The sequence below is a fragment of the Epinephelus fuscoguttatus genome, linkage group LG9 (genome assembly GCF_011397635.1).
Source record: "Epinephelus fuscoguttatus linkage group LG9, E.fuscoguttatus.final_Chr_v1".
NCBI classification, from domain to species: domain Eukaryota; kingdom Metazoa; phylum Chordata; class Actinopteri; order Perciformes; family Serranidae; genus Epinephelus; species Epinephelus fuscoguttatus.
Window position 1 is genome coordinate 15,855,891 of NC_064760.1, and position 1,153,433 is coordinate 17,009,323.

Here is a 1,153,433-nt window from a genome sequence, read left to right on the forward strand (position 1 = left end):
CATTGCCTCCTTGGATTTGGAGCTGATGGGGTCCATTTAAGGACTAAAATAGAAAAGCAACTGTGTGTGATGCTTTTATGTTGTGACTGAATTTCTTATGCACTTAAAAAATGCATTTCCTGCTTTTTTTTTTTTTTTAAGTAATCAATCGAATCTTGAGCTTAAAGAGGAACAAATCATTTGTTTTCCTGGCAGAATAACAATTTATTTAAATTTAGACAAAAGGAAATACATATTTGTGCTTTGTGCAGTTTAATGAACAGCGTTTATACACTTTATACACTGTTTTTATATATATATATATATATATATAATCTTAATTGAATTATCACCACTTACTGAATAATAATAAATATCAAAGACCCATTCCTCCCCTGCACCCATTGGTACCCATTAGATACTCTAAAGGTGTAAAAAAAACCCTTTTTTTTAATCTTTTGGATTTTCAAAAACATTCATTCAAAGATGCGCAGTGTCAAAATTCAAGTCAGTTTGTCTCATCCAGCCAGGATCAACATCGCCTTCTCTGAGCTCTCATCATCTCAAGCAAAGGTCACGAACCCTCCAATAACCAGCAGTGTTTTGTCTCTGTTGTAATCCGCACGAATCAAACCAAGACAGACACGAGAGGGCATTCACAAACAACACCAGCCTGAATCCACACAGCTTAACCTCGTCTTTCAGCTTAATCGCTCTTCGGTCTGAGATCCTGAAGACGCACCTGAGCACAAAGTTTTTATAGCAATGGTTTTTAAGAAGCAGAGACGCCTCTTGACACATTTCCTCGTTGTAATGTAGATCTGACAGGCAGTTTTGGTTCTGAGAGAAAAAAACCTAAAACGTAGCAACTGGAGTCGGCAGAGGGCGTTTTTTACAAATTTGCATGGATGTCCTCGTGTCGCAGCACTTTGTAGGTGATCCAGTAGAAGATGTTGAATATGAGGAAGCTCAAGGGAAAGACGGCTCGGGATATGGTGTCAATGCGCTTGGCCCGGTCCACAAAGCGCTTGTGAAGCACCTCTCCGTCGAACATGGTGACCGGAGGAGGGGGAGGCGGCGGGGTGAACACAGTGGCCCCTTCCACAGTGGTACCATCCTTGTTCTGCAGGCAGTGACCCAGTCCGTAACCCCGGAAGTAAAATCCGCGGCTCTCCCTCACCAGTTCCTCCTCCTGTGGAGTCAAGCATAGGGAAAACAGATTGGCCTCTCGCTGTCAACAAGAATTAGCTCACAGCGTTTTACATTTCCTCTCAGTGGCTGATTCTCAAATGCGTTTGGGATGCAGCAGCACAAAAGGGCAGCAGAGTGCAACAGAGTGAAAACATCCGCAGAAAAATAAATAGAATTTTTGACTTCAGGGATGAAACTTTTCAAATGCAGTAGATTTGTCAGTGATTGTGCGTAAAACAGGTACTAGCCCCAGTTTGTGCCTCTCATGTGTTACCATACAGTCCATTCAAGTCACAGCGGTAAGCATTTGTTTCTCTGATAAAGAAGAAGAGAGGCGAAGTCTCTTCCCTGCTGTTGGACCATCACGGGACCTTATTTTGGGACGTTAGTCAATGGGAAGAGACAAATACAGTTTTGATCCTGTTTGAATTGTGCTGTTTTTACATGTTTATCAGTTTAAAAGATAATTTGCAGGTCAAGAACTTCGCAGTGAAAATACCTAATGAGAACGACCACACACGTTGGATAGGTGACATCATAACCGTCCTCTTTCTGAGCAATTACTATGTGTTTTGTAACGGGATATACTCGCGTGATCACTGGATACAACACATCAGCGTTACATTTGTGTGTGGAACATAAGTGAGCTAACTAGCTAGCTGGGGTAGGTGATATTGTTCGAGACGAGACGTACAACAAACTGCAATGTTCTTGACTTGAAAAATTATCTCTGAAATTGACAAACATGTAATTCATGGCACAGTTCAGACAGGATCTCTTGTTTGTCTCTTGTTGTTGTCTACTATATTTTTTTTTCTCGAAATAAAGACACCAGAAGGGAGAGACTTTACCTCTGGTGGTGTCTGAAAAATTCATATCATCATCCAGCAACACAAAGGTGTTTTCAAAATCATTATACTCCTCTAACCATCTGGATGAAAAAATATATTTCATCTGCTGCACAACAAAAACACATTTTAAATCCGTTTCTCAAGTTGTGACTGTATTTTTAATGAAATGACATTTTCCTTGCTGTTTTGGTCAGGCTGTTCTCTTTCACTGCTCAAACCTATACCTACAATAAGTAATGCATTATCATTTGTATAAAACACACATGATCGTGAGCCAGGAGACTGTGATCACGTGACCTATGCGCTGCAGTCTGTCTTGCATCATATGACTTGAGCAAAGAAAGAAGTCAGACATATTATTAAGAGTGACAAAGTCCACATAGGGAGGACGTTAGGATTGAGGGATGGATCAAACAAACATAGGGCTTTGACCCTGGAGACCAGGGTTTGTGTCCTGTGTGAAACCAAAAGTCAATTCTAAGTAATTTTAAAAACCTGTATGTAACTCTGGAGAAAGGTAGCTGATTGTTGAGTCTGATTCCAGATGCTTTGGGTTGTTGGTTTGGTCGGACTCCCAACCCAAAGTGTTGGTAAGTGACAACCTGAGAATGAGACCCACCAATTAACTATGTTTCTCCAGAGTTACATACAGCACTTTAAGTTATGTACTAATGTTAGGTCAAGTTACGTCATCATGTTAAGTACCATAATTCTTTTCCTAAACCTAACCTAACAGGTAGGGACATTATTCTTATTTTTCCATACACTTATTTGTATGAAAATATTAATTAAACAAAGTAAAATCATGACAATACGTAATTTATAACTAAGGCTAAAGGAGTACATCATTAGCTGTATCTGTTCAGCCAACTAGATACTGTAATATATATATATATATATATATATATGTAATACTGTAATATATATATATATATATATATGTATATGTATATATATATCATGATGACACCTCAAATGGATGTTTCCACCATTTATCATCTGATAAACTGCCTTGTTAATGACCTACTAACATTTATTTAAAACAGAAATGGGTGGGACCTAACTGGAGGTGAAATTAATATGGGTTGATTAGCAATTGCCACATTTATTATTTATTAGAGAACAGAACAATCTCAGGGTTGTGCCTCAGAACATTTTTGGTCTAAAAACACAGCTACTCAAATGAGGATTTTCCTTCATCAAAGGTATGGATATTGACACATTTTAGGACTTATTTATGCTCTTACGTATGAAAATACATGCGTTTCAAACATTGCAAACGTCATTGTCCTCACGCTGCCATGTGTCCTTTATGTTGCCATGGAGACAGCCAATAGATGGCACTAGAGGGCAGAGTCAAAAGTTTCACATGAAAATGAACAAGGTGATGTTGGAGATCGTAATATTGCACCTTCAAACGGAGGCAGTGTTGAAGATGGTGGTGGTCTGCGCAGCCATTATATACATCCCGACATGTGGATGGAGAAGTCTTTACACTATTATTACTATATATTATTATCATATTACAGATTTGTTCTGTTCCACCATTATTTAAAGCTCTTTGTCATCTCCTTTGGTCGTATTTCGCTTGAACTACACTAAATTGCCTCCACAATCTCCGTTTGGTCCCTATCCATAAGCTTTCAGGAAACGTCCACAAATATGTGATGAAATGAATACGTGTTGTATTAATTAACCAAAGACAAAATGTGATTGTTGCCCTGTTTGTTTGGATTAGGAATTAGCATCGCAACTTGGGAAACGGGTTAAAAATCTTTCATTGTTGTGCAGCACGATGTTAGAGTTTTTGAGAATTTTGAGAATACCTTCAGAGTACCATGGGGTGTAACGACCTTCTGGGATTTTCAAACATGCAATGGTAATACATGAGAAGCACTAGCCTAAGATAAACTGTCTTCAATTAAGCTTTTTGAAGTTTCTCTGGCACAAAGAGGAGAATCGGAGGGCATCGTCATTAGGAGGAAGAGAGAAAATTATAATTCAGAGAGTTAATCAAAAAATTAACCTCCATCTCTCCTTTCCAGCTCTCTCAAAGTAGCAGAATGATAGACCTTTCAAAATGCCTATTAATAAAAAGTCATGATCTCCACCTCACCAAAAAAACTTGCACTTGGCATTCTGCTTTGATGAATGGTGGCGCTTTTTTTTTCCCCTTACAGTGAATGAGACACTGTTCCCGCCCTCTGAAGAGAATATTAATAGACATGCAGCTTAACTCTGACAGCCCTCTGACACTTTGAGAGATTCACTTTAGCAGGGGAAAGTGAAGATGTGGGATCTAAATTGGATGATTAGTAGTCGGTGTGAAGTGCCCTGAAAGCTCTGATCCCTGCGTCCCCTCCCCTCTCTCTGTTTCTCTCTCACTGACCCTGGCAGGTCTCTGGTACTCTGCCGAACTTCCCATCTCGGTGCCGGACAGACTTGGCAGTGAGACACTCTCAGCTCCTGTCAAAGGTCCAATGCTACTTAGTATTTCACACCTGTCTCCACCTGTCTGTACCTGCACAGTATATTCATTTAATCCTCTAAAACCTCCCCAAACCTCTGCCAGCTGCCCTTTAGCTCGCACTTTCACTGTTTACCTAAAGACTTCATTTACAGTAAACTTCCTCTTCCTTACAATAGCCTGGTTGTGAGTAATTTGATGCTTACTAACTATCTGTTGTCCCGATGACAAATTGCACCATACAACCGGGGGGTAGGAAGTTGTAGCTCTTCTAGCATGGCTTAATTATCCCTCCTACTCCTTCCTAAATGATACAGTACATCATGTGCTAAACTCTAATGGTGCGTTTCTCTAAAGATAATAGGTGCTTATCGTCTGTACTCTCAGCTGCAGCTACACACTTTGTGATTTGTTGGCATAAGATCAGTTGAGACTGATTATTCTCCACAGAGCACAGTGTGATGAGGTTACTATGGAAGGGGCTGTTTGCAAGGAGTGATCTGTGACAGTTTGGATATAAATAATGCTAACAATAAAGTGATTCCAAAACTATGCTTATTCGCTTTCTTGCTAAGAGTTTGAACGTTAAATTGTCATGTCTGTTAAGTAAATATATAATAGCTTAGCTTCTGGCTAAAGATGGGGAACAGCTAGCCTGGCTCTGTCCAAAGGTAACACATTTCATTTTTACACTTGAAAGCTGTTAACTGGTGCTTTTAGAGGTGCTGGTAGGCACATGTTGTTACCTTGTGACAGGAGTGTGGCCATCTTTTCAAACCCCGAACCCGGGGCCCTTTAGCATACCACACATTTGTGTATGTGCACATGCATGTCAAGCACACAACGTGGGAGTTGTCATTAGGATGCAAGAATTTTATTTCAGGGCTTGACACATCTACCAACTGCAGCTTTTAACACCATTGACAGACAGGGCCTCAGCAGATGAAACTGTAATACTAACACATAAGACCAGGGATCGGTTGCACAAAACACCTTAAGTTTTCTCCTTGAGAATGACACTTAAGGCTTAATTTCTCCTTAGCTGAGGGACTTACACAGTTGCACAGAACACCAAGATTTCATGTGTTAAGGAAAATGTTAACTCATTTACTGTATTGAAAGAGATTTTACAGTGGTAAAAGTTGCCATGGAGATTGTTTGTTTGCTTAGATTTACACTTGTACACTTGTGATGCCTGTTATTGTCTCAAAAAGTTGGCTTATAGTTAGAGAGTGATAAGAAGACAAGAAAACCATATTGGTCAGAGGAGGAAAAGATTACACTTTTGAAGGAACTACAAAGTAAATTTGATCCCGAAATACCAGAAAACAAAGAAAGATTGTGGGAAGAAACTGCAAAGAAAATAAATTCACTCAAATCTATAAAATCAAATCAAAAGCGCATCCATTGGATTCTCCTGGTCACAGAACACTCTTCTCAGGGTATGTTCGTTTTTTTATTTATCACCATGAACTTGGTCATGTTGCAGTTAAGAGAGTCAAAGGCACCTTAAGTTTTTTTTTTTTGCAACCTTGCTTTGGTTGCTAAGATCTTTTTTTTTTTTTTTAAAGATATTTTTTGGGGCATTTTTGCCTTTCAATTGATAGGAAAGATAGCATGAAGGGGGGAGAGAGAGAGAGAGAGAGAGAGAGGGAATGACATGCAGCAAAGGGCCACAGGCTGGAGTCGAACCCGGCCCGCTGCAGCAACAGCCTTGTACATGGGGTGCCTGCTCTATCCACTAAGCCACCAACGCCCCGTTGCTAAGATCTTTTGTGCAACAGTCTAGGGATTCCTTAAGTATAAGACTAAGATAAGGAAAAAAAACATAAATACTTAAGTAAACATTTTAAGGGAAACCTTAAGGAGAAGACTTACGGGTGGTTTGTGCAGCCCATTTTAAGTCCTTAGCTAGGACTTTGAGGAAAATCTTAACTTAGGGTGTTTTGTGTCACTGGCCCAAGCTGCTTGTAGTCGCCATGTATGTTTGGCCGTCATAATATTATCTTTTACATCAGCATTTTCACTGTGAATGACCACTATGACCAGTACCCTCTTACAGTGCGTGCAGTAGGCAATACTCTCATTGCTGGTACATCTGGTCATTGTACCTCACAGCGCAAGGCTAGCTGTTTCCTCCAGTTTACAGTCTTTATGCTAAGCTAAGCTAATTGGCTACTCGCTGCTGACTGAAGCTTTATATACTGGTGCCAATCTTGTCCTTTAAGTCCTGTCAAGAAACGTGAGCCAACCTGTTTCCCAAAATGTTGAACTCATGTTTTTAGACAACTGACATTCATCATTCATGTGCAATATCAATACAAACTAAACTGAGCTACATCAATAATTCCTATGTGCATTCATGTGAATTCTACCGTTCAGTCAGTCTACTTATATTTTGCTTTTTCAATTTGTACTGATTTATTTTATCTTGCTTTTTTGTTTTTGCTGATGCTTCTTGTTTTTGCACTCTCCCCTTTGCTGCTGTAATGCTGTGGGACTAATAAAGGATTATCTTTTGTCTTATCTTAATTAGATGATTAAGAAAATAAAGACAAAACTATTGTTCTGCCTTTAATACATGCCCCCATTCCTGGAAAGAAAAATGAGATTAAAAGTTCTACAAGGAGAGAACAAGAGGAGGAAGTGCATGTTGAATTTATATTAGCCTGAAAAACAAGTTACACATTGGGAAAGAATAAAAGGCAAGAATTCCAAGGTAGTAACGTTGGTATGAAGGGGCAGAAGGTCGGACGGGTCTTTAATGACAGTACGAGATCAGCACAGAGTGGATTTGGTTGTGGGAGAGATGCCAGGATATATTCAGGTTTGAAGTGACAGTTGCACGACACAATCTATTTGGAAGACTGTACTGGACAAATATTGGGATTGAAGGTCAGGGTTGAAATAGGGTTCAGTTTTTTACCCTGGCACAGGCGCTGCAGGGCTGATTCAGGTTCCTGTAGGCTGAGTTGTTACCAGGGAGGTAATTCGCTTTCCGCAACGACTCAACACTCCCAGGCGGACTGGCAAACACCTCCATTGGAAAAGGAAGGTAGACAAATTGAAGTAAGAGTTATGGCTCCTTCTTTCATCTTTAGTTGTAAAACAAAAGTTTCGTCGTCTCTTGTAAGAGAGAAATTCGTTAGTGTTGAATTTATAATTTGTTTTAGACACGGCCCTTTGCATTTTGCCTGGAACATAAACTCCCCCTGCTTTATTTAAATGGAAAACCTACCTGTGCTGTGCCAAAAATAAAGTGATTAAAGATGCAAACTTCAAATTCGAACAACAAACTCAAGCAGACACTCTCAGCTTTTAATTAAAGAGGCACTCTGAGTGTGATAATACAGGACATTATCTGCGGCTGTTCGTTTAGGGAACTGGCTTTGAAGACGAATAAAGAATCCTCAAGGAGCCGGTTGAAGTTATTTTTGTAAGGACTATAAATGGGAGCTCTGTTTTTTATTTTTGTCATTCTGAAGGCTGTGTGGATATACTTGCTATAGCTGTTTGGCTTAGAGAACACCAGAGATGTCAAACACAAAGCTGGCAGAGTGCATTGATTAAAGCTAGTCAGTCTGGGATTTGTACACTCCATCAGATTCCCAACCTCTCTCTAGTACACATCGAGTCGTGCATCAATACCTCTCAGATGGATAGTTTGCGACCTCACGCTCCTCAGTGGGAGTAATTGTGCAACTGATGTGGACAGGGGAAGTCTTTTCCTCTACAAAGCATCATTTTCTCTCTCCTGTATCGATGCAGGAGGGCAGGCTGTCCGGGAAATCTGCTGGACTCTTCTGCCTTTTACAGGGAACTTTGCCATGAGTCTGAGAGGCTGCCCAGCCTGTGAGCTGTTTTAATGGGATTTTCAAGTTATTTTGTCTCGAGACAAACCTTTCTGTGTCACACAAAGTCTCTCACCTCTCTGTGAACGCTTTTATTTGTCAGCTTACAAGGTTTTTTTGCCTTGATAATCATCATTCAACACATGGAACCAATTTAGTCGATGTATGTTCGGATGATAAATGAAGCCAAGATAACCAGAGAATTTTTTTTAAAGTGATATGAAAATGTTACAAGATCCAACCTAGTGAGCTTGCTGTTACTCACTAGGATGGACTTCTTTTCAAGGCCTGGTTTTCAAGGACTTTAATGCCTGATAATGTAAGAATGAGTCCTAACACCCAGAAATGAGTTAGTATTTGTTCACTTCTGGTTCTATCATCATGAGGACATTGGATATTTTTAATGAGTTTTTGGTTCGGTGCCTGAAATAAGGTCTGTGGTTTACACAAGCTCGAGGGATTTTCATATTTTGTTGTATGCCAAAACATAAATCAGAAAACACCAAACCCAATTGCCAAAAAATGTTGGCGTTGTACATTTCTGCAAACCACGGATATGTAACATTTGTGCATTATTGTGATTATGTACTTGCCCTGCTGGAAAAACAGTGAAGAGTTGCTGAAAAACATCCACATTAAGTGACTAAAAAGCTGCTGGAAACACAGTAATGACAAACTAAAAGACAACCAGTTTTGTTGTTTGTTGGTCTCGAACATTGGTCTGCAGGTCAGCAGGCATCTTGCCTAGGTGGCGCGTCATCAACCGTCCCCTCCACCTCTAGATGACAAAGTCAGCTCCTATACTACCTCCCTTTGACACGATATGTATGAAACGTGCAAATGTAATGTTTTGGTTTGCAGAAACGCACAGAGCAAACATTTTCTTCTGGCAACTGGATGGAATGGAAAAATCCCATTGGCTTTTTGTCAATGGAACCAGGGCGACGCTAGCTTTCGAGTTAGCCCATAAAAAAAAACAAAAAACAAAACATTATCCCAGTACCAGTCTTTTAGAGTATGGTACAGAAGAACACTTTAAAGATAAATAAGTAAGCAAAGAGACCTATCTAAAGAAACTAGTTGTTGATCAGTGCTCATCAACTGGATTGCTTCAAGTTGAGCAGTCATTTTTGTATGCATGTACTTCTGGGGACATTTTGGTCCCCAGATTTTGCTGCGGAGTGAGCGCTCTTGACTTTGACGATACTCTTTGGTACAGTCAGCCACAGAGGGGAAGAAACTTTGCACCGAAAGGCTCCAAAATAACATTATCTTCTCTCTTACAGCAACTTAATATGACAGTCTCTGGCTTTTGTTTGACATCTGGTGTTGGAAAAAAATGTTGTTGCACATTTCAGAGCCATCGTTGGTGCAGTTAGCTTGTTTACTATAATGTGAATGCTGCTGTCACACTGAACACCCATTGGAGCATGTTCAAACTTTTACAGTGAAAAACCCTGAATTGTCAAATATGCATTTTGAGCAGCCAAATCTGATTCGACTGACATAATTCTGAGTCAGGTACAGTAAATTGAATGTTAAACAAAAGCAGGAAAAAAAATGCAGTTGAAGCATCTCATACTGAACCACAACGTGTCATGTGAATGCAGGGTTAGGGTATCCCGGTGTCACGGGGTCTGTAGGATAGGCTGTTGCTCTGTGTCAAATGTAGTGACGGAGAGAAAGGATCACAAAGGCTCTTCACAGGTCAGTGCTCGCCATGGAAACAAGCTGAACTGAAATGAGCTGATCTGCCTCATGTAATATGACAGCCAGCTGTAGCGTGTTGATGTTGTCAGTTCCTGAATATACAGCGCCCCACAATAACAAGAGGCATAAGTCAGTGTTATAGAGGCTGACAAGAACTGGAGTGTGTGTGTGTGTGTTTCTTGTGTTTACTTACAAAATCTGCCACAATGTGTGTTTAGGCATGTGTGTAAGCAAGCTTTAGCCTGTGCGTGTGTGTGTGTGTGATTTACACTTACTATTCTTTGCTGCCGCTGCTTTTTCCTCAGCCTGATGAACTCCTTGTGTTGCCTTGAGACAAAGTTGACTGCTGCGTACTCCAGCAGGGCAGCAAACACAAACAGAAGGCACACCGCCATCCAAATGTCAATGGCCTTCACATAGGACACCTGGGAAACAAACAAGGTCACAAAGTCGTCAGCAGTCAGTCAATGAGGCTAACCGATAATCCACGGGTTGTTCACAATCTACCCGTTTCTCAGCGCCGGCATGTCATGACATACATCTTGGGGATGGTCTAGAGTTGTAGTGAGTCAGAGGGATGTGGGCAGTGACACATAGCCAGGAGACAGGTCATAGCTCAAGACTTGAGGGAAGCCCCCGCTCGGTAGTTCACGAGAGAAGATATGTCACAGCAAATCAGCAACGCCCACTGAGCACGCATTGTGTGGAAACTTCACTCAATTGAGCAGCAGTTTGCTGACTGTTACAGATACAGGCGTAAATGTTGGGGGCAGCAAAACAGCAAAGTGACGCATCAGTAGGGTACAAACTCTGGAGACATCTCAGTCATGATTTAATCAACTTCCTCTGCATTACAATCTCATACTCCAGCTGTAATACATTGTTTTTTGCTGTGTTAACATGCCACTGAACACCTATTGACTAGGTTCTCTAATACTCCTAATAATATTTTTGTTTGATTCCTTCCTTCCAGGGTCGTCCCTTAAAGGGACAGTTCGCCCCAAATCAGAAATACATGTTTTTTCCTTTTGCCTGCTGCACTGTTTATCTGTCTGGATTGTATGAGTGTGAGTTGCAGAGTAATGTAGATATTGGCTGTAAGATGTCTGCGCTCTTTTAAATATTATGGGACCAGATGGCACTTGGCTTGTGGTGCTCAAAGCGCCAGAAATACATTTGAAAAACTCAACAGCAATGTCTCTTTACAGAAATCATGACCTGGTAAGTCCAAAGAGTTTGTTGTAAGCAGTTTCATGTAGGAACTATTTTCTTTGTACCAAACCTTGCACCTTCACGCACGTCGTTATCACACAAGCCGGACTTCCCTGACTTCCTGGGACCGTTGGGCCCTGGCACTTTCGTGCTCAGGCCCTAAAGCCCAGTTCAGACCAAGGATTGGCGCCGAGACGAGTTGAAACAGACAACTTGCGATGCGCTGTTGTGCAACGTTCTAAAAACCTGCTGGTTCACACCAATGCAACTAGATGAGGCGGTGTATTATCTCTATGCAACAGCTCTCTGTACTGCTGTTCTCATTTACATCTTTTCAGACTTATTTTGTGGGTGAATGTAATTTGTAGCTTCTTAAAATATGACGAGGACAGCGATAGTGAGATACTGATTACAGCTGAGTTTGTAGTAGTGATGAAACAGTGAAAAACACTAGCAAAGCAAGCATCAGATGGACTTTATTCATAATAAATACGCCACATTAATATGAATAACCAGTGCCAATTAATCAGTCAATGAGTGTCTGTGTGGGTGGGGTATAAGCACATACAGCAAGCAGCAGCAGCGACCCACAGACCCACAGGAAACAAAGGGCTCGGTGGGACAGAGCACCTGCCACAGCAATTTTGATTTTGATTTGACCAGCGGACTTCACTAAAACCCGATTGGCTGTACAAACAGGTGACGTGCTTTACATTCTAAAAGCAGCCACCAGCGATTTGACCAGTTGAGTTGCAGGTGACATCATCAGCCAGCTTGAGTCGAGCTCAGACTGGCCACTTAAGACCGCTGCAACTTTTCTCTGCAACCCTCTAAAATGGTTTAGTCTCGTTGCGAATCATTGGTCTGAACTGAGCTTAATGAAACAAAGAAAGACGGAACAACTTGCACATTACAGCTAAAACCTGCGTCTCTTTGTTTTAAGGGGTCGCAAGCCATAGAGTTCAGGAACCATTGGTTAAATCTAGGTGGGGAAATTCACATTACCACCACTTTGGTGTCCTTGAGTAAAGCACCTAACCCCCAACTGCTCCACCTGAGCTGCTCAGTGGCTGGCAGATAAATGTACAGTTGTACTGGTCAACTTACAGGTGCGGGTGTGCGTAGCTGTAAGGATGTGAACAGGGTGTTCCTGATGTAGAATTCCTGGCTGTTAACGTTTTTATCCCCCTTTAAATAAAGTTAAAGAAGAAAAACTTCCTCAGGTCAAAGTGCACACAAAGCAGTCAAACTCTACAACCATCAGTGAGAGTTAACTGGTGATGTAGCACCGGGCTGAAGTTGGTATGGTTACAATCTAATATACCTTGTGCACTGAGTTAGAGCATTGGTTAAACTGTTGGCTGGTCATCCAACGTCAAAGTATTCTAAAACACATTTTTAGCCAATCAGCAAAAAAAATGTTTACCATCATGTTGGTGTAACACAATCTGTCTCTCCTCTGCTCTCTGACCTTCTCCCCAGAGATCTGTGCGCCCTGCCCTGCATGTCTTTCACATGCCAGTGTCCTCACCCCACCTGGCCCTTGTTTGTCTGCTCCCTCGTTAGTCTCTGGCCTTGTCCTAAATCAGGAACTGCCTCATGCATAGTCAGCATTTCATAACTTAATATGCTCTAGTAGGTCATCCTTTTCCTACAGCTCGCTCCAAATGCATCTTTCATTTAACTTTAGTAGACACAACCCGTATACATTTTGCAGTCCTCTGTAATCCACTGCGCATCTGTCACTTGTTTCATGGAGCATGTGGATCAGCCTTGTCAGCCTGTCAGGAAATATCAGGTACAAAAGGTAATGTTATTTGTAAATCATGAATCACTTTTGGGGGGATATGTCAGAACAAAATGTCAGAAGAGTTTCAGGCCATAATGTGTTCATTAGATTTTTTTAATTCTTCATTTAGTCACTGACCTTTTTGTTGAGCTGATAGCATTATGTCAAGTCTACTTCCTCTCACACATATTCGTTAATTGGAGGAAGACGAGCATACGATTACAGTTTCGTTTAACCCTTTAAAACCTGAGCAAATTGTCTTCATTTCTTTCATGGGAAGAAGGCAATGAGCAACAAAAGAAATGACCCCAAAGATTTGCAAGAAATTAGTAAAAAGAGAAAATCCAAAACATTAAAATTAGTAAAATAAATAAATAAATAAAAAGGAAAGAAAATAAAGTTACAAATACATAAATAAACAAGGGAATGGTGGATTAATAATTATTAATTATTAATTCTGTACCATGATTTTAAATAAGTAATAATAATAATAATCAATATAGTTTTTCCCTATTTTTTTTCTTTTTTCACTAATTTTTAAAAATAATTTTCTGAAAAAGATTTTTTTTTTTTTTTTTGGGCAATGTGTGGGACCTTTCTTACCAAGTTGCTCATTACCTTTTTCCCCATGTTTTTGTAAGAAATCGCATCAATATGAGTTCAAAAGTTTAAATACTTGCAAAAGGCATCTGAAAGCAGCACAAATGAAGTGATGTCGCTATAGGTTTCAAAGGGTTAATAGTTTCTGTAACCAGTATTTCAAGCTCTATAGCAGATAACTTGCTTTTTCTTTGTGCTTCATTGATTTTCAGAAATACTGTTTCTTCCATAGCCAACATCCATTTCAAAACTATGACCCCACTAAATAGAATCATCTTAAAGTTCTTGTTTGCTCAGTAAATACACCTCCTGCAACAATGAATCTGCCTTCCACTATGCACAAACCATCATACATCTTGGTCAAAAGTCTGCAGACCCACCTTGGGCAGTGAGGCCCTTGAACCAGAGCTCTGCGTGGTCATCGTCAGCACAGTGGTGATGCCCAGACCCACTCTGGCTGGTGCAGCGTCCATGTTTATCCAGAAAGACACCCACGAGAGGATGACGATGAGGAGGGAAGGGATGTACATCTGGATCAAGTAGTAGCCCATTTGACGTTCCAGGTGGAACTTCACCTCGATGCAGGTGAATTTACCTGCAGACACATGACATACATTGAACTGTCGTGCGTAAGGACAATAACCAGACAAATCTGTGAGCTCATGTCTTATTTGCTCTTGCAGATGTGTCTGGTCCCCCTCCTGTAAAAACAGATTTTCTAATACTGGGCGTGTATCAGACAATGACTGACAACATGCAGAGTCTTTGCGCTCACGCCAGGGACAAGACAACGAGGAGGCATTTTGGAAAATGACCAAGAAAGCTGCAGCCAATGTGGAACTTTCTGTTGAAGTACCTTTTTCAAAGTCTGATGGCAAAAATGGCAACACTTGTTCAGATATATTGATGCTACACCATCACAGCTGAGCACTCTGTCACGTTTCCTCACTCTGATTGGTTGTAGGTCTGTCTAATCACGTACAGAGGCATTTTGATCTATGGCTGTTGATAATGGCCCTTGGAAATTGAAAATGAACTGAGAGGTTCCAGACGAATTCACATTTGCAAATTGGTCTGGTGATGCCAGACTGTAAGGACAACATTGTTTTTTTAATTACTGCTGGGATGGCATAACAGGAGACAATAAAGATGTTGTCCACTGTCTGTCCTCTGTCTAACTGCACTACCTCATTGGACTATCTTTGTAATGATCTAATTTATTATATTTATAGTATTACTCTGCTTTTTATATACATATGTCTCTTTTAGCTTAATGGCATGTCCCATCTGGCGTATATTCTGCTGTGGAGAACAATATTTGACTTCCATATATACCAATACAGGACGTCATAGGTTAAATCCCAACAACAACCAACAGTAAGCAGTGCTCAAGTTGCCGAGTCTCCATTGCACACCTATCTTCCTTCAACATGCCTCCGGAGAGGAAATAAACCGAAGCACTCAATTATAGTTTGGATTTTCAGCGTGGGGTCCCTGGTTTCTCAACATCACAAATGGAATTCATTATGTACCTGTGTTGTAATACTTAGTGCAGTAGCCCAAATCCTTCTCCTCTTTAAGCACAAACTGTGGGAGGGTGAGATCATCAGCCACCTGAACGGGGTTGTCAGACAGCCACTCAAAGATCAAGTCGTTCATGGTGTAACCAACTGTGAAAAGAGAGCAGAGGAGATAAAGAGAGGATATTTAAATGAGAAAGACGCAGTTAGAAGTGTGTTATCTTTTCACTCTATAAATTCTCCTGTTGTTCTTTTACGTATCTCTCGTATAATTTAAGACAAATTCTGGCATATACATCTCATTATTTCACCGTGGTGTGCATTTTTCTAAATTACATCAACTTGCCAAAGAGGGGGATATCATGCTCTATAGTTTATTATTTTGTCTAGACAGCCTCTAATATACAATATCTCAGACAAATCTTCATAAAACTGCTGTTAGTGCTCAGATGCTAATACAATTTTGGGGAGATGCATTTTACTTGCAATTTCACTCCATCATTTTCAGCATTAAACTGACTTTCAGTACAAGTGCTACAAGTAGGCATGAAAACAAGGCTGTATACTGGTTACTGACTATAAAGTAGAAAAGCATCAGTCACAGGATACAACGCTGACGTTTCTTGTTGCTATGTGTATCTCAAAAACAATGCGTTTTAGTGCATGTTTCAAAATACTGCATAAAATCAAGCACAACACTACATTCGCTGATTAATATTCTTATTTTTATGACTCTCACTGTGGTCCTCATCCACTTCTTCCTCCTCCTTAACCCAATTTCTTCCCTACACCACACTCTTACTGGGATCTTGTTACCATAGAATAACATCTGTGCCTGAGAAACATCAGAAACACTGCCTAATGAGACCCAGAGAGAGAGAGAGAGAGAGAGAGAGAGAGAGAGAGAGAGAGAGAGAGAGAGAGAGAGAATGGAACTTGGAAGATTGTGGTGATATAATGCCGTTTTTGCCCATCTGTCCAGCTACCAGCTACCCTCTGCCATCATGTTTGTCACAGTAAAGGTCACCCAGCACAGCTCCAGTCATGTTGCTGTTGCTTGAAGGTTACAGAATAAAGCGGGACATGAGGAGCATATCTGCCTGTGACAGTGGTAGATGCTGTATGTGCTGACACACACTGAGCTGGTTAGTGTATGCAGTAACAGTAATGCACAAAGTGTAACATAATGGTATATGTATTAATTTCTGTGAGTAAATATGCAGTTTTTAAACCACCCTGGAAAAATCAATAATCATATTTGCTTCCACACACAGCTGCTCTATTTGAACGTCGCACTCTTTCTCACAGCTACCTGATGAAAGTGTATTAAAAATGCATGCCACATGCAACAACAATGCAGCACCTCTTGCACATCTGAATAATACCGATGTCCACAGGGACGCTTTGGGGCCTGAGTAACAAAGACATCAATTATTCAAAATGTTATACCCCACTCTGCCCACACACCGGGAAAAACAACACAACAAAGACAAACTCATCTTGTTCATGAGGAGAATTCAACTGTCATTCACACATCCTGCTGTAACAGGCAAGAGGAATACCAATGCTTTACTTAGACACCGAAATGGTCTTCTCTTCAACCAGCTACAGCTAAGAGGCAACAAAACATAACTGACATAGTGTTTGAGGTGCAACATGAGGCAGAATGTGAGGAATATCTCAGCAAGGTAGAGTAATGAGTGTCGTCACATGCTGTCTTTTTTTTTCATATTGAAGGCAGGCTCCATTATTTTTAGAGGTTTTTTTTTTCGTGGGGTAATTTTGGTTAGAAGTACATATGTTCTAGCAGTGGTGCCCTCAGAAATGTTTGATATGGGTCAGATAGGGCCATGGACAATCTTGTGGTGGCACAACAAAACCAAAAGCCATATTTGAATTTCAGAAAATGTATTATGATGTTGTATGTAGGCTAATTGAAAACTATATCAATATGGGGGGTTAAAGAGTTGCATACTGATGCACTTTGGTTTCTTATTTTAACATTAATGTTAATAAATATCTGATGTGCACAGACTGACACACCAAGCTGATGGTTAGCTGTCGGTCAAAGATGGGCTGTTGGTGAGCATCTGCCGCCCGCAACGGTGCTGTGTGTCCCGCACCATTGGCCCTCATCGGCACCGATGAGGCTTTTTTTCTATCAATTCAACATGTTGAATTGATGTTGGCAAAAGATGAGCTTGTCGGTGAATGAAATCACTCTGATTGGCAATTCAGCTCAGTGCACGAGAAGAGAAACAAGAGTTGGCTGAGACACAGAAGTGTGAAGCAACACAGCCACTACTTCTCTGAAGTGAGTTTGGAGTCTCTGGATCTTAATACCAGTACAGTTAACATTTTGACTTGCACAACAATCCTGCTTTGTGTTAAGTAATTTGTATCACACACACAGGTTGTGCTTTTCCTTAAAGAGACGAATATACAGCTCTAAAAAGTGCATTGATTGTAAAGAACAAAACTTTTACTGGGAACAAGCCCTCTCAAGTTTAGGGGAAACTCTTAGGTACTCATAGAACCCATTTGCATTCATATATCTTGAGGTGAGAGTTCAAAAGACCCCTTTGAAAATGGTCATGCCAGTTGTCTCCTCACTAAAATGTAGTCTAAGTTTGGGGTAGTTGCCAATCAAGCTACACCGATATGATTGGTACCAATGGGTGCCACTGGTTGTCTACTTTCACAAGATACCAATACCTTTGTGCTACCCTTAAAAATGAGCACGCCACAGCATCTTAAAGACATAAATGTGGGCCTCCAATTATTTTCACTGGGGGCACAATTGTATTGTACTAACCCCCTCTTGGGGGCACCGCTGTTTCCTGAGGCCTTTATCAGCAACTCCCATGTGCTGTGAGGTAAAATTACTGTTCTTGTTGATGGAGCCTGGTGGTTTTGAAGAAAGCACAGATGACGACTTCAGTTCCCTTTTGGAAGGGGCTGTCTGACAGCAAGCAAAGGGGTAAAATAATCTTAATATAGCATACACTTAATCTGATGTTGTCTTTTTTTTAGATTCCCCTTTTTTTATGGAGGCTAAAATATTTTTTGCTGCTGCTCCAGTCTATAGCTGCCAGATTTCTTTAACAGAAACAGTAATTTTACTTTGCAGAAAACAAGGAGTTGCCGGTCAACCACTGCCATTGATTGGTTAGCGTTATTGAACGACTTTGGGAACCGAACTAATGCGGTGGCGAGGTGGTTAATCAGGTTTAATATCACTACTGTATGTTCCACCTTAAGCTAACACTTTTCTCGCTCTGTGCTTACACAGTCGGCAAACAGTGCTTGTGTGTGTGTGTGGGAGGGGGTGATCAGCGCTGTAACCTGTGTCACCACTTTTTGACAATGGTTAAGTTAGTTTCCACTTGAAAACCATTGAAAATGACGGAAATGGACGTCCCCTTTAAAACGCTGTTCACCCAGTAAAAGTCACTACCCTAACGCAGCCGCGGCTGTGCTCCAGATTTTCAGTCTTGCTTTTCACATTTGGTGCAAGTTACAAAGTGGATTTAGAGTTACTGGACGCTAATGGCTCAAGGCAAAGTGAATTGGTATAAGCTGCATATATGGGGCTTTGATGTGTCAGAATAAGGCAGAATTGTATTGTTGGTTCTATTTATATATCCATATAAGCCCGTGGCATGAAAGGCCAGAAAAGAAGATTGGCCTTGGCTCTCTCTCAAACCCCAAAGATAACTCTCCTCTGTCTTTTTTTTCTCCACCATACGGCCTCTCTCTCACTTTCTCATGTCTCCACAGCTCCAGTAGTGGCAGTAAAAGCTATAATATCCTCTTAACATCGAGCTCTAGCCAAGGTGATCACACCCTTGGGTGGTGTACTAGCACTTGTCAACACAAGGCCAAGTATCCTCACCAGGCCTTTAATCAGGAATGATTACGTCTCCTCTAATGGCGGTGTGATGTGATACACTTAGCCAAACACACACACACACACACACACACGCAATGCTGATTTAAACACACATCTGTTTGCCTGAGTCCTCTCTCTCTTACACTCCTAAAGGGTAAAATGTCTTTATTTTTGTTTTTATGCTGGCTGACGTAAATCCTGCACAAAATTTATTGGATTTTTTTTATCTGTTTGTCCCTGTGTTAATTTGCAGAGATAAATCATGCTGCCTGCTGCACAAAGAGGGAGTAACTAGCTCTATACAAACCAATACCTCTTGTTCTTGTTGAATCAGATAAGGACACAGAGATACCAGCTTTCAGCTTGACTTATTTATTTGTGAGAGATGCTTCTGAAAAGGTGCCGTGACTTTGTGGTGCGAGTGCTCCTTCCTTTCCCTCACTTAAATTCTTTTGTCCCGTTGACAGGAAATTAGGTCACCTCTAGGCACAGGGGGTGGGTCACATATAATAAAAGGGACACAAAATTAAAGTTTTATTATTTATATCCTGGAAATTGGTTTCATGAGGGTGGATGGTATCTCTGCTAAAGGCAAGGGAGGACTGGAAGTGGAGAATATTATTATTCACCTACGTTTTATCAGTCTAATAACATTTTTAAAAGGTTTCAAATGCCTTTTTGTACATCTCTTGAAAATTCAAGCTTTCGTAAATGTGACCGAGTAAAAAAATGTAAGAACTGGCCGGTTGTTAAGCCCCATCACCCCTACTGCTTGTACACCTGTCAAGCTTTCCATGTAGATTACAGTGAAAATGGAGGCAGAATTTACTTCTCATAATTCTTTGTAATTTTGAAATATTAAATGTTTCACCTTTGATGCTCGAAGAGAAAACCTATTAATGTGATGAATAACAAATGTGTTTGGCAAAAGATACCAACCAAGTCCGGAGCCCCACTAGTCCAAAGAACTGTCCAATTGGACTGAAAGTTTAGTCCAACAGCGTGATATCCCAAAACCAAATGTGCATTGCTGTGAAGGGCCATTTCTCCGAGGGCACTCTCCCAGACAGAAGCACGTGGCTAATAATTATGCAGAATGAACTCATTGGACCTTCATGGAGGCTCTTCTCTGCCTCTGATTGGATTACCTTGATATTCCTTCTCTAATTCTTACCAATAACACTCCTCATGCCTAAACCTAACCAACCCAACCTATAAAGGCAATACGCACTGGCCAATCAGTGGCAGAGTACTCTCTCCTATCAGAGAGTCTGGGGATGCTTTTTAATTGTGTTTTTAATAGGAGTGAAATGTTTTGCTCGCTGCTTTGGTGTTGCTAAATGCCTCGCATTTTCCGTTCTATGCACCTTTTGTCTTTGCAGGAGCTCCTTGAACGCCTCAAGCTGAAAAAACTTCAACTCTGAGTAGAACAAAAAAATGTCATTGGCTTTTTTCCCATTGAATTGAGAGGCAGGCTTTCTGTGGTGGCGATGAAAATAAGTGGTGGCATACATGGTTTGTGTGAAACTTACGTCAGCTCACTTTCATGGTCGCCCAAGGGAAGTTACAAGACATAGCTGAATAAATTGTAGCCTCAACTCCTTCCTAACGTTTTAACAACCGTAATTAGGCCAGACAACTGACATCAGATTGTCAAATGACTCATCCAAAAATGAGCCTTGAACTGACCATCATGCAGGGGAAGCTCCTGGACCAGCTGGTGTGACTTTTCCTCTTTCTGAGGGTCACATGTAATCTCAGTTTCCCTGTGTCAAATCCCCAAGTGTCTGCTGCCTGTCCATTTTTTTTTTTTCAGATTTCTTAACAGAAAAATAGCCAACCATTTAAAAGAAACTGCTGCAAAAAGTGCTATGTCTAACCAGTGCAGGCTTCAACAAAAAAAAAAAAAGGCGCACCTTGCTCATTTAGCAACCTGCAAAATGAACACTGTCTGATCGGGGCCTAGGGTGGGTGCCATAGTAAAAAGGTGCGATAACGTCATTCTTCACAATAACTAGCCATGTACTACCGTTTGAGAGAGTGTGATGTATATTTTCGGAGGAATGGCCCTTGGGAACAATGCACATTTTTTGGACTATTGAAGCTTCGGTAAAGTGGATGAGTTTGTCATAAACGGGAATTATTTTAAATGTAGCCTGTCACCTCACAAAATGGTCAAGTCATAAAATAATATAGTATGAAGCACTGGCATTGGAAATAATGCTAGGCTTCTGTAGGTAACAAGCTAGTTAGCCCGCCATGCTAATGTTTGCAGTGTCCAATCCATTCTTTACACTTTTGCTCAGGTTTTTTTTAGTGCATTTAGAAAACAAAAAACATTCTCCAGTTGTTAATATATCCCCAATAATTACACAAATGTATAACAGCCTATAGCCAGATTAAGCACTTACAAGCCAGGCAAAAGGTAGAAATCAGGAAGAGGAGGGAGATCAAAGAGGTAGGCTAAATGAGACAAGAGGAAGAGGAAGAAAAGAAGAAGACTCACAGCTTTCAAGCTGCATTGTACAGGTCTGAATGTCCATTGGGAAATTCTTCAAGTCCATAGGGCAGGACAGGGTAAGAGTCAGCCTGAGACAGAGAAACAGATTGGAAGAGAGAAGAGGAGCAATAGGGGATGTCAGAAGGCACAAAAGGGCTCAAGGAAAAGACACCACAAGGAGAAATGATGGGTTAACAGATTACAAGAACAGTGAAGTAAATCGGTGCCATGCTGCTTTGTTTAGCAAAGTATGCACCACAAGTCAGGAGTGTTCAATGCAATAAAACCAGAGGAATTGAAAAAACAAACTGATTTTCTTTTTTAAAAAGAGTAGATTGGGAAACATTGAGTTACTCTACTATTTGATTACTCATCGCACTACAGTAATGGCAAAGTAATTGGTGTGGGCATCCCTACTTTTATTTGTTGTGGTGTTGATGCATTAAGCCTTCAAAAAATCCTCAGAGAAGAGAGAGCGAGGGAGAGAGCTATTTGGGAGTCTGTCTGGAGGAAAACTGTGTAATTACCTGCTGTAATGCATCGCCCAGAGGCGAGACAAGAGCCGCCAGCAGTATACACACAGGCACCCATTTGCTACTGTGTTGTGATGACACAATATCTTTCTCAGCATTAGAACAACTACAGATACCCCAGTGATTGATTCTGCTAACACTGGATTAATTGTGTCGTGTATTTAGTGCACACAAAGATGTTTGATCCGTAACTTATGAACATAGTAAGTAAATCTAGAGGATTCAGTGGTATGAGGAGATGATTATTTGTATATGCGACAGAGACTACGTTTATGTATGCCTCCCTCCTCCTAAAGCAAACAGAAATATAATGAAATCCTTTTAAAATGCATAAAGCTTGAAAAAATGTTACAAATTTAACTTAATTTTTTAAGAGACGGCGTCCGTAAAAGGGTGAAATTAGTGCTTTCATTAGCAAAACGACCAATTTGAGACAAAAACAAGTTACTTTCACTTGCACAAAATATTCCTGTTTTTGCCCTTATTCCAAAGATGCCAATAATCCTACTAAGCTTCTTACACGGCTAATCAAAATAAATATTCCACTGTTATTCCTGTTTACATGCAGCCGTGCCTACTGCAATAAACATGCCCTAACATGTCGTTATTGCGTCAAAATATGGAAAAGTGGAACAGCTGTAACTTCTTGTTCCATCTTGCTCAGTTTTCTACCAGTGGCGGACTTGTCCAATGGTGCGAACACAGCCTCCATCTTTGATTAACCACCTTCTTGAAAAGGTCGGTAATCCAATATTTGTGCATATCCAAAAACCTGTTAATATCCAAGTCTTTCATAATGTTTAAAGGTAGATGTGTTTCTCCTGCTAACCAGAAATGTGGGCTTTTCTTTTGGGTCTGCATCTCTAAAACGCAGAGTTGACAGTAAACAGACAAGAGGCCGTGTGTCGCAAACTGCAATAAAAACCCCAATTCAGACACAGATTCAAAACGCACTGTATACGTGTCCAATGAATGATCCTTAAACCCAAATAACACCGGCATATCCCATGTCTTAAAGGGGAACACCACCTGAATTAAGAACTCCAATATGTCATTTCCGTGGCCAAGAAGAGTGTAATCACTGTTTGTGAACATGAGCTACTCTCTCTCAAAGCCAAAGACCAGACAAGGAAGTCTCAAACTTGTGATGTCATCAGGTATAAAGCCTGGATTTGCTCCCTAGATAATGAATGGGAGCTTGATTTTGTGGACCCACAAAATGTTTGTATTCAATGAGCTTTATTCTGTCGTACTGTACATAGTCCTGAAACAGAAAATGTACCCATGTATTCAGAACATTCCCCTGGGTGCTCTCAGTGTCATCTATAACATCTTTCCCAGTTCATTGTCTATGGAGCAGATCTAGGCTTTATGCTTGATTGAGTTTTAGCAATCTAGCTTTTGGATTTAGGAGAACTGTTATTATTTTATAGTTTTGGACTGCCTCAGACCAAAGAAATAACAGGTATGAATTTTGAAAATGGACAACGTTTCCCCTTTAATTTGGAAAAGGCTTCATTTTAGGCTAGTGACAAACTGTCAAAAAGGGCTTTAGTTTTTGAGATACCCCTACCGGAGGTAGAACAAAACCTAACAATGTTTTTCCTCATCTCTAAGGTCTCCCATATATGAAATGGATTCTTAGGTTTAAATATTTTACTGCAAACATTGTTAAATTGATACATATTGTTATACACCCTATACCTAAAAAAGAACCAAAATATAGCCTGGCCGTATAGGAGTTAAGACATATAAACTCATGTAGATTAAGAACACAAGCTCTGACAGCTTTGAAACTTCACATAATTGTGGTCAGGAAGTTGCTTCACCTACTAGAAAAACCTGGATGTGAATATCTTGATGGGTGTAACATATAGAGACCCATGAACACTTGCCTAAAATAAGCAGAAATGCAAAAAAAGAATATCTATGCAGAATGTTCTCATTTACTTTGTAGTTGCTTGGCCAGGGATTGTCATAGAAACACATATCATGGCTTGTTGGAAAGGTGGGGCTGTGCTGAATCCAGCGGTACCAAATATGTGAATATAACATGCATAGTCAGTGTGTTATATCACTAAATGTATGAAGTGTCCCAAATGAAGGAAAGTGAAACATTGACATAATCAAGTCTCCAAAGCCCATTATCAATGGTGAGAAGAATGTTGACCAATTCAGTGTTACTGCAAACTAAGTAAGTCACTTGAGGTTAGTGCTGCCTATATGTATGATGCATTTCATAAATGGTAGGTTCATATGACACCTTTTCCTATATAGTTCCTATGGAAACAAAGATTGAAATTGAAGGGAGACAAGAAGGCGACAAGGAGACAGGATTGTAGTTTGGCTTTGATGATGCTTTTAATAAAACTATAAATAAAACACTCTGAGGAGGAATGACCCCTCTCCTCACACTAAACTCCCCATATGGAAAAGAAATAGAAAAAACTTATAAGAAGTTCCATCACCTTCAGTTTATGTTTTATGTATTGTGCATCATATAAGGCTTATATGATTTACTCTTGAAAGTGGCCACTTTTGCATTTTTTTCATACAAGGTTTTTTAGGTTTGGGGTGTATAACAATATGTATCAATTTAACAATGTTTGCAGTAAAATATTTAAACCTAAGAATCCATTTCATATATGGGAGACCTTAGAGATGAGGAAAAACATTGTTAGGTTTTGTTCTACCCCCGGTAGGGGTATCTCAAATTTTTGGGGGCATTGTCACTAGCCTATTTGGAAAGAGGCCTAATTGAGAATATCCAAGCAGAATATGCTGTTTGCATGACCTGCTCCAAATTCAGAACATTGTCATATTCGGAATAACAGTGGAATATCAGTGTTCAAGTAAATGTAGTCGATGTGTTGCATTTGCTTTCAGCCCTGAAATGTGATGACTTGGTTGCTGATGAAGGGCTGGTGCCGAAATGTCAGATGTGGTGATACGATTAAAACCAAAAGAAGCAGTTTTCTTTTGTATTTACGAATCAGTTGCTGATCTAAAATTTTGCACACTTTTAGTCCACATCTCGATTTAGTTACATTTCCAAGATGAATCAGTTTAAAGTTGTAAAGTGGGAAATCATGTGACACACAAGCAGGGATTTAAAGATGTCTCTTCCTATATTATTCTTTAATAAGACACCTGCAAAATTCCAATCCAGTGTAGAGTGTCATGAAACAAACAGGCTTCGAAGTTGCACACTTGCCACTTGACATTTCCATGCATTTTTTTCCAAGTCTGCACCCATTTACTATTTCTGGTGACTTGCGGTGCGCCTAAGTGGGTGTAAAGGTGCAGTCGGGTGTGTGTGTGATTGGCAATTCAATTCGAATTGCTACAATTGTGGTCAAGAGGTCATGTATGAGTGGGATTTGTTTGCCACCTGCCTGCCTGCACTAGTGTTCTTCACTTTATTTATCAGAAATGTGCCTAAACAGAACACTCCATAATCAGTCAAACTTCCTGAAGTCATTCTCCATCTGGCTGTAACGGTATTCAACGGCTCTGATCTTTAAGTTTTAGGAATATCATCTAGACTCACCTGATGCTGTACAGAACGCTGCCATCTTGAAAAATCCGTAGCAGCTTGTTATCAGTGGTGACCTCGTGGAAGTTAGCTCCTTTCTCGTTTGCAAAGAATAAATCAGGTTTCCAGATAGAGTCCAACATGGACGGATCCAGATCGAGGGAGTCGTCTGGGTATTCGCTGTATGCCAGGCGAGGGTCGTTCCATTTTTGCCGTAGAAATACATTGAGCCTGTAGTCCTGTGGAAGAAGGCAGGGCAGTTAATGGAAAATATATCATTGGTGAAGGTTGCAGTACAGAATGGAGAGTTTAGAAGTGGATCGCTCTGCAGTAGTGATGTGAGAAGTTTCTGGGAATGTTCTGTTACCACTCTAACTGATAATAAATTTAAGATGAACAAAGCTGTTGTATGAAAGATGAAACCATGATGAAACTTTCACCTTTCTTGGTTTGAACATCACTTTAAAGTCTAAATTTACAAAATATATTTTTTCTTTTGATCCACATGACAAAGACGTAAACTATGATATACACGTGTCCATTGTGCTTCACCTCCTTGTTGACAAGTACATTTTAATTGCGCAGCATCATGAGGGGTGCACTGGTCACAATGAACATTTGTTGTAGGAGGATTTGAAACAGCCAAATGGTTTCACTGTAAGTAGGAAAAAGTCGAAAAAGTAGTACAAAAAGTAGAAAGGAAGGCATTTTGTCAGACTGTGACTGTAGACAGACTGTACCTTTTAAAGTACTTCTGTAAATAAAAACTCTGTCTAATAGGGTCAGGCAATATGATGGTGTATACTGTGTGATGGTAGAAATGTGTCCATAGATAGAGATTTGGCAAGACTGTTTCTACCGCAAGAACTATTTGGGACATGCTATGTAGCAAATCAGGGCTGGATTCTTGTGTAATTTTTTTGATCTCACAAATCCAGTTGCCTCACAAGATAACATAATTTTGAAAGACAAGGAGAAGGAGAGTGAAGTTGTTAATACAGAAACCTGTGACACTTGAAATTATCATTCTAAGGAGCCTTATAGCTTCCATTGTGAGAAAGTTTTTGTTGTACCATTATGAGTCATTTCTTTTTAACTCAAGTGCTGTCTCACGTGAAGCAGTTTTTATATATATATATATATATATATATATATATGAAGTTCAAAACAAAAGAAGAACATAATCAAATCTGGTAAAGTACAGTATGGTTATTTTAAACCATTTCCTAATTGAATTTACAGAACATTTACAGTATCATGATAAGGGCTGGGTATTGGTACTTGTTACCTTTTTTAAGCTATCTATTGAAATAACCAAGTACCAAGCGATATCTAAACTTCTCCAGTCAAACAAAGCCTTCATTATATCCTTTGTGCACTGGGGGTCTGATCCCAGACTGTCCTGACACCAAACATTCTGTTGTAGCTATCTCCAGAAACACTCTCCTCGACGGACAGTCAGTACAACGTCTACCTGGTTAGCACAAGCTAAGACAACAACAGCAGCTAACACCCAACACAAAGCCATTCAATGCTCCCAACAAGCTTACACCAACACCAAAACGGCTTAACCCTGTTGTTAAATGCATTAATAACCATTAGGTAACGTTAGCCATGTGATGCTAACAGTTAGCCCTGTCATTGCAGCTGTACAGACTCTCACAACTGTCACTTGCGGAGAGCTCACACTCCCGCAGCAACAGCCACAACTCATACAGTCTGTGGTGTGGTGAAGTTGAGTATGGTGTATTGGAAGAGTTGGCAGTTCAACATAATGAAATGCCACCAAAACGTTCCAAAGTATGACTGTACTACAAACCTCTCCATTCATATTATGGGCATCGAATGAAGCACTTGTACTGGTATTGGTATCACATTAAGGGAACTGGCATTGGTACTGGTATCATAATTTATTAAACAATACCTGGCCCTACTGGGCTTATATACCATTACTGTTATTTAAAATTACATACACCATAACATAGGGCTGCCCTCTAATAGTCGACCAAACGTTAGTCAACCAGAAAGGTCATTAATCACCAAGATTTCATTGGTCACTTAGTCGCAGAAAAAATCAGCAAAAAAAGAAAAAGGTGATACCCTATTAGGAGCTGTGCCTTATCAAAATAAATTAAAACTTATATGACTGGACCATGTGGGGGTTTAATTTGAAAGGACAGAGACAGGAAGTGGCCGCACTCAGTCACATTAATTTCCAGGGCTGGTACCTGCGGTTATTCCACAGGCTAGTTAATAACATGTCGGGCAGGAAATCCAAAGTGTGGGATCATTTTGAGAAGGTGAAGGACGAACCCAAGGTGATATGTAAACTCATCTTCATTGGTCGACTACAAACATGACGTATCATCTGAAACATGGAAGTAGCTACATGCCCATTAGCCGCCAGCGTCATTACCAGGCGGCTCACTCAGTGTGTGACGTGCACTTGTAGATAAAATCTAGGCCTATATTAATGAAGGTTCATTAGTACGGTTTTGTATTTCTCTGTCATGTAGCACAGTGTTAACAATGTTACTGATACTATTCTTTCTCACACCTTCAACTCAAACCATTGTGTTGCCCCGCCCAAATTATATCATTCAATAATTAAATTAATATCGTAAACATGCAAACGGCTAGTCGACTAATGGTCCTAAATGACGACTATTGGTGGACTAGGAAAATTCTTAGTCAGGGGCAGCCCTACTGTAATAAAAAATTTTGGCTACTGTAGTGTTTACCATTTATATATCTCCCAGTCATAATGACTGGTGCAAGCACTGGAGTTATTACAGATGATCCATCTTTGTTATGTAACTTCAGTGGTTCAGGATAATGAAGGCATCACTCTTGTTGAAATGCCCCTGCCTCGCCATATTCATCAGATTTTCCAAAAAGTGACTGATTGAATGAGACGGTGTACTGTTTGTTCAACCGTCGCAGCCATGTGCTGCTGGTGAGCAGAGGGTTGGCAATGCAAGCCATGCCAAGGACAAGAACCGAACACAATCACTCCTGCCTGCAGCCAGCATACATGAGTAATTAAATTAGAATTCTAATCTGAGCAATTAATTCAGAATTCATCTTTGGGCACTGCACATTGTTCTTTTCTTGCCTGTTCACTTCATTTATCAGAATAAAAAGCATGCTCCACCAGCACATACAATGACATCATTACTGTTGTCGTTCTGTGGGTTGACCTGACTGGAGGTCTGACCCTCTGGGGCTCCCTTGCACACACCTTTAAACAGTTCACTGCTGTATTGTGCTGACCCAGCAGCTATAACACTGTAAATGCAGACTTGAGGACAGCTATTTCTCCCTGAACCCCTTGTCCTCTCTCCCATACCTCTTTTCATCCATTTTCTCAATTTTTCATTTTAATTGCAGAGTGGACAGTTCATTATCAGCATGTCAGTGACCCATTGGTCTCTGAAGGTTGCACTGTTATGCTCCACGAAACACAGAAATGAGGGAACGGCTTCAGCACTGAGTGGATTAGCAAAGAAGTTGGTGGGAAAGAGGATGGAGTGTTTCAAGATTTCTATATATAAGTAATGGGAGTGATGAAGCTAAATATAAACCATATCATTACAGGATTTTAAACACATTTGCCTTTTGAAAATATGTGAAACATCCAACGTCTTCTTACCATTGTAGTTTCCGTGATGGACCCGAAGCTGTTGATGAAAATATTACAGGTGACATTCACAGGTGGGCCTGAGGAAAGAAAGAAAAAACTCAATTTACACATCTTTCGCCTTAGATGGGATTCATGACATGACAAAAAAATACCCATTGTATTGTATGTCTCCTGTTGTGTGTTAAAATATACAGCAGCTTCTTCATTAATTTTCATCCCCATAGTTATTTGGACTGAAAGTGTTGCTACAAAGCAAGTCGTGCCAGCTCCAGTTCTGCTGCTGAAGAGCCTGCTTTTTAAAGGCACTAGGAAAAAAGTATTTTTTTAGGCCTGTCACTTCAAGTGTAATTACAGCCCCCCCCCCACCAAAAAAAAAAATCTCATTTACTGAAACCAACCTCAGAAACGTTTGAAGACAAACTTCTTGGGAAATGATAGATAACATTGGGATTGTAAAACTAAGAGCAAGGAAGGTCACAGAGATGCGTCTGCCCACGTTTTAGTGTCTAAGAAACAAAACATCGTAAGTGTGCAACCCTGACTTTTAAAATTACCTTTATATGTAAGTACTTACTGTAAGATACAACACCTTGGCTGTGTTTTATCAACATAATGAGGAAGACAAATATGCTGATTTTCACTTACAACACATTTAATTGTTTTCCCTACAAACCTCTGGAAGTGTCTCTTGGAATATAACATCCTGTCATTAGCACCTTCAGCGCAGCTAATGCTTTTTATAGCTCTCTTTAGATACTCAAAGCAGTTGGTAAAGGTGAGGGAAAGTTGTGTTCTTGGTTTGAGAATTAAAAAGCCAACAGTGACTTTAAGTACAACATAAGATATATTAGCATTTAACCAAAACTCATCTCAACCAAAATGCTTTTGTTGCCTAAACACGCAGATGATCAAACTGTGAGGTGTGTCTCCTCAGGGGGGCACAAGAGGAGATGTGAGGAAAAGATGCTGCGTCAAGTAAAAGGGACAGGTGCATGCTGGTATTCTACAAACAACAGGAAGGTAGTTGTTGTTGTTGTTGTGGTTTGGCTCATTGATTTTGCCTGCTTATCACCATGGTCAGCAGTCGGAGCAGCAGCAGCTGTGGCACACAGCTCATGGAGGCAATTAAGCTGCTTTAAAACCTTGAATGTCTGATTGCTTGATGTCAGTTTGCATGAAAACACCTACTTGGACTCATAACTGTCAGATCTAAACATGCAGACATGATACACGTAATTATAGATTCAGCACACTCAAGAGGATGTCATTATCCATCTAACATAAACGTAGTATAGTAGTATATAGTTAGTCAAGAATAATTTGGTAACACTTTACTTGGCGGTATCTACATAAGAGTGACATGACACTGTCATAACTATGACATGACACGGTCATGAACTTGTCATAAACATAATGTACATGTCATAAATGTTTATGACTGCTGTCATTAAGTGTCATTCATTTTTTGTAATGACAAGTTGACATTGTTTGGGTTGTCTTGATTATGACAACTTGACATTAATTAAAGTGACATTACCAGAAGTTGTCTTTGTCATGACAAGTTGACATTAAATTTGTTTGGGATGTCCTTATAATGACAACTTGACATTAACGCAAAGACATCTTCTGGCAATGGCAATGTCACTTTGATTAATGTCAAGTTGTCATAATCAAGACAACCCAAACAATGTCAACTTGTCATTACAAAAACCGAATGACACTTATGACTGCTGTCATAAACGTTTACGACATGTACATAATGTTCATGACAGGTTCATGACCGCTGCTGGAAAAACATGGCTGAGGTTAGGTGAAAATAACAGATGTTGGCCAGTTTTTTTCTCTGGGGACAAAATTAAAAAAAAAAAAAAAGGGGTAATGAATTGCAGTATATCGCAATATAATTTATCGCAATACTCAGCATATCGCAACATGTTTATAATCATAATAATATTGTGTCGTGACTTGGGTATCATGATAACATCGTACCATGGATCCTCTACTGATCCCACCCCTAATGAATATTAGATGAATATTATTGCAATTTTAACTTCATTTTTAAAACAACCATACAGGCTAGGTAGGGCTTCCGCAGGAGGATGACCAGTTTGGAACCAAAACAGTGTGTTGCACTGGCTTTTATCCCCGAAATGTGCAAAGACTTAGTTGCTCTGCTAAACTTTTGCACATCTTTAGTCCACACCTTGATTTGGTTACATTACCGAGATGAATCAATTTTAAAATTGTAAAATGGGAACTTATGTGGCACGTAAGCAAACACTTAAAAGACATTGTCTCTTCCTATGTCATGTTTTATCTATATGTATATTTATCTGTGACTTACAAGTACGAACCAGTCTAAATATATATGGATAACGGTCATTTATATTATATACTAAGACAGGTTTTGTAAGATAGATAGATGTCTGTTTCATTTCATTCTGACTTATGGAGAAGGGGTGGGATTTAATAAGTTTATACTTCTACCCACTCCTTTTTGGATGTGTAAATCAATGTAAGGATACACTGACAATTGCTTTTCATTATTTCTGTCTGTCTTCTTGTTTAAATATCATTGTAGAGTGTCATGAAACTAACCAACACAGTCTCCAGAATAAATTTGGCACTGTACGTTCCTGCAAACCACCGATGTGTTACATTTGTACATTTCAGACATAGCAGATATGTTGAAACTTTATGTTTCAGTTTTCAATGTTATGTTGAGACAAAGCTGTGGTAGGTTTAGTTACTTAGTACTAGTACTTTAGTTCACTTGGCTGGGGTTAGACAAACATGTTTTGACCCAAAATACCCGGCTTGGTTGCTACAAACATGACTGGAAATGTCTGAAACGCTCATTAAAATATACTTACTTTTGTTGGTCTTGAATGGTAAATCTGCACTTGTGTAGCGTCTTTCTAGTCGTCCGACCACTCAAAGCGCTTTTTACACGACGGATCACATTCATCCATTCACACACACAGTCATACACTGGTGGCTGAAGCTACCATACAGAGTGTCACCTGCTACTTGGTTTTTAACACACTCACACAACAGCCACTGGGAGCAATTTGGATACTTCAACAGAGGAGCCAGGGATTGAACCGCTGATCTTCTGATTAGTGGATGATCCGCTCTACCTCTGAGCCACAGCAACCCCGAACTGTGGTTGGGTGCTTTCTGCTTCTTGGCAACTGTTGTGGTGATGACTAGGTGTCCTGCCATCCACCATCCCCTGTTCCTCATGATGAGAAACTTGACTCATATACATGTAATCTGAACTACAACACACTACAATGCCAACATTTTATTCTGGTGACTGGGCTGCTGTTTAACGGCTTAGACCTAACTAAACACAGGACTACCCTCCCTTTACGTGCATGTGGTATAAAAAAGAAGCACCTCCTGTGGGAAAAAAAACATTACCAGTAAACAGGCTGCAATTATGTTTTCCTCAAAACGTAATAGTGGAGAGATGGTTTCACTGTTTGTGCTGCATGGTGAAATATTACATTATAATAGTCTCTAGATTAAGTCTACAACAAAATAGTTGGCCTTCCCCATGAAGGGTTAATTAGATGTTGGGTTGAACTACAGTGCTGTGTGAACAGGGTGAAAAGGCGGACAAGCTGATGCAATATTTATGTACTGAAAGCTGTAAAATCTCAGAATCACATCATAGTTTCTGACAGAGCAGCATACAGCACATACACATGAGAACGGTCAGCTGTTTAGCTTTCACAGCACAGATCCTCTCCTCTTTGTGTGTGTGTATGTGTGTTTTTCGAGTGCTTGTGCTTTCTACTGGATTTTCTTGAGGGCTACTGTGATGGTCTGCCTTGCCTTGGCACATACCGTACCTTTGAAGTTGGGTCTGATGCGGGCATCATATCCTGATGTTTTCCCCATGAGCTTGTCCAGGAAGTCAGAAGGCGACAGCTGTGGTCCTGCCCTGCTGGGGGGCTTTATCTCCTCCTTACAGGAGCTCAGTCTGACATCATCCAGGGAGGGAGACAGAGAGGAGGAACAAATATGAAGAGAAAGAAAGGAGAGAAGATTTGAGAAAACAGCAGAGGAGGGAGTGTGTGTATGTACGAGACGTATCAGTGGGGGGTGGGGGGTGGTAAAAAAATAATGAGAATCCAACAGAATGAGAAGCCAACAGCTATCACCAAGTCAGTCATCAGCAAAAAATACCCAGCGGTGGATGGGGAAATGAGTGTGAAAAATGACGATGGATGGCTTGCCTCAGCTGGCAACTAAAAGCTTATCTATTTCACATCATGTCTGAGACTTATTGTAGTTGTTAGGCCCTAACTACAGAGAAGAAAAACAGAAGCCGAGGTAAACTTGTCCCTCTCCTGTGCTTCCCACAGCTCGTGGCTTAGCAGGGGTAAGGCTTGACAGATTGATGGCTCAATTGTAATGCTATGAATGTCACACCGGGGAGAGGAAGGAGTTGATACAAGCTCCAGTGAGGCTCAGGCAGCCACTGACAGGAATAACCAACAGGCTGGAGTGAAAGTGAAGATGGGGGGGGGGGGGGACAGAGGAAATCTCAAAACCAAAGAAAGACAGAGGGAATAAGGAAACAAGGAAAACGCTCTTTAAGGTTCATAATGGATTTGATTCCTTGCTGGCCCCTGCTGCAACACAGCTGATCGCACCCCATGCTTTGGATACGATTGTTAACAGTTCACGATCTGTCATGATCTAAAACTCTGGAGTACAGATGGCTGGTTCAATCCCCTCCAAAGCACTGCTTTGCTGATGCCCTGTGTTCTCGGGAGTGTGTGCAGCCAGTCACTGATCCACCAATCTTACGGACTCTTAGCTGTATTTAAAGCCACATAAACTGCATCATCAGGGGCTGCAGGATCGAGGACTTTTTGGGAAGTCGAGAGGAAAGTTGAGCTGATCCTGAGAGATCTTCCACTGTTAATTGTGAAGGCAACAATTAGGAATTGTTGGCTCAAGTATTAGTATTAGTATTTTTCCACTGAATATCTAGCAACAGTACATTAAAGATGGTATACTTTCAAAAGACAATTTCAGCCATTAGATCGCTCACAAACACACCTACATTTGAGGTGTCCTTGCTCACCCATCATCGTGTGCAAGTGCTTCATAGTCTCAGATGGAAACCAGCATGCTGTCAATTCCTCAGTGGTCTAAATCGACAGTGAGTGAGTGCAGCCGTCTGCGTAAATCAATCAAGGCATAACTAAAAGTAAAGTGAGGGGTTTTTTTGGCGTACATATACAGTGGGACAGTCAATAGAGTACAATCCTCTGCTAAACAAGTACATCTTGTCAGCATGACAAGATGCTTGTTGCATCCAATTTGTCAAAGTAGCTTTATCTTGTTTTTTAGCTCTCCGCTGCAAAAAACATACAATACATACATGACTTATGTTGATTACAAAAGGGATTCATATGAATGTTTTCTGATCTGCCAACACAACTGTTGAAGTCTGGTTTGGTTTAGACATAAAAACTACTTGGTTAATATTAGTAACAGATCATGGTTGTGGTTAAAAGGACAATTTTTCATTGTTGTTACAAAACAAGATGCAGTCTCTTCTGTCTTTGCTTCCAAACACCCACTGGGACTTCCTCCCTGTGACACTACACGCGCCTTTGCTACTAAACTAGACATAAAGTCATAATTCACACGACCACAAGAGCTCCCTGTCAGCAGGGTGGGAGCCACGGTTTAGAAATAAGCGAGGTCCAGATTTCTACTTTTAATGGAGCTTATTTACTGCATTTCTGAGCAAGCAATATTTTTCTGAAAATCTAGCATGAGTAATACAATGAACAAACAAACAAAAACTCATCCAGCGTCCGCTATTTCTAAACTTCTTTTTGATGTTTCAAAAGAAACATCTATATACATGCCTGATTTGTTTTCGAGATGACAAGTATTTCGAAATGCAGGTATTTGAAGGTACAAAAATGGGGCTTCTACTCGATCAGCCAAAACATTTGAAGCACTTCACTTATCCAAACACCATGACAAACACTGCAAGGGAAAGACTGCAATGCATCAACCTGGCCTCTAAATTCCCCAGATCCCAATCTGATGGAGCATCTGTGGGGCGTGCCAGTGCCCCACCTTACAACCGACAGGTCTCAAAGGATACACCACCAATGCCCCAGTGCCAGACTCCAAAGCACCCCCCTAGAGGTGTCCATGCCTTGACATGTCAGAGCCAAGTCCGACCCAAAAAGGCCCCACTGTGGATTGGGGTACCTCTGGGGTACTGGCACGTCCCACGAATGCTCAATCAGATTGGGATCTGGGGAATTTGGAGGCCAGGTTGACCTGTTGAGCTCTCTGTCATGTTCTTCTGGCCACTCCTGACCAGTTTTTGCAGTGAGGCATGGCACATTGCTCTGCTTGGGGGGTCACTGCCATCAAGATGCATTGATACCATTGGGTGGGGGATGCACTAGGTCCACAGTGGTGTTTGGATGGGTGCTGCGTGTCAAGTGGTATACATTTGAATGCCAGGAGCCAAAAGTTTCCCAGCAGAACATTGCATTGTAACAAGATGATCAATGTTATTCACTTCACCTGCCAATGGTTTTACTGTTTTGGCTGATCGGTGTATACATTTCCAACTCCTGCATATCTCTGTTTTCTATGTATGTATTTTACCCTTTGTTAGCACCTTATTATGAAAACCAGGTGTAATCTCACACACACCCTTTAAGATAACAGAATGCTTAAAATTAGAACACATGATAGCTGCCAAATAAAATGAATAAACCTGTAGAGCCTACTTGGTATTTTGTATCTGATTGTTCTCCAACATTCTTTATCATTCTTAAATGGCAGCACAACAAATGTTGAAGATGACTAATTTTCACTCCTACAACCTAAAAAATAGGCAAAAAATGTCTTTACTATTTTTAAGTTACATAAGATTTGGCATAAACACCAATATTAATCTTGAGACTTATTTTTTTATATTATGCTGGAGAAGAGTTTTGTTTGTTGGGCTGATGGGCTGCTAACACATGTTCTAGATAAATCACCACTGTTATCAGTTTTACTCCTTTTACTGTTACTCATGTGTAAGTTATGATTCACTTTGCCGATTTGAATAATTTCTTTCAGTTCTACATAAGATGCTTCACTGACAATGTGGTTTGTTCACTTTTCTTTAAATATAAAGGCCCAGACACATCAAACAAACCTCAGAGAACTAGCAGTGACAAAGGCCCACTGCTGCGTCGCCTCACGTTGCTGTGTCTCCGCCAAAAAGTTGCATATGAACACATTGCAAAGACAACAGCCAACGGTCAACCAGCATGTACGTGCCAGCATTAGAGATAATAATTATCCACATCAGCAGATGGACAGTCTGAGATCGTCATTCAAAAAGGGAAGCTGGAAGAACGTCTTGACGCCAGCAAGCCAGTTAGCGGATCAACAACACAGTCCAACTGTGAAAGAACAGGACATATTTACCGTGCACCAGTGAACAGTGACACAAACCATCAAGAAGCATTTCTGCTGAAGAGCTCCCTGTCGATTTTAGCTCTTTGTTTACTTTCCTCATTTCCATTTTTTGCTTCTCGTGCGCTTAGCTGAACTGCAAATTAGAGTGATTTCATTCACTGATGAGTTCTGCCAACGCCGCTTCAACACGATGAATCGGCCAAAAAAAAACAATGGGTGCCAATGAAGGGCAACAGTGCCAGAGACATTGCACCAACTAGGGTGACAGATGCTAACCAACAGCCAACTGTTGTCTTGGTGTGTCAGAGCCTTAAGAGACTGCCTCACTGTTCATATGCACATCAGCATGTACTGCAATAAGTGAACATATCACCATTAATGTCACTGCAACATTTAGTGGTGGCTCTGCAAGTTTCAAGCTATTGTATTTCGTTTAGTACAAAGCTAGGCCTATACACCTACTGTTATAAGGTTAATACCTCAGCAACCAACTCTTTGCTACAGAGTTAACACATCATGATTGTTTCTGTGGCTTTCTTGGTCTTTAAATGAGCTTCTCATGAAGAAGTAACAAACTGTGTATCACGGCTGAGCTAACAACCGTGCACGCAGTCACCAGTGAAGCTCTGCCGCTACTGATTCATTCATTGATTTGTTGATCTTTCACTGGTGGTACTTGGTTCCTTCCTGGTAGGGACAATGTAAATAGTGTGACAGCAATTATTCTTGTGTGAATCCACTCTTTGTTATTTCTGTGCTAATTAATCTTTGCAGTACCTCTAACCCTTCAGTATCTCATCTTTTACACATTGTAATCAACATTAAATATATTGTGTTTAATCTGATCGAGTTTTCAAACTTACAACCTTTAACTGGAAGCATCGTTTGCTGCATGGCTGACATCTACCATATTAGCATGTTAACATACACACAGCTATCATGGTAACTTTCCAAATTACATTTCTAATCATCCAGTAGTTTTCCCTAGAGTCGCATTACTCGTAGTCTCCTGTTATGGCTAAAAATAACACAAGCACCCGGCACCTTTTGTTGATTTTCCCAGTGGAGCTGTGCACATATCTCCAGTCTTTCTTACAGTACAAAGCTCAACTCTCACTGGTCCCCCGACTCCACTCCACTGCTTCTGGCTAAAGTCCACTCTGTAGTGTTGCTGATTTTACAGTATACTGGTGCCCCTTTCATCTCTCCCTCACACACCCGGTCATGAACACACTCACAAACACACACACACAGGTACACAGGGAGACGGACTGATGGGCTGACTCTTAATGCTCGCAGAAAGCCATGATAACGAACTGTCTGTCTCGGGTTGTGCTTGTTTTACGGATCCAAACAAAACAATAAAACATCCCGTTTGGTCTCGAGTGTGATTTTTCTCAGACATGTGGTCACAAGCTTTCAGAGACAAATGATTGTGACAGTGAACTCTGTAGTTTTCAAGAACAGTAGAGGAATGAGTCCTGAACACAGCTGCATGTTCAAGCAGAGATTTGTGAATGCATTTTGAAGCAGGCGGCAGATGACTACTGAGGGAGGTTTGCCATTACATGACATTTCTGGTGTGAAAATCATAAAGTGAGGTCACCACAGTCAAAGAACTCGGTAAATGCAGGTCATAAGACAGCTCTCCTTTCTTTAAAGTACATTCATGAGTCAGTTGTTAAAGTCAAAACTATTAACCAACACAAACACTTCCCCAGCTAATTTCAATTATATGCAGCCTGGATCTGTGGAGCTCAGTGTGAGAGCCAGTTGTTGATGCTAATAAACACTGATGAAACAACAGTATGAGATTCCTCAGCTGTAAAAATGTCCTGTTATGAAGGCTCCTGATACTGATTGAACACAGTGGTCTGCATACAGTATGCATTTACATACGATTCGATGTTGTCTTAAAATGTATTAAAGGAACAGTGGTGTATAGGATTTAATGGCATCTAGCAGCGAGGACTGCAGATTGCAACAAGGTGAAACATCTCCCATGTGCCAAGCGTGAACTCCTGCTTAGGATTCCTTCTGTTTTCTTTGTTAAGAACAAATGGACCACATTAAAAATGGTGAAAAAAAGCAGTTTCAGCTTAAAAATCAGCCTCTTTCTCCAACGCTGTTTGGCTTTTTGGAGACTGGCCGCTAGCCCAGTGCCTACTAATGTGTGCTCAGCTTTTATCGCTGATACCTTGAGATCCAGATGTTCAGGAAGATTTTTAGAGGAGTCAAATTATCTGCAGAGGTCTCTTCCTCTCCCAAATGAATGGTTCTGGTGATTTAAGCTGATGAAAACACTGAATAAAATAGTTTCACATTAAAAATTGGCTCACTGTAAAGGGGTTACTGAGTGCTGAGGCAGACATGAAATTGCGAATGACGCCATCTAGAGCCAGTGTTTGGTTTGTCTCTTCTGGGCTACTGTAGAAACATGGCGGTGCAACATGGATTCTGTGGATAAGGACCGCTTTCCAGTGTAGATATAAACTGCTCATTCTAAGGTGACAAAACACAGCGCTAAATACAAGTGTACACAGCCACCAAGATGCAGTGTGATCCAATCTCTCAAGCCACTTGTAAAGGAGGTTTGGGATGCATTGGACCACATATCTTTTGTAGTATAAATGCCAACACAATTTGGAGTGTCCCTGATAAGGACTACGTCACCACTGCAGGACTTGGTGGTGCTTTTGACAGTGCACTAATGCTCTATAACTGATCCATTTCATATTGAGTTGCATGAGGTGTTGACTGACCATCCACTGTTGTTCCCTATGGAAGTAGACGTGTTGAATTCTGCTGACAGCGATATATCTTCAGCTGTACTGACACAACTGTTGACGTGAGTTGCAAGCATGCTACAGAGCAGCTAGCAAAAGTGTGGATGTAATAACTGCATTAGGCAAGTAATGTAATCTGAACACAAGTGGTGTGAACAGCTATGTGTCTTGGCTGTCCACTTGTGTTCAAACCACTGAAACGCATGTTAATAGTAGGTCTCAACAGGCTCTCATACACTGATGAAACAGCCATCTGGAGCAGTTTGGGGTTCAGTAGCCAAAGGATACTTCGACATGTGGACTGGAGGAGCTGGGGATCAAACTGCCAGTCTTCCCATCCTTTACCCACCTTATCTTGCATATCTTTTTTGCGTGGTTCTGGGTAGAATAGTGATGGGAAAAGCTTTATTTTAATTAATTATTTGGAAGCCCAAAGACACAAATTCATCAAATACAGGAGCAACTGGCTTTAATTCTTACACATCTTCAGGTATGCATATCAAAGGTTTTGTGGGTTAAAAATTCAACATTTCTTATGAACTTTAGGAACAACAGCAAAAAGCTGTTTTTTTTTGTTTTTTTTTTGTGCACAGGGACTATTTTTCTCACATAATGATATTCACACATAATCATAGTTTTAGTGAACTCTTTGTGCTCAGGTCTACAGCTGAACTTCTCACCCTGAGCTGTGGGGGGAGCTTTGGATTTCTGCTTTCCCTCGGGCTACATCATTTCTCTATGAGCCCTCATGCATTTCTAATTGGACTCTTCACTATTGTGTATGGTGTCATCAGTGCTTCAACACTGGCTATCTTGTATCAGGGAGAGGGTGAGAGGAGAAACAGCCAAAATGAATTTTGATCTTTTAAGTTTTTTGGCACAAACCCATCTCTTTGAAAAAATTGCATCTGGAGTAATGACTCTTGAGGTAGCACTTAAAAAGCAAACAAAAAACTGGACACCCTCCAAAAAAAAATATGTCCTCATGAATTATAGTGCATCACTTTTGTAGGTATAAGTACGAGCAGTGAATAGAAATAGTAAACATACTGTAAATCTTATGCAATGGTCTTTAGATGTTAGGTCCTTTTGAGGTTAATGTACTGTACAACAGTCAATCTTAAAATTAAATCTGCAGTTTCTAGTCACTATAAAACTACAAGTGTGACTGCAAGTGTCTCCTCAGAACCCTTCAAAGCTAAATTATGTGGTTCTTTGTCTGAGTGATTCAATTATTAAGATGCTCTTTGCTGACATTTAATGAGCCTGACCTTTTGCTTCCCCCTACGTCCCTTTCATTTGAGCATCCGTGCCAGACTGCTGTCGAGAATACGTAACAACCCTTTCTTCCCTTCCACTCCACAGCAAGTTTGGGCTGTCACTTTCTTGTTAGTAAGTGACTTTATTTTGCTTTGACAGCAGAGCTGAATCAAAGCTGAAACGCGGTTGTATATACACACTTCTGAATACTAGAAAAACAGAGGTGGTGATACAAATGTAGAATTCAAACAGCTGCTCAGACATGATTTAGTCTTTGAAATTTCAGTATGCCAGTCAGTACTACTGTACGTCTTTTCCCTCTCTGAGGAGAAGCCCAAATAGATATTGAAAACATGGATTTATTCTTGGCATCCTTTGCAGACCTGCACAGTAATCACACAGACTTAAAGATTCAGTACTTCTATTCTGGGTGGAGTTTGCATGGTGGTTGTTCATCATCCTGTGCTCACAGAAACTGAAACTAGTGCAGCTATGAGAGGAAAGCACTGTTATGACAAACCTGTCAAGACTGTGCTGTCAGCAGATCAACCACGGGAAGCCACTGAATGAGCAACTCATCTGAGGAGCTACTCTGCATTTCATTACCGTTCCACTCCACCTGGCTTCAAGCAACATATTTCAGTCAGCCATTAATTTTAATCAAAGTATGTGTACACATGACCAACGGTTCAGGTAAACAGCATGTACTTATTTTCTGCAAACATGGATACATGAATCCATGTTGGCCATGGTTGCCTTTTTTCAATCTTTCAAAGAAAAATGCTCCTTCAGCAACAGTCAGCTGTGTCCATATTCATAGTGAAAAATACTGTTTATAAGAGGTGTTTGGAGGTGCAACTACAGAGGCAGTTATTTTGATGATAAATTTATCTGCCAATCATTACTTTGATTAATTGGATAAAAATATTTCCAGCATTTTATTAAAAAACTTCTTTATTTGTCATCTTCTTGTGCAATGTCTCAAACAACTAGTGAATAAAAAAGCAAACATAGGCAACATCAGGAGTAAATACAAACAAAGCCATACCCTGAGAATAAAAGTGAAATGTAACATATATTTCTTCAGATATCGATCAAGTTGCTGTTGTGAAAAAATAAAGGATTTACTTTAGACTCACTCTGACGAATGGCACCAAATATTCCAAAAACTCCACAACATTACACTCCAGTGTCTCTCCAACCTAATTTCAGCTAATTAGCATTAGCTTAATTGGCCATCCCCAGCAGTTTGTGTGTTTTGTCAAACGAACGCATGATTACAGGTTAGTCTAAAAGCATACATAACAGACGCATATCTGCTGACTGTTTTCTCTTCATTTTGTTATGGATCATTGTAGCCAGGTACGAGCTTTATCAAGCATTCGCCTTAAAATAGCTATCAGGAGATGTCTGTCAAAATGGACAAAAATCTGCTGGGGTTAGCATTTAGCTAACACTAATTCGCTCACATTAGGTCGGACAGACTTGAGTATGACATAATGTTACAGAGTTTTTGGAATATTGAGTGAATACTTTATATCTTCTCAACAGACACTTGCTCCTGAGGCAAATAAGAAGTCATTTCTTGTAATTCATAACGTGAGCTTCACAAGGTGCAGGATTGAATGCACCCACCTTAGGAAACTTTGCCACAGTGCTTACGTCATAACATATGGTGTGTCTCAAATCACATACATCCGTTAGTACACTTCTATGTAGTATACTATGTGCACTATGTACTATTGGCGTAGTGTGCAAATTTCGATGGGGTAGTGTTGTCTCCAACCAAACACGGTCGTTGTGCATTCACTGGAAATGACATCTGCAAATTAGCTAGTTAGCAAACTAGCATTAGCAGTTGCGTTATCGTTCGTGGTACCAAATCATTACAGACTGCTAAATTAACCCAGTAAACATACTGCTGGCTTATACCTGACAAGAGTATAGTGTTGCTACGTGCAAAAAGCATGTGAATTTGTACAATCCAGCAACGTTCACGGTCGCACAGTCCTCGGCCACTATTTCCAGTTTGAAAAGTGGTCCCTCCCCTTCTGCTACGTAGCCAAGATGGCGACCATTGAGGGCGAGGAGTGTCCATAGTTCCACACTCAACTTTTTGAGTGCATTGCATTTTTCCATACTTCTCAGTGTGAATGCACTTATGCACTCAAAATATGAAGTGTAAGTACATTAGTACGTGATTTGAGACACAGCAATAGACATAACCAATTGATGAATAAATTTGTTGCCAACTATTTTTCTAATCAATTTAAACCTTCAGTGTGCAAAATTCTGTGGAATTTAGTGGCATATAGCAGCGGGATTGCATATTAGAACCAGCTGAAACTTCTCCTGGTTAGGATTCCTTCAGTGTTCATTGTTCAGTTAGTTATCCACTAAGGTCTCTTCCTCTCCAAAACAAATACACCAGGGGTCTCATTTATAAAACAGTGTGTAGGATCCATACTAAAAGTGTACCTATGGACAACAGCAAAAAATGGTGTGTGCCAAAAAATATTTGACATTTCCACAACCAGGCTTCCACCTCACCATCCGCATCGCCAATTTCCTGTCTCCAAATGTTTGTAGGCATGGGTCAAAGTTTCTCCCATCAAGTCTGAATTTATAGATCGCAACTTTTCCATGGGAATAGGTGTACATCTTATTCAGGCCTCATTTTGTGCATACGCAATGTTCATAAATGAGACCCCGGGTGATTAAAACCAGCAGTTTCACCTTACAAATCATTGTTACTCCAACACCACTAGATGGCAAGTCTGGGACAGGTGGTTCGCCCACCACAGGCCTGTGTCTGAACTATTCCCATTTTTTTTTAGGTGATTTCTGCCAATATATCTGCTAAATCCCACACACTGGACCTTTAATCAGTTCATAATTGTTCAAGCCCTACATGTGTTGACCCAAAATGTAAATGTAAAGAGTCTTAATCATGGTAGATCCGGACACAGTATTCATGTATTCAGCCCAGCCCTAGTGCCAGACAAGAACTCAATGATACATGCACGACTTGATACATGATTTAAACAGTGAGGTGTCTGTAGGATTGTCCAACATGGGCATAATTCCTGCTCATATTGGGTTCCAGTTATGACTTCAAATTGGGCAAATAATCCTGTTAAACAATTCAAACCTCATCACTCACGAGCCTCTATTAAAATACAAAAAGTATAAAACCCTGTAAATCATATCTGTAGTTGAATTTCAGTGACCAGACAGCTTGGGCAAAGAATAAGAGGCAGCCTAACTGCTACCCGTTTCCAGTGTTCTGCATCATTTAGTTAGGAGGAATATATAACCATATACAGTAAGAGAACAGAAGCAGCAGCTGTCATATTGTATACAGTGCATAAGGTTAAATGTATGTGGACATAAATGGACTGAGGAGAGGGGGGGCTGGGAGGCGAGGTCAGCAAGAGACCGACATTTCTTTACATTTGCAAAATTCCCTGCTTCCATTTTGCCCCTACACCATAAAGCCTCAGTATATGGGACAGATACAGACAGACATAAATGCTGAATGCTTGCCTTTTCAATTTAGGTTACAGCATATTCAGTCCATAAAACTGCTTGATTGGTTTTCACTTAGAAACAACAAGAAGCATTTTTGTCTCTAAGTTATCATCTTACGCTGTTTAACCTCATTGAGCGTCAGATTCGAAAGCAACCGATGAAAACGATCTCTAATTAGATGAAATGGGATTCTGCCCATGGAGTGCAAACATATTCTTTTTAATTGCTTTTTCATTAAGAAGCTGGTGATCAGAAAAGCACATCATATCGCAGTATGGCTGTTCCCTGGTTTCCTACAAGGAAGCACCGGGGGATATCGGGCCCATTAGACATCCATGCATGAACATACTAACTTTTTAGTGCCATTAGCATAATGGGAAACGGAACAAAACCGCTCTCGCCGCCTGTTGAAACGCATTCCTCTAATGTTCTACTTGTCCAATTGCCCTTGACATCCGCTTGAGCCTTAGGTATTGCTCTCGCAGAAGGGCTCTCACTTTGAGGTTGAATGCAGGGCTTTCGGACGATCAACACAACTTTGTATCTGGCCGCCATATCATCCAAATTGACTCGCTCCAGTGACAGGCCTTTTATCATATCCAAGTGTAGCATGCTTCATCGTAACACATTGACGTCTTCACTGTCCTTGTCTTCACACTACTGTATGTGATGGCTACTACTGTCCACCTTTTGATCAATAGGAGAATGGGATTTGGAGCACACTGTAATTTACCCTTCGCACATCTGTCTTCAGTGACATGACCACTGTGACTCCTGGGGTGTATTCCAGAGAACAGGTTTAGTGAAAATTCTGAGTTAGTTAACCGTGAGATGAAACCCTGAGGTTTCACTTCCAGAAAAAGAGGTGACTTAAACTCTGGGTTACCATGGTAACTGACTCTGTGAACCTAACCTGCCTGCTGGCAGGTTTTCTTCAACAAACTGAGTTTCTCCCTGTCTCAGAGTCAGACATGCTGTTTTATTTCCTCATTAATTCAGTCTGTATTGAAGCACCTAACACAATGCATTAATTAACGGATGTTTATTGTTTGTTGGAATCAAAATACTGGTTGTACATTAGTTTGTTACTAAGAATGATCTAAGGTTACTGCTTTCATATGCTTTCTTTCAACAGCACTTTTTGCACTCACATTCAAATACTACACAGCATCAAGTCACCCTCAGAGTCACAGAAGGACATGCAGAGGTTTTATTCTAAACTGTGCACACAAGATAGCTGGCAGTCTGTTAGAGTACATAATATGTAATCTCAGTTTAAAGGAATACTTCACCTGCAAAATTACAATTTGTCTACCAATTACTCACCAAGAGTTTCCATGAAATGAGAGAGTAAAGACATGGGTCGAGAGTAAAGAAAATGTGTGCTTATGAGCAGAGAATCCAGAAAAGGTGAACATTATTTTTTAATTGAAGTAAAGGGGAATCGTGTTTAACAACAGCAAAACTATATCAAAATATTAGTCTGCAAAATCTGACACAGCTCATGCAGTTTAATTCAAGTCCTATTTATCCAGTCATGGCCCTAGTATTTCAGACATCTTTGCTAAAACATTACAATTTAAAACACGTCTCTACGAACGTGTTAGGGAAGTACTAAGGATATGACTGGATAAATAAGACTTGGATTATACTGCACGAGTTGTGTAAGTGTTTTAAACAGATGTTTTGCTGTTGTTAAACGTGGACCTGTGTGATTCATCAATGAATTCATGAAAAATATTTGCATTTTTCGAGTTCTCTGTTCACTGTGGAGGCATGTGAGAAAAACAAAGTTCTTCATAAGTTCTAGGTAACAAACAGTGAGTAGTTGGTATACAAATGGTCATGTTACAGGGGAAGTATAGTTTTAACTTGTAGAAATCAGTATGACGTTTAATGCTGTGTTCACACTACGGGATGCAGCAACAGGCTACAAGTCGTTTTCAGTTGGTGACATGAAGTTACAAACTCATCCAACTAACACATCTTGCTGCGGCAGGCATGACCTGCTACAAATCAAAGCAGATTTGGCCTCGACTTTTTTCAGCAATCTGAAGCGTCAACCAGTCATATCATATGTTTTTGTTTCTAGCTGTGGTACTGTTATTTTCAGTACACAAAAGGATATGATGGGGCAGCGAAATGTGATTTTAAAATAGGGCTCAAACACATGGATATATCTGTCCCCAAATGCAAACTTTAGATGGCTTCAGTCAAGGTACAGACACACACAAGCCCGTGATGATGAGTGCGTGAGGCTGCGTATAGTCTGAACATATGTGAAGTAACACCACTGAATGCTGCTGATCCAAAGATCCAGATAAATGTCTAAAAGTGGTAAGCACTGTCGCCTCACAGCTAGAAGGTTTAAGGTTTGAATCCGCTGACCAGCTGGGGTCCCTCTGTGCAGAGTCTGCATGTCCTCCCTGTGTCAGTGTGGGTTTTCTCCAGGTTCTCCACAGTCAAAAGATAAGGAGGTTAATCTGTGACTCTCTCTAAATTGCCCGTAGGTGTAAATGTAAGCGTGAATGGTTGTCTTTCTCTATGTGTCAGCCCTGTGATAGTCCCGAGTGTACCCCGCTTCTCGCCCAGTGTCAGTTTGGATTTTCTCCAGCACCCCCGCGACCCTTAAGAGGATAAGCGGTTACAGATAATGAATGTGTTTTAACCTCAACACCTTTCTTAAGTGCAAATCACCAACCACATTATTACTGGATCAGATTCTGACCTCACAGTCACGTCTCAGTGTCTGTGATCCATATATTTTTAAATTTTCAACCGTTTTTCCATCTTGTGTTTTAGCTACAGCGTGATACACGGTCAGATTCCACCACTTTATCATCCAATAAGGAAATGTAAGTCTGGTCCACACTGAATAAAACAATGCCGCTCTGCGGGCCCCATTTACAGCAATAATATCTCTACGTCCACTGGTTAAAATGGAGGTTCTGCCTTTTTTTTTAAATTACTTGTGACACTGGTGAAAATGTAGTATTGGAGCTCCACTATTGAAGATGGCTTTTTTGATTTCCCACGCACAAGCTTAACTCAGAGTGAACATACTCCGAGTTGATTGAAGAGACTCTGATCAGCTGTTGTGGAACTGAAAACTCAGTGTTTTCCATCTTGGGGTTCATAAACTCAGAGTTTGTCACACCTGCTCTCTGGAATATACCCCTGCACAGTGACAATCTTACTATATAATGATGAAAACTCTGTTTGTGTGTGTCTGTTCCACGTTTTTTTCTCCTCACTGACTTGGTCAATCCATGTGAAATTTGGCACAGTGGTAGAGGGTCATGGGAGGATGTGAATGAAGCAATATTACATCAATTGGCCAAAGGGGGCGCTATAGCAACCGACTGAAATGACAAACTTTGAATGGGCATATCTCATGCCCCGTATGTCGTAGAGACATGAAACTTTGCACAGAGATGCCTCTCCTCATGAGGAACAAATTTGCCTCAAGAACCCATAACTTCCGGTTACATAGATTTTCCGCCATTTTGAATTTTTTGAAAAACACTTAAAATCGATCTCTTCCTAGGAAGTTTGAGCGATCTGCACGAAACTCGGTGAACATAATCTAGGGACCAATATCTAAAGTTCCCTCTTGGCAAAAGTTGGAAAACTTACTAAAACTGAGCTTCTATAAGGCAATGAATATTGCGGAGGGCGTGGCTCATCACATAAAGGTGTATAACATCTCAAGGGTTTCACCGATCACCACGCAACTTTGTAGGCATATGACCACACATAATCTGAGGGGAATCCTCCATTATTGACCCCATCAAACAAAATGGGGGCGCTAGAGAGCTAATTTCTTATCTAGGCCTAACCGCCATGTCAATTTTTACTAAACTTGGTGGATATGTAGAACAGGACGCCTCAAGGTGAGAAATTTAACTCTAATTGGCAACTGGGTGGCGCTATAACAACAGAAAAATGCTTAAAAATGGCTAAAATGCATCCGATCGCTGTGGCTCCCCCTGTGGCCGAATGTTTGTAATTTTTGGTATGACTAAGTCATGGTATGGTATGTTGTACATAATCATGGAAACTGTCAGTGTGTCATTCAGTCAGTCAGTCATTCTGTCTGTCCCACGTTTTTCTACTCACTGATGAGGTCAGTCTCTGTGAAACTGCACATAGGCATTGAGGATTGGCATACAGTAGGTAGAAGGTGACAAAGCTACCAATGGGTATGGACTAGTAGGTATGGAAACACAGATGTAGACACAGCTTCCTACAGTAGAAACCTTTAAATTAGCCAATGTGCCACATCTGGATGTCCACTGAAAAACCTGAGATTTTGTGAGGATGGAGAAACAGACTTAAACAACTCAGAGGGGCCACAATGGCTGCAGTCAGAATGTAAAACTTGTAGACAAAATGACAAACACACACCTCCTGTAAGTCAACAGTAAGCCAGAGTTTAATAGGACCGAAGTGAAATGATTAAGCATTCAGTCCAGAGGTCTCCTTTCAAAGGGAGATTAGTAGAAACTGTTCCATGGGTTTATGGTGTCATGGAAGAAGCCTACGGGGCATACATGCATATTCAATCTACAGCCGATAAAATATAAGATGAATGGATTTGAAATTACTCTTGAATTTTTCAGATGGTTCATGTTTTGCATATGACCACCATTTGTCGAGCATTATCTGGAGGAGGTCGATGAGGAAAAGACCATTAAAGAAGACAACGGGTATCATTCTGTTTGGCAGCTTTTGTTTAAGGAATAAAGCCGCTGATACTTCACTTTTGTATATAAATCAAAAGACCAAAACCAACAATGTGTTAGCTGGGGTTTCAGTACTTTCTGACTAACATAAATATTTAAAAAATGTTCCACAAATCTATACATAAAGCTGGGAACAGGCAGTTTTTAGCCAGTGTTGCTCAATAATACATTTGGGACTGTTTCCTTGCGCAGATTCAGTATTCTTGCAAGTATATACGGCACCACTGCAATGCATGTGGAATTGATTCAACATAAATTACAGTACCCATGTTTATTATAATAAAGGAGCATGTCAGTCAGTGCACCAGTGCTCATTAGTGCGTTTTTAATAGTTTCTGGGCAACAATATATGTCTATAATGCAGAGGAATACTCTTTCAGGCTTTGGCTACTGATGCATTACTGACTCAGGGGATCAATTCGTCCTGTATACGTGCAGGGAAGTGAGAAGAATAGGTGTATGCGCAGAAAATAGAAACTTATAACTATTTTTATACACCTCAGTACATGTGTGAATCAAAGGGTTCGGCTCAGAGAACAGAAGAACAAAGATAGGCTCTTTAAATGGTGGCAGAGGACTCATTCCCATTAGATATTGTGGTGTTTACTGGGCTTGCTTTCAATACTATCCCTATCTTTGAACTATTTCTATCCTCCTCTGTGTTATCTTTGATCTTTTCTTTTGTAATAAGTATAATCAGTTCAGCCGTGAGCCAATGCTAATGGTGGTATCTACTTCTTGTTAATGTATATTTAGCTGTCTCAATACAAACCCGAGGGTTTTAATGATTTAGAGTAATCCATGCTAACGCAGAGTAAATCGCAACTCTGTGCCACTGCTCATGCGTTCTAATTTGTAATGCAATCTTTAATCTTGTGGGAATGAGGCTTGACATCTCTGGAGTACCCAGCAGAAATGATGTTTGGAGGCTTGTGCCACAGTAATGACAAGGCTACAATGAGCTGCGGCTTGATGGCAGATTTATGCTCATGATGGCCCGTTTCTACAACACTGAACTCCAACTAGCACCCCGGGCTTTTCCCATGCAGCCCGACTAATCTTCGGTGCTCTAATACATTCTCGTCTAGTGACTTAAAATTCATATTTGTGTGAAATATAATATCCCTCTCTTTGTGATTGAATTCTTTTATCTGCTGAGTCTCTGAACACTGTGTGATCAAAACTGAAGAAAATGATTCTACGCTTTCTCCAAATCCTAATTGCTACATCTGCTGTCAAAGTGTCACGACAGAATGAATTGTTCAGCCCACACGCATTATCCAGCAAATATTCTTCTTTGTGCTCATCGCAGAGAATATTCTTACATTTAAAACTTCAATAGCTAATGCACCCATGCACAAATGTCAGACCCCTGAGAGCTGTATGCTTACTTTAGATACCAGGATGGAAGCAGTGCAATCTCAGCCTTCAACCTACATTTTGATCTGATATCGTCACCGCCATTGATGGTGGTTGTGTGCTGTTGGGCCTTTTTAGTTTCATTGCACCTCAATCTTTGGGATTCTCCACATCCATACAGACACTAGAGATGGAATAGATGCTATTCATTGTGAATTTAAAGGCTTTGTATGTGACATTGTGAGGATTAATAAACCACTCTTCACTATGTAAAGAGATAGAGGATTAATGGCGTCCTGAGCAGAGAATGAAGTCACACAACCTCTGTGTGTGTTGTAATCCGAGCCTCTCTGTGGTTTGTTGTGGTAAGCCGGTCCAGCTGCTTGTTAGTGCATGTGTTTATCTCGCTGGCTAGCTCATTGGTGCTGCTGGTGTAATTGTGGAGACGAAGCACCCACTCTCTAGTTCCCTGCGGTTAACAGCATTAGCTCCGTCAGCAATGTTGCCATTGTTAGTGCTGTTTATGGAGTTAGCACTGTTAGCATTAGCTGACAGCTCAGCCACCTCCATGTTAAGAACCTTGTGCAGACAACTTATGCTCTGAATTTTGCACAGAGCTCCTTTAACTCAAAAACTTCAGTATAGGGAAGTTGAGAAACATTTAGTTTCATGTAAATGTCCTCTGACATGTTGGACAACAACATGGCAACCATCCAATTGGATGTGCAGCGAAATGCATCTTTTTACTTGCCACACCTGCAGCGCATGTAGCCTACAGTGTAGGATTGTGTGCATCAGAGGCAAATCAAGATGGTGAGCTTTTTTTCTTTTTGGGATTGTGTGAGTTTGTTTCTTAAGTTTTTGGAACCTGTACTGTCCTGTAAAACTTAAAGTTGTGTGTAGTATGGGTAGGCTAACATGCAGACTAGTAGGCTACGTGGGGGGTAAGGTTACTAAGCAACCAGCAGCTGGTATTGACAAAATAAATGCCAACTGGGTGATCAAGACACTAAAGTGGACACCCTGTTTGATACTAGGTAGCTGATATAAAGTATGGCTTACTCACTTATTATATATAATTTTAAATTAACAGGAAATGTTGCTTTGAAATGAAGGTATTTCACTCACTTGTTGTTGCCGTTACTATTAAGTCATTTCCTGTATACTGGTCATTTACTTTAAAAAAAAAAAAAAAAAAGGCACTGTATGACCGGTGTGTGCCGCACAATGGCCCCATACATCTTGCTAAGTGGGTAGAGTGGGCAACCTATGTACAAAGGCAATAGGCTCATTTGAGGTGAGCCAGGCCTGCACAGATTCAATAACCGGAGATCGCCACACAATGCATGCCCGTTTGTTTTGTGTCCGACTTCATCCTGACATGCTCTGACATCATAAAAAAGTGGACCGCAATAATCTCATGTGAGCGAGGTGGCCGCAGGTTTTAGAGCCAGGTACTGCAGTCGCTCTCCAACAACTGCAAGACCCAAGGCATGATGGGAAACGCCTGGCTTTCCCCTGATCTAACAGCTGATTGGTTTAGACAAACTTTTCATTTTTGTTGAATATCAGAGATTTAGATGTTATATGTCTGATTTGGAGGTTTATTCTGACAAGAGAATACATGTTGTGTGACTGATGGTGAAGTTTAGTCATCAGAGACTAAATCCATTCATCATAAACTATATGTAGTCTACTGTATATTAACATTGGACTGTTTTAATTATTGAACTATTTAGCATCACAAAGGTTTGCATAGATGCACATCTGCATAGATGTGAAGCTGTGACTATATCTGACTCATCATTAATGAAAGCTCGTCTTGTAATTTCTTCCTCATTACATTTACTTAATAGTCAAACAAAATTTATTTAGCCAATGTAGTTGAGGTGACAGGTCTATGCTGCAGCAGCAAACTGATATGATGTTGATGTATGTGAAAATTACTGTAAAATGGAGATTGAACCATGATCAGAATATTCAAATTGCATGTAAACCATTTTAACAGGCTATTGTGTCATAATTAAAACAGTTGGAGACTGCTAACAAACTGACATGAGTCTAATAACGTTCTAATAAATTGGCATCAGATCTAACAGGATGTGTGATTCAGTAACTTCCTGTATGGACTGAAGGCTGCTGGAAACTGTCGGGAAACTGGCGAACTTCACTTTTTGTCACCGCCAACTTCCAGGCGAGATGCAGTTCATCTCGATCAAGCCTAATGTCCTTTCTGCAGTGGTGGCACTGTTCTAACACCTGCTGTAGCCAGCTCAGTTGATTCTGTATAAGTCACGTCTCCAATGTGGCCACAGCGTTACAGAGGAGCCCCTCTTTTAGTCCTTTTGTTGCTGTTAAATGTGCATTACACATGGTATCAGATGTATATTCTTATCTTAAACTTACAGTCCTTAGTGACATTTGAATCAACAGTGACTCAACTATGTACATTTAAATGACAGCCCCCTTTCTAACTGTCCATTAGCATCAAACACTGAAGAAGAAATATGTATTAACTGCATAAGTGTTTAACATTTACCTCCTGTTAGCTCTCCCCAAAGCTAAATCAAACAAACAAATGGTTTCCAGCAGTGGCAGCTTAAATGGCAATCTCTGTGATAAACCTGAGGAACTGACCTTTCCCCTTAAGGGAGATGAATCTAGCATAGAGCGTCCTCAGACCCACCCATCTTCCAGATGTCTCTCCAAGCCTCTCTGTATTCAGGCCACCTTTTTTTTCCCCAACGTCGAAGATCTGATATCAGCACGGATTGCCTCCTGTCAGTCTCTGTGAAACAGAGCTAACGGGATTTCTGATAGAGAGAAGGGACTATAGAGACTGCAAAAGATTGCTTTGATGTGTCTGCTTAGGGGCTTGAGACGGACTGCGGCTTTATCCTCATACAGTAGTCGGCTCCTCACCACATAAGCTTTAGGTTTGTTTTGTCATGTTGCTGGGTGTGCCACAATGAGTGTCCGTTTTGTTCTCTTGAATCAAACAGAAAACACGGCACATCTAGATTCATGCAAATAGAATCAAGCCTATATATACATCTGTCTTCTTATCATCTGCACATTCAACACCTCGACTGCTTCCTTCGAGCAATCATAGCTGATGCATGCCAAGTTATGCTGTCGTTATGAGCCCGGCAGTGAGATAAATGTCTGTGTTCACACATGCGGGGGGTATAAACACCATGATCAAAGCACAATATTTGTCTCTCTCATCTTCTCCATGTACTGTAGTCAAGGTAATGAAATGCAGCGATTAGAGCAGTAAGATTGGATTTTCCAACCAAACTGGGCGGTTAATTGCATGACATAATGAAGCACTACGCCCAGCATGTGTGCATGTGCATTTTCAATATATAGGAGGAGGGATTGATCAGCTGCGTGTGCCTCCACATGTTGGGGCTCCGCGTCCCTCCGCCCATCCCATCCCTCCTCGGTTTTAAAGGCCGCTGGGAAATCTCTCCAGCTGGAGTCCTAAGTAGTCAACAGTCGGTGTACAGTGAACATGTAATTAGGAGGCTGCTTGGCTGTGATGATTAATGCCTTCCATTTGCTAAATGCACCTATATGAATATGGATAGAGGTGTCAGCTCGCATCAGTCGCGGTATAAATCACATCCTCTGATGGCATATGTTTGTTTTCCTGTTTTCCACTGGTCATTTCCAGCTTTCATAATCTTTTTCTTCTATTAGCCGATTGCTAACCGCTTTATGCAATAGTGTTTTCCCCCTATACATGGTATGAGCCCTCAGTTAGTCTCCAACACTTTGGACTTTCCTTTGGCTACTCCTAAGAGTTATTAACTGCTAACGCTTGCTGCTTATGGAGGAAATAGGGCTTGATGGCTTTCTCATTTTGCCCCAGGGAGCATGGCACCATAGCAGTTGCTGCATTAAAAGAGAGATGAGAGAATGCCAGGGGCCAGCAGGTGAGTCAGTGTGTGCTTGGTGCAAGTTATGGTCCACCTGTGCCCTAAACCCAAGAATAAAAGCTACTGGGGTTTTGCTGTCAGTCTGTATAGTGAAGCAGCACAGGAGAGGTAAAGCAGAATGTCATAGAGAAAATGGTTCCCACAAAAACACACACACACAAAGACAGCCACTGCACTCTACATGACCCATATTTTGGACATGACAGTGAGGACGAAGGAAGTTGTAGGCATAGCCGCTGGCCTGTTTCGCTTGATCAAGCTGCTGGCTAGAACCAACAGCGTCATGACAAAGCCACCATGGAGCTGGGTCTACCAGGGATTTTCTGAATCATACCCACAAGGGAGGCAGCTGAACAATGCTTCTTGAAATGCTAGTTTCTCATTTCACTCATGCTGCTAACACAGAATTTCATTATGTCTAAAGGGAGAAGCTGGTTTTTACCCATTTTACCCACACTTTGGGTTTTGTGTAATTATTCTGGTACACTTCTGACCACTAACAGATGTGCAACAGAAAAGGGCTCATTAATGCTCCACATTGGATACGTATACAGAGGCAGATGGAGCCTCCTGTCCATATTCTGCCTTCATTTGATCTGTATTTGTGCACTTTCCCTGAAAGCTTATGAAACAGAGAAGAACCACAGAGGATTGTAAAGGCAATTTAGTGTAGTTCAAGTGACGTACCACAGCAGGAGATGTTGAAGACAAAGGTGGAACAGAACAAATCAGTAATGTAGTGGAATGAATTCTTCATCCACATGTTGCAAGGCGTTTAATGACCTCACAGATCACCGTCTTCTACAATGCTGCCACTGTTAAAGCAGTCGTTCCCAGCTGGTGGGTCCTGGTCCAAAAGCAAGTCCTGGGTCCATTCTGAGTGGACCGCAAGTGACTCGCAAATGTGTCAAGTCTGTAAAAACCCACTTTATTTTGAAGTACAGTGAATTTCTGGCACAGGGAGCTTTTACTTTGAAGTGCTGTTCCCTGCTGTTAAAGCCTAGTTCACATTACACGACTTTCACTGCGATTTTGACGTCGCAGAGGATCTTGAGAGCCACCTTGGGTCGGAGGTGAATCGGCAGATAGTCTGCCACGACGAGTCCTCATGTGTGAACAAGCCTACGAGCAAGTCGCTCCCTCGTCTGCGACTGGGACTGGATATCTGGCATGCTAGAAAACTGGAGAAGACACGACTGACAAATAGTATCAGCCAATGAGAGGCAGAATACGTCCCACGTCAGCACGCAGGAGCCACGGATTTGGGCTTGTTTTTTTGTGAAGTCGCTTACAAATGTTGGTAGTTGCGGGTTGCGTTTTTTTGGGCTTGTTTCTAAAGTGGAGTTTCTTATTTGGGCTTTCTCTCTAAACCTTGCCTTTCTCTATATATATATATCCGTCGCTTCTTTTGGGCTTGTTTCCATAGCCCTGGTTGCTTGTTTCTCTCCCAAGATCTGGCAACACTGACAAACCGGCAAGCAACAACAACAATGGCGGCATCCACAGGATCATGGGGAGCGCGTTGTGTTTGGACCCAGGCCCTGGAGGCAGTTCTGATTCAACACTGGGAAGAATATCCATGCCTTTACGATGTGTCGTCTCCAAGTTAAAAAATGTAGTTTGATGATGTCACCGTCTTATCTGGGGCTCTGTTGGCAGAGGCTCGGTGGAGAAATCTTGTGGTGTGCACACACAGGTCGTAACGCAGTTGGCAAGACTCCCGCTGACAGAAACACACATCGCCAGGTATGAACACTCAAAAGATTACGATAGTCTCTGCGACGCAAAGTCAGGGTGAAAATCATGAAATGTGAACTAGACTTAAATGAGCGACTGACAGACAGCTACATGACAGAGACAGCCATCTAGCTCAACGACATGGCCAAACACAAGTATGACGCTGAATTCACTGAACTGTGGGTACCTTGAACAAATGACTAAGGTGATATCTGGACCCTGTGGCTGGACCAGTTGGGAACCACTGCGTTAAAGGTTACAATATTAATGACCTCCCCTACGGTCACCCTTGTTTGTTGTCTGAAACGTTCGACTCTGCCCTCTGGTGCCATCTGTTGGCTGTACGTATGCCATCATTAAGGACGCATAGATGTATGAGGCCAGTGACGTTTGAAACGGACGCACCTATTTTTGTACGTAAAGGGAGTATAAGGAGCCTTAAGTATGGGCTGTAGTGCGAAGATTGAGAAAAGTAAGATTATTATTGCTACAAAGCATAACTGAATCCCCAAATAAATTAAAAACAAATAATAAATAAATAAATAAATAGACTTTTGTAAGTTTTGCAAGTATAACAAATTATAAATAGTTACTGAGCATAAGATAAATTAATTTTAGATGTTGTCAAACACATCACTGAGAAAAAAATAACAATTAACAAGAAGGTATTTATTATGCACTGTTTTCTGTTTCCCACCGTGAGAACCCCATGCTGGTTTTTGTAATTATCCTGCCTCAGAAAACTAAAGCATTAATTGGTGGCTGTCAGCTCAAATAGCATCAAATGTTTTATGTAAATCTTTCCAGCCAGGTACTTTGATGCTAACAGGTGGAGATTTTTTATAATATCAGCGCAGCTTTGTTCCTTCCACTGCTACTGTAGTGTAGAGGGTTTGAGGACAAGATATTCACCAAGATATTCTGAAAGGTTCCAGCCTTTCTATCAGGGCAAGACAGTTTTGTAGGAGAGTGATATATTATGGGCTGTTTGTATCCTCACAGTTGCAACACTAGCATATCATGGGGCGGCTGGCTCCTCCAGTCCACATGTCGAAGCATCCTTTGGCAAGACACTGAACCCTAAATTGCTCTTGATGGCTGTTCCATTGGTGTGTGAGTAAATGTGATTGTTTTAAACTAAGTAGCAGGTGGCAACTTGTACAGTGACCTTGGCCACCAGTTTTTTACTGTGCTTGCTTTGGTCTGAATCAGGGACCAATGCTGTTACAAAGTTGTATAACTGCCTAGAGTTGGTTCGTGTTCTTATGGCAGCATTTATAAGCAGACCAGATAAAATGCCTTGCACGAGAAAGCTGCTCTTGATTGGTCAGAATTTCCATACAGGAAAAATCCAGGAAGTAAACAAAACGTTGAAGAGGAGTACACTTGCAAGATAAATGTGACACTTTCTAATGTCACAATGGAGGGACAACTACGCAGGTTGATTTTAGCGCTGCTCATCGTGGACTATATTGCTGTCATTGTTCATTTTAGTCAAACCATACAGTTTGAAAACGAGGCGTGGCTGTTTTGATGCATTGGATGTGCTGAATGTGCATATTAAGGCAGTACAGGAGGAGGTGCATATTAATAATCCTCCAGGACTGTAACATGCTCATGTTTAACCCAAACAATGTGTCACGTGACTGCAGTTGGTTCAGATCCAGGTCGGAACACGTTCTCAACACAAACGAACCGCACCAGAGTTCAACTGTAACCAGATCGAGACCACCTCTTCAGGAAGGTCTCAGTCTGGTTGTTTTGGTCCGCACACAAGTGCAGTTGCTGTTTTCACACCTGCTCAAATGAACCATACTTAGGGAGGAAACGAACTTGAGTTTGATTGAACTGAACTGAACTGAAATGAACTGAACAGGGCAGGTGTGAAAGCATCCTAGGCAACATATAATTGCAGGTCCATTTCCCAGACATGTAGTTAGCAAGTTGGTCAACTAAAAAAAAAAAAGAAAAGGTTATATGAGCTCACTTTAACAAACAGAAGTTTTTTGTCTTCGGAGGGGAAATAAATTCTTAATGCTGAAAACACACTAAAGAGCAGCTTAGTGAGGCTCACCATAGCAATTACATTCCTCTGCGGCTGGGAGGTGTGTTCATGTGTTTTAGGAAAGAAATTCTTTGTAACACAGGTCAACAGGACAGACAGCTATTAGTTTGGCTGCACTTTGACGCAGCTTCGAGCAGCCACAACAGTTTTCCACTAACACCGTACATATGGCAGCTCGCACAAGCTGCACTTTGCCACTGCTTGGTGTGTTTTTAGTGTAATGAATGGAAACTTTCTCCCGACATTTACACTGTGGTAGTTAAAAAAATGGGTGTAAGGAAGTTATGTTATGAGAGCAAGGCCAAATAGATGCTGACACTCAGAGTAAATCAGAGAGAGTGAATCCACAGCTGAATCCATTGTGTAATGGTGACGCACAACATGGTAAAAGTTGAGTTTCAGAGTTGATTCTAGACCTTGAAAATGTTCTGACCTCAAGGTTCACTGAGTAGCTATTTTTAGATTCTTTAATTATGTATAAATCTGATGCACATTTACAGATTCTTGTACACATCGACAAATCTGTGTGCATGTTACAGATTTGTGTACATATTCAGAACGCACATACAGCCTGAGATACAGTTTCACACCTCTCTAGACACGTTTGCAAATGATATTGCTACAATAATACCCCCAGAGTCCATTGTGTTAGAGAGAAGCTTTCATGTTTCACAGGAGTTGGAATAGTTTTTTGTTGGTGTAATATGCCCTACACTGTAGGGACACGTTACAAAGATTAAAAACATATCTAAGGCGTTTCAGGAATTGCTGGTGGCATTAATGACAGCAGCATAACCCAGTGTCATCAACAGAGTCCTTGACACATTTATCGAGCCTACCACGCATTTATTGAAAAGCAAACATCTCTCATCCCAAGAGACTCGCAGGATTTGACACACTATTTCCGGAAAACAATGCAGGCGTCTTGTGGGGACACGCAGACAAATGGAGGGAGTCTCAGTGGTCAAGAACCAAAGTGAGAGAAAGAATACATGCAGGACTCACACACACTGTCTGTTCAACACGATAAAGAACTGTGTCTCCAGTCCTGTTATGGATGGTTAGGGGGCTGTGAGCCTAGTGTGTGACCTCAGATAACCACAAACAAAGTATGGCCATGCATGACTAATACAGTGTGCGTCACCAGCCACAAAAAACATGGTAAAAATCACGTCTCTTGAACATCAAGGCACGCATCCAAGTTGTGTCCTCCAAAGAGCCATAATGATAAAATGTCAGAACACGTTCTTCTCGATCACGATGTCTACAGTATTTATGCAGCGTCAGTGTGACTTCAAGGTGTGATGTCATTAAGACAACAGCACTGAAATATTGGGATTACCTTGAAATGACCATTTCAAGGGCTTAAACTGAATTTTGCTGCCAACTTCACACACAGCAATTAGGCTCTGTTTCTTTCATATATTTCATATGTGGCACTAACAAGGTGTCCGACCACTGTGGAGTTGCTTAGTAACGACAGTAAAGTGGAACATGTCAAAGGTTTATGGATAAAGACTAGTTTTTTATAAAGGGTATGGCAGGCTGTAAACAGTTAAGTCCCCGGTACAGACATTTTTACGAGTATAGAAGTACATTAATACTAATATATTTCCAACCTCATTGAGAAATTCTGCATCTGGCCTTTGCCTTGCCCACCACTACTACATGCAGTAGGTTTTGCTCTCGCTTTCCACTTTCTGCTTTCTTTAGTGCTGGCACAACACTGCTTGTACTTTAGGTTGTCCAATAAAAGTGCAGAAATATCGGAGCAATTCAGCCATACTTGTTTGAGCTTCAGTCAGACCCAGACTCAGATGAGGAGCCTGTTATGCGCCAAAGTCATCAAGTAGCAGACGTAACTTTGAAATAAAAAAAATCTGACTTTGATAACTTTGTTTCCTGCATTCTGGTGGCTTTAAAAGAATGAAAACAACAAAAGCATCAGCATTTTTATATTTAATACACTTCGTTTGGGTTAGGTTTTGGCTCAACCAGGATGAGGGAGGCAGGGCTGTAGGCTTAGCCTGCGCTCGGGACCCACAGCCTGCTGTCCCTTGCTCACACCCCCTGGTTCCTGGATGCTAAGGGAGGTTGAACGGTAGGCTCACAGCCTCTGGAAGACAGCTGGGTACTCCACTGTAGCGGAGGAGAGCAAGCCCCCAACAACCCTCAAGGCACCCCTGAAACCCCGGCTAGAACGTTGTGTTGGACTTATGGATGTGTAACGCCGTCAGCATGGAGACAAAGTGTCCACTGGTAGCAGTGCCCAGTTACGCCCGGGAGGGTTGGAGCAGAAGGGAGAAAGAGGAGAGCCCAAATGGGTAGTGAACAGTAGCCTTTTGGAGTTGTAAGAGCTTATACACACTGTACAGTATTAAAAAAGTTGTAACGATGAAAAGGAAAAAAAGGTGTGAAGATCTGTCATAAATCGAGAGAAATACAGGAGAACTGTGAACCCGAGAGGAATTTGGGTGTGAATAACATGAGTCTCCCAGGAAAAACGGGAGGATTAGGAAGTATCTGCAGAAGCAAACTCTGCTTTCTGTCCTGACAAGTCTGCTCTATGCTTGAGGCTTCAGGTTTCTTTGCCGGTGTTGTGTGAGAGTCTGTTCCCCTGTCTGTGCGTTTCCTGTATTAGACAGCAACTTCCTTTAGTATTTGTGACTAATTTAGCTTGCCTGGCAAACGTTTAAAAATCAGGTTTTCAGGAAGTGCAAAGACATCGTCCCCTTCAGTAGAGGAAAATGAAAACACCTCTCTGGTGACAAACTCTGCACAGATACAAGTCAGTATAGTCAAAGTCAGATATTTCAGGGGACATAAATAGAAGAAAAACACATTTTTAAGCGGAGGGAGACTTTCAGCACACTCTATCATGTTCAGTAATGCTAAAGAGTGATGCAGGAATGAGTCTTAAAACCTGGAAATTAGTTAGCATGTTAGTACTCCTGGTTCCCGCATCTCAAAGTCAGTGGGTTTTTTTTAATGAGTTTTTGGATAGATGCCTGAAATAAGGTTTGTGGTTACCACAAGCTTATAAGAGACATTCACCTTTTAATCTGTGACATAAACTATGTCACTAAATACCAACCAAGTGTCTTAAAAGAGGGGGTGGCTAAATTAGACTACAGAACGTCATCACAGCTTCACAGCCTTGTAGCAGGGATGTTAAGTCATGCAACCACAACGTAGTTTGTTTAGAGCCTTCAAAAATCATCGAAGTGGTGTTCACTGGTGGAGATTATCTTGCTGGGCAAAATGTTTAAGTATTAAACTGTTGTTTGTTACAGTTTTTTTCCCAGAATAATCAAAAATCCAATGGAAAAATCCCATTGGCTTTTTGTCAAGGGAACCAGGTTGATGCTAACTTCTGCACCGGCCTACAAAAAACGTCATCCCTGCAGCACTCTATTCTGTATGGCAATCCAAATCAGTTGAAGTTGTCCTCTTTTGACTTCACCACATGTAGGTACAGAGGTCCTTAAAAAGAGGTGCCAAAAACATTAATCTTTTCATTTCCCCTTACAAAATCAAGTGCATGCATGAGAGCCTACTTCTAAATAATTTAATGTAGAACAGTGACACCTATGAATACATTGACACATGAACTCCTTATAAGACACGGAATATTTAATGAACTCATCATACAAGCCTTTGCTATTACTCCCTAGAGATCTGTGATAAACTATCACCATTGCACATTAAATGTTACTGTTAATTAATAAAATAGCAGTTAATATGATGATCATCAGCCTGGCCCCGCCAACATCGATTCATTAACTAACAACTAACGTGAATCTGTCCTTTCAGGGGAAGACAAATGCCTGGCAGGCCACTGATTGAATCAAGAAAAGGGGGAAGAGTTAATTAAAGGCCCGGGATAGGATCTAATAGACTTATATACGTTGTGATAAATATGGCTCAGACCACCCTCAGAGTCTGAGACTACTAATATGTTTAGTATCCCATTGTGCAAAATAAGAGGTGTATGCTTTTGTCTCGGATGTTCGCTCATGTGTCAAACCATTTATAACGGGCTGCTAAATAACATGCACTTGCAATAGAAAGTGTAGCAGCAGGAAGTTGAAATCTAATTTTTACAATGGCATTATATTTATAGTCTCAAATAACTTCCATTCACAGCAATATGTGCTGTAAATGAATCCGCTCACTTGCTTTACTAAATTGGTTTAACAGTACTGTGTTTAATGAGATGCATATTAAATGGTCTTCGTCCAAAATGAGGTTCACTTTAATCTTTCACAGCTCTAGGAATCTGCAGTGATTTCTTTCTGCTTCACTGACAGACAGTGAAATGATAAGACACCTAAATAAGGTTTATTCTAAAGCAGTACTATTGGTTGTAACCTGCAGACGGCAATTATTATGAGAAAACATCCTCGGTAGAGTTAGTCAAAGCTGCATCTTTTTTAAAACCAATCTCTCTATGAAGCTGTGCACCAGTGCAGCCCAAAATATCTTTGTGCTTTCAAAGCTCAAACTGTTCTCCTCTTAAGATCAACCTGGTTCAGCTACTGTCAGTTTCTTTTTTTAATACTCAAGCTCACTATGATATCATTAATACAGCACTTCACCTGTCAAGGACAACTAGTCATCTCACTAATGTGGAGAGAAAAGTCTGCCACAGATCCAGAGGTCAGAGCAGGAGGGATTTGTGGAAATACACAGTCTGCGGTGTTTTACCCTTGAAGCAGTTTTGCTCTGTCACCTGCAGACTACTTATGGCAAACAGCCCACTCATATCACAAAGCGTCAGATAATGGACACCTACAGGATGTACCACCATCAATACAGAGCAATTTCTATGGAAACCGATTATTGGAGACCCTGTTCGATCTCTTGCTGTTACAGCGCAGACAGCTAAATGTCAATAAGGGAAAACATACCTACTGTGGCTCATACACAAAGCAGCTCATGGACACCAGTGCATCATTCTGACTGGGGCTTGTGCATGTAATTTTGTTCTTCCCGTCATGTGTGAGTGTTGTGTGCCCTAACATCAGGTACTAATTCATTGAGTGTGCAGAGGAATTACACAGACTCCTGCATTGTATCCCAACATGGACCACTCTCATTTCATGCTCCTGGAGAGGAGAGAACCCCCCACCCTTACTGCCATTGTGTTATCTTACGAACACAGCTGTAAAATCCCCCTCAACGACCCTCTCGGCCCCTCTTTACTGCCCGACAAATTTCTGCTCCACTGGTCATGTGTGACCTTGGCTGGAGTAAAATGGAGGAAGAGGGACGATTTGTTTGTTGCTTTGGCTTTTATTTTCACTGCAGCTGGGCCACGGTTTTCTTGTATGAGTGACCTGGGTGTTTCTATGTGCCATGTCTGAGAGGATCAAAGAGTGTACACAAGCCACACCGAGGCTTTTTTAATCAGTGAGATGTTACGTTACAGTCATAGGAATGCTCCTCAGTGAGTATTATAAGTGCACCATTGCAAACAGTAGCATGAGCAAGCATCTTTTCTTCCCTGGACAAGGTAGGTTTGATAAACTTGGGCTGCTAGCACATGTAGAACTTTTACATTCTGGTGGTACTACAAAATAGTCACACTTAAGAAGTATTTCACTGCTGGAAAGACAACCTTTTAATATAACTAGGACATGTATGCAGAAGAGCGACAAAAATACTTGGTGCTACAGAACCAGAAAAAAAACAGAGAAAAAGGAGGTGTTTGTGCAAGAGGGAGAACACCTTCAACTACCAGAATGCAGTGCGCTGTACCAGACAAATGAAGTCTCCTGCTGGTGGGTGATGTCATGCGAACATGTCCTTTTGATCCTGAAAACACTTGAGGTGGGAAACAGGCAGCTCGGTCTCATGATCTTGGTTTATATTTGATCAGTGTTGCCTAGTTTTACCATTTGATCTCAGTTTTTTCAGCCTCCATTTTCTCTGTGCAGGAAACAGTATGGCACCCACTTCCTGTTCACAAACTCTTGCTACTACAGCTAAACACGGCCCTCAGATGTATTTCTAAAAACACTGCAGGCGAGAAATAGGTGATACATAATCCTGATAAATATGTGATACTGCCTAGTTTTACAGTGCATCACATGATGGAACCCAGAAATTGCAGTACCACTGTTTGGCCACAACAAAAACTGGCTTTAAAGCTGGTGCACTTCCTGGGAGCCTGTGTAGTTCAAGCAACAGCCCGAGAACCAGCCGGTGGAGTTTTGTTGGAGGATGATGACGAATATTTAAGCACTGTTTCGATGGAGGGAATATTACCACTTTTCATTTACACATACTTCCCACATTGTTTTGATAAAAGCTGGTTGAAAATCGGCAAAGCACACTTTTAAAATGCACTGTATGAATTGAAAGATTAAACTCTTTGTCCTTGTGGCGATTGTGGTCATTTTAAAAAACAAAACAAAAACATGCAGATACAGTTTTGCCTGATATTCAGACAGAATTGTCAACTCGGTACACGCTGTTTCCATTTTCAGTCTGACATTGCGTCCACTCTGATTGTGGTGAGGAAGAGGATTCAATTTTCCCTAACCAGTCACTAGAGACCAGTGTATCTGCCTGAATCTAACGTAATTTTAAGTGCACACTGATGCATTATCAGAAGTGCTATACAGTAGGCAACTGGACTTGCTTGACTTTTTTAAAGACGTTTCGCCTCTCATCCAAGAGGCTTCTTGAGCTCTAACGGACTGGTGCGGAGTCACAGGCTTTAAACTCTGTGTGGGTGTGAACCCTTAAAGAGTCGTTAAGGTCACATGTGAGTCGTTGACCCATCCAGCGATCTTGTATGTTATTAGGGTTAGATGAGTCCTGGTGGGAATGGGTGTTAAATCATCTGGGGAGGGATCCCCAGACTGCACTGTGAGTGGGGGATAAGTGGTGTCATAGGCCGCCTCCCCTGTTAAACAGTGGATTGAATCGATGGATCCATGGATTGATAGATTGAATGATGGATCGAATCTGGACCCAGCCAACGCACAATTACTGTCAGAGTGTACCGGTGAAACTCTGAGGTTATGATTTTTCTCTACCCTTAAAGTACCTTCAAAGCAGTCCAAAAATTTTTAAAAAATCCTAAAAAAAATAAAATGTATGAATAGGGAGGGATTTAAAGGTATATTGTGCAGGATTATCCTTCACTTCATTGAATAGACTCGTACAGAAATAATCCCTTAACATCAGGACGCTCCTAAACACAGCTTGCAAGTGAGGTCGGGATTTTATAAAACAGTAACGACCAGACCACAAGCAGCACACCTCCAAGAGGAAGCTACAAAAATCATGGACACAAAACAAACAAAATGCAAACATAGAGGCAAAACGACAAGCCGATTAAGTTCATTCCAAAACGAGAGTGAATCCTGGTTGGCTTTCACTTTCGCTGGCGATACTGGTTACAAACAGCAACCGATAATTCCTGCATAGTATACCTGTAATGAGTTAAAACTAGGTTATAATGTTAAAGTTTGATCTTAATTACAATGAGAAGTCCATACGCATTATTAGCTTATCACATATCTCACTTCTGTATTTTTTACTTGTACTGTACTTGTCCAATCCTTTGACAAAATTGCGACGTCTCAGCCTAAATCCTATCATATAATGTACATACCTAATATTTTTTTAATCATATATTGTACTGTAGCACTCAATTTATAGGACAAATTTAGATTTCCTACATAATAGCCAAAATGACCAAATGTAAATCTAGTGGGTTTGGCTGAGGAGTACATTTTACTTGGGTTTATGATTAATATAAGTGCAGTATGTTCTGCTACTGTTAGCTTTAGCCTGCAGTATTTGGCTGATAAATTACAGGCTTCTGTAATTACTGATTTATTGCACTGCGGCCATTCTTAATGGTTCAGTTAATGGTTCAGTTTTGATTCAATTACAAAGCAGAGCTTCAGTTTGACTCCACTGTTTCTTTCACCCAACCATATATTATGAGGTCTGGCTTTGTAGGAGACATGTTCCCTTCTCCCCCAAAGTGAGGTTTAATCAGCACGGACTGTATGGTCAGACGTAATGACATGATGGAGGGTTTCATAATGGGTCCCCACTCCATGTTCCTAATTGCAGAGAACTTAATGGTCTACAGCAGTGAACCTCAGAGCCAAAGTGCTGCTCCAGTCAATAAGTGGCCATTTTAATCTGAACAGGAGTGGAGAGGTCCACTTAATTGCCCTACCACTGTGTCACATATTTTGTTACCTAGACACTGACAAACACAGTATGCTGCGTTGGTTTGATCTGTGCTCAGAGTGAAAGATGTTGAAACGAATGCGCACATGTGTTTTTTAAACACAACTGTAGTTTTATAACCTCAGTGAAGCCGCCTGAGGCCTGCACTGTACCCACATCAGCTATGTGGCCTTTCTTCCCCTTGTAGCCAGAGCAATTCAATTAATTTTTGACTTACCTGCTGTGACTAGTACAGTAAGTGCTGAAAGGTCTTTTTGCAAACTGGCAGTCTGACTGTAGAGTTTGTTCATTGTCAGTAGTGATAACAGACAAGCTTGCAGTGCTAACATAAAAGCTGTGGTACGGGACTTTCCTCAGAGGTAAACAAATATACAGTATGTGTCCATGTAGCCAAAAGCTTGTCAAGTCCAAAGCCTACACAAGACTGGCTCAACGATATTTGTTGTGTTTAATTAATTAACTCGAAGGGCATTCAGAGAGCACAGACCTTGCAGTAATCTGGGTATCTGCTCCGACAAAATTTAATGGGTTCTTCCCTGACACATGCTACGCCCTTCCAACAGGTTTCATGTCAATAATCATGCTAACAAACAAACCAAACCGAAATCATAACCTCCATGATGCCTCCAACAAAGCCATGTGAGGAGCAAGACTTTGAAGTAAAACATTTGGATGTTCACAGTTCTGTCCAAGTGAAATATTCACTCCTAAGAAAAACACCTGCCTCTTAATGCACCATACACGAGAAGACTTTGAAAAGACTTTAAAATGACTTAAGTCTAAAATTTTGGATTTTATGGCCTCAACTCCCTTCCAGCCACTGCACTATTTCAGTGGGTGAAGAACAAAACAAGATCAAAAATTGAGATTTCTCACTGAACTAAGTGCTGGTCTGTGGACCAGATACGCGCCAAATTAAACACCAACTCTTGGACAATCCACAGCTTCACAAGTTTCTCCTCCTTTTCTAAAGTCCAAGAGAACCAAGGCTTGTCCACGTTCTTCAGCCTTCCAGGAGTCTCCTCCATGTTTACTGTCTATCTGGTTTGCTGCTCCCTGTGTACTGGAGAGAATGCAGCCATTGGTTGCTGACAAGACTAAAGACTAAAAAAATTGGATAATATATTTGTTTTTATCAGAACGCCAAGGCGAGAGAAACACTGACTGACTTAAGAGAGCTCAGTCTGAGTTTGATGACCACCTCATATCAAATGATCGAAATCACGGGAGTGCACCACAACCCAAGCAAAACTGTCATGACCTGATTCCAACATTTGAAAATTTGTCTGTGTGCTGTTCAGTGTAGGACAACTAGTGTACAGTAGGGTTTATGAGAGCTTTCTCACTGAAAACAGTTGCCTGCACATGAAAACATTGCTGGTCAGACTGAACCGAAACAATAAAGTTATGGGCCGTAAAACCAAAACAATGAGCTGAAAGATGCTAAAATGCTCCATAGAGCTGAGGGGACCTGCAGAAATGGGTAATAATTCTCTGTGATTTGTCACTTTGAGTGCCCCCTTTTACATTATACATAGTAACTGAATCTATTATTGACCTAAAACTGTTAGAGTAGCTTTTATTTGATCATTTTTTGCTGTAGCAGAGACCTACATCATCGCCTTTCTGATTTGGAGGTCAATATTGGACTAAATCTACTCGCATTGCAGTTCGCAGGGTTGTAGCCATGAGGTGATACATTTAAGTCAATACTGTCTTTTACCTCTGGCACAACTTTCCCCCTGCATGTGTGTGAAGCCAGTGATCTGCAGGAAGCACAAAAACACATTTTAGTTTGAACCGCTTGAAAGGGTTTGGTGGTTCCCTGCATGACCAATGGACAATGTTGCATTTTAATGCTCCTGCAGCTCAGCATTAGCTGGCTACATATCTGTGAGGATTAAAAGTTTACCCTGATCTGACGCCCATCAGTCACACTTCATGATGCATTTATTATTCAGTGGCTTGGGGTATTGATTTCCGCTGGCAGCACAGGCATGTCACAAACACATGGTTTAGTGTGGGCCAGGCAGGGAGAGACACCCATTTCTCCTTCAGGATGAAAAATAACATTTTTGTAAGATGTCTTTGAGTATAGCTTTCTAAACTCATGGTGAGACTCTTAATGAGAGAAAATATGATTGCCATTTTTCAGGCGATGGATACAGCCTGAGGACAAAACTGCTGTTTTTATTCTCCAGCATCAGGATCTCAGTGAAAATAACTATGTTTTAAGATGTGGCAGAGGAGGTTGTCTTGCACATTTTGTATAACAGAAACAAGAAAGGTCATATGTGGTTTGATTGAAATGGGCAGAAAAACCATCAGTCACATCTCTCAGCCTGAGGTGTCAGCCTAACACTGAAGGCGCTGGCTGACTGCTGAGACCATCAGTAGGCTGTCACCTCCACCATATATCCAAACACAAATCTAATGCTCACTGAAGCAATGAGCAGATCTGTGTCAGACACCGCTTTCCTGTCAGGGATTTTAGATTCAACTGTGTGGCCAAGTATGTTTGCCCACCAACTCCCTTTTTCATTAAAAGTTTCTCACTACAAACATTTATAATCAGCAGGGAGGTTAGTTAAGTTTGGCTTAAAGCAAGTGTTTCAGTGTGAAAAATTAAACCAGTCGTAGAAAAAAAAATCCAGACATTCCTCTGAGAACGAGCAAAATGAATCATGACTTGTTTGAAGCTTCTTTTTTTTTGTTTTGATAAGCTACAATTAAATTTTCAGCATATCCTCAGTGGAATTCAAAGCTTACCAGCGCAAAAATATAAACTCTTTGTTTATCTTTTGATGAATTTCCTTTGTGTCCCTCGTCTTCACATTTCATTGATAAGTACGCCACTACTGTTCACGGCGGCGCTGGATGTGGAGAGCTAACCGTCTGTTCGACTCTTGTCTCCAGCTTGGCTCTCATTTTTTAGTCATTAACCCATGTAAACATCCCATCTGTCCTCCTTTCACGCTTCCTTTTCGTCAGCACTCCTCGCTGCTCGGGTCTGTGTATCAGCCAAGTGCGCGGGGATTTCCTGTGTTTTTTGGAAGGGATAAGAGAGCCCTAAAAGTGTTTGTGACAGTCTAACTCAAGGTGAAATCTCAGTGACATTTGGTTTGCAGTTTTTTCAGGGTGCTGTGTACAAAAAAAAAAAATTAAACCCTGCATTTGAATTCAAAACATATGACACATACTGCTTTGAATGCAACAATCTCAAATCTAAAAGTCGTCTCTCTTTGTCAGATTCTCAGGTGGAAATGGCATTTTCTCATCCAAGTTTTCGCATGCACATATTTTTCTAAGGGACAAGCCACATTTTCAACTCCTTTTGGTTGAGAAACATTTAGAGTGAAGGCACACAATCTTTACTTTCCTCTTCCCTCTACTGTTTACTAGCCTCCAGATATTACTTTGCTGTTGCAGATACTTCCATACCAGCTGGGACTACCATCAGAATTTAATTAAAAGCTATCACAGAAAGATTGTGTCCTCGCCGGCCAACAACTGAGCTTTTGAAGTTTGGACTAGCTAAATTGTGTTTACTTTGTTCCAGAGTGTTTCCTGTGAGGAACGCTGTTTTTCTGCTGTTTAACAGGTGCTCCTTGGAGAGGGCCTTGAAAGCAAACAAAACAAGTCATTTCAACGAGACATTTTAAGCACATATTGGCTTAAGCAAAGTGTTTTTTATTTACTGCCTTGACTGATCCTTTTCCCTCAGGAAACCCTTATTCACTTTAAATTTGATTTTACTGTGCACCATCTTGACTCACTTCCAATGAGTTCAACAGCAGCTTAAGTCCTTGATCAATAACTTTAAGGCCCAGTCACACCAGGAAGTGGCACAACAAACTTCTTTCTCCAGACATAAAGATGACATAGAGAGTACTTCAAGGTCTAGTTGGTAAACTGGCTAGTGAACTAACTGCTAAGATGCTAGCCAGCTAGGAACATGTCAGTGTTAGGGTGTTTTCACACCTGCCCTGTTTGGTTCGGGTCAATCGAACTCAAGTTTGTTTGCCCCCTAAGTGCGGTTCGTTTGGGCAGGTGTGAACACAGCAATCGCATTGGGTGCGCACCAAAACAACCGGACCGAGACCTTCTTGAAGAGGTGGTCTTGGTCCGGTTACAAATGAACGCTGGTGCGGTTTGTTTGTGGTGAGAACGTGTTCCGACCTGGATCTGAACCAACTGCAGTCACATGACATGTGCACCTCCTCCTGTACTGCCTTAATATGCACATTCAGCACATCCAATGCATCAAAACATTGTTTTCTAGTTGGAGCCGCGCCTCGTTTTCAAACTGTATGGTTTGACTAAAATGAACAACGATGAGCAGCGCTAAAATCAACCTGCATAGTTGTCCCTCCATTGTGACATTAGAAAGTGTCACATTTATCTTGCAAGTGTACTCGTCACTCTTCACTCTTCAACTTTTTGTTTACTTCCTGGATTTTTCCTGCATGGAAGTTTTGACCAATCAATGCACCCATTTGATCTGGTCCGCTTGTAAATGCTGCAGTGAGAACACAAACCAAGTCTAGGCAATTACGCAACTTTCTGATTCGGACCAAAGCAAGCAAACTCTAGCTCTGAAAGCACCCTTAGTCTGTCTCAATAGCTCTTACTTTTTATTTTCACTGTACTGGGCAATACTCTGGCATGTTCAGAATTTACTTCCATACAGAGTTAATAAACTTGTCAGAATCTTGTAAGAACTTGCCAACTGTCAGTTAGTCCTGTCACTAACAGGATAATTTACAGAAATACATACATCCAAAGTAAGTCTGTAGTCAACCAAAGAAAATCTTGGTCGACTGAACTTCCACCTACAGTACTCTTCAACCAAGTGATTGGTCGATGGGGGAAAACAGTTCCGTGTCATATCAATCCAGTGCAACAAAAACATCTCAGTTGGCAAAACCCTGCACCTCCAAAGAAAGCTACATGTAATACTGATTGTAGTGATTACTGCAATTAATTGGCATAAATTAAAACTTTGCCATTTAAATGCTGCTGTGAGTGAGCCTTAAAGGGACGGTTTCCCCCAAAATTAAAAATACGTCTTTTCCCCCTAACCTGTAGGGCTGAGTGTTGGAGATATCAGCTGTAGAGATGTCTGCCTTCTCTTCAGTATAGTTAAAGTAAATGGCTCAAAGTGCCAAAAAGTAAAAAGAAAAACAAAACATGTAAAATATTTAAAAACTTACAAAAAGTCCCTTAAAAAATGAAGCCTTGAAGCCTGCATCTAGTCATGGATGAGTCTTGTGCAGCACCAGATATAAACATTAATGGCGTCCTCCCCGGCTAAACTGTAACGTTAGCTAGCTCAGTGGTGCTGAGTGAACTAGCTGTAGATGCACACTTTTGTCTGCACAGTGATACAATTGGTGGGTGTAGATCCGTAGAAAGAAAATAGTTCCTATACATGAAATTGTTCACAACGAAGTCTGTGGATTATCTTGGGTAACCAAGTCATGATCTCTGAATAGAGACACTGCAGTTGAGTTTTTCAAAAATGTTTTCATTTTTTTAGGCTTTTTATGCACCACGAGCTGAGTGCAATCTAGTTCCATTATACTGAAGAGAGGGCAGACATCTCTACGGCTGATATCTCCAACTCTCTGCAAATAATCTAGACTGATAAATACCACTACAGGTAAGGAAAATATGTGTTCTTGATTGTGGGGTAAACTTTCACTTAAAGAAAAACGACTCTACCCTTAAACAACTGGTTATTACATGAGCTTAAAGTAATTTTAGTACCTCATAAGTAACAAGTACAGCCATTGTCTGCACTTCATATTGTCAGCATTTGAGGGAAAATGTTCTGAATCACTAAACCTGTAGCCACTTGCCCTTAAAATGAGAAGTTGGCGTTCAGGAGGAAAAGTTAACTGTGTTAAAGGAGAGTTATCCTCAGGGATGTCATTTGGTACAAAGTGTTATCATCCATTCCTCTTCACACTGACCAGTCCCAAACCTTCCTCCTCTCCCTGTACTTTAAACTGTCTGACTTGCAGTTTTTAAACTGTGCAGAAGTACTGTATATTATGAGATGATGCTGATATAATGCCCGACAACAGCTGAAATCTGGTATGAAAGGGACCCTTGGTGAGGCTCATCATTCTAATTTTTACTAACTTTCACAGAACAGACATTAAAAGTTGTTCTGCTTCCTGCTGTAAGAGCACACTGTTCACACAAACAGAGATTTGAAACTGAAAATAATGAGCTCTCAGCCTTAAAAACACAGATTTTGGGACATTGCTGCAAACTAGAGATGGTTTGTTCTTTGGTTCTGAAATCTGACATTTATAAAATGATCATTTATATGCATTTTTCTGCTATTAAACACACTTGCAGTAACACTAGAAGTATCTCAGTGACATATACATCAACTTAATTGGGCATCGTGGGGAAAACAAAATGGACACTGAAACGCAAATCCCAAGTAGTTTTTTAACAGTGTTCAAACTTTTAGGTGGATTTTTTCCCAGTGACAGCACATTAAAACAAACCCACATATTTAAAACCAAATATGAGAAAAGGAGCGTGACTCAGCAGTAAAGTCTTTTCTCTAAAGTAGAAAATAACTTTCCTTGTTATATTCCAACCCGGAAAAAAGCATTTTTTTCAACTAATGTTCATCTCCAAATATGTCACTCACATAAGTTGTTTATTTCTATAATTCTGCCACTGACCCATTTTCTGACGACTTGATGACTTTAAGTAAAGCCATTATCTACTTGAATTAATTAGCTACAGTCAAGAGGGAAAGACGGTATGCCTTCCCCCTTAATTGATCTCTCTCTCTCTTTCGCATACACACACAAACACATGCACACACACTATTAAGAGGTCACCCAATAACTGGGCTTCTGAGGACCGAGCACCATCGAATGATAAGACGACTTCTTTGATATTTCCAGTTCTGACTCATGATCTCTCACTGACTGGAGGCAAGGACAGCAGGGATCCTTGGTGCGATTCACTGCCCTTCACTTCAATGCAATTCACTACGCTTCACTCTCAATTTGCCAATGAACACACAAACACACACATCAGATGACCAGAGGCCGTGGATACATTTGCACAATTTGTGTGTCCGCTGTTGTGATCTTCACATGCTGGTGAAGTCAGCATGTGTGATCGTTCTGAGAAATCTCACAATAGAGTGAGCAAAGTCTCTCGGTGTATATAGTTCTTGGAGTAGCAGTGTGCCAGAAACAAAATCGAAACTTGCACAAATCCAAACTGCTGTTTAAGACCCCACTGTGAACAAATGCAAGTAGCACGACTTGAGTTCTGCTTGTTAATGACACTCCACGCCAGATGGAGGAGCTTGCAAATCAGAGTTAACTATACGATATGTCGAGTTTCTTTATAGTCCCCAACTGAGTGCTCACAGCTTCCACTGGAGCCGGGCTATGCACCTACGCACCTTAAATCAAAAACTAGTATGTAGTGAGCGAAAGCTGGCAGTGGATGTTCTGTCAGATTCCTCGTCTTGTTTCCTCATTATCTGATCAAGATAAATAAAAAGTGTTAGACTTCTATGTCGTCAAACTTCTTATATGGCTCATTCTGTTTAGGCAAAGCAAATCCACAAACCCCTGTGCTGCAAAAGTGCTTGTGTTCTGTCTGTAAGCCTTTTTCATGGCCAACTTTTTGACATGTCAGAGTAGAAAAACACAGGTGTTACCGTGGTTATTATGTGTAATAGTGAGTGCCACCACTATAACCATGTTGTTGCCCTCTACTGACACAGAGTGCAATGTCACCAAAAGATGAAGATACTCATTGGCTCAAACAGTGTAATAAACATTTAACATTTCAGGACTTCAATTCTTTTGCTAAATAAAGTAATCAGTTCCAAAATCAGAAATGAATTTAAATCCAGTCCGAACTTACAGTACCATACACTACCTCAAGCTAATTCACCAGAAAACAGAAGGACTTAGGGCTGTCAAAATAACACCTTCATTTTGATAAATTACTCACAGAAAAAAATAATGCATTAAAAAATTAAAGCTGATTAATCGTGTTCCCTGGAGCCCTTTGACCTGGTGTGTCATTTAAGGCCAGAGTGGCTTTGTCACATGATGGCGACAGATGAGACGACGACGCTTGGTCCCATGAATGAAACGTTCAGATGAAACTGTTGATAGGAGCACTGTTCTCTGCAGTTTCTGCAGTAAGGAATTTTTGTACCATCAGAGTACATCAAACCTGAAATATCACCTCAACACAAAGCATTTAGCAACGAACCCGGAGGCCTGAGCTAGCAGCCTCTGATGCTAGCGCTAGCAGCCAGCCTCGTCAAGATACACTTGACCAGGCGTTAAGATGCAAACTGAGTCTACCTGTGACCGACTAACTGAGTCCCTTGCAAAATGGATTGCAATGAGCTGCAGACCAGTTGCGGTGGTAGAAGACAGGAGGGACAATTGTGTCCAAAATCCAGCAGCTTTACTACCACCCATCTGCTAAAAATCAATTTAATTGAAATTTTTAAAATACTTTCACAGCAAAAATTGATGTCTGCCATTAATTTAGATAAATTAATCAAAGAGCATGTAATTAATTAGATACATTTTTTGATCACTTGACAGCCCTGCTAGAAATACAATGTATACTAAGGAATAAATCAGAATACTTCTAACCTAACTTATGAATCTTTACTTTCCTAAACCTAACCTAGGTAACTTTACGTGAGGTACATAATAGGCCCGTTTCCACCACAGGAACTTCGGGGTAAATTTACGGGGCACCACCCCCGAAGGACAGAGTTCCAGAACTTTTACAGGGGCTAAACAAGTCCCTGCCTCGGAGTAGGTACTTAGAACAGCCCCGAGAAACTCCTGGCTGGAGCTTGGGGGTTACATGGTGCTGATTGGATATACTCAAGGCGGAAGGTGACGTCAACAGAAAGCAATAAAAGAGCCAGTATTTTTAAAAGTCAGCAGACGAGGGTTAGCTCGTTCATAGCTTCCACCGCCATGTAAACAAACTCAAGAACCAGTCTGTGAAAAACATATTTTTTCTTAGTTACAATATGATTGAGCTAGCAAAGCAGTTTTGTGTTGATATGTGTGGTATTTATTCAGTTTTGGGAAATCACGATGTCTAGAAAGCATCAGTAGTGGCTGCAGCTGACAGGGACAGCTAACAGCAGCAGCAAAGCTAACATCAGGACGTCATCTGTTAAAAGCCTCCCGTTGTCGGAAACGACATGAAACTACTCCAATTAGCTCAATCATGTTGTAACTAAGACATCCGCTAGAAAAAATATTTTTTTCACGGGCAACTTTGTGAGTTCAGTGAGTTATTACAGACACCGCTATTGGCTAACAGCTAACAGCGTCCCTACGCCACTATGCCGCTACGTTGCCCCGGTCAAAATGGTCGCGCAACGATTACATCACATCCAGAGCCCGGTAACTTTACAGGAACCTTCCTCCTACTCCGCTCTCTCAGTGGAGACACGGCGGTTGAGAGGGCCGAGCGAGGAGACGTTCCTGTAGTAGTTCCTGCCCCCCAAATAGTACCAGGAACTTCTTCAGTGGAAACGGGCCTAATGTGGCAATGCCATTCTTTGGGTGCTAATTCATTATATGATATACAAACCATTGTATGAGGACACCAAAAACATACACTGTTGAACAAAAAAAAGCTGAAAAATGAACAAAAAATAAACTTTAAGCTATTTTGACTAACAAGCCTTTGCACACTGCAACGATGAAGGTCAATGCAACATAACACTTTGGTCATAAAACAACTACTTTGGAGATTCTCTAATTAAGATGTATTTTGTCTTGTATTTCTCCCCTGAAAGCTGCCTTAATAAGATGGTGATAAAACCAACACGCAGCTAAACTTCATGGCAGAACAGGTTCAGGAAACCAGATTCTGGATTTTCTTCTCAAGTTTACATCCAGGTCAGACAGGCCTGAAGTGTTGCAACAATACAAGACACAACACAGTCTCTCTTCCTCACACACACACACACAGATCTCCCCACCCTGTGCCACCACTCTCTCAGACTATGATATGAACTTTATTTATTACACCCTTCACTCCTCTTTCTCATTTTCTTTTGTCGACTTCATCCAGTTCGAAACCCATCGTACAGCACTAATCCAGCTTGTGCACTATTTTACATGACAATCTTTTTTTCAAATCTCTTACACTTCCTGTCTCTCACACCCACCCCCACCTTTTTTCATCTCATCTCCTTCCCTATCTGAACCATTTCTCTCCATCTCCCGGCCCCGTCCTCCACTTCACTAATCTCCCCGCCGCCTCCAGCTAAATGAATCACCCGCTCAATTTCTTGTTCACATTTCTCTCCATCCCAGTTTGCTCCATTCCCATTTTCACTCTACATCTCTCCCCCTCTACCTCTCCACACCTTTATCAGATTCTGCCTGCCTTTTACACCTGCCCTCCTCTTCCTCCTCGCTCCTTTCCTTTCCTCTCTCTCGCTCCCTCCCTCCCTACCAGGCGAGCAGAGAGGCTGGTAGAAGAGCATATAATTTCTGAGAGGAGGTGCTGTCAGTTGACTGCTCTCCAGGCTAAGAGCTGCTCTCCTCGCCCCTGGGTTCACGGAGTCACGGCTCTGTTCCGCTCCAGGATTATGCAGATCTTAATTCCCTTTCGCTCACACCTGAGGTTGGCAGGGCATGAAATAAGGAAAGTGTTCGCTGCAAATAAAAGTTTTTGCCACCAAGAAGGATAGAGAGGACGGAGGACGGAAGGAAGGATAGAAGGAGGAGAGAAAAAGGGAGCTTGGTTGCTGGTAGATGATCTGAGTGAGCGAATAAGGAAAGGGAGACATGAGGTGTGTGATTGGATAAACTGAGAGAATACAGAAGGGGAAAGAGGGGAGAGAGGGAGGTGTTTTTGTTTCCTGTGTCCCCAGACACTGAACACACACTGACTGGAGCTTGTCCCCTTTTTCTTACAATAATTTAATCCACTCTGCACATGTGCTAAACACTTTTCGTGCTGTGTCTGAAAACATCAGAGATGCACATTCTCTGTGTGCATGCATGACAATGACTGTGATGCTTCCCAGCGAGCTCGTTGTCCACATGTTGCTGGTAAATTGTTAATCACCCCATGAATATTATATCACACACTTAACGTTACCCTTTCACCTCCCCCAACGCCACCAATCGATCATGCAATACGAGCGGGAATTCCACAGGTAGTTTGCGATCAGGACAGGTTTTCTCCGGACACTGAGACAACAAGGTTTCATATCTGATGCTGTATTTTCATAGTAAATCGTTTGCATGAGCGCTTGTGACTAAATTTGCATGCGCTGCCTGTTTACAAACTGCAACCATGATATGAAATTGTGAGTTGGTGACGAGAGATCCTAGTTTGCGCTGTGCGTAAAATGCTGGATTATCTGTATGAAATCATGCGTCCGCTCGCATCTACCGCTCTGTATGAGGCTTTTTTTTCTTGTGCAATTACATGGATAGTTAGTTGGAGGGAGCTTAAACTCGTTTATTTGCCTTCGAAATAAATTTTAAAAAACAGCGGATAATTATCTAGAAAGCTACATAGTGAAAAGTCAACGAAATGAGATGTGGTGCGACTCTGATGGTGGAAAAGTTAACGTCAAGCAGTTCAGAGAGGAAACACTCGCCCAAACACACAGAGGATGAAAATGTTAGTGCGCCTCACCTGATAAAGCCTCCTTGGAAAAAGCAGAAAGACAAGACATACAGAATCCGAATGACCTGTGGGAGCATCCTCTGCTTTCAAATCTCCCCTCAGTCCCGTTGAATAACTTGCAGAAAATTAATTTCGGAAATCAGCAAATCCACTGAGCAGCTGGTGAGACTGGGCTGAAGGAGGAGGAAGGCATCGTCTCTCTCTCAGTGATCCAAGCTTGTCTTTGGGGAAACTTCTCCCCCTCCCACCAAGTCCAGGGGGCTGCACACATCCACACAGCAGGCTCTGCGCTTCAGGGCGGCTGGACAGCGCTGGTCAGTCAGTCTGTGTGTTGGTGCTTGTGTTGAAGGGGAGTGTCGGATTGCGTGCCAGTATGTGTGGATATTTTGGTGACAGAGTGGCTTCGCCTGCTTTTTTTTCTCTCCTCCTTGTGTGTTTTCCTTCCTCACTCCAAAAAAAATTAAAAAAGGGGGAGATGATTTAAAGGAGCGGTGGCTTTTGTTTTGACGGCTGCCTCATGTGTAATTAAGCTTAATTGGGATGGAGGCAAAGATGGCTGTGATGATGAGTTGAATTGCAGTGTTGAATGCGTTCTGGTGATGACCAATCTGGAGTGAGACACATTCAAATAAACATTTCAGTCAGGAGGAGACGCTGGAGGAGGAGGTCTTCAGGAAGATAAAATGCGTTTATGTGTGTGTAGGAGTGCAGACCAGAGAGGAGTTTTTGTAATGAACTGATAATGGTGCCGGGAAGTTTTATAGTGTTCTTTTCTTTTGTGGATTGAGTCAGTATCTCCAAATGAATCTAACTCACAGAGAACTATCACCTGACTATGCAATTCCCCTTAAATCTACAGTGTTTTAGCATCTTTTAGCTTGTTTTGGTTTTTCACCCACAAACGCCACTCATCAACCCTCCTAGGCTGCATTTTTTTTTTTAGCAAAAAAGCTCTGATAAACCCACAGTGCACTACCTGCCCAGCCCATAATGGCTGACAGAAATAGTTACCAACTAAGTGGTGGACATGGTGGAGCGTTATCCAGTCTGAGACAAAATGAGAGCTCAAAGCAGAGTGATGATTGGGTTTACATTCATCAAGTGGACAGAACAGCCCAGATGTTGGTATTGGACATTTTTGTAAACCATGGATATGTTACGTTGCTACATTTCATATGACTGACTTTGTCATTGTGAGGTGGAGCGGAGGGTGAATGGTCAAAACTGCAGACCACAGTTGGAGACCAACAAACAAGTAAGCTGGTTGTTCTATAGCAAGACACTGGCAGCAGGTGGTATGGTGGCGCAGTGGTTATAATTGTCGCCTCACAGCAAGAGGGTTCCAGGGAGCCCCACTGTGTGGAGTTTGCATGTTCTCCCGTGTCAGTGTGGGTATTCTCCGGGTACCCTGCCTACCTGTACTCCAGCTTCCTCCCACAGTCCAAAGACATGCAGATTAACTGGTGACTCTAAATTGCCTGTAGGTGTGAAAGTGAGCGTGAATGGTTGTCTGTCTCTATGTGTCAGCCCTGTGATAGTCTGGTGACCTGCCCAGGTGGTACCCTGCCTCTCACTCAGTCTCAGCTATTATGGACTCCTGCCCCCTGCGACCCCTAACAGGATAAGCAGTTATGGAAAATGAATAAATGAACACTGGCAGCATTTCCAGCTGTGGTTGTGACACTAAAAGCAGGTGTTTCAGCAAGACATAAACAGCATCTCCAGCCAGGATTGTGCTGCCAATACCAGCCGGACATTTCAAGACATGATTTTTCCACCAAAAGTGGGTATTTGAAGTCATAATCACAGCATCAACTTTTAAGAAAATGATCAAACAATAATTTTTGCCCCCTGCCCAACACCCCTGAAGATCCAGGCGCTACATAACATACAACTGTTACATGTCTGTGGTTTGCAGAAACTCACAATGCCAACATTTATTCTTTAAATGACTTTAGATAAATGGTAATGTTCCATGTCTGCTACACGTATAAATAGGTAGGTGGTTATAACACACTTGGTTTAGAGCAGTGGTTCCCAACTGGTCCAGCCACAAGGTCCAGATTTCTCCTTAGTAATTAGTTCAAGGTCCACACAGTGTAATACAACGTCATACTTGCGTTTGGCCAATTAGTCAGGCTAGATAGCTGTCTCTATCAGGTAGCTGCCCGTTAGTCACTCACTCTACAGCAGGAAACTGCACTTCAAAATAAAAGCTCTGCATTGGACTTCACTGTACTTAAAGGAAATGACCACTTTAGAATGAAAATGAATGAAAATACAGACAGTACTTACTCACCCTCATGCTGACAAGAAGTCCAGTGTAGTTTTTTAACCCACAAAACTCATTAGGGGTATCACAGGATAACAGCTAGCCAGATTCTTCCATACACTTGAAGTGCATGGAACCCACATTTTGAAAATGTAATAAAACTCCGCTAATGCATTTCAAAAACGTCAGAACGGCTCATCCATTGTAATCCGTCGTTCTTGTTCTCAAGTCTCGCGAGTTGCCATGTAAACACAGCACGCCTGCAGGCTAACTGACCATGGTGAGAAATTATGCTATAAAAGTGGAGTAAATTTCTTTTCAAGTCAATTTTGCATACCATGGCTTCAGGGCACTTGGATTACGATGGATGAGCCATTCTGATGTTTTTGAACTGCATTAGGGGAGTTTTATTACATTTTCAAAATGATTTTGGACATGGGTATGTATCTAGTATCTAGAATATTGTTTATATTTTGATACTGCCACTAGTAGTCACCGACATTTTCAAATACTATAGGATTTTAAAATTGGTCCCATGTCTTTCCACTGATACTATTGCACTCAATGATGGCTTATTTTGTATCAGAGAAAAAGCTGTTGGTACATAGTTGCTCTAATTTTACCAGTAAACACAAATAGTTATTAGTTCTATATGAATAAAAACGCAAATTAAGCTTCTATACTTGTCACTAATGATCCCATTACTTTAACAGTAATTATGTAAGAATTGCATTGGCCCTCTTATTGGGATGTCTCAAATGTAGTTTTCCCATCATCACTCTACTTGTGGTATTGTGTTGTTTCTTCCCCCTCAGGGAATAAATCTCTGGATACTTACTAGGTGTCTTTCTCACATGCAGTCTCTCAGGTTATAGATCAGTGTATCCACACTTTCAGGATCCATTAAAGTCTCTGTATATTAGAGATCACAGGGCAGTTGCACAATGTGACACATCACTCAAAGGGTCAGACATCAAATTGCTTCTGTTGCAGTCATTTGTCTTCCCGAATAGATTCCACCCAGCCGATCTGGTGTTTCCTACGCTGGCAGAGGTGTTACGCTTTTCTGTGCTCTCTTTATGTGGGAAAACACAGCAGATTAACCTTTACCTTACACAATTACTCAATCTCCTTGTTCCTCCCTCACTGAAGCGTGGGTATGAAAGATGCATTGGATTTCTCTTTTCTTATGAAGGACTGAAAAATCATGAGCCTCTTTGGTTTTTCACTCTGATAATTAATTTACACACTTTTTTATTAATACTGTATCAATCAAATGCTGCTTTGTGTTTGGCTCTGTTGTATAAATTGGCAGACAGATATTGTCCACTGAAGTAGAAGTCAATACTGACTGTACAAGGCCAAGAAATAGTCAAGCACAATGTGTGGTTTGGTTTACAAAAACCACTCAGTTATGGTTATGAAAAGACCATGTCTTGGCTTAAAAAAACTCGGTTTTAGGGCACAATCATGGCAGGAAAGCAGCAATGTCTTGGTAAAAGACAACTGCTTTCATGGCAATATCTTCACTAGAAAAACGGTGACGGGTTGTTACATAACACAGATGCAGGGACTTTAAAAGCCACTGGAAAGACAGCAGTGGGTTGCTACAACACCCTTACGGTTGGTGTCTAAAAAGCAAATGGAAAAACACCATTGGTCCCTACAAACTCCTATGTTTGGTGCCTTAAAAGCTGCTGGACACCAACACATTCCCACTCTGACCTCATCACATATTGACATTTTGGTCACGGACTTTCCCTGACCACATACAACGTGCAAGGTACCCTTGGTGCATTGGTTGTTGACGTTCTGGGACACTGTCAAGTTCTCTTCATTCAAGATACACTTCCATTTTCGCAAACTGACTTTTGTTTTCCTTCATCAACAAACAAACATGGTTGGGTTTAGGCAACAAAAGCAAGTGGCTGGGTTTAGGAAAAAAGAACAGTGTTTGGCTTTAGAATGTTACAGGACGTGAACATCGCTCTCTCGGGTAAAAGTCAATGTTTCTTGGACCCATCCACCTCCCCTCCCGCCTGCTCCAGTCGGACTTTCTCCACCTTAACTTTCGTCTTGTCTTGCCGTGTTCTCCCTGATGCCGCCGGGTGCCGTTAAACTATAACGGCAACTGGAGGTGTATCATGTCGATGTTTAAGGACACCTTTTTTTGCTGATTTGTGACACCGCAAGTCACCGCCCAAGCGACAGATTTCAATGACTTCAAAGTAAGGCCGCGATCTAGAAACACATTAATGATTTGCTAAATTACAACCAGTTCCACTATCCCTTTCACGACCTGATGACAAAGTCAGCTCATATATTACGTCACTTTAGGATTGTTTATATGATACGTATAAATCATGCAAATGTAACATATTCGGCGTTGGCAGAGACGTACAATGCAAACATTTTCTTCTGACGGCTGGGCTGGCTGGAGTGAGTTTACAGCAGCAGGATGGTGTATGTGGGGTTGAGTCACAATAAGCTGGTTATAAAGTAACCTGTCAGTCAGTACAACCATGTGGCTCATTGATGCATTTTTTATTGTATCTTGCTCTAATACAACAATTCAACTACTTACTTGAAGTCTAACTTACTTACAAGTTTTTTCCAATGCTCTAACATGAAGATAAACATCTCCACAACAAGAAAATAAGCTGCTGATAAGTGATATTTGAAGCGAATGCTGAAAATGTCAACCCTTTTATCTTGCCTGTCACTCTGTAACCTCTCACCCTGTCCTGATCTCACCTCTGTAGATTAATGGGTGGCTTGCCAAGGAAAGGTCACATACCAGCTGTGCTGATAATTCCGGCCCTTTCCCCCTTTCACCAGTAAAACCTAATGCAAGGTGTTATTTGACTAACCTACCTCAATATAACCATGAGCCATGCTCCTGTTTTATTCATGGTCACATACCAAACTTGACCTTTTGCACGAAGCAACCTGCAGAGACAGTGTTTGAGATTGGCCCTAATATTACCCCACATTGCATCATAGGCTTGTTTCATTTGGTCAGGGGTCTGTGAGGGGGAAAAAAAAGGAGACCGTGATTTTGACTACAAACGTACCCACAGAGGGGACATTTGAGGTATTTCTCCAACTATCAGCTGTCCATTTTGTTGTCATGGTGTCCAGCATTCTTGCAGTTGCTGTGGAAGTGGTTTCTAGCAGCTTAAATTGTACCTCAGAGGGTTTTCAACTCCTTAGTCCCCGAGAATAGGTTGCTTAGCCTTGCAAAAAATCCCAATCTTGAGCCCCCCACCCGCTTAGGGATTGACCTGTGGCTGGAGTGGCCTGTTTGTGGCCTAACCTCTTCCTTATCCTCTGCTGCAGAGTAAATAACATCCTGCATGGCTGCCGGTCTGGGTGAATACAAAGAGCTTTGTGCAGCGGTCCATGCTGTTCATGGCCTAAAGACGTGATTATCCTCAAAATGTTTAGAGAAACTTGCATAGAGACAAGGTCAAGGTGCCATCGTCTGTGGTTGTGTCTCAGCTGTCTGGATTTGATAGGACTTTGGATTGTATTTGTCTATATTGTTAGTGTTGTCATTGCTGTCAAGGTGGCAGATGTGCTTCTTATTCATATTCACAAGAAATGGTCAGTAAAGATATTATAGAATATTTGATTTCTTAAGTTGAAAGATAAAACTATTTTGAATTCATAAGATCACAGAGCGAAGTCAATGAATCAATCACACAAATCATTCAGTCATTTATTCTAACGATATAATGAGGTGTTTCTCAGACAAAACAGTTCTGGGGAGCTCCCCCAAGAACTATACCTTCAAGAGCTTTGTTTTGTATGTGTGTGCTCAAGAGACTTAACCTATGCCTATTTCGCCTTGATGAGACACAATTGCAGACTCAAGACTCAATTATGCTTTCTGTTCATATTACTCAGCATGGAATATGTAGCAAAATGGATTAAAACCCAAGGAATAAAACTTTTGAAATCTTTTTAAATTCATGATTAAAGACGAATGGTAGATTCCGTAAGATATCGATGTCTTTAATTCAGCCAGTTATAAAACTAACTCTTTTAATCTTCTGCTTTGAGCTGGGATTTCCTTTTGCTTCTCTTCTTTTTTATTTTCTCTCTTTTTGCATTAATTTTATTTTATGTCCTATAAGTTTTTATTTGTACTGCTGCCAGATCTTCTTTGAAAAAGAGATTGGTAATCTCAGTGGGACTCTCACAATTAATAAAAAGGCTGAATAAATAAATAAGATAAATGAATATCAGTTTCTATTTCCACTGCTGGATACATGCTGGGTAAAGCCTGGACTTCACTGTCGGCCCATTTGTAAAAAAAAAAAAAAAAAAAAAAAAAAGACCCTTAAAACAATGAACTAAGAGCTATGATCTTTTCTATTCCTTGCAATGCCACCGCAATAAAGCCCTAATCAGACAGAGTGCTGTTCCAGCTTGCTGCATCTTTTTTATAAAGTGTTACAAGTAAACCACCACTTTGGTTTTAGCTTAACTGCTATTTTGCCATGAAGTAAACTCACAGATGTAGCCTACCATAAAATCTGCATAAAAAATGGACAGGTGGAGGGCACTTGCTCTGGCCCTGATTGAGGGTGCTGCTCCCAAATAGTACGTTGGTAACAAGAAACGGAGATCCGTGTGGGTACATGAGACCCTCGTAAAGACAAGAAACCACAGGGAGCCACCAGCTGGTCCACGAGCTTCGCCTGATTGATGGTCAGCTCAAGACTTATTTCAGGATGGGTCAGGAACAGTAGACATCTGCTGTCAATCATCTGGCTTGATTACGGTTAGTAAAACGTTAAAGTAGTTGAGACCACAGTTTGTTCAGATATGCCTTGCACTCAGGATGACAATAAAAATGGGCTAACGTTAGCTTAACACCGGCCTCTTAATCACCTGATTGGACAATGGAAAAAAACACCAGTGACGTCAGGTGCTTTTCCTTTCTGAGCTGGAGTTGTTTTCAACTCCAGGCGTTCAGGTCACTCATGCAAAACTAATACAAGAGGCTCAGAATAGCAAAAGCAGCGAAGATGACGCTTTACTGTCAGTAAAATCAATTAAAATTTCTTCTGTCTGACAGGGGCCTATAAAGCCGGGTTCTTAGATCTGAGTTGTTAAAATTATGAGAAAGTTCCTCTGATACAAAAACACCTCTAGTCCACAGAGATGGAAGGACACTGCCGTTGTTTTAATGATTTTTTCATCACACTAAATTAATATTTGTTTGTTTTTTAGTAACTTTTAACTGAGCTTGTTTCATAAATCTGAGACATAACCTTTAAGCCAAGCATTTTATTAATTTAGCTTTTCACTTATTTAGTTTTCAAGTGTCTTTGCATCATGTGAAATGTGCTTTAAATTGAGTTTATTGTTGTTATTATATTATTGTTACTATTATTATACTGATTAAAAAAAACCTAAGTTACAGTATATAGCCCTTTTTAAAATTTCAGTTACAAAGTGCATTGGAAATGGATATTTAATGTATTCCAATAAAAAACACTGTGCAATCAAAGTTAAGATTGCAGAAAAAATGTAATGTAATTTAATTTAATCTAATTTAATTTAAAGCAGCTGTGCGGAACTTTTTACCATTAATAAAACTGCCCCTAGTTCGTATCACCCCCCCCGAAGATCCGCATATTTATGTGAACCCAACAGCGACAAAAAAGCCTTTCTCTATATGGCTATTTAGTGTAGCCTCACTCGGGTCTGACACACAGCGGAAGTCAGCAAACCAGAATACGGCACCCGAGGCGGAAGTGATTCTGCTCGCCCGCAGCGGCCGCAGCGATTAAACCACAGAAGAAGGAGCCGTGTTTACAGTGTTCTTCGAGTAAGCAGTACGCAACGGGCATTGCTGAACACATAACACCTAACAATTTTACCAGAGATGTATCTACGAGGACTTGGTTGTACTTTTGATGTCATGGCGGATAACGAAGGAGCATCATGTAAAATAATCTGTGACTGTGACCATGAACACAAATATACAGGCAGTTGTCCTCAGTTTATAAGAAAATCAGAGCTACAGCAGAACATTTATGAACAGGTCTTACTTTACTACTAATTTGTGTGTAACGTTAGCATGTTAGCATGTTTCCACTAATTACTTGGACTGACCTAACGTTAGTAGCGTTAGCTTTGCAAGCGAAGGCTGCAGGTAACAGCTTTGCTGTGTTAGGATTATGTTATGTCTTCATTGTGTATCTTCACATAAAAGAATACTCCAACGATTTGGGAGGTATGCCCTTTCTCTATCATTTTCATACTGAGACAACATGATCGATATCTTTTTGTGTCTGTACATTCAGTGGCTGGGTCTCAGCGGTTAGCATTGCGCTTATAGGGGGTCAGTACGTCCTGCGCTGTGATCCTCGGAGGGATACACCGGTGAGCAGGCACAGACGTAGCTTGTAAACAAAACTCAGCTGTTTATTTAGCCTGGCGATATCTCCAGATTTTAGTAGCTGCAATGGACGACTTTGAACGCGATTTTGAAGAGTTTCTTGTAGCGGACACAGACTCAGAGCCATACCTGTTTGAGCCGGAGTACACAGATGAGGAACTCCATGTGTTGCATGCTGAGCAGACGAGAAGAAAGGCTGAATCCTCCGCTCTTTCGGTGCTACCATCATTGGGGAGATATATCATCAGGAGGAAAACTGCCACAGAGAGTGCATCACAAGGAGTGAAAACTTTGCAGCAATCACTAATCCTGGCGTGATTTAAACTTTTTTTCATGTTCCTAAGATGAACTGGAAAAAACGCCCCAGGCCTGCAGGAGCTGATGGACAGCTTTCAGTCGTGTGAGTAATATCGTCCATGTCGTCTCTTTGTTTGCTTTTACCGAGTGACCTAGCGTACCTGTCCCAGAGCAGCTGTTGCTCACCGGTGTATCCCTCCACGCAAAATGTACTGACCCCCTACAAGTGCCATGCTAACCGCTGTCTCAATATGAAAATGATAGAGAAAGGGCATAACTCCCAAATCGTCAGAGTATTCTTTTCACATAATAATGCGGACTCAGCAGATGACTTGTTAACTGTTTATTCCTCCTTACACCGAACGTACACAGCTGCTTCTCATTGTTTCCAGTAGCACAACAACGTTTACTACATTACCCAGAATAACTTGAGGCTCACACTACTACGGTAGCTTTAGTAGCTCAAAATACACAACAGATTACATTAGATCAGAACAGAAACACGACAGGAGAATTTACTGAGTAATTTTGCTGTTTCCACTAATTACTTGGACTGACCTGACGTTAGTTAATCCTCTCACTCTCCAAAACAAATGCATGCGGTAATTGCCGGCTGCAGTCGGAATTTTACGACACCAGGCTGTGGGTGTCATACTGCTCCGACCAAAGGGGCGCTATAATCAACGAAAACAAAAAGTTCCGCACAGCTGCTTTAAATGTATTTTATTTTGTCTTGTTTGAATTTATTTAATTTTGTTTTATTTTATTTTTTATTTAATTTTATTTTATTTTTTAATGTATTTATTTATTGAAGCTCTCCTTTTATTCCAGGCATTGATTGAGACTTTACTTTCGATTTAATACAGTCTCTGTGTTCTCATTTTCAGTGCTCACATCTTAACATGAGTACTCTAGTTTTGTGTGGATTTATGAATATATGTCAAACAAGGTCAGATAACTGTTGTGAATGACGAGCTAACAAGATGTAGATGAAAGAAGCTTTTCTAAAAGTTCTGAGGATAAACCTATTCAAGAACTACTCACCATTTGATGAAGAACGTGCTTGGTCATATCTAACCACCTCATACATAAATATGGGACTCAACCCATTTCAGCCTAATCCTCGTGGCCTTTGCTGCTTGCTTAATCATGTTTTCAGCTCCAAAAACTTGACTTCAGGCAAACTTTATTTAAGAAAAAAAAAAAGTGTGTCGTAAATATTTGATTTTAAATCACTTGATTAGATGTATGAAGCACACAGGGATGAAACCATAAATGTGTGGAGATAACACTTCCCAGGTCTTCACAGATGTATACAGTAAAAAAAATAATCCAGACAGACATGACAATCACTCTCCGTGCATAAAGCATCCATTCAATTTGTACAGGCAGCCAAAGTAGACAGCCAATCCAAAGGAAAGCTGATAGGGTTTGACAGACGGACATGGTCCCCACCAAGGAAATGACAAGGCAATACAGAGTCAGTCAGAGTCAGTCAGCCAAATTATTGGAAGATTACAATGTCAAAGTAAGTTTAACACAATATGGGCTCTACATGTTATTCATGTAAGTGGTAGTGAAAGACTCTTTTATGATTCATGAGCACGTAGTTCACTGCAGCACCGCAGCCCTCCATTCAGAGGCAATCTCCCTCAAAGAACTTATAAGAGGAGAAAAACTGTATTAAAGGAACTTTCACCTGTATTATTGGAGGTTCAAGGTTTGGTTTTGCTGTGGGTGATTCAATTGTTACGATTAGTTTGTGAACAAGACACAAGTGAGCATGAAAAACAGCAGTAGACACAGACAAATATAAAACTTTTCTATAATCCTTTTGTATATACAATCTCTGTGAGTGCAGCCACATCTTCTTGTTGATTTAATCTAAAGTTTGATCTTTAACACTTTCTGCTACAGTGCAGACATTCAGCATTTGTGTGAATCCTCTTGTAGAAGAAAATGCAACATAACACAGATGTGGTGACTGTGTTTCACATTTTGTGGTGAATGTTGTAAGATCACATGTAAAAAGGAATAGTTTGACATTTTGGTAAATACGCTTAAATACATATGATTTGTTTCCTTGCTGAGACTTAGATGAGACAATCTGTAATCATAATCAGTCAATCAATCAATTTTAGTTATAAAGCCCAAATCACAATTCAGCCTCAGAGGGCTTTACAGCATACGACATCCCTCTGTCCTTTGGACCCTCATAGCGGATAAGGAAAAACTCTCCCCCCCAAAAAAAACCCTTTAACAGGGTAAAAAAAAATGGTAGAAATATAATAATTACCTCTATTGTGGTACAATATGTTATAACATATGATAGTATACATATGTGACAATAATCATATTTGTATAATAACAGTAGAAGTATGACTAATGATAACAGCAGCAGCAGCAGGAGGCATCAGGCAGGACCACGGCAGCAGCACAACCACGTCACATAATTAACTTGTGAGACAGTGGAGCACAAAGGCTCCGGAGAAGAAGACGAGTTAGTGACATGCAGTAGAGCCGAATTAGCAAGATGCAGTAACAGGACATGAGTGTTAGCAAAGGAGAGAGAGAGAAGGAGAGAAGGTGCTCGGTGTATTATAGGAGGTCCCCCAGCAGACTAGGCCTATGTCAGCCTAACTAGGGGCTGGTCCAAAACAAGTCTGAGCCAGCCCTAACTATAAGCTTTATCAAAGAGGAAAGTCTTAAGTCTAGTCTTAAATGTGGAGACGGTGTCTGCCTCCCGGACTGAAACAGGAAGTTGATTCCACAGAAGAGGAGCCTGATAGCTGAAGGCTCTGGCTCCTGATCTACTTCTGACTTTAGGGACCACGAGTAACCCTGCATTCTCAGAGCGCAGTGTTCTGGTGGGATAATAGGGCAGTATGAGCTCTTTAAGATATGATGGAGCTTGACCATTTATAGTCTGAGTGGGCGGAAGTTCGCTGTATAGATCAGCCTTTCATTGGGCGGAACGAGCCACCAGCTGAAGTCCCACCCTACCACCTCCGGTTGTGTAGCAGTTTTCAACCGTTTTCAACACGTCCTTTACTAACTTTTGCGGTGTTTGATCTTGCAGGGATGTAGCCATTTTTCTGCCATGGTTCGCGTCCTGTAGGCGATATTTTTGTGGGCATGTTACACCAAAACCTGTTTCCCCCCGGCAATATTTTTGCAAGTGCACCATTGCTGTGGCACCGCCCAGAATGATTGTGATTGGTTGAAAGAAATACAAGCAGCCGGGGCATTTTTTTCTCCAATCTTAAAGTGAGAGTCGGCCCAGCCAGACCTTTCTTTTTTTGAGAAAGGTCTGGTGAGCGAGACTAGACCATTTAGAGCTTTGTAAGTTAGGAGTAGGATTTTAACAATATGATATATCCAATATGATAGCTGTGGTTAGCTTAGCATTTTTACCTTTGGATACAGCCAGGCTGGCTGTTTCTCTCTGCTCCAATCTTTGTACAAAGCTAATTGGTGACTTTAAGTCTCCCATAGGTGGGAATGTGAGCATCAATGGTTGTCTGTCTCTACATGTTAGAGATAGTCTGGTGACTTGTCCAGGGTGTACCCCCCCTCTCGCCCAGTGTCAGCTGGGATAGGCTCCAGCTGTCAATCAGCTGTCATCTGTTTGCATCTCAGTCGATGTGGCGTATCCACTAGGCAGAGGATTGTGGGGCAGAATAGCCAGAAAAGCATGTTGGCTTGCATACTGCAAGAGCTAACCAGATGAGGTATCACATTCTGGTCTGGCACACTAAATAGTCTGGTAGTATGGATATTGGAATGCACAGATAGATATAGGTTGGTAGAGGCCTGCCACACTAAGTTGAGAAATGAAATTTTCTGTCAGAAAGGGATTTGTAGGATATAAACCCTGGTCTCCTTGGTGAAAGTTCTGTGTTTGTTTGACCCATCCACCACCCACTACCTGCTGCCTTTTCATCTTTACTAGTTAACAGTTAGCTATAGACCAAGAAAAAATTAATTATTTCACTGTGCTGCTCAGAGGCTACTGCCAGCAGCTTCCGGCAACTTTTAAGGTGGAATGTTTCCTGGTATGTCACTTTATTGACATTGTGAATCAGTCAGCACACCTTAAATCTCAATATGACAACTTTGACCATTCACGTTGTTTTTATTATCCCTTTTGCATGACGTACGCTTTAGTGATGATTGGATCAAGTGCTTAAGAACTGCTTTATGCAAACTGCAAATATTATATTGAAATATTGTATGTACTCACGAAAAAAGTGGCAGAGGGACATTCTGGTGTTCTCTGGCAATATTAGACCGCTGGTTACAGCCAGTGAATGTGCTGATAACAGCCTTCAGGTGTAGCAGGCCCTACTGACCCATATCTATGAGGCTTTAACCGCACATAGCAGCTGTTAAATGCGCTGATGGTATCCAGATTGAACACACGTCTTATCAGTTGTGGTGACATTAATTTTAGAGATCCAGGAAGTCCCCACTGAACCAAATTATCACAGATTTTGACGTGACAAGACAACCAATGTTATTGTTATTACTCATATTGTGTGCTGTGATTCACTGCTGGTCTCGGGCTGCCCTCTGGTTTAACTTTGGCCTAACCTACTTACCAAAGTTTTACTGTCTTATCCTTCACACGGGAATGCCATGTGCACTCTGTTGTAAAACTATGTTTGGCAGCATCAACGTGTCTGTGTGTTACTACCATAAAACTGGGGAGTGAAGAATAGCTAAATATATGAAAATAAGCCTTCATGCACTAGAAAAATATCTAATTATCGCAGTGTAATTCACCTCACTGGCTCAGACTCAAGCTTCCATTGAGGCAGACAGCCTTTATCACTTGATTGACGTATAATTAGAAACTCACAAGGCGCTGCATCCTCTAGACTCTACCAAAGATGCATTAACCCAGATAGAATAAAAATACAATATATTGGCTTCTGTGGTTTCCTTGCTCCTTCTATCTGACCTGATATATAGTTTATGACCCCTGTCAGGAGAGCATGGCATCTCCTGATATTGTCAAACAACTGCACAGGGTTGCACAGAGGGTAGTCAAAGCTTGACTGAGGGCATGTAATGTTTAACTGTAGAATAAATAGCTCCACAGACTAAAATGGAAAGAAAAGGTCAAACTTAAAAGACAGACATGGACATGGAGATACAAGTTAGGCAGCCTGCTGAGGGAAGGTCAGTAGTGAATGTCTCGGAGGCCTGATCAAAGATAGATTGTATCCCCTTTGAGTGTTTCGCATGCCTGTGTTGTCCGTCTTGCATGCTATAGAAGGTGGTGATGATGTTTGCTGTATGTGTCTTTAACATAGCCTGCTGTTTGGTGGAACAGTTTCCTCCAACAACATAGCAAATACTTTATAGCTACATTCCTCCAAGTGGACAGGCGCTGGTGCTTTGGTCTTGCATACAATACTTAAGTGAACACTTTGCTCAATTCCAGATAAGAGCTTCGAACATAAGCAGCAACTCGGTTCCGTCTCTCAAACAAGAAAAGGCCACCTGTGCACCTTTTTACGCTCTCACAGCCTTATTTCCAGCTGCAGGAGGAGACTGTCTCTGACTCTGATGACGCACCTCTTTTCCCAGCCACATGTGGGGCACGAATAAATGATAAACTGGACACTGTGTGACTGCTCACATCTGCATTTGTATTCTTTTCAACTCGTAGCACCAAACTACATCCCTCTTTTTCGTCCTGAAGACAGGCAGTGTGGCCGTGTTACCAATTTGTGCATCCTTCCTCCTTTAGCCATACCTCCCAAGTACTGTCTTACAAGTCTAGTGTGTAGGAATTAAGGAAACATATTGGCAGAAATGGCATATAATATACTAGGTATGTTTTCATTAGTGTATAATCGCTTGAAAATAAGAATTGTTGTGTTTTTGTTACCCGAGATAAGCTGTTTATACCTACATGGGGGGTGGTACTGCCATGTTGCACTGCTTTGTTTCTACAGTAGCCCACAGTGGACAAACCAAATACTGGCTCTACATAGGACCACTCATGGTTTCACATCAGCCACCATAATTAGCAGCCCCCCTGCGTCGAGCAGCGACATAAAAATGCTTTTTTTTTTTTTACATAAAACTACTTTATTTAGTGTTTTTACAGGTTTAAATCATCGGGTTGATTTGTTATGGAGAGGAAGAGGCCTCTGCTGATATTTTGGCTTCTGGTAAAAACCTCCTGAATGTCTGGATTTTAAATTACCAGAGAAAAAAAGGTGAGCACACTGTAGCATGAAACTGCTTCATTCAGTGTTTTTATCAGTTAAAAATCACCAAGTCCACTTGCTTTGGAGAGGACGAGACCTTTGCGGATAATTTGACTCCCGGTAAAAAAAAAATCCCTGAACAATGAACATCGAAGAAATTAAAAGCTGGAGTTCGTGCTTAGCACATGGGGATAGTTTCACAGATGCCACTAAATCCTTTGAAATCAACACACTTCAGTGTTAAACAAGATGGCCCACACATAAACACATGTGCAATTTAAAATCACAATCTATAATCCCAATGGAAAGACAAACTGTGTGTGTTGTCCAGAGGGCATGGACAGACAATGTCCTTATTGTTTACAGTTTTTCTCAATTGTTTACACACAAATACTGGTACTTGAGACACAATGACCACGACATGTAACTCATGCACCAACCCCCTGAACCAATTCTGCTAAACTACAAGCACAATTCCTGCTTTATACTCAAATTGCAGTTCTAAAACACACTTTTTTTTCAAAACACTACACACAATTCTCTGCATCTGGCACAATTTTCATGAAGGAAATCTCTTGTTTTCACAAGGAACACACTGTCATTCAAAATTCTAAAGTTAATTGCCCTACTATGCACACTGACTCATCACATGGGCAAACACCTGTCACACAGTTTTACAATTAGCAATCAGAGCTTTAGCATAAAAGGCCAACAGGCGAGCTTTTCTGTTTTGGAGCAATGGATGCCAACATTGGAAACAGAGCCAGAGCCAGAGCCAGAGGAGTGAGAGTAAGAGGAGGAAGACGGGGAGGACGAGGACAAGGAAGGCCAAGGACCGTAATCTCTGATGAGATCCGAGCCACTTTGGTTGACCATGTGGCAGCATAGTTTTGTTTTGTTTTTTTACTGTAACTGTATACAGTAAATTCATCTGTTGTTTTGTATGTAGACCACTGTATGTGCAACTTTGTGTTGGTTGGAATGTACACTGTGTACATTGTTTTTGTGGGAAAAATAAAATATATTTGTTACCGTGTATTTGTGTGTTCTGAGTATAAAAACAATATTCTAAAATGTTTTACATCACACTTATGTATGTACTGTCTGTAGTAAGTGTAACACTGAGCAAAAAAAAGTCATTATGATGAATGAAGAAGTGCTTTCCATTCATCATAGTGTTTTACATTGAGCACATCAGTGTTCAACCGGTTCTTATAAATGTCTATTCATATGATGGTTTGTGTGTGTCATTTGAAAACAAAATACCATTTTGAGAAGAAATAACATTGTTTTGAATGTAAAGTTCCATTTTGCAGGAGAATTGAGGGGTTTTGCCCATTGTGTGTGTGTTTTTTGATTTGTGTGTAGAGTTCTGAGAGTATGAGGCATGCTTTCAGAAAATGTGTGTAAACAATCGAGAAAAACTGTAAAAGGTATCAACTCATACAGAAATAATCCCTCTCAGTCATCACTTACGACCCACCAGATGTGTGTGGTGGCATATTTTTCTGCAGAGACTCTGCCCTCTGCCTGTATTTTCTTATTTTCTTCCTATTTGTGTGTTCAAGACATTTAAGAGCATGTACCCCCAGAACACTCAGGTGAGGTCGGGACTTTATAGAAAGGTAGCGACCCTGGGGCCAAACCATAAGCAGCAGCCATCCAAGAGACACCACACAGCAAATATAGGGACAGTCCTGCATTGTATACCTTCAACATTTAAGTAAAACAAGCGAAACGATTCTCATATTTTTTAATACCGTGCAAACATTTATATGATTTAAAAATTGATTTTGCCTTTTAAAGTAAGCACAGATGCAGGTACATGTAAAGAACATTCAAGAGTGTTTGCAGAAGCCAAGAATAAACAGCATGTTTGTGTCTACTAGATATCCACTCTTGTGTTTATTCCCCACAACTCACGCACCATCCTGCATAGATCAATTGTAGTGATTTGTACACTGAGCAGATTGGAAGTGGTACGCTTTGAGTCACGTTCCAACTACGATGCAGTGGGTTTTAATTGCCGCTTCTTTTACAACGCACAAGCCAGTTTATCAAAGTGTTGAAATACAATTGGAGCTGCGTTGACTTGAATGCACAGCTGTGTAGCAGCAACCTGCAGCAGCAATAAATAAGGTGCTCCATATCGTCTTTGTTCTGCTTTTACTTTACTGAGGCAAAATGTACTTAATTGGCTGTGGAAACATATCTTGTGTGAAATTTTTAGATCTTTTTTTATTTTATATGAGACAGCTCATAAAAGAAGTTTTTTTTGAAGATTGCAGTTTTCTTTTAACAGCGTCTGTGTGACTCATTTCTGTTGGAGTGGATTTTGAAGGAGTATTCAACGGCTGTCCTATTTTTCCACGTTACGCCTGTGACACTCGCAGGGCTCGAAAGCAGTGAGAGGCAACAATACTGTGCCCTGTGGCTTCTTTTATGTTGCTGTTGTGAGTATGGGATGGAAATGAATAAAATGCAAAGCAATGTGGTAATGCATTAATTTTTAATTAGCTAACAGAAGCAGCGAAGAGTTAAGAAATCTGCCTCTTGGTTGTAGTTTTCCTTCACACCAGTCTTTTGGGAACTAATGCATAATTTTCCGTGTATATTCTTTAGAGTTGTATTGAACTTGTGTCCTTTTTAAATTAATCATGGATTTATGATCAATCATGGATGCTCTGAAGTTCACATAGTCTCTTAAGTGTGATTCGTAACTGCAGAGAACAGAGACCATACAGTACATATCCATTTTTAACCTCTACCTTTCTTAGTAAGTCACCTGTGCTGCACACTCTAAATATTAATAGTACTTTTTGGAACGCAAATCATTCATGAAGTGCCTTGGTAGCAACTGATTAACCTGCATACTAAATAACCACAACATCCAAGGTTTGATCCTCGACCAGATACATCTGTTGCGTGTGCATCATATCGCCCCTGTCTGTCTCCCTGTCATGTAAAAAAATGTACATCAGATCTGATATAACCACATTCTCACAATTCCAAATTAAGTTGTAAATAAATCACTATTTCTGCTTTTCAACACAAGCCTTGCTTGGTCAGTGACACTCCAATAATGTCAGCACAATTTACGAATAAATGAAAACATTTTTTAGTCTCAACCAGTTTGATTTCATGGTCACAACAATACTTCAGCCCAGACAGCAACAGATTACCCCTGGTGGGATTAATAAAGTTGTCTGAATCTGAATCCCAGGAACACTTTTCAACAAGTCCTGCAAATTATAAATGAGAAAATATGTTTGTCCTCTCTAAGTGCCCTCAAGAGCAACACACACAGTAAAAGTGGACTCTGATCTGACACCACTACAGTTAAGGTTTGGTTCAGTTTAGGTAAAAAAAAAAAAAAAATGACTTGCTTAAGGTAAGGGGAACGTTGCGGTCATGATTACAAGAAACCTGCAGTAGTTTCCATCTAAATGTAACACAGATTATAAGGGACCTTCCAGAAAATCGGCAATAGACATTGCGATTTGATTTGTTTTTCCATCCACTGCTTTTATGTGAATGTTGGTGGTCGGTTCATCAAGATAAACAGTCGGTGTCACTAATTCTCCTGTCAGGTGCCACTGTAGATGAGGGCACAGCGAGATGATGTAATAATAAGAGCACCAGTCAAACATCAAACAAAGTATTAAAGCTGCAAGCAGCGTTGGGAGGGACCTCGGCCCCCCGCCGTCGTCCCCCAGCTCAAGTTGCAGACGTAAACCATGTGACCTAATGAAACTTTGACATGTGCGATGATCAAACAACACACACACACAAACACACACAGGCCTGTGTCTGTCAGAGTGAAGCCATTGTTATGCTAATTAATGACCACGTACTTAGGTGACAGCACAGGCACTTCAGGCTCAGTTTGACTAATGAGTAATGTTAACAGAATCAGCAGGAGTCATTTCACACTACAGCAGCAACACAACCTCACACGTCACACGATCCAGGCACCGCTGTGATAGAAGTTAACCTGCTGCATATTTCTTTGTGACTCAGGACTGTCTTAAGTTACTGAATTTATGCAGATCAGTCATTTCTTTGAACATCACTTTTTGTCTTAACGTTCAAATATTACACTGCATGAATTATCCTCAGCTCAAATCAAACCTCTGTCGTTTTTATATTTACTTGTTTTAATGACACTGTGCACAAGGATCAGACTGTCAATCTGTCAGAGCAGCTCTGAAATGTTTATTGCACATAATGTAGCTTACAACAACATTAATAAAAGTAATAATATTATAATTATAATTCTGGCAATTATAGTACAATATGTTGAATTAATATGTGATTGTATACATATGTGACACTTATCATATTTGTATAATAACAGTAGAAGTATGACACAGACAGACAGACAGACATAGACGGCCGAATTAGCGACATGCAGAGAGGGAGAGAAGGGAGAAAGAGGACAGAGGGGGGAGAGAGAGGGCGGGGGGGGGCAGGGAGTGGAGTGTGTGTCTGTGTCTCTGTCTGTCTGTGTGTGCCATACTCCTACTGTTATTATACACAATGGATTTTGGTATGTGTGGCAACTGGGAGAAAAGAATAAAAGGGAGCTGAGGGGCAGAGTGGAGGAGACACACCAAGACAAAACCGAGACACATGCCCGCAGCAGCACAGCAGTAGTGGAGGACTGGTTTCTTCCTGTTTTGTTCCCAACATGGGTTAGGTTGTTGGGTTTTGTTATTTAAGTTTGGGTTGGATACTATCGGTAGTTCAATTTTTGGAATTTGTTTGGTTTAGATTAGTTTCAGTTTAGGTAGTTTAGGGGATGAGCTAGGTGTGACGGCCCACTGCGTGGTTGACCCAGTGACTTCCCCATCTTTGGTTTCTTTTGGCTGGCATCTCCAACCCTTTCTGTTTCATCCCTTAAGTTGTAATTATTATGTCATTCTTTTGATTTCTGTTTGTCCTTTCATATGTCCCGGTCTCTAGTTGAGAATTTGTCTGTTTAGAGAGGCTGTAACAGATGTATACTAATGAAGACGACACTGGACAATGGAAATAGAGACTTTTGAAAAACCTATATTATGTATTGTTATTTTGCTTTCACCTTTTATTAATACACCAACTTCCATCTGTGTTTTGTTTTATGGCTTTTTTCCATTGGATAGGTAGAGGGAGAGAGCTTGGGGATGACCTGCAGCAAGGGGAACCCAACCTGTGTTCAGTACATAGTACCATGCTCTACCAGGTGACCTACTGGGGCCAACTCGCTCTTCTAGAAATTACGCTTGTGTGCTACTAATCTGCTCTTAACAATGTTCTCATGGCAAGTAATCGCTGCCTGGATTAAATTCAGGGTCAACGTTTCTCTTAGGTAACAAAACACTACAGTTATGTGCTGCATAGGCTTTGGATGGAGGTGGTTGGGTGGGATGACAGGTGTACAAAGTGCAGGACCTTGACAGCAGAACCTTGAGTTCGCATTCAGACTCCTGTCTTAGGAGTTTTTTGGTTAAGGTCAGGAAAAGATTGAGATTTGGTGACATTTGAATAAGAATCATTATAATAAAGACTGCTGTTTTCGGTTGAGGCATCAAAAATGCTTTGGTTAAGGTAAGGGAAAGATCAGGATTTTGGTCAAATATTAATAAATAAGGTAATAAAAATAATAACGCTGTAGTCATTACGACTGGAAACTGCATTGCTAGATTGCCTGTTTTGCTGGAAAACAATTGAAATATGTTGTGAACACAAATATTCAGTGTTAACATTTTTCTGACTTGCCAGGTACGTTAATTAGCAATGTTTCTTTGTGTAAATACAAAACAAAATTTGCTCAGCATTACTTTTCCTTCAAAATGTATTTGCTGTTTTAAATTAGCTGTATATAAATGTAATTCTAGAGAACAGGGATGACTGAGGCGCCCCTCACTCAGGTTTTTTTATGCCCAAATTGAAAATGCGCATAGAAAGAGGTGGATGGAAACTCATCTACCGACTGTCGATAGGAAACAGGAAATGAACAGCGGTCTCCCTTGTTAAGGTCCAACATTTTGTTGACCCGTTTAACCTGTCCAACCTCCTCCCTCTGCAAACTCTGTGGTGCTATCACACTATTCCTCCTTTCCCACTGATAGACTAGAGCCATAATTCTTGCAGCCGCGAGACGGCTTTGTCACATATGTTGTTTTTGAGCATGTGATTTGGGTTCGGTCTCAAAACTTCCTTTGATGCACAGGGTTTTTATGTGGTTATATATCAACAGAATAATCCAGCACAGTCTGATTGAGCAGCTGTCTTGACTGGGAAGTGGGCTGTGATGTTTGAACATGAATAACGGTCCTACTTGGCCACATAAACCTGCACAGATACAGTAAGCACCATCTGACGTTTGAGTAAATGCACCTGAAATTGGTTTAGTTCCATACAGTGAGGGTCTCAGGCTGATGTACAAAGATGTATGAGTGCCACTCAGGGGAGATGTCTTTCTTTCACAGTGACCAGAGCACAACAACAGACCAACAGGGGCATTTGAATGAACATGTCTGTTTAAATGTAAATTATTAATTGGAATTCACAATGGATAGCCCCCCCCCCCCCCCAAAATTCATATTCTTCCACGGCTTAAAGTGCGTTTGAGTGCATGAATTCTGAAAACGTTTTCATAATTGATCAGTGACTCGAAGCTGCAATACAAATTAGGTGCAAAATTAGTCAGGGTGAAAATAGAGCTGATTAACATACTGTTGATTGACCCCTTTGTGGTCGGGAGCCTTGAATCTTAACAGGTTCATTTGTCTGCTCTCAATTGTTATTGATGCGATGGGATCTGGAGATGTTTCTCCGAGTTAATGGGTCTAAGAGGGATTTGAGTTATGTTACATAAAATAAACAAGGCAGGAGCTGCTCTCAGCTGCCAGAGGTGTCCGAGCGAACCTGCAGAGTTCAACAAGAAATAACTCTGACACAGGGTATGATGAAACCAGGAGCAACTGCATCTTATCTTTTTTTAAACAGAAAAGGTTGACATTGTAGTCTTCCACTTAAGCAGGTAACAGACCTGAGAGGTTACCTTTCCCAGAAATCATTTACTTTGCACATTATATACCAGCTGCTCAAGGGTAAAGCAGAAAAAGAGGGAGGGTAACCAACAATTGTGCTTGCAACAAGAGAACAAGAAACCCAAGTGCAGGAAACTGAGAGGATGATTCATGGTGCAGTATCAGGAATGTGCTTACGTGAGGTGGCACGGGATGTACCAGGCCAAAACTGAAGGTTGTGGATATATTGAAAAGGTGTTTTAGAGCATTCAGATGATTCACTGTGTTTTATTTGGTCACCTGTGGGGTCACTTCCAAGAGACAATTCAAAAGTTTTCTTTTTTACTCTCCCCACCAAACTTTCAGATTCTGGTTATCAAACAACCGACGACTCCAGCTGCAGTTGTTTATAGTATATATATTACATTTCTTAGAGTAATCATCACTAACTTTACCAGTTGTTTATTTATCATATATTGTTTTTCTTGGGAAGTCTGGCTTTAAAGATGATAAGCTAAAAAAAAAAAAAACACAACTTGGTGTATTCTATACAGTGTCGTAGGTTAAGATAAGGATCTCTCAAAAGTAATAACAAATACTTCATTTTGATATAGTACCCCACTGCTTTGCAGGACGTGCAACAACCAGGGCTTTACAATGGCCACATTCACAATATGATTCTAATTAGCAGTTAGTTATTTTTTTTTATCCTGAGGCATTCGTTACGTCTCAGAAATATGTGTAGATTTATGTAAAGCTTTATGATTAAGCTCAGGAATATCCCAAGGAACGTGACAAGAGTTCAAGGTGTCGACCTGGTCTCAACCTCTTTCCCAGATCATAGTCCAATTGAGCATCTATGAGATATGCTGGTACCCCACTGTGCAACCCACAGGACTCAAAGGATCCGCCACTGATGCCTGGGTGCCAGGCACCACAGGACACCCCAGAGGTCCTGTGTCCATGCCTTGATGGGTCAGAGGCTGCTCCATGGATCGGACTTGGCTCTGACCTGTCAAGGCATGGACACAGGACCTTTGGGCTACCAGCAGGTCCCACGGATGCCGCTGGTCTGCAGCTGCCTCAATCAGTTAGTTTGTTTGTGTTATTGTGACCCCTTTAAATGACAAAGTCACACAGTAACACTAACTAACTAACTCCAGGCAGTGATAGACCAGCAGCTGCTGTGTTCAGCAAAGTTAAAACACCATTTTTCTAAATGAAGTCCAGCTTTGAAGAGAGAAATATAAAGGCTTCAGTACCCCACTGAAAAATTTCTGTCTGACAGCAAGGTAAAGTTGTGAAAATATTTTAAATATAGCTTACACTTAAACTGCTAAAGATTTTATTAGGTGGGGCATTTTTTCAGGTGGCTAAAATACATTTTGCTGCTGCCCCTGTCCACTGCAGTACATTGCTTAGCTTTTCTTGCCTCTTGCCTGCTTCTTGAAACTGGTGGCGTCGACTGTAGGTAATTCGACTATGGAGTAGACAGCCCTTTGACAACCCTTTGGCCCTCCAAATTATTATTATTTTTTTATTTTTTTCAATTTTTTTTTTTTTTAAAGATATTTTTAGGGCATTTTTCTGCCTTTAATTGATAGGACAGACAAGTGTGAAGGGGGAGAGAGAGAGGGAGTGACATGCAGCAAAGGGCCACAGGCTAGAGTCAAACCCGAGCTGCTGCGGCAACAGCCTTGTACATGGGGCGCCTGCTCTACCACTAAGCCACCGACGCCCTGGCCCTCCAAATTCTTCTTTAGTTTGTGTGGAGTTCAGAGTGTTTAAAGACACTTTTAAAGGGCCAACTTAAAGCAACACAATGGAGTGTTTGAGCCCTCAAAATATATATCCAAGATCCTTGTGATACAAGGAGGTACATCGTGTACGGAGGTACGTGTGGTACATCAACTCACAATAGGTTGGATGACACCTCCGTCATTGCTTGAGAGCCTCTTCTTCCCTTGCACTGGCACTATGTAGTCTCGGGGTTGGAGTAGGTACCCAGACACTAAAAGGACTACAAAATTTGGCTGCTCTACGGCATACATCATATCCCCCTCCTCTCTTCAGAGTAGCATAGCCGAACCGAGGTGAAGCACGTACAATTGAGACACAACCGATGGCAATATTATTTAATGTAATCAACAGAAAAATAGAAAGCTTACCAGTACCTGAGTAGCACTCCCGCTTTTTTTGAAACTAGGAAGTAAGACAGGAGTCTTTAGGATATATAGTAGCTAACCCCTTTTACGCCTGATTAAATTATGTTTTGCAGAAATCTGACAGAGTTGATAAAAATCTGGAACGCATATCTAAAGGGCCAACATTTTCACAAAGAACATATTTTAAAGCAAAGACGATTATAGCAGTACATTTGTGCACCAGTGTTATCAGTATGCACTGATTTTGAAGGCTTTTAACACATTATTTAATTGTTTAAAGTTGTGAATCTCGCTGTAACACAATCTTCTGCTGGGAAAACTTGGGTCTTGGCATTCATGTGGTTGTCATTTGACACACACCGCCCATCCAAACTCAACTGCAGTATACTCTCATGGCAACATCTCTCCCCAGTGGCAGTGCCTCCCTATCAGGGCAAAGCAAGTACCTCATACAACCCATTTTAAAAAATCCAAACTATCCCTTTACGTTCCCCTCTCCATCTTTGGAAGACAATTATGACAAGCCAATGATCATCCACTTGTGTTTAAAACATGTCTTAAATATTCTACAGTTTTGGAGGGGTCTGACCTTCATCTGTTTCAGCTGCGTAATAGTGTTCTCACACTGGCATCAAAATAACCCCACAGCTGGGTAACAGCAGGAGATTCAATAACACTGTAAACAACACAAGTTTGAGGTCTTTTATAGTCATGACCTCTGGTATTTTAACAAAAAGAAAGAAAACCTGGAGAAGAGCTCACTCTCCAGCAGTCCAGCCGGGCCCTCGTTTGCTGCACACTCAAAAATAAAGATTCAGGAGGAGTGTGTGTTTGTACCAGGAAGTATACTTTTACAGATGTACCATAGTGAGAACATAATGGGTCTCCTGGGAACAGGTTCTTACCTTGTTATGCACCATATAGATATTAAGTAGTTTCTGGTACTAGATATTCAAATTTGTACTGTTTCAGCCTGAGCTAAGGTAGTATTCCTCCAGCACACAGCAGGTGTCGAGGTAGGCAGCTATTACAGATAACATTTTTAACACTATATCATGTTTTTGTAATGTATTGCAAAAAGTTTGAGAGGATTTTTGTCAGGTTCGTGTTGTATCGGCAATCGCTGGTGTCTGTTCTCTTTCCAGCCCAGTTTTAACATTCAACATTTCCTCACTCAACAAAATCAATAGATAAAGTCAGTTAAGATGAATCATAGAGATCTGTTCAGTTCCCAGCTATGGAGCTTTTGGTTTGGCTGGGCACACCATCAAACATATTTTTTGAGGAGGGATCATAGTGACTGGTCAGGGTTTTGCAGTGGAGGAAGTACAGGTCTGTAGAGGATGACGAAGTTGCCGACCTGGTGAAACTGGTAAAGAAACGTGAAACAGATCAATAAATGGTAGAATGCTCAATATTTCCAACTGTGACCTGTTTGTTTAAAAATACATTGTGGTCCAAAAGGTGACTTTAAAAAAAATAGTGTAGTTTTACCACACCAGCAACAAGGTGCAGTACTGGTGTACTTTTTTTCTTAGAGTGTGTGTGTGATTCTTTGCTCTCCTCATCAGTTTCAACCCTCTCCCTGGTTATGAATATTTAAGAGAGCTTCAGACCAACAGCCGGGGGCAACATGAGAGAGAGAGTGAGAGAGAATCATAAAGTTACAGTTTGGAACAATGGGAGAGGAATTAAAAGTGAGAAGTGAGAAAGTGAGCAACCCAATCACCAGAATAAATGTTGGCACTGTACATTTCTGCAAACCATGTTACATTTGTGTGTTGTTGTGTAGTGGATGATGTGTGGTTATGGTTAGGAGAAGATCATGTTTTGGCTTAAGGTATTCACTTTAATGGAACAATCCCAGCTGGAAATGCAGCAATATCTCAATAAAAACCAAGCTTTTCATGACACTATCCCCAGTGGAAATCGCCCACCTTGGTGGCTAAAAAGTTACTGGGAATACAGCGGTGACTTGCTGAAAAACAACCTGTTTTGTTGTTTGTTGGTCTCAAACAGTGGTCTGCAGCTTGGCAGACGTCTCGTCTAGGTGTCGTACTGACATGTTCTCATTGGAAGTCGTCACATATCGCTGCTATGTCAGTGGCCTTTCATGTCTACCTATTATGTGCAAGGTATCCTCCTGTGTCTGATGTAGATGTTCCAGGATGCTGCAGCCAAACTGGAATGCCAACTAAAGCACATGATTAGGTTTATGGGCCGTACACATGCCGCGTTTTTTGCACCTTCAAATTCATGTTTTCAATGTAGACGTGCGGCAGGCACACTCAAATGCCAGAGTGATGCCATCCCGGTGCGCACACATTCCCAAGAGCCCATTTTTCAGGGTACGACAGCTGCACTTTGAGATTAACAGAGTTCAACTTTGGAATGCAGCAGTGCAACCAAATCCAGCCGACAGATATGTTTCCCTTCTGCTGTAAATATCAGTCTGTGGTAAATATGGAAAAGTTGATTTTTAGAGCAGGGCTACCCAGAGCTTTACATCTGTCCCATGGACGATAGGCCTGCACCCTTATAAACAACAGCTCTGCGCTCAGGATTTCAGGTTATGGGCTATGGTACCATGCTTGTTGAGGTTGCTTAGCAACCTCAGACACAACCTGCTGCCACACTCTTGAAAGCTGGCTCAAAAAAGGCACAAAAGTAAAAAACAAACTTGTGTTTTCCAGGCACAAAGACATGGCATGTGTATGGCCCCTTAGGCAACAAAAGCAAGTGGTAAGGTTTAGACAATCTTATGGGAAGCCAACACTGGCCTCCCAGATTAAAGTCCAAGGTTTGTTGAACCCATCCACCACCCCTCCCACCCAGTACCACATATGACATTGTTTCAACCTGACACCGTCCAGCGTATCATACCACCAATCACCGTTACTAATGCAGCCTTGTGTTAGTGTGGAATCACTGACAAAGCAACGATATTCGACCACTTCAGAGTGAGAACAGGCTGGTCCTGCCATCCGCTGTGTTCTCCTCCTGCCGATGACAAAACCAGCTCATATACTACGTCACAATTAGCAACATTAGTATGATACATATGAAATGTACAAATGTACCATATGCATGGTTTAGAAAAATGTACACTGCCAACATTTTCTTCTGGCGATGAGGCTAAAGTGAGAGATTTCGTAAGATGTGAGCCAGTGCTATATTTGCCATCCAACAGTCAGCAGTAGCAGACAAATATAAAATGGTCACAAAAGAAAGAAAACTGGTGCAATGGATCAGCCAACTACACTGTAGTGTCCCTCTGTACAGCTGACTAACTGATTCCACCAATGCTTTTGCTTTGGGGTTTTTTTAACAAAGGGATTAAATATTATTCTTGAAAATCTTAAACATTACGGAGGCAATTTTAATAACAGGGAATTAATAAAGAGCAAGGCTGATAATAGAAGTCTAACTGGTTGAAGATGCATCTTATCGTGCTGTTGCAGTCAGGACCTGTTTCTATAAAAAAGGAATGGCATGATTGCATGTTTGAGTTTCAAGTTTTACTTGAATAACAAAAAATCAAAACTACCCAGTAACCTACTGTAGTTGTATCCCTTTAGTGTAACAACTCATGAGAAAAAGAAAGCTTTTGTTCTGCAAGAGCTATTAAAGCACTGAGCCATGGTTTATCTTCCTGTAATCATTTAACTAAAGTATTTCTTGAAAGACTTGATGTTGGAGAGATGACTACAAACAAGGAGAAAGAGAGAGAAAGGACATGCACCAGCCCCTGACTAGACTCAAATAAGGGACAATACAATAAATCGTAAGCTCCATAAACCCCTAAGCTACGAGTGGGACAAAGGGGGAGGGGTGCATCTTGAGTCAGTCAGTTGACTGTGACATCAACTCGACTTGGTTGAGCGCAGGCACCAGCACACATTGGCCCTGCTTGCAAGCAGAACCTAAACGACTTCAAATGGCTGATAAATTTCAATCAGTGAAAACATGGTACAGCACAGTGTGGCACAGTTTGTAACGTGTATATCGCCAACAGAGGAATGTAAGAAATAATGGAATAAAAGCCCCCATGAGCAGCCACTAGTGGATCTTATATCCAAGAAAGAGGTTTGAACTAATACACCAAGCAACCATCTGACAGACGTTGCCATCCTTGGAGCCCTGTGCACTCAGCTCAGTGACGGGGACAAACCACAAACAGCGTTCTGTTGAAATAAAATCTGAATAATTTGTCGTGAAAACAGAAAAACATCACATCAGTGTTTCTGCTCCTCTCAGTAGAGCAGATTGCCATCGACAAACTGCTGGAACAACTGGAAATCACTTTCCGCTACACTATGATTTGATAAATTCCATCACCTCCCTCTTTGCTCCGCAGCAGTATCGACTGCAGCGGCTCTAGAATAATATAAGCAGCCGCTTCTATTTCTTCTTCTCACATGAGGCTCAAGAGCTGGAGGGGTACGGGTGGTAATTGGTTTGACTGGAGGTTTAGTCAGCTGAAGGGAGGGGTTTTCCAGCGGTGCCATAACCGCATCTCTCTCTCACAACTCTGTCTTCATACATCACTGAGTCAAATTTGAATAATTCATCAGCATGTTGTGGGTTTATTTTGTCAAAGCATCCCCAGACGTGATGGAAGGCAGGGTCTGGGTGTGGGAGGAAATGAAAGCAGCAAACTCTCAGGGAATGATCAACACAGTTATTAGTTCTTGTCAGAAACTTGTCTAACATCCATCATGGGTAATTAGGTTTATGACATGCAAAGGCACAACATCTTATTTTGAAAATTAATGGGGAGGCAACTTCTGGAAATGAGAACTGGTTGGCAGGACCTCAAAGTGATCTCAGCTTCACATTTCAGATTCTCTTTTTGAACTACTTTGGTTGTTGTCTCTAGGATGTATAATTCACCCTGTTGTGTAATATGCATTACAGTGAACTAAAAACTTTTTCAGTGGTATCCACCGACAAAATAAGACGCTTACTCTTATGAATGAATCCCTCTAATCACCAAGTTTGTACATGAACATTTAGGTCACGCGTCTTTGGTTAAGATGTCTTTGGTGCCCTGCAGCTAGTGTCTCTATTGTAGGATACGCCACCCACTCAGGAGGGACCACAAAAAAACTGGAGAATTTTTCCTTCACTCTTCTTTTCTCTGTTGTGTTTACGGTCCATTAAAATTCAGACGTGCACTCATGTACTTTTGCCTTGTGACATAAATGTCTTTATTAATGAAAATCACACTCGGCTGCTTCCCTGTATGTCTATATTTTGTTTGCGTCTTCACTGTAATTATCATTTTCCTCCTTTGAAATCTCTGAACAGTGGTTTTCACGCCTCAAAAAGAATCTTTTGTGTGTTTTTTTTATATCACGTAAATGACAGCCACCCTCTGGGACTTGTCTAACTGTAGCCTTTTTCAGTTTTGCAAAACACTCCCCACTTTCCAAGTTCCAAGAAGTTGTGTCTTTAAATCAGTGTCTCTGCTTGTGACGAGGATGGTGAGCCGAGGCTGATTTGGTGTAAAAATACCCCACTATTTTTAATTTGCTTTCTTACTTGTGTGAACTTTTATGTCAGCTTCAATTTTATGGCTCACAAAAACTCCTCTGCACCTTTGTTTCAGGCCCTACCTAGATGTGACTCTCAGGCAGGGTTTTTGCCGGTTTTTCCTCAGCTGTCTTGGAGGCCTTCTCTAAGCAGTGTCCTGCTGAGACACCTGCGGGATCTTCTTTTCAGAGAAGCTGACATTCAGACACGTCTCTCAGGCTCATGGCTAGCTCTCCGGGGAAGCTGAAGGAACAAAAGCTCAACGTGGCATGGATCCTGACAAAACCAGCCGCTGTAGATTGGCTCTGGCCTCCCTGATGAGATACACTGATAAGGCCGTAGAGCTAACTGACAGTATCCTCCTTCCTACAAGGGAAGTGTGGAACTCCTTTTTCACTTCTCTCTCTTAAAAGTTTCAAAATTGTAGATAATTGTATATCTGCAGTGAGATAGGGAGCAGGCTAAATGGAAAATACCTCTACTGCTTTGACACACAGTACTGATGCAAAGTGATGATGCTGCAGGTGCAGGTTTTCCCAGATTTTGAGGCTTTAGTAGGTTTTGGGTGAGCTAGACGAGATAAGCGGGGAAGGTCCTGACTGGGTTAAACAGATACTAACCCGTTAAATCTCATTTCATTCCCCATAAGTAGCTTTAAGGTTGGAAAACCTAAATCTCTGACAGTGTCATACATAAGCTATATTGTGTGTTGGCTTGTTTCAGGTCTTTATTGAAGCTGCAATATATCATATTTACTCCCAAGTAATTTGAAATATCCAGATGTTTTGCACACCTTTTCATAAAAATCAAGCCTGACATATTTGCTATCTTTGCTACTAGAGTTTAAAAACACTTCAACCGTTGGCTCAGAATTGTGAGTGAGTGACACCAAAGTTGGGTTCTTTTTTCCAGTTGAAAACACCAGGTTTCACAGGAAATGCCCGGCTGGGAGCACTGGAGGCGCAGCATGTTTTCAGCTGAGACACTTTGGATTGTCTGGTTGCTTTGATACGTAATGTACGCTAAAGTAAAAATGTTGGCACAAGGTAGATGATGGACCCGCCAATCTATGTGGGTTCATGAGAGGAAATGTATATTAATCTCTATATACAGTATATTATCATATTCATCCTCCGTTGTTGTTGTTGTTCAGCACTTGTACATGCAATTGTTGAATTGTTGTATTTGTCCCGCCCCTCCTCTCATGTAAATAGATGGCGGGGTAAAGTTGCAGTGATGAGCGCAGCGTTTCAAACAAAGCTGAACATTTTTCAACTCTTGGCAACCAGAAAAAAGTGGCAAACATGCAGCACTCAACACAGCATAGATGCTCAATGCCTTGTCACACTGCTGGTGTTTGTAGTGTAGCACTTACATTGCAAAGAATCAAAAAAATGCCCCACGGCAGGAAAAAAATGTTTTGGTGGACATGGACCCTAAGGATTAACACAATTTATGCCACAACATTTTGTGGGTTTCCAACAAATTCTCCAAAATAAATGGCTAAATATATTTTGTAATTGTCCTCCAGTATGTCATGTTTAGTATTTTCTGATCTGTCCCCTCCTGTAGTGCCTCAAAAGCCATGACAAAGTATTGTAGCAAAAATTAAAACATGTTTGGATATATGTTCAAGGTTTGGTTAAGTTAGGCACAAAACAGACTGTGTCAATGGTCAAGGCAAAATCGTAGTCTGAGTTAAAATAACTACCTTGATAAAGTTAGGGGGGCTTTTTTCACCTTAATTTTTTTTGAGGATGAGCAACTTATTTCACTTCAGTCAGAATAAATTACACATGAAAATTCCAGTTTTAATAACTAGCTGTTTATTTTTCATCGGTTTCAGCTTATTTCCAACAGTTCTTTAAAACTATGAAGAACGCTTAACGCCAACATCTTTGTGTGTCAGATCCAACAGTGCTTGTACAAAAAACAAATTAATGTCAGACAGCAGCAGACCACTGGGTATTATTTCTTCGTGAGAGGTCGGGACATTTCCAGCCGTGTTTGTAGCAAACAAACCAGGTAGTTTAAGCCAAAGAATACTGTTCTCCTAACCTTAATGAAGCGGGTTTTGTGCCTGAGCTTAACTAACCTTAACCACAACGCTGTCACAACATAAATTTGAAAATTTAAACATAAAGAAACATAAAGTTCTGCTACATATGAAATGCACAAATGTAACATCTGTGGTTTGCAGACATGTACAATGCCAAAGTTTCACCCTGTCCTCCCTCTGTGGATTTTGTAGCTTTAAACAGTGTCAGTGTCTTTAAATTTAAACATGTTGCTTTTGGGCATTTGCTAAAACGATTGAAAATGTAACATGCTTTCTTTTGTTGGCACAGAAACAGTGTAATCTTCAGAGGGGAGTTTCTGACAGCACAGTTCAGTGCAGTGTATTCAGAATAAAGCCTTGTGATTGACAGGCTCCCTAATGCTCTCTGACCCTGCAGCCAATGCGTATTTCAAAAATAAAAGAGGAGGAATGTTTTTTACATGACATATGATCTGGGTCTGGATGTCTGCCATGCTGTCTTTGATGGAGGAAGAGTCAAGAACATTTAGATGGTAATGCAGGCAAATACTTTCCGATCAATGCTCAGACGGAGATACTTAAACTCTGCGTGGCATTGTTTTGGATGCCCACTGATTCTCTCTGCTGCCCCCGTAATGAATACAAACTGCAGCGTAAAATTGAATAAAAAAGAAACAACACAAACGAAAATTCAATAAGAAGAAATAAATGGGGCTTTTCTACAAGACCAGGGAAGTGTATCTAATCCCTTAATTAGACAGAATGTCCACATAGTGTTTTTCCTTTTTTCTTTTCTTGTGATGGCCATATAGATGTGGGGAGGAGGAAGAGAGGAACAGAGTGAATGGGAATAATTAAAATAAAAGAGAATAAGGTAGGACTCAGGGAGGGTGCTCTAAATGTGAACCGAGGTGCTTAAGAGAAACCACAAAAGTGAACACAGATACATTCTTTTGAAAACCTCTGTTGTTTTCCCCACACTGATTAATAAAGGCAGGGATTTAGTGTTTTGTTGATATCATCTGGTTTGTTTGGACGGTGTTATTGCTGCCAAAAAGAAAAGCCCGGCTTTTTCTTTGCTTTCCATCTCCGTCTCTTTGAGAGCGAGAGATCTTTTCTTTTTTTTTTTTTTTGCATCACCCCGAGCCAGATCTTACTTCACAAATTAAACCCTCTGCAACAAACTTTCACTGCAGCACAGAATATTTCATCTTAAAACACACTTTTCTCAAGACTTTGACTGGAGATGTGGGAGGGTCACATAATGGGTTTTCATGTTTGCTTGGTGCTATTACATTACAATGAACCCAGCGGACACTAATGGAATGAAATGACACAAGGGGACGCGGTATTGCTCATCCTGTCTTAAGAGTGAAGAATTGCTCCAATAAATATGGTTAATGGAAATGCAAGTCGGAGCATATGTGGCAGTTATACATGAAAAAAATTAAACAAAAGATCTGTGAAAGGAGTTGGGAAAGTGCGGGAGATGCACTGAGGTCAATTCTGACTCAAAAGATGTTGAAGAAGGAAGACAATGAAGGAGGGAAGGAAACATATTGGAACAATAACTACACAAACACCAGTGATGTCTCCCTTAGCGCTTGTTTCACCCCTGATTCTCTATGCTCGTCTCCATGGCAACCGTTGGCTTTTGAAGCGCACCTTAACACAGACACAAGCACCCAAAACACACACATGCTGTACACGGACACAAACCAGTGTTGTATTCTGCAGTGACAGGTGATTTGTGCTGTGGGGAAAAGGGAAAAGGGGAAAGGGGGTGGTATTTCTGCAGCAGGTGAAAAATATCTTGAAAGGCATTTTTTAATTAATGGCATTCTAGTCTCGCCACCAGACAATCAGAGATCTCCGCCTTCTGATACTCTGGGGACACTCCTTTCTAAAGTGTGTTTAACACACCGGCGAAAACGGCCGGCAACAAAGCAACGCCTCTTGCATTTTTGAAAAGGACATGCCTACTCGGAAATGTGCGCTCCCCCTTTTCTCGTCCGCAAGGAAACAAACACACAGAGAGCTTGAAAATGGATGCCGAGAGATTAAACTCCGTTTTATCAAACGTGTGCTCATCCATGAAGAAAATATTTTTTCCAGCGGATGTCTTAGTTACTACATGATTGAGCTAACTGGAGTAGTTTCATGTCGTATCTGACAACGGGAGATTTTTAACAGATGACGTCCTGATGTTAGCTTTGCTGCTGCTGTTAGCTGTCCCTGTCAGCTGCAGCCACTGATGCTTTCTAGACATCGTGATTTCCCAAAACTGAATAAATACCACACATAGCAACACAAAACTGCTTTGCTAGCTCAATCATGTTGTAACTAAGATATCCGCTGGAAAAAAAAAAATTTTCACGGACCGTTTAATGAGTTATTATCTATTACAGACCCCGCTAATGGCTAACAGGGCTAACAGCTAACGGTTAGCCCAGCTAAACGTGCACAGAAATAGTAATGTTTGTTCAATCACTGTGTTTATTGACTTTACAAACATCGGATTAGTCTAAACGGTGATACAGTGATGTGAAAAATGTGATATATATATATATATATATATATATATAGCTAAAAGCTCTGCTAGTTTTCTACCCGGACAAGGTGATTCCCTCTATAGTCCGGCCGGACGGATGAGTCATGGCCTTGTAAAAGATTATGTTTGTTTCTTTTAGTTGGCGAGAATGTGTCACCGCAAACGCGACAAACATCCACTAACTTTGACGGCGTTTTCTGCGAGCACAGCTGAGCCATTTTGTACCGCTACACGTGTTTCTCGTGGGACTATGTTTACAAGCACAAGAGTTCAGCGAGCCACCGAAGGACCGCCCTGCAGATTCACTATTGGTTCTGCAACGTAGGGAGTTTTTTAAACTCTGAAATTGTATCCGCCCATCTAAACACAAAATCAGGGAGAAAGTCATCAGTCTTTAGTTAAGCAAAGCGTCTAAAGACTGACTTGTGATCTAATGGCATTCAGGTGACCAGTGATGATTAATTGTGTGAATGCTGATTTAAACAAAATAAAAGCCCTCAGATGATAACTAGAGTTTACTGGGAGGCCCTGGATTTTCCAAAAGAAATTGTAATAAAACGGTATGTTTTATTTTATTTTACTTAAATAAATTGTAAAATAATTGCGTGAATGCTGATTAAAAAAAAAAATAAAAAATAAAAAATAAAAAATTAAATCCCTGAGATGGTAATTAGAGTTTACTGGGAGGCACCGTACAAGGCTGGATTTTCAAAATAAAAGTCCCCAGATAGGAACAGGAGTCCACTTGAGACTGTGGACAAGGCTCAATTTTAAAAAAGCCCTACCTGGATGGCAACGGGAGTTTACTGGAAGGCACTGGATAAGAATGAATTTTCAAAATAAAAGCCCCAGATGGTAACAAGTTTTCCAAGTGGGCCCTAGACAATAAACAAACAAACAAAATGGCCCAGACAATGCAGCTTTTCGAAATAAAAGCTGCTACATGGTAATATTATAAAGTTAAAGCTTTTTCAATATTTGCAATCATCAGTCTGCTCCTCTTTGAAGTTCTGCTACTCTCCATACTTTTCTCTACAGACTGTTGCCTCCCTACAGTAACTATACTTCTATATATTTTTCGATTACTACTACTTTTACATTCTCACTCGTCACATATCAACGTTTAGTCAAGGACTTTCCACATCAACATTTGATGTGCTAGGTACCCTGGGTGTGTTAGTTAATGACACTTGGACAATGTGCCAAGTTCAACAAAACAGGGTTTTGCTTTATGATATCACGGCACACAAACACCGCTCTCCCGGGTGAAAGTACGTGTTTGTTGGACCCGTTGAACACGGTTAAACTATACAACCAGCTGCATAGCATGCTGACATTAAAGGACAGCTTTTTTCGTCAGTGTCTGACACTGCAATTCACAGGCCAAGCGTGATTTCGATGGCTGCAGAGAGAGACTAGGTTGTTGCAAAAGAAACTATTCAAATGCCAGAAAGTTATGCTTTTTAAGAACATTTTTGCTTGTATTCAATTTTTTATTTGGTATATTGTGCTGTTTCAGGTATAAAACAAAAGACAAAACAAAAAAAAATTCTTTTTTCAGCCTTTTAGTTAATTTCAACTTCCACCTTTGACAGTTTCACAGTTTAATGTTCAGCTTTGTATAATCAATGTATAGCGCTTAGTGTCTGAAGGTAATGCAGCTTAGCTTCCAACTCTGCCAGTTTTACAAATCAGTGTCCAGATATTTCAGCAGTCTAGTGCAATTCATTAGCACTTTGATTCCTTTATTTTCAGCAGTGATTTCAGATTCAGATTCAGATTCAGAATACTTTATTAATCCCCGGGGGGAAATTGTTTAAATAATTTAAATTTCCAATTTCCGCTGACAGCATTCACACGCATTTTGTGTGGGAAATGCATTTTCTAGGTATGTTTCTAATTCTGTTGTGTTGAATTATGAACAGAGGGCTTTAACACTCTGACTTTCGTCCTGTAACTGCTGATCACTTAAACTGCAGTCGAAACAAAAGAACATGTCTTATCTGACAAAGAAATATCACATTATAAGTAACCATCTCGCCATTCAATCACCTGCGTCACATTTCTAATTTTACACAAGCTTGTTTTAGCTTGCACAAGGCTGCATTGTTGACTTGGATCGTATGCGTCGTAAAATCTCAAATGGCATCTTGACTATGGATTTATATGCGAGGGAACGCGAGCAGCATGTAGGACACCAGCTCAGAATATCATCAACAGCCTCGTGGGAGGAGTGAAAAGAGCAGGAGCGAGATGTAATCGTGTAATAATTCTGTTTCATTCATACTCTAGGAGTCAGGGTGGGAATACCCTGTGCAGGGGTGCCCAATAAAGCTCTCGCCCTCGACAGTCATAAAAACGTGACCTGCGGAGACCTGGTGGTTGATAGTAAATAACGTTATGTGATATGTTCACCCCAGAGCTGATGGAGATCCTGGAGGACGTGGGTTCAGTTTGGCTTCCTGGTTTTCATCTCTAACATCTTCTTTCACAATAAAAGGCAATTCCTGGTTTGGCTTAAAAGCTGCAATAATTAGCAGCCAGTAAAAACTCGGTAGCCTAAGTGACATTTATGTTTTGTCTGAAGGGTGCATTTTTAGAGAAGGAAAATTAGGACAAAGAGGAAGTTGTAAAGAATTAAGTAGAAAACAGCTTTCCTCTGTTCTCTCCTGTTTTATAATCCCTTTGGGATACAGGCTCAGGTATTATAATAATCATCCTGCTGACAGCTTCATTGCATTATCATTTTGCCATGAATGCCTTTATTATAAATCGGTGCTTCTGCCATTAATAATTTAAAGAGGCTCAACCCAAGACGCAACCAAGTGGTGAAGATCAGCTTCAAAGCAAAGCATTCAGGTGTTGTTGTTTATTCAGCCTTGACTACAGTATATTTTAGGTCAGATTTATCTACAATAGCACCTTTTTTCCTGTTTTAGCATCAGTTTTAAACCATAAACCTTTGCTGCTTTCTTTTATTCACTCTAAAATACCTCAATGGCTGCTATACAACAATTTCAATGCTCTGTAAAGCCCAATACAAGGTTTAAAGTGTCACATTTTAGTGGGACATTGAAGCTACACGCCTCTTTTGGTCCATGAGATGGATGTGATGCACTGCATACATACAACATTTCTCATAAATCATGGACAGGTCCACATAAAATAAAATGTATTCTGTATGTGTTGGAAAGAGGGGAAAACAGGTTTATAGGAGGCTTTGTACAGGGTGTCGAAGGAGAAGCTCAAGGTTGTTTGTGTGTGTGTGTGTGTGTGTGTGTTTATGTGTTGATGTGGAGGTGGAGGCTTCTTTTCAGATACAGTGTGTGTGCCTGTCTTTACTGTATATGTTTGTGAATTTGAGATTCATCAGTATTCCCGATGTTTTCAGGCTCACTCTCACTGCTTCTATTGATGCCTATAGTATTGTGTTTCCTTGGAGGAATCATGAAAAACAGCCATGAGAGCCACACGCAGAGAGATTTTACTTTCAGTGTATGCTTACAGATGGCCTGCAGAGAAAACAAGGATTGCCACAATGCTGCTGAACGTTGTAGGTTACCAATAAGCAACAAAGACAAAATGAGAGATGACACCAGTGACAGCACAGCACAATCCCACACCACAAAAGCAAGCATTACATTTCCTGTTTTGTTTTGGGTTTTTTTTATCACAGCCCACCGGCATGTCTGCAAACCAAGACTCAACACCAAACACTACTGAAAGTGACACTGGTGACAAAACAGATTAAAAATGAAACCAGTCAGATGTGTGCGGCGTCCAAATTAACATGGACCTACAGCAAATGTGCCAAGGCTGGTGCACACAATTAAAACACAATGCTGTGACAAAATAAAGTTTTCCATTTCCTGCTGCCCATTAGCTCAGTACTTACTTGCATAGCTGAGCGAGCAGCGAGCTATTCGCTTTATGTCACCTTAATTATCACCTGGAACAACACACAGACTTGCAAACTCCAGGCAAAGTCTGCACCGCTGCCATCTACGCCTGTGCCAAATGAACAGTGATACAGACCCTGCAGAACACTGATGTCGCACACAGAACCACCATAAACAGAGAAGTAAATTTATCTAACTGGTTATAGTCGCAACTTCAAATTAAACCGATCAGTCTAAACCAGTAAGAAAATAAAGCTGTTTGTAGTAGATTAAAAATTACATTTTGCATAATGAAAATGCTAAAACTCTGAACTCCATCTGAACTCTGAAGATTATTCCACAACTAAATACGCTGCTTTACCCTTTGGGCTGGAAATTATGTTTCACTTTCTTGAGAAGAAGACTTTCTACAGCATCCTTGATACTTCTTTTCACTCCTCGTTTTGACAGTGACTCAAATGACATCTGCAGCACCCTCCACTGCATATCTCAAAATAATATACGTTACATTTTGTAGCTTATACTCATATTTAAGCATTTTGTTAACCTTGTTGTGACCATTTAATGCATGTATAGGTCCTGTTTGTGCATGTGTGTGTACTTCAGGCCTGTGTGTGTATGACAACAGAATGGAAAAAGAAAACTGAATTTCCTCTCTGGGATTAATAAAGTATATCTTCTTCAACTTCTAACCTACCTTATCTTTGAACAAAAAGCTGCCAAACACAGTTATTGCCACTTTCAGTGAATGAACTACCCTGACGCAGTTTGTGTCACCCCACCCTGAACCCCAACACGTTCAACACATTCTCACTCCGGACTCATCGAATTTCTGGACATGCAGGGATGGCATTTTAGTTTACGCTCATAACATGCACTGTCCTTTGGATAAAAAAAAATTGTTTTCACTGGAAATGTGCTTGTTAGATGTATACATTCTCTAAACCTGTAGGTTTAATTCATCTTTAGGTTCACTTCCTTTGATATGAGCAACAAAAGTACTAGTTAGGTTCAGAAAAACACTTCATGATAGTTCTAAAATAATTACGTCTACAGAGTTTGACACATCCAGACTTTATCGACGGTTGCTTGGAGCATCAAAAACGTCTCCATCTGGTGCTTCTCACTCTGAAGCTTAGGGTGCCTCGGTCCTTGGTTTTAGCATTTGAAAAACTTCTTTTTTTGGAAATGAGAAAAAATATGAAAGCTGAATTTTTTTCCAAAAACTCATACTAGCAGAAAGAAGAATAAAAAAGTCCCCCTCTCCCACAAATCATTTTTCTGTGCTCCCTAAAGAAGAAATTTACAGGTTGAAACTGATGTTTGAAAAAATAAATTAAAAATAAATTAAGGGCTTTATTTATTACAGTAAATAAGTAACATGAAAACCAATAAAAGCCATCTTAAAAGCTACAAACATGACTTTTTAAGCATGTGTGATCAGGAACTGTACAGTAAAATAAAATATATAATAAATAGGCTACACATTTATCACTCATGAACAAACACTGCGGTGACACAAGGATGTTTCTGTTTCATCTGTGGTGCAGTTTTATTTGCTCATAATCATGTTGCTCAGGGAGTAGATTACTCCAGTGTTGACTGTAAGACTGTACTGTACACTGTCAGTCTGGATCAGTGCTCAGCTGAATGCCAAATTTGGAGGTGGGCTGTTAACTTTGCATGACTTTGCATAATTTTGCAGATCCTGATCCTGAGCACCTTGAAGGAGCTGTGTGCGACATTCAGAGCACCAGCACGGCAGCAAAGAGCCATCTGGTATGTAAAGGCATAGTGGAGAAATGGTGTCCTGAGGAGGGTATGAAGTTGTGTGTTGTGATCTGAGCTTCTCTGTCCAATGCTGTGGTAGATGGTTCGGCCGTGCATGCATGTGAGTCCCTTTGAGAGTATCCCGCTACAGCTAATCGCCACCGATGGCACCAATGAGGAAAGAGCATACGCGGCTGATGAGAGAAAAGGCGCCGCACCCAGCATCTTTTTTCAGAGGGATCAGAAAGATGCGAGTGACATCACTGGTGCTACTTTAGCTAGGCTACTGTCTCACCGCCACAACAAAGAAGATAGAGCCAAAAAGTGGGAGCAAAGTGGGCAGCGGACACTGGATGTTGCTGATTAGTGTTGTGTTTTCATCACCGTTAGCACTGTAATCTTGCCGTTAGCTACCTAGCTAACGTTAAAGTCAAGATATTGTTGTCATAGTAACAAAACCCATGCGCAGCACATCATTAATAAAAGCGCTGCAAGTGCTTTTTTATGAATCACTGGGATGAAGAGCTCTCCAGCGCCTTGCCACTTCCTTTTTTGCCGAAGAAATACACTATGTGGACAAAAACCCTAACAAATCATCTGCTCCTCTCTTTGTTGAAAACCATGCATGATTTTGACCTTGTCATTTCCTTCTTGCACATAGACGTTTAGAGCACGTCTGACTCATTCTCCGGCATTAAACGAGTTAATTGCCTCCCTGGGCAGTGTGCAGCTGTGAATAAATATCCACTAATTGAGTCATTTTCTTAATTCCAACTCATTTGGAATCACATCGGTTCTCACTGGCTCCGGCTGACGTCCAGCAGCGTTGATGACAAAATTATATTTGACCGGAGGAGTCACACCCACAGAGTAAGAATGACACAGGCCTCCAGTTAAACTGGCTCATAATCTGATACACCTACGCCCTCTCCACGATACATACATTATCGAGATTGTAGTGCCTTAATTCTCCCGTACATCCACAAAGTGAATAGGAATTTGCCTTATCGCCAAGTGGACTGTAACCTTGAACGGTTGATAAGTAATTTTATTTTACCCTGGTGGAAATACCTCAGATTGCCCCTCTACCTTAATGCACTAACAGTGATCTTGTTTTAATTGCACCACAGTCACTAGAGGGGTGCAGAAACTGGAGCTTTAAAAATATAATGAGGGATGTTATATAATTTTATTACCCGATGTCTAGACTAGCATCAACAGAAAAACAGAGAAAGGCAGCTTCTTACATTTTCACATGAAACAGTAAAGGTTGTGCATCTTCAAAAGAACACAGGAACTTAAGATCACCCTAAACTATAAGGAATGCATAATTGTTCGACCTCAGCTCTCCCTCAGGCGTCAGGTGCTCGTGCCTGAGGTGACAGCGCTCATGTTTTTGCTCATTTGAAGATTTATTTTTTGATGTACACCTGCAATCTGCTGTTTCCAAATACAAAAATATTTCCATCTTCTTTTGTTTTTACCAGAAATCCTCTAAATGGCTGCTCTTTCAGGGAAGCGTTTAGCATAATTCCACTATATGTAAGTGCGGCCTGGAGGGCCTGCAATTCAGTGTTGGAATGGCAGGCGAAGAGAGGTTGGCTTGGGGCAGACAGTGATGGATGGGGAGTGTCTGGAGCCATCGGCTTAGTGTTAAGCATACGCTGCATCTCTCTCTCTCGTCCCGCTGCCCTTTAAGGAGCATCAGCAGGCACTCCATAACTCAGTGGCATATTGGAGGGGAGGAAGGTGGGACACACAGCGCTGGTCAGCCCTGATAAAGGTCTGTGTCCTTGAGAGGTGAATAAAGAGTAAACAGCATGAGATGATCCTCACCTTTGTCATGTGGACATGGGAGCGTTTGTGCATGCTGGTGTGCATCTGTGCCAGTGTTTGTGTTGTGTGACGGAAAGACAAAGTGTCAGCTGGGGCTAATCAGGCTGCCAGTCAAGGAAGTTCGGGTAGATCTGATCAAGGTGGGCTGAACATTTTAGTCACTGATCGACACAATGTGACACAATTGGCCGGTAACTTTTAATAGATTTCTTTCAGGAGATTTTGTGTATATGTGAACAATCTAAATTTGGCACCTTTTTATTTTTAAAGGAACAGTGTGAAGGATTTGGTGGCATCTAGTGGTGAGGACTGTAGATTGCAAGCAGCTGAAACTTCTCCATGTGCCAAGCATGAACTCCCAGTTAAGATTCCTTCAGTATTCAGTGTTCAGGAGGTTTTAACCAGGAGACGAATTATCCACAGGGGTCTCTTCCTCTCTTAAACAAAAGAACCAGGTGATTAAAACCGTAAAAACACTGAATAAAGCAGTTTCAACTTTCAACTGTGCAACTGCAGCACATATGACTATTTAGTAAGAATATCAGTGTTGGTATGCTTTATCGAACTATACTGAAGTTATGTTTATTTTTACTTTATTTATGTGATAGAATACAGGCACAAGATATTTACACCAGGTATGGTGCCATAAGGCAATTTAGTGTGCATGGCAGTGGGATTGTGGACAACGTCTTGCATAAGTACGACGTGAAGTTTGTGTTGACTTGGATCCTAATAAGTTTTTGACCGTGTTACACAGTGTTTAAGTATAATAACGGGTAATACGATGAGAATAAATACAAATAGGACATTGGGTCAGTAGAAGACCGCACAGTATGCAATTTTGGAAAGACTTGACATGTCGTTTTGTTTTTCCCTTTTGGATTCTCAATAAACCTCGTTAAACTTTTTCCCTGCCTCATGTGAGTACTGTGGATCTTAAGAAAAGGAACAGAGACAAATCAAAATCGAGACACCTCTCAAACTAAATGGCCAAGGAACTGTGGTATGTCGAAACAGCATGTTTTTGGATCCCGAGGTCCAGGAGTTTTTACAGGAGTTTTTTATCGGGAGCTGAATTATCCACAGAGGTCTAAAACAAACAGACAAGGTGATTAAAACTGGTAAAACCACCTAATATAGTAGTTTCACATTGCAAATCAGTGTTTCTCCAATGCTGTTTTGGCTCGTCAAAGAGAGGCTGCTAACCCAGCACCTGCTAATGTTTGCTCTGATACTTATATTCAGATACTCAGGAGGGTTTTACTAGGAGCTGAATTATCTGCAGAGGCTTGTTCCTCTACAAAACAAACAGGACCGCTGATTTAAACCAGTAAAAACACTAAACAAACAGTTTCACTTGAAAGATTTGTGTTTTTCTGATGCTGTTCGGCTCATCAGGGAGGGGCTGCTATCTACACAGGCTGAAGGCCCTTTCTAGAGCCAGTGCTTGGTTTGTCCATTCTTGGCTACATGAAACATGGCAGCCTCTGTGGATGAGGACCTGCTCCCTATGTAGATATCAGTGACGATTGCTCTAAGACTGCAAGGGAAGCTCAGCTTTCCCTAAAATGTCAAAAAATAAGTGGTCAAATATGTACTGTTGTGTTTATATTTCATTGACTAAATATGTGCTAGAACACGTTCAACTTTTGTTCAGAATCAGCTACTCATCACAGGTCACTGATGCGACTTTCTTCTCATTCATTCCCGTAGCGTCACAGTGCATTAAACAGTGGAAGCTCAGCGTCCAGACTTCAGTGGAGAAGCATAGAGTGGGTTGTTCCACTGCAGCGAAACTAGACAGTCATTGGATAAATGCTCGGTTTTGTCCCGCCCATTGGACGCTCACCGTCTCTGGGGGTCTATGGGGCAGTGGGCTGGCCTCGGCTGGCCTGGACGCTGGGCTTCTGCATGATGATTGGATGATCTGTCTGAGGCTGAAATCTAGCATCTTTTTCTGGTGTTATTGGAGACTGTACTTGTGTTTGGAGACTCTGACTTCTGTCGCTCTGCAGTTACTGTCCCCAACGAGCAGCGGGTGCTGCTGTGAGCTCCTCCACCATCCCAAAGCACTCACAGGCGGTCACACTAGCCTCACGCAGCAGCCCCAGCTAGCGAGCAAGCTAGCAAGCTGCACATAATGGCAGACAATTTGAATATTGTCAACCAGATTTTGGCGAAGCCATTTGATAGTCTTCCTTACGAGGAGAAACTTAGAGTTAAACAGCAGGGCAGATCAACCCCTCAGATTGTTTTGGTGCAAAGGGTGGGGAAAAGTAACAGGTCTTTTCACCCATCTGAAAATCTTTGAGGTGTGTTTTGCTGAGGTTCTATGGCATGAGTGTGGTTGATAAACAGCTTCAATTAAATGCTCCTTTTATAAGTTACTGCCTCACTACAATATGACAACTTTTATGATGTAAACTTAAAGTGAGCTTCCCCTGTTTGAAAGACCAGCAGCCGCCACTGGTAGATATAATTGATTCATTATAGAAGTTACTTAGTTGTAGACATAATTGACTACTTATTATATTCAATTTATGCCAATATATCCCCCTAAATCCTACACACTGAACCTTTTAAAGTCAGAAGACTGAAATAACACATTTTTTAAGTTTCGCACATCACAGAGGCATGAACTAACTTCTCAGTAAAGAAAACTGAGAATTGTCTGAATGGCCAGCGAGGACCAGCTGAACCTGGGGGTAATCGTCCAAGAAATGTTTCATCAACTTGTTCGCTCCCTTCCTCAGCAGATTTGCATCTCCTCCTGTTCGCCTCATCTTTCCAACTCTCTCTCTCACTCCATCATTTGATGAATGACCCTGAACATCTGTCAGTGTAGCGACATTTAATGGCTTCTGCAATCACTGTGACATGTCTGCAGTAAACAGAGGACCCCTTTGTGCCCCTCTGAGATGAAAAGAAACACAAACAGTATCGGCGCATCGCTCCATCACTGAAAGGCCTGCATGTACAATCAAGTGGGTGAGATATTATTTAGATTTAAACAAATGCGTTTCACCCTGTGATGTGAGCGTGTTGAAACATCTCAGGAAGACGTATTTTCTTTAAAACAGGGATTACTGATGAAATCTTTGTGGAAAAAGTGTAAGGCCTTTTCATTTCTAAAGCACAGATCATAAGTTAATTAGAAGTTCATACATGAGCCACGGAGACAACAACAACAGACTGCAAGACAAACAGAGAAAGGAGTACAGAACATAAAATATAACAGTATGAAATGGATTGTTTAGACCCAAAATGACCTCACCTGAAGTTAAAAGCAATAACACAACATTGGCTTTTAGATTTGATTTAAAAGTAATACGTTATAAGTAATAAGTTTCTGCCGTAATTTCAGTTTACAGTGCTGCTTCAGGTCCAGTTCCACAGTAATAATGTTGTTACACTGGGGATTTTACCATCCCCCCTCAAAAACTGACTCAGGGACATAAGGAAGAAAAAAAACATGAATTTTTGCACTCATACTGATGATGATGAAAGCCAAGGGCTGCAAAATGTTTGTCTCTTTGGCTGCTGCTCTGCATTAAATAAGCATAAATTTGGGAGGGCACACATTCGTCTTTGATTCTGTTTTCATCCTAAACTTGAGACAACGGCGATGCTGCTGCTCGAACTGATGTGAAATGCCAGAAGTGGTTTCAAGCAGTAATTGAGCTGTGATTTCTGAGTGTTCACCTCCTTAGCAGTCACCTGGTAGATATATATATCCCTAATACTGAGGATGTTTGTCACATAAAAAGGGGAAAAATGCCAAAATTAAACACAATAAAAATAAAAAAATTGTATGCTTTGTTTGAATGTGTGCATATTTTGCTTTGGCAAGAAAAAAAAACACAACTGAAGTGTCATGTTTTCATGCCAGGGAGGGAAAAAAATCGATGCACACCTGACAGAATATGATGAAATCATGACAGCACATATAGATCTTTTCACTGCCTCAAGGCTTTCTTCAAAGCTAATAAAATTCTTTTTCATTTCAGCGCTGGTTTATTACCACGCGCTGTATTTCTCTTCAGAGGCGTCTTAGTGAGCTCTGACGCTGAATAATAGCACAAAACATTATGGAGCACCAGTCGTGATGTTAATAACAGTTGCTTTTGTGTGCTTGTATTTAAGAATGTTACAACGAAATATACTGTACTTTGTGTCTACATGACCTGTCAATCGTCATGTATTTAACTTACATCTCACTGGCTTTTATTGAGAGTCCAATGGCACAACACCTGCAAACAGATCTTATGATACAGCTTTTACACATTTTAGCTGCTAAAGAAATACTAGCTCTTATAAAAGTTTGGATGAACATGATAATGTTGAGGCACGCGCAGAATGTTTGGATGTGATATCGATAGTAATTAAAAGAGAACAATGTGTAGTCGTCTTCAACATGAGGATTTTCACTCAAAACAACATTGGTGGTATCATGAAGTTTTACATGGGCCAGAATCGGCTGCACCTATTTTGCATCGCTCCTCTCTAGTCCTGAGGGTTAATTTTCTACTGTTTCTACTATATGAGGATTATCACTGTTCCAAAACACGTATGGCCAGTATCACCTCTGCCAAGGAGGTTTCAGTTTTCAGCTCGGGTTGTTTGTTGGTTTGATTGTCTGTTTGGTAAATGTAATGTCGAGCAAGTAAGCAAATTAATTTTTCTGTTAACATAATAAGGAAATGTTGCGAAATTAACACATGTGGCCAGTTGCAGCAAAATGTTCACCAACAACTTACCTTAAAACTTAGATTGAAAGCCAAGTCCCAATTAAAAGCCCAGTCCTTTTTACTAGCCCGGTGTGTCCGCACATTTTGACAAATAAATGCCTGTTTCAATTAGATGCCTGGTCTGGTTGCCAAGCAGATTATTTTCTTTAATAGAAGTTCTTCAGATGTATAAAACTGGGTTGTTGGCAACTTTAAATTATGTGTCCCTTCCTCGATTACCCTGTAAGTTATTCGTATTTGTTTAGTCTGTAAGGGTCCTCAGATCAACAGAATCAAAAGGGTTTTTCCTAAAAATTATTCCAAGTTGTGAGTATTGCTTTTACAGGATTAAGCGGTGTTGTGTTGCTATGCTCGGTGCCGTAATTCTTATTCATATTTGATATTTTATTTGAAGCCTAATTTTAAAATAAGTAATATACTGGTTTAAAGAAACAGTTTGTATATTTGTATTTCCCATCCTTTGTGAAAGGAATTAAAGGCCTGTCCCAAATATAGGTCTGTTAATTTTGGTAATTTCCGCAAATAGTACCCTGGGCTTTTAATTGAAGTTTTACAGTATTTCAGTTATCAACCAAATGTTCCCTGACAACCTATTTCAGATGTTTTCCACCAAAATAGGCAATCTTTCAAAACAATATCCACTCGACAAAGGCAGTATTTTATCACCCCTTTTATCATCATTTAACCAAAATCACTATCTTCCCCTAACTGTAGCCAAGGTGTTTTTGTTGCTTCAACCTAAGACAAGAGTCTGGATGTGAACCTAAAGTTACATGGTCTCACCTGTGAACAGCACCTTTTGCATATTCAGTGAAAAGAAGGATCACCCCTCCCACTGCCAACTCTTTACCCCAAAACAACAGGACACAGATATCGTTTATCGTTTATTTAGATATCGTCCAAATCAATGGAGCAGATGAAAGAGTTAATGCTGCACACATTCCTAAGAGTTTCATTTGCTTGTTTTTTAAAAGTATAATCATGATATACAAAAAACATAGATATTATTGAAGCTGAACTTGTGCTGAATACAACAAAGTCATGTGACTCTGATAATACTGCTTACATTTGTTCAAATTTTACATCAGAAGCTGCCAAAACTATCACAGTACCCTGCGTCCCCAGAGGGTTAAAGAATAGTTGTCTCCGAACATAATCAAGGCAGAGATTACGTTGCCATGACAACGTAATTAAGAAAGCAGTTTAGTAAAATATAAACATAATTTCTAGGAGACAGGGTTGCAGCAGTATTACTGGAAAACTACCAGCCCAATTTTCATAAAACTTGGTGGAAGGGTGTAACATAGGCCAAGGAAGAACTCATTACATTACATTACATATCTTTCACCTCTGACACTGGGAGATAGGGCATTTGGCTTTGGCAAAGGTCTGTACTCTCCCAGTGCCCTTCTAGTTAGACATATCTATGGATTAATAAGTCAATATTTGCATTCACTGACCTGCCTTAGTCACAGAGTTTTGTCATAGTAGTTGACTGCGAAGTCTGCTGAGTTTCAGTTCTTTTTTGGGACATACAATGTCTGAGTCTGAGTTAATGTTAAGGTTTGAGTTTTTGTTAAAAAATGCAGTCAGGTTAGGGGTACATCACCTGCTGAAATGGAGCAGAAAAGCAAATGACACCTCGCTGAGAATGCACTTTTTTTTTTTTTTTTTTTTGCCTGACTGACTATCAGAATTGAAATCACCAAATAAAGTGCATTTGGCCACAAGCATTGTTATGGAACAGCTTCAGCTTATGATGTCCTGGAGTTGAGATGCATGGTTTACAGATATAGATACCTGTGTCAGCTGGTCAATGAGCCACAGTTCCACCGGTGTGCATCTGCTCAGTGTGATGAATTGAGCAGTGACATCTGCCTGGGAATGTTGCCGTGCCACTTTGTCCCACAGCGAGCGGCTCATTGCTCAGTGGAGATGTGGAGTCTGGATGGGCAGCAGGAATGGCACCATCTGAGGCTAACAGGCCTCAGGGGCAGAGGGGGAATGTGGGACTCTGTTTAGAGTACATCTGGGCAGCCGGCTGTCCCCTATCTGGTAAGAGCCAGGCTCAGCTGAAAGTCCAGCTGTCACTTCTACTGCAACGAATGCTGGTCTCTCTTTCTCAAGTACCAACTTCTGAGCAAACTGAGTTGTTTGAACTATTCTCATTATGTCACTGCTGGCTAGAATGATATATGTGCATATATATATAAATACATATGAGAAATTTCTGACTGGGGCCCCTTTTGGCAGGGTGATGTACTTTGTCCACTTTTTCCAAAATAAAACTTTTTAAAAAATCTTACACCACTTTACAGGAATACTTCACCCACAAAATGAATCAATGAAATAAATTTCTCATCTCGTGTAACCTTGAATTCTTGAAGAATTGCCTCAGTTGTCAATAAAGAATCCAAAAACAGCAAATATTTTTGATGAAATAAAGTAAAGGGAGGCTGCATTTAAAAGTGCTGTATGTAACTCTAAAGAAATATATTTGATCTCATTCTAAGGTCGTCCAATAACACGCACGGTTTGGTCCAAGTACAAGCTCAAGGTCGTCAGTATTTGACAACCTGGGAATGAGACTCAACAATCACTCCAGAGTCACATACAGTGCTTTTAACAACAGCAAAACCATATCAAAACATCCATTTACAAACCCTCACACAACTCAAGCAGTGTAATCCAGGTCTCATTTATCCAGCTGGATGCTCAGTACTGTCCAAACACATGCATTTCATTAAAACCTTACTATTTAAAATGATCTTGTACGAACACTCACAGGTACGGACAAGTAGCTGCATGGGCAGATGCATGCGCTTGAACTTGCTCAATAGAATGCACAAGCATGCACTTTCCCAGGCTACAATCCATTAATGTGAAAGTTTAATAAATGGTGAGGTTTTGCAAAACCGCATATTTTTGGGAAGTACTGAGCATACACCTGGATAAAGGAGACTGGATAATTTTGTTTGTAAATGGATGATTTAATGCAGTTTTGCTCTTGTTAAACGTGGTCCCCTGTTAGTTTCATTCGTCAATAATTTGGGATTTTTCATTCTCCGTAGCTGCATGTGAGAAAAACAGAGATTTCTTCACAAATTTAGGGTAACATCTGGTGAGTACCGTAAAACTTTTTAATTAGTAGCTTGGGCTATTATTTGCTTAAATCACTGAACTCTACCAGCTTATAATTAGGACAGGCATCTACATGGGACAAGCCTTTAATTCCTTCTACACAAACCATTGCACAGCAGAGATGGGATGTACAATCAAATTGTTTTTTTGAACCAGTATGAATATTACTTGTTTAAAAATTAGGCTTGACTGACTTACGTTGGCTCAAGAGGGCAGTCAACGATCTAGTTTTATACATCCAAAGAACTTCTATAAAAATGAACTGCTTGGCAACCAGACCAGGCCTTTAATTGAGACAGGCTTTTACATTTTAAAATGTATAGCACTGCAGGCTAGTAAAAGGGACTGGCTGTCATCATTTTGTGGGTGAGGTATTCTTGTAGGGTGTGTTTCGTTTAGATTACAGGGAGATATCATAGTTTATGTTGGAATGATTACTTTGGATGATCGTTGTCATGGTTAAACCATCAACCAACTGGTTAAGGGAAGGGAATGGCCATGGTAATAATAACTACAGCCACAACAGGGCTTTGTCTCTTGAACTTAAACATAGGTTGTTTTGCTGAAAACACTGATGCTTTTTTTCTTGGGAGGGCAGTCTTTCGTGTTTGCAGACAAACATAATAGCAGAGCTATACCCAGTGATAAAACCTTTTTTGTGAAACAATTGTTTTCTTGCATGATTGCTCCATATTTGAAATAATAGTCTCATCTACGACCCAAATAAAATGAAATTGCTTATATCCTATTTCTTGTCACAAACACAATTTCACCTCACCAGTAATTTTCTGTTTCTTTATGTATTAGGATATGGTCTCACCTCTGCTTCCAGTGTTCTGCGACAAATAAAATGGTTAGAATAAACAGGTCGACACTTAAATGTAATTGTGTCTGAATGTTTAAAAGTGGCAGCATTACAGATGCTGCTGCTGCTTCCTCTAAAGAGCTGCACACAGTCTACTACATGTGTTTCAGAATAAAACATATCTTGAGGCCATGCAGGTTCTATTACATTACAGGGCAATGACTTTATTTTGACTGAATAAACTGCGATATGGGAGGAAAAATGTAATGTATTTTAACCGTACTTTAATTTATTTACTCTCTTTCCTGTCTTATGAAATAAAAGTGCACAGCCGATTCAACCGTCATAATTTCAAAGATGTTAAAAGAAACTTTAAATAAATTACAAAGCTTTCTTTTAATTTGCTGAGTGAGAAAGTCATTATTCATCCTCACTCCATGGGACTTACAGGCAATTAAAACAGGCCTTTCTTACATTATTCCCTCCGTTTTTTATAATCTCAAAGAACTGCGATGTAACATAAATCCCCCACATATATTTCATCTTCATCCTATGCATCGCTTTATGTTACATAATCCCCCTTTTTAGTATTTACACTAGATAATAGAAGTGCTTTTGCCACCAAAGACAGGCTTACAGTGGATTTCAGCCAAGGTCCTGTTACGAAGAGCAAACTGACTTTCACATTGAAAGTTTGCCATTAACTTTCTCTTTCAAAGCCGTCACGCACCCGCAGCACCTCGGGTCCAGAATTCCAATTAATGAATCCATACTTTCTGCTGTCTCCCTCATTAGAGGGAAGGTGTGCATCCCGTGTAAAGAGACGGGAACTTTTGACCCCTCTGATGTGTACATGTGACAGAATAATGCTACCTTAGCTCCAGGGATGGACATATGTAAATGCTGACAGTAAACACCTTTTGCTCTCACCATTCCCCCCTCCCCCACGTTGTGTTCGCCCTTATCTTTGAAATGAAGAAGGAGCAGATCGCCTTGTTAAACTGGATCTGTTGCGGGGTCGTAACACTGTTCGTTTCAAAGTAGAAGAGTTCAACGTTTCAATAAAAACAGATAGCTTTTGCACAATGTGGCTGTGACTCAGAGCGTGGTTGTCCACTAATTGGAAGATCGGCACTTCACTCCCTACCTAGCTCTTCCAGTCCACATGTGGAAGTATTCTTGGGCAAGATACTGAACCCCAAATTGCTCCCCATGGCTGTTCCAAAAGAGTGCCTGTGAATGGTTACTGTGTAGCAGGGCTCCATGTCATTGGTCCGACAGCCCATTGGTCCGACGTCCCGTTCCAATATGTGATTATACTAGGCTATAATGTATTTGTGTACCACAGAGGATCAGCAACGCAACAAAAGTAGGCTACTGATCAAGATACAAGTGTCATAGAGAGGAGAGAATGAAACACCATAACCTCCTGTTATTAACTCTGGGGTCCCAGTTGTGTGGGGAGCTCTCCGCAGTGCTGAACGGCTCCCGGCAGCTCCGCGACCGGCTCTGGGTCAGCTGGGAAAGGTTTGAGGCGAAGCAGGCTCACGGCTTATGTGTTTGCCACATTCTTTTTCATTTTAACCCACACCATGATCTTTCCCTGACCCTAACCAAGTGGTTTTTGTGCCTAAACCTAACCAGACCTTAACCACAGGGCATCAAGATGATTTCGGAACAACGGGACTTCAGAACAATGGGTTTAATATGGTCGGAACAATGGGATGTCGGAATAATGGGCTGTCGGACCAATAGGCAGACCCCGTGTAGCAGGTGGTACCATGTATGGTAGCTTCAGCCACCAGTGTATGAATGGGTGAATGTGACATGTATTGTTCGAGGACTTTGAGTGATCAGAAGACTAGACAGGCGCCATACAAGTGAAGTCCATTTACCATTTACTTTTGTGTAAAATGCAACCCAGTTGCCAGAAAACAATGTTGGCATTACATTTCTGAAAGCCATACATTGTGTACATTATACTGGAGGGAATATGTTGAAACCTAACCTTTTAACGTGTGGTTATGTTGAGGCATACAAACCACTTGGTTATGGTTAGGAAAAGATTATGTTTAGGCACCCAAATCTGGTAGCACAAAAGCTGCTGAAAACGTGGGGACCGGTCACTAAAAACAACTGTTATTGTTTGTTGGTCTCAAACAGTGATCTGCAGCTTGGCAGATGTCTCGCCTTTGTGTCCCATCGCCCTTTACTGTCCCACCCACTTCCTGATGACAAAGTCACTTTAGAAATGTTGATAGGATAAAAATGAAATGTACAAATGTAACGTCTCCAGGGTTTGCAAAAATGTACAATGTCAACATTTTCTTCTTGTGAATTGGCTGTAAATTTTGTATTAATTTAATCCGTTTTTACCCAAGTAAGTCCCCTTAAAATCAATGATCTCTTTGCCCTATTGAATTTGTCTTGGACTTTGGAGTTTAATAGGTCGCTGAGATGGATAAATGATTTTGCCATTGATTTGTCAGGGCAAAGCAAAACAATATACGCTTTACGCAGACATAGGTCACAAAGTGCTACTCAAGGGCAATATACAACAAAAAGTAACTACGTGAGCCAGGTAGTGAAAAGTACACAACTAGCAAAAGTATTTGCACACACACAAGAAAAAACAATTCACACAGAGATATTGGATAAAGGAGATACCCCACCGTAGGCTTATCCAATGTTAAGAAAATGGTTACTCTTCCTGTCTCCTAAGTGGGCGTGGTTAGCTCTCCCTCCAGTCAGAGCCTGGAAAATGAGCCCAATATTTACTTTAGTGAGTACAGGGCAAAAGAATTGACCATAAATTGTGATCACGTTCATTTTCCTCATTGATGACAATACATTCAGAGCTGCTGCAAGTCTCCTACGGGGGCGTGGCGCTGACATCACTGAATCAGGAAGTGAGCTGAGTGGGCTATCTCACTTTATCCAATATCTCTGATTCACGCTACACAACAACAATTCACAAAATTTGAAAAAGTACAGCTCTGGTACATACAAGTTACCCAAATGCCTGTCTAGATAGGTGCGTCTTTAGCTGGCTTTAAAAAAAAAAAACACAGAGTCAGCAGATCGTAAGGGAGCGGGCAGAACATTCCAAAATGTAGGTGAAGTAGTTCAGTCACATAAGAGGCAGCTCTGTCAGTGAGAATGACATTTTTGAATGAGAATACCCTCTCTTTCAATTAACAATTGGCCATCATAAACATAATACCAGGCTGGGTGAATAAATGAAACAAAATGGTCATTCAGGACAGTTAGAGTGCACAGATGACGGCTAAATATAACAGGATTCACGATAAATGTCTTTTAGATTGACGGACAGTAAAGGCAGACAGTACAGTTGGACCCTGAAAATCCCTGCAGCTGTTGCAGCAAACTGCATAGAACTGAAGATCCATTATTCTGTCTAGAGTCCATGTTTCCCACATGTCTAGGTACTGAGTAAGATGTCATCATGATCAAGAGACATAACGGACCAAAATGTGAGAATAACACCCAGGTTGCCAAAATGCCAGAGTTTCCCTTTAATAGTAAAAAGATGAAAAGTATAAAGTTGACATCAGATTTTGTGAAGCCCATGAGCAGTTTGAAGTGATATTTCCTTTCATCTCTAGTCATCTATCACAGGTTATTGAATATTCACACACTGTGTTGTGAATAAAGGGTCAGTGGTCAAATACAGAGAGCAGCTTCAATCGATCATTATTAAAGCAAATAGCTGATTGAGTGGGCAGACACTGGGACACCATCAGTGTGTCCAACCAGGTTGAACTCCAAGGTTGTCGAAAACCAGCGCTTGGGCGATGACTTCTGGCGTAAGAAACAGACAAAAAGAGCCATCCTTTTATGTTGGCATGATACGCGGCTGGATGCCGTTATTGTTTGATGGTGCCCGGCAGCATCAACGGGGAAATGCGGCAGGACATTAACAAAAGTTAAGGGGCCGAAAAGTCAGAGTGAGGTGGATATGCCATCAACTACTGACTTCGCTTCTGGTTTGGAAGCCCGGTCTCACTCCAAAGTCATCGAAATCTGGCGCTTGGGCAGTGACTTGGGGCGTCAGAAACCAACGAAAAAAGGCATCCTTTAACATGTAATGGCATCCGGCAGCATCAGGGGGAAACGCGGCGGGACATGGACGGAAGTTCAGGCAGCAAAAGTCCGAGTGGGGCAGGCAGAAGGGGTGGTGGATGGGTCCAACAAACACTGACTTTCACCCGGGAGAGTGGTGTTCACGTCTCGTAAAGTCCTAAAGTCAAACCCGGTTCTGTTTTCCGAATCCTAACCACGTGTCTTTGTTGCCTAAACCCAACCATGTGTGTGTTGTTCAAGAAAAAAAAATCCAATTCATAGTGTTGTACCCATGTGCATTTAACAGGCAAAAGTTGACATAGTGTCCTAGAACGTCAACAACCAACGCACCCAGGGTACCTTGCATGTCATATGTGGACGTGAAAAGACCATGACCTAACGTCGATAAGCGACAAGGTCGGAGTGAGAATGTGTTGCACTGTCCAAATGTTGCATTAAACTGATCTCATCATTTATTCATTATCAGCCCCTCTTGTCATTTAACAACACAAATATAACACTGTTTGGAGAACAGTTTCAAGTTTCCCTTTTTTGCATACAAGTGATGTTAAAACAGGAGCACGCTTTTCGTATTAAACACAGCATGATCAAATGCACAGGAACCCCGGTGAGTATGGAAATGATTTGATTAATTAGAAAGACTGTTCTGGGCTCAGTTTCTTCTTCATGGTCACAGAGTAGGTGACAGGGAGATGGGGGTTGCGCTTGGGGAAGAGAGGAAATCAATATCTCAACATTTCAGGTCTCCCTGGGCTTTTTTTAGTAACTCGATGCACAGGTGTTAATCACTGAGTCAATTGTTTCATTAATCAAGTGAGGAGTCCCTGAAGGTGGAGACAGGTATTACGACTCTCCCTCTCTCCCTCTCTCCCTCTCTCTCTGTCCTGTCCTCCTCCTGACAAGTAGATAACTATCCCTAAAAGAGAGAGGAGATAGAGGTGACTGTGCTACAGCGGAGCCAAATCTCACTGGGAGGCTGTCAGGCTGAGTTCCAACACCGAAAAGTCTCCTGTCCTGATCATCTTGTTTCCTCAGCTGGCTGTTTGGGGCTGACAGGACCGGTTGTGTTTTGACAGTTTCTGTCACTTCCTCAGTCTGCTGAAATCTTATGTAATGGAGCAGATGAGCAGACAAAGGTTGCACATGACGCTGCATTAGATTCTTTTTTTATGTGTGTGGGGCTCAGGATATATTCGAAATCTCAAAAGTCTAAGCGAGCATGAACTATCTGCGGTATTGATCGGCCATGGTAAACTGATAAACACAAATGCTTTCCTCATTGAGCAGATCCAGAAACGTATTCATCAGGTTCATTAACCTCTAATTAGTTAGCTAAACTGAAGCTGCTTATTCATCGAGTCATTTAATTATAATTTAAAAACAAATCATGTGTAGATTATTTAACGTATAGATACTATTTCTCTCTCTTTTTTTGAAGAATAGCTGTCGACATCATGATTTAAGTTATCACATCTACTGTAATTAATAAAGGCTGTCTACTAAAGCACATGTCTTAAAGGGACAGTACACCCCAAAATCAAAGATACATATTTTTTCTCTTACCTGTAGTGCTATTTATCAGTCTAGATTGCTTTGGTGTGAGTGGTAGAGTGTTGGAGATATCAGCCGTAGAGATGTCTGGCTTCCCTCCAACATAATGGAACAAGATGGCACTCGGCTTGTGGTGCTCAGAGCGCCAAAAAATACATTTTAGAAACTCAACAGCAATGTCTCTTTCCAGAATTCATGACCTGGTTACTAAACACAACCCACGGACCTTGTGAGCAGTTTCATGCAGGAAATCAGGCTCTAGCGAAAGTTCAGTCAGGAAGACAATACTTTTCGGGCTGTAAGTTTGTTTCTCACCCTGCCATTCACTCCTTGCACACATGCTCACTCACTATCTCTAAGTGTCATTGTCTGGGTAGGTCAACTGAGTCATCAGCTGATTCACAATCAACCAATAGCACAGCGACACACCTCCACTGTCAGCCATCTTATTGCTCCTCATTTCAAATTCTGCCGTGTTCTTTCTTGGTGCTGTCATGTGTGCCTTCCACCTCCCCATCACCACCTAGTCTTTGTGGATTCATCAGCCTCATCCGCCTCAGCAGCCTCAGAGTCATCAGCCACCACCAGTGGGTGACTCCATTGGGGGGATTTATCCTGCCGCCACTCAGATGCCCCTCAATCACAAAATATTTCCCTGTGGTGTCCAAGCAGCACAGATTTATGTTAACTCTTAATCAGCACAAATCATCTGTTAATCCGTTAATCATATTTCGTATTAAATATTATCTTTACTTCATTCTTCTGTCTGTCCAAACTACACCCACCAACCATATCACAGCACAAAAGGAAGCGTGCATCTACTGCTAGCTCACCTAGCAACGCCAAGCTAGCTAGTGTTACAGCTCAGCTGAGGAGGACGCTGTTAATTTTAACATCTCGTGGTGTCATGTACACGAGCCTCTTGTCCATGAGTAGATGATATACAGTTGGCAGGTGCAGTTTGGTAGAAAGAAAATACATGAAACTGCTTACAACAAGGTCTTTTTTTGGTGCTTTGAGCTTCACGAGCGCCATCTAGTTCCGTTATGTCCAAGAGAGGGCTCTTTTACTTCACAAGTTTAACCACTGGACACAAAAATATATGAACATACATTGTCAGTGTATGTGGACTGGGTGCTTCACGTTTCCATATCACACTTGTGTAAGTGACATATTGGACTATTGTCGGCTTCCAAATTAGTAGTGATGTCACAAAAACATCTCATACACACGTACTGAACTCAGATTTAAGTTGAGCACAGAGAAACTTTAGCTGGTCAACGGATGAACGTGTTAACAGCCTTCTGATGTCAAATTCTACACAGTGAATGTTAAATACAAGCAAAACACATTTTTGAGTGGAGGGGGACTTTAAATTTTAAAACTGGTTTATATGATTCAGTCTTTAATGGTATTTTTAGCAGAAAAGTCAGATTAGCAGAGCAAGACTGGAACAACATAACTGAATCCATATGGTACCTTTTAAAGCAGGTTTTTAAAAAGTCTCTGGAGAACGATCTGAATTTGTGAGCAGTCACCAACCACTACCTGTGAACAATACTGCCAAGTGCACTTATACTGTACTGATGGCTGTTGGCTACTACACTGTTACACTGAAAGTGCATTTCCTTTTATTCCATCACCCCGTGTGTCATAGCATACAGTATGCAAAAATGCATTGCGTCTCATTGACGACTTATTTATACATAAAGCCAGGCTGCAACAGCAGATGTAGATGGATCCCATTTTACACTTCAAAGCTCATTGTTTCTCGTGAAGCCTTGGTAAAAGAGTATAATGAGAAAAGGTTCATGCTTTCATAATAGATGCTGGCGTGTACAGTAGCAACACCAGATTGCCAGAAGAAGCACATGAGAGTTCTTTAAATAGAATGCACACAGTGGTGAAATGTGTTTGTTAAAAGACAGTTTTAGTAATAAAGCTGGTATTCATCTGTGATTCTGTTTGTTAAGGGCTCTATATTGTGCTTGGCAGAACACTTCTGCACATTATCAGGCGCTCGCAGTCTATGAGGATATATACATCTTTCATCCCTCTATCACTGAATCTCCTAAACATCAGGACATAAGGAGGGTGTGGAATGAGTAGCTCAGTTGCCAGAATAAAATGTTGACATTTTAGGTTTTTGCAAACCACAGATATGTCACATTTGTATATTCCATACATATGACATAGTTCATGTATATGAGCTATATTTCTCATTTAGAGAAGGAAGGGATGGTGGATAGAGTGACACCTAAGAGAAACACGTGCCAAGCAGAAGACAGCAGCACACCTGTCGGGACATTGCTAGCATTGTTTGTGGTGATGAAAGTGGTATTTTTAACAGGAGTTTGGGACATTTCCAGTCTTGTTTGTAGCAACAAAAGCAAGTATTTTTAAACAAGAGCTCAGGACATTTATAGACTTGTCTGTAGTGACAAAAGTGGGTATTTTTTAATGGATGTTTGGGACTTTTCTAGCCTTGTTTGTAGCAGCAAAAGCAGTTTTTTAATGACAAATCAGGACATTTTCAGCTGTGTTTGTAGCGACAAAACCAGGTATTTTTTAACAAGAGTTTGGGACATTTCCAGCTGTGTTAGTAATGACAAAAGCAGTTTTTTTGGTGACAAATCAGGACATTTCCAGCTGTGTTTGTAGCAACAAAAGTGGGTATTTTTAACAGATGTTTGGGACATTTCAAGCCTTGTTTGTAGTGACAAAAGTGGGTATTTTTTAACAAGAGATTGGGACATTTCCAGCTGTGTTAGTAATGACAAAAGCAGGTATTTTTTTAAAGATATTTTTTGGGCATTTTTTGCCTTTAATTGATAGGATGGTGAAGTGTGAAAGGGGGAGAGAGAGAGGGAGAGACATGCAGCAAAGGGCCACAGGCTGGAGTCGAACCCGGGCCGCTGCAGCAACAGCCTTGTACATGGGATGCCTGCTCTACCACTAAGCCAACAACGCCCCAAAAGCAGGTATTTTTTGATGGATGTTTGGGACATTTCCAGCCTTGTTTGTAGCAACAAAAGCAGGTATTTTTTAACAAGAATTTGGGACATTTCCAGCTGTGTTTGCAATGACAAAAGCAGGTATTTTTTAATGGATGTTTGGGACATTTCCAGCAGTGTTTGTAGTGACAAAAGCAGATATTTTTAATGGATTTTTGGAACATTTTCAGCAGTGTTTGTAGTGACAAAAGAGGATATTTTTAATAAGAGTTTGGGACATTTCCAGCCGTGTTTGTAACAACAAAAGCAGTTTTTTTTGTTTTGTTTTTGTTTTTGTTTTTTTATTTAAAAGGGACAATGCACATTAATGAACAACAGTAAAAAACAGTGTAAATGTGCCGAAGTTAGCACAACGCTAGTTCACATTCGGAGTCCCTTGGCAGGTAACAAACATACACAATTAAGTAGGAAATAACAACAATAAAAAACACATTCAAACATAGCAGCTAATGAGTCTATGAAGTGCAAAATGCCAATTTACAGTATTAGTTTATAAAGTGCATGGTTGCCTATTTAGACTGCATAAAGTGAAGTAGTATACTATATAAATAAATGTGTTTGCCCATTTTGGTCAGTCCATTCCTGCCGCCTGGAATAGGCCAAGCCACAGGGGTTCTGCTAATCAGTACCGTATAAGAAAACCAAACATACAGTACAATCAAATTTGACAAGACAGAAAACGTTCAGGACACAAAATACAAAAGGGATGAGTGTATGATAATTGAGAAGAAAATGTGGTGCAGGTCTGCACTCATACAGACACGCACCACATAACTGTACGGATTAGTGATGATTACAATGTTGATTGGTTTTAAGCCAGGTTTTGAGATGAGTTTTGAACGTACCAAGTGTGGGGTATTCTCTTATTGTGAAAGGTATGTCATTCCATATGTTAGTGCCTCTAACTGATAAAACAGTTTGGCCAAAAGTTGTACGTCTGAAAGGCACCTCACAATCTCCTCTGATTGTGGCCCTGGTTGTAGTGCCATTAACAGGTTTTGGTTTAATAAATTCTTGTAGTGGTGGTGGTGCAAGTCCATGGAGTACTTTATAAATAGTGCAAGCATATTTGAAAATTTTGAAGTTTTCAAAGCTTAGGAAATTATGTTTCTCCAGAATATGACAGTGATGATATGAGATTGTTTTTTTATCAAATATTTTTAAGGCTCTTTTGTATAGTGATTCTATTTGATCAAGTGTAGTTATACCTGTAAGGGACCAGTTGGTGAAACAATATTCCATATGGGAAAAAATCATTGTATGCAAAAACATTCTTGCTGCGGTTGTTGTTAGCGATGGTCTAATATATCTAAAGTTCGATAGATTGAACTTGATTGTTTTTGATATTTTTTTAACATGGTTTTTAAAAGTTAGAGAAGGGTCCAAGACGACACCAAGATACGTATGTGAATTCTTGCACCATTGCCAGTTCTTCCTCCCCCAGAAATACGTTAGAACGAGTCCCATTAGCAGTTTACTATTTAATAAAAGACATGATTTGCGTAGCCAAGCTTGAATTTGTGACATCACTGACGTAAGAATTTTGCCAGCTTCCTGGGCATTTTTAGCGGGTGTGTAGACTACTGCATCATCTGCATACATTTGCATATGAATGTCTTTGCATGCAATGGGGAGGTCGTTTATGTACAATGAAAACAATATTGGTCCCAAAATTGAACCCTGTGGGACACCCATAGTACACTCCAAGTATGGCGATTTGACACCGCTGACCACAACACATTGTCGGGAGGTGGACTTTTCCAAGGTGAGCTGTTGTTATAAAACAATGTCGTACCATACACGTACTCAGATAAAGAATTAAGGTAATGGTTAGGCAATGAGTTTGAAGTGAAGATAGAGGTTTACCAATGGCCTGGAGTTGTTTTTGGAACAAACACGGATGTGTTTTGGATGGATGGATGTCTGGGATATTTCTAGCCTTGTTTGTAGCAACAAAACTGTTGTTGGTTTTTTTTTGTTTGTTTGGGTTTTTTTTTACAAATGTTTGGGACATTTCAAGCCTTGTTTGTAGTGACAAAAGCAAGTATATTTTAATAACAGTTTTGGACATTTCCAGCTTTGTTTGTAGTGACAATAGCGGGTTTTTCCAAGCCAAAATATATTTTCTTAACCCTAACTAAATGGTTTTTGTGCCTAAACCTTAGCACACATTAACCACAGCATTAATACAAGATAAGACTGAAAACTGAACATAAAGAAGCCAAGGCTTTCAACATATCTGCTGCATATGGAACATTCAAATGAAATGTCTTTTGCAGAAATGTACAGCACCATCATTTGTTGTGGCGATTGGGTTGGAATGAGGGGCTGTGTTGCAACCATTTGGATGCACTTTGTGTCAGCACTTGTCTGTGCTATGCACTTCATGTCTGTTAATACACTATGTATGTTTATGAGGCAGCCTTTATGTCTGAGACATATTTCCCTTGGGACAAGTACAGTGATCTTAAATCATGAATCATGAATCCTGAATACTGTATATGAGGAATAGTGTCTATATTATTCTTGCCTTTAGAATTAACACTCCTACTGTACAGTTCCCATTTCTCATGATTTTCATATGTATTACCATGTTGGAGTTTGATGTACATATCTGTACATATATCTTCTTATTTTTCTTATTTTCTCTCTATATTTTGTGTTTTATAGTGTAGCATATTTTGCATACTTATTATTTTTTTATCCTGTATTTTTCTTATAATTTCTCTGTATGAATTTATAAGAGCAACTGCGACGTGACCCAATTTCCCTTGTGTGTGAGTGATCACTAAAGTATGTCGGATTCTGAGCACTTGAAGGAGTTATCTCCTCTGCAGACCCTCCTCACGTCCTTGAAGTCTCCTTGAAAGACTGAATTCCTGCATGCTCAAAAATCCCCGACCCACCTCTCTGACTCCTCATGTAAAATTTATACATACAGGATGACTAAGTTGTGAGATGCTTGTATGTATAGCCTACTGTAATCCAAAAGAACAATCAGAATAAGGAAACGAGCAATGCGATACAGTATCTTATCCCCTCTGGCACATACTGTACCGATAGAAACCCTGTGAAAGGATGATTTTGATCAGCCATAAGAAAGGGCTCTACGCAGACTCAGATGGATGAGAAAAAAATCCTGCAGCGAAGACGTATAGTTATTAACATCCTCACTGGGAACCAGATAAAAAATGCGAAAACCACAGTGCATATGTGAGACAAGTAAAGGTGAGATGCGAGAGTTCTCCTCACTGAGATGATCATGCGAACAGATGAGCCCAGCTTGGACCCATCTCTGAGGCTCAGCAGCAAAACAGAGCTGACAAACACAGCGACTGGGAGATGAGGGGAGCGATTATAAGTACGGCAGAGAGAAAGGCCTTGGTGTGGTGAAATCTCTTAATGTTCTTGGATGGAGGGGCCGAGTCACGCTTGGGAACTGCACATGTGTGTGTGCGACTGGAAAGCCTAGCAGAGTGTCACCTCTGCCTTATCGGCCTGCCACTCATTCTTAGATCATGTGTGTGTTGTGTGTGCATGCATATGCGTTTAAGTATTTATATGCATGTGTATGTGCATCTGTGTGTGTGAGCATACTTATTCATGTATGACTCCACTCTCAAACGCCCACTTCGTCTTTTCCACATTAAAGGTGTTTAAAAAAGATGAGCTGTGAGCTGCTTTTGAATTTAACAGGGCGGGATAGCTCTTGTTAGCACTGTAGTTGTTTACTTTCCAATCTAATTTAGGAGAAGAGACCTTGTGCTGGTAAGATCACTGCACTGTAGGCTTGACAGGCTGAATTCCTTAGAGTCCAGTGCTTAGAAGACGAGGGCGAGGCTGACAGGAAAAGAGGCTGACAGGACTCTTTAGGTGTGAACAGAACAAAGGTGGGCCAGGTTTCGTTTTCATTCCTGATGATGACTTTGTGCTGATTACGAGTTTCGCTCCGATGACTTCTGAGCCTCAAATCCTGCCGAGATTGTCACGTCGGATTCCAGCAAGGAAGTTTGTTCTGGGGGAAAAATGAGTAAAGGACAAAAGAGGGAAAATATACATAAGCTGGCATTATACCTGTCACATGTGGAAAAAAGAGAATTTATGTACCAGGGCGTTCCCCTCATCCTTAAAGCTGGATCACATTTTCTTTTCATTTGCCATGGTTCGTAGGTCATTTAATAACCCTAAATTACAATTCTAATTTGAATCAAAGTGACAGTGAATGGAGTGTGTCCAAAAACAGATTACCTGTGCAGCATATCAATGAGGACGGCCTGTTTGAAGGAAAAAGGAAAGTGGCACAAGCCCTTATTTCCCACAGTTAATTGAACAGTTTTGTTTACTGTGTAAAACACATCCATTTACATGCAGTGATTGATGGCATACAGCACAAACTGGCCCAGAAACCACAGGCGTAGATTGTGGTTAACGTAATCCCCCCCCCCCAAATAAAATTATAAAAGGAGCAGAAGACTTTTAAGTCCACAAAATTAAAGACATAGTAGTCACATCACGTGTCATGTCAGCATCTAATTTGACATGACATTACGTTAGGAGCAAAAGTTATTATTTCAAGACAAACCATGATTTTCTTTTTCTGAACCTGACCACAGACTTTTGTTGCCTAAATTTAAGGATGTAAACCTAAAAACAAAATGCTATGTTGTAAGTTTATTTTTAAAAAGACTATATGCGGGGCGTTGGTAGTGTAGTGGATAGTGCTGGCGTCACATGTACAGAGGCATTGCCTCGCTGCAGCGACCGTGGGATCAAATCCTGCTGGCGGCCCTTTGCTGCATGTCAGTCCCCACTCTCTCTCTGTCTCCCCATTTCACCTTCTGTCCTGTCGTTAAAGGCAAAAAAGCCAACAAAAGTAATCTTAAAAGAAAAAGACTGTATGCATGTAACCAGCAGAAACTGTACATTTCCAGTAGAAACAGGAGTGGATTTTGAAAACACACAGTGCACGTAAAGAGCAAAACAGACACAGGAGAGTACCTAGTGTGTCATATTTGTCATGTAGGCCCACTGACAAAGTGACAGTATTTGATGAGTTGGGATGAGAATGCGTTGATAATTTAGTTCCCAGTAAAAACCTCCTGAACAATGAACACCGATGGAATTCTAACTGGGAGTTTCAGCTGGTTGCAATCTGCAGTCCTCTTTGGTGCATTGCACTAAATTCCCCTGAATCTTACACACTGCTTCTTGAAGTGTTTGGTGCTCAGTATTTTCTGGCAGAGGACCCCAAATCCCCAGTTTGATATGTGTCCCCATGAATGTTAAAATGAAACCTACACCTTTGCCAGAAACATCCAGATATTCAACTTTGATTACTGGCAAAAAATGAGACGAAAGCAGAATGAAGTTCAGCTGCAGCAGATATGATTCTGTTTCAGTGATTTTTATCAGATGGTAAATTTTTGTGCCCACAGTTGTGAACATCACTTTTTAGTCCTCTCCAATCTCTTTGTGGCTCCCACCCCTCCTCTCTAGTGTGAGATGGATTAATAAAAAGAAATGTAGTGCTGTTGCTGCGCTCTGCCATCTTTCTGCAGAATTGGCAGAATGTAAAAGCTCCCCTTTCATTAAGTGTGCAAATGGTTTCTTTGACAGCCAGTGTCAAAAACATGCACGAGGTCTATTAATAAGCGACCGGAGAAGCACGCTGAAGGGGGGGTAACCTCAGCGAAGCTTTAACCTTAATGGTCATCTCTTTCATGAATTTTTCAATTCCTCATTAAGGTTTTAGCTATTAAAAGTGCATTTGTTTCATATGAACACTGTCAAACAAATGATAAGTATGTGATGGTAATGAAACTGCTGCATATCCATAGACCACATTTGCATAAAAAGCTAGAGGCAGATGAGTAATTTGATAAATTCAGCCTCGGGCAAAACTAGAAACCATTTGTTGTTGCCTGAAGCCATAGAATTGGGTAAAAAAAATAACTTTATACCCAGTGCGAATCACTAGTGTTAGGAAACCAGTGGGAAGACTGAATGAAATGCTCAGTTTTTATCACGTCCTGTAAAGGAGCAAAGGATTAAAGCATAAGCACAACACAGCAAATGGCGTCAATATGTAGTGCTCAACACTGTGCTTGGCAACGCTTCTCACCACATGGAGAGAAAAAAAAACTCATCTCCCAAGGATACAAATTAAGTGACCTTATTTTTTCCCCCTCACTTTTTTCGCCCCAGCCTAAATGTTGTCTCTCCTGCACACCCGGTATTGTGATGTAAATGAGATGCATATTTGGCTCGTCCTGCTCTGCTCAAGTGGAAAGGTAAATATTTGCATTATGCTTGCAGGCTGGAGTGCGCGCCACGTTGCATTATTCCATTAACCCGCGTCTTCGTGCACAACATCCGCACTAATCGGCCTATAGCTCTACCAAAGCTCGGACTACTTACAAGTCATACTGTATGTGCGTGCTGGTCATGTTAGTCCAATATGACTCATAAGGAGTACACTTTATTGCTATGGTGCTGAATTTATATTCCCCCAGGTGTTTACTTTCTGTATATATTTGACCAATAGTTTGATTTTCCGCACACGTATTAGTCCATTGAAAATGCTTTAGGTCAATCAGATGTAATGAATGAGCTCAATGTTCTGCCTTTGTCCCTGTTTGAGCTCCTATTGATTTGATTTCATCGAACAGCGAGGTGTAGTTTCCCTCCATTTCTTCCGCCCCACACTGTCATCGACATCGCATTGTTTTGTGTTCAAGAAGAATAATTAACCCCTTCCGCGATCCATGTTTCTGCAAAATGTTTTCAGGTCACAAACACTTTGCTTATTGACCCAGCCTTTTAATAGCATCTTCAGCTGTGTGACAGGAGGAGCGCTGAGCTGTAGAGGACATCCTATGTGTTAAATCAGGCGTGTGTCTCCAATAAGAGCAGATATCCTGATGCAGAGATGAACACGTCAGGAGCAGGATATAGATCTAACGATGGTCTGTTTGACCTGAAAAGGCCATTCAATACAATATACGAGACAAGCTGTGTTAGGTCATATTGTATACAGTGCATCTCAGTTTGTGAATTAGCCTCGGGGCATTTTTTGATAAATGATTGCCAGACCTCAGCCACCTGCTAATTCATATCAGTAGGGTCAAGTTTGTGCATCACTTTCACTGACATTTAAGAAACAACTCAACATTAAAGCTTATCATTAGGCTGGGAGGCACTGCTTAAAGCCACACTCAGTTAACTGTGAATTGCTGTTTTCATGCTTGAGGACAGTTCATAGATTGTTTGCACGTGTCAGCATGCAAGAGCAATAATATCTGAGATTAGAGGTGTGACAGTAACATGTAAAAAACAGCATGTTGAGAAACTGATGTACAGTCAGCCCTCAATGTTACTCTGTGATTATTATACATCTGCCTGTCTTTGTCTTGCATATCAAAATATTAAGACATTACAACATTTTAAATTCTGCAAGAAAAGAATCTTAAAGGTCTCAGTGTGTTGGATTTAGTGGCATCTGGCAACAAGGTTGCAAAATTGAAACCTCTCAAGTGAACCAAGTGTGTAGGAGCACTGTGGCCGACGCGAAAATTGGAAAATGTGAAACACGAATGGTCCTTTCTAGAGCCAGTGTTTTATTTGTCCATTCTGAGCTACTGTAGAAACAACATGGCCGACTTTGTAGAAGAGGATCGTACGTAAATTACATGTAATGTTAAAACAGCTGTAATGTTACGTTACATTGCGGTGCGTTATGTTACAACAGCACTGATTTTTTTGGCTTCACAGGACATGAACAGTAGACTCTTGGGTGAAAGTCTGGTTTTGTTTGACCCATGCACTCCTCAACCCTCCCTCCCACCCTACGCAGATTTTCTACGTCAGTGGTTCCCGACTGGTCCAGCCATGAGGTTCAGATTTCTCCTTAGTCAGTAGTTAAAGGTCCACAAAGTGTAATACTTTCAGCGTCATACTTGGGTTTGGCCATGTCGTCGTGGAACTGTACAGCAGGAAACAGCACTTCAAAATAAAAAGTCTGTGTCAGAAATTCACTATACTTAAAAATAAAGTGTATTTTCTTTTTATAAATTTGACATGTGTGGTCCATTCAGAATGGGCCAGTTGGGAACCACTGTTCTATGTCACTTGCTCTCAGCTGTGTTGCCAGCTTTCTTGCTAGATTTAGCAACTTTTCTGGGTGCCGTAGCATTGTTCCGACCTCTCATTAGTCCGACGTCCCGTTGTTCCGATATGTGATTATACTAGGCTATACTGTATTTGTGTACCATTGAGGATCAGCAACGCAACAAAAGTAGGCTACTGGTCGAGATACAAGTGTCATAGAGAGGAGAGAATGAAACACCATAACCTCCTGTTATTAACTCTGGGGTCTGGGTTGTGTCGGGAGCTCTCCGCGGTGCTGAACGGCTCCCGGCGGGCGTATTTCTGCCTTGATGGTGCACCGTGACCGGCTCTGGGTCAGCTGGGAAAGGCTTGAGGCGAAACAGGATCACAACTTATGTGTTTGCCTCTTTTTCATTTTAACCCACACCATTATCTTTTCCTAACCCTAACCAAGTGGTTTTTGTGCCTAAACCTAACCAGACCTTAACCACAGGGCATCATGATGATTTTGGAACAATGGGTTTAATATGGTCGGAACAATGGGCTGTCGGACCAATGGGCAGACCCCCTTTTCTGACCTGGGACTTAATTCCTAAAAAGCTAAGTGACAAATTTACCAACTTATTCAGACCGTCACAAAAAAAGGAGAGACATACATTATCTTGTAATTTATTCCATATTCAGTGCAGAGCTGTTCAGAGTGATCACAGTCTACAACTTCTCCACCATCAGTGTGAATTTCTCCTACTCTCTGATCTCCCCTCCGTGCAGTAGGTGTGGGACAGGCAGGAGGAGAGGAGATGCTGCTCGCCATGGGGGTTCAGTTGCAGTCAGTTTCTGTGATTACACTGACGTTCTCCCTCTCTGGATTGGAAGTGTGAGAAAGTGGTGCACTGTTGAGTAAGCGCCATAGCTCATTCAACAAAGTTTTAATGATTCCTTCAGTGTGCAATGACATCACCAATATGCAAATGCATGTATGACCTCATCTGGGGACATTTAGCGATTTTTGGAGCTACTGCTAGCTGCTTTCATTGGAAAAGAGTTGGCAACACTGGCTCCGGATGGGTTTGCAGCAGAGTTAGTGGGCACGCCAAGGGGCATGACAAAGCATCTGTATCTGACGACCTTGGAATAAGGACGGGCTGTTCTTTTGTAATATTGTGGCCTTGTTTTGTACACCAAACAAAAAGCAATCTTCAATTTAACCATTAAAGGAATTAAATTTATATCTATGCAGTGAATTTTAAGGCCAGGTCTTCTCTGTTGCTGTTCCTAAACCAGCCTCATTTGTTCCAGTTTTTGAACATCACGATTTAATTTTAATTTTCCCCAAATTGTGAATATGAACACAGTTAAAATTACACGTTAGTGCATGATAGCTTCATTACAACTGCACTGTCCCCCCCATCTCTGACAGGCAATGTTCAGAAAAGTCAAGTTTTGTTCCCTTTGTAGCTGCCACAATCTGACAGCCATTTTAGAAGGTCAGAGATTCCCATGACAGCTTGTCTGTCTTGTAATATTCACGAGATCTGAGAGGCAATAATCTGCAGACTGCGCTGAAGGACTCAATGGCGACTGGATAGATGCAGCATCATGGCTACTACTGCACGTCAAGGACAAACGTTTGATGTTTCAAACATCATCCTCTCCCAGTGAAGTGACTGACTCCCTGTTTGGAATACAGAGATAATAAAAAAAAAAAATAGTGTGACAACAGAAAAAAAATGAAGTTCGTTGGCACATGATCAAGCCAAACCAGCAAGATAAATCATAACTTCATTTCACACTCTGTTACCTGAAACACTTAGGTACCCAATCCTAATAAATAAATATTCCACAGAATGGCACCACTTTGGTGAATAAAATTTCACAGTGTCTGGAACCAGGAGGCATCACACGGGGAGAAACTGCAGGGAAAATTGAATTGGTCTTGGCAAAACATGGCTGCTGAAGTGGCTGGTTTGCCTTTACTTACCGTAGCAGCGTGAGACTGCTCTCTGGCACCGCCGTCTTCTGAATGCAAGCCAAGGCCTCCTGCCTGCTACCGAGGTACAACAAGGTTGCAGCTGCGCAGCACTTTAAAGAGAATATTTAAATGCCTGCTGATAAATTGGGCCCTGTGGTGTGCTGTGTCTGTTTGTTCACTTCATGTGTTTTGGTGTCCTTGTCAAATGATCTTGCAGTCTGCACAGTCAGCGAGTTTGTCATGTGTAGTCTGATCTCTCTGCATTTAAACTCCTACTTGTCTCCTCGTTCACGTTCAACTTTTCCTGTCGAATTATTAAATTTATACATATATTCTATCTCTAAATTGGATTGACCTAAAGGAACAATCAACCCACGGAGAGGGCAGCAGATAATGGTCATATCGATAGCGTAATTATTAGCCCAGCTTGATAGGCCAATTAATGTCTTTACGTAGGGATTGTGGAGTTGAAGCTTTGTAATTTATCCCCACTGCATACGGCGCTGAACACAGATTACAGTATCACCTGAAACCAGAGACGAGCAAGACAAGCCAAGCTGCAGGAAAGCTCTGACTTTTCATACTGTGCACAAATGAGGTGGTGGTGGCATCTAGGATGAATAACATGGTAATCCACCTAAAATCCCTTAGGATCAATTGCTGTTGAAGAAGGCAGCACCCACCTTTGCTTTTCCAACTCGGTGAGCCCAGGGTACTTTGTAGAGGAGATATTATTCAAATCGGCTTGGGGAAAGTACACCATATCCCTGCCAGTATTGCATGTTTGTGTGTTGTTGGCACAGGTAAAGGCAGTGACTAATGTGCTAGACAGGATCAGATTTGAGATACTTTACTCTTGCAAGCAGAGGCGGAGCAAAATGTTGTCAACATTTGGGGCTTAGCCCAAACCAAGGGGGCTCCAGGAGCATGATCCCTCAGTGAGATTTTTTTCCCCATTTATGGCTGCTGTATGCACTAGTTCTCAGAGTGAGTCACACATATGCATGTCCCAAGTTACTGTGATGGGAATCAAGCAAGTCAAGTCCAAATGTGAGCTTTTTAGCTTTGTTTGACCAGCCAGTAAGCTAATAAGTTGGTTAAAAAGACCAGACACACACCTTTATTTGTGGCTTTTGTGGTGATGGATGAAGTTGGATGTTGTGGTGGTTGTCTCACTGATTTTTGAGCTGCACTCCTTGCATACCTCCGTTTTCTTCTCACTACCGACATCGACAACATAATCCTTGAACCCAAATTGTATTATTTTTGGACTAGCCCCATCTATCCAAGTCTGCCATCGCATGTTTGCCTCTGCTGATCTGCCACGTCCTAGCAGGTTGCCAGGTTTACAAATCACCTATTCTTGTTTCAAAATGGACATAAAAAAATGATCAAAAAAACTTAGTAGAGGTCACGTTAAATCTTTTTTTAATTGCATATCAAGCAATTCTAATTTCTCAAATTTGTGACTTGAGTCTGACTCAAGTATGGTCATATAATCCGGTCCCTCACCTCTGCTATTTTTCAAGCTATTAAAGCTAATACATCCCTAAAAAACTCATACATCATTTGGGAAAAACATGATAGTTGCTGAGGGGAAAACATCACCCTGTAGAGTCAGTATCCTATTTTGTACATTTGTTCCTCAACTGTCTTCCATATTCTCAAACATAACACAACAAATGTTAAGGGTGACTAATTTTTACTCCTGCCACCTCAAAAGGCGCAAGAATTGTCTGATGTTGCTATTTTTAAGTTATATATCGTAGGTATTGTAGAGCTTTGATTCTCTGCCTGAGCCCAGTTGGGATCAACCTAGCTGGGTTCAGGCGTGAGAGTAAAACGCAGGAAAGTGAGAGGGAGAGCGTCAGAAAAATGGAGCAGTATGGATGAGAACCGGGAGAGAAAGTGGGGGGGTGCTGCAAGGTGACTTCGTTGTGTTTGCTCCTGCCTTCTCGGCAGTAGGAGATATGTGCGTAACATGCAGTATGCATGCATGGTCATCAGCTGTGTGCTGCATCGCCATGGACCACCCTGTGCACTCTAAGACAGACAGAGGATCTAATAAACTTGGGTACAACAGCAAGTTTGATGTACGCAGACTGTACGATGACGGCACCTACTGAATGGCAGGCTACAATGTACAATGCAATACCTTCCCATTCTAAGTGCGCAAGGACGCTGCACGGGTTATTTCTTCTCCAAAAGTACTTCATCCAAAATTTTTGACACTGTCAGATTTTTATCAGGTTGTCTTTGATTGCAAGACCATGACAACGGCCATCCTTGAACCTTTCTCCCTCTGTGACGTAGGACAACTGTTTTAGATCATCTCTCATCTAAGACAGCCCAAAATCTCATAGTGTATACTGAGCTTTAGCTCATAATAAATGTTTTTGTGGGGAAAAAAGTATATATAAACTGCTGCTGGGGTTTGGACTGTGGTCGGGCTTTGACAGAAACTGTGCAGGTTCATGTGGTGTTGGCCAGGACTTTTTGGGCCTGATCAAAGCTCTAAGATGAGGTAGGAATTTGGTGTAAACAACATTACTAATGTTGAAACCTATTTTTGTTGTCCTAAACTGTAGTTGACAGAATGAATGTTGAGCTGACAAATCCAAATTAACATCCATAGCATAATAATCTGGGCTGCTCTAGTTGCAAATCAGGGACCCCCACAAAGCCAGGTAAATGTGGTCTTCAATGGTCTGACCTGAATATTGTGCCAACAAAGGGACGTTTACTCAATTATATTAGATGTCTTCAGGGAATAGCATAGATTCAGCGCTTCTGAGAAAACATTAAGGGCTGGAGCCCCAGAGGCTACCTGCCACTCCACCCCTGCATGCAATTTGTGGAAGATTTTTGTCACCTTTTTCTATCTTTTTACTGTAATCACCATCTTATACCCATAATGGGCTTTTTAAAAGAGCATACAAGTATTATATTTGGTATACAGTAAGAACCTCCACCATCACCATTAACATAATTCCCAAACTGTGCTTCAATACAACTCACAGCTGTCAATGACACTAAATAATTAATGCCGAACATATTACTGGGACTGTAGCCTGGCCTCATTACATCCCTTTGTAGGCTCCTTTCAGTTATGCGGTGGACTAATTCGTGAGGGAGCAGTTAAAGCATTTCTTCATCCCCTCCAGCGCAGTATCCCATAGCAAAGGCTTCTCTCTCTGCTGTAATCAAAGGAAAATGTGCAGCATGAGCACATTCACTTAGGGCTCGCTAATCTTCAGCTCAGACTGTTTTCTGAGCAGAGAGAGGCCAGAGGGAGGAGGCGCATGTGACGCTGCTGTTTCTTGAATAGGGAGGTGAAGTACATGGCGAAATGGCAGAAATGATGAACTGAATATTCTTGGTGGATGTCTGAACTTTCTGCAGGCTGTTTTCCCCTCCCCCAATTCCACGATAACCCCATTAAATATAAAAAGAAGGACCGGCTGTAGCGTGGAGCTGCATGGGAATGCCCTTTGAGTCTTTATTGAAATGATGCCATATGCAAGAAGTAAAATTTAAAGCGATTGTGAGGTTACTGAAGAGTTCCTTCAGCTGTGAGGGTGGAGCACTCCCATTTGTTTTTATGTTCTCAGGGGAAAAACCCATGAAAAAAAACAGCCTATGGGATTCCCTTCAGCCCAAAACAGGGAGATAAATGCATAAAATTCAGCACCCTGAGGCAGAAAATTCAAATCATACAAACAATTTATTGATAAACTAACTGAAAGTTTGAGCTTATGCTTGTGTTCCTACTAAGTTTGTGAAGGAAGAGACTCAACCAGAGGACCGTGTGAATAAAGTTCTATCTCAACACTGACAGATATCACGGGTTATCACAAAACCAGAGGATTAAAACGGAAACCGTGTCTTCTGTCCAATCAGCACAATCTGAGGAACTTGATGAGAAGTCCCCACAGCCCACAGATTTGGGCTGTGTGATACACTGCTGATCATCACAGCATGATAGCCATCAACTAGAGGCAGCGCTTTTCTCTCTTACTGTCAGAGTGTGAGACTGAGTTGTGACCAAATGTTGCAATCGAGAAAGACTAGATTGGGTCAGTGAAGTATTCTGGAGAACTGAATCAATGGTTTTGGACAGTAAATCCTCAAACAAACAGCAAAACCAAGTGATGGTTTTGTAGATTTGGAGCTAAATGTTGTGCCTGGGGCACATTGTGTATTAATGATACTCGTTACCTGGAGAGGTTGGAAAAAGATACACATTCCTTCTCTGTTCCAAAATCAAAATCAAACCCTGAAAAGTGTAGGGTTAGCTAGCTAGCTACTGAAGATATAGCCTACTGAATGTATACACATGCTGCTTTTGCTTTTTAATGATTATAACAGTGAAACAAAGACCAACCCTGCTGTACAGGAACCAGTGAAGGGAAGCAGGGACACTTTGCTGATATTCAACCAGCTGTGTGTCATCACAGTGTGCAGATGAACATTGTGTCGCAGCCCCCTGACAGTCCAGCTGCCAGTCTGGGTGCTAGGAGCGGCACGGGGGTGAAGCTAAACACTGTTCATCTGCGCACACTGTGTTACCTTAATTTAGTTGCTGTGTCAGTCTGACATCCTGAATATATCCTTCAAATGCATATTGTAGAAATTTGAGAGTATTTCTCCAGGGAGTGCAGTTAGCGACAGTGGGAGCGCCATGCCAGTCTAGCTCCAAAACCCAAGGTTTGTCGGACTTAGCAACAGTAACTAAGGGGGGTGGGCCTTAGCAAAGGGTGAATTGACCCTTTGCTAAGCCTCTCCCTTAAACAATCACTGTCCAATCCTACGTTAGCAACTGTGTGTAGCAACCGAGAGGTCTGTCAAGCTTTCAGCAGAAGCTAATATGCCGAAGCGGTGTGCATACGGTACCTGCAAGTCTGACACCTGATACTCAAAAAGTGTTGAAGGTGGTGTTGAATTTTTCCCCTTCCCCAAGCCCAAGGCCCAAGGAGAGAGATGCCAGATATGGCCAAAACAGTGTAAGACCACACAAACGGCTGAATCCAGCAAAGATCGATAAAAACACTTACGTTTGTTCCAAGTTCAGATGCTAACTAACATTAGCAAACGCTAGCTTTGTGTGCTAGTTTAGATAAAATTAGAAAACACAGACATTGTGATTTATATTCCGCCAGCAGATGATATTGTGAATGTAGCCCTCATGTGCATATTGAAGACCTTTCTGTCGGCTTCTCTCTGATATCTCAGAACAGTTTTTCAGAAATTTGATGTTATTTCCTTTGGAATATATCTTACTGATATCACTGAAAACTCCATATTTCTTATGCTAGGAGCGAAAGCTTGACAGACGTAGCAACAGTAACTAAGGGGGCCGGGGTTTAGCGAGGGGTCAGTTAGATGCCTGGTTCTTCTTCTTCAGATGTATAAAAGCAGGTTGTTGGCTACCTCAAATTATGTGTCCATCCTCGATTACCCTGTGAGTTATTTATATTCCTTTAGTCCATAAGGGTCCTCAGATCAAAAGAATCAAGGGTTTTTCATTTTAAAAAAATCCAGGTTGTGAGTATTGTTTTAACAGGTTAAAGTGGTGTTGTGTTTGTATGCTGGGTGCCGTAACTCACTCACTCTCTCTGATGTGCTGTCTGTTGGAACCAGATCAAATGAATGATTCATAATTAATATATTAGCTGAACCCTATTTTTTAAGCAAGTAAAATTCACACTGGTTTAAATAAATGATTTGATTGTATTTCCTGATCTTTGCTGTGCAACCATTTTGTGTGAAAGGAATTAAAGGCCTGTCCCAAATATGGGCCTGTTGATGTCATTGATTTAAGTAAATAATAGCCGGGCTATGAATTGAAGTTTTACGGTATGTTAGTTAGAGTCTTACCTTGGAGCAAATAAAGATATTTTTGTTGATCTTCAATGGATTCAGCTGTGAGTGAGGTCTTCCACACAGTTTAATTGATATCCAGCATCTCTCCTCTTGTGATTCTGGCTATGGAGATGCATTTCCTTAGTTCTGAAAGCTTGACAGGCCTCCAGAGCCTACAGTAGTTACTGTTGCTAACACAGGACTGGACTGTGGACCTTTAAGGGTGGGGCTTAGCGAAGGCTCCACTGGGAACTTAATTTCAGTCTCCAGCCTCCTTGTCTTTACTTTGCAGTCTAACAATGACTTTATGGCTTCTTTGTTTTGTTTTGTTTTGTTTTGTAGTCTGGAAACATATTTGTCTCACTTTGTGTTGAGAGCACGCACAACTCTGCTCCTTTTATAAAGACAAAGCCATGTAATAAACAGTGCGTAATAAAGAAAAAGAGTGGTACAAAATTAAATAGATAAATAAATGGTGCAATTCCAGGTAATGTAATTATAGTCGTCTCCATATGATCTCTCTTTTCTTAATTTTTCCCTTTATCTTTTTTAAAAAAATAATAGGGTTGATTTTGTGTGTCACCACCAATGTCTTTTTTCCCCAGGCCTAATGAGAGATCATTAATGTCCTAAGCTAATTCGGTGAAGTCAAACTGATGAAGTAATGGCTAATTTAAAGAACAGTAACCCTGCTTAGCTCCCAGCCTGAGACCTAATGTATGTCATCTTTTATCACCCTCCCACCCTCCTTGTCCTGTCACCGTAAACTATTCGTAAAAGGCTGACAAATCTTTAATCCAACAAACATAAACAAATCAGAGGAGAACAGCTTTCTGTTTTACTCCTGTAAACATCTTATGGTGTGCACTCTGTAAAAACTGAATGCTTTATTTTGTCCCTCTCTGTAAGCGTACAGCGAGGCTTGCACTTTCTTTGGAAAGCTGATAAATATAAAATATCGCCCCACGACCTGAAAGCGCCGGGGTTGCTTTGCATGGCTGCACTTTGTATCTCCGCTCAAGACTGAAAGGATGTGTAGCATCGAGTAAGACCAAGAGCAACCCTGCTTATCTACATGGGAGAAAAAAGCAGAAAGCAGATTCAAGGTTTATGTTCTGGCCGGCCGTAATGCTGTTTGAGGAGTGAAAATGTTGCAGCTCGGGTGCTGATGCTGTACAGTTGTGCCAAATGCTGTCAGACAAAGTCTCTACATAGATTTGCCAACATGTGCCAAGACCCAGAGCTTTGCCAGGACATACTGTCACCCAGAACTAATCTAGCACAGACAGGCATGGACAGGGCACAGTTTTCACTAATTTACTCACATCCAGTTCGAGCCTTACTGCTGCTTTCTGCAGCTGACTCACTGTGAGTATAACTAGCATTTCAATGCAAAAAAACACCCAGTCAGAGCTGTTTTCTCACAGTTATTATGTACATATCTAATATTATTAAGAGGCCTCAAAATGGAGGATGTCATTTTATGTAAAATGCTGTTTAATTTCCATATTCCAGCTCAGGACTAGAATGTTGTATATTCCCAAAACATATCAGCATCCAAATTAAATGAAACAAAATGATATGCGGTTCAAACGCAGCTAGTGTTTCTCTCTACAAATCTCCTCTCTTCATGGTGTAACAAAGCACCCCTACTGTAAACATCAGGGTTTAACACAAACCTGAATCCCCCTCCAAGAGCCTCAGTCTGTCATGTGCTGTCTAAAACCAATGGGTACCATGTCTATAACCCCGGCCAAAAGGCTCAGCTGGGCTTTGTGCTGGGAAATGGACTGCTGGACCCTGCCAAAAAGCCCTCAAAGTCATTTCTCCCAACTGTAGTCTTGGGGATTCTTGTTAATCCACCATACCCATCATCTATAAATAAGTGGCACACTTGTGGAGAGGGCAGTTTAGAAAGAGTGGTTTGAGGCTGGACACTTACAAAGCCTATTCTTCATTTCCACTCCGCTGAGCAAAGCAAATTGGAGGCGGCCAGCAGGAGCAGGTAGGGAGACGGGAAGTCTGTATGTCAGGTGTTGTTAAAAAGACTTTCCTCTCAATTTTCAAATCCATCACTCTTTATGGCAAATAAAAATGGTTGTAAGTCACAGTACTAAAATAAATCAACTGCAATGTGAGTATGCATTTTGGGATAGTGTTTCTCAGGGAGAGTTTACACCATCTGCCTGTTCTTTACTCTTCATAACTTTAATTTATTTGGCTGCTGCGTTTACTCCAATTATAAATACTGCAGAACTTCATTCAGAGGAGCTGTTTTTTGTTTTAACTTTAAGATGCCAGGGGCTGTTTGACTCCCCAGTCAAAGCCTGCACTAAAAAGTAAATACACCACAGCTATGATAGGGAATGAGTTGTTTGTTTCACGTCACTGCGTTGCCAGATATTTGTTTTATAAATTGCCAAGGGGTAAGGCGATTATACAACCTAATTCTCATTGTGGCATTAATTGCCAAGTAGTTAATTAAAATGCACAGTGATTGGAGAGTGCGCTGTCCCGCAGGACGTAATAAAGCTGATATTATAAACACTTGATTGTGAGACTGATACCATAATATGCACCATCTCATCTATCAGTATTAATGAGGTCTTGAAATTATGCTTCCTGTCACCTTTTGTCACTCGTAGTCATTTCTGAAAACCATATCTGCCGCTCTCATTTCCTGTCACTAATAACTCATTAAAGGACTAACCTCCTTAAAGCAAGAAGGACGGACCATGTTTAGCAATGTAAAACTAGTTATTAGGCTTTTATTGCTGAGGGCAATAGGGTTAAATGGGCAGGATTAGCAGACTGATTAAAAATATTACACTGCTAAATTGAACTAGGGGATGTAGCTGAGGCGTTGGACTGTTTGTTTTTGTTAAATTTCTCTGTTGTTTATTTGTCATTATCGCATTAAATATTCTGAACAGATCTGGCATGAACTCTGTCTCTTTTTGTACTTCAGAGGAAATGTCATTGCCTTAAAGTTGTGTTAAATAATGCATTAATTTCTGACAAAGCAGAATGATGCATCTGCGGCTGTGACAAAGTTGTAGGAAGTTTTTTGACAACATATTTAGGGCCTCAAAGTCCACAGATGTTTCTGTCAGGGGAGGATTAAGGAGGACATCATAAATAGAAAACTAAACTTCTCTTTGATTTTCATGTTTTCTTGCATCATACAAACTACTCCATACCCATTGAGTGCACAGTTGCCCACGTACAGTTTCACATGGTGTGTGTTTGGGATACAGGTCATAGGAAATTGCAGATTAAATAGTCAACTGAACCCATTAAGAAGAGCAATGTATTCAGAGTTTTTGTGAATCTGATAGTACGATTGCTTTATTGAAAGTACAGTAGTACCATTGCCAATAGTGGGATAGTTAGTGGACTGAAACTGTACATTAGTAGTTGAGGTAGCACGTTGAAAGGCAGATAGATAAAGTGTTTATATGTTGTTTTGACTTAAAAGTGGGGCGCACTGGTAGAATGACTGACTGACTGACAGAATGACACACTGACAGTTTCCATGATTATGTACTGCATACCATACCATGACTTAGTCATACCAAAAAATTTTAGCCATTTTTAAGCATTTTTCTGTTGTTATAGCGCCACCCAGTTGCCAATTAGAGTTAAATTTCTCCAGTCACCTTGAGGCGTCCTGTTCTAATCTGAGGGGTCCCCTCAGATTATGTGTGGTCATATGCCTACAAAGTTGCGTGGTGATTGGTGAAACCTTTGAGATGTTATACACCTTTATGTGATGAGCCACGCCCTCCGCAATATTCATTGCCTTATAGAAGCTCAGTTTTAGTAAATTTTCCAACTTTTGCCAAGAGGGAACTTTAGATATTGGTCCCTAGATTATGTTCACCGAGTTTCATGCAGATCGGTCAAACTTCCTAGGAAGAGATCGATTTTAAGTGTTTTTTAAAAATTCAAAATGGCGGAAAATCTATATAACCAGAAGTTAGGGGTTCTTGAGGCAAATTTGTTCCTCATGAGGAGAGGCATCTCTGTGCAAAGTTTCATGTCTCTATGACATACGGGGCATGAGATATGCCCATTCAAAGTTTGCAATTTCAATCGGTTGCTATAGCGCCCCCCTTTGGCCAATTTATGTAATATTGCTTCATTCGCATCCTCCCATGACCCTCTACCACTGTGCCAAATTTCACATGGATTGACCAAGACAGTGAGGAGAAAAACGTGGAACAGACATACAGACACACACATACATCCACCGACAGTTTTCGTCATTATATAGTGGGATTATCACTTGAAAAGAGTCTTTATTTTGATCACCTCCTCTGTCAGAAGAAGACATTTACACTGTAAATTGCTGCAGACAACGCACAATTATGTGCATAAAAAATCATTATAATACAAGAAATTAAGTGTTTGATGAACTTTCTGGCACAGGACCCCCAAACCGTCTGTTTCACATGTGCATGTGTCCCAATGTTGAAACAAAACCTACGCTGCTGCAACACAGTTTTTATCCTAAATGCTCATAAAAGTCTTTCTCCCTCTCCAAAAATTAAATCCAGCACTAATTTCTTCATACTGCTGGATATTTTTTAATTAAATGCCACATGTTTTGGATTCACTATAATGGCTTAAATAAGTTTTTTTATGGCTGTAAAGCGGCGCTGACCAGCTGGTGTGCTCTCTGGCCCTTTGAGCATCGCAGCACTATTCAGTCCGCTGACAACTGTTTCATGTCTGTCACATTAGCGAGACTCTGCAGATAATATCCAATAGCTGTAAAACAGATGTGCTCTGAATGTTAACGCATCACATATGGGTGAGTTTATTATCCCAGTATGCAGAAAGGAGGATGGGGTCAGTTCAGCAAATTATGTTGCCACTATAAATCCTAATGGAGAAAAGAATATTCAGTAACTATCTGTGCAGGTCGTGAGATCGTCGGTTTTATAACTGATTGCTGGACAGATATTTCTGCTGTACATTCACTGCCCAGCACGAATCAGCAGAGAACTGAGGCTGGTGAACATATTGGAGCATTTGGCAGCTAAAGAGACAGATATTGTCCGTAGACCCAAATCAGAGCTAAAAGGAGAGGAACACTGACTATATTCACATGCACACTAATATTCCACGATTATTCCAAATATGACAATATTGATGCAGATCATTTAATCAAAATATTCCATCTTTTTCTGACTGTAGCTTTTTCTGGTTAACATGTGAGATGTGTCGGTTTTAGAAGCATATTAGAGATGTGCAGCAAATTTGGAACACGCATCTCAACTGGAGGTTTTACACAAGCCCGGTCTCACTCCAAAGTCATCGAAATCCGGTGCTTGGGCAGTGACCCGTGGCGTCAGAAACCAACGAAAACAGCTGTCGTTTAACATCGACATGATATGCGGCCAGTTGCCATTATAGATTAAAGGTACCTGGCGGCATCAAGGGTAAACGCAGCGGGACAAGGATGAAAGTTAAGGTGGCGAAGGTCCAACTGGGGCAGGTGAGAGGGGTAGGGGATGGGTCAAAAGGAACACAGATTTTCACCCAAGAGAGCGGTGTTTGTGTCCCGTAAGATTCTAAAGTCAAACCCTGTTCTTCTTTTCCTAAACCCAACCCCACGCATTATTTGCTGAAGGAAAAAAAAACGTCAGTCTATGGTGCTGTACTGACGTAGTGCGTTTATTTTGAAAGAGACTGTATGTAAACGGTAAATTTCCTGTGAAAACAGAAGTGCATTCTGAACGAAGACAATGCATGTAACAGGCAGAACTTGACACGGTGTCCCAGAACGTCAACAACCAACACACCCAGGGTACCTAGCATGTCATATGTGGATGTTGAAAGTCTATGACCAAACGTATGTGATGAGGTCTGAATGAGTATGTGTTGTTTACACAGTTTGGTACACACTGTCCCTTGCCTGTTACGGTCAGCTGTGTGTTGTACACAACCACCTAGCCAACAGTCTGCAAGGCTGGGGTAGAGATGCATGGCTAGAAGAGAAGCCCACATATCTGGTCGGAGGAGAAACACACCTACTTTTAAACATTATGAAAGACTTGGATGTTAACAGGCTTTTGGATGCAAATATCACAACGCCGACCTTTCCAAAAGATGCTTGAAGGAATGAAAGAGGGGGGCTGTGTTCACGTGGTCCAACAAGTCTGCCACCAGGAGGAAACTTTGAAAAAAACTAGTTTGGTGCAAAGAACAAAAGGTACAAGCGGCTCCAGCCATTCCACTTTAAACTGGAATATGAGTGGAATATTGATTTTGGAATAAGGGTAAAAACTGATTTTTTTGTGCACAAAAACGTAGTCACTATGTCAGTGTTTTGTGTTTACAGCTGATGTTACTGCTCTCAACAGATAAAATTACATCTAATTGATATTGAAAAAGAAAATGGTTGCTTGAGAACACTTTGGTAAATACTGTATTCTGGACATGGAAGTCAAAGAAATCTCCCTTCACTCCTTCACAATAAAAAAATGAAATATATTTGTTGCACCAAAACATTTTTAAATCATTGCACCATCATTATTGCTGCCAATCTCTCCATCACCAGAGAGCAGACTGGCTTCAAACCACTTTCTTGACGTCAGACTTTGCAATCTCCCAATTAAAGTTGTGCCCATAGTAGCATGAAGCATAGTGATAGGAGATCCTGTCAGGGTGAGATTTCTAGATAAATGTGGTGTGTCTGTGCTGTGGCCCATGGTACTGGAGTCCGTCCATCGAGGGGAACATTTTATTATGGGTACAAACATTTTAAAGATGAACAGAAAGAAATGATAATTCTCTGTCCAAAAAAGTCTCATTCAAACCCACAATCTATGATCCAGAGTTTAATAATGATTACTGTCTCACTCGACACTGTGACATAAATACCATGATCTAAAAGCACATCTTCATACATCCTCCAGATTTTATGAGGGTACACCTCTTCAGTCCTTTCACATAACTGGGATGCAGCTGGAGCACCGCCACACTCTCATCGTTCTGAATAAAAGTGCCTGTGGTCTCTGTTTTTTTTTTCTCTTACTGGGGAATGCCACGGGTGTCAAAGCAATCAGGACAGCTTAGAGGCATAAAGTCCAATGCTACCCTCCTGCTGTCAGCCTGCTAGCCCACCACTCCAGAGCCCTGATCCAAGCTGACACATGGGACTGCACAGTATGTCCTCCAATACCTTTAGGGTGCGTTTTCCCTTCATAGGCCTAATTATCTCTCTTTCTCTGGAAAATAACTCAAAGACGGTATTTCTGATTTTCTTGCCACTGGCTCTGGATGGTTTTCACAGCATCCAGCATTTTTTATATGACCTTGTGAAGTCATGAACTGAGAAACCAGCTGCTAGGTTTATGATGCCGCAGCCTAGTTTAATCCTGAGATAACCAATTTATAAACTATCAGGAAGAGTTTGACCTTTTGGAAAATAAGCTTATTTGGTTTCTTACTGAGAGTTAGATTATCTCTCTCTACACACAGCTGCAGCAAACAGCTGTTTAGCTTAGCTTAGCATGAAGAGTTGACACAGGGAAATGCTCGCTCGGCTCAGTCCAACTCTTACCAGCTCACTAATTAACAAGTATATCTAAGTCGTACAAAAACCATAAAAGCAATTAAACATTATTAAACAAAGATATGATTTAGTACACATGTTGCGTCTTTAAACGCCTGGAAAACATGAGGTCGGGCACTGGGCGCTACTTTTGTGCCTTTCTCTGCCAGCTTTTAAGAGCATGGCGGCAGGTTGGTTGCATCTGAGGTTGCTAAGCAAGCTAATTTTCTTTCAGGTGGTGTTTCTAAGGGTGTAAACCTATCGTCTGTGAGACAGATGTAAAGCTCTGGGTAGCCCTGCACTAAAATGACCTTTCCATATTTATTACAGACTGATATTTACGGAGGAAAGGAAAGATATCTGTCAGCTGTGATTGGTTGTTCCTCGTCACATGACATGTGATGCGCGTTGCTGCATTCCAAAAGTTGAACTGAATCACCCTGAAAAATAGGGGCTTGGGAACGCATGCTTGCCGTGACGGCATTGCTGTGGCATTTGAGCACACCTACCACGTGTCTACACTGAAAACAATTAATCTGAAGGCGCAAAAACTGCGGCATGTGTATGGTGGTTCCATAAGCCATTAGTCTGAAAAATGTGCAGTCTCTTGCCTCAGAGACAATTTTTCTCTGGACTGCATGTGCCGAAATTTTTAATATTTCATTCTAAGTGGTGTTGCATTTCCAGTTGTCTCTTGGCCAGGGCCACTCACATCCCTTGGGCGTCAATCATATGTCCTCTCAATGTCCACTTCATCACTAGCCAACATTACAGAAAATACTTCATACTGTTGGCTATTTCCCCCACAATGGAAGTGGAGTTAAAATGATCCCTTGAAACAGAGAACATGAAATCTCTTGGGAATTTTTATGAATATGGGGTAGGGCATTGACAGAAAAGTCGACGTGTCGAAGTCAGTGGCACAAGATACTTTATCCTTGAAGTGAACGTACTCGGGCGTACTATAAGTGGAGCAGACTCCGCGCGGAATGTCCGCAGGCTTTCATAGTCGAGCGCACTTCGACGTTGTAGTTTCCTGTAAAAATGTGTTCGGGCCGACACACATCACATGTGTGGAGATACTTCACTTTCCTCCGCTGTGTCAATGTGATGACGTCATCAAATGACTTGTCGACTCGACTTCAACTTTATTGACAGATAAGTCGACCTGAAAAAGTCGTTAATGCCCTAATATGGGGTTACCATGGACACGACAGATATTTTATGGATCTAAAAAAGCAGCCTGAAAACCTCTGTCCTGGCAATTTTCTGGTTTTTCTCAGCCTGTCTGCACTATTAATAAGCTCCAGCTACCACAAATGTCTGCCCAGCTCTTCAGCTGACCCATGATCTGACCTTGACCTTTGCACTTTGACCTGATGTTACGATGTCACATCAGATGGGAGGAATTGAAACATCTTTATTTTATAATCAGTATTTTTTTTTTTGTTTACTTTTGATCAGAAAAAACAGGATCAAATGGGATACATCATATGACCGTATAAATCCGTAAAAATAGGGTACAAGGACTAAAGAGGTTACGCAGTTGTGTAAACAGACAGAAGACATCATATGTTGTTTAAAATGTAAAACTAATGTGAAGATAGCCAATTAGTTATGCCCAATTACTTATGCTGGTTAGCAAATTAGTTATTAATTAGAGTTTTGGTAGGTAAATCCTGTTACCTCTCAGAGCCAGGCTAGTTGTTTGCCTCTGTTTTCAGTCTTCATGCTAAGCTAACCCGCTGCTGTCCATAGCTTCAAATTGAGCTTACAGTCATGAGAGTGGTCCAGAATAATAAGCACATTTCCCAAAGTGCTGAACTGTTGCTTGAAATGCTGGTTTGTCTCAAGGGTAGACGTAGAAGTAGAATCAATGTTACTAGGTTATTTAAGTAATAATTACCCAAGATTTATTCACGACAATAAAATGGTTTGCTACCACAAGAAAATACAGGATGTCTCCTGCAGCAGGGATATTTGTATGTAGAACCCTTCAGCGTGTTCACCGACCTCCCCTCCAGCTCTCTAGAGTCAAATTGACGTCAAGGCTCAGTGTGTGCTCATGGTTTAAGCATGTCAGCAGTGACTACATGATCACTTGTGCATGCTGCTTTAATGGCACGCCCCATGTTGCACTAATAGCTCGTGTTCTTTGCCCTCCCCCATCCTTATCCTCAGGGACTTAACAAATGGACCATCCGCCGTATTGGAAAGGGATTTCCCTCTCCGACCCCATTGCGTCTAATTCTCCTGATCCATTTTTTTTTTAAGAGTTTTACTACCTTTTGCGTTCTGCATCATTGGTTGATCCATGGTGGTCAGCCTTACAGCAAATGCTTTCATGCTCCGAACCCCACAAACAGTATGATATTTCAAAATGCGTTAAGCAAGGTTTAGAATTACACTTCCACGTTGTCGCCTCAGCAGCTCTCATTTGAATACACAATGTCTGAATGAACGTTGTTGTCAATTTCTCATCTTGCTCAACGTGACAAATAGTGTTTTCTCCTGGTTTCCATCTAATTTTCTGTCTAGAAGATCAATAGAGTCTCACACTTGGAGTGAAATAGCCCGTGAACTGCTGTAGACACACATCTCTGGTTTTACAGCAGTGGAAAATGGATTACACATACATACATGCTGGAAATATTTATGTACAATAATAAATGGCAGTAGCAGACAGCAGTCAGAGGTCTGTAATGGTCCCTCTATTGTATATCTGAAATGACTCATTCACTTTATTTATGGCTTACTGATGACACTGTAAATAAGTTTGCACATTACACAGTCCTGTGAATTACCACAGATGAGATTGCATAAAATGTAATTTTGCCCCATTATTGTCTGCAATGCATTTTCCTCGCACTGATGGGTGTTGCGTGCTATACATACATTCATATGTAAACAGCTAAATGCATACTTAAGTTATGTTTTGTTTTGCGACGGCACGGTGAGATTAGCAGAGATAGACTGGGCCATAATGATGACCATTTGTGTGTGCCTTATTTCAAAATGAAGAATGACTGTGTTCTGTTTTTTCCTTCCTCTCATTATGATACTCCACTCCATTCAATCGACGGCAGCCCATTCTATTTCCAAGTGTCATGTTTAATGAACACACAGTTCATTCATTTACAGCCAGAGAAGGGAGGGGAGAGGGGAGGGGACTGGGCAGTGTAAGACTGACAGAGAGGAAATCAAAAGAAATGAGAGAGAATAAATGATGGCAGAGGGAATCAAAGGAAGAGAAATGGAGCAAGAGAAGAGGGAGGGAAATAAAACTGTTTGAGGTTGCAGTGGACTGTAGGGCTGTTAGATTTTGTGTCTCTTCTTTAGGTTCCTAAGGCTGGAGCCACTGCATTCAAACATACAAATTAAAGAATCAGGGCTTTTCCCACTATTCTTCGCACGGACACCCCAGGGAGGGACTTGTCTTATTGTGTTTCGAAGAGTTTTGACAAATGTATTTTCCTCTTGTCTAAACCCCCTCAACACCCCACTGTTTCGAAAGCCAGCTGTGTTAGGATGACAACAACGACATGGACATGAGAACATGAGAACATGAGAAATGCATTTGCTGTCATGTACTGCCCATACAGTGACGCGCCTGCATGCAGTCAGACATGCCCATTAAAGATAAAAACGCAAACATACACAAAGACATGGACCTGAAAGCAAACTATATGACACACTGTGTGTGTAAGCTGCTGCAAATGAGACACTTTAATTGTGAAATTATTCCCTGATTGTTGTGTTGAGTCTTCAAAAGAACTCACGCCTGGAGGGGTTGTTGTTTTTTGGCCCTTTGATTCGTCCACACTAGCCACAATTTTCTGAGGACAACAGCAATACTTTCAAGGTAAGGATGTGTATCCCTGAGCTGAAAAGAGCCAAGTCAACAATCCCCTTGGAATGCATTAGAGACTCATCAACGTTACCCTGCCTTAAAAACATCAGCTCAGCTCTTTCTTTTGCCCATCCCTTGTGGTAAACACATTCTCATTAAATAACTTCCGTAACAGAGGTGCAACTGAAGAACAGGTGATGGAGAATTTTCACTTGCCTCAAGGGATTTGGAGAGCTACAAATAGATGTGGGCAGCTATCGATCTGACACAAGTTGGAGGAGAATGGTTAAATTGATTCCATAAAATTTTGGTGTCTAAATATGGTGGAACACTAAAGATACTGTCTCTTAGAAATTACGTTTGTATGCTACTAAACTCATTCCTTAATAATGTTGTTGCAACGTAATTGCCACCCAGATTATGTTTAGGCAACATTTCTGTCAGGTAACAAAACACTACATGTACCATGTAGCCTTCACAGTGAGGTGATTGGGGTTAATAGCGGCAGAGCAAAGTGCAGGACCTTGACACCAGATCCCCCGGTTCACATCCAGACATGTCTCAAGGCTCCGACACATGCACCATACCAAAATCAAAGAACTAGTAGCAAAGAAGGCTGACTATTGTCTCGGCTAAAAAGTTCTGCACCTGTGTGCAGGGAAATAACTCAGCAGGCAGTGATAGTCTGTATTCGTCATTCAAAAGGGGAAACTGGAAATCCGACAGGACAGATTTAAGACGGTAGTTAACCAGTTAGCATATTAACAACACAGCCGATACTGAAATAAGCAATGTTTACTGTGCACAAGCAAACAATAACACAAACACTTATAAATCATTTCTACAAGGGAACTTGATGACTAAAAAAAACAATCCTACCTAATTCAGTTGACAAGTGTTCACTGCTAGCTTGTCATCGTGCCTTTGCAAGCTTCAAAACTGCATTTATTGTCTGAATTTGACAAGTTTCATATTCTGAAAGCCAAGACACTGTTTATTTTAAATCAAACACAACCCACGAATGGCCCAAAATCGAGATGTTCAGAGTCCATGTTTATCTAGAAATGAGCCATTGCAACATCCAGCTGATTTTGACAGAACATGCCAAATATAACAAGTTTGTTTCAGTCTTGTCTCATGCCCTCTTGACTTCAGTCGTTTGTTTTTCCTTCTCACTTTTTTTTCTCTTCTTGCACACAATGCTGAACTGCCCATCAGAGTGATTTCATTCATCAAGAGGCCCCACAGTCTTCGACAGCGATCCAACATGCTAAATCGGTGGAAAAAAGGCAGACAAAGGCTGATTAGTGCCAACTGTGCAGGACACACCACAAAAACTAGGGTGACAGATGCTACCCACCGGCCCAACACTGACAGACGGCTGACCGTCGGATTGGTGCATCAGGGACGGTAGGTTTAGCAACAAATGCATTTTGGTTGAGGTTAGGGTAGGGATTGGTGACCTTTACTATCAATAGAGCCAAAATGACCAAAATTTACAAAGAAACATCTACTTAGGGCTACAAAACATATGTGAGCCTTATAATGAAGGTAACACAGACTATTGTGTTTTAAACAGGCTATCAACATTACAAATATGTCTAAATGAGCATTCATTAATGTTTTACCACGAGATGGCTACGCATTATAAAAACTTTATTTTCCTGGCAGACTTTTACTTTTTTGGATTTGGAATCCATAGAAGGCCTAGCTATGGAAATTTGAAACTAGCTGCTGCTTTTAAGAGTGCAGCAAAATTTAGAGAAAGTCGGCAAGTCATCGACGTAGCTGATGAAATGTTTAACACATTTTTATTTCTTTTTGGTGTACAGGCTACACGTTTTTTCTATTGGAGAATGTAAGAATTTCTTTAGGCCTACAACAATAATAATAATGAAAATTTTAAAATGCTAAAAGAAGAAGAATGTAAATGTAATGTAATGTCTGGGAGACAGGGCTGGAAGGTAAGGAGAAAAAGTTGACCACTGAATTCAAAAACTGAAACCATTATGCAGGACTGTAACCTTCCGGGTACCAAAGGACTTGAACACCAGGCATTGGTAATCTTGAAACAGCACTGTACCATTTCACATCTACTTTTCAGTCCCATGAAATTGCCCATCACCTCCCAGCCTGCGGGTGTGAGAGGGCAAAAAAAAAGTGAGATTATTCAAACTCACCGAAGGTCATTGGTTTTGTGACTGAGGTCATTCACTGAATAGACCCTGTGGTGTTTTATTTCCCCTCTATCTCTCTCTTTCCTCTTTCTTGTCTCCTCTATCTTTTTACTCTTATCTTCTCTTTCTTATCCCTCTCTCCGCCTTCATCCAATTCCCCATCTCCCCCCTGCTTTTCCTCACACATTATTTACCTTTTAGCTTCGGATATTTTCCTATTTCTCAGGCCAAACTGCAGTATCGCAAAGTTCTGTGCACGCTTCGTCAGGGAATCCAGCAGGACATAGCCAGAGAGGTTTTTAGAGATAAGATAGCAGTGTGGGGGGAAAAAATCAAAAGATGACCACACATGCACACACATATGAGCACACACACATACAAACACACAGTTGGCATCTGTCTCTATTACACAACAAGAAATCCTTGGAGCAGAAGACAGGGAGCTGGAGAAAACAAGTCACCTGCGCTTCTCAAATCCACTGGAGTCATTCCATTTGTGCAGAGCATCTCTTCTTCATTTATCCCCTTGTCTCCACAAATTTTACCAACAGGCTCCACAGAGTTGTTTTTTTTCTCCGTACACAGCAAGAAACACGAGTATGTGACTTTCCTTCAAATTTTGTATTTTGACATGACATTTCTTCAATCAAGGATTTCTGCCTGAGAATCCCAGGGGCCTTGTATTTCAGCTTACTTATTTGACTCACATGTTTCTGTGTTTCCTTCTCAGCCTGTTCCTGGCAACTGCAAATGCTGACATCCTGTGATAGGAGCTTAACTAAATATAGGATTCACCTTGGAGTTTAAATATTAAGGTTATTTAGTTAAAGGTATATTGTGGAGTCTTTGCCCACTAGTGGCACCATAGAGCATTGTTTGTATCACATCTAACACATTGCCCCTGTCCAATGTGAACCAGGTATTTGGAAAAAAATCACATACTGTCACCTTTTAAGATGATTAGTGAACACTTATTTTAATGCTCTTTTACACATCCAGCAGTTTATACAGCAGTGTCATTTTCATTCATCTGGAGCACAGTCCTGCACTGGGTTCATGGGCGTAGCACCAAATTCTGGCATAATCAGTCTCTGTGGGCCCCTACATCGTTCCTCTCTACATTTCTCTCTCACACACCTTTTAGAAGTCAGCATGCTCTCCTTTCCCTTTACTTTCTTTATGTCTTTCTTTTCTTGGAAAAAGACATGACTGTACATTAATGCTCCAGCAGCATGAGGAGTCACTCACTGGCTGTAGCTGCATTTGGAGATGAATCCTAGAGTAGGGGCGGACTAATCCATTTTGCACCTTTAAGGGTTGAGAGGGTGCTCAGAAAGCTATCACTGTTTCTTAAATACAAAGTTCACTTTTTTTCAACTGATTTATTCAGCCAATTTAATTTATTTATGACATTAATTTCTTGGGAAAAAAGCGAACAAAACCAAGTTTTTAACCCCTCCTCCAGCTGGGGCCCTGGGTAATCAGTCCCACTTTTCCTCCCTCTACGATGCCTCTAATTGGGTTGGGTGCCCCCTGGGTGACCAGCATAAAACTTGATTTGCAGGTGGTATGTTGTCTTTCCTTTTATTTCTTCTATTATTTATTACCAGATTTGGTTCTGGGCAAAACAAGGAACATGCAGGTTGGACTGCAGGTGTGTCAGCTCTGCCTTCTGCGTCACTTGGAATATGAAACCTGGCAGGCATTAACTGTGGGAGATGTGCTGCCAAATATTTTGAGAATAAGGAAACAAATCATTTAAATTGCATTTCCTGATTCACCTTTGTTTTAAAATATATTATCTTAGCTCCACATGCATGAAACGTCTCAAAATGATCACTTTAAACATGCTGCCTGACCAATGTTTTGAGCAACACAGTTGTTGTAGGAATTGCAGTTATGGGTCTTGTTTTGACGCATCTGTTTGGGTTGCAGAACTAATCGGGCATAGGTACAGATAGCAGGGCGGGCGCCATATTGCACCTAGCAGTGGCGGAGGTGGGTCTTAAAATTCAGACCAGGACTCATGCAGGACTCATGTTTTGAGTTGTGTTTCTGGCCACCTGTCAAATGTCCAAAAGTCCAAAATTCAGTTTCTTTTAGCTCTGTTTTTGGTCTCTACCAACCCCTGAGGGAAATATCCTTCTCTTTAGCTTCTAAATGCCTTATATGTTCATCAGCTAGCCACTAACTGTGTCCGTGTGCGGTTTGGTGCTGAGCAGGTTTTCCACAGTGGGTTTTAAGAGCATATTTCTGCCAGCTGCAGCCAAAAACAATATTATGACAGCGGTGAGAGTGAACCAAAACACGATAGTTGCAGGCCAGAGGGCTAAACAATGAGCTGAAACTCGACAGAAAGTACAGTCGACACAGCTAAAAACAAGGTTGTTGTTCATGGCTCATAGCAGAATTGATATTCTGGAGATGCATCTTGTATCTTTTACAGGACAGTAACAACATTCACGCGTGCTGTGATAAACATTTTTGTTGTTTGCAGAGGGTGATAAGGTGCCAGACAGGACACAAAATTGTCAGTAAAAGAGAAGACGAAGACTGCAAGCTGATGTGAACAATGCATGTCTCAAAACATTGAACTTAAGACTCTTCTAATGTTTTATGGGGTAGGATAGTATTTAACATGCTTGTAGAGTTTTAAGCTACACATGTGTTTTGCTGAGCAGTGTTGAAAAGTTTACTGGTTTTACCTCTATGCTATGAGGGTGGATTGTGCAAAAGCTTACTGTGTCTTGGAAGCTGGTGGGCGTCATTGTAAGATGCCTGGTGTGAAGCTTTGGATGGCCGAGTGGGGAAATTAAATTGTGCAGAGTAAGCTGCCTTCCAGCAATTTATCAGGAATGCTATGGAAAGGATTAGCCAGCATAGCTGCAACGGTGGTGTAACTAGCTGCTGACTTGTTTCACACTGTAATGAATACGGTGTCTGGTCTCTTGTTGTTCCAAGTCTGAATTTCTAGGTCATTTATCACACAGTTTAGATGGTTCTTTAGAAGAGGAAATGTTTTTGATTTTATCTCTGTGGTGTTTTCTCCCCAAAGCCTCGATTATGCAACTGTTTATGAAAATGGGGCAATGGGAACTAGAAGAAAAAGCAAACTTGTGTAGCTCACTAGTTGTGAACTCTTGAGTTGTGAAGGGAAATCTGGGCAATCTGGGCCTTCCCTTTTTCCAAGACCGGGTGTCCTTGAGCAAGTCACCTATAGCTGCTGTAATGGAGTCACTGAGTGGTCATCAGCTATCAGCTAATAGAATAACTAGTTTAACCAAAACCAGCATAAATTCACTGGGTTCAATGTGCTTCCTACAGAAGTACTGTAAGAAAATGCTCATTGCAAAAAGTTTTCATGGAAGGTTTGAATGACATTTTTAAAACATACTGGACTTTTTTTTTCTTTCTTTCTTTTCAGAAAATGGTCTCGGTCACGTCTATTGTTTTTTCAACCCACTTTAGATGAAACCATGCCCACTTCAGCTTGACAAAAGCCCACTGCCAGATATCAAGGTCTGATGATTTGCTGCCAGCCTACTGCTGCAAGTAGTACTCCTGCTGTGGCATGCCAGGTGCCTGTGAAATGGCACAGCTTAAGGTCATCAGTGGCTTTGACCACTGATGACCTTACACCATAACCATTACAAAAAAAAAAAAAAAAGAACACTTAGGGGGCACCAGCTAGCTCACCTAGAGGAGCAGGTGCCCCATGTACAAAGGCTATGTCCTTGCCGCAGCGACCACAGGTTTGTTTCAGACTCTGGCCCTTTGCTGCATGTCATCGCCCCTCTCTCTCTCCAAAGGCAAACATCTTTAAGAACTCTACCTCCTCTCATTCTCCTCCATAGAGGCAGGAAGTTGGGTTTCACCACCCCTCTACCACCCTAATGTATCTACGTGTCTGTTTTTACTCATTCACTGACTGATTTTTCTACTGCAAAAAAGCAAAGCAAACATTTGTGGATTTTCAACCAGCTCCCTCATTGCAGTGTGTGCATGGCTTCCCCCTATGCTGCAAGCACTGGGATCTTGCTGCTAATCCACCAGCAGAGATCCGCTGCACTTGCCAGCAAATAAGTGGAGTGCTTGGGATGTCTGGTTTCCTCGTCTGCACACACTGCCCACAGTGCGATGCCACAGAGCTGGTTGAAAATCAGCATGGTTTCCCTTTAACTGTAGCTGTCACGTTTCGCAGACACGGACTTTCAGTGGTGGGACTGCCCCCCAACTCCCTGCCGGTTCAGCTAACTTTTTAGGGGAGTGAATCGGAGGAGCTGAAACAGAGGGATGGTGGGGTACATTCAGGAATGCACCAGCTTGCTAGCAGCAGCCTCTCTCAATGGCGTTGGCTAGCAGGAGACTGGCAGCAAGTCATTGGACTTTGACGCCTGGCAGCCCACTTTCGTCATGCAGAGGTGGGAATGGTTTAATCTGTAGTGGGCTGGAAAAACAAAAGACTTGAGTCTGGAACATATCCATTGCATTATTCAGATGCAGTATATTTTGCACAGATTTATGGCAGCCCTTTGCATTATTCATTCAGTCATTCATCTTCTAACCGCTTCATCCTCTTGAGGGTCGCGGGGGGACTGGAGCCTATCCCAGCTGGCATCGGGCGAGAGGCAGGGTACACCCTGGACAGGTCGCCAGACTATTGCAGGGCTGACACATAGAGACAGACAACCATTCACGCTCACATTCACACCTACGTGTGAAGTGTGAGTGTGAGTTACCAATTAACCTAGTCCCCAATCTGCATGTCTTTGGACTGTGGGAGGAAGCCGGAGTGTCTGGAGAGAACCCACGCTGACACGGGGAGAACATGCAAACTCGAACTGGCAACCCTCTTGCTGTGAGGCGACAGTGCTAACCACCACACCACCATGCCGCCCTCCCTTTGCATTAATATATACAATATATAGCATATATGAAATATGAAGCATTTTGAGCACTCAGAAAAAGTTTTAGCATCCTTTGATAGATTACTTGAGATTTGTTGTCCATGCAAAATTAATGAATCCCTCACAAAGCAGTGAGGTGTTAAACGCTTCCCTCATTAACTCAACCTTTTCTGCCTGTGTTTAACTCCGGCCTGACTGAGATTACTAATCACTGAATCAACAGCTCAGCTGAGATTTTTTTTTTACAAGGTTATCCACAATAAAGATGCTACAACTCTGTGGAAATGTGCCATGAAGATAAGGGAAAGAGACATGTCAAAGAGTGCCTCTCCATCCAGAAGCAAGGCACATGGGACGTTTTTCAGCGAATAAGTAGGGCAGCCCTAATTCTAATTTGACAGCTTCCTCTAACGCTTTTGCTCAGACCCTCAGAAAGACAGAGAGTAGAGGCCTGTGACACAAGAGAGAGACAAGCACAGAGAAGAAGACTTTATGAGCATGCATGCATACATGTACATGCATACGCCAACACATGCATGCATGCAAACAGCCCAGAGCAGTCCATCATCCAACGTCTAGGTCATAATTCACAGCATTTCCTCTCACTCATCGCACAGCGTGGGCAAAGTCAGTGACAAGACCAACAGTGTGTCAGTCTCACAGCTCCAGAGGGCTCCTATGTGAGTTTGTGTACGTTTCTAGTTGTGTGTGTGTGTCGTAGTGGGATTGTATAAATCTACAATCATGCTTGAGTACTCCACTGAATCTTTTTTGTGGTTGTGTGTCCCAGTGAGTGAATGGTGGAGAACGCTTTCTGTGCATGAGTGCCTCATTCAGCTTCTCCACAGGTGTTTTGTAGGCCATCACCATTTCATTTCTCTGCAGGCTGATTGAGGAAGCAGAAGGGCAATAAAAAGGCTTTTCATCTGCTGTTTGTAGCCATGATTTCACAGGCGGAGGGACCCCACTTTCAGCCCTGAATACATTAAAAGCACTGATGGGAGCCACGCAGCTGAGTGTGTGACACTCAACACTGTCATCCGACATCCGAGACCCTTTGTAACAGTTTAGGAGGGAAAACACGGGCAGATTTTCCCCGCCAACGATGCAGCGTCTCCTCATTAGGCACACTTATCACAACAGGTTAAAACAGTGTCAAGTGCTATGCATATATCCATATTCATATTAAAGAGCTGCTTATTCCGTTTCCAAAAACAGTACAAGTTCCCGTCTGTGCCAAAAAGCTGTTGGACAACTTCTCTTGCAACAAGCATTTTATATTATGATAGTCGAGTACAGCCGTCTGTATCTGCCTGACTACAACATGAATAAGTCATGTGCAACATGAAGCTTTCAGGGTCAATGAGAAATTTGTGCTATAAAGCTCAATAGCCATAGATCTCGGTTCACGTTTAGTGTCTTTATTCTCTTGATTCTTTTTTCTTTTCTTTGTTTGTTTCCCAGTCTGTGATTTGCTTTAATGGTGGTAAAGGTATCACTGATAAAAGAGAGGGGTCCTGTGTATTTTTCCTTCAACAACAATCTAATTATCGACTGTAGCTGCTGTATAATTCTCACCAGCTATTGTTCTGTTGTGTGTGTGTGTGTGTGTGTGTGTGTGTGTCTTGTCTCCAGAGATTTCTTGCCGATCTTATAAGGGAGGGAGCTACACTCCTACAGTGTGCCTGTGTTTCAGTGAGTGTACCAATACAATAAACAGCGCTTTAAACTCATCAGCCTCCTCTGCTATCACCTTAAGCTCCTCTCCCCAAGACATAATTAAAGAACACCGTTTCTATCACCATTGTCTTTGTGTAAGATTGTGCTTGTTTTTGGACCAGTAAAGATTAGCACATGGTTTTGCAGACTTGTTCTGCCCCTATGTGGTCAGCAAGAGAAATACAGTTTTACTGTAAACATGTTAAATCAGTGTAAAGTCAGAGTCTTAACTTTAGGTTTCTTTCCATTATGGTCATAATTGTATTATAAGGATAATTTTTGTTTTGGAAAATCTCCCTCTATTGAAAAAAATCACTAGTATATCAAGTTAAACATTTAATTTTCTACTTCAGGCAGCCTCAATTTTTTTTTCAAGTGAGGTATTTGTGTTTGGACATAATGCTCATTTGGTATATCTAAGCATTTTATATCTTTCACCCCAACTGGCACTCTGTTTATTCGAATCAGATGAATCAACATTTATTTTGCAATATTTCAATGTTGTTTCATAAACTTTAAATGTAGTTTTTAAATTGTTTCAATTTTGAAACAGATCCGTCTGAAATTTCAGTGTTGACTTATGAGAGTTTTGTTAACCTTTTTACAACAATCAGAATTAAATGTTGTTTAAATGTTGTTTAAATGTACAAGAACTGTTTGCTACGGAAGTGTTATGCATTCACTTGAAAAAACACTTCTTGCTCTGAATTTCTGAATTAAAGAGATTATAATTTCAGAATTCTGAAAAAAAATCTGCTCTTTTTCTAAATTAATGAGCTATGAATGTTTTGATTTTCTTTTGTAATGAGAATATATGGGATTATTATCCTGTAAATTCTGAAAAACTTTTTTTTCTCAAGTGAATGCATGATGCTTCCTTAGTTTAAAGATTCAAATACATTATAATATATGACATCACATTATAAACAATTTAATGATTATATCTTTAAGATAAGAATAAAATAATATCTTGCATACATGATGACTAAATGGCCTTTTGCAATATTTGCAATGAGGATCTATCATTCTAACTTTTTTAATAAATCATTGTTGTGTTCCTCTTACAGCCTTTGTGGAAAATTTACCATTTTAGTCAGCGTTTCCAGTTTTCAATAAGCCCTTAAACTATTTTTCTCCTCCTACACTTCCTCCACAGGCTACCTGTAGCTGATCGTATTACCTTTGGTACCTTTGCTGCTGTACTATGGGAGCTTCACACCTACACTGTCAGGTAAATCTACCTCGTAGTAGCTTACAGAATTTAGCAACCTTCAACCCTGCAGACTCACGGCCAACGCTCTGCTCAGTCTTGCTTCTCCTCCCCAGAGTGAAAATGACCTTCCATCCTCAGCTTAGTGGAGATTCACAGCGAATCTGCTGAAAGTTATTTCTATTGGAAACTGTCTTTTTCTTTTACTTTATTTTTCCTATTTTTTAAACACAGCTCCTCAATGCAGAGCTTGAACACTGTATGACGGCATTACATTCAGTATCTGCTTTTCAAAATACTACATTGCACCTACATGATACTTAACACTGAGTTAGACTCTCAAACCCAAGACTGCATGTGTATTTGATATACTGTGACTTGTGATGTGATGGTATATACATATACATATATATATATATATATATATATATATATATATAATTTTTTTTTTTTTTCAAGATATTTTTTGGGGCATTTTTGCATTTAATTGATAGGACAGCCACAGGCTAGAGTCGAACCTGAGCAGCTGCAGCAACAGCCTTGTACATGGGGCGCCTGCTCTATCCACAAAGCCACCGACGCCCCAGTGATGGTATTTTTAAGAGTTTGCTCAGATTCACCAAAGTCACACAATAACCCAAACAAACTACAGATTGAGGTGATAGATCAGCAGCTCCTGTGTTCAGTGAGGTAAAAGTACTGTTTTTGTTTCACTTTCCGTTCAGTTCCCCGTCGGAAAGAGCTGGGAAGTACTGAGCATATGACTGGATAAATGAGGCTTGGGTTATACTGCAAGAGTTGAATGAGAGTTTGTGAACCGATGTTTCGAAAGAATTTTGCTGTTGTTAAAAGCGAACATCTATGACTTCAGTTCATCGAGAATTTTCTTCATTTTTGGATTCTCCGTTGACAAGAGACTAAAGGTAAGGTAAGATAAGATAAAACTTTAATGTCCCCGAGGGGCAATTCGCGATACAGACAGTAGTCATGAGTACAACAAAACACACAGAATCCAGTATCACACACTGTCAGGGGTAAATCATTGACAATTTGTTGTCACTGCTGGTTAAGATAAGCGATAGCAGACGGGACAAAGGACGATCTGTAAGTGCTACATTGAGGGAGGCACAACCTTCACCCTGATGGAAGCACGTGAAACTCAACATGGAGGGGATGTAGAGAGTGTAGAGAGACAATAGACCAAGCTTTAGAGGTGACCCTCTCTTCATGCAGATGCTGTGGGTTATGAAATGTGACACCAGTGATCTTACAGCTTTCCAACTTGTTCTTGTTTTTAAGACTCAGATTACCAAACCAATAGACAGTGTTAAAGAAAGAACAGACTCAATAAAAGCAGGCATTTGTTTGCCTTCTTACAGATGCTGTCAGTGTTCACATCAAATTTTGTCATCTGCCCAAAGTTACAAACATTAACTTTTATTCCCAAAGTCAACCCAACACTGGATGAGTAATTGATATAAAATGGTCATTTGAGGATCCCAGTATTCCTTTAAGTTTGCATTGTGTTTGCTTTGCTTTAAAATCAAGTGTTTGACTTTCCAATGATGAAGCAGGCAGCAGAGGGGCTGATGTGTTTTGATTGTTGTTCTCTGCTTTGAGTCACACAGTTGAGTGGGTCATGGGTCAGTTCAGTGGGTTAATTAGTCATATTTGTCACGCTGTCAACCCCCCAAGGACTGTGTACCAACTGCTACTGTTTATGTTCTGATGATTTTTCAACCCATTAATCACACAGCTCGAAATTTTGGAAGAACAGGAGTGGTAAAATGTTACATTAACCTTCTCCTTGCTTTCTGGTAAATGCTTTGTTGTCATAACAAAAGAAGGTTTACAGACCAAGGGCAAAGTAAATATGAGTTTTGAGACATTCAAAGATTTGTGTCATGCTCAGACTGTACCATATAAACACTCTGTTCTTTGCACTGTGTGTCAGCATATTGAGAGCGACTGAAAAGTTGAGTCAGATTCCCTGGGTGTTTAAGCGCACTTGGCCATCTAAAGTTAATCTGAGTTTGAAACAAGCTCTGCAGTTCTTTCTTCACTGGAAATAGTATTGAAGCATGTGGACTCAGTGGTTTTACTTACGTAACAATCAGACTGCACTAATGTATGCGAAATCTAATATCTTTTAGTTTATGGCCAGCTAGTCATGAGTCACTGTCCATCCATCCATCCATCCATATCTGATAATCCCATACTTTTCCCAGCATTAGGTAAGAATAACTGAATGTAAACTTGTAATACAGTGACACAGTTATCTGTTCATTTAAAGGGCCACACCAGTGATTCAGCACTGCACATTCATAAAGATAGGGAAGTCACAAGAGACCGATTAAAACAGGAATATTCTAGATTTAAGCAGCAGAGGCTGAGATGTCCTGACTTCTAGTCCCTAGTGTGGTTCAAGCCAAGGCAGTAATTATAATATACACTGCCCCCTCTAATATATTGATATATATTTTTAACTTCCTGTTTCCTGTACGCTTGCATCACCATTTTTGTTTGTCCGCCAGAAAAAGCTTTAACCTATTTTAACTTTTAACCTATATTAAGGCATACATTTTTGGCGCAGTTTTAGACCTTTGTCAGTTTTAATTGCATTTTTGACCTTCTGAACTAGGTAGCATGTCATTCTCGTACAGTGCACCTTATACTTGGAATAATCTACAAAAGATCTTAAACTTGGACACTCTGCCACCCTTATGGCAGTTTAAGTGGCTTATTTCGGATCTTGTTTAAATTGAGTCTAAATGTTTTTAACTATACCTTAGCATGTTTATCACCCTGTGTTTCTACTTTTAGAGCACAATTATTGCTAGTGTTGTTTGCTGTTTTGTATGATCTCATTTTTGTTTTAATTGATATGCATGATTATTCTTTGTTTGCCTCTTAATTGTTTTAATGTCTTTGTTCATGCTCGACATCATTGAAAATGAGGGTCTCCTTCAATTATGAATGAATGAATGAATGAATGAATAAAATATATAAATAAAAATAGTGCGATTCTACAGGCAACGACGTACCACTGTCCAAAATAATCATCATAATCATAAATAAACAAACTTCCATTATCATTCCTATTTATTCTAATATTACAGTGTACTGCAGTTCTGTGTGTAGTTTGTCCAAATGGTGTTGCCATACCTCAGCCAAACACTGCTCACAGGTGTACCTTTGCTTCTAAAAAAAGTAATATAATTAATATGATATAGTCATAAATGAGTAGTAAATGAGTTTTCAATTTTTTTTACTTCATGGCTACGGCCTTGGTTCAAGCTCTAAATATTCCCATAATGCAGCTTTCATTAGACTCCTGTCTGGTAACTGCTCATGTCTTTCAAATGGCACACCTCAGTTTGGAAATCTGACTATAAATCAGTCGATGGTACAATGACACCATCAGAGTGATTTTCTCAGACTTTGCAAAGTTCCTTCAGAGTCAAATAAGACTTTTTCAGGCTGAGCAGCACTCCTCATGATGAGTAATCTGACCTGTCATGTGTATAATCAGCTTCTCATTTCTAGTTGGTGACCGTCTAGAAGGCGCGGACCTTTCCATCAGCTCCACTAAATTTGAGGTAAATTCATGCAAATGTATGCTTTTATGTCTATTTTACGAATATTGGTTGTGCTTTTTGTGATTGCTGTTGGAGAGGGATGGCATATGGCTCTAGGTCACTCATCAGGATGGGGATATCAACTCACCCGTCTCCTACTGACAACTCTGTGACCTGGCTGGTTGAGGCTTTCAAATGTGAACATCAGAGTTGATATTGAAAAGGTGGAAGAGATGGGCACCAGCTATGATCCTCGCCAGCTATGATCGGTGTTTCATACTGATGCTCACGGTGTTTGTAACACTGCTAACAGCTACTGTAGTATTAAAAAGTATGAAAATCCATATAGGTTGGGTGGGAGGGGAGGTGGTCAAACAAACTCCGGACTTTAACCCAGGAGCCCACTGTTTGTTTCCTGTGTGAAACCAAAACTCAATAATTATTTTAAGAATGACATAGTGTGCTAGTGTGTAGCATGCTATACAGTAGTGGCATATGTCAAATATGTCACGTGATGTTGCATGTTATTAGTAACAACTGTACTTATCTTAAGCCAAACCATGTTTTGTTCTAAACCTAACATGTGCTTTTGTTGCCTAAATTTAAGGAAATAAACGTTAAATAAAAGATGTTTTACAAGTGTTTTAATTTTACGTTGTAAAAGGCATGTAACTTGCAGAAACTGTACATTCCTTGTGAAAATTCTTGTGAAAGAAGTGTTGTTTTGTAACAAGAACTTTTTGACATGCCATTTCTTAAACTGACACAGGAAGCTAGAAGCTAGAACTGGATGACCTTTGTGTTTGCGTTAGTTTTCAGTGGGATATCAGGAACGTCCTTTGTAATGTCCTTTTCTTCATCTAGACTTGACTATATCCTGGAATATCACACAGTGTGTGTTTTTATGCATACTGATCTGACAGACAGAAGAACTCTGGCAAGAAAAAAGGAAGAAGGCGTGTGCTTCATGGTGAACAAGACTTGGTAGGAATGTCAAAATCCAGTTCCTGTTTGCCTGGCGCCACAAGGAGAATACATACTCTGGATCACTGCTAAAGCTGCTCAGGGGCAGCTACAGAGCGGAATTGCTGCCGACGTTTCAGAGGAGCAGTCACGTGGTCATCTAGCTGAGGTCAAAATATGTAAACAAAGTATGAAGCATGCCTCCAGTGATGTGAGAGGTCAGGTTGGCTGGGTCAGGCCACTCAAAGGGCACCCTTTAGTCTGCACTAAACAAAGCAGTCTGGGGCACTTTCCAGGCACGGATGTATTATTAAAAACACAACTGTCGACGTCACAGAGACATCGATGAATTCAGAGAGTCTGTGGTGGATTTCATTTGTAATTTGTAAGCGACTGTAATAGAAACTGCAGTTATATCCTTGTACAACCAGAAACCATGGATCACCAGAACCATCTGTACAGCCAGTCGTGAAACATGGACAATAATAAAGCAGCAGTCTACATTGTAAGAAGTAAAGGAAGCAGAAAAGGACTACAGTGCAATGCAGGAGTTCAAGGAGCTGACAGGATTGTATCTCTCTGGCGCTGTACCTTGATTTCATCTTACCAATAAATGGACTGACTGACTGAGTGCCCCTTGAAGGTTGCCTTAACTCCCATCCATCCCACGTGGCCTTTCTTTGCAGTTTGATTTGAAAACATTTAACATGTATGTTGTATAGTACTCGAATCCTCATACTGCACAATGGCAATGGATTGTAGAGAAGGAGAGATGAGACATAGCACAGATTCACCACAGGATGGCATTGTGATTCAAGAAATAAGCATCGCCTCTCTTCTTCCTGAGTGCTTATTCCCTGACCTTCAATGACTCACTCCCCTAAAGAATGTTGTTTTAAGGGTCCATTTGTGCCTAGCCAGTTAAATAAAGCTGTTAGTTTGAAAGAAAATCATCTGGCAAGAACAAGTGAATGCCAAACATCAGGTGTACTTCTTTAAGCCTAACAGCAATTTGACAAACTTCACTCTTAACAACTCCACGCAGCTCAAAACAAATGCGTCCTTATGTCGCAATCATTCCAAAGGATCAAAAGTTAACAGCTCTACACATAACTCAGCCAGAGTTTTCAAGGGTACACAGCATTTAATGGCACGAAACCAAAGTTTCTTCATTCTAGTGACAAAGCGGCTGATGTGACTTCCTGTGTTGCTGCCAATTTTTACATACTTTACCAAGGATTTTCTGCCTGTGAGCCGATACATAACTGGTGGATTACATTTCTAACAGATAACTCTCACATACGCTGCTCTGTATAATACAATGCACAATGCACCTGGTGTCCTCTTTGTGTTTTTAACATGTGACAGAGGCAACTGTGGTCGAGGATATCAACCACTGGACTGTGTATAGCCTCTGCTATACATGTTGAAACACATTTATCTGAGAGTCCTCCAGTTACATATCAGCCCACACGCACACAATGTTCAGGAAAGAATGTAAAATATTGGCAGCAACACAGGAAGTCACATCAGCAGCTTTGTTGCCAGAATGAGGAATCTTTAGTTTTGTACCATTAAATGCTGCGTACCCTTGAAAACTCTGTGGTCGTGTTGTGTAGAGAAGCAGTGTAGAGAAAAACAACCACTGATCACCAACCTTTATACTGTTAATGGTGTGTAAAGAGTTTTCCTTGGACAGCATGAAATAAAAAAGCACACTATTCGTTCCTTTTTAATTCAGTGTCAAGGTATTTTGTTACCCAGTGCCACCAGTTTACACCTGTTGGTCACTTTTGGGTCTTTCGGGCATCCATCCTGCAGACTTGTAATCAAACCCTGCGTTACCGGCTCACCCTTTTTTCCTCTTTAAGGGTTTTGGCCTTGTGGGTAACCTGTGAGGGTGTGACGTGTGCTTTGTATGTGGTGGAGAGGCAGCTCTCTCAGGTGCGTCAAGACGGCATAGGGCAACAAGGGATGATAGCCAGTAGAATTAGGTGTCTAGATAAGCTCAGGGCTACTGGTGAACATTGGAATAAAGCTATTGTTGGTGAACAGCATCCAAATGCCTTGCTTAATTCCTCCAGTGGAGTGGTCCGGACCACTAGAAGCTAGTTACCAGTAGGTTTTATATAAATAGGTTTTTTATGGCTGCCAAAAGTGCATGTAAGACATTCAATGTGTTTTTAGCCTCTGTAGCGGATCTGTTTTAAAGGGAAAATCAAATATTTTAAATATTTGAAATAATTTGCATTCTTTCCTAGATACAGATGAGAAGACAAGTAACACTCTCAGCTCTGTACTTTGAATATGAAACTACAGCTCGCAGTTGGTTCGCTGCCAGGACTCCAGGAAGTCTGTAACCCCCCTGAAACCACAACTTGTCAGTTGTAAACTTTTTGTCTGGAGTAAACAAAACAGATACAGCTGGTGAGTAGTGGTAAATGGACTGTATAGTGCTTTTCTAGTCTTTCAAACACTCAAAGCGCCTTTACACTACATGTCACATTCACACGTTCACACACTGGTAACCGAGGCTGCCGTATATGGTGCCACCTGCTACTCTGTAACCATTCACACGCACTGACACACAGCAAGGGGGATAGTTTGGCATGCAGAGGGGAGGAGTCGGGGATCGAACCGCCAATCGTCCAACTATCGGACAACCTTTTACTTTCTACCCTCTGAGCCACAGCTGCCTAAATTCACATGAATAGAAAAATACACAACAATATTTAACCAAACTACAAGCGCTACAAATCACATCAGACATTACAAAAAGTGGAGGCAGTGCGAGAAATGAATCACTCCTGTTAGATTCCTGTTCGACCCAGGCTCACTGAGGCTCCTAAGAGGCCATACTAATTTAATAGGCTGACAGTCTGGGGGACAAAAGAGTTCCTCAACCTGTTCAATCCAGCCCAAGGGACTCTAAATTTTCTGTCTGAAGACAAAAGCTGACATTTTTCAAATTAAGTGTGAGAGGGATCAGACATGATATTACCTACCACAGACAACGTTCTTTTAGTATACGCGGCTTGAAAACTTGATTCAAGTGTTTGGAGGTGCTGGTAGACAGATTTTGTGACCTCTGAACAGAGACAGAGCTGACTGTTTCCCTACTAGTTAAGCTAACCGGCTGCTGGCTGTTGCTTTATATTCATCGAACACACATGAGAGTGGTAGCGATCTTCTTGTTGAACTCCCAGTAAGAAAGCGAATGTTTTCCAAAATGTTTATCTCGTCCTTCAGGGTACAACATTTGCGCCACACAGCTCTTCATCAGGCAGAACTGAGCGTGGTAACTCATATATTTCAGGGACACATGCAAAGATGTGTGCTATTAGAACATTTAATTAATTGCCGGGGTTATTGTGTTCCAGAAAATTTAATCTTTTTCAGTAAATGGGTTGGTGGGTGAAATCATCAGGAGTGAACTGAAGAGCTGACAGGTGGGTTATAATGGATTCTGTCCCCAAAGTGGATGTGTGTCTCTTCTACAACGTCCTCATTCACTCCCTCTTTATAATCGTGCGCATATGTGTGTGTGTGCGCGTATGCGCGTTTCCACCCATTTCTCCAGAGTTCTTAAGCGAATTGAACGAGGCAGAATAAATCATAGTGTGATCAAGATGTCATCTTCATGATAATGAAAACATGATGCCTCATAATAAGTTTCCTGATCAAAGGGAGCTGTTGGGGCTTAATAACTCAGTGCCAAGTGGTCGAAAAGTATGGGGTGTGGGGACGGATTCAGCCGACAACGGAGCCAGTAATAATCTATCATCTTCACGGAATTTACATTGTACATCCGGAAAAGCTTGTGTTTTGTATCTCAGGGTGCTGATTAGTGATTGTTTAAGCACAAAGCATTCAGATTGGAGCTTGTGTGCGACTTAAGGTTGTGTTTTTTGATGCATAGTTTATATGTCATATTCCTTCATACCTTATTAGGTGTATTCATGCCTTGAGATGCTGAATAATAAGCTGCAGCAGCATGTGATTACGTGTGTTTGAGTCATTTGGGGGAGAAAAAAAAAAAAGCACAACGTTGTTGTTCTGTCCAGAATAATCTACCTTTGAGATGTCTCTTCAGGTGCAACAACAGAAGGCAACTTCAGAGTAGATGCAGTTTATTTTGTGTGCAATTGTAAACTTCTAAAAGGTCAAAAACAGCAAGCCCTGTTCTATAGACTCATCTCTAAAGTTAGCAAGAAAGGCAACAGCAGAACAATGGTACGTTTTGCAACAATTCCGTGACAACAGGACAGGAGAGGACCAGACAAGAAGAAGAAACAACAACATGCAGCCAGCAAGCAGATAAGTTCAGACCCTATTTCTGACATTCCAGGAAAGTTTCACAGTGCGTTGTTACTTCTGTAAATCTGTGTTTATAGCTTCGCCCCCTTTATCAATTATTCAACAAAGAGGTAGTGTGCAGATTTCAAATGCTGCCTTGTATTTATAAGATTCCTCCGAGTTAAAATAAAAAATAAAAATGAGGGTGTGCCTGCTAGGTAACATCAATGTTGAGCTATACAGTTTTTTTTCCCACCCTGCAATTTATGCTGTCTGTTTCATTTGATGCGAGATGACATTCATCATTTCAGGACGGTGCCTCCATCACTTTGATTCTGGATTTTAATGATTCATGAGATGGCAAGACAAACCTGGGAGGGGAAAAAATGGGTTCAGTATTTTGGAAAGTCAGAGCTGTGCTTTTTCTTTAGCCTTCGTGGAGAATAACAATAGCTGGAATATGACACAGTGTATTTTAGTAACAATGAAATCCACAGTGTGGTGACAGAAGATAAATCAGAGGAGATTTAAACAACTAATTACACATTGATAGGGTGAAGTAAGGTAATGTGGGACATCAGGTAAGCTTTAGATATTTCAGTCAGGAGCAACTTGTTCTGAGAGAAAAGAATATTTATTTACATATGCATAAAAGTATGAGAAATAGGTCTTGGCGATTAGACCCCATCATGATGTCATATATTCCAGACTAAAGACATAGTAGATTAGGGAATCCCTCCTATGGAGTCTAGATGCCGGTGGTGGTAGTGATGAGATGAGATGAAGAGGGAGCTGAGGATTTGGATGTGAAGAGGAGGGGCTTTTGATGAGCTCGTCCTGGGCTCTGGTCAAGGTGACTTGAGGTGAATGGGCTGAAGGAGGGCATGACAAATCCACCTAAAAGAACAGCTGACAGGAGCAGAGAGGAGAACAGATTTAAAGTTTGGCAGCAGCAACATGAATGTTTAAGGAAGATCATGGCAAAGTTTGACTGGCCAACCAGGAGAGGGAACGCCCATTGTCAGGTGATTGGTGGAAATGGGATAGAGAGAGAATTGTGAATGGATACAGCATAAAGAAACTCTTCCTGATTGAACTTACGCTGATCTTTATATACAGCCAATCACCAAACATGTTGTTGCAGTGTGCGGGTGTGCTAGTATGTGTAGCATCCTACTAGTGAGGTATGTCACATGATGTTACATGACTTTAGGAACAACTGTACTGTTGTAATTACAGACATGTATCATAACTGTGTCACTGTGAGATTGTGTGCACTAGAGAGATACAGGTGCTGAGAGAGGTATGGCAGAGGGATATACAGAAAGAGAAGAGAAAGTATAGAGGTCGCGCTGTATGCTTATGGTAATAAACAGTGTTGGAAAATAAAGCGCTGAAAAGAGTACGCTAGTCTCCTTACTTCACCCCTCAACACCACATGTACTTATTATCAGCCAAACCATGTTTTTTCCTCAGTTGAATCACATGCTTTTGTTGCCAAAACTTAAGGACATAAACGTAAAATGAATTGTTTTTCCTACATTGTAAGTTTATTTTGAAAATACTGTACACATTTAACAAGCAGAAACAGTACATTTCCTGTGAAAACAGAAACATATTTTGAAAAGACACAATGCATGTAACAGGCTTATGTTGACACACCGTCCCTGACCAACCAAAATTGATGCAGGAGGGTGCCTAGTGTGTCATATTTCAACATGTAGGTCCACTGATGAAGTCACGGCATGCACCGAGTATAATAAGAGAGTCATTTAGTAAGAGTAATAAGAGTACTGCTGCTAAAACAACAAGGGTATAGGAACAATAATGGCTGTAGGATGTTGCATTTTGTTAACTGATTGATAATAAAAATATTTTCACAGTACAATTCACTTTTCATGAGAAAGGGTCTTTAGTGAGTAGTATATGCATTCAGTTAAAATGGAACATTTCTCGAAAGTAAGTAGTTAGGCTTCCAGGTGCAATAAACTCATGACTTATGCTATTGTGCACCATCCTGTAATATTACAGACATTTTTAGTATTTTTGTCACTGAAAAATATTCAAGATGATGCATTGGGTCCATGTCAGCCACAGTAATCCAGAGTCCAGAATCACTGTTAAAAACAAGCATGTCCATTGTAGACAATATAGCACCGAGGAAACAGGCAGCAATAGAACAGGGAGAGCATGGCAGAAAAGTTGAACAACCTTTTCATAAATGAGGTAATGAATTAATCACTGAACTGATAAATGGATTTAACCATTTAAAAAACAAACAAGCATGATTGTCCCATTTTACCCGAATAGTCATTGGAGTGAAGTCTGGGTTCTTTGTGTTTCAATGTCCAAAGTTTCTAAAGTGTCAGCATACATTTCTAGAAATATAGATACAGCGATACATAGCAAATTCTAAAAGTCACATTTAAGGTAGTCTGCAGAACTTTAGATGTCGTCTGTTTTTTTTTTTTGTTTTTTTTTTGGTGTCTCAAATTACCTGATATCAACCTATTGAAAGTGATATTAAGAGCTATACCTAAATGTGCATGTCTTCTGAAACCGTGAAATTCTTGCAGAGGAGCAGAGGCCTAAAGCAAATATACTGTTTTATGTTCTTAACTACATCACTGAGAGAGAGAATAAGGCAGAGTAAATGTTCAGTGTCCCAGTGGTAAAAAGTTAAAATGGGACTAGTTTGGTCCTTTGAATTTAATCATGCTCCTCAACCAGATGTGCGTGTCACAGAAATTGGATAATAAACCACAGGTTCTTTTTTTTCCCATCTTAATTTTTTTGCTCTGCCGCCCTGGGCGACCTAATATACTGTATGTTTTGGCAGTGTAATGAGCTTTCAATTGGCCCATTTGTTATCACCATTGCCTTACCTGATCTAAAAAGCTCCCAGGACATGTTGGGTTGTAGTGATGTCCCTCAATTTAAGCCTTAATGAAAGCTTTGTCCCACCGCTGTGAAGCTGTGCCTTGACAACACTTCACATCCCCCGTTTCCAAGAAAAGTGCCAAACAAGATGTGCCGATCTGCTTCGCTCCAAAACGAGCTCCCCTTCTGTGATGAAAAATGCAGCCTGTCTCTTTGCTTATTGCTGTGGCATTTAGGTGGCTCAGTGTGGTGATTTGAGGAGCCTGTAGTGTCAAAGCTATTTCTCCTGCTTGTGGCTTAACGCTCTGACTCAACAAACCTGACCATTGTCATTTCCCCACACTGGGTTCATGGTGGCCGTGAAGACAAGCCAAGAAGTGTGGGTAATAACCTTCAAGGAAAGGGGCTGTGATTGCACATCCATTTCACACTGAGGACCTCTCCCTTGCTTCCCCAAAGCAGTAAAATGCTATATGGGGTGAAGAGTGAGAATGGCAGTCAGATGGACACAGTGTTTTGTTAGTGGTGGGAGATAAAAAAGGAGGGGACAGTGACTGGGGGAGGCCTGTTTGGGGGCTGCTGGAGCTAGTGTGGATCTTTAAAAAGCAAGGTCCTCCACTGCTGGGCCTAATACTTCACTTTTTCAGGAATGCTTTTTAGCTCAGGTATGATAGCTGTGACAGGGGACACACAGAGTCTCATCCTAATGGGCTGCTGGGGGCACCACGTGCCCTTTAAACAGTACCACTCTGCCTGCTGGGACCCCTGACTAGAAGCATAATTCACCAATCCTACTCCCCTAGCCTAAACCTGCACCAAATAGATGATAACAAATGTTGAGTACCATCTTTGACCTGGCTATGGGGCAATGTGGATGAGTGGATCTTATTTATAAAATAGGAAGTTTCAAACTTTTTAAGAAGAAGCTGCAAAGTTGAGTTGGAATTTATTTCATAACCCTTAAGGACTAAAAAATACTGAAAATAAATTCTAATCCTGTGCCCTTGTGCTGGTGGTTCAGTTATCTCTCGGTACATGCCAGATATGTCAAAAAAATCCCTCTCTTTTCTTTTTCTGTCAACATTTTTGACAACTCATTTTGAACTCCAGGGCGTATACATAAATCAGTCCAATCAAATGTTATTTGGAGCGACTAGCTGACCCTGCCTATTGTATGAAAGCGTGCACTTCATATCTTGCAAAGCAGTATCATAGTCGTGGATGGATTACTGAATGGGCCTACTGGGCACAAGTCCAGGGGCTCAAAGTGTCAGGGGCCCCCATGGCCTTCACTTGTAAAATGTCACTCAATTTAATATATACTGACCTGGGAGGTTATTAGAATGACCACAAAGAGAGACAAAATGACCAACAAAAGGAAACTAAATTACTTCAAGGAGACACAAAATGACTACAAAGCTAAGAAAATTACCAAAATTAGACACCAAATTACCTTAAAGAGACACAAAAAAGAGACACAAACTCATTTCAGTAAGACACAAAATGACGTCAGAGAGACATAAAATGACCTCCAAAAGACAAAAAACACCCACAAAGAAAAAAGAAAACCAAAAAAGACAAAATCACTTCAATAAGACACAAAGTGACCTCAAAGAGACAAAAAAGACTACGAGGAGACACAAAGCAACAAAAAAGACAGAAAATCACTTCAGTAAGACACAAAATGACCTCAAAGAGACACAAACTCATTTCAATAAGACACAAAGTGACCTCAAAGAGACAAAAAAAGACTACCAGGAGACACAAAACAACAAAAAAGACACCAAAGAGACAGAAAATCACTTCAGTAAGACACAACGTCACCCCAAAGAGACACAAAATCACTTCAGTAAGACACAACGTGACCCCAAAGAGACCACAAAATGATCTCAAAGAGACATAAAATGACTTCAAAGAGACAAAAAAGACTACGAGGAGACACAAAACATCAAAAAAGACACCAAAGAGACACAAAATCACTTCAGTAAGACACAAAATTATCTCAAAGAGACAAAACATGAACTCAAAAAGACCAAAAATGCTATTGTCTCATAATCTGCCCATGATCATAATGGGAGGTGTTTGTTACATTTCTAATAAATATATTCATTTCTCCCTCATGTAGTGTATATGATATTCCAAGGGAATATTTCCTCCTGCATTTATTAATTGCTGGTATCAAGAATTATTGACTTTCACACAGTAGATGTTATAACAAGTTACATTTAATATTTGTTCACTTTTCTTCGCCGCTTTTGTGTGATTGCACGGCAGCTCTAAAAATGTGCTTTCCAAAGCTCCCCACACAGAGCTGTTGACCTTGCAGAGCGATGTAATTTGATGGTAAATGGTTGTCATTTGGTCTGCCATGCCTCATGAAGCCATCTATGTTGTTATTTCTTGCCTCCGAGCTCCCACTGATCACCATATTACAGTGGTGCATGACTAATTGGATGGCCGCAGCCAGAAGCAAAATTAATCCAACTGGATTGCCCATGTTGCAGAGTTGCAGCCGGTCGTATTTTTAAAGAGGTTTATATACCTGTTTCCCTCCCGTTAAGTGGCATTTAGCTTTTATATTAATAAATACTGTGTGCAGCGCAGTTATAAAATGATTTTGTCCAAATGGCACAAGGCATTGTTTTGAGCTGATGAGATGTGCAGTTTTATATCCAACCTCTAGATGTCTCTGTTGATTAACCACTGGACTGCTGCCATCCAGTAGGGTGTTGGTATGGATCACACAACTCCTATAACAGCAGATGGTGCTGATCATCATGACTCGAATCATATTTATTTTTTCTTTGTTGCTCCTTGTAAAATACCACCCTCCAGATAAATAAACATTACAATTGACGGTACATGTTGGCTCGATGCAATTATTCCTAATTAAACAAAATAAGATATGGGTACTTGGCTGACAGTCTGAACCTGCAATTAAGTTGAAACAATTCAGGTGTGTGGTCTCATGTCTCGTCCTTGAGGGAGACTAATATAAACCGCAAACAGACAGGAGAGTCCATTTTCCTCCGTCGCAGTTCTTCAAATACCTCCTCATGTAACAACATGGATTGTTTTGTCTTCATCTTGTACCAAGACAATTAGTCAGTAACTCAAGAAAGCACTTCATCTTGATGAGGTATCCCATGGAAATGAGAAAATCGTGCTCGGTGTTGTCCACACCCTGCTGGAGATTGTTATCCATGATCCGTCCCACAGTGTTCACTTTCCCCTGCCTGATTAAAGAATCTCGCGAATGAGAGACAGTGATCACTGATAATTGCACATACTGTATCTCAGCCCTTGGCGGGTGTAAATTACCCCCCTCTTTTTCTCAGTCTCTTTCTCTGTGCCTCTCTTGCTCTCCCTTGATCTCCCAAGTTTAGATGAAAATGCAACCAAACACCAGAGCATAATGAGATGTTCTATTAGGAGCCTTGTTCACTGATTATCTCTTCTAACAGTTCAGTATATGAAACAGGGAATCAACCTTTGGGTTATCACCATTAATTATACATGCTGACCAGGAAGAGACAAAATGACCTCAAAGAGACAAAATGACCTCAAAGAGACACAGAACAACTACAAGGAGACACAAAATGACTACAAAGACACATGGAACAACCAAAAAGATATCAAATTGCCTCAGAGATACAAAATTACCTCAGTATGACACAAAATTACCTCATAATGACTAACAGGAGACAGAAAACAACAAAAAACACACCAAAAAGACACAGTTACCTAAATAAGTCACGAAATTGCCTCAAAGAAACACAAAATCACTTCAATAACACAAAAATGACATTGAGGAGACATAAGAGGACCTCAAGGAGACAAAAAATGACTACAAAGAGAAAGAGAATGACCAAAAATAGATACCAACTGACCTTCAAGGGACACAAAACAACTACGAGGAGACAAAAGACGCCTACAAGGAGACACAAATTTACCCTAATAAGACATAAAATGACCTCAAAGAGACCAAAAATACTAAAAGGAGACAGAAAATAACAAAAAAGACACCAAAGAGACACATAATTACTTCAGCAAGACGCAAAATGACCTAAAATAGGCATAAAAGGGTCTCAAAGAGACAAAAACACCTACAAGGAAACACAAAACAACCACAGGGAGACACAAATTTACCTCAGTAAGACACAAAATGATGTTAAAGAGACATAAAATGACTTCAAAGACACAAAAAATGCCTACAAGGAAACACAAAACAACCGCAAGGAAACACAAATTTACATAAGACATAAAATGACCTCAAAGGGACAAATGACTAATAGGAGACAGAAAACAACAAGAAAGACATCAAAGAGACACACAATTACTTTAGCAAGGCACAAAATAGCCTCAAAGAGACACAAAATCAGTTTAATAACGCACAAAATGGCCTCAAAGAGCCACAAAATCAGTTTAATAAGGCACAAAATGGCCTCAAAGAGCCACAAAATCAGTTTAATAAGATACAAAATGGCCTCAAAGAGCCACAAAATCAGTTTGGTAAGGCACAAAATGTCCTCAAAGAGACATAAAAGGACCTCAAACACCTACAAGGAGACACACAACTACCTCAGTAAGGCACAAATGCCCCAAAGAGACACAAAATCAATTCAATAAGGCACAAAATGATCATATAAATATGACCATTAATAAGTGATATACACAGTTTGTTCATAGAGTCATAGTTATTTCCTGGTCAGTTTTAGACCAGTGAGAAAGTCAGGGTCAGAGTAACAAGGCTTTGTTTGCCCAGAAGGATCCTGTGGGACCACAGCATGCTAGCAGAGCCAATCAGCACTGTATAATTGAAATGGAGCAGCGGTAAATGACTGCAGATAGGAGCTGAGCTCCACTCCCACTGTAAGATCAGATAGCCAAGGCAATGATGTCTGCTAAAAACCAACTGTTGTACTACACATGTGTAGTCCCACTGGACCTCGCAGACAGGCTAGCACAGAGCTGTACAGTATGTGCGCAGGAAGTTCAGTGAATGTAGGGAGGAAACTGGCAGTGATGATATGAACAGGGTGTGCTGGAGAGTTGATGCGGACATAATGGAGGTTTGGACCGTGTAGATCGGGTTAGGTCTGGTTATGGCTTGTTTTGGTCAATGATGCACTGAGTGAATGATGGTTTTATTTGAGTCAGTCTGTGTGAGTAAGAGGTCAGTTGGTGCCTTTAATATTGTAAAGCCGGGAAAGGTTTTGGTGTTGAACTTTCCTCAGCATAAGTTAACTATCATGGGATACTGACAGGAAACATCTTTCTAAATTATTCAGCGGTGGACAGTAAGGAGGTACATTTACTCAAGTATTGTACTTAATTACAGTTTTTGAGTATCTGTACTTTACTACTTTTTTTGGGGAAATGTGTATTAGTTTGACTCCACTACATTTCTATAAAGGTTCTCGTTACTTTTGCTTTGCAGTCAGTGGTTCAGTTAAAGTACTTTGAATACTTAAGTGTTTTTTAAAAGGGAAGTACTCCAGTGCTTTAACTCAAGTAATAATTTCACTCAGCAACTTTCACTTGAATTAGAGTGATATTTGACCAGGAGTATATTTACTTTGACCCAAGTAATAGAGTTGAAATTATGACTATAACTATTTAACCAGTATATTTCATAACAATGCTACACATACTCAGAACAAACTCCTTGATGATCTTAGGCGCCGTCCAAATTCAAGCATTTTCACATCTAAATTTAAAACATGGTTACTTCTGCCTATAATTTAACTTTTATTTTGCAACTATCTATTGATCACCTCATTTTAATTAAACGTTTAACATTTGTTACTTATTCTATTCTTGTGTACTCTATTGATGTGTACATGGAAGTTACACTTTCACACACACATATGTTACTAGTATCAGACACTGAAGCATAACTCACTTTCTCACTTTTATTTTTTTATGTTAATGTATATTTTCATTTCTGTTTTATTTTATTTTTTTCATTTTATCAGTTTATATTTATGTACTACTATTTCTTATTCTTACTACTTATAATTATATATTATTCAAATTAGAGTGACTGCAATGAATCACAATTTCTGCCTGGAGATCAATAAAGTATTTCTGATTCTGATCTGATTTTTGTAAAGCACTGTGTATGAACTGTGCTGTATAAATGAAGTGCCCTGCATTCCATACCTTCAGGCAAGGCAACTCTGATTCTTTATGGAATTTATTGTTCATATTTATTTATGTATTTTCATACTTCTTAATATTTCTATTTTCAATTTTTATGTAAAGCACTTTGATTTGCCTGTGTATGAAATGTGCCATATAAATTAACTTGCCTCACAGTATGTGCACACACAGGCAGACTGTGGAACATTTTCATTAAATCCCTCACAGAAAAAAAAAATTACATACCGCACATATTCCAAAATATTCTTAAATTCAAATATCATCATTATTTTTAACAAACCAAAGTGGACAAATAAAGAACAACAAAGTAAATAAAATGGAAAAGACAAAATAAAAATGATAGGATCACTTTAGTAAAATAATAATACTGGCACTGGTACTTTGCACTGTATTCTTCAGGACACTACAGTGCAGTGTGAATTTCTTATGGAAAAGAAATACCTTTTTAATAAATAAAGAAGGTGAATATACTCTGATATACGAGTGAATTCACATTTCAAGTGGGTTAAATTCAGAGGGGTACATGTTCGTGGATGTTAGGTGTAAATACAGAGATTATTACTGTAGGCTGGGGGATCTCCAACAGGGAGTTGAGCTGTGTGTTTGCAGCCTCCATTGTGTTTTTCCTCTGTAAATCTATGACCGACTAATGGGGCTGCCCACTAGGGAAATCTGCCTGTGTTTCCTGTCCCAGAGCTGCCCTCTTCCTCTCTCACTGAAAACCCACGGCCTGCTGCTTCTCCACACCAGACAAGCAGAGGTGGGGTTCGCTGCAACTCTGTTTGGAGATCCAAAAATAGACCGCGGTATCGTACCTAATCTGTCAAATTTGGCACAACATGGGCAGAAGGTGGCATTCTGCAATTACTTAACCCAAACGCAGACACACACTTTTTTTTTCTTTTTTTTTTAAGTCCCTGCTGGCATGAAAACAAATTAACTTCTTCCAGGGGAGCTGTTTTTGGATTTTGTATTAAAAGTTGTATCAAACTTAATTGAAAGTTATTTTGTGGGAAGAGGTCATGGGACCTTTTTCCAAACAGTGTTGGTGGGAGTTTGTGTATGGGTTGTGTGTGTCTCTGTGTGTGTGCTCTTTGAGCATGTACTGATACTTTTGTGGGTAATCCACCACATTAAAGGTCTAGTGTGTATTAATTTGGGGGCATCTAATGGCTGAAATGAAACACAATATCTGAAACTATGGGCAGCACGGTGGTGGAATGAATTTATAACTATGTTTCCATAAGTTTATAATCCCCTGGAAATAAGAATACTTGTGTTCTTGTTCCCTTAAATTGAGCTGTTTATATCTACATATGGAGTGGGTCTTCTTCCACAGAGTCCGCCATGCTGTTTCTACAGTAGCCAAGAATGGACAAACCAAACACTGGCTCTAGATAGGGCCATTTCCGTTCTTGCATCGGCCACCATCCAATTCCAATCCACCTTATTTATATAGCACATTTTACAAATCACAGGGATTACCTGTACAAAACAAAATGAGTGCACAAAAATGGGTAAAAACATAAACACAGAAACAAAGAAACACAAACGTCTAGTCAACAGCCGCAAAAGACCACAAAACTCTCAGCTTGAATTAAAGGCCAAGGTGTAAAGGTGGGTTTTTAGACGAGATTTAAAAGATTCGAGGGTGGGGGCCAATCTGGCATGGGATGGTAGTGCTTTCCACAATTTAGGTGCTGCAACTGAAAAAGCACGGTCACCTCTGGTTTTCAACTGTGTCATAGGGACCTCAAGTGGCGGCTGGTTCTGCAATCTCACCAGTACATTACACTAAGTCCTACACAGTGCTATTCAAAAGATCTAGAACTGCGACATTTATAGCTGGAAATAAATCTTGTCATAACTCAACCTATGAATATAACCTTAAACCTTTATTTTACTTCCCTTAAAGCTTAAAATGTAGGAGATCCTGAGATGCAGACAAGACCCTAAGATCCCCTCCAGCCTTTCGTGAAATGCCTAAACCATGAGCGAACGAGCTGAATTATTTGGCCCTGGCTGAAGCTCTCACTGCCTCTTCCAAAAAATGTGTCTCTCAGATCCAGTGCTGGCTGCCCCGAGCCTCAAGTGTTGGATTACAAATGACACCCTCCTCACACTGAAGGGGGGAGGTAATTTGCTCCAACATCTTTTAGGTACTCTTCAGTTAAGACACTTCTGAAGTTGATCTCAACCACGACATTGACACCATCTCTCCGGTGGTTTCAAGGTAGATGTTTGTCCAGGCTGCTCAGGCAGGCTCAGCAGGCCTTGGAGAGCTGTGTTCAGGTGGATCACGCTGGGAGGCAGTTTGCTGATCTACAATATCAGCCTAGGTTGGTCCCCAAAAAAGACCCCATGCTGTGTGATCCCAGCCACTCCCACTCACCTGCTTACCCAGGTGGGACATTGAGAGGACACTCTCTGGATAGACATGTGTGAGTTTTATTTGTGGGTTAGGTCAGGATTTACCCTCTGGCCAAAATGATCTTTCCAAACCAAAATATTTCCTTTTCGTGTTAACAACCAAGTTGACAGCATTCAATTCTGCTGGTGAGAGGAACCGACACAGCCACTCTGCCCTGTCAGGGCACTCAAGACATTTGTGGAGTTGACAGCTACCATCTGAGTGACTGACAGCCTCTTAATTTGCCTGGGGGATGGGGGTCACGAGAGGGGCACATCTTTGTAAATTTGATTTCATACTTCCTGGTACCAGGAGCGTCCTGTCCTTGGGTACTTGAAATGACACTGCATTAGATGATCTGTGCTATTGGCATCACTGTGCACCTTTAGCTGTGTATACACAGTTCATATTGCTGCTCCACATGAAGTCCTGGCTACTTTCACCTCATTGCTTAGTGAGCACTAGTCATGATTTTGTTGGTCATATAGTGCTAAAGCACCACCTTTTAAACAAGTAGTCATGGATGGATAACTGTACAAGCCCACTGGACACGGGCCTAGGGGCCGCAAGTTTGAGGGCCCCCCTGGCCTTTACTTGCAAAATGTCACTCAAATATACATGTACCAACTGGGACTTGATTTAACATTACCAAAAGAGACACAAAAAGACCACAAAGAGATCTAAGTGAACTGCCAAGAGATGCAAATTCACTACAAAAAGGACCAAAACAACCACGATGAGACACAAAATGATTACAAAGAAAAACGAAACAACCACAAATGGACACAAAATTATAACAGAGAGACAAAAAAACAATCCAAAAAGACACAAAATGACTTCAAAGAGACAGAGAATGACTACAAAGAGACACAAATGACGAAATAAGACACAAAATGATTTCAAAGAGACACAGAATGACTTCAAAGAGGCAGAGAATGACTACAAAGTGACACAAAATGACCAAAAAAGACACAAAATGATTTCAAAGAGACACAGAATGACAACAAAGAGGCACAACATACTTAAAAAAGACACAAAATGACTTCAAAAAGACAAAAAATTACCTCAAAGACACAGAAATGACCACAAAGAAACACAAAAACAACCAAAAAAGACACAGAATGGCTTCAAAAATATACAAAATGACTTTAAAGAGACACACAATGACTTCAAAAATATACAAAATGAATTCAAAGAGACACAAAATGACTAACAAGAGACATTCAGACCACAAAAGGATGCATAACGACTACAAAGAAAATCAAGACCACCACAAAGTCTGTGTGTCTTGATCCTGTTTAGGAGAGGGGATGGGGCTTTCTGCATATCTGTGCCCAGGGGCCCATTGTCTTACAATCTGCCCATGTATGTACTGACTGTGGGTCCTACATCACCCCAGGTCAGAGATTCTGGATCGGTTGTCACAGTGACCTGATCTGGGACAATAAAACAACAGCCATTTGCAAAGCAATCCCTCTAATTACATTTGTAACATACGTTAATTATTTAATTAGTTGGATTTAATTCAGTTTTTGGTTAAGTGAACATAATGCTGCACACATTTCTACTTACAACACATAATAAAATTGTTATCATAAATTGTTTTTAAAATAACAACTTTGATTATGTTTCAAATCCTTTATTACCTTAATAAATATTAAGAATCTAAGAGAGATCCAAAAGTGATAAAAAAAGACCGAAAAAATCCTCGAAACAACTCTTCAAACAGGTGTTGTTTTCTGTGCTGTTGCCACTCAGTTGTTGAGTAATTAAATGCAGTTTAATCAAACAACTGATATCTTCCTCCATGCCATCTGTCCATCCTATCCTGTCCATTTGGTGCAACTGATTTCTCCCCAGCCTGCAGTACAGTACATGCTCTCCACTAAAGCATCAAAAGCAATACAGAGTCAGTTTCAACACTAACTCGGGGAAGGAAGTGCAACTGAATATGTATTTCATATCCCAGGAAATCAACCTTACCCTCAGACTCTGGAAACAGTACGGCTATATATATCATTTATGACAGGAAGAGGAATATGTTTAGTTTCAATCACTGGTAGACTCAGGTCATGCCGGTCCTGGATGCGAGAATGCACCAGATGAAACTCCCAGAGGGGAAGCACTGTGGAATTGCAATGTGGGCTCAGGTTCAACAGCACTTCCTGAATTCCTTGGATCTGTTTTGGAGTTAAACATCATGCTGCTCCATGCCCTGTGTGTGTGTACCATTGTGTAACTGCTTTGACGGTGTATTTGTCGCAGCTCCTGGTTTCAGATGAGAGCACTAATATTCTTATTCTAGTTATTGTATGCCGTCTAATCTTTTACGGGCATCTTGACATCACCACAGAGAGGCTCAAAGCACACAATACTAATAAAAAGAGATGTAGCCCCTGCACCTAGACTTTTGCTCCTATTTTGGAGTATGTTTCTAAGTGCCATCTCACATTATGTGTGATATCTTTTGTGTTTGTCTTGGACTGTGGATTTACATGCAATTGAATATGCATACCAAAATCTATTTTATACTGTATTACTTTGACCACTGTGAAATATGATATACGCCTGAATAAATGCCTTGACTGAAATTTCTTTTTGAAATCTATCAACAGAAAAGGTTCGGGTCTCTAATTCAGAGTGTTTAAAATTTAGTGCCAATGTCGCTCAGTTTACCACAAATGACCAGTTCTGGTTTTACATTCTCGCAGTTTTATATATTCAAACTTAAGTTCTGACCGTACAACCGTGGTCTTCTAGTTTTGGCCGGGGGAGTGTTTGAAGGCGAACTGCCTTGGTCAGGGGCACACAGCCACAGGCTTTCTGAATGAGGGAAAAGATGTGTGGAGCAGCGGTGTGCATACCAAGTGCAGACATGCAAATGATAGAGAATAGTAAGAAAAGCATTGATCCTAATCGCCTCAAGTTGATACTAATGTGCACTCTGTAGGCTTTGAGTGCTTCTGTGGGGGTAGGAAATATCCGACAGTCCTAACTGTATGGTTTGCACATGTAAAGAGACTTTCTGCATGAGCCAGCCTGTGCATGAAAAATGTAATTTCTCATGTATTTTGGAGCGAGTCACTTCTCATGAGGTCTGATTTGCCCACTTGAATCCCAAGTATTTTTTGAATTGGGTGGCACTTCTAATATATATTTGCTGTCATCTCAGGGATTCCAGGTTTCTCTGCAACAATTACATCCTGCCTGAATTAGCATTTTAATTACAAGGTGATTTTGGCAATAATGCTGAGCATTGAATGATTTCTAATTAAGGAGACTTCAGAAAATTATTCCCTGAAATTAATGACTGGAGCTATTTTCAGGAGCATAACTTCTTTCTAACAATGAATTTAAATTGGGGGCTTGGTCAGTCCTGTGCAGAATGTCAACCTAAATCACACACTTAAAAGAAGTACAAGCCCCCTACAGGGACAATAAAAATCAACATGGATACCGCACAGAAAGTGGTGAACAGTTAGCAAATCTGCCTGTTGTTATCTTGATTAAGGTCACAGTCACCTGTAGGGACTGCCAAGTTAGAAATGAGTAATTACCAGTCTTTTTAAGTCCTTACAAAGAAGCACTAAGTAGAACTATTGCGAGGTACTGCGCCTTTGTGTTGCTCCCCTGTAAGCAATTACAGTGTTATACCTGTCTGCACCCTTTTAAAGGAAACGGCAGAGTATGTCCTGTACTGTATTCATTTGCTGCCCGGCCTGAACAATGGGTCTTTCTCGCGGTGAGGGCGATTACGGATGGAGAGTCAAGTTGTTTACTGCATGGTTTGTGCACATTAATTGCCAACCACTTAAGCCTGTTTAAAGTGAACATCCTGACCCCAAAGGGAAAAATCTGGAGCATTGACTTGTGCTCCTGTTTATTCATCTTCTAAAAATGGTGTTGCGTGTTCAGTTGTGTGTCATTCACTTTTTATACTTGACAATAGGGTGTATTGTGCAGCTCAATTCAACACTGAATCAAGTCAGAGTCACTTACAGCAGATTAAGAAGCAACCTCAACAATCACTTTTCATTCTAGACATAATATGTGCTGAATCAAGGTATCTTTGTCCAATACTGGGTCAGATGGCTTTCAAATACACCCAAGTAGGGCTGCCCCCAACTGAGAATTTTAGTCGACTAGTCGCCCGCATGTTTATGATATTAATGTAATTATTAAATGATATATTTTGTGCGGGGCAACACAATGGTTTGAGTTGAAGTTGTGAGAAAGAATAGTATCAGTAACATTGTTAACACTGTGCTACATTACAGAGAAATACAAACCGTACTAATGAACCTTCATTAATATAAGCTTATATTTTATCTACAAGTGCACGTCACACACTGAGCGAGCCGCCTGTTAATGACGCTGTCGGCAAAGCAGTAATGATTATGCTAAGTAGCTAATGGGCATGTAGCTACTTCCATGTTTCAGATGATGCGTCATGTTTGTAGTCGACCAATGAAGATGAGTTTACATATCACCTTGGGTTCGTCCTTCACCTTCTCAAAATGATCCCACACTTTGGATTTCCTGCCCGACATGTTATTAACTAGCCTGTGGAATAACCACAAGTACCAGCCCTGGAAATTAACCTGACTCCTGTGTGACTGCTGAGCGTGGCCACTTCCTGTGTCTGTCCTTTCAAATTAAATTCCCACATGGTCCAGTCAGATAGGTTTTGATTTATTTTGACAAGCCGCAGGTCCTGATAGAGTTTCCCATTTATTTGTTTTCTGTGACTAAGTGACCAATAAAATCTTGCAGACTAATGACATTTCTGGTCGACTGACAATTGGTCAACCATTAGGGGGCAGCCCTACACCCAAGAAACAAAAACACTTTTATTTGCAGATAACACCATTCTTATAGTTTCACACACTGACTTCAAAACACTAATAGAGTGTGTAAATGAAGAATGCTGTTTTCAAATGGTTTCAGAAGAATGTTACTCTTAATATTTAAGAGAAAGTAACTTAGTGATCTCCTGCAACAAAAACAAATCCCACTCCAAGGGTGAAGCTACAATATTTATAAATGGAATGCAAATTCTCCAAATACCACATACAAAATTCCTATGAAATATTGAAAATGAAAGATGAAATTGAAAAATCCATATTGAACATGTATGCAAGAGGTCCATGAAGGTGCTTGGTACCGTAAAACTTCAATTAGAAGCCTGGGCTATTATTTGCTTAAATCATTGAACTCAGTAGGCTTATATTAGGGACAGGCGTCTATAGGGGACAGGCCTTTAAATGCTTTTACACACACTATTGCTCAGCAAAGATGGGAAATACAATCAAATAAATTGTTTATTTGAGCCAGTATAAATATTACTTGTATAAAAATTAGGCTTTGGATATCGTATAAATTATCACAGCACCCAAGGTTAACAGCACCCGGCATACCGACACATACCCCACTTTATCCTGTTAAAACAATATTCATAACTTGGATTAATTCACGAAAAACACTTTGGTTCTTTTTATTGTAGGAACCTTACGAACTAAATATAACTTAATGGGTAACCGAGGAATGGACGCATATTCTGACTTTATGACAGCCTCAGAAGAGGGGAGTCACCACTTGTTCGTCATGCCGGTAGATTTGAATGACTTACGGTCTTCCCTGAAATAAAATCAACCAAACTAACTATGTGTAGCATTTCCATATTGACAAAAGTTATATTTGTGTACCAGACCAGGCTTCTAACTGACACAGGCCTTTATTTGCCATGATATGTAGCTAGTAAAAGGCACTGGGCGTTTAATTGGGACTACGCTTTTCATTGTTCTCATTCAAGTTTTATGATATATTGAGAAAAGTTTGTACTTTGATCCTTACTTCTTATAACTCTGTATTATAGTCTCTTTATTCCCTGTATCAGCTATTGCAGTTTTGTTTGGGCTGCTAAAATCCTTCATATCTTACCAAACTATACTTAAGGACATGTGCATTTGTTTTCTGCCACAACAAAAACATGAAAGTAGCAGAGGACTTTTAGGAAAGGCACAAATTGCTGCAACCACCAGACCCCCAAACCCCCCTGCTTCATATGTGTCTCCTCCTATGTCGAAATGACCTCTATGCCCTTGGCTTTTTGCACTGTATCTGCATGCTTTTGTTAACTGTTGACTATTAGAAGCTTTACCAAATATTTACCCTGTAAGCAAGGAGCTTTGGATTGTCTTTTTCTTGTTCCTTTTTGCTCTGTTAGGCTTCAGAGGGTCATGTGAGATTGCCTGAGGGGAATTCCCGGGATGACAAAGGTATACTTTGAAAAAGTACTGAAACAGGCCGTAGGTGTCCCTGCTGATAATAGCTGCGCTGGTGGTGTTTGTCATAAGTAAAACAAACAAATCAACACCTCGCACATCCACGGGCCTCGGGACATACATAAAATGCTTGATATGGGGATGTCTGCCATATGTTAAACATCTGGGAAATGTATATTCCTGTAGTAAGTCATAAAACAGCCTTCAGTAAATGTAGGTGTGTAAAACAAAGCTGGTGGCAAAGACTTGATGAATTCTTGTTTTGCAGGTAGACTTTGCTGAGGGACGTGCTGAAGGGCTCAGTTTGCATTTTGTTCAGTAAAACTGTCTTGTGTAGATCAGTGTCTCAACCAACTACTCATCAGTTTTCAGTGGAAGTGCAAAATATTCGTTCGTAGTTTGAGCGGGCCCACAGTTACCAGCATAACAGTCCGTTTGTTGTGTTTACGAGTAACAGGATGTTGAGTCATAACATGTAGCAAGCGGTGAGGTGTGCGTGTGTGCACAAACTGTGAGTGGCACGGCACAGTGTATCAGTTTGACAAAGCAGCCATTATGTGAAATCAACATCTTGCATTCAGAATCAGCCTTTTGTTGCCTCCTTACATCACCAACCTCCCATGAACCTTTCCTACCTCTCCTCACTGAGACTGTCACTTTCGACAAAGTAAATAGCATTCATTTCTCAGTAACTGAAATGTATGCTTCTATCGAAAAAAGTCACCAAACAATATATTATCATTTCATGGTATTCAGGGATGAAAAAAGCACGAGTGCTGTGTGAACAATCTTCAGAAAACATCTGTTTAAGCTTGCATAATTGATCAAAGAAAGCAACGTTACCTTAGAAAATCTATTTCACTTCTGCAGTCTATCATCAGGTCCTACAATATGTTCCTTGTGAATGCCGGAGTAATAATGTTACTTTTCTGACTTGAAGTTAGTCATTTCTTAAATTTCCATAATAGTGTTTCTTACCAATAAAAAAGCAAGAAATTCTTATCACCCATCTGTTCCATAATCCTAGATCTATATCTCCCTGATTTGTTATTGTCTTGATGCACTCTCAGCTGGTGCATGTGCAAACTTAGAACCCTAAGTAGAGTAAAGGTAGAGGTCAAGCAAAGGTCTTCATGCTTGGTGTCATATTTAGGCTGATGTTAACACAATACAGTTCACTGACTCTGCTGCCACTTCATCTGATGTGCTGCAAACCATATAAAGACGTACACTCAGAGTCTCTACTCTATTTGCATAACATTGATGGGTGACACGCTCCTCTCAGGCACATCTTTGTGTTTGTCACTGTGTTGTCACACGAGCAGTGTTTTCAAGTGCCCTTTCAACAGCACACTCATGTAGCTGGCTTCCATGGTAACAGGTAAACCAACCTTCAGGGGAAGAATTGGTATACAAATATCTTTCTGCAGTTTTTAATGAGAAGACACTTTAGTGTGGTTGGTTAGTGGAGGCTCCATGGAAATGTCCTTGTATACTTTCTTTGTAATTTGTTTTTTAGGTTATCTGAAAGTTACTAAAAACAGACAAGAAAACAAGAACTAGAGAAATATCAGATATGTTGGCCGCTGCTTCTTTCACTTACTTCCACAAAAGTCATACTTAATTTCCATATTCATGTGAGAAAGAAATGACACAGAAGTAGAAACTATGTGATTAAAAACCCATTAATTTTTTAATAAGTGATCCAATATTACTTAAAGGGACACTTCACCCCAAAATCAAGGATATATACGATATTTTCCCTCTTAAGTGGGATTTATACTTGTGCGGTAGCCTACGCACATGGTCTTCGCCATTGAGAGCATTTATACTTGTGCAGTGGTGTGTCTGTGTCACCCTGCAGTTACACCTCCAAAACACTAGTTGGCGGTGGGGTTCTGTGAAGTGCTGTAAGGTTTAGTTGATTCAAAACACACATTAAACACACATTAAACATGGCTTAATGGAGACAATTTCAAACACAAGTACACAAATCAGCTTCATTATAACTTGTGGCATTCATAGACAAAGCACTTGTCTTTTTATGGACATATTTTCCCCACAGATACAACATGCTAATGTTATTAGCATAAGCCTATGGCATTTTACGTTTCATAAGTTAGCTTAGCAACTGGCGGACATTTCCTTTATTCATATGAAGCCAGGGACAACAGCAACATTTAACAAAGGTAACGGTACAAAATTGGGCTCCATTACAACTCACAAGGTTCACCGACAAGACAACTGTCTTATACTAAACACGTCTTCCAAGCAGATACAACATGCTAACGTCATTAGCACAAGCCTATGGTATTTTATATTGCATAAATTGGCTTAGCAGGTAGCAGACATTTCCTTTACTCATATGAAGCCAGGGACAACAGCAACATTTAACAAAGGTAACGGTACAAAATTGGGCTCCATTACAACTCACAAGGTTCACTGACAAAACAGCTGTCTTATACTAAACATGTTTTCCAAAGAAAATATAATATGCTAACGTCATTACCACAAGTCTATGGCATTTTACATAGTATAAATTAGCCAAGCAACTAGCAGAGATTTCCTCAGCTCATATGAAGCCAGGATAAATCACACACGAGACTTAAAATGCTATTTTCTGGAGGCTTTATTGTCTTCATAATTTATTGTTTCTTATCTGTGAAATTTAAGTCAATAAAAGCTTAGTTTCCACTGAGGGAAATGGTTTCAGCTTACACAAATAGACAGGAGGTCTGCATCAACGCGACGTGTAGTTACATTTTTGGGGAGGTGCACGTCAGACTACAGCATAGGTTACAGTGTAGGCTCTACGTCAAACTAGAAGTATAAATCCTGCTTTATCTGTGGTGCTTTTTATCACTCTAGCTTGTTTTGGTGTTAGTTGTCCAGTGTAAGAGTTATCGACCGTAGAGATGCAAAAATGTTGTAACTATTTTCTTTCTACTGAACTACACCCACCAACGGCCTCACTGCTGTCATGTCGTGCTCATGACAGCGTGAGGTGTAAACAGCAAAACGTTGTTGGCAGAACTGTAACCTTAGCTTGCCAAGTGGTGCTATGTGAGCTATCAGTAGGTGCATGCTTCTTTCGGCAAAGTGATATGATTGGTGGGAGTAGTTTGGTAGAAAGAATATAGTTCCTACCAGATCTGGGCAATATGGAGAAAATCAAATATCACAATATTTTTGACAAAATATTTCAATGGCGACAATGTTGTAGGGTTGACTATTGGTGCTGAAGATGGAAAAACAGAGTCCGCTAGACAAGTAGCGACATTAACAACTTAACTACATTCCTCAGTAGTGTGGTGGTGACATCACTACTTTCTGAGCCAAAAAGCTTTTCAGTAGCAAAGTTGAATAATTGGCTGGGTAGGGCAGTAGCATCCACATAAGTTACAAGCTCTTTTTCCCAGGCAAAGCTCTAAAGTGCAGTGGAATATTACGATATCCAAAATCTAAGACAATATCTAGTCTTATATCACAATATTGATAATATCAATATATTTCCCAGCTCTTGTTCCTACATGAGACTGCTCACAACAATGTCTGTGGATTATCTTGAGTAACCAGATCATGATTTCTAGAAAGAGACATCGCTTTTTAAATGTATTTTTTGGCATCTCGAGCACCACAAGCTGAGTACCATCTAGTTCCATTATATTCAAGAGAATGCAGACATCTCTACAGCCAATAAATCCAACACTCAGCAACTCACACCAAAACAATCAAGACTGATAAATAGCACTACTGATGAAAAGAAAAATATGTATTTTTGATTTGGGTATGAACTGTGCCTTTAAGTTCCTTGACCTATAAACATATACTGAGCAAACAAAATATAGATAAGCCAAATGAGCAAAGTATGTTCCTAATAGTGTTATTCTACATAAGCAATCTGTCTAACTCAGGCTCAGCAGTGGTAAAGAAACTAAGTAGAGTTTGCCCTCAGTTGGTAGCGAGTTCTGCCCGACTAGAGAAGAGTGTGGTGCTGCCTTGTAGTACAGTGGGGGGGCAATGAATAATTTACAAGTCATTTCTCTTTCATCTCTCAGGTTTAAACACAGTGCTCTTTGACGTTGCTGCCTACGACAGCCTCATAACTTTCTAAGTCTTGCCATACAGTAATAGGAGAGGAATGGCTTTGCATGATAAGTGAAAGGCATGCTGGGGGGTTCAGTAGGGACCTTTTGGCTCAAGTGCTAAACAGGATGTGAATAGTAAATATGGAGAACTGTTGGCAGAGTGAAAGAATTAAAGAATTGCTGGAGACAAACAAGCCCAGTTATACAGATTTTTCCAACAGTGCCAGAGTGCACATTTTATCACAACAGGGTGTGTTATGGATCCAACCATCTTCAATCAACAGCTTTTAAATGAATATGGTGATCGTTTCGGATTTGAAGTGTCTCAGCAAAGTCTAACTAATTCAGTGGTGAGATTCTACTGATGCCAGTGGAAAAGCATTCAAAGACGTACTTTGAAAAGGAATAAGTATTCAGACCTTATTTTCATCATGGAGTTATCTAGTTTTTTGGGGCCATGGTCAGTCATGTCAGAATGGCCAAATGACTCTTGGGAAAAAGATGTCCCACATCCAGAGCAGCTGCATGTATTTAATTATGGAGCTTGCGAGTGGATGTTGACTCCAGTGTATGGCAGCTACCCAAAAAAGAAGACACAGAATCACCAGGGTCATTACTAGAACATCAGTGGCATTTGGATTAACGTTGGATTAACAATAGCAATAAACAGTGCAAGATGTTATTTATGAGCTGCAGAATCAGTAGCTCTTTCACTATTGTATGTAATTCTGTGTCTTCTTTGCTTTTGTGTTAACCTGTTTAACAAAAATGGAAATAATATTCTACAGATAAACACTTTTATTGTGATACTCTTAAATAGTTTAAAAACCTTTGATATTTATAATTTATTCTGGAATGTAGTTGTGTGCAGTAGTCTCATAATCTCATTCCTAAACTGCAGCAATGCCTCGCTGCAGTTTTTTGCAGATCCAATGGGCCCAACCCAACAGTGAATGACATCAGTCCAACACAGACAGATGGAAAGCTGAATGACCTAATTAAATGTTTGGAGCTGCTTTCAAGCAGCTGGACGCAAACATAATATCATACAAAGGAAGCTGAACAACAGAGAGTGAAATGCGTAGCATGTTTTTAGAGGAGCATTTACTGGAAATGAATATTTATTGAACTTCAGGCAGAACCACTACGACATCTATTAAAAGTCCAATTTACTCTCATATTTCATGCTCAGTCTGTGTAGGTTATCACTATGACAGTCTTCAGGATGAATATTTTCCCTTATCTCAAAGCATAATTGCTGAACTTACAGAATTTGCTGGAAGTACTTACACCTAGTAACATCTGTTTCATCATAAACAATTAAGTCTGCATAGATAAGTTGCCAAAAAAGCATTTCAGTAACTTAATATTATGCACTCTTATTGTAGCTGGAGCTCCATACAATATTCAGATCTAAGGGTGCTTTCACACTTGCCTTGTTTGGTTCGGTTCAATTGAAGTTTGTTTGCCCCCTAAGTGCAGTTCGTTTGGGCAGGTGTGAACACAGCAATTGTACTCTGTGCGCAGTTGGACCGAGTCTTTCCTGAAGAAGTGGTCTCAGTTTGATTACAAACTAACTCTGGTGCGGTTTGTTGGAAGAACGTATTCCGACCTCAATCCAAACCAACTGCAGGAACATTACCTATTGGTTGTCTTAAACGAGCATGAGCATGTTACAGTTCTGGAGGATTATTAGTGTGCACCTCCTCCTGTACTGCCTTAATATGCACATTCAACACATCCAATGCATCAAAACATTGTTTTCTAGTTGGAGCCGCGCCTCGTTTTCAAACTGTATGGTTTGACTAAAATGAACAATGACACCAATATAGTCCACGATGAGCAGCGCTAAAATCAACCTGCGTAGTTGTCCCTCCATTGTGACATTAGAAAGTGTCACATTTATCTTGCAAGTGTACTCTTCTTCAACGTTTTGTTTACTTCCTGGATTTTTCCCACATGGAAATTCTGACCAATCACGAGCAGCTTTCTCATGCAAGGCATTTTATCTGGTCCGCTTGTAAATGCTGCTGTGAGAACACAAACAAACTCTTGGCAATTATGCAACTTTGTAACAAAATTAGTTCCTGATTCAGACCAGAGTAAGTGAGCGATGTGCAGCAAGTTGTCTGCACATGGCTCTCAACATGGAGGTGGCTGAGTCGGTAACAAGCAGCTAACAGCGCAAACAGTGCTAACAAAAGCAACAGAGGTAATGGTGTTAACTGAGAGGGAACTGGAGGGTGGATTCTATGCTCCTGCGGGTCCATGTCATTGGTCCGACAGCCCATTGGTCCGACATGCCACTAGTCCGATGGTCCACGGTGCTGAATGGCTCCCAGCGGGCGTATTTCTGCCTCAATGGTGCGCCGTGACCGGCTCTAGGTCAGCTGGGAAAGGCTTGAGGCGAAGCAGGCTCATGGCTTATGTGTTTGTCACTTTCTTTTTCATTTTAACCCACACCATGATCTTTTCCTGACCCTAACCAAGTGGTTTTTGTGCCTAAACCTAACCAGACCTTAACCACAGGGCATCATGATGATTTCGGAACAACGGGACTTCGGAACAATGGGTTTAATATGGTCAGAACAATGGGATGTCGGACCAATGGGCTGTTGGACTAATGGGCAGTTCCTGTTCCTGCAACAATGCCGTCCCGATATCAGTGGTAAGCTAACTGCTATAGCGGAGGTGATTAGCCAGCCAGTGGGACAGCTACATATACAGACTTACATGTACTAACATGGACCCATGGCCAGACCGTATACCACACCAATGAACAGAGAAGCAGCTACTGATGCTAACACTGCAAGCAATGCTAACAACAGCAACAGAGCTAACAGAGCTAATCATGTCGACCAGAAGGGAACTGGAGGGTGGATGCTACACTTCCGCGGCAATGCTGTCCCGATATCAGTAATAGGCTAACTGCTGTATGAGTGCAGTGTGTAGCAGCAGCGATTAGTTAGCCAGTGGAATATACACAGGAGTACTACCATGCACACGTGATCGGACAGTATACCACAACAAGGGGCTGCTGTGGCTCAGAAGGTAAATCTGATCTTCCAATAATTGTAAGATCAGCGGTTCGATCCCTGGCTCCTCCACATGTCGAAGTATCCTTGAGTAAGATACTGAAACCCCAAATTGCTGTGTTGGGAGTGTGTCAAAATCTGAGTAGCGGGTGATGTGACACCTTGTATGGTAGCCTCACCTAAGCAGTTTCTGTGTACTGTCGGTAGTGTAGAGAGGTGCAATACAAGTGCAGTGCGGGATCAACACATGACAGAAAAACTCAGATTACAACACACACACAGAGGTAGCCTAACTTTATTCTCTGCTCAGGACACCACCAGTCTTTATTTCTATAGTTGTTTTATAGCTTTATAGTTGTTAGCTAATGCTCTGAATTTTGAATAGGGCTCCTTTATATTTACTTCAAATTTTTTCCCCATGTGGTTGTGGGTATATATGCACACATACGCATTAGAAATGTGTATATTATACTAGTCTGTGACTAATAAGGGAAGAAAATGTATAATTATCACTGACTGCTATAGCAAACAGGATACAAATGTTTTTGTTTTTGTTACATCATATTGACATCTGCTTTGTGTTCAGTCAAACTGCCTGATGCAATTTTATTGACAAAGAAAACACCATCTTCATATGAACATTTATCCTAATTGAACCTGTGGAATGGTTTATTATAACATGAACAATTAAAATGACAGCTGACAGTCATTTCCCATTTTGTATAATGTCCTCGGGTGCATGTGTGAGGGAGTTGTTTGGTTCTCTGTGTTTGTGGATGTTTATTTACATGAGTTGTAGTAGATGCCTTGCAAATGAACTTTTTGCATGTGTGGCACATGTGCTCTTGTGATGTAGCGTGCTGCCATTCTTCTTTACTTGCTTGTATTTGTTTTTTCAGGTGGAGCTGTTCCTCCCTCACCAAACTGGCCTGGGCTGTTGTTTGTGGACATTGCTGTCACGGTGCTTCCCTTGGCTGGGCTGATTTTCCTCAACACCACAAAGGCCCTGGGCTGCCATGTCGAAGATAGTACAGAGTACAACTACAAGCCAACAGACTGTCATTTGTTTACATGTATGTGGCAACAGGGCCCTCTTAGTCATCTGTTTTTAGCCATGCGAGGGGCTCTATGGATTACAGTGTCAGTTTGATCCAGGCTAAAATATCTCAACAACTATTACATGGATTGGAAGAAATTGAAAATTTGAACAGAAATGTGTGGTCCCTAGAAAATAAATCCAACTGATTCTTGGCAATCCATCTGACCTCGCTTCCAGTGCCACCATAAGGTTGACATTTTTGGTTTTAGTTATGATATAACAATATCTCAACAGCTATTGGTTGGATTGTTATGTATTCTGGTACATATGTGCCCATGCAATAACTCCTAATGACTTTGGTGATCTTTTCATTTTGTGCCACCAGCAGGTAAAGATTTACTCACTCATACAGTTATATTCTGCTCATAGTGAGGCATTAGAAGTGTAAACAAAGTTGTTTCATGCACTGTTAAATTTTGAGATTTTGGACTATTTAGCTTCCATGTCTTTCGTTCAGAAAAAGAAAACAGCTAGTTCAAATCAGTTCAAATTTCTGTTATGAAAATAGATGCAAAAGATGCATTTTTTATTACATAATGGCTCATTTGGACATTTAAAAATAAAGTTTTAGAAAACCTGTAATACAAATGTAAATAATCATCTGCAACAGTTTCACTGTGATATCTATCAATATTTTTTTCACCCTATTCACCTGTAGTGTCTTATTTTCTGTCTAAAAATGTAGAGAATTTTACAATAGCTATATATCTTTAAAGTTCATTCTCAAAATTAGTTTTTTTTCTCACTCTGACTTAGAAATCTTCACTTTAGAACCACTTACATACACAAACCTACCACTTTGACCCCTCTCTATATTCTAAAAGTTTTTACGAGGGTTTTTTGTCCATACATCATTCTTATCCTGATTTACATACACATTTTATTCCTAAAATCATGGTGAAAATAGATTTTTTTTTTTAATGGCTATTGACAGTATATATGTTTTCTTTTTTCCTTCTTAATGGATTGATAAAAAGAGATGTCCAAAACCCCTCCGTAAAAACCTTTGACTCTGATATATACTCTAAATGGAACAAGAATTTTGAACCTTGTTTTCCCTAATTATCCGATTCCTGTTATGGAAATATATGCAAATTAGCACATATTTAAGTAGATGCCACGTTTGCAGATCCAGATGCACTTTTCAACAAAAAATAAAAATTGCCTTAAAGGTTCAGTGTGTTGGATTTAGGGGGATATGTTGGTATATAATATTGTTTTCATCAGTGTATAACCACGTAGAATCGTCATGTTTTCATTATTAGAGAATGAGCTGTTTATATCTCTATATTGAGTGGGTCCTTTTTCCATGGAATCCGCCATGTTGTTTCTACAGTAGCTCAGAATGGACATACCAAACAGTGGCTCTAGATAGGGCCATTTGCATTTTTGCATTGGCCACAATAGTTTTCCTATGCTTGGTACACAGGAAAAGTTTCAGTTGGCTGCAATCTGAAAAGTCACCACTAGATGCCACTAATTCCTACACTAGACCTTTAATGTAATCATTAATTGGGGAAGTTTCATAGAGATATCTATTAGGTAAAGTTTTGACCCTTTTCACCTGTATTGTCTCCACTTATACAGTGAAATATATGTGCATTGATGACCCACTTTTCCTTTAGTGCCACAATTAATTAGGTGAATATTTGTGGTTTAAAGGCATCTAATAATTTTGTTTGTCTATAAACCAGTTGGGTTTTCTTTACCACAAGCATGTACAGCACCGCAGAGGCTGTAGACTCTTAGTCTTGTGTTATCATTAGCTGACTCCTGCTGATCTTTTTTAGTATTTTCCCCCATTATACAGACTTCCTCTTCCACTATGTCTTCAGGCTGCATATTCTTCGCTCATCAGGGAAATGATCCAAAAATGAAATCAAGTGCCTTATTTACAGTAAGCTGCTCGCACATGATCACATGCCACAGAATGACATATGACCAAGAGAAAGAAGCCTTGTTTATAGACAAAAACTCCCAGCACTGATGAGTGTTTGGTCACGTTGTGGTTGGATCAACATTGTTTGTTCCCATAACTAACATATGTCATATTTTTCTTCTAGTGTTTGGTTTTACTTGATTGGAGAAGTGAGATTTGTGAGAGAGAGAAGGAAATGTTGCAACTGTGAACGTGTGACTAACTGGATGTGAGATCTTGATATGCTGTTAGTTTGAAATAGTTGGTTTGTGTTGGGAAGGAAAGAAGGAGAATATTCTTTGCTTTAATCTTGTGTCATAACACCTTTTGATGATCAGATGAAGGAAACCTCACACATCACAATATAGATTTGAACAATGGTCAACATTGATCTGAACAGAACAGAAAGATTAAAGGCTTAGGTTCAGACAATTGGACACATATTCTGTAAGCAGCTTACAAATTATTCTAATTATAAGCATTAAAAGCATATAAAAGCATTTGTGAACCATCAGACAAAGTGATTAATCATCATTCAGCCAGAGATACTGACGCCCAAACAATGTCCCAAAACAATAATGTAAAGGTACTGTGGTCCCAGTGAAGGCTTCTCTGCTGAAAAATAACATAATCATAGCTCAACATCAAAAATAAAATGGTAAACCAAGGGCATAGTATTGACCATAACACTGAAAGTATTCTGTGTTTATGAGCACCACAATTCAAGTTCATAACTCATGCATGGGGACTGAGAAAAGATTTTACCATAAGGCAACACGATGGTACAGTGGTTAGCATTGTCACCTCACAACAAGAGGAAGCTGGGGGTGGGGGTTTCAAAACTCAGGATAGGGGTTCTCCCCCTGTGGCAGCGTGGGTTTTCTCTGGCTTCCTCCCACAGTCCAAAGACATGCATGTTAGGGTTACTGGTGACTCTAAATAGCCCATAGCTGTGAATGTGAGCGTGAATGGTGTCGTGATAGTCTGGTGACCTGTCCAGGGTGTACCCCGCCTCTCGCCCAATGTCAGCTGGGGTAGGCTCCAACCCTCTGCGACCCCTAACAGGATAAACGGTTCTGGAGAATGAATGAATGAATTTTCCTGTCTCCATGCAAAATGCACCATATTCCTGGTACATATCAGAACTTTCACTTCAGAAAAACAAAGGTTATAAATCTGTGAATCTCTGAATACACATTAACAAATTACACATGTGCCATTAATAAACTTGTTTTATTTGCATCAGATAACTTCTAGTTTCAGTGAAGAGGAGCCCTGGCTCTAAATATGATCCAAACCTGAAAATAAATGACCTTAAAGAATGAGTCACACTCATTTATCACACAACCAGCTTGAGAAAGCTGCGCCTGCACACTGTGGTCATGAACTTCTTTTGTGCTCCAGTAACTTTATCCACAATATGGAATCCCTTCACTTCTTTACTTAGTGTAAAAGTGATATCTTGAAATTGCTTCTTTTGATCAACCAACATTTTATAGTCAAAAGATATTCAGTTAACCATCATATAAAGCAGAGAAAAGCAGCAAAGTTTTAAGAAGCTGGAATCACCAAATATTTGACATATAATAAATGGCAATATGAAATTTGAAAAGATTAACACCACTCACTTGGAGCACCAAAAAATACATTTGAAAAAAACCCAGCAGCAATGTCTCTTTCCAGAAATCATGACCTGGTGACTCAAGATAATCCACAGACCTTGTTGTGAGCAGTTTCATATTGGAACTAGGGTTAGGCAATATATTGATGTTATATCATGGTATTAGAATATATAGTCTTAAATTTCGGATATTCTAATATTGTACTGTAAGTGTGGTCTTTACAGGAAAGGAATGTATTTTCTTTAACCCACCAGATTGTTCAAGCTGCTCTTCTATTTGTCTTTCGCCACTTAGTCATTATATCCACATTGCTGATGACTATTTACTAAAAATCTCATTGTGTAAATATTTTGTGAAAGCACCAGTAGTCAAGTAGTTTACGAAACATGCGCATCTAGACAATGAACTCTCGGTGCTGGACAAGAGATCATGCAAAAGACAGAAAAACAGAGTCCTCTCATTTTATTCCATATATACTTACATTGCGAAGGAGACGTCTGAAACAATGGATACATTTTTTGAGCATCATAATTCCCACGAAATGTCTTGTTTCACTATTGGTATTTGATCCATTTGGCCCAAGATTGTGAAAGTCTAGCAGAGCCGCACAATTAAATTATTTTATTCCCATTTCAGTTAGCGGACAGTTAAACAGTAAGTCAGCTGCTTGGCTAGTGAAAGTCTCCAGTTTGCTTGGACTATGGGCCCAACAATGTAGTAGAGCCAGGTAATTCTATACCAGGGAAGCTGAACTTTATTAGCCTCACACCAGGCCCCAAGGAATGCCACTCAGCTTTGCAGCCATTTTTTCCCAGTGGCTACTCACGGTATTGCAGTGGAAAAAATCCCTTGCGACCTAAGAAGCATTTTTCTGATAGACAAACAATTATAAAAGAGATGTCTGTAAAACTGTTGACAGGACATCTCAAACTGCAAACAAGGTAGTCTCGCTCACCAGGTCTGGCTGGGCCGACTCTCACTTTAAGATTGGAGAAAAAAATGCCCCGGCTGCTTGTACTTCTTTCAACCAATCACAATCGTTCTGGGCGGTGCCACAGCAATGGTGCGCTTGCAAAAATATTGCTGGGGGGAAACAGGTTTTGGTGTAACACGCCCACAAAAATATCACCTACAGGACGCGAACCATGGCAGAAAAATGGCTACATCCCCGCAAGATCAAACACCGCAAAAGTTAGTAAAGGACGTGTTGAAAACAGTTGAAAACTGCTACACAACCAGAGGTGGTAGGGTGGGACTACAGTGGGTGGCTCGTTCCGCCCAATGAGAGGCTGATCTCTGCAGCGAACTTCCGCCCACTCAGACTACAAACAAGGTCAATAATGACTCCTCCTGTTATGAATTTTTAATCCATGGAGGTCTTATATGTGTAAAACATTCTTCAAACAAACACTCTTGTGCATATTCAGTGGACCAGTGGGTTTGGTTTATGTGCCAGGCAAACAACTCCACTGGAATGAATAGACGCCATCTTGGCACCCAGTAGGTATTATTATAAATCTATGCTTCATACTCCACTGAGCAACTCTCACAGAAATGAAAGTGGCCGTCCCCAGCGCTGTATCCACTTCTATTATACATCCATGATGTTGATATGAAGGGCTCACTCGAAGCATATGGTAACACAACAAATCTTAATTTCAGGTGATTATATACTGATGTAAATATAATAATACATTTTATATCTACTACTATCTACTACTACAACAACTACTACAACTACTAATAATAATGATCAGGTAGCCAAAATGATTAAGCCCATAATCGGTCTGAAGTCGGCATGCTGGATGAAATTAGCCGGGTCACTCCCGGTTGCCTGACTCAGCTGAGACTTGGTGCCAATGACGCCCCAGAGTTGGGCCAAATCAGCTGGCCCAATTGTGGCTGCTGACACTGCAATCACTGGGCCATCATAAAAAATTACCTGGCCCAGCACTGGCCCAAACTCAGCATGCTGGATAAAATTAGCCGGGCCGCGTCTGGTTGCCTGATTTGTCTGAAACTCGGCATGAATGACACCCCAGAATCGTAATAATAATAACAATAACAATAACAATAATAATTAAATATTAAAATGTTATTTATAGCGTGCTTTTCATTGTACTCAAAGACAATTTACATTAGTTAGAAACGATCATAAAATAGAAAATACTAAAATACACACAACTTTAAAAGCCATTTTGAAAAGATTAGTTTTGATTGTTTACAGTGACTAAGATTAAGATATTTTTAAGATATTTTCTTGTCTAAATACTGTTTCTAAGGTCAAGACTGAACATTTGGCAGATCAAACTTTTTACAAACTATTCCCTTTAAATTTCCGTCGTGCACATGCAGAAATATAAAGCATCTTTTTGTTCTGTATGCAAACACACACCCCGTAGGCCAATATGATGGACTCAATTATGTAACTGGGCAACTATAATAACACCAGCTGTTATTATCACACACAGAGACACTAAGAGGGTGTGTTTCTATCTGACCATCCCACACACACACAGGCGCCAACACACACTCAGAGTGTGTGTCTGTTGCCGCGGATTCCCGCCCTGCTCCCTATCCGCGGTCATCCTTTCATAATTCACTCACAGATCTATTCTTACAACTGACTGAGTCCCATCCTCGCGCTGTGAGATCAGACTGACCTCCCCGTCACAACAGTCTCCTCCCCGTCGACGCCACGCCGACCTCGTGACTGACACCAGATCCGACCAATAGCAGCCGGAATCCCCACTCCTTACGCAGCTCACTGGCCAATCAGAACGCGGGTGGGCGGGATCACCGTGGGCCTGGCATTCAGGTTTGGTTGCAAAGGTAAGCTCTGGATGGGATTTTGTGAGTTTTCTTTGACATGTTATTTATTGTTCACGGTGTAAATATTAGCATCATGTTGAATGTGTTTGGGCGTTATTGTGTCTGTTGAATTAAATACTGTTCCGCAGTTACGGTCGTCCATTTATGCTAGCCTGGCTAAGTGTCCAGCACTGCAAAGTATTCCCAAGCAGAGAGAACAACGGTGATTTTCCTCCACTACAACAATTGTTCATTAATTCTGATTAATGGCTGTGCTGTCAGCTATAAAACCGCCGTGTCACTGCTCAGTGAAAGCTGTCAGAGCATCCTAGCTGCATTGAAACCTATTTCAGTCGCTTACTATTATGTTATTGCTAAGTTACACAGCTGTAAGTTTGCCTCCTCTAACAATTCAGCCCTGTTTCCAAACACAGGGGTGTAACTGTAAGTTAAAACATCCTGGCTTTTAATTTAATCGAGCTCCCTTTATATATCTCCTACATGTCTGTTTGCATCTGTTTAACCGCTCACTGGCTTCACTGTGTCTGCATTATTAACAAGGCTGCCCAGGGAAACACGTGTAAAGGCAAACATCTGTGTCCAAGCCATTTGCACAGACTAATTATTTATTGTTTACACACTGTTTTGGTAATTTCAGAAAGCCCTTACCGGCGGTGTGAGCTGCCTAACTGCCTAGCTGAGGACACACCAGGACGGATACCATATCCTACCACACCTCTTCTTCCCCAGGCAGCCTCCTCGACTCTTGGATACTTGTTCGGGAACTATTTGTTAGCGGTCAACTTTTTGTTTTATTCATTACCTTTTTAAACGGAATGGATTTTGAAAAGACCTAACCTGGATGCTTCGCTGTACGAGTGTTGATAAGAGTCTGCTGCTGGAGTTTGCCAACTTTTGAGAAGTCTTTCCAGAGGGGGAACTAACTTTAAAAGCCAACATGGATCAAGCAAGCGGTGGGGAAGACCCGAATAAGTCCTCCAAGAAGAAATCCAACGAGGACGAGGGTAAAAACAAAAAGCTGGTATGTATTCACGCTGGCTCATAGCATGGAAGTAGTGTGCAGTGCACTGTCACATCCTGTATTCCCACATGCAAGGGTTAATCACACTCTCAACTGTACCCAGACTGATAAAGTTGCACCACTCAGTCATGGCATAAACTTCCCCTGCTGTCCATTTTTATTTCATGTAAAAATTACCTTGTTGTGCACTCATAATGTAGCCTTTCTAATAGTTTATAGATATCAGTCAGTATAGTGGTGAAATCAAGCCAAGTGGACACATGACTCCTGTACAGCTGATAAACAGCACGTTGTCAATACAGCACACCCCTGTTTTAGTGCAGGATGAGGCTCAAATAGGTATCGATGTGTTGTTATTACTATTTAATGTAGCCCAATACAGAGCGGCTAATAGCTGTTGGAGTTGAGCAAAAGAGATAGTGTTACACTGAGTGCTTTACTTTTCAAAGCACTCAGTGTATCATGTGATTATCCCAGTCAATACAGCTCCTAAAAGTTTACTGAAGAGCATACTTGTTGTGACAGTTGGGCTTCTGTGTATATTTTGATGCAAACACAAAGTTCAGTTGCAGGGCGACTCGTTGCATAGCATGATATCGGTGTGGCGTGTGGTGGTTTTGTAAACTGTGTGAGTGTGAGTGATTGATTATAGTTATCCTTAGTCAGCCTGAATGGTTTTATCAGCACAATAAATGGCAGTAACAGGAGGGCATTGTCTATTAGATAACAACTGAAAACTATGTCAACATTCATGTCATTTATAGCCCTTTGGCTTGGGTTAGTGGAATAGTTAATGCAGAGTGAGGTGTGTGCTTAGAGAGAAAGTGGGCAACCCTGAGTCTGCATCATTGGAGCTGTGGTGTCAAGAAGATATTCCTGCCTGCTGCTCATTGTATGGGAATAAGATCACAAGCTCTTGGGGTGTGGTGGTACTGATGGAAGTAGTGGTGGAGGCGTTAACTTGGATTCTGTATGATGTCTGGATCAATCACTTCTTAGCTACAACTCCTGCTGTGCAAAAAAACCCCCACAACTTTTGCAGTAATTGTGTAAACAGTGTCTCTTACTTCCAAGAGCATCCTACAATTAAGTGCGGTGTTTGGTAAACCGTGGCCGCTGTCTTGTATACTCTGTCTGTAAATCTGAACTATATGACTGAGTGTGTTAAGTGCATGTCACTGCTTACACTCTGTCGTCAGCTGTAGAAACCAGTGGTTGAAAGTAATTTTCCGTGACCAAAGACAAAAAAAGTTTGGCTGCTGCCGATCATCGTTTTTGCTTTTCCACGTTTGTCAGCGTGGAAAGCTTGGCTGCTGTAAAACTTTTGGGTTAACGTCACCTCTCTACAGCCAATTATTGTTCCGTAGTAATGTTGCTTTTATAGTGTGCCTGGCACTGTACTGTGATTCTTTGCTTATTGGTGGGATTGTCACTAACCGAGGAAGTGTGAAAGTAACAATTTAGGCTGATTAGTGCTTCTGTTTTTACAGAAAATGGCCGGTGAGCCAAGTTGGACTGATTGTAGTCATAAAGCCTGACCACTAATTACTTTATTTACACCTCAGTTGTTTATGTAGGTGGTGTTGCTCTGGTATCAAGCTGTCCCAAAACTTTGACATAAGGAGGAAAACAGTTCCTCTGCTGTGTTTGAGAACCAGGCTGCAGTCGAATAGTCTTTTTGCTCAGGAAGGTTCCGAACTGTGTGAAATAACCCAGAAATATCTAAGTGGCTAAGTGGTATGAAGGAAAGGTGCTTCAGTGCTTCCTTTATAATCTCCCCTAGCATAGGATACACAGGACCATCCTTTGCCAGAGAACCTCTATAACTTAAAATACCACACTACATGCTGTGCCAGTGGTATGAAATGGTATACATTTCCTGTCTCTTAAGTGGGCATGGTCGTCTCTCCTCTGTACCCCCCCAACTCATTTAGAAATGTAGTTCATACTTTGTGTGAATCAGTGAAATCAGATTTGTAACAACGCAACATACAGTACAGATTTAATATTCGTTCGCTTGTTTATATCTGCTTGCTTAATGTCTGATGTCACTACAGTCTTGTGAGACTATAGCTATGTTTCCATCCAAAAGTGATTCGAATCACTTGGAAATGCGCATTAAAAGAAATACGAATCCTGTGTGTTTCCATTAATGTATGGACTTTGGTGAAAACTACGAACTTGCGCGAGTTTTCCGCAGAATCAGAAACAAAACAAGTCTCGCATTCTTCTTCTTCTACGTTTTCTGGCAACCAGCTTGTAAATGCATTACCGCCTTCCCGACCCGGAGTGTGGATATCACCATGGAGAGAGGTGTGCTACGTCAGACTTAATTCGAACATCACTGTTTCCATCCCCCGTTTTGCTAAAACAGAGACATGCCTCCAACAAATTTAATTTTCTTCTGATTTGTCTGTCTGAAAAAAAATCAGTGTTAGAATGTCTAGGAAAATGTGAAAAATGGTTCCAGTATTTACTTCAGTGACTATGGGGTGAAGGAAAAGGTCATCGTCTGTACTCATGTTCAGTTTTCCCATTGAAATGAATGGACTCAGGGCTGCCGCTGGTGGGGCAGTAGCAAAACCCACATGACACAGATACAGGAAATGAATCTAAAGTGAGCTGTCTCGGTTAATCAACCATCTCTGTTTCATATGTATTTAATACTTTCTATTTACTATTTTCTTTGATGAAGCCTTCCGGTGAAAACAGGCTGTTTCGCATGATTGTAGGCTACTTCTATAACTGGAATCAGAATTAGCGTATTAAACATAACATGAAGAAGGGTTGTTTTATGACACGTGATGATTTTAATTCAACATGTTTGAAAGGTAAGAATGATGATATGTACAGTAGTGGGTGTAACACGTTTCACCTTTCATACATAAATTTAACATTTATTTTCACAAAGTCACATTAATTGGAATTCATGTCGATAAATACGAGTGCACAGGAGGGTGAGCGTGAGCAACCATTCTCAGGAGTGCAATTTTCAAGATTCTCATTACAAAGTGCGTCAAGAAGGCAGCAAAATAAAACAGACAAGTCACAAAATCTTCAGGTTTTTAAAAGAAAACAGGAAAAAACTACAAAAACCTATTTGGTGCATAAAAAACAATGCAGTGAGGATGTGCTTTTAGTAGTCCTTTTTCTGAACATTGCAGTTTCACCACAGCAGACCCTTGTCAATACATGTGCTGTTGCATAATTACGGAGCCAAGGGTCAGTGCAGTCGAATTCTCTTAACACTGTGTTAGTCTTTTCCTAAGTCCTTATGATGAGTCCATCTTTCCTTGACCTCATGACGTTTTCCATCGAGGTCAAGGAAAAGTGGTTGGGAAAGGAGTTTATTTGGACTTTTCGACCGCAGCCTCAGTCTCAAATTCACAATCATTGACAAAATTAGAGGTAAGGTAAAGTGTGGAAATCCCAAAGTGGACTGAAATGACATGCACTCCTAGGGATAAAGGGTGTAGTCTTGAGAAATCCTTAACAACAGCCTGCAACTCTTGAATATCCTGCCTCCCAACTTAAAAAAAAATGTTTGCAAGGGAGTCCGGATGACATAAGCACTCAGTAAATCACTTGTGAAAAGTCTCAGTGAGATCACTGCTATTTGTTTCTCTAAGTGGTCAAACCGCTAGGCCCTTTCCCTGTTGCTCAATACACCAGGCAGAGCAGTCAGAGGCAAAGGAAGCCTGATCTGCGGCTGCTGCGAAGACCTCAATGCTGAGTTTGGGGGAGGAAGTAATCACTCATCCCTGGGTGGAGCCATGATCTGTGCTCTTTTGTTTTTCTCCCACGTTTTAGCTACCCCGATGTATACTGTAGCTGTAGTTTTGTTTGCAAACATATCAATAATATATGCCATTTCATACTGACAAAAGTTTGGTTCTGTCTCATGGTTTGGACACTTAAAGAGCTACTTGTACTTCAGTATAGTTTTCACCATATATGGGCCTTTAAGACTGCATTCCTGGCATGCAGTGTAGTGTGTGTGGGTGCGATCGAGACTCAAGGATGGGTTAATATCTATCATGCGCTAGATTAAAGTAAAGGTTGTCACTGCCTTTTTCTCCACTCAGAACGGCTGGAAAGTACAGCGCCATTTGCATGGCTAATAAGCAAAGTGGCAGACACTGGCACAGTTTGGTCTCAGCAAAGTCAAATCAGTCTTTGGAGGAGAAACACTGAGAGCTGTATGTTTGTTTAATAAGTCACTGGGCATGATTACATCACAGCAGTACCATTTGGGCTTCGGGCCCAGAACGTAGATACTAAATACAGCCAAGGACATTAGAATAACACCACAGTGTTCAAAGATAGAGATCATCCAATACTTCTCTGTTGTTTGTCGCTATACTTTGTGATAATGTCCTTTTCCTTGATGTTGTAAACGCATGACATCCAATAAAACAGGCAGATGGAATGAGGTCTTTCGAAAGGAATTTAAGGGAGCCGGTTTGACAGAAAGACAGAAATATTGGTCTTCTGCATACCAGAGTAAAAAGTGACCTCACAGAGAACAACATGAGGGCAAAGTCATCCCAACACATCTATAAAGTAACTATGTGACTTCACATCACAGGCTGTGAAGGTACAAACTTATTTTGCAATCTGAAGATAGAAAACCGCCTTTCTTGCCTCTTATTGCTGATGAGATGATAGCTTTAATAAAGGTTCAGCTTTTATATCTGTTCATTATGTGATCCATGATTTTAAAATTACTGTTGTCTAAAGCCTAACAAAGTTTTGTGAATTTATGGTTTAGTATTTTATGTCATGAAGTCTTGTGACATGCAGTGAGGTAATTTTAGAGAATCTGTTCTAGTAAAGCAGCAGCATTACAAAAAAGAACTATTCACTCAGCAGAGATTTGTGATACATGAGCTATTTTCAAGACAGTGTTCTGTGGGAGTGATTTCCATGCAGAGGAAGCTCACATTATATTTACCAAAGGCTTTAGCTGCACTTCAGCAACTTTGTTAGATGATGACGGCTATTCAAGAATCAGTAACACTCTGTTTAAAGTAATAAATGTTTGATGATCAGACTTGTAATTCCTAACTACAAAGCAGAAGCACCAATCTCTATCATCTGCAGTGTGTTTGGTAGGTAATTTTTCCCTGTAATGTAATCAGCCAGTCAAGAGGCTGATTCGTGTGTACTCGCTTATTACAGGCTGCGCTCGTCAGCTTTTGCTTTCTATTATCTGTAAGAAAAGGAATAAGGGCGATCAGTATCTCAAAGGTCATTTGTTGGTGTAGGAGTGGGAGTGAGAGTGAAACCGATCAGTGGTTCACAGCACAACTGAGATGACTGTATACTCTCTTCAGTCCAAAGCTTTTTTCACTAGTATTCTACACATTTACAGCAAAAGGTGGAATAGTTTGCCAGCAGCTCAGTGAATTAGGTATGAATGAACAAGCTTATCAAAGTGAACAACTTGTTTGGAAAGTTAGATGTCAAAGACCTTAGAGTCAGTGACCTAGTGTTATCAGAAAATAAATGTTTGCAATACATATTGGCTCTAAAGTGAAATGTTCTCACTTCACTTTACAAGTGACTGTGTTGTTATTGGCAGTTATAGGCGGAGGTAAAATACAATCAGGTACACTGAATGAATAAGCACAGTGTGTTATTGTGACACCTCAGGGGAATATGATAAGCAGCCACTACTTTAAGTCATTATGAATAAAAATAAACATACAGTTCATATGGGAATATTGTTTTTTGCAGATATTGGGGATTTGTGGAAAAGAAATAACTGAATAAATTAACGTTGTGTGTGGACATATGACATTTTGGTGGCTTTACAATGTATTGATGTTACTAGTAGTGTCTGACATTGTGTTTTGATGAAGAGGCCCTAGATCAGGATATCATTGTAGGCAGAGTTAAAAGAGTTAAATAACAAAATCCTCCGTCAGTTGTCATATGTGTTACTTCAACCCCTCTCCAATGGAGTACAGCAGCAAAAAAGGACTGGTTACATTCAATACATTAAAACACAGACACCTTACCTGATTTAAAAGGTGAACAACCGTCAGTTGTCATATGTGTGACTTGAGGCCCTGCACAAATTAATGTGCTGTATGCTAAATGTAAACCCACAGTTTAACTTATACGTGGAGTTTATGTAGTTCAACAGAAAGGCTATAACATGGAAATTTCTATGACTATGACTTACGGGGCACAGAAACTACAGAAAAACTACATGTTTAAAACCTTTCTATTTATTAATTTTCCTGTGATTCAATTAACAAAACATTGGGGGGGGGGGGGCAAATTGCTGTTGTATAATTGACTTCTTTACATTGAGTCAAAGTCAGACTGTGTAGCAGCTTTATCTGCTCTGGCTTGTTTGAAGTCGAATTTATAATTATGAAATTGTGGCAGCGCATTCAAGAGTAATGGGGTCAGGCACAGAGGTCACATTTATGCGGGTCCCTGCCTATATAGGCATTCTGCTAAACCAGTTGGACAGTACAGATGTTATAAGCACAGTCTCAAAGAAATAAGAGTAATAGCAGTAGGATTAACACAAATTTCAGTTCAATACAAAGCAGAGCTGGTAGGCTACTGTGAGAAGTAGGGAATACATGCTTAGAATAGTGACGGTCAGATTGAACACACATTGTAGGTAATCTGAGTGGTCAGTGGGTCCGCACCATTACGACGCCGGCGTACGCCTGTAGTACGCCGTGTAGGCGGAGTCTGCATTCCGTTTGACGGTCCATGGTTACAGTACCCGGCAGATACGTTGGTTGGTTCCACGCCGAATTTCAACTGCGAGAGCGGCATTTACGCCCCCCCCCCCGAACAGAAATGGAGCGGACCCACTCAACAGTATAACGGCAAATGCGTGACGCAACCAGAACGATGCCAACCGCCACGTAATCTGTAACGTTAGCTAACTGTTGTTGAGACTTTCGTTTTTGTGCTAAGTTACTGTTAGCCCGTCCAAAACTTATACAGCGCCCTCCACCGTGCTGCTCGCTAACGTTACCCACAAGCTACAGGTAAGCTAACGCACAAGTCAAGTGCTGCTAATTAAGTTAACGGTAGCCGCCCCCCAACTACAGGTTGTAGTTACCGTTTCTGAAGTTAACGTTAATGGTAAAACCATATTAAAATACTTCGGCTTCGAGGGAAATGACCCCAACAAACCTAAAAGTTAGCAGTCAGAAGATGTTACAGAGCATTAACACCAACAAAGAGTGCCATAAAACGTGGTCTAACCACCTGAAATGACCCGACATCTTTATGGCTATGAAGAAACTTGAGAGGTTAGTAATGTTAACGTTAGCTGCTAACTGCTAACATTCCCATTTCAACAACGGTAAAAAGTTGAAACAGTGTTTAACAGCTAAAGTTGACAGATGTGTGGGTGTGTGTTGTACTGTAGGGCTAATGGCCAATTTAAATTAATTATTGATTTTATTTTTAATTTAAGCTAACTGTTAATTGACATTGCCAGAACTTCGAAAATGAGCTTCTAGCTAACACTGGCTCATTAAAAGCAGCAATGTGCATTGTATCCGTAAACATAAAATTAGAAAAAGATTGGTGTATCCAAAAACTGACCACATCTGTTGTTTATGAACGCTAAATTTAGAAAATAATGACTCGCATCTGTGCTATGGAATATTGATTCTGCATCCTGGTAATTTACAGTAACTATTGATCTTGATCTAGTTACACTGAGCTAATATGGTCTTACATGCTTTTATGTCATTAGTGAAATTTAGTGCCATCTGATATTATGTTGCTAAGGGCCTTTAAAAACTGCCCAAAAATTAGGCAGAAGGAGAAGCTGGCATAGTCTCAACATTGGCACATGCCCATCATTTTCTGTCAGGTTTTATGTCAGAGTGTTTGCAATTTGCAATTAACCCTTATTAATTTAATTGGGACTTAATGATTGTAATCATGCTCGTCATTTAGTTTGTCATTTAGTAATTAGGGCTTCAGTAATGAATGGGCAGTTCAGCAGTGGCGTCTGTAATGAGAGACCCTGGACGTGGAAGAGCTTAGTGGAAAGTGTATACTACTTTTATTTTGTAGGCTACCGAGAAATTGTTTAGACATACAGTAGCTGTAACGTGCTTGAGTTATATAGAGTCACTTTCTGTTTGCCAGTTTAATCATATCATAGACTTTAAAAATATTGTGAGGCCCATATAACATTTTGTTGCCTAGAATTGCACTACTATGCAATTTTTCTTTGAATGATTTCTGAAATACTTGAACAGCAGCTGAGAATGTGCGCATTGGCTTTATAACCAATAACATAACAAATTAATTTGTTGATTAGAATTAGTTTTAAAGTTTTAAATTGACTGCAGTTTTATCATTTTTGTCCACATGACACAGCTTTGCCACACATTAGGCCAGAGCCGTAATTTGAAAGTCGTGCACTTTTGTGTCAGAATCAAGTGTTCTGCAAGGCAACGGTGTTGTTAACCTTCATCCTTTTGACATTTTTGACAGTATCACATTGTGAATCATATTTAATGGCTCACTGTGCCACTGCTGTTGGAAGCTGTGGCATTTGAAGCCTTTGTCACTTTGATACATGAGCTTTAGGGAAGCCTCAGGGATCATTTTAGGTCATGTTAGCATGTGGTTAGCACAGGTTGTCAGCCTGCCACACTTTTGAGGCTGTTCAGCATTGCTTATGCGGTCAACCTCAAAAACAAAATTTTTGTCATGTAGTCTCACATTTTCTTCCGTTGCTTTGTATTTTCTTGCCACTCTTGCATTATGTATTATCAAGCGAATGTAACCATGGCTGTGTTTGGGAGACGTGTGAGAAACGGCAGGAAACAGACCACATGTGAGCGTTTTTAATGGCATTCAGGAAGTTGGAGAGAGGAAGTGGTGAAGAATGCTGTAGTCACACAGTGAAAGAAACCGACAGACTCACTGCTCTAATTCCGCCCTTTAATGTACATCAGTAGATTAGATCTCAGACTTAACAATGGGAAATTGATTTGGCAGCTTTGGTTCCGTATTAAAAAGCATGTGGAGCATCAAGTTTTCTCTATGAATTAAATTGAGTTTGGTCAGAGGTGCATGCATATAGTAGTTTATGATTTATGAGTGGTAAGCTGTGTTTTGACGGAGAAACTGCAGAGTCTGATGTAGGCTAGGATGAAGGTGTTTCCCAGTTCTTTTGCTTGTAGGATATTGAAGGATTGAGACGGGGGAGCTTTCCCTCTTACTAAATTTGTTGAGAAGCAGTGTTTGTCAATGTCACTGTCATGCTATAATTTACTATTCATCAGTGTAAGTTGGCAGTATTCACACTTTTTCAAAACAGTGACAGTTGTAAAATATTGAGACAGCATGTGACATTTGCTGTGATATACATTGCAGTATACTGTGTCACACAAGCATGTGCTTAGATTGAAGTCATCCTGACAGTATACAGCGAGAAGGCAAGCTCATAGTTTATTTGATCTGGATAGTTTAATCGTTAAATTATAAGAATTGATTTGTTGAATAAACCTGTGTCATGTAATGTGGGACACTGTGAAAAGAGGTCACTGCAGAAGCACGACTAACTGGCTGCCAGAGTAGACTTGATGCACTGCCTGGTACATCTAATGAAAAAGGCTTGACATAGAGATATCATGAGTCATCTTTTTTTGTAAAATAAAAATTCTGAATTACTCACAATTTTGTTGTGGTAATATGGAATATCACAGGGTTTTTTCAGGTACTAAAATTTGGCATTTATCTGGATAGTCCTCTAATTAAATATCATTAGCAAATAGCTTGCAAATGACAATGAGGTCATGTGTTTTTGCACATTTCAGCATTTGGGGAAAAATTCTGGTTAAAAAGATGCGACCAATGCACAATAAAGCTTGATTTTAAATTGTGTCTAAAATAATTGTGACATCATACAAATGTCTTCTAATAAAATAGTATGTATTCAGTCATTTCCAACCTTTCTTACTGACGTTAAATTTTGTAATAGCTGCATATCATGTGAATCCTCTAGGGTACAGTACTAGAAATTTGCTGTCAACAGAGAGAGCAATAACCTGAGGGCAGCGCTGTGCTCGTCTGCAGTCACATGGTCAGGCCATCCAGTGCCATCCATTCAAATCTTAGCTCTGCTGGCTTTTGTGTGCTTCTCCTTTTCAATAGTTGCTGTTTTAGGAAACTGTAAACAGTACCAGCACTCTCCTGAAATAATAAGGCTACCACAGACCCATGCCCTTTTAAAGGCACTTCAGCTCACATGGAAATCTAGTGCATTCTTTGTTTGTTTTTAATTAAGTACATGTTCTGAAATGTTTCTGGAACTTACTTGAATGAAAAAAGTGGAAGTCAAGAGTGTGCTTAAGAACTGAGTCAACAGTGCAACTGTCAAGAGTTAATTTATTTGTTTAGCAGAATAACTTGACATTCTGTGCTTGATTAAATTGTTCCTAATCGAGTTTGCCATGAGGACAAATGTGCCATTATGGTGCATGTGTGTGATAGAATTTTCTGTGCCGGGATAAGAAGCTGTGTGTCTCCTGTTGTTCGTATGTTAGCTTGCCACATGTTGATGCTTGTGGCACTGCCTGCAGTTATAACACTGTGTACTGTGTGCTGTTTTAGTTCTCAGAGTCCGTCACTTACTCTACTCTTTAAGTAGTTTCCAATTTTTGTTGAGTAGCTTCCAGACACTGGTGTTGGGATGAGGATGTCTTTATTTTAGCAGTAGATAATAGTGGCACAATTTATATATGACTCCCTGTTTTCTTTAAATGACTGAACAGAAAAAACCCCAAAATTGAATCTGACACTACTAGAACACTTTTATGTGCCCTCAAAAGTCTGACAGAGATCTGATTTGTGGCAATGAAACCTTTCTGGTGCTTGAGGAAAGATTGTTTGCACATTGATGCATTTTCTGCAGAAGAGTTGGCTAATAAATGGTTGTTTTTAATAATTTAATAACAATGTGTGTCCCTACCGTGCAGTTTTGTTGTCAACTGTACCTGGAAGCGGGTTCACTGAAATGTTTGGACTTGCTGATTAAAACTCAGAACCATTTCAACTCAAACGAAAATGACTGATGTTGAAAGACCTGTTGAAGATTTAACTCTGCAAAGATATTCACACGGCTCAGTTTAGCACCTCCTTGGAACAGGCCCTGGAGCTGGAGAGATGAGCACATCTACCTAGGTTTGAATAAAGATGAGATTCAAGGCTGTAGTGCAAATGAAACAGATGTTTACTGTCATTTAACGTTCTGGAAGAATTATTTGCATAGTGTTAGCGAAAACACTGGAAGAGAATATTTGCACTTCTATCTGGCTGCTGAAGTCAGTTTTGATAGTGAATACATTCCAAATTGATAAATGCTCTCCAAATATAGTTTGGATATATGTCACATGAAATGTCAGGTGTAAATAGGGTCCTGGTGTGTCTTCAGGCCTCTCTTTCCCCCCTTCTCTGCTCTGCCTGAAAAGGGCGCACTCACAGTGCAAACATAAAGATTAATTTGATAGATTTTATCAAGAAGGATAAATGTTACTTTCATGATTTCATAAATCTTTCCAAGCAGCGTAGTCTGTGCTGTGCACTACCTCTCTGAGTTTCCAAAGACAGCCATTGAGAAGACTTTGTAACAAGATTAATTTGGACAAATTGATTTATTTAGACTATGTCTAATTCAGTTACCCGGTTGATATTTGGTGCTGTCTGATGCCACTCCCCCAAAATTGAGCATGATATTGGCAATGTTGTACATCCTATCTGATTACACAAAGACAAATTGTCTAATTTCGATGTTTATGGCTTTGACTAGCAACCATTAGTCTCTAATGTAACTACAAAAAAATAGTGCCATGGCTTAAAGGGCTGCCAGCTACAAGTTTGTTTTGCATAGTTTGGTGGAGCTCAGTTGTTCTTCAGTGTAAAAACAGCGTTTTGATTTCCTTCTTCACATAATATATTAAGTTTAGGTAATGGATTATAATTATGTCTGTGTTGTCAAATCTGTAATCTAATATGCATTTGCTGGGCTCTGGACAGGGTGCCACTCCTTTTCTAGTAAGAGCTGTGCTGCACCCTGTTGAAATGTTATAAAGCAGCAGTCCTGATTTAGAGGCTGTTATTATGCCATTCACAACAAGACATAGTGTTTTTTTCTAATCATCCTATATGTGATTAGGTACAGACATGTATCAGTTATCACTCCATTGCTATGCATCACATCCACCTGCAGTCTTTTTTTCCCCCTTGAATGTATTCAAGCTGTGCTGTGAGTTTTGTGAATGACAGTTCTACCTTTGCATAATGATAAGTTTTCTTTCTTTTTTTTTTTTTTTTTTTTTAAATTTATCATCACTTCAGACTTCAGTTTTGTGCTGACTGGTAGATGTCTGGCTCGAAAAGAGCTTCAGGAGTGTGTAGCGATCAGTGCATGTGTCTCTGGATCTTTTTTTTATGCTTTATACTGTTACTGTGCTGTAGGGTGCTGTCATGTTTACAAGCTGTGGCAAATTGGCAAACCCAAGTTTTCCATGCAACTGTTGGAACAAAAACAGTAGTCTCCTGTGTAGTGTGCACTATCTGCAGTGTGTGACTCTGACACTTTTTAGTTTCGTTGTCACAGTAGGCAAATTTAGTCTAATTGCACATAAACAATATGAGCTGCTGAAGTAAGTAATGCATTAGAAATGAACAAATGTCATCACTGCAATACGGTATTGTCAGAATTACAATCCAAATAACCCACACCACTGTATAATGCTGATGTAGGGGTTTCTTAATGTTTTTTTCCGTCGTTCCTGTCTCAGGCTACAAAGTTCCCATGTATCAGTTTTATGTTGACATTGCACATTATGCATCAACACTATTAAATGTCTCTTGAGGACATAACAATCAGTAAAAGCAGTCCTTGCTAATAAACAACCTGTATGTTAAGTATCAACATTGTTACACTGTAAAGTTGCATGCCTATCCATACCTGACTTCATACTTGACTATATAACAAGTTGAAGTTGTAGTTTCCTTTTGACTGCTGTTGTTGAGTGGGGAAGGAAATGTGCTGAATTGTTATTAGGTTGTGTACCACACTAATAAGTGTTACTTTCTGAACAAGCAACAAATGGCTTGGGAGTTTATTACACAAATGAACACCTTATATGGTGCTAATAATAAAATTTGCACAATTTCCCGTAGCTCTTCTCGCTGCCTTTGGAAGTAGGTTGTTTTTTTTCTGTTACAGGAAACGTGATTTTTTTTTTTTGCCACACTGGAAAACAGGTGTGAGTGCTGCGAAAGCTTACCAGCCTGTAGCTGAACCGAGCAGTTGATTAAGCAGGAGCAGAAGATAGTTTCATGAAGTTGCCAAGAACTGTCAATGGCACATTGCATTACAGTCCTCACCACCAGCTCCAAGTAATCCTTTGTTATTATTAGAACTAATTAAAGTAAAACCTAATTTCCTTCTAAACTCTTTAAAAGCGGCATCGTGGCTACTGATTTTATAGTGATAGTTCCAGTGAGTGGGTTAAAATGACATCATACAGATGGTCTAGTTAAATTGGTTGGGAATAACAGGCGTTGTTGCTATTTAAAAGCTGTGCAATGGTAGCCAATTTGAAACAAAGTTTGTCCCTTGTCCATCGTCGCTGTGACACGTGGTGGAACTTAGTAATGAAACTAAAAGGGTGATATGTAAATGAGTTAATGTAATATTCACATTAATTGTAGTTCGTAATATTAATTTAGGAAGTTATTTATGAAATGTGCATACTGGTATGGTTTTGTGTCCCCAAATTGACTCTCAAGTTGTGCGATATTGCTCTGTGTTTTCATTTTTAAAGATCTGCATGGAGTCATAATCATATTTGATTAAGGAGGGACCCAGAGCTAATTTGATTAGGTTATTTAGAGGAATATGTGTTTGGTAATAAACATTTATTATGATGAAAAAGTTTACTTTAATAAGCGGGAGAAGCCCAGAGGACATGCAAGCTTAATTGTTAGATGTTAAATTGCGTTGTTGCGATGTTGCCAAGATAATGGGCAAGGAAAGGCCCTCAAGTCAAGGCAATTAACCAAACAGTGGTTTGATTGTTGTTAAATTGATTAGAAAATGTTTAAGTACTCCATTTGAAAATTAGCTATTGTTTCACGCAGTTTTAGACTGCAAGAGAATGCTGGGCTTAATGATACATACGCTCTGAGTTAGAAGTGGGAAAAGTTGCTGCCCAGGTCAAAATTTTTAGCTTTAAAGATGCTGTGAGAAGTTGTGCAGCTAAGTTTAAGGCTACAGATGATGGTGAAACAAACACCTTAACATCCCTGGCAGGCCTGGTTATGCATAATGCTGGGTGAATAAAACATATGTGTGTATCTTGACTTGAAATAACAGCTTTGCACAGAGAGACTGAAGCTTTGTTTTCTGTGGCTCATAGCTTTATCTCCCAACTGTTGATCAGTTGTTGCAGACAAAACTAGTGATAGATATGGCAGTTTGAGTGCCTGCTCAGTGTTGCCCACAGCGACAGCTGATGAAGATGCACAGAGAGAGGTGCAGGTTAGAGCCAATCTGTTTGCTCGCCCCGGCACCAGTAGTTTCCTGATTAGAATAGTGGAGAAATCTGCGGCTGGAGGCAGGCTTTATGGCCATCACCACCCCACATCTCCCTACTCATTAGTGCTTCACAGCCTAGCGCCACAGCATATGGCAGTGCTGCTACTGCTTCCCATTTGAGGTGTGTTTCAAATGGCTGTCCCTTGCCGTGCCACAAGCCTTTGGCAGTAGCCTGTCTTATTGTGTCTGAGATGAAGATAAACATCTGTAGTAAAGAGAAGCTGTGGTTTTAATTTTGTTATATGAGCTATTTGTAACATTCTGTGAGGAAGTGAAGATTTGATTTGTAAGTAAACAGAGATAATTGAAAAGTTGTGAATTTCTTTGACTGGAGTTTTCAATACCATTTAGTGAACAAGAATGATTCAGTTGGGCCACTGTCACCACAAGAGATGCTCTTTAGAACATACAGAGATAACATAACCGTTTGGCGGTTAACTGTGCCAGGCTGTATTACATATTGCTTGCGAAAGTGTGTTATTTCTGAGACGCACAAAACTATAACCAAGCTGCACTAACCTACATGTTTTCAATGGGTGTTGTGAACAGATGTGCTCATTATGTCTGTGGCTCTGGGATTATAGGTGCTTTATGATACGTCTCCTTTTATGCATTTGTTTGGTATGCGTCTTAAAGTGTGTGCGCTAGGGATGTTCACTCTTGAACACACACTTACATTCGCTTACAAACGCTTACATTCATAAACCTTATTATTTGGGATCATCAAGTATTGTCACATCCTGTACAGAGTCCCGGATATGCTCATATCCTCACTGAAAAACAAATTATGACAACGGGCCAGTGCTAGCTGTGGTTCCAAGATATTAAGTGCCATAATTTATGTATTTTCTGGTGTTTACAGCTCTAATTGTAAATTGTAAACTTAATTTGGATTCTGAGAGGATAATGAGACAGTATCCAGAGGACACTGTTGATGTGAGCGCACCTCCGATGGGATACATACTGTGCACTTTGCGGTGTTGTCATTTTCTGTTGGATCCTGTTTTTCACACTGTGCCCTCCCTCCAACAGAACATACACATAAAAACATTGGCCGATGATATGGTAAGGTGCTTGGTTTAATTTTGGTGTGACTAGATTTGTTTGACATCATCTCATATTTTGTCATGGCTGCATGGGACTCATAGCTGAAATATGTGGATGGATCAAACATGCCAAAAGCAAATTCATTAGATTCATATTGTAACCAAACAGATCATGAAGACAGGTCACATGTAATGTTAATATATGATGTGACAGTTTGTGTTACTATACAAAGGCTGAGCTTAAACCTGTCTCACTTATTGTTGCACTGTGTAAATAAATGATTTTTCATGGTGCTATTATTTAGCACCATGGACATCCTACATTTTTCATAATGAACAAAATTCAGCCCATGGCATCTAGACTTTTATAAGCAGCTCATAGATCATTAATGTGCAATTATCAGTAGCACTTCCGATTAGATGTTTTTGCCTGGGGGCTTTTTAATACCCTTAGTTAACAAATAGCCTAAATTCTACATTGAGAAGCTCATGCTGTGTTTGTATTAGCGCACAGTATGTTTGATCCGTCCAGTAATATTTCAACCAACTGATACTAGTGTCATCATGTATGTCATCATGTCATGTTTGTCTTTCCATTTCATTTATGTGTTCGTTCAATCAGCATGCCCTCTCCATTCAGTTTTACTAAACATGACTAACATTAACTGGTTGCATGTACTTTTTTTGCTTCCCCACTAAACTTTACTACACTGCATTCATCAGAATAATCTCAAATGATGAATTTCACGAGGAAATTCGACTGAGCCTCACTGACGTTATTAAAATGAGCTGAAGTTGTTGTTGTATGCTAAAACTGCTCTAATACCATGAGGACAAACAAGGTAATCCTATGGGTGTGATGGTAAGTAAAGTCCTGATAAGATTCATACAGTATACTGTGTCAAATACATGTATGGTACTAGAATGTTGGACATTTTATCTTTAGTTGTTTAAAATCTATTAGAAATTGAAAAAACATTTTTCAAAACTGTCTAAAAATGCTCTTGTTTTGCTTTTTTTTTTTTTGGTTTTTAGCCTCACTCAAGGTTTCAGATAATGTCAGTGTTTGTCTGATTGTCAGTCTAACACAGGCTATATATATATATATATATATGTAAAGATGGATGGCATGACTGCTTCCCAAAAGTGAAGCCAAAACATCTTGTCAGTTGTTATGACATGGGCCAAACTAAAAACATCAAAGTACACGCCAACTAAATTTTTCCAAAAGATGTTTTCTGTTGTTTTAGGTATATTTAATTACACTGATTTATATTCAAGTGTTAATTTTTCTGATAGATTTGGTTTTCAGTTATTTGTTGCTATAAAGCTCGAGTATGACGTCATGATTGGCAGCTGTGTGTGCCAGTTGGTGTGCTCGCAATCAATGGCGCTTGGGTCAGATAGGTGTATGGGCAGGAACTCAATACTGCGGCTCCACTTCCTGACTGTAACTGCGCAGACGCTGTCTCCAAATGACGTCACCAGTGCAAGATGACAACGCCTATATCCATGATATTTTGGCTTCATTTTTGTATAATGGGAAGAAGTGGAAGTGCATCGTCCATCTTTAAATACAGTCATTAGTCTGACACTATTGGTCAGTGAAGCTGACATGGCATTTGATGAGCAAATTCTCTTCTCTTCGAATTGGAGTGGAATGCTGTCCACAAAATATCCCAACTCTCAATAGTGACTGCTCCTGTATCGCCACCCTCTGGCCAAATAATGACACCTGACATGTTCACCAAAGAATTTAATGATTTTACCTCGTGCGCCACCTACAGGCCAAACTTTTAACATTTTTACCCAATTAGTGACAAAGGTGTATTTTTGGTCATTCTAATAATTTTGTTTTCTGGTTTGCAATAGGAATTACAGCCTCAATGGTCCCACCTTTGAGACTACCGACTTTATGTCAATGCCTCTTGTCTTTCTAAATAGCTACAGCTAGTCTTAATAACATGCTTGCACCGTCATGTAGTGGTTAGTCATTGCTCTGTGTTCACCCTGTGCTGTACAGCACTTCACAGTGTAGTATTGTGTTAAGAACAAGACTTGGGTGTGATCAGGTGTAGCCAGTTGAACATGTTGGGAGTGGTTAGACAGCAACAGACTTGAACCTTTTAGCCAACAGAGGTCAGTGTAGCAATGCTTCTTGTCCATACAAGACTGAGTGTGGGAGTGCTCTTCTAGCTGATCTGAAGCAAAATCAGCATCTCTTTTGCATTTTATTCCCTGTTCTTTCATTTTTGTCAGCAAACATACACTCTGAGCTGTCCTCACCATCAGAGGATCCTGTTCACTGTAACAGTGTCCTCTGAAAGCAGGACACAGAGCAACTCTTTGATGTGTGGGAATATGAAAATCTGGTTACAGGCAGTTAACACCAATGTTTTTCAGTGAAAATTGAAGTTAACCCAAAAAAACAGCGAGGCTTACACTTGGCCTAGTCGTTAGCAGTGCCATATTTTAATGTTTCAAACATTCTGTTTTCTTTCAGCGCGATCGTATCACCAGCTTCAGGAAAACAGGGATGAAGAAGGAGAAGCCCCTTATACAGCATCCAACAGACCCCCTCTCTACCCAGACTGAGCTACCAGTTCCTCAGCCCCTCTTTGACGACCGCTCCATGAACCTCTCAGAAAAGGAGATCATTGACCTCTTCGAGAAGATGATGGTGAGCTTTGTATTTCTCTTGCAGTGTTACCCCTCCGGAAGGTCATCCGTAGCCCTCCACAACAGTTTTATTACAGCTGCCACAGAATAATAAATAATGAGTATTCTATTATGAAATCTTAAATTGATTCATAAATCTGTGCAGAGGGGCGCACAAGTAGAGAAACAGAACTGCTGATGTGCATGTTGGTATAGAGAAGTTTGACAAGACAGACAGTTAAGTTTGAAAAGCATTTTCATGTTAATATATTAGCCACAAATCTACTTGATTTTTGTTTTGTGAAAAAAGCTACAAAGGATGATAATGACATCAGTGCTTTTTACAGCTTTCCTAGTTTTATGCAGCATCTTAAAATTGTTTTTTATTTACTCTATAATTTGTCCTGATAAATTCTCCAATCAAGATATCATGGTTTAGAGTTCTTTTAACAAAATGAATAAATGTAATTTTACCAAAATGTATCACAGCATTAGAAGTGAAACCAGGATATGATGTTCACCTTTGCATATTCTACATATATAATCCAAGACCCGACATGTACACGCGCAAACAAAGCTCCAGTACTTGTGATTTTAGACACACACACACACACACAGCTGTGATCAAAAACAAGGCTGAACTTCATCTGTAGATTTATAGAGATGGTGTTAAAAAGTTTAACTATGACATAGGTTAGAAGGTCATCCGTACTAAGTAGGGCTGCAACTAACGATTATTTTCATTGTTGACTAGTCTGTCAATTATTTCTTCGATTAGTCGACTAATCATTTTATCGAAAAATGTGTTAAAATGTTGAAAAATGTCGGTCTGTCTCTCCCAAACCCCAAAATTATGTCATCTAATGTCCTGTATTGTACTCAGGCCAAAGGGTTTTAGTTCACTGTCATGGGAGAGTGCGTAAAGCTGCCAATATTTGAACGTAAGAAGCTGCAATAAGAGTATTTTGGGATATTTTTATGGTACTTTTCTACGAAAAATGACTCAAACCGATTAGTCAACTACTAAAATAGTCACTGATTATTTTAATAGTCGGTTAGTCATCGATTAGTTGATTAATTGTTACAGCCCTAGTGCTAAGTATCCCAATGTACGATTGAAAACCACTAATGTAACTGCAGTGGTTTTTGAAATGGTGTAAATATTATGTAGGTTAAAGCCTCCACAAATCAATACTTGGGCGTTGGCACTTACAACTAATTGCCAAGTCGTAGCAACATATCCAGAAAGCAGTGTCCACAGCTCCCATGGTGACATGAAACAGTGCCCTCTCATGGGGTTACACAGGACCTCTTTTTTGATGACAGACCCTGACTTGAGGCACAAACTGTGTGAAATAAATTCACGAATATGTGATTCAAAGTTTCATTTTTGGGGGCTGTACAACGCTACAGCAATTTCACCTAAATATAGTATCCAGTGTATATTTAATGCATCTGAAATAGGCTTGAAATATGCACAGTTTATGTACACTATTTATAGTGAAGTTACATGCATTTTGCACTCAGATGTTAAACTTTTGTGAAGCCCGGTTCCATCTACGTATTCCCTAGGCCACTGTGAGAAGAACATGAAACTTTGAAATTCACTTCGCACTCATCTGTGGGGTCAAAGCTCTGTCACACTTGTGATTTTCTCCATTGAAATGCATTTTTGGCCTTATGTACTGCAGGATTGAAATCTAACAAAAAGCTTTCAGCCCATCTCTTTGAAGTGGGGAGCTGAATTACTCTGGCTTCATTGCATAGGTTGTGTGTACTATTGTAGATAATGTCTCTGAGTGTGTGTGTGTGTGCTAGGTACGGTGCCTGCCTTTCCTTTTTTCTCATACAATGGTCTTTATTGCCAGGGCCAGAGAAATGCGACCAGTGCTCCTGGTTTTCATCAGGCTACTGCTCAGTGTTTTCTTGCCTGGGTGCTCATCCCTGTCACTCAGTTCACCTCTCAATTACTATGTTTGTGCTCACAGCGGCGTGACATTAAACCCAGGCTTCAATTTGCTCAGTGACAGACGACACAGAAAGCATGTTTGCTGGTCTGACATTTGACAGGCCTTGACACTTCGAGTTGGGAAGTATAATTACAGTAATGAAATCAAAAAGAAAAGGGTTATTTACTTATGTACTTTTGAAGCCACCACTATTTGCTCTCATAGACTGTAAACTTTTCTGCTTTGATGCAGCAAACACAGAAATGACAGTGGTGGGTAGTTTCTTTTGATGCTAGTAGCTTCTCTTCAGTGTCTTTCTCTGTCATCTCTCTATCTTGTTTTATGTTATACACACACACACACAGTTTAGTTGCACTGGTTGTCTTTACACCCATTCTGTGATTGATTGTTTTTATGGTGCTACATGCCACAGCCTCAGATGTCTAGCCTGCTTCAAATGAAGGGATGACCCCTGCCATATTAGCGAGACCACCTACTGTGCATTAATGACTAGGGGAAAGTGAAAATATTTTTCTCTGGAAAGTGGTTGAGACATTGCGCTTTGTATCTCAAAGCCTAAAAAGCACACAGCCTATTACTGAAAGGTCATCAAAGGGATCAGGGAAGATATAGGAAGAAACACTTGGGTGGGAGTTTTGAGGAAAACCAAATGAACTCTTTCTAGAATTTTTTGAAGCCAACCATTGAGAGGGGAGTATATTCATAAAACTACAGTGATGAAAATGCATGGGGGCAAAACACATTTACTTTCAGCAGTGGCTTTAGAAGGGTATAGTGTATGTCTTTACTCTGTGTGTCCTGCCATTGGATTTCCCAAGATGTGCACAGATGGAATTCAGAGCCCCTCATCAAAATTCACAGCAGTAAATCCGCTGATGAAATGTCCGGTATTTGCATCTCACTAAGGAGGCAGCTGTGTTGCAGTAGCAGACTCCAATCCAAGAGGTTCAACCTAGGAACACAAAATAAATGTGAACTAATTGAATCGGCACGCAGTAAGCTGTAAAACCTTTACATTAAACTTTGGTGTAACGCAAACCCCTTCCATCATCAGTTTATTGTCCAGGCCATTAAAGTAAATAGACATGCACTGATTGTAAAAGTTTGGACTCCTGTTTTATATTGCTGTCAAAACATCAACAAATTCTTCTTCAAACAAGTGTATTCATTTCTCACCAAAACCTAAATTACAAGATGACATTTGAACACATCATGAGAACGTTATAATTTACCTTCGCTCAATACTTCTCTGTTCTTCCCAAAAACGTTTTATGTTGCCCTTGGATGCAGTTAGTCTCAAGTCCTGCTTTTTAGCCTATACAAAACTGAGGTGACACAACAGAAGAACATCAACCACTGCCATCTAGGGCTGTCAAAATTGCTCAAAAATGACGTTCGAATATTCCTTCTAAAAATAACTCATAGGTTCGAACCATTCAAATATTTGTTTTTTCGCATTATGTCCACAAGAGGGCAAACTAATACAAGGAAACATACTTGTATATGTATTAATACAAGGAAACATAACTACTTGTAGGTATTTTTATTTCAGCATAAACGTCTTTGAAAACATTTACATACCTACACATTAAAAGGCATAAAACAATTATCTATAACATTACGTTATAAACGACCGCGGACCTCTCGCTCGCCCCCCTCTCTGACCCGTGGCCACACTGCCCACGGAAGCGCTGCGAATAGCCTCGAAGCACCGGACTGTGACCGGCTTGCACCCTGCAGCGATCGTTTTGGCGTCTGGTCTATTTTCTGCGCAAGCCGCGAGCGAATGTGTCAAGCCGGGTGACGGAGACAACAGCTGGGAGCAGAACCGCTTGTCGACCAGCGTGGAGAAATGCGCGTCTGATGCCAACGCCCACTCGCAAAGAGGACAGCTGCGGTGGTGTGTTTTTTTTTTTTTCCTCCACAATCAAATATCAATTTTCACATTCGAAGGTCCATTTTTTTTTTTCAAATTCGAATTTAAATGCGAATTTAGAATATTCGTTGACAGCCCTACTGCCATCTGTGAATGTCTGTGTGAATCTTATTTGCCGATCATGGCAGTCAACAAGGCGAATATGAGCTGATTAATTGGTGCATCCCTGTAAGGAAAGCAGAAGTTGGATTTAGTGATCTAGTGAGGTCAGATTTGTGAACTTGTCGTCTCCATCCAGACAAAAATCTCCCTGTTGGCGTGAAGTGGTATCAAAAGTTGCCACAACTTGGCACTTTGAGATACTATTACTCAAATTATGCCTTTATTTGTCTGTCAGCACAAAAGCCCTCAAGACCATCACACTGTTACTCACGATTCATTGAATTGTTTTGATTCCAGTGCCAATTTGTCTCTGTTGTCTTTCTATAGAAAGTGTCTTCTCATTGTCAGGAGTAGTGTATGGTACTGAGGTGCTCACAGAGAAAGAGGACCGGTGAAAGAAGGATGTCACATTGCAGTGCTGCTGTGGCCAGTTTGAGGTTTTATGTGCCTCTCTATGCACCATTGTCAGGATGAACACTCCTAGTAATAAGCTCCTATGTGATCCCTCAGCAGTTGCACTCTGCACCAGGACATTAAAACCAGCCCACAAGAGAGTTACTGTGTGTGCCCTTGCACACCCATGGATCAGACTTGAGGGTAGTGGAGGAAATAATCCATTTGTCACAGTTGAAGCAAAACATTTTTATATGTCTTCTACTTTTCTTAGATCCACTTTTCCCCATAGCGTGGACTCTTCATATCCATTTCAGGCTCAGACATATTTGATGCTAGCCATTAATTGCTCTTTTCTATTATTTGGAGCCTGTGGCGCTCTGGATTAGGCGGTGTTTGCAGCCACATTGCACCACAGGATTTTGGAATTTTTGCCCATCTCCTAATATTTATGTACAGGGTAGTCACTAAGTAAGACATGGACATACTGTATATTATATTGTTTTGTCTCTGAAACCCATGCATATCAAATTTTAAACTCAACAATGACTATGAAGTTAAGGTGCTTACTTATACATTAGATTAGCCATGTAAGAATGGTATCACTTTTATACATTGTCCCCGAAATTTGGGCTTAAATGAAGTCAACATATTTAATATTTGGTTGCAGATCCTTAGCACTTAGTGACTCCCTACAGTCTGTGGTCCGAGGACTTCAGCATATGCTTGGTCCTTTCCTGGTAATGTGCCGCCAGGCCTGTCATGCAGCCATCTTTACTTATTGCTTGTTTTGCAGGCTGGTCCTTAGTGAGTGAAACACCTGCTCAGTTGGATTGAGGTGGCTGACTTAGCCAGTCAAGAACACGGTTGCTTTGGCTGTATTCAGGATGATTGTGTTGCTGCATTGTTCCAAAACTCAGGGGGGACATATATTTAAAAGGGGGTACAATTCCAATTACAAGTCTGCACATCCAATAGGGATGTGAACATTGTCAGACACCCTTACAGCTAGAAGTCAGCTCATTAACCTCAGCCATTGTTTCATTTCAAATCCAGTGTGCTGGAGTACAGAGTCAAAAGAATTGAAAACAGTGTATTACTGTCCTGCTTCTTATGCGCTAGGGATGCACAGATTTATCGGCTGATAGTTGCCTGCTTGACTGCCATTGGCCTAACAGCAAATGATAATATAATAATGCATTGCATCAATTTTGTGCTGACTAAAAAGCAGGTGTCTTCTGGGGACAATAGAAAACGTGATTAGCATGAACAGAAATCTTCCCCAGGCTGCTTTGAAACAGTAATTTCTGCTTTAAAAAGATTTTTTTCAAGTGAAAGGTTGTATTAAAGGTTGTTTCATAATTTTTTATGACTTAAGTTGTGCTCATTCAAAGATAGTTCAATAAAGGGCTGAATGACATCAAAACAGATTTCGTTTCCCTGGCATGAACAAGGTAGTCAATAACAAAAACTAAATTAATAAAAAAACAAACAAAAAAAACCAACAGTCAGCTTTTTGCCAAATTATTATTTTAAACATTGGTCCAAGGCCAGAATTTAACAATTGGCACATTCTTTTCAGGGTTGTAATTAATGATTATTTTCATTTTTGACCAATCTGCTGATTATTTTGACTATTAATTGATTAATCATTACCAAAAAATTGTGAAAAATGCTCATTCCAATTTCCCAGAATCCACAGTGACGACTACAGCTTGCTTCTTTTGTCCAAACAACAGTCCAAAACCTAAATACTCTTCTTTTAATATTAAAAATGAAAACAAAAAGCAGCAAATTCTCACATTTAAGAAACTGGAACCAGCAAATGTTTGACTGAAACAATTAATGGAATATACATATCCTATATTATACATACACAGGATGACAGTCTGCTGGGATGGACAATTTTCCTTAAACTTGTGTCCATGATAGTTGATTTGCCAAGTGTTGAAGAAAGGGATTATTTTTTGCATAAAGCAAGAAAAGTGGAAACAGATTAGCGTTAGAAGAGCTTGCCAGACCGACATGAGACAACAAGATCTATAACGTTTTTCTTGGTAACGCCACTGTCATTGATACAAGCTCAAATCCTATCATTTCAGTTATACCAGCAGCATAGTCGAAGATATCCTGGGACTCATTTTATGTAGCCTGTGAGGGTATAATTAATAAAAGAGCATTAATCATTTTGGAGACTAAACGTGGAGGGCTCATTCCTCCAGTCTGCCCCCTGACAAGCATCCCGCAGGCCCACTACTCCTACCCCTCCTACAACATACTCACCCCGCCACATTATGCCTCGTTTATTGAATGCCAATTAAGCAGATAAATTAGCAGGGTTCAAAGATTAATTAAAAAACCTGCTGGTTTCCTTCGGTGAAAAAACCTGCCAATTGTAAAACTTTCAGCCACATTTTTTCCCTCCCTGCTCCACAAAAAGGATGTTAATGGTTTTTTCGCTCCAAGGGTATTTACTAGAGGAAATGTAGTTGGAGGAATTTAGGTCACGGTGCCCCTGGATGGGATTCCTGTCCATGCCTCACTGACAAATGGAGCAAAACAGTTTGAATCAGATTACTTGGGCTAAGATATTCAACCCATTGTATTACAGTGGTTTTATTTAGAAATGACACACTTAATATATCAGATGAATTTCACATTCACCATTAAGACCGCATGCAACATATGCGTGTATGTGTCGGATGGTGGGGAATCACAGATCAAGCGAACGAAAGGACACATGAGTTTCTGCACTCCCCAGCAGAGGGCAGCATGGCTCCACAACTTAAGGCTCACTTTCCTAAAACCCTGAGGAGAATGTTTTTTCTCTCTGTTCATTCTAGCCATCTCTTTGTGAGAGAGTGCTTCTGATAAACATCCCCCTCCATTCTAATCATCATGTCATTCCCTAGCTTTTAGTGCTCTGTCCGGCCTTCGTTCCATCCCCTGATGTCTCTCACATGAAAGACCTCTTTTGTGATGCAGAATTAAAGTAGCACGAAGATAATACTCCCAATAACACACAGATCCTGCCTATCCAGCCTATCTGATGTGATTGCATGGCCTCAATAGAAGCAGTGTTGTTTGGCTTTGCTCTCTTGTTTGGAATTGGGGTGCACAGTTTATATTGCCGTGGCCTTGCTTCTTTCGTTTTTAGGACTAATTATTACTGACAATATTTCCTGTTGATGTACCTTGTGACTTTGACAAAGAAACGTGGCTGGAAAGTAATTTTATTCAGCAGCAAGAAAGCAGGATCTAATGTAAAAGGGTTACAGTGGAAATAAAAGTGTAATTGTTGGTAAGTCGGATACATTTCTTCTTTTTTAAAGATATTTTTTAGGGCATTTTGCCTTTATTGGACAGGACAGGTAAGTGTGAAGGTGGGGAGAGAGAGAGTGGGGATGACATGCAGCAAAGGGCCACAGGCTGGATTCGAAGCCGGGCCGCTGCGTCAACAGCCTTGTACATGGGGCACCTGCTCTACCACTAAGCCACCAACACCCCAGATACATTTCTTCTTGGTAGTGAAACTGTTGTATTGTAAATAATATGATTCAAAGTTTTGTTGTTATTTGGGTATGTTCTTAATAAGTTTCAGTGTACACCTTCCATAGATTTGGGACTGATCATTTGCTTTCCTATTTTCTAAGACTCCCCCCGCAAATTTACCTTCATTCTCCGTAATTGTGTTGTATTCAGTTTGAGTAGTACCCAGTGTCTGCCATTACTTAAAGTTTGTTCTCACTGTCTTTGTGTATTTAGGAGGACATGAACCTGAATGAGGAACGCAAAGCCCCTCTGCGTGGGAAGGACTTGAGCACCAAACGTGAGATGGTGGTCCAGTACATCTCAGCCACTGCCAAATCTGTAAGTGGGAGAGTTAAACCAAGAGCTCCTTTTTTTTTCTACTGGAGACTGTGTACTGTATAATTGTAGTGGATGAGCTGAAGTATCGTGACACTCCACACGACTCTTCAGAATGAGTTTAACCTGATCCTCTGCTTTATCGCTTGCTTTGTCATCCGTTCTTGCGCACCCTCACTTATGTTGTCGCTTTCTCTCCACTCTTTATGCTTGAGTCACACATCTTTGATTGCAATTTCGATTATTTTCATTATTTCTCCCCATTGTGCCGCAATCTGCCGTTTAGGCTGTCAGATTTAAATTGTCACTCACTCACTAAATGCTAGGTGGATGGTCAGTGCTTGTCCAGTCATGTGCTTGCATGCAAATTGTTGGTTGTCCAGTGGTGTTCTTGCATGTAAGTTGTCTTTTTTTGCCCAGTGGTTGCGGTGCCTTGCCTCATCATTAGCTTATTGAGTATGAAAAATATGAAGTTCAGTCAGCCTCTCTCAGCAGCAGTATTACAGTAAAAAGTACAACCACCAAATACAAGAGTGAGGAAAAGCAAGCATTTTGGGCTATGTTCAGCATGAGCCTATGAGAAATTTCAGTGTTGTATATGCTACATTATTACCAGCTACACCACACACACCTATTTAAACGATCTATAGCGCATGGTCTAAAATGCATGGCGCAAGTGCATTTAGGGCATGTGCAACTCCACCTTGCTAGTTGAACAGCATATAATCTGGGTGCAGAGGAGTTGTATAGTCCCTTAATTAATCATAGGTGTGTTTTGGATGTTACTAAAATTCAATTTATCATTGTCATCTCCTATTTCCTCTAAAAGCCAGGTGTGCCTGCACCTGTTGCGTTGCTGTTTACATGGCAGATTCAGTAAATTTGAAAAGCAAGTGGTTTTCTGTTCAGATCAATGCAGTAAGAGCAGTAATGTCATTACAGCAAACATTGTGGGACATTTAAGCAGCAAAACAGCAGAGGAAAAACAAAACTTTTAGCTTCTGAAATAAAGTACGGGTATTGTCTCTCTTAACGGGGAGTCGGACAGTTGCTCTGCAGCTCTGCTCTTGTTGGTCAGTGGTGCAATCGCTCTCTGCGGTCTCAAAAAGAAAAAGAGCTGCAAACTGCTCCTGAGCGCACCTCATGGGCGCACAGGTTGGCGCAAGTGCATTTGCTTCTTTTACAATGTGGCCGCTGGCCGTGAAAATGACAAGTGTCAGTCTGAAACTAGCGATGACGGTTGCGCTGCGCAAAGAAAGTTTTGTTCTGACTGCTTCATAAAATAACATTTAACAGTTGTTTAGACTGTTCATTTGAAAAAATGGTGTAGAATAAAGTTGCCTATTCTTGGATAGTAATCTAAAAATTGATCATCTCGCTAATCCAAAAAGTGTATAATCCATAAGTGTATGATGAAATCTCCTATCCTCTTTTGAAGTTATGGCCAACCTTGTGAGGTGAAATTCACATCAGCACAGAATAAAAAAAAGTGATTTCTGCCCCCATTGCTTCCAGAACCTGGTAGCTCTCTCTTGACATCATCATTTATTACCTTCCTCATTGTTATGGTAATTAACTGGCATTATTGATAATGATGATTATCCGAGATGATTGAATTCCTCACAGGGCCCATTATGCTTTGTGAGCACTGATATTTTATTCAAATGAATAACGTAATCTGTGTAGTCAAAGGACAGAGGACAAAATGTGATGTCTGTCAGTACCCGCTATCACATTTAATAGGACTGAAGGAAGGAGGATGGTTGAGTGTCAGGGATGATGTATCTGTACATACACAGATTCATGCAAGTGAATACAGTTACACTAGAACCTCTTTAACTACGTGGACTGTCAGATACTGATATTGCATGAGTCACCAAGAGGACTTAGCTTGTATTTATAGGGGTAGTTTGATTATTTTGAAGTGGTGTTGTATAAGGTGCTTACTGATACAGAAGCTAAGCAAGGTAGTACTGTGAATGGGGCAAAACATATATCAGTTTAAGTGTATGCTATATTTAGAGTATTTTTAATGCTTCACCTTTCCAATGGGGAAGCTGTCAACGTCTTCAGCTCCCTATCTGTGCTCTTGTCAAAGCCTCCTGTCTCCATAGACAAAAACAGTGATTTCAGCTCACCAAGCACTGGAGCTGCTGGTCTGTTATTGCCTCGATGAGTGTGGGACTTTGGTGAGTCCGAATTAACCCTTTTAAATGCCAAAATTGCACACAAACTTAAGTAAACTAACTGATCAGTGCAGTGATAGTCTGGCAGCTCCCCTGTTCAGCCATTTAAATGATTTTCTCAATGGAGTTTAGCTTTGAAAAGATTGAAAACTGTTTTTTGGCAAGGTTAGGTGGTGGTTAAGTATAGTGTAGGGGTGGACGATACATCGAATATACTCGATGTATCGCAGCTTGTTCCTCGTGCAAGATATAAAACATCGAGTAGACCTGCTCACATTGTTTTGTTAAGAAAGACTCCCAAATAAGATATGTCTCCAACACACTACTATATAGTCACTTTTTTTTTTTTTTTTTAAAGCTATTTTTTAGGGCATTTTGCCTTTATTGGACAGGACAGGTAAATGTGAAGGGGGGAGAGAGAGGTCCACAGACTGGACTCGAACCCAGGCCGCTGTGGCAACAGCCCTGCACATGGGGCGCCCACTCTACCACCAAGCCACCGACGCCCCAATATATAGTCACATTTTGCTACCATGGAGCACCAGTGCGACTTGCCAGTATTAATAATACATGGACTGGAGAGCTGTTAGTAGGTTTCCAGCTTACAGTGAATAAATTCTCACGTTTAAAGCTGCAGTGTCAACAGTTAAACCTCGTGCTAACTGCTAACATCTGACTGTTGATCGGAAGCTTCAAATCCACGGCAAAACCATCAACACATCCAGCCCGAGATGAGCTGGGTGCTCCGAAACAAAAGCACCAGTGGTTCCACTTCGATTTATTTACTTACAACAATACTTTATTCAACTTTATTATAACAGTACTTTATTTAACTTTATTATAACCATATTTTATTTTACTTTATTACAACAGTACGTTATTTAGCTTCATTATGACAGAAGCTTCTTTACTTAACTTTATCGTAACTGTAGTTCATTCGTATTTTGCCCAGATTTAATACAATGTACAAATTAAACTGATATTGATTTTTTGGCATGCCAACTGACATCTACTGTATGTAGTACACTGAGTATGGATAATTACCTCATACAAACCCACTTCAAAAGAACTGAACTATCCCTTTAATAGTTGAGGCCACTTTTGTGCCTAATTTGGTAATTATGTGACACTGCTACCTAATCTCCTTCACTGTGAGACACTACACGCAACTGTTTGTGCTACTATGAGACACAAGAACAGGCCATTTATTTTATTGTCTAAAAGTACATCTGGTGATTGCTACAGCACATTGCGTAACAAGCAAACTGCAATAATTGTTGTCTCAAAAGATGTTTTATTTAAATTCAAAATCAAACATTAAACAAACAACCTTTCATAAAGTAGAAACTAATCGAGGATCTCAATGAACCATCTTAGTTTAGGGAACTTTGCTTTTACGTCATTGATAAAATGTCTGTAGTGACACCATACCTAACTGATTCTATTTTGAAAACTGAAACTAAATTGATATGCTGTAGTATTTTTTAAGCTCCTGATTGATGGAAGGAGAGATTTTTTTTCTTTTTGTAAATTTATAGAAATCTCAGTGACAGTAAAGCTGGAGCGCCCCAGCTTGCAGCTTGTAAGAAGGTTCTATAAACTGCCTTATAGTGATCCTGTGCTCTGTAGCTTCATGAATAGTCTCATTTGGATTTCTATAACTTCGTAACGTGAGCAGAATTCTCATACCTACAGAAACTGATGTATAACCCAGATTCATCACATAGTACAGTTTGTCAGCATATACACTTGAAAGTGAAGATACGGAAGTCTTTGTAAGGCAGGTTTCATGATTACTTTGTCCTTTGAAGTAAATGCTTTGTTTTTTAAAGAGAGTCCAGTCTATGACCCACACTACATATATGTTTATATGAGCCTTTATGTATTTAAGAATCTCACCACTGAAATTTCCCTCTCAAGGTTAGGCATTATCTGGGGCTAATGGTGCTTGTGGTTGCTGATGAGCATGCAGTGTGGACTAAATGAGAATATGTTGCATTGGAAATGTAAATGGTGACGAATGTAGGAGTGGTGCATTTTGGACATGTTGGGGTATCTTGTTTTGCTGTGGTGCCTTCACTGTTAATGTGACTCAATCTTTCTTGACCATGCATTGTAAGATTGCAATTTTGTGGCTTTGGAATGGTTACGTGTACATTCATCTCAGTTTCCTGTTTTTTTCCCCTAGATGGCATTGTAAGGTCCTAATAGAACATTTGACAAGACAGTGGTGTTTGATAATACTTCTACAGGATCATCCTGTAAACTTCTATTTCATTGCAGCTTCAGAAATATAAGTGTTACATTTGTGAACGTCACCAGCTCCCTCATGCTTACCTAATACTGAAATTTGTGTATGTAGATTTGGACAGGCTTCCTTTTTTTCGTAACGTAGTATGCATGCATAAGAGGCTTTGGAGCTGGACGTTAAAATTGGCAAATTTTAATATCTGCCAATATTTTGTGGCCTTTTTCTCAATCCAGGGTTCCTACGCAAGTATGGAAAAATATGGAAATAAATTTGATCAATTTCCAGGTATTAAAAAGTATGGAAAATGAAAAATAAAGTATGGAAAAATATTTATGTTTCCAGACTCTTACCACTGTTCTAAAATACTGCTCCAAAAATAATTTAATCAATCCGGATCGTGTTTTATGCCAGGCCAGGCACATTTTGTCTGAGAGCAAACGTCTCAGAAAACATACCGCCCCTTATACCTGATTGACAAGTGGTATGACCAGTCCGCTACATGCTGCACTATGTAGAGGAGAGGAGAGAGCTGTGTCTTACCTCTTCATAAACTAAAGTCATATTATTTTGCGCGAGGGACACTTCACATAATAACATAACAATATTGGCCTACTATTTATGGTGTTATGTTATAGTGTCATTTCTGTCTCTACATGGTCACGCGTTAACAATTCTCCTCTGTTCTCTGTATCGCACACGGCGGAGTTCCGCCACACACACAGGTGAGCACGCTAGAGCGGCTCGGGGGGCATTTTCCTGACCAAACCTGACCCTGAGCCCAGTGCAGTTTGTCAGCTGACAAAGTTATTGTTATGGACAGTGTGTAAATAACCAACAGACGGCTGTTACGCACAGACAAACAGCTGCTCGCACAGCAGCGTAGCACGGCACTCTTGGTGCTGAGCTTGTGTTGCGTTAAGGCGTTGTCACGTAAATAACAACTTCCAGCATTTAAATAGGTCATAACACAAAACAGCAGGATGTCATGTGACTTTTTACTTTTATTATATTCAATAAAATTTTATTTTCCTAAATTTTGAGACACCTCATATGCAAGCTAGACAGACATTTCACCTGCTCATTACTGTGCACACATGTACTGTATGTACTTAGTCCCAAAGAGCCCTTCTGGTGCCAGTAGATACATAGAAACATCCCAGCAGGCTGTGCTTTGCAAGCATACAAAAAGTTTCATGCATGTGAAAATTATTTTTCATGCGTGTGCTTCACCTCCGCTGCTACAACTCCATCCTAGGGGAAACACTGCTGTGTGCGTTTTGTGCAACAGGTGGGTGTGGTAGTCTACTGGTAGAGTAGAGAGAGAGCTAAGTAGCGTTAAAGTAGAGTAGAGTAGAGCAGGGCAGAGAGATGGAAGCAAAATATATTAAACCCGGTGTTAACACAGCAGAACTGGAGAGAGGGGTGAAAAATATATAGAGGTGGGCATGGCCCAGGTTTAAGGCTCAGGAAAATTTTTCACTTTAAGCCCTGACACTGTCATTTTTGTGTAGGAATTAAGCTACAATACATGACGTATGTTGTTTTAATTAATAAATACAGTGTGAATAAAGATTACATAACATAAAAATAACTGCCGTCTTTGTTATTTGATAGGGGCTTAAATTAAACAATTTTTATAGGGCAAGTAAAAACTGACTTCGGGCAAGTAGATCTCTGGCCAACTTGCAAATGGAAAAAACCCTTAGCGTTGAACCCTGCATCGCCAACATGGGGCAGAAGGCGATTCTGAGCCACATGAAAGGAAAAAACACAGACGTCTCGTTAGTGCATTGCTTGTACCGAGAGTCCCAACCTTTTTGCCTCAGCCCAAACATTGAACTTACCTGAGTTTTTATTTGCATGCCATTATGGTACTTGGCTACAATCGCCTATTAAGAATAATTAAATATGATGTGAAATATGTTACACTGATATATTTACTCAGATGTCGCATATTCTCTAAAAAAAAAAAAAAAAAAAAAACCAACGCAGAGAAGTCTGGAAATTAGGGAATGAAAAAGTATGGAATTTTGAAATTCCAAATGTGTAGGAACCCTGTCAATCAAGCAGGGGCTTTGGTGCCCCGACAAAAGCACCCTATTTTTTCCTGCAAAAAAAAAAGAGAACAACATTTAGTCTCTTGAATAGTTTCTTGTATGTATATTCATCATTCGTGCATGTGAAAGTACCACAGAAGGCTATTTCTATAAAGCTGATGATTAGCAATATGAGAAAAGGCTTATTGTTACTTTGTTTATTCTTGTCGAATATTTCTTTCAAAGGAAAGTCAAAGCTTTTTTCTCCTCACTGTCTTTTTTTTAGTTAAAATTGTACATTGACCCTGTTCATTTGAATATGAACTGTGTTTCAATGGAATCCAGCTCTGCTTTTGTAGGAGTGTGTCTGTGGACGTCCTTGACCATCAGCTTTGCATGAACAGTTGTCTTTCTCCCTCCCAACTCATTTCTTGTGCTTTATTTTTTTTTTTTGCTATAAATGTGTACCAACATCATTAAAACTGCCACAATCCCTTTTACACTAATTGCTTATTTCTCTAAAATTGACTTTGCCCACTTTAAATGAATGTTTTCTTGTTTAATGTCGAACGTTCTGTGTCTCAGATGAAGGAGGCACAGATGATGGCAGGGTCTTGCAAGGGGGATTGTCCAGTGTTACTATTATAGTTTTAGTCAAATACTGATGTGACCACCAATGTGCCACCTCCTTCTTTTAAGGGGGGCTGACAATATGACCATATGACATTATTCAGGCCCTTTCTTTTCATTTTGATGAATGTTCATGCAATCAGTTATTTTTTAATTTCCATCCATGAAAAAGGGTGATAACGGCCTTTAGTTTATTTAAACTGTAGGATCATAGATGCTTAATATCAGATCTCACTAGGTAGTAATACCTCAGTACTATTCAAATTGATTGTAAGTTGGGTTCTGAACTTGTGGTGTTACATTGTAGTGAAAATACAAACTTTTTGTTTATGAAACTGCATGTCCCCCTCAAGCTCCTCCCTGACAATTTTCTGTGCACACTCAAGATAGTGTCTGTTATTTTTGGTCAAGCTGCTCTTAAACAAGTTTCAAAAATGTGTAGCCAATGTTGTAGGCATCAACATCCGCGGAGTTACCTCAGTATGACTCATTTCAAGGTGTGGGCTGCAGTATTCAGGTAAAAATATTTCCCAGTGTTTGACAGTGACATTGCGTATTCACTGGAGAGCAAAGGAAATGTGGATACACAGTACGATTAGAAAGTAATATGTGCGTGATCAGGTGCTGGCACGTGTGAAACGGACTTTATGACTGTCATAAACTCTTGGTGGAAGGATGGAGAGGGGAAATCAAGCATCAAATGGCCACAGACTTGGAGAGTTTGAGAGTGACAATAAAAGAAATGGAAAGGGAGATTAGAAGAGATGGAAGGAGGGGGAGTGAATGGGAGGGGGTGAAAACAGGAGAGAAAGAAAGAGGTTGAAAACAAGGAGCTCGGTGTGTCCTGTAACTTCCTGCAATTAAAATACATTTCCTCAGAAACATGTAGCAGAGAAAGAAGAGCTCAGCCACAGTATAGAATACGTTTACTCAGCTGAGAGACACCCCCCTACTGTGAAACAAGCCCCACAGTTGCAGTAATAAAAAACACTCCTGCTACCTGCCACTATTGACAGATAACAAGGTTAAACTCTAAGAATGGTGCTGACTGCATGGGCTCAAGGTAGCTCTGCCACACAAAGTTGACACCTGAAGCCCAACATTAATGGCAGCTGATTGATATCAGCTCAGGGAGGGGAGACTGTGTAGCCTCTTTGTCCACAGCAGCCACCGTTACATTTAGGGGATGAATCTGTGAATTTGTACCAGTCAGTCAGTCACAGGGACAATCATATGTTACCTGGTTAATCATTTAATAAATCCCCCGTGTTAAAATCAACATGTTAACTCATCAACTCCACAGTTGTTGTTGCCGTGTATTGTATGCCACATTGCTTGACAAATTCCTGTTTTCATTTATCCATGTTTTCACATCCATCTCATTCATAATTTGAAAATTGCAGCTACCAAACAGACATTATCTTCAGTGTATGTCCATATTTATAAAGATTCTCTTGTTGGCTTTAAAAAAATGTGTTGTATAGTGTGTTTGTGATGTCACACAAGTTGCGCTAATGCCTCAACGTGTAATGGAGAGAAATCTCTGGCCTACTAATGATTGTGCTGTTTGTGTCTTTTTGCACATTAACCTTCTCCGCTGATCGCTGCATGCAGATAACTGGGAGCAAAGTTGCGGTAAGTAGCCCATTATTTATTTGGCTTCTGAATCTTGTTCCTTCTGTGTATCTGTCTTTATTCACCCCCTAAACACACACACACACACACACACACACACACACACACACACACACGTTTATCTTGTTTTGGAAAGATGTCGAGGAGCATGTTCCAAACTATGCAAGTGAGGTCATTTTTATGGCTTGGATTTTTATTTTCTGCCCGATATTGCTAATGGGCTGTAATTTGGAAAGGCTATAAATTGCCAACACAATTCCTGCATGTAAATGGTGGCACTTTGAAATGAGGGATTTCGAAATTATACAGCCTGAAAATGAAGTGGGAGGCCTTTTGTTGGTTTTTGCTGGTCCTCCTTTGAAATAGATTGCTGTGTAACACCTATTAGCATTTGAATATTGTGATACCAATAAAGAGCAATAGCTTTTACACAAATACTCATAATCTGCCATCAAATCTGTTTATCAGAGCATGTTGCACTTAAATAGTTTTAACTGTGTTCACTCTGTCTGCGAGACACAACTCACACTGAGAGTATATACTATATCACTTAATAAGGCTTTGAACACACAGTTAAGTGCATGTTCACACACAAACTGTACACACACACACACACACACACACACTGAACCTTGTGAACCGTGGAGAAGAAATCAAGTACATCTTTTCTGCCTTGAATGAAATATTGGACTATATTAGCTTTGGAGAAGTCTTCATAGCTATGTATTTGAATTTGCTGTCAACAACTCTGTCTCTGAAAGAAATTAAGGCAAAAGACTCTTGTTCTTGTTGTGGATGTCGTCTCATTTTACCCACTCCTACTGTACAAAAAGGCATTCATAATCTTAACAAATTCAATTTAAGCTATCAATGTATTAGTTATACTTTTTAATTTCTCCTTGCGGTAATATTCCAATTACCTTTTACTCTCTCAAGATCCCATAAAGTGGGACCCTGTTGCCTTTTCTAAAGAATGGGTTCTGGCTTTTTTTAAGGTGCTAGAGAAAGAGATAGAGAAACACTCTGGTATTGGTTTAGCAAGTGTTGAATTGTCACTTTAAATGGTGTTTCACTGCCTTTTGAGAGCTTCATAAGGATTAAGAGGACTGTAAAGCTTAACGTGAATGCAGGCAAGGCAAAGCAGCGCACTGTGACCTGGCCTCTGCTCTGCCCATGCTCTCAGACAGACCTCACTCTTTGAGGCATTTTACAGAGACATTTTGTATCGATTGCGTTCTCTCCTTCTTTGTCAAACTGTTCTTTTGTGCCTGATTATTTCTGTAAGAAGAGTGGGTTTTGGGCCTGGCAGGTATGGACGTGGATGGAGTAGCTCTCGATCAGGAGCAATGGCCACATTGTGCTCAGTAAATGGAATATGACAGAATTACCCCACCTCCTATCATGACTGCTCATCCGAGATGTGGAGGAGGCCTAATTTTAGAAGTTCTGCGAACCATGTCAAATGATGCCAGATACCCTGGTTATCAAGAAGTTTCTTCAAACTTGAGAGCATGCTGAAGCATTTGACCTGACCTTCACAGCCTCTGTGTCAATCCTACAACAGTAGCCTACAGATATGGCTAACATACTGAAAGCAATGAGCTGTCATTCTTAAAAGCCACCCTGAAAGTGGAAAAAAAGGGAAAGCGTTTAGCCTGGTTAGCCGATTTTGGGCTACAGTTAGCTCCCTGCTTTGCTGGCAGATTCCCATTTTCACGCTGTCAGCGTGTGTCGGTGGGATAGAGTGCTCTCAGATGTGCTGGAAGGAGACTGTTGGTTTGGATTGTCTATAGGGAAAACATAACTGTAACTCCTCTGTCTCAGGCATGAAATCTCTCTGGCACTTTCCCCTCTCCCAGTAGAGAATGAGGTGGGAATAGAGGACCGTGTGAATTGGCTCTAATCCAGTCTGACCAGCGTGTAAGTGTGCAACACTGCTAAGTCTCATATGCTCTCTTCACCTCCTTAAGCAAGATTGAGGGAAATATGAGCAGCACACATACCTGGGTAACAGCATGCCTGCAGGTAGACTCGAACAGTCCAGATGGACCAGACACCTCTTCTTCTGCAGTGTGCGGCAGGAGCTTATTGACCACTATGACGGCTTTATAGCGTCAGTCTCTGTAAAGATTGGCCTGATTTACGTCACAAGTCAAGGACCACGTTGTAACAATTCATCAATGACTCCTGCAGTGTTACTGTGAAAGTAGACTTCCGTCTCTCTGCACTGCCATTGACAGGCTCTGCAGCTCAGATGGAATGCTGCTGAGACCATGAGACTGAGAGCGAGGAAAAGGGTGTGTTCTCCGTGTGTTGAAAAGCAGCAATCTCCAGACCACAGGGAGGTGATCAATATCTGTATGACTGGACAGATGACTGCTTATTTCCATGGTAACATGCTGGTCAGCTCTGAGATGTCAGGCGGTGATGGTTAGTGCAGTTGTGTAAACATGTATATCTCTGCGATAGTTGTCAGTATGTGGATTGACTGAAGAGCCAAACACACCTCAGACCTGAGAGAAAAGATCAAGGCTGTATTGGCTGATCTCTCTACTCAAGCTGATCGTCTTATAGATAAAGTGTTGTACTTTTCTGCAGCATTATTAAGTTGGCTTGTTCTTAACATCAGCCTTTTTTCCTGGGTGTATGGCTGTGCGAATGTATCTCCCAATTTAAAACTGGCTTATGACAATACAGAGTTCAGATGTGAAATGTGGCGGTTATCATGAGAAAATCATCATTTATGAAATGACATCTTAAACTAGGATTTGTTTGTCATTGAATGGCATGTTTGTCATTTCAAATTAAAAGATGTTTTTGTGTGTTTTACAAGCAAAGCATTGGACAGTCCTTGAACCTTGTTTTTCTCATTATGGAGTTGAGATGAAGAATTTCATTTACCTGCAATGAATGTGAGGAATTTGTATCCTCTTACTTTGTTTTTTTTTTGTTTGCTCTAGTATATATATATATATATATATATATATATATACAGTGCCCTCCAAAAGTATTGGAACAGTGAGTCCAATTCGTTTACTTTTGTTGTAGACTGAAAACATTTGGGTTTGATATCAAAAGATGAATATGAGACAAGAGATCAACATTTCAGCTTTTATTTCCAGGTATTTACATCTGGATCTGATACACAACTTAGAAGATAGCATTATTTGTAATGGAACACAAAATTTTTAGGTGAGCAAAAGTATTGGAACATATAAACTTAAAATAGATTTAAGTGAATGAGACTTAATATTTAGTTACAAATCCTTTGCTTTCAATAACTGCATCAAGCCTGTGACCCACTGACATCACCAAACATCACATTCTTCTTTTGTGATGCTTTTCCAGGCTTTCACCGCAGCCTCTTTCAGTCGCTGTTTGTTTTGGGGGGTTACTCCCTTCAGTCTCCTCTTCAGCAGGTAAAATGCATGCTCTATTGGGTTTAAGTCTGGAGACTGACTTGGCCAGTCTAAAACCTTCCACTTCTTGCCCCTGATGAACTCCTTTGTTGTTTTGGCAGTGTGTTTTATCTTGCTGCATGATGAAGGATCTCCCAATCAGTTTGGTTGCATCTTTCTTTAAGTTAGCACACAAAATGTTTCTGTAGACTTCTGAGTTCATTTTGCTGCTGCCATCATGTGTTACATCATCAATGAAGATGAAAGAGCCCGTCCCAGAAGAAGCCATGCAAACCCAAGCCATGACATTACCTCCACCGTGTTTCACAGATGAGCTTGTATGTTTGGGATCATGAGCAGATCTTTTCTTTCTCCAAACTTTCGCCTTTCCGTCACTTTGGAAAAAGTTAATCTTTGTCTCATCAGTCCATAAAACTTTTTCCCAGAATTTTTGAGGCTCATCTCTTTACCTTTTGGCAAATTCCAGCCTGGCCTTCATATTCTTTTTGCTAATGAGTGGTTTGCATCTTCTGGTGTAGCCTCTGTACTTTTGTTCATGAAGTCTTCTGCGAACAGTAGATTGTGACACCTTCACTCCTGCCCTCTGGAGGTTGTTGCTGATGTCACTAACAGTTGTTTTAGGATCTTTCTTTACAGCTCTCACAATGTTTCTGTCATCAACTGCTGATGTTTTCCTTGGTCTACCTGTTCGACGCCTGTTGCTTAGTACACCAGTGGTTTCTTTCTTCTTCAGGACATTCCAAATGGTTGTACTGGCTATGGCCAATGTTTGTGCAATGGCTCTGATTGATTGTCCATCTTCTCTCAGATTCACAATTGCTTCTTTTTCACCCACAGACAGCTCTCTGGTTTTCATGTTGGTTCCACCTCTAAATGCAGTCTGCACAGGCAAAATCTATCGTACCCAATCTGAAACTGAGCTCAGACATTCAGTGCTATTTATTGTTTGAATAATTAGTGTAATTGGGAGACACCTGGGCAACAAAACACACCTGTCAGTGACATGTTCCAATACTTTTGCTCTCATGAAAAATGGGTGGGTTCAAACAAAAGGTGCTATCTTCTAAGTTGTGTATCAGATCCAGATGTAAATACCTGGAAATAAAAGCTGAAATGTTGATCTCTTGTCCCATATTCATCTTTTGATGTCAAACCCAAATATTTTAAGTCTACAACAAAAATAAAGGAATTGGCCTCACTGTTCCAATACTTTTGGAGGACACTGTATATATATTCACAAGCAGTTCTGCAGGCACCACTTATTTTTTAATTATTAATTCAGGCCTTGAAATTCCGTGTACATATGCACAGTAGAGCATGTAAAATTTGAGCCGTGCATGTGATTCTCAGCTCTACATACCTTGGTGCACAAAACAGCTGACAACTTACATTGACCGCAAGATTGATTAGGATGCTGCAATTGACAGTTTTCATACGCTTTCAGCCATAGGCTTTGCACACAACATGTACATGTTCTCCTGTAATGAAAAACACATTTATAACTGATAATGTTGTGGAGCAAAAAGAGGACACCAACAGTGCACAGACAGACCAGACTAAGCAGCACAGCGCAACAGCTGCACCATAAACACTGTGGTCAAGCCATCCGCAGCCGCCACATTGCAATAAAGATACCCAGTGGTGTCTTCTCACTCAGTTTGACCTGTTGTTGGCAGTGGGAGGATGAATAGCTCACCTTCCAGCCCTTCATTTGACTGCTGGGCGCTGATTTAGGGATGACTTAGGATGATCAATGCATGACATAACACAAAGCTGATGTTGTTTCAGTACCTTCTTTCTGACTCGCCAATATTAGAGAAAATTATGATTAATACATTTTACTGAGTTGGTTTCGTGTAGTGCATGTAAATATATAAATACACACACACACACACACACACACACACACACACACATCTATCGAAAACTAAGAAAAACTCTTACATTTGAGAAACTACTTTTATAATTATAATATATCACTGGAATATTGGCAATAACATGAATGACATTGGTATGCGTTTCTCTGGCTACCTGTGCTCTCGTTCTCTATTTGTAACTGCTGATGATTTACAGAATGCAGGATTACCAGTTAACGAGTAGTTATAGGTAAGGCCAGAGGATTGCAAAGCATCCAGATGGGAAACGAGGGAGACAGAAAGAGAGAGTTGCATGGATATGAGGACACGCAGACATCTGGCTCCTCTTTAACTCCAATCAAGTGCTCGTTCACTATGCCAGGAGTGCTTACGAAGGACCTAAAAAAAAAAAGTGAGAGAGAGAAAAAGAAATATGGTGAGTCTGAAAGGAAATCAAGGCGCCCTCTCTCCTTCATTCCCCTCTTTACCTTTTAAAACCACATGCCTCAAAAGACTGTTTTGTTTCAAGCAAGCTATTAAACTGGGTGCTGAGGGTTGAGCAGATTTGATGTGGCACATGTCCTTGGTGCTTTAAAAGAACGGCAATGAAAAATTAATCAATAGCGTGTGCCTCCTATGCCCTGAGCCAGTGTTCACCATAGATTCTATCTTAAATTAAGATCAAGGAAACATGCTCCCGAGGGGACTGTTTGAATAAGATGTTTCTTTGATTGGCTGAAAGCATATTTTAGAGTTCTACCAGTTCATCTGATGGACATAAAAAGTTGTCTGGGAGTGAGATGAGGAAAGATTTATTTATTTGATTTATTTGAATAGCATATCCACAAATCTGTAGACAGGTGTTTTTTAATAGATGTCAAATATTTGCTGCTTCATCTGTTCAGCCCCTTTTTTTTTCTTCAGTGATAGTCATAGGGAAATTCTATTTCCAGGTTCCTTCCTTTAGAGGGAGGTTTGAGTGTGGTCATGTGTAGAAGCATTTCTATGCTCTTGCTGCTAGAATATGTAATACCAAAAGTATGAGCACCTGCACATCAAAACATTGCTCTGAAGTACCACTAGTGGTCCAGAACTCTAGAGATTTAGACACACAAGCTTTTGGTTGGACTAATACAAGTGTATGAGATGATGTAGATTCAATTTTAATTTTAAGCTTTTGGAGCTTTTGGAGGTTTGCCGATTTTTGCGTCAATCGATATAGTTCTTGCCAGAGTCTGCATTTCCCAAATCTCTGCAACAGAGGTGCAAAGTAAAGTGTTTTGTGTGTACTTGTTTTTTATGCTGTCTGTAAAAAAAGATGTGGCAATCAGATCATACGTATTCAAATTTTAAAGTAACATAAACCAACTATCGAATTTCCACAAAGGTCAAACATCAGGACATAATGGTTAAAGGCAAGACATGTATTGGTTAAAGGCGAAATTATCTATTACCGCTTTTACTGATAACGGTTACTAGATTACAGTGATTGATCAAAAATCTTGTGACAGAATCATTCCCATACAAATGCAGTTTAATTCAGGGGTCTTTAATGGTATTCGGGCCCAGACGGAGCAGGGACCCCCCCTTTACCAGCGTTTTATGAGTTGGACAATGTGTCAGAGTCTCTTGCTCAAAAAGTTACCAAAGGATCCATTGTGAATTACAAGAGTGTCCGTCAACTTGAAATGATAATACACCCAGTTGACTGATATGTTTCAATAGTATATAACTGTTAGCCAACTGCTTCACCTTGCTGTTGTAGATAGGTGTCACACAGTGATTAGCGTTAGTTTGCTTGCATGATTGCACACTAATTCATGGGCAACAGTTAGCCTGTCATTAATGTTGTGTACTGCAGTAACTCTGAGGACCCTCTAGGGGTGGTGGACCCCTGTTGAAGATCCAGGTTTTAAAAAACGTGCTTACAGTTATCAAGTTGTCTGCTTCCAGTGTTCATTTTGGGTCATTTCATACAGAGAGAGCAGAGAAGAAAAAAATAAAACTCAGGTAATTCTATTTTTAGTTATTTATTTTCCCTTACTTTACTCCCATGATACTTTGCCTCGCGGTAAGTCTGTAAATCTGCTTCTAGCGGGCAACTCGAGGCTGGTGCTGCGTGCACATTGAAATCATGACTTGGAGAAGAAAGCAATTTTCTCTCAATGAAAAACGTTGCCTCCTCGAAGCTTTTGGCTGCTAGATGTAGCTGCAAGTGATGGAGACAGAAAACCAATGCGCACAGGGAAAGCATGCACATTTGAGACGGTCAGTAAATTTCAGTAAATAGCAAAACAGTTAGTTTCATTGCTTAACATTTATGTAATTAATATACAATGTCAATTAGACGATAATCTAAGAAATAAAAAAAAACCATAATGGGTTATAATTACCTGCTTGTAGTGATCAGTTGACCAGCAAGCCCACTTTATGCTACCTCTGATCTTGTCCCGTGCAGCGTGTCAAAGCCATATGCTTATGATAGCCAGTTGTGTTTGTTGACACCCACAGCCAAGCCAGAGGCACTGCTGTGGTGGATAGGAAGTATACCCTCAAGTCACCTTTGCGACATCTGTAATTTAGTTACCTTGATGTAAAATCACTTTTTCTTAAGGCGTTTTTTTAAACCCCTTGTACGTTGTCAGATCATATTGTGAGGACCATCAGACAAATCACACCTGCCAAGAGCTGAGCCAGGATGATGACAAACAAAAATTTACAGTGTTTGTTTTCCCTCCAAACTGATTTTGATCCATCAACATTTTAAAATAGGATTATTACACCTCCCTCCAAATATTCTGTGAGGTCTTATTGGATTTTGGAAAGCAACAGCATTTGAATAAGGGTGCCTCATAATTGCAATAAGATGCATTGTGCTGGAGAGCCTGTTTCTGTGTTGTACACACTACTGAGGAAATTTCATTTTAAAGGATAGATATACTAGTACACTTAATTACTTTGTTAGTAGTGTAATGTCTTGGATTACATTTGTCACGAAATGTTGAACTTTACAGCCTACATACAATTTATCAATTAATGTTGCTAGCTTGTGCTGAATGGCTTGTCTTTGGGCGTTCATGGTTGGATTGACCTTTGCAGGCTGTGGAAGAAGCAAAGGTTTAGCTGTGACAGAGGGTGGGCTGTGTGGGAAGGATTAAGTCAACACTAGCTCCCACTGGGGATGAGAAAAAGAGGTTACTTTTCCATCAGCATTGGGTCTTCTTTTTCTCTTTCTTTTCACTTTTTATCTTTTCACTCTTTTCCTTCTCTGCTACCTTTTATCCTCCCCTCCTTCTCCCCTCACATATCTCACATCTCACATGTGCACTTTGGGTCTAGAAAAGTGCTTTACGAATAAAATGTATTATTATTATCTCATCTCTATACAACATATGTCTTTTCAAAGGCAGAAACAATCATTCCTCTTCAATCAGAAGGGGAGAGCTGGATCTCGTTATTTTGAAGGGAACATGAAAGGCTGAAGTGGTCACAGTATGTTGATATTGGATTGAACACTGGCTATGGCAGTGCTTTATAGTCCCTCTGTATTTGTGTTGGTGTGCGCACGTGCTTGTATGTCCATGCGTGCAGTAAGTAGTACTTTTTTCTTCATGCAGTTCCAATAGACTTGGATATTACAGCTTGGATTTAGATATTGCGCAGCAGAGATGGAGTGTGATAGAGGACTTTAGAGAGAGGGAGGGAGGAAAAAATAGGATTCTTAGTTCTGTTGATTGGATATCTGTGAATTTTATGTACTGTATGCACATCCCCACACCAGTGATGGAGCTTGTGAATACTGGCTATGCTCTCAGTTGTACATCTCTCCCCCACAGCTCTGTCACACACTCAACGGCACTGTCGGCATGCTCAGCTCGGCAGGAGGCTCCTGCAGGGCCGCATTAGGCTCCATAAACTTTATAGCATATTTTTACAACCCGCCTCTCTGTATGCATCCACCATCACATCCCATCGCATCTGCTTTAACTGTTCACACAGCTGTGAAATTCTGTGTATCCCCATGTTTTATGGTTGCCTGCTCCTCCCGTCACTCCCGATTTCTTTATTTGCTCCTTTAGCTTTTTGATATCCTTCTCTACATCTGTGTATATTTAGTAAGTTATTTGCTTTGGTTGATGGAGTTGTCTGCTTTTTCTAGATGTTATCGTGGCGAATGCTTGCAGTGGGTGATGTGATAATGCACTTCTGTTCATAACCTTGCCAGGCTCTCTCCTCTTGTGCATTTCTAATCGTTTCAGATGCAGACTTCACACTGACAATATGTGGACTTGCATTCCAATGTCCACAACAGCATATGCATAGACCCTGCTGATTTGTAATATCGCTGCTTCACAACTGACACAATGCAAAGTCTGAGGACAAGAAGGACGCGGAACAGCTGCTGACAGGGACCTACGGTCAACATGAGTGAAAACCAAAGTTGTTGTAGCTGTCGGGTTAGGAGAGAGTCACATTGATGGCCTGTTTATAATCCCCCCTGCTCTTGCAGTAAGCCCACCAGGCCCTATGGGAGCACCTTACTGCACAGCCAACTAGTCCACTCAGCACAACACTGACTAACAAGGTATAGTCTCTGCCTATCAGCTACAGTGTTTTCATAGTGCTGTCATACTTGGACGCACAAGAGTAAAGCCACATAATCGCCTCATCAACAGCCAGGTTCCCTCCGATTCCCCAGACAGCTCTCTGTTGTAATGATTGGTGACATGATCAAGGCCAGATCACTCGCTGTGTTATTGTCTGGCTTGCACTTTCTTTTCTAAGGGTGCTCAGGAGAGATGGGCCACAGTTTTAAAATGTCAGCCTTCAAGCTGTATCACTTTTTAGCTGTTTACCAGTAGCACACTGCTGGCTGGTTGGCCCCTCCTCCCTAGTGAATGAATGAAAGTGACTGAATGCGTGAGTATAAATAAACGAGCCATGCGCTAGATGTAAAGGCTCAGGCTGTTATGACTCATGTTAAGCTTGGTTGGTAAAGCTTAAGTTAGCTGCACCAGAGAATGAGGGTCAGTCCTGACTGAGTTGGCACTTTCTCTTCTTCATGCATGCTGGCTAGGATTGTCTTAAACTGCCAAACTGGTTGCAGCTTTTTGCAAATTAGATGGTCTCTCCTTTGTTTGCCCTGCCAAACTTTGTAGCTGTGTATTAAGGGCAAAGGATAGTATTGAGTAGGTCTTTAGGGATGTTTCACAACAGCGCTGATGGCATTGGATCTTAGTTTTGTTTGGCTTGCTGAGAGTGTATCATCCACAATGCCATAGACACAGTAGCTGGTCATGCATGGTCATGGTCTGCCTCTACTCAGACATATGCTGGAACAGCTGCAGTTCTCCAGCCAGTATTGTAGTACTCAAGGCTATCACTTGGTGGCAGTGGGTGCCCATTGAATTGGCCAGTTGGTGCAGTGCATAGGGGTAGGAAAGCCACATTGTTGCTAAGGAATTGACCTAATGGGTTTCTCTCAGCCCACGTAAAACACCGCTATGTGTGCCACTAATGCCATTTGTTAGACATCTGATCTTTAAAGGGGAAAATAAGTGTGAAATGGCTAAACAGCATTCAAATTGGTCCGTCTCCTCTGATCAATACTTTCACCCTATTACTGTTGACACAGAGGGGAAAAATAAGGATAAACAACAGTTTTATCATTAGTATCTTTTAGGGGTGGCATCATTTCAATTCCAGAATCAAAATGAGCTTTTAATTTCGATCATAAAAATCAAAAGCAGGATCTGCAATTCTTCCGGTGTTGTTCTTCTCTCTCCACTCGGCTTGCTGCGGTAGCCAGTGTTACCGGTGTTACACGGTGTGTGAGCACACACCGGACACATTACTTGACCACCGATCCCACCGTCATTTTACTTTTTTAAAATAGAAATAAAACCCATTTAGTTCGTTTCACGTATCAGCACCACCATCGTCAAATATCAAAACTCTAATTTCTAAAATACTAGGCATGTTATCAATACGTAGTTGGATGACGGACGCTACATTTATAAACTGAAGGTGTCCATGCAGCAGCAGCAGAGTTGCAACATAGAGCTAACTGCGGTCACGCCATCTTCACTTCTCTTTGAATTGTAGATGGCAGTGTGATTGCAGTGAGTTGTCGGGAACATATGAGCAAGGCAACCATTATGGACCCACGCCACCAGGGTGACTGATTCAAATGTTGAGGAAACCAAGAGGATAATAGAGGAAGCATAAGGAAGACTTAGCATAAAGAATTAAACAAGCACTTGACAGAAATATAATGTCATTGACGATGATCTAAAATGTCCGGTGTAATCGGTAAAACCTATGTTATCAGGAGTATTAAATCGGTGGAGAAATCTCTCACCATGGCAACCCTAATCACTTCTGTTAACTTGTGTGTGCACAAAGAAAAAAAGAAACACTTCACAGACGACACTGTCTAGCTTACCAGTAGCGTGTAGCTACACTTTTCCTGACACAGTGCCCAACGCTAGCGTCGAAGATGACAGAGAAGCAACAGATCTGAAAATTCCTCCTGTTTTTCCTGATATCACCAGTGTGGCAACATTTTGATTTCTCTGTGAGTAAACCGCGAAGGCATCATTGACAGATCGCTACTGTCTGTAGGCTATACTAGTGAAGTGAAAGTGAAGGAAGGATTTCAGGCTTTTTGCACATGGCATCAAGCCCAAGCTGATGCTATAAAGCACACTTCTGCCATCTAGTGGCTTTGTTTTTAGCTGTGTTATTGTTATTACATTTTGAATCAATTATTCAATTTTGAGTAGTTAGTTAAATCACATGCAATACCCATAGACTGTATAAAAATATGGACGTAGTCACTGTGACGTCACCCATTGGTTTCTGAGGAGCGGGTTTGAAGCTCAAAGTAGGCGGCTCTGGCCGTCGCCATCTTGGCAGTGCCTGACTCCGCCCAACTCCCGGCCAATCAAAAATGGGCAAAGAGGCGGGCCAAATGAAGCCTGGTTGCTTAAACACGCCCACCTCACTCAAAGCCGCTAAGTGAGCTATGGCTTACAAGTTACGCTACTTTGGCTAGCCCCGTGGTGTTGGCTGTTCCCGCTCATGCTCCCGCTTGGTGCCAGCTCACTCACGGGAGCGGTTGTACCAGCTTGTAAACAAGTTTATTTCTGCTGTAAAGTGGAGCATTTTAACATCAGGGTCTATGGGGATTGACTCGCTTTTGGAGCCTGCCTCAAGTGGCCATTCAACAAACTGCAGTTTTTGGCACTTCCGCATTGGCTTCACTTGTCATCCCTGGAGGTTGCCGCTTGGTAATACCATGTATCAAGTGAAGAAAATTCCTAAAATGTTAATGACAGTAGTCAGGGCATTGAAACAACAATCTGTTGATCTGTATAAATCAAGACTTGATAGTCTAACAATGACATAGCCGTTGAGGCTGGAAAAAATGTTTACTCAAACACTGAATAGAATCAAGGCTTTAAAACCGAAAGTCAAACCAAAATGTGAATTTGGATAATCGTGACACCCCTGTTAATGATACTGTGAACAGATGTCGTAGTGAGACTGCCCCTGACATGATGGAAGACAACCAACCTTAATTACCACTTTTTTCCTTTTCAACGCCTCACTTGCTTGATCAGGGCCTTTAAAGAAGCACGTCTTACCTTACCTGCTATTGACAAGACCTGTTGTATTGACCACTCTTTTATGCAGTCATACCTGAATTATTTATCAGACTGGCCCCACACTGATGAACAGATGAAGTCCCACACCAACAACACATCAGTTATGCTTACAGAACCACACCATTGATATCACTGTCTGTCCCTCTAGTTCCCTCTGTATAACCCTCTCATGTATTATGCTGGCAGACTGACACCAAATCACTGTCTCACTCTTTTTGTGTATTCTGTTGCAGTTGTTTCCCTCAGAGATATGAACATCAAATCTCTATCTCATCTCTGACCCCACCTCTCCATGGGAGCCATATTTGCTTATTGACACCCTGAGCTCTTGACACGTCATGGGTTCTCGGCCACATGTGTTTTGCTGAAACATGGTCTCGGTTGGGTATGGCTTTTATTTATGGCCCAGGTTGTTTTCCAGCATAGACACTGATGACAGAAAGTGGCACATCTTTGCTCCCCCACACATGCTGTGCTCACTATGTCGACTCCTTCCACCTTGTCATTCGGCTCAGGTGCCCTCACTAACATACCACATAAATTTTTAATGCAGAGCCATATGGTGGTCTTGTTTTTCTTCAGGTACTGTGCCAAATAATATGAGTAAAATAAAGCAAAAAATATTATCACATATGTTACAAAGGCTGTTGGCTCTATCTATTGGTGGTCAAAATGTATCAAGTACTTCTTTAGAATGGGGCCAATTACTAGATATTGGCCTGAGGTTGATTTGATGGCAGATGTATAGTGTTCCAAATGGTGATGTCCTTGGTGTCGGCTATAGACCCAGCGTGAGAGGTGATATCCAATCATGTTGAGATGGCTGACCTGTCTCTTTATGTCCTGAGTGGTCTTGAGAGATGATCTTTTTAATGCCGATCGGGTGAATGTCTTCTTCACACCTGAGATGCTGGCCTTGAATCAAACATAGTCTGCCACCAGATGTGATAAAAAACACAGGACCTTACAATGCAGACCCCTGATGTGTATAATTACACAGTCATTTAATAAGACAAGCAGCAAATTCAGTGTCATGTGTGAGGTGTTTTTCTTCTTTCCTGTCAAGATTTCCCATGTTAGCTTTCAGTTGGCTGTCTCTGCTGCCGACGGGTGTTGTTTGCTAGATTGTTTGTGTGTCACCTCACATGTCTCTGTGTGAGGAGGAGGAATTTGCTACCACAAAAGAATGAAATTGAGAGGGAAAAAAGTTCCTTCCAAGCCCTGCAAGTAGAACAAAAGAACAGAAAAAAAAATCTTGATGTTATTATGCCGGCAACATCTTCTGAGCTTCTGATATAAATGAACTAAGGGTTCTAAAATTGTCATTTGAATTATGCCTTTCATCTCCCCATGGTTTTTAGTGAAGCAGTTCAGCCTAAGTCTCTAGTGAATGTTTTTTCTTCCCCTGTTTGCATTTCTGAACAAGCGCCATAACTGTAATGAATTCTATTATTTTAAAACCAATTACTGTTAGTTGGGAGCTTTTCAGCGCCGTTGTCGTACTCTCTGAGGAATAGCGCTGTTGCAGTGTCGACTGCACTCAAACCTGATGGTATTTCTTCCTATTTCCCTTACCACCCATGCTAATGCAGTTTTCTGGTGTTACTATACTGTACCTCCTCCATACTCCGCATGAGTGTTATTATGAACCAGAATTTAAGCAGTCAGAACAATGAAGAATTCTTTTTTTTTTTTTTTGGTATGAATTTAGTTGAATAACATTTTGTGTAGTGTCCTTGAATGAGAAGAAGTTCTAAGTGAAGCACCAGAAATATAAGGCACGCTGTTCTTCCTTGGCCTTGAGTTTTTAAGGACAAACTGTAGGGGTAAAAGTAATGATGGAATGACTGATATTCATGCTGTCTTTGTTGTTTTTTTTTAATTGTATTTTTGTTTTTGTTTTTTTTTAAATTTGAATTTAACTTTGTAATATTTTAAATAAAAGGAAAAATCTTTTGGATTTTTTTTTAAGATTTATTTATTTATTTATTTATTTTTTATTGGGAGTTGGGAGTAGGGTTGCAATGGTATGAAATTTTAACAGTATGATATCCGTCTCAGAAAACATCAGTTTCACGGTATATTTTATTACATTATTATTATTATTATTATAACAGTGACCCTTAAAAGAATGAAAACAAAAGGGTTTTTATGGTTGAAAAGCATCAGTATAATTGAAAGAATTTTTTAATGTAAGTATGCGTAAAAAGTCATAATTTTAAAAATAAATTAATCTAAGGTGAGATTCTCCATCTGGTTGCATTCCTTTAAAAAAGTGCACATAAGAAAGTACAGTTGGTATGATCAATTTTTCATGGTATACTGTGAAACCAGTGTACTGCAGCAACCCTACTTATGTTCACCCCTTGATGATTGCCAATTATTGGACACTCTTCCAAAAAGCATGATGATAGAACAATAGAAGGTGAGATCTCAAGCTACCTTTTTATCTTATATCTCACAAATCTGTTTTCCATCAAAAGCATTAAGAATAAATGATGAGACCAGAGAATAAAACTCACCGGACTACAAAATGTAATGCCAATACTTGCTATCATGTTAAAATTGTTCTGTAGAATATGATATGAGACATCTCAGAATTTGATTTTCTGCTTGACTTTTAACTCTGTGTAGATTAATTTTGATGCCATCCTAAAAACAAAACAAGAAAGGCGAACAAATTCAAAACAAGTTCCAACTCTGACACAGAACAAAGACATTGTGTTGTGTATGGGCACAGACCCACACATGGGATACAAGGCCTGTGCTGATTGGAACTTCTGAGGGGTTTTTTATTCTCTCCCTTTTTCCTTATTATGTGTAATTAATGCTTCGTGGTCTAACAATGGAGTGTCGTTTAAAATCACGTTAGACCACGCAGTGTTCTTTGTTCATAGTAATTATATTTATTCGTGATCACCAAAGACTTGTACAGACACTTTTACAGACACAATTACAAAGTTTCTCTTTGACGCTGCTCTCCATTATTTTCCTTTCTAAGCATAGGACTAATTGGATCCTGCTTCCATGCTTAGCCAGTGTCTGAAGGTGGACCTTTTTATTCATTTTTTTTTTTTTTTTGTCTTCAAATTTTTGTCCTCTAATAGAGCCACTTACAGTCACTTGAATCACCGGTGTGCAACTTCAAGTTGTGGTGAACTCTGCAAAACTGCACAATTATTTTATACTCAATCGCATCAACCTTAATAAGCATATACTACGTTCCCACATGCGCGTACACACACACACACACACACACACACACGCTGAAAGAGAGAAGGAAAGAGAAAAAGAGAGATTAGACACGTTCACTCATTAAAAACCAGCCACTCATTCTGCCCTAAAGATTGATTTATAGCTTATTTAATAAGCTGAAAGGTTACCTCAAAACAGATTTTCTCCATAATTGACCAATTTAGTGCTGCTCGATAAGCATTCATGTCAAGCTGAGATGTTGTGGTATTTCTGTCTCTCTCCCAACCCCCTTCTCTCTCATGCGTTACCACTGATATTACAGTGCCATGATTAGTTATCAGAGGAGTTATGAAATATTCAACATGTTGTATTTTGGATGTTAACAGGGTGGGGTCCAAAACCTGGGCACAATGGCTGCAGCATTAGTTAGCATCACTGAATGTTCTCCTAATTAGTTCACTTTGCCCAGCAGCTGTCTGCTATTAGGGTCCTTTGTTCCAGATGTTATCTCATTAGAATGGCATTGATCATCCTAATGACTCTGGGAGAGATTATTGGTCCACATTAGTGTGACCCGCTTGCTGCCTCTTTCCCTGAGGTCAAACCACAAGCTTCACCCATCCATATGTTCAGTTGATGGTTTGTGCATGGCAGCCATTTCCGCAAGTCATGGTGACTTGTATGTAGGAAGCCGGCAAATTGGAAGTAGGAATGGCTTGGTGTAGTGTTGCATGCTAGCTGTAAACAGGGTAATTTATGGACATTAAGCCCAGTCTTAGTGTTTGTCAGTGGGCTAATGCTTCGTGTATCTCTCTGAGTTGGCCTGAGTGTCATTGCATAAATGGCTTTTCTTTAAAAAGAGTGGATTGGGCTACATGTGTATGTTTGCTTCACTTTAAGTTCCAGTTTGCGAGATTGAAGGCTGAGTTTGCCTACCAGTTACCTTGCCTGTGAAAGCAAGGTTTTCCAAAGCAAGGATATTTGGTTTTGTGTGCTTTTATATTCAAAGCGTCAAATAGAAATACAATTCAGTATTCAGAGTCACCGGTGATATTGAGTGGTCTCATTCATATTATTCTACACCCAAGGCTTTCATTTTGTTTGTGTGTGTGTGTGTGTGTGTGTGTGTGTGTGCGTGCTCTTGAGTTGTGTTTGTGTACATGCGTGCATCTGTGCATGCATGAGTGGGTTTACTGGTTTGTCTTTTTGTGTGAATGCAGTGCTGTGATAGGAAGAGAGGGGGGCATTTGAGCCCTGATCTCACACTTTGGTCTTGGTCTGAGTAGCTTTGTGGACAGACAAGGCTTTGCCAGGGCATCACTGACAGCTACGAAGCAAGCAGTTCCCTCCCCTGCCACAACAAGCACGGAGCACAGAAGTACACAGAAATCTGTGCGTCTCATCCCTTTGTGTCCCCCTTTCTGCTCGGCTCGAAAGCTGGCCATCTCAGAATTCTGTGAAGCCACTGAGGCATTTCACATTTGCGCTGAGAAAGGGAGTAAAGATGGTGTAAAGAGGAAGACAGTTGGAGGGAGATGGATGGAAAGAAAGGTGGAAAGTTGAGAAGAGGATGGGGATCCAGACTAGAAGGGAGAGAAAGAAAGGAGTATTCTGGCAAAGTGATGGGAAAAGAGTTCAAGACAGGGAGAAACGAAATGTCTTATTACACCAGCCTGCCCCTCCCTCTCACTAGTCAGCAGTGTAGCTAATCCTGTCTTGACCAATTCCCTCAGACTACAGTGTAAACCTGCCGTCTGCACCACAGTGTGCCTCTGTGGTCAGCTAGTTTTTGACATGACTCTTAGATCTCTTTTTCCTGCTGCATGAATACCTTTTGTATTAACTTGGTGCCTCTGTTTTATACTTTGGACTCAAATGTGTAGTAAAACAATAGTGCTTAATTGCATCCATCTCAGTGGTTCAGTCTTCAGGTTTTCAGGCTCCACGGCCTAATGAAAACGGAGAGGCATCAGTTTAATTATAATGTACTCGCCTCGCCTTATCGAGGAGAGATTGTTTTTATTTGGAGCCCTAATGAATTTCTCATCAGTTTGTTATTAACATTGTGCTATCTGGAGCTCAAGTGGGGAAGCAGCCAATTACATGGCTTTGTTCTCCCTGATGGACAAGTATTTGTGCCTCTGTTGAGGGAGAAATAATTTGTGAAAATGCTATGGGAAAAAACATAGCTACATCTTCCCGCCATCTACTGCCAGACAATTTTCTGCTTCAGGTAAAGTGGAATGTGTATTTTCCATCTCTTGTAAGAGCTTTATTCTTACGCCAGCTAGGTGTGATTTTCTTGTAAGAACTGGCTCATCAGTTGTACAGACTTTTTTAGGAAGACGATGGTTGGCAGCTGCAATAATGGCTTAATCTATTGAAAGAGCATCAAAGCAACGCTGCTGATGTTATGGATGGACTCTGCCTAGTCAGCTGTATGTAACATGGCATTTGCAAATTTAACCGTTCTGCTGCCCATTTCAGATTGAGCTATTAAAACACTGTGTGCATTGATTCAGTTTAGCCTCTGGTAGGTGTGAACAGAACGGGGCGGAGTGCTGGGTGTTCATACAGTGGATTGAGGACATGTGGTGATAATTTGACATTCTTACCCATGACCCTGGCTGTACATGGCGTGGCTTCCTTAACCTAAAACCCATTTGGAACTAATCTAATGGGATATGAAGGGAACATAATGATGTGTGGGGCCTTGTTATTTGCCTTTGTTCACAAAACACTTCCCTAGTTTATTGCATTTTACGGTTGAGGGCCTTGATCACTAGTATTATGGCTTTGTAAATGGGAGTCAATAAATTACCCTCTGATTAAAGACGATGCCCTCACTTTAGGTGTGAGAGCCATTCGCTATGCATGGTTAGCATGAGTCTTTGTGTGTGTACTAGTTTAATCACTTAAATTCCTCTTTCATTTTAGCTCACCTCACCTCCATAACTCTCTGACTTGTCCCTGACAGTTGAACGTGGCACTTTGTTTTTAATGCAGAGGTCTGGAAAGCTTTTGGGTGGGGAGGGGCATTGAAATGAGTCTGTTATCTCTCCAAACACGATTATACTTACAGGCCAAGGAAGTCCCAAATATGTGTCCTTTTGAGTCAGACGTCATTTTATAAGACTGAAAGCTCGCTGTTGCCCTCCCTCCTTTTTTTCTTCCATTTACTCTATGCAAATGAAAAGAGTGTGGTTTCAACACGAAACACTTGAACCTCCACAAAGTAATCTAGAAAGAGATAAAAACACAAGTTTTACAAAAATTCTTAGGACAAAGATCTCTCAACTCATAAGCGGACATGAATATTTCCACTTGAATTAGAGAAAAAAAGCACAAAACTACAGTGGTTTATTGTGCAAGCACTTAACAAAGTTTTCTTCTGCATAGTTATTTAAACTATCCCTTTTAATCACTGGTGGTCTCTTTATCTTATTCATAAATGCAGCTCTTCACTGAAAACATGAAGTGGAGTTTTGGGTTATGGAAAAACAAGGATGTGGTAAATAACAAGACAGATGGTCCAGGTCTGTTGACAGAAGCTTTATGCATGGCAACAAGGGAGGAGAATTGTACTGAATTTCTGCTGACCCCTTTGCTCTGGGAAAAACTGCTATCCCCACCACCACCACCACCCCTCTTCCAGCTCCGCAACCCACCAGTTTGTTTCATGCATCTGCAAGCCTCAGTCACACTGATTGATACACTGTGGAATAGCCTCAAGCTTCATTTTCACTTGAAAAATCATACAAGTTCCCAAAAGCCCAGAAGACTCACAGGCCATTATGGGACTGAAGAACCACAAGCTGCGCAAAATTATAATCTTACGGCCACCCTGCCCCGTTTGCTTTGTTCCATTAATGAATGAGAAAATAAAATATCAAAGCAAAAATAAATTACATTTTATGTGGCAGGCATTATTTATTGATTATATCTGGGTCTAGTTGGGGATATGTTATAACTCAGTAATGGCTGCATAAACAGTCTGCTGTTGCATATTGAAATGCACAAGAATACATACGGCTTCAATAGGAACATTGAGCTGCATCTGAGGATAGGAATTTAAAGGGGTGTGATATTGTTGGTTATTCAGTTACCAAATATAATTAACAATCTGAGGGTTTTTCTCACCACTGCAGTTTTACAGTTAGATAGTTTTGACAAATCACAGATTGAGTGTTTTCTCAGTTTGTTTTCTCAGTGGCTGCAACACCACAATGTGCTTGTGTGCAGCACAGATGCCTAACCTTAGTGGAGACTCCTCTACCAGGTTTAGGTCGTACCCCCTCAGTCTGGATTATTCCCACTGCTGGAGGAGGATGAGTGGAGGGAGTCAGGAGGATAATGAGGGCATGGGGTGGACCCAGGGGCAGCCAGCAGGGCCCAGCTAGGTGGATCTGCCTGTGGTGCTAAGCCTCTTAACTCACTCCATCCTCACTGGCATCCTCTAAACTGGTACAACACCACACATTGCCTTCATGACAATTTGTGTAAAGCAGCATAGGTCCTACAACAGACATACCTGTAATTCCAGTGGCCACATGATAATCAACTTCAGAGTCTGAGTGGATTAAAGCTGGAGGGAGCTGTGTGATGATCAAGCGTGTTTCATTAAGTTTCATTATGGGGCATTTGCATGTTACCCAAAACACTTGTGGTAGTCCTGAGTCAACAGAATAATGAGAATGAGCTCATTTGAATTTCATATAAGCCAAAGATACCTTTAAAATTTAAGCATATCATAGCCTCAGTAGCAGACTTTTTCAGCACCATGGAGAGCGATAAAAACTCTGAGCACTGAGAGCATCTTTTGCCGGGGCCTTCTTTTCCCACACTCCTCTGTCCCCTGCCAAATTCTACCTTGTTTTTCTCCAATAGGTATGGCTTAGTTTTGTTGTATGGGCCTCACCGTACACTTCATCAATCAATCCCCTGCCTTGTGGTTTTTGACTTCATGTCTACCTGCCTTGATTTTGTGCTTGTTAATGACAGCAATTGACAAACAACAGTGCCTCAGCACAATGAATAATGATTACTAAATGGATAACTGCTCATTCAACAAACACATTTGTGGCTTGGGGGAATATTTGGCCTGTGTTATGGTTTAAATCTGAATGCCGTGATTCAAAATGAATAAAAGATGTAATTAAGGCCAAATAACGAATGTATGCCAAGAGAAACTGTGCATTGATACAGCCTATATATGCATATAATGACGTGTGAACATGTGAGGTGACTAAAGCAGAAGCAGCCTTACAAAGCGTGAGCCTGTAACATCAATACTAATGTGTTAAAAGTCATTAAATGACACCTGACTTAATCATTGTTTTACATTATGCGATTAGGACCAAAGGCTGATTGCTGCTTGGCTTTTGGCCACAATTTGACTGGTACTAAATTAGGTTGGAAGACTTCTTTATTAATGCATCTGCAGCTAAAAAATAGCACCTCTGACTGATATCAAACAGGTGTCAGATACCTCAGATGGCTGAGCATGCAGTCTCAGACTTCTAATTAATAAGTGGCTTAAGTTGCGCGAGTGCCATTATTTAACTTTCAAGTTTGGTGAGCCACCGGGGAATTCATTAAGCAGGAGGCAAAGGTGCAAGCGGTAGAGTTGTCTCCACATTGCAGTTCACCAGCCTGTGATGGCGTGACAGATGTCATAGGACAGATTGATGCTCCGTATAAATGCTTTTATAAGTAACGACACAGGCACTGGGATGTTTGTTGTCATCCGTTGCTGTGCCTCCACTCTAAGCTCAGAAAAAGTGCATCCCAATGTTGTTTATTTGCTGTCAACAGCTTCCACCTAGCACTAGAGTTTTGTTAACAGATATAGATTGAGTCTTGCTCGTCAAATTATATGCCAGGCTATGCTCTCCCCTACAGACACCCACACCTCCCTGCCCCCCTTATCTCGTTCTTTCTTGCTGCCTCAGTCTCTTGCTCCCACTCTGCTAAAAGGAACGGTGCTTGGCTGGGGAGGATTTTTGGGCTATGTATGTTTAATGGTATATGGTAGAGAGGAAGAAAGAAAATTGTGGGTGAAAAAAACCAAGAATGATCTTGAGAAAAGGAAGAGAGGAATTAGTTCTGAAAGTGTATCAATATACGTATATTTGGGTGTGTTTGTTTGTGTTGCTGTGAGCGCAGTGGTGCTCCAGGTACACAGTAGATGCCTGTCATTCTTCCGCTCTAGTCCCGCCTCTATAAATAGAAGTCTCTGTGTGCTGCAATTCCTGAGGGGTTTAGTGCTTTTCCCTTTTTTTTTTCTCTTCATCCTCCTTTCCTGCTTCGCTCCTCCACTCCCTCCTGTGACTGTGTCAGAATGTCTTTACATTTATCAAACAGCCATATTAGGATGCAGCATCATTACTTTAGAGTAATTCACTTTAATGTAGATCATTCACATGAACGGTACACAGAAATGGTTATTGCTCTATGGCATCTTATTTGTCACCCTTCACTTCTCCACTGAATTGTAGTGCATATTGTTTTTAGTGTTGTTTTTTTCATCTTTGGTTTTAAAGCATATAAATTTACAATGATGACAAAAACTAGATTGATTCTTCCGTTTTTTTTTAGAAGAAGAATCAGATGTACTGTTGCCAAACAGTGAATGATAATTTTTAATAGTAATTTTCCAGATTTATGGTGATGCTGTAGGCCCTGTCAACGTTTATACAGATGTTTTTGTAAACCTATATTTTCAACCATGTTTTGGCCACTTGTCCCCCCAAAAACAGAGTTTAAGATCATTAAAACAGAGGTTTTCAAAATGCCTTTTAAGGTACAGATTGCTCAAAAGTCCAGTTACTGTGTATCCTCCTCAATTCATCAATATCAGCTGTTGCTTTGTGTGATGAACATATGACAGAAGCAATAACTATGGCAGGCTACAGGTTTGTTAATGTTTTGTCAGCACTGCTTGTAGGGCTGGGTGGTATGACAAAATTTTCATACCATGTTTTTGGAAAAAAAAAAAAGAAAAATCATATCGGTTTCACGGTATTTGACCATATTTTGCTCGGGTTCGCCCCGCTTGACATGCTGCTGTGTTGTGCTACGGCCTATTTAAGTGTTGGAATTTGTTAATTACGTGACACCGCCTGAACGCAACACAAGCTCCGCTCCATTAGTGCCATGCTCGGTTATAATTGTCTTGGACTTGGGATGGGTCGGCTTCAGTCAGGAAAATGTGGTCCGAGCCGTGCTCTAGTGTGCTCACCTGTGTGTGTGTGTGTGTGTGTGTGTGTGTGTGTGTGTGTGTGTGTGTGTGTGTGTGTGTGTCTGTGTCTGTCTGTGTGTGTGTGTGTGTGTGTGTGTGTGTGTGTGTGTGCGCGCGCTTATAGGGGAAACACTGCTCTTTTTGGTATGAGTTCTTCTGGGTCATCGTGTACAGTTGCTTCGCTTTCAGGACTCTCTCCGGCAGCCATTCTCGCCTCTAAACTTTTCTCTGTACTCTCACTCTCGCCGGCTCTAGCGTGCCTGTGGTGTGCAGCGGTGAAATGGGTCTCCGCTGAAACACTTTACCGCCGCGCACGTTCCAGATGTTGTTTGGGCCATTTACCGGTATTGCGGTATATGAAAAATTCATATCGTAACAGAAACAAATACCGGTTTTTGGTACGAACCCGTACACCGCCCAGTCCTAACAGCTTGGTCCAATAACTACTCTTAAACTTCTACTACTGCCCCACTGCACAGACAACAAATGGAACTGTCTGCTGCGCCCAGTGTTATTTGGTCTGCCAAGGATGAAGTTTTTGGATCTGGCTCCCTTCAACCAACAGATAGTGGGACAATTTGAGACAAATTTGAGATAATTTTGAGACAATTTGAGCCTGATTGTTGTTGATGAGGAGTGGAAGAAAAAATTTCGCATGTTCAGAGCATCACTTATATCTTTAAATGAGTTCCTCAGTCCTTTTATTGAAGTGGATTAAATGGTGAAAAGAGCTCCAGTCGTACTTTTGAAAAGGGTAACATTAGCTTGTGCAGTTTACTGTCTTCACATTAAGAGCAGACTGTGGAACATGGCTAACCCCGGCTAGTGTTTGGGGTCGTTTGTCATTGTTGTGTATTTGGAGGCTTTCTGTAAAATAAAGGTCGTGTAGACAGATTTTTTTTCTTAGGGAAAATATCTGCCTTTAAATATATATTTATATGTGTAGACAGGGCCTTAAATTTAGTTTCTGTGATCAAAAGTGAAGAGGTATTCCATCTATAATCATGTGAAACCAATACATGCCAAGTCCCACAATTTGTAAAGCTCATACCAAGAAAATTTTTGCATAGCTAACTGAATGGATTATATATCTGTAATCCAACTCATTATTGTCACACAAGATGAACCCAGCATGAACATTTCAAGAGGCCAGAAAGTGTTGGTTCCTCTGGTCTTTAGATTTTGTGTGTTTGTTTCTAGGTTGTACAGGCATGAGTGAGAGGCAGAAAATGGCCCCTTTTAGTGTCACTCGCAGCCAGACAGCATCAGGTAGGAAGCTTCACCATCACGTCACTGCAGAGTGTGACAGTTTGAGGGTAGGTGATGGTTGTTACACTTTGAATTATGTAGAAACGAACCAAATCAGATGGAGTATCCAAGGTGTTCGCCACATGAGGTGTCTGTCACTCTCGACTTGCTAAGACAGCTTGACATTCCACATGGTGTGCAGTTGTGCAGATAACATTTAGAGTGTGACCCTGGTGTCTTAACAGTATCACATGTTTTGTTAGTGTAATCATATGTTTCAGTTGAATTGCTGATGATTCATATTTTACGTTTGATGCAGCAATTGCTTCAGTTTTAGAGAGTCTAACGAGTCAGGTAGAATTTGTCCATTTCTGCTATATTGCTGTACTGAAGTCTGACAGAAAAACTGACCACTATAACTGATGTTTGGGTCAATGTAACGTTTGTTGTACAAAATAGGAGATTAAGGAATGGAAATATATACAGATGACCTCTGAATTGCTGACAATGATGACCACAGCATTAGAGGAAATTACATCTGTTGTTTTTACAACTGTTGTTATTTAATTCAGTTATCAACAATCCAATATCATAGTGCAAAGTGAAACCATGGATACATATGGTCATCCTTGAGACATGTTTTTTTTTTTTAAATTCCCATGGTACATATGTGTCTTGATTTCTATCCAAGAATGCCTCCTTTGTAAACAAACAGTGTTAGCAGCCAGCGCCAGGCAAACAATGGCAAGCCGCCAAGAAAAGACAATGAGGGTATTTACTGATATCGTATTGTATTAATAGCAGGCCCATGACTTGAATCAAATTGAAATCATATTGTGGCAGACATTGTGATATCAGCAAATATGGTATTGTTGTCCAAAGTATCAATGTAGTATTGTATCATGATAAAACTTGTCATGTGCACTGTTATTGGTTTTTGGGTAAGGGTGAGGAGTGGGAATTTTATCTGCAATTTCACTAATGACAATATCACGATGACGACTCGTGGTAGAAGCAAACCATACCTAAGCGAATTAAAAGATCCATTCATATACTTACTTAATTTCAGAATCTTTTGATCTGTATAAAGCAATAATATTGTGAAAAAGAGACTTGTCTATTTTGCGTAAAAAAAACCAAAACTGCCAGACTGATTTCTTTTTGTGTTCTAGTTTTTTTTCTGATCTTTTTGTCTTTAATATTTTGCTGTTATTTCCTCACATGGAGTTTTTCGTCTTTTTTTTTTTTTTTTTTTAAGTGATTGCAGTTCTGAAATATGTTTACTGGTTTGCGCAAGAAATGTCTTTAACAGCCCAGCATCAGGTCTTAATTAGCGACGGTGCATTCAGATTAACTAAACTATGGCTATGCTTATTTACAACACTCGTATTAAATACCCTGCTAAATTGAAAACATGCGGTGACGCAGAATTTTGTGGCCGTGATGGTAATTTGCGGTGGGCTCCGTAAATCAACCCCCAAATCTAAATAATGACATTTGCCAAGTGCTTGCCTTCCAAATAATTACCATCAAGTGGGACGTGACGGCAGGAGGCTCCAAGGGCTGATGGGAGCTCATCAGGGAGGCCAGCCATTTACTCCAATCGACACAAAGACAGTCTGCTCTCCCTCTGGTCCTCCTACCCACACCCTGAGATGCTTACTGTGGGGTATTGCTAATTAACTCAATGAAGATGAGGTTTCTGCCACAGTTGTCTTAAACAGTGCTCAGGTGGGCCTGCACTCTTATCTGGCTTAATGCCAGTTTAATGCCCCCCCCTTTTTGTCTTTTTTAGCATCTCTGGAATGCGGTTTGACGTGTTATGCATTTGCTTTGCTTGCTGCATATTTTTTATTACGTACTTGTTGGCTGAAATTTAAATAGCTATTTACAAATACTGTATACCATTAGAAAACTCTGATTCACTCACAGACTCCGAGGGTTTAGTAATACTCTCTGTAGTTAGCCGCAGCTGCTGTAATACCACTCATAACTTTGTCTCAGGCATTTCTATGATAATATATTACTTTCTTTATTGCGACTTATTATTCACTCCAGGGGAAGTTGTAGTGAGATTTTTTTTTTCAGTTGAGCTAATTGCCGTTGTAAGGACTTAAAGTAGCTGTGACTTGACCATGAAGGAGAGAGGCAGAGGAGGTAATTACTGAGAGGAGTGCTTTTTTTTCAATGAGGAGAAGACAATGGAGACACCATCAATAAGGACAAACTTTCCCCAACCCTCTTGCCACACACTGTGTAATGAAGACCTTTGCTATTGGCTTAGATGGATGAGGGCAGCTTTGTGAGAGCGAGTGAGCAGGAGGCAGGTAGATGTTTGTTTAGGGCCAGCTCATGGTGGATATATTGGAATGGGTGTGGGCCTGTCGGATAGAAAGGCACATTAAGACCAGGGTGATTAAGGAACAGAGTTGATGGAAAACGAAGTACTATTGACAAGGCTTTGTCTTCCCCTGGTCTCCCTTGTGCCCACATTTATGCCCCTGTCTAGTCTCCTCCAGGCTAAGCTACCCGACTGGATTCACAAAACTTAAGAGGGATTGATTGTTCTGCAGCAATTTTCTATGCAAGCCCAGGCCAGCAGATCGATTTTGCAGGTTTCAGGAGTGGTGGTCCTATGTTTATATTACTGTTAATCATTACTCTCCTGGCATTTTATCTCAGGCACTGATGAGAGGGACCGCAGTGTGCAATTAATACCCTGGGTGCAAACTAGCAAATGGCTGAGATCTTTATATGTTTTGAATACTGCTGTTCCATATCTGCCTGCACACACACTCCACATCACCAGTCCCATATTGCTTCACACATACACTTGGTTGTGCACCTCCTTCTCAAACACACATGCTCAAACACACCTCCATCTTCCTCCTTATGCATTTTTTCCTGTTTAGCATACACAAGCGTAACAACTGTTACACATTCATGCATATACTCATCATGTACTTTATCAAACGCACACACCCAGACACACACAAATGCACATACACGCACAAACCTTAAAATTCACCCAGAGAGGCTCCTGTGTGGAATACAGAGCCAATGCTCCTGACTTGAAAGCCTCTCCACTGCCTCAGATGTGACATCAGCTCGTTCTGTCTCTTGCTCTCCCCCTCCTCCCTTCCTCTTTCCTATCCTCTTTCATCAGCTGAGCCCATCTTTTGACACTTCAGAAGGTGTTCCTCACATGCCTGTCACCTCTCCCCTCCTCCACCAACGCTTTCTTCCCAGCTCTCTATCGAGAGCATGCGTCTCTGTCTGAAACTTATGTACTTTGTAGAGTTAACGCTTTGGCGTTTGCATCACCTTGAAGTTGGTAAGTGGTACTGAGCGCAGAGACCGATCTTTAGTGTTTAAAGAGAGAAGAGCTCTGAAACATTCTGTGTTAGTGTGGCATGGCGAGCTGGCAGACATCACACTAAAAGGAGGAGGGAGGGAAGTAACTGTTTCACCTTTGTACCTGCACATCCTTACAACTTTGAAGAACAGACTGTGAAGAAGGTGGAAGGTTAGGGACTTCTATTTCTCCTTTGTGTAAAAAAGAAAAAAAAAAAAAAAAAAAACTTTCTACTGTGCTCTGCAAGTCTTTCTGCCTCAGTGTATTCCTCTTACAGCCACTTTCATCCATTTATGTATGAAGCAACCACCAAATGCATTTTCCCAAATGTTGAATGATCATTTGAAGTGGTCCTTTTACAGATTGTGAGCAACTGATGACAAGAGTAAAGAAATCTCATCAGGAGATCTGTGCCAAACGTGTTGTGTTAGCTATACTTAAATACATTGATTAATAATGTATATTTCTGTGCGTGAACCATAATGTAATCCCCGCTGAGACAGAGTGTACCACTATGTAAACACATTGCCGTGTGGGCTGAGCTGTGTCGACTCCCACATGCCTGCTGAGGAACAGCGAGACTCAGGCTCAGAGGGAGCATGTTACCTTCGTATGGCTGGAGGTGGTCTTTGGCTCTGAAAAATGTATTCAGCTTGTTGATATATCGCTGCTCTTCATGCTCTTTGGTGCATCGGATGTGTCTGCATTTATGTGGGTTTTTCTAAGCTGATATACATTAGTATGTCTGATATAGGCCTATATACGTGTAGGTCTGTGGTCATACGAAGTGAGAATGCTTTGGTATGCCCTCTGATGTTTGTGTGTGAATATGAATGTGAAGCTGTATATGTTTTGCGGGTATAAGTAGGGCTTAAAGAAACTGGAGTAGGTTCTGAGAACTATGCTGTATCCTCTGGTGCAAGATTGTGGTGAAAGGTTGTAGGTTTCTGCTGTTTTCCAAAGCATTTATTGGTTGGTACACATCAGTTGGACCGCGTTTGTTGCATTTCCATACGTACACTTTAACATATATGGATGTGTGTTTTGGCAGACCTGTATGAACATGTTAAAGGTTTACTCTCCAGGGTTTTCCTAATAAACAATGTATGGACTCAAACATAAGTCATCCCTCCCAATCATCATTTATGATCCACTAGAAGTGTTTTGCGGTGTATTTATCTGCACAGATTTTGCCCTCTGCCTGTATCTTCTTATTTACTTCTTATTTTGCTGTGGTTGGAACGTTTGTGGGCACAGTGTAGAGGTGAGGTCTGGACTTTATTGAAAGGTAGCAACCAGGGGCCAGACCATAAGCAGAATGCATCCAAGACCAAGCTACTAAAGTCACGGACACTGCACCGAAAAAATGCAAATATAGCAAACAAGAATGAAACTGTGGTTGGCTTTCTTTTTCACATTTGCTTGCAATATTGTTTACAAACAGTAACAGAGAGTTCCTGCATAGTATACCTTTAAGAAGCCTCGAAGAATCCACGATTATAAGCTCATTGTAATAACAGATCATGGCATGAACAGGTTAAGCTAGCAAAAGCCCCTCAGAACCGTTTTCCTCTGGGTTTTAGTGTCTAGCCCTCACCTAAAGAGACATCAGTGGCTCTCATGGCCTCTCAGTGCTGTTTCCTTCCTAGTCAGTCTCGATGTAGGAGAAGCAGGGTTCCATTTCCATGGTATTATCCTCTCCCCATGTAAAACCATGGCTCCTATCGAGGCCTAATCCCCAGCATGGGGAGAGAAGGGCAGGCATTTTAGATTTATTAGTTTTTTCGCACAAAGCTAAAGAAAGCCCTAGGAATGCAGTTCATGCCATGCTGAGATCAGTATGTGCGCAATGCACACAGACAAAATAGGATTTCAGCTGGTCGAGGAAGAGAGCAAGGATAGAGAGGGGGGAAAAAGTAATGCTGGGACTTGAAAAACATTCCATTCTGGAAAGCTTTACTTCATTATCAAGTGAATGTATTATTCCCTGGAGTAATACTAACATTAAATGAGGCTTTTTTAATATGCTGGTCAGACGTGGTGCTGCTAGCCATTTGAGCTTTGCAGGAAATAGACACAGAGGAGTAAGCAAAGCGGCTCAAAATTTGGCTTGGGATTTTCTGCCCCTCTGAATTTAGTTATTCCGCAGAAGCGGAGGGAGTGGTGTTTGGTGTTTTTCTGTTTTATGATTATTGTCTGTTGCTTTTTGTTTTGTTCTGTGAACAATGGCCCAATGCCATCTTTCTCTGGGTTCAATAAACACTTCCTTGAATGACATTATTCTCAGGCATCAAGCCAGACCAGGGCTGGGGAATCACGCTTTTATTAGAAAACATGAATCTTGTCACTAGGATGCCTAAGGAATATTGATGGTAGTTGCCGTTCGGATGGCATTTGCAGATAAAGTGGAGCTTAATATTCAAAATTATCATAGTGGTATCTATGACATTCTTCAAGTAGCGCCCAGCCCTTATCGATCGGGTGCTGGTTTCAGAAAACGAAAGAATTAATTAAAGCTACAGATCGATTTTTAAGATAACACATTTTGTGCTGCCTCTCTGATGCCACATCTACTTGGATATGATGGATGTTAAGAGGATGGTTGTAAGAATATTCAGTCCTCATGGATGGGTAAGTTAGGACAAAAGTTTTGTTCTCTGAAGTTGGCTAGAGCGATTTTTGTTTTCTTTTCTCAGCTTGTCACTTGGCTGAACTCTATTGTATCATGGAAATGAATTCAGTGGGTCCTTTCACAAATTAGATTCACAGTACTTTGAATAATGGTTCTTCCTAAAATGAAGTCATATTGCATGCCATCATTTTGTATATCAGACAGGAGAGAGAGTGCTTTGTCTCTCATTGTCATTTCCTTGATTCTCACCCCTGCAGTTGAACTTGTTATTAAACTATACTCTTCTTGAAACATTTCTTTTTCCTTCTTAATCTGTCATTGATGGGTTTTGGTTTTGTCCTTTCATGTGCTGCAACTGACAAACCAAGCTTTTGAACACCCTTAATCTCCCTTTGATGAATTAGTTTGTCTTCTCCCTGTGCCGTAATAGACACATCAAGTTCTTGAACAAAAAACAGTTTTCCCTGCTCAACAATTGAGTCAGTTAAATAGACATCATTTCCCCCTGACAAGTTAATGCTTTGTTTTCCTGTTTATGGGGCGTCATGTGGGCACAATGAGTAAATTATTGTCACTGCTGTCAGAGGTATTAAATTTCCAAAAGTTCTCCGTTAGTAACATTTGCCTAATTTTGTGAGTAGCTTGGCCTGTCTGTAGGGTCTGATATTGCCAGCTCTTGTTTATGGCACTGCTTTCCCGAATTAGAGCAAATTAAGATCCTCATTATTTTATTTGCCGGATGCAGGGTTTTTAATGGTCTTTCAACAAATTAAATAACCTCGGGGCATGGGCAGGATTAATTAGATAATAAGAATCACATCTCTTTTCATCTTTTCTAAAATAGATTATGTCTTGATGGTTCCAGGGATGAAATGGGCCTTTGTTTTAACTGCGGATCAGAGTGGGAATCAGTGCGGCAGAAAATCTACTAATTATTTACAGAGAACCAGGAGAGTTGGGTTTTTTTGTGTGTGAAACCAATGGGTAGTGGCCACCTGGTCATATCCCTAAATTAGCTACTGAGAGTCAAATAGATGTAGCTTTGTTTCATTCAGTGGCGTTATTTCAAATAAATAGTCTAATACATTAGTGGGCTTTGTTTTATTTTATGGAATATTGTACACAAGTATCATAGAAGCTGAAAAAAATAACGAATTGTGACTGAAATTTCTGCCTTGACTGACTCAAAAGGAAAAATAAACCTTATTTAGAAAACAATAACAAGTGTGACATTTGACAACAACTCTCCTACAGTTTTTCAGTATCTTTTGTGATTGCCTCTAACAGCACTGTGGCTCGACTTCTTTGGGGCATAGAACCAATGAACCTCTCAGTGTGTAGCGTTGGGATGTTTTCCAAATCCTGCTGAAGGCCCTGATAAGGTTATAGGCATTGGCAGTTAGAGGGTTGGATCTCCTGGTATCCAGTAACTTCTGTTTGTCTCATGAAGCAGGATCACGAAATAAACTTGATAAAAGCATGTAGTAAAACCAAGATGGCTTCTCAGTAGGGATGTTTCCAATGACAGAACTTCCTGACATTCATATAGAAGTTTAAACTTAGACTAGTCGACAAGTCTAAAAGTAAGAAAGCACTCAGAAAACAGACAAAATTGAGCACAGTTTAATCTATAAAGAGCCGTTTGAAATCAATCACATTTTGTAATAACCAAATCATATTTTAAATCCTTCAAAACATGGCAGCAACTCAATAAAAAAGAAGCTAACATTAGTTACATACGATATCTTTTAGGGAAAAAAGCTTGTGTTTTTATTTGGTTAACGAAATCGCATAAATAACAATAATATAATAAGTTAATCCGACACATATTTCTGGTGCCAACTTGCACGATTGGCAATTTTCAGTCAACTTCTTGACTAATCGTGCACATCCTTACTCCTGGGTCTGTGTTACTAGATTAGAGGAGGTTCCTCAATTTGCTTTACTTAAAGGGGCAAAAAGCGATATTGTTTCACCGCTAGGTTAGCTGTTGTGCACTGCCTGTAGACCAAAACAAAGTGTGTCATGAGCCACACCTCCCTCTACCTCTGCTCTCCACCCCCCACCCCACTCGCCTTGTCTGTGCAGCCGAGCGCCGCAGCATCTCCACGGACTATTACATCCAGACGGTCCCGATGTTTCTTCAGCAGGTTCCACTTCACTCAGCTGCCCGATATACCTGCTGCTTCTTCCCACATTAACCTGAATAACAAACCAGGGCTTGGTGCTCCGGTTGGATCCAAATGGGGTGCCGGGGCTATCGTTAGCTGGGAAGCTAGCGGAGGCTAACTGGCTGTGCTGGCAGCTGAGTTAAGTGGAGCCTGAGGAGGAAGCACCGGTTAGCCCCGGTTTCACTACAGACAGATTCACTCACCACAGGGGCGAGGAAATAAAACCTAAACAGCCAACTAAGTTTGGCTTAGTTTAGCAGTTAGCGATGTCTTTCACTCACTCTCAGTCTCTGCTGTTTTTAGCTATTTCCCTGCTTTCCTGTTAGCGTTAGCACTAGTCGGCTGCCATGCTAACGTTCCTACTCTTCTCTGGCTCACAGACTCACGGCTCAGGCTCACGGAGAAGAGTAGGGACGTTAGCGTTAGCACTAGAGTTACTATGGCTACTTGAGTAACTTATAGCTATGGAGCGCTTCTACTAGCTCTTCTAGTCACTGAGCCTTGCCGCCATCTCAGCAAATATATTACATTTATTACAGGTACCATCATCATTGAAGTAGGCAGGGACATACATGAATGCACAGCTGGACCGGCTTGTAAACAAGGGGCTGGAGATCAACACAGAGAGAGGGTGTGTCAGGTCATGCTATACTCCAGATGAAATTACACCTCTAGTTCTTCACATAGCAATTTTTTAATTCCTTCAATCTAGAAATGATGAATTTCGGTTATTGCTCCTTTAAACATGTTTATCCTCCAAGTTATTTATACCCTGCTTTGATTATGTCATGTTATGGGTACTGTATTTTTAGGCTGATACCAATACTCATTTTTAAGATTTTGCAAGACGTGATAGTGATACATTTTAAGACTGAAACATTTGTAGACTAGTGTATCTCACATTATGCACATTATAGAACTGACCCTAGGCTTCAAGCAGATTAATCATGATTACAGGAGCTTGTTTCTTGTTACATATAAAATGTACAGTATATAATCTGTATTTAACTAGGAAGTCACATTGAGATTAAAACCTCTTATACAAGTATGGCCTAGCCAAATAGCAGCATCCAACACATCCAACAGGACAACATCATCAAATCACCACAGCAATATTAGTACAGCAAATATAGTGCATTAACAAGGCAGCAATGTTTTACCATGTATTTGTTCATTAATTGAAGTGACTACAGTGACTACTTCAATTATTCTAAGTTTAAAATAATTTATAAACGTCTTAACTTTGAGCTTTGCATGCAGACTGATCCAAGACAAAGGACCGTGGTAGAGCTGAAGGCATTCGTTCAACCTAGGATAATGGCTGCTTTGTGCAATTGAACAATTAAAACTGTAGGAAATTTGCTTGGGATGATCTTAAAGACTTAAATGTAGCACTGTTGTAACCTACACAAAGTTAGGGATGACCACCTTGTCGCATCCGTGATGTAGGGAGCAAGGTGGACAGTCAGAAAAAAACAAACAGGACTATACCCTGCAGTAAACCCTGTGTAAATTTTAATTTCTTCATAAGATAATTAATTTTGTGCTGAAAATTTGGCAACCTGTCCAACCAAATTCCCAAATATTTGTAATAATCCACAGACTGAGTAGAGACACCATCAAGAGTATTGATAGAGAGGGTTGGAGCCTTTGTGTGTCCAGGGAAGAAAATCATAGTTTTACTTTAGGTTGAGTTTAAAAGCAATTTCAGATCTGACAGGGCATGCTGCAGGGTGTTAAGAACGGTCTGCAGTGGGGGCACAAGAGTACATGACTGTGTCTTCTGCATACAGATAGTACTTGGAGAATTTTTAACTAAAGAAAATTTTGAGCCTATTTAAAATCTGAGTTTTGCTTTTGGCTTATTACAGGGAGATGCTTTTTTTCCGTACTATTATCAGATATGACAGATTATGATAATATGTACACACAGTACCTCTGTTTGCATGCCTCTGGTCAGGAATTGGATTTCTCTCCTCACTGCTACAATATATATATCACTAATGCAGGCACATTTGAAGTTTTAGCTCATTAGTGATGTAAGTAATAGTCATGCTGCAACTTTAAAATGATTTTCTTGGAGAATAGTTATTTCTGAATCTGGCCTATTTACACCTATATCAACTGCAGCTTTAATCAGACTTTACATTTAATTATCTTAGATACAACAACACTCACGTACAGTAATCTGTCTTTTCACCACACTGCGGTGACGCTACATTGATCCAGCTGGGTAGTTGTCACGCACATGTGCACTTCTGTTGGCCACATCATCATAGAAAGCCTCACTACAAAGGCTTTTTCAATTTGATTGAAAGGTTCAGCAAACAGAGAAAGAGTGTGGGGAGAAGGAGGGGTCATTCGAGGGTGGAGTGGTGTGCAGGATAAGCAGAGGAATTGAAGTGCAGCAATACAATTAACAACAAACAGCACCAATCCTATTAGACAAGTGTCAGGTAAGTAGTTGGGGGTGAGATGGGGAAATATGAAAAATGCCTGACCTGTATTTCTGAGATCGTTTCACAGAGACCTAAGCAGACTTAAAAAGCCACATATCACTCACAGCAGTCGTTGGAGATAAACCCATTACCCATAAGTTATTAAGGCTTGGTAGAAAATTACAGCGCTCTCTCTTTAGTGCTGAACTGTACTGAGCTGCTCCACGAGAGGTACTGAACACTCCATTGAGGAAAGCTGATTAACAGATACAGTGCTGTTGTGTCTGGTTCAATTACACAATTACGCTGGTTGCTGCTGCTGAAATGTATCTCTGTGGGTCCCTTTATTCCTGTCATTTTCTTTTTCTGTTCAACAATTCTCTTTCTGTGTATTTTCCCCTGCCCTCTCACACAAACTTAATCTGTTTCATCTCAATTTTCTCCTCTCATATCTCTTTCTTTTTTGCTTCCTTTATCTGTCTCATCCCACTCCTGGTCTTGTGTCACTCCCCTCATTTCCTGCCCATTGCTTTAGTCTTACTTGCTTCAAGCAAAGCGTTGTATACCACCGAAGGCCTTGTTCATCAACATTTATCTGATTTATCTGATTGTGGGATTCGCGGCGGGGGCGTCACTGGTGGCTTGCTCAGGCAGTCTGTCACTACATCATGCACAGAAACGGTTTCTCTTGAAAGGATGGGAGCTTTGTGTTGCCCTACATGTTGTTCGTCAAGTGTGGTGGCTCATGAAATACTTTAGACGTGTCTGACACATTTCTGGTGTGGGCTGTAAGCAGGGATGGGTGCTGTGGCCTATAAATAATATCGTAACATATTCAGGCTTTATTGCGATATTTTGAAATCTCTTAACTACTGTAGACTATAACAATTAGCTACCAAATGTTTCTACTGTTACATTTAAGTTAAATGAAGAAGTTTCTGTTGTAGTAAATGTACCACTACAATAGCGTTAAAGTAGTTAAAAGTAGTTTAAAGTAGTATAAAGCTAAATTAAAAATGTATTAAATAAAGTACTGTTATAATGAAGTTAAATTAACTTCTTTTGCAACAATTTTAAATGAAATACTGTTTTAGTGAAGTTAAGCTATTGATATCATGAAATGATTTAAAGCGGAACCACTGGTGCTTTTATTCTGAAGCACCCAGGTCGTCTCAGGCCGCAAGTGTTAATGTTTTTGCTTTGACCTTGAAGCTTCCGGAGCAGTTAGATGTTAGCACACAGTTAAACTGTTACCTCACCATTTTATGTGAAGGTTTATTCTCTGGAGATGAGAATAAGAGAAAAGAAACGCCAAAGTGAGTTTCATGCCAGTAGCTTAACAAAATGACATGACCATTTTAGGGCTGTAGTCTCTTGGTCGATTATTTGGTCGCTATGCTCTCGTCCGATCAAATTCTCATTGTTTGAATAATCACTGTGTTACTTTCATAAGGAGAAAAGTGCTACATCAATAGCTTTCCAGGATTAATCCATTATTTCCTGTGGCGGGAGGGACAGGCTAATTTACCTGTGAAAATGGGGGTGTTTTCAAAACACCCCCTTTGTTTACACAACGTTGAACTCGCCCACCCTCATGCTCAGTGTCGCGGTGATGCAGACCTCCTGTCAGTTTCTGTATACTGACACCATGTCTTTACTTATGTTAAATGTTGCTGTTGTCCCTGGCTTTATATGAGACAAGGGAAAGATCACTAGCTGCTAGGCTAATTTATACAATGTAAAATGCCATAGGCTGGCGCTAATAATGTTAGCATGTTGTATTTGCTTGGAAAACGTGTTTAGTGTAAGACTGTTGTTCAGTCGGTGAATCCTGTGAGTTGTAATGGAGCCAAATTATGTAACGTTACCTTTGTTAAATGTTGCTGTTGTCCCTGGTTTTATATGAGAAGAGGAAAAGATCTCTAGTTGCTAGGCTAATTTATACAATGTAAAATGCCAGCTAGCGTTTTGGAGGTGTAACTGCAGAGTGACACAGACACACCAGTGCAGAAGTAAAAATAATGTGCAGATTTTTTTTCCCACGACCAATTGATTAGTTGAAAATTATGTGCGACTGTAGTCCACCAAGATTCTCTTTGGTTGACTACAGCCCTAGACCACTTATACTCGATGTTTGCAATATAGTAATTTAATACATCTGTGGAACAAGTCCTAATACTGCAAGTATATTAATGCATTTTCCACTCTTAATAGTATATTATTGTAAAATGCCATCATTAGAGGGTTGGTTGGTCCATACAGTGACCTTACTCTTCTTTTCTAGTCCCTGACATTGAGATGCAGAGATACGACCCTCACAAAGGCAGCAAGCTCCTTTTTAGTTCATATCATCCACTCCAACATAGATACAGATACAGATGAGAATAGTCTGATGTGGTTTGGGGCCTGAATAAATCTGAGCTGTCCCCACTCAGACATGTGATGTGCTGTTTGCTGTCTGAAGGAGAGGCAACAAGATGAGGACAATGCCGTTTTTCCGACATCTTTCGGCAACAGTTTTACACCTAACCACACCTCCATTCATGTGACTATCTCACAATTACCCTGTGACCTCATTTGAACTGAGAAAGCTTCTAGTGTAAGTGGCAAAACATTCTCAGTTTTGTCTCCAATCTTAGTACCTGAGAGTGTGAAATGACTATGCATACATACTGCTAAGCACCATGTCTAGAAGCACTGTTAAAGGCTCTCTTTGATTTGAGGATATTGTATGGATGAAATTAAGTTGACTTTATTTCTTCTTTATATGCTAGTATATTCCCTTTGACTGCCTAATGGAGTGAAGGCATATCAAAAGCCTCATCAAAGCCGTAGACTGAGTGGTGCATTTATGGGGTGTTAAAGCGCTTCAAGAGCTGTGGTTTGGCATGATCTAATGACTGGAATGATGCTCACTCAAAGTCATCGTGGCCTCTCAAGTTAGAGAATACACTTCACATTAGTTGCTGGAATAAAAATGGTTGATTCATGTGGAAGACTGCTCTAAATGAGGGAGTGCACGTGTGATGCATGCACACTTGTGTGTACGTGCTTGATTGTACTGGGCAAGGTAAGTTTAATAGTTGTGCAGGAGTTGTGAATAAAACCCCAAGAGCTGCTGCTGATGTGCCCGTAACTCTGGCAGAGTAAGGAAAGCAGCCTTGCAACTCTTGTTAATGGCCTCTTCACTGTGAGGACTTGGTTATTAATCGCATCACAGTAAAATTCCTCCCTTTTCAACTCACTTCTTTTTTATGTGGTTACGGGTGCAAGGAATACAACTCTGTCAAGTTGTGTGACTGTATTAATAGAGATGAAGTCTTAGATTTCCACTGCCTGTAAAAGAACATATAATGTTTTCAGCAGAGGTTGGTGTTGTGCTTTATCAGTCTAACATCGTGCAGTATAGCCTGTGGATGGTTTTGCAATCATATCCCTTGCTTTCTGAGTCTTAGATTGAAGTCCCAGTAGGCTGTGAAACCACATTTGCACCTGATATGTGTGCTTCCTTCCTTCCTGTTATTGATCAGTTGTCTAATTAATATGCTCTCAAAACTTTATCTGCTTTACATTGAAATGTTTCACCAGGGAAAAGTGGAATTATTGCAAAAATTGCATTGTTACATTTGTTGTCACCTCCTCTGAGGAGCATTTAAACACACAACAAGCTTTTAGGTAGCGGCACGTGTTGCTGTTGAATGAGCAAGCACCGGTGGCTACGCATTGACATGCAGTGCATTTCAGCTCGGAGGAACGCTGCAGGCAAGAGTTAATTTCTTAAAATTAAACTAAGCATATTGGTACAGAGGTTTATGGTAATCTGGCCAGCATGTCTCTGAGGCATTACAGAAAAATTTCAGCGCTTGTGGGGGAATATTAAATAGCTGGTTGTTTGTTATTAACTGGATTACTTTGCTGTATGATGGAGGAACAGTGGGTGGATGTGGAGGGGTTGGGAGGGTTCTGCTAAAGTTGCTTTAAGTTTTTTGCTATCAACCACACAGAGAGGGTAATGACTATATCAAAGAGCTTTGAGCTGAGCTCTGCACCAACATGTCAGAATCTTGACAAATCACCCTGGATACATTTTGTTGTAATTTTTTATTTTATTTTGTGGCGCTTCTGCTTCATTAGATACAGTGCAAAGTGACAAATGTAGGAGGGAAAGAGAGGATGACATTTGATAAAGGTTGCGAACCACTCTCTCACCCACAGTGGTGCATGTGTAATTCACACTCTAATTCTCTGAACCTTTTGGATGCAGCAGATTTTCTCAGATCAATTTTTGCTGTACTATATTATCAATAGACATTGAAGTGGGGACTTAAGATGGTGTGCCGTCTTGTAGCCTCCAGTGTTACAAAGGTTCAGTATTCTTCTGATGTGCTTACAGGATATAAAGTCGCCATATGAAGTTTGAACAATGTGAAATTGCCTTTCTCTCACTAAAAAGTCCAGTTATAACTATGAAGTCTTTTAAAGCGAGACAGTCTTTGCCTGATGGTGGTACCTTGGATAGTGACACATGGCACGTAGCCTAATGACATGGCCCAAGTCTTTGTGCAGGGGAAGCTGAAGATGAGAATTAATGGCAAGGCTCAAATGACGACCTTTATTCCTCCATTATAATTTCTCCCCTGGCAGCACTGAATGAAAGGTGGCTTAGCACAAGGTGAGATACCTTTTAAAAGGTGAGACACTTTTTTATGTGCAGAGCAAAGTCTTGTCCATATGTGTTCTCTTTGCCTGTTATTCTTTAGATCGCTGTTACATACATTGCTTTGTTTTTACATCTAAGTGTGGATCAATGTTGGTGTCATGAAATGCTTTTCTGCTGATCGATTCAACTGGATTTCAGAGGTTCATGGTTGCCCACAGTTGAGCACCACAACAGCAGTGTCATAGTATAAAATAATAAAAGGGGTCTATAATGGCAACATCTGTAAATAGAGAAGCTCTTGGAAACCATCCATGTTTCTTTCTTTATTGACCATGCAGAATAGTCTACTGAGCATTGAAATATTTATCATCATTTCTTCACAAATCCTTTGCTTTTTTAATGTTAAAAGGCCCGGAAATAGCACGTCCACCTCCTTTCATTCCATCTCTCTCTAACACTCCCCTGCAAAGTGAAGTGAGGCAGATGCACAGAAAGATTGTTTGTTGGTAAGAGTGGAATATTTCGTTGACACAAACATGTTTACATGCATGTAAGCCAAGCCTCGGCCTGTTTCATTTGTCCATCAGCATGGGTGTTTGATTTTGCAGGACAAATTGTGGGATTTAAAGTGCTCTATTTTTGTGCCGACCCTCACCAGGATTCTTCGCTTGTACAAGTTATGGCTTTGCTCGTCCTGCCCTACACAGATCGAGGGATAGGGTTGAAAAGAAATAAATAATAGATAAAGAAACAAAGTTGTTTTTCCCCTTCTACCCTTGTTCTGGGAAGTCATGAGTTGCACAAATACATTGTCTTGTCAGCCTTGTATCTGAGAGAGAGCGGGGGGGAGAGATGTTTTGGCAACTTTCATGTGTAAGTGATGTACTGTTTTATCAGCAAGTGTGCAGAGATGCACCTTGTTATCAGGCTGGGTTTGTAGAAGCTATGTTGACTCTTTTGTCTCCTTGTTCCCCCTCCTACCTCAGGCTACATAGAAATTAAGGTCTTAATTGATTTAACGGTTGTTCACTCCCACATGCGTGAGCAGATGCAACATCAAGCAGTGCTATAAGAGGGGGGGTGGGAGGGAGGATACAGTAAGAAAAAAAAGTCATGGCAGAAGGGGCACCAATTTAGAATGATCCCAAGTGATACCCCAGTTACTAAGGGATAGAAACCGTGTGGGTGTGTGCATGAGAGTGGGATGAGGGGGTGATTTGATCTTGTACGCCATGAAAGGTTGCTGGGGAAAAGCAGTGTGGGCCATGTAGCCAGGTCGAGATTTATTCCCATTCAGAGAACCATTATTGTTGACCTTGCCTTGCCTGGGAAAGCCAGAGTAAACAGAGGCCTAATAAATCAACTTTAACAAGCCCAGTATTCCTGGCTGGTGGAGCAGCCATGCAGCTCTGACACGCAGGGGTGGATTAATCCACACTACCTCCTCTCCACAGAGGATACCTGTAGAGTCTGATTTGGCTGATAGTTTGTATGCAGACGCACAGGGACGTTTAATTGCTCCACTGAATGCATCTCCCCAGCCAATGTGTTTGTATTCACACTCAGGGCTGTGTTTGTGTGAGAGATACAGAGCAGTCAAAAGAGAGGATGCATAATCACACTCTTATGCAGGATTTTTAGACTACGCTAGAAATTTCATTACATGCTTACCTGGTGTTCCAGTGCCGGTAATATTTGTTGAGCAGATTGACTTGGCTGCCTATTTGATTCCTCGTCAATTCCATATCCCCTCCACGTCAAGGGAGATCATCAATGATTCATACTTTATACTGCAGTTCCCTGCCAAGTAAATGTATTCATAAAAATCCTAATATCCTCATGTTATGGCAAAGTAATAAAACTGTTTACCAGTCAATGTTGTGTTGTTGTCTGGAGCCTCAGATGATTGTTTTATTGCAGCATTTTCTTTTTCTTTAGAAAATGACAGATAAAAATTACAGTAATTAAATCGCAACATGGTGTTTCAGTGCAACCCTCCAAACACACACACTTAAACACACAAATATGTATACACACACACATATACACATGCCGCCCCATTCTCTCACCGCACCCTCCCTCACCCCAAGTCTCCTGTTCTTTGCCTCAGGGGTGTAAATGTGAGTGGGTGCTGAATAGCAATTTTTGAGTGTAGCTTGTGGGATGGGTTAAGAGTGAATATATACAAAATTGGCACTGTCAGTCAGTCAATAAATCAGTCTGTCATTCTAGCTGACAGGTGGTCGAGGGAAGATCCCTGATATCATGTACACAGACATTCTGAGCTTGTCTTCAAGGGCCGAGCGCAAAAATAAAACCAAATACTATTTAATCTGATGTGGACGTAAATTAGTTGAAGTATGTGCGTGTGACCAGCAGCATATGGATGACAGACTTTGTTATCAGCGGTTTCGTGTGGATAGTTGCTTGCTGTTTTCATACATTGAGTTAAATTTGGCATGTGTGCACACACATGTGCACGTATGTGACAGTCTCAGTGTGTGCGCGTGGGTGTGTGTGGAGGCAAGTAAATGCAGGAGAGTTATTCTTCCAGTGTCATATTTTTGGCATGGTTGTGTTGTGTCCCAGGCTGCTGCACAGTTGGTGAATATCAATGCAGTGTGGCGTAGTGACGGGGACTGGAGCTGACATGTTGTCACACTGTGATGAAAAGCACTCTGAGATGATGTGGCGGGAGTGTTCCTCCTGTCCGCAGAGAGATGGCAAGCTGGCTATGGCATTTGTGTATTCGTTTGTGCTTCCGTGCCTGTGTGAGAGTATGTGTGTGTGCATACTTGTTGGTTTTTCTCTTGGTGCACTTGTGATTGTGTACGCCTTTTGCTTGGCGTTCAAACCCATATCGCTTTACACGCAAAGCATGTGGTTTTGCTTCTGTTCTGTTTTTTATGTAGCTAGCTCTATCTGAGCTTGGTGCCATGCTAAAAATCTAAGTTAGTGTCTGTTTAGCAACTAGCTGGACAGTTAACCAACAAAGGTTATTGACTAAGCACCAAGCATTGTCGTGTACTGGTTAAGAATAACTTGCCATATTTTTGTGGCTGCAGAGGTTTTCAAGCATTATTGATGCTGCGTGGAACATGATGCGATATAGTGTCTGCAACTGGCTCTACCTTTTATAAGTTTGGTCTCTACTCTCCTCGTCAAGCTGTTCTGCAGAATCCCAGTGGAAACTCGACTCATATATTACAATTCTACGCTTTTGAATTCTTACAGTAGAGATGAGCTCTTTGACATATGCTGCAGATACACCGGCACACGTTTGCATGTTGTGTACACTCTCTCGGAAATGCCACTGTGCATCAGATAAAGCATTTTCTCCCTCTCCGTCCCTCGCCAGTTTTCCTGGATTTCACAAGCACTCCGTCACATCTCCATGAACTTGGTGTACTCTCTAGCCTCCACACCCCTGGAGAGCTGACATGTGAACAGAAAAGAGTCACTTTTCCCTGGCTGTAGCTGCAGTCCTGCCAGGTCTGTGCAAACTCTGGAGGGGTCTGTTCAGGCTCCGTGTTTCCTGTTTTGGGCAAAGGTTCAGCTCTCACTTGGGCTTGGGGATGTTAAAAGCTTTGCTTAATGCATATGTCTTTTTCTCAGTGGACCTCCATAGCGAGATAAGAGACAGGCCCCACCTGGTCACTGCTGAACTCTGTCAGTTTAATTATTGAACGGAGGAACACGAGTGCACAAGAGCCTGTGCAGCACAAAACTGTCTTTGTCAGTGACTTTTTTGTCTTTAACTCAAAACATACACACAACACACACTGGCAGATACATATTACATACAGTGTTACATTTCCCAGGGGGTTGCTGGTGTATTGTATATGCAAATAAGATTGAAAGGGCAGAGGTAGTCAAGATAAATGATAAAAAAAGAACAGAGAACAGAAATCTAATCCTATCATATACCCATCCATATGTTATTGAAGAAGTCAAGTACTGAGAGAAGTGTTAGTCTTGATACTTGTGTTGCGAGATTTATATTACATGTAACCTTGAGGATTGCGGTGTATGAGACAAGAGATGCTCTCAGGAATCCACCTTATTTAATCTCCTGGTGTATTTCTCTTTGCTATTGTATTGAGTGCTTGTGGTTTAGTGTTTGAAAGAAATTGGTTCTGTAAAGTTGTGGAAGTGAATGAGATTGAGTTCCTGTCGTACTTTCCTTTGTTGATGTTTTGTGCGCTTCTGTGAGTGTGTGCGGTGTGTGATTGTGTGTATACACTTGTATTTTTATGTGTTTATGTAGAGCCATGCGTGGCCCTCCATGGCTGCCTGTCCTCCTGTGTTAGCAGTGTGTTACTGAATATGCAACACCATCAATCAGGGAGTTGTCTGCTGTCTCCTCTGTCCTAATTGCACCCCTAACCCTGTCTCTCTTCTCTCCCAGCCTTTGGTTGCAGCGTAGCATTTCATTTCCACAGAGGAGTCCTTTTTGATACAATAGTCTCATTGAAGTACTCCTCTCCAGATGTTCTCTCCATAGATAAATCTGCTATTCAGATCTCTATAATTGATTGTAATATGCAGAATTAATGCCTAGGGTTATAAAGAGAATTCTTGGGAACGTTTTTCACTTTCCTTTTGAAATTCAAAACAAGAAAGCACCACAATGCACTTTTTTCTTCTGCCCAGGCTCAGCATACAAGTGCAGTGCAGCGGTGCCTATTTGCATATTCTCTAGCTTATTCTGTGCAAAACAACTTGGGTATTGTTACAGACATAATTAGGAAGATGATCAAACAGGCTTTTTTGTGACGTTCACTCCCTCACCCCCTCTCATGCCGCTCAGAGTAACACTGATACCACTGCAGAATTTCCATTTAGAGTTAAAATTTTCATTGCAAAGAGTGGCTGCTAATTATGATTCTCATGCACAGCAGTAATGAATGTATGTGGTAAATTTAGGCGAGCCTTGCCGTTGTCAAGTTCAGAAAGAGACGTCACAGAGACAGACAAGACAGACAGAGAGAAAGAGTAAGAGAGACAGACTGATAGAGTGACACAGAGCGAGGATGAGTAGTGAGCTCATTTGGAATTCCAGTGTGTTGGTAATAATAAGGGAACCTCGGCAGCCCTTGTTGAATTATAGATCACACCAGCATGATTGGATGAGGTTAGGCCATTGTAACACCAACTTAATAATTTACAGATTGTTTTATTACAGTAATAATTGCATGGGGAAGGTAAGCATTTTCCCCAGTCCTCGCACATACATGACAGAAAAAGAGCTGTGTGTATTATTGTATGTGGGAAAGTCTTACAAAGACAAATCGTGACAAAATGTGATCTAATTTGACTTTACAACTTAGCTGTAGGGTGTTGTGATTTTATATAAAGGCCACAATATTTTTGGGCTGCTGTGATTCAGCAGATATTTTAAGGTTTGTCCAACTACTCTGTTGTCGAGTGATTTTCTGTAGGAAGTGGAGTGACACTGTACACTGCTCCAGCTTTCCATAGGTTTGAGTTAAAGATCTAAGAGTATTTTATGCACTCAATAGATTTATTTCTGTCAAATTTTGATTACAGATTTGTTAAAATCCGTGAAAATGAGCCTTCATTTTGATATTCTCTGTTCTATCAACAGCAGCACGCAGATGGCAAGCAGCTAAGAAAAAGATGATGAAGGTTGCCTTCAGGGCTTAAATCCAGATTGCCCCGAAGTTGTTTGGGTGGCTAGTCTCAGACGATTCTACAGATGAAGATGCTAGATGCTAGATGTGGAGGTCCAGAGCTGGTGTGGCTACATGTGGTCTTCAGTTGTGAGGCCAGATAGATGCATTGCCTAATTCAGGGAAGTGACACTGGAAACAGCCTATGGTCGTGAAATGGACATTGTTTTCACGGGCACCAGCTCTGATGGACATCCCTGTAGTCAGTATGCCAATGTCACACTCCTTCAAAACTTAGAACATCTCTGGCATTGTCTTGTACGATAAAACTGCACATTTTAGAGTGGCCTTTTATTGTGGCCACCCCAAAGCACATCTTTGTTGTAATCATGCTATTTAATCAGCATCTTCATATGCCATTCCTGTCAGGAGGAGGGACTGTCATGCAAAAGGAGAAGTGGTCACTGATGTGGATTCAAACAAATTTGAGAGAAATACAGTACAGGCCAAAAGTTTGGACACACCTTCTCATTCAATGCGTTTTCTTTATTTTCATGACTATTTACATTGTAGATTCTCACTGAAGGCATCAAAACTATGAATGAACACATGTGGAGTTATGTACTTAACAAAAAAGGTGAAATAACTGAAAACATGTTTTATATTCTAGTTTCTTCAAAATAGCCACCCTTTGCTCTGATTACTGCTTTGCACACTCTTGGCATTCTCTCCATGAGCTTCAAGAGGTAGTCACCTGAAATGGTTTCCACTTCACAGGTGTGCCTTATCAGGGTTAATTAGTGGAATTTCTTGCTTTATCAATGGGGTTGGGACCATCAGTTGTGTTGTGCAGAAGTCAGGTTAATACACAGCCGACAGCCCTATTGGACAACTGTTAAAATTCATATTATGCCAAGAACCAATCAGCTAACTAAAGAAAAACGAGTGGCCATCATTACTTTAAGAAATGAAGGTCAGTCAGTCCGGAAAATTGCAAAAACTTTAAATGTGTCCCCAAGTGGAGTCGCAAAAACCATCAAGTGCTACAACGAAACTGGCACACATGAGGACCGACCCAGGAAAGGAAGACCATGAGTCACCTCTGCTTCTGAGGATAAGTTCATCCCAGTCACCAGCCTCCAGAAATCACAAGTTAACAGCAGCTCAGATCAGAGACCAGATGAATGCCACACAGAGTTCTAGCAGCAGACCCATCTCTAGAACAACTGTTAAGAGGAGACTGCGCGAATCAGGCCTTCATGGTCAAATAGCTGCTAGGAAACCACTGCTAAGGAGAGGCAACAAGCAGAAGAGATTTGTTTGGGCCAAGAAACACAAGGAATGGACATTAGACCAGTGGAAATCTGTGCTTTGGTCTGATGAGTCCAAATTTGAGATCTTTGGTTCCAACCGCCGTGTCTTTGTGAGCGCAGAAAAGGTGAGCGGATGGATTCCACATGCCTGGTTCCCACTGTGAAGCATGGAGGAGGAGGTGTGATGGTTTGCTGGTGACACTGTTGGGGATTTATTCAAAACTGAAGGCACACTGAACCAGCATGGCTACCACAGCATCCTGCAGCGACATGCCATCCCATCCGGTTTGCGTTTAGTTGGACGATCATTTATTTTTCAACAGGACAATGACCCCAAACACACCTCCAGGCTGTGTAAGGGCTATTTGACCAAGAAGGAGAGTGATGGAGTGCTGCGGCAGATGACCTGGCCTCCACAGTCACCGGACCTGAACCCAATCGAGATGGTTTGGGGTGAGCTGGACCGCAGAGTGAAGGCAAAGGGGCCAACAAGTGCTAAACACCTCTGGGAACTCCTTCAAGACTGTTGGAAAACCATTTCAGGTGACTACCTCTTGAAGCTCATGGAGAGAATGCCAAGAGTGTGCAAAGCAGTAATCAGAGCAAAGGGTGGCTATTTTGAAGAAACTAGAATATAAAACATGTTTTCAGTTATTTCACCTTTTTTTGTTAAGTACATAACTCCACATGTGTTCATTCATAGTTTTGATGCCTTCAGTGAGAATCTACAATGTAAATAGTCATGAAAATAAAGAGAACGCATTGAATGAGAAGGTGTGTCCAAACTTTTGGCCTGTACTGTATATCTGTTGAGTTCATGACAAAGTCTTTGATCCTAAAGTTATACCTGTGAAAAATGGGAGAAAAAAACAAAATTTTTGCTTTAGACTATTTGTTCAGTGTACTTAGATTGCACACTCTGCCCCCAAATTTCTCACTAACCCATGTCCTTATTTCAATTTTGTGATGAGAATGGACATTGGGTGACTCCTTGTCGGGGTCAGGCTCAGTGATTCAGCCTACTTGGCTTCATCAGTGTCGGCTCACACAGACGTGCACATGCACACATATACATCATTCACTCATATCTACTCCTTGTTCTTATTATTGCCCCATTTGTCTTCATCTCTTTCCCTATTTTTACTTCCCTTTGAGCCTGATGGGATACATGACACATTGCCTGTGTATGTGTGCCATGTCACTGTGACTTCACATGGCCATGCTTCAGTCCATTCTGTCTTCAGTGTGTGTGTTTATGAACAAAGGATGTCCCAGCTTTCAGTCTGCCAGATATGTGGAGGCATTGTCTTTCCAGACAAAACCGTGGCAAGGAGCAGACTTCATGATGATGGCGTAGGAAATGAGAATATATAGAGTGCGAGAGGACACCGGGGTTGGTGGTGATAGGACCATGGAACAACCTCATTAACTTCACCCCCTGTTGTTGGCAGTAGGTGAAAATCAAGTCAGGCAGGCCCACATATATAACCTAGTCGGCCACTTTTTCCCCCTGACAGACTGCTTTTTCTTCCACCCTAATATAAGTTGACAGACAGTTAAGTATCCCCACTGCACATCTGTGTGTCCGCTCACGCCTGCATCCATATGCTGGCACGGTTTGCCTGTAGATTGCAGAGCCAGGACTTCCTCAGGAGATGGTGAAGTTACAGATAAAGCAGGCTGATTGTCTCCGTGTTGCATCAGTTGGAAGGCGATGGATTAATGGCATGCATTTACCACCTCTGTGTTGATATTCGGTTTGGCAGGAAAAAATGGTCTCTGTGCTTTCTAGTAATTTACTTTACGTCAGGAGTACCTCTTAATACCTTAATATGTTGGTGACTTCTTCTGCTGAAAAGCATAGTTGTCTGATAATGGAGATGTCATATCATAAAAGCTTAATGTGACTGTGAGGATTTTTCTTTTTTTTTTCCTTTTCTTAAGAGACTGCAGAGCTGGGAGATAATATCAATGTGATATTGATAGTGTGATATGAGTTTCTTCTTTTCCTGGACCTGGAGTTTTGCCTATTGTAATATGGCGAAATAGCATAAATGTGGAAGTGCAACAGTTGCAAATCAAAACAAGATGTCATGTTGGATGTGGTCCAGGAGAGTATTAAATCATCTGTGGAAGATGACATGTTTACTATTATCTTGCTTTTGTGTCACAGGATTTATACATTTGTACCTACATTATTTGACTTCTGTTGGCTAGTCAATTTGAAAAATGACACAGATTTTTCTTTCATTAAAAAGATATTTGTAAGATTGTAAAGAGTGAGATTTATGTTTCTTTAATTTGACCTTTTGTCAGCAGAATCTTGTGCGATTCTTTGTTTTGAGAACTCTGCAGTTAGAACGACATTACTCTACAGTGCTACAGTTTTTAATGCCCCCATTTATGTTCATCAATGAAAACGAAATGAAAACAATAGGCTTTTTAAAGCAACTTCTTTCCTAGGCCCAGTGGTTATACAGCCTATTTGTGACTGTCTGTTTCATTAGGTTTTAAGGACGGGAAGCCAGTAACAAAATAATGAGTGCTCCTTTTGCAGATGACTACAAATAAGAGAAAAAAAAAATCCCAAATAATGTAATTGCTATGAAAGAAAGCTGTAATTGGCCAGTCAGGTTTAGAAGAACTAATGGAGGGAAACTGAGGCAAAACTAAATAGATGCTGTTGTGGAGAATGTTCTTTTTGTCACTTTCTCTGTGGAAAAGGCGGAATAATCAGCGAGTGTGACCATGAACACACTCAAGAATGCACAGTTTCAGTCTGAGTTGAAGTAAAATACATTTTTGCTCTCACAACCATCAATAACCTTTATTGTACAAATGTATTATTATTCACAGTATTATTTCACACCTCTGTGTTGCTATGCTCTATTGTCAGAGTGAGCCATCTTTGTCAAACCTACAACATGTGTAGTGTTTTTTTCCATTAAAATTTCACGATGATTAAAAACAACACAAATACTCGGATACATTGAGATATTGCGCAGTCATATTGACAGCAGAAAGTTATGTTTTGGCAGAGTTTTGACACAAATTGGCATTGAGGTTTTATCCTCACTTTGGAAATTATCATTTAAATCTGAGCAATCTGCTACCTCGTCATCGCTCTCAGATGGGGGTCTGTGAACCACTTTCTTCCAGCCTAGCAGAGGAACCTCTTCTGCCCTGCAACTCTTTTAATTGGGACGCTACGGTTGAAATTGGAGTGGCTGGCACCCAGAGGGACTCTCTATTTCTATCTTACCCCGTACACTTTCAACTTGCAAGTTAACGACCATGCCAGACCGTTATGTTTAGACACACAGCATGACTCAAACACCACATATCTCTCATTTAACACCTTCACCTCTATTTTCCTTAAAATAACCCACGCATTCTATCTAGCAGCATTTTTTAAATTAGGATGTATATTAAAATGCCATGTACAGCAGGTTTCATTTCAAATGGTACTTGTGCTGGTATGGTGTGTTGTGGTGCTATTGCACATTTTTCAAACCCCTGAATAATATCCTGCTGCTGCTCTCACTTTCTGAAAGTGGGTTACGCTTTCAGAAAGGTATATTAAATTTGCTGTGAGTTTGAAAATTGAAAATTAGAGGACACATGAAGGTTGAATATTGCATGTTCTGTTGGGATAAAAATGCACAACAGATACTTATATTTTGACATTTTTTTTCCAGATACAAATTTAGTTTAAATATAGTTTCATGTTGTTGGAGGACAGAATTTTGCTCTCTAATAAGATTTTATAACAAGGCCTGAGTCATCAAGCAGTGCACCTCTTCCTCACTTTAATGTCCACTCACTTTTGTTCTGTCCTGCTTTGGTAGCAATAATTCCGTCTTTTGAACTGTCTCCGTTACTTAAACACACACACATACCGACACACACGCACATAAAAATGACAATTACACAGTCTCATTGAACATTTGCCAATTTCTTCTCCCTTTACTCATTTTCTCTTTCACTCCACCTTTTTAATCATCACACTGTTGAGGATCTCAGAGTTATAACTCTCTCTCTCTGCAGGACAGAATATCATTTCCTCTTAGATGTGTGTGGGGGTGGTGGTTCTGTGCTACTGGTCTCAGCATCTCAGCAGCACCTTTAAAGCTTTGCGAGTCCCTGAGAGTGCTCGGGAAAAGAGAAGATGTTGGCAAGCTAAGGCATCCTGCCAGCTTGTCCATCTTTTTCTACATGGGCTGCTGCTGCTCGGGGTCACCGTTCAGGTCAGGTTTAGAATCTGTCAGCAGGACTAGTTTTCCTTTCACTGTCGGTTGCACACACACGCACTCACACATACACACACTCACGTACACAGACTGGAAAATATAACAAATACCCAACAGTATAAGAATATCTATAGCTATTAAGGCATAGGGGCACTTTATGTCTTTGGAGGAGTTTTTCTTGTAGTGCTGTCATTCAGTTTCTGAACTGTTTGGAGAAAGATATCATGACAACTTTGAAATAAATAGGCTTTCTTCCTAGTTTTTCCAGTAATGATTGAAATTCACTTAATAATCTGCAAACTAGTACCTTCATTTATGGATTATTCTGGTCATTATGCAGGCCATATAGAGTGGTGTATTTTATGTAGGTATTCATGAGTTCACCTCTGAATACGGGGGCAGTATCATCTTGGAAATGCAAGTATTATAACAGTTTTTATCTAAAAGGAGCCTCACGATTCTGACACAGACATTCAGAACAATTAGTAGCCATAGTTTGTTTTTTTCATGATGGCTGCTTATATCATTACAGCAGTGCTAAAACAATTAAATGATTAATCAAGCATTAATTGACATCAATCATTTATGTCACATATCAAGCAAAAGTACCATGTTTTATATCATTATATCAAGTTATTTATCTTTGGGTTTTAGACTACTGGTTGAAATACTTTTGATGGGCATTTTTTGACACCAAAAAATGTTGAACAGATTATTTAATGAACCAAATAATTTTTAGATGCCCTTCATCATCATCAGATCATTTTGCTGGAAGGCAACCTTGAACAACAGCAATCTGTTCACAAGTGGGAAAATGTTTGTGAGGCTTCTAGCTGAAATTGTTACAGTGCTCTTTATGTATTGTGTGATTAATGCTTTTCTTTTGTCTTGTGCTATGGATCTTTGCTGCTGACAGTTTACTAAATACGGTATCGTGTTGCACTACCAAAATTATGAATTTGATACAATACCTGCCTAAATATCTCGTTACTGACACTTAAACAATACTATGGCAAAAAATCTAAGACATCAGTAAAGTAATTGAACTTAATATTTTTTGTTTTTTATTCATTAGTGGCTGACACAGTCACAAACTAGAAGTGCATTCACACTGAGAAGTATGGAAAAATGCAGTGCACTATGAGTACCTGGATGGTGCACTCAAAATGGTCAAGAAGTAGAGTGTGGAACTATGGACACTTCTTGCACTCAATGGTTGCCATCTTGGCTACGTAGCGGAAGGGGAGGGACCACTTTTCAAACTGGAAATAGCAGCCGAGGACTGTGTGACCACGAACGTCGCTGCATTGTACAAATTCACGTCTTTTTTGCACTAAGCACCACTATACTGTTGTCGGGTATCAGCCAGCAGTATGTTTATAATTTAGCAGTCTGTAATGATTTGGTACCGCAAATGAACGCGAATCCTAATGCTAGTTTGCTAACTAGCTAATTTGCGGTTGTCATTTCCAGTGAGTGCACAACAGCGTTGTTTGGTTTGAAACAACACTACCCTGTCGAAATTTGCGCACTACGCCAATGAGTACATAGTGCACATAGTATACTGCATAGAAGTGTACTAACAGAAGTATGTGATTTGAGACACACTATAAGCCTTTGACTGGTCAACAGACAGAGTCATGATGGATGGCTCGTGGACGGCTAACAGCAACAATAACTGTTTTCAACATGGAAGAATGGATAAATAATCACAGAGGACATTCATTGTCTGATTTATAATTGTGGATTTATTTTACAAAGTCTCCAAAAAGTCACTGCAGTTCAAGGTTGAATTACAAGGCTTCTGAGAGAGAGGCGATCAGTTTTTTCCACTTGCTTGATTGGACATTGCACAACACATTCCACTTGCCTGAACCTAGAGTTTACCTACCTACAGCAAGCAACAAGCCCTGCAGAGTAGAGGTGTAAAGCACTAGTTTCATCAGGATATGACATATAATTTCGTTGGACAACAATGTGACATTTGCGATATTACAAAGTCTGCCACGATACGATTTCGATTCAATGCGATTCAAGAGCCTACAGTCGATATGAGATGATATTATATGCCCATTTAACACAAACAGTTACAGAAGTAGCCACCATCCCTTTAAACAAACTTACTCTAATAAAACACATAGAAACAGAAACTTCTTGGATCGTTGGTATTGGATTGTCGATCATTAAATCGATGTGTCAGTTTAGATGGATTGTTAAACCCCAACTGCAAAGCGCTACACAAACACACTTTGCACTGTTGCACATTGACACAAGTCTCATTAACTCACAGGAAATATGGCACTCATTAAAACGTTTCATTCTCTAAGTACCAATATTAAAAAAAATGGGGTGGAGCACCAATTTTAATGGCAGAGTATTGTAATACCTTTCTACTATGGGAATACCATGCAACACTAATATGCAGTATATTGTCTTGTCTTTTAAGAGATTGTCTTGCCACATTTCAGGTTTTATTTTGCATGTGTGTGTGTGTCTGATGTGTGTGTGAGCCTGGTTCAGGTAATGACTTTTTGCCTCATGTTGCTTCAGAAATTCACATATTAAAGTTGTGATTATGAGACCTCTTCTGAAGCTGCAGACACGTAAAAGTAATTGAATAACTAATTCATCTCAAATGATTCGCCTGTGCAGCTGTACTTTAGTCTCCAAATTGTTATTATCTATTTTGATGCTGTGTTCGTTTTGCCCACCCGATGTAAAAACTAACCCATTAACATAGACTTGTACGTACACGTGCACCCACTCAAATGATCATTCTCATCTTTTCTGCTCTGGCTAAACTCCCATTAGAATTGTCATGCTCAGGGAGGCTCCTGGTTCTTCACCCTCCCTCGTACCTCCCACTATCTCTCTTTCTCTCCTCACTCGGGCTGTGCTTGCTCTCCCCCACTCTCCCATACCTTAGAGGCAAGTTTCTGACATGAGATGGAGCCGTGGCTTCCCTCCGTTTTTCCTTTGATAGAGGTGTGGGGTCTAATGAAAGTGAAGCGATGGGGACTGGGAAGAAGCTGAGGGACTGTGCAAACCGTCAGGGTCTGGATCTGGAATTGGATAGTTAGAAGGTTGCCACAGTGCATTAGTGCAGGGGACACGGAGTGGGAATGTCGGGAATGGCTTTTTTCACCAGTGATTGCGTCCCATGTCACCAAGCCTGCTGGTTTAAATGATGCCTGATTAATTGAATGAGCCACACACTCGGCATTGACTTCACTGATAAGGACTCCGTACAACACACCAAGTCCCCCGTATTACTTTCACCACAATTGCAGCATGAATCTGTTCAAGACAGTTTAGATTGTCCAATGAAACAATATTACCCACAGTGCAATAGTTTGGCACTGTATCATGGGTTCTCAATTCTGAGTTCAGTAATTGGCTTCATAGTAAAGGAATGGGAGCAAAACTCCCACATCTGGTTGTGTTTTTCAGAGATTGTCGGTTGTGTTACTCTGCAGGTCAATCAAGATCTCTTACCTCGCTTTATATGCTTGACATATCTGTATGATGAAACAGAATGTCAACACAGTAGGCAAGCCTCCAGCACTACAGTAGACGACTGTGCATCTCAGAGATTAAGCAGGTATTCAGATGTATTAGAAACTATTTCAAAGGATTAAAATGTTTCAGTGTCACCTAAAGTGTGACATCAAATACAGTTTCTTCACTTAAGGAGGGTAAGCGGATTTAGGCTCCCTCCTTTCATTATTTCTCGAATGCTGTTGAAACGGCCCAGGACGGACTGGCGTCAAGATGTGCAGAAAGGATCGATTCCTCCTCTTCAGAAGCCGACAAACGCAGGGCCCCACGCCTTTATGCCGATGCATTAGAAGATTAAAAGTAATGTCTGGACGTGGCAGTCGCTTCCTAATTGATCCTAAGCCTCCTCCTCCCACACACAATCTCCACTCCCCACTCTGCCATCAGATGAGGTGCTGCACTGTATTGATCCCTGACGCCAATTTCTTGATTGCAAATTCTGATGTGAAGAATCCGGCCTAATGCCATAATCATACACTTGTGATTATGGGGGAGTCTCTTCTAATCAAAGATCCAGGCTGCCGTGCCAGAAGGCAGCACGGGGAAGCAATCAGTAAGTGATCGTTTAAGGAGACTCTTTGAAAATATCCAGCAACCTTCTGAGTCTTTTCTTTCTTCCACTGCCTTTGGTTCTAGCGAAGGATGATCCTCAACTGTGATTACAGCCAACTGGGTGGATGAAAAGCCAGAGCTGTTTAATGTCAATTGAAGTGAATCTACAGTAATTGCTATTTGCATGTCAAATTATTGTATTCATCAGCTCATTTATAGTGCTGTGAAGCTCTCCACACAGCGATGAGGTCATCCCAGCACACACAACTTTACACACAATCACAACTATATTAGAAAAACAGTTCACCTTATTTTGGAGACCTGTGAGCTAATTGATGACACTGGCTTGTAGTTATTTATAAAGATGAGATGATTTCGCTGGGCGGCATTGACATCTCCGGGCATCTACTTTAATAAGGTATCAAAAGTTCAGCCGAGGTCACTGGTAGAAGCTGACAGGGTGACATATGTTGTTTCCCCCCATTGACACCAGCTACTGGCGCAAGTATCTAATTAGCTTAGTAAAGTAGTTATGTGCAGTGGGAGGTGGAGCATGGATGCTTCCTCCAGAGCTCACTTTTTAATAAGCTGATTCTTCTTTTTAACAGAACAGAGAGACCCCTAGCATCCAGCTGACCTCCGTACTTAACATGTGTTAAGAGCCAGGGCAGTGGACTAGAAAGTCAGGCTGTGAGAAGGGAGGGAGGGGGAGAGAGAGCGAGAGACTGTATGTGAGAAAGAAATTAAAAGATGCACTCATAGAGTATACCACACCCGCTTAAAATATCATGTTTTGCGCCCTTTCCCCTGGAAAAAACAGTTTTCTTTGTACTGTTTGCACCAACTGAGAAAATCAAGATGCAGCTCCACACCGTGCCAGTCAATATATTTCACCTTTTAAATGCAATCTTCAAGTACTTACTGTTTTTTTGCCTCGGTTGTCTCTGCAGTATGTCAGTGCAGTAAATAATGCAAATAATTTCAGGATGTTCACCTTGACAGGAAACTGGCTGTTTTCTTTCAACAGCTCATTCAAAGACTCGCGTGGTGCATTGTTTTCTGATGTGCAGCAATGAGGTACTTCAACTGCTGTTGTTTAACCTATTGGGAATAGAGCTTGATGTACCTCCCATCTTCACAGAGATGGAAATGCAATCGGTGTGGATATGCACATACCTTTCAATGGTATTGATAGGTTAGTTCTCTTGTTTGTTGACAGTTTCAACGATGCTCGTGTTTCTCGTGTAGATCTGTAGGAAAATTGAGCCATTCCTTGAATAGTGCGAGCTGAAAGACACGCAATGAGTTCAGAAATAGTCACATGGAGCAATCAGGTATCAAAACAGCCCTGATTCAAGTTGCAAATGAATGGAGACAGAATTTTGTTATGTCACTTACTTGACTTGGTTCTTGAAATTTTGATTATGTTATTATCAGAACCATCATAACCACCATTGAACCTGTGTCAGTTTCCATTCAGCAGTTCACAATTGATTATAATGGAGGATATCATCATTTTTCAGAGATTTATATTATGTTTGGAAGGCGCTAACATTTACATCAGAATGTGCTGAATGTGAAAAATGCCCTAAATGAGCTGCACTTGAGACACAGATTGCCACAGGAAAACAATTTTCCCTTTAACAACATAAATGTGTACTACCCAGCTACAATGAAAACATATTTCCCCTTTGATAATGTGCTTGTCTGCTATGATGGCTCATTTTAAATAATGGTTTTGGGTAAGTAGTCAAAAAGCAGCACGAAGATCATCAATTGGGTAAATGGCTCTAAAAATGTGTCCTTTGGAAAATAAAACAAGCAGCCATCCGGTATTGCAGCAAGTGCCATTGATAAATGACTGCTAATCAAGAACAAACTGAAAACAATCATATGGCAAATGTTTTTTTTTTCTTATGTAGAATATGATTTTAAATCCCTACTGTACTTTCCTCCTTTTGTGTAATCTGTCCTCTCCTTTCTCTCTGCCTCTGCTGCTCTCCCAGCCTGGTGTTCACTCAGCCTGCCTGCAGAGGGTAGTCACTGACTGCATAACGAACCACACACCAGTACCCTCATTTCATGTAATCGCCATGCACAAGCTTACATATTCACACATGTATGCAGGTGCACAAGCGAGCTTGCACACACACCGTAACACAGAAACAAACCTGCCACTATCATTACGACATATTTTAGGCTCAATCTAAGCATCACATCTGTGTCTGATTAGGTGAGTGTGAGAGGAATGGAAACATGTGACTGCCAGATGTGAACAATGTTTTTTTTAAAACCAGATAAACCCCAGTCCCAAACAGGTGGAGCTGGGCAGCCCTGCACCAGGTTGCAACAAACCATACACTTACCAGGGTTGCGGAGATGAAACGAATGGGATTTTATGTAAACTGCTTGTCAGCGGAGATACACACTGATCCTTTTTTCCACGGGACTGGGGGGAGGTTTGGAGTTGCTACAGTATAATGTGTTGTTTGTGTGTGTTTGTATGTGTATGTGTGCTCTATGCTGGTGTATTAATGTCTATTTATTAGTTCTCCTGGGCCAGATTTGAGGGAAGACAGGCATAAATGCATACCTGTACACGTGCTTGTCATAGGAGCGCGCTCACACTTGAATATGATGTGGAAGCTTTAATAATGGATGTGAGCAGCAGCTGGAAAGGTGGAAAGGCATTGATTTATACCCACAGGTTTCCTGGGATTTTTATAGGATTGGCTAAATGTCATTACACTGCAGGTGGGGAGGTGATGAACTGTAATAAACTTTGATGTGGATGGGTGTGTGTCTCCTGTCATTGGCTCATAAACCGGAACACTGTGACAAGTCTCAAAAGATCTACTACCCTCCCACCACCTGTCATCTTTTCAAATGCATACAGACACACACAACCACGCTTGTGAACAGAAATCTGAATATGTGTGCAAGTGCAAACACATACAGATGCATTCACGCGTGTATACACACACACACACGTACAGTACGCACATGTGTAAACAAGAAGAAGTGCAGGGGAAAAATACAGCTACCAGACTGGCTGCTGTACGTTGGCTGCACTCTTTTTCCTCAATGACGCAGTGTGTGAACAGCATGTATGCGGTGTAGTAAATAGTGGTGAGTAAAATCTGGAATCTACTACATCCTTTACATGTAGAGAACTATTGATTTACAGTGGCCGTGAATTTGTTCAAACATGCAGTATAGCTGAGCACGGGCAATGCAACAGATTGATCCCCCTTAATGTGCAGACGTTTGAAGATTTCATTTTAACTCTATACTGGCATAAAAATCAATGGCTTAGAAAAATGAGTTTTCAAGTTATGTCAGAGTTAATCAAGATGCACGAAAACATTCATTTTACAGATTTCAGCCCTCATGTCACAATTTATCTTTGTAACCGAGATGTCTGGCAGTATCATTGAGCTACCTCTACCTTAAAAAGAAATTACTGTGTAGCAGCAGTAGTTGAATTAATGTCAAGATGCAACAAATGTTTTTTTGTTTCAGAAAACAGAGCTGTGTTCATGCTCTTTGTCTATTTTATCAGATTGATTTTTTTTTTTTTTCTTCTTTCTTTGGTGTAGATATCTAAGTAGCTCTTAAGGACGTGTATCTCCCCATTGCTGTGTTGGTTGCAATTTTACAACAATAGTTTGGTAACATTTGATTTATCCTTGTAGTAAGTATGGTTTGGGAGTGAGACAGTGAGAGATACTGCTCACAAGAAAAATCATTATAAATAAGAGATGATTCCATCATTTTTTTTAGGGCTCAGCAGTAAACCTCAAGTTTATTTACCATGCTGTTTTTTATATCGGACCTAATTTTTAAAAGTAGTATTACATCATCCATGGCATCCATTTTCTCTCATATTTTATTTTTTGTTCGCTGGATTTTAAGACCATAATAGATTAAGTTGTGATGGATAGACAGAGAGATAAGATGACTTTTTTTAAACTTCAGAGGGAAGTTAGAACAGCATAGGAGCCAGATACATTAAAATACACCAATGACAATGACACATAGATTCAGATATAGTTGAATACAAAGTAATAAATATTGGCCAGTGAATCAGTCAATGTGGTGAATGCGTTTGATGTACGATCGTTTAATCATAATATCTATAATAATGGATGGAAAAGGAAACTGGTTTTTATATTTGCCATAAAAGGATAGTAGCCTTGTTTTTTGTGTTGGCTTTCCTGCTTGAAAAAAAAAAGTCTGGTCCCCTTATGCCATTGATGTGGCTTATTCTGCTGTGTTTTTTTTTTTTTTTTTTTTTGCTCAGCATTAAACAAATGCATTCTAATATTCTAATGTGATCCAATATTAAACAGCCATTAATTCTACCCCCCACCCCTCTAATCTCAAATGAGCAAATCTGTCCTTGTTTCCTTTCAACAAACAACTGCAGTGGATGCACCTTGAAGGTCAAGTCCCGTTCTCTAATTAATTGGCTTGGATGTTTCTGATAGTGTTGCCAGGGCAGAGATCTTGCTAAGTGCAACATTAATATTCACACACACTTGTTTATCTGCCACTGTATTGGTTTTTTCCTCTGGTTGTTATTGTCATCACATTCAAATAGAGCCCAAGCTGAAAGGCTTTGTAGGATGGTTGTCAATTACTTCATTGTTCCAGTGTGGGTGTCTCCATTAAGGAGTCCAGGTGCATTCTCAGGGTACCACTTGGGAAGCAGCATTCACTACACTCATGCCAGCACTGAGCCCTCACCAGGGGAAATAGAGTAAAGCTCTCTCAGATCCCAGGGTTTCAAGGAAGTCTTCATTAAAAATACCAAATGTTGTCGATACCAAGCACAAAGAGCAGACAGAGGATGGCAGGGTTCTTGACTTTTGATTGTAGTGTGCACATGATGATAAATTACTTAAGCTTTTTAAATCTTCTTGTTGGATAATGATAGGTTTTTTGGTGAACGCGCACGTCAACATCACCACTCCTACAAGTCTTAGAGACGCTTAAAGAGGTTCACACCCCAGTGCCCATGTGCATTCGTCGTATTTTACCAAACAGAGCCAATTGTGTGCATTTACAATGCGATAAACCTCATTATGTAAGCCCACTAACCAGTTGCGCATTATCTGAAATGGTTTATGGGGCTTATACAGGCCAATTTACCACAGCACTTGGTTCCATTGTTGGTCCATGAATGTGATGCTTGTCTTAGCCTGACTGAGCTAATGTTACTCCTGCTCAGAATGAGGATGCACTCTTCCTTTAGAGTCTTTGTATTGAGGTGATTAAACCCCAGGGATTTCGCGTCCGCGGCGGGACATTATTGCTGTCACTGGTGCATAGCAAGTTGAATGTGCCTTTATGCATGTTAATCATTCAAGTCTTGCACTTGTGTTACAAGGAGGTAATTCTTCAGTGAGGAACTTGAAAATCAAAAGCAGAGCCACAGTGCTTTAAGAGGGGCACGGGGTAAAAAAGTTAGCCAATCTATATTTTTTTGGATTGTGTTATCAAATGATCAATATGAAATGTTGCATAATTTAAAATTAAATATGGATAAGGAAGTGGCAATAGACACAGCTCAGAGGTTAGAACAGCTGCTTGGAGCCCTTGCTTCAGCTTGTGCACGTTGAGTGGTGACACATTGATTGTGGTATTGGTTTTATGGCAGACGTGTTTAGAGTGGGGTCAAACAGAAATGTGATCTGCGAGTTTCCGCCAAAAGAAAACCCTGTAATATTACGACTGCATAATCACCTGCTGATCATGATATTCTGAACAAATTGAAGTACTGATGTTTTTGTACCGATGTTGAATTAGATTTGATAATCTAGTGTCCCGATTCACATCTGCACTGACAGCTGAGCCTATATTCTTGTTTATCTCTGTTCTCTGTTCCCACTGCTACCACCATCCTTCCAAACAAAAATTCCATTATTGTGACAACTCTCTGAGGTGTTTGTAGGTGCAGTGACAGGCGAGTCATACTCACTCACCGCATTTCTCTTGAAACCTAATCTCCAGCATGGCCTTGCTCACCCACTGATAGGCAGATAGTGGTGGGAAAGGCTGCTGATACACTCGCTGTCACCAGCTCCACTTGGAATATGTCTGCTCTCATTAGTATTGACTCTGTGCTTTGGTTTTATAGTATCTCACTAGTGACCCATGAAAGATGAAGTTAAGGCAGGGCCATGATGCTCAGTAGCACTTGATTGCGTCAGGAACACGTCGATCATCACTACAGCGGCTAATGCTAGATCTAAGTGGTGTTGCTCCACATAAAGCCATGTGTATAGGCAGAAAGACTCAGGGGCTATTTAATATTTGTGGTTATTGATCGCAGCCCCTGTAATGTAATTTCACCATCCTTTTTCCTCTTAGCAAATATTGGGGTTAAAAGGAGACCGTCACCCATCGTAAATCCTCTTCCTTTTCTCATCTGTTTCCTCTTCATAGCCCCCTCTCTCTCTGTCTTTTCCTCTCTCTCTGTCTGTCTCCTGTTGCCCATTGGGCGAGGGCCCGGAGCAGTAAAGTCCTCTGCCTGATGGAATTTTATGGTTGGCATCTTGGCAGACTCCTTCATTTCACTTTTATCCTTGTCAGTCTACAGGCAGCCCAGAAAACTGTCTGTATGGAAAAATCATAAAATCCTGTCCCTGTCACCAGGCAAATTTAGATAACTAATTTTCAGATCAAATTATAAATCTTTTAACTTGGCTGGCTGGGTGGCTGGCAGTCTGGCAGACAGTAGCCTACTGAGCAGAAGTTTGAGCAATCTCTGCCTACTCATCAGTCTCTTGGAGGAGGCATATCAGTCTGTGGTGGCTGGCAGACAGAGTTACGGTCAGCTAAACCAAATGGAATGAGATGAAACGTTGAGTGATTCTGGGTCAAGTAATATGTTCATGTTCTATTACACACTGGCATGATTCAAAATATGATACCAGCGGCTTGTGCTGCTCATCTGGAATGTTTTGTTGAAGAGTTGCACTATGTGTGTTGCAAAGGATATCACTGGAAAAATACACGTTTATATGCAACTACGTCTCGACTCCTCATTTATACTATAAATAAACTTTAGTATTTCAGCAGATCATCGTAGTCATTGTGTCTAATTTTATTCTTAGACTCATTGCAACAGTCAAAATTGAGCACAGTTGAACATTGTCCGAAAAAATATTGTGTGTATTATGAGAGCCGTTTGAAATTGCGAATCACATTTTTCAATGAGTAAATCATATTTGAAATGTAGCTGTGGCACATGCCTGTGCTGAATGTGGTTACCAAGTGCTCCACTGAAGTGGTTTTATGCCAGTTTATTCTGAGACACACAACTGTATCTCCAGTTTCTTTCCACTTTCCACCTCAGTACTTGCGGGATAGGGTGAACAGGCCAATGTGTTTTTTGTTGTAGTTGTTATTGTTGTTTTTCACTCTTTTTTTTTCTTTTTGTTGGAGAGCTGGCGCAAATATTAGTAGCCAATGTGTGCTCTTTTTCTTTTTTTATAAAACAGCATTTGATGAGGACGCCATAACATTTCAGTGCGAATTATTTTAATGTATAAATAAAATGTACACATTAATAAAGTAATGATTTTAATAATAGGTTTAGCTGACTTGTACCTCTGGTGCCTAATAGTTTATGGACTAGTCGACTAATTGTGTGTGTTATTCATGTTTGTAAGTGTCAGGGTTGTGTGTGTTTGCCATGCTGAAATACTCACCTGGTGAAATCTTCCTGCATCTGTTGTGTCTTTATTACATTAGATCATGTATTCTGATAGAGCTCCCCCCTGATGCCGTTGTCTCGAGACAGAATCTGAATTGGAGAAATTACCAGTTCACTAAAACTGGAGATACTATGCAATTACTCACCCTGGAGATGCGTCACCTAGTCACCTCCCCAACCTCATCCTCTGAGTCCCCTCTCTCATGCTCTGTTGTCTAGTTTGCTTGTCTGACATACATTTTGTAATATAAGAAATCATCCAAGCATGTTTTGTTTTTCTTCACGATGCTGTGGGGTGGTACTACCATGGGGAGCTCTTCAAATGATCTTCCTTTGGAGCGGCAGTGGGTTTATCCATGAGAAAACGTACATCACACACGCACATGTGCACACAATCACACGAACACACAGATGTACAGAAGGAATTTCTGCCTGCCTCCGCTTTGAAGCAGCCATGCCAGAGCTGCCTGTGTGTTACTAAATCCCATTCTCAAAGAGCGTTTTACCCCCCACGTCTGAGGGGCCCTTGGCATTGGCAGAGAACACACACACACAGGCGCATACACAAACACAATCTACATGCCTGATGCAATGTTCAGTCACTTGAGCAAACAGACACATTAGGTACATGAAACAGCATTCCAGTGTGTCTGCTCTTATTAGTGAAACAGTGCTTTTACACTTGTGTAGTTCCTCTTCACGGGTTGTTTATTATATACAACAATAGGAGAAAAAGGTTTTACTTTTGGATTGTTGCACTGCTGAACTATTGTTTTGGTATTGCCTCATTTTGATTTTTTTTTCTTTTTCCTATTGCTCTTCCTCGAACTATGTATGACAGCAGGAGCTCTCACACTGAAGGCCCATCTAAACCCAAGGTTTTGAGAGAGAAAAGATGAGGATCAGAGAGACAGGGGTATGGGTGGATAGATGGAGGGATGAAGGAGGCAGTGGCCCCATGAGGCACCTGGAGCTGTGGTGTTACTGAGAAATATGGTGTGTGTGCATCTGAAATCCTGCCGGCTAGCCTTTGGCATAGTCTGCTGTGTTTGTTGTGTACAGACCCTGTGTGAAAAATCACCTTCACCCACTGAAAGAAGCCCAATCTTTTGGGCCAATGCCTGTCAACATAGCTTTTTGAACCCACTACTTCCATCTCATAAGACGAGAGCAAATTGAAGCTGTAGATTGCAATGGCAATTGGAAGTTTTGAGTATTTGGAAGGATGATATGCATACCACATGAGTTTTGGCATGCATATTATCTTTCCTGATCTCAATGTGTGAACCGTGTTTCTGAGCTGTCGACATTCCTTGCTCCACAAGTTCGCTCTCATTACCATGTCTTCCAGGCAATGCAGAAATCCCATGACACAGAACCTTTAGGCTTTGATATTTTCAATAGCCACCCCCCCCTCCCAGTATCACGCTAACCCCTTGTTGGTAGAGTGGAATTTGAATAAACTCAGAGAAAGCAGTCTGTCTCTGTGTCCCGTTATATTTTAGCATGAACACACATCATCCACCATCGTATTCCTCTGCGACCTGCCAGGATCAACACTAAGGAATGCAGAGATGGAGCAAAGACATAGAGGAAGAGATGTCATTACCAAGCCATACCCCAGGGTTTAACAGTTCACTGCAGAGGTTAACTGGTCTGGCTGCTCTGCGCCAGTTGGCATGGCTACCATTTCTCAGGGTATTTTTTGCCCCCTCCTGGTATTCTCAGTAGTCTTCCCGCAGTTGTCATTCAAAAGGTGGCCAATGGAGGCACCCTACTGTGCTGAATCAAGTGGTGAGGAAGCTCCGCACGCATCCATCTGTTGATGTCTACTCTCATGAGACTATGATATCCTTATTTCCTTCTAAACATGAGAGATCACTTGAAGCATGGGAATGGATGTTAAAAAAAGCAAGGGACTCTTTTGGGGGAAAAAAGGTCCCGCAATAATATTACATTCTTACAGCAATAATAATAAAACTCCCCATCTCTCTTTTATGACTCTCCAATAAGTGAGTTGTTTCTGCATCTCAGTGCTGAATAGAGAATAAGGAGGGAAGGCAGCACACAAAACAGGCAGGCAGGGCCCTGGTCTTTGATGAATGTCTCTATCTCCAGGCATTAGGTGTTCTATTTTTCATAGCAGGCCCTTCGGCCATGCTGGAGAGAGCCTGGGCCTCACATGCGCATTCGTGCAAGGCGTCACAATCCTCAGAGATGGTGACTAATCCGGGCCTACTGTCTGGGGGCGAGAGTGGCCGCTACCAGCACAGCCGAAAGGTCACACCTGTCAGAGGTGGGAGAAAAAAAGAGGCTAGGAAAGAAAGCCAGCACTGTAGTGGCCTCTGCTTGAGAAGGTACAGCTTCATAGTGTCTCGAATAGTTTAGCCCACTGACACATGTACAGACATGCGTTGACACACAAGAACATGCCGTGTGTGTGTGTGTGTGTGTGTGTGTGTGTGAGAGAGAGAGAGAGAGAGAGAGGACAAGTACATAGCTGTCATTGACTAATTTATTTTTTTTCTTCAATTTCATCCTTGCTTACCAACTTTCAAACTCCAAAGGAGAGTCACACTAGCTGCATCTTCATCTCACATTTTGTACAAACTGAGGCATTTAGTTAATTCACCTAAGGTCACATATTTTCTTCCCTGCATTCCTCCTCTTTATATGTGTTGAATGGTACAACTGTTTTGTTGTTAATGTTAGTATTGATAAAGTTTGGGGATGTTGTACTTGCAGTATCTCCTTCATTAATCTTTTTGCTAATGGACTTCATTTTACTTAATAATATTATTTCACTCAGTGCAGTGTAAATTGTCCCTTGTGCCATAGCACCTGAACAGAGCTGTAATTGTTCTAGTTCTTATTAATCTTAATATTTGTGTTGATTTGGGACTGTTTGCATACATTTTTCCCATATCACTGATATGTAAATATCTTATGTCTCTAGCTGCGTGTCTTCATAGCCAGCCGTCTCATTGACTTTCCATTTATCTTTTGCATGAATATATGTCTGGTCTGAGGTGGGAATTTAAAATGTTATTAGCCAGATAAAGAAATGTATGTTCTCTTTTTCTCAGTAAAGCTGTGCGAGCCGGCTTCTCCTTTCCCGTGTAATGCTGCACTGTTGACATTATACCAATGTTCCCGGTGCATGGGAAGCATCACTGCACCTCAACATCAGCTAGGCAGCATGCCATGGCTGGGGCATCGGCCTCAATTCAACAGGCAAATTAATCTTGCTTTGTTGGAGTAGTCAAGCCCAACCTGGGAGAGAGTTCATTTAGCTGTTGCTCTGCTGATGCAAGTTCTTTTTCTCAAGTTTGGAGCCTTCACTTATAGGCAGTTAAAGATCTCTCCATCTGTTATTAAGTAGGGCCTGGACACAGACGTCTTGATGAATAGGTATTCCTACTGCTGTTGAATGGGCCGCAGCCTCTCGATGGAGACAAAGTAATAGTGTGGATATTAGACGAAACGTTTTTTGTTTCCTGAGACCTCAATGTGAATGCTTCCAATAATGCTTGATTAGAAGGACAGCCTCTTTAAGTTTAAGACAAACACACAAAGGGCTGAAATCACCGATACTGCTTTTCTGTTGCTTCTTTTCTAAATCTATTTGACTATTTTTCTATTTACATGCACACAAACACACAAAAGGAGACAAATACACATCCACGCACACGTTTCCAGCTCTTTCACACATACACAATGTGTTTCCCTTTAAGTACAGATCACCTCTTTCACCCTTATCTGTTAGCTGCGCTGTCTGTGTGATGAGAAGATAATCTTTCAGTATGGGTTTTCATGAGAAGATATTTCATAGATCATGTTTTTCTTCTGATGGGGTAGCACCAGACAATTTGAAATCCTATTTATCTAGCTAACAGGGAAGAGGAGAGGAAATGTATCTGTGGTTATTAGAGATGAGACGACCCCAATACAGACATGAGAAGGAGATCAAAGCTGACCGCCCTGGAAATAATAACTAAATCCAATGTACCCAACCCACTGCTTGGAGTTTTTCCTTGTGATATTGTACGTGCATGTGTGCATATGTGTGGGTATTCGTGTGCACACCCATGTGTGTTTACCTGGTTGGAGCTCAGTCTACTCCCATTTATAACCTGTCCAAGTTGAGGGTCAGTATTGCAAACACAAACATGAACACAGATACAAACACACTCACATACCAGCCATTCTGCTTCTGGCAAGGCCCATCACCATTCTCCCTGGACCACCATTGTCGTAAATCATGCTTGTCCCCTCCATCAGAATCTGCCCACAGAACCTGTGTAGGGATTGGACATCATTAATGTCCCTGCCAAATCATGTTTACCTGAGCCCAGTTTTTGTCCTGCCTATTTTTTTCCTCTTTGTTATTTATTGCACATTCTTGGCAGTTTGTTCTCAGGTTAGAGAGGATGACTAGGGAATGATGGGTTGTGGGTTTTGTGTGCTGTACTGATAAGAGTGCACACTATTTCAGGAGCAGAGGTTAAGTAAGGAAGGTTACAAATTGCACCATTTGTTCTGTAAGCACAGGCTTCACTCTGTCTGGCTATATAGGCTTGTGCTGCTCAAGCTGTGTTGGAGGGCACTGAAATCTGCATGCATGTGTTAAGTGAATTAGGATGGACCCAGCAGCCTTTCCTTGGTACAAGCTGCGTAATTGGACAATATACTGTAATTCTGCATCCACAAAGTCAGTGAGTCAAGAAGCAACAGAGAAGGTTAGAGGGTTCTCTCTGCACTTATAGAATTTAGGGTTATAGAGCGTAACCTTTGTTATATTCCACACAGGCTTCCAGACTAACAGACTGTACAGGTGGAGTCAGATACTCCCCACTGTGGAACCCATACAACAACAAGGCTGTGACCTTTGGTCCTGTAAGGGTTTGGGTCACCACTCTAGCAACTTTCCGTAGTAGGGTCAGAGGGCAAAACCAAGCCAGCAGAGCCTGATTAACCTCACACAGGGCCACAAGCAACCCTACAAAAGGCTGCACCAACTCATAAATCTGAATTCACTAACGACAGAAACAAAGCTGGGGCCTTAAAAGAATACTTCACCAGCAAAATGACCAGTTGTATATCAGCAAATGTGGTTGAATTCAAGAAGAAAACGTTGTTTGTTTGAATCCAAAAAAGATGAACGTTCTTCATGCATTGAAGCCTTTGGAGACCATATTTAACAACAGCAAAAGTATATCAAAGTATATCTGTTTACAAACTCACACAATTGGAACAGTATGATCCAAGTCTCTTTTTTTCCAGTCATATGCTCAACACATCCTGAACACATGGATTTTCACTAAAACATCTGATGTTGTTTAAATTATATTGTTTCAGCAAAAATGTATGTGTTTGAGAAGTACTGAGCATATGACTGGATAAATGAGACTTGGATCATACTGCATAAGTTATGTGAGAGTTTTCAAAAGGTTGTTTTGATACAGTTTTGCTTAGGGTTGGGTACCGAAACTCTGTACTTTTTGTACTTGGTACCGATTCATGTCGGTACTACCGAGTACCGATTCACTTAAAATGAAATGGTGCCAAATTTCGGTACCTGAGGTGGAGGCGGAGCGAGAGCGCGTGACTTGCACCTCAGACTCAGCAACAATGGTGACAAAAACATGAAAGTGCAGGACCACACACATCATTGTGCTGTCATCTCCCAATGCCCAAACTGTCTCCCCAGTATCTGAAACTGAAAAACAAATATTATCTTGGAGGACATCATTGCACTTGGTTGACTATTTTTCTATGATCATAAATGTAAATATTGCAAGTTTCTTTCAGATAAAACACATTTTTGACTTGTGAATGAGTCAATGGAATTATGCAATAATGAAAAAATACTAGCAATCATTTTCTGCCTGGCACAAACCACATGTTTTGGACAGCTGTGAAGTGACAGAATGTCCCACCATCATGGTTCTTATATTGCCAGAGAGTCTCCCCTCTTCATATATGGTAGAATATGTCTTTTTCCAACTTGCTATGGTGAGATACATGTAAAAATGTAAGAATTTAGGCACACAGATTTATTTTTTTCATTGATAAAAATTAATATAAAATACAGGCACATAGAAGGACATGAAATGATGGCAAATCTGGTTAGCCCAGATTGTCCTGAAAAAAACCCAAGATATAGCATGTGTATGTAGCCTTTATAATGACTGTGATATGAGCTTAAATGTGATAGGAAAGGTAGTATCAGCCCTGTTTCTACCTGGAGCTTGCATGTACGGAGCCTGGGTTTGGTTGAAGATGGCAGTGCTGTTTGGGCTGAGAAAGCCATGTGTAAGTAAGGAGGAAATCCAGGAAGAGGAAGTATTTAAGTGTGGGAGTGGCCTATTTGAATCCATTTTGTTTGAGACCATGCTGCAAGATGAGTGTGTTTGCTGATCCTGTGAGTTTATTTATCTCCTTTAACTTTAGCTTATATTGTAGTTATGCTATGTAGCGTGTGAAATAGAGTATGGTGAATGTGCTAGGAAAGGTAGTATCAGCATTGCTTCTGCCTGGAGCTCGCATAAACGGAGCCTGGGTTTGGTTGAAGGTGGCGGTGCTGTTTGGGCTGAGAAAGCCATGTGTAAGTAAGATAAAGGAGGTTATTGGTTGGTGTGAAGAGCAGTGAGACCTGGCATTAGGGGAGTGTCTCTGGGACGCAAGAGATCAGCCTCCTGGAGGTGTCGTGGGACCAACTAGACGAAACACCGGTGAAAGGAGGTTCCCACCCGATGACCCCAAAGACATGCTAGTTATCACTGCTCACTGGTCTGTATAGTTAAGCCTTGCCATAATAGCTTAACATAGGGCTTAGGAGGTTATTCACTGAATGCTGATCCCTTTTTTTTTTTCTTAGAGCACAAACTTTTTGTGTTTGTTTGAATTAAAAAGTAAAGCCAGTAAAAATACCTCAAAAAGGCCTAGGGCCCATAGGGTTAAAAAGTACCGAAATAAGGTACCGTTTGGTACCGGTACCGAATTCCAGATACCGGTACCAGTACCGTATCGGTTCAGTTATGAACGGTACCCAACCCTAGTTTTGCTATTGATAAACGTAGTCCTTGCTTACTTCATTCATAAGGAATGTTTGACCTTTTGGATTCTCCAAATTCTCTGAATTGAATTGAAATGAATTCTCCGTTCGTTGGGAAGGCATGCCACAGAAACAAAGTTTTCTAAGGAATTCAAAGGAAACACAAGATGAGGAACTGATGTACGAATGGTTGTGTTGAAGGTGAAGTTTTCTTTTAGAGAATCAGAGTAGTGCAACTATTGATACAGAGCAGGTGCAACAGGGCAGTCAACTCCTCCAAGTTGACGTTGTCAGATGAAGGCCAGACAGCTGTAAACTTTGGTGAGAATGGCAGAAACAGAACCAGGAGCTTGGCTTTCTTGAATCGAATACTGGCAGCAGCAGGCTTTGTATAGATGTTGAAGACAGAGACTGACCTGCCACCATGGTGAGACGGGTGCAGCATTACATCAGAGAAGGGGAGACAAAGCCAATCTTTTACCACCCATACTTGCCTTTTTTTCTCTTTTAGCTGCTGACATAAAGACAGCTACTGATAACAGCCATTTGCTGGGGTTTCTCTGTTCTGGTTTGACAAACCTGTACATGTGAATTTTAGTGTGGTGTTCCACAGTGAGCAGAGAGCTGCGTCTGGGAGACATAACACTACCACCCTACATTAAAAACAAAACCACTAACTGGACCGCAGAGTGACCCTAAAACTCGCTGACCGTGCATGTCTAAGTGAATGCACCCTGCGTGTGCATTTTTGACTGCGCCTCTTGTGTATACACCACTCAGAAATATCTAAAGCATGTGAGGTTACAAACCTTGATGTAATATTTCTTGTTCTTATGACTCTGAATCCCTTTATAACACTCTATTAGCTTTCAGGCTTAGTCGTACATCTTCAAAATGGCTCAACAAGCTTAAACTCACTTCTCTCACTGGTTGAGGGTTCTACTCATGATCTGTTGGCTCACGTTGTGTCTACACACATAATCTCTTGCAACTTTTTAAGTCAACAATAGGTAATTGAAGTTTTGTTTATTCTTGGTACTAGGATTGTTATTCAGCTGATCACAGTGGAAAGCAAAGCAGAAAAGGAAGATGATCAGAATGACCTGGACCTTTTGCCCCCATAGCGTGTTTGCCCTATGTATGATTTATCAAGGTTAGTCCCTTCTGGAGAGGGCCGGCAAAGCAAGAGCACACAGGAGCATAAAACAGGACTCGTTTTAGAAACGTACGTCAGTACTTTTGCTCATTAATTCGTTGTTCCAGCGCTGTCTCCCTATTTTCACACCTTTTTTGTAGTCCTTCCCCAAACTTTTAACAGCAGTTGCAGCTCTTGGCTTCACACCCAAGCTCCCAGAGCTGGAAACAAGAGCACAGAGTTCATTAGGCCTTCACATTGCAATCAATGCAGCAGAGACCACAGTGAAAACCTAAATGAGATCCTGTGTGACTTTACCTGCTTAACAGCTCACTTGTTAACCCCCTCCGCCACAACACAGAGAGTACATGAGAGGGAAACAAGATGGCTTGACGTGCCTCTGAAGTTTTCTTTTGTCATTATTTGTCACTTTCCTCTAACTATGGAAATTCTACTTCTTTTTCACCTCATCTGCATGTAAAGTACCTCATGTCTTTGTGATTTTGGGGAACTTCTGGGACAACATCGAGCCACCTGCTGACCTTGAATTGATTGTTGAGTGGTGAGATTGTAGAGCATTACCGTGAAAGCAGTGTGGGTGAATCAGTGCAAGGGCTTATTTTTAGGTTGAGCTCGTGGGGGGAAAAATCCATAAGTCTCCATAATGATCTTATTGTCAGAGCTTTAACTCACAAACACCTGTCCATCAGCCGACTTTCACCCTGTTGGAAGTTTTCTTGTATTTCATATTAAGATACATACTTTCTTTCATGTTTTATCTTTACAGTAAATCCTAGTTGTTTCTTGTATTACACTGCTGCAAGTAGACACACAACTTAAGACTTCTTTCTGCAGCTAGTGTTCACTCAATTTTACTCTATCCACTTTTCTCACTCTCTTCTACCTGACTTTCAGCGAGCTGGCTGACATCTGCTCCTATCTTTATAGTGGTGTCATTGAAATTCAGTGCAGCCATGAGTCCTGCAAAGCACAGGGAGAACTGCTCAGAGGGATATCCTGCACCAGACACAAACATAACCCAGTAAAATGCACATGCACAAACACAGGCACACAAGCACGCACATACAAATATGCGAGTAAAACCGTATTAATATGCACGTGTACACACTGATACACACAAACACACAAAATGCTGAAAATTTGTGATTCAAGCTTTACTGCGATCTTTCTTGTCAGGCATTAATTAGCTGCTGCATTAATGGCCTTTAGTTAAATATACACTCAAAAATGCATCACAGTATTTAAAAAAGAGTAATGGAGTTAATTGAATAAGATCTGGAACATTTTTCAACACTCTGTGACAGCCACAGTGTGTGTGACTCTTCATGTGTGCGCTTCGGGGTGTACGTGCAAGTGTTACTTGCATTGGCATGCGAAAATGTGTTTTGTGCCCTGTGCAAGTTGCAACAGCTCTGTGAGAATCAATAAGTCAAGGCCAAAGTTCTGACCCAAGTGGATTCAGACATTAAGGTTCCAGGGCCTAAATTCTTCCTTCGTTAAGCAGCAGAGCATGTAGCAGCTCCAAAACCGTAGCCATTAGTTACTGTAACAATAAGCAGGTTTGTCTCAGGCTTGTCGCACAGTGATGGTGAATAGCTGCCCTCTGTTCTTCCATTTTCAGCCAATATGTTACAGTGTTTGCCCTCATCTACCTCTCACATTTCAGCATTCAACACAACTTGGAATTATTTATTTGATGTTTTTCTTTCATATTTCAGCACTACACTAATGCACGTAACTCAGGTTTGGGTATATATATGCCAAAATTATAATGCAGAGCATGTAGGAAAAAAAGTTTACTCACAGCGTCATAACAAGTCCATCAAAACTAAAACACATCTCACAACTCTTCTGCGGTGCACCATAATTTATTCAATGAATGAAGCATCAAAACCAAAGTTTAGTTCCAGGCTATGTGAAACTGAAACTCACAAAAAATAAAAAAAAACTTCACAAATACAGCCAAGCAAATAAAACATTTTAACAGCCCTTTTAAATTGAGAACACTGGAAGATGGATTTTAAATGCTTGTGTGTCCAAAAAAAAAAAAAAATAAAAAAAAAATAATATCAGTGAAATATGATCTTAAACACTCGAGGCAAAAACCCCACACCATCCAAAACACCATCCTCTATTCAGTGAATGAAGCATGAATAAAGCATGATGCACTGGAGAGGAGCTGTGCACGCGCTTGTGTGGTGTGTGTTTTTGTTTTGAAGGACCGTACCCCTACCTAAGGCTGGGCAATTTGGAGAAATCAGAATCTTTGATATTGCGACAATATTGTAGACTATTGGTGCTTTCACGAAATATCAACACAGGTTTTTGATAAATAACCATCAGTAATGTGGATATAATGATTAAGTGGTTAATAGAACAACAAGAACAGTCTGCTAAGTTTGGAAAATTACACCACTTTCCTGTACAGCAGTCTTTATAACCAGGAAATGACAACACTTACAATATTCCGATATCTAAAATACAGTATTATGATATCCAAATGGAAGACAATATCAAGTCTCATACCATTATATTGCTGTAGTATTGATATGTTGTTGGATCAGGTTATGTCATGTTGTAATGGCAGGGGTTGTGCCCAAGAAACATGTACAGCATCCAAATGAAATACAGGCAACTATTTGCATGATCACTGCTTTAATATTAATAAAAACTACTGATTGTTTTTAGCAGCAATATTGTTTTCTATCGAGAACTCCTCTCTGTTCTACTCAACTCAAATATATTTTCTTCCTAATGGAGCTCTTTGATCCGCTGGTATTTTATTTATACATTCATTTGTTATGCACGTCGTGGCTCCCCACTATCTCTGTGTCTCCTATTGCTGCATTTTTATTTGATTATCAGTAAACACTTTCCAGCTGTTTTCTAACAGGTTGACTTTACTTTAGTTTTTTTTTCTTTCTTATTGGCAACAAACTTCAAGGATTGTTCAAGATCATGTTTCTTTTATAATATTCTATTTTTTTGTGAAACCCATCTTACACTTTCCTCGGTTTAAAAGGGTCACGGTGGTTCACTTAGTTGGCTTTGGTTGCACAGACTTTTAGTGAGTGATATTCGAAGTTTCAGCTTCACTTAGCCAGGAAGTAGACTTTAGTTTTGATCTTAACCTCGCTTTACTGACGGAGACTGCTTTACCCCCTTGGGTCATGCGATGATACAGACTCCAGCTCTCCTTGGCTGAGTTTTCTATCATTGTCGACTTCCTTCAGCTTCTATTTGAAACAGCGATGATGATACGTTGCAGGTCAACTTTCAGTGGGATTAAAGCCAGGAGAGTTTGCTGACTGTGCCCGTTGGCCCTGCCCTCCCCTTGTCCACATCTGGAGCACAGCCACTAGGACGGACGTAGTGTGTGTGTTTGTGTGTGTGGCTGTTTTCTCCAAAGCCTGAACTGTCTGCTGTGGGTCAGGCTAAAGTTAAGAGAGGAAGGGGGAGATGGGCCACTTCAGAGAGGTAAACACAATCGCCCTTGTTGTTAGTCTGGTGAGGGTCAAGGTGGAAGTATCACAAACAGGCTAACCTTGAACTGACTTCTGCTTTGACTTTGACAGGATTTAAGTGGTGAAACATTGAAAAAAAAGTGCTACATGTTTCCCACCATTACAGTTGCCAAATAAGACAACACAGTTAGGATTTTCTTTTTTTTTTTTAAACGATTATGATAGTCACATTGAATGTTTTTGCCATTTGAGATCGTCTCTTGCATCATAAAATTCATAAGGACATACTGGTAGACATTTTCATTGTTTGTGACACAACCTCAGTCATAAACAAAATGTCTTTTATGCGGCTATCCTGATGTAGTTATTGTTGCATTTTGAATGTGTTGATGTCTGAAGTCATGTAGGACTTTTTTCCGTAAGCACAGTAGCATCCTTTTTTCATTACCGCATGACAAATAAATTCTCGACAAAAAAGAGGGGGGCTTGTTCTTTCGGTTTTGTTTGAAAGTTTAAAACCCATTTATAGAAACATGGCCTTTCTTTAATAAAAACATACCCCTATCTAAATTCTAGTTCTGAATACATAAATCTCATATATATTCAACCCCATGGTTGAGCTGGCCCATATTTTTTTATATCTGACCTTTCGGTGTATTTATGTATACACACACATACTCTCACCACGCACAAATAAAGAAGGAGCATACCCCTACTGTAATTGAATTATCATTACAAACTATTGTGTGCCTATTTGTGTTGAAATAGAAAAGGGAATGGAATTGTTTGGTATCCTCAGACTTTGTAGTTGCTATTGTCACCGGGTGTTCTGGGTGTGCACACACCACGGTGCCTTGGCCACTGCCCAGTGTTTCTTACAAAGTGAACCCTGCGGTGTTATTTTCATGCTGTTTCCAGCCTAATACCTCATTGTTTCTTTTTGTGTTTTCTCCTCAGCCTGCCTCTCTGTTGTGGTGTGCTCGTCTTGTCTGGACACAAGATGTAATGCCACCAGCCTGATTATTGAGAGAATGTTGTGGGCCTAATTGTCTCCGTGTTATCAGCAACTTGTAGTTGTGCAGACATGAGAGAATAAAGCAGTCTGTAGATTTTGTTTTTTCCTTGTTGTTGTTGTTGCCTGCAACAGGCAGAAGATAGAGGAAGAAAATAAATACAAAAAGAAGAAAAAGCCTAAAGTGCTTGGAGATATACAGACATATTTTTTGGTGGCTGTCACCCAGCGTTCAAAAACACCTCAGTATGGACAGAGTGAGAGGCAGACAGATAGGAGAAAGAATGGAAAAAGGAGGAGTAAAGAGACAGGATTGGAGAGACAGGGGTGAAATGCTTGGCCACATGGTCTGGTGGGAAATCCCCCACTGAGCTGGGAGCCCTGCGCCCTGGTGGCTAGATGAAATGTCTTATCTGCCGGCAGCAGGACTCTGTCCTTTAAGTAGGGCTAGGGAAAACTCATTGTCCAGCCAACCAGCATCTCAACTGATCCGTGTTCCCTTTGACCTTTAGCACTGCTGCCACCGACACATGCCAAACTTTAGACTGTGTTAAATGAAAGATTGCTCATTTATATAACATCTCTCACGTGTTTCCTTGCACAGTTGTGTTGGCAGCGTTGTTCATAGGTCATGTTTGTATCATAAGGGAGAGGGTGACACATGTGACATTTACCTTTCACTGTAGACTGCCTTTTACCAATTCTTGTGCTATCTTTCCTCTCAACTAATCTACCAACCCCTAATGAGCAGGAAATTAAGTTGTAACGTGGCTATCATACAGCATGATATGCACTAATTGCGCAGATTGTATCTGTATTATTTTTTTCAAAGAGCAGCAGGGTGCTCTAGTAATTTTCATTAATTACACACAAAGAAGGAGTAATTAGATTTTTCATTATTTATTTCAGAACTTTTTGTCCGTGACTTTTTTGGAAGTGTGGGGTGAAGGCTCAGGCTGGGGGTGTGTGTCTTAATATGTTTGGATTCATTACCTAAGAATAGTATCGTAGGCATTATGTGAAAATGTTGAATTTACTTGGGTGTCTGCTCAAAATCTGCCTCACAAAACCGTCTGTTCTTACAACAGTATCACATTCACACCACCCGAATGTGTTCTTCTTCAAGTCACTCTTCTCCCACATGCACTTATTTTTGTTGATCCAAACTTGGAAAGGTGTTGCTTTAACTGTCTTATGTTGTTTGTCACCTTGAATTATCAGGAGAGGATGAAGGAGTGAGAGCATATTCATGGTTTCTATGCAGAGCCGTGTCATTCAGAACCGTAAAAGAAGCAATGTTTTGACGTTATCACTCTTCAAAAAAACTGGATGTCCAATTCAGATAATCAAGTCAGTAGTCAGAGAGTCTCGGGGATTTGTGTTTGCTACAGTCTTGGTTGTCACATTCTGCTTCTGAAAAATTAGCTGATCATTTTTTGACTTACAGGACTGATCTGTCTGTTCTAGTATTTGCCTTTACCTACTTCGTCATTATATCCACATTTCTGATTGGTATTTATCAAAAATCTGATTATGTAAATATTTTGTGAAAGCACCAGTATTCAACCCCACAGTATTGTTGTAATGCTGACATCAAGCCCACCCACTTCACTTGATTGACTTGATTAGCCAATCAGCACCATGGGCGGGAATAATGCTGCTGTCAAGCGCTGCAGAACCAATCAGGAGTAATAACATAACGAGTATGGTCAGAGCTGTAGCAAAGATAAAAGCTGGTGTCGCGGTTGTTCTACTCAACGTGTCTTTGCCTGACATTGTAGTTTGTTGTGTACTCTGCTGAGCTCCACTCTCAACCATGGCAAAACAGGTATGTTGAGTGGCTATGCATCATTTGACTTAAAATGCTGCTAGGGTCAGGTGGATACGTTGGTCATTGGTGATTGGTTAGGGAAAATCGAATTCAATGGGGGGCGTGAACAAGTAACAAAACATGTAGCTCGGCGTGTGACATAAACAGTGACGTGGGAGGGAAGCCGCGGCTGGTCAGTCCTTTGGCGATTCTCTCGTAAATCAGCCTGTCCTTCACCGTCCCCGTCATCTGACGGTTAATGGCCTCTTCATTTGCGAGGGCAAGGAGGGTGCGCAATTCCTTGTCTCCCCAGTTGCTCATCTTTACAGTGTCTGTCAGGTTTGTGTTTCCCTCTTACTACTAGCTGCTCGCTAATTCCTGCTATCAGTTGTTTCCTGTTTATCCACCGCCAGTGGCTCACATGTGTGGCATCATCAACAGCTCCTCCCACACGTCTTCATCAGCCCCTCCCGTTGTGGAAGGCGGCCTCGGTCTGTTTGAACTAAAAGGGTTCCATCCATATGACGACCCTATGAGGCGGAAAATTGGGCGCCTCGGATCAACTCGCCAATCTGCCTCTGTGTGTATGAACGCTCGCAGCTTGCCGGCAAAATGGCCCAACATTCGCCGAAAATCTGGCAGTGTAAAAGGGGCTCGTGTAACGAGTTGACAATTCTGCCTGATATCAGGAAAGATATGGAGGTATTTGATTGAAAACAATTTAAAATTTGATTTTCTCAATACCCCCTAGCTCTGCATCATTCAAATATATACAGTAGGGTCATGATTATGCTATAAGGGAAACCAACATTCAAACACAAAGCTCTGGATGACTTTCATACTGGCCATCTCAAGAATGCTGTGATGAATTACAGAGATATGAGCGCATCGCTATTCCTCTCTTCTTGCATCCCTTGCTAATTGCAGCTCTTGATCACACAACAATGTAAGAGATAAGAGAGAAAACATTGTTTAGAATATGGCGTGTATAAAGTATGCATTTGTCTGAGAGAGGCAGAGAGGGGTAGCACGGCAGACTGGATGGAAGAAGCAATGGCAATCAGCTATCTCCCAGCTCTAGCTTCCCTGCCAGACACATTGCCGCCATGTGGTTTTCCAGTAAGCTGACAAAGAAGCTGAATAATGTATCTATCAGTCTGCCTGAGTGTGCCGAGCACTGGGCACTGAGGAAGCTGCCAGCTTGTTATAGGCTCATTACAGGTGAAGATGACATGTGGAGGTGCAGCCGCCTTGGCATTGTCTCCCTGCCCTGCCCTCGATAGAAGGCACAGCACTCTGTCACTCCCCATGGCATAGAGAAAGGGAGACAGAGGTGATAGAGGAGGAGGGAATGAGCCTCAATGCTCCCCTAACCCCCCAAAATGAAATTGACAGACTCGCTGAAGTAATTGCTCCCAGCACTATTTTCTTTGGCAGGAAATACTGTTATCGACAAATAGGGGATTCAATAAGCGGCAGGAGATGAGGCTCTAGGCTGTGGTCAAAAGGCTGTGTCTGTCCTCTACTGTTGAGGTTGTCTCCTGATGCTCTATCTCTCTGCCCTGCCCTTTCCCCCCTCCATACTCATTCTTTCTCTTTTTGTATCAACCCGTGCTTTTCCCTCATATCTCCCTCACTCTCCCTCTGCTTCTTTCACTTTTTACGTCCCTGCTACTTCATCACACACAACCCACACAACATCTCCCTCCCTCATCCCTCCATCCTTTTCTCCAGGGCCTCTTTTTCACCATTTTCTTCTGTTGACCATTTTTGTGAGCCTGAAGGGGAAAACTCTATTACCCAATAGCCAGCAGGTAATGCCACCTCCCTCTAATCCTCAGATTGTTTCTCTGCTGCCAGTGTGGTGGTGTAATGTTGATATTATCCCATAAGATTCCATTGATTTGCGCTAGGGTCATGAAAAAGCAGTTTATGGTCAGTGTCTTTGGTTTCCAGAGGTCAGAGCGTGCGGTGAAACCGGAGCTCTAGCTTTTCTGGACATAGTGGTATGCCTGCTGGGAACTACTGAGAAGTAAGAGGATAGATACAAAGTGGGCGATGTGTTTCCCTCTCACTGCCCTGTGTAGTATTGAGGAAGTAATGTTCTGAAAATGCAGCTGCCTAATCGGCCACATCCAAAAATGGAATCGCAGTGATTTAAGAGGCGTATTCATATTTGAAGTTGTGAGTGCTTAGTCTCATTATATTGTCATTATCTTTACTTTTACATACTTCACTGTGTTACAAACTGTCAACATCACTGTGTGTGTATATTAGATTTACTCTTAGATTGTCTTAGATTCAGATTTTGCTTTTGTGTGATTTTCTTTTGTATCGATATTTAATGAGCATGTTGAAGGGTGCCTGAGGCCTGAGATGTTCATTGCCAATAACTGTTTCTCTCACACTGAAGCATGTATGATAAGAATAAAGAGTTTGAACTTGAAGTCATACAGTATAATCTGTTATATAGGCTTGTTTACTTTGCCAAAAGTGCATGTATTTACAGTTGAACCTTAAAGTTTTATTATTAGTTTCTTAGTTTCCGTTTGAGTTCTTTCTCACTCTTGCAAGCTGTCCTTGACAACACAGCTGAGTACATTTTATTAAGCTCTAACACCACCTAAGTCAAGCCTCGGCCAAATGGCAGGTGATTGGTCTTCAGACTTGCATGAAACCCACCACTGCGGCTTTAATACATCTCACCTGCCATTATCTTTCAGGCTTTATTCAGCACAGTGGTGACATATCGCCTCTCCACTGTCGACCCAACTGTGTTGTTTTAGCATTTGTTATTCATCGAAAACGATCCACTGCAGACAGCAGTGTGTTTTGAAAACCCCAGCCCTCTCCACAGCAAAAACAGTTGGTGATTTGACTGCTGTGATGAGTGCAACAATGCTCAGCCTGAGAATATAAATACCAATCGTTGTTAATCTTTTCCCTCCTACCCTTTTGGTGGGCTTACATGTGCTGTATGTTGTCCCTGCGTTCCTGGCATGATTGGATCGGGGCACATGTGATGCACTGCTCCAATCAGTTGTTTAAATGGCTGTGGTCCCAGGCCTTTGGTAGGTCCCTGTCCAGGGAGTATTGGCTCTATTGGATAATGAAGACAGTAGTTCAGCCTTCTTCTTAATAGGGAAGAATCCCCCTGGAGGATCTGTAGGCCCATTCTGCGAAAAGTGTTTTAAATTAATGAGCACTTTTGTGCAGTGTGCCAGTAAGGGACTTTGGTGGAGCTGCCTAATGGTCCAAACACAGTTCAGATACAGGTTCATATAGAGTCTAGACCAGGGGTCCCCAAAATCTTTTGTGCCGCATACTGTTTTTAACGACAATGAGTATTACAACTGAAACAAAGTTGGGCTCAAACTATGTCTAGTCTGCCAGTCAGGAACCACTGGTGTAGGCACATTATTTCTACTATGTGTTACTGCATGTTATATTGTTGGTGTATTATTGTATAATTTTACAGGATAAATCTTGTAGTAGTGATATAGTTGCTGGTCATAGTATCCTATATTTGTTCCTGCTTGTTAGGACCAAGCGACAAGCTCCAGGGCTGAAAAATGAAGCCAGCAAGGAAGTGCCAAAAACTGCAGTTCCTTGAATGGCCACCTGAGGCTGGCTTCAGAAGCGAGTCGGTTCCCATAGACACCCTCTTTAAACTGCCCATCTTACAGCAGAAATAAACATGTTTACAGCCCGGTACAAATAGGTTTGGTTCCTAGCTAATTTCAACATTTATAACAACTGTACAGGGAGTGAAGTTTTATATAACTCACCTATTTAGATTTGATTAATTCTTAAGTTTAAGCATAATTAAAGGCGTGGTTTGCTTAGAGACAGGCTGTCTGCAAGGTGTCACCACAGTCTATTAGTCAGATCCACCCCTCCCTCATCCACAGCTCCACCCTCTCATCCACATATGGTCACTTATGGCTCCAAAAAAACCCCCAAGATGGCGACAGCATTAGTGCCAAACTCGAGGCTTCAAAATGTCAGTCCACATATTTATGTTTGGGACAGAATGGTTCACGAGTAAGAACGTTACTATGTTAGCCTTGCTGACCAAGTTGGATATTCCCAGTTGAGTTCCCATCTGCAGGTCTCTGAGAATACAATTTATTTTGTATCTCTGTGACAGACATCTTGGTAGATGAGAAGGAAATAGTTCACCAATTCTAAGTGCCCTTTGTTATGACAAAATTAATCTATTGGACAAGAACCATGTACTCAGTTGGTTAGTATATTTTAAAATTTATCTTATGAGTTTATTTTACTGGGAATATGTTCGTTGATCAACAGAAAAAAAATCAGCATTATCTAAAGTGGGCTTAAACAGCTAATTCCCATCTGTTGCCCTTCTCCTGATGTTAAAAGGCACCATAAGAATAGACCCAGCTAACTACTGAGCCCGAACAATAATTTCATCACGGTTGGTTTGGCTGATTATCATATCATGACATTAGTTCAGAATTTTTCATACCTCTTTTTTTTTTAGACATTTTCATCATCAACCCTTGCAGGCATACCTTGGCTGCACATTACCTATTTGTGAAACAAAGAAAGATTATTGGGCTGTGATTGAAAATGCTAATTTCCTTGAACTCTGTACATAATAAAGTTAATAAAGTAGATAGAGGCTTCGCAAATCAGAGTCTAAAGAAAGAAATTGTAAGGCAGATGCAGACACACACACACACACACACACACACACACACACACACGCACAGTCACAGTACATTGACTATTTAGGATAAAGTTCCTGAGAGCATTTTTCAAAAGTGAGTCAAACACGAATTACATGAACTTTTCTTTGTGCGCTGATTTCAAGAGTCTGTTGAAGTACTCCCACTCAGGGATTTTTTAAATAGATTTTTTACTTAAACAAGCAGAAAAAAAGTAAATGTCATGGCTGTACCTACGATAAAGACAGTTTTACATTGCTGTCTTAAAAACTTGAACAAAGTCCCAGCATTTCAACTTCGGGTTCTGTAAAGTGTCTAGAGTGTCTGCTTTTCTCCTCTGCTCCACCTAATTGAGCCTTCACATAGTGTATATCTGTTCTTATCATTTTCATTTTCATAGTCAGTACCAAGAAAGGCATGTAGAAATTATGTTAGGCAGAAATGTGCAACAAAGAGTCCTGTGGTAGGTAGTAGTTGAAAAATCTAGATAGTAACGATGCAGATTCTTACCTAGTGCTAGTGTCACAATAGCAGAACAGATGAAAATGTTTAAAGCCATAGTGGAAAATAAAAATAGAGCAAAAATAACAATAGCCCCTTTTACACTGCCAGATTTTCGGCGAATGTTGGGCTGTTTTGCCGGCCAGCTGCGAGCATTTATACGCACAGAGGCAGATTGGCGAGTTGATTCGAGGCGCCCAATTTTCCACCTTGTGGGGTAGACATATTGGTGGAACCCTTTTAGTTCAAACAGACCGAGGCGGCCTTCCACAACGGGAGGGGCTGTTGATGACTTGTGGGAGGAGCTGTTGATGACGCTGCACGTGCGAGCCACTGGTGGTGGATAAACAGGAAACAGCTGATAGCAGGAATTAGCGAGCAACTAGTAGCAAGAGGGAAACACAAACCTGACAGACACTGTAAAGATGAGCAACTGGGGAGACAAGGAATTGCGCACCCTCCTTGCCCTCGCAAATGAAGAGGCCATTAACCGTCAGATGACCGGGACGGTGAAGGACGGGCTGATTTACGAGAGAATTGCCGCCTGACCAGCCGCAGCTTCCCTCCCACGTCACTGTTTACGTCACACACTGAGCCACAAGTTTTGTTACTTGCTCACACCCCCCATTACCCCAAGAAGGAGCATTCTGTATAAACAAAAGTAGGCAGGCGGCATTTTGCCGCACTCCCCGATTTTGTTTTTATACTGCCAATGCTGAAAAAAGACTGATTGGGCTTTCCTGCAAATGTACACAATTCCTATCTCAAAAGGTCTAATGGTTCATGGATGCATAACAAAAAGGAATAGTGAAATTAAATCTTGTGGAGTGGTATAAGTAGATACATGTTTTTGCATGTTGAATGGTGTTGCATACAAAATGTCCTTCTCATAAACAGGGTTCCTACAGATACTTAAAAAACCTTAAAGGGCAGTACATTAATTAATCTAAAAAGACAAGACTTTAATTGGTTTTAAAATGTCTTAAATCCATCTTTCAGAAGTCTTAAAAATGTTAAGACATAGAGCTGCATCGTAAATTCTCACAGTAACTGATAATATCTATTTTTTTTCAGTAATTTACGTAATTCCTCTTGCATAAATGTCACGCAAATCAGGTAAACTGAACATAAAACACTCATATTTTGGTTCTGGCTGAGAATCCACTGTCTGCTAGCTAGCTGTCACTGTACCCTGGACGACATGGGGAAGTGCAGATTCCATTAAAACTGGCTATTTAACCAAGATTTCATGGCATGGCTGAAACTGGTACAAGGCTTTGCATACAAGGCTCAGTTTACTTAATACAAAAAAGTTTGTCAGAGTTGGCAAGATGGGAATCAAGCCAGTGGAATCCCACATGCAGAGTGAGATACACAAAATCACCAAGAAAACTTGCCAACAAATGCCAGGTATTTTCCAAAAGAGTCATGTTTTTTATGTTATAAAACATAAGCAAAATTTTCCCTACCCCCACAAAATTAAGATCAATTTCTGTTTTTTTTTCCCCTTAAATTTTTGGTTAGTGTTAAATTGGTGTTAAATTTAATTCTGAGCGCCCTTAAAAAAAGTCGAAAAAAAGTCTTGCCTACATTACCACTTTGAATAACAAAATATAATTTTACCATGGTTGTGGTCAGAGCCACCTCTGCTTTGCTTCAGCAGGAGTCATTCCTGCAGTTTGAGTAATGTGATTTTACGTCAGCGTTTATCAAATAAACACTGCAAGTCATTATTAAGCCAATATGAGCTCAGTTTACATCTAAAGCACAGTTATTGGGAGCTTGCTGTTGTTAGACTGCCTCTTCTTTTTCTGACCAAAAAAAAACCTGGTTCTTTCATGTTGACTGTGCATTGCAGGAGAGCAGCAGGCCTCTCTTTTCTCCAGATAAATGAGCTAGCTTATTACTTCCCAAACTGCCTATTAGCGCAGCTCACTTTGTGGGGAACCAGCAGTCCAGGGATGAACACAGTGAAGATGATTGTGTCTAGTCTGGTTCAGCATATGTGATGCTGTTTCTGCAGCTTCTTTTTCATTTTGCTTTGTATGGTGCCTTGACTCAAACCCCACCTGAAATGTAGTTCATTTTGACAACAGGACCTGAAAATTACTAATTTAACACATATTTGTTCTTGGAGCTTGATCTGGGAGTAGAGATAATGTGGTAAGATTAATCAATTTGCACGCAAAGCTTTTTCATTTGTATTCCTCGAAATTGATGTTGATTGCTGGACTGCATGGAAACGGTGTCAGAACATAGATTCAATCAGTCTGTTACTTTGGAGTCAAACTGCAGCTCAATCTAGTGTACAATGTTGACTACACTGTATGCTGGGAGAGTGAGTGTGTAAATGTGTTTCCCTGCTGTGGTGTAAGTGTGTGTATTGCTGCCAATAGGTAGTCTCATTGTGTAAGCATCAGTGTAGCAACATGTCCCTAGAGCCCTCCGTGGAGATTATACACAAGAATCCATTTACTTCAACAGGAGCTGCGGCAGATAGCACACAGAGCCTGTGCTTGGCTCTCTCCGAGTATGGTCCATCATTAGAATATTGGCTGATTGAGAAAAAAAGAGAAATTGGCTGACAAATCTCCAGACGCTCTCTCATCCTTTTTCTTATACAGGAGTTTGAGCCAGCTTTTATCACTCGTGTCTTTGTGAGAATGTGTGAAAGTATCTGAGAAGAGAATTTTGAGTCAAAGAAGTCTCAAAAACGACACCTTTTGAGAACACAAGATACTGACTCAACAATATAAATTCATCTTCCTGGTATGGTTAAGTCTGTTGCTATTGATCTAGTTTAGTTTATTCAGCCTGTAATAGGTCAGTCACCTTTTTTATTTCCTTAGGGATATGGTGATGCAAATAATACATGGATGCCCTTCACCTGTGTCCACAAATTTCTTCTGTTATTGATGAGCATCGTTGTTTTTTATCACATCACCAAGGTGTTACAGTGTATGATGGTAATCTAGTAACTGTCCTGTTGATATTTTGTTTTCAGGGTGGACTAAGGAACAGCAAGCATGAGTGTACACTTTCATCCCAAGAATACGTCCATGAGCTGCGTTCTGGCATCACAGAAGAAAAGCTGCTCAATTGCCTGGAGTCCCTCAGAGTGTCTCTCACCAGTAACCCTGTCAGGTTAGTAACTCAAGCTTTTTTTCATTTATTGCAAACGGTGCCTTGTGTTCTGAGCGATATTCGCAAATACCACAGCTCTAAGCACTTATATGAGTTTATCATTATCAGATGCTTTATAGAGTCACGAAGCCAAGCTTGCTGTTGAGGATTAGCTGTGTCTATAGTTTAGGATTTGACAGTCCCACAATGATCAGGATACACATCACTCTCTCAGTATGTTTGGTAGGTTATTCACTAGGGGTGGGCGATATGGCCCTCAAATAATAACAATAAAAACAAAGTTTTGTGTCGAGCCGCGAGCGTCACGAAGGTTTAATCACTTGACGACACCGACTCCAGTGTGCGCACAGCGATGGAAGAGGGAGGGACGCTGTGCTGCTGTTGGTGGATCCACTGAATGAGTTCTCTCCACAAGGAGAGTAACTCACGGTAACTCGCTGAAAGAGTCTGAGAAGTGCAGGGCTGTTTATAAAACATTTGGGACGCCCAGGCCTAATGATGCCACAGTTAATTTCACACTACTAAAATGGCTCCTCTTTTTGGAATCACCGCAGAGTTGCTAATTATTTTGCTTGCAGCCAGGCTTGTTATTGCCGTGGGTAACAGTATGACGTCAATATGTCAACAAGTCCAAATATCGCGGATATCACGATATGTTATGAACAAAGGTTTCCTCTGTAACCTCTGTCTTCTGGACATTGATGTTTGAAAGTATCCTTTTCAGCAAACTATTTTATTTTACAAACCATGTATCCTCTCTATCAAAGCAATGTTCTAAACTTTTATTTCATGTCAAGGAAAAGTGAACGTTTTTCTTTGGCCCTGGCCACACTTAATGTGACATGATCCGAAATAGACAGCTGTAAAGACTTCTTACTGTATGTATGAATGAACCAGCTACACTCTAGTGATGCAGCAGCATGTCATGTATTGTGAACCCAAATGTCATCCTGACTGCACCGAAGCATCACTTTGTTGTGTTTGTGATAGAGCAGATCTGACGAAAGCTCGGACTAAGTGATAAAGTGCAAGGACAAGCAAAAGCTGTACATAAGAGCTTTTACTCATGCCATCAAGCTTTTCCCTGTTGCGGAGCAATTGCATATTAGACATATTTTACTGTGCTGACCATCTCTACACAATTTGGGTTATGTGGATAGAAAGAACATGGATGTTGTTATGTATAAAAATTCCTTGGATATACTCTCTGTTACCAGTTTATTAGGTACACCAAGCTAAAGTCTAAAACAACAGTTATGCAATAGATGCTGACTGGTCCAGTAGTTTGTGAGACTCTCTCACACACACACACACACACACAACCAAAACTTACCCCTAACTAACAAACCGGCAACTTAGTGTATATGTACCTGTAATGATTTAAGGATGAACAAAGATTTATATTTACTCATGGCATCTCATACAGTTCCCTCTGTTCCTTTGTCCATTTATTGACATTTGAAGAAAGTAAATATGGCTTTTTTTCATTAATGTCCCTCTTCATGCTAATCACTTCGCTCCAATTACACCAGTCCCCTCTACATTAATCAGAGCAAGGAGCTGTCTGCTGGAAACCATTTATTTCTAATTGGATGATTATAAAGGAACCTCATTGGACCTGTTCTGTGTGGATTGATTGGGTATGTTAGACGAGATGAATGCACAGCATCAACTTTAAACAAGCGCAGTGTATGGTGTAGCTGACCAAACGACACACACACAAGCTTATTGTGACTTGTGGTGAGTCTGTCATTCCAGACCACTCTGTCCATTAAGCTCAGACAGGAAGTGGACTTTTCCACATCAGAAAGCCAGGTGTCCTGAGACCTTAATTAACAAATAGCTCTGTGTCATGTGCACAACCTGCGTCTGTGATCAACCTATATAAAACTGCAGTCAAACATGATTTTAGACTTTTGTTTGGTTCTCAGTTCTGTCCTGCTGAGCCCTGAGTGTCTCTTGAGTCGTTCATTACGAGGCCTCAGCGAGTTTGTAAGCCTTGTCTCTACTTTTTACCCAAATTCTCTGCCTTCTCTCTTTAAATGGGATCTTCAGTTTTAATTTGGTCCCACTAGTGCAAGGAAACCCTTAGTGACAGCAGATCCTTTAAATTATTTACCAGCCCACTGTTGAGGAGATGTTTCTTAATGTGAATCAATGAATGGTGCATATTAAATGGTCATCGGATAAGTGGAATACTTTTTTATGTTCACCCTGGATACAGAGAAAGGACCTGCCAGCCTGGCCCCGAAGGAGCTTTTATTTAATCTGTGTGCTACTACCAGCACTACCGCTGCATCTCAGCATTAACCAATTTCAGAGAAAAGCACAAAGAGTTGTGTGCCCTCGCTAAAATCCTGCACTGCTCAAGACAACCATTCATGTGTGGGCATAGTGGAAATTTTCATTCACAGCAGTGCTCTTCTTCTGTATGAAACTCAGGAGAGAAAATGATCCAACCAACGAGTTCCACATGGCATGTTGGTTTATGTCAAGTATACAAAGATATTCAGTTGTCTGACAAGTTAAACTAGTGAGTCATACACAGAGGAATCATAGATGGATTAATAATGCTGTACATGAATGCACATATAAAGTATGTCATATAGTTTAATGAATAGCTAAGTAATTATCCCTCGAGTGATTTGAGAGCTGTGAAGTCAGTCTCCAAAGTCTCCGGGAAGCTGTGGGGAGTCAAGTCAGCCCATCTACTCAGAAAGGCCAACTGGTGCCTAAGGGATCTGAGCGAGGCCAAGCTTGCCCTCTGGGTGTTTTCAAATGGCTGAACCTTTGACCAGCACATAAGGGACCAGTGCTTTATGGAGGAGTCGCCTCCTACGGATGGCCAGGTCCAGGCAGGGGAGAAAGCCACCTTTTTGGGTGTGTATGTTGAGCAGGACTGTGCAAGTGTTGACTAACACCGGTCCCCTGCTCATCTTTACGCCTCTCATTATTTCTCTCCTGGGTAAACTGTCCTGATTGTTTTCTTGAAGCATGGATAAGGTTACTCCTAATGAATATGAATGCACTTAATTGTCATGGATCACAACACACAGAAAATCCACATTTGGTTTGCTACTCTTCTGACTTCACTATGTTAATGTAACCTTTGTACGCTATGTTATCATATACCGAAAATAACCATGGATTAGATGGCAGAGCATTCATGCTTGTTTTAATTTACACATTAGAATAATGATCAGGTGGCCTTTTTTTAGAACATTGATATTTTGGGGACTTTATTATGAATTTTAACTGAAGACAGTAGCAAATAATCCTGTGTAAAAATAGAGACATACTGGTAACTTGTGCATAATACACTACCATTCATTTTGCCTTGCTATTGGTTAATAGTTTTCGCTTTGAACAGTATTTCTCATTACAGAGGCAAACTCCCATATCAACATAAATGCCAGTATATCGCCAAGAGCTGATTACTTTCTAGTTTCCCTTAGTTGAAAAGGCCACACAAACTCTAAGATTGTCCTGCCTGTGTTTATTATTAAAAGAGTCAGTCCAAAATGGCCTGAAATACTCAAACAAATGCTTACATGGTGTTAAACTGTATTTGACGAAAATGAAAATAAAATATCATCAATTAATTAATATTGTTGAGCTACAAAATGTATCCAATGTCTGGGAAAAGTCAGTGCAGTGCTGCAGGAGTGGTGAAGCTAAGCATTAAATGTCTGAATATTTTTGTTGTTCCTTATCTAAAAATATGCTTTTTCAGAGGTTTATTGTACAGTCAGTGTTTCAGACTAGATTAATCATTGTCATATGACCAGTAGTGATGGGATTTCTGGTTCACTTGTGAGATCCGGTTCTTTGGCTCTCCTTCACTTTGAAGAGCTGGTTCAAAGATGCGGTTCGTTTGTTCGTTTTTTTGTTTGTTTGTTTGTTTGTTTTTTGTTTTGCTGTGTGTGTGTGTGTGTATGTGGGGGGTCTTAGTGGGTTCAACGACGAATCGCATTGCTGATTTATCTCATCTCATGATCTGGATATTGTAACGTGGACCCAGAATAGACTCCGCAGATATAAAGTTTGGTGTAGCCATAGCAACGCCCTTTATAAACAACAAGCCTATCAGCAAGTGCTCGCAGATAGTGGGTTAGCTTCCTACTAGTGATGTGATGTTCGCGAATGAGCCGAGTCTTTGAACCAGCTATTTGAAGTGAACGAGTGAGCAGCTGCACTGTCTTTCTCCCTCACAAACTAGTCTCTCTCAACTTGCTCTCGATCAAATAATCTGAAATTAATGGATACAGAGTAAATTAAAGCAAAAAACAAAGAAATTAGGAACTGGCTTGTTCACTTCAAAGAGGTGGTTCAAAGACTTGGCTCGTTCACAAACATCACGTCACTAATGACCAGCTAAAGCACTGCTCTGTCACATGTGGGCTATTGAATGCAGTGTCTCGTCCTGTATGAACTCCATTTTCTTCACTGTAGATACCTCTATATCATGAAATATTAGTGTCATGTGGATATATAATAGAAAATAATGCCTTGATCCTAATACATTCATTTTATATTCATTCATGCTATTTGTATCAAAGAACTCATTTAGTGGTCTGTGTTTAAATACCGGAGACATTTTCAGCATTTATGTGATAATTAAATCAAAACCCGCACTTTGTTTCATGAGACGTAAAGCTTAATTCTATACACTGAAATGAAAGTCTCACCATCAAAGTGTTGTTGCTCTTTTTCTCAGTTAGTGCTTACCATTGCTTTTTGTTTTTCCTGTGATGTCTGGGCAGCCTGCTAATTTGCTCCCAGAGGCCTGTGTTTGTCTAATAGTTTAATTGGCTGGGCTGTGCACCTGTTTGGCAGCACAGGTGGCCACAGGGCCATTGTGCTGAGGGCCTTATCTCCCAGGCAGTTCCACACAGGTGTGTGGCACGCAGCCTTTGCAGATCCACCCACAGATGGCATTGCCTGGAGCATCCGCCGCTTACTCTGTTTCCACTCTCTTCTCCTCAGCTGCCATGTTTTCCACTTCTCTTTCTGTCAGAATTTCCCCAGCCAATTATTTATCCTCTACTTCATTCTCCCCATTTTAATTTTGTCATTTGGATACTCTCTTCTTAATTTAGAAGTGTCAGATTGACTAGCCACTTTTCATTAATTTCTTAATCCACTGACATGAAGTGAGATGCCAACTTACAGAAAATTACAACCCTCTTATTTTCTCATTTTGTGGAAGAGAGATCCTGCGGTGCTTCAGTCCGGCCTTTTTTTTCCTCCGCACTCATCTCGCAGTTTCTATTCTCTGTTGTGCACATGGGAAAACCGTGATAAGATCCATGGAAAAATATGTCAAGAAATATGACATCTCAATAGGCAAAACATATTTTTTCCACAGAAAACTAAAGCAGAACTCATTTATTTTGTATCATGTACAGTTAAATTTTGTCTTAGCATGACTGAGCATACCCTACTTTTACACTTGATGTTATAATGTCAGACTGAAGCAGAGGGGTTAAAGCTCACTTCTTCTGATCTAACTCAGCTGTGGCTCCATCAATAGACTTTCCTTTATAAAAATAGTAGAGTGGTTTTAGTGGTTTTTAGCAGCAGAGCACACATTCGTGGCCCCAGCTTTTGAGCTCCCTATGTTTAGCCCTCAGCATTACGCTATGACTCTGTCAAATCCCGACAGTGACTTCCATATTAGATCTGCTAGCTCTCAGATCCCTGAGACATATTTAAGCAAAATTGAACTGGGCTCCTAACTTTTCATTATGTGAAATCTTCACGGTACGAGTCAGACATTTTCTCGGGGGCATTTTCTTGTGGGGTCTTTTTATGGAGGCGGGAGACATTTGCTGACACCAGAGTTTCTCTCTGTGTCTGGATACTCAAGGTGTGGGTTGTTGTGATGATCTTGCTGCTCTGCCACACAGGGTTTCTCTAAGTCTGAATCACTCTCACCAGCTTTTCTCAGTCGAGTGCTTGTAGCTGAGCACGGAGGGATGCATGGAACACTAGTAATGGGCTTTTTACGAGCTTTGAAGTTACTATGCCTGCTAACATAAAGCTGCTTGCCCTATTGACTGTCTGTCCTAATGCACAGCTTGATAAAGCATTGAACAACATACTGGCAAACACTTAGATTTCTGCCAAGTACAGTGGTGGTGCTCCCCATATAATGATTAAACAAAGACCTTTAAAGAACTTGAATTCCCTCATCTCATAATCTGTGTGTATTACTTGATTGCAACTGTCAAATAAACTATTTTATGATCAGAAACAATATTTCTAGACAATCAAACTACAGTGCCGACATACTCTTTGATTGAACAGTGAAAAGCCAACTGGAAGGTGAAGAGATATTACTGCAGGGGAGAGCGGGGCCAGTTGGGGCAGTGCCTTTTTGGCAAGTTAGAAAGCAACTAAACGTGCTGTTCACCATACTCGTACTGAGCCACACCCTCCTCATTTTCAGTCTCAAAGTAGAGACCTTCTGACTCTTCTAAACACTCATTTTTCTACTACCATACTGTTTCTTCTTATGCCACATACAAAACATATTGTCTAAGGCCATGTTTACATGAAAACGATCCACTGAAAACAGAATCTCATTTTCGTTTTGAAAAAAGTTCCGTGTTTAGACGACAACGTTTTGATAACAATCGCCGTGCACACGGATCCGCAAAAATGACCAAAACGCTGCAGTATACATGCCAGGCCAGTAGTTGGCAGTACGCTTCCTTCTACAGAGCGGCAGTGTATAAACAAGCAAAATGGCAATCGCACGAACGTTTGTCTGGACGGACGACAAGGTGGAGTCGCTACAGTAAATCTACACTATGATGGTTGATAAATTCAGTAGGGTGAGCAACACAAGCAGAGCTCGGGAGTCCGCCATTGTTGTTGTGATGGTCGACTTTCTCTCACATGCCTAGTGACTGGAAGGGTAATGCGCGTGTGCAAAAAGTCTCCGTTTTCAGAGGAACTGCATATTGCAATTTTACTGACGGACGGAGATGGAGCCGTTTCCAAAAAAATTGCACTCTGGAACCTGTTTTCAAAACGTTGCATTTTCAGGTACCCAAAACTCGGCTGTCATGTAAACGATCGGCCAAATGCAACTTAAGTTTACCGTTTTCAGTTGAAATCGTTGTAAACAGGACCTAAAGCTGATTTTCAGGCCTATCAGTTGATGATAGTGTTAGCTGACTGATTTTTTTGTCCGTAGTTAGCACAGGAGTCCAAAGTTTTTCTGCTCTTCCAGGGACAGTGGGACAATATTGTTTATGGTTTTTACCTTGTTACAAATGAGCATAAAGTAGACCAAACAAGACAAACCTTTGCTAATAAAATCAGACCTACTGTGAGGTCACTAGGGAATATTAAACCTCCTATGAGATTTAGACTGCTAAGCTGAATTAAGAGGCCATGTAAAATAAAATGCATGAATTTTATATAGGGTTACATTTTAACCCATGGACATACTGAACATGCAGAGTTCAACTATAGATTTTTTTTAACCTCTAGTGGTTTATTTTTTTTTATTTTTTAATTTTTTTTGCAAAATGAAACAAACTCAATAGCCTACATAAACCTATGGCCTACATGTAGCCCATAGAAACCACATACAGCTGAATCAAGCAACTGAAATGAAGAATCGGACAGTCAAAATCCACATCTCAGTAACTTATAAAAGCATATTAATTTTACAAATGTTTTGTTTTTCTTAAAAAAATGTGTGAATAAATTGTTTAGTTTTCAAATTTAGACAGTTTTCTTTCTTTTGTATTTTATCAACTGAAATGATTTTGTGCCCCAACCATCCTGGGGAGGTGGGATTTGGGGAAATACACTTTTGGTTGGGTTCATACAAACATGATAAATTATTAGCAAATGCCTACATGTATTTGGGGATCAAATTCTTTTCACTTCTTTTCATTACTGTTAAAGTAGTCTGTAAGTAATGAAAGGTTATTTCCTGTCAATACAAAAGCGTCCCAACCGACCCTGCTCTCCCCTACTTGAATGTCATTACGTTTTATGTGTACAGCACTCACTCATACAATTAAATCCAAGACAATTAAAAGGTGTTAAAAAAAAAATAAAAAAAAAAAGTCACTCCCTTGGCACAAATGTTTTTTTTTTTAATTAGTAGCGCCAACTGGAACTCATCCTCAACTCTTCCTCCCTTGGCCTCTTCTGTCCGCTATGTGCACAACAGCCAATCAACACCAACACAAAAGAGCATCTGTCCATTTGCTATTGTGACTGTTCGAACAAATATGAGCATCTAAGCGTCTCAGCGGCTGTACACGTAACCTCTTGACAGCTTAGGGCAGATATCTTGTCTGGCGCAGGCACAAAGTGTGAATAGAGGCTCTCAGTGTAACTGCGGTGAGTTAACACCGCACTGATGAATGATACTTGTTTGAGGACTTTGGTACAGTAGACATCAATGGGCCAGCTCTGTCTGACATAAATTCTTCACAGAGATGAATAACTGTTTCAACTCTGTCATTTTTGATGTGGAAATAGCTCCCTATCTCAGTGAATCATCCATAATTGATCCTCTGTATTCACTTTGTTATCCTGGATAGTGCTTTTGTAAGCTCAATCAGACTCCATGTCAATTTGAAAATTTTAAATATAGCATTAAAAAATCTGATGTCCTTAGCCAAGTTCAGGGGGACAGACCACCCCAGGACACATGACAGCCTGATGCCTTTGAAATTTCTGGATCAAGCAATATTTCTTCCCGTCGCTTTGTAGAGTAATGGAAAAATAGAAATTTGATTTCCTACCATGACAATCAAGATTTATCATCCTCCAGGAGTTGAAGAGAAAGGAAGGAGGGGAAACACAAGATATCCAAAAACCTAACCTGCTAGGGCCATAAAATATGTTGTGGCTGTTACCACAGCTAAGAAGTAAAGTGGGGGTGGAAGCTTTCTGGTGGGGTAATTTTCTTTGCACCATGCTGTGGGACTCTACTCTCTCGACTCCCAGTGTTATTACAAACCACTCTCCCCCTCCAGGCCACAAACAAGTTTGCTCTGTTGCTTGTCAAGGAGAAACAAGACAGGGAAGATGTGAAAATTACATAATAATTTATTAGAGGTCTGTAGGCAAAGGTTTCTGTGGTTGTCAGTGTTTTCAAAAGTAACAGAAATAATTCACTCATTTGTGATTCCACTTATTTTTGTCTTTTACATCTCAGGATGGTGCAGTCGTTCTCGTTTTATAGCGTTCAAAGAGATTTATTTGACTGTTAAATTTGGCACAAATGTTATGACACTGTCTTCAACAGACGTGACGAGCAGTCAGAAACGAGCAAGTTAACTAGTTTTTACCCTTGCGGCTGACTTCAGAGTTGACGTTCGCCCTTCTTCCTCAGAGGCAGTGAAAACGATTTTGGAGACATAAATGTCCTCAGTGCCTGGATATATTTTAAGAGTGATGCCTATTTCGTTTTATGACACCATCTGTTAACCTCCAAGATACCCATATCTGTTACGGCCCCAACGTGATACATACATAATTCAGAAATATCTGTTTCTAAATTTGGCCTTGGTTAATATTTTGGAGGATATGATGTCTTTGGACTCAAAACAATATATAATATAGTGTGTTGACATGTATTTAACAGTGCAGCTTGACATGTTCTCTTTGTATACATATTATATCCTCAAAAAACATATGGAAATTGATATTTATATTTTTGTTTATGTGGGATGTTATACCAAATCTAATGTGACCTGCGCCCATATTTAACAAACATCTGAGCAGCAAATCTGTCCAACCTGATCCAAATTCTCAGAGTGACACATTTTTGTTCCTTCTTTGATGTTTAGAAATAAGAGCATTTATCAGCTTTCCTAACCTGCGAGTGTCATCTTGTCTGCCTCAGGATTTAGGAGTGCTGCAGAGCTGTCCTTAGACTTTAGTAGTTCCCAGCAGATATCAAATAATAGCACAAATGTACACGCACATTCTATGAGGTGTACACTGACACTTTGCAAAGGGTTTTATACATCTATTGTATAAGGTGACAGCAGTGAAAGCTTGAACAAAATGGCAACTTTATGGCTTTGAAAATCGAATACGTTCTTTCAAAGAAATGCTTGCCACTGCATTTCTCTCCTTGAAAGATGAAACTCATCTCTGCAGAAGCCTGAGGGATGTGTAGATACATCACATCAAGGCTGATGATCATTTTTTTTTTCTGATCTTCCATAACACATAGAGATTTACAGTATACAGAACAATTAGATTAATTGGTCTAATCAACCTGCAATCTGCCAGCAGAACGACTGGCTTCTGTCTGCCGTCACCTAGCAGTAAGGATGGTGGTGTAGCAATCCTTGATGTTGTTCGGGGGGATAATTAGATATTTCAGGAGTGTTTTGCACTCCTCGGGGGGTCATTTCAAAGTGACTGGGGAGCATGGTGTTCTGTCAGCTGTCTGCACTTACTAGTTGATTTAATTCTGATGGAGACTTACACTCCCCAATCTCTCACACTCGCTCACACACACACACACACACACACACACACACACACACACACACACACACACACACAGACAGACAGTTGTTGCTTTGGTTGAGTTTTGTGCATCTGCACACATGCACACACCTTTAGTTCCACCAGGAGAAGTGGAGCATTCGTTCACGTCCTAGGCCCGAGCCTTCAGTCTTTGTTAGAACCACTTTTTGGAATCAAGCTGTGACTCAAATACCATTAGAAGTGCAAAGTGCTCCTTTTGAGTGCTGCACTGCTCCTGTTCCTATGCTTGCTTGACTATGCCAGCAATCACATTCTTGGAGTGCTGACACCAGGGATATTTTCCTCCGACTGCTTTACTACCTTTGGTACCAATATCAAATATCAGAAATGCTCCTGTTGTTTCTGTGAACAGTTCCTTTGTCGTGCCTCATTGACGCGTTTTTTTTTTTTTTGTTGAGAAACATCAGCTGAAGAAAAACCACTTTACCCAAAAAAAGTTTATCTATAGAGTAAAGGCACATTAGGCGTGTCAAGTTACAAGTGTTTTTGTGCTCTCCAGCCATAACACTGCTGTGTTGCATTATATTTAAGAAGGGTGCCAGCCAGCAGGATATAGAGACCTGAGATACTATCAGGACAGCTCAGTGGAGTGACATAGCACCTGTCACTTGGATGGAGAGAATGCATGCTACCTGGAGTTACATGTGAAGGATATCAGCTGCTTGTTGTTCTCTTTCAAGGACAGCACAGGTCAATGGTTCTGGCTCTGTGTATGTGTAACCTTGCTTGTACCATATCCATCGATGATCTCTTAAATATTTAACTCACTTTTGTGTGAGGTGAAGGATTCTATGAATAAGGGTCAACAAAACAACACAGTGTGTGTGTGTTTGATTTAAATAATTCTGTGAAGGATTTTGTTAGAAAGATGTGTTTTTGTTTTTGCTTGTTGGTGCTTACAGGTTGTAACCTACTTGTTTTTGTATTGTTTTGCTCTATGTAGTTTCACAGCCAGGATGTGGGGTGAATTCATCAGTATTTGTTTGATATTAGATTCGAACCACTCTGATATCTTGTGCAAATGTAGGAGAGTCCTTAATGCTTTTTTAAATTTTAAACAGCATATTAGACAAGCTAGTAGTGTGGCTCTGGGGATAGCTATGCTCATCCGTCCATTCATCTGACGGTGTATTTGTTCAGGGCCAATGGGTCTAACGCATCAGTTCACTAATGTTCGGTCCTACAGTGTACAGTATGCATACATAAATAGCATGCTAATGGTAACATAAAGCTCCAAGCATGATGAAGGCCTTAGTGTAACAAACATTGCAACACACTTGCGCAGTACTGGAACGATCTAAGAAGAACAAAATTAGATTGTGCATCCAAACATTTTGTTTTCCAATGTGTAAAGTTAATTATAGCTTGAAAGGATCTCTGGCAAAAATATTTAATCTTCCTTTTTGTTGCTTATATTTTTTGTTTTTACGTATCTGCTTTGAGGGTCCAAGGACAAGAGGAATATCATATGCTTTAAAGCAGTGGTTCCCAACTGGTGGGTTGAGGTCCAAAAGTGGGTCACATGTCAATTCTGAATGGACCAAAAGTGACTTGCATAGATATCAAGTTCGTACAAAACACTTTATTTTTAAGTACAGTGAATTTCTAGCACAGAGCTTTTATTCTGACAGACAGCTACTTAACAGAGATAGCAAGCCAGCTCGAAGACATGGTTAAATGCAACTATGATGCTGAACATATTAAACTGTGTGGACCTTGGACTAATGACTGAGGACAATGTGGAACCCGTGGCTGGACCAGTTGGGAACCACTGCTTTAAAGCCCTTTAAGGCTAATTGTGCTTTGTGATGTTGGAATGTATGGATCAAATTGAAATTAAAATTTAATTGAAATCACTACTTGTACAGCCCTGTGAGACATGCTTTGTGATTGGGCTACAATGAACTTTGACTCGACAAATCTGTAAAGCACTTTGGGTATGAAATGTGCTATATAGACATATTTGCTTTGCCTATATCACATTGCACTTGATAAAATGTAGGCTTAGTAAATAAATAATTGCTGTATGTTGTACCAATTTTGCTGTAAAATGTATCAACTGCAATTTTCATGATGTTTGACACAGTAAATACACAGAATAATAATTTTATCTGAGCCTAGTATTGAATACTCAGTTACATTATCTGTTTTTTGTACCATTTAACTGTCGTAACACTTTGTCATTATTAACCTCTTATGGGTGAAAGCATATATTTACATACATTTAATGACTTGAGACAGATAAAACAGTACCTTTAAAACCTTTAAAACTCGTATTTTTATTAGCAACTAGCGAACAGAGAGTCTGAAATACAAAGTCACCAAGATGTGCATCTCAGAGCTACATCAACACCCAAGAGACTGAGCTTTTATATAGGCTCAGTTTGATTGCACTAGTAACAGAAGACATACCCCTTGTGACCACCTATTTTTCTGATTCGTTCAGTGCTACTGTGATCATTTTTTTCAGTGGACCACGTTTAGGAAGGTCACAACCTTTAATTCTGAAATTGCTAGTGGACATACTGAGATTTTTATGATACATATTAAAGCTCTAAAGGACACATAAGACATGTTAGAAGAAGGAAAAAACAGAAGTTGTTGCTCTTAATATCTATATTTTGAAATCTTTTTTTAGGATATGAACAGAAAAATACAGTAAATATTTTATAGCTAATACCTGCCATCTGATATGCCCTGTGCATTATAGTTATTTCAGCAGGCTATTAAATTGATCAAAGTATAATGTAGCTCCATGTTTGGCATGGTAAATCACTAAGCAGACACTGGTGGTGCTTGGTTTCAAGCTATAATGTTCAGAGCTCTTTGTTGCATGGAGCTTTGGGCTTCAATTGGAATACTGTAGCGCTGAATAGGTCAGTAGTCCCACAGAGGGACAGTTGTATGGCTTTGCCTGTAATACAATATGAAAGATATTGCACTTGCACAGAAGCTTTCAATAACAAAGCTCCCCACCTAGCCGTGATAAAATAATAACACTGGTCTATAGACTGAAATCAATGCGCGTACAAGTCATCCAAACACGAGACCGGCGATCAGTCAAACAGAAAGGGTGAGAGAGTGTCTGCCTCTCACTGTTTCTGTCGCTGTTGAGTCACTTACTGTGGCTGGTGATGCGCAGCAATCTTTTCATCATGTACTAACATTTCCCTTGCCAAGTATTTGCAGAACTCTACACACACTCTACACTGTTCTCCACACTCTTTTGCTATGATATTCCGTCCTACCTTTTTGCAATATAGAGTACTTTATACACTGAAACTACTTGTATTCCCTTGAGCAAGACACTGAATGCAGCCTGGAGTAGCACTACGAGTACCACTCTGTCCACTCAGGCAAAATGTATTCATACTGCGTGTGTGTGGCAGAGGGAATAAAAAGAAACAGGCAGTGAGACTATATGTATAACGATTGAAGTGCTGTTGCGGCTTATTTTGTTCGTGCCCTTTCTCTTCGTATCAGTGAAGAACCTTGAAGTACAGTTTGAAGTGAGCTGTGTCAAGACTGTCTGAATGATGTAGTGAGGAGGTGATTGATTGAATGTCAGGTTTTTCTTTTAGGCTCACTGCTGCTTAGTTTAAAAAAAATACTGCAAATATATAAATAGAGATTAATAAAGCGCACACATGCCAGTATACATGTGCATATTTTCTCGAGGTGGCTCCGTGCTAAGAACTGTCACCTCACAGCAAGATGGCCATCTGGGACGTTTCTGTGTGGAGTTAACATGTTCTGGGTTTCCAAGATTTTTCCCTCCATCTGACTCTATATGTTTGCCCTGTGATAGACTGGTGACCTGTCCTGGGTGTACTGTGCCTCTTATGAAATGCATGATATTAAGTCCCCCATGACTCTCAACACTGTAAGCAGTATAGACATTGGGTGCATGACTGAATATTTGCTCATGCATAACTGCATTTGTTATGGCAGCTTATGTCTGAAAGTCTGTAATGTCGTTTGGTCTTTTGGGGAACAAATGTCATTTGACAGGAAGACAGATGGTCATCTCACTGCAAGATATTCTGACTTTGTTGTATTAAGGTAACAGCAAGTCCACAACATAATGTACTTTGGATGCAACTGAAATGTTCTTACTGGTAAACTGCGGGCAAAGTAAAGTCAGTGATTTCTTTCTAAACACATTATGCATGTTCGAATGTACTGGTTGAAAACATGAGAAAAGACTGGAGACTGTGTAGTACTGCATAGTGGAGTTGGACCGTAAACTGTTTCTCGCCTTTTCTGTATCCAGGATTTTTTGGGTGGGTCTGAAATCATGGCTTGATGATGTACTGGAGCCATCCTTAACATAACCCTTTCTCTACTACACAAAAAACGAACGTTTCTGTTAACTATCTACTGTGCTTCGTGCTACTGGGTTAGCTGCAAACCTATGTTGTGTCTCAAATCGCGTATGGAGAAATGCAGTGCACTGTGAGTACCCGGATGGTACACTCAAAACGGTCAAGAAGTTGAGTGTGGAACTATGGACACTTCTTGCACTCAATGGTCGCCATCTTGGCTAAGTAGCGGAAGTACCGTGAACGTCGCTGTGTTGTACAAATTCACGTGTTTTTGGGTTAATTTAGCAGTCTGTAATGATTTGGTGCCGCGAATGATAATGCCAGTTTGCTAACTGGCTAATTTGTGGTTGTCATTTCCGGTAAATGCACAACGGCTGTGTTTGGTTTGAGACAACACTACCTTGTTGAAATTTGCGCACCACGCCAATGAGTACATAGTGCACACAGTAAACTACAGTACAGGCCAAAAGTTTGGACACACCTTCTCATTCAATGCGTTTTCTTTATTTTCATGACTATTTACATTGTAGATTCTCACTGAAGGCATCAAAACTATGAATGAACACATGTGGAGTTATGTACTTAACAAAAAAAGGTGAAATAACTGAAAACATGTTTTATATTCTAGTTTTTTCAAAATAGCCACCCTTTGCTCTGATTACTGCTTTGCACACTCTTGGCATTCTCTTGATGAGCTTCAAGAGGTAGTCACCTGAAATGGTTTTCCAACAGTCTTGAAGGAGTTCCCAGAGGTATTTAGCACTTGTTGGCCCCTTTGCCTTCACTCTGCGGTCCAGCTCACCCCAAACCATCTCGACTGGGTTCAGGTCCGGTGACTGTGGAGGCCAGGTCATCTGCCGCAGCACTCCATCACTCTCCTTCTTGGTCAAATAGCCCTTACACAGCCTGGAGGTGTGTTTGGGGTCATTGTCCTGTTGAAAAATAAATGATCGTCCAACTAAACGCAAACCGGATGGGATGGCATGTCGCTGCAGGATGCTGTGGTAGTCATGCTGGTTCAGTGTGCCTTCAATTTTGAATAAATCCCCAACAGTGTCACCAGCAAAACACCCCCACACCATCACACCTCCTCCTCCATGCTTCACAGTGGGAACCAGGCATGTGGAATCCATCCGTTCACCTTTTCTGCGTCTCACAAAGACACGGCGGTTGGAACCAAAGATCTCAAATTTGGACTCATCAGACCAAAGCGCAGATTTCCACTGGTCTAATGTCCATTCCTTGTGTTTCTTGGCCCAAACAAATCTCTTCTGCTTGTTTCCTCTCCTTAGCAGTGGTTTCCTAGCAGCTATTTGACCATGAAGGCCTGATTCGCGCAGTCTCCTCTTAACAGTTGTTCTAGAGATGGGTCTGCTGCTAGAACTCTGTGTGGCATTCATCTGGTCTCTGATCTGAGCTGCTGTTAACTTGTGATTTCTGAGGCTGGTGACTCGGATGAACTTATCCTCAGAAGCAGAGGTGACTCTTGGTCTTCCTTTCCTGGGTCCTCATGTGTGCCAGTTTCGTTGTAGCGCTTGATGGTTTTTGCGACTCCACTTGGGGACACATTTAAAGTTTTTGCAATTTTCCGGACTGACTGACCTTCATTTCTTAAAGTAATGATGGCCACTCGTTTTTCTTTAGTTAGCTGATTGGTTCTTGCCATAATATGAATTTTAACAGTTGTCCAATAGGGCTGTCGGCTGTTTATTAACCGAACTTCTGCACAACACAACTGATGGTCCCAACCCCATTGATAAAGCAAGAAATTCCACTAATTAACCCTGATAAGGCACACCTGTGAAGTGGAAACCATTTCAGGTGACTACCTCTTGAAGCTCATTGAGAGAATGCCAAGAGTGTGCAAAGCAGTAATCAGAGCAAAGGGTGGCTATTTTGAAGAAACTAGAATATAAAACATGTTTTCAGTTATTTCACCTTTTTTTGTTAAGTACATAACTCCACATGTGTTCATTCATAGTTTTGATGCCTTCAGTGAGAATCTACAATGTAAATAGTCATGAAAATAAAGAAAACACATTGAATGAGAAGGTGTGTCCAAACTTTTGGCCTGTACTGTACATAGAAGTGTACTAACGTAAGTAGTGATTTGAGACACACCACTAGAGTAAGTTGCTGAGCAGCGTCTCTTCTGCTCATCGACTGACGGTGTGTACTTTGTACTACTGGATTTTAGCCCCTAACAAGAGTCTGTTGCTTCATTACATGTATTTATTTTTGCTTTCCCTTGAAGTGAATATGCATTTTGCCTGCATACATCTTGTTTACTAATCTATGAGCTCTACAGTCTTATGGCAGTTAGCATAACTCCAAAATAAATACATTCAACCAGTAGAAATAACACTTAATATAAAATAAGAAATTACTTACTTATGACTGCCATAAATTTTTCATTTTGCCTGCGGAACATACATGATTGCAGAAAGTAACACAATTTGGTGGCACTTAACCAGAGGATTATAGCCATCAATATAACATGAACAAGTTCTCCCCCAGGTTAATGAAATCCTTGGATGTATGCCCACAGTAGAAAAGAGACTGATAAGGAACGGATTTGACTTCTTGATCCTTCAATTTTGAATGGCGACATTGATATTTTAATGGCACAGAGAAACAAGTACGTTACATTTGATCAAACAGCACTACAGATGCTTCTACAGTACAAGTGTTCCTGCTCTACTGCCTAAGCAGCAATCAGAACACCAATGGGTGATACTGTAAGCTTGTAAACTTTATTGATGCTAATCATATGTTGAAATAAACATTTTTGTGAAGGTGAGATTAATACAAGAAGGAGCCGTGGTAGTAGTAGTCATAGAAGTAGTAGTGTTAGTATTGTTATTTGTTATAGTATGTTGTCTGCTGAGACAGTTTCTCAGATGAACAGAGAAAGGGCATTGCATAGCCTCAGGACAAGCACTGTAGAAGTACCATCTCTCATTTTCTTTGTGGTAACTTTGGGGACATTTAGAAGGCAAGCTGCAGAGGACCTAAGGGTATACGTGAGGGGACAGAAAATGATAGACAGTCTGGGATGTAGGGAGGAGTCAAAAACATTTAGTGCCTTAAAAACCTTGAGGAGGACTGCATTATGTTGCAACCTGCAGCAAGGCATACATTTTTGATGAAAAACTCTCTGCACAGACAAACCCTTTCTTTTATGTCTCTTCTGTTTGAGAGCAAAAATAATAGAGAGAAGGTAAACATGGAGCAGACAGCAGACATTTCCACAAAGATCTGTTGCCAAATTCCCAGTTTATATTCTGATTTAATGAGTACAACCTCTCTGTTGAAGGTATTAGTAAAGCTTTCTGACGCTAGGAAAACATCACAAGTACAAATGTTTTCCTACAAGTTATCAGAGTGTATGTGTGTATTCTAGATTAATCGTCACCCAGGTGCGACTAAGCATTGTTCATCACCGAAACATGTAATGTAGACTTGAAAAATGGATCATAACATCAACAAAATCTCAAGCCACTGGCTACGTGAAAAGCTTAGAATGAGGATTGTTCAGCTTCAGAGCTGGTGCATAGGTGTTAAATGTTGAGCATTTACTGTTGACGAATTGTAAAGTGAAATTTTGGCTTGCTCTAAGCACTGAGATAGGGCTGTATTCAACCAAAGAAAATCTCAGTCAACTGAAATTTTACCACCTCTTCAACCAATCAAAAAAAAAAATCTGCAAGTCACTGAGCGTCTGTTCTGGGCCAAGTGTTACACGTTTGACTTTTCTTCTGGTCGCCATGAATTGAAAATATGTTCAGTTGTGGGTAAAACGCTGTGCTTGTTACCGTCACTTTTTACGTTGCCCTCAAATCACAGTGGAGAAAGGGCAGGACAAACACCACAAAGACCAACCATTAACAACAACAACAGAGGAGAAATTAATACATGTGAACAGGCAGGGCCGTCCCCTCTCTCCACATGCTTCGGCCTTTGCTTTATCAAGTGCAAGTAATCTACCTTGTGCCGACATTTTTCTTCCTTGGATATTCCATATCATAGTAACAGGTTTTCAGTAAGTGCCTGGCGTTTTCAGCTGGTGGACTCACGGCCTTATGAAACTAACACCAGCAGTTGTCCGAACAGTGAGAACTGACCACTCAACCAAATGGTGTCAGCCCTACTGGGATGGTTTTTCAGTCTTTCAGTCTATTGGTCACAGTCGGTCAGTGGATGGATTCCCTGAATGGCCATTATCTGACTATTGCTAGAGCCTACTCTAGTTCTGTTTTGGTCATCATGAGAATCATCATGAAGACATTTCTATCTGCATTTTTTATTCTTGAGTAAAGTTGTATGTCGCTAAAGATCTACCTGTAAAACAAAATGATTTACTTATTGGTTTTAGAGAGTCAGTTATCAATAGCTTTATTTATAAAGCGCATTACCAAGTGCTTTAACTTAATAAAGCTAAAAAAATGTACAAGATACAGAGCAGGATAAAATACTTTAAATAGTTACAATGAATACCACCAGTTAATAAAAGCCAAATGATAAAAGTGGGTTTTGAGAAGAGATTTAAAAGATGTTACAGAGTTCGTCTGCCTGAGCAGTGAAGCAGTAAAATCTTAAAATCAATTTTAAAACTCTTAGCGATACTTGAGGATGCCAGCTGCTGTAAAACTCAACAGAAGAAGATATTGGGATAGGGCCGGATGTATGTGTACACAATCAAAGACCTCTCTTTTTATGTTCGGGAACATAACATGAGCGTGGAGCTGTTTTTGTCCGGTGCCACTGTTTTGTCATGCATTTAATATTCAACAGGTTTGCGAGACAAATAATGTCTTCTCATGATCTACTTGAATCAGAAACAAGTCACAGATTGGAAATACATCATGAGCGGATTCTCTGAAGTCTGCTTTTATTCACAATGCAGCTGTGCCGGCATCTTTTCCTGAAATGTTACTACAAGCTGAGCAGAGAAGTTGGCAGTGCTGATTTCCCTGAATATTGATCCCTGCTTCATTCTCACGACACCATGCAGGAAATGTTCCTAAACATTTAGGGACCGACTGGATGTGTGAAAGGGGCTTAAATTATGTAGAACCTCTATTTGTCCTTGCTGCAAAGGACAAAGTGTTTCTTTTTCTTCAGTGCTGTTCCCACACACCTTGTTGAGGTCACACACAGCATTTCCAGAATCTCATATTGCAGTTTCACTAGGTGATAAACAGAATGTCTCTTCACACATATTAGTTCCTTTTCCTGTTCTCTGAAGACTGACATTACCATCATTACCAAGGAGCGTAGACAGAGACTGGATTTACCGAATTGTGCTCCCTCAGCCATGTGTTGTCCTTTCACTCTTTGTTATCTCACTGTCTCAATTACCCTTACTACCTCTGTTTCACAGATGTATATATATAACTGTGTTGTTATTCTGCAGTAAACTGAGCCAGTTTGTTCTTTCTTCTTTTATGGCCTTAAATATGTGCAAAGCATATGCTGGAAGGAAATCTTCAAACTGGAAGGCTCCTTGTAAAGCCACATTTACAAATTTACAAGATTGTGATGTTTTGTTTTTATTAAGAATAACAGATCATCATTATACACTACAGTAAATACCAATAACTTATAAATTGGTTCTGCTTGTCTCATAATGAAATTTGAGTAGTGGTGGTGGGGGTTGCTGGGGGGAGTGTAGCATGTGCTAATTTCATCACAGATCAAAGAAATACCTCACCTCAACTTTGCCAGCAGCCTCAGGCTAATGCATCTCATCCCTAATTGAGGGTCTCTTCCGACTCACAGAGTCAATACAAATGACTTTAATACTCAAACCATTATTTTTTCAAATTATTGTCAAAAAGGCGGGATAAATCATTGACTTATGCCCCATTAATGTCAGAAAATTGCTTCATGCATTTTGCATTATTGACAGTTAGGGGCCTGAAAACAAGTAATGCTAAAGACATAATCTGGCTGTGACCACACTCCTCCTGCCTCTCTCTTCTCCTGGCTTAGACAAACGGGCTCATCTGTACTGGATCATTTGCCGTCTCTTGATACGCTGTGGTTTATAGCCAATTATCTCTTGCGATCCATTATCGATTACAGTGTTATCTTTCCTGCATTGCTTAATCTTTTGGCACAGGAACATAGCAGCTCACAGGGGGGCCTGGATACAAACTGCTTAGCGATGGGAACACTAGATAAGATGGAGGGGTGTTCATTTGCTTGTAGATGGGTACAGTTTAAATTCAAACTCATTCAGACCGTATTCACTATTAGGAAGGGCAGGGTGTGGTTTTTTTTTATTTGAAGTCTTTCCTGTGAGGAATTAAAAACTACAGCAGCCAATTTATTCGAGTGAGTGCTAAACCTTTGTTTGTTTGTTTGTTTGTTTATTAAGATCACCATTAGCTTTTGCATTGCAGCAGCTATTCTTCCTGGGGTCTAAATAAATGAATGAATGAGTGATTTCCTTTGAGGTTAATACAATATTGTGTGTGTTTGCTTCCTTCTGTAAATCAACATGGCACACCAGCAGGACAATAACAACTGACTGAATATTAGGACTGGGTATTGTTTAAATAAGTTATATTACCAGTACCCTTAAAGAGTTACTATTTAGAGTATTTCATTTGATATGTTTTTTATGCCTCCGAGCCATCCATCCGTATGTCTGTCTGTGTCTATCTGTCCTCATTGTTGTGAAAGCTATATCTCAAGAACGCCTTAAGGACATTTCTTCAAATTTGGCACAAATGTCGACTTGGACTCAACGATGAAAAGATCAGATCTTGGTGGTCAAAGGTCAAGGTCAAAGTGACTTCATTAAACATATTTCAAGAATTCATACGCTAATTATGTCAAAATTTCACATAAACGTTTAAGTTGTGACATTTTATATCCAAAAGATCAAATGTCCACTTCAGAGTGACATCAGAATGTTCTTGAAAACCATCCATTATTCAACTCTATAACTCAGGAACAGAAGGGGAAACATTTGGTCGGATACTGAGTTGGTGACACTAATGTTGAGTGACCGCCTTGAAGGTGTCTTTAAAGATGTTTTGTGCTGTCCAGTTGAAGATGTATTTGAAGCATACACGTTCACGACTGCGTGGCTTCTTTGCAGCAATTTCTGTATTTGAAGCATTGTCAACCCTGACACCATACAACCTTTTTTTAGACCTGGATACAAAAAGGTTCCAATGTTGTTTGACTTGAGACATTTCTATACTGTTTTTAGGTATTGGCTTAGTTTGGTCGATACCTTTTAAGGTATCACGTACCAGCACTCAGCGTTACTGCATGCTGGCTAACTAATTTTTGTGTGTGTGTGTGTCTTCTTTCTAGTTGGGTTAACAACTTCGGCCATGAGGGTCTCGGTCTTCTTCTGGATGCTTTGGAGAAGCTGCTGGACAAAAAACAGTAAGTGATCTTTGATGACATCTCATCTCTGTGATTGTTTTAGCACACTGGGTTCTGTTCATATAATTACAATATCCTTTTCATTAATTTTTCTCAGGCAAGAGATTATTGATAAACGGAACCAGCATAAACTCATCCAGTGCTTGAAGGCTTTCATGAACAACAAGGTTTGTATGAGCCAACAAAGACAAATCAGTCCACACAATGTATTAATCAGATAATGAACTCCACATTAGTATACCTCCATGATGAAATGATATAACTTGGATGCAGTCCGAAACAACCTGAAATTTGATTTACATTTGAATTTACTGATATCAATGTAAATATCTAGAACAAGTACAGAGGCCACTCCGCATGCACTTACATTACACACGTTAGGAATGTGTAATAGTAGCTCAGTTGGCCAGCAGGACTCAAAACCTGATTTGAATCTGGACTCTGACAGGTCGGGGATAGCGGTACAGCAAAGTGAAGCTAATTTTACCATTTCAAGCCCACAGTCTCAGATCTTTTAATTATCCTTTTTGGGGAAGGTCTGGCTCATTTCTCAAAAGTGGCACACATTTCAAGGATAGATGAACTATTGATATTGCTTCTCTTAGAGTTAATCCCCACATGTGGTCATCTCTGCCCATCCTTCAGTTGTGGTGAGACTAAAAGTTACAGGAGACTATAAGTATTTGTCCCTATAGTCCTGTCCTGAATTGAATTAATTCATCATTCTCTCCATTTTCTCCCATGGCCTCGTTGTCCCTCCTTAAAAAGAAAATTAAGGCTAACTATAACTTACGTACATTAGAGCTTCTTTGTATAATTCATTTTTTACTTGAAGTGAAAATGCAAATGCTCTCATTAATTTATACCCAATGGACCTTTTCTGTATCCTACCTCCTACCTTTCATATCTCACAGTATGGACTGCAAAGGATCTTGGGAGATGAGCGGAGCCTGTTGCTGTTGGCACGGGCAATTGACCCCAAACAGACCAACATGATGACCGAGATTGTCAAAATTCTCTCAGCTTTCTGTATTATTGGAGAGGAAAACATGTAAGTTGAAGTAACATTACCCACTCATTTGTCACATTTGTTCTCACGCATCGTGCTCTTGCGGACTTTTTGGTGTCTTGCATATCATTAAGGAGTCATCTCCAGATAGCTTACCAAATGCCCACCCACTCAACATGTAAATTATTTCCAAAGAATGTTAGTGAGATAAAAAAAATTTGTCACAGCTGAGATCACGGAACAGAGAGCTTCAGTTGTATTTGCATAGGTTTCAAAGTATTTGCCTTTTGTTTATTTTATTTAAGTAGGGACAATGGATATTAATTTACATGAGCACCGGGGTCCATCATGTAAATGTGCCAGATTTAGCCATACGGGCTAATTTTCATCGTCGTTCATTCGTCCTTGGCAAGTTGAAGGCAAATAAAAACATTATAAGCAAACATTCAGAAGCACATAAGCACAGACTAACTGTAAAACAATGGCACAACTGTTTGGCATATGAAAATGTTAAAGACAAGCATACAAAAGCATATAAGCAGATATGATTAGTGAAACAACAACATAATCACTACTGCCCCAGTAAAGAAGGTGCAAATAGAAATCCACTTGCTGTGCTCATTTTCCATTGGATCTATTTTCATCTGGAGACAAAGGCAAGAGGTTTTAGTGGTGGACATTTCAAAACCTTTGCAGATAATACGATAGATTGATAGTCTCTGTTTCTACATAATATAACTATATGCACAGCTATTTTTCCACTCACTCAACAGGTAACTTCTGTATGTTTTAAACCTGGACCCTATTTTCCCATGTTTTTGAGTCTTTAAGGATGCTTTCAGACCTAGAGTTGTCTTGCTTTGGGCTGAATCAGGGACTAATTTTGTTACAAACTTACATATTCGCCTAGAGTTGGTTCGTGTTCTCACGGCAGCATTTAAAAGTGGACCAGATAAAATGCCTTGGGCGAGAAAGCTGCTCTTGATTGGTCAGAATTTCCATGTGGGAAAAATCCAGGAAGTAAACAAGACGTTGAAGAAGAGTACACTTGCAAGATAAATGTGACACTTTCTAATGTCACAATGGAGGGACAACTACGCAGGTTGATTTTAGCGCTGCTCATCGTGGACTATATTGCTGTCATTGTTCATTTTAGTCAAACCATACAGTTTGAAAACGAGACGCGACTCCAACTAGATAACAATGTTTTGATGCATTGGATGTGCTGAATGTACATATTAAGGCAGTACAGGAGGAGGTGCACATTAATAATCCTCCAGGACTGTAACATGCTCATGTTTAACCCAAACAATGTGTCATGAGACTGAAGTTGGTTCAGATCGAGGTCGGTAGCACATCCTCACCACAAACGAAGCGCATCGAGACCACCTCTTCAAGAAGATCTCAGTCCGGTTGTTTTGAACCAAACAGGGCAGGTGTGAAAGCATCCTCAATTACAAACGTGAACAACAATTTCTGAAATTGGTCCAGTATTGAGTGAGATAAAATAGACTGCTGTGTAATCACTTGGGGCATTTGTGCACTGTCAAATTATGTCCACTAAGCATGCTTGGTTTTGCCACTGATATGTTCAGATTATTATTTTAAGTGTAAAATTTAAGTCTACAACACTATGGAAAGGACCCATACAGAGATATATCTTTATGTTAAAGAGTAAGATTCTTTAGTATAAATGTTATCGCCAAATCCACTAGACCCCATTTAGAGAAACCATTATATTATCATTGTGAAACACACTCTGTTCAAAGTCGACAGACACAAAATCACAAAAACAGTCTCAGTTCGTTCCCCACTGTTCCAACAATCCCCAACTTTGGTTTGGTTGAAATACTGTATTGTTTCTGGTTATACAAAGCGGATCTGTCTCTGGTCCATCTCTGTAGGGATCATTTCCATAATGTTGTTAGACACTTCAAATAATAATCTGAGCCTGTCAGTGGCAAAAACAAGCACTTTAAATGGATGTAAATTGACGTGCAGAAATGCCTAAACTGATTACCCTGCCGCCTCTTTGGCAGCTGCTGGCTGCAGCGTTCTCGCTCAGTACTGGACCAATTTCAAAAACTGCTGTTCCCATTAGTCACTTAGACACAATAACATGGGAAATTAAGGTCCAGGTTGTAAAATACTGAGGTTACCCTTCAAGGGTATGTTGTTTTGTAATTTGGATGAAGTGACCCTTAAAGTTCTTCTGTCTAACCTCAATTTAAAGTTGTTAGTAAGTTTTCAGGATTCAGAGTTGAGTGAGGGACACATTTCCGTCTTTCTCAGTAAGTCACAGCTGATACGGAGACAGCACAACACCAATTCAAAATCCTCACTGATGACCAAAAAAAAAAAGAAAAAGCGATGAAAGAGATACGGTCCAGCCCTGCCATGTTTACACGCTCTGTAATGCTGCGAGAGGAAAGGAGATGGCTGCATCTTGTAAACACTGAAATATCGCTATTGCTTCAATGTTCTCCCACTGGGCAGACGGAGATTGCACCGCATGCATACATGTTTACCCACTGTGAGCATATACTACATTTACAGATGACCTCAGACAGTGTAGACATTAGTCGGGTCACATGGTCAAAATGATGCAGTTTAGTCTGTTTAATGTGTTGAACTACTCAGTGTAGTTTGCCACGGACACACAACCTAGCTGACAGCTTATAAATTGGATTTAGGGGAGTGTTTTTTATTGTTTCCCACAGGGCCAGACTAGAATAACAATGGCACTTCAAAGTCAGTCTGTATGCAGTGGTGGAAATAAACAAACCCACAAATTCTGTTGGAGAAGCTGAGTTCAGCACTGTGTCTCACATCTCTGACCATCCAAATAGGCCTTAATGCTTGTGGTACTGTGGCTGTGCATGGTTTCCAAAATCTGTTTTTAAGTTACATACTATAAAGAAGAGTGAATTTTTAAGTTTAACATTAATTTAATCCAACTCTGTTCAGATGATTTGATTAAAAAGTAATCTTTTTTTATTGATTGAATTTTGTAAAATCACAGTTATACTCAGTAACTGCTCCTAAAAATGTAAATCCAGTGTTTATTATACATAAACCCTTAAGTATTTTTCTATGAAAACAAAAGGCAGCCTTTTCACTCATATAATATTTAATTAAATATTGTCTATTACAGTCATCTTAACACTCAGACACTGACTTCCCGCTTGCATACTAATACACACAACTATATTTAAGCGGATACTGGGTTTACAGATAGTACAGATCTTTCTCTCCCTCTCTCTGCATTTTAAAAGTATTCAAGAATAGGTTGAACTAAACATGGAAATCTTTGCCATGATCACAGCCCTGCTTTAAAATGTACGTATCCTGTAGAAGTGACAGCCAAAGGAGCTGAGGCGTCACTTTCTTGCTCAGAAACTTCTTTGCCAACCAATGTTGTGACGCTGGCTCATGTTCAACACCCACTTCAGCTGACAGCATCAAAAGGAAACACGACAAGTTAAGGAGATCTATCTCGCCTGTTTTGAAGCATCGTCTGAACTGGCTTTAGATTTACTCAGTATGCAGCTCCCTGTGCTTGTCTGCGACTCTGTAACCCCTATCACAGAGGCATGGCCGTTCCATTTATCTATGTGTCAAGCTTATTTCATACATACAGTCCTTTTGGTCAGACACATGATCTCCCTCTCTCACAAAGTAAATGCTTGTGTTTTGTCTTCTGAAAGTGTTATTTTTAGGGGGGGTTGATATAAGGTAATAAAGATGGCAACAGCAGGCATATGTGAGTTACTTAATATTCAACTATAGGGATATTCGTTAATGGCGTAGGAATCCAACTATCAATTTGGGGAATTGGATATTAATTAATTTATTTTTTGTCATTTATTTGGCCAAAATGATAAGAAAGAAATTATAAATAAGTATTAATCTCAAAGTTTCCATACACTGATATATCACTCCCCAGCATCAACAATGACTGCGACATTTTTATTTTATTTCATTTTACTATATTTTTTTACTATTTAAAATGGTTAAAGGAGCTATATGTAAGAAATCTAAAGCAAATAATCATAAATTCCTCCTAATATGTCACAGAGACTAAGGAATAATGTTCATATAACATACTGATCTCACCGACAACAATAGTACAGCCAGAATATTTGCATTTAAAATAAATTTTTACGGTCCGCAAATCATGTTTATGTTTTGAATTTGTGTTTTGGCCTGTTGCGCCACCCATTGCCGTCTACCAGTCACACAGTCAGTAGAGTCTCAGCATCAGTTACAGACTGAGCTACAGCAGCACGGCAAACAGCATTAGCAGCGTCCCAGTACATAGCATTAGCAGTCTGCTCAGCTGTATCCCGGCAGCAGCATTAGCAGCGTCCCAGTACATAGCATTAGCAGTCTCCTCAGCTGTATCCCGGCAGCCGGACTTGCTCGAACGAACACCGAAGATCAAGGATGCGGCGACCCAGCCCTGCCACGGCAGCCGTCCGTGGGCAATCAAATCAGTCTCCAGTGTGCCACTGTCCAGCAACCTTGAATCTGTAGGGGAGGGGGGGCGGACACAACTCGCGGCAGTATTTTGAATTTGAGTGCAGTAACCGTTTCGGCCACATTCTTACATACAGCGCCTTTAAAATCTTATTTTATTGTAGAGCTATGGGCAGCCACGTCTTACCCCATTCTCTCTCTGTTTATCAGGACTGCTCTGCTCCGCACTAGGGACAGTTAGCAAGGGTCCGCCTGCACATATACGTTGACACGCTCAGGCAAACTTTCTGCATTGAATTTCCGTGGACAGTTACGGTAACATGCACACTGTTCTATTCACAGTACAAATTAGGGTCCGCATAACCCCAAGCAGTAAAAACGACAGCTTGAGGTGAGCTTACTGTTCTTACACTGCTGATATCTGATATTGGTGAAAGTAGAGGACGGCACTGAGTCTGGAATGAATGTCTGTCCAACTTAAAAACCAACTTCACCATGGTGAGGTAGCTGCAGCTGGCGTGACTGCAGTGTTTTGGACTGGACTTGAATTTGTGACAAAATATCATAGCATGTGCAGTCGGCATGCTCGCTATGCATAGAGTCTGCATAGTCACCAGAAATGGGCTGCACCTACAAGTTGCAGAAGTGTACATGATGACGTCACGCAGACCACAGTGGACACTTGCAGACACTCAGACACAGAAACTATGAATCGGCCCTTACTGTTAGCATTGCACGGCTAACGTTACCTAATAGTTTTTAACAGGTTTAATGACAGAGTCAAGCAGTTTTAATGTCGGTGTGACTTTCCAAGAACTGTTTAATGGCCCGTTGGATGTAAAAGCTTCTGCTGTGTTAGCTTGCGCTAAGAGGAGGGGCGTTAAACCAACCATTTGCCATGAGGAGAGCGGTTTAACCTGTGTGACAGAAACACTGAATCCTATAAATAGAAATATAAAATTGTCTAAAATTAATTTAACCATAAGAAAAAGTGTTACAAGCTGCAATACATAGGATCTCATTCAACCAAACTTGCATATAACACACCCAAGTTTCTTGGAAAATGATTTTTAATATTTATTAGTAAACATATTTATTTGAACAGTGAGGTTAACTTGTAAATCAGGCTAAGAGCGCTTAGTACCCAGAGGGATAAGAAGGTTGACAACAGGGCTTTAAGCTCTTCAGTCTGTCAACTGATGAGGGGAAAATATGGCTTTGCAGTGACAGAGAGACCACCTGTTGCCAATTACTATGGACGCATTTTGTAAATCACTGTTTACAAAAGTGCTCATAAGACATCAATTTACTTTCATTGCAGTCTGAGTGTGTGTTTTTTTGTGCAGCTCAGAATTCTCTTTCATTCACAATTTAGATGCTGAAATTGTCCAACGCTCTATTTAGCAGAGCTGCCTTGAGCCCTTTGCAAGTACTCCAATTTGCTTACTTTCTCAATAGGTGTATTTGCACATTAGTCTGGCAGTCCCTGCAATAATACACACCCTTTCTCACCCAGACAAATAAACTCTACCACAATTGCTTTGACAAGTGAACACATTTTCAGTAAAACCCTGCTTTTTGTCTCGCATCACCTTAGTAACAAGCATGATGAGGTCAAAATTGGATACTGCAGCACTAATAGACCGCATTGCATTCAAAGAGATGGAAAGCAGTAGCATTTGTCAGGGTGACCAAAGACTGGCCGAGCAAATGTCCACACCAACCCACAAGGGAAGATAAGATACATGGTGTTTGAGCTGAAAATTGTGAGTAAATGTCCTGTCAGTGAGGTGATAAAAGTGTTTGTTGACTTTTGTGTTGTGCCTGCTCCCTGTTCCCTGTTTTCTTCCAGCCTGGATAAGATTCTAGCTGCCATGACAATTGCTGCAGAGAGGAACAATAAAGAGAGATTTGCTCCAATTGTGGAAGGACTGGAGAACCACGAAGCCCAGCAGCTCCAGGTTAGGAATCACACATAAAAATACATCACTGTCTCATATTCATCATGCATTCATCGCTGCCTTTCTATTAGATTATATGGGTCTGAACCATGAAAATGACCTTTTATGCTTCAGTGGGCAATACAGTAACCATTGTTACTCCTCAGCAGTGTTTTGGATACTGCGTTAGTCTGTGGCACAGTATAATATTCAGGATGCTATGTATACCAAGTGGCAAAATCCAGGACTGAAAAGTGAAGCCAACGCAGCAGTGCCAAAAAATTGTAGTACATCCAATGGCCACTTGAGGCTGGCTCCAAGAGCAGGTCAATCCCCATAGACCCCCATGTTAAAATTCCCAACTTAACAGTAGAAATTAACATGTTTACAGCGTGGTACACAAACAAAAAGCTAAAAAATAGCTAATTTCCTGTTCATGACAACTGCACAGGGGTGAATTTTTATGTAACTCATTGTTTTAACGTTATTAACCTTAATGTTATGCATGATTTAGGGCATGGCTGCTTAGACTGACAGGTAATTGTAGTCCTTTGACAAGTCGCTACCACTGTGCCAGCATAATTTAAGTGACGTAACCATGGTAACCCCAGATTCACAGAGTGTAGGTGTAGCAGTAGCCATCACTATTTCAGTGCGTTTACACTTAATGAACGTTAATTGTAATGTTTTGGTCACCGAAAAAAATCTTGTTCAGCATTTGGTTGTGCTAAAAGACCATCCAAGGAGTTGCATTTTTAGTTTTTCTGCTAAGTACATTTTGTTTTAATGGTTTTAAGCCTGTTTTTCACCAGCAAAAATTAGCATTAGCATTATCACAGTTCCCCATAGCTGTAAATGCACCAAGCAAGAAGCTAGCGTTAGGGTTAGCCCCACCCCTTCACATCTGAATTTGGTCAAAAGATGCTCCAAAAATCCAAGATGGCAACAGCCAAAATGCCAAACTCAAGGCTTTAAAATGGGAGTTCATAAACGAATGGGTGACGTCACTGCAGCTACGTCCATCACTGTGTACAGTTTATGAGTCATGCACACTGATTTGTTCTACCCAAACCTAAGAGGAAGGGAGCACCTCATTAATGAAAGCAGGAGTTGGCCGTGTACAGTGGGCAGAAACCTGGCACAGGCCAGTGTCAGACAAATTCTGTTTAGATGCCAATAAAGACTGAAAGTGACAGTTGTGTCACTTTGGGGCCCACTGTACGTCAGCCTCAGCTGTCCTCATACATGTGTTTTTCTCTGCTTCTCCTACTGTCTTTGGGTCCACTTGTCAACCCCACTGCACCTCTTGCACATGATGGGATGTGATCACTGGGCTATTAAAATGCACCCGGAGCTCCATCGCCACCGCTTTAATCAAAAACACCTGCTTCATTGAGCACCCCCACTGAACTACCCCATTCTTTTTGCAAACACCAGAAAAATATATTAAAAACAGCAGAGATGCTGAGTTCTTGAGGAGCCTTTTGTCTTCCCTCTCTCTTTCTCACACTTTCTCCCCCTTGCTATCATGCTCATTTTTTCTCACATCTTACAAATACTTCCCCTTGCTTGTTTTTTTTCCATGCTGCTGTCAAGTTGGGTCTCAGAGGACTCGGTGTGAAAGGGCAACTAAAGCATCATACTGCTCTTCGTTTTCTTCAGCAGCAGGAAAAAACTATACAACAGCAATAAAAACACTGCTTAAAACATGTTTTTGTGAAACCAAAAGCAGGGAATTACTTAAGGAATTACTTTTTTAACTGCAGGGATTGTGAAGTCATGAAGGAAGAGTCATGAAGGAAACTGATGAGGCGGGTGGTGGAAGTGAAAGTAGATATTCTTTTATTAGGAGGCTGTTGTTTTTCCTTTAAATTTTGCCGTTAATGAAATGAAGCTCTGCTAATTGTGAAGTAAATTAAAATGCTTTGCTGATGCAGGGGGTTCAAGGAAATTAATAGACTTTTTATCCAAAACCTGTGATGGGCTGTAGAAGTAGACTTCGCTAATGTGATTAAAATGTGTTTTGCCGTAGTTGAGGCGATGCTTGTCTGCTGAGCGCGAGAGAAACTCCGCACTTCAACTTTAAAACCGTCCCAGCAGTGCCACTTTTAATTACGATGTTTGGAACCCCCCCACATGGCACCACCGCAGCTCTCTAAACCCAACATAGATAACGCCCCCCCCCCAACACAACCACTTCCCACTCCACAGTACATGGCGGAGGTATGTTTGAGGTGCTTGATGTAAATCTCTATGCAGGAGAAGAGAAGGAATTTTTCATGAGCTCCATGGCTTTCTTCACTCACATAAATTCTGTGAAGATTTGGTGGAGCTTCTTTTATGTATCTGGCCTCTGGTGGATACAGTAAAATGTCAGGTTTCAATGCACAGATCTTGCTTAGAGGCTCTCAAGCTTTTGTGGAACACAGAGAAGTATGCCATGTTTCTGGCGCAACACAGTCACTGGTGCTGCCTCTTTTACTGCAACAAGCTTGTGCTTTCCCAAAGGAGTATACATCGTAACAGTATATCCGTATTGCATAATAACATGCATTTTTCCTCCATCACCTGACTAAGAAATGGGTTTGTTTTACTGCTGCCTCAATTTTATGGCAACAGAAAAACAAACCAGTACTGATAATTTAAGAAAATGTCTTTGCGCCTTTAATCAAACGGAAACTTTGATAACGCTGATATATTTAATTGTAGCGCTTTATTGGACTCAAGTGTCAAAAGGATGTATTTTATAGCATGTATGCAGAAGACATTACGTGCAAGGATCTTCAGTTGTATGTTTCAGTGTTAGAATAAAAACGTTAACCCAGAAATATAATAAAACTGATGCAGTAAACTGCACAGAAACAACACTGCTGTGGCCCTTATTAATAACACAAGGCAAACAGTACAGGGTCAAGGTTTCAGAAGACAACGTTTCACATTGTCCATGGGAATCCTTCAGGCTGCTATCGATTGTCTGTCCAAGGAAAACTGTCTTATCCATGGCTTGCTCCCCTGAAACACCTTACTGCTCATTATAATTCATCAGCGATTTCCTCTTAGCCCCCTTCTCTGCCCAACACACACACACACACACACACACACACACACACACACACACACACACACACACACGCATGCATTGAGGCTTTTTCCTTTCCAATAAATCCATTAATAATGCACATCTAGTCAATAGACACAGCAGACCTGGACTTTCCACCATCTCTCTTCTTGTCTCTCTCTCTCTACCTTTCTCTACTCATCGTTGCAATCTCTTTTCATTAGTTTTAGTTTTGGGAAGAGAATATTAAGAGCAAATTATCACTCATAAACACATGTTTATATTACAAAGACCAAACATTACATTTATAATTAAACTATATAATAATCTTGTATTGATTTATTTTGCAAGAATTACCTCTTTTGTGTCTCTTTCTCATGTGTTTCTTTGTCATTTAATCCGTCTGCTCCACAGGTTGCCTGCATGCAGCTGATCAACGCCCTGGTCACCTCCCCCGATGACCTCGACTTCCGGATACATTTACGCAATGAGTTCTTGAGATGTGGCCTGAAGAAGATCCTACCTGTAAGTTATCAAACTGTCTTGCACAACATAGTTGGATTATTCACATGCATGGAAAGTTCTGCTCCTGACTTTGTAAAAGAGGTTGTAGCCAAAACATTCACTCTTACTGTGTCAATCAATAAATTCAATCAATCAGCTTAGGTCAGCTTTGTCAAACTTGTCAGAAACACAGCGCGGTTTGGCCTTGGTAATTCTGAACCATGAACCTTGTCTTATTTTAACCAGTACATGTTCTAGGCTCCCTGAAAACATTATGACTCGTCCTAGCAGATTTGTAGCCTTACAGTATAACTCATTACAGCTTTAAAGTATGCCTGTGAGGTGTCCAACTAGAATTTCTTAGACTATAGTTACAGCTACAGTTCACACCTAAATCAAAAACACACATTTTTCCTCTATTCTGTCTTGGACGATGTGCTTATCTCCTGATTTGGTGCTATCACGATATTGGGGCACCAATTTGAAGTACTGCAATAAACAAGTATTCTAGTATATAGACCATGGGTTAAAGTTTAATCATAGACCTCTAGTGACTGTATATCTTCAGCAGCACTGAGTTCAAGTTGCTATTTGAGTAGCTGAAGGTCCGTCCTTGGACCATCAGCCATTTTCTGCTTTTTTTGCTTCCGCTAAGTCAATCCTGGGCAATATATCGACTATATTTTGATATTGTAATGTGAGATTATCATTCCACGGCACAGTGGTGCAGTGGTTAGCATTGTCGCCTCACAGCAGGGGGGTTCCTAGTTCAAACCCAGGGTGGGGGAGCCCTTCTGTGCGGAGTTTGCGTGTTCTCCCTTTGTCAGCGTGGGTTTCCTCCAGGTACTCTGGCTTCCTCCCACAGTCCAAAGACATGCAGGTTAACTGGTGACTCTAAATTGTCTGTAGGTGTGAATGTGAGTGTGAATGGTTGTCTGTCTCTCTGTGTCAGCCCTGTGATAGTCTGGCGACCTGTCCAGGGTGTACCCCGCCTCTCGCCCAAGGTCAGCTGGGATAGGCTCCAGCCCCCCTGCGACCCTTAACAGGATAAGCGGTTACGGAAAATCAATGAATGTAATATGAGACTAGATATCATCCCAAGGGCTGGGGGATATTTAGAAAATAGAATATCCCAATATTTTTGACCGAATACCTCGATGTTGATATTGCAACAATATTGTAGGGTTGACTATCTGTGCTTTTGGAAAATATTTACACAATGAGATTTTTGATTAATAATCATCAGTAATGTGAATATAGTGACTAGGTGGGTAAGGGCAAATAACAGATCAGCTAGAACTGTCTGGTAAGTTCAGAAAATGTCATCACTTTACTGTAAAGCAGCCATTACAACCAGGAAAAGAAATTCTTAGGATATTCAGAATCTAAGATTAAGCCTTGTCTCATATAATGGTATCGCTATAATATTGCCCAGCCCTAAACCAAATAATCAGGTGCCACAGGACACAAATGACATGAATGAGAAAAGGTTTTACTATTGTTAATTTATTAAATAATAGTAGTGGTGTTACAAGCAGTAGTAGCTTGTGTCAAGTGTGATGCAGTGCCAGCAGCTCATCACACAGGTCGTTCTGGCATCATTATCAGCAGGCCTACACATCCACTGAAGGCAAACGAGCTCCAACTCATCACTCAGGCTCTCATTTGTAGCGAGTGGGGTGAGCGTGTCACAGAGCCAGTTGTTAATAAGTCATCCCAGCTGCTCCTGTTGATTATTACTGTCATTACTTTAATTATCTTCAATTCTGCCCCCTGATATGAAAGAGTCTTGGTGTACGGCCATTTATGAATGCCACGTTCACCGCTTTTAATGCCGACATTCAAACTGACACTCGTTCATCTAATTATGAGTTATGCTCGGGAGCCGGCGAAGCTGTTGGCAAAGAAAAAGTGAACTCCACTAAAAAAAAAAAAAAAAAAAAAGAGAGCACAATTTGTTTTGTTCTTATAGTCCTTGACACATGTATTTGGCCCTCCTCTTCTCCTTCCTCCCTTTTTTGTGGCATTGTGCACCTCCCTCCAAACCTGTGTTGCTCAAGACAGATGGTGCACCCAAAAAAACAGTGCAGGGTGATTGATACCTGCAGAAATTGGGTTACATTTGGCCCTGTCTCAGTCTGTAAACTCCACTGCCGGTGATTCATAGAGAAGTGGTAAAGAGCACTGCCGTAGCCCCTCGTGGCTGGAACAGGTGTGCAGGAATAGGTACTGTCTGGAATACCTAGTGAGAGTGTTCAGGGCGTCTCAGTTCACAGTTCCTCTAAAGCTGGAACAGGGAAACTAATATTCTAGTATTACTATTTTTACAATAGGCCTGATTAACAGTGACACATAAAAGTTTTAGCAAGATTCTGAAATATCAATACTGGAGTGATAAATGGTTAAAAGCCATATCTAAGTTATTCTTCGCAGGTGTTAGGACTCTTTATCACAATCTACATTGCAAGATGACCTTTTGTACAACTTCATTTTCTTAGCTATCTGCTGTGTGTCTAACTCATTGCAGGAGCTAAAAGAGACAGAGGAGCTCGACATCCAGCTCAAGGTGTTCAATGAGAACAAGGAGGAGGACTCCATTGAACTCTCCCATCGCCTGGATGACATCCGCGCTGAGATGGAATATCCTTTCTTCCTCCCTCTGTGTGAATATACAGATGAACAGGCCTGCTGAGCTAGCAGTGAGAGATGAGTGTATACTGTGGGTTTGGTCAAGCTTTACTAAAGCCTTTCATGGCTTGCTTCATTAGAGAAGGATTTGAGGAGCCAGAGCACGATATCCAGCTCCATCTCTGACCAGGTATACTAGGTAAATAACCCAGTCATCTGAACCACCTTCCACCTTCTTCCACCTCTTCACTCTTCTTTCTATTTACTCTTCTCTTCCTCTCCTCTTCACTTTTTGTCCTTGTCTGAGTACTTGGTTAAGTAGGGTTGTTGTGAGACTCAGGAGAAAGGTATCAAGCAGACATGTGTTTTCCTGTTTTTACCATTTACTATTCACAGTAGACAATTAAACACTTTTATGCGGAGGCATATTATATCATAAGGTTTCTCCTGCTCAGTAGAAATGTGAATTTTCTCCCCCAGCACTCTGCCATCGTCCATTTAAAGAGTAACTTTGACATTTTTCAACATGGACCCTATTTTCTTATGTTTTTGTGTGTAGGGTTTTACCCGACTCAGAATTGTCAGTCGAGTCAGATTTGCATTTATACAGATAAGATCGGATCAGATTCGTTATGCTTTTTTCCCATGTAGAGTTTGAAAGTTTAAACGGGGTTCGACAGCAATGGTCATGTAATATCGCACCCTCAAAGCTAATACGTGCTAACTGCGCTAACAGTGGGTCCGAAACATACAACAGCATATTTCCTGATCAAACAAAAGCCAGAGACATATTGTATTAAATTGCCATGAGCTGTAAATTCACCACTTCTAAGCAGAGGGCAGAAGAAAAGTCTATCTCCGAGCCTGACTGCCTCTTTTCCTCCAGGCAGCTTCTGCAGTCTCACTCAGACTCACCCTGGCACCTGGTCTGCAGCTGCCTGTACTAGAGAGCAGCCTGAATGTGAAGAGCGCTCACTCTGCAGCTACATCTGGGGACCAAAACTTCCCCAGGAGTACACTGCGCACTGACTGAAGTACGGCTCGAGTTGAAGAATCAGACGACTGAGGGGTCTCTGATTTATAATCTCAATCTTTGACTTGAAGTGGGCAGCCCTGTAATAGACTAATGGAATAAAGATGTTTGAAATCGGTCCAGTGATGAGCGAGACTGCTGCAGATGGCAGTGATGAAACAGGCTGCAAAGTAACAACTCGGGGCATGAGTCATGGACTGAGCGCCCTGACGTGTGAGTGTGTGTTTGAGAAGTTACAGTGAAAGGAGCAGAGATGGTGGACTATTGTATGCAGTGTTTCAGTAATGTATTAATAACTTAATTGGGATGCTGCTTTGTGACTTTCTGACCCATCTCCAGGAACCCATGATATTTTGCCAGTGGTTTTAAAAAAGAAATAGAAAGTCAGCCCAGTGGTTTCGCTACTGGCTGCAGGGTCTCGCTCAATACTGGGCCATTTTCAAAAACTGTTGTTCCCATTATTCACTCAGGCACAAAAACATGGGAAAATGAGGTCCAGGTTGAAAAATCTCAAACTTACCCTTTAACTCCAAACGAGTAGGAGTTGATAAGGTGAGCAATAATTTAGTCCAGAGTTGGAAACTTCTTCAAGCATCCCAGAGAAGACCCCTTTAATAATTCACAAATCTTCTCTGAGGCTATGTATGAATGGCTGACATTGTGAGCAGACAAACTCAGACGCTGACATTGTTATGCAGATGTTCGTTCCCACAACCTTTTTCTTCCACCAAATCCCAGAGTTCTAGTACCGGCACAAAGTGCTGCCGTGAGTGACAGTTTCTGTTGACACATGTAGGTGAGGGGAGGAGGTCATGTGCGTGTGTGTGTGTGTGTGTGTGTGTGTGTGTGTGTGTGCGCGCGCATCGAGAGAAGATGGAGAGAAAAAAAGTGCACCTGGATTAATGATGTGCTTGAGCAGGTTCACAAATGAGAAGGCCCAATGTTTGTTTCCAAGGACAATGTGGTATTGATCTGCGCGTTCTGAGCATGAGTCGAATGCCTAGGCTACCCTTTGTCCCTTTGCCTGCACAGCACACACACAGGCACACACACACACACAGGCACACATGCACACACATATATGCATGATACCACGCTGATAGTATTTCTACTACCTGAGCATTGCATATGTGTCGTGTTTCTCGCTGCAGCTTCATGAATATTAACCTGGAGAGGCTCCTCTGTGTCCGGCCCAGGTCCAGGTGCCGAGGAGGTGACTCCAGGCCACTAATAAATATTAATGAGCTGTGGAATGGTGATTGATTGACCCCACCACTGACTGGCCTACGTCACACTTGACTGCCACTCATGTTTATTCATTATTTGGAGAGAGAGTGTAAAGAGAGAGACAGAGAGCGCAAAAGAGAGCGTAGAGGGGGTGTCATCGAATGGATTGGCATTCTACATTAGGTTTATGTCTGCAGCTTAGTGATAGATGAAGCTAGTTGGACACTTTCCCAGTCTGAGCTCCTTCTCATGTCCTCTCAAATGCTGCTGTGGTGAGGCTATAATTGAATCTCACAGGATTGGTAATTCTCCCAGGCTTCATACTCAGCTAATACAAGGGAGGGAAATGATACTGCAGAGCAGCCTGTATTCCCATCCCTCTCTCTCTAAAAATTTGATATGGGATAGGAGTTTAATTACAGACATTGTTGAAATTAATAGGAAAAGTGTCAAACAGTATTTAAAAGAATTGATCTTCTCCAATTGCAGCGGCTGCAGATTGTTTTGTGTGGATGATAGCATGGGCAATGGAGAATGCAGTTAAGTGCTTTTTTCCTTTTTTTAGAGGAAATAAATTATCTGAATTATTGATGTTCTCTCACAGAGTCATCCTTCATTAGCTGTTGATGAAACCTGACAAATAGTATTAGGAAACAAATAAAGCATTGACAACATTTTCAGATCAACCCTTGAAAACATGTAAGATGGACCCTACTAAGCCCCTCCCACCAAACGACCACAGGCATTGGCACATGCCTTGTACGGTAGCCCAGTGTTTTCCATACATTGATTTATTTTATCTGATGTCAGTGTAAAATTGCACACTGCACATTCACTCAACCCCTCTAAGCCCTGCTCTCTCCATCTCTGTTTATAAGACCAAAAATGAGACAAGGATTAGCAAGCTAACGTTAGCCACCCCACCATCCCTTCACCTCGCTCCCCGTCGCTGTGAGCAGCTACCCCGAGAGGAGAGCTGGCAGCAGCCCAGGAAACAGACCTTTTGTTGGCAGCTGTAGCATCTTAAATTCAGCCAGCGCAAAAATCCCTCCATCACAGGGTATCAAAGCGACAGCTGCCCAGCAGCAGCGCTGAGTGTTACCTGTTAGCACCTAGCGGGGAGTTAGGGCTGTCCGGTCCCCTGGAGCTGGGGTTTGCACTGTCGCAGACTGGAGTTCAGTCTCCAGAGCTGCTGCCAGCTCTCCTTCCAGCGAGGTGGTCTGTAGGAGTGGGGAGTGATGCAGAGGACACGCTGTGATTCAAGTCTCTAGCTAACGTTAGCTAGATCAACAGTAAAGTAAGCATAAAGCCACAGCTGCGAGCCTTTTGCTCTGATTAGCAGAAGGCTAAACTGTTAGCAGCATTTTCTCTCCATTTCTGAAACACTTTGTCATTAATGACACGGGTTTTGTTTATTGTCAAACTCTCTTATTGACTCTTTTTGATTGCCATTGAATCTGGCTTTCATTAAAGGGACATGGAAGCACATCTGCATTTGTAGAGCAGCCAAAATGAATGCCCTCTTTTTGAAATGACCTTTGATTTGCCATAGTCTCATAGATTTTCCAAAGCCTGAAAACAGAGCCAAGGGAAGGTGCAGAAGTCTAGCTGTCACTCAGACCACTTGAATTACAATATCCTCAAGGTTCATTATGGGATATCTGTGATGCCAAAATAAAACTACCTACCCTAGCTTTAATTAGGCTTCAATTTAGTCCGAATCCTCAAGCTCATTCACCTTATATGAAGTCTGTTTTGCGTGTGCTCTTCACTGATATTGTCAGTGCCAAAGGCAGAAGGGAGGGGAATTGCAACATATGCTGCCACCATGTTGAAAGTGTCTTGAAAGCGTCACTTCATTGCTTTGCAGTCACTGTGTAAATATTTTAGCACGCATTGTCAGGATCCGCACTTCATGTTATGATGGCAATCAGGATTTCATCACTGCAAGCTTAACAGGGTACTGTCTCCTTAGTCTTTTTTTTTCTGCATGTGTGCACATATCTGAGAGGCTTATTCCACTTTTTCAAACAAGTTGAGTCTCCACGGGGAAATCCTCCTTTCTCAAGCAAACAAATTAAATAGGCTCCAAATCATTCATTTTCCTGGGTTCTTTGCTTCTTGGAGCTACACTTTCAGGAACACTAATAGAAGTTTTAGGAACACAAATGTAATTATTTCTAGATTAACCTTGTATTACAAATCAGCCATTAACTTAGAGATTGAATTTTGAAATATGTTTCAGTGTACGTGCTTATCTCCTCCTGTAATGCATGTCATATAGTCCTTACATTGTTTTGATTCAGTCAGTTTCAATATCAAACAATATTTGTTTCTTTGACATCACAAGAAATACCTTTTAAAACAAATACTCAGCAAATAATCAATTTAGTATAAGATATTTGAACATAGAAAAGAAAGATAGACAGTCAGATTTATGATCTGTTTTAGCTGTCAAAGCCATCACTACTTCCTCCTGGGAAAAGCAAACATAAGACACATAATCAATACCTTTTGCAATTTTAATAACATGAAGTTTCGCTCCTGAGTACATGTCAGTTTCAATCTGAGTGCTGGAATTCAGCCATATTTTTGTCCTGCAAATGATCAGCTCCCCATCATCCTCGCCTCAAACATTCAAACCAGCGAGTTTTTCATGTAATTAATTTCCTCTGTTGTGAAAGGTTTAGAGTGACAGGTAAACCAGAGGGAGTATTCTTTATTACCAGTCCCCCTCCTCAAGTTAGCTGCTTACACTGTTTTAGCTCCCCCAAGAGAGCACGGATAAGAGAAATCACATCTCGGTTTGCCTCTGCACAATGATGCCTGTCAGAAAGGCTGAAGAACTCGGGGGGAAAATAAATAAGTAGTTATAAACAAAACAAGAACTAATAAATATGTAAATGTTTAGAAGGACTTGAAGCCACCTGAATAATGAAGTCAAATTGGGTGTTTGCTCAAGAAGTTAACCTCAGCTGTGAATGAATTTGACTTGGAAACCTAAACAGTAGCACTGTCATGAAAGTGTTTCCCTTAACCCGTCTCCTGCACTGATATGAATGAAGTGTACCATCTCCTGTCCAATATGGTGAAAGACACGGGCTCGGAGGCCTACTTCCTCTCGGTCCTGCAGCACCTTCTGCTCATCAGGAATGACTATTACATCAGGTAAGTTCTGTTTTATTTTTTACATACATAGGGTGTGTTCACACCTAAACTGTTGAGTTCAGTTTAAACAAACTTTGATCCGTTTGCCTGGTTAGTATAGTTCGTTGAGTTTGTTTAGGCTGCTGTTCAGGCTGTCAGTTGGACCTTGTTGTGGACCAAACATTTGAACAGATACCACCTGAAAAGATGGGTTTTGATTTCGCTTACACGCACACGAACCAACCACAGCCACAGTCCTGACTTCACGATTTCAAAAGCTAAACTACTAATAAATCCATCGTATAATCTGTCCAAGATCTCATAATTGATCCCAAAATAGGGCTTTGTAAGGCCTATAACCTATTTATACTAATGCAAACGTGTAACCATGGTAACACTTACGCACGTCAGCAAGGTTATTTCCCCTGATTAAAAAGCTTTTAAAACTGCCATGATTATAACCAACTCCGTTTACTTTGTCAGTTCATTAAGTCCATTAAAAGTGTGTGACAGCGATCCCACAGTAATAAACCCTGAATCATTACCGCACAAAACGCCTCCTTTTCTTCCTGTTTTTACGTCAGTCATTAGTCATAACGTGTGATCGATTTGCAGTCTAATAAAAGCCTACCGATAATGCTAACAATCAGTTATTTCTTTATGAGCTCTTTGTGACACTGAAGAACATTAATACACACATCAGAAGCATTAAAGTTCTGTCAGTCACTGGAAGTTGATTTCCCCTAGTGTATTCTCATGGTGCAGGGTCTCAAACTGTCCAATCTGCGAGTTACCTGTAAGTCAGTATGACCTCATATTTCCTCATTTTGGTTTGTTTGTGTAAAGTCAGTGTGACCAGTAACTGGACCAGAGTGTGTAATGTGAAAATGTATCATTTTCTCCCCCTGGTCCAGACCAAATGAGCCAAACTACAGGTGTGAAAGTACCCATACTTACTGACTGATAACCTCATGATGCTCCACTATGTGTCAGTGTGCTTTGATAGTCTTAGCTTTGTGTTGTTTGTTTGTTTGTTTTTAACAGTGGATATGAAACAGCTCATACAGTACTGTGAACATATTTGTTCATTACTCACAGGAAGTAGTTATTTCCTCTGTGGGTCCGTTTGTTTGTTTTTGACAACATAAAAGTAAAAGCAAGGTTGAAATTTGTTGTGTACATGTATCCTCCCAAAAGTAAGAGGCCTATTGATGTTTGAAAACCAAACTGGAGCTGCTTTTTTTTTTTTACCTGTAACTTTTGTCATTTTCCTTGAGCTGTTGCCTGTAAAAGCAGTATTTATTAATTCAGTTTCACAGCAGTGTCACGATGCACTGTTTTGGATGATAACCATGGTGTTAAAAAAGTGAAATATTGATATAGTGTTAATAATACACACTTGATAATATTGTGTAAATAATACAACACCTCTTAAAATCATTTCCATTTCTTTCTGTTCCCACCTAGACTCCCTCTCCACCTCCCAATACTTATATTTTGAGTGTAAATCATTTCCCCAAAACAAGACAAAGCCCATATTGACAACAATAATTTTATTATGAATTCTTTTGGTCACAAGTATTGTGTAGCAAAAATTGAACAACATGTCAGCCCTAATTTCAGCTTTTAAATTCACTGTTTGAGGAGAGAAAACTAGTCTTACACCCATGTGAAACATAAGACACATAAAACACCTTGAAAATAATGAAATACATAAAGCATGCAAAAGTGAATGCTAATGCCATGCAAGCCGATGAAAAACAATTCCATTAGATGGCAAATAATGAGTATCTAACTATATAATGACGAAAACTCTGTCTGTCTGTGTGTGCCTGTTCCACGTCTTTCTCCTCACTGACTTGGTCAATCCATGTGAAATTTGGCACAGTGGTAGAGGGTCATGGGAGGATGTGAATGAAGCAATATTACATCAATTGGCCAAAGGGGGCGCTATAGCAACCAATAGAAATCACAAACTTTGAATGGGCATATCTCATGCCCCGTATGTCGTAGAGACACGAAACTTTGCACAGAGATGCCTCTCCTCATGAGGAACAAATTTGCATCAAGAACCCATAACTTCCAGTTATATAGATTTTCTGCCATTTTAAATTTTTTTGAAAAACACTTAAAATCGATATCTTCCTAGGAAGTTTGACCGATCTGCATGAAACTCGGTGAACATAATCTAGGGACCAATATCTAAAGTTCCCTCTTGGCAAAAGTTGGAAAACTTACTAAAACTGAGCTTCTATAAGGCAATGAATATTGCGGAGGGCGTGGCTCATCACATAAAGGTGTATAACATCTCAAGGGTTTCACCGATCACCTTGCAACTTTGTAGGCATATGACCACACATAATCTGAGGGGACCCCTCCATTATTGGCCCCATCAAACAAAATGGGGGCGCTAGACAGCTAATTTCTCATCTAGGCCTAACCGCCATATGGATTTTCACTAAACTTGGTGGATATGTAGAACAGGACGCCTCAAGGTGACTGGAGAAATTTAATTCTAATTGGCAGAAAAATGGCTAAAATGCAACAGATCGCTGTGGCTGCAATCGTACTATCAAATTCACAAAAACTCTGTCTGAATACATTGCTCTTTTTAATGGGTTCAGTTGACTGTTAAATCTGCAATTTCCTATGACCTGTATCCCAAACACACACCATGTGAAGCTGTACATGGGAAATTGTGCACTCAATGAATATGGACTAGTTTCCATTATTTTTTTTTAGATAAATTGATTTGTTGTTCGGTTCTGCAGATGAAAATTAGCCTGTATGGATCTAAATCTGGCACATTTACGTGACTTAAGTGATCATGTTAATTAATGTGAACTGTCCCTTCTTAAATAAAATAAACATAAACATAAAATGTCAGAAAATGGTGAAAGTCTTCAGTCAGTGTTTCCCAAAGCCCTTTATGACGTAAATATTCACATTTAAGAAGATGGAATCAGGGAAATTTGACTTGTTTTCTTAAAAAAAATAAACCAATTATTCGATCATCAGTTGATTGTTGCAGCTCTGCTTTGCGTAGAGGTAATATTCAAAATTTTCTAAATTATAAAGTAAGTTTAAAGTGTTGGGTTAGCTTTCTCACTTTGCCTTTGAATAGCAAATATGTCATTTACTGGGCAGGAAGGCCACCGTTCCTCTGAATGGAGTGACACTGATGAATTCACTGCTGTGTCAGACCTTTTTGCAGAAATAAGACTTTCAAAAAAAAAAAGAAAGTTGGAAGAATAAGGGGGGATGTGAGGAAGAAGATGAATTTACCATAGACAAGTTGCTGTTCCCTTGGTGTTATGAATAATTTATTCCTCGTCTATTCGTAGGAAGTGAGAAATAGAATTCACATTAACCAGCTAGCACAGCCACGTCCACCTCAGCTCCAGCGTCCATATACCCCTCTGTGAGACAGCAATAAGAAGGAATCAGTACCAGCGCTCATAAAGAAAAAAAAACTGATGGCCTTTTTAAAGATATGTTTTTGAATTTTTTTTCTCTCTCCCCTCCCACCTCCATCACAAATGCAAGGACAAACCCACACATGTGCACACACAGACATCAACACCAGGAATTCATTCTGACTGAGGCATTTTATTCCCAATACATCACTGCTGTGTGAGTTAGGATGATGGAAGATGCAGTAACACAGAACATGCAGCTATTTCCAATAGATACTATCTGGCTTTTTTTTTTTTCTTTTTCAGTCGTTGCCTTTAAAGTTACCATCTTTTCATGTCGTAGTCAGAACTGGGTGAATGTGGAAAAAGTAGTAGTACTATTTCACAGTAGTAGTAGTAATTTTGAATATGTATAATATTTTGTAGGGATGGGAATCGCCAGAGATATGATGTTATCACAATACTTAAGTTGTGATACAGTATTATATTTTGGGATTATTGAGATAACATATATTGTGATATATTGACATTTATTACCTATTTTCAACTACAAATTATGTCCCCAACGGAAAACCCCTGTCAACATCTTTTTTATTTAATAATCTAATATTTTTTTCTAATAATCTAATAAATTACCTAATCACAAAAATGTTAATTTTTTCAGTCTGTTCATCTTTTTTTAGTCATTTTTATTGCAGCAAAGTCTATCTAGTGGACTGAAAAAGAAATTGATATCATCTCTAGAATGCTACCGAAAATTTAATTTTATTGCAGTAATTTTTTATTTATATAATAATTTAATAAATAACAATTTACTGTATATAAAGATTTAAAAAAAAAAAAAAAAAAAAAAAGATAATTGGCGTGCATGTATCGTTACAGTATTACTTTGGAAATTATTGTGATGTATTGATTTATTCCCACACCCTTAATGTTTCATCTACTTGAAACAGAAACAGAATTAGGCAGGTGCTGTGTGGTGGATGCATGGCTCTAGTTGAAGTCATTAAATGGTGGCAGTCGTAGGTAGCCTGTGTTTTATAAATGTGTGACAGACATTGGCTTTGTGATCAAAGGAATGCATATGTGCCCATTAGACTCTATTTAAAGTAAAGTGTTGTTCCTATCATTGTATTTATTGGAATTGATAGCACTATTGACACCTTGATTCGTATATCAAATAATAATCTACATTAAATGATAATTAATTGAATAATATAATAATAAGTATTGTAATAATAAGAAGGTCTACAGTGGGCAAACTGCTGAAGTGCTGTGTCTACTGTCATTCCTCCTAACACAACATTAGTTGTTGCGCTCCCCTCCGGGGCTTGGTTTATTTTTGATAATTAATCTCTCACTGCAAGCCTAATGAATGGGAGCACATCAAACCCACCCAGTAAATATAGAGCAGATCTGCTCTTTTGGAGCCTAGTGATATGGGGATTACACTGGTTATGTGGAGCAGAGCTGGATCAAGTGGCTGGGGCTGTGCTGAACTGCAAGCTATCATTGGAAGAAACGAAGGTGCCAAAGTAAAAGAAGAGGTGGGGAATGATGCAGGGGACATATGCTAGCTTCTGGAGCCCAGCCCTGCCCACTGTGGAGGGGCCTGACAGTTCTGGGTCACTCTCTGCGTCTCCAGTTATCTCCACCCAGCCCCTATCTGCTCAGTGGTGGTGGAGGATGGAGGACGGAGGGAAAATAGGGCGGCTTATTGAGATAATAATGTGGTGTACATCGGTGACAGTTGTAAGCCGAGTGCCACAGTGCTTAAGCCATGCAGGGCGATGTGTGAGCTTTCACTAGCTTGTTCCAATCATGAGTGGGCGAATCCGCCAGCTCAAGCTTAATGTATGGCATTTCATGCTTTCAAAACAGTGCACCTAAATGCTGATTTATTCTTATTTGCCTTGGCTCGGAATTTTGTGTTCTTTCATATTTCTGTTCATAACGTGATATGGCCTGTCCACCCACAAGGTAGCAACAGAACATAGCCTTCGAATTTTTACGCAACAGTTAAGAGTCAAAGCCTCGGAAATAAACTTCATTTTATTTAATGCTGATGAATATAAATTGTTGTTTATCAACTTCCTTTTCCTTTTGACACATACAAAGATATGTGTGCTTTTTTAGTACTACACCAAACTAACACACCTGACACGAGACACTATGCTCACAGCTCTGCCAGCTCACATCAATTATTACATTTAAGAAACATTAGGCTCCTTCCCTTAATGCTTTCATGCAGAGCCATCAGTCAGGCAGGCTTTGATCAGACTTTGAGTTCCTTATCGGCATCAAAGTTTTCACAAAATCTCTGAATTTCAATTATTATCTTAAGAATCTGTTGGACAATCTCAGGAAGCTAAAAGGGCATTCAAACAGCATATTTGTCAAACTTCCAGAGCCAACTGTGTCATCTTCCTGATGCCAAAGTATGTGGAGTTTGCAAAGATATCATGAATAATTTCTAAAATAAGGACAGAATATTGTAAAATAAATGAAGATCTGTTGGAAATTTAGAGGTTTATACTTCATATTTGTGCTGTGGGACTCATAGAAGAACATAGCCTTTACTCTGTGACCACTAGAAAAATCTTTGTTATTTCAAAAGGAGATGAAAGGAGTTGATGCTTTTATTGAATCAGAGGGCTGTCCCCGCTCCAGCTGCAGATACTGTATCCCTCCTCCTCCTTCTGGTCATGAATTTATCCCGCTCCACCCCTATTCTAGTTTTCATAGAGCTGTACTGAAATTACAGTTGCTCAGACATTCCCGCAAATTGCAACAATTAGCTGGTCACACCCACGGGCACTTATGATTATTGTTCCTGGCACAGGGACTTATTCTTTTTTAGTTTTATTTGTGAGCATCAGGGGTCATTTTTCTACATCTGATACCTCAGGTCACATCTCAACTTCCAATTTACCATAAATAGAGCTCGGGTCTTTAGAGGAATTAAAAAACAAGTTGCTCCTGTTGCGAATTTTAACATCAACTTCTGGTCAATGTCATGCTTAGAAAATAATTATTTCTCAGTTTCGAGCTAAGCTTAGGCTGCCATTGTATTTGCTAAATGTCACTTGCAATTAAAGTTGATAATGTTACCGGGAAAAGGTCACATACCAACCTGTGTGGCAGAATGGGACTCTGAGGCTGATTCAGACACCCCGTCCGACAACACCGAGCACTCAGTCACACTCCCAACTGGCTGACATGTTTTCCCGGTCATTGTGCTTTCAATTACACACATTACACTGATTAGATTTACATTTCAGTTTTTATGGTTGCTCTAATTGGCAAAGATGATTGAAAATTAGGCAAGAGGGCAAGCGTAGCCTTGGCTACCGTCTGTCACCTTGAAATGGACGGACTAACACAGACCTGGGTTCGGTGTGCCCATTAATCTGCTAATTTCATGATCGGGGTGAAGCAAGTGATCAAATTTAATAGGGTGCCTATTTTCTCCAGCAGCACCCTTTTTGACATGGCATTTTGTGACCTCTAGCTTGGATAAGGGAATAATTTGTGGTTAATTAGCCTTGTAGAGTTTGTGTCACTCATATTTTTTTCTGCGACTTGTCTAATTGTTCTGCTTTATGTTTTCTGACCCCTCAGGCCTCAGTATTACAAGGTGATAGAGGAGTGCGTGTCTCAGGTGGTCCTGCATCGCAATGGGATGGACCCTGACTTTGGCTACAGTAGACGACTGGATGTGGACTTCACTCATCTGATTGGTATTTGCTTCAAATTCCCTCCTTCATTAATTTAACATGGGCTGGCAAAAGTCTAAAATGTGTATTTAGGATAATAATACCCTGAAATCATCCACAAGATCAGTTTTTGTCTTTTTATACTGTGCTGCAGGAGGCACATCACTGATGTTGCTAAAAATGTTTTGATACCTCGCAGTCATTCTCATTATCCTCCCAGATCCCACTGAGATTCCTGTGACAAACACCTGCAGTGGCTTGACATATAAGTTGGGGTCATCTAATTATTGATGAATAATACATTATATCTGGTAAAATGAATTCAGCCAGTTCAGAATCATCTGAAATGTCATTTTCCTCTGCTACTCAGTTGTCAGCCGTGTCTCTGGAATCACAGAGAAAGCATCTATTTACACTGCATCACTAATGGAGATTTTTTTCAAACAGAGAAAATAAATAAAAAACACTTTGTGTCTCTCTGTTGTGTCACTAACAGTTCTGTGACTTGCCAACAAAGGGTCATTAAAAGTTTCTAAACCTATCCACAGAGGACTGAAGCAGCATTAAACGAGTTTTGTCACTCACTTTACTGAGATTTAATCAGTTGATAAAAAACTTTCGAAGGATGTGTGTGTGTTTTGTTAAAATTCACACAAACAACACAGATGCAACATTTCACATGGCTTATTGAAAGCTGCCTTTCCACCCTTTTTTCCATTGTCTTTTTTTTCACATTCACATTAGGTTGCTGTTTCCTGAAAACAATTATTTTTCAGAGGAAATATGTGTTGCGTGATGTGTGATCTGACAATAATTTACACCTAAAACTTGCACATACACTGTCCTTCAGATCATTCATCTGCAGGGTTATTGTAAAATGTGGGATTTGTAAATATGCCCAAATAAAACAAAAGAACTGAAACTCTAAATGTCTGGAAAACAGTGATTTGAAAAATAGAGTAAAATTTATTTAATGAAGTAAAATTGGCAAAAACATGCAGATTTAATTTTGTATTTTAGATGCCCATTGATTTGTCTTTTGTTCAACACACACACACACACACACACACACACACACACACCCGCAACAGCTTAGCTTGTAGGTGATAATTCCTGCTATTTTAAAGGAAACTTTGGTATTTTCGAACCTGCCCTATTCTTCCATGTTTTTGTGTCTGAAGCCCAGTTTCCACCAAACACTTTTGGTATGGTACCTTTGGAACCAAAAGTAACCCTTCAGACATGGCATCTAGACCCTAGGTCAACTTAGCGTTTCCGTTGTAATAGTACCCTTAAATGTGGGTGGGGTTGTTGTCAGTCACTGCTCCGTCCAGCACTCACTGTATTTCCTTATTATCAGTGACAGAACGTTCACAGAACAAGGCTGCACGCCAATATTTTCAGAACAAAATACAACAGGCTGCAAAGAGTCTCTCTCCATGGGATATTTAAAAATAGCAGCTTTGTGCACTTAATCCTTCTAAAGCAAGCTCTGGGGTTTAGTGTTGCCGTAGCCCACAGAAACGACGCTACATAACACTTTTTTCCTCCTAGTGAGGATTAGAATATATGCAGTTCACATAGCTTGGTCGAAATTAATATATATAAATGCTTGAAGAGCCACTCATTACCAAAAGTGTATGTCATATTAAAGCCAAAGTAATAATAATAGTAATAGTCAAAGTTATCACATTGAAATTTAAGGTGTGTTGATAGATTCATGTTGTCAACTCATGCATTGAGTAACATTACGCCAGGGCCACACTGCCAACGAAGTGCTACGAAGCGCAGCGCACCGAAATTCTTGCACGAGCCCATTCACATCAGACGTGCATTTCTCCACGCCCACAAGCGCTTCTGATGCCAGCTGTTGTCTCCATCACATTTGGGGCTGTTTTTCCATCATGGGTATCTCTCTCTGTTTGCGTGTATGTGCCCCAACCCCCACCTGGCCCACTCTCTCTCTCTCTCTCTCTCTCTCTCTCTCTCTCTCTCTCTCTTTCTTGTGTGTGTATGTGTGTGTGTATGTGTTAGTGGGTGTGAGTGTGTGTGAGTGTGTGTGTTCATCTCTCTCGCGCTCTGTTTAGATACCACTGACTATGTATAGCCTATATTCCTGCCCGGCTTGACACATTTGCTCATGGCTCGCGCAGAAAATAGACCAGACGCCGAAATGATCGCTGCAGCGCCGGCCGCGGAGCTGCGTGTGGATGACACAATCGGTTAACATGGGCACTGAAAGGAAACTGGCTTTGCTTCTCGGCGCTTCGAGGCTATTTGCAGCGCTTCCGCGTCTGGTGTGGCCCTGGCGTTAAAAGTTAACGTTCCACCTTATGAGTTGCCGGCAGTCGGCCCAGTGAATTAAGTTATTTTTTTCTCAGACTCCAGCTGTTGCAAGAGGCAGCAAAACATCCTGTCATTTTATAGTTATAGTTTACTAATAAAACTCTCCACAGTATGAACAGTGGTTACATGAGCTTCAAAACCAGCCACAACTCAGCCCCTGAGCAGAGTGACCATCCACTACTGACCAATCAACGGACTGCAGTGTTCACAGCTCCACCTTTTAGTACCAGATCTGTGTGCTAGGTACCCCAACAGAGGGGGGACCAGAAATGGGGACAGAACGGTTCCATTGGTACCATCATTGACGGTGCACAGTTGCTCATAAGGATTACATTGCAGCATGTTTAGCTGCTGCAGCTGCAGTGGTCTCCCCTAAAACTGGACCAATTTAAAAAATTGTTGATTCAATTAGACATTTAGACACAAAAACATGGGAAAATAGGATTCAGGTTAAAAACAATCAGACATTTCCTTTTGAGGACACCTTTGTTAGTGAGAGTAAAATAAAGAGAAGAGGGAAATAGATTAGACATAGATACATCTGCATGAGCCAAGAGTTACTCAGTATGACTGATTTCACTGTATATGAGGCAGTTATTGAACATCATGAAAGCACCTCCTCCCTTCTCGTCCTTCTTCACAAGGTCAACACAGCAGTTGCGTCAGTCCCCAGAGCTTCCCATTTTATATTTTCTTCTTTAAATTTCTAGAGCAGACTTTTTTATTGATTTTTTTCACTAATTTATTTATTAAATATGTTTGTTTTCATCACAGTCATTTAATTTATACAACCTGTAATGGGAGACATATGTGTATGTCAACTAGGTAATTAAACTGAAATTATATACAGATGGATACTTTGAAAAGTATTCAGTCACAGACTGATAAATCTTAAAATGACTCATTTCGGAGACAGTGAAGAACTGGTTTTCTTTCTCAAAACACACTTGGCAGTGTTGGCTGTGGAGAAATGCACCCATGATCTGTAACAATTTGGGAAGACCATCTTAAGCTGTAAACATCTCACGGACCAAACAGACTTTTCAAGAAAGCTTTCCAATCATATACGCTCGAATATACTTTGAGAATCAAGACCCAGGTCTAATTGAAAATCTCACACGAGGTGCTAATGACGCACATTGCGCCTTTGAAGTATCTCACGACTGTGGCTATCTTGTCTTGCAGATCAGTGTGTGGATAAAGCCAAAGTTGAAGAGAGTGAGCAGAAGGCTGCGGAGTTCTCCAAAAAGGTAAGACATTAATCACTCCAGCAGCCCCCTTGGTTGGCCGGCTCCCATCAGGAAAGTTTTTTCCTTCCTCTGAGCTCCCAGACAAGCTATTGATTTTCCATGCCCTGATCAATACCTGGGTGTGACGCTACATGATCCGTATCAGCATTACAAGAATCAATGCTGATGATCTGATGTATACTTATTTGTGCACAGTGCCGGGGCAGAGTAAAGTTATGTGCCGGCTCTTTTAATACAGTTGAGTATTTGAGGTTGGCCCTTTAAGGGTTTCTCTCTTTATCTTACATTTTCCTTCTTGATTAATTCTTTGCTTGATTAACTAATCAGTTATTTTTAATTTGAAATAAATAAAATAACTGGCAGTTTAAAACTCTACCTCCAGAATATTTTTTATGATATTCAAATGCGTCTTGAAGAGCCTCACTGCCACGGTCTTGCAACACCAGGGGGGTCCTGGATGTTGTTTTCTTAAGAGTCCCGTCCCACCAGCCCACTGCACACCCTGCTGGGCCAGTGAAATCATTGTAGCGACATGGCTTAGTTTCTGCAAAGGTTAGATCCATCAACTTTCGCGAAAGCCAGGCCTGAAACAAAGACAAAGGACAACAGGGCTCTAGGGCCACGAGAGCTATGAATAGAAATCGGCCAGAGAGTGTAAGACAGCGTGTTTTGGTGTTTGTTGATGTGCCCTGTGGCCATTCTCAGGAGACAGTGTGCCGCTCACCTACCTCTGTGTATGTGTGTTTACACCCATGTATACGTGGTTGTTATGTGCACACAGAAATACTTGTGTGTCTTTCCTTGCAGTTTGATGAGGAGTTCAGTGCGCGGCAGGAGGCCCAGGCCGAGTCTCAGAAGAAGGAAGAGAGAATCAAAGAGTTGGAGGGGAAGATCCAGGCCCTGGAGTCCCAGGTAAATCCATAAGGAGAAATACCGCTACTCTGCAGAGCAGCGTTGTGTTCCCCCAGAGATATTTTATTTTACATGCTTTCCAAAAAATGTAAAAATTCAAATGTACAGAAGCTCTTCTAATCTGCTTTCTAGGTGAAAAACATCTTACACAACAAAATGCAGACTGAAAGTGTTTGTCTTATGATAATAGCGATGAGAAGTGATGGCGCCACTAGAGAAAGGGCTGATTTGGTCAGAAGGATACCATTCCACCTCACTTACAGATGTGCTGCTGCTGTAAGTGGGAGTTATCATCCATGCAAGAACATTTGATTTAATAAAGGGTCAATCTCCTGCTTAAGTTGTAGCTCTTCATAAGGGCGAATTGCTCTATTGAAGCTTTTCCTATGTAATTCTATCATCACAGAGATGGATTGCATTTCTTTTCTTGGCCTCTACATCATTTCTTCCCAGGCAAAACCCTTCATTTTGAGCACAGAAAATGACTGCTATTTCCCCCTTAACCCAATTTCAAATACTTTAGTACTGCCTTGGGACAAAAGGGCAGTTTGCTTCCCTGCTTAGGGAATTTAATATAAACCAGCATTGAAAGATGGCATAGCTACATTTATATCTGAGATTGCTTTTTCTTTCAAACATTCATCTCAGGTTACTTAGGTTGGCACTCCCCATCTGATAAAGTGCACCTGCATATGTGGTCCAAGCATCACTGGGAATTTTCTCAACTGTAACGCACTGTTACTCCAGTCCTCCAGCAATCATTCTTAAGTCCATAACAAATGCTGTTATGTAGTACAAGCATTGGCCGTTGTCCTCGCGCTGTTTTTCTCCTTAAGAACTTAATTTGTGTTGAGCTCTCACTCGTGCACTTCATATGCCTGAGTGCTGTGTCACCACTTGCTACCTGTATTTGTAGCCAAACTGGTTCATCACTCACTCTGTTCCTGATTAATGCCTGCCTATTTTAACAAGACGATCAGGATCTAAAGCTCCTCTCCACCTGCTCCGCCTGCTCGCCCCGCTTCTGCCTTGCTTTCTCCTTCTTCCACCTTCTGTCAGAAATAAATGCATCAGGCTGTGCTACCTTTGCCTGCCCTCTTTCCCTTGTTGGGGCTTTTTATGTTGTGTTTTTTCCCCTATAACACGCCTTCCCCTCACCCTCCCCTGGCAGGCCTCTGTCTTTTGAAGACTGACTGACTGTGGTGCATTAACAGGTAGCGTAGAGCAGAGGAGCCCTGGAGAGTCGAGCCCTCTCTTCCTCTGTTTGTCCGAATGCTCCTTCAAAGAGCCGCTACTGCTGGAGAGCCGCACATCAACAGGCATTAACCTCAGCAGGGAAACATATAAGATGTTTGGCACAAACTTGAATAAATGTGGCCATGAGGACTATGGAATATCCCCTATGCATCCTGACAGAACATAATCTAAGTATATGCACAATAGGGCTGCACTACTGAGCATAAATAAACTTTACTTTTAATGTGAATCCATTTAATTTGTTCAGGTTTACGAAGAGCGCAGTTAATTTTCACCGGCCTCACACACTCATTTAATTAGAGTTGATTTTTGTGCTGTAAGGGCTGTAATTTTTTTCTCCTAATGTATGCAAGTTCTGTAATAACAATTCCAAGTTATCTCCTGTTTTTTTTTTTATTTTGGGCTGGTGTTCACATAGACCATTCAATTGCTACCTCAAGCAATGAACAAAACAATAGTGTCATCCTCTCAGATGGTGGTGATTCAGCCTCTCCAGGAAGACTAGGCTGAAAGAGTGTGTTTTGCAACCTAATTCATGTTTGACACAGTGTTGTAGAAGGCCATTAACTGAGAGAGCGCAGAACCTTTAAATCGCCGTGAGGACACGCATTGAGTTTGTCCATCAAAGCTGCTGTGCTATCACTGTCGTTTTGCTGAATATGAATGAAGTGGGAGCTAACGCTAACCTTTCATCTCCTCGACAGAATTCCTGTCAGATAATAAAATACATGCATGCCTGAGTCGCTTCTCTTCACCTTGTTTGTGAACCAACACATTTAATGAGAGTCTTTGTCTGGGAACTTTGGCATTGTAACAAGCAGCCTGTTTGATGTGTCTGTTTGATTATCCCCCAATTGAGTTGAGTGGAGGTTCTGCCTGTAAACATCAACAAAGGACACAGGAATCACAACAAGTGGAAATCATCCACCCTTCCCCAAACCATTGCTAGCAGCCATTCAAGACAAAAAAAAAGGGAAGCTATTCATCGAATTGGCTCTGGATGTGATGAATAATGTAGCACTGCAGTGGTGCATTGGAGCACTCTGCGCCATCCCATTAATAGGTTTTAACAACCTGGCGGTCTTGTAGCTGACCCATCTTGGCCCCAAGAGGAGCTGGAGGTGTAGTGGACCACTTTCTCTCTCTCTTTCTGCCAGGCTGCCTTCCGTTCTGGCTGATTACAGAATTTGACTCAACTGATAATGACAGCAAATCTCACAATGTAGTCTCTGTTATAATATGTGCCCCACTGTTATGAGAAAGAGCCAGTTCAGTTGTTAAGCCAAAAACGTCCTGTCAAATTCACTGTCATTCAAATGTGTGATACATGCATCCTGACATTAACAGTCCTACAGAAAATGGTGGTGAAGAGAGCTGGACTTTGACAGACTGTATACATGCTGAAAATCTCTTGGCTTCCTGTTTCAGACTGAGAAATCTCAAAGCCTCCAACTTTAAATCCCTGAGGATCAAAGATAAAACTTAACTTCTTTGCTTTAAATATTGCGCTTTACTACCATTTTCTGAAATTCTTTCAAAAAGAAAGTTTTTTTTAAGTCACCCTACCAAAAGTTTCCATCTCCTTTTCCATTACACACATTAAATATTTAGTTCTCCACAGTCCATAGTAAGAGGTGTTCTGTAGGAATGACTCCATAAACAATATTACATTTCAGTTGCCGTGGAATATGCTCCCATCCTCTTTCTTTTGGCAAGGTCGCACAGAGTGAAAATATCAAAGCAAAATGGGTACATTTCTAAAACGAAGACTGCAGAGTGAAATCAATGCCCATCACACATCTGAGAGTGTTAAGTTGAAATGTATTTTGTGATGCCAAAAAAGAAGAAAAGGGAAATGGAAGAAGGGTTTTGAAGGTACACCAACTGTCAGCGATACTGTGCCTTGTTCCTTTCATGCTGCAGTCAGTGCTCCACACTGATGTTCTTTTGAAGGCAGATTACATCTTGTTTTAGGTGTAAAAGTACAGTACACTCTGCCTTTTGCACATCAAATAGCTCATTCAGACAAAATGGGAATATAGCACTGTATTTGTCACTAACTGTGCGAGGGACATCCTCTTTCCCCTGCTCGCCTCTTCTCTGGCTTTTTTCATTTTTGGTGTGAGTACTGTACCTGTTCTGGTGTACTAGTGTTCTTCTTCTTCTCTGTCTATCTAACCCTCCCCCATTTGTTCCTCTCTGTTGCCCTTTTTGTGTGTTATGACGTGTGTTCCCATGGTGTGTGTGTGTGTGTGTATATGTGTGTGTGTGTGTGTGTGTGTGTTGTATCTGCACAGTTAACTATTGAAAAAGAAAACCTCAAAGAGGCTCAGAGACTCATCAGGGAATCTGAAGCCAAGGTGGGTGTCCTCTTTGCATGCGAAGCCCTCGACATAATCACACACTTAATCACCTGCAAATCCGAGTTCAATGTAAAGTGAAGTGGGTTGTGCTGCTTCAAATCTTTTGTTGGAGAAAACCGATTATTGAACTGATCTTTTGTCCGATGCGTCGTTCTCTCTGCATGTGTTTTGAATCAGCTGTAAATTCAAGTTGCATCTGAATATGAAAGGCCTCTAATCTTCATTTGCAAGAAAATAAATCTCAAAATCTTAAACCTTAAATACACATTTACAAAATTTACTCTGCGATGTAGTGCTTTGTCTCTTGAAATTACTAATACACAAAAACAGATAACACCTTTGTTCCTTTAAGATAAATAATGTAACAGTTGAATGCTATGTGCAGCTCTATAGTGGTTTTTAACCACACACATTTCCTGCTTGTTTAATGTAATTTTCATAAGTAAACACTTTGTGATTGAATTCCTCTATCAGAGATGAGATTGGCGCATAGATTTAATCACATAGCATTCAGAGTTAATTACCTGCCATGCTGACCTCCCAATTGAGTCCAGAAGACTGTGAATCCAAATTGGATGGGTTAGATTTCATATTAGCCGGGTTCTCTACCATACACAGAGCTCCAGATGGGCTGTGCAAATTTAAATTCGGCCAAAAAGCATCACAGAGACCCTCGCGAGCTGGCGAGACACACAATATTTAAACAAGCTGGATAACAGACATATTAGAGATCAGTACACAACATAGGGAGATAACATTTATGTGTTTATACATATGTTTGTGTATTTTGTCTCACATAATCACTTACATGTTGTACTCATACATTAGCCTACCTAGAGCAGCCCAGTTGCCAGAAAACAATATTGGCATTGTATGTTTATGCAAACCATGATTACATCACATTTTTACATTTCATATGTATCATACTAACGCCTCTGAAGTGACGTAGTTTATAAGCTGACTTCGCCATGGGGAGGAGGAGGGGATGGTGGATGGTATGTCACCTAGGAGAAATGTCCGCTAAGTTGCAGACCACCATTCCAAACAAACAAACAAGAAAACCAACCATGTTTTAGTGAGTCATTGCTGTTTCCATTGTTTTTTTTAGGCTCTTAAAGGTATTTTTATAGCGACCTGCATGTGCTTTTCAGCAGGTGTTAGGCTCCAAACCTGGGTATTTTGTAGTAACTTGTTGGCGGTAACAGTGACACGAAAGGTGGTGTTTTTTCTTAGTGAGACACTGCTTCTTTTATTTATTTAATTGAATATGATTTCATTTAATTCAGTTTAATTTATATATTAATTAGATTGTGTCCCCAGTTCTGGGTATTTTTGGCCGAAACACAATCTTTTCCCAAATATAACCAAGCCTAAACCTAACCACACGTTAACCACAGCGAAATGTAAAGATTCAACACATCCACTACATCATAATGTGCAGATGTAACGTATCTATGGTTTGCAAGAATGTCCAATGCCTACGTTTTTTCTGGCGATTTGGATGCCTACACTTGTGTTTGCTAGTTCATACACAGACAGTTGTATGTCATGGACATGCTGTACATGTTGCATGCAGAACATCAACTCAATTACAGTGCAAAACATAAAGTTAGATGTCGTCCCATATGAATTCAGCATAAAATGGCCGTTATTATTTAAACTGCAATACACAATTATTATGCACTTTACAACTTATGGTCCTCTTTTTTATTAGATGTTTGTTTTGGTATCTGATGAAGAAGAAGCCAGTGGCAATGGTACGGGATCCCCAGGGTTCTGTGAAACACTGGGCTTATTATTGGGTAGATGAGAGAAGGAGAGGTAGAAAGAAAGATAAAGACTCAGAGGGCCCCTCAGTATGGAAACAACTGCGCTCTAATTTAGCAGCTAATTTGCTTCCATTCTCTCATATTAATCTTAAAAGGGAAAACGGGCCACGGAGGGCTCGAGATTGACAGACATGTAATCACTGGATGTGGGTTTTCACTCAAGGGCTCTGGGCGATCTGTGTAAGAAGCTCCGTGCAGAACACCTTTCTGGTTTTGGCCGTAATAAACAATCCACCAATGCCATTATGTAATGAAACACAGCGTAATGTCTTTAAATATGAAGCCAATCACATTTTACGCACCCAATCAAGTGACTGGGGGTAAAGCACATTGTGGGGAATTGGTTTTGGAAATGAGAAGTGGAAATGCTTTTTTTTTTTTTTTGTAAGAGACGGCATCTAATCAGCTTCAAAGATCAAACCCTGTTTCAGCTCGGGTGACTGTAATTGTTGTATTTGCATAACTTTTTTCCCTCTGAAACATTTTTCTATTGGCATTATCACTGAATATCACCGACTACCTGTGTATGTGTTATGCACGATAGTGCAGAAGTGACAAAGGACTGAAAGACTTTGTCTTATCAGTCGGGGGTCTAATTACATCCCTGTCTACTGTTTAATAGCCTGCCATTGTGAGGACTCAAGACGAACATTTGATGGGAAAGCAACATTCTTATCTTTTGTAAATTAAAACAGTGGTTGATCAAAGGTTTTTCCTCTATCCTTTTGCTTAGTATTTACAGATGTTTCCACAGAGATTAATGAACACAATACACCAACCTTTTGACTGATACACGGCTCTGCATAGAAAGCATACATTTTGTCAGAATGCCAGTATACTTAGATTAAATGTTTGTATTTAAAGATATACTGTGCAGGATTTTTATGGGAAACTATATAGACTCATACAGCTGTAAAGCATCTCAGTCATTACTTATCACCCAGCGTGTCGTGGTGTATTTTTCTGCAAAGATTCTGCCCGCTGCTTGTGTTTCTTACTTTCTCTTATTGTCTGTGTTCGGGACGTTTATGGGTGTGTACCCCCAGAAAGCTCAGGTGCTGTCGGGGCTTTATAAAAAAGTAACAACCAGGTGCCAGACTGTAACCAGCAGGCATCCAAGAGAGACCACGCAGAAAAAACCCGCAAATATAGCCAAACAAGAGTGAATCCGGGGTTTGCTTTTGGTTTCACTTTTGTTGGCGAGCGTGGTTTCAAACGATTACCAACAATCCTGCATGTAATAGAATAGAATAGAAGATAAAATTAGGTAATGCTTTATTCGTCCCACAACAGGGACATTTGTGACATTACAGCAGCAAACTGTACAAAAACAAAGAGCAGAACAATTAGAAAACAGTACAAAAACACAAAGCAATATAATAAGGAAGCATCAAAAATAAGCAGAATATAATGAAGAGACAGACTGAATGATTGAGTTAACATTATTGACCAATAGAAGTATAGATATTGCACAGTTTAACAATACTGAAATTGCATCCTGTGTCATTGATTGCAATCAGTAATAATACCTTAAGAATCAGTGGACTAAATATGAATTGTCCTTCCAATGGGCTACTATTAACAAACTGTGGCAGAGCTCACTTTTTGTGGCTGTGTGATTGATAATTATGACTTAATCTGCTGACATTGAGGATTTCAGGGCAGTTTTTACAACCTGTTTGTACATTGACTAATTATTTTATAATAAATCTGACATGATGTGAATATGAGACAGTAACTCTGTCAGAAGTTTCACAAGTTGTGGACTCAAAGAAACTTTACACAACCATTATTTCAAGTCCCACGACTAGAATATATCCTCACACTGCATTTAGAATTGCTTCAGGGCGTCATTGCTCTTTTTTTACAATCCCTAAGAGTTTCCTGTTTTATGCAAGTGTATTTCATTTTGGCCCCTAAAGTTTAATTGGTCTAAAATACAGGTAATTGCTCTCCTCAGACTTCACCCAAATATGCAGACAGGAAAACAAGAGTCATATAAAAATTTTGATGCCAAATTTTGCTCGATAGAGCTGTACATGGTGGGAAGAAAAAAAAAGTTGCAATCAACTTTTTATGATAACAGGACTCATAGCAAAGTCAGCTTGGCACACATCCACAGAAATGGTTGGTGAACTTGTGAGTAAAGGTTAGTAAAGTCATGAGAGCAGCAGAGGACGTGACCTCCTCTTGTTCTCTGAACTTGGAAGCAGCACTCACTCAGAACTTAGTGATCATTGACATGAAACACTGACACAAACACACACCCTGCTCTGTACACAGTGAAAGCTCATTGTGAGTTACTAAGATACAAAAGTTGTGCGTTATTTTGCACAGCACAGAAATCCCTCTTCACCGACACAAACAAAAATTGCCTTGTGGCTTTTTCCCATTAGTGACATCAGATCGAGGTTCAGATAAAACGAAGTGGAGCCTCACTGGATGTTTATGCCATCTTTAACATTTCCACCTTGTATTTGCAGATTGCGGCGGGTCCAACTGCGCCCGGAGTACCACCTCCTCCACCCTTACCAGGGGGTGCTGCACCACCACCTCCCCCACCACCTCCTCCGCCACCTCCACCTGGTGGCGGTCCTCCTCCTCCTCCCCCTCCTCCACCTCTTCCTGGCCACGCAGGCATTCCACCCCCACCACCTCCTCCAGGTGGAGGACCCCCACCTCCCCCACCACCCCCTGGTTGTGGGCCCCCACCTCCTCCACCCTTCCCCGGAGGCCTAGGTGGGCCTCCGCCACCTCCTGCAATGCCTGTCATCAAGCTGCCTTACGGACTGGAGCCCAAGAAGACCTACAAGCCTGAAACTGTGATGAAGAGGGTGAACTGGACCAAGGTACGTCAGCCTGAGCTCTGGTTTGCCACAGCTTATGCCTGGTTCACACTACACGATATCAGCCTGATTATAGACCAATGCAGCGTCGAACGGTGATGGCTCGAACTGTCAATGACAATGAGTGTCATACGTGATAATCCATTGTTTCATCTCGTGTAGTGTTACGTTATAGTTGACGACAACCGATGCCACGTCCTGGGCACCTCACGACATCTCAACAGAAAGTCCAGCATGTTTGATTTTCTTTTTGTCGTTCATAACTGCTCCCGTCACAGCCGTCACTTTGACCAATAGAAACACAGAGCGATCTGCTGCCGTAGACACTGTACGACAACACCCCAGGGTTTTTGATGTTTCCTCTACGGATGTTACCACACAGAGTAAAAAGGGAAAATGCTGGCGTGAAACAGCAGAGGCACTTTATCAACCCCTTGAGTACTGCCATTAGCATCAAGCTAGCAAACAATGTTCTTTCTTCATAATGGAGGATATAAAGGAATAAAATTAATAGTAGTGGCTTTTACTCACCACAACTGCAGAGGCTACCAGCTTCATTTGAAACAGACTACATTATAAATGGGCAGTTATTTATTATTCCCTCCGTATTTTTATATTTTTACTTTTTATCTGCTCCTGTTTGCTTTGATAAAGTTAATGCATCGTTAATGCACGACCGCATCTTTTTCAAATTACAAGCCCCTTATATTTTCAGTTGAGAGAATTCCGTCATTTTCTAAATGGGCTTTTATTGTGAAACATTTGCAGGAACTTGTTGTGGAAGATTCAGTGACTTGCATGTTTGGGTACGGTGCTTCAAGTAGCTCCTGACATCTGCTGGCACTCTTTACGCAACTACAGCAACATTTCGGCTGGCACATGAACAGACACAGTGACTGAAAAAATAGTAATAATAATAAAAATAGGACAACAATAACCCAATGACATCACACACGCTGTGAAAGATGACCGGGGGTGATTGGTGTGGACCATCGTGTAGTGTGTCTCATGTCTTTCGGCCAAGTCACGGCACCATTTTATGACTCCACAGTCGGAATGGACAGAAATGTCGTGTAGTGTGAACCCTGCATACACTCTCATGTTCACTGATAACAATGTTGATTTGTAACTGAAAGGGAAATATTATTTCACTGTTGGCATGAAATATGGAATCTTTTTACAATCACGCATGCAAACTTTTCACACTAGCTGTTGAGGATTCTTGAAATAACCCTACACAATAAGAAGATGCAAAGTTGAAGATCCAAACTGAAAGGAGCTATCTATTCAAATGCACCCAGGCAATGCAATCTAGTCAAACAACCGTTCAGCCAAAGGCCACACCATTCCACACTCGACAGCCATTTCAGAGGATTCAACAGTAAACAATTTTCATTGCTCAAATGTCCTTGGATTTGCACAATCTTAGCATAATTGAATGAGGACTGGGCTGTGTAACGTTCCATCACATTTGAATACAATTTCAATAGGACATTCTCTCGCGTGTGGGCTCTATTTTACCATAGATAATTTATCCACTGCCTCAGGAGTTCTTAGCATTAATTTAATGGTTCTTTGCTGATGCTTGTGTGACCTTGCGTCTTTGTCTTCAATTACTGACAGCAACCAAAACATCAGACTACTTCTTTTGACACCATGTTAGTGCTGCACATTATGTTTAATGGTTTTAGTGGAATCAGGCTCTATGTTAGAAAGAAATTTTGAATGTGATTCATCAATGTGTTGAAGGTTTTTCTCTCTCTCTCTTTTTTTTTTTAAAAGAACAAGTGAACAAATGGGGAATGTTTTTGTCTCCATTATTTATTCGACAGCAGGCCACCAAGTGAGTGACACAAATGAGAGAAATCAATGTGGAAATGCAAGTCAATGTTGCAGCATGTTTCAGGTTGGGTTTCTATCACCTGAAGGACTCTTTAAAATAACATGTATGCAAATGCTTCTCTCTATGTGGGAGTTTGTGTTTCCAGAGGTAAAATTATTAATAGCGTCATACAGCAGTGTGAAATATCAAACCTGTTGTGTAAACAGTGAGAAAAACAGCAGTTCTGTTTTCTCTTAATACCAGGTGGGGCTGTTTGTGCCTTGATATTTTAAATATTATTAGTCATTTTCTTGTGCAATATTTCTGTGGTGTTGCACATATGATTTGTGTGCATGCAGTGACTTACAAATTCCCATTGTTTGGAAAGTGTACAGAGGTTAATGTGGAGGTACGCTGACCTTGCCTCCACAGGAATTGTTGTCTGGTGATGCAAATGAAATTCATAACCACCTGAGGAAAAACAATCTGTGTCTCTTGTGTCGATTAAGTGGGACAAGAGTCGTCTGTCTTCTCTATGTGCAGCAGATGGAAGTATGGGAGTGCCAGAAGCGACTGTGATTTGGTTGTATAAAGAAGGAAAGGGAAAAGAAAAGATACTTGTTATTTTTATGCCTCTGTACCAGCGACAGCCGGAGGCATTATGTTTCCGTGTTGTCCGTCCGTCCATTCGTCCATCCATCTGTCTGCCCCTTTCTTGTGAACGAGATATCTGAAGAACACCTTGAGGGAATTTCTTCAGATTTCCTACAAGCTCCACTTGGACATAGTGATGAAATGATTAGATATTGGTGGTCAAAGGTCAACATCACTGTGACCCCATGTCTGTTCCAGTCTCGTGAATGTGATATCTACGGAACGCCTGGAGGGAATTTCATTACATCATGCAAAAACGCACACTTCGACTCAGACATGAACTGAAAAGAATTGGTCAAAGGTTGCTGCGACCTCACAAAACACATTTTAGGCCAAAACTTAAGAATTCGTATGCTAATTATGCCAAAATTTCACACAAATGTCTAATGTCTACCTTGAAACCATGGTGATTGTATAGCAACATCCATATTTGAAGCTGTATACTGTAATAGCTACCTGAGACATGGATGTAAACTGCAACTTGACCGGTTGGTAGAGGCAGGGTTCCTACGCAAGTATGGAAAGTATGGAAAAGTATGGAAATAAATTTGATCAATTTCCAGGTATTAAAAAGTATGGAAAATGAAAAATAAAGTATGGAAAAATATTTATGTTTCCAGACTCTTACCACTGTTCTAAAATACTGTTTTCTAAAATAGAAAATTAGGTATTTCCAAAAATAATTTAATCGATCCGGATCGTGTTTTATGCCGGGCCAAGCACAGTTTGTGTGAGAGCAAACGTCTCAGAAAACGTACCGCCCCTTTTACCTGATTGACAAGTGGTACGTCCAGTCCGCTGCCCCATGACCCTCCTCCAGCCCCCCAGGTATCAAGTTTGACTCCAACACTGCACCTTCGACAAGAAGATGAGTTTCACGTGGTTCACAATGGGCAGATGCAAGTTTTTGCATGGATGGCTTGACAATACTGTATATAAATACTGGTTGGACAAGGATTCCCAATTCACACACAGAGCTAGATGCAAGCTTTGTGTGAAATCGTTTGACATCGCCAACATGGGGGAGAAGGCGATTCTGAGCCACGTGAAAGGAAATAACACAGACGTCTCATTACTGCATCGCTTGCACCCAGAGTCCCAGCCTTTTTGCCTCAGCCCAGACATTGAACTTTCCTGAGTTTTTATTTGCATGCCATTATGGTACTTGGCTACAATCGCCTATTAAGAATAATTAAATATGATGTGAAATATGATACACTGATATATTTACTCAGATGTTGCATATTCTCGGGGGGGGGGGCGAGAAGTCTGCAAATTAGGCTATGGAAAAGTGTTTAGGAACCCTGTAGATTCGTACAACCGCTAGGCGCTAATTCTAGTTCTTACTTACATTCACCACTCCATACATATCAGACAAGAGTACGAATGACACAGTTTTAAAAGGAGAAAAATGCAGTCATTACTGGGCAGTGGAGTTTCACATGAAGCTATGTGAGCAGCTGAAAGTTCATGACTTGTTGCATCCTACGTACACAGTTGATGACTACTTACTGTACATACCTACAAACATATAATCTGCCATACATTACATGCTTATATACTGAAGCTAAAGTCACATTCACATGCAGTGGGGGCCACTTTTAAATAAGGGAAAAGTAGAAATATTTTGACATTTTCAATTACAGTACAAGTCCTCCAGTCAAGCAAGGGATGTGGTGGCAGTGAATTCTTAGTCAGAAGCAGTAGTACGAGGCACTCACATGGGAAAAGACCAGCTCAGACACACATTGGGAAATGTCAGCTTTGTTTAAGTGCTGAATGCATTTTAAATCAGCTTGAGTTATTCTTTTCCCCGCGTGTACATCCATATCAGTGTGTCAGTGATTCCCACAGAAAGTTATTAGTGAAGATTAAGTATGGGATTGTCCAAATGCCAAAACAAACAACGTGTGCACAGTTTTGTTCTAGCTGCCATTTCGGCCATTTAATTTCAGAAACAGAAATAATGATAACTATATTGGCATTCCTTATGAGAACTTAAAGTGCACATGATCTCACCATGCTGATTAAGGTTACCTGTAAATGTAGTGGAACAGCAGAACAACAGGCAGCATGGAGGCAATGGGATGAGGGAAATAACCTGTTGTACAGAGCACCATGAAACAGGTTCATGTTTTAGCTCAACATTCGCTCATTAGCTCACGTTGTACTCAAACACAGACATGAAATCTTTATTCTGGTCAGGACCAGCAGGGAATCCCAGGAGTCATGCACCATGCTGAATGTTGAGTAACATCAATTAGATTTGCCCCAAAAAATCATGAAGAAATTTCCTCCCGCTCTACATGCAGTCAGTTGGTGGTCCTTAGTATATCTGTCTATTGCCCAGTACTGTTTTGAAATAATCGTAGTAGTACTGGTAGTATTGAGATGTGTAACCGATTTTTTTCCAAAGTTAGATCAGCTAAATGGGAACACTCTAATTTCTGAGCACATGGTGAAGCTGTAGAATAAATATGTATGCCTTCCAACCCTGTAACTTTTTCATTACACACCTATTGACTTATTACTAACATAGTTATTCAGTAATATGCCAATATTCTTAACAAGACCACTCTTTGATAGTCAGCAATGTTTTCTTTGATATTTGCAAAGCCTTCTGCTACAACATTCTCATTCATTATTTTGAAAGCAGTTTTTAATTCCCCCCTGCACGTTAATCTTTATTAGCTATGGAAATCATATATTAGAGACTTCCAACATAACTTGTGATATGACACAGGTCAGCTGTCCCAGCCCTCTTCCGTTTTCATTAAATATGCCTCTGTTGGCCAGTATCATTAGATAATATTGTGTAACAAAGCCAGGCTATATATAATATTTATTTTTTAATCATTATTTTTATGGCCTTATTTGCCTTTATTAGAGAGGACAGGTTGAGCGTCAAAGGGGGAGAGAGTGGGGACGACATGCAGCAAAGGGACGCAGGTTGGAATTTAGCCCATGGCTGCTGCGGCAAGGTCATAGCATTTGTACACAGGGCATCTACTCTACCAGGTGAGCTACTGGACACCCAGCTAGGATATACAGTATTTATTTGATTTTTTTTCATATTATTTATAATTATGCAGCAGTTAGTTCCGACTAGGTAATTTAAATGGGAAAAAAAAGCCTTCCATGATTACTGATGTAGAAAACAACAGCACTGGGAGTTTTTATTGTGCATGTATCACTCCACATTGTCCAAAACTGTGTATTACATTGACTGTAAATAGCTTACAAACACAGTTGTTGTGACAAACGTTGCACCGCAGGATGGTCATGTATCCAAAAATAACATTTGAGCTGAATTACGAATGGTCTTTAAAAGAGGAAAAAGGAAAAGAAAGAAACCCTGGATACGGCAACTTCCAGGTGTGCTTTTATGACATCAGCTGATGTCGCCTCGTTACTGTACGTGCACACCAAAAGCTGCAAAGGTGACCAATTCAATTCATTTTCAGTGGGCACCGGCGACCACGGCTGCAAAGTTTCAAATCGTCCGCGTTTTGGCGACCAGAGTGTCAGATGAAAGTCGTGTCCCGAGTAGTTGGTTTGCCTGGTGAATTGATATTGAGAAAGAATTTTTTAAACTAGAGGCAGATACATCCATGCTAATGTAACATATAGCATGCTAATCTTCCTTGTTTCATGTGAATGTAGGTTAGCTTTTGGGGCTGGGCAGCTGGCAAAGGCGCTGTGCTCCAGCCAGTAACCTGCTTTGCGGCTCCTTTAAATTGACAAGCATGATCAAACGTATGACGTCATGAGCGACTTTACTGCCAAAAATATTTCGGACAGCAGCGCTGCTTGGGCGACCTCGCAGCTCTTGGTGTGCACGTACAGTTACTGTCTGATCAGACAGTAACTGTACAGACTCTTATTTCCCTGGCTGCACAGTAAATGGAGACATATAGATCATTGTATCTTATCCCAGGCCTGTGTAAACATGTAGACCTGCCGACACAAAGTAGAAAGCTAGAGTGCAGCAATGTTTGTGTTGCTCAGCAACATTCCAGCCCAGTTGCAGAAATATTTGTGTTGGTGGAGCCAGATAAATGGTTAACCGAACAAACACATTATAATCTGTTGTTGCTTATTACTGTTAACTAATAAATGGTGCTTGTAGAACTGTTGACTATCTTCAGTACTCGGTCTTCGGCCTGTCAATGACTTGATATTGAAAATAGCAGCAGTATCGTGTGATGTTGCTTAATCAGATAATAAACACACACAATAATAATTTTCTCCTACAACGCAAAATCTTAAATTCTGTGAATGTTTTTTTGGTCACAAATGCATTTCAAGTCATCTGATTAATCCTTCAGTTTATAGTTTCTGAGTGACTCTGATGCTATATTCACCTTGAATTTAAGACCTCACTTAAGAGGAAGATGGGCTGTGACTACAAGCAGTGTTGGGTTGTTTTGTGCCATTATCTCGACTAAACTCACAAAGTAGGAGTTCAGAAATGTTGCAGTTTCTAAAAGCATTAAAATCATCAAGGTTGTTTCAGGTTGTTTTGTTGTATTACTGTGCACTCTCCCACCCACTACATTTTATAGGTTGTTCAATATTTGTTTTGTCTAAGCTTTACTTATTTGTTGGAAACAAAAATCACTTCTGCTTCTTAAGGTGCTGAGGATGTGTGTATCACTAACAGATTATGAGAAGAAAATATCGATTTGTTTTGTTTTAATGAAACCCAGTGTGTTTTGACTGAACAAAATAAGACATGCTTCCACATTTGACACATTCACAGGGCTGATATTCTTGCTTACATTTTGAAAATCATTTCAAGAATTCTTTACAGCGTGATAGAAAAGCAAAGAGTACATCATAAAACGGATAAAAGCAGACATCATGCATACATGAACACACACACACACACACACACACACACACACACACACACACACACACACACGTTATGGTTAATCTTTTCCCCGTGCAGCTATAATTTGGCCAGAGACTATTTTGGTTGTCAGCGATGCAGCAGTGTAACGTGGATACTAAGATCATCACAGTTAGCGTTAGTGGATGATAATGAAGTTAGTGGCATAGAACAGAAATGGCTGCTTCGGTGAATGTTTTAGTGAAGTTGTTAATGATGTGCCATTTTCTAACAATTCTGCTTAAATCAACACATTCTGTTGCTAATGTTACTTCAGAGAAATCACACTAATGATCTGAAATAGCAGCATCTTGAATGGTAGTAACTCTGACAACAGTATCCAGGGAGACAACAAGATCAAGGGAATAACCACATTGACGGGTGGTCTCAATAACATGTCGAACTAAGTCAAAAGAGGAAGAGACACCGGATCCCACAGGGTGGTCATAATGGCCGAGCTCACGGATGAAATCCTTTTTTTTTTTTTTTTTTTTTGTTTTTTGCCCTTGAAGCTGCCATGTCAATAAAACTTGTCAACAAAGAGTCTTTTCTTGTGCTGCTCATCAGAGAGTCTGCAGATATCCTCCTCGAGGCTACTAATGTCTCCGTTGGCCCTCTGGAGCAACAGGCAGTTTTTGCACGCCATTGTTTTGTTGACTTGTGCAATGATCCTGGTCCCTTGTTGGAAAAGCGATCAATCAGTCACTCAAGTGGGAAACCACAACAGCTGATTTGAGCACGATGGTGTCAGGATTTGTCAGTAATCCAGGGAAGGAGATCCTGGGTTAACCTGTGGTACTGGTGAACTAAGTAGCTTCATTGCTAAAAACAAACCAGGCTATGCTTCTAGCATTTCTTGGTTTGTGGACTGGCAGTTTTTTTTCTGGAGAGAAGAAGTTTATTTGCATTTTCTCACTACAGTAATACAATACGAGTGTAGAAGTCTGTAAGCATGCTCAATCACATGGCAAAAAAAACGTATTTGGTTTGTTCTTAATTTTAGATAAAGAATTAGCCCTTAAACTATAATTGAGTAAGTTGAAGTATTTGATTTTTAATTTATTTTAAGCTTTATTACTTGACTTGCTTTCCCCGTTGAAACGAAAATCAACCATTTAGCAGCATGTTTCAAATTCCTAAAAGCTCACTAACAGCAGAAGTTTGATTATTACATATATACACATGTGAAAAATATCTGTATACATTGTAGGGCTGCAACTGAAGATTATTTTCATGATTAATCTGTTGATTATTTTCTCAGTTAATTGACTAGTTGTCTGATCTTTTAAATACTGTTTGAGTTGTTAAAAATGTCTGTCAGTGTTTCAAAAGCTCAAGATGACATCCTTAAATGTTTTGTTTTGTCCACAACCCAAAGATATTCAGTTTACTGTCATAGCAGAGTAGAGAAACAAGAGAATATTCACATTTAAAAAACTGAAATCTAAATTTTTGTTTCTTAAAAAATTACCCAAACCAATCGATTATCAAATTAGTTGGAAAGTAATTTGATCCTCCCACAGGTTCATCTATGGAAACCTTTTTACGAGTTTTACTTCCTCTAGATAGTCAAGTTTGATCGTCTTCTTGGCGCTTGGCAAATTAGTTGGAAACTAATTTGATAGGTAACATCTAATGGATTAATTATTGCAGCTCTAATACATTGTGTTTTCTACACACTTTAGATGAAAAACAGTTTACACAAAGATGAAGGTGCAGTTGGTTATAGAAATAAATAACAATTGAGAATAGCTTTGCATTTATTGATTTATTTAATTATGTAAGTCAGAGAAGAATAACTGAATAAAAGTGCATTTTCTTATTTTAACTTTGTAGTTGAGAGGCATATTTCAGGTCGCATTTTCTCTGTCATTGATAGGTAATGTTACTAATAACAAAGATGACAGTAGACTGCAGTGCAGGGTCTTTAACAATTTGGTAGACCATGAGAAAAATATCTAAAAATAAAAGGGTGCTACTGGCAACTTTTACATGAGCTGTAGCTGGATATGCTTAATGTATTATTATTATTACTATTATTATTATGAGTGTTGTAGGTGTAGGAAGAGTCTTGATGGTGAAATATGAATCACTGTGTTACTAAATGTTTTCTATATCACAGTTTGCTGTTTCGCCACTTTCTCTGAATTAAGCTATCACCGACATGACACAGACCGCTTTCTAGGACTTTGAGTGGGTTGTATGAGAGCAAATAACAATACAGAGGCACTTTGTTATCTGCACTCGACACCAACACCAGCTCACGTTCAAAATTTCATAAGCCTCCCATTAAAGCACCTTTTGTTGCTATATGGGCCTCAGCAACACCGTTACACTTATCACCGATTCTGTATGGCCTTGGGAATAATTGCCCGGCGTCAGCTGGAACTCTCTCTTGGCATTGCGTAAGTGTTGTGCACTTACACTTCTTTCTGTGTGTAATTACCGCAGGTTTTGAGGAGGTTAACGGCAGCAGTGCAGCAGGCCAACTGCTGGTCCAGGCTCTAGATAAGAGCTCTCACCGTAGCACTTAACACAATGTACAGCAGATGTAGTGCAGTGTCACACACATTATTAGCTAGTAATAACAGCAACATGTCAGATGGGTTTGTTTATGTCTGAATCTCACTGTACACTCCTACTCTTCTGTCTGCTGAGCAGTGTGGAGGGAATGAAAGATGAGGGGTGTGAAAGCTTCCCCGTGGCCTGCTATCACCTCGGTGTGTGTAGGTGCCTGGTTGCTGCTTAGAGGATTTGCCGTTTCAGGGAAGTCTAGGTAGGAGGAGTGTACAAACAGGGTTGCTGAGCTTTTGTGCTGCACACTGAAACTCACATATTTCATTCATCTCAGGAGAGGTCAACAAGAGCTCAGGTGTGAGCTACTCAGTCAGAGTCTATCCACACATCATCATTTAGACGTGGTCCGTATTCATGCAATTTGTCATCACATGAAAGATCGTCTTTAACCCAGCAGCCTCCTCTTTTGCTTTTTTTTTTTGTTTGTTGTGTTTGCTACTCAGATGCTAAGGATGTACACACAAGGACGTGTGTGTGTCCACACGCAGCCAAAACACACACAAACCCCATCTCCAGTGAGAAGAACTTTTTGAGTGGCAGGTTGGCGGAATGGCGGTCTCTGATTGTGGTGATAATGGAATCCTTGTGTCATTGCAGATAGTGCCTCAGGAAATGGCAGAGAATTGCTTCTGGATCAAAGTCAAAGAAGAGAAGTTTGAGAGTCCTGACCTATTTGCTCAGCTCTCCCTCTGCTTCTCCTCGCAGAGCAAAGGTAAGGAGGCGTCATCTCTCTTCACCCTTCCCTTAATTAATCTACACACACATGCTTCATTTAGCCTCTCAGGCAATAGACGCCAAGCCACTTTCATCTTGTGACACTTTAAGAAGCCATTTTTCCTCACTGAAATGTTAATTACCTTAAAACGAAGCTCTTTTCCCTCTGCATTTGAACACCATATACGTATGCTCTCAAGTCAAATGTCTGTGCCAATTAGGGATACCGATGCTCTCGCTGCAATGTTTTTATGTGTTTGTGTCTTTGAGAGATACAACGTGGCTGTTGTATTTGTTCTCTCTACACATTGAGTAGTTTCAGATGAGTGTTTTTGTGTGTGCACGTGGGTGTGCACAAGCTTGAACTTGCACGTATATGTGTGAACCGAGAGCAGTTATGCTTGTTTTGCTTCTTGCCTTTTCCAGTCCAGTAGGCCAATCCTCCATCGGGGAGGACGGGAGGCTTTTGTGAAGGAAGCTCTGGGAGTTTTCTTGTCCCGGCCAGTTTGTTTCTCAGATACACAACCAGGCTACCTAACTTGCTGATGAATAACACAAGCAGTACGGAGCAAGTTTGTTTTCTGTATGGAAAAGAGTGTGTGAAGGCACTTGATGTATTCCTCCCATAACAATTTGAGTGTTTTCCACTTCTTTGACAGTGTGTGTGTGTGTGTGTGTGTGTGTGTAGTACATCCCTCTAATTCTAGCAGCAGTGGGAGGGGAAAAGTCAGAGCCCTGTCAAGCGCGGAACAGTCAAATCTGAGCTCTGTCAGGGTGTGTGGACATAACTATACAGAATCCTCCAACTTTCCCCATATCCCCACCGTCTGTTTGGACACCAGTCAGCCCGCCAGCAGCTTCTTGCTCCGTCTCTCTCACAGCCTCCAGGTCTACAAACTAGACTCCACTCTTTTTCTTTTCTTTTTTTTTTTTTTTTTTGTTCTGTGAAATAAATAGCAATTTTGCCTCAGCTGCCGCAAGGTGATTTGCCGGCATAATACAGATGGAAGGAGAATGCGGGGTAGGAAAGAACAGTTGTTGCAAGGCTTAATGAAGTGACAGGGATAGGCCTGTCGTCTTTCACCAGAGGATACCTGCCAGACATCACATAATTCAACATGTGCTCCGTGACATTTCTGAAGTAATCGTCACTCAGACCTTTCTGACACCTTCACCATTCCTATTTAATTATTTTTAATTTTCTCTGTTCTTTTATTTGATTTTTACGTCTTTATTGAGGGAGATAAGTTTAATATTTAGTGGTAGTAAATCAGCAATATGTTTGCAGAGCACAGCTGCTGTGAAATACATTTTCAGAAAGGATCTTAAAGTGAAATATAACTTACCATTTGGAGTTTCACAGACACATGGCTTTAATTCAGCTTTAAATGTCCTTTTAAATTCTTTATTAAATTCACTTTCTCACCCACTGGGGTTTTAAAAAAAAAAAACGCACTATAGATAGTCCATGTTCCCGCTGGCAGGGTAGGAATTCATGATCCAGCATTTCCCCTGGGAGTTACCTTTGCTGGATCCCTATCAATTACCCCTGCAGCGACTTCACTGAATCAGCTCTTTTCCCTCTATTGTTGAAAGAGAACATGATTTGCTCATGAATGAAAAATGCTGTTTAATGTTTGATATCTACCCCCCACCCCCACCCCCACCCCTCCCTTCGTCAGTGAAGTTGAAAGTCAATGAGAGGAGCTTTGATGTAGATGGTATTGCAAAAAAGGTGCTAGATGGGATCTTCCTAAAATGAGATAGTAGTTCATTTGTTTTTCCTCTTTCCTCTGTTTCATGATTCATGCAATATAGTCTTTCAAACGCATGCCGTCTGAGGATATGTAACAATAAGCGTGCTTGAACATTAAACATTTTGTCGAAAAAGATCCCTGCCTTTTTTATGCTTTGAATCTGACCTATCTGGGTAGCGAGTCTTCCTTTATCTCGAATCAAGTTGGTTCACTGGTGTTGGTAGTAGTTTAAAGCAGTGTCAGAGGATCAGGTGGAGAGACGAAGGCTCGCAAGATTAATTCCTGAGGTCTTGTGCTTTTATTGTAACCTCTCATTGTAACCATGGACCATAAATCCTTTCTGCTGATTTGACAAACAGGTCACTGGTGAAAACTGACTTCATTTGTCTGCGATATTGCTACCGTTTCTTTAGTAACGCACACACACATACACACTTGTTGTTTTTTTCTATACCTCTTTGTGGCACTTCCATCTTTGCCACATCTTAGACATGGATATTTATAAGTAAAGCACACTTCGGGGGACTAGTGTATCGTGAAAGATGAGGCAAGCAGGTGTAAATGCCTTCCCCGCAGAGCTGCCCTCAGAAAATGGTGCAAAAAGGCTTCTGTTAACTCCGCGTTCCTTGGGATTCTTGCTTGTTACTTGCATTGTTGAAGAACAACACTTTGGCAGTAAAAGAAAAAAAAAAAGAATCACTTTAACAGCCCCCAATTTTCAGATGCTTATTGCGCTCAGAGGCCTCTAAAACAACTGAGAATGCAAGACTGTCATCTCCCCTGCTGCTTTTATGAGTCTCACTGTTTAATGAGTTTTTCCAAGAAAAGGAGATGATAATCAAGAGGGATTTCAAGCTCAGCTTCAATCTTGTAAAAGTGTCTTTTTTATTTTATTTTTTCTTTGTCATTTGTTATGTGACAGTTCTTTGGCCTGATTGAAAATTCAACACATATGTCAGTTATTGGGCCTGAAGACCATCGGCATGTCACTAATGAAGTTGTACTGGCAACATCAACTTTTATCTCACTTCAGGACTTCGCAGAGGCGACCATGTTTTATAAAAGTAAGGGTTAGGGTCACCAATTTGACCGAGCTATTAGTGTGGTCATGATACTGGAATTTCTAACATAGATACAATACCCTGACATTTGGTATCGTTTTCGATACCACTGAGAAATATTGACATTGAAGACATAAATGTAACAGCGCTATAAAAAGATGAAAAGAGTGAGGCTTTAGCATGATAACTAGTGATGTCATGAGAACCAATACTCGTGATACCTTTTGAACCCCCGGCGATACTCATTTTTTTGAAAAACCGGAAGAACCGATACCAGCGTAAGAATAGGTGTTATGACTCTTCCAGAACTCATGGGGGCAGTATACGCCATATAGCGTTACAGTCCATGCCTACATTCAGAGCGAGGGAGTGACGAGGAGAGAGCGGCTGCCTGCTAAAGCCCACATTCAGAACCAGTCACGGCCAGAAAATAGATCTGCTAGCGATATATGCAGTTTTAAACTCCACTTTGTCTGTTTATTAATTGCTTTTAACTCGTTCCGAAATGTTTCTGAACCGTCCATGCTCCTATGGTCTCCTATGAGCCCAGCCTTCGAGATGTCCTACACTCCGTTAATTGTCATTCAGTTCATCAAAAAATATCCCAATTAAAATCAGTAGCATAATAAGCAGATGTGTTCCATGTTATTTCGTTTAATTCTAACAACACAGAGAACAGCTTGAACAAGCTGTGTGTGAGCTAACAATCAGGGATTTCGCTCTCAGCAGTACGTGACTGCGCATGCGCGTCTACTTCTGAAACAAAGCGGTTGGGGTGCGTTTGATTTATTGTACTGGGACATTTGATTTTTCCACAATGGGACCACGGACGTCAAAAAACGCTGTTTGCACCGGGACAGGACAGACAATAACTGAAACCAACGAAATTCCACACATTCTTGTGGTTGGCTCACACACTGTCAGCGTGATTTAAATAGTAAATATTTAAATAGTTTATTGAGTTTATTGCAGATGTTGATCAATGTTTTTTACAACGAAAAATAGGTAAAGAGGAAAAGTATTTCTTGTTCAAGTATCTTAGGATTTTTTTTTTTTTTTTTTTTTTTGGGCGGTGGTATCGACTTTGGTATCGAAAATCGTGTAATTTTACTGGTATCTGCACCGACTACTGAATTTATGGTATCGTCACATCCCTAATGATAACGACGACTTTTCTTTCGGTTAATGGCAGAGAACAAAAGAGTGACTGCTGGCAACATTAACAGTAATTTTAAAAAAATTACATTAATGAAAACAAAATTCTTGCGGTAGTGTACACGTTCAAACGCCCATCCAAGTGCATGTGAAAAACAAAACAAAACAGTGCCACAAAAGCCATAACAGGAATGACATGAGCTATGGAGGCACTGCAATGATGTGTGTGTACACTCACTGTTGGACAGAAGAGAGCGTGACAACGTGGTATTGATACTGCAGAAAATGTGTATTGAAACCATTTCAGATATTCAGAATCAATATGTTTTGCTACTTCGCCATACTACATACCATCCAAATCACAAATCGAGGATTTTGGAGATGTCCATTATAACCAACTCTGCCTGTTGCCTTGAACACATGTCAAAGTAGCTTTGCAAAATACAATGGTTTATTTACAAGAGGCAGTTGAGCTAATTATCTCACCTTTGCTTTCACATATATAAATATATAAAGTAATTATGTTGCTTGTTTACCAATGAAGGAGCAGTGATTCATCTGTCCAGTTTCAGCCAATGAAGCTCTGTTGCAGTAAAATTGACAATGAGGCCTTTTTGTTACTTTAGAGAACAACTCAGTGATAAATCTTGTTTTTAAGCTGCTAACTTGGTTCTATAGGTTCTACACAGCGAGCATTAATCCTGTTTAAAATTTTAAATATTGTCAATGTTACATCCTGCTTCCTGTTCTCGCGTGGGAAAATGTCACAGCCTTCTCCTTCAAGCTGAAAATGTATTTCACTTAAAGTAACACGCCAGTCACTGATGTCAAGGCAGGTGTTTCACCTTTGGCACCAGTGAGTGCTTTGTGATCAGAAAACTGTTCCCACCCACGCGCAGAGCTGAGCAATCTTTTATCAGAGACACATATCTCTATTTGCTCTCACTCACCACCCTGCTTTTTTCATATCTTTTGAACCTGTATACGAGACATTAAATAGACCCTGTAGATCAACCTGGCCACATCACAGTTATTATTTCATTTTCCTTTAAAGCAGTTTTTTCCCCTTTTGCTTCTTTCTCTTGCCTTTTTCCCCCGTTTCTGCCTTCTCTTGCCTGTATTGGCTTTTCTCTCTTTCTTCACCCTCTTCTCCATTGACTTGGCTCTCTTTTTTTTTTTCCTTTTACCCTCATCTCCCCTCAGTTCGCTTTATCAATCAGTGGGTTGTGCCTTTTGTATGGCTCTTGGGATCAAATCAGATTCACTTCGGGATTGAATGTGTGTAGCCATGGCCTGCTGCATTTGAAAGGCAATTCATTCAGCTGGAACTTTGCAGTTCAATTTGAAACAAGATTGATGTTGGCAAACTTCACACCCCCTTTCTTCCAAAATGTTTCCTCCATTGCACGCACCAATTGCTGACGGACAAAGGGCATATGCCACTTTGTAATGGTGATGTCTGGCCTTTCAGCAGAAACAACACAATAAAAGAAGTGAGGCTCCTAAACAACAACTGAAATCCCTGAGTGTACAGTATATTTCAGTGTACAATATAGCAATAGTTTGCCCATATTAAACCTCTACTGTTGATTATATTACAGTAAGGTGAATACGTATATATTTAGGGGTTGCCGTCATGTTGTAAACATAAACATATCCTGAAATCTTTCAGGCTTTGTCAAGGAGGTTGTTGGTGTTGTGTAGCCCAGTACATGAACACACTTTTAAAACTTGAGAGTCAGTGACACTTCTGCAGAAAGAGACAGAGGCCTTAATGAAGATGTATGTCTGTACATCCTCAAGGAGGAATCGGAGGTTGTAGTCCTCCCACTGAGCAGGGTCATTGGGACTTTTTTCCCAGCATGCCCCTGTGTTAATGATGGCAAGGCAGCTAATGAACATACTAAGCCAAGTGCTTGTGGTGAATAAGGCCGGAGGGGACGGGGGAAAGTGTTACCAAACTAAACAGCACCTTTGGAAATAAATCTAAAAGTTGGTGTCGAGAAAAAAGAGAACTATCTTTATATTTGTGCACTGTGCTGAACTCTGTATGTACATTGTAAGTTATCTTTACTTATCTGTGTTTATTTTAAGAGCAAAATTACATTTTTTTGTATGTGTTGTTAATTAAAACTCTACCTTTTTTATTTATATATTTGATTGCAGTGTTACAAAGCTCTGCTTACACATTTTTTATTCTCATATCTCTACTTATTGTGCATACTTTTTTCTTTCTTTTTTTTTTTCAACTCACACTCTCTTTGGCAATGTATGTTTTCCATGCTAGTAAAGTTTCTTTGAAATTTAAATTGAGAATTGAATGAGAAGCATCAAGTAATGGTGGAATAGTGAATATCAAGTAGGAATGCAAGATACAGGAAAAAAATGCAGTTATTTTGACAGATAATGTAATTGGAATATAAGTTGCAGTTTTAGTGGGAATGGTAATTTCTGCATTACATTTTCACTGGGGGGAAAAATGCTGGGTTCTGTGCCAAACAAGCATGTGCCCTTATGTCTGGAATATTACTTGCAGGCTGAGGCGTCTCCGAGGCACCACAATTTAAAATGGCATGTTGTGACACATTTTTACCTTTATCAAAAAAGTGCGGCTCCTGCCATTTTGATAATATTTCGTTTAATTGTGAAGCCCTCATACCAGGGGAGGTCTCCGCCTGGAGAATTTCAATCAGATTTTTGCACATCATGTTTAGAGATTAATCAAAATTAATTACAGCATGTGCACGTTATAACTTTTTCTTAATCTTTCACCATGGTTTGTTATCTTTTAACACCTTTTATTGTATTTTGTCACCACACCATCATGTTTTAGTAAAAAAAATCCCCTCAAAGTTGTGTTGTGCCTGTAAAGGTCAGCCCTGCAAAGGTAACTTGGTTAAAACCTTAGCACACGTAATGGCTGCAGTCTTCCACCCCCCTCATCACATGGGATTTGATCAAATCCCTCCAGAGTTCTCCTCACTCTGACACCCATTTTCCTTTACCTCTGTCCCGACAACTCTAGCACACACACATCCTCTCCCCACTGAGCCAATGTGGTGCGCACGCCAGTAGATTCTCAATCCTGGCTACAAAGCCCCAGCAGCAGGGCGGTAATGACCCTGCCACAACGGCAGTAATGATGGAATCAGTGGGGGGTTTAGCTGGCTCTCTGACTCTCCCTAATAAGTCCCCTAATAACTCTGTTAACATCAGGGCTGACCCGGCCACCAGATCAAACACACTCACGCATGGTCGACCACCTCACATGACACCCGGCGACCTCTCAGTCAGGCAAGAAAACTGTTGCTGACCAGCACACTGTGTGCGCTTAGGGCCCTACAGTGTGTGTTCAATACAAGTCTGTGATACAAGTTTTGGCTCACAGAACACAGTAGCAACAATAAGTGCCACTCAGAATATTTTAATCCTGTTAAGCTGTATTCATTCTCTAACAATATGTCTTGTTGATGGAAACCTTTGAAAAGCTTGTTACTCTTGAAAAAAAAAAAATAGAAACTATCCCAAGACTACTGTTGGAGCTCTGCCTTCTCAGTGTAATAAAGGCTTTTGTCTAATGAGTTTAAGCTCAACTCAAGACACCGCAGCCCACTGTGGAATAGTCTGCCTTGTATTAATAGCTTGTGAACAACGATAAGCTTTTGATATGTTCTATGTGTTGGGAAGTGAGGCTCGATGCTTTGCCACGTTTCCCCGGAGAACAACGCTGTTTATTACTGATTCTATTAATTGAGAGGAGAGAGAGCATCCGCCAAGGCGGCTTCCTCTGCATCTTTATCCCGGGCTTTTCTTCTCCTGACATCGTTCCCTTTCTCCTCTCTTATCTCCTTTTTCCTCTGCTTGCTTCTGAAATCATCTCTTTGGACACGACGGTGTCCATCTGGAGTCAGGGCCAGCCTCGTAAAAAAAACAAAAAACAAAACACACGCCCACACCCACACTCTCTGTCTCAGGCTCATTGTTTAACAGCTGCAGTCTCCCACAAACACGATCACAATTGGCAGTCATTTTGTAAACTGTCATCAGCGTCTGGGAGTGGAGAGATGCTTCCTTGGTGAATTGTTTTGATGACCCGAGACCTTTCCTCACACCAGTAAATCATGCATTCTGGATTAAATGTCCATTATTACTTGAAGCAAACCAAAGAGGATATTATCCCATTTTGGAAAAGAAGCCCTCAAATGGCACTATTTTCCTCATTTTAGAAGATAGGCCATTAATTGCTGGCACAGGCAGGAGACATTTGTCTCAATAAAACACAAAACACCCTGATGTTCATTTCTCTCTGTTCGGGGCAGCCAGCCTGCTGTGAATATCTCAGGGTCAGCCCTTTTCCTTGCTCATCCCTGCACATTTTTAATATATCACATATGAATGGAAATTAGGCCCTTAAATATTAATGACAAGTAATTGGTTTATTGTAGGAGACTATATTATGTGCGTGTGCATCTGTGTCTGTGAGAGGGAGGGAGGAGGGGAGCGCGAGAGAGATTTCCTCTCATTCCTACTTCATATTGCCTTGCTGTGATGTCCCACTGATTTTAATCTTCTCTTCTCAGATGAGAGCCATTCTGGCTATCACAGTGCACTTTAACTTTAGCCCTCTGAATATTAGCTTTCTTTGATACCTGCCGCTTACAGCCTCCCAAGTCTACACCCTGCTAACTTTTATGTGCCTTCAGGTACACTGTAATGTTCATCAAAATCTGTCTCTTCAAAAATAAATATCCCCCGTGCATCTAAATATTTTATTTCTTTCTCTCCTCGCTGGATAACCTCGGCTAACACATTTGGGATATGTCAATCTTTCTGTGTTGTCTTTTTAATCTAATTCTCCACTGGCCCTCAAAGTGTATATTTGTTTCTCACTTTGTCTCGCAACGTACCAACAATATGTTCGAGGAATCCCATTTCTTTAACCTTTTTGTATTTTAGTTTGTTGCTGTTGCACAAGCGTTTGCTGCATCTTCATCTGTCTGGAACTTTTCTGTCAGCAATACTTAGACAACCCATATACCTCGGTCCACGTGTGCTCACACACTGAATACCGATAAGTCTGGAGCAAGGACACTGAGACAGAAGAGTTTGGGAAGTGACTCAAACAAAACACACTGAGTACCCAAAAGAAGTTCAGTGTTTCTGGACTTCTTCCTGAATTTATTAGTGAAACACTTAATTCGTTTTGATAGGTAAATGTTAAACTTCTGTTTACTTCAGGGTCTTGTGTATTTTGTTTGTGCTTTCACATCAAGACTTTGACCATTTTCCTTCAACATTTCCATGACATGGCATTTACCAGGATAATCATATTTATTAAATCATGCATAATAACAACTATCCTCCCCCCACCACACCAGAAAATATTAACCTGTAACTAAGGCGGGTATCGTTTAATTTTTTTTTTTCTGTACCCTTAAAGTGATGCAGATAAAAATAGAGCATTTATTTTATACCTTTTTTATTCTACCTTATTTAATACCTGTTGAGGCACAGGAGTATAAGGGTGTGAGTAAAAAATAGATACAGCATAGTATCACATTATTTTGTGTGGCAATATTCTATCGACAACAAGTATAGATTATTTTCATTATGTAAATTATTAATTAATTGTGATTGTAAATTATTTTTTATTACAAATACAAAATAAACTTTTGGCTATAATAATAATAATAATAATAATAATAGTAAAAAGAGATAAATTAATAAAATCCAAGAATAATAAAATCCATTGCTTTATTAGTCCACTACATACATTTTGCGGAAATAAAAATGATTAAAGTGAAAAACTTTATTTATAAAGCTTCATCTTAATAGATAAATAAATGTTGGCAATTTTTTTCCTTTTTGGACATTTTTTTTCAGTTTAAAAAAGGTAATAAATCTCAAAATATTGCAAAATATGTCATCGATATACTCAGCATACCACACAATGTTTAGGATCGCAATAGTATTGTATCGTGATGACATCATATCGTGGGGTCCTTAGTGATTCCCGCACTTACAGGCGTGTATACATAGCCATACTACTGAATGATTTGGCAGCATCTCGGCACGCTGAACTGCCAACTTCATCAAATACAGTGTGCATCGACTTCCCCACACCACAGTCTGTATGGGTTGTAGCTGCCGCAGTAGTGGGCCTATCACACATGGCATTAAATCCAAAGACGCTAGTGATGATTGTCTGCGAGCAAACCGCACAGATAGTCTTTTTTTCCAGAACTGTGTACAAAAAGTATTATTTTCTATACTACTTCGTAATGGGTTATTTTGGTCGATCCTTCATGGTATGGAGTCTTATACGTATTTAAGTGGTATTTGATTTTAAAACAATAGGCTGTGTTCAGTTTGTGCTCGCTTTACGAGCTGTGTTTATTTGTGTGTGTGTCTCTCCCTGTAGCGAGTATTTAGTGTACGATGCGTGCCTGCCTAATTGAGTGATATGATGCTTATTAACAATGGGACTTGCGTTTAAAAAGAGGACAATGTCAGCGCTGTCACTGGAGCTTTTCACATGGAAAAGCCCCAGTGGAGCTTCATTAACTCACCCCCATGATCCCAGACAGCAGAGTATGGAGTGCATATCTAATCCAGCTCAGAAGTATGAGTACAAGAGCAGTGGGTTTTATAGGGAATACTTGATGTGTGATGGTTCACTGTTCACTGTGTGGATGTGCTGCTGCACAGAATTGGCCATTTTTTGAGCAATAAATACGAGGAATGGAAAGTCTGTGAAAGTTTGTGGTGGCATGTTGCTTTTATTAGTCTTTTTTCAAAGAGTAACTTTTCATAGGGGATGTTTCAGATGGACAGATTTGTTAATAATTATCACAAGAAAATGCAGATATCTTTGATATTGCTTTGATTTCTTTGTACATTTGTTCCAGTGACACTCAGCATTCAACTTGTACAGCTTTGTTTTCACTCTTCTTGCCAGGTATTAATTTCAGGGGCGGCTAGCTTTTCTTCTACTTAAGCAATGGTTGGTATTTTTTTTCTCTGATGGGACTGTAGACAGTTTGTTTTTCAAGCTGTTACAACTCAACCACCCGCTGCATTTCATAATCTCCCCTTAAATGAGATCGAACACAAACTCTGTCGGCCACGCAGTTAACAGAATTCATCAGTTGTAATTGCAAATGTTTTACAAGTATCTCAATTTTACACTTGTTCTGTAACTCCGACCTCTCCAAATGTGCTTCCTTTGGATCCGGCTCCATGTTGACTCATGATTTCCATACAGATAAAAGAAAACGTGCACAGAAGCCACATCTCTCTTCTGGCTAACACAACGCCTGACAGTGCCCAGTAGCCCGCTGAGTTTGTTACATGGCATTAAGTTTAATTTGTCTTTGGTGGAATTGGTTTGCGACTACAAGTGGGCCAGGGGGTGATACTCCGCAGCCAGTCTGGCTGGGAAAGGGACAGGGAGGAGACAGAGGAACACTGGGGGGGGGGGGAGCAATGGTGATGCCACATGCAGGATGGGTAAACAATCAGAGTCCTGCGTGTTCAAGATGGTGCCTCCTTGAATATAAACAATCATGACTTCTCATGCCACAGCAAGGTAAATTACTGCACAGACAGAAAAGGCTGAGATGAGGGAAAGGGAGAGTAAGGTAGACAGAGCAACCTGATTACAGACTCTGATCCAAAGTCACCTGAGAAAAAGAAAAAACAAAAGCCAAAATAAGGGCAAAACAAAAAACATAGCGACAACAAGGAAGTTGTTTACGTTTGGCCCACTCATATTTAAAACGTAATTACTTTCACAATTGTGTAAATCTCGCTTTTATTGCTGTTGTTGCACAATATGCTAGGAGATAAAACATTTTGGTCAAAAGCTAATTAAACATACTACAAAGCTTCGATGATTTGGAGGCAGCTAATATAGCAATGTGCCAGTGTGGCTTCCTCTTCAGTATGATTTGGTTGTTCACAATATTTTTGAAGTAATGTCATCTCTGCACCGACAGTCTGAGTACCATTTGGCTGTCTGGGTGTCTTTGTTGACTAATATTACGATATTTATATCTGCAAAACAATCAGAACTGAAGGCTGTTTTTGTTTTGTTATCAGTCTTTTAATTGTAAGTACAGCAGTTCACAGATTGTGGGAAATAAATATATTAAGACACAATATTTTAAACAAAATCACTGTCCATCCAGACACTAAAATCAGACTAATAGAAAACACAGTAAGAAAAGGAGGATGCACAAGGGAATTAATGTTGAGTTAAGATGTGTCACTTCCGAATATCTAGAGAAGATAAAGCGTCTCTTTGCCCCTCCAGAAGACTGAGCACCACCTCAGCATGGAAGTCACATGAGCTGTCCATTGCTCCCCTCTCAGTTTCCCTTCAGGATACACATATCCGTACAGCCAGCCTTTACTTTTACTTATTTCTCCGTTCTTGTGCTTACTTCCTCATCCTCCCACCCTATCCTCCTGTATACTCTTCATTGTCTTTCCCTCTCTGTCATCTTCCTTGAACTTAAAGTCAGTATCTTGCCCTCTTTTTTTCTCTTTTGTCTTGCTACAGTATCCACAGCATACATATTTTACATCTGTCTGTATGAATGTTTGTCTTCTTTTTCTGTTTACTATCTTGGCATCTTTTTTTTTTTTTTTTTTTTTTTGAAAAGTAAAGAAATTATAGTTCTTCACTATAGCTCCACCGTCCTGAATTCTTTCTGTCTTTCTTAAACAAGGAAGGAAGGCAAAAAAATAACTTTTCAAAGCCTCCAATAATGAATTCGTTCATCTAACAAGCATGTATGGTTATTTTTGAACGGCTTTATTTTTATTTTGCCATATGTGATATTTCCTTTTGTCTGTCGTCTTGAAGCCTCCTCTGAAGATGAATGGCAAAATGATCATTTAAAATTTGATGTGTTAAATCGAGGGAACAAGGCACACAGACACCGTTTTGTGCAGGAGAAATTATAGATAAATCACATGGCTGTGTGTTATTTATTGTTGCAGCGCAGGAGCCTTGAGGGGGAAGACTTTCTCTGAATTGCAGCATTTGCAGATTGTTTCCCTCTTTGTCCTCTCCTTTTGACCATGTTTTATTAAACACACAGTATACTGTTGAAACACTGCAGAAAAGAAATCCAAAGCTGTGCTGTGATAAATGTGCAGAGGATGGAACAGGTCCGCTCTAAGTGTGAGCCATTATTTTAATGTTGTTTTTGGCTTGTTGTTTGCCTTTGGTCCGATCTTTTACCATATAAACAAACAGAAAATTCACAAACTCCGAGGGTGCCTGGGCCTGCTGTGAGGCCACACTTAGCCATGTTAAGCTTTAGGTCTTTCGGTGGTGTTGCACTGTTATTGCACTTTTGCTCCACCCACACAAGCAAGCAAATGGGAACTACATCAGTAACACTTCAGGGTAGAGACAGGGTCATGGGAATTTTGCATTTGCTCTTACTGTATACATAAGCACACCGAAGCCAGCTGTAATGCTACACTGAATCAAGCACATTTCCCTGAAACATTTACTCAGCTGACATTAAAATAATCCGCAGTAGGCAGGCAGACCGCTGAACACCGTATTCCGGCAGGTGTTTCATCATCACCACATTCTGTCCGGACCTTTGACCCCAGTTGCTCATCGCTAGATGAGGGCTGACGGATGTCATGTCCGTGGATAAATGTTTCGCCGCATAGAAAGTACAGGTCTAGCCATGGTTGGAGACTGTTAAGTAGGGAAGGCGGTGGTTTTAAAGACGAGACAGATTACTTTGACTGTGTGGATTTGCATTAAGGTGTTTCTGCTCTCTTGGCCTTTCTTTTCACCTTTCCAACTCCCCTCCATTCCATCTCTGGCTGAGGTAAAGCAGCTTATTAACCTTCCTGAGGCCACAGGCATCCCCAGGATGGAAAGACACCACAGACGTACTGTGTAAGACAAATTAACCTAGAGGATTGATACGCCTTGATTTTAATTTTAATCACACTAAGCAGCGAAACGCATTGGACATTTTATGTCTGATGTGAATGTGAAGAACGCATTACACTTTTTTATTAAAGTTCAGCCGTACTGAAATGGAGATTTAAGCTCGAAGAATGTGAATATTTTCTACAGTGTTTTGGTGTCAGTCAACAATTCGATATGGATTATAGTGTTAAATATTTAGAAATGACTGTTTTGCTGTTTCTATCTTATTACTATTTTTATACTGTACATTGCATTAGTGTCTGCAAAAATGTATCAATACATATTGATTCTAAATATTTGAAATGGTTCTGGTGCTCATTTTCTGCTGTATCAGTACACCAGTACCAGCTGCGCTCTTACTGTTAATGATTATTTTAGTCATTTAGCTGTTGTCTGTGACTTGCCGTTGTTACCATTATTGCCATATTATAGCCTTGTTATATTTATCTTTTAATGAAAATTAAAATTTTATGCCATCACTTTCAATTTTCCCTGTTGTATTGAATATCGATAATGTTGAAGTTATTGTTTCAAAGTTAATAATTCCATTTTGGTGACAACATTTCATTGCCCTTGCATCACTGCGATACACCTCTCCTGTACCTCCTGCAAGTGACAACCCCTCTTACTAGCTACTCCACTGGTGTGTTTAAAAAAACATTACAACACTGCACAATATTAACCATTGCCTTTAGTTGTAGCAAACAGAAACAAAACTGACCATGCAGTTTTACATGCTTTCACCCTTGTTTCCCCTGGCCCAGTTGATTTGGGGTTATTTCTCCAGCCGAAATGTTACAGTATACATTTTACAAATCTGCTACAACTGTATCTATAATTGACTGTCTATAATTGGTTGTGTCATCCCCCCACCCCACGATGCAATTAGAGGTCCTGCAGTGAGGGTGAAAGCCAGGGAGAGACCGGTGCAAAAGGGTCACCTTGTAGCCCATTACTCTGCCCCTGACACTGGCGGCCCACCCTCCAGGAGGGCGCTTTCAGGGTGAAAAACAAGCGGCTCACAATACTCTTCTTTTGTGCTCCCTAAAGTTCACACAGTTTGAACATTCTCACTCTATTTTATAGGGGCTAGTAGTGTTATCAGCTTTAACAGTTGATACAGGTGAGGAGGCTCCTGCTACACACACTGGAATGTTTAGTATGCCATTAGCTATAGAACAGCGGAGTTTGTTGTTATGCAGCAGCGTGCACATGAGCTGGCTTTGTCATCAGGAGGTGAAGAGTGATGGTGGATGGCGTGTCATGTAGGTTACAGACTACTGTTTGAGACGAACAAAAGACAACAAGAGTTACTTATTAGCAAGACATCGAGGTGCATCCAGTGGCATCTCTGTTTTTTTTTTTCCAAGTTAGTCCCTGCATTTCTAGCACCATTTCTGTCCCCAGTCATGAGTGTTTTTAGTGACTCTTCACTGCGTTCCTAGCTGCCTCTGTGGCACCAAATCTGGGTTTTTAAGGCCCAAACAATCTTTTTTTACCATAACCAAGTGGTTTTTGTGACAAATATTATCACGTTAACCACACTGTTGTTAAAATGTAAAGAAACACATTGTAACATGACAGTCGGCAGGTGCTTTTAAATGTATTTCTATAACTCCAATAACCGTTTATTTAATAGAGTGACGACATTTAAATGTGAGTAGTTTGACGTGAGTGAGACAGACAAAAAGGTACCATTAGTTGTTAAGTTTTTGTTCATGTTTCCGTAGCTTGCCCTAGTTTTAATGGATGCAGTCGGCGGTAGACTGTAATGAGCACTGATAACAGGCAGATGAGAGCCAGCGAAAATAGTCTGGGGTTAATAGTTTGTGTGTCATGATTGCAGTTTGCTGTACTCAAATGGCATTAGCCTTAGCTAGCACATTGGTGGAAGCAACGGGCTGTGCCAGGATGTGATGAGCTAGTGGTGTAGTGGATGACTAAGCAGGGCACGATGGCCGTGAACCCCTCTCTAAATCAGAGGCTGGGTTCGTTCATTAAAGGTGTGGGAGACGGTTTGACCTTAGGCGAGTCCCATTTGACCCCACTCTCTGTAAATGCTTCATTAGCTTTGCTTTTCCCATACTGGACTGCCTCACTTAATCTGCGCGTCTACTCGCTCCACCTAAGTTGTGTACATAGTGTGTTTGTGTGTGTGCTGGTGTGTGCACGTATTTGTATGTGTGTTAATGAGGGCTCCTGGTGGTGTGTAATTAACACAACAGCAAATGTCCCCAAAGGGTAAGATTAACGTTGAACACATTAGACACAATGGAGCCCGGGAGAGACTTTTTTTTTTGGCAATTAAATGTTTTGTGTGTGTGTCTGTGTAAGTCAGACCATAACTCATGTTTGCATAACTGTATTGCTGCCACTTCTGTTTCTCAGACGCACGCACACACACACACACACGCACAAACACACGAACACAAGAACACACGCCCAGACAAAGCCAGCAGTCCCTCTGGATTTGCGGGCTCCTCACATGCAGGCTGGCAGGATTCTGTCTGCCTTCCTCTCCCGACCGCCTCCTCCACACAACCTGGTCCAACAAAGATAAACACATGCTGGGTAGATTATTAGAGAAGTACCAAGGGCCCCACAGCAGAGCAGCCAGTGCACCATTGTGCTCCGAACGTGGTGGTACCTTGTAGAATCCGATGCAGTCACCCCCAGGGTGTTCTGATACATACTTAGACACAGGTGGGCGCTGATACCAGCATGAGAGCTACAACAGACTCCAATGACATTTCATTGTCAAAAGAAACTCCCGGTGCATTGTTTTCACTGATGGCATTGCTGGTGGTTTCGATGCTCTTGTAAGGCAGAAACAGGAAATTGATGGTTGTTTACAGATATATAACACAGGTAAGGTACACAGTATACATGTTATAATAAAACACACCTGATCTCCTCAGGGATTTCTGTGATGTTAAGTAAACTAGTTTTATATTTTAGACATTGTTAGTGTTTGAATGGCCTTAAGTCACCAAGCACCAACAGAACCTGCCCTAGTGACCCTGTTGAGCCAAAAAGCTTCGATAGCAAGCCTCAGTCAAAAAGACAAATGCACAGCTTTTACGCAACTACCTGTATGCGTGTTGCAAAACCAACAAATCGCGGCCCAGAAGAATCTCTTTAATCTTAACAGTGTGTGATTCCTAGATTGTGCGCTCAGGTTTGTCAGGTGCTTGCTTGTGTAAGTTTATGTACGGTAGTGTAGTTGCTGCAAGATGGCTTTCGTGTCCAGGAAACAGTTGAGGTAATGATAAGAAATAATCTCGTGCTGTTTGAAAGTGTGTTACTGTTGTTCCTGAGTGACACACTGGTTCTAAGAGAGGGAGGATTTAGGTAAAAGGATATATAGCTGCTTGTCATAAAGCTAGACAAGCTCTCGTGTAGGGATTTCTTCCTTCTTTTGAGAGAACATACTACACAGAATTTACTTACCTTTGCTAAACATTCACTCTGTAACACTGCATTTGGGTTATTAGTATCTAGTTTCTACCTTTATTCATTTAAATTTATTTCCTTTATTTATATATATACATGTGTCATGCAACCAAAGCTTTTACTGAATTGAGCAGAAAGAGAGAATATGTGAGAGCAAAGGGAGGATGTGTGAAAGAGTGAGCAAAAGAAGAGGAAAAAAATGTTGTGGGGGTGAGAAGAGAGACACAGAGGGTGCACACACACGAAAGAGATGTTTTAAGAAGTAGTATTATTTGAGATGAAGGGAGTGATAGAGGGAGAAGGATGTGATAAGTACACCGATGGAGGCTGTTATTGCTGCTAAGGAAAATGATAACATTTCTCAGTAGAGGATTTGTGCATACAGCACCACACTTCTGTCAACTTCATTGGATCAGGAGTAAGCTGTGAGATTTCTAAATTATCTTCCTTCACTGGCAGCGAGACATTACTCTCTTATTACGCTGGTATATGGCTGATTTCATTGAGATGTTTTGGGGAAAACGGTTGGATTTTTTTAAATTAGCCAAAGGTTAATTGGCAGTGGGTTCAGTAGTAAGTATAGGGACGCACTTGCACTCTTGACAATTTCGTTTTGCTGTGAGACATGTGCGGCCAGAAGTACACACTTGGACATACACACACTGGCCTCGTCAGGCTGCCTGCACTAGTATTATTGTTCTGTCTGTTGTAATTAAGAAAAACACGCCGTCAAACCAACAATCAACATTGGTTCAGTGGTGTCTGCGTTTTTCTCCACTGAATGTGGCTTGATGTCAGTGTCCTCCAGCACAGAGTAAATAAGCCCCAATTAATGTGACGCAGTCTCACCAGAAAATATGAATAGTTCTTTGCTAGCAGTACCACAATCCAGAGTCTCCAAAGCGGTTAATTGCTGATCAGAGCTGGCAGGTCAAGGGCACGTTGCTACTTTCCAGCAATCATCACTGAACAAGCTGCCAAACCTGGAGGAAATATATTCCTGCTTCCTGGTGCTAGACCAAGTCAGCACAAAATTCTTGTCACCTGCAACACTTGAACTTGTTATTTGACAGCTCTTTGGGAAAAGAGCACCATAAACATGCAAGGAGAGGTGTTGATGTTTATTTAGCCCAGCAGGAAAGGTGTTAAGGTGTTAGCGATTGATGATAAAAATAATAGCAAATGTCTATCACAAGCATCAAGGAACCAAGTGTTTTTTTTCCTTGTGGTTTCTGGAAAATGGCCAAAGGACACAAGTACTTTAGGAAAATAATTTATGATTATATTAAAGTATGGGGAAGAATGCCAGTAAATGTTTATTTTATTTGATGAATTACTGATGCTTCTTCCCAAAATTTGAATTAATTGATTTTAAACCATAGAATTCATTAAATAACCAATCTTTCAAACACTAATTCATGTGGGCACATTGGGTTATTGATATAATTATAATAATATAATATTTATTTATCTGAAATGACTTGCAGAAAGTAGAATGCTCAGTGAATGTCTTTACATTGTCTTTAGATTTGATTTAGATACACAGCCACACAGACACAAACATACAGCCAGTGTAGTTTCTTTGTTGGTTTCACTGATACTGAAACTTCCCTTGGTGAACATTCAGACAGCTGGTATCAACAACTAATAAAAATAAACTCTATAATATTCACCTCTGCCATAACAAAGCCTCTTTTATCTAATAGGTTTCTTTAGTCTGCATTTTTATTGACTAGTTCTGAGAAAGAGTAAGTTTATTTCATATTTTTCACCTAGAAATGTGAATTAAACCTGTTTGACATTGGTTTACTGTAAGTGCGTAAGGAAATGTAGACCACAAAAAAGAAGAAGAAAGAAGGTTGTATTATAATCTTTGGCTCTGGTGATGATATATCTCCTTATACCCTTCTTTCCTTGTCCACTTTAAGTGAAGCATGTTATTCATTTACATGCCATAGTCCTTGTTTTGCTTGTAAGAAACCTTAATTCACATGTTACCTGTCATCATCCCTCATGAGGAGCTGTTATCAGAGAGCTGTTGTGCCAGTAGGGGGCACTGTGATACAGGCCAACAGCTGCAGCCTCTCTGAGGTTTGAATCTGTGGGTAGTGGAGGGAAGTGCACATCCTCTCACAGCCTCATTGGGGTTTTGGAAATCATAGACATACCTAATACAAGCCAACACAACACATCCACCATCACAATTTCATCAGATCACACAGTGAGGGGTTCCTATATATTGTGACAGGGACCGATCTAGATGTTTGAACTGTGCCGACCCAGAATCGATGTGAACTCGTTTTCTGAAGGAGTGCCAAAAATATTAACTTTCACATCTTTCATTTCCTGGAGGAATAAGTGTATTTCAATGCCGCGGTCAATCTGGTTTTTATCAGGTAATAGTTTGTGTCAAGACCAGTTGAACCTTTTCTCTCAGGAGCTCGGGTCCTCAGGACCGTGAGTTTAGAGCTGGTTGTCATTGAGAAGATTAAATGTGTTTGGCAAAGGAATGTTCAGTACTTTGCTTTATGTGTGGAGACAGCTTAGAAAAACAGTTAGCTGAAGTAAAGGCCAAACTGTTCCTTAAAAATGTAGTGTTTGTATCTTGAAATGTTGAAAGGTTATGTGATACATGGAGCTGGTTTAGGAAGACTGTGTTATCAGGAACAGAAGAACGCCCTTTTAAGACTTCATATTTATTATTTTGGAAAAATAAATAAATAAATAAATAAAATCACACCATACTTCGATTTTAATACTTTTTTGGCAATATATAGTCGACATGATTGATGATGATTTTCTCTTTTGTTGTTTTTAATATGTACGTCACGGATGCCTACCGTTGGCATATAGGTAGCTATCATACGTAGGCATATGGTAGGCACTGAACTGTGTATTGATTGCCTGTTTTGAAATGGTTTGTGCAACTGAACAGTAACCCCATGGATACATTGTCCTTGAATATTTCATGACAAGCCAAGTGAAAATATATTCAGAGGACCAGGTGCATTAACAATTGATACCATCCAAAACAATTCAGCAGGATTATGCCTTGTTAATATCAGTGTCATTTCAGTGATCTTTAATTAGGTTTTTTTTTTTTAGACCCTTGGAATCTGACATTACAGAGCATTAGCTCTATATTTTTTCTCTTACTGATCCCATGTCCTTCTGATAATAATCAAAGCCTGTATAAGCCTGCAACATCCATGCTAATTCACCATGTTCTTCACTCTGCTCTGACACGCTCTCACCTCACCTAATGGCGCATACTCATTTAGCCTGTCCTTAGACATGGTCCCTGCGGTCAAGCAGGCACATAACAAGTCTTCACACATCTGCACATGTACCTGCCCTCATTTATCAAACAGGCATAAGTTCTTCTATGAATTGCATGATCATTTTACTGTGTTGTTATTTATTAGCCTTGAGTTGTTGTTTGTGTTAAAGAATTGTGCCACTTAAAGATAAAGAACATATTGTGTTAGGGTTAACACTTATAAATGACCTCAGACCTACTTTGCCACATTTTCTTGTTACCTGTTGGCGGACATAGGCACTAATACCAAGATTTCTATCGGTATAATATAGAAGCTAATATTGGCAGATTCAGTGGTCGAGCTCTGATGAGATTGACACAATAGGTGTGCAGGGTAGTTGCAGTAACTTACAAACAACAGCAACAAAAACTGAATCGAGGCTTGTGGTTACATAGACATTGGACTTGAATGTGGACTTGAACGTTGGCTGGGGCTGGCAGTTTTATTTTGTCTTCATTGGGCAAAAATCCCATGATAAACTTTCAGCATATCATGATTCAAGTGGACTGAGAGAAGACTAAACTTCTGCACCTCCTCTTGGCTCTGCTTTCAGACTTTGGAAAATCTAGCTCTTGACGGGAAATGTGGTCAATCACAGGTCATTTCAGAGAGAAAGGGCATTCGTATTGGCTGTTCTACAAATGCAGATGCGTGTGCGCATCCCTTTGATGAAAGTCTGACTCAGTAGTGAAGAATCCTGTTGAGAAAGTTGCTATTCCAGCATGGGCAATAACTGCCTAGACTGCAAAGCAACCCAAACAAGGCAAACAGACTTATCAAAGAGAATCTAAAAGAGAGTCTGACAATAAACTAAATAAAGCATGTTATAGTATTATCTAAGCATTCAGAGATGGAGAGAACATGTTGCTCATAGTTTAGCCTTCTGCTAAAAAACACCAAAGGCTCACGGCTGCGGCTTCAAGTTCACAATTATGCAGTCAGCTAGAGCCTCGATTCATCATCCGCCTCACTCCTCGCCGCTATAGACCAAATCCAGACCAAGTCCAGCCGGAGTAAACCCTCATACCAGGGTACCGAACAGCCTTGACTCCCTGCTGTATCAGCAAACTTTCTGTTGTTGCCATTACACAGGTTAGACATGGGAATGGCGCTGGTTCACAGCCTGCTGTGACACCCGCTGCTCTGGGGCTTGTGCAGGCTGAATTCAAGCCAGTACATTTGCTGACTGAAGGTCCATCTCTGAGGTGTTGCTCCCTTTCCTCAGCAGTCTACACTGGTGGGGCGCGAGGCAGGGGGACTGTGGGCTGGCTAGCTAGCTAATTCATGTCTAATTGGTGGTCTGATGAAGAGATAATAAGAAAGCAAGAAGGGGTGGAGTGAATGTACTGTGGGCATCTCTACTATGAAATAAGATAAAATAAATCAATGTACTGGAAACACTGAGTTACTGAATGAAGTGCATATGCCTGTTGTTGTCTGGTGGGAGGGGTTCAGGACAGATAGAGGAGAGCAGCAGGAGGAGGGTGTACTTTCAGATTCTACTTCTTTTTTTTTTTTTTTTTTTTTGCCTTTTCCAGATTTCTGCCTACACCAGCTTTAAGTTGTTACTGCACTGCACATTGATAGTGGGGATTTGGCTGCCATTACCTTGGGTTATCAGTGCAATCCTCATCTGCCACCTGCTTTGGTTTGAGTGCCTGCTGCTTTTTTTGTTACATCATAAGGCTAATGGATGCTCAAATATTTTTCTCATGTATGGATATGAATTGCAGTTTTAGTTTATGTTTCTGAATCTTTTTTGGCATCATGGACTTACGTTTACTCAGCACAGTGGTCTGAATAAGCCTCTGAACTGCAGTGTGTCTACTGTACTGACCTATCGATGGCGAACTTTGCCTCTCACCACTGTGTGCTAAGATTAGTGGTGAATATTATTTGAAATGGTTTTATACTAGTGCTATTAAAATGCCAAAGTTTTTGTAACAACACCAAAATACTTTTGATACTCAATGCTTAAGGCACGTGGTACCAGACATATACAGACATTTGATACCCAGCCCCAGCTACAGTAGGTTACCTCCCTCCCTGCAACGCTGAACAGAATATGTTTAGAGAATAAATGGATTAATGAAAAAGCAGCAGTGCACAGTGTGTATAAAAACAGAGAGAGTATTAATAGATGTAAATGTGCTCTGGGAAGTGTTAATGAGAAAAATCGAGGCACAGTATATTTATGATATCTATTACCCTATCAATCTTTACTTATTAACCTATCAATCTTGTAAGAACTATGCTTTACACATAGCTACTCTAAGACATTGTATGTCCCCAAGTGGGTATAGTCAGAACATGTAATTACAATCCCTTAAATTTTAGTGCTAATCTACAAGGCCAGTGATTTTTTGAATCAGTCATTTTCTGACAACCTTGTCCTTCCTAACCTGTTACCATAGGCGGAGTACCCTGGGACAGACAAACTCCAAAGGTGTGGATCATTTTACAATATGGTTACCAAGGCTTCTGGTGGGATTTCCAATTAAGATGCAATCTGTTATCTGTTCAGACGACTAATAAGCACAACAAAGCCATGGAGGGGACCCCCTGGAATTCATATCAGACCACTTGAAATAACCATCAAGCCCTCCTATCTGATGCACTGCCAATACCTGCTCACTTTCCCAATTAAAACCCCAGGCAGGTTGTTCTCCTGTTAATAAGGAATGTATTAGGGCTACTGTCATTGTGACATATAATGGGTAGACACCAGCTAACTGTGTGGGCTGAGAGCATTTCATGTTGTTTGTGGGCTTCCTTTTATCTGAAATCAATGTCTGTGTGTGTGTCTTCATACATGTGTGCACAAACACAACGGCATGCTATGAGAGGGTATTGTGGGTCAGCGCCGTTGTGTTCTTCTGTGATAATTAGGACTGTGCTGTGCCCAATCAGACGCAGAGACCGGCAATGACAGCACAGCATTGATGACCTTCATTTGACGATAAAGCCAATTACAACATGAAAAGGAGGGGAAAAAAAGAGTAAAACGATGATGAAAATTAGTTGCAAAGGGAAAAGGACAAGGACTTGCTTTCCACTCATTTTTCACTTAATATTTTCTTTTTAGCATTTTTTGAGGGCTTGTTACTGAATGTGACCAAAACCTTCAAACACATATTGGAACTAAGCGTTACTTTTGCTTTTGCTTTGATTTGGTGTGTGTGTGTGCGTGTGCGTGCGTGCGTGCGTGCGTGCGTGCGTGTGTGTGTTCGCATGTGGGTGGGTGGAAGCAGTCCAGTTGCCTAGTAATGTGTGTTATCTTTTTGAAACTTGCAACGTTTAATTTTTGTTGGAGTTGTGTCAGAGAGGTGTTGATCAAATCTGTTCTAATTTTTGAGGCTGAAATTGTTGTTGTAGTATTTGATTGTGCTATGAGACATGCACCCAATACTTTCTCCTAATTAGGCATGTCAAGACACCAGAAATTTAGTTGTCGATACCAATAACGAGAGGTCAACTGATACTGGATTTTTCAAGGCTGATAGCATAATGGTAGTTTGAAAAATGAAAAGGCTCACAGTCGATTAAGAATTAATTACATTATTGTCCAAACAAATAAATTGGTCGACTTCTACCAATAGCAGTGAAATTCTATGATTGTTGATAACCAGTTTGTTACCACAGTAAAAAAACAAAACAATAAATCCCATTTGCTGAAACATACACTCCTTTACATTTAAATAAAATTCAATTGAAATTTCATTATAAATCCTTGATGATCCACCTCACATGCAAAGTACTAATCTGTTTGTGTTTATGAGAAGTTGTGGTTGAGGACACCTATGTTAATATGTAGCTTACAGTATGTTAACTTGTTCTCATCCACTGTTGCTGTTCAGCACTTGTACATGTAAGATGTGGTGATTGGTCTTTATAGTAGGCTATTTGTCCCACCCTTGTCCATTGTGATTGGAAGACAAGATAAAAAGTGACAGTGATGCCAAACATGCGACGCTCAGTGCATAATAGACGCTCAGAGCCTTGTCACGCTGCTTGTGTTTGTAGCATTGTGTAATTTCTAGGGGGGGAAAAATCAATACAGTATTGTATCGTGATATTTCCCATGGCAGTATTGAATCAAAACAGGACTGCCAAGTATCAATTTTTTATTATACAAATTATTAATATTGCGAATACAAAGTAATCTTTTGGTAACCTACTAGAATAATAAAATCAAGTGCTTCTTTAGTCCACTAGATACATTTGGCTGTAATAAAATGATTGAAATGATATGGTAATCCGAAGTGTGATATCGTAGGCGTCTGGTCTTGCTTGAGTTTCTTGAAGACTTTTTGCCTTGCCTTCAAGAGGCTTCTTCAGGTTCTAACAAACTGATGCGGAGTCACAGGCTTTAAACTCTGTGTGGTTGCCATTTATGCCAAACTGGAACGACCGGCGTTAAACAGAGGAGGTGGCCTACGTCACCATTTATCACCCACTTATTATGCAGTCTTGGGATCCCTCCCCAGATGACTTAACACCCATTTGCACCTGGACCCATCAAACCCTAACGGCACATAAGATGGCTGAGAATTAAAACAAAACACTGGCCTCAGGAAAACAAAAAAAAAGCTTTTCTTTTCGATGAGTCGAGGCTGAGCTGTTGCTGCAGCTGCACTCATGCTAACTTCCTTGTGTTGCTGTTGTTCTTTTGTGCTCGTAGGCGTCCTTTTTCTTTCTTTGGTATTTAACAATGGACTAGAATAGTGCTCCGTCGAGAACTACATCTTTGGTACCCATAGCACTGGAGAAAAACTAGTACTGTCACATTTTCAGAATTTTGGCATCGACTTGATACCGAAGTATTGGTTTTAATGAAATCCCTAGTTCTATTTCAGTTACCGTGTATTAACTAAAGCAGCAACTACAGCCTCAAAAATGACATCACCCAGGTGTCGCTTTTAATAAGTCCATTCCCCTCTGCATGTGCAGTTGTGGGTGCCGATGTGTGTTCTTGTGCATGAGCGTGGCATGTGTGTGGATTTCTCCTTCACCAGGGGAACTTGCTGGCTCGGCAGGGGAAGATATGAGAATTTCTGGCTCCACTGAAGGTTGATAGGCCCACATACACACATCTCCACAGAGATTAAGCACCATAGGCAGGCCTCTCCTCAGGGCAAGTGGCACAGGATGGGAAATATGTCTCTTCCATACCATGTCTTCTGTCTCCCCAAACATGCACAAAGGGGCAACCACTCATTAGGGTACACACACATATGACTGTGTACACATATGTACACATGCACTCAGACAGACAAGAGAGGTTGGACCCAGACTTTTGTTTCAAGGCAGAGAGAGAGGCTAAAGTAGATGCTGTAGTTTAATTAGGCTCTGCCAGCACCCACTGAGAATTGCTCCTGAATTTGACACTGTTTTTCAAATGTCACAGGCAAGTGCTTTACTTAGAATGAAATGCAAGTCATTATTCAGATTGTGTCACGTTCATGCTGTTTTATTTTTTCTTCTTTGGTTTCCTTGGAATAGCACTGTTATTAATGATGATTTAATAACCATGTGCCACATGATGGATACGGTATGATGTTATTTTAGAAACTCTTCAGAATGACCTGTCAGCTGAACAATCTGCAAATACACAGTCAGCAAACGTGAGCAAATAAAAACAAATAGCTGATGGCCACTGATGGACAACCAAAATGATACACAGAAATTTGTCAGTCCTTTTGTACATGTGTATCACGCAGCTGCCAACCCATGTGTGTTTTTGAATTGCAGCTATGCACTCTGACAACTTAATATTCTGATACAAGTAAAGTGCAAAGAAGCCATGTTGTTGTCAGACTTCATCAAGATAAATTGAAAAATGTTTTGTTGTTATTTTTCAGCTCCACATCAGTGGCGGTGTTTATTGCTACCTGTTTTCTCCACAAGACATTTCATCAAATATACCAACACAGATTCCACTGGCCATTAGCTGTGGTCCAATAAACATTAAAAACATCCTCCTTTTCTGTGTGCGCCGATTCAGCCAGCTTGCAATCTGTAGCGATAGTTCAAGCGTCAGGGCACCTTTTGCATCCAGTGTAAACATAGCATGAAGCATAAATTAAACCTCTCTGGTTATTCCCCTCCTCATAATATATCAAATATTCAAAATGATGGTCAAAAATCTTCCAAGGTTGTTAGGTGTAAAACCAACCATTAAGACACAAGACGTTGTGGTTTAGAGCAGTAGTTCCCAACTGGTGGGTCGCAGTGCAAGAGAGGGTAGCGGGTCCAATCTGAATGGCCCGCAAGTGACTTGTGAATGTGTCAAGTTTTTATACTGAAGTGCCGTTTCCTGCTGTAAAAAGAGACAGCTACCTGACAGAGACAGTAAACTAGCTCAGTGACATGGCCAAACACAAGCATGTTGTTGAATGTATTAAACTTTATGGACCTTGAACTAATGAGGAGCAATCTGGACCCCGTGGCTGGACCAGTTGGGAACCACTGGTTTAGGGGTTAGGGCTCTATGTCATGTCTAATAACACCCTTTAGCTGCTTTAGAATCGCTGTAAACCACAGCCTTAAGTGACTTATTGCTTTTAGAAAATGGTAACTACATATGCCTGACAGTGCTTCATAACATCAACAAAAAATGCAATAATTCATTGATAACAAATAATATATCTTAGGCCAGGCAGGGTGGTTGCCAAGCAACATGCAGACGCAGTGGAAAGTGCCGGCTACAAATCTGTGACAGCATGAAGCCAAAGAAGTGTACACTAATTGGCTCTATTACATGTATCACATTGCAGTGACATGACAACTGCATAGTATTAACCAATGGCAACTATTTTGCTCACTTTGCCCAAGCTGTTGTCATTTGCCAGTGATTGACAACATAGCTAACGCTAGAGAGAAGTGAGCGTAATAGGCTACAAATACAAGCATGCAAGCTAATTAAAGTTACATTGCTTTCTTACCAAGAATCATTGGTGTGTTTTGTCCACTTCAGATGGAGATAAAAGGGCGGTGAATTGGTTGGCAGTAATGATAACAAAGTGACAGGACTCAGTGGGTTCCCTGGCTGCTCAAACATAAACCCCATGCTCTCCTTGTTTTTTTCGTGACATCTTTGGGTTTTTTTTGTGCATTTGTTGTATGATAGTGATACGAACTTCTTACTCGTCTTGTCCTGTTGGATGATGAATGATCCGGGCTTCAGTTGGGGATTGCCTTCTTTAGCTTTGCGTCCCATTAGAAAATAGCTGACTGATTGGCACAATAATACTGAAACATCAACGCAGTCACAGCTTTGTGTTTATGGAGTATTTTACAACAACTTTGAAAGCGGCTCAGCCAATCATAATCAGAGACTGGAACTATCCGTTCTATAATCAGATTTCCTGGTTCTTGATTATGGTAAATATGCGCGCTGCAGGAGCCAATTCATTTTAGGTACCAACATGAAGGCATACAGTTGTAGTGTCTGCTTTGTTCCTCTGCTCTGAATGGAAAACAAAAGCTAAGCAAAGCAAAAGTCGTTGCAGGCGCTGGCAGGGAAGAGAGTGAGCAACACTGGAAGATGGGACTTTTATATCCTATAGAGCACTGAGCTCAGGTGCTCCTGATCTGCCTGGTCACCACAATCAGGCTCCTCTGGCACTGTTGGGACAACATAGGTTAACACAGTAACCAACACAACACACATACACACACAAGCAGACTAAGCAGGGGTCATCACAACATACAGTACAACATATTCCACCAAAGCCTGTTACTCTCTCACCCTGTGCGCTTTTGTGTTTTCATGCTCTTCCTATGACTCCAATTCACTCACTGTTTGAATTCCCCAATGCCCTGTGAGTTTGGATGCTCGTATCAGTTGGGCAGCGCTCTGTCTGTGCCTTCAAACCTCATCTCTGAACACAGGAGTCTCCACTGTGATCAGTAGAGTCCACCGAGGATAATTTATCAACTTTTATGGAGCTCTCTACCAGATATAATCCTCCAGCAGTGCTGGAAATGATTTGGTTTTACTTGGGGCATCCTCCCACTGTGTGATCCAATGTAACATCCTGTGTATAAAACTCCTTTACAGTAGCGATATCATGTCAGCCTCTGATATAGACTCTTTCAAGTCAAATTCTTTTTGCTACATCAGTTTCTACAAAGGTAATCTACCTAAAGTATCATGGAGGCACTGTCTTTTGGAAATATCAGTAAGTTGGTTTTCTTTACAGTCTATTCAATTTAAACCCTTAACCTTATTTTAAAACAAAGGGACCTCTTTTTTTTTCTAAAATTCAAGCCATATTTCTTTATTGCTTCATTTCTAAGTTCATTTCTTAAATGTTTTTTTTCTTGTCCACAAAGACAGTTTTTAATCCACCTGCCTTATTTAGAACTAGAAGTGCATTTCTGTTCAGCTTTTTACTTTTCACAGTAGCTCTGTTTGCAAGAATTACCTTTTCAGATTTGTTGTCAACTTTGGTTGATTTTGGTGATATTGCTTTGTTTTCAGGGGTCGTACAAGGTGCTTCAGGTGCTTAAAGTTCTGAAGTAAGTAATTTGACACTCAGAAACTTAAGTGCTGGAATATCCTGAAAATCAGACATTTTTGAACTTTAAAAAGTACTCACAATAAAATTGAGAGGAGAAAAGAATGAAAAATTATTTCATAAAAATGTATTAGGAAAAAGTTATAAACTACAAAGCAGAGAGTGGCCTGGCTTGCAGTTATTTTCTGATGCAGTATGAACAGTATGAGCTTGAAGCGCCAGCAGGTTGGTAAACTCCAGTAAATAGTTGACGCCAGGATGTTTCACTAGCCTTCAGAACACTCACACCAGAGCTCAGCTGTTAGTGGAAGTTGTGAGCTGTAATTCTGCAGTAAATAAGCAGCCATGTGTGTCTGACTGTGGATGGTAAAACTGTTGAATGGTGTTGAGACTCTGCCTTGCGACAGGTCACCATTTGTTGAGAACTCATCTTTCAAAGTATTAAAGTGGCTATCATATATAAATGATAATCATTAATAATATTTATTAATTATGTTACATAAGATGACTTACTTTAGATTAAATTACCTCACAGGGCACCATTCCTGAAAAGGGAAAAACTTATATCCAGTTAATGAAATCAGTCTCATAAAATACACTGAACTATCAATTTGGAACTCTGATTAATTATTAAATTAATAGCTGTAACCAAAATTACTGGACTAATAGCAAAGTTTGAAGGATTTTGGAGCTCTTGACATAGCAGAAGATGACTTCATTCACTCTTGTGCAGTATTAAATAGACAGCAAGTGTGATTCAAAAACATGTTTAGTCAAAGAGAGCGAGCAGAAAACTACAAAGAAGATGGCAGAATCAAAAGTCAACTCAGAGTTTGGGGGAGGTTCTACAAACAAACAAACAATAGAGAAGAAGCGGAAACTTTGAGTTCCCTATCCTATTTGAGTGACGTTATGTTTAAAGCCAGTTTATATTATTATATGTGTAAGTGATCTATGATGTATAAAAGGTGCCTGAGTAAATAGAAACGATGTTGAGTTGCATGCAAGACTGTCTGTGTGAAGCATTAGCAAACTGACATCAACATAGCTTTGGTAAGCCAATTAACCAATTACCAAATTACAAAATGATCACAACAATAACTCAGTGACTAGCGTTAAATCACAACTGACAAAGTTAAATAGTCTTGGGGGTAATGTTGATTTGTCGAAATGGCTTGACTGACTATAATAAATGAGGACCGTTGACTTTTAAGACTTGTATTTGAGCTTCATAGTAATGTCACAGAGCTCTCAATTAGCAGCAATAAATAAATAAATAGAAATACAATGATAACACATGATTGATGATAAATAAATAAATAGCAGCAATAAATACATAGAAATACAATGATAACATGATTGATGATAAATAAATAAATAAATAGCAGCAATAAATAAATAAATAGAAATACAAGGATAACAACTGATGATGAATAAATAGTTATCTGAATCACACACACTTTCCTCTCTGTCTTATGGTTGTCTGTTATTGATATTTTTGTTGTTTATTGAGTTTCTGAAAATCTAAGTTGAAGATTACTGTAAAACAAGTAAGTACAAATAAACGCTACACTTGTAAGCTCTCAAATGCTTTTTATTTCATGTTTCTATCTGCTCCAGAGCCTGAGATAATAAGGTTTTAGTAGGCGAGATTAGGTCTAAATGGGTTAACCTGTACAGATGTCCTAATGCTTGCTCAGTGGTTGCTTTAGCAGTCCATGAACAGAGGGAAGAGTTGCAATTTTGCCACTGCTTGTTAGCCAGCGGTTGTCCGTTACAGATGAGCCTGGCTTAGAAGACGGGATTCCAGTGCAGTCTTTGCTGTGCCTACTTCCAGTGGTGCAGAGGAAGCAGTTCAATTTGGGTCACAGAAATCACAGTTCGGTGATAATTCGGCTTTGTTCTCCTTGTTGCTTGAAAAGTTAGTTTGCAAACCTTGTGTTTGCTGACACGTGTACTTCTCTGGTCTCTTCTGGTATTTAGAAGATTTCTGTGTCTGCTGGTTTTGAGCAGTCCACACAAGCTGAGAGGAAGGCTGGAGCTCCTGCTGGGAGCTGAGGTGAGAAAGGTGGGGGGAAGAGCGCAGCAGGTCCAGCTACCTGACAACCCACCTCCCTTGAGGTTCCAGGAGTAAGAGAGAAAGATGAGCAGAAACATTCTTCTTTGGTAGCTTGGTGACCTTCCATGTCACAGTGGCCAATCACGTTTAAAGCTAGGTCCGTGGGCAAGATGTCACACTGAGGTGTGATGCTCAAGGCACCCTGGGAAGTTCAGTGCGAAATGGCTCTCTTTTGTTGTAAAGAACAAGGAGCATGTGAACACAGACACTACTTTCTAAGACAGCTGAACTTACAGGAGTTTAAAGTGGCGCAAATAAACAAATTATCTGTGGCCCAGTGAATCCCAACAATGGATTAGCAGAGTTGGTTTTAGCAGTAGCCGTTAGCAGCTAGCTCCTCTTGTTATCCGCTGAACCACTCCAGAGCGAGCAGCCACTGGACTTCTCATCTGTTGATCCCTGCAGGACTCTACTCGGAATCGGATGGTTTCGAGGAGGCTAATGGTTTGATTGCTGTTATACAGGCAGGTACAAGGCTCAATTGTCTACCTGTGCTGTAAGTAAACAGTCTGAACTCAGTGAAGTTTTCTCTCAAAGAGCTGGAAGTTAAGTTTTAACTTTACAGGGAAACTGGTTACAAATACCTGTCGTGTTGGTTTTGAAGTTTGAGATTTTGAGCTTTTCAAATGTGGATCGATGTAAATCATCCTTTGACCCTGTAAAAAAATCCCTGCTGGAGAAATGCAAGTTTTTAAGTGTGAATAAATGATCTGTAGCTGTAGAAAAAATAATCGATGTGCCATGCTATGCACTCTATATTTTCCTGCTTTTTTTTGTCTTTTGCCAGTCACATGGGACAATAAAGCAATTTTATCTGTGGAAATAAAAGAGTGCTTGCTAAGTACTTGAAAGTCCTTGAATTTGACGTGCCCCTGTCTGTACAAACCCTGTATTGTTCTTTAAGGCTCTTATCAGTTAGGAAATTATTTTTGTATTTTTGTTTGTTTTGGCAGATAACGGCAATGTTCATAAAATAATAATTCAAAGTTGCTTTTCAGTGAAACATTAGTTTTTTGCCAGAGGGTTATTTTCCCCTCCCCACAGCCACACTGTGGAAAATAATAAACTCTACTTATGGAATATTAATTTGCATAAACGGAAGAAGACCAATGTTATGAAGAATGGCAATGTTTAACTCTATAAATTGAACTGGGTCTCAGTTATTCAATTATTTTTTCATTTTGTTGTTATTTGAAATGGGAAATGGCAAAGGTTTGCCAGAGTGGGCTTTTAACTGCTGTTGAGGCGTGCAGTTTTCTGTCCTTGTGACTCTCAGATGCAGCTCTGGCAGCTTTGCAACACTGTCATGACCTATACTCAGCCAGAGGTTTGTGTGCACTGGTTTTATTGTGGGTGGGCAGGGATTGGGACGGTTTTTTGGCATTAGAGTGGTTGGTAGGATTGTGGGGTTGCTTGTGTCACTAGCACAAACAAATTCAGACCGACAGTAAGGCATACCTGTTTGTACATGTGTTGTTGTCTTTTGTGAGAACCAGATGGTGTTTTGTCGACTTTTATAGCAAGGGCATTTGTGAAAGTTGATGTCTGTACTTGGAATTAGGGTTATGCTTTTCAGGAATATTGTATGGCTGTGAATCTAGTGGAGGATTAGGTAGAATTTAGGATAAGGAAAGGAGTAGACTGAATTAAGGTTATGATTGGGATAGAGAATTAATGTTTGCAATGGGATAGAGAATTAATGTTTGCAATGATGTGCCTTTTTAAAGATAGAGGTACAGTGAGGTGTGTGTGTGTACAGATATATTGTGTCTCTTCTGTGTATGCTGGTCCATCGTCTATCAAGGCTTTGTAGTGTACTATAGTTGTGGCCACCATGGAAGGTATAGCTAAGCCCCATGGGCATTCCACATCTATTTGAATTGTTTTCATTGCACCTCCATGGCAGAGCACAGGACTTTGTTGAAATTTTAATGGATCTTTGACCTAGATATGGTGTGGTGTGTGTGCGTGCGCGTTTGTGTGTGCATGGATGTGTGTGTGCGCGTGTCTGATGTATGTCAGTCTTACCCCTGTCAGCTGAAGAAACACACTTGCCATTGATGGGGGAAGGGTAGCTGAGCAGAAATGTGGTGCTAGCAGGAATTTCTGTCACACTGTCTGCATGAGCCTGTATTCACTCCTAAAGGAAATAATGAAGTCAGAAAAAGAAACCATGCTGATGAACGTGTGTGCGCATGTGTGTATGTGTGTGTGTGTGTGTGTGTGTGTGTGTGTGTGGCTGCACTTTCAGAATTCAGCACAGTGCTGTGTATAATAATTTGCCCCTCATTTATACATTTATGAAAGAGTCACCCGTGGGCTTCTGGGTCTACTGCAAAAGCCGCTTTGTCTGAGGAAGCATGGGGCTGAAATGTCAGACAGACAGAAGCAGAAAAATTGAGGACTCATCACTGACAATCATGTCATAGCTTAGTGTATGCACTGACAGGGTAAAAACTGAATTATAGCTTTCTTCGTTTCAATTTGTCAGCTTGGTGTTCTGCCCCAGCCACTTTGTTTTGTTGCTAGTAGAGCAAAGACATCTCTTAAGCAAAGTGAAGCCTCTTCCGGGAATGAAAGAATGAATGGCCCACTCTGGTGTAATCATCTTCCAATGACATAAAATCTTACGTCTGCCATCATGCCTTTTCTCAGCATAATTTGGAAACTTAAGATTGAGGCCATTTGAGCATCAGTCGAGATATCTTGATAACATACTTCAGCTCTTACCTGAATATGGCAGATTCTGACCACTCTGCAATTGTGTACACACACACACACACACACACACACACTTATAGCTATAGATTCATAGATATACAGACATATATAAGGGGATATAAGAGGCTTCGGTTTGGTGTTACTAACCATACGATTTGTTGAACTAGCCTAGTACATATGGAAAATAAAATATAAACCTGTGTTCAAATGTTCATAGTGTCACTGCCCTCAATGAAGCAGCCTGAAGACAACCCACACAATGAAACAGGCAACATGTTTTCTGCCCCTCCCACCCCCAAACCAAAACATTCTACTCCAGTGAGACACATTGAGGCACGCTACGGTAAGCTAGCTCATCGCAGTATGGTTAATAATACCATTACCAGACCAGAAATATAAGATCCTTTGATAACGTACAGGTCTGGTGTTTGCAGCCACTTCGAGTTTCGCTGTAAATTATGGGAGCAATGTCGAGAGAAGGTGGATAAACATACACTGAGCCAAAGAACAAGCTGCTGCGCAGCTACAGACTCTCCTGAGCTGCTAACTCAGTAGCACAGTAACATACACAACCCATTAGCTGCTGCGTAGCAACAGAGTCTCTTTGGCAGCTAAGCTAGCAACACCCTCATTCAGCCGCTAATAGGAGCTATTGTTAGCACAAAGCACACATTCACAGCAGGGAGCAGTAACTGCTGGCAGGCTAGCTAGGTGGTTCGACCAGAAATACTTACAGGTATGTTAGTGACAGCTATTTTATATGAACACAGCTTGTGCTTGTATGACTTCTGCATTTAACAAAGATGTTTATTCATGTATTTATTAGACTGAAGAGCTTAACGAGCTCTTACCCAGACTTTAACCAGCCCATTTCAGTCCACATTGTTGATTTTTACACATTTAAATTGCAAAACTCAAGGAAAGTTCTCAGGCATTTCTACTTTCTTTGCTGTATCAGAAACGTACCTATATGTTATATTCATGAAAAGATTAAATCAAGGACTAGCCTGCGGACTTCTTTTCTCTACAGCAATCAGGTGTTCGTGTCCAGTGATTATGTTCAGTACTCAATTGAGGCTAGAACTTGCTCTGTAGTGAAAGACTTGTTAAGGATTTGACTCAGTCCCTGCACTTTTTTGAGCATTATCCCTGCCTCATATAATTATCTTTTGAGTCCAAGTGAAAGCCACTTTTTTGTATCATCACATAACATGTCAAAGGTCAGAATCCTTCTGTAACAAACAAACCCACCACTTAATTAGTGGAGTTGCCTGCCAGATATGCCGTTGCATGGTGGATGTGGACCCTTGACTGGAACTGGGAGTAAAATTAAACAAGGAATAGGGAGGTAGAAGAGGATTCCTCATTGGGTGATTAAAAGTAACCTTTAGAGCTACAGAGAAGCTGTTAGCCATGCCCTTTCTTTCCCTGCAAATGCCATCTTAGAACTCTGGTCTAATGATGCTACAATAGTTTCAAGGCAATTACACTGCCTCTAAATTGATCCCAAAGCATTGGACTTGTGAGTGGGAGAAATAAAGAGGAAGAGAGAGCGTGCAAAGGTAGATGCCAATCCAACCATCAGGTAGACAAGAAAGGAAGCAAGAGGCCTGAATAATTTAGAGTTGTTAGCTATCCAGATTGCTACTCAGAAGCTCATATTTAGGCCAAGTAAACCATAGAAGGGGCATGCTCTTTTACTCTTTCAAAATTATGTCTCTCTCATGTTAGCAACAGGAGGATTGATCAGCCGTGCAAGCAGGCAAGCCCAAAGCGTCATTCGTCTGCCCTCCCTTTTAGTGTGGACAGGGCAGCTTCCATGGCAGCAACATTGGATGCTGCACCCAGTGTGAGTCTTGTTTTGCCATAGCCCTAGTTCTTGAAACCAAGGGAATTCTGTGAGGCCCTGTCAATCATTTCATAAGGCCCTGTGTGGGAGGGAAAATGTATACTTACAGACTTAAACTGAGAAGGTAAAAATAACCCAGTGTGCAAAGCATTGGATAGATATTGTTTAAGAGTGACTGATGTTGCTGCCATACATTAAGAAATAGGCTCTTTTCAAATTGTATCTTTCTGCCCTCATTACTGTATTCATCTCAGTTATGCTCATAATTCAATTAAACACGTTATCACTTTCTCACATATAACCAAGGTGTTGTAGGAATAGAAGTGTACTATTCCCACCTACATTTTCGCAGACTTAGAAAATGCTTAACTGTGTTCCCCTTGGATTTCTGTGCAAATGTTGAGAATATAGCATGAGGAGGCCATTGCTGCAAGCCACTTGGTCCCCATATCAACATTGGCACCCCATTGTTAGGGTACATTAATTGCTGTGAATTCACGCATGAAACAGCATGATTTCATGCATGTAATACCTCTTGAATTATCAGGATTGTACAAGAATTAACAGTATCTCATGCATACCTAAATACAAGTACAATACATAAATTAGTTCAAGAACTGAAGTATTTCCATCATCATGGTTCCTGAGGTATTAAGCATGTTCATGTTTTCTCTATAGCTGTCTGCAATTAAATGGACGAACTAATAACTGTCCCTTCACGGCATAGTGCACATGCATGCAGTTGAATTGCAAATATTGCAATCGTCATTAACTCAGAATTAGCTTTTCATGACTTCATCAAGTTAGTGGCCTTCGACTGAAGTAGTGGATTGCCTCTTCTTTAAAACCGATGTATAATGTGTTATTAATGATGGGTTAATTAAGAAAACTCATTAATTAAACATTGGTGCTGGAGCTGGTAAAACAGTACTGCCAGTACAAGTTCATTAAAGAAAGTAAAATTTGACAACAAAAGTTGCACAGCTGTCACCATAGGTCTTTGACTCAACTGCTTATCATGTGACACAACACCTTAAGTGAACAACTGTGACTGGGAATAATAACATGAATGAATTATACCTGAACAAAATATTTTATGTGTTAAGACCATAACAGCTAAATAGGTGAATATGCCTCAAATACTACAGGGTGGTGTTGAACACAGTGAATGGCATTCATTTATAATTGGACATTTTCAGGGATGCTCTCAGTAATTACAGTGAATGTGCTTCCTAAAATGCATTTTTGCAGTTCAGTTACCTGTTTTTCCTTCCCCCAACTAATTGAGAGAATATTTCATTCTGGAAAATATAAAAGATGTGAAGCTGTTAACGAGTTTTCAAAATGTGATAATACATGTTGCAGCTAATTGTCTTTGTTCAGGTATGTGTACGCCTTTTGTCATCTGTGCTAACTGTAATAACATAAGGTATCTATCCAGCCACGGGCTCCTGCAGTGATGATTACAAGACATGCATTTGTTTTGATTATTTTCTTTAGGCGTAATCAGGAGATGTGGACACCCACCTTACCTGTGCTGTTTTATCTATTAAGGGTGTGAATGTGGAGTCTTGAAAACATAATTTCAGCTAACACTCAGTGTTTCTTACTCATTACAAATGCTTTGTGTGTTGCCCTGGGGTCTGACAGATGTGTTGAATGTGCAAACCAGGTGACTTTTCCATTTGCATTTCACTTTAATCCCTGTTTTGAAACCTGCATATTTTGCATCCATGTTTTTCTTGCTAGCAGTCTTCTTCTTCCCTACCACTGCTGGCACACTGCTGCTTCATTATTTATTCTGCTTTATTATTACGGCCATCTGTAGATCGTTGGAAATGTGCAAAACCATCGGCAGGAATGTGTGTCGTGTCATCTGTGTGCAAGAGGAACAGACAAAACAGTGACCCATGTGTAGCATTACTACTGGTCCAACATGTGTCGGAATACCTTAAACTTCAAAACAATTTTGAGAGACAGTCCAGCTTCTTCCCATGATGTAAAATCAGAATTATACACATGTGCTTTAGCTTTATTTATGAATGCAAACAACATTCAGACCTGGGTTGATAAGACATTGTGGCCTTTTTTTTCTTCTTCTTCTTTTTTTTTTTTTATAAAAAAAAAAAAAAAGGGTCACAGATATTAACTACTTTTTAAAATTGGGAGGAGTATTAAAAGGGGGTGGGTATTGGTGTGAATGTAGGATGTTAGCTGGAGTGAAAGATGGCCATAAAATATTTACAGATGCTTAGATTTATGTTACTCTAAGCTATGCATTTATGTTTTATACTGGATTATTCAAAGATGATCTAAAAATATCTAAAAATAAAGCCTTAATTGGTATTAAAATGTGTTAAGTCAATCTTTCAAAAGTCCTGAATGCTAAACCATGGATGTGGAGGGGAAAAAAAAAAAGGCATTGCATTTCAAACTTGTAAAAAAAAAATAAATAAATAAAAAAAATTATAGACTGTCTCTTGTATTAATGACACAGAGTGAACGTGTTTCTGGATTACCTAGCTAGCTGTCGCTGAACCCTGGACGATATAGGGAAATGGAAATTCAAAAAAATTGCTTTTTAATCAAGATGTCGTGGCATGGCAGAAACCAGTACAAAACAAAGAGGCTTGGTTTATTCGGATTCAAGGCCAAGAAAACCAACCAACCAACAAACGCCATGCATTTTCTGGTTCTGTTCTTCCCTCGTCTCTGCCATGAAACAGCGAAACATTTGGGCAAAATTGCCCAGTCTCAAAAAATCTCAAATGTAACTTGCCTTAAGCTGTAGGAAACCTGTATTATTAAATGGTTAAAAGAGCTTTAGCTTCCTGGTCCTTGTAATGATAAGAAAAAATATCTATAAAGACACAAGTTCCTGGTAAAGAAACTTCAGTCCCAGTGTTACATAAGATAATATCTTTGCAGCCTGGTCTAGGACCCAAACTATTACATATGTATTACAACATGTGTGGACACAGCGATTTATTCCTCTATCTGCCGACGAACATCTTTTATTAATTTTTGTTAAAGCAGGTTCTGTGCAAATCCAAGCCTTTAATGCGGGTGAAGTTGATGACAATGCAGTGTGTTTAGCGCTCATGAAGTAGGGCACTGTAGCAGACAGACAGAAATAAAAGGACAAACGGGCCAAAAGTACGTGTGAAATTCACTCTAGGAGACAGCAGGCTTCAGAGTGAACTGCCTGTGTTCCCTCCTCTCACCTTAGGGAGTCCTAAGGCTCATAATCACAGTCCAGCATGAGTAGGCAGATGGCCTCCAGTTATACTGTGACCTCACCAAATCTGCCATGCATCAACTGTCTCTGCGTTCAGTGGAAAAGCCTGAAAAAGTTTTTGGGGATGTGGTGGTCTTGGATCAGCTTTCACTTCAAGTCTGAAGTTGGGGCTTAAGCGTTAAGGAAAGTAATTTCCCTTTTTCACATCTTCCTCAAATCTCTCAGTCTGTCTTACAACTGAAGTTTGAAAGTGGGGAAGATGGAGAGCAGGCGTACGGTGATTGGGATCAGTGTAGCAGAAAGCTGTGGGATTCAAGGGACCTGGCCTGACAGTTACAGTATGCTCCTCTCTTCTCGACTCCCTGCCAGGCCCCAGCTGAGGCCATCTGTTGGGGTGACGCCGCATGCCCAGATATACAGTATGTCTGATAGATTATATGACTGTTGGCAGGGAAACTGCCTTTCCTAAAAAAAATAAATGCAGCAATGATTCACATGACACAAAGGTTATATAATTGTCAAGTGAATCCAGAGTAAAAAATCTATTCCGTTCCATTTCTACAACTGCATTGATTAGTCAATTACAGCTGACTGATTGTTTTAAAGTGAAGAGATATGGTGTCATTTCAAATGCTCATTAAATTTACTTTTCATTTGACCCTTGGGTGGTAAAGCAGCTGTGTTCTCCACACAAGGGTGTTTGCTAGATAACGATACATGTCTTATTTGTGTTAAGAAAAACACAGACACATAACCTGTTAAAAAGTGGCATATCCTGATCACTAATTGTCATTGTTGTCGCATCATTAATGGAAACTGTGGGTTGCTGTTTTATCTTGATTTTGTGCACTTTGTGTTTCCCACGCACGCATCACTGTGGGTCCTGTGTTTTGTTGGGGGTGTTTTTCACAGCCACCACATGCAAAGCAAACAAAGAAACATCAAATGTGGATTAAGCTTTACATAACCAATATGATTAATCAAAAAATTGCCCGGCTTGACCGAGATCCCTGATGACTAATTGCAGTTGTGTACAACTGTATGCGGAATGTGTAAGCCAGGCATTGGCTTTTCCATTTGCATTTGCCTACAATCCCTGCAGTGTGCTCAGGATGCCCATCTGAACTTGAAAGTTTTGCACATGTCGTTCACTGCCCCCTATTGCCTGTTACTTTTTCAACAATGTCACGTAATTGGTTGTGGGTTGCATATTTTGGTGTATTTCTACAGTATGTTTACTTCTTGTTTTGAGGAACTTGAAAGTCTTGTCTGCTCCCACTGTCACTTGCAAGCTCCATCTGGTGTGGATGCCATTAAATGAACAGACCTAGTGTCGCAGTGAGTATATTGGTGTTTGCTCACAGAGCTGCAGTCAACAGCAGCCTGACAACATGCCAAAGCTGATTTTGTTCGGAAAAAACTTTGGGCTTTTTTGCCCAGAATTTAAGGAAAATTTCAAATGATTTCAAGCTATTTTGGATAATAATATTTTGACTTTTGTCTTTATCTGTTAAATGAAAGGGTCATTTGTTACATATTTGTAAAACAATAAAACCTATTTAAATCTATATGAGGAACTTTTTCAGCATATGGTCAGACCTGAGCAGTCCCCATTCAAGATGTGCCTGCTCTGTACGGGCAGAGTATTTCACCTCCGTTAGTGCTGCTTGCAGCCTTCTTAAGAATCTCTCATCCTAACAACTTCACACTCGATACTGTGCTTCCAACTATAGTCCTTTGGTGAGATCTTTTGAAACCAATAAAAGGATAAAATTCACAGGACAGCATAAAGACATTAAGACAGCTTTAACTGCAGCAAACCGAAATTGCCGAGATTGACAAAAGCTATGCAAAGCAACAAGCAACAGCAGAGCACCTGTACAATACAATAACACAACAACAAACCGCATGTTAGCACAAACAGACACGCAAGCAACATGAAGCACCAACACACAGATTAACCTTACATTTAGACATGCAAAGCAGAAATAGAAAGTAAAAACAGATAAAACAAAATAGTCATTATGTATGGTCAAATGCTTTAACATGCAAGGCATGCGACAGAAAGTAAGCTGTGTTGTTAATAAAATAGATATTGCATACATACCCATCCAGAGTTGGCTGCCTGACAACTGGCAAGGACATAAAGCAAGTTAGCAGCAGGTTAGCCAAAAATAACAACAATGTGATCTAACTATTCAAATTACTTCATCAAATGATGTACGTCAATGAATTCGCTAACTTTTCGATTGCTCTTCTTACAAAGGTTTTAAACTGGGCAATAAAGCTGAAAAAAATCCAGAAATAGGCTGTGCCAAAAGAATGCATTCCTGCACAGCAAAAAAATGCAAAGCAACAGAATAATTGTTATATTCTGCATAGCGCTGGACGATATGACCTCAAATCAACATTACGATTAATGCAACATTTTACCTCGATTTCGGTTACTGAACAATTATTTAGTTTTTGCCCTCATAGTTCACTGACAAGGTTTGAGCTGTAAATATTCTTAACTACTGAAGCTGGGACATTTTATCTTATCTTGTGATTTTAAAATAATTGAAGGAAGCACACACAGATGAACTGTTTATGGTTATTTATCGAATATTTCCATATTTTTAATATTAGGTAGCCTTGTCAGTCTCTTTCTTTTTTAAAGCCGTGCAAGCAATTGCTGAAACAGATTGGTGGTGTTACCTTTGATCGTTGAAGCGTTTTTTCCGCAGTGTTTTCATTTGACTTCTTTCTGTCCGGTGTCATCTTGGCAAAAGCCAAAATGTGTCCAAGCAATGAACACAGCATTTCTCTTTGGTACAAGCTGCTCAAGTTGCTCAGTTGGCTCGGCGTTTGAGTTCCCCTCTGTGTTGCTTCCAGGTCACGGACTGGACAAGGCGAGACGAGTCACGTGACTACACAGGCCTGGCTAGTTTGAGTTTGCTGTAGTATTACGTCTCCAGTCTCTCTTTCTTTATCTGTTGCTGAATGTAGCAATGTAAAGGGAGCTGTACCCAGCATGAAGTTTGGCAGTGTAACAGTTACCACAGTAGAGGTCCTCTCAGTACACTACACAGTGTTTACATATTGCACAACTGATAAACATGTCCTTTACATGTCAAGAGCACACACTCAGCACTGCACTTCCTTGAGTCTTTGGCAATAGTCCCGCCAAGTGTGAAGTCAACAGTTGTCGAGAAAATTGAAGGACCGACAAACAGACAGACAGAGACTCCATCTATTGAAGATATTGCATAAAACAACATGACATATTTCTTACTTACTGGAGGAAAGCACTCTGTTCGGCTGTGCAGATGATGTTCAGATATGATTTTTCAGATATGTTCAACTGATGTGTATTCATAATTACTAAAACATGCAATTAGTATGTTCCCATGTGTTGAAGCAGCATTTGTGAAAATCTATGGAGGCTACGAGGTCTGAATATAAACCCATTATTAGGAAGGAGGGAAGTGTGTTATCCTTGGAGAAACACTTAACAAGCTGTGAAATCATATAACATGTCAAAAATAGCATGGCATATTTAGCTCCATAAGCACAGATGTGCCGTGGCTACAGTGCTACTGTAAATATGTGTTTATATTTGTGCCAGCTAGGGAATATTTCCATTTGTGAGTGTAGTTTCGAAAAAACAAAAAAGGGCTGGAAACTCATTTGTTTGCAGTTCACACATAAAAGAAAGTGACCAATTTGCAAGATTGCCAGAGCTGATGTGAAACTCAATTACTGCACACCCACTTCATGGTTGCTTGATCAATTGAAGGCAACTTCCCCAGATGTACTGTAGTTTGTATAGACCTGCAGGCACACCAGCACAAGAGTGCTCATGTACATACAGTACATATGCCGACACACATGCAAATTGACTACCGCAACCCGTCCCCACAATTTTCATTTGACATCAAAAGGAAGTTGTTGATCATCAAACCCTATAGTTGAAACACACATTTGCATATATTCTGTGCTTTGATGAGCTGTGTAAAAACATAGTTGTTAGTTTCTTTCCCTCTTGGAATGATTCTGAGGCATTATCTCTTCCTTTTTGGTGACTCTAGCTGTTTATTTGGCAGGGGATGTTGTCTTAGCCAAGCCTTGTGACATAGAAGGAGCTTCTGGCGGCCTCTGAACTCAAGGGAGACATTCCTTGCCTTCATCTGCTGGTCGGGGGTGGGAGGGTGAGGCTCGGCCGTTTCAGAGCCTCCCAGCACATTAAATGCCCCAGATAGCTGCATTCTTATCCCCCACTCCCTACCTAACCTCCTGCACACATATTCTCACACACTCAGCCTGGGCCCACAGCCACTTTCTCCCACTTTATTTTTTTACCATGTCCTCCCAGTTTAATCATCTGGGGAAATATTTATTCATGGTCTATCGTCATTACTTCCCTTGGATGTGTTGAAAAAGTTGTCTTTTTATCTGCGCTATCACTTTGAGTGCCTTCAAGGTGAACTATATGGTCTGAAGGGGAGATTCCTGCCAGGGCTGTAGTTGATAAACCAAAAATGCACACAGTGCCGTTCCTAAGTACTGGGATAGCAAAATGTTTTTTCAGTGTTTTGGCTCTACTCCAGCACACTGGATTTCAAATGAAACCAAGACTATGAGGTTTAAGTGCTGACCTTCAGCTTGAGGGTGTTCGGGGTTGTTTGTATCTGTAGTGGGAGAACAGTGTAGGCCTCGTACTCTTGTTCAACCCTCGGGCTTATGTATGAAGTGCTATAATAGCTACACAGTTCATCGGAAGTTAATGTACAGTACACACCCTCAAATTAAAGGTGAAAGTCAGTACATTAACCACAGAGTCTGTTACATTTCAGATCCAATGTGCTGGAATACACTAACTCATAACTGTCCCACGATGAAAACTCCCACAATACTACACTGTAATTACATATTCTAAATTTTCTTAGTGATATAGGATTTCCAAAACCTTTTTTTTGCCTATATAAAATCCTTAGGGCTTTGCAGGATGATACTGTGGAGTGTGTATGTGCTCAGTATGTTTCTCATCTTTCTCTATACTCAACAAGGCAAGTCATTAAATTTGATTCAAAAGTAATGAGGTGTATTCTAATCTAAGATGATGCCTCCCAAGTATCTTACTAATTTCACTAATTCATAGGTCTATTAGAAATTCATTGTTAGTGTTGTTTGTTCATATCTAAAGGTAGGTTGACTGTAAAGTGGAACATATATGTTCTTGTGCAGTGGGCGTCAACGTTGTAGTCAGTCAAAGAAAATCTCTGTCAACTGAAGTGCTATCTACTCTTTCCAATTGATTGGTCGATGGGCAACAAAATTCTACAAGTTATCTCTGGATTAATGAAATCGGCCACAGTGCAGTGAGTGCGCTCTACCTGGTAGTGTTGTGTGTCCACTAAAGCTTTCTCTTTCTCTTGTCACATGGCTGAACACGAACGCTTGTGCCGATCAAATATATTCTGTTCAGGCAAATGTAATGCCTCATGCAATTGTCCAGTTGAGCAACTGAAAATTAAATTTGATTTCAAATGTAATGTTACCTGAAAATAAACTGCGTACTGAAACTGAGCTTTTTTAGCCAGTAATCTGCCTCACCAACCAGCACTGAATAGACATACTGCGCATTATAGAAATTCAATCTGGGGGCAAACGTGTCACATAGGACATCATGTTACTGACATTAAATATCTCTAAAACGGAGCACCCTAATTGCTCAACTGTTAGCATATGCTCCAAGAACTCAGGCTATGTCCTTACTGAGATGGCTTGGGTTTGATTCCCATCCAGGACCCAACCCCAGTCTCTCCCCCTTTTCCTGTCACTCTTTGCTGTCCTACCCAATAAACGTAAAAAGCAATGAAGATAATGTTAAGAAAACATCTCTGGAACGCTGCATGTGAGAGACTTACTTTGTTTTGCCCAGAAGTTAATGTTAACATTGTGCCGCCATTCTAACGAGGTCTCCAGTGTGATCGCATCTGTTTTAGAAGCTTTGTGATCCAGCCTTAAACTATGGTCTTTCTGGAAACTATATCAAATGAGTCCATAATGATAAATCTGACATTTCATCTGATTGAGTATTGAGTGTTGAAAAATGTTTGCCTTTGGGTAAAATGCTGCACCTGCAGCCAACCAGTCACAGTCGAGAATGGGCAGTACAAATACCACAAAGACCAAATGTCACATACATGCACTGAACAACAACAACTGGTGTTTTCAGCTGGGAAGAAATGCATTGTTGGACACACAGCCTTATAAAAGTAACTTCAGCGATTGCTTGACCAATGCAAATTTGGTCAGACAGGAGCATATCTTCCCACCAATCAACTAATCGACCAACCAACCAGAAGGTGTCAGACCATGTAGAGGTCATACTAAGCCACTGCGGATATCTTATAGAAAGCAAGGTAACTGTAGTTCTATGAAGGCTCCTGATCCTGTGAACTCTTATTCTGATCAACATCTAGGTCTTTAATGTTAATCTGTTACTTTTAATAGGAAACCTTTCAGGATGTGAGCCCGTATTTTTGGTGGATGGAATCAAAGATTTTACTTGAGTAAAAACATTGTCAGTTGTCTCTCAGTTTAAACAGGTCTGGTTATACAGTTTCTACAAATAGCATATTTTTTTATTTAATAATAATAAGCTCTTGCAACATTGACTGTTGATTTTTGTGCCCCTGTCTGTTAAGCCAGACTGCTAAAACACAACAATAAAGGAAAGAAGCCTGATTAGCCATAATGACTTAAAGGGAAATTTCGGTTTATTTCAACCCGTCTCCTATCGTCCTAAATTTGTTTCAAGTGACTAGTGACATAGAAATAATAGTTAGCATGTTAGCCGTTAGCCTAGATACAACCGTAGCGTCAGACCTGTTAAAACGTAAGTGAACGGGCATCCTTTCAAGTGCAAAGTTAGTCCACTAAACAAGCTTTTTCTCCACAAAGACTGTCTCATATTGTTAGGATAAATGTCAGAGAAAATATAGAAAACAACATGTAAACGTGTTGTCTTACCTTACCGGTGTGGTGCCATGTTTGTTGTTTACCATTTAGCTAAGGCTGCAACCGGTCCCATTCCTTGCAACAGAGGCATTCCTCTTCTGTGGGCACTGGGTTACAGCATTCACAGGTACACCACCAATCTCCAGAGCTAAGGCCTTGCAGCAGCCATTCCTCCTCTCTCGTCCTCTAACTGTTGTGCCTCTCTCTCTCTCTCTCCTCCTCCGTTCTTCAATTTCACGAAGCTCTTCGTCAGTGTATTCTGGCTCAAATAAATAAGGGCGGCCATCAAACTCTGCAAAATCAAATTCCTCCTCCACAAAGTCAAAGTCGGGCAAAAAGTCAGCCATTATTCTATAAATCTTTCATAGAATAAATGAATGAACTTTTCAGGATACCGTCCGGTTCTGCTTTGCAGCTGTTGCTGCTTGTTCTCGCGATATTTCGGCCGTGCTTTGGGAAGCAGAGCTAAATGGTAAACACACCGTAACGTAAGACAACAACTCTGAAGACCACCTAAATGTGGAATGTTAGTATATAGGCTTTCCACATCGAGAGTCGATGGCCGCCCTTATTCATTTGAGCCAGAATACACCGACGAAGAGCTTCGTGAAATTGGAGAATGGAGGAGGAGAGAGAGAGAAGCACAACAGGTACAGGACGAGAGGGGAGGAATGGCTGCTGCAAGGCTTTAGCTCTGGAGATTGGTGGTGTAACGCTACCTGTGAATGCTGTAACCCAGTGCCCACAGAAGAGGAATGCCTCTGTTGCAAGGAATGGGACCGGTTGCAGCCTTAGCTAAATGGTAAACAACAAACATGGCACCACACCGGTAAGGTAAGACAACACATTTACATGTCGTTTTCTATATGTTCTCTGACATTTATCCTAACGATATGAGGTGGTCTTTGTGGAGAAAAAGCTTGTTTAGTGGACTAACTTTGCACTTGAAAGGATGCCCGTTGACTTACGTTTTAACAGGTCTGACGCTACGGCTGTATCTAGGCTAACGGCTAACATGCTAACTATTATTTCTATGTTACTAGTCACTTGAAACAAATTTAGAACGATAGGAGACGGGTTGAAATAAACCGAAATTTCCCTTTAAGAGCTGGTAATGCCACTTTTACTGATTGTGACTTTATATTCATATTCAAAACAAAAATGCTTTGCTAAATTTAAAGGTAATTCATTCATTGCTGTAATAGACCAACGATAATTGCTGTCTTTAAATTTGTATTCAATTTGTGTTCCTGTATTCATCAAATGTAGTTCAGTTATCTGACTGTGCTGTAAAAATAGTGCACTTTAGAATTTATTTTATCTTTTCTATCCGTCCAGGTAGTTAATTGCATTCACCTTGCAGCTCAGGTGTAAGTCAGTGTCTGGGTTTATAGCTGGAGCAAACACCATCACTGTTTTTTTTCCTCTGAATGAATGTTTTTTTCCTCCTTAAGAAGCACAGTTCTGACAACTGGGACAAAAGTTGTGGAATTCAAGCACTGCCTTATGCTGTTTTTAATCCCATGAATAAGTATGCCTAGAGCAGCACTGTCACATTCACAGAGCAGCATTTTAAAGAGATCTACCCCAGTGTGCTCTGTGATCAGCACTGCATTGTGCATATCCGACATGTCCTTAAAGTGCTTCGGGTATTGCGATCTGACTTATTTCCTTGAGTGACTTCTCCCACATCAAAATCGTCTTACTCTAGTAACATGCTTAGTGTTGCTTGCCCACAGAAATAGCAACCGAAAAACAAGGTCGCTGCCAAACGCTTAAGTCTTTTTAGAGGCTTGAAATGACATTCTGGTTTTCAAAGTCAATCCACTGTTATCGAGCAGTTGTGTCACAAAAAATAAAAAGCAGAATACCAGAACCATAAACACAGTTCATAGATTTAAAGACACATTGGTTACGCTCTTGATGGTGGTGCTCATAAACAATTTTGATACTCATCTTTCAGAGACCTTAAATTGCCCATGTATCAAGCGATTAATGTTTGTCAAGTGGCAGGATGGATGGAGATGCCACACATTAGTTCTGCTGGAGGTCATACACAAGTGAGCACAGTAAAACCACTTCTCTGCTTAACTCAAAGCCTGATCAAGATTGATAACTGTATCTTTCTGACGAAATTAGAGATTATGTATTGTATGTTGTTGGCTCACAGCACAAACATGATCTGGGCGATTCCCAAAGTGACCTTTCAGCTACTTGTTTTTGTTAGATTCCCTTACTTAAAAGCTGATACAACTGGGCCACAGGTCAAAGCTGGGGTAGGGCAGGGTCATGCAGTATTAACAGGTCAGCCCATGCAACTGCTAGGATGTGTGGGCCATCAGTTTCAAAGTTCTTTGATCTTGAGCTACCTTCATAGTATCCCAGATATATCTGTGACACACTCATGTTCATCTCTTCAACGTCCAGATAGCCCCAATTTATCAAACCTCACTGGAACATGTCAGACTTCATTCAGTTTTGCTGCACAATGAAAACTCATCATTTACCAATCAATAAATCTGCACAGCTGTAGTCAGATGTGGAGATGATGAAATATGAATTATGAGTTTGCTGAGGCCTTCTTTTTTTGCAGACATCCATCATTGTCAACAAAATGAGTCCAGCAAATATTCAATTAAGACCTCAGGGCTCCATTCCTCATTCATTATTCCGGGGTTAATTTGCAACTGTAGATTTGTCTTTTGTCACTTTGGGGCTAAGAAAGGATGGCTAAGAAATTACTCTCAATCTCGCTGCAGTCAACAGTAGGGGCCTTTCATTGTGTTTTTATCAAGTTCTTGCGACAAAGGTAGCATTTAGCAGTTCCTGTCAGGATGATGTCTTTTTGTACCCCCTCCTCACCTCTGGCTTCTCACCTGCAGCATAATTTGTGTGGAAATAGCATGCTACATGATGTGCACATGACTTTTCCTGAGGTTATACATCTTTCACACATTTCAGAGACATAAGAGTCAGGTTTGCTGCTCATAAGCATAAAACGTAATCATGGTTATCGTTTGTCGTGTTTGCATAATGTCACTCTAATTAGCATGCTTCACAATTAAGATTCATTGTCTGTCTTTGTTATTGAAGGCTAAGATTTGACAAACATATGCCATATGGTTTTCAAAAATAATCTACATTAGATGTGCTCTGGATAGATATGGCTCATGATCTGAACAAACAGCAACCAGTCAAAAGGACGTTGTTCATGATCTGAGTCTGGTTATAGCTACTTTAGCTACAGCATAGTGACTTGTCATTGGTGTTTCCCAGCAAGGATGGGAAAACAAACAGTTTTATCATGGATTGTGATTTAAAAAAAAAAAAAAAAAAATCACATGAGGTTGATCGTGGTGAATTTCCATTTTCGGGATAATCATGATTATTGTGTCTTGAAAACACTGTCTAACAAGGTAACGTACAGTCCCACGTAGGACTTATTTTCTCATGCCACAAGGGGGAGCCCACATCTTTTCAGTCATTTCAAAATTCTAAAAGTCTGTTAAGACCCAAGGCAACAAAAAACCCCACTGACTTTAAGATGAGAGAACTGGAAGTGCTAAAATGTTCACTCATTTCTGGGTTTTAGGGCTCATTCCTGCAGCGCTCTATAGGCATAGGACAATATGAAATTTTAATGTCACAATTATTGTGCCCACAATAGTTTTGATAAGTGATTTTTTCCCATCAATTATCAAAATATGATTAAAACCCTTATAATGGCACTAAAACATACTGGAATTGCGTCACATTTTTTAAAGAAACAAATATATATTAATGCACTCTGACCTGAAACCCATTATTTCCAATGGCCAGCTACTAAAATTAGCGGCGATGGCAGCTCAAATCCTGTTGTGTCTGAAAGCATCTTATGCATGTTACCATGGCTGAAGCCTCAACTTGCCCATTGTATCCTCCATAACAAAAGTTAACTCTTATTACAAGTGTTTGAGTATTTGTTTTTCACAATAAAGGATTGTCAATAAAAAGAATTGTCCTTTCTGTAATGCAATAAAAATATTTGTAGGGTGAAGTGATTCCAATATATTTTAAAGCTGTTTAAATAGTTCTAAGCATGATTTGATGGTTATTGGAATTATATTGTTACTCAAAATAATTTTGGCCAGAATAATTAGACATTAAATGTTTGTATCCTCCCATACCTGTTCCCAGCCTTTTGAGAAACAGTATCCCTTAGTAGGGCCGCTACGAAGTTCCTTTTTCATGCTGCCTTTGTTTGTTTTTTTAAAGTACAGAACCAAACAACACAAGTATAATGTCACCCCAGTGTGTGATTTTAGTTAGCACACCGTCGTATCGTAAGAAAAAGAGGCATGACAGTCACGGTGTATAACACAACAGCGTCGGCCTTAAGTGTGACCAGTGTTTCCCACAGGACAGGAATCTATTCGTGGTGGTGTGGTCCACCAACCGGGGGGTATTAAAAATATTTTTCAATACTCATCTGTGTGAAGAAGTGAACATCCAACGTCAGAGTTAATTACTAACGAGCAGAACCACACGGCCGGTCTCCACCGGCTGCAAACCTACGTCACATCAGCGTAGCGTCGCGGCGTATTCATTTGGGCTCCACTGACTGCGTACGGAAGCGACACGTAGAGACACCAGCGGGGTTGTTTACTGTTTGCCGAGCCGAGAGGCTGCATGTAGGCTGCATGAAATGTTAAAGCATTTTCCACCTAAATTATTACATATATTTGAGTTATTTACAAGTTTACTGTACTGTTTGTCATCTACTCGCTTTCAAATGTCCGCCACGGACATTTACACAATGTCACGGATAAACATGGGTAAATGCATGGAAAAAATCATCACATATCACCTCTGATAATGGTTTATTCATTTAAAAACACATTGTGCTCGTTTAGCACACTATTTCATGAAGTTTTTATCTGCTGGAGGGTCACGTAGGGGAGCATAGCGCGACAAAAATAGAAGAGCTGCGTAAAATAGAGAGTTGTCGCGCGACAGACGGGGGTTGTCATGCCGCTCCCGTTGTAATTGTATTGTTGTAATTGATTAACAGGGTGGCGAGCTGCTACGGGACTCGCGCTGCAGTTAACACTACTAACAGCGTGAGTTAATGTCTCTGCACATGTTGAGCTTCCACCTATGTTAATACAGACACAGGCTAATAAAACAGCTAATATAACATGATGAGTTAGAGTTGTTTGGACCACTTTTGGACTTGTTTGCCCACATATTTGTACCGAGAGGTCTTTGGATCCGTTCTGCTACTACGTCTGCTTCTTCTTCTTCTTCTGGTGGACCAGCTGCGTTAAGTGCATCTTTACGATGCATACTGCCACCTATTGCACCGGAATTGTAACGACAAGCTACATTCACAGACACTGAGTCCCATTATAATGTGTTTATGAACGAGGTCGAACAGGTAGCGCCAAAAGCAGAAAAATCTATATGTGGCGGAGATAATTTTTTCGTGGCGCACCGCCACAGATAAATGAATGTATGGGAAACACTGGTGAGATATAATATTCACATCGGCAGAGCTTTATCAACAAAAAAAGTGGAATAACATGGCAGTAACTATCATTTCCCGTCCCTGATATAGTGCAGCTGATATTACCCTGTGCTCTGAGGCTAAGAAGCTCCCTGACCCCATTGACCCCCCAATTTGCGGACATTGTCAACTGCAGTTCTTCCTCTTTGAGTTAGCTGCTAACTGCTACAAGCTGTTTCTTAACTTTCCTGATGGTTGGTTGAACACATAACACGTCCTCAGAACATCCACCTGTCCTGTCCATGAAGCGGTCATGCCGGCTGTCCCTCTTACACAGACGTGGATCTAGCACTGTTACTACCTCACTCTTTGGCTTGAAGGCAAGACAACTGTCGCCTAATTCCAGGACCGTGCCTTTCATAAAGAATGGCAAGGTATGACAAAGCAGTGTAAAGGCGTTTATGTCTGCTGAGATACTCTGCAGATCCTTGGCAGCCTTGAAATTAAAACATAAAAAAAGTAGTAAGGAATTTAAGAATTTATTTTGTCCTATTTCATATAGAGCCTTATTTTACATGTCACATGGCACTGTGATGGTGAGGTCATATGCATTGCTTTAGTTGTATCTGTTATGTTTGTTTAGTTACAACTGTGCTTAATTAGCTCTTAATTTTAATGTTATAATATGAACCTAACAAATATTTCAAGGATATATTTCTGTGATTAATGTGATTGTGGTTCCATTTGTATAGCAAACATTAGAGAGTCTAAGTTTGCCATTTCTGGTGTGCAGCCCAGCATGTGTGAGGTCACCACAGTTTGACTTAATTTGCACATTTGTAATTTTTTTTCACCATGAAGATAGGTGTTTGAATATTTTCTGTGCTAATTCTAGCGAGCAAGCTCTCAGGTGATGTAGTAGAAGTAGTAGTAGAAAAAAATATATATATATATTTTGACCAAGTCCGCAGTTTCTTACCCACAGCGTGCCATCTCACATAGAAAACTCTTGACTGCAGAATTTTAGTCTCGCCTCAGGCTACCATGCAGGCCGGTCCAGCTCATTGATTGCCTTTTCATCAAGGGGGCGGGGGTGTGCAGTGAGGAAGAGGTGAATGTCGCGCTGAGTGGCAAGTGGTATGGGAGCAGTGGGAGAGCCATTGGCTGACAGGATGAAAGTTAAACACTGGCCTACGGTCTTGTCTCACAGCTGGAGTCAGCTTGTTGCCTTGGGGCAGGGGCCCAGTTTATTGACCAAGCTGGTACCCCTCACCTGCCCAATCCCTGCCTGCCTCGCATGGATTTTTCTTGGGCCCAGCCAAGTCTTAAGAGATGTCCATGTGTTATTGATTTAAATGTTGACCTTTGTAGCCACTGTGCCAACTGTATTCTGCTTTTCAAATTCACCATGGAGTGTTCAGCTGTGACTTTTAGGCTTCTTGAAGCTGAAGCTGCCAATTTCTAGTATCTAGACTCTCTCTCTCTCTCTTTTTTTTTAACAAAGCCAGAGAGACTTCCAGTCCCAGTGATCCTCATTCTGTGATTAGTCCTACTAGGATCCACATAAGTCCCGTGTCCAGCCAAAACGAAAGGTCACCCACAATTGAGCTTCCGACCACAGATGTCAACAGCTCTCACAGGCCATCGGGGGTTTTTAAACGGACTGCTTGTCTGTCATACATGTGTGAAATCATCATCTTCTTTAATTTTAACACATTCACTGCAGATGTGTAGATATGCTCTCCATCAGTGGTGGGATTTACTTTTTACCCTGGGGCCCCCACCAGAGGTTTATTAACCCACAGCTACACCCAAGTGTATCAGTTGTCAGTACATATGCTGTTGGATTACAAAAGGAAGAACAGAATATTGAGAGTGCTTTCCTCAGGCCTTTCCATCTCTCCATCCATTAATGGGAGGAGTGGTAGACCCTATACAGGTTTCCAATCTATAGAGATTATTAGTTTGCAGTTCATAATGTTGCGATAGATTACATAGAGAAACCTCTGGGTTCAAACCTTTTGCATTACGTTCAATCCCAGTTTAAGTTATGCACAATTCCAGTTTAACCCCCTATAAACACACACCACACACACACCTCTTTCAAACCCCTCAATATGTTTGAAGGATTAAAAGATGGCTGACAGGCTGCTGATTCTGCAGCACATATGCATGAAGTCGCCACACTGGTAACCATTAGCAATAATGTTTTCCGTCAAGATCTGTACATCTGCCAACATCATTTCTCAGTAGACCCAATAACAGAGAAAGTACAAATATTGATTTTTTTCTGCCTGCTGTGCAAATTCTTGGTATGCCATATTTTGATGAGTTTGATGTGCCAACATTAATATCTAGCACCGTATATTTGCACACTGTTTGATGTATTAATTTTGGTTATGTGGACAGTGTTGACACAACTAAATATACATTTGTTCGCCTGTTTTTTTTTTTGTTTTTTTTTTTCCCCACTTGTGTATTTTGCCAGTGTTTTTTATTCACTGGCTATTAAATTGGATCTGTTTTATATGGGCATATATGACATTTCAGCTGAATCCACCGGCACTTTCTGCTCTGCTGGAATGTTATCTATAGCTGTTTCGGTTCATTTAATGATATATAATATTTTATACATGTCCACAGTAGATTTTCCTCAAAGTGTCGAGAGAAGTTCCAGCATTTCTGCTGGTGTGGGGCTTACTTATTACCTCTGGACAGGCAGTGATGGAACAATAGTCTGGCCCTGTTGATGAATCTGCATTGTCATCTTATTAATACCCCCACACGGCCAGGGCGGCTGCCATGGATTTTCCATCTAAATGGATTAAGCTTTCATTTCTTTTGCCTAACCACCAAAAAAGAGAGGTTAGGAACCAAGAAAACATGAGATAAAGGGCTTTGCCTGCACACAATCATTCAGTTACTTCTCAGCCACCTTCAGATTGACCCCCACCTTTTTAGGGGCACCCAACATAAACAGATCAGCTTGTTTTGAGCGAGGCCTATGCATATATATGAGGGCTTAGTGTCTTCTTTGTATCTCTCATACTTAATATATATTTCTTTTTTAGGGTTACTGATAGAAGCCACAGCTGTAAATATTTTATATTGGTTTTAATAGCCTTGGACTGAAGCTCGAGCTCAGAGATATGGTTAATTCTTTTGACAAAGGCGATACTGACACTTTGTAAAAGCAGGAACTGTTTAGAATATATACACTCTGTATGTTCAGTATGGTTTCTTTTAGCATTTGTACCTTGGGATTTTCTGACCTGACTATAACCTTTGCATGAAGTTCTCCATTGTATGTGTAGACAATCTATCGGGCCACAGACTCAACAAAAAGTACTCCTCCACATTCATCACAGTCAAAGTGTGACTGAGACTGAAGTGTGGCCGGCCATGTGTCTGGCACACCGCAGGTGGGGAGATAGCATACACGCGAACACACGCATGCACACACCACGTTCGCACAATAGATTTCAGCTTGACCTCCACAATGTCACATGTTGCCAAGATGCATCTTGGCAATTGTCCTGCACTGAAGGGATTTGCGGGAAGAAGAAGAGGGATGGGAATGGGGGACACAGATAGGTTGGTGGAGTCAGCCCTGGATTTATGTGTCTGTAACGGAGCCGTTTATGAGTAGACAGTTGCCCCTTTTCTTCAGGGGGGAGTTGCTTGTTTGCCACAGAAGCTGCTGTGCAAATATTAGCCGTCCCGCTGCACCTGCTGCCATTGTGGGGTTCTCCCCCTCCCTCCCGGTTTCCCACCCTGTATCGTACTTCATTTGTCAAAGGCACAAAGGAAGACAGACACACAATAGAGGAACATTTTAGCATTGCCTTGGCCCTGCATTGGTATCTTGACACATGGGTAAACAGTGATACGACCTCCCATCCCCCACGGCTGGTACTGCTCTCCTTTAATCTAGAGCAGGGAGCATTGCACCGAAGTATTGGTCATTCACAGGCCACAGTGTTCTGACCACTGCTGGCCAACCCTGTCAACCTAATCTCCATATGTATTTATAGCTCATGAAAGACACACCAGTGTCAGAGTCTGGGGGCAGTAGATGGCAGTATGTATTTATGTTGATGGAAGGACTAATCTCATTGTCCCCTCTTTCAAAGAGTTTTGTGTTCAACCTCAATCAACTTTAAATCCTGTTAATTCCCCCCTTTCTCATCAATATGTATTTCCCCCTGTTGCATAAATGATGCTGACCCCGTGTTCTCCACTGCTGGACGACTCCCACTAATTTCCAACTCCCCCCCATGATAGCCTAATTTAGTTTTTATATAAACTAATCCCTTGCAAGCAAATTAATGTGGAAATTAATTATTATTCTATTTTTTAAAATGCATCAACCAGCTGCATAAAATGAGGCCTGCACCTTTTGTTTAGTCTTATTCATTATTTTCATTTTGTCTTCAGTGTATTTATTTGTACATAATGGTTCATTTTCTTCCCTTTGTGAGTTCTATTTGTTAATTAAGGAGGAGAATTAAGTTGAAGACCCTGTTGTAGTCTGAATTATAAAACAGGAATATCATTAATTTAAGTAATTTGTTTTAACATTTTCCTTAACCATTTTTATTGTAACTGTCCAAGTGGGTTTAAACCCATTGTTTAAGTAAGTCTTTAAGCATCACAAAGCTAATAAATGTTTACAGTTATTTTTTTGAATATAGTGTTGTGTAGTGGATGTAACGGTAGTATATAATATGTTATGCATGTCCAGGAATATTTAACCAGTGCCAAAACCACCAATGACAAAAATTGCTTCCAGCAAAAATAATGAAATCCTTGTTTTCAATCATACTTCCCTCATTTAATGTATAGATTTATGGCATTTTGGGAGGATTGCTGAACTAATAACATTTATAATTAAAAGGTTAAAGTCAGTTTGGACCAACTGAGCAATGTTACTTAAAACCCTCCATTCGTGCTAGTGGGGTTAAAAAATAAGCTATGCCTACACACACATAGCCTTCAACTTCTGTACAGCTCTGCATCATATAGATGTGAGTATTTTTAGACGTGTGTGTTTGGCTTCTGGACGATTTTAAATGTGTTTTTCAAATGTGGATGCTACTGTCGTAACTTTGTGTTAATATAAAATATTTTATGCAATCAACAGGCAACACAAAGTGTTTATAGCCTTCTTTGTTCCCTTCAGTCTCACTCTGTGTGGCTGCCCCCAGTGTGCCCTCTCTTCTTTTAACTTATTGCTTTGTGTGTGTGTGTGTGTGCGCGCGCCTGCCTGCCTGCACACACTAACACTCATATCCTCACAACCACACACAGAGGGGGGTCCCTGGAGTTGGCCACAATTACTGTGTGTATCGTTGCTTACTCATTATGTCTGACAGGCCACACCACTTCTGCTCTCCTGCTGTCTCCTGTGCATTGCCTCCTACATCATCCCCCCCCGCCCAGTACACACACAAACACACTGTGTATGGGTGGGCAGTGTCCACTCATGCAGGGCTTCAGAAAACCTTTACATGTTTGTCAGTTTGTCTTTTGCTCTTACTTATTATGCTAAAGCCTTTTTAGAATTTCCGAGTGCACAACATGTAATTTTAGTTTTCAGTTACACCTAAACAAAGTATGCAGTATTTTATGATAAACATTTGGTTGGGCCGACTGCATTTTCTTTTAAATATTAAAGGAAGATTAAGATACATTTTAATATTAAATAACACCACAGGTTTTATTTTTGTGGTTCTTTCCAACTGGTAGAGAAGCTGTAAACACCTCCTTAGTGTCACCATTTTGTCTCAACAATTTATTACGACATTAAGACTAAGTTATGACCTAATTCATCAGTTTTTAATGTCCATCAGAATTTGCAGAGCTACTGTATATCCTGGTTGACCAGCCTCTCTTCCAAGTGGATGTTTTGGTGCATCTGCAGTTTTTTTAATGGCATGTCAGCAAATATTATTTACATCAGTGGTGTTCAACTTTTTTTAAGGCACCCCTTTTCTATCATTGATAAAGCTGACGACCTCTGACTTAGCAGCATTTTTTTTGTAGATATATTCCATATTATATTCAATGCATGGTGATAAAAGTACAGAACAATTGATAAACTGTGCAATTAATCCAAATAGTGAAGACAATAAATGCAGGAAGTTTGTGTAAAACAAGAAATTTGGATGAATTTTGAGAACATTATTTCCTGTTATTATTGCATCAAAGATAACTTTGGCTTTGTTTTTGATAAACTCGGTGTTGTCTCCTTCCTGACTCTTGGCCAGCTATTTTTTTTTTTTTTTTTTTAAACTGTGTACATTTCTAATGCAGGATGAGGTTGTTTAGCAGACAGTGAAGGCTCTGTGAATATAGCTTGTTTTACCGTGCCTTTATCTTGTGAGATTATAAAGTTTATATCTTGAATAATAACCTACACTTTAAAAATAACAGTGTCTTAGTTTTTTTTATACAATAAATTAAATGTGATACAGGCCTACTGTATATACTGTATATATTTTTTAAAAATAGTTTTCTAAGTCTCCTAAAATTCAAGAGGACCTCATGACCCCTAGTGTGGGTTGGGACCCCCAGGCTGGGAACCAGTAGTTTAGATAACTGTGTTAAAGCAGGATTATATTACAGCACATGTGATCATCTGACCTCCTGTGTAATTTGTGGATTCTTTCTCCGGTGGTAACCCACATGAAACACTTGTTAAATGTTATCATAGGTGCAGCGTGCAGACTGATGTTCATGGGATGATGTCAAAAGACATTTTCAACCACAAATAGGCATTCTTTTAATGGCATAGCTTTACACATGAAACCAAAATGTGAAATACGCATAAATCTCAAAGCCCAAGCGTGTATTGGACAGTGTGAATGTTTTTTGTGGGCTTAAATACAAATATTGTTTCCCCTAATATTATATACACATTCATTACATTTGTCATCCCTTTTGGACTTACAAGGACAACAGGAATTTGCAGATATTTTCCCACATTTATGCACCTGAACAGCACCTTTAAATCGCTAGTGCAGTCAACCCTCTGTTAATTTTGGATTACAAGTGCAGTGTTGCTGTCGCTTGCAACATATTGCCTGAAGCTAACCCCAACACACTTTTGTCAAACAAGGGGAAAATGCAAACGGGGTGGCAAGACTCCAATTAATTGGCCATAGATATGCAGCTACATGAAACCATTAATGGGGAGCAAATAGCTTTAACTTTGTTTCTAATGTAATATAAACTTTAATTAATAAAGTGTGTGATGAAGTGGAGACTTATCAAACAAGCCCTGTGTCCATTAAAGGCCTTAAACCCTCAGAAGGCAGGTTTATTAAACCCAGTTTCAAAATGTGTTTATGAGCCCCATGGAGAGAAAACAGGGAGAAATGCCGAGACATGAAGAAAAAGAAATGAGTTTGTGTAATTAGTGGAAATTAAGAGCTTTTAATCCAGGAGGAGGGGTGGTAGGAAGGGAAGTGGGAAGGGAGAGAGAGTTAAGAGGGAAGTATTGGCATGGTGCGATGGGTGGGAGGGGCTGTGGAACTAGTGCTTAGCTTACTTTTGTTTGCCCCTGAAGAAATGAGTGAGGACCCAAAAGCACACACCTAATAAAGATACTCATAATAAAAATATGATTATTTTTGTAAGGGGCTTTGAAAGCACAGCCTCCTTCACCTGCAGGACCTCTTTGTTCAAAAAATTAGGGGGGTCTTGTCACATTTTTGCACCCGTTTGCGTAGGTGGATGCAGATTTAGTTTCATTAGGGTAACTATATTTAGACAGGAAGAGATTTGATCTGGTCAGCTATTCAACAATTATTCCCCCCTTTTTAAATTTCAATTAAAAGTTTTATTTTATACAGCTAGAAATCATGGTTTATAGAGCACACCAAGGCTCTTATTTCCTATATATTTATTTGATGCAGCTGAGTGTTTATAGGACTCATTTCCACCTTTATCTCTGCAGAAGGTTTCTCAGACTCTATATTGTCAACAGAAATGTTATTTCCTGGTCCATCTGAGGGTGGCATTTCTTTGCTCCATTTCATGACACACATCAAGACAACTTCCACTGACAGTTTCTGCTTGACTAGCCCTGACCTTCTAAAATGGATCCAGATGTTTTAAGTGATGGACAGAAGAAGTGAAGACTGAGAGAGCAGCCGTGTTTTGGAGACAGGGTGATCGTATTGCATTAGCTGGGAAACGTACAATCATCCCCCCTGCAGGATTTGCACCACTGTAGAGTGGAAAAATAATGCAGAGCCCTCTGCGTTTGTTCAGTGGGTTTCGGCATTACATACATGGGTTGAATGTGCTCTTTGTGTTTATATTGCTAGTCAATGAGGCCAATCGACTGAGGAATACAGACCATTGGAGGTTTAAGTGTAGCAAAGCAGTTTTCACACCCAAGTGGGGGATGTTAAGTAATTTCTGAACATTGTCTCAGGTAAGGACCCCCTATTGTTTACAACAGAGCCATGAGACATTTTAGTGTGCTTTTCTTAGAGCCAGGAGCTATGCGAGTGATTGCTCTTGCCTATGAGCTCACTTAACCTCTCCCTCCTGTGGAGTCTTTCTGGCACAAAACTGCTCTTAATGGATGTTATAAGTTCTTCTGCGGCCTGTTTCTTTGTCTTTGTAGAGGAATTACAACTCTCATTAAAAAGCTGTTTTTTTTCATTATCAGCTGAATATGTAATAACTTTGATAAAATACTAAAAACTCTTACATGGACCACTTGCTTGTGTGTAGCATCGCATGGTCCTTAATCTCCACCCCATACATGGACCAGAGAACTCCCTTCCTTAATTTTAACTTTGATGGTTACTGAACAGAAAAGAAAGTGCACACACCCTCCTTTTATGTCAGTTTCAGTCCAGCATACAGCAACAGACGGATGGTAAACATAAAGCTGACTGCAGACAATTATTTCATCCAGCATCTGAGAAGCAACAGCCAGCACATATTCCTGCTGAATTCCTGCCCAGGCTGCTAAGTGCAGAGCGTTTTGATTGTCATGTTATGATTGTCCCGCCCTTTAAGCAACCGAAAGCACACAGCGGGATCAGGATGTTTGTTTTGAATGAAGGTTCTCCAGAGAGAGATTAATCAACATTAAACACAATGAGGCATGTGTGTTGTGTGTGCGCGTGTATGCGTGTGCTGTGTGTTGTGTGTTAGCAATTTCTCCCTCCAATATTTGGTGGACTGATGATGAAAATCCGGTGGCATGTGTTTTTCCGGAGATCAGTAGTTCCTTTTGGTGATGGGCCAGCAAGATATACAAAACAACATTTCTGTCTATGTTTTTAGAAAAACAGAATCTCTGAGTTAAAATGTCTCATTTGTTTTTCCGTTGAGTAAAATTCGTTTTTTGACAGTAAAACTAAGATTCTAGTCCAGACGTCAGTTTAAAGGGATTCTTTTACGATTTTCAACCAGCTTTGTGTCATAACGATGTGGGTTGTATGTGTAAATGAACTGTGGTGAACCCTTCATCTTACCAGCACCCAGATCTCCCTGCTCATCTCTCAGCTTGAATCTGCAATCCTGACTCCAGGGCTGTCGCTTGAACTACAGATTGTACTGGCGCATTTTCATATACAAACCACCACAGACACAAAATCAGTTTCTCTCAAACTCAGATAAACTGTAAAACTAGGCAGTGCTTATAAAATTTAAACCAAGATCCTGTTAATATTAGTGTACTGTTTGGCTGTAATACGAGAATCTGTGAACAGGAAGTGGGCGCCATACTGTCTCTTGTACTGTAAAAACAGGCTGAAAATACTGATATCAAACTGTAAACCTAAGCAGCGCTGATCAAATACAAGCCAACATGCTGCAATTGTTTTTGCTTTTTCTCGCCTCAGGTTTTTTCAGAAACATATTTTAGCTGACTGTTCAACTATAATACCAGATTGTTTGTTACCAGCTGGCTGCCATATTGTTTCCTGTGTCAAAACAAACAAGCTTACATTATGCCATCCATCAATATTCACATTTATTGGTATGTTGCGACGCAGTGCACTCTAGCAGTTGTAGGTTTTCTACTTCTTAAGCAATAGCAAATGCTACAGCCCTTATTCCTCTGTTTTCTTGGGCATCTTTTCCTGCACAGACAGCCTACTGTTATGAAAATACCATCTTTCCAGCAGTGAAATACTTATTTAATACAAAATTTGGCCTTTCCTCTCAAGCACTAGCCTTTATAATTATACATTTTTGCGAAGTGCTGTTCATAAATGAATGTGTAATGATACACCAAAATAATGCTGTTACCATTAAAGAGCAAAATTGAACAAAGGCATGAGGGATGTCAACGCTGGTGTAGAGCTGGGGGCCATGCTACATGCAACAGGGTCTGTCATGACTCTAGGCTGACTTTGTAAGTGACAGGGATGGGGGTACCTGTAATGAATCCACTACCTTCCACTATGGACTTTGTTCTCCCGGGAAATGAAGTCAGTGTGGGCTTCCTGTGCTGCTTTGAAATCTGTGGAGTCCCATAAGGCAGAAGCCCATGAGTGGCCACTGGGAATACTCTGTGAGCCTCCTGCTCTGATAAGAAGACAGCTACCTACAACAGAGGTAGAGGATGGACAGAGAAGATGAGGTTAGGAGACTGCGGGGGAGAGAAAGAGTAACGTACCGCAATTTAGGGTGTTGTTTTAGGATGGAAGGGGACTAGGATTAAATGCGTGCTTTGTTTTAAATAGCCGAGTAGCTTATTAAAATAAGGGTACAGGTATCATGATAATAGCATAAACATAAATCAGGTTGTCTGTTTTAATGTGTTCCGAGAGTCCAATCATGCATACACAGGCAAACACTTAAAACCTGAGGGGATATAGAGACCACTCATCCCCCATCTGATGAAATTGGTAGGCAGAAAAGGTGCTCTGTCCTTCAGTGGTGGCCTACTTTGAAAGTGAAATAGCAACTATTGGGAAAAATAGAATGCCAATACAGTACTTAATATGCGTGCATATCAGGCTAGCGCAATGCTGTGTGGAGGCACACCTGAGAGGAATATGAAACTCCGGGCCAGGTGCTTGGTTCCCCGAGAGAGCGGGGACCGGAGGGTTTGGAGAACAGAGGGAGTGTTTGAAGTCCTGGAGGACGGTGCTGATTGTGGGTGGTATGGGAAGTCATAAGCCTCAAAAACACATGCTGCCACCTGGTTGTCTGAAATAAGCTGCCATGCAATTATCTTTGTCCTGAAGTGCATGTGCGACTTGGAGGTATTGCAGATTCATTTTTCGGGGTGTATGTATGTTGAGGAAGAAGATGAACTCATAAATTTCTTAGATTGAACACGTAGCGGAATTGGTACTGTTCACTGCATCCGTCTTAAAACCAAGGCTCTCATATGTTTATACTTTATACCTGTTTCTTTTTAAAGCCACAACTTGATGGAAATGCTTCCAATTTCAGAGGCACTCCGTCATATGTCCGAGTCAATGCCGAAAGCTACAGTTTCATACAACCAGAAATACATTTGTGTAGAAATCCATGCATTTTACTATGGTATGATATTTAAGTTAGACATAAAAAAATATTTTAATCTGTGATATTCTCACTGCTCTATTTCTAGAAATAAAAGGAACTCTTTCAAAGCTAGTGAGAAGTCAGAGACAAGGACAGTGTTGGAAAAGATATATCATTATCTGCCCTCATAGATTCTGAACCCTTTTTAATGTTTGAGATTTGACGCACTGTAATAGGTTGTCAGACTCGGAGGTAAAAATGGTGGAGGATTCAAGCCTTCCTTCTTAAATTTTTAATTCATTCTTTTTTTAATTCAATTTGGGCAGATTTTTCCCTTGTGAATGTCAAGATTATTTTTGTCCCCCTTTTTTTTTGGTTTGCTTTTGGCTTTGACAAACACAGCGGAGGGGTGGTCCCTACTGTTTCTTTGTGCATCTCGCAGGCCACCCGACCCCACCAGACTCAACTGCTGTCACAGATAACAGCTCCTGGGTTGAAAAAGACGAGGCAACAGGGAAGCTGTCTATCAGAATGAGGAAAATGCCTCATGTATCCAGTACACAAATCTAGTTTTGTGTGCACGCGCACATGAACACACCTTATAATTTACATGCGCACATAAACGCACACACACAGAGACAATTCTGCATTACACTAGTTACAAATGGCCGGCAGGAGATCACTGTATATCCCTTTCAAGATTATCCCTTCCCCTTTCCTCCACCTCCTCCAATGGAAGGCTTATCCTGTGCTGTAGGGTCTGTGAACCTCCCCTCCTCTCCAGTCCCAGCACTGCTGCAAGGATCAGTGTGAATCAGGTGAAGATATGGTTGGAAGGAGAAAGGGGTGGCAGGAACAAAAATGTAATCGTGGTACACTTTCTTTTCACATGAACGTGGATCACTGGCATTTTCAGGTTCTGAAAGCATTTATCCGTCTCTCTGTTTGACTTCAGAAACATCTCTTAAATGTTGTCGTATTTTCCCACATTGGCTTTTAAATGAATGTGGCCTGGCTGAGAGCACACTGTAATGTAAACCATTCATACGACCAGGCATTGTGAAAAACTTGTTACAGTACGTGTTGATTCTCATGGACACCATTCGGTTCAGAGGCTGGTGCTTAACAGAATGGCTGCAATAACCATTCAGAGCACCAAATGGCTTAAGTGATGTACTTACATGTCAAAGCACCACAAACTCTTCTTTACAATTGTAATGGCGGCATTTTAGCTTTTGTGGTTTCACAGGAGTGGTGTCTTAAAAGCGTATCAAATGTAGGTAGAAATAGAATTTGTTTAGAGACAGCAGACTGCAGAGAATACAGTACTGCACAGTGCAGTATGTAGAACTGCCTGGCAGCCTTCCCTTGTTAGACAGTGATGTGCTTGTGTGGGAAAGTTTGATATTGTGCTCTCACATGCTACCAACAAATCTTTTTTTGCAGCGTACTGAATGCTGCATCTACTATGCTCTGTACAGTATATCAAGCATTTAAAAGATGCACCATGGAATAAACAGATTGCGCATATTAGAGTGTATCGTCTATGTGCGTGTATTTTCCCCACATTTTCTTGCATTTAACCCAATTCTGTCTCCTTGGCAGCTGGAGAAATGCCATTATGAATTTGTCTTTTCTCTTCTTCGATATGTCTTGGCAGGATTCAGCGGCTTTTTTTTTTTTTTTTTCCTTTAGCATGTGTGCACTTACACTTTATACGTCTGAGGCAAATCGGAACATCCATAAAATCCACCTGACAACTGACACTTGGCTGGAGATAAACATCTGGTGCTAGCACAACCTGTGTTTATCTGTTGTTTATGGCTATTAGGGATGAAATGGCAGGTGGGAGTGGAACACTTTGAGGATTCACATTGATCTTTTGTTTTCCTTTTGTGTTCTCCAGATGTGCCTTTTTTATAAGCAACTAGTGTGCATTTTTTTTGTGTTTGTGCATCTTTTTATTTTTATTCGTAGAGGTTGTTTCAACTCATCAGAGAGCGAATTGTACCAGGGAGTCAGAAATTCAAAAGGCTCACATCAAGATAAAGGCCAGTGTGTGTTTTTGTGTGTGAGGGAGTGAGAGATTACAGTAGAGTAGGCTGACCAGGCCAAATAAACTGGAGAGAGAACACACATTCCAGAGATCATCTTATGCCATTGGACATGTATTTGCCCTCGTGCAGTTTCCCTTCATCTAGCTGTACCTACTGAAAGGCTTCGAGAGGCAGAGGCCTGTGTACTATCTTTTGATGAGCACACCACAGCAACCTCTGTTTTTTAATGTTTTCAAGTTTTTGCTATATTATACTTCTACTCCACTGCTGGATGCCGATATTATACTTTTTCTCCACTTTATTTATTTTACAACATTAGTTACAAGTTTCTTTGCAGATTCAGACTATTAATACAAATAAAATCAGCAAATGTTTTATGATGTATAGCATGCCTACACATACAACTTTATTGATCCCTTAGTGAAATTCACAAGCTATCCAGTAGTATATATGGTAAAGAAGTAGCCCTGCCTTTATCAGCTGCAAAAAAATAATGATTAATGTTTACATTAAGTCATCAATAATTGCTATTCAATAATACAGTCGCCTACATAATAGTCTGAAATGGGCCATTCTGAATAATGAGAATTTTAATGCTTATATATTTGTACCAGAGTCTTGGATGTGTCCATATTGAAAAAACTGTACCTGCTCATACCTGTAAAGCTCAGTACCAGAACTGACCTGTTATCTGTTATTATATCTAAAGGCCCGAACATACTCGGGCGGAACGTACGCGGAATGGACTCCGCGGAGGTCTGCGCGGACTCAAAGCGGAAGTCCGCAAGCCCTGTGCACGCAAAGCTCAGATTTTACGACCGCACGGACTCCGCTCCGCGCACCAGTGACTGCTCAGCATGTATTTTTCACATCGCAGGGATTTTTCACGGATATTTTTACAGGAAGCTACAACGTGGAAGTGCGCTCGACTATGAAAGCCCGAATGACTGCGGACATTCCTTGTGGAGTCTGCTCCGCTTATCATACGCCTGAGTATGTTCGGGCCTTAAGTCAAAGCTCAGCCTGCCCACACCTTCTAATGAAAGTCCAGCAACCGGCACCCGTGATTTAACACACATAGGCTACAATCACTTACATTAAGCTGGGTTCCTGAATAACAAATCAAGCGGAGCAAAAGTCTCTTTCGCTGGCTGTGCTCGCTGACGGTATGGCGAAAACATTCTCTGCAATCACTGCCAGCTTAAGAAACATTGTAGCACCCTGCTTTCACCACCATTAAACCTCAAATGGATCCTCACTGGGTATCTTGATCTCAATGTAGGCTGCCGCCTCATTCTCAGGCTGCAAAGTGTCATTGCTGGAGTCCTCCATGTTGACGAATGTGTCAAAGGTTCAACTTGACTTTCAAAATAAAAGGAATTGTGGCTTGATTATAGTGATTTTGATGTCAAAATGTTACACAATATACTGCACATTTTTGTCATTTGCTTTATTGTGAACAATACATTTTTACATTTTGTAACGTAGGCTGGTAAAAGGCTTGGGCCAGGGACTAAAATTCACACCCGCCAAGCACCGAATGTGGATTTATTTTCCTTTTGGCAAGCAAATCAAGGAAGGCTATCTGCCACACAGGTGGTGAAATGTTTGTACTGAAACAGTCATGTATGCTGAGAGTCTTTACTACATTTTGTTGTCATTTATGGACGCGCTGTTCTGCTGCTCATCTTGGCTACGAGCTGTTGTCAAGGGGGAGGTCAGTCCATCTGATGCAGGGTTTCGACTGGGCTGCATTCCACACCTGTGTAAGCAATGGCTGAATATTTTTAGACATCACTCTAAATTTGTGCATGAATTTCCTCCATTATAAGCGCTAGATTTGCGGGAATTTATGAAATTATGCGCAATACCAGCAATCCTGCACTGAAATTTAGGCCCCTTTATACACTGGCTCTCTAATAAGGGCATCACTGGGCTCAGGTCTCGTCTTACGTTTCACTGTCAGTAGGATTATCATTTTTGACATCTCGCTAATATGAAATGAAGCACTCAATAAAGGAGATTATTGAGGAAACGTTTACTGTCAAATTATACTTCCTTTGTGCATTTCCCTCGACTTGAGTAAATATCCGGAAAGTCACTCCAGATTTGATAGACATGCTCTTTCACTAGAGATCATAGAGGAGGGATGCATGACTTACTGTGCATTCCCACTGCCTCCTCTTGTTTACTTCTAATAGCTCTATTGATCACATCGTTGCTATAAAAAGAGAGTGGGTGTCATCATGTTACAGCCCCTTCCTTTGTCCCCACTGCATCGAGATGGCGGCTGTGTAACACAGGGACTAAAAAAAGTTTCTAACAATAAAACGATTGCTTTCAATCTTAACCCTTACAGCTTGCGAATATACATCGCCCTCTGTCTTAATTGTTTGCAGTTAAATAGCAAATGGGGAACAAAAGGATTCCAGGCATCTCGCAAAAAAAAAAGCCATTTTGTTTTCTGTGTAATTGAGGTGGCCAGCTGTAATGCCATTATTTCAGTCGATAGTGTATCGTACGTAAAGGGTAGTAACAGCTAAAAGTCTGGGTCAGCAGTATGGTCTTTTATTGGAGCCCTCCACTGGCTCACAGGCTTCACTTTACAAGAGAAACTTCACTAAGCGATGGACTCAGTGCCTCAGCTCCCCTTTTACAGGATAATTCAGATTCCCATTCAAGTCACCCAGACAGCAGGGTAGCAGCACGACCCATAAACACATTAGAGTCAGCCCACTAAGAAGCGGCTTTGATTTAAATGGCTTGTGCCCCCGAGCACCATGGATACCCCTAATTCCACAGTAGCACAAGTCAAGAATCCTTTATGCTTTACATAAAGGGGTCTGACCTCCTACCTTCTCCTACAGCACAAAGCCAAGTGTATCATTATCACTCATTAAGCCTCTAACCTGTTTTTATTCTCGCTGACTAAACAAAGGATAATTGTAATCAAGGTCTGGACTCTGTACTGTACTGTACAGCATGTGTCATGGGCTACACTCCAGTGAGTCTAATTTAAGATAATTGCAAGTTAACTGCTTTTCATGTCAGAAAACTCTGACGGCATTTCAATTGCACATAATAGGTGTCAATTCTTACCATTTTTATGTGGGGACATTCACAGTTCATCTCTTAACACTCACTGAACTCCACAAACCCTTTTTGTTTCTTAAGGGATGTTTTAGTTTTTGCAGTATTTATCCTCACAATTGTGTCTTTTATGTCTCTTGTTAAGTCTCTAATAGTGGCAGATGGAGTATAGTCGTTTCACTAGAAGTAGTTATTTCGTAGGAAGCGATTACTGTGTCCTAGAAGGCCACAGTGGTAGTGAGTGAGTGGGGTCTGGGGCAGGCTTTTTGGTTGGTTTGTTGGGTTGGTTAGTTTATCCGCAAAAATTTACCCAGCCTACGACGGCCAAAGTTTTTGTCCTGGGTGGCTGAAAATTGGCATGGAGTTGAAGTTTGTGTGTGAGTGGGAATGGCCTATAAGAAAGAGGTGCATAAAATACAAATGGATTCACAGACTTGCACAAGATTTTGTGGAAATATTGGTCATGAGTCAAAAGACCACTGATGGGTACGGCAGTAGGTGTTACTTTATGTGCAATAAATATAGTGTGGCCTTTTCTCAGTGAAAGTGCTTGCTGTGACACAAAACATGCTAACAGTGGCTGGCTGTAACTGAAGGGCATCATGCCGTGATGGTCACAATGCAGCATTTACACTGAAGGAGCTGCTGGGAATCATCAGAATGGCTGAAAACTGCTATTATGCATATATGTAATAAAAAGAGCAGAGCGAGCGAGAGGGGGAGAGATACACTCCTTGTAAACACCGAGGCAGGTGAGCAGCTCAACAACTACTGTGGTTTTGGGATTTAAATGCAGTTCACGACTGAGTGCCTCTCTGTACGCTCATATTCTCCTTGCCTCGCTTTTAACTCCATCCCCAGGTGCCACACGGTGCATCTTTAATCAGGGCATGTCTGCCTTGACACCTTCATGTCACCAGAACATGCGTCTCTGCAGCTGTGTGAAGAATAGTCATCAGGCGGTGACATGATGGAAGCTGTTACAGCCTCAATCACATTGCGGGACTAGTCCCTGCGTTTTATATTATGTGTGTGTTTGTGTGTATCTGTGCGTGTATGGGGGGGCAATGCATGCATTTTAGTGGCAGACACAGCAGCAGCTGTCTTTGATTTGATTGGGGACTTCCAACTTTACTGTATATATCTGTCCCTGCGTTGATTGCCAAGGATAAACCTATTGCTGCTAACAAGCGTGGAGTCAAGCTGCCAGAATGAGAAAAAGTCATTTCCCCTCCTCTTGTCCTCATCTCTCAGCAAACCTTGACATTTTCCAGCACAGAATTGTGAAGTATTTCTTAAGTCCTTTCACGCCTCAGTTGACAAATTGGATCAACCTATCGGTTAACCTTCACAAGAAGAAGAGATAATACTTGAGCACATTTCTTAAAAATAAAACATAAGCATGGTCGTCTTTTACTTGTTTGACAAGCTTTCATGCGTCACTCTTCTTAGCTGGTTGCTTACTTAGACACACCTGCATGTTTGATTTTCCCAAAAAGCAATGGTGGCTACTCTGACAAATACTCCATTTTATTTTCACTATTAACATCTTAACGTATTTCCTCTTTCTAGTAGCGGGTATGGTACAACAACTGAGTGATGCACAGGCTCATCAGTAATTATTTTTATCCCTTCATGCTGGCAACAGCCGTAGCCAGAGTCATTATGTTTTTTTTAGGTTGTCCGTCTGTCTGTCCCACTCTTGTGAAAGCGATGTCTCAAAAACGCCTTGAGGGATTTTTTTTTTTAATTTGGCACATATGTCCATTTGGACTCAAGGATGACCTGATCAGATTTTGATGGTCATAGGTCAAAAGTCAAGGTCACTGTGACCTTACAAAACAACTCAAGACTTCATACCCTAATCATGACGAAATTGCACACAAATAATGCAGTGTCTAATATAATATAGTGATGACAATACTTATCCAAAAGGTGGAAGGTCAGCTTCACTGTGACATCATATTGCTCTGCAAGAAAACTTTCCTGGCTATTATTCAACGCCATAACTCAGGAACAGAAGGGGAGACGTTTGGTCAGATACTGAATTGGTGACAACTGTGCTGATTGTTTAGATGTTACGGTTGGAGATGTGTGTGAAGCATCCATGTTTTAGGCTATGTAGTTTCTTTGCGGCAACATCCATATTCAAAGCACCGTCACCCATCGTGGCTATGTATGCGTCTCGACAGACATGGATGCAGAGATGGGCAAAAATACACCAAAATGAATCAAAATAAAATACAAAATACCGGTGCCAGAAAATGTATCAAAATAAAATACATATATTTTGTATTTTCAAATACAGAAAATGCTTTTTCTCTTTCTCTTTTTAGCAGTGACCCGCAGCTCTGTAGGTCACTCTGTCAGTCGGTTGGTTGGTCAGTTGGTCGGGCGGTCTACAAAGCTTTTCATGAATAACTCAAAAAATCCTTGACCAAAAATGCTCAAAATTTGCATACTGCAACTACAGACCATGAGTAACTATATCAGAAAGAATGCCCACGATTCGTCCATAGGTGGTGCTATACTAACTGATTCAAATGTTTTTGTGAGTAACTCAAAAAGTCCTTGAACAAAAATGCTCAGAATTTACATACCACAAGTAACTATGCCAGAAAGAACAACCATGATTCATCCATTAATGCCGTGACAGTAGCAAATTTGGTCACAGCTATTGTAAATGTGTGCTTGTTTTCTCACAATTTGGTGTAGGCTACCCTAAAATATTATTTATTTATTCAGATTTAGATTCAAACAACTTTACTGATCCCACATGAGGCAATTACTTTGTAGCATACTCATCCCAAGCATCAACCACAACAACATACAATTTCCTATGTTATGCACAGTCCAGTAAAACAGACCACTAGGTCATTGAAGGGCACATTGAACGGCCCGAGTTTAAAAAAACATATAGATAAAAATGTTGTTCCATCCAATATTATAAGAATGTGTAGCTTATTATTTTTGTTTTTTGATTCGTGGAGAAAGTATTTGAGTATTTTAAATACACAATTACTCCACTCAAAAGTATTTTGTTATAAATTACATTTGCTTTTTATCGGCCTACAAATTACAGAATACTCAAATGTAATTGAAATACATATTTTAAATACAAGTAACAGAAATACTGCCCATCCCTGCATGGATGTAAACTGTAACTGCAACTTGACTGGTCCACAAAGGCATACAACTACAGAGCAGTAATACTAGTTTAGTCATACAGTCGGGCTTTACAGGAATAAGGTTTTGATCAGAGATTTTTTTTAAAAAATGTAGTTATAATATTAAGGCCTTAACAAGCCCAATGACATTAAAAATGAAAGGCAAAAGGCAATAATGATACCAAATATTGTGAGACAAAAGATACATCTATACAAAATTCTCTTTGCTTTTTTAGCATCCTGTTTTCATCCTGCAATAATGAAAAAGCAATCAAAAGAAGAGAAAGGAACTGGGCTGCCCGTAAAAAAACTGAGAGAGGGTAAAGGAATAACTGTGCTTTAGAAAAGCTAGAGATATATTCTGTCAGCTGACAGATGTTCAAATCGTAACCCTGTTGAATACGCTCCAAAGTAGGACAGTCACTGCACAAAACCCTGAGCAGTCTTTCTAAAGCAGACTGTATAAATGACATCCAGAACATGCTTTGTCCTATTTTAACCATGTGTTCAAGGAAAAACACTTGAAGTTGAATATAACTCAATCATTCATGGTCATCGTATTTTTCCCCTTTTGCTTTCTTACAAGAGGTTGTATCGTATCAATGTACTCTCCTCAGTGGAGAGATTTGTCCGTGACCTCTTAGCACAAAATCTCTAAGAAGGGGACAGAAAGGCGAGACAAAAAGGCTTAATTGTGGTTTGAAAGGCTAGGTACACAGCTTCTTAAAACATATCTCTCTCTCTATATATGTATATCTAATACAGTAAGTGCAACACAAGGATTTGACAGTTTAAAGTTGTGCACAGTCCTTTTTGATGGAGCCTTCCTACTGTCTCCTGTTGCTTCCAGGCTTACAGCCAGAAACTAGGCTAAACATGTCCTGGACCGAGCTCTCTTAATGCACAGGGGTGAACCTGATATAGATATTCCCATGTAACTCTCGGTAAGACTGGCTGCAAATATATATCCTAATATCTACTTTAAGGTAGGCCAGCAGTACAGGTGCACACCTTAAGATCCCCACCTGTTTCAGCTTCTTTGAGCACACTCCGTAGTCCCAGTCTGGGCTCGGTCCTACGTAGCATGATGCTGGGAGAAGTAATGGAGACCGTGGGGGCATCAGTAATCCCACCAGCTGTCCAAGGAACAGCCTCAAATCTCTGTTTTTCATCCCCTCATAGTGACATGAGCCCGGCTTCAGCGTTTGTCTTCTGAATGCTTAAGGTTGAGCGGCATGGCGCGGACTTAGCAGACGCCAGGGGCAGCCGCTTGGACCATCAGCTAGTGCCTTCCCACCAGCGCCCAAGCGCATTGGGTCACAACGAGCTGCCTTGGCACCACCAGAGAATGGTTTCCTAGAACTGATTGGCTGTCAGGCTCAATCCATTCGCTGCCCCCAGGAGCATGTCTCCATGACCAATTTAAGAGGCAGAGTCAGAGCCTTCCCACACTCCCTGCCTCTGAGAGACAGAGAACAACAGTCATGTGTAGATGTAGGCAGATTAAATACATACTTGTTAAAAGGCTGTATCAAGCCCCAGGTCATCGACAATGCTTGGAGTTATTGATCTGAGGGATTTTTTTTATTTGCTCAGCATTGGTGTGTTTTCCCTTTTAAGTTCAGGCTGTTTTGGACAAATTTGTTAAGTGTTAAATGCTAATTTCTAACCTAGCAGATACTGTGGCTTAATGGCTCCTCCCTTCATAAATATAAATCTGCACTGTATAAGATAATCTATCAGCTTTGCTAAAGTCTGCGGATACTTCCAGTTTGAATTTGACATTAAGTAAATCTCACCACAACTTTTCTCAGGATTTATTTTTAATCCTAAAACGGCCAAAGAAGAAATTCCTAATCACAGCCATGAGCTAAAACGTTAAGAAAGTCATGTATAATCATGATATCCCGACATTACTGCTCTGATTCTCTGCTTTTGATAGAAGCTGACCTTTTCAATAGGAAACATTAATCGTTTGCAGGAGGCCCTCTCCTCTCCTCTCCTCCTCTTGGAATAGAAACAGGGAAGGGGGTCACTAAGGGAGATCTGTGTTGTCTCAATTAGAAGAGGAGGCGTTTTTCTCCCTGGGCCCTGCTCCAAGCCCAGCTGTGTACCTTCCACCGTGGGCTGAGCCTCTCCCTGCATACTGAAAACATTACTGGCCAGAGGTCAGAGTGTCACTCTGTGGGACTTCTCCTCACTCTCCTGCTCCCTATACACACACCTTTTATTTAGAGATCTCGGATAACCAGAACCAGATGGTGTCAGACAGGAGGACAGAAAACTCCAGAAAACTAGTTAGCTTAAAAACTCCCATAGTCATGCACGATTGAATGGGTTCATACATATTTTTTTGGGAAGTGTGTTTTGTCACACATGAGTGTGCACGCACACTTAACACACTATCCACAGTTTCCATCATCATTATCATTATCAGCCACTTCCCCCACTCCCTGTTATCATTAGGCATGATGATGATTGCATGGTTGAGAGCTCCACACCCCCAAACTGCAGTTCCACTGTAATGGTTCACCTTGAGCTGAGGAGTATTTTTGGAAAAAAAAACCAAAAAAAAAAAAAAAAAAACCTTGCTGTGTCAAGGTTAAAACCTGGCGGGGGGGGGGGTACACAAATGACTTGGAGAGATACTTATTAAGTTCACAGGCAATCATTTACTTTCCATAACAAAAACCTACAATATGTTTATCCACTCAAATACCAAGAGTTATTATCAGGCACTTATCTTGTTGTCAAAGCCCACATTATGTCTTATTCATACTGAATTATACATGCTTTTTTTCCTGTCCTGTTTTAGTTCACACAATCAATGCAGATTTTCCAAGCTGAAAGTAAAAGAAATACTTTCGGAGTTAAAGGGAGAGGGATTGTCTTTCTGCGAGTGGGAGCATGCTTTTAAGTTCCAAGATAGCGGGAGGAGTGGATAGAGAGGTGTGTATCCACACAGCAAATTGGCTTCGGGGTTGAGAAAGAGACCTCTGTTTAGCCTTCGTCAGTGGGAGAAATTGGTCACAGCTGGATTTCACTGGTCAATTGGTACGTTCAGATCTTGAGCGTGCTCTCTATTTTTGAAGGTCTCACTCATTATTCCAGCTTTAACTGGGGCAGGTACTTTATCTTGCCGGTAGACATTCAGGGACGCGTTTGTTGTCTATGTTTTGCCCCCTAATACCTTAATACGTTTCATTTATTCACTCATGGTTCCCCCCATCACATCTGTTTTGTTTTTGTTTTGTTATGGGTTTATGTGTGAAATGGTAGAGATACTGAACTTCAAAGGATTCAGAGTATATTCACTGGTCAACTGGCGCATGTGTATATATATTTAACACTTCTGTGGAATTGGTATTTTTGTGGATCAGACATGGCTGAGGCCAATGACTTTTCCTCTGAATCCATCTCCTTTAGACAGGCTGGCAGCTCTCCAGCAGCTCAATCCTCAGTGTGAGTCCCTGAGATGGAGGACAGGGCACATGTTTGCAGGCAGATTGCACATTTGAGGGAATAAATTGCCTCGTAGAGGACCAGACTCCACATTGTCTGTTCCACTCTGTGTTCCTTTGCCTTTAAATATGTTTGTTGAAGACCTGTCATCTGCAGTTTCTTTTATTTCTTTTCAAGGCCCGCTCATTTTATGGTGTCTGGTGGCGGGGCTCAGCCGGATGGTCTGTGTCCGGAAGTGAACATGTGGTAGTGTTTAGCTTTGTAATGCCCTGGGTTTTATGGACGTCTTGAGGGAGATATCGCATGGAAGGCAACCAGGATAGCGATTCTGGGCCAACAAACAGAATGGATGTCCAAGTGTTGGAGAACTCTTGTTATCACAGAGCTTCCCAAGGGTATACCTCAGTCCAAGGCCCACAGAGAAGGCTTAACATGAATGCCAAGTCATCTTTAATAAGCCAAATCTGTTTTTGCTCAAACATTCATGTATTTTTTCAATGGAACCTCTATCAATCTGGTGACTCCTTTTGGCACGGAGCAGGCCTTAACTCCCCCTCAGTTAATGGAATGTGTAACAGTTTCACTCACCAGAGACTTGTCTTCATGTGGTTATGTTGGCTCCAGTGAATCTTTCATGTGTTTTGTTAAACGTGATTTTGAAACACTTCCTCCTTGACATTCTTCTCAAGGCTCTTCATCCTTGTAAGTTAATACATTACAACAAATCAATGTGAAATACCGACTATTTATTGTTCATGGGTTCATTTTCTTCTCAAGCTTGCATGGCTGATATCAAGTCAAGAACATTTGACCCTGTAATTTCCCTTAGAGGACCATCTGGCCCGAGAATCAGCTATGCCAAAAGTTAAGCTGTACATGGTACAGTTGGTGTAAATCTCAGAAAGTGTTGCTCATGTTTCAGCAGATTTTCTCCAGTCTTTTATAGACTGTGTTCGTCTGGAGAAAAAGACATTCCTGTCCCTACCCTCCACCTTATTCCACCCTACATCAATTAATAAATGGTTATGCTGCTGTATTATCTTGAAATAAAGATTTAATTATTACTATGTTGATCTGACAGCCTCACACAGATAATATATCTCTATGTGATATTGGTATTGCTTTATATCACCACGGTACACAATGGCTTCAAGGAAACCAGCAGGCTGCCAAGAAATCTTTCGACATTGTGCCCATCACAAATGGCTCTTCACTGAGTGATTGTTTGGGAGATTCCATTAACAAATATAAATCTGTGCAAGAGGGATGGCTTTGTTGTCAGAGTATTACATGTTAGCCACTGGGCAAGTTATAAAACACGTTTAAATGTTGGCAAGGACTTTGATCAGCTGTTATGGCCCTACACTGTCGGACAGGTTAAGCTGTATTGGCAGAAAAAACAATTAGATTGATGTACATTCCCAAAGTTGCATTTTAATCAAAAGAAAAACACAAACTTTTGTCAACATTTAAAGGTTCAGTATGAAATTCTGGAGAAAGATAGTTGATAGTTGAGTCTTGTTCCCAGGTTGTGAAATACCAACGACCTTGGGTTGGTAGTCGGACCAAACCACAAACCCAAAGTCGGTATTTGACAGCCTGGGAATGAGACTAGACTATGAACTGTTTTTTCAGAATTACATTCCGCACCTTTAACTCGACCTAATTAGGATGCCAAGTGGAGGGTGTGGTTTTTAGTTACAACTTCAGTGTTTTGGACACATTTATAAAACTTGCTTTATTGTTGTGGCCAGCCATCTGGCTGAAATATGCCACCTATAGTCATCCTCTATACACACCTGGGACTCCGACTACTGTGGCAGCTCGAATGTGTGCAAGCCCTCCAGGGCCCATCAGTCCACATTCAGTGCTCAGAGGAAACATGTGACATGTGGCATAATTGAGTCAGCCAGCAAATACTGTAGCAGAAATCAGCCAACTGATGCCACTACTCATTGCCCAGCAGGAGAGCTCTGAGCTGTATAGGATGGCATCAGAAAAGGAATGTGCCTGTTTCATATTATTAAAGGCACTGTTTTTCTGTTTAATTTGAGATAGCATGGAGCCCTGGGGGTAAGGGCGAAGGCAGCTGAGGCACTGACGAATGGGCTGAGAGCACCCTGCTGAGAGTGTAAGATGCCTAGGTGAGAGATTCAAGTGGCAGCAGGGGAAAGAGAATGGAAGTTTAAGAGAACAATTTAGTACCAAAAGCAGCCAAATTCCCCCTCTCAGTTTAATTCGCCCTCCGTCTGTGGGCCATTCTCTAAGGGAGATTATTGTTTCCTCATGTTTTATTTTTGCTGGCTCTCCACTTTCTTTGTCCAAGGCTCTTGCTACATAAGAAATCCAGCATGATTCCTCTGGCCTCACTGGTTACTGACTCAGTGAATGCGAGTCAGGATATTATGGCTGTAATGTTGTTGTCATTGGATTTATTTATGAAGTGATTAATATTTATTTTGTGTCTGTCTTATTTGGTGGGTTTGGGGGAGTTCTGAAAGAAAATTGCAGACACTGAAACATGAAAATATGTATTTCTGCCAGCCTTCTGAAATCAAAGCCTTTAAAAAGCCTAATCCTGGGAATTGGGTTTATATTTTTTTAATTTGAAAGCAGACGAACACATTGACATAACAACAGTCAGCAACTGAAGTCTTGTTCTGATGTCAGTCTTTCTAATTTTCTAATTTCACCCACCTTCACTTAATGCAGCTGTAACTGAAAATTAACTTTGTCGGGTCAAAACACATGCATTGCGTTTCTCCACAGATATAGTCACAAAAAAGATGCACGTCCATACAGCATGTTTTTTGAAATTGTTATTTTTGTCATTAGTGCTTTCATACAGAATGTGAATATTATGCAGCCTAAAAGCGACGATATATTTTTTTTGTGGGTTCATGTACTTGAAGATTTTAATACAACAACACAAAGGTCCATAGCCTGAACCAAGAGGGCTAATTTTATTTTTCCTTTCAACCTTGACCTAGGCTGTGCATACCAAATCACACGCTTCGTTCTTACCTCTTATAATAAAAGCCCAAGGCATATTTATTGTGTGAGTGTTTATGAGTGAGACCTCAAAATCCACTTACAGAACACTCAATAAAATAGCTTATAGTAACCTAGGCTATACAAAAACTCAGCTGCCCAGGGTCAAGAGGATCCAGGTAGCTGTCTCCAATTTGCATTGCTGCAGGTTTGAATAGTTTTGCTGCAAAATATTAACAAGTGACTATCTTACATGTTCGTGCCATTTATTCATCACATCCTAGGGCCTACTGATCCAAGAATCAATGTATTTGAGGAGTTGTTATTGCTCACAAGTGGTAATAAAGTCCTGATACTGACAAAGATTGAAGCAAAACACAGCAGTGAAAAAAGCGGTGAAACAAATCTATCCGTGGAATTTTCTTCTCATAATGTGAACATTAGCAAAGGCACTAATCAAAGGGTTGTGTCTGGTTAAAAAAATTCTCGCAACTCCTACCTTAAATGCATTTATTTTTATTCTATAGTCCCCCCTCTCACCTCGTTGCTCGTGTTAACACAAAGAAAGGTCAAGCTGTTGGCTGATGTGCATCTCTGAGCTCCACTGAGTATGAAGGTGATACTGCACATCGTGTGCTGCTGTCCGAGCAGACTTAAAGTTAGAGTGCAGAGTCTTGTCAGCCTCTGAGGAATATACTCAGAAGACGACAGAAAATCAAACCACAATACTGTGTGTAACATTGGTACATGCTTGCACCCCTTTTAGTCCTACTTAATACAGTAAACAACAGCATCCCTGATGTCATGTGTTGACAGAAAGCACTGGAGCTAGGCAGGTGCCTTCAGCATTGCTTCTTCTAGCTGCCCAGGAGATGCTGCCTCTTTGATTGTTTCTTCAAATATGCAAGCCAGCGCTAGGGGAGCAGATTGTTTGTTCTAGATTTCCTGGGAGACTCCCACCTTGGGCTTAAACAGAGCGGTTGTGATGATTAATAACAAAGTGTGCTGCCTCTCCCATAATCCATCGGGAGGTGAGGGGAGGGTCTAAGGAATCTTCTCTCTCATTTCGCTGCTTCCTCTCATCTCATTCAGCGCTCCTCACTGCTGTCATTCCAGTTACAAATGTTGACTTCTTGTCCTCTACATGGGCACCTACGTTTTTAGAGCTTGATGCTATTGACGTGTAAGTGAAGAGTAATACATACTGACATGTGGTGTTTGCCCAGTGTGCGGCCTCAGTAATGTCTCCATTATGAAAACACAGGTTCCTTCACTAGTGGACCAATTTGTCTTTTGTGCTCAGTCATGTAACAGAGACTTAATGCCATTTTCTGGCATTGTGGGGGGTAACACAATTATCTCCTTGGCTCGAGCGAGTTGACAGACAGGGCCTAAAGGAAGGAGCTGCACTTAACAACCATCTACCCACTGTCACACTGACAGAAATGTTGGCGCACGCGAGCAAATGAAGAGGGGGATGTCATCCGCAGGACTGTGATGCACAGCTGATTATATGGCATATTATAGAGTTCAGTTGTAATGTTGATGGGGACTGTCATCAATAACATCTGCCGCTCAACAAATCAGTGTTATACCACATGTACACTGGCCTCAAGGCTGGACACAAAAACATAATGCATTTTACTGTTGCTGTTTAGCTTATTCTAGCAATGTGGTATATGACAGCAATCGTGGTTTATCTATTTGATATTGCACCTTGTTTAAGACATGGGATGAGGTGCCTGTGATTTTTACATATACATTACACTCAGTGTATCATCTGAATGTAGGATGCACTGAGAAGTTAAAGGTCCAGAGTGTAGGATTTTGGGAGATTTATTGGCAAAAATGGAAGATAAGAACTATGTTTTCTTTAGTGTAAGATCTCCTGAAAATAAGAATAGTGTTTTCTTACCGTATAATGAGTGAATTATATCCACATAGGGAGCAGCTTCTTGTCCACAAAGTCCACCATTTGCACTGCTATGTTTCTACATAAGTCCAGAAGGGACAAAACAAACACTGGCTCTAGAAAGGGCCATTAGTGTTTTTGTGTTAGCCTTCGTAATTAGCAGCCCCTACACGATGAGCAGCATCAGAAAAACACACATATTTTAAAGGAAGTGGCCACTTTGGAATGAAAATACAGGCAGTACTTACTGACCGTCATGCTGACAAGAAGTCCAGTGTAGTTTTTTAACGCACAAAACTTGTTCGGGGTATCGGAGAAATTACATCTTTTCAAGTCAATTTTGCATTGGATTACGACGGACGAGCCGTTCTGACGTTTTTTGAAATGCATTAGCAGAGTTTTATTACATTTTCAAAATGTGGGTTCCGTGCACTTCAAGTGTAGCTGTTATTAAAAACAACACTGGACTTCTTGTCGGCATGAGGGTGAGTAAGTACTGTCTGTATTTTCATTCTAAAGTGGTCTTTTCCTTTAACACAGAACTGTTTTATTCAGTGTTTTTTACCAGTTTAAATCACCAGATGTATTTGTTTTGGAGAGGAAGAGTCCTCTGCAGATAACTCAGCTTCCTGCACAATGAACACTCATGGAATCCTGACAGGGAGTTCATACTTGGCACATGGGAGAAGTATCAGCTGGTTGCAATCTGCAGTCCTCTCCGCTAGATGCCACTTGATCCTTTACACTGCTCCTTTAAATAGCCGACCAACTATTTCATACGAAGTAGCTCAAAGAGTAGCTGGCTTGTTTTGCCTTTTACTAAGAAAAGAGTGTTATGGAACCAACATGCTGAAGTTTTCTGGTATGGAAACTATGGTTTTTAATTGGTTTATACCATCTGTTGCAGCCTTACCCATCCTTGCCTGTCAGCTTACACTTTAATATGCATAAATGTATTTGCATTCTAATGTATGTAAATTATTTATTTCACTTTACCGTGGGAAATGTTGAATTTTCTTTGAACATCATTTAATTCTTGCTTTTCTACACAGCTGAAACCAGTCAGTGTAACATATTGATTAAATAGCAGGCTGTATAGTCTTGTTACATCGCATATAATTTCCAAAAAGTTAACATAGTAATTTTAATTTTTTTTCTTTCCTGCAGTGAGAAAAGATGTGAAAGATGAGACGGATGACAGAATGCAACAGTTCAAGAAAAAGGCAAAAGAGCTCCGCATCCTGGACGCCAAAACAGCTCAGAATCTTTGTAAGTATATATAGTTCTGTTTTTCTTTTATTTTACAGCCATTGACCACAGGTTTAACACCATTAGTTCATGAAGTACTACATTCTTTTTAACCATGACCTTTTATGACAGAAATGTCAGCGTTATTTTCCATGACACCCCAGGCATTTTCATACCCCCCTGAACAGCTCAAGAAAGCTGTTGGTGGGGAAACAAACAGTAGAATGCCCTCGACAGTGATAGTGCTTTACTGGGCCCTTTTGGGAAATGTTTTCTTGGCAGTTGTTTAGCGGTCACCACAAGTGCATATAGATTGTGTCCATGCTCCCTGTCTGTACTCATGTGTAAAGCAAATTTCTATTAGAACAGAGCACTAAAGCTTTGTGTAGGTGTTCTGAATCCCCAGGAGATTAAATGGACTAAATGTTCAGTTGATACTGCTGTGCAGTTTTTACCTCACCCTCCAAGCACTCATTTATTTCTGTGTGGTGGGTTGAAAGGTTTCTCGGTTGGGGTTCGATGCAAATGATCTACAAAAACTTTTTCCGCCTTAGAATTTCCGAAACAGCTCAGCCCCTGCACCTTCTCTCTTCCATGTGAACCTCCTTGATCCCAAATCCATGAAATGTGTGTGAATTTATAACACAAAAAAATGAGTGACTCCTTGCAGCATTGTTTTGATTGGTAGGTCGAACATTTCATATTGTTTCCCCAACTCTGTGGGATTTCACTGCAGTCTTGATATCCCTTGCCTCAGAGATACAATGTAAATGATAACACCTTATGCAATATGCATGTCAAGTGCTAAGATTACAGGTCACCCTCCTTGCAGCCCTTACTTCACCCTTTTTGTTTACCTATGTTTTTCTGGAATGAGTATATATTTTAGATAGATACCTTCCTGTACACTGGATAACAACCGGAGGCAAACTAGGATGTTAAAATGAGATGAGGGATTCATGTACATCACAGAAACATGACTAATTATATGTGCCTCCCAACCAATTCCCTTCCTGCGCGCTGCTAATATCTTGCAATGACTTCATATTCTTGCGTTTCCATGAAGAGAGACCAGATGAATGAGTTCATCAGGCAAAATATTGGGATCTGATGTCAGAAAGGGGCATGTGGCACGAACATAAGGATGATGCACAGAAGCGTCTGTGTGTGAGTTTGTATGTGTCTGCGGGTGCATGTCATGGCACTTGTGTATGGGTTGTGTGACAAATGTTGTTAGGTGTCACTGCCATCTTTGATTACTGCCCCAGCAGATGGGCTTTGAGTTTGGCAGGAAGCAAAAATAAGTGTAGAAAATCTCACCTCCAGAATGGCAATGGGTGGAAGGCATGTGGTCCTACACAGATAGACAGCTCCCCCGGGTCGCCTTGACACATAATGAAGCATCATGGATCATATTCACTGCCTGCTGCACAACCCTCTAAGCTCCCTTTTCAATTTTGATGTGTGTTGGTATTGAAGGTTCAGTGACTGGGATGGGTTGCGAGACAAAATGAATGATTGTGATGCCAGCGCCACTTCATGTATTTTCATATAATGATAATACATACCACTGTCTCATAAAGTGTGTGCCTATCTGTCTCTCTGTCTCTCTAAAAACATACTTGCAGCTGTTACAATGAGCTGCAGGTGAGCATATGACTTGTTGCTAAGCCCTCAATCTCAGAACTCATCCGCTATCGGTTTGACAACAGTAAGTCTCTGGGGACAACGGCAAATATTTTGGGGGCTCTGGTGTAGCTAGTGGGCTAAGACTTCCTCTTCTGTGCACTGCTCATAGTTTACAGCTCGATGAGCAACTTGAGGCAGGTCCAGACAACATTTTGGCTGTTTCAACAAACACACAATATCTGCATACGAATGTGGATGAATTAGGAAAAAGGCAAATAGAAAGCTTAATTGTCATCAGACAATAGCCAAAGGGTCTTGTGACTGCCTTGCAGCCAATGCATTCTGCTTCTTTTTCTCTCCATCTGGACTGTGAACTTAAAGGTAACCAAAGCTCACACAAATGTGATTGGTCAGTATTACTCGGACAACAAAGGGAAACCACAATGCTTTGGACACCAAAATCATGTCCTGTTGCCTATGGATTCTGCATACATATGTAGATATCTGTTTATAGATATAGATAGACAGATATTTCTTTTGTCCCTGGGCTGGTTTTGGGACTGTCACGGCCTGATTTCAGGGCAGCTTTTCTTAAGACTAATAGTTCATGTTGAGATGTTTATGTGTGTTTTTTGCAATTAAATAGAACTAGGAGCTTATTATTATAAGAATTAGTGTTTCCCACAGAACCAGTCTATTTGTGATGGCAGGGACATGTGGAGGTGGCTGACAGCTGATTACTAATGATCAGCTGTTGCTCCCGTTAAAAGCAGCACTGAAGGTCAGTCCCCATGAGCCACTCTCCTGCTGTTCTCTCTGCCCAGTTAGCACGAGCTAACACAGCAGTGGCCCCTGACATCCTACACTGTGCACTTAAATGGTCCCAGCAGTCTCACACTGAGACTGAAACGGGTCCACTCTGTCGTTAAGCCCACTAGTAACTGTTGGATAAAGTTAGCTGTGTGATGCTAACAGTAAGCCCCGTCACTGTGTCTGTGAGACCCTGTCCCAGGCACAGAGCTCACTCTCACACATAAGATGAGGTGGACAAGGAGGTAGTCAGTAAATCAATATGATGCACGCAGCTCTACAATGAAATTAGATGTTATATGTTTTAAAAAATCGAATGAATGGACAGTGAATGGACAAAATTGCAAGGTGGCATAGAATGCACAGGGGTTTGCTGAATTTGCGTGAATAGTTGCGATCTCAACATCTCAACATCTTGGATGAACTGATGGATGTTATATTCCTGAATAAAGAGACCTGTTGTTGTCAAAATGAGATAAGATACAACCACATCCATTTTGACTACGATCCTACCTTTGGGGTGATTCATTATCTTAGTCACTTGGCTGTTAAAGCAAAGGTTGGAGACGAACATTAGATCAACAGCAGAGTTCTTGATATTAGTGGATAAACCATGAAGTTGTGAAGTGAAGGAACCTGAAGACCAAGTAGACTGATCAAAATGGAAAGATTTTGACTTAAGGAGGTGAAAATTCTAACATCCTAACGTCTGAAAGCCCAGACTTTAATGACAGCCCACTTTTCAAATGTACAATTAAGTCAGAGTGGCCTATTGTATTAAAGGCAGACCCTGAAGTAGGAAAATCATAACAGCGTTTAAATCACCAGCAATCAGTAAATCAGTTTTAGCCCTTAGATTTTTTGAACAGACGCCTTATTGGACATTTTTATATAATATTGGATATATACATTTCTTTGTCTGCAGTCTTTGATAAAAACAGTTAACTTTTACTGTAGACTTGAAATGTTTAAAAATCAGTGAGTTTAGAGGAAGAGTTCATAGGAACTTAGGCCAGAAGCATACCCTTTGAAAACAAAGATTTTAACATATTTAAAACTAGAAGAGAATGAGCCATTTGAAAAAAAAAAATACAATACAAATATTTTTCATGCTGGTGTGTGCTTTTTTTTTTTAATGTGGTAGTTTTTATAAGAATTTATATCAAAGTGATAGAGGCAAACTTGAAAAAGATATATGCCATTTCTGGCAGGTCTCAGGGTTTCCTACACATTCATTTATTTGTGGCAGCCTGCCACGATAACAACATCTGCCGCCACGGTTTGATTTTTTTATTCTTGGAGCTGGACTGCTCATTTAGAGCGCTGTTGCAATATACATATATCATTTGGTTGTTAATTTCACCACACTGTCAAATTTAAAAGTGCAGTCGCAGAACGCCAGGTGCAGTGAAAGTGAAACTTAATCGTTCATTACTCTTAGTCTAAATGTTTGCATTCACTCACCTCTGAATATTCTGTTCCTCTCATCTGTTGATCTAATCAGCTCTAATCCGATCAAATGATCAGTTATCCACTCTGCATCTCAAGTTCGTCAAACTGCTGAGGAAAAAAAAGAGTTCCTGAAGAGTTCCACCTGTGCTGCGTTCATGGACCCACAAAATCACAGACCCAAATTTCGAAAAGGGACACAGAATGATACAAAGGGACACACACACAAAACGCCACGCCACACAAAGATTAGAATTCTGTGGGAAACACTTTGCACATATTATGCAATAGTAAAATCCTTTGCAAAATTTCACACTGTTGGCTAACTTATCATAAGCACAGTGACTTCCCAAGGCAGCCTACTACAACTAATGTGAGCTCTAATGAATTTTGTTATGTTAAACAATTTCCATAACAAAAGTAGTAGGCATCCTACTGATTCTCAGCTTTACAAACATCACGGAGCTCCAACTGTGAAGAACCACTGCATCACACAGTTTGTATGCATAGTATCGGCTGTTTAAAAAAGTGGAATGCCTTGATTACCACAATCACCATGACTGTGCACTAGAGATGCACCGATCCAGCTTTTTCAGTTTCAAAACCGATCCTGATGCTGTGGCTTTGAGTATCAGCTGATACCCGATACCGATCCGATACCATGGTTGACGTAAAAAGCTATGTACCTTTACATGTAGAACAGAAAAGACTAGAGGCACCAGGCATTGATGACGACACAGTTCTTTCCTAAGATAAAATGAAACAAGATGAAACAGATTAATGCAATGATGTACTATTTATTTTTAACAAAAATAAACAGTTGTGCAACAGCAGTTGAAATATAGTGAAATACCTCCACACAGCAGATTTTCTCCTTCGCTCCATGACGTATGATGTAGCTCGCGTCACAACAGATTTAAAGGGAAAGGATCCCCTCAGGTATAGCTTGCATTTTCCGATACCCGATCCATCTGTTTTGATGATATCGGGGCCGATATTCGATCCAGATATCAGATCGGTGCATCCCTACTGTGCACCTCCAGCAAATAAACAAGCCACAAATATACTGTAGCTTAGTGCACCGTCGTGGAATCTAAGAACTGATCTTGGTGGGTGGATGTGTAGATGCAGTTTTTTTTGGCAAAGTGTTCACCAAAATTACATTAACACACCTCCAACTGCACCGTTGAGCTCATCTAACGCTGGTATAACCAAACTGGTTCAGGGTGACTACACACGGCTGACAGAGCGTACAAAAAGTAAAAATGATGGCAGCAAAAGTTGGATTTTCAGTCACTCTCTACCCGTGTCTTGTCCCCCATCTGTATCTACTTCAGTTTGTAATTTACAATAACTCCCAGGATTACTTTTGACAATATTTCCCCAAGAGAGCCTTGCATCCAGCTGTTGGTTTCATATGAGGAGGATATAGAGCATATTGGAGAGACACTAATAAATGTATACCATTTAGACAACAAATGAGGATGTCATGATTCATTTGATAAAAATACACCACAATATGGAAATGTATTGCTAATGAGGGAAAAATTACGTAACTCCAGCCAACAGCAAAAAAAGAAGAAACATCACTTTAGATGGAGTGACTTTCTCTGCAGTTCTACAGCTCTGAGTCACCAGGAACCTGATACAGTGAAGCAGAAAGGTTAATGTTGAGTAAATAAACCTATATCATACCTCACATTAAATGCAGTAGTCGTGATATGTCATGGCTATGTACTAACTAAATGCAGTAAATAGTGTGCGTAATAAATAGTGATAAACTGTGATGGAAAAAAAAAAAAAAAAAAGAAGCAGTACCTCTGCGATTGTTGCGCGTCAAATACAGACATCAGGTCCCACTGCAGCAGCAGTATAGCAGCTGTTGAGTGAGTCTCCTCCAACTCATTACCAAACCTCCACCTGTGACTTCCACCTGGATACACCATCAGCTCCAATTTCCACTGTAGGCACCCCACCTGGAGAGCGAAACACCCACTAGGTTGTCCCCTGAGGCAGATTCAGTGTACTTCTTTGTATCCACCCAAACAAAACCATGTAGCCCTCCCAGATGACAACATATCTGCCGCCACAAGTACAAGTAACTTATCGTCATTAACTCACTGTTATCATTATGGCTCACTTTTTATGACTTTATGTGTTGTATGGTTTTGGCAACTCTCTCTGTTACTGCTGAATCTTGATGTTTTCCTTCCCAGTTTTTGTCAGGGTGACACAAACTATCCTGTTGAGGGCCAGAAAGTGTATTAGTTTTTCCAAGTGACAAGTTAGGTCTGTGGTCATTTTGTCTGAGGAGCGATGAGTGCTGAAATGTCTCTTTGAACCCCGCGGTCTAATAAAAAAAAAAAAACAGGAGAGGAAATGACTCTCTTCTCTCTCCATCACAACAGCAATTTTCTTGGGCTCGTTCCGCCTGCCTTATGAAGAGATCCGGGACATTGTGCTGGAGGTAGACGAGGAAAGACTGAGCGAATCACTCATCCAGGTAAGACTGATGTTCACTGTGGTGTGTTAGTTTTTTCACTCACACCCACACACAGACATACACACACACTCTTATTTTACCCTCGGAAACACATGTGCACCTCTGTTTGTGTCTCAGAGAGAGACATTTTCTCTACGTGTTCACATGAAAAGATAATTTTTGAATTTCAGTGTCTGGCGGCTTGCTTGGTGACCCCATTTTACACCTGGTATGGTCTGCTTTTGGCACAAGTCTGTTTCCTCATTCTCATGTGGACCACAGAGACCCCCCCATTCATCCTCTCATAATGGATGATGAAGGACAGGGCTTGGCAAAGTCTCCCCAACTCCACCCTCCTTTCCTCTTGCCTTTGTCCTAAACCATAATTGATGAGCTTCCTAAAGGCTACTTGTTTGTGCTCCCAATTTTATTTCTGTTTCTCTTGTCACAAAAAGCATTAATTGAAAGCAGGGCGGGCGTATCTGAAGTGAAGATGCATCACTGGACAGCGAGAGCCTCAATTGCACTAATATTTCCTGCACTGCCCTTGTGTTAAGCACTAAAGCTATTGCCTTTTGTTTTATTTTTATTTCTGAAGTAGGAGGTGTAAACTTCAGGAACGAACAGCAAATGGAAGATTTGACTTTAATATAAACTTGGCAGTGATACACTGTGTTGTGTGCAAGAATGTTTTCCTCAACCAGCAGTGGGCATCGTTCAAGTGAAGCTTTCAAGCTTAAGTCCAGAGGTCTTTCCTACCCTTTAAAAATAAATAGATAAATACGCTACCTTTGTACTGATATATGTGTCCTTTCCCACATGGCTTATCAACCAACACTTGCACAGAAGCTAGTCTGCTTCCTCTTCACTGCTTGGATCCTAGACGCTAGTAAAGGGTGGTGAGGCAATATATATTAAGATGGGGCCTATCTGCAGAGCTGCCCTGCAGGACTATTATTTTGAGCTCTGATAACCTTTAATTGGCTAGCAATCTGGCAGAAAGTACAGAGCCTACGTTATGAGATGGCAGACCCCCTTCTGCTTTGTGAAGGAGAAAGGAAGTTAAGGTGTTGACCTTTACCACCTTCAACCCTTTTTTTCCGTAGCAAAGTAGAAATCGTGTATATCAGCCAACATGGCAGCTGCGTCCCCGACACATCCCCACCAGGGCCTCGTTGCACACTGCACCAGACAAATGGTCGGACTGGTTTACAGTAGTCTGGTTTGCTTAAAGGGAAAAGAACAAACCGCTACCACTAAACCGACCAAGCCGCACCTGAGTAGTTAAAACTCTGTCCAGTTTTTCAAGGCAGAGAGGAAATCTCTGAAGCAATTTACTGATAAATACTGTGATGAACAAATAACGGCCAAACCTAACAAACAAATACAGACAAGAAAAAAAACGCCATGCATGCTCAGATAATCTCAGTGATGCAGTTACTATGATACAGTCCTCCTCTGTAACCTTTAACTTCCTTTTGTTCACCGTTAAACAAAAATCATCTGAATCAGTGCTGTTCAAGAGATGACAGGTGTTCAGGGATAAGTGACAAAAATTGCTGTTTTGGGGGGGGGGGGATCTTTCCACATGCAACCATCCCTTTGTGTGGGTTTCCGTTGTCCCCATTACCTTTTCCATTTCCCTCTTTATTAAATGTGAAGCAGGACAATGAGGCTCAACAAGGCTCATGAGAGCAAGTGTGTGAGTCATCATAAGCATCTGGGAGCAGAGCTAATGTCACAGAGTCCAGGGGGAGGCAGGAGGACCAACAGAGTTAACTTATTGATGCAGAAGGAGCTCACATCTGGCAAGTGTGTAGCTGCTGCTTAGATAACAATGCTTAGGAAAGAGGAAAGCCTGGACTAGACAATTAAGGCAACACTTTCTACACACTGGTCAGTGTTTTTCTCTCCTTTGTGCTTAGTGTTTAGAATTGCTTCATTAATGTGCAGTGTTTCTCCATTTGGATTTAGTATTTTATGTACAGTAATAACACTCAGAATAAAGCTCTTACCACAGTCATTTTTTTAATTCACCCATCATTATAATTACACACCTGGAGTTTTGCTCTTATTAATACTTCACTAGAGTATTTACAATGAGTGCATCACTTGAGAGTAAAACAAGGCTTCACAGAAACTTCTGAGTGGGAGTGTAGGATATGCCTCGTATAACCCAAACCTAGTAGTGAATGAATTACTTGTGAGTATATGCTTAGTAAAAATGGTGCGTATATTCACACATTCTCATCCCAAGTCGTCACATTTTGCCTCTTTGTCCATTGGCTTTCACGTCTAAATATTGCGTGCTACGTATCCTCCTGGGTCAGCTGTTGATGTTTCAGGACACTGCAGCCAACGTCGGGACATCAACGAAAGCATGTGTTTAATTTTAGAAAAAAACATCACGGTTTGGCTCTACATTCTTATGGGAAGCAAACACTGGGCTCCCAGGTGAAAGTCGAGGGTTTACATGCAATATGTAGTCTATTGCATGTGTATTCTATCTCTACAGATGGGAAACTCCGACTACATCTCACTGATCTGTAATGAAAGTTGTTGTCTTGTATTTCTTTCTGAGAACAAACTGAAATATGAGTCTGATAACGTTTTAATAAATTGACATCAAATCAAATCATCAAACAGGATGTTGGTGACTTCCTGTACGGACTGAAAGCTGCTGGAAACTGCTGGGAAAGTGTCCGACTTGACTGCAGCTTTTTGTCACCGCCTACTGCTGCAGCCACCTGCTCTCATCCACTTTCCAGGCGAGGCGCAGTTCATTTCCAGGGTTTTCCCTGGTTTTTTTTTGAGACCAAGGTGGCAAAGGCCTGTGGCGGGGGGCATCTTGACATCTTGACAGCTGTACTTTTAGATACATTCCCCCCCCCCCCCCATTAAATATGAAAGGAGGCCCCCACATGCTTGAGCTTTACACTGCTGACTTGTATAATCAGAACAGACATGTCCTGTGATTTTCAGCCTTCTATGATTATATTTACCCTTCGCAGCAGGCACATCCTGACAGCTCAGAATATTACTGTCAGGTATTGTCCCCCCTCTATTAAATATGAAAGGAGGCTGAAAATCACAGGACATGTCTCTTCTGATGATACAAGTCAGTGGTCCTGAAATGTATGTTTCTCTTCTATAATACACATTCTACATCTCGGAGGTGTTGTCTTACTACATACGGGCTTCCTTCACCTTTCAAACGGGGCAGAACTCTGTGGGAAACAGTAGGAGTTACACAACCCGAGGGGGAACTGGGATCTGTCTACATTTAAAGTAAGGGGTTTGTTCATGCAATAGATGCTCTGTCTGAACGCCTCCCATGCACCCACGCACGCTTTAACCAAGGCGGCGGCCAAAATCACCCAGGCAGCCCGTCTTTGTCTTAGATAGACAGTGAAAACCCTTAAAACGAGACTGACGTGTTGTCAGTGTGCTAACTGGCTAACTAGCGTCAAGACGGTTTTTCGGTTTCCCTTTTTGAATGATGATTACAGACGACTGCTGTCAGCTGGTGTGGAGAGTTATTTGCTCTCGCACAAGTGCAGAACATACGTGCTGGTTGGCCGACGGTTGAAGTCTTTGTGGTGTGTTCATGTGCAGCTTTTTGGCCAATATACAGGCGAGGTGAGGCGGCGTGGCAGTGCCCCTTCCTTTGCTGCTAGTTCTCTGAAGTCAGTTTGGTGGGTCTGGGCCTTTATAAAAAAGTAAGCAGCAGGCATCCAAGAGACACAACTCTGAAAAAATGCAAATGTAGCAAGAAGAAACGCCAAACCAGAGTAAAACTGTGGTTGGCTTTCAGTTTCACTCGCAAGCGTGTTTAGAAGCAGTAACTGACAATCCTGCATAGTATACCTTTACTACAAGAGTTTAAGATAATCCACTTCTTCCATAAATATCTGTTTGAACCCAGTATATGGAGTGCATTTCACCATTATGGTCTTTTTTTTATGATTATTTGGACTTTTATTGCCTGAATTAGACAAGACAGCTGAAGATAGACAGGAAAGTGGGGAGGGAAATGCATTCATGGGATGCTGGGAGCAGTAGGACTTGGCAAATTGACAATATGTCCACTAGTTCATATTACTGAATTTGCTCTCATTTTATTTTGGAGTCTGTTCCTCTCTTTTGAAGCATATTTGCATTTTTTCCAGCAATATCAGTCAAAGCTTGTCTGTTTTCCTTAATCTTTTTTTTCTATGAAATGTTATCTTTCAAAGGAACTGATCTTTAATCAGATTTTTTTTATGCCACGCGGTTGCCAGTGTGGCTTTTTGCTTCCCATGAAGAAAAACTGAAAAGCCTCAGTTTTTGTATTTGTGTTTGACGGTCAGCACAATTAGCTCCTAGGTTTTTACAACAGCATAAACGCTTTTTTTTTTGTCTGAATATACGTAATATTGTTAGGTGCCATTTGGCAAGAAAAGTCTAAATATTCATTTATATGAAAATGTCAATGATTGTATACATAGACAATTTTCCTGTTGAAAAAAAGAGTTAGATGATTATAGAACAAAATCTCACAACTTAAACAAGGAAGCAAGCGGCACACGCCTGAGAAATACAGTTAGAGCTACACAGAGGCACTGAAGGGGAGCAAAGAGACTTCCTGCTGGGTGACACAGTCCTGAGTGTGGGCTCCATCTGCACAGTGCTCATCTACACTCATTATGCTGATTAATCACTCTACACCACCCACTTTCAGCCACACGCCAATCACCATTTATCCACATGGACAACTGCACACACATACAGAGTAGGAAGACGCGTCTGCATGGCTTGGGCAGCACTCAGAGGAAATGCATTTATTCTACCATCTTGCTTCTGTTAGAAGGAGTGGGTGATTATGTGGACCTAAAATAAGGGTAAATACATAGGGGAGATGAAAAAGTGAAGGAAAGGGACTTGTTTGAATCAAAGATATGTGCAAGATGGAACTCAAGTCGCCTTTGTTGAGCCATTGTAACCATTTGTGTGCTCTTGTGTTTGTTTTGAATTTTCAGTTTTGTTAGCTTGGTGCAACTTGTTGCTTTTGCACGTTGGAGTTAAAACATCTAAAATAGGCTTTGCCAAACAAATGGCTTTTTACTGAGACACAACAAATGTGGCAATTATTTAATTGCTGAGTAGTTTGTGATTAACCTACCACTGCAGCCTTTATTGATGCAGGTACCATTATCAGTAGTTAAATAAAATTTCCCATATTTTATAACAAAGGTGGTAAACACATTTTTGGTGTGATATCCATGCTTTTCTCTTACTGACTGGCAGTTGCATCCGTTTATACAAACAGTTAGGCATTAATCAACACTCCAACCTTGAACGAGCGATAGTGTACAGTACCTGACAGCTCCACAAAGCTCTCCTGCATTCATGTCCTCTGATGAAGAGCTCTGATAAACAGCGGCTTTGTTTAAATTGTCTTGTAGCACTTGATAGGAGAGGAAAATAAAACACTACAAAACTTGGCCCGGTTCAAAATCCTCCCTTTGCATTATTTTGCAAAGACGAGTGACAAGCAGGCGGGCAACTGATAAATGGAGGGAATAGTGAAAATGGAAGGAATCAAGGAAGCAAGAGGTGTTCATAATGCATCTAAACTCTGTAACTCAATCTTATTATCTTTCTTCTCTGTCGACATGTCTAATATAATGATTTGTCAGCAGAATGTGGCAGTGCGCTGGCCTTGAAGTACCCCTACAATGTGTCACCCTGGCAGAGTGGATAGATAGGAGTTGATTGGCTCTCCTTATTCTGCATTAGGGCCCATCAACGCCTCGGAGATGATGTACACATCCCTGAATGCTGGCAGACAGTCTTGGCTCTCACCATTCATCCAGACTCCATATGAATCCTCGCAATCCCGCACTTATTTTCATCTCCATGCCACTAGTTTACAAACATACATACAGCACATGCACATGGATAGATGATGTCAGTTATCCCCTCTGGCTTCTAGTCTCCGCGCAGTCTTGTCATTAATCATCCAACTGATACATGTGTGTGTGAGGTTCACATGTGCAATCACACACGTTGTTTGCATGCAGACTCCCTCTCGCTCCTTCTCCCTCCATCTCATTTGGCTACAATATTCATAGTGCTGGTGGACAGAGGTCACTTTTGTATATCAGGTCAGCTTCATCAAATTCAAAAAGACATCAGAGCCACCCCACCACCATACGCTGTATAACAATGAGATGAAGAGGACAATGAAAGACAATAATGAGCGTTGGCTCAATGAAAACAGATTGAGCCTCAGAAAGCTTGGCAAAGGTCTGCTTTTAAAGGGCTGACAGCCTGACAAAGCTATTCATTGCTATTGTTGGCTGGCAACAGAAGCGACAAGGGAAGGTTCTGTAGACCTTGTTTGTGTGGGAGAGAGTCGGGCACGTGTGTGTTAGGCTCCAGGGTCCTGGTTGCATTGTGTTTGCGTTTAGTTTGGCACTACAGGACATCCAATGCCTCTAGTTCTTCTCAGTAGCACCCTGGCTAAGTGTATATTCTACTTCACTTGCATTGTTTAAATCATGATGTGGCTATGCCCGTGACCTCGCTGTCATTGACTTAAGTTGGCTCTCCTTTGGTGTTTTAATTTCTCCAAAAGTCCCAAAAGCCTCTTTGCTCCAGGGAGAAGGCTTAACTGGCATAATGATGGTATTTGGTCCCATGCCCTTACAGTCCCTGCCAAAGGAACACAAGGAGCCCAAACAATGGCCAGATTATTAATAAGGACTTGTATACTTGAATAGTTTATGGTGTAATCAACTGGTACACATGCAAGGGTTTGCTCGTAATAGTTCACTGGCAGGGTTACTGTGATGTACAGTAATAGGCTGAGAGCATAATTGTAGAGTGTCTTACTACATTTATTCATTACCATATTACTTGTTATTGCAGCACCATTTGTATTTGTCAGTGTTTTACATTCAGTACAGCAGCAGCATTAGTCCAGCTGCTTATTATTATAAAAGCACATTTTATCATATGATCAGAAACTGATTAAGCCAAGCAACAGCGCAAGTAATCGACAACGGTAACATGCAGTGGAAGTGGAAAGCCATGCAACTAACAGGGAATACATACAATACAATAATTTTGCATCATTATATGTTGAAGTGTCATTCATCCTCATTATGTTCCAATTGAGAGATCGAGAGAGCATTTTTGAGAGTCTATTTAAAGGGACAGTTCATCTACATTGTTTTGGGGTGAGCTTCCAAGTGTTGGAGATATCCGCGTAGAGGTGTCTGCCTTCTCTCAAATGTAATGTAACTAAAATTGGATATATACACTTAAAATCTCAGCTGCAATGTCTGTTTCCAAAGATCATGACCAAGTTACCGTATCGACATGCCGAAGGAAGCATGCATCTACTCATGGACCAGAAGCTTGTGCTCGTGACAGCATGAGAAACATTAATGGCACCCCCCTTCGCTGGGCTGTAATGTTTACTAGCTTTGTAGATGGAAGGTTCCTTCTGCGTGATGATATGATTGGCGGGTGTAGTTCTATAAAGACAAAATAATCCCTACATGAAACTGCTCACGACAAGATCCGTGGATTATGTTGAGTAACGGGATCATGATTTCTGGAAAGGGACATTGCTGCTGAGTTTTTCAGTTTTTATTTTGTTATATTTTGTTTTGTTTTATTTCTTGGCGCTTTGAGCACCACAAGCTGAGTGCCATCCAGTTACATAATTTGAGACAAGGAAACATTATCTCACTGAATTCTCCAACAATCCGCAGCTAACACCAAAACAATCAAGATTGATAAAGAGCACTACAGGTAAAAATAAAAATATGTAATGCATTTTTGATTTGGGGTGAACTGCCCCTTTAGTATGTTAGTGTTCAATTAGAGTGACATCTTTGTGTGACTTATTTCTGTACTGAGTAATTTTTACAATTTGGTTGAGAAATGTGTCATAAATGACTTTATATTCCAAAATCTGAAGTGACAGTTTAACCCAAATGACTTGCATTAGTTCAGTGACAAAACATTTTGTTGGGATTCCCTTTTCAAGGTGGCTGAAAGCTTGTATTAAGCTCACGTATCTTGACGATGAGGGACCGCAGGAATCCCTTTTCAGTTGTGGCAACGGTCCCTGGGAAATTGATAAATAAGTTCAAGTGGCTGACAATGTTGTTATTGTTGTATTACGAATGGTTTGCTGTCTCCGGGAGGAACTGTGTCCAAAGGCATCGTTAGGAAGATTTCTTACTTACAGTAGGAGGGATTAAGTGATATTGGTTTCCAGGAATTTAGATTAATGCTTAGCAAGTGTACTCTCCAAGCTCTCCAAGCTTCATCTTTTGTCTTGCATTTTATTCTCCCCACTTATTCTTCTTGTACAATTATTCTGCCGGACTACCTTGCAGTCCCTCGATGCTTAATTGGCACATCTTGGGAGACTGTTACAAAGTTTACAGATTTTTGAATTCCCTACTACATGCATACCCTCTCATAATGCCCTCCAGGCAAATATAAGCTTTTTACGTTCTAATCAGCTTTTCTACCTCCATCATGCAAAAGCAGGCCATGGTTCCTCATGCACTATATATAGTAAAGCGGTTGCAGAGCCCCTGTGATGTCCAATTATGGCCCATTTCTAATTTAACCGTGTCACATCAAAGCTCATCACCACATTGACCTCAGTGAATCAGAACTAATACACATCCACACAGTGTTTATTGTTGGCGACCTAAGGCGGCCACTGAAGTTCAAAAGTTACATCAAAATATAGGGTATGAATTTATTCAAATTCAGACTGCTTCTGCTGCACAGGTATGGACTTAAAATTGCCCACATCCAGTCCATGCCTTCGGGCTTGTCAGGGTTTTCTTGTGTTGAGCTTTTTGGGGAACAAGGTTTTCCAGTGTGCCTAACCTACTATATCTATTTAAAACAAGTCCTGTAAATGGGTGCAGGAGTATTTAAACTATTCTCATATCTTGCATTATAGCTCTTGAGCCAGTTATTGTAACAAAAGTTTGCACTCTGTTACTTAAAATAGGCTCCATGGATATAAAGTCATATGTTTTGTATGTGTAATTAACAATGTGTGTGTTTTAAATGCTGTCCATTATTCTTTGTTCGTTGACCCGCTATCATGAAAGGTTGCATGAGATTAATGTCACGCACACATTCAAGCCCACATTGGAAAGGTGGCCCGAACCATTTTCACATAGCTAAAGAAACAAGAGATAGAGAAGAGAGGAGTGAATTGTCAGAGACAGACACAGATACACCCACAGAGTGAGGATTTATTTCAAACAAACAGTAAGAACAGTTTTTTGGCTGCTGCAGAGCTACTTTTCTTCAACCCCCACCCCTTCCCAGAACACGCCATATGATCCAGCTGCTTGAAATGAGGGAGTCATCACTAAATGTTTAAGCACGCCCAGTTTTTGGTGTGTGTGGTAAGCTAACTCTCGTCAGCGGATGATTCGGCCCTGGGGGCTTGTTTTGCGGAATATCAGAGTGGCTTCTTAATGTTTAATGTCTGCCAGTGTATTTTATATTACCCCATCTCCTTTTCAAAAGGAAAGGCTAATGACTAACACTGCACCGCCGCTATTCATTTGTAATTAGTAGTGCCCTATGTTGTGTGCAAATGCACTCGCAAGAATATCAAAGAAGTGCAGAGAAGTGTCCGACATCTCTTGTATTTAAACCCGGCGTGTCTTAATGAGTAAATGTGTGCTCATCATTTTGAGCACTCATTGGTTGACATACCAGGGCTTTTAAGTAAACAGTGGGGAACATTTGTATTCATTTTGTGATTTAAGTAGAATGTTGCACATATTAAACCAATTTTTGAGCCCTGATTCAGCATGGAAATCTATGTTGAACTAAGACATTATGCAATACCAGAAAAATAATATAGCCAAACATGAATCAGTGTCACAGCATGTTGCATATTTTTATAGTCATATTAAACCACATTTTAGGAAATCTTGATGGCTCAGGCCAACACCTGTTATAACATATCTTCATCATCATGACCTTTGAGTTTCTTAATTCAATATACATGAAGCAGAGAGAACCTCACCTACTATCTGCATGTTATTTTACACTATCTCTTCCATCCCTCTCTTGCTCTGCATGGACCTACGTTGATTCAATAAATATTACTTCCAATAATGTGGAAATGATGGCGCTTCTAACTGACTATCTGTATACAGCAACTTATTAAGCAACAGCTACTGTGATTTCTCATATTGCTCCGAAATCAGTTATTACTACAGACCTTTGTGGTGTACAGTATGTCTGCCCTCCCTACCTGGGATATTAAATGTGCTATTGTAGTATGCATGCTTGTATGAATTGCATTTTTGTTATTTGGATTCACCAGTGGGATCCCCACATGATCATGTAGCTGTGTTTTATTCAATATAATTTCATACTGTGAATTGACACCATACTGCTGTGGCTGTCACCCCCCAGAAAAGTGGAATTCTGCAGTGACTTCTATTCTATACTGTTCAGTCATATGAACACAAATAAGTAACAGCTTTGAGATGTGCACATCATGCCTTCCATATAAACATATCTTTATATATTTGATGACACTATCTGTGTGTGTAAAATAAGCTCTATATAGTTTTGTCCTTTAGGAAATGCATACATAGATATTTTAAAACGTGTTCTCTTACTTTAAAATTGTTGCAAATTATATATTGTGCCACTCGCAATCATAATACCCTCTGACTAGGTCGTCTCATAGTAAACACAGGCGTTGTCAGCCTTCGGGTTTGTACTACTTCTCTTCACCTCGCCATGGCAACAACCTTTCCGCCAGGTCTCACAGGAGTCTTTCGTACTAGCCATGCTTGTTATTATTGTTTATCTCTCTTGTCAATCACCCAGATCACCACGATGCTCATCCATATGCATGGCCCCATCATTACATGTGGTAGCTCATTGGCTGCAGGGTCTGGCAGTGCCCATGCCAGCCTTTGTTCTCCGCTGTAACAACAGGTGATTGTAGCAGCCTGGCACATTGTCGGGCATCATTTGCATGGTGTAAAAGTGCACATGTGGGGCAAGGTGATAAGTATGGCAGTGCATTGGGCCTGTTGGATTAGAGCTTAAGCAGGAGAAACGGGGTCCCCCTTGGGCTTAATTGTGGTTTATTTTGGCACACGGTGCGTAACTCTCTTCTGCATCAAATGCTAATTTAACAATGAAATGTGAAATGCATTATGCTGATTTGGGAGGGCTGGAAAAATAAGACAGAAAAGGAGGAGAAGTATTGAATAAACAAAGTAAAGGCAGGGGAAAGAGAGGCTCGACTTGGCTTAGCTCGGTGTACTATCTAATGTGCCTCAGAAATTGATGGCCAGGACCCAAGGTACTACATGTACTTTTCACTGATCATCACCACGCTGCTGATCTGTAGCTACAGGGTCCAGGTCAGGTACTCTGTTCTCAGGTTGAATATTGATTAAAAGCTCACATTTTCAAACACACATGCATACGCACGGGCGACTTCATGCACAATACAGCACAACAGTTAAATTTTGATTAGGTGGAGTCCATGCGGCTTCTCCTCAGGCACACTGGGTGCTGTATTTTCTTAACCGAGTAAAATTTGTTTTCTGTTTTCACTCTCCAATTCAGTGTCTTTGTTTCTGTGACAGATGGCACATCACTCACAGAGACGCTCTCAGACAGCAGACTCCGCAAACAAATTAATTTCTATTACTGTTTTGCACGCTAGCTCTCTTCTTATTTGATTGACAGTCTCATCATATACCAGCACTGTATTAGGGTGACTGTGTGCGACATTGTCAAAGAAGAATAATCCCAAATGAGAGAGGATTTCAATGCAGTGCAGCGAAGTTCATCCCCTTTTTTTCACCTTGACAAGTTTGTTTTTTAAGCAAGTGTTCTGTATATAGCTCATCCTCATGTATTAGGTAAAAAAATTTTTATCAAAGTTGATATCATTAAGTGATGCACATTCAGATTTTGAAGCATATTCCCTGGCAGGTAATATATAAAAGTTAAATTCATCTGTAAGTCCTGAGGGCTCACAATAGATTTGGTTTAAAGTGAAATAAGCTTTCAGAAACCCTTTGTTTTTTTGTTTTTGTTTTTTCTGTCTCAGTTACTCTTCTCTGTTCTTGTCTCTTTCTTTACCAATCTCTCTGTTTATCTCCTTTCTCTCTACGTGAACGCCGTATTTGCCGGGTTAATTTCCCTCTTAATCCTGCTTCACACCTTTCATGGTTAACGTTAAGTGCTCAGGTGTGCACATTTGAAAAATTCCTCCATATTTCCTTCTTAAAGACACATTTAATGTCACAGTAAGTCTGTCAGGTTTTTCCAGCCCCAGCCCTCGGAATTAATCCCTCCCCCCCTCTATCTCTCTCTCAACCTTTTTTTCCTCCCTCTCACTGTGTTTGTGTCTTTCTCTCAGACTGCTTTTCTCATTTAGTTTAATGCGATTTTAGAATCTGTCACACTCAGTTTGTTGCCTGTCAGCCTGTCACTGTAGCTTTGCTCATAGTAAGATTTGAGGTGTTTGTGCTGTTTGGCAGGGTGTAGATTCTGTACGACTACACCAGCCTATATAAGTGATGTTCATTGTTAAACACATTTAACTGTTTGTTGTTTGTTCCACATTTTCTCCCGTGTTTTCTCCTCTAATATTGAGGTGAAACGTTGAAAACACCTGCTGATACCATGAACACTTTATAAGATAAAATCTGTATTGTAATTGTAAATGCTTTGCTGTGTTTCAAATGAAACAGATGTGATTTTTTAAACGTTTTTTTTTTGTGTGTGTGTGTAAAATTATAACTATTCAGATGAGAAATATAAAATTTGGAAGGTGCTGCTCTCTGTTTTACCGAGCATTATCTGTCAAAACTGTCCCCATTCTCGTAAACAAAAACACAACTTGATAGCCTTTGTTCCACATATTCAGTTTTCAGTTGTGTGGTAGTAACCTTTTGTTTGAGATGGATGCTGTCTACACCCACAAACTGTTGTGCAAAGTTACTTTTTTTTCTCCTCTTTTGACTCTTAAGCTTAGTTTGAGAAAAAAAAGAGGAAACTTTTGAAATTCCACATAATGTCTTTTTTGGAACTGTCAAGCGTTGGTTTTAGAAGCTAAGGCTTGGATGTTGAGAAGTCTTCTTGTCTGTCTATTATTTTGTTATTGATTCAAACTGAAGTCTTCACTGATTTGCCATGAGCCAGGTAGGGAGCCTGCTGAGGTGTCACGGCAGGGAGATGGCACTCCCATGTTGCTCCTCATCACAAAGCATGGGCAGAATACCACATGTTTCTCCGTCTCCAAAAAATGAGGAGAAAATCAATTAAAAGGAGAAAATCACATCTGTCAAGCACATGGCAGACATGGCTCCTCTTCTGTCTTTGTTGTAGACCTCCCATAGGCCTAACAGAGAGAAACACAGTTTACTCGGATCATCTTTTAGACATCAGGTGATTCTCTCTCTTTTCTCCTTTATTTAACCCAGCTTAATAAAGTCTTTATTGCTCTGAGAAATGCTTTATCGATTGGCCTGTCTCAGACTATATCTTAAGCTTTCTTGGTTTTCTTTATCATTTTCACATTACTGCTGGGAATATGCTTCTCTGTGCTCTAATTATATTTCACGAGGTAGAGGTTATAAACAAGGTGTGGTACATGTTACGCCTCCTGCTCCACACAACAAGGTTACAATTCAACTTGACCTAAAGGAATACCTCACCCCCAAAGCGACCATTTATGTCAATTACTCAACCTGTGTTACACTGAATTTGCGAAGAAAACGTTGTTTATCTCGCATACCCTAATGGTGTACAAAGAATCCAAAATGGAGAACATTAAACTCTCACACAACTCGGGCAGCATAATCCAAGTCTCATTTAATCGGTCGTATGCCCAGCACTTCCAAAACAGACAGCCCTTTGCAATGGGGAACTTCATAAAAGACTGTGGCTCAGAGGTAGAGCGGGTCGTCCACTAATTGTAGGGTCAGCGGTTCGATCCTCGGCTCCTCCAGTCCCTATGTCAAAGTATCTTTGGGCAAGATGCTAAACCCCACATTGATCTCGATGGCTGTTGTACTGGTGTGTGAGGGCGAGTAAATGGTTACTGAGTATCAGGTGGTGCCATGTAGAGCACAGTCAAACACGATGCTCACACAGCAGCACAGCATGGCACTGTACACACAGCGGAGTGAGCATATGTTGCGTTCAGGCGTTGTCACGTAAATGACAAATTCCAGCATGCCATAGCACAACACATGCGTGTCAAGTGGGCCGAAACCGAGCAAAGTTGCTCAATTTTTCATTTCTTAATATATAGTTTGTTACGGAGTCCGTGATTTCCCTGTGACACTTACAAATCTTTGCATAACTGTGCTTGGATGTTGTTTTATGAGGCTCTGGCGGCTTTCAGCTGTCTCTTTGTCTTTAACGTTACACGGCTCGACTTTCTCTCGCATGCCTCTTCCTACTTATCTCTGTGCTGTCTTGAGTGCTGATATAGATTGGTTTAACTTTTACACAGCACGTCTTTCTGTTCAATGTCAACGTACCTGAATCCAAAGTATCGCCATGTAACAGATGTTTTTTTCGCCACCAACTCAGCCTGTTTGTGGTCGTGCTCATGCTCTTCTTCAGCGTCTGTGTTGGTCACTGCTGCATGACGGCTGCACGCACCAGGATAGCTTGTGGACATGATGTCAACAAACTCGACACACAACAGGAGAGGCAGTCACGTTCACAGGCACACATGTTAACATTTATTTACATTGAATTGCAAATCGCAGCCTTTCATGCGGTTATGTAATCGCACAGCCTGACATCGCGATTGCGATTAGATTAATCATGCAGCACTAATGTATGGTAGCCTAGCCCACCACCATACAAGTGCCATCCATTTACCATTTAAAAGTGAAACCTATCTATGCTCTCTTCAAAGCCAGACTCCAATGACAAAACCAGTAATTGTACCTCACTGAACACGGGAGCTGCTGGTCTACCACTGCCTTGATCGGTTAGTTTGTGGTATTGTGGGAAACTAACCATTTGAAACCAAGCAGCAACCTCCGGATCTGGAAAATGAAGCCAACGAGGTGCCAAAAACTGCAGTTCCTAGAATGGCCACTTGAGGCTGGCTCCAGAAAGTGAGGCAATCCCCATAGACCCCCATGTTACGATGCCAATTACAGCTGAAACATGTTTACAGCCTGGAATGAAACATGGTTTAGGTCTCTATAGCTTATTTCCCCATTCATGACAACTGCAGGGGGGTTGACTTTTCTTTTTACTCACCTGTTTACGTTTTATTAAGGGTTAAAATTACATATATTTAAGGGCAGGCTGCTTTAAGTGACAGGCTGTCTACTGATGGTGTCCTCGCCTTAGGCCAATCCACCCCTCGCTCCTCCACAGTCGCAGCCTCTTCCACAAATATAGTCAATTCTGGATGGCAACACTTAAGCCTTCAAAATGGGAGTCAGCAAATCAATGGATAACTTCCTTGTAGCTATGTCCATTATTTTTACAGTCTATGTTTAAAACACAAATGTCACATAATGACACAAATGACACTTGTAAACGTGCTTGCCAGCTCTATTTGTATTTCTCAGGGCTGTGTCTCTTGAATGCCTGGGGCTTACGGTCCAGCACCTGGTCACTAGCTGTGTATAAAGCCTCAACCTCACCTGAGCACTGTGGCAGGGCTCTAGACTAACTTTTGCACTTCCTGAGTTGGTTGCACTAGCACAAAATATTTTTTATGTTTTGTTTTTTTTTTTAATCTAAAAGCCATAAAATTAAAATTAAAAATTGAAAAATGCACTCCTTTGGCTTAGATGCAGCCACCCCCTCTCTGTCTGCAGTCACCACTATGTAGCCTCACTCAATGTTCCACCACAGCACTATCTGATTGTTACATATCCCAAGTAATAGCCTATCAACACTGAAGGCTGCTTTGCCACAGACGGGCCAAGAGACGAGAACTGCTGCTCTGGTGAGCGAGCGGTGCTGTGTCTCGAACATAAGGCAACAGATATCACTGAAGTTGTAATAAACATCGCAATCTCTTATACTGAAGTTGCATAAACAACCAGTGTTTCCCCCGGTGGTGTTCTGCAGTAGTAACCTAATAGTAGTGACTGGATGTAACTTCAGTTGTGTGAGTACTAAAGCTGCAAGGAGAGGAAGAGGGAGTGAGACGGAGCCTGGACGTGGCAAGAAATGCAAACAGATGATCGTAGTTTATAAGAATGCGGAGCAGTGACAATACAGACATTTCATACACCTGACATGTATAGGGCAAACCTGCTGATGCACATTAACCTGCATTAGACCCATTTGTATGAGTCAGCTTTCACTATGTCAGTGTTATAGACTTCAATTTGCATCATGCACTCAGAAAGGAGCTCAGAAAATAAGAAAGAAAGAAGAACATACAGTCAGAGGGAAGAGTGCCTGTGGAAAATACACTGCCACACACTTCTACAGGGTCGTAAGTCATTATTGAGAGGCATTATTTCTGTATAAATCTATACAGTGATTTTTAGGATAATCCTCCATAGTCTTACTATATAATGATGAAAACTCTGCCTGTCTGTTGGTGTGTCTGTTTCACGTTTTTCTCCTCACTGACTTGGTCAATCCATGTGAAATTTGGCACAGTGGTAGAGGGTCATGGGAGGATGTGAATGAAGCAATATTACATCAATTGGCCAAAGGGGGCGCTATAGCAATCGATTGAAATTGCAGACTTTGAATGGGCATATCTCATGCCCCGTATGTCGTAGAGACATGAAGCTTTGCACAGAGATGCCTCTCCTCATGAGGAACAATTTTGCCTCAAGAACCCATAACTTCTGGTTATATAGATTTTCCGCCATGTTGAATTTTTTGAAAACACTTAATCTCGATCTCGATCTCTTCCTAGGAAGTTTGACCGGTCTGCATGAAACTCGGTGAACATAATCTAGGGACCAATATCTAAAGTTCCCTCTTGGCAAAAGTTGGAAAACTTACTAAAGCTGAGCTTCTATAAGGCAGTGAATATTGCGGAGGGCGTGGCTCATCACATAAAGGTGTATAACATCTCAAGGGTTTCACCGATCACCATGCAACTTTGTAGGCATATGACCACACATAATCTGAGGGGACCCCTCCATTATTGACCCCAGCAAACAAAATGGGGGCGCTAGAGAGCTGATTTCTTATCTAGGCCTAACCGCCATATCGATTTGGACTAAACTTGGTAGATATGTAGAACAGGTCGCCTCAAGGTGAATAAATTTAACTTTAACTGGCAACTGGGTGGTGCTATAACAACAGAAAAATGCTTAAAAATGGCTAAAATGCATCCTACCACTGTGGCTCCCCTTGTGGCCGAATGTTTGGGTTTTTTTTTTTTTTCTTCTTCTAATTTTTGGTATGACTAAGTCATGGTATGGTATGCTGTACATAATCACGGAAGCTGTGTGTCCATGGAAAAGTGTGTCATTCAGTCAGTCAGTCATTCTACCAGTGCGCCCCACTTTTAAGTCAAAACAACATATAAACACTTTATCTATCTGCCTTTCAACGTGCTACCTCAACTACTAATGTACAGTTTTAGCCCACTAACTATCCCACTATTGGCAATGGTACTACTGTACTTTCAATAAAGCAATCGTACTATCAAATTCACAAAAACTCTGTCTGAATACATTGCTCTTCTTAATGGGTTCAGTTGACTATTTAATCTGCAATTCCTATGACCTGTATCCCAAACACACACCACGTGAAACTGTACGTAGGCAACTGTGCACTCAATGAATATGGACTAGTATATCTTTAATGTATATTTATGGCATAAAGTAGTATTTAGACATATATAAATCATTTTATGATTATTGTTCGCTTGATCCTTATTTGAAATAGAGCACTTTTTACTGACAGTCGTATTTTGAATATCAAAGCATCCTTACTTTGCACTACATCAGCACCTGCTGTTTTAAACAGCATGCGGTGCTGTTAACTGTATGGTTAAGTGTATGCCTAATACATGCCTAATACCCCCCTTTTAAACTGTATTAACTTGGCATGGGTTCATGGATGCTGTGAAACTGAACTTGATTCACTGGAAGCTAGCTGACAGCAGCAGAGATCAAAGTACAGAAGTGAAAGCCCTACAGATACTGTCATCCTCTACAAATGTTTAGTGAACCGTAACCTGTATCTCATTACTTTAACACTCTCCTTTACCCTCACAACCGCTTCTCTTCCTCAAGTACACCTTTCACTGTCTGTGCTGCAGTAGTGGAATTATTTCAACAGTATTTACTGTACTTTATTTATGTAAATGTACCAAAAATACACAAATCCAAGTTAAAGTGAGAGGAAAACAGCAGTAATAGTGTTATGAGGTTCTCTCAGAGTCCTTGAGTTGACCTGCTGACAGTTAATCTATAATTAATTGATTCAGTATTGTGTGCAATGATATCGTAATCTGTTTCAGGATGGGATAACAACCGAAACAGTTCTCTGCACATTAATGTTATGGTTATTCTTTAAATTGAAATGTAGCACTTTTTGACAGGTAGCCACTGATTGTATATTCACGTATTTTTCACACTGAAGAAAATGAATTGTGCTCGGGCATGTCTTATTGGACTTCTGCTGTCCCTGACACGGATTAATTGATTCTGATCTGTCTCCTGAACATGTGGTTGAGTGACAGTTGAATACATATTTTAACGATCACGCCCAGAACTTACAAAAGGCAGATTTATGGAGGCCAGATATAGATATGCGTATAAATATACACGGCTGGAACTTTGAAAAGCTTTTGAACTGTGACAGTCAGCAGAGGAAGAATAAATGAAGAACTGAAGGCCATAGCTGTTGTTTGAATGTAGGAGCAGCAGACATGCACAAACCCTCGGAGCATTCCTGAGGAATCAGAAAGCAGAACTATCTATTGAAAGGAGGACAATACTGAAAAAGAATCCATGACCATAGGTTGCACAGTTTGTAGTCAGCATGTAGTTTTAACATTCTAGGCACATTTTCTGTCTGTTAACATAATGTTCCTGCCTTTTTTTGGCTAAATTGAATGTACACGACAGCAGGTGTACAGTATACGTGGACCAGTTATTGAATATATTCACATTTTTCACACCTTCAGTCTTCAATCTGTTTTTATTTTTCACAGGGATGCAGGATTTATGAGGTTTTTAACCTGAACAGCCAAATTTTTGTGTCGAAGCCTGCTTTGTCGGTGGATTGCGGCATCTTGGCTCGTGTGCTGATACGTAGCACCTTCATCTTCGCCCAAGGCAGTAAATGAATGTGTAGTGTTGCTAGCGTACTTCCAGTAATCTCTCGTAGACTGCTGTGTGTGTCTGGTGGCCTGTGGTGAGGAGTCTGGCCCAGCATCATCACCCAGTCTCCCACATTGCCACACATATGGTGCTGCCTTTGTGTCAATTGTGCTCCATGGGGTCTCTAATAATTAACAAGATGACAGACAAATGAAATGACAAGCACAAGGTGGATTCGATTTTCCATTACAGTCTTCTGTCTGTGTGTGTGTGGGTTTTTTTTTTTTTTTGTTTGTTTGTTTTTTCAGATGTTTAGCTGTAGCATTTTGAAATGCTGTAATTTCACCTCTTGCAAAACTTTCTTTCTCTAACACAATTACAAAGGCCACTTTAGAAATGGCAAATCTTGCTATTATAAGCTCTGTGTGCACATATGTTTGTATATGTTGCCATGGATTTCTGCATGCTTAGGAATTACCGAAGAGTACTGGAAGCACAGCTTTACTGAAGAAGGAACATCTGATATTAGAAATAGACTGAAATACATTCACCAGACTCCCCCAAGGACACGTTTCCTTCATTTCTATATTATGCCAAACCAGACTCAACTCAAATGGAAAAGCACTGTAAAAGACTGACTGTACAAGGATGAAAACAACATGTTGATCTTTGCTCAGGAAGCAGTGCCAGAGAAGAATAGCCTAATTAATCGGATTTGCTACAGTATTCGCAATAACTGTTGGTTTGCTGCTATGTTGATGACCTTCTATTCAGAACTAAGGATACATTCTCAAGGAGAACCATGTTGCTAATCCAGCTACTAATGTCACCTAGAGTTAAAGATTTTATATTCAATGTATTGCTCCTCTCCTGTGGACCGGCAGATCTTTTTCTTTTTCTTTTTTTTTTGTTTAAATTTACTTAGAGTCTTAATGTATTCTAGCACACGCTTAACTCTGAATAGGAGCAGTCTTTATATTTGACAAACATTTTGTGGAGTTGATGCTACAAATTTTAAGACTTTAAAAGACTACCACATAAAAAAAACGAATTATTTCCTAGCGAAACTTTCAAAGCTAGGGTAGCCAGAAATCGGGAATAGCCTGAAAAAAACAGCAGGATTTTGAAAAACTCCCTCCCCCTGTAGCTCCCCCCCCACCACCACCACAGATATATGCACAGGCTTTATACAGTAGCTCAGTGTTTCCAATACGTTGATTTCTTTTATCTTATTTCATCATAAAGTTTCCCGCAGTGCACTCACTCAGCCCCTCTTTGCTCCGCTCTGTCTCTTTGTTTATCAAACCACAAATGAGACAGGGATTAGCTAGCTAGCCACCCAGTCCCTCTGCCTCACGCCCTGTGGCTGTGAATGTCTTTGCTGGGAGGAGAGCAACTTGGGAAACACTTCGGTTGGCGGCTGTAGCGCCTCAAATTTGACTAGTGTAAACCCCCCAGCACCAGGTAAGCCACAGCATTGGGTCTAACCTGTGTAACAGCAGCAACAGAAAGTTTGCTGATCTGAGGGGAGCTGGGGCTGTCTGGTCCCTCAGAGCTGGTTGGATTTGGGCTGTTGCTGCTGCTGACTACTCCAATGCTGCTGCCCACTCTCATCTCAGTGAGGTGGTCTGTTGTAGCGGGGAGTGAGGATGAAGGCATGCTGTGATTCTTGGCTCTAGCTAATGTTAGCTTCATAAACATGAACCTGAAGTTGCAGCCGCGAGCCTTTGATTGCGGTTAGTTAAGGGCTTAACTATTAGCGTCATTTTCTCTCCATCTTTGAAGTATTTCTCTGATCTTGAGGGTTTTATCTCGTTATTGTCAAACTCTGTTTTAGATTTTCTTTTTTAAGTCCATCTACCTCTTTTAGGTTGCTTTGCAGTGTAGGCAGTTGTTGACAATCCTGGACAATCCTGGAATAGCAACTTTCTTTGCTCTCTGAAATCGCCTGTGATTGGCCAAAGTTGTCTGTCTCGGGATAGATTTTCTAAAGCCTGAAAACAGAGCCAAAAGGAGGAGCAGATCTAGTTTTCTGTCAGACCACTTGAAGCACAATAAGCTCAAAGTTAATTGTGTTTTTTGCACAGTGACACCGGAATCAAAATCCCTACCTTAGCTTTAACTTCAACTTAAACCTGCACTTCTGGAAAATATAATTTAAAAATGAAAGAATTGTGCTATTTTTCTTCTGCATCATCATAAAAAAGTCATCAGGTATATGAAACAGCTTTAGGAAAAGTTCCTTTACCAAAGGTCACGATTGAATAATTAGCAACATTAGCTTTGTGCTGAATATGGTATGTTCATTGCTGTCAACGAATAGGTGATTTAAAAACAAAAAAGGAAAACCATGTGCCCAGTCATCATTTAACTCAACATAAATCCATCCTTACGAATCCAATTACACAAATATGTTTTTTTTTTATTTTTATATGATCAACTATTTTTTCTGCTTCTGCTGATATGATCAAAAGCCTTCATTATCATGGCACCATTGCTTGCAGCAGACCCTAATTGGAGCTTCAGCAAAAGCAAGCAACATTTGATATAATGGCTCCCTCCCAAACAGGAATGCCAGGCCTGCATTATGGCTTACTGTTTTATTAGCTGCAATCCCTGAGGGAAGGACAGAGATGTCATCATTAGTGGGCAGTAGACACTGGTCGTGGTGCTGAGGTCTATAGAGTGGTCAGCCAGGCCCATAGCCCAGTTGCAGCTACTACTCTCTGTTTTTCCTGTCTAGGCTCCCATCTGGCCACGTGACCCTGCGCCAGTCTGCTCCCGCTGAATAAATTTGGGGAGCTAATGAGGAAGGAAGCTTTGTGAAGACCTGGAAAAGGGCACCTCTTCCTCTTCTTCTCCTCTGAGAAAAAGAGGGAAAAGTCGCCGTGGTCAATTTTATTAACTTGGCTGACCTTCACACAAACAATTAACATTTACAGAAAACACAGCCCCTCCCATTATCTTCCTCATCTCCATCTTAATCTTCAACCTCACCACCAGCAGTATCTTTTTTTCTGCTGCTGCACAGGGAATTTAACATAAAAGCAGCAAATTAATGGCAAAACTGTTGCATGTACTTTTACGGCCATTGCAAGGTGATGTGGATTATGCAGCAGAAGGTCAGTTATCTGAAGGTCCCTGACACGTTCAGTAATTGGCTGAGGGCCACCACTGTCACAGTAAAAAGCCAACAGTGAGCAGTGATTATGTGACCTTATCTACTGATCCTCCAACCAGACCATCAGCAAGCCTCTATGGATTCTGACTGAAATCTGGTCTAATAAAGACAGAACTGTGGAAATGCAAATGTTTTCTTTGACAGTTTCGGAACCCAAACGATTTTTTACCATATAATCTGATTACATGTACAAATGTATGATTAGCCAAGCATGTGGTACCTGTTTTTTCCATTGTTCTAGAAAAGTTCATCCATGGCCACATAGCAGTTGAATGCTTGTACTTTCTGATATGAATAAAGCGTCTATGAAAAGTTATTTTTCAAACCGTTAGCTAACCAGTTAAGTTAAATAGAAACACACTCAGCAGCATTGCTTGTACAAACTCCTCTCTCCTACTGTGCGTCCTCCTCGTCTGCGAGGTGATTTTTATCCTGACATGGACAGAAAATGAGATTTGCATTAACAGTAGCTCTCTCTGTTCGTGTGTGTGTGTGTGTGTGTGTGTGTGTTTGGGTGTGTGTGTTTGTGTGTGCTCTCCCATTTGTAGAACCTGATAAAGAACCTGCCAGAGCAGAAAGAGCTGAATGCGCTAGCGGAACTAAAGGGTGAATATGAAGAGCTAGTGGAGTCGGAGCAGTTTGGCATTGTGGTGAGTATAATTTCCTGGTGACTACTGGATCGCCCCGAGAGAACACACAGTATACACAATCATACTCCCAGTCTACTATAGTCAAACAATTGCAAGCATGCACAGTTGAGAAATTAAATTTTTTTCTTCACTGCTTACTCTTTCTCTCTCTTTATACCTCGCACAGACTCACAAACATACACTGCTCTTTAACACTTTTGTCTGCCTTCCTTCAGCGTTCACTAGTTTTCATACACGGAAATTAAGAAATGTATAATTTAGACGGATACATCCCCGAGAGTTCCAGTAATATTTAATTAAAACATCTACCAATATAAAGAGCATATTTAATAAAGAAAAGTTAACATTTTGTAACCCAACTTCCAAACGATAGAGGCTGTGATTTCAAAAAAGCACTTTTGACTCTTGCTTAGAACATTTCAATCGTTTGTGATTAGGATTCAGCAACAAGAACTCAGCGAATGGCATATTTCTGACATCAACTGTCAATGTTGTCTCATGATAAAATCATACCCTAAGGCTATGAGTCCTGTCTGTAATAAAGTTCTTTGAAAAGCATGCCACTGCAGTCTGCCAGCACGGTGATGTATCCCAGTCCTCTGATCGATTTACAATGACCCGCCAAAGTTTTATCTTTTGCAGCAAAGGGATAAATAATGCTGTGGGTTCCATATTGTAAGCTTGGAGTAAAAGCTTCACATAGTAATGTATATTTCTTTAGTGATCAAAAGGCCAGAGAAATATCAACGACTAGCAAGTAATTAAAGCTGGAATGACTTGTTACTTCCTGTTTAACGATTAACGTTCTTTCTCAAACAGAGATATGGGGTATGGTAATAGTCGCATGTAATGCATTACTATGGCAACCAGATTGCAGTTACAGTGTCCTGGAAAACATTGATACAGCAGTTAATTTGATGAATTCACTATTTATCAGACAACAAGAATTAAACCAACACACTTGGTTTCTTTTGTACCTTTTCCTCCTGCTGTAACTGTGGGTTGTTTTGGGATAAACATGATGCTGAGGTCCGCCATTTGAAATCTAGTTATGGGACGTTTCTGAGGTGCATTGTCCACCAACACCAGCCACACTTGCCTCAACTCCCAGCACCACTACTGCACCAGGCTGCACCTTGATTCTTTTGGTGTTTTTTGTTTCTCTAATGAGAATTTCATTCTGCGTGTCTGTGCTCAAAGTTGAGCGCTTCCTAGCATCCTGACCTGTTAGAGGGTGGTGCTGGTGGATGATGAAAACAGAAAACATTTCTGGTGTAATCCACCGGGTTAATTGCACCCGTTCATCGCAGATATACACGCCAATATGAAAACAAACGGCAGACTAAACTAAGTTGAAGGAAACAAGAAAGTAATCTGAAGACCCTCATTTAGCTAAGGGAGCAAGTTAAGATAGCTAACTAATGTTACACTTTACTAAGTTAGCTGACTAACCCGAAACACAGACATACAGACAGATAAACCGAAACTGACACACCTACACAGAGAGATATAATAAAGCTGTAATGCTACAGTAAAGGTAGAGTACAAGATAAGTTAACTCACAATGATGTCTATGCACCTGTGCAAGCTTGGAGGAACTCACAATGATGTCTATGCACCTGTGCAAGCTTGGAGGAACGCATATGACTTGCAGCTTCTACTGTGGCCATACCTTCCTCATTACCTTCCTGTTTTAGCAACACCCTTTATTTAACTTTCAGCATTAAATTGTCAAAAAGGTATTTGGCAAACAATCAACTCCAAAAACTGTTTATTAAGATCCCCATTAGCTTTTGCATTGCAGCAGTTATTCCTCAGGGGGTCTACACAGTCACATAGCAACAATTCTGTGGCTAATCAACATTGTCAGGGCATGACTCAGAAAACTAAAAAATATCATTGAAAAAGCCAAAAAAAAACACTGCAGGGAGGCTTTAACGCCCAATCTGCAATTGACCCTATTGACACAACTGAGGTTTTTAAGTTGATGGTGAAAAATGACAAAAAAAAAAAAAAAAAAAAAAAGGCATGGATTCTTGTCTCACATCGGCCTGTTTTTATCCAACAACCTGCGTTACACACATGCTCAAACGCCACTCCACCTTCTACCCTTTCACACCCGACCTGCGTTCTTCCTGGAATTCCAGCGATTACGGAAAGTGACTGAAGAGGCAGAGTTGTACTGTAAATCAGTTTCAGAAGAAGTGAAGTACATCATCAGACTGTTCTGACCTTTCCACTTAGTTACAGCTGTAATTACTTTTTAATTAACTGCTCTTGCCATCCATTTACCAAGTGAATACCCAGCACTTTAAGCATCTGTAAAAGGAAGTGTTATCTTTAAACTTAACTTTACAACAAGATCATAGAGGTACATTACACAGTTTTACAAAAGAAATGTTCAATTAGACCCACGGGTCGCAGATGTGCTCCATCTCCCCAGCTGTTCTCTGAACTTACTGAAGGCGTTTTTTTGCCAATGTCTTTTAGGAGATGTAATGAAGCCGGGGGTGGCAGTTTCCCTCGTGATCTCACCAATTTTGTGATCATATGCCTCCCCACTGATGAAGTAGCTCCTCAATGCAGAGCTATTTAGTTCCCTTGGGAAATAAGCTATGTTCAAGCTTTTCTCTGCCAGAGCTGTCACCACCGTGCTCGCTTTTATTGTGATTTCTCCTTATTGTATACAAATCAATTCAAGTGAGGGAGAGGGGCGGAGTGTGTGTGTGCTTATGTGTGTGTACTTCACATGCATGCATACAACGGAGTGAGGTGGGTGGGAATGTTGGTGTGGGGTGGGGAGAGAGGGGAGGGTTGTTTGACAGACAGCTTGCCCATACATATGAATAAATTTGAGCAGTAATGAAACATTACGGGCTGGATCTGAAGGTTGCCTTGAAGCGCCGGATTATGTGGCAATCTGTAGAATTTGCCTGTGGTTGCTGCTTTGCCACATATCTTACAGCCAAAACTCCATTTGTTTTAATTCCCTCCCATTTTCATAACTATTTTTTCTTTCGTCTTCTCTAGCTTCAGTGATTCCACTCCTAAGCCCACAAGTATTGATTGAGGCTGTTCTATTATTTATGACAAATCTGTTTAATGGGAGTTTCCTTTATCCATATGAAAGTCAGGATGGAAGCAGGAAAGAGGTTAATCTCATTTGCTAATGAGGATAGTTGATGTTAAGCTCACTGGAACTAGTTGCAGCAGTAATTAAACTGGAGGTTCAACATGACCATGACGACAGGTGGTGTAACTTTATAGAATTTCCTTTCTGTCTTTGTCTTGTCACATTATGAAAAGCTATTCTAGGAACTTGCATTCTGAAATAATTTTCTAATAACTAAGATTGCAAGGAGCAGAATTCATTCTTGAAAAACATAATAGTCATATTTACAAAGGTTTCTGTGCCTTTACACAGATCCATTTTATTCATACATATATGTGTGTTATTTGTCTAACAGTTGCCTCTCAATTGAGCTGCAACTTGTAGTGTTAAGAATTGCTGCTCTTTATTTAATAGATTTTTTTTTAAGGGTATGTCGGCATATTGCGTTTAAATCGTGTCGGTTTTACATGAGAAAAGAAAAAGTTACAGATTTTTTTATTGCTGGTTATTGTAAATAATGCTCATGCTAATTTAAGGCATGCTCTTCCCCAACCTTCACAGAACAGAGGTGTTTATTATAACAATGTTTGATTGGGTTTGATTGGATTGACAATTGGGTATAATTGCACAAGAATCTTATCATGTCAGGCTTCAGGTAATTCATTTGTAGTGGTTTGGACCATAGGTGTGTCCTGTGAGGAGCTATTGGCTGCTACTGGCGTGGCTTTGGTGTGTGAGATAAACATAGACTATGTAAAGTTATGGACGTAGCCACCATGACATCACCTATTGGTTTGTGGACTAAGGCCCAATCCCAATACCCCCCCTTGTCCACTACCCCTCAGCCCTTTGCCCTACCCCTACCCCTAGCCCTTGCCCACTACCCCTTGGCCCTCAAAATGAAGCAACGGGGGGTAGGGGTTGAAATCTTTCCCTAGGAATTGAGACACCACTCACTACGTCACCACGTCACTTACATTCACGCATATGTAACTATTTTAAACAGGAAGCTGCGGCATCTACAATGGAGTCTCCAGTTGAGTTCATCCTACCGATCGCGTTTGCATTATTCATCATGCTTTGTTTGATGAACGACAGAGGACAGGGGACTTCTGCTAGCTAGATAGCTAGCTAACCAGCTAACGTTATGAGGCAGCATAGTTGTACTAGCTGGTATGATATCATAATGTGAAAAATCCGACAATTTTGCAGAACAGGACAGATGACAGACGCCAGATAGTGCAAGCTAGCTAGCTAGCTAACAAGCAACCTGACGACACCCAAGTCAGCATCTGAAATCCCTTGCTCCTAAGGGCTAGTTTCATACCCACTACCCTTTGTTATCCCTCCCCCTACATGCAAAAAGAAACTGGGACACCCCTACCCCATGCGGGAACGCGCAAATGTAGGGGTAGGGCCAAGGGGGGATATTGGGACTGGCCCTTAGTCTTTGAAACCTCTAGTTCGGCATTTTGGCTGTAGCCATCAGAAGTGACCCTATTTGGACGATAGGGTAGATCTAACTGTAATAGCTGTTGCTAGCTTCCCACGCCCTTAATTATACGGAACTTTAACCCTGGGTCAGTTATATAAAAATTCATCCAAAGGCCAATTGAATGATTACAGTTTGTGGCACTTGGTGTTGGCTTCATTGTAACAGAGAACTTTTTGAGACTGCAGAGAATTTCTTCATCGAAAGGAAAGCAAAGAACGACACTGAAGGCTTATCGTCATGGAAAATATGTTTTCGCTTTTCAGTAATGACAACTGTGATAAACAGATGGTTCATCCAGTCACCTGCCAAACAGCTTCCATTGACGGCATCTCAAATGGTTCTGTGTAACAAACCATCTGTGGTGCACAAAACTATTAAAAAAACAAAAACAGGACAAACGCAGAATCCACACAGGTGTAAGGCAGAGTATGGAGCTTTCAGTTATATGAACATGTGCTGTCATCACATTTACCCTGAACATACACACAGAGTGGAACTGACTAACAGTTTCTAGGCCGTTGGTTTTTGTTTATGTACAAAACAAACCACTGCACTGTTTTTCTTTGTCATTCATATCCTCAGATGAGTTCAGTCAAACTCCTACGACCACGTCTCAACGGTATTCTGTTCAAGCTGACATTTGAGGAGCAGGTGAACAACATCCGGCCGGACATCATGAATGTGACATTTGCCTGCGAGGAGGTGAAGAAGAGTGAAGGCTTCAGCAAACTGCTGGAGTTGGTGTTGCTGGTCGGAAATTACATGAACGCTGGCTCAAGGAATGCCCAGACGTTTGGTTTCAACATCAGCTTCCTCTGCAAGGTAACACACTACAGCACAACACACAGATGCAGAAATGAATGTAACTGCCTCCCAATGTATATAAATACTGTTATGGCCAGCTCGAAAGCCGCAGCATAAGGAGGGACATGCGCCGGATAAGATGCAGAGGTGTAACTATTATTTGCAAAAAGACAAAAAGATCACATAAGAGAACAAACATAAAGCGAGGTCTTGTGTCAGGGATTCAGAGTGTGGGCAGAGTAACGAGCCACTTTCATAGACCATCACCCAGGCACCCTCAATCAGTCGTCAGTGAGATGCACGTAGAATTTCACAGTTTTCTAAAGCAACACTAAATGAGGTTCAATCCAACAAACAGGAGATCAATGAGAACCTCAGAGAATAAGTGTCACAACACTCACCTACATGTTTCACCTGTCACGCGTGCCACAGGGTTGCAGGTGTATGAAGAAACACATAAGTGCATAGCACGTGACTTGACAGGGAAACAGAGATAGAGAGGAGGGGGTTAGTGAGAGGGGGTGAACATGTTAGGTGAGGAAGCACCTTGGTACTTCCTCACCTAACATGTTCCTAACATGTTCCCCATCTAATTCGTTTCGCGATTTTTGAAGATGGAGGATTTCAAAATACATTGATAACCTTTTTAAGGCCAAAAAAATATATTTATCTATATAGTTTTAATACATTCAGTTAAAATGTTCTCCGCTATTTATGCATCACACATTTGTTTGACAGTCATTAAGATGTAAATGTATACATTGAGATGCAGGCTTATCACTCTCGGTCGGACCTGTCCTGCCTTCATCAGTTGTTGCTCTCAGATAATAAAGACATGCTCACAAGATTCCTCTGCTGAGTGAGAAAACAGATGTAAGCAGATATTGTGGCATTGACTAGATCCTGTAAAATCTACAGTACCTATCAAATGAAAAAATGTTTCAATACAACAAATAACAACCATGATGAGGCATGGAGCGCAGTGGAACTGGAGCCAGAAAAAGACAGCATCTGTGTCGGCTGCCAGGTAAAATCACAGCATGCAGAGGTGTGAAAGAGAGGACTGGCAGCCGTGTACACACACACTCAAACTTACATCAGGCGGGTAGTGTGACAAGAGGCTTTCCTACACTCTTCTGAGAGGAAGAGTCCTTAAGCAGCCCCACTGTAGACAAAGCTAGGGTCAGTCGTGTCACAATGAAAACCAGTAAAAACAAGCTTTTAAGAGTGGATTTTAAAATGGTGCTTAAACCACAAGAGTGTGGTAGTTATAACAGTAGCAAGCTGTTGCGGGAGAGTTCTTATTTATCTTTTATAAATTAGAGTTATGTTGTTTTTTAAGCTGCTTTTCTGGAGTATCATTGGATTTGCGGTATGGCGACCAACTAGGGAGAATGTGTGGAGAGTAGCCCTGAGTATATAGATCAACATATGTCCATAATATACCACCAGTCGTGAGAATTTTCAGCTGCAGTGAAGCCATTTCGGAAACAAACAAGGCATCCACTCAAAAAGGGAAAACTATGGCGGGAGCTAGCTAACAACATGCTCTCGAGACAGATGGGGTCTTGTCTGTCTCTGCACTTCAAACAGAGTTGGAGAAGACCCACGTTGTCATCTCCTCCAAAATGCTTCCTTCACACCCATAAACCAATCCCTGGATGTGCTTTGCAAAAAAACTTGACAACTATGAGCCTCGCTTTGCTAAAATGGAGGAAACCCTCACTGATCATAGAAATGGGTGGAAAAGCTACAGCAAGAGAGCAAAGAGTTAACTAAGAAGACTGATGACCTGAAGAACCGATCCCGTCGCAGTAACTTGTGTGTGATCGAGCTTCTAGAAGGCTACCAAAGTAGAGCAGTCTCTGCGTTTATGTCCAAGTTTCTGGTGGACTTGCTACACTACAACGCTTTCAAGACTCTGCCAGAGCTGGAAGGGCGCACAGGACACTGAGGGCCAAACCAGCAAGCTTCCTTGGCCTCCAAAAGAGAGAGCAAGTACTGACGATTGCAAGGAAGAAAGTTGCTTTTCTATGAATTTTGTGGGTTTTTAAAACTGACATTTCAGGGCCAACAAGGACTCTACATTCACTGAGTCCTGAAACTGATGTGTTGTAATATACTGATATAGTATTAGGAATTGCCATATTGACCAGAGGGTGATTTTCCTGTGATATTCCATATGTGTACACACATATTTTGACACATTTTTCAGCAACTTTATTCCTAAGACAGCAGTGTATTCATCTCTAACTTCACATTTAGTTATTTTTATGCATAAGAAAACACTTTTTTTTTACTCTGTTTGAAAATTTTGATTTAAGTTGCAGAATTTTTTTTTTTTTAAAGCTCTTGAAGATTTTTGAGAAGTTCTCTCCCATAAAACTTATTGAAATAAAAAAAAAAATAATATCCAGGAAAGCTCTCTAAAACATTCCTACATGCTCAACACTTCTTAATAAATAAAAAAAGGAAATCACACCGTCAGCCAGGTTTCCCTAAATGTTCAACTTTCTTTCATGCCAACTACTTACAGGATAAAGATCCAGAAAAACGGCTATTTCTACAAAATCAAGCATCACCATGTCAACAAATTAAGATTTTATTGAGAGCCAAAAATTCACTTTGTTGTCTTGTCCCTTTAAAGTAGCTTTGGGACTGTGGTGCTGTGTAGCACCGGCAACGGTATTCAGTGTCTTATCTAATTGATGATAGAAGTGATGAGAATATTTATTGGGCAGCCTACAGAGTGCTTCGAGAACTCATGGGGGTGCTGAAGAAGGGGGCAAGCCTCCTCCCTGTGCTGCAAGATTGGCAATCGAGCTGTGGGGATAAACAACCAAAACAAGTTGCAAAATCCATCTTAAAAGCAGCCTGTGTGAGATTTTATAACACTTTTCTTTCTGGTGTCATTATTCTCCAACACTCTGCTGTTCGGGAACAGTGCTACAGCTGTTTTGAGTGATGGTGGTGGGGGGGGGGGAATCCATCCTGAACCATCATGTCAAATGGATCAGCCATGTCATGTGGAAACACTCAACATGGGATTTTTCCATATGGGAGACCTAAGTGTGAATGCCAAAAGCCACCGCCTTACACGCACATTTGAAAGCCAGCAATCTTGCAGGTGTAAAAAGGGCTTTAGTATGGTGGATCCAGTCTGTCTTTCGTGTTCCTGCAGGCTGACTGAATCAGTGTGGAGTGTCAGTGTAGAGCCTGGTAATGCCTCAGGGGGCTGATTGGGCCATTATAGATGGACAAGAAAAAAGTCTGCTTTCTCACTTTAGTCAATCAAGTAAATGGCCCCCTGGGTGGCAGGTCTAGGGTACCTAATGGGCTCATCAGGGAGGAGGTGGTTGATGATGGGAATGAGCAGCAAGGGCATAGGCTGACCCACCTTCAGCCCTCCACTACAGCCCCACGTCCTGCCAAGGACACCCAAATCTCCTGGGAGCCAGCCTGGTCACATATATCCAGCGAGATGAACATCAGCTCTGGCTTTAAAAGGACAGCCGTGAAATGTGGATTTCATGTCACTATAGTTTAGTGTGGAAAAACGTGAGCAAATTTCATAATAGGGAAGTTTTTAAAACACCCAGGTGAATGACATATATTTTCCCAGTTTTAATCATGTGGCCCTGTGCTAAATGATCATTTATCGCTTGTTATATACCAAATAAGATGTCAAAAAATCTGTATCAGCATATTTTTACATCAAAATCTCTGTACTTCAGTGGTTTCAAATTGTTGATGACTAATCCTGCACTCAGGGGCATTTAAAACGTTCACCTTGTCAAATGAGACTTTGGTGAACTATCTAATCACACCGGTCATATTAAACCACACGTCATAGCTTGTGGGTCATAGTAGCTACTAGATAACGGAGCAGTTTGGAGAGAAATAGGGAAAAATGGTTGGATATCAATGGGCAAAAGCTTTGGTTTCATTTCCAAAACAAAGCAGGAGAGGTCGAACTCATTCATCTGTCCTTGGTCTTTCTCTCGATCCAGCAATAAGAGAGGTGGTCGTGTGTTAAGCCAACAGTTGGATTAGCTGTGGACTCCGCGGTTGCTCTGTATTGCGCTAAACTCTAAGCACGCCCACTTTTTTAAGGGTCCAGTCAAATGTAAAGGATTTTATTTAAATCCCTCTTGTAACTGTACACCAAATGTAAATATTACTTTTTTACTGGGACAGTAAAAGACGTTCTAACTTCCGTTTCAGTGGGACTTAAATGGTGGTGTTTTCTTTCCTCTAGAAAACCTGCAAAAAAAACAATATAGCAGAGCCTGTTTCCATAATGAAACGTATTGGGTAAATGGATAAAAACCATCTGCTGCATGACTCAAAAACAAAGAAATATTGTTTCTCTTGGGTGTTATCCCCGTCTCGCCGAGGGAAAAACACTTTCACAGGCTCTGCTAAATAATTGAAGACCACATGGCAACGATTTGTGTTCATCTTAAACTGAGCAGAACTATTGGGCCACCTATTAGGCACTTCACTTCGTTAACAGGAAGTCATCTACCCAGCATCAGTGTGACCTTCTGTCCTGCTTTCAAAATATAATGTTGCTTTACACTGAACAAATTCAAGTCACTATGCTTCTTTTATTCAGGTAACCTGCGCTAAGCATTGGCCTTGTATGCTTTACTTTTCGCAGTGTATACTATATGTACTTTTTCTCCTTTTAATACAGTATAATACCTAACTGTATGAGCAAGTATAGAGTGTGTGTGCCCTGTGCCGCAGCTCCATCCGCAGAAGTTAAATTGAGCAATCAAGGGCCGACAATCCTTCTGTTAGTGTGAGGCTTCCACATTCCCATTGCCCCTTCTTCTGTTATTAGTTAATTATAGTTTTATTTATTTATTTTCAGTCTGTATATTTAAATGGAAGCGTGTTTGTTTGTAATATACCTTGCCACTCGAAATGCTGAATATATTGAAATGTATCGCACTAACCAGTGAGGGATTTGAAATAATGCTACCTCAAGGCAATTTGTGCAGTGGAAGATTGAATGATATCACTTTCAGCAACTCAGTAATGAGGCAGCATTTTTCCATCTATTTCAAATGAACAGATTTGTTTGAAGAAGTAGCGTTTATAAACACCCCATCCCGCTCCAGCATTAAAACATAATGGGATAAGACACATTGTAAGCAGCCAGCGTAAAAAACAGCAGCTATTAAAATGCATTTTATATAGGTGGCGTTAAAGAAGAGATTTAGGTAAAACTCTGGGTAGCCTAAGCTCTTAAGGTAGAGCATTTCAAAGCTTAGGAGCTCCGACAGTAAAAGCCTTTTTCACTTTTGGCTTTTAGCACAAACTTGAAATGGCCAGGACAAGGGATGGACTGGGATTAAAAATGGCCCTGGACTTTGACACAGACCAGCTCACTACAACCTGTGCACAGATACTCCACAGCCCCTGGCACAGTTCTCACGATACCTTAAAGCTGCATTGGCTGGAATTCCTGATGTAAAATCGTGTGAAAATAACATCAGCACCTTGGGTTTTATGTAGGATTCCCCCTGCCCTTACAGAGCCCCGTAGCAGAATGTGTTACCAACAGCTCCTTTTTATCTCCACATGCTAAGTTTAAAAATGCAGTACATTTGATTTTGCCATATAAGCCAGTCTCTTTGTAAATTATCTAATGCAGTGGTTCACAATCAGGGGTCCTTGAGACGTTCCAGGGGGTCTTCAGAAAAATTGGGAATAGTTTATTTTTACAGTTTAATTTACTGTAGAAGTGAACCCATTATCAATTAAGCCCCTTTCCCACAGGACGATACACCCATTATCATTCACGAAACATCTGGCTTTTGTATTTAATGGGGAAGGTGACAATTGGCATTACCTCCCGGGACAAATGACTCTGCAGTATTCATGGGTATTTATCAGCTCCAGCTCCAATCGGCTGCGATCGGATGTGATGGAAGAATGACACCTGGATGGACTAATTTTAGCCCCCTTTTATAGCACGATACAATGACATGCTGACACGAAATATTATCTGTTTCAGTTCAAGCAGGACTTAGGTATCATTCTAAATTACTCAGCACAAAGTTAAGTGTTGGGCTTGTTACTCTAAAAATGTAACGTACTACTCATTACTTGTTACTCTTAACAAAAGTAATAAAATTGATTACTGATTACTGATTTGTTACACTACTTGTTTTAGTACTTTTCCATTACACCCCATAAAATTAGTAGTTGCGTATCTCCCTAAAGTTCATAAATGTCAGGGTAATCACCGTTAAGTGTAGCTACAGCTAGATAGCATCTATTTACCTGCAGGTCTTCAGTTGCCTGTGACCAACATAGAGCAACATTTCATCTACCACATATCCAGCCGCAAGCTTCGTCACTTCTTTGTAGCTGCAGCTGTCCACGAGTAAAACCACAAGTTTTTGTTGTTTAGCCAGTGTGGGGCCACAGCTGACCTCCATGGCTGCGGAGGGCTCACCCTTGGTGGGGTGTATTTCCTTGAGCTTCATGTTGCTGTGTTGTCGGTTGTAGTAGCAGAGGTGTCTTAAACTGGAAGTTTGTTTTTTGCCGTGTAAAGAGTTTTAGTCTGACTACCTGCAGCAACAGTGTTCTTGTCATCTTTCCTCCCAACAAAATCAAATTAATGGAAATATATTCAGCTGCTAAGGTAAGCGTTTTCAACTAGCCTGCTGCTTTATGAAGTTCGTGCACACCACAACAATTACTAAAATGAGTCGGCTGATGTGATTGTTGTATTTCAAGTCAGTAGTGATGTGATAAAAGTAACATTGTAACGAGTTGTTTGGTTTTGGGGTAACTGTAATATTATTACTGAGATTTCATTAGTAATTAATTACACTACTTGTTACTGGAAAACAGTAATATTATTACTGTAACGTTACTGCCCAACACTGACTGACTTTGAGAGAGAGACTGAATAAGTAAGAGAATAAAAAATAAGTAAACACTAACATTTTCAGGCACCTCCAAGCTACTTTCTGCTATTTACTAGCCTGTTTATCGTCATTGTCGTCAATTGTGGAGCCATGTACGTTGTTCTGGTCTCGTAACAATAGGAAGGCAGTCTATTCCCTGTTTTTAAGGGGTTTCCTCTGTTTAAAATCAGAGTCATAAGAGTGACTATTCTGATTCAAGGTTTTGCATTCTCCACGGTTATCTCCTCATATAGTTGACACCTACAGAGTTGTGGCCATAATTGCATCTAACAACCAACATCTTTTCACATGGAGGTCCCTGAAGAGACATCTTGTCAAGCAGTGGTTCATGACTTAATGTTTATCAGTTTAGGGGTTCCTGACACTAAAACATTGAGAACCACTGATGTAAAGGTGTAAACCAATGTAATGTAAATGAATAAATGTGTAATAACCATTTCAATTTTTCAACTACATAAATATATATTACATATGCCATATGGCATATAAATGTTTGATGTCCATGTGTTTGTCACACATTCCAATGTTTGCAGACCGTGGCAGTCAGAATATTGTCGATCCCATGATATCTGCTCCAGAAGATTTTGTTTTGTTTCAGTGTTCCACTGTTGCATAGGACAATTTTAGACTTTTAAGACAAAGTAAAAGGCAGTAGCACAGTTTTTTGTTTGTGTATGAAACCATATTAAAACTCTTTGTTTAGCCAGTAAAAGTCATTCATGATTAAACTGCATTATGCTTAAGGTTAATCTTTTGTTGTGTTTGGTTTGTTTACTGTAAAATACCCAGATTTACTAAAAGAAGCAAATCAGCTTAAAACAGTTCTGACAAATGTTTTCCATCCCCACACATCCACAAGTTATGTTTTCTGCTGGAAGATGACAGTATTCGCTGCAGTTTAAAGGTTCTACTGCTACAGTACAAAAAAGTATCAGGCAGTGCTTCCAATAATACACCATGCAGCGTAAAAAAAGGAAAGAAAATGCAATATGTTGCTGATCAGGCACCTGAGTCCCATATAATAATAGAAAATAAAACAAAGTGTTTGTGTTTCACCTGGTGTTTTTAAAGCTTCGCCTTTTTTTTTTTTTTATATTCAGTCCCAGACTTTCTTTAAAATTGAAAATGATAAGCACTAATTATGTTGTACAAATTATTTCATTACAGCTGTTCATATTATAAGTGCAGGTTGGGGTAGAGCAGTCTGTTTATGAATTAGTGAATATGCCTGCACTGTGGTCTTGGTCCAGTCTTATTATGTCAGTGGTATTCACCTCACAATGCTAATATGCTTACAGTTCCATCAGATAATTTTAATGACTGCCTTATTACCTGAAACGACATGGTTTCTCCACTCAGACCCACTGCTCTCAGTAAAACCCCACAGAGTGCCCATTCTCCCCTCCTGTGTGTGCACTATATTTGTCCAGGTTAAATACACTTTTTATCAGTGAGACTGTGGATGATATGAAACAATCTAGAGATATACAGCATATTGTACCACTGTATCACATTATCTAGAATTATTATTTCAATAAATAAACTGTTTCCTAACATCTCACCAATTGTTAAATGATTTTTTTTCCCTCTTTTACCTCTCCCAGGTTACCCCATCTTTATTACATATTACTAATATTAGTTAGCAGATGAAATCAGCACACCACAGATGCACCTTTTTGTGTTGTAATGACAGCTTTGGGTATAACAATAAACAAATTAAAATTTAAAATGCATGAAATTAAATTGTGATTACCCAACGTGAGCAAATGATTGATCCTCATCTAATGAAAGTATGTGTGTTTTCGTGTTGGTGTGTGACGGTGCGCCTCTGACTGCCTGTAATTGTCTCAATTCACCATTGCCTAAATTTGTGCACTTGTGTGTGCGTGTGCACACATGTGTTTGCATGTGCACATGTGTGGGCATGTCCAACTGCAGGCTGTTTACAGCGCGGATATTATCAGTAGGAGTACACAGAGGTGGGTTGTGCTAATTAGTTTTCCCAGCATGCCATTCGAACAGCATGGCAATCACGGTGGGGAATGAATATGGAACAAGTTTTCTATGCACTGATGTGGAGACTCCGGCTTCTGTGTATGAGCGCACACACTTGGCAAACAGTGTGGTACTTTAATTCAAACTTTCCTGCCACTGTTTTATTGTCATGGGTACACTGTTATGTGTGTATGTACTGTATGTACGCTACACTATATGGATGTTTATATGTTGTTATTTTAGACATCAAGTATTTAAGGTCTCATAATGCAGTTGTATTTCATCTCCTCATGTACTGCGCCTCCATCCAGTCCCTAATTTGATACCGGAGATTGACAGAGCAGTTAAGAGGGACCCTTAACATGCAGTCCCTTACTATCTAGGTGGTCGTTTGCCGTACCCCAGAGAGGGTATAAACACATTTTACTTCTTGCTACCGTTGTTACTGCCATCATGCATGCACCTGTATCATTAGGCTGTGTGGTACATTTGACAATTAAATGTTTAATTGTCTTTTTTAAATTATTTTCTTGTTCCTTTTTCTTCCTTTTCTTTTTTGTTTTTAGCTCCGAGACACAAAATCCATCAGTCAGAACACAACACTTCTTCATTTCCTGGCTGAGAAGTGTGAAGACAATTACCAAGAGATTTTGAGGTTTCCAGATGAACTGGAGCATGTGGAGAATGCCAGCAGAGGTATGTCTCTATGTCTGTCTGTATTTAGACCTTCACATGTCGGCGTACTGACACAGGGTTGGGCAATGAAGAGAAAATGAAGTATCTCAATGTTTTTGACCAGATACCTTGATATTAATGTTGCAATGGTATCTTTGGGTTAGGGCTTTCACAAAATATTAATACAATAGGATTTTAAGAAATAATAAGAAAGAAATCAAACGGCTAGATGGGCTAGAATGAAGTCTTTAAAACCCAGAAAAGACAGCACTTATAATATAACAATATCCAAAATCTAAGACGATATCTAGTCTCATACATTACCCAAACCTACATGTACGTTATAAAACCTGGTGACAAATCCAGCCTGGAAACAGTTTAGGTCTTTCTGGGCAATGCAACCACCAACAGACACCCATAAATGCACTGCACCGTACTTATTAATTTAACTTAGTTTCTTTTCAACACACTTTGACCCTTTACTTATCTATTTCCTCCCTTGACGACAGCTAGCACCCACTCTGTGTGACAGGAATAGAGTTGTTTGTCTGACCACACTGTCATTCAGCCTGTCAATAAACTAATTCCACTCTAATTCTATTCTCAAGCATTCGGTGGAATCCCTGCAGGCTTATTTACTTTGTTAGTCTCGTAATTGGTTATTTAATCTAATTCAACTAATTATGCACTTGACTGAGGCTGCCAGCCATTGTGTAAGTGGACTGAATAGTCTTCATGCGCTGTATATATTTAGATGTTTAAATGCAAAAATTTTGAATTAGATCAACTTCGTCATTTCATGGGAATTAATTATTCAGGAAGATGGCAGTTAATTGACTGAGGACTCAGGAACTATTTAAAGTGTAGGGGTGCAAAAAGATATGCACTGTGGGCACAACATGCTTCTCTTGTTTCATTGGTGATCACATACAATTAAACACGGTTTTCAATGGAATACTGTAACAGTGAAATATTGTTAACGTTGTGAGGCATTAAAACTGCTAACACACCTACAATTCAATTAGTGGAATGGTTACCATTTTTGAACAGGCTGGTGATTGTATTTTTAAAAAGTCTCCACCATTTTAAATCTTCTCTTTTTTGCCACACTCCATGTTTTATTTGTTCTTTAATTCCATATATTTTACAGTGTGTGTAGCATGTTGAAGCTAGGTAAATGAGAAAAGCTGAAAAGCCTCTAAAAATCTATTTCATTAGATTTTCTTTGAGGCACAAAGGAACATAGTGACCAGAGGCCATGTGCTGAGCCACTTCAAGTCTTTGAAAAGCTTTTACTGTCTGTAGAAACAGCAGAACATCTCTGAATTATTTACCGCTATCTTCAGATCCTTTACAAGCTTTTGGTTCCCTGTCAGGTAAACTGGCTAAAGTAAATTAAACAATGCTTCCCTTTCAGCTTAGTACACAATACACTCTCACATAAAGTTAAAAACTGCGTATGCGTGACAGCCTTCTCTGACAGGTTTTTGGGGGATTTCTATTTTATATTTGTCTCATTCTTCAACCTGCTGTTAGTTTGTTTTCACAATTTGATGTGCTTCTCGGTGATCAACGATCCAATATCATCAATGCAAAATCAAAACATCGATCCATATCATCATCTTAGGTTACACCTTTATCATGGAATTCTGTGTCACAGTCAAACAGCAGCAGGCAGATGGCAAGCAGCCAAGAGTAAGAAGACAAGGATTACGTTATTTACAAGGGAATGAATCAAAAACTTCTTGCAGCAACACAGCAACATTAGCTGCTCTGTTTCAACAATGTCAGGCTGAGAAAACGTGTATGCAGGCTGAAATTCAACTGTTCTGTTCTGTCAGAAGAGGCAGTGACTTAAACCATCGGTGAGTAAGAACAAGTATAAAGTATAGCTGCAAGCGGCGATCCCGGGCCAGCCACCATGGACCTTTAAAACTTGAAAGCTGGGTAGGATCCAGACCTTTGACCGTTTACAAAATCTGCATTACAGATTACCAACAGGCTTTATGATGTTCAGACAGATGCTCATTCAATTATTTCCAAATCTGTGCTGGGCCACACTCCTCTTTGGTGACGTGGTTAATTGCAGAAAGCTTTTGGGAACATGCATCAATGGCTTAGTTAAAAATATTCACCGAGTTTGGGGATGTTCATACAAACATTCATTGATTTATTGCCACATTTTTGCGAAAGGTCAGTGCAGTTGTTTGGAACTGGTGGCGCCCCCTGTTGAGTGATTTCTTTTTTTTTTCTTCTTTTTTTTTCACACTTTGACCAACATTATTATCTGACAAATCCTGCAAGTTTTCTAATGATTAGACAAACAATTTCTGATTTGTAGTCTGATTTCTGTTGTGCCATGTCAACTTTTTGTTTGTGTGGCGCCCCCAGTGGTTGAAAATGAAACTTTCAGGGTGTTTTGCTGGTATGTCTCCAGACACTTCTTGCAAGTTCTGTGCTGGTTGGCTCAACAGTTATGAAATTAGGTCTATTTATGTGCTGGTCAATATCTGCAAAATGCAAAGAGATATCCACAAGCTTTTGATGCAATTTTGGTGCAAATAAGACCTACAGTTTAGGAGGAAATGTCAAAGATGTGTTTTTCAAACAACTCCTAAGTCTAAAAGTTTTTACCATGAGGCGTTGGTGGTTCTTGTGTGTTTTTGTTGGGCACAAAAAGCTGCGCATGTGACAAATTTCAAGTCAATAGGTCTGGCGATGTGAAGGTCACAGCCTGCAAAAATTGGATCTTTGGGCCTTAATTATAGAACTCCCATTGGGATGATTGACATCAATGAAACGATGAAAATTTAATTTGTCTACGACATACCGACTCTCGGAAATCACAGGAAAAATCACTATGTTGTTGTGCTTACTCAGGTAATAAATCTCTTAGATGAACTAGAGTAAAGCCTGCAGCCTGCGTGTGATTTCTGATTGTTGATTGTCAGAGGCAAATGGCCATGTACAATGGTTGGAAGTTGTACAATTAATATACCTTGTTGATAAGTGCAATCAGACATGGATAATTTCCCTGTGAAATCATTATTTTTCCTGCCCTGATTGGCTGTTGTAGACTTTCATTCACTCAGCGAACAGTTTCTCTGAGACAGTGGATTGCCACCTCGCTGACGACTGGACACAATTTGTATTTTAACACCAATTATTATGCATATTTTTCCCACAGTAATTCAAAATGTATTTTAATTTTACAGCAGGGCCATACATTTTTAAATGAGGGGTGATTGCTAATTATGGTTAATTGCATCATTGATTATTCCATTTTTTTTGTCTAGTAGCCTCAAGCATTTAGTGATAATGGCTACAGGTAGCAATAAAAGCCTGTTTTAGTACTCTCAGTGCAGATATCTATTACCGCCACACTATCTGCTGGCATTAAATTTATCATTGGAAAGTTTAAGTGCAGTGATGGAACAATAGTTCATGCTTGACTGAAATGCTGCGACCAATATTTTCTTACTGTTCTGACCATGATGTCTTTTACATCTTGACTGTACTGCGTGCAGCACTGAAGGTCATTGCAATCAAGAGAAGTTCTTTCTTTACCACTTTTATTGACTCTTACCTTCTACATCACCATGTTCACACCGGACATGGAAGCACCCAGGCATGTCAAGTGTCACACAAGCAGTCACCTGGCTAGACACACTAGAAGAATGTTTGGCTGTGCTGGTCAGCCAGTGATTCTGCTCCTCTGCTTTTTTCTGATCACATGTAGAGCTCTGTCTCTGTCTCTGTGCCGACATTGGAAATTAATATAGCCCTGTTTCCACCAAACAGTACAGTACAGGTTTTTTTTTTTTTTTCTGTTTGCACTGTGAAAAGTTGTGGATGGTACCAACAGAACTGTTCTGTACTTTCCCCATTTTTGATCCCCCTTCTGTTGGGGTACCTAGCACACAGATGTGGTACTAAAAGGTGGAGCTGTGAACACTCGGTCACTCTGCTCAGGGCTGAGTTGTGGCTGGTTTTGAGGCTCATGTAACCACTGTTCATACCGTGGAGAGTTTTACATATATTAGTAAACTGTAACTATAAAATGAAAGGATGTTTTGTTGCTTCTGACAGCAGCTGTAGTCTGAGAAAGGAGGAGAGTGGGTGTCCTAATGGAAGCTAGAAGTTAACATTAACTGGAACTCCAGCATGTAGAGATGTTCCTGTAGGAGACTCTTCCTCCCTCCAAGGATTCAGCCATTATCAAAGCCTACCTGGATCAAGGTCGATTATGATTAAAATTCACATGATGAGGTAAGGCGGCAGGGGCAGCAGGCTGTAGATGCTCCGGAGAGGACCTAAACAAAGAAAAGGGCCATGCTTTTAACAATGCACTGTGGACACATGGCTTAACTGAGCAGAAAATAACTGTGTTTATAATGTCGGTAAAATAAGTATGTTGTCATTAAATTTTTTTCAGCTCAAAAAAAATCTCAAATGGGGATGAAATTCAGGCCTAATTAAAAACTTGTGAAAGGGTCTGAAATATATATTTTTTTCTTTTACTTCACTTTTAGCAATTAAACTGGTTATAAAATGTGCTGATTTGAGCCGCTGTCTATTTATTTCTCCAACTGTTTGACAGCATAAAGACTGCAACATTTTATGAACACTACCATGAATTAATTTTCAGCGCTAATTAAATTAACGTCTGATCAGTGTAATTTTACTCTATATAATTAGGGCCACAAATGCTTTACAATTACAGTTTTTGTAACACGGGAGCCTCTCAGCAAATTCCCCCCATTTTCACACCAAACTGAGTCAGAGAAATGCTTGATAGCCACTCTGAAAACCATTCCGACCGCATCAGTACAGTCATGAAGTCACATGAGAACGACTACTTGTTTACTAGATGTGAAGTTTACTTCAGTAAAATAATTTGCATGCAGTCAACCACTTCTTTGTTGCAGTGTTGGTGGAGGCATTTAGATTTTCTGCAGAAAATATAGTAAAAAAGGCAGGGGGAAAGTTTAGTAATTATTCTAGATCTTTTGTACTATAACACTCAAGTATTATAACTCACGATGGACAAAGTGCCTGTCAAATAAATTGAATGTAATGTAGCGAGGCCCTGCTCAGTATAATGTAGAGCAGCACTTTACTTTCGCTTTCTTTATTCTGATCTTCTTGGTTACAATGCCTTTCCATCTTAATTATCTCCATGAAGGATGCTATTAGCAGCATATCTTGAAAAAGAAATAAATACTTGAAAGATGTTCATAAAATTTGTTGAAAGGTTTGGTTTTTCATTCTCATTGTTGCCATAGCACTTTAATTTCTGTCACAACCGCTGCACTGCCCATTGTTTGATAATAGGTTAAATACTACTCTGTATATGTCATTATGTATAATTTGATGCGAATCCAGACCCACAAGCAATTTTAAAACTTCTCATTTTTATTTCCAGTGTTAAAAAATACTTGTGCATTTTGATAACTGAGCCACCTTTGTGAGAGTGTATGTTCTCTGAGCTCTTTCTCATTGAGTATCGATGTTTTTTGGCCTTCAAGACCACACAAATTAAAACAGTAAATCATAAACTAAAATACCACTGCAATGTATTCCCTTTAAAACCATTTAAAACTCTCAAACACATTGTACGTAAGCTAAATTCAGTGCTCCAAATGCATAAACCTTGAGTCACAGCGCACATCTGATCCACAGTTCAGGTACGATTAATTTATTTCAAAAATTAACCGGCCTCTATTCAACAGTTTTCATTCACCAGAAAGAAAAGCGAAGCACATAAATGGTTGCTCTGTCTTGCCCTTCGGTCAGTGAAAGTGAGAAAAATGCTGCTCTATTTTTTGGTCTAAAAGCATTGATTGAAGAATGCTGGTAAAATCATTACAACCTGAAGAAGAGACAAGGGCAGGTTCTTGAAAGTATTTTTCACCAGCATCTATAGTATCAGTGAAACGCTGCTGAAGAGACACCCAGATCACATTAAACTTTTTCATAACATGACACTCTTAAATATAAGTATAACAACAGTCAAGTAGTAATACTATATGATACAGTGCTGACTGGATCATTTCATATGTTATAAGTTTATGGCAGGTGAAAGTTTGAAACAAATCTTTTTTTCTAGTTTGACCATGAACACCTAGTCCCTAGCAAAGGGGCAAAAGGCTTGACTTTTTTATGATGGTGGTTTTACATGCAAACATTTACACCTGTGTGGGATGAATTTATCAAGTTTGATGCATATCACCCTTTTTCAAAGTTATCAGGATTGTGCCGGCAAGATCCTTTTGCCAAATTCAATCTGTTGCCTTCCCCGGTGAGTCCATTTCAGCTTTTATCATTGGCTTTGTATCCAAACTACTACCACATTTCACCATGAGCCCCATCTCTGTCTGAGGAGAGGATTGGTACCCTCTCCTGCCACCATGCCATCTTTGATCTCTGCTGATAAATCACTCTGAGGGATGAAGGATTTGAAGGAGGTCTGTGTTGCTGAAAGGGGCTCAGGCCTCCTCCTTGAAAATGAATTGAATTTTTTTCATCTCATCTTCTTTTTCCCCCAAAAATGATGTTTCAGACCAACCAGCACGGCGTCACCACTGGCAACAGGAGTTTGTAAAGATATACAGTAAATCCTTTATTTGCCTTCAGCGATTATGGCACTGGTACTGGGAAGCTTGAGTCGCATTACAGTATGTGGTAGTAATTTTTATTTAACCTTCTTTGAACCAGGAGGCTGAACAATAAAGACAGCAACATGTACAATACCTAGTTACAAACAGAAAACACAAAAAGAGAAAAAACAATGCAGTGAAAAAGAAAGATTTCAAAAGGGAGTTTCAAATAAATACATTTTATAACCAGGTACATTAAAAACATTGACGTCTTAAGGAATCAGACTCTAATTATTTCATTTTAGATTTAAGAACATTTAACAAGATTGATTAATTGAGCTTAAAGTCTTTCCGCAACATATTCCATCCTAATGGTGCAGAATACACAAATGTCATTTCCCAATATTTATACCAACATTTGGGACAGAAAATATAAAGAAGTCCTGTACCAGAATTTTCACAATCTCAGTATGTTATGATGATGATGATAATAATAATAATAATAATAATAATAATACTAAAATAAAAAAATCCTTAAATAGGCTCACATTAAACACTGATGTTGGCACTCTTGTACCTAACAGGTGAAAGATAATAGATTTCTATTTCAATTGAGATTCACTGCTAATTTCTCTATTTAACTGATACAGTATCCTGTGTGGACCATCGTACACTGATTGCTTCATTTTCTCTTTATTTTATTGCTTCAGCACAAACGCTTATAAATATTGAAAATCCCTCAAAATTTGCTGATTATTTTACATTATCACACCTTTTTGTATTTTTCATACTTTATTCCTAAAAATATAACATGACCCTGGGGTTGTTTTTCTATATTAGTGGTAAATTTATTAAAAACACCTCATAATTTTGTTAGCATTTATGAATTAAAAATAATTGACATGAGTCTTATCTATGGGTGCTCTGTAACTCACGTGAGCTACTTGTTTAATAAGTGCAGTGGTGATGGTTGTATAGATGAATGCTCGTGATTATATCATTATTCAAAAGCATCCTGTCATCTTCCATCTCCTCATCTGCCTGTTAAGTGAGTATTCTTCAAAACAGATGAGTATTCTTTTCATATCGTCCTTATTATTCTTGGATTACACACCACTGAATAACACTGCAATCAATACTGACCATGTACGGTACATACGAAGTGTTTATTAGCACAAACAGATATCTGTATTTTAATTGATTTTCCAGAGAATTTCTCAGAAACAGGTGTTGATTTATTAATTTGGAGAATCTGCTCTTGCAAATGAACTCCTCATATACCATATGAATGTACTATTCGATATTGTGACGATAACCATTTGAAATGTAGTCATAGAATCCACTATTTTCATGCCCCTGACCTCATCTTAATAGCAGTGCGAAAGCCTTGAGAGAAGTGTCATTGGCCAATTTGCCTTGTTAAATCCCCCCCAGAGATGAATATGTGGGGCCTGACAATGGGAACTAAGTCTGTGTGGTGATTCCACTCAATCAGTGGTGCACTGACAATCTGTCTTGACAATCCGGGAAAAGAGGAAATATGACACAAATGTTCTCATAAATCTATTTAGTATAAGGCATAGCCAAGGGCAAAGTACTTTGGAGCCTGTGAGAGAGAAAATGGAGAATGAGGGGAGAAAAAAAAAAGATGAACTCTGAGGATATTAATACCGCTGTGAATATATCTATTATCCACATTCATTTCAAGGCACTGCAGCATAATAAAGCAGTGCCCATTTCCCATTTAAACTCATAGCAGTACTTGGCTCTGTATTACGTAGACAAAATGCCTTTCTGGATGGGGTGGAACACAGAAGGGATCATTTGTCTTTTGGTTTCAATGGAGTTTCAGGGAATCATGGGGTTGAGAAGATATTACCTCATGCCAGTCTGGGGAGGGTATCGTACTAAAGTCAGCTGCAGAAGCTTGAGGAAGAATGGACGTAATTCCAGCCAAACACATAAGTAGCACTGCAACATGCACAAATGTTCTTTGCTAAAGAGATGTTTGTCTTTGAAGAAAACTCACGATTTACATGTGAAGATGAGCATGTGTTGATGCTTCACTCTGAAGCCATCGCTCAATCATACATTTCACAGCTAACATGTGATGACTCACAATTTAAAAATTGAAGACAGAGGAGATGGCAGTCAAGAACACTTTAGTCAAAGAAAACTTTATTTCCATTTGCAGAATTATATTTGGTGGTTTGGCTCTGTTCTGGGGCCTCTCTGTCTTTACGCCGAAAGCCTCGTCCACACTCCTATGTTGAAAGGAGAAGGCTCACTTCTCCTCCATTCTGCATGCCTTTGTGGAATGCCTAAAGCGGAAATAGCACACCTTCCTGCCCTTCCACGTGCAAATGAGAAAAGCCTGAGGCAGAGAGTCAAAACCTCCCTGCCCTTCCATGCGCCTACATGGAAAGCCTAAGGCAGCAGCAAAGACCCCCCGGTAACAGAACAGAGCAGCATTGATGACAAACAGAAATGACATTGATAAGTCAGACACAGCATGAAAAGGAGGGGCTGGGGTGGAGGTGGGTTGCAAAACAGCTTGCAGAGGAAGCAGCGACAGTAGGCAGGCCAGAGCAGTTTAAATAGGGCCCCTGAATGAGATTCACCAATTGGTTGCATAGAAAGGAATCATGTGATCTATCAGCTGACTCCCTTCCATCAGTCAGCTGCTCCATCAGTTGATTGGGCTGTTTGAGATCAGCTGATGTAGCTGGGATATGAGGTTGACATTGTGTCCTTCCTGAACTAATAGTATGCTCCATCTATTTATGTTTTGGGAGTGTTTTGAAAGTGTAATGCTTGCATCTGGGCTGCGCTTGCAAAAAGCTAGTGGCTAGCTGGAAAGTGCTATTTAGTGATAGTAAAATATCACATGCTCTTTATGTTGGACGTGTGTGTTAGCAACTGTTCATTTCAAAGAGTCTGGCCCTATTCTTTTAATATTTACTGTATTTACTCTCTTTAAGATTATCTGGCAATTTTAATCATTTCAGTTGCATGAAATATGTTAATTCAGTTAATATGTTGATTCAGTAATTATCAGGGTTTCAGAATGTTTAGGCACATCACATGCAGTCAGTACACACAGGTGTTAAACAGAGCCGATCCCAAATTTACAAGTGTAAATGAAGATATTCACATTAACATTTAAGAAACTGTAAAAGGGTTTTATATTAAATGCAGTGCAGCACGTCTGACCTAAATTATCATTCAGAATGTCATCTGCTTGCTTTGCAACCTTCCTGTTGTTCCTAGAAGACTTATTATTGTAGTGAACCTTTCCTAGTGACCCTCAATCTGCCATATTTTCCAATATCCCCCCAAATGTCGATCACAATCTAAAATACAGAATGTTCATTAACTATTTTTATCAATAGTTGAACACACATGCTGTTCAGTGCCAATTTTCAATAGGTTTCTAATCAGCAAAGTGTACACTTCAAAAATGCAGTTTCTATGGCAACGCAGAGCCGTATAGACCTATGAACTGAATGTTTTATTGTTTTCAGAGGGTTGCAGCTGTAACCTTTCTGTTACTGTAATCTGCAGTGGAGTGTCTTAATTGAAATGAAACTCTGTCCATCATTTGATTTTGTAATTTTTTCCATAGTAACCTATTATTTTTATAAATAGAGACATAAATCCCAGTGGCACATTTGAGAGACTGATTTGATTTAATAATACGATCGAATGTAATGCCTGAGAATGTCACTTCTTTCTCGTTTTAATTGTATTTTTTAGAATTAATTGTTTTGTTTGTTCTTTGTTTTCTTGTGTCCGGTAGAATAACTGTGTAACTATTTTAAAGACATAAAATTAATGATGGTGAAGGAACTCTGGCAATAGTTCTCTCTTATGAAATTACAAAGCTTCATACTGAACATCCAAGCAGAAAGCTTAGATTTTGTTTTCATTAGTTCCTATGTATGACGTGTCAGATAAGTCTACAGAGACTTTAATAAAGTGTCCTCCTATGTACACAAGAAAAGGATATCTTATTTACCTGGTTCTGTGGCTTAATCCGTTGCCAGGTTTTTCTCCCTTGTGGGTAAAATCTGACGAGGTGTTCTCCAATTATAGCAGGCAGACTCCTCCGAGGAAGTGAGCCGCGATATCACCTGTGTCCCCTGACCTCCAACAGTGTTACCTTTGGTTTGCCAGTATCCACAAGATTCTTGTCATCGACTCTGATATCTGGCCACTTCTTTTAATTTTAGTAACGGTTCGGCTCTTTGGTTTGGCTCTCTGAATTAAGGAGCTTCCATCACTGCTTTGATATGCAGCCACTCGAAAAATTGGGAGTGTCACAACGATGACTACCAATAACACCAACAACAGGCCATCTCAACCTTTGGAAAAAGAAAATATAATAATCTATTTCACACTCAGTGAAGTTTCCCTTCTTAGATTTGTAGTCAAACTTTTCCATTCTCCCTTAGAAGTAATTGAATGACAATCTGATTTAGGTGCATATTAATATTCTCAGTGGGAATTCCATTTGCCATTTAATCGTGGGAGTTAATAGGGTGTGGTATGAGGCTCACGAATGTGCAGCATTTCAAGTTTATTGCAATTTATAAAGTGGGAAATTGCATGTAGGTAAACGTAAAGACGGTTTTCTAAATTGGGATATTTTTAAAGGTGTGCAGTCTTCATCTTTCGTTTTCATTGCGATGCTTCCAGGAGCAGAGAAGCCGGTTATGACTGTGGGAATAATGAGCAATACAAAAAACCTGCTCCAGCGTGCACATAACTTCAGAACTTGGTGGAAGTTCACTTACCAGCGGCACAATGACCCAGATTGCACATCCAAGACAACAGTGGAGTGGCTTTGCCTCTGTATGTACTCGAGAGGCCCAGCCAAAGCCTGGATTTAAACCCCTTTGAAAATCTGTGGAGAGACCTGAAGATTGCAGCTCATTGATGCTTCCCATCCAGTCTGACTGAGATTAAGAGGGTCTGCAAGGAAATAGAAGAAGAAGAAAAGTCCAAATTTAAAATGACTTGAAACTACAGTCACTAGTTTGGAATCTCCCACATCACTGAAGAAACAAAACGTATTCCTATGATACAAGCAACATACATCACCCAAATCAGTCAAATGGTTGCACTAATCTACAAAATCATTTTTAGTGTGATAACGTTTTTAATGTCACAATGTCCGAACCCATCTGATGTCAGTCTGAAGACAGTTAGACTCTGGGGGCAACCACAGTATATCTGGGTTCCAGTTTACCCAAGTGGATATCCAAGCCAAGACTCCCTCTTCCATATGCTGCTCATTTTGGCAAATTAGTATAAACAGATATCTGTATATGAATCCAGATTTTAAAAAAGCAAATAAAAAGCTAAACTGTCATTGGACAATAGTGGATAGGTTCTGAGATTGCATTTCAGCCAATGCATTTTGCCTCTCTTGGGTCGTGATCACACAGAAAGCATTTAGCAGGTTGCAAAATGCCAGGTGCGCCGCACTGTCTTAAAAAAAAAGAAAAAAAAAGAAAAGAAAAGAAAAAGAATGTCACTAGTGGGAAAAAAAGGTAGCTGTGCCTTTTTATTGTTGCCAGGAAACCACAGACTCACCTCCTTATTCTAACTTTGTAATGTAATCAATAAATCAATTTACTGTTTATTTATTTATTTTAATTATTTCACGGTAAGCGAGTTCCTAAAATGTTGAGGCAGAGGGTACTTGCTGTAGCTCTGTTTGAGGGTGAGAGGCTGTCAGAAAATAGTTTGTTGGGCACAGGGAAACGGAGATATGTGTGGGTATATGATAGCCTAAAAAAAGCCACCACCAGTTGGTCCAGGAGCTTCACCGCTATGGTGGCCATTTCCAAGCATATTTTAGGATGACTCCGTGACAGTTTGACAACCTGCTGTCCATCGTTTGCCTGTATAGGTCTGGGTATCCAGCAACCACTGCCACCAGTTTCTCCTTCATTGTTTACTAACTGTAAATTTGTTGTCGTGACCACCAGAGAAGGCCCTCCTCTCAAATCATCCCATTGGACAATGCGAAAAATTATGGCACAAAAAGAGCTGACGTGGGGTGTTCTGCTTTGAGTTGGAGTTTTTTCAACGTGAGGAGTTCAGAGCACTCCGGCAAAAATCCGGACACCTAGAGCGAAGAAACGCAAGGCGTCTCTAGTTTTAATCTTTCATCTTACTTTCAAAAGTAAGATCGTCTTCATTAATGCCAAATAAGTAAGAGTTTTTAAGATTCACACAGACAATACACTTGGGTGTAAAATTTAAATTTATTTCAGAAAAGAAAAATAATCAAGTTCCAGTGGATATATGGTTTATTTAAGATAACATCTGCATACTGTTTACCAGTGATTTGGCTGGTTTGTTGTAGAAGCTACTGAAGTGCGGGTAGATGAACTTCTGTTGTGTTCAGTTTGTTATACTTGGGGTTTCTGCCTATCATAGCGTTGGTCAGGTCATAAAAGTTTGAAGTGCTGTTAATGATTGTGGGCTTGTTTACATTCGAGTGTCCTGCTTGTGCTAGGTCCGCACCTTTTCATCTATCATTCGATGTGTTTTAGCGCCTAAGCACCAAGCATACCCCTCGGAAGCTTTTCGTGTTTGAGAACTCATCATTTATACATCAAAGGGATTTGGCAAAGGGTACTTGTATTATTGAAGGCACAGTCTTCAGTTATACACAACCAATGACAGTCTTTGGAGTCCTGAGACCCAGATTTCCAGTTGATTTGACTGGACATTTTATGCACTGCTGCACATACAGATTTACATGATTAGAGTGTTTTTAAAAGATGATGAACCAAAGCTGGAATAATTTCTTTATGTCGGGGGTTTAACAATCACTCTCACACCAACACATCATTCTGTGAAAGGCAAAGATAAAACAGAACACACTGGCAGAATTTAAAGGTTCCACAGCCTGCTGCAACATATGTGCCGAATTCACATCTTTATATTAAAAACATTTTATCAGCCTACCAATATAACATCAAGTACACAAGACCATTAGTCAACTTAATGTTGTCACCATGGCTAGAAATTGAAACAATTTCCTCACCGGTTGTTTAAGGCATACTCCTCCCTGGACCCTGAGAGTGATAGAGCAGGATCAGCGAGGCCAGCCGTTTAAATGGACAGTCTGTCATGAAGAATATTAGGAACAGGAAACAGACCTGTCTAGGTCCACCAGCTCAGGATGAGTGATGAGCTCTAGAGAGTTTTCGTTTTTCTTTTTTTCTTTTTTTCCTTACTCACTTCATGGTGGATGAGTAGTTCATTGTGAGACCAAAACAACTATTCTCTCTCTCTTTCTTGTTTTTTTCCCCTTTCTGTCCATCTCTCTTTCCCTCCACCTCTGATTTCTTACATCACCACTTTGGCCAGCCAGTATGAATGTAGACAGAGATAGACACATGCAGGGAGGCCAGCAGCCCTGCTTAGCATCAGGCTCCACTCCGTGACAGCAGATTTCAATGAGAGCTGACAATGGGACCAGGAATGAGAATAATGCTGTTTGCCAGCCCAGAAATTCAGCCTGTCACACTAGACCATTTCCCATGCTGGGAGTATTCCATGAGCTGAGGTGAACAAGGAAGCTCCATTTCAAATGCAACTTTGTTTTTCTGCACTAACTCATAACTAGAACCAATCCATCCCTGTAGAATAAAATAATTGTAATATTTCCTGAATTTATAAGTAGCTGATAGACAAACCAGCCTTATATAACACCAACTCTTATGGCTGACCTGAATTCAACCAGTTTCACATGTACTCAGGTCTTTCAAACACTGCCAAGTATAAAGTCCTGTTTAATGACATACAGTGATTGAACTCAGGACCCAGGCAAAGCAAATCCCTAGGGTCGCCAGTGTGCGTTTGCAGTAGTGGGAATGTCACCTGGTGCACCAGGGGCAGATGGGAGAGCAGAATTGTTTACTTTTAAAGTCATTACCAATGACTGGTCCTGTTTCCTTGCCTGGGTCCAGACTTTGGAATCCGCCCACTCCGTTGAGTTGACTAATTCGTCTTACATGACATGAAACAGCGATTTCTCAGTTGAAATAAAAAAGATCTAATGAGCGCTGTGGTGAGACTAATGGTTAGCCAATCAGAGCCACAGGCTAACATTGTTGTCAAGCTGTTGTCAAGAAGTGTGCAGGAACCAATGAGGACTAATAACAACAATGGTGACCGCTAACAGACAAGATAGACTGGGGGAGGCTGTTCTAAACTGACATGTCTTAATATTTCCCAGCATCATAGTTTGTTTTTTCTTTGTTCCACTCCTAAAACCCTGGCAAAACAAGCATGATGGCATGTCTTCACATTAGTGTGGACTACAAATGATGTGAGATTCAGACGGATACATTGGTCTCTAGTGATTGCTTAGGTAAAATTACCCCCCCCCCCACACACACACACACACACACACACACACACATGGAAAGCTGTTAGAGTGGAGGCAGTGTCAGACTGAAGATGGAAACAGAGTGTAACAAGTTGACAATTCTGTCTAATATTAGACAACCCCTTTCCTTGAAAATACACATTACCATGCGATCATTAAGATATCCTGGGTTCAGCTGTGTGCTTACTTGAAGGATGGCTCAGAGACCACATGCTTCTCAGGGGAAGACCTGGGTTTGGGCAAAGCAGTGGAAGAAGCAAAATTATGTTTCCCTGTTGTGAGAAGACTCTGCCAATGGGTGACAATTCTCTAGCAACAGGCAGATGTTATTTATAAACTGTACTTGCCTCCGTCCTTATCTACAATATTTGCCTTTTTCTACTTTTTTCAATACATTACTTGATATTTTTTATTTATTTATTTTAGATTTAACAGAATACCCTACTTAAAAATACTCACCCCAGTAGGTTTGAGTGGTGATTCTGAAAAGGTTTCCAGCTTGCTCATTTGTGGAGGACGACAGCTACTCAGCCTCGATTCGCAACAGTTACAGTGGCTTCCAGTAGCACAACCCAGAGGCACTGCAAGATTAGGCTGATATTGCAACTCTGTATTTGTTTTTTTTTTTTGAGGTGTGCAGGTGTTGTCATTCAGAGTGTTCTTGTACTGCAGCATCTTGTGAGGTCAGAGCGATTCACTTCCTGTAACAAAGTCTGACAAACACAGTACTGTACTCCTCAATGCTTCAGATCTCCAGTTGTTTGCTGAGCACTTAACATCTGCATTCACTTAGGACATTATCACTGATCTAGATTTACAGTATGCTTTGTGTACTGATAAAAACGTATAACATGAGGTGCAGCAGGTACAATGCTTTTGACCTTTCATAACAATTGTTGAGCAACACAACAGCTGTATTCGCCGACAGGACGTTTAACCAGACATTAAGGAACTTTAAAGTTGTTTTCATGCAGAAACTTGTGATAGCATGTCTGTCAGGCGAATCTGATAACTAAGATAATGATGAGGATTGTTGTACAAATGAGCAGGAAATTGAGTTTTCTCTGAGGTGATCCCTGCACCCTCCAGATAAGGCCCCGTTGCAGCGTTACAATAACAAGTGCAGGGATTTGTAATATTGACTGACTGAATGAGCATAATCTACAGTACAATATGTCCACCCTGTCCAGGATTTATGTTATGTGCTTGTGTGATGGCTCAGTGGTGAGATCTATATTAAAAAGGCTAAGCTTGCCAAATAGTTATCATACCATTTTTAAATAGTCAGTTTAGCATTAACACAGAGTGCCCTTCCAAATTCTGCTCAACAGACCACTTGTATTTTTTCCTTTTCAAATCTGGCAGAAGTGGGATATGAAATGTTATTTCATAATCCACAGATGACTGATTTGGTTTAGTCTGACTTAATTAAAATTCATAGAAAGGACCAAAGACTTATGAAATTAAGAAACTCTTGAAGTGACTATAGTATTTTATTATTATTTTTTTTAATTTAACATCTCAGCCATGATCCAAATATTATCTGATAAAATGACGTTTTTTTTTTTTTTAAATTTCACTTCAGTCAATATCCAATTTTGTAATAACCTAATGATAATAACTTTATTTTTATAGTAGAAAATACTACAAATTACCTCACAGAACAGGTTAATGTCAAACAAGACAGCAGAGTCTTGGGCAGTAAGGCAGTGTATGTTAATAAATGGAAATCAAGCAAACTCATGCTTACAGCATAAACAAGGCACTAAGAAGTTCTGCCCGACTTGACAGATTTCATAAATGGCAGTGGTAAAAAAAAAAAAAAAAAAAAATCCAAATGTAGGCTGGAGACCAAGTATTGACTACGTAGGAGAGAAATAAATATTCAAATCACTTCTGAGGTTGTGTGTTCCCTTTCACTGCCTTGAAATTGAAGACTTAATGCTCTTGTCTCAGCATCATGTAGGCAGAAATGTACTTTAAGTGTCTCGCAAAAATTAGGCACAGTGTGTCTCTGTGTTGGTGTTGCTGCACATTTGGGTGTTATCCTCTTATGGTATTATTCTCTTAAGAGCAAGGCCTCCTGCACAGCTAACTGCTAGCAACACTGGCAGACATCTTTGCTATGTTTAACAAATGGCAAAATTAAAAAAAGAGAGGCAAAACATTTAATTTTAGGTTTTCTGTAGGATGTGAATAGACAGGGTTCATCCAAGGTGCTTAAAGTATCTGAACTCAGCTCTTGAAAAGTTAAGTGCCGGAATAGTTCGAAAATCAGACATCTTGAAAAGTACTTGAATAACATTTGGAGAGGAACAGAATCATAAATCAATTTATAAAAACGTACAGTATGAGGAAAACATTTCAGACCATGAACCCAAGAACATCAAACAGTTGGTGTCATGACGTTTTGCTAGCCTGCAAAATACACCTGTTGTGAGCTGTGGTTCAGCAGCTCATAAGCAACCGTGTGTGTCTGATGGTTGGTTGTTAAATGGATTTGTCGAGTTGGTTGGTTGAAGCAGTGGTTGTTAGCAGCTAACTCCACTTGTTAGCTGCTGAACCGCTGCAGAGTAAGCAGTCGCCAGCCTTCACATCAGTTGATCCCTGCAGGACTCTACACAGATCCTGAGGGTTTATGGTTTGATTGCTGTTTGCCAGGCACGTAGGCGGCTCTGTTATCTGAGTGTAGCTGTGCTGTAGATAAACAGTCTAAACTCAGTGGAGTTTTCTCTGACTGAGCTGAAAGTTCAGTTTTTAACCACCAGACTAACTTGTTGCAGATTTAGAAATAATTCAGGTGGAACTAAAGGTATTTTCCTGCTTCTTAACTGTGAGATTGCTTAAGACAGGGTTTATAGTGAACCTGGCTACAAGTGGTTGTCTAGTATTCTCAAATTAGTGTCTCAGAGTTTGAGATTTTGAGCTTTTCAAATGAGGATCAGTAAGTGTGTGCTCGTAAATCGTCCCTTAAACCTGACAAAAACTCTGTGGGAGAGATACAAGTTTGTAAATGTTGTGGCGGCTCCTCGGCCTCTGACCTACTTTGTTTTGTTGCCTGGGATCTGGGGAATGGCTCATTAGGAGAGATGGCTGACACCTGATTTGGTGTGAATGCGCACCTATTTATATTGGGGCCTGAGCATTCAGTCTCTCTCCTATCGCCCCTAGTATCGCACATGACTGTAGTGTTTTGTTAGTTTGGGGAGCTTTAATCTAATCCATTTTTGGGCTCATCATTTTGAGGTAAACGGGCAGTGATAAAATGTTTGGTGTGACATTATTTTGACTGGTGTTCTCCTCGGTCAGGCATAGCAGCAGGCTCTGCTAGAGGGTCTGTTGCAGGGTGTTTTTGAAGTGTGGCGGGGAAAGTGGTTAGAGCAATTGGCTCGGGATCACGTCCAGGGTTTTTTTTTTTTTGGAGAGTCGCTGTTTTTATGCAGTTGCTTTCCAATGCCACTGGGTTACAGTGAGTAAATACTCACCACCGGTACCTGTCTGAAGACTAGGGTCTGAGGTGGGACCTCGCTCTTGAGGAGGGGGATGTGACGGCTCCTTGGCCTCTGACCTACTTTGTTTGGTTGCCTGGGATCTGGGGAATGGCTCATTAGGAGAGATGGCTGACACCTGATTTGGTGTGAATGCTCACCTATTTATATTGGAGCCTGAGCATTCAGTCTCTCTCTCCTCTTTGAGTTGCTGGGTTTGTTTGATCTTTGGTTATTTAGTTTTTTGTTATCTTACATCTAAACACATTCACACACTTCAGACATTACTGATAACTGACATACACATTTAAGTTAATTTATTTAAATAAATTTGTTTTTTCTACTTTAAAGTCAGGTGTGGTCTCCATATTTTGTCATACCTTTGAGGCAGGTCGTGACAATGTATAGAAATTATATGTAGTTGTAGAAAATTGTATTTCTCAATCAGATTCCATGCAGAAATTGTGTCAACATGTAGGATTCAGAAACACTGAATGCTTTTGACAAAGTAGAGTAATTTATGCACTGTGTCTTGCACTGTGTATTTTCCTTTTTTTGTTTTGCCAATCTCATGCCTTATAATAATAACCAGTAAATCAATAACAAGTTCATTTTAGACCCTGGTAGCATGTGTCTGCCCAATTTATGAATTTTTCACTATTCTCTTGTTTGAAAAAAGATGTCAGGTGCACACTCTAAGACTCGATGCAAAAATATTTTCTTTTATTCAAGTACCAACGTTTCGACTAGACCGTCTTCATCAGGGTTTTACAGGACACTGAGCTACCAAACATTTTGTAAAACCCTGATCAAGACGGTCTAGTCGAAACGTTGGTACTTGAATAAAAGAAAATATTTTTGCATCGACTCTTAGAGTGTGCGTCTGACATCTTTTTTTCAAATTTGTATTTTTTCGTCAACAGTCAGCACCTCTCCAACCTTGGCGTGCGCTCCTCCTCTCTCTTCACAATTCTCTTGTCACATATGGTCGTGGAGAAAACAATTTTATTCTTGAAAGAGAGCTTGAAAAAGTACTTTAAAGTCCTTGGTCTCTATCTTACACTTGGCGCAAGGTGGTGCACAGGGCAGCTGCATTTCAGACTGTCATAGTTCTCATTTTCACAGCCAGCACCCATGTTGTATAAGTAGTAAATACACTCCCCCGCCCTGTGTGTCCATGAGTGTATAAGTGTTAACATAAGGTGTGCTCAGCCACATTGTTGGCGTATTACTGTTCTGAGGCGGTAGAAAGCGTTTGCGCCATTGACCAACAAAAACCTGGTCTAAAGTCAGAGTGGTGCAGTTTTTTTCTGATTATTCAGATAGTAAGGGTCTACATAGGTGGGTTCACAGTGTGCTCCCCCTCTGCCTGTTACACACATGAGGACAAAGAAAAGAAAAGAACAGCAGGAAACTGCTCACCTCTTTATTTTGGCGAATCTGTCATATAAGCCGCCATGCCCCAGGTGCAGGCTTACCTGACTTTGAATTCGAATGGGAGATGATTGGTTGAATTCACTTTACACCCAAAACGCACCTGTGAAAAATTAAGCGACTGAGTACAACCCCTTTGCCCCTTGTGTTTTTGAAATAGGGCCCACAGAATTTGAGTTGCCCCTGAGAAGATAAATGTACTCCAGACCTTTACATGTTTTTGTTGAGGTTGTATGTGTTATAAAAATTAGGTAAGGCCAGTGACATTTTTCAAATCAGCAGAAATGCTGTTTACAGCGCGTATCTATTGTGCCAATCATAGTTCTGTTCGTCCTTTCTTTTCTATGCACAAACGTCACACAATGCCACCGAGAAAAAATACCAGACGTGCTATTTACCCAGAAAGGCAACAGATCATTTACCGACTAGGTGGTCATTGCAGTAAAGTGCCTCTGTTTTTCTCTCCATTCCTTCCCACACTCTCTGTCTCTATTGACCACTGTTTGAGAAAACGTGTCTGTGGCTCAAATGCTGTCATAAGAATCTGGGCAGCTTTCGCCAATCCCTGTGCGTCAGTGGGGGTGGGAATTGATTTTGGATACTAAATTGGGTCATTTTTATCATGGGCTGTCATCAATATATAATTTAAAAGCATGGCCTGAAGCGAGCATTGCAGGGCCACTCATTGGAGTTTTACTAGGCCCAGGAGAGCCTACTCCCCTGTGCCCCTTTCAGTTAATGCATGCCACTATGTGTGAAGATTCCACCATCACTAGTGATTTATAGCCCCCAGAAGAGCAAAGACATAGCAGTACATAGGCATTCACTGCCTGTATTGCAACATTTATATGGCGCTCTTAGGTTTTTTTTTTCAGGGTCTGCCAAGATCATGCTTATCTGTCTCTATCATGAAATGTCCTCCAGGAGTTTTTTTCTCAACATGCAACACTTGAGCTCCGTGCCATTTCAGAAAATTATGCAGTGGTGAATTTCAATGTAATCACAGCTATATTGTTGCGAGATAATGTATAAACCATTGCACCTATTGTAGTGTCATCTCTGTCAAGTGTTTACAGTGATGTGGTGTTAGTGAGACTGAGGCAAAGACTCACTGTAACCTAAGCTTTTGATGCAGCACCAGTTTTACTTATCTGGTCCTGTTTTGGATTCAAGGATGAAAGCAAGTACCTTTTTTTTTTCCCCCTCCATATACACTAGACAAACCCACCATCATATCAGAAACTGCTTCCTTTGTGTACTACCGACCATATTGTGTTTGTTTGCTTTTATGATGTAAATCATGCAGATCTCCTCTAATTTTGTCCTCAGGCTTTATGGAATGAGTTTAATTTAGCAGTCAGCCCTTTATTTCCAAAATAAATCTAACAGGTCCTGACTATGACCTTTCTCTTACATGTTGATGATTTGCATTTTCCACCTTCTTTTTTTCCAGCTCTGTGATATGGAGTCACACTGTGTGATCCATATTCAAATATTATTTAAATCAGTTGCACCGCATTTGCATGTGAAATTGAGGATTTGAAGCCAGGTCGCCTGCATACTGATCAGAGGGACAACCTTCATTTGAGTGAGGGTTGATATTGCAAATAAATGGGACAGGGTATTAATAATTGTCATGAAAGGAGTGCTCTATATTGCGCACTGCCATAAAAGAGTGTTTCTCCTCCCATGTAATGAATCTGATATCATGCTCAACCCTTTTGCTTTCAGCTCAGGAAATGATTATACTCTTTTCAAATAGAGAGACCCAGCTATGATGTCACTTTTTTTAGGACAAAATTACCCACAAGATGGCGGCTGATTCACACACCGTACAACCTTTTTATATTTGCAACCAGGGATAAAAAATAAAAAACATACACAAATATTGCTATTTACAGAAGGTTATGTCACCTACCCATTGTGCTCTGCACGCCGGGTGATGTCAGTGTCAGCAGTGTGGGGAATTTATAATGACAGATTTGATAATTGCCAACACAGAATGATGTTAGTTTTAGTACAGTCACTGTTTCTGGGAAACCACTAATATGACTTTTGAACTGTTAAACATTGCATCATCAATAAAGAAATGATTAGCTGATATATGAATATCATCTGCCTCTAAAATATAAATGGGGCAAGCCAACACTTTTGAATATATATATTTTTTTAATTGAGGGGAGCAAGAGATGGACATGATAATCTCCAACAGAAACAAGTCAGTGAAATCCAGATAAAGTTGCTGAACCTCATTGTCAGATCCACAGAGTACAACACTCGTCCCAGAGTTGTTAAGCAAGTGTGATATTTCAATATACAGTCAGGTTTAGCCTCGTATTAATTATTTCTGTATTAATTAATTGCTGCCACAAAATCTACAGAGCAGTATTTAAAAATACATGAATCAGGGAAAACACAGAAGTAAAAAAAGTCGAAATTACCATGGGCCGTGAGTTTGAGTGGAAGCTGTCTCAGAAGTGAATATTTTCGACTTGTACCTTTACGTTACTTTTGACAACTGAGAAGAACTCTGTGCAGTTCTCAGCTGTTTTAACAGTGGTGGCAAACTGATGGTGAAGCAAGTAACTGCAGTTATGGTAATAGTGCTTAGCTAATGTAGCTAATGTTGGCCACGCAAGCAGAATACGTACAATGGTGTCTGGGTTTCAGTTTAAAGAGTGATTGTGTCCCCTGGTGATTCCGCTGAATGCTTTGTGGTTGCTCATAGTCATATCAACAGTTCAAAACACTTATCCATGTTTATCATCTATGTCAACCATTTACACAAGTTACTGCGAGTCGGCACAGACGCGTTCAGCTAAAAGTCACCAGTCAACGTGGTCGCTTGTGAAACCAAAACAATGGCAGCTCTATGTTTTGTAGAGTTTTTTTTTTTTTTTTCTACCATGGAAAACTTAAATGTTAATCAGTCAGTCATGTCCACATTAAATGCCAAAGTTTGTCATCAGTTAGTTGAGTTAATTTAGAAAATTGACAGCCTTTCATGCTGTAACTGTCAGCAGACAGCAGCAGCACACTGACAAATCACCACTGTAGTAATGGCGGCATACTAAGATGACCTAACACACCAGCTTTGCTAGACAGGAAATGTTTATCTGTGGTACGAGAAGCTTAAAGTGAATCTCTCTTGAGGTAAAGAATTGTACACAAATCACAACCACAGGAGCAAAAAAAAAAAAAAAAGTAATAATAAGTAATAATAAAAAAAGAGAGAGAGACACACCCACAAATCTACCCACATTTTTTATGAGTCCATCAGGCCAACAATTTTTGTAACAGCCTACCATTATAGAACATTATCACAAGATTTCATAACTGGAATCCTGTTCTTATTTTGCATTCAAACATTGAAGGCCAAACGTTAAGCTAATTAAATAAATAACTGGGTTTACTAGTGCATTTAAAACAACTTTACTTGGACACAGCATACCCTACTGAGAAGGCTCTAGCTCTAGAACAGAACAACAGCTGTGCTCACGAGTCATGTTCATCATAGCCTACACCAAGCATGATTGCCTGGAAAGATGTCACGTGAACAGAGATGCCTAATCACAGACGTAGAATCCATATTTTGCTATTGTCTTAGGAAATGGATTAAAATGAGACAGCGTCAGCTAAAATGAAGTACTTACTGATAGTGTCAGGAAATGGTCAAATTATTGTACATAATGGCTCTTGCGTTATTGATTGTACATCGCACAGAGGAAAAAGAACGGTCGTATAAAGACAATAATTGTTGCACAGCAGGCAAGGATAAAATAAATAAAGCAGTTGCCAGGTTTGTCTGTAAGGGTACTAGTCATTTTTCTTACTCAAATGACTTGTTGTACTTCTGCTTGTACTGTTCACTTAAGGTTTGTGTGTTTGTCCTTATGTCATAATGTAACCTCAACATGGAGCAAAGCCACAAACTGAATTTGATTTAAACGAACTTAAAGTTATCTTAATAGGCTACTGTTCGTGTGTCTATTCATTTGTATTTAAATTTATTAATATATTTCAGACTTGATAATAGTTACGTTCCTCTACTTTGACCATGATTAAAATGTTGTGCCAAGGAAAATATGCATGCCAGTATGATGGGCAACCACAACTCAGGTGTGTTAGTGTCCTTAGCTTTCCTCTCATTTGCCTTGACATGGCATACCAGCTGAGACCTGCTCCTTACAGAAAGGTCTGTTTTTATTCCACCGACTGAAGCAGAGGTAAGGAGGGACGGAATCGATTGTTGCGGGCCAAATTGAACCTGTGTCGAGCTGCAGGCAGCCACGAGATAAAGCCTCTGACGCTGTCTGCTGTGCTTATCATCAGGTGGCCTTTTCTGTGTGTGCTATGCTGCGATTTTGATGTGTTAAGTCATAATAGGGGAGCCACCATTCTTTGGAGGGGCTGCCAATAAAATCGCAGACAGAGGGGATTATGTTTCATGTCAGCCCATTATTGTTTCCAGCTTCGCCTGTACACTTTTTTTTTTCATCCAGAGAGGCCTCTGTCTTGATTTTTCTGCTCTCTATCATGCTGCGCCTTGGTCCTTCTTTTTTGTTCATATTCAAGAGGTAAAGTTTTCAATATGATGCTCTTCAAACTTGGGTCTCTACTCATCCACACAAGTCTCCCTGTCGCTATGTCGACCATTATACGATTGTACTTGTGAGGCCTGGGTCAAGAGAAGAGGAATGCTTTTCCTTTATATGGGAAAGATGTAGCCACAACAGAGCTTGGTTTAACTATGTGCAAAGAGAATCATCTGTTCTCTAATTGGACTCTGTGCGCCCAGTGTACAATGACACTCCTGTTTCAGACTTTACTGCCACCATACAGCTATTCAGCTTAGACCTGCCGCTCATTCCAGTCTGTCCACTGGCCAGTTGCTAGCTGGATTTAACCTATTGATTAACTTGTACCCAAATGATAATATTTATACGACAACAGTGCAGCTGAGCCAGGAGCTGTCAGTCTACTTCTGCACCAGTTCACTCTGATAAAACGACATGCTCCAAACATATATTGACCATCAGTTAGAAGCAGTTTTATGGCATGCTTTAGATATGCCTGAGTCATCTGGTAGTATTGACAGCACAGCAGCAAAATAGCTTTATTGCTACTGACTGTCCTCTGCCAAGCCTTCTCCCTCCACCAACAGAGATAATTTGCCACTGCGAGTGTAAAACCTTGGCAGAGGATGCTCATACAGTGTGTTTGGTCTGCCTTGGACTCGAATATGCCCCAACAGCGCAGTCTCTGCCGGCTCGTGTGACCCTTGCTTGTGGTTTAGTCTTAAGAATGTCTGTTCCAAGATTGCCTGTCCTACTAAGAACTCTTGTTGTGAGCCACTACACACTCAGTGGAGTGTGCTATCTTTGATACACCAGTCGTTATCTGGGATGACCAACTAAATACTGCCCACCTGTTCCCAGAGAAGGTGGGCAATAGCCTCATAGCTAATCAGGCAGGCCATTAGCAGGAAATGACAATGACTCTAGTAATTTTATGGGCACATTTAAAGCTTTCTTCTTTGAGGAAGACAATGATAATCTCCTCTTTCTGCCCTTGGGCTATGTTTCCAATTTGACTTAATCAAGTGCAGAAAAGAATCATACCAGTGTTTCTCAAGCATGCAGCATAGATCTCCAGAATGTGTTTGGATGCTCGCTATCCTTGGTCCACTGTACTGACGCAGCCCCACCGCTTACTTTAAGGTAAAAAGGGTACCCAACCTCTGTTCTTTCAGTAATTCTTAGAGGAAAGTATTCACTTCTGCAACAAGTCTTATCCAGGGAAAGTCTGAATTTGCTGTGTGGATATGAAGCTAGATGGACATGAACCACCTGCCCCCAGTCAGGCCCCTGGATGTCTGCCAGGTTTTGGCTCACTTTTGCCCTACTTTACCTTCAAGTGCTGACCACCACTAGTCAAAAACTGTGGGAAAAAATCCACATACAGATATTCATAACCACAACTGAGAGAGCCCTTAAGGCGTAATAGCTGTAATTTTCCCTTTTGTCAATATTTTCCTATATGAACAGTCAGAACCCTTCAATGATAATGTTCCCCACTCAGACGCTTCAACTTCACTTCTGCTTTGCCTGTCTCATCATCCTCCTGACATGGATTTATAAAGACAGCCATTTGGTCAATCATGAAGAAACACCTGTCCATTATTTTGTCTGGGCAGTTGCCCTCTCTTGCCCTTGTAAGAGGATGCAGGCTATTGTACTTATGGTAAATAGTCATGCCACAATTGTCATGGCAACAGTCTGGGTCCTTTGGTGCTGCGCTTTGTTTTGTCCTCACTGTCCTGAGCAGAGACTCTCAGGATCATCAGCCTATAAGGGCCACACAGGTAGTTTTTTAGATAAATTTACGTAGCGTGGCAATAAGAGACCTTACTCCACCACTCAGAAGAGTCGCACACAGACATAGGCCCACGTTGAATGACTTGTAACCCTTTTCCATACACATATGATGGCTTAGCTTGACTCTATGTGTCAACACAGTGTGACAGGGATTTACATCTCCATACAACAGGGCTACACACTTTAAGGTGCATCTCTAACTGCTGATGTGCTTGCTTTTAGTCAGTGACATTTACAAGTAGCATTCTCTTCAGCACTGTTTACTGTTACCTGTGCTTTAGTTGTTGGTAGCCAGCTACTTATTATCATGGCATATATAGCTTATTGCTTGACAAAAGGAGACAAGATGAAGACATGGATCTAAATGTGGATGAGAAAGAATCTTCCCTGACTGATGATGAAGCCCATCTGACGTCACTATGACCTCCTTGGAGGTGGTCGGTTGCGCTTTGACCCTACCCCGGAGATGGTGCATCTCAGAAGTGACTCAGCACAACTCGACACATTTAGATTGGTAATGGAAACACAAATCAGTGCAGTGTGGTTTGACTTGGAACGGCTACAAGTACAAAAGGAAATGCCCTGTTGGTGATCCAATGGTTGCTCAACAGTATGACTATTACACATCTTAAGCAGGAGCCCTTTTTGACTACACAGTGGGGTGAAATAAATCCTCTTAGAGACCCGCAATTTCTTTTTAAACTCTGACCATATCTAGTATCCACACTTCAAATCAGATTAACTCAAGAAACATTGTCTGAATGCAGGTTTAAAACCATGAAAGTCCACCTTTAATTAGCCCCCAGAAGGACGATCTCTTCAGTGACTGAAATCATTTTGTAATAATGACTCCCTCTCGGGAATATATTTTTCCAAACATATTCCTGGTGTACTGAAGGTATCAACACAAGGCTTTCATTTTCTTGGTGACCTATATTCATGGAGTAGTACTGTACATTCGGGGCAATGACAGCTTTCAGCAAAGCCTAAAGCTGTTGGTTATTACAATAGGCTGATTGGCTGCGAGCTACAAACCCCCCTAAGTAATGGCTAAATGGGAGCACACATTGAAGCTGCCTTGGGCTACAAGATAACAGCACAAACACCCTGGTACTGTATGTCTTTTGCAGTTTTAGTTCCCTAATGTTTTTGTCAGCCCTATGGCAGTTAGCACCTGAAACAGTCGACTCTTAACTGCCAACAGCTTTCTCTCTGTCCACAGTGCACTGAGACATGTTGTCTTTTTTTATATATATTTTTTAAACTTGTTTTTAATGGCAAAACAATGGCTTTTTCGAATTTCTAGGATTGTAAAAAAAATAAAAAAATAAAAAAATAAAAATCAAAAACACACAAAACCCTACCATTTTTTAAAACCTTTCAAGACAGTTTTTCAGTGTGAGGCCGACTGAGGTAAAATTAGGGCCAGATGTACCTTCAGTAAGATTTGTGTGAACACGGGGCACTATCCACTTAGAGACACTTTCACTGCTAGGATTATTTTGTCATTAAAGTAACTTTTTACTTTTGAGCAGCCCAGTGTCCTTGGGTGAGAGCTTTCACAGACATTTTGGGACATTTTTGGATTTTGGCTGTGTTCCTTGTTAGTTGAGTGGATGTGTTGATTGAGATAAAATATAACTGCACATTTTCATTTGCAGAATCAGGTGCTGACTTGATTTATTTATTAGTTTTTTTTTTAATTGTATTTCATTTTATCCGTTTTTCTTAACTGCTGCTGTAGTGCATGTTGGAGGCATAATTGATGCAGTTCATGGTCACTGTGGTTAAATGTAGTTATGGACAAGATACAAACAGTTTAAGCTGTTGTATTTTTGTCAGTAGTCTGATATATGTGCAGTATGGCCCCATACAGGGGTGTGCTATACTGTGTGTTTGGCTTCTTATAATGCAGAAACATACACGGTGCAGGAATTGATAAAAAATGTACAATAACAATGGGTAATTGAAGAATCTAACAGTCATTGTTATAGAGTTTTTAGTGTAATTATTTTTATCAAACATTTATCATTTCAGTATGCTAAAGACTCAGACTTTTTGACTCTAAATTTCATATGGCGCTTGTCATTACTAACCCCTTCCATCGGCCTGTGGGTGGTGTCGACTGCCATGCGTCTTCTCCAGTTGTCTTAACTCGTCAGTGGTAAATGGACTGCGCCATTCTACCTTAACGATTAATGAACTACTTAACAATTTGCTTAATGAACTACCCAACAATTTGCCTCTCATTCACACAACACTTGCACTCCGATGGCGGCGGATCAGTTTGTTTGAGGTTCAGTGGTACCAGATATTCTTCTCCCATCCAAATACTGACCGGGCCAAACCCTGCGTAGCCTCAGAGAGCGGACAAGATTTGGCATTTTCATGGTGGTGCGGTTGTACACTTTGGAGGGTCAACTTGTAAAAGTGGCAAGTGCAGCACCAGTAACATGATCCCTCACTGGCGTCCTGGACCAAAGCAGTTTTAAAGCAATGCTCCTGCGGCTTTGATAATAAGTTTTGATATTGTGTTGATATTGAGTCGTTTCCCTGTGGTGGTGTTTCTGTGCCACCCAGGCATCGACAAGAACTGTGTTTTAAGGAGAAATTAATATTAAATATGCTTGTTTTTATTTGTATTTTCTGTGCACGTATGTTTGAGTGTGCGCTTGCAGGCTTATACATCACAGCTTTCCCTGCCGAAGTGCCTTTCACATGCTTTTTCTATACATTGATGAATGCGAGAGCCTGATTGTCTCATACTGTTCCAGCAAAAGACGATCAATTCCTCCGTTTTCACCCATCTATGTTTCTATGCGTCTTGGTCATGCAACATACATCACAGTCCTGGATTGCTCCCGATGCTATATTCAGCTACTCTGAATGGGGGGTAGGGGGATGGGGGGGATAAAAACAAGAAAATCAGCCAGTTAATTCATCTCCCAGCTCGAAAGTCTCATTACACTGCTGATGAGTTTAAGGATTGCCTGAGGTGGAAAGGGGCTGTGTTTATGGCTCGGCAATCGTGCGTACAGAGTCTCCTTGTCTCATGTGGATGGAAAACAAAAGACATGCCGACACTCCAGCTAAATTAATACTGAACACATCCCAGCTTAAATACTTCATGATTGTACACTTATTTAAACATATGTTTCTAAATAGATGTTATGTCTTATGAAGGCTGGTATGTGGTGGCTGCTAAATGAAGACGGATATGGTCGGTGGGAGAATTGATCTGACCTTTCTCCGCATGTAAGGGATATGAATCTCTGTGCATCTACTTTATCAGTGTGATATAGGGACACGGGAAATCCTAATTTAGGCAGTTACATGTAGGTCATAGCACAGCTACAAGCAGAAGTGGAACAAGTGTATGTAACCTATATGCCCTGCCTTTTTAGAAACTATCTCGGCATCTGTTTTAGCAAGTAGTTGAAATATACAGGGGTTTTTTTCACAGAGTGTTTCTGAGGTAAAACTAAAGAAAAAAAGGGACATGAATGCACTTGTACAGAAGGTGAGACAACAATCACAGAATACTATTTTTGGAGTTGTTTTAAAGATGTGTTAAAGTATTTAATACCCAAATGTGCTTTCTTTGCACAGTTTTGCCCATGCATTATTAGTTTAGTTCATCACAGGATCACAAGTTGACTTGTTTTAATTTGTGCGGAGGCTGCTGAATTATGCCTTTATAGTAACTGTATATACTTTACTGGATTCACTGAAAACATCAGAGGCAAAGGGTGCTCAACATTTTTTCTGTTCTGCACACACGGCAGCTATTGCATTCTCTCCATGCTGGTACAGGGATCCCTCCCCAGTAGCTCCTCTTGAGGTTTCCACCTTTTTTTCTCCTTCGTTTAAGTTTTTTTTTTTTTTTGTATGTTTGTTTTGTTTTTACATTTTTTGGGGGGGCGTTTCGTCTTTAGTTGATAGGACACGCTGGAATCAAATCCTCGGCTGCTGCAGCAATGACATTGCCGTTGTATCCAGTGAAGTACTGGGCGCCCTGTGTTTAAGTTTCTTTTTCGAGCGAGTTATTCCTTATTCGCTGTCTGTGAGGGTCCAATGACAGAGGGATGTGGTATGCTGTAAAGCCCTCTGAGGCAAACTTTGAATTGTGATATCGGGCATTATAAATAAAATTGAATTGAATTGAGCATAAATGCTCCTAATTATGGGCTCTGAATCTGAGACAATGCCTGACAAAGCTTCCTGTGACCAGTCATTTTACAGTGGCTAACATCCAAAATCAAGCCATTAAACGGTTCTAACAAACTTGAACCAACAGCAAAAGGGCTTAACTCTGATATTAAACCTGTTAATAGAGAGAGATTTTATCCTTTTTAAATAGTATTGTTGATATTGTGGTGGGCCCCTGTAAAATAAATCAATGTATGGGAAACACTGAGATTTATAATTTCTTAATTGCCATTTCTCAAAAAACAAACAAACAAACAAAGGAATCCCTACCCAACAAATGCCCAAATAGTTGAATATTCCAGTCCAGTCATAGCAAACACTGACACAGACTCCCAGTGAAAGATAAGGAATGAATGAGCTGAATCAATTTGTTATATGTTGGTATTTGAAAGAGAAAAACATTAGGTGTACATCAGTTATTTCTTTCAATAGCAAAGTTAAGCCATGGTTATTGTGGGGTCAGTGTGTTTCTGATCCAATACTCTTGTCAGTTTGCTGCCTTGAATTCACATGTATGAGTCACCAAGGTTGAAATGAGGGCTCTATCACCCTTTGCTGCATTTGTATTGAGCACTGCACCTTTAGCTAAATAATTCAAAATGTATTCCTGCTGTCACTGCCAAATACCTTGTACCCAGTTCCACATCTTCCAGTCAGTGAGCCTATTTAATGCATTCAGTTGCCTCCCCATCCCCTGCTCCGCTCCTGTTGTTAGGGAACCACCATAACCAGTCGTCTGCGCTGGAAGATAAAACCAATATGCTGAGGGGATGTGACCTACCATCTGACAGATGCCTCTTCAGTATGACTGCTCAGCTTAAAGCCAATCAAGAAGAGCCTGGCTGTCTTTTCTCCTCCAGTGAATGCATAATTTCCATCTAAATCTCATCAATAATCAGGGATGGCGACGGCAGCAATTGGCATGATTGCCAGAGTTCACAGAGCAATACTTGGAAAATGTAAAGGATTGCTGTTTGCATGGATGGATGGTGTAAATCAAAAACACAGTGATTAAGGGCCGACATTCCTCATTGTTGAACCACTGGTATGCCGGGTAGTGTGGCCGCCAGGGACCCATGACGTGAGGTGAACTGTCAGCAGAATGGACGAGAATTCTAACTTTCCTTTAGATGTAAGCAAAGGCTGAACGTCTTTTTTTTTAAAATAATATATTGGCATTGCAGTGATCTTGCTTTTAGTATTGGAGCCCCATTGTCTGTGACTGTAGATGTGCATTTAAAGGAATAGTTTGACATTTTGGGAAACATGCCTGTTCACTTTTTACAGAGGTAGATGAGGAGATCGATACCACTCTCATATTTGTCGGTTCAATATGAAGCTGGAGCCAGGAGACAGTTAGGTTAAACTAATGGGAAAGGGGGGTAACATCTAACCTGCCTCTGTCTAAAGGTTTACGTACAAAAATTAATATTCAAGGGAAAGTTATGTGCAGACATAGTCCAGCACATAACCCCCAATAAAACTGCAGCATGTCATTTTTACGTGTTATGGATTAAACTGAGCCAGGCTAGCTTTTTCCCTGGTTCAAGTCTGTATGCTAAGATGGTATCAGACATCTCAATCCTAAATTGTCAAATCAACATCACAACAAAAACTTGAAATAGTCTCCTGCAGTTATATTTTTCAAACACGTGAATCCCAGAAAATGAAAAAAAAAGGCCTTCCACCCAGATGTATCCATGACAAACGCTGAGTAATAATCTATGTGATGCTTATTCGCTGGACACAAGTGAGAATTTGTTGGTACATGAAGGTTTTATTAGAGTCATATCTAGTGATTAAGAGAACAAATACCTCCAGACTGGTTCATCAACAAAAGGGAGAGAGGTAGACAAACACAGCCCCTGAGTCATCACCCACCCTCTCACTCCTCTCATGAGTCATGCACCACCACACATGTGCATACGGTTAAACGTTAAAAATCTAATTTCTGAAATATGCTCAGCTGTCCGAGTGATAATGTGAACAGAAACATATTTTAGCAGAGGAAATTATAAATTCAGAAATATGTCTGTTGGAGATCAGTGAGACCTCTCAGAGTTTGAGGTAGAACTAATACTAATGTATGCATCTGTTTTCCTTGAAGATCTCAGTATTTAATTAAGAGCATGGTCAGAAGTTTTTTATCTACGGTTTATTTAAGTGTTGTCATAGCTTATTTCCATCATTGCAAGAAAAACATTGCCTTGTAAACCATCCCATTGTTGAATTAGTTTAAACAAGTATTTGCAATTTCTATCTGTCAAGTTCTGAGTAAATAATCTTATTTAGGAACCGTATAGAAAGAGTCAAACTCATCCATCTCAACCCGGGAAAAAAAGAAGTTTAAATACATTAATTTCAGTAAGATTTGTGTAAACATGCCCATACCAAGACTTTCCTCTGTCTGGCAGCACTCTCTGTCTGGCAACAATATCTCTCACAGAGGGAGCTCTTGAGCTACAAATGGGAACATAACAAAAACTGAAATGACAGGAGGGGAAAGAGAGAGTCTGAGGGAAGAGGAGAACAAAGAGTGACTAAGATACAGGATGAGGGAGAGACGGGGAAATCTAAGCAAGATGTTTTTGGATGTGAATGTGTAATAGAGCAGAAAGGGAAAAAGAAAACATGACGGCTTATAATCAAGGCGCCTACTATACCTCACTTACTCCCAGACAGTTGACCTTGATGCTGCTGCTAATGAAAACCCACCATCAGTGTCTTTACTTTAAAAATGTGCTTTTTTTCTCCAGAATTGAATTCTTTAAGCATGACAAATAATGTTAGCTTAAATCAATAAATAAAGCTTAAGCATAAAATAGCAGCAGTTGGAGTTGTATTATAGAATATAGTGCATTTGTAAACCTTCTTAAAGCTGTACTATAACTGAATGGCAGTAGTGAGTTGTGTGATCACTCCTCAGAATGACCTCCAGAGTTCAAGCCTCTCTTGACCTCTTATTCTACAGAGAAATGTAACTGAAAGGAATCAGGGTCATCATAAATAACTCATTGTTATATTTATAGGTCTGTACTGCTTGTTGTGGAACCTTTTAATGTTTTACCCAGCCTATTGTACTTTCAACTTTTAAACTGTCCTAGAGATATTCAAGTGATGCATCAATCAAAGTTTGAGCATGTACAAAACCTGTAGATGAATGAAATGTAATCAATAAATACATTAAAGGTCCAGTGTGTAGGATTCAGTGGCATCTAGTGGTGAGGTAGCAGAATGCAACCAACTGAAACTTTCCCCATGAGGAAAGCATGTAGGAGAACTTTGAAAGCCGATGCAATGATGCTAATGGTGCTGTCTAGAGCCAGTGTTTGGGTTGTCTGTTCTGGGATACTGTAGAAACAACATGGAGGACTCTGTGGAAGAGGACCTGCTTCATTTATAGATATGAACAGCTCACTCTAAGATAACAAAAACACAGTGAGTCTCAGTTTCAGGTGATTATAAACAATGAAAACATAGATATGAATATGATATTCTATTTCTGCAACTGTATCCCCCTGAATCCTACACACTGGACCTTTAACACGGTTTCTGTCATTTTGAATTTTGAGGTGATACTTAAAAACATATGCCTGAGCTGTGGCTTTAGTTTCTGGTTTCCGTTGTATAAACACTGTGGTCAACTTCAGGTCAGTTATGATGGATTGAGCAGGACAAGTTTTCATGAAAAACGTATCAAAAAAAAGGTCACTGAATCCACAGAGGATTATCACCCAATTCTGCAGCTCTCATGAAATGTCTTTGTTTTGTTTTTTTTAAATCGATTTTTAAAATATATTTCTGGGGCGTTCCTTTCTTTCTTTTGATTTGTACTTCTGTTCTTCAAGCTGAAGAGTTTCTTTTTTATTAGTTGATATCATTAAGATATATATCATTATTATTTTTCTTCATTTATCTATAAACCATGTAGATACAGTAGAGAAAATATAAAAAATAAACTGATAGCAAAATTGGGACTGTAATTTTATAAGCTCTTAAATGTTGAATAATGTTGAGCTCATTTGGCCTGACACAAAGCTTCAAATAAATGCTAATGTTGATCTCGTAGTTATTTGCCACTAAGTTAGCTTAGATTAGCCTTAGCCTATAAATAATATCATGTGATCATAAAGTGTATCTTACAGTCAAAGAGTGTGTCATTGTCATTAATCGTGAATTATGATCTGATTAATGTAGAAGTGATGCCTCTTTTGTTACTGCACCCTCAAAGCAGACCCAATCAACACTTCACCTTACACATACCATAATTTAGTAGCTGCTATTAACAAGAATTGCAAATCTTTTTTTCTTTTGTTTTTTAATACAGAACATGTACTTGCAGTTGCCACTGCTCTCAAGAGACATAGCATATTTAACCCTCTCGTGTTTGGCTATGAACCAGAGTTAAGACATTGATTGACACCTCAATGAAGACAACAGCATGCCAAAGATGTTTGTATCCAAACCGCTTATTTCAGAGCAATCAGTCTAATATACATATTTAAAATGGGATTCCACAGTGTGTCAGATTAAATTGGTCATGTTGCACATTGTTTATCTGAGGCAGAATTGCTCTGTGTTGGTGCTCAGGTATCTGAGTGTGCATATGTGTGTGAGCGTGTGTCTGTGCCCTCGGGCTCACACCCTGGTAATGGCTGCTTGCAGCTACTGCATATTAATTGATGTTGTTAAACTTAATTTTAAATATTTAAAAAGCCGCAGCTTTGTTTTTGCTTCATCTAGTAATTTCACGGCCCAGCATTTTACAGATCTCAGACCAGTCAATAAGTAAGTCAAGCGAGGTTTTGGGTCTCTTGGTTCTAGAAATGTCAAGTGAAGTGTGTCCCTCAGAGGTGTCAGGTAAAATAGCCTCGGCTGCGCGATAAGGTGCAACTTTGAAGTTGTGAATGAGGTTAGAGGCATGAGTCAACCTCTGCGGGCTGTTATGAACGACACACCCCCATCTCTGAGCATCTCTGCTGTCTACTACGCTCACACAAGTCATGTCCTTTCCCTGCCTCCTGAATCTCTTTGTTCCCGTGAAGCAGTCTGGCTTGTATTTAACAGTATTTGCCTGTATCATTATGTTAAAATTATATCTGTTTGTATTCACTTGTTGAGTGAAAGTTGCTGTTTTATTAGTCATTTAGCCGCTGAGCAGTCATTATCAAACTGTAATTAATTAATTGTTGTTCTAGCATGTGTGGCTTTAATAAAGATACCAGAGACTGTTCATCTGTTAATTTACCTTGATGAGAGCAGAGATGTTTTCAGTCAAAAATATCCTCCAGCTCACTTCACTCACTTGTTTCACCAACCCAGCTGGCACTGACAATGCTTGGGCCAAAAAAAAAAAAAAAATGCATGAAAACAGACACTTGGCACCTCAGGCTATGGTCACTCATCTCCCATCAGTAGCTTTCATGCACCGAATGCCTTGCCTTTAAAAAAGCCACCGAGTTGCACTCTCCTAACTCATACCTTTCTGTTGTTTGTGTGACACCAGAAACGTATCATAACAGCATCACAGAAAAATATGTCCTGGGTAAGAGAAATGACCATCTTCAAGTAAGTGCATGACAAGCGTTTAGATGGTTGATTGTCGGGAAAGAGGAGGTAAACCATTGTGCCCCTGTGAGTTCCTTATTCTTTTTATTGTAGAGGGCAGAGACTCGCATATATAGCGCCAGCACATCGCCCTGACTGATTTCCTCAGCACTTCCTGGGGAATTGTCATCACCCCAGGTCAATGTCTAAACTTTCCCATGCATCAAAATATATTGTAATTGACTCCATTTGTAATTCCTCCAGAGATCTGGCACTGGGCTGCAGCTCTGATGGCTGCCGAAAGCAATAAAGTCTCACAGACATGACCCCCATTGTAAACAAGGCCTCCTTCCAGAGTGTGAGGTACTCTAAAGTGTGTTTTTTCGGTGTCTGCACTTGGCTGTACTTTTGCTCTTTGGCTTCAGCCCGTACTTCCGTTCAAATGTTGTAATTTCACAATTATGTAGTTCTCATGTCGTGTTTTATTCCCCCTTGGCTCTTCTGCTCGACTCCTTTCCATCACTGATCCTGCAGTTTTAAGATATTGGACGACCCTATCGTGCAAAGTAGAGGTTTTATTTTTGACAGTTTTTATAGAGAGCAGTGTTTGCTGGGGAGGAAATATAGTTAATACTGCATTACACTGTACGCTGCATTATAGATACGCCATAATGCAGTGTGCTGTCGCTGTAATAATTAATGCTACAGTAATTAATATCATAGCACTGCTCATGTGCTGCAGGTCATGTACGCATTCTGCTGTGATATAAAATAATGTAACAAAGGATCTTCATCAGTTGTGGCTCAAATTTTCAATCAGTACATTAGATTATATATTTTTAAAATTGTGTCATATTAGAAGAAAATTTCTCCCTAATATTAATTGCATGGTGATGTATTGAAAAGTCTGCGATCATTGCTGCAGTAGGCATTTACAGATTAACCATTACATATTTTACCCTTATGGTTTTGCTCTCAGGGGCCCATCAGTTGTAATCAGAAACAAATCCTTCATTATGATAACAGTTCTGTATCATGGAGGGTTTGAGGAAAATGCAAATTAAAAGAGGAAATAGAGCAAACGTAAAAAGGATTTACCCTTTTATGTGCATGCAATTAGCGCAACATTGATGGGAAATTGCAATTGTGATTATTTGTGCATGGTGTGGGATTGTGTCCTGAGTGAGATTAATTGCATTGTCCACCGACGACATTGTTTATTTTCTGGTGTGATGTAACAATATAATTATTCTATATGGGTGTGTAATTATTTATAAGGCAACATTAGTCGTGCATTTAATTATTTACAAATAGATAAATAACTTGAATTTTTATTTTTCCAGCAGCTCTGAAAATCAAAACCAGCTGATATAATTTGTTGCCTGATAGCCAGAAAACTGTACCATAATATTTACTGTGCAACAAGGTTTCCTACATCTCCTTTGTTTATGCTGTCCATTAAATTTCCTCATTTGCCACTTTCTCCTGCCTGCTGTTTTTAACATCACATGATCCGAGGTAATCAGAAAGAACAATGTGACTGCATTGTCACAGCAACAATATCACTTTCACTCCTGCAACTGGCGCTGCTTTGATTCCTGCTGAAAGGGGAACACATAGAGTTGTGTTTATCCTTTTGTCTCGTTCCTCTGATGTACTCTAGTCTGCCTCCCACTTCATCTCCCATTCACTCTCAGGTGCCACCGACAGCTAAATGACAAAAGACAAAACACGTTTTTTTTTTGGGAAAAAAATATAATTCGGTGTGATTAGAAAGGGGGTGGAGTGTTTTGAAATGGCTCTAATTTGTTCAAAACATTTTCAATCGACAGACATTCCATCGTTGTTGTGGTATCATGCTGCTGATCAATAGGCAGCTTTGCCCTGATGTGATGAATATGCCCTTTGGCAGACGTTATGTGTATCTGGTCATGTGTAAAGTCCCCTCAAGGTCGTCCTCTCTTTACACCCTGTGTTGTATATGCAAAGAGGCTGTTAGAGGAGGTTTGATGATAAGATAACAAGATAGGCCTCTTCAAGACTCTGGAAGGTTTTAACATCTATAATCTCTCGAGCTTCAAAGACCTTTTGCATGTGATTGAAGTGCTGATACGATCATGGCCACACCCCGTCAGCCAAACAGGCTTAATTTATCTGTAGATAAATAGTGTAAAGAAAAAAGACACAGAGACTTATTTAAGTATTAACATCTTTATTCACTGATTTTTTGCCACCTGACGATGAACAGACGTTGGTGATTCCTCAACATTTTATCCACCGTGAGCATCAGGTCGGAATGTAATTTTTTTTCAATTTGTAACTAAACACTAATGACATTCTCATCATCCTCAGCTGTACTTTGTGTTTTGTGCTAATGGCAAATGTTATCCAACATCTTAAACTAATGTAATTGCCATAGTGGATATTATACCTGCTAAACATCAGCATATTCCATGATCATTATAAGCATGATGACGTTAGCTCAGAGTGCTGCTGTGCCAGCCTCAGCACGCCTCAGAACCATTAGCATGGCTGTAGACTCTCAGGGCTGTATCTTAAACTTGCATCGCTAACATCGCTAATGTTAGACCTACACAGCTGATCGTAGAAAGCAAGTGTCACACACTCTTGCACTCTTGATTTGTGTTGATGACGTCTTGGCCTTTGGGCCCACTTCAAGATCAACAAAAAAACATGCTTGTTTGATGATCTTGAAGAAGGCTCAAAGACCCTCATTATAATTCTTGGTGTGCGTTACTTTTATATTTTAGACTGACACAGTTGTCATTTTCATGGCCTGCACCTACTTAGTCAGTACAACCCAGCCCATCTGTGCGCAAGTGGGCGTGTAGGTGTTAAAATGAGGCGTGATCAGCCACAGTGTTGCTTTTCTGAGACAGCAGGTAGCGATTGCCACATCGACCAACAAAAACCTGGTCTAAATTCAGGTTGGCAGAGAATTTTCCTGCTATTTTAAGGTAGCATCATTCACACATTCAGATGTGCCTACATATTAACACATTAACGTTAACAGCACGCTAAAACTCTGCTTGTTACACACAATGACACTCAGATGGATTGCAGCTGGGTGAAATAATACACCATTTATTAGGAAAATGTTAATTACATTCTCTAATACGAACATAGCAGAGAGCAGAGCAGAGCCGGCTGTACATTTTCGCACAAGGAACAGCTTACTTCATTGATTATTTCAGAAGCTTTAACTTTTGTTCTTTTTCCTCTGTCAGGTTTATAACTATAGTGTTTATATTTGCTGCTTAAACCATATTTGCTGTAGTGATGTTACTGCTCTTGCTTTATTGATCACAGCAGAAAACTGTTGGCTTCACCAAATTGCCGAATCAGTCATGTAAATTGCAGTTCGGCAGGTGCAGGCACACCTGGCTTTTAAAGAGAATGGGAGATCACACTGAATTTATGTTGTGCCCAAAACACACCTAGGATTAGTTAAAGGACTTAATACAACCCCTATGTCCTTTGCGCTTTTCTTTGTGCCCAGATTATGTGCCGTCTAATTAGCGAAAATGGTTGGACAAATCCTGAATGCATTTGCACCATACACTTTAGACCCTGCAGTATGATTTAAGTAGGGCTCATGTCTTGTTTATCCTTGCTCCTTGATTATGTAAACTGAACTATTCACAGTTATTATGGAGTCAATTTGACCCCCTTATAGACTCCATGCCCCCCCCCCAAACATTCAACACAAACACTTTCAGGTGGGCCACCTCAAAAGCTACCATCCAAACATGATTAAATATTTAATAAAGCTATACATACATAGCAAGCATATTTCTACTGTCTTTATTTATGCCTCCATCCTGTGTGTGTGTTTGTCTTTCCCTTCTGCTCATCTCCCTCTCTGCACGCCCACAAACATACACTGACTTGGCTAAGGTGACGAATGCATTTAGGAACGACCTTCTCCTTTGGTTTTATGTTGCATTTGTCTTTGTTTTCACAAGTGTGTAGATTATTTAAAACGTGATCTTTTATTCTACGTTGGCAGCAACGCTCAAAATAAATCTCAATTTCCTTTGTAACCTTTGGCGGCATTGCAAGAGCAGTGGATGAAAGATTGGTATTATTTGTCTATAAATCAAGATGAAAATTGCCCCCTTCTACAAATGACTGAATATAAAGTTGACATCTTCACATTATAGCGGTTGATTTGGTATTGTGAGCTACACAGTATTTTTTCCTGGCAGGAAACGGGGCAAAGCTTAATGAAATACTCTTTGTCTGTCTTTTGTTCATGGGAATGAGTAATGCGTCAGGGCCCAGTATTACAGAGTTCATATCAATAACTGAAGGATGGTGACCATGGAGGAGTTTTTTTTTTTTTTTTTATGTTGACTGTTATTCACACAAGTTAACTTCTTGTCTTTCAAATGGCTTTTGTCTTTCTTGTCCTCTTCCCTGTCCCCCATGCATCACTCAGCCTCCGCAGTTATTTATTTTGCTTGACAAGAATGCCAACTAAAGCGTACAGCAGACAACTTAAAGAAATGACATGTTTTTTCTTGCGTAAGAAGTTACCTGAGAAGAAATTGTGTTCATGTGCTGGCAGAAAAACCTGGAGACGGAGATATTTTTTTTTCTTTGTCATTGAAAGACACTGGCAGGCCTTGCTGACAGCAGTCATTAGAATAATTTTACATGTTTCAGAAATCCTCTCTGTCTAGAAAGACGAAATATACAACCCCCTCTATCCTCTCTGTTTTTCCTCTGATCCACTTGAAATGTGTATGCAGAAGATACCAGTGTTGCCATGTGTTGTACCCTGAAAATAGCAGCATTATTTCTGTGGTAATTTAACTAATGATATCCCAAAAGAATCCGTGCTTGATTCTGTAGGCAGTAGATCATGAGAGCTCAGAAGGGTAGTGATATTATGTATGTATTTCTAAAAAGCATTAACTTACCCATACCATGAAAAATGCATTCATTTATTTTCTGTAAACGCTTATCCTCTGTGGGGTCGTGGGGAGGCTGGAGCCTGTCCCAACTGACACTAGGCAAGAGACAGGGTACACCCAGGGCAGGTCACCTAACTATCACAGGGCTGATACATAGAGACAGACAACCACTCATACTACAGACAATTTAGAGTCACCAGTTAACCTGCATGTCTTTGGACTTTGGGAGGAAGCTGGAGTACCCTGAAAAAAAACAAAACAAAACGCTGACACAGGGAGAACATGCAAACTTTGCACAGAAGGGCTCCCCCACCCCAGAGTTCCAACTAGGAAACCTCTCGCTGTGAGACGACAATGCTAACCACTTCTCCAACGTGTCGCCCATATATATAGACACACACACACACAGCAAGTAGATCCAACCAGGCAATCTGATTGGCCAACTACACATCAATTATACGATCCAGTTTCTTTAATGAATAACTGTAGTTTATGGTGCTGTCGTATTACTCATAGACCGCCTCTTTAATACATACGTGCATCCCTTGTGTGCAGCAAGCCGGACAGCAAACAGTTTGGCGACCACAGTGAAAGTGTTGTTTTTAAAAGGCAAACACCATTAAGTATGGCTCAAAGCTGAATATGTTGTGAATTTTGGAAATAATGTGTCTTTTCTTTTTAATTAATGTGGACTTTTGGGCTTTACAGCGCTCTGGAATGAACTGTTATTGGAAAGGTTTGGATCACAAAAGCTGTGCCGATAGCTCAATGACATGACCGTGTCTTACAATCAAATCAAATTAAAAACTGCCATTGGCAAAACTTCTGTACAAATTAAAGTGAGTGGCACACAAATTGTAGTTAAAACTTTAATAGGCACAACAATAAATGGAAGAATAGGATACGTGTGAAGTTCGCGGCCATTGTAGCTAAATCTGTCCATGGAAAAAAATAACTTTTTTTCAGCAGATATCTCACTTAAACCAAGATTGATTTGTTTTTATGTATGTGATTTTTATTCAGTTTGGGAAATTCCATGACCTCTATGAAGCATGACCGTTAGCTCTAGTTGGCTAGCTGACTCATAAGGGACTAGAAATCGTCTCCGTTGCTAGGTCGTTGGTTAGTGTTGTTGGTAAGTTTCATTACAGAGGAGTCTACTGATGTGACAAATTGATTTTCAGTTATTAGTCAGATCCTATATATTTACAACGAAGCTGAGATGACACTAGCAAAAAGCATTTTACTATGAGTTGCCCCACAATATAAATATTTTTTTTACTTTGTTGGTAACTTGTATCACTGAAATGTTACACTCAAGGGTGAGCTTTACAAGTGTGAGGTCCTGCCCCATCGCTGTCTTGTCAATCATGACAGTAAAGCTCACCTTCTCGTATAATATTGCCTAAATAACTTTGTTTTGTATGAAGACCAAAACCTTTCTGAATATACACTTCAGCCACCACATTTATGTGTGCCAGTTTGTCTCAACAAAGTAATTCCCATGTAAACAATAGTCTGTACTGTAGTCCCATGGCTTTGCTCTGATCCTGTAAATGGCTCCCCTGAAACACATTCCCAGTTAACTCGAGCCACCATTTCTTGGCTACCATGGTTACTATGATCAGTGTTACAGCCAAATTATTACCCAATACTCTCACTCATGCCACGACTATCAAAAGCCACAATTAGTGACGAAGCCCTTTCCATGGCCCGATACATTCATGTGAATGTAATTATTCCGTCTCTTGCATCCATCTGTGCACCTACCGCACAGTTCATTTTCCTTTTTTTTTTTTTTTTTTTTTTTTTTTAAACTATTATTGAGGCTGAGATCATAGTGACAAGAGCATGTGGATCTCAGAGGCCCTATCAGTAGAGGAACAGGCTATGTGATAGTGTGGTTTTCTCACTGCCATCCCCAGGAGTCAGTTCTGTGAGAATTGAGCGGGAGGGATTGTGAAACTCTCAGTCACTGGATCTGTCCAGCCAGTCGGCTAGCTGCAAAGTCTAATAAGGATAGTGACCTCACCTCTTATTCTTATTGTATTGCCTCTAGACTGATCACAGCAGGCAGTGCGTGTGCATCTGGGAACATGTCTGTTTGTGTGTGCTTTCCAGTGGCAATGGACTTCAGATACCTTTTGTATTTTTCGTTGAAGGTTGTTTCAGGGTACTGTGAACGCATGTGAGCCACAATCTCGCCATCCAATCTTATTTTCAGAAAGTGAGAAAAAGAGCAAATCCAAGCTATGGAATTGATGTAAAGCAAGACAAGGTTGACCCTTCTGACATCGAGGCCACATCTCTTGACAGCCTGTCCATTATCCCACTCCCCACTCCCCCGGCACTTCAATTACAGTCTAGTGGATGGGCTAACCTTGCAGATGAAGGGGCAGTGTAGGTTAAATTATGTATGTTGTTGTAGAGGGCTGTCCTCTCTGGTGATCATTTTTTCGCAAATCAAAACAAGATCACTTATTACTATCACCGATCTTCAGTGAACTACATCATTCATGCAGCAGGGCTGTATTTTATTTTTATATATGACTGTTTTTTTTGGGTGAGTATGATTGCCTCGACCCATCTGTTTACTTGTCTGTTTGTCTCTAACAAAAACATGTTGAAACTCAAGGCTGGACCGGGATAAAATTTGCTGTGCACATTAACACTCTCAAGAGGAAGAATCTTATTTGTTTCCCAACCCTGCGACCTTCCCTGTTGTGTGGGCCCAACCTTCAAGTTTCAAATTAACGTAGCTCCCGATTCACGTTGTCTCAGAGAGGAAATAAACATACTCATTGACCTTTCTCACCCGGCTTTTCATCTGTCTTTGTCAGCCTCAGTGGTGTTGATAGATTTTCAATGTAGAGAGTCCCAGGGACCCATAGTTGGTCTTTTGAGTGGGCCCCCAATAAAGCTTGTGTTTTTTTGACAAACTGTAGAGTTGAACTTGTGTTTGACGTTAAATTGTTATTTTCATGTATGTTGAAAACATAAGAACAATACGTATTTCATTTCTATGGTTAAACATGTATCTGAAAAATTAGGCAAACAAAATAAAAATAAAATAATATATATAATATATATAATATAATAATAATAATAATAATAATAATATAAAATAATCCTAAATCTGAAAACTCCATTTACAGAACCATACACTGTATCTCTATATACATTCTGTCACATCTTGAGTTGATTATAGAGAGCACCAATTAGAAGTATCAAGTAAATCAGATGTAATATACGATTGTAATATGTGATAAATCCATTTATATTCTAGTTTCTTAAGTTTTCCTATCACTTCTTGAGACTGAACCAAAGCAATATTCTATTTCTGTGCCATGAACAAAAAAAAAGGATCTTGTTTGGCGTAAGACATATATTTATGTGAGAAAATGGCGGCCACTCAAATACACACTCAAAGGGTCCTCTCAAACTTTTATTAAGATATTGGGTCCCTTTTTTGGACTTTTTTGATTTGCTACAGGTACCCTTTCATAAAGAAAATAAATAAATGGCGGCTTTGTTGTTGTTTTTTGTTATCTTTTTTCTTTCATTTTTCCTCTCTTTCTACATTTGTTTGAGTAATTATTTCAATTATTTGGTGAAGTTCTGTTAGCTTCTGTTAGATTTCTAGTTGTTAAGATATTTATGATGAACAGTGTTTCTTTATAGCCAGGGTAGGCATGGATAAATTGAAGTCAAATATACATGTTTTGTATTTTTTTGTGGGATCAGAAAAAAGAAAATGCCTCTGAAGAATATTCTTCAACATGGCAGATCGTCTGGAAAGTAAAATATTTTCAAATCATCATTGACATAAGTCAATAAATTATCTACTGTCACAGCAGGCATTGTAACATAGGATAAAACATAGGTTTCACTCTGGCTTCTGTGATACGAGGAAAAACTTCAGTCAGGACCACTTAAGTCAATTAAAACTTTATCTCAATTAGCAGTATTATATTTGGCGTAATGGCTCTGTTCTGGGGCCTCTCTGCCTTTCCTCGAGCCTACGCAGAAAGCTTTTTCCATGCACCTATGTGGAAAACCTGAAGGCAGAGAGAGCAAACCTCCCTGCCCTTCCATGTGCCTACATGAAAAGCTTAAGGCAGAAATGGCATTGATAAGTCAGACACAACACGAAAAGGAGGAGCTGGGGTGGAGGCAGGTTGCAAAGCAGCTTGCAGAGGAAGCAGCAACAGTAGGCAGGCCAGTGCAGTTTAAACAGGGCACCCTGAATGAGATTCGTCAATTGGTTGCATAGAAAGGAATCATGTGATCTATCAGCTGCTCCATCAGTTGATTGGGTGGGATGTGAGCTGAGCTTGACATTGTGTCCTGTCTGAACTAACACTATGCTCAATTTGTTGTTCACAATGTAGCATTACTGGGGAGAATAATACTGCACCCCCAGGAGGGATTGATATTCAGTTTACTGTGTTCTTTTAGTTTTTAATTTGCTTAGAACGCAGGATGCATACCTGGCTACATCACTGCAGGCTGACAGTCCAGCAGGGTTTGAAATGTTATCTGTATAGATAAAGTTGTTTGGAGTCAGTATGTAGGCACTTCTCTTTTCATCTTTAACTAGCATCACCATAAGGTCAAACTATTTAACCACGTTAAACTTTGGTTGTTCTTAATTAATTACTCATTTTCCCAGTACAGTACAATATTGACTTTGAACATAAAGATTAACAATAAGTGTATTTAGCAGTGGTCTGCCCTCTCCACTTTCTTGTTTTCATCGTGTTTTTATCTTTTGTCGAAATGTTTAATTCTGTGCCTCAGAGGCCAAGGGCTTTGATTTTAAAAGAATATATTTAACATTGAAAATTATAGTTAATACAAAGATTTAAGTCAAGTACTGAGTTTACCATCTGCAGGTGGTATTGTGTTGAATTGAAGCATTGCCTTTGAGGAATACAATCTATGGCTGCAATTCAGATATTAATAAGATAGTTTATCATGACAGAGATCAAGGAACGTGCTAATGACTGACTTTCTGCATGTAACTTTTAATTTAATTTTTAATTCAGTGTTTCTTTTTTTCTTTTTTAGACCAGTTGTTTTGAAAGGCCTATATACGTCGATGTGGGTGCGTGTATGCGAGCAACTGTGCGGGTCAATAAAACTAAACCCTTAACAGCAACCTAAACATGGTACTGCATCCATGCTCCTGTCCCGTCTGATCCCCTAAGACACTGCTCGCTGTTTGAAGTCTCCACTTGAAAGGCCTGATCTGAATACTGTGGATTCCACAGCAACTCTGCAAACAGTGATTACAGACTGATTAATGAGCCGCACGCACACTGTACACACACGTTTACACACGCTCGCTTTCTAGGCCACACACAGCTGGATTATGCAGGAGTCAGTATGTCACAACATATAGTCCAACTCCGCCATAGTTGGGGTTTTATATAAACTTAAGTTTACCACAATCTGTGCTGTTTTCATTATGTCTCATTACTGGAATCTCCGCCTGTCGATAATGAGAGCCCAGTATGAGTCTTAATTGTGGTTGCTAATCAATGTATTGTTTTTCTTTTTTTGTCTTCTTTTTTACAGTGTCTGCTGAGATCTTAAAAAGCAGTTTGACTACCATGGAACGTCAAATTCAGAGGCTTGAGAACGACATCGAGAACTTCCCTAAAACGGACGACCAACAAGATAAGTTTGTGGAAAAGATGTCAATATCCTTTTTACGGTGCTTAAATTTGCTCCCCAAAAACATTCTGCATTCTGACATATTAGGACATCGTGTGTGTGTGTGTGAGTGTGTCGTTTTGTCGACGGCAGTGGCAAAGGAGTGTGCTGTTTGTGTTCTGCCTGCCAGTGGTAAGCAGTTTAAGTCACTTGGTGTGATAGGTGGCACCCAAGGGAACGCAGGGAATGGATCTTAGCTGCCTTGCTATGAGATGTTGATCGGATCTCCCTCTTCAGTCCTCCCTGGGTCCCAAGAGTGAAATCATGCCTGTGGCTATTTTTACTGCACTCTGCCACCGCTGCCTGTCCCCTGGGGGACTCTAATAGGGGCTCCAGCCCCTCACACCAACTTATCGCCTATCCCTGATTTCATCTCCTGACCGGCCACGAGCCTCTCCACACAACCATCTGCACACTATCTCCTCTCATGGCACCTCTCCTGTTTCGATAACAGAGTGTTTCACTTAAAGCCAAGCATCTCTGCTCCCAAATTGAATTAGCCATGTCTCTGCACTTTCTTGAACGCCCTTTCTGAGAGGAAAGGTCCTCACTGTATAGGTTTGATCAATGGTGGAAATCAAGTCTGTTGTCAATACCCTGAGGCGAGGGTGCCTTTCATGGAAGAAAACAGGAAAGCAGTCAGCAGTGTCTTCTTTGCTTGTGTCTAGGGTTATTAAGAAAAGAAGGAATTACTCGAGTAATTTACCAAGTGAGTAGGTGTTTCCATATGCTGGGTGCTCTCACGTAAGACAGCATTTAACCTGATTTTTGCTTCCTTTTGTCTGAGATTTATTAAGGCTGACTTTGCACATTGGGTAGTATAAGAGTAATAGCCTCCTAACACATTAACAATCTTCTCCCAGTCAAAGAAGGGCACTTAAATTTGTGTAATTAAAAAAACTGAAGCAGAGTCCTCCCTGGCGGCGGCTCGGAGGCAGAGCAGGCAGGCAAGAAAGCTGTTCTGCCCCCCGATGTCAGTATTGATTCCCAGGCTCCTTCGAGAACTGGAGGCTTGAGTGAGAGGAAATGGAGAAGTGTAGATATACTGCAGCATGGCTCTCCCTCACTGTCTGGAGTTCCTCCCCAGAGAGTGGCAGAGAGAAGCTGGCTGGCCATGACCTGAAACACCCCACTTCCTCCCCCTTTTTTCTCCCCATCCCAGCTGATCGAGTTTTGGTGCCAGGAAGGAGGCTTAGTAGGATTTAATAAGATCTATTTTGGTTCTTGCCGTAGCCACCAGTAGTAAAGCACTGACAAGCATATATGTTTAATTCTCCATCTGCGTTGTGTTCCATTTTGGATAATAATTTTTTGATAATAATAGTATGGTAGTTTCCCTTCTCCTGATTTTTCAAGCGGCAAAATTACTTTAGTCATACAAATTATTTTAATCTTAACTTTCACTATTTTAATTTTTGGAATGTAGACACATGGAGGCACAGGAAGGAGTCCAATGATGAAAAGTGCATGCTTGTTTGTTCTCAGTCAGCTCCCTGGAGAGTTTGATCTGCATTTCATCTCCTCTTTATAATAAGTAATGTAATTGATAATAATGTAATCATACTAACAAAATGTCAGGGAAATTTTACTGGGTATTTGGTGTAGATTTTTTTGTCGTACAAAGTGGAGAAGAGTGTCTTATTCTCCTTGTGGTTGTTTTTGTCTTGGTGGTCATAATATTTAATTCTGTTGGGCTGGTGTTAAAATTTTCAAATTGCTTTCATGTTAAGCCAAATACTGAACTGGACCAGTGTACCGAATTTTACCAGGTAACCCATTTGACTCAGCGACCGCTCCTGACGGAAAAATAATGACACTGTGTCCTAACAGAAAATTAGCATCTGACTTTTAAGCAGCATTGTGTAACAACCGAGCTCTATGTCCAGCTCTGTGCTAGTTTTCATGAGAGATAACTCTACCACGTCTCCTTACGTCACCCCAAAAAACCCATTAACGTTTTGGTAAACAGACGCAGTTGTACACTGCTCTCCCCATCCGACCTTTACTGAAATTTGATCTCCTTCATGTTGCCGTTGTTTAGCTCGGCAGTAAATTGTACGGGGCCTGTCATACACTAATGGCTCTGTTTATAAACAAAGTAATATATTACTCACATTGTCATATTGCTAGTTACTAAAGCAATATGATTTGGATTTAGTGCTGTGACGCCATTCGCACAGGTTGCTGATGTAGGATACTTTTTAATTTGCATCATAATGCCAGATGTCATTTCAGGTGGTTTGCATATAATCAACAGGTTTAGGCTCGTACCTCAGACTGGGCCACTAAAACAGGAAATCAACCCAACCCTACTATATAAAAGATAGTTCCTCAATTTAACTTCATGAGTCAGCTGTTCCTCATCCATTGCGGTGCTTTAAATGGCGCCTGCAGCCAGTTAGGACACCTCTTTCATCGGTTTCAAATCCAAAATGTTATACTGGCACATTTTTAGTTTTCTTGTGAAGTAACTCTACCAGGTCTCCTCTCGTCACCCCAAAAAACCCATTGATATTTCAGTAAACAAACACAGCAGTTTGTGGCTCTCCCTCATCCAACCTTTACTAAAATTTGATCTCCCTGATGTTGCCGATGCTTGGCTCAGCTCGGCAGTAAATTGCACAAGGCCTGTCATACACTAGTGGCTCTGTTTGTCTGTTTATAAATGTATTACTCACATTGTCATATTGCTAGTTACTAATGCAATATGAGTTAGATTTAGTGCTGTGACGCCGCTGGCACAGGTTGCTGATGTAGGCTACTTTTTGATTTGCCAATACCTGTCATAATGACAAATGCCAGATCAGGTGGTTTGCATAAAATCAAACTGGTTTTAGGTTTGTTCACCAGACTGGACCGCTAAAAATGGACGTAACCCCACTACTACAGTAATAACACACTGGAAGTATGTTGTCACATTTTTTTCTCAGTGCCTTTGGAGTAGCTGCGAGTCTGTTACACTGGGACATTTGTGTATGCGTGTGTACACAAGTGTGTGTCTCAATTTAACCCACTTCTCTGAAGTCTGTCACCCAGGACAATATTTTCTACCACTTTAAACCTCCCAAGATATTAGATTGCGGGCTGTTTCCGTGCGAGAGATAGAAAGTGCAGGCTGTGCTTGATTTGCCGAGGTTTTTAGTACCAGTGTTTGCAATGAGCTTAGGTAGCACTCTAATCTGTGTTGCACAGCAAAGTGTTGGAACAATGACAGTGTGAAATACAGTGCTGTATATTTTGGGTTGACATTTCCTTTGGTACACATAAGATAGCAGAGTCGAGGCAAACATACCTTTTTCAACTTTTCCCTGGGATTAAAAAAAAGAGGATGTTGATTCCTTGAAGCATGACAGATGGAAGAACAACAACAGCTAAAAGTCATGCATTTGATGCTTGAGCAACCCTGAAAAAGTTAAGTGAAGCTCTGTTGTCTTGACTGTTGGGCACTGTGATGAATGAGTCAGTCTGAGTGTGTGTTTGTGAGTGTGTTTGTGTGTGTGTTAGAGAAAGAGGGAGTAATTTACAGTGCATGTGTAGGTGAGCACATGTGCCTCTGTTTCGGCGTGACTCTTGTCAGCTTTTTTTGCTGAGATTAATTTCAGGAGGCCATGGTCACTCCAAGGTATTTTAAATGTAATGTGTGCCCCAAAGCAGCAAAGTTTTAATTAAAGCTTCAACAATAAATTATGTTTTGTTTTTTTGTTTCACCGCGCATGATTAGTGTTCCTAATTTGTTTGGGCTTCAGAAATTCCAGGTTTCGCCCATTAAAAAGTCTGACAAATTTCCAGCGCAAACACTCTGTGAGAATCTGTCATCTTTATCAGTCATCTGATGTGTTTACCTTTCAGAGGAAATCACTCCGCACAGAAATAATATGACAAGAAATTTGTGGCGACAGATCAGCAGCAGTTATGAAAAACTGAAAGAAAGAAATATGCAATGAAAGAAAGGAAGAAAGGAAAGAAGGAGGAAGAAGAGCTTAGTGGAAGCACTTCATTTGGCTTTATTGATACATTTTTCTCTTTCCATTACTGTAATGTATGCAAATGACTGAATGGGGTGTTTGTTCAGCAGTTTAGTGATCTCTATCTGTCAGAAGTAATGGGAGCCCACAAAGGCTGTAGAGTTGAGGCACAAGCCCCCAGAGAGCCCTATTTCACCAGAGAGGCTACGGCTATCACGCACGCACACACACTCACACACCCATTTCCAGTTCCTGCTGGATATGATAGAGTGGAGCTGGGGGCTTAGAGCAGGACTCTGCATACTGGAATATTAATGGTAGTGAGTTGGCTCGATGGGGATGATGAGAGACCGGACTGAACCTTGATGGGTGCCTGGACACGTCCAATACATCTCCGCCTGCTGTACTCAATGCCTTAACCCAACCCACTGATATTTAGCTTAACCTTTTATTTCCCAGAAGGCCAGAGTCAGAGCACATCATTCTCTCCCATCCTCGCACATTGAGTGACAAGGAGCTGTCTTCTGGGGCCGCTTTAATTAAGATATATTAGCCCGGGCTAACACATTTAGCCAGTCTTAATTTTATCTCTCAAAGTAGTCTAATGCGAAAAGGACAGTTTCAGAAAAATCTAAACTTAGCCTAAAGATTATAGCCAGTCTGTTCCCTCAAGCTCAGACCATGGTTAAGAGTTGTTTCTATAGTAACAATCAGTAACACCTGCTTAGAATTTGCACCAAACTGACAAAACACTGCGATTTGTGGATGCTAGCAGTGTTATTGTGCTTTTAAAAGTTTTCCTTTAGTGGTTTTTCTTGTTGAAGATTTTTTTTTTTTTTTTTTTTGGTCATTTTACAATTTCTTTACACCCCTCGCCATGTTTTCTCTTTCTTTTTAAACATATTTGATGCTGCTGTTTACTGCCGTTTTTTCTTCAAAATAATTAGTTTTTGCCTCTGTGTGTGTGTGTGTGTGTGTGTGTCTGTGTGTCTGTGTGTGTGTGTGGTATTGTAACAGTCATTGAATTCCTTCAGTAAAATGTCCTTGTGGCTACTGAATTCATCCACAAGGCTGAGTGAATGGAGTTGGGGTGGTTTATAGCCATTATTCATGGCCAAGTTTTTTAGTTCTTACCCAAAAGGAACACTTTTTCCCCTTAAATGACCACTTGTATGTCAAGTTTTCACTCCATGTTACATTGACTTCATGGAGAAAGCAGTTTTCTCACATCCCTCTGTGGTGAACAAAGCCAGAGTCCATTGACAAATGCTGTAATTTTGCTTCGCTACACATGGGAGCTTCTATAATAATAATAGCCTTTATTTATAAAGTGCTTTACATGTCAATTATTAAAACAGGCAAGACATGAAAACAACAACTGATAGAAGAACTGATAAAAAAAAACACTTAAGTGTATAAAAACAGAGGAAATAAAAGACCTTAAAACTCAAGGAAAATCAGTAAAGGCTCTCTGATAAAAGTAAATTTTAAGAAGGGACTTAGAAATTATCACTGACTTGGCCGACCTCGGACAGACTGTTCCAGAGCCTCAGGGACCTGACAGCAAACGCTCTGTGCCCTATAGTTTTCAGCCGGGCCTCTGAAATAGACAAAAGACCTCTACACGGGGCTCAAACTACATCCTGGCTTGTACAGCACTAAGAGGTCAGAGATATAGATGGTAGAGAGAACACAAAGAGCCTTAAAAGTTATCAGTAACATCTTAAAATCTATTCTAAAACATACTGAGGCCCAGTGTAACGAGGCTAAAACTGGTTTTGTTCTGGTTAAAAGCCTGGCAGCTGAATTCTGTACATTCTGGAGTTGATTGATAAAGTCTTGATTCAGGCAAGAAAAGAGGCTGTTGCAGTGATCCAGGCATAAAGAGATGAAGGCATGTAAAATTGTCTCAGTTAGGTTAAAATGGATCATATTTTTGGAACATTTCTAAGACGATAAAAACATGATTACACAAGCTCTGTGACATGCTGCCCAAAACTTAAGTTACTATCAAACCAGACTCTAAGATTTCTTGCAACAGGTTTGATATTATCCAATAGGGGACCAGCCAAAAGTAGAATCTGTTGGTCTACTTCTGGTCTACCACTGCCTCAATCCGTTAGTTGACTTTGGTGTTTTAAAGGGTTAATTCAGATTCACCAAAGTCCCACACTGAAACAAACAAACTACTGGTCAAGGCAGTGGTAGATCAGCAGCTCCCATATTCAGCAAGGTAAAATTACTGTTCTTGTAAATGGAGTCTGGCTCTGAGGAGAGCATGGATAGTTTCACTTTCAGTTCCTCGTTAGAAAGGACGGTCTGGTTAGAAAGAACGACTAGATAAATCAGATTTGGAATTATGCTGAGCAAGTTGTGTGGGAGGTTGTGAACAGATATTTTTAATATAGTTTTGCTGTTGTTAAACACGGACCCCAGGGTTTTTGGATTCTGTGTTGACTGGAGGCATATGAGATTCAACAGATTCAACAGAACGCTAGGTCAGTAATTGATATACAATCGGTTATTGGAGGGATGAAATATTCCTTTAAGATAACCAAGGATTGGGCAGGATTGTCAAATTTATGATCTTAGAAATCTATCTGAAGTTTATTTGTTAAACTTGTACCACAGTTAAAGTCTTTGGGAAACCAGCTCTTTACCCAATGTGGAGGATTTTTTCCCTTGTACTATTATGCTTAATTACCCTGAGATAATTTCAATTTCTAGTATGTTTGTCATATTGATGCCTCCCTTGACAATATCCTGCCAACACGAAGAAGCAACTGTTGAAGCAGCAATCCAGATTTACAGTACCTATTGATAGGTGTTGGTGAATAGGAAGCCTCAGGTCCTGGATCCTACAAAGCCCACACACCTGCCAGTGCCAGCTTCTCACACCACCTTCCTCCACCCACACAGGGTCAGCCCAGACACACTTTCTCCCGGCCCTGGGGCTTGCCTGTAATACCACCTTTGTGGCTTTAAAAATCGACAGATGCATTTATACAGGTACCACCTTTCTGCTGTTCTCAGATCCTTCAGACTGATTTAGTTCACACTTCAAAGAAAGAGGTTCAGTACAATGTGTTTATGGATGGCCTTTGTCAAACAGCAATAGTTGGAGACTCTGTTGCTTCGGGCTAGGTTTGTGTACAGGTGTACGCAGCATTCTCTTGTTTCGGCACCAGGCACTTAAGGTTAAATAAACGGTTGTTAGCGAAACAATTGTTCTATTTAGCAGGCTGCTGAGTTTAAACCGCAGACACATCCCCAGTTGCCAGCTTTTGTTTTTTGTTTTTTTTTTTTCTGGAGGAACACAGCATTGTTTGGAGAAGTTATTCTACTTTATTCCACCTTTATGTGTTTGAATGGGAGGTAAGTCAGATTATTTACAGAATCTTCATGTTTATTTCTGAGTGTTTGTATATTAGAAAACTGGGTTAAAACATGCTGGTGGCACTTTGAGTAGCACATTATAATTTTTAAAGAAGAAATACACAAACACCCACCCCTCCTTGCCACACACAAGCTCTCTCTCTCTCTTAATCACCACCTTCCTTTGAGCCCCCTTCTCCCCCAACCCCAACCCGAATGTTTTCCTCCGCTAATGAAATTCACTGTAAACTGTGCGGCCAATTAACTGAAGCACAGATAAACCATGGAGCCTTTTAATTATCCAAAATTCAGTGGAAACCAGTGTAAATAAGTAGAGGTGCTTAAAACAGACTCTTCCCCTGCCTGGTTTCTGTCTGTTTCTCCCCCCTCAATATGAATGTCCAGACTTGGATAAAGCAGCAGAAAATTACAATTCTTAGAACAAATAGTCATTTTTCATGTTGCATTCTATATGTCAGAGGAGATATTAAGATTTTAATTAACACATTTTAATAGGTGTATTCCTGAAAAAAACATTTACGAAAATTAAAATTGTTATTCTGATTATGATTATTGCAAAGAAAAAGCACAAAATGTAAATTTAAAAAAAAAAAAAAAAGGTTGTGGTGATTACGGTGCTGTCTTACCAAGGATTTTCTTTTTGGTTATTTATTCTGTGCTGTCATATTACCTTTGATGACAGCTATATAAAATGCACAACAGTCATATAGAGATTTTAATTACCTTAAGTAAGCCACGAACTGGCATTGTTGCAGGCCGAGTCCATTTAATTGACTTTCAAAAGTACAAACGCCATCACTAACATTTGTATTTACAGCTTAAGAACCCCTTTGTGTAACCTACTGTGCCTACAGTATATCCTGTCACACTGCGCTGCCAAGATTCATTCAGCACAACACCCTCTCTGCTGCGCTGCAGTATACAGGCCAAATCACTGCTTTTTTGAATGGCTTTTGTAATGATAATGTCAGTTTACTCATTCATCTATGATTATTGATAAGACGTCTTTGAATTGTTCTGACCAACAGTCAACAAAGCAAAAATATTTAGGTCACTATAACATACATCTACCTTTATCCCATTGCATTATTGATCATACTGTAAAAAGTAAAGTAAAAATGTAAATGTTCACTTTGGAGAAGGCATGACCACCCATTTCTGTTTCAGATTGCCTAGTAGTTCTTGCCTTTGTTGGTTGGATTGATTGGTTTAGGCATGAGGACTGAAATCAGTTAGAGTTCTTCTTTGGAGCATTTGTGCTCCACTGTCTCACAGGATCCCTCGAATCTCGGCTATGTCTGGATCGTGGGTCGTGGTTGCACTTCTGTCTTGGTCCTGCCTGATGCCTGTTCTGTACACACGACATCTATTGCACGTTTGTTCGTCCTGGTAGATCGATCTCTCCTCAGTTGCTCTTTTTGAGGTTTCTACCATACCATAAGGTTTTCCTTATCCCTTGTGAGGGTCCAAGGGCAGAGAGATGTCATATGCTATAAGACCCTCTGAGGCAAATTATGATTTGGGATATTGGGCTTTGTAAATAAAATCGAAATTGAATTGAATTGAAATTAAAAAAAAAAAAATATCAGGGTAAGCCAGTCAGAGGCAGAGTAGGGCAGGTAAGTCCTTGGGAGTCCTAGGGGGGAAACAATACAGTTTTGATGTTGAATGACATACAAAAATGCACATGGGTAAATCTTGCCTGCATGGCTTTCTGGCAGAAAGCCTTTTCTGGCATAGATCTATTCATTTAAACCCAAACCATCATCTTTTTCCAGAACCTAGCCAAGAAAAGGCTTTCTGGCAGAAAGCCCTGAAGGCACACTTCTCTCTACAGTGATGGAAATCAAGAAATGGATTGGTGCTTGAAACATAGCAGCAATAAAACACAGAGAAAGAAGTGAAAAAGAAAGCAAAATAAGAACCAGTGAAATACTGAGTGCTGGGAAGAATATATTTTAATGGGATTTACTTTATTGTGTCCTTTTGAATAGGCTTTTTCTTGCAACCAAAATGTTTTGCGCTGGTCAGGGCACACTTGGCTGAAAAACATATATTTCAAAGGGGTGTACGTTATTGAAAATTGATCTGGTTAGATGCCAAACCATTTTATTTTACAGGTAGTAACCATGTAAAAAAAAACATTAACGGTGAATCTAATCCAATCAAATTGAATCTAATGTAAGAAAAGGACAGACATCACATTTAGGAATGTTGAGCCATCTGATGTTTGTCATTTTTGTTTCAGTACTTACACAATCAATTGATTGTTTGATTAGTGGCCACTAGATTGACTGAGCTCTACAGTTCATTGTGTAAAATATGGCTGCACAAATACCAGTGAAGTCAAAGCAAAATAAACTGATTCTGCGACGTATAGATTTAAAGGTATGGCTTTTGAACCTCATGACACTTGATGACAAGGATATGAAAAATATACAATGTCTTGCAGTTTCATGCCTCTGCAAATGACATATTCAAACTACAGCTGTGCACACACGTCTTTGAACTCGGCTCAGGCAGCTCTGCCGCTCAGAGTTTTTGAGACACACATCAGCCAGATATCAAACTCTGATGAAGCCAGAAAAAAAGTCCAGTGATAGATTTCACAGCATACACATGTACTTTACAAAAAAACATGTACAAAAAAAAAAAAATATATCATATCACCATCGCCTTCTCTGTCAGCAGTCGTGTTCACAGCCAGACAGAAGACCATACTGGTGCCCTCTGGTCATATGAGTGAATTCCCTAGAAGTTGGCCAATCAGTATCTTGTTAGGCTGTGACACTTGGCCTGATGTGGCAGCTCCATTAACCAGCAGAGTAAGCCTGCTGACAGCCTGCCTGGACTGTGGCTCCCAGGGGCAGGAAAGGGGTGTGGTGTTAGAGCACAGGAGGTACACCCATGATGTACTCTGGATCTACCCCTTTGCTCCTGAGTGAACCACTGTCATATCCCACTGATAAAGCCTCCATGCCCCGCCAGTCTTGGAGGCTGTCCTTTGGGATCTACTGTGTCCTGTTGGGATTCAAGATTGCTCCCCTGCTATTGAAAATGTTTCCTTACACACCTCCTGTATACTTTCGGATGCTTCCTGTGTAAGGGTGATATACACTATACAGGGTTAAGTACTGATACGCAGTGTGTGTAACAAGCTGTAGTGTTCTGAATAGAAAATCATTTTAGTTAATCTGTTTTATCTTAATGTCTCCATGTGTTGCCCTGCTGCTGTATAGCTTTGTCCCTGTTGGCCCAGGTCTCTACTGATTATTTCTGCTCTACAGAAAGTCGGGCTAAGGACCCAGTGGCAGCAGCACCAATCTGCACCTCATTACTTCCCCAAAAGGCCTGAGCTTAGTGCAGGGTAATAGACAGAGGCCCAGCCGCCCTCATTTGTCATGGGCTCCTGGGTTTGATGCAAAGCCCCCCTTGAGCACTTGTTGCTGAGCTCTAATCCTGCAGTAGACACCAGCCACGCTTCTCTGCTTAGCCATCCCCACTCTCCACCGTCATGGCTCATGATTTCACTTTCATTTGATGTTTTAATGAAATCCCTGAGACTCAGTTGAATGGCAGGCCCATTGTTGGCAAATTATTCTATCAAATGCAAGTGGAAGGGAAACGTGACCGGAGTTATTTGTCTAGTTAATATGAGCCACCGAGCATTTAGGGTGTTTTTCAGTATGTGAATCCACAATAGGAGATGGTTGGAGTCAAATGACGCAGGTTGACTCGCAGGAAAATGCACGCAGACAAAATGGCATATAGAATGGTTTAATGTGCTTGATAGCCCTCCGCGTTATCCATTCATATGATTGCTATAATAACTAATAACACTACAGCTGCTATAGCAGAAGTTAATTGTAAAATGAGTTGGGTGAAATGTACTTAATGCTAGTAGATAGTGTACAGTGCAGACATTTATACAATGGCTGACATTTATTCCTGTACGGACCAGTATATTACCTGGTAGCACCATTTGTTGTGCCTTATTGCACATAAGTGCTACGGGGCAGCGCCCGAAAGGCGGGGGAAAGCTCCTTGATGAAAAGGCCCGAGCATCATTAGCTGAAGTTGCTGTGTGTGCCAGTTGAAAGCCTCTCTAAAATGTAAATCAAACTAATGCCCAAACACTTCCTCTCCTTTCCCCACAGTAATGTTATTCCTTTCTTGCTGATGCTGTCGAGGGAATACGGTGTTGTTCTGCTGTTTGCTACGGCGCTCTCTGTTGATTTCTAACTTTGCTCCACGGTGGCCATCCTTCCCCCTCCCTGACAGGACCCAGGGATCACTGTGTCTGCATGACTGCGGGGCATCTCTCCCGCAGCCCGCTCATATATACGTGGCCCCCACAAGCGATTAGCCGAACTTATTGACTGAACGTGCACGCTTTGGAGCAATTAGGCGCTTCATTATGCAAATAAAGTGCACTAATTACCTCACGTTTGCTAATTGATTATAAGATACGGTATATGGTCGACACTGGGGTCGGCGCCTTCAAAAAGATTTGGCCTTCAACAGTTTAAACCGCACACTTTGTGAATAAATTAATGACAGCAAATAACACAGTGGGCCATTTCCCCAGCATGTCACCGTGCACTCAGCTCTGCAAATTTGAGGCACAATAGAAAAGTCGGAGGAGAAAGAGATCTCTAATTAAAATGAATCTGTGACAGTCAGAAACACTAACAGTTACAAACGGCAATCTGATGGTAGTCAACAGGGGATTCTCCATTAATTGGCAAAATGAGGCTCATCAATCACACAGAGGGGGAATGCTGCACAGACAGTATCCTGTCAGAGTCACCCACTGTGGGGGGAGCAGCATGACGTGTGTCTCAGGGACAGAATCATGTAGAGAAGGAACTCTCTCACTCTCTTTCTCTATCCCTCCCCATCTCTCTCTTTCTTTCTCTCCTTCCCTCTCTGTCTCCCGACTCTGTTTCCCACCACATGTGGCTCTCAGTAGACATCTCTCCAACTCATTCTGACAGCCTTTGTTTTTCCTTGTCGCATTTCAAATGGGGATTGGCTGGCATTCTCTGCCAGTCAAGGCCGAGACAGAATTGTCAAAACACCCTGTTGAATTTCAGCTTTTAGAGGATATTCTTTGCTTATGACATGTGCTGAGAGGCTTGTAACTCCATACTCCCTCTCTTCATTCAAGCAGTCAAGAAAATACTGGTACTGCTGATTTTCTATTCAAGAGACCTTGATCATTTTGTTGAATTAAAAATAACTTCTTTTTTTTTCCAATACTGACAACCATCTCTGAAGTCTTAATTGGTAGGGACTTAGAGCCTAGAATTTGGTAGCATGGGATGGGAGCAATGGATGAACTCTGTTTGAACCTTCGCAGGGCTTTTAATATCCTGGGAAGCGATGTGCTGTGATGATTGAGCAAGCCAAACAAATGCCGAGGCACGTAACACACCACCTCTGCCTACAGGTCAATAAATATACCCAGGCAATAATTGACTGTTTCATCAATTGAGCCAATCAATGGACGGCCCCTAGTCTCTGTAACTCGCCTGGTTTAGAGCAATCACAAGCAAAGCAAGACTCGGAATAGTTATTGGTTTATATTGCTTTTCTGCTTCCTTTGTGCGTCTGACTTTGTTACCTCATGTATCTGTGTGGTACAGACTGCCATAACTGACATGGCACAGACGCTATAATGTTATCTGATCCGTATACACACGCCCACATTAGCACATGTTGCACGCTGATATCCTCATTACCTCTTTCCAAAGCATCATATGTCAGGCATGTCACGGCAAATGGAGTATTCACAACTATCTTTATGGCTCTCACCAACAGCACGAGTCACAACAGCAGTCATGCTGGTGTGGGTTTTTATTGACAATTAACCTCCAATTAGCAGCATGGATAGATAGGGTGACCTGCAGAAGTGCTGGTGGTTGTGTTGATGATGGCTCCTCCGTGGACGTGATTACATGAAATGAACCAGTTTGCTGTGAAGAGGGACCTCTGACTGGTGCACTGACACCTGCAGAGACAGACAGAGAGGCTTTTAACATGTCACTGTTAGCTGCACTGACATAAAAATAAAAATGGATTAGCAACATAAATGTTTCTAATCCATTCCCCCCTTCTCTGCTCCCTCGTTCTTTTTTTCTTACAGTCACACACACATTCAGACTGTGTACTGCTGGTGGGTCTAAGCCCTGCCATTTAACAGCAACAGGGATGTGTGAGACACATCTGTTACCTGAACCAGCAGCTGACCTTGAATTGACTTTCTGTGATGAAGACTTATGGTTGATCCCTGGGCTTTTTGCCTTGATGCCTCGCAGCTTTCCATCCTAACTTAAGAACACAGGTTGGAACTGTCGAGACCATACATCCCTTTCTGTGTTGCTCTCCTTTCTTTTTTATTTTTCTGTGCCACGACTTTCAAAGGTACCCATGCAGGTGGTGGGCACATACAGTAGTTGCAAAAAAAATAAAAATAAAAAAAATTAAAAAAAAAAATGTAAGAACTCTCCTTGGGTTTTTTTCTTGTTCAAATTACTTGATAATACACATAAGTGGGATTTTCTTTTCATGCCAAATCTTTGCAGACTCGAGCACTCTTAAATATCAAAGTGACTTTCATGCTTTCATGCAGGCTGTCTGTATGTGAGAGCATAAATTTTTGGAAAAACAGAAATTTTGCCAAAAAATATTGACTCCCCTCTACTCACATGGGCTGTCTTGTCATTGGCTTCTCATTCCATCTGGCAAGAAGAGAGCATGATTCTCTGCTCTATGAATAAAAGTGCACTTTCCAGTAGTTCTTTTTCTTTTACTTTAACCCAAAGTAAAAGAGAGTGTGTGCTGACAGGGTATAACCAGCCTCCTGGAATGGAATACACTTAAATCTCAGTATATACAGAGGCGCTAAGAAAACATAATGATCACAATTATTTTATTATAGTACCAAGTATGTTTTTCCTTCTTTCGAGAAATGTGCCTAAGTGAATAATGTGGAAGGAAGTGCATTGCAGTGCAAATTTTCATCTTCTCTTGGACCATCGCGTAGCTTAAATTGCATGACATAACAGGACTGAATGACTTGATGACTTTATTTTGAGCAAAAAATAAGAACAAACCGAACAAAATATCAACAGGCATGCACAAAAAGGATTAGGATGAAGTGTACACTTATATAATCCTACCTTCGTCTCAGTATTCATGTCTCATTTGAAAAGGCAATTGTCAACAACTATCAAACAAAACTTATTTACAACCATTAATATAGATAAGTAAACAATAGCCTCAGATATGAAATAAACATAGAGCAAAAATACACCCACAATTTATGCTCAAATGCTGCTGTTTCACCATGGACATGTTGCATAGAAATAGATTATTTTGGGGCAAGGCTGTCAATGTCAAACTCCATTCATTGTCAGCAAAGACAGTCTTAGGTTACCTGCAGCTGAAGCAAGTCTGAGGCTTTGGTGGCTGAGTTGATTCATCAATACAAAAGATCAGCCATACCATTATAGGTCCAGTGTGCAGGATTTAAGGGGGTATATTTGCAGAAATTAATAATAAGTCTGTTTTCTTTAGTGTATAATCACCTGAAAATAAGGATTGCTGTGGTTTCATTACCTTAGTATGAGCTCTTTATGTTCATAAGGAGTGGGTCCTTATTAATGGAGATTGACATGTTCACCGCCATGTGTTTGCAGCATCTCAGAATAGACAAGCCCAACACTGGCTATAGGGCCATTCATGAAAATGTGTTTAGAAGCCCAACTGCGACGAGCAGTGTGAAACTGCTTTATTCAGCGTTTTTCATTCATTCATTAAAAAAAAGATAATTGGGGATATTTATAAGGGATGGCCAAAAGATAAACCCACAGCACTGTCTTGGAGACTTCCATTCTGTTACTGCCCTCTGTGATGACAAACATCGAGGGTTTTGTGGAAAAAAAAAAAAAAAAAAATCTTTGAAATACTGATTTACAGTTGGGGGGAAAATGCTTTTGGAACCAGCGGCTCCTCCCATTTCACACAACTGCTGCGTGATAATGAGATATTTGTCAAAATATGTTTTTGTCTGTCTTCATTTTTAAAAACACGTACACACCTCCTTCCTATAAGCCCACAGTCTAGAGATGTTTCAACACACAACAAGGGTGCCAACTGTAATCCATTCAAACACACACTTCTGTTCAGCCGTGTCCTGATGTTACACGTCACAGAGCAGGCGCAGGTGTGATAACACACATCCAGAGGTGTAGGTAGCAACAGGCGTTAACTGTAGGGACACATCAGTGTGGTGCTGCCACAGCTCACTGGTGTTGCACAGCAACACTGTACGGTTGCCATCATCAAAGCACCAGCCTACTGGAGATTTGCATGTTTTTTGTGAAAACGCAGTCAGATAAGATCTCCAGCACAGTGGAGCAGATCATGGCACCAATCACTGTGATTGAAAACAGGTTGGAAAGGTTTTCACATTGTTTCTAGAGGCAAGTTGAAACATGATATTGCAAAATAAAGAACAACTTGAACAATTTAAATGACTGCAGTTTTTATGCACTCTGTGGGCTGACTATGCTCTTGGGGCACGTTAGTGATGAATACTACAGCAGGGGTTATGATGCCCCGGGCTTGTTTGATCCACTGGTCATATTCTTAAACCTCTATGAGCAAGGTCATGATGCTGCATCTGAAATATAATTCTATTTGCATGTGCTCTCTTGCCCTACTCCTACAGTTTGCATGCACAAATCTGATTTTTAAAGACTGGTTAAAATAAAACTTCCGTTACGATGTGACCCCGTTCATTTTTTACAGTCTGGTCATTTAGTGCCAGCAGTGACAGTTTTTAAATGTGTGAAAATGTAGACATTCTTCTATGCCACCTGGTCCGCAACTTTTAGTCAACTGCATATAGAGATATCAACGTCTACTTGGGTCAGTGAAGTTAACCCTTTATTTTTGAGCAAGACTGTAGCACTTGTGTTTTGCCGTTCGTGCAAACTGCCCACAGTTCAACAATGTCAGAGTTATATCTCAGCAATCACTCAGTTGAACCTTTGATCAATCTTTACCCTCACTTTGTAGCCTCTAGTAAAACCTTAATTCTTTTCCCAGTGCTTTATGCATGTACTGAGTACTCACCATATATGTGGGTCAGAGTGGCTGTGGCTCAGGAGGTGGAGTGGTCGTCTACCTTGGGCCATGGTGTGTTTATCCAGTGAGCAGGTGGCAACCTGTATGTATAGTAACCTCGACCATCAGTGTATGAATCTGTGCATGGATGAGTGAATGGTGCTTGTGTTGTAAAGCACTTTGAGTGGTCACTAAGACCAGGAAAGTGCTATGTAGATCCAGCCCATTTAAGCAGCAGGGCTCTTCTGAAGTCACATAGTGGGCATTTGCATAAAACATGCATTAAGTGATATTTTTTATATTGATATAACTCAAATGACCCAGTGTAATGTGAATGGGCTGCATTAGGTGGAGACTTCACTGGGAAATAAATTCAGTGCAGCTTTTTGCCTCCTTTAGCTCAGTGTCTTTCTTTTCCCTGCCAGTATAAAACTGTACGGTTGTGTCTCAATAGTCTCAGTTCCATCAACACATTTTTTTAACCACTGAATTGTCAGTTTGAAATAAGTTGCTAAAATAAGTCTTAAACACTTCAATTCAGTTTAATGTCAACTACTAAATACTGCATGGAGGCACACACCAGCAACTTGGCTGGAAAGGTTAACTTTCAACTTCTTCAAACAATGCCCCTCAATGTTTTTTTTCATGTTTGTCCAATGACATCGACAGTCATTCCATCTGTGACAGTTATGGCAGACACAGATAAGCCACAAGCACTTTGCATCAAAAGAAAACGTAAAGCACAGTAGTCACCATCGGGGCTGGCTCTTGTAGCAATATACAAACTGACAAGCTTAAACCTAGACAGCAGGAGTGCCTGCTAGCTTACCTAGTAGAGCAGGTGCCCCATGTACAAAGGCTATGTCCTTGCTGTAGTGGCCATGGGATCGATTTCAGCTCCGCCACCTTGCTGCATGTCATCCCCCTCATACTCCCCATTTTACGCTAGAATTGCCTATCTAATAAAGGCAAAATGGCAAAAGTAACAAACAAAACCTTAAACCTAGACAGCAGAGGAGCGTCCTATTCAGCGAGCAGTGTTCTTAAAATAACAATAATATATTGTACCTGTAAACTGCATAAAAGAAGTGGATGTAGCCACTCATTTATAAACACTGTGTATGCACAAAACCTAACCTGAAAGAAGCATTCGCCATTTCCCAAGCAAAAGTTGTGATTTATAAAAACAAACTCGATAGGAGAAACTTGTACACATGCTTACAAACATTTTGGAAACGAGAAATTGGCGACGCAGGTGGTGAGGTGGAAGCCTCATTGTAGAAGTTGTCACATATTTTTGGGAGCGTGCCATTTTTGGCTTTTTTATTTTATTTTATTTTTTTTATGATGGGTCCTTCACACTGTTATATAAATGAGACTACGAGTCTGAAAAGTGAAGCAAATACAGAAGTGCCGAAACTGCATTTTTTATTTTCCTACCGGCCAGCAGGGGGCGACTCTGATCGTAATTGTATAGAGTCTACGAGAAAATGACTTAACTTCTTACTTGAGTTATTACTTCAATAAACATTTTCCTAATGACTTTATGGTCTTAATTGCTGGTTTCAAGTCTTTTTCAACACAGCATGATGTTCATTTTATAATTTATGGTCCCATTTAGAGTAAAATAGATGGTAAAGCAATCAGGATCGAGGTGTAGCAATGCATATCCAACAGATCCATCTCTCACTATTCCATAGCCCCACCCACTTGTCCAAAAATTTCACTTCTAGCTCCAAAAAACCAAAACCAATGACCAAAATGCCAAACCCAAGGATTCAGAACAGTAGTCCACAAACCATCGGGTGATGTCATGGTGGCTATGTCCACTTCTTTCCACTTTGTCGGTGATTGCACCATCCTCCCCTTTCCAGTGCACACCATGAAGACTATATAGTACCTTAAAAAAAATTGAATTGTAATTGTAATTTAAGCATTACCATTGCTTGGATTGCCATGGCTACGAATAAAGCTTCATTGCTTTAAAACAATCAGGTCAAACGTAGTTTAAGCCTCACAGCTATATTAACATCATTAATATTAATTACATGACTGAGAGCTGCTCTTTGTATCAGTAAAATCTGAAAAACAAAATGTTAGAGGGAGCTGTCAGTACCTTCACATTTAGGGTTATCTACTATTCATAATGAGTTGAAGAGTCAGGTTTTGTGTTTTGCGTATCATATGTCCAGCTAGGGTAGGTTAAATGTTACAATCATTTCAAAGTGGAATAATGCAAATTAAAATTCAGTTGTTATGTGTTTTTCTAGGATGTTGCTCTGTAAACCTGCTGCCCTTAAACATCTCGATTCAAAGCCACTGAATTAGCTCACTGTATGCTTACCAGGTGTGTATATACGCAGATTTATTTATATGTTTGTAATTACTGCAGATTAATTAACGTCATCAGGCATTTAGATATTAGCCAGGGAAGATAGTGGAGGAGGTTACACAGGGCTCTAGTATCACAAGAGTTTGTGTTATCACAGAGTGACAGTCATTGTGGTTGTGAAGGGGCTGTTTTAGGGAGTGTAGAAATGTGTATACATGAGATAGCTGCAAGGCAGTACAGAATGATAGCCGTGAATGAGGCATTTTCCATTGAAGTGATTAAAATGATTGAGGACAGTGGCGAACTCATTCATCTCTGAGCAAGGTGATGAGGGACGTTCTCTATGTGCGAGCGACGGAGAGAAAAGCCCTCCGCTGCATTCGTGTATATGCGGGAGCGTGTACGTGTGTGTGTGTGTGTGTGTGTGTGTGTGTGTGTGTGTGTGTTTATGTGTCACAGATGTAGAACAAGTTGTGAAATGGGACTGGCATGGAGGCGGCCAGAGAGATGTGGAGCGATGCCCACAGGAGGGCCATGTCTTTTCACTGTACATCTGAACAGACAGCCGAATATTTATCATCACCCCACCACAGTCTGCATTCTCCATTTTAATTTGACCTTCATCGCAACAAAGTAAACAATTCCTCATTGCCAACCTCAGCCAATGTTGTTTTTATGTGACTTATTTTTGATATGTGTTTTTTTGTTTGTTTGTTTGTTTGTTTGTTTGTTTTTTTTGTTGTTTTTTGTTTCCCCTAATTTGGTGACTTTTTATCTTCAGGTTCATGTATTTACCATGAAGTCTTTGCATTAGCCAGCCCCTTCAGGATGTTGCGCAAATTCAGCCAAACCTTTTGAATTCTGCCTGACCTAGCCATTTTGTCCCATCAGTGTAACTACAGCAAATTTTACTATTTGAAACAGGAAAGCATGAGACTGCCATACAATACCCGAGCTCTGTGCCTGGAACAGAGTAACACACATTTGGGTTGCGTTAGGCAATACTCACTCCGAGTGCTGGGGCACACTCTTGCACAAGCTGGACAGTTTGTAAATTCTCAGCACTGTTGGAATGTACCGTTCGGTCAGAGCACTGCAGTCTCGGAGCAGCAGAACCCACTCTGGGCGCTCTTTTTGGGGAGACAGAACAGCAGAGCGCCAAGTGGAGTGAATGTGTGATTAACTTAATGGTTCGTTAGTTCATTTGGAAATAAAACGCTCTGTTTCGTCTAATAACAGTGCTCTCATTTTAGTCAGATTGGATGTACTAATGCATTCATAGTGACAGGGCAAACTGTTAGCATAACGTGGCTAACAGAACCCAACAATTCTAAACGTTCAGCGTCTGATGTTAATCACTGCTGCAGGGCTTCTGATGGCTTCTGGGAAAATAACAAGGAGGGGATAGATCACATTGTGCTGTGTTAGCTTGTGCTAACCGGGCAGAGACAGCAGAAGGAGAGCTGCTGAGGGAAACAGTTATTCAGTGCTGCGTCAAACAGCTGATTGTTGATGGTCAGTTGTTGTTGCCCCCTACCATCACAAAAAAATTGTAATTCTGTTTGAAATGCTAGATGCTAATTATAATAAGCTTAGGATCTGTGACAGCATCACAACTATTCTTGCAGTATTCACTTGCCCCCACAATTTTATTGCAAAAATCGCCTATAAACATTGAACATGCATTTCAATTTTTTAGAAAAGCTGATATGAAGGCAGCCATATCAGGTCGCAACAAATCCCGAAACAGCCCGCGAGATCCTAGAGCAATTGATAAGCATGTTTTTCAGTTGTATATCAGCTCTTTATTATTCATTATAGAAGATGCCTTATTCTGCATGACCATATTCTTAAAACTACTAGGCTACTAACTAAAAGTTTTTCCTCTTACTAACCTCCTAATTACTGCTTATTAGTAGGAAATAAGGATGTAGTTGTACATGAACAAGTACCAGAGTCCCAATATGCTTTGCTTAGTATGAGCCTTATAAGATGGCAGAGACATTCTCCCTTAATAACGCTAAATAAATATGCTCTATTCTTATGTAACAAAACTACAATAGTGTAGTTTAGAGAGTGTAGAGTGTAGAGAATATTTTCTCCCTTCTACAGTGACGTCTTGTTCATAGCTACTTCAGTAGTGCTTTGACACTAACTAACCCACACAGGTTTATTATTCTAATTTTGCATCCTTCTTCACACTTAGTAAATCCATTACAGCACACAGCTGCTGCAATTAACAGACCCTTATCAGACCCATGTGCAACAACTTCCTTACTTCCTATTAATAAGCAGTAATTTGGGTGTAATTGAGGGATAATTCTGAGTTAATGGCCTAGTATTTGTAGAATATCATCGCACAGAAAAAGGCATTGATAGATGCTTTATAATGACTAATAAAGAGCCAGCATGCTACTAATATGGATGTTAATAAGATACTAGTTAATGGTAAATATGTGTACAATAATATTAAGTGTTATTTTGTGATAAAATGGTCACCTTAAGAACGGGCGTAGCAATAGACGAATGAAGGTTCCTTGAGGTTTCTGTGGATGTGATTAAGCTGGACTGTAATCAGTTTGTCTCCACTGTTCAGCAGATTCTATTTAATTACCTCAGTGAGGGGAGAGAGTGGGTGGTGCAGGTTGTCTTGTGTGTGTGTGCGCGTGTGTGTGTTCGCCTGGCTCTGTGTGCTTGTGTGTTTTTTATCTTCCACTGGGTCATAGGTAGGAGGTAGAGCACTTATTTTGATACTAGTAACATTTCTATCCTCTCTCTACTTGACACAAAGGTTACACCACGCCCTGTACTTTAAATGTAAGTAAAGCCAGCCTCTGTGGCCTTGTTGGCTACACATAACCATTCTCAAGCACATTAAGTGTATGTCTAAACCCACTTAGCATCGGCGGCCTTGCGAACGTGTTGATTTGAGGTCTATGGGTTCATGTTTCCCTCCTCTTTCACTCTCTCCCGTTCACTCTGCCTCTCCCATCAACTGCTCTAATCTCCTGAATGCCATCCACACTCACCGTTCATCCCCTGCCTTCAGGATTGGTTTCACACAGTGATCCCCTCACTGACCAGACAGACGACTCAACAATTAACCTCTAAGGCTGACCTGAAATATCTCAAACCCTCTCCCCTCAGCATCCTTATTGGCCTCTAATAGATTTCTAACAGGTAGAAAAAAAAAAAGTGGATTGAATTTCACCCGTCCAACCCTTAGGCTCTGTGCAGGAACACTGTTCAGTTTGTTGTCTTTTTTTCCCTCTCCTTGCTAAATACCACAATCGTGACTGTGGTACAGGATGCTGTCTGAGCTGAATGTGTAATGATAGGGCCAAGCCGGTGATACATAGTGCCAATGTGTTAATAATGGCATTAGACTTTGTGGCATTCTTCACAGAATCATTGTACCGATTGCCTCTCCATTTCCATCCTGTTAAAGCCCTCCATTTTGGTTATTGTGCTAATAGCCAAAAAGCACTCTGCTGGAGCCAGTTTGACTGAAACTGTATTCCCCACGAAGAAGATTAGTCCCTGTGTTATTTAATGTCACTTTAGCCATTATTGCAGGATTTACAGCTGATGCAGCGTCTGTTCCCTACCTTTCTGGTTATCATCCCACACAGGGGCTGTGGATGTGCCCTGCTGTGCTGTGGACACATTTGCAATTCACTGATTCCCATCTTTGTATTCCTTTCACCGAAGCTGAATGAAGCCCTAAGTGACCTTTCAGCGCACCACTTTGGCACTGTATGTTGGCTTTCCATTGTTAAGTTGTGTCCTGAAAATGCATCTCTGTGCTTTCAGGCGTGCGGGCTTAAATCACCGTGCTTGTATGTGTGCTTTGCTTGCATGTGTGTGTGGTCATTGTGTTGGTAGTTGAGGGTAGAGCATGTGCAGATCAGATTGTAACCAGTAAGGTAATGATTCATAAGACAGCCAGTAGGACTTATCCACTAATAGATCTCCTGGGAGATAACCTAATCCCCCAACAATATCTCCTTATCATATTACAAGTGAACTATGTACAGAATGGGCTTCTCTATCCACAAATGAATACTAAGCCCTATACTTACCTTTAAGCTTATTAGATTTGATCTGAAACAGAGCAGTATCAAGTATTCTCCCTGATGCAAGGCTGATCAGAGATAATAATCCTTTCTGAGATTAGTTTTAATTTCACAGTCTACCGATTGCCAGGACTTTATATAACATAATGTATGTTTTTCCAAAGCTGTAGTGTTTAAGCACATTTGTGAAATAGCTCGAATGGAGTTCGTTAAAATCAAGGGCGTAGATTCTGTACTGGAGATTTACTCCATACTGTAGGACAGTAAATACACTATGTAATCTGTCCATGGAGTGCTTTTGTCATCCACAGAGATCACACGAGGGAGCTTGTCAGTGGCAAATGAAAGTTAGACTTCTTTTCAAGGTGCGGATTGGAGATTAGTAGTAATGCTCATCTCTATCTCTCTGTCCGCTTTCACAGAGATGATGCGATTTGCAAAAGGATGAGACCCCCTTTCTCTCTCTTTCTGTCTCCTTCGCCCATCTATTACTGCCTTGTCCTCACTCTCTCATGTTACCCATCCCCTTTCTTCTCTTTATCCCTTTCTCTCAGATTGACTAAGCTCAAAAGTGGGTTGCTAACTCTTTTCAGGATTCCTAGAGGAAGAGATTGTATGAGTGAGTAGATATTCTGAACAGAGCCCCACATAGCTTTGTGTTGCCACACAGACTCCCAGGGCATCAACTAGATTTTTTGGAGCCCTTCTGGGTTTTTCCCCCGCTCATGTGAGAGCTTCCTCGTGTCAATTCTCTGTGACAGGCAGCACTTTTGTCTGTAGCACTTGTTGACAATACAGGAAGAAGGTAAAATCAGGACAAGATTCAAGATAAGCTGGTTTATAGTGCTTCCTTTTGTACTGTCTTATGTGACTATAAAATGATATGCCTCTGGACGAAAAAGTAACTCATTGCTGAACTAAAAGCTTGAGGAAGTAGTTGTAGGAGGGCAGGGTATGAATATCTCAACGTTCATTGAATTGCACAGTGTTGTCTTCTAGCCATGGGAAACAAGATTGACGTTAATTGTTATAGTAATCTTCTATGGATCACTTTCTGCGTAATGTAACATAACAGCATATCTATTTCCTGTAGCTGTTGACATAGCGTAGCTCTAATTTGCCCCGATGTGTGACAACAATTTGTTTACCATCGCATATGTTTCTGCATTTTCTCCCCGCATTCCGTCTCTCCCTCCATGTATGCCCGCTAGCTGGAATTATGTTTGAATAGAATTTGAATCTAATATATTTGAATAAGAGAAAATAATGTGACAGTGTGATTTAACATTAGGAATCATGAATCCCAAAGTTTCCATGTCTATGCTGTGTCCCACTACTCCATCTTATACATTGTGAATGGTCATGGAAATGTTATTATGGGTCCTCATGGAAATGTGTTGAAAGTTCAGGGCCGCCCCTCCCTAAACGCAGAACGCGCACTGTGCGTAGGGCCTCATCTTCCATGGGGGGCCACATTTTGCGTGAGGGGACGCATTTGTGCATATGCGCAATGGATGCGCACGTGCGCTACCGTGAGGCGCGCGTAGAATCAGCGCGAGGAAGGAAAGAAGAGACCTGACCGCCCATGCGTCGCTGCAATGATTGACAGCACTTGACATCTGAACAATAAGAGGGGTGCACTGCCAGGCACTTGCAGAGCTGCAGCAGGTGAAGAGTTGTCGACATGTCTTCCAAAAGAGCCTCAGGAGTGTGTGCGGGGTTGGGAGGGCGGGTGGGCTCCACGGAGGGGGAGACCCGAGCCTCGGGGGTATGTGCGGGGCCGGGAGGTCGGATGCTCCCAGAGAGGGGAGAGGGAGAAATATAGCTAAATAAGATGAAAATAGAAAAGAATGTCTCTGTATTTTATTTCTGTTTTCAGTGTTTAATTAAGGTGGGAGAGGCGGAGGGCTGAGGGAGATTGGACGCCTCCAGAGAGGGGAGAGGGAGAAATATAACAAAATAAGATTAAATAGGAAAAAACTGTCTCCCTCTTTTATTTTATTTTCAGTGTTTAATCAAGGGTGGGGGATTGAGGTGGTGGAAGTCACTTTCTTTTGATGAGTAATTGATGGCTATTTGTGACTCAGATTTGTTTATTTATTTATTTCAGTTTGAAGTTATTTTTATGTAATATTTATTTATTTATTTCAGGTTGAATTTTTTATTTTATTTGACTCATACAGCCAAACTACTGTATCTACAGTACATTTGTTATTGCCAGTAAAGGTTGTCAAGTTAAATGGCAAGTTGTTGTACGGTCATTTTGTACCTATGATACATTTGGGATGGGGGTCTCCAAATAAAATTTCACTTAGGGCCCCAATTTGGTCAGGGGCAGCCCTGTGAAAGTTTGTCCATGGAATCTGTGGGAACTATGATATCTGTTACGACTTTAATTCATTTTGTTCTGTGTGATGTGGCTGCCGTCTCGTCTAAGAACTGCTTTCTCTAATTGGCTCTGTGTAGAGGGAGGGACCAGACCTTCCTTTGCTGTTGTGCGGCCATCTGGAGTTTATTTATTTAGGTATAGGTGTGTTGCTCGATAGTAACCCACATGTTCACAGATCACTAGCCAATAGGGAAAGGGAGTCGTCACGGTCAATTAGGTGCTTAATGAGAAATCACAGATGATTTAAGGTATTTTCCATAAGACTGACCTTTTTTTTTGGTCCATCATCACATTTTATAGTAGCAACACTTTATATTATGAATGCACTGATGCTACTATTTTCAGACCAAATACAAGTTCAAGTACAAACATTTGGGTACTTGCTGACAATGAGTACTGATATAAGTACTTGATAATACCGTAACAGTTTAAACAATGTCTTTGAATACATGTTTTGTTTTTACCCCTTGGAAGGGTACACCAACAGCATGTACTCATAGAACTGGAGTTACATCCAGGTAACTACCTACTTTTTCTGCGATGTGGTGACAGCTGGGAATCTTATACTCATACATACTTAGAGCTCAAGCACTCTCCCCAATTTTCTCCCTTTGGACATTTTCGCTCTCTTCTCCAGCGTTTGCTGTTGGTTGCTGTTTCCTGCTGCTAGCGTTAGCAAACCCCTAGAACTTTGCGTTGTGTTGGTTCTTTGGATGTTTGATCAAATTTATAGTGTTCAGTGAGCTATTTTTCACTTCTCCTCTGGACAGTTTTGAGCATAGTTTGCAGACTGTTCTGCTTTGTCATTATTTAAACACACACACACACACACACAAAAAAAAAGCATTTATAAATGTTTACGTCACACTGCCATAAAGTGGTATCTGGTGCGGTTTTATTGAAGTCATTTTACGATCATTAGTCCATGAGCGCAGTATTGGACTGATACCAAAAACTGGTATCCGTATCAGTGTGTCCCTACTCAATATCCTTCAAACTTTTGCTGTAGCACTGAGAGATAAGGTGCTAAAGTATATTGGTGTGCATATATTGGTAAGAAATTCCAAATTTTTGTGAGAACTTTAAAGTTCATTTGAGCAATTGTTCTTTTTTTTTCTAAATGCCATTTGGTTTTATATTTTTCGGCCTCTAAAAATTAAATTACCTAATCAAATAATCTGAGAGGTAGAGTTTACTCTTCAGATGAGCTGCTCCCAGCTCATATGGTATATGCAATCTGTAATTAAGGTAGGGCTGAGTGACATGGAGAAAATGCCAAAATATTTTGACCAGATACCTCATTAATGATATTGCAACAATATTGTAGGGTTGACTATTGGTGTTTTCACAAAATATTTATGCAATGACATTTTTTGGAGTATGGATACAATGACTAATTGGGTAAAAAAATAATAGATCAGTCTGGTAAGATAAAAAAGATTTAAATCACTTTATTTTAATGCAACCTGTAAAGCCAGGAATGGACAACACTTAAGGTGTTACAATATTCAAAATCTATCGATATAGTATCGATATATTGCCCAGCCCTAAATGAGGGGTTTGTTCTATTTTTAGGGGTCATGGGCCTAAAACGGTTGTGATCCGGTGGGTTAGAGGGGAAGCCTTGGATTACGTAAGTATCGATTTCAGAAACCTGCTGTGTTATTATCTCTATACCTTACTTGACACAGTCGGCAGGGGGCCCTACATGGTGCTACCTGCAGACTCTATCCAGCTGCATGGGATTACAACACATAAACAGGTGCTGTGCTCTCAGCCATGTTTACTTACAAAGCACACCAGCATTTCCTATCTGTCTCACTTGCAATAGTCTTTAATTTGGGGCACGGAATCTAGGTTCCTTTGAAATACAGCTTTGGAATTGTGCCAGCGTCATCTCGTGCTGCTTAAGTCTCTGTTCCACGTTCTCCGATAATGACAGGATTTTGTATTGACTGTCGAAACTGCTCTTATTTCAGCTCTTGTTTCATTACATGGCGTCGGCGTGCGTTCAATAGGTCGCTACACAAGTTTGATTCATGATTGTTCCCCACTGCTTGTTATTAGTGCAGCATCAAAGCTAGACTTGGTAAACACATTTGCATTTTAATGACTGATATAGATTGTTCTCCTGCTCAATACCACCATCAACCCACAACCCACCCCTGCCTGCATAGATAAAAAGTGGGCTGCACCTAGTCTAGTTAAAAAACACCGACCAAACACACAGCACTCTAAGTGACAATTAGAACGCAGATGTAGTATACACAAGCATAGAGGAGACTGCTTTATTTTGTAGAGGTAGCAGAATAGCCCATCAACTCTCAAAGGTTTCAGGTGACAGCAGGCCAAGAATAAAAAAAGTCTGAGTATGGTAATTAAGAAAATAACTGGGTTAATGTGTCCACATTGTGGAATGGTGCAGTTAATGTTAATGAAGAGAGATTGAGCAGTTGAAAATTATATCTCCGAGCACAAATGGATGTCATCAGAGCAGCAATCAGCCAATGACAAGTGAGTATTTGAGGATGCAGATCGTTTTTTGTGCTCCCAACTCACGTTTTCTTCCCCTGCCACCTGCAGAGGATGATGCTACCCATTAAGGAGAGTTTGTCTCTGTGGGCATGTAATCTGATGCAAATTAGAGCAACAGACTGCCAAATGGAGCAGTTGTACCAGGTAACACAGCCAAGCTAACATACCTGAAGTGTTGTGGTGTGTTTCTGTGTTCCTCGGATTCCTGTCTTGATAAACGTCCTGTGAAACTGATGAGTCCCCACATTGATCTTAGAGTCGCTGCGTGCCACTTGCCAAGAAACACAGTGCACTGCAGCAATGAAAGGATGTTTCGCTTGCAAAGGAGGTGTTGGGGTCTTGATGTCTGGCTTTTTCCATCAACACCACTGTCAACTGTTTGCAAGTGTCCAAAGCCAGTCCCTCTCCAAGTATGTGCTCAGAGAGCAGTCTATGAAAACTCCTTACTTGAGGTGCACGACAGAAAGACATTACAATAAGTCTATTGTCTATTTACTCCTCTAACACAACATGCTTTTCGTCCCCTCTCTACACTGCTTCATCACACTCCTTTTTGTTCATGGTGTGATAATACATATTTCTTGCAGTATTTTTCAGGGAGAACAATTTATGTATCGCAGCAGAGATAATGTGAGCAAATGTTTTCTTTGGCGGTCCACTCACTGCTAAGATCCTGTTCTTGGATGTGTACAAAGCCTCCAAAACCTTTTTTCTGTGTCACCCATCGACAACCAATTAAGCCAATAACAATGATTTTCACAGATAGCGCTATGTTTTTGTAGAGAAAAGAAAATATAATTGGCTGAAGAAAGTGAAGTTTAAATGCAGGGGTTCTTGTTTCAATAAAAGAATTGTCTTTTTTTATATATATATATAACTGACAGTAGTGTTGTCACTTCACAATGGTAGACAGGCTGGAGGATGAGAGGAGGGCAGCTGGGGAGGCTCTAATTTATCTGTTTGTCTGTGTTTTCCTCCCCACACTAGAAGGGGAAGGATGCTGTAACAGGGCCCAGCTCCGCAGGGGAGAGTGGTGTTTAGTGGTGGCATTGATTTTATAAAAGGTTGCGCAGTGGGGAGGTTAGGTAGGCCTGTCAACCTTAGCTCTCACCAAACGCGTCACACTGTCAAGCTAATTGTGCCCTCTCTGTAATCCCAAACCCCTAAAAAGGACACAGTATGCAAACATACAGTAGAGACGGGTGGAAGTAATGAATTACATTTACTCTTGTGTCTGTAGCAAAGTCATACATTTGTGTACTTATTTTTTACTTAAGTACTTTTTTTTTTTTTTTTTTTTCATTTTATTTCACATCCGTTACATACGAGGAAAAAAATGTCCATGTGTTGGCTGCCTGCTATTGATTCTATAAGAAATTCCTGGCTATTTAATGCATGTGGCTTAACAGTGCTTGATGCACCTGCCATGGTTACCATACACTTTAATTTACTGTCAGTCATTTTGTGTCTAATTGTCTGATTATGTTTTCTTTATGGTTAACACTAACAAGGTCATACTGAGAAAGGCGGTTGTATATTCCTCATTAATAACCAGTTACATGCACAGGCTGCAAGTGCTGTCTTTAGAAAGTTAACCTATTGTTGGTTTAGACATGGGAGCTCAGTGGCATGATGTTGTTCAACTAGTGCAGTGAATCCCAACCCTTTTTCTTAAGGGACCACTTTCCTATCATTACGTAAACTGACAACCCATGACTGAGTGACATATTTTATTGATAATTCCTATTATATTCAATGCATAACAATAGTACAGAAAGACTAATAAACTTTACAATTAATCTAAGTAGTGAACACAGTAATTGCAGGAAGTTTCCGTTAACAAGCAGTTTCAACGAACTTTGAGAAGATTTGTTAGAAGATTATTTTTAGGAACTTTTGTACATTTATCTTTATCATGTTTTTTTTCCCTTTGTTAATGTGCATCTGTTTCTGAAAAATTAAGTCTTCTTCTTGGCGCTTGGCTGTTGGTTCATTAGCTTCTTGGTTGTTTTGACTGTGTACTGTTTTTAATGCAGGTCAGTGCTGTTCAGCAGAGAGTGAAGGCTCTGTGAATGTAGCTCATGTTCAGGTCTTCACTCTGCCCTTTTCCTGTGCCCTTTTTTATGCCTCAGTGAGGGCAACAGCTGTGGCCGGAGGTAGTGTGATTTTGGGTTGTCTGTCCAATTCTTGGGAATGCGATGTCACAAATACACCTTCAGGGAATTTCTTCAAATTAGGCACAAATGTCCCCTTGGACTCATGGATGAACTGATTAGATTTTGTTGGTCAAAGGTCAATGTCATTGTGACCTTGTGTCCGTCTCATTCTCATGAACGCAGTGTCTCAAGAACACCTTGAAAGAATTTCTCAAATTTGGCACACATGTCCACTTTGGCTCAAAAATGAACTAATTAAGATTTGGTGGTCGAAGGTTCGAGGTCACTGTGACCTCAGAAAACATGTGTTTCCCATCACTCAAACATTTCTATACTAAGGTCTATTATAATAAAATTATGAAGTGATTTCTATACTATAAAAGGTCAAAGGTCAGCTTCGCTTTGACTTCATAATGTTCTGCAAAAACAGTCTTTTGACCATTATTCAACGTCATATCTCAGGAAAAAAAGGGGAGACATTTGGTCTGATATTGAATTGATGGCACTAATCTTGAAACTGCGCTGACTGTAAAGATCATCTGTGCTGCTGGGTTGAAGATTTAGAATATGTAGCTTCTTTGCAGCAACATCCGTATTCAAAGTTGTCAACTGTCATGGCTGCGTTTAAGTCTGGACACACGTGGATATAATTTGTAACTGCAGCTTAACTGGTTCGTAGAAGCATATAGCCATGAGGCTGCAATCGTAGTTTTTGTTTATATCTTGAAAGAAAATCTAAACTTTAAAAACAACAACTTCATTTAGCTTCCTCTGTCTCTGCAGAATTGAAGGAAATGCTGAGATATAGTTCTACTATATATTTAAAAACCAACAATAATAACAGTAATAACAAGTTATTACACCCCCCCAAATCAAAAAGGCTTTGAGACCCCCAGTGAAGCCCTGACAGGAACCAGTGCCCTTGTGTATACGTTGACATTTAGCACTATTTATTTTGTAGCCTGAAAGTGCCCTTTAATTTGACAGTAGCATTATACAGTACATTATCATAGACATTTTTTCTCGGATTTTCTCCCCGCTTTTTCTCCTCCTCCTCTCTAGCACTACTTAACAGTTAGTGTTGTGCAATTAGATACACATCATAGAGGTACGAGTGAAGGAAGCTGCTAAAAAAAATCCAGGTGACCGAGAGACAGACGGATTGACAGATTTGCAACTTAGTTTGACAACCTATTCTATACTGGTCAGTTTTAGGAGGACTGAGGGAGTAATGAGACAGAGAGAGCAGGAGTAAAACACGAGAGGGTCAGAGAGATGAAGACAAGAATGGAGAGGGGATACTTGGTGAGAAGGAGATGAACTGGCGATGGAAGTAATTTTATTTTTACAGGTTGGAGGACACTCACACACCCAGCCTGAGGCAGTTCATCAACTGCTTGTCACCACTTCCTCCCACCTCTTATTCTCTCCCTAGAGGGAATCTTGTCAGGGTCAGAGGTGAAGATTACCCAACTCAAACACAAAACATCCTCTTCCTCTCCACTGAACTTACAACTAAAACTGCTAAACCTCTATTCAGTCTCCATTTGCGCTTAGTCATCCTGATGAGGAAAATATTCACATCTTGATTCACATTTATAAAGATTGAGGAAAAATTACATTTTTTTTGCATAGTCATGTGTCAGTAATTCGTGTCAAGTGTATCTTCTGTAGCTGTTTATATTGACATGTGTATGCCTGTGTGTGTGCATAAACACGTGACAAACACATGCAAGACAGCTGCTGCGCACATCTATTATTACACAAACAAACAGATTATAAGTGCCAGTTTTCTGTCACTCATTAGGGACTATTCATTGGCAAATCCACTTGCCTTCTAGCGAGTACATCTTACTGTATTCCCCGTCTTTTTTTTTTTCCCCTCCTCTTTCTGCACCATGACACCCAACAGTTTTTGACTGGCGAGTCACACAAAGCTCCTCCATCCGCCTGCTGAGCCACATGACAAAAAAACTCTTGGGGAGATCATTTTATCTTACTCTTGATTGCCAGATAATTATCAGTTAATTATTTAGAGCCTTAAATTAATTTGCTAAAAATAGCCCCTGTGCCTCTGCGTTGCCAATGGAGACGGCTCCATTATTCCTCTCTCCCTGGTCTGCGTCTCTCCTTCTCTAGCTCCCCCGTCTTTGACAGCTACTTCTGCCACTCATGTATGACTGTAATCTAATAAAGGATGAGGTTGTCCTTCTGTATTTAAAACAAACCAGTTTAGGCTTAATTCCTCAGCACTGGTTGTTTGATTTTCTCCATGTTGTGTCTCCGCCAGATGTGAGAAGTAGATTTAATTTACAGCGTGCCAATTACAAAGCCCTGTAGCACTGTATAGAAAACTGACTTTATGATTACAGCACAATATTAAACATTATTTTTAGGCCATGGGTTTACATTTACAAGGCAAAGTTTGTTCAGTAAAATCCACTAACATCTGACTTTGTAGCTGGTTTTGTCCACCGATAACTTTACCTGTGCTTTGAAACACTCTTTAGTGGATAGCATCTTCTCTTTACTTCTAACTCCACTCTTTGGACACTTCATTAGGCTGAAAGTGTTCTGAACAAAGAAATGTGCTGTAAGTGGTCTTATAATGGGATTCATTGGCTCAAAGAATCGAAATTTACCCTCTCTTTTTTTTCCCTCGCTGCATGCACTCAAGCACACACACATGCAGACACAAACACTTACACACGTGCGCACATGCACACACACACACACACACACACACACACACACACACACACTCACACACACTGAACCAGGGGCCAAATAGGCTGACCTGCTGAATGGGTTTGTGCTGTGGTAATGATAAGGCTATTGAATGGAGCTGTACTCTGTCACGCTAGCTGCTGGGCCAGTGGTCCTACTGAAGGAATCTGATCAATATACAGCCTCCCTCTCTTCCTCTCCCCCCAGCACAGCTTTTATCACACTTGCCACCATTCTTTCTTTACCTACAAACAAATTAAAAACTTGACCAGTTGTTGACTTGTTACACTTTGAGATGCATTTCACTCTCAACCTTTTGGGACTGACACATTACGCTTACTTAACCCATTCAGAATCCAATTATGTTCCAAACACACACACACAAAATATTCTCGTAGTGGATTTGTACTCTTAATCCACTCATAAATCATTAGGGGAAAAAAAAAAAAGTTTATGAATCTGAATGTGAGTAACAACCCAATACTAAATATGACAGTAAACTAGGGCTGTGTCCGACTAAGAATTTTCCTCGTCAACCAATAGTCGTCATTTAAACGGGCACTGTGTGTGAATTTCTCCCATCTTGTGTTGAGATCGTATATTGCATTCAAACGGATAGCGCACTCTAGCGCCTCAGTGTTTCAAACACGTATTGCAACAACGGTAGCTGCTGTGTACCAAAAAGCTATGATAACACTGATGAAACCATGTCATCCGATACTTCATAGAGTATTTATTCAGGCTCCTACACAGACACGCGAGTTGACAAACCCCCTCCTCACCATGCTCGCTGTGTTTAATATGTAGGACTGTTGGGGCGGGTGTAAATTGAAACAAACCAATCAGTCTTGTCTTTTGACAACTGACAAGTGGCTCAACCTCACACACCTCATCCCTCTCCTTGCAACACTGCGCTAACAGCAGCTAACAGCTGTTAGCAGCGCTGGTCGCTAACAGCTGTTAGCTGCTGTTAGCTGTGATTCTCCCTCAGCAGCTCTCTCCACTTGGGAAAGGATACCCCGATGTTGACCCTCATTTTTTTGAAATGGCCAGTCACGTTGCCTTTTTGCCTTTTTTCAAATGCACCGGCACTTGTGACTAACCTGCTTGCTGCTGCTGTACATGATGAGACACCGGTCGCAATATATATGTAAATGAGAATTTCGGAGCTTACGGACATACTTAGATACACTGATGGAGGTAAATACACATGTGCTCGGACACACTTTTGACTGCAAAATTTGTTTGTCTCAGAGAACAACTGAAATTGTTACACATAGTGCCTTTAAGGCCATTAGTCGACTAGTTGCCCACATGTTTATGATATTAATTCAGTTATTAAATGATATATTTTGGGCAGAGCAACACAATGGTTTGAGTTGAAGGTGTGAGAAAGAATTGTATCAGTAACATTGTTAACACTGTGCTACATTACAGATAAATACAAAACCATACTAATGAACCTTCAATAATTGAGTTTATTAATATTAACGAATAGTTAACTCACATCAGTGGATAAAGTGATGCTTTGAAACACATTGTCTATATACTATGTATTCTTTCTGTCATCATGACTCAAAATATCGTCAGTGTCTGAAGTATCTCCAGAAAGCAGAATATTCAAAACCCCCTGACATTTATATTTTATGTACATAATCAGTAGGCAGCATTATAAGCTGATTGTATCGTTAGATAATCAAATCAGAAAAGAAGCTTTTCCAACAGTAGTTTCATTTTCCTTTTTGAAACCATTCACCTCCTCCGTACTTTCCCAAGAACAAAATTGTGCAAATTTAAAAGTACGTCTCAGTTTTCCCAAATTCAGGCAGTCTACTACTCACTTTCATTACATGTCTTTTTTTTTTTCTTCATAATTTTCCACTAAAGTGGAAGCTTTTAAAGAAGCAGGTCAAGTTGTCCCCTGCTTCACGAACCATTTACAGTCTGAAGGTTTGTCAGTGTCTCAGTAGCAGGATTCCACCCATATTGTTTTGTCTGATGCAGATTCTTTTGTACTGAAGCTGCTGGTTGATAATATTTTGTACAATATTCACCATCTTTAAATATGACCACAGTAAGTAGCCTATTCATTGTCAACTCAAAGAACTGTATTGTGGTCAGGGTGGAAAAAGCCTCTGAGGCAGCATTTTACTTCAAGTATCCCCTCACTTTTTAAATTGTCTCTGAAACCTGACACCTCTTAGCGTTTACAAGTGCATCAACATTAGGTGTGCAAAGTCATCTAGTGGGCCATATCGGGCCCTTTGGTGGTCCAGTACTGGCCCCCGGGTTGTATGTTTGACACCCCTGCTTTAAATACAGTTTATGCACAAATTATGTACTTTAACAATATGATTAATAGACTGAAACCTGCCTTGCGCTTTCTTCTTATCTCATGGTCCGTCATGCTTGTTTAAAGGGGGCGTGGCTCTACTGCAGTCCATTTTAGATGATGTGCAACCCTGTGATTGGCTTGTAGTCGTCCTGTCAAATTAGTTTGTGCACTTGGGTGTAGGCTTGTCACGATACCAGAATTTCAGGAGTCGATACCAATACCAGCGAATTTCCACAATTCTCAATACTCATTTGATACCATGATAAAAATCAAAAAACAGAAATTGAGGGGTGCCACTGGCTGCGCACGTGAGTGATCGACAGTGACAACGTGTGTTTTGGCTTTGCCGAGTGTACCAAGTGCAGCACGATGCTGGTATATGACAGCAAAAAGACGGGGACCTCGACACTTAAGAGGCACATGACGAAGGCTTGCCATGGAAAGAAAGACAAGAGTCAGCCTGCAATATCCACGTTCGTACCCTAAAAAAAGTCGGGTTTAAACTGGGCTCGGGCTCATAATTACAGTTAAAGGGACAGGCGGGGCCAGGCTTGGACAGAACATGCGTGGGCTTGGGTGGGGTTGGGCTGGATTTTTTGGCCCGATCTATGCTCTAGCACTTGTAGAAGCGATTGTTTCTAGCAAAGACGATGGAGAACAGGCGTACTTCTTCAGCGCTCGTCCTCGGCACAGGCTGACGCGCGTATACTGCCCCAGTCAGTTTCAGCAGGAATTGACACGGCCCACTGAGGGCAAAGTTGTATCCGGTACTTACGGTACCGGAAAAAAAACAGGTACTGACGTATTTTTTGCGTGTTGGCATCGACTTAGTACCGAAGTATTGGTTCTCATGACAACCCTACTTCGGTGGAGTCGGCTGTATAGTATAGATCAAGTAATCCTTGAAAAATTATGTCCATTGGAATGGAGGGGGTATCTGAACAGGTGAAATCATCTCCATTGCTACAGTTGAGGCTTTTGAAGCTATAAGTATCAACAAATATGAGCTGTTGCCCCAAATGGCCTTTCCTTTGGAGAAAAAGGTTGATTATCATATTTTGAATAAATAAGTGAAACAATTTAGACATCGATTTTCATTTTATTTGAGCAATTTAATGATTTGTGCACAAACCACACTGGTTGACCTTGCTGGGTGTCAGATTTTTCCCTTTCTCTCTCTCTCTCACATTCACATATCTAATTGATTTGAATAAATCTGCCTTTGTTGTGGATTGTGGAAATATTATTCTCCATATCCAGTAGCTAACCCGTGCTCTCATTCCCATATTAGAACAGAGAACAATTGATGTTATTGTTTAGTTATTTACAGCATATCAATGTAATTTACATATTATCAGGAGATTTAGCTATAGTACCTGTTATGTTCGTTGTGAGGTGCAGAGGGTTGAAGCAGTCCAGTATGAAGGCAGGAGATTCCATTGACATTTAAAACACTCCCCAGCAGTCTAGAGGCACACATCAAAGGCAGCCCAACATGATGTCCATTTGCAAACGGCGCTGCCTGGCTTGATTACTGGTCTGATCAGGAAGCATGCATTAAGTGGCCACCTAAGAGGTCCCATTTCCAGCTTTATGCACCGTGATCACACAAAGAAGATGTAATCTGGACGTGCTGTGAGCAAACCTTGGTCAAACAGCACTTTTCAAATACTTAGAAAATACCCCGCATTTGTTTAAAGCGGCTGAGAGTAGCAGATTGTACATAAAGAGTTTACCACGTCAAGATGATTCAGGCAATCTTCAGTCACAGAAAAGTGTAAGTGATGATTTGCTTTTCTTTTAAGCATTCATTTGCATCATTTTGCTTTTCTTGTTGTAGGCATTATGTCAAGATTGTGTGTGTGTAATGTTTCTGCTTTACTACATTTTAATGACAAGTGAATATAAGCAAGAGTAGCTGCGTTTTCCAGAGTGACTGGAGGCACAGCAGCTCCAGAGATGTCTGTCTTTATAAACACAGCAGCAGGTCGCCACCATGTTTTTGTGTATTACATTTGAAGGGCCTGGTCATCATGCCCTGCACACAGAAACACTTGGCTTAAACTCAAATCATACAGTCTGAGCAATTGATGAAAACTCAAATCAATATGGTAACACCAGGCAACCACTGATCGTATTGATGGTGAACACATGATTGTACATAATGTTCTACCGTTATGTTCTATCCACATTAACGCCTCAACAGAAAGAAATCCATACAATCATTTATATGTGCCTCCTACATAACAGATCAGTACAACTACAATACACCTACAGTGGTTATGATCTGGTGGAAACAGGCTAGACAATGAGTGTGCATGTCTGTGTGAAAGTAAGTTTGCAAAATGCTTGTTACAGGCAGATAAAGACTGTTAAAATAAAGAGGCAGAGAGACAGAGCACAGAACAAAAAGTGCAGACCAGCAATTGTGATTCATCACTGTCACCGTGGCATAGAACTACATAGACATGATGTGTGCAAGGAAACAAGTCTATACTGTGCGTCCCACACATTCTTTGTACTCCCTCAGTAGCAAAGCCAGACAAGTCTTTTAAATTGATCATACGGTGAGGAAAAAGCTGTTTTAACTCCACAGTAGGAGGTTAGGAGTATAGTGTGTTAGTATTCTAATATATTGTCTAGAAATAAGGCAAGCCAATTTCAATGAGATGCAATGCATTTTTGTCTTATTTTAGTTTTCAAAGGTGTGAAGTAAATGCATCCGAACAAGATTAAATAATTAAACTGAATGCATGTGTAATTGAGTCCTTGCTAAATGAACAGTGTTTGGCTTCGCCCCTGTGCCAACGTCAACGGTTGGACCTTCGCCACCGGACTGTCTGGAAGCTCTGTTCTTTTGCACACACTGTGCTGCCACACAGCTGGTTCAATAAAGTTTCCCTGCTTCCCTTCACTGGTTCCTGTACAGCAGGGTCGGTCTTTTTTTCACTGTTATAATCATTAAAAAGCAAAAGCAGCATGTGTATACATTCAGTAGGCTATATCTTCAGTAGCTAGCTAGCTAACCCTACACTTTTCAGGTTTGATTTTGGTTTTGGAACAGAGAAGAAACGTATATCTTTTTCCAACCTCTCCAGGTAACGAGTATCATTAATACACAACGTGCCCCAGGGACAACATTTAGCTCCAAATCCACAAAACCAGCCTGAAAATGAAGGAAATCTGAAAAGACTGCATTAGAGTCAGTGGAGCACAGCTGTGTTGTTGTTGGACCCTGGTCTAAGCTGGCCCGGTGCTATGCTATGATTGGTCAGTCTGTGTTCAGGGACTCGACTTAGCGAAGGGTCAATTATTAGAGGAAAATATCGTATCCATTTTCCTACCAAATTCTTCCAGCTCTGTTTTTGCCCAGGGACTGAACATATTGATTTGATTTATTGATCATTCAATCCATGAATGTTCAGTACTGGATATTAGGGGTATAAAACAATCATGTTTTTGTAATGATACCATATTATATGAATTTCATGGACAACAGTACAACATTTGCTGATATTACAAAGTCTGCCACATTGCTATTTTTATTCGATTAAATTCAAAGGTTTGTGGCTGATATGAGACTAGATCACATTCCTGTTTGATACAGAAAAAGCTGCCACCCCTTTCTTTTTTGTTTTTGTCCATAAACAAAAGAAGGAACACGTATCATTGAAATTTACTGTGACCAGTGCAGGATGGTGTTCTTTAAATTGACTCAGCAATCCCACGTACAACACAGCTGTGCGACAAGGACATTTAACAAATGTATAAAATCTGGCTCAATAATAACTGTTAAGATTCATAGCCGAAACAGTTGTTTTCTGCTAGTTGCTTTTGGTATTTGGTATTGTGTTTTGATTTTTTCATACTCACTTTTGGATTAAGTTAGTGCATCTCCAAACAGAACAACACGTTTGAACTTCAGCCCGCATTCATATTTTTTCAGCCTAACACTGTTGAAACAGAGCAGCCCAGGTTCATCATGTTTCCCAAGTATTTTAATTTGTAACAGCATTGTTTGCATACGTCATGTGGTTTGTCTGTCTTTTCTCCCAAATTCAAAAAAATATTTCCATACTGCACATTTATTCCCAAGAGGGGGGTTAATATCCTCTTTGTCTTGTTCTTGGCTGCTTGCCATCATCTGCCTGGTGCTACCATGGTTTAACTGTGACACAGACATGCCATGGGAATTTCAAAATAATGGTGTATCTTATCTTAAGATGATGATATGGATTGATGTTTTCACTTGTGTCGATGATATTGGATCACTGATCGTTGAAACAATACATTGACCCAGATCAATGGATGATGGCTGTGTATCATAATTAAACATTTCTCATGGGTGTTTTTTTCTGAATAATAAATACTGAAGCATAGACTGGTTCAGTTGGGTTTTCTGTGGATGTTCGGCTGTGTTATATTGTTTACAAGCTTGCCTGTGTCTATTAAATGGCATGTGTGATGCCTGTGTTCATGCACATACTTGTCTCTTCAAGGGGCATCTTGCGAGCCATTGTAATGTAGACATAGGGATTGATGTTTACCGATTAGATCAGCGTCATGGGGAAGCGAGAGACTTGACCTTTTACAGTTTGACAAGTATGAACATTGTAAACACAGTGGATTTGCATTGTCATGTTTCCACTCTGTGAAAATTACACTGAGAAGCACAGTCCCTGGGCACTGATGTGACATGAGATTGCTTTGGATGAGGATGAAAGGATGACAACACCATAAAAGGTCATCAAAGATAAAAGTGTGTGCGCGTGTGGGTGTGTTTTTCAATAATCTTAATGGGACCGCGTTGTGTTCACATGCACTCACTCACCGGCACCATTATAGTGGACACCAAATTATTTTTTGAATTTTTCCATGCTGTCTCTCCCCTTTTTAATAGCCTATCCATGATTCAACAGGTCATTCCCATGGACCTAATCCCCTCATATCTAATTTATATAGTCTCTTTTCCTTTATCAGATGTAGTCATTACACCCACCAGTCTGCCCCTCATCGAGTTGTTCCAACACCAGCTGGGTGCTGTAGTGAAGAGCTTTGAATGCTTAAGCAGAAACAACCTTCCTCTCTACAGGTATAAATATTTCAGGGGCAGACGGGCAGAATAAATTGACAGTAAAATTGACATCAAATCTGGCTTTTAATTTCAAGAGAAAAGGGAGGCAGGAGCTGCAGGGGAGGTGATGGAGAGGAGTACTGAGAGAGGGAAGGTCATGACCCCCGTGTCAGTGTGGTAATAAAATTCACTGAGGCTCTGATGTGTGGAAAGCACAGCCCTTACACTTATTAAATATATATGTATACACTGTCTATGTATTTCATATAAACTACTGTACACTTTCTATATATTATGTATGTGTATTTTGTCTGTCATAATAATTACATTACCCACTTATTGTACGATAGATGTACATGACTTTGATTATTATGCTTACCTCAATATTGCCAGTTGTGTTTACATATATTACGTAAGAAGTTTGCCACCAGCTCAGCCAACATGATGTTGGGTTTTTCTGACCATTGTAAGACTTGGGCTCAGCGATTCTCCCTTTTTTAACGTACCATCCCAGCCCACTTGCATGAGTCAGAGGAATAATTTAAAAACAAAACAAACAAAAAAAAAAAAACACTTAAAAGACAACGCAGTGCACAGTGTACCTTACCTGTACCCTGCAGCTGCACTTTTGGAGTGAAGGAGGCACAGTTCTGATAGTCATTGGCTTGCCGGACACTAGCAATGAGCCAAAGAGTCATCATTTGTAGTTCAGTCAGGAATAGCTGGAATAGCTTAGTCAGAGAAAACTTTATTTCCGTTTGCAGTATTATATTTAGCGGTATGGCTCTGTTCTGGGGCCCCTCTGCCTTTCCTCGGGCCTACACAGAAAGCCTCTTCGAAGCACCTACGTTGAAAGCCCACGGCAGAGAGAACAAACCTGTCTGCCCTTCCATGCGATTACGTAGAAAGCCTTAAGGCAAAGAGCACACCTCTCTGCCCTTCAACGTGCAAACAAGGAGAGCCTAAGGCAGAGTGAGAACACCTCTCTGCCCTTCCATACACCTACATGAAAAGCCTAAGGCAGAGAGTGCAGCAGCAAAGACCCCCCGGGAACAGAACAGAGCAGCATCAATGACAAACAGAAATGACATTGATAAGTCAGATACAGCATGAAAAGGAGGAGCTGGGATGGAGGCAGGTTGCAAAGCAGCTTGCAGAGGAAGCAGCAACAGTAGGCAGGCCAGAGCAGTTTAAATATTGCGCCCTTAATGAGAACCACCGAGGACTCATGTGATCTATCAGCTGACTCCCTTCCAGCAATCAGCTGCTCCATCAGATGATTTGGCTGTTTGAGATCAGCTGATGGAGCTGGGTTGTGAGCTTAGCTTGCTGTGTGTCCTGCCTGAACTAACTCAGTTTTTATCCTCCGACAACCTCATTCTCCACTCCGTAAAAACACACAAAAAACACTCCCAGGGCGGCCGTCCCTGAGAGCTAACCGCAGGACACCAGCTGAATTAAGGTGTTCCTTGAGCTTCCTGATGCTTTTCTATTATTTGCAAGAGGCATTGCTTGGTTTCAACTGGATTTTGTTGGCCAAATTTGTATTTCGTTCCTGACTGCATAATTCTGGGCTACTCCTATAGAGGCACTATAACTTTATATATACTTTCTTATTAACAGGTGTTCATTGCTTTTTAAAAAATATAGTTTTTTTTATATACATATATATTCCAATTCCAGTGTCTGAATATTCTGGTGTAAAAGTTTATTGCTCTTTAAAAAGGTGGACCTGCATTATTCTGCTATAATATTATCATTATATCAGCAGCATAAAGTGGTCTTAAAATGACAATAATATTGTTTATCACAATTATTTCTGGGACAGTAAATGTCCAACAAAAGCAGTTGTCGTGACAAGTCTAATACAGAGTGTTGTTTTTTTTTTAATATTTTGGACTGCAAAGTGAATCAAGGAAGCATTTAAGACACCGAGAACACTGAAGGTTTAGAGGTTAAAGTCGACTATGATCACTGCAGTGGCACACTGAAGTATTACATTAATTACATTTTGCAAAGGGGAGGGAGATGGCATCGAGTAATCACCACCATGTTGGCACCTTCTGTAATCCAACAGAGAAAGAGAGAGAGGGAGGGGGGGAGACACAGTTTGTTGTGTGTGTATCTGAATGTGTGCAGCGACAAAGACGGATCAACAGGATAGAGTTTCTCGATGGCACAAGGTGTTGTTTTGATTAGTTTGGACAAAGTCCAGCAATTTTCCGAGAGTATTGTTTCACTAAGGCATTCAGTTTGCTACAGATTTAATTATTTTCCACATGTGAAATGAACCTGACTTGAATTCTTTATTCTTGGCCTCTCAGGTTTCCATTTCACATGAGCTGAGATTGTAGAGGCCTTTTTGTCTTGTTCTCTAAGTTTGAAGTCGGTTATTATCCAAGGTGCTCTATAATCACCTAGCAAACGCAGGTTGGCTGTCTTGCTCTTAGACCCGAGAACGCTATTGCTGCTAGTAGGACTAATTCTATACTTGTTGAGCCACGATTGCAGCAGGACTCTTGTCATGTCAGTGTTGGCCGGTCTGTCATTTACCACTTTGTTCTAGTGTGAAATATCCCAAAAAATTCTGGATGGATCTATTGGCGTGGACTTTTGAAGAGATATTAATGTTTCCCACAGATAAAATTATGATAATATACGTTTGTAAGCCCCTGACTCTTCATGCAGTTCTAACAGCAGGGTACATCGAATGAATGGATGGGCATAAACATGACTCAGACATTTGTGGCTCCCTGGTGGCATGTTCTCATGACTTTGGTAATCCCCTAACTTTGCGTATTAGTGTATTTTACAACATATACTCATCCAGCGGTTTGTATGATATCTTACGAAAAGTCATGCACATGGGTCATATGATATCTTACAAATTTGCGCCCCTATCAGTTAGTCCAGGTTCACCAAAAGAATCATGTTTTTCCATAACATACTTAACATAACGGGACATGATGTGACATACTGACATGATCTTATGTATGTACGTAATTTAAAGTATCTGTGTTCATTTTTGTTTCACTTAGTACACAAACCTTGGTCCCCTGGGTGAAAGTCCTGTGTTTGACCCATCCATTCACCCCAATCGCCTCCCTATGCAGACCTTCTTGCTTGTACTGTTATACTGTTACATGATTTCCTCTTTTGCTCCTGTCATGTGAGAGATGACAGCCTGCAGCACATAGGCCCCTCAATCACAGCCTCCTAGCTCAAGATGACATGGATTATATATGAACTATATTGCATTACTTCTCTGAAGTAAGGAGTAACAACAGCGAATAAGAATAGACTGAATGTTGGCATTGCTAAATAACATAGTGAACATGGTAAGCATTTTTTGCTCACCATGTTAGCATCTTCAGTGGGAGCATATTAGCACACTAACATTAGCCTTTAGCTCAAAATACCACACTGTCAATTAGTTACAACAGATAGCATGACTGTTTAACAGTGTCTGTGGACATTTATTGTTGCTCTTCTCTTAAAAATGAAATCAGATCACAGGTAATTTTTTCAGTACATCCAGATATGTGACTGTGGTCTACACCTTTAAACACACAGTATAAGGCTTCCTTTAAATTTTTGCAGCCCTCCCTCTCTTCACTGTATCCTCCCTCCTCCCTCCTCCCTTCTCCCTCATCTCACACACTCCCCCCCTCCTCCCTCCATCCACCTCAGCACCAGGTCACATCCCAATTTTCTGGAACTGGCTGCTCTGCTAATTCCCTCTGAGAGCCCCAGTGTCTGTGCCATGGCCCAACTCAGGACGCTGTCAGCCTCTTTTCCACTCGCCCTGTGGACCTCCCCCCGCTTGTATCACCGCACACAACAGAATGGTCCTGTCCTCCTCACTTAGGAACCTGACTCACAGGCTGGAGAGGAATACTATCATGTCAAGTCTTGGCTAATGGGGGTTGGAAAAAAAATACCCTGTAAACCTAACAACACAGTATGAATTCCCCTTTCCTGACTTTTCTGCTTTTCCTTTCCTGCTTTTTAATGCTTTGAATTTAAGAAGACAAATAATTTTAGATTTATAATACAGAAAATAAGATCTGTTGCAGTCATACATAGATTTGAGTCAATAGAAATAATTTTTACATTTAAAAGTCCATATTCTCTCTCTCACTTTGTGCCCTACCTCTGCACTCCATTCCTTCATCCCTCTCTCATCCCACTCTCGCTCTCAACATGATGGGTTGTGTCCAGTCAGTGGGCAGCTTTGGTGTAATTTGGCCCACAGGGGCTGTTGGCAGGAGGTGTGGGGATAAAGGGAGCAGGGATGGTGGGGTTTGGAGAAAAGCAGGCTTAGTGTGGGGCCTCGGATGGAGGGGCCAGCCAGCACATAGGAAAAGCATTAAATAAACATTAATGCAACTAGGTTACAGGAGATTTATTAAGGAGGCTTTTTGGGCCCCCACTGTAGGGTTTTATGCAGCACTTTAATAACTCTCTCATGCACTCAGGTAAACAAACCAGGTAATTTATTGCCATCCTCATAGGTGGCCATTGTGAAAACTGTTTTAACTTTGTTTTGGCTCATAAATGGATTTTTTTCCCCCTCCTCTTTCTCGGGGTTTTATCACAGAATTGAATGGAGTCTGGCTTCACGAGAGCTTTTTTTTTTTTTTTTGTACATCTAGGGTAAGTCTGACTTGGATATGATTTTGATGTCACTTTGTGGTGTTAAAAATGAGTGCCCTTAATCATAGCTTACTGATGTTAAATGTACCCTTTCTGACGTGTCAAACACACAGATAAAAAGTGACTGATTAAACACAGTAATGAGGACACTGTTGCGGGACAAAGAACTAATTCTAGATTTTTACAAGGACAGGGTGGGTTTTGGCATCAACTGGAGATTTGGGAGAGGGAGAGTAAGAATTATAAAATCATGAACTAGCAGAGCACTGCCATCAACATCACATTTTACATCTGACATTGCATTTGTAAATCAACACTGTCAGATAAGACGCTGTCAGAAACGGGAGCTGTGTAAGCCAAGCCTTAGTGTGTTATGTTTAGTCACTTGCTGCTTTTCCAGGAGCCCTTTTTGAACTATAATTGTTCATCCTCCAGTTATGCCAGATTCAGTTGAGAGAGTCTTAAAAATTCAAGAAAGACAAGGCAGAGAGCTATAAAATGCCCGTGTTTGCAAAGTTAATCAACTAATCTGACCATTAGCATGAAATCCAGGAAGGACTCTGCAGATCTCTTCAGTAGCATCCACATTTGCAGCATTGAGCCCTCCAGCCCTGGAGCAATTGTGTTGCTTTGCATTGTCGAGGTGCAGTGCACAGGAAGTGCGGGCGGTAGCACTTCTCTGAGGACAGTGAGAAGAGGAGAGCAGAGACTGACAAACAGGGTCGGGGCAACCAAAGGCTGTATGATGCTTTACCTTGAGACCCATCGCCTCTGCTCCCTACTCTGCTCCAAGCCCAAGTGATGAGAATACCACACGCAGCTCAGACAGCATACTTGCGAAAGTTCACTCTGTGTAGGAGAGAAAGAAGGGATTTTTTAACTTTTTTTTTTTTATGGTAGAGCGAGAGAATTTAATGGAGAGAATATCAAGGGGAAATGTAGAAAGAATTATAAAGGGAATGTGTTTGAAAGAGACGGTGTCGGACACGAAGAAAGGAGAAAGAAATAATAAAAAGATTTATCTTTGCAGAAGAAAAGACAATAAAGGCTACAATGACTGTGAGAAACTAAAGGAAAGAAAAGAGTAACAGACAACCTGACAGAGAGACATTCAAAGAATGGGTGTGTGACTGTGTGTGTGTGTGTGTGTGTGTGTGTGTGTGTGTGTGTGTGTGTGTGTGTGTGTGTTTGCCTGTTCATTGTGTGGCTGTATGTGTGTGTTTGATGAAGGCTCTAGCATACCGGTTGTGTTGCTGCAGGATAGTGTGCGTCAGGCTCCATCAATATGACATGTCTTTGATGTGGAAATACAAGGAGCAAAAGCCCAGTCAGCCTCAGTCCAGTTCCCAGCGGGACACATCTACCACTGTGCATGTGCATACATGTGTGTATGAGTGTATGAGTGTGTGTGTGTGAGAGACTAAGAGAGAGAAAAAGAAACACTGAGAGCCACAAGCCACAACAAGCACTGAAAGTAACCACTGCTTCAATGTTTTTTTAACTACTATTCTACAAGGGAGGCAACAGTTGTGACCTGAACATTTCCTGAGCTAAAGGCACGTTGGACTCTGCTGTGAGGAGGAATCAATATTGAATCTAAATGCTGTTAATAAGCCTTTCCATGCCAGAATAATATCAGCATGTCTCTTGCTGCTAAATTGACACATTAATGTTTGGCTTGCTTTTTGGCATGAACCTGTTGCTGATTCTGGTGTTCAGTGTAGCATTATAAATATTTATGCCTTTCTCATTTTATCCTTCAGAGTCAAAGCTCTATTCTAACAAATTAGGCATTGTTGAGAGGGAGCATTTTAAGTGAAGCTCAGTCTAGCACTTGAAACTGACTACAGTAGTATTTTTTGGACGAAGCACTGAGGTTCAGTTTAACTAATCAATGACACTGAACCATATGGTGCCGTTTATGGTGCATTGGTCCCTAAAAAGGGATTTCTTCTTTACAAGGATAGTTTCAGGACTTTACCAAACAAACACCTCTGCATTACAATACAGCTCTGTCAGGAGTTTGGATGTTGAAAAGATATCTTTCTTTGGCAAAGTTTTACTTTTACATCTATCTGTCGGGGCCCCTGAGTTTTCACACACAAGTGCAGTGAGGGGGAGGTGGTCAAAAGAAGAGATAAAGGCAGTCTGACAGAAGCAAGGGGGATAAATCAGGTTCAGGCAGACAAGGAGATAGAGACAGGGAAGAGGAAAGACAGAAGGATGAGTCCATCCGTCGGGCCTGTGTGTGGGCTTGCTGCTAACCTGGACTGTGCCATCACTGCTGCTGTTTTGGTAAACACTAGCTTGCAGGGAGGTAATCCGACCAGCCTACCCTGTCGGTGCTTTTATTCCCTGTCAGCTACACAAAGGCCTCTTCCACACACACACACACACACACACACACACACACACACACACACACACACACACACACTTCCATGTGAGCATATGTACAGTAAGAGCACAAATACATCACACACACACACACACACATGCGCATGTGTTATTTATATCCACATGGAAACAAAAAATGTGAGTTAATAACTTGCCTAGGGACACAGAACAATCCCTGGACCTCAACATGGACGCCTACCAAGATGACAGAACAAACAAACAAACCATGAATAAATGGCACTGTAGAGAAACACTGCCTTTCACATGATAATTGAAGATTTTTCACAAAGAACAATATCTTGGTAACTGTTTAGCCCTGACAATCACAGGCCACATGCTGTACCACCAGCCTGTGTATGTTGCCAAGGCGACTGCATATGAGCACTAATAATGTGTATCTGTACCCATGATGGTGTGGACAGGAGACTGCTGCTTTAGTATGTAAGCATAACATACAGTATAAAAACACAATCTCAATTAAAGCTGCAAGCAGCGTTGGGAGGGACCTCGGCCCCTCGCCGTCGTCCCCCAGCTCAAGTTGTAGACATAAGCCATGTGACCTAATGAAACTTTGACATGTGTGATGATCAAACAACACACACACAAACACACACAGGCTTGTGTCTGTCAGAGTGAAGCCATTGGTATGCTAATTAATGAGCATGTAATTAGGTGACAGCACAGGCACTTCAAGCTCAGTTTGACTAATGACTAATGACAACAGAATCAGCAGGAGGCATTTTACACTACAGCAGCAACACAACCTCACACGTCACACTATCCAGGCACCGCTGTGATAGAAGTTAACCTGCTGCATATTTGTTTGTTACTCAGGACTGTCTTAAGTTACTGAATTTATGCAGATCAGTCATTTCTTTGAACATCACTTTTTGTCTTAACGTTCAAATATGACACTGCATGAATTCATCCTCAGCTCAAATCAAACCTCTGTCGTTTTTATATTTACTTGTTTAAATAACACTGTGCACAAGGATCAGACTGTCAATCTGTCAGAGCAGCTCTGAAATGTTTATTGCACATAATGTAGCTTACAACAACATTAATAAAAGTAATAATATTATAATTATAATTCTGGCAATTGTGGTACAATATGTTGAATTAATATCTGATTGTATACATATGTGACACTAATCATATGTGTATAATAACAGTAGAAGTATGACACACACAGACAGACAGACATAGACGGCCGAGTTAGCGACATGCAGAAAGGGAGAGAAGGGAGAAAGAGGACAGAGAGAGAGAGCGAGAGAGAGCGAGAGAGGGGGGGAGGGGGAGGACAGGGAGTGGAGTGTGTGTGTGTGTGTGTGTGTCCGTGTCTGTCTGTGTGTGCCATACTTCTACTGTTATTATACACATATGATTATTGTCACATATGTATACCATCAGATATTAATATATACTTCCCACATGTTGTACCACAAAAGCCAGAATCATAAGGCAAACTCAATTTTCAAAACTGTAAAGGGTTCTTATGAAGGTGGTTCTGCTCTCTCTTGAGTGACAATGACCGAATCATTGTATTTATCTGTTAAGATTAGCCTGTCCTAACTCCCACCCTCTCTGGTTACTGTTGTCAAGCCTGTGAAGCTTCCGCACCCGGCCTGTCAATGTGGCATTTTCAAGGATATCAGTGAGAGATGTTCTAAAGGAAGTTGTAGCAAATGTATGGAATGACAGTTCAGAAATATCAGATGGCAAGGCAGGAAGTCTACAAATATGCATTTGAGAGAGTTGGGCACCATGTGTCTTGACAATTCATGTGAAGAACAAACACAAACAGGAACAACAGAGCTCTTTCACAGCAGGGTCAGTCAATGTAGTGTTCTATTTAAAGCTAATGTTTATATGCTAGCCAAACTAAATTATCCTGCGTTTCCATTTCTCTACAGAGCAAACAGCCTCATTGGTATAACAGTTACCTAACTAAAAGTTAAATCCAAGTAACTCATCATTATTCCACCCTCTTTGTTTGCCAACCGCCAAGCTGTCTAATGTTGGTTAGCATCTTACCTTGGACCAAACAAAGGAGTTTCTGTTGATCTTCCATGGATCCAGTTGTGAGTGATGTCTGCCACGTTTTTAAATCCATATCCGACATCTCTCCTGTTGCATTTTTTGGGTACAGAAAAGCGAGAAGCACGACACTCCCTTCTAAACTTTGAGGCCATCACCTGTCAGACTTACATATGCACATTGTTTCCGCATTTTCCCTTGTTTTGAAAGCCTGACAGGCCTCCTGTGCCAAGTTATGGTTGTTAACATATGTAGTGTGGCCACTTTAGAGGTTCCAAGATACTTCCATCCTAATATCAGCCGTAACTACCATATGAGTGCAGCACGAAGCAGTGGCGATGAACTTGTCAGTGGGATACTCACAGGCACTAAAATGAACGCGTGGCTGGACCGGCTTACCACAACAAACTACAGAGAAGCTCGGATTACAACATACAGAGAGGGAGTGCGACCTCATTCTCTACTCTGGACGCCATTACTTTACTATACCTTTAATTAGTAAATAGGTGTTTGTTGCCTTATTAATGCTCTAAGTGCTGCATATAAAACCTTTAATGTAGTTGTACACTCACAGTTTACATTTTATCAACGGCATTACAGCTTTGCTTTCTTTCGTTTTCATTAAAATAAAATAGTAGCTTACCTGTCAAAACCTCTGGCTGGTTTTTACCCTTGCTGATCATCTGTCTGCCGATGCACGATCTGTTGGACCTATTTTTAGAAATCTTGCCGCGTCATGACATCTCAGCAATTACTTGTAAGTACAACGTTATTGTAACCAATGGAACTGATGGCCAGGGCTGTAAAAATAAAACCGAATTTCCAACAATTTAATTCCACATTATAATGATAAGCTTTGAGCTATTACAGATATTACAGCTATAATAACTATAGCCTCTTAAGAAGGAAGATGAAAATGATTGAAGACGCAGCAGGTTGTTGGACACTATTGCTGATACATTGGAAATGCTGCTGCTGGAGGAGTCTCTGTTGAGGGTAGTTTTCTTTTTCTTTTTTTTTTTTTTTGTCTTTGTTTGCAAGCATGTACATGCAGGTGTATACAAGTTGCCGGTATGTGTGTGTGCAAAGTTGTGTCGTACTCATCCCACACAGGGTGTGTGGGTCTTGGAGTGTCCAAGTGGAGTCTCCATGAGGTCAGTGGCTGCTGTGATAATGCTTAACTGATGCCGGCTGTCAATAGCCATTCACCAGGAGAATAGTGCTCCGCCTGTTCAGTAAATTACACAGTGCGACGTGAGCTGTGAGGTTCAAAACAACCTGACCCCACTGTTGTTGGGAGAAACAATAGAACAATGACTGCAATCAGCTTTTCCAGCAACCATCTGTGTCATGCTGCTGACTACAAAACACCTTTCCATTACTCCAGGGCTGCAGCTATTAGCTCACCATGCCATTGACTCCAAAGGGAGTTGGAGAGGTTATTGTAATAGCACATTAGATTGTCTCTGACCCTTCCTTATCCAGTGTTTTGTTTTGTTGACCTTGACATAGGTGGGCTTTTTGAATGCTATAAAGCCTCTGAAGTGATCATTTCTCACAATGGCTTGTTTTGTCACGGATGAACACGTTTGTGAGGTGTCATTATATTGCTGATTACACTAGCTTTTAATATGTATATCTTGTTTTATTTTCTCTGTGCTTGAGACTTGCTGTTCTCCTTTTTCCCTTAACTCTGTCCTCCTCACGGCTTCTCCAAGCATGCCCGGGAGCAGTATGAGAAGCTGTCCACGATGCACAAGAACATGCAAAAGCTCTACGAGAGCATTGGCAGCTTTTTTGCCTTTGACCCTCACTCGGTCAGTGTGGAGGATTTCTTCGGAGAACTGGCCAACTTCCGCATGCTCTTCATGGTGAGTATATAGCTACTTGGTTTGTGTATGTACATGCAAAGTCTAACAGAAGCCACCACCCACTCATGCACATTCTTTCTCACACATTTCCATTTGCTCACACACATTGGGTGTCATTGAAATGTGAACAGGATTTGCGTGTTGAACATGCACACATTTTTAACAGACTTTCAGTAGTCCGAACTGATGGAGAAAACATGTGCGGACATTACAGTGTTATGCTTTTATGGATGGAATTCATGTGGGGGCGGGGGGGGTCTGTCCTGAATATGTGATTATATCGTTTAACAAGGTTCAAACTTTTTCTAATAGAAACCCCAAAAACAAGCTTTAATGCCCCACGTGGTGCCTCAGAGCTACTGTGGTGGGTTTGCCAAAATATTGTCTGGTAATTTAAGTTTTTTCTTTTTGTTTTTATTAAAATATCTGCACGAACCCAACATATTATTAGCAAAGATAAATTGACCTATTCATAAAGTACAGTACACAACACTGATGACAAGCAAGCCGTTACCAACGAATCCTTGTGCAATCATGTTAGCTAGCTAATGCTAGTTAGCAAACTAGTTAGCTGACGGTTACATACAGGCTAAACATATCGGCCAACTGGCTGTGTTATTATTATTCCAGGTTTACAGACATTCTTGTGAGCCACACTGGAGCGTTATTTAGCTTTTCAGTCAAGAGACTCTGTAAACCGTCCATCTCAGAAACAAACATGATGTATAAATATATGAATCCGCCAATGATTAGTAATTTAGTAGTATTAGTATTGTATGCACCATAAAAGATATATATATATATATATATATATATGTATATATATATATATATGTCATTAATATGTTTATTAATGGCACTTTAGGCCACCCTACGTGTTATTGTAGGCCCAGTTTAATATGCAACTTAATTTTATACTATAAATGTAGTAGGGGCTCTCTGGTCCATCTCTTTGAGCTAAGGGGTTCTTAGCTTGTCCCAGAAAAACGCTGAAGACCATTGCTTTTATTTTCATACTGTCTGTGCTGGAACACCTGCATTCACCTTTTGTCTGAGAAGACTTCATTTTAGTGCCTGTCTCTTTAAGACCCTATCCCAAAAAAGCCCAGTCTGCTCTGATTGGTCAGTGTTTCCAGCTCTTACGTATGTGTGCATACAGCTTTGAAGAATAATCACTAAAAGCTTCAAAACAAAACCAGACATGTTCCAGTTGGAATATGGTCCGAAATTGTGCCATCAGCTATCAAGATCACGTTTCCCTGACGTTTCCCTAGCATGTAGCTACTTGTAGCAGTGTACTGGCAGACAGGGAATGACTGTGAATAGCGGCCCTTTCTCCAATTAAAAATCACCAATAAAAGCTTTTAAACACAACCGGACGTGTACCAGCAGAAATATGATCCAATATTGGGAAGAAATTAAGAACATAAGCCATCAAGATCTCGTCCCCCTGACGTTAGCATGTAGCTACTTGTAGCAGTGCAGTGGCATACGGGGAATGACTGTGAATAGCAGCCCTTTCGCCCATTCAAAATCACCTGACGTGTTCCAACAGAATTATAAATAGATAAAGAGAGATAGAGATAAATTAATATCAGCATTCGAGATCACATGTTTCTCTGACATTAGCATGTAGCTACATGTAGCAGTGTAGGCTAAGTACTTTAACGTTAAACACTTGCAGTAGTGTGCCTGGAGCAGATGTCCATAAACTTATAATATTTCACAATGAGAAACACTGTTATTCAGTATGTTTATGTTGCAAAATTAACACACATGGGCAGATTATGTTTTTCTTTCTTTGTATCTGTATAGCATCATGTTGCCCATTACAACCACACATCTACCTGTATCCACCAGGCAGTGTAAAACCCAGTCTAAATTTTAAATAAAGCATCCTGGGGAAGATCAGATAACATGTCTCACTTTCCCCGCTGGACGCAGAGTCTTAAAATAGTTTTACTGAAAAAACAAAAAAACAAGGACTATTTTATGCACCATTATAACGGGCTATAGCCCGTTATGTTTAGTAGCCCCTCTAAACTTTTAGCTGAGGTGAAGGCGTGCAGTCATGTCAGATAAGATTTTTTTTTTTTTTTATTATTATTGATTATTTAAAAAAAAGAAAAAGTGGTGTTTTCTCTGTGTTTCCCTGTAGCTTGCTCTTACAGGCCCCTGTTATGACAGATCTGCTCCAGGGCCACAGAAGACATTATACAACTGTAATCTGAAAGTGCAACAAGGGCAGAAACACTTCCTTCACAGTCATCTTATGGTCCATCAAGATCTGTGCCTTTTGAGCCAAATCAGCTGCTAGTTGCAGTTCTGGGAAAGATTTCACTCTCCTCATCTCAAAACTGCCAGAAAGTTTTCGGTTTGGGAGAGTGCACCACATTTTCTGGCCACCTATTTTGGTCTTTTTATTCCCTTGGTTGGCCCTGACATGCTTTTCAGTCTTTCAAGTTGAAGTTGCACTGTTCTCTGCAAGACTGTAACCGCGCTCACCTGCTGTGTGATTTCCTTCCATATGTCATCTTTTAATAGGTCATAATGCCACTGTGTCTGCCAGAGATTTTTTTTTTTTTTCAGGTATCACAGACGTAACCTCTTTTTTTTGTCACTGAAGTTTTTTCTTTTTTTCATTTTCTTCAATGCCATCACAGCCTGGAAGGTTATAAATATAGGTCTCCTCTTTGGGAACATTTACTTTAAATCCCCCTACATACTATTTATAATCAGTATACAAATAAATGGTTAAATACAGATTATAATGTAGTTGTCACTAAGCAGATAGGAGCTCTTATTTATCTATTTGTGAACAACTTATCCTGTGGGCATCCATGAGTGAAGGCTCCTGTATAAACAGATAGTGAATGACAATAGAGTTAAGTGGTAATAATATAAGATATGTCTCCATAGCAGAAGTCATAGTGGCTAACATATAATGCACATTAATAAACACTTAAATGTTCTTATATCTGCTCCCAACTGCATTATAATGTGTGATAAACCATCTATTAAATGCTTATATACTGTACCACTCACAGGGGGTTAAATTAAAGTGTTACCCTCTTCTTTTGCTAAACATGGTGTTTCAGAGCATATTTTTTTAATACCTTTACTTATGATCATTTTGTTCCAGTCAACGTACTGTACATTCAAATGGGAAACAATATTGAATTATTGACTTTACCTGAGCACACTAAGTTTCAGGTTCCCTAACTGCAGAACATAACTTGGCTGAAAAGTAGATACCTGTGAACTTATTCTTCCCACCAGCACTGATTAAGAAATGTCGAGTACTGACTTGGGAGCTGTTAGAAAAAAAGGCAAAGTTATAAAACCGATTAAAATATATTATTTGAAAGTAGCTCAGAATAGGAGAACGTATAATTTCAGTGTCTCACTGATAACAGAGCCAGATAAAGGCCTGGACAAGCCTCTTAACCTTAGTTTCATTAGCTAGCAGCTGCTTGTGTGTGTGTGTGTGTGTGTGTGTGTGTGTGTGTGTGTGTGTGTGTGTGTGTGTGCATGTGCCGTCACCACAGGGCATTGCAGATTTTGCTGGATTTTATTACGGGGTAATGAGTCTGGAGAGGAGGTAACGATTTTTAAGTCCTAAAGTAGAAGAAATTTTCCACCTGAGAGTTTAAAATTATTTTGTGTATGGCTGAGAAAAAGTTTTGTTACATGTGTGATATTTCCTCCTATTAAAACTAGAATTATGGGACATGTTTACTCTACTGCAAAAGAAGTGTTCTTAGGGCCTTTGCCCTTATGGTGGCTCTTTTTAGTTTAATTGTTCCTAATGAGGAGAGAGCGTATGCAGCCACATGTGACTGTCTAGAGAAATAATGCTTTGCCCAGTGTCTTATTTCAGAGCGCTCCCACTTTTTATGCAGCCACTCCGAGCGCTTCTGGTTTTAAATCTCTGAACTTTTAAGACAGGCACTGGTGACGTCACTGCAGCTCCTTTAGCTACTGGATGATATGTCAGTCAAAAAACATCACAATTAAGACAGAAAAGCTTAGGAGTATATCGGCCGGATCCTCTGTTAATGCAGTGTTACTTTAGCTACCTAGCTGATGTTATTGTAGAGATATTGTTGTCATAGAAACATACATACGTGTAGTATATCGTTTTAAAAGAAGTGCTGGGATGACGCGCTCCCGTGTGTCCTGCACAGGCCTTCAGAATTTATCCCATAAGCACTCCACCTTAAATGCTGCAACACAATTACTATAACAGTGCTGTGGCGACAGGTTGGTCAAGTGTTTAGCACTGTCTCCTCACAGTAAGAGGGTTCCTGCCTCAAATCCAGGGTGGGGGAGCCCGTCTGTGCGGAGTTTGCATGTTCTCCCCATGTCAGCGTGGGTTTTCTCCAGGTACTCCGGCTTCCTTCCACAGTCCAAAGACATGCAGGTTAACTGGTGACTCTAAATTGTCCATAGGTGTGAATGTGAGTGTGAATGGTTGTCTGTCTCTATGTGTCAGCCCTGTAATAGTCTGGTGACCTGTCCAGGGTGTACCCTGCCTCTCACCCAGTGTCAGCTGGGATAGGCTCCAGCCCCCCTGCGACCCTTAACAGGATAAGGTGTTACGGAAAATGAATATACAACACTGTTAAAGGTATACTAGGCAGGGTTTTCCTCCAAAAAACATTGTACAGACTCATACAGAATAGTCCCTCTTAATCATCCCCTATGACCCCCTACAAGTGTATGGCGGTGTATTTGTCTGCACAGCACGGAGGTGATGTCAGGATTTTATAAAAAGGTAGCGACCAGTTGCCAAGCTGCATACAGCATGTGTCAAAGAGGAAGCTATGAAAATCGCAGATACAGCACTGGAAAGAAAAAAGCTAACAACGCACGGTGAAACGCCAATCTGGAGTTGTTGTGTTGTTTTGTTTTTTACCTTTGCCGGCAATAATGTTTACAACAATAACCAACAGTGCCTGTATAGCACACCTTTATGATACAACACTCAAATGGTGAAAGCAAATGCTATCAATAAACTGAAAAGCAGCTTTAAATCTGTTAAAAAATTACAGTACAATGTGATATTACCATAACCAAATCCCAATTAATATTGAATCTTTTATCACAGTGTCATATTATATAAGAGTGAATCTGAGGTTGGCGCTCTCTTTCATAGGCAATGCTGTTTACACACAACATCCAACAATTCCTGCGTCGTATACCTTTAAATTGTTGTTTAAATTCCTACAATAGAAGAAGAAAGAGAATACAAAAGTAAGAGCTTACTCTCTGATGTAAATGTGGAATATACGATTACTCTGAACCAAAGTAAAACTAAAAATTCCCTCTGCCTCTGCCTCTTCCTGGTGTAGGGAAGTGTAGTCAGTAGGGAATGTGGTTACTGAGAGCAGTAAACAAAGCACATAGTCTGAAGCAGATTGGATGTTAAAAAGGTAATATTAATGACAGGGTAAACACTAGGTCATCTGAGAACAAACCAAGAGCTCCTTTTTCTCCTGAGTAGACAAGTCTGTTAAACATTTATTCAAGTGTCTTTGCTTTTCCACCTTCTACAGTCTATCCATCCCTCCTGGCACCGCCCCAAAAATTCCTGGTGTCAGGATGATGACATGGCGTCCAGGAGGCTTGCTCTCAGTCTTCACAATCCATTAACGTGAATGGCAAGGTCCCCTTGTCTGAATCCTTCTCCTCTCTTTACTCTGATCCCCATCTGAAACCAACTTTTCATTCCCACTGATCAAAGTGCACCAACGCACAACACAACGCTCCCTCAAGGATTCCAGAGTTGCATATCTCTAAAAGAGGCATCTACCCAAGAAAATAAATTATTCTCTCAAGCAAATAGCTGCATATGAATATTTTATTACTGATTTAAACTTTCCTGCTATGGATAAGGGGAGGGAACTGAGTGGGATAAAGTGTTGTGGTGCAGTTGTGGTGCGGGGGGCTGGTTATAAGTTAATGTATTCATATAAAAACAATCCTTTAATCACCATATTCTTCAGATATTATTTATAGTTTTTGGCTCCTCAGCTCTGCTGACAGAAAGGCTAATCCCATCTGCTTGCAGAGCACAAGGAATCAATGGTTGTTTCTACTTGAATGTTGTTTTTATTTTCTTACCCTGTGAAAATGACTGAGCTAGCTCCTTTGCAGCATCCTCATCAGCTTTTCTTGTCAGTGAAGGAATTTTCGGGAGATGTCTGCTGGTTATTTATCTTTGACAAAGTCGACCTACATCAACCATTACTGATTTGTTCCAAATGGCAAATCTAATGAACGCTATGACTTCTTGGCAGCTAATAATTTCGAGAAGAGCCCTGAATTTAACTTCTTGATATGCCTGGTGTGCCGCAGACTTTTATTTTAATATTGAGACATTGAGTTGTTTGACTCAGACAGAACATCTTCGCTAACTTCTGTCTTTGTTGCAGTGCCCTGTGTAATGCATTCACAGCACAAAGCATCTGCAGTATTAAAGAATTCCATTGCAATACAGTCACCCTAAATTGCTTTTACTAAAAAGCTAGGGCTTAATGCACCCGACCGACATGAGGCATTTGAGTAAACGCATTGACAGACAGTCCTCACAGAACTGAATGTAACTGATAAGAGAATCCATTAACTCTATTTTCCTTCTGTTCCATTCTCTTTCTCTCCCTCACTCCAGTCCCATTCTCTTTTTTTTTCTTTCCCTGCGTCCAATGAAATATTATTTGATTTCAGCACATGGAGTCAGTATTCCGAGAGTCCAACAATTTGTTAATTTAATGCTGCTGCCATATTCTGAAATAGAGTATGAGTGAAATGCAATCGCAGGGTCTGTATGTGTAATCCTGACCAGGAGCATGGGGGATGAGGATTTTTTCCATTAATGAGTTATCAAAGCGCAGCAGATGGGCTGGGATGAGCTAACAGTCTTCCTTGTTAATTGAGTGACTTTCTAATAAGACCAAAAGACCCAGACCGGGTTCGCAAAGTAGCAAGATAGAGCATCTATGAGATTAGAATGATGATTCGCGTGTGTGTGCTGCGTGTGCGGGTATATCGGTCCACTTTGGAGCCCATTTGATATTTCTAAAGCTTGCTAATTCCTTCACAATATGACAAATTATCATAATCATGCTGATAATGCAGAAGACGATGCTCTGGCAGTGCAGCTCTCCCCACCTTCTTCTTGCTGAATCACTGTCATGTTCCCTCAGTATTTTCACTTACACTAGCATGACAGTCATAAAAATCATTTCACCAGATTTCAGAGGTCACCTATCAATATGGGAATACATCTATACCGCAGAGCAGAAGTCTCACAATCTGTAACCTATAACTTCTTGAGCCCCCCCACCACACACACACATCCTGGCACACAGTGTAACAGATGGCTAATAAACACATTTGCTGCTTAAAGCCCAGGCGCTGTAGTGTTTGTAAAATTCAAATGAGATATAGCAGTGACACTCTCTGTGTGAGATCACTGGTGCAACCGAGCAGTTGGAAATACTTATTGCTCCCTCATTGGACTGGCAAACTTGTATGCATGGGAGGGGAGCCATGCTGTGGGAGATGTATTGTGTTGTGCAGGGTCAAGGAAGAACAGCAAACACATTTCATGAATTATTGAAAGAACAGACCTGGAAAGGGAAAATGCCGCCTGGCCCTTGTTGCTAGATTGGACCTGTGGGTTGCACAGCATTCGGTTTTCCAGCCAGTTACAGATAGAGGAGTACTTATAATCTCCATCTTAGACACACCGGAGGCCACGAGAAGAAGTGAGTGTGTGTCACACTCCCGGCCTCTGGTGTGTCTAAGATGGACAGGCTTTCAGGCTCATAAAGCCCGAATGTGCCGCCTCAATAGTGTTGTTGACAACCCCACCTGGCATCAAGGTGCTATTATGCAAAACCGCACATTTTGTTTTGTCTTTTCAAGAAGATTCTACCTCTGAATTTGCATACCACCCTGAGCAATATGTATACAGTACCTGCACCACATTTTCCTGCTTTACACCGGAGGGGTTCAGGGCACGAAGCCAGTCATTAACATGGTGTCTGGACTGCAGGGTTTCATTGTTTTATTTAAAGGCTATGAGGTAGAATCAAGGCCACAAAGGACACTGTCTATCATGGGAGGTAATCATAGGGAAAATTGTTTTGGGTTAGTCTGAAGTGCTGCCCAACACATGACTTTTTATTGTATCTTTTCCGTATGCTGTACTTTATTTGCTTGTGTTTGGATTAATCTACTTTGCTGAAGAACTATTTTTAATAGGAGTATCTAGTTTGCAAACAAAATCCTCCCTGTTGTGCCTTGCAATAATTGGTAGGGGTGTAAATCACAAGTTTCATCACAATAATATATTACATTCTTTGGACAATGATGCATTATTTTCTGATATTACAAAGTCTGCCACAATACAATTTTGATTTAAGTCAGGGGCCTGTGATCAATATGAGACGATATCAAGTAGGGCTAGGCGATATGGACAAAAATTCAGATCTCGGTATTCACAGGCTGACTGGCGAAACTGTATTTTGTACGAAATGGGCAACACCTTTTCAGATGCAAGTCAAAGCCACATTCGAGATGTCACAAGCACTTTTATAAAAACAGACCGTGATCAAAATAAAATGCAAAGACAGGGATTTTTTTTCCCCTGTTTGAAAATATGCAGCAGCACAACAGTTACACCTCCAAAACACTGGTTGGTTGCGGAAGTGCTATAAAGTTTAGTTGATTCAAAACACATATTAAACACACATTAAACATGGCTTAATAGCAACAATTTCAAACACAAGTTCACAAATTGGCTTCACTATAACTGACAGCATTCACAGACAAACATTTGTCTTTATCTGGACACATTTTCCCCACAAATACAACATGCTAATGTCTTTAGCACAAGCCTATGGCATTTTACATTGTATAAATTAGCCTAGTGGCTAGCAGACTTTTCCTCTACTCATAAGAAGCCAGGAACAACAAAGGTGACGTTACAAAATTTGGTTCCATTACAACTAACAACATTCACTGACAAAACAGCTGTCTTATACTAAACACATTTTCCAAACAAATACAATATGCTAACGTTATTAGCACAAGCCTATGGCATTTTCCATTGTATAGATTAGCCTAGCGAATAGCGGAGATTCCCTCTGCTCATATGAAGCCAGGATAAATCACACACAAAACTTAAAATGCTATTTTGCAGGGGCTTTATGGTCTTCACAATTTCTTGTTTCTTATCTGTGAAATGAAAGTCATGTAACACAACTTGACCCTATATTGATAAAGACGGTGTTGTGTCTGAATTTATATCTTGCTTGAAAATATATGGATACAACATACACAGTTGTTATATCGTCCAGCCCTGTCAGTAAGAATCTCCATTATTTGGTGGTTGACCACCGTCACTGTTTGAATGCTTAGGAAGGAGGTGTGCTTTGACGGAAACGGTGAAACAGACTTGCCAGGGGAACTTCAAAATAAAGGCGTATCTTAAAGGTGACAATGAAATGTATGGATGTTTTTACTTTGCATCCATGTTGGATTAGTTCGATGCATCGATTTAGATGGCGTATCATTACACCCCTGGTAAAACAGAGTGGGTTTCAATCTTTTGTTCTTCTTCCCAAAGTTTCTCATACTTTAAGTAAAAGTATCAGCCACAGTAACCAAGAAACATTAATAATACCTGTCATCAACACGCTGAAGTTACTTACGACTTAAACAAGTTTGATTCACTGAAGAAAGACATATAATAATAGCAAACTCTCCAGAATCTTCCTTGCTTAAATTAATAAAACTATTTGTTTCTAATCTAAAAGTGGCCATAAAAATGATAATAAGTACAATTTACTTGATTTCTTGTGTAATACTGTAATTGTCTAGTGGTGCTTAGTGAGTTCTATTTCAAGACCCCAGAAGTTAATACAGCCCACTCCTGCTGGACCCAGGTGGCCCTGTCAGTGGGATTTAATGTGTAATTTACATTTATACTTTGATCTCTTAATTGAGCTAAACAAAGTAATACTAGATTGTTTTCATTTGAATAAATTATTAAGCTTTCGTTGGGTGTCACGTTAACGATAGTGATGATCGTCAACGAGGGCCAGATGACTCACTGTGAAGGCCAAAAATAACTTGTTTCCATGGTCACCTGAAATCATATTGTCAGATTCTTGAGTAGATGAGAGCACTCAACAGACAAAAACAAAATGCATGGATTTTTTTTTTTTTTTTTTTTTTCCCCAGCCATCATACAGAATATTTGAGCAGATTTTAGAGGAACCAGATCTTTTGTTCTATGTTCCGATGAGGTTTAAATCTGGTTCTCTGCACTGAAGATTATTTTTGAAAACACATCTCGAGAGGATTGTTTATCTCTTGTATGTCCTCCTACAATATACAGAGTTGGCAAGAAAATGAGACCTGATACAATCAGTTGTTGCCAACGGCAAAATAGGGGCTGTCAAAGAGAATGGTAAAGGGAAAAAATAAGAGATCAGTGAAAACATATTTGTTGCTATGGCAATTAGTGGTGCTGTGTGATTAGAGCAAGATAATTACGTTGCATAATCGTGTTTACAGTCAGAATTAGTTGTTTGTTTAAAATAAGTTTTGCCGGCAGGACTTTATTTGTAATCTGCATAATTTATCTGCCAACTTATGCTGTAGATGTTGAGCAATGCAGGGATATTACTTCCAAAATGAATTGACTCCTGTCAGCGGATGAGGACAGAAATCAATTTGATCCGAGCTGCCAGCCCTGCCCATCACTTAAACAAAACGCACGAGTTAACTCATTCATCACTGAGCATGCAGCTCTCATCCACTCTAATTCAACACAGCAGCAAAGTGCACACAGTCAATAGCTCTTACAGTGTGTTGCTGTATCATTTACACAACCTTGATGTGGCGATAAAGTGTAGCTTGATTTTCGAGTGTTCAACGACTTGAAGCAGCTGACGAAGCAAAACATCTCTTAGGTTTTCATAACACACATAATATGAAAACACACCTCCCTTATTATTCCGCTCCCTCCCCCGCTCTCTCATTGCCCTTGTCATCCAACAAGGAGACAGTGACAATGAGGGCTCGTGTCCTTGGACATGGAGCAAAGCTCTACTATTGACTGACATCATGAGCTGCTCTTTCCTTGTTCCTTCCCCACAATCCCTGTAATCCCTCTGTCTTAGCTGCCAACACGACACACACATCAGGACCACAGGGGCATTAGATGGGGGGGCCTTGTGTCGCCACTTATTATATCAGTGCATAGACAAGGCCATGCCTCTACTTACTGACACACACACACACACACACATATATGCATACATAAGGGGGAAACACCGCAGATGAAGCACAAAGATGCCCATGGACAGCATTGGCACACAGGCTTATATCCACATACAGTACGACCTCTCACACACACACACACACACACACGGACATACACTAACACCTATGATGGGTCCTGTCAGGGGCTCCGCCACAGGCCGGGGATGAGAGAGCATTTTGTTGTCTCCAAAGGTCACACGGTTGCATCTTACTCTCTGTTGGCGCAAGAACAAACTGACACATTTGTAAAGGCTGAATCCGTACCCTTGATTATCTCTCTTTCTCTGACTCCTTCCTGACATTTCAGCCGGTCACGAAGGAGGAGGAGGATGATATCTTCGTCTCCGTCCTCAGAGACTGGCACTCTGCTACTACACTTCTTCTCTTCTCATGCACTCACTCCCCCCCTTATTGTCAAAAGGAAATATCCTAGCATGGTACACACGTGTGAGGATCATCTCGCCTTTTTCTTAGTGTCATATTGATGTATTATTGACAACAAATCAGCTCTGTGGGTTATTGAAAATATGTAAAGCAGTCCAGAAGCCTTGCAGACAAATATGCTTGTATTAAAAAGCCCATACACAAGGCATGATATATTGTTTATTCCAGCAGCTTATCTCCAACTATCAAACCCTTCTCTGAATAAGAATTTGCTGATGGCATGCTGCCGCTTCTGAACACTATACAGTAGTGAAGACGCTAAAAGAGTGGTGGTGGCAGCAGCCAGATTCTGATTATATCTGTCTGTGTGTCTGCATCTGTGTGTGTGTGTGTGTGTGTGTGTGTGTGTGTGTGTGTGTGTGTGTGTGTGTGTGTGTGTGTGTGTGCGCCTCATCAGGAAGCAGTGAAGGAGAACCACAAGAAGAGGGAGATGGAGGAGAAGATCAAGAGAGCCAAGCTGGCGAAGGAGAAAGCAGAGCGGGAGAAGCAGGAGCGCCAGCAGAAGAAGAAGCAGCTGATTGACATGAACAAAGGTATGCCACTTCTCCCCGCGCCACCACAGAGACAGAGACGGGGAGGCAGGTGGGGAGTAAGGACGAGGAGAACAGGAGGGTAGAAAAGGGGGTTTCATGGAATTGTGCTTCACACAGATTTGAACTCTGAAGGAGGAGGGTAATACGTGGGAGTGTAGGCGGGGGGGTTATCTTTTTCGGCTGTGAAGGAATCTTATACTTGCTCTTGTAGCCGATGCAATGCTTCCAAACAACAGGCAGATTATGCTACTTTTAGCTTGTTTTTTTTCCCATGAAACATTTCCTCAAATAGAAAGAAACCTTCTCTGCTGCAGTAATATGCACATGCATCTCTAAACATTTAACACATGTGGGGTAGCAGTGTTATAAATCAGCAGTAGGACCAATTATTGGAGAGTCTTCATCACAAAGACTTTGTTTGAGCCCTCTCAGAAGTGGCAGTGGCAGTATGTAGGTCACATGTATTGACAGGAAGCTGTGGTTGACTCATAAAAGAGGCTGAAAGTGGCTCCAGATCGCACTTGACAATACGATCATGCTGCTGTTATCCATTTATCACTACTCATGTGCAGGCAACACGACAGAGAAATTATCATTTCTCCAGTCTGAGAATGTTTTCGGGCAGCGTGCTATATTTATTGTAGTGAATCATTGGAATTACTCTGTTGTCCTGCAGCGATGCCAGTAAACTGCGTATTGATCAGTGTAAGTTGCAGTTGTTCAGACATGAAAAATTAGAGCGACAGGGCTGGATGCCTGTGTCTAGTTATGCCAATGACATTGAGAAGGAATTTCAAGCCTGAAGGGGCTTTGCGAGCAGTCAGTGTGGTCTTTTGTCCACATTTTTTTTTTTTTTTTTTGACAAACAGGCTGGGATTTCCACAATTCACCAGCTTCTAAATGTCAGCGCCAGCCAAGGACCTCTCTGTAGCTCAGCCACATTGGGAAATGTGACAAGACAGTCTTCAGTATGCCACAAACTCTCCAAGATAATTGATGCATGCTACAGTTTTTTTTTCTTTCCCTGAGCAGTGACCTCTTTGAAAGCTTCACTTTTAATAATCCAACATGGCTGAGCCGAAGGAGTCTGTCTACTCCTCTCTCTCATTCTGGCTAACCAGATGGAGAAGGGTAGAGAAGTAGGTATGATATTAAATATTTCTGCCAGAGCAGATTTTGATCTCAGTTTCTGAATGCCATAATATGACTTGCATGAATAAAACATGAGGATGACATGGGCAACGTTGCCTGCAGCCTTGGAGATAGTGGGGATTGTCCTCCACACCAACACCTCGCATGTTGGACTGTCGCGATCACAATGACCTTGGCGGTTATGAAATACACACTTTTAAATTCAAGAAGAGCTAAGCCCCGTCTGCTATTTACCCTGCAAAGGTTTTTACCTGCATTGCCTACACAGTTTCATTAAACGCTGAATAATTCCGTCTTATGTACTAACTTGTCTCTGTGTGAAATGCAGTCAGATAAAGGACAATCAGAATGTGAGGCTCTTTAAATGGATCCTGTGAATGGGAATCTGAACTCGAGCCAGCAGCAGGTCGGAGGTTACAGTTCTCTCTTAGTTTCTCTTGAAGCTGTTTGTTTTGAACACACATAGCGGGATATTCAGTGTTTTCTTGTTGCACATCTTTCTTTTCTCTGCCTCTCCTCCTCTCCAGTTGACAGCCTTGGCTTGAGAGTCTTGGCTCTTCTCTCCCATTCTGCTCTAAAATTCTATGTGCGCTTTCAGATATTTGGAGGAGTTAGTTATATGAGGAGGCTTTTCACATCAATATTTCACGCCAAGCATCAGCCGTGTTTTCTGTGAAGGTTGATGAAAATAAGGTAGCGTTCGGCACAAAGAGGCTTTTTTAATTCCACTTACCATTAATTAAGAATGTTCAAACGTTTTCCGCATTAGATTTGCATTTTAAAGGTGGAAAGGCTAATTGATGTGCTGAAATAGAGCACGGTTCAGTATACATATTCTTGTTTTCATTATTTTGATCTCAACCTTGGTCTCAGATAGATAGATCGATAGATTTGCCGACCTGAATGTGGTATATTTTTTGTTTACAAGTGCATTAGCATGAGCAGATGGAGTAAACATATGGCCATTGTATTATGAGAATTATGTACAGGTCAATATCTCTTGAATGGATTTACTGATTTACTCATTTTATTGCTTGAAGGACTGTTTGATGGATCCTACTATTGTGTTTTAATGCAATTTCAAGAGGCTATTTTTGAGGAGGGATAGATTTTGTGTCATTTCACAAATTGCGACCTAATCCTCTTCGCTTGCAAATGATTAACAATGAAATGCATATTTAATGAGAGTTTAATTCATTTAGCTTTTGCCAGGATGGCACCAGGGTGGGGGAGGGGAGACAGACAAATGCTTTTAGGAAACAGATAATAAAAAAAAAATCATTTTTCTGCCATTTCCCAGTTGATAAAACTTGAGATTATACCCTCTGTGAGTGTAAGTGCATTGACATGTGCACTCCTTCAACAAGCATGATTGATAGATGAGACAAGTGCAGAGCTAAACGTGTTTTCCTTGTGAAGTATTAGAAATCCTAATGTAGGAAATTGCTTATGAAATCATTACCCGGTCACCCCATTTGTTTTAATTTGCTCTAAGTGGATTTCCATATTCTCTTGAACTGACCAGATGTTCAACATTTACCAAATTGCTTTACTTCGCTGGAAATAACTGTTAAACACTGCAGAATAAACCCAAACTAATGCTTCTGTCTGAAACAGCGGAAGACGGTTCATCACAGCAGAATTTGTTTTATTTTTTTATTGCGGGGTATGAAACAATGTCACAAGCAGCATGCAGTGTGTGTCAAGAGCCAGAGCATGGTGGAGCATCTGGACTTTGTTTCTCTAAGGCATTTGTTAGGACTAGCAGGCCCCTCTGGCCGCCTACTCGGCTGGCATCACCGGGGTCAGTGCCCCCGTCTGGGGCAAGTGTCTGCACCCACATGTCAACTGTGTACCCCAGTCAAATCCACTGAGCTTTGAACAGACCCGGAAAGCACACATGCCGCTTTGAGCACAATGCAGCTTGGCATATGGCACATAGGAATAAACAAACAAGCAGGACAGAAAAAAAAAAAAAGTTATTTGAACATTTTATTTAGTCCAGGCATTTCTCCCAGGTACCGCAGAGAAATAGTGGAGAACCTTGTGTTTAACAGGTTTTTTGTCAACTTTTCTCAGACCTACTTTATGGGAGTATGGGTTTCAGTATGTGGATGGTTGTAGTAGCTTGTGTAAAAAGCCTTCTTCACCATATGAACCTCTGAAAAACATTTTTATTGCCAACCTGAGGAATATCAAGTTTAGGAGCATACTGGTTGTAGCCTGTGAGTTTTACGACACCTTTTTATGTGTGCACCAACTGCTGTCTTACTTGACTGCACACAATAAATGTAATCCAACTGGACTTTTGTAGTATTAGAGGAAATCATTTCCTTAACTTATTTCAGGTCTTAAAATAGGATTCTTTGATTGGAAAACAAACTCTTTGTAACAAACCATGTGAGAACAATTATTTAACTTGTCCTAGACAGTGTTATCAAAGCCCTCTGAACACATTAAGAGGCTCCACAGATGCTGTTTTTATGATTAAGTTTTACCTCATTTTTTACAGTATGAATTAGAGCCCACTCAGCCTCTTCAATCCATTCTTGCAACAGCTTGCAGACACCCGCAGAATGCAGACCCGTGCGCTGGCTCGCTCTGTGGGAATATTAGAGGAGAAAAATAGGTTTTGTCGAGGTGTTTGTGTTAATATAGCTATTGAACACACATTATTATCATCTTAAATGTGGCTGTCTTTGTTCACACAACAGCTGGAAGTTTTGTATACCTCATACTCCGCTGTGTTTAAAAATGACTGAGCCCATTAGTAGAAATCATTGGTTTTATTATGTTACAATGTTATTAAACTCCTCAAAGGGACACAGCCAGAGATATTTAACAAAATGTCCAGTAATCTAAGTCCCAGCTTGCAGCACATGGTTTATTGTTCATTGTAGGTTAATCCTTATGTTATGGTTCTTTTTTAATTTCAATACGTTCTACAATTATTTTTTGTCCTCCTTTCCTCTCCAACAGCTTTTTTTTTTTTTTTTTTGTGCTGGTGATAGTCATCAAGGCATTTTTCCCCGTTCAGCAAGGCCTGCTAGAATGAGGTCTCCATGTCTCTATGATTCTCTGCAGAGAGCAGTTGGCATGTTGACAATGATGGGCCTGCAGCTTCTATTTATGCATCCTCCTTGTCAACCTTTCACACTTTGAGGATGAACTAGTGTATGTTTACATAAATAAAAGTGGGCTCCTCTTGCAAAATCAGTCACTTTTCTGAATACAAGCAAAATAAATTAGAGAAGGCTTTGGCTGCTTTTTAGACCACAATGTTTGTTTGTTATTTATTTATTTATTTTTTTTACATATCATTTTTATCCAGACTTTTAAACATGGATTCTAGAAAATCCATAACATTGGTTCGATTATACACATTGAAGATCCACAAATTTAAGGTATACTATACAAGATTTTCCCAAAAAAGAATGTATAGACTCACACCAAAGTAATCCCTCTGAATCATCACTAGAGGTGTGTGGAGGTGTATTGTTCTGCAAAGACTCTGCCCTCTGCCTGTGTTTTCTTATTTCCCTGTTATTTTGATGTGTTCAGGATTTTCCTTGGCACAGCACGCAGGTGAGGTCGGGACTTTATGAAAAGGTAGTGACCAGGCTCTAGACTGTAAGCAGCACTCAGAAGAAGCTACGAATATTGTGAACACAGCTCAGATAAAACGCAAATGAAGCGAGGCAAAATGCCAAGTAGAGTGAATCTGGGGTTAGTTGTCATTGCAATATCTTTACAAAGCATAACCCACAATTCCTACATAGTGTAATTTTAAGATTTGGCTGTTCTTAGAGTGTATAAAGATAATTTTCATTATGCCTCTGTGTTGGCGAAAACTGAAGCCAGGGGCATTATATTTTGTGGGTTGTCTATCCATTCGTCTGTCCCATTCTCATGGACACAGTATGTCAAGACAGCCTTGAAGGAATTTTTTCAAGTTTGGCACAAACATCCCCTTGAAATCTGCAATGTACCGATTACATTTTGGTGCTTATAGGTCAAAGGTCAAGGTCACTGTGACCTTGTCTGTCTTGTGAACACGATATCTCAAAACATCTATAAGGGATTTATTTTATTATTATTTTTTTTTTTCCAAATTTGGCACAAGTGTACCCTTGAACTCAACAATGAACTGATAAGATTTTGGTGGTCAAAGGTGGAAGTCACTGTGACCTTGTCTAGTCTGTCTCAGTCTTGTCAACGTAATGTCTCAAGAGTACCTTGAGGGATTTTTTGCAAATTTGGCACAAACATTCATTAGGACTCAATAATGAACTTTTTAGATTTTGGTAGTCAAAGGTCGCTGTGATCTCACAAAACATGTTTTTGACCATAGCTCAAGAAATCTTGCACTAATTATGACAAAACTTCACACAAATGTCTAATAGGATAGAATAAAGAAGGCATGACACTCTGTATCCAGAAGCCAAAGTTCAACTTCACTGTGACATCATAATATTCTGCATAAAACACGTTTCGGGCCATTACGTCATATCTCAGGAACAGAAGGGGAGACGTTTGCTCAGATACTGAATTGGTGACACTTTTCTTCAAACTGCTGATTGCATAGATCTTCTGTGCTGCTTGGGGACATGGATGTAAACTGTAAGAGGGACTTGATTAGCGCACAGAGGCATACGCATGTGGGGTGGTAATTCTAGTTGGTTGTATGTAGCTAACGTCTTCATCTGAATGTTATCTTTTTCCTGCGTTTTCTCCTGTTTGTGCATCTTTCTGAAAGACAAAGCTGTAAAATTATTTTTTTCTTTTGTTTACCAAAGCACATTTCTAAATTCAGGTGTCTAATAGTGTGGCATGCTAAACTAAATTGACATATTTCTATGCAGTTGGCTGACTGGTTGTGGCTGGCGGAGCCCTGTCAGCAGTGACAGTGGCGGAGATGTGGATTGATGACTTTGTGTGACACTGACAGCTGCCGGTAGGCCAGTGCATACCGGCGTCGCAGCCATGCCAGCTAGGTGATCATAGACAGGCGCTGACAGGCGGTGTTGGAGTGGACAGGTTAGCTCTCTGAGTTTGCATAGTGTCTGCGCAGCACAGCCGACATGGCAAACAATATCACCGAGGGAGATAGCCTCATGGGGACGTGAAGGGTCAGCAACCTAAGTTGATAAAAGAAATGTTTCTTAGAGAGATTCCTCCATTCCTCAGCTTAGTGTGGAAATGAAGCCAGTATTAGGAAGCTAAAGTTGACCTTCATGTTTGCTACAGAATATAACAAACAAGGACAGACCTTTCCAGAATGTAATGATGATACATGGCACAGTGTCTGAATTTGCTGCCTGTTTATCCCCTAAAGTGTCATTTCTTTGTCATGCCACTAAAGGCTCCCATGTCTGGTTATATTTTTGTAGTTTCTGATGAGTTATAAAAATGAAGGATCTTTCACTGCATCTGCATATGGATGTCACTGCAGCAGAATGCCAAACTCTGAGCAAATTGCTTTTTTCTTTGTCCCTGCATTTGAGCTGTGTCGATCCAGGGTGCAGGATGTGTAAGGCATGCTCTGAAACTCCGCATTATAGATTGGCGAATTCCATCATTACCTTGAAAGACGGGAACAAGGGCACCAGGATTATCTGCTGTCATACACCCATTCTAATAAATAACAGCATATTAGATTGTGCTATATCTGCAGTCGAAATCAGAATCTGCCTCAAGGCAACGATGGCACGCTGAATATGGCTGAGTGCATCTCAACTAAGACCCATAAGAGCAAGCAGCATGAACAGGAGCATGTAGGAAAAGAGAATTATTCATAAACACATGACATGCAGGGATTAAATACATCTGATTGACTGCAGTGTGACATTTTGTAAGTGAAGGCAATACAATAAAATACTCATCCAATACTCATCCTCCCAGATTATAACATTTCCAATGCATTTCCATAAATAAATGTCAGCATGAGGAAAACAAGCCTGGCTTCACAGGATGCCTTTTAATATTCTGTGATAAATACCATAGTTCATTAGCAATTAACAGCAACACCAGGGAATAGTCTCTCCCACATTTTTGTCTGTCTGCCTCATGCAGTAAATTGTCAAGCTGAATATGTATTGTATTGTTTATTTTTTAATTTAGTGACACCCTCTCTTGTATCGAGAGAAAGACAAAGAACACTAATTGGATTGCACCTTAAAGCTTTTAATCACTTATCTTTAGCTTAATTTAGTTAAAGTCACAATCAAGGAGGTGAGACATGCATCAGATATCTCAGTCTTTCCTGCTTTCACTCTCTTATACCCTCTGAGTCTGCGTGTCTCTCTTTCTGTGTGTGTGTCTCTCTCACACACACACACACACACACACACACACACACACACACACACACACACTATACCCATCCCGCCATGTTCTTTTCTCTCATCCCATTGCTTTCGTAAATATTCTCCTTCTCCTTGGTGAAATCAGCCCAGGCACAGTTGAATCTCATTAATTTGTGGGTGGTTCAAGTGTCTGATCATTTCCCCTCCCAGATCTGGACCTCACCAGTCACTTTACAGTCAATCAAACCTAATTACCCTCACTACAAAGACCATCAAATCCCATTGTCAAATCCATTTAGCTTCCCCAGACAGCACCGCCTTTCACTGATGCAAACAGCCCATGTGTGGTTTGGTTCAGATGTTATCTGGATGTGGATTCCAAAACTCTGCATCTGTTATCCAAATGTGCCACTCATGTAAAATCCACACTGACCTGCATGGATAAAACCCAAAATGTTCATAGTATCTTAATAAGCTTCCACATGCCAAAGCCTCTATGACATCCCTTTTATTTTTAATAACTGGAGTCATTGCCACATATGTTGAGTGTCTGTGGAGTTACAATGCCCCTGCCACATATGTGTGTGATGCCATGTCAGCATGACACTAACAGATCAGGGCTGTTCTTGTTCATACTACAGCACAGTAAAAGGTGTTAAAGGATTTGAGGTCCACCCAAACTACAATAGAAATGTCTGTTGACTGCACTTCTTCATCTAACCAGCACATGATGACTGCATCCTCTTTGACAATACCTCCCTGCAATATTTAAAATGCATCCACTTCTTTAAAAAAGACACTGAAATAGTCATAGATCAGCAGAGGCAGTCCATCACTAATGTTGGACTAAAGGCTGACTTATAGTTGTGTGTAAACTCTGCACAGAGCCTATGCTGTAACCGATGCAAGTGGCCAACACCACTGTGAGCATTTATATTTGTGCATGGTGTTTCTGTGTCTCACCACAGTTACACCTCCAAAACACTAGTTGGCAGCAGGGTTTCTATGGCACTGTGTTGTTTCTGTAAAGTGTAGTAAAGTTTGATCGATTCAACTAACAAACTTAAAACATACATAAAACTTGGCTTAATAATGACAACATTAAACGAAAGTAAAAAAAAAAAAATTCGCTCCATTTTGACTTTCAAGTTTTAAAGACAAAAGACTGTCTTTTGCTAGACGAGTTTTCCCCACAAATACAACATGCTAACATTGTTAGCACATGCCTTTGACATTTTACATTGTTTAAATTAGCCTAGTGGCTAGCAGACTTTTTCTCCCACTCATATCAAGCCTGGAACAACAGCAACATTTAACAAAGGTAACGTTACAAAATTCAACTTCATTGTAACTCACAAGGCTTACTTATAAAACAGTTGTCTTATACTGAACATGTTTTCCCCACATTTACAACATGCTAACATTATTAGCATAAGCCATTGACATTTTACATTGCTTAAATTAGCCTATTGGCTAGCAGACTTTTTCTTCCACTCATATGAAGCAGGGAACAACAGCAACAATTAACAAAGGTAACGTTACAAAATTTAATTCCATTTTAACTCATAAACATTTGTCTTATACTATACATGTTTTTCCCACATTTATAACATGCTAACATTATTAGCATAAGCCTATGACATTTCATGTTGCAAAAAATAGCCTACCAGCGAGCGTACTTTTCCTGTACTCATATTAAGGCAGGAAAAATCAGACTTAAACGCTATTTTGTGGGGGCTTTATTGTCTTCACAAATCATTGTTCGTTATCTGTAAAGTAAAGTAAATAAAAGATTAAATTCCACTGAGTGAAGTGGTAGTCACTTCACAAAAATAAACAGGAAGTTTGCGGCAGTGCAACAGGTACTTAGACTTCTAGGGAGGTGCACATCAGTCTACAACGTACGGTATGGCATATGGTATGCTTCCATACAGAGCCTATGCAACGCAGAAGTATAAATCTTGCTTTATGCTGCACTTCCTGTCACTGCTTCATAAGGTACGCCTTTTACTGCCTAGCATGTAAAAGAATTTTAATGTGAATTAGTAGCAGAACGTGTTCAGAGTGCAGTGAACCCCCGATGTTGGATTTGAAAATTCCTCCCAGTGGTAGTATTCAGAAAGACACTGTGGTAGATGTCAGTGCACTCTGAAGCACTATTCCCTCTCTAAGGATCCAACCTGAGCAAACTAGAATGAAAGTAAAATCATCAACATACTACACCAGTTATCACTGGGGTTCTTATTTTTCTACCAAAAAAAAAATAAAAAAAAAATGGATTGTATGCCAACAGAAGGATTTGAAGATGCTATAAACAGCAAAAAAAAATTGCACATGTGGGGCTTTTTTCACAACTGCTCTGGTATCATGGCAAAGAGCAGATCAGAAAACACTGACACTGGAATCTATTAGATTTGGTAAGAAAAAAGAGACTGAAACAAAACTCCAAACTGAAGCGACTTTGACGTTCACTGCTGAAAGTTGAGCATAGTGAGCCTTGTGAAAATAGTGCTTGTTATCTAGTAAACTGCAAGACCACATGTTTGATCAGTTTACAGTAAAAGTAGACACCATCAGCGTTTATCCCCCGCTGTGAGGTCAGAGTGAAGACGCATATGGCTCAGGGTCTGCCATATTGCAGCTAAATTTAGCAGAAACTAGCTTCTGGAAAAGCCACAACAGTGGTCTAGTCTGCTGTGAGGAAAGGCTCTTGTGGCCATGCTGGCACCCTGACATGTTGACCCCATGTGGCTTAGAGAAAGTGTGTCAACTTAACATCTGTCAGTGCCGGGTTGGAGCTTTCCCTTGTGTGTTGGTGGTGTTACTGGGCAAACTAGCCAGAAGCAGTGGATAGATGGTGATAGCAATATGGTAAGCGGGGGGGCCCGCAGGCAGTAGAAGTAAATTATAGCAGAGGAAGCAGAGTGTGGTGACTGCTACGTTGCGAGCATCTCTCTCTTTCCCCCCCCCTTCCCATCTCCCAACCTCCCCTCCCTACTGTTCCTCACTTGGGGCCTGGCAGCATCCATCCAGATGGAGGGTTTATTTTTGTTTTTGTTTGTTTACTTATTCATGCATCCAGCTATTCGGGGCATCGCAGGGGCTTTCGTTCCACCACAGAATGCAAATCGCCACGGCGGCTAATCCACTTTCATCTCTCCCTTGTCGACATCCAACTTCTCTCCACGTTTCCCCCCCAGTCTCTCGTAGTCAGGACATCTCTCTTTCTCTCAGGGTGTGGGATCAGGCCTGTGGTGACCAGGCCAGCCTAGCTCCAACACTTGTCTTTAACTTCATGCATGTCAAACACAATACACCTCTCACCTCACACCCACCTTTCCCATCTTCAAGGTATTCTGCCCCTCTCTCCACATTTTGCTTTCCTCTCTTCCCCCCCGCTGACCCTGGCGCCACACAGGGGCTCATCGCACGAGGAAAGTAGAAGCTACACTGCCATTTCCCCTGGAATGAAGGGTTGTGGGAGCATCCCTAATTGAGTTAGGGAGGACATGAGTGGGTTTGCTCATCAAGTTGTTACAGTAAAACAATCCAGATGAATCAGCAGGCGAATCTGTCTTTTTTATTAGCCATCTTACCCTTCTGCTCCCCTTTTTCCTCCTCTCCTTTTCACCGAAATAGACTAGTAAACATGCACACACACACACCTACAAATTAAAGACCACGGCCTGTCTGAAAAGTTTCTCAGGTCATTGTGTCAAAGCTTTTGTCAGAGCTGGGTGGTTGGACTGCAGGGAGATGGGAAAAAAAGGGCGGAGAGAGTGAAAAACAAATGAAAGACATCTAACAGGTGCATGACTGCTGTCCTTCGGGCACTTGTGTTCTCTGTGCTCTCTGTGGCTGTAATGGTCTCTGTCTGCCCGGGTCTCAGGAGCTGCTGGGACTGCAGGTAAGAAGGGCGAGAGGAGGGGGTGACTCCTCTCAAAGCCAGACAGTAAGAGAGTAGACAGCAGAGCGGTGAGGGGAGGAGGGGGATATTGAGTAATGCAGGTGGTTGTGTGTGTCTTGGTGGCTGAGCCTGAATTCAGATGTGAAAGTAACACAGAACCAGGTGCATACAAGTGCGAGTAGAGAGATGGAGACGAGATAAAAAAGAAAGTGTGGTTGTTGCCTCTCCACCTGGCCATAAAGCAGCACCCCCCTCCCTCCACGAGGCCTTTGTTTCACGGCTAATGGTCCAGGTTAATTGCACAGGTGACTCTCTGTGGGGGAACAGATGGGCTCAAATGTGTTCAAAAACAATCCGCAGCAAGCAAAAAAAAAAAAAAAAAAACTAGGAATGACTTGTTCCTCTCCTCTTGATTCTTCCTTTTCTTTCTCATCTTTTCCACCGGAGTCGTGGAGGGTGACCGGGGTGAGGTTAAACTCTCACTGTGTTCCTCTCTCACCGAGGTTTCAATGCATCAAGCACAAGGCCTGTAAGCACTCATTAGATCTCATTACAGTGCAAATTAGACTCAGGGATTGGCTAGTGGATAGTTGTGGATAATAGACATCTCTCCTTTGCCCAATGTTCCTCATGTCAAACACTTTAATTTGGTTAGGGAGGGGAGTACTAGGCTTATATAAATTCAGTGGATATGTAGCTATGTTGGAGCAAAATATGACAAATACCATTATTTTGTATGCTTGCACTGTTATTTGTCTTTTCAATTAACATTCCGCTGTTGCTACCAGACTCACACGTGGCGTATAGGATGTCATAATGTGCCCTTATATCTGAAACCCACATGCACCAGACAGAAGCTTTTTAGAATTCTGCAAATTCTTTGTCTCGCTTTTCCCCCATGAATCATGAAGGCTGCATGTGAGCCATCAGAAATTGAGTTCTCAATCGATCCTCTGTTTTTTTTGTTTTTTTTTTCTCCCCAGCACAACATGCAGGAGATGACAGATAGCAAATTGAATTTATGAACAGGCTTTGTTGACACTGCTGCATAATTATAAGAATGCCATGCCTTTGGTGATGTTTTTTTTTTTTTTATATATATATAAATAAATAATAATAAAAAAAAAGCCCAGCATTTCATTCAGATACATACAAGGTTTTCTGCTTGGATGATTGAGTGAGAGGCTTTGTCATGTTTTGGAGGCGACAGCTGTTCTTTTACTTTGCAGTTACATGCATATTTTGATTGTTGTAGATGACTGGTTTTAATTGGCAGAAATAAACAAATGAGATGTCAGCTTTTGCATAATTTAAGCGCATTTGTTAGATTCCTAATTGGTCCTTGACTGTGGTTTAACAGTTTGCACGGAGGCTTCGATGATGCATTGGTTTTTGTGAGAGACTTGGCTAGACTCCTGTGTCTCCTCTAACTGATCTTGCCATGAGCAGTCATGAGTATAGGTCATCCTGCTGACATTAGTTGGAGTACACTCTCTGTCTGCCTCCCTCTAACTTTTTATTCATCCCTCGCAGTCTTTGTTTGTCAAACTTACACTCATTTGTCAGCTGAGATATTTGCATCATCAATTTAGATTAGTTAAGTGCAGCCAGTAGTCTCAGGCTCAAACCCAATACACCCCTTATCCCTACTCCTTCATTTTTGCATTCACATCTGGGAATAGGGTGTTGCTGGGAATAGGGTGTTGGGGCTGCATGGCCCTCCAAAGAGGCCCCACAAATGTATCTTCTGCTGACCAGGGGCCGTATTCACAAAGCTTCCTAGCACCAAGAGTTGCACCCAGTGATGAAATTCTAAGTTCTTAAAATGATGACGTTTCCTAAGAATTTTCCCTTAAAATTAAGACTAGGTCCTGGTAAAGATGAAAGTTGTTCACAAAGCATTGTATCTCTTAACAGAGGAGGACTTTGAGAGGCTTAAGAGTTTCTTAAGGAGAGGAGATAATGCCAGACAGACAAAGTGTGTATGTTGGACAAATAATTTCCAAATGTTGAATGAGAGTGAAACATGCTACAGATTAGATTCTGCAGGGATAATGTTTGTGGTCAATTCCATTAAGGATATGCACACATGTTTAAAGAATGTGTCATACCTAGCAATGGGGTCAACTGCACCTTCTCACTAAAGTAAAAGCTGCTCAGAGTTTCTCTGAGAACTTTCTTAAATCACACTTAAGCTAGGACTCCTCGCTTAAGTTTTTTAGGCAAAGTTAGGAGCTCTTTGAGAGTATTCTCAGCACGTTTGTGAATACAGCCCCAGGCACCCTGAAACGCTAATCAGCCTTCCTTCCAATTTTTCCCAGTGGCCACTCACAGTATTGCAGCAAAAAAATCCTCTGTGGCCCAAAAATCATTTTCCCCATAAACCACTATTGTAAAAGAAACATCTGTAAAACGGTCGACAGGACACCTTGAACTGTAAACTGTGTCTGTTATAACTCTATCTATACTGAATATTTGATCCAAGGAGGTTTTAAATTCGTAAAACTTTCCTTAAGCCGAGAAAAGCAATGTAAAAATCTGTGACATCACCACAATGTGAAGACTATGAGCAGAGTGGGAACTTGCGAGTGGGACTAGATGGAGAAACACTACTGCGCATATTCAGTGGGCTGCATACCACAGAAGTACACTCGGAAGCTGGAAAGTTTTTTGGCATATGCGCCAGGCAAGCAACTCTGTTGGAGTCAATAGGTACTGTCTTAAGGTCTGATATCTAGCCATATATATGCATCTACTGTACAGACTGGCGGGGTATGTCGGAGCACGGGTTGCTAACGTTACCCTACAGAACAGCGCTAGTAGCCTGGTAATGAAGTACTGCTGTATTTTGTTTGAGGAGCTTTTATTGATTGATAAGAGTGAAACTGAAGTTGTGAAATAATCCCAAGTGTCCATGCTTTTCTGTCTACATCAGATAAATACCAAATGTCATTGTGGTTATTGCCATGGATAAGCACCATGAGTGACAGTACTGAAAACATAATAGGGTTTTGAAGGGTTCTTCCATTTCATAATGGGAGATTTCAACCACTATCCCACTAACTCTGCTCTGAGGGGCAAAGAGACACTTATAAACAAGGCCGTACAAATAAACAACATGCATTTATAGCACTAGGCAGGTTTTTAAGTGTAGGTGAGGGTCCGTGTGCGTGTGCTTGCATACTGCAGTGTATGTTTTAGAAATAATTAAATGTCACAGGGCTCAGGCCGTCAAGTAGCCAGGAAGGTGTTTTACGACCTTGTGTCTTGCCTCGCTCCACTACTCCCTCTCAATAACCTACTCCACCACACACACTAGCGCACCCACTGAAACCCTCTTCACTTTTCTCCCCAGCTGCCTCCTATGCTCTGTCTTTCTCCCTGTATTCTGCCTCCTCCCTCATTCTTCCCTTTACGTCTTCCTTCAACCAACAGTGACACTTACAATATCTGTGCTTAGTCTTCTCCGAGCCCTCCCCTTTCCTCCCTCGCAACTGTTGACACTCGACTCTGTGTTCAGCTCCTGGGATTGGTGAATAGTACGTTGCTGCCGCTTTCTTACACTTTTACTGTAGGTACTTTTTTTTTTTTTTCTTAGGGAAAAACTAATCCGGTGTGTGAAGTTTTTATGCCAATCCTGCTGAGAGCACATTGCTCTTGTTATCCCTCCTAATTAGAAAATGTGATAGCGCCACTTGTAAATATATTGCAGAGTGAGCCAATCCCCAGGGCTCACTGTTACATTTGGCACAGCCTCTGGGTCTAGGTACCACCTGATATTCAGGTAATGGAGGGGGGGAACGGGGGACTGGAGGTAGGGAGGGATCAAAGGGAAAGATATGGAACAGGTACACCATCTCTCTCTGGGAGGTAGAGTTTCACAGGGCTTTATTTCTACTCTTAAAGGTTTAACTCTTTAAGAAAGTACCTAAAAGTGCAAAAGCCGCAACCATGTTCCACACTTCCCCAAGCTTTAATAAGATCATTAAAGGACCCCGGGGCTGTCTGTTGAGGTGCCCACCAAGGTGTTTCATCACTGGAAGGGTTTGTCAATGTCTTGGGTCTTAGCCCATCTTAACCCATTTAGAAAGCAATTTCCTGTGAGCAGAGGGGATCTTTCCTCTTGAGAAAGATCTTTGGGCATAAAAGGTTAGCTTTTCTGTAATTCCCCAGCAAGCAATCTACCACTGCTGCTAATGAGAAGCGGATGAATATTTGCCCTAGGTTTAACAGCTCAAAATAAGACAAGAGTGAATTGCAGGAAGGAGGCAGAAATGTCTGCTAAAGTGGGCAATGTTGCAAGAAGTGATGAAGAAAGTTTGCTCTGAGGATTACCGGAATAAGTGTAGTCAAATAATATTCAGTTTTATTTCTTTTTCCACTAAGGGCTTACCTTGTCTTTGTTAAATATATGCACACAAATGCATATGTATGTTAATGAGTTCATAGTCTGAAGGCTCATTTGTGACAATTTCTTGCTAAGAGTAAGGCCTGCTCGACTTTAAGCTGTGGTCCAAAAGGACACAGTTAATTGAGCACGGCGGGGTGACTGGGGAGTATGTTTCCCATTTTAGTCATTTTGGTTCTTTGTGTCTGCAGTCGTCTCGCTGAACCTCAGTCTACCAGGGCTCCCAAGTCCTCGCCATTACAAATGATGAATTGTGCTACAGTTAAGCTAGAAGTAGGACAAATTGATCAAAGTGTCAGGTGCCCCCTGTGATGTCTGGGTCTCCATGAAGAAGGCAGTGAAGAAGGAGCTGTCAAAAAGTTTCTTGTGCCAAGGTGGTTGTAGATAAATGTTTACCTGCCACTTAACACTTTCTGCCTTCTGTCAAACTCACAATGTGTCCTTGCTAGCCTACATAACAAGAAGGAGTAGCTAAAGATCTTGGGAGCTGATACAGTTATAGTCGCGGCAAGTTGCTCACCATATTGTTCTTTAGGTCCGCGGCAGACAAAACCCATGCTCCCCCTTTTAAACCAATGAGCTCGCTATCTGAGGTGTAGTGCTGCAATTTGAGATAAGCACTACTTGGCTCGGCTTTGGTTTTGTTCTGATAAAGCTGGTCTAATTAAGCTTGATTTAATCGGAATTGCTTTTAAGCACAGCACACAGCCGGAACAGATACTTTGATTTCAAAGTAGCCCTTGGGAAGGACTTGAGGAAGAAAGAGAAGGAATGAGATAGAGAGTAAAATTAGTGTGAGTACGAGTGAAGAGTTGCTTTTTTTATAATTTGCATAAGACATGTTTCTATTCTTAGTTGTACTGTCTTCTTTTACTTGCATGAATGATTGCAGGTTGGGTGGTTTGTTGCTGGAGGAGAAGGGGAAAACATGTGCAGCCCTGACTTCTCTCTGGGAATGGCGAAATGTGTGCCATTTCCTTTAAATTAATCGTGTAGCATTCAGTGTCACCGTGTTTTGTTCATAAATTCAATTTGCCTGTGTGTCGTGTCTCTTTGAGCACACACGGGTAACAAAAGATTGATCACCCTTGTGTCTGGAAAAGTGCTGTGTGCTGAAAGTAGCAGTTGTCTCCACTTATTCTCGAATGTTCGCCTTCAGCCATAGCTGTAAGCGCAGTGGAGAAACAAGACGCCCGAACCCTGATGGTAAACACTGGGGAAGAGCTAGTTCACTCATGTATGCAAAAGAATTGATGGCCAAGTCTCCAGCTCCACAATAAGTCACCCTAATGATCCTAGTTTAAAATAATGTCTGTTCTGGACCAGAATGATAAAAAGGGTGCCCCTCTGACTCATTAGTATCGGGGCTTAAAGATAGATGACCCAGATATAGAACCTAAGCTTATTTTTGAACCCTGTTTCCATTGAGCGCTATGCTGCATGTGCACAGTGTGGGCACAGCTTGTCATGCTGTTGGCCCCGTAGCACTAAAAGTGTCTCATACCTGTCTCCTCAGCCATGCCGACTGCCTCCAGTTCTGTAGTTTCATGGATCCGCACGACAGCTGGAACGGTGGGCTGGGGGAATGTTTTTCGAAGGCCGGTCCCGGTGTCATTGACTGAACAATGATAGAGCGCCCGGGTATTGAGCGGCTCCACACTAAATCTTTGTAAAGAGCACTTAGCTCCCCTGCGTTAGCCACAGAAAGAATATCTGTCAATGACCATCAGTGAATGCTTTCATCCTGAGGCTCCTCTGCCTGTATTAGTTGCTAAGCTCTAAGTGTATTTTTCCTCCTCCTCAGCTGTTTACCAAAAAAAAAAGTAAAGGGCTGAGTGAGTGACAGGCCTCTGTCTCACTCATGCTATCTATAGAAGACTTGTTTATATGTCACTCAGTTCTCTCGTGCTGTGATGTTGGTAATTGTACATGCACCTTTCGTTAAAGGGCATCCTAGAATTAGTCCTTGAAGCAGTCGTTGTGTTAAGTGTGTGTATGTGTTAATGCATACATGTACAAACGTTTATGCATGTGTTATTATGTACTTCTGTTGCGATAATGGATGTTGCATGCCGTAAACATCTTTGCCTCTTATCTGTTCTCTTACAGAGGGAGATGAAACCGGCGTGATGGATAGCTTAATGGAAGCTCTACAGTCTGGAGCAGCCTTCCGTGATCGGCGAAAACGGACACCACGCAACGGTAAGGCAGCAAAAAGCACATTTTTTTCTTATTTCTGACAGCGTCACCTGTACTGTAGGGCTGCAACTATTATTGTCACTGTCATTTAATCTATGGATTATTTTGTGAGCCCAAGATGACGTCCTCAATCGTCTTGTCTTGCACACAGCCCAAGGATGTTCATTTAGAATTCATAGAGGAGGAAAGATACCAGAAAATAGTCACATTTAAGAAGCTGGAATCAGAGAAGTCTATCTTTTGTGTTCTTAAAGAATTACTCATATTATTAATATTATTGATGAAATTTGATGATGATTAATATAATAGTTGACAATCCTTGACTTATTGTTGCAGCTCTACTCACTTGCAGAAAAAAACCCATCTGCTTCCTGTAGTTAAGAGTTTACATGCAACACAATTCCTGTCTGTCATATGAAAGAGGCTTTGCTCTCCAGTTTGTATGTAACAAGTGTGTATAAATGTGCTTGTGTCCTTTTGACTGGTCTCAAGGATCCGTGTGTCATACAGCACACGCATGAAACATGAACAGGTATAAGGAACATACGCACCACTCGAAAGACGTCATAGAAACAAGCACTTGTGTGGCCCAGTGCAGGTCATTAGCGATTTATTGTCCCTTTGCCATTCATAAAGCACTTATTATAATGTAGCCATGCTGGCTGCAGCTGGACCGAGGCTGATTTAGTGTAATCCTGGTGTTAACACATTCCATTCTGCCATGATGAATGGCCCGTACCCAGGGGAGCACCACCTAGTAGGGGTGCCAGGGTCAATTCATATGCAAGTCAGAGTTGTGCAGAAGAGCCACAGGTGCTGCCATCTCCATGCTGGCAATCATGGGAGGGAAAAAAGAGGGAGGGCGGGGGGGATCAAACCAATGGTTGGGTTGGACGGTTCTGCAATAGACAAGTGTACGCACTGCAAAGCAAGCAGCAAAAATAAGCATGTTGGGTTTTTTAGTGTAAAATTTGGGGTTAAATGTCAGCAAATTGACTGTTTTTACTCAATTAAATGCAAAGTGACTTGCTTTTATTATGTGCTATTAAGTTATTAAAGTATTTCTAGTCATTCCAGGTTCATCAGCTGTTGTTATTAGTCACATTTAAACTTATAGAGAGAAGATGAGTGGTAACAGATAAGTAAGTGGCTGTTCTGGTAGCATTTCACAGTGAGAGGCTATCTGCTTGGTGCCATGGCCAAGACAATTCCTTAAGCCAATTCCTCTTCCACTCAACCATTTGTTTGTGCTCTTAATTACTTGAAAAGTTTGAAGAAAAATCTGTTTTGCAGTGCTTCAATATCAACACAATTTTCATATGCCAATAGGCACTGTGACATCGTATGTGTGATCCTGTGACTCCACCAGTCATCTCAAGTGAGAAATTTGCAGTGTTTTTACAAAGCAGTAGAATTAATTAATTTCAGAGGCAAAATTGTTACACTAAGAAAACCCCTTCTGCTATGGTTTTGGGTTATACAGTGCAAGTCATTATCTAAGATTATATTTTAATGCTCTTAGTTAATCAAAGACAATTACTTTCAAAATGTATAATGCATGAAAGACCATTTAACTATGATTAAATGTCATTTAAATTAGATTGTATATGCAGAGTTTTGACCAAAAAAAAAACATACAGAAGTGAGTAACAAACACACATGCACACGCACACATACTTCTCTCTTGTTTCATCAGCTTTAACGCTGCTCATCAATTCGACATAACCAGCTCCATTCTTCACTCACACCTTTTTCATTCCATATTTCGGTGTTGGGGTTTAATGTGAGCTGGTGTCTGTCTCCAGCTGTGTGTCCAGGTGTCTTTGCAAACCTCAAACCTCTAGGAGCAGTTCATTCCTTCCAAATATCTGATATGTGTCACCTCTGATGCCTTTTTTCTCTTTTCCTTCTTTCTCCATCCTCCCATCCTTCTCTTTTCATTTATTTTTCTTTCACCAACATTATTACAGGTGATCAAAGCCCTTCCAGTCCATCCTCTCGGTGGCCGGGTGCTAACTATGGTAACAGAACTCTAGGTGTGTGCCTTTAACTACCTTTTTAACCCAGACCAAGCACCACCCTGTCTCCTGCTGCACTTCTCCTGGCTGCATAACCCACGTGTCTTTCCTGTCAGAACACTCAAGCTGAGCTGGTCTACAACATGCAGAGTGCTGTGCTGAGTTACTGAATTTGACTCAGTAGAATATGTAAGATTTACTCTATGTACAAAAGCAACCATGGAAACTTTAGATGGATCACAAATTTAAATCAAAACCAAGACAAGACATACTGCTTGTTAACTTTCACATCTCCTCGCTGGGAAAAGCAGCACAAGTTTTAAAATAAATCAAAGCATACTTTAAGAAATTTATAATTTAACTTGCAGCATTGATTCATAGTGAATCTACAATAATGTCATTAAAAACATGTTTCATGTTTCGAAACGCAACATAGATTAAATCGAAACACTCGTAACTGAAGATCGCTGTTCGCTTCACTTGAACTCACATTTTGCTATTGCACATCAAAAGAATTGGCTAATTACTGATGTCCATTAGCAGCGCTCTAAAGTTGGTTATAATCACCATATGTACAGCTTGTAGCTGATAGTGCTCTCTTCCTTATGTTTCTCAGATAGCACTTCTCTGTGCACATATTTTTAGAGCAAACAATACAAAAGGAAAACAACAAGCCATTTTAAGTCCTTGCCACTACGGAGGTGTAGCATAAGGTAATATTACCCCCGTTTCTCTGGAAACATAAGAAAGCAACTGTGCTTTTGGTTAATGGCCAAAAAAGCAGAAATTCACAGATGAATTGTGCCATGTGTTTATTAGAATACGAGCAAGTGAAACTTTTTCACATGGCATTGTGGAAAGCTGAGTAGATGACAAGACCATAGGAGGTCACAGTAAATTGATGTCAATTGTAGAAGTCAGTATTAACTAAAAAAACAAAATATAACTAATAATAATAATGCAGCATATTTCATTACTGGTTATAGATTTACTTTGCACATAGGAGCACAGTAAAACATACAGCAGTAGAGGAGGAAACTCGGCCTGGGGAGACTATAATGGCCACTGCTGATTGACATGATGTAAATCTTACATTGAATACCTTTAAAATCCAATACAGTAAAGTACGCAAGCATTGACATTGCCCTTACGTCAACCTCCTGATCCTAAATGTTTAATCTTGTAACACTAATACAATCTTAATGGCAGTCACGCTACTTGAAGAACATACTTTTGGATTCACTCAGCATCATTTGTGTCTTGAAGAGCAGCTCCAGTTATCATCCAGTTGTCTCGCTCTGAATGTTAGCTTATGCTTTTGCAGCATGATAGCACTTCCTGTCTTGAAGCAATGTCAAGGAAGTGTTCTGCTGGGGAGGTCTGTAGACCTCCATGCTTTGGCCAGTCATAATTGTTGTGTGCAATACCTTTCTTCTTCCCTGTTTGTTTGGTAAATGTCAAAATGATGTGCCACAACACCCAAGATATGCCTCTTTCTGAAGGATCCTCTCCTTGTATGATATCCTGGGCAGGCCTACTTTGAGGCAACTCTGCTTACAAATTAATCCTCAGCCTCTGACAGATTGATGTTGTGTGTCGCAAACACGTCTCTGTTCCTATGATATGTTTAATTTGTTTTGATTGCATGTCCAAGAACAAGACATTGTGCTGGTGTATTTATGGAGAGTGCATGTTGTCAGTGTGTGTGGTGTGATGCTAAGACAATGAATTATTTATTTATTTATTGAAAAGTAACTTCAGAGAAAGAAACTTCTCCTCTGAAAAATGTGTTAACATTTAATTAACAGGAAGCTTTTAATGTGATTTTTAGGTAAGCCAAGGAAAGGTCCTTGGCAAGCTGACACCTGGCTATGAAAACTGTCTCTAAAGACGTGGAACATTACCTCTCTGAAGACGTGGAAAAAGCTGTTGCTCGTTCACAAAGTGTCAAAGTAATAATTAAATGTAGTTTGGCTCATCTCTATGCGCAATGCCATCTTAGGAACCAAACTCCTGGACAGTTTTTATACTTAAAAATGTGACAATCACTGGGTGGGTACGGGGACGCTCATTAGCACTGCTATGTTTGATTTTTTCAATGAACATTGGCGCTGACAAAAGCTCTGACTGTGAAGCCAGGAGCAAGGTGAAGTACCAGGGTGTCTATGAGTCTCTGTGGGTCCTGAAGAGGGCACCACACCATAGTTCTGCAGGGGGAGGAATGATTGTGTGGATCGATGGGTAGGAACGGCATGCCTGAGCAGGCAGGGTTCTGATACTTGGCTGAAACCTTGTTCATGTTCTAGGTCACTGAGGTAATCCAAAAACTACACAAACTTTATCCTGTTTGTTGTTTTCTGAATGGATCTTAAGGGGCAGCAGAGAAATGGAGAGTGTCACTTCGGATGAACTTATTGCATCCTTTCTGTTTGGAGATGATGTCCTGTTGGCTTCACTGGGCTGTAACCTCCAGTGTAACCTTGGCTGTATGCACCAAAACATGAAGTGGGTGGGAAAATGATGAAGTGACCCCTTTGGGTCGAGAGCAAGTGGCTTTCCCCAAGTGAAGGAATTCAGGTGTATCATGGTCTTGTTCATGACAGAGGGTAAGACTGGGCATGAGATGGAGGGGCAGTTTGTTTTAGCTTCAGCAGTGTTGTACTTTACTGTCTTGGTAAGGACGGAGCTAAACATGAAGGTAAAGCGCCCGATCCAGTTTCAATCCTCACCAATGGCTATGAACTCTGAGTAGTGACCCGAAAAATTAGATTATGAATAGGAATGGCAGGTTTCCTTTGCTGGGTGTCTGGATTTCTCATGATGGAAAGAGCCCTCAGCAGAAGTGCAGTTCTTTTGTCTTTTGTCAGTTGAGGTGGTCTGAGCATCTGATCAGGATACGTCCTGATCACCTTCCTCATCTGATGTATTCTTTGGCCTTGTCCACACGTACATGGGTATATTTGTTTGTCATGTTTTCGTCCAGAATCAAAATGTGTTTTAGGTCACTGAAAACAGATCTTTTGTAAAACTCCACCCAGAAGGAAGAAACTCTGTTTTCAGCTTTTGGCTTGAGATATCAGAGTGTGCGCCATTATCTCTTTTGTGTGGTGTCACAGATGGGGTGACATTTCTTACAATGGCGGACGTGACCAAAATGGTGCAGGCTGTAACCTCGCTAATAGGACCTTTTACATGTTACACATAAATGTACAGTTACTCTACGACTATATTAGGGAACAGAGGCGTCAGAATGCGATACAGAGGTCACTGCTCCAGGTAGCCTTCTGATAGTAGCTTCTTTCAGGCTTCCGATTGGCCCACATTGTCTTCCTAGCGTGGCTTTAAGATTGTATTGCCACCTGCTGGTTTGGCGTACTCTTGACAGCGCTTTATTCTGCTTTTTACTAGGACATTGGTGTTTTTTTAAAGCAGTGCTAATGTGGATGTGAATTCTTTTGGGAATGATTGAGTTGAGAACCCCTTTTTCAAAAATACCTGTGTCCATGTAGACTAGGCCTTGGCATGCCCATGTGGTAGAAGACCCGGACCAGAGTCCTGAATCAGGTCAGGTACCTGTGGGTACTCGGTAGGTGATTTGCGGGTGCTATTTTTAAACAATATTATCTTAGTTTTTCATGTGAAAAGTCCCAAAATGATCACTTTAAACATGCTGCTTAACCAAATTATTCAAACAGCTCATGGTTATTATAGGATTCGTGGCTTCAGGTCTTGTTTGGGCGCATCGATTTGCACAACTAATTGGTCATATGTGCGGGTGGTGAGCAGGTGTGGTATTGCATGTCATGGTTCCAGTCTAGGAGCAGGTTTTGAAGGTCAGACCCTTGCAGGACTCTGACCAAGACCAGGAACATGCTTGTGGGATATACCCCACTTGTAAGATGGTGACTGGGTGGGTGCAACCTTGACCCTGATAAGTACCGGTAAAAATGGTTGACCATCCCGTGCACTATATTCTGCGTCATGGGATCATTGCAAAACTAAATAGTGACTTTGTTTATGAAAATCTTTGATATATCATTGAATATTGTGTATGTCTGTGACCTAGTTTCCTTTTCTTGAGGGACAACCAAGATAACTGCGGTCCTTATGATGGCTCTCTCCTCTGCAAGGCATTGTGCATTGGACCTTTCTCAGTGCACTTTCTTTCCAAGTGCACACCATTATGCTACTAAAATGCATTATGCACTGACGGCTCCCTGTTTATTGATATGGAACCTGAACTGTGGTTTGATAAACAGCTGCATGGATTCTCTACTCTGAGGTGATGAGAGAGGGAAATCCTTTTGACATGCCGGCTCCATGGATTTTTTTCTAAATAGAATCTGGAAATGAGTTCACTTGCTATAGAGCATAGGGGGAATTTGTGCGTAAAGATTTCTGTTTGTCCCCTTTCACGAGATGAGACAAATTCCCCCTATGCTCTATAGCAAGTGAACTCACTTCCAGATAACATTTAGAAAAAATAGAAGGGGACAAACAGAAATCTTTACGCACAGTTTCAGTTTTTTTTTTTTGTTTTTTGTTTTTTTCTGTGAAGAGAAAGAATTAAGTTCCCCAGTGACAGACGATTTGGTGACAAAAGGCATCTCAGTCACTGAAAGCTGTCTTTGGGTTGTTACTTCTTTGTGCATGGTGGGAACTGTCAACACTTTAGTCAGTATTTAAAGAATGATGGCATAATTTTTGGGTCAGTACGGCTGCATTAATGTTTATGCACTTCTGTTGTGTACTTATTTGCTTTCTCCCTGACTCGGGGACTGACAGCATTTCAGTTCTGAATCTACTGGTGAGGAAGGAGCAGTTGTATCAGACAGTGTGCCAAATCTATTCACTCCTGCTTGTCATGTCTGTTGTAATCTCATGCTTTAAAGCTTGATTAACCTTCTGTCATCCTCAAACGAGCAGCGTGTACCAGAGAGAGTCTCTCAGAGTCGCACAAGAATCTCCGCTTATGTCAAAGGAGTTCATTTAAACCCAGCATGTAGTTTTTGTCGTCCTTCAGGCTAAACTATACTCCAGCAGACTACCTCGAGTGTCAGGCTGAACACAATTCTAGGCGCCGCCAGTCACAATTACACCCAATTCCAGAAGCATTTCCTATTTCCTTGTCTCCACTTTGTGTAAGATGGAAAACCTAACCCGAGAGGCCATACTCATGTGTTATGCAATTACACCAGCCAGTCCTAATTCAACATGCAGAAGCTGGATGGATTGATGGAGACCAGAAAGCCACATTTCTGTTGTGAGTTCAGTTTCATTTCAGGAAGATAATATATTAAATATTTTGTGATGTTGGAACCACTCAGTTTAACACTATATATTACACTTTTTTTGGCACAGTGTACTTTAAAATTAGGTTTTACTGGAAGAAGGCTGAAAAAGAAAGTGAGTTACCTTACTCCTTTTCTACCTCCTATCCCTTTTCTGGTGAGACAGTTACCTGGGTATCTTGCAGGGGATTGGTGGGTAGAGAGCAGGAGCCTCTCATACATCCTGGCTCATTGATTTTCGGTCAGGGATGAAAGCCACAGACTCAGTAGGTCTTTCATACTGGGGGGCATCCCAAAAGACACATCAATCAGATTTCAAAGAGAACCAAGCCAATCTTATTTATTTACTGCCTTTTCAACGTCATTACAATCCCAAACCAGGGCCCCTCTGCTTTCCTCGATCTGCCCCACTCTCCTGCTTCACCTTCACAGGTCAGTCCATCAAAAGTTCCCTCCTGTGTTCTATATAGTAAGCCTCTTAAGGACTTATTTGACATTGAACTGGAAGGGATCATCTCATGCCCATTAAAAAATAGAGATGCAGTGATATAATGCTTGTCAGGGTTACGGAATTTCAGCCCAACTGTCTAATCCCCCGAAGCCTAGCAGTTAATTCAGCTGGTCAGGGCAGAGAGTGGGCCCCCTGTAAGTTTAATGAAGATTAAATTACCTATTTTCTCTCATGAAATTTTAAAGGAAGAAAGGGGATGAATTTGCAAAGAGGCAAATGAAAAGACCAAAGAGAAGTGTCTGTAAGGAGGAGATGCTGGCAAAGATAAAGAATTTCCCCTTGTTCTTTTACACCCCCCTCAACCTCATTTGTGACACAAATGATCTTTTAATATGTATATTTTTGTGTTTGTTATCCACACCACCCTGATGTAGACAGCCATAATGTGTTCAGCCTGCCAGCTATTTTCTCATCTTTCCCCTGATCTGGGGGAAAATCACCCGTTTGTTTCTTAAATTACATCACAGGAAGTGATAGTGATCGTAATTCCCTTAGCAATTAATTTGCTCACACATATGTTGTACCCATCACTTTATCTCTCTCTTGTTGTCTCTCAACCTCTCCAGCAGTTGTTCTGCTGTACCGTTTCACACGCACACATGTGCAAGCTTGTGTCACACATCAGATAGGGACTGTTGCTGTAGGGTGTCTCTGAGTTTAGGGCTAAAGCCCTTTGCCTCCACAAGCTCCTGGCTTCCACTTCAGGGTGTTGATAGATGTTATTCATTGGGGCGGCCCTAGAGGCGATCCTGCAGGAAGTGGAGCTAACATGATTTGGGGCGAAGAGACCCAGAGGGTGTCAGTGCCTCTTGCTATAGCTCGGATCGCTTAGTAGATGTGAGATATCAATAGAGTAGATGACAGCAGAGCTCTGTAGAGACGTGCTGCTTGAAATCTATCACCTGCTTCTCATAGATAAGGATATTTATCAACAGCCGAAGGGAAAGGCAGATGGGGAGGAACTGAGGCATGGACAGCCACTCTATTTAACATTCGACGTCCTAGGGCATAGACAAAGCCATTGTCCCTCCCATTGACCCATAGGGCCTCTCTCTGGACCTGATCATTTTTCATCCACAGCAGAAAACCCATCATGGAAATATAGATGAAGATTTTATGTACCATTTGAGTACCCTTGGCGCATAACTGATTCTTTGCTTGACTCTGCCAAGAGAGGACGTAAAGTAAGTGAAGTGTGACATGGAGCCATTTTGAGGGGATAAATCAAATCTTAATAAAAGGCGGTCTCTCTGAGTGGAAACCAGGGGTCTCTCGCCCCTGCCCCTGCTGTTAAGTACCCCCTAAACCCTTTGCTGTTTAAATTATACTGAAGGTGTCTACTTGAGTACAGGGTATCAACAGGAGGCCGTCTGCATGCCCTTTTGATGCCATTATGCCCTTTTACAACTCCCTGTCTGAGAAGACTTATCATGTGGAGCCCTGCTCCCTACGGTAATACTTACTTTTCCTTTTTTTGAAATAAAGTCAATGACCTAGTGCTATAATGGACTCAGAGCTCTCAACACCTATGTCCAATATTGTCTTACTTTATTGGCACAGGGCCTCATTGATGTAAAAAGTACTCAGCCCTCCCGCCTAGTGGACCATCAACGAACAACTGCAGAGCAAAAATGTCTACTAGCTTATCATATTCAATAATATCCCAGAGCGTTTGCAGTGGGCTGTGTTTTTTTTTTTTTTCCCTTGCTCACTCTCCAAACAATATTGGCTTTCAAGTATGTGGGCAGTTATGAAAGGTCACCCTAAGTGTAAATTGTCAATGCTGGATCAATTTTGGAGGGCAAATATGCTTTGGAGGCCCCATAATGGAAGGTTTCATCTTATTTTTTACCCAGGGCACACTCACACAATAAGATTGATATCGTTCATTGTTTGATGAATTCCTAATAGACCTATAAACTTGCAGAGCTTTAAGCCAAAGGAATGCCTGTGGAAGCCGAATATAGGGGAGGCAGTCGGACCATCCCACCAGCTGAAAAATTGCCCTCATATAATTCCAATGGAATCTCGCCCAAGCCATCATGCTTAGCGCTGAAGGATGGGCGACTTGTGTCGGTTGAATTAAACCTTATTTATCGCTCATTAGGCATACAGCAGGGCCAACTGATGATCAGCTAGAGAACAAATAATGTGCAGTGGAATAGGATGCCATCCTGTATGGTTATGTGTTCCACTGACAATAAAAGGCAGCGCCAGAATCAAATGCTTCTTCCTCTGCTGTCACACTCGTGTGATTCTTTTTTAACCTCCTTAATACGATGAGCTATCATTGAAGTATAAGATATAATGTCCAGGCTGATGTTTGCATTTGAAGTGTCAGTCACTATCTGCAATCTGTCAGTTTCAATGAGGTGGAATTAATATTTTACTTTCCCATTAGGTGGGCTTGATGTCAGTGATAGGGAGGTATAGGAAAGTAAAGGCCATCCAGGCGATGAGTGATAATAGTAATTCCCAACTGATGGACAAAGAGAGACGATGTCAAAGAATGTTAAATGTTTTAATAGGGCATGCTACTAACGGTGATGTTGGGAACAAGGGTATTAAAGAAATTTTACTTGTGTGATGCTCTTAGTTTGAAGTAGCCAGATATTGCAACATTGCTTTCCCGACTTTTTTCTCACTTCAGTTACAGTAATGATGTTGCAAGATGGATTCAACATGTTTTTCAGTGGTGTTGATTAAGTCATACCCACCTTTTCCAAAGTGCAAGAAAGTTGCCGTTTCATTGTGATAATAATTTGAGTATGCTCATTTTTAGATGACCTGAATACATTTGAATTGCAAAATTGAAAATTCATAATTATTTAACAGTGTTTCTGAGATGAATCTTGCAGCAGTTAAAAGTGACACCAACATCAACACTTAACATTGTTCACTGTGATCTAAAACATAGCGCAGGAGCTAGATATGGGAAACTCTCTGCAGGTCTTTAATGAAAGCACAAAACCAATAAATAAATGTGTTCTAAAATATGTATTTGTAATATAGGAAAATTGTAGAAAATCATAAGTAATTCTAAGACAAAACCAAGTTGATTTTGACCTTTCAATGAGCAATAATGACGTTTTATGAAATATAATAAGTATCTACAACTTCTTTCAAGTATTTGTTGCCACCTTAATATACTTTTTCCCTTATTTTAGGATGAGAAGCAATAAAATCAAGCTAATAATTAATTATTTCTGAAACTTTAATTGGATTAGCGTGCACATCCTTCAGTTAACACTCTGGAAAGAATGTTTGGCAATTTTAATACTAGCAGGAAGCCTCCTACACCTTTGGTAGGATGTGCTTATTTTCACAGCCTGGATTTTTCTGTGTAGCAAAACTTTTTAACAATAGACACACATCGGTTACAGTACAGGCACTGGCATAAAAGTGTGACTTTTGGGCCTGAAAAGAAATCTTTACTTTTTTCCTCTGTGTCATGGCCACTGCTATCTTTAAAAACATCAATTAAATCCTGATTTTCAGGTGCAGTGTCCTTCATCACAACTCTTGCTGAAAGGATAGATGTTGTCAGCCGATCAGACATATGACAGAGAAATTAATGTGTAAACCAAATAACTACCTCTTCTAGAAACTGCACGGCTCTTTCAGATATATTCAGATATATTGTACATATTTTGACAGACTTCTGCAATACTTGCTTTTTTGTAATTTTCTTTTTTACTTCTTTTTCAAACAAACCAAACAAGCAAACAAAACAAGACAAGACAAAAGGGAACAAGGACAGAGGGGAAACAACCAAGGCAGAGCGTCATATACATAACTATGTGGATGCTTGAATATATACAGACATATATGCATGCTTGATACATATTCTACATAGTACATTTCATAAATATTCAATTGTATATCATATTACGTAAACTAGTTAACACCTCAGATTATAAGAAAGGGTGCAACTCGTCAGTGCGTCAGGTTACAGTAGTATAAAGGCCCTACATTTTCACGTAGATGTCTTGCCTATTACCTCGTAACATAGTCTTTAATAGGAGGAGGTTTTAGCCACTCTTTCACCCATATATCTCCTGTAGCTTTCCAATGTCGCAGCGCTATCTTGTATCCAGTAATAAGAGATATCCTGCACTATGTGATTTGATGAGTGTTAAACCCACCTCCTTTCAGCAGCACACCTAATAGACAAAGCACTGGTGTCTGTACAACCGCAGAGGACTTGTTTATGTTATGTACAAATACTCCAAAACAAATTCCTTTTCACTTAAATCCAGGGTAAGAGCCAGACGTAAACATGCATACAGCAGCTAAATGCACTATTTTTCAAGCCATATGAGATAATAAAACGTTTAAAAATCTGTTCATTGTTCAGGAGAATCATGATAGTTGCCAAGGAAAGGAAGAAAAAAAACATCCTGTAGAGCCGCCATCCTATTTTGTATCCTGTCTCCAACTGTCTTCTTCACTCTGAAGCTATAACACAACAAATGTTGAGGATGACTAATATTCACCCCTGACACCTAAAAAAAACAAAACAGAAAATTGTCTGATGTTCATATTTTTAAGTTACATAACGTAGGTAGGGCAAGAGTTTGGCATAACAGCATTACTAATCCTCAAACCTAATTTTGTGATGCTATGCCTGAGTTGAGTTCGGAGAATGATTGTTTATCTGACAAGTCTGATAGTCTGAATCCATGCCATAATAATTCGGGCAACTGCAATAGATAGATAGATAGATAGATAGATAGATAGATAGATAGAAATATAAACTATACAAACATAAGTAGTACTAAAATTTAAAATGTACAAGAGAAATGTACAGGAATAAAATAAAAATATCAAATATCCGCCTCTGGTGAAAACCCTACTTGGCAATAATCAAATTCTGATTTAGTTTTCTGATTCTGTACCAGTTTTTTTGTAAGACACAAAGAGAAGGAGACATATAAAAAAGCAGTTTAGAAAGGAAATTAAAGAGGCTGGTTGAGATGTTCGACCCCGCTGACATCATCAAGGAAACAGAGGTTGCGATCTCATGTACGTTCTGGTGGAGAGAGGTGTGTAAGTGGCGGGGAGAAGGTCAAACGGAGAGGCAGTGAATTCGATGGAATGGAGTGAGTCGGTGTATTGTGCTGTGACGGACAGATGTATCGATGGCGATAGCTGTAAAGAGTTAAAGAGGGCAGAAGAGACTGAGAGGGATAAATGAAGGTAAAAAGCGGAATAGCACAGAATACCCCCCTCTGTTCTCTCCCTCACACACATACACACACTCATACTGGGTGTGCAATCAGCAAGAATGCTCCCTACACTCAGGCACTCCCCCTCCAGTCAAGCATGATTGTGCTTGACATGGTTCCATCACTAATGCTGACTGATGCCCATTTGCTAGGCTCTTCACATTTATTTATTTATCTGTTTATTTGCGTCAAGTTTATTTATTGATGGGCCTCAAGGATATGATGGCAATCCTCCATTTGCTCTTATAGGGAAGTAAGAAGGCTGTGAGGGTGTGTGCATGTTACACGTGGATGAACAAAAGACGGCGGGGGGACAGAGTTCACCTTTTTTTATTTAGATTCCATCAGTTGAAATAGCTATTCCTTTCTGGTAATGGAAAAGTGATATGGCCCATTTAGTTACTTTGCACTAATCCCAACGGTTTAGCCGCTTCTCTATTTTTTCTTCCCTTTTATCTCTTTGTCTTTCTTCATTTGTTCTTTTGACTTCTATTTGGTTAGTGTCTGATGGAAGGATTTGAGTGGGGTCAAATTACTCCCTTGCCGTTGCCTGTATGAGTTTTCCCAAGCTCCAGCAGCACTCTCAGCCACATTAAGTGCATGCAGCACGTTGCTGTTGTAGTTGACCACCAAATACCCATGAGGGTTTTAAATGCATGCTCTATTTAATGCCCAGTGTTCACATAACCTCCTAGTTTTGCGCGAATCGATTTTTTAAAGTTTTTGGGGCCATGGTCTTTTATTTTGTTTTGACTTCACATATTTTTTTTGTTGTGGCTTTTAATAAGATGTCCCTTTGCCTGTAATTATTACATAGGATGATGCAATTAGAGCGTAATGAGTGTAAGTGTAATTGTTGTTTATTCTCACAATGACATATTTGCTGTTGTAAGCTACTGAGGGAACAGCGGTGCTTAATTACCCACAAGTGTACAATTTGAGATCATTAGCTTTGGAAGCCAATATCTCCGGCCAGAGGTCTGCCAAAGGACCTTTGGTCCATTCTTGTAGCCGTACAAAGAATGCCAAGTTAAATAGTGCTGAGGGATTATTGTCTTAACATGTTTCCTGTCTGCGTGATCCTCGTCATCAGATTTCGGGGAATCAACTTTAGTTAATGTTTTTGATTAACTTTATCAAGGGCAAATCTTAGATCAGCTCAGCAAAATATAAACAGAGATTTAGCTGCTGTTTTAAAAGTGATAACGTCTAATAAAGGTGGGTTAAGGGGGACCTGAACAGAGCTGGTTGTCAGTTGTCTGATTTGAGTTTTGGTATATTTAATAGGAGAGGATAAAAGAGAGAGGGAAACCAAAATACTTTTTTTGCCTGTGTAGCTGTGCATCTGAGAGCAATTGTATCCCTCCATCGGGGGCTGAACAGGAAAAGACATCCGTTAAAACCCTTTACACATTTTTACCAAACACCCAAAAACTGGTACGAGGAGCTACCAAGCTCCCTCTTCAGCAAGAGCTGATTGGCATCTGTGCTCTTATACATACACACATCCTAGCCAGACTGCATCTGTGAGTTTATTTGAATTCATCCAAAACAGTTACGGTGCTGAGAAGGAGAGGGGGGAAATAAACAAGAAGGGAACACAACAGCTTGGTATTCATGAATTCCATAAATTACAATGTTACTCCCCTAAGAGATGACTAATATGTCAAGTTTAAAAATAGACAGTTTGCCACAGTTCAGACCCTCTGCCTCCAGTGGATGAGGATTAAGCAGATACATGGTAAAGGGTAGAGACTTGTGATTTGGTGTGTGTGTGTGTGTGTGTGTGTGTGTGTGTGTGTGTGTGTGTGTGTGTGTGTGTGTGTGACTCAACTGTGTGCTTGTATACAGGCATCGCTATATTTGTGTGTGTATTCCTGCCTCTATGTATGCAGCTGAACTGTATATAAACCGACCTTGGTTTCCATGTAGAGTTCATAACCTGAAGTTATGGCGGCAGGATGAGGGCCTGAGAAGTAGCTGAACACTATGGGGGTCATGCATTAGTGGAAGGCCAGTGGAGGTTGCTGAGTTTGTAACATCTCCACCCTAAAGGCATTGCCAGCTAAGTAAAGGATGAGGCCGCACACTGCATTACCTCAACTATTATTTTTTTCCTTCCACTCTAGATGAGTTTCTTCCAGTGGCTCAGGTCACTGTTGCCCCGGGGCGGATTATGGCAGATGGGAGCTGTGATGTTCCTTAAGATTTCTGACAAGTGAGGGGAGGGAGTGTGTGTGTCTGTTCGTTTGATCTTTTTTTTTTTGTGTGTGTGTGTGTGTGTGTGTGTGTGTGTGTGTGCGCGCGTTGTTTTTGTGTGATTGTGCGTGCTGCTTATTTGTGGGAATGTTTACTGAAGCTTAGCGTTCCTTGGCAGGCCAGCGGTTGACCTGATTTCTGTGTCACAGCGTGACTCACACAGGTTTGCTTTTTAAGGAGACAGTGAGGTCAGTGTGAAAAACTAAAGCCACAGATATGTCGCCCAAGTCTTATCCCGTACAGACCCCAGCTGTCGCAGAGCTGAATATGAATAAATATTCTGTATTGGCTAAATATAGCATTCCATCATTGTAAATATTCAGCCACCATACATTATGATTAGTGAGAGAGCATGTGAAATCATTTATGGTCTGCATTATTAAAGTCTCCTACATGGTAGGGCTCTTTCTTCACTGCTGATACCACCATTAATATGTTTACGGTCGTGGCAACAGTCTGTCTGAGAAATTGATTTTTCTTTTGCCAATTGTAAAAGTTTTATGACAGTCAATATGGCTGAAGAAGCAGCCCTTTCATTATTTTACTGGATCTGCTGCGAGCTGAATAGATGGTTCCTGCTTATAAACCTTGAATAATTGAACAGGGGAATCAGTCAATGAGAGGGGGAGAGGCACAAGGTCTTGATGGCTTGATGGCCGAGATGACAGCTTGTGAAAGAAAAAGACAGCAGACTGATTAGCCAATGTGTCATATTGCTGCATCGCTGTCTGTAAACTATGCTCCCTCATCTCGTTTCCGTGCTCTCTCCCTCTCACTCATCCGCCTTTTTAGTCTTATTACTTTCCTTACTTACTCTCTCACACCCACCTCTACCTCTTTACTCTTGTATTACTCCAATTTCTTCCTTATCAACCACAACTTTGCCACATTCTTCACTGCCCCACCTCTTCAACCTAATGCCCTGTTTTCTTTAAATGGTTTATTTATCCTCACATCCTGCCTCCATCCATCCTGATGACCCTGTGTCACTCCAGGCAGAATTATTACTCTTGGATGGAACATCGGCTCAGTGGCGCCGTACTCTGCTCTCTCCGCATTATCCATTTATGGAGTATCCCCTTTTGTGGTGAGCCATCTTCCTATAGCCCTGTAATGATAGGAGTCTTGGCGACCCTGTGCATTTGCACTGTAATATAAGACATTCTCATTAGTCCATGGATTGTGCTCTCTCTCATGTCCATTACATTAATTGCTACACATCACTGCCTGCCATGCCCCTCAGTGTTCTGTTACACTGCTGGCATTCTCTGTCCTGCATCACCCAACTGTGGCCCACAATCTCTCTGCCCAGGAAGGTGAGAAAGGTAATTGAAATCTGTTATGTAGAGAATTGGATAAGATGTTTTTAAAAAAAAAATCTCAAGGAGATAATCTGACCAGTTTGTTTGTGTTTTGTTACATGAGTGGATGCCAATGAATGAAAAAAAAAATGTTTTCAGATCAAATAAATTGAAGCCAAGTGCCCTTCCACCCCCGCACCATCCCTCTGTTGTCAGTCATCTCTCCTCATAATAGGGAAGCAGGCCGCTACCATAATTGCTTTGATGGTCCAGCCTGAACAAATCACTTCTGGGCATAAAGAGAGGCCTTGGAGATGGCAGCCAGAGAGAAAAGGTGCGAATGAATTAAAGCACTTTGCGTTCCTCTGGGGCATGTGGCCCAGATTTTTCTTCAAAAAAAAAATCTAAGGAGAGGAAGGAGTATGGGGGTGGGGTGTGCCTCTTTCCTCCAAGAATGAATGGCAGTAAAAGCAATAATACACATCCAGCCTCCATTATGCCAGGATGGAGAGCTTTTTCAGGGAAAACACAATGGCGCTGACATAGTTAACTGGCAGGTGGAGAAAGGAGGATTTCACTGGAAATAATCTGATTTTGAACGGGGCTCCCATCTATTGGAGAACCTCTGGTCATGCCTTTTGTGACGGAACAAAAGTTTAGCCCTTTGGAGGCAAAGCTTTGAATGTTTCAGTAGAGCTGGGTGAATGGGCCATGTGGATGTCCCAAGGCCCTCGGTGCTGAGGACTGCAACAGGCAGACAACACTGCTCGGCTTCCTTTGGACCTGACAATGTCAAAGTCGGTTTCTCATTTTCCTTCCTCTCTTCTTTTGTCGTCCTCAACCTTGAACCAAACAAAGGTTTTTCTTCGTTGCTTTTACTATATTAGACACTTGTACTTTTGGACTTGAGGTATTCACACTAAGGCTGGCAATCAGTCATCTGCACATACCCACTGGATGAAGCACCATGAACTTAGGATATTATAACTACTCGGCTGGAGTGATTTCTCTGTTTGAAGAAGCTGCAGTGTTATATCTAGACTCGTGGTTTGATCTGTAGAACAGCAGAGGTGTCGGAGAGTAAGAGATATGGCTGATATAGCTGAAAAGACAGATATTGAGTGAGCTTAATGTTACAACACTGTTCATATCTTTAAAAGCTCTGTAACATTCTTTTGAAATTGCATTTCACTGCCAAACAGAAGTCTGGTAGACTTAAGACAAATTTTGAGTTTGCTGTGACTAACTGATGCGCACATGATTCAGATATTTTCATTATTCTGTTTTGAAGCAGAGGGGGGGAGATGGATAGATGGTGCCTTTAGCTGGTGGGTGACTGAGGAGAATCTGATGTTTTCAGTAAAAGTTCAATTATGACTACAAGCTGCACAGGGTGAGTCGTCATGACTATGACACAAAAGCAGTGGGGCCATTTGACTAATCCTCCTACATCTCCACAAAACCTACAGGGGTCACAAGCCCCCAAACAAGACTCCATGGGTGTCTGGAACATCATTCTTCCCCAATGGCCCTGTCTTTTTTTCCCATGCAGGCGAAGGCACGCCCCTTGTTAGTTCCACCCTGATCCTTTTGCTTCTCTTTAAGTCACCCCACCAGCCCAGCCTGCATCCCCAGCCCCTTGCTATCGCACCAAATCTTTGACCCCTTTTTTTGGGAGGGTATTGCTTTTGTTTGTGGTTGACAGCCCATTCGATCCGTCAGGGCTCCAGGTGCGGCTCACTTGCAAAGGAATCATTCGTCTGCATTAATGCAGACGTTAGAACGCATCAAAGAGACAACACTTATAACTTTGGATCTATGAGAACGAGAAATATTAAAGCTGTCAAATATTTGTGTGTCATCTGCCAAAAAGTACATCTAAAAACAAAGATAATAAAAGTGGTATATTTTCCCCAAAAAGAAAGTTTTGACACAAGTCAACTTCAATACCTTATTCTCTCCTTTAATGGATTTCTTTTATGTCTGTCTCGACTATCACTTTCCACATCAGCCTATAAGGATGAGCGCTGGTTATAATTGCTTTTCATATAATCATTTTGCTGCTTTATTGTCGACAAGAGCACAGTTTCCTTGTCAACTTAAGTTAAGCACATTCATCTTATGCACTCATTTGAAGAGCGTTCTTTAACAGAAATGAGGTTGAATACATCCACACGCAACAAAGACCAACCATTATCGGTGCCGACTAGCTAATTAAGGAGTCTCTCTGACTTGCTACTTGCCAAGAAGTGTGCAGTGGGTCCATAGCCATGTATCCAACCATGTGTTTCATGGAAATGTCTAAGGCATTACTCCTGCCCTCCCTCCATCCATAATTAACCTCCTTCCATTCATAATTCAGATGTGTTCTTCACACATCTTCTGGTGATATGACATTATTTTGCAGTGGCTAAACAGACATTGTGACGCCCCTGGTGCATGGGCATGTGTGTGTCTGCATGACACACTTTTGACTGTCAAGGCTCCACCCCAGCCACAAGTGCACTGTGGAAGACAAAGCTGCCACCACGTCCTCCCTTTGTTTAAGTATAACTGTAGGATAAATATACCACCTTTTCCTGTTAATAAGAAGGTTTTTATTTTCGGTGTCAGTGTGTTCAGATGATATGTGACATGAAAGACACCTGTGCTTCCAGCTGGGGCTTAAATAATTACTGCACATTCCAACAATTGAACCATGTTCAATTATCATATTCACCTTTGTAGACACTAAAACAGTCATACATAGTTTAAAGGAATACTTCACCCATAAAATTAGCATTTCTGTATCAGGTACTCACCCAAATTTAGATCACTGTAAATTTATCATGTTGATCTGGGGAGTGATGAGAGAGTTTTTCCTTATCTGCTGTGAGGGTCCAAAGGGCAGAGGGATGTTGTATGCTGTAACGCCCTCTAAGGCAAATTGTGATTTGTGATATTGCACTTTATAAATACAACTGAATTGTATTTGATTACATTCAAGCCTGGTCTCACTCCGAAGTTGTCGAAATCTGTCGCTGTTAAAATTTAATGGTGCTTGGCAATGTCAGGAGGAAAGGCGGTGGGACAAGAACAGAAGTTAAGGCAATGACAGTCCGAGCAAGGCAGGTGGGAGGGTTGGTGTATGGGTCCAATAAACACTGACTTTCACCCGGACAGTGGTGTTCGCATCCCGTAAGATTATAATGTCAAACCCTGTTATTTCTTTCCTCAATCTAACCACGTGTTTTTGTTGCCTAAACCCAACCACATGCTTCTATAGCCTAAACCCAACCATGTGTTTGCTGCCTAAACCCAACCACATGCTTTTGTTGCCTCAACCCAACCACATGTTCTCATTGCCTTAACCCAACCGCATGCTTTTGTTGCCTCAACCCAACCACATGTTCTCATTGCCTTAACCCAACCGCATGCTTTTGTTGCCTCAACCCAACCACATGTTCTCATTGCCTCAACCCAACCACATGCTTTTGTTGCCTCAACCTAACCACATGTTCTTGTTGCCTTTACCCAACCACATGCTTTTGATGCCTAAATCCAACCACACGCTTTTGTTGCCTAAACCCAACCACATGTTCTTGTTGCCTTAACCCAACCACATGCTTTTGTTGCCTAAACCCAACCACATGTTCTTGTTGCCTTAACCCAACCACATGCTTTTGTTGCCTAAACCCAACCATGTGCTTTTGTTGCCTTTACCCAACCACATGTTCTCATTGCCTTAACCCAACCGCATGCTTTTGTTGCCTCAACCCAACCACATGTTCTCGTTGCCTCAACCCAACCATATGCTTTTGTTGCCTCAACCCAACCACATGTTCTCATTGCCTCAACCCAACCACATGCTTTTGTTGCCTCAACCCAACCACATATTCTTGTTGCCTTTACCCAACCACATGCTTTTGATGCCTAAATCCAACCACACGCTTTTGTTGCCTAAACCCAACCACATGTTCTTGTTGCCTTAACCCAACCACATGCTTTTGTTGCCTCAACCCAACCACGTTTTTGTTGCCTTAACCCAACCACATGCTTTTGATGCCTAAATCCAACCACACGCTTTTGTTGCCTAAACCCAACCACATGTTCTTGTTGCCTTAACCCAACCACATGCTTTTGTTGCCTCAACCCAACCACGTTTTTGTTGCCTTAACCCAACCACATGCTTTTGTTGCCTAAACCCAACCACATGCTTTTGTTGCCTCAACCCAACCACGTTTTTGTTGCCTTAACCCAACCACATGCTTTTGTTGCCTAAACCCAACCATGTGCTTTTGTTGCCTTAACCCAACCACATGCTTTTGTTGCTTAAACCAAAACACGTTTTTGTAGCCTCAACCTAAACATGCTTTTGTTGCCTTAACCCAACCATGTGCTTTTGTTGCCTTTACCCAACCACATGTTTTTGTTGCCTTAACCCAAACACGGTTTTGTTGCCTAAACCCAACCACGTTTTTGTTGCCTAAACCCAAACACGTTTTTTTTCGCCTAAACCCAACCACATGCTTTTGTTGCCTAAACCCAACCACATGCTTTTGTTGCCTAAACCCAGCCATGTGTTTTTGTTGCCTAAACCCAAACACGTTTCTGTTGCCTAAACCCAATCGTGTGTTTTTGCCACCGACACCCGACACCCACTGAAAAATAACGTCAGTTGTACCGATGCAGTGTATTTATTTTGAAACAGACTGTATGTGAACAGTAAATTTCCTGTGGAAAACAGAAGTGTATTTTGAAAGAAGACAATGCATGTAACAGGCAGGTTAACAACAGAAAAACTATAGAGTGCCGAAGTCACGCCCCTTCCGGTGAAGCTCATGGGACCTTAGATCAGAAAAAATATGAATGGCAGTGAATGAGGAGAGAAATATTATCTTTTGGTCCCGTTTGAGTTGTGACATGAAATCCAAATATGTCGTTAATGAATTTAAAACATAAATTTTAAGGTCAAGAAAGTCATACTTGTGGTAAAAATGTTGAGATATAAGCTTTTGAAAAAACGTAATTAGAAAAACTACACAGGAGGCGGTCGCGTATGTGATGTCATAGCTTTCGCTCGCTTCCTGCAGCTTGGAGTGACTGCAGCCTGGCACAAAACACACAGACATCTTCAATCATAAATCGATTAATCATAAAACAGTGGAATTTCAGCGGGGAGGCCAAGCTGCAGGAAGCGAGCGAAAGCTATGACGTCACATACGCGACCTCCTCCTGTGTACTCTTGAGTCTTTCTAATTAAAAGCTTATATCTCAACAGTTGTACCACAAAGTGTGATTTTCTTGAGCTTAAAATTTATGTTTTAAATTCATTAACGACATATTTAGATTTCATGTCACAACTCAAACGGGAACAAAAGATAATATTGCTCTCCCCATTCACTGCCATTCATATTTTTTCCGATCTAAGGTCCCATGAGCTCTACTGGAAGGGGCGTGACTTCAGCACTCTATATCAAAACATCTTTTTACAAACTCTTGCACACCTCATGCAGTATAACCCAAGTTTCATTTATTCAGTTGTATGCTCAGTAATTCCCAAACACATACAACTCCTGCTAAAACCTTACTATTTAAAACACTTCTGCATAAACGTGTAATGCAGGGATGAATAATATGCCTGGGCAAGCACATGCATTTGAACTCTGCTCCATGGAATACACAAGCAAAGTTCAAAAACACATGTCTGCCCAGGCACACTGCTTGTGTGCGGAAGTGTTTTAAATATTGTGGTTTTTATGAAAATGCATGTTTGGGAAGTACCAAGCATACAAGTGGATAAATGAGACTTAAATTATTCTGCATGAGTTGTGTGAGAGTTTATGAACAGATGTTTTAAAACAGTACTGCATTTGTTAAATGCACCCCTCTTTTACTCCAATTCATCAAGAATTTTCTAGGTTCTTGGATTTTTCGTTCACCATGGAGGCAAGAAAAATAAAAATTTCCTTACTTACTCAGTGTAACACTGGGTGAGTAATTAATATACAGATGATCATTCTGTGGGTGAAGTATTCCTTTAATGGTTAAGCCTGTATAAAAAATCAGCTTGCATTTTATATGTAGAAAGAACTGATAACGTGCTTTGCATATCATATTATGAGTAATACATTTGCCTTTTCAAGGGCAAGAGTGTAGGAGAGAGAGCCACAGAGTGAAGAAAGGAAAAGAAAGTGATGGAGAAAAGTAAGAACGGGATGCATGATGGCATCAGGTGACGCAGAAAGGTCATGAGAGAGAAGAGAAGAGCCTTAGAAAGAAAGGGAGATGGAGGAGGGAGGAGAGTGAGCATCCCATTGCCAAAGCAGCACTCAATATTGTGTCCAGTCCTGAAGGATGTGACATATTTCTCCAGTCTTTGTTGGCTGTTTTAATCAGCTTACATATGTCCTGGATGAAAATTGAATTTGTCTGGAAGAGAGGAAGATACTATTGGCTCTACCACTGCCTCTTGTTTGTGTGTGTGTGTGTGTGTGTGTGCACACTTGCTTGTGAGTGTCTGTTTGTGTGTATCTGTGTGTGTGTGTGCAAGCATTGTCCGCACCAGAGCCAACCAATTCATAACAGCAATGGATTGTGTTTCTCCCATACATCATTGTCAATGCTGCTCACCTCTGCAGCGCCAGCTTATTTAATGGCCAAGACCTAAACTCAGAGTGTGCAAAAGACCCCACTCCCCTTTTCTACCCGTTTGCCCTCTGGCATTTGGAAGTGTTTGTGTTGCTTACATGTGTGAAACAGACAATGTGTGCGTGTGTGTTTGCTCGTTTTTTTTTTTTTTGTTGTGTAAATGGGTGGTTTATAGAAAAGGTTTTACAGTGTTATTGAATGTTATACAGTCAAGTATATGTCAGTTTGCACATTGAAGCAACCCACCTGTGATTTAACACATTACACATATCCCTCCATACACTGCCTCACTGTGCTGGTGAGACGGCGGAAGATTGCACCAAACTTCATCTTGGGTTTAAGACGACTACTGTATAAAAGCACACACTCCATTAATCTGTCCGTCTACTGGGGGTTTTGAACAGTCTGTCTGGCACAGCTAGACTTTCCTCCGAGGAGTTCATCCCTCAACAGATCGCCACTTTATGGATAGCATCTTTTTTATTATTTCGAGCCAGTCCAATCTTTTTCCGCAGTTATGATTGATCACAAATATCACACAGTATGTTCCCGACTTACAGCAGGGATTTTAAATAGGGAAGTTCTGCGCCTTTGAACTGCAGAGCGTACTGGAGTGAGTCAAGTATTCTTTGAAAAGGAAGGCCAAGATTATTCACCATTTTCTATGATGCACTCTCGCCCTGTCTTTTGTTCATGGAAGTAGGGCATGTCAGGGATAAAAGGGCAGCATAAGATACAGTGCAGGCGCAGACATCCTGTGGAAAACGTCCTGCTTTGGGAGTAAAGAAATATCAAAGAATATTTTAATGTTGCATCCAGATGTGTGAAACATGCAAGTATGTTGATCCGCTTGATACGAGATGTTGCCAGTACTGTAGGTACCATCCTGCTGCCACATTAACACAACCTCCAGAGTAGGTCACAGTTTCTCACAAATAACTAAATACAGTACCTGCTCTTTTTAGGTCACTTCATTTGCATGGGGGTGGTGCTTCTGGGGGGAAGGTTATAAGGCATTCTTGATTCAGATGCAAATGGGACAGTTATCAGCAGCCTGGACCTGATGAATAATGGGATGTACAAAACGCACGGCCCTGCATAAGGAAATGAAAGAGCGCCTCTTTTCTGCTCCACTGATTTCATTATAGACACTATTATTGGCTTAGAATGGCAACATCTATTATCTAGAGTCAGAATGTGACCATTTTTTTTTTCCTTTTTTGATGCGGACAGTCTTTTACTACTGTCAAACCTCATCAAATGTTGCTGCCCCAGATAGGGCAACAGGCACAATGTAGAGAGTGGGAGCCTTCAGGCAGTGGTCAGATATAGGAACTGTTAATGTCTCTTTAGCCTTGAGATGGAGCTCTGGTCTGAGGACTGTAACTTGTCTCCAACTTTCCTTTTCAGTACGTGGTTATCATGCAGCAGCTATATGAAGGACATTTTGGTTTCTCTCTGTGGCCACTGAAAGCAGATTGTATCCCTAAATTAAGAATTCCAATATGTTATTTCAGTGGCCGAGGAAAGTTCAATCAATAGTTCTGGATATGAACGACTGCCTCTCAAAGCCAGAGGCCCAAAGTAAATCTCAAACTAGGGAAGTCATCAAGTATTAAGTAGGGATTGGCATTTAAAGTTATTTCTGTATTTGAATACTCACATTAAATTATTATTAAGTACTCCAGTACTCACAAAGAAAACCTCTAAAGCCCAGTTCAGACCAAAGATTTCCGACCTACTACTTGCAGCGTGCCATTCTGCAACATTCTAAAACCTGCCAGTTCACACCAATGCAACTAGGTGAGACAGTGTATCATCTCTATGCAACAACTCTCTGTACTTCTGTTCTGATTTCCAGTTTTTCAGGCTTATTTTGTGGCTGAATATAAGTTGTAGCTTCTTAAAATATGAATGAAGACAGTGCTATTTAAATACTGGTTATGATCAAATTTGTAGTAGTGATGAAACGGCGAAAACAAACAAAACGAGCATCAGACGGAGCTTCACGTTCTTTTTGTTATATGGGTCTGTGCAGATGTTTATAGATAGCAGCTACATCAGTGTGTCTTTTTGTGTCCAACATACCTTTTGGAAAAAAAACATGTGATTACTTTTTTATGTTAAATGCATATGGACGTCCAAAATGAGTACCTGAGCACCCAGGCCCATCCCTGGTATAAAGTCTGGAGCTGCTCTGTAGACAGTGAATGTGAGCCTGATTTTGTGAACCCACAGAATGTTTGTTTTATTTTAAATGAGCTTTATTCTGTTGTAGTGTTCTCTGTTCTGAAACAGATAATGTACCCACATACTCAGAACAATCCCCTGGGTGCTCTCAGTGTCATCTATAACATGTCTCCCAATTCTTTGTCTATGGAGCAGCTCCAGATTTTAAACTTCATGGCTTCACAAATTTGAATTTTAGCTCTACAGCTTTTGGATTTCGGAGACTGTTTTTTTGTGTTTACTAATATTTTTTGACTGTCTCAACCATAGAAATAACATGTAGGAATTTTGAAAATGAGCATACAGTTTTTTCCATTTAAATCTATAATTTATTAATGTGTCACTGTTATGAAGTCTGGTTGGTAAAAATGTGGTAACACCCTGAAGTTGGTGGATAAATATGTTGTAGGGTCTTGTGCCACACTCTTTCTGGTTGACAGTACCTATAGAGTAAATACACTTTTTTTTTTAAAGCTGTCTAGATGCCAAAAGACATTTAATTCTTTCAGACAGCTGAACAACAGTGACAAGATACAGCATGGCATTACATTCATTGTTCAACACATATATCCTCTTTGAAGTGCACTGTTGCACCTGATAGACTGAATTGCCTGTAATATGAGGACCAAAAAAATGTGAAAAGTAGATCATTTGGAGTGGAGGATCTAAGAATAGAAGAGAGCCTGTGGCAGAGGGCAGAGGGAACAAGAAGGCAGAAGGATTGGCTGTGAATAAGACTCACTGACAATGTGATAACACTGTAACTAACCTCTCGGGATTTGTAATGTGTTTCTTTACCTTAGCTAATACTACCCTCTGACTTTGCCACTGAATTCTCATATATTTTCATAATGTCCTCATTTTGAAGCGTTTTACAGTGAACAGACACAAATTGGGTGAATGAAAGTGTGTGTGGCGTTTCAGTTACAGTTAGAGCTGTGTGTCTGAGACAAAACTGAACTCCTTCACACCTTGTATTAAAATGTGTTTTGGATGATCAGATTGCAGTTACATAGTGCTTGACCACATGAAAGTACCGGTGTAAAAGCACCTAAAAACGCATGAGGACAGCATGTGATCCTATCGGCCAAATGGACACATTGTTACCACATTGTGTTTTCAATCCACATACAACAACTTCATGGGTGGGAACACGTATTTGCGAGCTACTGTTCCAAACCAGCGAGGAAGCAGCGGCTCTTCCTCGCCTGACGGTGAAGCTGTGGGGCACACGGTGGTCTCTATCTCATCCGATGCTAACACTACTGCAGTGTCTCCCTCATCTGTAATGTATTCTTCCTGTCGATCACTGTCTTTGCAACCAGGTAGGCTGCTTTCATCCTCGTCGACCTTGCTGTAACCTCCTCAATCTTCCTGACTGGCTCCGACACATATAACAAAGAAAATGAAAAGGTTTTTTAAAAACTTATGTTAGATTTTTACATCAGTGTTGCCTCTGAAAATGCAGACAGTATTATAATGTGCAACCTAAGTAACTGTTATATTTTTAAATAATGAAAACATTTTTTTATTCTTATTATAATAATTATTTACAGGCAGGGCAGGGCCAGTTTAGACTGTGTGGTTCTTTGAGCTGGACAGAGCAATCTCAATTGGACCTCAGTGGACACACATATTAATACCAGGTGTAAATGTACTGAGGTTAAATCATATCTAGATACAGTCTTGATACTAGATGTGTTTTAATGTAAAGTGTAAAGGGGGCCATTGAATGCTTTGAAATGCAGGGTGTCCACAGGTCCTTAAAAAGTCTGAAAATGTCCTAAATTGAATTCTATAAATATGAGACCTGGTTTGCCTGATGAAGGTCTGGTCACCGAAACTTTGCAGCATTGAAAGTAGCATTGAAAGTATTCCTTTGTTTTGAAATATTAGACCTTAAAAGTCGTTGAATAGTCTTAAATTTAAATTTGTTTTGCCACAAACATTTTACATCATGAATTTATCCATCTTTTAATTTCCTTTTATCAAATTAAGTCGAGCTCCTGTGTTTAAATGTCCACATTCCTGATGTTACAAACCTTAAAACTTACTTAATACTCTTTTTTAACTTTATACATGCACTTACCTGCTGACAAAAACTCTCTCCAATAGCCATATTCCTTGATAAAACCTCTCTCTGATCCGGATCACATACTGTATACTTCTTACCTTTACACTGCTCATTGCAATGTTTTAATAATCAAATTATAATTTGTCCAAAATCAGTCTTTAATTTGATTAAGAACTTAATTTAGGCATCAAATTTAAGTGTTTGAACCCGTAGACACCCTGAAGAGAATTTCTGTTTGGTGTATGAATATTACTCACATCCTTGTAAGTCAGAGCCTACAAAGGATTCTGCTGTGTACTCTACTTTGTAAGATGCTCCCAGTCTGCCTTCTGACATAAGTTGCCCCATATCAGATTCAGCACAAGTACAAATGAATCCAGGTACAATGAAAAAACAAATTCTTAATTTGGGTGTTGCTTTGAGGATTTCTAAGAACCCTTGTTTTAGATAACAGACAAAAAAGTAGATCTTGGACAGTCTTGCCTTCTTACATCCAAAATGACTGTGGTGCTACCCCAGGAGCGAGTGATTACAATACACCTCCAGTCTAATCCCTAAATTACCCCACGACGATCACTATCTGCCTTGCAAAAAAACTGAGTAAGCTGGCAAGGTGGCAGAGGAACAAAGTGGATAACAATATCTTTGCCAGCCGCGGCATAGGACAGACACTTTTATCGGAGGGCCCCTGCATGTTGTGAAGTTAAGCAAATTGGTTCTGCTTTCAGTGAAGCTCTGTGTAGTTTAGGTACCTTATAAAAGGGTTTACGACGCCTCTTGCCAACCGGGTAGAAACATTCTTTTCTTCACAAAAATATCTGGCTTTGGTTAGATTATGTCTGTTTCTATTCCTGGGCTTGGTGTGTTGGGGCTCAATTCGCCAGGCCCTTCACCTCGCAGAGCTTAGCCTTAATCTGCATTTAACGGAGGCCCGGAAAAGACAGAAGTGATTATCACAACGTTATATACTCAGAAGCCTTTATTTAATAATTTGTTTTAATGTCTTTGACTCTTTTTCAGTGTGTCATCTGGATGACAGAGTCAGAGTTTAGGTTATTTTATTTTTCTTAAGAGGATAAACAAATAATCTATGGGGAGACAGCGGCTAATTTTAGCATCTGAGAATTCCCCATTTAATTGTGTTTTTTTTTATATAGTCAAGTCGCCGGCGGAATTGTTTGGGTTTCTGGGGCAAGAGTTTGATATAAATTGGATATAATTCAGTGAAAAAAAGCCGTTAACAGGATCACCATAGGGGAGCCACAAAGGGGTTCAATTAACTGATCAGTTTATATAATTCCAAACAAACAAATCAGGCAGTGGTGAATGCTTTGTAACACAGTTTCTTGTTCTCCGTGACAGTTATACCTCTTTTTTATTTGTTCAAAAATGTTGAGCTTTTAGTAGATTAATTACACTCCTTGTGTTAGCCTTGTTCTCCTCACTTCCCCTTTCGTTTACTGTCATAGTCAAGAAACCTTCAGGCACCTTCTCCCCAGCACACACACACACACGCAGACACACACCATCCCCTTCCTCTGGTTTTGTATGTAGTCCAAGTGATTGGATGAATAAGTTGTGCCATCCCATATGGTGGGCTGTCCTGCTGGATCTGATCACAGTAGTGAATGAAGGAGCCCATGAGTCACCACCGGTTTGTTCTGCCGCACTTGTCACGCTGTGCTGTCGCATACTTCCCTCTCTCCCTCCGTCCATCCTGCCAGCCAACAGACGCCATGCCTTTTAAACTCTCTCGCCCTGTCGTTCACTGTCTCCCTCTCTCATGCACATCATAACTGAAATCTCTCGCATGCCCCCTTGTGCTCCTCCTCCTTTTTTCCTTCCTCCATTGCTCTCTCCCTCCTTCCTTTTCTTTTTTCTTTCTCTCCATCTCCCTTGATAAGGTAAAGTCTGTGCTCTGCTCTCTGACAGCCTAAACGTCAGTGTGATCCCCAAGCTCTGCACTTCCTTCACAGTCAGCGCCAACATCATTGTCATTTATAAACATTTTATGCCAGCTCTGTAGGGTAATGGCTAATTTCTCCCACCACACGGCTCTTCATTAAAAGTTGATTTTCTGTCAAAATGTATCCCAATCAAATTAGCTGCAGCTACTTGGACAACTTTGGTTTACCTCAGCATGTGTCTCAGTTGCTCACTCTGATGCATCCATGGTTATATTTTTAATCAGTAAAGATGTTCATGTATTTGCTTGAACAGAGCTGGTTTGATTTAAGTAAACGTTATGTGGTTAAATAAGCGATAAAGCACGAAGAGATGTCTTGATACAACAAAGTAATAGAAGAGATTGAAGATATGACTTTCACAACGCATAATGGAGTCTCTTCCACCAGCTCCATTATTTTCCTGGATCAGTACACCGTAGAGGTCATCATTCTGACTTAGCACTTCCACTTATCAGAGAACATAAGATTGTGTTTAACTGAGGTGTAAAGCATCAAAAAGAGATATTTGTTAAAGAACAGCCTGTCTGATTTGAATACAACTTGATATCATCTGAAGTGCTGCCTACAAAGACCCAGTTGAATAAAGCATTGACGAGGGCAACACCAAACTCATGAAGTTTAGAAAGTTGGAAGGCAGTTAAGTAATACTGCTAGGTGATGCCAAAAAAAAATCACAATTACTTAACAGGATTTCTCATTGACTTTGGAAACACCATGCACTTATTAAACTTTTTATTAAAAAAAAAAAAAAAAGCTGTTTTAAAAGTGTATATTCTTGAACTTTCAATCAAATTCAACAAAACACAGGCTTAAGGCTGGCTGAGAATGAATTTGGGCTTTTCGGGAGGGGCAAAGCGCTGCGCTGTGAAGGAAAGGGGTGCGCTGGATTTGTAATTCTCTAAATGATGGCTGTCCTAACAATAAAATAACCTCCTTTTCTACAATAAAATTATTTGCATAATTAAAAATGATGCGTGCCATTAACAATACACTATGGGAATTACTAAATTATACATTAACTCACATTTTAAAAACATTGTTCTTCATACATATTCATTGAGTTAGTCAAATCACATGCATTCAATTCTTATGTCAACAGTTTTTTTTTCCGGTGTTGTTTTAAAATATTAATATCCGTGAACTCTGTGTTACCTTTACATTTGTAAACAATAGGTGTACTCGCACCTGAGAAGGCCTCCTGTTTGTCGTACTGCAATTGCAGAGAGAAGAGTTAGAGTTTTTCCCATATTTCTCTTTCAGTCAGGAACACTTAGTCAAAGAAAACTTTATTTCCATTTGCAGTATCATATTTGGCACTATGGCTCTGTTCTTGGGCTTCTTCTTCTTCTTCTCCACCTTTCTTAGGACTACACAGAAAGCCTCTTCCACATACCTACGTGGAAAGCATAAGGCGTACAGAGCACACCTCTCCGCCCTTCCACGCACTTGCATGGAAAGTCTTAAGGCAGAGGAGCAAACCTGTCTGTCCTTCCATGTGCAAATGAGGAAAGCCCAAGGCATAGAGAGCACACCTCCCTGCCCTTCCATGCATCTACATGGAAGGCCTAAAGCAGCAGCAAAGACCCCCCGGAACAGAACAGAGCAGCATCAATGACAAACAGAAATGACACTGAAAACTCAGACACAGCATGAAAAAGAGGAGCTAGGGTGGAGGCTGGATGCAAAGCGGCTCACAGAGGAAGCAGCAACAGTAGACGTACTAGAGCAGTTTAAATAGGGCGCCCTGAATGAGATTCGCCAATTGGTTGCATAGAAGGGAATCATGTGATCTATCAGCTGACTCCTTTTCATCAGTCAGCTGCTCCATCAGTTGATTGGCTGTTTGAGATCAGCTGATGTAGCTTGGATGTGAGCTGAGCTTGACATTGTGTCCATCTTGAACTAACGCTATGCTCAATTTTGTCTCTTCCATGATTCGATTCTTTGGTTTTGGCATGGCCTGACAGCTGGGCAGGTTAGATGCTCTTAGAAGTCACTGTTGCTATTCATCTTCTAATTGTGTGTGCACATGTCAGTGTGTGCAACACAGTTTCACACTCTTGAAATTTGGACTCTCGAAATACTACATTGACAATTTCATCGGAATTAAGGTTTGTTTTTCTTCACATATGAGCTACCATTCATCCCGCAGCTGTCCCAATGTGTATTTTTTTCGTCCCATATCATTTATTTTTCTGTCCCACAGACAGCAGGTCGTCCTTAAATTAGAAGAAGAAGATATACTTTATTAATCCCTGAGGGGAAATTCAGTTTTTTCACTTTTATTCACTCTGTCAGAGCCCTACAAGAGTATCATAGCGAGACAGAATAAAAGCAGCACAATGATCGTTTTATCTGTTATCTTGCTTGTTAATTGTTGGAAGCCAAAATCGTAATTGAAAATAACATTTGATTAATCATCCGTCTCGAAGATTTCGGCACTGGAATGTGGATTGTTCTTTTGACCCTTGGCCTCCTCATTGTTCATAACTATATGTCCCTGTGTCTTCTTTGGTCCTAGTGCACTGCACTGTGGTTTATGTGCTCAAGTGCAGCTTTATACACAGAATTGCACAAATGCACACAAACAAACTTCTCTTCCCAGGCGGAAATGATTGATGGAAAATGGATAAGCACAAGGAAGCCTCGGTGAGATTCATCAATTTGGGTGCTGGGTGTGTGTGATGGTCAGCTACAGGAGGCCAACGCCTGAGCTACTTTCATGCTACTTGTGTTGTTCAATATTAGGGAAATCGATGCATATCCAACAGGTTCATCGCCGCACACATGCTCACTCATATGAGCACCAGGTGTAAAAATAGAGTTGAGACTTCTATTCACTCCTGTTTCCCAATAACATTAAAAAGCCTTTTCATGTTTGGCAATTTCTTCTGTTCCTTGATGCCTTCCACCCTCCCTCCTCTTCTCCATAACATTCTCTAGTTTTCTTGTTTTTATTTATGTTCCTTTCTTCTTCAGTATTATTTTTCTGAAAAGGAAAATCAATACACTCCTTTTCTCAGCCGTGAGAAACAGCTGAGAAAGTAAACACTTACAATAAGTCTGGAGTGGTATTTTCTGTTCACATTCCAAGTTGTTGTTGTTGGTGTGTGTGTGTGTACGCACATGCTCTTTGTCTAATTATCTACTTTTGTCATGTTGCCACAAAGAAACCACTGGGTGCTGGAGTGGCTGATATCAGGAGCATATCATAACCATGGAATGACTGCACTGGCGATAGAGTTAGCAGTGTCTAAATTACTGCTCTCTGAGGAACTGGCTGCTTTACCATCATTAGCACGGCCATTACATAGATTGGTGAAGGAAGGGTGCTGGGGCCCTGGCAGGAGACCAGCCGAGTGTTCCTCAGGCTGGCAGGGTCACTCAGGAAGTGTAGTCTGCTTCCGCCACACAAACACCCTCCTCCCACTATGTCTCCATTGAGACCTGGCTGCAGCCTGCAGAAAAGCTGGAGATTAGGTGAGTGTGTTTGTGGCCAGGTGCTCTTACTGTCATTGTGAGGACCCGACACCTTTGTGAAGGTAGTAAGAGTTGGAAATAATGTTTTTGGCGCTAACTTCTCCAAAGATAATGTGTGTTATTTCAGGGGAAGGGGTTTGGTTTAGAGCTGTGGGAATTCAAGTTTGTGGGATTGCAAATGGAAGATTTGACTCCACAAAACAATTCTGGTCCTCACAGATGTAGAACAAATATGTCTGTGTGTGTGTGTGTGTGGATGAGAAAGCGTGAGGAGGAGGGGAGTGAAGGGAGGTCGGAGTTATTAGTCCAAAATCTCGCCTAGGGCGCCAAATGCCAGGCCTGGAGGCAGTGAGCAATCATTCCAGTACGACTGCTGCCACTTCTATCAAGTAACTCGGTCTTTCATGAGAGAATAGTGACCCACTCTGCTTGTCGTCTTCTGTTACACAAGCATACACTCAGCGGTAATGTGACCTCTGCCTATTGCATTACTTAGTTAAGGAAGGTAAAAGAACTGTTAATTGACGCCGTGTTCCATCCACTTCAGCCGGGATGACATTTCACTGGAGCTCAGCAGAGTTACAAGCGATGACTTTAAGTACACGTGTTTGTGCGCGTAAGTGACGGAGCGAGGAAATATAAATAAATATTTAAAAAAAAAAAAAAAAAGGCACGGCTCTGTGTTTAGTCGATTATAAGGGGGGGATATGAGAGTGAGCCAGCACAAATCCATGCAAAGCTACATCAAGAACAGGGGTTGGAGTGGAGAGGGTTCACCTTGCCAATAACATGACATTTTCCACCAGCAATAATGCAGGCTTAATTCGGCTCTGAAGAGCATCTGGTGCAAATTGGACATAGTTGCTCTTTAGCATCACTCCATGAATGATAGGCCCTCTATTTATACCTCTCTCCAGTGTGGTAATGGTGTCGAGTCTGCTGAAGTGATGGACTGTTGTTTACGTGAGATTAATGTAAATGTGGATTTACATTAGCGGTATATAACGACAACAGTCAGGACCAGAAACAGTGTGTCTGCACACACGTATGCATATGTACACCTGACTTTGTTTGCGTCCATATGTACGTGTGTGCCTCCGCATGTTCCCGTGCATGAGTGTGCATGTGGTACCTGGGTGTGTGTCGTCGGGGGCCACTGAGGAGGAGCATGTTAACCAGAGGAGCAGCCGGTCCACCAGATGTTCCTATTCCCACTAGGCTTGTCACAAGTGGACCTTTACTTCTCTCCCTGCAGTACACACAAACACACACCCACCCACACACACACACACATACACAGGATTTCTTCAGCAGACTATACATAGTACATCACAGCAAGAGAGAGGGAAGCTACTTTATGTTGTTGCCACTGTAGATTTGCATACAATGAGGATCTTGTTCAAAGGCTGCTAAAGTGAAGAACATGTAAACCCACCTGGCCTCAATGATAAGGCTTTCTTCTTCCCACCAACAGTATTTTAGATGGTGTCCTTAGAAAATCTAAAGCATTTCTTCACAGCGCTCAAGTGTGCATTGTAAATTTGTTTGACTGAGTATTTTCAAAGTCAAAAGCATTCTTCACATACTTACAAAATGTGAGGAATGTGCCATGCTTTCAGCGAGACACTGCCTGTGCGCACAGAACAGCACTTTCAACAATCAATGCCAATTTCAGAGTGCCATTTCCCAATGCCACCAGTTTATTTGCTCCCCTGCGCTTGGTGTAGTGGGCTCATTCTCATCTTCATATACCATGGTTGGGTGCCTTTCATGGTGCCATGATCCTAGGTAGAGGATGTGGCCATTTGGAAATGTCATGAGAAAGGTCGGGACCATCATGCGGCCCAGTTCAACCCGCTGATTTATGAGGCTCTAGCAAATGAAATATAGTAAGGGGCTAGGAGAACAAGCAGGCCCCTATAGGCACCCCAAAGGTCACCTAACTTAATTTCAATTAGGCCTATGGGAGGCCAGGAAAATATGTCACTGTTGGAAAGAGTGCAGAGGAAATGGATTTACTTGTAATGACATTGTGTTTATGAGGATTAAGATAAGGCTAATCAGTTGAAGAAGGTGGCTGTGTTAGTACAGTCCTGATTGACGAGTTCAGGAAAGAGATGCCAAATGAAATAATCATTCCACTGAATTCCACACAGCGGCACAAGTGGCGTGTATTGTTTATTATTTACAGAGGGGGGAGAAAAAAATGCAAGTCTCAGTGCTTCCTCCACTCCCTATCAATCACACTGAATTGTGCCTGCACTGAATCCCATCAATTACTGCTTTCTGTTTGACACATGCAACACCGATTGTGATTAGCCAACAATTCTCTGGAAATAGCAGCATTGTAAAGAACAAACCACTTGACATTTTAAATATTTTAAAGTCAAAGTTTACCACCAAACCCAACTCCCTTCAACCCACATCCCCATTACTACACGTGTCAAACCCACCCCCACACAAAAACGCTTCGAAAATGAGTCACAAATTGCCGGCAAATGATTTCCTGCCCGGGGAGAATAACAGGGTCCCCACTCTGCCTTTGATTCAGGCTCTTTTTTCATCCCCTTCTTTGTTTACCCATGCAGTCTAGCAGCCACTCTTCTGGAATCCCTATTGATAGCTGTCTGACAGGGGGCTGGGTGGCTAAGTAGCCCAGAGAGGGTAGTGTGGTTTGCAGTTTGTGGTCACACACTGTATGAATGCTTCAGAGTATTTGGCATTTTATGCATATCTGAACTGGTATTTATTGTCTTGTGTGTGCCAGCACGTTTCACCTGGATCGGCGTTGTGTCTCCATATATGCCAGCGAGTTACCAGGTGTGCATGTGTGTGTAGATCTGTCCGTCTGTGTTTGGTGCATGCCTGTTTGTGTGTAGGCATGTGTGTCTTGCGAGGGTGATGTGGCATGGAGGTCACTTCTGTCAGATTCAACGTCCAGGCCCATGCTGTGATGTGAAGGGCACTGTCAAGAGACAACCACGAGGCAGCGCAGGTACAGCTGGCCTCAGTGCTCTTTTTCCTCTGCGACACACACACACACACACACACACACACACATTGGCGGGTACAAACAGACAAACACATCCATGCTTCGTGTACACTGACACACGGTGGTGGGAAAGCCCCCCCAGGGAGAAAACCCCACAACTGTACAGTCTCTTCAAAACAAACACTAGCGCCTACTTGTTGACTGTATGTTTGGCAGTGACCAGCTACGTGACGCTTCATGTAACTGGGAGAAGCTCGTATAGAGCATATTTAGAGCCACATACTGAACTTTGGAAGAGCAAAGATTAAAAAACAACAGCAACCTGTGGGTGGATATGTCAGAATTTTAAAGAGAGATACTACAAGTTCAAGGAGTGACCTCTTTAGAATCCAGTCTGTCTTTGTCAGACTTGAAAATCTGCCAAAAACGATGTTGATAATGTAAATCAAATGTTACAGAAAATAAAAATTCTGTCAGTCTGGGAGTGGAATAACAAAACTAAAGGTCAAGGTCACGTAGATGAAAGGGCTTTGAATGATAAGAACAGAACTGGTGACAGCTGTGTTTCTTTCCTGACAGGTAGATAGTGTTCGAATCAAGACATACTTCATGATAAAAATGACTGGAAAGCACAGACACACACAATAGCGTCACAGTTGTCACACATCAGTGCACAGAGTTCATTTAAGGAACTTGTTTTGGCTTCATTTCCTTCTGGAAAAAAAATAACTCTCTACTTTTCTATCATATTTCTAAATCTCACTAAAACTCTTCTGCATTTCTCCGGGAGTAAATTATATAGTCAAAGTTCAATCAGCTTGTTTAAGTGTGTGAGAAGACAGCATTAGCAAAGTCATGGAGAGATCAATTCAGTGGAACGGAGGAGGAAGAGTGATCAGTAAAAGCAGCCGGCGTATAATACAGGTACAGCCACAGCAGAATATATAACACATGCTCGTGTCCTTGTGGACGTGTCAGTGTTGATCACGACAGGATGAGAGATACAGTTTGTGTGTGTTTGTTGAGTCTTTTGAACTTTTAGATATCTACAAGAAAACATTTCATGTGAAACGCTGTCATTTGTTTGTTTGTCATCACACACACAAAAAAACAGCCAGAAGCCTTGAACTGGACCCAGACCTGCAGCTCATGTAGGGTTAACAGTCGAGGAATGATTGTGTGTGTGTCCGTCTTTCAGGCTGCAGCAGCATGTGTCTACAAATCTATCTCTCCCTTCACGTTTCTGTCAGTCTCTTTCTGTGGCTGTTCTCAGGCTGTACCCCTCCAGTGTACACTATGTCCACACTGCGGGAGAGCAGCTCTGAAACTTTAATGCTAATTGATCCCAGTGAAGAAGTGTGGACACAGGTGTGTTGCCGCAGGCCCTGGCTCTGACATGGATGCCAAGGGATTCTGGGTAACCGAGGGGCTTATAGGGCCAGAGCAGAAAGTGCCACTAGCTGGGGCACAAGTGACCTAGTTCTTTTCTAATCAGCACAGGTTTGATGTGCAGTGTGTGTGTGTGTGTGTGTGTGTGTGTGTGTGTGTGTGTGCGCACATCAGGCAGGGAGAGAAAAAGTATAATGGGCCTTTTCAGCCAAATAGTACCAGAAAGTAAAAGGCCCCTGGAAATAAACCCAAAATTAAAAGTTAATTCAGAGCATCCATGTCCACATTTAAATTTCACCTTAAGAGTGTTCAAAAAGGGCAGATTAAAATAGTAGAATCAGAAGCAACCACTTGGTTCGACACATCATTTTTCACATATCGAGACGACAACAGGAGCCACACCTGTTTGATTCCTCCTGCCAGAATCCAGGTAAAATTTTTAAAGTTCCTAGAAATTTTTAGCTTGACACGCTATACGATAATTCTCCTGTGTGAGCGTGCACAAGTTTGATCCGTGTACTGTATGTGTGTTAGTTTTTGAACGAGTATGATAATTGTGAGCCTTTGAGCCCCGGGAAAACCCACATCTAAATCAGACTCAAGCTGCTGTGTAACTCCCAGATTTTCGCTCTAAGTTTGCAGATTGTGTGGGTGTGGGCGGGCGGTTGCATGTCTCGGCACGCGTGCGTGTGTGTTGGTCTGGATAGAGAAGAGACTTAGCGCAGCCAAGACGCAGGTGTGCGGATTAGGTGTGATCCCTTCTCATATTCTCAGTAGTATATCTTATTTGATGGCTTTTCTGCCATGTAAATCTTATCAAAAACTAGCTAACAATAGCACCACGTTGACAGACGCCCAAGCATCTGGCGAGCCACCACTCTGAATGTTGAAACTGCTGTGAACAACCTGTCTCCAGAAAGGGAGAAAATAACTGGGAAGGCAACTCAGGGAGTTTGTGTGTGCTCGCGTGTTTGTGTTTTTGTGTGTGTGTGTGTGTGTGTGTGTGTGTGTGTGTGTGTGAAGGAGATGAGAGAGAGAAAGAAGGACGGATAAGAGGAAGGAAGGCGCATGTTGATAGCCTCATAAATCATGAAACAGATAGTGTTGTATCTTAACCAGTGTTGAGCCAGGTGATGGCATGATGATGATCTGAATGTGACTCTGCTTCTCCTGTTTCAGCTTCCTGCGTTGACTTTGTTCCCTCACTCTGCTCAGAGATAGAGAAAGATAGAAAGAAGGGGGAGAGGGAGAGAAATAACTTTGGCCGGTACAGGGCCCCATTAAAGTGTGATGAGTGGCCTCAGTGAGGGGCTCTGTGTACAGCACTTTATTCAGGAACGATCACTTATTTATAGGTGTTGGAATTGTGTTGTTTGCTTGTTTTATTGAAAACCTTGTGGGTAAAGTGGCGGCAGGCCGCCTGGCATGTGAGCGCCACATCTCTGGAGGGCATCCCTGCAGAAAAATCTTCCTCCTTGATGAATAAGTGAAGAGGACAGATACATTTTTCATTCACACAGAATCCATTGTCGCCTGAGATGTCTGGTCTGTGGGTATGTGTAGTCAACCTGCAGGCGGTTAAAAAAAAAGTTACCTCCCTTAGATAACAGCACACGTGCATATAGGCACATAATGTATATTCACAACACACACATGCAGAAGCACACATGCTCCTTTCAAGCTGTGGACACCGCAGAGCTCTGATGGACAGGGACTGTCAGAAACTGTTAAGGAAGATGGATTAATTAGTGTTTACTCTACCACATGACTGCAAGTGAGGTTATCAGTCAAGGCAGAAACACATTTACAACCTTGTTTGGAAAGGTGAACAAAGTGTTCTCCTTCTCTTAAAGCTTTTCTCTCCTTTCACAGTCAAAAAATTAATTTTTTTTTGAGAAGGTCAGCAAAAATATCAAAAGACACTGACAGGACTGTGATGTTTTTTAAGTAAGTTACGGTGAATTTCAAAAGAAGTTTCAAGTAATTAGATTTAAAAGCTACAGGAGGAGATAGTGTGTCTATATGCCCTGCGTCCACCACCTCTACTTTAAGTCGTGTACACTGAAACTCACGTTGACATCCACACAGGCGATGCACAAGCAAAAACATGAAGGTAGCAAAGTGTAGCCCATCACAGGAAGGGTTGCGGTGTTTTGTGTACATGAGGGAGCATCTCTCAGTATGAATCATTTATATTAAAAGAGAAAGTGAAAAGTCTTTCTGGAAGCACCCACACACACACCCCTCCCCCACACACACCCCATGTGAACAGAAGGGAGCATCTTCACATGGCCAAATGGGTCTGATGGTGATGGCATGGAGGAGAGAGCACGGCTGCTCGCTTGCAGAGCCTTCTATGATCTCCAACCCCACTCTCGCCGCGCACTGGGACACATCAAAAGGGGAATTAATAAATAAATAACACACAACGCTATGTTTTATTAACTTGGTTAAGGCATCAGTGGTGAGGGGTCCTAGAGAATCCTGAGATTGGATGTTGCTGGTATTGTTGCTGGAAAACTTATAGCAGCTGTCTAACCAGTTGCAGATTCTTTGAGGAAGTCCTGATTCAACTGGGCCGTCAATGACTTTGCAGTAAACAGTGTACGTACTGTACTGTACCATACAGCATTTTGGTGAGAAGCAGATGCAGTTATTTATTAAGGCGATATGTACAAGAGTAACTCCCTGCTGTACTGCTGTACCTGTCTTTTGTTGTTGATGTTTGTTTTTTACTTGTTATTTACATATTTATTCATTCAGTTATTTAACAATAGAGTCATCAACATCTACAGTTAATGTGTACACTGGCAAATTACGAATTCGTGATACAATACAAGGAGAGGTGGGACAAATACTACAAAGACCAAGGTCACAGTCAATCTGAAAAACCATGTGCACCGTTGCTATGTTTTCAGGTTAACGGTGTACAGTGGGCTGTGGGGGATGTTTTCGCTCATGTGGGGTGCGTCAGAGGTGTTGCCAAACAGCAGTGTTGTGTATATTAACCATGTTCTGGGAGATTTTTACTTAATGTACATACACTTTTTGTTTTTATTTCACACTTGCTTTGGCAAACGCATATTTCCTATGCCAGTGAAGTCCCCTTGAATTAAATTGAATAAAATCCCACCATATTAAAAAGCAGCGCACCAACGCTATAGGGTGTTCAACGCACCACCGTTTGTGTTTAAATAAACATTTTGCTACATTTTGTCAGGGCGGCACGCAGTTCAACTTTCACATTGCTGAACAACAACACATGCTTCGCCCTTCCCCTCATCCAGAGCAAGTAAATACTCTACCCTGTGCCGACATTTTTATTTCTGCAGATATTCTGTATCAAAGCAACCAGACGCAGCCAAAGCGTTTCCACTGAAAAGATGCAGCGTCCTGTCTTGCATCTCGTTGCCCTTCTGGATTCTTCAGAAGTATTTAATTTGTGTTAAAACTGTGTTATCTTTGTCATTGGAAATGTAGCAATATACACTTAGTAGCCTAACAGTAACACTATTTTACGAGGCCCTAAAATCGCAATTTACCCAAGACAAAGGGGGAAAAAATGGTGCTAATATTGCACATCGCCCTGTTGAGCCATCCTTAATCACGGCAGGGGAAATGTCTTCACCACGACAGCCCTCGCTGCAGCATTATTGATTGATCTGCCAATGCTTTTCAAATAACTGATGAATGATTAGAAAATAATTTATAAAAATTCATGTGAGGCAGGAGGATGGTTTTATATTTCAGAATAGTAATAATGCAGCAGCCCTCTGCTTGTATACATTTTAATTTCCAATAAATGTGGCAAACAAATGTATGGTGGTCGACTGAAAATCCAAAAAAAAAAAAAAAAAAAAAAGATGAACAATCCTAAGAACCCAAACTGGCAGTATAGCTCGTTTTTTTTTTTTTTTTTTTTTCAGAACAACACCTCAAAAACATCCCCGATATTCAGTTATATTAAACAGAAATAAGCAGCAAACGTTTGCAAATTGATTTTTTTAAAGTCAATTAAGTTTTGAGGATAAATTTTCTTCAACTAATCATTTCAACACGTCAGCAATAGGAAGAAGACTTGTTAAAAGAGTGATGGACAGCGCTGCCCTTCCTTGTGTACTTGGATTGACACATGCACTGCATACTCTTCGTCAGACATCCACCTCTGGTTACTCATCTTCTTCACCTACTCTGTGGTTTTGACAGGAATCCAACACTATTCCTAGAGATGGGGCTTTAGCTATATTTTTGTTTACAGTGAGGGAGTTGTACTGCTTTCTTAACATGGCACAAACAGCTGTTTGTATCCATAACCCCCATCTTGCAGTGAATGCAGGGTGTTTTTATAGCCCGGCTTGTTTTATAAGTATTAATACTGTCAGGATGATGCTGAGATTCAACTTGTCAGGTATTATCTACACATCGCAGATGGATTAGTGTGTGCGTGACTGCTAGTGCGCACACACATGTGTGTTTATGTATGTTTGTGTGTAATTGTGCGCGTGTGCTGCCAAACTTATCGGTATTTCTGAGAATGTGTGTCTGAGCATTATGCACCTGTGAGCGTGTGTGTGTGTTTGTGTGTCATCTCGAGCGCACTGTGAAGGTGTCATTGTGCAGCCTAGGCCCCTGTAAGCTGTCAGACAGTGAGAGATGCTGCACCTCTAAAGGGCATGCTTTCTGGGCCTTTCCTGTCTATTATAAGCCCTGCAACACTCATCAAGGCTGTTGAAGTGCACCCCCATGTCCCTCAAGCAGCCACAGAGAAAAGCCACCTTTCTAACTAGGAGAGCCCTTGCCTCTAAACTTCACATACCCTTGTCTTCCATTTTGACATGATAAACGCAAGCAGCAGTAATGAGGCGTCGGGTTGTCAGGGCATCCATTTTGTTTTTCTGAAATCTGAGTAGAAGCAAGAATTCTAGCCTTTCTCCATTTTCTTCACCTATTCTCTCCGAGCTACAGCTCCTTGCCAGCAGTGCTGGACCGAGCACATTTGGCACCCCAGGCAAGCTTCCCCTGACCCCTGACACCCCCTAACACACACAGTCACACACACACACACACACACACAAATATATTATTATTATATTTTATAGATATTCTGTATGTTACGAACAAGAACAAAAGCCAGTGAGAAATATGCACAAATAAGCAACTTAGCTAACACACAATGGATCTCAATCATGAAACGTGAGCAGAACGAATTTGTGTGTAAACTGTTAGCAGAAGGAACTTTATGTGTATTTCGCCCATCTTCAGTATGTTAGCAGCTCAGATCTTTTCGTAGCTTCTAACATAATCTGCACCTGCTTCTGACTTCTCGTAGCGCTTGTGTAGAAATTACAGTTTTATTCCGTATTGTGCTTTATTATGTTCACGATAACAGGGAGGTTAAACATGACAAGAGATTAGAAATGTAAGACATTTAGTTGAATTAGTTGGCATTTAGCAGATTTGAGCTTCAGATTAGGTTTCTTAAAAAGGTGCATGAGTTATTTAATCGATTTAATTCAAAACTGGATAACGCTGTTCTCTGAATAAATAAAATAACAAACCAACACACTCCTCCTCTGGTGTCTTTATGCACTGCGGCCCCAGACTGCATGTCATTTTTTAAAATTTAGTTATCAGAAATGTGACTTGGGAGACATAAAAATGATTTCAGATTGAGTTTTTGGTTTTATAAGACCTGTGGACAGGCAGTTCTGGCAGAGTGTTGGAGGGAGATAGTGTGATTTTACGCCAGACTGTCTTACTTGTTAAACTTAATGGTGGGTTATTGCCTACATCACATTTCTTGTTGAACTATTTCCGTTTAACTTTTTGGATGGCTCTTACAACAGTGGACACAGAGTTAACTGCACCCGTTGCCTCCTTCCAGGCCTTTGATTTACCTGTCCCTGTCACACCACTACTACTACCCACTTCACCTAAAATAACTGCAGTCTCAGCATCAGACAAGTTTTTCTTTTTCTCTTTGTCTTTCTTTGTTTGCCCAATGTTAACAGATCGACAGGATGCACATATCCATAATAAGTATCACCCCTATATATGGCTATCACTGGCTATTCATGGGTGAGGATGTATGCTAGTTGCTGTCAATTTACAATTGATTGACATCCATGAACATACACCTGTGCCTACGATCAAATCCGAGTTTTCCGCAGCGTTCATGGATCCAGAGTAGGTTTTTAGTGCCAAGGTTTTCTATGTGTAAATCTACTCGCAGATTTACTAACATTTCATGAATGAGACCCAATAATAATAGATAAATTACAAAATACAGTATTTGCAAATTTTGCTTTTTCCTGTCTTTGCACTGCACCCTAGATGGCTTTTGTCTTTAATGTTCTCTTACTTAGTTCCCTTTATGTTTTCTTTTTTTACGATTGTCAAAAAAAAAGAGGGAAAAATATGGGGGTAGTGGGGTAGGGGGGCGCCCGAAGCTGCCAGCTATAGGAAGATTCGCCACATGATTTAAAACCGTAATGGCGTCCTTCCCTCACTTTGTGATTCGCACTCACTAATTCAGACTCCCACCCAATCTGAAATCCTGTTTAGGGACTTATAGGAAATGACACACTGCACCCAAGGCCTTTTTGATAACACTCAGAAGTGATGACACCAAAGGTGGTGCTAGCACTACAGCTAAGATAGACGGCACTGAGCCAGCTAGCCAAAGATTGAGATGTGTCGCTATCTCACCATCTGTAACAGTCACGCCTGGCGTCGTCAGAGGCAGATCGCCTTGATACCAGCCACATCAAATCTCCAGTTTGCCAAGCAAATAGAATAAAACAATCTATCGATCTCGCCCCACCTCCCTGTGTATCAACACAATCCATCTGTGTTCATCAGACTATCTGGCTTTCTATCTTTTGTTGTCTGCAGGCAGGCATTCTTTTCTTTTCTTCTCTTTTATTTTCTTCCTTCCTCCTCCCACATTTGTTTTGTGATCCATCAGCCTATTTACCTTATCATGCTGCCAAACCATCCATTTACGCTCCCATCTGTCTGTCAAACTATATCTTAGCTTCCATTTGTCTAACTATCTCTCTGTTTACCCGTTCACCTGTCAATCATGTGGCTTGCCTTGGCTGCCGCAGGTTCCAGCCGCTCGTCTGGCTGATGCTGTCTCTGACCTCGTCGGCTCAGAAGACCGTAGGATAAAGTAATTAGATTCCTATCACTTCATCTGAAGTTTTACACTGTATTAACTACAGCACAATGTAATTATAGTAATAGAGTTATGTCAGGTTCGGGGCTGACGTGAGGCTAAATATATGGACATATCATGAAATTATTATGGTAGAGGGTTGACCTATTTTGGCACTTTGGTGTTTTAGTTGAGATGTCTCACTCTATGTTTGTATTCAGTACCACAATTTGTAGTGTGGAGTAAATAAATCAGAATTTGTGAAATAATAAAGTTTAGGCTGTATTTCCACACGTTGTTGCAGAACATTATCTGTGATCTAGATATCTCCCTCCACAGAATCCAAACAGAAGCAGGTCACTGCTTTGGCTCGGTCCAGTTCAGATCAAGCCTCAGTGGAGCAAGCCAGACACTGATGTCCATGTAGTCAGGGGGTCTGGCCTCCCACAGAGGCCCAATCAGTCTTATAGGGTCAGTGACTGCCCCCCTAGGCACCAGAGTGCCTTGGCCTGATGGATTACTCTCTCTCCTGGCGCAGGCCTGTGAAACACAGGCCTCTGCTACAGGCCCCATCTGTGCTCTCCATGGCTCCTGCACGCCTTGTGGTCAAAGTCTCAGGCTGCTGGTGAAGCCCCAAATCAAAAGCTTCAGTCTAGTGTACATATTCTGACACTGCGAGTGGCTCGCCGTGCATAAAGTAGATCTGGGCAAAAAAAAAAGGACTGAAGAATGAATGAAGATTGCAAATGCAAAGATTCCTTGATTGGAATTGGTCGAGAAATAGTTTGCAGCTACTTGGTTATACAGTGTTGTTGAATGTGAGAATAATAAACGACATTTGTTGCCCACGTCACCTTGGGCTTTAGAAAACTGTCCAATATCTGATGTTTTTTAGACCAAACAATTAACCTGTTAATCAAGAGAATAATTGGCAGATTTTAAATTAACTTTTAGTTTCAGCCTTACAGTGAATGTTTTGAGGCTGAGTATGTAAGGTTTAAGGGGTTATACTGGCAGAAATGGAGCATAATATATCAAGTTAATTTTCTTCAGTGTATCATCACCTGAAAATAAGAACTGTCGTATTTTCCTTACCTTAGAAAGAGATGTTTATATCTACAGAGGGAGCTGATTCTCGTTTAAAGAGATCACATTTCAACAGTGAAACCAAACACTGGCTCAAAATAGAGACATTCACGTTACACATCGGCCATCGTAGTAAGAAGCCCATCTGTAACAAGCAGTGTTGGAAAAAAAAACACTAATTTGTAACATGAAACTGCTTCATTAAGTGTTTGCCGCCTGTTGTAGAGAGGAAGTAAAAACCTAATATGTCGATCTGAATTCATCAGAGACAACAGGTTAGCACACATTAGCATGTGGTGTGCGAGACGCTCGGCTTCAACATGCCAAACAGCATTGCAGAAGCACTGAATATTAACATGTAACTGCTCGATTCAGTGTTTTTAACAGTTTAAATCATCCTATCCATTTGTTTTGGAGAGGAAGAGACCTCTTTGAATAATCCGGCTTCTGTTAAAAACCTCCTGAACGTCTGGATCAGGAAAAAGGTTAGTACACATTAAGTTGTCAGAGAAAAAGGGTGAGCACACATTAGCATGTGGTGGGCGAGCCGCCTGTCTCTGATATGCCAAACAGTGTTTGAGAAAGACCGATTTGTAACGAAACACTGCTTTATCCAGTGTTTTTACCGGTTTTAATCACCTGGTCTGTTTGTTTTGGAGAGGAAGAGAACTCTGTGTATAATTCAGCTCCCGGTAAAAACAACAATTAACACTGAAGGAGCTCTAACTGGTTAGAGCTGGCTGCAAACTGCAATCGTTTCTGCTAGCTGCCTCTAAACCTCCTAAATCTTACACAGTGGACCTTTAAATATAGTGGGAATGCTCCTGCTCCCTGTACAGCACATAATGTACTGCACATCTCAATACCAATACCACTAGACTTTGGAGCTACACTGTGTACTTAAGCGTTGTGCCAAAGTAAGGAGATAATGTCAAAGTGAAAAGTAAACTCAAACAGCAGGCAAACAGGTGGGCAGTGCTTAGCAGTTTCAGGAATTTACTTTCGAGGATATTTGTTTTCTTTCATGGTTATACTTAGGTTGAAGCCTGCCTCCTGAAACTTGACTGCTGAGAGGACAATCATGAATGGGAGTTTTGCCTCAGGCACTGATCGATTGCAAAAGTGTTTTCATATAACTGTTCATTTGGGCTGTGTGTGCCTCCGCTGCATCCCAGAATGCAAAGAGGCATTGTTCCGTGACTGAGGAATCAAGTCCAGCAGAGATATTTTAAGGAGCTCTGAACCCGAGGGGCCCGATGAAGAGCCTGTGCTGCAAGTAGTCTGTCGGGCTTGTTGTTTTCAATCAAGACTCTAACAAATGTTAGCCGAGCTTCAAAGATAACAATGGATTTTTTTGAGATTACCACACACATAGATTCACGCAGAGCTTAAAGTGCATATAGTACACACAGGTTTTACCTGCACAAACACACGCAAAACCTCTTTTCTTGTCTCCTGCTGTGTTTTCCCTGGTAGAGACCTGTCAGAGCTTACCCACTGAGAAGATAAACTAGTACTTCGCTTCCCCCGCATTTGTATATGAACATGTGCCGTGATTTCCTACCCTCCTGAAACATATTTTGTGCCGAGCAGTCAGGAGACATCGCTCTCAGACCAAGCTCTTTTCAGAGTGGTTGTTAAGGGGTAGTAAGTGAATGTGTGCACATTAAATGCTGCGTGTATGTGGAAGCACGGCAGAGAAATAGGCTGCATTTATGCACAGTATGTCTGACAATAAAAGCTCTACGAGGACAGATGGGGCTAGTTGCAATAAGGGAAGGGGGGGGAGGATAAAGTGGTAAGCATGGTGGTAGCAAGAAAATCAGCCCTGATGCCATTTGTTGAGTGACGGTGCACTGCCCAGTTTTTGTCAAAGGGAGTCTGGAACTTAAATGGAATCCAGGGCTAGAGGAAGGGGAGGGAAGAATGGCTGTATTCACTGTCTGGGTCAGTCACCAGCATTGCCAAGCATGCACATCACAGTACCCACTGAGATAGAGTGGTGATAGAAGCATGGAAAGATTAACCACATCCCTGCGCTGTCAAAACCGATTGCATGTGTTATGACCACCCTGCTCTCTGCGAACCTCTCCTCATTACGCTTTATCTCAACAGACTGTCAGTTAAACTCACTTTGCCTCCAAATGCTGTATACAAACTGTCAAGCAGGAACGTGAACTCGTATACATGCATGCCTAATCTGAGCAGTATGAGATTTAGTGTCCATTTCAAGTTGAAATTCGCTGTCAGTGTTTAGATTGCTTTCTGTGCTTCCTGGGTGTTTAGAAATCACAAGTGGTCGGCGTTTTGTAGTAAACACTGGAGGTAATGTCAGTAATAAGGGGGATTAAAAAGAGAAAAGTAGAGAGGGCAAGAGAATGAAATTGAAAAAGAGAAAATGCCAGACAGACAGTGTGGCGCATAAGGGAGCGAGAAACACAAGAGAGTGGGGGAAATTTCAGTATCTTGCCTCAGCATGTTTATCTAGCCCTGTCTTAGGCATTTCCCTCTGTCATGCCATTCTGATCGCCTCTGCCTGCTATGGCATGCTGAGAAAACACACCAAAACACATCAAGCACCGGATTGCAGCCCCCTCGCTCTCAGATCCCCTGACATTTGTACACTGCCCTTGTTCAGGTGATACTTCTTGAAAAAAATACAACAAACACCGGCTACAGGTGACATATAGATAAACTTGGGGGAAAAGTCAGAGGGAACAGTTTCTCCATAAACCTCCACAGATTGTGATACAGTGCTGCCATAAGGCATGTTGTGTTTGACAGTGAGCATCTTTGTGTTCACAGACAGGTTGGCTAGCTAAGTACATCTACGAGCCACGTGCAGCCGACTTTGCAAGTAACATGTTTATTACCCAGGGAGTTTGTGAAAGTCACTCTAGGACATACAGGAAATCGATAAGTGAAAATGTTGGTGAGGCAGAATGAGGGAAACTGGATATATCGATACTGTAAATTAGATAAAACCTGAGATTAAATGTCCTCAAACTTTAACACATCAGCTCAAACACTGAAAAGTGTTTACATTCCCTGTGTGAGACAACATTGTAGCATGTGTATGCATGCACTTCCACATGGGTGTCATCATTTTGCTTTCCCCTTTTTACTTGTGAGTGGAACTGCAAGGCATTGATAAAATATAGCGTTGGCAATAAAAACATTACACCTGCAGAGTGACTATTTATATATCAGTTACTCACCATGTTGTGTCGGATTCATGAAGAAAACGTTTTCCCGCATGCCTTCACAGTGAACAGAGAAACTAAAAAAGTGACCATACTGCGAATCTATGTCAAAACATCTGTCGACGAACTCTCACACAGCTCGTTCAGTACCATCAAAATACATGTATTTTTACTATAGACATTACAATATGAAACATATAGGCCTACGAGTAGTGCAGCCTGAGCGTGTGTGTCCACTTGAGCAGAGTTAAAACAAATACACGTAGTGAGGCACACTACAAGGCTGCGATGAAGATGATGTGTTTGGGAAGAACTGAGATTAAGACTGGATAAATGAGACCTGAATCATACTGCAAGTGTTGCATGAGAGTTAGTAAAAGGATGTTTAAATATAGCTTTGTTGTTGTTTCATACAGTCCATGTTTACTTCAATTCATCAACAATGTTTTGTATTTATATATTTATTTTAAGAAAGATTTTTTGATTCTCCGTTCACCCTGGAGGCTTGTGAGAAAAACAAAGTTTTCTCCACAAATTTAACGTAATATGGAGTAAGTCAGTGATATACAAATATTCATTTTGCCGATCAAGTATTCCTGTTGTGAGACACTAACATGTGGAATATGTTTCAGGTGTATATTTTAATGATTTAAAACATGAATATTAGATTTAAATATTCAGAATTTTGTCATTCAAGTCAGATTTGGCCATTTAATGCAAATATTTGCCAAAATGTTATATTTTATTTTTTTCTTCTTTTTTTTTTAAATATAAAATGTATTAAGAGTTTGACTGAGGCTCAGCAGGACGTTTAGTTTGACAGCGACATTTATTTAATATAGTTAACACTAACAGTCCGTTGTTAGCTAACAGCACTAACGACAGATTGGAAATGTGCAACAACATTTTTTGCCGACACTAGATATCAAACAAAAGCTAGAGGCAGTAGCTCTTTTTAGACAGGAATTGTGCAAATTTGCAGGAAAGCCCAATCAGTCTTTTTCCAGCATTGGCAGTATAAAAACAAAATCGGGAAGTGCAGCAAAATACCGCCTACCTACTTTTGTTTATACAGAATGCATTTTTTTTGGGGCAATGGGGGACGTGAGCAAGTAACAAAACGTATGATGTGGGAGGTTGTAAGTTGGCCCGTCCTTCACCGTCCCCGTCATCTGACAGTTAATGGCCTCTTCGTTTGCGAGGGCAAGGAGGATGCGCAATTTCTTGTCTCCCCAGTTGCGCATCTTTACAGTGTCTGTCAGGTTTGCGTTTCCCTCTTGCTAATAGCTGCTCGCTAATTCCTGCTATCAGCTGTTTCCTGTTTATCCACCACCAGTGGCTCGCACTTGCGGCATCATCAACAGCTCCTCCCACACGTCTTCAACAGCCCCTCCCGTGGTGGAAGGCCGTCTTGGTCTGTTTAAACTAAAAGGGTTCCGCCAATATGACTACCCTACGAGACGGAAAACTGGGCACCTCGGATCAACCCGCCAATCCGGCTCTGTGCATATAAACACTCACAGCTTGCCGGCAAAACGGCTCAACATTTGCAGAAAATCTGGCAGTGTAAAAGGGGCTTGTGTTGTATGAGGTTACTGTGAGCTGCAAATTCATCACTGCCATGCAGAAGAGAAAAGGTGATGTTGTCTCAGAGCCTTCTGGTAAAAAGTTTCTCCTCCTTTGTGCCGCTGCATAGCGTCGACATCTGTCTGTTCAAAAGAGTACCGTGAAAGTCAGGAGAGCTCACACCGCAGCAAAATCTGGGGACCAAAATCTCCAGAGGGACACTAACTAGCCCAAAAAAAACCCCAGACTGCTCAACTTGAGTTGACTGAGTTGATCTCCAATTGACGATTTGAATCTCATGCAGCCGTAAAATACTGATTACATATTGCATATTTGTTAATTTATTTCTTGCTTAGAGAAACTCTACCACAAAATATTTGTTTCTCTACAGGTTTTGTTACCAGGAGCCAGATGACCTTTGTTCACTGTAAATTATGGCGCCTTTTTAGAGCAGCAAAAAAAAATCAACAACTTGCAGATGCAAAATCAGAGTGAAAATTGGTTCAAATCAATCTGCTCATTTTGAGAACCTCAGTGTTTTTCTTTGAAGCAAAGACTTAAAAAATGAAAAGTAAACAGCGAGGCTCACCTATATAGTGCAGTTGTTAAAGGGGAAGTACCGTTTTTTACAACCTGGACCTTATTTCTGGCATTAAATATGGTTGTTTACTCACCCAGATAAGTTTGGTGTCATTTGGAGTCCTTCGGAAGATATTTAGATCTGTGAGAGCTGTGTACACTGCACAAAAAGCAGAGGCACTTCTTATGCAAAACGTGAATTTATTATCACATAGTGCTCAGTGACAAAAAGTGAGAAACAGAAAGGTGAACGTTTCAGTGGTAAAGAGGATTGTCTTTACGAATTGCCTCTGACATCATCCAGGTCAGAGGTTAGTAGGTCAGTATAAATGACCTGGATGATGATGACAAGCAACTCTAGCGATTCATAAAAACATATTGGTGAAATGAACGAGTTTCGCGGCAGATAATGTGTTATTTAGAGCCTCACTGTCGGTGCCCTGATCATTCCCACTATATGGATGTACGCGGCTCTCGCGGATCTAAATATCTTCCGAAGAACTCCAAATGACACCAAACTTATCTGGGTGAGTAAACAACCGTATTTAATGCCAGAAATAAGGTCCAGGTTGTAAAAAATGGAACTTTCCCTTTAAGAGAAGGCATGTTGGGCCTTAATCCTTTAATGCAGTGGTGTGTATACATTTCAGCTGCTTCTCATGAGTGACTTGTGACATCAGATAGAAAAGGGTCACTGATACACGTTCTTCTTCGACCCACCGCCCCCATCGTCTTTCCCTCCTTTATTTTTTCCAGCTCTCCACAACTGAACTCACCTTTTCTTCACTTGAACTATTTTTTCCCCTCCCATGCTCCCTGTTTGGGGTGATTACTCTTACCAGTGAACGAGGGGCTGTGTTTGCCACGACTGTAGTTTTGCGATACCCGGCCCATAACTTTCAGTAGGAAGAAATAGCTTCTCTCCCTCTGCATCCCATTTATACACCGTATCTTGTTTCTGTGTAGGGAGTTCCATTACTCTGTAGCTTGGAGGCTGGCAGAGGGGAAGTGGGAAGGGAGGCGCAGGAGATGAAAAGAGGTGATAGAAGGTTGCGGCTGTTGCTGCTGCTAGTGCTGCAGACGCTCTCCCCTTTGACAGAGTAGCAAACACAACATGTTGATGCTCAGAGAGCAGAAATTTAATTACCTTTATTATGCTTTATCTCATCAAAATATGAAGTGCTGAGTGACTCAGAGAGAATTAGACAAAGGCGGTGACATGTCAGAGAAATCATGTTGTTGCTCTCTTGTTTAGCTCCGAATACGGCGAGTGCATGATCCGCACAGATATTCAAAAATAGACGCAGCTCCAGTCATGCCTTATGATGCATCCTGCTTGCCTTCTGCAGCTATTTACACACATGATGGGTGATTATGTGAGTCTGACCTTGTTATTGTGGCCTTGATGAATGTGAGTACCATGTTTAGATGTTGGCCCTGGGTCTGATGCTACCCAGACAATATTTAACTAACATAGCATAATCCCTCTAAAAGTCTTCCTGTTTATCCTGGCCACTGAGAGGCAATCCCTCAAAGTATCCCATGCTGAAAGCGTTTGATAGATGACTGGCAGCTTTTCCTTCTTTTGCGGATCATAGAGCCTTATCATGATGTAATTCCGCGTAATTAGCCAAAGATGACAGTAACACAAAAGTCATTATGATATTTAATCTCTTTTGGGGAATCCACTGGGGGAAACTGCGGCTCTATCAAAACATGAAATGACATCTCACTGGAGGCCCTCGAAACAGTCGGGAGAAGGTTGGAGTTGACTGCACCGGCTTAAGGCCTCTGCCTTAGCTGTTTAGTAATCTTGGCGTCCTCTCCTCCTCCTATTACCCCTGTCTTATTCAGAGGCTCTCCCTTGTGGCAGGGATCATCATGATATACATGCAAGGATATGCTCGTGGTGTTGCAAACTGTGTGTGTGTGTGTGTGTGTGTGTGTGTGTGTGACTTCCTCAAAGGAATGCATTGAGCTGTTTCTCTGTGTACCGCTTGAACACTTAAGCAACAATGTATTTCCTTCTGCGTGTGTGAGAAAGAAAGAGATTGTGTGTGTATGTGTCAGTGACTTCCCCCTCCATCTGCCCACCCTCATTGGAATCCTCAGCGCATTTAGTAACATTTTTGAGAAATGGTGCCAGCATTTAATTAAGTTCTGGTATGCCAACATCTCCCTGCTGTAACATGGAATACCTGCTCTTCTTTTGTCAATTTCTTCTCCTGTTCTTGTGCTCCTCTGTGTCGCGCCTACTGTAACTTGGAAAGATGTTGCCGCTGGGAGAAGCAGGTAAAGAAGCCATCAAAACCAATGCGAGTAGAAAGAGTTGCAATCAGTGCTCCAAATAACCGTAGAGTTTGTTTTTTGTGTGGATCTCTCCTCCTATCCCCCAGTCTCACTTTGTTTCCCTCTCTGTCTCCGTGTGTGTGTGTGTGTGTATGTGTGTGTGTGCGCGCGTGTGCGCGCGTGCGCTTGAAGCGTTCAATTCAGTAGAGGCTAGTAGTAATGTTTCTCTCCCAGTAGAAATGGCTGCTGTTTGTTCAATTGTTGTGATAGATTGATGTGGGGTGGGAAAAGATGGGCTTTTATGCACCTGAAGATAGGAACAGAAAAGTCTTTATGAGAAGCCAATAGCTCTCCGTTCAAGGATCCTCTGATGGGAGATGCATTTTGCTGGAAGTTTTTCCCTCCCGTTTTGTGAAGTCTTTGACGAAAGCTTTCCCATGTATTTAGGCAACCCCCACAAGGGCACTTTTCATTTGTTATTCCTACAAAACCGGCCCACATAACAAGTGTTCATGGTAACGGCCCATTGTTTTCAGTTTACACTAATGGCTGCCTCTTCAGATAACAAAGCCAACAGCTACCGTGTGCTCTTGTTAAACACACAGTTCTCATATTAAGTATCAATACATCCGTGTTTCAACACACCACTATAAGTACGCTGTGTTGGTGAAGAGAGCTGATGACTGTTTATGGTTTACTGTAATCAAGTCACTTGATAAAAACCACAGAGTGTGTTATATTTAAATGATAACGATAAACTGTTTTGAAAGGTGGGTATTCTGTATATAATGTGCGTTTATTGTTGTTGTCGACTGGAAAAAAAAATAGCATTAGTGCTGCCCTTATTCAAACCCCCAGCAGTTGGATTTTTTTATAGATCTGTTTGTGGATTGTTCCAGTTTTTCTTTTATGATTCCTCTTGTCTCCCAATTCATTTATGTGCTTTCTTTTTTATATAGTCGTCCCTTTGATCCTCTCTGCTTTTTTTCTCCATCCTATTTACAGTAATAGATGTAGCCCAGGATGACCCTGCATTACAGACAGAGGGCCTGTATTCTCCCAGCTCTGTTTTCTATGCTCCTCTGATAGACTGAGGGTTAAAGGGGACTGCTTGCCCAGAAATGAGGTTACAGCAATTGGACTTGCAAATGATTGGCAGGGATGGATAGTGTATGATCTACTTTTTTTATTTATTTTTTTCCTCAATTCTGTCCCCGTTCTTTTTTGTGTGGTGTGAATGTTTGTTTTGAAAGGAGGGAGGTTGTATAAGTCCTGTTTACAGACTGAAGCACAACCTGTGGATTTAAAAATGAGTGCATGGATAAGTAGTGATGATGTTTTTTGACACGCTGCTGGAACATGTTAGCGGCGACGATCACCTCCTGCATATTACCTTAACTGGAAAAAAAAAGCGGAGAATACAGAACCTTTCATCTGCCTCGATCTGTCTTCCCTTCCTTCTCTCTGTTCCTTCCCTCCCTCTTTCTCCCTCTCTCCTCCTGTGCACCATCTGCATGATGCTTTGTATCCAATCTGAAGGAGTGCTTTCTGTTCTCCACTGTGATGATGGGAGTCTGTGTGTGTGTGTGTGTGTGCACGAGTTTGTGTATGTGTTCCTAGCCATCACAGTCACTCTCAGCTCATTACCTGACATGATGGATGGAGCAACTGCCATTAAACAACGCCCAGCCCGGGACGCCTGGCACCCTACAGCTGGCACTGACTAATGGGCATAGTGGTGGCGGCACGCTTGGAAACACCAGGGAGTCCTGTGTGGGTGTGCCTGCAGTCATCTCCATGGCTATGCTTCCTGGTTCTGTCCAGCCCCACCTGCCACCTGGCTGCCCGGCGGAAGCCATGGGCATTTCTGGGCAGACATGGTTGGATAGAATGGGAGGCAGTGTTTGTATGACTCTGTCGTAAACTGGCAACTGAGAAAACCCAAAGTGCTTTGTGACCACAAAGACTGTGGTGAAACAATCACTGCCACTAATCACCAGGTGTATAGCAGCCACTTTACACTTTTATTTTCACTTGTGATTTAATTTTACCTGCTTTCTCAAATCAGAGGTTCATATGCTAACAAGTTTAATCTCACAAAGAATCATTCTGAATGACTATATAACACAAACAAGTCTTTAGTTGTTCATTGCCTGTCCGTGCTTTGTATGTACTGTAAAGTATATGCAGGAATTCTGACGTAAAATTGAATACCTTTTATGAACCTTTTCATACATTGTTAGACCAGTGACATCAACAACACACTTAAACTTACATTTCCGTTATACTGACTGTAAAATAACATGACTAAACTGTCAGTGCAACATAATACAAATAGACAGGGAGGGTACAAAACACAAGAGAATAAATTCAGTGGCTATTCCAATGCCAACTGTATTAGAAAGTGTAATATCAGACAGCTACAAACACAATCTTGTTCCCCTTAAAACACGCACACGCACACACTGATTCTGTATGTTAGTGGCTTTTATGTGTATGTAATGGCAGGTATAGAGCTTCACTTCATGTATTTGCATGACCATTATTCAGACAAACTTTGATAAAAATGTAATATCTAGAACTTTAGTTAGCTTCAGGGGTGTGATATCATGTCGGAGCTCCTTCTTAACAAATACTCATCATTGCATGTGCACATAAATGCACCATATAGATCAGGAACCAGATGTATAAACAATTCAAACACACAAAAACTGTGCATGCGCCATTTCCCACATATATAAACTGGTAATTATAAAAGAACAATATGTGGTGAGAACGTGCAAACCTCAGGCCCACACACAGATTTAGCTGAGATACCTTCAGGTGAAATAAGGTTGACATGAAACATAAGGCGAGAAATTTAAACTTGCAGTAAAACCTTATTTATTTGGGTTGTTTGCCACTTTCAATGATTGATTATTTTTGCAGTCTACTAAATTTCACTCAAAAGCATATTTATAAATTTAGGACTAGAAGTTACAATCCCTGATGCACAAACTTGAGACTATGAGTGGGAGTGATAGTGCCGTCTGGGGGTCCCGAGTGGGAGCCAAAGGGTTAGATGGATACAAAAGTAAGGAAAGGGCAATAGTAGATAGAACAGTAAGAAAGAGCACAGGGAAAGCAGAGCCAAGGGGGGACGTCTGTGCGGACTGAACTCTCCCCCGCCGGATTGGGCCATACACTCGAGGGAAGAAAGGACAGGCGTCAGAATATGTCAAAAAAAACTGTCATAGAATAGTGTATCACAAAAGTGTCAAAGAATCTGTATAGTGTAGTATGCCATTTAAAAAGAAGTTACTGTAAACTGTGTCATAGAATGTCAGTAAAAATGTAAAAATAAATGGGGCTTCGGTAGCGTAGTGGATGCCTTGCTGCAGTAGTCGCAAGCTCAACTCCGGCTTGCAACAATCTGCTGCATGTTGTCCCCCCACTCTCTCTCTCTCTCCCCCATTTCACACATTGTTCTGTCCATTAAAGGCAAAACGCCCCCCAAAAAACGTAGAAATAAGTAATAGTAAAGTAAGTCAGAAAACTTTGTAATGTCATGAAAAGATTAAAAAAAAGGTTATAGAACACCATGTCATAAATAAACAATGTAATTGTATAGTACGTCAGAAAAAAATATAGTATCCCAAAAAATTCCTTAAAATAATCATAGCGCAGTACATCACACGAAAATAGCATAATATATCATCAGATATGTTAATTAAATGTCACAGTATAGTGTCATAAAAATGTGAGAAGAAAAAGTCATTGTAAAGTCTGTCATAAAAAAAATAATATAGCATGACATAATGTCAGGTATAGAGTTTCACCTCACGTATAGTATACGTCCCCAAAATTTAAAAAAAAAAAAAAAAAAAAATCATATTAGTATGCCATTTAAAATATAGTATACAATAAGGAAATTAAAATGTCATAATTTAAAAAAAAAAAAAAAAAAAAAAAAACCTACAAGATAGCATGTCATAAAATATTTTTAAAGTCAAAAAAGTATGTCAGGAAAATTGGCATTAAAAAAGTAAAGAAAATCATAGTTTGTCATAGATGGACATAGGATAGTGTCATAAAAACTGTATATAATGAAAATGTTTATTATCGTTATTAAAATTACTATATTAGTATGTATATTACACCATAAAAGCAAACCTTACCATTCTCCTGCCTCCCTCCAAAGTCCCACCCCCCTCCTCCTGCAACTCCACCTCCCTCTCCCTCCAACGGCCTACTCCCCCCTCCTCCTTTACGTCCTCATTACGTCTATGATACACGCAGGCGTTGGCAAGGTAATGTTAGATACACGGAAGAGGAGAGTATAACGTTACCACCAAGACAGTCAAACGCAACCTCGGAGTTTTAAAACTCAACTAGAGTCAGTGATGACTGATGAGTTTTAGAATAAGGTTACAGTGCTAAAGTTCGATAGTAGCCTTAACGTTACTAGTAAGTGTAAACACACAAGGAAGATAACGTTACTGTTTCAGAGGCTACGCTACAGTAGGCTAATGTTAACCATTAGCAGCTGGATGCTGTGTTGTCATATAAAACGTTATGAACTGAACTGAACTTCTTTATTTGTCATTTTTATGCGCAGCACAAAAACAAACTGACATTTCGCATACCCCAAGCAAAAAGAAACAAAACATTTTTAAAGATATTTTGGGGGCATTTTTTACCTTTAATGGACAGGACAGTTAAGTGTGAAAGGGGGAGAGAGAGAGAGAGAGGGGATGACATGCAGCAAAGGGCCACATGCTGGATTCGAACCCGGGCCGCTGCGCAACAGCCCTGTACATGGGGCACCTGCTCTACCACTAAGCCACCGACGCCCCAGAAACAAAACATTTAAAAACAATTTGTGCAACATATGTCTGCCTGTCTTCCAATATAAATACACCACACAGAGCCCCACTACACGTCTACACTTCATTAAACTAAATCAAACATTAGTGTACAACCTCTTTGGACAAATATACACACTGAAAACAAGCTACAAAATATTATACCTGGGAAAATGGCCTTCAAGACTTACTTATACTTCTCAATAGCCTTCTCGTTGCTTAATTGATTCATCAGCTATTAATAGCTGTTAAGATCTCGCAGACACCCTGATGTGGTCGCACTGCTCCTCTGGCCCCACTTGTTTAACTATTTGTGTGCGTGTGTGTATGTCGTTACTTTGTTTCCTGTGCATACGCTGCTTCTGAGAGGAGTTGAGAGGCTCTTGAGTGGAGGCCTGGATCAGGAGCTGAATGGAGTTACTATGACACCAGACACAAGCACCTCAACTCCAGCAGCTTCTTCTGTTTCTTGGTCCTCCCCTGCTGCTCAGTTTTCAATCAGCCTGGATTTGCTTCATGTTGTTTCTTCTCTCTTCCTCCATCTCTTTTCTCTGCCTCCCTTAGTTTCTCTATACAATCTTTCATTCAGTCGAGCTCCTGCGTGCCAGTATGGATCAATGTAACAACACTTTCTTGTTCTTTCTCAGTCTCTCTTTATGTTTTTCTGAACAGACAACCGCCGCGCAGTCCTGGAAAGGTCTCGTTCACGCCACAACGCAAATCACCAAGCTCGATGATCGCCCGCGCCTACCACAAGACGCTAGATAAGTGCCAAAGAGGCCTGCTGGGTGGAGACCTGGAAGACATCTGAAGGAGGGACGGACCACCCCTGACTGTAGCGCGCTCACACACACATAAAAAGCACTCACTCATTCATACACACACACACACACACACACACACACACACAGAGCACCAAGTACGAAACAAAACAGCCTAAAGAATCCACACAGAACTGAAGCATCTACAGTACATCACACAGAGACATTGAATTTTCAAGCTGGTCATCTGACGCCTTACATATTTATTCGACACTTTCTCATCACTCCAAATGTTCACGTTCTCTCTCCATGGTTTTGATTTACAAAAAGAGAAGAAAAAAAAAATCAAATTTTTAAGGCTGCTGCTGTTTTTAAAGAACGCTTTTCTTTGCTTGGAAATCCATTTTTCTTGCGAGTCTGAGGCTTCTACTAATCCTTTATAAAAATCAAAATACTGAAGTTCACACACAGTTTTGACATGAAACATGCAGTGTTTTGAAAATAGACGTTATGCCGAGAAGGACTGCACCATAGTGTACGCTTCATCGTGCTGAAAAACATACCACACACATACCGCATTCAGCACAGGGGCAGCGGGCCAGCTGTCCTTTAAATGCAAGACGGGGATTCAACGCTCACATTGGCAAGCCAACAACCTGCCGACGCTTTCTTCAACAAGTCACTGAACTCTTCACGGAAGAGGGAGTGGTTGCTGAGCATGTTTTTCTTTTTTTTTCTGTCAGTTTCTCTTTCAACCAACATGAAGACAGTTTTTACTTTACAAAGAGTCCACATGAATCATTTCATTTCATTACATATCCCACAAAGCCACAAAGAGCCGGCCCCCTGTCTGTGCTGATATTTCAGAGCATGTGACTCATGGATCCTGAAACTGTAATCTCCATTTTGACAGGATGCATTTTATTTTTAGTTGTGTAATATCTAACCGATGCCTCTGGGTGCTGATCTCTGTCCCAAGGTCGCTTTTGCTGTTAACATGAGAGACTGACACATTTCTAAATGCATATAACTGCCGAGAGCAGCGAACACGACCCTTTGACCTTTTTTTCCAGGTTTCCAGTGGGGGAAGCTTGGCTGTACAGAGGTATTACAGTGTTTTCAATATTAATCTGTGTATTTTGTTTTTTAAATATGAAGGCTCTAAAAATATGTCCAGATGTTACTTGTGTTGGAGGCCAAGGGTGAAAACTCTACTTAGAATTCCTGCAGCAGATTTTCCACTCCCCCCCCCCCCCGTTTTCAAAAAATACATAAATAAAAATAAGCTCTGTAGGAAAACTAAGACACATTTTGTTCAACAAAATAACATTTTAAAAATACATATTTAATATTAACAGGACTAAGCATCTTCAAAAATACCAGCTGAGATTTCAGTGGGTAAATTTATATTGTAGAATGTATTTTATTCATAATGATGAAGCTTTCAGCATCAAAACAAACACCAGGGGCCAGATGGATAAATGATGCATACACACTCACTATGGTGTTGATAGTGGAAGGAATGTGCAGTGAGACTGTGTGTACCTTCATGCCGAGTTCACATTACACGATATCAGCCCGATTATAGCTTGAGGCAGCGTTGTACGCGATAATCCATCGTTTCATCTTGTTTAGTGTGTCATAGTTAACAACAACCAACGCCACATCTGGGATGCCTCACGACGTTCCAAGAGAAAGTCTAGCATGTTTGATTTTCTTTTTGGCGTTCACAACTTCTACCGTCACAGCCGTCAATTGGACCAATAGGAACACAGAACAATCAATCAACAATCAATTTCAAGCTCAACACGTTCAAATTAAAAGCCCATTTTAACTTTGGTTGAGAGAATCCCTTCATTTTCCTAAGAAGGCTTTTATTGTGAAACATTTGCGGTAAGTTGTGGAGGATTCAGTGACTTGCACAGTTAGCATACGGTACTTCAAATGTAGCTCCTGCCATCTGGAGGCATTTTTTACATTAGGCTATAGTGACTGAAATAGTAATAGTCATAAGAATAGGGCAAGAATAACCAGATGATATCACACACTTGGTGAAAGAAGACATCTTGGACCAGTCTGTCACAGCACCATTTTATGACTCCACAATCGCCTAATCGGATGTGGCGACCATCGGTACGGACAGGAATGTCGTGTAGTGTGAGCCAGGCAGAACATATACATCAGACCAGGCGCACAATTTTAGCTCAGATCGCTGCGTGTGAAAAGATGAGGAGGAGGTTGATTAAAAGTTAAGAGTCAGATAACATTGCTTTTAGGTTAAAACGTCAATAAAAGGTGTAATTATTAATTCAGTTTTAATTTATTCATAGGTGATGAATTTCATCGCTTCTTATTTACATTTAAACCATCATCCTCCTGTTAATGATCGCTTAATTTCATCCAGGATTGTGCAGCTCTTTGTGAAGTCACTTTCAGCACGAGTACTATAAATGAATCATTGATCATCTTTCTGACGTTTAATAATAATGATGATTAAGATTTTACTGCGATAATGGTTTGCAGGAACATGTGATGAATTAGTGATACGGACGCCACAAATATCCACAGTGGTGCGTACTGACAGCTGCTTCGGCCCCAGTGGAGAAACCTGCCGCTGCGACACAGTCAGTGAAATTGCACTTTTCTTTGTTGTATTTCTCACTGACAGGTCTAATAAGCAGTGGAGCGGGCACAAGTATCGACGTGCAAATTGTGTTTGAGGGTGTTTTTCCCTCCGTTATTGGTGAACTGAAGGTGTGGGAATGAGGCGCTGGGCTCCACAGTCATTGGGAATAATTAAACAGAAACATGCACATTTACTGTCTTTGTGTGAACACACAGTTTTAGTGAGTCCACTCAGAGTTTATGCATCTGGCCCCACATGTTTGGTGTCCATGAATAAAATAGTTGAAACTTTGCTGTGAGCTTTGTTCCTCTGTAAGGACCCACTGTCACAGTTTCTTCATGTGAACTATTTATTCATATATTCATGCCCAGGGCGTCCCTGTCCCCTCACTGCCCTAAACTGTAAGCAGATGCTACTAAAAACAACCGTCGAATCCACACGGAGAGTGGGCACCACCAGAATAATCGACTAAGGGGCACAGAAGACATGATGCTTGTCTTAGCAAGTGAGTCTCCAAACACCCTCCAATTCCCCAGCACTAATGGCATAAGTGACCCTTTTTACCATAACACGAGTTACTTTAGTAATACCATAACTCTGCTTTAGGCTCTGTGTGTCTGTGTGTTTGTGTCTGGGCAAGTGTGTGTGCGCCATGCCAGCTCAGTAATCGGAACAGGAACCCAGGCAAAATAGGATTCAGTGTGCTTGACTCCTGGGCTGAATAGATGGAGATTTTTCATTTAAACAATCTGCCAGTGCTGCTTGTGATGTGTCTGTTTCATGATACCTCCTCTCCCAGTCTGCATGCTTCTAAAAATGCAATTTTACACATCATCTCGGCTCAAGGTGCATCCACAATGCTCTGAGAAGTCTGCATATTTAAGAAGACAATAATTCTCCTGTGAATATAAGGTTCGAGCAGTTGCACGGAGAGAGCATAGTGAATGAGGTTTCCACATAAGGGATTCTGCGTGCATAGGAGTTTTAAGGGTGTGTTGTTGTATACAGCAGAGATAGAGATGTGCCATCACAGGCAGTGATTTCCTTTTCCTAATCGCGACTTACCCTCTGTCCTCGACACCACCAGGCCTGTACAGTTCAAAATATTATTTATCAGATCGACACCGATGCCTGCCGAGACATTTGGTGTGTTTTTTTTTTGTTTTGTTTTGTTTTTTACCTTTTGATTGGACACTGTACACGCCAAAATAACCTGTGGTTTGGGGTTGACAATTTGAGAGAAAACTTTTCTTAATTATTTAATCAAATTAGAATTTTTTTAACATGTGCCAACTTTTTGTGGGAGGAGCGGACAGAAAATTTGTGTTTTGTTTTTTTTTTATTTTGTGTTGTATATTAAAGGGAGTACAGGTATCTTTTTTGTCGAAATATAAAAAAAGATTGTAACGACATAAAAGATAGATTTCTTTTTATTTTATTTGAACCATTGTTTAATAGACTGATCTGATTAAGAGCTGTCATTTAAAGTAGGAGATTTTGATGTGATTACAAAATGATAGTCATGTGGTATTTCTTATCGAAAACACTCAAAAATCTTTTTGCAAGATGTAATTTATTTGGAGTTTTTAAAAAAAAAATTGTCATGATGCCATTGTAGAACATAACAAGCTACGGTGTTAGCTATTGTAGAAGTTTCAGATTATCTGTCTTTCCTGCAGCAGTGATCACTCAGCAATTGACGCAACCCTAAACTAAGTAGGTAAGATACATCATAAAAGTTTCTGGATTGTTGCCATACAATAGACCCTTTTGGTGCCAACGTCATTTTATTAGCTGGAGGCAAAACATGACTCCACAGGGCTGTAGGCTACACAGGGGTCTTAAAATGTCGTCTTGTTGTGTTATTGGGAGCCAGAATAGAAGAAGTCATGGCTCAAACTTAAACTTAGTCTCATACCAGTGGCCACTGTTGACCACCATCAACAAGACAAGGACAACTATGGTTAAATGCGATAAGACAAAAGGACTAGACAGGGGCGATCACCAAAAATGCTCACGTGCAGCGCACACTTCATATCAGGTTAGGGGAAAAAGTATTTCCTGTTGCAAGGATGAATAACGTTATGTGTATTAAGGGTTATCATGTCCACCTCATGAGAAATTGGGGAGGTATTAAATCATTGGATTTCTCCGTAATGCTAACTTTTTAGTGCATTAGCTATCGTTGGCTTTGATAGCAAACAAAATGGAGGAAACTGTTCAAGTGTCGTCTTCCTTTGTAAGATTGGCATAGTAATCAACCACAAAGCCAGCCATCCTACCTTCAGCAGTCCTTCATCCACTGAGTGAGAGCATACGGGTCGGCCAGTCTGGTCCCTTTGGTGTTGCAGTCCTGGAGAGTTAATGACCCGATATGGTGAGCCCTGTTTGAGTAAGAAACAGAGCGTTATATTTTTACTTGAATTAACAAACATTCACTCCGCTCGGCGCTCTGCTGCTCCGTCTCCCTAGACACTGACTCTGCCACTCCGAGAGTGTGTTGCTCTGAATAACCCAACGGTACATTCTTATAGCGCTCCGCATTTACGCACAGTCTTGTTTGCGCCCGGGCATTTGGAATGAGTATCCCCAAAGGCACCACACACGTCTTCCTCCACTGTATGAAACAAGCCAACAGAACTTGCTAGCTATCGTCTGTGGAGAGTTGTTTTGCCTCCAGCTAAGCCCCGCCCACCAGAAAACATGATACTATTTACTAACATTTAAAGGGTCTATGGATGAAATGGCTGGAAAGCAAAGCAGTGGCTAAAGTTATTTTTCCCACAATAAAAGCAGCTACAGTACAGACAACTTAAGATTAAGAGAAACTTCTACAATGACAACATTTCTCATCATCCCTCTCAGTGATTGTTGTACCCCTCCCCTCCTAATTCCATATTTTAGAATAATCAGAGTTATGTGTTTATATAGAAAATAGCAGGAGAGTCTCGGGTCAAAGACCCTGATTGTTCCATCATGTTAGTGTGAAAACAGGCCTCTACATGTTGGGCCGATCATCCCATTGTCTTTAGCTTGTGACTAACAAACCTGATGCAGTGATATCACTTGTGCTCATGGTAATTGTAAGAAAGAGGAGGCAGGGGTATGTTTGAAAGATTTATCCGGAAAAAAAAAAAAAAAAAGTATCAGGTGCCGTTTTGGTGTTGATTGGTGGCAAACGCTTTAATTAAAAGTAGAAGTTTGTGGTCTAACTCACACTCACACTCACACTCACGGACTGTGCACTTTACCTCACAAGATATTCTGCTCAGGCTGAGGAGGAGTTGTTTGAGATGCTTGAACACGACATTGCCACTAACAGAGTGAACTATTTGCAAAGTATTTCTTTTGGTAAATAGTTCCAGCTGCCACATATCCAGTTCTTTCCTACTTTGTGAGTGCTTACTATTGATTTGTGGAAGACCAATCGCGGCTGTATCAACAAACGACGCTCATAACTGTTGACAAACCCTGTCCGACCATGATGTGTAAGCTGCCATATCCCTGCCTACCCTCCTTGTTGTCATTGAGTATGTTTTATTGTCTTAAGAAACATTTATATTTGTAACATTTTAAGTTTATTTGTATCCTTAAGAACATGAAAAAAAAAACAAAATGGTTATGCACACTGTCCTTCCATAGAATATGTAATGGAATATGATACTAAACAATAACCACTTTGTTATATAAACTGATTTCTGAAAGATACTCTTTGTCTTTTTGTCTTTCATTTATGTCTCTACGTCTTTGCTTATTCCCACGTCATCAATCTTTGTTCCTCTAAGTCTTAACTTTTTGTTTTTCCAGACACTCGGACCTGAAATTACATCCTCAGTTTACTTTGTGGCAGGGCAGAAGATACCTGCCCCTCGCTGACTTATGGACAGGGATTACAGAGAGCTCTTGGTGTAAGCACATGATGAATGGGACAGCTCCTACCTATAAAAGCAACATATTTGGACCTTGGTGCCCCCACTGCTTTATCTTGCACAGTGTCAAAGGCAAAGTGATAATGCTGTCATGTCCAACAGCAGCTTAGGGAAATTACTGCAGAGTCAGAAAATACATATCCAGGAAAAATTGCCCTTTTTAATCATTTTTCAGACCTTAAAATCTCCCGTTAGGACAAATTTCCCCTGCCAGAGTCAGAGGACAGGAAAGCAAGTGTGGAAATGCAATTATTTGTTTATTATTTGATACTAAAGGATTTATTATGATAACCAGGGAAAAATGTTCTCTTTATTCCATCTCTTGTAAAAAAAAACAAAACAAAAAAAAAGCATTGTGCCTGATTCTGTTCTTGGCAACCTGAGTTTATAATTAATAATAAAAAGTGAGACCATAATTTGTTTTTAGGGTAGCAAATGTGGGAAAATTAAACTGTATGAGTGTGCGCTTCGCTATGTGAGATGGATTGACTCTCCTGTTTCCACCCCCATGTGTTCCTCCCTGTCTGGCTGCCTGGGTCCCAGGAGTGAGTGTCAAATGGCAGGGCAGAGCTGTTCCTGTCCTCCCCCCTTAGCGTTACACCCCTACCCCGCAAACATGCTCAAATCCAATGGCGTGTTCTCCCTGCATGTGCCATGTCCCACTTCCCTGCTGCAGCATGACATCATAAAATAAAGGCTGACATGGAGAAGTAACCCCGTGGCCACAAGGGCCCTTCTCACTCTCTTCCTGCGTGCGCACACTCAAACGCAGAAACACACAAAGCTTCACTCTGCGAATCTTGGGACTGATCTTCTCCGAGTCTCTCCTCCTCCCAGTGTGCAGCCAGACAGATGGAGATTCATCTCTCAACAAGCTGTGATCTGTGTTTAGAGATGTGTGCTGCAGAACACAACTCTAATTAGGTTTATTGTTGATCTTGGGAGGTTAATTTGTACTTGGCTGCAAGTAAACATACTGAAAGAGGCCAACCTAGTTCCTTACAAGGAACCAGCATTGCAGCTATAAAGAAGGGTGGCTTTTTTATCTTCTTGACTTTCCAGGTGATTCAGAAAGATTATACACCCCCTGCTATATTTGTCTGGTCTGGTGTAATTGCGCTTTGTACCCAGGGTGAGAGATCTGTCTTGGTTGGGATGGTAGAAATAGGAATGAGATACAGAAGGTGTGTTGGGCTAATGAGCTTAGGGGTACAGTTGTGTGTACGTGGCAGGTATTACTTATTTATTTATTCTATCCTGTTTTTTATTTTTATAACCTCCAGGTAAGTAGCCTTGTCAGAGTCTGAGAGATGAGCCAGGCCCACACAAGTTCCTTTCTCTCCCCACCCTCTTTCTTCACACTACACACAGGCGTGTTTCTAATGCGCCTAGTGACAGATCAGTTGTCAGCAGGAGTACAACATAATTATGTTTCATTTTGCATTTCCACCTACTTGAAAATACGCAAACATTATGGAGATGAGACAAAGCAGAAAGTAACGATTCCCTCCTTACCTGAGCTAATTCTGTCCAAATGCAAACTTAGATTAGATTTCTATCTTATTCAAGCAGTACTTTGCACTTGAACATGAGAGTTTGATAAATGCACATCTGTGTGTGTTCAGGGCAAATGGGTGTCTTGAAAAATTTGTCTGTGAAAGAATTTTCTTCTCTAATGTTCTGCAGGTGTGTGTGCCATAAACAGCTCAGTGTTGTCTGTGTTAAAGTGTGTCAAATAAGCTGACCATCTACTGCAATACTGCACCTGTTGTGTTTGGGTATTTAAGGTAAGATGATGGTATTGAGTCGAACTCTGTTGAATGATACATCAATTCATCCATGTTGAAAGCAAATGGATACTAGAAAAAAAGAAGTCATAGTAGCCGATAGTTCATGTGTTCATATGTTAATTAATATTCTTTTACGATAAAAACAATCTCTCCTGATTAAAGTAAAGTATGTCAAAAATCATAAAAAAAAAGTCATAGTATAGTATGGCATTACATAATAATAAAAGTCATAGTATAGTATGTCGCCCAAAATCATGAGAAAAAGTCATAGTATAATATGTCGTCCAAATTCATGGAAAAAGTCATAGTATTGTATGTCGTCCAAAATCATGAAAAAAAAGTCGTAGTATAGTATGTCGTCCAAAATCATGAGAAAAAGTCATAGTATAGTATGTCGCCCAAAATCATGAGAAAAAGTCATAGTATAGTATGTCGTCCAAATTCATGGAAAAAGTCATAGTATAGTATGTCGTCCAAAATCATGAAAAAAGAGTCATAATATAGTATGCCGTCCAAAATCTTGAAAAAAGTCATAGTATAGCATGTCATCCAAAATCATGAAAAAAGAGTCATAATATAGTATGCCGTCACAAATCATGAAAAACAGTCATAGTAGAGTATATTGTCCAAAATTATGAAAAAAGTCATAGTATAGTATGTCGTCCAAAATCATAAAAAAAGTCATAGTATTGTATGTCGTCCAAAATCATGAAAAAAAAAGTCATAGTAGAGTATATTGTCCAAAATTATGAAAAAAGTCATAGTATAGCATGTCGTCCAAAATCATAAAAAAAAGTCATAGTATTGTATGTCGTCACATATCATGAAAAACAATCATAGTATAGTATGTCGTCCAAAATCATGAGAAAAAGTCATAGTATAGTATGCCGTCATAAAGTCACACTATAATGTCGTCACATATCATGAAAAACAATCATAGTATAGTATGTCGTAACAAATCATGAAAAAAAGTCATAGTATAGTATGTCGTCCAAAATGATGAAAAAGTCATAGTATAGTATCCCGTCACAAATCATGAAAAAAAGTCATAGTATAGCATGTCGTCACAACTCATGAAAAAAAGTCATCGTATAGTATGTCGTCCAAAACAGTGAAAAAAGTCACAGTATAGTATCCCGTCACAAATCATGAAAAAAAGTCATAGTATAGCATGTCGTCACAAATCATGAAAAAAAGTCATAGTATAGCATGTCGTCACAACTCATGAAAAAAAGTCATCGTATAGTATGTCGTCCAAAACAGTGAAAAAAGTCACAGTATAGTATCCCGTCACAAATCATGAAAAAAAGTCATAGTATAGCATGTCGTCACAAATCATGAAAAAAAGTCATAGTATAGCATGTCGTCCAAAATCATGAAAAAAGAGTCATCGTATAGTATGTCGTCCAAAATGATGAAAAAAATTCATAGTATAGCATGTTGTCACAAATCATAAGAAAAAAGTCATAGTATATATAGCATGTCGTCCAAAATCATAAGAAAAAAGTCATAGTATAGTATGTCGTCACAAATCATGAAAAACAGTCATAGTAGAGTATATTGTCCAAAATTATGAAAAAAGTCATAGTATAGTATGTCATCACAAAGTATGAAAAAAAGTCATAGTATAGCATGTCGTCACAAATCATGAAAAAAAAGTCATAGTATAGTATGTTGTCACAAATCATGAAAAAAATTCATAGTATAGTATGTGGTCCAAAATGATTAAAAAAAATCATAGTATAGTATGTCGTCCAAACTCATCAAAAAAAGTCATAGTATAGTAGCCAGTCAAAATTATAAAAAAAAGTCATAGTGTAGTATGTCGTCACAAATCATGAAAAAAAATTATAGTATAGTATGTTGTCACAAATCATGAAAAAAAGTCATCGTATAGTATGTCATCCAAAATCATGAAAAAAAGTCATAGTATAGTATGTCGTAACAAATCATGAAAAAAAGTCATAGTATAGTATGTCGTCCAAAATCATGAAAAAAAATCATAGTATAGTATGTCGTAAAAAATCATGAAAAAAAAAAAGTCATAGTATAGTATGCTGTCATAAATCATGAAAAAAAATCATAGTATAGTATGTCGTCCAAAATCATGAAAAAAAAGTCATAGTATAGTATGCTGTCATAAATCATGAAAAAAAATCATAGTATAGTATGTCGTCCAAAACCATGAAAAAAAGTCAGAGTATAGAATGTCGTCCAAAATCATGGAAAAAAAGTCATAGTATAGTATGTCATCCAAAATCATGAAAAAAAGTCATAGTATAGAATTTCGCCCAAAATCATGAAAAAAAAGTCATAGTATAGTATGTCGTCCAAAATCATGAAAAAAAAGTCATAGTATAGTATGCCGTCATAAATCATGAAAAAAAGTCATAGCATAGTATGTTGTCACAAATCATGAAAAAAGTTATAGTATAGCATGGCGTCACAAATCACGAAAAAAAGTCATAGTAAGTATGTTGTCCAAAATCATGAAAAAAAAAGTCATCATATAGTATGTCGTCCAAAATGATGGAAAAAAAGTCATCGTATAGTATGTTGTCCAAAATCATGAAAAAAAAAGTCATCATATAGTATGTCGTCCAAAATGATGAAAAAAATTCATAGTATAGCATGTTGTCACAAATCATGAAAAATAGTCATCGTATAGTATTTCATCACAAATCATGAAAAAAAATTCATAGTATAGTATGTCGTCCAAAATGATGAAAAAAAAGTCATAGTATAGTATGCCGTCATAAATCATGAAAAAAAAATCACAGTATAGTATGTCGTAACAAATCATGAAAAAAAAGTCATAGTATGTCGTAAAAAATCATGAAAAAAAAAGTCATCGTATAGTATGTCGTTCAAAATAATGAAAAAAAGTCATAGTATATAGCATGTTGTCCAGAATTATGAAAAAAAGCCATAGTATAGCGTGTTGTCCAAAATCATCAGAAAAAAAGTCATAGTATAGTATGTTATCACAAATCATAAAAGAAGTCATGGTATATAAGTCCATCTTGTTTTGTTTATGTTCTTCATTGTTTCATTAGTAGTATAAGAGCAACTGTAGCCAGTATCTCGCTGTCACTATCCTCATTCACATTCCAAAAAGCTACAAATTACATCCAGCCACAAAGTAAGCCTGAAAAGCTGAGAATCAGAGAGGAAGGATGGACTGACTAGTTGTCTTTGCACTAAAATGACTTAGCATCAATAAATCGTTGTCTATCTATTCTCACCTTTGCTTTGCTTCACATCCAGAATCAGCTGTATAAATGTTCCAACCATCTGACTATGACACATTCTTTTACTCATCTTTTGTTCACTTAAGGACACTCAGGCATCCTCCCCGGACATTCAAACCAATGATCTGCCCTCTTTCATCTTGTTTTTCTCTCTCAACCCTCGAGTCACTGGAAGTCACTTGTCACCGTGTTTGTCCATTCTGCCCTGCTGGACTGTTACTACTTACAAATCAATACGCTTTTTTCAGTACATGATATTTTAAAATGACCCAGACAGCAGATGTGTCTTCTGTGTCACTATACTTCAAGTGATGGCTTCTAACACCATGTCCAATAATGTTAGTCGACACTGAGTGATGGTGGTATTAACCTAACTTGGGGAATTTAATACTGACAGACTCCAGCAGGAGTTTGTGCTTTGCTGTTGCTCAAATTGATACACTGCGTGCTTACTATTGATCACTGCTGGTGCTACTGCATTCACTATGGCATTTCCATGATCACAGTTCATTGCTCCTTCTTATATCTCCTTTTCTCCATCCTGCCTCACACCGCCCACATCCAGGAGACATGGCTCCCAGCAGGGAGAGGGTCAGCTCAGAGGAGACTTCAACCTGTCAGAAAAAATTCACATCTAGCCCCTCATGCCTCCCTTCACCGTCCAACCCCTCCGTCTCCCACGTCTCCCGTGCTCCTTCCCTGGCACCCATCACTCCTCTTTCCCTCCGCTACCCTCCTCCTCTTGCCATTTGATTCAGATCACTGAGTTAGCCTCCGTCTCCTTTGTCTGAGGCTCCATTTTGCCTGGCAGATGGACAGGAGGAGAGGAGATGGACTCACATCGAGGGGAGTATATATATGTGTGTGTCTTGTGTCGGTGTGTGTGTTTGTGAGATGGAAGGAGAGAAAGAAAGAGAGGAGGAGAGAGAGAAACTTTTTCTGGGAGGCAAAATGTCAAACAGCAATGAAGTGAGGAGACTTTTATCTGTCAAACCTGTGTGAGGTCTTGCCTTTCAGGCTACTGAGTGACAAGGCTGCAGTTAAAAGAGAGCTGAGATGCGAAAGTGAGGGCGACAGAATGAGTTTACCTCTCATTCAGTTAGCTTGTCATACACTATCAGCCTTATCTGTATATGGCCTATTTTACCTTAGCCAATGTGTGATATCAAAGGAAGTTTTTTTGGTCTTTTCTGAACAATTTCAAAAGTCAAATATTAATCATCCGGGAAAAGTACGAGGCCAATAAACTTTTGCTTCAAAAATAGTCATCATGAGCAAGATTAGTAATCAAATATGTTGTCTTTTTTTCTGGTTGCATGATCTTTTGAAGACTTACAATATGGCCAAAAAGTGGTTACAAATGGCTGACTCACTGTATACTCACTGACGTGCCCTACATTGCTCTACTACTAAGCTCATGCTCTTAGCTCATGGCAATGCCTCCACACACAACACAGATGCAGGCCTAAGAATAGAGGAGGGATTGATGGATGCAGAGAGGGAGGAAGGGAGCTTGGTAATTGAGTAAGTGCCCTTCTGGATGTGGAAGCCTGAATAAAAAGCATTTTTTATAAAAAGCCTTTCTTAGGATCATTTCACTCAAAAGTACATAAAAGCTCTTTCAAAGTTTCTCTGTGTTCTTTGCCCTCAACTGAAATAGTCCCTGCGGAGAATGCAGAAACGCACAAACACTCACGCACTCTCTCCTGAAAGACGAGGATAAAAGGGTTGACCCTATAAATACAAACTTACATGCATGCACACAAATACACAAACACACGCACACAAACACTCATAAAAAATACAGGGCATTCCATTCAGGCCTCGGAATATATTTTTTTCCCAGCACTGCATCTTAACCTGAGATTATTAATAATGCTCTGGTTGAAACATAACAACTCATTTTACACTGAAAGGTTTAAAGTGTGCCAGCGAAAAACACAAAGTAGACTTCTGTCCTTCGTCGCGCCCAGCAGCAAATAATGACCCACAAGGCTAGTGGAATGGCCATCTGAGAGGAAGGCGAGACGCATAATTTCACTCGGGAGAGACTTCTGTCACTCAGCTGTGGAGGAGAGTGAGGGGAGAGGGTGGGAGAACAGGAGCTGCCGTAACCTAGAGATGAACCTGCAGCATGATGTGAAACATAAACTGTAACGTCAGTGTGGAGTAGGGTTGTAAGAAAATATCGAGCTTGTGGCTCATTTTGCGTTGTGTTTAAACCCCCGATTACTAAATAATTGACTCTTCACCATATCACTGGCGAAACACAAAGAATACAGGCTGATGAAACAGGCACTCATAGATGCACCTCTATCACTAAAATAGATCTTTAAGAAATCAGATGTATCTCCTTGCTTCGTATATATATTCTGAATTATAACCTCCGTATTGTGATACCTATCATATCTACGCCAGTCACAATAACTGCCTTATCATCTTATCGTATGATCGGATCAGTCACCGATCCTGATTGCGTTATTTGTGGACAGGATCTCGAGGCGCAGCCACGGGGAGGAAGGGATCCAGTTTGTAAACCTAAGAACTGCATCTCCACTTTTGCAGATGATGTGGTTCTGTTAGCCTCATAACATCATGACCCCCAGCAGGCACTGGGGCGGTTTGCAGTCCAGTGCAAAGCGGATGGGATGAGAGTCAGCACCTCAAAGTCTGAGGCCATGGTACTCTCACAGAAACCGGTGGATTGCCCCCTCCGGGTTGGGAGTTATTACCTCAAGCAAAGAAGTTTGAGTATCTCAGGATCCTGTTCACGAGTGAGGGTAGAATGGAGCATGAGATGGAATAGCGGCGTCTGCAGTGATGCAGGCGCTGTGCCAGACTGTCAAGGTGAAGAGAGAGCTAAACCAGAAACCAAACATTTCGATTTAACTTCGTCCCAACCCTCACCTATGGTCGTGAGTTGTGGGTAGTGACCAAAGAATGAGGTCACAGGCACAAGCGGCCAAAATCAGTTTTCTCCAAAGGGTGGCTGGGCTCAGGTAAGGAGCTTGGATATCCGGAGGGAGCTCAGAATAGAGCCGCTGCTGCTTTGCATCGAAAGGAGTTCGTTGACGTGGTTCGGGCATCTGATCGGGATGTCTCTTGGGCGCCTCCCGTTAGAGGTGTTCTGGACACGTCTAACTGGTAGGAGGCCCCGGGCAGACCCAGAACATGTTGGAGGGATTACATATCTCATCTGGCCCGGGAACACCTCAGGTTCCCCCAGGACGAATGTCTGGAATACTTTGCTCAGTCTGCTGCCCCCATGACCCGACTTCGGATAAGCAGTTGAAAATGGATGGATGGCTTTGAGTATTGCAATATACTGAATTGTAACCACTGTATTGTGATACGTATGATATCTACGCCTGTCACAACAATTAAATTATCGACTTATCATTACAATATATAGACATGACTGTGACCATTTTGCTGACCTCAATATTGCCTGTTGTGTTTATTGGTGTGTTTCCTTACATAACAATGTCACCAATATTTTGGTCAACATGATGCCAGAACAATCAGCAGGTTTTTTTTGACCATTATAAGACTTCAGCACAGCAACTCTCCCTTTTTGTTTTCTCTCCATCCCCACCTACTTGTTCGATTAAAAGAAAAAAAAAGAAGAAAAAATTAAATTGACCCAGTGTGTTTGGTGTTAGCGGTAGCTTGCAGCTGCACTTTTGGAGCGGAAGAGGGACAGTCCTGATAGCAATTTTCTTGCCAACCTCTGGCAACAATCCAAAAAACAGTCGTTTGTAGTTTTAGCCTCCAACAACTTCATTCTCTACCCTGTGAATCGCGCAGCTCCCAAGCTATCCATCCCTGGGAGCTGGCGGTGTTCCCGGAGCTTCGCTAAGCTTGTCTATTAGTTGCCAAAGGCATCACTTGGTGTTGGTTTTGTTGGCCAAATTTTGTATTTCATCTCAAACTATTTGATTTTGGGCAACTCCTATAAAGGTAATATAATTTTTAGATACTTTCTTGTATATATTAACCAGTGTTAATGCTAGAATTTTAGTGATCTATAGGTTTTAAGGTATCCCGTGATAGAAAAGTTGACGATTATCTTACTGTGTACATTTGCTTATCCTTGATACTGGAAAAAAAATGCTACTGAACGGACAATCTCCCCTTTATTTGAGCAATTTTCAGAGAGACTTTTTTACATATACTTCCATTAACAAAATTATAATATAAATTCCGTCATACCATGAAAGTGCAATATTTTCCTGAGATGGTTATCGTACCATGACAGAGGTCACACCATTGCAACCCCAGTTAAAACCTTTTAAAAAGTAGTTCGGTATTTTTTTTTTTTTTTTTTTTTTCAAATTCCAATCTCTGAATATTGCTAAAATTACCTGCGCTACAAGGCTATTATTCTTCTATCAGTGGCATAAAATGATCTCAAAACAATACATCAACCAACAAAAGTAGCTATCATGGCAGGGCATATCCTGGTGCCAGATTCTTGCTAGTACAGAGCCCTAGTGTGGAGCTAGCTAAATACGCTGACAAACAGAAGCTGAGCTGGTCGTTACTTTCCTGTTTCATGTAGGGTGAAGGTAATTATCATCACTTTTAACAGAAATTAATGTATGATTTATTAAATGTTTAAAGTTGAAAGAATCCCTGTGAAGCTTTTGACTAGTGGTAGTGCAATGGAGTCCTGAAGTCTGTTAACTGGCAAATATGAATGGAGAAAAAAAAAAATACTTTTTAAAATTTTGCAAAAATCTGACGAAATTGTATCAAACATTTGTTAGACCTAATGAATACACAACGTGTTTTGCTATGCCATAATGATTGTTAACAGGATTGTCAGCCACAAGAAAGGTAGTTGTTTTGTTTGGAATCACGTAGGAAAAATCAAGCACTCTCAAAAACTAAATAAACTCGCAAGGTGCACGGCCAAAAACAGTTAAAAAAGGAAAAACGCCAGCACTCTCAAATGTCCTTTTACTTCAGTTTAATAATCCAGCTTGGATGGCAGTATCAGTACACAGACGTTTCGACAGTAACGTCTTCTTCAGTGTGTAACTATGGTTACGGAATTGGCGTTTAAATATGCTCGAAGCAATCAGTTGTTTTGTTTGGGCCATGTGACTGAAATCAGAGTTATAATATATATCTCAATCTTTTGACTTGATTCATGACCCTAAGTTTTTAGGGGCAATCAAAAACTGTATAAACTGTAAAAGACTGAAAACTGGCGATGTACATTTGCTCAGATTCATGCTATTCTTGATCCCAGTGTCAGATTTAAATCATAGTCTTGCCACTTTTAGGTAGCTTGTGTTAAAATATTTAAAGGTTGAGATGTTTGGCTTCATTTTTACATACATTATTAAAGTTTTTAAAGGGGTTTGTAGAAAAACACATCTCAGAGTGGAGTTTTCAAACAAAGTACTGCTCTTGTGTTGGTACCGCACTGCGTCAGAGGTCAGCAGCATCGTGTTCACACTTTCCTCCTAGTGTATCACACCAAACTAGTTTCTCGATGAGCATGTGTGTCTGAGTTGACTCACTCACTCATACACTGAGTGACAACTGTATCTGAGTCATGTACACACTTCCTCTGACCCCCACTGCGACCAAATATGCACACAGCGTGTCGGCACACAGGTGACACTGCCAACACATCCCCACGACATTGAGACAATGTATGACAACACTTCTGCGCCTCGCCCTCCTCCTCTGCACCCGTCCTGCTGCCAGCCCGCTGTGGTGGCATGCCGTCTGCACGTGTCCATTCACCTGCCCGTGCCCCATCCTGGGATCGGCAGTGTCACCGCATTATGCGGTGTGTTCAAACTCTCTCCATGATGTGTCCTTCTGGGGAGTGGAGGGAGTAACACAAGGTGACTGTTGATATTAGGATGTAGCATTTGCTACGCTGGGGCGCCTCCCTCATTGGTATTTCATGTAGAGCGCCGTCACATTCGTCACGTTTCATAAACTTCCTTATTATTCACTGGCGGGGAGTAATTTTGTTCTGCCGCTTGCAGTTGTGAAAGTGAGATAGCGGGAGAGAGGGAGGGATGACACTCTGAAATCCTTCTAATAATCATTTTCTCTCTTCCTCATACATGAACTTGTTTATCAGAAGAGCAGGTGGTTGAGTGCCACTCACCTCCCACCGCAGCCCAAACACAGGCTCACTTCTGTGAATCCTAGGGGTGATCATCTGTGAATCCCCACCCAGTCGCAGTGCCTCCACCCAGGGTCTCAGGATAATCAGCAGGCTTTCTGGAGCTCAGGCAAACAGAGTTGTCAGAGGAGTGACACATACAGTCACGCTTAAGGGAAACGTGGACTTGCAGAGGAAAGTAATTCATCAGTGGATTCATGAACCAAGCAGTATCCCTCAGGTCCGATGGCGCTCTGAGAGCCACAAGGAGCCAAGGATTTGCTCCCGCTGATGCTTATGGCACCGATGAATTGCTTAAGTGCACACCATATGCAGCAGGCAGCTCTCCACGCACACGTCCTTGTATATCTTTGTTTAGTTGCCGAACGTGCCCATAAAGCCCAGCATAGCAGTGAGGGTTTTACGCCAAGCAGGTGGCCATGTTGTACTCGGCCAGAAAGCATAAAAAACAGCCTGCCCCCGGCAGCTGCCTGGTCATAAAACACATTTATACCATGATGTCCGTGCCCGTCCCTAAAGTGTGCTTCAGGCTACGGGGCCAAAAAAGTGCAACCTGGTATATGAGATGAACCTGAGTCAACTCCAAAGCAGGAAACAACAAACTTTGACCTTTATAGCAGACAGAGTTCTTTTCTTGTATGACCTGAAGCTGTGAAAGTTCACTCCACCTACACTTATATACAGTACAGTATAAAATCTACAGTGAGAGAAACTAGTCTTCAAACTTTTGGTGTGACTTTTCTTTTACCCCTCCTCTATCTTCAGAGGGTTTCTTTGTTCCCGGACCCCAGGCCTCCTCCCTGTCTTACTCTGTTCTCCAGTAAAGTGCCAGTGAAGTTGTCCCTAAGGCGGTGGATGCACTGGAGCATTAAGTGTGCCACAAGGTGGACTGGCGCATTAATGGAGTCCGGTTAGAACGGCTGACCTGTGAAGCAGTACGGTCAGCTGCTAGGTGAGCATGCCGCCGCTGTAAATCCCAAACAGGCGTCCCCTGTCTCTCCCTCTTTCTCTTCTCCGTCACGCCTATCAGCCACCACTTCCCCTCTATTCTGCAGCCCCCGCACCACCACTAACGGAATGTTAAGTCAGGCTTTGTTACCGAGGGCTGACAGAGTGGTCAATGGGGTTTGGATGTTCCAGGTTAAGACTGTAATTGCCACTGTTTTCACCCTCCTTTCAGCACGTAATGACAAATAAAGGATAATTCTAGTGTTAAGGATTACATTTGTGTTCCCAGGCGGAGTCAAGATGCCTCTGTGTTAGATTTATGAGCAACGTGAAGCTGGTGACTAATGTTATAGCCCGCTGGGACGCTATGATCTCTGTACCTTGGATTTGTGGCCCTGCGAGTTTTTAACCTTTAAACAGCCAGTATTGATGGTGAGCCCATACAAGGCTGCAATAACAATCCTATACTGCACAAGGAGATGATCATACTTCATTAGATACTGAATATTAAATTTGGAAGGGCTACGCTCTTTCTTTGTTCTTTGTTTGTATAAAAGCAAAGTGATCACACAAAATATGAGTGTAAATATGTCTTTGTAGTTCTGTCACGATCTTTTCCTGACGGACAGTCTCAGGTCACCTCTATACATGTTATGTATCAGTCCCCGTGCCCATGTCTAAACCTACCTCGCAGAATTTCCTTTCAATAATGTATAAAAGAGGGCACAGACTTTGCATGTATTGTCAGCACGAGGACATGATCCCTGACATCTGGAGCCCGCACAGAGCTCACACTGAATGATAATGGCCTCTCCCCCTTTTGATGAATTATTAAATTCAAATTGTTTTGCAAACAAAACATATTTGTTAACACAATGAAATCTGGGGTGAAAGCTGGAGCTTTATCAATATTTAATTTTCACTGTAGACAACAATATAGCCTTTGGCCAGATTCTGGTACATAATTAATGAAAGGGCAATAGAACTAACGATATATATAAAGCAACCGCTGCTGTCATATCAGCGCAGGTTTTAAACAATGAAAACAAGTGCTTTGATATCATACTCGAGCGTTTACGTTTGACACATGCTGATGACTTGAGATTTACAAAAAAACATACACTTCTGAAATGACAGAATTCTGGAAAAATTTATTGGAGCTCCTCTGAGGCATTAATATTCATGCCCCCATTGTCATCATTCACTCTAAACGTCTATTGTTCTATTATTTATCTCATGGTCTTTCCATATTTAGGCTTTTTGATTGACTGGATATCAATGTCAGACTGCAGTTATGGAGATATGCCTGTGATTGGACTGATTAACATTTGATTTCCCATTGAAAGGTTGCCCCCACCCCCCCCTTCTTCTGCTCACTTTCCTCCTGTCGCTGGCGTCAGACTGAGAGAATGGGAAGTCGGCACAGTGAATATCAAGTGGCTGATTGGGGCTGTCACTGAAGACCCCGGTGGACCCCGGTTGCCAGATGTGCTTGTCCATTGGTGTCAGCAGCAGCAATTGTCTCTTGGGTTTGCGAGGGTTTGTTGGGGTGGACAGACGGTGCGGAGGAGGTTGCCGAGTGGAGTGCTGTCCCTCACTAGGGCCTGCCACTCATACTGTCTTTTTCTCTATTCATCACTGTCAGGAGACTGCTGATGCTGGCGTCTGATGACTATACCTATTCTATGGTGGCATCGCTCATGCCCCGTGTTCCACCTGATGTAAATCTCCCACAACACACGCCTTTGACTGACATTCTTTGACGAGTTATTTTGTAATGATACCGCAAACATTGGCTCAGTTTGCCTTGGAGAGCACAGTTTGTCCCTTATGCATATATCCCAGAGGAGCATTCAGGTCGATAAATGCATACAGGCCATGAATTAAAGGAAGGACGTTTTTTTTTGTGCTATTGATTGTGTTTGTTGCAGAATGCTATTCAAATGTGGCGCAGTGTGAGAGACATACATAATAAGATATAGTGCTAACGGGGAGTGGGTGGGGGGGTGGTAGGGGGTGAAGGTTGGAGCCTTGAGCTTTTTTCCACTTTACTTTGTCCTGTAACTCTGCTTTACCTGTGGGTAATGAATAGAAGCTGCTCTGCTATGAAGTGAGGAGAAGCAGTTTGCCGCTGCATTTGAGGGGCACCTTCCTACATTTGGTTGTGTGTTTCAGACTTTGGAGAGCTCATTTAAACCCTACTTTATTGTTTCCAGCAGCACCACTCAGGAGTGCCGAGGTGGTGCTTGTTGCTATGGAGGACACAAGAAAGTGACGTGGCTGTGCAGACGGGAAATGGAGAGGGGAATATGTGTGTGCAGCGTGAAGGAGCGTGCGGTGTCTGTGTGTTTATGTATATGTTTGGTGAAGGTGTCTGTGTTAAGTGTTTGCTCTATGTTTTAAATCATCTCTGCACCAAGGTTCGTGCATGTGTGTGTGTATTGTGTGTGTTTTGAGGCAGCCAGCAGAGCGCGGGGAACATCTGCACACAGTGGCACAGGCCTTCTGCCTTTACACACGGCTCCTGCCGAGCAACGCTTCACGGCCTAGCAGGCTGTGACCTCCCAGAGGCTCCAGGGGAGCTCTTCCTCTTAAAAGCCAGCTGTGCCTCATACTTTTTGCCCGCCAAATATTCCACAGTCCAGCTGTTCACCTGAGAAGCATGGAGCACAGCCCTCTCACTTCCTGCCTTTTATATTTTTGGAGAGCCATTGTGCAGGTTTAAGAGAGCATGTAGTATAGCACCTGTGCTGCCTTTGTTGTTATTGCCAAAGCAACTAAGTTGGCCTCTCACTTTGTGTTCAAACTGGTACACTTTAGGTGCTTCAGATATATAACTTTGACATTAAATGCATTCTCACACTCCTTTTGTTGCCGTACAAGCTGTACAATATTTTCTTATTTCTCAGGGGTTCTTCCTCTTTTAGCGGTGCATGACCTCGGTTTAATATTTGAATGTTTCATCACTCTCACTGTCTTGAGGAAAGTTGAGTCCATATTTTAAAACTCATCTTTTTTTTCATCGTTTTTGTTTTTTTTTTTTAAATGCCACTCTCTTTGAGATTTAAATACAAATAGATTATCTGTAAAAAACATATTCTTAATCAGATGTCTGTGTTTGTGCATGCGGTGGAGTGAGTACATGAATAACGTGTGATGTTTTAAAGCATGCATGCCAGGTAACACTTTGATTTACTTCAGAGCCACATTAAAAAGATGGAGCAATAACATTGAGCCGCAGATAACAAAATGAAACTGAGTCCTCAGGAATACTAGAAGCATCATTTACTGAAGGTCCTCTTGTTATTGTCGAAAGTGTCTTGGCTGAATCGTCTTATTTGTGTCCTTCAGTCACATCTGTGACGGCGTCAGACTTCAGGGAATGGAGCTAATTCTTATGATTGATTTTTGCTTTTCAGCCACGAGAGGATTGCATTATATGGTCATTTGTGGACATGTGCAGGCGTTTTGTAAATAATCCATCAAGGCTTTTAATGATGCCAATCACTTTGATGATGCAAATCAATGTGATGAATAAGACATATTTGCAGTTTTAAATGTGCCATTGACACATATTAATTGATGTGGGTTTATGGGCAGGAGGATTGTCATAGTCTTGTCTTTCAAAATAACTTAATTGTAGCAACTGAATTCTACATTGACATATCAACCTTTAAATATACAACACACAACCTTCCATTTGGACTGCTGGCAAGAAATGTTTACACATTATGGATAAGCACTGTCGTGAGTCTTAATAAGACCATTATAGACTATTATTAAAGAAATGGGAATTCGGCAACCAAGTCTAGCGTCAGGCTAACAAAGCCTTCTCAAGCACAGCCGAACAGGCAAGCCAGTGGCAATGGATTAGGAGGAAAGACACCACTCACAACAGCGGGGTACGAGGGAGTAAAAGCAAGGGGGGGGTGCGCACCTGGGACGCCAGGTGTTGCCAGTGAGCCCTCTGGAGGTATCGTGGGCCTATCATCGAAACACCAGTAAAGGAGGGCACCCACCTGATGACCCCAATGAAGCTTTTACCCTCCCTAAACCCCCACCAACCCTACCCACAGCACAGCAAATGTCTGCAGTCGCATAGGCCTGTATGTATGCAATCGCAAGTATGAGCAACAACAACTGACCAGTTAAACAATTGGGAAGATGTTTTGTTTTCTTGTCTTCTGATGACTCAATGCGCTTTTGCACTTAGTCACATTCACACACACATTCAAACACTGGTGGCCGAGGCTACCATGCAAGGGACCTGTTATTCAGTAACCCTTCACTCACTCTCACACACCAATGGAACAGCCATCGGGAGCAGTTTGGGGTTCAGTATCTTACCCAAGGACACTTCGACATGCGGACTGGAGGAGCCGGGGATCGAACCTTGAACTGGCAATCTTACCATGAGTAGACGACCCACTCTACCTCTGAGTCACAGCTGCCCCGACACATATGTATGTATGCCGTCATATATGTATTGTGGGATATGCTGTGTCGTCTATGTATTGGGGTATAAGTACTGTGGTGTACTGTAGTATGTGGTTTCTGTATTTTATTGTACCTTCCATGTTTATAGAGTATTGTGGTTTTGTGAAGTTTAAAACTGTACTTTTTTTTTTTTCGTAACATTGTAGGTCTACGTGTGAAAGCCAAACCAGGGACAAGAGATGAAAATTAGCAATGACTATAAACTCTCTGTGCAACACACCTGTCCCATACTTTGTATTGGAACTAGTGTAAACCTTCAATTAAAAGCTTGGTTGGTTGGGTTCTCCATAATTCAGTCGTTCAGTTAATTTTACTGTGACTATGGGCACCAAAGACGCCTTCAGATTTACTGGCATGACAAAAAAAAAAAAGGAGTGAGTTATTCATATTTCTTTAGTCTGTAAGGGTCCAACGATCAAAAGGATCTAAGAGCTTTTTCATAAAAATTAATCCAAGATGTGAGTGTTGTTTTCACAGGATAAAGTGTTGTTTAAAGCCGCTACAAGGAACTTTTAACTGGATATGCAGAAGTCTCTTGTTTCTGCTGATGTCTGTGCGTGACCTACAACAGCAAATGAGACCATTAGTGTGAAGATAAGTTATTTCTATATAGTGTATATCCATACCTTTAGGAAACTATCTCCGGGTTCACCCCAGGTCGCTTCCAGGACAAAACGATTTACGGCACTCAGACGGCACACGTCATCTTACCTAGCTGCTTACATTCATAGTGACTCACATAAATAGTCGCTATTCCTCCTCCTCGACCCGACGTCCGCGGGGAGTTAAAATAGCAGCAATTATCAGGTAAAAGATCTGTGAAAGCACTGGACTCACCAACAGTCAGCCACGTCTCAGTCACACAGAGAAAATCCAATCCTCGGGAAGTCAGGAAATCCTTCAGGATAAACATTTTGTCCGCTAGCAATCTAGCATTTACCAGCCCAATCCTGAAAGGAGCCGGCGGGTCCACAGCGTTAGCTGTCCGGGGAGCCACACACAGAGGCTACAGGTTGCGCAGATTCAGGTCCAGCGAGTGCGAGGCACCACTCCATACTCAGTCCAAGAAGCCGTGGAAGTGCTCGCCAAACAGGCCTTCAGCCTTACCGGCCAACTACTGCGTTTACCCCGGCAGCGGTGGCGCTTACGCCGGAGAGGTGGAGCTGGGGCGTGGCAGAGGTGAGCTGGGATCCCCAATAGGAGCGGGGCAAAGTTTTCCCGTCTTGTTGTTTCATTCATCCCCAAAACAAACACATGCGTGAGCCAGAGCCAGGTAAGCGTCTTTACGACAATATGCACTAGAGCTCATGGGAAATGTAGGCTTCATTCCAGCAAAACACTACCACTATTGTCCACAGGGTTGCCAAAATCAACTCAAAATGAAAGTTCCTTGTAGGGGCTTTAAAAGTATCAAGTTATGTGTAATACATTTGAGTAATGGCCACAGCACTGCTTATTTCAAGAAGCACAAGTAGCAAAGTATTTCTTAAATGGATATACTGTACAGGCAAGAAACACTTGGCATGCAACTGTAGAGTTTTAAAGAAGCTTATGTCAAGTCCCTCCTTCAAAAATGCCTATAGGGCAATATGCACTAATACGTCAGTCATGAAACAGAGTCAGGACTATGAGACATGGTAAAAATTTTGTTATAACAAGGTGCTGCTGGCTCAGTCTGTGAAGTAAAGCCCATAAGAAGTGAAGAATAAGCACATGTACAGGCCTGATATATGTCTACAGCAGAGCAATTATAGGCCCAATGGGTAAAATGGGTGACATGCTTTTAGATTGAGTGTGTAGAATGTACAGTACACTACCTCCTGGATCTACTGCAAATGAAGTGGGCTATAAAGGATACATTCAAACCTCAAATAATACACTGTGGTTCTTATATTCCTTATACTTGTTGTATGTCTGCAAAGCCAAACAGAGGGTTGACATTGACTGAGCTGATAGATACACAGTCCGACAAAAGAAACAGACCTTGAAAGAGGAGAATATAGGCTTATAGCATATATAAATACATACCGATATTATTTGTCCTTTAACAGCCCTATAAGTCTCCTCACTCTCGTTCTTATTACTTACTCTGATGAGCTTATTAGAATGGAGCAATGTGTTCAAATGCTCAATCAGAAATTAAGCAGAGTAATGAAGCAAGACTGAGGTTAGTAAGACTGAGGGTTAGCAGTTACCTAAGCAGTCACCTCGACCGTGACGCCTCACTTTCATCTCAGAGGGAAGGGACACTGAGAGAATAACCCTCACAGTTATCCACGAGATGGGAAGTTAAGACTTCCAACCTCACAGTGATTGATGACCTACATGGCAATGATATATAGAGTGCCCCCATCCCTGTCCTATAATTTATGAGCAGGCTCGTTTAATTTGTCTGTGGCTTAATTTGGCCCGTATATATATGACGTATGAACGTGTTCGGCAATTGATGGCTTATACTGTCGAGCAGCAGTGGCTGACTGAGACTAACATGTCCTTTGGCATTGACACCTTCACAGTCATCTGTCCAATCTACATGACCTGACAATTAAGCTAATAAGTGAAAATGGCACCTTCCCAATGCAATTTTAATGAGCACCATGTTGAGTTGAGGAATCTGTTCATGAGGAATTGTTAATGGGCTGCTTCTGATTCTAAGCACTGAGGCAGAGATGGTAAATGCACTTGAACTAAAGTCTTGCCATAATTGGTCCAGGGTCCATCGTTGAACCAGGCCTAATTGTGGTCCTTCAATGTCAGTCAAAGTTTTGTGAATTTGAAGGTCTGAACACTTTTACGGGTCTGTTACCAGAATAACCTTCATAAATGCTTTGGGCACTTGTCCTTCCTGGTCTCAGCATCCACAAAGCAGGTATCTAAGCACTGCAGATATGTGATACTTGTGTGTTATCTCATATGGCATTGGTGTAGATTTTGACGTGTTAAAAATGATCTTATTGTTTCTCCAATCTTGCAATTGTGATGATGCGTTTACAGGAATACTCCGTCCCCAAAAGACCATTTCTATTTTAATTTTGTGATCAGCTAAACAAAGAATCCAGAAACTGAGAAAAATTCTCAGTGCTGAACAACAGCAAAACTATATCAAAACATTTCTTTACAAATGCTTACACAATTTTTGCTGTATAATCTAAGTCTCATCTATCCAGTCGTACGCTCAGCATTTCCCAAACAGCGCCCCTTCCAAAGGGAAACTGAACTGACAGCGGAAGATATCAGTGTTCTCCTCAAAGCCAGATTCCATTGACGAAAACAGTAATTATAGCTCGCTGAACATGGGAGCTGCTACCAGCCATGACAATGTGTAGCAGTAACAATAATGGTTGAAAACAAAAATGAAGTTGCAGTTAGATATGGTTTGTCAACATTTACTCGCAGAGAAAAAGAGCAGAGGCACTACATCACACAACAAAGGCCACAAATGTCATGATTGAGTAAAATGGATTGCCAGACAATTTGTCTGTACATGTTTGTTGTATCATTAGCTACGTTTTCATAAACATATTTGTATGCACATTTTAAAGTATCACATTAGAAATATTGTATGGAAATGGCAAAATCTGATAAAACCTCATCAATTTCATGAAAGTTTTACATTTGCCTCAAGTGGTTTTTGCTTGGATGTGGCAATTCTTAGGTAGTGGAAATTTAACTGACATAACAGATCAGCTGTTTCCACTGTCAGGATCTTCCAGTGCATCAGAATTATAGCTGATGTTTATAAGATATGCCTATACCATTCTCGGAACCCATCGGCTTTATTCAGCGTCTGACTTCTGGCAGACGGCGATACAGCCTCTGGGGGCAGACCCCCGATTTTTTGGCATTCCAGTTTGATTTGGGCGGAGGAGGTGAATTGCCGTTCCCGACTTCCGTTTATATATAAGTAAATATGCTGAAACACTGCGATGGATTCACAGTTTGCAGTGACGCCAATTATGTTCCACCTCGTTAGTTCACCACACGGACCGTTTAACCAGGCAACAACTGCAGCTGGCTCAAATGTGACTGATCAATATCACACAGACTACAAACAGCCTAGCATCGGAAACCAGGGCTCTTCCACTCTTCTTCTGGAGGCAAGATCTCTGGGGTTTGCCTACAGACTCTACATTCACTGAATGTAGAGTCTGTATATAGAGACTATGCCTATACTTATGCATGTAGCACAGCTAATGGTGTTAACATAGCAAAAAAGGCTAAAGGGCTCCAAATTAGGCCACCTCGGGTGACTTATGAGAGGTAATCGCCGAATGAGCAGCACTGCTAGGTGGTTCCTGCCCAGCCTGCAGAGCAGCCCAGGCTAGCTACCCAGTGGAGACCGAAGGGTGGCAAGTGAGTTTATGCATATTAATGCAGCTAGCTGGCTGTCCATTGGCAATGCCAAACAGTTAATGAAATGAAAGGCAAGACATTTACATTAAAAAAAATTAATCAGTGGAGCACTGGACTAAAATAAAAACACCTCTTGTATGTCACGTCATTTTGCAGGGTTCTTTCCCCTAAAAAGTTAATTGGTTAGTTATCAGTTAATGAGTGTGAGGCTATCGGAAGCAAAATTAACCGAAACTGACATCCCTAGTTGCAATCTTTACCTCTTTTACTCTGTTCCCAGCCAACATTTAAATGTGGGGCCCATGTGGGTAATAAACAGGCTGAAAAATGGGCCATATGTGGGATTGTTCAGGGGTTACATATTGGCCCCATGCCAATTGCCCACATGGGTGGGTTTACCCAAGTGGGACCCACAAAAGATGCCCACTCACTTGGTACCCTGATAGCCCAAGCATAACCATGTGGGGCCCACCTGGGCAAAGCCAACAATGAGGGCAATTGGCATGGGGCCAATATGGAACCCATGAACAAGCCCATACAGGGCCCATTTGTCAACCCATTTACTACCCACATGGGTCCCACATACATATGCTGGCTGGGTTTAGTGGCGGATTACAGCCATGTGGAAAGCATAGCCTGTACTGCCTACTTCTGATGTAACTACACTTCATTATTTGCTCCAAAACATTTGATGGGAACATGTATAATTCCCCTTTTTCGCAACATTTCAAATGGTTGTTTAGGTAGGATAGGTCGCTGGTTTAATCCCCAGCTCCTCTTGTCTATGTTAGGTCCAGCATCCAGCAGGTGCTGTTAAATTGTGCATTGCCTGACACTTAGTATCATATCGTCACAAGCGTCGTCGCAGCAGAAATACCCTGCAGTATTATATTATTTTAAGGCAATATGGCCCATTCAGTCTGTGAGCATCTATACTTGATTTTATAAGAGGTATGTTTTCCTCGACAACCTTAATCTCCCTGCCATGGTAAGCTTGGGGCTTTGCATTGTTGCCACGTTTGGAAGTTGGTGAGGCTGCCATTGTATGTAAAGGCTCACTAATAGACCCCAGTGGGGCGTCATTCCTATTCCACTCATGATGAAGACATTCTCGCTCTCTGTTTCTTTCCTCCTCTCTCTGTCTCTCTCTGTCTCTCTCTGTCTCTCTCTCTCTCTCTCTCCCTCTTTTCACATCTCCCTCTCTCCGTCTCTCTAGCAGACTTGATATTTTTCTCTTGGCTCTTCTCTGCTCCGCCTGTGGGCCTGTGAAATGTCTCTGTCTGAGGAGAAGGCCCCCTCGTCCCTCTGGAAGCCATTAGAGAACCTTTATGAATATGTGCTGAAAGGGCGCTTTTTTCAGGGGTGGGGACTGAGTGGGTGGGTAGTTGAGGGGGATTAATGTGCAATGCTATCATTTGCCTTAGATGCTCTTGTGAACCACCTACAAATGTTAGATTTCTGCTTGTCTTTTTAGAGAAGCATTTTATTTTTGTGCCACTCTTGTTCCTTTTTTTTTTTTTTTTTTTTTTAAGTTGCTGGTGGTGCTGAGTGACGCTCATGTTTAAGTATAGTGCCTGTATAGATGTTTTTCTCTCTGTTCAAGTCAAACTGTATTGCTTAAAAATACTGTTGAAATTGCTGGCCTTCACAGGTGATGGTTTCCCTTTTCATACTTTTCCCAATGTCTTCCTTTCTTATCTACTTTTTCCTGCTTTTACTTCCAACTTTTTTTTTTCTTCCAGATAGTAGTAAGTGTAACTTGGGGCACAAACATAGGGAGTGCATTGTGCTGGTAAGTGCTGCTCAATATAAGTGCATTTTTGAAAAGAAGAAAGAAGCAACAGGGCTCAATTTCCACGGCTTTTATGCTTTCTGTCCCCATGAAATAAATATCACATATTTTAAAAGCTTGTACGTAAAATTGAGCCATAGTTAAATATTCATGATGCTCTTGAAGAGACAGTGGCCAGGATGTACTAAGTGCACCACTTTACTTGTGGCATCTAGCCCCAAAGTTGATTGGTTTGACTATGTACCCCTACTGGTAAGCCTGTGGCGATTTGTGTCTGTGTATGAACAGCAGCGCTTTTAGCAACATCAGCCTACCGTTGCGTTTTTCCCCCTCTTGTTGATCTGTGCTCTGTGGTAACAAGATCATATCCTGAGCAGCTGTGATTGCAGGCTTTAAAATGCCAGGATAAAAGAGGAAGGTGGTGGGGGCGGCCGTGGTTGCCCTCTGCCTCTTTAGCTCATTATTTTCGAAGAGGGCAACTGTTTTGAGTCCTACCTGATGGTTTGGGCTGCAGGCCTGCCCGGGTCAGAAGAGAGCTTCAGTGCTCATGAATCATGCTGCTGGGAATAGGAGCCCAGCTGAGGTCCGGGGGGGGGGGCTAAGCATCGCCACAAAGGCCCCATCCAAAGCACAGAGGTGCTTTGGATGTTCTGCAGGCTCAAACAATCAATCAGAGACCATTCTATCATAATTACACCCAGGGAGTCATGGCGCTGTGCTGTCCACACCTTGCAGCACATGCCTCCTCCCTCCACCTCTTTTATCAAGCAGTTAGTCTGACGCTCTTTCCTATTCCCTCCAGTACTTTCATCGTCATCTTCCCTCCTCTTCTGTCTCATTCTCCCCATCTCTGGCTCTTACTTTTACCTGTGGTCCTCCATTTGCTCTCCATTTTGATCTCACCGGCAGTGTTCTCTGTTGCCGAGTGTAGACTTTGCTCACAAATACATGTGCACACTTACAGACAAATGAACATGCACGTGCCCGTGTCGCAGATTGTGGGGAGAGGATGGATGGGAGGTGGACTGATGGTGTCTGTAGGGGGGAGAGAGAGGGGTATGTAGGGCACAGTGTGTGGATAAAGTAATGATTTCTCCTTCACACCTCCCTTGCTAATTAGTGCAGGCTGCCTGCTGCCTTCAAGGGGGCGGTGTCTGGGGAGCCCTGCTATTTGTCTTGAAGAATTACCGACAAGGAATTCACGTCACTCCTTAATCCCACAGATACTGGACGGAATTCAGCATTTACCTGACTTGCAGCCACCCGTCAATTCGATTTAATGATCGTAATGATCATTTTTAGCTTCCACTCCTTGCTGCAGCCATGCAACAAGGATGTGGCATAAGCTGCAGCCCACTTCACCCCTTCCCCTAGGAGTCACTCGGTGCAGACTATTTGTGTCTCCATGCTGCAGCATCCTGCACACAGATGCGTCCACCATATTCCCCCATCATCTCTTATTTGTTCCCTCAGTATCTCTCCACCCCCATGCATTTGGAGAGCTGTCAGCACAGTGGTGACATCATTTAGCCCTGTGTCACGTTACAGGACTGATAGCAACAGTGTGTAAATATGACATAAATTTCAGGGAATAGAAAGCTATGCATTAACCTTCAGCCATATCCCGAACCAACAGGTCGCGCAGAAACCCACAAACAGGTTAACTTTTAAATGTATGTTTCCTTCTATTGTTATTTTGTTGAAGTAAATTCTCGGGAAACAAAATAGCAGAAGAGCTCAAGGATGGAGAAATAGTTTAGATTTGTAGTGTGTTCCTGCTGGAGCGAAGAAAAACCGAGGTGGGTGTGTAGCATCTTAAAGATATATGTGATAGGTGTTTGTGTGGGAATCCCATTAACATTATTTAGCCTGAGGTGGATCTCATCTCCATAGCAGCTGCATCTGACAAGCTTGCCATGGCACGACAAAGAAGCCAATCATTAATGTCAGCCAGAAGAGAAAAAAAGTATTATGTTTCCCTGGAAGTAGTACTCAGTAATGATGTCCATTTCCCTGCATTCTGTACTTTTCCCTACTGGGCTAATAAGATGAAACTTTAATGATCTCACTGTGTATATTGTTCTCTTGGATTACCACATACGAAACAGCAAAGAAAAAATGTAATTCAGAGAAGACTGGAGTAAGAAGAGGTTCGATACAAAAACAAAACAACAATAACAACGTCTGTCTGTGGAATATGTAGAAACGAGAGCACAGTGTTCAATAAATATATTATTTAAATCCCTGTATAGTATTCCTATAAGGACTTAGAACATGTGCTTTTAAGCTTTAATGACTTCACAGTAACCCTAATGTATTTCAGATACTTGAATCTAAAACAGTAATGACACCATGCTTTAAATACTCCTCTGAGCAACCCATGATATTGCCCAAGACTCAGTGCTGTGCTCTTTCATTTGTCACATATCAAACATTCTTTTGAAGAGACATCACAGTGAAATTATGTATTTTTTTTCTGTGCTTATAGACTAAACTGACAGCTTATAGCTGCTGTAGCTGGACGTATTTCAGTCAAATACAACATTGTTATCCTGAATACTGTAGAAACTGTTTAAGAGAGTGTGTTGATACAGCATTATGGTCACATTGTGGTGCTGATATTACAATGCATTGTATTTGGGCTAGGGCTGGGAGATATGGCCTATATATAACATCAAAATACGCTATTCCGATTCACAACATAAATCTTGGTACTATGAAATCGCCTTTAAACTACTGTGGACAACTAAAATACTAAGCGACTACAGAAACTGCAGTACACAATATTAGTGTGGCAGTAGCTGATGACGTGGGGTGATCTATATCATTAAGATTTTATGGTTAGTACTACTTTTATCGATACTCTCATCGGTTCTTTTCCATTTCTAAATAATTGATTTTTAGGAAAACAGTCAGCAGCAACAGTCATTTTTAAGCCAGCAAAGTCACTATCCATCCATCTATCCATCCATTTTCATCAGCTTAACCGAGGCTGGGTCGCGGGGACAGCAGGCCAAGCAAAGCACCCCAGACGTCCCTCTCCCCAGCAACGCTTTCCAGCTCCTCCTGGGGGACCCCAAGGTGTTCCCAGGCCAGATGAGATATGTCATCCCTCCAGTGTGTTCTGTGTCTGCCCTGGGTCCTCCTACCAGTGGGACAAGCCCAGGAGGCATCCTGATTAGATGCCCGAACCACCTCAAGTGGGCCCTTTCGACGTGAAGGAGCAGTGGCTCTACTCCGAGCTCCCTCCCGATGTCCAAGCTCCTCACCCTATCTCTGAGGCTGAGCTCAGCCACCTCATTGAGGAAACTCATTTCAGCCGCTTGTATCCGCAACCTCATTCTTTCGGTCACTACCCAGAGCTCATGACCATAGGTGAGGGCTGGGACTTAGATGGACCAGTAAATCGAAAGCTTTGCCTTCCGGCTCAGCTCCCTCTTCACCACGACGGACCGGCGCAGCACCTGCATCACTGCAGAAGCCGCACCAAACTGCCGATCCATCTCAAGCTCCATTCTACCCTCACTCATGAACAAGACCTTGAGATACTTGAACTCCCTCGCTTGAGGCAGTAATTCTCTCCCAACCCGGAGGGGGCAATCCACCGGTTTCCGACAGAGAACCATGGCCTCAGATTTGGAGGTGCTGACTCTCCCAAAGTCACTATATAAATAATATTCCTGGCATCACAATGCTGAGAGAAGTGTAGGCTAGTTTTTATCAGTCACTGTAAGTCATTCTGCTGATGAGTAAATTAGATCTGTTATAGTTTATTTAAACTACTGTTACAATAAAGGCAAATAAAGCACTTCTAAAATGAAGTAAAAAAAAGTACTGGTGCTACTGGGCTCAAGTGTTGATGGTTTTGCTGTGAACTTGCAGCTTATGGTCAACAGTCAGATGTTAGCAGATTAAAGAAAGATAAACTGTTACAGCAGCGCCAGTATATATGTGAGGATTTATTCACTGTAAGCAAAAACAAACTAAGAGCTCTCCAGTTCATATATTACATAATATTTGCAAGATCCTCTGGTGCTCCATGGTTGCAAAATGCACCCTAATAGTCACTGTCATGTACAAAACACGCCTCGCCTGCTCACAATATCAGTCAGTGGAGGGGTCTGGATGGATGGGGAAGTGCGTGTGTTGTTCTTTTTGTGTCTTTGAGAGGGAGAGAGCCAAAGGAGGGAGCAAGAGAACTGGAACGGCAAAGTGAGTCTAATGCCCGTGGCTTCAGAAAATTGTGTGACAGTTCATACTCAGTGTTTGTGATACAGTCATTTTAAACATCCCAGTTGAATCAAGCTGTCATACATTGAGTATAATGGATGTAGAGCCCATCTAACTGAGAGGTCATTTTAACATTTTGTCCACCTCATTTACGTAAACAAGGGTAAGCTTAATGCTAGAAACACTCTCAGCAACACAGTTTAACAATCCTATAAAATACAGCCTCCAAAAAGACAATAAAGATGATTCAAAACCTTTTCAAAAACAGTTTAACTGAAAACATCATGACCTTAAAAGGATGTTGTAGTATTTGACTGTATTAGTATAAGCAAGTAATCTGGAAACCGAGTGTATATTTTTCCTCACTAATTAAATTAACGGCTTTAATAGTAAAAGGTTAAGGGTGTGCTCCTGATTTATTTTGTCAGCTCAGGTTGTGTATGTGTGGGTCCTGTCCAGAAGTTCTACAAGTAGCTGAGAGATGTGTTTCGCAGCTGGCTTTCACAGTTGGTAGAGCGCTAATCAATCTTGAACACTCTCAGTGGAATATTACACACCCACATCAGGAATGCCACACCCGACAGAGCAGTAACATACGGCAATAACAGCAGACTCTGTCAGTGAAATAATAGCACAGCAGCATCATCAACTACCTGCGGCAGATCACCATCAACAAACTAGCAGCACAAGGCTTTCTCCTATTGATTCATTTTTAGGGATAGAAGACCATGCTTGTTTGTGTTTGTACGCTTGGATTAAAAACATCAGTACATGTAATGTAAACTATCATGTATTGTTAATGTGGTTATTAGGGCTGTATGAAATAGTTTGAAGCTTCATTCATGACCAGTGTTGGGTAAAGGTTACTTTAACCCTATGGGCCCTAGGTGTTTTTGGGGTATTTTTACTGCTTTTACTTTTAAGCTCATATCACAGACATTATAAAGGCTACATACACATGCTATATCGTTTTTTTTCTGGGCTATCAGGGCTATCCAGATTTGCCATCATTCCATGTCCTTCTATGTGCCTGTATTTTATATTAATTTTTATATCAATGAAAAAAACAAATCTGTGTGCCTAAATTTTACATGTATCTCACCATAGGAAGTTGGAAAAAGATATTCTACCATATATAAAGAGGGGAGACTCTCTGGAATCTGGCAATATAAGAACCATGATGCTGGGACATTCTGTCACTGTGGTTTGTGCCAGGCGGACATGATTGCCAGTATTTTTTCATTATTGCATAATTCCATTGACTCATTCACAAGTCATAAATGTGTTTGATCTGAAAGAAACATGCAATATTTACATTTATGATCATAGAAAAACAGTCAACCAAGTGCAATGATGTCCTCCAAGATAATATTTGCCACTTTGTTTGCAGTAAAAAAAAAAAAAAAAAAAAAAAAAAAAAAAAAGGGCATTGGCACATGTCCCCCTCAATGTATGTGGTGACTACGGCCCTGTCAGCATGCATAATTAGGCTGCAGTTGTTTGGGTGTGCAAAGGTGAAGTGGTTGGTCTTGTCATACAAAGTTTGATGGAGTGTCAACTGGAGAATATGGAGATATTTGCATCTTGAAAGCCGGACTACAAATGTGGATAGACAGGGAGAAACACACGCAAGCCAAGACGCGGTAAGATACGATATTCCTCACTATATGAAGTGACTGACAACAAGATCTGTATAATGGAATGTAAAGAAATCCATCAGGTTTTTATTTTGTAGACCATTAATCTGGATTTATAGCATGATGGGATGACAGCACAATGATGTGTGTGGCATCACTGGAAAGCTCTGCTCCTGCACTTTCATGTGATACGCGTGGCATTTCTGTGCGAGCCTACATTCGCGAGTAATCCATCCAAGAGTATTGTGTGTGCAAAGCTGTATGAAAGCTCTGTTATACATCATTTTAATGTGACTTTATCATTTTTTTCCACTCTGAAAACATTGGACTACCGACAAGTGCTTGGCCTTGTCAGAAAGCTACAATTCCGCTGTTTCACGTGATATGCGTGGCTTCTCGCTATGATAAACGGTCGCGGAGAAAATCAATAAAGAACAGGTGTGAATTTGGACGCACTATGCGTCGTTCAGACCCATAGGGTTAAAGGTAATCAAAGTACGTTACTGTGTTACTTTCTAAAAAAGTAACCAGTTACTTTACTGTGTTACTCCCTGAGTAAAGTAACTCAGTTACTTTAAAAGTACTTCCAACGTTACTCCCTGAGAAAAGTAACTCAAGCACTTTTAAAGTACTTTTGAGTATTCTACATTTCCTACTGGGCAATGGACCACAGGGCGCTAAGCCTACATTTTTTGTCTCCAAAATTAAAGTTATGGACCACTTGCCCTTCACTGAGATCCACTTCTCCCGTCACAGCTGTCACTTTGACCAGTAGAAACACAGAACAATCTGCTCCCACAGCAACGGTGCGCTTGAAAACTGCTACACAACCGGAGGTGGTAGGGCGGGACTTCAGCGGGTGGCTCTTTCCGCCCAATGAGAGGCTGATCTATGCAGCTAACTTCCGCCCACTCAGACTACTCAAACAGCAAACTAACCTGATAGGTTACTCGTTACTGCAAAAAGTAATCAAAGTATTTTGTAACGCGTTATACCCAACTCTGTTCATGACTTTTTTTCTTTTTTCTTTTTTTTAAATTTGAATGCTGTGCAGCTTTTTCTTTATATTTTCTTTTTTGCATGTCTATTCATTCTGTTTAAATCCAGTACTTCTGCACAGCTGCAGATAAAAATAAGACTGCACTAATACTATTGGTATTGTACTTTTTGTAAAATTACATTTCACTGGCTGCGTAGGATTGTTTCTGACTCATGTGATCCAAACATTTACAATAACATACAATAAAGCAGTGTTTCCAACTGGTCCAGCCATGGGTCCAGATTTCTCCTCAGTCATTAGTTCAAAGTCCACACAGTTTAATTCATTCAGTGTCATGCTTGTGTTTGGTCATATCGTTTAGCAAGTTTGCTGTCTCTGTCAAAAAGCTGTGGCTTAGTCACTCAATCTACAGCAGGGAACGGCACTTAGAAATAAAAGCTCTGTGCCGGAAATCCACTGTACTTAAAATTGCAATGTTTTTCACTTCACGTTTGTGAGTGACTTGGCAACCCACCAGTTGGGAATGATTGTCACAGAGTGTTGTAAAGTCCAAAAGTCAAAAATCAACTGAGGAAAGATAGATGCATAAATCATTTCCAAAATTTGCAACATGTTTTTATCTGAGAAAAAAAAAGAAAAAAATCCACGCTGTCAACTGCACACACACCTGTGCTAATGGGGCAGTCCAGCACGATCTTATAGCAACGTGAATTACATTTATTAATTAATTATATAATTTGTGAAGCACTTTGTGACAGTTTTGAAACGTTCTATATAAATAGAGTTATCATTTTTAAAGATAGTTGATTTAATAAAAAAGACTAAGTCATTCAATTAGATGAATCAGTTCATTCAAACTAAAGTTTCTGTTCAAGGACTTTTTATTTACGACGACAGACACTGCAAGCTTCATTTGAAAACCTCAATAGAAGCTTCAAATGTATAAAAAAAAGACATTAGGTACAAGCAAGAGCTTGGTGATGTGGAAAAATATCAAATACCACAATATTGATATTGCAACAATATGGTAGGGTTGACTGTCGGTGCTTTCACAAAATATTTACCCAATGAGATTTTTGAATGTGGAAATAATGACTACTTGGATAAAGGTAAATAATATCCTGAGACTACAAGAAGCACAACAAGAAAGAAGATGGGAAAAACTGACTCACAAAGACGACACTAGACTGAAACAATAATCAACAGATACACTAATCTTCAAGGCTGTAAAAATGTGCATGCACCCAAACAGTTTTTGTTTTGTTAGCTTTTGTCTTTGAGTTTGTTTGTTTTTGTTGCAACTGACATGTCAATGTCACAAATATTTGTTTTGATAAAGATTTAAGTGGAAAAAAGGCAAATAATAGAACAGCTAGACCAGTCTGGTAAGTTCGGAAAAGTACATCACTTTACTGTAATGCAGCCTTTAAAACCAACACCTGTGACATCCAAAATTTAAGATGACTTCTTGTCTTAAAAAATGTGAATCATTTCTCTAAACTCCAGCTCAACTGTTTTCTGCACCTGCATGGTCAAAAGTGGGAACAGAAGCAATAAAAGTATGCTGATCCCTAATTCAAGCTCTCTCCAATGGTCCCGATCACGAACCAAGACAAGCGTCCACCTTGTCTTGAGGTCTGAATCAAAAATCTACCTCTGTTACAGAATTAAAAATTTAAGTCCAATCAATATATTGCCCAGCCCTTGTACCGACCCTAATGGTTATGTACAGGAATGTGTGCACACATGCACAATGGAATTCTGCCATGGCTTTTCCAAGTTGCAAAAAGTTCTCCTCTCTGTTTGTCTAAGTCGGGCTTATGTAGACGCCACGCTGTGCCAAGATAAGGGTGACATATTTCCACAGAGGGCGTGCTGTCGAGCATATACTGTATACCCCTCTGTATTGCAGCAGTGAGGCAGCAGTGAATAAATGCCCCTGTGCCAGTGGCACATAAAATGGATGACACAGGGCCGGGCTAAGAGGCTTTGCCAAAGCTGTGGCTTACCAGTCTCACAGGTGTTAATGTGCGCTCTGTCTGCCACCCTCACTGAGAAGATTGGGCACCACACTCACTTTCAACAGCCCAGTGTCTGGCACAAAAGTTACCACCTCCGGCCCATTCTACCATTTGTTCCTCCTTTCTTGGGGTGATGTGAGAGATGTACCCATTTCATGACACAGGTTGGTGGCAATGATCCCTGCACCACGCTCTGACAAGTCAGTCTGATGCTATGCAATGAGTGAGGAGAGGACTTCATTGTTTTTTTTTTGCTTTTCTTTCATACAAGTAGCTCTGGCAGTGGAAAAAGAGGAGGGGAGATTTGTTCCGGTGCCCATGGTAACAGTGCAATGAACGATTCCTCGGAGATGATCTTTAAAAAAAAAAAAAGCAGAGAGGGGCTGGGAGGATTTATGGTCACTCTGGGTTCTGTTGAGTTTCTGACTGGGGGTTTGAAAGGAATCCAAACATGGACGATAATCTTCCTTTGTCTTTTCTCCATCTCGTCCACTCAAAGTGGGAGAAGATCCTGGGACGGCCTGTGATTATACTTTTCTCTTTTATTGGTCTCTGTAAATAATTAATTGCTTTGACTGTGGCTTTTTTGTGTCTCTTTCGGGTACCTCCATCACCCTGTGCCCTTACTATCGCTCTCTCTCGATCACAGTGTATATTGCTTGTGGGCTTTTCCTTTATTGTGAGAAGATGCTTGTAAACACAATTCACAATGCTAGCATCCTCTGGGCCGCAGCTCGTCTTGTGTGCATAATGTGTGATTCTGAAGGAAAGTGAAAGGCCCTGGTCTAGTGTAGAAGCAGCACATGATAAAAGGCTTTTTAAGGGGATGACACAGCTACCGAAGATACAGGTTTTTCTTTTTATTTAAAAAATATCCTCTTTTCTGTCAGAGCTCACACTGTTACCGACTCAGAAAAAAAACTGCTTTCCTTTTTCTGAAACCATGGGCCGAGGGAATTGCATCACACTTACATCATACCTAGCTATGAACAGAGTGTCCAGTGTTGTATAATTTATTTGTATTAATTGTAGAATTGTGGGAAAACAAACAAAAAGCGAGGGAATAATTTTCACATCATAGACTATACAACATTAATTACGTTACAAACAATTTGATATAGATTATGTAAATGGTATAATAATAACACTGCTCAAAAAATGAAGAATCAAACACTTCATGGTCATAGTAAATAAGTGAGTTAAACTTCAGGAATATCAATCTGTCCATTTAGGAAGCACAAGTGATTGTGAATCACTTTCAGCTGCTTTGATGCAAATGAAAGTGACAACAGGTGCAATGGAGAGGCAAAAGCAATACAACCCCCAAAAGGGAATGGTTTTACATGTGGTGGTCACAGACCGTTGCTCTCTCCTCATCCTTCCTGGCTGATAATTCTCTAGTTTTGTGTTCTGCTAGTGTCCTTGTCACTACTGGTAACATGAGGCGGTACCTGCAGCCCAATCAGACTGTACAGGTCGTCCAGCTTCAGGAGAGCAGGGAGGAGATACCAGGAGACCGACCGTTACACAAGGAGAGCTGAACAGGGCCGTAGAAGGGCATCAACCCAGCAGCAGGACCAGTATCTGCTCCTTTGTGTGAGGAGGAACAGGAGGAGCACTGCCAGAGCCCTACAGCATGACCTCCAGTAACCTACTGGTGTGCATGTTTCTGATCAAACTGTCAGAAACAGGCTCTGTGAGGGCGTGAAATCCTCTAGAGGGACCTGTGCTCACAGCCCAGCATCGTGCAGCTCGATTGGCCACCAGAGAACACCAGAATTGGTAGGTCCGCCACTGGCACCCGAGAGCAGGTTGACATTGAACACATGTGACAGGCGTGAAAGAGTCTGGAGATGCCGCTGTTAACTTTATCCTGCCTGTCACATCATCCAGCATGACCAGTTTGGCGGTGGGTCAGTAATGGTCTGGGGAGGCATATCCTTGGAGGGTCGCAAAGACAACAGTGTCCTGACTGGTACCAGGATGAAATCCTCAGAGTGACTGTCAGACCTTTCGCAAGTGCAGTGGGCCCTGGGTTCCTCCTGGTGCAGGACAATGCCCGGCCTCATGTGGCCAGAGTGTGTAGTCAGTTCCTGGATGATGAAGGCACTGACGCCATTGACTGGCCCTCTCGTTCCCCTGACCTAAATCCAACTGAGCACATATGGGACGTTATGTATCGGTGCATCCGATGCCGCCAAGTACAACCAAAGACTGTCCAGGAGCTCACTGATGCCCTGATCCAGGTCTGGGAGGAGATCCCCCAGGACGTCATCTGCCGACTCATCAGGAGCATGCCAAGACGTTGTTGGGAGTGCATACAGGCACGTGGGGGCCAAACACACTACTGAGTCACGTTATGAGTTGCCGTGTTAAAATTCCCACAAATTGGATCAGCCTGTGATTTCAAGTTCTTACTTTGATTTTTGGTGTGATTTTAAAACCAGCCCTTAGTGGGCTCAACAAAATTATACAATGTACATCAGTAAAGATTTTCAACTTGAATAATTTGTTTTGTTTTTTTGAGCAGTGTACTAATCTATAATGAAATAATATTAAATTAAATAGAAAAATTCAAATTACTATTTTGTATATTTGCATATTTTCACATTCTGTGCATAAGTCTGCATATGAACCCGCTCTGCTGCCTCCACATTTATCCACACAGTACATCTCACTACATGAGAGGATGCTTATTTAAATGCTGTTAAGTCTCTTAGTGCTGTCTATGGATAGTGAGCTTTAAGTGGGGAAAAGTGAAATCCCTCCTGTGTCTTAGTGGAATTGTGGGCCTGAGCAGACTGGATTTCAGCTCAATAGAAGCTGTAATTAGTTGTAATTTACGGGGCAACTCCTCCCCAGCGACCCCGCTGTGCCGAATCCCCTGGCCACTTGGAAAGATCATGTTTTCTTGCACAGTGCATGGCACTCAAATGAACCACAACACTGCCATAATGGCTTGCTCCCCACTGATTTGCCCACCTTGTGTAAGGTAGCTGAAAGTCACTTCCCGTGATGCTCAGTGGAGCGTACACGCTGCTATTTCCATCTATTAAGATGTGAAGGAGCAAGGGTGCCCAAAGCCACCATAAACACATCAATAATAGAGGCAATTGGAATGATTGGCAAAGTTGGTGGTAATGTGAAGATGTTAGTGTTGATGTGTGTGCACCATCACAGTGGCTGCAACTGACAATGTGTTTTTAGATCTAATGATGCATTTGCATGTAATTCTCTGTGCTTGTTATTGTTCTGAAATCAGTCCAGATGCAATTTGAGCGCATCAATTTAGAGTCCAATGTTACTCAAGCAACTAATGGACTCTCAGGCAAAATGAAAATTGCTTCCTAATGATCTGACTAAGCTTGATGGGTGAATCTAAATTGATTAGTGCGCTAACATGAATGTAATATGGAATTAGCCTTTGAAAAGTGTGATCACTTTTTCTGGTACTTGCTGACCTTATTACATTCTAGCATTTTAACATCTTACTAATAGCTGTTGCTTTGTATTGTGTGCACTTCAGACCTTTTTTTCCTCTTCCTCTCATTCTGATGATTAGAAAATATATTGATGCTCTCATAAATATGTGTTGTCATGGCTGTAATGAACTTCAAGTGGTACAACAGGACATTAGAAGGCACATGAGTGTTTCTGTGGCTAATGTACCTCAGTAATTCATTTTCTTGTTGCAGTCTTCAGGATTTAAAACTAACAATATAATTGTTTTTAATATGGTAAATATTTAAAATTAAACTCTTACAAAATGTTTTTGCAGATGTGTAATAAAATTGTAATGAGGACATAAAATGAGAAGCTGATGCTGTATACTGCACACACACACACACACACACACACACACACACACACATATATATACAGACATTCTGTACATGTACTTTATATAGTAAAATCTAACTGTAAAGAAATAAGCGTAAATAAAGAAGGAATATTAAAAGTGTACGGGGCGCAACATAAGGGGGTTAAGCCAGAGATAAATGGTAGTGTTACAGTAACTTAGGGTGCTCTCACACCTGCCCTGTTTGGTTCGATTCAATCAAACTCAAGTTCGTTCAAGTGCGGTTCATTTGGGCAGGTGTGAACACAGCAGTCGCATTCAGGTGCACACCAAAACAGCTGGAACGAGACCTTCTTGAAGAGGTGGTCTCGGCAAGGTTACAAATAAACTCTGATGCATTTTGTTTGTGGTTAACATGCTCCAGGATTATTAATGTGCACCTCCTCCTGTACTGCCTCAAAGGAAATGGCCACTTTAGAATGAAAATACAGACAGTACTTACTCACCCCCATGCCGACAAGGAGTCCAGTGTAGTTTTTTAATCCACAAAACTCGTTCGGGGTATTGGAGGATAACAGCTAGCTGGATTAACAGCTAAACTTGAAGTGCATGGAACCCACATTTTGAAAATGTAATAAAACTCCGCAAATGCATTTCAAAAACGTCAGAACGGCTCCTCCATCGTAATCCAAGTGCCCTGAAGCCACGGCATGCAAAATTGACCTGAAAAGAGGTAACGCTGGGACCCAGTGGCATTAGCCACATAACGTAAACGTTTTTTAGTGACCCGTCACTGCTGTGCCCCCAAAACTTGGTATTTTAAGCCAAAACCTGATATTTTCCTAACCATAACCAAGTCGTTTTTATGCCTAAACCTAACCAGATATTCACCACAGTGTTGTTGAAATGTAAAGTTTCAATGTATCCACTATATAATAATGTACAAAGCGTATTTAGCGTATTGGTGGTTCGCAAAAATGTACAATCCCAATGGAGCTATCAGAGCAGAAATGCATATAAGTATAGACATATAAACCCACTTAAATTAGGTTTAAGCTTTTACAATATCATCATTTTAAGTGACCTGTCATAGTGTATTGTATTTGTTCAAAAAGCATGTGATTATTTTGCTTTAGTTATGGCAATAATAATATGAGACCCTAACCCTATCTTTAAAACACTGGTCAAACAAACAGGAAACCATCGGGGGAAAGATGCATGACTTTGGCAAGTTTCTAAAGAACTTCAGTGAATCTGTGCAGTAAGCTGATGTAAAACAGATACAGGGCTTGTGGGCAGTGGCCCGCAAAGGACCTAAACAGTTTGTATTGAGCAGCCATTGAGCTTCAGCTAAACAGTACAGTATTAAAATACACTTGCAGAGGCGTGATGCTTACTTAAGCTGAGCCATCTATCACTGTGAGCGTTTTATTCCTTTATCACTCTGTGGTCGGTAGAGACCATTTTGAAATCTCTGCTTGATGGTGCATTCATGGACGCTCTGAGAAATGTCTGACAGGTGAGTAGTACTTGTACTTAATGAGCTAAAACTTAGATGCTTTCTAAAAGTGATAATTTTATTTACTACAATTACTGTGTCTCCACCTGGCCCGCAAAACTATATTTCACAAGGCCCCAATTTTTTTGGAAAGCGAGGTTTGCGAAGCTTCAAACCTCTATGATTTACCCTCTCATGGTAAACTGAGCAAATTTATGAAGGAGAAGATAAGGCATAACAATAAAAAAATAGTAGTGAAAAAACAAATTGCCACATAAAATGACAGCAGAAGAATATATCTCAGAATCTGGTTTTTCTTCAATCAACGTTTTGTCAGCAAGCTCAGGTAAACATGTGGGCGATCAGTGACTGGAGAGAAGTGTCACATGTGCCTAGAGTTTCCATTTCTAGCCAACCAAACGTGCAACATACAATTTAAAGTTTTGACAAGAGAAGGTAACATCAGAAAACATCATGATAATCTCGTTTAAATAAAAAGTTTGGTATATTTCAGCCTGGATCCTATTTTTGTGTCCAAGTTACTAACTAAAAAACATGAATCGCCACCACACGGCTATAGACTACATAGGAGTCTTAAAATGTCGTCTTGTTGCGTTACTGGGAGCCAGAATAGAAGGAGTCATGGCTCAAAACTTTTTATTAAATTTTATCGTATACCAGCCACCACTGCCCGTCAACAAAAATTAAGACAACTGTGGTTAAATGCGTTATATGCGTCACTTCATAACAGGTTAGGGAAAAACTATTTGCTAGCTTCGATAGCAAAACAAACTGGAGGAAATCATTCAAGTGTCATCCTCCTCTGTAAGACTGGCATAGTAATCATCCACAAAGCCATCCTACCTTCAGCAGTCCTTCATCCGCTGAGTGAGAGCATACGGGTCGGCCAGCCTAGTCCCCTTGGTCAGTGTTTACTTTCTCCACGTAACACTTGCAGTCCCGCAGAGTGAGTGACCTGACATGGTGCGTTCTTGAATTCAGTCTGCCCTGTTGGTAGAAGAAGTTAAGCGTTATATTTCTATAAGAATTAATGAACAGTTAAGTTAGTCACACATTCACTCCACTTGGCGCTCTGCTGCGTCGTTTCCCTAGAATGTGCTCTGCCAGTCCAAACGTGCGGTGCTCTGGATGGCCGAACAGTACATTCAGACAGCGCTTTGAATTTACAAATGGTCCAGTTTGTGCCAGAGTGCACTCTGGCACTCTGAGTGCATAATTCTGAATGCACCACTCACATCATCTTCCTCCAATGTCTAAAACAAGCCAAAAGAACTTGTTAGCTAGCGCTAGCTCTTGTCAGTGGAGAATTGTTTTGCCTCCAGCTAAGCCCCGCCCACCAAAAAACACCATACTGTTTGCTAACAGTAAAAGGGTCTATCGAGAGAGAGCGCTGTATCCGGCAGCCGCAAACAGGCTGCAATATACCATTCGGGAAAATAGCGCACCATCAATTTTCATCCACTAAGTGCGTTTTTTTTGCAGGCTCAAAATGTTATTACAAGTGTCTGACAAAGTTATGGAAAGCACCCCAGACAGAAATCAATGTTTTTGACGTCTCCTTAAGCAAGACTTGGTTAGACACAATAACAAGCGGACTGGGACAAATGTTTTATTACTTTGTCAGACATTTGTTATAACAATCTGAGCCTGTCAGTGGCAAAAACAAGCTCTTTTATTGGATGTAAACTGACAGTGCACTATTGACGCTCATGGTTACATTGCAGCCTTTTTCACTGCTGCTGGCTGCAGCAGTTTCTCTCAACACCAGGCCAGTTTCAAAAGTTGTTGTTTGCAATTGAAACAAAAACATGGGGGGGGGGGGGATGGGTTCAGTTTGAAAAATACTTAAGTTTCCCTTTCAGTAAAATATAACAGTATGCATGCTGTATCATGTGCAAGTTATTTAAGAATCATTAGGACAGCAACAACTTTAACACTGTTTACAGCAAGGCAACCCCTGCCAAATATCTTCCGTCTGACCTTTAAACAACCCCAGGATCCCTCCCTGCTGGACTCCTGTCTCTTTTGCTCCTAACTCAGCCATTCTGCTGACGACACTGTCCAGATGGTTTGTCCACACTTATCACTAGAAAGGAGATGAAATGAAGGAGGTAGGAAGTGTGTGAGTGAAGGCAAGAAAAGCACAACACGGGCCACAATGCTTTGACCTAAATGTTACACGAGGGCCTGCGTCTTGGTATGGGGGACTGAGGGACACTTGAATGCTGGGTTGAGCTGGCAGCTGGAGCAGAGCACGACAAGCGCTCATCACCCCGCCCCGCATCCTCTTCCCCTTCGCCTGCTCATCCTCCTCTGTGCTCTCGACCCTTTACAGCAGCTCACCTCAGTGAGGATGAATAATGAATGTGACTAGACACATGGGTCAGAGGTGACGTGTCTGTGAGGGAGCAAATTCCTCCTTGATTAGTACATAAAAAGCCAGGCCCATCTGCCTCTTCTCTGGGATTTGACAGGGGTCTGGGCAGGAATGCCAGGAGCCCAGGGACAGTGGAGCAGAGACAAGGCCTGGGCGTTGGGGGTGGGGATATGAGGGGGTGGAGGGGTGGTAGTCCTCTACACCAAGCAAGGAGAGACCCACAGCAGGGGGACTCACTTTATCATCACCTCACATCACGCAGACTCTGCAGCATTGTAATGTGCATAGCTTGAACTTGCCTGTGGGCGTTTTAGTCTTAGTGCAGTGTATACAAATCAGGCTATCAACCATTAAATGGTAAGAATGGCACTAACTGTTTTGTATTAACTCATAAAACTCGGAAGTAATGGGGGTTGTTTTAGGCTATCACATCTCAGGAATACATCTCTTTTATATGCTACTCATTCATATTTGAACACAGATATATGATATTTCCATTCTTCAAGGGCAGACTCAGACTGTTTCCTCTTTGCACTGTTACATTACATTTCCTTTCATGCAGCTCTTGACCACTTTATAAGAGGCTGACCGCAGACTGCCTATGCACAGTTTGCTAAATTACTCACACATGGGTCTTTTAGAAAGGTCAAGGCCATCTGCAACACCACCAAGAACCCCTTGAAGCGCCTGACCTCCCATGGGGTGCATCATTGATCTTATTAGTCTTTAAGGATTAACAGTGGGAGCTCCTCGGTAGAGCTGTCCACTCATTTACACCAACGGTCTAGGGGTGCAGGGAGGTAAATTACCATACTGTATCCCACAGTAACAATGCAATATATACATGCCCTAAACGAGGCCGGAGATAAGCAAACATGTTGGGAGAGGAAAACACGGAGCAGGTTCACCTCGCGTAGAGAGAAAGAACTTACCCTTCGGCAGCGGCTATAATTAATATGCTAAATTGAATTGCAATAATCGACTAGGGGACTGGCCTTGTGCTCTAGAGGTAGGATGATTAAAATGTTAGGCTCCAGTGAAGGGGTGATTGGGACCCTGGTGAATTAAGGATTGGATTTGATGGGAGACAATGCGGCTTCTATTTTTCATTAATTAGCCTCAGATCCATAAAACCCGTGAAAGACTTCAATTGTGTATTACTCCAGCCTCTCAATTACATCCATTCATTAGCTCTGAATGGCCTCCACCAAAGCATTATAGCACATGCATATGAGAATAAAGGAGTGAATGAAAGATTGAGTAGACTACCCTAATGCCACTGGGTCCCATTATTATATGAGGGGAGTTCATGAAAAATGTTGAGGTCCTTTGTCAAATGTCAAAAGGATGAATGTTACATGGCCAACACCCAGCACAATACACATTTGTGTGGGCTGTCAAGTCATAATAAGCTTCTATTAAAAACCTCTGCAGTCGCATCCACACACAGCCATTGTGCACTTATAGACATTAATCAATATAAGCTTTTGAAGGTGCAAACCACCAATTTTCAATGTCTTTCCATAGTTTCAACGAGGAAATCGAGTGGCTTCTCTAAACGCAGATTCAAAGCAGGCTTTCATAGCTCGGTGATCACGTAAGACGAAATGGGGTGTAATTGCCCACACAGGTGGACATGAAAGACTTCACCATAGTCTTAGACTTACTCACAAACATCCTGTTTTAATTATAACCCCTGAAAACAAGCTGTATTTTTACCCCAACCACAAAATTAGACATTCCTAAATCACTAGGATGCTCCTTTGGAGATTTCAAACACTGTTCATGCAGGCTGGATATGCAAGGAGCTTTTAAATGAATAAAAAGAGTGAGTGCTCTGAGTCCCGTTGTAGCTGTCTGTAGATGTAACTCTCCATAGGCACCCCAAACACAATCTGTGATTAAAATCTCCTTTGACATTTCTTTGTTGCTGTGTCTTTGCATTGCTCCGACTCACTACGGTTTTGTTTCGCTCCCATAAGCCAAAAAGCCAAGCCTGAGGATTTACTACATTTTGTTTTGATGCGTACATTTCCTTAAGAAGATTACAAAAAAAAGAAGCAAGTGTTGTCATATATCCTGTTTGCAGCTCGTCTCCCTCCATGTGAGTGTGTGCCTGTGGGTGCACACGTACGCGCAGATAGAGAGAGGTGTAGTGACAGGATGAGAGAGGTGCATGGTTGTGTAATGAAACCCATAATTACAGGGCGAGGGATGGGTATTGTTCATGCGATTGACAAGTCCCTTTCAGTCATGAGTGCAGTTTTCTGTCAAAGGCCTGTTTTTCTGTCTCTCTCTTTTTTTTTCTTTCTCCCCAGAAGGCCGTGCACCTTCTGCTGCTGCATGAGAACACAAAGGCATCACTCTCCTGGACAGGGAGTGTGCATGGCGATAATGCATGATTTGCATTTAATTCTTGGATATGACAGCCTCCCTTATAGTACAGTAGAGCCCCGGGCCTAATTTACATTGTGTCCTTATCGGGTGCCATAACGCTTTGTTAAAAGACAAACATTGGGAGCGGATGACATTTATCTGCATGATATGGTAGTGATATGGTTAGCTGGCGTACATGTGTATTGTGACAATAAAAACAGCCTGCTGATGTGTTGGGGATATTGTAGTAAAGCTGCACCTGTGTACACCTTGTTTGAATGCAGCCTCTGAGGATGTTCCTCCTTTTATGCGTGTATGCTAACATCTGAGCAGACTGAACTATAAAAGTGAAGAGATACTCCTTCCCTGAAAAGATGAAATTATGTTCCAAATGTCAGACCTATTTCCTCGTTCCTTTTTCCTCAAGAAATGGAAAGTCTGTATGTTAGGTGTCATTCATGTAATAACATCCTCAAGTATCTGTTTTCACAGCTGCGTCATCACACACTTGTCACCTCCTTCCAATACTTGTTAAAAAAAAAAAAAAAAAAGATCTTGTACTGTGAACAATATATACACAGTAGTTTTTAAACTTGCTTCTTGTCCTCCAGCGCAGCCCCTCCTGATGGTGTTAGCAATTTTATTGAACACGGCTTTACATCTGACTAGTCTTCCAGAACAAAAGTTGCAGCCAAGAGAATCCAGAATGTCACATATCAGGTCAGTGCGTCCGGCTGTGTGATTCCTCAGATATTACACATTTTTAATTCCTCCTTACATGCCGCTGGAGAATAGAAGGGGCAATAGCTGCCCATAATTGAGCCATATTGTTGCTGAGCTTAGGATTCTTGTGGGAGATGAGCAGAAGATGGAGGAAAACACAAGCCTGACCCTGGAGACAGAGAGGCACAATCTGCTGTACGTACCTCCAGCTCACACCCATATGAATGAACTCCTCTCATTCTCTCAGCTTCCTGCATTGGCCATTTGCTCTCCTCTGCCTGATTGTGGGACACATAGACATTGTTAAACCATTTTTAAAATGTGCCAGGTCTGGGCTGGTATCATCCCTGCTCCCTGATGAGTTATTAAACACATATGGAGCATACCGGCATTCCCAATAAGCCCAGGGATATGTGCTCATTCTCAGTTGCTGAGCCTCATCTGCCACCTGCACCTTTTTTTAAAAATTAATTTGTCACATATCTGAGGCCAGGAAACTGCCCGGCTGAGTGCCACCTCCATTTGAGCTCAATGGTTCGAACACTATCAGAAGGGACGTGTCAAAAATGGCACGATTTGAATTGCATGTGAACTGCCTCGCCATGTGCTATTGCTTGTTTTTTGTGACAGGAAGACAAGCCCTCAAGCAAGGATTTTTTTTTTTTTTTACCGCACAAGTGTTATCCTGGTGATTTCTCTTTCACCCCAGAGATGATTGGAAGTGTTAACCATGTTCCCTGTGTATGACATGTCTCTTTGTCATGTCGCGCTGTCAACGAAAAGTTATAGCAAATTAATTCCCTTAGGACCCAAAGCCAGTTCTCCCTTGCAGTCGCTCTTTCCCCTTCACTAAAGTTCAAGCACTGTAATATCGAAGGTCAGACGAGAAATGGCTTGTCTATTAATACTGAAAATCTGTGCAGCAGGAGTTTAGATGGAGTATAGTTTGGTGATGGCGAAAGCTTTGGTGCAACAAGAATTCCCGTCGGAATCACAATTTGCCTCAGCATTCCCCGGCCCTTCACAGTTTGATAACTCAATAGATTACCTGCCGCACTTTCCAAGGACATTAAACTAAGTTCTCCTCAGGATCGATGGGAAAGGGCTTTTTGGATATCAACGCTGCTCAATACTGCACACTTCGTTTCCCACACCATAAAAGGCCCCTACATTTAATTATACCACATGGAATGGCTTTAATTCCAACTTTGTACAGTTTGCTAAAGCAGCTGTCAATGAGAGGACGACAGAAACACATCACTGTAAAGAAGAAATGTCTGTTGCCCCAAACAAGATGAACCAAATCAGGAACTGTAAAATACTAGACAGACTGTTTAGAAAACTGAGCAACAAGCAGGGCCGAGCAATATATTGATATCATATCAATACAGTGATTGGATGTGGATATTGTGAGTGTCTCTTTTCCTGGTTTTAAAGGCTGCATTAAAGTGATGTAAAGACTGCTGCCTTTACCAGCTTAGTCACTGAATCTGCACTACTGATGATTATTTATCAAAAACCTTATGGTGTAAATATTTTGTGAAAGCACCAACAGTCAACTCTACAACATCATCACGATATTGAAAGAAGTATTTTATCACAGGGCGCTATACTGGGAACCAAATGGTCATTTATGCGACCATCCTTTGTGAGTATGCTTGTTAAAATATTGCATGGTTGCATTCATTGCATTCAGACAGAATAGTATCAGTAACATTGTTAACACTGTGCTACATTACAGAGAAATACAAAACCGTACTAATGAACCTTCATTAATATAGGCCTATATTTTATCTACAAGTGCACGTCACACACTGAGCGAGCCGCCTGTTAATGACGCTGTCAGCAAAGCAGTAATGATTGTGCTAAGTAGCTAATGGGCATGTAGCTATTTCCATGTTTCAGATGATGCGTCATGTTTGTAGTCGACCAATGAAGACAAGTTTACATATCACCTTGGGTTCGTCCTTCACCTTCTCAACTTGATCCCACACTTTGGATTTCCTGCCCAACATGTTATTAACTAGCCTGTGGAATAACCGCAGGTACCAGCCCTGGAAATTAACATGACTCCTGTGTGACTGCTGAGCGTGGCCACTTCCTGTCTCTGTCCTATCAAATTAAATTCCCACATGGTCCAGTCATATAGCTTTTGATTTATCTTAAAGGCGCTGTATGTAAGAATGTGGCCAAAACGCTTACTGTACTCAAATTCAAAATACTGCCGCGAGTCGTGTCCACCCCCCCCTCCCCTACAGATTCAAGGTTGCTGGACAGTGGCACGCTGGAGACTGATTTGCTTGCCCATGGGTGGCCGTCATGGCAGGGCTGCGTTGCCGCGTCCTTGATCTTCGGTTTTCCAGCGGACCGTTCGAGCAAGTTCAGCTTCTCTGCTGCTAACACTGCTGCTGGGATACAGCTGAGGAGACTGCTAATGCTATGTACTGGGACACTGCTAATGCTGCTGCCGGGATACAGCGGAGGAGACTGCTAATGCTATGTACTGGGACACTGCTAATGCTGCTGCCGGGATACAGCGGAGGAGACTGCTAATGCTATGTACTGGGACACTGCTAATGCTGCTTGCCGTGCTGCTGTAGCTCAGTCGTAACTGTAACTGATGCTGAGACTCTACTGACTGTGTGACTGGTAGACGGCGGTGGGTGGCGCAACAGGCCAAAACACAAATTCAAAACATAAACATGATTTGCGGACCGTAATTTTTTTTTTTTTAAATGCGAATATTCTGTCCGTACTATTGTTGTCGGTGAGATCAGTATGTTATATGAACATTATTCCTTAGTCTCTGTGACATATTAGGAGGAATTTATGATTATTTGCTCCTTTAAAAAGGCGCAGCTCCTAATAGAGTTTCACGTTTTCTTTTTCTTTCTTTTTTTTTTTCTGCTACTAAGCGACCAATTAAATCTTGCCGACTAATGACCTTTCTGGTCGACTAAAGTTCAGTCAACTATTTGGGGGCAGCTCTATCACTGATTTTAGATATTGATACTTTGTTGAATTAAGGTTGTAAGATCAAGTGACTGAAATTCAACATCTAATGCTAACGTTTTAAATTGTGTTGATAAGTAGCCAGAATACGATGTCTTCCACATTTCTCACGCCAACGTCATCTCGGCATAGAATTAGTTGTGACATACGGAGAACAAAACCCAACATCTGCAAAATGTCATAATGTTAACATCCATACAGTGTGAGCCTCAATGTGAAATTCTAACATTGTTAGACATTTAAAATATTGTCAACCCAATTTTTATTCCAACCAAAATACAAAATCTATGTGATGTAAGAGTCCAACGTCTCATCATATTGACGTCCTGTGCCAGCTAGGTAAAAACCCCCACATTGACAATGACAGCTGACTCATATAAACGGGTCTGATGCGGGTTAAATACGCATCGGCAGGTCCACTGCGCTGCAGTTTCATAAATTACAATCATCTGGTCACATTTCTCACAAGCTCCATCTCAGTGCCTCTTTCTCTCCTTGCAACTTTGGAATTCATACAACTCAAGTTACATCAAGTAACTACTGTTTGGCTACTATGGGAAAAATACTACCAGTGGAAACACTGTGTTTTTATTAATTTATTTTTTCATCTATCGTATTCTAAAAATGACTTAAATAATAATAATGCAAAAAAAAAAAAAAAAAATGTAAATAAAATGATGGGACCAAATCATGTGCTGGTGGACCAACTGAGAAAGCTGGTACCATCAGTGGAGAAGTTAATCTGGAGACCTGGATCAAAACTATTGTGATATTTTATTTTCTCCATATTACCCAGCCCTAGCAACAAGCTGACATTTAAAATATATTTTAGGTAACTAACTAAAAGATAAATTTCCCTCTAGTCTTTGTATTTCATTAAAAATAGACTGGCTTAAGTAGAGAAGGTGAGGAATGGGCACTTATATTTCAGACAGGTGGCAGGTAGGGAGGAGTTATTGGTGCCCACTTGCTTTGTCAAAGGCAAAAAGGTCTTTGGAAGGTCTTTTTCAAGTGTGACACTCATTGCTGCAGACTATTTACCCACGCTTGTGCTTTTATTTATCGCGCGGTTCCACACCATGAATTATCTAATGTCTTATGGACTGTAAATTTCCCTAATGCAGTTCTGCGCCCTTCCTCTACACTTACCTACAAACATGTGCACACACAAGCACACACCACAATCAGCCACGCACATATACAATCATAATACCCCTGAAGTCACCCTGTGTAGGACTACTCCCTCAGCTTTATTGTGTACTGAGGCAACAAAGTGCCCGCATTTGTTTGCAAGGGGTAAGTGATGAAAGCATCAGCCATAAGAAACCCCCCGGTGTCCTTTTGAGGCCCTTGTGGAAGCAGTAAAGCTGCTGTCACCAATCAATCAGGGAGAGTACCGCAATATTGTTTACTAGTGCAGCTCATTAAGCAATGTAGCAGAACATGCTAACTTAATTTAAAGTGAGATTTATTGTGGCCAGGGCAGGAGAGAACCATTGTCCCGTAGCTCAACTCTGTGCCAGTGTGGATCTGGGTTGCTAAATTACAACCAGGAGCTGCTGATAAATTGTCCTGTTCTCATCTAACCTACTTACCGGTTTCCAGATAGACAATAATGAAGAATCATTTGACACTGAAGCAGAGCACACTAAAGTCATTTGGTATCATCCTATCAAGCCTGACTGTTGGCCGAAAATACCACAATGGCTGTGTTATAAGGAAAAGTAAATTAGTAACATGTAGAGACATGGATGACTGTCATTAACAAGGCAATGCAGGTTACGTTGCAGTAGAAAGTGCATTTTACCTTACCCTACGGACGGATGCAAAAGCAATCAAAATCAAAATTGATTGCTTTTTACTTCAAACCGCTTCTCTAAAATTAGACTTTATAAAATTGGTACTTGGCAAAGAATAAAATTGACAATAAAAAGCAGATTTGTTTTTGCACAACAATATAAAAGCCTTTGTGTTGCATAATTAGCTTGAGCATTCTGAAGATGTTTATAAATAACAGAAAAGAAATGCAATTGGCTGACAACTTAACTCCTCACACACACTCACAGACAAACATACACACACACACACACACACACACACACACACCCTGCAACACATCTGTGGAAGTGGCACTGACACACTGACAGGCCTCCCACTGAGGACGAGGTCACACCGAAGCCCAGTGATCAGGACTCTCACCGGGGTGCTTTGGGCTTCTTCCCAGGTACCAGGTCCGGGGCATCTCTCTCGCAAAGTGCCTCAGGGGAGTAGTCACACTTTTAAAAGACGGAAATTAAGTGGAAAAATGTCTGCTCACTCACTGATGTAATTATCTGTCCTGGATTAACATCTGTTCGCAAGCTCGCGTGCCAAGTCCACTTCAACATGTGCCAGTACCTCGTGGCAGTGCCGGGTATGTGTACCTGTGTCTATTTCCAAACGCTGTGTATCTTGGCACCAGCTGCAGCAACTTTTCACTCTGACATCCTCCACCCATTCAACATCTGCGTATTTATGTGAACATCTTGGCTGCGGTCATTGAGAATACCAACGTTGTGACACCATCTAATCAGTTTTTCCGGTTTAACCACAACACGGCAGCACAGGTTTTCTTAGATGAAATTTATTTTACAAATTACTTGTGCTTTACAAAGCAGAAAAGGAAATTAAAGACTGTACTTCGTATTCAGGGTTCGTACAGCTTAAGGCAAGTTAGATTTTAATTCTTTAAAGACCTTTCTAAGCCATTTGGGGTGGAAATTTCAGAAGAATTTTACACCTAACCAAAACTGAAGGGAATTAAATCATGAACCAACATTTTTTACTTTAGCTGAAGGACAATTTAACCTAAGTGTCAATTGTTACATAAAACATGACGTTTCCAGTCCAGCGAAAAGCGGCAGAACTGGGACATAGCTGGCATTTGTATGGCAAGGGGTTTTTTGTTTTTTTTTTGTAATTTTGTGTTTATTATTTTGCATGTGTGATTCCACTGCCTTCATTCCCTTCATGACAAATTTAAGAAGAGGGATTTGGTACATTAGAAAAAAAGATGTAACAATTATTTTTAGATTTCAAAATGTATTGTCAAAATAAAGTGATTCATGGAAAAAAAAGTTAGAATGAAAGTAAGGAGATTACAGAGGGGCAGTCCTAAATATGTGGCTATACTATTGGGCAGCTCAGATGCGATATTTAAATGAATGGGTGAATCCAGATGTTTAAAATACATGGATTTATATGGAGTCTAGAACTCGTGGTGTACTTACACTAAAGAACTGCTCCTTTGTAAATTACAAGACGGTGGAACTGGAGGTTCAAAGCGACTTCATTGTTCATTCAAAACATGGAATAAAATCAAGATTTGTTTCAAACTTAAGTACTATTTTTCACTTCCAGCTCCTATATGGAGAAACCCAGATTTCCCTCCATCTTGTCAAGATGTAGTGTTCAGGGTCTGGCAAGAAAAGGGCCTGGACTGGCTTGTTGAACTCAGTGAAGGAGGGACAATGGGTAATAAGTAAAAGTTTGGCTTTGTGCGGTGATATCTGTTGGCTGTGTTTAATCATTTCTTTATTCTGGGTGTCCCTGTTACAGGCGATCTAGTTCCCTTCTGGAGCTCGTTTTTCATTGATGGTCCTTTTTCCCATTTTCGTTTTAAAAATAAACTTCCTTTAAACTGGTGATTTGTTTTGCTCTGCTTTTTCTTTTTTGAAAGTTCACTCAATTTCACTGTGTTACTCCCCCCTTGCCCTTGACCTCTGGCGGGGACGTAACACATCATTTCCTGGAGGACATTTTTAAACAACCCCTACCAAAAAGATTTATTTCCTCTGTTTATGCAACCTTAGGCTCAAATCCTAATCACACTACAGACCACATAGAGGAAAATGTTTGGGCATCAGTCATAGAAAATACACGTACTATTTTGAGATACCAACAGAGAGATGCAATTTTCTGAGCTCTTCTAAATGTATTCAGAAGTTGGCACACATGCAGATATGTTTTGGAAATGTGTAGAGATACAGAAATATTGGCAAAAAGTGAAAACTGAAGTGGTTGCTTTGATAGGATGTGATTTGGAGCTACTACATCTTCAATGTATTCCAGCAGCCAAAGTGGACGATGTGAGGAGCTGCCATGGCGCTTAACTGGTTGGAATACTCCTGCACATAGCAAGGAGAATTATAATGATCATCTCTATAATTTTGGATCTCTAAGGACGTCCCTGCAATGGACGACCAGTATAAGGAAGTACGGAGAACTATGGCTCTGGAAAATTGACTTACACTCAAGACAATATTGAGGGATTTATCAAAATATGGCAACCTGTCTTGACAAGATGGACGCCTCTGAACTGGACTTTGTTATACTTGATTAATAGCACTCAACAGACTCAAGCATAGCCTAGTAATTTGTATGTGATTGTTTCATTGGTGGTGGTGGTGTTTTTTTCTGGATTATGAAAGTGAGGTTGTTACTCCTGTTTTTGGTTTGGTTTGAAATGGTTCAAATGATGAAAAAAGCTGTTCTGTAAATAGCCAGTGATAGAGGTATATGAATCTGTGGCTGGAACAGAATAAAATAATTACAAAAAAAAAAAAAGAAAAAAAGAAAGAGTGATTCATAAAATTCAACTCCCGTGTCTGAGCATTTAAGACTACTGAAAGATTGATTTAAGACATTTTAATGCCAATTCAGGCCTATTTTTTGAATGAATCCAATGGCTTTTAAGACTTTTGGGAACCCTGGCTCTGAAGATTATTTCAGTTTATATGACTTCATCATATTATTTTTATTCAGCAGTCAGCCATATTTAGAGCTTTGGTATTTTCTGCCTACTCTCCTTTTATTATAAAATTAATCCAAGCAGGGACGAGTCCTCACAGATTATCCCCTCCTGTTGGTGGGAAGCCTCTAGAAAGCTCATTAGCATGCTTCATTTATCTATATCACGTGTGTCAAAGAGAGTGTCAGGGTGGGCGTTCACCTAGTGGCTTATTCCCACCTTAACAACTCTGTTGTAACAGAGCTCAGGTGGCCCGTGTGTACCAGAGAAGCTGCTTGATATTCAGCCCGCAAACCTGGGCTAATCCATTATGCATTGGCATTGTTATACTCCTTTTTACTTTTCCCCCTTATTAGAAGGGCCAACTTTCCCTGGTGCGGCTCTAAGTGCGAGCTAAATGAAGGATTCCATTTGAGTTGTGGTTATTGACATGCAATAACCAAAGGATTACACCTGTCTTACTGCGGAAATGCCATCCAATATAAGCGGAAGGAATGTATTTGGATGACACTTGGGTATACATGGTGACTATTCCCAAGAATGTTGAGCCCACTGGGAGCAAATTATAATTGAACTATACCACGGAAAAGAGAATTTGCATCTCCTCTTGTTAACGGGGCCCTAATTATCTTTACTCTTCAGTTATTGGAGCAGAGGGGATAGAGCACTGTGTCCTCTCTATTAGATCAACTGTCTGGGGAGTTTTTTAACTATAGGTTAATGAACTGCAGAATATCAGGCAGAATGCAATCACAGCTCAGCCAATATTACCAAGGATATGATGTTTCGGAGCATGTGCATCAGGGCTGGGGAAAGTCAGGTCTCGGGGGAGCATACCCCTGTAGTTTCAGAAATGTATAATTGGCAACAATGCCACGGCGGTTTTCTCCTATGCTCAATATTTCAAATAATCTGCCCTTGTTGCCACACAAATGGCTCTGGCTGGAGGATATTATCAAGAACTCTCATTACAATGCATGACATGTTTTACAGAGCTCAGTTAGTATAAGATTTGCGTAGCCTTTGGCTTGTCAAATGATTCTATAATTGATTAGATTAATACTGATCAGTGCTAACATGGAGCACAGGGTGGACTGATGTCAGTGTAGAGCAGATAATTGGATATAGTGAGTTAGTGTGAATGTATTATCAGTGATTAAATGGTTTGGAAAACGTTATTAAAGTAATAGAACAGTCACACGTGCTAATTTCTGAAAGGAAATAACCACTGATTTGATTTTTTAGGAATTGTGATGGATAATTATATGCACAGTATGATGTATTTCTCATTAAAAGACTGCCTTGTCTGATATATACAGTAAGAAGCTACACTGCCACACAGTGTTAATAAAGTCTATTACTCCAGTGAATTCACTTTGTGTGATCTAACCAAAAACACTGCCTACATAGAGAAGAAATTTAGTTGTATTTTGCCTCCAAAAAATCCCATTTGTCAAGTATCCTCATTGGTGAGTGTAAGCTTTACTTCACCAAACTCTGAAACACACAGAGCTTTGCTGTGATGACAGCAAGAAAGAATCCTATGTCAGTCCCAATACACCCCTTGAACCTACATAAGGGTAGGGTACAGCAAGGTCGGCAAAGTTTACTATTAAAAGAGCCATTATTGGCCAAAAAAGAAAAAACAAATCTGTCTGGAGCTGCAAAACATATCTGAGTAAAGCCCCTCAACATTACAAGTAGGTCTAAATGAGCATTCATTAATAGGGTTACTACAAAGTGGCTACTCTGCAGCAGGCTATTTATAATTATTTGGTACTTTAACTTTGATGCGTTGGTGGTGAAAAACATTTTTTAATTCAATGTATAGGCTACACATTTTTAATGTTGTAAAATGCAATAGTCACTCAAGGCCTACAACAATGACAGATGAAAACCTGAATGTTAAAAAAATAACCATGATACATTTCCATTTAATTTTATGTCAAAGTCACAGGGTGCAAATGGAGAGGGTCTAAAGAGCCACAGGTAACTTAATTTGTGAAAGAATCACAAGGGTCCATGATTTTGTATCACCATCAGATAAATGCCATTATTGTCTTTTAGCATAAACAATATCAGGGTCTCAAAGGGTAGTCTCATTTATTAGGGTAAGATTTCAACGACTACCCTTTATAACTCAGTCCTGGCGGGCAAAGGGGCACTAGAAAACAAGGTGTAGGGGTAGGGGTAAAAATAAGAAATGGGACTGGGCCTTAGTAGCAAGAGTGTGATGAGCATTCATGCCATGGAGAGCTGAAACTATTAAAATGATCTGATTCTTTCGCCAATGTTCTCACAGAATATGGACTTTATCTCTCGCAGCATTGTGGTCCTCAGCTCGTCTACTTGGAGCAGAAGGACTGTGATGGCTCCTGCTTGTAGCTCTCCCACTGTTTCTTCTCTGCTGGCAGGCCCGAGCCTTGGGCATGGTATCCAACCACCCCTTGTTGTTCTACAGGCTCGTTCTTCAGCAGCAACATGAGGCAATGTGTGGGAAGTAGCACAGTTGATGGCGGTTGCCTGGCTATCAGCTTGCTCCGACGATCAGAACAGGCCACCTTCTTCGTGTCCCACTGATTCTCAGCTCAGTGTCTGGGATACTTTTCATACGTCAAGACGATCAAAAAGTCAGTAAGGGAGACCTCAAGCACATGTCATTGAACAGCACGGTGCTTTTGAGGATTTATCGCGAAAGTCCATCAAAGGCTGTGAGTTACATATAATATGTAATATTGCAAATGATATATTTGTGGTGACAAACCTAGCGGGATAGCTTTAGCTATACTTTTAAAGTCCTGGTAAAGTAAACATATAAAAAAGATTGTAAACGTAATAGTAATGATTGTGAGACCTACTTTTCACGGTTTCTGTGCCCAGGATGTTTTGGGCAGCCTCGATGGTGCACTGGAGCCATCTTAAACGTGGCCCCTCGACCACTTTTCAAAAAACTAATGGCAAAGCCTATAGCATCAGTGTTGTTTTGTTCACCCTGTATGTTAGCAAAGGCGCTATGTTCAACAAACTCTCTTAGCTATTTCAGTATAATGAAGACATAAAAAATAACTGTTAAATGCCACAATCAGACACACCTACAAAATAGCCGTCACAAACCTACGGGTAGTCTTTTCGCCCAAATTGTCTACCCAGCCTGGCAGTTACTGCTCATTGCTGTGGCTTTGTGCTATTGTTAGCTGCTCAACGACAGTCTGTAGCTGCACAGTGGCTCACTCGTTCTTCGGCTGGGGGAGTGTTTACCTTACTGTGCTACTGGGTTAACTGGGAACGATAGTCTGTCGCCTCACAGCAGGTCATTCCTCAGCTCAGCACCTTCAGTGGATACACCCCCAGCGTCTCGGGGCTAATTTCAAACCTAATTTCATAAACTTAGTGACTTTTCTAAGCATTCAAATTTGGCTAGGTGGTTAATGAGACAATTTTCTGTGGTGTGACAAACTGAGCACACAATTATTTTTACTTCACCCGGACTTTGAATGAAGCACTGCCAAGCGGCCAATGCAGCAGCACAGTTATCTCTGCCCCAGAATAATGCCCAATAGTTTAGTTCCTTGTCTTCCTTTATCTACAGTACACTTCACTTTCAATTTGCATCAATACCCAGCATCACTACTCGGTGCAGCAGAGATTATTGCTCTTGTCTGTTTCATAATAAAACAAAGCCTCGAGGCAGACATTTGGAATTTCAGTATTTTCATTACTCATGTAATCATTTCAGCCCCAGATTGATTATTGATTAGGAAGGTCTAGGTTGGTGCTTTCCCTGCAAATTGCATGGAGACATGCATATGATGAGGGGAAATATTAATAAATGATCTTAAACGAGACACTTAATATATTTTCAAGCAACCCAACTTGGCACTACTTGTTAGATACAATGTCTGGATTCGATCTGCGGGTGACAAAGGATAATGATCTGATTTATTTTGACCAATAGAATATAAGCAACTCAGCACACACTATTCATCAAGTCGCAGATGCCTTTAAGTGCCGTGGCAGAACCATTCATTAGTAATTCTGATAAAGGGTCTGTATAATTTTCTGTGGAGCAGCAGGTCCAGTGCTTCTGTTGTTTTCATTCATTTTGTTCATCACGCTGAATCTCTGAGGACTCCATGCCATCTTATGGCCATCTCCTCTCCAGCTGGTCCACAGGTGGCTAAGTACACTTTGCTCTTATTTGTCTGGCCTGCCTGTTCAATATTAGCCTTCTCTCCATCCGCGGAATGGCCCCTGATATTGTTATGAGAGGGAGAGCATGGAATCAAGAAGAGCAAAAAGGCATTTGGCTGGCATTTTCCACCTTGGCTAAATCCAGCTCCTGGTGCCCAGGCCAGACTGTTTCGTTTCTGTTCGAGCATTGATGATGACACTGTTCCAGGTCTCCACCTGTGTCCTCCTCCTCTGATCAGTGCGGTGGCCATGCTGAGAAGGGATAAGCAACAGCAGGACGCTCTCATCTTTCTCTAGTCCTTCCGCGCTGATAAGCATAGAGAGATTATCAGGATTGTAAGGTGTTAGAATCTCAATCTTTTATGCTTGACCTACGATCGATGTACATATGTCTGTTTGACTCTGGTATTTCCGTTCTGGCCGTGTATCGTCAAACCTTTATTTTTGCATTTAAAAACCTCTTTGCTTTATAAATTACTCAGTTTGTAATTATTTACAGGAAATATTATCAGAAAATTCAGTAGGAAAATCAAGATATATCAAATAAGATAGCTACATTTATGTCCTTTTGTATTAGTGGCATTGTCCATGAGCAATAACTATGTTATTTTAAGTGTTTTTTCTTCTTTTAAAAGCACAACGTTAAAGCACTCAGTTTTTTACATGCTTGTTTACCCTTCTGCTCCTACTTATTCTCCATTTCAATGACTGTCAGAGAACAATGTCCTGACTTTAGATTAGGTGTCATTCTTTATTCTTTTCGTACTTTATACAGATATTAAATTGCATCTCTTTCATTGTACTTCAGGGCTAAACGTTGTTCAAGGTATGGTTGTGTCTCCAACAAGCACAGCCATATTCTCTGTTTATTTTCCACAGAAAAAAATTAAAGGCACTGATGCATTGTATGTACATCCACTTCATCCTCACGCAGACATTTCCTTATGCACATTTTGCAGTAGCTGGTGATTTACACATTTAAAAGAAAGGAGTTTCAGTCACAAACTGGAAAGACGTACTGTGAGGTGGATATGCAGCGTTTTCAAACTACTGATATGAAAAAGGAAAACATATTGCTTCCATACACTGATTACCTGTCATTAGGACAGGCTACTCTGTCATGATGACTTGTATCGTCCTCCTCTCCTCCCTGCTAAGCCTCAGACACAGACCCACTCAGCCACGCTCTCCCTCCCCAGTCTCAGGCTGTCTACACATGATAAGCGGTCTGTGCTGCACTCGCCACTTGGGTTAGGTGCCGGAGAACTCGGTTAAATGTCTATATGTCATCATGTAATTTATATAATTTACAGACATGAGCTGTTAGATTCAAAGTGAAGAAAAAGGCTAATAGCATGCTTTTAGAAAATGGTTCTCTTTTCTAACATTCCTGGGAAGCTGTAATTTGAACGGTTAGGGTGTGATAATGTCAGTGTGCATTGCTTTTTGTGACTGATTCTTTGCACAGTGTCTACCAGGAAATGAAATCCTTAAATCCATGCATCTCAGGATAAAATATACAGTATGTTCTTTTCACAAATGTCCTGTTCATGTTCATGCTTTCTCAGATGTGCTTCGTTTGCAACTTGCATGGACCCTCTGGCTGTGTTTGCAACTCTAAGCTACCTTGCTTACTGCTTTTCTCGCTAAGAGCAGTCATTTATAAAATACAAACATGCAGTTTTTTTAAAGCCCTCAAATCAGCAAATGATGACATTGCAAGAGGCAAAACGCACGACACCCATGACCTCAGTTACATGACACGAGCTGCATTCACTAGTGGAGCTGAGCATCCGTCCGTTTGTCCTGTCGTATCTACCAAATACAAATTATAATTTTCACTGCAGTGATAGAAACGTGAAGTAAAGGCCTCTGGCTCGGTCCAACATTAAAAAGGAGACACAGTGAGAAGCTTGTGTTGTCGATGGGCATGGGCGGATGGATGGATGAGAGGATGCAGAAAAAGATGGAGGCATGGCATGCTCTTGGGGGGTGGGGGGACTTTGCAGTACCTGGTCCAAATAATGGGGAAGGCCAGCTGGGGCTTTTGGCAAACATATTTAGGACCTAGTGGCAGACCCTGAGCCCCTGAACTAATCCTGTTGCAGGTGATTATGTGGAGAGAATTTGAGAAATAGAGGGCTACACCCTCTGCTCTCTTCCCTTACACTTCCTGTACACTGCTGTGGAGGCTTAAACACACTAACTCTTAAACGGTTAATTAGAGCATTTGTCTCCCTGAAACATAGATTAAAACAAAAATGACTGACACAATTTTTTTTACCGTTAAACTACGTCGCTTTTAAAAAATCCCTTTTCAGTTTTAAATGGCAACTAGAATGTTTTCATATGAATACACTTGACTATGATTTGAGTTTTTCATGGCCAATGTCAAATGTCAAAGCACAAACACACATCTTTTTTTCTAAAATGCTTCCATCATCATGTCCAGATAATTATGTTGCATAAAAGAAACAGGCTTTTTTATTTAAACTGCAACAACTGTTTACCATTCAATGTCCTTACCTTGAGGCTGAATAGGATTGGAAGCATGTTTTCAAACCTGCTATTTTTTAAGCAACCACACACTGAAATCATCACCTGCCGTGTCAGTGCATGTCTGTTTAAATGAGGCAATCAAGAGAGGACTGAAAGAGTCACTCTTTGTCAAGAACGACTGACCTACTTTGGATCAAAAGGACCAGTGGTGGGCAGAGTGGACAAAAAAAACAGTACTCCAGTAAAAGTATTATTACTTCATAATTATATTGACTCAAGTAGAGGAATAAGTACTCATAAAAATAAGAAAGAGTGGAGAGTTTCTTGTAAAAGAAAATACTTAAGTGGTAATGTCAATAGACACTAATTATAACATCACTGTATTAGGTTTAAACAGGTCCTCAACAAGTAGAAACAAATGTTAAGTGCAGGTTAATTGTCAACACAGTGCCATATCAAGAACCAGAAAATATGAGCTGTTAATGTTTAATTACTTGGAAGTTGATCTGGGGGCAATATTTTTGGCCAAATACGTCGAAATCGATATGTGATGATAGTGTAGGGTTGACTATTTGTGCATTTATTTTCAAACAGGTGCGAAGGAGAGGGACGAGAAGAATAAAAATTGTAGGAAAGACTCCCACACACTGTCTAACTTGTAAAAATAATGATTTTAATGCTGCTGCAACGTTTCGGTGACTAGACCTTCATCAGGCAACTGCCTGCCCGCCCTACCAAGGCTGTAGGTTTAGGATGAGTTTATAGGATAAAGCCTTGGTAGGGCACAATTTGACTATTGTTTGACATATTTTGATGTCATTTTTACTCTGTGACATTGTGGAGGCCTTGTTGCATTTATTATCAAGTTTCCTATTTGTGTATTGATGCTTATTCTTGACGTAAACACACCCCTGTATGTTCATTTTTTAATGTACCTTCAAGATTTGGATGTGTATTTTTTTAGGGAGTGCAAGTTAACATTAAGAATTTAAGCATTCTCAAGAACATAGCTATCTAATGTAATTTTTGGGGGGGGTTGTTTGGGATTGTCACTAAGGTGTTTTTAATTTTGCCTGTTCTTTTATTTCTATGTATAATGTTGACTGTTAACTTACTGATGTTTGGTACTGATGTCTTCCCACTGCACGTATGTGACTGATTGCAAACTCACAGCCACTTCTACTGAAGATGGCTTCTCTTTGTTACAAAACTTTTTGCCTGATGAAGGTCTAGTCAACAAAACGTTGCAGCAAGTTTTATTTGTGTTTTCAAAAAATATTTATACAATGCAATTTTTGGTCATCAATCATCAGCAATGGTTATAATGATTAAATGGGTGAAGGAAAATATTAGAATAGCTCGAACAGTCTGGTGAGTTCAGAAAGTTACATCACTTTACTGTAACAATATTGAGATATTACCCTCAGGTCGAATTGTCCGCCATTTTTGGCTAACAAAGAAGGTAGCACATACTTTAATTGCTGTTTCTTGTCATATGAAAGACGAACAGGGTCTGGTTGTTGGGCCAGGGATGTGCATGAGCCTCTTCTGACGGAGATGGTGTCGACAGGTATCAGACATTTAAATTTAATGCTTTTTAAGATGCATTCAGGACACCTTTGAACCAAATTTAGGACAGATTTTTGGTTTGGATTATTGTTGTAACATTTAATTAAAGACATTTTAAGACTTTTAAGGACCTGTAGACACCCTGTTATCTTCTGCCATGATCTTGAACTGTAGTAGGGGGATCATGGAAGGGGTCGGGCCACACCTCCTTTCCAGCTGCGGTGCCATGATTGGCTAGTAAGCTGTCTTATCTCTCGCACTTAGCCAATCACTATTTAACTGATGACTAAGGAGAAATCTGGACAACATGGCTGGACAAGTTGGGAACCACTGATTTAGCATTCCAGAAAATTTCAGCTTTCTGGTAATCTCCCTCCCATCAGCTGCCACTGTATTTTTTTGGAATTTAAGTTAAATAAGAAGGTATCCTACAGATAACACTTAGTGACAACTACTGAATCAGCTGTTCCTTGTCCATTGCAGCGCTTTCAAATTAAGCAACAGGAATAATTATAAACAGGGGTCCAACGGAAATTGAGCTCAAAACGGCGCCTACAGCCAGTTAGGACACCTCTTTTATCGGCTTCAAATCCAAAATGTTGCCAGATTTGTGTTTTCTTGAGAGACTAAATCTGCCTGGTCTCTTCTCATCAACCCAAAAAACACATGAACTTTGAGGCAAACAAACACAGCATGTGCGGCTCTTCCCCCTCCGTCCTCTACTGAAATTAGATCTTATTTAGGTTGCCGACACCTGCCTGGGTTCTGCAGTAAATTACACACGACCTGTCAGACACCAGTGGCTCCTTTAGTCCCATTATAAACATAATATTATATTAACTGTGTTGTCCTATTACTTAGAAGTAATGCAATACAAGTCAACAAAGGTTGCTAATATAGACTTCTTGGTAATTTGCCTGAACACGTCATAATGACAAATGTCGGTTCAGCCAGTTTATGTTAAATCAAACCCATTTAAGCCTGCTCACCAGACCAGACCCCCAAACCAGGAATTAACCTAGTCTAGTCTAGTTACTACCCTCCACTGAACAGGACTAATGTGAAAATTTAAATTGGTTTAATTTAGATGTAGTGAGTCAGTAGGATGCAAGTGTGCAGACACATGGAGAGAAAAACAACCTTTGTATTGTCTGGCCTGGCTTCTGCCCTGTGTTGAATTATATAGACCAAACAGTAACGCAGTCAGACCCTGGTGAAACCATGGTACAGTAATCCATAACAATGGCGAAACGTAGGTGCTTGTACTGATTATCAAAGTTCTGCATGAAGGAAAAGACATCATAAATAATGACGTCTTTATAAAATATTTGTACAAAACTTATCCGACAGAACAGATACATCCTGATTATCCGACAGCACGACTCTGCAGCTCCTTCAAATCAAACAAACCTGTCATTAATGTTTCAGTCTCAAAGTATATAAAGTTTGGGTGGGCAATTAGAGGCAATTAGCAAAAAGTATGGAATTAGCACAGTCTTCTTGTGCTGCAGTGCTTTTCAACAAAATCAAGGCACACCATTTAAGCCCCAGGGGGCCCTAAAATTACTTCCTTTCAGGTTACCTAAAGATATTCAAAAGGCGAATGACAAAATGGTCTTTTTTTTCCTCTCTCCTATTCTCTTTCTCTGTGTTGCTACTTGAGTGGCAGGTACAGCCTGTGACAAACAGGGCTTGTAACATGCTCTAAATCTGTCAGGGCTGATTGCACTGGCCTCATTTGACTAACGGCTACATTGAAAAAAAAAACAAAAAAAAAAAAACAACATTCAGACACCATGCCCAGTTGATGATGAGATTATGAGCCAAAATGTGTGATTAAATCTACTTGGCCTCCCACAGCCATATGGGCTCCTACTGGATTGTATAGTAGCATCCATAGGGTCTTAATCCTGCAGGGGATTATATGCAGTACACGGGCAGTGCAGACGTCCCACAGTTACACCGATGGTACATAAAGACATAAATATGCTGGATTCGTCATCATTACCTATTCATGTTGTCTGCCAAAGCTTATGTTTCTATCTGTGACAGCTGAACAAAGTCATTGTCTGTGATGAATTGCATTTTATTGATAAGGGAACTTATTTTGTTTTACCAGCAGCTCCTGTTCGATTTTATCTTTACTTTTATTTATCTTTATTACATTACGTTCATATTCAGCCCCATACATGTCTCTGGTTTTCGCATCAAGTTGTGCACAGGCAATGTATCAGTATACATCCATCATATTACTTCCTGCATGGGAACTTCATGTTGCCTGTGAATGAGATCCAGGCACCGCTACAATTCCCCCTTAAACTCGTTAGCTAAAGATAATCGGTTGAATGACAATGGCAATACTGTGTTAGAGACAGTTATGCTGCAGCATCTCATAATATGCCCCACCCATGTACTGTCTGTGTCTAGTTATCTTTTCAGCTTCGTCACACAGCAGGTTAGCTCTTCTTCTTTTTGCTAATTTATCCTGTTGTTTAAATAAAAATTGTATTAAAACAACGGCGTGTCATCCTGATCCTGACTCATGCAATGTTTGGCTACAGTACCTTACCAAGATGAGCAGTCGACGCAAGGCACGTTAGCACAAGCTAATGCTTCTTCTAACGGCCCACAGTTCCTTCTGATTATTAAAGCAAGGTGCTGTTTTATTTACAAGAACATATACAGAATTGTCGAAAATACCAAACTCAAAAGGATGACACTGACCCAGGAACTAAGGTTAAGGTTACTCACAGGCTTCATTGCCATGAAAATTTCAATCTCCTTAGGGATTAGATAAAAATGTAATAGGGTTCCGCTGCAGACCTTCCATCACCAGGATCCATCTTCATCGCCAGGACCCATTGTGATGTGTTTAAGTGGAAAATCAAATGTGTTAATCATGCTTCCTGATCAATAAATAACATTTACATTGCTCTCTAATATGTTGAGCAGCGTATTGCTTTACTGTGCTTAATATATACGTTACATGCATCACAAAATGATGTAGAGGGTTCCCTTGTATTTTGATGAACAACATTTCAAAACTTTTCCGTGACATTTCAAGGACCCATAATATATTTTTTTTCTTGCCCTGCATGTTTGGCATTTAAAACATAATAAACATCCAATCAAACATAATAGATTCAAACTTGTCAAACATAATGTCTGCTAGCTGGCATACATGTAGGCAGAGACGGATCTTGGGGAGAAAATGAAGAAATGTTGTACTAGTAAACAAAATATTGACACCTATTGATGCATTTTAGAGCTAGGTTACCTCGACAGCTACAGAAAATAAATTTGCCATTTTATTGCCTTACCTTGAAGGTTATCCACTGAAGATTAATATGGCAATTTCATACACTTAAAGTTTCATAACTTTTAAAAAAAAATTCATGATTTTTACTAATTTAACAACTTTCAAAGGTTTCCCATGACCCTGGATGTTTGTCACAATACCTCTGATTAACTGACTGATCACATGTGGTTTTACATTCAGGCTAAATATGTACTGTCCGTCATGCTTAGCCTTAATATATAAATAAGTGCATTATATGTTTAGATGCAAGTGTATTGCAGGCTACAGAGTATAAAGGGTTAACCTCCGCAACATGGCCTCCACCAATAACACAAGGCAAACAATGCAACCTTAACATTTTGATATAACTATATCTTATAAAGTGAGGTAATGTTAAGCAGCTAATTACTTAGTCCCTAAATGACAACGATTGGTCGACTAGGAAAATTTTTAAGTACTATTTGGACGGGATTAGTTTTACACAGGGATCGGACTAATGTCAGTTTACCACAGGATGTCTGTAATATAAATGTCCAATTCGCACGGGACAAGAAATCGCTGTAATTCTACCAGAGATGGGAGTGGTAACTCGGTTTGCACCCTGGAGTCAACTCCCTGTCGGCATGTGCGTGCTACGTTGCTCCCTGTAAGCATCAGCTGCAGGATAATAATAATTAATGATTAGCCCAATATGAAATATTGCCCATGATCTGGAACGATTAGCAATATGGATTTATATTAGGCCTACCTAACACAGCCAGAAGTCTTGTGGCTCTGAAAAGTGCTTTCTTCTCGAGCCTTTTGATTGGTCTCCCATGTAGGGCTATGCAATCATCACGCTTCTTCAAGCGCCTCCATCATCGAAAAACATGGAAAAATGGCTGTAAACAGGACATGACGAAATATTTACATACATTTTTACAGAGGATCGCGTTCGCATGGGATTAATATCACCTGAGGTATTTTCTCCGGACTGTTTTACAGAAGGTAAAAGTCCCGTAATTTTTACTGACGTTATCCATAATGATTACAGACATGCCGCGCTCGGCCGGGACTAAAATCCCTGGTAATAATTACTTTACCCCACATCTCCATGTTAAACTAATCCCGTCCGAATAGGGCTTTAGTTGGGATCAGCCCTAGTTTCTACACACATATTAGTGATTGAGGCCCGGCGTATCTAAAATAGGGTTCTTGTGTACCAAAATGACATGTAGAGTCTGGAACGAATGGTGGGGTCACTCCAGCCACTCTATCGACACACAGCCACATATGATCCGTCTTGGAAGTAGCTTAACCAGCTAAACTTGCACACAAGCTAGCTGTCACTCCACTCAGCAAAAATAATCTTCTCCAGACCTCAGCCTTCCAAAACTCCCTGCCAAAGCATTTTACTCTCAGTGTTATTAGAGGATTTAGTAATGTGACTGTTAGACTTCCTTTTTTCCCACTTCTTCTTTTATCTTAGTGTCAAACCCCCTTTCAAGTCATGCTTAACTCAAATTTAATCAAATCTGCGTAGTTTGAAGAGATAAAATGAGATTTACAACCCAATAAGATCTGACCAGAGATGCAGCTTGCAGCGTGTTGTCCGCCCTAAGGGGTGAATAGCATAGACTAAAAGCTTGTTGTGCACAATCCATTACATGTGCTGTCTATTTTGCTGATGTTTATTGTTTTACTTGGCTTTCCAATTCACTTTAAATTCTGTAATGTACAGATTATGTCCTGCCCTTAGTTTCTGTGTCACTGGGAGCTGCACGTAGAGCAAGTATGTTTTTGCTTTACAGTGATCAGACAGTCACACGGAGGCATTGATCATGATGGATGAGATTGTGTCCTACTCCACATATAGTATTTGATGCATTTTAGGGAAGAAGAAAGAGAGTAAGTAGCATCCAGCAGACACACAGGGCCTCTCATAACAAGACAAAGTAGGAAATGTAGGGATTTATATAAAAAGGATTAGTCTTGGCTGGTAATACATTTGGTCATTTTGCTACATGAGGATTCTAAAATTAAAGCTTGGTATGACATCTCATGGATTCAGAATTCATTTTGGGGTATTTATTGCAGTCCCTGCCTCTCTCGATGCCTCTCTCTCCTCCTCTCTCAGAGCCAAAGGGTCAGTGATTAAATGATGTAGTCTGTGGGATGCATCAGCCAGGTGGTGTACAACGCATCTGTTGTGTTAGTCTTGCAGACACGGTCTTACCCATGGCAAGCCTCTGATGCAGGAATGGTCTCAGCTGCTGTGTTCCCATTTATTTATTGTCATCTATTGGACATCTATTTGTACAGTTTTCCACAAAACACAAACTGGTTTAATTGGTACAAGCTCCACCAGCTTTCCAGACTCCCCTCTTTGACATCCATCCATGATAATATCCTGCTGTAAGGCTTTGGGCACATTTACAGCAACTTTTAAAGAGAGCTGTTACACTACAACAATGTTAGTTAATTTTTTGTATTGGCAGCCTGATATTCTGTTTGGTGCAATTCCACTTTTTCCATTTATTGTGAAGACATGTAACAACCATATTGCTGGACAGTTGAATTTCCCTTCGGGGATGAATTAAGTTCTTTCCATTCTATTCTATTCTAGTCGACTAGTCGCCCAACTGTTTACGATAGTAATCTTATTATTAAATGATATATTTTGTGCTTGGCAACACAATGGTTTGAGTTGAAGGTGTGAGAAAGAATAGTATCAGTAACATTGTTCACACATTACAGAGAAATACAAAACCGTACTAATGAACCTTCATTAATATAGGCCTAGATTTTATCTACAAGTGCACGTCACACACTGAGCGAGCCGCCTGTTAATGACGCTGTGGGCAAAGCAGTAATGACTGTGCTAAGTGGCTAATGGGCATGTAGCTACTTCCATGTTTCAGATGATACGTCATGTTTGTAGTCGACCAATGAAGATGAGTTTACGTATCACCTTGGATTCGTCCTTCACCTTCTCAAAATGATCCCACACTTTGGATTTCCTGCCCAACATGTTATTAACTAGCCTGTGAAATAACCGCAGGTACCAGCCCTGGAAATTAGGGGCCGTACACATGCCGTGTCTTTAACCGCCTGGAGATCGTAAGGTCGGGCGCTACTTTTGTGCCTTTTCTGTGCCGGCTTTCAAGAGTGCAGTGACAGGTTGCGTCTGAAGTAATATGCAGCCTCCACAAAGCACCACATAGCCTATTTACCTGAAATCCTGAGTGCAGAGCTGACTTTCATCCAAACACTGTTAATAAGTATGTAGGTATGTCATCCACTGGACAGGTGCCCTGCACTAAAATGATCAGCTTTTCTGTATTTATCAGACTGAATATTTACAGAAGAAGGGAAAGATATGTGTCGGCTGTGATTGGTTTGTAACATGACTCCTGTCTGACTCCTTTCAAATTAAATTCCCACATGCTCCAGTCATAAAGAGTTTGATTTATTATGACAAGGCACAGCTCCTAATGGAGTTTCATGTTTGTTTTTTTCTGCGACTGAGCGACCAATGTAATCTTGCCAACTAATGACGTCTCTGGTCGACTAATGTTTGGTTGACTATATCATTATATACATGAAAGTAAGTGCATTTCAGTTCAGTTCAGTGTTTTTACTCAACTACATTTATTTGACAGCTGCAGCTATTAGTGACTTAGCTAAGATTTTATACTGTAGTAGTAGTTAGTTATATTATTAGTAAAATAGCACTCATTGTTATAGGTTAAATACTGGCTAGTTTAAAGGGGCTCTATGCTAAATATTACGGGTGATTAATGGGATGATGCTTGGGAAAGGGCAAAAACTTTAACTGTTTGTTACAGAATAAACACTATTCAACTCAAGATTTTACACGGAGCTCATGTATCACCTTTCCAATGTCATATGTTTAATGCGGACTTCTCTCCTCTATGGCTCAAGAGACAGGTTATCTCACCCACTGTCTGTGATAGAGAAGTTTTGGGATGTTAGAGGACAGGAAATTAATAAAATCTTAGCCACTGATCTAAGAAATGATCCAAAATACATGCTACTTGATATATCAAATGGTTTCATTAAGAATAGGTTTAAAGGTAAACTCTATTAACTACTAACATTCTCTGCAAGAAACAGAATCCCAACTAAAACACAGTGGCATACGGTCATACTTGAATATATTTCGACATGTATCCTGCACTCAAAAGATGATGTATTCCATAAAACATGGGAGCCTTTTATGTCCTATATTGGATTGGATAGTTCAACTATTCATACAAGAGGGTTTATGTAGTAGGGAACTAACATGTCATGTAATTTGTTTTTCTTTCTTGTAGTTATACTGTGTAATTTCCAGAGTATTTTCCCTTTATAGATGTTTTATTTGTATATTCTGTTGTACGTTATATGTACGCTTTTCTCTTTTAAAAAAAGGCTGTATGCAAAACTCAGAGTGTATGAGTTGTCTAAACAGAGCTCTCAACATGACAACAGTGCTGACAGAGCTAACGGTGTTAACCAAGGAGGAACAAGAGGGCGGGTGCTATGCTTCAACACAGGTGCATTCACGGTGCTTTTCCAGTACAGGAACTTACATACATGTCGCACCGTGCGGCGCATTAATCGTTTTTCTTCGATTAGAATGTTTTTATGATAGAAGCCAAAATCAAAATCATGATTAAAATTTGATTCGCCCAGCCCTACAATGCACCATATGATTAGATCGAGTATCTCAGTTTGAAATCATGATACCATTTTAACATTCAGCACCTCATTTCAATCTAATTTCAGGACTTAAATTTTTGCTTAAAAAAACCACTCTTCACCAGTTCAGTATTTTTGGCTGTACCAGCTTCCCGGCCCCGACATATCCTCCTGATTCACTTGAACTCTCACACACTGACACTGCCCTGACAGTTTTGTTGGAAGACCTCTGATTTACTGTGAAACATGCATCCTCTCACGCTGCTTTTATGGTGCATGTATGTCAGCAGGTGTTTTTATTCATCGTGTTTTCTCCCCCTTTTTTTTTTTAACTCGAGTCAAGCCTTGCCATACGAGATTGACACATGGAGATTCACTAATATCCCATGCACCCGTGTTCATGGAGATTTTATATGGTGCCATGTGTGAATGATTTATGTTACAACGAATTCCTCAGACTAACATTTCCATATATTGTAATGTTGATGCATGTTGATACGGGGAAATGTAGAGGACAATAAGTGTAAGCCCACCTGCTTACCTGCTTTATGTACAAGCCTTGTTTAAGATGACATATTGTTTGCTATCCAAGCCTCCACAGGGTGGAACTGATACAACTCATTTAAATGTTTGGACGTCTGAAGTGCAGAACAAAACAACATGCATGCACATACGGTATGTGCACACATTGTCTCCATGTGCTAGTAAAGCAAATGCAATTAAAATTTAAAAAGGTATACCTATACCTTTTTTTTCATTATTCCATGTCTTGATAAATAAAGTCAGAATTCTTGAGATAGATGTTGAAGAAAACCGCCGATGAGGGGCACACGTAATTAGCAGAGTAGTGATAAAAGCACAGTTAACTGCCGAAGACATTCCTCTATATCATTGTCAAATGAATTGTAATAATGATGTCTGATTTTTATTGGCATATATTTAAAACACTTTCCTCCTACTGCTTTTGATATGTAACGCACCAGGCTGAAGGAGGAAGAAAAAAGCAGGGTTTTTTTAGATTTAGTGGGAAATTGAGCTGGAGAACTCCCAAATTGGACCACATGAAAGCACAAAGCAAATCTTTGTAGCTACTGTACCTTGTGTTAAAGTTATTTTTTTAAAGCCCTAGAGTGTATCATTATGGCTAATTTATGGCTACGCTAATACTGTTGCTTTTTTATAACACTAAATTGTTGCATGTCTAAATACTATATGTGCTGAGGTGCCAAAATGCATTCCTTTTTGCCTGTAGGTATAACCTACAATTTTCATTCTTGTCTCCATAACTGGCAACATAATGGTGGTGATGCTCCCTGTTTCAGCTCTGTGTATCTCTAAGCGTGCAGCTGCCGCCGCCCTGCAAGCTCCAAATAATCCTGCATTCTGGCAGAGCACTATAGCCTAAAATAATGGGCAGCGCATTATCTTAGCTAACAACATATTTCCTTGTCAAGGGCAATTTGGCAATAGGCTTGATGTTTAAGGACTCATAATCATTCGAATAGCATCAGCTAAACACCCCCTTCACCAATGTGTAAGTATGCACACACAGACAGTGACACAAACACACACATACACACACACACGTACACTACTGCACACAGCGTGGTCTGTGATTGATTAGCACAGTGGCACTGGTACAATAGCTCGGAGGGGGTGCAATCCTTAAATAGAAGGTTTGAAGGAAGAGCAAGGCAAGCCAAGAATTCTGATCAGCTGCAAGAAAACTGTTCTGGATGGTGTTCAAGTACTAACACACAATCCTCAAAAGTAAAAAAAAAAAAAAAAAATTGAACTTCTTTCTCTTTTTCTTTTTTTTGTAGCTTGTAAGCTCATATCTTACCCAGCAATGTCTTCATGGCCAGCATTTCTGGTTAGGTAGAGACAGGGTTGCAGCAATACTTATCAAACAATACCATACTGCTTACTGATATATAACCATGATACATGTGGATATATTTATGAATGAAAGAGGTGCATGATGTGAAAGAGGATTCAGATATTTTTACGAGCAAATTTATGTCAAAATAGCTGTTCCAGACAAACACAACAAAGACCCAGCTTCCTAAGAAGCAAAGACATGAGAACAATACTTGGAATATTTCCTGCACTGTTTTTTTAAAAATACAACCCGAGATTTTGTTTTGTTTCTTTCTGTAGAGAATCTTCGTGATTATAAAGTCAGGAGATAAATCACAAGTGTTTAAACTGATGAAGACAGTATTAAAGTTAATAATAATGGAGTTTTTCTGATTTAACAAGTGTTACCTTAACTTAATGATGGAGGTGCAAACAACCTGTTAGTACCAATCCATCAGACCAATCAGAAAACAGTAGTAAGACTAGAATTTAGTTCGGGTAATGAGAACGTGCTGGGAAATGAAATGTAAATATACACCCAAATGCAATATCATTCTGGTTTAATGTGCATAGTCATACAGTCAATAGCAGTTAGGTAGTCTGAGAAGTTTTTGGCTACTATTGGTGCTATGGAGCAATGTTACATACAGGGATCATGCACATGCATGAGGATATGTGCGCCATGAGTCACATTCTACTTGAGGTTTCATGCTTTAATACAGTAATATATCAACACATATAGGAATGTGCCAACTAGGGCTACTTACTAATGGCCGGCCAAATGGTAGTCGACCAGAAAGGTCATTAGTAACATTTTACTGGTTGCTTTATTACAGAAAAACAAAAAACAAAGAAATGTGGAATTCTATCAAGAGCTGCGCCTTGTGAAAATAAATCAAAACCAAACACAGCCAACAGATATCTTCCTCTTCTTCTGTAAATATTCAGTCTGATAAATACGGAAAAGTTGATCATGTTAGTCCAGGGCTACCAGAGCTTTACATCTGTCCCACGGATGATAGGCCTACACACTTATAAGACACAACCTGCCACCAAGCTCTTTAAAGCTAGCATAAAAAAAAAAGCATAAGCGTAGCACCCAGCGCCCGACCTCACGTTTTCCAGGCGGTTAAAGATGCGGCATGTTTACGGCCCCTAATTTCCAGGGCTGGTACCTGCGGTTATTTCACAGGCTAGTTAATAACATGTTGGGCAGGAAATCCAAAGTGTGGGATCATTTTGAGAAGGTGAAGGACGAACCCAAGGTGATATGTAAACTCATCTTCATTGGTCGACTACAAACATGACGTATCATCTGAAACATGGAAGTAGCTACATGCCCATTAGCCACTTAGCACAGTCATTACTGCTTTGCCGACAGCGTCATTAACAGGCGGCTCGCTCAGTGTGTGACGTGCACTTGTAGATAAAATATAGGCCTATATTAATGAAGGGTCATGAGTATGGTTTTGTATTTCTCTGTAAGGCAGCACAGTGTTAACAGTGCAATTACATGATTTTTTCCAGGTAGTTTACATGGGAAATATTCATTCCAAATTAGGGTTTACATGGGAGATCAGTTTAATTGCCTTTATTCGGGTCCGCGCAAGGTTTGGGGCAGGGAAGGTTTCTGATTGGATAGGGGGTGGGGTGGATGTTACATGTTTACATTTACCGGAAGAAAACACTGTAGTCCTCGCTCCAGATAACAAGATGCTTGACGACGCCGTTCTTAGTGGGGTTTTCGGGCTTGTTTTGCTTATATTCTTGAAGCAGCAGTACGACAACAACCTTGTTCTGCTAATGCTTTGTCTGTTGAGGAGGAGAAGAGAGGTAGAAGGTTGAAGAAGGGAGATAGAAGACCGTGCTGTGGCGAATGGAAACCGGTTAGTGCAACAAGTCCAACTGCTGTGTCTCAGCCCGTTGCTATGCATGCTACATACGTCATCGCGCCAGAAGGGCAAGGAAACAAGCATGCGCAGAAAGACCGGAATGAACTTAAAGAGTAATGAGTGTATACAAGTGCGAGAAATTCTTTCATTTGGAATTAGAAACGGAATATTCCAGCCCCTTACATCGGATTGAATTTTCAATCGCATTGGCCATTTTCATTCCAAATTAAAAGGGAATTAAACTGTCCATGTAAACGTACTCAACGTTACTGATACTATTCTTTCTCACACCTTCAACTCAAACCATTGTGTTGCCCCGCCCAAAATATATCATTTAACAGCTAAATTAATATCGTAAACATGCAGGTAACTAGTCGATTAATGGCCCTAAATGACGACTGTTGGTTGACCCGGAAAATAAAGTCTATCAGACAAAGTCTATCTAACCACTTTATTTAAATTGGAATTTTTTTGTTATGTTTTGTTTTGTTTTTGGAAATGATGTCATAAAGTATGATGACAGACATTCAAAGGCTCATTTGAAAAGTTCAGTGGAAGCTTTCAAAGTAAAATGGCATTGGGTACAGCCCTGCCTCAAGAATACACACTATGATTTTAGAGAGTAACACTGAAACTAAACATAACTTTTGTTTGTTTACATGAAATCTCCACAGGGGACCTTTAAGTATTAGCTCTTTCCATTCACCAACACCATGACTATCAAATCTTTTTTCACATTTCCTAGGCAAAAATATTACCTCTCCAAATCCCACTGAATACTGACACATTTATTCAAATGGCAGGCAGCATTGTTCTGTTTTCAAACCGGAGATTTAACACATGTTCTATTTCTGCCTTTCTACCAATCTAACAAATTATCCATCTTGATCCCCGTCGGCCGGTATGAGAACAATTTAAAGAGGCATTATTGGAACAACACTGGCATGAGCACAGCCTGTTCTGTCAAAGACACATAGCCCCTGTTAACTGATTAACATTAGGCACAATCTGACAGATAATGCACATTTCAGAATCTTGATTGTGTAATACATTGACCAAAGTGCGGGGCAGCTCGTGTGATTTTACAGAAAACTGCTTGGACAAGTGGAAAATCACATGTCTTCTCCCAGCGACTCCCTCTCCTCCCCTCAGTCATCCACCATTAGGCTTGCACAGTAGCAAAACCTGTTGGCAGTCTAAGCCATGCTGCTACCTGCTGAAATGTAACTAAGACAAAGCTCCTTTATCTGCCCTGCTAGTCTGCTGTCCTCAGCACACAATTTACTATTCAGTCATTTAACAGATGCTCTTATCCAGACAGAGACATAATGAGCGCATTCAGATATGGAGGTGGCTGAGACGGCCTCATATTTCCACTGTGTCCTCCCAACTTTGTCAGATGTGAAGGACGAAGGGCACCGGCGGTGGAGGTCACAGGAGACCTGTCTGGATGGCAGACTGTGGAGATTACTTACTTTATGACTCCCACTTTGGATTTCTCTCCCTCCCTGTCTCCCTGCGTCTCCCCTCACTCTCCCTGGATTTCTCATTTCCTATGTTTTTTCTACCTGCATGCCACATTACATTTTGAAGGTGAATCCCATAAGTACTGGAATTACTTTGGAGGATAAATTACTTAGGGGGGCTCTTTTTTTTTTGGCCTGATTATCATTGCATGGAATCCCGAGCTTCGTTTTTGCATCAGCTATGTCTACCACCGCAAAGTCTTATAACAACTTCATACGTTCTGACAGGGCTAACGCTCCATTTTCTTTAAAGAAATATTGGATTGAAACAAAGGACAAATGAAGGAACCGAGAAATGTGCTGATTTACTTAATCCCTTTGAAATATATATCATTTTCAGATTTGTTCCCCCCATGTCTCGCATTTGAAATTCCGTCTCAATTTTTATCTGAGAAAACAGGCCTGGGAAATTAATCTCCTGAAGACTCTTGACAGGGTCATGTCCAGACCCACAGACATCCCCAGCAGGTGCCCACTCGGCGCCTGTATGCATCTGTGTGTGTGTGTGTGTGAGCATGTGCAGTTTGTGTGTCTTAAAATATGCATGAATGTGTTAACCACAGTATTGCATTTCACAGTTAGTGTATTTCACTTCACTCTGCTCTTACGTTTACCTCACCTTTTAATTTTCCTGCTGGAAGCAGCATTAATGATTAAAAATTGGCCAGTTTAATATCATTAATGCGGCGAAGCAGTAAATTATGTTAATTGCAAGATATAATCAATATGTTAACTGGTAAATTCACAGATTTTCCTAATGTACTCTGGAGGATTTTCACCAGCAGAAAGCACTGATGGTCACATAGATGGTACAAACCTCACATGTAGAGCTATATTCTGCCTTTTACTGCTAAAAATGACTCACTATATGAACCATGATTACATTAATCATGTGCAGGTTACTACCCTTAATTGTAGCTGCTGCCAAGACACACAATTACTGAGGCTGTCTCCTGAATGCGGCTCAGACACATTGCAAACGTGAGACAATCTGTGACCGGTGGCTACAAAGACAAGATTTGGCATTGTCTAACATTTCTATATTCTCTTCCTTCGTGCTACTGATGCGCACATCCATGATGACATGTCAACAAGCGCCCACACATGACAAGCATACCATCCTGTGTGGGCACGTCGAGAGTGTCAGAAGAAGAATATCAAGCTACACCCCCGCCATCTCCCCCACCCTCCATCCATCCATTTGAGTGACGGTGTCCTTATGATTCAAGCAAACAATAAAGTTCCAGTTTTATAATCGAGTGGGAGCAGAAATTCAGGAACAGCTGGTGAAGAGGTAATGTATCACAGGGTAACATACGGTAGCAATGTTGCTGTGTCACTTCCTATTTGAGTTTGAGAACGAGGCTCAGCAGCTGAAATTTCCAGGGCCCTGTGAAATCTGTTTTATTTTTCTGCCAGTCTGTTTTTCCCCTTAATTGTGTGCTGTCTGTTTAAATATCTCTGAATTCTGTGTTTTAAGATTCAAGCATATTTAGTCACCAGAAAGAGTCTGATCATGTGGAGGATGAATAATAAAATCTCAACAATTCAAAAATAATTGATTTTTTTTTTATTTTTTTTTATAAAATGCTTCAATACAGTCGTAAAATAAAGTGCTTCATATCTGAGATTCAAATTGCTGTTTTAAATGGAGCTGTTGGTGTCAAATTCCTCCGTTTTTTGAATGACTTGGCCTCTTCAACGAAACTGCAAGGTCCAAGAATGACGTTCATTGTTGGATGTTTTTCCAGCAACCCAACATCAAAGAATAAACTAATTTCCTTCACAATTTACCAGGATTTCGTAATTCATTGGAGATGCAGCTGACATATTTTTTTATGAATCCTGTATTTTTATGTATTTACATCTTTTTATCACCTTATTTCTATATTCAGATGTAGTCATATATTGAGTATCCTCGGCTGTTTCAGTGCATTTACGAGCATAGATGCCCGATATTGGATTTTTGCTGATATCCAATGTGCTGATATATAACAACTCATTTGGCCGATATCGATATTGATGCATCCACTTTTTTGCCCCGCCTAATTTTAGTGATCATCAATTCTCTTCTCTTTTGTAGTGGAATTAACATCATATTATGCATGCATACTCTTATCATGACATGAAATACCATGCTTTTCAATGTATGTAAAATTCATTCATTGTGCAAAATAAGAAAAAGCATGATAGTTCATTTTAAAGTCGATATTGGCCGCTACCCATAATGTGCCGATATTATCATGCATCCCTGTTTACGAGTGAGAATATGGGGCACTCTGCAGCTGCTGGTTTTTGAACATGGAGGTGCGAGTGATGGCTTGCTGCCTCTGGACTAGTGACCCCAAAAATATTGATTAATCAAATCATATCGATTCTGAATATTTGAAATTGTTTGATTTTGATATTTCACAGTATCAATACACCAGTACAGGCTGTGCTTTCTTGTTCTCTCGTAGTTAATTTTTAGTCATTCTGTCATTCTTAAGCAGGATTTTTTACTTGCGTCAGCTGTATGCAGAGCCGACACAGTGGCCTACGTCGATGTGACCATGCCAATGTTATTAGCACAAGCCTATGGCATTTTACATTGTATTTTAGCTGAGCGATGAGTGAAGATTTCCTCAGCTCATATGAAGCCAGGATAAATCACACACAAGATTTAAAATGCCATTTTGTGGAGGCTTTATTGTTTTAACAATTTATTGTTTCTTATCTGTGAATTTAAAGTAAATAAAAGCTTTGTTTCCACTGAGGGAAATGGTTTCAGTTTACAAGAGTAGACAGGAGGTCTGCGTAGCCGCAACGTGTAGTTACATTTCTGGGGAGGTGCACGTCAGACTGGTGTCGACTTAACACAGAAGTATAAATCCCGCTTAAGGTGCAGTGAAAAAAAAAACACTTTTGAAAACACTGATTTTTATTGTGTATTACAATTATTCTGCGTTTTACAGTTGATTCCAATTTTATTATCAATGTCTGCAATTCTCTCAGTTTTCCTCATTACTGAAATCACAGGGCCCTGCTTTTCAAGTAATACACTTTGCTGATTCTTGTGCCATCCTCCACTGTTAAGATAAAAATGTGAGTGGGTGTGGCATGTTGTTTGTTGTTTGTCCGACAAACTAATTAAAAATCTGTTCTGAACCCAGAAATCCTGTGAAAGCATCTTTAAGTCACTGACGTGGATCAACATCCATCAACCTCTGATGACTCATGGCAATTTTTGCGATTTTGCGAGAGCATCTTGATACTTATTTCCCCTTTAAAATGTCATCAGTATGTCACTGTAATATCATGACATGTTTTATAGCAATGAGCAAATGAATCTGGTGGAAATTACTTGATTAAAATCATCAAAATATATGACTTTGAGATACAGACGGAGTCAAAGCAGTGTCAACATTTCTGTCCCTCCTCGCCCGTCATCAGTCAATCAACACCCATAACCACAGAGATTTCATGATTTATTTAAAGGAAATTGTTTGAGCCATTGCAGCTCACAAGTGCTGTTTGATTGGTTTCGGGCCAAGCCCTCCCAACCCACACACAAACACACATAACCACCAACACCACCCCACACCCCCTACACACAGCCTCTCCACAGGCATGCCAGTACTGAGTGGTGCTTTCACCATACAGAGTAAAGGAGGGCCAAGCGGCAACTAGGGCAGCGGGGGCACAACCTGTCAGGGAACTCTGCTGCCAAGCCTCAAATACATTTGGAGGTAGCCTTGACTGAAAGTGACTTTCAAAGTTTATCTTCATATTGCAAAGACCCATATCCTGATGAACTGAGCACAAAAAGCACTTCAAGGGTTTTCTTAGGCAATTTTTTCTTGCATTTGTGCAGTCCTGTAAATTCCAAAAAGGAAATGGAATAAAAGTCGTTCAATATGTGAAACTGCGGTGAAATATATCTACCGGAAAAATATTTTGAAGATGTTGGTATTAGAGTTTTATTAAGCAGCTCATGAACATGGATTGTATATGGTATTAACAAGAGTCTACAGCCACGCTAGCAGCTCTGTTAGGTTGTACATAGGTATATTGGATGTTTAGGTTAAACGCTAACATGCTAAGGTTTGGCAGGTACACCGTTCACCATCTTAGTTTGGCATGTTAGCATACTGACGTTTCCTAAGAAGCACTAAACACAGAGTAAACCTGAGGCTGAGGAAAAGGGCATTACTTTATAGGTATTTGAATTATACACCAAAGCATTTGATGAATTTGAATTATTGTTGGGAGAAAAGATAAGGTGTCACACAGGGGTTAAAATTCATCCTGAGCGGAACACGAATGTCTGAGCTAAATTTAAGGACAGTCCATCGAATAGCTGTTGAAACATCTCCCTCAAAATCAACAGCACTCAACAGCACAATATGGTATTATAGCCATTTTTGTTTGTTTTTGCAAATGTAATTGTAATTCATCCTGATTATAGGGCTTTGTAAATAAGCTTAACTGTTATGCTACTGTTAGGTATATAATTCCTTTTGCTCTTTAAATGACAAACATGCCACTTTTAAAGCAAATTAAATACATGTTCATTGTTAAATGCAGAACACAGAAGCACAACAAGGCACAATAAGGTGTGCTTTCTTTCAGCTGAGATGCTTTGGCTGTGTCCGGTTGCTATGATACAGAATATCCACAGAAGTAAAACTGCCGGCACAAGGTAGAGTACCTGATTGCTCTGGATAACAGAAAGGCTGGAGCATATAGGGAGAGAAGATGGAGTGCCAGTCTGTGTGGGTTTAGTATTGATTTCACCTCCACTGTTGTTGTTCAGCAATGTGACGGTTGGTCTTGGTGGTATTTGTCCTGCCCCTCCTCCACTATGATTGGATGATGGGGTAAGAAGTAACAGTATTGCAATATTGAGGTAATTGTGACAGCTCAAACGTCGGGGGGTCAAAGTCTTGAAGAAACACTGTCTGGGAACCAGAAATGTCTAGACCAAATTTTGCACCGATCCATCCTCTAGATGTCGATGTCATTATAAAATTTGATCCTCTAGGGAACACCAAAGTACTGTAAAACTTAAACTGAAAGCCTAGTATCTTTTTACTAGCCCAGTGTGGCTACACATTTTGACGAATAACCACCTGTCTCAATTAGACCTCTGGTCTGGTCGGCAAGCAGTTCATTTCTTTAATAGAACTTCTTTAGATGTATAAAACTGAATGTTGGCGATTTCAAATTATGTATCCATTCCTGGATTACCCTGTAAATTATTCATATTCCTTTAGTCTGTAATGGTCCTCAGATCAAGGGATTTTCATAAAAAATAATCCAAGTGGTGGGTATTGGTTTAACAGGATAAAGTGGTGTTGTGTCGGTATGCCAGGCGCTGTATGTCAGAGCTAGATCAAATAAATGATTCATAATTGATATATTATCGGAAGCCTAATTTTTATACATGTAATATTCATACTAGTTTATATAAACGACTTGATTGGAGCAACAGTTTTGTGTGAAAGGAATTAAAGGCCTGTCACATATAGACACCTGTCCCAGATATAAGCCTGTTGATATTAGTGATTTAAGCAAATAATACCCTGGGCTATTAATTGAAGGTTTACAGTAAATCATCCTCTAGGAAACTGCCACAATTTCATGGCAATCTATCCAGTACTTGTTGAGATATTTCACTAAATAACACAGCTGTCAGCCTCATGCTGGCGTTACAGGAAAAGCCAGGGGATCACGGGTCAGTAGGATTCATCCTCTGGAGATAATGAATGATAATTAACATTGTTTTCCTGGCATCACCAAATGATGGGCTGCAGTCCAGGCCAAAACCAGATGACGATTCTGTACAGACATGTAGTCGGTTCTACACAAATTAATAAATATAAAAATAACAATCTTAGAGGACGGACCAGCAGCAACAGCTTCACTCAACTGAGCCAATCAAATCAATTGTTTACTGTGCCAAGACAGAACAACAGCATAAGAGAGATGTCTAAGAGATGACAGCATGATGTAACTGACCTGCTACTTTCTGACTACAGACTATGTCTGAGACTGTTTTCCCTGGTCTAACCAAAGCAGCTCTACACACCTTGACCGTGTTTTGATCGATTTACAGCAGTGAGTCAGCTTTCTCCACTATGAACATTATTAACACCGAGTGCTGTTCCGGGCTCACCAGTGAACACCTACACATGTGCATAAGAACAACAACTCAAGCCAAGATTCAAACAACTGGCAGACAGTCATTGGCGCATTGCTCTCACTTGGAAAGGAAGCAGAATAAAATGTAAGAAAGAGACAAAGGGCTGCTCAAAACTCAGTTTGCATTGTTTCTAAAGATTCTGTCATGTTGTCTTTTACTTGAAATAAAGGCCTTGTGTACAACTAATTCTATTCATGGTAAGAGATGTCTGTGTTTATTTTTTTAAGGTACGATAGATCACCACCACAGGGCTGTAGGCTACACAGGAGTCTTGAAAGGTCGTCTTGTTGTGTTATTGGGTCCAGAAAAGAAGGACAAATTTTAAGAGAAAACACACACCAAAAACTCTTGAGGTGGTGATCACTGGAGGAAGATCAGTTGAAGAAAAAAGTGTTGCACACTCTGGCTCCATATGCAGTTTATTTAAATCGATGTTTCGGCCACATGGCCTTCTTCAAGATTTGCACTGATCAAAGACAAAAGAAGGCTATATAGGTCAATTGGACCACGCTCTGATACTGATTAGTCAATCATATTTCCGCACTTGGGTGGAGTAACAAGAGGCCATTACAACTTTTTTCAACAAAAACCTTTGTCTTTGATCAGTGCAAATCTTGAAGAAGGCCATGTGGCCGAAACGTTGATATAAATAAACAGCATATGGAGCCAGAATGTGCGACACTTTTTTCTTCTCCAGAAGAGAAGGAGTCATGGCTCAAAACCAGCCGCCACTGCCCATCAACAAAATGAAGACAACTATGGTTAAATGCGATAAGACAAAAGGACTGGACAAAGGTGATCATCAAAAATGCTCACATGTGCCAAGATTGGCATAGTAATCAACCACAAAGCCGGCCATCCTACCTTCAGCAGTCCTTCATCCACTGAGTGAGAGCACAGTCTGGTCCCATTGGTCAGTGCTAACCTTGTCAAGTAACACTCGCGATCCCAGAAAGTGAGTGACCTGACATGGTGCATTCATAAATTCAGCCTGCCTGTTGGTAGAAGAAATTAAGCATTATATTTCTGTAGGAATTAATGGGTTATGGTAATCACACATTCACACCACTTGGCACTGCTGATCCATCTCCCCAGACAGAGTTCCCAGAGTATGCTCTGCTAAGTGCGGTGCTCTGGATAACCGAACAATTCGCTCAGACAGCGCTTCAAATTTACAAATGGTTCAGTTTGTGCCAGAGTGCACTCCGGCACTCAAAATTAGTATTGCCGAACGCCCCACTCGCATCATCTTCCTCCATTTTCTAACACAATCCAACAAAACTTGCTAGCTAGCGTTAGCTAATGTCTGTGGAGAATTATTTTAAATCCAGCTAAGCCCCGCCCACCAAAAGGAGTGCAATACAAGTTCAATAACTGTGTATGCTAAAAGTATCCTACTTTGAAAACTGACAATGCATAATGTTTGTTGTTGATTTTATTTGATAGACACAGGAAGGCATCATGAGGTTCAGACCTTTGCTTGAAGGAAATGTTAGTAACTGGACCTCTTTGAATTTTAATTGGATCCCCTGGTGTATTCAATCCAATTTGTGCTTAACATTGCTTTCCCCATCTACAATAGGCCTCCCTGGCTGTCCCGCACTACCTCTGCAGTTCATCAAGTGTGCAAATTGCTGCATTTGTGACGTCTTTTTTTTTCTTTCCCTGTGGCCTAACCCAGAGAATGTTTGGAGAGTCTATCTGATTTCACTTGGAATTGCAATGGCCAGACCACCACCGAGTCATCAATCAACCTCAATTCGATGGAGGTTTGATTGAATTTCATCATTTCCTTCAGTCTGAGAGGTTCTGGAGGTCGATAAGCCTGATATTTGTGCGACAGCGTTAGTCAAATGAGTGGTACAAGAATGATAAAAACGAGAAGCATGAACTCAAATCTTTTATTTCCTCCACTCCGTTTACAATAGTCTCAGAATATAAATTACATGAACCTATGTAAACTTGTTTTTAATGTTATGGAGGAAAAATACAAGAGAAAACCAATGGCTATATAACAGCTGCAGAACATAAAGAGGAAACAGAACCGAAAAACAGCCCCAAATGATCTGTAATTGTGAAATAAAAATGTCCACAATTACAAAGTGTTTCACAGATATCTTTTGAATATCAATATATCAACATGACGTGTAAACACAAGCAATGTCTCTATAAAATCTCAGTGGAATATATTTTCATCTCATAGCAGAGCTTGCAACTGACATTAAAATGAACACAGGCAGTGTTTCACTTATAATTTAATTTGCTTTTCAGACAATTCTCTATTACCATTGTTCTCACCTTCGACTCACACAAAAAGGTGTTGGTGAACACTGTCTTGATATTTTATTGCCTCTAAATATACAATAACACAGAACATATTGCTTGTCATTACAGATGCAATTAGAATTTTTACTATTGTTTGTGATGTCCTCTTTCTTCCTTTAAGCCAACGTTGATTGCGTACCACAAGACTGAGGTGTGGAAAGAGCAAACTAAAACCATATTAATAGAAACATAATCTCCCCTTTCATCTTTAATTTTTCAGCGTCACATCAGAGCAATGTAGCACTCATCATCCTCTTAATTAGCTGTCAAAGTATGGCCGAGAGGAGTTCCAGAAAAGATGCTTCCCTCGACGCGGGACAATAGAGGAAATGGGTAGGGTTGTTTCTAGGATATTTCACCAGTGTTTTCCTTTATAGTCTCTTTTAAGGCCACGGTTCTCTTGGGCGCCCGCTGTCCTTACTGGAAATGGAAGAGGCGAAAAGGTGAAGACACAAATACATCATGTTGTGACGGATGTCTAGTTATGTGCAAGTGCCAACAGTCTCTTCTTCAGGTTTTGTTCCTTAGTAAAGCTCATGCAAACATTACCTAAATATCTGGGTGTTGAATATTATGATAAGAGTAATTTAAAGCAGTGGCAAATGAAATGTACCTAAATCAAAAGGTACTCTTTTTACATTCATTCAATCATTTTCTGTAACTGCTCATCCTGTTGGGGGTCACGCTGGGGCTGAAGCCTATCCCAGCTGACATTGGGTGAGAGGCAGGGTACATCCTAGACAGGTCACCAGACTATCACAGGGCTGACACATAGAGACAGACAACCATTCACACTCACATTCACACTTAAGGGCAATTTAGAGTCACCAATTAATCTGTATATCTTTGGACTGTGGGAGGAAGCTGGAGTACCCGGAGAAAACCCACGCTGACAGAGGGAGAACATGCAAACTCCGCACAGGAGGGCACCCACACCCTAGGTTCAAACCAGGAACCCTTTTGCTGTGAGGCGACAATGCTAACCACTATACCATCGTGCCATCCTTTTACATGTCACTAACAAATATGGGATTTAACATATTTTAGCCTGTGTGTATTAGGGTTGCAACAATTAGTTGATTAATCGATGACTAATTGACTATTAAAATAATTGGTGACTATTTTAGCAGTCGACTAATCGGTTTGAGTCTTTTTTCATAGAAAAGTACTATAAAAGTAACCCAAAATACTCTTATTGCAGCTTCTTACGTTCAAATATTGGCAGCTTTACACACTCCCTCATGAGGGTAAACTAAAACCCTTTGGCATGAGTATGAAACAAGACATTAGATGACATAATTTTGGAGTTTGGGAGAGACGGACCGACATTATTCAACACATTTTTCGTTAAAATGATAAGTCAACTAATCGAAGAAATGATCGACAGATTAGTCGACAATGAAAATAATGGTTAGTTGCAGCCCTAGTGTGTATGCTAAGACAAAGGGCCATGGTTTACCTATGAATACATCACCATTACGCATCTCTACCTCAGATTGATTATTTTATTTCTAGCTCCAGATGTGGTACTACAGTTTAAGACAAAGAGCATCATCAACTCCTGTGCATAGATGCACTCGATATTTAAGATACAGTCATTCAAAGTTTCCAAATTAGAGTCTTATCAGGGCAACTAGGGTTTATTTTGCAAAACAACAGGGTTTCAGAGGATATGACACCCAATAATCCCATTTTAATGGTTTCAAGACGACAATCAGGACGGATTCATATAAAAGAAAGAAGTGCTACAAAGGGTTGTAATTTTAGTCTTGAGTCTTTAGACTTCAAGTCCTATACTTTGTGAAATTTGGCATAAATGGCCATGGCATAGTTTGAGATGAATGAAACTCAGGAAATTCAGCATGTGGGTAGCACAAATAGTCATAACCTAATTATTTGATGTAGTAGGTTTCTTTATCCAATATGTAAATCATACAGGTAAGTTGGGCTGAGTGATGTGTAAAAAATCAGCATTGGTATTCTTTCTATAAAGTTTCAATGCAGATGCTTCCACCCTATATTTCATTCTTTTACACTCTGACCTCACATATTCTTGGTACTCGCTATCAGAATATGTTGTTGCTTCACATTCCCTTGATCAGGACTGAACTACTAAGAATGTAATTCACTTACAGTGCTCCTTATATATGAATATATTCTGCAGATCCTTAACTTGAACACTCTGCCACTCTTACTGCTGTTTTAATGCCTTACTTCTGATCTTTTTTTAATTGAGTGTAAAAGCTTTTAATTGTACATCTACACCTTAGCATGTTTATCACCGTGTGCTTCTATCTTTAGCGATCATTTGTTGTTATTGTTGTTTGTTGTTGTGCATGATTTCATCTGTGTTTTAATTTATATACATGATGGTTCTTTGTTTGCTTGTCGCTTGTTTTTAATGTCTTTGTTCATGTTTGGTATAATTGAAAATTAGGGTCTCACTTAACTGATTTCCTGAGTCTTAAAGAAATGTTTGAATGAATAAATAAATCAAATATTTACCACAATAATGTTGACACCGACCTCTTTCACATATATTTACACAATAGGATTTTTGAAAAATAATCATCAATTATGTGAATATAATGAATAACTAGGTAAAGGCAAATAAAAGAAGGTTGGTAAGTTCAGAAAATCACATCACTTTACTGTAACAAAGCCTTTAAATTCAGAAAAAGATAACACTTATAATATTAAGATATCCAAAATCGAATCAGTGTGATCTTATGAAAACAGTGTCTCTTTCTGCTGGTGAAAGACCTTTTACAGAATATTAGGTAAGTGTGTGAATGTACTGGTTAACATATCGATTGCATCTTCTAATTAAGATAATTTACTGCTTCACCGCATTAATGCTATTAAACTGGCCCATTTTTGTTTAATCATTAATGCAACGTCAAGCAGGAAAACTAAAAGGTGAGTTTAAGGTAAAAGCAGAGTGACCTGAAATACAGTACTGATAACTAACCGTGGTTAACAAATTCATGCATATTTAAAGACATACAAACTGTACATGCTCACACATACACTGCACAGACAGTAAATTACCATCAGTAATGTGGCTATAATGACTGAGTGGGTAAAGGCGAATAATAAAACAGCTACAACAGACTCGTGAGTTTAGAAAATCACATCACTTTACTGTAATTCAGCCCCTAAAACCAGGAGGAGACGACATCTAGTCTCACATCACCATATTAATATCAGTGGTTCCCAACTGGTCCAGCCACTGGTTCCAGATTTCCCCGTAGTCATTATTTCAGGGTCTACTCAGTTCAATATATTCAGCATCATACTTGTGTTTGGCCATGTTGTCGAGCTAGTTTGCTGCTCCTGTCAAGTAGACACTCACTCTACAGCAGGAAATAGCACTTCAAAATAAAAGCTCTATGCCAAAAATCCCCTTTACTTAAAAATAAAGTGTGTTTTTTACAAACCTGGCACATTTGCAAGTCACCTACTGTCCATTAAGAATGGACACGCAACCCACTTTTAGACCGGGACCCACCAGTTAGGAACCACTGATCTATATAATATCAATATTGCCCAGCTCTACAAGTAAGCAGAAACATACAGCAAGAACAGGACAATATTTATATGAAATCACTCCTTTGATCACTTGGTTAAAAGCTGGAAGTACGTGTTTGGTGAGGGTGTAAAACTCTAAACATGCATGTACAGTATAACTTTGATATGTACAGGAGGCCTGTGTGTTCTCTGTATCTCTGCCATTTTTTTTCAGTACTTAACGATGTAGAAGAGAGTTCCTGATGTGCAGGTGTTGGAATTCACATGTCTGAAGAGTCTCTCCATTACCAGGTTCAGCACATTTTTTTCTGCCTCATTTACAGCCTGATTGGAGTTTGGGCGCAGCAGAGGCCAGGCTCTAATTCTCCCTCATAATGAATTAGTGTCATAATTAGTAACAGGGCTAACCTTCTTATTGCACAAAGCAGGAATATGTGTCCCTCTTTTTTGTGGTGTTTGCATAGTTTGTGTGTTCCTGTGCGTGTGTGTGTGTGTGAGTTGAAAGTGTTTTTCTGCTGAGTGCCGGTGCATAATTTTCTGTTTCATCAGTAATTGTTGCTAATGAGATGTCTAGTGCTCTATGTGCCGGTGGATTGAGCACTTCTGTACATTCCACCCTCAAGTTCTTTTTTCAGTGCATTCATCCGCCTTGACCCACTCACACCTATACAATAACGCAAGACACACCTCCTCTCTTCAATATTACAGCAGCCTGAATACCACCTATCTCTCTTGGTTAATACAGTGGCTACTGCTCTCCAGGAGATGATGAAAATTTTGCTAGAAGAGAAGGCAAGAGAGGCATAACACTTACTGCTGCACAGTGAAGTTCCTTTATAGTGAAAGCATTGGCTTTTAGCAGTGAGCTGCCACACCTCAAACCGAAGTTAAAACACCATTGTTGAGTTTATTACTCATTAGCGCCTGAGCTAAGAGAGAAGTTTTCTTGTTATAGCAATCGTTAATTGGGCAAAAGGCAAACAGCTAACTAGGCATTTGATTGACATGGAAGCAATTTTCGCTGTGTTCCCAATTAGCATTCAGCTGTAAAACAAATACTGTAAGTCATGTTTGGGATCTCATACTGGAGAGGCTTTTGATTGTGGAGAGAACATGATCTTTGTTATCTGCCTGCAATTTGATCCGAAATTATGCTCCGGTTTTTGTACAAAGATTAATATTACCATCAGTGTGTGCATTTGAATCAGCAGCAAACAGTACAGTGCGGTTTTGGAAATGTGAGTCGATACTGTTCATCGAGGCACTATATTAGCACTCAGGACTCATGATATGATGGAAAAATACAGTATTTCTAAATATCTGGAACACTATTGACAGAGAGGGCAGAGTTTGAATTTGAAGTGGCGAATCTGAAGGTCAATGCCATCACATATTTGTGGCATACAAATGAGACAATATATCAGAATATACAGTAGATTGTGAGAAAAGTACATAGGCCTGGACACAAACAGTCTGACTTCAAGGCCATAGTCCTTTTATGCAATTGGAAATTGAATATAAATTCTAATTAACCTTTTTAAAAGGTGTTCAGTATCCATCTATCCTGAATTGAAATATGACTAATAAATAATTGGCAAGTGTGGTTGAATGCTGGTGAATGGAACAAAGTTGACATATCATAGTACACCTGCTGCAAAAAGTTCTCTATCAAAAATAACAGAGCCAGTTGTGTTGTATCAGTAAAAAACTGCCACCAATGCTGGCTCCATTGAACTACAGTATATGCAGAAACTTTAGTTGAAGCTCAGTAAGTCCTGCCCTTGAAGACACACTAGACCATTACAGCATCAGTCAGCTATTGAATAGGTCCAACAACTTAACAGCTTTGTTCCACTGACTTTCATGCAATCGTTTGAGAGGCTGGTTTCTTAGATTTTAAGCTAGTCATGGTTAAATGTAGTTCCCAGGCATACCTGTGCAACAGAATAGGTCAATTTCCAATGACTTGCAAAAAGAGTTACACTGTATGACCAGCCCCAAAACGACATTAATTACTGCTCTATCAGTGGCAGTTTTAAACATGTCGTTAATGTCATGAAACAGTTGTAGCTCTGCTCCGACATGGTTTGGTGATAAAGTAGTACTTTTATTACTGCCGAATATGATGTATGTCACATAATAAACATCACATACGACCCAACACATGCGTTCACTTGTGTAGAATGCTACACATACTAGCATACTAGGCTATGTTTGTGTTAAAAGAAGTCACCGTTGACTGTGGGATGCAAACACTAATCTCCCGAGTGAGAGTTAAACTACCCCTCCTTCCAGAGTTCTCAACAAGCTGAAAAGATTACAACCCGAACCAAACCGACCAGTCTGAGTTGAAGCCTGAACCCAGCCATTCCAAGATCATCGCATAAGATACTGAGCCCAAGCCTGACGCCCACAAAAAGCACTAGTCAGCCTCTAACGCCCGGGATACATTGGCTGTTTGTGGAGATGCAAACCACAAGCATCTCCAGTGGAAAATGAACCAGCTCAGTGGATCACAGACTTCCCCGCCAGATGAAGAAGATGAAGGCGAAGATGTACTTACTAACTATAATTTCTTCACTCTGTTGTCATAATCACAAAACCTGAAATACACACACATGCACAAACAGGACCTATGCATGCATTAATGATGCAATAGGTGTCAGAGCAAGGGGGCTGCCAATGGACAGACACCCCAAGGAGCTGGGGGTTTGGTGCCTTGCTAAAGGGCACATTGGCAGTGCCCAGGAGCCAAACTGGAATCTCTCCAGCTACAAATCCACGCTCCATATTTGGTCCAGACGGGGACTTGAACCAGTGACCCTCCCAACCCAACCCAACCCAACCCAAGTCCCCACTGACTGGATACTGCTCCATCCGGGAGGAAGAGCCCAGCACAGAGCCTGGCTGTTCCCTCTCCTTCTCTCCCTGCCTGTAGGGAGCTGCTCACAGAGTGCTCACTTCTTAATATTTTTAATTTACTTATTCATTTAAACCTTTTTTTTTTTCCTCCACAGCCCGAGCCCTACCCGACTCGGCCAGTCAGCACACATTTTCGGCACGAGCCATCAGGCTTTGCAAGACCGGTAGGGCTTGGGATGTGATTGAGAATTCTACCTCCCGCCCACCCTACAGGTGTCTCTTTTTAATTTCCTTGTCTTCTGATGATTGTCAGGTGATATGATTCATTTTCACACTGCCATCTGTAGGCTTTAGCTTCTACCTTTGTCTTTTTAACCTGTTCTCACTGCTGAATCAGTCTGACATCCTGGATATGGCAAAAGTGGGCTACAATCACAAAGAGGCGGGGCTTAGCAAAGGCTTGACTGGCAACAACAATATTTTGCTAATTAATAATCAACTGATTTGAGGCAAAAGATGCTTTTCAGGAGTTTGTGACGCTCCTCGGTTTATGTCAGCTATCGACACTGAATTTAGTATCAGATCTGCACGCTGGATCCAACTCCTTCTCATCTCTCACAAAATATATTTAAGTTTAGAGCCATACAAATACAATGTTTAAATACAAAAACTTCTAAGACTGACCTTGAAGGAACTAAAAGTGTAGCTTTCTAAATACATTACTTATTTGCTATTCATTTAAAATGCACAACTGTTTGTTTGTTTGTTTGTTTTAATTGCTGAGTGCTTTGCCAAGGTTGAATGAGGAGATTTGAGGAGAATTAAATCATACATTTCTTAGTCTGGGAGCTTAATGAATTCAGGAATTTTAATAACATGGAACCAAATCCATATTGAAACTGCCATTAATATATTTTCAATATTCACCCATTAATTCACTGTAAGAGGCTTTATGCTGAATGTGTAGTGTAGTGACAGATGAATTGGCATGAGACTGACATATCATGTGTTGTTTTATGGAGGTAAAAATACCCCTCAGTGTGTAATAGGAAGAAATGTGCATCTATCTGTATTTTGTCATTTATTTTTTCCTGATTTAAACTCCAAAAAGGAAGTCATGCAAAAATATCTTCTGCACATTTTAAGGCTACAAGTCTAAATTTTTGTTGTAATTTAAATGTGAGCTGACGCCTCATCACTCGTACATGAACCTGAAAATGTAAGAATACGAGTGAGGTGATGGGATAAATGGTGTTACAGCAGAAAAGTATATCACCACTTATTAAGTAATGAAAAGAAGTGAATATGAAAAAAATCAGCAGCTGTCAAAACACTTATCTTCATTGCTGCTTTTCAATTAGATGACACTTTGTAGAGATATCACTTGTGCCTGCGTGCTGTGTGTTGTAGCGTATTGACACACTGATATTGGGCAATGACACACAGGAGGGACTGTGGGTAATTGTACACTGTGCAATTACTCTTCACTAGCTTGTGGGTAGGCAGTCGATTCAATCACACCCTTGTTATGTTCATATGAATATATATTCATCCTAACTCGGAAGAAATACTTCATTCACCGAATATAGATATGGGAGACACATGTCTAAATGGAAATGTTATTGAATGATTGATATATAACCCCGCTGGAATATTCAATCGCATATTTTGGTTAATGAAAATGGACAGTAGAAATAAGGGAGGTGTAAGAGGTAGTCGTGACAGCTGATTTTCAAGTGAAATAGCTGAAAGTTTTGAGTATCGAGAAGACTGCTGCACAAGCAAGGACATGAACTCCCTGTGCCAAAGACACATAACTCTCTCTGACTCCATATTTAAAGTCATGGCTCATTAAGGTAATTACTCCAAATAAGTTATCCAGGCTAGTGACAACTATTGAAACTACACTAAATAAAATACACACGAACTGATTTCCAAATTGTCGAATGTCGCTTGAACTACACTACACTGCCACCATGATCTGCGATGGTACTGTTAATTTTGTCTGTATAGTAATAGTAAATAAACGGCACTTGTATAATGCCTTTCTAGTCTTCTGACCACTCAAAACACTTTTACACTACTGAGTCACATTCACCCAGTCACACCCTGGTGGCCGAGATGACCATACGAGGTGCCACCTGCTACTCAGCAAGCATTCACACACTCTCACACAGCAATTTGGGGTTCAGTAACTTGCCCAAGGATACTTCGACATGTGGAGTGGAGGAGCCGGGTATCGAATCCCGAATCTTCAGATTGATGGATGACCCTCCCTACCTCTGAGGTACAACTTCCCCATCCGTGATCTTTCAGAATATATGATATAAATGTATAAATACGGATAAAATTAACGCAGAGTAAGGACAGAAGGGTCCGTCTGCTTCTGTTTCTAACCTTGATCATAAATGAGCCCTGCAGGCCAAACACATTGGCAGCGAATGGCGCGTGTTAAAAAATACGCCCCTATTATTTTCAATGTACAATCCCACATGGGCGGTGGCTAGACGTGCTTAAGCGCTCCTGGACGCAAAGCCCCACAGAGCTTCAAGCCACTGTCCTATTTCTCATAGCCCCCAGAATTAAGTTCATTTTTTCCCCCCACTCGCTCTCTGCTTACACATACCGGCTCCCGTAGCAGTTCTTTTTCTCTGCTCCTATGGCAGCTCAACTCCTCTCCTTACAATTGATGCATAAAGAGAACTCTGCTGCTGTGTCTGATGTGTGATGAAGAATGGATGTGGAAAGACTTGTAGAGGCTGAGAAATATCCAGAGCTAAACAACCCATGGCCAAAAAGATACCGCCTGCCGAGTCATAGCTCTGACGATGAGCTCTTGAGGTGAGAAATCAACTTTAAGCAGTAGGTGTCCGCACATGATTTTAAGCTAGTGCAGAGGGGACAGATCTTTCGGTAAAAGTAGTATTAACTTTGTGTGGTCGTCTACTAACATGCTGCGGCGCAATGCATTCGGTGTGTGCTGGGGTCGGCACTTGACACGAGTCATCTTCAGCTCCAGCTAGTCAGCTAGTCTTACAAAGAATCCTTTCTTTGACAAGGGTTCTTGATGGAACCCTTAGTCTTAAGACCAGTTCACCCCAAAGATTCAAGACGAGACAAATACGTTTTAGAACGTTGCAGAAAAAAATTGCAGCAGTATGAACTGGCCATCTGAGCTCAACTCAAGCTGGCTGATGGTGTCACCTGCAACTCAGCTGGTCACATTGCCGGTGGCTAGTTTAGCACGTAAAGCTCGTCACCTGTTTCAACAGCCAATTACTTTGAAGTGAAGTCTGCTGGTCTGGTCAAAATGACCACAGACAGTGCGTTTGCTTGCTGCGGCAGGTACTTGGTCCCCGCCAAGCCCTCTGTTTCCGTCCTCACGGTGTGCTGGTGTCGGACGGTGGGTCGCTGCTGCTGCTTCCCATGTGCTTATCCCCACCAGACCAAAGATTTGTGATGAGACAAGTTGAAACAGGCAACTACTTGCAATGCAACGTTCTGCAGTGTTCTAATAACCTGCCGGATCACACCAATGCAACTAGATGAGATGGTGTATCATCTCTATGCAACAACTCTGTACTTCCATTCTGTTTTTCAGCTTCTCAGACTTAGTCTGTGGCTGAATATAATTTGTAGCATCTCTAAGTATGAATGAGGATAGTGACAATGAGATACTGGCTACAGTTGCATTTGTAGGAGTGATCAAATGGCAAAAAACATGACCAAATACAAGGCGACTGGCTGAAGAAACAGGTGACCAGCCATACATTGTAAAACCAGCCGCTGAGGATTTGACCAGCAGAGTTGCAGGTGACACCATCAGCCAGGCTTGAGTTGAGCTCAGACCAGCCAGTTCATCCATATAATATTATCAAGTTGCTCAAATAAATATGTCATCATCGTTGGTCAGACTTCATCTGAGATATTCTGTGTCTTTAATTGGCTTCTCTCGACCGACAGTGAAGAACACTCTGCATATCTAGAGTGATCTAATTAACGTAATGACAGTATCACATAAGACTCTCTAAGAACAAATGTCTCCTTTGTTATCATATAATAACTTTACAAGAAAATGAGGCTGACTGCCAGTTGGGTACATCAGCAGCAGTAAATCAGGGTTGTTATGTATTCTGTGTATCTGGCAAGGATATTGTGTTTCACTCTTATATACAGCTTCTAACTGACTACTGCCGTATAGTCCAATATGTGTGAACTGAATCCATTTCATTTTTCACCTACTTCATTGTCTCCAAATATGGTGCTTACTTTTTTTTTTGCAGTGAAGCAGTGCATTATCTTTCTGCTTTGTGTTTGACCTCCGTCCTCCAGTGCGGCTCAGAGCTTGCACAATGAATTTGTAGTGCTGTCTCTTAACACATGTGCCATTTAACAATGAAAGAAACACTAGACAGAATCGGACTCAGCCACAGAGAATAACCTGTAGTTCAAAGTTTTTCCACCTACGATCACGACTCAAGTTCAGCTTCCAGATACAGATTCAACACTAAGATACATTTGGCTTAGGCCTGTGAGCCACAGGGCAATGCTCATGATTAACTGGTCAGTCTTTCTCCACACTCTGATCTTCACCTCCAGTCAAGATTTTTCGGTTTTGAGACCTAAATAGACTGTGGCTAAAAATGGAGGACATGTTCCTCCACAGGGTGGTTGGCCTCAGTCTGCATAATAAGGTGAGGGCTTAACGAGCGCCTCGGTATTGAACTGCTACTCCTCCACAGAAGCAGGAGCCAGAATGAGAAGTGGTTCAGGCGACTGGTAGGATTCCCCTGAATGCCTCCCTTTGGAGGTGCTCCAGGCACAGCACACTTGGGGTTCCCACAGTATGAGTTGGAGGAATGTGCAGTGAAAAAGGATGCCTGGCTGCTCTGCTTGCTCTGTTGTCACTGTGACCCTGACACGGAGCAGCAGTTAGAAATTGATTGGATGGATGTCGAAATATTAGAGTTGGCTTGATTGAAAAAGTAGGAAAAAATCTTTTTTTTGTTTTTACGCTGGTTCTCCACGGCACATGTTCTGATGACTCTGACTTTAAAATGGCTTACTGGCACTTTCTTTTAAATGAGCAGCAGCATCATCCCTACTGTGTGATCGTCTATGTGTCATGTGTTATCCTCCTGTTGATGACGTTAGAAATTGTGTTGAATTCTCTGAAACAATACAATGCATTTTACACTGCAATAAAACCAGAGCTAGTGTATAACAACATGCCAGACGGGCAAGCATTACTGAAATCAATACACTGTCCAGCCACTGTATTAGGTACACCTTGCTAGTACCAGGTTGGACCCTTTTTGCCTTCAGAACTGCCTTAATTATTGGTGTCATAGATTCAGCAAGGTGCTGGAAACATTCCTCAGAGACTTTGGTCCATATTGACATGATGACATCACACAGTTGCTGCAGATTTGTCGGCTGCACATCCATGATGTGAATCTCCCGTTCCACCACATCCCAAAGGTGCTCTATTGGACTGAGATCTGGTGACTGTGGAGGCCATTGGAGCATAGTTAACTCACTGTCATGTTCAAGAAACCAGTTTGAGATGATTTGAGCTTTGTGACATGGTGCGTTATCCTGCTGGAAGTAGCCATCAGAAGATGGGTACACTGTGGTCATAAAGGGATGGACACGGTCACCAACAATACTCAGGTAGGCTGTGGTGTTTAAACAATGCTCAGTTGGTACTAAGGGGCCCAAAGTGTGCCAAGAAAATATCCCCCACACCATTACACCACCACCAGCAGCCTGAACTGTTGATACAAGGCAGGATGGATCCACGCTTTCATGTTGTTGACACCAAATTCTGACCCTACCATCTGAATGTGGCAGCAGAAATCCAGACTCATCAGACCAGGCAACGTTTTTCCAATCTTCTATTGTCCAGTTTTGGTGAGCCTGTGTGAACTGTAGCCTCAGTTTCCTGTTGTTAGCTGACAGGAGTGGCACCTGGTGTGGTCTTCTTCTGCTGTAGCCCATCTGCTTCAAGGTTGGACGTGTTGTTGGTTCAGAGATGGTCTTCTGCAGACCTTGGTTGTAACCAGTGGTTATTTGAGTTACTGTTGCCTTTCTATCACCTTGAATCAGTCTGGCCATTCTCCTCTGACCTCTGGCATCAGCAAGGCATTTTCACCCAGAGAACTGCCGCCCACTAGATATTTTCTCTCTTTCAGACCATCCTCTGTAAACCCTAGAGATAGTTGTGTGTGAAAATCCCAGTAGATCAGCAGTTTTTGAAATACTCAGAGCAGCCCGTCTGGCACCAACAACCATGCCACGTTCAAAGTCACTTAAATCACCTTTTTTGAACTGCAGCATGTTGTCTTGACCGTGTCTACATGCCTAAATACATTGAGTTGCTGACATGTGATTAGCTAATTAGCTATTTGCCTTAACAAGCAGTTGAACAGGTGTACCTAATAAAGTGTCCAGTGAGTGTATAATATGGTATCATATCAATAAGAATGAGAAACTGATGAAATGTTAAATTTCCTCTAAATGCCAGTGTAGGTCAAAAACAGAGATTCACATTAACTTCTATACAAAACATTTCACACTAAAAAGTTCATACAATCAGTGAAAGCTCAGCCAAGATGCCAGAGGACAATGTTGGCATTGTAAGTTTCTGCAAACCACACCTGACTTTTGTATACTTAATATAACAATTCCTCAAGTGACGTTCTGATTTCATGTATGTGAGCTGACACTGTCATCAGGTGGTGGAGGGGACAACGGATGCCATGGCACCAAGGCTCGACGGCTGCCAAGCTGCTGAACAAAGCAGACCACTGTTGGAGAACAACAAACAACAAAACAGGCTGTGTGTTCCAACACCCATATTTAGTATGCCAGAAAAAGATTTAGTATGTCCCAATACATAGTATGTCAAACGCAGTATGCCAAAAATACCAGGATGTTCTACTGCATCCGGTCAGATTTAGCAGGATGTAAGCCGGCAGGCTTTTTTGGCAATTTTGACACACAATCCTCTGCACAGCGGAAAACATGTTACATGTGAGTTCATCTCTAGGTTAACAGATATATGAGCAAGAGGGCTGAACTTCAGGGCACAGTTTAATGAAGAAGTATGTCCCGATCGTGTGCATACTGCTTCTAAGAGTATGAACTTTGCAAGGGCAGATTCAGTATCTACAAAAAGTAAAAACAAAAAATATGGGATTCAAATATCAGTGTGGGTGTTTATATTGCAAGACATCACAGGCATTTACAGTGAAGACTGTGCCATCAAAACTGGGCAAAACACGATATTTTCCAAACCATAACCAAGTTGTTTTTGTCCCTAAACATAACCACACATTCACAAAAGTGTTGTTGAAATAATAAGTCTCAACATATACACTACATAATATTGTACAAATGTTACATAGCTGCGGTTTGCAGAAACGTACAATGCCAACATGTATTCTAGTAATTGGGTCGGAAATCTTTGTAATATTTACAGCAAGTTGCATTGTTCTTGATTCATGCAGTCTTTGGGTGTTTTCAGACCTAGCGTTCACTTGCTGCTGTCTGAATCAGGGACTAATTGTGTTGCATAATTGCCTAGAGTTGGTTCGTGTTTTCACGGAAGCATTTACAAGCAGACCAGATAAAATGTGTGCGCAAGAAAGCTGCTCTTGATTGGTCAGAATTTCCATGCAGGAAAAATCGTTGAAGAAGAGTACACTTGCAAGATAAATGTGACACTTTCTAATGTCACAATGGAGGGACAACTATGCAGGTTGATTTTAGCGCTGCTCATCGTGGACTATATTGCTGTCATTGTTCATTTTAGTCAAACCATACAGTTTGAAAACGAGGCGCGGCTCCAACTAGAAAACAATGTTTTGATGCATTGGATGTGCTGAATGTGCATATTAAGGCAGTACAGGAGGAGGTGCACATTAATAATCCTCCAGGACTGTAACATGCTCATGTTTAACCCAAACAATGTGTCATGTGACTGCAGTTGGTTCAGATCGAGGTCGGAACATGTTCTCACCACGAACAAACTGCGCCAGAGTTTGTTTGCAAACAGACCGAGACCACCTCCTCAAGAAGATGTTGTTTTGGTGTGCACCTGAGTACGATTGCGGTGTTTACACCTGCCCAAACAAACCGCACTAGGGAGCAAATTTGAGTTTGACTGAACCGAACCAAACAGGGCAGGTGTGAAAGCACCCTAAAACAAAAAAATACTGACAATTCAAGGATGTAAATGTGTGTAATGTACAGCATTTCAATCAACTAGTAGAGCATTATGAGCTTACATGCTTTGAAATCTTCAATAAGACAGAGGTAAACAAAATGTGCCTTCTGTGTAAAAGCCCGTCTTTTGATGGCTGAGCTGTTTTATAATCACATGATTTATGTATTTGTGACTACCCAGTGAATCATCACATTATTAATCATTAAGGTTATAAAGAGATCACAGTTAATACCACTGTCATAGCTTGTTAGTTATTATTTGACATAATGGCTTTACAGAAAGAAAACTTTGCCAAAGCCAGCACTAGAGAACAATACAACCCTTCAGCCATGGATCCACTGTGGATAAAATTATACAAAGATCTAGATGATGAAACCAGCTGTGCTAACAGATGTTCATGTGGAATCCTGTTTCTCATGATGGGGAGTACAGTATGGGGAAACCAGAGGGAATCGGTTTGTATGTGAGGATAATTGCTGCATCCTCCTGGCCTGCTCCTCTAAATCTGAGATGTCTTAAACACTTTATATATTCCATCTGCCTAATTATCCAACGATTAATTATTAATGATAATGAGCTCCTAAATTATGATGACAGTTAGCCTGTCCGTGCACTGTTAATTGTTCAACAGTACACGGGTATTATGTGGTGATTTTCATGGTTCAACTTGAATATTTTTGTGGTTCTCTGTAGCTGTGTAATTTTAAGCTTTGTGCCTATGAAAGCGCCTTTCAAACCCCAGAGAATAAACCGGGCAGAAAGAAAAAGCTAAAAATAAGTTTAAAATGTCAAACAGTTGGGTTTTTCCTTTTTTTTCCTTCAAAATTTCTGGAAAGCTGACATTTTGGAAACAAGAGTTTCTCAACAGACTGCAACAACTTCCAAAATGGAGCACTGTACTGGTGCACTGCTTTAAAAACACAAAGTGTGAAGCAACTTTTAGGCAAACGCTGAAGTTACTGTTCGTTTTTACTATACTGTATGATTCATATTTCCATTCACTAGGAATTACTTGTCTACAGTAAGAATTCTTAATATCTGATGTGGAACTGAAGTGGTTTTACCTGAACCATAAAGCAAAAAATACTTGCCTATGTAACATTTTTGCTGCACTACTAATCTGCATGTCTGCTGGTGTATATGTGAAGATCAGAGGGAACCAAAATAGCTCCATCTGGGCTAAAAGGGTTAGGCCTATTCTTTACATCTGGCAGACAAAAACATGCATCCAGACAGGAATCTACAGACGTGAGGCGGCTGAACAGAGGCTATTCCCAAGGTGTGTTGTTTACTTGAGGTTGAGCTGCAGCAGCTGAGCTTTGTTCATAAAATTACTCAAAATAACCAATTATCCATCTTTGGCAGTGTATAGGAACAATCCCCAAACCCCAGAGGATGCCTGTAGTCCTGACACTGACAGAAACAACTCATGTCACACAATCTAAATCGAGCGGGTTTTTTTTCATCCTTCCCCTTTTCTTCTCACTTTCAATCTTCTGTCTGATTTGGTGTATGTGTCTTTATGTGTCTGCGTCTACATTTGTCAGTCTGTTTTTATATTCACGTGTCTGTCAAATCAAAAGCAAGTATTATATGAGCACTGGCTCTAATAGATGGGAGGCTTGGGAGCATAAACATCCAGGCGATAAAGCTGTGGTAATACAGTAAAATACGACAATAGCATGGTACAATTTTTGAAGAGCGGAATACATTGATTCATAGATGAAAAAAAATTGTGCTTGAATGAACCCTTGGGTATAATTATTGTACTACCAGTGTTCTGTTTAATGTTTTTAATTTTACATGTGACTAGCTGAGACAGTAATTCATCATGCAGAGTTGAAGGATGGCTGGGCACTTGCATGGAGGTGGATCAAACACTGATCAAGATATGCATGTGCAGGTGCATGGGCTGTTTATGTGCCTGTTTCTGAGGGAGAATGGAAGGGAATATGTTTATACATGTGTTGGCAATCTGTAACCACTAGTGTAGTGATTTAAATGAAAGAAGAGTGACAATGTCGATTCAGAATTTTAGGAATATTGGGAGATATAGGGATGAAGCAACACAATCTCACGCTGCAGGTCACTGCCCAAGCATCGGATTTTGACTATTTCAGAGTTAGACCAGGTCGGATGAAGCATTTTATCAGACGAACACTGGAATGTCCGTAACAGCTGATATTCACCTTGGTGACTGCTGACAGCGACAAATACCATGACATTCACCAATGGCAGTGGCTGATAGACATTTGTTAGGTCACATCTCATCTCTTCTGGCGCTGGTTCAATGTTTGTTGGTTATTTGTGGGTCTTTTTATCAGTTATGTTCAAAAGAAGAGGCCCACTGTATGAGAAGACTTTTCCGAACAGGCCAATTTTTTGTTTCGTAAAGAGGTGCATTTTCGACTCCAAGTTACAGCCTACTGTAAGTATGAACTCAATGGAAACACAAGAACATTGCATTCTATTTTCTATTTGTTTTTACACTGACATTTAATTACATTCAATTTATGTCTTTAAAAGAAAGCTATTGTTCAGCTAGGGTTAAGTACTGCAATATTCTTCTCATTGAGTCGATAGTAGAGGTCGACCAATTTATCATTTTGGCCAATTAATCAGCACCAACCAGACATTTTACAAACTAGCAATAATGACAGAACTTGCCTCCGATAGTGGCCAATGGTTACGGAACTTCCCACAGTCACATGGGGGTTGGGATGCCCAGTATTGGATTTTTTGCCAATATCCAATACAACAACTCATTTGGCCAATAACTGATTTCAATATATCCATATATTATGGAAAATTATGCAACTTTCTTCTCCAAGTCCTCTGACTGGATATACCTCTTTATCTGTGTGCTTGTACCCTGGTTTATCTTTATTTTTATGTTTTTTCATTTATGTAGGCCTACTTTTGTGATACTCTGGTTTAAGACTATGTATTTGTGTTTGTATTGTGTAGTACTATTATTTTACTGTCTGATTTATTTGCATTTATAAAAAACATTTCCTTTAAAATGTGAAAAGCCATAAGGACAATAATAATTCACAGCCTTTTGTTTTCTTAGGGTGTTGTCTTACTTTGTGGTGGTTTAAGAACTTTGTAAAACTGATGTAAAAACATAATTTTTAAAGCCCTGACAAACACCTGCAGTGGTCGAAATATGTTGGCTCTTTTTATGATTCAGTCACTACAATCAAGGCCTTTTAATACTTCCTTCTTTGTTTTCTATATTTTTGGAGTGCCTGGGTTGCCTTCCTGTGTATCCTGTTGTTTCCCGTTGGGAGAACAATGGCACAGCAAGCATCAAGAGATTTTTAACACTGCTCATGTGCAAGCGCCATGAGAGTTACTCTGCCTCTGATTGTCTTACACTGACATTCTTACCCAAAACCTAACCAATCCTACGCCTCTTGCCTAACTCTAACCAATCCAACCAATGGAGGCAACAAGTTCTAGCCAATCATAGGAAGTGTAGGGTGGGTGATTCCCTCGCTTTCCTAGGATTCACAATGACTGTCACTACTTCCTGTTACAAATTAAAAGCCTTTGTTTCAAAATAAAAGCCCTCTGGTATTTCATACACTGTCCAGCCATATAAGATGTTTTGACCTAGTCTTGTTTATTATGTTTCATGATTTGACTTGAAAGTATTTTGACAAAATCGATAATTCAACATTACTCGACTCTAACCTTTGAATTTTGTTTTTCTTTTCTACAAATCACAAAATAGTCAAAAGTTATTGTGAGTTATGAATACATTTTTCAAAAACAACTAACAGAAATTCTGCCCATCTCTGATCACCGTTTCAAATGGAGGCTCTGGGGATATAATTAGTATATCTGCCTTTAAAAATCCAATATCAGTCAACCTCTGGTAGGTAGTTGTATAGCGGACTAAAAAGGCCTTTGAAGCAGTTACTTAAAAAAAAAAAAAAAAAATTAATTTGAAAGATTATTTGTATGGTTGTTTCATAAATCTGTATGATTGAATTTGTGGTAATTCAAGGACAGTGTAATGAATGTCGAACGACTTTAAAAGAGTTCAGTTTTGTTATGTAATGATGAGTCCTTTGTTTCCCTGGAACAAAAGAGGGAATATATTTAAATAAAACCAAATCAACACCAAAAAACTTCAGTATTGGCATTGGTATCTGCCTGGAATCCCAAGTAAAACACATAGATATTATATTCATAGTGAGCATTAAATTATGTATGGCCAAAATATCTATAGTATGTTCAACTACAGCATTATGGGATTTTCTTTTTCAAAAAGACACTTAATGTGTAGTAGGATCATAGTTTCCCTCAACAAACTCGGTCAATGTAAATTAATAGGCATTTAAGTGGATAACTAAAGCTATAGAGGCCCTGGTGTATATAACTGACATAATAGCGCTGATACTATTGATAGCACTTCTTCTTGTGTTTAATTGCTTAAATAATGGACAAGCTCAGCTGTATCAGAATATGTTAACCCCAGGACAAAAAAAATCTTAATAAATATTCTAATTAATAATATCATCCTCATAGAAAGTGTGACTAAAGGTTCCACTGCAGAGTAGACTGGAGGTAATATATTAACATATCTCCAAGCCCTTAATTTTATAATTTATTGAATTTTACTGACTTAGAGAATGGGTTTTAAAAACCTTTGGTCTAGAGGTTTGCATTTTATTATATTTCTAACAGCCTCTGTTGGTTTAGATTGTCTGATAGTGAAATAGAGACGGGGTATGAAAAAGTAAAAGCAGAGCTGAGATGATTAGTCATTCGATTTGACAGTTAACATAAAATTAATTGCCTGGAGGTCAAACAAAGGTCAAACACACTTTAGTTTCTCAAATGGGAGATTTTGAAGTTATTTTCTGTTTTGTATAATTGTAAACAGAGTCGTTGCTGTTTTTTGGACCAGCTGTGGAACAAAATTATCTGAAGACCTCAAGTTATTGGGAATTTTTCTGACATTTGATAGACTGCATGATCCACTGATTAAGGGGAAAAAAATTAATTAATTAATTGATTGTGAGAAAATGTCCTTGTCTTCTAGAGAGGGGAAGTCGCATTTGAAGCAGCAGAGATATTTTCTTCCTGAATGGTGATTCATACAAGTAGGGGGAAAATAGCCTAAAAGGTATTTCTAATGGCAGTAGGGAATTTTAAAAGAGATAGAAAAAAGGCTCCTTACAATGGCAGAAATGAAACATTTCTGTCATTTCCAGCAAGCCGTGTGAGACTATCATGAATTCACAAACTTCACTTGTAATGCTCCCTGTTGAATAGTAAGATGGCATCACATTTTTCAGTCTACATATCAAGCAAATGTGATGGATTGCCCTGGAGAGGGAGGTGGGGGAATTAAGAGAAACAGAGACATACAGCATGTTGAAATTAAGATGAAAATTGGGACGAAAAAGCAGAAATGGGCTGGGTGGATTGGACGCGGTGGTGATAGAATTCCACTGGGCAACCTTCTAATTAGTTCTGCTAGCCCGAGGCAGTGCATTGCCACTGGCCTCGTAGCATACAGAGTTCCTGCAAGGCCTCTAATAGAATGATTGACCGCTCTGGCAAAGAAACTGATGATTGCTATCATAAGCATAGCACTTGCATTTAATTACCCTGGGGTTTACAATGCATGATAAATACCCGCACGCATAAAGATCAATAATTGGCATTCACAGTTTGGAATATTAACCATCAGACCACCTTGTGAGTTTTTGCATGAGTCACCCTCACTTGCACACAGAATTCATGCATTTAGTTGCTCCTCTGGAAATAAGTAAATGTACCCTCCACTATGAATCACTCTATCTGTTGCACCTGAGCATTTATCTCCACTGTGAAATGCCATGGTATGTACTACTATATTATTGTTGCTGGATTCACAAAGTCGCAGAAATGGACTGTTTTGTGCCGTCATTTTGTTTCATGGGCTCGTGAGTGATCGTTTCATTCTACTACAGGAAAGGAAACAGGAGTGCGACTACAACTAACTTCCTTTGTGCTGCTCCTTAATTGGCCAGCAAGGGAAATCAGCCATTGAAATGGTGTCACAGTAAATGTGTGCTATCCCAATGAGCGAGTGGTGAGGGGAACTTATCAGGGGCCGGCATTAGCAGCATCTTTATTAAAAAAAAAAAAAATCTACTCCTTTTTTTGCTGCAGCACAGGAAAGATTATGCAGTTAAATGGACAGCAATAGAGACAGAGGGTGAAAGAATATCATGCCTTACTATGCTTAACATCTAATTATCTCAGGAAAAGCATCAAGGATAATGATATAATGAACATAGTGGTATGATGGGCGGCGCAAATGTTCTTCCTGTCACTGGTTTTTCTCTCTTTCCAGTCGATACCAGTATTAGATTATCAGAGCAGAAATAAACTAGGACAATCACTTGATCATAAACACAATGAGAGAGGCCAGCCTTGGTGTCAGTTATCGTTAATGTGAATCTCACAAACGTGTGGCAAATGTCAAAGTAAGTTGCTTTAATTATCCAAATGATGTGAATTCACCCGCAGTCACTCCAGACTGTTCTTCTCGTATGATATGGCCTCATTAATTCAGATTATATTCACACCTCTCAGGGTTGTTTTCACACGTTTTATTTTTCTCTTCCCTTTTTTTCTTCTAACAGGTCACATAAATGGACAAGAAAACTCTAAGGGATTGAATGTGGAACCGTGCAGGCGTCGAACGTAGCTCCTTTTCATATATCGGTAGAGGTGTTGATTGTTCTTAGCTGGTCACATCGGTTTCTTATAGAAATAGCGGAGCAATAGCAAGACACAATTTGCTTTCACAATGGGAACCTCTTTTTTACATGCCGTTGTTCCTGAGTGTATATTACCATGTATGTTTCATGACACACTATCTGTAATGGCTCTTTGTTGCATACTGGTGATTGAAAGTGCTGCAATGCCATAAAAGACAAAAATAACAACGTGAATCAATATGATAATTTTTTGCTATCTTGAGTACCTATTAAAAACCAAATAATTGGGGTGTTGGTGGCTTAGTGGGTAGAGCAGGTGCCCCGTGTACAAGGCTGTTGCTGCAGCGGCCTGGGTTCGAATCCAGCCTGTGGCCCTTTGCTGCATGTCATCCCCCCCTCTCTCTCCTCCTTTCACACTTACCTGTCCTGTCTAATAAAGGCAAAATGCCCTAAAAAAAATATCTTAAAAAAAAACCCAAATCTATTAAAATAAGACACTGACAGTGCTTCATACAACATTCACAGCTTTGCAGCCTCACATTTAATAAGACAATCGATATCAACATATTTCTGTGCTTAATACAAATGTAGCTCATGTGCTAACTAGCATACAGACCAGGACCAAAGGAAAAACATTAACCTGCATCCATTAGCACTGCCTGCTCTTACGCTGCCTTGTGATCATATTGTGTGTGTATTGTCCAAAAACTTGATCAAATGGTGGAGGTCTTTACAGGTCCAAAATGTTGACCCAGTATGAACTGGAAACATGAAAGCTAGGGCCTTACCTGACTTAGAATTATGCCAGTCAAATCAGATTTGGCTGTTCAGTACAAGTATCTGACTATTTGCTTTTTTTCCATAAAGAATTTGAGCGTTTGGATGGGGTTAAGCAGGATGTTAAATGTGACGGTGATATAAAGTAAACAAGATAACTACACTAACAATGCATCTGAAATTTGCCACAACATATTTTGTGATACTCAATATCAAACAAAAGCCAGAGACTGTATTGCATTAAGTTGCTTTGAGCTGTGAATTCACTACTTCTGTGCAGAAGGCAGACCATAACAGGATTTCAGAACCTTACTGGGCAAAGCCTCTCTTCCACAAAGCAGCTGTCTCTGTGTCTGCAGCTGCCTGTACCACAGAGCGCTCATTCTGCAGCGAAATCAGGGGACTGAAACATCCCAACGAGTACAAGACAAACCGACTCACAAAAAGAAAAAGACAACTGAGGGGTCTCCGACTGATAATTCCAATCTCTGACATTCAGGGTCAGCCCTATAAAGAAATCTACCTGAATCAGACTTGTGTTTTAGCAATTTTTTACAAAAGAGAGACCCAATCCAAAGGGGACCTAATCTAATCTGAACAGACCTGAGAATAAATAATTAGACCCAATACAAAATGCGATCAACTTTAACAGACCCCGACAGAGATGGAACACCAACACTGGCAGCAACATGATGTACCATCACTTAAATTTAATGCTTTTTAAGACCTTTAATATTTAACCAAATTAAATGCAGATCTTTGGACAAATTACCTTTTTCCTCTTCAAGCATTGTAGGTAAGTATAAAGGTAAGTAGTCATATAGGAATATGGTTGGAGTGAGTTAGGTTGATCTACATTTTGCCAACATTTAGGGGTTTCATGATTTACCACATGTGTTGATAACTGATACTTAAACATGAAATATTGATATCATGTTATAACACACAATTGATAATCTCATGTAAATGATTCAACCCCTTTACGATCATTTCCATTTCTTTCTGTCCTTGCTTTTTCTCCCCATTGCCATCTGGTTGCCTTTTCACAATCCCTTAAGTATAACTGCTCTTTTTGTAAGATTATAGTATAGTTATGTGACCAAGTATGGTTACACACATATCCATCTCCCTACACTTATATTTGGACTGTAATTCATTTGCCAAGAAAGAGACAGAATCCACAATAACAAATGTCCCTCAATTCTTCTGTACATATCTCATTAATAGTCTTATTATGAAATCTTTTGGGCAGGAGAATCCTGTAATGGAAATCTGGTTTTGTGCCAGCCCTACGTTTGAAGGTACGCTTCAGATTTGTAACATCAGAAATGTGGACTTTAACACAGCGGAGAAAAAGACATTAAAAGATGAATAAATGAAAACAGATAAAATGTTCATTGCAACCTCAGAAATTCTAATCTAAGACTATTAAATAAATTTTGAGGCGTAATATTTATAAATTTGAAAGTAAGATGTTGCACGACTTTAAGGATCTGCAGACACCCCGCAGCAGGCACAGAGGAAAAGCAAAAAGCAAAATAATAGAAATGGCTTGAGGACTAATAAGTCACATAAACTAATTCCAAAAGCTAATTGTTCATAATTAAAGAAATAATTGAAAATCCTATTTTCTACTACTGCACCAACAATAAACCATTTGGTAGCCAACTGGGTGACAGACAGAATGAAGATAATGATTTTCTATTCATTGTAATATCTGTGAATCATATTTAAAAAGATAATTATCCCTTCAAAGCATGATATTTTTACATAGGCTATAGATTTACAGAACTGGGACCCAACCTGATTAAATGCATTTTGGATCCAGTGTGACTCAGGTTCCTCAAAACCGAGTGGAGCCGAGTAGTCCTCTGAGGGTGCTGCCCTTTCAATAAGCGGCTCTAATGAAAAAGCTGCGGATCGGTACGAACGTTTTCCTCCAATGCAGGTTAGTAAATGCTGATATGACCTTGCATTTTTCTCTGTAACACCATTTTAATGAACGTTCGAAAAACAGGAGGAAAAGTCATGCATGCCACACACACACACACACACACAGATGCTCACACACTGCTTTTAATGGCACGTCCCACCGGCACACTGCATTACAAATCACTTACAGCGAGTTTGAAGATCAGTGGCCTTCTATTTCCTCATTGCGGGTAATTAAGTTGTAGTGATGGCTGTAGGAGGTGAGGAGAGGTCTGGACCGGATTGTCCAGCAGTCTCTGAGCGTGAAGTGTTGATGATTCCTTTGGACGCCGCATTGGACGAGGAGTTGCCGAAGAAAACACTCTAATCAGCTCTGGCCGCACTCCCTAACTTTACTCTCATTAAAGTTGGCAAGTGACATTTAACTACTACACCAGGGACTTCACAATGCAAATAAATGGCAACTTCAGTGTTGGAATTATAATGGCCTTCTTATTCTACTTTTAATGACCCAATCTAGTTTTCAAAGTCACCTCCTCAGGAAAAGGTAGGCTCGCCTGCTCCTACAAGCCTTCTTATTGGCTAATAGGGAGCAAACGATGTCAACTTAACAGTAGAGGGATTCTCAGCGGTGAGGAGAGGGAGAGGCTAAAAGCTCAATCACTTACTTTAACTCCTCCACTTTTCCCCCACTTCCAAACTGTCTTTACACAGGCCCATTTGGATATTTTCATGCTACATTTCATACAGGGGTCTCTCTAATCCCCAGGCCCACCTAATGAGGAGGTAATGAAAAGTTAATCCACATAGCTCAACTCCACCTAGCCTTTAGCTAATGCTGCTTTTAACTCCGGCTCTCATTAACTTTTAAAACATGAGCCATTAACAGGTTGGTAGACTACCCATCGGCTGGCCTCCCAAGCACTCTGCTATCCTACCGCTCACTGTGTCTGAACTTTAAAGCACAATTAGGTGAGTGAGAGAAATTCTCGGTACACACTGACCCCCTAATTAGGATACAGTCTGGATTTTCTGGAGCTCAGCTGTCAGTGTATTGATTCCTCCTTGGGATTCTCTTGCTCGCGGAGCGGTCAGGTTGGGCACTAAACCCCGGCGGTGATGTCTCTGACAGTCTTCTAATTGTTGGTGAGGATGCACATGAGCACGGTTTGACTTAACTGTCTGTTGATTATTGCGCTTTAAATTAGAGCGATTTCAGAAAGTGGAATTTTAAATTTTCTTTCTCCTCACCTGCAGGTTTATTTGAATTTATTTTTCACAGCAGCTAAACATTGATTTGTTGTGTGCGCACTCCATTTTCATTAAGGAAATTATCAATAATTCAAGAGGATGATTAAAAATGAATCACAACCAACACACATCATAAGCTGTAAGGATGGGGGGGTGCAGTTATTAGAAATAGACACTTCCACCTCCCACCTCTCCAAAGAACTCAACGTTGCCTCCAATAAGCACTGCCACTGTTGTCTCCCCGCCTATATGTGACAACATTGGGTCATAAAACATGTCTGACTGAACCAACGATAAATAGTGATTTGATTACAAACGGTTAATGCAAGGGCAAACAAGTGCGTAAATTTTGCATTCCTGGGGCTTTCTTGACAGCTCTCAACTGATTACCAATTCATCATTTTTGTGCTGTGGTGACAGATAGTTCTACAGCACTGTTGCTCTGGAGAATGAGAATGAGGTTAATGAATGTGGATCAGGCTAATTCCTCTGTCCTTGCCAGACCGCAGGCCTATAAAATACCCATATATACAGACCTGCATGAGCAAGATGGTTTGTAGCGAAATGGAAATATTCAGAGTCCTCTTGGGACGTCGATTCAGAATAAAAGCACATGCTGCTGTCTGTGCAGTAATTGCGATAATGTCTTTCAGATGTAGAACGAGTTGAAAGGCATCACGTCCACCAACGTCATGTGCATGTTTCACATTTAGATGCAAGGGAAGTTGCATAACCTCTGGATATCTTTTATAGTTTATACCAGCAGTAATAACTTTAGGCAAGCAAGAACAGAAATGTTATAGCATGGCTGCCCTCAACACTTACAGTTTAATGGGGGCATGCATTTATGAAAGAAGTTATGAGATAAAGCATCTGCATGTGAGTGATCAGGACAGTTTAAAACTGATACCACAGGCTGTCCATGGTAAAATTTTACCTGAGTGTTAACACTTTTATAGGGTTGTTTGAGATCCTCTCTTGATTGGGCTTTAGCACATGCTGTGCCTCCATGACTCAAAGAAACAGTGTGTGAGAGTCAGGGGGAATTAGGGGCATCCAATGGTTAGGACTGCAGATTGCAACCAGCTGAAACTTCTCACAGTCAGAATTCCTTCTGAGTTCATTGTTCCAGGGTTTTTACCAGGAGGTGAATTATCCACGGAGGTTTTCTTCTCCAAAATAAACAGACCAGGCGATTAAAGTACTAAAACACTAAATAAATCAGTGTCACGTTACAAATCTGTCCGGTATGTTAGAGACAGGCTGCTAGCCACCTGCTAACGTGTGCTCACCTTTTTTCTCTGGTAACTTAAATGCATTTCAGACCAAAGATTCACGACGAAAAAAAAATGGTTTAAGAACATTGGCTGGTTTTAGAACAAAAAGCACGTCACCTGTTTCTACAACTAGTCGGCTTGTAGTTAAGTCCAGTGGTTGAGTCAAAATGGCCGCAGATGGTGTGTTCGCTTGCCGCGGCAGGTGCTCCGTCCCCACTGAGCCCTCTGTTTCCGTCCTCATGGTGTGCTGGTGTCGGACAGTAAGTTGTTGCTGCTGCTCACCGTATGTGCGCATGCCTATCTCACTATCGCTATCCTCATTCATATTTTAAGAAGCTACAAATTATATTCAGCCACAAAATGAGCCTGAAAAGCTGGATAAAGTACAGAGAGTTGTTGCATAGAGATGATACACCATCTCATCTAGTTGCATTGGTGTGAACCAGCAGGTTTTTAGAACGTTACAGAATGTGCATTGCAAGTAATTGCCTGTTTCAACTTGTCTTGACATGAATCTTTGGTCTGAACTGGACTTTAAGATCCATATGTTGATCTGGTTTTAACAGAAGCCGAATAATCCACAAAGGTCTCTTTCTTTCCAAGACATACAGACCAAGTGTCTCATTTATAAACATTGTGTACATACACAAAACAAGGCCTGAAAGAGGCGTACGCCTCTTCCCACGCAAAAGTTGTGATCCATAAAAACAGACCTGATGGGAGAAACTGTGACCCATGCTTTTGAACATTTTGGAGATGACACAGATGGTGAGATGAAAGAAGTGTGATTGTAGATATTGTTGAATATTTTTTGGCGGACACCATTTTTGGCTTTTGTCCTTTACATACATTTTTAAGATGGATCCTTCGCACTGTTTTATAAATGAGACCCCTGCTGATTCAAACACTGAATAAAGCAGTCTCATGTCAAAACATCAGTGTTTTTACGATGCTCTTATTGCAGAGGGGCAAAAATGCAAGAAAGCCAAAAAAATGCAAGAAAGCAAAAACACGAATGACCCTCTCTGGAGAGCAGTGGTTCCCAACTGGTCGGTCGAGGTCCAAAAATGGGCTGGCCGCAAGTGACTTGCAAATGTGTCAAGTTTATCAAAATCACACACTTGATTTCAAAGAACACTGAATTTCTGGTACAGAGCTTTTATTTTGAAGTGCTACCTCCTGCTTTAGACTGATCGACTTAACAGAGGCAGCAAACTAGCACGACAACATGGCCAAACACAAGTATGATGCTGATTACATTAAACTGTGTGGACGTTGAACTAATGACTAAGGAGAAATCTGGACCCTGTGGCTGGACCAGTTGGAACCACTTCTTTAGAGCCAGTATTTGGTTTTTCCTTTCTGGGCTATGATAGAAACATGGTGGTGCAACACGATGATCTCTGTGGACAAGGACCCGCTCCCTATATAGATGTAAACGGCTCCTTTTAAGATGATAAAAACACCATAATTCCTATTTTCAGGTTATTATACACTAAAGAAAACATACTTATAATATCATATTCCATTTATGCAAACATATTCCCCTAGATTCTTCACAATGGACCTGTAACATTAATCAGATAACCTGGCCCTCTGGACTCTAACACAGTCTGATCTCACTCTCTTCTATTGTTACAACACAGTCTAAGCAGGTATTGCAAATAAGAACCAAAATCTAAAATCAGTCCAAATATTATGGGTCTACGGTGTCAAAACACAGCTTTATATTCTGATATTTCCAGGCTGCTACAGAGAGAAAGAATCACTTACTGAAACACTGAAGTTCAGTTCCCTCCCACCCCCCAAGAATCATCTTCCTTTCTCCTCGGGGGGCTGCCGGTTATCTGTTGTCACACTCACAACTACAGTATTCCAGTTCTTATTACAGTGTAGACAGCTGTCTGGATGGGGAGAGATAGTATTTGATGCATTCCCTCATGATTTAAGACAGATTCAGCGACTAATTTATGAGCCTGCTTTGTAATTGCACAGGCACGCTTGCGCATACGAAATCCACCAATGAGTAATAGCCAGTGTGCACTGCCACGCTGCTAGTGCCAGACAGTCAATTTTACATAGTTAGAAATCAATTTATGGATCTTTACTTTGACTGTGTATATGGTGATGACTCTTGTGCCTGGAGGAGCGTTTTAATCTCAGTATATCAACCTTTTCTAATGAGGAGGAAATACAAATTCCAGTACTTGTGTATTTTTAAAGAGCAAGTTTTAATTTTAATTGGTTGGGCTCTACACTTACACTTTATATGAAGCTGTTAATTACAGTGATTAATTGGAATCATTAATGGTAACCATTAATCATTACCAAATGAAAGTCAATAGTTATCTGTTGTCGAACAGACACTAATGTGTTGTGCGTTGGAGTGATGATTACAGGCTAGGGACCGTTTGATATAATGAAGCAATATCTAACTTGTACTACTCAAACATAATTTGAACTTTGATCTTACGTTGTACTTAGCATTAATTGATTTTTATTCAGTGATTAAATAATCCTAAAATAGCAAATATCAATGATACAAAGGCGAATAGCTGATTTATACACAGTCTTCTTTCAATTAAAGCTACAGTTGGTAGCTTTTATAAAAATAACTTCATGTCATGTTTGCTAAAACTGTCAACTACATTCACACATGAGACAGATAAAAATGATGTTCCTCCTCCTTGTAGAGCTGCTAATGGCCATTGCTAGAATCCGCCGCACGTTTATGAAAACATTCAATCAGAGCCGAGGAGTCTCTTGCAGCTATCGGTCATGTCAATTACTTTGTGAACTGCGGTCAAAAGCCGCGTTTCCACCAAATACTTTCGGCAGGGTACCCGTGGAACCAAAAGTAACCCTTCAGACATGGTACCTAGACCCTGGGTCTGTTTTATGCATTTCCATTGGCGAGTGTCATGCCTTTCCACCGCAAACAGTACCCTTGAATGTGGGTGGGGTTGTTGTCACTACTGCTTCACTTAGCACTTGCTGTATTTATAGTATTTCCTCATCACCGGTGACACAGATGGAACTTCTGCACCTCATTTATCGTCCACAGAACGAGGCTGCATGCCGACATTTTCAGAGCAAAATAAAACAGGCTGCAGTCAGACTCACATAAAAACTAAAGTAATGGTCAAAGTTGTCAGTGAAATTTAAGGTGTGTTGATGGATTCACGTCGTCAACACATGCATTGAGTAACATTACAAGTAAATGTTCCAACTCAAAAGCCGTTGGCAGTCGGTTCTCCACGGTATGAACAGTGGTTACAAAACCAGTGACAAGTCAGCCCTAAGCAAGACCGACCATTCGATATTGACTAATCAACAGACTGCAGTGTTCACAGCTCCACCTTTTAGTACCAGATCTGTGTGCTAGGTATCCCAACAGAGGGGGGACCAAAACTGGGGACGGTACAGAACGGTTCCACTGGTACCTCCACAACTGCTCAGTGGAAACGGGGCTAAACTGTCAAACTAGGCAGCACTTACCAAACATGAATCAAGATTCTGTTACTGCATTGCCTGTTTATTACCTCAATGTTTTCATACACATATTTTAGTGTACTGTTTAGCAGTGAAATGAGAAAGTTTGTGACCTGGCTGCCATGTTGAAAACAGTCAAGCGAAAACAAAGCTCAGCCCACTGGCCGGAGCAAACTTTCACAGCTAAACAGTACACTAAAATATGTTTCTAAACATTTGAGATGAGATACAGGGCAATACAGTAACAGAATCTTGATTCACATTTGATCAGCACTGCCCAATTTGACCCAAGTTCACCAGCAGTTATTGACATGACTGACTGCTGCGTTTAATACTCTGATTTGTTGTTTTGTTACAGCCACAACAGATTCTAGCAAATGCTGTTAGCATTACGAACATGATTTATATCTGCCTCATGTAACACTGAGTGGATGTAGTGACAGTTTCAGCAAATGACAAAAAGTTCCCAGCTGTAGCTGTATCCCAGCAGCATGCAGCAGTACAGCCTGTGCTAATAATTGAAGATCTCCCTTACACTTTGTTCAAACTCTAGAGGGAAAGAGCAACCAGTTGGCCTATGAATCAAGATCTGCTGAATCTCAATTTCACACTTATGAAATTAGCAGAGTCCTGAGAGACGAAGGAGACATGATTCAGCAGAATCTGGCTTTGACGATTGGGAAAGGAGTTGGACGCCGACCAAAAGCATGACAGCAGCTTGCAATATGTGAACCACATTTGAACCAAGTCATGAAACAGAATAAATTAGAGAACAATATATCACTAGGCACCATATGGAAACCACAATTCTACATTAATATATGAAGATAACATGGTGTTGGCAGAATATGGGATGGAATACAAACCACTAAGGACTTTAAAGGGTCTGAGGCAAAGTCTCCATTGTGAAGCATCTGTGTCGTGTTGCAAGACAAAAGCAGTTTCTATGTATACAAGCAACAGGGAAATCTTGGGAGTGTTTCGTTTTGTGGCTGAATAATGTAAACCTAAGAGGTCACGAACGTTTCCCAACCAGCTGTCAGTGCAGTGACCAAAGCGCTGCAGAGTAAACAGGCCTTATTGGAGAGGCATGATCTCTATGGTTAGTGCGGAGGCAGAGGGGAAGGAATTACCAAAGGGCTAATAGAGCGGAGTTTGCCTCACACTCCATGATTAATTAATTATCATTTTCTGCTTGATGGCTCTCTGAGGGCCATGGTGCTTTGCTGCTGATGCACTGTCAGCATTTGAGGCTTATTACTGTGCCAACCCATGTAAACCATATAGTACACTCTCCCGGTTACTTCAAATTACAGAGTCATAATTTCATAGTGAAAATGTAATTGGCACATTCATTACACTCTATATTAAAACAATTCATAGAACATATGCAATTACAGCAACCGCAGACACGTTATGGTGAGCTGGTTATTTAATGGGAATAGTTATGCGCCGGAGTTTGATGGTTTCTCAGTCTTTCCATATATGCGGACTTCATCAGTTATTGTTCGTGTCTTGACAGTGTCTCTCCAAAGGCAGGGCTTAAGAGTATTCCCATAACTGCGCTTTGAGTGGAGCAATTAATTTAGTGAAAAATAATTTTGAGTCGGAATAGATAAAGCATCAACTGGGATTTAACTTTCAAAACTGTAATTATGAGAAGAAGAAAAAAACAATAGAGATTAAATTGTTTTATGCTTTGACTCTTCTGTCATGTTTGGAAGGGACAACTCAGGCCCAGTAGCTGGAGCACATTCGGGTTTGAATAAATAATTTCTCAACATTTCTGTTGATATTTTCTATAAACAGACTTTGAGACTTTGCCTGTTCTTGCGTCATAGCAACTGTTAATACTTTGATATGTCCAAAATAAATATCTGATACAAGACATGGCGGCTTGGCTAAATCAAAGCTGTTTATGGTTTTGTAGGATATTTGTCAGCACACATTTCATTGTTACAGAGAAGTGGAATGAAGCCCTCATCGAGCCCTTGGCATATCCAACAAACCAGATGAAATATTGGAAAACTTTCTACTGCCCAGATTGAAAGCTGTGCATGCATTCGCTCATGTATCCCCATTGGGGGCACTTTGGCACATAAAAGCTATTCTTCTAACAACCTAATTTGGGTCATTTCACTGGACCAGTCGTCTAAACAAGCTAACAGGCCCACTGAGGTCTGGACAGAGCAGCTTCACTGTTGCACATGGCATAAAAACCGTCCTCTAACTGATTATCACAGGCCTGTCTCCTCCTCATCCACAAATCTTGCTGTTTGCGCAGCTTCTATTTGTTTTTGATTGCACACCGATCTTGTATGTTCCTGATGAGATGAGGGAGAGCTTTCATATTATTTCATACAAATCACAACATTTGAACCAAAACAGCAATGAATAAAACATGGCTGTTTAGTAACATGTAGCAGCAGCCATAGGAAATTACAACATGGGTAAACATGTCTCCTCCACTATCCCCCAAACTGGGAGTCAATCTACATAAACCAATAAGTTAATGTTACTCAGGTATCCACGATCCATGCTAGAAGCAGGAAATATAAATACATTAGCAGGTCGATTTTAAATTTTTTCATACAGAGCCGGCCCGTGGCATAGGCAATAAAGGCGAATGCTAGGGGCGTCATAAATCAGGAAAGAAAAAAAAAAAATCAAACTGTTTATCGTTTACTATTTTTACTAATACTATTACTATTATTTTTTTCGAAATATTACATAAGGCCACAACACCATAACTACATAGCAAAGCCTCTTCCTCGTTACACTCTCTGGGGAAAATGGGCGAGTTATCTGACGTCACGTGAACCCCGAAACACGCTGTATTGTTATCATGTCAAAATGACAAAAGCTCTCTGGTGCCCACTCAACTACCACTACACTTCAGAGAGCAGTGTATGTGGTGAGAAGGAACATGACAATAATAACAAATCTGTGTTGAAATCGGCAGGAAGAGAGCTAGTTTAGTTAGCTGTTAGCAGTTAGCAGCTAGTTATCGTTACCTCTAAGCAGCCGGTGGCTGTAACCAACAGCTCACAGAGGTTGCATTGATTTACACTGTGAAGCATTCAAGCTCTATTTGGTAAAAATTTGTAAAGTGTAAAGGTAAATTATTATGTTCTCATGATGTGTTCAAGTATTCTTGTAGAACACAGATTTTGGTGAGCAACTTGAATAAATCCAGCTGTTTGATGAAGAACTTTGTTGATGTTTTTACAGCACTGTAAAACAGGAAAATGATGTATCATGTACAGTAAAAAGTAAATGAAAGACCTCACTAATCGCCAATAAAAAATTATACTGAATCGCTGCCCGGTCCTAACTGCATCAACAGCAAACATTTGGTATCTAGATTATGTGACTATAAACTCCCTTACTAGCTGCTTAACTGTCCACCACATTTAATGCCTACAACTCCAACAGCATCAAATCTACTTCCACAGAACACAGTGCACAGTTGGGAGCAATTTGGTTTACATCCAGTGACCAAAATGAATAGTACTATTATTAATGACAAAATATAAAATAAAAAGTTGAATGGCAATGATTCAACACTTGCAAAACCCCACAGAGTCATTAAAATACTAACTGCACAAGGGCTGTACCTGAATCAGGATTTTTGGATTAAAATCAAAAAAATGCAAAGATCCTATTATTTGTTCTTTTTGCATGTGCTGCATGTATGTATCTCTAGTGGGGACACTGTACCCTGGCTGCAGAGTTTGTTTCAGCTTCTTTAATCCTGCAAACCCTTTGGAGCTGCCATCTGCTCTCCCTCTGAGTGAGGAAAATGAATGGCAGAGGCACCATGGGGTGCATTAGCTAGCTAGCTAGTGATCTTATCTTATTTAGCTTGTCTTATAGCTCAGGCTGTTCTCATAAACTGTTTGTATGTTTTCCTACAAAAAGTAATGAACCCAAATTCGTACATATCCCATGTAATTATGAGCCAGTAATTCATGCATAACCCACGTATTTTTGGAAGGCTGACATCACCTGACCAATGCGCTGACGGGAGTAAGTACTGAAGCGGTCTTGAGCGATTTTGTAAGGAGGCTGGTTGGGGTGGTGGATGTGTCACAAAACAACTTTTACCCGGGACTTTCACCTGGAGTAGCATGTTCGGAACCTTGTGAATTCTGAATAAACTTTGAGTTAATTAAAGGTACATCCTCACCATGTTTCTTTTCCTAAACCTAACCTCAGTAATTTGATACCAAACCTCTGTAACCTTGCGTTAATTACGACTTCCCCCTAGGACTTTCTCAAGGTGATGTGTGTCTGAACCCTGTGAACTTTGAGTTATTCTAAGGTACCTCCACACTATGTTCCTTTTCCTAAACCTTACCACAGAAACTTTACTTGCCTAAACATAACCTGCATAACCTTAAATTAATTACGAAACTTCATTTGCGGGGCGCCAATTCGTAGGATATCATGCAAACCGAGGATAGGTTGCATAGCTCGTCTCATTTGTGATCTAATAAACAGAGAATAAAAGAGAGCAAGAGCTCAGCTTTAAGGATTTTAAGTCAACTGAGGGGTCACCAATAGACAATTCGACTCATCAACTCTCAGTGGCAGCGCCTTAAAACAGTGGACAAAGACACTGAAATTACAAATGTGTATGTAAGAAGACATGCTAGCAATGCAAAAAGCCTGATGAGAGAAGGTGGAGGTGCGGGCTGGCGTAGAGCTTCCACTTTAGAGAATCAAGGCAGCAGGTGAGGCTGTTCTAATTGACTGCTGAATGGAAAAAATGCTATAATGAGTGCAATATAATCACCTGCTGACATAAGCAAAGAGTGAGAGGGTGAAAATGCAGTTGGGTTGTATTAAGAACTCCAATCTCATAGGATATGAAGCATATGAAGAGGTAGGCATTTTGCACTGCTGGAGGACTATTGAAGCAGCATGGTTTCCAGTGCCAGATGAGTTTTATCTTGCTATATGCTTACATAATTAGCAATTTCTCAACACTGTGCAATCTCACTATGACTCTCAAGGACAAAACCACGTAACAGTGTTTCTAATTGTGAAATAAAGTACAGATAGATGTCTCACACAAGTTAATTTGAGGAGCCCCTTGCTGGAGGACTATTGCGACAGATATGTATGCCTCTGCATGGCTTTTAGAATCTTAGAGGCAGCAATATGCAAAATACTTAATAGAGTTACTGTATTCCTCCCATCATTATTCCAGTGTTTTGACTAATACTGCAAATAATCCAGAGAAATAGTAACAAATATTCAAAAAGACAATATCCATTGCAGACAGTTAAACGGCAACCTCAGGGCTAACCACATTACTGATTCCAAATTTCAAAGAAGAATAAAAATTCAAGCCCATTATATTACAGTGCTGAGCTTCAGCACAGATAAGTGATTATTGACTGGGTGGGTGTTGTATTCTGCATAAAACTAATGTGATGTCAATTAGCCATTAATACAAATGTCTTGCCCTTTTCTGTAAATGTCTGATTTGACTCAGCAGTTAATATGCAGGCACTATGTGCTTGCACACAGGGAGGGTGTTGAGGACAGTGGCTCGTTCTGCATGAAATTAACAGCAAGCTAATGGCTGAGCTGGAGGGATACCACTCAAGAAGTATGAAACTGCCTATTTTCTGAGTCAATCTGCTGCAATTTGAGATTTCCTACGCAATGGATATGCCAAATATAACAGCCTGGTACTAATGTCATACATAAGCCGAGACTATTTTAAAAAAGTTGTTGTGTGCTAAGAGAACTGTGTTTCAAATAGCTTGTCAAAAACTTGTCATTTGTAGCTCTAACAGTGTAAAAATGCCAGTACCGTGCTGGATAACACTATATGGAGGACAGGTGGCAGCTGGGCCCATAAAAAGCTGCACAATGGCGTGGAACAATGATGAAGCAGAGTCATTGACCATTGGGGAGTGCCATGAAATTGCTACCATGTCATTGCACAAAGCCACTGGTCCATTCAGCCTTTATGACACCTGGAAGGGCGATCAGCCTTCACTCACAAACATGAGCTTGACTCAAGAAACAAGACTTCATAAAAGTGCTGATCACTTCTTTGAGCATTCTGCGAGCGACTCAGGCAACCTAAAGCTGTGTGAGTTTTAATAATCACTGTGCAATATTCTCTTAAAGCAGATACTTTTAAAATAAATTCAGCTTTCACGGCAAATATTTATCAACATAAGGTCATGTTTGGGATGGTTGCTATCAGCACATGGTAATGTGCCAATTCGGATAAAGGTCAAGATTTTGAATGAATGAATGAATTAGCTACTCCATTATCTCCCTCCTGCAAGCTGTGTGGAAGTTAACTCTGCACCCTTACGGTTTTCATTTCTCAATCTCAACAGATTTTACAACATTAGTGTTTGAAATAAACATGCAGCACGGATGGATTAGCCTTCATTTAGGTAGATTAACCTTGTTGTGCATGTAACTGAGCAAAAGCACATTTTATTTGCAACAACAAGCTGTCAGTGTCTGGACACTGATGAAGATCTACACAATTACAAAAGAATCCTGTTCTCTTGACAACACAGCGCGAGTTGGATGACTGTTGGACCAACTCAAGGATCAGTGTGCTTGTCCAGCTGAGATGCAATAAAGTGCTGGAACTGGCAGAAAACGCGGCCTGTGCATGCTGAACTTACATCCCACAGGGCTTGGCTCATGTCAACCAGTGAACTGTTTACATCCACAGAACTTTAGACGCTTGTATTGTCTTCCTGGCCCTATCAAGGACAAAGCACAACAAACCACAATTTGACAATAATCAGAGGCATGAACAGTCTGCAACCAGAGGAGAGAATGTGGTGTTTGCCAGTGTCTAGTCCTCTCACAGTAAGGGGATAGGCTCTGCAGTTTTAATAACTATATTTAAATGCTATAATGTATAACAAAACCTTGTATTTATTCACTGATAAGTTATTATGCATGCACTAACAGAAGCAACAGCTATAAGAAATGTCCAAGTAAGGGCACGGCTCCTCATCCATCCTCATTACTCATACTCTTTTTCTGTAGAGACTGAGGTATGATGAAGGCCTATCTTCAGGGAAAATGCTGTTTTACATCAATGCATCAGTAACTCCAAATTGCAAGTGAATTGGTCATATCCCCTTTGGTAGTCTCCTTAGAGGGTGAATAACTCCAAATCACATGAGTCATTCTGTCTGTAGGACAAATTCACTGTCATAAGCCACATATCACATTTTTCTCCAATTCTGCCCTTTGTGCTTTAACATTGTCGTATTATTGCATTGTTGTTATTCTCCTTTTCACCATGTCTACAGTCTTATCTTACGGGTAAAATGCAGCTTGCTTAGGGCATTAGGTTGCTTGAATAATGTAACATGTAACATAAATCATTTTTTGATCTTTATTAGGATGCCAGTCAATTTTTAAAAGAAAAAAAGGGCTTTTCTTCTTGTCAGGCGCCTCATTTTCAAAGCACTATCCATTTAAAGGTGGTTAAATTTCAATGTTTTGTATTGTAAATGTCTTTTATTTTCTGTTAGCTTTGCTGACAAACAGCCAGCTAGCTGTGTTAACATGTGAAAACATAGTGCCCACTGCCCACCATCTGGTCTTTACTAGTTAGCTGATCTTAGCCTTGGCCTCTCTGTACTGCACTCCACTCACATGGGGTGGGAGCTAGCTAGCAGCACTGCTCATTTGGTGTTTATCACTGGTAATGCCGTCCTGGTGGCAATATGGCGTTGCTGTGGGAACATGGTGGCCATCCTCCGCTTTAGACTTTTATAGCCCCAGTGAATAAGTGGCTTCATTTGAGCCCCAAAACCCCTTTAGCATTGTTCACTATGTTAGCACCACTAGCTTTGTTGACACTGTTTATGGCACTACCAGAGCTAACAGTCCTAAAGGGGGTGTGCAGCATTAGGCCCATTTCCACCGCAGGAACATCGGGGTAAGAAAGACTCGTGGCTGGGGCTTGGGGACTACTTGATGCTGATTGGATATACTCAAGGGGGGATGTGACAACAACAGAAAGCAACAAAATAGCCGGCATTTTTAAAACTCAGCAGACAAGGGTTAGCTCGTTCATATAGCTTCCGCCGCCATGTAAAAAAAAAAAAAACTCACTAAATGGCCCGTAAAAAAATATTTTTTCCAGCGGATATCTTAGTTACAACATGATTGAGCTAGCAAAGCAGTTTTGTGTTGATATGTGTGGTATTTATTCAGTTTTGGGAAATGACGATGTCGATATCGATATCATGATGATAGAAAGCATCAGCTGACAGGGACAGCTAACAGCAGCAGCAAAGCTAACATCAGGACGTCATCTATTAAAAGCCTCCCGTTGTCGGATACGACATGAAACTACTCCAGTTAGCTCAATCATGTTGTAACTAAGACATCCGCTGGAAAAAAAAAAATTTTCACAGGTCATTTAGTGAGTTATTACAGACACCGCTATCGGCTAACGGCGTCCCTACGTCGCCCCGGTCAAAATGGTCGCGCAACGATTACGTCATATCCAGAGCCCGTAACTTTACAGGAACCTTCCTCCAACTCCGCTCTCTCAGTGGAGACACGGCGGTTGAGAGGGCAGAGCGAGAGGAAGTTCCTGTAGTAGTTCCTGCCCCCCAAATAGTACCAGGAACTTCTTCGGTGGAAACGGGTCTATAAAATTAAACCACTTAAGTGGGATTTATAACTTTGCTGTAAATTGACGCCGTACCTACGGCGTAGGCTCTGCATTGACATAGAGCCTACGCTGTACCCTACTTCATAGCCTGACGTGCACTTCCCCAGAAATGTAACTACACGTTGCTGCAACACAGACCTCAGTGTTGTAAGCTGAAACCACTTCCCTCAGTAGAAACAAAGCTTTTTCTTACTTTTCCCCCACAGATAAAAAAAATATATAAATTGTTAAGAAAATAAAGCCCTCACAAAATAGCATTTTATGTCTTGTGTGTGATTTGTCCTGGCTTCATATAAGTAAAGGGAAATCTCTGCTAGTCACTAGGCTAATTTATAGAATATAAAATGCCATGGCTTGTGCTAATAACGTTAGCATGTTGTTCTTGTTTGAAAAACATGCTTAGTATAGGACAGTTGTTTTGTCAGTGAACCTTGAGTTGTAATGGAGCTGAATTATGCACCGTTAACCATGACTTTTCCATGACTTGGTAGCAAGTTTCCATGACAATACATGACCTCTAAAACATCAATGTATGCATGAAATATAGGAATAAAACTATGTAAACAAATTATCACAGTGGAAATGTCAAAAAATAGATCTAATGACAATTATGGTTTTATACAAAATTTGTTTAAACTAACACTGATATACCAGTTTACATAAGGTAAGGTATATGTTATTGTGTTCTGGAATAATTTCACGAGGCATACATGTTTCGGAGGTAACAGGGTCTGAAAAATGAATAAGCAAATGAAGGTACCCAATAATACTTTAATAATAAAACATAAGGAGGAAACGTTTTAAAGCAGCTCATCATGGAGGCGAAAACAAAACAACCTTTACACAGTTTCCTGCTCTATATGATCAGTAATATGTCACCTCTGTGATGGAATAAATACTTTGTACTCTGCTTAAGAAAAAAGGGAGTCGAGGGACATTCCTGCATCTTTCTGCTTCTTCCCATAAAGTGCAAAACGCTTAAAAGGGAACAAAGCTGCACAAAAGGCTCCGTCTATTTACAGGTTTGGACAGAAGCAGAGATAATTTCCTACGATCCGGTTAAAGTCTAAAAGGAGAACGTTTCTGAGCTCTGGATTTCAGAGGCGTGTTGCAACGAGAGCAGGATTTTATGGAAGAGTGTTAGGCCACTGTAAAAGAAAAATTTTTTTGAGCTCTGACTTTTTTTTCACAAACTTTACATTAAAGTGAAAGCTTCACATCAACGTGCAGTGTTCAACTTCCCATCCGGTGGATTTGCATCCATCTCTGAATGTGTTGTGCAGTATGTGCAAACCACACGAGCCGATGTTGATAAGCGTCTTTCCCGCATCAGTCTCCACTTGCTTCTGGAGCATTTCGAACACTTTCCAGTTTACGTTCGGCCCGTCCATTGAGATTTGGACCAGATTCCGAGTTCCGATCTCCGAAAGCAAGTTGTTCAGTGTCTCAACAATGTCTGCAGCTGTTGCATGACCCAGAAACTCCGAGCCCATGTACGTCGTTTTCACCTCGGGCCCGTCCCACACTCTCGCACGCATGTCTACCTGTTTAGACTGGAAGTAGTGATTCAGGCTTTCGTCAAATAACATGACATATCTTTGCTTTGACACTCGACGTAAAGTGAGTCCTTTAAAGTAGGGCGCCAGTCCAAATGTACACAGATATGCGCATTTGTGTTCGCCACAAGCAAATTTCATTGCTATTTGGCTATCTGGAAACATAGCCTGGAAAAGGTGGCTTATGTCTTCACATGACTTGTACGAAAAGTGAGCATTAGCTACCTTAAGCGCCCATAAAACTTCTGACGCACTTCATTTCTGGTGACAACATTTGAGAGAGTCCCTTGTTTCAATGAGGAGGTGGCAGTACTGCTGCTGCAAACAGTCGGTGTCACAGTGGCCATCTGGGGGGTTATCTGTGGTCGGAAAAAGCTCGTGATGGCGCTAGCTTCGCGGGCAGTCACAGCAGCGTGGTGCTTTGCTCCTTTAGCATGGCTAGTCAATGCTGCCTCCCCCATATTAGAGATATCAAACGTCTTATTGCATACGACACATTTAGCCTTGCCTTTGTCCTCCATCTTCTCCAGCCATGATTTATACTTCTCTGAGTGCAGCCAAATGTTGTTGAATGAGCACCTTCCTGGCATCTTTGTGAGCTAAACTGTTGAAGCATGTTGTCACTCGATCCGATCTGCACCTTGCTAAGTTACGCCGCGCACATCACGCGTGGCCTGACGAAAACAGAGGCTGGTCAGATCAATGCGCGAGACTTTTCAATACGAAATATTTATTGATCAATTTTAAAAATCAACCTTACAGACTGTTATGACTAAATGTTATCATTAAGTGAGAAAAAATCCATGACTTTTCCAAAACTTTTGGGGTGAACTTATGTTTCCAAAACTTTTCCAAGTCTGGAAAATGACATTTTCAAATTCCATGACTTTTCCAGGTTTTTTCAAAACGTACAAACCCTGTTTGTTAAATGTTGCTGTTGTCCCTGGTTTCATATGAGCAGAGGAAATGTCCACTACCCACTAAGCTAATTTATGCAATGTAAAATACAACAGGCTTATGCTAATAACATTAGCATGTTGTATTTGTGGGGAACATGTGTCCAGATTAAGACAAGTGCTTTTCTGTGAATCCTAAGAGTTATAGTGAAGCTGATTTGTGTACTTGTGTTTGACATTGTCGCTATTAAGCCATGTTTAATGTGTGTTTAATGTGTGTTTTGAATCAACTAAATTTTACAGCACTTCACAGAAACCCCCACTGCCGACTAATGTTTTGGAGGTGTCACTGCAGAGTGACACAGACACAGCACCGCCCAAGTATAAATGCTCACAACAGCGTAGGCCATGTGCGTAGGCTACAGCAAAGGCTCTGCATAAAGCTGTGGCACAAGTATAAATCCACCTTTACTCACCTGGGTGACCTCGGGGAAGACCAAAGGGTGGGCCTGATGTTTCCACAGCAACGCTGCTAGGTCTGGATGGCGTTGCCATTGGTAATTATGGCAGAATGAGCGCCCCCGTTAACTAGCTCCCACCAGACCCAGCTGGTGTGTGGTGCAATAAACTGGAGAGAAGCAAAACTAACTTACAGGCTATGTGTAACCAGTCTCTCTATGGTTAACTGATGAACGGTTAAGCGCTGGCATCACTTGTCCTTATATTAGTCTGTTACTATCACACAACTGGCAGAGCCAATGGTAACTGGGTTTATAAGTCTGTGATCCCTGCACTGGGTTTCCAGTTAACAATTATTGTTTGACATATTGTTTGTTGTTATTTCTATTATTCCTGAGGTCACTCATTTTCATTAGCTCACTTCTCCTCTAGCTTAATACTCATTTTCAGTCTTCATACAATACAACACATATTAGGGGACATTTTAGTTCTGTTCTTAAATGATTTCATTTCGTGGTTTTGAGTGTAATGTAATTCTGACAACTAACACTGAGCACTATCACTCTGGTCAGTTTTGCAAAGTGTGAAATGAATGATTTAAACTTTTGGCCATTGAAACATGCTGCCTCAGACTCTCTGAATTTTAACACAAATAGCCTTTTCAGGCTGTCGGGGCCCCTCTGACAGAAAGTACTGAAACATAGGGCACACTTGTTAAAGGGCTCCTGGTTGGGTTGTTGCAGCAGCTGGGCAGAATTTGGGGCAGCCTCTCGACCTACACACTCTGACATGTGCTTATTGTAATTCATTTTGTTTAAAAGCCTCAGCTGAGTAAATGTAATGTGATTTAATGAGTCAGGGGTGATTGCTGCAAAACTACAAAACAAAAAAAAAATCCATAAAGTAGCAGAGGACATACTGTACATTATGATGAGCAAGTATTTCTGGTACAAGCAGGGTGGAGGGCACGCACATCCAAAAAACTTTTACAGGTGCTGGATTGAAAAATCAAACTAAAGCAAGAACCAGACAGGAGGTACGCACACTATATTAAAAGCTGCCAGCAGCTTTAATTGTGCAACATTTTAATCTAATGGAAATCTTCATCAGGCATTTTGAAGTCACCATCAACAAGCACAACAAGCAATATTAAAACGTATTAATATCTCAGGTGATATGATACAATGTGATGCGATGCAATACGATATGATACGATATCGTAGGTGATCTGCACTCTTAGGTTGAAACAATCAGAGCTGAGCTGAACGGTGCTCTCTGACATTCCCCCATGTCTCCATGATAAGGAACCAAAAACAACAAAAGCAGTACTATACAAGGATGTATTGAAAACAACATATCAATAGTGACATCAAAAATATCCCACAAATCATCCAAAAAAACCACAAATCCAAAAAAAAAAAACAAACAAAAAAAACAAAAAAACAAACTACTTTATATCCGACAATACATGGAAAAAAATAGGAAACAATAGTAAGTTACTCTCCTAAAAGGGTTTAGAGATACTGGCAAGTTCAGTCTGGCAATTAGCCAGACTTTGTTGGGATCTGCTACAGGAGGACACAAAGAAATCAAACAGAGAAAATAGTAGAGATATTTTTCATCAACAGAAATAGAGCTTTCAAAAAGGCGTCAAATTTATAAAGGTATTTCTTAAATCATACCAAGAAAAATGTTTTGTCTTTTTTCAAAATCAATCTAATCACACAAAAGGTTTAAGATTGAACTCTAAGTTTAAGCCTTTATGTGAGACGATATAAAGGGTGGAAATATAAAATGCCTCTCTTTGTAAAACCATAATGCTGATGTCACCTCCTCGGCTTGGTGTTTTCACATGTTCAGTGCTGGTGTGTCTCAGTGAGGATGGGTTGCGTTTGAGTTGAGGCTTCTTTTGATGGTTAGTCAGTATGCTGTTCTGAAATTCGGGTCTTGAGAACGTGTTATTTTTCCTACAGAATATAAGCCAGTAATGATATAAGTAATGATACCTTTAATGTTGTTCATTGTGCACACTGCGCATACATGTAATTGCCATCTGGGACAGCTGATACAAAATGACTAGGTTGGTCTGGTGGTAGGTCAACTCTAACTATAAGGTCACAAATGTTCAGGGAATGTTTGTTAACAATGTGTGGAGAGTTTTTCAAAGCTGATTTATATTAGGATCAGATTTCAGAATATGCCAGTGTTGCTGGACAATCTTTTGAAATTCTTTTCACAAAGGAGAGTAGCGTATGATGCAGAGGGGGCGTCCATTATCTGGATCATTCCTTCTCTTTTCAGACATTCACTTAGGCCAGGGGTAGGCAACCTGCAGCTCTGGAGCCATATGAGGCTCTTTAGCCTCTCTCCAGTTAACATTTCGTCAACTAAAATGTTCCTCCTTTTCATGCTGTATCTGACTTATCAATGTCATTTCTGTTTGTCATTGATGCTGCTCTGTTCTGTTTCCGGGGGGTCTTTGCTGCTGCTCTCCCTGCCTTAGGCTTTTGATGTAGGCGCATGGAAGGGCAGGGAGGTTTACCTGCTGCTTTCCCTGCCTTATGGCTTTCCACGCAGGTACGTGGAAGGGCAAAGAGGTGTGCTCTCTCTGCCTTAGGCTTTCCATGCAGGCTTGCAGAAGGGCAGAGAGGTGTGCTCTCTCTCTACCTTATGCTTTCCACGTAGGCGCGTGGAAGAGGCTTTCTGCGTAGGCCCGAGGAAAGGCAGAGTGGCCCCAGAACAGAGCCATACCACCAAATATAATACTGCGCCAAATATAATACTGCAAATGAAAATAAAATATTCTTTGACAAAAGTGTTCCTGACTGAAATATGTTTTGCAGCTCCAGGCAGAATTGTTTTTAATTATTTTGGGTCAAAAATTGCTCTCTGATAATTAGGTTTGCTGACCCCTGACTAAGGCTGGCATTTTAAATTTCTCCACAACATTTTGGATCCAGCCCTCCTCATATTGCCTATCTCTGAATCTGTCCACCATGTCAGCACTATGTTAAATGTAAGACTCATCTGAGCTACAAATGTGACATTTTCTATTAAACTGACTGATTGGACAATGTTCTTTGAGAGAGGTGGGATGCAAACTTTTGCCATGTCATATTGCATTCTTGTCTGTCTGTCTCCTCCAAAGATCTGTTGCCAATTTGTCTCGATCTTTGTTGTTCAGAATGTCCAGAAAATTAATTTGTGAGGAATCATAACTGACTGTAAATTTGGGATGATGACTGCTTGCATTTAGAAAATAATAACAATAATAATAATAATAATAATAATAATAATAATAATAATAATACATTTTATTTATAATGCCCTTTTCATCAAAAGATCTCAAAGTGCTACAGGTTAAAAACAAAGAAAGATTAAAAAAAAAAAAAGGAATGGAAGAGAATAAAAACATGATGAGCAGTTATTTAAAAGGTTTTAAACAAGAACATCTAAGGGGGACCAAAAGCTTTGCTAAAAAGAAATGTCTTAAGACCTTTTTTAAAACAGTCAGTGGATTGTGGTGCCCTCAATGTGTCAGGGAGGGCATTCCACAGACGTGGGGCAGCAGCACAGAAGGCCGTATCTCCCATGGTCCTGAGTCTGGTTCTGGGTATGTGTACATCTCCATAACAATCTAAATATTTTAATATGAGTGTGGATTAACTTTCCATCAAGCAGATCACAATCACCTGAGAGATGAATGTGTTTGTGTCTTAATATTTCTTGTTCAAAAAGTCTGACGAATATCTCTGTTAGATTGAAATGTTTCACAAGTAATTCTGGTGCCAAAAGTATCAAAGGGAATGTAGCAGTTGCATACTATATACAACAAGCTTGTGTTTACTACAACAAATAAGCCAAAAATTTGGTTAGCTTTTTGTGGAGAAGCTTTTTTTCAGTCCCTGTGGGAGGACAAAGTCAACACGCCTGGCCACTTTCTCTTGTTGCTCTTTCCAAGTAAAGCTTTAAATAGCTGACGTGATTGGAAATAACAAAATTTTGAAATCAAATCTTGCTCATCACTTGTTCTGAAACACAGCTTCTGAGCCTACCAGCACCTCCCAGAGTGATTTGAGCCTGGTCTTCCAAAATTACATGAAATCAGCATGTTATCGTAAATGCAAATCTATGCATGAAAGATGAGCAGACGACTACAATCAGCGAGCTGTTTGACATAGCGCCGCAAAAAGTAAAGATGATGAGAGCGGTGCATGGGTGGTGGATGTAGGCGAGGGAGAAATATCACAATGTAATGCAATCTAATACAACACCAACACAAACTATACTGTGGCTTCAAAAGAATCCTGGGTTGAATCAACACCTCTATGACTCACTTTCAACACACAGTGGACATTATAAGCTTTACAAAAAAGTGGAGCATATTTCGGAGCTGTTACATTAGATAGCATTACAATATACTGAGGGTGCTTTTGTTCATCCGCCCCCAGTGTTCTGTATAAATACGACTGCGGCGAGAGGTTCAGCTCCTCCACATACAAAAAGGTATTATACTTTAATTAAGTTAGCAACCATTTTTCATGTTTTACCACAACCAAAAAACCTGCTTTAATCTAATATAAATTGCTAACCTTAAACAACTTTACACCCCATCATAGCTTAAACATGCCCCCTTCACAAATTCAAAAAATGAATTCAAACAGGAAAGTAGCTTCTGTTCTAATGGCAACCATATCAGAATCAGAAGTGTTTTATAACAAAGAAACTTTGCACTTGCAAGGACTTTGACTTGGTTATTAAAGTGACTGTTTTTTATAAGTGTAGAGTTGTGCAGGAATGTGCAAATTATTGTCGGGGTTGGAAAAGTTCACAGTATAATACTGGACAAGGATATGTGGAGGAGGGGTGATAGTTATGATGGTACGGGTGTGCATTAATGTAACACATTACGTCAGGAGTGTGTCAGGCAGGGGAGGAGTGGGTGTTAGTGGGGGTCCTGGGCCTTGTAGATGAGGCACCCTCAACCTCATAACCTCACAATCAATAGAGGGGGGTCGGGATCGACTGATGGCTTATTAAAGTCGCTGTGCTCATGATCTACTTTCTTAGAAATGTGGATTTGTTGTTAAGTCTTAAACAAAGTTTAAGTGAGGGAGGGGAATCAATACGATTTTATTGATACTAGTGTCATTATTGATTCTACTTACGGGTCTGATTCATTATTGATTCCCTTACTGCAGGGGTCAGCAACCTGCGGCACAGGAGCCACATGCAGCTCTGTAGCCCTTCTTAAACAATGGCTCCCTGTTAACATTATTGTGGCCCTAAAGTGATTTTCACATTTTTCAATAGTATAAATGTGTAGCCAATACGCTGAATAAAAAAATGTTTTAACATCTCATCAACTATGTGTATCACACGTCTAAAGCCCGGCGCCTTTTCCTAAAAATTTGCTAATTTTCAATAGCAGTGACTAAGCTTTAGTCTCATTAATAAGGCTAGCTATTGATTCCAAATCCAATGGAGAAACCATCATGGAGGAAAACAGAGAATTTAATAGTCAGTGGACAGATTTGTTTGCTTTCACCACTAATGCTGGAAAGTTAAGGTACCAAATAATCATAAATAGCCCACTGCAGAGCAGCTTCTTTGTTGTAAAACATATTGATGAATGCTCATTTAGACCTACTCACAGTGTTTAAAAGCTAATGTAAACTAAATAGCCTGTGTTGCCATGACTAAGGCACAAATATGTATTTCGGCCCCAGACTTTTTTTTTTTTTTTTTTTTCTTCACTTTTTGGCCAAAAATGTCTCTTTTGATAGTAAATGTTGCCGACCCCTGCCTTATTGATTCCTAATCAATTTTCTGTGTGGGGAAAATGTAGCGCAACACAGGTTTTCAGAGTCAACACAACTGTTTTATCTCGGAGTCTGAACACAGTGAATGAGTTATGTGACACGGCTTGACACAAATGTTATTACAACATAGTATATTTGGATATTTACAGACACGCTCCTCCGTTGGGAAGCAGTGACACTTGTGCGTAGACTCGAATACATGGCATTCCTGAAAGTAAGGCCCATGTTGTGTAGAGCGATATTCCCCGTTAGCTGACAGTGTCATTTTGTCAGTTATCATCTCTCTTCATGAAAAGAAACCAGGCTTTGGACCGTTTCTTTGACTCTGCTATAACTCCTTCTTGTTGCAATTTTCCAGCAGCTCAGACACATGAGTTTGATATTATCATTTTGTCAGGAAAACATACAAGCACTGATTCAAGGAATTGATAAGCTTATATGATTCCAATGGATCCGACAATCTGGAGCCGGTACTTGACTGAAACCAGTTCAATATTCCCGACTCTATTCAGAGATGAACATTAAATTGGTAATAGTTTTGTGTAGCTGACACAAAGTCCAGTTTTTGTCATTCTCTTGCAATCCTTTTATGCCAGAGGCACAATCTTGTCATTATGGTGAGTTTTTGTTCATCTGGACATATTGTATGTGACTGTGTTGAGAGATGCATAAGGCATCGGTCAACCTACGCGTTAACAATAGGAGGTATTGTCATTCCTGTCAGGTCTGGGTATAATTGCATTCTTTTTAGTGATCTGAATTTGACACTCCATTTTCAACAATGACAGTATAGTAATTGCTTTGAGAAGTCATGGTTGAGCTTTTGAATGATATCAAAATACCCCCCCAAACCAGCACACCACCACCACCCACCACCCACCTCACTCTACTCAGCATCCTGTCTGTCTACAATGAAGTGCTATTACCGACGCCTTTCATTCACTCAACCATGAGGCCTATTTGGAATTGCTCCACCACTGTCAGACCCACCGCCGTTTTTTCAGCATGGCTCCAGATGAACAAGGCCTTCAGTTTTGTGTAATCAAAGAGACACATATTGAGTGTGGTTAGATGCACATCAATTTTCAAATAGTATTATTTCATGTTTGATTTGGTGCCTATGAATACCATGCCGCATCTGTAAGAGCCGGGATAATTTCAGCTTTTACACATCTCAAATTGATAGCTGGAAAATAAACACATTAGCCCAGACACTATCAAATGTAAACACCTTAAAACAGACGGTTTTTCACCAGCTGTATATATTTGGGAAAACAGGCCTGTCAGTTCATGCATACAGCTGAAGGACTGGACGATTATTTGATTAGTCGAGTGAATTTATCTGCAGCTATTCTGATAATTAATGGTTTAAGTCACTTTTCAATCAAAAATATTAACCAACTTTTCAGCCGTGAGGATCTGCTCCTTTTCTTTGAGAAAGACAAAGACCATCACCTTTGGAGTTGTTGGGCATTTTATTTTTTCATTAACATTTCCTGACATTTATATACCATGATTAATTATGAAAATAAGCAGATTAATCAATAATGTACACAATGATTAGTACAGCCCTGATGCAAAGTATTTAATATGTGTATATAATATTGACTGAGTTAAATTTATTCAGTATTAAATTGACAGACACTTTCCATGCCATTGTTATTTTTTGGGCTGTGCTAAATAGTTTTAAGTGTCAATGCTTCATAAGTTGACATTTGAATTCTAGATCAACATTTGAATGTTAGGCAACTTCTTTATTTTTATTATTTTTTTGCATATCTATTCATTCTGTTGAAACCCAGCATTTCTGCACGGCTGCAGATAAAGATGAGGCAGCTCTAATATTATTTGTATTATGCTATTTGTAGATTCATTCCAACTCGTGTGATCCAGACATTTTTTATATCTCCAGAGTGTTGTGACATCCAAAAGTCAAAAATTACTGAACAAAAATAGATGCATGTAATCATCTCCAAAATTCACAAAATGTTTTTATCTAACATAATATTCAGCTTGGCGGCACGGTGGTGTGGTGGTTAGCACTCTCGCCTCACAGCAAGAGGGTTGCCGGTTCGATCCCGGGCGTGGGAGCCCTTCTGTGCGGAGTTTGCATGTTCTCCCCGTGGGTTCTCTCCGGGCACTCCGGCTTCCTCCCACAGTCCAAAGACATGCGCATTGGGGACTAGGTTAATTGGTAACTCTAAATTGTCCGTAGGTGTGAATGTGAGCGTGAATGGTTGTTTGTCTCTATGTGTCAGCCCTGCGATAGTCTGGCGACCTGTCCAGGGTGTACCCCGCCTCTTGTCCGATGTAGCTGGGATAGGCTCCAGCCCCCCCGCGACCCTCAAGAGGATGAAGCGGTTAGAAGATGAATGAATGAATGAATAATATTCAGCTTCAGTATATATTTGTGGCTTTTAGCCTTTCAAAAGCAACATTTTTATTGCGCTCAAAAATCTGTTTGCTCTCACACAAAAGGAGGCACACACATGTATTAACAGGGTGGTCTACACCAATCTGACACCACCAACTGTATTTATTCATTAAACAAATTTAATTCAATAAAAAAGACTGACTTATTTAATCAGTTGGGTCTAGTAGTATTTGGGTGGAATAAGCCTTTAAAGCTATACAAAGTATTCGAATGGAATAATCTTGTTTGTACTTTTGCGGTCATTCAGTTCAATAGGTGGCGCTGTGGCGAAAAACTAGGGTCCTGAAAGTGCAGCCTCCTTTACTGCAAGGATCTAGTATTGGATTTGACCCAACTTTATTCAAACTGTGAATTTTGTTGAAAGATTTTATCAGAATTAGTATTACTGTCACTATTTTTAAGGTGATGACGTTAGGACTGGGTGATATGGAAAAATCATTAATCACAATATACTGACAAATACTTTAATATTGATATTGGGATGATATTATAGGCTTGATGACTGCTGCTGTCACAAACCATTTACACAAAGAGATTTTTTATGTAATGACGAACTGGGTAAAGGCAAATAAAACAACAGCTAAAACAGTCTTTAAGTTCATAAAATTACATCACTTCACTGTAATGCAGCCTTTACAACCAGGAAAAGACACTTAGGATAGTATGGTATCCAAAATCTACACCAAGTCTCAAACGGTATCAATAACATCAATTACTGCCCAGCCCCAAATGACGTCATAAAATATGACGACAGACATTCAAAGCTTTATTTGGAAACGTCAAATCGATACAACAAAGTATCGCGATATTTTTGTGTGGCAATATCGTATCGTCACACAGTGCCATGCATCAATTATCTTTACTATATAAATTATTAATATTACAAATACAAATTAAACTTTAGGTAGCCTACCAGAATAATATAATAAATAGATTTTTCAGTCCAATAGATATAAGAAAAGGAAGAAAAATGGCTGAGATGAGGTAAACCGACTGAAACTTGATCTTATTAAATAAAACAGATGCTGACAAAGTTTTCATTTGGGAACATAACATACCTACAACCGCAATAATATTGTATCAGGACTTACGTATTGTGATAATATATCGTGGTTCCTCTGGTGACTCCCACCCCCACTTAATACAATCTTCTAAAGTTATGGAGAGACATTTGGCACAGCCCCACTTATTTTGTGCATGTACTTCCTCTCAACATCCAGAGACTGTTGTCATCCTCCAAATTATTATTATCCAAACACTGCTTTGACTTCAATTTATCACAGAATAATTAAAAATGAACCTAACTTGACACCGCTCACTTTTTATAAAACATCACTATGGGGAGCAGTCCCTGTTTTCACTGAAGGGCTGGCAGTGGCAAATGTAATTAGACGGGGAGAATTCCTCCAGGTGTTTAATGGCTGCTCGCAAGGTCAGCACAGCCATGTTTAGGATGCCGTTCAGGCGTGAAGAGGAGGAGCCGGGTCTGGTTGACTGGTGGTGTGAGCATCGCCATCCCCTCAGGTGACTCACATGAGCTCCACCCGCACCCCTCTTCACTGTTGTAAAATCTGACAGCAAATCAAAGGGGAGCGTTGTCTGTCAAAACGCATTATAAGTCCACTGTTCTGGGTTATTGAAAGAGGCTGCGCTCCCCCCAAACATTCTTGGTGTGATATATGGACAATTCCATGAGATTACAGATGCATCCTGGCATACACACCCAACCAGACTGATTAACCTTGAAGACCTGGGGCTGGGTGCAGCACGGGAGCGTGAAGAACGCCAGTGTCAGGACGTAAATGAAACAAACCTGTTGGAGGAGCCCAGAAGAGGGCCATGCCTGCGAGATGGGAAGGGAGGGGAATCTAAAGTGAATCTTTAAGCAGTTTGTTTGGTTCTGCTTTGTGGCGGAGACTCTGGAGAGAAGCTTCCCATCTGTCCTGCTCTCACCTTGGCCAGTGTCTGCCAGCTTGGCCTGCTTGTCACATTTGAGTAGTTGCTATGGGACTAGTCCACTGAGGCCCCGTCATAGACCGCAGAGAGCAAGGCCCGATCATCAATCACACAGATGAGCAACACACACCACAGGAACCTCTCCGCAATGACGGCCACAGATCTAAATTCTTTTGACATGGATTCTTATGCAGGGAATAGCTGTATGATTGTAATCACTTCACAAACAGGCAATCTGATTGCTCATTGGTGACTGCCACATTGATAGCAGGTTTTTAGGTAGAACATCAGCTATAACATACTGTACATGCAAAGTGAGAATAAACCTAAATGCATCTGTGATATGCTACGGCGTGACATTTAAAATTTCAGCATGTGTAATGACTCGAGATGTCTTGTGTGAATAGCTAGACTTAATCAGAGCCATAATGATGCAGTTGCCAATCTCGTATCCTGATCCAGTTCCCATGAATGGCAATCACACCCACTTATTGGAATTATGCACTGATTTATGGGGAGTAGGAATGTTTCCAAATACAATTTTTGTTCAGCATTATTTTTGCTGAGAAGCCTAAGAGGAAAAGACAGCTATGGTCCAATAAACTTCACGTCCTGCCTTCTTCAAAGTCCAATCCAGGGTTTTCTTTGTCTTTGTGCATTCTTAGATTTGTAAATCACACTACTTATAAGCATTTTCCAAAAAAAAAATTTAGTTCTTTATCCTTTCAGGCAGGATTCTTTTCAGTATGGTAACATACATGAGACTTCGTTGAGTTAGGTTATCCATGACATCCCACATCCATGGGCTTTGAAACCTTAACGACCGGTGCCAACCAGACCAAATCACAACGCAGCTTTTGGTGCCTTAAGTCAGTGCCAGATTGCGTGTGTGTGTGTGTGTGTGTGTTGTGAATGTACGGTTGAAACAGAGAGTGTGCGTGTGTGTTTGACAGTGACATTTGTGAGTGAGTAAATGCTACAGATCCTCAAGAGCAAAGTCAAGTTCCCCTGTCTTGCTTACCTCCTGCTGATTAGAGTGAAGAAGGTTAGCCCTGAAGTTAGCGCACAAAGTCAGCCTGACCCGACTCACTTAAGCAGGATTTATACTACTCTATACTTTGTACCCTACGCCCTAGGCTGACCAAAAATCCCCCAAAATAAAAACTACACGTCACGTTGTGGCTTCATGTGAGCAGAGGAAACTTTGCTCATCGCTAGGCTAATTTGTACAATGTAAAATGCCATAGGCTTGTGTTAATAATGTTAGCATGTTGTATTTGTTTGGAAAATGTATTTGGTATAAGACAGTTGTTTTGTGAGTGAACCTTGTGAGCTGTAATGGAGCCGAATTTTGTAACGTTATCTTTGTTAAATGTTGCTGTTGTCCCTGGCTTCTTATGAGTAGAGGAAAAGTCTGCTAGCTGCTAGGCTAATTTATACAATGTAAAATGCCATAGGCTTGTGCTAATGACACATGCATAGGTTCTGCGCAGAGCTGACGCACAAGTATAAATCCTGTTTTAAGGTGGACTGTTAGGTTGGACCAGCTATTCTCATGAAGCGACAATCTCAGTTGGTACTGAACAGATAAGAGAAATTTATGGCAGCTTCCATGAGTGAGGGAGATAATTATGTAATATTTGGCTTTTATTAGTACTGTAACTGTTGAGTGGTAAATTATTGTAGTTGTGTCAGGTTTTATTTATTATCTGAATTTATTATGTGTTTTTTTTTTTTAAATAGTTTTTTATGTATTAGGGGCTGTCAAGCGATCAAAAAAATATAATTAATTACGTGCTCTGTGATTGATTAATCTAAATTAATTGAATACATCAAGTTTTGTTGTTAAGTATTTTAAAAATATCAAGTCAAATGAATTCTGGCAGATGTGTCATCGTAAAGCTGCCGGATTTTGGACACAATAGTCCCCCCGGTCCTCTACCACTGAAATTGGTCTGCAGTAAGGGACTTAATAAGTCGGTCACAGGTAGGCTTACTCAGTTTACGTGTGAACGCCTGATCGAGTGTGGCTTGATGAGGCTGGCTGCAAGCATCAGAGGCTGTGTTTGGACGGACCTCTGGGTTCACTGCTGAATATTTTTGCATTAAGGTGATATTTCGGGCTAGAAGTACTCTGATGGTACGAAAATTCCTTACTGTAGAAACTGCAGAGAGCAGTGCTCCTATTAACAGTTACATCTGGGAGTTTTTTAAATGTAAATGCTCCATTCACGAGGCCAAGCAGCGTCATCTCCTCTTCCTCTATCATGTGACAAAGCAACTTCGGCCTTCAGTGATGCACCAGATCATATACCCTACTGTCAGGAGGTGATATATTGTTCAATTTCAAGTTCAAATTGCCTTTGCGATTTAATAAAAAGTCATTTAATGCTAATGACTATTGTTTTGTGCTTTATTCTTTTTTTTAAATGTGCAGTTAAGTTTTTTGCAGTATCGTTTTAGCACTGGTATCGGAAAAAAAACAAACAAACTCTAGTCCAGGGGTCCGCAACCTTCACTATCAAAAGAAAAATAAAATGCCTGAAGCCACAAAAAACATATTTGAGCTTTATAGTGAAGGTAACACAGCCTATTAAGTCTAAATTAGCCAAAAGGTCTAAATGAGCATTCATTAATATGTTTTAACACAGCGTGGCCACTATGAAGTGGGCTCTTTATGTACTTTGTCTTTGTGATTATTTGGTTCTTTAACTTTGCAGTGTTGGTGGTGAGAGCAAATGACTCTGTCCACGCACTATTAAATTCTCGAAACCAAGACCAGCCACTGCTATTGAGGTTTGGCAAAATTTAGAGGAGAAGGCACCAGGCCACAGACTGTCGAAGCACGTTTTAGTTGAAGAATTGTTAAAACAGTTTTTTATTCAATGTTTAGTCTACATACTTTTACAATTGGAGGCTTAAAGAATCACTTTTGGCCTACAACACTGATGAATGAAAATTAAGATCTTAAAAAGTAACCTTATTCATTTCCATAGAATTTTTTTTAAGTCACAGGGAGACGCAGGTTACCTCCCCCTGCTCTTGACCATATACAGAAAATTGTTCTATATTTGTCAAAGTTACCTCAGTTGAAAACGTAGACTCATTTAAAAAGCCTGCAAAGACAGACAATACTGTACTTGGACTCAGCCTCAGACTGATCCACAACACCTCTGACTCATGCTAAATTTGGCTGCCGTTCAGTTTTGCATTTGTGAGCCACATCGTCAAACACAGAAGAGAAAACGCCATGGACATCACTAAAAGGATCATGTAAATTTGATAGACAGCTCCTCGTGATAACAATGGTGCTGTTAAGCAGCCAACTGTTGTTTGTGGCTTCACTGTTGTAATAGGTGATGCAGAGCCGTGACTATCACTCATCAGGATCCAAATAAAAGTAGTGTCTGTCAATAACAAAAACACCCACCTCATAAAGAACAATAGAGATCAGATTTGTCCCGACAAATACTTTTACAAATACAGAGCGTGACAGTATTTTGTCGGATCTTCAAGTCAAGCTTGAAAAAACAAACAATTAGCGAGTCTTCATAAACAGAGGGATGCCTTTGTTTTGTATTTGATTTTGAGTTTTCTTTTTTCACTATGTTATTGTGATTTGTGGACAGTCTGCAGGGACGAGCACTGACATTGGTCAGTTGCATCACAAAGGTCTTTACATCGGATTTACAAAACAGGCCCTCGCCGATAAAGAAATATTGTGCTCTAATATAGAACTACACCCTGAATAAAAATGTTTCCTTAAAAGAACATGATGTTTCTTTTTGTTTGAAATTTGATTCTGAGTCTGCTCCAATTTGTCATTACTGTGGCCTGGGAACTAACAAGAGACCAGAGGCCATGAACTAATGTAACAGCATACTACCCAGAGACTAATGGAACTCATGTTGAATCACCTGTGAACACGGTGAGATAATTGCCATTTAGGAGACCCAAAGAGCATGTAGTGATAATAAAGTCTGGGGAACAGGAAGTCTGCCTCTGTCTGGTAATTGAAGAGTGAAATGCCATGTGACTTGGCCATGCATCACGTAAAGAACCTAAAGGTTTATTCACGGGCACCATTATGGGAAAGCGTGAGCTTGCTTGGTTTAACAGGAGGTCAATTATAATGGAGTCGTGCTCAGGTTGTCACCACAAAGTGCATAATCAAGGGGTACTGCTGGGCTAACCGCTAATCCATAGCTGTGCACTTAAGCGTGCCAGGCTTGTAGCCATGGATTGCAGTTCAATGTGTGCCCATGGTCCGGGTCTAAACCATGGATCTCTAGGTCTTAACACTGTTTGTGTGTGGGTGGTTTGTGCCAGTATGTGTATTTGCATGTGTTTAAGCACGGTCCCCCATCGAGATAGACCAGCTGTCATTCAGGTAGCTTATAAACACAGCATTAGCCGCCAATACAGGTGAATGTCAGCACGGGATTGTCTTAAAAGCCACCGTTAATCAGCCAACCATCCTCTTGGAGATAAGTCGGCTTTGATGATATTGACTTCACTCAGCACATCACAAACAGGTCAAGTCTTCTGTGTGATGACAGGGACATTTATGACTTTAATTATAGGAGAGCCTTTCTTAAAGCAGGATCCACTCACTGTCCACACAATATTACATGAGCGGAGGCAGAGGAATAATTTGGAATAGGCTTTGATAATGATGCAGCAAGTAAAGAGAGAGTAATCTTAATGAATGGTTTCTTAATACAACGACTGATATTTCTCTAAACTTCTTACTTAATATTCTTCTCTAAACGTGATTAATTGTGATCAATGTATTACTTTAATTAAAGTCAGTAATGTGACCCCACAGAACATTCAAACTGATATTTTGCAGTTATTAAAAATGGTTTTAGAAATGAATGAAAAACATTATTCCTACTCGTATCAACACTACATTTTAGAAATGGTTAATTATTGACCATCAGCTGTGTCACTAGAATAGAATATTGGCATTGTATATTTCTGCAAACCACAGATACATTACATTTTTAAATTTCTTACATATCTTATCAACATTTCTAAAGTGACGCAGCTCAGATTACATGTATATGAGCTGAGTTTGTCATCAGGAGGAGCAGGAGATGGTGGAAGGTGGGTGACAAAGGTGAGACGGCTGCAAAACAGCCAAGCAGCAGCCAACTCGTCACGTTTTTTTTTTTGTTTTGTTTTTTTACCAACATACAGTGACATTTCCAGCAGTCACATCTGAATATTTCCAGCTGTGGCTGTTCTTATAACAACCAGGTATTTTTTAAGGTGACATCAGTATATTTCCAGCTGTGCTTGTTGCGACAGAAACTAGGTATTTTTTAAAGGTGACGTCTGATTATTTCCAGCTGTGGTTGTTCCTACAACAATTGGGTATTTTTTTAAAGTGACAGTGGCCCATTTCCATCTGTAGTTGTTGCAACAGCAACTGAGTATTTTATAAGGTGATGTTAGCACATTTTCAGCAGTTGTTGTTGCATCAACAACAACCAGGCCCATGGTCCTGGTCTTAAGGCAATGTCAGCATATTGCCTTCTTTGCTTGTTGGGACACCAACAAGGTATTTTTTAAGGCAATGCTGGCACATTTCCGGCTGTGTTTTTTGCAGCAGCAACTGGGTACTTTTTAAGGCAATGTTGGCAGATTTCCTTTAGTGTATGTTGGGACAACAACCACCTATTTTGTAAGGCCACATCGGAATACTTTCAGCTATGGTTGTTCTTCCAACAACTGGGTATTTTTCAAGGCAACACTGTCACATTCCTAGCTATAGTTGTTGCAACAGCAACTGAGTATTTTTAAAGGTGACATCAGCATATTTCCAGCTGTGCTTGGTATTTTTTACCCAGTTGGCACATTCTTAGTGTGTTTTTTGCAACAGCAACTGTACTTTGTATGGCGATGTTGGCACATCTCCAGCAGTGTATGTTACGACAACAACATTAGCACAATTCCAGCAGTGGCGGCTGAAATAACAACCAGTGTGTTTTTTAAGCCAAAAGTGGCACTTTAAATAACACGGCATCAGCACATTTCCAGCAGTGACTGTTGCAACAGCAACTGGGTACAACAATCAGGTATTTTTTAAGGTGACAGTGGCATATTTCCAGCTGCGGTTTTTGCAGCAACAGCCAGGTATGTTTTAAGGTGAGGTTAGCACATTGCCAGCAGTGGTCGTGGCAACAGTATCAGGTATTTCAAGACAAAACATGAACTTTTTCTAAATAACAAAGTGGTTTTTGTGCCTAAACATAACCACAAGTTAACCACAGCACTGTCAAAACATAATATTGAAACATAAAGAAACCAAACATCCCAACATACTACATATGAAATACACACATGTAACTTTTCCATTGATTGCAGAAATGTACAATGCCAACAGTTAGGCTATTCTGACAGTTGGATTTTGACCATAAAGCAAACCTCTTTTAAGATGGGTAGAATTCTTGTGAATGCTTAAATAAAAATAATACAACCTCTCTTCGCCTCTGAGTAATCAACAACTCCTGTTTTCCAAAGCAAGCTTAATCTGAACACAGTTTCTGACAATCTGTGATCATTTCGCTGTGCTCTCAAATTTTGTATGTTCCTCCCAAGTATCTGCATGATCTACACAGAGAGATCTCTGATCTGTTTCCATGTTCAATCTCCACCCTGCAGACTGCATTACCACTGTGAGCCTACAGCCAAATCAGAGCAGCACATCTGCCCACACAGGTCCATGGCAAGGCCTAGTACCCAGTAGCACAGTGCCAAATTGCCAACTGTGATACACAACTTTCTGCTTCTTACAGTCTGGGACATAACTTAAATCAACTCAAGCTGAAAAACCTAGATGTTTTACATGTCATTCTATTTTGGGAGACATTTGGCCTGTCAGCCGAGGCTCAACATCCTACTGATGTGCATCACGCCTCCCCTTAAATTTGCCTTACACGAAAACAGTCTAAATGGGTCAGAACCCTGCTGGAGATTAGCCTTGAACAGCTTGAACAGGGAAAGGAAAAGAGAAATCATTCACAGAGCCAACAACCTGAGAGTCCCAGAGAATATAAAAACAAATGAGGATACAAAGAAAGCACTTTGGAGACTTCTAATGTTTCCAAAAACAAATGAAATTGAGCAACTGCTACATGTTGTTTGAATACTGAGCAGTTGCGCAACAAAAGCTTCAGACCAGCTTTCCAAGGTCACTTTCCCACCACTGTGTGTGTATGTGTGCGCACACCCACACACATGTGCATGTGCACAGATGTGGCTAAGCTCTTACAAGTGTGTGTGTGTGTGTGTGTGCTCGTGTGTGGTGAACTGCCTCTGGTGATGCCTGAAAAAATATTAACCGGATACAGGCGATGTGCGTTACCAAACATTACTAACACTAGCCAGACATATTGCATTATCCAGGGTTGTGTAGCTGGAGGTTTGTGCCTGTCAACATTTTATTAGTCACTGTTTTCTGCTTGGGTTTAGTCCAAACACACCACTTTCAGGCCCATTTTGTTGCAAGGCTGCAGAGTCTCAGAAGGCAGCGGTGTGCTGGATATGTTGATTCCCCGCGCTGCTTGACTCAGACACATCCTGACCTATTTTCTACCATGTCAACAGTATTGATCTCACTGCTCACCCCAATGAGGAGGATTTTAGTCTGTTATGAGATGGAATCAGATTCTTGTCACACAGATGTACAACTACTCTGACTTTACCTAAACATCCAAGGCTATCTCATTGGAGTAAAAACAAAAATCCATGACTTTTCTATTATCAAGAGAAGGCACAAAGAAAGACCGGGACTTCATCAAAGAGACATGAAATGCAGACAGTAGACAGCCGTGCAGTAATAAAAGGTGTGTGTGTGTGTGTGTGTGTGTGTGTGTGTCTTTGAGTGGGTAGGTGTGTATATTTTCTTGTGCTTATACCATTTGCCTGAGAGTATTTTTAGTCATTTATAAACAGTTTTCGTGTCCCCAGGGCACGAGCCACAGGTTACATTTGCTGTGTGAGTTCCTGCATTAGCTTCGGCAAATTATTTTTCATTTCGCAATCAGTTAACTTTTGCTTCAGGGTACATCAATGCAACACCATTTTTGTTCGCCTCCTCCTTCCACACTGTGCATTTCCTTGCTCACTTCAGATTCTCCAGATATTTGGGGCACGTTTTTTGGGTCTATCCAAACAAATAACAATGAGTAAGGTTAGATTTCACCATGCTTGGCCTTAGCGCTCTGTCCTCCCCCTGGAGTTTTCACCACCTGCTCTGTGCTGTTAATATCCCAAACCCATGGATCCAGGATCATTGGTTTCTACAGGCCTTACTACAGAACCCTATCAGATTAGCCGAACTATCTCTTGACCAATATGGGGTCTCAGTATCTCCAAAACCCATAATGAGAAAACCGAGATGGAATTTGAAACTCAGTATGACCGGAAGGATTAGTGTGCAGCCCAAGACTTCTCTTACCACAAAGATGTCAGTTGGATTTGAGCTGGAGGGGGGCTCGGAGGTGGGTTTTCTATGATGACCTACATTTCTCCTAAACCGGTTGCAATGCAGGGACTTAGGACATGGCCACCGTCTAATAATGTTGCTGCCTCCAGAAATGGAACTGGCGTGTGAGGAGGATTCAGTCAGCACTAATTTACCAGGGCTACGGGATGGGAAACGGTTAATGTGTGTGTTCAATTTGTTTGGGTCAACTGCGACAAACGCTTTAATGCCGCAGCGACTGACTTTCTCTGCCTTTTAGGTGAAGCTTCTCTGTTGCAGGACTGTTTCTTTTTTTTAATGAACTATTTGCTCAAAAGACAAACTATGCATACACGGACACACACCCACACACAGTGAAACACAATCACAAACTCATTCACCACTTCTCAATCTGGCCTTGAGCTCTGTCAGCCCTGCAGCGCATCATGTTGATAAGCAGAGGAACGCTGCTATCACATGGCCTCTCTCCTCCAGAGAGAAAGAATTGCCAAAATATGAAAAATAACAGTAATTTCCATGAATAATAGACACACACGCGCACAGGCACACACGCACACATGCACAGACAAGAATACCTCTTTTTATTCAATAAATAATCAAGTAGTTAGTGTTGCCTAGCAACCACATCATCAGCACCTGCACTGTTTTAACACACTGAGTGATAGGCTACTGGGCTCAAGTCCCGCTGCACATTGTAGAATGTGAAGGTTCATGTTCAAGTGATTTTCTGTGGTCTTCAGCAGGTACAACCGCCTGCAGCCAAGTGAATATTCCAAAAAAAAAAAAATCATGACAATTTCTATTCTTTCAGCAGATACCATATGGCCCAACACACATAGCTGAATATATTCAAGATTCAGTGTGTAGGATTTAGAGGAATATATTTCAGCATAGATGGGATGTAATAAGTATCTTCTTGTATAATCACCTGAACAAACCACACACTGGCTGCACATAAGGTCACTGATGTTTTTAACATGGAACTGCTTTATCGGTTTCCACCAGTTTAAATCACCAGAGGCCTGTACTATGAAGCAGGATTTGAAGTTAGCGAGGTAACTTCGGGGTTAACTCAGAGTTTTCAGTACTATGATTTCAGCTGGTTCTCTTTTTACCAGGATAAACCACTGTGGCAACTGATGCTGAACAGCTAACCTGCTCTGGAGCAGGTTAACTTCAGGGTATCGGATCACAGCCTGTCAACATCTCGACCTCTGACCAATCAGATCACTGAACTGAAGAAAAAAGTGTCCATGGACAGAAGTCTGGAGTGACAGGTAAAAACAGAGGAGCCTATGTGCTGTTACAGGTCAGTAGAATCACTTCATTGTTCCAGGGCTCTATTCCACTGGTTTTGAAACAGAGCTTCTAACAAACGGAGAGATCATTTAGACACTAAACACAAGATTTTAGCAGATTTTAACTGCTGCACAGTTAACTTTAGTCTGCAGTGAAAGTGTTGTTATTTTACACTCTGATTCCATCACTGCAGCTCAAAATGACATGAAACACCTGTGTGTTGAGAACTAGGATAAAACAGATAATATTATATTAGTAAATAATCCACACTGTTATTTGCTCCCATTATCATTTATGTAACATTTCGGTCAGATAGACCCCATCGGTCATTAGCCCCTTTAACACTGCCAGATTTTCGGCGAATGTGAGTTGATTTGAGGCGCCCAATTTTCCGCCTCGTAAGGTAGTCATATTGGCGGAACTCTTTTAGTTTAAACAGACCAAGGCAGCCTTCCACCACGGGAGGGGCTGTTGAAGACTTGTGGGAGGAGCTGTTGATGACGCCACACGTGCGAGCCACTGGCGGTGGATAAACAGGAAACAGCTGATAGCAGGAATGAGCAGCTAGTAGCGAGAGGGAAACGCAAACCTGACAGACACTGTAAAGATGAGCAACTGGGGAGACAAGGAACTGTCCGCCCTCCTTGTCCTCGGAAACGAAGAGGCCATTAACCTTCAGATGACGGGGATGGTGAAGGACGGGCCAACTTATGAAAGAATCGCTTAAGGACTGACCAGCCGCGGCTTCCCTCCTGCGTGTTTACATCACACGCTGAGCTACACGTTTTATTACTTGCTCACGTCCCCCACTGCCCCGAAAAAGGCGCATTCTGTATAAACAAAAGTAGGCAGGCAGCATTTTGCTGCACTCCCCAATTTTGTTTTTATACTGCCAATGCTGAAAAAAGACTGATTGGGCTTTCCTGCAAATTTGCACAATTCCTATTTAAAAAAGGCTATTAACTAGGCTACTTTTCCACCCGTAACTTTGTTATCAGAAACAGTCTGGCATCACTTTAAAGTGTTTTATGTGACATATTCAGAGTAGTTTCATCATCTTCCAACTAAACAGCAAAAAATACCCCCTACTAATGACACATAGACCCATAGATCAGCGATACCTGCATTTAATTTAAGCCTTGGCCAACAGTGAAGTTTTGGATAGTGTTTTCAATGTTTCTAGATCTTCCATTTTAAGATTACAGAGGTAATTTGGGGTGGTTGGGGAGGTTGTTTACATCCCACGCCACTGACATTTTACTGTGTCATGGACACTTTCGGCACCGTTTCATCACATATGATATGAAGCAGTCTCCTTCATTCGTGGTTCTGATGATGTCGCTCATAGTCAACACCCCTGCCTCTTTCATATGAATGTGCTTGTGGCTGAATACGAAAACCCAGAGTTGACTGAACTAGTTGATAACCAGCTTTGTAGTACCGGTTATCCAGATGGTTAACCAGATAACTAAAAGATGTCCTTGAAGTTGAACTGGCATCGTAGTACAGGACTCGGGTTGGTTTGTTTTGGCAAAAGAGACCTCTGCAGACTGAAGAAAAAAGACATTCAGGAGTTATCAGAAAAGAAACTGCGCACGCATTAGCAGGTACAAGGCCAGCTACAGTCTCCAACGTGCCAAACAGTGTTGGAGAAACTGTGATTTTTGATGTGAAACTTCTTTATTCTGTGTTTTTGGCTATTTAAGTCACCTGGTCTGTTTGTTTTGGAGAGGAAGAGATATCTGCAGATAATATAGCTCTCTGCAAAAACCTCCTGAACATCTGGATCAAAAAATAAGGTGAGCACATATTAAGTTACCAGAGAAAAAGACCTGGCTGCAGTGTGCCAAACAGCATCAGAGAAACACTAATTTGTGACTTGAAACCGCTTTATTCAGTGTTTTTGCAGGTTTTCATTCCCTCGCCTGTCTGTTTTGGAGAAAAGGAGACCTCTGCGGATAATTAAGCTCCCAGTAAAAACCTCATGAACAATGAGCACTGAAGGAATTCTAACCAGGAGAAGTTTCAGCCGGTTACAATCTACCACTAAAACCTCCTGTACCTTGCACACTGGTTCTTTATAATCAAATGTATTTCTAAAAAATGTATGGGTTGAAATGTGTAGGTATGTTTGAATTGTCATTTAGATTTGACACCACACCTTGTTGTCATCCTGTACTTAAGAATTATTGATGAATAAAAGAGCTGTGAGATTAAGATGCATTAATCTGCTGATAGGTATTTAATTTGATGAGCACATCTAATTTAATGCCTGATTTTAGCCTCCTGTGCGCAAGGCTCTGTGCATTTCTATCAGACAAAATGACAGAGTCATTTTACAGTAGCCTCAAAATGCCTACATGAAAACTACAGTATCATTCTCCTCTCGGTTGTTTTCAGTGTGAACAGCAGCATGAAGGCAGACCTTTGGCAGCCTCTCAAATGCATCCTGTGCCCTTGAAAATCAAGAATGGCCTGTTCACACAGCAACTTATCTCCCAAAGTGAAGCTGACGTCTAATCAACACCTGCAACCCTTTCCTTTGCTGCGTGTCCAAGTGAGACTTCAAAAGTTGTGCCAAGCCACACGCTTCCCCGCTGTGTGGAAGACAGTAGTGGTGGGAAGGAGAGAGATTTCTTATCAAAGCCCCCCGAAGCCGATGTTATTTTGCGCCATATGCATTGGCTAGTACCTGTGATGTGCTGTTGAAGCCTTGTGTCCCTTTGAATTGTGAGGTGGCTCGTCTCACAGCCTATTCTCCTTCAGTGATTGTGTCCCACACTGTTAGATTACACGGTTTAGCAGTGACGTGAGGGTCCCCTTTTCCTGCGTCTGCCTCTTATACAGCTGAAGAAAGGAAGTGCATCTGTTTGTATTCGTAAGCCAACATGTTGCTCTCTCCTCAGGCCTGCTAAATGCACACATGCTTTGTGTCACACGATGCTTGACTGACCATGCTGAATTGTTGATGTGTAATGCATTGTTGTCTTAGGGGCAAGAATGCCTCTGCAATCATATCAGCGTGTTCCATTATCGGTGACTTGAGATGGCACTGTAGAGATCCGTCATCATATTGCTCGCGCCTTTGCTATTAATGGGCCACACCTCCAGTGTCGACAGTCAACAGCGGAGATGAATGCAGCCTTTGTCAAATAGGCTCAGCGTTAAGATGGTGAAAGGAGCTTATCAGTCTGGTGCTGCTTGCGTGTAATAATCAATTACAGGTGACTATGAGTGACCTTGAAACGTATTGAATCTGCAGAAATACAATGAGAGGATTTGAATTGCACACACTCATGTAATACTGCCAAGGATTCTCGACACACTGCGCTGGAAACAGACTGAATAAGGCTGTGTGGATATATTTTTCTCTTGCCCAAACCTAATATCTTCCTGAAATGCATCGTCTCCCCCCGGCCTTATCTCCCTCTCTGCTCTCTCTGCTGTAATTGTCGATGAGAAGCTTTTGGTGTTGCTGTTCCGCCAGCAATAGCATGCAGAACGTGTATCCATCAATCTGTTCAGTTCTCCCTGAGCAGTTCCCTCACAGAAATCCGTTTAGGGCTTTTCTTATTGAGTGGAGTGTAGTGGAGTCCTTCTGGGGCTTCGGCTCTCTAACCTAGTTCCCCCTCTGTGTCTTTTCAATGAACCTGTTCCCACTTGTGAATACATGCGCTCGCTACATAGAAACAGCAGAAAGGCCGATGATGGAGGAGACAGAGGCTGATTAAGTGCGGATATCTGTTCATTATGGTTTCATGCAGGCAGGAAATTTACAAGTTAGACCTCGCACACACCGCGCAAGATTGGCGTGCTTTTAACTACATGTGCACATGATGGCTTCCTCCTGTCCTGTCTCATTGAAACCTTTATATACAACTAAACTGAAACAGCAAATATGTTTTGAGGGAGGAATAATGCCGAGCAGATTATGTTTTCTATTAACACAATGAGGAAATGTTGCTGATTAATGCATCTGGCAACGCGAAAACGTTGATACGTAACATATGAGCTGAAGGTTTATTGACAACATATTTCAGTTGTTTCCCACCATTCTTTCTGCGATGAGGGCATTCTTTTTTCATTGTCTATTTGATTAAAATTTAAATGAAATCACGCTCTTTTCCTAACCTCAACCAAAGTGCATTTGTTGCCTAAACCTAAAACAGGAGTCTGGACGCAAATTTCTGGCGTCAAGGTCTTGAACTTTGTACGCCCACCATCCTCCACAACCACCTCCTCCCGAAGGCTACGCAACACATGAATGCAGTGTTTCACTGCATGAGAGAAACATTGTGTGGCAACATAATCCAGGCAGCGATTATGTTGCCACAACAACATAATTAAGAAAGCAGTTCAGTAACATACAAACATAATTTCTATAGTTACCTCCTCAAGTGTTGCCATGTTTAATGTTAACATCATGCAGTGTTGTCAATCACATCTATTCATAAATATCAATTCTGAATAGGGTTGCAAGATTTTGAGATTACTACATTAACTGTCCTGCAAAATATCGCTGTTTTATGGTATGACGGTATTACAGAAATTAGTCAGAATGATCCTCAAAGGAAATCAGAAGCTTAAACTTGGCTGAACAAATGCTTTATTTGTGTGGTTGGTGTTTTCTGACACCAACCAAGAAAAGAAAAGTCTTTGTCATGTTGTAGTCTTGCTATATTTATCTTTTAATTCCAGAATTCCAGCCAAACAGAACAAGTGCCAGCCATATGTCTTCAACAGTCATATTACAGCTTACATTTAAATGGCAATGAAACACTTAAAATCAAATAACTTCAAAATAAGCTAAATGAAAAGTGGCCTATTGAATATCAGGTGGCCTGATAAGATCTCAAATGCCAGCCTGTGGGAGAAAACACATCAGAATCCCATTAGCCAGGATGTGCAGAAGAGAAAGTGGGGGTGGATTGGACACACCTTACGCAAACCAGCCGATAGAACATCACAAGGCACTGGACTGGAATCCACAGGGCAAGAGGAAAAGTGGGGAGACCAAAACAGACCTGGAGAAGATCAGTTGAGAGTGAGGCAAAGACAACTGGACAGACATGGGTCCAGCTGAAGAAAACTGCCCAAAACAGAGTCCGTTGGCGGGGTGTGATTGCAGCCTTATGCTCCACCTAGGAGCTTACAGGAATAAGTCAAGTAAGTCAAGTATTGAACAGAGTGACTGATCACAGGTTTGGTGGCAGAGGCAAAGGAGGACAAAGACTGTCATCGCGACCACGATATATCAGATGTTATGCAGTTGCTGTCAGCAGCTGTCTGGACGTTCACACCAGAAACGCATTTCTTGCGACCATGGTGTAGTTTGTTTGTAGCCTAACGTTAGCTTTTTACACTAAAGTGGTAAAAAAAAAAAAAAAAAAGTGCAGTTCTTTTGTGACAATTATATTGTTGGCAAAAGGTGTAATGGTGCGTTTGTTTTGTACTCGGAGGTCAGAAGTGGGAATGACGTCACCTCCGAGTTGACAACAGTTTTTGCATTCTAGTTGACAACGGTGAACAAGTTGGAAAAAAACATGTTGCCCTTGCACTTTCGGAGTATAGACAGCTTCAAAAACATCATGCACTCCAACTGAAGAACGCCGCAGATTTGGCTGACCTAATGTAAAACAAATAAGATAAAATTGCTATACACAGTACTTTAGCAGTGTTTACTCACTGTGTACGTATGTGAGCAGTTGATGCGGTTGCTACAAGTTTCTGAGTTGGAAATCCGATCTCAGGGTGCATTCAAGTTTAAACTTCCGACTGGGAACTCGGAATTTCCAATCTCCGAGTGCAAAACGAACGCACCATAAGTAAGAAGAAGAAGATACTTTATTAATACCCGAGAGGAAAATAAACATGTCGCACACATGCGCATACGCACGCATGCATAAACAGGACCTATACATGCATTCAATGGAGAGATGTCAGTGTGAGGGGGCTGCCCAGGGACAGGCCCCCCAAGCAGTTGGGGGTTTGGTGCCTTGCTCAGGGGCACCTCTGCATTGCCCAGGAGGTGAACTGGCACCTCTTCAACTGGCAGCCCTCGCTCCATGCTTAATCTGGACGGGAACTTGAGCTGGTGACCCTCTGGTTCCCAACCTAAGTCCCTATGGACTGAGCTACTGCCGCCCCATAAACGTTCGCCACAGATCTTATTTTCTGCGGTAATCCAAAATCTGAGGGAAAAATCCCATTGGCTAACTCTGCGCTAACTTCTTATCAGCCTATAGAAAAAACTTCATCCCTGGAGCACTCTATTGCAGTGTCAACATGATACATAGGTAAGTTTGTGAACAGTTACATTGACGACACAGCTGGTTGTCTACTTGAACGCATGGTTACAGAGCATGTATATCTCTGGTCTTAGGGATTTTAATACATGTTTTTCACCCAATTAAGTAACTGAATGTTATATAGGCTACATATAAACATATATTCGGTGTGCCTAATTAATCAAGCAGTGCTCGCCATACACTTCTGTCAGTAATGAGCTGAAAATGCGTTTCAAAAAAGAGGAATTTATCTGTTTACTTCAAGACTCTCACACCACTCTTGAAAGACTTGTTTACTCTCTTTAGTATACCTCCCATGGATGAAGGTAGCTGTAATTGGGAAGCAATGTTTGTTGTCATAGTTGTAGTCATAATACATTTTACATAACAAATGCATTTTGAAACAGAAGGAGACATGGCTGGCTGTTCAGTCCTGTTCTTAGTGTGTTGCCTTAATTGGTGTGTCAGGGACGATCATAGCTTTGAACATGTTGCACACTGAGAGCAATGTTAAATGTGCCACGCACAAGACAGTAGAATGCAGGGATCTGATGCTGTATTGCCATCCAAATGTGCAGCCTGTGCTTGTCCTCACCTCCCGAGTGTGTATGAAATGTACAGAAAGGTACTTTACTGTGCGGCTCACACTTGAACAACCTACTCACAGCCCTTTATGTAACCAGCCATGCTCTAATCCTGTCCTTCGGTTGTAGTACCTTTATTTCAATTATTCATTTCAATTGTTCCCTGCTAACTTGTAATGTGTGGCTGAGGTGTTTAAAAGATTTCAGATGTGTAGGTGTGCAGTGGAGCCGCATAATTAATCAATTAGTTGTCGCCAACACATTTGATGATCTATTAGTCAGTTTGAGGCATTTTTTAAGAAATAAAAGTGAAAAATCGCCGATTCCAGCTCCTTAAATGTGAATATGTTCTTGTTCCTTTCCTCCTCTGTGACAGCAAACTGACTATCTTTGGGTTGTGGACAGAACAAGACCCTTAAAGACGTCATCTTGGGCTTTGAGAAACACTGATTGACATCTTATAGCCCAGACAAACTAATCAATTAATCAGTAAAATAAGCCACAGATTAATCAACAATGAAAATAATTAGTTGCAGCCCTGGTGTACAGAGTAATGACAAACAGGAAGATGAGAAAAATGTGTTATTGCAAGATGTAGGGCGTCTGCATGTTTTGATTTTCGAGAATCAAGCGTAATTAACTGATGCTCAAATTCCTGTAAAACAAAATTATTTCGTCTATATACAGCTGTTTTTTTTTTTTTTCTCCCAGCCGTTCTTCATGTACAGAAAACAGCAATGATGTAGATAAGTTGCTAGCAAGGTAGGAATGTTTGAAAAGGAGCTCATTAAAATTGCTCCACCACTGAGGAAGAATAATTGTAAGTCTTGTTGCAATGGAAGACTTTGATCCAATTAAGCGTGATAGCAGCAGTCCAGGGTAGACTGAGTTGTGTGCTGTATCTGAAAATACAGTCTCCCTCTTAAATTGAAGAAAATGAAAAAATGGGTCCCACCATCTGTATTTGTCCCAGACTCAAAGATCAAAGGAAATTTTACATAGGCAGTCTCAGTGTCTGAATACTGCGTAGTCCCTTTTTCCATCTCCAAGGATAAATATTTGGGGAAAGGAAATGCATGTCTTTGCTGAAGGAAAATAAAAACTGATCTGAGAACATCAGTAAATCCACCATAAAGTCTTTTACCTGGCTTGAATACAGCTCTCCCTTGAGTCAAATAGATATTAATAATTACACGGTATGACTACCCACTGGTATTGATGCCTGAACACTAACATTAGATGAAGCTATAAGTCCTGTAAATCAGAGATCTCCCAGCCACAACAAAGCAGTGACCTGACAGACAAATTAAGAGGCAGGATACAGCGCTGGTTTAAAACCTAAAAGCTAATTTGCTTTTAATTGCAGCCTGATACACCAACAGGATTGATTGCGTCCTTTAAGAAGACCTGGAATGAGCACTAAGAGCAGAATAAAACTTAACACATCACTCTTATTTTGTGGAGGGTTAAAAATGTGCTCATGCCGCACTGTGGCTTAATTTAAAATGGCCTATTTAGTGTTGTTTATCTCTGACTACCAGATTCATAGCAGCTCATGCAGGGCCCTGTTATTTCTTTCATGCGTAAAATACAGACAGAATCGCAGAATTTAATAATATTAAAGGAATCAACTGTAAAACATGGAGTATCGCAGAGAGCCAAAATGTGAATGCAGTTTATAAAAATCCTGATGTTCGCTATTGTAAGTTTTGCTGTTTTTAACAGTGACTAATTTGCATAAACAGAAAAAAACTACGCTGCTATGTTTGGTGTGATTTACAGGCACGTAGCTTCTGTCCTACACTCTCCATGAGTGTCGCCGAGGGTGGGGCTCAGCCATAGGCGTCATTTAGGTATGGCGAGGTATGGCGAGGTATGGCAGCTGCCATACCTTGGAATCGGGAGGGAAAAAAAAGTGGTTCTATAGTCATCTTACTTGTGAGTGTCCTTCATATTTGTTGCAAGTGATCAGATGTGATATGTTAGATAGTCCGAGGCACACTGGCTGGTTGTTTTCATTGTATTGCACTTAAATAGGTCAATAATATGCTCATCAGTGAATACGAGTGTAAGTGAATACGACTGTTATTGAATCAAATTGTTCGCCACTTCGCTCCTCTGCGAGTTATGAGTTATGTGAGTTATCTGTGTGTTATAAAAGCATTTTGCTCTGCTGCTGTAGACAGCCTGTCTAAATGATGTCTTGAAGCCTGTCTGATTGTAGGTGGGGTTTTTTTCTTCATGTCGGCATGTTAAGCTTGTATTTTCGGTCTCTGGAGTATTGCCTATACAGTATTGTACCAAATTGGCCTTTGTTTTACTGTGTTTCATACACCAGACCCCTTGGTTATCTTCTAAAAATGAGCTTGTAATTAATTTGTTTTCTTTATTTTCTGTGACGTTAAATATATGACGAATGATAATTAAACATCCGCTCGCTGTCCGTGGTGCTGAAATATGCGTCGAAATAGGTCCGATGTTTTCACTGCTCTCACCAAGTCATGCATTACATGCATGCAGTATGTACTTCTGACAGGTCAAAGACCAAAGTGAAGTTTTATATAAGTTCATATTTTTGAGACTCCATCAGCAGCAGCTCTGTGACATCATTTCATATTGCCATACCTTAGCTTTTGCTGAAATGACGCCCCTGGACTCAGCTCTTCCAAACACATCAGCAGGGCTGCCAACACTGAGGTAACACCAGGTCGCTCTGTTCTGCCGCCAACTTTAGCCATGGAGGTTTGATCACGGAGATGCGCGTGACGGTTAGCTTTGAGGTTAGTCTTGCTATGTGTCAGCCAACTGCATCAAATTAAGGCATGTACAAAGGGGGTGGCTCAGGGTGTTTGAGCACCTGCCCCCTTGGCCACATAACATCTAAAATGCCATTTTGTCAAGGCATATTTTATGTTTTGTTTGTTTGCTTTTCTGGGCAGGGTTGGGTTAGGTGAGAGGCAGGGTACACTCTGGACAGGTCACCAGACTATCACAGGGCTGACACATAGAGACAGACAACCATTCATGCTCACATTCACACCTACGGACAATTTAGAGTCACCAGTTAACCTGCATGTCTTTGGACTGTGGGAGGAAGCTGGAGTACCCAGAGAAAACCCACGCTGACACGGGGAGAACATGCAAGCTCCACAGAGAAGGGCTCCTCCACCCTGGGTTCAAACCAGGAACCTTCTTGCTGTGAGGCGACAATGCTAACCACTGCACCACCATGCCACTACCAATTAGAAATAATAAAGCTAAATTAAATAACCTGGCTGCCATCAATCAGTTCACGTCACAACCTAGTTGCCGGTTAAACCGTGACAGGCCCTCAGTTATGCTAACATTTGCAGCTGCAGCTGCAACTGCAGACAGAAACTCAGTGGCAATGTTTAGATCTATTAATTAATATTAGTAATATGTTTGCATTGATCTCAGCCTGTGGACCTTTTGTGGCTTTCTAGCCCAGTTACATCGGTGTGCAGGTGTCTCCTCTGCCATCCTTTCTGTATCAAGCTACCCATCACTCAGGGCTCTGTCTTACTGTAGGTCCTATATTATTTGCTTCATACATGCATCCACTAGGTCAAATTTTAAGCCAGTTCTCAGGTAAATCATATCACTGTTATGCTGATGACATTTAACTATATGTATCAGATAGCATAGCTTTAAAGGTTGCCCAGAGTATTGGGTTGCTTTTATCAGCTATACGGTCAAACTTAAGCGATCTTGGTGGTATTTTGCCATCATGCAAAATGTATTGTGATCATCATGTTAAATCATTGACCTGTAGTTGTTTTATTCAGCTAAGAAATACTGCAAACCTGAGGTTTTGTGGTGTCTCAACTGGAGCTAGAGATGATTGTCCATGCTTTTGTGTCCTCCTGACATTACTACTGTAATTTTCTCTGTACTTGTCTGAACAGATCTTCTCTGAATTGTCTTCAAATAATCCAGAACGCTGCTGCTAAGCTGTTAAGCAGGTCCAACAGGTCAACTCACATCATTCCCATTTTAATTTCTTTACACTGGCTTCCCATCAGGTTCAGGATTCACTTCAAGATACTTGTTCTTAGGGGTGGGAATGTTTGGACACCTCACGATTCTATAACGATTACGATTCAGGGGCTACGATTCGATTATTAAACGATTATTGATGCATCTTTAATTTATGTATACTGATGCACTTTTTCACAACACACATTTCTTTTTGTCTCACTGAATAAGCATTCAACACTTGCAATTTTGCAAATAGTTGAATTAATTTCCATTAAACATAAATGGAAATGCGTGCAAACTGGAAAGTTACAACTTCGTTGTATGGAACCAAAGGTAACAACAGGTATCTTAAATCACAAGATAAAATGCGCAGTTAACTTAGAGTAACAAATTATTCGGTGGTGACAGACGTCCATGCATCACATGTAACTGCGATCCTACCTGCCTTCAACAGCAAGGCCATGACTTCTGTTTTGGTTTGGTTGTAGAGTGTCGGGATGGCCGTGTTGGTGAAATAGCGTCGGGATGGGGTGGTGTATCTGGGCTCTAGTGTATGCAGCAGTGCTCGAAATCCCTGATTTTCCACGACAGAATAAGGACGTAAATCCTTGGCAATAAATGCCGCGATGGCCTTCGTAATTCTCTTCGTCTTTTCCGATGAGGGTGGCAGCTTTCTAATTGCTTCCGATTGTTCACTGGTCAGTAGCGCCACTAGTAGCCACAGCAATAAGAGCTCCCTGACTCCTCCGTCAGGTGGAATCGAGTTACATGGCTTCTCATGTTTGTTGTCTTGCCAAAGTATTTTATTTTAGCACGACACAGCTTACATATAACGTGGTTTGCTTCCGCCGTCGACGTTGTAGAAGCCGAAGTGTTTCCACACGTGTGTTTTAAAATTAGAAGGAGCTGTTCAGATCTCACGGCGAGGTGGGTGGCGGTCAGCCATGTTTGTTATCCTCTGTGCTTGTGTCGGCGTGTCTGCTCCAGGTGCGCATCCCAAAGTGTCCCGGAAATGACGCGTACTGAGCTTCTTAGTTCCGCATTATTTAGAACCTTCTGTATTACTCTAATTAACAGATTTAAATAATCGAAATTTGGACGTTTGTGAATCGATTCAGATTCGTCCACATCTGAATCGCGATGCATCTAAGAATCGGAAATCTCCCCCACCCCTACTTGTTCTCACGTATAGATCCCTCCATAATCAGTGATCTCCTCCATCCATATATTGTCAGTAGGTCTCTTAGGTCCTCAGAACAGGACCTATTGGTTGTCTCCTGCTTCATACTCAAACAAAAGGTGATCGTGCCTTTGAAATATTGGTTCCAACACTATAGAACAACTGAAGACCCATCCTTTCAAATTGGCCTTTGTTCCACCCTAAATTATCCAGTACTGGTTCCCTGGTATGTTTCTGTTTGAGGCCTCAGTCTTGGCTCTATGTTTTACTTTGCTTTTGCTGCCTTGTTTAATTTGTTGCCTTCTTTTTTATTGATTGCATGTTTTATTGTTTCAGTGTTTGATTGCTTGATTGTATTTTGTGAAATACAATGAAATTCACTTTGTGAATTTCATTTCTGCTAATGGCGCTGTATCAAATACATTTTATTATTTTTTATTACTATAACATAATCATGTCTGCTTTTCAAAGTAAGATGTTGATAAGGATGGAAACAAGAACAATTGGATTGTAAAAACAGGAAGTATAAAACACGTTACATACGTGCCTTAAAAATTAAGAAATCCCACTTAATTGTGAGGGACATTAGTAAAGTTTTAAAAATAGTGCAAAAAATAGCATAATGTTGTTTTACCACTAATAGATTGATAAATAAATAAATAATAAATAGAATTCAGAAAATTTTTAAAAGGAAAACAGAATCTGGAAAAATTAAAATGGATCTCACAGTGCCCTACTTATATCCATATACTGACACCACTATGGGTGAGTAGTCATATACAGTCTTGTGCTAAAGAAACATGCAGCTTTCTCTTTAAGTAATCTGACCTTTAAATAGCCACTAAGGTGCTGAAGTAATCGTTAAATCACTGGCATTGATCAACACATCAGTCATTTTCTACAGGTGCATTATGGTTGTTTTGTGCTACTGCACAGCGCCTTGTTGCACCTTCAAAGAACCAATGTAACGCAGCACTGAAGGATTTTGTCAATCAGAAATGCCCCAGTCTTGCAGCAGCCCCTACCGCTTGACTTTTCTTCCCTGTCTGTGAGTTTGTGTTCCTCCAGCGTTCCTCTGTGAGCAGTGGGCCCTATAGTGCTCGCTGCTTCCTTGCTGTCTCTCCATTAGGCGCCTAACAGAGCGTTGGGCTGCGGCTGCTCTCTCCCTCAATGCCTCCATCTCCCTGTCGCCCTTCAGGTCTCATCGCCCTCGCAATGGAGGATCCATCCGCCATGATCCCAGGACACATACTGTCCTCCATTACCCATCCTCACAGCCCACTGCATTCAGATCCCACTCCCAGGACCCACACATGAGCACGAGCCCATGTTTGCATGTGTGTGAGTGTGAGTGACTCCACTAACCAAGGACAGTAAGTCATATCTAGTTACGCTACCCCGACACACACACACACAATCACAAAGACAGAAAGAGAGGGGAGGAGAGAGCGACACAGAGTACTGAGTAAAAGATCAATAGGCCATTTCAGAGGGTTTTGTTTTTAGCTTGGATGAAGTCCATCTGTAGATTCCTTACACATTAACTGAATCAAAGACCTTCAACAGTGACAACTCATCCCCTTGAGCCATCACATAAGTTTCAGCATTTGCCAGAGCACTCCCAAGTCAACTATTAACGTTGTTGAATAGTTTGTAACGAGCATGCTTTCTTAGAGGGAAAAAAAACAGGGCTGAAAGGCAACATTTGTAATTTATTTCTAAAAAAACTTTTTTCCTGATATTTCAAAAACCTTCAGCACCTCTTGATGTACTTGCTGCCATTTGCCTGGAGGTTTAAAAATAAAAATAATTCAGAAGTGTAACCAAGCCGCAAAGGCAGTCAAAAGTTTTTAAATCTTTTTCACCTTTAATTACTGACTGAAATTTATACAGACTTTTATCTTAAGGCATTAAAATATTTACTGACCACTTCAGAGCGCTTTTAGGTTTTTTTTTTTCAGATGAGATTTCAGTGTTTTAGGTTTAGTTTAGAGGTCGACTGATAGTGGATTTTTAATGGCCAATATAATGACGATAGTTTGGAGCAGGAAAAAGCCGATAGCCGATTAATCGACCGATTTTTCTCCCAAAGTTGCTTTGGTCCGGAGGTGTAATTTGCTCGCCAGATAGGCCGGACAAAGCGAACAAAGCCTACACATTGACAGTTAATCTGAAATTGCTTTCAAGTGGCCCCGATTGTACAATGGCATACACGAGCGCTCAGACTTTTCCCGTTAGCACGGAATCGGCATATGGCACCAAGCTGGTTTTAGTAGGAGCTTCAGGAGGATCAAACTGTGCGACTGATAATAAACAATGGATAATTATGTGGCTGGATTATTTGTTAGAGCACAGGCTGATGCTAAACTGGTGAGTAGAGCTGAAAAGTCAACTTTAATTCGAACTGAAATACAAATGATCTAAAGCACACATTAACTTGTATTTGCATGTGGGGTACTCTGTGCAAAAGCCTTACAGTGGTACTCGTGTTACAAGTGGGGGGTTGCAGCCATCGACCACTATTGGAGCCCCGTTCTGCCATTAACGGTAGTTTATATACAGTTCTATTGGCACCAATAAGTTGGCCAAACTGATGAATCAGTTGACCTTTAGTTTAGTTTAATTCTCGGTTATCAAATGTTCCATATTAGTTATACTGAATTGTCTCCTTCTATATTTCAGTCTTATTTATGCGGCACATTGATAGTAATCATTAAGCGATTTATTGTACTGTATATTTACATTTACATGATCTATTACAATGTATGATACTAAAAATCTAAAGATGTTTTTCCTGAAATTTGTTGTCATTTCTGTTTTTTTTTAAGTAGATGTTCAGTTTTGTCGTATGGTCCCGTTCCATTTATATTTAATCTGCTCTCTACATATGGATGTATGTATGGATACATCAGTCTTACTTTTGCAAAAGACTTGAAAATGTGCCAATGCTACAATGCTCCTCTCATTCGAATCTCATCACTCTGTCTTCGCCTAGAGTCACAAACACCCCCCCAAAACTGAGATAACAAATTGTTTTATCCATAGGATCCAATTAAAAACTGTGAAATCACTGAAAGTCATTTGGTGTCTTGGATGCTTATCTCCAGTGAGTGCACAAGTGATTATAGTTGCCTGTGAACTCCAGGAAATCAGAGTGATGAGAGCAGCCGGAATCATAACGTACTTCCAGTTAAGCAGCATAATGAGGAATGGCATATGTTGATCAAATTAAAAGTGGAGGTTGTAAGTCAGTATTCCTCTTTGTCCCATTCATACCAAATCAATTTTATCGCTGTCACATGGAGACATACTGAACCATGAGTGTACCGTTAAGGGATGGAAAAAAAGCGTTAAAGGAATTCTGAAAGAAATCAGGAGTTGTTTTGTTTTTAAGCCTCACAAGCAGCCAAGTTGTAGGGATGGTAACTTCTGTCTGTCTGTCAATCAGTTACTTTGGTTCAAGACTGAGATCTCTCAACTATTTATTCGAATGCCATGAAATTTTCTACATTCATGATGCTCAGAAGATGAATCCAATGACTCTGGTGAAACCCTGACGTTTCCTATATCAGGTCAAATATTTCACTGATCCTGTGAAATATCTCAACATGGATGGATGGGTACTTAATCAAGTTCCAATATCCAGAATAGACGATGCATCCTAAACACTATAGTGATATGTTACCGTAAAAAAAATGTAATTAAAAGCCTAGTCCCTTTAACTAGGCCAGTGTAGCAACACATTATGACAAATAAAGGCCTTTCTCAAACAGAGGCCTGGTCTGGTTGCCAAGCAGTTTGTTGGATGTATAAAACTGAGTTGTTGGCTCCCTAAATTATGTGTCCATTCCTTGATTATCCTGTAAGTTATTCATATTCCTTTAGTCCATAAGGGTCCTCAAATCAAAAGAATCACAAGGGTTTTTCATAAAAATCATCCCAAGTTGTGAGTATTTTTAAAACAGGATAAAGTGGTGTTGAGTGCCGTAACACTCTTTTCTCTGATGTGCTGTCTGTTGGAGCTAGATCAAATAAATGATTCATCATTGATATATTATCTGAAGCCTAATTTTTATCCAAGTAATAGTCATACTGGTTTAGATTAAAAAAAAAACAAAAAAAAAAAAAAGGATTGCATTTCCTGATCCTTGCTGAGCAACAGTGTTTGTGTGAAAGGAATTAAAGGCCTGTCCTGAAGTTTTTCGGGTAACTCTTTCATCATGAGGTTGACATTTTGGGTTCTATGTAAATCTTAAATATTGAATGGACTGCCATGACATTTGGTACCGACCTCCATGTCTCCCTCTGGATAAGATATAAATCAACAAATGCCTCAAAAACTAATGACGCAGCAGAATCAGCTTAACTTTGTATTTAGTGCTAATTTGCAAATGTTAGTGTGCTAACACACACATTGTGGAAATGGTAAAATGTTGACCGTGGTTTACCAGTTTATATGTACTTAACATTAGCATGTTAGCATGGTTATTACAAGCATGTTAGCTTGCTGACATTAGAATTTAGCTAAAAGCGCTGCTGTCCCTATAAGTACATCACAGATTTGCTTGCATGGCTTTGGACAAAGTCTTGTCTTCTGTAGCAAGACCACATTTCCATGAAAAAAATAAAAGTGGTAAGCATTGTCACCTTACAGCAAAAGGGTTTCTGTTTCAAACCCAGGGTGGGGGAGCCCTTGTGTGCGGAGTTTGCATGTTCTCCCCAACATAGGTTTTCTCCAGGTACCTCAGCTTCCTCCCACAGTCCAAAGACATGCAGGTTAAGTGGTGACTCTAAATTGTCCGTAGGTGTGAATGTGAGTGTGAATGGTTGTCTGTCTCTATGTGTCAGCCCTGTGATAGTCTGGCGACCTGTCCAGGATGTAGAGATGTACCGATATCACTTTTTCCTTCCTGATACCGATTCCGATCCTTGAACCTTAGGTATCTGCCAATACCGAGTACCGATCCGAAACCAGTGCGTAAAATAAAAATGGATGGGATATGAATTGTTGTATGTCTCCTAAAACTCTATGTAAAATATTAAGAAATTAATACATACTGTAATAGTAGAATGAATGCCATAAAACTCTACCAGGGTGTACCCTGCTTCTCACCCAATGTCAGCTGGGGTAGGCTACAGCCCTCCCCCCACCACCCCTAACCGGATAAGTGGTTACGGAAAATGAATTAATGAATTAATAATAATGATTGAATATATTATGTTAAGCTAGCTGACAATCTTTGTCATGATGGTTATGTTTTCACTACAGTTCATTGTGTTAGTTGGCACAAAATCTTAAAAATTTTACCTTTCCAGATCACCAATTTCTCTTCACCCATATCTGGGTGCAATTTCATTGACCAATTTAACATTTCATGCTATAATATCTCATCATCTTTATTCATGATTCTGTTGCAGACATGTGAGTAAAAAGCTCTTCATCTGAGACAACACTGAGCTCGTATTGACTTTATTGACTCTACAGATGTCCAGCGTTTCCTCGACATACAGTCGGGCCATCTGTGGCACACCACCACATTTTCACCATGCCACACAATCATAAATAATAAAAATCCATTATGAATTGTTAAATGAATTCATGAAGTTGAGAAACTGTGTTGCATTTTAGTGCAGTTTGACAAGTTTGAGCAGTGTTTCTCACCGGTGTATTACCACCAATAAATGTTACATCCTTTCTGACAGAATTATTTAATAAAGGCAGATAATCAAGATGGGCATAGTTAACGGCAGCCACAAGAGCAATTCTCTTCATTAACTATGCTCATTGTTTGGAGAGTATTTCATCCACAGCAAAATTATAGCTCTGACAGACAACGCATCCTAACTTTTTTTTTTCTTTGTGTGTTCAGTCTTCAATTTCAGACTGTGTATTAGTCCTAAAGGGTTCCTGTCTATCAGGATAGCTGTACTATCTACCTTTAAATACAAGGTGACTGTTTGAAAGGGCCCTTAATTATTGGTGGAGCATCCAGACAGATATTTGGGGCTTTACTAAATACCAGGGGAGGGAGGGTAAATTACACACATGCGAGCCAAATAGAAAAGAAATGACTGAATAGCATTTGCAATGATAAAATCACCCTTACCTCTTTGGAGACTGAAATCTCTTAACTATAAACTATCCACAAATCTCGGGGGAAACGCTGCATTTCGGCTTCAAACAGAGAAGAGAATTAGAGTATGATTTAAGAAAAGAATGTTGAGTTGGCAACCAAAAAAAAGGTGATGGGGTTTCAAATTGAATAACAGCCTTTGAAATTTACAAGGTTATGAATTTCTGAATAATGTACCTGATAAATGATGTTGTGCAGTTTGTTTGTTTGTTTTTTTTTGTCAGAGAAATGAGAGAAAAGCAAACACATCCAGCAAATTAATAAAATTCTTTCGGGCAGGAAGACTTCAGGTTAATAGTGTGGCCTGCTGAGCAGTACAGAAGGTCTATGACATTTCTTTGTTTTTGTTTTGGATGCAAGAGCTAACAATAGCAAGCCTCAGGACACCGAGGCAGCTCCCACTTGGCTAAAGTGTTGCCAAGTGCATGTGATGCCTTAGCTTCTAATTTGGCACATTACCTTTGTCATGCTATTGTTTTCTCCCTCCTTACTGTACCCGTCTGTTTCCACTTTAGAAAATACAGCATGCCTCAAAAACAACATCAAATTTTTGAAGGAGAAAAAAAGAAATATCACAAACATATTTCAATAATTTAGGCATTTATTTTCACTAGGGAACCTGGTTATGACCACAAGCATCAAGCATGCTGAAATACTCCTGAGCAAGACAAACAGACTAAATTATGTGTGTCAAGTAAACATGTCTTACAATACAATTTTCCTGTTTGATATAATACTTAAAATTGCAAAATATGTTAACTAGTAGATAGGGCTGGACGATATGGAGAAAATATCACGATAATATTGAATATCTCAATATGAATACGGGGATGATATTGTAACGGTTGTCCATTGGTGCTTTCACTAAATATTAACACAACAGGATATTTGATAAAGAATTATCAGTAATAAGGATATAATGGTTAACTGGGTAGAGGCAAATAAAACAGCTAGAACAATCACTTTACTGTAATGCAGCCTTTAAAACCAGGAAAAGACAACACTAGGATATTATCATATCCAAAATCTAAGACGACATCTAGTCTCATGTAAAGATATCAATATAATAGGGCAAACTGTGCTACTGCAGAATTCGTAAACAACCCACGTAATCATGAGCCAGTAACCCATGTAATCAGGAAGGCTGTGTAAGGAGTCTGGCTGGGTTGGTGGATAGGTCAAACAAACACAGGACTTTCCCCCAAGAAACCAGTGTTTGTGTCCCATGTGTAACCAAGTGAACCTTGAGTTATTTTAAGGTGCCTCATCACCTCAATTTAACCCAGGTAACTTTATTAAACCTAAAGCTAAACACGCCCAAACATGTTTCCTTTTGTAAACCTAACCTACGTTACTTCACTTCCCTACACCTAAACTACGTAACTTAACAAAAAAGATGCAACTTCACGCTGAATACATGAATTGAGGACACCAGACCATGTTTCTTTACCAAAACCTAACTTAAGCAACTTTACTTACCTAAACCTGGACTGGACGTAACTTTCTGTTAAATACTTAACCTAAGAAAACCCAACCATATTTCTTTTCCTACACCCAACCTACATAACTTTACTTGCATAAACCTGACCTACTATACTTTCCAATGAGAAGGCAATTTTAGGTTTAATAAATAGCTTGAGTACACCCAACCATTTTCTTGTCCTACACCTAACCTACGTAACTTGTTTTGCCTAAGCCTGACCTAGGTTCGTTTACAATAAGAATGCAACTTCACATTAAATACGTAGCTTGATGACACACAACCATGTTTCTTTACCAAAATCTAACTTAAGTAATTTTACTTGCCTAAACCTGACCGACGTAACTTAACTTGCCTACACCTAAACTATATAACTTTACAATAAGGACGCAACTCTATGCTAAATGCTTGAGGACACCAACCTTGTTTCCTTTCCTAAACCTAACCCATGTAACTTTTCTTACCTACACCTATCCTACTTAATAACTTATTTTTTTTATAGGAGCCTGGTCCTTGAGTGCACCTGAATTTCGTTGTACGTTTGTACAATGACAATAAAAAAAAAATCTGGATCAGGATCTAGGAACTTTACTTGCCTAAACCTGACCTACCTAACTTTACAAAAAGGATGCAAAATCACGTTAAATATGTAACTTAAGGACACACAATCTTTTCTGAAACCTAACTTACATAACTTAATTTGCGTAAGCATAACTTTGCATTAAGTACGTAAAATGACAATACTATTCACTAGGCACTACTTTGTTAGATATCATACAAGCTGTATGAAAATAGGTTGAATATCAATATATTGCCCAGCCCTTCTCATACGTTTTTTTGGTGGTATGCTATGTATTTTTAATAATTACACAGATTATTTAACTTATTTAAGCCCAATGAAATATATGAGGGAGAGTTACCACTTGATAATTTAAATGGCTTTTTAAAATGTGACCAAGCTGCATCGCATCTGTTGTCTCACACTGGGATATTTTTCATGTTGATGAATGAAACGTTTGCGAAGCTAGAGTATATCTCCATCTTCCCCCAGCAGGCAGCCGCTTTTATAGTTATTCAAAGCTTAGTAATGATGCATACATAACCTTAATGTATTGGTGAGAATATCATATCACCCTGTTAACATCACTTAGTGAAAAAATAGATCATTCAAATGTGGCACGCAACTAATTTGACGACGAAACATAAAATCAAAATCTGCCAGCTCTGTTACTGTAAACATCCGTCCTCGTGCTCAGAAGCTGAGACCGAATGGAGACATAAAATGAAAAGTAAGAGTAGCTGTGGGGAGAGGAGGCGGTGGTGGATGAAAATGTGAGTGGCAGATAGGAGGGGAGGGAGACTGGCAGATAGGTGGTGGGTGGGTGTGGAGAAGAGTCACACACAACCATGAGGAATTGCATAATGGTTGGGGACGGGGAGGAGAAGGCCTCAGCGGGTGGGGGTGCTTCCTGTGAATTACCAGCTACATTTATGAAGCGCTCCAGCAGAGGCATGCTAATGAAAGACTAGATAAGACAACAGAGCAGGAGTCAAGTGCAAGTCCTCTGCTATGGTGTCATTTCTGCAAATCTGTTCCTTTTTTTCCATTTAAAAGTGATGACAGAAGACCTCTATCAGGACTTTGTAAAGCTCCTATAAGGTAGTGCTACATATTATATGAGCACAGCTTAATACAGTCTGTTCAGTCCATATGCGATAGTGTGAGATATGAGCTGAAGGGGTCCATCATGGAAGGCACAGGTCATTCATCCTGGTGTGCCTTTCCTCTTTTACTACATGTATAGTGACTACAACTGCTGCTTGCCTTATGTGTGAGTGGTTACAATGTTGGTGGATGATCATGGACATAAAACACAGAGGCTAAGGAAAATCAATACCAGTGATGGAGGCCGTTTACTGTTTCATTATTCCAGATTCATGACCTACCACCGCCCCATGCTGTTGTTGCCCCCAGGCTAAGGCTCATTGTCACTCACATTTGCTCATTAAGTGCCAATCACACAGTACTCCAGGCTATAATTTTGCCAGCACTTGGTGGCACTGCAGATGTCACATAATGATCCCCTGCCTACTTCCTGCATAATTCAATGTAGGTGCAGTTGACAGAGTTTACCCTTGACAATGAACTGTGTAACTGGTGTAAACTGTGGTGAACTGGGTCAACCTATACTGTTCAGTTTTCTCTGCTGACTGCATGAACACGCAACATAATGCATCCAGCTGCATTTGTTTCAGCCTGAAAGACGATGAATCCTGTGTTACATTTGATCTGAACTAATGAATACTGTTAGATGCCCTGGAAAAATACCAGCGTATTTTCTGCTTTGATGACAAACAATCTTGTTAAAGGCCTTTATCTCATGTTGTGCATCAGAGTAAAGACTCAGGTCTAATACGCATTTATTATCCCTTTATGTGTATGCTGTAGGAGCAAATGTATACTTAGCTCTTAGATCACTGGAGGAGAGGTGAGTGGTGAGTGGTGGGGCTGGGCGATATAGCTTAGAAATAATATTCCAATATTTTTAGGCTACACAGTGATATTTTACAATCTCTAATGTAGTGTTCACCCCAAACGCAATGCTAATTTTCACACTGCATTACAGAGTTTGAGCACTAGAATATTTTGAGGTGACTCGCCTTTTAAGTGCAGATAACTCGTGTCATACGCACTTGAAATCACTGAATGAACTTCTGTCAGTATGTCCTCGGCGAGGTTCCGATTTTTCAGCTCTCATGAATAAGCGTATGATGTGAAATCGTGCTACTTGCTTCATTCCAGCTGCTTATTTCGCATCGCGTCCATCGAGCTGCCTGGTGGGAATTTGCATCTAATCGCTTCTTGACAATGACTACAAGTAATTCACTTGCGCAAACTGTTTTATTTTCGCCTGGTGTGAACACAAAATACAGTACCATAGCAGGGTTCGACATAAGCAATGGCCAGATGGCCCGGGGCCAATCAAAAAGTACATCGGGCAAGTTGACTGACAGGTCACAGGCCCGCTCGGGCCAGTGACGCTGTAAGGCTTTTTTTTTGTCAGGGGAACAACTCCAGCTGATTTTTATCCCATTTTTCCTCGAGCCTTCAGTCGATTTATTGGGCTTTATGGCCAAAGGTGCCCTCACCTTTGCTCGTGCAGTGAAACGCCGGAGGAAGGGGAAACGTGCCGGTGCGCTTGTGCGTCTCCGACACTACCGCCATGCAGGTATATTTCTCTCCAGCGTGCCTTCACTGGCCAGTAAACTGGATGAACTTCAGCTACTGATGGTGAAAAACGGGTACTTTTCTACATCTGCAGTTTTGTGCTTCACAGAGACATGGCTGTGTGGATCAATACTGGACTCTGCGCTGCAGCTGGCAGGCTTCCAACTCTTTAGAGTGGATCGTAACACAGAACTCTCCGGCAAAACTAAAGGTGGAGGTATCTGTTTTTACACTAACAGTGGCGGTGTAATGACGTGACAGTGATACAGCAGCACTGATCTCCTGATCTGGAATCTTTTTTTTCCATCAACTGCAAACATTTTTACTCCCCCCTAAGTTTGCTTTTATGTTTACATCCCACCGCAGGCCAACGTGCAGGAGGTAGGCTACAACGCACGCTCGCCAACCAGATAGGCTACTGTGTGTGGAGCAGACTCCTTAGTTATTGTCCTTGGTGACTTTAACAAAGGTAACCTCACCCATGAACTCCCTAAATACAAACAGTTTATAAATTGTCCGACCAGAGAGAAGAATATCCTGGATCACTGTTACACAGCTGTTAACAACGCCTATCACGCCATCCCCTGCGCTGCACTGGGCTACTCTCACCACAACACCGTCCACCTGATTGCCTCATACAGGCAGAAGTTAAAGCTCTGTAAACCTGTTGTGAGGTCATCTAAGAAGTGGATGAGTACACAGAGGCTGTGACATCATACATCAACTTCTGTGAGGACTGCAATATACCATCACGCACTACGGTGAGGTATAATAGAGTTAATGAAATGAAGTTAAATGAAATGAAGTTTTACAGACATTCTCTCTCTCTCTCTCTCTGGCCAGTAAAACTCTGAACTACTGGCCTGGGGGGCCAGTGGGGAAAAAATGTTATGTTGAACACTGCATAGACTACTAAAATACAAAATTATAAAATGAGCTACAGTTACCAAAAAATTAATGTAGTGACTGTCATAATAAAGTAAAATAAAGTACTGTTTCAATAATGTAATAAAGTACTGTTATAACTCAACAAATACAAGCTGAACCACTGGTGCTTTTATTTGGAAGCACCCGGCTCTACTTGGGCCAGAGGTGTTAATGTTTTTGCTGTGATCTTGAAGCTTTCGGTCAACAGTCAGATGTTAGCAGTTAGCAAAAAGTTAGGCCGTTACAGCAGCACCATAAAACCTGACGTATTACTCACAGTGACCTGGAAACAAACAAACAGCTCTGCACTTCCTATATTAATAATATTTGCAAGTTGCATTGGTGCTTCATGGTTGCAAAATGCAACTAAATAGTTGCATTCTGGAGCCTTACAGGTACTTCCTCTGCTCACGCTATTGCTGATCTCATTAAGTTAAACTGTTACCCCATTACCATTAAATGTGATGATTCACTGTAAGATGGAAACAAACTAACAACTCTTCAGTTGATATATTAATAATACTTGCAAGTCACTGTGGTGCTCCGTGGTGGCAAAATATGAGTAAGTGCTCAAGGTCAGGGGCCCTGCAAATGAAAAACATGCTTTGTCTGCAGCTCACACAGTATTGTTCGGGAGAAAGTGATCTGGACAGGCAGAGGAGTGTGTGTGAGGTATCATGTTTGTGAGTCTTTCTTTATGCGTTGCCACAGGAGAAAGCGAGAGATTTAAAACGCCAAAGTGAGTCTCATGCTGATGGATAAAAGAAGACGTGACCTCTAACACTCGATGTTCATAGTCATTTTATATGTCCTATGTGAAACAAGCCATGATACATCGAGTGTATACTGTGTATCACCCACCCCTTTTGAGTGGTTGAGGTATCTTCCTTTTCATGTAACATTTACAGTATAGAAGACCTTCAAAGAGTCAGCTGTGATAAAATACAGATAAAGTTTCACCCGTGGGACAAATCTGGGTTCAGGCCACGAAACTGAGGCTTCAAAAAGGACATTGGTACGAACAAGACAAAAAGGCATGCTACACAATAGCACAGAGCAATTAAAAAACATTTCAAGGTTCCCACAAACGGCTGTGATTAAATATAAAGTGGTGCCCCAGCATGGCAGTGAATGAAATGAAAAGTGTCATGTGTCAGCAGCTGTGATCCTGACTTTAATTGACAAGTTGTCATAGTTCAGGCATTTGGGAGGCAAATAAATCATTCACAGCCCAGAGAGACAGAGACCTGAGAAAATTCATACTCCTGTTCCGACAAGTTAAAAACACACAAATTGCAGGACCATGTGAACGTGCAGAGAGTGGAATGAGAATGCCCACAGGAGGTGCTTGTATTATTTTAATCAAGACAAAAATCCTCAACCCATGATAGTGTCCCCTGCAGGCTGCAAAATTCATTGTACGTCACATTAGGACAAAGTTGAATGGAATGAACAACATACTGATTAATACACTATTCTTAGTGGTGGTTTGTCCAGAGGGTAGTGCAGGTGAAGGCGCTAAAATTGTTGCTCGAACTGTCATGAGTGAAATTTCTTGCTTGACTCAGACCTATCAAAGTAATCATAATCCTGCTGGGTCATATTTTAGAAGCTCAAAAATTCAACACTACTTTTACCAGACAGCATAGGAAGGAGCATGCAGTTGTTGCTGTTGGTCAACAGGTGTTTTTGGAAGAAGATACAGAGAGAGGACTGCTGTTCTCCCAGAATATCACAGTCTCCTACTCTGATGGTTTGTCCAGTAAATACTGGAGGGTTACTGTGTGATCCAGCCAGTTTGATGTGCACAGAAGCAGAGAAGTTTGTGTGGTTATTTTGCAGCCTGGTGCTGGCTGAGAAAGATTTAATCACAGCACCCACAATGAATCATTTTGTGTAATGGTGTCACTGCTGTTTGGCAGCACTTTTCAAATTAGAGGCTGCAGGTGGAAAACGCATATCTGTCCTGCTGCCTTCAAATGACTGCAGTGATGTAATAAACAGAACAGGGGAGGCTTTCATCTACATGCAATTATTGATAACACATACTACTGTAGTACGAATCACTCCTTAATCTTTAGTTTATTATGCACAGCATTTGTGCAACAATAACAGAGAATGACATCTTCTGTTGCAGATCTAAATCAGTTTAGCTTGGCAGAACTCAAAGTACGTGTTCATATGTAGTATTTATATGTGCATCACAATCACAGATTTAATTTGTGCTTGTCCATGGAATCCCATCACATAATTATCAACTGAGAGATATGGTCAAAATGGTGATTCTAAGTACAATGTCAATAACCCAATTTTAATCAAAATACCAACACCTTTTGTGTGTCCAGAGCAGATATGCTTGAGCAAAATGTCTGCTTAAAGGATAACTTTTGCATTTTTCAACCTGGACCCTTTTCCCCCATGTAAATAAATCAAGAAGACTGATGTGAACAACAAGTCCAATACTGAGGGAGCCAGCAGCGACCGGCAGCCGCAGAACAAGCTGCAATGGAAGCACATGGTGCAACTAAACATCGTCACTGTATATCCATTAGAAGTGGTTATTTTTGGCACAGAGCATTGTTATTTTAAGTGCCTTAAGTGTTTCTTTACCTTTCACTTGATCAGATCTATTTGTTATTGCCTCTTAGGCAGAAGTCTCTTTCTGAAATATCACGAAATGTGTGTGTGTGAGATTTGGAGGGAGTATAATAACCGGAGTACTTTATAGAAAATGTATTTTAGTGTTGTCTAAAAGACTTTCAATATCATGGATGATTATTTACCTGATTTCAAATGTGTCTCAGCCCTTTGAATTCTGCATAAAAAATGGCCGAGGAAAGAGAAATAATGAATTAAATCGTCCTAGGATCCATTTGTAGCACAGCTAGCCAAAACTTCAGTGCATCCATATCACATCAAATGAAAAGTAAAGGGACACTTAAGACACTTACAATAATAATCTGAGCTGCTCTGTGCCAAAAATAACCACTTCTAATGGACATACAGTGGCAATGTTTAGTTGCCCCATGTGCTTCCATTGCAGCTTGTTCTGCGGCTGCCGGTTGCTGCTGGCTCCCTCGATACTGGACCAATTTCAAAAATTGTTGTTCACATCAGTCTTCTTGATTTATTTACATGGGGAAATAGGGTCCAGGTTGAAAAATACCAAAGTTATCCTTTAAATTCATTCACTGCTATCAAAATCGAGCCCTTGCTACATGTAGGTAAATCTTACTAAACTCCAGAGCTGAAAAAACAGTTAATTAGCTACTATTTTGATAAACAAATACTTACTGAAAGTCATTTTTCAAGCTCAAATATCAAACACTCACTGGCTCCAGCTGCTCATATGTGAATATCTGCTGCTGTTCTTTGTCATATATGATAGCTGACTGATTATCTTTTGGTTTTGGGCTGTTTTCTGACATTTACAGACAAAACAATTAATCAAGAAAATTATCTGAGGATTAAATAATGAGAAGTTGCAGCCCCACTGGGTTCACAGTCATAATAGCCTTCATCATTGTTGATATTTATCCTATTAAAGCAGTTATCACCACAAATTTAACTGCATGACATCTTTCATTTCTCTAGATGTTAATATTGCAAAAAAATCAATGAGAAATCGTTTGAGTGTGGTTTAATTTTCCTTGTGTACAAACTTGACAACTTGACCCAAGAGTGGCACTAAATTGAAGCTCGTGAAGAGTCTAATAGTCTTACTAAGTGCTTTACAAAAAAGCAAGTTATCAGGCTTCAGTCCCTCTGCCAAAACAACCTCATTAAAGGGCAAAGCTTGTGTGAAATAGAGCAACCATTATGTATTATAACCCTAGTTTCACAAACACAGGGAAAGCACTTCAACTAGCGTTGCTGCTTTTTCCATTATTTGCTGCAGACATAATGGATAAATAACTGAATCACAGACTTTCCATCAGGAGAGATGAGCTCTCACCCCTCTTGGTTAAGCACGTGAATACAAACTTTGAGAATGCCCGCTTGGAAATATGAGCTTTAAAGCCTTGTTAGAGAGTTCAGCCTGTTTTCATAGAACTAAAGTTATAATTTATAACTACTTAACCTTTAGATTGTTTAGATTCCTTACCTCATGCTGCCACACTAGGATGGGACGGTACAACAATATATCACAGACTGCCTTAAAAAAAACACTCATAATGAGTTAAGTATGGTAAATTTTCATTATCAGGATAATGAATATCGTGTCCAGCAATAAAAACACCTACAAAAACAGGCACAAACCTTAAAAAACGCAAAAGAACTGAATCAAGCACTGGCACATATTGAAAGATATGATGCCATTTTAAATAGCTGAAAAAGTTAGCTTTTTAAGACCATTTGTTTTTCACTAAAAAAGATGTGTTCCATTTCTGATGCAATGATTTGTTTCTTAAAGGGGAAGGTCAAATTATTCCAGTATGTTTTAGTGCCATTTTAAAAGTTTAAAGTGGTGCTGGGCAATGGCCTATAAATAATATCACAATAGTTTTAGGCTATATTGCGCTGCAAGATATATTAGGAATTGGGGGGAAAAAATTAATACAGTATAGTATCGCAATATTTTTGTGTAGCAATATCGTATCATCATACAGTGCTATGTATCGATCTTTTTATTATAAGACATTATTAATATTTCAAATCCAAATCAAACTTTAGGTAGCCTACTACAATAATATAATGAATTGCTTTTTTTCTACTAGATACATTCTGCGACAAAACAAAACCTTGGAGGTGAGATGAACAGACTGAAAACTGAAAACAATTTAGAGTTGAGATAAAGTAACAAATAGCAATATATCACAATTTATTTTATCGCAATACTTAGCATATTGCAACATATTATCACAATACTTATGTCATGATACAATATTATTGTGGATCCTTTGGTGATTCCCACCCCTATACATTGATCTATTTTTGGAAATTTCCTCTAAACTGCTGTAGACTATGAAAATACTTAACCACTAAATAAACTACTGTTGCAGTAAAGTTAAATAAAGTACAATTATAATAAGTACAGCTAGGATTAAATTAAAAAAAAGCACCGTTATGTTTCAAAAAGTTAAAAAAAAAAAAAAAAAAAAAAGCTGTGTTCTAATAAAGTTAAGTATTGTTTTAATAAAATAAATCAAAGCAGAACCACTGGGGCTTTTATTCTGAAGCACCTTGCTTGTCTCAGGCAGGAAGTGTTGACGTTTTTGCTGTGCTTGAAGCTTCCAGTCAACAGTTAGCTGTTAGCAGAAAGTTAAACAATTACAGTGGCACCGTAACATTTGCAAGAACTGAACTTGTGCTCCATAGTCCCAAAAAGCTAACATTTGCAAGTTGAACTTGTGCTCCATGGTCCCAAAAAGCTAACATTTGCAAGTTGAACTGGTGCTCCATAGTCCCAAAAAGTTAACATTTGCAAGTTGAACTTGTGCTCCATAGTCCCAAAAAGCTAACATTTGCAAGCTGAACTGGTGCTCCATGGTCCCAAAAAGCTAACAATATTTGCAAGTTGAACTGGTGCTCCATGGTCCCAAAAAGCGAACATTTGCAAGCTGAACTGGTGCTCCATGGTCCCAAAATGCAACCAAATTGTCTCTGTCTGGACCCCAGCAGGCACAAAGACACTCGCCTTGCCTCACACACTATTTCCCAGGAGAGAGTGGTCTGTATGGGCAGGGAGTGTGTTTGACGAAGCATGTTTAAGCCAGGGGATTCAAAAAATGATGTGACAATTTATACTCCTCAACTAACAGAGTAGAGTTTCTCCGACAGCCCAAAACCAAGCTGGGGAGTCATCTGTCCTTAGGGGTCAATAGTCTGCAGCATTTCAGTCCAGCCATCACCAAGGTCTTGTTTATCGCCTGCATCATTTTGCTATTGTGAAAAGAAAAAGTTTCCAGAGTATAACTTGAAGCCTCCTCCTGGCATTTAACACACTACCATTAAAGTGCTCCAAAGAGTAACCTAGGTGATTTTACTGATAAACAAGTGAAGAGGCAACAGTACTTTAACACGGCATAATCATCACTTAGAATGAAAACTTCCAGGCGTCCATTGTCCGTACCTGGCCTGAGGTAATTACAACATATAGAATCATTCTGTCAATAGCATTTACTTGAATTACAAATAAGCACTGACATTTAATGATTTTTGTTTCTTCTGTTAAATAGGATGGAAAAGAAATCACTGCTTCATCACAAATATTTGCCTCGGGCTGAGAAAGTTGTGAATAAATATCTGAAACGTAATGCTGCCCAACTTGTGAAAACACTTACTTTATGCACACAAACATAAGAACATAATATCTCCTAAAGCTACAGGAGGTAAATGCACTTTTGATGTACTAGTCCTTGACTTAGTATGGTTTTTTTTTAATTTTCAGCTACTGAATTTCAGAGTTTTATTTCACTCTATTTATATCCTGACAGCCATAGCTGCCCTTTTTTTCAGACAAACTCCACTCTAATAGTTCCACTAAGTCTTGATATATATTGCGCTGCTAAAGCAAATACGACATTGAGTATGTTCCTTTATGAAAACAGGATTTATTTAATATATACAGAAAGTCTTTAGGATGTGATCAAAATACAGGTACTAGACATCAATTTAATTCACCTCAATATGTTTTTATCCATTGTGACCTTTTCTATAGCCCCAAAACTTTGCATTCATTATCCTTATGAAAACACTTTTAATTACAATAAGACTAAAACTGCCAAAACACAATTCTGGAATACAATCTATGACTGAGCAAGGTAAATGTTTCCCAATACAGACCTACTCTGAGGCAAACAAATAATATATGAAGGCTAAAATACAACGTTAATCTCCCGCACGCAACAAAAGTGCTGTGAAAAGCCTTTTCCAGGTCGCTGTACGAGAGGCAGTCGAATGTGAAGACTTAAAGCTGCTCAGAGTGGCTAACAGCACTGAAGGCTAAAAATCCCATTTCCATCTGGATTTGATTTAAAAATGTAAACACACTTTGGTGCGCCACAGAAATCGTAGCCATGTTGCAACTCATGACATGTCTACAGGCGCTATCTAATCCCTAATACATCCAACTAGTTGCTCGAGTTCTTTTCCCCCTTTCCTCTCCTGACCCTTAACTTTTCCCTGGAATATTTTCCCACTTAGATAACCCTTAATTGAATTTGATTCTAATATCTTTTGACATAAGTCATGTGGACAAATAAATAAATAAATGCTATTAATGAAGGGGTTACAGAAATCCCTCTATCTCCCCATTCTTCACTCCTCAGGGATCTGGCTCAATCTCAAGGCTGTTTTTGGCGATTAGGTCCTTGGTGTTCTCAGCTGAATGGCTCTTTTATCAGCCACTATGGCTTTTTTCTCCTTCTCGCCTCCCAGCTCAGTGTGAGAGGGGTTTGCATGCACCCTTCTCACCCTCCTCCCAACCCCCCCCCCCCTTTTCCCATGCTCCATTTCTCCCCCCTTCCCTCTCCTCTGCTCTCCTCTCTCCTGGAGGGATCGCCATCCAGTCTGTGTGTACAGATGACCTGCAGCATCACCAGCGCCACAGCAGATGAATTTACTCTCCTTTAAGTCTCCTGAGATGGCCACCAACTCCTTCCTGTCTTAACAGTGACACATGGCTATCTAAGCTCTGCTCGCTCACACTGATGCATGCCACAGGGCCGAAGATAAATGGCGAGACATGGGAGTGATCATGTTATGTGGACAGAGACTGTGAGAATCGGCAAGGTTGCCGCAGCCTCAAAGGCCGTCAAAGGCAATTACTGCATGTGTTGCAGATATGAAGGAGGACTGATTAGAGGTAAATGTCATGTATTTGCCATGGGAGAAAGACGCTGGTGAATCATAACACACATTACAAGTGTTTGGACTGATAACCGTATACATTGCATGTACTGTATTTCTGCGCTGCTAAGTCAGCAGCACATATGACGCATGCCTATTTATGTATGCACACACAGAAATGTGCACACATTCACACATACAGGAATATGTCAGGAAAATTAGCCTGTTAATATGCATTCACAATAATGTGATGTTTTAGAGGAGGAATACTCTTATTAGATGCCAATTATCAATGCAGCCTCATCTGTATACTAATACGCACTTTGGCAAAAACCTGTAAACATTCGGGATGGTAATTTCAACAAATAAGTAGCTCAACACTCAGTGTGAGAATCTACCACTTTTTCATAAGTACTTTGAATTATTGATTAAATGTTGGTGCCATTTGACAAGTGAGTGCAGGAATGCAGCACAGACTTGTGCTTACTACATCAGTTGTGTACAGTACAACACACTGCACTGCGCTTTATATTCAGTAAACTTCTTTTGTTTGGCAGCTGAGAGCAGATTGTTTTCCAGGACCTGTTGATAAAAGGTAATCCAAAATGCAGGCTATTTTAAGGACCACCTAATTAGCATTGCATTTTCCTTCTAGGGCTGAAAACAGCTTGAAGAGAAAGATAATTAAGTGTTCTATTTTGCCCTACTATTTGTAGCTCGTTCCAGACTTAATTGTGGCTAATTAGGCAGTGATGTGAGTATTGATAAGTAGCGAGGTGACACACCTTTTCAAGGCAGCCAGGAGAGAAATCACAACAGAAGCTCATCAAAACTGCGTATGAGTGTGTAACACTTTTTCATAGTAAATTAACTTGATTACTATTAAAGTCTTGTGATCAAGTGCCACCAATCTTTCAATAAATTTAACAAATAAATATAATAAATTACAACATGATAATGGCGACAGACTACTTACTTACGATCCTGTAGCTGTTGGCTGGTGTCAGTTGTCATTGACACATCAGGCCGTACAGTCAGCTCACAGGATACTGTTAGCTAACCAGCAGGTTAAGTGACGGGCATTGTCGCACTTGAAGCGCTCTGCCTCAAACGCTGAATACTGTCACAACATGGTGTGCAGTTATTCAACTAGGATGTTCCGAGCAGTTTCGAGGTAAGCCCCCAGGAACAGCGCCAAGCTTTGCAGCCAATTTGACCTAGTGGCCAAACCTTGGAATTACAACTTCCAGGTCTGTCACATGATTCCATTGGGCCCTACAAAACTGTTTCCCCATAGTCTTATTGTGAAAGAGACATCCGTAAATCCCTGAAAAAAAATTTTTTGGAGCATCACAACCCCCGCAAAATGACTAGTTTCTAGGGCTGTACCTGACTCAGAATTTTGTCAGTCGAATCAGTTTCCCCATTTAATATGAATATTCGATGATTCTGGGTATTTTTTTAATATAAAGTTTGACAGTTTGAACGGGGCTTAGCAGGACGTTCAGTGTGACAGGGGTATTCATGTTATATAGTAAACAAGCTAACGCCGCTAATGACGGATCAGAAATATGCAACATCATTTTTTGCTGTCACTAAATATCAAACAAGAGCCAGAGACTGTATCGTATGAAGTATCTGTAAGCCGTACATTCACCACTTCCAAGAAGAAGAGAGAAGGCCAAAACACACTGGCAGTGAACACCACGCCTCAAAAAATACACCCCTATTAATTTCAATGTACAACTCCACACCAGCCGTGGTTAGAAGGGTGCCGGCACAGAACTGAATGCATTTATTTCCCCCACTCGCTCTCTGCTTGTACATACCAGCTCCTGTGGTAGCTCAACTCCTCACCATGGATGCATAAAGAGAACTCTGTTGCTGTGTCTCGTGTTTGACAAAGACTGGATGATGAGACCCTCGTTGCTAAGGTTGAGAATTATCCCAAGCTAAATAACCCACAATCCCCTCATTATGAAGACAATGATCAAAAAGATATTGCCTGATGAGTCAAAGCTCTGGAGATCGGCTCTTCAGGTGAGAAATCAAATTTAATTAGGGGCTCTCCACACATGATTTTAAGCTAATGCAGAGGTAGAAGAGGTACAGATCTTTCAGTAAAAGTAGTAATAACTTCATGTGGTTGTCTGTTAACAAGCTGCGGTGCGATGCAACCAGTGTGTGCTAGAGGCTGTATTTTAGGCGCCACCAGTGTGTTTTCAGCTAGAAGGTAATGTTATCTTGGAGCCTTACGGTAGACAGCTTCTCCTCCTCCTGGTTGCTGTATCATTTCTGCACAGCTATCTGTATTAAAGAGTAGCATGCACTCACTCTGCAGCGAAATCTGGGGACCAAAATGTCCCCAGAATTACACTTCACAGCACACTGACTAAAAAAAAAGACTGCTTGACTTCAAGTAATCTTAGTCGACTGATGGGTCTCCCACTGATGATTCGAATCTCCAACTTTAATGGGGCCCTACTAGTTTCACTATTGGGATTCATCGGGCCGCACAATCAAGTTAGCTGAGGGCTAAACAGGAAGTGACCTGCTTGGCCAGCGGAAGTCTCTACTCTCTGGGCCCAATGATGCATGAGGGGTGATCCAGGTCATTTTCCATATGGAAGTAGAATTGCTTGGGCTTCATCAGCCACAGAGCAATTTTAATAGGAATGAACAGTGTCCGGCCTCAGACCTTGTATCCAGTTCTCTTTATACATCCATGGTTTTGAGTCCTTTAATAATTGGTATCTGACAACAGGAAGTCTGATCCAGAACTACTTGAAACAAGTGCTGTAATACAAACCTTATATTTCATGAGCTACTTAATTGAAATATTGGAGGTCCTGGTTGAAAACCATAAAATGAATAAGCTGAAATTACTGATATAACACAGAAGAAACTTAACTAGGAGAATTTGACTCTTGAAATGTATGTGATGATCCAGAGAGAGGACGCATCACTCTGTCTACTCTGCCGACAGAAATACTTTACAGTGATGTTCCAGAGCGGAGGTTCTTCCCTCACAATCTTTGACGAGCACAGAAAACAGGCAAATTTAATTCTGGCCTGCCGTCAAGTTACTCACAGAATTAACATTAATAAGCAACAGCTGATATGACCTGCCGCCACAGGCGCTGTTTGTCATTTCAAGGGATGAAAGTGACGGTCAGCGCCGACTAAAAATAAGAGGCTGCTGCCTTACTGTTTGTACACGGCTCTTTGCTAATGATGATTAGTGTCAGGGTTTTAAAAAGGCATGGTTTTTTTTGCCAACCTCAGTGTTGAGCAACTCATCGGTGGGCTCAAGTGATTTTTCATATTGACACATTCTAACTTTCACTCTCGATATGAATATGTTCACACTGTAGAGCCCAGCTGTGGGAAGGATTTGGATTTTGATCTGATTCATTTTGGCTGATACAATGTATTAAAATATGCCTTGATCGACCTGGAGCCTCAAGTCAGGACAGCGTTAAACATGACAGGTGCCAACAATTAAGACATACAGCTGACAAATAATCTCAAATCAAACACCAATGCCAAACATAAAAAAACACAGCTTCCTGTACAGGGATTATTGGAGTTATGATTAGGAGCTGAGCATGTCTACTGATCTGTGTTTTAACTTCTCACTTTGCTGCACTGATGCAGGGTGAGACAGTGCACAATGACATCACTGCTGGGTGTGATTATAGGTCCTGCAGACGACCATCAGTTACACTGGGTGTGGTCAAAGCTGCAACAGCCTTGTCACTACCAGCCAGTGGAACACCGCCTGGTGTTAAGTTACTCTTTAATACTTCCTCATCTGTCAACGGACGGCGGTTTATTGTTCTGCCACATAAAATAGCAACACTGTCCATCTTTGAAAAGTAGGACAAGGTGTACAGCAGACGTTATGTTTGCATCCAGCTCAGCTCCTCTGTTTACTTGTTTACAATTACCAATCTCTCCCTGCAGCCTGTTGACTTCTCTGCGCTTCAAGTGCCACAAGCACATTTCATGCAATTTACCTCCTGAATAATTTCTAATTGATTGGGAATGAGGGACAACACACACTGATGTATTGTTGGAATATGGGATACTTTTAGGTGGTAAATTTACGGGCTTCTCCGTTGGGGAGTAAATGTCCTCCGTATTTCATGTTGTCAGCTCATGGCAGTAGCAGTGCATTTGAGCACATTACCCCAGTCAGAAGGTTAGCATAATGCCGCTGCTATCTGTCTCTTAAGACCCTGGATGAGAATGGGAGGATGGAGGAGCGAGGGATCAGTGTTTACCCACCTGGCCAATTAGAAGACAGAGAAACCTACAAGATGGAGTCTGCCTCCAGGAGCAGGTACTAGTCGCTGTTATGGCACTCAGCAGTTGCTAGGCAACACCATCTATCTGTTATTGAGCAAACTTGTTGTGGGTATGGCTATTATATGTATAAATCACTGGTAATCTCTGCACTTGAGATAAGGTGGGGCACTTTGATTGAAAAAAAAGAGAGAGAGAGAGAATGTGGGCTCTGATTTATTCTCGCACGTACGTCTGAAATTGATCACCTCGGAGTGAGTAAGATCAAGTAATGTAAATACATTTCCAATCAGAAGAAACATGATAATATGAGGCTCTCTGTGTAAAAGTGAAAGCTATGGAGAAAACAGCACATTTTAAGGGGGCACAGATTTATCAGCAGCCTCTAAGTTGTCTGACGTGTCTGATTTAAGTGATTAATCTTATGTGAAATCCCAGGTAACAGTGCATAGTGTGTTGTAGTTTGCGAAGGGAAAGATGAGCTATGGGTTTCTGTAAGGATTTGATATATGCACCGCTTGGCAGGGGATGCGGCGTAAGCAGAAATGATGAGAGCGTTGACACGTTGGCATACATCACATGGAAAGCCGTAGCAGCCCAAAGAATCTATTTCAAATTAAATACCTATTTTATGTCTATTACAACAAATACTCCACATGTTGAAAACAAAAAAAAATCATAACATGGAGTGTATTTGCATTTCTTTATTAATTGCTGAGTGTGTTTACATGCACTTGTAGGTAGTCGCACTTCATATCCCAATTATGAATATTTCTGTATACTTTAAAAACACTATTATCCAAATATTACCATGGAAACAGACCCTACACAGACAGAAATTAGTAGAAAATGATATGAAGCATTTAATGCCTCAATATCTCAGACTGGCAAAACCCTGCTTTTCTAAACACAGTATGATTTTATCATGTTTATTTTAGACACAATATGCTACCAACTTTTAAATTGAATAGTTGAGTCGGCCATGATATAAATGTGAATGCAAACACACTGAATTTAATGATGGCTCTGTAATGCTGCTGACAATGAGACTTTGCCCACAGAAATAAATAAAATTATGGCAGGCATATATTACAGACACTTAAAATTCTGGATTAATGCACAAATTTTAATATCAGAGTTGGGCCGCATGCATTATACAGAAAGAGAGGAAGAGAGGGAGGGAGATGAGGGCAACTAGCCAAATCATGTCTATTAGTACCGCATTTTCCCAGATCCCCACCATGAAAGGTACACTCCCTAACCAATGCATTTTTCTCTGTATATGTAATTATTTCATTAAATATTATATCAGTCCTGCAGCCCACAGCTGCTTGGTTCAAAGGAAGTTGGGTATCATGGCCTGGAGCCCGACTCGCATAGTCACACACACACACACACACACACACACACACACACACACACACACACACACACCAGCATCTCTCTCCTCTCTCCTTTCCTTTTTCTCACTCTGTCTTGCTCCCTCTTTCCCTCTCACTCAGGCACAGTCCAGCAGTGCCAGTTTTGCCCCGGGCTGACTGATCACAGGAAGGAGCAACATTTTTGAATTCAGGGGAGGATTGAGTCACACAGTCCCAGCATCAGGCTCTATGTGTTACCCAGCTCTGCTGTTTTTCACCATTGCAGACTGCTATGATACAAATGGAATTTTAATGGCCTACTCTGCTAAAACCGTATCATGGTCTTCTCCTATTTGTCTCGGGATTTGTCTCCTGCCTGATAATGCTCTTTGTGTTCACTTTGGTGTTTGCTTAGCCATTTCGTGCCAGGTACGCTGGTGGTCCACTTAAAGATCCTCGTGGCAGTCCTGGAAATATCATTGTGCTTTTTTGGATTTTGACCCATTAAAATGGCAAGCGATACCTAGTGCATTTGCAAACTCTGCATACAGGGCTGCATATGCAGAGAGCTGAGTGATTTAATCCAAAAGGGATTTTTCGGTTTCAGGTTGTTCATTTGATTGATTATCAGAGCACGCCCTGCGGCTGAGAAGAATTCCTTGAATAAAATCTTATATTACAGCAAAATCTGTACAAAACAGAAATAATAATGCATGTGGATGGGACAAACAACATCATCATGTAAACATATCTCGCATACTGTGGCACTAATTTCTCCTCCAATATGTAAAATACCAGATCTGATTAAGTGTTACATTTAGGATGGATTAGGGTATAGATTAGCCATATCCTTGACCCTTACAGCAGCATATTATGGTGCCAATATAAATTAAATTGTAGATGAAAACTTCAGCCATTGTAACCTTTAGAAACCGAGGGAAATTACAATTCCTGTATTATGCAGGTATTGACATTCTCAACCAGCTGCCAAGCATGGATGAGTTGTAATACCTTGAGGAGCTCACCTATTTATATTCATAGTCGTTCCCATACAGGAGGGGGCAGTGCAGTGAACCTCTCTGACTTCAGCCAGCGGAGGGATTCAGAGAGAGAACAGTAGATGGATAAAGTGAAAGTTTAAACCCAGGGCTTACGCACACAGAGACCATAATCCTACCAAAATCTCCCTCCACTATCCTTCACAATCAACTTACGGAGGTGACCTTTGGTTATACTTTCGGTCACATACTCTACTCTCAAGGATGTGTTAAACAAGCTACTTAATCGATAGGTAGAAGTCAATTCCAAAGGTTTAAAAACACTGAGAAAAGTCTCCATATAAGATGGTGGGTAAATGACTAGAGTTATTCCACACAGCTGATCCAGTGTATATGTTTGACTCCTAACTTCTTTTGTCTGCTTGTTTTCCATGTTGTTTTCATGCAAAGTTTGAGGGGGGACTGTTGCAAATGAGTTTCACACGTGTTATGCAAATTATTTTACTTTGCATGAAAATAAATTCTCCTTGTCTTTTCTCTCTCCCACCAGCACAGACACATGACACCTATAGATAGTAGATGGGGTTTAACGCCACACAAAGCTGCGAGGGCGGGTCGTGTGTCTCTATATGAAGTGTTTTGTGATATCCCTGCTCCCAGGCTCCCTCTTTCTCCCCTTCCTCCCCATTCAGTAACTCCGCCAGGACCAGACACACACTCATATATTCTTGACAGGATTCAGCATTAGCCAAGTTATCGAACATCTATTTGAAACACAAAGTTAATGGAGAGCCGTTTAATCACAGAAACAAACAAATTAACCTTTAAATACCAGTAGGGGCATTTATGTGCTGGTTACACTCGTAGATCTATTAGAACTCTGGTCTCTCGCTGTCTCGCACACAATCAACCCCCCACCCCTAATACCCCTTTGCTTTTGGCTGCAGCTGGGAAGCGAGGTGAGCCTGTATGTGGGACATCACAGAGCTCATTAATGTGACGGTGCAATCAAATCAGGTCAGATGGATGCATTGGTGCCTAGAGGAGGGATTTGATAGCCAGCTCAGAAATGCCTTATAATAAGTTAATTAGACATTCACTTACTGGTCCTGCAGCTATACTATCACTTGATAGTTCCTTGATAGGGTTTGGGTCTTGAAAATTGAGTGTCACAGACTAGTGCCTTATCAGTCCAGTGAAGTAATAGTCCTCATTAGGATTAGAAACAGCCTGCTTCCTGACTTGGAATTTGACCATCTGAGGACGGAAACGCAACAATGACAAATAAACCTATTTGCGACAAATGTAGTAAAGATTGAAACATTAATTAAGGTTTGAGGTTCGGGGATTCCTCTGACTCCTGAGATGTGTGACACGTAAATAAAGATTGGAGCAGAGACATTGGTATGTTTGAAGTCAAGCACTGGATAAATAATATACACTCCTTTTGTGGGGTAGTCTGGAAGTAGAAGTCTTTTGTTTGTGTTTCATCCAGGGGATAAGCGGATGCAGGTTTTAATAACATAGCGGTTCAAAGTCAAGCTCAATGATCAAATTTTCCTGCCCACACTTTGAGCAGCAAAACCATCAGAAATAATGACTACGCTGTTAACGTCACGCTCAGTGATCAAAGTGGAAACGGGGTGAAACCACAACACCAAAAATTAGAATCAAAAACTGCTATGACTCTTAAATTCATTGACAAGGGTGATGAAACAGGAACTTACACTAGACAACAACTAAATCTAATTTTTTCAGATGCTTTGTTGTAAACATTGGCACAAAGCAATCATTGCAAATATGAATTGACAGTAGGGATGTCAAAGGTTAACTGTTTATCGGTGAACTGCCAAGAATATTTTTGACCGGTCACACATGTCGGTATATAGGGTAATTTTGCAACTCTTCAGTTTACTGCACTGCGCAACAACCAGGTCTGGTGGGAGCTAGCTAGCGGTGCTGCTCATTTAGCGATAACTGCTAGTAACACCATCCCAACCCAACAGCATTGCTGTGGAAATGTGCAAATCCTCCAGCCTCCAAAACCCCTTTAGTATTGTTAAGTATGTAATCAGTGTTAGCTCTGTTAGCACCATTAGCAGTGTCAGCACAGCTAGTGGTGCTAACATAGTTAACAATACTAAAGGGTCAAGAACCATAGTTGTCATCTTTAGCCTGGATAACTTGTTTAATCCAGGGACATAATCGTCAAGTTGACCCTGGACAATTCGTTCTAATTTGCAACTGGAAATGCTATTATCCTTACTCTTTGTTAGTAAACAACTTACTTTCTAGCATAGTCTACATACTTAGCCATCTAGCTCACTAATATTTCCATCTCTTGGCAAGTATACTCATTAGCGTAGCCAACCTAGTTAGCAAGCTAACTCGCTAACCCTGCAGTAGCTTACGAAGTTTTTGTTTAATGTTACTGAGGATTTGTACTAACTTCAGTTTGGTAAACTAGCTTGGCTCTGAGGAAGCATAAAGGAATTTCAAAAGAGGCCCAGGAGCAGCACACTGATGATGTCAGAGGGCTGCAATTGGTTGATAACAATATTGGTCCAGGAATGCAATGTGGAATTCTGATCCAGGAACATGTCCTACTTGGAAAAATCACACTGTGTGCTAGCTAGCTCCCATTCGACTCGGGTGGTGTGCAGTGCAGAGCCGCCAAGGCTAGCTAACCAGTGAAGATCGGACAGGACGTTAGATGGGACAAACTATGACAAACAATTAAAGTATGCGTCATTTGATCATTTTAGGTCATTTGTATCAAACTGCTGTATGTTCAAGTATTAATTTTTCTCATAAGTTTGGTTTAAATTAGTTATTTACTGTGACGTCATGAATGACAGCTGTGTGTAAACGGTGTACACATGACTGAGTCAGGCCAGTAGTGCTGAGTCAGACAGGTGTATGGGTGGGACCTCAATACCACAGCTCCATTGGTTGATCACCACTGCGCAGACTCTAAATGACATCACCAGCGCAAGATGGCAGCGCCCATATCTGGATATTAGCTTCATTTTTGTGTGGGAAGAGGAAGTGACGATGCATCTTCCAGATTTATAAACAGACTATGGTACAAATGCATCTACACTACAGTTGTCACTACATTTCATTTACATTATGAATTTGTATTAAGTAGCAGAAAAAATGTAACTGATTAAACTTTCATACTGTAAACTGTATAACAGCATTTACTGGTACTGTCATTTGTGTTTGCACGTTTATTTCTTACAATTTTTAATACAGTTTTGGTATTTAGGAGACGGTCTGTGTATTCATGTTATCAAATTGATGCTCTTAATTAATGATTAATTCATGAAATAATATAACGAGCAGGTGGCTGCCTCAAAGTGAGAAAACATTTAGTACAGTACTTGCTGGTTAAGTGAAGTGCAAAGTCTAAATTGTGTTTGTCTAAGTGCATTTGCCTTGTGATAGAGTGAAGACCTGTGAAGGTTGCACACTGCCTCTCACCAAATGCATGCTGTGATAGGCTCCGGCCCCCCCGTGACATTGAGCAGAATAAATGGATACAGAAAACGGATGGATGGATATAGTCAATGCAACAGTAACATCTGTCTGTCCCTCCCTCTCTTTCTTGTCTCCACTCAGGGCTTTCCAGTATTATATTCTCTCAGAGCTGCCGCACTGTCACAAGGGTCCTAAACTCTGATACACCGTCAGTTCACAGGGGACCTAGTCCTTTTCCCCGAGCTATAGTTTCAGTCATCTAGGCCCTATCCCTCATGGCTGCCGTCTCAGGGGAGAAGCCCAGACAAAGTGGCATCTGTGGAATTACAGGAAATCAAGGGTAACAAGATAACTTTGAAGAAATAAGAGCTGCTGGCTCACTCGTTGCAATGGTAATTATGTAATTCATTACACAGTGCACACTGCATTTGTAAAGGACTATACACACACTAAAAACTACATGACACTAAATGAAAACAATGAATAATCAATATATCAGCAAGGTAAGTAAGACATTTACTTCAGCGCTCATCATCTACAAGGCATTGTTGTGTTACATACTCTCTTTTTTGTCGAGTCGTAGCATACTTGGAAGTGAATAATAAATTAATTCCGCTTTTTCACCATCATCAATTTGGCTCTTTTCTTCCTGGATATGGTAACTGTGTTGTAAAACATTGTTATTCACAGCCTGACTGATGTCTGGTAATGGGCCTTTATAAAGTAGGTTAGCTTGCCCAGCCCTAAAGCACAGTTATTAGCTCTGCATTACAATAAAATCAGTAAATTTGTCGGTTGTTGCCCTTTATGGTAGCGTCAGGATATGATGGAAAGATGTTCGCACTACAGTAAAATGGCTGGGCAACTATTAAGAAATTGTTTAAGTAAAGTGCAGTTCAGACCAAAGATTCACGATGAGACGAGTTGAAACAGGCAACTACTTACAATGTGCCGTTCTGCAACGTTGTATAAACCTGCCGGTTTACACCAATGCAACTATATAAGATGGTGTATCATCTCTATACAACAACTCTCTCTACCTCCGTTCTGATTTTCAGTTTTCAGGCTTATTTTGTGGCTAAATATAATGTGTAGTTTCTTAAAATATGAATGAAGATAGTGATAGTAAGATACTGGCTACAGCCGCATTTGTAGTAGTGATGAAACGGTGAAAAACATAAACCAAGCATCAGATGGACTTCATTCGTGATAAATATAAGACACAATAGTAAAACTAACCAGTGCCAATTAATCAGTCAATGAGAATCAGTCATCCGACATCAACACACAGTGACAGAGTGCGGTCATTTTGATTTTACCAGCGGACTTCACTACAAGCTGATTGACTGTAGAAATAAGTGACCAGCCTTAAGTTTTAAAACCAGCCGCTGGCGATTTGACCAGCTGAGTTGCAGGTGACACCATTATCCAACTTGAGTCAAGCTCAGACCGGCCAGTTGACACCGCTGCAACTTTTCACTGCAGCGTTCTAAAACAGTTTCATCTCGTTGCGAATCATTGGTTCTGAACTGGGTTTCAAGTTAATCACAATAAAATGATTGACATCTAATTTTTCATTCTCATTTTACATTTTTAGGAAACGTACCGATTGTTACAACAGCATTTTAACTGGAAAAATATGCTCAGATACTTTATAACACCAGCGTGACTTCCAGTCAGCCGCTTTCCCTCACGCTTTCCCTTACCGGAGCTAACGGTGCAAGCTATTTTTTTTCAATTTTCAGTTGTATATGTTAGTCAATCAGTTAGTCAGTTAGTTATACTGTGTATTTTATATAGACAACTGTGCCCATGCTTCCGTTATCCAGTAATTGCCGGTAAAAATAATTCTCTCTAAACGCGAATAAATTGCACGTCAATCAAAAACTATGAACCAAAAAAACACAATCTATCCCGAGTGAGACAAACTGCTTCATTTCCGTCTCCAGTGTACCAGCAGAGAACCTGCAGAACCGAATCAGCGAAAAAACAGACCGGGCGACACAGCTTCTCTACCTGAGCAGCTGAAGCTGCGGCTTGCACCCTCGACACACAGACACACAGACGGTGCTTCTGCATGCCAGCCAAACGTGTGTGCAACTGTGAGAAATAAATATGTGAGGTGTACGCTGCTTTTATATCTTTTTTTTTCCTTTTCTTTTTTTCTTTCTGTCAGCGACATACACACCGAACACAGGACGGGTTGGTTTTATTGACTGAGTTGATTATTAAGCCATAGTGATGCGCGTATCGGCTTTGATAGCACCCGAATCAGCACGTACGCATCAACCATCCAGCCGTTACAACATGATTGAGCTAGCAAAGCAGTTTTGTGTTGCTATGTGTGGTATTTATTCAGTTTTGGGAAATCACGATGTCTAGAAAGCATCAGTGGCTGCAGCTGACAGGGACAGCTAACAGCAACAGCAGCAAAGCTAACATCAGGACGTCATCTGTTAAAAGCCTCCCGTTGTCAGATACGACATGAAACTACTCCAGTTATGTGTGTGTGTATATATATATATATATATATATATATATATATACATACAGTACAGGCCAAAAGTTTGGACACACCTTCTCATTCAATGTGTTTTCTTTATTTTCATGACTATTTACATTGTAGATTCTCAGTGAAGGCATCAAAACTATGAATGAACACATGTGGAGTTATGTACTTAACAAAAAAAGGTGAAATAACTGAAAACATGTTTTATATTCTAGTTTCTTCAAAATAGCCACCCTTTGCTCTGATTACTGCTTTGCACACTCTTGGCATTCTCTCCATGAGCTTCAAGAGGTAGTCACCTGAAATGGTTTTCCAACAGTCTTGAAGGAGTTCCCAGAGGTGTTTAGCACTTGTTGGCCCCTTTGCCTTCACTCTGCGGTCCAGCTCACCCCAAACCATCTCGATTGGGTTCAGGTCCGGTGACTGTGGAGGCCAGGTCATCTGCCGCAGCACTCCATCACTCTCCTTCTTGGTCAAATAGCCCTTACACAGCCTGGAGGTGTGTTTGGGGTCATTGTCCTGTTGAAAAATAAAGGATCGTCCAACTAAACGCAAACCGGATGGGATGGCATGTCGCTGCAGGATGCTGTGGTAGCCATGCTGGTTCAGTGTGCCTTCAATTTTGAATAAATCCCCAACAGTGTCACCAGCAAAACACCCCCACACCATCACACCTCCTCCTCCATGCTTCACAGTGGGAACCAGGCATGTGGAATCCATCCGTTCACCTTTTCTGCATCTCATAAAGACACGGTGGTTGGAACCAAAGATCTCAAATTTGGACTCATCAGACCACAGCACAGATTTCCACTGGTCTAATGTCCATTCCTTGTGTTTCTTGGCCCAAACAAATCTCTTCTGCTTGTTGCCTCTCCTTAGCAGTGGTTTCCTAGCAGCTATTTGACCATGAAGGCCTGATTCGCGCAGTCTCCTCTTAACAGTTGTTCTAGAGATGGGTCTGCTGCTAGAACTCTGTGTGGCATTCATCTGGTCTCTGATCTGAGCTGCTGTTAACTTGTGATTTCTGAGGCTGGTGACTCAGATGAACTTATCCTCAGAAGCAGAGGTGACTCTTGGTCTTCCTTTCCTGGGTCGGTCCTCATGTGTGCCAGTTTCGTTGTAGCGCTTGATGGTTTTTGCGACTCCACTTGGGGACACATTTAAAGTTTTTGCAATTTTCCGGACTGACTGGCCTTCATTTCTTAAAGTAATGATGGCCACTCGTTTTTCTTTAGTTAGCTGATTGGTTCTTGCCATAATATGAATTTTAACAGTTGTCCAATAGGGCTGTCGGCTGTGTATTAACCTGACTTCTGCACAACACAACTGATGGTCCCAACCCCATTAGTAAAGCAAGAAATTCCACTAATTAACCCTGATAAGGCACACCTGTGAAGTGGAAACCATTTCAGGTGACTACCTCTTGAAGCTCATCGAGAGAATGCCAAGAGTGTGCAAAGCAGTAATCAGAGCAAAGGGTGGCTATTTTGAAGAAACTAGAATATAAAACATGTTTTCAGTTATTTCACCTTTTTGTTAAGTACATAACTCCACATGTGTTCATTCATAGTTTTGATGCCTTCAGTGAGAATCTACAATGTAAATAGTCATGAAAATAAAGAAAACGCATTGAATGAGAAGGTGTGTCCAAACTTTTGGCCTGTACTGTATATATATATATATATATATACACATATATAGAGCTAAACTCAACAAGGTAAACAATTCCCATTTACACAGTGGTCAAGAGTGCTGGACCGGAAGTATCGCACAAAAAAACGGAAGCTGGCTGTGTTCTGTTTTGCCTCCGTGTTTACGTGAAAAATAAGGAACCTTTGAATTGAGACTCAAGACAGCCTTATTTGGAAAATAATGGAAAGGATGGATTGAGTTTATTAAGCCATACAGACCAGATGTTACGTACACATTGTGTTGTAATTTCTTGCTGACTGCTGTGCTGAATGAAATAGTGTACTGCTGTTTTTGAATTTTGGAAACTTTCCGCATGCTGTCGTACTGAGAGATCCTGGCTGTGATACATTCAATGGGCAATCCTGTGTAAAACGCCGAAACCAGATACGTCAAGAGGTACCATGATGCACTGTGATACTGCCAAAATCCTAAGTCATGATGCAATTGTAAAGCACAACACTACAATATCTACCTCTGGTGACCTGTTACCAGTAGCGGATCCTGATATGGGCCGAATGGGTGTTTGCCCAGGGCGGCACTTTGTCACAACGTGTGGGAGAGAAGAGGGGCAAGGGGGAGGGGGTGCAGGGGACAGGTTCACCTCTCAATTGGAACGGGCAGAGGAAGGGGCGTCAACATTGTGGACTTTGTGGCAAGGAAGGCCAGAAGGGTGAGGGTTTAGCTGCAAGTGTGTTTTTCTGATCAGTGCAGTAGTATCAACATTTTGCTCAGGTTCGGCCCACTTGACATGCTGCTGTGTTGTGCTACAGCCTATTCAAGTGCTGGAGTTTTTTATTTACGTGACAATGCCTGAACGCAACGCAGGCTCCCCTTCACAGACATTGCGTACAGTTCTGTGCTGCGCTGCTTTGCGAGCAGCATGTTACACACTGTCCATAACAATAACTATGTCAGGTAACAAACCGCGTCGGACTCGGGTTGGGTTCGGTCAGGAAAATGCAGCCCGAGCCACGCTCTAGTGTGCTGTGTGTTTGTGTGTGTGTGTGTGCGCATTGGAGCGGAACTTTGCCATGTGCGATACAAAGATGGTATTTATTTGTCTGCATGTTGTTGTTTTTTTCAGGTCTAAAAATGTGTACAATGTAAGTGGCTTGAACGTGATGATTTTTTTTTTAATTTAAGTAACAAGAAAATATGAAATCTAATATTATTTATTCTAATACTATTATTTATTCTGTATGATAATAGTATATTTTCATTGGGTGAACGTAATTGCATAGAAAACAGCCTATTCTACAGTAAATAGAAAAGAAAATCTGAATATGTACTGATATGTAATTTAAATGATTTGCTATTAAAATAATAATTTTATCATATGTGTAACTGACTCACATTTATGGTGCCTACTAGCGAGGGTAGCAACGTTTAATCAACTAGTCGCCTGACCGCACACATCTCTTGTTCCTGTACTGGAACAACTTATGATACTTTATTGCTTTGATTACTCCTGGCAATTTTTTTATGTTAACTGCTGTTGCACCTATAGCCCGTTGCTGACAGGTCTTTTTTATCTGCTCTCTTCTTCCCTGGCCTGCAGCTCACTCAGTAGCAAAAACACTCAGCTCACCTGAGACCAGTGGCAAGGTCACTGCAGCTCACAAACCCACCTGCTCCACTGTTTTTTTTTTCCAGGGTGGGAGAGGGGCTATGCCTCTGGCTGGCACATGACTGAGATCTGCTCTGGTTAGAACAGATGTGTCAATTTTAGAAAAAGAAATGTATTAAAATGTAAACTCTACTATTTCAGCAGACACTCTGGAAAATTTGTCACTGTCAGCTGTTAAGAAATACAGTCACCAAGAAGGTCTGAGAAGTTATTAAATCTAGTGATGCAGTTGCCAATTTAGGAGCACTGCTGTAAGCAGCTATGTTTTCAGCTTTGCACCATTTCTGTGTTCAGACTGCGAGCAATCACTTTGCTGTGCTGCAGTCAGTGGGTGATTTGAGTTCACTGATTGAACACTGTAGTGTCAGTGGTGGTGCAGCAGTAGGTGGGACACAGTGTACGGAAAATCAAGCATGTGATTGGCTGATAATGCAGAATATGCCGTGTTCAGTTACAGCTAATTGGTAATTAAATCATTTGATACTGGCCACTATTTCTTGAATCACTCTTTGTCAAGCAAACGCCAAATTAAGCATCGCACGCCTGTCTTCACAAGTCATTTACTGCCTGTTTTACATATTGAATTTACATGAATTGAGGCAACAATTCATGTTGCCATAATTGTGTAGAAAGCAGTGCATTATGGGCGTTGTTAGTAAATTATCATAAACTTACTTTATTGTTTGTTTATTGTGCACATTTAGGGAATTAATTTCAGTGATCAATTGAGAAGTACAGCAAAACACTGCTTTTCTCTTTGGCAATCAACCAGTGTAAATTGAGGCACTCATTAAGACCAGCATTGTAATTGCTTGGTGGTGTTACACTTTGATTTACTCTCATCAATAAATAAAATACAATTACTGCTGTTTGATTATACTGTGTTTGTTATTCTCAAGTGATGAGATGAGGCTGTTAAGAAGGTAATGTATGATATACTCGAAAATGTAATCTTGAATAGATGAGAGTGTTCCTTGCTGTCTGTGTTGTCAAGCTACATCTTATTATTTTCACTGTATACCGCACCGTATGGCGAGCTCTCAGAATAGGCCTGGCTTGGCAGCTTTGATGGCTTCAACAATAGTGAAGTAAAATAATTCTGGAAATGTTTAGCCCAGTGGTGTTTTGAAAAAGGCCATTTCAAGAACATAAAGAGCCAGAGGGAACATTTCTTGGAGGCAGAGTTTCTTTTGTGTTGTATCAATTTCTTAGGGCATGCTGTTGTTACCCTTCTCTAGTGGTGCATAAAGCCTCCGAAAACATTCCTTTAGGAGCCAACCTCATGGGTTTTTAACAGTGAGCTGTAAGTCAGCTGCTGTGGGATTGTACAATGCATGTCGTTCCTTACTGTTACAGGGACGTGTGATTTGCTTACATAAACTGGGGATATACTTTGATTTGATTTATTCATTTCGAACATTTAAAAAAATAATAATAAAATAAAATAGACTGTAGGGAAAAACACTACGAAACAGAGACAAACAATAAATAATGTCCATAAAGGAGCAGGAAGTAGTAACATGCTTGTCGAGTCCTACACCCCCAATCCCAAACTATACTAATCCATCACTAATCACACTATTACATAACTACACAATCCTCACCATCCATCAACCACACATTCACACCACTGCACTTCTTAAAACCTGATAACAAATATTACCACGTGTGTAAAACAAATGCAAAAATCAAATTGAGACTACAGTATCACCCTGAGTTAGGGCTGGCTGATATGGACAAAATTCCTATCTCAGTATTTACAGGCTGACTGGCAATACATGATATACAGTACAGGCCAAAAGTTTGGACACACCCTCTCATTCAATGCGTTTTCTTTATTTTCATGACTATTTACATTGTAGATTCTCACTGAAGGCATCAAAACTATGAATGAACACATGTGGAGTTATGTACTTAACAAAAAAAGGTGAAATAACTGAAAACATGTTTTATATTCTAGTTTCTTCAAAATAGCCACCCTTTGCTCTGATTACTGCTTTGCACACTCTTGGCATTCTCTCCATGAGCTTCAAGAGGTAGTCACCTGAAATGGTTTCCACTTCACAGGTGTGCCTTATCAGGGTTAATTAGTGGAATTTCTTGCTTTATCAATGGGGTTGGGACCATCAGTTGTGTTGTGCAGAAGTCAGGTTAATACACAGCCGACAGCCCTATTGGACAACTGTTAAAATTCATATTATGGCAAGAACCAATCAGCTAACTAAAGAAAAACAAGTGGCCATCATTACTTTAAGAAATGAAGGTCAGTCAGTCCGGAAAATTGCAAAAACTTTAAATGTGTCCCCAAGTGGAGTCGCAAAAACCATCAAGCGCTACAACGAAACTGGCACACATGAGGACCGACCCAGGAAAGGAAGACCAAGAGTCACCTCTGCTTCTGAGGATAAGTTCATCCGAGTCACCAGCCTCAGAAATCGCAAGTTAACAGCAGCTCAGATCAGAGACCAGATGAATGCCACACAGAGTTCTAGCAGCAGACCCATCTCTAGAACAACTGTTAAGAGGAGACTGCGCGAATCAGGCCTTCATGGTCAAATAGCTGCTAGGAAACCACTGCTAAGGAGAGGCAACAAGCAGAAGAGATTTGTTTGGGCCAAGAAACACAAGGAATGGACATCAGACCAGTGGAAATCTGTGCTTTGGTCTGATGAGTCCAAATTTGAGATCTTTGGTTCCAACCACCGTGTCTTTGTGAGACGCAGAAAAGGTGAACGGATGGATTCCACATGCCTGGTTCCCACTGTGAAGCATGGAGGAGGAGGTGTGATGGTGGGGTGTTTTGCTGGTGACACTGTTGGGGATTTATTCAAAATTGAAGGCACACTGAACCAGCATGGCTACCACAGCATCCTGCAGCGACATGCCATCCCATCCGGTTTGCGTTTAGTTGGACGATCATTTATTTTTCAACAGGACAATGACCCCAAACACACCTCCAGGCTGTGTAAGGGCTATTTGACCAAGAAGGAGAGTGATGGAGTGCTGCGGCAGATGACCTGGCCTCCACAGTCACCGGACCTGAACCCAATCGAGATGGTTTGGGGTGAGCTGGACCGCAGAGTGAAGGCAAAGGGGCCAACAAGTGCTAAACACCTCTGGGAACTCCTTCAAGACTGTTGGAAAACCATTTCAGGTGACTACCTCTTGAAGCTCATGGAGAGAATGCCAAGAGTGTGCAAAGCAGTAATCAGAGCAAAGGGTGGCTATTTTGAAGAAACTAGAATATAAAACATGTTTTCAGTTATTTCACCTTTTTTTGTTAAGTACATAACTCCACGTGTTCATTCATAGTTTTGATGCCTTCAGTGAGAATCTACAATGTAAATAGTCATGAAAATAAAGAAAACGCATTGAATGAGAAGGTGTGTCCAAACTTTTGGCCTGTACTGTACATCTTAGTATTTTTTACAAAACGGGCAACATGTTTTCAGTTGCAAGTCAAAGCCACATTTTAGTTGTCACAAGCACTTTTATGAAAACAGACTGATCAAAATAAAATGCAAAGAGAGGGATTTTAATCCCTTGTTTCAAATTATGCAGCTGCACAACAGTTACACCTCCAAAACACTAGTCGCAACGGAAGTACTGTAAAGTTTAGTTGATTCAAAACACATATTAAACACAGATTAAACTTGGCTTAATAGAGACAATTTAAAACACAAGTACACAAATCAGCTTCACTTTAACTCGCAGCATTCACATTTTCCCCACAAATATGACATGCTAATGTTTTTAACACGAGCCTATGGCATTTTACATTGTGTAAATTAGCTTAACAGCTAGTGGACTTTTCCTCTACTCATATGAAACCAGGGACAATAGCGACATTTAACAAAGGTAACGTTACAAAATTCAGCTCCATTACGGCTCTCAAGGTTCACCGACAAAATAACTGTCTTATACTAAACACGTTTTCCAAACAAATATAACATGCTAACATTATTAGCACAAGCCTATGGCATTTTACAAAGCATAAATTGGCCTAGCGGAGATTTCCCCTACTCATATGAAGCCAGGATAAATCACACACAAGACTTAAAATGCTATTTTTGGAGAGGCTTTATTGTCTTCATAATTTAGTGTTTCCTATCTGTGAAATTGAAGTAAATAAAAGCTTTGTTTCCACTGAGGGAAATGGTTACAGCTTACACAAATAGACAGGTCTGCATCACCTCGTCGTGTTGTTGCATTTCTTGGGAGGTGCATGTCAGGGCTAGGGCTTTAAGAAGTGTTGTAGGATAATTTGTGAGTGAATGAGTGTGAGAGGGGAGAGTTGCACACTGGTATGCACTATGTATCACAACTTGAGCCTATATTGATATAAATGGTGTTGTCTAAATTGATATCTTGCTTGAAAAAATATCAATATATCATACATAACTGTTATATTGCCCAGCCCTACCCTGAGTGTGCTTTACATTCCCTCTACTCATTTCTGTACCTTGTGAAGATACTGTCTTCGTACCTCTTTTTAAACTGTCTGATATCTTTACTTTGTTCGATTTCTTCATCCAGTGCATTTCACAAAATATCACTGTATATGTTGCAAAGCATCATTTCTCACAATGTCACACAGACACAGACAATAAACATAAGAGCGCTTTCTGATTGTTCTGATTCAAGTTTATGCTGAATTTATGATTAGCAGTCCACCAGAAACCAAATTAAGTTTTTGTTTACGAGAACAAAGAATCGAATATACATGTATCATCTTCATTTCACAAATAAATGAGCTTTCCAGGGAGACAAAAAGAGGTCTAGATTTGGTTTTTAATCATCTTCCAGAGTCAAACCTCTCAAGCACATCTGTCATATACTAATTAATGGAGGTAGCTGATGAATGGATTGCTGTGTCGTTCTATAAAGAATATTACTGTATGTAATCGGGGGGTGACATTCACTGACAAGGAAATAAACTGTTAATTTGAAAAAAAAAAAAAAAACTCCTTCAAACATATTAGGATTATTCGAGCAGAATCTACCACTGGAGTATTTTCTTTTTGGCATCATAATTTCTATTGAATTTTTTGGTTAAATGAGGATCTAGGGATTCTTTCAATGGCTCCACACTAACTGAATGCATTGCCCAGAGCATTTAACTGATGGTATCAAGCTTAGGCTAACTAAGTAATGCAATATTGATGAGGGACAATTACCCACAATGGCATACAGCACTTTCTGGTCTTTGTCACCTATTAGCTATTTTAGTAGCAAAGCCTGAACTATAGTGGAGATTCACTACTGCTGGTAGATACAGCAGCAGATCCATTCAGCTGGTTAACAGATTAATAATCCATTTGAAATTCTTCTCATGGTTAAGTATTGATGCTGCACTACTATCCTTGAAGCAGCAATGTTTTCTTTTGGTTTAGACGTTCATATAAGGCACGTATACACAATAAAGACGTCTGTTTGTTACTTTCCAACCAATTTTCCTTCACCATCACATTAATGCTGTGAGGTCAACAGAGGACAGAGAGCATTACAAAAGACCCTAAGCTACAGTGGCCCTGAGAGCTCAACGCACTGCAAGTTAAGAAAACACAGATAGATGCAACACAAGCAAATGAAGGCACATGCCAATTTGATAACAGATGAAAGAAGGAAAGGAAAAGAAGCTGTAAGAAGCTCACAATACAACGCTAACTGTTTCCTCATCCCAACCAATTAGGGCACATGGCCGCCCACCATAGAGCCTGGCTCTGCTCGAGGTTACTGCCTCTGTAGGCCCCGATCACACAGGTTCCTTTTATAATTGAATGCTATTCATAAAAAAAAAAAAAAGTAGTCTTTTTTTTATTGTTGCCAGGCAACCACCCCATCACCACCACCTCCCTAACCTTCCTGTGTAATAAATCTAACATTTTCTGTTTTTTTATTTTAGTTATTTCACAGTAACTAGTATCTAGTTACTAAAACAGACGGGTAGAGGGTACTTCCTGAGCACAGGGACACGAAGATCTGTGTGATCTGTGTGGGGACATGAGACCCTAAAATAGAGGGTGGGTCATGGGGAGTACCACTAGTTGGTCCAGGGGCTTCACCTCTATGATGGCTTTTTTAAGGACTGCACTTAAATGCTTCCACATCTGCTGTTTTCTATTGAGATGGTCAACTTCACTTGTTATTGTGACCACTACAGAAGGCCTGCCTCTCAAATTATCCAACTGGACAATGGGAAAAAAACAGAGATAATGTGGGGGCACTCAGCCGAAGGTTTTTCAACTTGAGGAGTTCAGAGGACTCCAGCACAAGGTACCCTGAATGCAGAAAGGTGAAACACGTAACAACGCAAAAACGGCGAGTTAGTATCTCTTGGAAACCATTTCTGTTGTGTTATGAGCTTCTTGCTTTATCCAAATGCTGCACTTGTGTTGTCGGATTGGTGAAGATGTTTATTTGCTCATGTTGTGTCTATTTGCATGTGTTTTCTTAATGATCAGTGTGTTGAGCTGTCAGGGCCAAGCCATATATCCTCATCTAATAAGTAAAGATAACCAAATGCAATTAATTAAAAGTATTTATACACTGTGCCCTCATCAAATAAAACTTAATTAGATAAAAAAAAAAATGACACATACACAGAAAGGTCAACATCATGTTATTAATACATAGAAAATGCACTAATAATGGAATAGCATCTAAAAGTTGGAGCATTTTATAATAATTCATGAAAGAGGGAGCTTTTTTTACATTTTGTTGTTAAACAAATACATTTATTGATCTCAAGTCCTCATCTAACAAAGCTCCAATGTGTTCTTCTAAAAAAGCACTAAAATAAATCTGAACTAAGAGCAGAATAAATGGGAGCTTTCATTGAAAATATGTTGTTTTCACTCCTGCATGAACACTCATCTACTGATTGAGCAAGATGTACTGAGTGGTGCTCCTAATACAAGGATAATCGACCCTCATTGATTTAAATGGGGCGGACAAAGTTTTTAATGCAGTACAATTCAACAGCACCGCAAACTACTGCATCCAAAATGATCATAAAGCTGAATCAACACCACTACAGTTTCAACAAAAATTGAGCATTATGATGTGATGGTAAAGATTAATGCAGGGCTGTTGTATTAGACTGCATCAGTTTTAGTTTATAAAAAAAAAAAAAAAAAAAGTAAATAAACTAGCAGCTTAAGGTATGTTTCCTCCAGAGCAATCTGCCAACCAGGCGATACACACCAGAGTAGTGACAATAATAAAATGGAAATGTAATAACAGTAATGACAGTAAGAACAGTAACTCCCCATTCAGCCTTGACAGTTCTTCATCTACAGTATGTCTGTCTATCTATTCACATCGCACGTAGCACTGCAGCGAAATGTAATACAATGAGACAGGTGTGCTGAAGAAATGATTGATACTGTACATTTCTCTATATTGAAATTAGGGCTGCTCCCTAATAATTGACCAAACGTTAAGGTCATTAGTCAGAAAGATTTCATTGGTCACGTAGTCGCAGAAAAAAACAAACAAGGAACAAACGTGAACTGTACTTGAGCTGTGCCTTGTCATAATAAATCAAAACCTACATGACTGGACCATGTGGGAATTTAATTTGAAAGGAGAGACACAGGCGGTGGCCACACTCAGCAGTCAGACAGGAGTCAGGTTAATTTCCAGGGCTGGTACCTGCGGTTATTCCACAGGCTAAAATGTCAGGCAGGAGGTGAAGGACGAACCCAAGGTGATATGCAAACTCTACAGGCAAACATTTGCCCATCACTCGTTGATTACATGCAGGCGACTAGTCGACTTATGAATCTTAATGACGACTATTGGTGGACTAGGAAAATTGTTAGTCGGGGGCAGCCCTACTTGAAATGTTCCGTTTTACCCCGTCGTTGTGAACAGTATTGTGTCATCCTGTCAAAGTCTGTAAAACTGTCTTTTCAGCTGTGGTTGTTCAGTTTAGTAAGAGGGGAATTTCTCAGACAGCGAGGCATCCAAGCACTGCACTGATGGGACAGAGAGTAAGGGGAGGTTCTGACAATGAATCTCAGATCATTTTCTCGTGACCTCCGACCAGAAGTTTTGGATAAGTGGGCTGAGCCAGAGGGCACGGAAGTAATCTTCTGTTGAGGTGGGACGGTTGTGATGAGTCAGTGTGAGCGAGTGGAAATATGTAATGGCCGTGATGAATAGCTATGTCAGCCTCAGTGAGTGACCTTGAACCTCACTCAATGAGTATAAAGAGGTAGGCTCTATCATTACCACATTCAGTTCCCTCCCATTGAAATATGTTGTCTCTTAAATCACTCAATTATCTCCGCTTATTATTTTCCTACAAATCGGGATTTCACTGGAAGACTTCAGTGTCACTTGGTATTAAAGGAGCTGCATGTTATTCAGAGCCTTCATAAAGCAGCAAACCACTATTTTGCAACTGTGTAAGGACACAGTGGAGTGATGCTGTCCTGAGCAGAGAAAGAAGTCACACTACTTCTGTGTGTGTTCATTGTTGTGGTAGACAGTCCAGCCATGTGTGCTTCCACTGGCTAATCACCACTGCTGGTCACACTTGCGTTTACCACTGATATCAGGACAGCATCGTCATGGAAGCCAGCAACTTCACAGGTCAAAACCTGCACCTGAGCCACAGACTTAACCATCTCTAGTCCATCCTAAGCTGAGTGTGTCATACTCTAGGCAGACAGCAGAAAGCTATACAGGGCTGTCAAGTTTTGGAATTTAAATTTCCCAGCGAATCACTGCCTGACGCACATTGAGTACCTCTCAGCACCTAGATCTATTATAGCCTTGATCTCTTGCCACTTTTTCTCTCTGTGACTGGATGGAAATGATACTGACAGATAATTAAAATCTTTTACAGGAAACAAAAATACGTCAAGACAGAGCTGAAAACAGTGACAAAATGCTCAAAATAAGAGTCTCTACTCTGCTTGTGATGCAGGTCATCGTAGAGAGTGTAAGAAACAGACAAAGTAAGTCAAAACTCTGTGAAGGGAAACATTAAATCACTCATTTTCTGTGCCTTTTTGATCCAACATGCGTAGTTGGGGTGGGAATAGTGATATGGGAACATAGCATATTACTTCCTCTTGCTATACGTTACTGACACACTGGTGCTAAATATCTATATTGATATTAAAACATACAGGCGCTAGATCTCTGCTGGAAAAACCTGATTCGCTTTTTCATCACACTGAAATAGAAGTCTAAGCAAACTGGAACCCAGCTATGCTGCTGGAGGGAAGGTGGAGAAATCATGGTTGACCATGTCCACGTTTTTTGGTCTTGTCCTTCTATTCAGACTTTCTGGTAGGAAGTACCAACAATCATATCAAAGACTTTATCCTTTTACCCTTTATCTTTGACATATCCCCGACGGACTAAGAAAAGATGATATCAACCTACAGTATCTCACATAAGTGAGTACACCCCTCCCATTTTTGCAAATATTTCATTATATCTTTTCATGGGACAACACTATAGAAATGACACTTTGATATAACTTAAAGTAGTCAGTGTACAGCTTGTATAGTAGTATAGATTTACCTTCCTCTGAAAATTACTCAAAACACAGCCATCAACATCTAAACAGCTGGCAACATAAGTGAGTACACCCCACAGTGAACATGTCCAAATTGTGCCTTAAGTGTCAATATTTTGTGTGCCAACCATTATTATCTAGCGCTGCCTTTACCCTTTTGGGCATGGAATTCACCAGAGCTCACAGGTTGCTTCAGGAATCCTCTCCCACTCCTCCATGATGACATCATGGAGCAGATGGATGTGAAGACACCTTGCGCTCCTCCACCTTCAACTTGAGGATGGCCCACAGGTGCACAGGTGAGTTTAGGGCTGGATGCATACTTAGCCAGTCCATCACCTTCACCTTCAGCTTCCTCAGCAAGGCAGTTGTCATCTTCTAGGTGTGTTTTGGGTCATTATCATGTTGGAAAACTGCATTGCGGCTCAGTTTCCGAAGAGGGGCGATCATGCTCTGCTTGTCCCATTCCTGCTTCTCTCTTGATGCTCATGTTGCCATCATTTATTTACTAGAGAAGCTCTACATTTGTTTGCTTTGGGTGCTCAAAGGCACAAAGAAAAATATTTACACATGTATTCATTCATTACAAGGACTTCAATAATTATGCCAGTTTTAGAGACAAGTTCATGAAAGCTAAGAAGCAAAGGGAAAAGTAGAGCTGTGTGGGGAGAACCCACTGCTGAGGTACAGGCTGTTATTTGACCAACATCAAGGTAAACTCCAGACAAACTATCCTTAACACCAGCAGGTGATATAGGCTTACACATTCACTATGCATTCACTATTTGGATTAATTGTACAGTTCATTAGTTGTTCTCTTCTGGTTTTGTTATGCATTAAATTTAATATCATATACCTCACTAAGTCAGGCATCGTCAGTTTACTCAATGATAGAGAAGCCGCCTCGCGCCTCACTGTTTCAAACGCATATTGCAACAACAGTAGCTGCTGCGTACCAAAAAGCTATGATAACATTGATCAAACCATGTCATCCAATATTTCATGGAGTATTCATTCAGGCTCCTACACAGACGCATGTGACGCAAGTTGACAAACCCCCTCCTCACCATGCTCGCTGTGTTTTCAAAGTAGGACAGTTGGGGCAGGTGTAAATCCAAACAAACCGATCACGTCTTGTCTTTTGACAACTGACAAGTGGCTCAACCTCACACACCTCATCCCTCTCCTCACATCAGTGCGCCGCTGACAGCTGTTAGCCACTGTTAGCCGCTGTTAGCGGTGCCACTACTACCCCGGCACTACTGCAGCATTAGAAATGCAGCATAACAAAGTCCGACTCTTTGAGCATAATGCAGGATCATGCATATGCAGCATCACGGGAGACGGAATCCTCGTCGCCAAAAAAGTGCAAAAGCTAATCAAAAAGGTAACGTGACTGTCGAATTCAAAAAACGAGGGTCAACATCGGGGTAGCCTTTCCCAGGTGCAGAGAGCTGCTGAAGGAGAAAGGTAATGCCAGGCCAGCGCTGCTGTTAGCTGGGAAACAGCTAACGGCTAACAGCGGCACAGTGATGCGGGGAGAGGGATGAGGTGTGTGAGGTTGAGCCACTTGCCGCTGTTAGCTGTGAGCCGTTTCCCAGCTTACAGCGGCGCTGTCCTGTGATTGCATTACCTTTCTCTGGCACCGGCACTTGTGACTAACCTGCTTGCTGCTGCTTTTCATCACTCTACCTGCAGGCGGAAACCGGAAACCGACAAGTGAAAACGTGAAAGGTGATTCCGTATTTCTCAAGTATTTCCCTGTACATACTTGAATTTTCAAGATGGCTCACGTACATGATGAGAGAAATGAGAATTTCGGAGCTTACGGACATACTTGGATATGCTGATGGAGGTAAATACACATGTGCTATGACACACTTTTGACTGCAAAATTTGTTTATCTCAAAGAACAACTGAAATTGTTACACCTAGTGCCTTTAAGGAAAAAAAGTTGGGAACCACTGCCATAAAACATCATGCACCTCTTTGAGTTACTGACAGAACAACACAGCATCTACGGCAACACTCACACTATTAAGTTTTTGTTTTAAAACAAAAAAACATGGCTATGTTTGGCCCTGGCATCCACACACTGCTGTCCTCATCTTACTTTGAAAACTCTGGGGTTGCGTTTATGTCTGGATGGGCAATAACCAAAATTTTTGAAAACGATGGTACAGACAACAATGTTCACTTCCTAAAAAGGTCTTATTAGTCACAATGTGTCAAGCCAAAGCATTTTAGCTCAGTCTACATAGCTTTTGTGATGTTATCCCTCTTGTGTAGATACTGCTTTTCCATTGACGTGGCTTCTTCCGGCGATGGATAATACTCCCGCTACTGCTCTTTTATATTATGGTATTTGCTTGCAATGGCTTTGAATCTGTTTTAAATCTCCTTGACCGCCTTATACTCATGTTCTTTTAGTTACAGTTCCACCACATTGTCAGTCCAAGCAAAGAAATCACTGCCATAACTTTTGGCCATCTCCATAGTATTTTCTGTTACTAAGAAACCAACTGCAGATAAGACAATCTGCTTCAGTTTCCATCCGCACCTGCATGCCCATGTGTTTAAATGGTCATCTACATGATCTACATTTTCGGGCGTGTTATAATGGACGGAGATAATTCTGAAACAGTGCTACAGTGAAACAGTGTGGATGTGGCCCAAGACCTGTGGTTAAGCATGGTTGGTGCACAGGGATGCACAATAATATCAGCATGTCCTCGGTATCGGCTAATACTGGCTTTAAACAACACATTCTCACGCCAACCTTGTAACATCGAGGTTTGATCATGGACCATCCACATCCAGATACAACGTAAAAGGTACCCTGGGTGTGTTGGTTGTTGATGTTCTGGGACGCCATGTCAAGTTTGGCCTGTTACATGCATTGTCTTCATTCAAAATACACATACATACATACATACATACATACAGGCTCTTTGAAAATAAATGTCAGTACAACAACGCGAATTAACGTTTTTTTTTTCCTCCAACAACACATGGTTGGGTTTAGGCAACAAAAGAACCTGGTTGGGTTTGGCTGTATAATCTAAACCATACTTGCGCAAACACTGCTCTCCCAGGTGAAAGTCAGTATTTGTTGGACCCATCCACCACCATTACCCACGGGCCCTATTCAGACTTCTGCTAACTTAATTTTCATACTTGTCACGCTGCGTTTCCCATAACAGCGTTAAACTATAACAGCAACTGGCCGCATATCATGTCGACATTAAAGGACAGCTGTGTCATCAGTGTCTGACGCCACAAGTCACTGCCCAAGAGCTGGATTTCGATGACTTTGGAGTGAGAACGGATTGCTTTAAAATTAAATATCAGAATCAGCCAACATGTTGATAATATCGGTACCTTATCGGTATCAGCCAGTATCAACTTTGAATTTGCCAACATGCTTTTTCTTATTTTGCACTATGAATGAATATTATATGAATTTAAAAGTATTGTATTTCATGATGGAGATCTGCTGGTGGGCCATCACGACAAGAGTATGCATGCATAATATGTTAACTCCACTACAGAAGAGACTTGATGATCACTAAAATAAGGCAGTAAAAAAATCAATATCAGTATCAGCTATCAGTCAAATGAACTGTTACATTTCGGCATATTGGGGCAAAAAATCCAATATCGTGCATCCTAGCTGTCCTTTTAGCTTCAGCACCACAACCTGCTGTGGTTGTAGCAGCACTTGACTAGTTCACTTATCTCTGACTTCTATCTGTCCTGCTCACCTGAGTAGGAGTGACTGTTGTTGTACTACATTGTTTTTGGTTGAGAAATTGATTGTGTTGGCAAATCCTGCCAAAAAACAAAGTGTTTAGAGAGCCAAAATTAGTTCTCAACCAACAGACTAACCTTAAATGGGGTAAAGCAAGATCAGCATTTCTATTAACCTACAGGAAGTCACCATGGAGGTGTGGCAAAGCAAAAGCATATTTGGCACAGTCCAGCTTGATGGATTTGGTTTCACTTCACATAAAAAGGTTTTCTAAATACTGGTGCAGGTGAATTTCCATGACCAAAGGCTTGAGTGGCGTTTAAGCACAATGCAATTTCCTTTAAACTGTCAGTGCAGACATTACAAATGAGTGCCATTCATTTTGATGTCAGAAAACATATGCACTTTTCAGTGAGGAAAAACCGAGGCACCAAGAAATGTGTAAAAGAAGAGGGTTGTTACAGCTTGTGGTATGGGGGAGGGAAAACTAAGAGACACTCCATTTTTATCCATAGCGCAGTGTTTTTAAATTACAACAGAAAAAGAAAAACACAATTTCATTGGAACTGGTAGTGTAGGTGTTTTGCCATTGCCAGGGAGCATTTATAGAAAAGAGTTCAAACAGATAAAAGTTGAAAAGTGAGAAAGTGAAAAGTTAGAAATAGCTTGTGATGTGACGGCATGTCATTATTTAGCACTGACATCTAAATTCACTAACTTTAAAGTGTTAAAATGGCTGGAAAATGACATTTAGTAGTACACTATAGTATAATACACACACTGGTTAGTGGCAGCCAACCATTAGACTGTCAGACTCTTGGGTTGTTTTTTTTTTTTTTTTTTTTTACATCACTGACAACAATAAGCGCGAGGGCACAGTCCCTCCCATCATTAAAAGCTATCGATTCAAAACAGCCGCTGTGAACAGCTTCAAATGAAAATTGCCACAGCAATTGATCCATCAACCTGCAGTTTGCTGCATACTGAGCAGCAGTACAATCAAGTACAACACAGAGATGTTAAAGGATGTGGCTTTCCCTAAAAGTGCCTGCCATGTGCCATGCCATCACTATCACTCATGAGTGTTTGTGTGTGTCAGGTAGGGGTGGAGGATATGGGCCTAAAAAATATCAAAATATTTCAGGGTATTTTTGCGATAACGATGTGCTTGATGATATGACAAATTAGTAAAAAAAATTTTAGTTTATTTTAGATTTTTTTAAGAACATGGAATTACAACAAAATAGGTGATATAGTTTTACAGTTTGCCTTCAAATATTCTGTACAAAGTAAAATGATCTCTCATTTCTTTAGTTTGTGAACAACCATTCTCGGAACCCATCAGCTGTATTCGGCATCTGACTTCCAGCATATGACGATACAGCCTCTGGGGGCAGACCCCCGATTTTTTGGCATTCCAGTTTGATTTGGGCGGAGGAGGCGAATTTCCGTTTCCGACTTCCGTTTATATATAAGTAAATATGCTGAACCACTGCGATGGATTCAGAGTTTGCAGTGACACCAATTATGTTCCGCCTCATTAGTTCACCGCACGGAACCTGGCAACAACTGCAGCTGGCTCAAACGTGATTGATCAATATCACGCGGACTACAAACAGCCTACAACCAGAAACCAGGGCTCTTCTGCTCTTCTTCCGGAGGCAAGATCTCCGGGGTTTGCCTACAGACTCTACATTCACTGAATGTAGAGTCTGTATATAGAGACTAGTGAACAACAGTAACTCAGAGTGAGATTCATATTCTGTATACAATATTAGTAATTCAACAAATAAAATCTACCACAAATTACACATTTAAACAGCTCCAAATACAAAATAATGTACCCTGGGATATATATATATATATATATATATATATATATATATCCACAGGTGATTTCCTTCTTTTAGCAAAATCCTTGATGACTGGGTTGTATTTTTTTTCCACCTGGACCTTTATGCTCTGCCATTTCTCCTCTCACACTGTAACCTGTGACAAGCTGCTATGATACCAGAACTATTGTGCATTCACATATTTGTAGTTTTTGTCGAGTCGCGAGCATCACGTAGGTTTACATTAGCAAATGTTCATGATAAAATGACTTGATGACATCAACTGAGCGGTAAGTTTCTAAAAGAGTCTAAGAAGTCTGGGGCTGTTTATAAAACATTCAGGATGTCACAGTTTATTCTACACTACTGAAGCTGCTCCCGTTTTTGGAACCACCGCAGAGTCTGCAATAATTTCGCTTTCAGCCATGCTTGTTGTTGCCGTGGGTAACACAATGACATCAATATGTCAACGAGTTGAACTAGTGTGAGTATCACAATATGAATTTTTCATATCATATAACAAATTATACCAGTATTATAGTGTCAAGATGTATCTAGGTAGTTCAGGTATGAAAATTCGGGCAAAAGGTTGTTTCTGTTTCTACCGTTTGAATCATGACATGAAATAAATATATGATGTTTGTATATATATGATGCTTTAAAAGAAAATTCTTCTGGTCAAGATAGTTGCAGTTTGTTGTAAAACTGTTAGTGTAAGCTCTAAACATGGCCAGACATTTAGTGATTTTCACCTTTTTTAAATCATTTTTGCTTGTTCTGGAAGACCTAAGTAAAATGTCAAAAGTGATGGCCATGTTGGTGTTAGTGATGTATATTATATTTTCCAAAATAGGGTCCCATAGGGCAGTGGCTCCCAATTGGTGGGTTGCGAGTCTGTTTTGAATGGACCAAAAGTGACTTCCTAACGTATGAACTTTGTTAAAAACACAATTTATTTTTACGCACAGTGAATTTTCAGCACAGAGCTTTTATTTCAAGGTGCCATTTCCTGCTGTAGAGTAAGTGAATAACAAACAGCTACTTAACAGAGAGAGCAAACTAGCTTGAGACATGGCCAAACAAATGTATGATGCTGAAAGTATTGAACTCTTGTGGACCTTAAACTAATGATTAAGGAGAAATCTGGATCAGTTGGGAATCACTGCCATAGGGGACACCACAAAGGGAGAGACTTTGTTTCTCCAATGAATTAGAAATCGTATAATATTAATAACATTGATTTAACCTCATTGTTGATTTAGACAAGTCAAGCTGAAACAATCAGGCGATTAGTCAACGCTAAATCAATCTTAATCTTTTTTTTTATTATTGATTAAACATTGAAGTGGTTGTTCAAGTAAAGCTGCCATACATTGGCATTTCCTGCTTCTCAGCTGTGAGTATTTAATGCTTGTCTCTATTTTCACATTACTGTAAACTGAATATGTCTGAATTCTGTAAAGATGGTCAGGCAAACAAAAGATATTCGTGATGGAGAGTTTTTACAACATTCTGACATTTTATGATTAAGCAGAAAACAAAAACAAATGATAATCATTTCTGAGGGAGTCCAGGCCTGGATAATAGCATCATGTCAGTTACATCAGCAGCTCTGTTAGATAATGCAGAAAACCAGCAACCGCATGCACACACACTTAGCCCACATAATTTGATATGCAGACAACAAATGGACATGCAGAAGGAGGTGTAAGACGGGGCCATGGCCTCAGACACCAGAAAAGCCCTCACAGGAAACTGTCTACATTTGGAAAATAAACAAGTACCCGAAGGCACCATGCTGCCAGCCTGTCCTGAGCGTGTATGAGACAGCAGACGACAGCGCAGGCGCACAGTGATGTCTATAGTTTTCTGAGTGTACTACTTGTCAATTTGTGTTTGCATGGCACAGGTTATCAAAGTTATAAGCAAGAGAGACGGAGAGAGAAAGAGATTAGGGCAGCAAGTAGGGGTCCTAGGGAGAGAGCGTGATTAGTGTATTAAGCATGCATCAGAGCCCCTGCGAGCTGTCTCTGCAGAGGAAGGCCATCTAGATGAATAGCTTTAATATCTCTGTATTGCGATAACGGAGCAACAGTTGTTTCCCATTGATGGCTTAAGGGTATGACAGACGTAGACAGCGACCTTTGGAAAGCAGTATGACAACCCCCTGTCCTTTCTACCCCAAAAGCCTGTGACCCGTTGAGACCCTGGGGACAATGAACCAGCAGCACCAGTGGGAAAAGCCTGTGCACGCTAGAGGAACAAAGGCTGGCTAATGCACTGTTTTCTCTTTTCATATCCTGGTGGGGGTAATCTGACCTTCTGCCTCTTGTTTCGACATGGTGAAAGCAGCAGTGGTAAGACGTTGACCTCTGGAGCCTTGTCCTCAGCGCCACCACCCCCCATCATGGACACATGCTTTTTACACACTGACTTTTTTGTCCTCTTCGAAATATAAAAAAGAATCAGATGATATTTAAATACAGTGAGAGGAAAAATTTACTCAGAGGTATGATAAATGTTTAAATGCCCTCCCACTTTGTGAAAGCAGAACCTTTCAATCTTTTTTGTTTTACTCTTGTTTCGTTGTCAACGTACCTAATTCAGCGGAGGAAATGCTGACACCGTGTTATCAGTTTGCTGATATGCTTTATGAAAACAGACCATTACTCTTCAAAGCGCCGTGATGAGGCCCATCACGATGTTTCCTTTGAGCACAAAGAGTCCAACATGTGTAAAGGAAATGGAATGCATTGATTCCACACGCTGCCGCTTGTTCTTTAATACTTTTCGTCAAGCCTTTGTATGTAGACATAATCAACCTGAATAAGAACCGCAAGCTCTCTGATTTTAAAAATAAACCTTCTCTTTGAAGCCCAATTTACATCGCTGCTGGGTAACTGCTATGTTGCTCACACCATCAAATGATTAACCGACAAACTGGCAGAGAAAAACCCAATCAATTAAAAATAGACACATTTGAAGTAAGCAAAAAATAACATTTAACACAGTGTCACCAACAGTTTTCTTTTCATCCTTAAAATAGGTTCCGTTTATCCTAATTAGCTCAAGTGACACCTTTGAAATTATGTGCAAAGGTGTGGTTTCAATAAAATAATCATCAGAATTCATTTTATTCTTCGTAACATATAGAGATGTGTCTGGAGATGTACTGTCCAGTGATAACAGAGACATCTGAAGGATTCCAATCTGCACTTTTCCAACTTCTGTCTCCAGATATTGACACTGGGAAAAAAAAGACCACAAAGTAATCTCAGTCATCTTCCACTTTCTATATAGCCCTCTATCTTTTCCCCTTTTTCCTTCACAAAAGACGGATTTGAGTTGTTCAAGTGATAGCTTGAGTGATGGCCATCTTGGGAAATGAAATATTTGCTGAAACTCTGTGCCCTTGAAAGTTAATTCACAAGAACACAGGAGGTAAGGAAGGAACCATGAAGGAGAACAGTAATGGGTTTTCTATCTAACTTTGTCAACCTTTCTCTTGTTTCTTTCACCTTGTAGTACAATTCATTTGACGTTCAGACTACATATTCTGGCTTTTTTTTTTAAACAGTGGCTTAAAATAAATTTGTTTTTAATAACACATGGTGAAGGTTGCCAAATTCAAGCATCTGCAACATCATGAAAGAACTGGAGACTGCAGCATTTAAAAAAAAACGGCCACCAAGGTGCTCCGATATTTCAGACCAACTTATTGAGACAAAATACTACTTTACTCTGTATTGAACAAAATCAATAGGATAAAGTCTCTTTCTACTGGTGCACTGGCTGTAGAGCAGGTTTTCATTATCTGACCAGGAACATTTGTTGAAGGCCAACATATCTAATCTCTCCAGTCATAACGTGAATGTCCTAACTGGTCGCGAGCAATGCAACGCTGCCGTTTTAGCTGACCTTCTGTCGGACACCCTGTTTCTATTTATTCCTGTCATTGGCTTTGTTTGCACCACAATGGTTGAGGAATGGCTGATTCACAAGTTGAAATGAGAAGTTACCTGTACGATACCTCCTCATTTTACCAGAAAAACCTATATATGGCGGCAGCTTTCTGTAGGGAGATCGCCAGGGAGCTAAACATTTGTGATAAATGACCATTGCTAATAACAGCCTACATGCTGTGGGCTATGTTGTTTGTCATTTCAAGTAAATATAATAATGTAAAAGGTGTTTTATATTTAAAAAGTACAAGTAAGCGAAAAAAAAAGTCCAAAAAAGTTAATAACTTACAAATTATGGTGAAAAGGTAGTTTCTTGCAACCCTAGAATTAAGATAAAATATTCACAAACGAAAAAACACTTCTGGTTGCTGATAAGTAGTGTTTAACTTTTGATTTAACAATAAAAATTAAAACCCTTGGCGCACACTGCAGCGCAAGCAGACAGATGCGCGACTCAGAGCAGCATGTGTCACTGACACCAGACTCAGAGCGCAGCGGACCGGTGGAAAATGTCACCATCAGCATATTATTTTACATCAATAAAATCTATTTAATCATTATTTTGAGTCACATTGTTGAAAGAATTTAGTTGTCTGTGTTCAAACAGGATAACAGGTCTCCATTCATTGCACGTCAGGCTTTCTATTTCCTTGTTGGAGATGGTGTTGCGTTCAAAGTCCCCCAAAAAAATGGGAGAAAAAAAAGACAGAATATTCGATTTTTTTTTTTTTTCCCCCACAATCGAATCCCGTGCCACCGAACGAAGCTTCAAAGCTTCGAATTTTGGGGGTCAGTCCTAGTACTACAATTGTTTTTAAGCTCAATAAACAGAGATAATATTTGCCTGTAATTTCTCCAGGACACTGAAATCTTTTAGAGCATATGGATCATCACCTTTTATCTTTTTTTTTTTTTTTTTTGAACCCCGCTGAAGAGCTGAAACAATTAAACAGTTACTGATTATATGAAAAGAAAATAATTACAATCAGCAACTAATTTGCTTCGTTAGAGTCGTTTTTCGAGGCAAATTATGTTTCAGCTTCTCAACTATAAAGACTTTGTATTTTAATTGTCTTATGTAAGAATGAACTAAATATGTCTGGGTTTTAGAGTACTGACTGGAATACAACTACTGTTGTAACAGTATTAGATTTTTACGTGACAATAACTGTCTCGGTAATATTACAATTTCTGATTCCGATCCCTGTACAGAGTACCGATCCGATACCAGCAGGGATATGAATAGCTGTATGACTCAACTCCTGAAACTTTATGTAAAATATTAAGAAATGAATACATAATAGTAGAAAGAATGCCATTAACTTTTTTTAATTATTATTATCCAGTGTTGACACAGATCAAGACAGTGCAGCCACACAAATTGGTAAAAAAAAAAAAAAAAAAAGGACATTTTAAAGGCTACAGCAGAATGCTTTTTAAACTCTGCTCCATTTTCGTTTCATTTGCCTGTAGCGTGCGTATGCGTAATGACGTGAGGCATTACGTGGTATCGGATTGTCATAGGCTGTACTCGCCGATACCCGATACCGCATTTTAGGCAGTATCAGAGGCATTTCCGATACTGGTATCGGTACAACTCTAATTGGTATATCAGAGAACTGTATTCTGGTCAGTGTGGAAAAGCCTCTGAAACAGAATTTTACATGAAGTAGGCAATGCATTGTTTAACCTGCTCTGAAACCTGTCACCTCTTTGTCTAGTCATCTAGTGGGCCGGATTGGACCCTTTGGCAGACTGGTTCTGGCCCATGGGCTGTATATTTGACACCCCTGCCTTACAGGAATGAAAACGGAAGTTGTCTTTTTTTTGTGGTTGACCAAATGTTTTATCACTATAAATAAAACTTCAAACAATTGGTTTAATGTAAGCCACTTAAATGAAGGTGAGATTCTCCTTCCAGCTTCCTTTTTTTCAATAGCATACAGTAGATAAGCAAATGTACATGGTGTGGTAACCCTCTACTTTCATATCATGGTATACCTTGATACCAGTACACCCCTGCAACCCTAGACTGGACAAAACAAGCAATTTTTTGACATCTGTATGAGCTTCAGGAAACTGTGCTGTTTTCTAATATTCTAAAGACCTACATGATCAGTTAATTAAACAAGATCTGGTGATAATTCAGTCGTCTGGATTATTTTGCCACTTACATGTCTGATTCAGAATCATATTATGAGCTTGTTGCACTGGATATGGATAATGGAAGTCGTGCCATCAGTTGTGCCAAATTTTAATGTTAAGGAATCATGCTTGCCTTCTTAGTCGCCCTCACACATCTGGTATTTTGGTGACTACCTATGGAACTGACGTCAGTGTGGAAGAAAAGAAACAGTAGGGGGGAGTATCAGGAATGATCAGGCTTTAGACTGCTATTTATGTGAGGGATATTGAAGATTTGCACTTGAATGGCCCACATGCTCAGGCTCAGGTCAAATGTGTAAAGTGCTATGGCACAGTCACATCTTCGCTGAGTGTATGGCTTTACCAAGCAATGCACATATGATCCTTTTTAGAAGCCCACTAAGCATTTGAGGATATGTGGGCTGTTTGATCTTTGATACAAACCCCTCAAGCAGGGAAAAAAGACATTATTTTTCATGGAAGAAAAAACCTTTTGACACAGAAGTGTCACCATGTACAGAGCAGGGTTTTTAGAAGAGCTACTGACTGCTTTTGAAGGGAAGCTGATTTGACTGGTCATCAGTCAAACACCACACCGCGATTCACCTTAATAACAACCACATTGTGTGGAGGACCATCAACAAGCAGACAGATTCAACATCATAGGGAAGTGTAAGTCCATCCTGATGACTCGGGCCGAGTTGATGACAGCTGCCACAGGAACTAACTGTCATCACAGACTCCATTCCATCTTTCACTGTAACCGACTATTTTACAGCAGCCATCCGACATGAGAGCGCCAGGCTGTGGTGCATCATCCAATCAGCTGAGAAAATCACTGTATGCAACTCGCCCTCCTTCCAGGCCTATGCGACACCAAGATCAAGGAGTGTACTTAAATACACATCTCTTCCTTGACCCCTCTCACACCAGCCGGCACATTTTCCAAGCGCTCTCAGCTGGAATCTGCTATAGAACTGTCTACAGCAGCACTACCAAGAACAAGTGCAGAGCCATCTCCCCAGAGGACAAAGATCTAGACCCCCCTGACTCACCTACGACTGACTTAAATAAGTACACAGGTTCACTGATGTTAACCTGCACAAATGTCTCTACATTATGTTTAGAAAATACAACTGTGCATCTGCTGCATGTACACCATGTACTTTTTCTGCTAGGAAATTAATTTGTGCTGTACATTTTTAAACTCTGCCAGCTTTTTTTTTTATAATGTAGTATTTCTGTACATGCTACTGTAGAGCTCAGCATGGTAACGCACATAAGCGTTATATCAGCATGGAGAAGGTTATGCAGTAATTCATCTTACCTAATGTAGTTTTGATTATAATTGCCGACAGAAACCATGGATGGGACTCAAGATCTGGTTCCAGTTGAGAACAGGTTCCTTATTGTCTGATCCATCAGAATTGACGTCCTCCGAGCTTAGTGTTCCTTTTGGACGTCAAACTCGTGCATCTATCATCTCCCAACAGAACAGCACTGTTGAATTTTTTTAGCCGACCATTGTTGAAACAGAGCAAGCAATTGTCTAAAATTTAAACTTTTTCCACTCTGCTGATTTATTCCTGAATAAATTACTTTATCCTCATCGTCTTTTTCTTGGCTACTTGCCATTTTCTGCCAGTGTATCCTAAAAATAATGATATGAATTGATGTTTTCACTTTGCATCGATGATACTGGACCATTGATACCCATCCATACTGTATTTGCTGATAACATAAAGTCATTCAGGGAACAATTTCGATTCGATCCAGTTCAGATGCTGATTGATATGAGAAGATATCACTAAATCTCCTCATCGTCTTTTTAATGGCTGCTTAGCATTGTCTGCCTGGTGCTAAGCTCCTAGCACTGATTGAAGGTTTAGAAAAGAGATATGCATGGACAAAAACAGTAGCCTGGAAATCCAGACCCAAATCTAGAAAGATTTAGGGTCTGGCCATGAGTAATGCAAATGGCCCAACTCGAGGGGCGGCACCATGCATTTGTAAATATATTGGGTAACACTACGACCAATCAGAACAATACACGGGGTAACGTATCCAGAGCGCTACCAATGGAGCTAACTGGTAGATTAGATGCTTGCTGTATCCGGTCGGCAAAACATCAAAAACGTCGTCTTCTGTTCCTCTTTTAGAGAAAAAGCCAAGTCTAACTCGTTCATTGTAGCGGCCAAAGCCGTTTCTGGTGTTCATCCGTAGCCATCTTGCAATGTTTACTGACTGATTCCGGACTTCGTGGTCGCAGCGCTGTCGTCATCTGTTTAGCTCACCTCTGGCCCACCTTTATCAGATACACTGATGTGATTGGTGCAGCTCGGTTTCATCGGCATAGGTAATGAGCATAATTACTGATTGCCAGAGTGACTCGCTGAGCAAATTCAAACTGTGCTCTCACGAGAACTCTGGATTTCCAGGGTACAAAAATGGTGACAACAAGCGCAAACTCCGGCACTGAAAAACAAAGCCAAGAAGGAAATTCCAAAAACTGCAGTTCTTTGAACGGCTACTTGGCTCCAAAAGCGTCTGAATTCCCATACACTACCTTGTTAAAATGCCCAACTTTACATCAGAAATAAACATGTTCACAGCCTGGTACAAAAAAACTGTTTTGGCCTCTATAGCTAATTTCCCCATGACAACTGTATCACTGAATTTTGTCTGCCGATAGTGTCTACAGCTTCTCAGTCAGGTCCACCTCTTGCTCCTACACAGCTCCACCCTCTTGTCCAGATATCGTCACTTCAGGTTCCAACAAACCAAGATGGCGACGGCCGAAATGCCAAACTCAAGGCTTCAAAACAGGAGTCCACAAACCAAGGGGTAACCAATAGGAATTTCAAAGTAAAGGTGTATCTTAACAACAATATGTATCAGTGTTTTCACTTTGCATTGATAATACTGGCACATTAAATATATCAGCGAAGATCAATATTTGTCCAAGTGCCACTGTTTCCTAACCAAGCAGCACGTCCATTATTAAGGTTAAATATCCTGTTGTAACAGTGCTACACTGGCAGGCTTAGCAGTTTTTTTCTTTGAGTAATAGAACAAATGCTGTACAAATACTCTCTCGTTTCATCTATCTACACTGTGTTTAGACTCAGAGATAATAAAACAGTTGTGCTGATGCTGAAAACCTATGTAGGCCTACTTGTTTTCACACAGGAAATTGATTAGGAATCAATAAGGGAACCTATAAAGACCAGTAACAGCAATGGTATCAATAAAATCTTAGCAATTGCCATCCCTAGAAGCATCCTTGCAGTATGAATTAATTGCATGTGCACATGAACTTGGCAAGAAATAGGTTTGATTTTGACTCTGAGCAGGGTTCAACACTAAGGTTTTTTTTCACTTGCCCGGTCGGGCAAGTTGGTCAAAGATCTACTTGCCCGAAGTCAGTTTTTACTTGCCCTATAAAAATTGTTTAATTTAAGCGGCTATCAAATAACAAAGACTGCAGTTATTTTTATGTTATATAATCTTTATTCACACTGTATTTATTAATTAAAACAACATATGTCATGTATTGTAATTCCTACACAAAAATGACACTGTCAGGGCTTAAAGTGAAAAATTTGTCAATAGTTCTCCGTCTATAATTTTGCGCCCTACTTGAGCCATGCCCACCTCTATTTATTTTTCACTCCTCTCTCCAGTTCTGCTGTGTTAACACCAGGTTTAATATATTTTGCTTCCATCTCTCTGCCCTGCTCTACTCTACTCTACTTCAACGCTACTTAGCTCTCTCTCTACTCTACCGGTAGACTACCACACCCACCTGTTGCACAAAACGCACACAGCAGTGTTTCCCCTAGGATGGAGTTGTAGCAGCAGAGGTGAAGCACACGCATGAAAAATAATTTTCACATGCGTGAAACTTTTTTGTATGCTTGCAAAGCACAGCCTGCTGGGATGTTTCTATGTATCTACTGGCACCAGAAGGGCTCTTTGGGACTAAGTACATACAGTACATGTGTGCACAGTAATGAAGGTGAAATGTCTGTCTAGCTTGCATATGAGGTGTCTCAAAATTTAGGAACATACAATTTTATTGAATATAATAAAGTAAAAACTCACTTGACATGCTGCTGTTTTGTGCTATGACCTATTTAAGTGTTGGAAGTTGTTATTTACATGACAACGCCTGAACGCAACACAAGCTCAGCAGGAGTGCCGTGCTACGCTGCTGTGCAAGGAGCTGTTTGTCTGTGCGTAACAGCAGTCTGTTGGTTATTTACACACTGTCCATTTCAATAACTTTGTCAGCTGACAAACTGCACCGGGCTCGGGATCAGGTTTGGTCAGGAAAATGCGGCCCGAGCCGCTCTAGCGTGATCACCTGTGTGTGTGGCGGAACTCCGCCGTGCACGATACAGAGAGCAGAGGAGAATTGTTAACACGTGACCATTTAGAGACAGAAATGACACGATGACATAACACCATAAATAGTATATTGTTATGTTATTATATGAAGCGTCTGTCGTGCAAAATAATATCAATGGGGGCTGTGGGCAGGACATTGTTACACAGCTGTGCCTGTGACTTCAGGCAGAGAGACCGCTGCATCAGAGCACGTTTTAAAATACATTTATTTTATCAATTAGTTATTAACTTTTACTATTTTTAGCAATTTGCCCGATCGGGCAAGTGAGTTGTTAGTTTACATGCCCGAACGTGAGTTTTACTTGCCCCGGGCAATCGGGCAATCCTTATTGTTGAGCCCTGCCTCACTGAGGTAAACTGAGTCATGTAAGGTCAAAAGCCAAGATAACAGAGTGGATGTGGAATGTGTTTGGAAGTCTTCCATTTACTTTTAAACAACCCTGCCAAACTTGGGAAAGGCTTCTGTTCGCTAAGTGCAGTCCTGCTCAGATGTATCTTTGATTTTTTGGTGAATAAAAATACAGTATGTACCAACCTGGCCAAAAAAAGCATTGTTCCCAGTGCATCAACGCTGCTTTTAGAACAGTCTTTACTGGCACTGTTAACCAGCTTAAGTGTGACCTGACAAGACACCGCGAGCCGATCTACATTTCTCAGTAGCAGAGTACAGACAATGTCTCCTTCAAAAAGGTACAGGTGCTTGTTTTTAGTGTTTCATAATACTCCACAGATGGATATATCAACTGTTTATTTGCTACAAATAATTATGGAGCTTTATACTTCAAGTCCAGCACAAACTATGCTTGCAATAAAAGTATGAAAGGAAAATATAACAAAATTAGATTTGCTGTAGTTGGATCTCAATGATGTTTCACTTCAGACCCATTTTCCCCCTTCCAGACAGCCAATTGCAGACCACAGACATGAGTAATTGGCCAAAAGCGTCAGTGGTACATCTAAACCACCTCTTTGTTTACACTTCTCTCCTGTCTTTACAGATCCTGCAGATGCAACGGCGGTGTGGTGTTCTCAGCAGTAATTGCAAGTAGTGAGAGGGGCCAAGGCTCTCTGTGAGGCGCCTAGGTGGCTCAGAGGTGACTGCAGTCCCTGGAGTTTGAAGTGCTGTCTGCTTGAAAGGGAAGTTGAACTTGACAAGACAGGAGCCTCTCTTTGCCTTGTGGGAAGCAACGGGGAGGGCAAAGGGCGCCTCTGTCTGCCCACATCGCATTACTTAGCCCTAGTGGCAAATTGTCACTATGGAACACACCTCGGCCACAAAGAGATGTTTCAGGGACAGAGGCAAAAGCGACCTCTCCAAGGTTGGACAGTCATTGCCAAAGGGGAGTTCTGAGTTGATTCCAATGGTACCATGGTTTATGGTCTCCAGGCAAAACAATCTCAGCTGATGTCGTATTTCTTTTTCCCCCGGTAAACAAAGGTGTGAAGAGAATGCCTAAGGTAGTGCCCTGGCTCTGTTTATGTTGGGCTGTATATTCATTCAAGTGTAGGCTACTATCTCAAAACTGGCTGATCTGGTTAGATGTGTCATCATTAATATATTCACAGTATCTAAATTAATAGGTCAGCATAATTAATTCCCATAATTATCAGTCATGTGCAATACTCCTTCCAATTGTTTTATCATATTCAATATAACATTGATTATCAGGCACAGTGTTTTTTCCACCATTTTAGTTCATTTTTAGTAACTCTTGTACTTATCTTACTCCTATTGTTACTCTTTTAGGCACTGGATTTGCTTTTTCTCCTTAAAAACACTTCTGTCTTGTATATTTTGCCAGATATTTAATACTCTATTGTTATAAAACTGGGCCCAGTGAGTGACCCTGACCTGGGGAACCCACTGGTTGTTAATGTTAAATTGTGGTTATTGTACTGAATGTTACTGTAATTTAAAGTATTCTCTGGCACAGGAACTTCCTTCGGGATAAATAAAGTTCTACTGAATTGTATTGAATTACATCCTTACAAAATAAGGGCTGAACAATGAGTCAAAATTTTATCAAAATAGCAGTATGGCCTTCTACAATTTTCAAATCACAGGAGACGCAGTATTTGTTGATGGTGAAATTTGTATCTTCGGTTTTTTAAATTAAATACTGTTGTACTGCAGAGACGTCCTGGCCTTCATATCATATTAACAAAGCATCTTTGTCTGGTACAGATCCCCGCAAAACTGCCACAACAATAATTTTAATATGTTTTTCAATGAAAATGAGAATTATAGTGTAAAAAACTTATCATTCCTGTTAATATCCAAAATCATATCACAATTGTAATATCAGTTCAAATAGTCACAATTTTTTTATTTTAAAAGTCGTTCGGCCCTAACAGATGTTAATTATTTTCCAATTCTGTTCATTCATTCATTAATTCACTTCATATAATAATGCATGAAAAACGATGTATACCTAGATATTGTATGCTTTTATTAATCTTAATTTTCTCTTTTTTCACGGCTGATTTTAATTGACCATTATTTTGTTTTTATTTTTTGATCACGTGTCTGTTTTATTAAATCTCTTTAAAAAAGCACTTTGGTCAACATTGTTATTTTTAAATGTGTCCGTAAATAAAATTACATGACATTATCAAACCTCGCTCTAGTGTAAATTTCATTTTACGATTAGATTTGTCAGAATTTTATCCCCCTTGTTTTTATTTTCTGTTTATGCTTAGTAAAAAAAAATATATAAAAAGGTAGCCAGAATAAGAATTTAAATTACAGAGCAGCTGGCCTTCCAAACAGGCACTCAACTGTGCCCACGTGAAGCCATTTTAAAGTGTCTCTTTTTGCAATCGATCTGATATCACACTTCATACAGGAGCCATTTACTGTTGTTTATTTTTGCAGTCTTTCACATTAGATTTCAAACTGGTTGTTAGCGGCTGCCATCACTCATCATTCAAGTGATATTATGTATACACTGTCATACTGCCAGCATTTTTCAAATCACAATTAGCTTCCCATAAATGTGACTGTTAATTTGTGGTTCAATTGAAATGCACTACTGCCTGCGTGCCAGGTTGAGAACAACTACAGTACATTAGATCTTAGATGTGAATGAGTTCTACAGGGGGTGCTTATGTCTGGAAAACAATGTCTCTACTTCTTTTTAAAGACTATTTCAAAGTATAAATTAAAACACAATGGCTTAACATGTCGAGTGTGTGCGTCACCGTTTTCGGAGTATACAGTGTTTTTGCAGGCATGTGACACAATTAGAGAAATATGCAGATCTGAGACCTCCCGGGGCTCTCCTGATCACTCTGTGCCAAATTTCTCATCTCTCTCCACTGTACAGTTTGCTAAAACAAATTAAGTTCTTAGGGAGGGTAATTTGCACTCCCTCTCTATAATAAAAAGGTGGCGTAAGCATATTCTCAGTATCTCTGAATCCCAATTCTACTGCAGTGTAATTCTCACTACAGTGGCCGGACCTCCCAAGTCATTTCCTTTGGACCAGATGCACTGTGCTATAAACGCCCCATTACAAAATCGTTCCCATTGTGCTCTATGTGTGACACACATGCACATTATATTCAGGAAAAATCTGATTCAACTGTAGTGCAATGCCTACAGATGTGAAAATGAACCAGCTTTTTGTATGTTGTATAATTACTGTGACAAAATACATGCAATCATTGCTAATAGGCTGAAATTAAAGGACCAGCTCACCCACAAAATGACCATTTCTGTGTCAACTACTCATCCCTGGAATTCAAGAAGAAACCTGTGAATGAAGAATCCAAAAATGGCGAACATTATTAATAAACTGAAGGGGAATGCATCTAATAACAGCACAACAACACACCCGTTTACAAACTCTTACATGACTCATGCAGTATAATCCAAGTCTCATTTGTGCCTTATCGCCACACAGTTCTGTTTTGCACCCCTATATCTGGATCATATAATAGGGCTGCCCCCTGATAGTCAACCAAATGTGAGTCAACCAGAAAGGCAATTAGTCAGCAAGATTTCATTGGTCGTCTAGTTGCAGAAAAAAAACTGTAAAACTAAATCAAAACCTATATGACTGGACCATATGGGAATTTAATTTGAAAGGACAGACACAGGAAGTGGCCACGCTCAGCAGTCAGACAGGAGTCATGTTAATTTCCTTCATCTTCATTTTTGCTTTCCACACTTTTTCTAACTGTATGGCCGCATTCAAATAAACATAATCATTACTAGCCACCATAAAACAAGTCAGAGGAATTTACTACAATTATTATTCCTTAAGAAAACTAAAGTACACAAACTGGCTGTGGTATGGTGTGTTTACTCCTCCCATTTTGGAAGACTAATCAGCTTTTTGTGCTGAGGATTTTTTGAAACTTGACTGAAGACAGTCAGGGCAACTGTCATCAATTTATTTTTCAACAAGGCATTTCCTCATCATCATTATATACATAATACACAATATACACACGACAAACTGCCGCCAGTCCAGTCTGCTGCTGACAGCTTGCTCTCAGACAGATAACTGGTAACAGCTGTAGACTCGGTTATGGACTCTGCTTTAATTAAAGTAAATTCCTACATCAACTTTCCTAGTGTGAGAAAACAAGAGGAGCAGTGATACTCTGATCAACAATGTGAGTCTCGCACTGGACGTGCACAGCAACCCTCAGTATGTTAGGTCCGATTATAAAATGACAACACGGTTACCTATTATGCATTGATATAAACTGATAATTCCTGTTTATATCCATAATACTGTAAACTTTCTACAGAGCAGAGGAAATCTTTTATAAATAGGGAGAATAAAGACGTGTGGGTTTTTGCAGAGCACTGCACACACTTGTCAGGATTGGATAATTAAACTTGGCAAACTGAACAAAATCAAGGAGGAGAATAGCTGCAGGTGCTCCGCAGATGTGTTATGAGATGTCCTCGAATGACTCACTTCATTTCTTTAAATTATCAGAGTTATCACTTTCGTTTCATTCGTCCTTGTCCCCTTCAACGCTCTCTTTCTACACAATTTGGCCGTTTGTTTCAGCACTTTTGTTCAACTCTTTCCTGAGCAAAGTGTGACCAATGTATCAAATGCATCTATGCCTTACGTAAGCCTCTCAAACATCAACTGCAGCACAATCCACCTCTACATTCCAGGCACACTGGTTTGCACCATCCCCTTCACTGGTCAGGAGAACTAGCAGTCTTGAGTTTGGTGTATGGCCCCCAAAAATGTACATAACAAGTCGATATAAGCTAAATAACAAGGTTACAAATAATCATAATAACAAATAAGACACTGTGGGCCTTAACATCACACTCTGTGGTTTCACATGCATCTAGCTGATTCAATAGAGCATCTACTGCACATTGACAGCAGTTATCAGGGCCAAGACATCCTCTTCTATATGTGGGTCATTTTGGCTAATCTCTATAAACACATAACTGCATATAAATGTGGATCTTAATAACTGTCAGACAATAGCCAACAGTGTTTTGAGTAGGCCTGAATGATATGCAAAACAGTCATATTGTAATATGAATTGCGATTTTATAAAGAATGCTGATTTTCGCAGTTACTTTTCACTGAAAAAAAATAAATAAATAAAAATGATGATGATGCAATTTTTGCTGTGATCTCTATCGTACAAGCATGTTACCTTATGTCTGGATATGATTTGTAACACCACAATGCTTCCGTAAAAATGGCACGTTGTGACACATTTTACCGCTGCTCCAATCTGGATATTGCACTGGGCCATATTGTGATTTTGATAATAGTTTAATTATGCAGCCCTAGTGTCAAGATTGCATTTCAGACAGTGTGTTCCACCTCTCCACACAGACTGTTTACCTGCCGCTCCAACGTGTCTGGTTCCACTGTCTACAGATTCTGCATACATATGCAGATATGTGTTTATAGGGATTAGAGCTGAATTAATCCATTAGTGCATTAGTCATTAGTTATCTGACTCAACTCGGGCAAAAATACCAAACATTCACTGGTGTCACTTCCTCAAATGTGAGGATTTGCTGCTTTTCCTTGTCTAATGTGACAGTAAATATATTTAGGTTTTGGACTGTTGGTCAGACATCAGCATCACCTTTGGCTTTAGAAAACTGAGAATGGACTTTTTCACCATTTCCTGATTTTACCATAAATAATAATCTGATTAATCATTAATGAAAAGAGCCAGCCCTACCCATGAGGCAATATTAGCAGTTGCTGAGGGCCCACTGGTCCCTGGGGTCTGTCTCATCTTATTTTTTTTTAATAAACAAGAGACAATAACATCATAAAAACTGAACTTTCTAAACAAAACACAGACAACAGTCTATGCCATTTATGCCAAAAAGTGGTGACAAGACAATAAGCTCAGCAATGGGCAAGCTTTTTGCTTGCGGTTTTTGCACTCTAGGCGCCTGGTGTTTTTGCCAGAACCTTCTCAATTCCAAGACTTAAAAAAAAAAAAACACTTAAACTCGGAGCAGAAAAATGCCCCATGTCATCTCTTTTTTCGGCATCTTTTTCCCCATTGTCCAATCTGATGATTTGAGAGGCGGGCCTTCTGTCGTGGTTACAACAAAAAGTTTACAGTTGGTAAACAATGGAAGAGAAACCAAGAGCTATACAGCCCGATGATGGACAGCAGGTTGTCAAACTGCCCCCGAGACATCCTAAAATATGCCTGGAAACAGCCATCATTGAGGTAGTCTCGCTCACCAGACCTTTCTCAAGAAAAGAAAGGTCTGGCTGGGCCGACTCTCACTTTAAGATTGGAGAAAAAAAACACCCTGGCTGCTTGTATTTCTTTCAACCAATCACAATCGTTCTGGGCGGTGCCACAGCAACGGTGCGCTTGCAAAAATATTGCAGGGGGGAAACAGGTTTTGGTGTAACACGCCCACAAAAATATCTTCCTACAGGACGCGAACCATGGCAGAAAAATGGCTACATCCCCGCAAGATCAAACACCGCAAAAGTTAGTAAAGGACGTGTTGAAAACGGTTGAAAACTGCTACACAACCAGAGGTGGTAGGGCAGGACTTCAGCGGGTGGCTCGTTCCGCCCAGTGAGAGGCTGATCTATGCAGCGAACTTCCACCCACTCACACTACCATTGAGGTGAAGCTCCTGGACCAACTGGTGGTACTCCCCTTGATCCACCCTCTTTTTTAGGGTCTCACGTACCCACACAGATCTCTGTTTCCCTGTGCCCAACAAACTATTTACTGATAGCCTCTCACCCTCAACCAGAGCTACAGCAAGTACCCTCTGCCTCAACATTTTGGTAACTAGCTACTAATTAGTTGGGAGAGAAAAACTGTATATTGATTACATGGGAAGGTTAGTGCCTGGCAATGAGAAAAAGGCGCAGCAAGTGTTATTTGTTTTTACTAGTGGTATTCAATTTTAAAAGAAGGCAGTGTGGTGTACCTCCTTTCAGTGTGTTCGGGGCCTCAGTAAGTCATTTACTATCCCTACAAAACAAGCACTCCCTGGATTCTGTGCTAAAAATAAATAAATAAAAAAAACATTTTGCTGTTGTGTTACATATGATTACTTTAGTTAATGAACAAGAAAAGAATTACAGTCAGCACAAACTGGGATAAATATCTTAATAATAATACAGTTTGGCAGCAGCACAGCCAGTGATTTAAGTTAAATAAAATACATTTGGAGATCAGTTTCAGAGGACTTAGAAGATAGTGTTGCTGCTAATGTGTGTTACTAATATTACTAAACATGATTGTTTGGCACCATGTGAATAGGCGATATGTTACAATGAGGGGGCCCCCCCAATCCAAATCCTGCTTAGGGGCCCCCAAAAATCTAGTGCCGAGCCTGAATACAGCTTCTTTGCCTGCAGATTTACTATATATGGTAACAAAAATACAGTAGTTGAAGCCATTAGGTTTGCTGTGTGTGCTTTTGTGGTTTGAAACCTAGATCTGCTGTATCCATGCCAACACAAACAGCCATGCTCCTAATGTACAGATAAACATTATCATCATGCTCCATATCATACTTTAGTCACACCACAGAACACCATAAGCCCAAATGTCAAAACAGCAAAAGAAGAGCATGCACACCTAACTTGTGTTAAGCTGCATAATTACAGTTTGATATGATAGCTGACAGACAGAGTGACTGCTGCAGCCCACCAACACTTCAGCACTGAGCCGTGCTGCTCCACTCAGAGCTGCAAAGGTAACAGACTGTCAAAGAGCAATAACACCGACCACGGAGCAAAACAACGCGCTGAAGTGACAGAGTAAACTGCAGCTTATGAAAACAATGTCATATAGAGATGAAGTCATAACAGAACTGATGTTCATTAAGCATCACAAGGAGCGCAGCCAAGCCAAACAGAAACCAGCCACGATAAACATCCAGTAACCAAGCTCTAAATGCTGCACGATAAACAAACATCTAACCACCAATCTGCATCACACTGCATAGAGGTAATGCAATATGGGCTTACCTTTGGGAGAGTTTCTCCTTTGACTGTGTGAGTGCAACAATCATACCAGGCTGGTAGGCAGCAATGACAGCACAGAGTCAGTCAATTCTGGGCCAATGACAGGAATGTACAGTCAATGCCAAACCTCCTGATGGCGATTAAATAAACTATCCTCTTGGTACAGTTTGTCTGAAAGAGATCAATGCAATAGGTCAGTGGTAAGAGAAGATGTTTCCTGTCAAGGTCAGTGTCCCACAGATTGGTTCAGCCTTTTTCTGTACGGCTGCAGGGGTTTGATGAACAGCCACCTCCTTGGCATGCACCAGAACAGCTCTCACCCATTTGAATAAATATTGTAATCCCTCTGCTGATTTCCTGGCTGGAACAGAGGAGTTGTCCCATCACTATTTTCAGTGCAGCTCCCCTCCAGACTCGTGCCATGCCTGTGTCCACGGAACTGCAGCTGCTCGCATTCTTCTTCCGGCTGGTCCCTACCACAGGCCCGCAGAGTTCCCTCTCATCTTTGCTTTATCCGCCCCGTAAGAGCTGTCAGTTCACAAGCCCTGCCAAGCAAACACTACTTCCATTGCTGATGACAGCCTTGATGCTGGCGCTGGGACTAATGTGTCTGACTACTCCAACATTACCACTATCTTTGCTGCTGATGTCTGATTATGGCCGCTCCTGGCAGCAGGCTAACTGATGACAGCACCTGTTGCTGTGGTGATGAGCCACTTCAGAGGTCGGTGTCCGGTCCCACAGGTGTTTTCACCGACACAAAGGGGAAATATCGGAATTATTTTTCGATGCGACCTCACCATGATGCGGTGTTGTCATGTCATATGTCACTTTCTAGACGCTAGCTAAACACGCATTTAAAGCAAATTGCGGTGTTAATTTAAGGCTGGTTGAAAATATAAACGCACCGAAACACAATTAAGCTTCTTTACATCAGTGTGAGGCGTCTGTGAACGAATGAAACGACCGCTTACCTCAACAGGTGAAATCAATTAACGGCAATATGGTTTCTGACTTCTTCACTGACTGGAGAGCTGCCCGTCAGCTTTGCGCTCACTGCTGCCCTCAGGGATTACTGCCCCTAGAGGCCGGAAGCTATATTGCAGCAACAATAGGCTATGAATGGAGCACACTGTAATGGCCACTCAATACAATGAAGCAGCAGTGGTAGTGGTTTTCAAACTTTTTGTGTCCAAGAAACACAGGCAGGCCAAAATCTCAAGGCACACCTGTATTTATTAAATTACAATATCAATCAATCAGTCAATCAATCAATCAGTCAATCAATTTTATGTCTAAAGCCCAATATCACAAATCACAATTTGCCTCACAGGGCTTTACAGCATACGACATCCCTCTATCCTTAGGACCCTTGCAGCGGATAAGGAAAAACTCCCCCCCAAAAAAACTTTAACAGGGAAAAAACGGTAGAAACCTCAGGAAGAGCTACTGAGGAGGGATCCCTCTTCCAGGACAGACAGACGTGCAATAGATGTCGTACAGAACAGATCAGCATAATACATTAAAGGTAATCTGTATGACACAATGAGACAGAAAGAGAGAGAGAGAGAGATGCAGGACAGACGGTAATGACAGTAGCTTACAACAACATTACTGAAAGTAATAATATTATAATTATAGTTCTGGCTATTGTGGTACAATGTGTTGAAAGTATACATTAATATCTGATAGTATACATATGTGACAATAATCATATGTGTATAATAACAGTAGAAGTGTGAGTAATGATGACAGCAGCAGCAGGAGGCATCTGGCAGGACCACGGCAGCAGCACAACCACACACGTCACACTATCCAGGCACTGCTGCAATATGAGTTTATCTGAGAGACAGTGGAGCACAAAGGCTCCGGAGAAGAAGCCAAGTCAGTGACATCCAGAATGGCCGAGTTAGCAAGATGCAGTAGCCTGAGTGTCAGACTGAAGCTCCCAGAACCTTCAGTCTGACATGACTTCCATTGAAGGCGATTTACAAGGGGGAGGGAATTTGATTTTTCCCTAACCAATCAGTAGAGATCAACGACTCACCCAGAATGTGTCGTCATTAGTATCCATGCCTCAGGGGTGCCGAAAACAAGTGAGCATTGCCCATTTAAAATGTCTCCGTCGTCGTGTACGCCCAGCTGCATTGCCATTAAATCCAGTTTAGCAGCTTCCTTAATTTGGTCCTCCATTAACACGAGTAGCGGCGAAATACCTCGATAGCATCGTTAATGTGGTCTGTAGGATCTGTAGCGGTCACCATTGTTGCTATCCTCACCAGTTACCCACCGGCGTACAGCTTGACATCAGCGTGGTGCTGATTGGCTAATCGCTAGACCCCCGGCGTTCATTGGTCCGTCCATCGTTTGAACGAGATAAATCGCAAATTCATTGCAGTATGCCAGACCAGAGATGCAAGCCTACTCAGTTGAGTGGGCGGGGTCTATGGTCTGGAACTAGGCTAAGATGCAGTAATAGGACACGAGAGAGAGAGAGAGAGAGAGAGAGAGAGAGAGAGAGAGAGAGAAGAAGAAGAAGAGAAGGTGCCTGGTGTATTATAGGATGTCCCCCGGCAGACTAGTCCTATGTCAGCCTAATTAGGGGCTGGTCCAAAACAAGTCTGAGCCAGCCCTAACTACAAGCTTTATCAAAGAGGAAAGTCTTAAGTCTAATCTTAAATGTGGAGACGGTGTCTGCCCGGATCGTAACAGGAAGATGATTCCACAGGAGAGGAGCCTGATAGCTGAAGGCTCTGGCTCCTGATCTACTTTTGGAGACTTTAGGGACCACGAGTAACCCTGCATTCTCAGAGCGCGGTGTTCTGGTGGGATAATATGGCACTATGAGCTCTCTAAGATATGACGGAGCTTGACCATTTAGAGCTTTATAAGTTAACAGTAGGATTTTAAATTCAATTCTGGATTTTACAGGGAGCCAGTGCAGAGAAGCTAAAACAGGAGAAATATGATCTTGTTTCTTAGTTCCTGTTAGTACACATGCTGCTGCATTCTGAACTAGCTGGAGGGTTTTTAAAGACTTACTAGAGCTACCTGATAATAGGGAGTAATATGAGACAATAGCCTCCATAACGTGTGTTATCACTCTTATAGGACATACATTTTTGTTTTTATTTACTAATATCAAATAACAATTGACAACTCATTATTACTCGTGATTTTTTATTAAGAAAATGGTTCAAGAATTAATTTTAAACATTTTAAAATTACATCAAAGCACCAATAACACATCAGTGTAAACGATAAAATAATGTAAGATTATTTAACGTGTCACCACCTGCACAAATGGCAACAAATAGGTTCCCTGTGAAGGTTTTTAAATTGAACTACATTGTTTTTAGCTAGAGTTTGCCTTTTTTTCAGGAAATAGGTGCACACAACATACTGATACAGTCACTTAAAAATTCATTCTTAACTTTTTGTATATGTACAGTTGACTACGGCAGTAGTAATATGTGGTTATCACACGTAGTATTCAAGGCGCCACACTGCCTCATATCACTGGAGTACTGCACTGAGATTTTATCAATCTTATAAGTTTAGTGCAAGCTACGCTGTGCCACATGGATCTAATAAACTTGGGTACGACATCTAGTTTGATGTTTGCAGACTGTGTGATGACAGCGCCTACTGAATTGCAGGCTACAATGTACGATTGAATAGCTTCCTATACTGAGTGAGCAAGGATGCTGCATGGGTTATTACTTCTCCAACTGTGAAGCCATATACTGTAAAAATAATGGACGTAGCCACCATGACGTCACCCATTGGTGTGTGGACTGCTGTTTTGACTTTTGGCCGTCGCCATCTTAGATTTCTGGAGCCAGACATGCAAATGTGTGGATGAGAGGGTGGAGCTGTGGAGAAACACAACACAGAGGCCAAGAGTCACATTATTAAATAAGCTGATGTTTAATGGGCACTACATACTGCACTGTGTCTCTGTGTGTGTTTGCTAGCTCCGTCTGTTTGGGTTGAGCACCACTGCATACTGCATTTCTGTTGGTTGGTTGGTAGACGTAGGTCATAACAGCATCAGCATCATTGAACCGCTCCCACAAATCAACACCTCTTTGTTTATTAGTGTCAAAAAAACATTATAGACATCATAAACATAGACTTTATGACAGAACAGCTGTACTGGATGCATCTTTTTCTTTAATAATTATGTATTAATATTTGCAGTTATCCACCACTGTACTGGATAGTAGGATTTCAAGCCCCTCATCATTTCAAAAAAGATTACACAACAATTATTCTGTTTGCAATCTCTAAATACAGCTCTCATGAGGCTCTGACGGCACACCGCTGGATAAGACCCATGGGAGATGTTTACAGTTGACTCAAGGTTTACAATTGGTTTACACAAGGTTCAAAATCTGATTTACATTTGGCTGAAATTGCTTGTGTTGGCTGGGTTCTGTTTATGGTTATTAGACCCAATTCCTTAGGTCCTTACAAATCTACAGCAAGGTGTTTAATTACGCATGGCTGCCCAACAACACTGATGCATCACTGAGACCCAAATTTTTCATTTAGCAAAACACAACTGTTGCTCACTTTGGTTTGGTACACACATATTTTTTGCAAATGACAAATCCCGTTTGAATTTCGGCTTCTGAATTGCATATACACGTCCCCCTTTCCTTGCTTACCGCGCCTATAACACCCCAAACTAAAACATTCTTGAGAGGGCTGAGCTGAATAGATCTCCTTTTGAAAATAAAACTCTGATGGTTTTTACCTAAGAAAGAGGTTCTCCTCGTGGGAAAAGCTTTTTCCGAATTTTTCAAAGAGATAAAAGATAAAGCTATCATTAGCATCTCCTTGGTATGAGCTGTGACCAAGGATACTGTGCCTCTGAAAACAACACTTCCTGTGACATTCCACTGTTTGATTCTCTGCAGTAACCTTGGCAATTGCCTCAATCACAGGGAATTAATTCCAGTCATGCCACTCCCTCCCCCTCCCCTGAGCTGTATCGGGCCCATGCATCGTACTACTGGCCCTGATTCACCCTGAATACCAGCCAAGCCCAACGATTTTCAGTTCCCCAGGCCCCTATTGGTATCTGTCTGCCTCCACTCTCAAAATGGGCCAGTCTTTTGTCTGCATACACGTTTAGCTGCCAGATTGTGGCAGATTCAGTCCTTTTTAAAATTTTATATCCATTCACATGATGTCAAACGTAAAGCTTTTCTTTGCTTAACAATGTTCAGTTCCTGTATGTTGTTATTGTTAATGTCATGTGCATTTCAACCCTTAAATTTAACCAGGTAATCCATCTGATCTCATATGTAGAAATGCCTGTATAGGTTTTCATTGTATGGAAATGGTTGGCATGCAATTTATTTTCTGACCTGAAAGAATAAAACATCTGAAGCTTCCATTAAACTAACATAATGATATGTTTCCAGTCAGATACATTATATTTGTTCTGCATGACATTTAAGCCAGCATGGATTTAAGAACAATAAGACAAAGTTCTTGTAAATGGGTCACAACAGAGCTTGTCTTGTAAAACCAGTAACTGCACAGCATCAGGGCACTTCTGGATAACGCACATTCCACCAGGCCCTTTTCTAAGGAGCCTGGGCAGTGATTATTGCTCTCAGTCTCAATTCAGAGTTCAATAGGCAAACAGCAGCTGCTTACTCCCATTGTGCTGAGTACAGCCATACGACTAAGCCTGCCTATTCAAAAGACCATGTAGTTGGGCCATCCAATATAGGGTGCTGCTGTGTTGCAGGCAGGTAGCCTTATTTCCACTGCCTCAGCTTTGTAATGCACAATTAATGAGCCATCTCACACGGGTTAGACAAGGCCTTTTAAATACCGAGGTACTTTCAAGAGCACTCTTATTTGGAGTCTTTTGTCGTGCTACACTGGCCACGTTGAAGTTGAAATTTTATAGGTTTTCTGTTTGGGGGCTGCTGTGTAATGGCGTCCTTATTGGAAGCCGTGATCCAAACTCTTACAGCACTCTGTTGGGAAGGTTTTGATGAATCATATTTGACTATTGAGAGCGGTCACCTCACAGCAAGAAGGTCATGCTTTAAAACTCAACTCGACCAGCGAGAGCCTTATTGTGTTTGGAGTTTACATGCTCTCTCCTGCTCCCCTGCGCTCTCTGTCTGTGGTTTCCAGCAGTCCAAAGACTGCAGAGTGTAGGTTAAATTGGAGACGAGATGTGAATGTAAGTGTGTGGTTGTCTGTATATGTTAGCCCTGTGATAAAATACGGGTGACCTCTCACACTGCCTCTTGCCCAGTGTGTGCTGGAATAACTTCCATCACCCCATGACCCGTAGGAGTGGTTCAGAAAGTGAATGAGTGGATAACTAACAAGTGAATCAAAAAATGCATGTTTTAACATATCTAAATATGGGCTAAATGGCCAGTTATCTTTGGTTTTTATCACTTGAGTTATTCCTTATATAGTCCATTGTTTGTGGCTATTTTATCTGCAAAAACATACATAATATATCCTGTATGGATTCGTGTCAGGGGGAAATGATGTATGTATACTCCTGTAAAGGAATGGTGACTGGGAGGAGGTGGGGGTTGAGTCTACAGTGGGAGGTTGTCTTGGACCAAAGGCATCTGTCTGGGAGTGGCTGTAATTGGCTGCAGTGTGGCATTATCTCATTAATATGGAGCCCAGGGGAAGGAGACAGCCAACTTCCTCCCTCTGTGTTTGGTTGTTTGACTGTATCTCCATTGATGCTAAACGCAGTGCTCCCGGGGCACCCCATGCCTGTTGCCTGCTTCGTTAAAACCAAGAAAATGAATATTAATGTCATACAGACTGGAAGCTGCAGTAGCAGAAGGGGGTCGTCAGTCTAAAGGCTGTTACAGGCGATTTCTGGGTGTACTTAATAGGGTCTATACGGGAGGGTCCAATCCTGCAGGAAGGCATGCTCCATCAATATGCAAAGTGCTGTTGACACCCTATTTCCCTGTCTACAGGGGATCACAGCACACGGTGCCCCTAATCAAATACAGAGGACACATATGGAAGAAATGGCCAGCTCTTAATCACATGGAAATGTATGACTTAAACATGCATGGTATAGTTCCAGGGTCTAATTCCCAGTGGCTACATAGACACTTCAAGAAGTTTTGAGAGTATAAATATATATTTATGGAACTCGCTGGCGCAGAGAGAAGTAAATTCACAAACTGTGTGTGCATGGGCAACCTTGATCTGGGGAAGGCAGTAAATAGTGTCAGTAACCACCACAGTAACATTTATGACAGCCACCACTGCCTGTTTGCAATTTACTTGACACCAGTAACACCAGCAAGCGGATGTGTCAATTCATCCATGGATATTAGTAAAGAGCCGCAGACAGCAGCATCATACACTCTTTCTCCAGCTGATGAACTTGGCAGAAAGACACAAAATATGACCGGAAATCTGAGAGTATTGCTTAACAATTTTGATCCTTTCTGCTCTAAAAATAAAAATAAAAAAGCTACAGTGTATGCCTGATTATTTTTAGGGAGCAAATGTGGACTGCAGTGGTCAGTCTATGTGAACTTCAGAAGATTAATGACTTCAATGAGGAGCGAACATCATCTCTCACTAATAATTTAAGGCAGTCTTAAATATGGACAGTGTTTGAAAGGAGGTCAGAATGTTTTCTGAAAAGATGTATTTGGGCTTTTGACACTGTATTCTCTTAACCCAAGACTATCCTTAGCCCCTTTTTATACAAACATTGTTAGACCAGGGCTACCCTTTACCCTGGGTAAACATAAGCCTAGGGCTATACGATTCACACTGCACTTCTTCTAGCCCTGGGTTAAATGTCAGTTGATACTCATAACATATTGTTAACTCAGCCCTGTTTCACACTGGGACCTTTTAACTCAGAGTGAAGTCCATTTTCAGAGGATAAGCCTGCAAACTTGGGGTTAACCTTGCTCTGGAGTGAGCTTTCACACGGCTCTTAGCCCCAGACTAAGGAAGCGATAACAATGACACAATCCATTCCAATTGGGCAAACCCCGACTTTAGCCTAGGGCTTGCTGACCCTGCTCCGCAGCTCCGAGTTTGCAGGCTTTTTCTTTTAAAATGCCTAATACCGCATCTACACTACAAGCAACATAGTAACAGTGTGACCAGCTACATTATCACCAGGTTGCCATTCAAGTGTTGCTCAAACGCTCGTTAACGTAGTTAGCCTACATCGTGATAGGCTTGTGTGTCTCTGCGACTTGCCACAAAGCAACTCGAATAAAGATCACTTAAAATTTTCATTTGGTCAACAACATATCTATGCTTTTAATGTCTGAGCCCCATTTTAGAATCCATTTCGCCACCTCATATAAAGCAAAATGCTAGCATAGTGTCAGCTAACTAAGCTAAATAACACAGTACCACAGCTAGAAACAAAAACATATAATTGGGTGACACCTCACTGCGTCATAGCCCTAAACTTATGTTAACCCTGAGGGTGCTTTCACACCTGCCCTGTTTGGTTTGGTTCAAACGAACTCAAGTTCTTTTGCCCCCTGAGTTTGGTTCAACTGGGCAGATGTGAACACAGCAGTGGGGTCTTGATCTGTTTACAAATGAACTCTGGTGCGGTTCGTTTGTGGTGAGAACGTGTTTCAACCTTGATCTGAACCAACCACAGTCGCATCACACATTGTTTGGTTTATAATCAAGAGCAAATTTTTCACACAAGGCATTTGATCTGGTCCGCTTGTAAATGCTGCCATGAGAGCACAAACCAACTCTAGGCAATTATGCAACTTGTAACAAAATTAGTCCCTGATTTGGACCAAAGCAAACAAACTCTGGGTGTGAAAGCACCCTGAGTTAACAACTGGTTTAAAACATGGGAAAAATTAGCTCAGAGTCAACTCTAAGCCCAAGGCTAAGGATAGCCGCGGGCTTAAAAAGCCCAGGGAAGGGCCAGCAAGCCCTAAGCTAAATTTGAGGTTAGTCCACTTGGGATGTGTCAGGATTGTGCCAGTGTGAATGCTTTCTTAGCCCCAGGCTAACAGCTCCCTTAGCATGGGGCTAAGTGCAATGTGAAAAGCCTACTAGTGAATCACTTGACAGCTAGAAAGAAGCAGAAAGTCAATGTTGATCATAGTATTGTTACATAATCAACTATAAACACCTTATTAAAGTTGAGTGAAGAGAGTGCCCCGAACTACTAATGTGTCAGTCCCTCCACCAGACAGCTATCTGTTAGCAACAAGCCCATGAATTATTAATTATATAATACACAGAATTCTCACTAGGGAGCTACCCTGTATCCTCAGAGCAGACAACCGTAAAGGGACGTTCAAGGTCAAAGAAAATAGGTTTCTTTGCCAACTATGTAAGGATAAAGACACTGGAAAATACCTATAATTGGTTTAAAACACTGCAATGTGGAAGGCTCCCCACTAGCCCTGCGGTCATATTGGCTCTTTTTCCAGCTGAATTTCAGCAGCATTAATAAAACTTCAATTAACCATCAGGGGTCCATCTTCCGGCTCACCTTCCTAATCTAGTTTGATGGAAGCAGTTAAAGAATCAGCAGAGCCAATTTAAACCGTTCCCACCTTAGTAGCGAGCGCGAGTATCAGATACTTGTAGTTATAGCAGTGATACCCTTTCACTGTCAGACAAAGTGTGCAAGGCTGCATCATGTAGTGTCACACTTTCTTAACCCTGTTTCTCTTTAGCTTCCCCAATAATTTGTAGCTCTATAAACACTGCCACAATGTAGACCTGATGTCACACTGGTTAATAGGATCTGACCCCTGATGGTTGAATTATTTAGGTACTTTGAAGGGAGAAACCCAACAAGCTTCCCTAATTGATACACCCACACACAAAGCACACACGCCGCTGTGAAAGAGTGTGCGCATCCATTGCAGAGGCCTTTTGGGCCCATTGCCATTCTTCTCCCAGCAAATTGGAGGTTTTTAATGAGCGACCACCCTGTCTCTCCAACATTGTCTGAGGCACAGCCATCCACAGCTGGACTTTAGGGTCTGAAAGACCTTCTATTATGTTTCCTCAGTAAAGGAGATGAACTGCAGTAATAGATTTTCTTTTGGTACCAGATCAGCTCTTATTTTTAAGTCTTTTGTAGTTCCTTTTACAAATCACTTACATCAGTACCAAAACTTGGTTAATCTGCGTTAATGGTTTGTCGAATTACGTTAAATTAACGTTGCATGCAAACAGTCTATTATCAGTTGCCTTTTCATTGGCAGATTTAAATGTATCAATCAAAAATATTTTTAGATTGTGAATCCTAGCACTACTAAGTTGTCATAACCACTAAATCATGCAGTGTCTTTTAATATCACACTAATCAGCACATGCAGCACTCTGTAAATTAAGTGTAGCACTTCATAAAGAGATTTTACTTCTTTCTCCCTTGAAATGATGAGCAAATGACAAGGGAATACAAAAAGTTAACTTTGGTGCCTCTTCTTTTCTTAAGATTTCACTAATCTCTCTTTTTTGTCTTGTCACAAAATGAACCAAATTGCAGTTTTTGAAAAAAAGTTGTCCCCTTGCCCAAGTTGGCTCCACTGTAGAATCCTAAATGTGTTGAGCAAAATAACCATCTCATCAATAACATATCAATTTTGTTTGCCTCAGACTCCACGCTGTAATTCTACTCCATCTTTTCCCTCTATAGGGCTATCTTCAAAACATTTGAAGGACTTGAAGGACTAGTGACCAGAGAGCAACAATGAGCAGAACGCCATTTGTGAGCTCCATGGTGCGTGGGTAATAGCATAATAGCATAATTGCAACACTTTCTTGAAAATAATCTTTAAGTCTTTAAAGGGACAATTGCTCACAAATATCATACCTCAGCCAAAATACAGTGTACACATTGTTGTTTGGGTGTTGTGATAGCTGTCGTGGCTCTCATCTGTTATCTGGGTTTCACAGAATGGGAATCAGGTCAGTTTTCAAAGGGCATTTCATGGACCAGAGATTTGTTGTCTCCTTTAGAACAGACTGTTTTGGTGAAGACAATACATAAATCTATGTGCTTCTGTGGTCAGTAGGAGAATTAGTATCTGCCAATATTTACTTCACTCATCTGCATTGCACTGAACTTTATAATGCACTTTTTCTAAAGTCACACCTGTTGTTTATTAGGTTTTTATCTCTTTAAGTTGGGACACAGGTGAAAGATAGAGCCGACACTCAAGTGTCAAAAACTGCAGTTCCTTGAAGGGTCACTTGAGGCTGGGTCCAAGACCCTCGTGTTAAAATGCCCAAGTTTACAGCAGAAATTAACAGGTTAAAAGCCTATTGAATTTCTATATCAGTCAGTCAAAGGCTGCTCTGAGTAACAGGCTGTCTGCAAGGTGTCATCCAGAGCCCCTCGTTGCTTCTCCACAGCTCCACCCTCTTGTCCAAATATGGTCAGTGGTTCCCAAAATTCAAGATGAAGATGGCGACAATGCCAAACTCTTACTGTGCATTCCAATACCCATACTACCGTACTATATAGTACACCACAAAAATATGTAGTATGTCCTAATACATAGTGTGTCAAATGCAGTATACCAAAAACACCAGGATGTTCTACTACAACCGGTCCAATTTTGCAGTATGCAAGCCAGCATGATTTTCTGGCTGTTCTGACCCACAATCCTCTGCACAGCGAACAATACGTCACATTGACTGAACTGTAAACAGATGAAAGCTTGACAACTTATTGACAGCTGATTGACAGTTGTCAGAAATCGACGGCTGACAGTGCATTTGTAGCCCAGCAGTCTGAACAGCCATTCTAGTATCAGATTATCTATGTTTTCAGGTTTGGTGGCTCACTGCTGCCGCCGAGTGGCGTAACTGAGCGATAGGAAGTGGTGCACTGACGAGTTTTTAGTCAGAAGAAGACAACAGACACGAGTGTGGAGAGTTGAGCTTAGCAGCATCAGCAGAGAGCTGTTATTAGCACAAGACAATAGTTAACTACTTGTCTTTAAAGTAGAAAGTAGCAAGGCTACGTTAGAAGAGTCTTTTGACCGTGGAAAGAGAAACCATCCGACGCCGCGGAGGTTCCCGACCTGTCCGAGCGACGTGGCTATTGGATATCCCGGTGAGTTAGCTGTTAGCAGACACTGTGAATTAGCACATGGAACTAGCAAGGTGAATTAGCATTCTGGTTGATAACTTGATAAAGGTTTATAACTTCGGACTGTAGATTTATTGTGCTAAAAACCAGTCGGGATAAGCTGATAAGATCATGGTGATATTACGAACGGTGTGTTTATTTTGGAAATGTGTAAATACTGTGGAAAAAATGCTAATTGGGCCTGTTGGTCAGCTAATTCAGCTAATTTAGCAGACCCAGTTTATGTTATGTGGTTAATGTGTGAATATATTCTTTGTGAGCCCTTTTATTAAGCATATGATGCAAAAAGTTCAAGTATATGTGAGTGTAATGTTATGATGTGTGATACGAGGGATTGTGTGATACTGTGCGTGACCCAGAGATAAAAAAGAAAAAGGAAAAAGAAAGAGACAACACACAGTGGACTTTTGATAAGGACAATTATTAATTTTTTCCCTGCACTTTTTGTGCAGGCTGGTTTTTGTTGAGCTGTTCTACAGACTGGATCGAGTTGCCAAGCTGCCTCCATCCCGCTGCTTTTGGTTTTCTCTCATCATTACCCTTCATCCCTGCTCCCCGGATCCCCAGTCATCATCCCCATCGTCTTCAGTCCCCTCTCCTCTACTTACCGCACAGCCTTCATCGCCTGTAACCAGGATGGACAGTCTTTCTCATAAAGGGTGGTAGGAAACTCAAGTGCACTCACAAAGAAAAAACCTGGGTCGAGTAACCAAGTACTGACTCATACTCACCCTGTTGACACATTTTTGTTTATTGAGATCTCAATATTTTGTTTCTGTTTTGTTTTTTATTTTGGTTGGGTCCCAACAATTTATTTAACAACTTATTTGTGAATTGATACAAGGTGGAATTTGGGTCATGTGTGTTTAAGTTCTGTTATGCCCAATTGTGTACCAGGTTAAGGGTCCTTGTCACAAATATAAAAAGGTGAATTGAAGTGGAAAAATTCATTTAAAGCTATTGTTTAACTTAAAGGTGAATACCAGATAAAAGTGAAACAAGCCGTTAAACACTGAAACAGAAACCAATACAGTGAATTGAAAGAGTTTAACGGTTGGTGTGAGATATTCTTTTTTTTTGGGAAGAAATAAAAGTGTTTCATTTACTACTTTACTGCTCTATTTTACTTTCAGTCTCCTCTTAGAACCTAGACATTAGACATACCTGCAGGGTTGGTGGAACACACGCCAGGTGGGTTACACATTCAAGTAACTAATGACCAGTTGAACAGTAATAACAGGAATATTAACTGAACTAAATAATCAAAAATATCACAAACAACAAAAGGACGTAACTATAAAAAATAATGATAGAGAACCGCAGATGTAATTTCACTGTCACAAATATAATGCTAGAAGCCAACAGAACCACATCAGCTGCAAAAAGCAGAGATGCAATTCTGTTCATTACTGTCCTATGCATACTCTCAAGGTTTTCACAGACAAGGGTGTTCAGATACCATTCATAGTATTTTACTCTGAAAAACATGGTGAAAATTGTTTGGGTTTTTTTTTCATTTATGGTAAATGGATTTGCACTTTTAAGTGCAACATGCACCGCCGCCAGAGCAACGGTGTGGCCGTCAAGGGCCGCCCTCCAACACACTGGCAGTGGCGCGCAGCGGCACCGTCAACATGTATTTCCCACCCCAGCCCTCTAGGTGGCTGTACCTACACTAGTTGCCAACAGTTGCCAACTGCTAGTAACAGAAGAAGAAGAGGAAAAACCTTGAGGCAACAACAACTTGAATTTCACGGGTGAGTTTCTTATCAAAGTCGTCTTATTAAAAATTTGAAACAACTGGAGTTGATCCTACGAGACAAGATGTACATAAAAGGCTTTTCTTGTAGTGCCACCATGAGCGCCGGCCGCGCTGGAAATAGAGCAGCGGGCTGAAGCAGAGCAGTGCAGCGCGTCAGCCGGCGCCAGTGTGGGTTGGTTCATAGAATATAATGGAGGCGGGCGTTTTGACGCGCAGCCTAGTCTTCCAACCACTCAATGCATATTTACCCTACTTGTCCCATTCATCCATTCACATTTATACACTGGTGATCAAGGCCACCAGACAAGCCACCTCAGATAAACATGCACTCACACATTGGAACCAGTTTGGGGTTCAGTATCTCACTTAAGGATACTTCGACACTCAGACTGGGGATCGAACTGATCTTCTAATTAGAGGATGACCCACTTGCCTGCAGTCGCTTTGTATAGCTTTGGTGATTAAAGAACATTCCCACATTCCATCTGTTAGAAGCATAGACTCTAATACATCAACAAAATGAAACAAGAATTTTAAACCTGGCTTTGTTCAGATTAGTGCATATTAATTATGATAATGTCTAACTTGCATATTTAAACATAACATTTTAGAGATCTTGTCATACAGAAAATAATTGTCTTCAACTGAGGAAGTTTCATAGTTTTACCCTCTTCACCTGTAGAGTATTTTCACCCTGAAATGTAAAACATAACTCTGACCTGGGTTCATTTTCCTACTTCTCTTGCACCATCAACTTTGACCTAAATCTCGTCACTACAGCAACTTGTGCCTTGCTTGCCACATCATACAGCTCCCCAGTACACTACGACAAGGGCCAATTGCTTTAACATCTCTACACTTGCCCCTCAGCGGCCATCTGCTGCTGTCTGTTTACATGTGCCACTGTGTAAATTAGTTCAAAAATGAATGGCGGAAAATTGTCACCCTATCAATAAACTGAAAATGTCTCATTAGAATAAGTGTATCAGCATGTGTCAGTATGATGGACGTCATAAAACTTGTACAAACCTCTTCACAGAATGTCACGATGTGCAAGAGTTTACCTGGAAGCCATTCATCTATTAACTTTGACACAGCTGTAGGTATAAAGCCAAATCAATTCATGATCTATAATAAACTATTTTATAATGATGCATGTTTGTATCATGCTAAGAGCTGTACAGATTCTGATAAATTATTGGATACTGTTAACTACTAAGTCAAACCTTCCTGCACAGAGAAAATACAGCAGATCAGCTCAGCACTGAGAGGCCCGAGGCTTCACTCAGAGATGTTCTTGTTATCATGGGTAATGGTCATGTTTTTGTTATAGACAATTAATTTTTCTAATGGAAACGATTCCTGTCAATACGCGCACAGAGAAGTGAAGGGACCTCTCGCAGCTGTCAGTTTGTCACGTAAGGTAAGGGGTGATTTAAAGCCCCCACCATATGCTTAATCATGTAAAACACACAAACATGGTGGTGATTTGTAGGCTGCCAGTCTTCCCCCACATCCACGGCGAGCCAGTGGATGGATCAAGCCAGCTGGATGTTCCACGTCCACTTTCACTTTAAAGCCATTAATCCAGGCCTGTCTTTGTGTTTTTGCTTTGTTGTTATTTGAGGGAAATAAAATAATGAAAAAAATTCCCAATCTGTTTCATTTGCTAGCAGATCCAACACACTATATATATTTCTGTCAGTTTCACTGAATGCTGGATTTTACAACGTTCTCCGTCTGGCGGTGTCAACTCGAACCCACACATGCTTGGTCCCCGTCTGTAAACATTTGAATGCATTATCATTATGAATTCTCTGTTCATCTAGTATGTCTCCTTGTAGACCCAAGCACTACGTTTGTTTACAATAACCCCCCCGCCCCCATGTCACTTACATAAAATGAAATGGCGCTGAGCAAAGCAGCCTTGATTGGCTAGTTTGTAGCCACCAATGCAAGGCCTGCCTAAAAGGGAAAAAAGGTCAGTATCAGTTTACATGTATCCTATATCTAAAATCTTTTAACAGCTTTACCCTCCCATCAGACAGCCCTTTCCAACTGGGAATTGAACCCAACCCCAACCCCCAGAGTTGCTGGTCCACTGCTACCACAAATGGTAAGTATATAAGATAAAGTGGTGAAAATATTCCAAGTTGATATTAATATTTTTGGTGGGTCTTTTCAGGTGGCTAAAATCATTGTGCTGCAGCCCCTGTCCACAGCAGTAGACTACATTGCTCAACTTCTGTGCAGCTAGATTTGGTTAATCAAAGATGCTACTAAAGCAACACAGTACACAAAATAGGCACAGCAGAAACATCAGATAGGTGGCACCACTGTGTTTAACTACATGTCTTTAAATGTTACAGTTATGTCTGAAAATGACAACAGAAATAAACAAATGCCTGATACAGAGTATTTCTACACTGTGGTATTAGATTTACTTAGGTAAAACATCTGAGTACTGTTCCACCACTGGAAGCAGAAATAAGGGTAACAAACACTCACCTGCCACTTAATGAGGTATACCCGGTTGGCCTTCAGAACTGCCCTAATTCTTCATGGCGTTGATTCAGCAAGGTGCTGGAAACATTCCTCAGAGACTTTGGTCCATATTGACATGATGACATCACACAGTTGCTGCAGATTTGTCAGCTGCACATCCATGAAGTGAATCTCCCACTCCACCACATCCCAAAGGTGCTCTATTGGATTGAGATCGGGTGACTGTGGAGGCCACTGGAGTACAGTGAACTCATTGTCATGTTCAAGAAACCAGTTTGAGATGATCTGACCTTTGTGACATGGTGCGTTATCCTGCTGGAAGTAGCCATCAGAAGATGGGTACACTGTGGTCATAAACAGACGGACATGGTCAGCAACAATACTCAGGTAGGCTGTGGTGTTTAAACCATGCTCAGTTGATACTACTTGGGGGCGGAAGTAGCTCAGTCAATAGGGACTTGGGTTGGGAACCGGAGGGTCGCCCATTCGAGTCCCCATCCGGACCAAAATATGGAGCGTGGACTGGTGGCTGGAGAGGGGCCAGTTCACCTCCTGGGCACTGCTGAGGTGCCCTTGAGCAAGGCACCAAACCCCCCAACCGCTCGGGGCGCCTCACCAAGGGCAGCCCCCTCACTCTGACATCTCTCCACTTTGTGCATGTATAGGTCCTGTTTGTGCATGTGTGTGTCTTTCGGACCTGTGTGTAATTGACAAGCAAGAGTGAAAACATTGAATTTCCCCTCAGGGGGATTAATAAAGTAAATAAACTTAAACTTAAACTTACTAAGGGGCCCAAAGTGTGCACCCACACCATTACACCACCACCAGTAACCTGAACCATTGATACAAGGCAGGATGGATCCATGCTTTCATGTTGTTTACACCAAACTCTGACCCTACCATCTGAAAGTGGCAGCAGAAATCCAGACTCATCAGACCAGGCAACGTTTTCCAATCTTCTATTGTCCAGTTTTGGTGAGCCTGTGTGAACTGTAGCCTCAGTTTCCTGTTGTTAGCTGACAGGAGTGGCACCTGGTGTGGTCTTCTGCTGCTGTAGCCCATCTCAAGGTTCAACATGTTGTTGGTTCAGAGATGGTGTTCTGCAGACCTTGGTTGTAACCAGTGGTTATTTGAATTATTGTTGCCTTTCTATCATCTTGAACCAGCCTGCCCATTCTCCTCTGACCTCTGGCATCAACAAGGCGTTTTTACCCAGAGAACTGCTGCTCACTGGATATTTTCTCCCTGTGTAAACCCTAGAGATGGTTGTGTGTGAAAATCCCAGTAGATCAGCAGTTTCTGAAATACCCATCTGGCACCAACAACCATGCCACATTCAAAGTCACTTAAATCACTTAAGGCCGGAACAGTGTACATGGGACACCATAACCAAGTGGCTTGCATAGTGTACAAGAACATCCGCACTGAGTATGGGCTGGAAGTCCCAACGTCAGAATGAAAGACACCTCCCGAGGTGGTTGAGAATGACAGAGCTAAGATCCTGTGGGACTTCCAAATCCAGACTGACACAGGCTACTGGTGATGGCTAACCAATCGGACATCGTTTTGATCGACAAACAACAGAAGAAGGCAGTGGTGATAGATGTAGCTATTCCGAGGGACAGCATCATCAGGAAGAAGGAACACGAGAAGCTCAAAAAATACCAAGGGCTGAAAGAGGAGCTAGAAAAGATGTGGAGAGTCAAGGCAAAAGTGGTGCCAGTGGTGATCTGAGCCCTCTGGGCTGTGACCCACAAACTGGTAGAGTGGTTCCTGCAGATTCCAGATGCAACATCTGAGGTATCTGTCCAGAAGAGTGCAGTCCTAGGAACAGCTAAGATACTGTGCAGAACCCTCAAACTCCCAGGCCTCTGGTAGAGGACCTGAGCTTGAGGAAGACCTTTTTTTTTTTTTTTAAATCACTTAAAGTTTCCCTGCTGTGATGTTTTGCAGTATATATGACATCAGCTGACAGAAAATAAACATGGACCCAAGCAGTTGCCTAGCAAACTGACCTACCTGTAATTCAAGTTATCAAGAAAAGACTTCATGCAGCCCACACTAGAGGTCAAACTTCATGGTTAAGTTACATCACCAGGTGCACGTCAACAGAAGAGCAAAAAGAGTTATCAGGACTTTCATCTATTTGACTGCAGGTACAAAAATGCATGTATTTCCATGCATTTTCCTGCTCGTCCGGTCAAACCGAACCACATTAAACCAAAGAATGAATCGAGTTTTATATTCTAGGTTCATGCCACGTGTGAATATGTATGAGTTATGCACTCAAACTCCATTGTTGTCCATTTATGTAAAGTAGTGTGAAGAGCCAGGTTCAAGAGCCAGGTATATTCAAAAACAAATTTAGAGACAGAGTATGGTCCTATAGTTGGGTCTCTCTTTTCCTCTATTTATCCATCTCCATCTATATCCATCTACATGTATGCACAGAATATAAATAGCCTGGCAGGTGATGGACATGTTACACTGTGAGGTCAATTAACACAGATGTCATTTTTGACAACAAAAACATACACAACATTGTAATTATGACAGTTTCTCAGACTGCATGTTCATGAGAAAAACACTTCCAGTACTGTACATATTATCCTGGCTGCCATTACTAATCTGTGGAATTTACTGTTTACATGGATGGATTAGGGCATTAACAGAAAAGTCGATTTGTCGATGTGTCGATGTCAGTGGCACAAGTCGACACCCCCCGGGAGGAGTCGACAAGTCGTGTGTTTTTTCCCTCTCTGTCTGTGTGTGTGCATGTGTACGGAATGCAATCGCTGTCTCTGATTGGCTTACGCTGATACTTTATAAGTGAAAGTACTCGGGTGTACTATAAGCAGAGCAGACTCCACGAGGAATGTCCGCAGTCATTCAGGCTTTCATAGTCGAGTGCACTTCCGCATTGTAGTTTCCTGTAAAAATGTCTGTGAAAAATCCCCGCGATGTGAAAAATACATGCCAAGCAGTCACTGGTGCACGGACCGGAGTCCGCGCGGTTGTAAAATCTGAGCTTTGCGCGCACAGGGCTTCCGTTTTGAGTCCGTGCGGATCTCCACTGAGTCCGTTTCGTGTACGTTCCGCCCGAGTATGTTCGGGCCTTCAGACACACATCACGTGTGGAGATACTTCACTTTCTTCCGCCGTGTCAATCTGATGACATCATCAAATGATTTGTCGACTCGACTTCGACTTTATTGACAGATAAGTCGGCCTGAAAAAAATCAAAGTCATTAATGCCTTGGGATGGATTACTGAATGGGCCAATCAGGCACAGGCCCAGGGGCCCAGAGTGTAAAGCAGGATTTATACTTTGTGCGTCAGCTCTTTGCAGAGCCAACGCCGTAGCCTACACACGTGGCCTACACTGTTGTGAGCATCTATACGTGTGCGGTGGTGTGTCTGTGTCACTCTGCAAACCACTAGTCGGTGGCGGGGTTTCTGTGAAGTGCTGTAACGTTGAGTTGATTCAAAGCACACATTAAACACACATTAAACACAAATACACAATTTTCCCCACAATACAACATGCTAATGTTTTTAGCACAAGCCTCTGGTATTTTACATTGCATAAATTAGCCTAGTGGCTAGCAGACTTTTCCTCTACTCATATGAAGCCAGGGACAAAAGCAATATTTAACAAAGGTAACGTTATAAAACTATAAAACGTTAAAAAAACAGCTGTCTTATACTAAACATGTTTTCCAAACAAATGTAGCATGATAACAATATTAGCACAAGCCTACAGCATTTTACATTGTATAAATTAGCCTAGCAAAGAGCAGATTTCCTCTGCCTATATGAAGCCAGGATAAATCACACACAAGAGTTAAGAGTTAAAAGCTTTGTTTCCACTGAGAGAAATGGTTTCACCTTACAAAAATAGACAGGAAGTCTGCGTCGCCACCATGCGTAGCTACATTTCTGGGGAGGTGCATGTCAGGCTACAGCTACGGCATTGATTCCGCACAGAAGTAAGCATAAATCCCCATAAGCCCCCCTCCAGGCCATCAACCACAAAATGTCACTCAATTTAACATATGCAGACTGAGAAGAGACTCAAAATGACCACAAAGAGATGCAAACTAAATGCAAAGAGAAACAACCACGAGGACACACAAAGGCCACGAGGACACAAAAAGTTACCACAGAGACACAAAACCACAAAAAGATGCAACAACAAAGACAGGTTGTGTGTCTTGCTCCTCTGTAAGTCCTGTTGCATATCTATGCCCAGGGGCCCATTGTCTCATAATCCGCCCATGACCATACATATATATGGGGTCTGGCACACACATCTTTATGCCACAATCAATTGTTGGCACCTTATCCAATACTAATCTGTTAATTTTGATTTTAAGGGGAGTATTTAAGGCTGTTTAATTCAGGATTTGAAAAGGTTAAACTTTGCTGGGGTGTGAGTCGAACAAATATCAAACAAATGAAATGTCAAAGTTGGTACCCGTGAACAAATGAAATGTCAGGGACAATACCATGGCCCAAACCCTCCCTCACCTGGCTCATCATCTCCAGGCAGTCATATTTGTAGTCAGACATAAGAGGGCAGACCAAATAGGCTTTCTTTCACTGAGCTGACCTATTAGCACCCTATTATTTGAACTGCTGAATGAAAAGTGCCGGGGTCCCTTCAACCTGCCGTAGAAAGTTAAGGTCACAAAGTAAAATTCTCAGGGACTTTTCTACGTCCTTTGGCTCCAGCCTCTGCTGTCTCCTATTTCCCCTGCCTGGCACAGAGCCTCGTTTCCTCCCAGTGTGGACATTCTCCCATGCACCGACTCCGACTATCAAAACAACAGTCATTAGGCAAATTTGCTTTGGTGCAGGATTACGTTAATTATCATGGAATTATCACTTCATTAAAGCAGGCAGAGATAAATTATCTCTGATGAAATGAATGCAAAATGAGGAAATAATGATCAGGCCAACAAAAAAAAAAAGGAAAAAAATTAAGAGACTTCTCGTCGAAGGAAATCAAGTCATTGTGTTCCAGAGTGTTGGTCCCTGAGAGGCATTGCAGCACAACGCAACATGACAGAGCAAGTGGGTTTCCACAGAGAGGAGTGAGGACCACCCACCCCTTTACCCAATGCAGTGCAATTTTCCTCCCCAAGCCTCAACAGAGGCTGTACTTTTCCCAGCAAATTGCAAGTATCATTAATCATGCCAAATACCATTTTTAATGAATGCCTGCATCAGCCCAGCAACGCTCTTTGTTTCCAGGCAGAAGGCTGTGGTGCTGCAGCAGGACCAGAGGGGCATTTTATAACTGTACTGATGATTTTTTTTTTCCCTGTGGTCACAAGCTTTGCTCTGTTGACCTCACTGCAACCATGATGATGGGTATCCAGATGACACCGTGAATCCAGGTTCATACTGTGTGTTTGCTGACAACACAAGTGATTAAAATCTGAAAAGCCTCGGCTGTAATCTTTGCTCATTTGTGAGGGCAGTGGTAAAAAGAAATCTAGCAAACGTGCACTGGTGGTTATTTATAAGGCAGCGTGCTCAGTCTTAACATTAGATTAATCATTGAGACACCCTTGCTTTCCATGCTGCACGAGAGGACTACAGGAAACAGGAATTTAAAGCACTGGTATTGCTGTGTTAATACCCTATCCCCTTTTGATTTAATGAAAGTATTGGCATCGTAAAAATTGTTTTGTCACACCATTAGCTCCTTTCCCAAGATCTTTTTAAGGTGTTATAAGAGGAAAATAAAAGCCCTGGGGGCGCTTAGATATTCGTTCCCCTAGATTTTTTTTTTTATTTTTTATCCCAACAATGATCTAAATGACTGCAGCACAAGGACACTGGTCTCTGCTTGATTTATAATCATTAGAATAAATCTATTTCTATGGTAACATTATGCAGTTGCTATCTTTCCATTGCTTAGCAATATCAACTGATGTGCAGTGTTTTAGAAATAAAATGTTCCTATTAAGCTTCATACACTGGGTGGGGGGAGAATACTGTGGGAGAATCATGAGGGAAAACATTGCCTCAAATTATGCTTGACCTTGCATCTCTTGTTTAATTTATTCATGCTCTCATTCACTGTTTTGTGGCTAAAACAGCCGTGTTTTCCCTTCTTGGTAAGGCAGGTTTGATTATCTATTCGTTGCTTATTCGTGAAGCCTGGGACTGTAATGTGTGATGTCATCTCGTCTGACAGATTGTTACTCTGCAAGCTGGGAAAAGCTTTTGTCTGAATGGAGCGTAACATTTTGGTGATACGAGGGGGCAAGAACAATTCTTGTCTTGTTGCCTCAATTACTGTCACCAAAAAAAAAAAAGAAGACATTTTTTTTTAGTAGCATCTCCCTGTCATGCAATAGGCAGCAAACCTGTCTCTGACAAGGGATGCAGGACCCTGTGTGAGCACATTACAAGTCAGTGTTAATTGCCTAATTATTAATAAAAAACAACATGGCAGCTGTGTGATGATTTGTAGTTGTCATGCTCTTGGCCTAACCTGTGGGTTTGCAACTGAAAAAAGATCATAAAATCTTGGTCTATCCTCATCACCGTTACCAATAACCTCCCCTCTTACACCGCAATAGCCTGCTATATACTGTGCTGATCTAGGGACTTGATGAACTGCACCGCCGAAGCTGTAATACAGACTCCACTAAATCCCTTAAGGACCTCCTCATAATGGTGGCACACTGTTCCATAAAAATGCTGGTTTGCTTTGGAAATTGAGGTGCAGGTTCATTAGAAGCCATCCTGTTGAATTTGAGAATAAGTTCCCTAGTGAGTCAGGGAGAGAGGCCAGAGGAATCACCAGAGACGAGGGGGGAAGTTTCTAATACACACACTTTCTCTTTGTGGATCCTCGGCAGGTTTTACCCTCTCTCCTTCTCTCCTGCAGTGTTGGTGGTATCACCCAGCCAGGCCTTCCACTGTTAAAGTGTTATGGGGGAAAACCTCACACCAGGCTACTTATTCTTCATGAGGTCACATTAAACAAAGACACTTGCTCTCCAGGGTTTTCTATGACTTCTAAAAGCATTACATTGCTGGAATGAGCTGCAGCAGCTAGGTGAGGCAGAGTACGACTTTCCAAACAGGAAAAAAAATAATTTTACACATCAATTTGAATTCAATCACCAGATCTGAAGTTTGCACTGTTGAATGAAACCACTGGGAACAGTAAGAATGGCATTTGACAACAAAAATATGATCAGCACAAAATGCACAGGAGAGGCCTTGCAGGCGTGGTAAATCAAAAAGCGCGGTCACAAGTGTTGGCAAATCTTCAGCTATTGTATGCTGAACTGGGGGATTTTAACGATACAATACTCCCAGCATGGAGATATATACACCGCTGTGCTGACTATTCCAGTGTCGAGTAACAAATTACATAAACCACCCACAAGAAATCTGTGAAGATGTATTTGTGATGCTGCAGCTACTCGCCACCGCGGCCAGAGCGCACTCTTTCTATTCCGACGCTTTATTCCAGACACTATTTCATGTTCTGCCTTTTGTATTGTGGAGGAATCTGTCTCCAACAATTTCTACAACTTAGCCTCAACAAAAACCATGTCCAATTCCTTCCACCAGCTGCACTAGGAGCTACACACACCTGTAGTCAAAGCTCCAGGCGATCCATTCACTTTTGTTCAGAGATTTAAATAACATAGAGAACAATAAGGAGTGCGCACTCTACACACCGTTCCAATTTCAGCTCTCTGAGTAATCTCTCATTCTTCTCTGCAGAATAGTGAAATCTGTTCAACCTTCTTTTTGTCACTGCCACTTATAAGGAGTACAAAAGCACTTATTTAGCAGGCTGTTGTAAATATCATGCATATGTAAATACATTAACATTTTATCTGCATTTAATGATCTTAATTACTTTGTGTAAGTTCATGTATATGCATATTAATGCATCAATGTGTAACCGGGTGCTTATTTACAGTGTGTATATATTGTATTTTTTTTTATTGTGTCCCTCAGTCTGTTTATGTTGCAGCAGGCATGGCGATCGCGGCAGGTGTGTGTCACGCCCCTTACCGGCACCTGTAGTGCTGCCGCGTTATTGGCTGTTAATGCGGACCTGTTCATATACCCCCCTGCTGTCCGCTAGTCGCCCTTTCTCCCCTGCTGAAGCAAGTGCTGGCCGGTGTGCAGCTCCGCCAAGCCGTGGTTTCCCGGCGTAGTAGGTGCCGTGTGTTTGTTCTCCAGGTATGTGTAGCACAGTCTTATGATGCTGTGAAGATGTTATAAGGTGCCATGTTGACAGTTCTCTGTTGTAGGCTGGCGTGTTGAGCCGAGGTGTGTGTGTGTCCCCTTCCGGTTAGCCGCCGCTGCCGCCATTAGCTTCCGACAGCTAGATTATTGATTTGTGCAAGCTACAGCTGACCACGCAGGTAAACAATGCCACAAGCTCAATGTTATTTTGTTTGCTAGTGCTTAGGTAGCTTCTGTATTGGTTATTAACGCTCACTCTGTGTCTCCAAGTTTGCCTGGCGTTAGGCTGCTGTTTTGCCCTGCCTTGCCTCTTACCTCCGTAGTTTGTTTTCTTTTTGTTTTGCCTGGCTCACTTAGACAGCCGCTCTGCCGCTCTGCCTTCGTCGTTTAGACGCCCTTTTTTTTAAAGTAGTGTATTGTACTTCAAGACTGACCTCGGACCGTGACTCCTTAGTGGGGGGTGGGAAGTTAACAAAGCATTGAGGACCTGCTAAGTTTATGCATGCAGCATGTTTGTTTTTGTTTTTTTTTTGTTTTGATTTGAGTTTGCAGTTGTTTTGTATGTATTTTGTTTGGTTTCTTTTCTTTTTTTCTTTGCGCAGTTGACCTCAAAAACAGCGAAAGTCGTTAACTCTCTTTCTGACTTAACTTTTGAGTCACTGATACAGATTAATATTGTACCCTTTGGAAATAAAAAAGAACTATATAACTTTTTTTTTTTTAAAGAGAAATAACTTAATAAAGAAATTATTTTATTGTGAGTAATAAAATTTGTTAAACTTCTTACATCGTACCTGTATTCATTTGTGTAACGTACCTGTGTATGGGTGATTTTTTTTTTGGGAAACCCTCTGAGAAATTAAAGCGGAAAGTAGATTCTTTAGGTGCAAGTCCTAAGGTGGCGTTGTTGGTGCTAATTCTCCAGATCTGCCTCTCGCAGTTCAACTGGTCTTGCCACAAATGCATACTGAAAAGATACATAAACAGATGATGCTCCCTGACATCTGCATCTTTGTACACTAACACTCAATTGGCTGTTTGTTAGACGGGAAAAAAACAACATTTGATCAGGTTGCCACTGATAGTGAGATCAAACTGGTTGTTTTGAAGCTGATGCACAACTGATGTGTTGAAATGGGCTTCAGAATAAACTCACTGAAGGGTTTAACTAGGTGAAACTTTTCAAATCTGTTTTCTGAGTAAAATTGAACTTTTAATGATCTCTCAAGCTTTCCACTAGAAAATACGTTTATATAGGCTACTACCAATTTGTGACAGAAAATGTGTTCTTAAAGAAACGTAATTACGGTGGCCGACGAGGGCAAATGTGCAACAGCGACCCGAAACATTGTCATTAGGAGAAATGAGCTGTCGCTTCAGAAACTTAAATTCAGACCAAAGACAACAACAGAAATGTGCTGCAAATAAAAAATGTGCAGAAAGCCAAAACAAATACATTAAAGGTGTACTTTACCAATTCTCAACAAGGTTTATATCAAAATAATGAAGATAGTATGTGTAAATGAGCTGTAGTAAACTTCTCTTCCTCATTCTTATCAGTGCCCAGATTTCCCTGCATCTCTCAGCTCAAATCTTTTTGCTGGCTCTAGGGCTGCTGCATGAATTATAAACTGTACTTCCGCATTTTCATATGCCTGCCACCACGGACACAAAGAGTACAGAAGCGGATTGAGAGAGAATTCCATCCCTCTCTCAAACCTAGACCAAATTCTGATCAAAGCATAAAACCCAGGCAGTTTTAATCAAATATAAACCAAGATTCTGTTACTGTATTGCCTTTTTCTTGACTCAAATGTCTTCAGAAACATTTTCAGTGTACTGTTTGGCTGTAATACCAGAATTTGTGAGCAAGAAGCCCACGCCATACTATTTCTTATATTGTAAAAATGGAGGGTGAAAAATCTTAGGTCAAATGGTAAAACTATGCAGCACTGATCAAATAGGAACCAAGATTTTGTTTTGTTACCTTTTTCTCACCTAAAATGTTTTCAGAAACATATTTGAACTTACTGTTTAACTGTAATTCAAGATTGTTTGTTATCAGCCCGTCGCCATATTGTTTCCCTCCATACACCACGAGGAACACCCTCACAGGTTACATACAAGGCCACTGCCCTTAACACGCTGGAGGGATTACATATCTCATCTGGCCTGGGAACTCTTTGGGGTCCCCCAGGAGGAGCTGCTGGGGAGAGGGAGGTCTGGGGTGCTTTGCTTGGCCTGCTGCCCCTGTGACCCGTCCTCGGATAAGTGGATGGATGGATGGATGGATGGATGGATGGATGGATGGATGGCCGTTTTTTGAATCGGCATTGTTTCTAAAGCTGTAGCACGTTTCTCCTCATGGAAATGTTTCAGGCTATTGTGACACGTCTGCCCTTGTTGGCCCCTGTTTATAGTGCTGTTCAAATTACATTTTTTTTATCAACATAATTAGGCAATGCTCTTAATAGAATGTATGTTCAAAACGTTCACAAAGCATATCACATGTTTCACTACAACAGCTGCTGTCGCAATACAATTACAGCCACTACAGCATGTTAAAAACTCCTCATGATTAAAGCCCCATACTGTGTAACAATTCAGATTCCTTCGAAATAAATACCATATTTTGATCTATAGAGTTACTTGAAATGATGCTTGCTTCTGTTGGTCACAGATGAATGACACAAGGCCAATATATCTACTTCAAAGCAAAATTTTTGTTTTAATGATAAAAACAATAATGAATAATTTATAATAGTTAATAACCAATATTTTTTGGATCAGACGTTATTCATTTTTGTTCTCTACTGCAGCTCAGAAAAAAACAGCCTTGTTCTGTCACAATGGCACATCACAGGGAAATTAATTAGGTGACATGCAGGACAAAACAAGTGTTTTTTATATTCCAGCTGCCAGCCTTTTATCTTTCCACTGTTTAAATCACTTTGTTTGTGCTGCCAGCGGTAAAATATATCTTCCTTTAAGCACCATATGCCTTTTGTACAAATGTCTTTCAGCCCCATAGTAGATCAAAATAGGTAACTGGTTGTACGCAGGGCTACAGTGCAATGTGAAACTCAACACTGTAATTGTCAATAGTGTATCAGCCGAATGAAGCAGTAGTGCTGAAGCTGAAAATAAAAACAATCTTTCTTAACAGGTAAGCAAGGTCACAGGAGAGAAAGCAATAACTGTTTTGCCATATGTTTTATGACGCTTTTTTTTTTATCACTGACAGACACATTTTTATTCTCCGTTATGTAGCTGAAGTGTCTTGTGTTGTGGGAAGGAATAAAAGCTGAGAAATGTAGCCATATCTTATATTTGTGTTTGTTCATTCACAGACATTTTCTGTGGTAGACCTTGACAGCCACCATAGTTGAAATTTATGTTCAGACGGTTGCTGTCCCCACCTACCACATCCGAGCTGCTTAAACATGACATAGTATTATCTAACTAGGAGCTGTGATCCACCTGACAGCTGACCTGAAAGAGCAAATGTGGACAGAGATGGACTCTCTGTCGCCTCATGGTCGACTCAGTTGCAACTGATCAGTCTTTAGAGAAAACTGGCATCACCACCTCACAGCTGTAGGCCTCCACCAACCAGTCAAGCTGCAGACATGGAGTCTGACTTTAAAGGAATTCATGAAACGGTATTAAAGGGACACTTTGCCAACTTTCAACCAGCTTTATATCATAACAGTGCAGGTAGTATGTGTAAAGGAACTGTGTTAAACTTCCCTCCATCTTACCAGCGCCCAGATCTCCCTACTTCCTGACCTCGCAGCTCAAATGGACTGCACTTGTATGGCGATTTTCTGGTCTTCCGACCACTAAAAGCGCTTTGACAATACATGTCACATTCACCCATTCACACACACACAGTCACACACTGATGGCCGAGGCTACCATACATGGTGCCACCTGCTACTCAACCATTCACACACACTCACACACTGATAGAGCAGCCACCAGGAGCAATTTTGGGTTCAGTATCTTGCCTGAGGTTACTTCAACATGCGGACTGGAGGAGCCGGGAGTCAAACAGCCGATCTTCCGATTAATGGATGACCCTCTCTACCTCAAAGCCACACCCGTTATGCAGCAAACTTTCGCTGGTTTTATGGCTGTTGCTCAAACTACAGATTGTACTTCCCTATTTTTGTATGCCCGCCACCATGGACACAAAGGGTGCGTCAGGCAATACTCACTATGAGTGCTGGAGTGCACTCTGGCACAAGCTGGACCATTCCGAAATTTAGGACACCACACTTCCGGAGAAGCAGAGCACAAAGCAAAGTGAATGTGTGATTAACTTAATGGTTCGTTATTTCATGTTGTTACCGGCTCATCCTTTTCCCCTGTAAGGACGGTGGCCTTGTGGTTAACCTGTGAGTGTGTGACGTGTGCTTCGTTGTTTGTGGTGGGGAGGCAGCTCTCTCTCGGGTGTGTCACGGTGAAGACGCAGGCGGCAACAAGTGAAGACAGCAGTAGAATTAAGTGTCCAGATAAGCTCAGGGCTACTGTTAGACCTCATGAGAAGGCCATGTTTATTGTTTTGTGGCATCCGAACATCTCGCTATCCTTCCTTCTAGCTTCCTTCTAGCTAATAATGAGCCAAGCTGAATTAATGCAAATAAGCCAGCATGTTCCCTACTACAGTTCAGAGCTGATAAGCTACCACTGAGAGAGGTATCTGTAGAAATAAAACGCTCTGATTCTTTTTTTTTTCCTTTTTTTTTTTTTTATTGATTTTTCAACATCATAATAAAACAAGGCAAAAGGAATGACAAGTTTGCTGCATAGCACTGCAATGTACATATCCAACCATACCTCTCACCAATGCACACACACTACACAGCACACCCAGACAGACACACTCATACACACACCCAGACACCACTCGCCCTCAACATACATACAAACATAGGTTGCAGGACAATATAGACGACTTTACAAAAGCATACTGGTATAGTGCTGATCTTTTTCCATTAATGTCCGTGCAATGTCCCAGTGTCCTTGAGTGTTCGTGTCATTGTCAAAGAGCAAGTTGGAGGCACGTTCCATGCTTAGCAGGTCCAGATAGCTCTGATTCTTTGAACAACAGCACAGACATTTTAGTGTACGACTGTTAAACAAAGCAGTGCTGATCAAATAAACCACTATTCTGTTACTGCACTGCCCATTTCTGCCCGAAAATGTCTTCACAAACATGTTTTAGTGCACTGTTTGGCTGTAAGATGAGCATTTGTAAACAAGAAGTAGGTGCCACATGTTTCCTGTATTGTGCGAACAGAGGCTGAAAACACTGAGATCAAACAGTGAAACTAAGCAGTGTTGATCAAATATGAACCAAGATTCAGTTACTGTGTCTATTTCTCACCTAAAATGTTTCAGAAACATATCTTAACTTACCATTTAACTGTGATTCAAGATTGTTTTTTGCCAGCCAGCCGCGATATTGATTCCTGTGGAATCAATGTAGTTAAGTTTTCTATCTCCTGAAGCAAAAGCAAATGTTAGAGCCCCTTCTCTCTGTTTTCTTTGGTAATTTAGCACTATTTTCAAAAGTATTTGCATCTTCCTACTGCATAGACAGCCCAGTTTGGTGAATAGACCATCCTTCCAGCAGTGAAATTCTTCTTTAAGTGTATGTTTTGGTTAAACCTGAATACACAAATCTTAGATGTTTTGGATGGACACCCAAGATTAGTGTCACCACAGAGGGGTCTACAGTCTGTGTTTGAAGGATATATCCAGGATGTCAAACTGACTCAGCAGCAACAACAGGTTAAAAAACACAAAGATAGTTAGAAGCTAAAGCCGAACTATAGGCTACAGATCACAGTGTAAAAGTGACCCACCACATCACTGCTGAATATTGAACCAGCTGTGTAGCATCACAGTGTGTGCAGATGAGCAGTGTTTGGCTTCGCCCCTGTGCTGCTGCCAGCACCTGGACCTCCACTGCCAGACGAGCAGGGATCTTCAGGGGAAGTCAAACAACATGCATCTGTGCACAGTGTGATGCTACACAGCTGGTTGAATATCAGCAAAGTTTCCCTGCTTCCCTTCACTGGTTCCTGTACAGCAGGGTCGGTCTTTGTTTCACTGTTATAATCATTAAAAAGCAAAAGCAGCATGTGTATACATTCAGTAGGCTATATCTTCAGTAGCTAGCTAGCTAACCCTACACTTTTCAGGGTTTGATTTTGGTTTTGGAACAGAGAAGGAATGTGTATCTTTTTTCAACCCCTGTGAGGTCACAGTAACCTTTTACCACCAAATTCTAAGCAGTACATCGTTGAGTCCAAGTGGACGTTTGTGCCAAATTTGAAGAAGATCCCTCGTAGCATTTTTGAGATACTGCATTCACAATTGGGACAGATGGATGGACGAACGGGAGCAACAGAAGGACTGATGGACAACCTGAAAATATAATGCCTTTGGCCACAGCCTCCTCCACTCCAACCACTGCTTTACCCTTCTGCTCCTGGGTGAGAAAATACAGTGTCTGTTCAGTAGTCTCTATTCATAATTTAAAACTCATATTGGGAAGACTAACTAAACAAATTAACCTACTACTCCACTTTGATCATTTAATCAGTGTGCTCAAGAAACCATTGTCAGCTAAACTGTCAGCTTAATAGTCACAAATGGCGTTGCCAGCCAGCGGTCTTTTGCTTGCAGAGGAAGAAAAGAAAAGGCAGATGCAGTAATAAGGAAAAAAGGCACTGAATGGGGGGAAATCACTGGTTTACTAGGCAGTCAGACAGCTCTCTCTCATTGACTGCCTCCACTGACAGTTCAATTCAACATGTTACATTGGCCCAATGACTGCTGATGAGGGCCAACTACAGCCAACAGTGTCGGACACAGTGCAAAAACTGGCGTGCGATGGCTCTAAAGCACTCATCTTCATTCACCATTAGCTCAGTGCTTGCAGAGTATTGAGCTATACAGGCCTGCCTACCAAGACGCTTATTTTCACTGTTGTCTTCTTCTTTACCTGCTCACAATGGAAGCATTATTTCCCCGCGGCACTCCACATGAAAACCAAGGGCCAAGAAACGAGCACTGAACCGTGTAAACTGCTACAGCTTGCTTAAAAACATTATGTTATATAGAAGCAGAGGAACAAAGAAGTTAAAATCAATATGTCATCAAATGCATAGTAGATGATCAATACAGCTGGTTGGATTGAGTTAGAGTATGAGTCACGCTGATGCAAAGAAAAAAGGTGATGCTGTGGTGGAAAACACTTTGGCTCAGTTTGAATTTTGTCTAAAAACTCTTCAAACTACATGTAAGTTTAATGTCAACAGATCACAAGAAACAGAACAACAACCAGAAACGCTTCAGAAAACAAAGACCTCTCACTCCTGCAAAGGTTTTGAAGATATTGCATGTTTCTGAAATCTACTCTCTTGTCTGCGAGCATACCTCAATAACCATGAGAATATGACATCTGAAGTGACGTGCTCTTTTGGTTTTAGCTTTTCGCAGCACATTTTGGTCTCACTTTGGACTGCAATCCATCTTTCTGAATTCACCGTAGCAGTGGAACAATTGATCCAATCTTTTTAGTCCCCTGTATATTCTGTAAAAAGCTTCATTCCACAGAGTCAGAAATACAGATTTGAGATGGACTCAAGAAATGTTTCCTAAAAACGTTTTGAAACATTGATACTACCAAAGTTCAGCACAATCCTGCTGTTTTCTGTCACTCTGCTGCCCTCCAACAGGGCAGAAAGGTCAGGAAACATACCTGTGCCCGAGTAAAATAAATCATTGCCAAGCAGGGAGTTTAGGTCAAATAATCACCCCTCCGATAATGCATGTCCATGGAGAGGGCTGGTGAGATTCATTGCTGTGCTCCGGCTGACAATAATGGAGGCTTTCAAAGGCCACCGTCTTTAATTTCTAGTCCCTGCTATCAGTGTTTTTATCCTCTAGAGAGGGGGAGGTCAACTGCCCCTGTTCCACAGCCCCAGAGCCAGCATCCTGGGCATTAAGGGCTGAGAGAGGTGGCTGAGGTCAGCCTGTGATTGCGTCTGGAGATGGCAGGCTGAGGGGTCCTGGGGCTCATCGGACCTTTCTCCGACAAAGAAGCTTCACAGAGCAGCTCCCAGGTCAGTCTTATCAGGGCATCACTAATGGTTATGATATGATCTGTCTAGCATCACTTCCAATTAAAGCTTGCTGGGGGAATGCGGCTGCTCCCCATCTCACTGAGGGCTCAGTGTTCACTGAATGTAGACTATTGTTTGAGCTGGTCATTTTAGTGGCGATCAAAGTTCCATTGTGACTACCACAAAAGCAAGTGGCCACTGGCCAGGCCTATTAGATATTTAGTTGTGGTGGGGAGATGGAGAGGGTAATCAGTCTTCTTACTGATAGCAATGACCAGCCCACTTCTCACTGTGACAAAGACTAACCTCTTCAATACAATATAAAGCTATAACAAAAGGTTATTCTTCTTGTTTGGATAGCCTTGCCTTTTGGCCAGGAAATATACGTCCCTGAGAGTCTTCATAATTTCTACAAACTTTCTCTGCCTTCACACCACAGTCTCTGAGCTAATATCTCATTCTTAGAGCTTGCCACCTTCAAATGACTGTGACTGCAGCAAACGTGCAACAGTGGCACAGTCTGAACTTGTCATCCACAGTGCAGTGCAAGCCAGCATTCACAGAGGGCCTCAAATCTCCGTCCAGGCCCAGACTGAGAGCTGGGCAGATGTGGTGTGAGGACACATACAGGGCGAGCTTGACCCAGCTCTGGGCCCATTTCATTTCTCTCCAGCAGTGACGATAATCGTTTTGCTTAAAGGTGTGGATCTGTGGAACAAACCATTATCTGTTTAGCAACTCATCCAGGGAGAGTGTAAAAAATATCAGCCCTGTCTCACTGAAATTACATGTACATACAACTAATTTGAAGCAGCAAAAACATTATGAGGGGAACATAATGCTGAGCAAATGACATCTTCTACCAACATAAAGAGGAAATGTTGCTAATGAATGTATCTGGGACCCTACAGAGTCAGAAAATGACGACAAATAGACACACAACTACCAATGGAGACACAAAATTACCCCAAAGGATCAGAAAATGACTACAAATAGATATAAAACTAGCACAAGGAGACACAAAATTACCAATGGAGACACAAAATTACCCCAAAGGATCAGAAAATGACTACAAATAGAGTCAAAACTACCACAAGAAGACACAAAATTACCCCAAAGGATTGGAAAATGACTACAAATAGGCTCAAAACCACCACAAGGAGACACAGAACTACCACAAGGAGACACAAAATTACCCCAAAGGATCAGAAAATAACTACGAATAGACACAAAACTACCACAACGAAATACAAAATTACCCCAGAGTCACAAAATTCACTACAAATAGACTCAAAACTACCACAAGGAGACATGACATTACCTCAAAGGGTTGGAAAATGATTATAAATAGATGTAAAACTATCACAAAGACACACAAATCTACCACAGAGACACAAAACCACAAAAAGACGCATGACAACAAAAGACACACAAAAACGAAGCTAAACACCACGTCTGTGTGTCTTGCTCCTTTGTAGGAGAGGTGATAGGGCCTTTTGCCTATGTGTACCCAGGGGCCCATTGTCTTATAATCTGCCCATGGTGTCAAAGTCCTAAACTTTGGACGCCTGCCATCCTCCCCAACCACCTCCCCCAAAGCCTACGCAGTACAGGGATGTAGTTTTTCTAGAACATCTCTGAACATAATCCAGGCAGCAATTATGTTGCCACAACAACGTGATTAAGAAAGCAGTTAAATGACACATAAATGTAATTTCTAAGACACTAAATATTAATAGCACATTCATTTGAAGATAGACTCAGTAGTTTTACATTTCAAAGTCTGAGTTAAAGAAAGAATAGCTGTCAAAGTAGAAACTTTTCTTCATATTAGACCGAGCTTCTGCACCTTGTGACACTGAAGTCTTGACCACTTCACCTGCTTTTCAGCAGAAGAAAATTAGAGAAGAGATGTGAGCCTAAAGTGCTCAGAGTCAGTGTCTCATTTGCATGCTTGAAATAAAATGAATTTGGCAAACTGCAGTGAACCAGGGAGAGAAAATCATTATGTGTAGATACTGTATTTGAGGGCGCAGTCATTGAAATAAACAATCTCATATGGTGCCGTCGGACTTCCCAGCCACATCAAATAACAGATAAAACTGAATCAGCCTGTTTTTCTGTAGCTACAGACCACATTATTTTATCGTCCTCTAATGGTTCAACTTCTGATGTTCAAAGATCGCAGCAAAACAGCAGGACTTTTATGTTACTTCACTGCATCAGAAACGTTGTTGGCTGTCATCTAATATCCCGGTGAACCTGCACCAGAGGTTAGTGAAAAGGAGTTGGTCATAATGAGGCGGGAGCAGCTGCAAACCCTTTTGATAGAATGAGGTCACTGGAGTGACAGAGATCAGTGCGGCTGATTGGGGGGTTGGTCATGGGAGGGGGGGTCTCACTCTAAAGAACTGCCGACAAACTGTTTTGTATTGAAGGAATGCGAGGCTGCGGGCCCTCCTCCCACTCCTTCTCAGTGCATGTCTGCGTCAGAAATAAATCATGTTAATTGTTCTCTGATTCCCCCTCTCGCCATTTTGCAAAATGATAATTGAAACATTAATAGGATGTTAATAGGATGTGTGTCCTGGTAACCTTTGATATAAATCTCGCCTGTAATGGAGAATATTCTCCATGACCACCATGAATCAGGAGTAATTAAATATGCGTGGACAAGCACCATTTTGGGGATTTACAAATACGGTTGCTGCATTGCAAATAAGCTTTGACCTGAGGGGGGGTGTACTGTTGATACAGAAGTTTTTTTAACTTATAGGTGTGAAAGAATTACAACAACACTGTGCTACTAAGTCACTTTTTCAGGTTAATGATTACGAGTCTTTAAAAATGCATGTTTTGCCCTTCAGTTAGAGGCGGCACCTTCAGCTCAGTTTGTTATGGAGACCCAACACGACTGAAAGGGGGCGAGTTGCTCACATGAGAGGGGCAGAATAGTGGTATTGCCCATGAGAAGAGAACTTAGCTGGAAGAAACAAGATCCTCCTTATAGACTAATGGATGTGTTAGCAAGTGCGCTTTCAGACCAGCTTTCATGTTGGCTCCACCAGAGGGTATAGAGGGAATGGCAAATTAATTATAGAAATGAAGCCAACCTCCTTTTCTTATCATAGAGGGCAGCTGTGCCCCACCACCCACCCCCCAGCCGCCTCGCTCGTTTCCCCTTTTCTCTGTCTACAGCGCTGGAATGTGTCCTGTTCGACATCTCCTCTCTGTGCCTCCTCATCAATCCATACAAACTTACTCAAGAGCAAGATCTGCCATGGATGAGAGAGGTGAAAAGTGGAGCTTTTATTGAGTGAAAATGTCATAGAAATTGCAGACTAGCAGAGGAAGAATCAGAGCCTGTGTTGCCTTTCAACTTATTTCGTAGCTTTTAGACCCTTCCACTCAAAGTCAACTAATAAATCAATATTTCAAGCGAGATCTGGTGTAATGACATCATTCTGTTGGCTGTGAAAGCACATTAACCACCAGCCCAATGTGAGTCTCAATGACAGGCTACACGGTCCTGATCAGCGTCTGTGTTGTAGTGTTTTCAGAGACATTTGGAGATGTTAGATGTCTCAAAAATGGCATGTGTTACCCACTCTAGCAAATGAAAAGAGCACTACCATCAGAAATAGACACTAGCGCTCGCTCACCCCACTTGTTGGACCATTCCCAAAGGTCTGCTTTGGAAATAATGGGAAAGAGCAACAGTGAATGCATGGAATATTAATGCAGAGTTGGAGCCAGCCTCGACTCAAACTGTTAATTTCCATTTTATCATGACAAATAGAATAGACATCACTCCATGTGTTATCATGCTGTTTTCAACAACAGTTCTCAGACTCTCACATCATATTACTGATTGTAAATGTGTTATGGCAGACCCAAATCTAGCTCGAAATGGAAAACGTGATGCATACTGTTACAGCACAAACTCACCTCCATCTCTGGTTTACAGATTATTCAAGTTAATTAAAGATACTTGCAAAGCATATCAAACTCACATATTAAAGTCAAATAAAAAAAAGTTTGTCAAATGACTTAATTTCCAATAGTTTATACAACCATGGGCTGTACAGGCATTGTTAGCACTTCCTAACTTCTATACTTAAGAAAGTTTACTCCATGAGTCCATATATTAGGTATTTGGGGGCGTGATTAGATTGCGGAGGCTACTTGACTACTTATTATTTGTTAATTTAATTCGTTACCTTGGATCCCCATTATTCGCTACCAGGGCAGCAACTACTTTTCCTGGTGCAGACTTAGAGGTCTTTATGGGTCTACCTGAACCCTAGGACCTGAGATTCGACCCAAGACCTGTATGGGTTTGGGTACACGTTTTATTATGTTCAGTTAGGTGTGGATTAGGTCCCATTCTATTTTCACAGGTCCTGGGTCTGTTTATCATTACATGTAATACCTAAGTGGATCCAAGAGGGCCCGTGATTAGCGATGATCATGAGAGAAAATGCAAAAGCACTGGTCAGTGTTTCCCATACATTGATGAGACCATAGTGGCCTGCCCCGCCATAGTCTCCAAAAATCGGCCTCCAGTAAATGAACATCACTCTGTAGCACACTGGCTGGAGCGCCTACTGAGAATTCTTAGGCTGACTTAGGATCAGATTACAAGAGTGAAAGAAGTTAAACAATGAATTTCAATGGGCCAGATCTAGTTGCACCTCTTCTGTCTGGGCCTGTTTCTTACAAATTGTGGACAAACACGACAAGAAATTAAGTGCTGAGTGTATTACATGTGGCAGACTGTTATGTTTTGTGTATATATTTTTAAAAATGACCAGGTCCGATTAAATTTTGGAACAAATGTCCTGGGTAGAGTCATGTCAGGTCAGGTCAGTCATTGTGGACCCAAGAATCCCCTTATAATTGGGTGTCTGAGCTTTGGCAGTCTGGTCATTTGCCATTACCACTCCAGGACAGAAGAAAGACAGCTAAAGCCAGCTAGCCCCGTCCTTTGTAAGCCTATAATGAGGGACAACACAACACTGAGCTGCAAATGAATAAACATACTGAAATATACAAATGAATGACATAAACAAAAAGATAGTAACTATGCTAACAAGCTTCCATTTTCCTAATGGAAGGTAGTTAGCATAACTTGCTATCTTCCAGTTTTAAAATGGAAATAGGCCTAAAAACTTCAAAGTACTGTCGTTCCTAACATATGCTGAATGTTACGAACCAAAATGTCCAACGTTGCAAACCAATGCTCGGTTATCTGAGAAAAACATGTAAATGTTTGTAGGCTGTCTAGGTCTGTGAAGTGCTGTAGCTCACCGTGGTAGTTGTTGGCTTGTCTCCCAGGAGTGTTGGCCCTCAGAGAAAAATAATCCAAGTTCAGCCAAGGCAAACACCCAGCCAGAGGCCGACACTACCTAACAGAAACTGAAAATAGCAAAAGAGGGGACATGTTCAGCTGCAGACACATTCTGATTGTAGTGTATATGACACACCCCTACAAACCACACCCACCACCAGTACAAGACAAACCCACCAACATAAAGGCTATCTGAACCGAGCTACAATGCTACACTCTGAATCAGTGAAAACAAATGGAGCAATAATCCACTTTATAATTCAAATGAAGACATGATTCACTTTGTAAGTTATCTTATCCTTAACGGTCTCTCTGTTAATGTAATACTTTGTAGCTAATGTTAGCTACACGCTAACTTAGCATTAGCATAATTACTGAGCTATAGCCTCCCCATTACCCTTACCCCAACCTTACCCACCTCTCTTTTGACGTAGCACTTCATAGCAAGCTAACTGCTAACCGAGCAATTTAGTTGGGATTTCTGCTTCCAGGCCAAGGAGCATAGGGGTATGAGTCCCCTATTCTCCTTGACTCGCCCACAATAGTCATGTTGCCAGAGGGCGGGTCACATATAGCTCCTCCAGCTACAGTTATACCTACTGCAAAATAGCAGGAGAAAGACAGCTAATGCTAGCTAGCCCTGTCCTTTGTATCATGTGGGGAGAAGCACAACACTGAGTGGCCAATGACTTACCATGCTGAAATCACATGAAAACAAAGTTGTGACTAATTTTTTAATGTTATTAGCTTGGGTAGCTAGCCCCCATTTTCCCCAGTGGACGCTGGTTAGCCTTTGCCTGATATAGTTGTCAACTCATTACACTCCATTTCCATCTTAAGTCTGACATTGTGTCCACTCTAACTGATTTCCGTGGGGAAGTGCGATTTGATTTTCCCTAACGAGTTACCCACATATTCACCTGAACCTAACATCATTTTAAGACCACTGTGGGTCCACACCATTACTACGCCAGTGTAAGCCTGAGTAGGCAGAGTCTGCAGACCCTTTGACAGTTATCGTAGCAGGCAGACCTATACCACATCTACCACTAAATTACAGCAACAAGAGCGCCGTTTACGTCGCCAGGGCCACATGGCCTATACGAACACAAACAAGTCAAGGGAAAATTGATTGACTGATTGAAGGGAGATTAACAAGACTGAGAACTGATAAATGTCATTCAGGCTTGCATAAAATCATATTGTGATGCATGTCAACTAACAAAACTACCATGGCTTTTGCCCTGTAGGTCGTTATTGTTTGTTAAGTTAGCTAACAGTTATGTGGTTGCTGTTGCTGGGTAACAGATTACACTCCGTTTAAACAGCTTTCCCGGCCCTCGCCATTACATGTGGTGCACTGGCACAATGAAATGGATTAGACCCAGATGCGTTGTCATGCCAACATACCTGTGAGCCTAGGTTTTAAGAGTGGAGCAAAACAAACAATGACATCAGGAGATATTGAGAAGACATGTCAACTAAGAATAGCCTTGATAGCGGCCTCTATCTATGCTATCTCGCTCACCATTGTTATTGATCCTCATTGGTTCCAGCGTACTGCTAAACAAAGCCTGACAGCAGCTTGACAATGGCGTTAGTCCCACCTGTAGTGCTGACTTGTTAAACATTAGTCCCCCCATCGTGCTCATTGGTTGTTTTTTATTTTAACCAGGAAAACACTGTTTCATGTCACAATACAAGACCACAATCAGTCAACTCGAACTCAGTGGAATGGACGAATTCAAAGGTCTGGGCCCAGGAAAATTTAGCCTAGCTCGCTAACTCTCACTTTCAAAGTAAAAAACAAACTTAACAGTATAAGGGTTATTAACAAATGCTGATAGTTGCTTATGGTGCATAACCAATGCTGTATTAGCTCAATGACAAAAGGAGAAAAGACACTGTAAATCTTTATAGGCTGAACAGGGCTATAAAGTGCTCCAGTCAATAGCTCACCATAGAAGTTGACGTTTCCTAGCAGTGCTGGCCCTCAGAAAAAATAATCCAAGTTCAGTCAACCGTTGCCAAGGGAAACACCCACCCAGAAGCCCGACACTTAGAAAGTGAAAAATGAAATAGCTCCAGTGTCATTATAGTTTACACACACACCAAAAAAATTAGCAGAACTTTAAAGTTGACTCATGTTGAGTAAAGACAAGGAAACAAAGCAGAGAACATTTAATAGTTTAATTATAAGCTGCTGTATACATTCAGTGATTATTCCGATTTTCATGTTGCCAGAAGCCATAGGTGAGACCAGCAAAACATTCAGCTACAAGACCTAGTTTGTTGTATGCAATTTGTCAATTTTCATTCATATTTTTCCACATTGTACATAGTTTACTGCAAAGCAACATAAAACCACATTGCTGATGTGCAACACGGTTCTTCCAAGACCTTAGTTCGTTCAAACATGATTCCACCCAGTCTGTTGTGTGGTGCTCGCAGGAGGGGAGAGCCCTGTTTATACCACTCTGGTCTCAACTTTATCTTTGAGATCAACTGAACACAGATGGCACAGGATGACAGCAGTGCTGAGCAAAGCTAGTCTGCGCGTCCGAATGCCCTCAGTTGAGGCTGAAAAAGTCTTGTTTAAACTCAATTGGGCCCAATAGGAAAGGCGACTCATTATAGGTGGAATCCTGTTACCAGCTTGAAGAACACTGGGAGCCGTTCTTTCTCCTCCTTAGATACTAAGATTAAGCAACATCCTGCAATTTTTAAGGTTTTGTTTGCATCTTTTTTGGTTTCTTTTGCTATCTCACTCTAAGCTCATTGAACTGACACACTAATGTTGGTGCTGATATCGCTTTTTTTGTTTGTTTTTTTTTTGTCTTTTTTACATTTTCTAGTAGCCCACACAGAAACTTGATGGCACAAGAACTGACCAATAAGAAACTCTTTACAACAAGGTAGACTGCAACAGTTGCCAGGGGTCACACAGTAAACAAAAAAATAATCCAAGTTCATTTTGAAAATAAAAAAACAAATCAGATTCAATATAAAAAGCAAAGGACAAATGAACAAAAGCAAGTTAATTTCAAGTATAACTTACTCATAAAATAACTACACAGCATTAAATATTCTCATTATACATTTTTAAATTATTTATAAAATATATTTTGGCATATATGTTTTTTTTTATTTTTGTGTTTGTGTAACAAACGCTACTGTAGCTTCAGTTGAACACCAATGTTTATTTGTTTTTTTCTCTTGAAACAAAACATTAAAGGGATTGTCACATAACAACAGGTTATTAAAAATGATAATAGTAAACCCTATAGAGAGTTTCACATAGCAAGACATGAGTGACGATCCCTTCTATCCTAGCCCCATAGTCAAAAGTCAAAAAAAGTACAAGACCAGAGCACAAAGTTCTAATTTGTGCTCCACTGGCTACAATCAAGGTTGGGCACAGGAGATTTCAAAAGCAGTAAGTCTTTTTTTTTTCATACAACTCAATTTGAACACAAGGATCTGTCTGTCCCACTTCCAGTGTTCAGAGCGGCTGGGCAGATAGCGAGAGTTCATTTAGCTCCATCCTTGATAAAATATAAATACTGTAAAGACCTCACAGTCTGATGACACTGGGATGTCCTCAGGGATACGCAGAGAAAGTTTCTCTTATTAGTCAGGGAAAGGGGCAAATGAGACCGAGAGGGCTCGCTTCCCTTCCCCCTGAATGCACTGAAAACTGTCGAAAGAGTAAATTGAGAATATTTTTTAAGATGAATCCTGTGTATGTCGTTTATTACATTGGAGCTCACTATACAAAGGAACAAAGAGCGATTTTGGCAGCTAGAACAAACTGCAAAACCAAAGAAGGCAAATATCAGTTTGTGATACAAAAGTAGTTCAAAAGGCATAACTGTACGTAATGAATTGGCACCTCAGGTGTCCAAACACGCAGTGTCCTGCTTTGGCGCAAGCGCTGGAGAGGTCCACTGGCCATGTCCATGCAGTCAACAGTAACCTGCCTGTCCACTCGTTGCAGACCGATAGAAAGAAAACTGAACAAAAAGCAAACAAGGAAAAAGTACTGCGACTACAACAAAGCCACATCCACTACCTCAGCTCGAGCACACAACTAGCTGCAGCATACTACAGTTCATCATCCTCAGCACGAGCCGGTTCTTCAATATCGTATACTGCAAATGGGTGTGTCTCTCTACTTCCACAGCCTGACGTTCTTCTGTGTACACACAGCTATTGCGGGGTACATATATGTGAGTTTTACACTGCATGTGTGCATGAATGTCGGTGTGTGTCAATGAGAAGCTCGCTAAAGCACAATGTCCTTCAGGCGCTTGCTGCTGGGGGATTCCTTGTCTCGGCCATCGTGGAGAAGCGTGTTGATCTCCCTGACAGCTGGCTCACTGTCCTTCCCCTCCGGCTGCCGCAGCAGGCTGTGGTTGGCGATTCGCTCTGCGTCGCGGCATTTCAGAGTGTTGTAGGCAGATGACGGCTTGGACACTGGGCTCTTCAGGTGCACGGGGGAAGTGATGGGGCTGGCTGCCTCGCGCCCGTTGCCAGCTTCACGGACAGCCCCTCCATTGGCCTTGGGGCTACACACCTGAGACTCCTGAGTCCGCTTTCCCTTTAACTCTCCCCGTTCCACGTCCTCAGGCCCATCCTTGCCGAAGGTGGCAAAAGTCCTCTTGGCGGTGCCATCCTCGTAGTGGGGCACGTCCACTGTGGTGGCCTCGATAGACAAAGCGATGACATTACGGCCGTGCTCGGGTGACTTGGCACGCGCCGGGATGGGGACACGAGGCATCCAACAGCGGTCAGAGTGGCCTAGGATGCGACACTCGTCCTGGCAGTGAAAGCCTTCGCTGGGGTCTGTGAAGACACAAGAGAAAGAGAAAACATGATTAAACTTGTCTGTAAAACTGGATTTTCAACTTTTCTAGTCATTTGCACACAGATCTTAGGCTGCTCTTTTCTCCAGAGTTGCCTTCATTTGTATGTCAGAGCTGTCACAAAATAATAGAATGAATAAATGAAAATCAATGCTGCATTTTGTTTAAATTAAAACTAAGTTACACATTTCTGAATAATTTGCTTTCATTGCGATGCATTCCTGCATATGCTCAAGACTGCAGCCCTGTTAACGCTGTTCGCTGATAACAAGAGCTGGATGTTTAGGGCACTTCTAATGTGCCAATTAAATTACGTACTGTTAAATCAAAAGTCCATTTGCAACTCTTGTATAATTGGGTTTTCTGTAGCAACACTGGATGAAAGGCAGGTTTAAACAGTGCAATCAGATATCTCACAGAGAGAGACAGCAGACAAGTTGCGGTGTTGTTGCCTGGTTCTTCTCTCTCTTCCTCTCTGTCTCTGTCATCTGGCGCCGAGTTATAAATATGTAATGATGTTTAACGCTGAAGTGGAAAAAAAAAGGATTTGCCTGAGTCTGTATAACTGCACTCTTTCATACTTTGTTGTGTTGGAGGGGAAGGGCTTTTTTCTATAGTTATAACAACAACAAAAAATGCTGTGCTCTCTTACTCAAACTGAAATGCCTTTAATTAAAGAGAAACTTTTCAATGTGGACACTGTTTGTTCATGTTTTCGAAGATGGTCCAGCACTGAGTGAGACGAAACAGGCTGTAATGTAATGTCAATGGGCAATTTCGCATTGCCAATTTTTGTCCATTAAAAGTGCTTATTTTTGTCACTGACAGGCTCAGATTGTTATTCTAAGTGTCCGACAACTTAAAGAAAATATTCCTACAGAGGTAGACCTTTTTGTTAAGAGTAAGATATTTTTTGTTTAACCAGAAGCAGCCCCGAAATCGCAAGTGCCAAACACACCAGACTGTAAAACTAAGGAGACTGTCTTGGTTCGTCTCTCCACTGTTCCAACAATCACCAGCTCTGGGTTGGTTGAAATAAACCATTAATGCACCCAGTTAGATGTGAAAATACGCTGCCTCTGTACACGCTAAATTTACTATTTACTAAATAGAGTCCGGTGAGTTTGGAGATGGCAATGTTGGGCTGTTTCTTGTTAAACAAAAAAATGTCTTACTCTTTAACAAAAAGGTCTCTCTCTGTAGGGATCCTTTCAATCATGTTGTCAGACACTTAGAATGATAATCTGAGGCTGTCAGTGGCAAAAACAAGCACTTTTAGTGGTTACATTGCAACCTGTTTTGCTGCTGCCAGCTGCAGCGGTCTCGCTCAATATTGGATCAGTTTAAAAAATTGTTGTCTCCATTAGTCAGCTGGGGTGCTGTCACACCTGCCCTGTTTGGTTCGGTTCAGTCAAACTCAAGTTCGTTTGCCCCCTAAGTGCGGTTCATTTGGGCAGGTGTGTACACAGCAATCACACTCGAGTGCGCACCAAAAACAACAATCTCTGGTGCGACCTTGATCCGAAGCAACTACAGTCGCATTCAGCACATCCAGTGCATCAAAACATTGTTTTCTAGTTGGAGCCACGCCTCGTTTTCAAACTATATGGTTTGACTAAAATGAACAATGACAGCAATATAGTCCACGATGAGCAGCGCTAAAATCAACCTGCGTAGTTGTCCCTCCATTGTGACATTAGAAAGTGTCACATTTATCTTGCAAGTGTACTCTTCTTCAACGTTTTGTTTACTTCCTGGATTTTTCCCACATGGAAATTCTGACCAATCAAGAAGGAATTTGACCTGGTCCGTTTGTAAATGCTGCCGTGAGAACACGACCAACTCTAGGCAATAATGCAACTTTGGAACAAATTTAGTCCCTGATTCAGACCAAAGCAAGACAACTCTAGGTCTGAAAGCACCCTTGGAAACAAAAACATGAGGAAATAGTGTCCAGGTTGAAAAATACAGGAGTGTTTCACTGTGTTTTTGTTCACATATACGTACACTGTAATTGCTGAAAGAGCTTTGTGGTAGATATCTGGAAAGAGTGATGCACAGTACACTCTCACAATTATTCAGCCCTAGAAAACATAATTTCAAACTCTCCATGCCACTGTGCTGTTGTGTTTTCCACCTGCTCCAATCTTGAGAAAGAACCTGCCACACAGATGCGCAATGACACATTTCTGCGCTCCCCCACTGCTTGTTTCACTCCTAGCAAGAGCCATCCTCCGTTCCAGAGGCCCAAGGTGACAAGAGGGGATTGTGAGAGGGATTGCCATCGACCCAAATGCATACGCTTACATCTGGCAATCGCAGCTTGACAGATCACCTAATTAAAATCACTAATGATCTGTTTTTCTCCCTTCTTTTCCTGCACTCATGAGAGGCACCTCTGCTTAGACCCCGGGGATCGATATTTAAAGATTGGAGACAGGCTTTTCAGGGGCAAGATATGCCAGTGCTGTCTCTCATAAAGTATAATCTGATGAGACTGACAGATACCATGGTGACTAAATGACTGGCTGTGTGAGTAATGTGGAGTATCATGGGCTGTTTGAACCCAGAAATGGGAGCTCTGAAAGAATCATCATGCTCAAGGCTGAAAATGAACACAGACCATGAGTGACCGATCACATGAATGCTTCACTGTGAGACAGAGGCGGCACAGAATTAGTTTCCTTTGATCAAGTTCGTGTCTACATCAAGTGGCAACCTTCAGAGATTAAAAATGAAGCCAAAAACTGCAGTTCCTCTAAAGGCCACTTGAGGCTAGCTCCAAGAGCAAGTCAATCCCCACAGAGCCCCAACTTTACAGCAGAAATAAACATGTTTACAGTCTGGTACAAAAATTGGTTATGCTCTCTGTAGCTAATTCAAACATTTATGACAGCTGTACAGGGGCGTAAATCTTTACATAACTCACCAGTTAAATGTTATCAAGGCTTAAAGTTATACATAATTAAGGTCGTGGCTGCTTTGAGTGTCAGGCGGGTGCTGTCTGTTGACATGACATGGTTAGGTTACGTAACCATGGTGTAACCTTAGATTCAAAGAGTGTTGGTGTAGCTGTAGCTGTTGCTACTTCAGTGTGTTGTCAGTTCATAAAAGTTATCTGAAATGTTTTGGTTGCCTAAAAAAGTCTTGCTCAGCATTCGGTTGTACTAAACGAGCCTCTAAGGAGTCAAATGTTCTGTTTTTCCAGTGAGTACATTTCATTTAATGGTTTTAAGCACAAATTAACAGTAGCACTAGCATTAGCACAGTTAGCCATAGCTGTAAATTATGGTGTTAGCATTGTCACCTCGCAGCAAAAGGGTTCCTGGTTCCAACCTTGGGGTGGGGGAGCCCCTCTGTGCGGAAGCATGGGTACTCCAGCTTCCTCCCACAATCCAAAGACGGGCCAAAAAGGTTAGGTTAATTGGTGACTCTGAGCGTGAATGATTGCCTGCCTCTATGTGTCAGCCCTGTGATAGTCTGGCGACCTGTCCAAGGTGTACCCGACCTTTTGCCCAGTGTTAACTGGGATAGGCTCCAGCCCCATTACAACCCCTAACAGGAAAAGCGGTGATGGAAAATTAACAAATGAATGTAAATTAACCGTGCCCACTAAATTAGTTGCTAGCGTTAGGTTTATCTCCAAACTCTTATCCAAATATGGCTATGTCTAGCTCCAAAAATCCAAGATGGTGGCAGCCAAAATGCCAAACTCAAGGCTTCAAAATGAAAGTCCACAAACCAGTGGGTTTCTGTCTGTACAGTCTATGGTCTATATGCACACACAGACCCATACACACAGATTTACCCCAGTAAATGCAAGGGACGTCATTCTAATATGCACCTTTATATACTCTACAATTACAACACAAGTTAACATCTCAGCCCCCAGGAATTCTTTCAGTGTGAAAAATATTAACTTTATGTAATATCATTACATACCATCGTCCACATTATCCACACTGCAGCACAAATACAGATTTCTTTAAAACCTCCATGCAGTTAAAATCATTTCATGTGGACGAAAAGTAATAATGAACCAATTGAATATATTGTGCACTGCTGTATGTATGTAAATGTGCATGAATGCTGATTGGTCCAGGCGGGACTGCACTGGCAGCAATCAAGGAGACAAAAGGCACGAAGCTGGGGATTTTGTTTAAAGAGAAGGGATCCAATCAGAATGTAATAATGTAATCAAAAGTCTTTACGAAAGTCTTTACCAGGTAGCTGGAACATAATGGAGGCCGATGAATGAGAGAAAAGAGAAAAAACATACCCACACACTCGATTAGATTGTCCACTGCCGCGGTATTTTCAATGCCATGTTCTTTTTTTAAACCTATAGAGCTGCTTTGTCATTTACTGTATTTCGACCCCTTTCTGATGCCTACTCTCTGATAGTAAAGATGCCAATATCTCAGTCACAGCAGCAATGTTACATTTAATTGTTATAACTATATTTTAGTACTTGCTGGAACTGAGAAACCTTGGATGTAATTTGAAAGTTGTAACGTAAATTTCAAACTTGTACACTTATCACTTCATTAAATTTGTTAATCTGAAATTTCTCCCCAAATTGTGTTTGACAAAGCAGATCCTTTTTCTCTGCTGATTAAAGATTTACAAGGATCTTGGTTATGAATGCAATTTCCTCTAAACACTTTGGCTTTTTTCTATAGCCTGAAGCACTTTCTAAAGCATGAAAAGCCTCGAGGCACAAAGAAATATACACAAGTTGTATGCTCTCTACTTAGCAGCGCATGCATATGCAGTGAATGCCATTTTCTCTCCTTTCCTTTAGGGGTCTATGGGAGAGCAACTGGGTTGTAAATGACATTGTTATGAAAGCCAAGTGCCATTAACACTCACACATCCTGCCTCTGCTCAGAGCTTCATAAAACGCAGATGTCGCTCTAAAAAGACCCACAAAAAACGGAAGAGACAAAATTTAAATTAAAAAAAAAAGTGACAGGCCATCGACCTCTAACAAAACACAGTCTCCTCCTATTCCAAAAACACGAGCTGGTGAGAGAGGAATTGATGGCTTTTGCAGCGACACTTAGGTTTGGAAGTCAACACGTACAGAATGGAAGACAGTGAAGGCACCTCCTGCTGTGAATGTGCATTCAAAGTCATCAGGAAAATAAGCTTACCAATCAGTTCCAGGAGCAGATTTGAAGTACAGTACAGAGCAGGATGTCATTTTCTATCAACGATTTAATACCTATTAATTACTGAGGGAGCTCCACTGGGAGGGGGAATTTTTTAGTGTTCCACATTTAAAACACAAACAGGCTGTTGGCGGCAAAAAATGTATGTATCAAGTAACACAGTGCGGCTATCAAATCAGACACACTGCACTTTTAACACTGAATTAAGGTCCAAAGACTGGCGAAGGCACCGGGGAGCAGTTTAAATATGCATGTACTGATGCACATGGTTTAGGAAAATAATAAATATTGCCACTTCAAATGCAAAAGCCAGATTCTCTTGATAATGCTGGTCATGTTTTTTTGTTTCTTGTTACCTGGAATAGCATCACTTTGCATCAGCACGGAGAGAAAACCCACACGCTCCCTGCCATTTCATCTTGCATCTGCAGCCTGCCAGCAGCCGATTCAATCCTGTCTCCTTCCCTCAATCAGATGAAGGCGTCTTGACTTCAAATTACAGCAGACAGGTCTTCAGCTCCAGCATGGGGATCCCACAACCTGACAAGCTCATTGCTCAATTTACCCCTGTGCACCGCATATAATGATCCCTTCATGTCATACAGCTGGAGGTGCTATTTGTTTGTTGCTAATGTAGCAAAAAAAGAGGAATCAGCAAAAGACTGAAATCCCCCGACGCAAGAGGGAAGGGTTGTGTTCACTGGAAGAGACAACTCCCCGAAAAACTCCCCGAGCTTTCGCCAGCTATTTTGCGTCCTGCTTGGCTAACACATGGAGCCTGGCTTGGAAAGCACAGGCGTTTTTCCCTCCAAAATTAGCGCACACAGCCTCAAGGTTGAAAACAATGATGTAATCCCATAAAACGAGTGTAAGCAGCCGCAGTCAACAGAAGGCCAGATTGGAGGGCCAGAGACGGGGCTGACTTGCTGTGAAACCTCTCTTCTTCTTTTTTTTTCAGGTGACAAAATCTTCATTTTCTATTTCTTAGCTTAACTGGAGCCAGGAGGCGATGGGGACTTGCTGTATGACACAATTCAGTCAGTTTGGTTTTACAGCATGATGAACCCTAAAAAGAATTTGGAACAGCAGCGTGGCATGATAAATCATTTTACAAAGAATGTCTGCCACTTTTGGCTTAAACTACTTTTTTGTATTCCTCTGTATGCTGACATTTTTGTTGTAGCGGTAACAATAAATGTCCTGATTCTGTTTGAACAGACAGCCAGACAGTATAATGTGGATATTACTGTGATGTAGCGGTTATGAAAGCAAATAATTTAGAGCAATTTAAACGTAGAAAAGCTTTACTTGTGGCCTGCATAGACTTTGGTGTTTGTCTTTGATTTCCCTTGCTTTCCCGTTCTCACTGTTTTTTTTTCCATATTAAACTCTATCAAGTGCTGTGACAAAGCAATCAAATAAAACTTGTCTATAGTCTGAGAAGACAATTATTAAGGTGATTGAAAGAGCAAACAGCAACTCTGACATGATGCTTTAAAGGTCCAGTGTGTAGGATTTATGGAAATAAATAGGCAGAAATGGAATATAACAAGTATGTTTTCTTTAGAGTATAAATACCTGGAAGTAAAAACTGTTGTGTTTTCATTACCTTAGAAGGAGCTGTTTATATCTACATAAGAAGATCGCCATGTTGCACCACCATGTGTCTACTGTAGCCAAGAAAGGACAAACCAAATACTGGCTCAAGACAGGGCCATACACGATTTCAAATCCGCCACTGTAGTAAGTTGTTGTTGGGCTAGTGATGCGTTAACAACATGTCAAACAGCATCAGAAAAACTCTGATTTGTAACATAAAACTGTTTACTCAGTAAATCACCTGCTTCGACCTCTGTGGTTAATTCGGCTCCTGGTAAAAACCTCCTGAACAATGAACACTGAAGGAATTCTAACCAGGAGAAGTTTCAGCTGGTTGCAATCTGCAGTCCTCACCGCTAGATGCCACTAAATCCCCCTAAATCTTACACATTGTTCCTTCAAGTCTATTTTTATAGCCGTGTGAGAGGGCTGGTATAAAATCCAAAAGGTCTCCACAAAGTTAAATACATGTGACCGCAGTCCCGCTGACCCTTTCTGAGGACAGCCGGGAGCCAACACATGTCTGAGTGTTGTACAGAAGGATTTTATTTGCAGCTAAAATGCCGTCCACTTCTCTGCTCTCATCTTGGTGTATCTTTGACAGTGAGATGGCTGTTTTCTAATTGCTCTCCATATTAATTTTCCATCCTGGCAGTCACATGGCAAAGATTGATTAAATCTAAATTGTTACTACAGAGTCTTGATGGAGGCTGTGATGCAGAAGCTGATGGAGGCATCACAGGGGAGGAAAAATTCAGAAAATATGGCACCGGCAGAATAGAGGATGTCTTTCTGCGAATGTCGGGGCTCAGACTCCAAATCGTGCTCGAGTCCAAACACGCATGGCCTTGCTGATCCTAACACTGGGGATGGAGCTTAACATCTAGGCTGTCCTAACTACAGCAGAGGGCAGGTCTACAGCCAGCTGAGGCTGAGGCTTGGCCAAGCAGCCTCCTACTCTACTCACCAGGGAGAGTCCAAGCACTGCTGTCATCCCAGCCAGCCAATTCAGTCTGTGGGCCATAAATCAGCCTGGAGGCCTGGCTCCTGCGGGAGCGGCAAGATGGAGTGTGATGGTCTTGTTTTTACAAACAGTAGAGGGGCACCCTTACTGCGCCACGCAAGCCATCATTCTCTACACAGCACCGAGTCCTCTCCTTCTCCCCACAGCATCTGGTTCAGTCACATCAAGCTATCCCCCCCCCGACACCCCCAGATTCATCCCTCGCAGCTCCCCTCACAAGCCAATCCTTTATGCTTCCCCTCCTTCTGTCCTCCTCTTTCATCTCATCAGTACCGCTGTCTCACGTACATTGCTGTAATTAAATAAATCCTTCACCCAAAAATCTCTCGTTTCTGCCTATCTGACCAGAATTCCTCCTGCTCTTCCAGTCAAATATTAATTGTCGAGGAAATTAGACTCACTGGGCAGCCTTGTTAGTACTGTCCTACGGCTGGTGAAGCCAGGGGTTCATGTGGCACTGGTTCTATTTCTGAGCATTAGTACCAGTCAATTTATCAAGAGCGAATTCACTGTCTAATCCATCCAGCACTGCAGAGAGTGTCTGACAGCCTGTCACTTCCACCCGGCCTGCCCGTGTCCTCCCAAACGCCGATGCAAAATGGCAAGTTAACTTAATTTCCAGCTCATCTTACATTCGCAATTTTTTATAAGCACTTGTCAGTGACTGTTTTAAAAGCGAGCAACAGTTCTGCAAATGTTTACTTCCGCTGTATGTACTCGCTCCCTCCCCTCGCCGCAGCCCATCCAGCCCAGCCTGTGCATTCTACAGCAGGTCCTGTTGTAAAGAATGAATTTCCAAACTGGTGTTGACAAACAATGCACTAGCTTCTAAATTGGTACAAACAGCATCTGTTTAACAGCTGTGTAACAGCAGCAGGAGGAGAAAAAAAAGCAATCGCTATGCCGTTTTATAAATCACTATGTCATCGCAGAGCACTGTTTTGTTCAGAAGCAGGACCACTGGCCAATGGACTGCTTGATGTAGTGGAAACGATGCGAGCTGGTTGTCATGATGACATGCATGGGTGGGCTGCTCTCAATGCCCCAGCAACAAATACTATATAGCAATACTTCCCGAGAGGATTCTCTTTTCTTATTGTGCCCTGCTCCTGTTAACACTGGCTCCTAGAGGTTGTGGTGTCTCAGTAGGGCTGCAGAAGCATTGCCTTTGGCTTATATCGTGACATATGCAATGCTCAGAGGGGCAGGATTTACAGTGGTCAGATCTGGTGTGATCTGCAGGTTTTTGGACTATAACTCATGGCCTGGTTTTACATGAGCCAGTGACTGTTTAACTCTCTCAGCAGGCAGTCTGGACTGGGTTTAACACAGACACAAAGGCAGGGACCTAAGCCTGGCTGCATGAGGCTGGACTTGGCTGAACAGAAGAGGTACTCAAGATAGACGACTGCACCAATACAACCAACTATTGTATCTTTCCATATTTGGTTTACCCTCTTTTTACCTCGATGCCTTAGTTCCATAAAGTCAGGTAGCTGTTTCCAGTTTGTATCCATCCCTATCAAATAAACAACAGATAAATACATAAATAAATAAAGTCTCCACAAAATATCAGAGAGCCTTTGAGGAAGGCCGGCATCTTGTCTGCGTGCACAGAGCCCAGATGTTCATCCACACTGTCAATCCAGCAACATGCTTAGCAAAGACAAACTTGTTCCTCCTGCTCATAATGATAAAAAAATTGACCACAGACTGAACAGATGCTGTTCAGGTGTCAAATTAGTTCTCAGAGAAAACTCCTGATACTGTTGCCTGCAAATGTTTCGTATCATTCGACCCAGAAGGAGCTGGACTGACATTTTTAAAAGGTTATTTCGTTTTTTTAAGGCATGTGGCTACACAGCTTTGCTGTGCAACTAACATATTTGATCATTTAAGACACATTCTGGCCTCTCCTTGCTGGATAACAGCTGAATTCAAGGGTCTCAAGGATCTGCATCTCCATACTAATCTGACCTAATAACACCACACACACCAGCACGACCTGGTTGCGCTCTTGAAGATGGTCTCCTTGTCATTCTTTAAATTAAATAGAAATCTGTTGGCTTCAGAGCATATGCTCCTGTACCTTTTTTCTCTGGAATAGGCTTCAACTACATGTACCCTAACCCTTTACCTAGTCAGGTCAATCACTTTTTCAAACATGTAGATTTTTTTTTTTTTTTAAGCATTATTTCTGGGGCTGTTTGCCTGCAATTGATAGGACAGTATTACATGTAAAAGGGGGAGAATGAGGGGGGATGGCACGCAGCAAGAGGCTGCAGGGTGAAAACGAACCCACGGCTGCTGCAGCAGTACATGGGATGCTGCTCTACCCACTGAGCTACTGGGTGCCCCACATGTAGATGTTTTAATGTGATTCTTTTACTTTAATTTTTAATGTTACTGTATTTTTCTGCTGAATGTTTCATTTTAATCTAAAGTGTTTTGGGACCATCCCTCATTGTGATTCTACACTTCAATTAAAATTAATTTACTGATTGATTAAACTATGAAAAACACTGATGTTCTAGTTACTTTTTGGTGTAACAAAGATGTCAATGGTTAAATTTTTGGGTTTATTTACGTACAGCTGATCAAGGCTGAAGCCATGGAGTCAGTACTGGTGGGGACTAAATCTGTGGGGTCCAGAAAAACATTAAAAATTTGAAAACTCATTCCCTATAATAATGTATTATGTATTTTTATTCTTAATATTTTTGGGGGTGGGATGTGATGCCACCCCCCCACCCCTCCCACCCCCCTACATATATTATAATTACTGCCTCGCAGCTGATAGCTACAAACTGTGAAATAACTTATGAATATGTCTGCGCTTTCCTCCACATCCATATCGCTGTCAGTGGAACAAGAAATCAGCTTAATAACTTTGTGGCAGTAAATTAGATCATTTGGTGGCCATATAAAACATTTCCAAGAAAAACTAATCAGGGATGTAATTCCGTGATGAATTTCATCAGAGAAAAATCATCTTTGGGTTGAGAAGTATTTTAAAAGGGATAATTATTTTAAAATATGAAAGATACATGATGAAAAAGAATGCAATTAGACAAAATGAAACGGCAACTTGAGCTCATCTTACTCACATAACGTGATATATTGCCACTTAAAGTAAGATATTGTGAGGAAACATCATGCAGGGAGGAATTCAAGAGTGTCCGAGAGGCAAATGGGAAATAAAGGTAATTTTATTTGATTGAAGAAGCTTTTTTTTTTTACATTTACTATACAGCATAAGTGTAAAAAATCTATATTATATACAATAAAGCTTTGAAATGATTTGTCTCATTAATATAAAACAGGATATCTTTGAGTCTTTCATATTATCTCGTTGCTTTCCTGCAGCGACACACAGAAACTGTCACAGATTCGAATATTGACAGCTTTGTATTTGTTTTTGATCACGGTAGAAGCGGCATTGTGTTGTGCTGTGCTGTGATGTACTTCACTGTAATGACACAGCAAATGTCACCCTTGTCAATTCTCAGCGTCCAAATTGCCCTTCTAATGATGAGCTTCAAATTAACCTGTGTTCTGGCGCCCCAGGCCCACGGCAACAATACAATGCACTCCCAAAACTCTGCACAGCAGGCCGCTGGCGTCCCAGTCGCAGACCTGCCCACTCCACCGTGCCAGCCGGCCAGACCGCCTGCCTGCCTGCCCGCCTGCCTCTGTCTGCTTGGGTCGTTTCCTCAACAATGCATTGGCAGAGGACATCTTTAAATACACTGGCACAAACGCAGCATTTCTGTGTTTAAGCTTGACCGAGCTAGCAAGCTAATTTGCTCCTAAACCCTTGAGTCTGGGAGAAGCAAGGGGGACAGAAACAGACTCTTAAATTACATCTGTGATTGGGGTTGGGTGGGGGTAGAGGAAAGCTATACGGGGAGCAGTGGCGGAGCGGAGACGTTGGCTTAGGGATGGTAGAGCTATGGACTGAAATCACTGAAACTCCTGTTTATTCTTGTAAGCTGAAACCATTTCCCTCAGTGGAAACAAAACCTTAATTTGCTTGTGCTAAAGACATTAGCATGTGAATGCTGTGAGTTATAGTGAAGCTGATTTGTGTACTTGCGTTTGAAACTGTTTCTATTAAGCCATGTTTGATGTGTGTTTAATGTGTGTTTTGAATCAACTCAACTTTACAGCACTTCACAGAAACCTCTGTCGCCAACTAGTGTTTTGGAGGTGTAACTGCAGAATGACACAGACACACCACCGCACAAGTATAAATGCTCACAACGATGTAGGCCACATGCGTAGGCTGTGCACAGAGCTGACGCATAAGTATAAATCCCGCTTAAAGCCGTTATATTGCTCTCTTCAAAGCCAGACTCCATTGAGAAAAACTGTGATTTAACATCACTGAACATGGGAGCTGCTGGTCTATGGTTGCCTCAACCAGTTTGTTTGTTTGTGTCATTGTGTTACTGACGTTAGTCGGGATTCACAGAAGTCACACGGTAACACAAAGTAACTAACTGATCGAGGCAGCGTTAGACCAACAGGTCCTTTGTTCAGCATCCCAAAATTACTGTTTTTGTTAATGAGGTCTGGCGGCTTTGATGAGAGCATAGATGGGGAACTAAAGCAGTTGAGGGCTTCCACATCAGCACGGGCTGTCTGACAGAGAGGTAAAGCTGTGAAAATACTCTCAATATTCAATGAAACTTTTTTTAGGTGGCTAAAATGCATTTTGCTTACACTGCTTAGCTTCTGTTTCGGCACTCTGGACTGTGGATAAGTGCTGCATAAAACCATACCTCAGCAAATCCAAACTATCCCTTTAACATGTAAACAAGGAGTGACAATTAGACAACTCTCAACTGAATCTATAGGTGTTGTCAGCTGGAATAAATCCCTATCACACTATATTAAATGTAAGTTTTCAGCAGTTCTAATGGGCAGGAGAGAAAACACAAACTGCAGATGTCAGGGAAATATAATACTGGATGATGGAAAACAATGGTTTGTGTGGCACGGAGCTTTCCCTTAATAAACGAGAGGTCCGTGACAAATTAAAGATGTTACGCCTACACTGAGGTTCCTATTTGTGAAGCCAAGTTCTCATCCCGACAGTCAAAAAATCACAACTAATCAAATGTAGGGAAACAGATTTATGATCTAATGCTTCTGAACAATCTATATCCCATAAACATCCCAGAGTAAGAAACCATTACATCCTCACATTTGCCATAAAGAGACATTTCTCACAGTTTTCCTTTTAGATTACTTTCCCCTTCCTCAAGTGCTATTTCTATTACCCATCTGAAATAAACACAATACTTCAGCTCCTGTCAATGTGTCCGGCTCCCAACGACCAGGCAGCATACCAATATCTTAGGATTTGCTCCCTCTCTCTTCCTCTCTCTGTCTGCCTCTGCGAGCTTCAGCTTTGCCTCAAAAAGAGTGGCCTTACATAATTAATATAATGTGGCTTCTCATTCAGTCATGTTCACTTTGTGTCAGCCAGGACTATGTGTTTTATATTCCATTTTATCTTGTCGCAAAAGCACCAGCATGGTTCCCACTCTCTCTCATTTTCTGTTTTTTTTTTTTTTTGCCTTCCTTTTCACGACAATTTTAACAACCTCCAGAAGTAGGACACTGTAACGTGGTGAGTGTGGTGGTATGCAGTGTGATGGGCAGGTTGAGCCCAGCATGCAGGAACATATATAGTAAGAGGAGGTGGGCCACAATCACGGTATGAATAGACGCTCCCCCGTGCTTTCTACTGAAGCAGATTGACAGTGTCACTCAGAGACGAGAGGCGTATGAAAGGAATAAGGCAAACATGGCGAGGCCCTCGCTGCGTGGAGATGCATTAGATTTACACCTACTGGGCAGAGGAAAGCAAGAGGGAGGCCTCTATAACACTTTCTATCATTATCTATTTCCCTGTCACAAAGGCCATTCAGTTTGGCATCTGGGAGGCATGCTGACTCTCTCCCAGGTTCTCCATTATTCACCACAGTGAGGTCTGCACCATGATACCACTTAATATCACACAGTCAGAACCAATGTCCGTAGCATTAGCCACCCACCAGCCGGAGCTGCACTATATAGAGGATTGTCAGCAGTGAGGCAGTCCACGAGAGGAGCTGCAGCTCGTATCTAAGACACACAGATTGAAATGGAGGTGGAAGACCGATCTGAAGAAAAGAGAAGGAACTAATAGGCACATCTTTTCTGATTTGAGGAACATGACTATAGCATACATAAGGATGATGGCAGGGGTCTGACACAGTGGTAGTAATTGGATTTCTCAGGCCCTGTGCCCGCTCATGATAACATGCTGAGCTGTGACATGAAAAGTCCTTATGTGTGGCGAGGGAGCAAGGTGCAGCAGAGTGGAAGTGACAGGTGTCAAAGATCCAATTCCCCTCGCTCCTCTCGATCCTTGAGTTCCCTTTTCTCTGGAGACAGCTGAGGAACAACCTGCCCCGTGGTAAAGCCAAACACCAGGCTTGACATTCAGTTGCAAATCCAAGCTAGTTAAACCTACGTAGAGCGCAGCGGAGGAGGCGGAGGAGGTGGAGGAGGAGGGAGGGTGGGGGGATGGGAGCACTGTGGATATAAGAGGTCACGGCCTGATTGCTTGCTTTATTTATTTTCTGATGCTAATGTGAGCTGAATATAGAAGGAGCGCAGGGTTCCTCCGATGTGCCGAGGAACACACAAAGGAGCCCCCCTCCCTCCACTGCAGATCTTACAGATGTTGGGGGGGGGGGGTGTAGTGCAGTGTCTGGCCACAGTTCCCTCCCTGTCCTCTGCACGCATTCTGGCCTCATCTTTAACGAGGACTGCATGAGAGCGGGCACATCATTAAAAAGAGCCATTCTGAGACTTTCCTGTCTGCCATTAAAGTTAACAGCCGACCTCTCCCATTACCTTTTATCCTCCCCTTTAAGGAGGAGGGGGACAGTGGGGTTTGAAAAGTCGCATTCTGTGTGCAAGATGCATCCATTGAGTGATTTCTGTCCCGCGGTCAATTATACATGAAGGCAGCACCAGTGAAGTCTCCTGGAATGCACCACAAGTTGCTTCCTGAACACTGCGCACAAACTCTAACCTTATACTCTCAATAAGCAGATTAATGTAAGAGTTGCTGTAGCATTTACATGGTTCACACTAACCTGATTTTACATAATGTGGTATGATAATTAGCTTAATGCCCAGAAAGATGAGTGGTAGCCTAAAGGAAACATCTTATTAGCAGAACAATACACAATCGGAGGGCCTTTGTGAATAATGTTTTTAATGTTGATGAACTTTAATTTGATTATCCACCACCGCCAGCTACGCCACGATGCAGAAACACCACTCGGCATCCTGTTCGGCTCTTGACCTTTTCACACATATGAACAGAGTCAAAACAAGCAGCAATACGACTGCAGTGTGTGAATAACAGTTATTCACATTGAATAGTTGACTCAGTGTGGTGTACAGGTTAGGTATGTTGCAGTTTTGATCTTAACTGAACTAATGCACATATACTAGATGACCCGTTCACATCTAAAGACAACGTGAGGTTTTAATCACACACTATAACATTTTGCAAAAACTGTAAATTTCGCACAATCACTACTTCAAAGACTACAACTAAATTCCTTTTGAGATTATTTCCCATCCTGCTCCTGGTGCAAAATACTACATCAAACTCCCTTTAGCAAATATGACATATTAACAATTCCTTAACTGTCCCCTAAGACAGTGGTTCCCAACTGGTGGGTCCTGGTCCAAAAGTACGTCATGGGTCCATTCTGAATGGACCACAAGTGACTCACAAACATGTCACGTTTGTAAAGAACATACTTTGTTTTCAGGTACAGTGAAATTCTGGCACAGAGCATTTATTTTTAGGTGCAGTTTCCTGCTATAAACTGAGTGACTAACGGACAGCTACTTAACAGAGACAGCAAACTAGCTTAACGATGTGGCCAAATACAAGTATGACGCTAAATGTATTAGTGTGGACCTTGAATTAATGACTAAGGAGAAATCTGGACCCCAAGGCTGGACCAGTTAGGAACGACTGCCCTAAAACACATAACTCCAAGATAAAAGGTACCATAAGTTGAAAGTATTCCTGTCAATTCTGCATCATTATAATCCAAAGAGGATAAACTGCATTTGGGCACAAACGTCACATTTGTATTTGTTGTCTCAGCTCTTAAAAAATCGAGATTTCTCACTAAAATTACAGTGGTGTAGTGGTTAGCACTGTCGCCTGGTTTAATCCTAGGAGGTTTGCATGTTCTTCCCGTGTCAGTGTGGGTTTTCTCCGGGTACTCCGTCTTCCTCCCACAGTCCAAAGACATGCAGGTTAATGGTGACTCTAAATTGTCCGTAGGTGTGAATGTGAGCGTGAATGGTTGTCTGTCTCTATGTGTCAGCCCTGTGATAGTCTGGTGACCTGTCCAGGGTGTACCCTGCCTCTCGCCCAATGTCAGCTGGGATAGGCTCCAGCCCCCCCCCGCGACCCTCAAGAGGATAGGCAGTTACGAAAATAGATGGATGGACGAACTAAAATAATTGCTGGTTGATGGATCAGATACACGATGAATTAAACACCGACTGCTGGTCACAAACCCCCAGAGTTCCAGAAACTGAGACTTGTTGACGTTCTTGCGCCTCCCTGCAGTCCCCTCCATGTTTACTGTCTACCTGTTGTGCTGCTTCTTGTTGGTGCTGGAGAGAGCTCAGCTGTGGCTGTCATGTCATCAAACTTGACCTCAGACTGACCTTACACCAAATGATCAAGGTCACGGTAGGGCTCACCAACTGAGGTAAAATTCTCCTGATTTTATTCCGACATTTGAAATGTGTCTGTCACAGAGAAACTGCTTGAAAAGTCGTCTGGAGTAAAGCTGGCCTCAGATAAACTCTGTAGCAATACGTGTTTCCGTTATCTGAATCACTAGTGCGCCTGTTAATCCACTGCATAAGGACAGAGGTCTCAAAGACTGGGGAGGGTCTCGAATATGAAGACGTGTTGAAAGACAAAATCTAAGCCTAATCTTGCGGAGATTGGTGGGCACAAGAAGGTCGAGGGAGGAGGTGTTCCCTGGGTCCACACACACCTCAACGGGTCCCTCCTCTCTGTTACTGCGCCTTCACTCTCTCATCAATAGTTTATAATCTGGGTCACTGGCAGCCAAAACGTGCCTCCCTCTGTTGAGACCTACTCAAAATGTTGAATTACAACATAGTGAGCTCATCCCCTGCAAGGTCATCTAGGGGACAGCGAGGGATCACTGACACTAATTGGTGAATGAAAGATAGTAATGATAGAGGTGGTTTGGACGACTTCTCTTTAACCTCTGTTTAACTTCTGCCGAGTACAAATCCAAAGAGCACATTCTGCCATGCCATGTTTCACAGCATATGCAGCCTCTCAGAGGGAGAAATTCAGCATTTCAACGGCTATAAAATGTTACAGAATAAATCACTCCCACTGAATATACATGAGGAGGGCAGAATATGGAAATATTACAGAAGTACGCCTGAGGTAGTAACCTTTTGTTGCCACAACTGAGGAGGACGACATAACTTTACATATTCCCGCTACATATTCCATCTGAGTTATAATGTTGTCAGGAGAAACAAGGTGATGAGAACCAAGATAAAAAAAAAAACACAGGAGGGGAGATGACAAAGGCATTGGGGGAGACAATGAAATGAGAGAAAAACAGAATGCAGGAAATCTCTAATGGATTAAAGAGGATGGAGGTATAGTGTTTTTTCCCACAGAAAGGAAGTAATAGGGGTTAAAAAAAGAAATGCACATTGCTGCAGCAGAGGAGACACCCCCCCCTTCTCCTTCTCGCTCTTCCTCCGTTACCCCAGCTGCAGTGATAAATGTCTCTTTGTATTCTGGACAGAAAACTGCGGGCTACAATGTACTTGTCAGAAGACAGCTGATTTTCCCCTTAAACAGAGCAGAGTATATTCTTAATCTTTCCTTTCACAGAGGGAGAAGATAAAACAAATGCCTCGTGCCAAGACACATAATGCCCAGAAAATCTCTCCCCATTCACTACACGTTTGTGTGGCGCACAGCTACGAATCATCCCTGTGTGTGTTTGTGTGTCTGCAGCAGGTGTAGCTATAGCATGTGCAACTGCATGCTATTTGTACTTTTCTTAAATTTCCACAGCATCCTTAATCCCCGCAGTATAGCCATGGTTCCACTATGAGGGCTCATAAATGGGAGTCAGTGCTACAGGTAATGGAGCTGATTATAGCTATCTGGGCTATGGGCCAGCTGCCAGACTCTGCCCTGCCTGGAGGGAGCACAGGCCGCCTGGTGTCTGATATCCTGGGATCCCTGTAATACAAGCCTTGCTTTGGCAGTCACTCTGTGACTATCCTGGCCACTTCCAGCCACACACTGAGGCTCCTTTGAGTCAGTCTATGTGTATAGTATGTCCTCATCAGGTTGTTTACTCCACATGGTATTAGTCTATAGTCATACCATTTCAGCGACAAGGCTGTGGTAAGAAATGCTTTTTGTAAAGGCGTATTAGGGGCTCTTAAGAGGAAAGTTGTCACCACAGTATCAGGATCGGGTCTGGAGTTATACTATCTGCTGCTTTCTGTCCTCGGGGCAGAGCGGTTCTGGTGGCCAGCTTGCGCGCACGCAAATTACATTCTTGACAAGACAGACAACAATGGCTAATCAGTCGGGGACACATTCCCCAGCAGTGCTATAGAAATCTTTCCCTCAGCTGACCAGCAGACATCAGAGTTTTACTACAGTCATCAGGCGTCCTCATTTCCACTTAAACTCGGAGATATTAGGATGTCCGAGTGCTGGGAATGAAGTGCTAAAAGACACAATGTTGGTGTGATTAAATTACCAGGGAGACAGTAATGTAATTCACTACTGCATAATTTCAGTATATTGGAGTTAGTGGCCTGGTTTCATTGTTACTTCACATGTGAAATTTCAGCGGACATGCAGCAACACATCGAATGTATCAGCATCTCTGAAGGAGAAATAATTTGCCTCGGCTTCCCCGTCATGATATGGCTGCCTGAGACATCCTCTGCACTCGCAGTGTTTGTGGGTGGGAAGGACGTATAATAAAGAACACAGTGGAGGAGGAGGCTTTGTTAACCTCTCATTATGTTGAATTTCCATCACACGAAGAGGAGATTATTACTGTTAAATGTAAACTGCGTTCAGATTAGAATCTATGGCAGCAAGCCCGCATCAAACTGGAGGTGCAAGATCCTCATCCCATTAAAGATATATGATTTCTAAACGGCTAAATGTGGAGGTGGAGGTGATGTAGGTGACGTATATGTATTAATTTCTTTATTTCTTGAATACACAGATTCTTAGCCCTGCCAGAGTTAGCTATAAGCTAATATACACCTGTGGTCCCTGAGCAGGAAACAGACAAACAAAAGGCCGCACTACCACCGACACAGACAATGTTTTCTCTTCTGCCTGCACCATGCTGTTGGACATGCTTGTTTGCTACCTTGCTGGCTTCAAAAGTTTCTCTAGTTTTCACCCCAGGACGCCCTGGAGTAAAACATAAGCTACCAGTGTGAAAGGCTGCGTCATGCATCTTTACAGCTGTGGTAGAAAGAGCTCTTATTGGCTATCAACAAGTCAATCATTTAGGATTGTAGCCAATGGGATTCCGTTTCCAACAGTGTGTAGCACGTATATGTGGCTCTTTTAAACACAGAAAAACCCAATAAAAATAAGTAATGGACTCCTTTCCCATTGCCAGTAAGACCAGAAACATGTACAGGTCTCAGTACAGTACATGTGTATGCCCTTCAGTTTTGTTTTCCGTGTCACATGGAACATCACAGACATGCTGGAGAACAGGTTAGTAAACAGTAGAAAATGCATGGAGGCGAGCGAGAAAGTTATGGAGATTACTTCTTTTTGTATCTACTTACTCAGTCTCTCTTTCAAACTCGGTGCAGACTAATTCTAAATAATGTTCAGGTGCCGATTGTATGGAGACGGGCGGTACTTTGTGGCAGCCTGCACTGCATTGCGAAGAAAAGGGACCAAAATAAGCATGTCCTGCTATGTGTTGTATTTCTATTGCTGCCGATTAGAGTCAACTGGAGCTGGAGCCGATAAATGTCTGTGACTACTGCAGAGTCATTTGCCCTGGGGGTGAGTGTCGATTGTAACCTTTCCCACTGAAGTGAGCACTTATGTATGCAGCTCCTTCTATGTGGAATCTTGTGCAGAAGGACTTTAAGTTGGACTTAAAGTTGCGTCTCAAAGCAGTGTTGCAGGATTTTTGTACAAAATCTTCAATATGTCAGTGTCTACATCTTAGCTGGTCTTTGTAATCATGTGTAGTTGCCCTTTTTTGCATTTTTATGGTTGGCTTCTAGTATATGTTAACATGCTTTTTGGCTTTTCTTCATAGTAATCTTATTCTGTGTTCCATATTGCTTGTTAATCTCAAGAGGTTTTTCTGGTTAAATAAATAAAAAAAGAGAGGAAAAAATCCAGACGTTAGTGTGTGCTAGTGGTTTCTTAAGTTATCCTTTAAGATTAACAAATAATTGTTAGAAATAAAAGTGACACACATCCGTAACGTGTGGATGATTTCAGCACAAATGAGGCTGCAGTCCTCTTCACCATACAGCTGTCTTTATCACCCCCCAGTCTCATTACTTGCTTTGTGTTGCAGTGGGTAAAGGGTCGTGTCCACGCAGTGACCCCAAAGAATTAAAATCACGACAGCCCGGTTAGGAAAAATGGCCGCTGCCTCAGTTCTTCAGACAAGAACTGGAATCAATCGGGGCCACAAAAGGCAAGTAGACCGGAGACAACTCTACAGCTCTGCTACTTGAATTTCACTCTATTTCCACCTTTCTATAGTATTTCTCTCATGTGCCATCTCTTTATCTCCCTCCCTCTTTCCCTCTTCCTCTTCCACCCCTCCCCTCTCTGATTAACCTTTAAAGACACACACTCACAGCCACACACACACACACACACACACACACACACACACACACACACACACACACACAAACTCCACATACTGTGTACTCACACTCTCAGACAAGATTTAAAATTCAGGTACTTTCTCCTCTTGCTTTAATACACACTCGGCCCCCATCAACTTCAGCACATTACCTGTTCTTAATCTCCCTCCCTCTGTCTGGGATCATCCTGATCCCCCTGTTTTCCCATCTGCTGTCGATTGGGGCCCAGCTTGGCTAGGTGTTCAACAAACAACTGTGATTCACTTGGTTTCTGCGGAGATTATTAACACACCTAGCATGCCACAGCGTCATGAATAAGCAATGGAGATCCGGAGCCCTATTTTCTCTGCATCTCTGTGTTTCCTCTCTCTCTCTCTCTCTCTCTCTCTCTCTTGCCCTGCCGCGTTGTGAACTGAATGCCAGGATTGTCTAGAAAATGAGCTGTCAGTGGAGGGCCTGCAATGAGATACATCAGGCTCATTGTGAGCCCTAGAAAATAATGAACTATTCCCATTTCTCTCTCTGATATGTTCAATACGCTATCCATGACAAGTGCAGAGAGATAAGCAGTCCCCTCTTGAGCTGATTAAATACACTGGGTATATTCAGGAGAGCTTTGGCAGAATGAGGGTTCAGGGGATGCCATTATAGTATTATAACATATGTTTTCAGTCTGGGGCTGGAGAAGAAGACCTCTAGCATGCATTTTTTGCTTGTGTGCAGTTGGGGAAGAGCAAGCTAGAGGCGATGCTTGTAAAAACTTAGCAGAATCAAAACATGTCAAGTTTGTTTAAGCACTTCTTCACATCTCTTAACTTATTCCCTGGTGGAATTAGCCAAAGAACTAAAGGGATGGGCTCACATAAGATTTATTTTTAAAGAATTTTGTTGGTTTACTTATGCAAGTACTGCAAACAAATACTACCAAGAGGCCACGGCCAATTATTTTAATTTAGCACAGACATAAAAGCAGTGTAGTTTGTGCAGAAACTGGCTCGCTTTACTCAGTGAGATGCGCAAAAAAATCCACATCGTCCCTCTAAGTGTTAGAGGTATATCTTACCAGGGGCAAAATCAATATCGGTCAGCTCTTTTTTTTTATTATATGAGGTGTAATTTCAATAAGACAGAGCCGGAGAGCTCACTGAGTCACACAGTTTCATTGAGCGATGTAAGCACGATAAAAGAGATGAGCACAGATGGACTCAGCTTGAAATGACATTTTATTTCCTTATACAGTACTTCCTCAAGTCTCTACATCTCCGAGGCAAAATCTGCATCTTGGTTGTTCATTACAGACCTCACTACACCTGCTAGCAAGCAGTCTCTGGTGTGTTTGAGCCTGCAGTGTGTGCGTGCGTGTGTGTATGTGTGTGTGCACTCTATCTTCCTTAATGCTTGTATTGCACTGAGCTCTTTGTCACTGTCAGCCATTTTACCTCCACCATGGGTTACACATTAGATTAGGCAAATCCAAATCAAAATGGATGGTCCCAGTATGGAGTTTGTATGTTAATCTAATCATAAAATATCATAACGCAACACGTGTTGTCACCAGCCCGAATCACAAGGAGGGTTTTGGTGCTTAATTCAATCAAATGTTGTTTGAGAATCAGTCAAATCCTCTGGCACGTTCACAGAGTTATCTCAGAGTGAGAGGGAAAAAAAAATCACTCCTACCTGTCACAGACATTGTTTCCTCCTTTCCTCTTTTTTTTATTTTCCCCTCGCTAAGACTGCTTACTAGACTCTCAGCTCATCTCTCCATCTCTGTCTCCCTCACACACACACTCTCTCCTCCTCTCTCCTCTCTCCTCTCTCTCGTGTTGTCAGCACAGCCCTGTTCCTGTTGCCTTCCTGATTCTGACACCTGTCAGCATTTTCGTTAGTAGATCAGAGAACTGCAAACTAGAAATGTTCCCGTGTTGAATTTAGGGCAAGTTTGCAGCGGAAAAACATGTGAGGTGCCTTTACTCTTTCTTTAATTCAACAGGGGAAGGGAAGTGCTTGACTGGCACAAAGTTGGGAGATGTGGGTTGGAGATGTTTGCAGTCAGTCGATAGAAACAGAAGACAGAAAGACATATGGAGGGAGGAAGGGAGGGAGAGAAAAGGTGGCGGTGGCGGCGATGGTGGTGGGGGCTGAAATCAATTAGGAACAGTGAAACCCTGCGGATCTGCTGATGGAAGAAGGGAATATGGCGAAGTCTGCGTCCCACGTAGGGGGCTTCCATTCCTGGGCTCCAGCTTCAGGCACACACCCACAGGGAGCTAACAGATAGATGAGAGATATTCTCCAGAGGTGGAGGCCGAGGAATATGTCAGAAATAAAAGAGGCCTGTTCCCTGTTCTGGCTAATTGAGCAGTCTTGGATCCCTTTGAGTCTAATAAGCCAAGAGAAAGGGCTTTTTTTTTTTTGGAAGAGCACGTACACATTGACCTGGAAACAATTCCAAAACGAAGACCACAAACCTCTAAACTCACACATTGGACATGATGAAGTAACACCGTGCTCTCCTCCTTTCCCTCCCGCAGAGATAACTCGAGTGATTTAACAATACATGAATCTAAATCCTTAAAAACCATGGCTCATCCATATCCGGAAGGAATTAAAGTGTGAGCTATGACAATCAAAGGAAGTCGGAAAAAAAAAAATAGATTTAGCTCTCTTTGTCACCAGCCCCCTCGGAGTCTGTTCCCTCGCTTCTCCCTTGACACTAATGGTTCTACAGAGCCAAAGCTAGCATGTCGCACACTTCAACCAAATCCCCCCCTAACTTCACAGACATGCCTATAAAGATAAAGACGAATTCATTTTATATAGCTCCCCTTCTTCTCAGTTTATAGTTACGGCGATATCATCCGTTATTATTCTACTGGCAGATACGACGGAGCCATTACATGTTAAAGATAGCCCTTCCTTTATAGATTTTAAGAGATTTAATGTAATTTGTTCTTCAGATACTTCCCTAATCTAATCCACTGGGTGAGGATATTTCAGGTCAGGTTTTCAAAAAGAGCACACACGCCTCTTTAGACTCTTGGCAGGGATTCAACAAAGAGGCATTCGCTCAGATTTAAGTCTAAAATCTCTCCACAAGCACTTCACTGAAAGTTACCTTGGTGTTGGCTGGTGCAGGAATAATGAACGGCCGCTGTCTGAGACCGCATCGCCGAAGAACACCGATGGACAAAAGCCAAAATATCAAACTCCCAAACTGATACAGAGAGAGAGGAGAAAGAAGCCCACTGTGATTCAGAGCTGGGCTAGTTAGCAGCTGCATCTCGTCACACAATAGCATTCCCACATGAAAGCCCCACGACATGATGGAGATGCGGGGTCTTTGTGTAAAGGTAACGGCTTGTCTCCTGGGCAAACAACACCTTTACATGGCACTGGGAACGGCAAACATTTGCACTGTAAAAGCCCGAGAGTTTAACCCTTCCTCCTTCCCTGCCTTCCAGCTTCCTTTTGTTCTCAGCACTTATCAACACAAGAAAACAGAACAATAAAAACACACAAAAAACAAGGCTCTTCTATCCTCGGCTTGTGTGTGTTGTTGTCCTTTGGCAATTGCAGTCTCTCAACTTGTTTTCTGCTTTAGCTGGCAGGAGAGGCGCGCCATACAACAGAGTTAGTCCCAGAAGACATCTAAGCAGCGGGGTGTTTAGTGAACATGCCTGTTTGTTTCCTGACAATTCCCTTCATTCACTCAATAGCACTCGCAGATAGTGTCCATTTTTTGTCAATTAAGACAGATGAGCTCAAAGTGAAACCACGCCGTCACACGACTGCAACTGCCGCGGCTCTCATATTATACAAACCTCGACTGTTCTATTTCTGCCTTTGTCCTCAAGTGAGTTTGAACAGAGGAAAACGAAGGAGGGAAAAGAGGAAGCTAGTGTTCTCCTGAGAAGCGCCACAAAAAACCCCTGATGATGTAGAATCCTCATACAGCAGGAGAGACAGACTCGACTGTGCGCCATGCTGAATCTGCCCATCTCTGTCAGCCCACCATGCCCTTTAACTGTGTAATTAGACCGTTGAGATGGTAATGGAGGGACGATTTCATTTGCTATGTCATTACATTTCTGCACGTGTAAGGATCTTTGGTCAATTCATTTAATAATTATGAACAGCCTCTCATTACTCTCTGGTGTGACCACTGCTGCTGACTGACTTTCAAAACAAAGAGAGGCGGAGGAGGGGACGCCGCCGCGGATCATCCGCTCTTTTCTCATTTAATAGAGAAACCAAAATCGGAAAATTAAAAGCGATTCGTTACGTTGTTACTCATTTACGAATCCAACGCGAAAAAAACTAGTAACAGCTTGTTTTTCATACTTCAATTTTATGCCTTTTATTACGTTGATAGTAGAAAATGAGAAAACGGACCACGGACCAAATTTGATTTTGATAATTAATGTGTCTGATTTGTGTGACCAGGAAGTTGCTGACTTCTTCGTGTGTGGCAATTGATGGCCTAACTCTGTGGCAAATACACTCGATGGAGCGATGGTGCTTCCTTATTTAGTGTGATAAATATCAGTATGAGGGTTTTTTCTTTCAACAAAGTATTTTGGAAAATGTCACGTTAGAAGTCTGAACTTGTGTGAACAGATAAACTTTTAGAAGAAACAGAAAGTATAACGTTGCCATGGATACAGTGAGTGAGACCGTGGGCAGCAGTGTGAGCCCTGGTTACATTTGTGTACATTTTGAAACAAATTTGAAGTTCCCCAAATAAAATAATAACAGTAATAACATTTTTTGCCACTAATTTCTTAACACTGAATGTGCTGACAACTATCACTGAATCACCCTGATATTAAAGAACTGTTCCCATTCCTACGCTTACAGTGAGTTACAGGTTATACTGGGTGCAAATTGAGCTTTGTTTTTTTTGCCCATGAAACTTTGTTGAAGGAAAAAAACAGCTGTAATTCATGACATTAAATCAGGCAGCGCACTGCCCAACTGTTTTTGCTGCAAGTTTATCAAGTGCAAGACAGCCACTTTATGGTCACACAATTGGACACATTAAACATCAGAATCAAATTCTGCGTGTGGCTCCTTTTTCTATTTCCTATTTTTGAATTGTGCATGAAATTAAAAGTACAAAAGACAAAAGAACACAAGCTGCAATTTGTTTTTTAGTTGGATTAATAAAAAATGAATTCGGCCCTTTCATACAGCTGGCACAGAGTGGCCTGTCAGTGCTAGAATCAGATTGATACAGCTGGCATTTTCACGGCCTGCACCCACATTGGGAAGCTGTGGCTCAGAGGCAGAATGGGTCAGCCACTAATCGGAAGCTCGGAGGTTCGATCCCTGTCTCCTCCAGTCTGCATGTCGAGGTATCTCTGAGCAATGCAAGAGTAGCAGGTGGCACCTTGTATAGTAGCCTCAGCCGCCAGTTTCTGAATGTGACTTGTGGTCAGATGACTAGAAAGTAAGTAAGTAGCTTGCACTCATCTGTGTGCACATGGGCGTGAAGTTGTGAAAATGAGGTGTGGTCAGGTGCATTGTTGGCTATTTTGAGGCAGCAGAAACAACAAAATCAACAAAACCATGGACAAAAACCTGGCAAGTCACATACATTGTATTTTCCTGCTATTTAAAGGGCACATTATTCAGATTAGATGCATCCACATATGATTACAACACGATTACTCTCTGCTTGTTACACACAAAGAGATTTGCTACTGGGTTGTGGTTGGGTGAGATCATTAATGAGAGAGACGCATGAGAAGCAGCTAACTGTATTATTTCAGAAGCTAAAAGTTTAGAACTGTTACCTCTTTCAGGGTCACAGTTTTGCTGATTGAATATTGCACGATATTTGCTGCCATTACATTACTGCTCTTACTGAATTATTCTCAGCAGGAATCCACCTGGTTCTCCAACTTGACTAAACCACCATGTAAATAGCAGGGCCTATGGTGTAGTAGTAGTAGTAGTAGTAGGTGTACCTGACACTGTCATTGATTGAATTCATGTTACACCCAAAAACCACCTATGATTAATCACTTTGTGCCCAGAATTTGCAACATTTAACAAGCAGGATGCTCTTGCGCCAGCCGCTTCAGATCGTTTAAACAGGGCTCATTGTTTTTACATTTTCTGATTCTGGATTTCCTATTGAAAATAAAACAAAACGAATGATACATGGATTGGGAAGTGTCCAGTGAGGCTATTTTGTTAAGTCCTTACTGAGGGAAATTGCCAGCCAAAAGTGAGTCTGAAGCCAACTGCAATAAAAAAGAAAGAAAAAAAAAAAAGCCAATAACAAACGGCCTAATTGTAATTCCAAACAGATACTTTGTTATCATCTATTCGTTCTGGTCAAAAAGAACGGACAGCACTGTGAAATAGCCTCTTGTTCTGTTTACCAGCAATGTGGTGCTGCATTACACATTCAGGAGGCATGCATCCATTTTGCTGAAACAGATACAATCATTGGTGGTGTTAATGAAAAAAGAACTGCCTCAGAGAGCTCTCCCCACTTGTAATATTCCTCATGTACATCATTTCTAATTGTCTCCAATAATGAGATCCCACTACTAGAAGACCTGTCAGCATGCATTTTTTAAGGCACGGGATTTTTTTTTTTTTTGTGGTTGTGAAGTAATTACAGCTGGCAACCGATAGTCAGCAAATTCACTTTTCATTGTTCATTACCATCTGATGGCGCTTGGTACAAGTTTATCCTAATGGTCACCGCACTTCCTGACCTTCTATATGTCAGCTGTATGCAGCTCAGTCATTACAATATATAGGCAGATCCATTTGTATGACGCCATTATCATAAAGTGTATGTTGCCTAATGTTATTATTCCCCAGTCAAACAACATCAACAGCCAAATTGCTCCAAGTGAAGCATCTGGTTAGCGAAACGTGCCAGGGACCAGACAAGGAAGAGCCGCCACATGTCTATTACTGCTCCTCGAACCACACCCGCACACTTCACAGTCCACTGATAAAAATAGATAAATAATTTCTTCATTCCTTTATGTTTTTTCACAAACTAGAATTCCTTTTCGTTATCTCCTGCTCATTAAAATTTCCTCCCTATATGAGTCGAGGGAAGAAAGTCGAGTACTGAGAGGGAGTCGACAGCCTTACTAGGGCAGTGTTAGTAAAAAGGAACCAAAATTATGTCGACGTTAACTGAGAGAAGGGGAAAAAAACTACATCTGGCACAAGTTCCCAAATTGGAGCAGAGCTCAAATGTAAGTTCAGATACTGCGAGTGATATCAGTGAGAGCCATCCTCAGGAGTGTGCTTTTAAACTAAAATGTCCGGCGCTTCCACCTCACTCAGAGTAAAATTGCTAATGCTGGTCTTTCTAAAATGTCTGCAATTTTCACACGCACCGACTCTCGTGCTCTGCTGAGCTGTTACACCTGTGCACGCCGTGTTACCTTTGAGCTGGGTAAATACCCTCAGGTGCATATAGTAACATCCCGGTCTGCTCCAGACAGCTCTCTCCTGCACTCTCTCCCTCTTACTGACCCACTCTCTTCCGCAGTCTGACTGGCAGTAGTTAAGAACGAACATGACCCCTGCGCTGACTTCTGCCAACCAAGTGGATGTCTTTTTAAACGGTGAGTCAGAAATGAAACATCAACATTAATTCCCTGCTAAATGATCCCGCTGAATAATGGATGAGGGCACGTGGAGATATGTAGATTTCCACCTTCTACCTTTGTGAGCCTAATTGCTGCCATTCAAGCACATCTGAAGTCGGCGCTACTTCAAGAGCAGACATGGCTACTATCAGTCAATAATGTTGCCTAAGCCCGTATCAAAGGGTAGCCTTTGCTGTCAGAGATCTTTCACATTAGCTGCTCTTCCAGGACATCAAAGACAAAGAAGAAAAAACGGTGATGTCCATACTCGCACATCTGAAGCCTGCAATGGGCATAATGCACCTCATAAGGTGCTCTCGTGGCATAAAAACAGAGTCACATACGAATGCACGTTGGTCTTATCTTGAGACTCCAAAGGATGTTGCTATCCTCCTCACACACACACACACACACACACACACACACACACACACACACACACACACACACACACACGCAGCGCACACATTCACGTACAAGCAACAGATTTCCTTACCTTGGTCTGGCAGCTGGCAAACATTGGGGGGGACAGTCATGTTCAGCACGTCATTGACAGCCGTGTCAACATAGTGTCCTCTCTGGACATCATGTTCACTGTCGGTCTGGTCGCTCTCCTCGTGGCCGCTGTCCTTCAGACTGTTCCCCTCCAGGTCCTTGAATGTCGATGTGCTACATGGGGGCCAGGAGGGAGGAGAGGGAAATGTTGATTAACTGTCACATCACCTTCTTTCACACACTCTCCTTCGTCCCCGCGTCTCTGATGGTTTGTGACGAGCTGTCCGTCTCTCTCTTCGTGTCCCCTTTTTTGTCCTTTCTATGAATTCTTTGCCCTTTTACGTCGTCTATTTCCATGAATGCAAAACAGAAATAGTGATTTCTTTTTTCTGTTGTTGTCGCTGTAGTTAAATACTTTCGCCTCTGCTAAGAACAAAGCCTCATCCAGCTTCTACGCTTGCAGTAACCATGAAATAAGAAGGAAGTTTAAATCTCTTCAGAGCCTTTTTGGATTAAGTGCACTTTTTTTTTTTTACTTCACAGATAGCAGCTATGGGGTGCCTCAGACAGCGACATTGTGGATGGATGCAATGACTTCAAGGACATCACATCGAGCAAACAGGAGGCACTCACTCACTACAATCAAACAAATACTGCAGTAATCAGGAATTCCTGGAAGGAAGATGGATGTAGGAAACGCTGGAAGCATACAAACTGAGCATCTGTCTTGTTTGGGGCTCACAGTCAATAAAGAGGGTGGGGGTGGGGGGGGGGCACAATCAACAGCTGCACAGTAACAGCATGATTTCCCTTCATTTGATTTCCATCCCACTGGAACAAATTCCGCTTTACAAACAACACTAAATAGGGGTGAATATATGAACATGTGTTCTTGCAGGGGAAGGAAAAAATATATGGATGAGTTCACGCCGTGTCAGAAAGGAGGTTATGGAGGAGAGAGAAGAATAGACGGAGGGAGAAAATGAGAGTAAACAAATGCGTGCAAACAAAAAGAAAAGCAGAGGAAGTGAAGGACAGTACAAGGTAGCTGCATTCCCAGGCCTCAAGCCTCACATTCTCCAGCCTGGGAGAGAGGACTGCAGGTAATGCTGGCTCTCTGATGTTATCACTGTAATTGCACCTGTCCCAGACCATGGGCTCACTGGCTCCTGAGGGGATTTCTTTGTAGTGTGCTGCAGAGGCCCACACTTGAATGCTCTTTGTTTACATTAATGCCGGGAATCTTTTGGGGGGGGAAATTGCTATAATGGGTTTTCAAAAGGCTGGGATGGCCTCAAACAAAAGAGGAGGCAGGAATGTTCCATAGCTGCAGGTAAAAAGGGAAGAAGTGTGGTTTCCCAAGTGAGCCTGGTTACAAATCCATGGCTGCAGGGAATTATTATATGACCCCCACAACCCTGCATTCCCACACCCCCTATCTCATATCCTGGTTCAGGTGGAGGGAGAGCACAATGAAAACATCCTCTCTTCACCTCAAGAAAAACAAATTATTGACTATTCATGAAGCTTTTCGTGTTTGGAGAAACAGTGGAAGTGAAGCACTTGAGACATCTCTTGAATATCATTTAATCACCGAGTAGTTGTTTTAAGCTGTAACCTGATGCAATTCAAGCCACATGTGCTGCTAATGAACCGAATTATGGGCGAGTAACAAGGTTATCTGTAAATATGAAAATCATTACTTGCTGATCCTGCTGCTGTGTGCTGATCTAATCATCTGAAACTGCGAGTTTTTGTGGCTCGTTTCGACAAAATGCTTGCTAAACGCACTGTGGAGTAATGCTATTTATCCCCAAAAATCTTATCCTGCCTTTGCAATTATAGTGAATGAGAAACATGCAGGAACACATGCAAACTGCTGCAACGGTAGCGGTGCACTCATTAGATAAAATAATTACAGATAACAATGGTAACGAGGTGCTGGTAACAATTCCTAATCAACACATACCTTTTAATGAGGTGGGCTCTGCTGTTCACGTAACTGGAGTCAATGGAATAATTCTCCGTCTGCAAGAGAACGATGCAGGGGGTGGGGTGGGTGATGAGTGGGTGGGGTGGGGGTTGTGGTTGAGGGATGATGGGGGGGCAACAGAGAGAGGTACTTTTAATAATGGAAGCAACCAAAATAATGTTACCAGTAATTGGCTTTCAGTTGAAATGTTATTTTACACAAAGGCCCCGGTGAGCAGCCTCGGCTTTCAAAGGGCTGAATCCTATTCTCTTTCAAAGCACACACACAGAGAGGCTGACTGGGAGTTGAGAGCTGAGGAGAGTGCTGCAGTGAGCGCAGCCTCTCCTCTCCTCTTCACCCTCCCCGCTCTCGATCCCTTGCTTCCTCCCTCCGCTGCCGGTCAGCCCACCGTCTTTAAAATGGAGTCATTAGGGCAGACAGACTATCATGCAGACAGAGGGGAGAAGAAAAGTTTCCCGTTTTTTTCTTCCTCTTCTGAACTCTTCACTTTTACCATGTTTGAGAAGACATTAATGTAGAAATATTAAATAAATAACCGCAAGAGAAGTAGATGAAATTAAGAGTGTACCAGGGGAATCTTCACTCCGCAATTGCAGATGAAAAGGCTTTCAGAATATGCATACGATAGATCTCTGACCCACATTAGAGAACACAGTTCAAAGGCATCCTACATTCATTCTTTTTTTCTCAACATTTATTTAGCAAGGAGGATGTCTGACGAGTGAGCGCACACGGACAGAGGAGTTAGTGTACACTGAGCAGGTATAGCCCCTCCTGTGTCTGCCAAGCTTCTTCTCACACTTGGTAAGATGTCAGAGGGCCAAAGGGTATCAAAGCCTCTCAAAGGACTTCCCCAGTCCCGCGAAAAGCCAGGATACGACCCTTTCGACAAACTTTGATAAGATGCAGGTGTTTTCTGCAGAAAGAAAGCAGAGCCTTCACTTAAAATTCCACGGCGCAGATACTGTATCCCGATAAAAAAGAGGCTGCGAGTCAATGACTGACTTCCGAGGGAAGCCTACAGTACCGATATCAAAGCCCTGTTGAAAAAAAAAGAGTCACCCCTATGATAAGAAAGGTTAATGCAGGCACTGGAGCACAGTTGCTGATTATCAAGTGAGCTACACATTTGACACAGGCCTGCTGTTGAGGTAGCAGCGGCCCCGAACAGCTGTCATACATGGTGACCAAACAGATTTGGATTAAAACTCAGTGTGCGACTGTGCGCAAGCTCTCCTTATTAGATGTTAATGGGGTTGAACATTTTGAACTTTTTCGGCGTCTGCGTGGAAGTGAAACCACAATACCGAGGAGTGTGAGCGGCGAGGACGGGGGGGTGGGGGGGGAGCAGTGGAAATGTCAAACATTAGTCCCAGTCTTCTTGGATCTCGTTTGATAGAAATAAATATATTCATAAATAAATAAAAAGCGATGCTGGCAGATCACAGCAGCCAATGTGTGGTGTTTACCTCTGGCAAATAGCGCCTATGACCTGTTTGCAGTCTATGAAAAATATAAGAGCTTGTTAATGCGACCGAATACATGTCTTTGTTTGTTTAGATTCTTGGTATTGATGCCATTTCTCCCGTGGCTTCAAAGACGACATATGTGCTGCGCTGCATTATTATCTGCTGTTCTCTGCTCTTTAGTTGCTGTAAACTTTAAGGAACTTATATGTATGTCAGAGGTGTAGTTATCTTTCAGTATTCTCCAAAGTGCATAGGTCTCCCTTCAGTCATTAGGAGATAAGCTGTTGTTTGCCACCTCACCTCCTTTACTCCTAATTATTTTTTGCAGGAAACTTGTATAATGATCAGCAACAATGCAAGGGTAGGCCTCTGATTGGGGTTCGCTAAATTATGATGCAATGTGTTTGCGCTGAAGGTTAACATCACTCCGTCTCCCTTTACCATTTACCCCTAATTAAACTTTAACTCATTAATACAGAGCAGATAATTCATAAAAAGGAATTTAATTAACGTTTTATTATTAGCTCTTAATTTGGAGCATGCCATGTTTGTTCTCTTGTATTACCCCTGACTCCTTTTGTTCCCGTTCAGCTTGACTCCATTAAATATCAAAGGTATCACTGGCAACACGCTGCAACTCAGACTTGTTATTAATTAATCATTAACATGTAATATTCAATTGATTTATAAATCATGCCATGTTTAAGACGTGTATGTGGTGTTTTATCAAAGAGTATCTTTCTCTTAAAGGTCTGGTGTGTAGGATTTCGGGGCAGCTATTGGCAGGATGGGAATATAATATTTATAACTGTGTTTTAATTAGTTTATCACACATCAGAACAGGAACTGTTGTGTTTGTGTTACCTTGTCATAGGACGTTTATATCTACATCAGGCCTTCTGGAAGTGTGAGGGCTTTGAAGCCAAATTTCATAGTGGCCAAACAGTGGAATTACAACTTCCGGGGCCATCACGTGATGCCATGAGGCCCCAAAAGACTTTTACCCATAGATTTACATTGGAAAAAGAGACGTCTGTAAACCAGTAGATACATTTTTATGAGCTTCACAACCCCTGTAAAATGATTCATTCATCTGGATTTCATTCATTTGGTCCGATAACATTTGAAAAGTTTATCAATGCTATTAAATAATTTTATCCCCATTCAAGTTATCTACATCAGGCCCCAGGAAGTGCGCCAGGCTTTGAAGCCAATTTTTGTAGTGGTCAAACAGTGGAATTACAACTTCTGGGTCTGTCACCTGATGCCATGAGGCCCCAAAATACTTTTTCCCATAGACTTACATTGGAAAAGAGATGTCTGTAATCCCGTAGATACATTTTTATGGGCATCACAGCCCCTGCAAAATGATTTGTTAATCTGGATTGGATTCATTTGGTCCGATAACATTTGAAAAGTTTATTAATGCGATTAAATAATTTTATCCCCATTCAAGTTATCTACATCAGGCCTTCAGGAAGTGCATGAGGCTTTGAAGCCAATTTTTCATAGTGGCCAAAAAGTGGAATTACAACTTCCAGGCCTGTCACCTGATGTCATGAGGCCCCAAAAGACTTTTTCCCATAGATTTTCATTGGAAAAAGAGATGTCTGTAAATGAGTGGATGCATTTTTTAAATCACAATTCCTGCAAAATTATTCCTTTATCTGGATTTGATTAATTTGGTCTGACAACATATCAAAAGTCTAGAAATGCTGCATGATTTAATCCCTATACACCCATTCAAGTTAGCCTTTAGTGCATTTGCTCTATGGGCCAAATGATGTGGAAGATCCAAGTAATTTTACACCCAGGAACTCAAACTTTTTTGGCTTCATGCATCACTGAGCAACTTCCAAAGCCTCCGACACTGTATCCAGTTCTCTTTGTACATCCATGATCCACACACAGAGCAGGTCCTCTTCCACTGAGTCCACCATGCTGTTCTACAGTAGCCCAGAATGGACAAACCAAACACTGGCTCTAGATAGGGGCTACTTGTGTTTTCGTGTCGGCCACTGTAGCTCTCCTACATGCTTGGCACATGGGAGAAGTTTCAGTTCTGCGTCCTCACCGCCAGATGCCACTACATCCTTTAAAAGATTCATACATGTATGTGTAAAACGCTCCTATTATAGATCAATGATGTTGATCAATAATGCTGTTCTGCTATAGCAAACATGAACTATATGTGTGTATTCTCCTGAGCTCCACTTTGGTCCCAGTGAACACGAATTAAACTGCCTCATCTTCTACAGTGGCTGCGCATCCAGTGAGAGACTAATGAAAATGCAAGGCATGAGTAACAAGGGGGAAAACTTCATTTAAAAGACAAGATAGAAAATTTCTTGTGAATGTCACTCTGGCTGCAGCCTGTAATTGGTTTGGATGGCAGGTTCTGTGTAAGCACAGCCTGAAGAGGAAGGCAGTATGCCCCAGCTCTCAAGCTGTTCCAGCCCAGAAATGGAACTGTACTCTCTTTATAATGCAATTCCCTCTCAGGTTTTTTTTTTTTTTTTTTCACGTGGAGCTCTCTTAAGTGTGTGGTAGGTTCAACCAAAGGAGACTCTTCACAGTATTCAACCATTCAATGTTTCTGCTCTCCCCATTTCCTCTTCTGCAGCTCATGTTCGACGCAGCAGGTGCTCGTTAATCAAAGGAAGAGTGGAGATAACCACATTTCCTCTATTTATCAAATTGTCAGTAGAAATAAACAAACACCCAACATGTGAGGGCATAACCTTGGGCATTGGTGAGTCACTCAAGAGGGACTATTCTGAGGCAGAATCGGATGCATTAGGCCAGGCTTCCTGTAAAGAAATGTAATGTCTTCCCCCGCATTTCTGAGCAACCTCAAATTGGAGGACATGTCAATATATCTTGCTCATAGGTCAAGTTTCAGGCAAGAGGATGAGGACTGCTTAACTACAGCGAGGACGCCACAAATGGCTACTTAATCAGGTTGGACAATGTGTTGTTGTGATCTGAGCGGCCCCAGTTTGGCGGCCCGAGCCACTCTATCCCCATAATTATTGTTCCGTTTCATCTGGAGGGCTGGAGGGAGGAATGTAGTCCCCGGTGTCGCTGGGTGACTGATAGGTAGTGTCAGGATGAGTGGGGAGGGCAGTGGAAAAGAGAGTGGAGAGGGTGAAGATGGGAGGAAATGGGTGAGACTTGACCTGCGGGAGACTTGCGGTCCAGCTGCTGCAGCCCAGTAGCTTTCCCCTTTTCACCCTTTGCTTCTGTCTCTCCAGTAAAACCTGCGGCACAGGGACGACGGGCTCGCTCCTCTGCCACTGAGAGGAAAAGCAATCTCCTCGCCTAGTTGCTGCCGTAAGATTTGATTTGCCTTCCTCCCAGCGTGACAATTGGTTCTGTAGTCTGGATGCAAGTGTATTCATTGTGTGGGGGCATGGGGAGCGCCAGAGAGAAGAGGAGGGGCGGGGGAGTGAAGACACCAGTTGTTACACCAGTAAACACCCGACAAGTTCAGCAGATGTCACACAGATAGGAGAGAAAAAGAGAGAAAAAAAATGTCACACAGCTGCCCTACTGTATGTATTATTGAGGCTGATACAGCACAGAATAACATTTAAACAGAGAAGCAAGCTAGGAAAATATGGACAGATGCAGCGACATGCACTGATAACAAATTATTTTGAGAAAGGGATGCATGAGATGATCAGCAATCTGCTTCAAGAATTTTACTTAAAGGGATTGTTTGTCCTTTACATTTACAGTCAGAAAAACAAACTGACGTGAAAGCAGAAAACTGCAGTTTTGATAAGAGGTCTGTATCTTTGTCTGGAATAATTGCCATTTATCAAATTACAAGATTAAACCTTGTTCAAACACAGATGCATACAATCAATCTGTTAAGCAAAGATAACATTTGAGATAAACTGTATCCATTAAATGCTGCTTAAAAACAGAAGGTAATTTAAGCAGGGCGGGGCACGCTGTACGAGACTGTGTTTTAAAAATAAAAAAAAAACCGAGCCTCTAAAAGGAGAAAAATTGATTACAGGAGTGAGTGTTTCATGTCCGTCATGGATGCAACTCTTTAATGTCGTCAATTTAACTGACGACAAACATCAAGAAACGTTTGTTGTGGATACAAAACGCTCTCACGGCCACGCTCGAAAAGCACGGTTTCAACATACAGAACAACAGATGAGACAGAATCAATTAAAACTGTCAGATTGAATTTTGCTGCTTCATTCTGCGTTTGAGCAGTCTGAGGTTGTGCCTCAGCCTTCGTTTATCGGTGCTGCAGCTCGCCCCGCGGACTCCCCTCGGTCCCGGAAGGAAATGTTACACATAATGTGCCTTGTTATTGATATCCCATTGCTAAAGGAAGAGATGAGGAGAGAGCGATCCAGGGGGTTTACGGGGCAAGCCGGCTGCAATTAGAAAATAAAAAGGCTTCATTATCCTGCCCAGGTCGGCTTGTGATAAAGTTAAAAGATTAGTGATGAAAAAAGTAAGGAGGAGGAGGAAATTAGAGGGAAAACTCCAGCGGATGAAGGATGGTCAGTGTCTGTTACTGCCTGTTTACAAATGCATGTATTCCCCTCATGTAATTTTGCAGTGAGGATGCAGAGGAATGTGTGTTTCCCTGTGTGTGTGTGTGTGTGTGTGTGTGTGTGTGTGTGTGTGTGTGTGTGTGTGTGTGCGCAGGTGACTTTCTCATCCTCCACACTCTGACTATGAAAAGAAATGCTTCACTTTGAGCCTCTCGCACATTCACATTCTTGCACACACAGACTCTCTCTTTCCGCTTCCCTACAAAAGCTCTGCTCCAACAATCCCTGACTTGCAGGGCTGAGCTGGCGCCCGACCACCTCGCCTCTGGGTCTGCACCCAGCAGCACCTCTAAGCAGCTCACATTCAGTCTGTGTGACACCCATGACGAAGACACAGACCACCGAGGCACCTGCTCAGAAAGGCTGTGTGTTTTGTTTATCATTTATGTGGGGAGGGAGAAACGCTCTTTGGCCCCCTGAGGTGCCGTAACCTTCCACCTTGCTGCCCTCTACCCCAACGACCATCATCATCATCATCATCACCTTCTTCCCGATTATAGAATTTCCCATAGATCCTCTGCCATCTGCTAGATTATAGATTTCCCTCTTCCTTTATAGAGGGCAGGGCCCCTAAGGGAGGATCAGCGGTAAAAAGGGTGAAAGAGTGCCTGAGGCACAGCCATGGTTGTGGATGAGATTACATTTTCTATTTCTGCCTGCTAAAGGGGGCCTGCCGTGATGAATACAGAGAGTTGTTACCATTTAATATCAACTGGCTCCCCTGCAAACTCAAATTATACACAATCAATTGTGACAGAAGGGTACATGTGTGACAAATAACCTGCCACATTCTCTGCATCATTTCACTTCATCACCCATCAATTCACCCCAAACCCAGTAGCCCATTTGGGAATCAATCATGTTATGAAAGTGAGTGATTCTGTGGTGAAAACGTTTTTAAAAGCTCCCTTGCTCCGCTGCAGCTTGTACATTTCTGCAGTCTTTGTGACCGGGCGAAAAAATAAATAAGCTGGGAATTGAATGCTATTATTATGGGGTCAATTGTGTCCTTGACCACATGTGTTAAGTGTTGAGTATTGTTTGAGCAAACTAAATAACAGCTCCTCCGAAACACAATGAAACAGACACGTAAATACAACAGCACTTCCTGCTTGCACTTCCTCCTCATTTTTCTTGCCTTTCCGTGTGAAATCGAACAAATATTTGCTCGTTCCGACTCAAAACAATCACCCCCTGCTCTCGTAAAGTGAGGGGGGAGAAAAAGGCTAAAGTACTAAAGCTATTGCCTGCTCCACCTGTGTATTAACACCCCCTCCCCATGTAGGAAACTGCGGAAGATAATGCGGCTGTCTTTTATTGTGAAACAGAGACAATAGTCCAGACCAGTCTCCATGTCACTCAGGCCTACAGGCTCCACAGAAGTCCAGTTAGTAGAGATGTGATTAATTATACATACATTGATAGAAACAACATTCATTATTCATGAGCTTCTCAACGTCAAAGCTATTTCCCTCCCTTTCAGCATGATGAAAAGATTTTAAATAATAGGCCCCCTCTGCAGACGTCTGCATTCCAGCGGAGTCGGCTGACGCTAAAGAGGCTTAAGTCAGAGCTGTTGTCTTACCAGAGAATCACTGCTCAGGACCAACATGTTTCAAACTGTTGGTGGCTATGTGGGTTCCAGGGTCGCTGTTTTTGTTTTGTCTTTGTCTTAACAGACAAGGCTGCTGCTTTTAAGCCTTTCAGATGGGAGATATAGTGTCCGCTTGGAATGAATACAGCGTCACGGTGCGCACATGGGGCTGGATAGAGTTTCATTTAGCACCTGTTCAGGTCTGCATGTGTCTCCAGACTTATTCTATCACCAAGTCAGAGAGGAAACCTGAGCATCTCTATGAGATTCGTGGTTTTACATAGTAAGGAGGGAGGAGGGAGGAAAAAGACTTGACTATCTGGGCTGTTTCCTAAAAGAAATCGGCTTACTTTTCTCAAAGCCTGCGGAGCCTAATCAAACTCAAATAGCAGGCACTTCCCCGTAAGGCGAGTCTTGAGGGATTTTCTTTAATTTGGATGTCAGACCGAAAAGTTTTCACACTCCTCTCATCCCAAAATCCATTAATGTGTGTATGGCGCCACGCAAGAGGTGTAGGTGGTAATTTTATGAACAGACTCTGGAAATGTTGACACCTAATTCAGGTATTGTGTTGTGGAGCCTCTGGGAATAAGCACTACAAACGTATGTTTTTAACAGTCATTTAATTGTTAGGAATTACTAGATAGCGTTTCTCTTCTCGGTTGTGCCCTATATTAGCCAGTGTTGAGGGGGAGGAGGGGGCACGCTGAATTAGCGCACGAGGAATTCCCAAAGGTTTCTCCCACCTCCCCTGGGCAGGCCCTTAAAAATACACATTCAGAGACACAGCAGATTATGTAAACACATTCCCCTTAAATGCTTACATGAGAGCAGCGAGTGAATAAACAGCACAACTTTGAGTCACTTTTGAAATCAGGAAACTCAGAATTAATTTTTGATTAACTCGATACACACGGGGATGACAGGAGTGAGGAATCTGCGAGGGGGAGCTGATCAAGTTTGCACTCTGCAACATGGTGGAGCGCGACGCTTGGTATACATTTTCTCTCAGCAGCTTAAAGGTGGCTGCCAGTCACATCGGTGCTGCTGTAGTCTCCCTCCCTCTCTCCTTTTTCTCCCGCTCACTGTGACAAGGCATCTTTCCAGACATTTTAGTTGGATGGAGATTTGCAGCAGCTCATTACAGACTGGGAGGCTCTGTGAGCGGATGCAGTCACTCGGAGATGGATTGAGTGGGTCTGTTTATTGACATGCCTTAATCTGACACTGGGTAAAGGGAATGAGTCACCGCCTCCAGACACACTACCACATCACAGCCACTCCAGCAAATAGGGAGGCAGCACCCAGGATACAAGTGGAACTTCATCAGCGCTCATTAATCCAACTACCCCAGGCCACTCGCTCAAACAAACCATGTTTACACTGCGTGTTGGCTGGATGGAGGGGTGATGGAGCTTTTCAAAAGGGCATGTGTGCAGGTGCTCAGATCCGCAACGCACACACACAAATGCGCATACTGTCCCCACACACACACACACAAACATGTACTCCAGACTCCAGCTCATCAAAAAAGCAACCCGCCCTCCTAACCCACAACCCCCTAAACACAATATCGGTGTACACCAGCTGCTGGAACTCAGTCAGTGCACTTTGTCTCGCAAATCAGAGCCGGTGCACAAATCAGGGGTGGACGAATGGGCTCCATGCCAAAGTACGTATCACAGAAAGGGGCTTTTTATTAAACAGATGGGCATACGAGATCTTTTAGCTCGCGTCACAACAAGGCTACTCCTATCAGCGATCCAGCTATGGAAGCCTAGTTAGCTTTTTGATCCTGTTTGCTGCCGCTTTCATGAAAGCACATCTGGTGCTAATATTTGAGATGGTCTTTCTAGGCAGCTGTCAGCACCGGGATTGACAGCAGAGTATTAGCTGCCTGCACATCACCACCGCATCTTTAAATCCAGCTTGTTAACAGGGCTGTGACAGGCTGCCATCAGGGCACAGGCAGAACAAAACAACACTAAGTGGTCCGACGCTACTGTTTGTTTTCCATTACACTGCTGTTTAGTGCTTTGTCTGAGAGATGTGGACATGTGAGTCCTCTATATTCTACATTAGACTGTAAATTTACAAAAAAAAAAACAAAACAAAACAAAAAAAGATTCTAAACCCCTGCAAAAACAAGAAATATGTGTGAGATGTGTAAGCCGGTCGCAAACAAATATAAATCTTTCTTGAAGAAATGCTCACATGCAGACACGCGGGCGCAAAAGCAAAACAAGCAAACGGGAATAAACAGTGTGTGAGTCAGAAAGGGAATAACACAAGGCAAATTTACAGTGAGACACACGTGTTCGTACACAAACACACTCATGCAGTCGCAGTGGGGCAGAAAGTGGGAGTGGGGGCCTGCTGTCGTCTCCGTCAGGGACTGGGAGCCCAGCAGCTTGAGAGCAATGGAGAGGGGGCCAGATGCAGCGGGCTTGACCCACTCAGTCGTGAGGGAGGGGAGGAGGGGGGGGGGGTGTTTCAGCAGCTGAAACACACAGGGATTAGCTGCACTGACTTCATTTAATTTAATTTGTATTAGGGCCGTCTTTGGGGGCAAACATCGTTTTTCACTGCGGGGGGATATACGGGGTCATGGAAAACAGCAACAGACGGTGGATCTCTGCCTCCAACACTGCAGTGGATCCACAGGGGAAAGCATGGCACTGTATTCTCAAACCCCCGGCACACACATGCACACACAAACACTCCGGCGCATATCTCGTTTCCCCCCTAATTATGTCTATATTATGAAGTCAAACCCATCCAATTGAAATGCATCTTAAACCCTGCATCCACCTTTCCACAGCTTGATTTCTTGAAATGAAGACCTTGAATCCTTTTGTTCTGCCACCATAAACAACACGTAGTAATTTTCGTGCTTATCAAAGCTCCGCGCAGTTGTGTGTGTCTGTTTGTGTGCGTGTTGCAAACACACACACACACACACACTAAGCTGTTATCTACCAAGAACATATCTTAGGGGTGGATGTTTATCTGTGCTGATGCAGATTGGAGTTCTCTTTGTCTCAGTGCAGTGGTACATAATATTGTTTGTCTTTTTTTTTTTTTTCTCGTCGTTTATTTCTCCTAGGCTGATATAGTTTGATATCCTATAGTGGAGAAATCCTTTTAGTTACCGCCAGGCATCTAATGTGCTTTTACTTGTAATCTGGGAATTTAATAAATGAGGAGGAGAAGAAAAAAAAATCAGTACACAATCGAATAATTCAACTCCCCATTGCATTGCTTGGAACATGACTTACACTGTTAAGCAGAGGAGGAAAACAACTGCAGTGACTGAGTGAGTACCCAACATGCCTCCTCACAATTTACAATAGCTGTGTGGAAAAATATGGCCGCGATCAGCCATCAAGTCTGCTGTAGCCAAAGCCTGCGGTCATATGAAAGCTCCCTTTCTGTCTTGTGCAGGTGACACGGTCTGAGAGGAAGCTAATGTACCATGCAGTGGGAAAAAGTAGTTTTATTACAAAAACATCCAAAAAAATAAAGGAAAAAAATATGCTGCAAGAGCATTGCTTTGTTTCAGCAGACAGAGAGGACTGTACTGCTGGAGCCTGTTCAAGACTATCAGGCGCTCACTAGCAATCCTTTTTTTTTTTTTCTTCCTCCCTCTCTCCCCCAGCCCCTATCAAAAGATGTTACTGTGTAAAATGTCAAAGAAAAAAAAGGCAAGAGAAGTAATCCCCTTCTCCTTTTTGATCGCAAGTGGAATAATTGGAACCCTCTTAGGCTCATTACATGAGTTGCCCGCCAGCCAAAAGACGGCTCCAACTGCCCCTCTTCATTCATGTTGGAGCTTTGAAAAATATCGCTTCCTCTAGTAACAACTCTTTATGAGATGCAATGACTAGAGGTCCTGGTACCTACACTAACGGGTAATCCCACAATGCTTTTGAAAACACATCTTTCAACTACCACTGTCAAACATCGATTCAGAGGAGCCGGCAACATAATAACGTCATTATGCATATTGCACAGCACTTCTCACCCTCGCTCTTTTTTGGCAACGCACTTCTTCTCAATTACATAAGGTATCGCATATGTAGCGAGTTAATTTGGACCCCTATTACTAATAACCTGGTCCTCATTGTTATTACAACTATGCTTGTAATTATTGTGACTCTAATTACTATTACTGTATTACCCAAATTAACCTTATTCTGGGTTTAGATCACCCGCACTGACGGTAGCCAAGACATGCCTATGAAGAATGGCACCAATGTCCCTTCAGATAAATCCAGTATAATTAGCTGTGTGCCTTACAGGGCCTGTGTGATGGTAATAATTAGAGCTACTGTAGCAAAGGTCATGCAAAACAATTTAGAGAGGATGCTGGCTGCATGGGTAATAGGAAGGAGAGAGGGGGAGCGATAAGAGGAGGGGAGAGCTCGGATGAACGTGGAGACTCTTCTCCTTTTCCATCTTTCAGAGATGGAAGACGAATGGTTGTTACTTTACCTCTGCACTCGGTTCATTTTTAACCAATGCTCTCAAAATAATAGGAATTGAAAACCCATTTTAATGGCAAGTAGACTCCCGACTAACGTAGTTTCAATGGATCCGTGATTAGATTTGAGGAAAGTGCTACAGGGTGTATCTGTGAACTGGTATCAGCTGAAATCGATTCGCCGCCTTTGAGGTGTGATAGCCGCCCCGTCACCCTGTTGTTGTTGCATTTGTTCATTAGCTCGTGTGTAATGTATTTATGCTTACCCTTAGCTATCATTATTAATTGTGAGAAAAAGGAGAGGGAGAGAAAGCGAGAGATGTGTTGCTTCACCCAGGTGCACAGGTTAATGAGCTGAGTCAAAAATGTTGACACTGAGGTAAACAAGTGCTCACACAGAGATACTTCTATTTCTACACACAACCCCCCTCCTCCCTCATGTGGCCTGGTTCTCTCTGTAACTCCCAGTCTGCTCCCGAGATGAGAGCTCAGGGTTCACAGCCTGGATCCCACCAGGAATTCACTCGGCTCCCTCACCTCGCCACCATCACACCCCGATGAGATAAGTAACAGACTCACATTCAAATATAGCATCTCAAACAACACATATGCCTATGTGTGCTAGATTGGTCTCTATTCCCTGTTGTGACACTGACGGACCCCTCCCGCCCCAACAACACTTCATTAGCAGGGAGTGATAAAAACAGCCTCAAACTGGTAGGACAAACCTATGGCTCTGTAGCTCCTGTCTTTGTTTGTCGATGTCACCTGAACCGTGAAGCAGCCGCTCTACAGATCACTGTTTTTATGTTTTAAACAAAATCGTCGTTTAAGTTTTGGGTTTTTGCATGTATGTTTCTCGTTTGCATTTCTTTCAGAGCAGCATTAAAGGAGTAGTTTTTGGACATAAGCTCATCCATGTTCTAGAAGAGACTTAGGCTACAACCACACTAATGCATTTTCATTTTAAAATGAAAACAATCTTTGTACACCCAGGTATTTAAACACAGTTTCAGAGATAATCTCCGTACACTGAGAATGCGCGTCGATGTAAACAGGCAGCAGAGAGTTTAATATGTGGTTGGTTGCTTAGGTACAGAAAATATGACGAAGGAAGTACAGCAATGGTAAAAAGTAAAATCAGTAAGATTTATTTGCTTGGACTGACGACGAGGTGGAACTGTTACTATAAGTAACACGAGTATAATGCAGTCAAAGTGGCTGATAATGCAGTCAAAGTGGCTGATATCATAGATTGAAAGCAAATGCGTAGGTGTCTGCGTCATCATTATCGAAAGTCTCCATTTGTGCCCAGGGTGCTTTCAGACCTAGAGTTGTCTTGCTTTGGTCTGAATCAGTGACTAATTTTGTCCCAAAGTTGCATAATTGCCTAGTGTTGGTTCATGTTCTCACGGCAGCATTTACAAGTGGACCAGATAAAATGTGTGCTTGAGAAAGCTGCTCTTGATTGGTCAGAATTTCCATGCGGGAAAAATCCAGGAAGTAAACAAAACATAGAAGAGGGCAGCTGTGAAAGCACCCTTAAATGAAGCTCCCAAGTTTTCATACTAAAACTGGGTCAAAGACATTTTCAGAAATCTCCTTTCAAGGTTTCTGGAAATGCAGGAGTAGTGTGAACAGTGGGAGTAAATGCAGCAACTGTTAGGGGGTGATCATCAATGAGACGCTAGAAACACAGACACTTCAAAGACGCTTGAAATGCTGGAATTGCTTATTCAATGTGCGCTAGCTACTGGCGTCCGACGCTCAAAAAAGTTGAAAATATTTTAACTTTTCAGCGTCAATGCACGTCTAAAAACGTGCATCTGCAAAAATGCATGTCTAAAAAGACGCTTGAATGCCGGTCAGACGAGCCTTATCATAGGAAAACAGTGATTTTACTGGCGACGCGTTTCTAGCATTTCATCTCGGTGTGATCGCTCCCTTATGTGGATGTAGCCTTAGACGAGAAGATTGATACCACTCATATCTCAGGAGACAGTTAGCTTAGCTTAGCCTCTGTCCAAGGTGAAAAATGCACCTCTAAAAGCCATTTCACAGAAAGGACTGATTCTTCACGGAAATGTATAAAAACTGATCTTGTGGGTTCTTATGATTGCTTGCACAGCCTTGCAGAACAATATATGTTTGCAACAAGAAAACCTTTGTTCCAACTGGTGTCTACCTTCAGGTCATATCTAGCTTGCTGCTAAAAAGGGGGAACGTCTTCAGCTGGGATACAATGACGATGCTAATGTAGCTGATATGTTGAACATGGAATGGTGCTAGCTGCAGCAGCTAGCTTTAGCATCAAATTTTGGGTGGGATTATTAGCCCCTTTGAAACTCACTGTCTGGAAAGGTTTTTGATGTGAGGTGTGGACACGGGCACTTTTTAGGAGGAAACTTTTTGACGGAAATGGAACACGGCAGTATGAAAAATTAGCGCTGCACCAGGCCTGCACAGTTGTCACCTGCATGGAAATTTTGCACTGTATTTTTGCATCACACTGGTAAGAAACAACTTTAAAAATCACCAATAAACTTGCACATTGTATCATGTCTGTTCAAAACCTGAGGTGAAAAAAAAAAAAAAGCACCTTGTGGTTTTACCGAGGGCTTTGTACTGGACTATTTCCTGGGCAGTGGTGAACTGGAGTCTGTGCTGATTGCTTGGCAACAACAACAAAATGTCAAGCCATTCCTTTAAACTCCTTTTAAAGATTAATGATAAAAACATTAGTATGATGCTTTAATGTTTAATGTTATTATTAGACCCATTCAAAATTGAGATGGTTCATTTTCTGTCTACTATTCTTATTTTGTGAAAATTGATTAACATGGAAACAATGTTAAATTGAGGCTGATTGCAGGTTTCAGTCATCATAGCTTTGATCAGTGATTTCTGATCCTCGCCTGGTCTCAGATCCACATTTTCCCTGCAACAAAGGCTGGAGCCGTTGAGTCAAACAGTTCATGAATGTCTGTGTGAAAATGATTAAAGGCAACAAGCATAAAGTGCTGCAGGACATCTGATTTAGCTGCTTCATTCAGTTAGACTCAACTTACTGATGAAAATGACTGGGGTGGGAGCGCAGGCATATGCTCAGATCCATATGCCTTTGTGACTGTGGGGGTTTAAAAACCATAAATTGTGATTATCATTGATCTCAGTCATCAGATGCCTAATCTTTATGACTCATATCCGCACTGGCCACGTCGGGTGACGATGAAACCGTCCTCCCCCACATCTGAAGTCCCAAACAAGTGTTGAGGGAAGCAGTGATAAGCAGGTCCTTATCCTTTTAAAGACTCCCATAATCCAACAGTAGTGGGGGAAGGGGGGGGAGGGGGCTTCAGCTTTAAGGGACTTAGTCTGGATTATAGCTAGTCCTCCAAATTAAACCAAAAGTCAGCTTTCTGCAGTTGCTCATGCAAGCTGGCGACTGGCTTGTTACCAGCATTACTAACAAGGCAAACAACGGAGGTCTATAATTAGAAAATGCTCTCACTCAGCCACCAGGCGAACACACGTAGTAACAAAACCCAAAACCGTCCTCACCTACACTGGATATTCTGCCTTCTGCTCCCGGCTGACCTCCCGTGACTGCACTCAAAATGTCTTCCATGCCGTGTACCTGACTCTCACTGCCAACCAGCTTAGCCACAGACAAGCTTCTCAGCCAGGGCAAGGCTGCTCTGTCCCCACTGATGCTGCTTCCCACAGCAAAACAAGGCCAAATCTGGGGCTTAGAGGCTAAAATAATCATTACTGGGTAGCAAACAAATGAAAAGTCAGAACACCAACTCCCATGTCCGTCATCCCCCCCACCACCCTTGGTATTTCATCTGCTGTCCTATCGCACACAAACAAAAAGGGGGCAGCCACACTGTAACATTTAGGATGAACAACATTTAGGCCTAATGCTGAAAACTGACAGAAAACAAAGCTCCAATTTGCTAGAATATAACATTTAATCAAGGAAAACATACATTTAAGCAGCAATAAATTAAAGGAATAGTTCAACATTTTGGGAATAATACTCTTATTTGCTGAGAGTTAGATGAGAAGATCAATACCACTCTAATATCTGTGAGTTAAATAGACTGCGGCAGGTATGATGTTTATTTGTAGGCTAAGAGGAAGTTAGCATCACGCTAGTTCTCTCGAAAAAATAAGCTCGGTGGCAAACAAACATTTATGATACTTGCAGGTTTTGTTCAGCGAGTTAATCTTCACAAATAACCTCCACTTTTATGATTTTTAAATTGTAAATGCAATCAGCAGAGGCTGTAAAGCTGTGTTCGGCGTGATGACATTCTGCAGTTTCATTTAGCCACTTGATAGCAACAGCATTTTTATAAGACACGTAACTACAGACATTATTTCAGGCATCTAACCAAAAACCCAAAGACTTAAAAGCCCGGTTCAAACCAATGATTTGCTACGAGACAAAAATGTCTTAGAATGTTGCAGAGAAAAGCTGTAGTGGTGTTAAATGGCCAGTCTGAGCTCGACTCAAGCTGGCTGATGGTGTCACCTGCAACTCCGCTGGTCAAATCGCTGGCAGCTCGTATTAGAACGTAAAGCACGTCACCTGTTTCAACAGTAAATTGGCTTGTAGTGAAGGCCGCTGGTCAAGTCACAATGACCGAAGATGGTGTGTTCGCTTGCTGCAACTAACTAAGCGCTGCTTACTTATATAATTGTGCCGTATTTATTACGAATTCAGTCCATTTGACGCTTGCTTTGTTTATTTGTCGCCTTTCGTCACTACTACAAATGCAGCTGTAGCCAGTATCTCACTATCACTATCCTCATTCATATTTTAAGAAACTACAAATTATATTCAGCCAGAAAATAAACCTGAAAAGCTGAAAATCAGAACGGAGGCACAGAGAGTTGTTGCACAGAGATGATACACCATCTCATCTAGCTGCATTGGTGTGAACCGGCAGGTTTTTAGAACGTTGCAGAACGGCGCACTGCAAGTAGTTGCCTGTTTCAACTCGTCTCATTGCCAATCTTTGGTCTGACTGGGCTTAAGACGAGGGAACTGTGAGTGCTAAAATGCTAACTTATTTCCCAATTAAAGGACTCATTTCTTCTTTTCTTTACTGATGCTGTTTTTTAATGTGCGTCTAATAACTCTCTTTCAGCTATTAAATTAATCGCCAACTAATTTGATAATCGATTAAATGTTTTAGGTTTTGTTTTTTTGTTTTTTTTTAAATAAAAAAGTCTCTTACTCCAGCTTCTTTAATGTCCTCATCTTGGCCTTTTAAAAAACACTGATTGGGATTTTTCAACATTTTCTGCCATTTTACACACAAAACAGCAAATCTAATCATCAAGAAAATAAGATTAATAAATTAATCGACAGTGAAAATAATTGTTAGCTCTAATCTCATCTAACTCTTATTAAAAAAAGCAAATAAGTTAATTTCCTAAATGTCATATTTTCTTATTGTAATTTTTATGAGCCATATTAATATTCCCTTAATGGCTCACAGAGAAGAATCTTAAAGACTTTTTTTCTAAAATTAACGGTGTGTTCATGCTCCCATGTGTGCATGCATGTATCATACAGCCCACTTTAATGTAACAATGCCTGAACTAGATAAGGGCCCTCAAACTCAGCTCCGCAGTGACCCTCCTGCCGTGCTCCCCGACAGAGTAGTCAGCCTCTCTTATTAAAGCACAAAGATTAGAAGCAATCTTCCTTTTGCCGAGTATATACATGCCGCCTTGCCTTCTCACTGGCTCCCTGTAAGACTGAACTGGGAACAGCTCTCAAACAGAGTAACAGGTACAGAAGAGTAATCTTGAACTGAGGAGGTTACCGGGGAAAGCGCTGCATTCGGAGCAGTCTGACACAGGCCAAGTGCTTTTCATTCATTAACTTGGCCGTCTATGCTGTGGTATGTCAAACGGTGGACGTGAGGGGAAAGTCAAAACTGACGTCCCATTGTGCACTGCAGCCAGACACTGACTGAACACTGAATATTGTTTTCTGATGCCATAAAAGAGCACAAAGAGGCGGGCGAAGTCGTTATCAATTCCCTTGCAAGGCAATCATAACTATTATCATTAGTAGTGTTTTCATCCTCCAAGCTCAGCCCAGAGTGGATATCTAATCTATTCCCTGGCACACATTCTTGTCTTTCCAACTTGACCTGGTATCACTCGAGCAAAAAAATGGTTTCCCACCTCCCTAGAAACTAGATATGGGCGTAAATAATAAGCCTGGGCCCTTTCTGAAAAGCCCTAATCCCAGGAAAACAAACCTGAGCGAAACAGGCCCACCTGAATTGCTTTCAGGAAAACTAGATAATCAAAATGCAAAACAGCCTTTGATAGAAAAAATAAGCCGACTTCTAACAACAAATCCCCTACACCTAACATCAGCAAATTCTCCTCCTGAACTTTTATTTGTATGCTGTGTTTGGGTTTTTAATGTAATCACACTGCACACGGCGCTCCATCAATGAGCTATTCTGATTTATGTCGGCCTGAATCAGACTGACTGCTTAGAGCTTTACAGACATCATGAATGAGAAAAGGAGCCACACACTGAACACATTAGGGGTCCCACCATCTCCTCAGACAGGGGGACAATGGGTAGGGGAGTGGAGATAAAGGAGGGGGATAACAGGGGTGAAGGAATGGTTGACGCTGATCGGGCAGAGAAAAGGAGGGGGCAGAATGGGAGAAAAGAAAAGAAGAGGCCCAAGACACTGGCCACACAGGGCAGAGGGAGCGCGAGGGCTCTGAGAGGCCTATACTCGGTCATAGCCCATTAGGCTGGCTGGGTGAAAATGCTACAGCTCATTACATGCTCTGCCTCTGTTCTGTGGATGAACAATGCACAATTACGCTACCCTGCTGCTCCTCCAGCCATACTGCTGCATGCCTCTGAGGCGGCCGATATTGCTGCTATAGTGGCTCGCCTGCCAACAGCCTCTGTGCTCATCAAACATCCCATACATGCGCTCCCTAATGCGCATCCAGGTTTATGTCTAGAAACAAAAGCGCTGTATGAATTTGCCGAAATGAAAGGAGGGGAGAAACAGGAAAGACTGCTCAACCACTGGAGCAAACAAAACAGAGGTATAATGCAGCATTTGTGTGTGTAATACAATGACGCCGGCTCCCTTTTGTCTGCCTTCTTGAAACTCTTAAAAAAAAAAAAAGGTAGTGACAAAGGAATAATGCTTTTTGTTTCCAGATGAATTAAGTTTCACCCGATGTTGCAATTACTGTGAAGCCAGGTGCTGACATACAGATCACAAAAATAAAGACCGCGAAGTGGAGGCAGGCGACGGCGGTATAAAAGTATCGTGACAACATCTGCAATGCAGTGAATAACTCCGCTCAGGATTCATCTATCCACCAGCAAATTGGTTCACTTCAAGTCTTCCTCACTTTCCAGACTACAATTATGCATGCAGAAGTTGACATTTAATCTGATGGGGGAAATGCTAACTAACATCCTCCTGCTCCTGCTTTGTTTTAGACCAAAAGAAAAAAAAAACAGGACACTTGGAAAGGTCATTCTTCCCTGGTGTCAGAACTGGCTGCTTGGAAAAGTTTCCTTTCACAACCAGTATTGTTATGTTGCACTGAATTCCTCCCCCCACTTCCCTGTCGCTCAGAAAGCGTAGCATCAGCACTCAGGAGAAAGCCCTGGGAACTCTCTTAACAGTGTGGCAACAGGCCTGAGGTTCATCCAAAGCAGGGCAGCGCAAAACCTGATACCCATGAATTTTAATTATTACCTTTTCTCTCTGCACATTTGGATGAAATTAGTTTTTGGCCTACTCAAATCATAATGGTCATTAGCAGAGAATTGTAATTACTTTTCTCTCACTTCGTTTACTTGCTGAAAACATTCAAGTTTTGTTGTTCCACACCAGATCAGAAAAGAAAAAATATTAATTTCACCAAAGGCTGATGGGTCCCTTGTTATTCTTATCCGTGAGGAAGGACAAGTACAGTGAAGGAGCGTTGATGTTTCTCTAACGCTGCATGCCAATACACATCGTACAAATGATTGTTTTAATATTTCTGAGCCAGAGGGACGGAGGTGTGCACATTCGTCTTGACATACACTGGATACGACAGAGCAAACAGTATTGTGAGCTTCCACTGCAAATAGATTTCACTCCTGGCCATAACAAGTCTTAGGGTTTGTGTTTTTAAACATGACCTTTTCTATTCTATATTAATGTAACTACAGGCAGTTTCAACCACAGGCTGCAGAATCTGCATTAATGAGAGATGGGAGGTTTTTTTCTTTTCTTATTCTCCTGGAGCCTTCCCTTGTCATGACTTTTCCTGAGACTTGTTTGGCTTTATTAGTTTTCTCCACCTTAGTTTTACTTTGCAGTAAAATCTGCAGGGGGCTGACATGTAAACTTTGCAAGAGAAGATGAGGAGAGGCTGCTTATGATTGTTGGTAAATTTCCATGTTGCCGTCCTCTATGTTTGGACTTAGATTTCCATGACAGAAAACAGAATGCTGCATATTTGTGTCTGAGGGTTTAATTTGAGGAATAAAAAAAAAACAACGCTGCGGGAAACTCATTTAAATGGGTAATTACGTCCATGCAGCATTGCTTGCAGGGCTTAACAAGGTGCGTAATGATGTCCCCTTCCCCAGCGATAAACATCATCACTACGTCCATTTCCTTCACTCCATTTAGCCTTCTCTCATTTATGTGCGGACCCATCAACGCATAAGCCCGATGCCATTATACCCCCTTTTTGCATCTAGGTATGTCTCCAGTAAAAATCTTTTAACATAAATCGTTGGATGGCTAATACCATTATGTGCCTATCTTTGGCTCCACTTAAAAAAAACCTTCCTTTGAGGTTTAATAGGTTTACAAGAAAGTTAATTCTTTCCACATGATGGAGCTTTTAAAGTCATTTAAAATATATTTTCCCTTTCAGTGCTGTCGTCTTGAACCAAGCAAAATCATCTTGAAAGATGGATGAATGATTAAGTTGATTAGTACCATATGATTTGACTTTTTTATTTTGATGTGATTGTGCGCTTGTGTGTCTCTGGTGTATCGCACAGCTTGAAGCACGACGTCTGCTGTCGCATATAGTTTGCTGATGTTATCAAGATGTTCAGCCGTTTGATGATTTTATCACGGACTGTCAAAATTTTAAGGAAATAGAGTTGGTGGAAAATTTATACTGGAACCACTATCCTTTGCTAATAACACCTTGTTTGCAGATACGTTGAAATAATTATAATATTTGTTGTTGTTTGTTTTTTTTCCAGAGCAAAAAGACATCTTGCTCTGACAATAAAAAAGAGACATTATTGCTTTCTGTAGAGGCTGATATGGTTTGTGCAATAAAATCTCTTCCTCATCCTAACACCACATTTTACAGAGAAAAATAACATGTTTCAGGCAGCAGCAATACAGGTTGAGGAAAATCATTGGCATTCTATAAATAGACCTCTCTCCCCTCTTCTCTTCCTTTCTGTCTCTCCTCGTTTTTCCAGGCCTCGCTGCTGCTCTACAGTATTACTCCCTTTGCATGCTCCGTACCAGTCACATGTGGTTAAGGACACATACAGTGACATGTGTACATCAGACGCCGTCACTCATGTGTTTTGACTCTTAAGCTCTTTGGCTGGATGCTCTGATCCCGACGAGAGGGTGGAAACCCGGCGGGCCCAGCTGCTTGTGACTGGCTGCCTGGGGTTGTTATGTCATTTCATTGTACCTCTGCAACATCGAGAATGACGTGCAGTGATGGGGTGTTGCGGGTTGGGGTCAGGGCTATAAAAACCCAACCAAGTGTAAAACTAGCACGGGTTGTGCATGGAGTGAAAACCATCTTGTTGAGTAATGTCACAAAATCACCCTACAGCTTCAGCGGCTGTGTGTGTTAAACACGGTGGGAGGAGCCAGCTGAGGAATGCAATAAAGAGGGCGCCGGGTACATCACTGCCACTCTGTTAATTTATTTCTGACAGACAAGGCTTTATTTCACCTTATAAACACTGATACTTGAAAAGCAGAGCATTTCTGAAGTCTCTGCCTTACAAATAACCTCTCTAAATAATTAAGAGGTTCATCTGCCACTCAATCAGCGCGCATCTGAAGCTTTTGGAGATGAAACGATTCTTTCTCAAATCCTTTGAAAGGAGGAGACTTTAAAGAATGCAACATACACCTCCCACTCTTCCAACGCATCAAAAATAAATAAAAAAACAACAACACTGGCTTTTAAGATCAAGCAGTTATGTATCCCTTCCCTTATTGCACAATATCTGTATATCTGTTGTTTCTCTTCCAACACGATTAGTCTGTCTATCTCTTTGACAAACTATTCACAGTTAAAATAGGTTTTTTTCCACCATTGGAGAATCTGGCTGTTTTTTCTCATGAAGATTTTTGACAAGACTAAATGCTATTTTAGCTTCTTGTGCTCTATACTGAATTAAGACTGATTAAATTGATCACTTCACAAAAACATAATCATAATCTTAAAGGAGCTGTGTACAACGTTCCGAGGGCAACGATGATTGAGGGGTTGTCTCCACACGGCTCTCAACATGGATAACTGTGCTAAAACAACAAGGGCTTAGGTTTTGTTGTAAGATTATGGGGGACACATGAAATTTGGGGAGTGGGGGTTACCACCAAGAAATTTTGAGCAAATTTTCCAGCATTCTGGGGAATTTTTATGTATAAAGTTGCACCTTTTATGCTTTAATTTATGGTGGAAACGTCTTCGATTTAGTCATAGACAATTCTTAATCACTTAATCACTACATTTACAAAAAAATAATCTTAAAGGTGCTGTATACGATATACAGAGGGTAACGATGATTCAGAGGTTGTCTGCACACAGCTGTCAACATGGAGGTGTTGGGCTGGCGGCTAGCAGCTGACTGTGCAAACAATGCCAATGGTGCCAACAACTACAAGGTCTATGGTTTCATTATAAAACTGAGGAGGGACATATGAAATTTGGGGAGTGGGGGTTAACCCTCAGGAAATTTTGAGCAAATTTTCCTGCATTCTGGTGAATTTTTGTGTATGAATTATTAATATTAATAAAAATTCTCTGCTACTGTCATGTTTTCAAATGGGCAGACAAATCCCTGTATCCCCCTCAGAATCTACACCTATGAACAACGGCAATAATGCTAACAGAGCTAACAGTGTTAACATAAGAAAGAACTGAAGGGTGGCGCTATGCTTCTGCAACAACGCTGTCCCGATATCAGTGGTAACAGCCGTATGAGTGCAGTGCAGAGAGGTAGCGATTAGCTACGCTCAGACATTCACATGCATTAACATGTGTGCACAGCCTGACCGTCTACCAAAAAACAAAAAAGAAGCTCCATTTTGAACACACACAAAGGTATCATGACTTCATTCTCTGCTCAGGACACTATTACTCCACTATGTTTTTGCATGGCAAATAGTTGTTTGCTGCTGTATTAATGCTCAGTGTTGTCTACAGGACCTTTAATTTTTGAATACAATTTTTGTATTCAAAAGCAGGGATCTGGTTCCCTGGGAGCAGACAGGGACTGATTTGCCACCATTGTGCACGTACACATGCAAATGACAGGAGGTTTCTTTCATTTAAGTCTAATGTTCACCCTGTTTTAAATGCATAGACTGTGGATATTTTTCAATTAGTTTTGCTGAAAATGTCAGACTCATTCAATTCTATTCATTTCCAAATGGCATTGAAAACTGTGAATACAAAGCTGACTGTCAAACACTGCTAAAATAAAATCAGGCAATGAACTTTTACATTTTGAAAGAAGCTGCAGCCAGAGTCTTCTGTTGCAGTAATGTGTGCATTCAGCAACAACGTGAGAGCTGAGACGAGCTTTACTTTCACTTTGTGCTTTCTCTGCTTTCCGTGTTGTCATCTCCCAATTACACTTCTAACCAATTGTTGATGCTCTCTACTTTCTGTCAATCACAGTGTGTGCAAGTCAACAAACAAAAGCTAAATGATTCTGCCAGATACAGTCTGTGGAGAGACATTTTAGAATTTCCAATATAAATCTGCGCCTGACTAAAAAAGACCTCCAGACGTTTCTCGCTGTTCCATGAGACGCTGCTAAGATGAAGGGAAAATATGGATTATATCATATACTGTAAAATTTCCTACACTGAGAAAAAACAGTAAGCAACTGCACTAAATATGTACATTTTTCATTAACACTCGAGCTATTGTATAAAATCTCACACTGCAATGACAGAAACTATTACAGAAATCTTATTAGCAACATTTAGAGCTGAGCGTATATTCAACAGCAGAGAATGAGGACAATATCAAAACAACATTAAAAGAGTACTTTAAATGCAGAATCACAACAATGTTTGATTATCGAATATGTTGGATTATGCCTCTTGTTTTTCCCTCTCTGAGTCGGCCATAATGATGTAAATGATAATGTCACAGCCCATATTTCAAATAAATGTGACACTCCATAAGAAATATTGTGTGTGCGTGTGTATTTGTGAGTACGCGTGTGGGGGGAGATTGGCAGTTTCAACAGATGTGTAGTATGCGCTGACAGCATGACATCTACTTTGCATGCTCAATATGACACGTTTGAATGCTCCCATGCATACTGTCCTGATGTGAAGTGATAGCGAGGGATGTGCAGCCTCGCTGAAACCACTCCCTGTTGTCTCTCCTACATCAATATCAAAACGTCTTCTTTACTAACAGGGAGAAACAGCAAGACTGGTGCTCTGAGTACGCTGTCAGTCGTTGCTTTCTTTCCCTTTTTTCAATTTTCATTTTCTCATTTAGGCTCCTTTGATTGACTGTGAGAACTGAACAAACAAACAAAAATGTACATCCATTTCTCTTTTGTCAGAATCTGAACCTGACACTGTGGCGCACATGAAAATATAGCATCACTGAGACTCCTGCAGCTGCAGTGTTACAGGTCCAGTGTGTAGGCTTTGGGGGGTGTACAGGCAGATATGGAATATAATATAAGACAAAATATTTTTGACAGGAGGAGACCTCTGATGATAATTCAGCTCCTGATTAAAACCTCCTTAATGTCCAGATCTTAAGTTATAAGAGAAAAAATGTGAGCACACATTAGCAGGTGCTGGGCTAGTGGAACGTTTCTCACAAGCCAAACAGCATAGGAGAAACACTGATTTTAAACGTGAAACTGCTTTATTTAGCGTTTTCACCGGTTTAAATCACTGGGTCCATCTGTTTTTTAAAGGAAGAGACCTGTGAGGATAATTTGGCTCCTGATAAATACCTCCTTAAAATCTGGATCTTAAATTAGCAGAGAAAAAAGGTGAGCACATGTTAGCAGGTGCTGGGCTAACGGAACAAGCCAAACAGCACAGGAGAAACACTGATTTGTAACATGAAACTGCTTTATTAAGTGTTTTTACCAGTTTAAATGACCGGGTCTGTTTGTTTTTAAGAGGAAGAGACCTCTGAGGATAATTCGACTCTCGATAGAAACCTTGTTAACGTCCAGATCTTAAGTTAGCAGAGATAAAAGGTTAGCACGCGTTAGCAGGTGCTGGGCTAGCGGAACATCTCTGACAAGCCGAACAGCACAGTAAAAAACACTGATTTGTAACATGACACTGCTTAATTCAGTGATTTACCAGCGGTAAATGAGGTAATGAAGTCTCATTTTTAAAACATTGCGTATGCACAAAATGAGGCCTGAAAGAGGCGTATGCCATTTCCCACGCAAAATTTGTGATCTATAAAAACAGACTTGATGGGAAAAACTCTGACCCATGCTTATGAACATTTTGGAAACTGGAAATTGGCGATACAGATTGTGAGGTGGAAGCCTGAAACTAGAATATTTTTTGATGCACACTATTTTAGCTTTTGCCCATATGTACATTTTTAGTATGGATCCTACACTCTGTTTTATAAATGGGACCCCAGGTTTGTTTGTTTCAGAGGGGAAGAGACCTCTGTGGATAATTCAGCTCCTGATAAAAACCTCCTCACAAAGAATACTGACAGAATTCTAACCAGGAGAAGTTTCAGCTTGTTGCATAGTCACTGCTAGATGCCACTAAATCCCCCTAAACTTACACACTGCTCCTTTAAGGAAACAGTGCAGAGAGCATGTGGAGGATGACTGTATCGATTATCAATTAACTAAACTTATCAAGCGCACTGGCCACTGAACATTTTACACCCTGTAGTGCAAAGTCCAACCTCCTATAAACGCATTCATCTCCTTTTTTTTATTCATATGTGTGAAAGAAAAATCTCTTACCTGAATAATCAATAAAGTAAGATATCTTATTTTCCTGCTCTGCTCATTATCTGGAATCACAGGTGTGAGAAGCCTTAGTACACATTACAAATTAAAAAACATTCTAGCCAAAGGCCATTCCTTTACTGTATAATTGTCTCCCCCTCCAAGTGATTCACTATAATTAAGCCATGGAAGACAGCTCTATTCTCCTGTGAGCGTTCATATTAGTGCTACCACAGGCAGGTCTAACAAACATCTCACAGCTGATGCTTTTCAAAACAATGGACAGCGATGTTCAGGGAGGTATATATGCTGGTACACATTCTCACAAGGGAGAATGCAATATACACAATGCAATTGCAGGTATGAGGCCTTCGGGGAGACCTGTCACTGTTATCTTGGCCAAGTCTGCCGTGTTTGTGTGTGCGTACGTGTGTGTGTATGTGTGTGTGTGTGTGTGTGTGCCACCGTGCTTTGTCTGAAGCAGGAAAAGCTCGACTCCAGCTGCTCTGACATAAGCAGGATGTTCACTGCCCCACATAAACTAACAATGGAGGAGAACTTTGCATCGATCAAACACAGAATTTACAAACAGACACGAGAGAACATATCCTCTTTACCTCCATTAGCAAACCCTAATCTGACCCCGAACCCACATTCTGATGATCGTTTTAATCTACATGTTTGGAAAATAAACAAACACAGAGTTATCACAGTGCCCTGGTGTAAAAACAAAAAGCTCTTCCGCCGAGGATAAATGAATCATGGATAATTATGAGGTTGCCCTCAGGATGAAAACAATTTTTTGGGGACAAAGCAGCCTCAGTAATCACAACAGTGCAGCCACTCGTGTGTCCTAGCCAGTCAATGGGATATGGGTTGAGGACTTGTGGAGTCAAGTGGTTTCAAGCCCAAGCTTGCTCATTGTAACAAAGCAATTATCAGTCATTTCACTGCTGTTTGTTTGTGCTATAAATGGCATTGTAATTATACTGAGAACATTTTTTATTTAAGAGCAACATTTGTACATACTGTAGAGCTTCTGTCTCTTGCAAATGTCACAATGGGGAGGAAAGAAAACAATGACAACTGTTGTTGCGCTGGGGTTACTCTGTTGGAGGGTATAAGGTGTGCTCTCGCTACTGCTATTTTGCTCCATCACACACACACACACGTTCTCTCTTTTCAGTCCAGGGGAAAAATATGCAAAGGCCGGGTCAAAGAGATGTTTGTCAACATCATGTGCAAGGCGGAGAGCAATGGAAGCTGCATGCTAAACAGGCCCAGCCTCTATCAAGCCAATCAACTGCCTCGAAGCAAATGAGAAAACGTGGTCAGGGCTCAGACACCTGGCACTGAGACTCATTCACCCTCACTCACTCCTTCCCTTCTTATCTCTCTATCTGCGCTCACACAGCTCCATCAAGACTACTCCAAGCTTTGCATATGGAATCATCTAAATCAATCTTCAGCCCTATTTGTCTCCCTCTTCACTTTTTCATTAGCTGAAACAAATAAAGGCTCTCCTAATCCTGCGGCAAATGTGCTTTTATTGGATGGTTAAGCCACAGAGACAGGATGCTCGCTGGAGCTTTTTACAGCGTTGGTTGATTTCTTTGTGCAGCCAGAGACCCACATTTTCTTGGCTGAGGAAAAGGCTGGTGGTGACCTGCATAGCACTGCCTACCAGCAAATACAATCACAGCACATGGGTCACTGCATGTACCTGCTGAATCCCCCCACCTCTGCCTCCACTGACCGGATAACGCCACAGAACAACCTCCCCCCACATACAACATTCCTCAGTCCCTCCACCTGTGTTATTCACATACACACACACTCAGTCAGAACCAGCTCAGACAGGCCCAGTAAATCAGCATGCCTGTAAGTAGGTCTCATTGACCCCTCAGGATCCACCGGTGCCTGGATCTCTCTGGATCATCCAGTCAATACATCAATATCCATCTTGTGTTTCTTGTTTTAAGACCCGCGCTCCGAACCCCCCACCTTCCTCTCACTGAATGTCAAACAGAGATTGGAGTCATCAATTACAAGAGAGTGTGTGTGTGCATGGAGCTGGAGCTTATTTGCCGCTGTCTATAGGAGTGATACACATTCTAACACAAACACACACTCACACTGACACACACAGACAAACATAAATGCCCCTTTCTCCCGTGGGATCAAGGAGAAGTGGGTCATGAGGAGGGTTTCCAAAAGAATCCAATAGAGCAGTTCATACGTACAAAAAATCTATAAACTAAAGATCAGCTGGTCTGCATACACTCTATCAGCCTGAATAGTCTTTCAAGTCAGACCTTCACTGCTCTGCTGGAGCCATGCATGGTATGTCAGGGTAATTCAATGGCTGACTGTGCAGAGCGGCCATGCGCTAACACTGTAGCCAAATGGACAACACACAGATAAAGTGTTTAGGCAATGATTATTCTTTCTGCTCGCACCTGAAATGACGTGTGGTGGAGCTGATTAGGGGGGGTCAATACATCTGGCAGGTGCTCAAACTCCTGTTTCTTTTTTGCAGTAGCTCAGCACCGACAAATACAATAAAGGAAAAAAACAACAACAAGTGGAGTAAGGGAGGCCAAATAATCCACTTTGTCAGGTCTCCAAATTCTGCTTGGCAAAGCGCTCCCAGTCACAGGTCAGCCTCGGTGTCTCGGCCCCTCGAAATGCCTCGAAGGATTCCACTCAGATCGACTGACAGAACGTCACACGTGCCATTTCAGATCGCTCAGCTATCCATCAATAGCAGGGAGACATTTCACTGACATTATAATCTGTGGTACGGTGGAATGCTAAATATCACTAGACCTTGAGATGTGCTGAAAGGTGTTGCTATGCTTCTATACAGCTCATTCTAAGGATTCAGCGTGGTCGAGGAGACCTATTAATAATGATTAATGAAGAGGGAAATCTGATGGAGCTGACCGTTTCTTCACGTTTAGTCATGAGAATTAATTTTAATACCAAACATCCCTTTTTCTCCTGCATGTGAACACCAAAAGCAGCCAAGCACAGAGCACAGCGGATTGTATCTCACCTCTGGCAGTGGCATGCCGTTGATGATGAGGTCTGGCTGCTGGTGGCCCTGCCCAGTGAACGGGTGCTGATAGCCATGGTTGGGAGCTGCATTGCGTGAGTTCTGGTTCTCCACGTTGAGGAAGGTGCTCTCGGAGCGCCTGCAGCCCAGTGGCAGGCTCTGCTGGTGGTAGTCGAAGTAGTTGAGCGAGGAGGTGAGAGACGAGCAACTCACCACATTCATCTTGTCTGTCTCCTCGACGTCGCGTGGCACCAGGCGGATGTCGTTCTTGCTCAGCTTCTTCTTCTTGCTGGACTTCTTCTGGTTGCCATATGAGTACTCCGCCACCCTGCGCAAGTAGAAGAAACTGAACAGACTCAATAAAGCAGTGTTCTGCCTTCCCCTCCCCGTCCACACGGTCAAAAAGCACGCTCGCCATGCCAGCTAGGGCGCTGTTCGACCGTGGGGGCCAGACAAACTGCTCATTGCCGTGCCCAGGGGTGGAACAGCACATTTAAAATGACTCCCCACTCCCGGCCTGCAATGGAGCTGTTATCCCTTGTTTGTTTGCATTTGCATGCTCAACAATCGACATGTCACAAACAGGCAGGCAATATGCAAACATGCCAAAACCACAGAAGCAAAGCAAAAGAACACACTGATACTGAGCAGCACTACCGGTATACGCAATCATATTCAAAGCACACAACCCACAATAATTCCATTTTTTTTTCTCCTTTTGTTATCAAGCGAACCCACGAGCAGCACGGCGTGCACGAGAACTGCAGATTCAAATTCATTTAGCTGCTCTCAGAGGCTGCTGCAAACTTGAACTGAGTATTTTGACTTTAATAAGAGCAAATGAGCAACACAGCCATGTTTTATCAAAGGATCCTCAGACTGGGGGGAAATATCCATTCTTCGCACAGCATCGCAGTTTTCCACAGGAGAACAGATGCTATGTTCTCTATAGTGATGACTACAAACTCCACTTAACATATTCCATATAATTTCTGATGGGTTTTTTTCACCATCTGCATTACTTCAAACTCTGGAAGAGGCCATTTTTAACCTTACGGCACGGACCATATGGTTTCTTTTCCCTTTTAAGCCCACAACAAAACTATAGTTACCCATGAAATTGCAGTATCTATCTCTGTTCCTGCTTCTTCAATGTCTCTGCTACCCTAGCCCCCACTGGCCTCTGTTCCTCACTAAAACGCAGCTCTAATCCTCTGTCGCTTCGAAAAATCTGCAGTTTGTCTATTTCATTTTTCTTTCAGATTGCATCTTCAAAACAGCTCCCTGCCCCCCCACCCCCTCCTCCCATTCTGCTCCCCCTTGATTCAGAGGAAAGAAAATGGGCAGCTGCAAGAGTAGAAAATACTCCATCTCTTTTTCATTTATCATTTTAACATGTTGTCTCTCCACCCTGTGCCCAAATTGAAATCAGGGAGGGAGGGGGAAATCTTCAGAGTCAGACAGACTGACAGAGGACAAGCAATAAATTGGAGATAACTGCTCCTCATATTCGAGGTGGCGACTGAGAAGCAGAACACATCAGTGCTGATTAAAGCACCCAGCAGGGAGAGTGGCTCACACTAGCAGAGTAAAGTACTGAGAGCAGTTTGGAATTTGGAATTTGTGGTTGTCTGTCATTGCCTCTCGTCTGAACAGGATGTAGAATTGCCATTAAAAATATGATACTGCATGAAGTGGCTGTTGTGATGGAGATGTCAACAGGGTGGTATCTTTCTATATTAAATCAGGTTTGAATAACAACATTTGGAGTGTTTTTTGTGTTCCTGTGACAAGAGGAGATGTGGGCTCTTGCTTTTAACAATATAAAGGCAGAAATTATAGCTCTGCATTTCACAAAATGTTAAAAAAATATGACCAAATGTCACATGAGAATGATAAAATAAAAAAACACACTCTCTAATCTATACTGAGAGAATAATCTGAGCAATTCAGGGAGAGTTTAAGAATATTTCTTCATGGTTACATGCTTGAAAAATGGCCCGAGTTAACTTCGAATTAACAAAATTATGTTTGGAGCAAAATATGATTATAGCTTCAGGTTAAACTCTCAAATTCAATCTATATGTAAATTTATAGTGGTAATGTGGCACAGGGAAATCAAAGCCAGAACTGATGTTCAGATTGATAAACACAACAAGAGTGTTCAATATTCAAAGGTCCGGAAAATAATAATCTGCTCCTTTCCTGGAAGAACTGGGTAAACAGTTAATGATGATGTGGTTTACATGCTTTTATTTCATTTATTTTTATTTCATTTCACTGCTCCAGATATTCCCTGGTGCAGAGAGAACGCAGAGGCAAATCTGAGTGATCCTGGAGGACTGTCCATAATCACACTGGATTAAAGCTGATAACAGCCAATCAGCCATGGTGGACGTTAAATAATAAATGTCTGGGACTGCTATTGAACCAGTGGGACGTTAATTGTCCGGCAACACACCCGCAAATTGAACATGACAGTTGAACCGTCATATTTATGAGTCAATTGGCTACAATGGAAGGATTAAATCAATCAATCACGTTTCCTTAACACGGAACAGTGGGCCTCAGCAGAATGTGTCTGATTTAAAGCAGTCGGGTTCATTTTCTGCCTCCGTTTAATCTGTGGGAGAGAAAAGAAAAAAATCTGCAGTCCTCACATTCGGGCCTCTACATACTGCATGACAAAAGCAATGCACTCACAACTCGCAGTTTCAGGCACGATCGCGGACACACGCGCGGGCGCACGCTCTCCCTCCCGCTCCCTCTTTCTCTCACATGCACACGCACACACACAATCACACACACAGGCGAGATTTGAGTCAGTACCTGCAGTTGTACGTCCGGATCTCCTTGTTATCCCTCTTGCACTTAACCGCCACAAATATCATGGTGACAAACAGGATGGCTGCGATAGAGCCCAGAGCGATGATGAAGATGAGGGACAGGTTGACAGGTCCAATAGGCTCCTGCGCGTTCAGGTCTGGTGAGAGGTAGACCACGATGTAGGCCGAGGCGGACAGGGAGGGCTTGCCGTGGTCCCTCGCCACCACTGTGATCTCGTAGGTGGATTTGGCGTTCTCTCCAAACATCCGGGTGGAGCGCACCTCACCGTTCACCTGGTCGATCTCAAAGAAAGCCCTGTCCCCCTCTGAGATGGTGTAGGTCAGCCGCCCGTTCTCCCCCTCGTCGTAGTCATCAGCCTTCACCTGGGTGACCATGTAACCGACCCCTGCGTTTCTTGGGATGGACACCTCCGCTGTGCCGTTAACCAGCGGAGGGTTTGTCATCACAGGTGTGTTGTCGTTGACATCCAGGACAACTATACGCACTGTGGCGTTGCTCGATAAAGAGGGGTTGCCGTTGTCTCTGGCCAAAACTTTGAAATCAAAAGTCCTGGTGTATTCATGGTCGAATGATCTCATGGAGTAAATGCGGCCTGATGGGTTTATGCTGACATATGTGTTTACATCCATGTGCTTAATCTCACCGGGGACTATGGAGTAGGAAACTGTGCCATTCATCCCCAGGTCCGGGTCTTCTGCTGATACCGCCAGCAGACATGAGCCGGGCAGGTTGTTTTCCATCACCATCTCTTGATAGTGTGGCTTTAGGAACTGGGGAGGGTTGTCATTTTCATCTGTGACTTTGACTACCAAAGACTTTGTGGCGCGTAAAGGAGGCATGCCACTGTCCTCCGCTTGGATAGTCAGGTTGTATGTGTCCTTCTGCTCTCTGTCCAGCCTGCCGTCAACAAGTATAGTGGAGAAACTCTCATATTCTTGCAGCCTGAACGGAACATTGCCCTGCAGCCTGCACTGCACTTTGCCGTTTGCCCCAGAATCCTTATCTGACACCCTCACTAGCGCAATGACATATCCACGCTGCGCGTTCTCACTCACTTCCACCATCTCCGTGTTCAGTGAGAGTAAACTGATGACAGGTGGGTTATCGTTAGTGTCCATCACATTCACTGTGACTTTGCAGTGAGCTGGGATAGAGTTGGGACCTAAATCTTTGGCCTGCACGTCGATCTCGTATATTTGCGCCGTTTCATAATCCAAAACACCGTTGACGGTGATGATCCCGGTTCTGGGGTCAATTTTGAACGCATCCCTCGTTTTTTCGGTGACGTAACTGTTGAACGAGTACACAACCTCTCCATTAGTGCCCTCGTCAGGATCCGTTGCATTCAAGTCTATGACTAATGTGTTGATGGGGGAGTTCTCCATCACGTTGACTGTATACACCGGCTCGTCAAAAACGGGGTTGTTGTCATTAGAATCAATCACCTTGATGTTTAACTGGACCGCGCCTATCTTAGGAGGGTCTCCTCCATCTTCTGCGCTGATTTCATATGTATAGTGGGACTGGGTCTCCCTGTCTAACGATTTTTGCACAACGAGCTCAGCAATTTTGGACCCATCCCCTCTGGTCTTTATTTCTAGTCCGAAAAGCTCATTTGGGGTGATGGAATATGATTGCACTCCAAAGATCCCCGAGTCCGGATCGCTTGCCCCCTCTAGGGGAAACCTGGTACCAGGGGAGGCATTCTCGGAGATTTCAATGTCAATGTGGCTCGTTGGGAATCTGGGTGCGTTATCGTTCAAATCCTCAATTTCAACTTTGATGACACAGATCTCCATAGAGTTTGACATCACTTCTAGGGAAATAATGCACTTTGGGTTCTGCCGACAAACTACGTCCCGATCTATTTTCATTTGGGTTGTAAGGATTCCGGCTGGACTGAGTTCCACCCATCGTGGTTCTGAATTGGAAATAACCCTTAAGTACGGGGGCTGCGGTGCAATCTGAAATCCTTGCTTTAGCGCGTCCTTTGTCACGTTTCCAATCACTGACCCGGGCTTCATCTCCTCGTTTATTCCATACTTGAGGTTGATAACAGCCTCAGCCCCGACCCAAAATATGAGGAACACAGCAATTAATTGTATTAATTCCATCTCCTTGGTTTGCATTGTACCTGTTGAGTTTTTCTCTCCCTAATAAAGAGCTTGATAATTACGCACAAGTACGCACGTCAGAGAAAACAGGAAAAATGTTCCAAATGACTCATCTCATTCAAATGTCCAGAAAAAAAGTGTTTAGATGACGAATAGCTCTCGTGTATGCAAATTATATCATGGTGCGAAAGCTACAATTGTAACAAGTGCCTCAGCCTATTTTACTCTTCTCGGGCAGAGCACATCCTCCGGTCTACTGCAGCGGGCGAAACATTGGGGACGACAGATCTGTGAAAACATGCTGAATCTTCTCACAACAGTGATTTAGCCGTGTAAATCCGTGCAGCTCTTCTCAAGCGGCAAAACTGGTCTTACACATGACTCATATGATGAACTGTCCATTTTCAAGTGGGCTGAAAAGAAGAGGGGGGGTACAAAAAAATGCTGCATAAATGTGAATTCCTGCGAGCCAAGTCCACAAATGTTTAAATCTTCCGTGCAGATGAAGTCATGGGGTTCAAAAAAGTCCGTGTTCAATTCTCCGCCTTGATGCCAGCAAAGATTTAAGTCGCATTTTGGACAAACATCTGTGCTCTGTGAGAGATATTACAAGCAGTGAGAGAATTTCCTCTTCGGCTATATGCTTTCAAACTGCACATCTGATGGAGAGGGAAAAAAGCTAAAAGCAGCTGCAGTCACAAAATTATTCAACAGCTTAAGTCCGGATATCTTTGCCTAAAGAACATGGGTGCGATTGCAGGAATGTCTCATCACATCACCGAAGTCCCGATTACCTTTTCTTATTTCCAGCAGATTTAGTCTTTCATCCCGGCCGCAAGTCTTGAAGCTTTTTTTACTTACTAATTAATTTCCTCGTGTCTCACTTGGTAAAAAGGCTGCACATATCCCGGTAATGAGTCCATGCAACATTTAAAAAAAATCCGTTGAAAATGTAGCCAGTGGGGAGGAAACGATGCCTACTGTATGTACAAAACGCATTTCATTCTGGGCTGCAGCAAAGTAGAAGCACAGTAGCCTATATCCAGCCTGGTTGAGGCAGAAAAAAAGAAATCACCACTCGTTGCCAGTAGGCTGTCTAGTTGACTCCAACAAGCGCTCCTCTCGCTTCACTGGTGCACACTGGCGGACGCGCAGCTCCGAGCTGAGCGCTCAGTCTCAGGACCTGCAATCCCCTCAGCCAATCAGGGGTTACACAGGAGGGCTGGGAGCTGCTGGTGGGTGGGGCAAAGTACAGCAATGAAACACGGCCAACTACCTGTTCTTCTGCAGATGGACGACTCAACGGGCAATTACAGCGTACAAGTTGAGACACGGAGCTGTGTATTAGATGATCGATGGAGGAGCGCGTCCAAAAGTCGGGACTGGGGGACGCACAGGGGTCTTTGAGAGGGTGTCATGGGTGCTACAGGGAGGAAAAGAAAGAGGAGCAGACTAATTTCCCCCAGCGGAGGCACAGAGGAGATGCTAAGGATAACTTTTCACTGATTTGACCTTGTTTTCTCTTGCAACAGGCAATTATTTGTAACAAGTCATATTTTACAACACAGATCCTCTCAATGAGGATCCTGGGGGTTATTGTGGACTCGTATGGATCTGTTTGACCCCCGGTGACATAGTAAAGTTTGTGCCAAAGCAAATAGCATCACCACAGAGCCAAAGTAGCATTTCCCACTTCCTCCTGCAGCATAATTTAAGTTTTAAGTTGCAACTATACGCATCATGTTACATCATTTGCACCCTAACCTGGCTCTCCAGTGCAATATGTCTGAACTTAACCATCAGCAGGCACCATGCTGAGGCGATTTCCAATCATGAATAAACATTATAGATTATGGTTTCCATGTGGCAGCATGCTGGGAGGAAATATTGCCATAGGCGCAATCAATACACAATAGCCCACGTTTTCTTTTCGTACACGTCACAAAATAAAACGTCTTTTCCTATTAAATGTTGCCCTTGAGCCTCCATATCAATTACACCCCGCCCCATGGGACACACAGAGTTAAATATCATATATTGTATTATTTAAAATGGGCAGACCACGTGTTGGGCAGCGGGTTTACGTAAGGTCACCACCACCTGTTTCTATTAATGACTGACAGCTAATAAATTGAGTTTTGCTTTCTTTTGGATGAAGAGCAGCAGACACAGGCCTATAATGGGAGCAGGTTTAATAACAGAATAGTTCCATCCTACGAAAAATAATAAAATGCCTTCACTGTAATTAAATCGTTTGTGTTTGTCAGCTGCAAAGTCCACATTTATAAAGGTTAATAATGAGGTGGGTGGACTCTGACCTCCAGCCTGTCGCTAATCATCATGAGAAAAGAAACAACAAATCAATTATCAGCTATTATTCCGTGCGTCCCTTCTCACTTGTCTGCGTGTAACTCAGGTCGACATCATCACAGCGAGGCTCGGTGTGACGTGAACTATTTACGCCTGTCACGTGCCAGACAGCAACATAAGAAAACTGCAGATGGGAGAGAAAAAAGGAGGAGGAGGAGGAGGAGGGAGGATGTAAAGTTCCTCTAGTTGCTCTGCACATATTCTCTCATCACCTTTTCTGAAATTTTCTCATGCAGACAGAAGCGACAGTCGGTCGCAGCAGGTCCATCACACACACACACACACACACACACACACACACACACACACACACACACACACACACACACACACTCCCATGCAGCCTGCCTGCCTCTCTCTTTCATCCGCGCGCTCCTCAGCCGCCATCACATCCTGTGGAGGGCAGGCCGATTTCAAAGTCACAAGGGTGACACCTAGCGTCCGCAGCCGCAGCTCGATGCTGTTGTTCCAGCTTGTCCATTTTTTACCCCCAGACTGTTTTTTTTTTCTCTCACCCGGGTGAAAAACAACAGCGTGCCACAAGAATAACAATGAAAACACACTGGCAAATCAATTTCCTCTTTATATTGGAGGAGAAGTCGGCAGTTTGACCACAATTAATATGCTGTCCAAGAGGTGAATTAGTTCTGAGCCATATCCAATCATTGTTAATCAATACGGGAGTGATTGAACTGTGTATGGGAAGGAGAATAAGGTCAATGTTGTGCATTATGGACATGTAATTTACCTTGTTTATGTTTTTATTTATTACAAATACTCAAACTGTGTCAGTCAATTAAACACTTGAGGATGAATAGCAGCAACTTCACTGGGCATATTTTAGGGTAGCAGAAGGTCATTAAGCTGTTTATATCACTCATAATAAATGCACATAAACACCTTTGTTACATATCTTATAGGGTTCAAGAGCAAGGAGGAGTGCGCAATCACTCACCAGCATGTCTGAATCATACTATTGTGAAATATAAAAAAGATGAGGCCATGCTACCTCCTAAAAGAATCCCTGTTAAATGCCTGAGATGTGATATTTTTGTAGTGAAAATATCTCCTCTTCTCTTGCATAATGCAATCATATCTCAACAAACAAGCAAGTATCAACAAAGCAACTTGTTTGCTCCTCTGTAACACTTCTCAAGACATGTTGCAGTCGCAGAAGGAGAGCGCCAGAAGAATCTTTAAACTCATAAATTCTTAATGTCAGCAAGTTAAACAACCGTAGGCGGTGGCAGGGGACTCTCTGGTCCTCGGGGCTTTCTGATGGCTGTATGTACAACTTAGTGCATGGTATGTTTTTTGTATTTCTATCAGTCTGAGGTGGTGTTACAGAGGCTTGCATTGCCTGCTTGAGTCAGAGATGAACAGGTGCGAGTTCTCCCTGGTTACAGTGTCAATTAAAGCACCAAATGATAAAGTGTGTGTTTATTGTCACATGATGTCTGTGAATGATCAGGAGACCAAACTGCTAGTATAATGACAATAAATGTGCATTGCGACTTATTGTGTCTTGTTATTCATGTTCTCATGTGACTAATATTGTGGTTAAAGGTAGAGTCTTCACCGCATTCGCAGACTCGTGGACTTTGCGGGCGTGCTCGCAGAAAGTCTGTGAGTGCTGAGGGCCATCCAAATCCACAATTCATTGTCCAATCAGCCTGCTGAGGTGGTGATGACAACAAGTGGTGGGTTACAGTGTCAAGCTAACTATACGTAACTTTTATCGTTGCCCTTCTTGGCAAGCTGCAAGACAAATCTGAACAAACTGTTGCCTAAACTACTTTCTAACATGCTATCAATCGTAATCAGGTCTGGCAGCAGATTGTCAAAGTGTCCCCGACTTATCCTGAAACAAGCCTTGAACTGACCATCACGCAGGTGAAGCTCCTGGTGATACTCCTGATTTATCCTCTCTCTGGTCTCATATCCACGCCGATCTCTGTTTCCTTGTGTCCAGTCCCCAAGTGCCCTCCGCCTGTAAATTTTTAATGCAGACTTTAAGGTATAGATCTGTGAGTTTTCTTCAAAGCAAAACAGTAGTTAAGCTAAGGACAGGTGATTCGGTGGTTGCCTAGCAACTATATAAAAACAGATGCAGCAAGCGGCAAAAAGCGCTCTGTGTAATCAGGGCAGGCTTCAACAAAAAAGGCAGTGTGGTGTGCAATGCAATATGACATCTGCAAAACGTGCTCTGATCAGGACCTAAAAAGACAAAACAAACTCGTTATGAACGCGTAAAACAATCACTTTATTTAAATGTTAATTAAATCATGTAGGCCAGAAATAATATTTAACCACATCAAGGCACAGGTATAGTAGAAGTATAAGCTCCACAGCAACAAGTAAAACAGACATCAAACAGCAGCTTCTGTGGCTTTACTACATTCTCATGCTCTTGGAGACTTGATGAGATGGCGGGAACAAGTCGCAGTACATACGACGAAAGTTTGGAGGGTGGATATTTGGATTAATCCCCAAACAAATACACCTCCTCAAGCGTCCATCTTGTTCCCACTACCTATTTCTTTTTCTCTGTCCATGTGCACGAGCATGAACGCCCCCTGTTGCTGATGGCTGGAACAGTTCTCAGTCCGAGACACTTTGTTTGCTCCCTATTTACAGAGCCGGGGCTGTGTATGAACTCCAGGATTTTTTCAGCACACACAGAATGAACAGCTAGTGGTCTGTGAGGAGATGTATTTGAATGAATATGAATTGGACAAAAATATGTACTGGATTAGAATCACTGACTGCACCTTTAAGACAGTGAGTTGGTTCGTGTCAAAGGGAGTTGAGACATCAGCTGTTAACTGTACAATGTGAGGGCTAAATATTTTGGAGGGCTACAGTGTCTGATAAGGGCTAAGAGGGTTAAAAAATGTCGCAGATTTTCTTCCCCCTGCAGTTGAGTGCAGTGTGGGGGGGGGGGGGCGGGGGTGAGGCGACATCACTGCCTTGAGCTGCAGGGTTGATCATAAACTATAGCACAGTAATTTAGCCACAATGTATTTCTCTCTCTCTCTGTGTGGTGGTATATTTCATTTATGAGCCAAGATCTACCTCAATATTATTCCTGCTGTTGACGTTCTTTTGTGTCCTTTATTGATTTTAGCGCGTTAAAATCCTTGAATTTTCTGTCGTGAGTGGTGGTGCATTCACTGCTCAGCATCAGTGTTTGTTTACAACGCCATCATTTTGGTTGGTGAAAGAAAGAAGGGAAGTGATTGTGAGAAAGTAATGTGTTTACTCGTCTACTGATTCATTAAACTGGCAGTTATTCAAGCTAAGGAGTGTCTGACTGACCACACTTTATGCTCCGGCCTGAGATCTGTTTTTCAGCATTGTACAGTATAGTCGTCACTATACAACAAGTAGATCTGACCAGGCAATCTGATTGGTCAACTGGACATTTAGAGCATGATCAAATCAGCATGACAGCACTCTGTCCTTACCACGAAAAATACTGTTCTGCTATTTCTATGGCAGCATTATAACTTCCAGAGCTAATTAAAAAAACAGAGGGCTACAACACGGATACAAAAATGAATCCTTTTGTTGTTAATTTTGATTTAAATCAACTTTCTTTACTGAATTATTTATGGTGCTGTTAGACTCCAGCTAGACTCTCTTGTGTGCAACAAGCTGTAGAGCAAACAGTTTAGAGACAGCAGTGAAAATGTTTTCGAAAGGCTAAACGCCAACAAATATGCACAGAATATTACGCAAGATTTAAAAAAGTAATTTTTTTCGATGGATTTTGACTTTTAGACTTCGCAACAATCTGGAGTTAATGGAAAATGTTTGGATCACATCAGTTGTGCCGGTTCGTCAATGACACAGCAATGACGTCATCTTAAAAAAAAAAGTCTACAAAGTTAGCTAAATCTGTCCTTGGAAAAAAATCAGCAGGTTTCTTACAACAGGTTCAAGTTAGCAAGGCAAATTTGCGTCTATGTGTATAGTATTTATTCAGTTTGGGAAATCCCACAATCTCTATGATGCATTAGCTCTAGTTGGCCGACTGACTCATAAGGGACAAGAAATCATCTCTGTTGCTAGGTCATTACTAAGGGTCGGCCTACATGCTGGAGTAGTAAACTAGGTTTCATTAAATAGGACTCTACTGACATGACTGATTGTTTTCCAGTTATAAGTCAGACCCCATTTATTGTCATGGAAACCAAGATAACACCAGCATAAAGTGGTTTATTTTACAATACATTTTGATGAAATCTTTTATTTTCTTGGTAACTGCAGCAGGACCAAAGCGCTTGTGTGTAATATTGTGTAAATATGGGTGGCACAATGGTGCAGAGGTTAGCATTGTTGCCTCACAGCAACAGGGTTTCTGGTTCGAACCTGGGGTCGGGGAACCCTTCTGTGCAGTTTTGCATGTTCAATCTTATTTATATTTTCATATTATATTTTATTTTACATTTTATATTATATTTATTGTTCTCCCCATTTCTCTGGGTACTCCAGCTTCCTCCCACAGTCCAAAGACCTGCAGGTTAATTGGTGACTCTAAATTGTCCGTGTGAATGTGAGTGTGAATGGTTGTCTGTCTCTATGTGTCAGGCCTGTGATAGTCTGGTGACCTGTCCAGGGTGTACCTGCCTCTCGCCCGATGTAGCTGGGATAGGCTCCAGCCCCCCGCGACCCCTAACAGGATAAGAGGTTATGAAGATGAATGAATGAATGAATTGCTTAAATATACAGGAGCTACTGTACTCTCAAAGAAGATGGTGTTAAGGCATTACATATTTACTGAAAAAAATCCATAATAATATTTGTTACTGACATGTCTTGTAACTGTGCACACTAATCAAAATCACAGAACAGAAAAATTGAAAACTTTGATCTCACCTGCAGTTTGATGAGCATTTGAGTGTTTTTTCTGTAATTCCAGCTGCCTCCCACTGAAGCTGATGAGAAACAAAGAGAAAATGGATGAAAGGCAGATTATTAGAATTCCAAACTCGATGTTGTTTGTGTTTACTGTCCATCACCAAAGGTTTATATTTTGTAGAACAACGTAATCTTAGCACCATGATGTAATATTTCTTTACTTTATATTCCCTGACACATATGCAGCACTGCACTGCGCGCTTTAAGGCTGAGCAACGGGCTCTTTCTTAAACTTGAAGACAGGAGGCAGAGCTAGGCTATTTAAGTCCATGGGAATTTCACAACCTCGCACTGATTTTGAACATATTTTTGAAGCATTTGTGGTGGAAAGCTTGAACCAGTGCAGTTGAAAGTACACAGAGAATGACTGATTTTATTTCATATCTTTTTTTTTCTCTGCTGCCAAAGAATGGCACACGTCTGTAGTCTGTCCCTGCTGCTTGCTTGGAAAGGAATATCTAAGCTCCTCTGACAGATGCTGGCATTATCACCCCGATGTCCTGCCCGGCACTGGAACTCGGCCCATGCACAAACACGGACTTACAGGGGCTAGCGCGAGACAGCAGAGACAGACAGCGGTGCATTGATTCCGAATGAGCGAGATGGCCACGCTTATTTTGGCTGGAGCTGAAGATGACGGTATTATTATGGTCTTCATCCATACAGCTTCTCAAAAAATTGATTTCTCCTGAGCACCCCTTGCCAGAGGCATAAAAAGGAAGGGGAACTGACAGGCTTAATCTATGGGCCTCTCGTCAATGACGATACGCCCTCCACTCCATTCCACACTGTGCCTGTCCATGATACATCAATTAGTATCAACTCTCACCATCCATCTGAGGGTTCACAGAGTCCCCTGGGCTCTTCAACATGGCTGCAAGTACAATTCAGCAGCAAAGTGGGCTGTTTTTTCCTGCACTTCACCAACTATTTTTTTTTTGTTGTGCTGTTGGTTGTTGTTGTGCTACTTTTAATTTAATCCTGTTTTTAATCCTAATTTCCCCAAAGCACTGGCCTGGGACTCCCATCGTGGTTGAGTTGAAGAGGAAAGAGTACAGTGACTACAGCTCGGCTTTGTGCCATTCAATCAGTGTTAATACCACTCAATACCATTTATTTTTTCTCCCCGTCACTTCTCTGTGAATCAGTCAGTGGAAATAAAATCGGAAGTATTTGTGTTTGTGTCATTCTGAGCACTTTCCTCCTTTATCTACTGGAGTGTTACCTTAGAGGAAAACTTTAACTTTTCTCATGGCTGCTGATGACGCACTTGTTAGGAACAAATGTGTCCTCTTTTAACCAGCATGAGAGCCGCTTTTGATTTTCACAGATTTGATTTGATGTGTTCTAGTAGAAATGTCAAAGGTTTTCCTGAATAGCCTCCCTAAGGTTTAACGGAATTACTGCTCTCGCCTCGCTTTGCCTGACACGTGCAGGAAATGGATGCGAATGGGCTCGTATTCGAATGGATGTGGACCTTGATGCATACAGATGCAAATGAATGAAAGAATTGTTAAATGCGGCTGTTTGAAGTCGCGTGGTTGGTGGTGCTCCTGATCATCAAGAGCTGCATTGATTTAATATGCAGTTTGTTGTTAAACAATTAATAATTAGTAACCCCAATGACCCATTTGCTTCTGAAATGAAACATGTTTAAGAGAAGCTTGTTCTATTTGTGCATAATTGGTTTAGCTATTTATGCTGTTAGATGGCAATTAACAGACTTTGTGTACAGTCCTCTCATGTTTAGAGCCAAATGTGCTCTCATTGTTTCTCTTTGAATGTCTCTATGATAAATAGCAGTTTAAACTCTAAATGGCTATTTGTACTCTTCAAAGATGAATTACAATTTTAGGACATTAGCACTTTATTGTGCCTTATTTAAAATGCTACATATCCTCATTTTGAATTTATTGTACAATACAATTAAATCTAAAAAGTTAAGAAATATAGATAGTTTGCTCATTTCTTTCTGATTTAATTTCTTATTTTTACTGTAATTTAAATGCAGACACTGGGGTTGTGGTCACAAGTTTCATCATGATACAGTATTGTATTATTTCTTTGGACAGTGATACAATATTTTCTGATATCACAAAGTCTGCGGTGACACAATTTCGATTCAGTTAAATTCAGGGGTCTGCGACCAGTATGCAACGATATTAGTAGATATCATTATTGTCTTTTTCTTGGCTGCTTGCCACTGTCTGCCTGGCAGTAGGCTGCTAGCATCGTTGTACCATTGTTTAGGATGGAGGCGTGGGAATGGGACCATGGGAATTGCCAAATAGAGGTGTATTTTAAAGACGACTGTATGTATCAATGTTTTAGTCCACTCACCAGTGGAATATGTTGGCATTGTACATTTCTGCAAACCACATATACGTTACATTAGCACGTTTTATACGTATCATATCAAAATTTCAAAAGTGATGTAATGTATGAACTGAACAGGAGGTGGAGAGATGGTGGATGGTGTGACATCTAGGCGAGACACCTGCCAAGCTGCAGACCACTGATTAACCATCAAACAACAAAAATCTTTGTGATATAGAGAGTGATTGCTGTGTTTTCACTGTTATGTGGGTGTTTTGTAGCAACCTGTCTGTGTTTCTCCATAGGCTTTTTAGGCACCAATAGTGGGTGTTTTGTAGTGACCTGTCTGTGTTTCTCCATCAACTTTTTAAGCTCCAATAGTGGGTATTTTGTAGTGAACCGTTGGTGTGTTCCCATTGGCTATTTAGGCACCAACTGTGGGTGTTTTGTAACAACCAACTAGTGTGTTTCCATCACCTTGTTAGGCTTCACTAGTGGGTGTTTTGTGGCAGCTTGTCTGTGTTTCTCCATAGGCTTTTTAGGCACCAATAGTGGGTGTTTTGTAGTGACCTGTCTGTTTCTCCATATGCTTTTTAGGCACCAATAGTGGGTGTTTTGTATCAACCCACTGGTGTGTTTCCATCACCTTGTTAGGCTCCAATAGTGGGTGTTTTGTGACAACCTGTTGGTGTTTCTCCATATGCTTTTAGATTCTAATAGCGGGTGTTTTGTGGCAGCTTGTCAGTGTTTCTCCATAGGATTTTTGGCTACAAACTTGGGTGTTTTGTAGCAACCTGTCAGTGTTTCTCCATATGCTTTTTAGGCATCAATAGTGGGTGTTTGGTAGTGACCCGGTGGAGTGTTTCCATCAGCTTTTTAGGCTCCAACAGTGGGTGTTATGTAGGGACCTGTCCATATTTCTTCATATGCTTTTTAGGCTCCAATAGTGGGTGTTTTGTAGCAACCTGTCGGCAGTAATACTGCTCAGAAAAAAGTGGTTGCTTTTACTAAGAAATCACTGGGTTTCCTGCCAGGTTTGTGCCCCCCTAATCAGGTATTTTAACATAATATTTTCCAAGTGTTTTTTTGTGCCTAACGTATCTGCTACATAATAACGTGCAAATGTAACATATCTGTGTTTTGCAGAAATGTACGCCAACATTTTTCTGGCAATTAGGCCAAATGTTTTCACAGATCGATGTATCGTCACACCCCTAGTACACATGCATTCCTGTGCAAAACAGTTTATTGTGGCTACAAAACACAATACAAACAACTATCATTATAATTAATGAGACAATTATACATTCAGAAAAACTGTACCATATGGGACATATCAAGAAAATGTTGACTCCCTCATTGATTTTCTCTTCTTTGCCTGCAGGGGCTCTATTTTAAAGAGACAACGTGTTTTACAGATTGTTTGGAGCCTCACAATATTCCTGATTTTTTGACATTTACAGTTGTATTTCTTCCAAATCAACAAAGTGCACTTTTTAACACATTTCATTTTCCTCTGAAAAGGACTGACCTCTGAACAGAAGTCTTTTAAACATACCTGAATTGGGAAATCGAACATTTTCCATGAGCTATGAATGCTTTAGGCAACCTAGGCCAGTAAAAAACATTCTTTGAGTCAGGGGTGTTTTGGACCGAGTCTGCTATATTGATTACAGATTTTGGAGCTGCATATTTTTGAATGCCTGACTGTTTAAACCACTATATTTCACATTTCTTCTCCATAGCATGAAGCACAATAGGTGTAATCACGGACACAATACCGGGCCGGAGATTTCATTTTGATCTAATTATCCTGCTGTGCAAAATCAGTTGTCTTTGTTTGGAGGCCTGGGTCTGTCAAAGAAACAAAAAATAAATAAAAATAAGACAAAAAAGCCACACAAACCCAAGGCTCTGAACAGACAATAGACAGGATCTGTGAACACAGAAGTTTCTGTTCACCTGGCGTACGGTCAATTAGCTTTGTGTTGCTGTGTTTATTCAGTGTCAGCTCTGATTAATAGGCACAACATGGTGTATAGAACACCTGAAAATGTAGTATGGTGTCTGGGTGGGACATTGTTGCCATCTGATACCATCTCCACAACATGGTGCTTATCTCGTCGCCCCCCCTTGGGGGTGTTTACAGCTGTTTTCTCGTCAAGACAAATTAGTGCGGCTGTGTGCCTCTTTCACCCCCTCAGAGTGAAGCAGTGAACGGAGACATCATGGTCACTACCTCTCACCGTGCTCTTGGATTGGCGCATGCCTGGCCACGCTTAGCGGCATTTGAAACTTGGTGACGAGTGTCAGTTTTAAGTAAATGTGTTTGTTGATCTTTGTATTCATAACCTGAGAATCCAAGACGGGGATAACATATTGTTGGGTTTTTTATTCCCTCTCTAATCTGTCTGTCTAATCTAATATACAATTTTTTTTTCAAGCGGCTGTGGCTGATTTAGCCGTGGTAATACTCTAAATCCTGACTAGCCTGACCGGGCTGCGTGCTGTAAAATGAGAGAACAAGGTTATATTCACAGGGGATAACCTCCCTCCACACATCCACTCCTCCTGCCACTGTCTCTTTCTATCTCCCAAACACACCTAGCAAAACAGTTTATCACATTTTCACGTAAGACAGGAAACCTCGGTGATACTACTAAATAGGTTATAGTCTAAAACGTTGACCTCCTACTGGTGAAAAATTAGGTTTTGCTAAGAAAATGACATTTCCTTTTACACTGACCATGACAACAGTGTTGTTAGCAAACCCCAGGCGGGTAAGCACAGCCACTCCTGCGGGCACCCATATGTTGCCTGTGTGATAGATGCAGCCGCATGAGGGGGGGGTCATGTTTATTGCTTTTCATAATGTGCCACCAGTGTCCTCATGGTAATGAGGACTTTGCCCTATGATTGTGCCAGTTTAAAATGCTACACTTCATCACCTTAATACTGGGCTCCAGCAACATTTGATGGCACAGGCTCCATAAGGCTCGCCACAAATTAGTAGGTCTTGTTATTTCTGCATTAGCTTGTCAACACCTCATCTTAATTTCACCGCTGAACCACATCTGAACCACATAAATGGAGACCTCGAATACTTTGGCTGCCTGTGTCGAGAGGAGATAGGAGGTGAGAGTGTGTGTGGGTGTAAGCACACAGGCGTATTTGTGTCTACGCCACTATGTATGGATGCAAGCGTGTGTGCGTGTCAGCATGTGTCGAAAAGGCATTCACTTCCTCAGAGAGATGTGAATTCAAAATAACAGACACAGAGATAGAAACAGAGGGAGAGAGACGGCGAGAGTGAGCGAGAGAGAGGAAAAAAATAATCTCATGCTATGTTATCCCTGCAAAACCTGACAAACCACCCCCGAGACTGATCTGGCTTAGCATTCAGTGTGGTTAGGGGCTTGTTTGTGCTCCTATGATTGGAGCAGGCTGGCTAAGTTGGCCTCATAACAGTCCAGTCACAGTGGAGCCCAAGTGGAGTCACGCTGCCTAGGGATGGCAGGCCTGTCTCTATCTGGCCACAGATATCAATAAAGGCAGCAGTGCAGTCCTCTGGGAGGTTAGACAGTCCAAATTTTCTCCCCTGAAGGAGGGTTATTAATTGTCCCGATGTTGTATGTGGTCTGCCTGCACAACATGGTTTTTGTCGAACATTCTGAATTCCAGGCATGTATCCCAGAATGCAATTAGTCCTCTGCCATTAGATCAAGCGACACATGTCTTCTCGCCTCGTGCCTGGTCTGGAATTACGGTGAGGGGAGGGAGAAAAGAAAGAAATTAGTATGGAAATTAGCTGTCTTCAAAGCCTTTGGCGTTAAAGGTGGTGTAAGGTGCTACAGGAAGGTGGCAGTTCCCTTTGCAGATATCCAAGGAAGAGAAAACGCAGGGATACAGGAGGATTGATTTCCTTGGGAGACTCATATCCCTCTGTGCAATGTGGGATTAAGGAAATGGCACATGAAAGGCATATCATGCTGTTTAGTATACACTAATTGCGCATGCGGTACGGAGTGGTCTGGGATAAGCAGATTGTATTTTAACATCACACGCTGATTTTTGATCCATGGAGAGTTGGAGGTCCTTAACATTTTAAAATAAACACATTAAGAGTTTGTAATCTTTACACGAGCCCAATGGAACCAAGCCCAGGCCTGAGAGATGAGTCTGCTTTGCCTTCTGATGCTTTTCTTCACTTCCTCCGGGCATTAGAAATGGTGACAAACTGACACATGTTGAGGCTCCACTGCAGCAAGCACCAAGTCCTTAAAGGTACAGTAGGTTTATTCTAATCTAATGCAGTTTAACCATAAATTCAACACAGCCTTGTTTCTTACAGCAGGTTTACTGTAGTTACTGTACAGCACCCAAGACTGTGTTAAGGGTAGATGGTGACAGCTGCAGCATGTACACAGGTAAACAGGGCTCTAGGTTGAGCTTAAGCAACATTTACTTTAAAAATAAAATATTAGGCTATATCTAAAGATCTAGAATATCTTGTCAGTGATGCAAAGGGGAAAATTACACCAAACTTCACCTCCTGTAGGTCAGAGGAAAATGTTATACTTTGAATTACGACATATAAAGCCTTATCTTTTACTTATGCATTAATATAAACATTTACCAAATGGCCTTTACATCAGTTTCTATTCTAGTATTCATTTATAACACTGGCTCAACGCTGGTCAAATGTACACTGGGTTCTGGTTGCCAGTTGCATGCTGTGCTCTTTTGAGACGTGATGTAACTGTACTGAGCAGTGTGTGACAGTGTGGTAACGTGAACAATTTAAGAACTGATTATTAATAGTGTCTCCACCACCTGCCGTATAATACAGTGCAATTATTATGCATTTTCCTTTCACCTGTAGTGCTGTTTATTAGTCTGGACTCTTTTGGTGTGAGCTGCGAAATGTTGGATTTAATGGCCGTAGAGATGTCTGCCTTCTTTTAAATATAATGGAACTAGATGGTGCTTGGCTTGTGGTGCTCACAGCACCAAAAAAGTACATTGACACGGTCACCCAAGATATTTCACATACCTTGTTGTAAGGAGTTTCATGTTGGGACTATTTTCTTTCCTTCTCCTCTTTGTTTTTCTTTCACCCACCAACCACATCACTGTGCAGAGGCAAGTGTGCATCTGCTGCTCGCTCGCCTAGCACCACTGAGCTAGCTAACGTTACAGCTCAACCAAGGAGGAAGCCATTATTATTTGCATGTTGTGCCGTCCCAAGCACGAATCTCTCATCCGTGAGTACATGCACACCTCTTCCCGTGCGATAACATTGTTGGTGGATGTAGTTCGGTTGACAGAAAATAGCTCCTAGAAGGAGATGAAGAAAGAACATAGTTCCTACATGAGACTGCTTACAAGTAGGTCTGTGGATTATCTTGAGTAACCGGGTCATGAGTTCTGAAAAGAAATATTACTGATGAGCAGTGTTGTGCTAGTCACTGAAACATAGTAACTAGTTACCGTTACTAGTTACTTCATTAAAAAGTAACTCAGTTAGTAATTCAGTTACTTAAACCAAAAAGTAATGTAAAGTAACTTTTTAGTTACCCCCCCCCCAAAAAAAAACTCGACTGAGGACTCTCGTCTTGGCTCGCCATTACGACATGACCTTGACGCACGCGCACTAGTGTCATCTATACACTGAGTACGTCCTGGCTGTAGATGACTGAGTGTGTACGCTGGAGAGCGCTAGGTGCTTTTCTTTTTTGCAGTGTAGTTTTTCTAAGCCACAGAGAAGACAACATTGCTAAGAAGGATCATATTTTGGGAAACTCAGCCCTGCAGCCCAAAACGTTTCCTTACTGTATTGGCTCGTAACTACATCGCCTAAGTGACAGGGGATGGAGTTTAACCAAGGGACTGTTAGACTACATCTTGACAAACAATTCAACGGTATAGGAAACTATCACTCGCTGTCAGGCAGCTAAACGATTTACAACTACGGTACTTTGGTACAAATATGGAAAATGAGCTAAAGAGAACATTTGAAAGGCTACATGATGATGTCGAGTCTGTCGCCCACCGCAGACACTGTCTGTCCACAAAAAAAGCTTCCTCGGGATAACAATGGATATCATGTCACTGGATATAACGTTACTGGGACTAAAAATCTACAGAAGCGCTACCGCTTAATGTAACATTACAGCACTGTGGTGAGGCCAGCAGGTCGACAGTAACTTCAGAGATGGTGAGAGACGTGTTTCATTAAGATGCTCTGGTAAGAATTGTTCATATACCTCTATCTGACTTGACTATCTTTCATTGTTTAGGGCTAAAGTGTTATAGTGAAACAGAACTTCAGTTTGTGAAGGAATACTGCATGCTGCATGCAGTTTTAAAACCTGGCACAAAATAACGGAGTAACGCACTGTTTGGTAACAGTAACTGAGTTACTGAATTTAAAAACTATCGTGTTAAAATATTAGTTACTGCCAAAACTAACGGCGTTACTGTAATGCTTTACTAATAACGCGTTACTGCCCAACACTGCTGATGAGTGCCAGTTTCATTATATTGGAGAGTAGGCAGACATCTCTGCGGCCGACATCTTCAACCCTCTGTGACTCACACCAGAACAACCTGGACTAATAAACAGCACCACTGTTAAGGTTTGGGGTAAACTGTCCCTTAAAGTTAAGAGACAATCATGGTAATGGGTAAAGGAAGCTCTACTTGGTTAAGGTTGGGGAAATTTTGCTGTAATGGTTTACAGAAGAAGCGTTGAGTGGTGTTAGCACATGGGAAACAAACAGCTAAAATCCAAGAATTCAAGGTTTTCAGAAGTCACCTTAAAAAGGCAACAGATAGGATTCGGGTTTTTTTTTGGCTTGGCGCCACCTAGCGTCAGCAGTGTTGCTCGCACTGTCGCAACGACCAAATTGACCGTGGGGATCAGAGACAATCAATAAAATGTAGGCTGTAAAGCCACCAGTATACCTCTATGTATATGTAGAATGAGAAGGTGTGTGTACACTCTACTAAATAAATGAGTAAAGAGACCAAGCAACAATTATCAGATTTATCTGAAGAAAAAACAAATAGTAATGCAAATAATTATACCAGAATGCACAGTACCAGTACAAACAACTCACAGTAAATGATACTAATATGCACAGTGTCAGTTCAAACAACAGTAGACACGTAAGGGATGATGTATAGTGAGCCGGTGAGTGTTGAAAAATAACCCCTCGACAGGGGAATGGAACCTCGACGTGCAGCAGAGTTATTTTTCAACACTCACCGGCATTATCCCGCTTAGAACATGGCATACTACTAAAACATTCAAATGTTACAACTGGCATCAATATTATTAAACTGCTGGCAGAGTGTATTGACAGAGGAGAGGCGTTCACCAGACAAACTGGAGCGGAGGAGAGGATTTTACTTCACTTCTCCCAGTCGGAGATGCTGGGTGCCCAGTAGCTGCGGCAGCGGTGGGGGGGTGGGGGTAATCACTGTCCGAGGGCTGCCGTAGAATGGCAACGAGGATGTCAGCCGACCAACACCTGGTCCCTGGTTGCGGCGATTTGTGATGCTTGCCAGCTAGGAATGAACTAGCAGCCAGTACAGTACAGTCCTCTCTCGGCTAGCTAACATTTAGCCGTGTTACTTACTGATCCATTAGAAAGAAAGCTAGCTGGACACCGGTGTTGAAGCCTCTTTGGTCACGGAGCTCCCTCCATCTCTTGAACGCCTGACTGAGGTTTACCCTTGTTTTTCCTCTTCTTTTATCACTCTCCTTTTTGTGCATCCTCACCTCCTCAGACAGATGAGCTCGTTTTCTTTTGGGAGGCCGTTTTTCACTCATCTCCAAACTTTGTCCGTCTGCCATTGTGCTCCTGACTCAACTATCTCATGCCCTGGCCAGTTCCTAATAAGGACCAGCTCCAGTCCCTGATTGGGTGACTGACCAGTTTGGCAATACATGATGCATTTCCTGACATAAAGCAGATTTTTTCCGCGAAAATTCTTCCCCGGTGGCAGCAGCTTATTGCAAAGATTGCAAAGCCATCAAGTAACCTATGCAAATGCTGATAGTCTGATTTTACTGTGTATACTACCCTGTGCAACCCACATTATATTCATAATGATATATATAGGCAAAAGTGCTGTCTGTTACTTCTTTAATGTTACACTACTTCCACCTTTGCTTATGATGGACAACAGTCATAATTTTCCTGGCCACTAGAGGTCCTTGTCAGGTAAATATGAAGTCGCATTTGGAATTCATACAAACAACTGATGCTTTCTTTTTTGGTGTTGTTTAAACTCAGCTTCTTTAATCTTTAGGTTAGAACCACCTTGATTAGACATTTCTGGTCAAAATGGTGAAATGGTGTTCTTGGTCTAAGTGTAAAGAGAGTCATTCATTTTAGTCCGAAGGTTACATATATTCATACATACCACATTTATATTCTATATCTCTTTCTACTTGTATTTTAGCCACATTTCTTCAGTTCCTCTTTCATTCAATACAACCTCAAGGCATGCTAAGGTCCTTAATACCTGAATATCTAAGATAATTGCTCTTTCGGCATCTCCTGGCTTCATTATCTCTCTTACAGTGTAGTGGGGTGGTGCTGCTTATTTTGGCAAGAGGCAATCTAGCCCTGAGGCTATGGGGATTCCTTTCCCCCATGTGTCAGCTAATGTTTACCGAGGCCTGAGGACTGAGGATGGATCACAGGATTTCATAATCCACTGCCCGTACAGTGGAGCAAGGGCAAAAAAATAATTCTCTTTGTGTCAACAGTTGTTTCATTCATGGGTAATTTCCCCATAGCTAGCCTCACGCTGCAGCCAGAGATAGAGAGAAAGGAAGAGATAGCAAGAGAGATGTCCACACTCAAGTGCTCTGCTTCCCGGGAAAACGCTTCATGATTTGGTTGTAAAGCCTCGCTATTTGTATTCCACCTGAGTTGTTCCCTCTCATTCATGTGTTTTAACCAACCATGTATTTGAATTTATGAGAGCCATATAAGTCAAGAGATGCAGATGATGTCAGCAGTTCTTTAAGGAGGGGGGTACATCTCTGGAAATGCTACTCAACAGTTTTCGTCCTGCTCCCTGGGCACTGGCTATTTTCCAAGACGCAGTTCAGGATCAATGCACTGTGGAAGTGAACTCTGAATGGCAGCACTGGAGGTAAAAACTCACTCAGACCTGAGCACAGACTGTGTAAATCGGAATTTCAGAAAAGTGATATTTCACATGGTATACAGCAGCAGTGCTTCCTCTTTGATACTTTTTCTTTTCTGACTATAGCGACTGATGGGCTTTATCACACATATAGTAAGAAAAGCTTGTCCTACAAAGGGAGGGTTTTAAACTCCAATATATGAAAGCAGTTTCGTTAATGCAAACTGCGACAAAGAATATTTGTTGATGTTCTTTTTTCACCATGAAAACGAGAGTACAACTAAAAAAAGCAACCTCTGAAGACGACAGCTATGACATATTGTATTAAGTTAACAATGTGAAAGAACAAATGGATGGATGAACTAATTCTTGTTTTGATCCAAAGTCTTATTTAAAGGCTTGCATGCATCTGTGGACTCACACATTGTAGCCCACTCACAAGAAGTGAAACAGTATCTCCACCACCCAAAAATATCTCTTGTTACTGCCACCAAAGAGGTTATGTTTTCAGTTCTGTTTGTCAGCAGGATTACAGAAAAATACTGGCCCAGTGTTTATAAAACTCAGTGGTCGGGTGTGGTGTGGGCCAAGAAAGACTCTATTGAAGTTTGGAGCAGATCCATAAATCCGGGCAGATACACAAATTATTTTTGTCTTTCGTTAACATTGCGAGATGGAGCATTTGGCCTTGGTGGAGGTCTGTTTTCTCTGAGAGTTCATAAGTTGATTTTGCTGCGTGACCTGTTGCATCGCCTTTCATCCTAAATTCAATAATGTTTTTTTTCTATCAGTAATGTTTTCTGATGTTACCGGTTCTTGGAATAAACAGATTTATAGAAAAAATCATCTATTAGACAAGAACCAACAACAAATCAGCTACAGCAAACTGTGAGAACATGCAGGCAGCATATTGACATTTTCACAAAGGTAAGCTAATGTAACATTATTATGTGTGGATGTTGATGTAATGTTAGTGGTACTTTGAGCTGGCTATCTTTCGTGTTGCTGTCTAAAGGAATAAGAGTTCCACGATTAGCTCAGACCAACGAGAAAAGTTAAAACTAGCAATTAACTGCCATGTGCTAGTCTGCAACATTCTCAGACCTGTCACTTCACACCAATGTGACGAGACAGGATTGTGTATCGTCTCTACAGCAACGTCTCTCTGTACTTCAGTTCTAACTTCAAACTTTTCAGGTACAGGTATTAACTGTAAATTACTTTGTTTTTCTAAGTGTGTGACATGCACACATACAGCGAGCAGAGGCAGCAGAGGCAGCAGTAACGCACCGTCTGACTACAACACAAGTGAGGACGGAAACCAACATACAGAGGATGTAAATGAAATGGACTCAGGCTTGGTGGGAACAGAGGGATGTTGTGAGAGAATGCCACAGGAAGCAAACACGCTGTCTGTTGACAGCAGGGTCACTGCTGGCCATTTGGTTGTCCTAAGTGTAATTGCTTTGTTGTGTCCCCCCACAGTTACAATATATATTACAATATAGAGGTAACTATAGAACAGGCAAACATACACACACACACACACACACACACACACACACATAGTAAAATCTTCAATAAAATAAACAGAATAATGGTATTTTCATCATCAATTTAACCATTATTGTTAAAATACATATAAATAAATAATAAGAAAAACAGAACTGTTCCATTTTTCACACATAACAAAAGAAAACTCACAAACCTATACAAACTCTGCATATATGTTCCACTATAGAAGAACTACAGAACAGGCACTTATCAGCAGTTGCAGGAGCCTCTACAGAGGCACATATGTCTGCATGACCTGTGTGCGAGATCATTAATTAGGTCGTTATATGACAGTCTCTGAGCCAATTCTGCGATGTTGCTGAGATGCTGATGACAGCAAGACCACTCAGACGTTCCAGATCCATTGTTGGACACAGGTATGTTTTAATGAGCTTTAAAAATACTTTGCCCAGCACAACGACAGTGCAGCTCAAACCATGTTGTGTCTGATAGGGCCTTAACCTCGAGAGTTAATGCAATACACATGATTATGATTGATGACGATCATATTGCCCCCTCCGACACAGGTGCCCTAAGCACAGCATGTGATGCTTGTGCCTATAGTGGCGGCGCTGGCTGACAGTAACTGACTTGACCAGCTGACTTCACTACAAGCTGACTGGCTGTTGTAACAGGCGATGTGCTTTACGTTCTAAAACCAGCCACTGGTGACTTTATTCGCTGAGGTGCAGGTGACACACGAGCTGAGATGCGGCAACTTTTCCCTGTAATGTTCTAAATGGTTTTGTCTCGTTGCAAATCCAGACCGGAACTAATAAAATTAAATGACTAAAAGTTACTTAAATCTAATATTTTCGTCAAACACTTAGATTTACACTAGAATAAAGGGGCTCTGTAAACATTCAGTGTAGGGTTTATATCCTTTTTAATAGACTGCACTCTTTCTCCTCCTTGTCTATGATGCCTCCCTATTTTGCTTTGCAGGTTACCGCAGACAGTTGTCAATCAGCCAAACAGCATACAAGTTGGCTGAAATTTCAACATGTATGATACATACGAAACAGGGATTCACTCATGAAAACACTGCTCCACAGCACTACTAATGGTCAAAAACTTCACAGGGGGCCTTTAAATTATGCAGTCTGCAACTTTTACACAAACACATGGACCATTTGTCTTACCACTGCCCACCTTATTAAGTGTAGTCACACAACAGAGAGGCTAGAAACTGCTCCTTCCAGCCTCTGCTGCGGCTACACTGTTAAACTTCCCCATCAATATGTGTTTATACTGCTGTCAGTGCTGCAACCTGGGTGCTGCTCTGCTGTGTCCCTCAGTGATCACAAAGGTGGAACAACTCCATACTGTTTGTGGGCGAGCCATCATGGCCCTTTGCAGACCTCAGGATGTACATTCTACACATACTCGTGTACTTTTTCTCTCCTCCGCTCCTGACTGATATCTGGGCTGCACAGGACTGCAAAAGCAGGATCATCTTAAGGTGGATAAAGAAGGACTTTCACTATCATAACCCTGTGGATTAACTGGTGCCTTCTCTATGCTGATATGAAAGTGCACTGCATTGCAGGCAGAGTATATGAGCACTGCAGGCAGAGTATATAAGTCAAAGGTGCATTGTTTGGCATTATATCAGTGTGAATGGGTGGTTCAGTGTTTTGTTAGATGACTGGTGTGCTGGCAGAGGTGTGTACTCTGTAGTTTGTTTCTAAACCAGTGTAAATACACATTTTGTTTCCGCTTTAATTCCATAAATAGCAGCAATAAAGACCTACCAACAGGAAAATGAAATGGCACAGCAATAGCAAGGAAGCAGGAACAACATTAACAAAGCATTAAAAACATCCTGCAGGAACAGTGACCACCACTTACTGCTACGACTTATTGACTTATTTAGCACATACTGTCTGCTGCATTCAGGTCATATTGCACTGTCTGTAAAACTGAGCGTCTGAGGGGGAAAAACAGTCACACCAGTCTCCGGCGGCTGTTATCAGAAATGTGAAATTTCTGACAGTATACAATATTTCCAACTCGCTAGACAGAATGGTTGAAGCATCAACAAACCAGTGCTGATATTTCTGCAAAACAACATTGTTGGCAGTTTAGTGTAAATAAAATCCAATATTAGCACAACTACAATTGATTCAGTTCAATTTAAAAGGAGCTCAGTTTGTTTATATGTGGTTTAACATGCTAATTAACAACTAGAAATAGGTGAATTAATTACTATTGCTAATTCAGTCAGGAACACTTTAGTCAAAGAAAACTTTATTTCCATTTGCAGTATTATATTTGGTACTATGGCTCTCATCTGGGGCCTCTTTGCCTTTCCTCAGGCCTACGCAAAAGCCTCTTCCACGCACCTACGTGAAAAGCATAAGGCAGAGAGAGCACACCTCTCTGCCCTTCCATGCACCTAAATGGACAGCCTAAGGCAGGGAGAGAAGCCGCAAAGACCCCCCCCCCCCCCCCCCCCGAGAACAGAACAGAGCAGCATCACTGACAAACAGAGATAACATTGATAAGTCAGACACAGCATGAAAAGGAGGAGCTGGGGTGGAGGCAAGTTGCAAAGCGGCTTGCAGAGGAAGCAGCAGCAGTAGGCAGGCCAGAGCACTTTAAATTGGTTGCATAGAAAGGAATCATATGATCTATCAGCTGACTCCCTTCCATCAGTCAGCTGCTTCATCAGTTGATTGGGCTGTTTGAGATCAGCTGATGTAGCTGGGATATGAGCTAAACTTGACATTGACTCCTGCCTGAACTAACGCTATGCTTAATTTTAGGTTGCTTGTCCATGTATATAGTGTACCTACAGGGCGAGCTAAGTAACATGGGAGCACTCCTAATAACAGGATGCTCTCATTCGCCAAACATGTCATGAAAGTCAACTTGGGATGACAGTTTTGATTTGTTTTGCTTTCGAAAGGCTGACACCCAATAACCGCTAACTAACTGTTAAATTTTAAAGAAAAAAGTGAAGCACAAGAGGCATCTCCTTTGGGCCGCCGCTTATCTGACTTAGTGAGCCTTAGTGCTGCATTCGAAATGCCATCCAATAAGAGGTGGTGAAATTTTAATGTTTCGTGATGTTAATGGGTGGCCAGCTGCCCAAACTCCGGTCTCCACTGGTTTCTTGGCCGCTTTGCACTGCATACCACCCGGGTCTGGATGGAGCTAACATTATCTTGCACTGTTAAGAGTGCCACTCATTTGGCGATTACAGCTGGTAAAGCCATCACAGTGGCGGAACGAGTTCCTGTGGAAACATTGTGCCCACTCTCCAGTCTACCCCCAGCGCGCCCCGGAGAGTAAGCAGCTTCACTTTGAACTGCAAATCTCTTTTAGCATTGTTTACTATGTTAGCACCAGTAGCAGTGCTGACGGTGGTATCAAAGTCAACAATGCTCAAGGGGGTTTTGTGGCTCAACGCAAGTTCAATCAGGAAGACTTTCTTTGTGCTCATCCAATCACAATTCTCTCCCTCCCACTCCCACTGCTTCCTCTGATCAGCTGACTATGGGTGTTCACTCTTCTACTCATCCAGTCAAACTTCTCCACAATCTCTATCGGCCAATCAGCCAATTGCTACTGCAAAATTTTAAATCTGCTGTCACGCCACCCGATTCACCTCCAGCCATCGTATCCAGAGTCCAGGAAGAGCTCAACAAAGGCTCATTCCTCATTACTCATCCACATCACCAGCCCTTGTCCATCTTCCTCTCATCTCATCTTTACGACCTCTACCACCACCAGCGCCCTAGACCCCGGGGGGTGTTTCCTATTCGACTATGGTTTCATCACCCTCCTTAAACTGACTTGGATAGATAGTTCAAAATTATTCTTGGTGACTAACTGTATAAGGGTTAACTGTTGACATCCCTAGTAGCAACTGACTCACTCTGCATCTGAATGTGCTACTGTGTGATATTTTACCATTCCTGAAGGTCTTGATAAAGTTATAGGTCACTGTGAGACAGGAGGTCATGTCTACCATCCCACATTCAAAGAGCTCCAGAACAAACAGGGAAGTGACTCAGCATAGTCTTTCTGTTGCAGCTTGGAATTAAAAGTTCTCCGTAAAGGTGACCTGATTAGGCATTGTTCCAGCTGGACCTCGTTAGGTTAAAGTGCACCTAACAACCTTTGGCGTGAATGACAAGTTGCATTAGTTGGCTGCACAAGCTTTTTGCAATGCCGTGCCTCGTCTTGTCTACGGGGGGAGAGCTGTGAATATGGACAGTCTCTGTTGTATGGCCATAGAGACACCTTCATGAGAACACACTCATTGATTCAACTCCTGTGTTCTCATATGTTTCATTAACTTTCCCAAGAAAATGATCGATTTGAGTGGTGTGAAATTTATTTCAGCTGGGGGCAGTGTATGAATTGAATTTAGGTCTAAGGTTGACAGACTATTTTGTTTGTATTTACACTATGGTAGATGTAGCTTATTACATGTGTTGTATGTGTGTGCACAGATGGATTTCTACATGTCAAAGTCAATAGATATCATGTCTGCACATGAAGGGTCCTCAGGGCACTTGTTTTTCTCACAGTGGGCTTTGAGTGCAAAGAGGAATGCCTGGATTCACTTTCACTTTCCTCCATCACACAAAACAGCTATATCACATTTACTGCTACACTCACCAAGCCTGATTCTGCCACACTGGGGAGAGGAAGTGATCTCTGGCAATACAGTGGGCACACTATTATTCCGCTATGATTCCACTATTATTCTGAATATTACAATATTCTAAATTTTACGCAGGTCATGTAAACAGCATGTTCTGTTTGGATATTCGAATTAGGCCTTTTTCCAAATATTGTATTTTCCAATTAAGACATGTGGGATATACCGTTATCATTCAGGTCTTAGGAGCATTCTTTAGACATGTATACAGTGCATTGGAATATGTGTCTCGTCGAGGGCTGTTACTGCAGTCTGCAACACGCAGCCTTGTTTATGGCCAGCTCTGTGCGTTGTCACGGATACATCAGGCCTCCAGAAAGTGTGCCGGGCTTTAAAACCAATTTTTGTAGTGGCCAAACAGTGGAATTACAATTACAGAGTCCGTCACATGATGCCAATGGGCCCAAAAAGACTTTTCCCATAAAGTTACATCTGAAAAGAAATGTCAGTAAATCAGTGGATACATTTTTTGAACTTCACAACCCTCACGATATGACTAGTTTCACACTCTAAGAAATGAGTCACGGGGTTAGTGGATAACAGTTAAGTGTTCAGCATAAAAAAATGTGTTTGTTCGTTTGTTACATTAGCATACTCAATTGACAACTTATTCTAAGAAGCTTGTCAAAATCAAAAACATGTTTGACATTTAGTAGAGTAGAATGGAATTAAAATATGTTTGATTATCCTAAATAAAACCATCACATATCACTGCAACTTTTGGATCAATATTAAGTTGGTTCAACTTAACTTAATTTTTTTGAGGTCAAAGCAAATCATGCTGGTTGTATTGAACTAACTGAGTTTGTCACACTATAAAAGATTCAAACGATTGGCTCAATAATGCCAGAGTTGGAAGAAGTTAAATAAATCCATGCAAATTGTTACCTTCATTTTATTAAAGATGAACCAGTGTATTTTTTTTAAGGTGGACCCTAAAATGGTTAACGCTTACAATAAATAGGGTTTTCAGCATAAAGTTACATTAACTTGTTTTAGTCAGCTGACAACTTTTTTTAAGAAGTTGATCAAAAATTGAAAAACTGACATTTTTGATTAGAATGGAATTAAAATGAATAAGTTAGAATATCTTCAATAAAATAGTTTGACCACTGAATATCACCACAACTTTTAGATAAATATTAACTTAATACAACTTAATTAAGTTTTTTGAAGTCAAAGCAAATCATATTGGTTGTACTAAACTAACTGAGTTTGTCCGATTATATAAGACTCATTGGACCTACCAGCTCTACGAATTAAGTGGATAATGCTTAAAATGAATAGGGTTTTCAGCATGAAAAATTATGTTTATTACATTAACATGTTTTAGTCAGTTGACAACTTGTTTTAAGAAGTTGGTCAAAATTAAAAAAAAAAAAAAATACATTTTAGAGAGGGATGAAATTAGAATAAATAAATTAGAATATCTTCACTAAAATTGTTTGACCACTAAATATCAAGCCAAAGTCTGGATCAATATAAAGTTGATTCAACCTAATTGAGTTTTCGAGGTCAGAGCAAATCATGTTGGTTTTACTAAACTAATTGAGTTTGTCAGATTATATAAGACTCATAAGACCTACTTTATGAGACCAGAGTTGGAATGCTCAAGAAAATTCATGCAAATTGTTACCTTAATTTTCTTAAATTGAACCAATGGATTCTTTGCACTATGGAGATTTGATCCATTTGGAAAGTCGAGAAGAACCGTAAGATTATATTCCAATGCAAGTGAGTGGAGTGCTAAACTGGAAGTTAGCTGCCTCGGCTGGCGGAAGTCTCTAGTGTGCTTGTTCTATGGAAGTAGTGCCGATTGTTCAGGTAACTTTATATGCAGCTGTTTAACATTTTTGGCTTCATGCTTTACTGAGCAACTTTCATAGGAATGAACGTGGACCTGGCTCCAACACTGTATCCAGGTCTCTTTATACATCCATGGGATACATCGGATACATAGATACATTTGCAAGGCATGTGCACATATACATGCCCAAAAGAAGAACCCACATTTATTCTGGTTGGGAGGAGAAACACACCTATGTGCATATACTGCAACCCTGACCTTCTCAAGAAGGTAGCTGAAGGAAAGAAAAAGGAGGCTGCACCATCGAAAAAGTCTGCAACAAGTGGAAAACTCGGAACTTGGAAAACTAAATGTTAGGGCACATTTATGAGAGTGTGCAGGGCTGCATGTAAACAGGAAAATTAGTAGAATATTAGCTTTCATTAGCCATGCTTAGTAGGAATATTTGTCCGAATAAGGGCAAAAAACAGAATATTTTGTGCATATGAATGTAGTCTGTGTAAATAAGAGAGCGTGGAAGTGTAATACATCTGCAAATCAGAGGATCATGGACAAATCATCCATTTTACAGACTAATCTCGTTGACTACTGCAGCACTAAAACCTTCACTCTGCATTTTCTAAACAAAAGGCAGCAAGGCCAGTGCCCGACACAGTGGCTTCCCCCCGCCTAACTGGAAGCTCACAACACCTCAGTGTTAGATAAAGTTGTAATAAGATATAGTCAAAGCCTGGCAACTAATCTGATATTTGACCTCAGTGAGAGATAGAAAAGATATAAAAACGTATTAGGAGTGGGCACTAAGAGGATTAGAGTATGGAAACGGATGTGTGCCGGCGTTTTTAATCCACTCATGCTTAACCCTTTCAAGCTGCCCAATCTGCTGCACGCAAACAATGATTATTTAGTCTTGCTTTCGATGGAGCCGTTGCTCTTGTTTCAGACCAGTGACTCTCCACACACTTCCAGCCCTCTCTCATTTAATTTGGTTTTGTGGGAGAGGTGAGCAGCAGACTGACAGAGCTCAGGTTTGATTAAGATTCTCTGTCCTGTGACAACACAGCATGGGTCTGTGTCTCCAGTGAATTGCTCGGGATTGAAGATTGACATTTGGTGGTTGGTTTAGCAGCTGTGTGTTTGCGCCTGTGTGCTGCATTCGTTTACATGTGCGTTTGTTCAGGTTGAACCTCTGTATGTTTGGGCAGCCACCCACATAGCTGCGTGTGTTTTGTGTTATACATATGTGTGACTGCAATTACACATGTCCCCGTCTGTGTGCACACAGTGCGCTTAGTGGCTTAGTGCAACCTAATCTAACATAGCCACACTTCGAGGACTTGAGATTAAGAACAATCAGACTGTGGAGGGCAATTAATCTTCCTTCCACATCCAGGAGGCGGCTTTAATTTGGGGTGGGCCGATTATAGCACGATTGCACTGTGTGAAAGGTGAAAGCACATGGATGTCACCCTTCGACATATGTTAACGTCGATATTAGTTTCAGGGGGGCAATAGCATTGAGGAGCCTTCCAGGAGGGATCGTTGCAGTCAAAATTAAGCCATCACTCTGGGAGAGACAGCTGTTACATGGGATATGAGCAGTCAAGCCCGAGAGAGCAGTCTTGTTCTGTCATCCAGGTCTGCCCTGAAGGGTGTCACCCAGCGGCCCACCAATCGTCGCCGTCCATCGGGACGCGACCCTTGTGACTCCACAGCGATGCTCAGAAGAAGCGCGTGGATGTAACCTTACAGAAGGGCACGGCCATTAATAAACCTTCATCTGCTGTGGGTGGTGTAGACAGGGAGAAATAACAGGTGTCAATCTTCATTACATGTGATCTGCCGCCTCTCCAAATTCCAAATTATTCGCCAATTAAGAAGAAAAATGAAGGCACGGATGCTCTCTAAATTTGACATCCTAATTAATTACTTCCTTCACATGAAGAATTGACTCATACTTCATGTCACCTTGGAGCCCTCTTGTGTGTTTTGCATCGCAAAATTAGTCGAGAGAGCTGGCTGTAAGGGAAAAGTTTTCAAAGTGGAGAGGGCTTTAAAATGTTTTGACAAGTTAAGGTATTGATGTAATTATAGTCTGATCTTTAATTATGTATAATGTCTGAGTAATTGTGTATCTCAAGGTATTTCCATAACACATCCATAAGTGACAGACAACACACTGGTTTTGAAAATGCCGCAGACTTGACTGTGAGGAATAAAACTCAAGCGGCGATGGCAGAACTCACTGAAGACATAATTGGCTATACTGTGAAATGGGCTCGAGGTTTATTATCAAATCAGTTGTGGTGAATTAAAGCAGTGTCTTTCATCCTGTCCTCTCATTTGTTATTTAGTTCCCTCATGGCATCCCTTCGTCAATTCCATCCCAGATTGTAACAGGCAATTTCATTCTTACAATCAATTACAGGTTGATTGTGAATGCTTTACTGTGAGGGGAAAAATGTGAAAAAGATTGGAAATATGATTATACTTCCATGGGTAATTGTACCAATATGAAAAAAAAAAAGATTTTATACGACTGTCTCTTGCTGTCCTTCTCTTCCCCTTACCCGTACATACACACACACACACACACACACACACACACACACACACACACACACAGACACAAATCACCGCAAATATAAAGTTCTTTACAGGCAGCACAACAGATTTTTGCATAAATTTAACTTTTCAGTGTGTCCTTGTGAACAGCGTAGTGATAGTTTTGCAGCGTTACAGATGGCTTGATAAAAAACACCCCGTGAAAAAAAAAACTTCCCTCATAATCATGTCTGCAACATGACAAGTGGATGGGAACATTGCGCATCATTACAGGACTTGGCTCCCTCCACGTACAGTAGTACATCAGTCGGAGCGTCTCAAGTGTGCAGAATGTATGTCATTCTCGCTCAGAGCCAACGCCCTCCTTTGGTGCAATTTTTACACTTGGCAGAGTGATTAACGCATGTGAGGCGCTAAATCTGGGTTGGCCAGAAAGCATCAGTACTAGTAGACTCAGAATCCTCTCCACCTTTTGCCTCCTGGCTCCTCAGGCTCATACTGTACATCTGTTGGATTTTCTTCTCCTTTGATGATCACCACTAAACAAATACTCGCTCCCTGAAAGAGCAGCCATGCTTTGTTATTTGCATTCATAAACTTCCTTGTGTGTTTACACGTCTGTGCTTCTCCTCTTAGCCACGAGTGAGGACTCCATATTTCCTTTTTTACCGCTATATATGAAATTTCAAAGTTAAATGGTTCGCATAACCTTGCAGAATTGTGTACAGACCCTCCTGTTCAGTGAACACTCTGTAAGCTGCAGCACTTCTCACTCTTCCTGTGTCCCTGACTCAACTGCTTAGCAAATTGTCAGACAACCTACAAAGAGAATTATGGGCCCTGAGGGGTCTTGGGGAAATTGCACCACTGGCAGTTTTATCTGGGGGAGCTGCAGGGCCTAGACAATGCTCCGTTTAAGTATGATGACAGACTAGAGGGGATGTACCCTGGCCCTTTCTATAAACTTCACAAAACCCTCACAGCTGAAAACTAAAACTCCTGGCATCCCCCGCTGAAGTTGTCGCCGTAGGGCAAAAGTCAACTACCATAAATTTAGCTTATCAGCCAACTTGAAGACAGAAAGCGTATAACATTTCTGGATCAGTTCCATTAGCAAAGTAAATTTTGCCTGTCTATAGTTCCACAGCATTATACAAATAGTTTCTCCCATTCATTTCAGTGGTGACAAGCAACCCACTCGACAGCCTTGATGAATACCGCGCGTGGAAATCATCCATCACAAGTGTGGGTTCTTGCTTGAAAACAAATCAAACTAAAAACGCAGACAGTTGACTTGCACGGTGACAGACTACAGCCAGCAGGTCGGTGTGCGTTCGCCTTTGGTGTGTTTACATGTAGTCTGCTGCGGGGGATCATAACAGAGGAAGATAGACCTCTAAATGCATGCGCAACACATTCACGGGAGCGCATTCGCTTTGAAGTGGTTATTAATACACAGACAGAAAATTCCTGCAGGGATCAAGACGAGACACCAGAAAGACACAGTAGCATCGTGCTGCTGCATCCAAGGAAGCTCATTTTTCTTCCTTTGCTAGGTTAACATGTTGGTTTGATGTTTTCGCTGCCTCTGTGTAATTTGAATTAAACACTGCACACGATAGCAGCAGACTATAAATACAACTGAGGTGTTTGCATATTGGCCTGTTTATGAGGGTGTTTCTTACATGTCATATTGCCTGTCATATTTGTGATGAAACTCTGCCTCCAGCTCCTCCTAAACACATTTCCCTCTTATTTGTGAAATGTGCACTCGCTGTGTGTTCTGTGCGGTGTATGCAGAAGTTTCTCATTAAGCACAGTAATGAACAGGAGTATCAGCAGCGGGCAAGGTGTTTTATCAATACCAGGGGCGGAGAAGTGAACCAAGCTACACAGCCTCACTTCTGACACTCAGCAGAGAGCTAAGTAAGTGAACATTGGACTTTTGCCTTATTTCAATACTCGTGCGAGAGAGATAAACAGTGGAATGAGGCCGGCTGTGTATGTGGTGCTAGTGGAGCCTCTTGCCGCCTGACCCGTCCATGGTGATGAATAATGAATGAGCAGGACAGAAGCAGTTACCATTTGGAGACAGTTTCCTGATGAATGATTACTGGCTCCATTGGGTCTGTATTTGCATAGGAGATGAAAATGTCGAGAGGAAGACACATGGCTGTTACAGTAGTGGAGGCTGTAATACTTTTGACTGCTGAGCAGGCAACTCTTCTAATGTTATAATCAACTAGCATGGCTGGTCATAAGAGACCACACATAAAACAGAATAACTGAAGATGGGTGAAGGGTGCATGAGGTGACATTTCAAATGAGATGTATTTATCTGTTATGCTATTAAATGGGCTTGTCTGCTCTGGCAGAAATTCCGATTTATGTTTGTACCATTCTGTACAGCTGTTCCTTTAATAACCACATTTATTACTAGGCGACAGTTATTAACAGAGCAAGAAAAAAAAGCAGCTCTGCGAGTGAGGTGAGGGAAATTTCTCATATAGGCCCACCAGAATAATGAGGTTAAAGATAATGATCGCTTTTGCAAAAAAGGAAACAAAACCAGTTGATTCATCCCTTCGCAGACAGATAAAACCCGACTGCCACTTATGTTACTGTAGCAGCCACGCCGCCGTGTAGCAATATCTGCTAGTGCTGAAGTGAGGGAGATAAGGATTTCATGGTCATCGCGTCTCCTCACAAGGTGGTTGCGGTGCTGCAAGGGAGGGTATGGCCTCTGTCTGGCCCTGCAGGGTGAGATGAAGTGTCCCTGTCAATGTCAGAACTCTGTTTACACCTCAGAGCAGCCACCTATGCCACCACTTCTCGCCTCGCCACGCAGAATCTCGCTTGGTTTGATCAGCTTTTTGAGTCGGCTTAATCTTGTCAGGCCTGACAATGAAGGCTGATCTCCTCTGTTCTTCTTCACAGTGGAATCAGCCTACAGCTCGCCCTATTCAAACAGGGCCCAAGATTCTCCCAGAATCTATAATCATTTCTACGAGGGATTTTTTTTTTTTTTTTTTGGGGGGGGGATATCAGACATTCTCAAGTAAAAGCACTGATCTGCATTCATCACTACCATAAGCTGGCCTGGCTGAATACAAAACGGCCCTGCTAAAATCTGAAGGCCCCCTTTTAAAAGTGTCTAAGATATGCATAAGGGGTAGCATAAGAGAGAGAAGTCATCTTCTTTTCTCTGTCGTTGAAAAGAGATGAGGAGACAAGTGCGTTTTAGTGCTCTCAGGGTCGGTTGGAGCGAAGAAAAAGAGAGGAGAGAGAAAGCGCAAGAGAGTAAGAGAGAGAGCAGAGAGAGAAGGTGGGAGCCATCATTACCACAAGGCTACTTAAAAATCCTCCATTGAGGGCACTTAATAGAACCATTTGTAATAGAGGCTTCCTTTCACTACACACAATGTCGGCAAAGTAAGGAGATGCTCTACATGTGGGTGGATGTGTATAGAGAGCACAGAGTGGATGTTCTGCCCCCCAGATGTTTGCCTTCTTTGATAGAAAAGAAAGTCAAATGCATTTCACACCGTATGTTTTTTGTCTCTTAAGAATGTAATGAGCATTACTTGTCTGGGCCTCAATCTGGCCCACTCTGCTGTTCATGCATTTATCTGCACCTTTAAATTAAAAGGAAAAACTGCCACTCTGCCAATTTAAGACTCTCTCTGAAATAGAGTGCTAACATGAAGCCACCCTGATGTTTACTGATGCTGTCACATTAATGTGGTTGGGTATTATATTATGTTATATTCAGTGTCATTCAGGTAAAAATATATATAAAAAAAGGCTGTAAAATGTGAATATCTGCTGGTTTTCTCAGTTTTCTGTAATAGTAATGCGATGATCTTTTGGTTTCAGGCCACTCTTTAGACAAGACAAGCAGTTTCAGTATGGCAGTATTGTTCTGGAAAAGTGGGATGAACAATGTTTTTAAAATGTTTTGAAATTTATAAGACAAAACTACTCTATTAATTGAAAAAATAATTGGCAGACTAATCAATAATAACAATAGTTCTGTGATTCTGACAGCAATTTGTGATCAGTGACTCAGCTGTCCTGTGTAGTGTTGTAAAAACAGAGCAGAGCCAGTACCTGTGTGCATAGTTTGGAGCAGAGCGAAAGAAAAAGTGACTGTGAATGCAGTGAATGTATAGTAGACTTTATAGTTTACGGTTAGTTTATTAAGGCTTACAGTTGTGCATAAGTAAGGGCAGGGCTGCTTTATATGACAGGCAGTCTGCCACGCATCACACAGTCTATGAGTCTGATCCATCCCTTGATCCTCCAAAGCTCCACCCTCTTGTCCAAATTTGATCATATCTGGCTCCAAAAATCAGACGGCAACAGCTGAAATGCTGAACTTGAGGTTTAAAAACAGGAGGCCACGAACCAATAGGTGATGTGGCTACTTCCAACATTTTTCACAGTTTATGCTCAACACCGCCATAAGTTTCCCATGTCTTGTGGAGTGGCAGGGGTTAACGTTAGCTACAAAATAAGTACCAGCTCTGACCCTGGAGAAGACAATACAAAACAAACAGTGAATACTCCTCACAAAATGTACACTGGCTGTGAAAGGTGAAGTCATTCATGTAAGGATGAAAAGCACTGTGATCACCAATGTTGGAGGCCAAGGTAACATTACTGTGAAGCTGACAGGAAGTACACACAACACTTTTCACAGTTATAATGTACATGTTGTGGACAGTATTTACTGTTGCTTATGTACATAAAGGTTTTGAGAATTTCAGTGTCTGAAATAACTGTTGACGTCAATAGCTAGCCACTCAGTGTAGTACCAAACATTAGCCTGACTTTGAGAATTTAGCTAGCATTAGGTTGCTGTGGTTTTATTTTTACAGTTAGCCCTTGGAATACCCTTCAAAAATTAAAGTGACTGACACACACTATCAGTAATGCTCCATAGAGCTGACCACCCTCCTCATAACTTCACTAGCTAAACTTGCTAGCTACACTAGCTATTTAAAGACTCTGAGGTGATTATCAAAATGATCTGAGACAGTATGTACAAAAACAAACAATAAATACTATTAACAAAATAGTAGTAAATGAATAAATGAGGATGTCCCCTCATCAGAGGTACCGATATTGACACATTTTATTCGTATAGTACTTGTATTTGTACAAAGTACGTTATCTGTACTGGATACTCATTTAATCCGAGTATTCGGCTCAACCCTAGTCACCACTACAACAAGGCTGTAGACCCATGTTCGTCATGATGACAGTCTGTAGTTTCATTGAGCCACATGTTAGCAAATGCGTTTTTTAAGACACAAAAAATCTTCAAAATTCATGAGTGAGGAACAAAACAAAAAATTTCGTATGCTTGTGCACACCACAGACGTTACTTCAAGCATCTAACCCCAAACCCATCAAAAAAACCCACTGACTTCGAGAAGAGGGAGCCAGGAGTGCTAAAATGCCAACTCATTTTCGGGTTTAGGACTCTTTCCTGCACCACCCTATTGTGCAAGTTGAGAATAGCACAGGTTATACTGCCACCTAGTGGAGCTCCAACGACATTATAAAGCAGTGAAACTTACACTGTAACACAACTATACCAGTTGTCATAACAAAACAAAAAAACAAACAAACAAAAAAAAAGATTAATATCGGACGATATATCTCATAGACAATCATTAATCAGTATCTGTGGCAAAAAAACGTGATCTCGTCATCTCTAGCTATACTTCATGTTGTAAAATGTATTACAGGTGTTTAAATTGACTCACTGTATCTATATAACACCAAAACAGCAGCCATTGCACCCCACAAATTTACACCATTGAGTGATGGCATGAAAGTACATGGACTCGAGCTTAAACTGAATCATGAGTGGAGAATTGCCAACAGTCGGCAGTAACTCATCCACAGCAGCTAAAATATTTGCCATAGCTGTTCTCTTATGGAACATATTATGTGTAAAATTGTGCACCTATAGCACAAATAGAGCTTGGGCCAAAAAAAATGAAGGAGAATTATGCTCCGTGTACATCGGTGCTGGAACAGTCTTCTTTTGAACACATTGAAGGTTCGGTGAGTCATCTTGCTCACAGGATTTTTAATTGGCATCTCTTCGATGCAGCTTGAGGCGCTTCACTTCCATTCCCAAGGATACATCCACACAAAGTTACATCAGGTCACCTTTGGTACAAATAAGTATGAGTACATTTCCACTCTGCACTCAGTATGTTACAGCAATTATATTGTAATTATAAGCATGAACTCATTTCCTGAATAGTGGAGAGACCCAGGTAAGGTTCACAAGAGAGAAACCTTTTTCTCAACAGGTATAATTCAACAACCTGCGGCCTGCCTGTCCTGCGTTACATTAAAGTGATAGTTCAGGTTTTTGGACATGAAGTTGTGTGAAACGCTGACCAACTGTAGCTCTGATGTGACCGTGTCACTACTCTCAACGAGCCTCCTGCTCTGAGAAATCGCCCGTAGCTTACTGGAGAAAAAGTAGTTCTGAAGATGTACGGGGGACACGTAACCAAAAGGTTTTAGGCTACAAAAAAGTACGCATGTGTTTTGTTAGACTATTTCAATAATTTTAAAACATCCCCGCATTACGTCAGACCTTGCTATCAATTGGGACTATTTTCTGGCCAGTATCACTCCGCCGTGCAGGCCCGCAAGACAGCACGCCAACAGAAATCAATCAGACAGTTCATCACCACGCCGTGCAGGTGAGCAGGATAGCAACGGCTAACGAAAACTTCATCGGCTGTTTCCAACAGAGAACCAGTAGGCTATTATTAGTGAGGAAAAAGATGTACTAGCCCTATATATACCTACTACTACAGCGCAAACACCGGCTCAGGCTCACGACACACCCTCTTCAGCTGCTGTAGGTAAACAGAGGAATACCAAAATGGTGCCAACAGCTGTGGGAATAAAAACATTGCGGAAACTGCGTTTTCTCTGTCAGTCGGGATCTGTGGGCAGCTGAAGTTAGCTTGACATACGCGCAGTTGCTTCACCCTCGCCGGCTTGGTAGCGAGGTTCATCCCAATTGACACAAGCCAAAGTTGCCTACGGGTTACATCTGTAACAGGAAACCGATGGAACTGGGAGCCGGCGATGTTTTTATATCACTTTAACACTGCAGGTGAATGTGGATCTATGTTTTTCTCCTCCCCTGTGACTCACATCTGTGTTTATAGGAGAATAACAGTGAAAAAATAACAGTTCAATCACTTTGGATCTGACATATCTGATTGTGGACCACGCTCATACAGTTACACAGCCTTCAGTCGACTAGATATTACTCTGTATGTAGGCATATCTACTATTTATCTAATCCAACCCCAGTCTTAACAGTCTCTTTAAACAATATAACCGCTGCAGGGCTTAAACCATTCAGAGATGACCGGAATGAGCCTGAGAAAGAAACTGACAACAACTCTTTTACTTGAGTTCTCATTGAGTTGGTGTGGGCTGTAACTGTATGAGTTTTTCATAGTATGATAACCAACTCAGAAATAGCATGGCATGAAAAGTAATGCTTTTTTTGCTTGAACAAATGCTTCATCATGATTGAAAGCTGATATAATTTTTAATGGAAGTATGTGTAAAAAGTTGGACAGAAGAAGCTACAGCTGTAGCTCGACTAGACATTTAATTGGACGCCTGTCCTTGTCCCAGTTTATGAGGACAGGAGAGGAATCCATTTATTGATCAAAGTATGTCCAACTCCACCATGATAGGTGTCAATATGTCCCTTTCAGCTTGTTAATATTAGACCTTTTACTGGTTGACCTATTACCTCACAGACCAAACACTTGGAGGAGTTAGTTGCGGCTTCTTAGCAGCAAACTGGTACCATGTTGGACAATTTTACAGCTCTGTACATTCTGTCCATCCAAAAATGCACGGCTCTGGATGTAGATATCTCCATGTTATTACCTGCTTCTTTGTCTGTTACACATTTAATACTTTTGACTTCAAGGTCAAAACCCAGGGCGGAAAGTGTGGAGCACGCACGGAGCACCTCCGCCAGTTTGCGTCCGATTGATTTTTTCTGTCATGTAAACGTACTGACTGTACGTTCACTCAAAACACTTGCCAAGTTGGTCTGGGTTGCATCTGACCACAAATCTTTGTGTAAATGCTAATGCGCCCTGATGCGTCCCCTGACAAGGATTACGTCATGGTAGCTGTTTTGGTAACAGTGCACCAACACTATAACTTCCCCATTTTATCACAAGTTGGATGGAGTGTTATGTGAGCATCCATCCTTTTGTCCTTTGGAAGGAGATGTGTTTAATTCTGCTGACAGCTGATATCTCCAGTTGTACCAACACAATTGCTATCGCCCTTTGACCTTCTAGCGGAAGTGACGTAGGCAGTAACAAAATCTGAACACAAGTGGTCAGCTAGAGATGCACGATAGACACGAGTCTGAATAGCGACATGTCTCTGCTGTCCACTTGTGTCAGGAACACCAAACGAGTGCATAAAAATCTAAAATGCACAATTAAAACTAGACTAAAATATTGTCAGTTTTGTTGACTGACATTAGACTGACACTACAATAATGAAATAACTAAAAGATGACTGATATTCAATGTGTCTTTCATTTTATATGTGTACACATATCTGCAGGTGTTTGGTCTATGTTGCTGCTCTTTCACTCATTCGGTTCAGGAGTGTGACCTCTTAAGGCTGGTATCAGATGTGATCAGTCTGACAGCATCATCAACGGGATCTAAGCGGTAAATCAGAACTGAACGCAGCCCTGGAATCTGAAGAGGTGCCTCAACTGTGGAACAGACGACTTCCTCTCAAACAGGCAACGTTTCATTCGGCTTCTGGGCAGTGTAAAACTTACTCAGGGATGACTCAGGGATCTGCGCCGTCACCTCTCTTGCTCATTCTCAGCTCCTCTGATTTGAGATCCAGCTCTGGGTTATGCCACCTCCAGGATTATCTCCTCTTTCCTCTCTTGTGGGAAACATCTGTGAAGGCGAGAAGAAGGGGATGGTGGGAGTCTGGTGGAGAGCTTTGTTGGGTGGTGCACAGAGAACAATCTGCTGCTCAAGACAGGAATCTTAATAGGGGATTTCTACTGGGGCAGCTGAGGTTTTCCAAGACCCTGAGGGTGCATATTACAAGAATGAGGAACAGAGTGTAAAATGTTAAGCAGGGTGAGGTTATATGTACAATTTCAACTGTATGACACAGACATGTCTCTACAGTGAAATACAGCCACACCAGCCCAGTATCCATATTAATTTTGTCTGCATTTAATAATCGAAAACCTCATAATGCGCCACAACCAGTGCCAGCACACCTATCTTTATGCATGTGTCCCATTGTGAACCTGTAATGAATTTTTGCCCTTTTTATTTGGAGGCACAGATACAGTAAAAGGCGAGAGTTTAGGGGCATTAAAAATGTGCACGCACTATTGACATTCTGATAGGGTTACTGGTTTTATATCTGTAATTTTTCATATTTCATGAACTGAACCCAAGGCAAACCTTTTTAATAAAAATCTCACATAACATGCACTGTTAGCAAAGATATTGTAGATAGATGGATTTAAAGATAATTTGCAGTCTTAGAACAGTTACTTCACATGAACCCCCAAAAAACAACTGAGGTACTAAAATCATACCGTAAAACTTAAATTAGTAGCCCGGGCCAATCATCATGTTTCCTGGGCATGCCCAACAATACTACCATACTGGCAGCTGAGATTCATAAGATATTTGGGATGGATTTATTCTCCCTCATTTGTTATATCATACTTAAGAAAAATACCTGAAACTGTCCCACACAAAGACAAATATTTATTAAAGATACTCTTGGCAAGTAGTAGGAAAGTCGTAACTCGCAAATGTTTGCAAGTTGATCAGTCAACATTGGCCTGATGGCTCGGGATTATAAACAAAACGTACTGTAAGAAAAGAGTTACTTTTATTCTGAGGCTTGAGATGGAAAAATGTGCAAAATATTGGGAGAAATGGACTGTGTATAAAAGCTGCTGGGAAAAGCCTGACACTGTACGCATGGATGTAAGTAAAAAATGAACTGTGATTTGACCTTGTAACACCTATGAAGACCTTATGTTCTTTGTTTCTTAGATAAAAAAAAAAGAGTCACAAAAAACTTAGGACTGAAAACTTAGGGAAATATAATCAAATTGTTTATTTAAACCAGTATGAATATTACTTGAATAAAAATTAGGCTTCAGATAATGTATCAGTCATGAATCACTCACAACTTGCATTAATTTTTATAAAAAACCCTTTTGATTCTTTTGATATGAGGACCCTTACTGAGTAAAGGAATATGAATAAGTTAAAGGATAACCCAGGAATGGACACATAATTTGAGATAGCCAACAACGTGGTTTTATGGTTCCTTTTATATAATATAAAAAGTGTTTAACAACCAGACTGGGCATCTAATTCAGACAGGTGTATATTTGTAAAAATGTGTAGCTACACCGGGCTACTAAAAGGGACCAGGCATTTAATTAAAGTTTTACGGTATATAGTTATATTTTAGTTATCATAATAAATAAGACAGACTAAATATAAAAATACAAACAAAATGAAACAGAAAAAAATAAGGAGCTCAGAATGAAATGTAGGAAAGGACCATAACATTAACTGTGTACTGAATACACAGTACAGTAATACTGATTAATAGTCATAGTAAGATTACAGGAAGACACAGTAAAATGCTGGCTACTACTAAATACTGGGGGTTAGCATTGTCGGGTGGGGGAGCCTTTCTGTGCGGAGTTTGCATGTTCTCCCTGTGTCAGCGTGGGTTTCCTCCAGGTACTCCAGCTTCCTCCCACAGTCCAAAGACATGCAGGTTAACTGGTGACTCTAAATTGGCTGTAGGTGTGACTGTGAGTGTCAATAGTTGTCTGTCTCTATGTGTCAGCCCTGTGATAGTCTGGTGACCTGTCCAGGGTGTACCCTGCCTCTCGGTCAACGTCAGCTGGGATAGCAGCATGTTAAAATAAAACAAAAATGCTGGTTGTTAAATGAATGATATAATATATAATATTATGATATATAATATTCTACATACTTCACAAAGACAGGTGATGGACAGTGAGATATTGATCATGCCAAAGATGATAAACAGAAAGAGGAAATTATTTCATTGACAAGCGTATTTCACAGTCTGTTTGCTGATTCATCTTTAATAATTTCTTCTTCACTGCAACTTGTTGAAAGAGCAAATATAAATAAGATTAAAGGTCCTCTCAAAAGCCTGTCCTTCTTTAAAGCTGGCTCACAGCTGCTTGATGATTTTAGCATCTGCACTTCTGACGGTAAATCTATTGAGTGTCCTCATACAAATATTTGGATGTATGGATAGATAAGCTTTCATTTAATGTGCGTGTTGCTACTCTAGTTAGGAAGCTCTTAAATTAGAAACACTTATATCCATTGATCAATTTAAGGGCATGATAAAGAATGTGGTGATAGAGACATGTCTTAAGAGGCCACTATGTTTGAACAGTTGTTGTTTTATTGTGGATTTTTGTATTATATGTTGTATTTGTTGCATTTAAAATGTGTTTTGATTGGCTGCTACTTTGGCCAGGTCTCTCTTGTAAAGGTTAAATAAAACAATCAGTGTGTAACCACAGTGACATACATGACTATGCTCAAAATATCTATGTATGTAATAAAATGTGAGCTATTAGTTGGCCTGCGTTCAGTATTAAAACTCACAGTGCATTCCCACTTGTCATTCAACACATTTCGTCAAAATGTGCTTTGCTGTGCTTACTGTTGTAAAACCGCTTATCTTCAGGCTAAAACTGTTTCACACAGGCAGCAGAGAGAAAGCAGCATATGCCACAGGTGATTACTGGAGCTAAGGGGTGTGTCAACTTCTCTCCTTCAACTTTGGCCCTTGTTCTGAGGCAGGCAGTTGAGTCAGTGAGCGGGAGTCGGCTCCACAGGTTGAGCACAGGGGTTAGATGTCGGAAGCGCTGGGCTCTTCTGGCTTAGAGGCGTAGGTCTGCGCGAGCATGCAAAATTGGCTGTGAGTTCAAAGAGAATCAGTGAGAGCAGGGAGTTGAGTTGAAACCTGTTATTTCTCTCTCTCCCTCTCCCTCTCTCTCTGTTTGATTCCGATCTCTCTCTCAAGCCTTTCTCTCTCAAGCCTTTTCTAATGATGACTTTATCTGCCTCCCACTGGAAGGCAGAGGAGCAGCGGCCTCGGGGCCTGCAGCACTAAGGTATCAGCATCGCAACTGATGCTTTCCTCCAGCTCAGCTTTTCATATCAGCCCTCATTCAGAGCTCTTTAGCCTTGAATATGCACAAGTGGAATAATTTAAAGATGTCCAAAATCCAAAAAATTTGCTGTCTTATACTCATCCCTGATTATCATCAAAAAAGTTTTTTCCGCTTCCTTCAAACCCGTCAAATGAATACGGATATGAATGTCAGGCATTTGGGGAATAGCTGGTGGACTGAATCTCAGCGTGATGATTAAATCTGTGTGGATACCTGTGATGGAAGTTTTTATAACAGGAATAAACCCATAAATTACAGTCTCTTTGATCCACTGCATATTCTTTGATGACAAGACAGAAAAATTCTCCGCTTCACGTGCAGGATGACATTTGTTACAGGGCATATGCCAGCACTTAATCGTGCTGGGTCAGAATTTAATGACGACTCGTGTCTCTACAGCGTCACATATTAAAAATGGTTTATGACACAAAGGTAAACCAGGGTGGTTTTGTTAAGCAAAGAGGGACATTTTCACCCCCCCCCCCCCTCAATTTGGACTGTAGACAGACATGTGCTACCTCCATTATGCTCTGTTTCACTACCCACTTATTACCACCTGCCAGCTGATGCCAGCTTCACCAGGACAGTGTAACACACAGATCCTGTCCCACTCTGTGCAGGTGCCCCAACCCACCAGTACAAGTCACAAGTGCAGAAACAACAGCCAGGACCCTCGCTGTCTTCCCACCTGTGAATACTGCCAATTATTTTTGTTGGAATATACAGCGTGAGTCAGCCCAAACTTTTTCCTCTGGATCAACTGTGTGCTAGTAAAAAAGTAATAACAGTACAGACAGAATTACTCTGCAGTCAGTCAAATTTTGGAGTTGTTGTTTTGTTCAAGATATTGGGTGACTTTTACAATCATCTTAGGAGAGAGTGCACTACAACACCGGTGAATTATTCAGCGAATGTACAAAAGAAAAAGTGATACCATCTGAAATCTCATAACCAATTTTTACTAAATTGTTACTGTATTATATAAACAGCATACAAAGGCAAATGTAAAGCTATTAGATGATAGCAGCTTTACAACAGAAAGCAGAAATTGCCACATGTATTCCAGGAATCCATTACGAATGAGTAAAAGGGAAAGGAAGGATGACTAACAGAGAAAATGTAAGCGCTGAACCTCTGCCCTCACTGTGCATGTACAGTAGGTGCACAGCTGTGCAGTGAGCAGAACGCACTTTCAGTAAAGGTTGAAGACAGGAGCTGGCCTCTGAAGTTTAAATAAACACTGAAAACAACTGTGAGACTGTGGAATATATTGGTGTTGTGTAAAACATAAGAAATTCAATGATGATGAATAACAAAAAGACAAGATGCTATGAACGAGCTGTAGTGAAGGTATTGTAAAAAATGAATTAGTACAGTAACAACAAAAAACAAAAATATAGACTTACTATAAATTTACACTACAAAAAAATAAACGCAACACTTTAGCTTTTGCTTACATTTGCTGATAAAAGATTCTTTTTCTATGCTTACACAAGGCTTAGTTATCTCAAAATGTGTTCATAAATTTGGTTAAATCCGTGTAAATGAGCACTTTGCTGGCATAATCCATGATCCATCCACCTCACAGGAGTAGCATATCAAAACGCTGATCAAACAGCATCATTACTCCACAGGTGTGTCTTGCGCTGGTCACAATAAAATGCTGCTCCAAAATGAGCAGTTTTCTCACAATACACAATGCCACTGATGACACAAGTGTTGGGAGCATACCACTGACATGCATGCATAAACTGCAGAACTGTCCATCAGAGCTGTTGCCCTTGAACTGAGTGACCATTTCGCTGCCATAAGCTGTTTCCAATGTCGTTTCAGAGAATTCGGCAGTACATCCAACCGTTAGCACAACCACAGACCACATGCAACCTCATCAATCCAGGACCTCCACATCCGGCTCCTTCATCTGCAGGGGATGAAGATTGAAGATTGTCTGAGACCAGCCACCTAGACAGCTGATGCAACTGTTGGTTTGCACAGCCAAAGAATCCGTCTGAGGGACACTCACCTCAGTGGTATGTCTCGGACCATCTTGCAGATGAAACACCCAGATGTGGAGGTCCTGGGCTGGCACTTCAGGGTAGAAAATCCGCACATCGCATACATAAAATTAAGCAGCGTTGAGCAAACACTGCCTTAATTAGTCAGTTTTTAGCCACCTTGCAAAAGTTTTTAGTGTACGCTCTATTTAGAGTATTTTCACCACTTTACCTTGCTGTTAGACAGCCTTTTTGAATTGGGAAAGGCCATTTAAAGCTGTTATCTATTTGCCACCAGGCTTAGTTGACAAATACAAAGTTTGTGGTCTACCATGCCCTTGACTGTTTAGTGAGTAAGGTAAAGCGGAGCAAATATTCAAATATAGCACACACTTACACTGATACTGATTTTTTTAGGTGGTTAAAATAGGTTTCGTTGCTGCTCTATCCACAGCAGTACATTGCTTCGCTTCTATCCCAGTAGATTTAGTATCAGACGCTAGCACAGCAACACACTACATAAAAAAATAAGCACAGCAGGAACAACAGATAGGTCGGACCACCGTGTCTAACTTTATATCTTCAAATAAGCTGGAAATGACAACAGCAATAAAATCAAGTTGCCGATTTTACATATCTATGTAATTGTAACCAATTACCAGTTTTCCACCCTGAACTAACTGTTGCTGTTAGCAAGACGCCATGGTGATTGGTCTATAGGGGTTGCCACCAGCTACAGAATGTTCAGCTGATGCAAGCTGCTGGTTGAAGGATGAATCTTCTTCATTACCTCTGACGTGGAGGTTATGTTTTGGTGCCATTTGTTTGTCTTTTGGTTCATCTGTAAGTGTGTTTGTTGGCAGGATAACGGAAAGACTACTGGCCTGATTTTCATGAAACTTGGCAGAAGGGTGTAGCACGAGCCCTGCTGTCAAAGGTTAACATCTACAGCAAGACTGCTGCTGCGAAGAGTCTTATTACCTTAGCCACGGAGGTTACGTTTTCGGTTTGGCTTGTTCGTCTGTTTGCCAGAGGGATTGAAAAAACTACTGATCTGATTTTCATGAAACTTGGTGGAAGGAAGAACCAATTAAATTTTAGAGCATATCCAAATCACAGGGCAGATGCATTAAATTTTTCCATTTCGTCAACAGTGCGAGATAGGCCGTTTGGCCTTGATACAGGTCTGCGTTTTCCGAGTGCCCCTCTAGTTACAAATGTTTCCATTGAATTAGTTGGTTGCTAATTGGCCATGCCTTAGACTACTTCAAGTTCAAAGTTTAAAAAAAGAAATGGAACCCAATTTAATCTTTTAGATATATTATGCTTATTAATCTCTCTTAAATTCTCTCTCAAATTACATTTATTATGCAATTATTCTGCGTGTAGAAGGATGTGGAGGTCAGAGTCGAGGGTGAATGTTTAACAAGTTTCAAACCGTTTGCCTTAACCAAGTGGTTAAACATAATTACAAAACATAATCCGGCAGCATTACATTTCCCTCAAAACATATTTTGCTTCTAAAAAGCAGTGCATAAATTTAAACCAAACACTGCAGTATTTGGGCAAAAAATTTGTCAGCATTGCATATTGCAGGGGCGTTGGTGGTTTAGTGGTAGAGCAGGCGCCCTGTGTACAAGGCTGCTGCCACAGCGGCCCGGGTTCGACTCCAGCCTGTGGCCCTTCACTGCATGTCACTCCCTCTCTCTCTCCCCCTTTCACACTTGTCTGTCCTATCAAATAAAGGCTAAAAAAACAAAAACATTGCATATTGCAGTGCAATTTTGGATCAGTGGTTAAAAGTAAGCAACTGTGTTTGACTCTCCCCGCCTGTCAGTCACCAAGTGTCTCTTGAAAGTTGTATCATAGTTACTAAACTTAGTTAATTATCCAATTTGTTAGTCCTCTGCACTACAAACACATTTTCAAACCAAGACATGGGAATGTGTTTGTATTTGTGTCCTTGTTGCTTTCTTAGCCAAGGACTGATTTAGGCTGCTCCTAACTTTATTTGCAAAATGCTTGTGGCTTTGAATTTAATTGAAAACCAATTAAAATCACAGCATGAAAACTCCAATAATAGTCGAGGGTTCGTCTTTAACAAGTGAAGTTTATGGAAAATGCCTCATTCCCTTCACCCTTTCTATTTGGTCTACATTTTGATTTAACAGGGGCCACAAGGCACAAAAGGCTGTAGAGGAAGACATGCTTTCAATGGCATACTGACAAGCTGAACACAACTCAAACTGTAAAACCAGAAATGCTTGATTCATCCGTAAGCCTTTGTCAAATTACCTTGCCAGACTGACAGGCAATATCAGCAGCAGGTTCTTGGATGTGATATCTCAGTGCTTACAAGAAAAACTACTTGTGTTTTTTTTCCCACTGTGGCCACTGCTTTTTTTTGGTTCAGCAAACAACAGTTCTTTGAAAGGTTGCACTCATTTAAGGCCTCCCAGTTGAGCAGTGACCTGCTGGCTGGGCGAACAGTGTACTCATTTTACTCTATGCTCCCGACCTGCCCACTCTATCAATGGAAAAAAAACCAAAAACAACCAACAACAAAAACAGAAAACTGCATGTCAGTGGAAAATCTGAAGAGCAAGCACTTCCTGATTCAGTGGAAAAATGTATCAAAATTCGGGCTGGGTATACAATACCTGTAATGTTTCGACTAAAATAACGAAGTACCAAGTAGTATTGAAACGTCTCCGATACCTATATTTGATCATTTTTAGGCTAGGGGGCTGATCCTGGACTGCTGCGACTGCCTGCCAGATCAGCAAACTTTCTGGTGCTGACATCTACAGTGCTACTGTCCTTGATGAACTGTCAGTTCAGTGCCTGCCCGGTTAGTATGAGCTAACGCAGCTGTGGCTAAAATCCAACATCAAGCCATTAAATGCTCACAACAAACTTGCTGTTGCATACATCTTCTGAACCACTCTTCATGGTGAATGGTCAGTTCAACATCTGCCTGGTTAGCATTAGCTAATACAGACAGCAGCGGCTAAAGGGGCGGGCGATATGGCCCTAAAATGATATCAGGATATTTTAGGGTATTTTTCAGATAACAGTATTCTTGATGATATGACAAATGGAGAGTCGCTGGACCTTTATGCTCTGCCATTTCTCCTCTAATCATCACACTGTAACTTGTGACAGTCTGTCATGCTACAATAACTATCGTACAGTCACATGTATGTTGTTTTTTGTTGAGCAACGAGCTTCACATAGGTTTACATTATCAAAGGTTTATGACAAAATCACTTGACGACACCGAGTCAAGTGTGTGCACACTGAGAGAGGAGAGGGAGAGACGCTGTGCTGCTGCCAGAGGAGCCGCCAAATGAGTTCCCTCTGAGCGGTAAGTCACTAACAGGGAAGTCCCAGGCCTAACGATGCCACAGTTTATTCAACACTACTAAAGTGTTTCCTCTTTTTGGAACCACCGTGGAGTCGGTAATACTTGCGCTTTCAGCCATGCTTTTTGATGCCGTGAAATATTGTGAGTTGAATATATCGCAATATGAAGTTTTTATAAGATATTAAAAAATTATACCTGTATTATTGTGAATAAGATGACATGGCACACCTCTGGCAGTGTTGGGTTAAGCAATCACAACAGACTCACACCGAAACAGACTGACTCTGTTGTTAAAACTGTTCATAACTGATAAGCCTTGTGTTGCTAACATTTAGGCCTGTCACTGTGTGTGTGCCGTCTGCTTGACTCTCACAACTGTCCCCTGATCTGCACCAGCACCTACAACCCATATAGTCTGCGGCGTGGTGAACTTCAGTGGGTGTGTTTGACGGATCTGGCAGTTCAGCATGCCGAGATGCCCCCAAAACTTTCACCACCTTATTCACAGGATGGTTATCGAATTAATTATTGTATTGGTATTGGTATCACTTTAAGTACTGGTATTAGCACTGGTACTGCAATTTTTTAGATGATACCCACCCCGAATCAAAATACATTTGACTTGATTGTACCTGACATTGTACTTGACCTGATCTCTTTTCTGGATCACATAAACTGAATCTTTTTTGTCCACTCTTTGCAAGTGTTGCAAGAAGCTATTAACTCTGAAACAGGTTTTTGTCACTGCAGTTGATCCTCCTGTCCATACTAGCCATGAAAAGATCCCCCTGCTAACACAGTTCTTATGTAAGTGAGATGGAGGGCAAAATCCACAGTCAGTCCTTCTGTAGGAAAATGCAATCTAAACTTTAGCCAAACCTGAGGCTTTAACCGTCTGAGATGATGAAATCAAGTGGATGTCCTCCAAAGTAACAGTCCACTCTTCATGTTACCCAGGAGTGTTTCCTTGCTTTCAGTTTCTACAGTGGTTAAGACACCACTCAAATTACAGCCACTGGACTGCTGCTGAACTTATGGCTTAGTTATGACGCATTAAAAAATATCTAATACCGAACACTCTTATTAGGACTTGGGTCATAAAAACTTGATAAGCTACTACATTTAGAAAAATACGTAACTCATTAAAATTTAAAAATGCAACATGATACAATTTTAAAATAGCTACAATTAAAGGGGTAAGCCAGTGGGCCAGCTAGGCTACTCAGAGGGTGGATAAAAGATGTCCATCAGCTGCTGGGGAATAGTGGCGGTGGGTGTTGCCTGTAGCACCAGAATATTCGTGTGGAACCAACTGCCAGTGATGGAACGAACATTTTTTGTTAGAAATATTTCCATCCATTTGTTTGTGGCTAATCTTAGACATACCTACAATACCGTTCAACAGCAGGAATCCACTGCCACAAAAGTTCCATATGGTACAGGTAGAAGACTGAGAGGCCTACTCTATAATGTGGAATCGTCTTTCGTGCTTTTGCTGTAGAAAGTCTTCTTTACTTTTTTTCCCTTCATACAAAAAAACATCTATTTGTAATGTATTGTTTATGGATAACAAAATGCTGTACGATCATTAAACTAAACTGACAATTAAGAGGGAAGAAAGAAACAAAGATCCCTCTAAGAAACCGTTTAATAGAAGAAGAAGAAGAAGAAGAAGAAGAAGAAGGGGTGTGTCTGTATCACTCTGCAGTTTTCTGTGAAGTGCTGTAAACACACATTACACACCCAAAACACACATTAAACATGGCTTCATAGAGACAATTTCAAACACAAGTAGACAAAACAACTTCACTATAACTCACAGGATTCACAGACAAAGCACTTGTCTTTTGCTGGACACATTTCCCCCACAAAACATGCTAATGTTTTTAGCACAAGCCTATGGCATTTTACACTGTATAAATTATCCTAGCGGCTAGCAGACTTTTCCTCCACTCATATGAAGCCAGGGACAACAGCAACAGCAACATTTAACAAAGGTAACAGTACATAATTTGGTTCCATTACAAATCACAAGGTTCACTGACAAAACAACTGTCTCATACTAAACAAGTTTTCCAAACAAATATAACATGCCAACGTTATTAGCACAAGCCTATGGTGTTTTACATTGTATAAATTAGCCTAGCGACGAGCAGAGATTTCCTCAGCTCATATGAAGCCAGGATAAATCACACACAGACTTAAAATGCTTTTTTGTGGAGGCTTTATTGTCTTCACAATTTATTGTTTGTTATTTGTGAAATAAATGTTTGTTTCCACTGAGGGAAGTGGTTTCAGCTTACAAAAATAGACAGGAGGTCTGCATCACCACGACGTGTTGTTACATTTCTGGGGAGGTGCATAACAGGGCTACGGTGTAAGGTACAGCTTAGGCTCTCTGTTGACACAGGGCCTTCGCTGCACATATGGCATCGATTCAACGCAGAAATATACATCCTGTTTAAGGGGCAGCTGGGGGTTTAATGCCTTGCTCAGAGGCACCTCAGCAGTGCCCAGGAGGCAAATTGGCACTTCTAAAGCTACCTGTCCACACTCCATATTTGGTCCAGACAGGGACCTAAGCTGCTGACCCTCCGGTTCCCAGTCCAAGTCCCTTAGGACTGAACTACTGCTGCCCCAAATAAGAACATAAGAAATCACCAGTCATAGGTAAAAGGAACTAGAAGCTTAGAATCAAAATGTGTACAGATTTAAATAAGAAGAGGTTCCTGTTTCAGTGTCAAGTGCACATTATGAATATAACAAGCTGGAATTATAACGTGTTGCTTGAGCAGAGGTATTCTTCAAACTTTCACAAAGGAAATAGGTTTGTCAAGGTCAACGTTAGCACAATTGGAAGTGGATAAATATCATCTGAACATAATATAGTCTGACACGTCACAGTTTAAACTTTAATCTAACCACTGAGTAGACTGCAAAGGGCCCACAGGAATTGGGTCCCAAACAATATTTAGAGCCCAACTGCACCATTGTGGTTCAATGATGACAAAGGGTTTTGAACTGAAAACCAGATACATAATTTAAGTTCCAATAGTGTTCTCCACTGTCATGCAACACTATGGCTACATCAAATAAATTGAAGTTTTGGTCATTTAATTCTTCTTTTGGGGGCAAAACTATCTCAAATGTAAATAATGCAGCTGGTATCTGAATTATACTGTTTTTATCTTTGGTGAAATAGCTAATACTGAAGGCACGAAAAAAAACCATCAACATAACAGGTGATCCCTCAAGTGAGGGAGTTCAAGTATCTCGGGGTCTTGTTCATGACTGAGGGTAGAGTGTGAGGTGAATCGGCAGTTTGGAGCGGCGTCTGCAGTGATGCAGGCGCTGCACTGGATTGTTGTGGTCAAGAGGGAGCTAAGCTATAAAGCAAAACTTTCGATATTCTGGTCCATCTATGACCCAACCCTTACCTATGGTCATGAGTTCTGGGTAATGACCAAAAGAATGAGATTGTGGATACAAGCGTAATTTCCTTCGCGGGGTGGCTGGGCTCAGCCTTAGAGATAGGGTGAGGAGCTTGGACATCCAGAGGGAGCTCAGAGTAGAGTAGCTGCACCTTCATGTCAAAAGGGGTCAGTTGAGGTGGTTCGGGGCATCTGATCAGGATGCCTCCTGGGTGCCTCCCGCTGGAGGTGTTTCTGTCCCACTGGTAGCAGGTCCCAGGGCAGACCCAGAACACGCTGGAGGGATAACATATCTCATCTGGCCTGGGAACACCTTGGGGTCCCCCAGGAGGAGCTGGAAAGCATTGCTGGGGGAGGGACCTCTGGGGTGCTTTGCTTGGCCTGCTGCCTCCACGACCTGTCCCCAGATAAGTGGATGAAAATGGATGGATGGATGGATAACAGATGGTTCCGAACTTTTGAACAGTGATGTACAGTACAGACCAAAAGTTTGGACACACCTTCTCATTCAATGAGTTTTCTTTATTTTCATGACTATTTACATTGTAGATTCTCACTGAAGGCATCAAAACTATGAATGAACACATGTGGAGTTATGTACTTAACAAAAAAAGGTGAAATAACTGAAAACATGTTTTATATTCTAGTTTCTTCAAAATAGCCACCCTTTGCTCTGATTACTGCTTTGCACACTCTTGGCATTCTCTCCATGAGCTTCAAGAGGTAGTCACCTGAAATGGTTTCCACTTCACATGTGTGCCTTATCAGGGTTAATTAGTGGAATTTCTTGCTTTATCAATGGGGTTGGGACCATCAGTTGTGTTGTGCAGAAGTCAGGTTAATACACAGCCGACAGCCCTATTGGACAACTGTTAAAATTCATATTATGGCAAGAACCAATCAGCTAACTAAAGAAAAAGAGTGGCCATCATTACTTTAAGAAATGAAGGTCAGTCAGTCCGGACAATTGCAAAAACTTTAACTGGGTCCCCAAGTGGAGTCGCAAAAACCATCAAGCGCTACAACTAAAATCGCACACATGAGGACCGACCCAGGAAAGGAAGACCAAGAGTCACCTCTGCTTCTGAGGATAAGTTCATCCGAGTCACCAGCCTCAGAAATCGCAAGTTAACAGCAGCTCAGATCAGAGACCAGATGAATGCCACACAGAGTTCTAGCAGCAGACCCATCTCTAGAACAACTGTTAAGAGGAGACTGCGCGAATCAGGCCTTCATGGTCAAATAGCTGCTAGGAAACCACTGCTAAGGAGAGGCAACAAGCAGAAGAGATTTGTTTGGGCCAAGAAACACAAGGAATGGACATTAGACCAGTGGAAATCTGTGCTTTGGTCTGATGAGTTCAAATTTGAGATCTTTGGTTCCAACTGCCGTGTCTTTGTGAGACGCAGAAAAGGTGAACGGATGGATTCCACATGCCTGGTTCCCACTGTGAAGCATGGAGGAGGAGGTGTGATGGTGTTTTGCTGGTGGCAAAATTCAAAATTGAAGGCACACTGAACCAGCATGGCTACCACAGCATCCTGCAGCGACATGCCATCCCATCCGGTTTGCGTTTAGTTGGACGATCATTTATTTTTCAACAGGACAATGACCCCAAACACATCTCCAGGCTGTGTAAGGGCTATTTGACCAAGAAGGAGAGTGATGGAGTGCTGCGGCAGATGACCTGGCCTCCACAGTCACCGGACCTGAACCCAATCGAGATGGTTTGGGGTGAGCTGGACCGCAGAGTGAAGGCAAAGGGGCCAACAAGTGCTAAACACCTCTGGGAACTCCTTCAAGACTGCTGGAAAACCATTTCAGGTGACTACCTCTTGAAGCTCATGGAGAGAATGCCAAGAGTGTGCAAAGCAGTAATCAGAGCAAAGGGTGGCTATTTTGAAGAAACTAGAATATAAAACATGTTTTCAGTTATTTCACCTTTTTTTGTTAAGTACATAACTCCACATGTGTTCATTCATAGTTTTGATGCCTTCAGTGAGAATCTACAATGTAAATAGTCATGAAAATAAAGAAAACACATTGAATGAGAAGGTGTGTCCAAACTTTTGGCCTGTACTGTATATTTGTAGAAGATCAATATTTTACACAGAGATAACTTACACCACTCAAATTACAACCAATGGACTGCTAAAAAAAATTTAGGATTCAGTTTAAGCGCATATTAATATTTAGTAAAGGGTAGGCTAAACATTATTATTATTAAGACAAATGTTAAGCATGTAAAAAAATGTACATACATTTAAACACTGTTGTAAACTCATATGCAAGAATGTGTTTCTTATTGGCTCACAGTTGTTTCAGGTCCCTAGATTCTCGGCAATTATAATTACAGAATTGCTCAGTTGTTGGGGATTTGTCATGCATGCCTTTAGATATTCAAAGGTCAGTACAATTTATTGAGCAGCGCAAAGATTTTACCCACTCTTTTGCCAGAAATCACCTGAGTGAGCAGTCTTTTCCCCTCTGCGGAGGTGAGCTATGGCCTAACCAAGCAAACTGACTGCAGGTGAGGCGTGAGGTGAGGAAACAACACAAATATCTGCAGGTGAGAATACTCAACCCTGTTGCACACACTGGTTCAACCAAGGATATTTTGACATTTAGGCTATGCTTCTCCATGTCTGACAACTGAGAGAGATTATCCCTGTCAGGACTGTCTTGCTTTTACAACATACTGTGGACATTCTCCTTGCTCTCTGTTGTTTTCAGAAGCACAAAATATTGGATGATGTGAGTGATAAATTGTGATTTTTTTTGCTCCTTGAATTTGTATACAATTCAAACAGAGACTGTCACTAGACAATTAAACACTAGTCAACTAGTAGAAAGCAGAAATCTTTTTTTTTTTTTTTTTTTTAAAATATGTTTTAATATATGTTGCTGTTGCCATAGTGTGAATGGAGAGGCATGTGGTAAAGGACTTATTCTTGAGGATCAGGACAAAACCTTACTTTTTTGAGGTTTTGATTTTCACTCAATTAGGCTGAAAAAAACATGTCTTAAAAGCTCAAAGTCTTGACTATTAAACCTTGTAATCAGCCAACCTTCCAGTGATTAATTTTTCTCTTGAATGGCATACATAATGGAAGTCAGGGGTAAGATATGATGGAGCGGACGTCTGACGAAGCATTAAGTGGCCTTTTTTTCTAAAGTTGCTAGTTGTCTTAATAATAATCAAAATACACATTTTAGAACACTAATTCTTATTTAGTTTTGATTTGGAAGGGTTTCAAAGCTGACATGTTATGGTTGAGACACATCCAATAGCAATATTACTGTATGAATTTATTAAAATAGAAAATAGAATGCCAACCAGTACTGGCTTTTTGGAATCCAGGAAGTCAGACAGGAGTCCTTGGGATATACCCAAACCTTTTTATGCCTGATTAGATGATGATTTTTTTTTTTCTTTAGAAATCTGAGTTTAAAGGCCAACATTTTAATGAAAAATATATCTTAAAACACAGATGATTTTAGCATTACATTTGCAGTACATACTGCTAGTTTTAGAGTCTAGAGTTTTAGATTTTGAAGGCTTTTAAAAGATTTTTTAATTGTTTGAAGTTGTGAATTCTTGTCTGGGAGGAGGGTGTTTTCTGACAGGGTAAGTTTAGAAGTTAAAGCCGCTACAAGGATCTTTTAACTGGATATGCAAAAGTCTCTCGTTTCTGCTGATGTCTGTGCGTGACCTACAACAGCAAATGAGACCATTGGTGTTAAGATAAGCTATTTCTATATAGTGTATATCCATACCTTTAGGAAACTGTGTCCGGGTCCACACCAGGTCGCTTCCAGGACGAAGTGATTTACGGCACTCAGACAGCACTCTTCATCTTACCTAGCTGCTTATATTTAATGACTCTTATAAATAGTCGCTATTCCTCCTCCTTGACCCGACGTCTGCAGGGAGTTAGAATAGCAGCAATCAAGTCAGGAAATCCTTCTGGATAAACATTTTGTTCACTAGCGACCTAGCATTTACCAGCCCAATCCTGGCAGGAGCCGGTCCACGGCGTTAGCTGTCCGGGGAGCCACACACAGAGGCCGCAGGTTGCGCAGATTCACCCAGCGCCAGCAGGGATGAGGAGAGCAGGGGCTGCGGGACTGGAACACCTCATCCGGGCCGACGACAGGTACCAGCCAGGCGTCGACAGGGTCCAGCGAGTGCCGAGAAATAAAGAGGCAAGGCACCGCTCCACACTCAGTCCAAGAAGCCGTGGAAGTGCTCGCCAAACAGGCCTTCAGCCTTACCGGCCAACCACTGCGTTTACCCCAGCGGCAGTGGCGCTTACACCGGAGAGGTGGAGCTGGGGCGCGGCAGAGGTGAGCGGGGCAAAGTTTTCCCGTCTTGCTGTTTCATTCATCCCCAAAACAAACACATGCGTGAGCCAGGTAAGCGTCTTTAAGACAATACGCGCCAGAGCTCATGGGAAATGTAGGCTTCATTCCGGCAAAACACTACCGCTTTTGTCCACAGGGTCGCCACAATCAACTCAAAATGAAAGTTCCTTGTAGGGGCTTTAAAAGAAATGTTTCATAAATCATATTTATTGTATAAATATAAATTCTTTAAAAGAAATGTTTAAACCTTGAAATGGAATAAGTGTGTTGATAAGTTATAATTCTATGGTGTTTTTTGGTAGGACAGTGATTTGTTCAAATTCTCAAGAATGGGTCATCGCCATACTTTCAAACTATTTGGTGGCGTCTTGGCCCACTGATCTCCTCTGTCAAGTATTCCACACCTGACTTTACTATGCCACAGACTGGATGGGTTGTAGCTGCTTCTGCATGAATATGAGCTCCACATCAGGGACAGTTGGTGTTCAGACGGAACGTACCCACTGACCAAGCTAACTGTTAGCGTCACATGGCTAATGTTACCTAATGGTTATTAATGGGCTTAAAGACAGAGTTGAGCCATTTCTAGTGTCGGTTTGGGTTTGTTGGAACCATTTGTTGGCTCAGTGTTGGATGTTAGCCGCTGCTGCTGTGTTAGCTCATGATAACTGCGCAGATGTTGAACTGCAGATGGCAGCGACAGAAAATTTTGAGATCAGGGCGGTCCAGGATCAGACCCCTGGCACAAAAATTCAAAAGATTGAATATAGGTACTGTTGGACTTGAGAGGTTTTGTTACTACTTGGTATTGGGCTATTTCGGCTGATACCCTAAAGTTACAGAGTACAGATACTTTAGAGGTGAAACATGTAGACTACAGGATGTAGTCACTATAGAGACACCCAGCAATTGAAAATTACTGATCATGTGTTTGTGACCTCTTTCTTATCACCTAATTTCATTACTTCAATAGGCAATATATTTTCATTTGTGTTATGTGGTCAGTCAATGCTATTCCCACTGCATACCAACAAAAACAAGTAAGTGTGGCCCCAGAGACACTGGTGAGTTTTTCCACTACCTTTACTCTAATCATTAGAGCCAAAGAACAAGGCAGAAAACACAGCATTTTCCCCCTTAATAATATATTGCTGCTATTAGGCTCCTAAGCACCAGCAGTTAATCATCAGACACAACAATAATTATTCCAAGGTTTCATACATGACCACATGGAGACAAGTTCCAGCTTTTTCTTGTAAAGTTAGTATATAAATAAGTATAGTGCCCTTGCTGTAACCTTCATCACTCCATCATAGGAGCGCTGTAACCTAAACCTTGAGTCCTTGTACATCACCATCACAGTGGAGACAACAATATATTCTGCAATGCATCTTTCTTTACAGTGAGACTTTCTGAAGCATTGCAATCCCTTTTGGCAATATATTGCATATGGGTGTACAGTGCAGTACTGTATATGCTTGCTGTTTGATGAAGAAGGCCAGCCACTAACATATCTCACTTGTACCAGTGCCTGGGGAAGCCAATTGTATTTCAGGCTCCACTTCAAGGTGCTTCCAGCAGTGTACCAAGCTGAGCATGTGTGGTTCATGAACAATATCTCTGTGTATTTGATTTCTTAGCGTACCGCGCTGGCCTCTCACTCCACATCACCTCGCTGCCCTCTCCCACGTCCACAAAAAGAAGCCACTCTACCCGAGCTTTTCCAAGCAAACAGAGGTTACATGCTGCATTCATTACTATCGCTTCTCAGACAGATCGAGCAATTACCATGTGAGGGTAACTCTCAGTGTTAACAGACAACACTGTTACTACAGTGTATGTATTGTACCAGAGAAAAGTGGGTGGGTGTTGCGGTTGGTTTGGAGGTTGAGATGGCTGCCATCCATGTCTGTTTTTTTTTTACTGAGGCAGTTGGTGAAAATGAGGCCCAGTGCTGGAGTGAGGAGAGTGGATGTGTTGCTTTGAAGCAGAGCAGGATAGCTGTCAGAGTCAGTCATGGATGGGATGTTCGTATCCACAGCCTATTAGAGAGCTGTTTATCAATGCAGCTGCCAATCAGGCCGACTCCTGGTTTGCCCATTCTAATCTGGACTTCATAACTGCTACATATGGTGCAAGTTCTGTTCATTATGTGTGGCATGGGCTCCCCATCCAAGTCCTAATGCGATTCTAGTGGAGCTGCAGGTAAACTACGAATGCCACAAGATTGCAATGCTCTTCTCTGTGCAGATGGTAGCAGGTGTGTTTGTGTGTGTTTGTGTCGCTGGGGGGAAGAAGAGGGAGGACAGTGGCACAAAAAAATAAAGAGAAATCTCATCTTGGTTACAACATAAAATATTTACCTGGCTGAAAGCAGGTTTTGGAGATGTTTCCTAACATACTACAGTGTTGCCATACACCTACACGAGCAAGGAATTTGTCAGTACGTGTGCCAAATTATTGCTAAACCCCTTGCTGAAGTGATGATTGTCCAATCACAGCCCAGCAACAATGACTACACATGGCAGGCCTGTCAAGCTTTAATTTTTTTGACCCACAGATGTACTAAAGCCCCATTTCCACCAAGCAGTATGGCTCAGTTCAGTTCAGAACACTTTTTTTTTCTGATTCCACTGTGAAAAGCTATGGATGGTACCAATAGAGCTGTTCTGTACTGTCCCCACTTTTGGTCCCCCTCTGTTGGGGTACCTAGCACACAGATCTGGTACTAAAAGAGCTGTGAACACTGCAGTCTGTTGATTGGTCAACAGCAGACGGTCACTGTGCTCAGGGGCTGAGTTGTGGCTGGTTTTGAGGCTCCTGTAACCACTGTTCATACCGTGGAGAGTTTTACATATATTGGTAAACTGTAACTATAAAATGAAAGGATGTTTTACTGCCTCTTACAGCGGCTGGAGTTGAAGGAAAAAAAAAAAAACTTAATTCACTAGGCCGACTGCCGGCTACTTTTGAGGTAGAATGTTAACTTGTAATGTTACTCAATGTATGAGTTGACAGTGTGAGTCAATCAAGACACCTTAAATTCCACTGTGACATCTTTGACAATTACTTAAGTTTTTATTGACTCTCTTGGATGACAGACTTTTAGTAATGAGTGGATCTTGAAGCTTTTATGCATATTAATTTCGACCAGATTATGTGAACTGCATATATTCTAATCCTCACTTGGAGGAAAAAAAAAGAGTGTCGTGGAGCGTTGTTCCTGTGGGCTACGGCAACACTTATTTCCTGAGCTTGCCTGAGAAGGACTAAATACACAAACCCACTATTTTTAAATATCCCATGGAGAGAGACTCTCACTGCAGCCTGTTTTTTTTTATTCTAAAAATGTTGACGTGCAGCCTCGTTCTGTGAACGATAAATGAGGTGCAGATTTCCATCTGTGTCACCGGTGATAAAGAAATACAACAGGTGCTTGACGGAGCAGTAACAACAACTCCATCCACATTTAAGGGTACAGTCTGCGGTGGAAACGCTAAGCGGACCTAAGTCTAGGTACCATTTCTGAAGGGTTACTTTTGGTTCAAAAAGTACCATACCGAAAGTGTTTGGTGGAAAGGGGGCTTAATTAAGCTGGATATTCAGCCTTGCAGAAAAATGTGCCCCAGTGGCCACTAGTGGTACTGCAGCAAAATATTCCCCAGCAGCCCTAATCAGGCAATTACAGTTTGAAAGATGGGGTCTATTTTTAGCTTTTCCAAAGTTTTAACACAAGAGTAAAAGTGTGCAAAGTTAATTAAACGATACATTTATCTGCTTCACCATGAGTTACAATCATTAGCATCCAGCTAAGTAGTCTGCTACCTACAGTAGCCTACAGTGGTACCCAAGCATCACTACCAAGGCCAGGGAGTACCTAAAAAGTACATCTAACCTGGATGCAATTTGACATGTGTAACAACACTATCTGTCCTGAGGCCAGATGCATAAACGATGCGCACACCCTTTCCCACACATTACCTGGTATTTATAAACAAAGAATGTGTTGTGAGAATATGTGAACCTCACACGGTTGTAGCTGAGATAGCCTCAGGTGAAATGACATAAAGGAGGATAGGTATAATTTAAGAGATGTACAACATTGTTTTTAGGTTATTTGCCACTTTCACTTATTGGATTATTATTTTTGCAGGTGCAGAGCATTCTAGAAAATGTCAATCAAAGGCACATTTGTTAATTTAATGTTACATATTTTATGAATGACACAATGCATCATTTTTTTTACATTTGTCTCCCTGTTAGTGATTGTCTATGTTATACACTGAAGCAGTTTCTAAAGTTTGTTTGAACATGAGTGCTGTGAATAAATCATCGAACAACCCTCTGACGTTTAATGATCGAGATTTTACCACGGTGATGGTTTGCAGAAATGTGATGAGTTAGTGGTACTGATGCTACAAATATCCACAGCTGTGTGTAAAGACAGCTGCTCTGGCACCTTTGGAGACTCGCCAATGCAACAGAGTCAGTGAAACTGCACTTTCTTTACTCTTTATTTCTCATTGACAGGTCTAATGAGTGGTGGAGTGGGCACAAGTATCGATACGCAAATGTATGTTTTAGGGGTGAGTTCGTGTACAAAAATCTCTAAACGTTTAGAGTGGGTGATTTTTTTCGTGTAAACATGTAAACGGGTTTCACCGCTGGGTGGTGCTATTGCATTATACCAGTAAAGCCCCAGTTATCCGAATACCAACCGTACAGGCCATTTAACCAACAGTTATAGGCCGCCACTCCGAAATATTGCCATTCCGACGGTCCGCCATACCAAATTCTGGTCCCTGTGTCCTGACAGTGAGCTACGGCGAGCCTGTAGAAGCTGTATTCCCCATGCATGTCAGCGATTTTCACCGGGGACGCACGTGAGTAATTCAGGCTGACATTACCTGTTTTTCAGCGAACTCTTTTGGTAATTTTATTAAAAGGCATGGCATATAGGTCCACAGTATTATTATTATTATTATTATTATTATTATCGGGTCTTATAAGAGTGGGCTACAATGAGTACCGGGCCATCAAATCACAGCATCCGCGGTGAGAGGACACGGAATTGTGTGCGCTTTTACGCACGCGGGTCAAGGCGATCGCGGATATTTGATGTGGGAAAGATGTAGCCAGATGCATTACCTGTTTTTAAGCAGCACCAAGATACGTGGTTCGTCCATCCATCCATAGCACAAGTCATGTGCGCCACTTCACCACCAACCTGTGCGTAAAAGCGCAAACAATTCCATGTCCTCTCACCGGGCTGCTGTGATTTCATGGCCCAGTAATCATTGTAGCCCACTGGCGAACGTCCCCCTTAATGAATACGCTTTAATAGAACGAAGCACGTAGACTGCTAACCTGCTGCCAAACCCGGTCTCACACCATTTCTTGTCATATTCACAGTCTATCACAGTTAGTCAACAATTGGGGGTAGGTATCACCCCCCTCCCCCCTAAAAAAAAAAATGGTTTTTCGTGTACTAATTTTTCATAACCATTTATGATCTCAAACATGTGTACACGAATACACGTGTACACAGACTCACCCCCAGTATGTTAAGGGGCATTTTTACATCCATTTATAGACAACTGGGAGTGTGGAAATGAGGCTCATGCATGTGTGCCCACAATGATCAAGATTTGTAAAACAGAATCAGGCGTACTCAAGTCTTTATAAATCTGATGAAAATAATGCAGATACATTTCTGCCTTTGTGCATACACACAGTTTTAGTCATGAATCTGAACAGAGTTTTATTGTCTGACATTTGCTCTCCATCAGATGTTGGTAAAGATTCTCAGTCATCCAGGGGTCCAGGGGTTGCTGCAATATAATCTTTTGTAAATCCAATAGAGAGTAATCTTAAGTACTGTGTCGTAGGCAACTGGACTTGCTTGAGTTTCTTGCAGACGTTTCACCTCTCATCTAAGAGACTTCTTCAGTTCTGACAAAGAACTGAACTCAAGAAGCCTCTTGGAGGAGAGGTGAATCATCTCTAAGACATCAAACATCCTCAAGAAACTCAAGCAAGTCCAGTTGCCTACGATATAGCACTTAAGATTACTCTCTATCAGATTTACAAAAGATTACATTCCAGCAACCCGACAACATTATCTGAGATGAATTAAAAGTGAATTATATAGTGTGAAAATATGAACAAATGTACCTTAAAAGTTTAAGTGAAAATAGAAAACAATGTTGCTTCTTTATGTCCATGTTTTCTACATGGATCATCAACTTCAGTCTCTTAGCACAATATGATGTACATAGCTATCAAGTGCATCTGTAAAACCTTTCAATAAGGTTCCTATCAGCTAGAATTATTAAAGGTTAGCCAGAAACATGTTTTCATCCAGTACAGCTAACGAGTATAATGGGTGGGGGGGAATATAACGTATATGCCACGTGACAATAGAAATGCATCCCCTGGGTGAGATTTAGCAATACTGTTTGTATGGCAGGAGCTATTCGGGGCAGGATGTGGAGCAAATCAGGGCTGGAGTCTCACGTGGTCTCATGGTCTCGCAAATCCATCTGCCTCGCTTGGAAACATGAGACAGCATTACACCAGTGCTAGCAACCCTGCACTGGCTAACTGTCAAATACAGGATTGATCTTAAGGTTCTTTTATTTGTTTTGAAGGCCATACATGGGCTGGCACCTCAGTATATTGCTGAACTTCTCTGCCCCTACTCCAACTCCTGACTTCTTAGATCCTCAGAACAATGTCTTTTAACTGTCCCGCAATCGAGGCTGGTGGGTGAGGGAGATCGGTCCGTGTACTTTGTGGCCATTCGTTATTTGTTTTGAAGTAGGTAAACAAAAAACGGGAAACGATCCTATTTTCCTTTTTCGTTTTGAAGTATTTTCCTTTTTTGTTTTGAAGTAGGTAAACAAGAAACGGGAAACGAGTCATCTCCCGTTTCTCGTTTGGAAATTGGAAATCTAAAAACGAGTCTTTATCTGATTTTCTATTATGCGTTTATTAACCACAATGACTGCCTTAACCCAGAAACCATTCTTATTCTTATTCTTCTCCTTCTTTGTTTGTGATGGCAGACTAGACTACGGCGCATTGCTGCCCCCTGCTGATATTACTGGTTTGCTGCACTTGTGCCATGCCCTGTTACAGCAGCCTACAAGCATGCTGTGTCAATAAATCAGCTCAGACACTGTTAGAAATGTAGTGTTTAGCCTAATAACATCATGCTACAGCAGTAATAACGTCAGCTTTAGTCAAATGGCTCTAGCTCTCCCGGTAAATGTCATAAACTCTGGACACATTTTCCCTGTATGTTGACACGACAATGGCCGTGTTTCCCAGATCGCTTTTAGCTTAAGAAAATATTTCACTAAGAAGGAGTTGTAAGATCGAGCTGACCCACTCTTAACAGTAGGACCGCCAGGATTACAGCGCCCCTCCAAGCCCCAGGAACCTTAAAGCTTAAAGAATTTAGTTTTTATTATTTTTAATCTCTTGTTTTTAATTCAAGTGTTGTTTCATGCACTGTGGCTGTTGTTTTTTGTTTGTTTTGTTTTATGGAAATTCCAATTAAAAGAAAGTAATGTATGATTTGATCATTTTAAGCCATGACTGAATTTACAGAAAAATGGCTGTATCATGATAAGTGCCATTACCACGATATGACACTACATATACCTGGATAGAAGACACACTAGCTACAGGGTCCATTTTCAAAAACATAACCAACTATTACCAATAACCAATTATTATGAATTTTGATTAAATCTGCCAGTATTATCGTAACAGTAACTACGGGGTCGCCATGTCTGCTGACAGCTGCTGGCACTGCAGTTCATACTATGCAGATTTTGAGAAGTACAGACACAGTTTTAGCTGCACCACATTGTTGATAAATGTAAATATGCATTCATTTGGGCTGTATTTACTTTAGGTAACAGTATATGCCATGTTCTTTGCTTATATATTCATCAGGAAGTTGCAATACCTTCTACGAAAGCTCACTGGGGATCCCTCTGACCCTGGATACCTCCCTCCATGATTTATTCTTTTTAGCACCGTCCTCGTAAATAAGCAGGGACACACTGTATCCTTCAGGGAGAGCAGCTATGACTACAATGAGCTTTTCTTATATTTGAGACTGATGGGAACAACGTGATAGGAACTGAAGTCAAAAGAAGTTTGACGAAGTGGAGGAACAAAAGGTGAGCACAGCTGCCCTCCAATTGGCCGTCGTTGGATCACATTTGCATTTGCATAAAGTTGAACTCAACTCAACTTTCTCCTGTCGACAAGTCACTGAGATGTCTGTGCCTGCTGTCTGTTGCCGCGCTCTCTGTTGCTCCTCGTCTTCCAGCACTCATTTAAAATGAATGGGTAGCACTGTCTCCGTCATGAGACACACTTGATCTATGAATTTGAAATGTTGTTTGACTCATACTGTAAATATTTGCCTGTTTGTTCTTTTTTTATCTGTATTACCGTCCATAATGATTCACTGTTATCACACACAGTAGGTGTCTGAATCGCCCCCATTGTACTTAGTATGTTTTTGTTCCATTTGCAAATGAAACTGTCACCGTTGCCTCTTGCGGAGGGTGTAATTGCATTAGGGATTTCTTGAATTTCAACTGTTGTTTCTCAACACTCTGCTGAGTGTAGACCTACAAATGTAATCTCAGTAGGAATTTGGACCAGGCGTGCAGTGGTTAATAATTCAGCTCAGAGCTGGAGGCTTGCATTGAGGTGAACTATGCAGCAGTCTTGTTAAACATTCATGTTCTCAGCTGTGCCTCGCCCCTGGAAGGCATTTGACCGCCAGAGCGATAACTCAAAAGGTAAAGGCTTCTCATAGATATTAATATCAATTTGATGTCTGTAGTGTCAGATCTGCCCCTACTCAACAATAAGGCCACCACTGTTTCTTTCTCTCCCTGTTACAAGGACAATGTCTGCGTGTGCTCGCAGGCTGTTTGAACATTTGCATTTGTTTGTGTTGTATGTTGTTGGTATGTAACAATGCCCATGTGTGCTGTCTGTTTTCTTGGAGTATAGAAAAGCTTTAAGAACCAGAGGGGGGGACATCTGCCAAATGACAACAAAGCACACGCTTAAAATATCACAGCATAGAAAATAATAACAAGGTGTGACACCACAAGCTAATGCACTTCATGCACAGCATCATTAGTACATGATCTCAGCTGGGGGGGCATTTTTTGGCAGGTATTATTTAAAAAAGCAGCTGCCCCTCGCTCATGTGTGAAGAAGCATGAATGGGGAATAGAGAAGTTTAGCTTTCATTGTTGTCGACTACAATGAAGAACCAGCAGGGTGGCAATACAGACACTGCTTGACTGGAATAAATTCAGAGTGTACAGTCACAAGTGACAGCTGCTACACATAATTTCAAGGTGGAGTGTTTGTCAAATGTTTGTTTCTGCAGCGCTGAACAAAAACAACAGCAGAAACAATCATTCCATTGGCTTTTTTTCTTGGGAGGAATTCTGTTCATACATTAGAAGTATGGGTACATCTATATCAATAATGGATGCCAGTTGAAGAGATTAAAGACTTTTTTTTCTCAGACTTTTAAAGATATAGTGCAGCATTGTTGAACTGTGTCTCCTTTACTGCAACCCAGAGCATGCTCATCAATCATGCTCACAGTACAACAACACAAATTAGTTCTTTTTGGGTGGCAGTGATTTATTAGAACGGCAGCTGGATATGCAAGACTAAATTGTTTTTCTGCACTTTCATAATTCATTTAATTCTCCAAACAATAATTTTCTGGCAGGTCAGTGTTGTGCTCAGGGTTTGAATTTTTCAAAGTAGTAGCTGATGTAATTGTTTTTTGTACTCCCAGACTAAGGAACTGAGCCTGTGGCTACTGGTAACAACTGGTAGGAGATGCAGGCAATTTGACACAGCCTCTCTTTATATCTCTGATACCTTTGCAGCCATCTTGCAGTATGTTTACCTCCAAACAAACAGTGCACAGACAAGTAATTACGTCCCAAAACCACAGCTATGACTGCAAATCAGCAGGTAGCGACCCAATTTTGATCTTTTGTCACACGTAGATCAGACACGTTCGTAACACACACGGCGTCTGCTCCCAGATCAGATATGTATAAACTTTATAAACAAGATAAAAAAAGCATTTGTTGTAAATTTGTCAGACATTTGCACTTCCCAAACTTTGTGTTGGCATTTGCCAAAATCATAGTCACTCTGTTGTTTTGGGGTTTTTTTTGTTAACGAAAAAAAGAATCATTAGCAGGTTTGGCCTTCTAAACAGCTCGCTGTTGTTTAGATGGAAGTTTTCTACTTCTGTTGGAAAGCTGAAGGGTAACCTTGCCTCTGAGAAATTACATTTATACACTAACTTGCTAATTTGTTTAGCCAAAAATGTTTTGAGGGAAACATAATTGATGCCCAGGTTCTGTTTCGTGGAAAGGTTTTTTCTTTGTTTTGCTTTGTTTTTTGAGTGAAAGAAGTGCTACATTTGTCAACAGCACATAATTTTTTATTTTATTTATTTAACCTTTATTTAACCAGGCAAGCCACTAAGAACAAATTCTTATTTACACTGGCGGCCTGGCAAAAGGCAATAGCCTGAATAAACTGCAGGAAGGGTATAAATGGTGGGAGAAAACAGCACAGGACTTTCACACCAAAGACAAGGGTTTGCATCCTAAGTGAACCTGTTAAACCTGTAAACGCCAATCCATCCATGAGACACAATTTTAATGTGGAGTCTACATAAATGCCCAAATGTCAAAATAACAAAAGAGTTTCGAGTTAATTTGACAAGAATTTTAAAAAATGATTTTTCCTAAAGACGCTCAGCGGTGGTTCAATCAGGAAGACTATTCACAATTCTCTCCATCCCACTCCGACTGCCTCCTCTAATCAGCTGACTACTAGTTATCTCTTCTAGTTCTTCTTCACTCTTCAAGTTATCCAATCAAACTTCACCACAATCTCCATCAGCCAATTAAGATGTTACTGCAAAATCTTAAATGTGCTCTCTCCTCTGCTGCTGTCAGCCGTCATTTTAGGCAGAACTGTCGCGCCCTCCTCCACCCCGTTCACCTCCAGCCATCGTTTTCAGAGTCCAGGACGAGCTCAACAAAGGCTCATTCCTCTACTCATCCAGGTCATCATCACTTCTCTGAGTTCCCTATTTGACTTTGGATTCATCGCCCTCCTTAAATCATACCATCTTGAAGAGGTTTAATCATCAAAGACTTTTCACATTTTTCATTCTTATATGCACACGCTAATAATATTCTTTTAACTAAAAAACCAAGTCTCTCCAGATTGAAATTAGTTTAAGGTCGATAAACAACACCATCACTGTGCACTCAACATATTGTGGTGTGTTGGGGCTAAATGGGTGGAGTTTCCCTGCATGCTGGGAGACAATGTGTTTAAGGCCATGAGCCAAACTGTGTCAAAATGTGTTCCAAATCACTCATGTTACCCATTACGCAGTGACTAGTGTTTATGTATATCACAACAGTTATAATGTGTTATAGTTACAGCCAAATACACAGAAGGAATTCTTAACAGGAGTTCAATCTTAAACATGGGAGAAGTTTTAACTGGTTACGGGTTTACCCATGAGAGAGCCAAAGAATTAGTACATTGTGACAATTTATAGTGTCTGACAGACAAGCAGTATCAGTTGACACACCTACAGCTTTCCAATACACATTAAAAGGCGTTTCTTAAGCCACTGTTTTCCTGTTATTCAGACAACCAGCTCCAAGAACAATTGCTTCTCCTCACATACACACCAAATTTGGCCAGAATCATGCCAGATGATTTAGCTGAAATCATGTCAGGATAAGAAGTTTATGTCAGGTCATGTACACCATATTTTCACACAAGAGTTTATGCCAGGTCATCTACACTCCAAAGTGTGCGGCAGCGTACTGATCTGAAGAGACTCTGCCTTCGGCCTGTATTTTCTTATTCTCTTCTTGTTTAGGTGTGTTCGGGATGTTCCTGGGCAGAGCGCACAAGTAAGGTTGGAACATTATTAAAATTTAGCGACCAGTTACAAGACTATAAGCAGCAGTCATCAAAGAAGAAGCTACAAAAATTGCTAATGAAGTGACAAAAAAATGCAGATAGAGAACGAGATTAAATGTGGGGTTGGCTTGCTCTTTTACTTTCATTGTTTTCAAACACAAAGTGACAATCCCTGCATCATATATCTTAAAGATACAATACTGTATTGCAACAGTCAATATTGCAGGGAAACAAATGAAATTCTCTGCGAGTCTCTGTCAGTCATCATTTTTGCTAAATACGTCAGCTACATTCTGTATGAACATTTTGCAAACATTTTTAAAGGGCACTTGTCCCCATAGCTTAGAGTTTAAGACACTGACCATGTACCACAATGTCTGTGTTTCGAGTCCAAATGGGGACCTTAGTTGCACCTTTTTCCTTTTTCTGTCATCTTATAAAAGGTGTAAAAAGAGCCCTAATAAAATAAAATAAAGGTTTTCTCATCATGTTAAAAAAAAATTATATAGCATTTGCTGTTTCAAATTTGCAGTACAAAAACATAATTTCTCAGACATGGCTGTGTAGGGAGAAATAGTTGATCCCCCCCTTCTCTGGTGTCCTCCAAATAACGAGGAGGAACAGAAGTGCTTTGCGCCTTGCCATGAGTTACAGAGCCCTGCCACTCCTCCAGACGACCCTCCAAGTTCAGACCCCGTCTCCAAGTCCTTACCCCAACCCCAGCTGACCCTCCAGCTTGAATTTCCATCTTGTTTGCAGCCACTACAGATGGCAATTTGGCTGTGCTCATGTGGTAAGCCTATATCTGAAATGTACTCATGTGAAGGTTGTTTTGAGTGTCAACACAGGAATCAGATAGGATGTATGACAGATAGTGATCGTATTTTTGGATGGTCAACAAAAACAACAAAAAGACCCAAGCCAACAATGAAGTAATGCGACGAATATAAAGGAAAATTATATATTTCTGATCTTCGTTTTTTGATTTATTTCTTCGGTTTCGAATAGACTTAAGGGATATTATAACAGACATGTGATTATCATTAGACTGCATAGTTGCCCATAGTAAGTCATTGACACCATCCTTTTAAACAAGGCCTATAGAGGGAACTGAATATGATTGAATCCATAGTAGAGGATATAAAACAGCTCATCATCATCACTATACATTAAATTCCTGATCTTAGACTTTTGTTTATCTCGTATAAAGATATAAATATATGTATTCTATGTGGATAAATTGTGAATGAATGAGGCAGCTGCAGCATGAATGCCTTTAATATATAATTCAGACCTGTTCACTCTTCCATTATAAATGTAGATTGCTGATTCAGTACAGAAAAGAGTTACAACAGCAAAAGCCAAACATCATGCCTATGGCTTATAACTTGTTACTTCCCCATTAATGAACACAGCCAATCTCAACTATAACTATGAATATGCTATATGTCTTAAAATACATGCAATGCCTATGAATCATGGTATCACAGACATTGGCCACCAACAGCAGAGCTGTAATATTCAAAGACATGTATGTTCAGCACTTTGAGGTGTGGGCGGCACCATTTGATAGAAATGCCTAGAAGCCTGCATTTTAACACCAAGGCTGTCAAATCTAGATATGTAAACATATGAGACTTCACACAGCGACAAGGGCACGAGGGGAGAGATCTATCACATAGATGACACCCCAGGATTGTCTTTAAGCTTTCCTGTTGTTGCACACATAAATTAACCCGAGCCAAACTTGGATCAGTCAATTATGCCGGGGGCGGTGATTAGTGTTTGAACACAAACGTTTTGGAGGGGGGATTATCAGCCTGTCAGCCTGGAGACCCCAACCTTCACCTCTGGAAGGTGAAAATCATCACTTTAGCAAAAGGTTGAATTGAAACTCTGGCATGCCTTAAGATCAATAAATTAGAACTAGAGCTCTTATAAATGCACTTTCCTGTTGTTAAATGAAATCCTCTCACATTATGATCACATTTCAAGGTGGGCCCTCAGAACTAAAACGTTTAGTACCATTAACATTTATTAAAACCACTACATTCTCCACACTGCTGGTGAAATGGTGAATTCCTCTGCCTGTAAAGCCACATTATACCAGTTACCACAGTTTGCTAAAGGTGCTGTGTGCGGCATTCAGAGCATATCTATAGCCCCTTTTACACTGCCCCTTCAAGGCAGAGACTTCACACTGTTTTGCTACCTCACTGTTCTGTATAAACGGTGCAATCGCAGAATGGGGGACACAGTTGTTTCACCTTTAAGCTGGCACTAGAGGTAGTAACAGTGCTGAAACAGCCGACAGGATGGGATCATGGGTGGCACCGGTGTGATGTTTTGATTAAGTGTTTTGTGTGTATGACATTTAGAAAGTAGCTGATAGCAGTTAGCAGCTAACTCAAAGAAGAAGAACAGTGGCTGAAAAGGTCAGAAAATTGGCAGAACAATGAGGTCCAGGAGATCCTTACCCTCTGGGCAGAGGATGAGATCAGCCACCATATGACAAGGACAGTAATCAAATGCAATGGAAAGAGCTCACTGAAGCCTTACGTCCCATAGGGGATGAAGAGGAGTAAGTAAGTAAATGTTACTGGCATGTAAATACCATTGTTACTGTTGATAAAGTGTTGCCGATGATGTGATGTTATATGTCACTAGAGGCTGACTGCTTTTGTGTGACATGTCACGGCCCTCACATCTCTTTTGCCACTGCAATTCTGGCATCATGTCTAAAATCACACACTTCTGTGTAAAAATTCAAAGGCGGCATAAAGATGGGACTTTGTAGCAGCCCTCAAACGCAATCTCTGTGTGAAAAGGGCTTGTGATTCACGGTCTGGGGTGGGATTGTCACAGGTGGCTGAGCTAGAGGCTAAAAGTGCTACATTAACAGTGCTAACAATGGCAACAGTGCTAACTAACACTGTTACCTGGAGGGGTGTGACCGCAGTGCGGCGCAGCGCAGATGAACTCAGTGGGGCACACTCACTGGGACTCATGCACATAGCAAATAGTGGTTGGCTGCTACATAAATGTTTGAAATGTAGCATAGAGACTTTAAGTAGTGATTCTAGCTAGAACAATTAGTCGATGGATTGATTGGTTGTTCAACAGAAAAGTAAACCAGCAAAACTTTTGATAATCAGTTATCAAAAAAACAAATGAAGTCAATTATCAAACAAAAACCCCAACTCATACCTGGTTTCAGTTTCTCAAATATGATGATTCACCGCTTTTTACTGTTTCATATCTTCATCGTTTACTGATGTTTCATAGATTTAACAATAAATGTATTAATCAAAAACTACAAAATCAGCAGATTAACTGATAGTAGAAAGTGGCAGCCCTAGTAGTGACACACAATAAGGTCCACAATCAATATGTCTGGTTTAATAACCCTGCATCTCCACTTACACTAAAATTACGGCATCCAATAATTGCTCACATGTTCAATATCTATGAGCTTTTATTCAAGAAAATGATGAAACTGCACAAACTATGGCTATTTAAGGTTCCGTATATGACTTTCAGGGCATCATTATAGCAGCAAACCACTATTTGCTATGTAACGATATAGCAGAGAATGAAGTCACACTCCCTCTGTGTGTGTTGTAATCTGAGGTTTACTGTTGTTTGTTGTAGTAATTTTCAGCACGTGTGTATCCCACTGACTAGCTCATCATCTCCACTTTGCACTGTGCTCATGTGGTGGTTACAACTGATACCAGGACGGCATAAGTGCAGAAGCATAGCACCCACCCTCCGGTTCCACCCCTGGTTAACACTTTTAGCTCTGAAGGCAATTTTGCCATTATTTATAATGTTTATGGAGTTAGCATCATTAGCTGCCAGCTGCCGGCTCAGCCACCTCCATATTAGGAACTGTGTCCAGGCAACTCATATGCTCGGATTTTTGCATTAACCTCCTTTAAGCTAATTCCCATATTTCAGCATGTCTTTGTGGCTGCTTTTATTGTGTTATTGTTAACAGTAATTATATTACTGTTTTCACAACCTTTGTATTTTTCTGTCTGTCTGTGCTGCTACAGTTCCTGCCTCATTTTTTTAATGCAAATTTAAAAAAAAAAAAACCTGAAATATGGCTTGTCTTTCATGGTACATGTCAGTGTAAAATTGGTAAGCTTGGCAGGCTTTTTATAAGACTTGCTGCTGAGAAACTGAGGGACTACTGGGTTTACACATCCTCTGCATGGTGTCATTTTTGCCATTTGGTGAATGTGGGCAGTGTAAATTTCACGCCCTCTCTCATTTCTTAGCTGTGCTCTATGGAAGGAGCTATACAGTGACTATCCACATAGAGTATGGTAATGATATCCTTTGTTTCATTCAAGTCATGGATTACCATTGATTATGATAAGGGTTAGTTTCTGTGGCAGATGGTGCCATAAAAGAAATTTATTCACCAATAGAGCACACCATCATAACATCTCTGTGCCTCTCTCTTTCGTTTATGTACTCACTTTATCCCCCGTCTCACCCTTCTCTTCCTCTTCCTTCCTCTCTTACAGTCATCTAATACTGTTTATCTTTCTTGATCTACTGTATCTGTTCTTCGATCGTCTTGCTCATTCACCCTCACCCACTAACTGATGCAAGGCGAGGTAACTCATGAGGGAATTAACAGGTGAAATGTATGCTCTTGATCTCAAAGTATCGCTGTGCTGCGTTACGCCCGTCCCTGCAAAAACCTGACCAATATCTTTTTTACAGTGTGCAAACAAGAAGTTTATATAATTAACTTTCAAAGACATTGTTGAACCAACCCTACATTATAGAGGAGAAGGGAGCTAAGCGCCTTTCCCCCATAACTCCAGGGGATTAAGGTAATGACACAGAAAGACAGGAGTAGACAGGTGGCCTGGAAGAAGTCTCCTCCTATTTCATACAGTAATGAAATTGAATTATAAACCTCTGCTAATCTCTTTTACAAAGGTTCAAAAGATATTCTCTCACTTGCAGGTGTGCCAGAGCCCACCAATCAGCAAGTTATAAAGTTTGATTTACATTTCATACTTACTCCTGACACCAGCACTGTGCTTCCTGCAGCACATAAAACCAATCACCAGTAAAAAATGTTCACATTATACATTTCTGCAAATGGATATGTTACATCTGTACATTATTTTGAAGCTTAAGCTGTGCGTTTCAACAACGCTAGGGTGAAAGTGTGGTTAGGTTAAGACACAAAAACCATTTCGTTACAGTCAGGAAAAGTTGTTTTGGGTTAAAACACCAACATTTGGTGGCAAAAAAGCCGCTGGAAAAACAGGGACGAGTTGGAGGAAAAACACCCAGGTTTGGTAGCTCAAACACAGGTGGGAAACGCCACTATGTGATGGTGAAAAACGCCCAGGTTTGGTGCCAGAAGGGTCACATCTGCTGCTAAAAACTCCTAGGTTCTGTGCCACAACCACTGCTGAGAAATGCTGCAATGTGTCTTGTGGCTTAAATGCTGCAGGGAAATGCCTCGATGTGTGGGTGGGGGAAAAACAAGGTTTGGTGCCACAAAAGCTGCAAGGAAATGCTGTGATGTGTTGGTGAAAGACCCAGGATTGGTGCCACAAAGGCTGCTGGGAAATGCTACAATGTGCAACTAAAACACCCAGGTTTGGTGCCACAAGCACCACTGGGAAACGCCAAAATGTGCCACTAAAGAGACTCAAGTTTGGTGCAACAAACACAGCTGATAAACAATGTGTTGTGCTGCTAAAGACACCCAGGTTTGGTACCTCAAACGCTGCAGTTAAACGCCACAATGTGTCGCTAAAAATACCCAGGTTCAGGCGCTGGCGCGATGTGTCTGTGAAAAACACAAAGATTTGGTGCCACAAACAGCGCTGGGAGATGCTGTGATGTGCTGCTAAAACCACCCAGGTTCAGTGACTCAACATGCCATTGTGTGGGTAAAAAACCACCCGGGTTCAGTGCAACAAACACTGATGGAAATACTCCAAAGGGTCACCAAAAAACAACTGGTGTTGGTTTCGAACAGTTGTCCGCGGTGATCTTCAGCTTGGAAGGTGTTTCCCTTGGGTGACATGACATGCACCATCCCCTCCAGCTCCTGAGGACAAAAAATTAGCTTATATATTACGTCACTTACGAAACATGTTTAAATATGCAAATGTAACTTACCTGTGATTTATAGAAACATATAATGTGAACATTTTCTTCTGGCGACTGAGCTGAGCACATACAGCCACGTGCACGTGGTTTCCCCCCTCCAAGTATATTAGATATATACTTGTCCAGATGAAATTCTCTAATTTCTGAGACAGAACTAAACGCATCTAGAAAAAATGATGTACTAATATTTAAAAGTAGAACGTATGCATTGAATTGCACTGTTTTCTACATGAATGCATCTAAAACTGCTTTCACTGAACCTAGACATACTTTTCTAAGCACATCATGATCGCTCGACATTGCAGTGGCAGCATGATTATATCCCCTAGCAACAGGTGATGGAGCTGTGCTCTCACTTCACACAATAGCCTTCTCTGCACACAATCATAACCATTACACTCACAAACACAAGGCTGCATTTGTACCGTGCACAGTGTATACTTTCGCCTCTATATGTATCTACAGGGGGGTGAGTGTCAACCTGAATGATTCTCTAAATTTAGATCAAGGCCATGCCAGTCAGGAAGGTGAGCTCATAACTGTCAATACTTGTGAAAGAGAGGTGGAAGGAGACAGGAGAGCTCATACAAGCCTGCGAATGCTGGCTGCATTATTTTGTATGGAGGAGCCCCTCAGCATGTTTATACTCATTCAGTGAGACAGCTGTGGGCATCTCGAGCCTGCCTATGCCTATGTTTCTCCTAGGCTCTCTAAGCCAGCCCCATTCATCATCCTCCAACAGCCCTGCTCTAATTGGGCTGCATCCCCACCTGCTGTCACTCACCACCTCCTCCACATTGAGCCGGAAGAGATACAGATGTACCTGGTCCGGCACAGCCCTGTCGCAGCACACCAGCCTCTGCATTTGAATTGCATATGTGGGCAGCTGAGCCCCAGCAGCTACACTGAGCTGATCCGTGGCACTGCTCTTTCCTTTCCTCCCTCTTGGTACCTGCCTGTCCCTCTATCCACAGTGGTGTGGAAGCCTGGTAATGATGTGGCCTATCAGTTTAACTGGAGACGAGGCCATGACGCTCAAGGGTTGGAGGTACCTCTGTCCCCCAATATGGCAAGGACATTAAACATTCCTCCTCCTTGGGTACTGTGTCTCTTAAAGTTTTGCGTGGCCTAATTTCGTAATATCTCCTGTCTTATCAGAGTGGAGCCTGCCAATTCAGATAAGAATTGCAGATACCCTTTAGCTGCCAAGCAGAGCCAGAAGACATCTAATGAGCCTTTGAGATTTCCCTGCTAAACCTACCATAAAATGCCCGGCGCGCATGGAGACGTGGCTTCAATTTGTCTGAGAGGAATTCTATGGTTTCAGGTTTCAGCATAATAGACAAGACAGCAACCAAAAGTCTCATTTGCTCAATTTGATTTTATTAATAAATAAAGGATTACCACTTTTGTTCAACGGAAGATTGGGTTAAGATTTGTAAGGGCTTGACTTTGTCTAGTTGGGCTAACCAAGAGAGAGATTTGCATTTGTTCACTCTGTTCCTTTTCTTGATTCTGCATTCTGTATACTTTAAGTCTTCTGTCAAACATTGCAAATATCCTTGTCCAACGCCGTTAATGGCTGACAGAAGCAAAGGGGGTGAATTTTATGTGAGTACAGCACATATGGCCCATTGCAGGGGTCTCCAAACTTTTTTCCTCTGAGAGCTAATTTGACAAAATGAAAGTGACCAAGAGCTACGTGATCTCCACCCAGATCAGCTGAATATGCCTTTTATTGGCCTTGTTATTTTCTGTGGTCATTGTCAAATCTGGTACATGTCTAATTACTGGGACACAGGGTTGGAGATAATCACCAAGTAGTTATGTCATCACAGGCTTGTTTGCGTCTGCTATTGAGAACAAGCACCTTTACTAAATGTCATCTAAAGTTTGTATGTGGTCAAAAAAATATCTGCTTCTGATTCATGTCTGCGCCTCATTTTAACATCACATTTTGCCATCAAATCTCACCGCAAAACACAGAAAGCTAGCATCTGCTAACATCAACTAACTCAGCTAAATAACACCAAAACTAAACACAAAAACATATGATAGGCTAACACTTCACAACATTATTAGGGTGCTTAATAAAGCTGGGGCCAGCTCAACTCAAATTGAGAGAGAAGCAGAACAGTGGGGTCTACAGTCTGTGTTTGAAGGATATATCCAGGATGTCAAACTGACTCAGCAGCAACAACAGGTTAAAAAGACAAAGATAGTTAGAAGCTAAAGCCGAACTATAGGCTACAGATCACAGTGTAAAAAGTGAACCACCACATCACTGCTGATCAACACAGAACACAATGAATATAAAGGGACACTTTGCTGATATTGAACCAGCTGTGTGGCATCACAGTGTGTGCAGATGAACTGTGTTTGGCTTCTCACCCGTGCCGCTGCCAGCACCCAGACCTCTGCCGCTGGACAGGCAGAGATCTCCAGGGGTAGTCAAACTATCTGCACACACTGTGCTACCACACAGCTGGTTGAATATCAGCAAAGTTTCCCTGCTTCCCTTCACTGGTTCCTGTACAGCAGGGTCGCTCTTTGTTTCACTGTTATAATCATTAAAAAGCAAAAGCAGCATGTGCATACATTCAGTAGGCTATATCTTCAGTAGCTAGCTAGCTAACCCTACACTTTTCAGGGTTTGATTTTGGTTTTGGAACAGAGAAGAAACGTGTATCTTTTTCCAATGTAATGAGTATCATTAATACACGACGTGCCCCAGACACAACATTTAGCTCCAAATCCACAAAACCAGCCTGAAAATGAAGGAAATCTGAAAAGACTGTATTAGAGTCAGTGGTGCATAGCTGTTGGACCCTGGTCTGCTTTGTTATGATTGGCCAATCTGCGTCTGGGGGCGGGACTTAGTGAAGGGTCAATTTGGTGGAAAAGGTTTCAGAGTGAAAGCTTGAGTAGAAGAAGCCTCTGTTGTTCTGTGAATAGTCTGTGATCTATTCAGAGAGAAACAGCAGTCTAATGTGTCTTTTTCTTTCTCCACTAACAACAAACAGTTCATATGTTGATAATCAAAAGAAACCAAATAGATCTGATGTAAAACCTATCAGTGTCTCATCACATTTATCTAAGAACTCAGCTTTGTGAATAACTCCAAAGCACAGTGGCAGGCTTTATAAGCACTGCAGTGAAAAGGCTCAAACATCCTCCCACATTCAACTGAATACACATTTTGTCATGCAACCATATGCTGCTGCCATATCCTGTCTTGTAACTTTTGAGACAGGAAAGTTTGAAATGTCAATTTTTATGTTTCAGGCTACATAAACATGAATACTCACTGGCTTCCTGGAGACAACATTATGGTTTAAGTGATCTAACCATAATGAGGCGTCAGCTGTACAGACAAAACACAGGATGTTGACTTTGATTGTAAAAACAAGGAGCAGTCATTTCAAGTTGCTTTGTATTGATGCAGAGCGCTCTGCAGGCACCGTGCACATGATGAATCATACACTGAACTGAATCACTGGGTCGGTCCCAATACCCACACTTGTGGTATTTCCAACTACTCGAGTGCCTACTTGTGTGTGACGTATTTCTGCTAACTGCAGACACAAGTGTACAAGTACCTGTTAAGATTAAGTGGAGGATTTTCAGGACACACTTTGGTAATGAGGTCAGCCCGTCACTGATGCAAATATGCGGTCACCCAAGCCTGGTGCTTTTCTTTTATTTGCACATTAAAACCACATACAGTAAGTAATTAGAGCCACTAATTAACTAACAAAACAAGAGAAAGAGACATTCTGGGCACTGAAGGAGTAAAACACTAAAATAATTACATGGAGAGCTATCTAGGAGTTGTTATGCACAAATTAAAAAATGAGACTAGGACAAAAATACGATATAATTTTGACAGACTGCTTCTGTGTGATAAAAAAAATGTTTGGCTAAGGCAAATATTTCTTACATTTTCTAAAAGGTAAAGGAAGAAAGCTTATACGATGCATTTAACCACATGATAATGACGTTTGACAATATGATTTTATTCCTATCAATAAGAATCTTGAATTAGTTAAATAGGAAAGATTTTCCTTTTTACAGGAAGTGACAACCATCTGTTGAGGTCCTGCCAAAACTGCTGGGTGTCTGCATGTGAATGAAACAGATGTTTTAATGTTTCTGTCTTTCCAGAACACAGACCACAAGGTTTGACCTGAAAATCAAACATTTCTCTTTAAAATTCAGAGGCAGAATAAACATAGTTTTGAGGTTTTAAATCACATTTCTTCAGCACTGGTGCATACTGGTCTCTTAATATATTTTGAATAAGCTTTACTGTGCTTAGCTGCTCTTTCAAATCACCATGTCTTCTATTTCATGACCCCGGAAATGTAATTATTATTGCACTTTTCATAACTATGGGATATGAAATCCACTAATTGCAGGGTTGGTTCTTTGATCCTTGACTCCTCCTGTCTGAGCTCCAAACTGCTGCTAATTACACAGCACCATATATATGTGGTTAACGTGTACATCAGGAAGAATGACAGGGAGTAGAGTTGTATTCAGACTGAACCCCAACACATCATGAACTTAATTATTGTTTTTATCCTCAAGTTCTTTGACTATTGTTGGTTGGCAAACCAGCATAAAGGTTCATTACCGTCCACACTGTGAGGTGTACTTATCTTTAAAATATGGCCTCAGGAGTAAGTGTACTGTATTTTACCATTTTCAGGCTTCTAGCTAAGAACATGGTGGCACGTGAAAACACTCAATGTCTTCCAATGGTAAAGCAGTGTATGTATACTTCCTGTGCACTAGTGGTGGGCGATATAAACATGATACTTCTCATGATACTACTCTTCCACCCATACAGACCACTCTCCATTTGGCTTTTGCACCGGCAGGGCTACAGACTGTGACCGGCACCAGTAACGACTTGCAAATAATATTAATGTATGAAATGGAGAGCTGTTAGTTTGTTTACAGCCCTCAGTGAATAAATCCTCACGTTTTACGGTGTCACTGTAACGGTTGAACTTCCTGCTTACAGCTGACTATTGACTGGAAGCTTCAATTTCACAACAAAAACATCAACACTTAAGCTTTAGAATAAAAACACCAGTGGTTCAGCTTTGACTTACTCCATTTTAACAGTTAACAGTTTATTTAACTTTATTATAACAGGAATTTTTCAAACTTTATTATAACAGTACTTTATTTGAATTTATTATAACAGTACTTTATTTAACTTTATAATAGTACTTTATTATTTATATCTATTATACCACTGCTTTATTCAACTTTATTATAAGAGCATTTTGTTTTAAATGTATTACAACAGTACCTTATTTAACTTTACAACAGTACTTTATTTATTATACCAGTGCTTTTTAAAAAATGTATCAGAACAGTAGCTTATTTAACTTTATAATAGTACGTCATTTAAGTTTATTAAAACCAGTACTTTATTTCAATTCATTATACCAGTGCTTGATATAACTTTATTATGAAAGTATTTTCTTAAAATTTATTATAACAGTTTTGCATTTAACTTAATTATTACAATACTTTATTTAAATTTATTATAACCATACCTTATTTAACTTTATAATAGTACTTCATTTAAATTTATTAAAAGCAGTACTTTATTTAAATGTATTATATAAGTGATTTATGTAACTTTATTATAACAGTACTTTATTCAAATTTATTAGAACAGTACCTTATTTAACTTTATAACACTACATTAATTTATATAACAGTGCTTTTTGTTAAGTTTATTATAACAGCACTACATTTATTATAACCAGTCTTTAACTTTATTATAACAGTATGTAATTTTACTTACCTATACCAGTACTTTAACTTTATAGCAATACTTAAATGTTTTTATAGCAGTACTTTTGATCTTCATAACGCTATTACTGTTTGAAAGTACATTATTTAACTTTATTGTAACTATAGTTCATTTAGTATCTTAGTATCCTACAGTAGTTGAGAAGAGTTTAAAAAGTAAAGTTAAATATCCTGATATAGCCTTAAAATATCCCTTTATTATTAATAAGCCATATCACCCTGCTTTGAACCCATTTATATTATTTCCATGTCACTGCCTGTTCAATCAAAGCTGCTCGTGTGTGAACGTTTTTTTTCCTGAGGTTCTTCATTTAAGTTTGTACTGCCACCACCTGTTTCCTGTTCCCTGTGATTAAGATACCCAAAGGTATGCAGTCAACATTTTATAATTTATCACAATTATGCAACTTGTGTTTGTGACCTATCATTACAAATGGTATATAGACAAAATTAACATTTTAATGCATGCATGTATGAAACTCCTTTGGTCAGTGGTGTTAACTCATACAGTAAACACATAGAGTTTACTGTACACAAAAACAGCAAACACTAAGCAAAACAATACATCATCTAGACATCATGTGCTGCTACCCTCCCCAAACACACACACACACACACACACACACACACACACACACAGGAAAGGAAAACAGCTGTGCATGTTTACCCCCCACTTACATCACACACACAGACAGATAAAGCAGTAGAGCAAACTAAAACCATAATCATATGAATAAATTAATGTGTGACAATGGAACATATGAGGCAGTGATACCAAATACCAACATCACACGTGATGCAGATTTAGCACCAGCTGTTCCACACATTAACAGGAACAAAGGATTGCTTAAACCTCGTTGTTTTGATTTCGCATTGCAGCATTCAGCACCTCTGACTCAGCTCTAATTTCTGATGTAAGGGATGAGTGGGTCACTAAAGCAGATGTATGAGACCAAAACACTTGATTCTACCTTCAACCTCCCACTGCTTGTGTTAAATGAAAACTGAACAGATTTTGTTACAGCCCGTCATTAAACATCTGCTTTGATATTCCCTTTAAAAGTTATGATTCAAAGATTTATCTAAATAATATAGTTAGTTTTTGATGGGTCATTTATTTATCGTTAAATATGACGTCTCTTCGTTTAGCGGCCTTAAAAATAAAATATAACTGTCAGTCCTGAGTTATTACGCAACGCAAAAATGGGTAGGGGTCAGTCATCACTGGGAAATTGGACCCTGGAAGAAACTCTTCTATTTGAAGTGCCGGTCACTCTGAGGGCCAGTGTTGCATGTGTGGAGATATGCTAATGAGGACATGCTTTGATTGGGCCACCCACGTCAGTGACTCCGGCTGACAAAGGTGCACAAGGCTGCATCCGCCAGCCTCATTAAAGCCCTGTCCAATTATAGAATAGTAATTGATCGTCTGCTTTGTGTGTTTCTGCCCTCTCTCCTTGTCTCCAAAGTATGCTCAGGGTCAATTTAAAATGCATCAAAGCCGTAACATGGTTAAATCCCCACAGACAGTTGCTGGCCTTCCTTGGCTTTTTGTTAAGCTCATACAAGCACCTGCGTACTAAGTGTTGTCCCTGTTTTCCAGTTTATCACCGCTTCCCCTCACGTCGTCAACACGCACTGCGACGCTCGGGGGATTGTGAGGGTGAAATATGGAGGGCTCCTATTTGGCTGCATGTAATGTAGGGCAGGTGAACTATTACAACCCTGTTTCTGTAAATAAAGCTGCAGGATAAATAGGTTCCTCCATTTACTAGAAATAAATAAAGCGAATGAATCTAAATACTCTCAGATAATACATAACAGGGATGCAGAGATTGTGAAATTCTGAGCCAATACTGATACCAATGTTTAAAACTGGGGTGTCAAACTCATTTTAGTTTGGGGAGCACATACAGTCCAATTTGATGACAAGTGGGCCAGACCTGTGAAACCATCAACCATCGCATAAAGACTATATCTAATATATTTTCTTTTTAATGGCACTTCAAGTTTCAGATTTTCAAGGTAGAAACGTGGGACTTTTACTTTGTAATATCTCTAAAATACTGATACAGTAAAAATACTTGAGTTTTGTGTTTGTACATTGTCAGACATGTCCTCAACATCAGGAATAATCTTTTTCATTTTTATTTCCAGAAACCCAAAAATCAAAGAATAAAGATGTTTCCCCCACAAGTTAGCAGTATTTACTTTTATATTTAAAAGGGACACTGGTAATTAATTTTAATCGTAATCCCATAACACTGTATGTATCTTATAACATCTTATTTTGAAAACCGAACTCCGCTAACTTTACTAGCTCCTCTGTCAGCTCGATCTGGGCATTATTCAGTGTAACACATATTAATGTCAGGATATGGATGCACTTCAGTTGTAGCGTTAGCTGATGTTACCATGGAGGTTAGAGTGACTGCCAGCTTGACCACAGTTCATTCTGCTACTCTACTAACTGTACTGACTAGCTGTAGCTGGGTAGCTACCTTGCTAACACCGCTAGCAGATATAAGCACGTGTGACATGACAGCTGTCAGTACATAGCTGTCAACTCTCACGCATTTGCCGTGAGACTCAAGCAATTGGTTGATTTCACACGGTCTCATGCCACACCTCTAATTTCTCAAAAAAAAAAAAAAAAAAAAAAAAGTGCTGGTAGTCGTTCCACTCCTGTACAGTAGGTGGCGCCACCTTACATAACTAGGCTACTACTACCAACAATGACAAATGATACCCTCCTGATAGTAAGAAGAGGAAGAAGAAATATTTCAAGTCTTGAATTTCTCACCTACAGGTATGCTGGCATGTGTGTTGTGAAGTAGTTAGTCCTTAGCTTTTGAACTTAACAAGTAGGATCGTCGGTAGCATAGTGGACAGTGCTGGCGAGTCTGGAAACGATGGGACCACCCTCATTTCCCATTATGCCTGGCTAGCGCTGATCTAGTGTTCATTGAGTAGTTTAAAGTTTTCTGTCAGGCCTGTATGTTCCAGAATGCAAATGAGATTTTGTATTAATACAAAGAATATTATGACACAATAAGTACGGCTAATGAAACTGGCAGACAAGAATATCATAGGTACAATCATCTCTTTTGTGCAGTCATCCGAAGGGCTGGATGAGATCCTGGCCTTACATCTGACACCCCTGGTTTAAAATAACAATTTGGCTGATACAGATATATTTTGTTGTTGTCGTTTATGTATTTTTGTTGTTATTTATTCCGACTTTCGTGCCAGGGAAACAAAAAAAATAACCACTAACACGTTTAAAAGTCCCAGTCCTTCATTACATAACCTTTGAATAAGCACAAATTCAGCTATTCAAATTTATGAAGCAGCCTTCGAAATAAACTTTCACATTAAAAACTTTTTTTTTTAAATGCTTTAAAAACCTTTATTATATTAAACATATAATTCCCTTTCTACTTGATATTGCTGTGAAAACATGACAAAATTCTCTTTCAAGCAGCTGTATTTATTCAAGTTTCTCATCCAAAACTAAACTTTATATGATTATATTTGAACACATCATGACAAGGTTATAATATACCTTTGCCAAATACTCGTTTTTATTGAACAGAGCTTGAACACATCATAATGTAACCTAATGCAACCTCTGGCTGCTGGCTGCTAACAGTTAATGTTAACTAGCTCTCCTGCAGATTTCAACATGAATTTGTTGTTCACTGTGTTGCATCATTAGGACAGAAATAGGGTGTGTCCTCTGACCTGTCAGCAGTGAGCATACTGTGTCCCTTTGTCCTGAAGGCGTCCCAGGGAAGATCTCTGTTCGTCCAAAACACATTTTTGATTGTCCCTGGACACAACAAGACGTATACTGGCCGATATCGATGTTTGGTCAATACATCAGTGCAATCGTAATACATAGTGAACAAGACAGGTAATTAGTAGGGTCAGTTGTGTGATCATATGTTTATGTCTTATTGTGTGGTGAAAGACAGGGACCTGTCTGAGTGGCTCTGTGTCAGTCAACCATGCTGAGATCATACTTTAAGCAAATATTCCCCACCCCAGCCACCCCTCTGCCGGTCTGTTGTTTCAAACTGGGAGAAATGATTTGTTGTTTTCTTTTAGATGAGACAGGGTGGCATGGGATCCTGAACTCTCCAGCACAAATAGAGAGAAATAAACATCGAGGCGTGCTTGTCACAGCCACCGACAACCATCAGGATGTCGAAACAACACCGGCACAAACACACCAATGCCTTCAGATCTCCATATTTAGAGACGTGCGGTGTGTGTGAGCGCGGGAGGCAGCGGCTTCCAGCAGGCTCACAGAGCTCGGGCTCCCATATCGGCAGGGACTGAGTTCAACTGATTCTTGAGTCAATCAGCAGCAGAGGTCTAATTTATCTCTCAATTAGATCTCTCCTGCTGTATTGCCCCAGCCCGTCATGATTTGTATGCCAACCAAGATGGCTCCGCTGCTGCCCCATTATGAATAGAGACACTGCCTTGTGTGGTCTCATTATTAAATAAGTAAGGGGATGGAGGAGACAGACAAACGTTTTTAAGCCTTGTCGGAGAAGACGCCATGGCCATTAGGGGCTGAGCATTAACAACGGCAAGAAACAACACAAACCAGAGGAGGGTGGGGGAGGGGGGGGTTAGAGGAAGAGAGGGAATGAGTTGGAAGAGGAAGAAGAGCTGTAATTATGGTAATATTGCCACCTTGTTATTATAGTCTGTATTGCATGAGGTCTGGCAGTGAGAATAGCTCAATCAAACAGAGCCAATGATACAGTTTATTTTGTTAAGGCCTTACATAGCGTTCTATTGTGCTCCTGCAGATTTTCCTGCAGTATTTGTCTTTGGGGATTATTATAATTCATTGCTGCATCAAAACAAAGGAATGATAAATGAGAGTTAAAAATCATCACCGGACTTCATAACAGCCTGGGCATCCTCGGTGGCAGGATTGAATGCATTAAATGCAATATGAATTGTCCCTTCATTGATGCCATTCATTACAATGATGAAAGCTCTTGGTAATTATCAATTTTGTTTAAGCACATCCGAGAGCTTTGTGTGGCACACTAATGGACGCCACCGGTGAAGCCAGTCATTCAGATTTGTGTCAACGAGTCATTAAGCCGCCTTTGAGGGAAGTCAGCAATCTGATCCATCATGACAATAATGAGACGAAGATGAACTCATCAATTTCACTCTCCCAAGCACTGTGCTCAGCTTATGGATAACAGTCACTGTCTGTTCCTCCGTGACTCACTCTGCTTGCCACCGTCTTTCACCTTTTCTGTATCGTCCTCGCTCGGGTCCTGTCTGTCTCCCCTTAGCATCACTCTGTCACCTGTTTTTGAAAGTCCAACTTTATCATCCAAACCACTCTGTTTCTACAGCCCTCTCCATTTCTTGAGTCTTTTCGCCCCTCCCTTGCAGAGCAAACAAATGGATGCAACTCCAGCCAACGTGGCACCAAAGCTTATCCCCTCTTAGAGCAACACACACGTCATGTCAGACCTTATTCTCACAGTTCATTCATTAGGCTTCACATGAAAAGAAATAAAAATAGTGAGAAAGTGTATGTGCTATTAGACGTGTTTTTTTTTGTTTTTTTTTACCATCTTTAATGTTTTGTTTCGCAATTTTTGTTGAATAAATAAAGATTGGAAACTTAACACCGTGCTTCTCTCTCGCCTGCATAAGGAGGGGACACTAGAGGAAAGAGAGTGGTTTGACAAAGTTAATTTGTTTTTCTGTGTTCATCTTTATCTCAGGGGATTTTCTGCATCTAAAATGAAATAAGCTGCCTTAAATTGCTTTGTTTTGATATGAAATTCCTTTGTATGGTCGGACGGTTCTTGATTCTGCATACTCCACACACTAGCAGAGCTCAAATGTTACCTTAATATGCGATTGTTCATTTAGCCTTTAGAAGTACTGTATCCACCTGTGACCTCAGGCAGCTCCTGCAGTTTCCATTTCCTCAATCTGCAGTTCATCATGAAGCTGGCTGATCATAACCAGCACTTAATGATTCATGAACAGAGAAACTAATGGAGTACTTTACACATTGTAATCGAATGAGGCCATTATGGTGAAACTAGCTGCTTACTGGGGACTTTGATCAAAGAGGGACTCGGGATATGATCATGAGATGCATCAGATGTGGAGCGATGGCACAGACTGACATCAAGCTTTTGGACTGACGTCCACATTAGCATGTCTTTGAAAGAGAGGACACATGCTGGTACACATTTACTCCCAGGACCCAAGGTCATAAAACTGATGAGGTCGTTCCAAAAGAGACTCTTTAACTTGCCGACAGCTTTTCAAAATCAAGACAAAAAAAAAGTTCTGTTATTGCCCTGATCCCAATATTGAATATAATAAGAGACAGCAAAGAAGAGACAGACAGGACTCAGTTTCATAATGCCTTAGTAATCCTCTTTGTCACTGTCATCTTTTATAAGATACATTAGAGCTCAAAATGAGCACTCTCTGAACTACTGTTGCTATGGCAGGGTATGTTGAGTTAAGACGAAAAGGCTGAGATGGAAGCAAATCTCTGATTCCAGTCCTGTGTACCCCGGCTCAATATCCCCTAACATGACTCTTTAAAGAGACCTTTCAAAGGGTTTTACGTGTTCAGCTGATATTTTCCCTCAGTCAAATGTTCAGGGCATGTTTCCATGGGTCAATATTTTAAAATCATCCACCTACAGCTCATAACCCATAACTGATATACTCCTTCATCTATGCCGTCAAATTTGTGGGCCAGACAGTTTTCTTGATATCAGACATTAATATCTATTTCCACTGTAGCTGAATGTATTTTTACCATTCTAGCTGCACTTGAAACGTCCATACCTCTTTGTTCTTTTGCATTTTGAACTGCAAAGCTAGACCTTACCATTTTCTTACAATGTTAGTTCATATCAAGAGACACAGGACCCTGGACACATAGGGATGACTCCAGACAGATGGCTAAAAGAAACCAACACTGACTGTTGGTCAGAGATTATTCTGTCCTTGCTATTATCACTTTTTTGTGGCACATGACATGACACCACTACTGCCTTCGCATTGAATAAAACAACAGAAACAGGTGATTTCAAAAACAAATGCTGTCATTTTTTTAGCGAAGGGACACATTTGCACGACAAAAATAGTACAGAATTAAAAAAAACTAAACTATGCTTATAGGCTTTCTTGCTGAGAGTTTGATGAGAAGGTTTTGGTCGTGTCGATTTGTGAGCTTTAGAGGTGCTTTTACATTTATATTTTACCTTTAAAGTAGGGTTACAAAATGTATTGTATTTTAATTGTCACTGCAACATCAACTTGCACAACAAATGCAAAAGACTGCGATACTGCACTCCAACGAAGTTGAAAGACAGTATCAGTAGAAAACTCTTGTGAAAAATCACTTTTTAATTGGTGTCTTTGTCTTGTTCAATTAAAGAATGTTGGAAATAATTTATTTTTCATTTTTTAATTCAACAAGAAATTTGTTGTATTTTAGCAGTACACTGAGATCAGCAGAAAGGCAGAAATGAATACACTCTAATACCTCTTTATTTATTAGCCCATGACTAAGAATTTTCCTGGTCGACCAATAGTCGTCATTTAGGCCATTAGTCGACCAGTCACCTGCATGTTTATGATATTAATCTAACTATTAAATCATATATTTTGGGCGGGGCAACACAATGGTTTGAGTTGAAGGTGTGAGAAAGAATAGTATCAGTAACATTGTTAACACTGTGCTACATTACAGAGAAATACAAAACCGTACTAATGAACCTTCATTAATATAGGCCTATATTTTATCTACAAGTGCACGTCACACACTGAGCGAGCCGCCTGTTAATGACGCTGTCGGCAAAACAGTAATGATTGTGCTAAGTGGCTAATGGGCATGTAGCTACTTCCATGTTTCAGATGATACGTCATGTTTGTAGTCGACCAATGAAGATGAGTTTACGTATCACCTTGGATTCGTCCTTCACCTTCTCAAAATGATCCCACACTTTGGATTTCCTGCCCGACATGTTATTAACTAGCCTGTGGAATAACCACAGGTACCAGCCCCGGAAATTAACCTGACTCCTGTCTGACTGCTGAGTGTGGACACTTCCTTTTTCTGTCCTTTCAAATTAAATTCCCACATGGTCCAGTCATATAGTTTTGATTTATTTTGACAAGATGCAGCTCCTAATAGAGTTTCACGTTTTTGGTCGACTATTAGGGGGCAACCCTATTATTCATCAATGTAATATCGTAATTACGATATTCAGGAATATTATCACATAACACATTTTTCCTCATATCATGCAGCCCTACTTTAAACAGAGCTGTTGTACCTTTACGTTAAGGGTGCTAACGTGGGCGTTGGTATCTTCTTATCTAACTGTTGCCAACAAAGTTCATTAGCATATGCTGTCAAAATGTCAAACTGTTCCCTTAAGTATTTCAGTAACTAACCAATGCTGTTGTTTATAGTTAGGAAAATTGAAAAAGCATGATTCATCACAAATATTTCTATTTTGTTCACAAACGTCACTCACTGCACAAATGCTAGCGTTCATTTTGTCGGATGAGCTGTCAAATAATTTTCAATAAGAATCTACATCTAATGAAACTCTTTAAATCTGCATCAAAATCTTACAGAAAATAATAAAAACACTGGCTGTGTGCGATTCTAGTGGCTGTACTGTATATACTGTGTGCTCACACATGAATACAATCATGTCTTCAATAGCATGTCATTTATTTCCTTCAGTCTATTTGACTCATGTGTGTGTGGGAGGAAATATATGAAAACAATGCCAACTTCACACTTGTCCTATACGCTTCATATATGTACTGCCCAAAGACACACACCAGCACTCACATCTGTGCTCATGCCCACACACCAACATTGGTTCACCTCTCCCTTTCTCTCTCGTTGTCTCCTGCTCTGCTACATCTCTTAGCTTTGCACCCGCTTCTTGGGTGCCAGCACTTGTTGGAAGGAAAGAAGTGTTGACAATTGTCTTCTCCTGCCTTGTCACCAAACAACTTTGTCACACTTCACTGCCAGCTTAATTCTCAGACATCCCTGTCAAGAAATGACATTTAATTTTCACACCTCTTCTCTCTGCTATTCTTTCTTTCATGAATTTTATTTTCGAGCACACCCCCGGTGCATTGGCTGTCTGGCAGTATCGATATCTCTGACAGTAGGGGAGTCTTTAACTCAAATGAACACTCCTACTATCTTTGTCTTTCTTCCACTCGCAATGTATGACAAAGGTATGTCATCTTTAAAATGCAATGTCAGCTCGACACTACACAGCTATCCATCCATCTATCTATCAATCTATCCATCCAGCCATCTTCAAACCGATAAAGAATTCTTTAAACTCATCCTATCACATTTGGAAAATAAAATACACAGCTTAAATTATTTGAAACATAATGTTCCCAGTGCCACTGTGCTCAACACAACATAACAGGTAACATACTGTCTGCCCCTTCCGCCGCACAAACCAAAACATTTTACTTCGGTGACACACACTGGGAGGCAGCTACACTAAGCTAGCTCATTTGTAATATGATTAGAAATGCCTAAGCAGACGAGAAATAGGCGATCCTCCACGAACCTACAGGTCTGGTGTTCAGAGCATCTTTGGTTTTGATTTTGTAATAACCACACATTATTATTCGATATTCAACTGGGCCTATACAAAAAAATATGAATGAATTTTAAATTGACTGTATCAGGATGTTGTGTGCACCCATTTCCTAATAAAGAGGCAAACTCTACCTGAAAAATGTAATTTAATTTAATTTAAAAAACCTTCATAGGGACCCTACTTGTTATCATTTGTACGCAAGTGTGTGACACATCACATTATCTTACATTATTTGCTGTTTAAATGGATGTGATACTGGTGCTTTGATGTAATTTTAAAACAATCAAAATGAATTCTTTGGTCATTTTGTGAATAAATATTTCAATTGTTATTTGATATAAGTAAATAAAAACAAACATTCATGTCGTGATAAGTGCACAGACATAAATACAGGTGTGCCTTGAGATTTTGGTGTGTCTTGGGCACAAAAACTTTGAAACCACCGTACTACATGACAGTAGGCTACATCAAACATGTCAACACATTTATGCTAACTTCACTCCGATCTGTCAATTGGTGGAACGAGATGGAAACAAGGAGCAACACAAGCTACATGCCAAAGTTATCCTTCAGTAATTAGGCAGCCATTCGTAACTTATCCAAACAGGGCAAAAAAAAAAACCAAAACACTGCAACAATTGTTACATTTATAGCTGCAGATATTACATCTTTCTTTGTAATGAAAAATGCAGGCTTTACTAGCATGCTTAATGTACTTAAGTCCCCTCACGATATTGCTTCACGAACCCTCCTACTACTGCTATAATTATTGTCATACTCCTACTATTATTATACACATATGATTGTCACATACAAATACTATCATATTAATATGTACTTAAATACTATTATTATGATACTACTGAAATCAATGTTACTGTAGCTGTTGTCATTAAGGTCTGCCCTGCTTCTCTCTCTCTGTCTCTCTTTATGTATCATTCTGTCATATGGATTACTCTAAATTTATCATGTTGATCTATTGCATGTCTGTCCGTCCTGGAAGAGGGATCCCTCCTCAGCTGCTCTTCCTGAGGTTTCTACCTCTTTTCTGCCCATTAAAGGTTTTTTATATTGGGCTTTATAAATAAAACTGAACTGAATTGAATTGTATTTGTTAACTCCTATACTACATTTTATATTTTATAAAGGAGCTGTTTTTGTTTTATATGCTAAGAAAACACCCCTATCTATCTATCTATCTATCTATCTATCTATCTATCTCTGTGCATTATTATTGTAATATTATACAGTGTACTATAACAACATTGTATGCATGAAAAAAATGCACAAAATCTAAAACCTAGATAATCTGTATTGGCTTTCATTTTTGTTACTTCATTTTAATATTTCATAGTATTACAGACAGACAGACAAGTTCATTTGAATTCTCATGTTTTAGAGGCACATTTTTGTGGCCGTTTCCTGTGCTTGAAGGAGCTTGCATTGCACGCTTCCCCGTTTCTTTCTTAGCCCAGTAAATTAAAATGCTGCTCCACTTCTTAGTTTTCATAAGATTAGAGAGAGTGCATGTCCTAGTCTGCCGTTTTATCCTCCCCATTACATGTACGATGAGAGCTTAACTTCCTAAGGGTTTCCATTTTAGCCAGAATCAATAGCCAAGTGCTCATTGGCCGAAGTGACTTTGGTCCTGGGCGTTCAGTCTTCAGAGTGAGCCGTGGTTTGACAGTGCGGCCCACATGAGCAGAAAATAGAGCTTAGAAGAACTGCTCCCGTCTACCTCGACTCCATTTCCTCTCCACAACTTTCAGGCTGTTATGACAGGTCCTTTTCATGGTTTAAGTAGGTGACTGGAGGGAGCTGATCCAAATGGCCGAAACAGCCCCTGGTTCATTATCAAGAGGCCTAGAATTTGAGATTATAGGTGATTACACTCATCCATCCCCTTTTCTGAAAAAAAAAAGAGAGAGAAATCTGTTTAATCCCCCTCTCTGGTGCAGCTTCGGAGGGCGCTCAGGGACGGCTGGCATCCATCACAGGCCTAAAAAAAGCACAGAACATACGGAACCAGGAGGAGCCCTGGCCTCGGCTTGCAGGGAAGAAGGCCAGTTGGCCAGCGAACAAGAGGTGCTGGGTCTGATCGGGCAGAGGGAGACGCCACTTGGCCGCAGATCACAGCGGTCAGTGGGGACATCGTTGGCCCGCCAGCTTACGTGGGGAGCTCTCATGGAAAACGGGAGGGGGGGAGCTGGGAGTTCAGTGCTGACCTTAGACTCTGAGCTGCAGTCACAACACAGCGGTCCTCTCCTTCCAACCACGTCCTCACCATCTCTGACAGCCTTGACTGACGGCTCTCAGAGCTGTGTGTTTGCTGCACTCTCACTCTCCTACGCTTTCTGGTGGATTTTCAGTGCCAGCACGCTGTTTTAGAGTGAGGGTCATTCGCAGATAATTTGAAACCCATTATCTTTTTATGTAAATAATGTTTTCCACAGATTTTCTAATAAAACTGTTTACACATCTCCCTTTTAGTGGAGACCTGCGAGAGAGGCTAACAGAGGGAATCCACCCACATCACAAGTTTCTGACTACATTGTTTCTTGTTTGAAAACCAGTCCTTTGAATCCATGTGTGGATTTATGGAATGGGAGCCTGGTGAGCAGACTCCATTTAAAGTTTGAATTGATAGACCATATTGATCACCTAGAGAGTGTTGTCCTCATTAAATGCTGCCGCTTAGGTCAAGTTCACACAGAGCCCCTCTCTCTTCAGAGTAATTCCACTGCAACAGGGCGTTGAGCTATTCACAGGGCATTTTGGGAGCTGTGAGACACAAATAACAGGGGTTTTTTCTTGTCTTTGGCAATTTAGCATTTATTTATTTCTTCCCTGTTTGCTATTTCATAGATGTCTATAGACATAGAAATCACATGAGCAAACACTGGTTAAAAAGAAATCATTGCAAGCTGTGCAGGGCTCCACGAATGAGGTTTTGATTTGTTTTTATGTCATTTAAAAGGAATAAATAAGGGGTGTGGAATATGAAGCCACTTACTTTTTGTTTTGGCTCATACTTGGACTTGCCTTTGTCTTGACCTGGGGCACACAGCTTCATGTGAATTTAAAGCATTTAATACTTTTTCTGTCACATAGTCTTTGTCTAATACTTTGTAATCAAGACCTTTTGGCCTCTAACACCATAAAACAAGAGAGTCTCTACTTGCAGCCCAAACTGATGACTGTTAAAATGGTACCAGTTCTTAATTGGTCCGAACCATAAAACCAGTAGGCATTTGCAACAGTTGGTACCGATACTAGATATGTGAACGTCATTTATTAATTCGTTTGCAGTTTAGCTACTGTTTTAATGACCTTTTCACCAACATAGTGCAGTCTGCTAGAGATGCATATCATGTGTGACTGTATCATGGTTGTGTTTATAGCACGTTGCTTGAAATGCTCTGATCAGTGGGATAATTAGCAAAACAAAAGCATTGTCTTGCTGCTACATCAAACTTTAAGAGTATGATGAAGGGTGCCATAAAGTATTGATACTGATTATAGTGTGTATATAAAGATGGATGAAGCATCTCCACTTCCTCCCACCGTACAAAAATTAAGCCAAAATATCCAGGATACGGCTGCTGCCAGCTAGTACTGGCGATGCCATTTGGAGACAGTGTCTGCACAGTAGCGATTTCTGTGGTATCAAGTTCCCGCCCATACACCAGTCTGACCAATCACAAGCTGTGCTACTGATCGCGAGCACACACTGATACACACAGTTGTCAGTCATGGCATCAA

General features: G+C 40.9%; 3 protein-coding genes across 15 annotated transcripts; 1 reads left to right on the top strand and 2 right to left on the bottom strand.

Annotated features, from left to right (window-relative positions):
* Positions 1-337: 337 nt before the first annotated feature.
* glra4a (glycine receptor, alpha 4a) lies at positions 338-78,744 on the bottom strand. Of its 4 annotated transcripts, none has more exons than XM_049586644.1 (10): positions 78,094-78,744; positions 33,134-33,264; positions 29,283-29,350; positions 25,646-25,869; positions 21,569-21,651; positions 15,183-15,320; positions 14,031-14,245; positions 10,325-10,474; positions 7,415-7,525; positions 338-1,171 (listed from the first exon to the last, which is right to left on the bottom strand). In XM_049586644.1, exons 1-10 carry the CDS (start codon positions 78,159-78,161, stop codon positions 872-874), a joined length of 1,488 nt encoding a protein of 495 aa, XP_049442601.1. In that variant the 5' UTR covers positions 78,162-78,744; the 3' UTR covers positions 338-871. The 4 variants fall into 4 exon arrangements, with proteins under 4 accessions (XP_049442601.1, XP_049442597.1, XP_049442600.1 ...); XM_049586640.1 differs by lacking the exon at positions 7,415-7,525 and adding an exon at positions 12,369-12,449; XM_049586643.1 differs by lacking the exons at positions 7,415-7,525; positions 78,094-78,744 and adding exons at positions 12,369-12,449; positions 53,062-53,080.
* Positions 78,745-215,858: 137,114 nt separating this feature from the next.
* diaph2 (diaphanous-related formin 2) lies at positions 215,859-728,885 on the top strand. Of its 7 annotated transcripts, none has more exons than XM_049585042.1 (31): positions 215,859-216,002; positions 216,640-217,023; positions 232,670-232,702; positions 235,187-235,363; positions 243,508-243,612; positions 252,327-252,347; positions 337,959-338,098; positions 360,298-360,372; positions 360,470-360,539; positions 361,287-361,423; positions 367,713-367,821; positions 371,273-371,383; positions 373,890-374,002; positions 379,302-379,418; positions 386,435-386,553; positions 390,061-390,125; positions 390,933-391,037; positions 394,592-394,654; positions 398,970-399,335; positions 409,877-409,991; positions 490,979-491,080; positions 497,356-497,450; positions 520,469-520,570; positions 525,760-525,999; positions 535,493-535,622; positions 582,189-582,313; positions 633,243-633,407; positions 645,589-645,724; positions 663,606-663,698; positions 665,666-665,716; positions 722,463-728,885. In XM_049585042.1, the coding sequence occupies exons 2-31, from the start codon at positions 216,940-216,942 to the stop codon at positions 722,525-722,527; spliced, it is 3,429 nt and encodes a 1,142-aa protein (XP_049440999.1). In that variant the 5' UTR covers positions 215,859-216,002; positions 216,640-216,939; the 3' UTR covers positions 722,528-728,885. The 7 variants fall into 7 exon arrangements, with proteins under 7 accessions (XP_049440999.1, XP_049441004.1, XP_049441000.1 ...); XM_049585041.1 differs by having other exon boundaries at positions 215,860-216,002; positions 665,666-665,731; XM_049585047.1 differs by lacking the exon at positions 665,666-665,716.
* Positions 728,886-993,103: 264,218 nt separating this feature from the next.
* pcdh19 (protocadherin 19) lies at positions 993,104-1,062,250 on the bottom strand. Of its 4 annotated transcripts, none has more exons than XM_049585656.1 (5): positions 1,058,982-1,062,250; positions 1,056,153-1,056,480; positions 1,026,669-1,026,728; positions 1,024,702-1,024,885; positions 993,104-995,755 (listed from the first exon to the last, which is right to left on the bottom strand). In XM_049585656.1, the coding sequence occupies exons 1-5, from the start codon at positions 1,061,126-1,061,128 to the stop codon at positions 995,196-995,198; spliced, it is 3,279 nt and encodes a 1,092-aa protein (XP_049441613.1). In that variant the 5' UTR covers positions 1,061,129-1,062,250; the 3' UTR covers positions 993,104-995,195. The 4 variants fall into 4 exon arrangements, with proteins under 4 accessions (XP_049441613.1, XP_049441611.1, XP_049441614.1 ...); XM_049585654.1 differs by having other exon boundaries at positions 1,056,153-1,056,498; XM_049585657.1 differs by having other exon boundaries at positions 1,024,702-1,024,874; positions 1,026,670-1,026,728; positions 1,058,982-1,062,249.
* Positions 1,062,251-1,153,433: the final 91,183 nt, after the last annotated feature.

Coding starts and splice junctions, on each gene's coding strand:
- glra4a (XM_049586644.1), bottom strand. CDS start 78,161: ATGCTCCCACAGGTCATTCGGATTCTGTATGTCTTGTCTTTCTGCTTT. Junction 25,870..29,282: donor CCATCACGGAAACTACAATG/GTAAGAAGACGT, acceptor CTTCTTCCACAG/GACTACAGGCTCAATGTATT. Junction 14,246..15,182: donor CACTAAGTATTACAACACAG/GTACATAATGAA, acceptor ATGTGTCTGCAG/GTAAATTCACCTGCATCGAG.
- diaph2 (XM_049585041.1), top strand. CDS start 216,940: ATGGATCAAGCAAGCGGTGGGGAAGACCCGAATAAGTCCTCCAAGAAG. Junction 235,364..243,507: donor ACCTCTTCGAGAAGATGATG/GTGAGCTTTGTA, acceptor TTGTGTATTTAG/GAGGACATGAACCTGAATGA. Junction 665,732..722,462: donor CTATGGTAACAGAACTCTAG/GTGTGTGCCTTT, acceptor TTTTCTGAACAG/ACAACCGCCGCGCAGTCCTG.
- pcdh19 (XM_049585654.1), bottom strand. CDS start 1,061,128: ATGCAAACCAAGGAGATGGAATTAATACAATTAATTGCTGTGTTCCTC. Junction 1,056,499..1,058,981: donor ATCCGGACGTACAACTGCAG/GTACTGACTCAA, acceptor GAGTCTGTTCAG/TTTCTTCTACTTGCGCAGGG. Junction 1,024,886..1,026,668: donor GAGCCCACCTCATTAAAAGG/TATGTGTTGATT, acceptor CCTCCCTCCTGG/CCCCCATGTAGCACATCGAC.